This window comes from Pelophylax lessonae (assembly GCF_965119305.1).
Source record: "Pelophylax lessonae genome assembly, chromosome: 2".
NCBI lineage: Eukaryota > Metazoa > Chordata > Amphibia > Anura > Ranidae > Pelophylax > Pelophylax lessonae.
Window position 1 is genome coordinate 697,862,565 of NC_138769.1, and position 1,153,433 is coordinate 699,015,997.

Here is a 1,153,433-nt window from a genome sequence, read left to right on the forward strand (position 1 = left end):
CGAGAGGGGAAAACACTGGAGACCCTGGGACCACAGTATCATGAGTACAGGGACTTGTGTCAAGGGGCCTCACATGAGGGAGGCCACCCCTAAGTGTAGAATAGTCAGTGAACAGGTGTCAGCAGTGGAGAAGAAAGAGGATGCTGGTGAGAGTGTCCTGAAGAGAATTGTCAGTTTACCAAATCATCTTAAGGAAAGAGACTTAATCCAAGTTCACCCATAGTGGCAGGGTGAATCAACAGCCAGGCTGTATCGAAAGATAGGAGTCCTCAAACATTGTCTATAGTTCAAATTGGAGTATCCCACTAATCCCTTCTCCTATCCCCCCATTTAAAATAAAACAAAAACAACCAAATACCCAATGGACTGATTATTGGAGCGAGCTAATGAGGGAGAAAGCAAGAACCTGAAACGGTCGTATGCTGGTAACTCAGGGGGACCCGTGGAGTGAAATCTGGCAGTCCTTACGGGGGCAGTGCTACATAAGAAACCAATTGCAGAGGTGTTTCTGGTTGCCTGAAAATCTCTACGAGAGAGGACATATCCCAGTTATAGCTCACAAGCAGGGACCTGCAAGAGTCCAATTTAAAAAAGAACCAGTTTATCCCTAAAATGAATATACCAATACTGCTAAAGTTTCTTCACCAAAGTGGAGAAGCGTCTCCAAGCCAGGAGTGAGGATTGGAGGGGCATGTGTTTGAGGGTTAGGGGTTTCCATTTATCAGCTAAAAGGAGCATGGGTAGGTCCCCTCCTGGGGCTAGTGAAGCTTCAAGGGCAACCCAGCCAGGAGTGTCATTTGCAGAAAACCAGTGTCAAGTCTGTTCCATCAGGGCTGCCCAGTAGTAGTTAGTAAGGTCTGGCAATCCGGCACCCCCTACGGAACTATCTTGCAATAGGGTGTAGTGGGTGCATCTGGCTCTCTTCCTTTTCCAAACAAGATTTTATGGTTCAAGATGGAGCCGAAATACAGGTGGTGGGGATGGGGATTGTGAACATTTGAATGGCTGCAATTCTACCAAAATCACAATATTTCACAGCATGCCAGGTGAGCCAGGCGGTAATGGGGATCTCCGCGGAGGAGCCAGACAACGCACCCTCCTATGCTGGAGAGGTTGCGAGCAGGAGGGGAACTTATACCACTCGCTCTGGTCATGTCCCAATCTGGTTAGCCTATGGAACAAATTATTCAAACTTATCTCCTCATGTACAGATATCATAACGGACGTTGAAAGTAAATAGCCAAGGCCGACACCTGGCCCTTGAGAGTGCCCAACGCCAAGTACTGCTCAACCCTTTTTTGTGAAAAGGCCAAAACCCTAGCTATAGAGAACAAGCGAGGGTGCAGCTGCAGCGATACACACCATGCAATGTACGACTTGTCCGCTTCCTGGCCCTCAAAAAGGGTACAAAAATCACCAAATCAGAGAGACCTCTATCCCTCAACACCTTGCTTTCAAACAGCCAAGCTGTTAAAGCCAGTGACCGTAAAGCAGGATGGAAGACCATTTTTACCAGTTCTGTGTACCAGGACCATCGAGGCCAGTCTGGTGCCACCGGAATGCCTTCCATCCCCACCCGGCGAAGAAACTTCAGCAGGAGAACGAGCGGAGGGAATGCATAGATCAGGCAATACTGACTCAAAGGAGCCACCAGAGTGTCTGTGGCGTCAGCTAGAGTATCCCCAGACCTGGGCACAAACCTCTAAACTTTCCTGTTGAGGAGAGACACAAACAGATCCACTTCCGGAGTCCCCCACCAGGCACACAGGAGATGAAATACCTCCGGATGAAGGGACCATTCCCCTTGATCCAACATGACTCAGGTAATCCGCCTGCCAATTCTCCACACCCAGGATGTGGACTGCGGAGAGAGCCGAACCGGAGAGCTGTGTAGCCGACTCATCCAGTAAAGCAGGCAGAGCTTTATCGCTCTCAGTTCCAGAATATTGATCGGAAATGAAGGCTCTTCCATCGTCTAAGTTCCCTTGGCACAGAGCTTCCCCAGCACTCCACCCCAGCCTGACAGGCTTGCATCTGTGGTGACTACCATCTAAAACCCCAGTAGGAAGGACTTGCCTTGGCAACTGTTAAGTGTGAGAGTGAGCAAACGGGACCGTTTCGAAGGTCGAGACCATCAGACCCAGGGCCCTCATGCAAGCCCACAATGAGGACTGATCGGTCTCCAGCAGCAATCGGGCAGCCCTTTGCAACTTCTGAAGCTTGCCCAAGGGAAGGAAGACCCTCGCCAGAGCAGAGTCGAGGATCAGCCCCAGAGAATTGACCCGCACGGACGGTGTCAGGGCAGAGTTGGGGAAATTGATCGTCCACCTGAATGCCTGAAGGGTCTGAATTGTGATGGAAATGCTATCCAGCAGATCCGAATGGGAGACTGCTCGCAACAGGAGATAGTCAAGATATCGTACAATGAAGAATACCCCGTCGCGTAACAAGGCCAGCACAGGGGTAAGACTTTGGTAAAAACTCTGGGAGCCGAGGAGAGACCAAAGGGTAAAGCCAAAAACGGTAAGTTCTCCTCTGCCACCGCAAAGCGGAGGAATCGCTGGTGTCCCTCGAATATGGGGACGTGGAAACACGCACCTTTGGAGATCGATGGACGCCATAAAAAAAAAAAAAAAAAAAAAAAAATCACCCTGATTCAAAGATGTTACCACCGACCGAATGGACTCCAGTCGAAACCTCTGCATCCGCACAAAGCGGTTCAGAGCTTCGAGGTCCAGCATTGTATGCACTTTGCCCTCCTTTCTGACCACCCTGAACAGGTTTGGATAGAATCCTTGAGAGCGTTGCTGCGGAGGAGCCAGAAAGGGGAGATCGGTCAGGGCTTTCTTAGAAGCTTGGTCAGCCGACTAGCTCTTCAACCAAACCATGCATCTAAAAACAATGCCCACAGCCGAAACCCTGGCCACCAGGGGAGCCACATTCATAGACGCATCACACAGAAACAACAGACCCTGGATCACATGGTCCAACAGTTCCAGCTGTTCCAGGGGAACAGTCTCGGGGCCAAAGACTTTCGCAAACCCCAAATCCATTCCGTCACCGTCTGCGAGACTAACACAGACACAAAAACCGGTTTCAAAATGGAACCCGCCACACATGAAGATGGCAGGAAAGGGATTCCACCCGCCTGTCCACTGGATCCGTAAAAAACGGGGAATCCTCCACAGGCACAAGGGTAGATTTATTTAATCTGGAAAAAGGATTGGTTACCTTAGGCGGCACCGTCCAATGGTTGGAGACCTTTTCAGCAAAAGGATACCGGCGTTTAAAGCATTTTGGCACCACTAACACATGCTTAACAATGACATGCAGTGGTCATTCCCAATATCGTGAAAAGTGTCGGGACAAGTGAAAACCCTGTCAGCTTTTGGAGATTTCTGAGAGCCAAAAGCCACCCGCGTCCGTGCCGGTGTGGGCTCAGCCAATTTTAAAGTATCCCGTACTGAAATAATCAGGGCTTTCACTAATGCGCGTTCCCGCGCTGTAGCTGAAGACGGCCATTTTCACCATCTGACTGCGAGGACGGTGACCCCTCAGGTGGGGGGGCGTCCCCATCAGCCTCTGAATCAAGGTCACCTCCACAGACGGAGAAGGCAGCGGCCGTTTTCGACTATCAACCTTTTTCATGACTAAATCAACTTTAGTCGCCAGGCTTTCCAGGGCTGCCAAAGTCCCCTCAGTCAATACCCTCCTGCTTCCTGTATCCATACCGCAGTTTCAGTAGAATAGCAGTAGAGTACATAAACAAACCCCAAAAGAGGGGAGGGGGCAGCGACTGTCGGAGGACTCAGAGAAAGGAATTTTACAGGTAAGATTTTACAAAAAACGGAATTTTTGTAAAATCTTACCTGTAAAATTCCTTTCTCTTCTCTGAGTCCTCCGACAGTCGCCGCCTCTTCATATTCGTCAGATATGGGGTATTAGACTTTGCTCCGAAGGAGTAGCTAGGCAACAGAATATGTTAATAAAGCTTTTAACATATCCAACATATCCCACCCTCAAGGGGTGGTCCCCTCAGTCAATACCCTCCTACTTCCTGCAACCATATCAGTTTTAGTGGAATAGCAGTAGAGTATACAACCAAACCCCAAAAGAGGGGCGGGGGCGGCGACTGTCGGAGGACTCAGAGAAAGGAATTTTACAGGTAAGATTTTACAAAAATTCCGTTTTCTCTTACGTCCTCCGACAGTCGCCGCCTCTTCATATTCGTCACATATGGGGACGTCCCAAAGCAGTGCAAACATGAGGGGTGGGAAACACATCCGCGCCGAAAGGCAACGCAGTTTCCACATCAAGAAAGGAACCTTACCAAAGGAAGGAAACCAGCTGGGCAACAGCAAAAAAACAAGTGCTCAACAGGAGCAACAACCCAGGAAAAGGCAAAAACCAGGGAATACAAAAAACTATCCCAACAGCCAGGAGTCCCCAACAAGGGACCCTAGGGAACAGCCGCACTAAGAACCTTGCGGCCAAAGGAAGCATCCGCCGATGCCCGAACATCTACTTTGTAGAATTTTGTGAAAGTGTGCACGGTCGACCAAGTCGCCGCCTTACACGCCTGGGCTACGGAAGCCCCATGACGACAGGCCCAAGACGTACTCAGAGATCTAGTAGAGTGCGCCTTCACAGGCACAGGGGGAACCTTCCCCTGCAAGGCATAGGCCTGTTCAATGGTCTGTCTGATCCATTTTGCGATGGTAGAGGCCGAAGCCGCCATGCCCTTCCGAGGACCCTCTGGAAGAACAAACAAGGAGTCCGTCTTACGAAAAGACTCAGTCGATCGAAGGTAAACCCTGATCGCCCGAACAACATCCAAAGAGTGCAATCTCACCTCCTGTGGATGTTTAGGCTTCGTGCACAACGAAGGCAAGACAATGTCCTCATTAAGATGGAATTCCGAAACACGTTTCGGAAGAAAGGAAGGATTAGGTCGCAAGACCACCTTATCCAAATGAATAACCAAGTACGGAGACTTGCAGGACAAAGCCGCCAGTTCCGACACTCTGCGAGCCGAAGTGATCGCCACCAAAAAGGCGACCTTTTTGGATAACATAGACAACGAGATCTCCCTGATCTGTTCAAAAGGAGCACGTTGTAACACAGATAGCACGAGATTCAAATCCCAAGGGGGCAGAGGATCCCTCCTAGGAGGAACCAGATGCCGCACACCCTGAATAAAGGTGCCAACCAAAAGGTTGGATGCCACGGGACGTTGAAACAGAACGGCCAGAGCAGACACCTGACCCTTTATCGTAGCCAGCGCCAAGCGCTGATCAACACCCGCTTGAAGGAAAGACAGCACACGGGACACCGAGTACGTGCGGGGTGAAAACCCCCTGGACTCACACCAGGCAAAATAGGCCTTCCAAGTACGGTAGTAAACCTTCCCAGAGGAAGACTTCCTCGCGTTGATTAAAGTATGAACGACCTCCGGAGAGAGACCCCTCTCCTTCAGGACCTAGGTTTCAACAGCCAGGCCGTCAAAGCCAGCGACTGTAAAGCAGGATGGTATATCGGTCCTTGAGACAGTAGATCGTCTCGAAGAGGCAGACGCCACGGGGCGTCGACCGCCAGATTCACGAGGTCTGCGTACCAGGACCGGCGAGGCGAGTCCGGTGCCACAAGAATCACCGTGTTGCGTTCCGAGTGTAACCTGCGAAGGAACCTGGACAGCAACTGAATCGGTGGAAACGCGTACATCAGCCTGTACTGATGCCACGGGGCCACTAACGCGTCCGACGCGTCTGCCCGAGGGTCGCGCGTCCTTGCCACGAACCTTCTCACCTTGTTGTTGAGACGAGACGCGAACAGGTCCACATCTGGAAGACCCCACTTCGCGCACAACATCTGGAAGACAGCCGGGTGGAGAGACCATTCCCCCTGATCCAGGGTCTGGCGACTCAGATAGTCCGCCTGCCAGTTCTCCACCCCCGGAATGTGAACCGCCGTTATCGCCGGGACATGAGTCTCGGCCCAAGATAGAATGTCGGCCACTTCCCGAGCCGCTCGGGCACTCCTGGTGCCCCCTTGGTGGTTGATGTAGGCCACCGCCGTGGCATTGTCCGTCTGCACCCGAACCGGGCAGCCCTGCAGCCGGTCCGTCCAGCGACGAAGACAGAGACTTATCGCACGCAATTCCAGAATGTTGATCGGAAGGGAGGACTCCCCCTCTGACCAAGTTCCCTGGGCGGACAGAACGCCCAGAACACCACCCCAGCCCGACAGGCTGGCATCCGTGGTGATTACCGTCCACGAGATCGGACGAAACGACTTGCCCCCGGACACCATCGGGGACTGGAGCCACCACAGAAGGTCTTTTCTGGTGCGATGACTCAACGAGATCTGAAGATCCAGAGATTGAGGTCGCCCGTCCCACTTGGACAGGATCTCCGCTTGGAGACCCCGCGTGTGAAACTGGGCGAAGGGAATCGCCTCGAAGGCCGAGACCATCAATCCCAGACATCTCATGCACGTCCGTAGAGACGACTGCGGAACATCCCGGAGGGACCTGACTTCCTCCTGAAGAGTTCTGAGTTTGTCTTCCGGCAGGAAGACCTTCGCCTGCACCGAGTTCAAAATCATTCCCAGGTAGGGGAGACGAACAGACGGACTCAGTGCCGACTTTGGAAAATTTATCGTCCAACCAAACTCCTGCAGAGTTTGCATCGTGACAGACAGGTCCTGCTCCAGACCCTGGCTGGTCGCAGACCGAACCAGAATGTCATCCAGATACCCCAGGACAGAAATGCCCTGGGCCCTCAATAATGCCAGAACCGGTGCAAGCACCTTGGTGAAGACCCGCGGAGCCGAGGCAAGGCCAAAAGGCAACGCCACGAACTGGTAGTGATCCTCCGCAATGGCAAATCGAAGGTACCTCTGGTGACCCTCGAAGATGGGGATGTGAAGATACGCATCCTTCAAATCGATGGAGGCCATGAATTCCCCCGGAACCAGGGCAGCCACCACCGACCGCAGGGATTCCATGCGGAACTTGCGAACCCGCACAGAGCAGTTCAGAGCCTTCAAGTCCAGAATCGGACGAACCTTGCCCTCCTTCCTGGGCACGGTGAACAGGTTTGAATAAAACCCCCCAAATCTGTCCCGATGAGGCACCGGAACCACCACTCCCTGAGCCCTCAGGTCCTGCACCGCCAGGTGTAGGTCCCGCAGGCGCTCCGGAGACAGTTGAAGATTTGAAGGAAAAAATCTGCTCTCCGGCCGAGAGAGAAACTCGATCTTGTAACCAGACCGAACGATTTCCTGAACCCATCTGTCCCGCACACGGGCCAACCAGGGCTGAAGAAAACCGAGCAAGCGTCCCCCCACCCCAAAACTGGGTGAGGGCGCCCCTTCAGGCCGAACTGTTATGGGCTGCAGGTCCGGATTGGCCGGACTTCTGCTTACCAGACCAGGGCTTCTTCTGAGAGCCTTGACCCTTGAACGGCTTGCCCTTGTAGTGCGGCCGAAAGGCACGAAAGGACCCCTGAGGGGGCCGAAAATTAGCATGCTTCTTCCCAGAAGCCCCCTTAGCCTTGGGAAAATGGGGCAAGAGAGTGCTCTTACCCCCGGTGATTCCCTTAATCAACACATCCAGGGACTCCCCAAAAAGGCGAGACCCATCATAAGGCAGATTGGCTAAGGTCTTACGCGAAGATTGGTCCACCGACCAACATTTTAACCAAACCAGGCGGCGATACAACACCGCCACACTGTGCACCCGTGCAGCCAACGGAATCAGGTCCAGGTCCGCATCACACAGATACATGACACCCTGGTGGATCTGATCCACCATATCCAGGGTCGCCGGCGAGGCCGAGTCGGCCACCAAGACGCGCCTAAGCATCTGCGTCCAACTTGCGATCGCCTGTGCCGCCATGAGAGAAGCAAACAGAGCTTTAAGCATAGAACCCGTAACAGAATACGTATGACGGGCCAGGGACTCCAGTCTCCTATCTGTGGCATCACGGAAAATGGGTGAACCCTCTGCAGGAATCGCAGTGGCCTTGTTCAAAATCGCAATCGCATGATCCACTGGTGGAGGCACGCACCACCTTTCATCAGTGGCAGGTGAAAAAGGATAACGCAGCTTGAATCTACTTGGTACCGCAAAAGGTTTGCGCAGATCGCGCCATTGATCCTTAACAGCGCGCTGAAAATCAGCATTGCAGGGGAAAACCTGTGGCGTCCTGCGTTTCCTCTGCGTCCCATAAGCCGCCAAGGCAGCGGGGGGACACACTTCATCCTGCAAACGCAGCGTTTGCTTAATAGAAGCAATCAACTCATCCATGATTGCAAGCTCTTCAGGGGAGCCAGGGGGAGAATTATCAACCCCCTCAACTTCAGCCTCCACCTCAGACCCCACTAGATCAAGAGAGGAGCGGGACCCCGATAGGGAAGCCCCTGCTAGAACAGCCCCATCACCTTCACCCTCAGAATCAGAGGAGAGCACAACTCTGGGCCTTTTGGTAGATTGAGCAGCCACCAGCATTTGCACCTGAGCAGCAAGGCCAGCCACAATAGTGGCTAAATCCCCCCCTGGGGGGGAAGCAGCGGTCCCCTGGCTTTCCACCAATACTGTAGGAAATTTGCCCTCCTGAGAATCCATTGCCCCTGTAATGCCAGACAACCAAGGGTTAACTGCACCTTTCAGCAAGCGCGGCAAGCGCAGCCCACCGCGTCACACTAAGCACAATGAGACCCCCACAGGGATATGTAAACTGAACACAGGCAATGGATAGCAAGAAACAGAAGGATAAAACCTGAGGAGACCCTCGCCGCTGCCTCGATCGGTGTTCCTGGGAAGAGGAAATGATGCTGCTAGGGCGCTCTATGTAAACCTATGGAGGCTACAAGAAAATGGCCGCCATGCATGTAAAACATGCGGCCGGAGCGAGGGCAGGCAAAATGGCGTCTTGGCGCCGAAACCGTCGCTCCACAGTGCAGTAATGCACACATGTCTGTATGTAAAAAAAAAAAACAGAACTTGCAGCCCACAGCATGCAGCCGAGAGATAGGGAGACAAACAGTGTGAATAGAGGCAGGTTACACAGTCCCAGACTGACACCCCTCCAGACAGACAGGTCCCCACATAAATACACTTACCTCACCACGGTGTGGGGGACCCGCACAGGCGAACAACCCGCTACACATGAGGCAGGGAGAGTCGCATACAAGACGCTCCGAACGTGGGTTAAGAAACCGCACAGCGTCCAGTGAGGTAGCCACCTCACCAAGCATCCCTGCACCGAACAGGGATGGGTCGTTCACTATGCCAGGAGCGTTACCTGGCTGAACGCTCGATGGCAGACTGGGAAGCCACTGACCCACGACCTGCGACCAGGGGGATCAGCCCGAGACCCAGTCCGCATGATCCTCTTCGTCCGAAGAACTAACTAACGCTGATAAAACAACAGCTAAGTAAAGGTAGAGAGAAAAACTCAAACAAAATATTAAAAAGAAGAAAGAGTCTGGGACATAAAGTCCCAGCACAGAGAGAGCCAGCCACTCCTGACAAGCTAGACATTAAAACTGAGATATGGTTGCAGGAAGTAGGAGGGTATTGACTGAGGGGACCACCCCTTGAGGGTGGGATATGTTAAAAGCTTTATTAACATATTCTGTTGCCTAGCTACTCCTTCGGAGCAAAGTCTAATACCCCATATGTGACGAATATGAAGAGGCGGCGACTGTCGGAGGACGTAAGAGAAATTCTGTTTTCTCTTACGTCCTCCGACAGTCGCCGCCTCTCCATATTCGTCACTATGGGGACGTCCCAAAGCAGTGTATACATGAGGGGTGGGAAACACAGCCGCGCCTAAGGCAACGCAGGACCCACAGTAGAGAAAGGAACCTTACCAAAGGAAGGAAACCAGCTGGGCAGCATGAAAAAAACTGCTCAACAGGAGCAACAACCCAGGAAGAACAAATAACCTAGGGATAAAAACATCCCAAACAGCCAAGGGCCCAAAAAAACAAGGGACCCCAAGGTACTGCCGCACTAAGAACCTTGCGGCCAAAGGAAGCATCTGCCGATGCCTGAACATCCACTTTGTAGAACTTTGAGAAGGTGTGAACGGACGACCAAGTCGCCGCCTTACACACCTGGGCCACAGAAGCCCGATGATGACAGGCCCAAGACGTACTCAGAGATCTGGTAGAGTGCGCCTTCACAGGCATAGGGGGAACCTTTCCCTTCAAAGCATATGCCTGCTCAATAGTCTGTCTGATCCATTTGGCGATGGTAGAAGCCGACGCCGCCAAGCCCTTCCGAGGTCCCTCAGGAAGGACAAAGAGAGAATCTGTCTTGCGAAAAGATTTAGTCGCTGACAGGTAAACCCTGATCGCCCCGAACAACATCCAAGTTTAAGGCCACCTCCTTTGGATGCTTAGGCTTCGCGCAAAGTGAAGGCAAGACAATATCCTCATTGAGGTGAAATTCCGAGATCCTTTTCGGAAGAAAAAATGGATTTTTGTAAAATCTTACCGTAAAATCCTTTTCTCTTCGCTCATTGACAGACGTAGTCCTCGGTGATACAGCACCTTCGGGTTATGTTGCCTCCACAGGAGTAGGACTAGACAGGAAATAAAATGCTCTGGCCACACCCTAGGGGCAGTCCCAGAGGGTATATCCTCTCTCTCTCTGCCTCAGCAAATCAGTTATGTCATAAAAGCAGTCTTTAGAGAATTTAACCCAACCCAACTCAAAAAAACAGAGGGGCGGGTACTACGTCTGTCAATGAGCTAAGAGAAAAGGATTTTACGGTAAGATTTTACAAAAATCCATTTTTCTCTATCGCTCATTGACAGACGTAGTCCTCGGTGATACAGCACCTTCGGGAAGTCCCAGAGCAGTATCACAAATGAGGGGTGGGAAAATGGAAATCAAATCCAAATCTAGAAGGCCCAACCGGTGCCAACTAGAAGTTTACAATGCTCATCCTTAATGATGAGACTCAACAAAAAAAATTTCAAACAGAAAAAAACCCTCGAGGTAGACCACCGGTCTCCTCAAATTGCGGCCTGCAAAACCTTGCGGCCAAATGAGGCATCCGCCGATGCCATCACATCAATTTTATAAAATTTTGTAAAAGGTATGTACCGACGACCAGGTGGCCGCTTTACATACCTGGACCACTGACGCCTGATGGCAAAAGGCCCAGGAAGTACTGAGCGCTCGAGTGAAGTGCGCCCTAACAGGGAACGGAGGATTCCGACCCTTAATAGAATAAGCCTGTACCACCGTCTGACTGATCCATGTAGATATGGTCGCGGCAGACACAGGCAACCCCCTTCAAGGGCTATCCGTGATCACAAAAAGTGAGTCCGTCTTACGAAAACCACTTTAGGAAGGAAGGATGGATTCGGAAGAAGAACCACCTTATCCCTATGAACCACCAGATCTGGGGAACGACAGGATAATGCGGCCAGTTCTGACACCCTGCGTAGAGAAGTAATGGCCACCAAGAAGGCCACCTTCTGGGAATGTAAGCAAGGGAATCTCCCTAATATCTTCAAAGAGAAGTTTCTGAAGAACCGACCACACTAAATTAAGATCCCAGGCGGTAAGGGTGCGCGCACTGGCGGAGCCAGATGTCGCACCCCCTGGATGAAATTCCGCACCAAGGAATGATTAGCCAAAGGTTTCTTGAAAGAAGATTGCTAACGCCGAAAACCTGACCCTTGATCGTGCTCAAGGATAGTTTCTGCTCAACCACTTGTTGCAGACAGACCAAAATTCGGGTCACCGAATAGGTCTGTGGGGGAAATCCAATAGATTCACACCATGCAATATAAGACATCCATGTGCTGGAAGTCGCTTTCCTTGCTTTAACTGGAGGTAGGAATAACTGAAGCTGACACTCCCTTGTCCTTCAGTACCTGGGTCTCAATGGCCAGGCCATTAAGCCAGCGACTGTAAAGCAAGATGGAAGATCGGTCCCTGAGACCGCAAATCCTCCCTGAGAGGAAGTCTCCAAGGAGCGTCCACGACTAGCCTCGCCAAGTCGCCGTACCAGGCTTGACGAGGTCAATCCAGAATTTCCAGAATAACTGGAATTCCCTCCACCTCTATCCTGCGAAGAAGTTCCCGCAGCAACTTGAGAGGATGGAAGGCATGCCGTAGCGGATACTGCCCCCACGGGGCGATCAGCGTTTCTGCTGCGTCCGCTAGAGGATCGTGGCGCGAGCTACAAACCTCCGCACCTTTCTGTTAGGCCAAGGTGCCAACAGATCCACATCCAGGATGTCCCAATGAAGGGACAGCTAGGGAAAAAACCTCTGGATGAAGAGGCCATATGCGATTGGATCCGAATCGGGCTGCTCTAGAGCTGCTCGATCCAGTAAATCAGACAAAATCTGATCGCTCTCCGATACCCTTATTGGTAATCTGGATACTATCGGAAGAAATGACTTCCCCTGGTTGAGCATCGGAGACTTCCTGGTCCGCTCACTCAACCGGATCCGATTGTCCAGGGAATCGGAAATTCTGATTCCATTAAAAAAGAATCTCCTTCAGGAGAATTCGGGTATGAGACTGGGTATACGGTACTGCCTCTAAGAAGGCCACCATCAGTCCCAGCCAATTGATGGACAGCAACATCCGAATCGTTGGCTGAACCTTCTGGAGTTTCCCAGCAAGGAGAAACTCTCTTGCCCAGGATGTATCCAACCTTAGGCCCAGATAGTTCAGTCTCCTGGTGGGAACCAGGGATGATCTTTGGGAAAGCGAAAAAACGCTGATGTCCTGCGATGATGGGGATATAAAGATAGGCATCCTATATGTCTATGGACGCCAGGAAATCTTTTATGCAGGGAGGCCACCACTGTACGGATGGACTCTATTTCTTCCCAAGTCCAGATTTGGACGCACCTTGCCCTCTTTCCTGGGCATTGTGAATAGGTTCGAATAGAACCCCTGAAACCGTTCAATGTTAGAAGGGCAGAATCGCACCGGTGGAAGTGATCGAAACTCGATCCTGTGTCCTCCAGAAACCGGTGAAGACATCCCCCCCCCCCACCCCAGAGATGGGTAGGGGCGCATCAGGCTATATTCTTCAGGCTTGGCTGAGCCGGACTCTTTGTTTACCCGACCAGCGCCCTTTGAAACCCCTCTAAAGGGGCTTTGGAGGGTTTCGCCTTATCGCCCGCCCTCGCGGAACGAACAACTCTATATGAGCAGAAAAGGAAGGTCCTCGTTAGTTACGAGGTCCTTTTATCCTAACAGTCTGTGGCAAGACAGCAGGTGGTACCGTCTATCCTATAAAGAGGAATTCCTCAAACGGATAGCACCTAGCCATGCGTTTGGAAATAACAGGGGTTCGTTTCAAAACGACCCCATTTGGGTAAAGGAAAATCCTTCGCCCTTTTGGTAGGCTAACAAGTACCAAAAAGGAATCTCAGTCTCAGCTACCTCTGCCGGTGTAACCTCAAGACTAAAGGTTTCCCGGATGGACACAACTAGTGCATCCACCACTCTTGTGCTATGGCGGAGGCAGAAACTGCTGAAGAGATATTACCTGAGACAACAGCCCCCTAAGAGGGACCTGCAACTGCATTGACCAGTTCCGAATCCGTATCTGAAGTATCTGATAAACAATAGGGGTAGGCGGGGGTCGCTACTTGACCCCCGTCCCTGACAGGCCACCTCCACCCGGGATACCAAAGACTCCAAAATTGCCGATAATGCATTAAAAACAAGTGGGGTACTGGAGGGTCCTGCGGCCACCTTGAGGGGATCAGGTAGGGATACCTATGCGGCAGGGTCAATGATTATACAAGACACTTGCCAGCGACAAAAAATGACAAAGTAAAAAAAAAAAAAAACTTTTTTTTTTTTGTGTCCCCCAGTCGCAACAGCGCCCCTCAGTGTTACCTGCCTTTTTGGACCCCACAGAGAGAGAGACAGACCCCAAGGCTCATCCCTGATGCACAGAAGTTTTCATCAGCTTGCTCAGTGCTTGTCTTGTTACAGACAGGAAGTCTTTGGCCCTATTTCCTGGGTAAAAGAGGCGGCTCCGCCCCTTAACACGCCTGCCGGCTCCTCCCCCTGGCTCCATGAGGTGTTTGAGTCACCTCAAACATGGCCGCCCCCATGCTGGAGACACGAGGCTACACCAAAATGGCGGCCTCGTGCGATCTACCAGACAATGGCGGCGGCCTGCACAGAATAGCGGCATGTCTGCAGAAGGATCTCGGCCTCACAACCCTTCACCCTCATGGTGGTCAGCGTGGTCGGAGGTACCGGACCCTAGCGGGCCGTATGCGGTCCGCTGCTTAGCTGGAGGACTGATCTGGAATGCAGTATACATGTATAGACATCGCCCTGTGGCTACTGACAGGTAGGATACCTTATACTATCACAGTAAAGTTCTAGTACTGCCACTGACTACAATCATTTACACATCTTTACAATTAGATTGTCAGCTCCCAAACCAAGCCTCCTGGCTTCTTGTACACAAAAATCACACTCAATTAGGGGGATCTGTGACATGTTGTAGGATAGAGGGGAACCCATCCTTACCATTACAGAGAGGGGCCCGCGTTCACCACAAGACCCGTCAGGGGGAAAGGGGGAACATACTACTCACCATACCGGAACCAGGCGGGCGCCAACTCCTGACAGTACCCCTCTCCACCGAGGTAGGAGGGCTGTCGACCAATACGGGCGCCGTGACTCTTGGTCTTTGGCGTTTCAGCGAGACGTTTAACTCGCAGGGTCAGTCCCCGTCCAGTGGGACTATGTCGCGGCCGACCCAGCGCGGGGCTATGGCCTGCACGCGCTCGCAGGCTGAACTGGGGTGACCACTGGATCTCAACATCCAGCCCGTCGCCCAGTTCAGCTTTCTTGCTTGAAGATCTCACAGGAACACTGGAGAAAAAAAGCTGTCTTAAAAAATTATTTTCTAAGAAAAAAATCCTGCCAGGACCGAAGATCCCAGCAAGGTATCTAGGTCCTTACTCCTGACTAGACAGAAAAAAACTGATTTGCTGAGGCAGAGAGAGAGAGGATATACCCTCTGGGACTGCCCCTAGGGTGTGGCCAGAGCATTTTATTTCCTGTCTAGTCCTACTCCTGTGGAGGCAACATAACCCGAAGGTGCTGCATCACCGAGGACTACGTCTGTCAATGAGCGATAGAGAAAGAAGGATTAGGTCGCAAGACCACCTTATCCAAGTGAAGAACCAGATACGGAGACCTGCAGGACAAGGCTGCCAGCTCCGACACTCTGCGAGCTGAAGTGATCGCCACCAAAAAAGCAACCTTCTTAGACAACAGAAGCAATGAGATCTCCCTGATCTTTTCAAAGGGAGCATGTTGTAACACGGACAGAACAAGGTTCAAGTCCCACGGAGGCAAAGGCTCCCTCCGAGGAGGGACCAGGTGTCGCAACCCTTGAACAAAGGTGCTGACCAAAGAATTAGACGCCACAGGGAGTTGAAAAAGAATGGCCAGCGCAGAAATCTGACCCTTAATCGTGGCCAACGTCAAACGCTGGTCCACACCCGTTTGAAGGAAAGACAACACCCTAGACACCGAGTATGAGAGGGGGGAATACCCCCTGGACTCACAGCAGGCGAAATAGGCCTTCCAAGTACGGTAGTAAATCTTCCCCGAAGAGGCCTTTCTAGCGTTGATGAAAGTATGAATGACCTCCGGGCAGAGACCCCTATCCTTCAGGACCTCGGTTTCAACAGCCAGGCCGTCAAAGCCAGCGACTGTAAAGCAGGATGGAATATCGGTCCTTGAGACAGAATATCTTCTCGAAGAGGCAGACGCCATGGAGCGTCGACCGCCAGATTCTAGAGGTCTGCGTACCAAGACCGGCGAGGCCAGTCCGGCGCCACCAGAATCACCGTGAGCGGTTCCGAGGACAGCCTGCGAAGGACCCGGGATAGCAACTGAATTGGTGGGAATGCATACATCAGTCGATACTGATGCCACGGAGCCACTAACGCGTCTGACGCGTCCGCCCGAGGATCGCGCGTCCTTGCCACGAACCTTCCCACCTTGTTGTTCAGACGAGACGCGAACAGGTCCACATCTGGGAGACCCCACTTCGCGCACAACATCTGGAAGACATCCGGGTGGAGCGACCATTCCCCCTGGTCCAGAGTCTGGCGACTCTGGATGTGATGTGAACTGCCGTTATCGCCGTGACGTGCGTCTCGGCCCAAGACAGAATGTCGGCTACTTCCCGAGCCGCTCGGGCACTCCTGGTGCCCCCTTGGTGGTTGATGTAGGCCACCGCTGTGGCATTGTCCGTCTGCACCCGAACCGGACGGCCCTGAAGCTTGTCCGTCCAACGTCGAAGGCAGAGATTTATCACCCGCAATTCCAGAATGTTGATCGGAAGGGAGGACTCCCCCTCCGACCAAGTACCCTGGGCGGACAGAACGCCCAGAACACCACCCCAGCCCGACAGGCTGGCATCCGTGGTGATCACCGTCCACGAAAGCGGACGAAAAGACTTGCCCCCCGACACCGCCGGGGACTGCAGCCACCACAGAAGATTCCTTCTGGTGCGAGGACTCAACGAGATCTGAAGATCCAGAGATTGTGGTCGCCCGTCCCAACTGGACAGGATCTCCGCCTGGAGACCCCTCGTGTGAAACTGGGCAAAGGGAATCGCCTCGAAGGCCAAGACCATCAAACCTAAACACCTCATGCCCGTCCGGAGGGATGAGCACGGAACGTCCCGAAGGGACCTGACTTCGTCCTGAAGTGTCCTGAGCTTGTCTTCTGGTAGGAAGACATTCGCCTGAACAGAGTCCAGGATCATTCCCAGGTAGGGAAGACGAACCGATGGGCACAGCGTCGATTTTGGGACGTTTATCCTCCAACCAACCTCCTGCAGAGTCTGCATCGTGACGGACAGGTCCCTCACCAGACCCTGACTGGTTGCAGACCGAACCAGAATGTCGTCCAGATACCCCAGGATTGAGATACCCTGGGCTCTCAATAAGGCCAGAACCGGTGCAAGCACCTTGGTGAACACCCGCGGAGCCGAAGCGAGACCGAAGGGTAACGCCACGAATTGGTAATGATCCTCCGCAATGGCGAATCGAAGGTACCTCTGGTGACCCTCGAAAATGGGGATGTGAAGGTACGCATCCTTCAAGTCGATGGATGCCATGAATTCTCCCGGAACTAGAGCAGCCACCACCGAGCGCAGGGATTCCATGCGGAACTTGCGAACCCGCACAAAGCGGTTTAGAGCTTTTAAGTCCAGAATTGGACGTACCTTGCCCTCCCTCCTGGGCACAGTGAACAGATTTGAATAAAACCCCCAAAATCTGTCCCGATGAGGTACCGGAACCACCACTCCCTGAGCCCGCAGGTCTCGCACCGCCAGGTGCAGATCCCGCAAACGCTCCGGAGACAGTTGAAGATTTGAGGGAAAAAAACCCGTTCGCCGGCCGAGATAGGAACTCGATCTTGTACCCGGACCGAACGATCTCCTGAACCCACCTGTCCCGAATGCGGGCCAGCCAGGGTTGAGAAAAACCGAGCAAACGTCCCCCCACCCCAGAACTGGGTGAGGGCGCCCCTTCAGGCCGCATTGTTATGGGCAGCGGACCCGGACTGGCCGGACTTCTGCTTACCTGTCCACGGCTTCTTTTGGATCCCTGACCTTTGAAGGGCTTGCCCTTATAGTGCGACCGAAAGCCACGAAAAGACCCCCGAGAGGGCCTAAACAAAGCATGCTTCTTACCTTGAGCACCCTTAGCCTTGTGAGACTGGGGCAAGAGTGTGCTCTTACCCCCAGAGATCCCCTTAATCAGCGTATCCAGGGAGTCGCCAAAAAGGCGAGATCCCGTATAAGGCAGATTAGATAAAGTTTTGCGAGAAGATTGGTCCACAGACCAACATTTCAGCCAAATCAAGCGGCGTGTCAACACCGCCACGCTGTGCACACGTGCAGCCAAAGGAATTACATCTAATTCCGCATCACACAAATACATGACACCCTAATGAATTTGATCCACCATAGCCAACGTTGTCGGCGGGGCAGAATCAGCCACCAGGACGCACCTGAGCACCTGCGTCCAATCCGCGACAGCCTGGGCTGCCATAAGGGAAGCAAAAATAGCTTTTAGCATGGAACCGGTAACCAAGTATGGCGGGCAAGAGACTCCAGTCTCCTGTCCGTGGGGTTCCGGAACACCGGGGTATCCTCTGCCGGAATCGCAGTGGATTTATTCAAAACCGCCACCGCGTGATCCACCGGAGGTGGCACACACCAGCGTTCATCAGTGGCGGGCGTGAAAGGATAACGCAGCTTGAACCTACTTGGCACAGCAAAAGGCTTTTTTAGATTGCGCCATTGTTCACTAACGGCGCTCTGAAAATCCTCAGTGCAAGGGAAAACCTGCGATGTTTTGCGTCTCCGCTGCGTCCCATAAGAAGCCAGGACGGCAGGAGGACACGGTTCATCCTGCAAATGCAGCGTTTGTGTGATAGAAGCAACCAATTCATCCATGATTGCAAGCTCTTCAGACGAGCCAGGGGGGGGGGGGGGAATCATCAACCCCTTCAACCTCTGCCTCCCCTTCCGACCCTGCAAAGTCCAGGGACGAACGGGACCCCGATAAGGGGACCCCAGCCATAGCAGCCCCATCACCATCGCCCTCTGAATCAGAGGAGATTGAAACTCTGGGCCGTTTTGTGGATTGAGCAGCCACAAGCATCTGTACCTGAGCAGCCAGGTTAGCCACAATGGTAGCCAAATCGCCCCCCTCAGGGGGAACAGCAGCAGCCCCTTGGCCTCCCATTAAAGTGGGAGGAAATTTGCTTTCCTGAGAATCCATGCCCCCAAAAGTTTGCAGGAGAAAAAAGGGTAACTGCCCCTTTAAAAGCGCGGTGAGCGCAGCCCACCGCACACACACACACCAGCACAAGCCGACCCCCACAGGGAAAAGCACAAACTTCAGGCAATGAATACAGGAATAAGAGAAGGTAAAACCTGGAGAGATCACTGCTGCATCGATCGGTGTGCCCAGGGAAAAGGAAGTGATGCAATAACAGCCGCTCCTATAAAGCCTATGGAAGGCTACAAAAAAATGGCCGCCGGGGGAAAGGCAGAGATCCTGCAGTGCTAACATGAGGCAGGAGCGATCGCCGCCAAAATGGCGGCGCTTGGCGCCAAAAACGCCGCTCCCCGCATACAGTAAACACCATCACACGCCTGCAGTATAATAAAATAATGGCGGACCGCAGCAGCGGCCGCCGCATGTATGCACAAACATGGTCACAACATGCCCCGCAGCATACAGCCTGTCACACAGCAAAAAAAAGGCACAGTCTGAAACACAGAAACAGTGCAGGATGGCCCCCCTCCTTGCAGCCCACAGAAGTAGCAAAAACAGACAGGGAGTCCAATAGTGTGTACAGAAGCAGGGTTACACAGTCCCAGACTGACACCCACTAAACAGACAGGCCCCTACACAGAATACACTTACCTTCTGAATGGCGTGGGGAGCCCGCCCAAGCGATCAAGCCGCTGCACAGAGGACAGGGAGAGTCGCAGCCAGGACGCAGCAGAACTGCGGTGCGAAACCGCATGGCGTCCAGTGAGGTAGCCACCTCACCGCAGCATCCCTGCAGCGAACAGGGATGGGTCGTTGACACATGCCAGGAAAAAAACCTGACGCTCGATGGCAGGCTGGGAAGCCACTGACCCACAACCTGCGACCAGCCCGAGACCCAGCCCGCACGATCCTCTTCATCAGAAGAACTAACTAAAGCTGAAGAAACAAACAGCTAAGTAAAGATAGATAGAGATAAAAACACTCAAATAAAATCAAAAAGAAGATAAAGGCTGAGACAAAAAGCCCCAGCACAGAAACAGCCTGCTAACTCCTGAAAGCTAGACAATGAAACTGAGGTATGGATACAGGAAGCAGGAGGGTATTGACTGAGGGGACCACCCCCTGGGGGTGGGATATGTTAAAAGCTTTAATATTGACATATTCTGTTGCCTAGCTACTCCTACAGAGAAAAGGTCAATTACCCCATAGTGACGAATATGGAGAGGCGGCGACTGTCGGAGGACGTAAGAGAAAATTCACATTGCGAACCATGCGGCTAGGGACAGACACAGAGGCCTCAGGAACCACAACAGGAACCAGCAAACCCAAGGTGCCATGTCAACCCCCCCAGGGCGCCAGGCACTCCAGACACACAGCCACTGTAGGGACAGGGAAGGGGGGAGGGTAGGACACAGACCAGGCAGGCCAGGGGGATCTTTTGGGAGACAATTTATTATCCCCAGGAGAGGGCCCACATCCGCCCCCCCCCCCCCCCCCCCAAGGCCAGCGGGGGCACATTTACTCACCATACCATGGACCGGGTGGGCTCTGCTCCCGGCAGAATGCCTCCCACCCGAAGTGGGGGTGCTGCCAGCTGATGGGTACGCTGTGACTCAGGGCGTTCCAGGTCATCGCGTCCCGGTAAGGCATCCGCTCGCAGGCTCGTCCCCATCCGGAGAAGGGGGCACCGTCGTGGCTAAGCCTATGTCAGAACTATAACCTGCTCACGCTCATAGGCCAGAAGACTGGGGGGACCATAAGGATATAGATTAGCCTGTGCGAAGCCCCAGCCGGCATCGTTGCTTGTAGATCACCAGGAAAATTCTTCCCTGAACACTAGCTAGCGAGTAAAAAAAGAAATAAAAAAGATAATATTCTAAAAAGATTTAAAAAAAAAAAAAAAGTCCCAGCAGGAAACCTAGGTCCTATTCCTTCTCTAGGCAGAAACAAACTATGTGCTGGGCTGTGGTAGTGGGGGTGATGCCTGGAGGGACAGCCCCGTGGGCGTGTAGGATGTTTAAAGTTTTATATTAATGTACTGCTTAGACTACTCCGGCAGGTGGCAGCATAACCCACTCAGCTCATGGAGATGAGACTGCGTCTGTCGATGGAAGCTAGAGAAAATACACTTCAATGAATTAAAAAAACAACAGTAAAGTTAGCCCAATTTTTTTGTAGAATGTAAAAACATGTTATGCAAAGAATCGTGATCTTTATTTTAAGCAAAAAAAAAATAAAAAAATTGTGATTCTCATTTTATCCAGAATCGTGCAGCTCTAATATGTATCTATGTATGAATGGGAGTTGGGAATCTTAGATTGTAAGCTCCTTCAGGGCAGGGGCTAATGTGAATGTACAATAAATATGTAAAGCACTGCATAAATTGTGGGTGCCATACAAGTACCTGTAATAAGAGTATTTGAGACTGCAAAAAAAATAAAATAAATGCATTCTCCATGTAGTAAATCAAATGAACGAACTCATAAGCTGTGGCAGTGTACTGCCTCCTAGTGGACAGAACAGAGAGATAAGTAAATCTTACTAACGCTGCTGCACATGGATATACAAAGCTGAAGGGTCATTTTTTACCAACTCCACCTCACACAAAACTGATTTACACAGACTAAAGGCCCGTACACACATACCGATCGTCGGCCGAAAAGCTTCGGCCGACGACCGATCTGCCGATTGTAGGCTTGTTAGTATGATGCCTCCGACAGCCGTCAGCGCACATTCTGCCGACAAGAATCTGTCATGCAAGCATTAAAATTTTTATATGCCGACACCAGAGCGGCCGATTGTTCGCCAGTCAGTACAGAATTCGGCCGACAGACCGCAGATTTGCAAGACTGGGCATGCTCAGAAAAGAAAAAACACAGGGAAAGTTAACCATTACATGACATCACTTCTGCAGTCGGCTGTAGTCAGCGGACAAAATTCTTGTGCTGTCTTTGCACTTTTCAACAGACACCGACAGCCCGGGGACAAAAGACGGCCGATCGTTCGCCGACGATCGGTACGTGTGTACGGGGCTTTAGCCAAAGCACATTCTATGAAAAAGACGTAAAAACATACAAACCTGTCCAGGTTGAAGCTGCTCTGTAACGCGAGCTCTCCCCCGCGCTCTGGCTCTCGCTCTACCAGTCATCTTTCACCCCTGAGGGGGAAAAAAAAAAAAGACACACAATGAAGGAAGAGGTGGGTGGGGGAAGTGAGGCATATAATTTAACCACTTTAATACAGGGCACTTCCCTCCCTTCCCGCCCAGGCCAATTTTCCCCTTTTAGCGCTGTTGCATTTTGAATGACATTTGCGCGGTCATGCAACACTGTACTTACACCAAATTTATATCATTTTCCCCCCACAAATAGAGCTTTCTTTTGGTGGTATTTGATCACCTGTGCGATTTTTACTTTTTGCTAAACAAATAAAAAAAAAGACAGAAAAGTTTGAAAAAAAAAAAAGTTTTGTTTATGTTATACAATTTTGTAAATAAATAAGTTTTTTCCTGCACTGATGAGCACTGATGAGACTGCACTGACAGGCACTGATGAGGAGGCAATGATGGGGTGGCACTGATAGGCGGCACTGATAGGCACTGATAGGTAGCACTGATATGCAGCATTGGTGGGCACTGATAGGCGGCATTGATGGGCACTGATAGGCGGAACTGACGGGCACTAATGGGCACTGATAGGCAGCACTGGTGGGCACTGATCGGCACTAATGGGCACTGATGGGCAATAATGGGCACTGGTGGGCGACACTAAAGGATGGCAATGATGGGCACTTGTGGGCAGCACTGATAGAGAGGACACTAGTGGGCATCACTGATGGGGAGGGCAATGGGGGGCTCCCTGAGCCCTGATCGCCATCCCTGGTGGCCATAGTGGGCATCCCTGGGGTCATAGTGGGCATCCCTGGTGGATCTAGTGGCATCCCCCCCCCCCCCCCCGAGGGTCTGCACTGGTAATCAATGATCTGATTACCAGTGCCGACCCCCCCCCCCCCCTGTCAGGGGAGCCGCCGATCGGCGCTCCTTTACTCGTGCCTGTCAGGCACGAACTAAGGAAAGCCGATCAACGGCTGTTCCTGTTTTACTATGTGACCAGCCGTGATTGGACACGGCTGATCACATGGTAAAGAGCCTCCGTCAGAGGCTCTTTACCGAGATCGGAGATGCAGGGTGTCAGACTGACACCTTGCATCACCGATCGCCGCTCTGCGCGCCCCCGGGGGGCGCCCAGAGCGGTGTTATCCTGCCGCCGTCATAGGACGTCCGGTCAGGATAACACAACCACATTCCCGCCGTCTTTTTGTAATAGGGCGGGCGGGAAGTGGTTAATATGTAAAGTTTACCCGCTTGCCGATCATACAATAGATATACGGCAGCAAGTAAGGTTGGCTGCACTAGATCACATACCCAGGCATTTTTTAATTAACACAGCAGATGTCGATCACCAGATGCTGGTTAAGGCCTCATGCACACTGGACGTTTTTGGAGCTGCTGTTAGCAGCGTCAGACGTTTTCTTTTGCAGCTGCAGAACGCCCATCCATGTTATTCTATGGCCTCATGCACACAGAGCTTTTAGGAGCTCCAAGTGGCATAGGCGTTTTACAGCTCAAAAAATAACCCAGGAACTGTGCGTTCTGGAGCTGCAGCGACAAGCTGTAAAAACGTCTGACGCTGCTAAAGGCTGCATAACGTTGCTTAACGTGCGTTAAGCCCCGTTATACGTTTTTTTTATTCAATTCAAAATCAATGGTTCCCTATGGGAGCCTATTGATTTGAAAGTCGCACCGCAAGTCGGATCAGGATGAGAATCTTGAGGGGGAACTCCACGCCAAAATGGGGGAAAAAACGGCGTGGGGTTCCCCCGCAGGTTCCAAACCAGGAACAAGGGCGGCCCCCCAGATTCCGGACCCCCTCCCTATGTGAATGGGTATAGGATACACTGTACCCCTACCCATTCACCCCATAAAAGGCAGTGTGTGTAAATGACAGGAGACGTTTTGGAAAGTTTATTAAAAATCTTCATCAGGTCTTCTCCCTCTCCGGTTCCCCCCCCCCCTTTCCTGGCCTGCCGGGCTGCATGCTCGGATAAGGGTCTGGTATGGATTTTGGGGGGGGACCCCACGCCGCTTTATCGGCGTGGGGCTACCCTCAAATTCCATACCAGACCCGAAGGGCCTGGTTTGGAACCTGGGGGGGGGGGGGACCCCACGTCATTTTTTTTTTCCCCCCATTTTGGCGTGGAGTTCCCCCTCAAGATTCTCACAGCGCAAGTCGCGCCACAAGTCGGATCATCCTGATCAGACTTGTGGTGCGACTTCCATTCAAATCAATAGGCTCCCATAGGGAACCATTGATTTTGAATGGAGGCAGAAAAAACGCTGCTAAAAGCTACGTGGCCAAACATGCAATAACGCTAATGGAAAAAGCTACTGAAAGCACGTTTTTACAGCTGCTTTTTCCCGGCGTAAAGAAACAGCTTTGGAGCTCGTTTTTATGTCGCCCTGTGTGCATGGAGCCTAATAGATTACCGCCAGCACCTCGGGATCGTCATGAATTTACACAGTACAGAGCCCTGCCTATGTAAACAAGGTACAGCCCTGTCCTGTAAGCAGGGAAGTAATATATTATTTTTTTCCCGCAATGCAGGGAATAAAATCCATCTCTTCCCCTAGTGAAAGCACCTCAAAACACTGGCTAGGCACACATTTAACCCTTTGATTGCCCCTGAGGTTTACTCCTTCCCAGCCATTGTCATTAGCACAGTGACCTTGCATATTTATAGTACTGATCACTGCATTAGGGTAACTGGTTCCTAAAAAAAAGTGTTAGTGTCCGCCGCAAAATTGCAGACCCTGATCACCGCCATTACTAGCAAAAAATAAATAAAAATTCTAGTATATATATATATATATATATATATATATATATATATATATATATATATATATATATATATATATATATATATATATATATATATATATATATATATATATATATATATATATATACACACACACATACACACACACACATACACACACACACATACACACACATACACACATATATATATATATATATATATACACATACACACACATATATACATACACATACACACATACACACTTTAATGTTTCACATGCGTTTACATGTTCTATGTATTCTCCTGCCCCTGGTTCCTCCCCTTAGCTCAGTTTATCCTGTATAGATAAGCTCCATCCCTTCGTTCATTTTTCTCAGTAACGCTTCCCAGCCTCATGGTCTCATGGAGTGGATCACATTATGATCTTTTGATCTATCCGATGTTTATTGTTGCAAGATCCTCACAGTTTTATGGATTAAACGTCACAAGATCTTTAAGGTGTCATCTGGATTTGAGTTACAGTCTGTGCCCGTTAACCGCTTTCCGACTGCCCGCCGCACATATACTGCAGCAGGCTGGCTCAGCTGCGTGAAGTACATCGGTTCGCAGGAGCAGTGCTGGGGGCGCCCACCAACACGCCCCCCCCCCCCCCACTAGAGCGTGGGAATGCTGATCCACTGGACCAGCAGCCGCGATTGCCACAGGGCACCTGCGATCGCTCCCCGCTCCTCCACCCCGAGGAGGGTCAGCTGTTGTAAACAAAGCAGACCGTTGTTCTCTCTAAAATGTTCATAGAGCACCTGTGATCCTTCCTTCTATATAGGATCACAGGTCTCTGTGGTCATTTCACAAGCCACGCCCCCCCGGTTAGAAAACACTTCCTAGGCTCACAATTAACCCTTTGATCACCACTAGGTTAATCCCTTCCCTGCCAGTGTCATTATTACAGTAACAGTGCATATTTTTAGCACCGATTACTAGTCCCCCTCCCCCCCCAAAAGTGTAAAAAGAAAAATGTCAGTAAGGGGTCTGATTTGTGCGCCACAATGTTGCAAACCCGCTAAAAATCGCAGATCGCCGCCGTCAGGTACAGCGTCGCACGACCGCGCAATTGTCCTATAATCGCAAAATATGGCCTGGTCATTAACCACTTAAGCCCCGGAAGATTTTGCCCCCTTCCTGACCAGGGCCTATTTTGCGATTCGGCACTGCGTGACTTTAACGGACAATTGCGCAGTCGTGCGACGCTGTACCCAAACGAATTTGACGTCCTTTTTTTCCCCAAAAACAGAGCTTTCTTTTGGTGGTATTTGATCACCCGCGCAATTTTTTGATCATGCGCTATAAACAAAAAAAAAAAAAGAGCGTCAATTTTGCAAAAAACGGAATTTTTGTAAAATCTTACCTGTAAAATTCCTTTCTCTGAGTCCTCCGACAGTCGCCGCCTCTTCATATTCGTCACATATGGGGTATTAGACTTTGCTCCGAAGGAGTAGCTAGGCAACAGAATATGTTAACAATAAAGCTTTAACATATCCCACCCTCAAGGGGTGGTCCCCTCAGTCAATACCCTCCTACTTCCTGCAACCATATCTCAGTTTTAGTGGAATAGCAGTAGAGTATACATTCAAACCCCAAAAGAGGGGCGGGGGCGGCGACTGTCGGAGGACTCAGAGAAAGGAATTTTACAGGTAAGATTTTACAAAAATTCCGTTTTCTCTTACGTCCTCCGACAGTCGCCGCCTCTTCATATTCGTCACATATGGGGACGTCCCAAAGCAGTGCAAACATGAGGGGTGGGAAACGCATCCGCGCCGAAAGGCAACGCAGTCTCCACATCAAAGAAAGGAACCTTACCAAAGGAAGGAAACCAGCTGGGCAACAGCAAAAAAAGTGCTCAACAGGAGCAACAACCCAGGAAAAGACAAAAAACCCAGGGAATACAAAAAACTATCCCAACAGCCAGGAGTCCCCAACAAGGGACCCTAGGGAACAGCCGCACTAAGAACCTTGCGGCCAAAGGAAGCATCCGCCGATGCCTGAACATCTACTTTGTAGAATTTTGTGAAAGTGTGCACGGTCGACCAAGTCGCCGCCTTACACACCTGGGCTACAGAAGCCCCATGACGGCAGGCCCAAGACGTACTCAGAGATCTAGTAGAGTGCGCCTTCACAGGCACAGGGGGAACCTTCCCCTGCAAGGCATAGGCCTGTTCAATGGTCTGCCTGATCCATTTGGCGATGGTAGAGGCCGAAGCCGCCATGCCCTTCCGAGGACCCTCTGGAAGAACAAACAAGGAGTCCGTCTTACGAAAAGACTCAGTCGATTTAAGGTAAACCCTTATCGCCCGAACAACATCCAGAGAGTGCAATCTCATCTCCTTTGGATGTTTAGGCTTCGTGCACAACGAAGGCAAAACAATATCCTCGTTAAGATGGAATTCCGAAACTCGTTTCGGCAGAAAAGAAGGATTAGGTCGCAAGACCACCTTATCCAAATGAACAACCAGGTACGGAGACTTGCAGGGCAAAGCCGCCAGTTCCGACACTCTGCGAGCCGAAAGTGATCGCCACCAAAAAGGCGATCTTTTTGGACAACATAGACAACGAGATCTCCCTGATCTGTTCAAAAGGAGCACGTTGTAACACAGATAGAACGAGATTCAAGTCCCAAGGGGGCAAAGGATCCCTCCTAGGAGGAACCAGATGCCGCACACCCTGAATAAAGGTGCCAACCAAGGAGTTGGAAGCCACGGGACGTTGAAACAGAACGGCCAGCGCAGACACCTGACCCTTTATCGTAGCCAGCGCCAAACGCTGATCGACACCCGTCTGAAGGAAAGACAGCACACGGGAAACCGAGTACGTGCGGGGTGAAAACCCCCTGGACTCACACCAGGCAAAATAGGCCTTCCAAGTACGGTAATAAACCTTCCCCGAGGAAGACTTCCTCGCGTTGATCAAAGTATGAACGACCTCTGGAGAGAGACCCTTCTCCTTCAGGACCTCGGTCTCAACAGCCAGGCCGTCAAAGCCAGCGACTGTAAAGCAGGATGGTAAATCGGTCCTTGAGACAGTAGATCGTCTCGAAGAGGCAGACGCCAAGGGGCGTCGACCGCCAGATTCACGAGGTCTGCGTACCAGGACCGGCGAGGCCAGTCCGGTGCCACAAGAATCACCGTGCTGCGTTCCGAGTGTAACCTGCGAAGGAACCTGGACAGCAACTGAATCGGTGGAAACGCGTACATCAGCCTGTACTGATGCCACGGGGCCACTAACGCGTCCGACGCGTCTGCCCGAGGGTCGCGCGTCCTTGCCACGAACCTCTTCACCTTGTAGTTGAGGCGAGACGCGAACAGGTCCACATCTGGAAGACCCCACTTCGCGCACAACATCTGGAAGACAGCCGGGTGGAGAGACCATTCCCCCTGATCCAGGGTCTGGCGACTCAGATAGTCCGCCTGCCAGTTCTCCACCCCCGGAATGTGAACCGCCGTTATCGCCGGGACATGAGTCTCGGCCCAAGATAGAATGTCGGCCACTTCTCGAGCCGCTCGGGCACTCCTGGTGCCCCCTTGGTGGTTGATGTAGGCCACCGCCGTGGCATTGTCCGTCTGCACCCGAACCGGGCAGCCCTGCAGTCGGTCCGTCCAGCGATGAAGACAGAGCCTTATCGCACGCAATTCCAGAATGTTGATCGGGAGGGAAGACTCCCCCTCCGACCAGGTCCCCTGGGCGGACAGAACGCCCAGAACACCACCCCAGCCCGACAGGCTGGCATCCGTGGTGATTACCGTCCACGAGATCGGACGAAACGACTTGCCCCCGGACACCAACGGGGACTGGAGCCACCACAGAAGGTTTTCCCTGGTGCGATGACTCAACGAAATCTGAAGATCCAGAGATTGAGGTCGCCCGTCCCACCTGGACAGGATCTCCGCTTGGAGACCCCGCGTGTGAAACTGCGCGAAAGGAATCGCCTCGAAGGCCGAGACCATCAATCCCAGACATCTCATACACGTCCGCAGAGACGAGTGCGGAACGTCCCTGAGGGACCTGACTTCCTCCTGAAGAGTCCTGAGTTTGTCTTCCGGCAGGAAGACCTTCGCCTGCACCGAGTCCAGTATCATTCCCAGATAGGGGAGACGAACCGACGGACTCAGTGCCGACTTTGGAAAATTTATCGTCCAACCAAACTCCTGTAGAGTTTGCATTGTGACAGACAGGTCCTCCTCCAGACCCTGTCTGGTCGCAGACCGAACCAGAATGTCGTCCAGATACCCCAGGACAGAAATGCCCTGGGCCCTCAATAATGCCAGAACCAGTGCAAGCACCTTGGTGAAGACCCGCGGAGCCGAGGCGAGGCCAAAGGGCAACGCCACGAACTGGTAGTGATCCTCCGCAATGGCAAATCGAAGGTATCTCTGATGACCCTCGAATATGGGGATGTGAAGGTACGCATCCTTCAAATCGATGGAGGCCATGAATTCCCCCGGAACGAGGGCAGCCACCACCGAGCGCAGGGATTCCATGCGGAACTTGCGAACCCGCACAGAGCGGTTCAGAGCCTTCAAGTCCAGAATCGGACGAACCTTGCCCTCCTTCCTGGGCACGGTGAACAGATTGGAATAAAACCCCCGAAATCTGTCCCGATGAGGCACCGGAACCACCACTCCCTGAGCCCTTAGGTCCCGCACCGCCAGGTGCAGATCCCGCAGGCGCTCTGGAGACAGTTGAAGATTTGAGGGAAAAAATCTGCTCTCCGGCCGAGAGAGAAACTCGATCTTGTAACCAGATCGAACGATTTCCAGAACCCATCTGTCCCGCACACGGGCCAACCAGGGCTGAAGAAAACCGAGCAAGCGTCCCCCCACCCCAAAACTGGGTGAGGGCGCCCCTTCAGGCTGAACTGTTATGGGCTGCCGGTCCGGATTGGCTTCCCCAGACCAGGGCTTCTTCTGAGAGCCTTGGCCTTTGAACGGTTTGCCCTTGTAGTGCGGCCGAAAGGCACGAAAGGACCCCTGAGGGGGCCGAAAATTAGCATGCTTCTTCCCAGAAGCCCCCTTAGCCTTGGGGAAATGGGGCAAGAGAGTGCTCTTACCCCCGGTGATCCCCTTAATCAACACATCCAGGGACTCCCCAAAAAGGCGAGACCCATCATAAGGCAGATTGGCTAAGGTCTTACGGGAAGATTGGTCTACCGACCAACATTTCAACCAAACCAGGCGGCGAGACAACACCGCCACGCTGTGCACACGTGCAGCCAACGGAATCAGGTCCAGGTCCGCATCACACAGATACACGACACCCTGGTGGATCTGATCCACCATATCCAGGGTCGCCGCCGAGGCCGAATCGGCCACTAGGACGCGCCTAAGCATCTGCGTCCAATTTGCGATCGCCTGGGCCGCCATGAGAGAAGCAAACAGAGCTTTAAGCATAGAACCCGTAACAGAATAAGTATGACGGGCAAGAGACTCCAGTCTCCTATCCGTGGCATCACGGAAAACAGGGGAACCCTCTGCAGGAATCGCAGTGGCTTTGTTCAAAACCGCAATTGCATGATCCACTGGCGGAGGCACACACCACCGTTCATCAGTGGCAGGCGAGAAAGGATAACGCAGCTTGAATTTACTTGGTACCGCAAAAGGCTTGCGCAGATCGCGCCATTGATCCTTAACAGCGCGCTGAAAATCAGCATTGCAGGGAAAAACCTGCGGCGTCCTGCGTTTCCTCTGCGTCCCATAAGCCGCCAAGGCAGTGGGGGGGACACACTTCGTCTTGCAAACGTAGCGTCTGCTTAATCAACTCATCCATGATTGCAAGCTCTTCAGGCGAGCCAGGGGGAGAATTATCAACCCCTTCAACTTCAGCCTCTACCTCAGACCCCACTAGATCAAGAGAGGAGCGGGACCCCGATAAGGAGGTCCCTGCCAGAACAGCCCCATCACCTTCACCCTCAGAATCAGAGGACAGAGCAACTCTGGGCCGTTTAGTAGATTGAGCAGCCACCAGCATTTGCACCTGGGCAGCAAGGCCAGCCACAATAGTGGCAAAATCCCCCCCTGGGGGTGAAACAGCGGTCCCCTGGCTTTCCACCAATACTGTAGGAAACTTGCCCTCCTGAGAATCCATTGCCCCTGTAATGCCAGACAACCAAGGGTTAACTGCCCCCTTTTAGCAAGCGCGGCAAGCGCAGCCCACCGCACCACACTCAGGCACAATGAGACCCCCACAGGGAATATACAAACTGAATACAGGCAATGGATAGCAAGAACAGAAGGATAAAACCTGAGGAGACCCCGCTGCTGCTGCTGCCTCGATCGGTGTTCCTGGAAAGAGGAAGTGATGCTGCCAGGGCGCTCTATGTAAGCCTATGGAGGCTACAAGAAAATGGCCGCCGTGCATGTAAACCATGCGGCCGGAGCGGGCGCCGGTAAAATGGCGTCGTTTCGCGCCGAAAGCGCCGCTCCACAGTGCATAAAAACACACACATTACATCCCAATATAAGGATATATGTTAGATCGCCGCAGCGATCGCTGTATATGCCCAAACATGCCAAGAAAAAACATGCCCCACAGCACACAGCTTCTCACACTGCCCAGCCTGACACACACAGTGTCATACAGCTCCCCCCCCCCCCCTTGCAGCCCACAGCATGCAGCCGAGAGATAGGGAGACAAGCAGTGTGATTAAAGGCAGGTTACACAGTCCCAGACTGAGACCCCCCCCAGACAGACAGGTCCCCACATAAATACACTTACCTCACATGGCGTGGGGAACCCGCACAGGCGAACAAGCCGCTGCACATGAGGCAGGGAGAGTCGCAATTCAAGACGCACACAATGGAGGTTAAGAAACCGCACAGCGTCCGGTGAGGTAGCCACCTCACCAATCATCCCTGCACCGAACAGGGATGGGTCGTTCACTGTGCCAGGAGCGTTACCTGGCTGAACGCTCGATGGCAGACTGGGAAGCCACTGACCCACGACCTGCGACCAGGGGGGATCAGCCCGAGACCCAGTCCGCATGATCCTCTTCGTCCGAAGAACTAACTAATGCTGACAAAAATAACAGCTAAGTAAAGATAGAGAGAAAACTCAAACAAAATATTAAAAAGAAGAAAGAGTCTGGGACAGAAAGTCCCAGCACAGAGAGAGCCAGCCACTCCTGACAAGCTAGACATTAAAACTGAGATATGGTTGCAGGAAGTAGGAGGGTATTGACTGAGGGGACCACCCCTTGAGGGTGGGATATGTTAAAGCTTTATTGTTAACATATTCTGTTGCCTAGCTACTCCTTCGGAGCAAAGTCTAATACCCCATATGTGACGAATATGAAGAGGCGGCGACTGTCGGAGGACGTAAGAGAAATATATATATATATATATATATATATATATATATATATATATATATATATATATATATATATATACACACACACACATGCACAGGTGATCAAATACCACCAAAAGAAAGCTTTGTCTGTGGGGAAAAAAGGACGTCAAATTTGTTTAGGTACAGCGTCGCACGACTGCGCAATTGTCTGTTAAAGTCACGCAGTGCCCAATCGCAAAATACCTTCTGGTCAGGAAGGGGGTAAAATCTTCCGGAGCTTTAAGTGGAGTTCCACCCATTTTCGTAACTTTAGATGTATGTAATCCCCTTTAAAACGACTAACCCCCTGACATGCCACATTTGTCTTTTTTGGGGGGGGGGTACCTAGTTTTGACAGGTACCCGCTCCCACCGCTAGGAGCGCCGCCCTGAGCGGAAGTTTTCGTCTCTCCCTCCCTCCCTGCAATCTTCTGGGACATGTCAGAGGTCCCAGAAGATTGCCGGCCAATCACGACGCATAGCGTAACTCGCGCATGCGCAGTGCGTACCCAGCTGTGAAGCCGCAAACTGTCACAGCCGGGTGCCCACATCAGTGATGCCGGTGCCGCGGAGCAGAGAGGGAGAAGACGGTGCATCGCTGGACCGTGGGACAGGCGAGTGTGCGGTTAGGCTGGAACTCCGCTTTAAGGTATTTACTAGCAAAAAAAAGTTTCCATTGGTAAAAGTCGTTTTAAAGGGGATTACATACATCTATATAATCCAACCTATTAAAAAATGAACTCCACTTTAAGTGGTTAACAGAGGCTGATGCTGTATTGGAGACATGGCTGCGCTGGGAAGAGCTCAGGGGAAGGAAGGCAGAGTGAGGAGCTAGCAGAGGAGAGGAGCCCTCAGCGCCAGAGGGGGCCCTGTGTCTGGCTGTATTAGTAGTGACCCTGGAGGGGCCGGATGGAGGGAAATTTCATTGAATAAAAAGAAGAGGGGTTAATTAACCCCTTTTATTTATGGGGTAGTGACAGTTACAGATAACTTAGCATAGGGATATTTAGGACCATAGCTGTTACTAGGGAAGTTAGTGATCTCGGCTGTGAGGTGATTGGCTCTTATTTCCTGTTGCTAGATTAGGGATCTTTCCTGTTCTATCCCGCTTTTCCCGCCTAACTTGCCTTTATCCAGGATTGGTCCAGAGCTCCCCTGTGAAATCTGGTAGTGATGGGCCTGTGAACAGAGGAGGGATACTCACCTAACAATCTCCTCAGAGCAGTTGGAGGTGCCCCAGCGTAGCTCCACCCACTCACCTCAGGTCTTTGTAGCCAATCCCAAGGGAGCTACTTAACTTCTCCCCCCCGACCTTCAGAGCGCATGCGCCGCACGCGTCAGCGGCTGCATGCAGTGCAAATATCTCCTAAACCATGCAGGTTTAGGAGATATTTTACCTACAGGTAAGCCTTATTATATATAGGCTTATCTGTAGGTAAAAGTCACAAAGCGGTATACTACCGCTTTAAGCCCAGGAGCCTGTCAAATAGTAAATGTAAAATGTTTTAGGTTTCTAGTTCAGCCTAGAGGAGGGATATTGCCCAAAACCAAGTACAGAAAGTCCTAAAACACAGCCGACCCCCACTAGGCTGTCACCTCCCCTTGCTGCAAAAAAAAGGAGAGTGCAATTAATGGAAAACATGGAGTAAGACAGGGCTTGACAAATTTGCCTGAAATCTAGGAGCCAGCTAAAAAAATGTAAGGAGCCAGTTTTTTTTTTTTTTTTTTTAAACTAACAACCAAGCTTTATTTAATAAAACGGATACTAAATTTACACATAAATACGACCAGAACCCCACTCTCCTCTGTAGCGCAATTGGATGGAAACAGACTGTCTGTCTCTTTCCATCCGATGCCATCTGATCCGATCCACGGGATGGATAGAAAATATAACCACCATCCGTCTGTTTTTGGCGGACAGGATCAGATGGCGGCAGATTACCGCTCCATAGAGGAGAATGAAGGGTCCGATCAGGTCTGCCTGAAAAACTGACAGGCGGACCTGATCAGGCAGCCCGTGTGAAAGGGGCCTTCGGCTATGGCATGGCGATGAGGGGGGGAAAAAAAAAAAAAAAAAAAGAGATTATATATATATATATATATATATATATATATATATATATATATATATATATATATATATATATATATATATATATATATATATATATATATATATATATATATATATATATATATATATATTTTTTTTTTTTTTTTTTTTTTTTTATAAGAATTGAAAAAAAAATAAAAAAAAAATATTTTTTTTTAAATTTAAAAAATAAAATAACCACACTCCCTGTCCACTTACCTTTAAGCAAAGGTAAGAGGAGAGGGAGATGAAGCCTGCAAAAACTTCCCCTCTCATCTCCTCTTGGGAAGGAGATGGGAATGCATTGAGAACAGGCAGTGGAAAGCGGAATTTTTGTAAAATCTTACCTGTAAAATTCCTTTCTCTGAGTCCTCCGACAGTCGCCGCCTCTTCATATTCTTCACTAATGGGGGGTTATTGACATTTGCTCCGTAGGAGTGCTAGGCAACAGAATATATTAATATCAAAGCTTTTAGCTGATCCCACCCCCAGGGGGTGGTCCCCTCAGTCAATACCTCCTTGCTTCCTGCATACCAACTCAGTTTCAGTAGAATAGCAGTAGAGTATACAAACAAACCCCAAAAGATGGGCGGGGGCGGCGACTGTCGGAGGACTCAGAGAAAGGAATTTTACAGGTAAGATTTTAAAAAATTCCATTTTCTCTTGCGTCCTCCGACAGTCGCAGTCTCTTCATATTCGTCACTAATGGGGACGTCCCAAGGCAGTGTAGACATGAGGGGTGGGAAAAAAAGCAGCCGCGCCTAAAGCAACGCAGTACCCACATCAGAGAAAGGAACCTTACCAAAGTAAGAGAACCAACTGGGCAACAGGAAAAACGTGCTCAACAGGAGCAACAACCCAGGAAAAAACAAGTAACCTAGGGGTAAAAACACCACAACAGCCAAGGACCCAAACAAGGGACCCTAAAGCACTGCCGCACTAAGAACTTTGCGGCCAAAAGAAGCATCTGCCGATGCCTGAAAATCCACTTTGTAAAATTTGAAGAAGGTGTGAACGGACGACCAAGTCGCCGCCTTACACACCTGGGCCACAGAAGCCCGATGAGGACAGGCCCAAGACGTACTCAGAGAGTGCGCCTTCACAGGCACGGGAGGAACCTTCCCCCTCAAAGCATAGGCCTGTTCAATGGTCTGTCTGATCCATTTGGCGATGGTAGAAGCCGACGCCGCCATGCCCTTCCGAGGTCCAAGAGACAATCCGACTTGCGAAAGGATTTAGTCGATGACAGGTAAACCCTGAGCGCCCTAACAACATCCAGGGAATGTAAAGCCACCTCCTTCGGATGCTTAGGCTTCGCGCAAAGCGAAGGCAAGACAATGTCCTCATTGAGGTGAAATTCAGAAATTCTCTTCGGAAGAAAAGATGGGTTAGGTCGCAAGACCACCTTATCCAAGTGAATCACCAAATACGGAGACTTGCAGGACAGGGCCGCCAGCTCCCTGCGAGCCGAAGTAATCGCCACTAAGAAGGCAACCTTCTTGGACAACTGAGACGAGATCTCCCCGATATTTTCAAAAGGAGCATGTTGCAACACGGACAGAACAAGGTTCTAATCCTATGGAGGCAAAGGCTCCCTCCTAGGAGGGACCAAATGTCGCACCCCTTGAACAAAGGTGCTAACCAAAGAGTTAGACGCCACAGGACGTTGAAAAAGAACGGCCAGCGCAGAAATCTGACCCTTAATCGTGGCCAAAACGCTGGTCACGCCCGTTTGAAGACAAGCCAACACTCTCGACACCGAGTATGAGCGAGGGGAATACCCCCTGGACTCACACCAGGCAAAATACGCCTTCCAAGTACGGCAGTAAATCTTCCCCAAAGAGGCCTTCCTGGCCTTGATCAAAGTGGGAATGACCTCAGGGGAGAGACCCCCATCCTTCAGGCCAACCTGCGAAGGAACCTGGACAGCAGCTGAATCGGTGGAAAGGCATACATCAGGCGATACTGATGCCAGGGCGTCACTAACGCGTCCGAGGCGTCTGCCCGAGGATCGCGCGTCCTTGCCACGAACCTTTCCACCTTGTGATTTAGACGAGACGCGAACAGGTCCACATCTGGGGACCCCCACTTCGCGCACAACATCTGGAAGACATCCGGGTGAAGGGACCATTCCCCTTGGTCCAGGGTCTGGCGGCTCATAATGCGCCCGCCAGTTTTCCACCCCCAGGATGTGAACTGCAGAGATCGCCGGGATGTGCGTCTCGGCCCAAGACAGAATGTCGGCTACTTCCCGAGCCGCCCGGGCACTCCTGGTGCCCCCTTGGTGGTTGATGTAGGCCACCGCTGTGGCATTGTCCGTCTGCACCCGAACTGGACGGCCCTAAAGCCTGTCCGTCCAACGCAGAAGACAGAGATTTATCGCTCGCAATTCCAGAATGTTGATCGGAAGGGAGGATTCCTCCTCCGACCAAGTTCCCTGGGCGGACAAAACGCCCAGAACACCACCCCAGCCCGACAGGCTGGCATCCGTGGTGATCACCGTCCATGACAAGGGACGAAAGGACTTGCCCCCCGACACCGCTGGGGACTGGAGCCACCACAAAAGACCCCTTCGGGTGTGGCAGCTCAACGAAATCCGCAGATCCAGAGATTGCGGACGTCCATCCCACACGGCCAGAACCTCCGCCTGAAGCTCCCGTGTGTGAAACTGGGCGAAGGGAATCGCCTCGAAGGCCGAAACCATCAATCCCAGACACCTCATACACGTCCGGAGGGACGAGCACTGATTGTCCCTGAGGGACCTGACTTCGCACTGAAGTGTCCGAAGCTTGTCTTCCGGCAGGAAGACCTTCGCCTGAACAGAGTCCAGAATCATCCCCAGGTAGGGAAGACGAACCGACGGACATAACGTCGATTTTGGAAAATTTATCGTCCAGCCGAATTCCTGCAGAGTCTGCATCGTGATGGACAGGTCGTTCACCAGACCCTGATTGGTCGCGGACCGAATCAGGATATCGTCCAGATACCCCAAGACAGAGATGCCCTGGGCTCTCAGTAAAGCCAGAACCGGCGCGAGCACCTTGGTGAAAACCCACGGAGCCGAAGGGTAACGCCACGAATTGATAATGATCCTCCGCAATGGCAAATCGAAGGTACCTCTGGTGACCCTCGAAAATGGGGATGTGTAGGTACGCATCCTGCAAGTCGATGGAGGCCATGAATTCCCCCGGAACCAGGGCAGCCACCACCGAGCGCAGGGATTCCATGCGAAACTTGCGAACCCGCAAAAAGCGGTTCAGAGATTTCAAGTCCAGAATCGGACGTACTTTGCCCTCCTTTCTGGGCACAGTGAACAGATTGGAATAGAACCCCCGAAATCTGTCCCGATGAGGCACCGGAACCACCACTCCCTGGGCCCGCAGGTCCCGCACCGCCAGGTGCAGATCCTGCAAGCACTCCAGAGTCAGCTGAAGGTTTGAGGGGAAAAATCTGCCCACCGGCCGAGAGAGAAACTCGATCTTGTATCCAGATCGAACAATTTCCTGAACCCACCTGTCCCGAATGCAGTCCAGCCAGGGTTGAAGAAAACCGAGCAAACGTCCCCCCACCCCAGAAACGGGTGAGGGCGCCCCTTCAGGCCGCATTCTTATGGGCAGCGGATCCGGACTGACCGGACTTCTGCTTACCCGCCCACGGCTTCTTCTGGGAGCCTTGGCCTTTGAAGGGCTTGCCCTTATAGTGGGACCGAAAGGCACGAAAGGACCCCTGAGAGGGCCTAAACGAAGCATTCTTCTTACCACGAACAAACTTATTCTTGTGAGATTGGGGCAAGAGAGTGCTCTTACCCCCAGAAATACCCTTTATCAGAGTATCCAAAGATTCGCCAAAAAGGCGGGATCCCACGTAGGGCAAATTTGCCAGAATCTTGCGAGAAGATTGGTCAACCGACCAACATTTCAACCATATCAGGCGACGGTTCAAGACCGCCACACTAGAAAGGCGCGCCGCCAAAGGGACTAAATCCAAGTCCGCATCACACAAATACATGACACCCTGATGAATCTGATCCACCATAGCCAAGGTTGTCGGGGGGCAGAGTCAGCCACCAGAGTGCGCTTGAGCACCTGCGTCCAATCCGCAATAGCCTGGGCTGCCATAATGGAAGCAAAAATAGGCTTCAGCATAGAGCCAGCAACTGTATAAGCATGACGGGCCAGAGATTCCAATCTCCTGTCCGTCGGGTCCCGGAACACCGGGGTATCCTCAGCAGGGATCGCAGTTGATTTATTCAAAATCGCCACCGCGTGATCCACCTGAGGCGGTACACACCAACGCTCATCAGTAGCTGGTGTAAAGGGATAACGCAGTTTGAACCTACTCGGCACAGCAAAAGGCTTCTTTAAATTGCGCCATTGCTCATCAACCGCGCACTGAAATTCCGTAGAGCAAGGAAAAACCTGCGATGTTTTGCGTTTCCTTTGCGTCCCATAAGAGGACATCAAAGCAGGAGGACATGGTTCATCCTGCAAATGCAGCGTTTGCTTGATAGAAGCAACCAACTCATCCATGAGTGCAAACTCTTCAGACGAGCCAGGGGGAGAATTAGCAACCCCTTCCACCTCAGCCTTCCCGTCAGACCCCACAAGGTCTAGGGATGAGTGAGACCCTGAAAAGGGCACTCCAGCCATAGCAGCCCCATCGCCCCCTGAATCAGAGGAAATAGACACCCTGGGCCGTTTAGTGGATCGCTCAGCCACCAGCATCTGCACCTATGCAGCTAAGTTTGCCACAATAGTGGCCAGATCAGCCCCCTCGGGGAAGCAGCAGCCCCTTGGCCCCCACACCAGGGTGGGAGGAAACTTGCAGTCCTGAGAATCCATGCCCCAGCAAAATAATTAATAAAGGGTACTACCCCTTTAAGATCGCGGCGAGCGCTGCCCACCGCACCCACTGAACACACTAACCCCCACAGGGATAAGAAACTGGGCAAGGAATACAGGAAAAAAGGAGATATAAAACCTGGAGAGCTCACACAGGCTGCTTCGCCGATCGCTGTCCCAGAGGAAAAGGAAGTGATGCAAGACTGACCGCCCCTATGAAGCCTATGCAAGACTACACAAACATGGCCGCTCGGCTGAGGACAAAACCCTGGGCAAAGAGATGGTGCTGACATGTGGGATCGATCGCCGCTCAAAATGGCGGCGTTTGGCGCCAAAAACGTGTGCAGTACCTCACAGGACCTGCCACCATAATTTTTGCCCCAGAAAAATGGCGGATCGCCGCAGCGATCGCCGCACAGCATGTCTTAAATCTTACTGCTTCATATGACACCCCGCAGAGCCCCCCTCTCACAGCCCACACACAGGCAGCAAGTGCACACAGGAGCAGACAGGGAGAACAGCAGCCACACAGACATGCAGGGTCACACAGTCCCAGACTGACAACCAAAAAAGACAGGTCCCCACATAGAGATACACTTACCAGTCCGGATGGCGTGGGGAGCCTGCTCCAGCGACCAAACCGCAGTACTGAGGACAGGGAGTGTCGCAAGCATGACGCAGTGGAGTTGCGGTGCGAAACCGCAATGGCGTCCAGTGAGGTAGCCACCTCACCGATAGCATCCCTGCAGCGAACAGGGATGGGTCGTTCAATGTGCCAGGGCAAAACCTAAGCTGAACGCTCGATGGCAGGCTGGGAAGCCCCTGGCCCTGAGCCCTGGGATCCAGGGTGGCCAGACCGAGACCCAGCTCCGCACGATCATCTTCATCAGAAGAACTAACTAACGCTGGATATAAACAGCTAAGTAAAAGAAAGAGAAAAAAAAAAAACTTCAAATAAAATCAAAAAAGAGAAAAGTGGCTGAGACTAAGAGCCCCAGCACAGGAACAGCCTGCATACTCCTGAGCTAGGCATATGAAACTGAGTTGGTATGCAGGAAGCAAGGAGGTATTGACTGAGGGGACCACCCCCTGGGGGTGGGATATGCTAAAAGCTTTGATATTAATGTATTCTGTTGCCTAGCACTCCCAGCGCCAGTTCCCCATTGGAAGCATCTCTCATCTCACAGAAGAAGGCCGAAAAGCTGGGGCCTCAATTTTCAGACGGCATGGAAGTCCGTGCACTCGGGGAGGAGGTGGGGGCGCAAAAGGGACAGGACACCTCCTGCAGGGCACCCCAGGCGCCAGGTCGCTAATTCTAGTCGCAAATGCGACCTGGCGCCCGGGGTTTGTTGAGCCCTGGAGTAAGCAGACCCCAGTAGCCCTGCACATGCAATAGTGGGGCCTTAGGCTCCCTTCAAACCTGAGCGTATTGTTTTCAGGCTTTTTTTCGGGCGTTTTTTGGAGGCAGGCATTGATATCCAACAAAAATGCTGGTAACCTGCCAAAAAAGCTCATGTACTTTTTTGAGCTTCAGGCTCTGTTCACACCTGAGCGTTTTTCAGCTCATAAAACACTCATCTGTGAAAATCCAAAACGCCCAACAATCAAAATCCCATTCATTTCAATGGCCCCTGTTCACATCTGAACGTTTTGTCCCCTGAAGCAAAACTCCTGAATCTGAAAAAAGTACAGGAGCTTCTTTTGGGCTGATTACCAGCGTTTTTGTTAGATGTCAATGCTTGCCTCCAAAAACGCCTGAAAAACGCTGTAAAAATTGCGGGGGAAAAAAAATATTGCTGTAAAAAAATGCGCAAAAACGCTGCGCTCAAGTGTGAATGCAGCCTCAGGCATTTTGCTTCAGGTGACATAATGCACAGGTGTGAACAGGGGCCATTGAAATGAATGGGGTTTTGCTTGTTGGGGTGTTTTGAGACTTCAGAGAAGAGCGTTTTACGAGCTGAAAAATGCTCAGGTGTGAACAGGGCCTAAGTCCCGGTTCACACTATTGCGATGCGGGAACACTGCAAACCTACTGCGTGTTCCCGCATCACATTCGTAGCACACGCAGTTCACACTGCCATATGCGAATCGCTGGGGGTTGTCAATTCAGAGTTAACGACACCCCCAGATCAGATCGCATATCGCAGTGCGATCTGACAATTCGCACATGAATTGGATCGCACTAGTGTGAACCACCATGCAATCCGATTCTGCTGCGGACCAAAAAAAAAAAAGTCTTATGCGAGTTCACTGCGATTGCAATGCGAATTCAGCCATACAAACTGTATGGCTAAATTCGCACCGCACAGACATCGCATGTGATTTTAGGAGCAGTGCGCTGCGAATCACATGCGATGTCTGTCATCGCAATATTGTGAACCGGCACTAAATGTAGGAAAGAGTTAACAGGTGGCAGCTTCCACTGAAATTATCACTGACTGTGGAAAATTTTACATTTCATTTAGAAATCAAGTTCCCAGAGTCTGGAGGAGGAAGAGTGGAGAGGCTCAGAATCCAAGTGTCATGAGGTCCAGTGTGAAGGTTCTACAATCAGTGATGATTTGTGGAGCCATGTCATCTGCTGGTGTTGGTCCACTGTGTTTTATCAAGTCCAAAGTCCACCCAGCCCCCTACCAGGAAATTCTAGAACACTTCATGCTTCCCTCTGCTGACCAGCTTTCTAGAGATGCGGATTTCATTTTCCAACAGGACTTGGCACCGTCCACACTGCCTACAGCAGGGCTCGACAAACCCCGGGCGCCAGGTCGCATTTGCGACTAGAATTAGCGACCTGGCGCCTGGGGTGCCCTGCAGGTGTACTGTCCCTTTTGCGCCCCCACCTGCTCCCTGAGTGCACGGACTTCCGCGCCGTCCAAAAAATTGAGGCCCCGGCTTTTCGGCCTTCTTCTGTGAGTGAGAGGGGCTTCCAATGGGGAACTGGCGCCCTCTTGTGGTGGCCGGGAGTAATGACTTTCCACTGCCTGTTCTCAATGCAATGAGAGGGAAGTTTTTGCAGGCTTCATCTCCCTATCTAGTTACCTTTGCTTAAAAGGTAAGTGGACAAAAAAAAAATGTATTTTTCTTTTTTTTTTTTTTTCAATTACTGTTAAAAAAAAAAGAGATTCTTTTTTTTTTTCCCCTCATCGCCATGCCACAGCCGAAGGCCCCTTTCACACGGGCTGTCTGATCAGGTCCGCCTGTCAGTTTTTCAGGCAGACCTGATCGGACCCTTCATTCTCCTCGATGGAGCGGTAATCTGCCGCCATCTGATCCTGTCCGCCAAAAACAGATGGATGGTGGTTCTATTTTCTATCCATCCCGTGGATCGGATCAGATGGCATCTGATGGAAAGAGACAGTCTGTTTCCATCCAATTGTGCTATAAGAGTGGGGTTTTGGTCGTATTTATGTGTAAATTTAGTATCCGTTTTATTAACTAAAGCTTGGTTGTTTTAAAAAAAAAAAAAAAAAAAAAAAAAAAAAAAAAAAAAAAAAAAAATGGCGCCTAACTTTTTTAGCTGGCTCCTAGATTTCAGGAAAATTTGTCAAGCCCTGGCCTACAGTAAACCCCCGCTATATCGCGTTTCAGTTTTCCCAGTATATTGCGTTTTTTTCTGTAATATTATTTTACTAATTAAATCATTGAAAATTAAATATTTTTGTGTTTTCCATAGCTCTTGCTCTGTCTCTCAGTATCTTTTACTTTTTTAAATGCGTTTCCATTGTTTTAAAAGTGCGTTTAAGGCCTCTTTCCCACGGGCGTTCCGTGTGTCCGTATATCACCCCATTCGTTTGCGGGTGATATACGGACATAATGCATGTCAATGGGATTGCAGTTGTCAGCGGATGACCATCCGCTGACATCCGATTTTCGTCCTTTCAGTTCTGTTCTGTTTTTTTGGAACGGAACAGAACCCTATTTTTCTTCCGTTTAACCACTTCCATACCGAGTCATGTAAAATTACGTCGGCAAAGTGGTTGTCTAGATCCGGGCCGCCGTCATATGACGTCGGCCCGTTCTAGCTGCTACTGCGCGCCCCTGGCGGCGCGCAGCGGCGCGATCAGGGATGAGGCTCGTCCCTCGGACATAGCCCATCACTGATCAAGGTAAACAGCCAATAGAAATTGGCTGTTTACCACGTGATCGGCTGTGTCAATCACAGCCGATCACATGAGCGGCTCCAGCACGAGCCGCTCGTTCTCTCTGCAATGCGCGCCCCCGGGGGCGCGCAGAGCAGCGATCAGGGACGAGGCTCGTCCCTCGGACAGAGTCGATCCCCGATCTAGGTAAAGAGCCAATGAAATTGGCTCTTTACCACGTGACCGGCTGTGTCCAATCACAGCCGGTCACAAATGTCAACAGAGAACACAGTAACTAGCTGTCACCGTGTTCTCCTCCTCACACACTGATCCTGTGTGAGGAGGAGATTGTGGTAACAGCTAGTTACCAACTACAGTGCACCCCAAACACACTGATTTCCCCCCCCCCCCCCAATAAAGAGCACCTGTCACTAGCCCATCAAAGTACCCGAGTACCTGTCACCAGCCCATCAGGTACTCAGATGACAGGTACTCGGTTACTCTGATGGGCTGGTGACAGGTATTCGGGTATTCTGATGACAGGTACTCAGGTACTCTGATGACGGATACTCTGATGACAGGTACTCGGGTACTTTGAGTACCTGTCAACGGAGTACCCGTAATCAGAGTACCTGAGTACCTCCCACCTACCAATCAGAGTACCCGAGTACCTTCCACCTGCTCATCAGAGTACCTGACGCCTGAAGTACCCAAGTACTTGCCGCCTGCTCATCAGTACCCATCACTACTCATCAGTACTCATCAGTACCTATCACGTATCAGTACTGATCATCAGTACCCATCAGTACAGTATCACCTATCACCTATCAGTCAGTGAGTACTACTCATCAGTACCTATCACCTGCCTGTCACCTGCCCATCAGAGTACCCGAGTACCTGTCACCTGCCTATCGGAGTACCCGAGTACCTGCCACCTGCTCATCAGTACCAGAGTACCTGTCACCTGCCCAACAAAGTACCCGAGTACCTGTCACCCTTCATACAGCCACCATGTCCAAGTCCAAAAAGGTTTATATACGTCGTCCGTTTAAACCTAAATACCGGTGTTATGGCAGCAGATAGCTGCCATAACCCTGGTATTTTTTTAAACGGTGGACGGTTGGCTTTCCGATAAGGGTGGTCCCAGCGGCGGATTCGCCGTGGGATCACCCTTCCGGGATGGCGGAAGAGGCGCCCCCCCCCCCCCTCCCGACGCGTTCCGGTCCTTTTCCCCGCTTACCGGACCCGCCGGCAGCGGGGAAAACGATCCGGTCCCGAATCCTCACAGACAGGATGTCGAGTGAGGGCAAGCTTGCCCTCACTTGACTCTATGGTCTTGGAGGACCGGAGCTACGGAAAATGTTGTTGCCTAGCAACCGGTTTAAAGGTCCTTTTTTTTTTTTTTTTTTTCATTTTATATTATAATTATTTTTTTTTTTTTTTCTATCTTTTAGTGTACTTGTGAGATCTGAGGACTTTTTGACCCCAGATCTCACAAAAAAAGAGGTCCTGTCGTGCCTATTTCTATTACGAGGAATATTTACATTTCTTTTAATAGAAATAAAAATGATCAATTTTTTTTTTTTTTTTAAACGGTGTAAAAATAAAAAAAAATAAATAAAATAAATAGTAAAAAAAAAAAAAAAAAAAATTAAAGCGCCCTGTCCCCGTTAGCTCGCGCGCAGAAGCGAATGCATACAGAAACCCCGCCCACATATGTAAACGGTGTTCAAACCACACATGTGAGGTATCGCCGCGATCGTTAGAGCAAGGGGAATAATTTGAGCCCTAGACCTCCTCTGTAACTCAAAGATGGCAACCTGTAGAAATTTGTAAATTGTCGCCTATGGGGATTTTTAAGTACCAAAGTTTGTCACCATTTCGTGAGCGTGCGCAATTTTGAAACATGACATGTTGGGTATCTATTTACTCGGCGTAACATTATCTTTCACATTATGGAAAAAAATTGGGCTAACTTTACTGGTTTCTTATTTTTTAATTAAAAAAAGTGAATTTTTTCCCAAAAAAATTGCGTTTGGAAGACCGCTACGCAAATACGGTGTGATAAAAAATATTGCAATAATCTCCATTTTATTCTCTAGGGTCTCTGCTAAAAAAAAAATATATAATGTTTGGGGGTTCTAAGCAGTTTTCTAGCAAAACAACTGATTTTAGCTTGTAAACACCAAATGTCAAAAATAGGCCTAGGCAAGTGGCTAGGATGCATGATGATGCTCCTTGGATGTTAGGCCCCTCTATATGGCTAGGCTGTGAAAAAGTCTCACACATGCGGTATTGCCATACTCAGGAGGAGTGGCAGAATGTATTTTGGGGTGTCATTTTTGTGTGTACATGCTATGTGTTAGGAATATCCTATAAATTGACAACTTTGTGTAAAAAAAAAAAAGTTTTCATTTTTTTCCCACATTTTCCAAAAACCTGTGGAAAAAAATGATATGTTCAAACGACCCATAATGCCTCATAGAATATACGTTGGAGTGTTTGCTTTCCAAAATGGGGTCATTTTGTGGACTTTTCCATTGTATTGGTGCTCTAGGGCCTTGAAAAGTGTGATAGGTAGTAAGAAAGTTTTATGTGTATTTATGCTCCTAGAACGCCTGAATGTGCTTCTTGGACGTGGAGTCTCTTTTTGTGGCCAGGCTGTGTAAAAGTCTCACACATGTGGTATCGCCATACTCGGAAGGAGTAGCAGAATGTATTTTTGGGTGTAATTTTTGCTGTGTACATGCTATGTGTTAGAAATAGCTTATAAATTGACAACTTTGTGGGAAAAAAAAAAAAGAAAAAAAAATTCTCTCTTCATTTTCCCAAGAATTGTGGGAAAAAATTACAACTTCAAAAAACTCACCATGCCTCTTACTAAATACCTTGGACTGTCTACTTTACAAAAAGGGGTCATTTGGTCGGTATTTGTACTGTCCTGACATTTCAGGGCCTCAAGAAAGGAGATAGGCAGTCAGTACATCTGGTGTGATCAATTTTCAGTAATTGGTACCATAGCTTCTAGACTCAATAACTTTCACACAGACTAAATAATATACACTAATTTGGGTTAATTTTACCAGAGACATGTAGCAGTATACATTTTGGCCCAAATGTATGAAGAAAAATTAATTTTTTGCAAAATTTCATAATTGAAACTAAAAAAAAAGTGTTTTTTTTTCAAAATTTTTGCTCTTTTTTTGCATATATCACGAAAAAAAAAACCCCCAGTTGTGATCAAATACCACCAAAAGAAAGCTCTATTTGTGTGAAAAAAATGATAAAAATTTTGTTTGGTTACAGTGTAGCATGACTGAGCAATTGTCATTCAAAGTGTGAGAGTGCTGAAAGCTGAAAATTGGTCTGGGCAGGAAGGGTGTCTAACTGCTCTGTATGGAAGCGGTTAAGAAACGGAACGGATGCAAAAATCGGATGTCAGCGTTGTCATCCGCTGACATCCGCAATCCCAATAGACATACATTATGTCCGTATATCATCCGCAAACGGATGGGATGATATGCGGACATACGAAGCGGATGACACAAATGTCATCCGTGTCCGTGAAAAAAAAAAAAAAGTGCCGGAGCAGAGAAAAAAACAAAAAAAAAAAAAAACACGGAGCGGCCGTGTGAAAGAGGCCAGAAGACCTTAAAAAAAAAAAAACAAAAAAAAACAAAAAAAACATGCCTACACTGTATTTTAATAGGGTTTTTCTATTTCGCGGATTTTCACTTTCCGCAGGTGGGTCCAGAACGTAACCCCTGCGATGGAGGGGGGGGGGGGGTTTACTGTATAGTACCAATCACCTGGTCACATGATCATGGTAGAACTGCTTTATTGGCCAGCAAACTTGCCTGACCTAAACCAATCTGTGGGGTATTGTCAAGATGAGAGACACCAGACACCGCAATGCAGAGGAGCTGAAGGCCGCTATCAAAGTAACCTGGGCTTCCATAACACCTCAGCAGTGCCACAGGCTGATCACCTTCATGCTACGCCGCATTGATGCAGTAATTCATGCAAAAGGAGCCCTGACCAAGTATTGAGTGCATATTATACTGCACATGGACACACTTTTCAGTAAGTCAACATTTCCGTATTAAAAATCCTTTTTTTTTTTTTTATTGGTCTTATGTAATATTCTAATTTTCTGACATACTGCATTTTGGGTTTTCACTGGCTGTAAGCCAAATTCATCAAAATTAAAAGAAAAATGCTTGAAATATATCCCTGTGTGTAACGCATCTATATAAAATGTATAGGAGGAGTTTCACTTTTGGAATTTAATTACTGAAATTAAAAATTAACCTTTTGATGAGATTTTAGTAGATGCACGTGTGTGTATAATATATATATATATATATATATATATATATATATACATATATATATATATATATATACATACACACATATACACGCGACAGGGACTGATGTGAATGTACAATGTATATGTAAAGCGCTGCGTAAATTGACAACGCTATACAAGTACCTGGAAAAAAAAAATTTATATATATATATATATATATATATATATATATATATATATATATATATATATATATATATATATATATATATATATATATATATATATATACACACATATATACACACACACACACACGTGCATCTACTAAAATCTCATCACAAGGTTAATTTTTAATTTCAGTAATTCAATTCCAAAAGTGAAACTCCTCATATATTTTATATAGATGCGTTACACACAGGGATATATTTCAAGCATTTTTCTTTTAATTTTGATGAATTTGGCTTACAGCTAGTGAAAACCCAAAATGCACACACACACACACATATATATATATATATATATATATATATATATATATATATATATATATATACATACATACATACATACATACATACACACATATATATATATATATATATATATATATATATATATATATATATATATACATACACATACACATACACACACACACACACACACACATCTTAGATTGAGCCCTCTGATTCCTACTGTATTAAAATGCATTGTATTTTGTACTGCCCACCCTCAAGTTATAAAGAGCTGGGTAAACTATCGGCGCTATACAAATCCTATATAATAATAATATACATATACACTTTTTTAAGAATAATGGTATTTATAATAGTTGCACTTTTTTTTTTTTTGGCAAAAAAAAAAAAAAAAAATGCATGCTCTTTTTTTTTTTTTTTTTTTTTTTCTTTTTTAAAAGTGAACTGATTCTTTAAAATGCAAAAAGCATTTGGATGGGAAGTGTACCCCAGATGCAGGCACAGCAAAAAAAGACCCCCCCTGTCATGTTCGGACATGATCCATGCAATGCACACAGTAGGATGGATGGCAGCTACAGGGTTAGAACACCCAATGAGGCGGCTTCTACTTTTCATGCTGCGCAGTTTCAATGGCATTTACTGTCCCCATAATACTTCTCCCCCCAGCATGTGAAGAGCGACAAAATAAAGCATCATTCTTCTGCAGTCATCTATATTACAGTCTCCTGCACTGGGGGAGAACGATTGTCATGTAAACGCTCAGGCCTTGTTCACATGTGCTTCAGCCTATAGAAGGGTGGAATGTGCAACAAACTTTTGCAAAGCATTTCTTTGGACATTCCTTTGTTAATGGACTATAAAATGATTACTTCCCCACATCAAACAATTCTATGCAGTACTTACTAGAATTCTTTAGGGTGGAGCCGACTGATGGTGAAGCCTTCTTTCTCCAGCAGGTGTCTTCTTCTAATTTCTGACTGCGCACAGCAACTCCCTCTCTGCTCTCCGCACCTTCTACTGTGCAGGAAGCACGTGGGCGGGGTATAAATACTGCTGGCATAGGCGGGAAATCATTGCTCCTGGAATGGGCGGGGAATACCTGCAGCTATAGGAGTCTTTTTTATTCTTTTTTTTATGCTCCTAAAGCAGCTCTACTGTATGTTATGGAATGTGCACCATGTGTTATTTATATTATAGAGAAGCGTTCAGGGGGCATATAAGAAAATAGAAAAAATTCCCCAAACCTGCATTCAGAAGTAATCCAACCCCCCCCCCCCAAAACCTGCATCCAGGAGTTATCCAGACACCCCCCCCCAAACCTGCATTCAGAAGCTATCCAACCCCCCCCCCCCAAACCTGCATTCAGAAGTTATCCAGACCCCCCCCCCCCAAACCTGCATTCAGAAATTATCCAGACCCCCTCCCCCCCAAACCTGCATTCAGGAATTATCCAGCCCCCCAAACCTGCATTCAGGAGTTATCCAGACCCCCCCCCCCCAAACCTGCATTCAGAAGTTATCCAGACCCCCCCAAACCTGCATTCAGAAGCTATCCAACCCCCCCCCCCCCAAACCTGCATTCAGGAGTTATCCAGACCCCCCCCCCAAACCTGCATTCAGGAATTATCCAGCCCCCCAAACCTGCATTCAGGAGTTATCCAGACACCCCCCCCCCCCCAAACCTGCATTCAGGAGTTATCCAGACCCCCCCAAACCTGCATTCAGAAGCTATCCAACCCCCCCCCCCCCAAACCTGCATTCAGAAGTTATCCAGACCCCCCCCCCCCCCCAAACCTGCATTCAGGAGTTATCCAGACACCCCCCCCCCCAAACCTGCATTCAGAAGTTATCCAGACCCCCCCCAAACCTGCATTCAGAAGCTATCCAACCCCCCCCCCCCCAAACCTGCATTCAGAAGTTATCCAGACCCCCCCCCCCCAAACCTGCATTCAGGAGTTATCCAGACCCCCCCAAACCTGCATTCAGAAGCTATCCAACCCCCCCCCCCCCAAACCTGCATTCAGAAATTATCCAGACCCCCTCCCCCCCAAACCTGCATTCAGGAGTTATCCAGACACCCCCCCCAAACCTGCATTCAGAAGTTATCCAGACCCCCCCAAACCTGCATTCAGAAGCTATCCAACCCCCCCCCCCCCCCAAACCTGCATTCAGAAGTTATCCAGACCCCCTCCCCCCCAAACCTGCATTCAGGAATTATCCAGCCCTCCAAACCTGCATTCAGGAGTTATCCAGACCCCCCCAAACCTGCATTCAGAAGCTATCCAACCCCCCCCCCCAAACCTGCATTCAGAAGTTATCCAGACCCCCCCCCCCCAAACCTGCATTCAGAAATTATCCAGACCCCCTCCCCCCCAAACCTGCATTCAGGAATTATCCAGCCCCCCAAACCTGCATTCAGGAGTTATCCAGACACCCCCCCCCCCAAACCTGCATTCAGAAGTTATCCAGACCCCCCCCAAACCTGCATTCAGAAGCTATCCAACCCCCCCCCCCCCAAACCTGCATTCAGAAGTTATCCAGACCCCCTCCCCCCCAAACCTGCATTCAGGAGTTATCCAGACACCCCCCCCCCAAACCTGCATTCAGGAGTTATCCAGACCCCCCCAAACCTGCATTCAGAAGCTATCCAACCCCCCCCCCCCAAACCTGCATTCAGAAGTTATCCAGACCCCCCCCCCCAAACCTGCATTCAGAAATTATCCAGACCCCCTCCCCCCCAAACCTGCATTCAGGAATTATCCAGCCCCCCAAACCTGCATTCAGGAGTTATCCAGACACCCCCCCCCCCCCAAACCTGCATTCAGGAGTTATCCAGACCCCCCCAAACCTGCATTCAGAAGCTATCCAACCCCCCCCCCCCCCCAAACCTGCATTCAGAAGTTATCCAGACCCCCCCCCCAAACCTGCATTCAGAAATTATCCAGACCCCCTCCCCCCCAAACCTGCATTCAGGAATTATCCAGCCCCCCAAACCTGCATTCAGGAGTTATCCAGACACCCCCCCCCCCAAACCTGCATTCAGAAGTTATCCAGACCCCCCCAAACCTGCATTCAGAAGCTATCCAACCCCCCCCCCCCAAACCTGCATTCAGAAGCTATCCAACCCCCCCCCCCCAAACCTGCATTCAGAAGTTATCCAGACCCCCCCCCCCCAAACCTGCATTCAGAAATTATCCAGACCCCCTCCCCCCCAAACCTGCATTCAGGAATTATCCAGCCCCCCAAACCTGCATTCAGGAGTTATCCAGACCCCCCCCCCCAAACCTGCATTCAGGAATTATCCAGCCCCCCAAACCTGCATTCAGGAGTTATCCAGACCCCCCCCCCCCCCCAAACCTGCATTCAGGAATTATCCAGCCCCCCCCCCCCCCAAACCTGCATTCAGGAGTTATCCCGCGCAATTCACGCCTGTATGTGCACAAACATGGTCATATGCACATTAAATTTACTCTAATGGCTAGAATAAATTTGAAATAAATAGAATACATTTTGAAATTTAGCATTTGCATGGGAGCTGCTTAACCACTTACCGACCGGTCACGTTGACTGTACTGCGGCAAAGTGGTTCGTTATCGTCCAGCGCCGTAGTACTATGTCGCTGGACTCCTCCCCCTGTAGGCGGTGCGCTCCCGCTGTTTTCAGTCACCGCGGGAGTCGGGCCAGGGGAGGAGCGGCGGCGATCATAGCTGCTCTTCCCCGATCGTCGGGGAATCTAGTTTGGAGATCCACCCGCCTGTGTAAACAGAGCGGGCGGATCTCCTCAGTGACAGGGAGTGACAGATCGCAGTGTTCGGATCCGATCTGTCCCTGTGTCACTCAGTCACCTCCCCCCACACACGTCAGTAAGCACCAGGCATACATTTACCCCTCCCTCTCCAATAAAATTAACCCCTTCCCTGCCAGTGTCATTTTTACAGTAACAGTGCATTTATATAGCACTGATTACTGCAGTAATGTCACTGGTAACCCCAAAAGTGTCAAAAATGTCAGTCAAGGGTCCGATCTGTCTGCCGCAGTCCCGCAAAAAAAAAAAAAAAAATTTGCACAGGTGATCAAATACCACCAAAAGAAAGCTCTGTTTGTGGGGAAAAAAAAAAGGTCAAATTAGTTTAGGTACAGCGTCGCACGACCGCGCAATTGTCCGTTAAAGTCACGCAGTGCCGAATCGCAAAATAGGCCCTGGTCGGAATGGGGGTAAAATCTTCCGGGGCTTAAGTGGTTAACTGTTCCTGCAGTGCCATTACTCCAGTCAATTTCCGGATATTTAAAACCAATGCAGCACAGAGCTATGCGGTTTTGTAAAAGGGTCCTATACTACTTTGGTTTGATTCAAACGAGATTTTGGCCCCATAGAACATGCAGACCAAATCCAAAACACAACCAAGTTGCACTAAGGCCCCTTTTACACTTATGCGACTTCAAAGTCGCGCAATTTTGCCGCGACTTTGTTGCCGTGATTTTGACTGGGCTTGAATGTCTTTGGCCTTAAAACGCTTCAAAATCGTGCAGGGACTACTTTGAAGTGGGTGCGACTTCAAGTCGCACAGATATGAACGGTACTCATTGTAAATAATGGAGAACACCTAGTCATGCGATTTTGCAGTCCCAAATCACATGACATGTCGCACAAGTGTGAAAGGGGCCTTAATTGCACTGAAAATTGGATCAAATTGCAGCCGCAGGAAGGTGAACCTAGCCTAATCATGCGGAACATTATGAGCAGACATTTATACAATGAAGTTTATTCACACGACCAAAAATAACAAGTTCAGCTACACAAAATTTTGGAAAGTTTACAACTTTGAGTTCCAAATAACTGACTCTTCAGAAACACACATATGCCTTCTGGTCAAAACAACACGCAGGCATTGCACAGGTTTTCATTTAAATTGTATTTTTTTTATTGCACAATTTGGCCACCAGGTGGAAGCGTTCTCCTTACTATGACTATCCACGGTTAAAGGGCCTCTATCAGCCACTATTGCTGGAAAAAGTGTGTGATTTTGAATAAAGCAAAAATCATTTTTATTGTGCATCAGGTTTTCCAGACATTGGGCCTGATGTGGGTCGGCCATTGTTACCGGTTACCTCTCCAGCACATGTGAGCTTTGACCCTAGGTGTGAGAACTGAGACAATGACAATTCCAGCATCTATTGTATTTAGGGGATGGGAGAAGGGAATGAGTGGGATACTCCTCTATCTCAACTAGGTACAGTTTTGGGACTCTTTTGGCAAAAATGCCCGTTAACACTGTCTTGACGCTAGCCAACGCTTCCTGATGCTTGAATACACTAATGCCCCGTACACACGTACCGATTGTCGGCCGTAAATATTCGGCCGACGACCGATCGGCCAATTGTAGGCTTGTTAGTATGATGCTTCCGACAGCGCATTTTCGGCCAAACAGAATCTGTCGTGCAGGCATTAAAATTTTTGTTGGCCAACACCAGAACGGCCGATTGTTCGCCAGTCAGTACAGATTTCGGCCGACAGACAGCAGATTTGCAAGACTGGGCATGCTCAGAAAAGAAAAAAAGACAAGGAAAGTGAACCATCACATGACATCACTTCTGCAGTCGGCTGTTGTTGGCCGACAAAATTTGTGTGCAGTCTTTTGCAGTTTTCAACAGACACGACAGCCCTGGACAAAAGACGGCCGATCGTTCAGCCGACGATCGGTACGTGTGTACGGGGCTTTACACTGCAAGCTGTGCTGGAACCTCAACTTTAATTCAGAAGATCCAGGACTGTATAACACTGGACTCCTGAAACTGCTTTACTCCAAAAGTCACTGAACAGGCCCTGCGCTGGCTTGAGGTAGCGCTCTTTGAGAATTCCTGTGATACTGCAACTCTATACTGTACACTGAGTCTTCAGGGCCCAAAACTGCTGGCGCCCCCTTTACACTTAGGGTCCTCAACCTAGGTACCCCCTCTAATACTTCAAGGTCCTCCGACTTTACAGCTAACTGGCACTGGATCCCAGAACCTTCTCCGGAGTGGTCCCCTCTAACACTAGGTAGACCCCCAGGGGCAATCCTCAGTACTCGCGACCTGTGTAGGCTTTCCTGGGACTGGACCTCTCTCTCTCTGCTGGTTCTCAGCACACCGGATCCCCTTAGCTCAACTCAGCACCCTCTGGATTCTCAGGCAGCACCCAGAGACATCCACCTTCCTCTGACAGGAGGAGAGACAGCCACACTCTCCTTCCTGGGACTCTGCGCCCACCAAAGACGATGAGTTATGCACCCCTCTCAAACCTATACCGACTCTCAGAATCCTCTGCGGCAGAATCTGCCTTCTGGGGTAGTTACAAGCCCAAATGTTTCTCTGATTGGGTTTCCTCCACTGCCCAATAAAAAGCCTCTCACAGGGCCAGTGGGGAGACTCCCCTCTCAGCAGACACAAGTGGGAGCCATGACAACCTACCTGGAAATCATGGCTCTGCTTTTAGGCAGACAAAGCACATTATATTTTACCTAGCACCTACCTGTAGGGTGCTACAATTGCAGTAAAATTGAATGCATCACAAGACACGCTCTACATGCATCTTTCATCCTTAATTATTTTAAAATTTCCTCCCTGCAAATGTGAGATCATGATTGATAACACACTTCTTAAAGTTAATTTTACATTTTCAGTGCGTTATCCATTTACATTGCTTTTTAAAAGTCGTTTGAAAGATGCAGCAAGCAGGATTTTTTCACTTCATTGTGAAAACACAAATTCTTCATAAACTGTAATGAAAAAAACAGTTTTTCCCTTGAATTTCAGGGCACCACAAATGGTTGTTTAGCCCCCATTTACAATAATTGCGGCTGTGAAATTGGGTGACTTCATCTAAAAAAAAAATAAATAAATAAATCGCACTTTCAAAGCCACATGTCAGTGCGACTTGGAAGACGTCTCTGTGGCTTAATGCACAGATGTCTATGCAAGTCACACCCAAAATCACCAAAAGGAGTGCAGGAACTACTTTTTCAAATCGGTGCAAAGTCAGCATGGCACAGATTTGAACAGTGCGATTGCCAGCAATAGGGTGCGACTTGACCTGTCAAGTCGCTTCAATGTGAACAAGGCTTTAATTACAGTTATAATATGGTGGTGTGAACAAGCCCAACAAAAGCACCCCATAAGAGGAGTACTGCTACTTACCTCTTCCACAGCTTCATAAAATACTGGCATGGATACTCATCTAAACTCGCCTGATCAAGCCCACCAGGAAACTGTCAGCTTGACTGGGCCAATCATCTGACACCAGGGGATTTTTAACCCCCCACCACGTGTATACAATGGGTGTGTATTCATGCAGCTGTGGGGCAGGAAGGCCTGGGCTGCATATAATTGGCCCTGTAAAGGTGGTGGCTTTCTGGGGGGGGGGGCTTGCCCAGGTGAGTTTAGATGAGGATCCGAACACACCTGAACTAATCACTAACAGCTATCAGTCTCAGAGGATTGCTCCAAATGTGTTCACTGCTCAATTGATCACTACAAAAAGTTGAGCCCCGTACACACGCACAGATTGTTGGCTGTAAATTGTCGGCCAACGTCCGATCGGCCGATTGTAGGCTTGTTAGTATGATGCTTCCGACAACCAACTGCGAATTTTCGGCCGAAAAAAATCTGGTGTGCAGGCTATAAAATTTTTGTTGGCCGTCAACACAACGGTCGATTTTCCGTCAGTCAGTACAGATTTCGGGCAGACAAAAATCAGATGAGCAAGACTGGGCATGCTCAGAGAAGAAAAAACACACGGCAAGTCAACCAGCACATGACATCACTTCTGAAGTTGGTTGTTGTTGGCCGACAAAATTCGTGTGCAGTCTAGAGCACATTTCAACCAACACAACAACACTGGACAAAAGACGGCCGATCGGTCGGCCAACAATCGGTGCGTGTGTACGAGGCTTTACTACATACTTTGCAGGTTAGCGACCCATTTACTGCAATACATGAACTGCGGTGCCATTCATATTGAATGAATGGCACACAATGCACTATTGGGCCTCATTCATATAAACAGGTTACTGATGTTATTACAAATGAGTTTTCTAGGAGAAAAGCTCCTGTACAACCATCAGTAAAATACTTGCGCCTAACCACTTGCCCTCCGGAAGGTTTACCACCGTCATGACCAGGCCATTTTTTTACAATACTGTACCTAATAATTGCGCGGTTGTGCGACACTGTAGACAAATAAAATGTATGTCTTTTTTTTTACCAAACAAATAGAGCTTTCTTTTGATGGTATTTGGTCGCCTCTGTGGTTTCTTTTTTTTTTTCATCTATAAACAAAAAAAAAATAATAATAATTTAAAAAACTATCAGCGCAGTATGAAACCTAAAAAAATGTGATCAGCTGCAAACACTAAGGGCTCTTTCACACGGAGCAGACCGCATTGCGATCCGCTCCGGGACTTTTTTTTTTTTTTCACGGAGCGGATGACACTTGTGTCATCCGCTCCGTATGTCCGCATATCATCCCATGCGTTTGCGGATGATATGCGGACATAATGTATGTCTATGGGCATTGCGGATGTCAGCGGATGACACCGCTGACATCCGATTTTCCTTCCTTTCCGTTTTTTGAACGGAAGAAAAATAGGTTTCTGTTCCGTTCCAAAAAACGGAACAGAACTGAAAGGAAGAAAATCGGATGTCAGCGGATGGTATTCCGCTGACATCCGCAATGCCATTGACTTACATTATGTCCGTATATCATCCGCAAAAAATAGGATGATTTGCGGACAAAGGTCCCTTTCACCCATGCTGTCCGTTTGCCCGTTTTTCATCCATCCGTTGACGGATGAAAAACGGACATCAATGCATCTCTATGTAAAAACGGATAACAACGGATGATCATCCGTTAACATCCGTTTTCATCCGCTTCCGTCAATGTCCGTTTTTTTGAACGGATGAATGCCCTATTTTTCATCCCTCAAAAAAACGGATCGGACGAAAAACGGATGAAAACGGATGACAACGGATGAAAAACGGACAACAACGGATGAAAAACGGATAACAACGGATGAAAAACAGATGAAAAACAGATGAAAAACTGATACATTTGACGTGACTGAACTGATGTGAAAGGGGCCTAAAATGTGATCCCACTACACAAATAAATGATTCAGTAAATAATATGTGTTGCGCTAACACATATTATTTACTGAATTATAAACAAAAAAAGGCCGACAATTTTGAACAAAAAAAAAACAATATTTTTTACTTTCTGCTATAAAACATATCCAATAAAAAAAAAAATTTTAGGCCAATATGTATTCGGCTACTAGGGTCGCCACCTCATCCCTTTAATCCAGGACACATTAATTACACAGTTCTGAGGCTGATATAATGCAAACAATGCCTCACACACACGATCAGATAATTGTACGGAAAAAAAATCGCTTTCGAATTGATCGCACCATAATCTGATCGTTAGTACACAGCTTTGGACAGCCGATCACGACATTTTTTCCAACAAAATCCAAAGGGACAAACACGAAAACTTATGTCGTACGATAGCTTAGCGAACGACAATCGTTTAACTACTTGCCGACCGCCCCACGCAGATTTACTGCAGCAGGGCGGCTTGGCTGCGCATAATCAGGTAGATCTAAGTGATTATGTGCATGTGGTCTCGCGCCGCCAGAGCCACGCTCCCGCTGTGATTTGACACAGTGGGAGCCAGACCGTGGGAGGAGCGGGCGCGATCGCCGTCCGCCTCCCGCGATCTTCAGGGAAACTGACAGGAGACCCGCCTGTCTATGTAAACAAAGCAGGCGGCTCTCGTGTCAAATAGGCACAGTGAGATTGTGTGTACCAGCTAAGCTGAAACACCAATCTCTGTGTGCCTGTCACAGAGCCCTCCCCCGCACAGTTAGTAAGTACAATTTAGGAACACACTTAACCCCTTGATCACCCCCAGTATTAACCCCTTCCCTGCCAGTGTCATTTATACTGTAACAGTGCATATTATTTAGCACTGATCACTGTATTGGTGTCACTGGTCCCCAAAAAGTGTCACTTAAGCCCCGTACACACGTTCCGAATGTCGGCCGAACAATCGGCCGTCTTTTGTCCGGTGCTGTCCTGTCGGCTGAAAACTGCAAAAGACTGCACACGAATTTTGTCGGCCAACAACAGCCGACTGCAGAACTGATGTCTTGTGATGGTTAACTTTCCTTGTCTTTTTTCTTCTCTGAGCATGCCCAGTCTTGCTAATCTGCTGTCTGTCGGTCGAAATCTGTACTGACTGTCGAACAATCGGCCGTTCTGGTGACGGCCAACAAAAATTTTATAGCATGCACACCCGATTCTGTTCGGCCGAAAAGTCGCTGTCGGTTGTCGGAAGCATCATACTAACAAGCCGACAATCGGCCGATCGTTCGGCGGCTGAATATTTACGGCCGACAATCGGCCAATCGTTCGGCGGCCGAATATTTACGGCCGACAATCGGCCGATCGTTCGGCGGCCGAATATTTACGGTTGACAATTGGTACGTGTGTACGGGGCTTAGCTGTCAGATTTGTCTGCCGCAATGTCGCAGTCCCGCTAAAAATCGCTGATCGCCGATCGCCAATAAAAACAACAAAAAAAAATAAAAAGTCCAAAAATCTATCCCATAGTTTGCAAAGCCTATACCTTTTTGCGCAAACCAATTAATATACGCTTTTTGGGGGTTTTTTTAACCATAAATATGTAGCAGAAGACAAATTGGCCTAAACTGATAAAAAAAACTTTGATTTTTAATTTTTTTTTATTGGGAATGTTTTATATCAGTTAGTAAACAGTTAGTAAAAAATATATAAAAAATTTTTTTCAAAATTGTCGCTTTTTTTGTTTATAGCGCAAAATTAAAAAAATCGCACAGGTGATTAAATACCATCAAAAGAAAGCTCTATTTGTGGGGAAAAAAAGGACATCAATTGTATTTGGGTACAGCGCTGCATGACCGCGCAGTTGTTAAAGCAACGCAGTGCTGAATCGCAAAAAATGGCCTGGTCATTAAGGGGGTAAAACCTTCCAGGGCTGAAGTGGTTAATCAGTACAGTATGTATTCGCTAAAAATCGATAGACAAGGACCACGCATGATCAGAAACACGAAAATACCCTGGAAAAAGCCTGGCTGCCATTGTTTTTGTTTTGCACCATCTGATACGTAGCTACGCAACCAGGAAGCTTTTCCAGAATCGTATAAAAAAAATCATGCGTTTAGTACATATTGTTGAATTCAAATCTAGTATCATGCAACAAAATGCGAACGATAAGTCGTCTGATTATCTGATCGTGTGTACGAGGCATTAGGCACCAAGTGAGTTTAACCACTAGCCAACCGCCGCCGGACCATATACGGCGGCGGTCAGCCCCTCCCAGGCAAAGTGACGTACCGGTACGTCACTAGCCTGGGAGCGAATAGGGGGCGAGGGCGCGCCGCCGGAGGCACGCTCCCGCCCCCGTTCGTACCCGAAGAAACTGGCGGGTGTGAACAGCGGACCCGATGTCCGCCGGTCACTCTCGATCATCGGGTGGAGAGGGAGAAAGGCAGGCGGCTAATGTAAACAAAGCCTCCTGTCATTCTCCCCTGTGTAAAAGCACAGATCACTCGGTCCTACATATAGGACAGTTGATCTGTGCTGTTACACACAAAGCCACATCCAATCACAGTAAGAAACCCGCCCCTAGGGACACACTTAACCCCTCCCTCTCCAATAAAGTTAACCCCTTCCCTCCCAGTGTCATTTTTACAGTAACAGTGCATATGTATAGCACTGATTACTGTAGTAATGTCACTGGTACCCCCAAAAGTGTCAAAAATGTCAGTCAAGGGTCCGATCTGTCCGCCGCAATGTCGCAGTCCCGCAAAAAAAATTGCAGATCGCCGCCATTACTCGTTAAAAAAAAACCAACAAAAATGACAAAAATCTTTCCCTTAGTTAGTAAACGCAATAACTTTTGCGCAAACCAATCAAAACACGCTTATTGTGATTTTTTTTACCAAACATAGATAGCAGAAAACAAATTGGCCAAAAATTTAAAAAAAATTTGATTTTTACTTTTTTTGGGGGGGAATTTCATGTAAAAAAAATGTGAAATATATTGTTATTTTTGCAAAATTGTCGATCTTTTTTTGATTATAGCGCATGATCAAAAAATCACACAGGTGATCAAATACCACCAAAAGAAAGCTCTATTTGTAGGAAAAAAAGGACATCAAATTAGTTTAGGTACAGCGTCGCACGACCGCGAAATTGTCCGTTAAAGTCACGCAGTGCCGAATCGCAAAATACCCCCTGGTCAGGAAGGGGGTAAAATCTTCCGGGGCTTAAGTGGTTAATTACCACCTTAATCAGCCACAGAACTAGTGTAATTAATGTGTGTCCTGGTTTAAAAGGATGAGGTGGCGACCCTATCTGCTACATATTTTTTGGTAAAAAAAAATCCCAATAAGCGTATATTGATTGGTTTGCGCAAAAGTTATAGCGTTTACAAACAATAGAATATTTTTATTTATTTTGTTTTTTGTGTTTTTTTTTACTAGTAATGGCGGGCGATCAGCGACTTATAGCGGGACTTCGATATTGCGGCGGACAGTCAGAAAATGACTGACACTTTTGACACTTTTTTTGGGAGTTCCTAGCCCAGTGATGGCGTACCTTGGCATCCCAGATGTTTTGGAACTATATTTCCCATGATGCTCATGCACTCTGCAGTGTAGTTGAGCATTATGGAAAATGTAGTTCCAAAACTTCTGGGGTGCCAAGGATCGTCATCACTGTCCTAGCCTATGCTTGTGTACTGTGGGGGAGGGGCTTTTACTAAGGGAAGGCATAGATCCGTGCCCCTGCTATGCAGAAACACATTATCAATGCCGTGTTTACAAAGGCAGATCGCCGTTCTGTCTGTGTACTGAACAATCGGTGGGTGACGGTGGACATCGAGGCTGCAGAACTCGCCGCTGGGCTCCCGCTGTGTGTGATTACAGAGGAAGCGAGCTGCAGGTGGGGCGCATGCGTGCCCCTGACCCAGTAGTGTCAGATCACGTATTAGGTACGTGATCCAGCGCAGCTGTGCCACTTTGCCTCCATATATGTGTAGCAGGATTCCCAGCCGTTGTGCTAGATATGGATCCCCCTGGGCTACTGGGTGCAACAAAAGTACCCTTGTGCATATTTCTCCAAGTGTGAGCGTTGAGACAATGATCAGTCCAGTATTTTTGGGGTTTTTTTAGGTTTATTTGAGAACTTGGATGGGAGAAGGGAATGAGTGGGACACTCCTTTGGCTCAACTATGCACAATTTGCTAGGGACAACTGAAAATGCTTCTTGGCGCTGACTTGACGCTGGCTAAATGCCGGTCAACGCCGGTTGACACTGGTTAACGCTGACTTGATGCCTATTAAAGCGGAGTTCCGGCCCCAAAATCGACTATGCCATCCGCTTGCTATAGGTCACTTGAAACAGAAATGGATAATTACGATTTTTTTACTTACCTTGAAATTGCAGAAAAATATACTCACCTTTCTTCAACTTCCTCCCTCGGCGGCCGCGGCCCGCACCGTCACTTCCGGTTTGCAACGATTCCTGGGAGCTGAACGTCATCTCTCCCAGGAATCAATGCGCCTGCACCAGCCCCGATGTCAGTTCCGGTTCAGGCGCGTCATACCCTGCTAAACAGCTTCTGGGCATGCCCAGAAGCTGTGCAGGGATGCCGCTGCAGCCCCGGAAGTGAAAGCGGGGCCGGCGCAGTGCATCGGGGGACTGAAGAGGACGGAAGAGGACGCAGAAGAGGATCGCGCTGGCTTCAAGCTGCCCACACCTGAGATGGCAGCGCTGGAGAAGAAATTTTAAAAGTGAGTATTTTTTCTTGCAGGTAAGTGCGAACCGGGACAGATCAGAGGCTATCCATTGTGGAATGTACTAGCCCTGACTGTCCTGGGGGTATTTTCATTGAAATTTTTTTTTTGGTGCTCCGCTTTAACTTCAAACTGACCTTGGACTGCTTTCTCACTTAACCACTTGCCTACAGTGCACTTTCACCCCCTTCCTGCCCAGACCGATTTTCAGCTTTCAGCGCTCTCACACTTTGACTGAGAATTACTCAGTCATGCAACACTGTACCCATACAAAAATTGTGTCCTTTTTTTCACACAAATAGAGCTTTCTTTTGATGGTATTTGATCAATACTGGGTTTTTTATTTTTTGTGCTATAAATAAAAAAAGACTGAAAATATCGTGAAAAAACGCATTTTTCTTTGTTTCTGTCATAAAATTTTGCAAATTAGTCATTTTTCTTCACAAATTTTGGCCAAAATTTATACTGCTACTTATCTTTGGTAAAAAAAAACCCAAATAAGTGTATATTATTTGGTCTTTGTGAAAGTTATAGAGTCCACAAGTTATGGTGCTATTCATTGAAAATTGATCACACTTGATCACACCTGATGTACTGAAGGCCTATCTCATTTCTTGAGACACTAAAAGGTCAGGAAAGTACAAATACCCCCCAAATGACCCCTTTTTGGAAAGTAGACATTCCAAGGTATTTAATAAGGGGCATGATGAGTTTTTTGAAGTTGTAATTTTTTCCCACAATGCTTTGCAAAATGAAGATTTATTTTTTTTTATTTATTTTTTTTTACAAATTGCCGTATTAACAGGTTATTTCTCTCACACAGCACATGTATACTTTCAACTCCACCCCAAAACACATTCTACTACTCCTCCTGAGTATGGCGATACCACATGTGTGAGACTTTTTCACAGCCTGGCCACATACAGAGGCCTAACATCCGAGTAGCAGCGTCCGGCATTCTAGGAGCACAAATTACACATATCATTTCCTGACAACCTATCGCACTTTTGAAGGCCCTGGAGCACCAGGACAATGGAAACCCCCATAAAATGACCCCATTTTGGAAAGCAAACAGCCCAACGTATAATTTTTGAGGCATAATGAGTGTTTTGAATATGTCATTTTTTTCCACAAGTGTTTGGAAAATGTGGAAAGAAAATGAAAACACATTTTTTTTACACAAAGCTGTCCATTTATGCAATATTTCTAACACATCGCATGTACATAGCAAAACTTGCACCCCAAAATACATTCTGCTACTCCTCCTGAGTATGGCGATACCACATGTGTAACACTTTTTCACAGCCTGGCCACATACATAGGCCTCACATCCAAGTAGCGCTTTACACAAAGTTGTCCATTTATCCACTTTAAGACTGGGCCTATTTTTTGACACTTGGTGTTTACAAGCTAAAATCATTTTTTTTGCTAGAAAACTACTTTGAACCCCCAAACATTATATATTTTTTTTTAGCAGAGACCCTAGAGAATAAAATGGAGATCGTTGCAATATTTTTTATCACACCATATTTGCGCAGCAGTCTTCCAAATGCGATTTTTTTGAAAAAAATTCACTTTTTTGAACTAAAAAATAAGAAAACAGTAAATTTAGCCCAATTTTTTTCCATAATGTGAAAGATAATGTTACGCCGAGTAATTAGATACCCAACATGTCATGCTTCAAAATTGCGCATGCTCACAGAATGGCGCCAAACATTGGTACTTAAAAATCCCCATAGGCAACATTTTAAAAATTTCTGCAGGTTACTAGCTTAGAGTTACAGAGGAGGTCTAGGGCTCAAATTATTGCACTCACTCTAACGATCGCGGCGATACCTCACATGTATGGTTTGAACACCGTTTACATATGTGGGCGGGACTTGCGTATGCGTTTGCTTCTGCGCGTGAGCTAACGGGGACAGGGCGCTTTAATTTTTTTTTTTTTTTTTTTTCCTATTTATTTTATTTATTATTTTTTTATTTTTACACAGTTAAAAAAAAAAAAAATGTTTTGATCATTTTTATTCCTATTACAAGGAATGTAAACATCCCTTGTAATAGAAATAGGCATGACAGGTCCTCTTTATTGTGAGATCTGGGGTCAAAAAGACCTCACACCTCACAACTACACTAAAAAAGCAAAAAAAAAAAAAAAATTGTTGAAAGAGGAAAAAAAAAAAGCAAAAAAAAAAAAGCGGCCCTTTAAACCGGTTGCTAGGCAACGTCTTTTGACGTAGCTCCGGTCCTCCAAGACCATAGAGTTGAGTGAGGGCCATCTTGCCCTCACTCGACTTCCTGTCTCTGAGGATCCGGGACCGGATAGTTTTCCCCGCTGCCGGCGGGTCCGGTAAGCAGGGAAAACGTCTGGGACGCGGCAGGAGGGGGGGGGCACCTCTTCCCCTGCACCGTAAGGGTAATTCCGCGGCGAATCCGCCACTGGGACCACCCTTATCTGAAAGCCGACCGCCCGCCGTTTCAAAAAATACCGGGGTTATGGGGGCTATCTGCTGCCATAACCCCAGTATTTAGCTTTTAATGGCCGACGCATATAGTCGTTAGGCGGTCAGTAAGTGATTGCATGTATATGGCAAACCGGTGACGATGACTGACGGGGTGACAGGTGACGATGACTGATGGGGTGACAGGTGACGATGACTGATGGGGTGACAGGTGACGATGATTGATGAGGTGACAGGTGATGATGATTGATGAGGTGACAGGTGACGATGATTGATGGGGTGACAGGTGACGATGATTGATGAGGTGACAGGTGATGATGATTGATGGGGTGACAGATGACGATGACTGATGGGGTGACAGGTGACAATGACTGATGGGGTGACAGGTGACGATGATTGATGAGGTGACAGGTGACGATGGTTGATGAGGTGACAAGTGACGATGATTGATGGGGTGACAGATGACAGTCACTGACGGGGTGACATGTGACGATGATTGATGGGGTGACAAGTGACGATCACTGATGGGGTGTCAAGTGACGATGACTGATGGGGTGACAGGTGACGATGACTGATGGGGTGACAGGTGACGGTGATTGATGGGGTGACAGGTGACGGTGATTGATGGGGTGACAGGTGACGGGCGATGGTCACTGATGGGTGACAGGTGACGGGCGATGGTGCACGGCGGTACTGATGGCAGTCTCTGGTGACCGGTGAATTTTAGGCTACATTCACATGTGAGCGTAGCGATCACGGGCAGAATCACTGCGATTCTGCCCGTGATCCAGAAATCATTGCAAATTGCGGGACGCCTGTGCGTTGCCCGTGATTTGCAATAGCACCCCAAACGCTGTGCGATGTTGCTGCGATTTCCGCCTGCCGAATCGCGGTAACATCACGCAAACAACGCATGACGCTCCAAAGAAACTCTTGTACCTTTTTTGGGCGTCATGCGATGTTTGCGCGATGTTACCGCGATTCGGCAGGCGGAAATGGCGGCAACATCGCACAGCGTTTGGGGTGCTATTGCAAATCACGGGCAACGCACAGGCGTCCCGCGATTTGCAATGATTTCCGGATCGCGGGCAGAATCGCAGTGATTCTGCCTGCGATCGCTGTGCTCAAATGTGAACGTTATGGGTGTCAATTTCTGGGCACTGATGAGGTGACTGTTGGGTGACAGGTGACATTGGGGGGGGCTGAGGACAGTGTGGGGACCTTTATTAGTGTGATTTTTACTTTTTACATGTGTACAGAGCAGTAACTCACTGTTTCTAGCTCTGCTCCCCTCATACTGGAAACTGTATGAGGGGAGAAGAGCTAGTAACAGTCAGTTACTGCTCTTTGTTTACATTTTGTGATCGGCTGTGAATGGATTCACAGCCGATCACATAGTAAACAGTCACTGTCAGTGACTGTTTACTACCGCCGGTGACAGCTGTGTTCCTACGGAACACAGTGCCACCGACACGACCGCGCTGCGCGCTCCCGATCGCGCATGCGCGGTCATCTGGTGGGCGCCTTCATTGTGATCGGCTGTGTCATTGGAACACAGCCGATCACGTGGGAAACAGCCACGCCCATTGGCTGTTTCCTCCCTGCCGGTGACGGGGGGTGTCCCGGGGACACCCCGACACCGACAGTGCAGGGCGGCGTGCACGCGATCGCGCGCCTGCCCTGCTTAAAGTGCCGCCGTCATATGACGGCGGCCCAGGATAATGGTCGCTCCGCTCCGCCGTCATATGACGGCGGGCGGGCGGCAAGCGGTTAAAGAAGCCCTTTCTTTAGCTCCCTAAGCACTCCTTGCTGAGGTAGCTATGTATGCTGCTGTTGCTCTGCTAAACACTTCAGGGCCCACACCGGCGCCCTATTTCGCTCACTTATCTTCAGGGATTTGATACTGGCACCCCCCCTTCTCTTAACCTTCTCCTCAGGTTAGCTGGTTCCTGGAGCCCCTTGACCTTCTGGAGTGGTCCCCTTTCCTAGGCAGACCCCTTGACAGTCCCAAGTACTCAGGATACTGTTTTCCCCGAAACTTCTGCCCAGCAGCTCTACTCGGTCCACAGCACTCTGGATCCCTCTCTCTGCAGCCCAGCTCAACCTTCATCCTCTAGGGCGACCGCCCAGGACACCTTCACTATCGCTGACAGGAGGAGAGACAGCCGTCACCCTCCTCCTGGGACTCTGTCTCGTGCTCCCCTCAGACTTAAAGCTCATCCCAGGGTGCATTGTAGCAAATTCCGCCCAGTGAGATAGCCATAAGCCCTGGTGGGCTATTGGCTAGGTTTCCTCCACTGTCCAATAAGAGCCCTCATTGGAAAAAGTGGGGAGACTCCCCAGGCAAAACAGGTCACACCTGAAAACATGATCAGGCCCTCCTGATATGCAGACATGGCCACCCATATGCTTCTTCCTAGCACCTACCTAGGAGGGTGCTACATATGTAAGTTATACAATCGGCAAGTGGTTAAAGAGTAACTCCACTTTTGTTAAGAAAAAAAACATTCCCCTCTGGGTGATCTCTGTACATTGCAAGGATTTTAACAAACATTTTTGTAGAGTCCTACCGTTTGTTATTGTGAAACAATAGCTGTTTGTTTGTATGTGTCCATAAATCAGTATGGGAGTGATTTTATAATTAGCAATCAGCCGCTGCACCTGCAATGAGGAAAGTGGGAAGGTCTGCATCTCTTTAGACGTGATTTCCTTTTGGGGGTATCTCACCAAAAATGACATTTTGTTGCAGGGGATGCTCAAAATTTAATTTGTATCCTAGTGCAGACTTCTTGGAAAATCAGTCAGCCAATCACACAAGCGGAAAATTACATTTTCAGGAGGCGTTCTGTACACCATCTGTGTACAGAACGGCTCCAGGTCGCCATATCGCATTTTATGGAAAATTACAGCGGCTGCACATTGAAGTAGAAAAGATAATTTGTATTACCTTCAATCACAATATGACTTGTGTCCCAATTGGATATGATATATATTTTTTTTTTGTTTGCTAATTTTTTTTCCCACGAAACTGAAATTACCCTTTAACCACTTTACCACCGGAGAATTTTGCTGTCTTACGTCTTGGCCACTTTTTGCGATTCGGCGCTGTGCGACTTTAACTGACAATTGCGCGGTCATGCAACGCCGTATCCAAACGAAATACGTCCTATTTTCCCCACAAATAGAGCTTTCTTTTGGTGGTATTTGATCACCTGTGCGATTTTTACTTTTTGCGCTATAAACAAAAAAAGAGCGACAATTTTGAAAAAAATAACAACATTTTTCACATTTTTTTATGTGAAACCCCCCCCCCCCCCCCCCAAAAAATGTAAAAATTTAAATTTTTTATCATTTTAGGCTAATTTGTTTTCTGCTACATATTTTTGGTAAAAAAAAATCGCAATAAGCGTATTTTGATTGGTTTGCGCAAAAGTTATTGCGTTTACTAACTAAGGGAAAGATTTCTGTCGTTTTTGGTGTTTTTTCCTTTAACGAGTAATGGCGGCGATCTGCGATTTTTTTGCGGGACTGTGACATTGCGGTGGACAGATCGGACCCTTGACTGACATTTTTGACACTTTTGGGGTTACCAGTGACATTACTGCAGTAATCAGTGCTATACATATGCACTGTTACTGTAATAATGACACTGGCAGGGAAGGGGTTAATTTTATTGGAGAGGGAGGGGTTAATGTATGCCTGGTGCTTACTAACGTGTGTGGGGGGAGGTGACTGTGTGACACAGGGACAGATCGCATGTTCAGCTATGCTGAACCCTGCAATCTGTCACTTAGTAGATCCGCCCGCTTTGTTTACACAAGCGGGCGGATCTCCACACTCGATCCCCCGACGATCCCCTGGCCCGACTCTCGCTGTGACTGAATACAGTGGGAGCGAGCCTGAGAGAGAGGAATGTCTGGCGAAGTAGGTCTACGTCGCCAGACGTTGACCACTTTGCCGCAGTAGAGCTCTAGTGAGCAGTGCGGAAGTGGTTAAACAGGTAAAGACGTGCAGGTACAGTACATGTGTTTATACGGATAAATAGATAAAGTGCATGCACGTGTTACAGGTCTGAATGCAGCGCATACCACTGCAAATTGTAGCCTCAGTTTCCTGTTCTTAGCTAACATGAGTGTCACCCGGTGTGATCTTCTGTTGCATCTAGACATGGTGAAGACGATTTGCTGAAGTTCAAACCGAGCATATGAATGGGGAAGAAAGGGGATTTAGGTGACTTTGAATGTGACATGGTTGTTGGTGCCAGACAAGCTGGTCTGAGTATTTCAAAAACTGCTGATCTACTGGCATTTTCACAATCATAGAAACATAGAAACATAGAATGTGTCGGCAGATAAGAACCATTTGGCCCATCTAGTCTGCCCAATATATCTGAATCCTATGAATAGTCCCTGGCCCTATCTTATATGAAGGATAGCCTTATGCCTATCCCATGCATGCTTAAACTCCTTCACTGTATTTGCAGCTACCACTTCTGCAGGAAGGTTATTCCATGCATCCACTACTCTCTCAGTAAAGTAATACTTCCTCATATTACTTTTAAAACTTTGCCTCTCTAATTTAAAACTGTGTCCTCTTGTGGTAGTTTTTCTTCTTTTAAATATGCTCTCCTCCTTTACCGAGTTGATTCCCTTTATGCATTTAAAAGTTTCTATCATATCCCCTCTGTCTCTTCTTTCTTCCAAGCTATACATGTTAAGGTCCTTTAACCTTTCCTGGTAAGTTTTTTCCTGCAATCCATGTACTAGTTTAGTAGCTCTTCTCTGAACTCTCTCTAGAGTATCTATATCCTTCTGGAGATATGGCCTCCAGTACTGCGCACAATACTCCAAGTGAGGTCTCACCAGTGTTCTGTACAGCGGCATAAGCACTTCTCTCTTTCTACTGCTTATACCTCTCCCTATACATCCAAGCATTCTGCTGGCATTTCGTGCTGCTCTATTACATTGTCCTCCCACCTTTAAGTGCCGGTTCACACTGATGCGATGCGGGAAGGCTGCGAATTCGCAGCCTGTTCCCGCATCGCACACGCACCCCCGGCAGTTCACACTGCCATATGCGATCCGCTGGGGGTGTCAATGTAATCTTAACGACACCCCCAGTTTGATCGCATATCGCAGTGCGATCGTGCAGTTCGCACAGGATGGGATCACACAAGTGTGAACCGCTGTGCGATCCGATCCTGATGCGGCAGCAAAAATGCCTCCTGTGCGTGTTTGCTGCGGGTGCGATGCGAATTTAGCCATACAAACTGTATGGCTAAACTCGCACCGCACAGCTGATCGCATGTCATGTCGGAGCAGTGCGCTCCGACATGACATGCGAACCCCGCACATGCAGTAGTGTGAACCGGGGCTAAGTCTTCTGAAATAATTACTCCTAAATCCCTTTCCTCAGATACTGAGGTCAGGACTGTGTCAAATATTCTATATTCTGCCCTTGGGTTTTTACGCCCCAGGTGCATTATCTTGCACTTATCCACATTAAATTTCAGTTCTCTCGGGTTTACAGAGAATGGCCTGGAAAAGGAGAAAATATCCAGTGAGCGGCAGTTGTGTGGGGGGGGGATGCCTTATTGATGTCAGAGGTCAGAAGAGAATGGGCAGACTGGTTCAAGATGATAGAAAGGCAACAGTAACTCAAATAACCACTCGTTACAACCAAGGTATGCAGAATACCATCTCTGTACACAGAACACATTGAACCTTGAAGTAGATGGGCTACAGCAGCAGAAGAACACACTGGGTGCCACTCCTGTCAGCTAAGGAAACTGAGGCTACAATCCACACAGGCTCACCAAAATTGGACAATAGAAGACTGTAAAAACTTTGCCTGGTCTGAAGAGTCTAGATTTCAGCTGCGACATTCAGATGGTAGGGTCAGATTTTGGCGTAAACAACATGAAAGCGTGAATTAATCCCACCATGTATTAACAGTTCAGCCTACTAGTGGTGGTATAATGGTGTGGGGCACACTTTGGGCCCCTTAGCACCAATTGAGCATCATATAGACGCCACGCCACGTATTGTTGCTGACCAAGTCCATCCCTTTATGACTACAGTGTACCCATCTTCTGGTGGCTCCTTCCAGCAGGATAATGCACCATGTCACAAAGCTCCAATCATCTCCCCACTGGTTTCTTCAACATGACAATGAGGTCACTGTACTCCAATGGCCTCCACAGTCACCAGATCTCAATCCAATACAGCACCTTTGGGATGTGGTGGAGCAGGAGATCATGGATCATAATGGATGTTCAGCTGACAAATCTGCAGCAACTGCGTGATGCCATGAGGTGAATATGTCAAAATATTTGAGGAATGTTTCCAACACCTTGTTAAATCTGTCTTAAAGAATTAAAGCGGTAGTATCCCGCTTTTTGACACTTTTACCTACAGGTAAGCCTATAATAAGGCTTACCTGTAGGTATAATTAATATCTCCTAAACCGGCACGGTTTAGGAGATATTTGCAGTGCATGCAGCCGCTCACGTGAGCGGCGCATGTGCTCTGAAGGTCCGGGGGGACCTTCAGTTTTCCTAGCCGGCAGCTTGCTGGAAAATCACTCCCGCGCGCATGCGCGGGAGTGAGGTCATCGCGGCTCCGGCCAATCACAGAGCCGGAGCCGCCGAACCCGGAAGAGATGCTTCCGGATCATGGCGGCGCCCGCACCGATGTCCGGGGGTCCGCGTCGGGGCTTCGTTCTAAGGTAAGTAATGCATAATGAGCTAGTATGCGATGCATACTAGCTCATTATGGCTTTGTCTTGCAGATTTTTTTTTTTTTTTTTTCATTTTCGGGTTTACAACCGCTTTAAGGTAGTTCATCACTGACTGTGGAAACTTCACACTGGACCTCATACAACCTTTGATTCTGCACCTCTCCATTCTTCCTCCATACTCTGGGCAGAGGCGTACTTAGGGTATCCAGCGCCTTTGGCGAGGAGCTGTATCGGCAGAATTTTTCTGGTTCAGATCAATTTTAATAATTTTCTACATGTTTAAAAGGTGATGTTTAAAAGGTGATGTTTCTATATTAGTTCTCCACCAAGGGAAACTAAAGAAACATATGTAGCATTATATTTTGTTTCCTAATCCTCCCTGTCGCAGAAAAAAAAATGTATACAAGGGAATTGAAAGTTTCTCAGATGTCCCTTGTTGGCCCAGTATAGATCTCTCTAATGGGCAAACATTGTGCCAGGTGTGAACAGCAGGAGAGGGAGGGTTGACAGAGAGAAATAAAGGGGGGGGGGGGGTTTGACAGAGTGAGAGAGAGAGGGAGGGGGTTTGACAGAGGGGTTGATAGAGAGAGGGGGGGTTGACAGAGAGGGAGTGAGGGGGGTTTGAGAGAGAGGGGGGTTGACAGAGAGAGAGAGAGGGGCGGGTTGGCAGAGAGAGAGGGGGGGGTTTGAGAGAGAGAGAGGGGAGTTTGAGAGAGATGGGTGACAGAGCGACAGGGGGTGACAGAGAGAGAGGGGGTGGCAGAGAGAGAGGGGTGACAGAGAGAGAGAGGGGGGTCCTTTGACATAGAGAGGAGGGGTTGAGAGAGAGAGAGAGTGAGGAGTTTTACAGAGCGAGAGAGGGGTGGTTTGACAGAGAGGGAGGGGGTTTGACAGAGGGGGTGACAGAGAGAGAGGGGGGGTTTGACAGAAAGAAAGGGGGGGGGTTGACAGAGAGGGAGAGGGGGGTTTGACAGAGAGGGAGAGAGAGGGGTTTGACAGAGAGAGAGAGAGAGAGGGTGTTGGCAGAGAGAGAGGGGGGGTTGACAGAGAGAGAGAAAGAGGGGGGTTGAGAGAGGGGGGTTGAGAGAGGGGGGTGACAGAGAGAGAGAGGGGGTGACAGAGAGAGAGGTGACAGAGAGAGAGAGAGAGAAGGGGGGGTTTGATAGAGAGAGAGAGGAGGGTTTAATAGAAAGAGAGGGGGGGTGACAGAGAGAGGGAGAGAGAGAGAGAGTGGTGACAGAGAGAGAGGGGTGACAGAGAGAGAGATGAGAGGGGGGTTTGACAGAGAGAGAGAGAGAGATGAGAGGGGGGTGACAGAGAGAGGGGGTTTGACAGAGAGAGAGAGGGGGGCCTTTGACATAGAGAGGGGGGTTGACAGAGAGAGAGAGGAGTTTGACAGAGAGAGAGAGAGGGGGGGGTTTGACAGAGAGGGAGGGGGTGACAGAGAGGGAGAGAGGGGGGTTTGACAGAGAGGGAGAGAGGGGGGTTCGACAGAGGGAGAGAGAGAGGGGTTTGACAGAGAGAGAGAGGGGGTTGAGAGAGAGAGAGAGTGAGGAGTTTTACAGAGAGAGAGAGGGGTGGTTTGACAGAGAGGGAGGGGGTTTGACAGAGGGGGTGACAGAGAGAGAGGGGGGGTTTGACAGAAAGAAAGGGGGGGGGGTTGACAGAGAGGGAGAGGGGGGTTTGACAGAGAGGGAGAGAGAGGGGTTTGACAGAGAGAGAGAGAGGGTGTTGGCAGAGAGAGAGAGGGGGGGGGTTGACAGAGAGAGAGAGAGGGGGGTTGAGAGAGGGGGGTGACAGAGAGAGAGAGAGGGGGTGACAGAGAGAGAGGTGACAGAGAGAGAGAGAGAGAAGGGGGGGTTTGATAGAGAGAGAGAGAGGAGGGTTTAATAGAAAGAGAGGGGGGGTGACAGAGAGAGGGAGAGAGAGAGAGAGAGAGAGTGGTGACAGAGAGAGAGGGGTGACAGAGAGAGAGATGAGAGGGGGGTTTGACAGAGAGAGAGAGAGATGAGAGGGGGGTGACAGAGAGAGGGGGTTTGACAGAGAGAGAGAGGGGGGCCTTTGACATAGAGAGGGGGGTTGACAGAGAGAGAGAGGAGTTTGACAGAGAGAGAGAGAGAGAGAGGGGGGGGGGTTGACAGAGAGGGAGGGGGTGACAGAGAGGGAGAGAGGGGGGTTTGACAGAGAGGGAGAGAGGGGGGTTCGACAGAGGGAGAGAGAGAGGGGTTTGACAGAGAGAGAGAGGGGGTTGAGAGAGGGGGTGACAGAGAGAGAGAGAGGGATGACAGAGAGAGAGAGGGGGGTTTGATAGAGAGAGGGGGGGTTGACAGAGAGAGGGAGAGAGAGTGGTGACAGAGAGAGAAGGGTGACAGAGAGAGATGAGAGGGGGGTTTGACAGAGAGAGAGATGAGAGGGGGGTGACAGAGAGAGAGAGGGGGTTTGACAGAGAGAGAGAGGGGGTTTGAGAGAGAGGGGGGGTGACAGGGAGAGGGGGTTTGACACCTAGAGAGAGAGGGGGTGACAGGGAGAGAAGGGGAGTTTGAGAGAGAGGGGGTGACAGAGAGAGGGGGGTGACAGAGAGAGAGAGGGTGACAGAGAGAGAGGGGGGTGACAGAGAGAGAGAGAGGGGGGTTTGAGAGAGAAAGGGGGTTTGAGAGAGAGAGGGAGGCGACAGAGAGAGAGAGAGAGAGAGAGAAAGGGGGGTAACAGAGAGTGAGAAGGGGGTGACAAAGAGAGAGAGGGGGTGACAAAGAGAGAGAGGGGGTGACAGACAGAGAGAGAGAGAGAGAGAGAGGGGGGTGAGAGAGAGAGAGAGAGAGGGGGGTGAGAGAGAGAGAGGGGGGTTTGACAGAGAAAGAGAAAGGGTGTTTGACAGAGAGAGAGAGAGAGGGGGGGTTGACAGAGAGAGAGAGGGGGGTTGAAAGAGAGAGAGAGAGGAGAGGGGGTGACAGAGAGGGTGAGAGGGGGGTTTGATATAGAGGGAGAGGGGGGGTTTGACAGAGAGAGGGGTTGACAGAGAGAGAGGGGAGGGTTGACAGGGAGAGGGGATTTGACAGAGAGAGAGCGAGCGAGAGGGGGGGGGGGTTGAGAGAGATAGAGGGGGTGACAGGGAGAGGGGGTTTGACAGAGAGAGAGATAGAGAGAGGGGGGGTTTGACAGAGAGAGAGATAGAGAGAGGGGGGTTTGAGAGAGGGCGGGGTGACAGAGAGAGAGAGGGGGTGACAGAGAGAGAGGGGGGTAACAGAGAGAGAGGGGGGTGACAGAGAGAGAAAGGGGGTGACAGAGAGGGGGGGTAACAGAGTGAGAAAGGGGGTGACAGGGAGAGAAAGGGGGATGACAGAGAGAGAGGGTGACAGAGAGAGAGTGGGGTGACAGAGAGAGGGTGGGGTGACAGAGAGAGGGGGTGACAGAGAAAGAGAAGGGGGGGTGACAGAAAGAGGGTGGGGTGATGGAGGTGACAGAGAGAGAGGGGGTCCCCAGGTCAGCCTGTCCTTTGGGCCTGGGAGTGGAGAGGAGACTACTAAAATTAGACAGTTAATTCAAGAGCAATGGAGTGACAAATAGTGTTAAGCTGTTAATGATAATCATGCTGAAAAAAAAAATAACAGTCGTGCTGAGAGGGGGAACAGGCTCCTCTGACAGCCCCAGTGCACTCACCATCCCCATTAAGCCAGCCGCCGATTGATGATGTCATGGTCATGTGACCGCTGACTGGCCGCATCTGTGGGCGGAGACGAAGCTCCGGAGAGCCCAGCACTGCCGCTGCCTAGAGGGAACACAGAGCTCTGGGATTGGAGCCGCATGCTGCCTGGGGGCGCCGGGGGAGCAGGCTGACCCGAGGGTGCAAAAATCACTAACAGTGCCAACATTTTTGCGCCCCCCCCCCCTGGCCTGCACCCTTGGCGGGCGCCAGTCTCGCCAACCCCTTGGTATGCCCCTGACTCTGGGACCTTGATTTCCTAATGAAATGCAAAATTTTCCACTGTCCGTGATGATTTGGGGAGCCATGTCATCTGCTGGTGTTGGTCCACTGTGTTTTATCAAGTCCAAAGTCAGCTCAGCCCTCTATCAAGAAATTCTAGAGCACTTCATGCTTCCCTCTGCTGACCAGCTTTATAGAGATGCTGATTTCATTTTCCAGCTGGACTTGGCACCGCCCACACTGCCTATAGTACCAATACCTGGTTTAATGATCATGGTATCACTGTGTTTGAGTGGTCAGCAAACTCACCTGACCTAAACCCCATAGAGAATCTGTAGGGTAGACCCAACAATGCAGAGGAGCTGAAGGCCCCTATCAAAGCAACCTGGGCTTCCATAACACCTCAGCAGTGCCACAGGCTGATCGCCTCCATGCCACGCTGCATTGATGCAGTAATTCATGCAAAAGAAGCCCCAACCAAGTATTGGGTGCATACTTTACTGTACATGGACAGACTTTTCAGTAAGCCAACATTTCTGTATTAAAAAATCTTTTTTTTTTTTATTGGTCTTATGTAATATTCTATTTTTCTGAGATACTGAATTTTGGGTATTCACTAGCTGTAAGCCATAATTCTCATAATTAAAAGAAAGAAATGCTTGAAATATATCCCTCTGTGTGTAATGCATATATATAAAATATACGAGTTTCACTTTTTGAATTGAATTACTAAAATAAATTTACTTTTTGATGATATTCTAATTTTATGAGATGCACCCAATCAAGCTCTTTGGTGTCTGGCAGTGAGCACAGGGCACACTAGAGGACATCGGGCCTTCAGGCCACCATCATGTTTCTGATTGTTTGGTCAGAGACATTCACACCAGTGACCTGCTGGAGGTCATTTTGTAGGGCTCTGGCAGTGCTCATCCTGTTTCTTCTTGCATGAAAGAGCAGATGCCGGTCCCACTGATGGGTTAAGGACCTTCTATGGCCCTGTCCAGCTCTCCTAAAGTAACTGCCTGTGTCCTGGAATCTCCTCCATGCTCTTGAGACTGTGCTGGGAGATGCAGCAAACCTTCTGGAAATGGCACGTATTGATGTGCCATCCTGGAGGAGTTGGACTGTCTGTGCAACCTCTATAGGGTCCAGGTATCGCCTCATGCTACCAGTAGTGACACTGACCCTAGCCAAATGCAAAACTAGTGAAACAGTCAGAAGAGATGAGTAGGGAAAAAAATGTCAGTGGCCTCCACCTGTAAAACCATTCCTGTTTTGGAGGTTGTCTCATTGTTGCCCATCTAGTGCACCTGTTAATTGAATTAACACCAAAGCAGCGGAAACAGCTTAACAACCCCCTCTGCTACTTAACTGACCAGATCAATATCCCAGGAGTTTAATTGACTTGATGTTATACTCTGATTAAAAAGTGTTCCTTTCATTTTTTTGAGCAGTATATATTTATATATATATAAATAAGTAGCAGTGCTACAATTACTCAGACAACGCTAAACTTATATCATCCTTCTGTACATCAATTTACAAAAAATCATGTGTTTAAATGTCCGTCCACCTCAACAATCTTTTTCTCATACCAAAAATTTGAAAAAAAATAAAAAGCCAAACAAGTGCCACATTGGATATACATGGGATAATTATTCTATCAACTGCAATCTACCATTCAGGGCCAGTTCACACCATAGAAATGCGTTCCGGATGCTTTTCTGCATGAACATTTTTCATGCGTTGCAGTGTGTTTTTGACGCAGTCCAGTACATTTTTTTCCCCTCCTTTTTCTTAACCTTAAGGGCCAGTTCACACCACATACAGTCCAGTGAGTTTTTTTTGGGCATAAAAAACGCATGGATAGTAGGTCATATAGTTTTTAACCACTTAAAGAGGAAGTAAACCCTCCTCTACAACTTGTACCTATAGGCAAGCCTATGATAAGGCTTACCTATAGGTACTGTAAATATCTCCTAAACATGTACCGTTTAGGAGATATTTACCTTACATGTTGCCAGTGACGTCACTGGCGCATGCGCTCTGAAGGAACGGCCGATCGTGCCGTTCCTTCAGAGCCCCGTGCCGTGACTGTCGGCTCCCGCGCGCGTGCGCGGGAGTGACGTCACCGCAGCTCCGGCCAATCAGATGGCCGGATGCCGCGATCCCGGAAGACGGGCGACTAGACATGTCGCCCGTCATAGAGGTGAGTGAGCGGCACGGCGGGGGCTCGTTCTGAGGTAAGTATTGCATAATGAGCTAATATGCGATGCATACTAGCTCATTATGTCTTTCTTTTGCAGGGTGTAAGAAAAAAAAAAAAAATTTATACGAGTTTACAACCTCTTTAAGCCCCAAAAGATTTTACCCCCTTCCTGACCAGGGGGTATTTTGCGATTCAGCACTGCGTGATTTTAACGGACAATTGCGCGGTCGTGCGACACTGTACCTAAACGAATTTGACGTCCTTTTTTTCCCACAAACAGAGCTTTCTTTTGGGGGTATTTGATCACCTGTGCGATTTTTTGATCATGCGCTATAAACAAAAAAAGAGCGTCAATTTTGCAAAAATAACAATATTTTTCACATTTTTTTTATATGAAATTCCCCCCCAAAAAAAAGTAAAAATCAAAATTTTTTAACATTTTCAGCCAATTTGTTTTATGCTACATATGTTTGGTAAAAAAAAAAAAAATCGCAAAAAGCGTATTTTGATTGGTTTGCGCAAAAGTTATCGCGTTTACTAACAAAGGGAAAGATTTTTGTTGTTTTTTTTTAACGCGTAATGGCGGCGATCTGCGATTTTTTTTTTGCGGTACTGCGACATTGTGGCGGACAGATCGGACCCTTGACTGACATTTTTGACACTTTTGGGGTTACCAGTGACATTACTGCAGTAATCAGTGCTATATATATGCACTGTTACTGTAAAATTACACTGGTAGTGAAGGGGTTAACTTTATTTGAGAGGGAGGGGCTGTGTGTGTCCCTAGGGGCGTGATTCTAACTGTGATTGGCTGTCTGTTGAGCTGTAGAAACAGTGATCAACGGTTCTACATAGTAGAACTGTGTGATCACAGTTTCTACACAGGGGAGAATGACAGGCGGCTTGTTTACACAAGCTCCCGCGTGGTACGTGACCACGCAGGAGCGGGAGCACGCCGCCGGCGGCGCGCGCACGCTCCCTAGACCCTCACAGGCTAGCGACGTAGACCTACGTCACTTTGCCTGTGAGAGGCTGACTGCCGACGTAGATAGGCGTGCGGCAGTCGGCAAGTGGTTAATGACATTGTTCACACCAGTGCAGTCAGTTCCAGTGCATTCCCGTTCCAGAAAAAAAAGTAGAACATGCTGCATTTTTCTGCACTGGACTGTACTGGAAAGCGATAAAACACATCAAAGACGCACCTAAATACACTAAAAATGCATTGGAACACACATGTCCTTATTTAACCATTTCAGCTCCGGAAGGATTACCCACTTCCTGACCAGGCCGTTTCTTTTGCGATACAGCACTGCGTTGCTTTAACTGACAATTGCGCGGTCGTGTAAAGCTGTACCCAAATAAAATGTATCGCCTTTTTTTCCCCACAAATAGAGCTTTCTTTTGGTGGTATTTGATCACCTCTGCAGGGTTTTTTTTTGCGCTAGAAACAAAGAACGACAGACATTTTTGATAAAAAAAAAAAAAATGTTTTTTACTTTCTGCTCTAAAACACATCCAATAAAAAAAATGTAAAAAAATCGGATTTCTTCATCAATTTAGACCAGTGTTTCTCAACTCCGGTCTTCAGGACCCACTAACAGGCCAGGTTTGCAAAAAAAATTAAATACATCCCAGGTGATATAATTTGCTGCTCAGTGATTGCAGTACTCTAGTCTGCATCTCCGCAAGGTAATACTTAAAATCTGGCCTGTTAGTGTGCTCTGAGGACCGGAGTTAAGAAACACTGATTTAGACCAATATCCAGCTACAAATTTTTGGTAAAAAAAAATCCCAGTAAGCATATATTGATTGGTTTGGATTGACAAAAGTTATAGCGTCTACTACAAACTATGGGATATTTTTATTTATTTATTTTTTAAGTTATTTATTTTTTCACTTGTAATGGCGGCAGTCAACAACCTATAGCGGGCCTGCGATATTGCGGGAGACAAATTGGACACTATCTGACACTGTTGACACTTTTTTTGGGACCAGTGACACTAATCCATTGATCAGTGCTAAAAATATGCACTGTCACTGTACTAATGACACTGGCTGGGAAGGGGTTTACATCAGAGGCAATCAAAGGGTTAAATGTGTTCCCTGGGAGTGCTTACTAACTGTGGGGGAGGGGCTTTTATTACTTGAAGACATGGATCAGTGTTTCTGCTTCACAAGAACACAGGATCCATGCCTTTTGTACTCACAGAATAATAGCTTGCCTTGTTCACATCGGTACTCTGACAGAATGACAGTCTGCCTAACGATTGGCGGGTCCCGGTGAACATCAGGTCTGCAGAACCCGCTGATCAGCTCCCGCTATGTAATACCAGTCATCACTAAATGGCAGCCCGCGTCTGGCCTGAGTCACTGTTCTATTTGGACCGGCTGCGGTCCTGCCATTTAGGAGCCCGCTCAGACATCCTCACTGCCGTCATCTTTATTAAAGCGGAGTTCCGGGCTCAAAAACAAGTTTGGGCCATCCGCTTGCTGTGACTGCCCTAAAAAACAAATGGATGCTCCCGATTTTTTTTTTTCTTTACTTACCTTGTTATTGAAGAAAAATATACTTACCTTCCTTCTACTTCCTCCCTCTGCGCCCGCGGCCCGCGCCGTCTCTTCCTGCTTGCATTGATTCCTGGAAGCCGAACGTCATCGCTCCCAGGAATCACTGCGCCTGCACCAGCCCCGCTCGTCACTTCGGGTGCAGGCCCAGAAGCTGTGCAGGGATGACGCATCTGCACCGGAAGTGACGGCGGGGCCGGTGCCGGGCATTCTGGGTGAAGAGGACACGGAAGAGGATGCAGAAGAGGACGCGCTGCCTTCAGGTGCCCACATCCGAGATGGCAGCGCTGGAGAAGAAATTTTCAAAGTAAGTATTTCTTCTAAAAGGTAAGTGCAACCCGGGGCAGATCCGAGGCTATCCATTGTGGAATGTATTAGCCCTGACTGTCCCGGGAGTATTTTTATCAAAATTTCACCCCCGAGGCCGGAACTCCGCTTTAAGCTCCACATGGACGGCGGGAGGCATGAGGCTGATATCGGAGGAGTACAGCTTCGGATGGAGGGGGGGACTTCAAGTTAACTGGCAGGTGATTGGTTGCTAGCAACCAATCACAAGCTTTTACCAGGAAAAGTTGTGCAAATCCCACTCTCCTTCTAGAGCTGTCCTGTTTCTGATGTCAGCCTCATGCCTCCCGCCCTCCATGCGGAACTGTTCCGCTGCCAATGTCCGCTCTAGATTAATGTGCCTCCCGCCTTGTGTAGGTAGGAGATTAAAGAGAACTGTTACTGATGTGGAGGAAGCCGAGGGTGCTGTGAAGGGGGGAAGAGGACAGGAATCTGAAGATAGGGGGGGACCTGAGGACAGGAATGTAAAGGGGTAGGGGGACCTGAGGACAGGAATGTAAAGGGGTAGTGGGGGCTGAGGACAAGAATGTAAAGGGGTAGTGGGGGCTGGGGACAGTAATGTAAAGGGGTACTGGGGGCTGGGGACAGGAATGTAAAGGGGTAGTGGGGGCTGGGGACAGGAATGTAAAGGGGTAGTGGGGGCTGAGGACAAGAATGTAAAGGGGTGGTGGGGGCTGGGGACAGGAATGTAAAGGGGTAGTGGGGATGAGGACAGGAATGTAAAAGGGTAGTAGGGGCTGAGGACAAGAATGTAAAGGGGTAGTGGGGCTGGGGACAGGAGTGTATAGGGGTAGTGGAGGACAGGAATGTAAAGGGGTAGTGGGAGCCGGCGATTGAAATAGCCGCTCATAGCGGCGCTCAGCAATGATGTCATCCGGTCTTAAAGGTGTATGCGTCTCTTGGATAACAAGATGGGACGCAATTTAGTAAGAGAGAAATATGGAACAAGGGTACCAGAGGTACCAGACCATTACAGTACCCCCCCCTTAAGGCTGGCTCCGGAAGGCCTCTAGAACTGGTTTTTCTGGATATTTCGAGTGGAAATTGCGAATCAGTCTAGGGGCATGTATATCGGAGGTATCCAGCCAGGTGTCATCTTGGGGCCCATAGTTCTTCCATCGTACAAGATACTGGAGTCTTCTTCTATGGAAACGGGAATCCAAAATCTCTTTTATCTCAAATTCTTCTCCACCTTCCACTTGTACAGGAGGTGGAGGTGAGATAGTAGGCCTTATTCCTTGGTTAGGAACATGGGGCTTCAGTAGCGACACATGGAAGATGGGATGTATCTTGAGGTCCGTTGGTAATGTGAGTTGTACTGCAGCTTTTCCAATAAGCTTCTCTATTGGGAAAGGTCCCAGAAATAGAGGTCCAAGTTTTTTACTAGGGATTTTTAATCTCAGATTTTTTTGTAGAAAGCCAAACAAGATCCCCAATGGCATATTGGGGAGAGGGTTTCTTACGAAGGTCGTAGTACTTCTTTTGTTGGCTATGAGCATGGGATATGGTATTGTTGAGTAATCCCAGAGAATCCTTTATCTGGGCAAGATAATCAGATGCCACTGGATTACTTAATGGCAAGATACGTGGAGGAAGGAGTGTGGGATGAAACCCATAATTTAGGTAAAATGGACTTTGTTTAGTAGTGCTATGAGTCGCGTTGTTATAGGCGAATTCCGCTAGCGGGAGGAGATCTGCCCAATCGTCCTGTAGATACGAAGTATAGCAACGCAGATACTGTTCAATGCACTGGTTAACTCTCTCTGTCTGTCCATTGGTCTGAGGGTGGTAGGGAGAAGTAAGTTTACGCTCTATTCGTAGTATCTGACATAGAGCTAGCCAAAACTTTGAGATGAATTGTGAACCACGGTCAGACAGCAGTGTTTTTGGAATACCATGTAACTTAAAGACATGTTTCACAAGCAATTCCGCTGTTTGTTTGGATGATAGGAGTGAAATGTGCCATCTTGGTCAGATGGTCCACTGACACCAAGATGGTGTTGAATCCTTTGGAAGGTGGTAGTTCAACTATGAAGTCTAAGGATACCACTTCCCACGGAACCTGGGGTATCGGTAAACTACAAAGTAACCCCGATGGTTTCGTGTTGTCAATTTTAGACCTTGCACAGATATCGCAAGATGAAACAAACTTTTTTACGGTTGTCTTCATGTCTGGCCACCAAAACTGCCTAGTAATTAGATTAAAAGTTTTAGTCATACCCATATGTCCTGCCATAGGTACATCATGCGACAATTCCAAGATCTTGGTTCGCATAGTAGGGGGTATGTATAATTTATCGTTGTAGTAAAGGAAGCCTTCTGCGTCAGTAGTTAGTTGTGGTGGAGGTGAGTCCAGTCCTATGCTGTGCAAAATCTCTTCCTTCAGGGAGCGAACGACACCGATAATCCGTTCAAGTGGTATTATAGGAACTGAGGGAACCTCGGTACAATCTTTCTCGGCTAGTCGTGAAAGTGCATCCGCTTTTTTATTTTTGTCTGCAGGCGTGTAAGTCACTAAAAAATTAAATCTCAGAAAGAATAACGACCACCGTACCTGCCGGTGGGAAAGAGTTCTATTAGTCTGAAGGTATTGAAGGTTTTTGTGATCAGTATATATCAGGATTGGCAATTGAGTGCCCTCAAGTAGATGTCGCCAATTCTCTAACGCCAGTTTTATGGCTAGTAACTCCTTCTCACCTACTGGGTAGTTCACCTCTGGGGTGCTTAATGACTTTGAGAAGAAAGCAACTGGGTGAAGAGGTGAGGTGTTTGTTGGTCGTTGTGAGAGAACTGCTCCTACTGCCATATTTGACGCATCTACCTCCAAGATGTATTGAAGGGATGGGTCTGGATGGCATAGTATGGGGGCAGTAGTAAAGCTTGATTTCAGCAGACAGAATGCTCCATTTGCTTCTGTTGACCAATTAAATGGTTTCTTCGTGCTTGTGAGTTGTGTGAGAGGTTTCACAATCGCAGAGAAGTTCTTAATGAATTTCCTATAGTAGTTAGAGAATCCTAGGAACCTTTGTAATGCTTTGCGAGTGATTGGCACAGGCCAATCCAGAATGCAGGATATTTTGCTCATGTCCATTTTGATTCCATTTTTAGATATAATATATCCTAGGAATAGTACTTCCTCTTTATGAAACAAACATTTTTTTGATTTAACATATAAGTTATGTGCAAGTAGCCTTGACAACACAAGTCTCACATGTTTTATGTGCTCAGGTAAGGAATGAGAATAGATAAGTATATCGTCCAAATATACTACAACACAAACATCAAGCAAGTCTCTGAATATCTCATTTATAAACTGTTGGAAGGCTGCGGGAGCATTACATAGCCCAAATGGCATTACAAGGTACTCAAACAGTCCGTATCTGGTTCTGAATGCCGTCTTCCATTCATCCCCTTTATGGATTCGAATTAAATTGTATGCCCCTTTTAGGTCCAATTTTGAAAAGAAAGAAGCTCCACGCACCTGTTCGATAAGTTTAGGAATAAGAGGTAAAGGATAACGATCCTTTATTGTAATGGCATTTAATTGTCTGAAATCAATGATAGGCCTAAGGCTAGAATCCTTATTGCGGACAAAGAAGAGTCCAGCAGCAGTACCAGTAAGGGTACCAGAGGTACCAGAACATTACAGAGGACAGTCATCATCAAATGGAGAAAATATGGCACAACAGTGAGATTACCAAGAACTGGAGGTCTCTCCAAAACTGATGAAAAGACGAGAAGAAAACTGGTCAGGGAGGAGGCCAAGAGGCCTACAGCAAAATTTAAGGAGCTGCAGGAATATCTAGCAAGTCCTGGCTGTGTGGTACATGTGAAAACAATCTCCGTATTCTTCATATGTCTGGGTTATGGGGTAGAGTGGCAAGATGGAAGCCTATTCTTATGAAGAAAAACATCCAAGCCCGGCTAAATTTTGCAAAAAACACATCTGAAGTCTGCCAAAAGCATGTGGGAAAATGTGTTATGGTCTGATGAAACCAAGGTTGAACTTTTTGGCCATAATTCCAAAAGCTATGTTTGGCGCAAAAACATCACCAAAAGAACACCATACCCACAGTGAAGCATGGTGGTGGCAGAATCATGCTATGGGGCGGTTTTACTTCAGCTGGAACAGGGGCCTTAGTCAAGGTAGAGGGAATTATGAACCGTTCCGAATATCAGTCAATATTGGCACAAAACCTTCAGGCTTCTGCTAGAAAGCTGAATATGAAGAGGAATTGAATTTTTCAGCATGGCAACGACCAAAAGCATACAACCCATGGGCGTAACTACAGGGGTTGCAATTGCAACCGGGCCCCATGCTCCAGGGGGCCTGTGCGGCTCCCCTGTACACCTGGATTGGAGGGGCGGCGGGGGCAGCATGTAGAGAAATCACCGTCCTCCTTTTTCCTCCTGTAGTTGCAGGAGGAATATGGAGGCGATTGGTTCCTCTATATGCTGCCCCCCGCCACTCCTCCTATCCAGTTCACTTGTGTTCTGCTTTCTCTGGGCCCCTGTGGGCTCCCCTGGTTCCCCCCCTACTGTGCTGCCCCCCCCCCCCCCTCCACTCTGCTCCCTCCCCTCTCCTGCCAGCTGCTGCAGGGGATGTGTCACAATAGAGAACCAGAAAGGGGTCGGTAAATCTGTAATTTACCAGCTCCTTCCTTTTCTGAATGGACAGAGTCATAGTCAGTGACATTGTAAAGAAATAAAATAAAATGATAAAAAATAATACAATAAAAATACCAAAAAATAAAAACTACTGACATCAGTGGGTGAACTTCCAGGATCGCAAAGGTCACATTTTCAACAGGGCCCTGGCATTCCACCACCATGGGGTGGCCCCAAGATGGCAGGAAGGGGGCCCAATGCAGAACTTATGAAAGGGTCCATGATCGTAACAAAGGGCCCCCTCAATGAGAGTAAAGGGCCCCAGGATCAGTGAGAAGAGCCCCAGGCTTGAAGGGAAGGGCCTCGACCACGGGTCCGGGGGGCCCTTCATGGTTTCTTGCACTGGGGCCCTGAAGGTTCTAGTTATGCCTCTGATACATCAAAATCAGCAAAGTAATGGCTTCACCAGAAGAAGATTAACATTTTGAAATGGCCCAGCCAGAGCCCAGACCTGAATCTGATTGAAAGTCTGTGGGGTGATGTGAAGACGGCTGTGCACAGGAAACGCCCTCGCAATCTGACAGATTTGGAGTTTTTTTGTAAAGAAGAGCGGGCAAATATTGCCAAGTCAAGATGTGCCATGCTGATAGACTCATACCCAAAAAGACTGATTGCGGTAATAAAATCAAAAGGTGCTTCAACAAAGTATTAGTTAAGGGTGTGCACACTTATGCAACCATATTATTTTCGTTTTTTTATTTTTACTTCCCTCCAGCTAAAAGATTTCAGTCTGTTGTTCAACTGAGTTGTACAGTTTATAGTTCACATTAACCACTTGCTGACCAGCCACCGCACTTTTAACAAGGCAGACCACCATTCTGTCAGTAATGAACACAGGGATCCTGTGTTCCTGTCTCTATGTTCATCTACTGAGTCCATCCCCCACACAGTTGGTAAGCACTGCCTAGGGACACAACCCTTCGATCGCCCCTGATGTTAACCCCTTCTTCGCCAGTGTCATTAGTACGGTAACAGTGCATATTTTTAGCACCGATTATTGTGGTAAGGTCACTGGTCCCCCCCAAAAGTGTCAAATGTCAGTTAGGTGTCCGATCTGTCCGCCTCAATGTCACAGTCCCGCTAGGAAAAAAAAAAAAAAAAACCGCTGATCGCCACCATTACTAGTAAAAAAAAAAAAATAATATGTCATACATCTATCCCCTTGTTTGTAGACGCGATAACTTTTGCACAAACCAATCAATATACACTTATTGGGATTTTGCCAAAAATATGTGGCAGAATACAAGTTGGCCTTAAATGATGAAAACATTTGATTTTTTAATATATTTTTTTTTTATTGGCTGTGTTTTATAGCATGCCATAAAGTAAAAGATATATTTTTTTTTTCTCAGAATTGTTGGTCTTTTTTTTTGCTACAGTAAGAAAAATGTAAAGCAAATGGGTACGTGCACATGGGTCCTACAGTAAGGTGACCAGATTTTTAAAATGAAATCCGGGGGGACATTTTTTTTTTTAAATTGGCAAATGGCACAGGGCTGCATAATACACAGAGTGCTGGGCACAGGACTGCATAATACAAAATACACTGGTCACAAAACTGCATAATACACAGAGCGCTGGGCACAGGACTGCATAATACACAGAGCGCTGGGCACAGGACTGCATAATACACAGAGCGCTGGGCACAGGACTGCATAATACACAGAGCGCTGGGCACAGGACTGCATAATACACAGAGCGCTGGGCACAGGACTACATAATACACAGAGCGCTGGGCACAAGACTACATAATACACAGAGCGCTGGGCACAGGACTACATAATACACAGAGCACTGGGCACAGGACTGCATAATACACAGAGCGCTGGGCACAGGACTGCATAATATACAGGAAGGTGATATCGTCCAGCAGGGGGCGTCGGCATCTGAGCCACCAGGCTGTTTCTCAGCAAGCATGGGATGCCTTGTCTACATTAATCCAGTCCTGAATCCGGGGACAAAACCGGGGACAGACTTGGTCCGGGGACAGTGTCCTCAATCCGGGGACTGTCCCCAGAAACCGGGGACGTCTGGTCACCCTATCCTACAGGCATATGTAAACTGTGATCACAACACACATGTAAGGTATTGCCATGAACGTCTGAAGGAGAGCAATCATTCGGGCAGCTGACCTCTTGTGTAACTCTAAACTGGTACCTGTTAAGGATTTTAAAGTGTCCCTATAGATCAGGGGTGGCGAACCTACGGCCCGCGGGCCGCATAGCCATCTAATCTGTCCCTGCCATTGGGCTGCCTCCGGAGGGGAAGGGGGAGCGCCTCCTGATTACACACAGAGCGGGTTCCTCTGCTTACCTGGTGTTCTATCAGATCTCCATACCTCTGTAATTTCCGGTTGCGGATCAGCTGTGGCTTCAGCTGTAGCCACATCACAAGTCCTACTGCGCATGCATGGAATAGTTAGGGAATTTTGACAACATCGCAACGGTGTCGGGCACACGTTATAGTGCGCATGCGCAGCAACGGGTCGGGCAGTGGGCAGGGAGATCTCGTAGAACAAACAGCCATCTGATCTCCATGCCCCACACTGCACCGACCCGACAATGGGACACAGCCATAAATGGACTGTGGGAGTGCGTGTGGGGTTAGGAAATTTATATATAAATATAACAGTGGGTGTGCACGTGGGGGAAGGGAATGTGTGTGTGTGTGTATATATATATACACACACACACACTTGTACGGCCCCCGAATGATTTTATAAATACCCAAATGGCCCTCGACAGAAAAAAGGTTCCCCACCCCTGCTATAGATAATTTAATGTACCGCAGTTTGTCGCCGTTCCAGGGGCGGACAGAATTTTAAAGTGTGACGGGTTAGATATATATTTATTTGGTGTAACACCATCTTTTATATTTTACCACAAAATTGGGTATTCTAATGTGTGTGTGCTCACATTTAAACACAATATTGCCAACACACACGTTCCTGAAAAATGGCTGTGAGCCTGGGTTCATACTTGTGCGATGCAGACACCGCATGTGATCGCACAGGAATTGCATCGCATTCCTTTGCACATCACATGTGAGGTCTGTGAGGTGCGATTTCAGCCATACATTTTTTTTTTATGGCTGAATTTGCATCGCATCCGCACCATAATGGCGCAGGATCTTTTTTCCCCCCCGCACCTGAAACACATCGCATGGATGCGCACTCATTTTGCAATCTGTCGTTAAGATAACATTGAATCGCAGATCGTATGGACGATACGATGGGAGCTGAGGACATGACGTCACATGCCTGATGAAGGGGTCCTGCGAGCCTCCGAAGCATTGATTCGGTAATTACGATGTGATTGCCAAATAAAGCTTTGGACCCGTTCTGGAGATCCTTGGTGTGCTGGTGACATATTTTCTACTTTCAATGTGTTCACATTTATACATATATGCCCTAGTTACTTAGGAGAACTGCCTCTGCTCAATTAAAAGGTAATAAAGAATTGCCTGCAATAAGTTAAAGCCTTTTCCAGGTATAGGGAAAGTTGCCAATAAGCAAAATGGCTGCCGAGGAAAATAAACACATGCTATGAGGACCTCCTGATGTCAGATTTGTCATTTTTTAGCAGCCGTTTTGAAGCTCTCCTTTATTTATTGATTTGAGGGTGTAACTTATTTACATCGAGTGATTGAGGGCCTGTGTGGACACGAGAGTCCAATATAAATGTATGCTTGTTAATTCGCCCAAAAGTAAAATGGCCGCTAAGGCTCAAATGAGAACAGGGAGTCCGTGACTTACATATTTTTTTTTTTAAAAGCAAAAATATCAGTTCTCCAGTTTCAAAGAAATGCTTTTTTGACCTGTGTGTGCAGTGAGCTGAGATACCTTAGTTTTGTTCATTTATCTTATCCGTTGCCCTGAAGCAAAATGGCAGAAATGGAAAAGTGAACCAGGAAGTGAAGGGTTTACACTCGATTTCAGGCTGCAGCATGGAGAACGAGGAGTGTGAAGAGTGGATGGTGGAGTCTCTCAGGCTGTGAGTCTGTGTGGAGGGAACAATAATATGCCATTATCAGATTTCACTTACTATCAGGGGTGAGCAGCTCTGGGACTACAGTTCCCAGCATGCCTTGCTGAGCAGAAAGAGTGCTCTGGAATCTGGATATTATCTTACAGGCTTGAGGGTCACAGATAAAGACTAAATCAGATAATGGTTCCAGCAGCTCAAACTATTTCCCAGTATAGAATACTAGTGGTGGACAAATCTGCCCAGGTTCAGGTCTGTTAATCTTGTTCAAATTTTGGAGAACCTGAACTAAGGATGTCAGACTGCAATTCTGACCATCTATTATTGTATTATGTCTGCAGTCTCTGCCCATCTCTTGTATCGTGTCTGCAGTCTCTGCCCATCTCTTGTATCGTGTCTGCAGTCTCTGCCCATCTCTTGTATCATGTCTGCAGTCTCTGCCCATCTCTTGTATCATGTCTGCAGTCTCTGCCCATCTCTTGTATCATGTCTGCAGTCTCTGCCCATCTCTTGTATCATGTCTGCAGTCTCTGCCCATCTCTTGTATCATGTCTGCAGTCTCTGCCCATCTCTTGTATCATGTCTGCAGTCTCTGCCCATCTCTTGTATCATGTCTGCAGTCTCTGCCCATCTCTTGTATCATGTCCTCAGTCTCTGACCATCACTTGTATCATGTCCTCAGTCTCTGACCATCACTTGTATCATGTCTGCAGTCTCTGCCCATCTCTTGTATCATGTCTGCAGTCTCTGCCCATCTCTTGTATCATGTCTGCAGTCTCTGCCCATCTCTTGTATCATGTCTGCAGTCTCTGCCCATCTCTTGTATCATGTCTGCAGTCTCTGCCCATCTCTTGTATCACGTCCACAGTCTCTGATCATCTCTTGTATCATGTCTGCAGTCTCTGCCCATCTCTTGTATCACGTCCACAGTCTCTGATCATCTCTTGTATCATGTCTGCAGTCTCTGCCCATCTCTTGTATCATGTCCGGCGTCTCTGATCATCTCTTGTATCATGTCTGCAGTCTCTGCCCATCTCTTGTATCACGTCCACAGTCTCTGATCATCTCTTGTATCATGTCCGGCGTCTCTGATCATCTCTTGTATCATGTCCGGCGTCTCTGATCATCTCTTGTATCATGTCCCCGGTTTCTGGCCATCTCTTGTGCCATGTCCGCAGTCTATGACTATCTCTTGTTCCATGTCAGCAGTCTCTGACCATCTCTTGTGCCATGTCCGCAGTCTCTGGCCATCTCTTGTGCAATGTCCGCAGTCTCTGGCCATCTCTTGTGCCATGTCCGCAGTCTCTGGCCATCTCTTGTGCCATGTCCGCAGTCTCTGACCATCTCTTGTGCCATGTCCGCAGTCTCTGACCATCTCTTGTGCCATGTCCGCAGTCTCTGACCATCTCTTGTGCCATGTCCGCAGTCTCTGACCATCTCTTGTGCCATGTCCCCAATCTCTGACCATCTCTTGTGCCATGTCCGCAGTCTCTGACCATCTCTTGCGCCATGTCCATTGGAGACAAGTCCCCATCGGCAGGATTGCTAAAAAGGTTTTTATGCATTTTTCGTGAGTTTTTTGATGCGTTTTGCATTTTTCTTATGCTTTTTTTTTTTTTTGGCCAATTTTTTGTTGGATGGATTAAAAACGAAAATCACGGCAAAAACGCACTCTATGCTCTTCTGCAGATTTTCCATTGAAGTCTATTGAACCATAAACGCACTATTTTGCTTTTAAAAAAAATCCCTGACCCTTTCCAAAAACGCATCATCTATAAAAGGCATAGATGTGAACGTTTTCTATAGAAAACCATGTTAAATGGACTGTAGTGCGCTTCTGTAAAAAGCATTAAAAAAAAAAAACACATAGATGTGAACCGAGCCTTGAGGTAAAAATCCTTCACCTAGTAGTTCCCCCCCCCCCCCATACTTACTTGAGCCCTGTATTGATCCAGCACTGTGCCTGTCTGCAGCAGTGCTGGCTCTCGCTCTCTCCCATCTCACATGCTCAGAGATGGCAGCAATAGCTATTGGCTCCTGCTGTTTTCAATTAAATACAGTGAGGAGGGGGCAGGGTTGAGCCAAGCTGTGTGGGACGCACACAGCCCAGCCCGAGAAGAAGCTTGCAGGTGTGCCCACATAGGAAGCGGTTTCCTATGGGGGCGCACAGAGAAGAGGAGCCCAGAGTGCCAGTGGGGAACCCACAAAGAGGAGGTTCAGAGGCTGCTCTGTGCAATACCAGTATAGCATGTTTGTTATTTTAAAAAATGTAGCCTGACGATCTACACACATCCATATATGCGCAGTTCACACTGTCGCGACTTGTCATGCGACGTGAGAGTTCAAAGTTGCATGACAAGTCGCACCCCAGTGGAACCCTTCTAATCGGTGCGACTCAAGTCGACTTAGAAAAAGGTGTCTGCACTACTTTGGGGCGACTTCATCACGACTTGCATTGACTTGCAATAAAGTTGCAAGCAAGCCGCGTGACTTTCCGGTCACAGCAGTGTGAACCCAGCCTAAAGGGAGCATCTTCAAATCTGTGCATGCGTGGCTTATTGGAAATATGACACAACAAGCTTGTAAAAAGAAAACTAAATCACATCATTGGTTACTTTCATAAAAACTTTACAAGGATTCAGCATGAGTAATACCTAGAAATGAAAATAACTTCCCTGTCATCCACTTTCTGTCTTTGCTGCTTTGTTTAAGGTACAAAGATTTACATGATTTTGAACTTCAAGATCCGACCAGAGTCATCGAATGGATTGGTGAGAAAAGTAGGTGAATGTTGTGTTATTTAATGCAGAATTATACTTTAAGGCTTTATTTAGACTTTGGGGGGTTGGGTGAAGTTGAGCCATATTTTTGCTGCCCACCTACTGCCCCCCTTTAAGCTGCAATAGGCAGCGGACAGGATTGATACCCCCTTTAAGCCGCAGTAGGCAGCGGACAAGGTTTCTACATGCCGCAATGATTTGCACCCGTGGCAAAGTTCACCAGACATGTAGCTATCATCAGGCTGCAACCCTTCCGTATGCTACACATTCAAGTAAATGGGGAAGCACCACAAACTCCCCACAACTGAGTGCAATGCATGCATTTGCGCACGTTTGTTAACAAATATGGAGTTAACAGGCAGTGAGGAGGTGTCGCCTCCTGTCAGTAGCCTCTGGAACACAATCTGAACAGGAAATTGTATGCTCTTGCGCTTGAGAAGTGCTGTGCGACTTGATTTTTTAGTGACTTCTGACGGTGTAGTCGCCTAAAAGAATGTGCTGCCACTCTCAATAAGTCGAGGAAACTCAGGTGAAACTCTAAAAAAGAAAAATAGAGGGTGCGCCAGCCTAGTGCATTTATCCTTTGCAAGAATATTTTATTCAACAAGTATATGCATTATACTCACAAACCAAGAAGAAATACAAGCAAGGTAAAAAGTCCAAGTCCACCAAGTTCTCCATTCAGCATGGTAAAGACAGTCCTGGAATGAAGACCTCTAAAAATAACTGACGCATTTCGACGGTGCTCTGAAGAAGAGGGACACCCTCGAAAGGCGTCAGATATTTTTGGAGGTCTTCATTCCAGGACTCTTTTTACCATTAAGAGCATGCTGAATGGAGAACTTGGTGGACTTGGACTTTTTACCGTGCTTGTTTTTCTTCTTGGTTTGTGAGTACGATGCACATACTTGTTGAATAAAATATCGCAAAGGATAATGCGCTAGGCTGGTGCGCCCTCTATTTTGCTTTCTTTTTAGAGCACAATCTGAACACGGATTAGGTTTCAGAGGCAAGGAAGAATTATACTCCTATCTAACCTGACCCAACTTTTTGCATTCCAGTTTAGGCTCTGTTCACATCTAGGCATTCTGCATCGCGGGTGGAATTGCTGCGATTCTGCCCGCAGACCCGAATCACTGCAAATCGTGGGACGCGTTTGCGATTCCCCCTAATTTCCAATGGCACCCCAATCGCGGCGTGATTTTGCGAATTTCCCGAACTTCTTTTGAGCGACCGGCGATCCACAATTCTGTTTACGCATTTTTTCCGCAATTTGTCAGACGACAACAGCGATTGGGGTGCCATTGGAAATGACGAGGATCGCAAGCTCGTCCTGTAATTTGCACGGATTCGGGTTTGTGGGCAGAATCATGACGATTCTGTCCATGATCCAGAACTCCTAGATGTGAACGGTGCCTTAAAGTAAGAGCTATAACCCTGTCAGATTTTTTTTTTTTTTTTATTGCTATCTGTGTCTCCAATGTGATAGCAATGTGCAGCGACAGATTGTCTTTAAGGAGACATCAGCGGTCTTAAACCCCTGATGTTTCTCCTGCACTGTACTGAAGCACATCAGGGACAAACTGTCCTCAATCTGCTTTTCTTCTGGGCTACACGTGATAATAGGCATCTGACAGCAGTGAACCTAGAAGTGCTCAGTGCTGAGCACTTCAGGTTCACTGAAGACAAGGCTTTCTTTCTCTATCGCTCATTGACAGACGTAGTCCTCGGTGATACACCACCTTCGGGTTATGTTGCCTCCACAGGAGCAGGACTAGACAGGAAATTAAAAAGCTCTGGCCACACCCTAGGGGCAGTCCCAGAGGGTATATCCTCTCTCTCTCTGCCTCAGCAAATCAGTTATTTTCTGTCTAGTTAGGAGCAATCTAATTGTATACATGTTAAAAAGATTGTAATCTGTGGCATTCTGGGAATCTTACGGTGATAAGAATAAGCTACCTACCAGTCAGAAGCCACGGACATGTAGACTGCCTTCCTAAATCAGATCTCCAGCTATAAGCAGGCCTCCCGAATGGCCATGCGGTCCGCCAGGGCCGGTACCGCCAACCACGCCAAATCCCCATGCAGAGAGAGTGTTGTGTGCCCTGCAGCACACCGCTATTCAGTACAGGCCGCCGCCATTTTTTTTTGCTGGATCGCACAAGCCGCCATTTTGGCGTAGCCTCGTGTCTCCAGCATGGGGGCGGCCATGTTTGAGGTGATCCAAACACCTCGTGGAGCTAGGGGAGGCGCCGGAAGGCGTGCAGAGGGGCGGAGCCGCCTCCTTTCTTCCTGGGCAGCCAGCCAAAAGACTTCCTGTTTGTCAAGACAGCGCTGTAACCTGTTGCAGTTAAACTCTGAGCATCAAGTGGTGAGCCTGGGGGTCTATCTCTCTCTCTCTCTCGATCGATAGGGATCCCTAGCAGGTAACACTAAGGGGCTTTTTGTGGCGCTGGGGGTCTGGAGAAAAAAAAAAAAAAAAAAGTTTTTTATTTTTAAATTATATTATCCAGGAAGTGACTGGAATTATCATGGACCCTGCCACACATATTCCCCCACCTGTTTCCCTCGAGGGGGCCACGGGACCCGCCGGTGCACAGAGTGTAGAGTCATTTACAGCAATTTTGGAGTCTATGGTGGCTCGGGTGGAGGCGGCCTGTCAGGGACGGGGGTCAAGGAAGCGACCCCCGCCTACCCCTATACTATCGGACACCTCTGACTCAGATTCAGAGATGGTCACTGCAGTTGCAGGTTCCTCTGCAAGGGCTGTTATCCCAGGTAAAGCCCCCTCAGACAGTGAGGAGGACGCTTCTTCTCCTGCTATAATTCAGGAAGAAGCATTGGTGGACGCACTAGTTGTGGCAGTGCAGGAAACCTTAAAACTTGAGGCTTTACCGGCAGAGGCAACTGAAACAGAGATTCCTTTTGGTACTAATAAGCCCATCAAAACGGTGAAGGTTTTTCCTGTACCCAAATGTTTCGGTAATCAGATTAAAGGAGAATGGGAGCATTCTAAACGTACCTTTACTATTTCCAAGCGTATTGCTAGACGCTATCCGTTTGAGGAATCCATCATTAAGAAATGGACGGTACCACCAGTGGTGGATCCACCTATTTCCAGGCTGAATAAAGCCACGGTTATCCCAGTGGAGGACACTTCGTCCTTTAAGGATCCGGTGGATCGAAAGATGGAAGCAGAGTCCCGCACCATCTTCTCTCTGATAGGGTCAGTATTTAGACCAGTAATTGTTATTGGTCTAGTTTCCCAGACACTTACGGAATGGGCGAAAATGGTACGCCAAGACCTTAGGGGAAAAGATATTCCCCAGGAGACATCTGATTTGATGGAACAGATTATACAAGGGCTACAGTTTATCTGTGACGCAGCCTTGGACACTACTCCCTTATTAGGGCATGCATCTATGTCAGCGGTGATCCTCAGACGTGTGCTGAGGTTAAAATGCTGGTCAGCTGACCTAGGTTCCAAAAAGACCTTGACAAATCTCCCTTTTCAGGGGAATCGTCTATTTGGGGCCAACCTAGATGAAATCATTAAGGATGCCACTGGGGGCAAGAGCACTTTTTTGCCACAGGCTGCTAAAGCTAAGGGACCTCGCAACAAGCGAGGACCTTTCTTTACCGCCCATAAAGGGCGCCCGGCTGGTACTAGCGGGAAAGGCAAGACTCCTCCAGGAGGGTTCAAGAAGGGCTGGTCGGACAAGCAGAGGACCAACCCAGCCAAACCCGAAGCAAAGGAGTACACAGCCTGAAGGTGCGCCCCCACCCGGTTTCAGGGTGGGGGGACGTTTTCACTGGTATTCAGGACATTAGATCGAGCTTCAACCACTACTACCGGTGCGATTCTTCCCTTCCAACATTTAAGTACTACAGGAAGCGGTAGTTACCGTTCCCTGAATAGATCTTTTCCTTTACCTTTTCCTAAGATTAGTCCCTATACCTCACAGGAATCGGATCTGGTTGACCAGATAGGCCAAGTAGCCTCTAGTCGGGTGACTTCGGTCCCTGAGGTTCAACCAGAAAAGATCACCTTTCCTGATAACAATCAGGTATCTGATAAATGTGTGGGAACAGAAAACGACCAGACTTTCTCGGATGGTCGGGGCCAGATACCTCTAGGGACGCCTGGTTCAGATTCTATCAGCGTCAGTGGTCCTAGAAATTCTAGGCTGGCCTCCTCAAGCCGGCCTGGCCGACTTGGACATGCTAGTCGCAGACGTTCCGTGGGAACTTCGTCTCAGGGAGTGTCTGTGGTCTCAAGGACCAATTTACCATCATGCTTTACAGTCACTGGGTTTAATGGCCTGGCCATTGAGACCCAAGTACTGAAGGACAGAGGTTTGTCTACTTCAGTCATTCCTACCCTTATTAAAGCAAGGAAAGCGACTTCCAGCAAGGTCTATTATCACACATGGAAGACTTATATTGCGTGGTGCGAATCTTTAGGATTTCCTCCACGTACCTATTCGGTGTCTCGAATATTGGCCTTTTTGCAACAAGGGGTTGAGCAGAAGCTAGCCTTGAGCACCATCAAGGGTCAAGTTTCAGCATTAGCAATCTTCTTTCAGAAACCTTTAGCTACCAAGTCCTTGGTGCGGAATTTCATCCAGGGGGTGCGGCACCTGGCTCCTCCAGTCCGCGCGCCCTTACCGCCCTGGGATCTTAATTTGGTTTTGTCGGTTCTACAGAAACCTCCCTTTGAAAACATCAGGGAGATTCCCTTGCTTACTTTATCCCAGAAGGTGGCCTTCTTGGTGGCTATTACTTCTGCTCGCAGGGTGTCAGAACTGGCTGCATTATCATGCCAGTCCCCATACCTAGTGATTCATAGGGATAAGGTAGTACTTCATCCTAAGCCATCTTTTCTTCCTAAGGTGGTTTCAGATTTTCATCTGAATGAAGATATTGTACTACCTTCCTTGTGTCCTCAGCCCAAGCATCATCGGGAACATGCGTTGCATTCCTTAGATGTGGTTCGGGCAATCAGGGTATACCTGAAAGCTACGGAATCATTCCGTAAGACGGATTCACTTTTTGTGATCACGGATGGCCCCAGAAAGGGTTTGCCTGCATCTGCCGCGACCATTGCCAAATGGATTAGACAGACGGTGGTACAGGCTTATTCTATTAAGGGTCAGAGTCCTCCGTTCCCTGTTAGGGCGCACTCCACTCGGGCGCTCAGTACTTCCTGGGCCTTTCGCCATCAGGCGTCAGTGGTCCAGGTATGTAAGGCGGCCACCTGGTCGTCGGTACATACCTTTACAAAATTCTATAAAATTGATGTGACGGCATCGGCGGATGCCTCATTTGGCCGCAAGGTTTTGCAGGCCGCAATTTGAGGAGACCGGTGGTCTACCTCGAGGGTTTTTTTCTGTTTGAAAAAAAAAAAATTTTTCTCTTTTTTGTTGAGTCTCATCATTAAGGATGAGCATTGTAAACTTCTAGTTGGCACCGGTTGGGCCTTCTAGATTGGGATTTGATTTCATTTTCCCACCCCTCATTTGTGATACTGCTCTGGGACGTCCCGAACAGGGCCGGACTGGCCATAGGGCAGACCGGGCATATGCCCGGTGGGCCGACCTCTGGGCGCATGTCATTTTGTGTGCCAGTCCCAGACAGTGTCCCTCCCTCTGAGTCCCGTCCCAAGCTGGCCCTCCGCGGCCGGCCGGCCGCGTATTCTTCTGGCCGGCCGGCCGCCGGCCGGGTATGTCACTGCACTCACTGTAGTGTCCCCCACTCCCCCTAGTCTTAGGCATAGTGGCAGCAGGCTGGCAGCCGCCGGGCTGTGCTCACTGCGGCCGGCTCTGTGAAGGGGGAGGAGCTAGCCGGGACTCCTTCCTGCTTGATCCGGGCCTGGCGGGAACAGTGTGCAGCCACACCGAAGACACCGGCACCCAGGGCCTGCAGCTCTGCAAGGTAAGGAAGAAAGGGTACTCTACTCTTCACAAGACACTCTGTCTGCTGCCTGTGCCTCATCTCATCATCCATCCCACCTCCATCCCCTCTGCTGTGCCTCATCCCACCATCCATCCCCTCTGCTGTGCCTCATCCCACCATCCATCCCCTCTGCTGCTGTGCCTCATCCCACCATCCATCCCCTCTGCTGTGCCTCATCCCATCATCCATCCCACCTCCATCCCCTCTGCTGTGCCTCATCCCACCATCCATCCCCTCTGCTGTGCCTCATCCCATCATCCATCCCCTCTGCTGTGCCTCATCCCATCATCCATCCCCTCTGCTGTGCCTCATCCCATCATCCATCCCACCTCCATCCCCTCTGCTGTGCCTCATTCCACCATCCATCCCCTCTGCTGTGCCTCATCCCACCATCCATCCCTTCTGCTGTGCCTCATCCCATCATCCATCCCCTCTGCTGTGCCTCATCCCACCATCCACCCCCTCTGCTGTGCCTCATCCCATCATCCATCCCACCTCCATCCCCTCTGCTGTGCCTCATCCCATCATCCATCCCCTCTGCTGTGCCTCATCCCATCATCCATCCCCTCTGCTGTGCCTCATCCCATCATCCATCCCACCTCCATCCCATCTGCTTTGCCTCATCCCATTATCTATCCCACCTCCATCCCCTCTGCTGTGCCTCATCCCACCATCCATCCCCTCTGCTGTGCCTCATCCCATCATCCATCCCCTCTGCTGTGCCTCATCCCATCATCCATCCCCTCTGCTGTGCCTCATCCCATCATCCATCCCCTCTGCTGTGCCTCATCCCATCATCCATCCCACCTCCATCCCCTCTGCTGTGCCTCATCCCACCATCCATCCCCTCTGCTGTGCCTCATCCCACCATCCATCCCTTCTGCTGTGCCTCATCCCATCATCCATCCCCTCTGCTGTGCCTCATCCCATCATCCATCCCACCTCCATCCCCTCTGCTGTGCCTCATCCCATCATCCATCCCCTCTGCTGTGCCTCATCCCATCATCCATCCCACCTCCATCCCATCTGCTGTGTCTCATCCCATCATCCATCCCCTCTGCTGTGCCTCATCCCATCATCCATCCCCTCTGCTGTGCCTCATCCCATCATCCATCCCCTCTGCTGTGCCTCATCCCATCATCCATCCCCTCTGCTGTGCCTCATCCCATCATCCATCCCACCTCCATCCCCTCTGCTGTGCCTCATCCCACCATCCATCCCCTCTGCTGTGCCTCATCCCACCATCCATCCCTTCTGCTGTGCCTCATCCCATCATCCATCCCCTCTGCTGTGCCTCATCCCATCATCCATCCCCTCTGCTTTGCCTCATCCCATTATCTATCCCACCTCCATCCCCTCTGCTGTGCCTCATCCCATCATCCATCCCCTCTGCTGTGCCTCATCCCATCATCCATCCCCTCTGCTGTGCCTCATCCCATCATCCATCCCCTCTGCTGTGCCTCATCCCATCATCCATCCCCTCTGCTGTGCCTCATCCCATCATCCATCCCACCTCCATCCCCTCTGCTGTGCCTCATCCCACCATCCATCCCCTCTGCTGTGCCTCATCCCATCATCCATCCCCTCTGCTGTGCCTCATCCCATCATCCATCCCTTCTGCTGTGCCTCATCCCATCATCCATCCCCTCTGCTGTGCCTCATCCCATCATCCATCCCCTCTGCTGTGCCTCATCCCATCATCCATCCCATCTGCTTTGCCTCATCCCATTATCTATCCCACCTCCATCCCCTCTGCTGTGCCTCATCCCATCATCCATCCCCACTGCTGTGCCTCATCCCATCATCCATCCCCTCTGCTGTGCCTCATCCCATCATCCATCCCCTCTGCTGTGCCTCATCCCATCATCCATCCCCTCTGCTGTGCCTCATCCCATCATCCATCCCACCTCCATCCCCTCTGCTGTGCCTCATCCCATCATCCATCCCCTCTGCTGTGCCTCATCCCATCATCCACCCCACCTCCATCCCATCTGCTTTGCCTCATCCCATTATCCATCCCACCTCCACCCCCTCTGCTGTGCCTCATCCCACCATCCATCCCCTCTGCTGTGCCTCATCCCATCATCCATCCCCTCTGCTGTGCCTCATCCCATCATCCATCCCCTCTGCTGTGCCTCATCCCACCATCCATCCCCTCTGCTGTGCCTCATCCCATCATCCATCCCCTCTGCTTTGCCTCATCCCATCATCCATCCCACCTCCATCCCATCTGCTGTGCCTCATCCCATCATCCATCCCACCTCCATCCCCTCTGCTGTGCCTCATCCCACCATCCATCCCCTCTGCTGTGCCTCATCCCACCATCCATCCCCTCTGCTGTGCCTCATCCCACCATCCATCCCCTCTGCTGTGCCTCATCCCATCATCCATCCCCTCTGCTGTGCCTCATCCCATCATCCATCCCTCTGCTGTGCCTCATCTCATCATCCATCCCACCTCCATCCCTCTGCTCTGCCTCATCCCATCCCTCCCACCTCAATCCCTCTGCTCTGCCTCATCCCATCCATCCCACCGCCATCCCTCTGCTCTGCCTCATCCCATCTCTCCCACGGCCATCCCTCTGTCTGATCTCCACCCCTCCCATGAGGAAGTGGTGATGGGGGGGATAAGGATGACATCAGTGGCAATGGTGATGAGGATAGGGATGACATCAGTGGCAGTGAACATTGTCATTCCTATCCCCACCACCACTGCCACTGATGTTATCCCTATCCTTACCACCACTCCCACTGATGTCAAACCTATCCTCAACACCGATGTTATCTCTATCCCAACCACCACTGATGTCACCCCTATCCCCACCACCACTGCCACTGATGTCACCCCTATCCCCACCACCACTGCCACTGATGTCACCCCTATCCCCACCACCACTGCCACTGATGTCACCCCTATCCCCACCACCACTGCCACTGATGTCACCCCTATCCCCACCACCACTGATGTCACCCCTATCCCCACCACCACTGCCACTGATGTCACCCCTATCCCCACTGCCACTGATGTCACCCCTATCCCCACCACCACTGCCACTGATGTCACCCCTATCCCCACCACCACTGCCACTGATGTCACCCCTATCCCCACTGCCACTGATGTCACCCCTATCCCCACCACCACTGCTACTGATGTCACCCCTATCCCCACTGCCACTGATGTCACCCCTATCCCCACCACCACTGCCACTGATGTCACCCCTATCCCCACTGCCACTGATGTCATCCCTATCCCCACCACCACCATACGAAACTACATACCAATTTTGGGGGCGCCTGTGAACAAAAACCCTGATTTTACTACACGTGTAATATATGACCCTGCACACTGGAATGAGAGCAATAATTATAGGATCATTGTTCATGGTAACTCTGAACTGATGACCTCTATGATCTTTAATAGCTTTGCCTATGGAAAATATAGGGTACTGAAATGTGTTGCCATTTTCGGGCATGCATAGTCTTAAGGTTTGACATGTTGGGTATTTATTTACTTGACACAAACTCATCTTTTATATTTTACCCAAAAATTGGGTAATATATTTTTAATGTACCCTAAAATTACCTGTTATCTCTTAGCCTGGGTTCACACTAAATGCAGACTTCATCTAAATAGCAACCCATCCATGCAAACAGATTGCGGAGTGTATGTAAGGTTAACGACACTCCGCAATCAGTTTCCAAAACGCGGCACGATTTGCAGAATCGGATCGCATGGGTGTGCAGGCTAAATATAACTAAAAAACATAGAGAAACCGGTAGTTGTTCATCATTGGTCATTTTGTTAAAAAAAAAAATGGGCTGCTCAGCCTAAATTGCCCGGGCCTATTTTTTGTCCCAGTCCGGGCCTGGTCCCGAAGGTGGTGTATCACCGAGGACTACGTCTGTCAATGAGCGATAGAGAAAAATGGATTTTTGTAAAATCTTACCGTAAAATCCTTTTCTCTTAGCTCATTGACAGACGTAGTCCCCGCCCCTCTGTTTTTTGAGTTGGGTTGGGTTAAAATCTCTAAAGACTGCTTTTTCACATAACTGATTTGCTGAGGCAGAGAGAGAGAGGATATGCCCTCTGGGACTGCCCCTAGGGTGTGGCCAGAGCTTTTTAATTTCCTGTCTAGTCCTGCTCCTGTGGAGGCAACATAACCCGAAGGTGGTGTATCACCGAGGACTACGTCTGTCAATGAGCTAAGAGAAAAGGATTTTACGGTAAGATTTTACAAAAATCCATTTTTTCCTTGTTCCCAGGTATTCAGGAGGAAGCCTGGGGAGGTGGTGGAGCCCATCTTCTGGGGTCTGTAGAAGTGAGTGGGCAGCTCTACAGCCACTTGGATGCCTTCCATATTATATAGCACAGCCTGCAGAATAATTTTAAACCAAGTTTACAGCCGCAGCGTTTGTTTTAATCTATAGACTTCCATGACTGGCCCTGGCAGTAAAAGATTGAGGGCCCATTGACGCTGTTGCGGCAATGCATCCTAATTTGTAAACCAGCACTGCCACAGCAGAGGGTAATACCATACCTCCCAACTTTTTGAGATGGGAACGAGAGACACCTAGTAGCAAAAGTATATAAGCGTAGGCGACGCCCCCTTAGAGGGGAATTCTAAAAAACAAAAATTAGGTAAACCCACAAGTGCTTTTTTTTTTTCCCCACTACTATTCCTTTTATATTGTCTTTTCAAATTTACAAATGCAGCAATTGAAATAGGATGAAAGGTTTAGCACTGGGAAACACTTTTTGACAGATATATAGTGCATTTTATATACAGCTATATAGATCAGACCAAAATGAGGAGGAAGAAGTACAGAGGGACTTTAGAAAAGATGGGGCTTTCAAGGCCAATGGGAGGAGGAGGATTATATATAATACAAAATGTATCTAAAATGTAACTTTATTATAAAACTAGTACATAATACGGGAATAATTCCCATTTATGACATATATAAAAACACAGCAGACAAAACAAAAACACATATGTAGAAATATATTCCCATATGGGAACGCCGATACTTGGTATCAGGAGATGATGTTAGGGTCTCTGATGGAGCACGGTCTAAGGGTCCTCAGCAAGTCAACGTGTTTCGCACAAGGCTTCCTCAGGACCAGAGAGACCAAAGACAGACCGATATTTCCCAATGCTTTAAAAGTGTCTTTTGCACAGAGCTGCCTGGTTCCTCCTCTTCTTGGGTCCCTCTTCGGTCCTCCTGGCTCCTCCCTCCTGTTGAGTGACCCCACAGCAAGCAGCTTCCTATGGGGGCACCCAACCCAAGTCACAGTTCCCTGTGTCCATTCACACACAAAGCCGTGACCCGCCCCTGCCCCCTCTGTCTCCTCATTGGCTAACTGACTTTGACAGCAGCAAGAGCCAGTGGTGCTGCTGCTGTATCTTAGCCAATGAGGAGAGCAGTCCTGGACATCGCTGGATCGAGTGTGGGCTCAGGTAAGTATTAGGGGGGCTGCTGCACACAGGTTTTTTTTTAACTTCTTGCATAGAATGCATTAAGCTAAAGAAAAATATCTTCAACCCCTTTAACCTTTGCTATAACACATGTTATCTCCTGAAACTGATAACTTTAGTGTGCATGGGCCTCTAAAGTGTATATAAAGGCATACATTTTTTTTTTTAATAATTTTTATTTTGGATAGAGTGGGAAAGGATTAGACCCTCTGTCAAGTTTTAAATTGTATGTGTCCCTTCTGGGAAGATTCACCACTATATTTGTGCTGGAGATCATTGTCCCGGGAGAGAAAGCCCATGAAAATCAGATATTTTAGAGTTCCTATGTGTGCATGAGGTGCACCTCCAAGGCAGGTTGGGCAGGGAAATCTTCCCAGCAGGATGCAGGCCAGGGTTTTATATATTTTTCTACTCTATCCAAAGCAGAACATTTTTTGGGGCTATACTGTACATACCCTTTAACCTCCTTTTGCCGTTTTTGAGCATTTTCTCATGCCGCTCCACATATCGCCAAAAACAATTTGGGTACATCGTAGTACTTTTCTATTATAGCTAAATGTTTATTATGTTCTCACACATTTGCAGGTATTTGTGTAGCCGGCTACGATGGCACTAAAACAAATGAAATCCTACAGCTGCTTGTTCCACAAAAATTGCTAGTAAAAGAAAACCAGGTAAGTTGCACATTTTCATTTTTAACAGCACCATGGCCTTGTAGAGTCCCTTCTTCAGGTCCCAGCAGGGACATTTGTTCATTCTCTCTGTGTTTGTATGCATTTGCTGCCTCCTCCTACACCAACCAGTAAAATTCTAATTCTGCATTAAACATTTATAGTTGCCCTCCTCCAACCTTTACTTGGTTTTGATGATGAGGAAGCTTGAAGCTAGAAGGTTAGAAGTGAGCGATCCGCTGGGCCCTGGCAGTTGCTGGCCTTTCAGCTGCCTGGACCCAAACCAATAACGTGTTGTCTATCAGCCACTAAGTAACTTTTTGCAATGGTATTTAATCCTAAAGTGTAGGCAAAAATTTTATTGGCACATTCAATTGGTACCTCTAATGATGTTTGCCCCATGGATATTCAATTGGTACCTCTAATGATGTTTGCCCCATGGATATTCAATTGGTACCTCTAATGATGTTTGCCCCATGTACATTCAATTGGTACCTCTAATGATGTTTGCCCCATGGATATTTAATTGGTACCTCTAATGATGTTTGCCCCATGGATATTCAATTGGTACCTCTAATGATGTTTGCCCCATGGACATTCAATTGGTACCTCTAATGATGTTTGCCCCATGGACATTCAATTGGTACCTCTAATGATGTTTGCCCCATGGACATTCAATTGGTACCTCTAATGATGTTTGCCCCATGGACATTCAATTGGTACCTCTAATGATGTTTGCCCCATGGACATTCAATTGGTACCTCTAATGATGTTTGCCCCATGGACATTCAATTGGTACCTCTAATGATGTTTGCCCCATGGACATTCAATTGGTACCTCTAATGATGTTTGCCCCATGGACATTCAATTGGTACCTCTAATAATGTTTGCCCCATGTACATTCAATTGGTACCTCTAATGATGTTTGCCCCATGGATATTTAATTGGTACCTCTAATGATGTTTGCCCCATGGATATTCAATTGGTACCTCTAATGATGCTTGCTCCATGGATATTCAATTGGTACCTCTAATGATGTTTGCCCCATGGACATTCAATTGGTGTCTCTAATGATGTTTGCCCCATGGATATTCAATTGGTACCTCTAATGATGTTTGCCCCATGGATATTCAATTGGTACCTCTAATGATGTTTGCTCCAAGGACATTCAATTGGTACCTCTAATGATGTTTGCTCCAAGGACATTCAATTGGTACCTCTAATGATATTTGCCCCATGGACATTCAATTGGTACCTCTAATGATGTTTGCCCCATGGATATTCAATTGGTACCTCTAATGATGTTTGCCCCATGGACATTCAATTGGTACCTCTAATGATGTTTGCCACATGGATATTCAATTGGTACCTCTAATGATGTTTGCCCCATGGATATTCAATTGGTACCTCTAATGATGTTTGCTCCAAGGACATTCAATTGGTACCTCTAATGATATTTGCCCCATGGACATTCAATTGGTACCTCTAATGATGTTTGCCCCATGGACATTCAATTGGTACCTCTAATGATGTTTGCCCCATGGATATTCAATTGGTACCTCTAATGATGTTTGCCCCATGGATATTCAATTGGTACCTCTAATGATGTTTGCCCCATGGACATTCAATTGGTACCTCCTAATGATGTTTGCCTCATGGATATTCAATTGGTACCTCTAATGATGTTTGCCCCATGGACATTCATTTGGTACCTCTAATGATGTTTGCCCCACTGGTGGCTGCTGCTTCATTCTTGAAAAAAGCTGTTTACATGCAGCCTCTGATGGTCAATGATCGGGACTGGAGCTCTGCAATCCCAGCGGGTCAGAAAACCTCTTTTATTGTATACAAGGTGTTCAATGATTGAACAGGGGGAGATTGTGTCATTTATAAGCCCCTTGTCTGATCAGGAATTTTCAAGGAGGCGACAGGATCTCTTTAAAGCAGTTGTATCCCCTGTGTAAAGAAAAAAAAATAAATAAAAAAGAATCACATACTAGCACATTATGAAATACTTACCTTAGAACAAAGCCCCACATGGTCGCCCAGACACAGCTGAGGGAGCTGACATGTTCCATCGGTATTTCTTCCGGGTTCGGCGGCTCTGCCGCTGTGAGTGGTCGGAACCGCAATTACGCATGCGTGGGAGTTCACTTTCTGGCAAGGTGCCAACAAGGAGCTCTGAAGGTCCAGCAAGATACACCGGTGTTCCGTGAGAATTACCTACCCGTGAGAAAAACCTACCCTCGTCACTTCCGGTTGCACGGCACTGTATGTAATGCAGCGGTTACATTAAAACAGCTGTGCTGCAATACAAGTCATCTCCGCTCCTGTCCCTGTCACTTCCCTGATCTGGGCTAGTAAATATAAAAGCGGCGGCGGGTGTATGAAAACATAAATCACGGAGCCGAGATCCGCTTTTATATTTACTAGCCAAGATCAGGGAAGTGATAGGGACAGGAGCGGAGATTACTCGTATCGCAGCACAGCTGTTTTATGTAACCGCCGCGTGGGTAGGTTTTTTTTCACGGTACACCGTGATCTCTGCATACTAGTGCGCATGCGCACTACTCAGCTCCTCAGCTATTCCATTCGGTATCCGGGGCTGTGAGCATGCGCACTGCTGCGCTGCTCAGCTGTTCCTGGCCGGAAGTGACGAGGGTAGGTAATTCTCACGTTACACCGGACCTTCAGAGTGCATGCGCCGCTGGTGTCAGCGGCTGCATGCAGGGTGAATATCTCCTAAACCGTGCAAGTTTAGGAGGTTTAATTTCACCTACAGATAAGTCTTATTATAGAGATCCACGTCACGTTGGGGCGCCGGCAGGTCTGGCGTTGGCTCCCGTCTGCTCATGGTTCCCTAGGCAACATCCACCTTTCAGCGTCCTTGTTCCTTGATCGCTGAACAGTCCCAGCAGCCTTTCACTGGTTTTCACCGCACTGGAACTACCTGGTATGGTATTTTTACTCTGGTCAGATTTCCTCCATTGTCCAATATGCCTCCCTATTGGACAAGTGTGAAACACTCCCTAGACCAGATGAATCACACACTGAGCACCATGAGCAGACCTAACTCACAGATCCTGCGTTCTGATAAGCAGAATGCAATATAGATTTACCTGCTGCTCCTCTGATAGGCAGACAGAGCCAAAACTATACTCTCTCACTAGCACCTACCTAGGAGGGTGCTACAAAGGTTAAAGCATTATGGGGTGGAAAAATGTGTATTGTTTGCTTTAGCATTTAGGGCTTCTAGCTACTTTAAGACTGAGGTTAGATATTTTTTTGCATGGTTAAATTGGTACAGCTTGGTAAGTGCCATGCCTGTAGGATCCCCATGGAAGCTGGAAATCACTGTAGTAAGCACCGCTAGTACGGTACTTCTTACTATGCAGATGCTATCCTGGTCATCTGCATAGTAAAATCAGGAGGTCACTCGCTCAGCACAGGTGCCATTCAGGAATATAGTTTGTATTTTGTCAATGAATGCAAAGCTTTCTCTGTTTGGACGATGTGGAAAGGCACCTTGTCCAATCAATGGACTCTTTGTAATACCTAAAGAGTGTTCTCCGAATGGTGACAGGTGACCTACTATTTTTACTGAAGCAGCCACTCAGCATGGGACCTGAAAGCTACTGGAGACTGTTGTAATACCAGCGGGATCCCAGAGGTATGGCAAATACTTATTTATATTGGTCCAAGCTGTATCAATGTAACTGTGTTTAAAAAAAAAAAATTGCCATACTTAAACTTCATTTTTAAATAACTCCGGCTATAACTTCCTGTTCATTCCAGAGTACGCTTGAACCCATTTAGTTATTCTTGTGTGAATGATGGAGCAACACTTAGTACATGGGCCACAGACCATATTGGTTTGTTTATATCGCTGTCAATTCAGGTCTGTCCTGCTCACCATGTGACCTTCCTGTCTATTGTTCTCTCCTGCTCGCTGGCTATTTTCCAGCCTGTTAATTTCCACGTAGATCCCATCCAGGAATTCACTTTCACTCTTGCTCCCCCCTCATCTTGCTTTCCAGGGTTTGTGTCCAGAGAGAGATCTGAAGGTGGAACATGGCGGATTCTCACAGCATCCTGTTTACAGCTTGAAACATGTCCCTGAGCACAGGTATTATTGCTTAACCCCTTCATGACCAGAGGTCATTGACACCTAGATGTCCACAACAAATTTAGTGGCATCAATTAACTTGACAATAACACTGACCACCTAATCTGCCTATCTAAAGCTGGCAATAGACGGTTCAAATCATGTATTGGCAGGCTTAATGTACCCAAGTTGATTAATCAACTTGGGTACAACCAGCCTGCTGGATTTTACATGTGATTATTGCTAGCGGTTATAATCACTGTTCATCTGGCAGGGATGGCTACCCCCCTGGAGAAAACAAAGGCTCCGCGGGAGGGATTCCCAAATCAACACTGCAGGAAATAAAATTGCTCTGTCTATGACCGGCATAAGTGTTTATATTATAAAAACTAAAAAGTGCAGCGCTGAAATCAGTATACAATTATATAGCTGAAAAGCTCATATAAAGAAAACAAAAAAGGAGAGGGGATAATGTCCAAATGAATAGTCCCAATATTAAGTGCAGAGATGTGAATCCACGTGCAAAATAACTTTCTCCCAGTGACACCAGGGAAAAGTGTAGGAAGGGGACACCCTTGTGCTCAGGTATAACAAGCAGCTTACCGAAATTCCGTGGCTGCTCAATTTAATGAGACAGCCTCTCCCAGCTAGTAGTAAACCAGTAGGTCAACCGATATCAAGCTCAGGTGCTTCGAAAGACTCCAAAAGCCGAAAGCCGTTTCCGGTGTGTTGTTAAACCGATCACATTAAAGCCATATGTAGAAAGAAACAGAGGCCCATAGCGTAATCCCGTAAACCAATAGGTAAATTTATTAAAAAAACTACTTACAATTTAAAAGACAAAAACAGGCATGTAGTATGTGCCGGTCATGGATCTAACCGCGGCGTCTCGCAAGTCTCCAGATCAGCATATGGATAAACAGCCGGCTTCGTTGGGGGGTGTGTGGACGTTTATGTCTGGGATCGCCAACGTTTCGTCATAAGAAAGACTTCTTCTGGACTTCTTCTCCTTTTTTGTTTTCTTTATATGAGCTTTTCAGCTATATAATTGTATACTGATTGCATATGCTGATCTGGAGACTTGCGAGACGCCGCGGTTAGATCCATGACCGGCACATACTACATGCCTGTTTTTGTCTTTTAAATTGTAAGTAGTTTTTTTAATAAATTTACCTATTGGTTTACGGGATTACTCTATGGGCCTCTGTTTCTTTCTACATATGGCTTTACGTTCAATGGAGTATATGAGAAGTTCCAAGTGTGCCACATATTAATGTGATCGGTTTAACAACACACCGGAAACGGCTTTCGGCTTTTGGAGTCTTTCGAAGCACCTGAGCTTGATATCGGTTGACCTACTGGTTTACTACTAGCTGGGAGAGGCTGTCTCATTAAATTGAGCAGCCACGGAATTTCGGTAAGCTGCTTGTTATACCTGAGCACAAGGGTGTCCCCTTCCTACACTTTTCCCTGGTGTCACTGGAAGAAAGTTATTTTGCACGTGGATTCACATCTCTGCACTTAATATTGGGACTATTCATTTGGACATTATCCCCTCTCCTTTTTTGTTTTCTTTATATGAGCTTTTCAGCTATATAATTGTATACTGATTTCAGCGCTGCACTTTTTAGTTTTTATTGTATTTTTTGAATCACTGTTAGTTGATTTTGTGCCAGCTGCTCACTATTGTTCTTAATCATTTGGTTTTCTGTCACATCTAGCGCGGAAATTTCTCTTCGATTTATATTATATAAGTGTTTATATTGTTGTGTGTTGTGCTTTTTTTTTTTTTTTTTTTTATGTCCATGGCTTTATTTGGTACAAGGTGTGTAAAATAACTATAAAAAATGTTTTAATACGGTTTTAATCATTTTTTTTAATCCCTTAAGGTCCGCCCTATAGCGGTTTTACTGCTACAGGGCGTCACCTCTGCGCCGAAACACGTGTGTTTCTGTATGTGTGTGTATATGTGTGTGTGTGTGTGTATATATATATATATATATATATATATATATATATATACATACAGTGAAACCTTGGTTTGCGAGTATAATTGGTTCCAGCAGCTTGCTTGTAATCCAAAACACTCGTACACTCAGGTCCATAAATATTGGGACATCGACACAATTCTAATCCTTTTGGCTCTATACACCGCCACAATGGATTTGAAATGAAACAAACAAGATGTGCTTTAACTGAAGACTTTCAGCTTTAATTTGAGGGTATTTACATCCAAATCAGGTGAAAGGTGTAGGAATTACAACAGTTTGTATATGTGCCTTCCACTTTTTAAGGGACCAAAAGTAATGGGACAATTGGCTGCTCAGCTGTTCAATGGCCATGTGTGTTTTATTCCCTCATTATCCCATTTACAAGGAGCAGATAAAAGGTCCAGAGTTCATTTAAAGTGTGCTATTTGCATTTGGAATCTGTTGCTGTCAACTCTCAATATGAGATCCAAAGAGCTGTCACTATCAGTGAAGCAAGCCATCATTAGGTTAAAAAAAAAAAACAAACAAACCAATCAGGGAGAAAGCAAAAACATTAGGTGTGGCCAAATCAACTGTTTGGAACATCCTTAAAAAGAAAGAACGCACCGGTGAGCTCAGCAACACCAAAAGACCCGGAAGAATACGGAAAACAACTGTGGTGGATGACCGAAGAATCTTTCCCTGGTGAAGAAAACACCCTTCACAACAGTTGGCCAGATCAAGAACACTCTCCAGGAGGTAGGTGTATGTGTGTCAAAGTCAACAATCAAGAGAAGACTTCACCAGAGTGAATACAGAGGGTTCACCACAAGATGTAAACCATTGGTGAGCCTCAAAAACAGGAAGGCCAGATTAGAGTTTGCCAAACAACATATAAAAAAGACTTCACAGTTCTGGAACAACATCCTATGGACAGATGAGACCAAGATCAACTTGTACCAGAGTGATGGGAAGAGAAGAGTATGGAGAAGGAAAGGAACTGCTCATGATCCAAAGCATACCACCTCATCAGTGAAGCATGGTGGTGGTAGTGTCATGGTGTGGGCATGTATGGCTGCCAATGGAACTGGTTCTCTTGTATTTATTGATTATGTGACTGCTGACAAAAGCAGCAGGATGAATTCTGAAGTGTTTCGGGCAATATTATCTGCTCATATTCAGCCAAATGCTTCAGAACTCATTGGACGGTGCTTCACAGTGCAGATGGACAATGACCCAAAACATACTGAGAAAGCAACCAAATCGTTTTTTAAGGCAAAGAAGTGGAATGTTATGCAATGGCCAAGTCAATCACCTGAATCCGATTGAGCATGCATTTCACTTGCTGAAGACAAAACTGAAGGGAAAATGCCCCAAGAACAAGCAGGAACTGAAGACAGTTGCAGTAGAGGCCTGGCAGAGCATCACCAGGGATGAAACCCAGCGTCTGGTGATGTCTATGTGTTCCAGACTTCAGGCAGTATTTGACTGCAAAGGATTTGCAACCAAGTACTAAAAAGTGAAAGTTTGATTTATGATTGTTAATCTGTCCCATTACTTTTGGTCCCTTTAAAAAGTGGGAGGCACATATACAAACTGCTGTAATTCCTACACCGTTCAACTGATTTGGATGTAAATACCCTCAAATTAAAGCTGAAAGTCTGCAGTTAAAGAACATCTTGTTTCATTTCAAATCCATTGTGGTGGCGTATAGAGCCAAAAAGATTAGAATTGCGTCGATGTCCCAATATTTATGGACCTGACTGTATATCAAAGCAAGTTTTCCCATAAGAAAGCATTGAAACTCAGATGATTCGTTTCACAAGTATTTGACCCTCCTCTTATGTTAGAATTCCGTTACTATCCATGATGTTTAGGGTCGGTTTTGACCCGTGTTTTAAATCAGCCATAAAATACCCTCTGAATAATTATTTATTATCAAATTTGTTTCTTACCTCTTGGTTACCTTGTTAGGCTTCTTTATCCTTGAAAAGATTGGTTTTAATATTTTTGGTGTGACCCCTTAGACCTTTCTTTTGATAGCATACCTCTCATTTTCAAATTTAAAAATGGTAAAATAAACCAGCAACTCTGAAATGTATTGGTCCTATGTTTCTTTACTTTATTTAGAGAAGCAGACAAGCAGGAAAAGAGATAGGCCCCTCCCTAACTACAGCTCACAGGGTTGAGAGGGGATTGGCTGTCACTGTTACTAAGCAGAGAGAGTGTTTATGATTTCAGTTTTGGCACTTATTAGTGTCCTATAATCCTATATTATAACTGGGTCAGAATTGACCCTAACACCATGAACGTCTTAATTTTCACCACAGTATTTTATAATTTAGTGAAAAGGATTATTTTTCTATTACATTGTTTAAATAGAGGTTCCTGACAAAGTAAAAAAATCTTGATGCAATAAACAAATTTATGTGATACTTATAGACATTCAAAACCTGAAAACGGGTCGGTTCTGACCCTAACATAAGAGGAGGGTTAATGGTATAAATAAAGATATGCTGTATTATATATAAAGTACATTACTGTACAGTATAAGTATGCCATCTCCTCTGTTAAATAACATTGTGTCCCTGTGTCTGTATTGTATATAACAGATGCCGATTTATACTGTATTAGAGCGTGACTGGCTGCTGTGTGACTCCTCTCAGCCCTCTGCTTCTCTCCTCCCCAGATGACGTCAGCAGGAGTGATCGGCCCCTCCCGCCGGGTAGAGCAGAGAGACGAACAGTCAAGTAAATGTAGGGAGACACTCTGAAACAGTAGAAATCAGCATCTTTATATACAGTACAAGCACTGGGACACATAATAGTATGTAACAGAGTGCACTAACAGAGGGGATGGCATGCTTTTAGTGTATAAAACTGCTCGTATATCAAGACAGATTTTAAAAAAAATTGTTGCTCGTCTTTCAAAATGCTCGTAAACAAAGGTACTCGTAAACCAAGGTTTCACTGTATGTATGTGTATGTGTGTGTGTGTGTATATATATATATATGTGTGTGTGTGTGTGTGTGTGTGTGTGTGTATCTCTAGCATTATCTCTATCATCATCTCTATCTCTTTCTCTATCATCATCTCTATCTCTTTCTCTATCATCATCTCTATCTCTTTCTCTATCATCATCTCTATCTCTATCATTGATCCTGTGTCTCTGCAAAGCAGGGACTAGGATCTATGTCTTTCCCTAGTAAAGGCATCTTACGCAGTGCATATAAGCAGTGGTTAGGCACACAGTTAACCCTTTGATCGCCCCTGATGTTAACCTCTTCCCAGCCAGTGTCATTAGTACAGTACCAGTGCATATTTTTAGCACTGATCACTGTATTAGTGTCACTGGTCCCCAAAAAGTGTCAAGTGTCAGAATGTCCGCCGCAATATCACAGTCCTGCTATAAGATGCTAGTTTGTAGACGCTATAACTTTTGCGCAAACCAATCAATATACGCTTTTTGGGATTTGTTTTAACAAAAAATATGTAGCAGAAGGCCCCTTTCAGACCTTTCCGTTCCGCTGATGGACTCCCGTCTTTCTTAGCGGGTATCGATCTGCTGATCCCTGCTGAGCAGGCAGATGACATCTCTGTCTCCGCTGTGTGTGCAACTATAGCCTGCCTAGGAACTCCTAATCTTACCAACTGATATCCATCAAGGTATATTGATATTTGCAGAACTCCTTTCAAGAGCCAGCCCACTGCATGCATCATGGCTGAGGGTTCTGCCAGTCCCTCCCAGCCAAGCCATGATCTTCCTGATTTGCATAGCTAGGCATTGAAGCCCAGTAATGACTTCAAGTGAGTAAATGAACAGGAGAGAAATCAAATAAATATTTGGTGTGACCGCCCTTTGCTTTCAAAACGGCATCAATTCTTCTAGGTAGACTTGCACACAGTTTTTGAAGGAACTCGGCAGGTAGGTTGTTCCAAACATCTTGGAGAAGTAACCACAGATCTTCTGTGGATGTAGACTGCCTCATATCCTTCTGTCTCTTCATGGATATAATCCCAGACAGACTCCATGATGGTAAGATCAGGGCTCTGTGTGCCCATCCAGTCACTTCCAGGACTCCTTGTCCTTCTTTACGCTGAAAATATTTCTTAAAGCGGTTGTATACCCCACTCTATTTTTATCTACAGGTAAGCCTATAATAAGGCCTATAATAAGGCTTACCTGTAGGTAAAATTAATATCTTCTAAACGTGTACAGTTTAGGAGATATTCACCCTGCATGCAGCTACTGATGTCGGTGGCGCATGCGCTCTGAAGGTCTGACCTATCGTTTCAGAGCTTCTTGCTGGATCCGAGGGCTCCCGTGCGCATGCCCGGGAGTGAAGTCACCGCGGCTCTGGCCACTCACAGCGCCAGAGCTGGTGAACCCGGAAGAAACTGTGGGGGAATATGTCAGCCCTCTCAGCGGTGAAGGGCGCCGCTGCGGGGGCTTCGTTCTAGGGTAAGTATGCAATGCATACTAGCACATTATGCCATTGTGTTGCATGTTTGTTTTTTGTTTTTTTCGGTTATCCAACCGCTTTAATGACATTAGCTGCATGTTTGGGGTCGTTGTCCTGCTGCAGATTAAATTTGGGGCCAATCACATGCCTCCCTGATGATATGGCTTGATGGATAAGTATCTGCCTGTTTTTCTCAGCAATGAGGACACCGTTCATCCTGACCAAATCTCCAACTCTATTTGCACAGCCACAAACTTGCAAGGAACCTCCACCATGGATCACTGTTGCCTGCAGACTCTGAGGCTGCATTCACACTTGAGCGTAGCGTTTTTTACCGCGATTTTTACCGCGATTTTACCGCGATTTTTCAGGTGTTTTTCATTGACATCTATCAAAAACGCTGGTAATCAGCCCAAAAAGAAGCTCATGTACTTTTTTCAGCTACAGGCGTTTTGCAAAACGCTCAGATGTGAACAGGGGCCATTTAAATTAATGGGGTTTTACTTGTTGGGCGTTTTGGAAGCGTTTCTTTTGAGCGTTTTTGGAGCTGAAAACGCCCAGGTGTGAATGGAGCCTTAGTGTACTGCTCTCCAGACCTCCAACAAACTGCCTCCTGCTACAGCCAAATATTTCACATTTTGACTCATCAGTCTAGAGCACCTGCTGACATTTTTCGGAACCCCAGTTCCTGTGTTTTCATGCATAGTTCAGTCGCTTAGCCTTGTTTCCACATTGGAGGCATGGCATTTTGGTTGCAATTCTTCCATGAAGACCCCTACTGGCCAGAATTCTCTGGAAAGTAGATGGGTGTACCTGGGTCCCACTGGTTTCCAGTTCTATGCTGATGGCACTGGTGGACATTTTCAGGTGCCAAAGGGAAGTAAGCATGATGTCTCTTTCATCTGCTGCATTGATTCCATGGTCAACCACAATGCCTACGGTCCTCAACGTTGCCTGATCAATGGTGTCCTCAATGCTGAAAAATACAGACAGATACTTATCCATCGGGCCATACCATCAGGAAGGCATGTGAATGGCCCCAAAAGTGTTCTGTAGGAGAATGACCCCAAACATACAGCTAATGTCAAAAAGAATTATATTCCGTACATCCCAGACGGGACGCCGGGTCGCTCCCATATATGTATTGCATTTGCTAAATGTTGTTTGTATGTTATATACAGCAGTCTTGTATCTCAATGTACCTTGTTTTATCTAGGCATGCACCTAATACTTTCACTGCATATTGCTGTACCATGTTTATTTTGCCTTCAATAAAAAAACGTTTAAAAAGAAAAAGAAGAATTATATTCCGTGTAAAAAGTCCTAGAAGTGGTGGTTTGGCCCTTACGGAGCCCAGATCTTAACATCATGGAGTCTACCTGGGATTACTTGCAGAGACAGAAGGAATGAGGCAGACTACATCCACAGAGGAGGTGTTTAGTTCTACAAGATGTTTGGAACAACCCACCCGCCGAGTTCCTTCAAAAACTGTGTGGAAGTCTACCTAGAAGTAGTGATGGTGTTTTGAAAGAAAAGGGCGGTCACGCCAAATATTGAATAGTTTTGGATTTCTTTTCTGTTTATTTACTTTCCATTTTGTTAATTAATAAAAAATAAACTATTAACACTTCTATGCCTGGACGCATAGGTGTGCGCAGGGGGTGTGCCAGGTGTGCCTGGGCACACCCTAATCACCAGGGTTGCCAACCATGCAGTGTTTGTAAAAATATTAAGGCTATAGTTGCTTCACATGTCTGCTGCCTTCTTAGCCAATGGGATTTACAACAGGAGGTGCCAGCAGCTGGAGCGGGCAGGAGAGGGAGTAAACACAGCCTGCAGTGTAGGATGGATTTCTGCTTACCAGGGGAAGGTAAGCTAGGCTGAGCAGAAAGTAGTCAGTACATATACATACACACGCATGCATGTATGTTTGAGCTTTGGGGTGCGCACCCTAATGCAATAGGCTGCGCACACCTATGCCTGGACGTATTCTCAATTTACAGCATTTTTCCACACCTGCCTAAAACTTTTGCACAGTACTGTACATCTAATAAGCTTTCACAGAGCTTCTAGAGGTGTCTTTGGGTTGAGTGGTGCATCATCTCCTGTGCCTAAATGGGGATACATTGTAGTATTAGTTTGTATAATAGTCAGTGGAAGATTTTGTATGATGCCATTAGTCAGTCTTCTATCTAAGGCCCATGTGGAACCATAGAAGTAGAGGAAGAATAATACAGAGAGGGTACACCCAGAGTTGTATAAAGTACTCAAAACCCATACTTGAGTAAAAGTACAAGTGCTTGATCAAAAAGTGACTTGAGTAGAAGTGGAAGTGCTCAATCAAAAAGTGACTTGAGTAGAAGTACTAAAGTATTTAAAAACATTTTTTGTACTTAAGTATTGCAAGTAGTTTTTTTAAAAAATTTTGCTACTCAAGTACTGAAAGTAAAAGTACCAGTAGTTTTGAAAAAAAAATTGTTACTCAAGTACTGAAAGTAAAAGTACAAGTACTGTGTTATGTAGTTATTAAAGAAAGAAGTCAAAAGTTTGAACATCATATTGCTTTTTATTATTTAAAATGCAGCTTTTATTTATACATACAGTAGTAGTTATTTTCGTATGCGCTGATAATACACATGTTTTGAGCTTCATGAAACCTGCCATCTACTGTTCTGAATTTTTATAATAGTAACGAGTAACTATGAAGCACAAAAAAAAAATTATAGAAGTATTGAAATCCTCAAAAAAATGTAGTGAAGTAAAAGTGGAAGTAGGAGAAAAAAATTCTACTCTAGGAAAGTACAGATACCGCCTTTCGGTACTTAAGTACAGTAGTGAAGTAGTTCTACTTAGTTACTATACATCTCTGGGCACACCATATATCACAGTTCAGAGAAAGCAGTCATCAATTAAGCTGTGCTCTGATAAATGCAATGCTATTCCTGTTAAAAGCGACTTGCCTCTGACTCTTTGAGGCTGATTTACTAACTGCATTAAGAATCCTTAGGCATTGTTCACATGGGCGTACTACAGCATACGCCTGTACAAGAGACGTGTTTGCCTACATGGGGATGCATAGATGTTCCATGCATCCCTTTGCAGGCAATCCCATTAATGTTAATTGGGGCGCAGCTGCACGTACACAGACCCTGTTTGATAGCTGTGCAAGTGCATGTACATGGCACCAAACGCACATTGTCTACCTTGGATTGTTAAATATAACTATTGTTTGTATTGCTATTGCAATGCTGCTGTTATATAATAAAAGTGTATGCTGTGACCATAGATCTTATAAATATGGAACACCTTTTTTAAAGAGTTGTAAAGTCAGATAGTTTTTTTTATCTTCATGCATTCTTTGTATTAAAGCGGAGTTCCAGCCACAAAATTTTTTTTTCAATAAAAATACCCCCGGGACGGTCAGAGCTAGTACATTCCACAATGGATAGCCTCTGTACTGTCCTGGGTCGCACTTACCTGCAAGAAGAAATACTTACTTTGAAATTTTTTTCTCCAGCGCTGCCATCTCGGATGTGGGCAGCTGAAGCCAGCGCGTCCTTCTGTGTCTTCTTCCGCGTCTTCTTGTCCCAGAATGCGCCTGCACCGGCCCCGCTCGTCACTTCCGGTGCGGGCGCAGCATCCCTCTACAGCTTCTGGGCATGCCCAGAAGCTGTTTAGCAGGGAATGACGCGCCCACACCGTAAGTGACGAGCGGGGCCAGTGCAGGCGCATTGATTCCTGGGAGCGATGACGCTCAGCTCCCAGGAATCAATGCAAAGAGGAAGTGACGGCGCGGGCCGCGGCCGCAGAGGGAGGGAGTGGAAGAAAGGTGAGTATATTTTTCTTTAATAACAAGGTTAGTAAACAAAAAAAAAATCGTAACTATCCATTTCTTTTGAAGGTGACCAAAAGCAAGCGGATGGCCCAAAATCGATTATGTCGATTTTGTTGCCGGAACTCCGCTTTAAGATAAAAACCTTCTGGGTGTAGGACCCTCCCCAGCACACCCCCTAATACTTACCTGAGGTCCTTCTCTGTCCAGCAACGTCCATGAGTCCCTTGGCCATCCGGGACTCTCCCTCCTGACTGGCTGGGACACAGCAGTGGCGCTATTGACTCCCGTGGCTGTCAATTAGTCAGTTAGCCTATCAGGAGAGGGAAGGGGCGGGGCTGAATAGACACACAGAGCTGCAGTTCGGCTCGGGTGCCCCCATAGCAAGCTGCTTGCTGTGGGGGCACTCAATTGGAGGGAGGGGCCAGTAGCAGAGGTGAGGTACCCGAGAAGAAGAGGATCCAGGTTGCCCTGTGCAAAACCAACTGCACGGAGGAGGGAAGTACAACATGTTTGTTTTTTTTTTAAAAAAGAGTTTACAGTCACTTGAGGGGACAAATACAGTATATATTAAACCACCACATCTCTTTAGATCCATAAAATGAATTATGACTCCTGTCTTATAAAATCAAATAAACATAAAACATTTTATCTTGATGGCTGTACAGGATTGTTTGCTCAGGAATCTGGAATGGTTCCTGATCTCAGCCCTTCCTGTTATTAAGCTCCATTTCCCTTCTTTTTATATTTTCACATTCAGGGGTAGTCGGTGGTTTTCTACTACTGCATGTGCATAGGAGGGAATGGTCAGCCCAAGCAGACATTTTAGCCTTTTGTGGGGTCATTCTACATACTTAGAATTTGATATTAATAACCTGTTAAAGGATAATGCCAGCCAAAACTTAAAGAAAAAAAGTTTTGGATTGAGAATGGAATTGGGACTTGGAATACGGTACACTACTACATAGGCTTGGAATTTCTATTGGATTTTTACTGCTGCCTGTGTCACCACTGAGTCAATTTGTGTGTAAGGCCCCTTTCACACACGGTAGTCCGTCGGCGGACTCCGTTTTTCTCAGCGGGGGATCGATCCGCCGATCCCCCGCTGAGCAGGCGGATGGCAGCTCTGTCTCCATGCTGTGTGCGGAGACAGAGCTGTCAGGTCCTCATTCTTCTCTATGGGGGAATCTGATGAGAATGGACCATCTGTCCGTTCTCATCCGATCCGATCCTCCAGACAGATGGAAAATAGGGTTTCCATCCGTCCGGATTTGACAGATCGGATGTCGGCGGTCATGTCTCCGCTGACATCCGATGCCCCATAAGGATGCATGGGGCATCCGTTCAGAAATAAATAAATAAAATTGATGTCCTTTTTCCCACAAACAGAGCTTTCTTTTGGCGGTATTTGATCACCTGTGCAATTTTTATTTTTTGCGCTATAAACAAAAAGAGCCACAATTTTGGAAAAAAAAAAACAATATTTTTCACATTCTGCTATATGACATTAAAAAAAAAAAAAATTTAAAAATCAACATTTTTTAACATTTTAGGCCAATTTGTTTTCTGCTACATTTTTTTTTTTGTTAAAAAAAATCACAATAAGCGTATTTTGATTGGTTTGCGCAAAAGTTATCGCGTGTACGAACTACGGGAAAGATTTGTCATTTTTATTGTTTTTGTTTTTTTTATTTTTTACTAGTCTGCGATTTTTTTGCGGGACTGCGACATTGCGGCGGACAGATCAGAACTGACATTTTTGACACTTTTGGGGGGACCAGTGACATTACTACAGTAATCAGTGCTAAAAATATGCACTGTTACTGTAATAATGACACTGGCAGGGAAGGGGGTAACCCTGTGGGTGATCAAGGGGTTAAATGTGAGCCTAGGGGATTTATTTTAACAGTGGGGGGCTTGGCTTGTGAAATGACCATAGAGACATGTGATCCTGTATAGAAGGATCACATGGGCTGTATGGTCATTGCAGGGAGAAGGTTGGTCGGCTGTGTTTACAACAGCCGACAGTCCTTCTCTCTCAGCGGGGAGCGATCGCGGGTGTCAGGCGGCAATCAGAGCTGCCTCACCCGTGCATCGGCTTCCCCGCTGCCGAGTGGGGGCGGGAGCGCGCCGCCGGTGGTGCGCGCTCGCCCCCTAGCCTCCCGCGCGTGACCGACATAGACCTACATTGGTTCGTGCAGGAGAGCCACCCTGCCGCAGTAAATCTGTGGCGGGTGGTCGGGAAGTGGTTAAAAGTGCATTTTTTAAAAATTGTTTTCAAACTCTATGGGTTGCAACGTGTTATAATGCAGTGCAATTCATTATGGGAAAATGTAACAGGTCATATCTTTTTCTATAAGCACACACCAATGCAGTGCATTGATGTGAACTGAACTATTAGGACATAAGGCAATGCACGCAAATGCTGCTATTAAGAATAAGCCCTTTTACTCGCTGCTCTCACCTTCTGTCTCCCCTCCATTCCAGCCCTGCTTCCTATATCAGACTCTTTTACATTAAAATGGTTGTAAACCCAATTCATGAAATCTGACCTAAGCAGATATTTCTGTAGTGTTTACTCATCTCTCACAAAAGCTCTAAGTGCCAGCTCTTTCTGCTGCTCTGTTCCTCTGTTGTCTGCATGATAACTTCTGACAAGTTTACCAACACATGAGATTATAGCAGCTGGGTATTTGTCGGAGAGAGAACTTCGAGGTAGATCATCGGAGAGCTTGTCTATTTAGACTGCATGTCTCTGCATGTTTCTTCCTTCCTCTGCCTATGTTGAGGGGGGGGGGGGGGGGGGGAGGGGTGTGCCTTTCCTCCATTTAGCTCACACACAGTGTAAGACCAGACTCCACACCTACTGCTGAATGAGGAAACAAGAACACAATCTGCACTTTCTAAAGAGTGTAGACAATTGAAGACCACAGGTGTACAAGTAAATCTTATGTAGGAGGGTTTGTTTCATCTCTGTGTATCATCTGAGGCTGTTCACTTCACTGAGTATATGTGAGGATTTACATCCACTTTAACCACTTGCCGTCTGCTCACGTTGAGCCTACTGCGGCAAAGTGGTTCGTTATCATCTGACGACGTAGACCTATGTCGTCAGACACTCCCCTTTCTCGGCGGCGCGCGCGCGCCGCCGGAGGCTCGCTCCCGCTGCATTCAGTCACAGCGGGAGTCGGGCCAGGGGAGGAGCAGCGGCGATCGCCGCTGCTCTTCCCCGATCATCGGGGAATCGAGTGTGGAGATCTGCCCGCCTGTGTAAACACAAGCGGGCGGATCTCTGAAGTGACAGGCAGGGTCAGATTGCAGGGTGCAGCATAGTTGAACCCTCGATCTGTCCTTGTATCACACAGTCACCTCCCCCCACACACGTCAGTAAGCACCAGGCATACATTAACCCCTCCCTCTCCAATAAAATTAACCCCTTCCCTGCCAGTGTCATTTTTACAGTAACAGTGCATATTTATAGCACTGATTACTGTAGTAATGTCACTGGTACCCCCAAAAGTGTCAAAAATGTCAGTCAAGGGTCCGATCTGTCCGCCGCAATGTCGCAGTCCCGCAAAAAAAAAAAAAAAACGCAGATCGCCGCCATTACGCGTTAAAAAAAAAAACACCAAAAATGACAGAAATCTTTCCCTTAGTTAGTAAACGCAATAACTTTTGCGCAAACCAATCAAAATACGCTTATTGTGATTTTTTTTTTTTACCAAACATAGGTAGCAGAAAACAAATTGGGCAAAAATTTTTAAAAAATTTGATTTTTACATTTTTTTTGGGGGGGAATTTCATATAAAAAAATGTGAAAAATATTGTTATTTTTTCAAAATAAACGCTCTTTTTTTTGTTTATAGCGCAAAAAGTAAAAATCGCACAGGTGATCAAATACCACCAAAAGAAAGCTCTATTTATGGGAAAAAAAGGACGTAAATTTCGTTTGGGTACAGCGTCGCACGACCGCGCAATTGTCCGTTAAAAAAAGTGGCCGAGACGTAAGACAGCAAAATCCTCTAGTGGTAAAGTGGTTAAAGTCCCTTTCACATTTGCGAAAGGGACTATTAGTAATAACACGTGAGCTTTCAGCAGGGATTCCTGTTGATTAGCTGCTGAAGGCAGCTGCATTAATGCAATAGGAGGCTGTCACCTTTCACAGTTAATCGGGGCCATTTGCAGGTGATCGTCAACCTCCCATTGCTTTCAGTGGGGCTGCCTCCCACACTTAATTGCCAGAAACCCTTGCTGGGTCTCCCACATGTAAAGGCCCACACACATGATAAGAAATTCGGAAGGGAAAATTCGTCCGACGACCGATCTGCCGATTTTCGGATTGTTGGTATGGTGCTTTCGACAGCCGACTCCGACTTTTCGGCTGACGAAATCCTGATGTGCAGGCTATAAAATTTTTGTCCTCTGTCAAAACACATCCGATTTTCGTCTCATTAGTACAGATTTCGATGGGGAAAAATCTTATGAGCAAGACTAGGCATGCTCAGAGACGAAAGAACACATACAAAGCAATCCAACACATGACATCACTTCTGAAGTAGAATTCTGTCGTACGGGAAAATTCGTATGAAAATAACCTCTTCACTTTCCACAGCAGACTAGCATGCCACAAAAAACGGACGACAGATCGTTCGATGATCTGATCATGTGTACGGGACTTAAATACTAAAGACCCAATTCACAAAGTTCACAGCCATAACCGCTTTCGCAGCCTTTTTCCTTTTAAAACAAAGTTTATTGAGAACAATTGCAACGGTGCATTACACAAAGAAACAACAAAAAGGGCAATGGTATACTCGGCACAGAGCAAAAAGCAATCAAAGATAAAAGAGTGCGTACAGGCAATACGATAGTACAAAAGTTTACCCAGCATCCTAACAGGAGCAGTAAATGTTTGGTAGGCCTAACTCATAGGAGAAAATGAAAAAACCACAATTAAAATCAACAACAAAAGGAAGTGTATATATAGAAACTCAATGAAGGAAGGATCTAATCGGAGCAGGTAACAGCACTCTCCAACCATCTACTCTACACCTTCTCGTATTTGGTCGGACAGACCCTGTGGCGATAGATCAGTTTTTTATATAACAGAGTGGAATTCACGTCTACTCTCCAAGCCTGAATAGAGGGAGGTTGGGGTCGCATTTACATCCTAGCTATCAGTTTACGGGCACTGAAGATAGTTTCATGCAGGAATGTAGTAAGAAATGTATCCATGGCAGAGTCGGGGAAAAAACCCAGGAGACATATCTTGCATATCTTTGGGTCCAGCTGAAGTGGGGAGCCCATATGACCAGATCAGGTGAAAGAAGGTGGCTGTGTGTGCATGGCATCTGGGACGGTATCGTGCGATGCGTGCCGGTGTTAAGTAGGCTCTATGAATTATGTAGAGTTGGGCAGTCAAGGATAGAGTCCCAGTCCGTCTCGTCCAGCGGGCCAAGATCCCCTTCCCAGCGAGTCCTAGCCCTGTCTGTCACAGCATTGGTGGCTTTAAGGCATAGTTCCAGATAGAGAGCAGATATCAACTTGGTTGGGTTATCCCCAAGGATAATATCAAACTTTTGCAGCCTCTAATGCCAGGTCTGTCTAGGACAATAAAATATGAACTGTGCAGTTGAATGCTGATTGGTGCATATCGCTTTTCAATTCCCATTAGGTGACTTGCCTTTTTTTTTTTTTTTTTTTTTTTATCTTTCTTCCAGTCTGCTTCTTACGAGCAGCCCAGCTTCAGGACTGGTGCAGGTCTGGCAGATAGGAGCAGAAGACAAAGGTAAATAATAGACATAAGTTGGATTCATACCACTAGTTTGTGACTTTTTCTCTGTTGAAAGGGACCTCTAACAAAAGTGTATTCATTATGAACTGGCCAAAATTTGCTCAGTGTATGGCCAGCTTTGTTATTGGTGGTAGGTGTGGGGGTTGCATAGTCTCAGAACCTGTTGACCTTCTGGAATTTTTATATGCGGCAGTCTATAGAGTTTTAACCGCTTGCCGACCGCCGCACGACTATTTACGGCGGCAGTCAGCCCCGCACAGGCAAAACGACTCCCGCTCGTTCCCTGCCTTCCCCGCGGGAGTGACCGGCGGCTCTGATGTCCGCCGGTCACCCGCTGGAGAGGGAGAAAGGCTAATGTAAACAAAGCCGCCTGTCATTCTCCCTGGTGTAACAGCAGAGATCATACGATCCTGCTATGTAGGATCGTATGTCTCTGTGGTTACATAAAAAGCCACGCCCATTTACAGTTAGAAGCACGCCCCTAGAGACACACTTAACCCCTTGATCTCTAATAAAGTTAACCCCTTCCCTGCCAGTGTCATTTTTACAGTAACAGTGCATATTTATAGCACTGATTACTGTAGTAATGTCACTGGTACCCCCAAAAGTGTCAAAAATGTCAGTTAGGTTGTACATTGGTAGTTCATGTGGAGTGATCCCATGAGTGCCACATCCCGAATATAGAATCAAAAAATCGGTTGGTTCCCCTGTGGGTGGGACTTTTTAGGCACTTATAATTCAGAAATTGCACATAGGTATGAATAAAAAAATATATCACTTTATTGAAATTGTTTATACAAAAAGATAAAAACAAGGGCAAGCAAATTCATACGTCACATTACAAGATTGAACATCCACCATAGAACCCCCGGGTATACACCCGACGAGTTTTGGAGATACACTCCTTCTTCAGGGGTGCCCTGGGAGGGTGGTATAGTTCACTGTAATGGTTGAAGGAAGAATGCCTGCCTATGCTCCTTTGCCGAACATGGAGTAACACCTACTCTGCCACTGGAACTATCTATTGCTGAGTTTGGACTCTGAAGGATTGCCACTTCTGGGATTTCAGCCATTCCCACCCAGACTCATGCAAGTGTCTGGTAGCAAGCAATCTCGACTAAATTTAAGCTCTACAAATCAAAATCTTATGTTGCATGAAGCAAAATCTATTACTTCCAAACGGCACACCATAGACCTATATCGGCACCGTTGATGTCCTGTTTTTAGCCTCGCAGGCAGGCATTCTTCCTTCAACCATTACAGTGAACTATACCACCCTCCCAGGGCACCCCTGAAGAAGGAGTGTATCTCCGAAACGCGTCGGGTGTATACCCGGGGGTTCTATGGTGGATGTTCAATCTTGTAATGTGACGTATGAATTTGCTTGCCCTTGTTTTTATCTTTTTGTATAAACAATTTCAATAAAGTGATATATTTTTTTATTCATACCTATGTGCAATTTCTGAATTATAGATGCCTAAAAAGTCCCACCCACAGGGGAACCAACCGATTTTTTGAAAATGTCAGGCGTCCCATCTGTCCGCCACAGTCCCGCACTAGTAAAAAAAAAAAAAACAAAAAAAACACAATAAAAATGACCTAAATCTTTCCCGTAGTTAGTAGACGCAATAACTTTTGCGCAAACCAATCAAAATACGCTTATTTTTTTTTTTTTGCCAAACATATGTAGCATTAAACAAATTGGCCTAAAATGTTAAATTTAGATTTTTACATTTTTTGGGGGGGAATTTCATATAAAAAATTGTGAAAAATATTGTTATTTTTTCAAAATTGTCGCCCTTTTTTGTTTATAGCGCAAAAAGTAAAAATCGCACAGGTGATCAAATACCACCAAAAGAAAGCTCCGTTTGTGGGAAAAAAAGGACGTCAATTTAATATGGGTACATCATCGCACGACTGCGCAATTGTCCGTTAAATTGGCGCAGTGCCGAATCGCAAAATAGGCCCTGGTCTTTGAGCAGCCAAATTCTCTGGGGCTTAAGTGGTTAAAAATGGCGTAAAAACAAAAAAAAAAAATCTAGTTTATGGACATTTTGTGGGTTAAAAAAACAAAAACATGGCCAGGCTCACTCACTGGGAGTTTGGGAGAAGCACTACAGAGGGGAACTCAGTGAAGAGAAGGAAGTCAGAAAGGAAAAAGCACATCTTTGGGTTCATATGCTGCAACATAACATTATAATACCTATGTTGTGCCAAAGGGAAGCATTAATATTTTATTGAGGGCCTAACTTTACTTACAACTGGCTTTAGCTCTAGTAAAAATTAGAAAAATGGGTCGTGACTGGCGAGCCTTAACTTTCCAGCTTACCATGCCTAGAAACTTTGCTCCATTTTTGTAAAATCATCTTCTGAAGTCTGCTGCAGGAGTGCCCATCTCTTGGGTCACCTGCTACACTTACTGGTTAATTCCTCTACCTCTGCTCACTACAGAAGAAAGGAGGGTCAGCAGGAGGAACTAGTGAGGACTAGGAGACTCAGGAGATTGATACTTGGCTTCCCAGGAGACTTTGGGGAGACCATCGTACAGCATTAGAGCAGGGTTCAGCAACGCAGGCAAATTTGTTTTTTTACAGGTATTTCTTTGCTGGGTATGGTGTTTTTTTTTTTTTTTTTGGAAACAGGGTTGCTTTAAACTAACACAGTACTAGGTTTATCCGTGATTTTCTTCATTGAGCTCTTTTGCAAAGTGGTGAAAAGAACATGTACAGTACAGAACACTTCCTCTTAGAGCTCGTAGTTTCAAGGCCTAATGTTCCCCCTTTTGGTAAATCCAGCCTGGGAATGGCATCTGAGTTTTATGTTTCCTGAAGGAAAAGCCGTTTTTTTTTGGACTCCGTCACAGTCCTTCAGCATCTTTGATCACGAACAACAGAAAATTGCACCCTGTGGCTTTGCCTCTTCCCTTCAGGCTCTGAACTGCAAGGTCAATCCAAAGTGCTTTACTGCTTTAGTGCAAAATGTTACTGAAGGAGACCTTTACAGAAAATATACCAAAGACATAAAATTCCATATTTAGAAATACTGTATTAGTTCAAAGGAACCTGTTGTATAGGAAAATAGACTTCTTTTAATGCCCTCTCCTACCAAAACTGCTAGTTACTTGGCTGCTATTCTGACCATCTTGTTTCAGTATTTGGAATCAATGACCTGGAGTTAAAGTTGTTCTAAACCATGGGTGTCCAACCTTTTGGCTTCTCTGGGCCACATTGAGTGTAGAGAAATTTTCTCAGGCCGCATATAAAATTATACTATAGTTAAGGTATATAAGTAATAAAACGGCGCTACGCCCTTCCTGAGCTGCTGCGCCCCCCCGTACTAATTTAACACAACTAGTGGATGATCCCCTCCGAGGCAGCCTCTGCCTACACTTAGTTGGAAGCCGCCTTGGCCGTGCCCCTGACTAAACCTCCTTCCTCCCCAGCAAAAAAATAAATAAAGAATTGTCTGGGGGCAGTGGGCCGCATTGCCTGCAGTTCCGGGCCGCACGTTGGACATGCCTGTTCTAAACCGTGAGAGTACTCCTGCATCTAAATGATATGGCATACTACCAGCCATTAATTTACTTTGGAAATGCTTGAGGAATAAAATAACTGAATAACTTTTTTAGCTTGCTCATATTTGGGTCATGTGATCTTTCTTTTTTTTTTTCACTGCAGCATGTCCTGGGCTGGAGGCTGGTCTAGGCCGGAGTGGATCACATGTCTTATGACATGGCATCAACTTTTTCAGGCCCAACCCCAGGCCGTGCAAAGCAGAATGAAGCTGTTGGTCAAGCATATATCCGCCGCCTGCCAGTGCCTTCTGAGAGGATCAGATCCTTTACTGCACTTTGTCCGGCCTGGTGGGAGGGCCTAAAAAAGCTAAGGCGACATCACAGGACGTGTGACCCGCTGTGGCTTAGCCCCACTCCCAGCCTGGGCCATAGTGACCTAGTCAGTAAGGGGATATCCTCCACAGTAAGCTGTATGCAGCCATGGCTTACTTATATAGATGAAGGGGAGCATGCACAGTTTGGTGGCAACAGTGCAGAGACTCTGAGCCCACAGAATATTGCCACCACCAATAAGAAACTGTTGCTGACTGGCAGGTTGCACTAGTAGCTTATTTATAAAAAATAGTAGCTGCTGATTTTTTTTAATAAACACTTACAAGTCCAGGGATCCAGCACTGTCCTCACCCATGCTGGTACTTCATCGGTCTTCAGGTCCCTGGTGCCACCATCTTGGATGTGGGAAGCCGGCTGTGACTTAATGCGGCTTCATAGCCAGTCCCCCATTGTGCAGGCGTGAGTTGCACTGAGCTTTATGAAAGGACCCACAGCCACCTGGGCCTGTGACGTATCTCAGGAGGTTGCAGGCAGGGGAGACTGAAGTTCTCCTTGGATCACCTAGGCCAGTGATGGCAAACCTTGGCACCCCAGATGTTTTGAAACTACATTTCCCATGATGCTCAACTACACTTCAGAGTGCATGCGCATCATGGAAAATGTGGTTCCAAAACACCTGGGGTGCAAAGGGTCGCCATCACTGGCCTAGGCTATCCGAGTGGAAGTGGGAGAAGGTACCTGCCAGAAATAAGTACCCACTACTCCCTACCTCCAGAAAAAAATGAGAGAAGAAGAAAAAGCAGGACTTCCTGTTTTGCCCCTTTTCAGGCACAGAAACATTTTATAGAAATTTTTGGCAATGATTGATTTATTTATTTATTTATTTTTTAGTGCACTTTAACATGTGGATAAGGATCACTTTTCTTGTGCTAAAGGTGCTGATAATGGCTGACTATAAATTCATATTCACTTAAATTCATGATATTACCGTATATATCGGCATATAACACGCACCTCAATTTTAGGAGGGAAATTTTAAGGAAAAAAGTTTAAATTTGAAATAAACAGCTTTCAACTCAGAACTATTTTCTTTTTAATCAAATGCAGCCTCACCAGTGCCCATGAATGCAGTATCATCAATTGCAGCCTCGCCAGCGCAGTGTCATCAATTGCAACCTCGCCAGCGCAGAGTCATCAATTGCAACCTCGCCAGCGCCATTACACAAAGAGGGGCCGGGCCAAAGAGTGGGAAGACGAGCGGCCGCTGTCATCTGAAGTCCCGGCGCTTATGATAGACATCACACGTCCTGGCCACTGTGCTGTCTATCATAGGAGGCGGAACTTCCTTTGACAGCGACCACTCATCCTTCCTTCTCCTCGGCCCGGCCAGCCCCCCTCTGCCTGGGGTTTTTTTTTTCCATATATCGGCGTATAACACACACTGCAGCTTTGTCCTCCATTTTTAGGAGGAAAAAGTGCGTGTTATACGCCGACAAATACGGTAATTAAAAAGTTGAATATAATACAATTTAAAAAAAAAAAAAAAAATATATATATTCTTTTTAAACTGTCATTTTCGGCCAAGTACATCCTGCATTTTTGGTTTCAGTTTTGGCACCAAAATGTCCATTTGTTGCACCTCTAATAACTTTTTTTTTTTTTTAACAATCTTTATTTTCAATTTATCGCAAAAACACACAGTACAAGAAGAAAACGCATAGCAAAAACAGCGAATTAACCAACAGGCAAAGTGACAAGTGTTGCATGTGGGGAACAACAATCCCAAGCATCCAAAGGTGTAATGGCTTTGTAAACTTGAGGAAATAACAAGGGTTGGTGAACCATAGCCCAGGGGCGAGAGGCATGCCACCAGGCGTCAGCGGTGAACTCAAAAAAAAAAAAAAAAAAAAAAAAAATTTAAATAAATAAAAAAAAAAAGGGGGGGAACACTCAGTCTGCCTGGCGTGCGAGAAAGAAAAAGAAAAAAAAAAGAAAAATCAGGAACAGGAACGGCACCCCATTGGGGGCCTCCGGCGGGGCTCGCCCAGGGAGAGGGGGGCCAAATAGGGCCTCCAACATACCGCTCCCTGGGGAGTCGCCCCAGCAGAGGACATTCCCACTGCTCGACCCACCACCCAAGCCGGGCGGCGGGGAGGGGGGGGCGGCCAGGTTTACGGCACACCATAGTAGCCAGTACTGATATCAGACAGAGCGTCCGCAACCCACCGGGTCAACGAACCCGACGCCGGTAGCATACCTATCGCAGGGCGTATACAACATAAGCTGTCAGCAGCACACAGTCAGTGAGAGGAACAGAACGAGAGGGGAAGAATAACAGAAATAGGAAAGAACAAAAAGGGGGGGGACAGTGGGAAAAAAAAAAAGAAAAAAAGGGGGGAAGAGAGTAACGTACCTGTTGCCATCCGGGGCCCACCCATCTCCGCCACACGTCCCATTTAGCGCTCTCCAGCTGCCGGCGGCGAGCAGCGCCCAATTGCAACCTAAGGGGAGGAGGAAGCTGGGTCTAGGGGCCGGGCCGTGGGCGAGAAGCTAGCCAAGTCCGCTAAGGACGGGTCGGGGAGCACTAATAGGGCTCTATCCAGGCTGGAGGGTACAAGGGCAGGGTCACCAACATGATCCAGCCAGGGTCTCCACTTCTCTGCATCGCGGTCACTGGTCCCCCTGCATTTAGCAAGCCATTCTTCCGCATCTCTGATGCCGTCTACCACCCGCCTCCACTCCGAGCCGCCCGGCACCTGTGGCCTTTTCCAGTATATAGGGATCAATCTTCTGGCCGCATTAAGAAGATGGGGCAGTATACTGCGCCGGTATCGGCTAAGCGGTTGGCATGGAACGTGCAGCAAGAAGTGGAGGGGGTCGAAGGGAACCTCAACATCCAAGACTGCTTTAATCTGATCTCGTACTTCCCGCCAGAAGGGGGCAATGACCGGGCACCCCCACCAAATATGGAGGAGAGTACCGCGGCCACCGCATCCCCTCCAGCAAGTAGCAGGAACGGAGGGAAAAATGCGATGAAGGTCGGCAGGGACCCTGTACCAACGAGTCAGTATTTTGTAATTCGTCTCTTGCATTTTGGAATCCACAGAGCTCGAGTGTGTAAGCTGGTAGAGATGAGTCGACTGCTCCTCAGAGAGCTCCTGGCCCAAGTCCCGCTCCCATGCCCGGAGAAATCCGGGCCTGGAAGCAGGAGCCGCCTCCCCCAGAAGTTGGTACATCTCTGATACAAGACGTGGCGGAGCCTCGTCTTGAACGAACAAACGCTCAAAGGGCTTGAGAGAGGCAGGGGGGCGAATCGAGGGGCCGTGAACCCGGAAGAAATGATGCAGTTGGCGGTACTTCCAGAAATTTAGTGGGGAACCACCCCGGCGGCCCCCCAGCCTTTCGTAGGGCAATAGCTTGCCATCCTCCAGCAGCTTACCACAACTGGCGTTCCCATCGTCCACCCAGGGGTCGAAGAATGACATCTGCTCACCCGGAGGAAACCAGAGGAAACCTCCCAAGGGCGCCAGCGGGGAAACAGGGGGCGCCAGGTCAAACAGCTTATTGATGCGATCCCAAGCGTCTAGGACTTGGGTCGTCAGAGGAGACGTGTAAGCCGACAGCCCCCTGTACTCCCGGGACAGCCAGGGAGCATAGGACAGGTTCCTACCCGCCATACACTTTTCTAAGGAAACCCAAAGCTTGGAGTGGGTATGGAAGCGCCAGTTCAGGATACGCTGAAGAAAAATTGCCCTATAATAGCGACGCACATCTGGCAGGCCTAGGCCACCCAGATTTTTCGAGCGTTTCAGGGTAGTCAGTGCCAGGCGGGGACGCTTTGCGTTCCAAACAAAATCAATGAGCATGCCGTCTAGGTGGGTGAAGAAACTGCGGGGCAGGGGGATAGGCAGCATTTGCAAGTAAAACAGCACCCGAGGGAGGACAGTCATTTTCACAATATTAACCCTCCCCAGCCAAGTAAAAGCCGTCTTAGTCCAATGAAGGAAGTCCTGTTTAATGTTAGATAGCAGTCGGGGGTAGTTCTGGGCGTAGAGCGTGTCGAAACTGTTAGTGAGTTGGATGCCAAGGTACCTCAGAGACGCGGTAGTCCACGTAAAGGGAAAGGCAGCCCTAAGGGACTCGGAGAGGGACGAGGGAATGGATACCGGTAGGATCTCCGACTTGGTGAGATTCATTTTAAAGTTGGAAACAGCGCCGAAGCGTTCCAGTTCCCGCATCAGGACCGGCAGTGAGAGCAAGGGGTCAGTGAGGTGGAACAACACATCGTCAGCGTAGGCCGAGAGCTTGTGTTCCATGTTGCCTACTGTCACACCCCTAATATCGCCATTCGCCCGAACCTTGCTCAGGAAAGGTTCCAGAACAAGGGCAAAAAGAAGGGGCGAAAGGGGGCACCCCTGCCTGGTACCGTTCCTGATCGGGAAGTCCGCCGATAAGCAGCCATCGACACGAACCCTAGCCCTGGGGTCCGCGTAGAGCGCCAGAATCCAAGCCATCATATGGGAACCGAGGCCTAGGGACTCCAACACCGCTCGCATATAATGCCAGTCCACTCGATCGAACGCCTTTTCGGCGTCGGTCGAGAGGATCAGGTAGGGCGGGGATTCAGGGTGTGAATTGGCCCAGTGGATCAAATGCACAGCCCGGATGGCATTATCTCTGGCCTCCCTACCAGCGATGAATCCCGTCTGGTCTAGATGAACGAGGTGGGGCATTAAAAATTTCATGCGGTTGGCCAGGATTTTAGCAAGTATCTTCACATCGGTATTTAGTAGCGAAATAGGGCGGTAGCTCTGCGGGGAGGTGGGGTCCTTGCCCTCCTTAGGGAGCACCGTGATATGCGCCAGCAACGCCTCAGAGGGGATCGATCCACCCGTGGCCAGGGAATTAAAATACTTGCACATCGGCCCCTGCAGTAACGGGAGAAATGTCTTGTAGTAAGGTTTCGTGTAGCCATCGGGGCCTGGGCTCTTGCCATTGGGCAGGGAGAGAATAGTACTTTCCAGCTCGATCGCGGTGATCGGAGCCTCCAGAGCGGAGCGCTGTTCTGCAGTCAAGGAGGGGAAGGCATGATCTGAAAGGTAGTTCTGGATCGCACCAGTCTTAGCGCGGCGAGCGGCAGAGGAGTCCCGGCCGGACAGGTTATAGAGGTCAGCATAGTAAGTCCGGAAACAGTCCGCTATGTCAGAGGGTTTGTGTACTAGGCCACCCGAGGGGGTCCGCATTTTAGGCACGCAGAGTTTGGCCTGTTGTCTACGCAGCGCCCGGGCCAGCATCCGCCCACATTTGTTGCCATGTTCGTAGAACTTATGGGAGACGTGGCGAAGACGAGCCCGGACGCCACGGTCCAAGAGGCGGGAAAAGAGCACCCGAAGCTCCGTCAGGCGGGTCAAGGCATCAGGGTCACCAGTTTGTTTATGAGTGAGTTCGGCCTGCTGAAGGGAGGCCAGGACTCTTGCAAAGTCTACCTGCCGTTACTTCTTAAGTTTGGCGCCCAAGGAAATCAGTTCCCCCCGGACAACCGCTTTATGGCCCTCCCACACCACCCCCTCAGGCAGACCATCCGACCCATTCTCATCAAAATAGCACCGCAAGACCTCTGAAACTTTAGAGACAACCTGGGTGTCATCCAACAGATTTTCATTCAACCGCCACGTCCAGGACCTATGGGTGCTAGCAGGCAGGGCAAGTTCCATCAGGACCGGTGCGTGATCGGAGATCGTGATGTTGCTGATCGACGATCTACGCAGGCACTCCAAGGAAAGCTGATCAACATAAATTACATCTATACGTGTATAGACGTCGTGCAAGGAGGAATAGTAACTAAAGTCCTTGTCCTGGGGGTGGAGAATCCGCCAGGAATCCACCAAGCGAAGAGATAAGAGGGTCTTTCGGTAATGTTTGAGGAAAGCGAAGGAGTGGGAGGATCTGCCATGGGAAGTGTCCAGGAGGGGATCAAAGCAAACGTTAAAATCGCCCCCTACTACCAGGGACCCCTCCCTAAAGTCCGCTAAACGTGCAAGGGTGGCATCTAAGAAGGAGAGTTGCCCCGTATTGGGAGCGTAGAGTGAGGCCAACGTAATCATTTTGCCCTGGAGCGTTCCCTTGAGGAATACGTAGCGTCCCTGGGGGTCAACCACGTGGTCTACATGTTGAAAAGGACAGGCCCGGTGAATGGCAATAGCCGTACCTCGGGATTTGCTAACAGGGGAAAGGCTATGATACCACTGACTATAGAGGTGCGTGGGGAGCTTCGGGAGGGAGCGGGGGGTGAAGTGGGTCTCCTGTAGGAGAACCACCTGTGCCCCGAGCTTCTTCAGTTCCCACCACAATCTGTTGCGTTTGTGCGGGGAACACAGGCCCCGCACATTGTACAACATTACCTTAAATGATGACATCTCGAAACCAGGGTCGCGATGAGCCAGCAGGGAGGCAGCGGGGACGACATGGCAAGATGAGGAGGACCGGCTTCCGGATGTGCAGGCACAGAGGAGTAAAAGAACAAAGAAGAAAGGGTGAGAAAAAAAAATACAACATGCATGACAATAATACCACAGTCAATAAAATAAAAAATAAAAAAAACCACAAAAGGAAAACCCGAAAATGGAGGTTAACCGAGAGATCGAGCAACCACCTTGACCCCAACAGGGGAGGGAACTAAAGGCCGGGCCGAGCGTTGCACCCCAGATGGAGAGGCACACTGGGCAGCGGCTTCGGTCCACAATAGGGGACTAAGCCCACAGAGGGAAACCTACTGGGGGAACTTAGGCCGACCACCAAGGGGAAGACGCTCTCAGGATTAGGGTAGGGACCAACAGGAAGTAGGGGACCCAACCCGCACCCGCCCAACAAGTCCCCGGTGGGAGAAAGGGGCTAAGGGGAGAAAAGAAACCCCCCCCCCCTCCCACCTCCCTCCCGCGGAAGGAGCCAGCAGACAGCCGGGCAAAGGCAGAAACATTGGGAGGCCATAAGGCACAGTTCAGAGCCCCAAGCAGGAGCCCCTCTACTCATTCAACAGGGCATAAGCAAAACCAGAGTCATGGGCGACTAGGATCCAGGAGGAGAGGAGGCCACACTGGGTCCCTCCGCATGGCGGGTGCGGTTACGTCTGCGTTGCTGGCGGGAAGCCGGTTGCCAGGGCTGAGGTAGCCGGATGGACGACACTTCGGGCAGCGCCCTCCAGTCCGGGAAGTCCACTGGGCCCAGGCCCAAAGCTGAAAGGAACTCCGGGAGATCATCCTTGGTGCGCAGGGTAGCCGAGGTATCGCCTTTAGTAGCTTGTAGGTAATAGGGGAAGCCCCAGCGGTAGGTGAGGCCTGCAGCTTGAAGTGACTCGAGCAAAGGACTAAGAGCCCTGCGTTGCATAAGAGTGCGGCGTGACAAATCTTGATAAAAGTAAAGGCGTGCGCCATCAAAGTCAAAAAAAGGCTTATTCCTCATCTTGCGCATAATGCTGTCCTTGATGGTGTATTTGTGGAGCTTACAGATGATGTCACGTGGGTTGTCAGCATCCTGCAAAGGGGGCCGCAGGGCCCTGTGTGCCCTGTCTATTTCGATAGGGGCAGTGGCAGGGAGGCCCAGAATCTCTCTGAATATGTCTGTCAGTGTGGGGACAATATCCCTAGGGGCCGTGGCTTCAGGGAGGCCCCGAATCCTAATATTCCCCCGGCGACTGCGGTTTTCAAAGTCGTCAAGTTGGGAGAGCAGGGCCTCAATTTTCTGATCTTGTCCCACACAGCGTGCCTGCAGCTGGGAAATAACAGGGAGAGCTTCATCCAGGCGCTGCTCTACAGACTCCACCCGGGCCCCCAAGTGGGAAGTGTCCGCCTTTAGTTGAGCGATGTCCTCTTTAAAGGCAGTCTCGACCCTGGAGACAAATCTGTCCAGGTCTGCCTTGGTGGGTAGGGCCCAAATGTGTCTCCTCAGGTCGCCATCTCCCAGGGTATCTGCAAGATCGGGGCCCCCCTCCTGGGACTCCGAGAGGCAGGGGGTGGCAGGGGGGATCGGGGTATGTACCGACCTTTGCGGGGAGAGCCCGGTGTCTGCACTCCAGGAAGGGCTGGCCGCTAGATGTGGTGAGGCCGGCGCCGCCGCTGCCGCCGCCATCTTGGACGGCTGTGGATCTCGGCCGCGGACCTCCGGGAAGAAGGCCGGTATGCGGCCCGGCTTGGAACGATCCGGCCTCGGTGGCTGGGAAGCAGTCCGGCGTCTGGTGGACATCGTAGGAGCCGGTAAGGAGGCGGAAGGCTGGCGGAAGCTGATGAAAAGGCAGCGGCGGGTGCGGAGCTGAGACAGCGTGCGTCTTCACTCCTCCATGGTCAGGACACGCCCCCCCTCTAATAACTTTTAAGTGTCACATTAAAAAATAATGTGCACGATTTGGGGGGGGGGGGGGGGAGCCAGTATTTAATTTGTAAAAACCTAGGCAATGCCTTGTAGGGTCTTCATAATGGGAGGAAATAATAGTACCTGATTTTATACTCTTAATCCATCATAACGCTAATATTTTTTAGAACGATCACTGCTCGAAATAGAAAAAGTGTCTTTATTATTATTTTTTTTGCTATCTACAGACATATTGGCATTTCTATTTTATAGAAAATAAAATTATTTTTGCAAGACAATATCATTTTAAAAGAGAGCCTTGTTAATGTAAAAAACAAAACAAAAAAACAAGCAATATTATTACAGGTACTTTAGGCCTCTTTCACACGAATGATCCGATCAGATCCGCCTGTCAGTTTTTTTTAGGCGGATCTGATCGGATCCTCCATGCATCTCTATGAGCCAGCGGAAGTCAGTGGTGACATGTCCACTGACACCCGCTTGCCATCCGCATCCGATCCTGTCCATGAAATCTGGACAGATGGAAACCCTATTTTCCATCCGTCCAGGGAATTGGATCGGATGAGAGCGGACAGGCGGTCAGCTCTCATCAGATTCCCACATAGAGAGCAGCGGGGCTCTGACACCACACTCTCCGCACACAGAGCAGAGAGGAAAATGTCACCTGCCTGCTCAGCGGGGATCAGTGTATCGATCCCCCGCTGAGCAGCACGGAGTCCGCCGACGGAGGCGGACCGTGTGAAAGGAGCTTAGTGTTGTTAAACTCAAGGAGCTTACAATCTAAGGTCCCTAACTCCAATTCATACGTAGACATGTATCTAATCTAAACAGGAGCTAATTTTTATGGATATAAAAAAAAGACAGGAGCCAATTAACCTACCAGCATGTCTTGGGAGTGTGAGAAGAAACTGGAGTACCCAGAGGAAACCCACGCAGGCACAGGGAGAACATGCAAACTCCAGGCAGCTAGTGTCGTGTTTGGGATATATCAATTCCTTTATAATTGTAAGTAATGACAGTTATTGTCAAATAAGCAGGCTTATATCACACATGTAAAAATGGTCATTAAGGGGTATAAATGTGTGAGAGCTAAGCTGGTTCAAATAAAATTGAATATTTAGAATCCATTAAATAAATTTATTGTGACCCAAAACAAAAGGCTTTACTTTTTTTTCCAACTGTAAAGCAGCCACAGACAAAATAAATGAGCCTTTTGTCCCCTTTCACACTTGTATGACTCCAAAGTTGCACGGACTTTGGAGTGCAACTTTGATTCAACTTTGGATGGGTGCAACTAGGATATGACTTTAACTTTGACCAGTTTTAATGGACAACTGTTGCACACAAGTAGAAAATTCAGGTACGACTTTCATGCAGCTTCTGAGGGTTAACATTGAAGTCCCTGGCCCTCAAGTTGCATGAAAGTCAGACCAAAGTAGTGCATGAACTACTTTGAGGTTGCTGCAACTTTAAGTTGCGCATATATGAATGGTTATCATTGGAAAACATGGGGAACGACATATCTTGCAACTCTGATGTCCAAAATTGCATGACAAGTTGCTCAAGTGTGAAAGGGGCCTTACTCTGCCAGCATACTATAGAGAAGACTGCTTCTATCCATGTGTAAGCAGCAGCCTCTCTGCTGCAGTCTGACATGCCCTTGGCTGAGTCAAAGCCAGAGATTTTTAAGAAGCGGAAACGGCAAATACTGATTTACTTTCACAAGTGCATCCACAAAAAATTAATGAAGGGTCTATAAAGAAAAACCTTTTGAAGTTAAACAGTATATTTGTGTCATTGTAGATGTCATTAAACCCACAAGTACCATTCAGTCGGATGTCGGTAAGGACACGTGGACAAAAATCGCCATAACCGCCACAGCATCTCCTCGGGTTCTTCATGGATCTCGCATCAACAACGTCCAGATCACAGAGATTGAGTCCAATAAGCAAATCTATACACTTGGTAGGTACCACCACAGGTTCAGGATTCTTCAGAAGAGTTAACTTCTGAGTTAACTCTTCTGATCCATGGTGACCAATCAGCAGCCATCTTTCATCGATTTGACTGTAGTGAAATCCAGTTTCTGTAGGTTGCTTTGCACAGGATCTTTGCTTACTGCTTCCTTATTTAGTTTGTAGTTGCATTGAGCACCGACAATAGGTCTGGGGGTTTTGTAAATGGCATTGGTGGGTGCGTTCTGACTGTATTTTTATTATTATTAATAATAATAATATTATTAATATGTAATAATTATAATTAAAAAAATAAAATTATTATATATATATATATATATATATATATATATATATACACACACACGCATATATTTATTATTATTATTTTTTTTTTTCCTTTGTAGTTTTTCAATTGCAAAAAGGGGTGTAGGAAATCTGTATACAGTGAGACCTACTGAATTGCTGTTTTGCATCATCTCACTGTACAGTTTTGATAACTGTTTTTTTGTAAAGCTTTTTTTTTATCCTGCCAGAACCAGCACTTCCTTTTGCAAGTTGACAACACAGCCCACAGTTAGCAGTACGAGTTCCAGCAATTTTTGTGTTTATTAAAAGTCAACAGCTACAAGAAGTAAAGCTGCTGACTTTTAATAAACAACCACTCACCTGTCTGAAGATCCAGCAATGCACTCTCCCCTGCTGTTTCCTCCCAGTGTCCTCCCTCGATGGTGTCGGCATCTTCACTATGGCCACCCGGTTGTGATAGGTTGCAGCTACACAGCTGGGTGCCCATTGCGCATGCGCAAGCGGCGCTGAGCTCTGTGACTGGTCCTGAAGTCTTCTGGGACCTGTCATTTTTCCCAGAGGACTTTGGGAAGGAGAACATCTGCTTCCAATCGCCTAAGGCGACCAAAACGAAAGTGGGAGCAGGTACCTGTCAAAATCAGGTACCCACTCCTCCCTCTCTAAAAGCTCAGTTTCACAATCAGGAGGCGCTGGAGGAGGCCTTCAAGCGGAACTTCCCCCCTTTGGGTGGAGCTGCGCTTTAAGTTCTTAAAGCGCAGTTCCACCCAAAAATGGAACTTCTGCTCATTTGCTTCCTCCCCCCCACCCCCCCTCTTGCCACATTTGTCACCTTTCAGGGGCAAGGGGGGAACGGGTACCTGTTTTTGACAGGTACCCTTACCCACTTCCGGGAGATGGCCCCGCGGCACTGTCCCTCTGAAGTTTTCCTATAAGCTTATAAGTGCATTTAATGTGTTTTATTTACCTGTAAAAGCCTCCCTTGTGTAAACATCCCAAAGCCATGTGACTTCCACTAGGTGCCGCCATCTTGGATGTGATGTCAGCAGAATCAGAACTGTCACTCAAGTGACACATTATAGTATTTCCCTGCACTCTTCCCCCAGAAGCTGCCTAAAAGGTTTTGTAAGAAGGTGAAGGGGAGCAAAGGCAGGTCCTCTTTGGAGTACTTCATGTGCTGATACCTAAGCCAATGTTTGTAATAAAGATGTTTGTCTCTGTTGTCCTAGAAGCTACATCTGGCAGTGGCGTGCTTGGCTCTCTCTCCTTTCTGGATGAGAACACTTTCTTGCTGTGTGGTCTGAGCGGGACACTGATACTTGTTGATGTCCGACAAATCGGGATTGCCAGCGAGGGGAGTTTGGCCCTCTCTGCCCCCTGTAACAGCCATTGGATTGCAGCAGTAAAACCAGGACATCAGGGCATTGCCAGCCTTTCCTCTGGGGGCCACATCACCATCACAGACTCCCGGGACCTCAGGGTGCCCCTGAAATGTGCAAGAGGAAGAATTCCTGAGCTGTCTATGCCGGAGTCCATTATGTGCATCAACTGGGCACCTAGGCTGGATAACTGCGTCTCCATATCAGGTATGAGAGAGCTTGGTGTGTGAACAGGACTTGTGTCTTTTTTTTCTCTGTGAGGCCTCCATGTAAAGAGGACATTTTGTCCACTTTATTGTGGGCCATATTGATTTAGGTGGTTTAAAAAAGCTACCCTAGGTTTGCCATAGTGCCAAAGCTTGCCCATCCCTTCTTCCTGCCTTCTGCAAATTCCTATTTGCCAGTGAGGCTGATCATCATAGTGATGAGCCAATAACAATCTTTGGGGGGTGAGACCTAGTTTTTTGGGAGGCTGCTGATTTTTTTCACCTCCTAGGTTTCTGCAGTTTAGACCTACAGCTGTTGACCCCCCTCTTCCTCTCAGTAGATATTCAAGATTGTTCAGTGATATTAAACCCTCAGTTTTTAAAGCACTTTTAACAGCTGATTTAGTCTCGGTTCACATATATGCGAACCAGACCGGCTTTCAATGGAGCAAGTTCACATATATGCGGGCTGGTTGCAGTGCAAATTAAAAAGAGTCCTGTGTGTGTTTCAGTATGGTTCAGGTGGGATATTGGTGTCAAATTCACACCTGATCCGCTGAATAGAAACTGCACTGGACTCTGCACCAAAACCAGACTCTTATTCTTGTATCCAGCCTAAAATGACTATGCAGCTTCTTAAAAGAGAAGTGCGGAATCATGAAAAAAAAAAAAAAAAAAACATACATAGGGGGCTGCAGCATCGATGCCAGCTCTACACTGAGAACTGAGCGATCAAAGAATGCTGATTGCTCAGTTCTTGGGTCTACTCTGAGCTAAGAGTGGTGACTGCTAGTGCTCTGCCCTGAGCTCTGGACTGTTAAGGGGACAGAAGCAGCTGGCTCAGGTTCAGTGGTGCCCTGAGAATCTGAACCAGCTGCCAGTTAGGCATCTGGGTGGATCCTGACATTATTGTCAGGATCCCTGCAGAGTCTGGGTCATTTCTGGGACATAAACTGACCAGCGGGCCTTAGCCCGCTATCTGCTGAATCTGGATTAAAGGAGAAATATGGCCAAAGGTCTTTTGGCCATACTTCTGTGAGGCACAGGAGTGCACCTAGTTCTGCACTCCTGTGACCCACAGGAGAAGTATGGCCAAAAGAGCTTTGGCTATTCTTCTTTAATCTCTGCCTATGTTCCAATTGAATCAGGTGCCATAATTGCTGGATGGTACAACATTTAGCATTTAACATCGAAGTATGCAGGCATCCGGGGTAAAGTAGTCAACATAGACCATCCTCTGCACCGCCATCGACGTCATCCCTTCCACACTGCGCTCCACAAGTGCTTTAAGCCTCACTTTCAGATCGTTCTACTGCAGGGTAGTCTTCCCGGTCACCAATGCAGACTGACAGCAGTGAGAGCTGGTGGTGTGGAGGACGGTCTATGTGGACAGCTTTACCCCGGGTGCCTGCATACCTCTTTTAACCATCAACCGTGTGAGTTGCTAAATGTAACCATATTGCTACACTTAGAGGCGCCCCTCTTCTCTTTTATACTCTGTAGCTCCTGCTGGATTTTGCCTCTAATCCCCTTGTGGAGGCGCTATTTGTGGATGGACATTTTATGGTTACACAACTTATCACATTGCTATAATCTTTTTTATATGGACTATAAACTGAAGGATTTATGCATAAATAGTTGTGGAACAAATCATTTAGGTTTTCTTCATTTCTTATGGGGAAATTCAGTTTGATATACGAGTGCTTGGATTACAAGCATGTTTCTGGAAAGAACTATGCTCGCAATCCTAGGTTTTACTGTACTTTAAAAGAAACACACATCCTCATAGCCTAGGATAGCAATGCACTCCCCTCCTCCTCCCTTCTGCAAGCTGGCAGACTGATTCCAGACTGCACTGTCCACTGTTAACTCTTCCCTGAGAAGACTGCAAATTTGGGGAAGCAGCAGTGAAAGAAAAGGAGCCAGTAGCATAGAAATCTGTAAACTGCAAATGATGGGGTAAGAATTTAAACAAGAGTACACTGGGAAATGTATACTTTATTTTGCTCAATGTGTTACATTGAAAACGCAGAAGGATTAATACTACTTGATAGTGCAGCAGATAATGAGCAGTTTTTTCAGTTTGGGTGTTATTTATTCTCATGCAATTGTTGAATCATTATTGAACATCTTTCATAATGTGTACACCGGTCTCTCTTCCTTCTGCTGCAGGCTGTGATGGAACTGTACAGATCTATGACACAAAATCCTGGGATGGGGATGTCAAAGAGAGAGACGCTCTATTCACTCACAGAGGCCACTCTGTCATGGGGGTTTGTGAGGATGGCTGCGTCCCCCGGGTCACCTGTCACACTTGGCACCCCTGGAAAGAAAGAACTCTCATATCAGCAGCAAATGATGGTTCCTTACATATGTGGGACTGGCTGGACAGCTGTACTGGGCTCTGATAATAAAATCGCTTTAAGACTGGTTTGCCATCTTATAGGGAACGTCTAGAAATGTTAATTTGTACCTTTATGTAGTAAAAAGAAAATGTACCTTTTTTGTCTGGAATTACTGAAAAGAAAAAGCTGTGTGAGATCTAAGGCACTGCTGCCTCTGACTGATGTGTCTCAGGAGATTAGTTGATGTCACTACTATGCTGATCACTGTTCTCCTTGCTGGAGGCTCTGACGTGAGGAAGAAAAGCCCTGCCTTTACCAAGATGGCTGCCTCCACATATTAAAACCATGCCGAACAAGACACTGTAATATGGAAAGGATCATCTGCAGGGAGACCTCAGAATGGACAGGAAAGTGAACACTTTTGCGTGACTTGACGTGGATCCCGCTGAGGCAGTGTAACATTTTTGTACAGGCGCCTCCCTGAGAGGCTTCCAGAACATGGTTAAAGGAAAAATTTGTCTGGCCTGGAAAACCTTGTAATCCTCCTAAGAAAGCCACCAATCCATGACTGCGCAGTGGGATGCCAGCCATTTGTTATAAGATCGCATGTGTTAGCTATTTCTAATCATTGCGGTATTTTCTTAGGGATGTCGTTTGTGCCGAGTCTGCAGATTGTGCTCAGCGATGTGTGACCTTTCTATGACACATTATCATTTCTGAGTGTCACGTCCTCACAAGACTGTCAGGCACAAAAGAAAATGAAGCAATCCTTTCCCTTATATATACATGGTGGGTTTATTCTGTTCTGTATTGCTGTTTCCTTCCTGTACCAAAGATCCTTGAAATGCTTCTGTATCTATTTATACTGGTTCTCAGCAATGCAGGTGGCTTTCACACACGATGATGTGCCAAATGCTGAAAGTAATAAAATGCTGATTTATAGAATAATTAAAAGATACCCAAAGCAAAGACTATTTTTGATGGAGGGGTGAGTAATAAGAACCCTGTGGTTCTTTTTTTCCTTGTCATAGTGATCATTGTCATTTAGACAGGCTTTAGAATTATTTGATTTTCTTTCCTTCCACCACGAGTGAAAAGGGAAAAAATTTGCTCAAATTCCTCCATCAACACAGTCAATGTTGATGGGGGAATTCCTCCCACAGTACTATTGTATTCTGCTGCCAGGGAGCCTCCCTGGCTGGCAAAACACAATGATTACTGCTAGTGGCTATAGCTGCTGGCAGTAATTGCATGGAAAAAAAAAATCTGATAGGCTTGTGTACCCAAGTTGATCGATGTATCGACTTTGGTACAACCAGCCTGCCCATAGATGGATCAAATCTCGGGTGATCCCTGCTCAACCAGCTGAGATTTGATCCATCTATGGCTGGCTTTAGAAAGGTTAGGGTAGGACCAATTATTTGAGCTGTCAACAGAGGAGAAAGATTCCAATCAGGACGCTTGGTCTGATTATAGCTGCCTAAAGCTGGTCATACACTGAGCAAATTTTAGCCGGTTCCTGAAGCACCAGCTGAAATCGATGAGTGGATGACCTTGTCTGCACCACTCCACCCGACATCCTTCAGTTGAAAAATCAAAGGATGCAAGTGGGACATTTTTACAGGGTACAGTAAAAGCCATGCATAGAACAGCTTACAAGAAAACAATAATTTTAAGGCAAACCGGTGTAGACAAACAATAGGCAGCAAAGACAACCATAATCATATTCCTCATAGGGTATTAGATCTTCGTGAACAGGTCCAAAGCAGGCCAGCGAGGTATAAAACCATAACTCAGGGATCAGGAAGGATCAATGATTTCCAGTGCAAGGGGTCACCTTGTCTCGATAATAGTCACCCCCTGGAATGGACCATCTTGAACATGTAAGTCAGGCCATTGCAGAAAAATAAAAAGAATCATGTTGCATGGGTGTTTAGGAAGAGGAAGATGCATGCCACGGGAAGGCAGTCCCGTAGTAAGAGATACATGATGGCACTGCAGGAAGAGGGTTTGTGAATTCAGTGGTTATATGTGGTATAATGAGAGCGTCAACTATACAGAGAATGAGGGTGGGATATAATGGAAATGGGAACAGATAAAAAGGGAAGACAAGAAAAGAAAGGAAGGTAGATGACTAGAGGAGAAGGAATCCGTGCCCATAGGCGCTCACACAGAAACGTCATGCCGTGTAGATATGCTTCCGTACTAACAAAGTACAGCCAAGGTCCCCAGGTGTCACAAAAGGACCCCTCCCTACTGTGAGAGTAGCTATAAGGTCTTCCATGTCCCAAGTGGGAAACTTGACTGCATAGTGCTTGCCTCCAAACAGATAGTGGCTGTCAGAGATTCATCCAACCACACTGTTTAACCGGGAATCTCTTAGATTTATTTGTGTATTTCTGACTTTAAGGGGAGGATTTCTCTCATTTACTGCCCTGTTTACAAGGTATCCTCAAATTAGAGTTAGTGGTTGTAAATCTCAGCCTTGAAATATATACAAAGCAAATCTTGCAGAGTCCTACCTTTTGTTATTCTGAAGAAATCCCACTGTGTCTGTATCCATGTACAGAAGTGAGCCTAATGGGAGTTGTTTCCTAATTATTAACCAGCTGCTGCACCTGCAAAGCTCTAAGTAAAGCTGCAGGGTCTGCATCCCTTTAGCCGTCATTTCCTATTGGGTGTATCTCATCAAAAATTACATTTTTGTTGCAGGGGAGGCCTGAAATGTGACTTGTATCTTAGGCAGACTTCTGGGAAAATCCGTGAGCCAATCACACAAGCAGGAAATGTTTCTGGGGTGTGGTCAGTATACATTCTGTGTACAGAACATCTACAGGTGGCCATATTGCATTGCATTTCTCAGAAAATTACAGAGCTTCAGATTGAAAAGAAAAGCTATTTTTAATAACATTCAATTACAATATGACTTGTGTTACAATAGTATACTCTATATTTGTTTTTTATTTGCTATTTTTTATTCCTATGAAAGTGGAGTTACCCTTTAACCATGTTTTTTTTTTTATTGAAGACACTGGTGGTTACGTTTTCTATTAAAGGTATTTATATGATGCTGACAATTTTATGCAGCACATTCACATCAGTCCCTGTCCTCAAAGAGCTTACAATCTAAGGTCCCTATCGTGCATACTAGGGTCAAGTTATACAGGGGCCAATTAACCTACCATCAGGATTGGGGAGTACCTATGCAAGCGGTGAAGAACATTGTGCTGCATGAGAGAAATTGTTACCACTAAGCCGCTGCTCAAAGTGGGCCTTGGAGGCTTCACTCCGGCTATTTCTGAACAAGGGTTTAGTAGCAGAGGCATGACATTGCTCTGGAGTGAGACAAGCACATACTACAGAGGGATATGTTTTGTTCATATTTAACGTCTGAGGTTTACAACCACTTTAACCATTTGCTGACCATGCTATAGCCAAATGACAGCTACAGCGTGGACGGGTATTTCTGGGAGGCTGTTGTGTCCAGAGGACTTTGTTGATCAACGATTGCGGTAAAGGCCAATCATCAGCGGCTCTTAAGTGGGGTATACACTAGCAGTAAATCTCATGAAAATTCCTGTCCGAGGTAAAATCGTCCAATTTTCGCCTAGTGTGTACACCACTTTCAGCAGCCGATGCCGACATTTTCAACGAAAAAAAACGGAGGAACAAACACCAAAATTTTTTTTGTCCGTCCCCAGACGACCAATTTTCGTTTAATGTGTATGCAGTACGTCCGTGAAAAATCGGATACGAAAGACCGCGCATGATATGAAGTTGCTGACAACCCGGAAGTCTAGGAACAAATGTGCCAAAAAAAAGAAAAATCGGACGAGAAATTTCGTGAACATTTATGCACTGTCAACAAAAAACGGTAATGAACACAGAAAAAATCGGAGGCTATTTCGTCCGATTTCCCTCAAGTGTGTATGGCCCTTTAACCATGTGATCAGCTGTGTCCAATCACTGCTAATCACAGATGTAAATAGAAGCCGGTTATCGGCACTCCTCTCCTCATGCTGAGAGCATGAGGAGAGGAGAAGAGAGCTGTAAGGGCTCTTTCACATGGGCGGTCCGATCAGATCCGCCTGTCAGTTTTTTAGGCGGATCTGATCGGATCCTCCATGCAGCTCTATGGGGCAGCGGGTGTCAGCAGAGACACCTCCACTGACACCCGCTGCCATCCGCATCCGATCCTGTGCTGAAATCTGGACGGATGGAAACCCTATTTTTCCATCCGTTCAGTAGTCGGAGCGGAGCGGATCTGATGAGAGCGGACAAGCGGTCCGCTCTCATCCGATCCCCCATAGAGGGCAGCGGGGGCTGAGGCACCTCCCTCTCCGCTCTGCAAGCGGAGACGGAGCTGTCATCCGCCGGCTCAGCGAGGATCGCGGATCGATCCCCGCTGAGCAACACGGATCCGCCTACGGAGGCGGACCGTGTGAAAGAGCCCTTAACCAACTTTTCCAAAAGGGACATCTACACTGAAAATCGGGGCACTTATTATCAGTGTCCTGATTGTTAGTGCAGTCCAAACAGCGCCCATCAGTATCACCTATCAGTGCCTTCAACACAGAAGAAATCAGGCGCATCAGGAATAGTTCATGAATTGGAAACCATATCCATCCACAATTGTCATTAACCAAGGTGCTTGTGACTAGGCTGCCACAATTCATGCCCAAGAGAGAGAAATTCAACACAGAAGAATGACCTCATATTTTCACCTACATATTACTGTGGAATAATACTTTGTGTTAGACTGTAATCCATCCTTATCAAGCCAACCTCGTAGTTCCCTTCTGATGATACATCACCTACCAGTGCCCAGCAGTTCCGCCTATCAGTGCTCATCAGTGAAACCTATCAGTGCCCATCAAAGCCACTCTGTGCCCATCAGTGCAGCCTTATAAGCGCACATCAGTGAAGGAAAAAAATCACCTGTTTCCAAAATTTTATAACAAACTATAAAAAAAGTTTGTTTTTTTTTCAAACTTTTCTGTCTTTATTCGTTTATTTAGCAAAAAATAAAAAACCCTATGGTGAATAAATACCACCAAAAGAAAGCTCTATTTGTGTGAAAAAAATGATAAACATTTCCTTTGGGTACAGTGTTGCATAACCGCATTCAAACTGTGACAGTGCTGAAAGCTGGAAATTGGCCTGGGCAGGAAGAGGGGGTAAAAGTGCCCAGTAGGTAAGTGGTTAAGAAGTAATGATTCCTGCGGCAGATACAGAGGGAAGACAATAAAAGGAATGTTGATTGCCCGGCTATCATACTGATGCTTTGGCTTTAATACTTTTTGAATCAATGACTTGGAACATGATTTGCTGCATATTTGTTCCATGTCTGGGACACAGCAAGACCATTGGCATTATCAGAAGAATGCCAGCAATGGCATTTCTCATGATTATCTAATGACGGCAACCACCAAACATCAAAATATTTGCTGGACTGACTGTGCTGAACCAAAGTTCACATCTCATACTGTACTTCAGTTGAATGCGTCTCAGCTAGTTTGTTCTATAGGTTACTGTACTTGGCCTTCATCATTGACCTTGTGTTACCTTATTAATTATAAGAAGGAAATCACCCAGACTCACCCCATGGGTCACCCTGGGTTTCCGCAGATTATGTGTTGGAAGTAAACACGGGTGGTTGGAAATATATCTCCCTCATATCCACGCTGATGTTGACTCATTAAAAAGGAAGTATCTGTGATTTCTAAATATATAACTATAGGATTTATTTATTTAATTTTCCATGGAAACAAAAGCAGGAATGATCCAGAAGTCACACGTCTATATTTTTACACTTTAGGGTTCACGGGGTTTAAAATTCTTTGTTTTTTGTCTAGCCTGTCTCTCCCACCCTCTCCAAAAAAAAAAATGGTTACAATTGGAAGCAGCTATAATTGACTTTTTTCTATCTTTAGCAGTGGTGGTCAACATACTTGATACAAGGGAGATTGCAAGCATGCTACTAGAGAGATTTAGAAACTGCAACAATGCTACCAGAGAAAGTCAGAGTTTGGAGACAATCAGAGACTGCAGTCTGCAGACGAGAGGAGGTCAGACCCTGCAGACACACCACGAGAGGAGGCCAGAGCCTGCAGACACACCACGAGAGGAGGCCAGAGCCTGCAGACACACCACGAGAGGAGGCCAGAGCCTGCAGACACACTACGAGAGGAGGCCAGAGCCTGCAGACACACCACGAGAGGAGGCCAGAGCCTGCAGACACACCACGAGAGGAGGCCAGAGCCTGCAGACACACTACGAGAGGAGGCCAGAGCCTGCAGACACACCACGGGAGGAGGCCAGAGCCTGCAGACACACCACGAGAGGAGGCCAGAGCCTGCAGACACACCACGAGAGGAGGCCAGAGCCTGCAGACACACCACAAGAGGAGATGAGAGCCTGCAGACACACTACGAGAGGAGGCCAGAGCCTGCAGACACACTACGAGAGGAGGCCAGAGCCTGCAGACACACTACGAGAGGAGGCCAGAGCCTGCAGACACACTACGAGAGGAGGCCAGAGCCTGCAGACACACCACAAGAGGAGATGAGAGCCTGCAGACACACTATGAGAGGAGGCCAGAGCCTGCAGACACACCACGAGAGGAGGCCAGAGCCTGCAGACACACTACGAGAGGAGGCCAGAGCCTGCAGACACACCACGAGAGGAGGCCAGAGCCTGCAGACACACCACAAGAGGAGATGAGAGCCTGCAGACACACTACGAGAGGAGGCCAGAGCCTGCAGACACACTACGAGAGGAGGCCAGAGCCTGCAGACACACCACAAGAGGAGATGAGAGCCTGCAGACACACTACGAGAGGAGGCCAGAGCCTGCAGACACCACGAGAGGAGATGAGAGCCTGCAGACACACTACGAGAGGAGGCTAGAGCCTGCAGACACAATACGAGAGGAGGCCAGAGCCTTCAGACACACTACGAGAGGAGGCCAGAGCCTGCAGACACACCACGAGAGGAGGCCAGAGCCTGCAGACACACTACGAGAGGAGGCCAGAGCCTGCAGACACACCACAAGAGGAGATGAGAGCCTGCAGACACACTACGAGAGGAGGCCAGAGCCTGCAGACACACTACGAGAGGAGGCCAGAGCCTGCAGACACACTACGAGAGGAGGCCAGAGCCTGCAGACACACTACGAGAGGAGGCCAGAGCCTGCAGACACACCACGAGAGGAGGCCAGAGCCTGCAGACACACTACGAGAGGAGGCCAGAGCCTGCAGACACACCACAAGAGGAGATGAGAGCCTGCCGACACACCACAAGAGGAGGCCAGAGCCTGCCAACACACCATGAGAGGAGGCCAGAGCCTGCAGACACACCATTAAAGGAGGCCAGAGCCTGCAGACACACCACGAGAGGAGGCCAGAGCCTGCAGACACACCATGAGAGGAGGCCAGAGCCTGCAGACACACCATGAGAGGAGGCCAGAGCCTGCAGACACACCACGAGAGGAGGCCCAGAGCCTGAAGACACACCATGAGAGGAGGCCCAGAGCCTGAAGACACACCACGAGAGGAGGCCAGAGCCTGCAAACACACCACAAGAGGAGTTTAGAGCCTGCAGATGCACCACAGGAGATGGATAGAGACTCCATATTTGCCATGGGAAGTGGTCATAGACTGCAAGCATATTAATGGGAATGGTCAGAGAATAAAGTTATGCCACATGAGATGGTCAGAGGCTGCAGCCATGGTACAGGAGATGGTCAGAGAGAATGGGACATAATAAAAAGTGCTCAGAGATTGCAGACATGATTTAAGACATGGAGACCCCTGCGATGCTACATGAAAGGCTGGAGACTAGGAGCATGCTGCAGGACACAGTCAGGGACGGAGGGCAGGACATGATTTTTTTACTGACAAAGCAAAGAAAAATTAATGATGGAGCCCCCCCCCCTTATGTCAGGGTTCACAGCGTTCCCCCTTGTACCGTAAGGGGGAACTCTGGGAGCACTAATTTAAGGGAGAATGCTGGAAACTCTGATATAAAGGGGGGGAGGGCAGATCTCTAGTGACCAGAGACCCCCTTACATCAGAGTTCCCCTTTACACCAGAGTGGAAAGCCTTTCCCTTTACATCATAGTCCTTACTCCCCCTTACATCATTGCCCCCTCTTAAATCAGTCACGCCCACAAAGTGACCGACTGTCTGCCTCTCTCTGCCGACTCTGTGGCTTGGAGCTGTCATATGCTGACCTCCTGTAGCAGTAAATTGTGCAAATCTGTGCATGCCACGACGGGCAGGCTCAGGCTGTTGTGAAAAAGGCAACCAAGCGCCATGATGTTACTGTGCATCCAGGCGCCTTCCCCCCAAGCCAAGTCCGAGCCAAGACCAAGCTCAGCTGATTTATAATTATCCAGCTCTTGAATTGCGCATGTGCAGTTCGAAGACAGCAATTTAACAGGCACTTTTCCCCATCCATGGATAATTATCGGCAGGAGAAACGTTGCGCTTTTTTTACAAACTGTCCATAATTTTACAGACGTTTGGCAACCCTAACTGGCAGACATGTTCCATGAGAGTGCTAGAGTTGACATCTCTTACAGCCCCTTTACATATTGATGTTCCCATTCTTGTACTCTCTACAGCCCCCTTAAAAATGACCAGGGCCATACTTGATATTCTTCTCAGCAGTAAGGCTTCTTTCGCACACTCCGTCCGTCGGACGGATGCCGTTTTTCTCAGCGGGGGATCGATCCGCCGATCCCCCGCTGAGCAGGAGGATGACAGCTGTGTCTCCGCGCTGTGTGCGGAGACACAGCTGTCAGTTCCCATGCATCTCTATGGGGGAAATCGGATGGGAACGGACCGTCTGTCCGTTCTCATCCGATCCGCTGGACGGATGGAAAATAGGGTTTCCATCCATCCAGATTTGACGGATCGGATCGGGTCAGATGTCAGCGGACATGTCTCCGCTGACATCCGATGCCCCATAGGAATGCATGGGGGGACCGTTCAGATCCACCAAAAAAACGAACAGGGGGATCTGAACGGTCCGCCTGTGTGAAAGGGGCCTTAGAGCAGAGGATAAAAAGAATGAGCAGCAAATAGAGAGTGTGAAAAAAAATAGACCAAACCATTTACCTAGCAGAAGCCAGGTTAGAGCCAATGAGTGCCAAAGGGTTGCAGGTCAGGCATCAGGGATCTGTAGATATAGCAGATCTTTTGGTCCTCAGTAGTATCTATCTTCCTTATGCTTCAACACTCCTGTCTGCATCACAACTCTTACATTTTCCTGACATTTGTGTGTGGTCTAAGCATCCCTCTTGCAATCTCCTCCGACAATCAAAATAAATGTTGATGGGATTTCCATGTTTCTAAAGCCCCATTCACACTTGATCAGCTACAGGCAGCAGTCCCATTGAAAGCAATGGGAGGCCGACAGCTCTTGCAGTTAATCACGGCCGCTTGCATATAATCGCTCATAGAGCAATTGACTGCAAATGATTGGCCCTTAATGCAGACTTAATTGGGTTTCTGGCGTGTAATCACACTTGCAAATGGGGTCTTAAGGCACATGCATCTTAAACTTTGCAATGGAGTTCAGCATGTTTTAAATACCTTCTACTAAAAACCACACTAGAGATTTGGCAAATACTTATTTTTAATTACAATTGTTTTCACCTCATCCTTTGTTGCATCTCAGTGCTGATATATTGCAGCCACTTACTGACATGCACTTAATGATGGCTGCATGGCATTTCTCAGGCAGGTTTCCTGATGGTGACAAGAGTGGACCATAACTATGTAAAGCCCCGTACACACGTACCGATCGTCGGCATACAAACGTTCGTCTTTTCTCCCCGGGATGTCGGTGTCTGTTGAAAAGTGCAAAGACTGCCCAAGAATTTTGTCCACCGACTACAGCCGACTGCAGAAGTAATGTCATGTAATGGTTAACTTTCCCTGTGTTTTTTCTTTTCTGAGCATGCCCAGTCTTGCAAATCTGCGGTCTGTCGGCAGAATTCTGTACTGACTGGCGAACAATCGTCCGTTCTGGTGTCGGCATACAAAAATTTTAATGTTTGCAAGAAAGACTCTTGTCCGCAGAATGTGCGCAGACAGCTGTCGGAGGCACCATACTAACAAGCGTACAATCGGCAGATCTTTCGTCCGCCGACGTTTGTATGCCGACGATCGGTACGTGTGTACGGGCCTTTATGCATGTTGAAGCAGCTACTTGTAGTCTCCATCAGAAGCTTGTGCGAAAGAGTAACGACACAGGTCAACTGGGAAACAGGGACAGAAAGAACTGGGAGTATTGTCATAGGAAATACCTGCACAAGGACTTTCATGACAGGATCACCAGGTATTATTTAAATGCAAGCTACAGATTTAAAATTACTTTTGAAATTACATTAAGATAATAAATGTTATATGAGATTTTAGCCATTAACTTTACATCCACTGCAAAGAAAGGGAAAAAAAGATGATAGTGTTAATTGGTTGTCTTTAATTATTCCAAGAGTTAATTTTTTAACAACAAGAAGATGCTTTTTATTAGTATTGGATCCTTCTCCAGGATTATACTGCCAGCACTTGCTCTGGAAATAATTAGTATGAAGCCATATAAAATTGATTTACAAATCAGAAATCACTGTAATATAAATCACATTATGTAAAAATATTGTCCAGTTCATAATTCGAAAACAGCTCTTGTTCATTACAGAGGATAACAATGGAGCTTACGCCACAGAGGTACCCGAATGTCTGATTGAGCTTCATACTCTAAATGTTTAATCAATGGCTCCATTGTAATAGGAGTTTAGCATAGCAGTTGGCAGGTAGTTGGCAAGCGTTCACTAAGGGCTATGTCACACTAGCAATTCATTTGCCGTTGACAATCGCTAAGACTTGGATCACCTCCTGTGGCACCAATGAGAAATTGCTCCATTATGGCTCCATCACCAGTAATTAAAACAATCAAATCTTCATGATCTTGGACAGCATCATCCATAAAGAAGGTGGCAGTTGGTGGCAGTCATCACACCACAGCTGGAAGACCTGTCACAATGAAAAGGTCACCACCAAACAATTTATATAGGGATGTTCAGTACATAAAATAGTCTGTGCCATTTCTCAGGTCGTCAGACATGAAATACCAGTACATGTACATTTTGATGCATCCCGATGATTCTTTCTTGTATGAAAAGCTACTAAATGCCCTTCAACTGCTAGTAAAAATGCTGCTGGATTGGGACAATTGGCAATGTTGACTTTTATTGGGTTAACTTCTATTGTGTCTTGACAGCCCAGTTTTTACTATTAGCCCAGTGCTCTGCTACTCAAATGCTCTGCTCTAATCTATTGAGTTGGTGAATTTGATTACTCTGGCACAGCTGCACTTGGTGCTTGCAAAGAGTTCAGACCATCTAATTTTAGTGCCCCTATGAATCCACCTTTTCAGCCAACTGAAGCCATAGGTACAGTCTTCAATCTAGCCACAAGGCAGAGCCAAGTCATACACATGAACCTAGAACAATCAGTAAAGCCCTGTACACACGATAAGATTATCGAACGATCTGTCGTCCGTTTTTTGTGGCATGTTAGTCTGATGTGGAAAGTGAAGAGGTTATTTTCATACGAATTTTCCCGTACGACAGAATTCTACTTCAGAAGTGATGTCATGTGTTGGATTGTTTTGTATGTATTCTTTCGTCTCTGAGCATTCCTAGTCTTGCTCTTAAGATTTTTTTCCGTCTAAATCTGTACTAATGAGACGAAAATCGGACGGTGTATTACGGACGACAAAAATTTTATAGCCTGCACATCAGGATTTTGTCAGCCGAAAAGTCAGATTTGGCTGTCGAAAGCACCATACTAACAATCCGAAAATCGGCAGATCGGTTGTCGGACGAATTTTCCCTTCAGGTTTTCTTATCGTGTGTACGGGCCTTTAGCATGGCAGCCCTCACTTCTGTGATTGCATGTAGACACCTACTGACTTGAACACTGGCAAGCTAGATAAACTAGATTATTATTTTAAGGATGTAACCTGCACAAGCGTAATCTTAGACATTTTGAATCTACTATGGTACAAACACCCTCTCTTACCAATCTTCATCCCATTACCCATATTAAAGCACAACTTCAGCAGCTTGATTTGGCAGCCGTGGAAAAATCAATGCTTGACCTTCACCAGAAATTCTATGAGAAGGGCAATAAAGCTCATACCATGTTAGCTTGCATGTTACGATTGAACCGTGCTTCCATGGCTAGTCGCACTAATAACGCTGGGCAGGGTGTTGTTCATTCTGACCCTGCCAAGATAGCTACTATTTTTTCAAGATTATTATATCCTCCTGTACAATTTAAGGGAACCACCTTATGATAACACGGACCCTAATCTCATACCCCGCATTTGGGACTATCTATAACAATGTGCACTAAATTATCACGTTCTGATTTAATGTCTCTAAACGCACCTATCTCCATAGGGGAAATGGACCATATGATAATACAACTCCATTCGGGGAGAGCCCTGTGTCCTGATGGTCTTACCTATCTTTATTTTAAAACGTTCAAATATATTTTGTTGTCCCACCTACACACCTTGTTTGATGTTTCCTTACGTCACATGTACAATGTATCACATTTTTTAGGTTTCCATTTACGTTCCTCTCACATCTGTTTGACATTTGATAGTATTATCAGCCCATTTCTGATTCGAATGAGACTCCTTACTAAATCAAGTTGATGGGAGATCACATGACCCATTATAAGTGAATTGTAAGGGGCTATTTCATGATATCTTCCATTATTTGTATGTGTGCATTTTGCAACCGCTGTAGATCAGGAGCTGGTAGTCAGATAATAGCTGAACGATAGCAGTAGTATTCATTTCAGTGAAACATTCAAAAAAAAAAAAAAATCACAAGTTCCACTTAATGATGGGTTTATGTAGTCATCCAGCTGACCTCGTTGGTAATTTTAACATCTACTCTGCTTTGAATCAGTATATGAGTGGAGGACACAAAAGTACATTTTGGGGTGTCTAGCAGCATTCAGTTTATTCATCAAATATGCCAGTTTATTAGGAAAGTTGGGTTTTTCCTTACGTGGATATTTTGCATCATGTTTTAAAAAAGGTTGACCAACCACTATAATACATGAAGTCCAATGAAAAGGAATACTAAAGCCCCGTACACACGTACCGATTGTTGGCCAAACGATCGGCCGTCTTTTGTCCAGGGCTGTCGTGTCTGTTGAAAACTGCAAAAGACTGCACACAAATTTTGTCGGCCAACAACAGCCGACTGCAGAAGTGATGTCATGTGATGGTTAACTTTCCTTGTCTTTTTTCTTTTCTGAGCATGCCAAGTCTTGCAAATCTGCTGTCTGTCGGCCGAAATCTGTACTGACTGGCGAACAATTGGCCGTTCTGGTGTTGGCCAACAAACATTTTAATGCCTGCACGACAGATTCTGTTCGGCCCAAAATGCGCTGTCGGAAGCATCATACTAACAAGCCTACAATCGGCCGATCGGTCGTCGGCCGAATATTTACGGCCGACAATCAGTACGTGTGTACGGGGCTTTAAGGAAACCTTTGATAAGACATCGGTCCAAAACATATTGGTTCTAAAATTTACAAGACCAGTGTGGGCAAAAAAATATGGTTTTATATCATTCCAGTTATTTCTTAAACCTGGAGAAGAAGCTTTTCTTCTTACTGATGTTCTCCAAAACATCCTCCACAGTGAAAAGACAAAAATTTATCTCCTCGTAAGCATTCTCAGTCCCACTCTCAAACAAGATGGCGAAAGTGTTGGCCTCATGGCACTTGGCAAGATCAGAATAAGCTGCTGGACCATCGTGAATCACCCACGGCTTGGACCAAGCTTCTGATGTCAAAGGAGATTTATTTAAGAAAATTCCAAGCTCTCTGCGGTCTTTCTTGGCAGGGTGAGAATATAGAAGCCAGTAACTTTCTTCCTCATCTGGTTGGCCAATCCCTGGGAAGCCTACAATGCTCCCAGAGCATCCTCCGTCCCCGGTGTCTTTCAGCTTCCGACTTTTGTCAGCCATTTTGAATTCACCACCAGCATTCAGTGTCAATGCCTCCACCCTGTACTTGGATGGGGTTTGTGCATTGCAGTAGAGCATCTTCTGATTACCTTCGCAGACTATTTCTGCCATCTGACATTCGGCACACTGGAACTTATCGATTATTTCTGATACATTCCACCTGTTGCCCCCATCCTTGCTGTAGAGATAAAACGAGTGGGGTTTTGTGCAACAGTATTGAATACACCAGCATTTTGCAACGTAGACGTAAGCAGGGACTACCATTATTCCAGAATCTGTCTGGATGCCGTGGCCAGGAGACAAGAAGAAGGTGGCCATGTTGTCAATGCCATTCACCACCTCTGTTATATTGATCACTGAGCTCCACGTCTTCCCACAGTCCTTGCTGGTGGCATAGCAGAGTTTGCAGGAGTTTCCCCACTTCCTCATGCGTTTCTCTGTCACCCCACTGGGTATAGAGTTGAAGAATAAGAACAGAACTTGGTTTGTTTTATCGTAGACAGGACAAGGGTTCATCATACGGTGATTCTTCAGGCAGAGATCATGCAGAGATTGGGTACCTTCCCACTAGAAGGAAGAAAAATAAGACAATGTAATGATACTTCCCAAATAAGCCCCATAGTGATTGAGACAGTAGCTTCAAACAGTACTTTCTGTATATACAAGAGTTCATCAACACTGCTTCAAGCCCTTACTTAGTTATGTTCACAGCTGCAGGTGCTGAATCTGGCTGCTAACCCTATCTCTGCTACTCAATAATCCAACCATGATCAATGTTCCCACACATGGATATTAATAAATCCACTTTATTAACTTCATTAAAAGATGATCCAGTGGCACTCCCCTCCAGGTTCCTTAACCGATGCGTTTCATCACCAATTAAAGAGGCTCAATTGTAGGAATACCTGGATGCAGGAAGTGGCTGGGATTTAAACACCAGTCATTAATGTGTGCAACTATGATTTGGATTGATTGGTTTAGATACCAGATCCCTCTTCCATTCAGGTATCTCTGTGATTAACTCCTCTATTTTGAGGGTTGAAATGCATTGGATTATGAACCCAGGCAGGAAGTGCTACTCAATCATCTCTTCTAAGTTTCATATATTTATGTTGCTGCACAGTCACTTCGATCATGAATCGCGGTAGTTTCTATGTGTTTGTTCTCTGGTTCCACAAGGGCTAATGCAGAGCAAAACATCAGGGTCGATTTAATGTCAGCCCCAGCACAAAACACATACTCACATCATCTCGCGCCTCGACTACTGCAATTCCCTTCTCATTGGCTTACCTCTACACAGGCTATCCCCCCTTCAATCCATCATGAATGCTGCCGCCAGACTCATCCACCTCACCAATCGCTCAGTGTCCGCCGCTCCTCTCTGTCAAGCCCTCCACTGGCTTCCGCTCACCCAACAAATTAAATTCAAAATACTTACAACATCTTACAAAGCAATCCACAGCCTAGCCCCCAGCTACATCACCAGCCTCATCTCAAAATACCAACCTAATCGCTCTCTTCGTTCTTCTCAAAACCTCCTGCTCTCTAGCTCACTCATCACCTCCTCCCATGCTCGCCTCCAGGACTTTTCCAGAGCCTCTCCAATCCTATGGAACTCCTTACCCTTATCTGTCCGATTATCCCCCACTCTATTAGCTTTTAGGCGATCTCTGAAAACCCTCCTCTTCAGAGAAGCCTATCCTACCAACCCCTAACAAATGTACCTCCTTTTCTCCATCAACCCATCCCCCACAGTTATTGCCTTTTGTTTCACTTGACCCTCCCTTCTAGATTGTAAGCTCTAATGAGCAGGGCCCTCTAGTTCCTCCTGTTTTGAACTGTATTGTAACTGTATTGTCTTCCTTCGCATTGTAAAGCGCTGCGCAAACTGTTGGCGCTATATAAATCCTGTATAATAATAATAATAATGCCCTCCACCACTCTGTTCAGCCACTAGGAGCAAGGAAATTAAGTACTATATGCATTCTGATGTACTTTAGTAGGAGCTTGCACAAGCTCAGGAGTACTAAGTCTCTGCTTTTAAGGAGGTAAAGGGGAGCCGAGCTGCTCAGGCACTGCTGGAAGACTGGAGTGGGGGAGATCAGTCACTGCTGGTAGGTGGAGTAGAGTGGGCTAACCTACTGATTCACTGATGGGAGGGGGAGCAGCATGAGGTAAGTCAATGTTGGGAGGGGGAGCAGGGAAAGCCAAGTTACTGCTGGGAAAAGTAGCAGGATAAAGTGAGGAAAAAATTCCAAGCAAGTTTCCATATAAAATGACATATCGGATCATGCTACCTACTATGTATAATATATAAACTATATTGTCAAAAGTATTGGGACGCCTGCCTTTACACACATGAACCTTAATGGCAACCCACTCTTAGTCTGTAGGGTTCAATACTGAGTTGGCCCACCCTTTGCAGCTATAACAGCTTCAACTCTTCTGGGAAGGCTGTCCACAGGGTTTAGGAGTGTGTCTATGGGAATGTTTGACCATTCTTCCAGAAGCTCATTTGTGATATCAGGCACTGATGTTGGACAAGCTTGCAGTCCCCACTCTAATCTTTCCCAAAGGTGTTCTACCGGGTTGCGGTCAGACTCAGGACTATGTGCAGGCCAGTCAGGTTCCTCCGCCCCAAACTCGCTCATTCATGTTTTTATGGACCTTGCTTTGTGCATTGGTCCAAATCATTTGGTGGAGGGGGGATTATGGTATGGGGTTGCTTTTCAGGGGTTGGGCTTGGCCCCTTCGTTCCAGTGAAGGGAACTTTTAAGGTGTCAGCATACCAAGACATTTTGGACAATTTCATGCTCCCAACTTTGTGGGAACAGTTTGAAGATGGCCCCTTCCTGTTCCAACATGACTGCGCACCAGTGAAAAAAAGCAAGGTTCATAAAGACATGGATGAGCGAGTTTGGGGTGGAGGAACTTGACTGGCTTGCACAGGGTTCTTACCTTAACCCGATAGAACACCTTTGGGATGAATTAGAGTGGAAACTGCAAGCCAGGCCTTCTAATCCAACATCAGTGCCTGACCTCACAAATGCACTTCTGGAGGAATGGTCAAACATTCCCATAGACACACTCCGAAACCTTGTGGACAGCCTTCCCAGAAGAGTTGAAGCTGATATAGCTGCAAAGGGTGGGCCAACTCAATATTAAACCCTACGGACTAAGACTGGGATGCCATTAAAGTTAATGTGCATGTAAAGACAGGTGTCCCAATACTTTTGACAATATAGTGTATAATATAGGTGTGTTTGAAGATGAACAATGGGAAGAGGCCTTATTGGCTGTACAACAGTGCTCCTTAAATGTGACTCGACACCTCTCACAACTGTATCTGCTTCTAAGGGTACACTACACCCAGCAAGACGTGGGGATCAGAGATAACCCCACCTGCACTAGATGCTGTAGGAATCACGGAGATCTAATTCACTTGATGTGGAGGTATCCAAAACTTCATAAATACGGAAAGAGAGTCATAGATATCATCAATAAAGTTTTTCAGGCCTCCCTATGTGAGGACCGTAAACAGTGCGTGCTAGGAATTTTATGTGACCTCCCGTAGATGATATCCCTAGACAGGCAATCGCCAGATCTCTTTTTCATGCCCGCAGATTGATTCTAGGATACTGGACTTCCACTAATCCCCCTACAGTGAAAGAGAGGATATCTCACATGGGTGACACCTTACGACTAGAAAGGTATATTTGGCAACACAGAGGCTGCTTTAGAAAATTTGAGAAATGATGGGCCCCATGGCTTGATACTCTGGGTTTATCCCTGGTTTACCTTGTCCTGAACCGTTTACTGATAGGATAAAATGCATACTGATATCTCTCCAACTTTGGCCTCTGGGGATTGGCGAGCGATAGTCCTTGTCTTAATGAGTTTTTTGTTTTATGCTATTCTGTGGAAATGGCGCTTGCTGCATTGCATGTAAGCCTTTTTGTTCTATGTTTTGATGAATTGGCAACTTGTGCTTTATTTTTATGGTGTATATGCTCTGGAACTTGTATTGGTATTTACTTTTGTCCAAAGAAGTTCTTTGAGGCAAAAAAAAAATATACACAGTATCTCACAAAAGTGAGTACGCCCCTCACAGTTTTGTAAATATTTAATTATATCTTTTCATGTGACAACACTGAAGAAATTACACTTTGCTACAATGTGAAGTAGTGAGTGTACAGCTTGTATAACAGTGTAAATTTGCTGTCCCCTCATAACTCAACACACAGCCATTATTGTCTAAACCGCTGGCAACAAAAGTGAGTAAACCCCTATGTGAAAATGTCCAAATAGGGCCCAATTAGCCATTTTCCCTCCCAGTGTCATGTGACTGTTATGGCGCTTTTCCACTGCATGGAAACGAACGGTTCGGCTCGCTTTTGTGCTTTGCCACTGCTGGTACCTCATGGTACGGTGTAGGAACGGTTCAGGACGGTTCGGTGCGGTATGGTATGGCGGTGCTTTTCCACTACATGGAACCGAACGGTACGGCTCGCTTAAACAGTACCACCTCAGTTGTGGTTCCAACAGGGCCGTACCGGTACCATATCCCACAATCCTTTGCATGCAGCCTTGACTGTTTGTCACTACTAGCCACTGATTGGTCAGAGAATCGTTGTTATCCCACCCACTTACTTTAGTACTACTTTAGTGGAAAACCAAACCATACCAAACCGTACCGAACCGTTCCAACACCGTACCATGCGGTACCATGCAGTGGAAAACCAAACCGGGCCAAGCAGAGCCAAGCAGGCCTGAGTAGAGCCGAGCCGGTACTTGCAGTGGAAAAGTGCCATTATTGTTACAAGGTCTCAGGTGTGAATGAGGGGCAGGTGTGTTAAATTTGGTGTTATCGCTCTCACTCTCTCATACTGCTCACTGGAAGTTCAACATGGCACCTCATGGAAAAGAACTCTCTGAGGAAATAAAAAAAAAAAAGAATTGTTGCTCTACATAAAGATGGCCTAGGCTATAAGAACATTGCCAAGACCCTGAAACTGAGTTGCAGCATGGTGGCCAAGACCATACAGTGTCCTGGGTAACTGGGGGTGCGTCCTTTAATTACATAAATTGTGCTTAAAGGTGCAAAACTTTCCCATCTCAGGAAGTTGAGATTTATGGTCACAGGCTGTGTAAATAAGCGGAGAGGCTGCTGCATGGAGCTACTGTACATTGTATGTAATTGCTAGTTTACCACCAGAAGTTGAAACCAGAGCGTTTGGAAATTGATGCCTGCATACTCTCTCTAAATCTTAAAGTAACAGTAAAGTCTCAATGTTGTTTACCTTAATGCATTCTATGCATTAAGGTGAAAAACCTTCTTTGGTGCAGCTGTCCCCAGACCCCCCCCCCCCCTCCTTTTCTTACCTGTGCCTGATCCGATCCAGCGATGAGCACGAGCCCAGCAGCTCCAGCCGCTGTCTCTCTCTTCATTGGACAGATTGATAGCAGCGAAAGACAATGGCTATCAAATCCAGGGCCAGAGTCCCGCTGTCTGTGTCAATGGATGCAGCTGCGGGACTTAGGAGCGCGCGCGCATGGGTGCCCCCAGGGAAAGTGGCTTTCAGTGCGGGCACCTGATGAAGGGGAGGGGCCAGGCAGGGGACCCCAAAAGAGGATGATTGGGGATGCTCTGTGCAAAACCTATTTTTATTTTTTTTAAAAATGAACCTTTACAACTCCTTTTACATCTGTGGACCTACCGTGACATATCCAGTCTTGTAGATTCCTCTTCTCATCACCAGGAAATCGGCCATGGCTTCATCCTCACCCCTCCGTTTCTCTGCAAAGGCCAAAAATGTGTTCTCTTCTTTGATGTAGAGGAGAGAGGGAATCCGAAAGATAGAGCCGTTGGACTCCTTCTTGAATAGGATCGTTCTTTCTGGCTGTGTGGCCTTCATGATGCCGTCTGCCCTTTAAAATCAAAGGTAAAAAGGTAAGAAGTCCATCAGACAAATCATTTTATATGTTCTAAAGTGCACATTACAGTCATTTTCTCTACTTGAGGAAAAAAAAACAAAAACAAAAGAATACTCTTTAAGTCACCTACATACAGTGCTATTGTTTTAGCAAATTTTTTTAGATTCAGATAGCTCCCAACTGTCCCTAATTTTGAGGGACTGTCCCTGATTTGGAACAAAGTCCCTCTGTCCTTCTTTCCTCCTCATTTGTCCCACATTTTGGTCTGATCTATAGTGTTGTATATAAAATGCACTATTTACCTATCCAAAATTATTTACAGGGCTAAACCTTTCGACCAGTTTCTATTCTGCTGCATTTGTAAATATCAAAAAACAAAATAAAGGAATAATAATGCTAAAAAAAAAAAAAAAAAAAAAAAAAAAAAGCACTTGTGGGTTTAAACCAATCTTTTTTTTTTTTTTTTTATATAATTCTCCTTTAAGGGGGCATGGCAGTGGGTGTGTCCTATGCCTTCATCTTTTTGCTAATTTTGCTTTTGTTCCCGTTCTACAAATTTGGGAGGTATGGATTTATACTTGCTTTTAATAAGTAGATATCGGAACAGGTCATTGCCAAAACATCTTTCAACTGTATATAAACGCTAACTAAGACTTTCTCCTATGTGCTCCCTTTGCATTTTTTAAAATTTTCACACAAATGGTAAAATCAGCATTTGTACTGGAAAATTACTTGGAACCCCCAAACAATATATATATTTTCTGATGGCAGAGGCCTTAAAGAATAAAACGGTGGTGGTTTCAATGTTTATGTCATACAATGTTTGCACAGCTGTTTCTGAAATGCACATTTCCAGGGAAAAACCCTAAAAAGTAATTTTAATGCACTCAAAAACAATCTAATACCCTATTTTTTGGTACAATATAAAATATGAGGTTGCTTCAAGTAGATACCAAACATCCATTGAAAGGTGACAAACTACAGCGGAGGCATAACTAGAACCTTCAGGCCCCCAGTGCAAGAAACCATGGAGGGCCCCCTGACCCCCAGCCAGAACCCTTCCCCCCCAAGCCTGGGGTCCTCTATTAGTCTAGCAGCAGAACCCTTTTACATGTTCTGTAGTGGGCCCCCTTTCTGCCGTCTTGGGGCCCTACCACAGTTGCGGAACACCAGAGCCTGGTCATATGTGCGACCATTGTGACCCTGGTAGTTCTGCCACTGGTGTTAGTAGTTTTTTTCTTTTTTATAATTTTTTTACTTTTTTTTCTGTACAATTTTATTTTTTATTATTTGATACAATTTGTTTGGAGCCCCGTTGGGGGGCTTTGGTGAAATATCAGAGGTTTAAACAGACCTCTGATGTTTTACCTTTGAGACAGAGAAAGGCGATTGAGGACACAGCCCTCAATCTCCATCTTTGCGGCCTCAGCTGCACACTATGCATGGGCAGGAATACCTCTGTATGAAGCATCTTATTCATTCACAAATGAAATTATTAATAACACAGTTTACTGTGCTTTAGTTATGAATGGTCACAGGAGTGATCAGTATCAATCACTGTCTGTGTCCATGCAGAAAAAGAGGGGCTGGTAAATGACATATTTACCGGCCTATTCCCTGCTCTTTATCCTGACACATCCCCCACAGCAGCCAGCGGGAGAGGGTGGGGAGCAGGCAGCTTTGTGGGGAGATGGGGGATAAGGGGAGCACACAGGGGCCACCAGGGACAAGTAACCTGGATAGGAGGGGCAGCATATAGAGGAACCAATCCCCTCCATTTTCCTCCTGCAGCTACTAAATGCCTGCGGAAGGAGAGGAGGAGAAGCAGGTTTTCCGCAGCTACAGGAGGAAAATGGAGGGGATTGGTACCTCTATATGCCCCCCCCCCACTGCCCCTCCTATCTAGATGTACAGTGGAGCCCCCTGGAGCATGGGGCCAGGTCGCAATTGTGACCCCTATAGTTACACCCCTGAGCAACAGTACCTAAAATTGTCCTTAGGTGACACCTTAACCACTTGACCCCCGCCCACCGTACATATACTGCGGCACTCTGCCACTGCTGGGCAAAACGTAGTATCCCTACCTCGCTTGCTCAGGCGCCTGTGGGGAGTTCCCTGGGGTGCTAGCGCATGTGACCAGCGGCTCAGATGGCCGCTGGTCACTCATGATCTTCTGCAGCAGAGGGAGAAAGATGTAAACACAGCCGTCTGTCATTCTCCCTTAGATCATCACAGAGGCTATGCGATCCTGCTATAAAGGATCGCATGTCTCTGTGATGATCTAACAAGGCACGCCCCCTGACAGTTACAATCACACCCCTAGGGTCACACTTAACCCCTTGATCACCAATAAAGTTAACCCCTTCCCTGCCAGTGTCATTTTGACAGTAACAGTGCATATTTATAGCACTGATTACTGTAGTAATATCACTGGTCCCCCCCAAAAGTGTCAAGAATGTCAGTTAGGGGTCCAATCTGTCCGCCGCAATGTCGCAGTCCCACAAAAAAAAAATTACATAAATCTTTCCCGTAGTTAGTAAACACAATAACTTTTGCGCAAACCAATCAAAATACGCTTATTACGATTTTTTTTTACTAAAATTTTACTAAAAATATGTAGCAGAAAACAAATTGACCTAAAATGTTAAAAGAATTTCGATTTTTACATTTTTTTTGGGGAAATGTGAAAAATATTGTTATTTTTCCAAAACTGTCGCTCTTTTTTTGTTTATAGCGCAAAAAAATAAAAATCGCACAGGTGATCAAATACCACCAAAAGTAAGCTCTGTTTGTGGGAAAAAAAGGACGTCAAATTCGTTTAGGTACAGCGTCGCACGACTTTTGTCCGTTAAATTCATGCAGTGCCTAATCGCAAAATAGGGCCTGGTCATTGAGCAGCCAAATCCTCCGGGGCTAAAGTGGATAATAGTCTTTACAGATTATCAATGCTGAGTTAATCATGCATTATGGCTTTAGAATATCAGGGCCACAAAAGAATAAAATAGAGAAGTGGCCCCATGGGATTGTCACCCCTAACACCCATTTGTTTTATATATAAATTTTACTTTTAATAGAGGACTATGGTGATTGTTAAGCACATGTCTCTCTATAGCTGCTTTGCTGGTTCTTTCTGTTTTGTGTTTCAGGTAACAAGCTGCCTTGCTGTTGCTAGGAAGATTTACCTCAGCTGCTGAGCACTGGATTGGTGACAAATCTTTTGGCGGGAAACATCTAGCCAATGAGTGTAGCCTTTTCCTTATATCCTCTCCTGTCCCTGGGCGGAGTCAGCATTTACCTCAGGTCTGTCAGCTGGACTCACCGCTGGGATTCTCCTCAGACTTCCTTCTGGATCTTCTGACCTGCTGTCAGCCCAGAATAGATATTCTACTTCATGACCTAATTCCCCTGGAGAAAGGTTTGCCTTTGTCTTTTATTTCATTTTTTTTTTTTTTACTTTTTCCCCCGTCAGTATTAACCACTTGCCGACTCAGGCTTCATGAGGTATGTAAATAGATAACTATAACCTTTAGCAAGAGCATTATTTAACCGCTTGCCGACTGCGCACAGTATATTTACTGCGGCAGTCAGCCCCGGCCAGACAGAGTGACGTAGATCTACGTCGCTAGCCTGTGACCGGCTTTTGAGCCAATAGCGGGCGAGCACGCGCCCGCTGAGGCGCGCGCCCGCTGAGGCGCGCGCCCGCCCCGGCTCGTTCACAGGGGAGTCCGCGCGTGTGACCGGCGGACCCGATGTCCGCCGGTCACACTACGATCGTCGGTAGAGCGGGAGAAAGGCGGGCGGCTTATGTAAACAAGCCGCCTGTCATTCTCCCCTGTGTAAAAATGGAGATCAGACGGTTCTACTATGTAGAACCGTTGATCTCTGTTTTTACAATAGTAGCCATGTCCAATCACAGTTAGAAACACACCCCTAGGACATACTTAACCCCTCCCTCTCCAATACAGTTAACCCCTTCACTGCCAGTGTCATTTTTACAGTAACAGTGCATATGTATAGCACTGATTACTGCAGTAATGTCACTGGTAATCCCAAAAGTGTCAAAAATGTCAGTCAAGGGTCCGACCTGTCCACCGCAATGTCGCAGTCCCGCAAAAAAAAAAAATCGCAGATCGCCGCCATTACTCGTTAAAAAAAAAAAAACACCAAAAAATCTTTCCCTTTGTTAGTAAACGCGATAACTTTTGCGCAAACCAATCAAAATACGCTTTTTGCGATTTTTTTTACCAAACATATGTAGCAGAAAACAAATTTGCCGAAAATGTTAAAAAATTTTGATTTTTACATTTTTTTGGGGGGGAATTTAATATAAAAAAGTGAAAAATATTGTTATTTTTGCAAAATTTACGCTCTTTTTGTTTATAGCGCATGATCAAAAAATCGCACAGGTGATCAAATACCACCAAAAGAAAGCTCTGTTTGTGGGAAAAAAAGGACGTGAAATTCGTTTAGGTACAGCGTCGCACGACCGCGCAATTGTCCGCAGTAAATAATCGCAAAAAAAAACCCTGATCAGGAAGGGGGTAAAGTCTTCCGGGGCTTAAGTGGTTACCTTTGGTCAAACTGAGCAGTTTGTTTTTATCTACAGATGTCCCTTTTCTGCATAGGCAGTTTTTGGTAAAGGTGAAACAATGGATTTAACCACTTGCGGGTGGTACATATACAGCGGCGGGGCGGCTCCTACAGGGACCCCGTAACCTGGAACACACCCGGAAATCTGAACTGTTATTCGCTGCAACAAAAGCCGGTCCCACCCAATGATTTTTGGCCTAGACCTGCTGATCAGCTGAGCGAATGACAGACGAGAGCCCTCTGTTGGTTCTATACAGACAGCAACCACGTTTCAGCTTTTTTCTCCCTGCAAAGCAGGGAGTAAAAACAGGCACATCGCTCGGTAAAAACAGCACATATAAACGCACAGTAAACATTGCTAGGCACACATTAACCCATTGATTGTCCCTAAATGTTAACCCCTTCCCAGCCAGTGTCGTTAGTACAGTGACAGTGTATATTATTAACACTGTAATAATATCACTCTGTCAGAGAATGACTACCAGATGTTTTACTAAAAGAAATGCACACATGCACAGAATGGCTAATAGAAATACGCATGCATGAATAATTGTCGGCAGAATGGTGTTTAGACATGCGCATGCAGACAGGAATGCGCACGGGCAGACGAGCACGGGCGAGCAACTCAATGCATGTTGGCGCCAGACAGACTATTCAAAGGGGCTCCTGCTCATGCTCCAGGGTTGACTGGACTGGGCTTTTAGCTGTTCCCTGTGTCCTGCTATTACCCTGCTTGCTCACTTGATGCTGACCCGGCTTGCCTCTAACCTGAGCTTGGATCCTGCCTCTGCTCTGTCACCTTTTCCTGACCCCGGCTCTGTTTTTGACCACGTGTCTGTTTTATGTCTCGGTACCTCGCTGCCTGCCTGCCGCTGACCTCAGCTATCCCTGTGACCAAGCTGCTGTTCCCAGCTCTGCTCTTACATTTGATTCAAGTGCCTCTCCAGCTGTCATCTGTATCAGCTCTGCTCAGCACGGCAGTTACTGTCTCAAGCCTGCTGGGAGCTCTGACAAGCCTCGCTTCTGGAACCCGCAGCCTGTGTGGAGTGCTCCTTTAAACTTCGGCTGGATCTCATGCACAGCTACTGTTCCTGGCCTCATGTTCTGCTGGTCTGCATCTCCTGCTACAAGCACTCCTATCAACACCTTCTGGCACTCGTGTTCCTTCTATTCCTCGGTACCTGGGCTGGAGATACTAGAGAGGCCAACCTCGTCATTTCAATCTCCGATCAGGTACGTGACACACTGGTGATGTCAATTTCGGGTAGTCAGTTCCTCCCCAGCATCAGTTAGTGTCAGATTGTCCACAGTTCTATCACAGTCTCTGATCACAACCATTATCAGTATACGAAAGAAAAAATTCCAGTATATATACCATAGTTTATAGATGCTATAACTTTCACGCAAACCAATTATTATTCACTTAGTGTTTTTTGTTTTTTTAAACAAAGGCGTGTGCCAGAATACATTTTGGCCTAAATTTATGAAGAAAAAACATTTTTTTAATTTGTTATTGGTTATGTTTTAAAGCAGAAAGTAAAAAATATTATTTTATTTTTTTCAAAATTTTTGGTCTTTTTCCATTTTCATATAAAAAAAATAAAAAACCCAGCTGTGATCCAATACCACCAAAAGAAAGCTCTATTTGTGTGGAAATAAAAGATATACATTTAATTTGGGTGCAGCGTTGAATGACCACGCAATTACCAGTTAAAGTAGCGCAGTGCTAAAATAGCAAAAAATGGCCTGGTGATGAAGGGGGTAAAACCAGCTTAAGTGGTTAAGCTAGCCATACACCAGTATAATTTTGTTTGAAAATGGACATTTTCAAAACATTTGTTCAATTTTCTAATGGTTGCTGTGGTCAAATAAACAATTGTTTTTGACCGCAGTGAGAAGGAAAGTCAAAATAACTGTGCATGCGATTGCAATCTATAGATACATTCCCTTACATTCATCCCAAAACAAAATTTTTAAGGACTTTCATAAGAAATTTGCATTGTCATCAAATGATCTGGCGAATGATCTTAACTCAAATATTAACATGAAAATATACTGCTCAAAAAAATTAAAGAAACACTTTGAAAACACGTCAGATCTCAATAGGGAAAAATATCATGCTTGATATCTATACTGATATGGACTGGGTAATGTGTTAGTAATAAAAGGATGCTACATTGTTTAATGGAAATGAAAATGATCAACCTACAGAGGGCTGAATTCAAAGACACCCCAAAAATTAAAGTGAAAAAATGATGCAGCAGGCTAGACCATTTTGCTGAAATTTCATTGCAGCAACTCAAAATGGAACTCGGTTTTTATGCCCCCTTTGTATGCATGTCTGACAACGTCGGGGCATGCTCCTTTTGAGACAACAGATGGTGTCCTGAGGTATTTCCTCCCAGATCTGGACCAGGGCATCACTGAGCTCCTGAACAGACTGAGGTGCAACCTGGTAGCGTCAGATGAACCAAAAAATAATGTCCCAGAAGTATTCTATTGGATTTAGGTCAAGGAAGCGTGGGGGCCATTCAATGGTATCAATTCCTTCATTCTCTAGGACCTGGCTGCATACTCTCGCCACATGAGGCCGGGCATTGTCATGCATCAGGGAGAATCCAGGACCCACTGGACAAACGTTGCGTCTGACAATGGGTCCAAAGATTTAATCATTGTCTAGCCTGTAGAGGTCTGTGCGTCCCTCCATGGATATGCCTCCCCAGACCATCACTACTCCATCACCAAACCAGTCATGCTGAATGATGTTACAGACAGCATAATGTTCTCCATGGCTTCTCCAGACCCTTTCACGTCTGTCACATGTGCTCAGGGTGAACCTGCACTCATCTGTGAAAAGCACAGGGTGCCAGTGGTGGACCTGCCAATTCTGGTGTTTAATGGCAAATGCCAATAGAGCTCCACGGTGCCCAGCAGTGAGCACAGAGCCCACTAGAGGATGATGGGCCCTCAGCCCAACCTCATGAAGTCTGTTTCTGATTGTTTGGTCAGAGACATTCACACCAGTGGCCCGCTGGAGGTAATTTTGTTGGGCTCTGACAGTGCTCATCCTGTTCCTCCTTGCACATAGGAGCAGATACCGGTCCTGCTGATGGGTTAAGGACCTTCTATGGCCCTGTCCAGCTCTCCTAGGGTAACTGCCTGTCTCCTGGAATCTCCTCCATGCTCTTGAGACTGTGGTGGGAGACACAGCAAACCTTCTGGCAATGGCACGTAATGATGTGCCATCCTGTGGAGGAGTTAGACTGCCTGTGCAACCTCTATAGGGTCCAGGTATCGCTTCATGCTACCAGTAGTGACAATGACCCTAGCCAAATGCAAAACTATTGAAAAACGGTCAGAAAAGATGAGTAGGGGAAAAAGTCAGTGGCCTCCACCTGTAAAACCATTCCTGTTTTGGAGGTTGTCTTATTGTTGCCCATCTAGTGCACCTGTGGGTTAATTTCATTAACACCAAAAGCAGCTGAAACTGATTAACAACCCCCTCTGCTACTCAACTGACCAGATAAATATCCCAGGAGTTTAATTGACTTAATGCTATACTCTGATTAAAAAGTGGTCCTTCAATTTTTTTGAGCAGTGTATAATAGTGATGGTCAGCTTCAATCTATGTGCAGCCAGTTGTAATAAGTGTCGGCAGTAAAGTGCGCCATGCAGCGTTCTGTTAAGGGGTCTACTATTTATATTGAAGGCGCGGATCTTCCTCTGTTGTCTACTTGAATGAATGTAAAAAGGAAAAGTGATTTTTACGTTGTTTCAGAATGTTCTCCAACAATGTTATGAATCATCACATTTTTGTGCTGGTGATTTGTCCAAAACAATATTTTATTTTAGGTGGAGTGAGATTTCAAAGGTTACTGGTGGAGGCAGGATGCCAAGCAGACGAGAAAGGGAAGAGATGGAATTGTTTATAGGATGTGGCGGATAGATTAAGCTGCTTCCTTCTCTCCGTGCATTCCCTGGCAGAGTTATGCTCTATGACTTCACATTTCTACTATTATAAACCAAACAAGCGTCAGGGCACGGGAATGGAACCTTCATTGCCTCTGTTACCATTTATGGAGTCCCGATTACCCTCCCTACAGCAAGCCTGTAACGGATCTTAGTACCCCAGGTGGGCACATCCGCCGAACCTGTGTCTCCTGTCCTCCAAACGCACCCACAGACTGCGTAGAAGCCATACCCAGCCCTTAACCCCTCAATCACGAGACAATCCACACAGGTGTTGAGGGTTAACCATGCAGAGCTTAAACTGTTTATTACATTCCAAGACATACAGTTTTACACACAGTTAGGCCCCTTTCACACAGGCGGACCGTTCAGATCCGCCTGTTCGTTTTTTTGGCGGATCTGAATGGTCCCCCCATGCATTCCTATGGGGCATCGGATGGCAGCGGAGACATGTCCGCTGACATCCGACCCGATCCGTCAAATCTGGACGGATGGAAACCCTATTTTCCATCTGTCCAGCGGATCGGATGAGAACGGACCGATGGTCCGTTCCCATCCGATTTCCCCCATAGAGATGCATGGGGAACTGACAGCTGTGTCTCCGCACACAGCGCGGAGACACAGCTGTCATTCTTCTGCTCAGCGGGGGATCGGCGGCTCGATCACCCGCTGAGAAAAGCGGAGTCCGTTTGACGGACATAGTGTGTGAAAGGAGCCTTAGGGAAACTCCCCTTAGACTTACAGAGGGGGGGGGAGGGAACAAGGACCAACCAATGAGAACTGAACATTTGTACATTGAAACAGGCAGGACAATGAAGGACAATATACAGGGGCTGTGTTTGCCACAATGCTCCCCCAGAACCAAGCCGGCATACACAGTCTGATCCTAACGGATCGGCTTGGGGATGTCCGGGGAGTACTCACGGATCATTTGTCAATGTCTGTTTGCCTGGATAATTCGTCGGCGTTGCCGTTTTGCTTCCCAGGCAGTAGTGGATGGTAAAGTCAAAAGGCCGCAGCGCCAAACTCCAGTATCTTCTGGCCCATAGTCTGTCGGTAGGAGGCTTGCGCACAGTCCCCTCCAAAACACACAGTGACAGTGGGTTCTGTCACAAAGCCGATAACAGAGATCCAGGCAAACAACTACCTGTACAGTATATACACCTACAGTATGTGAACTGTCTTATCTGTCAAAGCATTTGTAATTCTGCCCAGCCATGTTTGTGATTCATTCATGTCGTCCAGACAGCACAGCCAGGAGGGCACTCTGTTAAAAAATACATTAGTGTCACCTCCCCACTTGCAGCCTGATGATTGGACAATAAAGAGGCAGCAATAAATTCAGTCATCAACTCTGCTCACTGTCCCCTATTGCATGTGTGCATGCAACAGAACCTGATTGGCTCCTATTTCTGCCCCTCTCTTGGCGGGAAGAGGTAAAAGTACACCTGTTATGAGAGAATTAGGTTGGTTGCCATTGTTAATTTCTCATTTGGGATTGCTATTTGCCTGGCTTTTATGCTCATGACTTGGCTTCAGTCACCGGCATGGTAAATCACGAATGTGGTGAATGAGAATTCTGACATTCAATTACAACATGCTTGTTCCTGGTCCATAATGCAAAAGCATGGAACCCAGATGCAGCCGGACAACAGGGAAGAATTACCCCCCCCCCCCCCGTACTTCACGCATGTTAAAAGTGTTTTACACACACACTTAACCACTTAAGCCCCGGAAGATTTTACCCCCTTTCTGACCAGGGTTTTTTTTGCGATTTTTTACTGCGTGACTTTAACGGACACTTGCGCGGTTGTGCGACGCTGTACCTAAACGAATTTCACGTCCTTTTTTTCCCACAAACAGAGCTTTCTTTTGGTGGTATTTGATCACCTGTGCGATTTTTTGATCATGCGCTATAAACAAAAAAAAGAGCATAAATTTTGCAAAAATAACAATATTTTTCACTTTTTTTTTATATGAAATTTCCCCCCAAAAAATGTAAAAATCAAAATTTTTTAACATTTTCAGCCAATTTGTTTTATGCTACATATGTTTGGTAAAAAAAAAATCGCTAAAAGCGTATTTTGATTGGTTTGCGCAAAAGTTATTGCGTTTACTAACAAAGGGAAAGATTTTTGTCATTTTTGGTGTTTTTTTTTTTTTTAACAAGTAATGTCGGCGATCTGCGATTTTTTTTTGCGGTACTGCAACATTGCGGCGGACAGATCGGACCCTTGACTGACATTTTTGACACTTTTGGGGGTACCAGTGACAATACTGCAGTAATCAGTGCTATATATATGCACTGTTACTGCAAAAATGACACTGGTAGGGAAGGGGTTAACTGTATTGGAGAGGGAGGGGTTAAGTGTGTCCTAGGGGCGTGATTCTAACTGTAGTGGGACATGGCTATTGGTGTAAAAACAGAGATCAACGGTTCTACATAGTAGAACCGTCTGATCTGCATTTTTACACAGGGGAGAATGACAGGCGGCTTGTTTACATAAGCCGCCCGCCTTTCTCCCGCTCTACTGACGATCGTAGTGTGACCGGCGGACATCGGGTCCGCCGGTCACACGCCCGCACTCCTCTGTGAACGAGCCGAGGCGGGCGCGCGCCTCAGCGGGCGCGCGCTCGCCTGCTATTGGCTCAAAACCCGGTGACAGGCTAGCGACGTAGATCTACATCACTCTGCCTGGCCGGGGCTGACTGCCGCAGTAAATATACTGTACGCAGTCGGCAAGTGGTTAAATGCAGATTTTTTTTTTACACCTACAGTGCCTTAAAAAAGTATTCATACCCCTTGAAATTCTTCACATTTTGTCATGTTACTTACAACCAAAAATGCAAATGTATTTTATTGTGATGTGATAGACCAACACACAGTGGCACACAATTGTGAAGTGGAAGGAAAATAATAAATGTTTTTCAAATTTTTTTTTTTTACAAATAAATATGTGAAAAGTGAGGCGTGCATTTTTATTCAGCCCTCTTCCCTCTGATACCCCTAACTAAAATCTAGTGGAACTAATTCCCTTCAGAAGTCACCTAATTAGTAAATAGAGTCCACCTGTGTGTAATTTATTCTCAGTATTAATAAGGGTGTTCTGTGAAGCCCTCAGAGGTTTGTTGGAGAAGTTTACTGAACAAACCGCATCATGAAGGCCAAGGAACACACCAGACAGGTCAGAGATAATGTTGTGGAGAAATTTAGAGCAGGGTTAAGTTATAAAAAAATATCCCAAGCTTTGAACATCTCACAGAGCACTGTTCAATCCATCATCCAAAAATAGAAAGAGTATAGCATAACTGCAAACCTACCAAGACATGGCCGTCCACCTAAACTGACAGGCTGAGCAAGGAGGGCATTAATCAGAGAAGCAGTCAAGAGGCCCATGGTAACTCTGGAGGATCTGCCGATATCCACACAGCTCAGGTGGGAGAATCTGTCCACAGGGCAACTATTAGTCGTGCGCTCCACAAATCTGCCCTTTATGGAAGAGTGGCAAGAAGAAAGCAATTGTTGAAAGAAAGCCATAAGAAGTGGAGTTTGCATTTTGCAGGAAGACAGCAAACATGCAGAAGAAGGTGCTTTGGTCAGATGAGACTGAAGTTGAACTTTTGGCCAAAAAGGAAAACGCTATGTGTGGTGGAAAATGAACACTGCACATCACCCTGTACACACCACCCCTACCGTGAAACATGGTGGTGGCAGCATCATGTTGTGGGGATGCTTTTCTTCAGCATGGACAGGGAAGCTGGTCAGAGTTGATGGGAAGATGGATGGAGCCAAATACAGGGCAATCTTAGAAGAAAACCTGTTAGAGTCTGCAAAAGACTTGAGACTGAGGCGGAGGTTCAACTTCCAGCAGGACAACGACCCTAAACATACAGCCAGGGCTACAATGGAATAATTTAGATCAAAGCATATTCATGTGTTAAAATTGCCCAGTCAAAGTCCAGACCTAAATACAATTCAGAATCTGTGGCAAGACTTGAAAATTGCTGTTCACAGACACTCTCCATCCCATCTGACAGAGCTTGAGCTATTTTACAAAGAAGAATGGACAAAATGTCACTCTCTAGATGTGTAAAGCTGGTAGAGACGTCCCCAAAAAGACTTGAAGCTGTAATTGCAGGGAAAGGAGGTTCTACAAAGTTATGACTCCGGGGGCTGAATACAAATGCACACCACACTTTTCACATATTTATTTGAAAAAAAAATGTGAAAACCATTTATCATTTTCCTTCCACTTCAGAAATCTGTGCCACTTTGTATTGGTCTGTAACAGCCGTCATTAAATGGTGGCCCGCGGACCAAGAACGGACCGCACAGTGCTTCCGCCCGGACCGTCAGGCATTGGTTTACTGGGATCGCGGGTGTCCCAGCAACCAGTGACATCCACGCCCCTCCGCTTCTGACTGCGGCTCGCGTTGTACGGCTCTCACTCCCAGCCGAGCCGCGAGTTAGGGGCGTGATGTCTCATGCATGCCCCACCTCCCTGCTCCTCACTACAGCTCCTGGGTCTTTCACTCCCCGCTGGGCCGCGAGTTAGGGCGTGACGTCTCGTGCACGCACCGCCCCGCCCCCTGCTCCTCACTGCAGCTCCCGGGTCTCTCACTCCCAGCCGTGCCGCAAATTGGGGCGTGACATGTGCACCCCGCCCCCTGCTGTTCGCGGCTCCTGTCTCACACATTGCAGTATGTCTCGTATTTTCTGCCCCCCACAGCCTCCTGACTCCTGCCTCAAAGGTATGTGGGGCACATTTCAAAAGGGATTGCTGATCAGAATATTTTTTAAATTGCACACTGTTGGGCATATTTTGTTAAGGGGCACACTGATGGGCACATTTTGTTGTGCCCATCAGAGTGCCCTATAAAATTAAATGTGCCCATCACTGTTTCCCTTAACATAAAAAGTGCTCATTAGCATGCTACACTATTTATTTTACGTTAAGGGTCACGCTGATGGGCACATTTTATGTTAAGAGCAACGCTGATGGGCACGTTTTGTTGTGCCCATCAGAGTGCTCCTTAACATAAAATATGTCCATCTAAGTGCCCCCTAACATAAAATGCTCCCATCAGCGTGCCCCTTATTTTACGTTAAGGGTCACTCTAATGGGCGAATTTTATGCTAAGGGTCACGCTGATGGGCATATTTTGTTCTGTCCATCAGAGTGCCCCTAACATTAAATATGCCCATCAGCGTGCCCCTTAGCATAAAATAAGGGTCATGCTGATGGACAAATTTTATGCTAAGGGTCACGCTGATGGGCAAATTTTATGCTAAGGGGTACGCTGATGGGCACATATTACGTTAAGGGGCACGCCGATGGACATATTTATGATGTGGGACACACTGATGGGCATATTTTAGGTTAAGGGGGCACACTGATGGGTACAATTAATGTTAAGGGGGCACACTGATGGGGACAACTGACGAAAGGGGGCACTGTGATGTGGACAACTGATGTAAAGGAGCACTGTGATGGGGACACATGATGTAAGGGGGGCACTCTGACGGGAATGCCTGAAGTAAAGGTGTGCTGTGATGGGCACAGACTTGAGATTCAGACCTCGGCCTCCTTGAATTTTAATTCATTACCCCTGGTCTATAACATAAAATCTCAATAAAATACATTTAAGTTTTTGGTTGTAACATGAGTGTAAACGCATGCGTTGGGGGAGCCTATGCACAAACACAACAATTGCGATATACGTTACGGCCACGCACGCTGAAGTGAGAGCAATAATTTTAGCACCAGAGCTCCTGCGTAGCGCTAAACTGATGGCCTGTAGGCGCTTTTAAAGCATCACCTATTGAAAATGTAGGGTACTGAAGAATGTCGCCATTTCATGGACAGATGCAATTTTAAAGTTTGACATGTTGTGTATCCACTGTATTTACTCAGTGCAGCCTCATCTTTTTATATTTTACCAAAAATGTGGGTATTATAAATGTATTGTGTTTGTGTGCTGTAAAATTATCTTGAGTGTATTTTTTACTGAAATTTTAGGTTTCCTAGACATTTGCGCTAATATGCAACATAGAAAATTAAAACTACAACCATTTTATTCTCTAGTTGTCTACTTTCAGAAACTATATGATATTTTGGGGGTTTTATGTAACGTTCAGTGCTAAAACATTTTTTAACCACTTCTGGACTGTAAGATTTTCCCCCTTAATGACCAGGCTATTTTTTGCGATTCGGCACTGCTTTACTGTAACAGACAATTGTGCGGTCGTGCGATGCTGTACCCAAATAAATTTGATGTCATTTTTTTCCCACAAATAGAGCTTTTTTTTGGTGGTATTTGATCACCTGTGAGATTTTTATTTTTTGCGGTATAATCAAAAAGAAAAGAGCAACAATTCTGAAAAAAAAAAAAAAAAAAATATATATATATATATATATATATTTTTTTTTTTCACTTTCTCCTATATAAAATTCCCAATAAAAAAAAAAAATGTAAAAATCAAATTTTTTCATCATTTTAGGCCAATTTGTATTCTGCCACATATTTTTGGTTAAAAAAAATCCCAAAAAGCTTATTTTGATTGGTTTGCGCAAAAGTTATCATGTCTACAAAGTAGGGGAAAGATTTATGTAATTTTTATTTATTTATTTTTACTAGTAATGGCGGCGATCAGGGAATTTTAGCAGGACTGGGACATTGCGGCGGACAGATCGGACCCCTAACTGACATTTTTGACACTTTTGGGGGGATCAGTGACATTACTACCTATAATCAGTGCTAAAAATATGCACGGTTACTGTAATAATGACACTGGCAGGGAAGAGGTTAACCCATTGGCGATCAAAGGGTTAAATGTGAGCCTGTGGGGTGTCTTCTAACTGTGTGGGGGGGGGGGCTTGTGAAATCAATACAGAGACCTGTGTTCCTAAATAGGAGGAACACAGGAGCTCTGCATTGAGTCCAGAGAGAACAGCGGTCTGCTGTGTTTACAACAGCAGACCGCCGTCCTCTCTTCATGGGGAGCGATCGCGCGGGTGCCCGGCGGCACTCTCGGCTGCAGGCCCCATAGATCGGCTTCCCTGCTGGGGAGTGGGTGCGTGCCCCCAGGATCGCTCCCGTGAACTGCCGTACAGGTACGGCGATTCATGGGACTCTGCCGCCGTATAACGGCCACGGCCGGTCAGCAAGTGGTTTTAAACGTGTGCAAAAAACACAAAAATGGCTCTGGCAGCACTTATCACCACTAAAAATGGCTGTAAAAGATGCAGTCTTTATCAGGTGAGAAGAAGCTGTGCGTCAATTCTCTAGGAGGAGAGGGAATTTACGATATACTTTAGCTGCTTGGTGATACTTCATCAAAACCTGAGCCTGAAAAATCCATGGAGAACAGAAGGATGGGAAGTCTGATAGGCGGAGATAAACTCAAATTGTAAAATTGCGATATAAATATTTGAGTAAGAATTTAAAAGATCTACAACCATTCTGCGTCATATACTCTTGTCCCCTTCCTTGACATTCCTGCGCTGGCTACAACTCCTCCATACTTTTCCCTTACACTGTGTATAAACTACAACATTCTTCACTGATAAAATACTTGGAATATGTATACAATCATATCTTCATGTTACACCCAGGACTACCTTCCTATTAGGCAACTGTAGGCATTGAGCCAGTCATGTAGTAAAAGGGGTTACGGGCAATGCTGGTACAATGGGGCCCTGCTGGTGGGGTGGGGGGGGGGGGGGCACATGATGGTGCCCGATCCCTTTTACTGCATTTGCATCTGTGTCAATGGGCTTTGTGCTTGTGTTGATGACATCTGAGATCATTCAGAATCCATTGACCTGCAGTTCAGCTCCTTCTGACTTACATTGGACCTGCTGCAAGTGGGCATTGCACACTTGTATAGGAATGCAAAATCTGTGTGAAGCAAACATGAGCCTGTTGATACCGGCCCATATAGTGGTAGTAAAGCCTTTTTTTTTTTTTGTGCAGAAGGGCATGTTTGCAATAACACAGCCGTCCGGCCTTCTTCCTTGAATGATCACAGAGGCTATGTGATCCTGCTATAATAGGATCGCATGTCTCTATGGTCATCTCACAAGCCACGCCCCCCCACAGTTAGAATCACTCCCCTAGGCTTACATTTAACCCCTTGATCACTAACAGTGTTAACCCGTTCCCTGCCAGTGTCATTATTACAGTAACAGTGCATATGTTTAGCACTGATTACTGTTGTAATGTCACTGGTACCCCCAAAAGGGTAAAAAATGTCAGTTAGGGGTCCGATCTGTCCGCCGCAATGTCACAGTCCTGCAAAAAAATCCCAGATCGCCGCCATTACTAGTAAAAAGAGAAAAAACAACAATAAAAAAATGACATAAATCTTTCCCGTAGTTAGTAGATGCAATGACTTTTGGCAAACCAATCAAGATACGCTTATTGCGATTTTTTTTTTTTACCAAAAATATGTAGCAGAAAACAAATTGGCCTAAAATGTTAAAAATTTAGATTTTTAATTTTTTTTTGGGGGGGGGGAAGGTTATATAGCAGAATGTGAAAAATATTGTTTATAACGCAAAAATCTAAAAACCACACAAGTGATCAAATACTACCAATAAAAAGCTCTATTTGTGGGAAAAAAAGGATGTCAATTTTATTTAGGTACAGCGTCGCACGACCGCGCAATTGTCCGTTAAAATAACGCAGTGCCAAATCGCAAAATAGGGTCTGGTCATTAAGGGGGGGAAAATCCTCCGATCTGAAAGTCGTTAAGCACTGATTTCCAAGTTTGGCTTCATCTGAAGTGTTAAGCTGCGTTGTCCTGGCTGTATATTAGACAAACTCATTGCTTTTTCTCTTTGTTTCTGTGATGGGTCAGACGGATGATGTCATTGGGTTTGTCGCCGGCTACTGCCAACTATTCAGCAGATCATTTGTTTTGGTGTGCAAACCCACACAGGGGCCAACATCCACTAAACTGTGCTCCATGGGATTGTTCACGGGAAGTTATAAAAGGCTTTGAGTTTCAATCTATTTTTGAAGTGTAAGTTTACTATTTTCTATATTTATGTGTGTATTAGTGCCGGTTCACACTTCCGCGTGTGCGGAAGCGCACTGCTCCTTCATTACATGCGATCGGCTGTGCGGTGCGAGTTTAGCCATACACTTTGTATGGCTAAATTCGCACTGCACCCGCACAAAAGTCGCACATGAGGCATTTTTTCAGCCGCATCAGGATCGGATCGCACAGTGGTTCACACTTGTGCGATCCGATCCTGTGTGAACTGTCAGATCGCACTGCGATATGCGATCAAACTGGGGGTGTCGTTAACATTTCATTGACACATATCGCATATGGCAGTGTGAACTGCCAGATGTGCGTTTGCGATGCGGGAACAGGCTGCGAATTCGCAGCCTTCCCGCATTGCACAAGTGTGACCCGGCACTTATAGATTTTACAATCAATTTGAAAGGTGTATGGCCAGCTATAAAGCTGAAATCTATGTAAAAAAAAAATTAGCACTGTTGTTTTGGATAAGTGCATTTATTTTCTATACATCAAAGAATTTTTGTTAGTTGGACTCTGCGTATGCCACATGTATGTAAATTCAAACAAATATGAGGACAGCAGCACTTAAATATATTGCACAGAACAATAGAAAATACCATGTATAGATAATAAATAACAAATTCCCCTAAATGGTTGGAACTTTATAGGCACTATGTATTTGAAGAAGTAAGAAGAATATATATGTATTAACCACTTAAGCCCCGGAGGATTTGGCTGCTAAACGACCAGGGGGGATTTTGCGATTCGGCACTGCGTGACTTTAACGGACAATTGCACAGTCGTGCGACGCTGTACCTAAACAATTTTGACGTCCTTTTTTTTCCCACAAACAGAGCTTTCTTTTGGTGGTATTTGATCACCTGTGCGCTTTTTACTTTTTGCGCTATAAACAAAAAAAGAGCGTAAATTTTGCATAAATAATATTTTTCACATTTTTTTTATATGAAATTCCCCAAAAAAAAATGTAAAAATCAAAATTTTTTAACATTTTCGGCCAATTTGTTTTATGCTACATATGTTTGGTAAAAAAAAATCACAAAAAGCGTATTTTTATTGGTTTGCGCAAAAGTTATCGCGTTTACTAACAAAGGGAAAGATTTTTGTCATTTTTGGTGTTTTTTTTAACGCGTAATGACGGCGATCTGCGATTTTTTTTGCGGTACTGTGACATTGGGGCGGACAGATCGGACCCTTGACTGACATTTTTGACACTTTTGGGGTTACCGGTGACATTTCGACAGTAATCAGTGCTATAAATATGCACTGTTACTGTAAAAATACACTGGTAGCGAAGGGGTTAACTTTATTTGAGAGGGAGGGGCTGTGTGTGTCCCTAGGGGCGTGATTCTTACTGTGATTGGCTGTGACTTGAGGTGTAAGGAACCGTGTGATCAGTGTTTTTACAGCGAGGAGAATGACAGGTGGCTTGTTTACACAAGCTGCCTGACTTTCTCCCTCTCCCTCGACCATCGCCGAGTGACCGGCAGACATCGGGTCCGCCGGTCACACGCGCGGGGGGGTCCGTGACCGCGCGGGAGCGCGCCTCCGGCGGTGCGCGCTCGCTCCCCAGACCCTCCCAGGCTAGTGACGTTAATTAACGTCACTTTGCCTGTGAGGGGCTGACTGCCGCAGTAAATATACTGTGAGCAGTCGGCAAGCGGTTAAAAACGATACGTTTTTTTTCCTTTTAAATTTTTTGGGGATTTTAATTTAACAATTTCAACAATAACATTTACAATTGTTTGTTACTTACTGACACTTGCGATGGCACTATTGAGAATAGACCTAGATTTAGAGCTGGTTCACACTGGGGCGACTTGTCAGGCGACTTGGTCGCCTGACAAGTCGCCGTGGGTCGCCTGCCATAGATTAGCACAGCACCCCTTCTTATAGGAGCGACACAAGTCGCTCCGACTTAGAAAAAGGGTCCTGTACTACTTTGGGGCGACCTGGAGCGACCTGCATTGACTTCAATGATATGACCACCGCGACTTCACAGGTCGCCCGGCAAGTCGGATCGCCTCAGTGTGAACCGGCTGTAATACCCAATATGTTATAGAACTATAGTAGCACACATTCTAATAGCTGCAAGACTTACTATTGCTAATATGTGGAAATCTACCGAATCTCCCAACCAGTCCAACGTAATTACCAGACTGAATATAAAAACAATATGTTTTATTAGACATATTTGGTAAAAAATTAGCAAAAAATATTTGCTGAAATCAACACAGAATTCATGAAATGTATGACAAATGTGCAATATGCAATAAACTAGCGATGCGCCAACTGTAAAATGGATGATAAAACAGAAACTTCCTCCATCCGACGCGTTTCGGAAACCGTCAGCGGATAACATTTTACTATACAACATTCGGACATCCATTACCCACAGGCAACCATTGAATTCTATACTAGCGCATTCACTCCGGTCTTCAACTTTCACGGACGGAGTCTCTTTTCCCGGGTCTCGGGGGTTACCTGTATTCCATAAGTGTGACCCATGACCACGTAGAATTCAGAATTCTTCAGAAATCCTTCAGACATCTAAACAAATTAATTCACTACAACTTTTACATTGCCATTTTTATGTGTCATTGATTGGGGGAACAGACAGAAGCACTTGATCTTGTTTAATGACGATACGTGTAACGTTCATATGCAATTCCATGTGATTAACCTGAAGCGACGCCTCCCACATCCCTGATGAAGGAGCGCGCTACTCTCTGAAACGCGTAGTGTGGAGGAAGTTTCTGTTTCATCATCCATTTTACAGTTGGTGCATCACTAGTTTATTGCATATTGCACATTTTTATGGTGTAAACATTTTCATGTATTCTGTGTTGATTTTGTATATGCAAATATTATTTGCTAATTTTTAACTAAATATGTCCAATAAAACATATCATTTTTAATACATATATATTCTTCTTGCTTGTTCAAATACATAGGGCCTATAAAGTACCAACCATTTAGGGAAATTTTTTCTTTATTTTCTATACATTGTATTTTCTATTGTTATGTGCAATATATTTAGGTGCTGCTGTCCTCATATTTGTTTGAATTCACATACAGTGCCTTGCGAAAGTATTCGGCCCCCTTGAACTTTGTGACCTTTTGCCACATTTCAGGCTTCAAACATAAAGATATAAAACTGTAATTTTTTTGTGAAGAATCAACAACAAGTGGGACACAATCATGAAGTGGAACGAAATTTATTGGATATTTCCAAACTTTGCTAACAAATATAAAACTGAAAAATTGGGCGTGCAAAATTATTCAGCCCCTTTACTTTCAGTGCAGCAAACTCTCTCCAGAAGTTCAGTGAGGATCTCTGAACGATCCAATGTTGACCTAAAATGACTAATGATGATAAATAGAATCCACCTGTGTGTAATCAAGTCTCCGTATAAATGCACCTGCACTGTGATAGTCTCAGAGGTCCGTTTAAAGAGAGAGCATCATGAAGAACAAGTAACACACCAGGCAGGTCCGAGATAGTGTTGTGGAAAAGTTTAAAGCCGGATTTGGATACAAAAAGATTTCGCAAGCTTTAAACATCCCAAGGAGCACTGTGCAAGCGATAATATTGAAATGGAAGGAGTATCAGACCACTGCAAATCTACGAAGACCTGGCCGTCCCTCTAAACTTTCAGCTCATACAAGGAGAAGACTGATCAGAGATGCAGCCAAGAGGCCCATGATCACTCTGGATGAACTGCAGAGATCTACAGCTGAGTTGGGAGACTCTGTCCATAGGACAACAATCAGTCGAATACTGCACAAATCTGGCCTTTATGGAAGAGTGGCAAGAAGAAAGCCATTTCTTAAAGATATCCATAAAAAGTGTTGTTTAAAGTTTGCCACAAGCCACCTGGGAGACACACCAAACATGTGGAAGAAGGTGCTCTGGTCAGATGAAACCAAAATCAAACTTTTTGGCAACAATGCAAAACGTTATGTTTGGTGTAAAAGCAACACAGCTCATCACCCTGAACACACCATCCCCACTGTCAAACATGGTGGTGGCAGCATCATGGTTTGGGCCTGCTTTTCTTCAGCAGGGACAGGGAAGATGGTTAAAATTGATGGGAAGATGGATGGAGCCAAATACAGGACCATTCTGGAAGAAAACCTGATGGAGCCTGCAAAAGACCTGAGACTGGGACGGAGATTTGTCTTCCAACAAGACAATGATCCAAAACATAAAGCAAAATCTACAATGGAATGGTTCACAAATAAACATATTTAGGTGTTAGAATGGCCAAGTCAAAGTCCAGACCTGAATCCAATCGAGAATCTGTGGAAAGAACTGAAAACTGCTGTTCACAAACGCTCTCCATCCAACCTCACTGAGCTTGAGCTGTTTTGCAAGGAGGAATGGGCAAAAATTTCAGTCTCTCAATGTGCAAAACGGATAGAAACATACCCCAAGCGACTTACAGCTGTAATCGCAGCAAAAGGCTATTAACTTAAGGGGACTGAATAATTTTGCACGCCCAATTTTTCAGTTTTTTATTTGTTAAAAAAGTTTGAAATATCCAATAAATTTCGTTCCACTTCATGATTGTGTCCCACTTGTTGATTCTTCACAAAAAATTACAGTTTTATATCTTTATGTTTGAAGCCTGAAATGTGGCAAAAGGTCGCAAAGTTCAAGGGGGCCGAATACTTTTGCAATGCACTGTAGTTTTTTAATACATATATATTCTTCTTGTTTGTTCAAATACATAGTGCCTATAAAGTACCAACCATTTAGGGAAATTTTTTCTTTATTTTCTATACATTGTATTTTCTATTGTTATGTGCAATATATTTAGGTGCTGCTGTCCTCATATTTGTTTGAATTCACATATATGTACATATTTGTTTTGATTATTGTCACCTTGATATTTCACATATTATTTAACCAGTTCTGGAAGGATTTGCCCCTTAATGACCAGGCCATTTTTTGAGATTCGGCACTGCGATAATTTAATGGAAAATTGCGCGGTCGTGCGACGCTGTACCAAAATAAAATTGATATCTCTTTTTTCCTTACAAATAGAGCTTTCTTTTGGTGGTATTTGATCACCTCTGCGGTTTTTATTTTAAATAAACAAAAAAGAGCGACACTTCTGGAAAAAAAAAATATATATTTTTCACTTTCAGCTATATAAACATTCCCAAAAAAATAAACATTTTTGAATCAAATTTTTTAATCATTTTAGACCAATTTGTATTCTGCTACATATTTTTGGTAAAAAAATAAAATAAAAAAAATAAAAAATCGCAATAAGCGTATTTTGATTGGTTTTCACAAAAGTTATCGCGTCTACAAACTAGGGGAAAGATTTATGTCATTTTTATTTTTAATTTTTTTTTACTAGTAATGGTGGCTATCTGCGATTGTTAGCTGGACTGCGTCATTGCGGCGGACAGGTCGGACCCCTAACTGACATTTTTGACACTTTTGGAGGGACCAGTGACATTACTACAGTAATCAGTGCTAAAAATATGCACTGTTACTGTACTAATGACACTGGCAGGGAAGGGGTTAACCTAGTGGGTGATCAAGGGGTTAAATGTAAGGCTAGGGGAGTGTTTACTTACTGTGGGGGGATGGGCTTTTGAAATGACCATAGAGACCTGTTATCCTAAATAGAAGGATCACAGGTGCTCTGTGATAATTTCAGAGAGAAGAACGTTCTGCTGTGTTTACAACAGCTGCCCATCCTTCTCTCTCAGTGAGGAGTGATTGCATGGTGGCCGGCGGCAGTCGCGGCCGCCGTTCCCATGCATCGGCATCACCGATGCCTAGTGGGGGTGGGAGCGCGACGCCGGTGGTGTGCCCCCTAGAACCACACGAGTGACAGACGTAGTATTACGTCTGTTCGCGCACCCGAGCCAGCCTGCCGCAGTAAAACTGCAGCGGGCGGTCGGCAAGTGGTTAAATACTAGCGCAAATATTACACTTTTTTCTTAAATTTTACCCAATGCCTCATTGCCCTGAGCCCCCACTGCACTATAAAAAAAATAAAAAATTAAAAATACATACAAACCTTTTTACTCCTGACCAATGACATCAGTGGTCTTTCCTCTTCTACTCCAATGGTGGGTGGTCCTTACTGCTGCACTGGTAATCCTCACATTCTGCTCAGTGCTACACTGAGTGCAGGCTGCATGATGACTCCGCTCCAAGGAGCAGGTCCGTGACAACCTGGGCTGCATGCCACTGGCCACCATGAGGACATCTAGTGGCAAAAAGGAATTATTGACAGGGAAAGCTCTGGATTGACAGTGAATATTGCAGTAAAAACTGCTTCTTTCATTTTTATTTATACTGGGCTAATCATTTAGATAAAATTCCTGAAAAGTAAGCTGACTTTTTTAAATGTGAAAAATATGAAAAGGCAAATTAGAGAAATTTTGAAAAAGCATAAAAATTTAATCTGAGAGGTTTTTGAAAGTCTCTGATAATTAAAAGCGTAACTAAGGGCAAACTTTTTTTTTTTTTTCTAAACTTGGACAGAGCGGAGAAGGATTAGAACCTTGTCAGGTTTTTATTGCTGTTTGTGTCCCTGTTAGGATCTCTATTGATCCTTTGTACTATTATCAACCATGAAAGTAAAACAAAATCCAAAATTCAGGGTTGACATCAGAACAGGAATAGAATGGAAATCTTCCAATGGGGGCACTAGTTCTGGTGATGCCCTCGGATTCCCTCACTTCCTGTTTTGGCTATGGGACAGGAAGTTAAAGAAATTCTCCCCAATGGGACACAGATGGCAAAAAAAAACTAACAGGGTTTATAATCCTCTCAAAACAAGGTTTTGCCTTTAGTTCTATTTTAATGATTTGGCTGCTCCAGTCCCAATACAGCGATGCTTCCTTTATGGTTATGGATTTCTTCACAGACAGTAGTAGATAAAAACCTGTTTCCTGGCTCTTCTATTGGAGTACATAATGTTATTGTATTGTGTAACCACAGCTATCTTCTAGACACACCCGGAGAGGCCCAGATACAGAGATCACAGTGCTTTGGCCAGAGAGAGAATTCTGTTATGTTAAGCCAAATGTTTTTCTTCTTTTTTTTTTTTTTTTTCTTGAATACTTTTATGTTTTTAAAGATTTGTAGAGCTGCAAAGTGGAAGTAAAATTCCAGCAAGAAGTTTTTTTTTTTAGTTTTCGAAGGAGCAGAGGCGTACCTAGGGTCTCCAGCGCCCTTGGCGAGAAGCCGTATCGGCGCCCCCCCCCCTCCCTATTTTTTCCAGAATTATCGCTCTTTTTTGGTTTTTAGTGCAAAAAAAATAAAAGAAGTGATCAAATACCACCAAAAGCTCTATTTGTAGGGAAAAGGACATTCATTTATTTGGGTACAACGTCGCATGACCACGCAATTGTCAGCTAAAGCAACTTCAATTTATTTGGGTACAGCGCTCCATGTCCATGCAATTGTCAGTTAAAGTAACGCAGTGCTGTATCACAAAAAATGGCCTGGTCATTAAGGGGGTAAAACCTTCCAGTCCTCAGACTACTTTTATATCGGAGTTCCCCCTTACATTAGTCCCCTCTCACATCAGAGCCCCTCCCCCCTTAGTTTAGAGGTCCCCCTCTTTAATTAGAATCCCCTTTATATCAGGAGTCCCCCCCTGTTTTCAGAATCCCCTTGTAGATCATAGTCTTCCTTTAGTTGAGAGTCCCCCTTTTAAAGCAGAAATCTTCCCTAGATCAGATTCCTTCTTTAGATCAGTATCTTTCTTTAGACCAGAGTCCCTCCTAGATCAAGAATCCCCCTTTTGATCACCTTTTACTTAAATGAAAGTCCCCTTTAAATCTGGAGTTTTCTTTTAGATCAGAATCTTCCATCAGATCAGGATCCGCCCTTAGATCAGCAGTCCACCTGTAGATCAGAATCTTTCTTTACATAAGAATCTCCCTTTAGATCAGTGCACCCCCATTAGATGAGAGCCCCCCCTTAGATCAGACTCCCCTTACCTTACGAGGAGGGAACCCTGGAAGCCATGATGCAAGAGTGAGAGGGTGAAGCTGGGAGGTGGAGCAGCTCTGAACAGATGGTGAGTGACCGCTCTGCCTGAATGGAGAAGATGATCATGGAGGGAGGAGGAGCCAGGTGGGTGGAGCCAATCCACTAGGCACGGAGGAGGAAGAAGGTAAATCCTCCTCCGCTTGCTTGCTGGATCCTCGGCCGGAAAGCGAGGCTGAGGCTCCAGCATTCAGAGCGGAGGAAGATTTACCTTCTCCCCCTCCGTGATCCTAGCAACCACAGTGTGTGCTGCGGGCGGGGGGCACTGTAGAGGCAGCAGCAGGCAGACAGCAGTGCAGGATAATCAATAGGTCATGTGGGGGGAGCCCTGTGACGAGGGGAGCTGCCCATCGCACCGAGCTTCCGCCCCCCCCCCCCCCCCGGCCGTTCTGGCCAACCCCACGGTATGCCCCTGCGAAGGAGTGTCGAACTTCGGTCAGACTTTTAATATTCAGTATACAGTAAAACCCTGGATTGCAAGCATAATTCATTCCGGAAACATGCTTGTAATCCAAAGCACTTGTATATCAAAGAAAAAAATTATTTCCCCATAAGAAATAATTGAAACTCAGATAATTCGTTCCACAACCATTTATTCATAAATCCTTCAGTTTATAGTCCATATAAAATTATTATAGCAATGTGATAGGTTGTGTAACCATAAAATGTCCATCCACAAATGGCGCCTCCTCAAGGGGATTAGAGGCAAAATCCAGCAGTAGCTACAGAGTATAAAAGAGGAGAGAGGCGCCTCTAAGTGTAGCAATATGGGTACATTTAATGAAGGTTCAACATTTAGCAACTCACATGGTTGATGATTAAAAGAGGCACATCTAAGTATGGAGGCATTCGGGGTAAAGCTGTCCACATAGACCAGGGGTAGGGAACCTATGGCTCGTGAGCCAGACGTGGCTCTTTTGATGGCTGCATCTGGATCGCAGACAAATCTTTAATAAAGGGGGGCGTGTCCGGACGTGAGCCGCACTGGACTTGTAGTCCCAGAGCTCCGCAACATCTACCACTCAATCCAGTGCCATCCGTGTAGCTGTGCCCAATGCCAAGGAGATTTCTGCACCCATCAACGGTACACTTTGTGGGCTACCCATTGCTACCCTCAGTTCGTCTCTGGGTGACCGGATTGCCGCGCTACGGACCCCGCGGCCTACTCGCGGTACCACTGCCAGCTTGTGTGCTGTGCATCTGAGGGCCTTGGCAATCACTGCCCGGTAAGAAGACCTGCCATCAGCTCCCTGTGCCCCGACAGACACGATCTCCTTCCCCTCTGACACCCGGGAGCTGCCTCTGCCTTCTGAGGCCTTCAGCGGCTGGCCGCCATTTTCTCAGGGCCTATACTCACCTCCATCACTCACAGGCCTGCAGGCGCTTCACCACTCCGGCCTCATTGCATACCTGCCTGCTCTGCTCTCTTCCTGACCGGACTCCAGGCGCTTTCACACGGCTCCATCTACTCACTGTATAGCTACGGCCCATGAATATGAATATTAAATAAAGGTTCCCAACCCCTGAAATATAGTGTATGGCTCTCACGGAATTACATTTGAAAATATGTGGTGTTCATGGATCTCTCAGCCTAAAAGGTTCCCGAACCCTGACATAGACTGTCCTTCTCACCGCCGGCTCTCACCGCTGTCGTGACCGGGAAGTCTACCCTGCAGTAGAGCGATCTGAAAGTGAGGCTTGAAGCACTCATGGAGCGCAGTGTGGAAGGGATGACATCGATGACGGGGCGGAGGATGGTCTATGTGGACAGCTTTACCCCGGATACCAGCATACTTAGATGTGCCTGTTTTATTCATCAAGCATGTGAGTTGCTAAATGTTGTACCTTGATGTAGCACCTTCCTAGGTAGGAGCTAGTGAGAGAGTATAGTTTTTGGCTCTGTTTGCCTATCAGAGGAGCAGCAGGCAAATCTATATTGCTCTCTGTTTATTAGAGAGCAGGATCTGTTAGTGAGGTCTGCTCATAGTGCTCAGTATGCAATTCATTATGCCTAGAGAGTGTTACACATTGGTCCAATAGGGAGGCATGTTGGGCAGTGGGAGGAAACCTGACAAATGGATGCATAGGCTTTGGTACAGTCCTGGTGATTGGCAGGGGCAAGTTGCCTCGGTGCATTCTGGGATACTGTATAAAAGCCAGGAGCACATATGCCGTGGGGTCTTTGGCTGGAAAGCAGAGTCCAGGAGGGAGGGTGGCGGCTGCCTCCTCCTCTGTAGCAGTGACACATGGCCTCAGGAGGTCATCCTGAGGGCCAGAGGAATGGAGCTGAACCCAGAGGTCCAGGAGAGCTGACTGAGAGGGAGACACTGGAGACCCTGGAAAAACAGTATCGTGAGTACAGGGGATCATGTCAAGGGGCCTGACCTGAGGGGGGTCACCCCAGGAGTAGAATAGTCAGTGAATGGGTGTCAGCAGCCAAGAAAGAGGATACTATGGAGAGGGTCCTGAAGATACATTTAGTTCATCAAGTCATCTGGGAAAGAGACTTAAAGCTAAATTCACCTCAGTGGCAAGGTGGATCAACAGCCTGGCTGTACGAAGAGATAGAAGTCCTCAAATCTTGTGCATAGTTAATTCGGAGTATCCCACTATTACCTTCTCCCATCCCTAATTTATCAATAAAACACAAAAACAACTACATACCCCTGGACTATTTATTGAACGAGCCAAGAAGGAAAGAGAGAGAGACTATTAATGTCAAGGTTGCTAATGGTAACCCAGGGGGACCCGTAAGTGTGAAATCCAGCAGTCCTCAAGGGGGCAGTGCTACATTCATTAAATGTAACCATATTGCTACACTTAGAGGCGCCTCTCTTCTCTTTTATACACAGTTGTGACATTATGCCACTTGTATATCAAGACATCGCTTGTTTATCAAGTCATAATTTAGTCAAAAAATTGCTTGTCTTATAAAACACTCTCAAACCAAGTTACTCTCAATCCATGGTTTAAGGCTGGATTCACACTAATGCATTTTTTCATGCTTTTTGCAGGAATGCATTTCCAGTGTTCTGTGTCATATCGTTTGGTCTTCTGGGACTGACAGATATATTTTATAACTGTTCAAGCGCTGCAATACTCATATTATTATTCCTATGGAACATGTTCACATCAATGCATTTTTATGCCTCTGCATTTTTGGAAAGGGTTGGTGACTTTTTTCCTGCAAAATGCAGCTTTTTGCATGTAATAGTCTTCAATGGACCCACATCCACATTCCAAGTACAGTATTGTGTTTTTACCACAATTTTGCCGGGATTTGCGATTCTAAATCTGCCCAACAACTAATTTTAAAAAAACGATAAAAAATGCAAATCGCGATTAAATCACAGTAAAATCGTTGTAAAAAAACGTGGAAAGCACAGCAAAAAGCACTACAGAAATGCTCAAAAGCAACATTCATAGGTGTGAATCGAGGCTTAGGCTCCATTCACATATAGGCGTCTCGGATCATGGGCAGAATTGCCCCGATTCTGCCCGCAATTCTGAATCATTGCAACCCCGGGACGCCCGGACTTACATATACAGTTAGGCTCCATTCACATATAGGCGTCTCGGATCATGGGCAGAACAGAATCACGGGACGCCTGTCGCCCAAAAGAAGTTCTTGTACTTTTTTTGGGGACAGGTGTCCTGCGATTTGGTTTGTGCGATTTAACAGCGATTCGTTGGGCGACAATCGCAGCAAAATCTCACTGCGTTTGGGGTGCTAGTGCAAGTCACGGGAATCGCACGGGCGTCCTGTGATTTGCAATAATTTGGGATCGCGGGCAGAATTGTGTCAATTCCGCCCATGATCCGAGATGCCTATATGTGAATGGAGCCTTACTGTATATGTTAGTCCATATTTTCAACCTTTGTCAGTGCCACCCGTATCCTAATTTGAGGGAAATCCCTTTACTTCCTGTTCAGGTGATCGAAACAGGAAATAAAGACAAATCTCCGAATGCAAAGACAGCCATTAAAAAAATGAAGAGATCCTAACTGTTCCCAATTATTGAAAGCTAAAGCAAAGAAAGCAAGTTTCAGTATAACTAGTTTGAAAACTACAGACATACACTATATTGTCAAAAGTATTGGGACGCCTGCCTTTACACACACATAAACTTTAATGACATCCCAGTCTTAGTCCGTAGGTTCAATATTGAGTTGGCCCAACCTTTGTAGCTATAACAGCTTCAACTTTTATTGGGAAGGCTGTCAACAAGGTTTAGGAGTGTGTCTATGGGAATATTTGACCTTTCTTCCAGAAGCGCATTTGTGAGGTCAGGCACTGATGTCAGACGAGAAGGTCTGTCTCGCAGTCTCCGCTCTTATTCATCCGAAACATGTTCTGTCGAGTTGAGATCAGGACCTTGTACAGACCAGTCAAGTTCTTCCACCCCAAACTTGCTCATCCATTCCTTTATGGACCTTGCTTTGTGCACTGGTCCAAATCATTTGGTGGAGGTGGGATTATGGTGTGGGGTTGTTTTTCAGGGGTTGGGCCCTTAGTTCCAGTGAAGGGACCTCTTAAGACGTCAGCATGCCAAGACATTTTGGACAATTTCATACTCCCCACCCTGTGGGAACAGTTTGGGGGTGACCCCGTCCTGTTCCAACATGTCTGAGCACCAATGCACAAAGCAAGGTCCATAAACACATGGATGAGCAAATTTGGGGTGGAGGAACTTGACTGGCCTGCACAGAGTCCTGACCTCAACCCGACAGAACACCTTTGGAATGATTTAGAGCGCAGACTGGTGGAAGAGAGAATCATTATTAAAATTTCGACTATAAAACACATTTCTGGGCTTCCCCCTTCAGCCATATCTTTTCCACTTATCTTCAAGCCAATTACATGACATGCTGGGTCCTGTTTCGATTTTTTTTTTGCAGTTAAGCAGAAAGTGGTGCTGACTCTGCATCATTACACTGTGAATGCAGGGTGACGTAGTGAGGCCCTGCACTCTCAGTATGTCCTCAGTCTTCCAGGTTGAGTAACTTTGGGTGTCTTTCAATATGGAAGACTGAGGACACTATGTGGCTGAGAAGAGGTACTGCAGCAGAGAGTACCCGATAAGAGGTGAGTAATGCAATAATATTTTTCAAAAACATAATTAACCACTTCAGCTCCAGAAGGTTTTACCCCCTTGATGACCAGGCCATTATTTGTGACTCGGCACTGCGTTATTTTAACGAAAAATTGCGCGGTCGTGTGACGCTGTACCCAAATGCAATTAATGTCCTTTTTTTCTCACAAATAGAGCTTTCTTTTGGTGGTATTTGATTACCTCTGCGTTTGCGCTATAAACAAAAAAAGAGCGACAATTTTGAAAAAAACGCCATATTTTTTCACTTTCTGCTATAAAACATTCCCAATAAAAATGTTTTAAAAATAACATTTTTTTATCAGTTTAGGCCAATTTGTATTCTGCTACATATTTTTGGTAAAAATCCCAAAAAGCGTATTTTACTTGGTTTACTTAAAAGTTATAGCTTTTACAAACTACGGGATAGATTTTTGGCATTTTTATTTATTTTTTTGTTTTTATTAGTTATGGTGGTAATCAGCATTTTTTAGCGGGACTGCGACATTGCGGCGGACAGATCGGGCCCCTAACTGACATTTTTGACACTTTTTGGGGACCAGTGACATTACTACAGTAATCAGTGCTAAATATTATGCACTGTTACTGTATAAATGACACTGGCAGGGAAGGGGTTAACACTGGGGGTGATAAAAGGGGTTAATATATGCCTAAATATGCTAACTGACTGTGTGTGTGTTTGGGGAGGGCTCTGTGACAGGCACAGAGAGATCGGGGTTTCTCCTGATCTCTCTCTGCCTGTGTGACAGAAGACTCACCTGCTTTGTTGACATAAGCAGGCGGGTCTTCTGTCAGTTCCTCTGACGATCAAGGGATTCCAGCGGCAATCGCTGCCGCTCCTCCTGCGGCCCGCCTCCCATTGTGTTTGAGCCCGGCTTTGCGCGCCGCCGAGACCTCGTTCACGAAATCACGTAGTGCTACGTGATTTTGCGCAGCCGAGCCACCCTGCCGCAGTAATACTACGGTGGGCGGTCGGCAAGAGGTTAATAATAATTATTAATATTAATCTTTTTTTCCTTAATATTCATGTTTTATACAATCAGTCAGTAAATATTATAAACAATAATCTATTATAATTTCTAACAATAATTATTGCCCACCCCCATGCTGCATTATTGGGAGGTTGGAAAAGTGTTCCTTTTTTGCTTTCATTCTTCACAGCTGCTCTGATGAAGCATAGCCATTCACTTTTATGGACCAGAGCGTGATACTTGCAGAACAATTATATACTCAGACAATGACAAGTTCTGCACCACAATTGTTCCATTCATGGAGTTAGTCACAGACAATTGTAGCTACTTTAGATGACCGAAAATGTTTGTTGTCTAAATCTGAATCTGATCTGTATAGAAGTGCGCATGTTTAAAGTGGAAGTCTAAGCAAATAATTTTTATAGACAGTCAATAGAGTGGAGGCGGGTTAGCGCTCCCAAAAGTGAGGGGATTCCTCTTCTACTTGTTACCAGAACAGGTGTCCCTCACAGATTGTAAGCTCTAAGGAGCAGGGCCCTCTGATTCCTACTGTATTACATTGTATTGTGACCGTACTGTCTGCCCTCGTGTTGTAAAGCACTGCGCAAACTGTTGGCATCTGGATTAGGACGGAAGTACAGCTATGTACACTAGAAAAGGTACATAACAAATAGAAAAAAAATATCTATCCAAAAACGAGGGGGGTGGGGGTGGTCTTTTGTTTAAGACCTAGTTGTGTTTTTGGGTGGAACTCTGCTTTATTAACCACTTTACCACCGGAGGATTTTGCTGTCTTCCGTCCAGGCCACTTTTTGCGATTCGGCGCTGTGCAAATTCAACTGACAATTGCGCGGTCGTGCGACGCCGTACCCAAACTAAATTTACGTCCTTTTTTTCCCACAAACAGAGCTTTCTTTTGGTGGTATTTGATCACCTGTGCGATTTTTACTTTTTGCGCTATAAACAAAAAAGAGCGTTTATTTTGAAAAAATAACAATATTTTTAACATTATTTTATATGAAATTCCCCCCAAAAAAGATGTAAAAACCAATTTTTTAAAAAATTTTTGGCCAATTTGTTTTCTGCTACCTATGTTTGGTAAAAAAAATCACAATAAGCGTATTTTGATTGGTTTGCGCAAAAGTTATTGCGTTTACTAACAAAGGGAAAGATTTCTGTCATTTTTGGTGTTTTTTTTTTTAACGCGTAATGGCGGCGATCTGCGATTTTTTTTTTGTGGGACTGCGACATTGCGGCGGACAGATCGGACCCTTGACTGACATTTTTTTCACTTTTGGGGGTACCAGTGACATTACTGCAGTAATCAGTGCTATAAATATGCACTGTTACTGTAAAAATGACACTGGCAGGGAAGGGGTTAATTTTATTGGAGAGGGAGGGGTTAATGTATGCCTGGTGCTTACTGACGTGTGGGGGGGGGAGGTGACTGAGTGAGTCAGGGACAGATCGGATGTCCAGCTATGCTGAACAGTCCGATCTGTCACTCCCTGTCACTATGGAGATCCGTCCGCTTGTGTTCACACAGGCGGGCGGATCTCCACACTAGATCCCCGGCGATCGGGGCAGAGCAGCGGCGATCGCCGCTGCTCCTCCCCTGGCCCGACTTCCGCTGTGAATGAAAACAGCGGGAGCGAGCCTCCGGCGGCGCGCAAGCGCCGCCCAGAAGGGGGAGTGTCTGACGACGTTAATACTACGTCGTCAGACGATAACGAGCCACTCTGCCGCAGTAGTATTACTGTGAGCGGACGTAAAGTGGTTAAAAACCTGGCGGAGGGTCTAACCTTACCACACTATATCCAAAACTAGGAAAAAAATAAGTTGCCTGGCATTTTACGTTGTAAGTTTCAGGAATGAGATACAATCTGCCCCCACTCCCATGCTGCAAGGGTTAAATGCCTTTTTAGTCTACGGGTGCAGGGATGTATTGCTTGCCCTATCTGTTGGAACCAGAATGCTCCAACGCCGGTCTCTTCTCGCTGCAGCTCTGGGCGATTCCTTTGGCATCATCACCTGGAGTGCAGAGCTATTAACCCTGCATTGTACGTAGAGGAGGCAAGCATGCAACCACATCTGAGAGCATCTTAGAGGAACTCCATATCCCTGCACTCCCTGGACTAAACCATTGCGGGGAGGGGGGTCTATGCAGGGGTAGATTTTGTCTAATTCCTGGGGTTCAGCTTTAAATTGAAAATAATTTTATCAAACTTTTACTTGGCAGGTTTCTGTAGCAAAAAAAAAAAAACACAGATCACAGGAGGAGCCAATTATCTGATCTTCATACAACTTCACATCATGATCATTAAAAGGCAAGGTTGAACCAACTGTGAGTTCTGGTGAAATTACGCATGGCAGAAGGGATGAGGGTGATTGCAGAATGTGCCCTTTACATACTTGGCATACAACTGCTTTAAAAACACCTTTTCGAACCGTTCTATTCTCAATTAATAAATATATTTTAAAAACTGCTAGTACAATGCAGTGGTGGCCGGTCCATAAGGGGCGCAGCCCCCCTAGTTTGTATGCGGGGCGCCAGACTAATGCCTTTCTATGAGGTCTGTCTTTTTTTTTTTAAGCACATGATTAGAGCCTGAGACTCTAATTGGCTTAAAAAAGGTTGTGCCCGGGGCGCAGTGCCACTTGTGATACTAGATAATCAAGATTCGCTATCGGTTTCTGGATTCTCCTCCTGGCCAATCAGGACAGGAGGCGGATCTAAAGAAGACTGGGTTAGCTGGGAGGAGAAGCCGCGGCACCATGGACCTGGGGGGGCAGGGGGGTTGTTTTCCGCTCCCCAAAAATGTTTAATACCAGCCACCACTGGTACAATGTTATTTACTTGCATCCCCTGGAAAGCAGAAACCAAACTGCAATATGCTCGGTTGCATAACGCAATTCTGTCATCTAACATGTTTCAGGCACTGGGAGCTGGAAGAGAGTACGGGGGGGGGGGGGGGAACCTCAGCTACCATATGCAATGAAACTCTTCTGCTCTATAATAAACATGTGGGTGATATGGGAAGAGCTGCAGTAAGGGAAGTATGAAGGGGGCTGAACAGAACTACAAAAGTTTCCCACACTCCAGGTGTCTCCTCCCCCACCCTTATATCTCAATCTACTTGCTTCATTCTCCATAATGCACAATTCCTAGATTGTAAGCTCTAACGAGCCGAATCCTACTGTATCAAGGTGTATTTTATTTGTACTGTCTACCCTCAAGTTGTATAGCGCTGTGTAAACTGTCAGTGCTATATAAATCCTATATAATAATAATAATAATGAGCTGAAAAATGCAGAAACACAAGTGAGACTCCTTGGAAATAGCTGCAACATGTGATCGAAGCTGCGAAGTCAGGAGCTGAGACCTTCCAATAATAATATAATAATCTGATATCTCCTGGATATAGACACTTACCAGTGGCAGTGTATGGAGTCTTGTTGGTGATCCTGGTCCTCAGCTGCTGGGGCTCTCTGTTATGAGCTCCCTGTAGATGTGGATGGGGTCCTGTGTGGCTGTCACACAGCTCTGTTGATCTGGACACTCAGCTGGTGTCTGAACTGTGATGGGAGACTGCTAGATTTTCCTCTCTTCTGTTCTGTGTATGGGAACCTCCCAAAACTTTGCTGACTTCCTACTGGCTGCAGCATCCTAACAGTCACAGCGCCTAGCACAGCTATACACAGGAAGCCCTCCTTGTGTCCTGCCAGTGCATGGCCGCCCTGCGGTGCTGGCTCTTTCTCTCCATTGTCAGCGTCGATTAGATCTGTGCTGCCTCTGTTCTCACCAGCCGGGACGGACATAGTCTCCGCAACAAAGGAACGTCTCCCTTACTTATGTGTAATTTATACCTCAAAAGCGAAGCCATTTATGATTTTTGATTTCATTTGGATTTTATTTATGTATTTTACCCCACAATAATATGTTTTTTCAGGCCCCGTTCACATAGGGGCGACGCTACTTCGCACCGCGACCTCCGAGGTCGTGGTGCGAGCAGCGCGCCGCGACCTCGGAGCGGCCGCCACGGACTTCATAACATTGAAGTCTATGACGGTCACCTCCTGGTCGCCCCAAAGAAGCTCCGGACCCTTTTTCTAAGTCGGAGCGACCAGGTCGCCTCAGTGTGAACCGGGACTCATACCACATTATTTGATTTTTTTTAAATCTTTTTTCTATCCACAACCAAAACGTAATTCATGTACTCTAACCATTACTATCATGAATATCTTGTGCTTATATATGCAGTTATTGTTTGCGTTTGTATATAAGTTATATGTAGCATCCTCCTAGGTAGGTGCTAGGAAAAAGCATCTATTTGCTCCCTCTGCTTATCAGGGGAGCCTGATCTGTTAGTTAGCCTGTCACATGTTTCCAGGTGTGATTCACTGGGTCTGAGGGAGTACCCCCAATGTATCCAATAAGGGAGCTTGTTGGACAGTGGAGGAAACCTAGCCAGTGACACATCATGTTTTATGGCAGTCCCAGAGGGAGGGCATTCCTGCAAAGCATCCTGCGATTGACCATAAATACAGACGGGACATGTGACAGGGCATCTTTTGGCGGGAGCAAAGTCCTAGGAGGAGGTGGACACTGTCTCTCCTCCTGCAGGTGTGCGGAAGGTGGTTTAGGCAGTCGGCCTATGGCTCGTTTCCACTGAGCGGTACGGTTTGGTTCGGTACGGTACGCTATTTTTGCTGTTTCCATTGTGAATGGTACCCTAATTCCGAACCGTACCGTACCACTTTTTTGGGACCCTTTCGTTGGGGTACCAAGCACATTAGTACCGTACCAACAGGGTGGAGCTACACTCTGCAGAACTTTGATTGACAGAGAATCGTCTATCACAGCTTTCCTGATACACCACGCCTATCAGGAAAGGGTACTATTGGCAGTGGAAACGCAAGGTGTTCCGAACCGTACCGTAATGAACCGAACCGTACCACTCGGTGGAAACGAGGCACTAGTGAACCAGGTGTGGAGCTGAGCTGCAGAGGGTCCAGAGTGCTGACAGAGTCTCTTGGGAAAAACAGTGTCTGTGAGTACCAGGAGGTTTGCCTAAGGGTCAGCCCAGGAAGGGAGACTACTCCAGAGAAGTCAGGGGGATCAAGTAGCTAGCTCACACAGGAAGTGTATCAGTAAAGGGGGTGCCGTGTAGTCGACCCTGAAGAATAGGAACAAAGGGGGTGCCAGGAAGGGCCCTGAAGATTGTTCTGCAGTACAGTACAGATTACCTCAGACAGTTAATTTCTTACTACTTCACTGCAACTGACAAGGTAAGGCAGCGGCCTAGCCGCACTTAGCATTATTCAGTCGTCCCAGCTAATTGTGCATAGTTATACAAGTTGGAGTATCCCACTCATTCCCTTCTCCCATCCAAATTCTCAATAAAGACACAAAAACCAAAGCTCCTAGACTGTTTCCTGACTGAGCCAAAATCACTTGGAAAATGTTGAACTGTCGTGCTGTTGCTAATGGTAACCCAGGGGAACCCGTAACCAGCAGCTCCCAAGGGAGTAGTGCTACTTATATATTACCATATACACTGCCTGGCCAAAAAAAGTCACCACCAAAAAAGGTCACACACTCTAATATTTTGTTGGCTTTGATTACGGCACGCATTCGCTGTGGCATGGTTTCGATAAGCTCATGCAATGTCACAAGATTTATTTTCGTCCAGTGTTGCATTCATTTTTAACCAAGATCTTGTATTGATGATGGGAGAGTCGGACCACTACACAAAGCCTTCTCCAGCACATCCCAAAGATTCTCAATGGGGTTAGGTTCTGGACTCTGTGGTGGCCAATCCATGTGTGAAAATGATGTCTCATGCTCCATGAACCACTCTTTCACAATTTGAGCCCAATGAATCCTGGCATTACCATCTTGGAATATGCCCGTGCCAGACAGGGAAAAAAAAAATCCATTGATGGAATAACCTGGTCATTCAGTATATTCAGGTAGTTAGCTTTGCATTGTGAATGTGGAAATGCTCTTACTTTTACTATTAAAGTGGAGTTCCGGCCTCGGGGGAGAAATTTAGATTAAAATACCCCCGGGACAGTCAGGGCTAGTACATTCCACAATGGATAGCCTCTGAACTGTCCCAGGTCGCACTTACCTTTTAGAAGAAATACTTACCTTGAAAATGTCTTCTCCAGCGCTGCCATCTCAGGTGTGGGCAGCTGAAGCCAGCGCGTCCTCTTCTGTATACTCTTCGGTGACGTCAGATTCCCAGAATGCACTGCACCGGCCCGCTCGTCACTTCCGGATCAGGCGTGGCTTCCCTGCACAGCTTCCGCAAGCCGGAAGAGACGGCGCGGGCCGCGGCCACAGAGGGAGGAAGTGGAAGGAAGGTGAGTATATTTTCTTCAATTACAAGGTAAGTGACCAAAAAAAAAAAATCGGGAGCATCCATTTCTTTTTAAGGTTGCCCTCAGCAAGCGGATGGCCCAAAATCTATTTTTTCAATTTTGAGGCCGGAACTCCGCTTTAACCACTTAAGCCCCGGAAGATTTTACCCCCTTCCTGACCAGGGGGTTTTTTTCCGATTTTTTACTGTGTGATTTTAATGGACAATTGCGCGGTCGTGCGACGCTGTACCTAAACGAATTTGTCGTCCTTTTTTTCCCACAAACAAAGCTTTCTGTTGGTGGTATTTGATCACCTGTGCGATTTTTTGATCACGCGCTATAAACAAAAAAAGAGCGTCAATTTTGCAAAAATAAAAATATTTTTCACATTTTTTTATATGAAATTCCCCCCCAAAAAAATGTAAAAATCAAAATTTTTTAACATTTTCGGCCAATTTGTTTTATGCTACATATGTTTTGTAAAAAAAAAAAATCTCAAAAAGCGTATTTTGATTGGTTTGCGCAAAAGTTATCGCGTTTACTAACAAAGGGAAAGATTTTTGTCATTTTTGGTGGGTTTTTTTTAACGAGTAATGGCGGCGATCTGCGATTTTTTTTTTTGCGGTACTGCGACATTTCAGCGGACAGATCGGACCCTTGACTGACATTTTTGACACTTTTGGGGTTACCAGTGACGTAATGTAATATACGTCACTGCACACATGCAGTAATTAGTGCTATACATATGCACTGTTACTGCAAAAATGACACTGGCAGGGAAGGGGTTAACTGTATTGGAGAGGGAGGGGTTAAGTGTGTCCTAGGGGCGTGCTTCTAACTGTAAAGGGACATGGCTACTAGTGTAAAAACAGAGATCAATGGTTCTACATAGTAGAACCGTCTGATCTCCATTTTTACACAGGGGAGAATGACAGGCGGCTTGTTTACATTAGCCGCCTGTCTTTCTCCCTTCACCGGAGCGATCGTGAGTGACCGGCGGACGATCGGTGAACGAGCCGGGGCGGGCGCGCGCCTCGGCGGGCGCGCGCTCGCCCGCTATTGGCTCACAAGTCAGTGACAGGCAAGTGACGTACCCCTACATCACTTTGCCTGGCCGGGGCTGACCGCCGCAGTAAATGTACTTGCGGCGGTCGGCAACCGGTTAAACATAGCCCTGAGTTCTACTGTTGTTTTTCTACGATTTGATTTCACCAAATGTTTAAGTGATCGCCGATCTCGATCAATCAAGATTTTTTTCCGACCACATTTCTTCCTCGAAGACGGTGGTTCCCCACTATCCTTCTAGTTTTTAACCACTTGCCGACCGTCCCATGCAGATTTACTGCGGCAGGGCGGCTCGGCTGCGCATAATTACGTACATGTACGTAATTATGTGCACACGGTCTCCCGCTGTGATTAGACACAGCGGGAGCCAGACCGCGGCAGGAGCAGGCTCAATCACTGCCGGCCTCCCGGGATCTTTGGGGGAAACTGACAGAAAACCTGCCTATGTAAACAAAGCAGGCGGTTCTCCTGTCACACAGGCACAGAGGGATCGTGTGTTTCAGCTAGGCTGAAACACCGATCTCTCCGTGCCTGTCACAGAGCCCTTCCCCCCAGTTAGCAAGCACATTTAGGAGCACACTTAACAATCATTTATATAGTAACAGCGCATATTATTTAGCACTGATTACTGTAATAATGTCACTGGTCCCCAAAAAGTGTCAAAAATGTCAGTTAGGGATCCGATGTGTCCACCGCAATGTCGCAGTCCCGCTAAAAATCGCTGATCACTGCCATTACTAGGGATTTTTGGGATTTGTTTTTTTACCAAAAATATGTAGCAGAATACAAATTGGCCTAAACTGATAAAAAAATTAGATTTTTTAAATTGTTTTATTGGGAATGTTTTAAAGGAAAAAATATTGTGTTTTTTTTTTTCAAAATTGTCGCTCTTTTTTTGTGTAGCAAGGTTTCCAGGCCTATGGCCTGATGTGGGTCTGCCATTAGTACCGGTACTTTCCCCAGCCCATGTGAGCTGTGACCCTGGGTGTGACAACTGAAGCAGCGACAACTCCGGCATCTTTGTTTGTGGTTATTATTGATGTAGTAGGGGATGGGAGAAGGGAATGAGTAGGATACTCCTTGAGGCTTAACTATACACAATTGGGACTTTATCCTTGAAAAGTGCCCGTTGGCGCTTTCTTGACGCCAGCCGACGCCTGCCAACGCTCACTAACGCAGAGAATAACTTGATGAACACAGAAGTGCTGAATCCTCGACTGTTAGTCCAGAAGATCCAGTGCTGAATACTCTAGAACTGTTTAGCTGTGTAAGTCACTGAATACTGTCCTCCTCTTTGGCTAGCTTGAGGTAGTATGAAGTAGAACTCTGTAGAACTGTGTTAGCAACTGACACACTCTGTACTATTCGGGGCCCAAATGTAGGTACCCCCTTGGACTTGAACTCTTCAGGGTCCACTGACTATGTACCCTCTCTGTAACTTCAGGGTCCTCAACCTAGGTACCCCCTTTATAGCTAGCTGACACTGGATCCCAGAACCTTCTTCGGAGTGGTCCCCTCTGACACTAGGCAGACCCCCAGGGGCAATACTCAGTACTCACAACCTGTGTAGGCTTTCCTGGGACTGGACCCCTCTCTCTCTTCGCAGATTCTCGGCACACCAGATCCCCTCAGCTCACTCTGGAAATTCAGGCGACTCCCCGAACTATCCGCTTCCTCAGACAGGAGGAGAGAGACAGCTGCACTCTCCCTACTGGGACTCTGCTCCCGCCAAAGACACCCTGTCATGCACTTCCCCCAAACTTATACCCACTCCCAGAATCCTTTGCAGCATGATCTGCCTTTTGGGGTAGTTATAAGCTGGGATGTGTCCCCTGATTGGGTTTCCCACACTGCCCTATGAGAAGCCTCTCACAGGAGCCAGTGGGGATACTTCTCCCCTCAGCAGGCACATCTGGAAGCCCTGACACCCTACCTAACAAATCACAGCCCTGCTGTTAGGCAGACAAGGCCCACTATATCTTTACCTAGCACCTACCTGTAGGGTGATACATTTGTTTATAGCGCAAAATCTAAATGAGTCAGGTCCCTCTGACTCTGAGGCAGCCGCCTCCTATCAAAAACTCTGCCAAAAATCAGGAGTATCCCACAAACCTGGAAAAGGGGAAAAAGGAAAAACTAATGTACAAATAAGTTAGCATGAAAAAATATATATTTACAATCTGCTGTACATGTATATACACAGTTTAAAGTGCATGGTAACTGATGCACCCCCCCCCCCCCCCCCCCCCCCACCACCAAAAAAACTCATTTGGTGGGGAACAACAAGAAAAATACAGTGCAAACATCCTGACTGTCTATCTCTAAGGTGGTCCCACCTGTATAGAGAAAAAGGAAGCAAAGGTTAGTCAATCTCATCACATAGAAATCACATCACACTTCTAATTTACTGAACAGTTGAGTGGAAAGACCCTCCTCCAAACTTCAAGGGTGACCTTTCCACTCCCTCCCTGACTACCTCTGTCATCCAGTGTCTTGACACGCCGGGGTCCTCTCTTAAAGAGGAAGTAAACCCTCCTCAGGAAGTTGTACCTATAGGTAAGCCTATGATAAGGCTTACCTATAGGTACTGTAAATATCTCCTAAACTTACACCGTTTAGGAGATATTTACCTTTAATGCAGCCAGTGACGTCACTGGCGCATGCGCTCTGAAGGAACGGCTGATCGTGCCGTTCCTTCAGAGCCCCGTGCCGTGACCGTCGGCTCCTGTGCGCGTGCGCAGGAGTGACGTCACCGCGGCTCCGGCCAATCAGATGACCGGATGCCGCGATCCCGGAAGACGGGCGACATGTCATGTCGCCCGTCATACAGGTAAGAGAGCGGCACGGCGGGGGCTCGTTCTAAGGTAAGTATTTCATAATGAGCTAGTATGCGAAGCATACTAGCTCATTATGTCTTTCTCTTGCAGCTTCTAAAAAAAAAAAAATTTTTTTAAAAGAGTGTACAACCTCTTTAACTTGAAAAGCTTGTCCCCTAACACTGACTGTCTAGACAGAGTCCTTTTGTATGAAGTGAAACAGCGCCCTCTGCTGTCTCTTTGAGCACTTCAGTAAGGAAACAGGGCAGGTCACAATCTATCATGACCCGCAGTCCTGCTGAGTCAGGCAAATTTCACGGGGGTCCAGCAAGGCACCCCACACCAAAGTTCTTGACCATTCACAAACTTTGTAGCAGTTTCTTCGGTAAAGTCTGTGGATGAAGTCCCACACAGCCATTTGTAATCCACAACAGATCCCGGCCCGATGGCCTAAGAAGGTCTAACAATGCAACACTTGACTTTCTTTCCCAAAGACTCTGGCCCGATGGCCCAAGGGGAATATATCCTTTTAACAGATGCAATTCAAAATCAGCATTATATTTTAAACAAAAGATTTCCTTGGTCAGTTGTGATAGCCAGCCGGCCACACACATTTTCATTGCTTTAGTTGCCCCTGAACTCCTCCCACTTTTTGGTAAAGTACTGAAGAGTCTTACTTTAGATGCAGTACTCTGGATGAGGCACTTGGATATATTTTCCCTTCTCATTCTTGACCCGGATGGACCAAGCATGTCTATCAATATAGATGGAGCGCCCGTACAACCACCAGTGGCGGCTGGTGCTCAAAATTTTTGGGGGGGCGCAAACAGAAAAATGTAATAGGCTTTGCTTTGCGGCAAAAAACGCTGTAAAAAAATTGCGTGACTTTGAGGTCGCAAAAGTGTCTTCAGTAATTAAGGTATAGTGTGCCCCCTTTCAATGCAATGACCAGCGTACATGCTCCTTTCAATGCAGTGACCAGCGTACATACCCCCTTTCAATGCAGTGACCAGCGTACATGCCCCCTTTCAATGCAGTGACCAGCGTACATGCCCCCTTTCAATGCAGTGACCAGCGCACATGCCCCCTTCAATGCAGTGACCAGCATACATGCCCCTTTCAATGCAGTGACCAGCATACATTCCCCCTTTCAATGTAGTGACCAGCGCACATGCCCCCTTCAATGCAGTGACCAGCATACATGCCCCCTTTCAATGTAGTGACCAGTGTACATGCCCCCTTTCAATGCAGTGACCAGCGTACATGCCCCTTTCAATGCAGTGACCAGCATAAATTCCCCCTTTCAATGCAGTGACCAGCGTACATGCCCCTTTCAATGTAGTGACCAGCTTACATGCCCTCTTAGAATGCAGTGACCAGCATACATGCTCCCTTTCAATGTAGTGACCATCGTACATGCCCCCTTAGAATGTAGTGACCAGCTTACATGCCCCCTTAGAATGCAGTGACCAGCGTACATGCCCTCTTGGAATGCAGTGGCCAGCATACATGCCCCCTTAGAATGTAGTGATAAGCGTACATATTCACCCTTAAAATGCAGTGACCAGCATACATGCCCCCTTAGAATGCAGTGACCAGCATACATGCCCCCTTAGAATGCAGTGACCAGCGTACATGCCCCCTTAGAATGCAGTGACCAGCGTACACGCCCCCTTAGAATGCAGTGACCAGCATACACGCCCCCTTAGAATGCAGTGACCAGCATACATGCCCCCTTAGAATGCAGTGACCAGCGTACATGCCCCCTTAGAATGTAGTGACCAGCGTACATGCCCCCTTAGAATGTAGTGACCAGCATACATGCCCCCTTAGAATACAGTGACCAGCATACATGCCCCCTTCAATGCAGTAACCAGCATACATGCCCCTTTCAATGCAGTGACCAGCATACATTCCCCCTTTCAATGTAGTGACCAGCGTACATGCCCCCTTTCAATGCAGTGACCAGCGTACATACCCCTTCAATGCATTGACCAGCGTACATGCCCCCTTTCAATGCAGTGACCAGCGTACATGCCCCTTTCAATGCAGTGACCAGCATACATTCCCCCTTTCAACGCAGTGACCAGCATACATGCCCCTTTTAATGTAGTGACCAGCATACATGTCCTCTTAGAATGCAGTGACCAGCATACATGCCCCCTATCAATGTAGTGACCAGCGTACATGCCCCCTTAGAATATAGTGACCAGCATACATGCCCCCTTAGAATGCAGTGACCAGCGTACATGCCCTCTTAGAATGCAGTGACCAGCGTACATGCCCTCTTAGAATGCAGTGACCAGCGTACATGCCCCCTTAGAATGCAGTGACCAGCATACATATGCCCCCTTAGAATGCAGTGACCAGCATACATATGCCCCCTTAGAATGCAGTGACCAGCATACATGCCCCCTTAGAATGCAGTGACCAGCATACATGCCCCCTTAGAATGCAGTGACCAGCATACATGCCCCCTTAGAATGCAGTGACCAGCGTGCATGCCCCCCTTAGAATGTAGTGACCAGCGCACATGCCCTCTTAGAATCTTGTGACCAGCGTACATGCCACCTTAGAATGCAGTGACCAGCGTACATTCCCCCTTCAATGCAGTGTGCCCCCCCCCGAGGCCAGTGCACTTACCTGGAGCCCTGGAGCAGCTGCAGCGGCACCTTCTCTTCAGTGTCCCGGCGGCGGCTTCAATCCCCCGGCGTCTCCATGAGTCCTCCCGCCTCCTCCTCAGCCAATGGCATGGGGTTTGCCTTGTGGCCAATCAGGAAGCGCGTATCGGACGCGCTCCCTGTTTGGCTAGGAGGAGGATCCGTGTGACAATAGCGAATTTTAATTCGCTATTGTCACACAACGGGTGGGCTCGGGACGCACTGCTCTGCGCCCCGGGTCCACCCTTTGCATCGCCCTATTAAAGCCTCTGGCTCTAATCAGATGATGGCAAAAAAAAAAAAAAAACCCATTGAGCTCCATGCGTCCGGCGCCCCTGCATGCAGATTAGGGGGCCGGATGCATGGATAGGGGGGGCAGCGCCCCTGCGCCCCCAACGCACCGGCCGCCACTGACAACAACTGAGCTTTCACTTTACTGAACTTTTCTTTTAACCCCTCCGCTGGGGAGTCCCGATATGGCTTGGGAACAAAAAGATAGTCCCAGATAAGCTCATCGCACCACCAGTCCCTGAATTTCTACACTAGCAGCATGACCTCCCTTGGAGCATATGGGTAGTCATTTGACCCTTGAAAAAGTAACTTGATTGGTTACGCAACGCGTCGGGACGCCGTGGTGACGTCACTTCCTGGTCTACGGCCTAGACCGGAAGTTGCTGAGAGAACACTGGAACCGCATCGGCGGCTGTGATTTACTTATACGCTTTTACTTATCTACTGAAATGTGAGTTTAAATTTTACTTTATACCTGGAAATAAATATCGTTAAACTTACTACGCTATGAGACCCTCTCTCCATCTTTTCCCCTAAACCACCGAGTGTCTGAGCAACAACTTTAAAGTGATATCTTAGACCAGCTTATGGGACCAGGACCTTGAATCCCATATCACCTGTGGAGATTTCGTCTCTTCCTGGGAAAGTGTTTTTTTCCCCCTAAGGTCTGCAGGTTGACACGAGACACCTGATACGCCTATATGAAAGATAAGTGAGGTGAGCGGCCATTACACCTATTTTGAGGATTATTTGCTCACTCACATTGTCACTGGGATCACTAGATATCGCCTGCTGTATTTGTACCTATTATGAACTTTCCTTTTTAACATTTGGAGATCCATATTGGACTTATCCACCTAGTAATATGGACCACGTTTTTTGAATATCATTTATTCCACTTTATACCACGTTTGAGTATTGTTATCTTTCCTCATAATTTCGGAATTTTTCACAGTGGTTCGCCTATCATAGGGCATTGTGTACTTTTCATTTTAAGAATATTTTTTCATTTCACTTTTGGATTGAATCACTGTTATTTACATCACTGTGATTTTTAAATCATTTTTCTCACTACACTTGGAAGAACTTCTTTGGTTCACTCTTTATAGGGCACATTCCCTTGATCCCCTTCTAATTTATTTTTGGAGCTTGTGACCAGTTCTTCTACTCATAGAACCTGCGCAACTCGCTCCTTTGATACAGGGCTGTTTTGCCTTTGCACACTCTTTAAAGCTGTTAGCAGCTCACTCTTCATAGGGCACTTTATAAGTTTGTTTTATATTAATTGTTTCAGTCCGAGCTTTTGACCAGTTCTGGGTCTATAGAACCTGTACAATCGCTCATTATCTGCACATAACAAATTTTGCATTTTATTAAATATTTCTCCCAGAGCACGGATCATTTTGTTATTTAGTTCTCCGATCACCGTTCACATCAATTCAGCACCTTGGCACATTTTGTTTGCACCTGGCACTTTATGTCTTCCACTTATATTTATTACGTATTTATTGCTTTATTGAGCTTTTGAAGAAATATCCTCCATATTGTATCTCTGCATTTTTTATAATACTGTTTACAGTGATGTATGGTTCCCCGTTTTAAAGAGGTTTCAGCGCTGGTTGTTCTTTTATAACCATACTCCAAGGCAACCTTTTTTTGCATGCAACGCTGAATTCTAGATAACCTAGGAAGGGTTCTTCAGTTACCTCTCCCTGGTGGAGAAAACGGGGTGTTCACCCTCTGGATCATATCCTCATATGCAATGTTCTGATCCCGGCCCTGGCAATATTCCCTGGAGGGGTGAGAAATCCGTAACTCTGGAAACATAGGCCTCGCAAAATCCTAGTTTCTTGGCCAACTCCCCTCTCTCGATGGCCTCCTTAGCTTCCTGATCAAAGGGTACCCCAATGTCGGGACCTGGGGAGCTGCGGTCAGTCTCACCCCATTCCCACTCAGTTTCTTCCATGGATCCCCAATCTTCCATATCTTCCTCCAAGGCCCCATACTTGGCATAAAAAGATAGGGAAGTCACTCTGACAGGGCACCTCTCACCCTCACTACTGGCTGCTAGGGTAATTTCTGTCTGCACAGGCTGGGGTATATTTATAGGGATGGATTCCGTTATGGCCCTGACCTGCGGCATTTCTGACCAGGTCCCCACTGTTTGAGTGGACACGGATCCCCTCCCTAAGGAGCTCTGCGACCAAACTCCCTCCCCGCAGAATGTGAGCCCACCGACTGCTGGCAAGGTCTCCATCTGCATCATCAGCCTGAATACCACTCTTTCTGCACCACGGAGGAACTTGGACTCATTCCCCGTCACCTCCTGAGTGAGGCCTGTATCCCACATCACTGTAAGTTTCTTGGGACGGCCCTTGCTGAGCAGCAAATCACCACATTGCCCACATTGAACCCACGCCTGCACCCTCAGAGTAACAGTGGCACATTGAGGACATACCACTCCCAGGAACTCCCGGCCTCCTCCGGTGCACAGCGTGAGCCGCCGTCCGGTACCATCCGGATTCCGGTATCCCAAACTAGCAGGGGATCGGGCTGGCAGATCTGCTCTCGGCTCTGCTCCGCAGGGTTTTCGCCCATGGTCGCAGCAATAGCGGGAACACTTTCCGCTCCTCTGGTGAACGACATGTCTACTTCCTCTCCACGTGTCTCCCGCACGGTCACGCCCAAAGAAAGGGGTATTAATAGGGTCCCCTGGGCCTCTCTGGATTGGGCAGTAAGTCCCGCTGCCTCCTCCCATTCACCATGTTGGGCGATCACTCCTCCCCTGGGGCAGTCCTGCTCTTGGCACGCTTTCCCGCGCGGTACTGTAACTCTTCCCCCGCCATGCTGCTGCGCTGTAAACACTTGGGAAGTAGCTGCAAAGCGGAGTATGTCACTTGCCAGACATACACCTGCCCACCTTAATTGCACTAGGGCCTCTGCTGCACTTTTCTTGCCTAAAGCCAGCCGCCCTCTCTTGCCCGGCAAGAGCAGCATCCCGTCACTGATTGCACAGTCGATACTCCTCTTTCCGGCCACACACGTGCAATTAACATCTTCCATACTGGCTCTAGGACTAGCTCCATGGCCCTCCTTTGTGTGGCCAACTACAATCCTCACAGTATGAATGCACCAGCCATAAAGAATAAATGCCCCGCTATCAGATGCACGGTCAACATTCTTCCACATAGCTTGCACCACCACCCGGCACCTCTCTTCCCGTGCCCCGGGCCTCCATTCTCACTGTCCACACTAGGACTCCTTGCTATCAGGCAGTTGCTGCATTCATGCATCCTGTCATACTTGTCTCCTGCTTTCCATTTCTTGACAGCAGAATACATCTCACGATCCATGTGAAAAGTCTTAATCACTGTACAGTCCCTCCTGGAACTTTGGCATTGCCACAAGCATCCTTCTCTGTGGGCCTCCAGCCTCAATCCACTCTCCCTGCCTCCCGCAGTTGCAGTGCCACACCCGGTCTGATGCTGATGTAGCAGTTCCAGACACAAAAATAGATTTTTTGGACTTTGTCTTGTGCCGTTGCTAATGGCAACTGGCCCAGTAGCGAATGGCAAAATCCCGGATGAGCCCCCAAATGTAGCAAGGTTTCCAGGCCCATGGCCTGATGTGGGTCTGCCTTTAGTACCGGTACTTTCCCCAGCCCATGGGAGCTGTGACCCTGGGTGTGACAACTGAAGCAACAACAACTCCGGCATCTTTGTTTGTGGTTTTTATTGTTGCAGTAGGGGATGGGAGAAGGGAATGAGTAGGATACTCCTTGAGGCTTAACTATACACAATTGGGACTTTATCCTTGAAAAGTGCCCGTTGGCGCTTCCTTGACGCCAGCCGGCGCCTGCCAACGCTCACTAACGCTGAGAATAACTTGATGAACACAGAAGTGCTTAATCCTCGACTGCTAGTCCAGAAGATCCAGGGCTGAATACTCTAGAACTGTTTAGCTAATTAGCTGTGTAAGTCACTGAATACTGTCCTCCGCTTTGGCTAGCTTGAGGTAGTATGAAGTAGAACTCTGTAGAACTGTGTTAGCAACTGACACACACTCTGTACTATTCAGGGCCCAAATGTAGGTACCCCCTTGGACTTGAACTCTTCAGGGTTCACTGACTATGTACCCCCTCTGTAACTTCAGGGTCCTCTACCTAGGCACCCCTTTACAGCTAGCTGATGACTGGATCCCAGAATCTCTTCCGAAGTGGTCCCCTCTGACACTAGGCAGACCCCCAGGGGCAATCCTCAGTACTCACGACCTGTGTAGGCTTTCCTGGGACTGGACCCCTCTCGCTCTTCGCAGATTCTCGGCACACCGGATCCCCTCAGCTCACTCTGCTCACTCTGGATATTCAGGCGACTCCCCGAACTATCCGCTTCCTCAGACATTAGAAGAGAGACAGCCGCACTCTCCCTCCTGGGACTCTGCTCCCGCCAAAGACACCCTGTCACACACTCCCAGAATCCTTTGCAGCCTGGGCTTCCCATACTGCCCTATGAGAAGCCTCTCACAGGAGCCAGTGGGGATACTTCTCCCCTCAGCAGGCACATCTGGAAGCCCTGACACCCTAGCTAAATAAATCACAGCCCTGCTGTTAGGCAGACAAGGCCTACTATATATTTACCTAGCACCTACCTGTAGGGTGATACATTTGTTTATAGAGCAAAATCTAAAAACCACAGAGGTGATCAAATACCACCAAAAGAAAGCTCTATTTGTGGGGAAAAAAGAACATTGATTGTATTTGAGTACAGCATTGCACAACCGCACAATTGTTAGTTAAAGTAACGCAGTGCAGAGTAAAAAAAAAATGGCCTGGTCATTAAGGGGGTAAAACCTTCCTGAGCTGATGTGGTGAATAATGTGTAGGCCAGTTCTTAACCCAATTTTAGTAGTTTCTGCCATCTCCTTAGATGTTTTCTTTGCTTGATGCATGCCAATGATTTGACTCTTCTCAAACAGACTATCATCTTTTCCACAACCACGGGATGTGTCTTTCGACATGGTTGTTTAAGAAATGAGAAGCTACTCATTGCATCAGTTGGGGTTAAATAACTTATTGCCAGCTGAAAGATAATCACCCATGCAGTACCTATCCAATAGGAGGCTTACCTATTTGCTTAGTTAATTCCAGGTGGCGACATTTTTTTTTGGCCAGGCAGTGTATAATATATTACTTTTACTTAGGCCTCTTTCACGTGGGCTTTCTGATCAGGTCCGCCTGTCAAACCTGATCAGATGCTCCATGCATTATTATGGAGTGGCGGATATCAGCGGTGACATGTCCGCTGACACCCGCTGCCATCCAATCCGATCCTGTCCGTGAAATCCAGATGGATGGTAACCCTTTTTTCAATCCATTTCGAGGATCAGATCGGATGGGATCAGATGAAAACTGACACGCATCTCCCATAGAGGAGAGCAGGGATATGACAGCTCCGTCTCTGCAAAGGAACCGGAGGCAGAGCTGTCATCCGCCTGCCCAGCGGGGATCGGCGGATCGATCCCCGCTGAGCAAAACAGAGTCCTCCGGGCAGAAAGCCTGTGTGACAGGAGAAGGACCCTTACATATAATAAAGATCTATTGTGAAAAAAAAAAAGGAGCGCAGACCTCTATGAATAATTATTCATCTGTCCCTCCTGCGTGTCCTGAGTGGATGGGCAATCTTCTGGGACCCGAGACGTGTCCCAGAAGATTACAGGGAGGGAGAAGGGGGGGGGGGGGAATTTCCACTTGAGTTGCCTAGGCGGCCTGAGCTGAAGTGGGAGCGGGTACCTGTCAAATCTAGGTACCCGCTCCCCCCCCCCAAAATAAATGACATGCCAAATGTGGCATGTCAGGGGGTCAGGAGGCCTTAAAGTGGAAGTTCCCATTTTTGGGTGGAACACCGCTTTAAGCTCTTTCAGCAGCTGGTTTGATCACTTACTGAGTATGCAGCTTCCTTATCTTTTAATCCTTGCCTATGTGTCCAGTTTATGCTGGTGCCATTATCTCTGCCCCAGGTTTCCTTTCCAGGGTGACTCCATCCTAAAAAAAAAAAAAAATTCACAGTGTACAATGGTACAAGGCAAGGCATATAGCATACCTCCCAACATTTGAACTTCGGAATGAGGGACACTGAAATAGGAACAAAACCTACCTGGCGCAGAGCACGCCACGGCAAACTGTGGGTGTGGCCAATCGCTTAGCAGTGGGAGGGGCTTAAGGGATAGGGTAAACAAAACCCAGACTTCCTAGTACTCATAAAATATGCTTTGATTGCTCAGCCTACCTTAAAGAAGAACTTCATTAAAATAGTCAGAGACTGTGTAGCAACCAGCAACTGTTGAGACAATGAAGACTTTGGTGAGAAGTATATAATGTACAGTATTGTGTATATAGTTCAGGAGAGTGTAATGTACAAAATGCAGGAGACAGGAGTATGTAATTTACAGAGTCATGGGACAGGAGTGTGTAATGTACAGAATGCAGGGGTCGGACTCTGCACCATCCACCCCCCAGCTCTATCCACCACAAATGCTCATCCAAGCTCCATCCACCCCCCCCCCAGCTCTATACACCTCAAATGCCCACCTCAGCCCTATCCAGCCCCCCCAGCTCTATACAGCCCAAATGCCCATCCCAGCTCCATCCACACCCCCCCAGCTCTATATACCCCAAATTCCCACCCCAGCTCCATCCACCCCCCAGCTCTATACACCCCAAATGCCCATCCCAGCTCCATCCACCCCCCCAGCTCTATACACCCCAAATGCCCACCCCAGCTCCATTCACCCCCCCACCAGCTCTATCCACCCCAAATGCCCACCCCAGCTCCATCCACCCCCCCAGCTCTATACAACCCAAAATGCCCACCACAGCTCCATCCACACCCCCCCCAGCTCTATATACCCCAAATTCCCACCCCAGCTCCATCCACCCCCAGCTCTATACACCCCAAATGCCCATCCCAGCTCCATCCACCCCCCCAGCTCTATACACCCCAAATGCCCACCCCAGCTCCATTCACCCCCCCCCCACCAGCTCTATCCACCCCAAATGCCCACCCCAGCTCCATCCACCCCCCCAGCTCTATACAACCCAAAATGCCCACCACAGCTCCATCCACCCCCTCACCAGCTCTATACACCCCAAATGCCCACCCTAGCTCCATACACCCCCTAGCTCCATCCCTCCCCCAGCTCCATCCACCCCCCCAGCTACATCCCCCCCCCCCCTCAGCTACATTCACCCCCTTCCCAGCCTCCCATCCCAGCTCTATCCATCCCAAACACCCACCCTAGCTCCATATACCCCAAATGCCCAACAAAGCTCCATGTACCCCCCAGTTCCATACACACCAAATGCCCACCCCAGCTCCCTACACCCCCCCAGCTCTACCCCCCCAGCTCCATCCACCCCAATTGCCCACCCCAGCTCCATACATCCCTCCCCAAGCTCCATCCACCCCCCCTCAGCTACATTCACCCCCTTACCAGCCTCCTGTCCCAGCTCTATCCATCCCAAACACCCTGCCCAGCTCCATATACCCCAAATGCCCAACAAAGATCCAGCTACCCCCCAGTTCCATACACCACAAATGCCCACCCCAGCTCCATCCACCCCCCCTAGCTACATCCCTCCCCTAGCTCCATCCATCCCCCCAGCTTCATACACCCCAAATGCCCACCCCAGCTCCATACACCCCTCCCCTAGCTACATCCCTCCCTTAGCTCCATTCACCCCCTTCCCAACCTCCCATCCCAGCTCTATCCATCCCAAACACCCACCCCATCTCCATATACCCAACAAAGCTCCATCTACCCCCAGCTCCATACACCCCCCCCCCAAGCTCCATCCACCCCAAATGCCCACCCCAGCTCCATACACCCCCCCCCCCCGGCTAAATCCCTCCCCCAGGTCCATCCATCCCCCCAGTTACATCCACCCCAGCTCCATACAACCCCCCCGGCTAAATCCCTCCCCCAGGTCCATCCATCCCCCACGTCCATCCATCCCCCCCAGCTACATCCATCCCAGCTCCATACAACCCCCCCCCCCTCGGCTAAATCCCTCCCCAGGTCCATCCATCCCCCCAGGTCCATCCATCCCCCGCAGCTACATTCACCCCAGCTCCATACAAGTCCGCCCCGGCTAAATCCCTCCCCCAGGTCCATCCATCCCCCAGGTCCATCCATCCCCCCCAGGTCCATACAACCCCCCTGGCTAAATCCCTCCCCCAGGTCCATCCATCCCCCCAGGTCCATCCCCCAGGTCCATCCATCCCCCCAGGTCCATCCATCCCTCCAGCTCCATACAACCCCCCCCACTAAATCCCTCCCCCTGGTCCATCCATCCCCCCAGGTCCAGCCACCCTAGCTCCATACAACCCCCCCCCTGGCTAAATCCCTCCCCCAGGTCCATCCATCCCCCCCAGCTACATCCACCACAGCTCCATACAACCCCCCCGGCTAAATCCCTCCCCCAGGTCCATCCATCCTCCCCTAGCTACATTCACCCTCTTCCCATGCTTGAAATGTCAGACCTCAGATAAGAGGACCGTTGTGGCAGCTCGCTTCCCGGCTCCTCCTCTGTGTACAGGAAAACACAGGAAGGAGGAGGGGTGAGCTCAGTGCATTCCGCTCTCTCTCTCTCTCTCTGCATGTTACAGGCAGCTGAGAAGAGAGAGCGGCTGCTATATTGCTCATGGCGGTGCGGGAACCAAGCCGCACCGCCATTCCGGGACTCAGCCCTGATTCCCCGGGACACGGACCATTTTCCGGGACAATCTCGGCGAATCAGGGACGGTTGGGGGGTATGATAGTGGTATAAGTTGCTTTAGAGGGAGTAACCGGTCATAATTGAGCACAAGAAAGTACCAGTTTATAAGAGATATTTTTTTTGTTTTACCCTGACAGATTGGATAATTTTTCTGGCTATAAAATGTATGACAAGTACATGCAGATAACATGATGGCACATACCCTGTGAAGCGTTTGCAAAGTCACATCATGCACAGCTATTTAATTATCTCCTCCTGTCTGGATTTGAACTCATTGTTGCACTGCGCAGAGCACGCAATTCTAGCCACTACACCACAGAGCTCAGATATATATATATATATATATATATATATATATACACACACACACGCGAGCCAATTAGTGCAGCCTGAGCCAGCTATAAATAGAGCACATGGCCAAGATGGCTGCTGTGTGCTATATGGCAGAGGGAGAGAAAGAGGAAGTTGTCGGCTCATTATTTTCAGGTAAGGCAAGCTATCTATATCGGTGTTCTGGTCTACCCTTATTGCTTACATAAGTCTGCCCTTTGGCACTTTAAAATGCTCTTGGTGTGCTTCAACTGTCTCTGGGAAATCCACTCCCACCCCCACCTCAGAAACACCACTTGTGTAGTTTAATCCATGTGGCTATCTGATGCGATTTCTCATGTTTGGTCTTTCTTTGCGGCTGCTATTTGGCCTAGGTCGGCTGCCCCACCTCCCCACCAGCAAGAATCCCCCCTAGTCTGCTTTGGTCATTGTCATTTGTCCCCATGTGCATGTGGCTATCTGATGCAATTTCTCATTGGTCTTTCTTTGCAGCTGCTATTTGGCCTAGGTCAGCCGCCCCACCTCCCCACCACCAAGAATCCCACTAGTCTGCTTTGGTAAGTGTAATTTCTCCCCATGTGCATGTGGCTATCTGATGTGATTTCTCATGTATGTTTTTCCTTTTCAGCCTTCCTTTGGCCCACCACCACCACCACAAACACTACTTTGAGTCTGCTTTGGTAAGTGTTGGTTGTCCTCATGTGCATGGTGCATGTTTTTATCTGATGCGATTTCTCATGTATGTTTTTCCTTTTCAGCCCTCCTTTGGCCCACCACAAACCCTACTTTGAGTCTGCTTTGGTAAGTGTTGGTTGTCCCCACGTGCATGTGGTTATCTGATGCGATTTCTCATGTATGTTTTTCCTTTTCAGCCTTCCTTTGGCCAACCACCACCACAAACACTACTTTGAGTCTGCTTTGGTAAGTGTTGGTTGTCCCCATGTGCATGGTGCATGTTTTTATCTGATGCGATTTCTCATGTATGTTTTTCCTTTTCAGCCTTCCTTTGGCCCACCACAAACCCTACTTTGAGTCTGCTTTGGTAAGTGTTGGTTATCCCCATGTGCATGTGGTTATCTGATGCGATTTCTCATGTATGTTTTTCCTTTTCAGCCTTCCTTTGGCCCACCACCACCACCACAAACACTACTTTGTGTCTGCTTTGGTAAGTGTTGGTTGTCCCTATGTGCATGTTTTTATCTGATGCGATTTCTCATGTATGTTTTTCCTTTTCAGCCCTCCTTTGGCCCACCACAAACCCTACTTTGAGTCTGCTTTGGTAAGTGTTGGTTGTCCCCATGTGCATGGTGCATGTGGTTATCTGATGCGATTTCTCATGTATGTTTTTCCTTTTCAGCCTTCCTTTGGCCCACCACAAACCCTACTTTGAGTCTGCTTTGGTAAGTGTTGGTTATCCCCATGTGCATGTGGTTATCTGATGCGATTTCTCATGTATGTTTTTTCCTTTTCAGCCTTTCTTTGGCCCACCACCACCACAGCGGCTTGAAGCTTAATTAGTGGCTAGTTTGGGTAAGTGTCTCTTCTATAATTGTTCTCGACTTGCACTGTAGCCTTTAGAATTCATCAACTTATTGTGTTTTCTCTTTCCTTTGCAGATTGCTGCCTTGGGGAACTTTGCTGCTGCTAGACAGCCAGACTACCTGCCTACCTGGTTCTCCCATGGCCCCACCCCGAGGTAGGAGAAGGGGAGCAGCTAGGACGGCCCAGGTGGGCACGTTGTCTGGCTCGGGTGTGAGGGAGGCTCCAGCTGTTCCCAGAAGGGAGTCCACTCCCTCCAGCCCGGGGGTGGAAGCCGGGGGGGATGTTCCCACACCAAGTGGGCATGCTGCTTCTCCTTCCAACCCTGAAGAGGGCACTTCAAGGAGAAGCAGTGTGTCCACTGTCTCCCGGCTTCCCCATTTCACCCCCAGGCAGAACCGGGTCCTGGTCCAGGCTTACGTGGCACGCTATACGAAGATAGCCGGGACCAGGACCTCCGTCACTAAGAGGAAAAGCCTGTGGGGTGAAATCCGGGATGCCGTAAATGCAGTGGATGGTAGTGTACGCTGCTCCCAGACAAGTATTAACAAGAGGCTCAACCATATCCGTGGGGCCGTCCGGAAAAGGCTGCATTCATGGGCTGCGGAGGGGCTTTATACCCGGGAACACGGTCTTGATCCCGAGCAAGTGCGGTTACTGCCTGAATACCAGCGCATGTTTTTATCGATCATCAGCCCCGATACCATCCTTGGATTGCCTGGAGTTGATACCGATGATTGGCATAGAGGTAAGTAACTAACTTGGATGTTACTTGTGTGTTGTTTTGAAAGTATTAACTAGTACCCTATATGTGACATGAATATACTTTTTGACTTTGTCTGCAACTTTGATTTGCCTCTTTCCCCCCACCCACTATTTGGTCCTCTACAGCAGTAGATTCAGCCCCTCCGCACCCCATGGATTTCGCCGACACGGACAGCCTCACGGCTGGTGACATTGTGTTTGAGCCTCCTCCTGGTAAGTCCAAATTCTTCCTGTGCTAAACAATGTCGAAGACTAGTCTTTTCTTGACAAATGCAAACTCACATTGCTATGTCCTCTTTACAGAAGAACATCATCAGGAGCAGCGAACACCCCCACTGCAGCAAGGCCTGGAGAAAGGTGTTGGTATGTATTGCTAATGTGTATATTGGAATCTTATTGTAAAATGTCATTTTTTGGGAAGTAGTGTTGGCCTTAATATGTATAACCCCCCCCCCAAAAAAAAAAAACAGGAGACCTCCTTGCTGGGTGCCCTATTTTGGATTCAGACCATGTCGCCTTAGCCTTTGCAAGGGTGCCAGCAAGTGTCCTATGAGCCCAGGGAAACAGTTGGGAATGTTTGGCCTCACTGCTTAATTCACAAAGCTAGGATTGAAACTGGCCCCAAATACTTACAGCATAAGGTTACTTCCTAAGCTTTTTAATATTATTTTTTTAAAGAACATCTGGCCCCTTGTGACGGAGCAGCTGGAGCTGGATCAGGAGCTGGCGAGGATTCTGCATCCGATGCTGGGGTATGTGATATAAGTTAAGTTAATAAGCTAAGTTAAGGAAGTGCTTCTTATAAGGACATCCAGCTGTTCTTATGTCTGCTTGGGGTGTTTATGCTGTCTAACTAATCTTTCTTTGTGAATGAAGCTTTGTAAAGATGTTCGTTTTTTTGTTTCTTTTAGGAAGCACAAGGTGCAGCTGAATTGTCACCTCTCCCACCTTGTCCATCTCTGCATGATGTGGCAGACAGGCTGGTTACCCAGCTTGAGATCCGAAATGAGACAAGGAGGCCTGCTGAATCAAGTGAGTTGGCACGGTTGCTGGGGCTCATACAGGAATCTGTAGCAACGTTGGCAAATAATCAGACCCTTCTGATTAATAGCCTGAACGCATTGCAACAGGTTCAACAGGATGTGCGTGACAGCCTGATCATCTTGGCAGATCAGCAGCAACGGGATCGGCAACATGTCGACACTCAGCTGCTGGCCATCCGCCGCCGCCTGTTTGGAGCTCAAGATGCAACATTGTCACAGCCCTCCCAACCAGCACAATTGCCTGCCCCAGCAGGTAGTGTTAGTGGGAGGGCCACGGCAGTGTTGCTCACTGGGCAGCCAGCTGGGGAGGTGACTATTTCTCCTATAGCCACTCCCAGCACTTCACAGTCCCTTCCCAATCTTCCACCCCTCAACCAGCAAGACTCCTTCCCCACCACTTACTCACAACCCACAATCCCATATGTGTATTCATCTGGTTCCACACTCCCCCCTTCAAAACAGCCCCATTCCCTTCACACCTTCCTCTCACCACTCCTCCCCAAACCCTTTCCATTTTTACCCAACGCAGCCCCTCCTAGGTCATCCCTCCCCCATGCCCCACACCTCCAAACAACACCTCGCCTCATCTTCACTTGCCTTGCACCACCACCAGCAGCCCCAGCAGCAGCAGCACCACCAGCCGCCACAGCAGCATGACATGAGAGTGGTACTGCAGACGCTACTCGATAATCCTGAAATGTGGAATGATTTCATGGCGCGTCATCAGCAGGGTTCCTCTGCACCTGCTGAGCCACCACCTTAAGTTTAATTTGATGTGATTTTGTTTTGTTGTTGTTTTTTTTTTTTTTTCTGGAAATGGCCAAAAAACGTCGGGCCCTGTGTTTTTTGTTTGTTTTTTGGGGGGAGGGGGGGGGGTGCTGTATATTTCCCATTTCTGTTTATCATTTGGACCTTAATATTTAATAAATGTAGTTTCCAATTGATTTATTTGAGTTTGATCTCTTGTATTTTGTGAGTGATGTTGGACAAGTAATGGCCCTAGTTAATGTAGGCCTTTCTACAAAGGGGCTTCTCTATTTCCAAACATATGGTTACATTTCTAATTGCTAAACTCAATCTTCACATAATGAAATACTAAAAGGTGTCTTTTTTTTTTTTTTTTCTTCTTTTAATTGAAACAGAATTTAGTTGTTATGGAGAACAGAAACCAAAGCCAACATGCAAATTACAGACCACACCACTCTGAATCTGTTGTGTGTTGTATTTGTTTACTTTTATTCTATGTTGAAAAACACAAAAACTCAGTTTTAAAGAAAATATAAATCTTTTATTATTTATAATGTCTTGAGTTAGAAAATGTAAAAAAATTTTTAGAAAAATTCCACAAAATGTCATTGTAACAAGACACTTTAGAATAAAAAATGTAAAACTGTAAAAAACGTAAAACAAAAAAATTTCAAAAACGGGCAGGATACCGAATAAAGGGGTCCTCGGGGTCGGGATCAACCCCAGCCCTCCGCTCCAAGAGGGCTAGCCTAGTTCCGCACCATCTGAGGTAGCGCATGGCCACCTCAATGGTCATGTGTGTGTGCCCTGGGTAGAAAAAGACAGGTTAATTACCTTGAGGTAAAATTATGAAAACAAGGATTGTAATAAATGTGCATCAATAGAAATGCATTGGAGTAGATTGGCAGGCTTTTCTTGACATTCTGGAGCAAATATGATAGATTGCTGGTCTACATAGTTACACTCAAAAGCTAATCCACAAACATGTTTTGGGCAGCTGTAAGGTGAATTGCATGGTCAACCAGCAACCAACCAGCCAAAAGATATTTCTCTATCGCTCATTGACAGACGTAGTCCTCGGTGATACAGCACCTTCGGGTTATGTTGCCTCCACAGGAGTAGGACTAGACAGGAAATAAAATGCTCTGGCCACACCCTAGGGGCAGTCCCTGAGGGTATATCCTCTCTCTCTGCCACAGCAAATCAGTTTTTTTCTGTCTAGTCAGGAGTAAGGACCTAGATACCTTGCTGGGATCTTCGGTCCTGGCAGGATTTTTTTTTCTTAAAAAGATTTTTTAGACCGCTTTTTTTTCTCCAGTGTTCCTGTGAGATCTTCAAGCAAGAAAGCTGAACTGGGTGAAGGGCTGGATGTTGAGATCCGGTGGTCACCCCAGTTCAGCCTACGAGCGCGTGCAGGCCATAGCTCCGCGCTGGGTCGGCCGCAACATAGTCCCACTGGAGGGACTGACCCTGCGAGTTAAACGTCTCGCTGAAACGCCAAGGACCATGAGTCACGGCATCCGTATTGGTCGACAGCCCTCCCGCCCCGGTGGAGAGGGGTACTGTCAGGAGTTGGTGCCCGCCTGGTTCCGGTATGGTGAGTAGTATGTTCCCCCTTTCCCCTGACGGGTCTTGTGGTGAACGCGGGCCCCTCTCTGTATGGTAAGGATGAGTTCCCCTCTATCCTATAACATGGCACAGATCCCCCTACTTTGAGTGTGATTTTTATGTGCAAAAAGCCAGGAGGCTTGGTTTGGGAGCTGACAATCTAATTGTAAATATGTTAAAAGATTGTAATCAGTGGCAGTATGGGAATCTTACTGTGATAATATAAGTATCCTACCAGTCAGAAGCCACGGACATGTAGACTGCTTTCCAAGTCAAGTCTCCAGCAATAGCAGGCCTTCCGACGGTGTTGTGATGCTCTGCAGTCACGCTGCTATTCGGTACAACCGCCGCCATTGTTTGCTAGATCGCACGAGGCCGCCATTTTGGCGTAGCCTCGTGTCTCCAGCATGGGGGCGGCCATGTTTGAGGTGATCCAAACACCTCGTGGAGCTAGGGGAGGCGCCGGAAGGCGTGCAGAGGGGCGGAGCCGCCTCCTTTCTTCCTGGGCAGCCAGCCAAAAGACTTCCTGTTTGTGAAGACAGCGCTGTAACCTGTTGCAGTGAACTGTGAGCATCAAGTGGTGAGCCTGGGGGTCTATCTCTCTCTCTCTCGATCGATGGGGATCCCTAGCAGGTAACACTGAGGGGCTTTTGTGGCGCTGGGGGTTTGGAAAAAAAAAAAAAAAAAAGTTTTTTATTTAAGTTTGGATTGTATTTTCCGGGTAGTTACTGGAATAATCATGGACCCTGCCACACAAGTACCCCCACCTGTTTCCCTCGAGGGGGCCACGGGACCCGCCGGTGCACAGAGTATGGATGCATTTACAGCAGTTTTGGAGTCTATGGTGGCTCGGGTGGAGGCGGCCTGTCAGGGACGGGGGTCAAGAAAGCGACCCCCGCCTACCCCTATATTATCTGACACCTCTGACTCCGATTCAGTCACTGCAGCTGCAGGTCCCTCTGCAAGGGCTGTTATCTCAGGTAAAGCTCCCTCAGACAGTGAGGAGGACGTTCATTCTTCCGCCATAATTCAGGAAGAAGCATTGGTGGACGCACTAGTTGTGGCGGTGCGGGAAACCTTAAGACTTGAGGTTTTACCGGCAGAGGCAACTGAAACAGATTCCCTTTGGTACTAACAAGCCCATCAAAACGGTGAAGGTTTTTCCTGTACCCAAGTGTTTTGGTAATAAAATTAAAGGAGAATGGGAACATTCTAAGCGTACCTTTACTATTTCCAAGCGTATTGCTAGACGCTATCCGTTTGAGGAATCCCTCATTAAGAAATGGACGGTACCACCAGTGGTGGATCCACCTATTTCCAGGCTGAATAAAGCCACGGTTATCCCAGTGGAGGACACTTCGTCCTTTAAGGATCCGGTGGATCGAAAGATGGAAGCAGAGTCCCGCACTATCTTCTCCCTGATAGGGTCAGCATTTAGACCAGTGATATTGGTCTAGTTTCCCAGACACTAACGGAATGGGCGAGATTGGTACGCCAAGACCTAAGGGGAAAAGATATCCCCCAGGGAACATCTGATTTGATGGAACAGATTATACAAGGGCTACAGTTTGTCTGTGACGCAGCCTTGGATGCTACCCCCCCTATTAGGGCATGCATCTATGTCAGCGGTAATCCTCAGACGTGTGCTGTGGTTAAAATGCTGGTCAGCTGACCTAGGTTCCAAAAAGACCTTGACGAATCTCCCCTTTCAGGGGAATTGCCTATTTGGGGCCACCCTAGATGAAATTATTAAGGATGCCACTGGGGGCAAGAGCACTTTCTTGCCACAGGCTGCTAAAGCTAAGGGACCTCGCAACAAGCGAGGACCTTTCTTTACCGCCCATAAAGGGTTCGCACCCCCGGCTGGAACAAGCGGGAAAGGCAAGACTCCTCCAGGAGGGTTCAAGAAAGGCTGGTCGGACAAACAGAGGACCGACTCAGCCAAACCCGAAGCAAAGGATTACACAGCCTGAAGGTGCGCCCCCACCCGGGTTGAGGGTGGGGGGACGTTTTCACCGGTATTCAGGACATTAGATCGAGCATCGACTACTACTACCGGTGCGATTCTTCCCTTCCAACATTTAAGTACTACAGGGAGCGGTAGTCACCGTTCCCTGAATAGATCTTTTCCTTTACCTTTTCCTAAGATTAGTCTCAATTCCCCACAGGAATCGGATCTGGTTGACCAGACAGACCAAGAAGCCTCTAGCCGGGTGACTTCGGTCCTGAGATTCAACCAGGAGAGATCACCGTTCCTGATAGGAATCAGGTGTCGGATAAATGTGTGGGAACAGAAAACGACCAGACTTTGTCGGATGGTCGGGGCCAGATAGCTCTAGGGACGCCTGGTTCAAATCCCGTCAGTGCCAGTGGTCCTAGGAATTCTAGGCTGGCCTCGTCAAGCCGGCCTGGCCGACTTGGACTTGCTAGTCGCGGACGTTCCGTGGGAACTGCGTCTCAGGGAGTATCTGCGGTCTCGAGGACCAATCTACCATTGTGCTTTACAGTCGCTGGTTTTAATGGCCTGGCCATTGAGACCCAAGTACTGAAGGACAGAGGGTTGTCAGCTTCAGTCATTCCTACCCTTATTAAAGCAAGGAAAGCGACTTCCAGCAAGGTCTATTATCACACATGGAAGACTTATATCGCGTGGTGCGAATCTTTAGGATTTCCTCCATGTACCTATTCGGTGACTCGAATATTGGCCTTTTTGCAAAAAGGGGTTGAGCAGAAGCTAGCCTTGAGCACCATCAAGGGTCAAGTTTCAGCATTAGCAATCTTCTTTCAGAAACCTTTAGCTACCAAGTCCTTGGTGTGGAATTTCATCCAGGGGGTGCGGCACCTGGCTCCACCAGTCCGCGCGCCCTTACCGCCCTGGGATCTTAATTTGGTTTTGTCGGTTCTACAGAAACCTCCTTTTGAAAACATCAGGGAGATTCCCTTGCTTACTTTATCCCAGAAGGTGGCCTTCTTGGTGGCTATCACTTCTGCATGCAGGGTGTCAGAACTGGCTGCATTATCATGCCAGTCCCCATATTTAGTGGTTCATAGGGATAAGGTAGTACTCCATCCTAAGCCATCCTTTCTTCCTAAGGTGGTTTCAGATTTTCATCTGAATGAAGATATTGTACTACCTTCCTTGTGTCCTCAGCCCAATCATCATCGGGAACATGCGTTGCATTCCTTGGATGTGGTTCGGGCAATCAGGGTATACCTGAAGGCTATGGAATCGTTCCGTAAGACGGATTCACTTTTTGTGATCACGGATGGCCCCAGAAAGGGGTTGCCTGCATCTGCCGCGACTATTGCCAAATGGATTAGACAGACGGTGGTACAGGCTTATTCTATTAAGGGTCAGAGTCCTCCGTTCCCTGTTAGGGCGCACTCCACTCGAGCGCTCAGTACTTCCTGGGCCTTCCGCCATCAGGCGTCAGTGGTCCAGGTATGTAAGGCGGCCACCTGGTCGTCGGTACATACCTTTACAAAATTTTATAAAATTGATGTCATGGCATCGGCGGATGCCTCATTTGGCCGCAAGGTTTTGCAGGCCGCAATTTGAGGAGACCGGTGGTCTACCTCGAGGGTTTTTTTCTGTTTGAAAATTTTTTTGTTGAGTCTCATCATTAAGGATGAGCATTGTAAACTTCTAGTTGGCACCGGTTGGGCCTTCTAGATTTGGATTTGATTTCCATTTTCCCACCCCTCATTTGTGATACTGCTCTGGGACGTCCCGAAGGTGCTGTATCACCGAGGACTACGTCTGTCAATGAGCGATAGAGAAAAATGGATTTTTGTAAAATCTTACCGTAAAATCCTTTTCTCTTAGCTCATTGACAGACGTAGTACCTGCCCCTCTGTTTTTAAGTTGGGTTGGGTTAAATTCTCTAAACACTGCTTTTGTGACATAACTGATTTGCTGTGGCAGAGAGACAGAGGATATACCCTCAGGGACTGCCCCTAGGGTGTGGCCAGAGCATTTTATTTCCTGTCTAGTCCTACTCCTGTGCAGGCAACATAACCCGAAGGTGCTGTATCACCGAGGACTACGTCTGTCAATGAGCTAAGAGAAAAGGATTTTACAGTAAGATTTTACAAAAATCCATTTTTTTCACTTCAACCTCTTTGGATATACTGTAGCTTGTTTGGGACTGCTATTCAATTGCGTACACACAGGAACAGAGCTTCCCTATTGTGCTGATGGTTTGAGTAATCACACCTTTGGGAAGGGAGGAGACCTAGCTCCTAGCAAGCATGGGTGTGCTCTTTCATCTCTTAGCATTGAAGCCAGAAGATGGTAGAGATTACAGTGGAGGAAGCACTTTGTTGGTGTAACAGATACATCCTAGGTGATACAGCTTTAAGAGGACCTAAACCTTGAACTAAAACTTCCATGGCAAAGTGTTTGAAAGGTTACTCAAGATGGCTTGGAATGTTAGTAGCAGTTCCACCAAAGCAATGTAAAAGGCTTTCCATGTCAACCAAACCAAACATTTGGAACGATGTAAGGTGTTGTGTTCAATTGCTTCCCAGGATACCTGTGCACACATCTCTTTATCACCATCAGAATTTTGGATTGAGTTCTCGTTCTCTCTCCCTCTTACTGTCTATAGATCGAAACAGACACATTGTAGAGACTCACCCCTTGGAAGACAAATGGTGCCAGGGGTTGAGCCCTCTCCTCCCCAGACACGCTTTGGTCCAGCACAACTGTGTTAAGAGAGAGTAAAAAGGAATTTACTCACACAAAATGTGGGTTAGGCAGTCAGGAAAAAGCTCTAAAACCCACTCCTTCCCTCCTCCACACTCCCCTGAAAGGGTGCTTTTTGAACATTTTCAGTGGTGAGGCTGATTTCTACACTGCAAGCTTCATGCTTCTGGGTGAAGCTTATAGCCTTAAAGATAAGTACTCCATGCTTTTGTGCTGAATGTGTTTCTCAGATGTTGTTTCTGCCTCAGCCCTGCCTGTTCAAAGTGTTGGGATTATCTCCTTTTTTTTTTTTTTTGATGCCTGGGGAAAAAAGATTCAGGTTATTCTTACCCACTGTTGCCTATTTAGTGGTTTGGACCAGAGCAGTTCTGATCCTCCTCTTAACATGGTCCCTCTAGGCACCTCCCTTCTGTTGATTGTCCCCTCACAGCAGGCAGCTTGCTATGGAGGCGCCTGAGATGAAGCCAAGTGCCCTGTGTCTGTTCAGGCACTAGGCTGTGAGCCAGCCTGGCCCCCCTCTCTTCCGGTAGTCTCAATGATTTGAACTGACAGCAGCAGGAGGCAATATTGGCATGCTGCCTTCTCAGCTAAGGAGGAAGGGGAGTTAGGACCAGACAAGTGTCTCATGCTAAATTTGTGGAATAAGAAAGGGCCCTGGTAAGTATAAGGGGGCAGATGCACACCAAAGACTTGGAATCCTAATGCCTAGAATGCATTCACATAAAGAACCTCCTGCCTTTACAACTACTTTAAGCCTGATCTGGACCATACACATTTTGCATTTCTACACTAACAAAGTAGACATTACAGCAAAAGCACACATTACTTACCCTCAACAATTTGGCTTTGGGCCTCCGACCCGGATGGCCTTTGGTCAGCAGAAGCTGCCCAAAAAACATACCAAAATGTGAACTCCAATTTGTGACTTTCCAGAGGGTTGAGCATTTTTTTACTTTTTGGAAAACACACACAATGTTCAAGCCAGCCACATTTTTAATGTTCAAAATATCAGGACAAGATTAAATTAACATGGCCCCACAGAAAATAGAATTATAAACCACGCCATGTCCTTTTGTAGGGAAAATAACACAAAATTAGAGGGTGGCCTCAGAAAGCAACAAAAAACTAAAATGTCCAGTAATGCTCCCCAATACCACCTTCCAAACATGAAAGTTAAGCACTAGTCTTTCCACGCTGACAGTGTTGTGCAAAATTAGCTTTCAAATATTGGTCAGTCCTAGAAGATCTGCCAAAAAAAAAGATGGTAAGTCTTACATTGACGCTCATGGTATATTCTCCATCTTCGACCTTCCCAATCCTCCATGTCAAAATCCAAATCAACCTTCCTGTCACAGGTAGCTAAACTGCACTTGATTTGCCTACAACTTAGATTAGCACATATACACATCACCCTAGCACACACAATACATGTGAGAATCCTATTCAATGCACTTACAGTGTGGTTCAGGGGAGGCGGCTGACAGTGCCAGAGGATGATACTCCTCCCCCCTGCACGGGGTGACGACGTGGCAGATCCTAGAAACACAAAGACAAGAATACAATCATTTAACAGCTATTTTCAAAAGGGATGCAGAAAGTAGTATCTAAACATTGAAGATAGTAGTTACAGTGGACTGGGTAAACAGCGGCCCCTCTTCCCCTGTCCTCCACAACAAACATCATCAATGTCTGCTGCTACATAACCCCAAACAAAGAAAAATATATACATTCCATCCCTTACAATTACAAGGACCCATTGAATACACAAACACATGTAGAGAACTTACCTTCCATTTGAGGGCAGCTGTCCTCCTCCTCTTCAATCTTCTCTGCTGCTGCATCATGACCTCCACCCTCCTCCTCATGGGCCACATGGCCCTTGCCCTGGGCCGCATTGCTGGTGCCCACCTCCTGCTCCTCACCTCTCGCTGAAGCTACATCAACCACAAAAGAGGAAAAAAAGAGACCCAAAAATGCATTCCTCAAAGTTCCACAAAACACCAGCACAGCCACATTACTTACAGTGGGTCTGAGAAGGCTGAGCCTCCAGCTCCTCGTCGCATGTTTCTAAAAAGAAAAACATCACAAGTTACACACTATTTGAGGACACAAATAGGCACCAACCTCTCAACATGCTAGTACAATACTCAATGCCCCATACAATTCTGTACATACAAGAGCAAGGACATCAATGAGCTGCATTGACCATGTTTAGAAACAGGAGGTCACCAACCATTCCCAATGGGTCACACCCCCCCCCCCCCCAATAATCATGTGTTCACTATGCAGTCACATTAGTCAGACCAAGCGGATCAGAAAGCTTGTTAATATTTAATTGATTTTCCACATTGCCCAGGGAAAGTTATTTTTTTTTTTTTAAATAGCAAATGCTACCTGGCAAAATCTCAACACTTTTACAGTACCATACAAATCAGAGAAATTCAAAACATTGCTGATACACCTCCACTCCTGAGTAGTTGGCTGTTACCATCTTGATCCAAAACAGTTCAGACTGAAGTGTTAGGTAACTAAAGCCCCGTACACACGTACTGATCGTCGGTCGAACGATCGGCTGTCTTTTGTCCAGGGCTGTCGTGTCTGTTGAAAACTGCAAAAGACTGCACACGAATTTTGTCGGCCAACAACAGCCGACTGCAGAAGTGATGTCATGTGATGGGTAACTTTCCTTGTCTTTTTTTCTTTTCTGAGTGTAGCGGTGTTTAATATGCCTGAAAGATGATTGTTTGACATTTGAGAGGAACTCGGCTCCATCTAGTGGCCAAAACGACACACTGCAGCTACTATGGAATTTCTTGTGATGTGATTTTCCTTTCAGGAAGTTGAGAGACTTCATCATCCATAGTGCTCTTGGACTACCAGGATGCACTGCTTCACCGCACAGCCTTCTGGGGGAAGCTTTATAAAGGAAGGGAGGAGCCAGGCTCAGTCTCTTGGGAAAGACACAGTGAGACAAGCAGGATGCCAGTGCTGTGGGCTGATGCTGTATGCTAGGCCGAAACTCCTGGGCCTTAAGTGACTAAGTTGCAGTGTTTCATCTCCAGTAGAGGATCCCTCCTGGAGGTCCCATCGATGTTCTACAGAGACCAGACTCATCCACCCCAAATACCTAGCGCGGCTGGTGACAGAGGCCGGAGACTGAGACAGCAGCGGAGGCTTCCTGGGAGACAGTCCTGTTGGTGAGAGGGCACCTGCCCAAAAACTGACTCTATCTATCAAAGAAGTAACTTTAGTCAGGATTAGCCTTAGAGTAGTAGAAGGCAATATACCAGGTGGCCCAGTACATCTCTCACAGAAGTTTTACCGGCAATCCTGCACAGACAACCCGCGGTGATTACTAACTGTTTGCTGCCATTCTCTCTATTGATCACCCATCCTCAATGTGGATTACAAATTGCGAGTGCACCAACGTTGCTAGCGAAGATATAGAGAAGAAACAGCGGACTCAGATAGGTCTGACATTCTGATACTGTGTCTAACTGAATGCTGAGCCTTATCTCCAAAAGTATAATAGTGATTAAGATGGTGGTCCTATAGGCTCTGAGACACTTCCTGAAACAATTAATGTGCCCTTGAGGAGTGATATCACAGTATTTATCTTATCTTTGATTAATTAATTAGTATATCCTTTTACAAAGTCATATTTTACTGTATCGAAACTGTTTATTTGATTTACAGTAAATAACTTTCCTGTTTAAAAGCAAGCTTGTGTGTGGTCACCTTGTATTACCCAGAAGGACTGCAGCTGGAAAGAGGTAACAGGTCATTATTATTTATTGAAGTGTTATATTCCAATCTGTGTAGCCATTTGGTATTCCAGTCCTATTCTGGGTCAGTTGTGCCTAGGGAGGGTTCGAGCCAATTCTGTGGGTTGTTAGGCAGGACGTAGACCCAATAATCTAATCAGCAGCTCCTGCGGGGGTGGTGCTACACGTGGGGGCTCGTCCGGGATCATCTACAGTCCTGCAACACAACCCTCTCAGCCACAGAATCCCCCTCAACGCAGAAATGGATCCTACCGCTGCAGCCGAGTGGTGCAGGGAAGAGAATGTCGTAGTGGAAAATGGCCTGGTGGTTGAAATCAAGGGAGAGGTCTGGACTGAGGAAAAACTCCTCCCAGTTTTAAGGGCACTGTCCACAGACAGGAAATTCTGGGTGACTGACATAAAGACAGACACCACCGTTCCACACACGTATGCATTGTGTGAGTGGAGGAAGGGGGTCCCTGATTACTTTAAGGGAACCAGTGTAAAGACTACTGACCAAACAGAACTTTTCTTAATACATCCAGAAGTCCTTACTGAAGGTCCCTCATCCACCACTCCTGGGGTCTCCAGCAAAGAAAAAGGTGTCCAAGAAGGGAGTCCAGAGTCACCACCTTTGTCTACCTTTAGCTCAGAATTGTGTGCTGTTCTCGGGGAAATCGTAGCAAAATGTAGTAAGGACTCCCCAAACTATCTGATGACTGAATATAGGAAGCTCAGGACATTCTCTGGGAAACAGCCTGTGCCTTCGACAGAAGATGGGTTTGAAGAGTGGTTAGATACCGCCACTCAGGCTTTGGAAGAGTGGGAGGTACCAGAACAGCACAAGAAACAGAGAATCACAGAAAGTTTAAAGGGACCTGCACTAGAGGCCGTACGTAATCTCAAGCTAAGCAAAAAGAACTGTACTGCACAAGATTATCTAGACATTCTACAAGATGTATTTGGTCGGACGGAGAACGTGGCTGAACTTCTTTACCAGTTAGACCACTGTTACCAAGAAGAGGAAGAGAAGTTGTCCGAATTTATTAGACGCCTAGATAAGATCATCCACCAGATCTTGTTAAAGAAAGGGATAGACCCCCGGAAGGTAGATGAGACTCGTGCACGGCAGGTGCTGAGAGGGGCTCAACCCTTAGATCCCATTGCCATACTGTTGCGAACTCGCCAAGATGGTGGCTTTCTGGAATACCCTGACCTGATCCGAATGGTCAGAGAAGAAGAGGTCATGTTGGACAAGAAAAGGAAGAGTCGGCAGTTTGACTCAACTGCTCGTGTCAGAGTGATAAGTGCAAAAGAAAGTGACTCGCAAGTTGAACTCCTAAAGACCCAGGTGTCCCAGTTGATAGAAATGGTGTCCATCCTGACTAGTCAGGCATCTACTCTACCTGATGGGAACGTGTCAGAGAAGCCGGATAAACCTTCTAACCTTAGAGTAGACCCGGAACCGAGACCTAGGAGATCGCTAACTTGTTTCAACTGTGGGGGAGTAGGACATGTTAGAGGAGTATGTCCCAGCCCAGGAAATGTCGCCTCAGAACCTCGCAAGCCAGCGGAAAAACTTCAGAGGGCACCCGTGAAGGAGTCGACCGGGTGCCCGCCAGTTTCAAGGGAATCCAAGAGACTCAATGATTCAGGGAATCTGAGTCAGGGAGTCAGATCCAGGTACAACGCCCCTAGTTCTATACTCCAGGCTACTGAGAGAAGGAAAATCAATGCACACTGGGCCCAGAGGGGACTGAAGTCCAGAAGAAAAAAAAAGAAAAGAGCCTGGGTGCAGAGAACTGAATCAGACAACAAGGCCACTTCAAGAGAATTCCCAACTAACTTGGTCGGGCCTTCCCCTGTAGTCTCTGTCCAGGTAGAAGGAATTTACACAAGAGCCCTCCTTGACACTGGGGCCCAAGTGACTCTTCTGTATAGAGACTTCTATGATAAACACCTTACCCATCTACCTCTGCAGAAGTTGGAAGATCTGGAGATATGGGGTATCGGGACTCAAAGTTTTCCCTATGACGGGTATCTGCCAATCAAGTTGACCTTTGACCCATCAGTGGCTGGTGAAGCTGAAACCTTCGACACCCTAGCGGTGGTCTGTCCTCGTCCGCCAGGGGCCAACAAAAGCTCTCTCATCGTAGGGACCAACACTGACCTAGTAAGGCGCCTCCTGACACAACTGGTCCAGGGACAGGATGCTCCAGCGCCAAGGATTCACCCCATGCTACGGCAGGCCTATCAACGATTAGTATTGGAGCAAGAGACTCCTGCAGAAGGAGTTGGAAGACTCTGGAAGTTGGACAGAACGGAAAAGGTCTTGCAGCCAGGAGAGGTGGCTTGTCTGAAAGCTTCCGTTAAACTCACATGGAAACAGCCGGGCCCTTTTATCATCTTTGAATCAGGTCCACAGGAAGAGGAGAGAGGGATAGAAGTAATCCCTGAAGTGATCCCTTTGAAGGTGTTACAGAAAAACCATGGAAGGGTTTTAGTGAGTGTCAGAAACACCTCTACTACACCGGTGAAGGTACCGGCCAGAGTGCTGTTGGGCCAAGTTAACCCGGCTACCCCAGTTGTCCCATCTGATCTTAAAGAGGAGGAAAGGGGTGAAGATGTTATAGAAGAGCTCTGCTCTGGAAACGCTGCCCTCCCACCAGAATGGGTGAAGAGGGCCAAGGCACAACTTGCTCGATGGCGAGGAATATTTTCTAGGGATGAGTTCGACGTGGGATGCGCCAGGAGTGCCACTCATAAGATCCGCCTGAGTGAGGACAAACCTTTCCGAGAAAGAGTCCGGCGAGTTCCCTTAGGTGACTTAGAAGATCTACGTCAGCAGCTGGCGGAACTCAAGAAGACTGGGGTTATTCGAGAATCCAGGAGCCCATATGCTTCTCCGATAGTGGTAGTCCGGAAGAAAAACGGATCTCTGAGGCTTTGTATCGACTACCGAACCCTGAACAGAAGAACCATCCCAGACCAGTATACCACTCCTCGAATCGAAGACGCCCTACAGAGCCTGTCAGGGGCGAAGTGGTTCAGTGTGATGGACTTAAAGAGTGGGTATTATCAGATCCCCATGCACCCTGAAGATCGGGAGAAGACAGCCTTCATCACCCCTGTGGGGTTCTTTGAGTTCAATCGCATGCCTCAGGGGTTGTCAGGGGCCCCTGCTACCTTCCAAAGGCTGATGGAAAGGACCGTTGGAGATATGAATTTGATAGAGGTACTGGTATACTTGGATGATGTTATCGTGTTTGGCAGAACTTTGGAAGAACACGAGGAGAGGTTGGAAAAGGTCCTGAAGAGGCTACATGAAGAAGGCCTGAAACTTTCTCCTGAGAAGTGCCAATTCTATCAGTCCTCGGTCCATTACCTGGGCCACATCGTGTCTGAAGAAGGGGTGGCCACCGACCCGGACAAGCTGGATGCTGTCGCCTCCTGGCCGAGACCTACAAATGTGACCGAACTTCGGTCGTTCCTGGGTTTTTGCTCCTATTACAGGAGGTTTGTAGAGGGGTTCGCCAAGATTGCCCGACCCCTCAATGAGTTACTAAAGAACGAAGAAGATGACGTTCCTGAACTGGTCAAGCCAATGAAGTCCACCATGGGACCCCGGAAGGCCAAGGAGTCCATCCAGGATCAGTGGACCCCAGAATGTGAAGGGGCTTTCATTCAGTTGAAAAAGAATCTAACCACTGCCCCTGTGTTGGCCTACGCAGACCCCACGAAACCATATGAACTACATGTCGATGCCAGCCGAGATGGGCTGGGTGGGGTACTCTACCAGGAACATGAGGGCCACCTGCGACCCGTAGCCTACGTGAGCAGGAGTCTACTACCTGCTGAAAGGAATTATCCTACCCACAAACTTGAATTCTTGGCCTTGAAGTGGGCAGTGGTTGACAAATTGAAAGATTACCTGTACGGAGCTGAATTCATTGTCAAGACGGATAATAATCCCCTTACCTATCTGTTGACTACAGCCAAGCTGGATGCCACAGGACACAGATGGTTGGCTGCCCTCTCTACCTTCAACTTCAGCCTGAAGTATCGGCCAGGAATCGGGAACAGGGATGCAGATGCCCTATCCAGAAGGTTGCATGCACCACACGAACCTGATGAAGAATGGACCCATTTGGCTCCAGAAGGGGTGCGTGCCCTATATCAGGGAACTGAACTTCGATCCAGAGGAGGATCAAGAGCCGAAGAGATTGGGGTTTCGGCTGTCGGAGTACCCAAATACTATTGCAGGGTGACCCAGGTTGAAGGGGAAGATTTACCCCGGCTGTCCAAAAGGGACTTGAGGAAGGAGCAGCTGGAAGACCCTCTGGGAAAACTTCTTTTGGAAGCCTTGGAGATCCAGCGCCCTGAGTTGCTTCTCACCGACTCTCCTCAGGGGGCCCGTCTGTTGCATAGAGAGTGGACCCGGTTACAGATCCGAGAAGGGGTGGCCTACCGAAGAGGCCCATCTGAAGATCTGGAGGAGAAGTGGCAACTGTTCTTACCAGCTAAATACAGGGAGAGAGTTCTGGCTGCTCTTCATGATAATCATGGCCATCTGGGACCTGAAAGAACTTTTCAGCTTGTCAGAGACAGGTTCTACTGGCCCTGTATGAGGGCCGAAGTTGAAGGATACTGTCATTCTTGTGTCCGATGTATACAAAGGAAGACTCTGCCACGTCAAGCAGCCCCAATGGGCCATCTGCAAAGCCAGGGACCCATGGAACTGGTGTGCATTGATTTCCTTTGCCTAGAGCCTGATCTGAGTGGCCAAGGGAATGTCCTTGTGGTAACAGACCATTTTACCAGATACGCCCAAGCATTCCCAACAAGGGATCAGAAGGCCTCTACAGTAGCCAAAGTTCTTGTAGAAAAGTTCTTTGTACACTATGGGTTACCACAACGCCTCCATTCAGATCAGGGAAGAGACTTTGAAAGCAGACTGATCAAGAGACTGTTAGATCTGTTAGGCATCCAAAAGACTAGAACTACTCCCTACCATCCACAAGGGGATCCCCAGCCAGAAAGATTTAACAGGACTCTTTTGGACATGTTGGGGACTTTGAGCTCAGAGAAAAAACAGCATTGGGGCAAACATGTAGCTGCCATTGTGCATGCCTACAACAGTACTGTCAGTGATGCTACTGGATATTCCCCTTATCGTCTAATGTTTGGACGAGAGGCTCGATTGCCAGTGGATTTGGCCTTTGGCATCTCGCCCGATCACACCTCTTCAGCATCGCACAAGGGATATGTGGACCGACTGCGGAAGAGTCTGAAATCGGCCTATGATAAAGCTCAGGCCACATCTGATCAACGTGGACTGAGGAATAAAAGGAATTTCGACTTAAAAGTTCGGATCCAAGACTTGCAACCAGGGGACAGGGTATTGTTGAGGAACTTGGGTGTCCCGGGAAAACACAAGTTGGCAGACCGCTGGAAGTCCCAGCCTTATGTTATCTGCAAGCAACTACCAAACCTCCCTGTGTATCAAATTCGGCCTGAAGGAAGTGTGGGTCCATTGAAGACTTGGCATAGGAACCATTTACTGCCTCTCTCTGAAGCAGTTCGCATGCCTCCTGTCGTAGATTCGCCAGAGACCCCTTCGACCTCTCGCCTGTCCAGACCAGTCACCAGATCTCAGTCGACACTCCCAGATGTGAGGGGAGGAAATTCTCCATCTGAAGATCTGGAAGATGAAGAGGAGGTACCTGACTGGATGTGGTCGTCTCAGTTACCAGAACCCACACCTGCCTCCCTGTCTTCATCCGAATTGGCTGACAGAGGAACCCTTCGGGCGGAAGCCCCCGAATTCATACCTTTCCACATGCTTCCAGAAGAAGTAGTTGATGATGAAGATCCTGAGGAGGAGGTTGCACCTTTCTCTGAAGAAGAACTGACCGCTCTTGAAGCATCAGATTCCTGTGTGTTGGAACATGAGGAGGAGGACATTGAAGAATCCCCAGAAGTGGCTGGTCCTAGTACCTCTGAGATCGTGCATCCCAAAGAACAGAGGGAAAGAAGAGTCATTCACCCACCCAAAAGACTGACCTATGACCAATTGGGTGAATGCTCGGAAGAGGCTATCTTTACTTCCAAACGAACTCTTGATCAGCCTAGTTCTTCCACCGCAGATTTGGTGGAGGACAACCCTAGCTCACCCCCAGGCACATCTGTACAAGCCACTCAAGTGTCAGGGGTCTGTGAACAGAATTACCTTCCCTCCCCTGACAATTGGTGGGAGGTTCCTATGTCGAACCTGTGTTGTAATATGCAGTTGTTGAGTTTGAATTCTGCTTATGAAAAGGAAGATAATTCCCTGTTATGCATATGTTAATGTTTTTGTTGTGTACTGCCAACATATGCACTGGAGTACATGCTGTTGTCCTCTTTGGGGACCAAAGTTTCTTAAGTGGGGGGAGTGTGTAGCGGTGTTTAATATGCCTGAAAGATGATTGTTTGACATTTGAGAGGAACTCGGCTCCATCTAGTGGCCAAAACGACACACTGCAGCTACTATGGAATTTCTTGTGATGTGATTTTCCTTTCAGGAAGTTGAGAGACTTCATCATCCATAGTGCTCTTGGACTACCAGGATGCACTGCTTCACCGCACAGCCTTCTGGGGGAAGCTTTATAAAGGAAGGGAGGAGCCAGGCTCAGTCTCTTGGGAAAGACACAGTGAGACAAGCAGGATGCCAGTGCTGTGGGCTGATGCTGTATGCTAGGCCGAAACTCCTGGGCCTTAAGTGACTAAGTTGCAGTGTTTCATCTCCAGTAGAGGATCCCTCCTGGAGGTCCCATCGATGTTCTACAGAGACCAGACTCATCCACCCCAAATACCTAGCGCGGCTGGTGACAGAGGCCGGAGACTGAGACAGCAGCGGAGGCTTCCTGGGAGACAGTCCTGTTGGTGAGAGGGCACCTGCCCAAAAACTGACTCTATCTATCAAAGAAGTAACTTTAGTCAGGATTAGCCTTAGAGTAGTAGAAGGCAATATACCAGGTGGCCCAGTACATCTCTCACAGAAGTTTTACCGGCAATCCTGCACAGACAACCCGCGGTGATTACTAACTGTTTGCTGCCATTCTCTCTATTGATCACCCATCCTCAATGTGGATTACAAATTGCGAGTGCACCAACGTTGCTAGCGAAGATATAGAGAAGAAACAGCGGACTCAGATAGGTCTGACATTCTGATACTGTGTCTAACTGAATGCTGAGCCTTATCTCCAAAAGTATAATAGTGATTAAGATGGTGGTCCTATAGGCTCTGAGACACTTCCTGAAACAATTAATGTGCCCTTGAGGAGTGATATCACAGTATTTATCTTATCTTTGATTAATTAATTAGTATATCCTTTTACAAAGTCATATTTTACTGTATCGAAACTGTTTATTTGATTTACAGTAAATAACTTTCCTGTTTAAAAGCAAGCTTGTGTGTGGTCACCTTGTATTACCCAGAAGGACTGCAGCTGGAAAGAGGTAACAGGTCATTATTATTTATTGAAGTGTTATATTCCAATCTGTGTAGCCATTTGGTATTCCAGTCCTATTCTGGGTCAGTTGTGCCTAGGGAGGGTTCGAGCCAATTCTGTGGGTTGTTAGGCAGGACGTAGACCCAATAATCTAATCAGCAGCTCCTGCGGGGGTGGTGCTACACGAGCATGCCCAGTCTTGCTAATCTGCTGTCTGTCGGCTGAAATCTGACTGGCGAACAATCGGCCGTTCTGGTGACGGCCAACAAAAATTTTAATGCCTGCATGACAGATTCTGTTCGGCCGAAAATGCGCTGTCGGAAGCATCATACTAACAAGCCTACAATCGGCCGACAATCGGTACGTGTGTATGGGGCTTAAGCCTAAACATTTTTTTTAAACATTATTTGGCCTGATCAATAACCCCAAAGTAATTTCTAATTAACATCTCGAGATTTAAAATGCTTCTGCTTACGGTCAACAATTCGGAGTCGCTCCAAAGGCTCGCTCCCAGGCCTCACCTACTGAAGGGCGGCAGTCCTCCTCCTCCCCTTCTTCACCAAGCACACCACTGCTTGGCGTCTGTCTGCTGTGGCTAGAACCAGAAGATAAAGAGGAGAAAATTTAAGGACAAATTGTAAAGGTAGTTCAAAAGGCTGTGAAGAGACACACACGGGGGGGTTATTCTGGGCAGTTGATGGAGGGGGTGGGGGATATTGTGTCACACCTAAACACAGGCCCGCCCACAACAAAACACATATCTGTACAAATGTAATCCACATCTTGACTTACCGGAAATTTGCTCCACCGCCGCCTTCTTTTTTTTTTTTTTTATTCTTTATTTAACCACATCCCGCCCGCCCTATAACAGATTGACGGCGGGAATGTGGTTGTATTATCCTGACTGGACTTCATATGACCCCCCGGGGGCGCGCAGAGCGGCGATCGGTGATGCGAGGTGTCAGCCTGACACCCTGCATCTCCGATCTCGGTAAAGAGCCTCTGACGTAGGCTCTTTACCATGTGATCAGCCGTGTCCAATCACGGCTGGTCACATAGTAAACAGGAACAGCCGTTGATCGGCTTTCCTTAGTTCGTGCCTGACAGGCACGAGTAAAGGAGCGCCGATCGGCGGCTCCCTTGATAGGGGGGGGGGGGGGTCGGCACTGGTAATCAGATCATTGATTACCAGTGCAGACCCTCGGGGGGGGGGGGATGCCACTAGAACCACCAGGAATGCCCACCCATGACCCCAGAGATGCCCACTATGGCCACCAGGGATAGCAATCAGGGCTCAGGGAGCCCCCCATTGCCCACCCCATCAGTGCTGCCTGCCAGTGCCCTCCCTATCAGTGCTGCCCACAAGTGCCCATCATTGCCATCTTTCAGTGTCGCCCACCAGTGCCCATTATTGCCCACCAGTGCCGCCTATCAGTGCCCATTAGTGCCCATCAGTGCCGCCCGTCAGTGCGGATCAGTGCCGACCATCAGTGCCCACCAGTGCCGCCTATCAGTGTCCATTAGTGCCACCTATCAGTGCCCGTCAGTGCCACCTATCAGTGCCCATCAATGCCGCCTATCAGTGCCTAGCAGTGCCGCCTATCAGTGCCCACCAATGCTGCATATCTGTGCTACCTATCCCTAACCTTTGCGGAACATTTGCGGAAGTTTGCGTTCGCCGTTCGCGAACATTAAATTTTATGTTCGCAACATCTCTATCCTGCATATGGGAGGAAGAAATCCTTTGTTCTCAAAGAATGCCAAAGCCATCTCATATTGCCACCCAGTATGGATATAAACACTACCCATACTGGGCAGAAAGCCACATGGATCCCTCTCAGCACAAGGCCCCAGATCCTAGCAAACTTCCTGAATGAGGAAAAAAAACCCATAGAAACCACTAAGGCCTCATGTACACTGCTGCTGATAAACAGAAGTTTAGAAGCAGTTGGGCGTTTTTTTCAGCAGCCCCTGAACTCTCAGTTACAATCATTCCTTACTCTATCCAATGTTCAAAAAGTTTTACTTTCATCACCTCTGTTGTTGCAAGTAAAAATGTGACATCCTTTCAGATAATAACTTATGTTTAAAATCACCCCGTTTTTACCATTCATTCTCTATTCCTTAAAACTAAACTCCAGACCAGGGGTCTCCAAAATTTCTAAACTAAGGGCTGGTTTACTGTCCATTAGACTTTAGGAGGGGCCGGGACTGTGGCCAGTTGGCGTAGAAAATGCCCCAGTGTCAGTAGATGTGCACAAAGTCTCAGGCTTGGTGGTCAGGGGGAGTAAAAAAAAATGATATAGTGCCTGGACTGTAGGAGGAGGAATAGTGCCCCTTCATTGGTGTAAATGGGAGGAATGGTGCCCCATCGTTGGTGTCACTGGGGAGGGGGGGGGGGGGAAGTAATGACCCATCATTGTGGCAGTGGAAGGAATAGTGCCCCATCATTGGTGTCAGTGGAAGGAATAGTGCCCCATCATTGGTGTCACTGGTAGTAAAAATGCCCCATTGTTGGAGTCAGTGGAAGGAATAGTGCCCCATCATTGGTGTCAGTGGTAGTAAAAATGCCCCATCATTGGAGTCAGTGGAAGGAATAGTGCCCCATCATTGGTGTCACTGGTAGTAAAAATGCCCCATTGTTGGAGTCAGTGGAAGGAATAGTGCCCCATCATTGGTGTCAGTGGTAGTAAAAATGCCCCATCATTGGAGTCAGTGGAAGGAATAGTGCCCCATCATTGGTGTCACTGGTAGTAAAAATGCCCCATTGTTGGAGTCAGTGGAAGCAATAGTGCCTCATATCACTGTGGGTAACTGTGCTCCAAGGGCCGCATAAAGGTAATCAAAGGGCCGCATTCAGCCACAGTTTGGAGACCACTGTTCCAGAACATTTATTAGACCCCGATGTCTCCACTCTGCACTCCCCAGCAGCAGGGGTAAGTGACAGCTGAAACCGTAAAGGCCCGTACACACGTACCGATCGTCAGCGAACGATCGGCCGTCTTTTGTCCCTGGGCTGTCGGTGTCTGTTGAAAAGTGCAAAGACAGCACAAGAATTTTGTCCGCCGACTACAGCCGACTGCAGAAGTGATGTCATGTGATGGTTAACTTTCCCTGTGTTTTTTCTTTTCTGAGCATGCCCAGTCTTGCAAATCTGCGGTCTGTCGTCCGAATTCTGTACTGACTGGCGAACAATCGGCCGCTCTGGTGTCGGCATACAAAAATTTTAATGCTTGCAAGACAGACTCTTGTCGGCAGAATGTGCGCTGACGGCTGTCGGAGGCACCATACTAACAAGCGTACAATCGGCAGATCTTGCGTCCGCCGACGTTTGTATGCCGACGATTGGTACGTGTGTACGGGCCTTAAGTGACTAAATCTTCCCTGCTTCTGGGTTCTGTCTAGCTAGAAGAGATCAGCGAATGGACATTCCCTGGTCTTCCTGCCTTTTATCCAGCAACAATCGCCATGGGGGTCTCAGGCCCACAGGTGGGATAATGAAGCCTAGAGAACACGGTCAAACAGACAGGGCCAGGGTCATGCAGGCCAACAGCCAGTTTGTCAGATTTGTGTAGGCCCCAGTTCACATGTCAAATCGCATGCCAAATCAGACCCTATTACTGGAAACGGCGCTGTCGGAATAGGTGTGACGCAGAGTTTGTGGCACCGCACCGATTCCCAAAAGTAGTTCCTGCACTACTTTTGGCGATTTCAATAGACAGCTGTGCATGAACCAGCACAGATGTCTTTCAAATCGCCCCCGAAGTCGGACTACAATGCCGGTTTAAAATAATATGAGTTCAGCTGATCTCGCATGATTTTAACCACTTCCTGCCCGCCCTATTACAAATTTACGGCGGGAATGTGGTTGTGTTATCCTGACCGGACGTCATATGACGGCGGCAGGATAACACAGCTCTGGGCGCCCCCCGGGGGCGCGCAGAGCGGCGATCGGTGATGCGAGGTGTCAGTCTGACTCCCTGCATCTCCGATCTCGGTAAAGAGCCTCTGACGGAGGCTCTTTACCATGTGATCAGCCGTGTCCAATCACGGCTGGTCACATAGTAAATAGGAACAGCCGTTGATCGCCTTTCCTTAGTTCGTGCCTGACAGGCACGAGCAAAGGAGCGCCGATCGGCGGCTCCCCTGACAGGAGGGGGGTCAGCACTGGTAATCAGATCATTGATTACCAGTGCAGACCCTCGGGGGGGGGGGGGGGGGAATGCCACTAGATCCACCAGGGATGCCCACTATGACCCCAGGGATGCCCACTATGACCCCAGGGATGCCCACTATGGCCACCAGGGATGGCAATCAGGGCTCAGGGAGCCCCCCATTGCCCTCCCCATCAGTGATGCCCACCAGTGTCCTCCCTATCAGTGCTGCCCACAAGTGCCCATCATTGCTATCCTTTAGTGTCGCCCACCAGTGCCCATTATTGCCCACCAGTGCCGCCCGTCAGTGCCACCCATCAGTGCCCACCAGTGCCGCCTATCAGTGCCCATTAGTGCCCGTCAGTGCCACCTATCAGTGCCACCTATCAGTGTCCATCAATGCCGCCTATCAGTGCCCAGCAGTGCCGCCTATCAGTGCCCACCAATGCTGCATATCTGTGCTACCTATCAGTGCCGCCTATCAGTGCCACCCCATCAGTGCCTCCTCATCAGTGCCTGTCAGTGCAGTCTCATCAGTGCTCATCAGTGCAGGAAAAAACTTATTTATTTACAAAGTTGTATAACATAAACAAAAAAACTTTTTTTTTTTTTCAAACTTTTCGGTCTTTTTTTATTTGTTTAGCAAAAAGTAAAAATCGCACAGGTGATCAAATACCACCAAAAGAAAGCTCTATTTGTGGGGGGAAAATGACATAAATTTGGTGTAGGTGCAGTGTTGCATGACCGCGCAATTGTCATTCAAATTGCAACAGCGCTAAAAGGGGAAAATTGGCCTGGGCAGGAAGGGAGGGAAGTGCCCTGTATTAAAAGGGTTAAACCCACATTCAGCGTGGACCTAGGTTCCTAGGCTAAACCCCCCCACTGCTGCTGATATACACCATATATCAGTGGCAGCTAAAGGGTTAATAGCAAACAGTACCTGAATTTGACCTTTCTTTTTTACATTCTAGTTATACAATCAACACATTGTTGACAGCTGGTGCATGCAACCAATAAGCTGCAAGCTAAGCATTACTTTATTAACACATTGTTGCATTCTGCAACATTTTCCAGGCAGCAGATTTGTTTCTATCTCAGGACAATTGTGACACCTACAGCTTCCCCAGAGTTCCTGCAGTGGGAAGCTATCTATTTATGATATACTTTGGCTGTATATCTGCACTTTGTATTTAGGGCTAATTCCCACATATTGCGGTGACAGACTGCCTTGTAAAATGTCTGTCACCGCAAGAACCCACAGAAAACAACTGTTTCCTATGTGTCTCATTCACACTGCAACGCAGCCCATACTGCGATCAAATGCAGACGTGCTACATTTTATTGCAGCGCACACGGCCGAATCACATGAGGTAAGGCAGTGCATTCCGCTGCCGTACATTGTCATGCATGAAGTGTACATTTTGTACACTTCAAATAATGTTTGTAAAAAAAAAAGGTATGTTATGTGGATCTGCAGTGCAAGGATCTCCCTGCTTCTACTTCATTTATTTTATTGATCTGTGTTTTTTTTTTTTTGTTTATTTCTGCTGCTAGATCACTGCCTGCAACCAGTCTTTAGATCACCAGCCTTTAGATCCCATTCAGACTGGGGCGACACGACTTGGTGGGGCGACCTCGGCGCGACTTGCACGGACTTCATATAATGGAAGTCTATGCAAGTCGCCTCCAGGTCGCCCCAAAGTAGTACAGGACCCTTTTTCTAAGTCGGAGCGACTATTCAATGGCGAGCGACCAACGTCGCGCTAGTGTGAATGGACCCGGGGCCAGTCCTGACTAAAGTAGCAAAATTTCAATCATCCCTAGTGAGCTTCGACAGCCATTTTGCCTGGTCCGCAGACAATAGGTGTTTGCAATTACATGCTCCAGCACTTGCTTTGTGGTAGCTTGCCTTGCCGTCATTTGCAGACTAATATAAATTTAACCACTTGCCGACTAGTCACTGGTACTGTACTGCAGCCAGTGACTGACCGCAGTACAGTCACTGGGACTGTACTGCGGCAAAGCACCAGGCATACATTAACCCCTCCCTCTCCAATAAAATTAACCCCTTCCCTGCGTGTCATTTTTACAGTAACAGTGCATATTTATAGCACTGATTACTGTAGTAATGTCACTGGTACCACCAAAAGTGTAGAAAATGTCAGTCAAGGGTCCGATCTGTCTGCCGCAATGTCGCAGTCCCGCAAAAAAAAAAAAACTCAAATCGCCGCCATTACTCGTTAAAAAAAAACACCAAAAATGACAGAAATCTTTCCCTCAAGGCCCGTACACACGTACCGATCGTCGGCATACAAACGTCGGTGGACGAAGGATCTGCCGATTGTACGCGTGTTAGTATGGTGCCTCCGACAGATGTCTGCGCACAATCCGCGGACAAAAGTCTTTCGTGCAAACATGAAAATATTTGTATGCCGACACCAGAACGGACGATTGTTCGCCTGTCAGTACACAATTCGGCCGACAGACCGCAGATTTGCAAGACTGGGCATGCTCAGAAAATAGAAAACACAGGGAAAGTTAACCATTACATGACATCACTTCTGCAGTCGGCGGACAAAATTCTTGTGCTGTCCTTGTGCTGTCTTTGCACTTTTCAGCAGACACCGACATCCCGGGGAGAAAAGAGGAACATTTGTAAGCCGACGATCGGTACGTGTGTACGGGCCTTTAGTTAGTAAACGCAATAACTTTTGCGCAAACCAATCAAATTACGCTTATTGTGATTTTTTTTTTTTACCAAACATAGGTAGCAGAAAACAAATTGGCCAAAAATTTTAAAAAATTTTGATTTTTACATTTTTTTGGGGGGGAATTTCATATAAAAAAATGTGAAAAATATTGTTATTTTTTCAAAATTTACGCTCTTTTTTTTTGTTTATAGCGCAAAAAGTAAAAATCGCACAGGTGATCAAATACCACCAAAAGAAAGCTCTGTTTGTGGGAAAAAAAGGACGTAAATTTAGTTTGGGTACAGCGTTGCATGACCGCACAATTGTCAATTAAAGTTGCACAGTGCCGAATCGCAAAAAGTGGCCCAGACGTAAGACAGCAAAATCCTCCGGTGGTAAAGTGGATAATGATGTAGTTGACTCCTGAAAAAGTGATGCCTGACTAATGTGAGAAGGACAAAGAAGGAAAGACCTAAAATTGCCATTATAAAGAGTTGTCACTGAATATTTAGCTGTATGATACGTATGCATAGTTTAAATTCACAAAGTTTAGGCTCGGTGCACGCTTATGCGTTTTTATGGTGCTTTTTGCAGAAATGCCACACAGTTCATTTGACATATTTTTCAGCTCCTGTGTTTTTGGAGAGGGTCAGGAGCTTTTATTAAACACAAAACAGTGCTTTCTTTTTTCTTTTTTTTTTTCAAAAGACTTCAATGAAGAAGCTGCAGAAAAGAATGTAGTGCATTTTTGCCGTGACTTACCACGATGTTGCTGCGATCTTGCAGCGATTTGCATTTTTTAATCGGCCCAACAACAAATTGGTAAAAAAAAAAGAAAGCATAAAAAATGCAAAACGCAAATTGCAGTAAAATTGCGGTAAAATAGCGTGCAAAAAACACAAAACCCACAGCAAAAAGAAGCAGGATGCATTTTTCCCTGAGCTAAAGGTGTAGATAATGGCTGACAAAAAAAATAAGATTAATTTAAATTAATGATAATAATTAAAAAGTCAAATACAATACAATTATACAGTGCCTTTTAAAAGTTTTCATACCCCTTGAAATTTTCCACATTTTGTCATGCTATAACCAAAAATGTAAATGTATTTTATTGGGATTTTATGTGATACACCAACACAAAGTGGAACATAATTGTGAAGTGGAAAGAAAATGATAAATGGTCTTCAAAATGTTTTTACAAATAAATAAGTGAAAAGTGTGGCGTGCATTTGTATTCAGTTGTCCTGTGGACAGATTCTCCCACCTGAGCTATGGATCTCTGCAGCTCCTCCAGAGTTTCCATGGGCCTCTTGGCTGCTTCTCTGATTAATGCTCTCCTTACCCGGCCTGTCAGTTTAGGTGGGCGGCCATGTCTACCAGCTGTACTCAGATGTATTGCATTGAGTCCGTGCTCCGCCCCACCTCCTCTCAGTGAGCTCTAGGGGATGTATTGCTTTGAGTCCGTGCCCCGCCTCTGCCCTGCCTCCTCTCAGTGAGCGTGGACTGAAAGCATTACATCCCCTAGAGCTCACTGAGAGGAGGCAGGGCAGAGGCGGGGTGCGGACTCAAAGCAATACATCCCCTAGAGCTCACTGAGAGGAGGTGGGGTGGAGCACGCACTCAATCAAATAAATCCGAGTACAGCTGGTGTCGGTGTAATAATGCGAGATTTTGTCACTAGGCGATTCGCAAGGGCTGCTGGGATACATCCCAGCAGCCCTTGCGAATCGCCAAATGACGTAATCGCCTATAGGCGGCCGGACCCGGAAGTGAGGATCAATAAAAAAGAGAAAAAGGTATTTCCTTGCAGGAAAAAAAAAAAGTTTCCATTGATAAAAGCATTTTTTAAGGGGATTACATACATCTAAACTTATTAAAATGGGTGGAACTCCACTTTAACCCTGCTTTATACTTCTCCACAACTTTATCCCTGCCCTGTCTGGTGTGTTCCTTGGCCTTTATGATGCTGTTTGTTCACTAATGCCCGAACACACGTGCAGATTGTAGGCCGAAAAGATTCGGCCGATTTTCGGCTTGTTAGTATGATGCTTCCGACAGCCGACAGCGCACTTTCGGCCGAACAGAATCTGTCGTGCAAGCATTAAAATTTTTGTATGCCGACACCAGAATGGCCGATTGTTCGCCAGTCAGTACAGAATTCAGCCGACAGACAGCAGATTTGCAAGACTGGGCATGCTCAGAAAAGAAAAAACACAGGGAAAGTTAACCATCACATGACATCACTTCTGCAGTCGGCGGACAAAATTCGTGTGCAGTCTTTTGCACTTTTCAGCGGACACGACAGCCCGGGGACAAAAGACGGCCGATCGGTCGGCCGACGATCGGTACGTGTGTAGGAGGCATGAGGTTCGACTTCTCTAATGCCCCGTACACACGTGCAGATTGTCGGCCGAAAAGATTCGGCCGACGACCGATCGCCTGATTGTAGGCTTGTTAGTATGATGCTTCCGACAGCCGACAGCACACTTTCGGCCGAAAAGAATCTGTCATGCAGGCATTAAAATTTTTGTTGGCCAACACCAGAACGGCCGATTGTTCGCCAGTCAGTACAGAATTCGGCCGACAATCAGCAGATTTGCAAGACTGGGCATGCTCAGAGAAGACAAAAGACAAGGAAAGTTAACCATCACATGACATCACTCCTGCAGTCGGCTGTTGTTGGCCGACAAAATTCGTGTGCAGTCTTTCGCACTTTTCAGCGGACAGGACAGCCCTGGACAAAAGACGGCCGATCGGTCGGCCGACGATCGGTACGTGTGTACGAGGCATTAGGTTCGACGTCTCTAACAAACCTTCCTCACAGAACAGCTGTATTTATACTGAGATAAATTACACACAGGTGGACTCTATTTACTAATCAGGTGACTTCTAAAGGCAATTGTTTTCACTAGATTTTAGTTAGGGGTATCAGAGAAAAGGGGACTGAATACAAATGCACGACACACTTTTCACATTTTTATTTGCAAAAAAATTTGGAAAACCATTTATCATTTTCCTTCCACTTCACAATTCTGTGCCACTTTGTGTTGGTCTATCACATAAAATCCCAATAAAATAGATTTACGTCTTTGGTTGTAACATGACAAAATGTGGAAAATTTCAAGGAGTATGAATACTTTTTTCAAGGAACTGTAAATAAAAAAAAATATTTTTGGTTTCGGTTTTGGCCACGTGCATCCTTAATTTCTGGTTTGAGCACCAACATTTTCATTTCGGTGCACCTCTAGTTTAGAGTCCTCCAAAGGAAATGACTCTCAATGCTAACAGCAGAGTACAACAGACATGATCATCCAGCAAGTGTCCACTTCTATGTTTAGGAAGTTTCCATTCCACAGATACAATTGAGACAACATCAATGTGATTTACAAGGCTTCCCCGCTGATATACTCTGCTGTTAGCATTGAGAGTCATCTCCTAGATCTGATTTCTTCCTCCTGCGGCCAGCATCAGAGTCTTAAGCCCTGTACACACGCAACAATTATCGGCCGACCGATCGTCCCGACTTTTGTCCAAGTTGTGTTTTGTTGGTTGGAATGTGCTGTAGACTGCACACAAATTTTCTCGGCCAACAAAATTCTACTTCAGAAGTGATGTCATGTGTTGGTTTGTTTTCTTTGTGTTTTTTCTTCACTGAGCATGCCCAGACTTGCTCATCAGATTTTTCCCTGTTGAAATCTGTACTGACTGCACGAAAATCGGCCGTTGTGTTGACGGCCAACAAAAATTTTTTAGCCTGTACACCAGATTTTTTTTTCGGCCGAAAAGTCGGAGTTGTTTGTCGGAAGCATCATACTAACAAGCCGAAAATCGGCAGATCGGACGTTGGCCGAAAATTCCCTGCCAATTTTCGACGCGTGTGTACGGGGCATTACTCTGCAATCTATTGTCGGATCTCTGCTTAAATCAATGTGATTGGTTCCCAATCGATTTTTCTTTACAAACAGTGGAAATCTGGATGATTATCTTGTGCTCCAATGTACACTGGTGTGATATTACATTATCCCCTGAAGAAGCTAAATTAATCGGCGAAACATGTTGGGATTATCACCCCTGAAGTGTCATTAACCACTTAACGACCAGCCACGTAGACCTACGTCGGCTGACTTTAAGTGGTTGTATCGGGGTGATGCCTCTAGCTAGAGGCATCATCCCGGTACCATTTTTTAGAGACGGCGGTCGGCTTTCTGGTGGTAACAACCGATGCGACTCGGGAGCCGCTTGATCGTTACCCCAGCGAGCAAGAGGGGACGCCCCTCCCGCCGCCTTCCGCGGCTGGATGGAGTCCCGATCAAAGCCGGATGCGGGATGTGGCTTCGATCGGGTCTCCGATGACGTAACCCGAAGGCCGCGTACATGACGTCACATTCGGGTTACGCGGCTGCTAAAGGCGCCGGATTTAAAAAGAGAATGTATTCAAAAATGACGTTTTCGGCGCTTTGTATACAGGGAAGTGTAGTGGAGGGGTCTAGGGTCTTTTAGACCCCCAATCCCTCTATAAAGAGTACCTGTCACTGCATATTGCTGTCACAAGGGATGTTTACATTGCTTGTGACAGCAAAAAAAGTGATCAGATTTTTTTTTTTTTTTTAAAAACCTGTGCTAAAATGTAAAAATAAAATAAATAGGGAAAAAAAAATTTTTTAGCCGCCCCCGTCGCCGTGAGCTCGCGCACAAAAGAAAACGTATATGGAAGTCGCGCCGCAAATGAAATCGCTGTTCACACCACACGTGAGGTATCGCCGCAATCGCCAGAGCATGAGCAATAATTAAAAAAAAGAGCTACACTCTAAACTGGTAACCGTTAAAATTTTTGAAAGCGTCGCCTATGGAGATTTTTATTGACATCATCTTTCACAATATACAAAAAAATGGGCTAACTTTACTGTTTCATTTTTTTTTTAAAATGCAGTGAAATTGAATTTTTTTGTAATTAAAAAAAAAAAAAAATGGCGTTCGAAAGATCGCTGCTCAAATACAGCGTGACAAAAAATATTGCAATGACCGCCATTTTATTCTCCAGAGTCTTTGCTAAAAAAAATATATATAATGTTTGGGGGTTCTAAGCGGTTTTCTAGCAAAAAATACTGATTTTAACTTGTGAACAAAATGTGTCAAAAATGGGCTTGGGGCTAAAGTGGTTAATCTTGGACTATGTTAATCAGTCTCCAGACTACCATGTTTGAATAGTTTTAACATTTTTGTATGTTTTATCTTTACATTTTAAATGAACTAAAATAAAATATGTAATTTTACCTTTTCTCTTATAACTTTATTTGCACCTAAAAAATCCCAGCTTCCACGGGAGCATCTCTTCCTGTGTCCTATATTTTCATACCGGGATGTAGTGCAGGTGAATAATCCTCTAGATATATCCTTTTCTTGTCTATTTCTTAAATTCAACCCCCCCCCCCCCCCCCCTCACCATATCCATGTGAAACTGGTCATTGCCACCCTCCCGGGGAAATGGAGAAGTGCTTCCCACTGCTGAACTCCACCCCACCAAATTATCCACAAAAGGGTTTACTAGATAGTAGTCTGTGCCACAGACTCGGGCTACAACCCCTTTTCTGCCTAACCTGTATAAAAAAAGATATGTTCGTTTACCTATTTTCAATCCATTCTGATCCGGCCATGTGATCCTGTAGCTTTGTGAATTCTGGGAGCAGTGACATCACCCATAGACTCCCATGACCTGGCTGTTGTCAGCGCTCCCTCCTTTCCCCTGCAGCAGCCGCTCGCTGACACAGGGGAACCGGAGCTGCAGGATCACGTGACTGGACCGAGACAGAATAAAAATAGGTAAGTACACTATACAAGTAGGGAACATTTTTAAGAATAGTTATAGTTAGGCTTTTCTTCCACTTTAAGCTGAATCTTTGAATGCTATTGTTTGCAATTGTTTTCTATGTTGCCTTGCATTGAGCCTCCTTTAATCTCAGATCAGATTCAGATCAATGCAGCTCAACTGATGTGGTGTAAACGAGCTCCTAAAGTAATTTTTTAATTCTTTAAAAAAAAAGACAAATGATACTTACTACTATGCCTCCCGAATTTGCTGTCTTGCAGAGTTAAACCAGCCAAAGAACCATCAGCATTGGACATTTATAGGTGCGTCACCGCACTCTGTGGTTCCTCCCCATCACTGCTGTATGCCAGGGAATGGGAAAATACACTATATTACCAAAAATATTGGGACGCCTGCCTTTACACACACATGAACTTTAATGCCATCCCAGTCTTAGTCCGTAGGATTCAATATTGAGTTGGCCCACCCTTTGCAGCTATAACAGCTTCAACTCTTCTGAGAAGGCTGTCCACAAGGTTTAGAAGGGTCTATGGGAATGTTTGACCATTCTTCCAGAAGCGCATTTGTGAGGTCAGGCACTGATATGGATGAGAAGTAGTAAAGCAAATCTCCTGCGCTCAAGTAGGATATGACGGAGGGAAGGGAGGTGCACTTCAGACTTAAGTGGAAAAAAGCCAATGGTCTTGCTGCCCCCTCAGAATCAAGGGTATCCAGAACCAACTGAGAGAAAAGACAAAAGAAAAAGGGGCGCACCGACCTAGTGCCTCCATTTATTAAAATATTAAAAAGTATACAATATACTCACAAAGCAGGTGTGATATTACACACATCAACATTGCATATACAATCTCCAAGGTAGCCAAGGTCCCATATGTGGCAAATTGGCATGCAGAGTGCCGCATGGGGCTGCTGTGGCTGGGCTGACGCGTTTCAGGGGCGAACCCCCTTCCTCAGAGCCAAAAAAGTTGCTGCTCGGATGAGAAGGCCTGGCTTGCAGTCTCCACTCTAATTCATCCCAAAATTGTTCTATGGGTTTGAGGTCAGGCCAGCCAAGTTCCTCCACCCCAAACTCGCTCATCCATGTCTTTATGGATCTTCTTTGTGCACTGGGGTGCAGTCATGTTGGAACATGAAGGGGTCATCCCCAAACTGTTCCCACAAAGTTGGGAACATGAAATTGTCCAAAATGTCTTGGTATGCTGACACCTTAAGAGTTCCCTTCACTGGAACTAAGGGACCAAGCCCAACCCCTGAAAAACAACCCCACACCATAACCCCCCCCCCCCCTCCACTAAATGATTTGTACCAGTGAACAAAGCAAGGTCCAAGAAAACATGGATGAGCAAGTTTGGGGTGGAGGAACTTGACTGACCTCAACCTCTGGGATGAATTTGAGAAGAGACTGTGAGCCAGGCCTTCTCATCCAACATCAGTGCCTGAATTCGCAAATGCACTTTTGGAAGAATGGTCAAACATTCCCATAGACACACTCCTAAATCTTGTGGACAGCCTTCCCAGAAGAGTTGAAGCTGTTATAGCTGCATAGGGTGGGCCAACTCAATATTGAACCCTACGGACTAAGACTGGGATGCCATTAATCTCCCTGGCGGTCTGATTGTGTCAGGATTTCTGTGCTAAAAGCGGTACATTCTTTTGCATGGAAATCTGTTGTTTTACATTTTAAAACTTACCTTCCCCTGCGATCCCCCCCATCCGCCCCCGCTGTCCTCCCGCTGTGTGCTCGGCCTATGCCGACACCTGCCTTCCGGTTCCCTTCACCTGCGAGCGTTGCGGCGCAGGGGGGTGGAACTGGCAGCAATTTAAAAAATGTAAAATACACTAAATGAAATCATACAAAGCTGTGATCCTAACGGATTACACTGTATCAGGCCATTTCACCACAGGATTTCACCTGGTGACTTTTCCAGTGCCCTGCCTGTGCTTTTCCAGTGCTTTGTGCCTGGAAAATTGAGAATGATTATGGCGTCCAAAAAGCGATTCTTTCTGGCACATCGCTCCGTTGGAAATTCTGAAGAATCATTTGATATACTTCCCAAATTCCACAAGCCATGTGCCAGAAAGAGACATCAGAATCGTCGCTGTCGTCACTTTCCGTACCTGATGAAGAATTTTCCCACGAATCGCTATCGCTCAGTTCTTCACTGATCGTTTCAGTTCTTTCGCTGTTGCGGTTTTTCCAGTTCATCTAAAACGCTTTTGCGCAAAAAGAACGCTTTTTGGACGCCATGGTCGTTCAAAATTTTCCAGGCACAAAGCACTGGAAAAGCACAGGCAGGGCACTGGAAAAGTCACCAGGTGTAATCCTGTGGTGAAATGGGATGATACAGTGTAATTCGTTAGGATCACAGCTTTGTATCATGTCATTTGGTGTATTTACACTTTTAAATTTGCCGCCGGTTCCACCCCCCTGAGTCGTAACGCTCGCAGGGAAGGGAACCGGAAGGCAAGTGCCAGCAATCGGGCGTGCACAGAACAGGGAGAGAGTGTGGGGAGGACGGCAGGGGATCGTAGGAAAGGTGAGTTACATTCTGGGGTAATCCCAAGTGTGGCTTGGGGTTACCGCTTTTGGCACTGAAAGTTAACCCCGTGCCACACTCAGGAACACCGCCAGGAAGGTTAAAGTTCATGTGCTTGTAAAGGCAGGCGTCCCAGTACTTTTGGTAATACAGTGTACCTTTTTTAGGCTGATCCTAGCCATCAATGCAGTGATTATGTAATACATCTAAATTGACAGTAGGTGGCGATGTGTCCTAACATTTGCTGACCTTTCAAAGCAGTAGAGCAAAGTCAGTCCTAAATATTTCCATTTTACATCACTATTTTCACTTGCTTCATAATGCTAATATTAACTTGTCCTCCCATTACTTTTTTACAAATCCAAAACAACAAGGGGTTCATGCACTTCACCTTAAAAGGAAGTTTTACTGATCCTCCTCCCCACTCCTTTTCCACTTTTGGCACTTTTTTTTGGGAGGGAAGGGGGCAGGTACCTATTTGGTACCCACTTCTGAAGGAGCTGCCTAGGTGATCCCAGCAGAAGTTCTTCCTCCGACCCCGCCTGCAACCTCCTAGAATGCATCACAGGTCACAGGAGGCTGCGGGATTATTTACAAAGCGTAGCACAGCTCCTGCATGCGCAGCGGGGGCTGGCTGTGAACCCACAAGGAGTCACAGCTGACTTCCCACAGTCAACATGGCAATGCCAAGGACCCAAAAATCATCGAAGAACTGGTCCGGGTGAGAACATTGCTGAATCCCTGGACAGGTAAGTGGCTCTTTATTAAAAGTCAGCAGCTACACTATTTGTAGTTGCTGACTTTTATTTATTTTTTTATTTGACTGGAGATCCTCTAGCTTTTTTTGGGGGGGGGGGATGGGGGGATATAGTAGAGAGTGATTGAAACCCCTTGTTAGTTTTTGTTTTTGTGTTCCATTGGGGAGAATCACTTGTTCCAGATAAGTGTCAAGAAGACAGCTCTCATCGGAAATGGGAGATTTCCCCTTGGTCTAGGAGCAACTCTACAGATTGGGATTTTCCATCATACTGGATTAGTGCACAGATCTGGAAGAAAATACAAAAAGCAGAGATTCAAGAATACACATGCATGATTTACTTATCACAGTTCAAATTTAAAGTGGTTGTAAAGGCACAAGGCTTTTTATCTTCATGCATTCTATGCATAACGGTAAAAAACCTTCTGTTTGCAGAATCTCCCCCCCCCCCATACTTACCTGAGCCCGATCTTGATCCAGTGAGGTCCTTGGCTCTCCGGGGCTCATACTCCTGATTGGCTTTTGGCAGCAGCAGGAGCCATTGGTTCACACTGCTGTCAAAACACAGCCAGTGAGCCAATTGGGAGATGGAGGAAGCGGGGCCGAGCCTGTTGCTCATTGTGTGAATGGACACACAGAGCCGTGGCTCAGAAGTGTGCCTGCTTGGGTGCCCCCAGAGCAAGCTACGTGCTGTCGGAGCACCCAGCAGGAAGGAGGAGGCAGGAACGCCAGCTTAGGACCAGAGAAGGGGAAGATCTGTGCAAAATAATCACACAGAGCAGGTAAGTATAACATGTTTGTTATAAAAATAAAATCTGTAACATCTTTTGGACCGCCCCATGCATATATATTGCGGCAGGGTGGCCCTCCTGCATGAAATCACATACCTGTACGTGATTTTGTGCAATGGGTCTGGGGCGCACGTGCGCGCCGCTGGCAACCCGCTCCCGCTGTAATTGGACATGTTTGCCGATACCTTGTGATAGTTTGGGAGAGAGGCAGAACGGCGGTCTGCCTATGAAAAAAAGGCAGACCGCCGTTCTGTGAGGGGAAGATGGAGTTCTTGTGTTTCTGTTAAGCATGAACACGGATCTCTGTCTTCTCCCAGTCAAAGCACCTCCACAGTTAGCAAGCACTCCCAGGGAACACATTTAACACTTTGTTACCCCTTCACTGCCAGTGTCATTAGTATAGTGACCGTGCAAAATTTTTAGCACTGATCACTGTATTAGTGTCACTGCTCCCCAAAAAATCGTCAAAAGTGAAAGTTAGTGTCCGATTTGTCTGCCATTCCATTTCAGTTTTGTTTGACATGGACTCTGGTTCCTGATGGAGTAACACCTGTGAGGATACCTCTCAGACCTTCCTAAGAACAGTGAATCTGTGTCCATATATACAAACTTCTACGTCTATCAGTTTATGTAAATATTCTTGAATCCATAAGTTTCCAACATTTTCTGTCTACCTCACACTTGGATGTGGTGGGCTTCTCCCATTGGCTGGTAGGCGTTACCCTCACCTGGAGATCGATGTTATCTTTATTTTTTACCCAATGATGCCTACATGAGCTACATAACATTCATTGAAGTTAAAAGTTATACTGTATATCATACATGCTTGTGCAGTCCTGAGGAAGCGGAAAACCCGTGAAACGCGTAAACCAGACCAAACAGAAATTGAATTTATACTCTGATATCTTCATAAGATGTACTCTATATTGTATGATACAAACCGTATGTTTTTATGCCGTTAGGCATTTCTTTTATCATGTGTTTAATTTTCAATAAACCCCTTCTTACTGTTGTAGCACCCTTCTAGGTAGGTGCTGGGAAGAAGCATATGGGTGGCCCTGTCTGCATATCAGGAGGGCCTGATCATTTGTTTAGGCTGTCATGTGCTTCTAAGGGTGTCTGTTGAGTCTGGGGAGTCACCCCACTGTGTCCAATGGGGGCTCTTGTTGGACAGTGGAGGAAACCTGACCAATAGCACACCAGGGCTTGTATCCATCTCAGAGGGCGTAATCTGCTGCATAGCATCCTGGGATGGGGTATAACTCTGGGCGGAGCACATGTCGCAGTGTCTTTGGCAGGAAGTAGAGTCCCAGGAGGAGGGTGACGGCTGTCTCTCCTCCTGTCAGCGCAAGTAAGAGTGTCCTGGGCGGTCGGCCTAGAGGAAAGAGGTTGAGCTGAGCTGCACAGGAGGGATCCAGAGTGCTGTGGACCGAGTGGAGTTGCTGGGCAGAAGTTTCGGGGAAAAACAGTATTGTGAGTACTTGAGACTGCCCAGGGGTCTGCCTAGGAGAGGGGACCACTCCAGAAGGTCAAGGAGATCCAGGAGCCAGCTAACCTGTGGAGAAGGTTTAGAGAAAGGGGGTGCCAATGTTTAAGCCCTGAAGATAAATGAGAGGAAGTGGGTGCCAGTGTGGGCCCTGAAGTGTTTAGCAGTGCAGCAGCAGCACAAGTAGCTACCTCAGCAAGGAGTGCTTAAGGGAGCTATAAAAGGACTTATTTATGTAAGAAAGCAGTCCAAGGTCAGTTTGGACTTAACAGGCAGCAAGCCAGCGTTAACCAGCGTCAACCGGCGTTGACCGGCATCTAGCCAGCGTCAAGTCAGCGCCAAGAATCGTTTTTAGTTGTCCCTAGCAAACTGTGCATGGTTGAGCCAAAGGAGTATCCCACTCATTCCCTTCTCCCATCCAAGTTCTCAATAAATACAAAAAACCCTAAGATACTGGACTGGTCATTGTCTCAGCGCCCATACTTGGAGGAACATGCACAAGGGTACTTTTGTTGCACCCAGTGGCCCAGGGGGACCCATATCCAGCAAAATGGCCGGGAATGCTGCTACACTATTTATACATATATATGTATACATATATATGTATATATGTGTGTATATATGTATATATATATATATATATATATACATATATATATTGTGTTTTTTTTCTCAGATGCATATGCAAAGTCCCGCCCCTTTATGCTACTTTCTTTTACTCACATATATTAGGATGATGCCAATGAGAACATGATATGATGTGGCATCTCACTTTCAACTCATATTTATTCTTTCCATTACAAATAACTACTCCTCCCACTGACACCAGTGATGGCACACTATTACTGACACCAATGATGGGATACTATTCCTCCCACTAACACCAATGATGGGGCACTATATCTCACACTGATACCAAAAATGGGGCATGATTACTCCCCCTAATAACAATGATGGGTCATTGTTAAATCCCACTGACGCCAGGACATTTTCTTTCCCCACTGGCCACATTCCACACCCCCTAAATTTTGAAGGACAGTAAACTGACCCTCTTTTGCACACAAGCCAAAATTGAAACTGAAGCTTCAGTAAATGTGTTAGCTGGCTGTTAAAATAAAACTTCAGCCCAAACCTATTTTCTAGTTTTGCATGGGGAAAGGTTAGAGCCCCTATAAGATTTTTGTTGCTGTCTGGTTTCACTCTGGGAGCGTCCCCTTGCTTCCTGTCCCGGAAACATAACAGGAAGTAAGAGAAAATCTTTCCAAAGTGATGGAACACCAAAACAGATGTCCCCAGTGAAAGTTTTCACCCCACATTCTGTGGTCTTGACAGTTGTCACCAGGATAGAAAGCAGGTCCAAACTTTACTCAAACTACAGTTTTTGGCTGGAGTATTGCTTTAACCACTTAAGCCCCGGAAGATTTTACCCCCTTCCTGACCAGGCCCTATTTTGCGATTCGGCACTGCGTTATTTTAACGGACAATTGCGCGGTCGTGCGACGCTGTACCTAAACTAATTTGACGTCCTTTTTTTCCCACAAACAGAGCTTTTTTTTTGGTGGTATTTGATCACCTGTGCGATTTTTTTTTTTTTTTGATCATGCGCTGCAAAAACAAAAAAAGAGCGTCAATTTTGCAGAAATAACAATATTTTTCACATTTTTTTATATGAAATTCCCCAGAAAAAATGTAAAAATCAAAATTTTTTAACATTTTAGGCCAATTTGTTTTATGCTACATATGTCTGGTTAAAAAAAATCGCAAAAAGCGTATTTTGATTAGTTTGCGCAAAAGTTATTGTGTTTACTAACTAAGGGAAAGATTTTTGTCATTTTTTTTTTTTTAACGAGTAATGGCGGCGATCTGCGTTTTTTTTTTTTTTTTTGCGGGACTGCGACATTGCGGCAGACAGATCGGACCCTTGACTGACATTTTTGACACTTTTGGGGTTACCAGTGACATTACTACAGTAATCAGTGCTATACATATGCACTGTTACTGTAATAATGACACTGGCAGGGAAGGAGTTAACTTTATTTGAGAGGAAGGGGTTAAGTGTGTCCCTAGGGATGTGCTTCTAACTGTGATTGGATGTGGCTACTGGTGTAAGAACAGAGACATAGCAGAACCATATGATCTCCATTGTTACACAGGGGAGAATGACAGGCGGCTGTGTTTACATTAGCCGCCTGCCTTTCTCCCGCTGTAACGGACAATCGCGAGTGCCCGGCGGACATCGGGTCCGCCGGGCACACGCACGAGGTGGTCCGTGAGCGAGCGGGAGCGCGCCTTCGGCGGCGCGCGCTCGCTCCCTAGAGCCTCACAGGCTAGCGACATAGACCTACGTCGCTTTGCCTGTGAGGGGCTGACTGCTGACGTAAATATACCCAATATACCCATAACATTTTCAAGTACTTATAAACCTTTCCCCAGATCTTTATGACTATAGCAGTCATGGAGGAGAAACCTTTGGTTTACCTCAATGTTCCTCAAGCTATGGCTTGCTGCTTGCTGTGACTTGGCTGTATGCAGATGAGTAGAAGGTTTGAAGTGCTGGAACACAGCTTTTTAGGCCCAATTGGGCACTGTGTATTCCGTAACAAAGGTATCTGCATAATTGCTGCTGAGACATGTATTTAAAAGTAACCAAGCCCTGAACACCAGTGCTAGTGGAGAGGTCATTCCCAGGGACACCTATGATGAGAAACTCTCCCTCCACTGAAACCAACACTGGAGCATTATTCCTCCCACTGAAACAGTGAGGCATTACTCCTTCTATTGACACAAAGATGGGCCACCATTTATTCCACGTACACCAACAATGGTGCACAATTCCTTTCACTGATACCTGCAATGGGACATTATTTCTTCAACTGAAACCAATAATAGGGTACTATTTCCCAGAATGGGGCATTATTCCTCCTATTGGTACCAACGATGGGGCACTATTCTTCACATTAATAATCAACAACTGTGCACTATTCTTCCCACTGACACAAATGATCAGGGACTATTCCTTCCACTGATGCCAACAACGGAGCTACTGCATTCTTTCCACTGACACCAACAATGGGGCACTATTCCTCCCACTGATACAAATGATGGGGCTCCATTCTTCACATTGACATCAACAATGGGCGATATTATTTTCCCTGACACCAATGCTGGGACAATACTCCTCCCACTAACACCAACGATGGAGCACTATTCTTCCCAATGACAACAACGATAAAGCAAAATTCCTCCCACCGACACCAGTTAAGGGGCACTATTCCTCCAACTGACACCAATGTTGGGGCTCCATTCTTCATACTGACATCAGCAATGGGGCAAGATTATTTACACTGACACCAATAATAGGTCACTATTCCTCCCGCTGACACCAATGATGGAGCAATATTCTTCTCATAGACACTAATGATGGGACACTATTCCTCCCTCTATCAATGATAGTTTACTATTCCTCCTACTGACACGGATGATGGGGTTCCATTCCTCCTACTGACCATCAGGGGTTTTTTTTTTATCCCCACTGACCACCAATGCAGTGGCATTTTTACCCCTAATTGCCACAATCTAGTCCCCCAAAATCTGACAGACCGTGAACTGGCTCTTTGTTTTAAAAGGCTAAAGGCCACTGAATAATTTGTGGTCTTAACATGGGTCAGCAAAGCATCCCGAGTATTAAAAAAGTGATAAATGACTGATTCATTTAACACCGATTTTCAGCAACTGTTCACCTGTTGGACCATTGGCAGCATTTACAAAACCCATTGGATGACCAACTTTTTATTTGCAGTCACCAGATTGACTCTTTTTGGCACCTTGCACAGAGACCTAGGTTTCCCTTTCTTCAATTAGAAATCCAGTTATTGTGAAAACCAACTGTGGGACTGTGCGGCGGCCGCGCACAGTGTCCCCCTCTGAGTCTGGCAACAGCGCTCAAGCGCCACCCGAGGTACCTGATTCCCCATCAATTATTTATCAAGAGGGACGCCAGTATATTGGAAAAGGGGGGGCAGTAAGCACCCACTTTCATGGGATTGTGGCCACCATAGGTTTAAAATATGGATTTTGCAGCACTTAGTCCCAGGGGAGTTAGGCATTTATCTGGTTAAAATTGCCCCCTAGTAATGCAGCAAAGATTAGCCAATGGGAAAGCAGGGATTTGCTGGTCCTCAGGGATAAGTCTATATAAGCCTGTGTTGGTCTGGAGTACTTCCTTTTGCAGCTGAAGAGCAGAAGAAGAAGTTCAGAGCAGAGAGGAATTTCAGAAATCCTGGGAAAGAAGCAGTCGGCTGTGACAGGATTTCCTAAGTGACCTTTCCTGTGTCCCTCTACTACTGACCTGATGGAAGCGCTGTTGAGGCCGCTTATCGAAAAGGCTGAAGGAGAAGGAGGTGAAGCATGGCTGAGGCGCTGCCTTGAAGGGGAGGAGACTGTACGGGACTCAACTCCAGTGAATGGCGGCGGGGCGGTCCCGGCTTGCGAGGCATCTCTGGCCAGTGTGAATGCCGAAGGACAGCGTTCCCGGTCCCTCACAAGCCATGCGCCCGAGAGAAGAGCGCAGCAAGGCGGCGAGCCTCAGAGCGGCCCGGCGGGCGGAGCTGAAGACAGCGGGAGGCAGGGGGTGCGAACACGCCGCCCTAGCAAGAAGAGGAGGACTGCATCTCATTCTCCAGGAGGGAGAAGAGGACGGAACGGTGCACAGCGGGCGGGTCCTAGAGTGGAGAGAGGGCGCCCCCCTTCTCCTCTCCTCACAAGCCCAGCACAGGTCTGCCCCCTACAGGATACAAGTGCTAATGAAGAAAACAGGATCCCTCAGTCCAGAGCTAGGCACAGCTCTGTGTCTTCCAATGTGCTGCTGGAGGTGGAGGCAGGGAGAGAAGCTGTTATCCCTCCAGCAGCTGGTGAGTTGTCTCAGTTATCAGGCTTGGTTAACTCCTTGTCTGCCTTTTTAAAGTCATTTTCTCCTGCTATTAATCCACCTGATAATGTCAATGTGTTAAATATGCAGTCACCTTATAATACTGTTTTTTGTCCTGCTGTGTCTTCTACCTCTGTCCCTCCTTGTGCTCCCCTTACTCCTGAATGCAATGATGTGCATAATGATTTTTCTTTGAACATGATACCACAGGTGAGATGTAGAGTTCCGGAGGCATGCATGAAGGATGTCATGCCATGTGAGGTTTCGCCTCTGGGTTACCACCTGAGCCTGTCGGTCAAAGAAAAAATCTGGAAGGGTGAATTCGTTGACATTTTGTCCCTTTTACCTGCGCACAGGGAATTGTCAGGGAAGATGGATAGGAAGGATGATAAGCAGGAGGAGGAAAGGCGTAGGAGTGTATCTAGGTCCTTCCACAACTGGTTGCAGGCATTCTGCATATTTGCGGGGGTTATGGCGGAAAAGCATCCTGACAGATGCGGGGGTTTATTCCAACATGTGGATCATGTATTAGAAGCGTACAAGAGTTTTGGGGGGCTGGGCTGGTATTTCTATGACGAGTCCTTCAGACAAAAATTGTCGGTTCATCCTTCACTAAGGTGGGGTATGAAGGACGTCGGCCTGTGGTTAAATTTAATTGCCCCCCAAAGGCAGTTAGCACCCAAACAGCCTGTTGCTAGCGCTGCGAATGCAGCCTACCGCAGAGGTTTTTGTTTTGCCTTTAATGAGAGCCAGTGTCGGTGGAATGCCTCATGCCGTTACAAGCATGAATGCTCTTTTTGCGCCGGCCAGCACCCGGCGGTAAAGTGCTTTAAGAAGAATGCAGTTACTGGTTTAGGTCAACAGCAGAAGGATATTTTTCCGAAAAGCCTGCACGCCGGTGAGGCTGCGAAAAATGCGTCCATGGTTGGACAGGTACCCAGACAGGGAGAAAGCGCCTTTTCTCACTGAGGGTTTTAAAATAGGCTTTCCTCTGCCTTCCTTTGCGGGGTCAGGATGTACGGATGTGGGAAATCTGAAATCGGTGGCTAATTTTCCGCAGGTGGCTCGGGAAAATTTTTTTAAGGAGATTGAGCTAGGTAGGATTGCGGGTCCGTTTGTAGACCCACCTTTTGTTAACTTTCGTTTATCTCCTCTGGAAGTGGTACCCAAAAAAGAGCCCAATGAATTTCGGGTCATTCACCATTTGTCCTACCCTAAGGGTGAATCGTTGAATGACGATATTGCAGAAGAGTTGTGCTCAGTCTCTTATGCAACTTTTGAAGAGGCGATTGCTAAAATTAGAGCTTTTGGGCCTGGGGCTTTGCTTGCCAAGGCTGATATAAAAGCTGCATTTCGTTTGTTACCCATAGCGCCTTTGGCTTTTAATTCCTTAGGTTTTCAGTTGGATGGGTTTTATTTTTTTGACAAATGCCTCCCTATGGGGTGTGCTTTATCTTGCTCGTATTTTGAATCATTTGCGACTTTTTTGCATTGGGTCGTAAGTTGTAGGTCAGGCAGTGATGCTATAGTTCACTACCTGGACGACTTTTTGTTTGTAGGCCCTCCATCTTCTGACGGATGCTTGTGCTTGTTGCAGGTCTTTAGGGAAATTTCTGATGAATTTGGTGTCCCTCTGGCGGAGGAAAAGACTTGTATGCCATCCACGAGCCTCGTTTTTTTGGGTATCTGTATAGATACGTTGCGTTTGGAATTCAGTTTGCCAGCAGACAAGCTGTTGAAGTTGAAGATTTCAGTGCGGACGGTATTAGCTAAGCGTAAAGTGACGCTGAAGGACATGCAGTCTTTGTTGGGCCTGTTGGCATTTGCGTGCAGAATTATGCCCATGGGGCGTGTCTTTTCACGGCGGCTCTATCTGTCGACCTCGGGATTGAAGTCTCCTTTTGCTCACATTAGGGTCACTAGCTCCTTGAGGGAGGACTTGTTGGTATGGGCGAACTTCTTGGAGAAATATAATGGGCAGTCATTTTTTCAATCGGAATTTGTTTTTGCTCCGGATTTCCATCTTTTTACGGATGCCGCTGGCTCCAAAGGCTTTGGAGCTATTTGGCAGTCCCATTGGTGCTGTGCAGAATGGCCGGAGGCGTGGAGGTCTGAAGGTTTGACCAGGAACGTGGTCCTGCTAGAACTTTTCCCGATTTTGGTGGCATTAGAGTTGTGGGGAAGATTTTTTGCAAACAAACGGATCTTGGTTGAAACAGATAATAAGGGTGTATTGTTTGCAGTGAACTGCCTGTCATCCAAGTCTTTATTTGTCATCAGAGTGCTCAGGAGGATAGTTTTGTTGAGCTTGCAATGTAACATTTGGCTAAAGGCAAAACACACGCCAGGAATTATGAACAATATAGCCGATGCATTGTCTCGGTTTCAGATGGACCGTTTTCGCCAGCTGTTGCCAGAAGCAGATGAGGAAGGTGTCGAGTGCCCGCAGCATTTGTAGGGGATAGTCGGGATATAGTGGCTAAAGCCATTCGAGATTCGGTGGCCCCAAGGACTTGGGCGAGCTACTCTGCTGCCTGGAGAGATTGGCTGTCTTTTGCGGAAGCAAAGGGTTTGGTGGAGGGTCATCCACCTGAAGAGGTGGTACTGGAATTTTTGGCAGCATTGATGCAACGACAAGTGTCGCATAGCCATTTGCGGAAGACTTTAGCGGGCATTTCCTTTTTTTTGCCGCTTGAGGGGTTTCCAGCCGTGTACGAACTACTTCACCTTTAAGCAAGTATTGAAGGGCTATAAGAGGGCTGTTTTTATAGCTGATGGTAGGAGGCCCATTTCTTTAGAATTGCTTGGGGACATTTGTGGGATGACAGGTGCGGTGTGTCATTCAAGTTATGAAGCAGTGCTTTTTAAGACGGCATTTGTGCTGGCTTTTTCCGTATTTCGGAACTTTTGCCGGTCTCCAAACGAGCCAGTGGCGGTGTCTTGTTTGAGCATGTAGTTTTGGGCCGAGATAGAGTTCACATCTGGCTTAAAAGTTCAAAAACAGACGTTCTGGGCAGGGGCGTTGAAATTACTTTGCAAGCCCAATCTAGTTGGTTGGTGTGTCCTTGGGTTATGGTTTCTCAATTTTTGAGCTTGCGTCCCGTCGGGGGCAAGCAATTTTTAGTTCACCTGGATCTTACCCCCCTTACCAAGTATCAATTTGATGTTGTATTACGCAGATGCTTAGAAAGGTTGGGTTTACAGAGATTTAAATTTTCTTCCCACTCCTTCAGGATAGGCGCGGCTTCGGAAGCTGCCAGGAGGGGAATTTCGGAAGGGGCTATAAAAAATATGGGGCGGTGGAAATCCGACTGTTTTAAGCTATATGTAAGACCTAATCTTTTTGTTTAAACCCTTCAGGTGTCCAGCGAACGGTTTGGATGGGACATTCGTATATTTTTTTGGCAAGGAAAAGAGCAGCTCAGCGTGTTTACACAACAAACTTGTCCTTACGTCTGGAATCCTTTCGTCTATTTTGGAAAGGGATTAGAGGCCTTCAGTGGCACCAGCTTTATTTTCATTTATCCAGGTTATTTCAGATTTGGCCCCCGCCATCCATACTGGTGGTTCATGCTGGTGGTAATGATTTAGGCAATGTAAGAACATTAGATTTATTGTTCATGATTAAAAGGGATCTACATTTTTTTACGCTTACTTCTCCAGAAACAGTGATTATTTTTTCTGAAATTGTTCCTCGCCTCCCATGGCTGTCCTCATCAAACAGGAGAGTCATGGAGAAGATGAGGAAAATAATAAATAGGGTGATGGAGAAGTATATGCCGACGATTGGCGGCATATCCTATCGCCATGTGGATTTGGAAGGGGAAATCCAAGGTTTATATAGACAGGATGGGATTCACCTATCGGACGTTGGCATCGACATTTTTAATTTAGGTTTGCAGTATGCTATTGAGCAGGCCGCGGTGGTGGGGCTGGGCCGTTCTTGATTCTCAAGCCCAGCTGGTGGGGCATTGTATTTTTATTTGTTATATTCAAATTGCTGTTGCTCGAGTTCTAACAACTGAGCAATTACATTTTCATGTGGTTATTTACTATGAGATTATTTTGAGTCATTTCAAATGTTTGTTTGAGTTTCAAATATGGATAAAACCAATAAAGTGTGCCGCGGCCTTTTTTTGCCAAAATACTGCATACCTTCTTTTTATTTATATTAATTATGGTTTCTAGACTATCTAGGGTGGGAAAGTGTGGCCTACAATCCCATGGAAAAGGGGGGGCAGTAAGCACCCACTTTCATGGGATTGTGGCCACCATAGGTTTAAAATATGGATTTTGCAGCACTTAGTCCCAGGGGAGTTAGGCATTTATCTGGTTAAAATTGCCCCCTAGTAATGCAGCAAAGATTAGCCAATGGGAAAGCAGGGATTTGCTGGTCCTCAGGGATAAGTCTATATAAGCCTGTGTTGGTCTGGAGTACTTCCTTTTGCAGCTGAAGAGCAGAAGAAGAAGTTCCCCGCCCCCCCCTCCCCTTTTAGTCGCGAGCACCTTTGTGTGGTAGGGTCACCCTAGCATGCTAGGGGGGACATTGTATTTTTATTTGTTATATTCAAATTGCTGTTGCTCGAGTTCTAACAACTGAGCAATTACATTTTCATGTGGTTATTTACTATGAGATTATTTTGAGTCATTTCAAATGTTTGTTTGAGTTTCGAATATGGATAAAACCAATAAAGTGTGCCGCGGCCTTTTTTTGCCAAAATACTGCATACCTTGTTTTTATTTATATTAATTATGGTTTCTAGACTATCTAGGGTGGGAAAGTGTGGCCTACAATCCCATCCCAGGTCACACCGAGCATTATCTGCTGATTCATATTCTCCTTGATATCTCACAGCAACCCAAGCAGGTTCAGGATTGTTGGGACTGTTGTAGTAACATTTTAACTGCTTATTCACTTATGTTTTCAATAAATGGTAATTCTATTTAAAGAGACATTCTACAGTCTTCCATCCATAGAGTCCAGTTACTTATAGACACCAGTGAGCGCCACCCTCTTTTTCTAGTACTGCCAATACTACATTTGCCAATAGCCTATAATAAATAAATAAATTGCCAATACTACATTAGCCAGCAGCTATCCCTTTACACCACATGTGTCAAACACAAGGCCCGCGGGCTGAATTCGGCCCTCCAGACCATTTTATGTGGCCCCACACCTTTTCTAGAGCTCCAGCCCTCATTTGGGCTCATTCCCAGTAGCAACACAAGGTAAAGGGGTGCACTTTGAGGTAAGGGAGAGTGGTGGAGGGACTCTTGACATCTGATGTAAGGAGTTGGGATTCTCTGGACTTCTAGTATTACAGATACAACCGGCCCCTTGAGGGCAATCATAATGCTGATGCGGCCCTCAATGAAGTTGAGTTTGACACCCCTGCTTTACACATTCCCATGAATCTTAGATGCTCTGGAAACAATGATTTTAACCTAAATTCCTTATTAAGATATGCAAGTTCCTGCACCCACCGCTGGCAAGGTTTACAACTATGGTGGAAAATGAGATTGAACGCCAGTCAATAGGATGATGCCTAGGCATAGGTTTGTACCCGAATTCAACCTTAGTTTTATAAATACTCCTTTAGCACCACAGGACATTATCATTAAAAATCTCTTTAACTTCTACTTTTGAAATGACCCCCATGGAATTTTTATCTTGCTTAGTCATCCCTGGAAGCTGTAATTATTTTACAGGAATGGGGCGGGGATCTTTACAGATTAACGAAAAAGACAACAGCTCAGGAATCCAGCAAGGAAGGCTCGGTCGGTGCCATGACATCACCCGGAGCTGTGAATGAATTAGATTCCAGACATACAAATCCCATGAAGTAATTTATCAAATAACGTCTGTATGGAATTTTCTTAATTGTTAAATCTGATAAAATAGTATCCATTCCGGTAAAGTCAACCTGTGGCTAAAGTTGGCAAAGTTAAACTATGTGATAAGTTTCCTTGCCAGCATATTGTCACCAATGCCCCATAAAATACCAAATGTGTCCAGATATGGAAGAAGAGGTAGCATTTCCGTTAACTTCCACAACAATCTGCGATTGATGCCTGAGCAGTTGATCACCAGGACCAAGACCTATTACATGGGTTAGTCCCGTGGACTCCGGCAGCGGATCAGAATGGCAGGGGAGAGCAGGGAACACAAGTAATGCATGTTACTGGCCCTGCTATAACATGAACCCTAGACTTTACCTACTATTGGCAAAGCACCACTGCACGTCAAAGTAAACCATTCCAAATCGAAATAGGGGGGCTACCATTGCTGGCCTCCCAAAAATGCTAGTTGCCTAGCTGTTCCTCTGACTTCAGTACTTTCAGAGTCAGCAACCCAAAAGAAATGTGCATATAGGGCAAATGAGGGCAGTCATAACTACTTACCTGCCATCTTGGTCTAAGTTAAAGTGACCCTGTGGTTGGGGTGCAGTGTGGTGCGGTGGCAATAACACACACACAGTACAGATGTAATTAGCATAACTTATAGTAAAGGCAAAACAGTTCACAACAAACCCGGTTGGAGAAGGCCCATCGTGGAACACTCACAGATGCCAAGCACACTCACAGATGCTGAGCAGGTATCAGCTGAACTGACAGCATCTCTCTAGAAGGGCAGAATGCGGCCTGGCCATCACATTACCAAAGTAGAAGATGTCCAGGGAGATTGTGAGCCCTAAGCTTTCCCTTCTCACCAGGAACCTTTCCCTGTCTCAAATACTGTCCTTGACAGACTGGTGACCTGTCCCTACACTACCCACACTACCCAAACCCAGGGGCCAGGGACTTCAATAGACTCTGCCACACACAAGATGGCTAGCAGAATCACAAAAGCGGCCAGCATCCAATTGGATCACTGCCCCAGTGACTCAGGAAACCATAGAGAACCATGTCCCCTATGACTTCCTCTCCTTCTGTGGAGACAGCAGACTGCACCTGCCTACAACCCTATAAGGCAAAAAAAAACAACAAAATCTACCTGTATTAAAACAGCTCTTATACTCACCTCTTTGGTGGCCTCAGGTCTCCTACCTTCACTTTGTTTCAGTGTTGGTGTCTCTGCAGGACTCTTTAGCATTTGACACTTTGAGAAAGTCGGATTCTGGTGGCCCTCACTATGCACTGTGGTGCCTTCTTCTGATCCTTATGTCACTGTTGTTTCCTGTAGAAATGTAGAGGTCAGAGAAAGAAATCACATAATGGCAGAAGTCACACACATCCAACACAGCTGAAAGTGTCAAATGAGCATCTGACACTCTTGGAAGTGTCAAATGCCAAAGAGTCTTATAGAGGATGCAGCGTTATGATGAAAAAAAGGTAGGAGAGACATGGTAGGAGATGTAAGTATATTACCTCTTCTGATGCAAGAATCTTGAATATGTTTTGTGTTTCAAGCTGACAGCATAATTTTACTGACTCAAAGTACTAGGGCAATAAAAATTACCATTAACGTTTTCAATATGAGATTTCAACACATTTCCTTTAACCGCTTCCCCCAAATGGACGTACCTATATGTCCTTGGGGTTCAGTGCTAATACCAGGATGATGCCTGCACCTACAGGTATCATCCCGATATCATTTTGTTCAGCTGGCGATTTTCTTTTTGGCAGATGTGATCTGAGTGGCTAATTAGCCACTCAATCACTTCTGTGGGTGGTGGAAGGGGATCCCAATCCCCTCCTGCTGCCTGGTACAGAAAGAGAGGAACTCACAATGTTCCCCTCACTCTGTAACCTTGAAAACCGATAGCGACGCATATTCTCCTTTGTTTACATGGCCACCAGCAGCCATAGAAGCAACCGATTGGACCGATCTCAGGACCTGTCATGGTCCATGCTGTCACAAGGGCTATTGTTCATCCCTTGAGATAGCAATAAAGTTGTTACAAAAAAAGTTTAAAATATTATTATTTTTTTTTATAAAACAAATAATAAAAACAATTTAGTGCCCGTTCACATACGAGCGACGCTACTTCGCACCGCGACCTCGGAGCGGCCGCCACGGACTTCATAACATTGAAGTCTATGGCGGTCGCCTCCTGGTCGCCCCAAAGAAGCTCCGAACCCTTTTTCTAAGTCGGAGCGACTTGTGTCGCTCCTATTAGAACGGGTCCACAGCTTCCCTATGGGAGGCGACCTACGGCGACCTGTGAGGCGACCAGGTTGCCTCACAGGTCGCCTCAGTGTGAACCGGGACTAAAAGTGCCCCTGTCCCACCGTGCTTACACGCAAATGCAAACTCATACGTTACTCCCGCATGCATATATAAACGGTGATCGCACCACACATGAGGTATTGTCGCAAAAGTCAGGGCGAGAGCAATAATTCTAGCACCAGGCCTCCTGTGCCACTCTAAGCTGGTAACCTGAGCACCGCAGTTTCCCACCATTCCACGGACAGATGCAGTTTTAAAGCATGGCATGTTAGTGTAAAATTATCTTTCACAAAAATTGAGCTAACTTTACTGTTTTTTTTTTTTATTTATTTATTTGAAAGTGTTATTTTTCTAAAAAAATATGTTTAAAAAAAAAATGCTGCGGAAATACCTTGTCACATAAAAAATGCAACACACACCATTTTATTCTATAGGGTCTCTGCTAATATATATATATATATATATATATATATATATATATATATATATACTGTATATATATATATATATATGTAGCACCCTCCTAGATAGGTGCTAGGCAGGGAGAATAGTTTGCTCTCTCTCTGCTTATCAGGGGATCAATAGTTAGGCCTGCTCATTGTGCTCAGTGTGTATTCATCTGGTCTGAGGGAGTGTCCCCACTGTATCCAATAGGGAGGCCTGTTGGACAGTGGAGCAAACCTGGCCACTGATACACAGGCTTTTGTAACTGTCCCAGTGGGTTAGCACACAGAGAGGGGCATCATGGAATAGGTTATAAAAGCTGAGAGCACATGAGGCAGGGGGGTCTTTGGGCGGAAAGCCAAGTCCCAGAAGGAGAGTACGACTGTTTCTCCTTCTGCAGTTGGGAAAGGTGGTCACAGGCAGCCGGCCTGGTGACCCTGAAGGTGTTGCTGAACGCAGAGGTCCAGTGGATGCTGACAAGTGGAGTTTGGAGGCAATGGTGACTCTGGAAAAACAGTGTCCGTGAGTACAGAGGAATTTGCCCAGGGGTCTGCCAGGAAGGGGACCTCTCCAGAAGCTAGGGCCAGCGAACAGGCGTTAGCACACCGGTGTTGAGAGGAAAGGGGGTGCCAGTTACAGAACCCTGAAGAGAATAAATAAAACAGGAACCTTTAAAACTATTTTCACTTCAGTGGCAAGGTGAAGCAGCGGCCTTGCCGCACACTACAGCTAGTTGTTCTCAAGATTGTGCGTAGTTCATAGTTGGAGTATCCCACTCATCCCTTCTCCCATCCCAGTTCTCAATAAAAACAAAAAAACCAACATCCCCTGGACTGATTATTGACTGAGCCAAGGACTTTCAATGCTGTTTGTCTGCTATCCATTGCTAAGGGTAACCCAGGGGAATCTAGAAACCGTAATTCTCAGCAGTCCTCTGGGGGGCAGTGCTACATATATAATGTTTGGGGGTTTGAAGTAAATTTCTAGCAAAAAAAGTAGATTTTTACTTGTAGGAGTGAGGTGTAAGATTGGGAAGGAGGTAGTTAAAGACCTATAGGTACAGTGCCTTGCGAAAGTATTCGGCCCCCTTGAACTTTGCGACCTTTTGCCACATTTCAGGCTTCAAACATAAAGATATAAAACTGTAATTTTTTGTGAAGAATCAACAACAAGTGGGACACAATCATGAAGTGGAACGAAATTTATTGGATATTTCAAACTTTGTTAACAAATAAAAGACTGAAAAATTGGGCGTGCAAAATTATTCAGCCCCTTTACTTTCAGTGCAGCAAACTCTCTCCCGAAGTTCAGTGAGGATCTCCGAATGATCCAATGTTGACCTAAATGACTAATGATGATAAATAGAATCCACCTGTGTGTAATCTAGTCTCCGTATAAATGCACCTGCACTGTGATAGTCTCAGAGGTCCGTTTAAAGAGCATCATGAAGAACAAGGAACACACCAGGCAGGTCCGAGATACTGTTTTGGAGAAGTTTAAAGCCGGATTTGGATACAAAAAGATTTCCCAATCTTTAAACATCCCAAGGAGCACTGTGCAAGCGATAGTATTGAAATGGAAGGAGTATCAGACCACTGCAAATCTACGAAGACCTGGCCGTCCCTCTAAACTTTCAGCTCATACAAGGAGAAGACTGATCAGAGATGCAGCCAAGAGGCCCATGGTCACTCTGGATGAACTTCAGAGATCTACAGCTGAGGTGGGAGACTCTGTCCCTAGGACAACAATCAGTTGTATACTGCACAAATCTGGCCTTTATGGAAGAGTGGCAAGAAGAAACTGTTGTTTAAAGTTTGCCACAAGCCACCTGGGAGACACACCAAACATGTGGAAGAAGGTGCTCTGGTCAGATGAAACCAAAATCGAACTTTTTGGCAACAATGCAAAACTTTATGTTTGGCGTAAAAGCAACACAGCTCATCACCCTGAACAAACCATCTCCACTGTCAAACATGGTGGTGGCAGCATCATGGTTTGGGCCTGCTTTTCTTCAGCAGGGACAGGGAAGATGGTTAAAATTGATGAAAAGATGGATGGAGCCAAATACAGGACCATTCTGGAAGAAAACCTGATGGAGTCTGCAAAAGACCTGAGACTGGGACGGAGATTTATCTTCCAACAAGACAATGATCCAAAACATAAAGCAAAATCTACAATGGTGGATGACAGCTCTGTCTCCACACTGTGTGCAGAGAGGGAGGTGTCATAAACCCGCTGCTCTCTATGGTGAATCGGATGAGAGCGGACCGCCTGTCCACTCTCATCCGATCCCATCCCTTGGACGGATGAAAAATAGGGTTTCCATCCATCCAGATTTCACGGACAGGATCGGATAGCAGCGGGTGTCAGCGGACATGTCCCCACTGACATCCGCTGCCCCATAGGGATGCATGGAGGATCCGATCAGATCCGCCTAAAAAACTGACAGGCAGATCTGATCGGATAGTTTGTGTGAAAGGAGCCTTAGGGTATCAGTTTAGTTTTTAACAAAATTACAACTTTGCTTTAAAGTGCATGTCGGCACAAAATGTTAAAAAAAACAAATAAACAAAAAAAAAAAAATAAACCAACATTAGGCCCCTTTCACACGGGCGATCCGATCCGATCCGCCTGTCAGTTTTTCAGGCGGACCTGATCGGATGCTCCATGCATCCCTATGGGGCAGCTGGTGTCAGCAGAGACATCTTCGCTGACACCCGCTGCTATCCGATCCGATCCTGTCCGTGAAATCCGGACGGATGGAAACCCTATTTTCCATCTGTCTGGAGGATTGGATGGGATCTGATGAGAACGGACAGGCGGTCCATTCTCATTGGATCTCCCCATAGAGGACAGAAGGGATCTGACAGCTTCATCTCTGCACACAGAGCGGAGACGGAGCTGTCATCCGCCTGCTCAGCGGAGATCGGCGGATCGATCCCCGCTGAGCAGAACTGACTCCATCGGGCTGTGCACCCGTGTGAAAGGGGCCTTAAAGTACACATGTCCTATGTTTTATCCCTTTATTTCTAAAAATACTTCAATACAGATAAATACCTGATGATTTACCAGAAACCCAGTGAGCTTCTAACTTTCTGTTGGGGCTGACAACACAGTGCATCTGCTGCATTGAAATCCCAACCAGTGTTGTCAGCTTTGCCTGCTGGACTACACTGTAGAACTCTAGTTACAGGGATGCTGAATTTGGGCAGGAAGAGGTTAATCTCTTACATCTCCTGCAATTTTGGTTCAACAAAAGTGTCAACTGTACATCAGAAAGCAAGCTGAGAAAGCTCCCACCAGGACAACCGATAAGTCTATATTACACTGTGAAATCCAGTAGGTGAAAGAGAAAGCCACTCTCCCAGCAAGCCAATGTGACATGAAAGTAAAGAATGGCTTCAGCCTACATGTCTCTGCCGAAAGAACATGATGCTGACGCATTTTGCCTTGCCCATCAGGGCAAAATGCACCAGTAAGGTGGTCTCTTGGCGGAGACACATAGGCTGAAGTCGTTCTTTACTTTCAAGTCATGTTTGTTGGTCAGGAGAGTGTTGCACTTTTTTACCTACTGCACATACTACTTTGGATGAGCGCATCAGCATCAGTGTTGCCAACCATCAGTATTTTTACTGGCAGCCAGTAAAAAACAGGCACTTTTCTACTGCCAGTAAATGCCAGTGACAGGAAAAGGTTGGCAGTAAAAAATATGGCTGTGAAGCTCGGCATGCACAGCTCCAGTCCCGAGCTGGAGGAGACCATCCGAGTGCCTGCTAGAGTGTGTTCGGGCAGCACCAGTAGGGGGCGGGCCTGACGTAGGGGGTGCCTGAGCATGTTGTGTGATGTCATGGTGCAAGGAAGCCAAGCAGAGCGGCAGGAGCCTCGTGTGGGGATCTGTGGGATGAGAGCAAGGCAAGCCAGGAGCGTGACTGTCAGTACTCTTTGGACTGGAGTGGACTGAGGGACCACCTGGCATGGAGACTGTCACTGTGCCTCAGGAGGGAACATGTCGTGTCGGTGACGTGTAATCATCATCTATGCTGCTGCACACTGCCATCAGTTTCACTGTGAGAGTCAGTTTTATGTGTGTGTGCAGGGCCAGCGCTCCCGCTAGGCGAACATGGCAGCCGCCTAGGGCGCACTACCGCCTAGGGCGCAGCCATACTTCCCGCTCCCAAGCGTCCCTGATTCGCCGGGATCGTCCCCGGCAAATCAGGGCTGAGTTCCGGAATTCTCACGGCGGTGCGGGCGGCTTGGTTCTGCACGCCGCAAGCGACACACATGGCAGCCGGTCTCTCTCCCCAGCTGCCTTTTTCAGTGCATAGAGCGGAGAGCACTGAACCCGCCCCTCCCCCTTCCTGTGTGTTTCCTGTACACAGAGGAGAGGAGTAGGGGAACAGCTCACCACTCTCTGCAACAGCGCCACTCTGATCTGAGGTCTGTGATGTTTATAACTAATACTAACTTGCAGGGGGGGCTGTATGAAGCTGGGGGGTGTATGGAGATGGGGGGTGGAGATGGGGGGGGGTTGTATGAAGCTGGGGAGGGGGGGTTTATGGAGAAGGGGGGGTGTATGGAGATGGGGGGTGCATGGAGATCGGGGGGTGTATGGTGCTAGGGGGGTGGAGTTGGGGGCTGTTTTGAGATGGGGAGCTGTATGGAGATGGGGGGTGTATGGTGCTAGGGGGGTAGAGATGGGGGGCTGTATGGAGAGGGGGGTGTATGAAGCTGGGGGGTGTATGGACATGGGGGGGTTGTATAAAGCTGGGGAGGGGGGATAGAGATGGGGGGTTTATGGAGATGGAGGGGGGGGTGTATAAAGCTGGGGGGTGTATGGAGATGGGGGGGCGCCTGGTGCTAGGGGCGTGGAGATGGGGGGGTGTATGAAGCTGGGGGGTGTATGGAGATGGGGGGTGTATGGTGCTAGGGGGGTGGAGATTAGGGGGGTTGTATGAAGCTGGGGAGGGGGAGATGGAGGGGGGTGTATAAAGCTGGGGGGGGTGTATGGAGATTGGGGCATGGTGCTAGGGGGGTGGAGATAGGGGTGTATGAAGCTGGGGGGTATGGTGCTAGGGGGTGGAGTGTATAGAGATAGAGGGGTGTATGAAGCTGGGGGGTGTATGGAGATGAGGGGTGTATGGAGATCGGGGGTGTATGGTGCTAGGGGGTGGAGATGGGGGGGGTATATGGAGATGGAGGGGTGTATTAAGCTGGGGGGGATGTATGGTGCTAGGGGGGTGGAGACTGGGGGGTGTATGGAGATGGAGGGGTGTATGAAGCTGGGAGGTGTGTGGTGCTAGGGGGGTGGAGATGGGGGGTGTATGGAGATGGAGGGGTGTATGAAGCTGGGGGGGGGTGTATGGAGATGGGGGAATGTATGTCATCTTCCTACCATCACACCGCACTCCCTGACATCTTCATCCCCCCTTTACCCCCCTGTCATCTTCTTACCATCCCACCCCCTGACATCTTCACCCCCCCTGTACCCCACTGTCAGCTCCCTACCATCCCACCCCCTGTCATCTTCATCCCCCTGTCAGCAACCTACAATCCCACCCCCTGTCATCTTCATCCCCCCGTCAGCTTCCTACCATCCCAAGGGTTAAGGGTGTTGTCGGTGGACTATACAACTTATTACGCCAGCTTGAAGTGGACTTTTATTCATTTACACCATATGTCCTTTTATGAGCGCTGCATTTTTTGTCTATAGTTCCTTATCACATTGTGGTTAATGCTGGCTGCTAATTTCTGGATATTCAACAATTTTATCCTACCACCCCACCCCCTGTCATCTTCATCCCCTCTGTCATCTTTATCCCCCCTGTCATCTTCATCCCCCTATCAGCTTCCTACCATCCAACCCCCTGTCATCTTCATCTTCCCTGTCAGCATCCTACCACCCCACCTCCTGTCATCTTCATCCCCCCCCTGTAATCAACCTACAATCCCACCCCCTGTCATTTTAATCCCCCCTGTCCTCTTCACCCCCCCTTTCATCTTCATCCCCCTGTCAGCAACCTACAATCCCACCCCCTGTCATCTTCATCCTCCCTGTCAGCTTCCTACCATCCCACCCCCTGTCATCTTCATCCCCCCTGTCAGCTTCCTACCATCCCACCCCCTGTCATCTTCATCCCCCTGTCAGCAACCTACAATCCCACCCCCTGTCATCTTCATCCCCCCTGAACCCCACTGTCAGCTTCCTGCAAACCCACCCCCTGTCATCTTCATCCCCCTGTCAGCAACCTACAATCCCACCCCCTGTCATCTTCATCCCTCGTGTTAGCTTCCTACCATCCCACCCCCTTTCATCTTTACCCCCCCGTCAGCTTCCTACCACCCCACCCCCTGTTATCTTCATCCCCCCTGTCAACTTCCTACCATTCCACCCCCTGTCATCTTCATCCCCCATCACACCCCCTGTCATATTCATCCCCCCCTGTCATCTTCCTACCATCCCACCCCCTGTCATCTTCCTCCTCCTCATCTTCATCCTCCCTGTACCCCACTGCCATAGTTGCCAACATTTGAAAAAAATTTCCAGGGACACTTTGCAGCACAGCTATCATATACCACACCCACTTCCCTGAAGCTAAGCCCACTCTGCATAATTACTCTCCGCCTACTTATCATCAGATTATAGGGTCTACTCAATAAAGAGAGAATTACAGGAAATTGAAAAGGGAATTTCAAACCTAAGGCCAAAGTAGCAGAGTTGGAATAGATCTCCCATTCAGCTGCACTACTTTTGTCTAAAGTTTTAAATTCTCATCACAATTCCCTGTGTCAAATGTGCTCAGGTGTGACCATACAAAAAATGGAATATGGAAATATAGTGCAAGGTGTAAATAAGTATGATAAAACCTAATTATACCATCTGGTATGATTAGGTTTTAATGGCGCCAGGCAGCGCCATTACGTAACTGCACATGCGCTCGCCCAGCCGAGCTTTTACGAGCTTTCCCGAGCCCGGCAGGCGTCGGAACGGCACATGCACAGCTGCCTGTAACGGGCATTTACGGGCAGCCCAATTGAGGGGCGCTTGCTGGGAAATGTAAATTACCCGGGACAGGCTCCTATTTGCCGGGACTGTCCCTGCAAAAATTGGACAGTTGGCAAGTATGCACTGCCAGCTTCCTACCACCCAAGCCCCTTAAATTTACTGGTGCACATCATATATGATGGACGCAGGGCACATTTTTTTCTTCCAGTGAGAACACGGACACAAGGACATTTGTCCTTCCAGTGAAACTACCAATGCAGGGAATTTTTTTTATTTCAGTGACACCAAACATGCAGGGACAATCTTTTTTCCTGTGACACAACAGATGCAGGTGCATTTCTACCCAAAATCCTACTCACCCATAATGCAGTAACCGTGTTTTAAAAATGTTTTAAAGTTTTTTTTTTTTTTTTGGGGGGCGCAAGTAGCTGGTCTTGCCTGCGGCGCAAAATAGTCTAGCACCGGCCCTGTGTGTGTGCCTGACCATTCTAATAAAGGGAGTCCTATCCATGAGCTACTTACTTACTATATCGAAAATAAAATATGAAATTATTTTTGCCTTAATATCTACCTTAAATCACATTACTAGTTGCATGTTCTATGTGTGTGTAGCCTAAATACTGAAATTTGCACTTTAAACTGTAACTTTTGGAAATGCCAGTAAAAATTGGCTGTACCAGTAAATTTTGGGTATTGTACCAGTAATTTTCAATCTCATCGGTTGGCAACACTGATCAGCATGTCTGCACCTCTTCATTCCTGTGGTTCACGGGAGTGGGTCTCCTGGCTTCGAGCCTTTCTGTAAGCTTATTTTTGAGGACACTGTAGAATCTAGTTGTCCTAAAATTCTTCAGGCACTAGACAAAGGAGAGGGAGGCATTTAGGTAGTTTATGGCCAAATGGGAGAATAGAGAGAAGGTAAGTATTGGGGTTTGTCCATCCACAGTCCAACAAGCAGTTTGGAGTCAGGAAAGTGGACCCGGAATCCACAAATATGCAGGTTCTGAACAGTGGTGTCACCCTCTATCTCAGGGGTCTCAATCTGGTGGCCCTCCAGCTGTTGCAGAACTACAATTCCCATGAGGCATTGCAAGGCTGACAGTTACAGCATGACTCCCATAGGCAGAGGCACGATGGACCTTGTAGTTCCGCAACAGCTGGAGGGCCACCAGTTTAAGACCCTTGCTCTATCTGCACAGCATATTTGGTTGAATCACAATAAATCCTGAATAGCAATGCGCAATTTTGGCTAGCAGGGACAGTTCACAAATATGTATTTTAATGGCGCAATCAGCTATTTGGCTTGACCTCCACTTCACATGTGCCATAAAAAAAAAACTGTAAACTAAAAATTAACTTTACCCCTCAATTCCCAGAGCAGAGAGCTCAGCGCAAAACTCCTTGTGGTAACCATACGTTTGCTTCGATTTGTTTACGCCAATGGACGATGTTCACGGTCAGCGGCTTCAGCAAACCATCAAAAATCTCAACTTTCTTCCATGGTGGATTACCCTTGTTGGCGGATAATGACCCTCTTAGGAATAGAATGATACAGACATATCTTCAGCCATTTGGCCCGTGTAATGATGCTGCGTGTAGTTCACCATCTGTTTCGTAGTATTTGTACTTTACATTATATACAAGGTGACTACAATTCTTTGGAAAGTTTATCAGCCAATCGTAAAGTCCCAGAGCCGCAGAAAGCCACGAGCGGGTAACCCTAGATGCCTGGAACAAAATATGTGAACGGCGTCGGGACCACATATGACCTCGATTAAAGCAAGGATATTAATTACATCTTCATCATAAAACTGGAACTGAACGCTGTAATTGGGCTGAAAAGGAAAATAAACAAATTAGACATTTAAATATCTAGGATCCTACATCAAAGTCACAGTGTAAAAGAGAGAGCTGGGGCCTCCTGTCAATTAAAGTGACACTAAATTCTGGCTTTAAACACAAAATAAAAAATAAATTCCAGTATGTGTTTTTAAAGCAGAGCTTCGGGCAAAAAGACAACTCGGTCTTAAACAATTGATCACCCCCCCCCCCCCCCTTCTTGTCTTTGAATTCTTTCTTTCTTTTTGGTACCCTCCCCGCATTGCCTTCTGGAACCTGTGTGTGTACCAGAAGATGACGGGACCATTCAGAAAGTGCCCTGCGACTCGCACATGCGCAGTAGGAAACCAGTTGTGAAGCCTGAAGGCTTCACTGCCGGTTTCCCTTACTTGCAATGCCTGTGCCTGCACCCGAAGATGATGAACGGATCTGCTTGGGGTGCCAACATCGCGGGCTCCCTGGACAGGTAAGTGTCCTTATATTAAAAGTCAGCAGCTACAGTATTAGTAGCTGATGACTTTTAATTTTTTTTTCCCCAGGCTGGAACTCTGCCTTAACTCAGAAAAGTCTCTTCTTTTGCTCTCAGCCTCCTCCAAGTCTCAGAATTGTCCTTTTTTTTATCTGATGTGATTGGACTATAGGGTGGCTATGTTTATTCTCCATGGTCCCAGTTTAGCCATCCTCACTTGCTCGCTCCAGAGATGGACTATGAAATTTGTAGTGTGCATAGAGCAATACACTAATTTGCACTGCTCATTCCAAAGAAACAGAATTGAGGGGGAAAAAGGCAAAGTCTGGGAGCACACAAGGAGGCAGAAGAACACAGCAAGAAATGAATTAAGAATAGATTACATGACCATTTGTAAACCCTTGGTTTTTTAAAAAATAAAAATAACAAACATGTTAAACTTACCTACTCTGTGGAATGGTTTTGCACAGAGCAGCCTCGATCCTCTTCTTCTGGGGTGCCCTGATGGTGCTCTTGGCTCTTCCTCTTCATCGGGTGCCCCCACAGAAAGCCGCTTTCCCCGGGGGGGCACCCATGTGGGTTTGCTACCGAGTCCCGCTGCTGCGTCCATTGACACAGACAGCGGAACTCAGCCCTGCCCCCCACTCCTGTGTCACTGGATTTGATTGCCAATGCCTCCCGCTGCTATCAATGTGTCCAATAAGGAGAGAGACAGCGGCTAGGGCTGCTGCACTTGTGCACATCGCTGGATCGGATGGGCTCAGGTAAGGAAAAGGGGGTGGAGCTGCAGCACAGATCCATCGTTGGTGAAAAGAATAGTCTACCATCATTTGTATCACTGGTAGTAATAGTGCCCCATCATTAGTATTAGTGGGAGGAATGGAGCTTTATCATTGGTGTCAGTGCCCCATCATTGGTGTCAGTGAAAGGAATAGTGCTTCATTTGTGGGGAGCTAAAGGAAGTAATAGTGCCCCATCATTGGCATCAGTGGGAGGAATAATGTCCCATCATTGGCATCAGTGGGAGGAATAGTGCCCCATCATTGGTATCAGTGGGAGGAATGGTGCCCCATCATTGGTATCAGTGGGAGGAATAGTGCCCCATCATTGGCATCAGTGGGAGGAATAGTGCCCCATCATTGGAATCAGTGGGAGGAATAGTGCCTCATCATTGGTATCAATGGGAGGAATAGTACCCCATTATTGGCATCAGTGGGAGCAATAGTGCCACATCATTGGTATCAGTGAGAGGAACAGTGCCCCATCGTTGGTATCAGTGGGAGGAATAGTGTCCCATCATTGGTATCAGTGAAAAGAATAGTGCCCCAATATTGGTTTCAGGGGAAGGAATAGTGCTTATTGTTGGTGAGGTCTCCAGAACTGGACACAGTATTCTAGAATATTAATGAGATAAGATAACAAGACCAGAGACGTGCCAGTGGAAAGAACAGTGCACCATCATTGGTATCAGTGGGAGCAATAGTGCCCCATCGTTGGTGTTAAAGGAAGGAATTGTGCCCCATTGTTGTTGTCAGTGGAAAGAATAGTGCACCATCACTGATATGAGTTGGAGCAATAGTGCTTCGTTGTTGGTGTCAGTGGGAGGAATAATGCCCCATTGTTGGTATTGGTGGGAGGAATAACGCCCAATCATTGGTGGCAGTGGAAAAAATAGTGGATCATTGTTGGCATCAATGGAAAGAATAAAATCATGGCCAATGTAATGATGAAAAAAGCATTTGTATAAAATGGAAAGATGACCTATCACCACTCTGTTGTTCACACATTATGGCCATTATTGGAGTCAAAGAAGACCATATATATTTCTTAGGCATTCACATACTATGCAGCAGGGTGTTTGAGATTCATAATTTCTGGTCAGCTGGAACGCAAACCGGCAATTCCTGTACAATACATGCGGATCCCTGTCTGTTTTGATGAAAGTGCAACACAACCTTCTTTTTTAACCACTTTGGGACCGGAAAGGTTTTCCCCCCCTAATGACCAGGCCATTTTTTGCGATTTGGGACTGCGTTGTTTTAACTGACATTTGCGCGGTTGTTCGACGCTGTACCCAAATAAAATTGATGTCCTTTTTTTCCTACAAATAGAGCTTTCTTTTGGTGGTTCTGTATTTGATCACCTCTGTGGTTTTTACTTTTTGCGCTATAGAAAAAAAAGAAACAATTCTGAAAAAAAACAATATTTTTCACTTTCTGCTATATAACATAAAAAAAAAATGTAAAAATCGAATTTTTAAATAATTTTAGGCCAATATGTATTTTGCTACATAATTTTGGTAAAAAAAATCCCAATAAGTGTATATTGATTGGTTTGCACAAAGGTTATCGCGTCTACAAACTAGGGGAAAGATTTGTCATTTTTATTTATTTATTTATTTTTTAAGTAGTAATCAGCAAATTTTTAGCGAATCTGCGACATTGCGGTGGACAGATCGGACCCCTGACTGACATTTTTGACACTTTTGGGGGGACCAGTGACATTACTACAGTAATCAGTGCTAAAAATATGCACTGTTACGGTACTAATGACACTGGCAAGGTAAGGTTAATACCAGGGGCGATCAAAGTGTTAAATGTGTCCCTAGGGGGTGCTTTCTAACTGTGTGGGGATGGACTTATGGAATGAACACAGAGACCTGTGTTTGTTCCTAAATAAGAGGAACACAGGATCCCTGTGTTCATTGCTGACAGAACAACAGTCTGCCGTGTTTACAACGACAGACCACCGTTCTGTCTCCACAGGGAGTGATCGCGGGTGACCGGTGGCAATTGCGGCCGCCGGACTCGCAGATCAGCTTTCCCTGTGGCGAATGGGCGCGCGTGTGCCCCCCCTCGCAGTCCCGCGAAGCGACGTACAGTTATGTCATTTCACAGGACAGAGCCGACCTGCCGCGGGATATGTACTGCTGGCAGTCGGTAAGTGGCTAATTAAATGATTTGATATACTGCACCATGAGAGTGTTTCTTCCTTTCCCTCTCTATATGGCAACACTGGAGCTATTTATATACATATTGAATGGATGACAGCAGCGGTTTGAATTCCTTATGTATGACATTTTGGATTTTCCCATATGCACAATTTGACTCCAAGTAATAGAGGTCAATTAAGTCTGGAGAGTGTATAGTGAGTCTGCATGCTGGTGGAGAGGAACCTTTCCTATATTCACTGGAGGACATTATTCATGTGTGGGATTATCAATGGACTTCACTATTTATATATATATATATATATATATATATATATATATATATATATATATATATATATATACACATATACTGTTTATTCACTATGGTGATATTATTTTGTAGGAGCGTGATTTCTTTTTTTCTTTCCACCATGCACATATTTTGCGTATAGAGGGCATGCAGGTCTGAAGGACTCTAAGCCACTGCTGATGAAAATTCTCAACAGGAGCAACTAATAAAGCCACCAGCCGCTGGCTCAAGCTGTAAATCTAGCAGTCATTATATACAGAAAATGATTTTCCTGTAGCACCATATCAAAATAATCCCACTGGTCATGAGTGTATGGCAACCTTAGCCAGGGCTCCAGCCAGGCCACGTCACCAATGCGTTTCGCTCCGCCTCTCGGAGCTTAATCATGAAGAGCACGAGGGGGAGGGGTTTGCATCATCGGCTGTCACACAAAAATCAAAATGAGAGTGTCAGGTGTGTTCAAATCTGATTAGAAGACCTGTGGGGCTCTATGGTTAAACAAAACAGATGAGCAACCATTTAAGATCAGACTGCAGAAACCATCAAATAAACACATCAAGAACAAATCTGAAAAACAGACATTGGTACATTATGTAGCCTAAATGCAAAAAACAACCCTATCAAACGACTCATTTTTATTATGTAGCTGGATAAAAACAATTAAATTAAAAATATAAAAAACTAAAATAAGAAAAAAAGCTTATTGTATCTGATACTAAGACTATTTATAGAGAATCCCCAAAGCAGCACACATGTATAAATCTGAATAGAGCAGATCTGATGGATGGTAATAAAATGCATTTAACACTACGTTTTAGCTTAGAGCAGGGATAAATAGATAAATGGTGATAAAGAAAGGGAGTGGGGAAGATGGGGAAAGGAAGGACAGGGAAAGGACGAGGTGAAAAAATGGAGAGGAAGGAAAGGGGGAGGGAAGAAAAGGCGAGGGGGGGGGGGAGGGTGGTGAAAGGGAAGAAAAAGGAGGGATTGGTGAGCGGTTCATAATAGTGAGTGATGTCCCACTCTAACTTTAGGCCCATGGGGGTATGGGTTTCCAGTTTAAAGTTCCAATACATCTCCCAGCCTCACAAGAGGGCCTAGGCGGCCCGAGCGGAAGTAGGGTCGGGTACCTGTCAAAACTAGGTGCCCGCTTCCCCGCAAAAAAAAATGACATGCCAAATGTGGCATGTAAGGGGGTGAGGAGTGCTTAAAGCGGAAGTTCTACTTTTCGGTCAAACTTCCCTTTAAAGAGAGATCATTGGAACATGAGATTATAGTGTGGGGTGACCCAAATGACTCATCTGTACAGCCCTGTGGGGCTAAGCCACGTGAATGTGGACAGATGAGAGGTATACATACTAGGGGAATGTTTCTGATGCATGCCCTCCTTGCAACATATCTTACTCCTTATCCCAGCACTGCCCTATAACTGTCATCACTGTATAAAACAGGGAGGTGTCTGGATATGATACGCCTAATGTCATGAAATTGTGAACTGTAATGTGTGGAGAACACTGGTAGATCCAGTGATCTGTTCTGTTTAGAAGATTGATGCATTAATAAGTCAGTCCTATTCATGTTCCTGGCATAAGGGTGAACAGGTTTAACTTGTGATTTCCTATAAACCCATTCACAAAACCTTTGCTCAAGTGAGAGGGCCTCTTCATCGAAATCTGGAACAGTTCCATGTGAATCGGATAAACTACCCCTGTGGAATTGCTCTGGGTGGGGGGTGGCAACTAGATGCGTGTAAGAGTGCGTTTTTTGAAGTAGGTTTTCTATATGCAGGCACATGACAATTTTGTCCTGAATAGAGACAGAAATAGTGAGGTCAAGATAATTAATCTCAACATGGTGCTCCTCTGATGTAAAACTTAAGTTTAAAAGGTTACTGTTTAGATTGAAAACTCAGTGGCAGACAGGCTATGATCGACAAGAAGAATCAAATCATCAATATAGCTAAAATATGTGACGATAGAATCCCTTTATGGGTTGTATGCATTGTAGATGTATTGTTCCTATGTAGGAAAAAATCTTGGAAGCCTCTCGTTTCTGTATGTACCATTTTTCATTAAAAAGAAAGTAATTATGATGTAAAAGATATGATTTTCCTTCCAAAATGAACCATTTGAGTTTAAGAGAATATTTTGTATAGAGGTCCATGTGGTGTTTGAGGGACTGTAATCCTAAATCATGGGGTATACAGGAGTAAAGAGATCTAACATCACATGCAATTCATTTGTTGTTCTTGCTCCACGCGAGCCCCTCAAAAGCTTGTATGGTATGTTTTATATCTCGCAAGTTGGAGAAAATTCTGGAGCCCACCCATTGTGTGACAGTAGCGAATGAAAATTCGCTATTGTTACACGCATCCTCCTCCTTGCCAATCAGAAAGCGGGTCCGAGACCCGCTTCCTGATTGGCTGAAAGGCAAACCCCATGCCTTGGTCGAGGAGGAGGCGGGAGGACTGAGGACTCGAGGAGATGCGGGGACTGAAGAGAAGCCGCCGCCGCTACAGGTAAGTGCACTGGTCTCGGGGGGGGGGGGGGGGGGGGGCATGGCACGCTGATCTCTGCATTGAAATGGTGCACGCTGGTCTCTGCATTGAAAGGGGGCACGCTGGTCTCTGCTTTGAAAGGGGGCACACTGATCTCTGCATTGAAGGGGGCACGCTGGTCTCTGCATTGAAAGGGGGCACGCTGGTCTCTGCATTGAAAGGGGGCACGATGATCTCTGAATTGAAGGGGGAACGATGATCTCTGCATTGAAGGGGGCATGCTGATCTCTGCATTGAAATGGGGCACACCGTTTACTCTGCATTGAAAGGGGGCACGCTGGTCACTGCATTGAAAGGGGGCACGGCACGCTGGTCTCTGCATTGAAAGGGGGCATGCTGGTCACTGCATTGAAAGGGGGCATGCTGGTCTCTGCATTCAAAGGGGGCACGCTGGTCTCTGCTTTGAAAGGGGGCACGCTGGTCACTGCATTGAAAGGGGGCATGCTGATCTCTGCATTGAAGGGGACACGCTGGTCTCTGCATTAAAAGGGGGCACACTGATCTCTGCATTGAAGGGGGCACGCTGGTCTCTGCATTGAAAGTGGGCACGCTGGTCTCTGCATTGAAAGGGGGCACGCTGGTCTCTGCATTGAAAGGGGGAACGCTGATCTCTGCATTGAAAGGGGGCACGCTGGTCTCTGCATTGAAAGGGGGCACGATGATCTGATCTCTGCATTGAAAGGGGGCACACCGTTTACTCTGCATTGAAAGGGGGCACGCTGGTCACTGCATTAAAAGGGGGCATGCTGGTCTCTGCATTAAAAGGGGGCATGCTGGTCACTGCATTGAAAGGGGGCATGCTGGTCTCTGCATTCAAAGGGGGCACGCTGGTCACTGCATTGAAAGGGGGCACGCTGGTGACTGCATTGAAGGGAACACGCTGGTTTCTGCATTGAAAGGGGGCACGATGATCTCTGCATTGAAGGGGGCACGCTGGTCTCTGCATTGAAAGGGGGCACACTGATCTCTGCATTGAAGGGGACACGCTGGTCTCTGCATTGAAAGGGGGCATGCTGGTCTCTGCATTGAAAGGGGGCACGATGATCTCTGCATTGAAGGGGGCATGCTGGTCTCTGCATTGAAAGGGGGCACACTGATCTCTGCATTGAAGGGGGCATGCTGGTCTCTGCATTGAAAGGTGGCACACTGATCTCTGCATTTAAGGGGGCACGCTGGTCTCTGCATTGAAAGGGGGCACTCTGGTCTCTGCATTGAAGGAGGCACAATGATCTCTGCATTGAAGGAGGCACAATGATCTCTGCATTGAAAGGGGGCACGCTGGTCTCTGCATTGAAAGGGGGCACACTGTTCACTCTGCATTGAAAGGGGGCACGCTAGTCACTGCATTGAAAGTGGGCACGCTGGTCTCTGCATTGAAGGAGGCACAATGATCTCTGCATTGAAGGGGGCACGCTGGTCTCTGCATTGAAAGGGGGCACACTGTTCACTCTGCATTGAAAGGGGGCACGCTGGTCACTGTGCATTGAAAGGGGGCACGCTGGTCACTGTGCATTGAAAGGGGGCACGCTGGTCATTCTGCATTAAAAGGGGGGCACGCTGGTCACTGTGCATTGAAAGGGGGACACACTGGTCACTGTGCATTGAAAGGGGGCACGCTGTGGTCACTGTGCATTGAAGGGGGCACACTATACCTTGATTACTGAAGGCCCCTTTCACACTTTTGTGACCTCAAAGTCACGCAATTTTTTACAGCGTTTTTTTGCCGCAAAGCAATGCCTATTACATTTTTCTGTTTGCGCCCCCCCCCCACCAGCCGCCACTGCCTTACACTTCTTTAAACGGTTTACCTTCACCTACTGATTAAAATTTTCAGGATTTCTGTGTAATCCATGACATGAGCACACTGGACAATTTTGGATAGTCAGGCATCTGTATTGGTCATAAAGTTAAACAACCAGACAATCTTGTTGTCCCTTCACATTCTAAATCCAATTCGTACCCTATACAATCTAGGGGTAAACTACTTGACATCTTCCAAAAAATCTGTGGAACGTGACATTGTGGCCCTGGCCAAATCCATTAACGCCTCTTTTAAACATCATCAGAATCTCACTAGAAAGGAGAGAGCGATTCTAAAATCTTTACATGATGATCCAAACATTGTGATCAAAAACTCACATAAGGGAGGAGCTGTGGCCATACCCAACTCCTCATTGAGACTATCTCAATGAGGCATTAAGACAACTTTCTGACACCTACACATGCATATCCTCCGATCCCACCAAGGGCTTTAAGCAACGCTTAGAATTTTATTGTGGGTGAAGCTATGTCCATCGGGTTTTTGAACAACTCTGAGGCCAAAAATTTTGATACCTCAGGGCAGACCCATCGCAGCGAGCATTGGTTCCTTAGGTGAACCATTGGATATTCTGATGGATACCCTACTACAACCCCTATTCTCCAGAATACCCTCCCACTTGAGAGATAAAAAACATACCATACAAACTTTTGAGGGCTTCCCTGGAGCAAGAACAACAAGTGGATTGCATGTGATGTTAGATCTCTTTACTCCTGTATACCCCATGATTTAGGATTACAGTCACTCAAACACCACATGGACCTCTATACAGAATAATCTCTTGAACTCAAATGGTTCATTTTGGTTCAGGAGTATCTTATCTTTTACATCATAATTACTTTCATTTTAATGAATAATGGTACATACAGAAACATCTGGCATCCATAGGCACAAGATTTTCTCCTACCTATGCCAATCTGTATATGGGATGGTGGGAGGAACAGTACATCTACCATGCACGCAATCCACATAGGCATTCTATTGTCACATATTTTCACTATATTGATGATTTTATCTTTATTGTTGATCACAGCCTGTCTGCCACTGAGTTTTCAAACTATCTAAACAGTAACCTTTTAAATATGAGGTTTACATCAGAAGATTGAGATTAATTATCTCGACCTCACTATTTCTGGAAAATCTATTCATGATAGATTTTTTCACCGTGCGTGCGTATTTGTCTAGTTGCCACCCCCCCATACCATCAGAAGATGTTCCACAGGGGCGGTTTATCCGAATCAGACAGGAACTGTTACAGTTTGGCAGATTTTGCTAAAGGAGGCTCTCTCACTTAAGCAAAGGTTTTGTGAACGTGGTTATAGGAAATAAGTTTAAACATAATAGGCTAGGTGGGACTTTAAGTGAGACCCCAGCAGGTAGTGCCCGGCGTCTCCATCCCTATAACAAGAAAAAAATGAGGTTGAAGGATTAAGAGGTGCATGAAAGTCAGCCAGCCCCCAGTCTGATGTACTCACCCTCCAGTCTGTCACCAACCAAGTAGACCTGTCTCTTGATTCAAAGAACAGGGGTTTAGTTGACACACATTTGCAAACCCATGTGAAAGCTGCAGAGCCACTTCACGGCACCCTGTTAAATCTGCAGTCCTAACACTCCTAATTTAGTGTCTCCACACTGGAAGCACATGGCTGCTAATGGATGGATGGGGGAACAGGTGAGAGGGAGACAGCCCAACCTCCCCCAACCCACCCTCATCCATGACTGGTCTGTTGTCTCAAAACTCAAATAACTAAGTTGTAACGATGGTACAAACTGGAAAGGACCAGCTGAGAAGCATTACACCTCCATCCCCTTGGTGGATGTAGTATAAAGACAGACAGGGATTTTATATATGGGGCATGGCCTGTAAAGCACAATGCCTTTCAATCCCTAATTTCCTATTTGGGACTTTGTGTGAGACAAGCAGGTCATGCTATTGGTCTCCATCCCTGTATACGGAAAAATAAGGTCAAATCAAACTGCATCCACCAAAAACGCACAAAAATCGCACGGTGGGACTTTATATGAGGCACCAAGCTGTAGGCAAGGCGTCTCCATCCATGGAAATAAGTTAAACAAGCCCTCCCTTATGCCAGGAACCTGAATAGGACTGACTTATTAATGCATAAATCCTCTAAACAGAACAGATCACTTGATCTATGTCAGGGTCCGGACTGGCGGCAGATGACTGCACTAGAGGTGGATCCTCTGTGTCAGTGAGGGATTGTCGTGGACCGTACTAGAGGACCGGTTCTAAGTTACTACCGGTTTTCACCAGAGCCCGCCGCAAGGCGGGATGGACTTGCTGCGGCGGTAGCAACCAGGTCGTGTCCCCCGGTAACGGCTCAACCTCACTGGCAGCTGATACAGGTGTGGTACAATAGGACAAGGCAAAGGCAAGGTCAGACGTAGCAGAAGGTCAGGGCAGGTGGCAAAGGTTCGAAGTCAGAGGTCAACGGCAGAAGGTCAGATACACAGGCAAGGCAAACACAAATCGCTTTCTCAAGGCACTAAGGCAACAAGATCCGGCAAGGACAGGAACGGGGAGTGGTTTTATATAAGAAACAGGAAACAGGTCACAGGAAACAGGTCACAGGAAACAGGAAACAGGAAACAGGAAGGGAGGTTTGGACCAGGCACCAATTACTGGTGCACAGGCCCCTTAAATTTCAAACAACCGGCGCGCGCGCCCTATGGTGCAGGGGCGCACGCGCTGGGAACCACGTGAGCGGGGAGCGGCGGAGGGAGCCAGAGCGGGCACAGGTGAGTGGATCTGGAACGAACGCCGCGAGCGCTCCGGTCCAGAAGCAGGGACCGGAGCGCTCAGCGTTACAGTACCCCCCCCTTTGGTCTCCCCCTCTTTTTGGTACCCAGAAACCTGTGGATGAGCTCCTTGTCGAGGATATTGGACTCGGGCTCCCATGACCTCTCCTCAGGACCACAATTCTCCCAGTCAACCAGAAATTTTTTTTTACCTCTGACGACCTCGGAGGCGAGGATCTCTTTCACTGAGAAGACATCAGAGGACCCAGAGACAGGAGCAGGAACGGTGACCTTGGGGGAAAATCGGTTAAGAATGAGGGGTTTGAGAAGGGATACATGAAAGGAGTTAGGAATACGGAGAGAGGGAGGAAGATGAAGTTTGTAAGAGACAGCATTAATTTGGTTTTTGATTTTAAAAGGCCCGAGATAACGCTGACCCAGTTTGTAGCTGGGGACCCGAAACCGGATGTATTTGGCAGACAGCCACACTCTGTCTCCAGGGGCAAAGACAGGAGGAGTTCTTCTTTTTTTATCTGCATGTCTCTTCATACGAGAAGCGGCCAGGGTGAGCGACTTTTGAGTTTCTTTCCAAATGGAGGAGAAGTCCAGGGTCAAGTCATCAACGGCAGGAACTCCAGAAGAGGTGGGAATGGGGAGGGGGGGCAGCGGGGGACGGCCGTACACCACAAAAAACTGAGATTTGGTGGATGACTCAGAGTCTCTAAAGTTATATGAGAATTCGGCCCAGGGCAACAGGTCGACCTAATCATCCTGACGGGAGGAGACGAAGTGTCGTAGATAGTCACCAAGGATCTGGTTAACCCTCTCCACTTGTCCATTGGACTGAGGGTGGTAGGCGGAAGAAAAGTTCAATTTGATTTTTAATTGGGTGCAGAGTGCTCTCCAAAATTTTGAGATAAATTGAACACCTCTATCAGAGACGATATGTGTTGGGAGACCATGGAGACAAAATATGTGTAAAAAGAATTGCTTCGCCAGCTTTGGCGCAGAAGGGAGACCGGAAGCGGGACAAAATGTGCCATTTTGGAAAATCTGTCAACAACCACCCATATGACTGTGTTGCCATGGGATACGGGAAGGTCAGTGACGAAGTCCATCGCTATGTGGGACCAAGGCTGTTCGGGCACTGGCAGAGGGAGGAGAAGACCTGCAGGCCTCTGGCGGGGAGTTTTGTCACGTGCGCAGACAGTACAGGCCCGAACGAACTCCTTTACATCTTTCTCAAAGGAAGGCCACCAATAGTGTCTGGCAATTAGCTGAGTCGTCTTTTTAATTCCAGCGTGACCCGCCAGGTGAGAGGTGACCCCCATTTGAGAGTCCGGAGGCGAAGACGTGGAGGAACATACGTTTTCCCTGGAGGAACTGGTACCAGTGAAGCAGGGGCAGTTGAAATCAGACACTCAGGAGGAATGATGTGTTGAGGGATGGTTTCGTCTTCGGAGGCATCGGTGGAGCGTGATAGGGCATCCGCCCTAATGTTCTTATCAGCAGGACGAAAATGGATCTGGAAAGTGAATCAGGCAAAGAACAATGACCACCTGGCCTGGCGCGGATTAAGGCGCTGGGCAGACTGAAGGTACGAGAGATTTTTGTGGTCAGTGTAGATGGTGATAGGATGAAGGGATCCTTCCAGGAGATGTCTCCATTCCTCTAGTGCCAACTTAATGGCTAGTAGTTCACGGTCTCCAATGGCATAGTTCTTTTCTGGAGGGGGAAAAGTTTTAGAGAAGAAGCCGCAGGTGACATTTCTTCCTTTAGCGGACTTTTGAAGAAGAACCGCTCCGGCTCCCACAGAGGAGGCATCTACTTCCAGGAAGAATGGTTTCAGCGGATCGGGCCTAGACAAGACTGGAGCGGAGGCGAAGGCGGTCTTAAGGCAAGTAAAGGCTTCTTCCGCTTGGGGAGGCCAGGATCTCGGATTCGCTCCCTTCTTGGTTAGTGCCACAATAGGCGCCACCATAGTGGAGAAGTGGGGGATGAACTGGCGGTAGTAATTGGCGAATCCGAGGAAGTGCTGGATAGAGCGAAGTCCCGAGGGGCGTGGCCAATTCAAGACTGCGGAGAGCTTGTCGGGGTCCATTTGAAGACCTTGTCCAGAAACTAGGTATTCCAGAAACGGAAGGCAGCTACGTTCAAAGAGGCATTTTTCAATTTTGGCGTAAAGATGGTTAACACGGAGACGCTGGAGCACTTGACAAACATGGAGACGGTGTTCTTCCAGAGTGGAGGAGAAGATTAGTATGTCGTCAAGATAGACCACTACGCAGGTATACAACAAGTCCCGGAAGATCTCATTGACAAAGTCTTGGAAGACTGCAGGAGCATTGCACAGGCCAAAGAGCATGACAAGATACTCAAAGTGGCCATCTCTGGTATTGAAAGCGGTTTTCCACTCATCTCCTTCACGGATTCTGATGAGGTTGTAAGCGCCCCTGAGGTCAAGCTTAGTGAAGACCTTTGCTCCGCGCAAACGGTCAAAGAGCTCGGAGATGAGAGGCAGCGGGTAGCGATTCTTTACCGTGATTTTGTTGAGACCGCGATAATCAATACAAGGGCGCAGTGACCCATCTTTTTCGGCAACAAAAAAGAATCCTGCTCTGGCAGGAGAGGAAGACTTCCTGATGAAACCTTTCTCGAGATTCTCCTGAACGTACTCCGACATGGCCTTGGTTTCAGGAGCGGAGAGAGGGTAAATCCTGCCACGAGGTGGTGTGGTACCAGGAAGAAAGTCAATGGGGCAGTGGAAGGGTCTATGTGGTGGTAAGACCTCTGCCTGTTTCTTGCAAAAGACGTCAGCAAAGTCTTGATAGGCTTTAGGAAGGCCGAGCAAAGGAGAGGAGATTTGTCTGGTGGGTACCGACTTGAGGCAATGAGTGTGGCAGGTAGGGCCCCATGATTTAATGTCCCCAGAAGTCCAGTCGAGGGTAGGAGCGTGGCGCTGGAGCCAAGGCAAGCCAAGAAGGATGTCAGAAGTGCAGTTAGGCAGAACAAAAAATTCAATCATCTCTTGGTGAAGAACCCCTATGGTCATGAGCACGGGTTCTGTGCGGTAACGCACGGTGCAGTTCAGATTCTCTCCGTTAACTGTGGAAATAAAGAAGGGCTTGACGAGACGGATAACAGGGATGTTAAATCGGTTGATGAAAGAGGCTTTAATGAAGTTTCCTGCAGAACCAGAGTCCAAGAAGGCCTCCGCAGAGAAGAAGACTTTAGTGGCTGGAGAAATTCGTACTGGAACGATCAGGCGTGGAGAGGAAGAATTTACACCCAGTGACGCCTCTCCCACGTTCACTAGGTGCGAGCGTTTCCCGGATGCTGAGGACGAAGAGGACAGTCCTTTAAGAAGTGTTCAGAGCTCGCACAATATAAACATAAGTTCTCGTTCCTCCGGCGAGACCTCTCTTGTTGGGTCAGGCGAGACCGATCCACTTGCATGGCCTCCTCGGTGGAAGGCACGGTAGCAGACTGCAAAGGGTGCTGGAAGAGAGGAGCCAGGCGTGGGTATCGCCTGACGCGACCAAGATCTTTTTTCTGGCGGAGCTCTTGACGCCTTTCAATGTAGCGCATATCTATGCGAGTAGCCAAGTGGATAAGTTCAGTCAGGGAGGCAGGTATTTCTCGTGCGGCCAGACAATCCTTGATATGGCTGGATAAACCCTTTTTAAAGGTCGCGCAGAGAGCCTCGTTGTTCCAGGCCAATTCGGAGGCCAGAGTGCGAAATTGTATAGCATATTCGCCCACTGTAGAGTCTCCTTGGACGAGGTTCAGCAAGGCTGTTTCCGCGGACGAGGCACGGGCAGGTTCCTCGAAGACACTGCGGATTTCGGAAACAAAGGACTGGACAGAGTTAGTGGCAGGATCGTTGCGGTCCCAAAGCGGTGTGGCCCAGGCCAAGGCCTTCCCGGATAATAAACTGACCATGAACGCCACCTTAGACCGTTCTGTGGGAAACTGGTCTGACAACATCTCTAGGTGCAGGGAACATTGGGACAAGAATCCCCGGCACATCTTAGAGTCCCCATCAAACTTGTCCGGGAGAGATAAGCGGACTCTAGCGGTAGCAGCGGCAGCTCGGGGAGGAGGAGATGCAGAAGCTGGCTGTGACGGCAGAAGCTGTTGAATCATGGCGGTCAACTGTGTCAGTTGTTGTCCTTGTTGGGCAATCTGCTGGGACTGCTGGGCAACCACGGTAGTGAGGTCAGCGAGACTAGGCAGCGGCACATCAGCGGGATCCATGGCTGGATCTACTGTCAGGGTCCGGACTGGCGGCAGATGACTGCACTAGAGGTGGATCCTCTGTGTCAGTGAGGGATTGGCGTGGGCCGTACTAGAGGACCGGTTCTAAGTTACTACCGGTTTTCACCAGAGCCCGCCGCAAGGCGGGATGGACTTGCTGCGGCGGTAGCAACCAGGTCGTGTCCCCCGGTAACGGCTCAACCTCACTGGCAGCTGATACAGGCGTGGTACAATAAGACAAGGCAAAGGCAAGGTCAGACGTAGCAGAAAGTCAGGGCAGGTGGCAAAGGTTCGAAGTCAGAGGTCAACGGCAGAAGGTCAGATACACAGGCAAGGCAAACACAAATCGCTTTCTCAAGGCACTAAGGCAACAAGATCCGGCAAGGACAGGAAGGGGGAGTGGGTTTATATAAGAAACAGGAAACAGGAAACAGGTCACAGGAAACAGGTCACAGGAAACAGGAAACAGGTCACAGGAAACAGGAAACAGGAAGGGAGGTTTGGACAAGGCACCAATTACTGGTGCACAGGCCCCTTAAATTTCAAACAACCGGCGCGCGCCCTATGGTGCAGGGGCGCACGCGCCGGGAACCGCGTGAGCGGGGAGCGGAGGAGGGAGCCGGAGCGGGCACAGGTGAGTGGATCTGGAACGAACCCTGCGAGCGCTCCGGTCCGGAAGCAGGGACCGGAGCGCTCAGCGTTACAATCTACCAGTGTTCTCCACGCATTACAGTTCACAGTTTCATTGCATTAAGCATATCATATCCAGACACCTACCTGTTTTATACAGTGATGACAGTTATTGAGGAGTGCTGGGACAAGGAGTCAGATACAGTTCATACGGAAAGTATTCACAGCGCTTTACTTTTTCCACATTTTATGTTACAGCCTTATTCTAAAATGGAATGTACGTTGCAAGGAGGGCAACATGGTTTCCCCTAGCACAGGGGTCTTCAAACTATGGCCCTCCAGTTGTTCAGAAACTACAATTCCCATCATGCCTAGTCATGGCTGTGAATGTCAGAGTTTTACAATGCCTCATGGGATGTGTAGTTCCGCAACAGCTGGAGGGTCCCAGCATATACACCTTGAATCTGTCCACACACCTGCGGCTAAGCACCACAGGGCTGTACAGATATAGTGCCACAAGATGTTTGACCTGTGGTCATCACCCCCACACTATAATCTCACGTTCCAGTGGCCTCTGGTTAACTATTGCCCAGCTAGTCAATTGTCACACCAAGTTCGGCATTTATGTGTTTACCTGTACCACATGCAACATTCAGTATGTGGGCAGAAAGACCAGACGGCTTAGCGATTGAATAAGAGACCATTTTTCTGACATCAGAACAAATAAAAATACCAATCTAGCTAGGCATTGCATCCAATTTCATCACCAAGATGTACAATTCTTTAAAAGTTCAAATTGTTGACAGGGTTGATTGGGTGGGGGATCGTTTCTCCCTCCTGTGCAGGTGGGAGATATATTGGATCTTTAAATCCCCCCTCTCTTTCCTTATCACCATTTATCTATCCATCCCTGCCCTAAGCCAAAACGTATTGTTAAATGTATTTTTATTACCATCCATCAGATCTGCTCTTTTGAGTTTTATACATGTCTGAGTGTGCTGCCTTGGGGATTCTCTATAAATAGTCTTTTAGATACAATAAGCTTTTTTTTTTTTTTTTCTTTTTCATATTTTTACTTCAGTTGTTTTCATCCAGCTACATAATAAAGTCTTTTAATGGGGTTGTTTTTGCATTTAGGCTACATAATGTACCAATGCCTGTTGTTTTTCAGATTCTTTCTTGATATGTTGATTTGATGGTTTCTGCAGTCTGATCTTAAGTGGTTGCTCATCTGTTTTGTTTAACCATAGAGCCCCACAGGTCTTATAATCAGATTCGCACACACCTGACACTCTTTTCAAATTTCGTGTGACAGCTGATGATGCATGAACACCCCCCCCCCCCCCTGTGCTCGTGATCTCTATCCTCATGAATAAGCTCTGAGGAATGGAGCAAAATGCGTTAGAACGCGTAGCCTGGTTGGGAGATCAGGCTGAAGTTGCCATACACTCACGACCAATGGGATTGTTTTCGATGTGCAGCTATAGGGAGATCCTTTTCTATATACAGTGACATTTGGAGGTGGGACAAGCTCCCTCCTAAGCCGGCACTCCTAGCAGTGGACTTGAACCCCTTCCAAAAACCTAAGCGGCTACAAGTTTCATTTGGGTCTAGTAGTTATTAGTCACATTTAATTGGACTTGTGTACAAATATTCAAGATTTGTCACCTCCTGACCAGTTAGCTTGTCTTAGTTCAGTTACTCCATTCTTAGACTTGCCTAAGGTCCAAACAGGTTCACTTCAAGATTATACAGATGTAGCCCCCTGTTCTGAAACTGGGGCTACAATGCGCATTTCGTTTTTGGCTGGGCTGTAGACAGCTCAGACTGATTGGACATTTTATATCTGGCCTTTCCCTAAGCTCAGTCGGGTTGTGCATTTCTCACTGTCGGCAGTAGGTGTCACCTGTAGGAGGTTCATGGCCACGTTTGCAATTTGGGAGAGGATATATATATATATATTTATATATATATATATATATATATATATATATATATATATATATATACATACACAGTTGGGTTCAGTCATGTGCTCGCTCTCCTGCCTCAGACTGAGGCCTGAGGAAGTGCTGCTGAAATTAGCTCTGTGCTTAGGCCCAGAAGCCTGTCTGCAGCCTATTAGCGCTGAGGGGGTCTTAGGGTTGCCGGCAAGTCTCATTACTTTAAAACCAAACACATATTAATTACACAGGTTATGAAGCTAATATAATGCACAAAAGGCACTAAGTGAGTTTAATTACCACCCTAATCATTTACAAAACCTGTGTAATTGATATGTGTTCGGTTTTAAAGGGATGAGGTGGAAATCCTAGGTGGTCCTAAGGCTGTTTTGCCCAGTGTGGAAGAAGCCAAGCCAAGGTGAAAAGACCCATGGGAGGACCCTTGCTGGTCTCTCAGAAGGGATGGTGACTGGTTTGGAGGATGCACCAGAATCTTACAATGTGCTTGTAGTGTTGCTGGGTCGGTTTAAAGGTTCTAACACTGTGAAGTTGGATCTTGTTCTACATCTAAAAATGTGTTTGCAGTGTTGCCGGGTTGGATTAAAGGTCCTGACACTATGAAGCTGTACTTTTTCTGGATCTGAGGAGTCTGCAAGTGATCCGCTGTGGTATCTGAGACCCCTAACCCTCTCTCCTACCTCTTTTCCAAGTTCAACATTAAAGCTTTGAAAAGACCAAAAGCGACGGTCGCCCAATTGTTATTCAAAACTCCCCATTATAGCTCTGGACTCCGAGGTAAATGCTAGTTCAGTCCCTGCCTCTGGAGGCGTTGTCCTACCTCTAGAAGACTCAGGGGGGCGCTACACAGAGATTTCTGTCTTGGGACCAGTGGAGCAGCAGGGGAGTGCAAAGAATAGTAAAATTAGGTAGGGGAACTATTTAAGCCCAGGTTTGGATACAGCCCTCATTGTGTATGTCTGTATTTGGTTTTTATACTTACTTTTCTAAATGTTTTCAGGAAGGTCACATGGTGTGCAGGGTCTTCTTTCTCTTAGCTTCCATTTTATGGATGATATACAGTACATTGTGACATATAGTATGGATGAAGGTGTCATACTGATGCCACCTTAGGGGGCAGGGCCATGACACATTGCATTTAAAGTATGTCCTCATTCTTGTGAGAAATAGAATTACTGCGAAGAAAAGCTCAAGACTGAAAGTGAATACTGCAACCCGAGCTGTTTTTTTTTTTTAATTTCGTGTTTTGCCTGCAGACCATTTTTAATTGAAAAAAATGTCTAGAGATAAACTTAGGAGAACCTGTTATTTTGCCCTGAATGAACACAAACTCATTTTACCTGCACTGGAGATCTCTATGGCTCATTAATACCAGCAGTGTTGGGCTGCATTGGGTTCCACTGATCAACGCAGTCCACCACAAGAACAAGGAAACTTTCCTTTGCTCCTATGGCTTCAGTTCACAACAATAAGCTGCCTGGTGTGTGCTGAAAAAAAAAAAAAAATAGGACATGTGTCATTTATCGCAATATACTGCCATGAATTTAATTACATACTGTGTAAGGCCGGCCATAGATAGAAAGACCACTGGTTGCAGGAAAGAAATTTGCTTGATTCCCTCATTAACACAGACAGTGTTGACAGGGAAATCCCTCCCGCCGAGCTATTGTGTTCTCCTGGTGTGGGGGAGCAATCCTAGACAGGAGAACACAGTGATTATTACTAGCGGCTATTGCTAGCGATAATCGCATGTAAAATGTAGCATGCTGGTTGTACTCAAGTTGATCGATCAATCAACTTGGATAGATTAATCCTGCCCATACATGGTTTGAATCTTGGCCAGTTCCTGCTGGACTGGCTGAGATTGGAACTGTCTATTGCCATCCTAAAGGGCCATACACACTATAAGATTTTCTGAAGACTTGTTCCTTTAGATTTACCAAAACCATATAATATGAGGTCAAATCTAAACACTTTCAATTTGTATGCAATCTGGCAGGCCCTTGCACTACATAGAAAAGGTAAATCTGAGACCCCGTTCACACTGGGGCGACCTGTCAGGTGACCTGGTCGCCTGACAGGTCGCCGTAGGTCGCCTGGCATAGAGAAGCTGTGGACCCGTTCTAATAGGAGCGACACAAGTCGCTCCGACTTAGAAAAAGGGTCCGGAGCTTCTTTGGGGCGACCTGGAGCGACCTGCATTGACTTCAATGTTATGAAGTCCGTGCCGGCCGCTACGAGGTCGCGGTGCGAGCTGCGTGCCGCGACCTGTGAGGTCGCCCCGGGAAGTCGGATTGCCCCAGTGTGAACGGGGCCTGAAGGAAATCTAACCACAAAAGTTGGATAGTGTGTATCCAGCTTAAGTGTAGTACAAACTAGAGATTGACTGATTATCGGCAACATCGATATATCGAGGGCCAATATGCACTTTCCCCGATATATCGGAATTGGCCCCTGAGGTTACCGATATTGCCGATATTTAGAGAAAGTGCATGTACCGGAGTGATGCCTGCAGCTAGACGCATCTCCCTGGTACCGGCGTCCGGGTACCGGAGAAGCCGCTCGGCTGTCATTACAAGTAGCGGGAGGGGACGTCCCCCCCCCTCCTTCCACGGCTCGCCACGGTCTCCCGTCCCACCAGAAGATCCGGGTATCCTACCTCCACCGCCACCGAAGAGAAGACCCGATCAAAGCCACATTCTGCTCTGATCGGGTCTCCATGTAAAAAACCCGAAAGTGATGTCATGACATCACTTCCGAGTACTCGGCGCCAAATTAAAAAAACTGACAGTATTCAAAACAGCCAAACTTCGCGTTTTGAATGCTTTTCAATGCTGAGGAGGGGTTTGGGGACTTTTAGACCCCCAGATCCCTCCACAAGGAGTACCTTTTTAAAAAAAAAAATAAAAAAAAATAATTTTTTGCATGTCCGAAAATACCTGATGACCAAAATATCGGCATCGGCATTAAAAAAAATGATATCGGTCGATCACTAGTACAAACCCCATGAAGGAGTTACTGGATTTAACCCTGGTGATTTGCTATATAGCTTCACCCAAACACCCACCAATGTCAACCAAGAGACAGGCATCCACTCCATCGTTCTTTTTGAAGATTTTACTGGCTCTGTGTCTTGGGAAGAGAGGGTTGGGGGTTACAAGATACCCAAAAGCAGCAATGAATATTCCCTCTGCTCAGTTGTACTTTCTAGCAAACCTATCTCCAGCCTTTTCACAAGCTAATAATGGACCCATAAGCCGAGATTGGAAATGGAATGAGCAGAAGTCTTCTGAAGGTGTCCCTCTTGGTTGCCACCTTTCTGTATTCCCAGGGCCAGGCCCCAGCATCTTCCAGATTCAAATCTAGGGCCTTGGCAAAGCCTGAGAGGGAAAACCTCTTTTGAAGGTCTCAATAAATAATTTATCATTTTCCCCAGCTCACATTATGTTATAAGCCTCCTATTGCTTGGCCAGGAATAAATATTCATAATCTACAAAGACTTTTTCAACCAGGGTGCCCAGGCACCCTGGGGTGCATTCAGGTTTCTTCTGGGGTGACTTGGCAAAATGTCTAAAAATAGCCCTAAACTTGTATACAAGCCAGCAGGTGGATGAAGCCTGTCTTTTAGTTACACAAAGCCACAGGTTGTTGTGCACCTTTTACAACATTATAGCCGCTGGTGTCCTAACAAACAATGATGTCATCAGTTGATAAGGAGGACATCCAGGGGGAGGACTGGGCCAGGAGGCAGGGGGGAAATTGCCCCCTGGGCCACTCTAAATGCCCCTTAAAAAGGCTGCACTGCTTCTGCCATAGGAATGCCTAAAGGATTCCTGGTGAAGAGAAGTAAAAAGTCCCTCTCACTGACCTAGTTAGTGCAGGCTGAAGACAAGGACAGAGCGCAGGCCTGCCCCCCGGCATTCATCGTGTAAACTGCGTCTGAGCAGAGGCCAGTTCCATACCCCACTGGAGACTCTTCTCCCCCGGCCAGCCCCAACCGAGCTGTGCCAGCAACCACCTGCTGGCCAGGTCGGGAACCCAGATTCAGCCGGTAAGTAGAGAGTATCTGGAACAGGGCTTCAGCCTGGAATGGGGGTCAGGAGGAGGACGGGAAAAGGGAGAGTCGGAGGGGGGGCCGAGTCGCTGCATCATGGGCCTCTGGTTTGTACTTGCCCCCTGGGCTGAAAATTGACAGTCTGCCCCTGAGGACATCGGACGTCTGCAGAGCCTCCATGTTTGCCCCATCTCTGCACCTCTCCATCAGCACTGAGGTCACATTAGCTGAGCGAGGAAGAGAAACGGAAAGAGAAGAGAAACCTTGGAATACTAGTCAGTACCAGTGTGCAAAGGTGTATTTAGAAAAAAAAAAATCACCTCTGACATTGGGTGGCCTACGTGTGTAGATGTTGCAGCATTATGTATAACATTTTAGAATTGGGTGCCGCAAGATTGTGCAGGATCTTAACCACTTTACGACCGCCCACCGCAGATATACTGCGGCAGGCAACCGCTCCTGGGCAAAGTGACGTAGGTATACGTCACTCGCTCTCAGGAGGCTAGGGGGCAAGCGTGTGCCACCGTTGGCGCGCTCCCGCCCCGCTCGTCAGCGGGGAAGCCGATGCGTGTGTCAGGCGGCTCCGATTGACACCCGCGATCGCTCCCCGCTGAGAGAGAAGAACGGTCAGCTATTGTAAACACAGCTGACCGTTCTTCTCCCTGCAATGATCATAGAGCCCATGTGATCCTTCTATATAGGATCACATGTCTCTATGGTAATTTAAGAAGCCCCGCCCCCCCACAGTCAGAATCACTCCCCTAGGCTCACATTTAACCCCTTAATCACCCATAATGTTAACCCCTTCCCTGTCAGTGTCATTATTACAGTAACAGTGCATATTTTTAGCACTGATTACTGTAGTAATGTCCCTGGTTCCCCAAAAGTGTCAAAAATATCAGTCAGGGGTCTGATCTGTCTGCTGCAATGTCACAGTCCTGCAAAAAATTGCAGATTGCCGCCATTACTAGTAAAAAAAATAAAATAAAAAAAAATAAAAATGACAAATCTTTCCCGTAGTTAGTAGACGCGATAATGTTTGCGCAAACCAAACAAAACACACTTATTGCGATTTTTTTTTTTTTTTTTTTTTACCAAAAATATGTAGCAGAAAACAAATTGGTCTAAAATGTTAAAAAATTTTGATTTTAAAATTTTTTTTTTTTGAGAATGTCATATAGCAGAATGTGAAAAATATTGTTTTTTTTTTTTTTTTTTTCAAAATTGTCGCTCTTTTTTTGTTCATAGCGTAAAAAATAAAAATCGCAGAGGTGATCAAATACCACCAAAAGAAATCTATAATTATGGGAAAAAAGGACAACAATTTAATCTGGGTACAGCGTCGCACGACCGTGCAATTGTCCGATAAAGTAACACAGTGCCGAATTGCAAAATAGTCGGTCATTAAGGGGGCAAATACTTCCGGTCTTAAAGTGGTTAAAGGGTGCCTTGAGAAACGTTGATCTACAACACTATCTTCTGACTCCACAGTAGCAGGCAGAAGTAAGCAATGTATTGGGCTTAGGCTCCATTCACACCTAAGCGTACTGCAGCAACACTTGCTGCACTGCGTTTTTGTTTTTACTTTTTTGTGTGTTTTTGTGGAGTGTTTTTGAAACTACACCATTCATTTGAGTGGGCCTCCCTCCGCTCCATAAAACGCACCAAAGAAGCTCATGTACCAAATTTTGGCACAGAGCCAGGCATGTTTGGTGGTGCGATTTTTGCCGCTATTTTAGCAAGCTTTTTTGGCAAAAAAAAAAATCGCTGCAAAAATGGCATCACATTTGGGATGCCAGCTAGAAAACAATTCTGGAATTGCGGACAGAATTGCGAGATTCCGCCAGCGATTTCAGTGCGCTCAGGTGTGAATGGAGCCTTAGGGAATACTCAAACCCAAATAACAATAAGAGCTCAGGCTGGTTACAGCCAAGCTACACGCACTAGCTTTGGACTAGGGACATTACAGCATATGGCAGAGTCCGCTACTAGTGATGGGCTCGGGCATGTTCAGGTCAAGCCGGCACTGCACACTGCCAATCAAAGGCAGTAGGGCATTTCCCTACCGGCAGCTGCACATACACGCGCTGCCTATGATTGGTAGTGTGCAGTGCTGGCTTCCTGGTGGGCTTGATCCAAACACGCCCGAGCCTATCGCTATCCCCTACAGAAGCTTAAAAATAAAAAATAAAAAAAATATAAACATGAACCCAGATAGCAGGGATAACTTGCCACAGTGTTGAGTTGTAAGTCTATTAACTTGCTGCACATTTTCACTGGCAAGTTGTAAACTTGCAGAGCACTTAAAGAGGAATTGCAGTCTGCTCACATTATTTGAAATAAAAACATATTTGCCATTCTGAAGCTTCCCTCCAACCACTATGCATAATAGTTTATATGTAATGGGATTCTGTACTTGCCAAATATGCTGCAGAAATCTCCCTCCACTAAGTCTGGCTGCAGCCATTTTAACTGTGGGCAGCTGAATCTGCTGCCTGTTCACTTCCTGGATTTACACAGACATATACACATGTATACAGACACACACACATATATACAGAAAGACACACTCACATCACTGCTTGCCTGCAGATTTCTCTTCTCTTGATGAACACTCATGGATCTCTGCAGTCTCCTGTTATCTCCGCCCTCATCCAGCCCCCTCCAGCTCTGGAGCTTTTCTTGGTTCTCCTATGGCTCATCTCTCCTTGCTGACAAACTCTCACAAGAGTGAGAGAGCTGTGCATGATGTGGGGAGTGGGCTGTATAAGATATTTACTGGCAGAAAAAAAATATTTTACAATCCATAGTTAAAACAACAAGGGCAGAAGATTTAATAAATGGAAAGATGAAAAAATGACTAAAGGTCCGCATTAAAACACAAGTTCTAGTTGGCACTTTTCCAATTTGTAGCAAATGTGGGTGGCAAGTCTCTAGCAAGAGCAACGTTTCAGTGATGAGTCTACAGCAAAAGCTCTGCAAGTCTACAGTATGGATATTCAGACACAGTGACCCCTGTGGTGGGATTACTATTGCAAAGATAACTGAACCAGAACTTGCAGCAGACTTGCGTAATGTTTGCAAAGAAAGTTAATCTGGAGTCATGCAATGCGGACTTTCTGCAATTGTGCAACAAACTTGTGAAGCCTGGCATGACTAAGGCACCCCAGATGTAATCCTCAACCTCATGATAACCTCTAACCAACCCAACTCCTTTTACCCCAACTACCTGCAGAAAACATACCAAAACACAATTGTTGAGTAAAATTGGCCGTAACGGCCCCTTGATAAACCATTAACAAAATATAACAAACATTCCTTAAAACAGGAACCAAAATAATAATACAATAACAAGAAACATGAGGTTGCCGATCTTTGGAGGCACCAAGTATCAATTATACACTTTCTTTCTGCGTAACTACTTACACGGTCCCCAGCCGCACCACACCGGGTCGGGGACGACCTCAACATTCTGCAGATACCTCACAAACCCACCATTAACTGGCATTCCACAAGTGACTCCATACCTTAGATGGGTCCCTAAACTGATAAGCACAGCAGTTTTTCTAAACGCCTCCAAATACTCCAACCGCCAAATCAAGAAGACCACTTACAAATGAATAAATCCAATGTAGGGGCGGACGGGAACTATCTTCCCCCACGTGTTATACCGGACGCTGGGAAGATGTGAAAACCTCTTGAAGACCCCTTTGCAGCCCCTCCTCCCTGCTAAAAACCACCAATTGTGTGAGAAACCAAAATCTCTCCCTGATTACCCTGTCTACCCAATCATGCTAGCCCTACGCTGTATTTATTTATTTTTTGCTTCGGGCTATGCTAGTCTTGCAATAACTTAGCAAGTCATATTCAAATTTGCAGCTCAATTGCTTGCTATCTGGGAATGGTCTAGAACAGGGTTTCTCAAGGCACCCTTAAAAATTTGAGGCACCCCATTTTAAAATTTAAAAGAATGAAACTAATAGTTTTTTGTATTGCAACAGCATCCATACACATGTAGCACCCTCCTAGACAGGTGCTAGGTAAAAGCATTTGTTGCTTCATCTGCTTATCAGGGGAGCCTGATATTTAGTTAGGCCTGCTGTCTGTGCTCAGTGTGTATTCATCTGGTCTGAGGGAGTGTCCCCACTGCATTGAATAGGGAGGCCTCTTGGACAGTGGAGGAAACCTGGCCAATGATGCACAAGCTTTTGTAACCATCCCAGTGGGTTGGCACCTGGAGAGGTGTATGATGGGATTGGAAATAAAAGCAGAGAGCACATGAGGCAGGGCATCTTTGGGCGGGAAGCCAGGTCCCAGGAGGAGGGTGACGGCTGTCTCTCCTCCTGTCAGGTTGGAAAGTGGTCACAGGCAGTCGGCCTAGTGGACCAGAGTGCGGAGCGGAGCTGTTAGGTCCAGGAGAAACTGACAGTGGAGTAGTGGCAGAGGTCCCTGTGAAAAACGGTGTCCGTGAGTACCAGGGAGCTTGCCAGGGGTCTGCCCAGGAAGGGGACCACTCCAAGGAAAGTCAGTGGACAAGAATCAGCACACACAGTGGGTCAGAAAGGGGGTGCCAAGTTAGACCCTGAAGAGATGTTAAAGTACAGTTCATCAGTTAAATCTTCACCTCAGTGGCAAAGTGAAGCAGCGGCCTTGCCGCATTCTCTGCAGTTAGATGTCCTCAATCTGTGCATAGTTGCTAGTTGGAGTATCCCACTCATCCCTTCTCCCATCCCATTATAAAGTAAAAACACAAAAAAACAAATCCCCTGGACTGTTCATTGACTGAGCCAAGTGTAAAGTGAGGAATATTTTACAGACTGTTGTTATGGGAAACCCAGGGGAATCCACTTTAAGCAGCTCCTACAGGGGCAGTGCTACACACACCCGACATTTACTTTTGCACACTGGTACTGACTAGTATTTCAGCTCTTTTTTAAGATTTTCTCTGCCCCACACAGCTAACATGACCCCAGATCTGACATAGAGGGGCATGGAGGTGTGGGCAAGAATGGTTTGCCGGTGCTCAATGTACTCCTTTTTAACCAATAATGTCAGTGAAGTACCCAAGGTTGTAGTGCTGCACAATAAAAATCTGTGGCTTTGTGTATCAAGAAAGGCAGGGCGATCCACTTGCTGGCTTGTACAGAATTTTGGGGACATTTTTAGGCATTTTACAAAGCCACCCCTGAAGAACCCAGAAGTCACCCTGGTTGAAATGGTTGGTCTAGATTCAGTGATGGCGAACCTTGGCCCCCCAGATGTTTTGGAACTACATTTTCCATGATACTAAACTGCAGAGTCATGAGCATCATGGGAAATGTAGTTCCAAAACATCTGGGGTGCCAAGGTTCGCCATCACTGGTCTAGAACTTATACATTATATTTCCAAAAGTATTGGGACACTTGCCTTTACACGCACATGAACTTTAATGTCATCCCAGTCTTAGCCCGTAGGGTTCAATATTGAGTTGGCCCACCCTTTGCAGCTATAACAGCTTCAACTCTTCTGAGAAGGTTTTGGTGTGGGTCTATTGGAATGTTTGACCATTCTTCCAGAAGCGCATTTGTGCGGTCAGGCATTGATGTGGACAAGAAGGCCTGGCTCGCAGTCTCTGCTCTAATTCATCCCAAAGGTGCTCTATCGGGTTGAGATCAAGACTGTGCAGGCCAGTCAAGTTCCTCCACCCCAAACTTGCTCATCCATGTCTTTATGGACCTTGTTTTGTGCACTGGTGTGCAATCGTGTTGGAACAGGAAGGGGCCATCCCCAAACTGTTCCCACAAAGTTGGAAGCATGAAATTGTCCAAAATGTCTTGGTATGCTGACGCCTTAAGAGTTCCCTTCACTGGAACTAAGGGGCCAAGCCCAACCCCTGAAAAACACCCCACCACCAAATGATTTGGACCAGTGCACAAAGCAAGGTCCATAAAGACATGGATGAGAGAGTTTGGGGTGGAGGAACTTGACTGGCCTGCATAGAGTACTAACCTCAACCTGATAGAACACCTTTGGGATGAATAAGAGAGGAGAGCCAGGCCTTCTCCTTCAATATCAGTGCCTGACCTCACAAATGTGCTTCTGGAAGAATGGTCAAACATTCCCATAGACACACTCCTAAACCTTGTGGACAGCCTTCCCAGAAGAGTTGAAGCTGTTATAGCTGCAAAGGGTGGGCCAACTCAATTTGAACCCTACGGACTAATGCTGGCCATACACTATACGAAAAATCGTTCAAACTCATTTTAAAAAAACAAACACTCGGCTGTGAGAGCAGACGATCGTGCCATCATGTAATGACTGAATTTTGAAAGATAAATCGTTCAATGGACATAAATTAATCAGTTTTTCCTTCATTTTGTCACATATGCCTAGTGCAAACAGTTCAGGCGAGAAACACATTAACCTTTCAATTTATGGTTTGTTCTGCAGAATTTTCCAAACTGTTCCTTCGATTTTTCAGCTCTGAAAAGTTAAAACCGATTTTCTATTTGTGCCCATTAACTATTTGTGCCCCGAACGAACTGACCAAATGACAGATTTTCGAACGATTTTTTGGACAGCATAAGACTGGGTTACCATTGAAAGTTCATGTGCGTGTAAAGGCAGGCGTCCCAATACTTTTGGTAATATAGTGTAGCTAGTAGTCCACATAGCACTGTTATAGTTAATGGGATTCTGACTTCAGGTGTGGAATTAGCTTTGGCATGGTTCCTAGTCTGCATTTATCCAGGCACTCCAGGTATGCATAAATTATCCTTATTAACCGCAGAGCTCTGTAATCACCAGCTTGTTTGGCTGATCAGTGTGAAACTTTACACTGCGGGCGGATTAGGAAGGTGTATTCTTGCAGGGTTGCACAATCCCTGTACAGGTGACATGCTGAATGTTATCCTAAGCTCCAGCCAGAAGTATGACTCTGCATAATTTATAATTACTGTGCCATCGTACAACTAGGACAAGGTGTTACTGAGAGAGGGTAGTGTGACCCAGCTGCATCCTGGACGCGGCTCGGAAGTTCTCAACTGCTTCACAGGAAAATACAAAGTTTGCAGATGATAACAAACATAAACAAAAGTGCACACTAACCATTTGAGCTCCGGAATATTTTACCGCCTTCATGACCACGCCATTTTTTTTTTGCTATTTAGCACTGCACTACTTTTTTTTTTTTAACAGAGAACAAGCACTGCACTATTTTAACTAGTAATTGCGTGGTTATGCAACACTGTACCCAAACAAAATTTATATCTTTTTCTTTTTTTTTTCACACAAATAGAACTTTCTTTTGGTGGTATTTTATTACTAGTGGGATTTTTTAGCGATATAAATTAAAAAAGACTGATAATTTTTAAAACAATCATTTTTAACTTTCTGCTATAAGGCTGCATTCACATGTCAGCGTGTTGATCTCGGGCAGAATCGCCGCGATTCCGCCCGCGATCCGGAAATCATTGCAAATCGCGGGACGCCTGTGCGTTGCCTGTGATTTGCAATAGAACCCCAAACGCTATGCGATGTTGCCACGATTTCCGCCTGCCGAATCGCGGTAACATCGTGCAAAATAAATTGCGGGATGCATTACGCTCCAAAGAAGCTCTTGTACTTTTTTGGGCGTAATGCATCCCGCGATTTTTTTTTGCGTGATGTTACCGCGATTCGGCAGGCAGAAATCGCTGCAACATCGCACAGCGTTTGGGGTGCTATTGCAAATCACGGGCAATGCACAGGCGTCCCGCGATTTGCAATGATTTCCGGATCACGGGCGGAATCGCGGCGATTCTGCCTGCGATCAATACGCTGACATGTGAATGCAGCCTTAAACATATCCAATAAAAAAATGAATAAAAAAAAAAAACAAATTTCTTCATAAATGTTGGTCAAAATTTATTCTGCTACATGTCTTTGATAAAAAAATCCCAATAAGTGTATATTAATTTGTTTGCGTGAAAGTTATAGTGCCTACAAACTATGGTATAGATACTGTAATTTTTTTTTTTTTATACTAGTAATGGCAGTGATCAGCGACTTCTGATGCAATAGTGCGGTGGGCAATCTAAAACTAACTGGCGCTGGGGTGAACTAACTATTTGCCGCTGACATCACGAGTGACATTAATACAGCGATCAGTGATAATACTATACACTTTCACTGTACTATTTACACTGGGTGGGAAGGGGTTAACATCTAGGGGTTAAATGTGTGCCTAACAATGTGTAATATGTGCTACTTATTACTAAAGATCTCTTTGTTTCTTATCTCTGTGTCGCTTTGACTGTGCGGGCCGCCTGTCTGCAGTCTTAAATAGTATATCAGCGCTGCTCCTATCAGTGACTGTTGAACAAATATGTGTTTCCTATTCTAGGCTGCTGCTGGTATGAGGCGGAGGGGCGAAACGCGTCGAGCCGGAATCTAGCGTCATACGTCACATCTACTTTTTTGGAAGGCACTGGATGTCATATTCGGTTGTGATTGGAATGCACGCCGCTACAGTGCTCTGCATTACAAGCATTCACCATTTTATCCTTGTAAGTGCAATATTTCTTTTTTTCAATAAAACCAATACAATTTTACACTTTTTTCTGATCCTTTACCTGCACTGGGAAAATCGCTGCGGGGATTACCTACAATCTGAAGGCACTGCAGCAAAGAATTCCATTCCATGCACTATTTCCCCGTTGTCTGGTGAGTGGGGAAACAGGAGGGGAGCACAGAGTGATCTGCACATCAATTGATTTGTAGCACGGGCACTTTATTAAGGACTTGTTTGTTGATTAATAGCACTTTATATAAGGAGTATTTATTGATGAGGATTTGAGGTTGTTTATTTATTGGCACTATTTATTATATTCCTTTGTTATTAACCTGCACTGTTAATTGCTAATTTTGCACGTGTTTGCACTCGGCTCCTTTTGATACCTAGAGCAGCGCTGTTACTCACATTGTTTACGTCTGTCTGCAGTACATTGCAGGCAGGCGGTCCGCAAGTGGTTAAAGTGTTACCAAACCCACAATACTCACTGTGGAACTTAAGGGGTTAATCCTCTGCATTGTGTATCAAGGCTGTTTCATCCTGTCTTCTCTGATCTTTCTCTTCTATCGCTGTCTCCAAAAATTAACCTGATATTTACAGAGCCAAGGGATGGGTTGCACATGCTCAGTTTGGTGTGTATTGCTAGAGAGTTGTTTTTTTTTTTTCTTGGGAGAGTGCATGTGATCAGCACAGGGCCAATCAGCACTGTCCAGACAGAGAGTCAGGAGGGGAATGCAAACTCCTCCTACAAGCTTTACTAGGAACTGATAGAAGTCACAAGACTGCTATATACTGCTAATGATAAAAGGTATTTAGCAGTTTATATTTACTAAAACTATTGCATTTTCATGTTCTGTGTACTGTAGGAGACGAGATATAGTGAATGCAGGCTCCTTGGTTTAGTAACACTTTAATTATATCTAATGCTCATAGCAAATCCAAATCTTAAAAGGCCCATTTAGATCCATGAGTGTGCACTGAAGTGCATTTTTTTGTAACATTAGCATACCCTCCAACCGTCCCGGATTTGCTGGGACTGTCCAGGGATTGCAAGTAAATCCCGGCATCCCGCGGAGCCCGGCTGGAGTCCCAGAGACCAATGCCGGCTCCATTATTACATGCATCTCACAGATGTGCACTGGGATTAGGGAACCTCCCCTGCACCTCCCTCACACTAACCGCCTGTAGGGAGCCCGGGTATGCCACAGCCCGCCCCTAGAGAAGATGTCACGAATGCGGGCTGGAAAACATCACAGGAGATGGACAAACTTCAAGACACACTCACCTGTTGCTGATTGGAGGCAAGGACTGGAGGTGGAGGCTGGCCTATAATTTAACTCAAGGAAGCAAAACATAACTCCACCCCCGCCCACCTGCTGCTAATCTGAGAGCAGGGAACTGAGTTTCAGCAACTTTCCACTATAGTACTGCAAATGATTTGTCTTTCATCATCTACAAATTTTCATGAACTTCTTCAATCACCTATTTATTGATTTAATTTATATTTTATGAACTTATATCACTTATGTATGAGACAGGGGGGGATTTTTTGTATAGTCTATGGCCAGCTAATCACACGCCTCATTCAAAGTCCCACCAAAAATCCCCCCCTGTCTCATACTATATTAGGGATGGAGATACAAAAGTTTTTGTAACCTCAATTAAAGTCCCGACTCCCCTTGCTTTCCTTCTAATTATCAGGGATGGAGGCGTGCGGTTCTCTGGACCACCCCTTGTACAAGTGCAAACGTTTGTTACACTCAGGGGGCTGACCCTGTGGACCATTGGGGTCGGCTTATTACTAACCCTGTATCAGTACAAACGTGCTTGTTACTTTCAGGGGGCATGGCCCTATGTATTTGGGATCGGCTACTATAATTACTAATTTTTTTATTACTATTGCAACATATACAATTTGTTACTATCATTATACTGATAGAGGTCTCGTTCAGGGCATATTGTTGCTTTTTCCCTTGGGACTTGCCAATTGAGGTTTCTCCTTTTCCTGTCTGTCCCGGGACCTGCTATGCGCTCCTGCCTCCCTCCCCTTCCTCCTTCATCCTTGTGATGTGGGGGTGGGGGCGGGTTTGGCAGGGCAGCTCCCGGGCCATTGCCCGGGGGCTGCATAGTGCTCCTGCCTCCCTCCCCTTCCTCCTTGTGATGCGGGGGGTGTGGGCGGGTTTGGCCGCGGCGCATCGGCGCCACGCCCCTTCCGTGTTGGTTTTAGACGCCACTGGTTTGGCCGTCAGACCGGCACGCTGATATACCATCTACCTTCCTCCACGAGGCGCCGACTTCCGCTCAGCTACCTACTGGCGGTCGCCGATGTCTCCACTTTGGAATGGTTGCGTGACGCTGGGAGCCCTCCCGGCGGGTTTTTGGGTGCAACAACTCTTGATTTCTTCAATTGACTTTCATTCAAGGCACCTAGCTACAATCGGTAATACTCTGGATCCTTTTTTCTTTACTTCATCCTATTAACTTTCACATGTCTCCGTATTCTTTGGCAACAGGGATCTGTTTCCTCACGCTGTTTTCACTATCACCACAATTTACTCTATTTCATTTTTTTCTATTACTTCGGTTCACACCTTTCACCTTGGGTCATTTGTCATGCTCTTCACTCATCCTCACTATCATTTCACCTTATTTAATGCTTTATTTGCACATCTCTCTGATGTTTTCAGCATGTGCACACTATGGGGATACTCCATGTTGGGTCTGTCACTTGGGTTTCTTTTTCTATCTTGGTACTCCTCTATCTGGTATACTCAATATTTGATTACTATACAACTATTACAACTTAATATACAAACGATTGCTATTATTACTCTTATCATATATATATATATATATATATATATATATATATATATATATATATATATATATATATATTTAATCCAATCCTAGATACTATATCGGATGATTATTGAGACAATTACCATTCTTTCTACTATCAATATTCGGTCACTGTACTTCTTTGTTTGCCCCCTATGCTAGCCTGGTATGTCTCCCTCAGCTCCCGGGTCAGATGGTACACAGGGGTCCTTCCTTGGCGAGTCCCTCAAGGCAACAGCTTCAACTCATTGTAAGCAACCCTATATAATTAATACCCTTTTCAATGGGCATGTATACCACTATATGCATTACTTCATGATATTTTCTTTTTTATAGTTGATCACTTTGCACCAGCTCCTGAGGAAGTGTTGTTTAACACGAAACGCGTAGAGCAATTATGATGCAAATTTTGTGGACTATGTACTATCTTGTTACCAATTATTTCATGTTGTTTTTATACTCCATTTGAACATGTATTCATATATTTTTTATATGCTCTGGTCATTGGGACTATTGTATGTCATCTATTGTCTCTATGATGCTACTACCTGTGCATTCACAATAAATCAAGTTACATGTGTACTTACTCATGTTTTTGTTTGGATGGTATGCACATATATATACCTCATAACATATTTTTGTATAGTCTATGGCCAGCTAATCACACGCCTCATTCAAAGTCCCAACAAAAATCCCCCCCTGTCTCTGTAATGTTCCGGTACCTTTGGTACCCTAAATTACACTTTTCACAAGTGTATGCGCCCTACCATTTACTTTTGGAAAGGTGCGCATACACCTTTAAGACTGGAGCTGTCATCACTCAGCGCCGGACTAGATGGCTATTTAAGGCGTCGGTTCTCACTCACATGTGTTCGTTCAAACACCCTTATCTGGATGCTAACCTTGCTTGAAGCTTCCATGCTTGCAAGCTTACTTCGCTGACGGAACCTCGCTGCGCTGATCTCTGTATCCCGCTACTGGATCATCCGCCTCTCCTGAACCACCCTTCGGCTGTATCGCTAATAGTGCTAAGTACCCCGCAGGGGAATTCTCTATAAACTTATACTAAGCTTACACTATCTAGCTCTGCATAGTAGAGACTGTTTATCACATCTGCATAAACTAGATTGCTAGCTCTTGAGACTACTGCTACTTTTCTGCACTGGGTTGATCTCTTTTGTATGTCCACCTGCTATTCTATCATCTGCTATCATACAACATTGCTAAACCTTCCTGCATCCATCTGCTACTGTCTCACCTTCAAGTGTCTATCACCTACCACCTCCACTCAACCTATCCCTCAACCTTCATCATTGTGTTACCACATGCATAAAGTCACTCTAAGAACCAGCTTGCTAATTGTATGTATTTACTGGCTGAAATAAGACCTTCCACACATGATGAGTCATTGAGGTTGGGAATGGTATCTCAGCATATCTCTTACATGACTACTGACGTGGAACTATTTCTGCAGCTGAAAATCCACACCATATAAAAACGCAGGAGCGTTACAGTCTCATACTATATTAGGCATGGAGATACAAAAGTTTTTGTAACCTCAATTAAAGTCCCGACTCCCCTTGCTTTCCTATATCACTTATGTATGGATGTATTTATTACACTTCACTTTATATGAATTTTGTACTTTATATTTATTTGTTGTTTTTGGTTGTAGTTATATTATGTATTTTATTGAATTTATGGTGGGTTCACATTATTTATTTTTTGGCAGCGCAACACATTTGTTTTAGTGGTCTTCTTTGTATTATTGTGTGTAGATACAGTGAGTGCTGCTGTCATTTTTTGATATTTTTGTGATTTCTGTTATTGACACTTTAGCACAGGATATTTTCCTCTTTTTTGTTATATGTACACTTGGAGAAGTGATTTGGCAGGGCCAATGATAAGAGGAAATGTGCTGGAGGGAGCTTTTGGAGGGGAGAGGATTTGTGCTAGAAGGTGTGTGTTTGTGGGGTGGGGGGGTTGGATTAAAAACCCCGCCCACCCCCACCTTCTAGCACAAATCCTTTCCCCTCCTAAAGAGCCCCCCTTCACATATCTGCCCCCCCACACCTTCTAGCACAAGTCCACTCCCCTCCCAAAACACCCCCAGCATATATCTGACCCCCCAAATTCCACCTTCTAGCATAAGTCCTCTCCCCTAACAGATCACTCCCAGCACATTTCTAACCCCCCCTCCACCCCACCTTCTAGCACAAGTCCTCTCTCTTCCCAAAGCGCCCCCCCCCCCCCAGCATTTATCCAAAGCCTGGGTTTTATTTAACCATTCCTTTTAAGCCCCTCCCACTGTGAAATTCGACCACACCCACTTTTTGCCACAGGGCGCATTGTGCGCCGCAGTTCTATGCCTCCCTCAAGTGTCCCTCATTCTCAAGTTTGAAAGATGGGAGGTATGGTATTAGGCAGGTGCATTGTCACGTGTATATGTTTGTTTCCTTTGCGCATTCACATGTGCTAATGACATGCCTTGACAAGCATTTTTATTGCACTTTTCTCTTTTTGCAGTGGGTAGTGCTAACAGCCTTTTACCAAGCCTTGTTAAAGTGGTTGTAAACCCCCCTTGTGTGTTTATACCTAAATTTAAGCCTATAAGACGGCTTACCTAAAGGTACAGTGGCACTGCCCCCTTGAGGACTGCTGGAATATTCACATCGGGATCCCCCTGGGTTACTGTTAGCAACTGCAGCATGCATATTTAACTCTTTACTCCTTGGCTTAGTCAATTAACAGTCTAGGGGTTGTAGTTGTTTTGTGGTTTTTCTTTGATTTAGGGATTGGAGAAGGGAAGAGTGGGATACTCCAAATTAAACTATTCAAAATTGATGAGGACTACTGTCTGAAGATGCAGCCAGGCTGCAGATCCCCCTTGCCACTAGATTAATCACGATTAAGCTTCTGTAAGCTCACTTGTAAGAAAAACTATCTTCGGGATACCCGCCTAGTATTCCCTTTCACTCCACCGATTGACACCCATCTTCTGACTATCCTACACTGGGGTGGCCCCCTCTCAGGTCAGGACCCTGGACACGATCCCCTTTACTCACGATACTGTTTTTCGAGGGTCTCCAGTCTCTCAACCTCTTCCAGTCAGCTCTTCTGGACCTTTGGGTTCAGCTCCTTTCCTACTGGTCCCCAGGCCGACCGCCTGTGACCATGTGCCACTAATGCAGAGGAGGACACAGCCGTCACCCTCCCTCCGGGACTCTGCGCACCAGCCAAAGACCCCACAGCACACGTGCCCCTGGCTTTTATACCACACCCCAGAATGCACCAAGACTACTAGTCTGTGCCAATCACTGAAGCTGTATCAAAGCCTGTGTATCCTTTGGTCAAGTTTCCTCCACTGTTCAATGTTCCTCCCCAATGGATCAGCACTGAACACTCCCCAGACCAGATGAATCACACACTGAGCACCATGAGCAGATCTAACCCACAGATCCTGCTCTCTGTTAAGAAGAAAGCAATATAGAATTTGCCTGCTGCTCCTCTGCTAGGCAGATAGAGCCAAAACTAAACTTGCTCTCTAGCACCTACCTAGGAGGGTGCTACAGTACTGTAAATACAGTGCCTTGCGAAAGTATTCGGCCCCCCTTGAACTTTGCGACCTTTTGCCACATTTCAGGCTTCAAACATAAAGATATAAAACTGTAATTTTTTGTGAAGAATCAACAAGTGGGACACAATCATGAAGTGGAACGAAATTTATAGGATATTTAAAACTTTGTTAACAAATAAAAAACTGAAAAATTGGGCGTGCAAAATTATTCAGCCCCTTTACTTTCAGTGCAGCAAACTCTCTTCAGAAGTTCAGTGAGGAGCTCTGAATGATCCAATGTTGACCTAAATGACTAATGATGATAAATAGAATCCACCTGTGTGTAATCAAGTCTCTGTATAAATGCACCTGCACTGTGATAGTCTCAGAGGTCTGTTTAAAGCGCAGAGAGCATCATGAAGAACAAGGAACACACCAGTCAGGTCCAAGATACTGTTGTGGAGAAGTTTAAAGCCGGATTTGGATACAAAAAGATTTCCCAAGCTTTAAACCTCCCAAGGAGCACTATAATATTGAAATGGAAGGAGTATCAGACCACTGCAACTACGAAGACCTGCCCGTCCCTCTAAACTTTCAGCTCATACAAGGAGAAGACTGATCAGAGATGCAGCCAAGAGGCCCATGATCACTCTGGATGAACTGCAGAGATCTACAGCTGAGGTGGGAGACTCTGTCCATAGGACAACAATCAGTCGTATACTGCACAAATCTGGCCTTTATGGAAGAGTGGCAAGAAGAAAGCCATTTCTTAAAGATATCCATAAAAAGTGTCATTTAAAGTTTGCCACAAGCCACCTGGGAGACACACAAAACATGTGGAAGAAGGTGCTCTGGTCAGATGAAACCAAAATCGAACTTTTTGGCAACAATGCAAAACGTTATGTTTGGCGTAAAAGCAACACATCACCCTGAACACACCATCCCCACTGTCAAACATGGTGGTGGCAGCATCATGGTTTGGGCCTGCTTTTCTTCAGCAGGGACAGGGAAGATGGTTAAAATTGATGAGAAGATGGATGGAGCCAAATACAGGACTATTTTGGAAGAAAACCTGATGGAGTCTGCAAAAGACCTGAGACTGGGACAGAGATTTGCCTTCCAACAAGACAATGATCCAAAACATAAAGCAAAATCTACAATGGAATGGTTCACAAGTAAACATATCCAGGTGTTAGAATGGCCAAGTCAAAGTCCAGACCTGAATCCAATCGATAATCTGTGTGGAAAGAACTGAAAACTGCTGTTCACAAACGCTCTCCATCCAACCTCACTGAGCTCGAGCTGTTTTGCAAGGAGGAATGGTCAAAAATGTTTCAGTCTCTCGATGTGCAAAACTGATAGAGACATACCCCAAGTGACTTACAGCTGTAATCGCAGCAAAAGGTGGCGCTACAAAGTATTGACTTAAGGGGGCTGAATAATTTTGCACGCCCAATTTTTCAGTTTTTTATTTGTTAAAAACGTTTGAAATATCCAATAAATTTCGTTCCACTTTATGATTGTGTCCCACTTGTTGATTCTTCACAAAAAATTACAGTTTTATATTTTTATGTTTGAAGCCTGAAATGTGGCAAAAGGTCGCAAAGATCAAGGGGGCCGAATACTTTCGCAAGGCACTGTATCTCCTAGACTTGCACCGTTTAGGAGATATTTACTGTATACTGCGCCGATGATGTCATCAGTGCATGCGCTCTGAAGGAACAGTTGCCTGTGCCGTTTCTTCAGAGCCCTGTGCAGTGAGCGGCGCGGGAGTGATGTCACCCGGCTCCAGCCTGTAGCACAGCCAGATACTGCGGATCCGGAAGGAAGACGAGTGCGGCCTCCAGCAGTGGCAAGGAGGGCTTCGTTTAGGGGTAAGCAACACATATTATACATTATGCCTTTACTTTTCAGGTAACAAAAAAGAAAAGAAAAAAAAAAAAAGACTTTACTTCCTCTTTAATACTCATTGCCAATGTATTAAAATGCATGTTACCTGCACATTGCCTTTTGTTGGCCTCCCAATGCACAAAGGTTTTTTTTCAGATAGGCTGTTGAAGGGCAGTAAAAATAGGCGATTTTACAGACCTCTGGTCACTCACCTGAACTGGCACAATACAGCCAGATGGGGCTGCACATATGCCATCATGGCCACGATGCTTTGAATTTGTAACACGAAGTACAGAGTTTGACCGGCAGTACTGCTGGTCAAACTCGTGCACTGAGTTCAATGGGGACGGGCCACAACCGTTAGCAATGGATGCGATTGTGGTGCTGTAGTGAGGCATTACAGGGTTAATTAAGGAGGGGAGGAAGTGTTATATGTCAAATGTTCTTTGAAAAGCAATCAGAGTGTAGATTACTCTTCAAAGGGTACCACAGTCCACCGCAAGTGTGAAAGAGACCTAAACGCACCAAAAACCGGCCGGAGATGGGAACAGTTTTAACAAGTTGCAACTTTGCAATGCTTGTTTTAAAACACAACAGTGCAAATGGGCTCAAAGCGTACCTCCAACCAAATATTTTTTGTTTCACCGGGGGATGATGGAAAAAAAAAAAAGATAGAGGAAATGCTTTCTCCTGCCTGCAGCAGACTGATGACATCAACTCAAGCAAAGGTCTAAGCAACGTCACAAGATTGGAGATCATGGATGTCTTTTTTAGTGAAAAAAAAAAAAAAAAAAAAAGGATTTGCTGTATATTGTGCCAGAAATTTAAGTTGCACATTTAGATACTGAGGCTCCATTCACACCTGTGCAACTTGTCATGCAACTTTGGACATAAAGTCACATGTCAAGTCGCAGCCCATTGTATTCAATGGCACCCGTTCAGATCAGGGCGACTTAAAGTCGCAGCAACTTTGATAAGGTGCCTGCACTACTTTGATGCGACTTAGTGTCAAAGAGTGTAAAATCAGATCAAAGTCGCGCAAGTGTGAATAAAGCCTTACTGGAATATTCACTGTAATGAATCAGGGCTGGCCATCAGAGGCACTGGAGCCCACCTGCTTACCATACAATGCCTGACCTGACCAGCTCTGGGGGAGAGGTGTTTCCACTTAATAGCTGTTCAACCCACATGTAGCCCTTAGGCCTGGTTTACACTGGCGTGATATATGCTCTGACTTTGGGAGCACATGTCGCATTAAGTGTAAAAAAAAAATGGCGTGCGGTCCCCCTACCAATTTTATACCAGGCCCTTTGAGAGTCTGGTATGGATCTTGAGGGGGAATGTCACGCAAATAAAAAAAAGCAGCGTGGGGTTCCCCCCAAAACTCATACTAGACCAGTCTGGTATGGTCCTGGGGGGACCCCACTCCTTTTTCTTTTTTTAATTTTGGAGTGTGGTTCTCCCCTCAAGATTCATACAGACTGAAAGGGCCTGGTATGGTCGGATCAAAGTCGGATCCCGTTCATTGAAGTTGCAGGAAAGTCGGACATAAAGTCGTAGGGCAAAGTCAGATTGGAGCAGTGTGAACCCAGCCTTATAGGGTATATTAAATAAATCAATGCCTGATCACACTGCCTCAATACTAAGGTAAGGTGATAACCAAAAAGTGACAATAAATGACTATAAATGTAAACATGTCATAAGATACAGTGTCGCTAAATCTCTATTTCATAAAGTGCTTTACAGAGAGAACACCACAGTGTTTCAACAATTTCCAACTTGTGCTCCTTTCACCAGTGCAGTGAAGTGCAAGCTCACCTTCATTATAGACCCCCAAAGGGGTCAATAAAGCATAAAGGCAGATCAATCTGTTGGACCAAACTCTGGATGTTCAGGTTTCTTTAAGACCGATGGGGTACCGTCTCCAAAATGGCTCCACACAACTCACAAGTTGTGATGTCAATTATCATTGTAATACTCTTTGGAATCAGCCCTGTTGATCATTATGCAATTGTATTTGGTGATTACTTACGGTATATACTTTTTTACCATCTTGATGAATATTACCATTTTTATCTGTCATGTGTCTACATCTGTATGTATAAATAAATGCTGTTTTAAAATGCCCTGCCAGCCTTTCATGTCCTTCCTTCAAAGTCCCAACCTCTCTTCTTTTAATTTATTGAACAGGAAATGGAGATGCACGGAAAGTCCCACCATGCACTTCATTTAAATTCCCAAATTCCCCCTCTTTTCCACAGCTCACAAGTAGGTCATAGGCAATACAGGCGGTTCCCGGGGTTACAAACATCCGACTTACAAACCACTCCTACTTACAAATGGAGGGAGACAACAGGAAGTGAGAGGAAATCTATCCCTAGGAAGGGAAATTCACTCCTGTAAAGCCTCGTACACACGCATCGAAAATCGGCAGGGAATTTTTGTCCAACGACCGATCTGCCGATTTTCGGCTTGTTAGTATGATGCTTCCGACAACCAACTCCAACTTTTCGGCCGAAAAAAATCTGGTGTGCAGGCTATAAAATTTTTGTCCACCGTCAAAACACGTCCGATTTTCGTACAGTCAGTATAGATTTTGACAGGGAAAAATCTTATGAGCAAGTCTGGGCATGCTCAGTGAAGAAAGAACACAAAGAAAGCAAACCAACACATGACATCACTTCTGAAGTATCACATCACTTTTGTCGGGTGAGAAAATTTGTGTGCAGTCTAGAACACATTCCAACCAACAAAACACCACTCTGGACAAAAGACGGACGATTGGTTGGCCGATAATCGTTGCGTGTGTACTAGGCTTAAGAGTTCTCATGGGAATAAGGTGTCTCCACTGAAGCTATATCACCAATCCTTGTTTCCACAACAACCCAAATTTTCAAAATCCAACTGTCATAGGGACAGAAAGTGAGGTGAAATCTTCTGAACAGACAGTAAAACAAATGTTACAAAGGTGTTAACCCTTCCCTATGGTATCCAAAAACGTAAAAAAAATGATTCTTTTGGCTGGAGCTACACTTAAAAATGTACCTGTTCCGACTTACAAACAAATTTGAAGTAACAAACCTACAGACCCTATCTTGTTTGTAACCCGGGGACCGCCTGTAAACAGAAAAGACAGCCTCCAACAGTGCAGTACCTGGGTTATTAAGCTCAACAAACCGCAAGGAACCAACTTCATAAAATTCACTCACATTTATTTGATAAAAAAACATGCATATAATAAATTCCAGCATCTCACGTTATCCGGAGTATAGTCCCGCTGCCAGGCTCAACCTCTACGCGTTACGCCACCATCACTCGACCCATCCTCCGAAGACGACTTGTTAATGAAAAAATGCATCAGGGAGTGGCCTACCAGTGACGACATCATGCACGCCCGATCGCTTACCAGCGGCAGTGTTTGAAGCCGACAGCCTGCTTCTCTTCTGTTATACAAAACAAATGCCAGAATGTTTTGTATGAGGGTAACTTTAGCCATATTTTAAAATAAATCCTTTTATATCATGATGGGCTTCACTATGAGAGTTTTCCTTTTTTTTATCATTGTGAGTCTCCCCTGTATGATCTGTTATCCATAAGACGGTTACTCTCCTGGATGGACTTGCCGCTGCCTGTTTGACCATTATAATTTATGGTCCTTGACATGCTTGCACAATGTGTATCAGTACAGCTGCTTGTAGGCTTCACCTTGATTACATGTTAAAGGGTGACAAAGCAGGATCACAACTGGGAGATAGTTTGTCACCCCATAACAGGAATTGCCTAAAGTCCCGGTGTTCCGTGAAAAATACATACCCGTGAGAAAACCATACCCTCGTCACTTCCGGTTCAGCTACGGAGGGTATGGATTTCTCACGGTAGTTAAACTTGCGGCGCTTACATTAAAACAGCTTATCTGCAACATAAATCATCTCCGCTCTTCGCCCTGTCACTGCCCTCATCTCCGGTAATAAATATAAAAGCGGATAACGGAGCCGCGATCGCCGTCACATTTACATCTCATACTCCCGCCGCCGCTTTTATATTTATTACCGGAGATGAGGGAAGTTACAGCGATAGCAGAGGAGATGATTTATGTTGCAGCCGAAATGTTTTAATGTACCCGCCGCAAGTATTACATAAGACACAGTGCCGTGAGAATTTCATGCCCACCGAGCATGCGCACTTGTCAAATTCTTTCATGTTCATTTACGTATCCGTGGCTCTGAGCATGCGCACTGCTGCGCTGCTCAGCTGTTTCAGACCGGAAGTGACGACGGTATGGTTTCTCCACGGGGTATGGTTTTTTAACGTTACACCGGTTCACAAATGTGTGATGACAGACATTGCATGTGATTCGGAGCGCACTGCTCTGCAAATCACATGCAAAGTCTGTGCTATGCGAATTCAGCCATACAGATTGTGTGGCTGAATTTGCATCGCATTTGGACACAACTCGCACAGGACCTTTTTTGGGTCCGCAACAGAATCGGATCGCATGGGTATTATGCAATCCGATTCATGTCCAAACTGCCAGTTCGCACTGCGATATGCAAACTGATCTGGGGGCTGTCGTTAACCTTGTATTGACACCCCCAGCGATTCGCATATTGAAGTGTGAACTGCCTGAATGCGATGCGGGAACCCTGCGAATCCACTACGGGTTCCCGCATCGCATTCAACTCACAGGCAGTTCACACTTCAATATGCGAATCGCTGGGGGTGCGCATGGCATATATGTGAACCGGCATGAACAAGGACCCTTATGGCTGGATCACAACATATTGTTTTAATGAAAGCTGCGAATTTAAAAAGATTGGAAACAACTTTTAAAGTTAAATGAAAATGGTAAAACTCATGTGGGTTTTTAGCTATAGAGTCAGTGGCGGCCCGTCCATTGGGGGTGCTGGGGGGCACCCCCCCATCCATGCGTCTGGCCCCCTAATCTACATGCAGGGCACCGGACGCATGGATTCCAGTTTTTTTCTTAATTTTTTTATAAAGGCTTCAAAAAAGGGTGGTCTCGAAACCCGTTTTCTGAGAAAGGAGAAGCCTTGCCATTGGCCAAGGAGGAGGAGGAGGAGGAGAAAGGACGAGACACAGGAGACTGAGCAGAAGCCACCACTGCTGCTGCCTGCCTTCCACATGTTCACGGCGAGTGAGTCGGCGACGGGGGGTCCGGGGGGGTGTTCCGTCTGCCGCCCCCCCCCTGGCCAATGAAGCACCAGCCGCCACTGGATTGGGTATAGATCTACATTAACCTGGTGGTAATCCCAAGTGTGGCTCAGGGGTTAATTTTCAGTACCAAAAGCAGTAACCCCGGTCCCCGAGCCACGCTTCGGGTTATCCTGTAGTGAAACTTACCTTGTCCCTATGATCCCCTGATGTCCTCCCGCTGTGTCCCCTGGCCGATGCTGGCATCCGTCTTCTGTATTCCCTTCCCTGTGAGCGCCGAGACGCAGGGGGGCAGAACCAGGTGGGAAATTCAAAAAATAAACAAAACATGACATGATACATTGCAATCTGTTAGGATTACATTACTTTTTTTAACCATTTCATCTCAGTTTTGTCCCTAGTGCTTTGTCCAGTGCCCTGCCTGAACTTTTACTGTTTTATTCCTTTTATTTTTATTAATAATTTTTTATTAATAATTTATTAATGTATTCAATTTATTAATAATTTTTATTCACTTTTACTGTTTTATTCCTAAGAATTACAGTTCTACAATATAAAACAACAGATTTCCATGCAAAACAATGTACCGCTTGGACATTCAAAAATAATGACATAATCAGATCGCCAGAGAGGTTAAACCAAACCTGTTGCTTGGGCCAGCATGGTTGAAGCACCTGTCTCAGAAGTCTCACATTAAAGCAGCCATGCCCTGTCCTCTTCCAAGTGAAGCTGACCCTATCTCATCAGCTTCCCTGTGATTGCAGTCACTGCCCCGGACCTAGTATGTGGTATAACATGCAATCACCTGTCTTTAAGTTGCCAGGCTGGGATCTCTTCATAGGCCATGTGTAAACAATTCCCAGGAACACATTAGCCTGGCAGCGCTGCTATTTACTTATGGAAATGATTGCTCAAGTTCTTTTATAAGGCGCCAGGGACCTCTGCCAGCACACGTTTGTGTTTATACAGTATAACGGAGTAAGTGGAACATTAAATGTCATGCATAAAAGGATAAGATAAAAAGCTGGTGTAGGTTCCCAGACTCATTTCCAAGGTCAGTGTGTAGTCTGCGCCTCCCCAGTGACCACGAATGCCAACGTTATCCAATTATTTCCAGGGACACCTTGCCACATAGAACATGTAAGTAAAGCAAGTCATCCACAACACAAACATGTCCAGTTGAAATATATATAAAGTCAACCACTAAAATGTTATATACGCTCTAACTTGTTTTTGTGGAGCTTCAGGCAAACATCTACACAGATGAAATATATAGGAGAGTTGTTTTACCTGCCAATGGATTCGTATTTCTGTCCACCCAGTTCTGAGATTTCCCAAGTTCTGCCACACAGCGCAGTCTGGACTGGCAAGGGAGGGGACTTGACCTTAAAGCCCCGTACACACGCGTCGAAAATTGGCAGGGAATTTTCGTCCGACGACTGATCTGCCGATTTTCGGCTTGTTAGTATGATGCTTCCGACAACCAACTCCGACTTTTCGGCCGAAAAAAATCTGGTGTGCAGACTATAAAATTTTTGTTGGCCGTCAAAACACGGCCAATTTTCGTGCAGTCAGTACAGATTTCGTCAGGGAAAAATCTAATGAGCAAGTCTGGGCATGCTCAGTGAAGAAAGAACACAAAGAAAGCAACCCAACACATGACATCACTTCTGAAGTAGAATTTTGTTGGGCGAGAAAATTTGTGTGCAGTCTAGGCACATTCCAACCAACAAAACACCACTCTGGACAAAAGACGGACGATCGGTCGGCCGATAATCGTTGCGTGTGTACGGGGCTTAAGGCCCCTTTCACACGGACTTTCCGATTAGGTCCATCTGTCAGTTTTTCAGGCAGACCTGATCGGATGCTCAATTCACCCCTATGAGGCGGCGGATGTCAGCGGTGATAAGTCCGCTGACACCCACTGCTACCCGATCTGATCCTGTCCGTGATCCTATTTTCCATTACTCTAGCGCAGTGATGGAGAACTTTGGCAACCCAGATGTTTTAGAACTATATTTCCCATGATGCTCAGGCACTCTGCAGTGTAGGTGAGCATTATGGGAAATGTAGTTACAAAACATCTGGGGTGCCAAGGTTCACCATCACTGCTCTAGCGGAACGGATCGGATGAATGGACAGGCAGTCCGTTTGCATCCAATCTCCCCATAAAGAGCGGGGCTCTGACAGGTCCGTCTCTACACAGTGAGTGGAGACAGACCTGCCATCCTCCTGCTCAGGGATTAATCCACCGCTGAGCAAAGCGGAGTCCGCCGGGCAGAACGCCCACGTGAGAAGGACCCTTAGGGGCAGCAGCAGACCAGTGAGCTTATCTCTGTCACTCTGCTCTCTGCTCTTATCTACATGCACCTTGTAATGCAGCAAACCTTATTGACTTCTTCTGCTGCCTCTCCTACCTTTCCCCCAGCTCTGCTGTACAGGGATTGCAATATGATGATACTAAGTCAATTCAGGTGCTTACACTACTTGCAGTAAGTAAAAAAAAAAAAAAAAAAAATACATGTAAAGTGCATAGAAAACAACTGTCTTAGATTTGCTGAGGCAGTTCCACATCTTGGCCCTCTGTCCTGCCGATGCTTTTTCAAAGACCATGTTCCAGGATCGCAACATTAACATTATTTGAGTAAGGGTCCTTTTACACGGAGCGGACCGTTTTTTGATCCGCTTCGGCACTTTTTTTTTTACGGACACGGATGACACTTGTGTCATCTGGTCCTTATGTCCGTTTATCATCCCATCCGTTTGCGGATGATAAACGGAGATAATGTATGTCAATGGGATTGCGGATGTCAGCGGATGACACCGCTGACATCCGTTTTCGCGTCCGCTCCATTTTTTTAAACGGAAGAAAAATAGGGCTCTCTTCCGTTCCAAAAAACAGAACTGATCGGAAAGGACGCAAATCGGATGTCAGCGGATGGTCATCCGCTGAAATCTGCAATCCCATTGACATGCATTATGTCCGTTTTTCATCCGCAAAAAAATTGGATGAAAAACGGACATACGGACCGCCCGTGTGAAAGGACCCTTACTGCACATACACAATAACTCAAAAAGGCGTTAAGTGCAGGGATCAGGGCCGGGAGTCTGTGTCCCCGCATAATAAGAGGCCAGGCCTAGTTGGAAACAACTCATAAAGCTGGCATGATGGGCATTTTCTGCATATTTAGAGGCAGGGATTGAGTAAGACCAACCTGTAAAGTGGCTGTAATTTGGGGGGTGAACCCAGGCCGCTGATAGGGGGGACCACGAGTCCTCCTGTAGGGGGCCCGGGCACACAAGGGGGGCCCCAACAGCACAGGGAATGAGTGCGGTCAGGCGGAGGGGCAATTGCAGAAGGAAGTGAAAAAATGAAATACTGCTCTTGCAATACTTATATAGCATGAAGTCTATATAAACAAATCAATGATACCATATATAGACCAAATAGTGATGATAAACCACACAACAGTGATTATAAACAACAGAAAGTGCAACAAAAGTCCACATAAGAAAGTAATCCCCCAAAGAAATGCGTAAACGTGATAAAACACAAAAAAGTCTTTGTAAGGAAGAAGTGAAGTGTCTTCCAATCTTGCCGGTGTGAAATGACAAATCTGTGACACACAAATGAGTGAAATGGCCCCTTACCAAATGGTAATAGGAGCCAAGTGTAACACAATACAACCTCCACTCGTGCACAAAGCTTGTCTAGAGTCACCCAAGTGGCATTCGTGGCTTCTTACCAGAAATATAAAGAGGGTAGGGCTGGAACCTCTGTAGGTATATGGATAATATGGACAATATCCAGGGTCAGCTCCCGATCGTAAGGAATAGGTGTCGTTCCCTTCTCAGGGGCGTATTAGTTTCCCCATATAAGACTGAGGCTGGATTGGGCTGTCTCTATTAAAGCTCCACCAAGGAGGAAAAGAAAATGGCCAATAGTGCATTACCCTTGATAAAACACTTTATTATACACGATAACACACTTACATGGCATCAGATGGATACAGACAATAGGTTCCTGTAGGAAAATGTGGCCGCCTGCAGCGCAGCCCACGTGTCCTGATGGCATGGCAGCTCCCCCCAGACGCGTTTCTCCTTATTAGGCGTCAGCTGGGACTGGTTTATCATCACTATATGGTCTGTATATGGTATCATTGATCTGTTTATATACACTTCATGCTATATAAGTATTGCAAGTGCACTATTTCATTTTTTCACTGTTACCTTTATTTCTCTAGTGCCGCTGCATATTATTTAGGTTAGCGCACCCTCATTCATTCTTTCAATTACAGAAGAAAGCCCTGTGCTGCTCTTTGTGAATGGTCCGCATTTTTCTGGGACCTGAGACATGTCTCAGAAAGTTGCGGGCCTGGGGGTCAACTTCCACTCAGATCTCCTAGATGAACCTGTGTGGGAGCGGGTATTTGTCAAAACCAGGTGCCTGTTCTCCCCCCCAAAAAAATAGTGTTCAAAAGTATTGGGGGGGGGGGGGGGAGCAGGTTTAAAAGTAGACCTTCCCCTTTTTGGTCAAGTTCCGCTTTATGGGACTTCCCCTTTGATGTGTGCCGAGATGACTGAGACTCCTGAGCATGTGCAAGAGTGATGCCATCCCACAACGGCCAATGAAGACGGTCAAAGACCGGCATCCAGGAGAAAATGCCGGCGAGGGATGGGGACCATTGAAAGTGTGGTAAGTTTAACTCCACTTTACCAGAGCAAAAGGAGGAAAAAGTGGTGTACTTTGTTAAACTGATGGCAAAAGTCATACTGGCTTATCAGCCACTGTCAATCATTGCTGTGGAGGAGAGACCATTTAACCACTTGCCGACCGCCGCAAGTACATATACTGCGGCGGTCAGCCTCCCCTGAGCATAGTGACGTACCGGGGTACCTCTAGGGCAGGGCTCGACAAATTTGCTATGAATCTAGGAGCCAGCTAAAAAAGTTAGGAGCCAGTTTTTTTTTTGGTAGCGTGGGTTGTCAGGGCAAGTAATTTGCGCCCCCTAACTCACTTACAGCAGAGTGGTCAGTCAATAACTCCAATGTAACGCATTACGTCAAGGTTATGGGCTGGCCAGAAAGAATGACATTAAAAACCTGTTATAGGGGAAACTCCTTTTTATGCTAATGCATCATGACTGCGGCATGTAAAATACCCTCATCTGCTGCCTATTGTAGCTTAAAGTGGAGTTCCACCCTATTTTTATACTTACCTCCATCTTCTCGCTCCGGGTCACCTGAAAAAGAAATGGATAATCGCATATTTTTTTTTTTTTTTTACTTACCTCGTAGCGAAGAAAAAATACTTACCTTACTTCCTTCTTCCTCGGCTGCGGCCCGTCGTCACTTCCTGGCTCTGCAATGATTCCTGGGAGCTGGACGTCATAGCTCCCAGGAATCATTGCGCCTGCACCGGCCCCGACGTCAGTTCCGGGTCGCGCGCGTCATCCCCTTCTAAACAGCTTCTGGGCATGCCCAGAAGCTGTAGAGGGATGACGCGCGCGACCCGGAAGTGACGTCGGGGCCGGCGCAGAGCATCGTGGGACCAAAGAAGGCGGAAGAGGACGCAGAAGAGGATCTCGCTGGCTTCAAGCTGCCCACATCTGAGATGGCAGCGCTGGACAAGACGTTTGCAAGGTAAGTATTTGTCCTAACAGGTAAGTGCAACCCGGGACAGATCAGAGGCTAGCCATTGTGGAATGCACTAGCCCTGACTGTCCCGGGGGTATTAAAAAAAAAAAAAAAAAAAACCAGGGTGGAACTCCGCTTTAAGGGTGGCTGTTGGTGGGTGGCAAAAACATGTCTTTACAGCACCCAACTGCACATCTAAATAAAGCCTTTGTGACATTTTAAATAAAACAAACACAGAAAAGGATGAAAGAAGTATTCCAGCGCTGCTGATCTTCTGTTGCCTCTTTGCAGCTACTTCCTGCCTGTGTGTCCCCCTGTGGTGATTGTTGATAATACACAGGGCTTTATCAGAGGACATAAAAAGATCATTTTAAAGCATGCCAGCCTCATCTCCCCTCCTCCACCTCACAGCCCACCTTAAACAACTTTGCACTATTAGAACAGCGGCTCAGTGTGTCACAGCATGGAAACATGAACACACACACAGGCAGCCCCCGTGCTCTATCCTCCACCAGAACTCTCCCCCCCTCCCTCATAGTAGTTACTGTGACAGTCTGCCTGCTAGGTCAGGTAAAGGGCACACAGGCTGCCGGGTCCCCCTCCTCCTCACTCTTCTCCAAGGTCTGAACTCCCGCTGTGGTCCCTGGGGGGAGGAAGACCAGCCTGATAAGGACGCTACGGGCAGCAGAAGAGAGCTCAGAGAGCAGCCATTCCGGACTGTGCTCTGGCAGAGGAGAGGAGGCCAGCCCCCTCCCCTCTCATGTTACTCACAGCCGGACTTCAGATTACTGCACGGCTCCAGGGAAAACACGGAGACCAGGGAGGGGGGAGAGCGAAGCATCGGCTGCCTGACACTCTGAGCTGCGTGTCCGGGCAGTCAGTCAGGAGTTGCAGAGAGTGGGCTGGCTGCAAATCAGGAGCCAGGACGCGGTTTCTGGTCGCCATGGCGACCTGGCGACCGGGGTTTGTCGAACCCTGCTCTAGGGGGTGAGCGTGCGCCGCCGGAGGCACGCTCCCGCTCCGCTCGTTCCCTGATATCGCCGCGCGAGTGACCGGCGGCTCCGATGTCCGCCGGTCACTTGCGATCTCCCGCTGGAGAGGGAGAAAGGCAGGCGGCTAATGTAAACAAAGCCGCCTGTCATTCTCCCTGGTGTAACTGCAGAGACTATACGATCCTGCTATGTAGGATCGTATATCTCTGTGGTTACATCACAAGCCATGCCCCTTGACAGTTAGAATCACACCCTTAGGGACACACTTAACCCCTTGATCACTAATAAAGTTAACCCCTTCCCTGCCAGTGTCATTTTTACAGTAACAGTGCATATTTATAGCACTGATTACTGTAGTAATGTCACTGGTATTCCCAAAAGTGTCAAAAATCTGTCCACCGCAATATCGCAGTCCGTATGTCCGCTTATCATCCAGTCCGTTTGCGGAAAAAAAAAAAAAAAAAAATCGCAGATCGCCGCCATTACTAGTTAAAAAAAAACCAAACAATAAAAATGACAGAAATCTTTCCCGTAGTTAGTAAACGCAATAACTTTTGCACAAACCAATCAAATTCCGCTTATTGCAATTTTTTTTTACCAAAAATATGTAGCAGAAAACAAATTGGCCTAAAATGTTAACAAATTTTGATTTTTACATTTTCTTTTTGAGAATTTCATATAAAAAAATGTGAAAAATATTGTTATTTTTTCAAAACTGTCACTCTTTTTTTGTTTATAGCGAAAAAAGTAAAAATTGCACAGGTGATCAAATACCACCAAAAGAAACTCTGTGGGGAAAAAAAGGCCATCAATTTCGTTTGGGTACAGCGTCGCACGACCGCGCAATTGTCCGTTAAAGTCACGCAGTGCCGAATCGCAAAATAGGCCCTGGTCTTTGAGCAGCTAAATCCTCCGGGGCTTAAGTGGTTAACATACAATTAGTCAGGCTTGGCCTACTGTTGTCACCGTCAGCAAATCAGACCTGAGAAATGCCATGCAGCCTTCGCTGGAGTGCAGGTAGACAGGCAATATCAGCAAACAGGTAGCAGAAGATTTGCAGCACTATGATAAAGCATGGAAAATAAAAAAACGGTACTTTAGCAAATGAAATGCCATTCAGTTAGGCTTTACAACTACTTTACCCGCTTGCCATCCACCCTATAGAAGTTTTACTGCTGCAGGGCAGCAGCTGTGTGCAGGATCACATATATATATGTCACCCTTCACTTCCGGTTAGTGGGCACTAATGCCAGTCACTGGCGGCTCATTCCCGTTGTGAATACACACAGTGGGAACTGATTAGCAGGTACTGCGGACCCGAGGTCCGGGGGCCCCCACCGATCATCCTGCAGAGACACAGAATGACGGTCTGCCTATGTAAACAAGGCAGATTGCTGTTCTAACAGGAGGGAAGGCATGGATCCTGTGTCTCTGCAAAGCAGGAACATGAATCCATGTCTTCCCTTAGTAAAAGCATCTCCCACACTGTAGTAAAACACTGGCTAGGTACACAGTTACCCTTTGATCACGCCTGATATCTACCCCTTCCCAGCCAGTGTTATTAGTACAGTGACAGTGCATATTTTTAGCACTGATTACTGTATTAGTGTCACTGGTCCCCAAAAAGTGTCAGTTAGTGTCAGAATGTCCACCGCAATATCGCAATCCCGCTATAAGTCGCTTATCGCCGCCATTACTAGTAAAATAAATAAAAATATCCTATAGTTTGTAGACAAGATAACTTTTGCGCAAACCAATCAATATACGCTTTTTTACCAAAAATATGTAGCGGAATACATATTGGCCTAAATTGATGAAGAAATTTGATTTTTTTAAATTTTTTATAGGATATGTTTTATAGCAGAAATTAAAAAATGTTTTTTTTTTTTTTAATTTTCGCTCTTTTTTTGTTTATAGAGCAAAAAATAAAAACCACAGAGGTGATCAAATACCACCAAAAGAAAGCTCTATTTGTGGGAAAAAAAGGACGTACTTTTTTGGGGTACAGCGTGGCACGACCGTGAAATTGTCTGCTAAAATAACACAGTGTGTATCGCAAAAAAATGGCCTGGTCAGGAAGGGGGTTAAATATTTTGGAGCTCAAGTGGTTAAACAAATCTAAAACACAAAGGACACTATATAGAATTTATGTTATTTTTTATTTTTAACTACAGTTGCAGTAAAAATTTCTGTGACTGAATTTCTTTGTTTCTTTTTTTTTTTTTTGGAAAGGGGTGTCATGTATTGTTACTTTGTTGCATAAAATGTGCACATAGGTCTTATAGACACTAGGTGGCAGTGTTTGCCAGTAGCTGGGCTGTCAGTATTCTGGTCATAGTTTGCCACTGGTGTACCTTACTGGCTCACGACTCTCATCCAGTTCCAAAGATTTGTTGATTCTTTCCTGAAGATTACCCGAAAAATACTTAGCTACTATAGAACACGCCTGTGTGAGGTCCGTGTTTGCCCACACAGGCAGTGCCGGGACAAGGTCATCTAGAGCCCAGGGCAAATATGCCAAACTGCCCCCCCCAAGATATAATATGAGTGTTATATGTCAGCAAATATCCCCTCCTCCCAAAAAAATTGAGTGCTAATCTGCATGCTTATCTCAAATTCTCTCATTCCCATTCCACGTATGCTCCCAGCACAATTCCCCCACGAAAAATAAAAATAAAATTCCCCCTTCCTAGCGCAAATCCTCTACTCCTCAAATTTCTCTCAACCCCACTCCAAATCCCCTCTCCCAGCACAAATCCCCCTCCCCCTCCATCCTAGCACAAATTCCCCCCTCTGCCAAATTTTCCCACCTAGCACAAATACCCTTTGCTACCCCCACCATATTTTTTCTAGCACAAACCCACAAATCTTCCATCCTAGCACAAATCGTCTTCCCCCATCTCAATACAAATCCCCCCCCCCCCCCCCCCAAATCACCACTCCTAGCACACCTCCCCAAATTTCCCTTCTTAGAACAATTCCTAGAACCTCCTGTCAACCCCTAAATTACCCCTCCCAACACAAATCCCCTCCCAATTTGGTTGTTTTGCAGGCTGGTTGGTAAGTGTGCTGGGAATTTTTTTGTCTGTGAGCAGCCTAAGACACAACTTGGAGCACGGACAAAAAAAGAAAAAGTGACATGGCTTCAATAATTGCTTACATTTACATTACCTTTATGTTTAAATGTTTTTATTAGTTTCAGAAAAAGGGTATACAAAAAGGTATAAACAATCCATGACTGTAAAGAAATTCAAAATCCTTTTAAAACATGTATCATGGTACATACATTCATAAAACTTCAACATTAACATCTGCAAATGGCAGGGCTCCTCCGTTTGACTGTATCTGGGCTGGCTGGTCTGGGCCGCGTCACCCTCCCCTTCGACGCTCCAATAGGAGCCAACTGTGTCACAAAGAAGAAAGCAACCCACCCGACCCCCAGTCTTTATTTCCCTGGCAATCTGTGGAGGTGCCCACCTTCTCCATTCTAAGTAGGAATACTGCTAGGTTGTAAGCTATAAGCGATATCAAAATTTAGCAGCTGAGGACCAGTATTGGTCCATTATCATGAAATTCCATAGTAAAAGGTGCGAGATAAACAAAGAAGAGATAGAAAAGAAGTATAGAAAAAGAAAAAGGTAAGAAAAAAGTAGAAAGGTGTTGGTGTCTAGATCGATGAAACCAAGGTTTCCGTGTAGGAGTCAAACAAATCAACCCCTAGAAGACAGAAGTTCTCCCTCAGATCAAGGAGGTCCATACAGGTACCTCATCCAGAGGTCCCATACTGTCTTGAAAAGGATAATTTTATCTTGAAGTATGGCCATCATCAGAGATGTATAGTAACTAAGTAGAACTACTTCACTACTGTACTTAAGTACGGAAAGGCGGTATCTGTACTTTCCTGGAGTAGAATTTTGTTCTCCTACTTCCACTTTTACTTCACTACATTTTTTCGATGATTTCAATACTTCTACTCCAATATTTTTTTTTTTGTGCTGCATAGTTACTCGTTACTATTATAAAAATTACCACTGCCAGAACAGTAGATGGCAGGTTTCATGAAGCTCAAAACATGTGTATTATCAGCGCATACGAAAATAAATGCTACTGTATGTATAAATAAAAGCTGCATTTGAAATAATAAAAAACAATATGATGTTCAAACTTTTGACTTCTTTCTTTAATAACTACATAACACAGTACTTGTACTTTTACTTTTAGTACTTGAGTAGCAATTTTTTTTTCAAAACTACTGGTACTTTTACTTTCAGTACTTGAGTAGCAAAATTTAAAAAAAAAAACTACTTGCAATACTTAAGTACAAAAAATGTTGAATACTTTAGTACTTCTACTCAAGTCACATTTTGATCGAGCACTTCCACTTCTACTCAAGTCACTTTTTGATCGAGCACTTGTACTTTTACTCAAGTATGGGTTTCGAGTACTTTATACAACTCTGGCCACCATCCTCTCAATAATCATGATCCAGGTAAGCTTAGCCTTCAACAACTCAACCTTCAACAACTCATTTATATTTTAGTAATTTATTGCATATCATATAGATTTGATTAAATCCAAGAGTGGCAATAGTAGTTGAATATTGGTTCTTCCTATTATTTACAGCCGCAATACTTTCATAAATATCTATCCAATGGCTGCTCCTAGCATGATTGCATCGGTAAAGTTCTAGATGGCTAAGTAAACCTTTCGTATTGGTCTAGCTGTTGGAACTATACCTCACGTGGTATCGCCACCATTGAGAAAGCGTTGCCCATGCCCATCATTATTATTATTATAGTTGTTCGGGAATAACTAGGTAAGCTCCTGAAGAAGTGAAGTATTGCGAAACATGTCAAGCTCTAATTATTTATGTTGACCAATTCCAATTTTGCTAGGGATCGCTATAGGGTTCTGGCTTACCAGCTGGCCTGGTCCAGCGACAAGATCTGGTTTGGTCAGACATTTAAAGGAGTTGTAATGTCTCAGGGTTTTCCACCTTAATGTATTCTAGGCATTAAGGTGAAAAACCTTTGGTTCTGCAGCTGCCCCCCAGCCCCCCCCCCTTTTCCTTACCTGATCCTTCCAGCGACGGCCACGAGCCAAGCGGCTCCAGCCGCTGTCTTGGGTCCTCATTGGATAGATTGATAGCAGCAGAAGCATTGGCTCAGGCTGCTGTCAATCAAATCCAGTGACGCAGGAGCCAGGGGCCGAGTGCTGCTGTCTGTGTCAATAGATGCAACAGCGGGACTCGTGAGCACGCCCGCACAGGTGCCCCAAAGGAAACTGGCTCTCCGTGAGGGCACCCGATGAAGAGGAGGAGCCAGGAGTGACACCGGGGCATCCCAGAAGAGGAGAATAGGGGCTGCTATGCGCAAATCCCTTGCACAGAGCATATAAGTATAACATGTTTGTTATTTTGCACAAAAAAAAAAAAAACCTTTACAATCACTTTAATCACAGTAATCAGATTTTTATGTGTTTTTATGCCATACTGTATAAGTAAATTTTATTATAAATAAATGAATATGAATAAACTCTGTTGATCTAACAATTGGTGCCTAAAAAGTCCATGTTTTTTCTGATATGTGCAGGGGAAGAGGCGGTGTCGGAGCGTCGGTGGAGCTCCTTGTAACACAGTGCGCTGCCGATGCTTGGGCAGCCCTGACCGCTCTCAGTAAAATCCGCCGGCGACCCACTCAAACTTAGCTCGTGACCCACAGTTTGGGAACTCCTGTTCTAGACTAGTCAATAGGGTGTGACATCCTTTACTATCTACCATGCACCCACAGTACCACCCTATGATGGTGTAATACTACGTAATCACTGACATCAGTGGGGGAATCTCGGCCCCGCCCACTGCAGCTGTCATACGGGGAGAGGAGAGGAGGTGGCCGGTCACGGGAGCGGTGCTCTTTAGGGCAGGGGATGACATGTCCGGGGCGGGCATGCAGAAGAAGAGGCGGCTCCCGTGCAGCTCTGAGGCCAGGAGTTGAAGTGCGGTGGGAAAGAGCTGCCTGAGCGGCTGGAAGACACACGTGGACACTGGTGCCAGGTGAGTTTTTGTGAACATAATGCGTAAGTGTAACTGTGTTATGTGTAATGTGTCCCTGGTCCCTCTAGAAGGTTAAAGCTGATTGATGGGAATGTGGAGGTAAATGGCGCTGCCCATAAAATGTATAATAAATGACTAGATGTGTAAGGTGTAGGGTATCGGATCCAATGTTCTTTCTATCACTTAAAATGCACAATAAAAAAGTGAATGCAAAATAATTAATAGCACGATGAAAAAGATAAAGTAAACGGGAGGAATCGGACCCGACACATCTATCAAAGGTAATCACAATATAATAAGTGGAAGGTACAATATTCTCCAAACAATGAAAAATATATGTATATATATATATATATATATATATATATATACAGTGCTTAGTGACTCAAAATAAATTTAAATAATTCCAGTGGTATGGTGAAACATATATCAAAGTGCTGCAGTGATAAATCTACTAAGGTGCGAATCCTCAAAGGGATTAATAAGGAAAAAGTAAAGTGATGAGGTGCTAAAGAATCAAGTGGTTGGTGTATCTACCAACATAAATATGTGAAATATGTAATTGATATTTATGCGAATCGCACTATAAAGTGAATTTTCTAACTAAAAACCTTGATATTCAGGTTTAATTGCAGTTTTGGCACTTTGAAATAAAAAAGTTGGTTTTCCGTTGCAGTTTGGGCACTCGGGCTCAAAAAGCTTCGCCATCACTGCCTCAGAACGATCGGCGAGTCCAGGCGGCCATCGCGGCCACTGGACCCACTGATTGGCTCCTGCTGTGTCCAAACGCAATGGGAGTGGGGCGCCGGCGGCGCACGCGCACCCCAGATTGCGCGCACAAAATGACATACCTGTACGTGATTTTGCGCAGCTGGGCTGCCCTGCCGCAGTTTATATGCAGCAGGCGATCCGGAAGTGGGCAAACATTATTAGAATTTGTAAATTCATCCGAATATGTTCAGAACATTCAAATGTTGTTTGAAAGATTTTGTTCCTTTTATACAAATTTATATATTCGGACAGAGCATGCTACTGTGAAACATCCACATTGTGGCACCATCCCAAAAATGTATAGAAAAGCAGGGGAAGGTTGGTAAAGGGAGGGGAGGAGGAGGAGGATGTAACCCCAACACAACAAGGGGACGAGAAAACGGTAGCTCCCCTCTCTCCTGCCTGAAAAATTAAGGGACTGTAAATGTGCCAAAACAATGGGGAAACAAAACAGCAAGTAAAACAAACATAAAAAAAAATTAATTTTTTTATTAACCACTTGCCTACTGGGCACTTTCACCCCTTTCCTGTCCAGGCCAATTATCAGCTTACAGCGCTGTCGCGTTTTGAATGACAATTGCACAGTCATGCTACACTGTACCCAAAATAAATTTTTTAGCATTTTATTTTCACACAAATAGAGCTTTCTTTGGGTGGTTTTTAATCACCACTGGGGTTTTTATCATTTGCCAAACAAACAACATTTTCAAAAAATTTAAACCTTTTTCATAGTTTGTTAAAAAATGCAAACAGTTTATTTTTCTTATTCACTGATATGCACCGATGAGGCTGCACTGATGGGCACTAATAGGCTGCACTGATGGGCACTGATAGGTGGCACTAATGGGCACTGATATGGCGGCACTGATGGGCACAGATGATGAGGCTGCACTGATAAGTGGCACTGATAGTCACTGGTAGTGGCACTGATAGGCAGCACTGAAGGGCACTAATAGGCAGCACTGATAGGTGGTGCTGATGGGCACTGATAGGCAGCACTGATAGGCATTGTTAGGCAGCACTGATTGGTGACACTGATTGGCAGCACTGATTGGCAGCACTGATGGGCACCACTGATGGGCACTGCTTGGCAGCGCTGGTGATTACCAGTGCGGATGTCCGTTTAACACAAGTCGGTTATCGGCTCTATTCTCTCCTCACGCTATCAGTATGAGTAAACAAAAGCCGATAACCGACTTGTGTTTACATCTGTTATCAGCTGTTATTGGACACAGCAGATCACGTGATAAAGGGCCACTGTGATTGGTCAATAGATGCCCTCCCAGCAAAGTAAGCCTGTACTGTAGCTGTCACTCGGCTATAGCGTGGGCGGGAAGGGGTTCAATTCCTTAAAATCATAGTATCATCATTAAAAACAAATCTGCAGGATAAACTGGTAACATCAAACAGGTAGCAGTAGTAAAACACTAAGCACTGTATAAATAAGCACATCAAACCGACGCGTTTCGGAAACAAATTGCTTCCACAGGGTTCACGCTTGATGATGGCCAGCTAAAATATATGAGAGACACTTAACACCAAAATACCATATTAAATACCTACATCACACAACATACACCATATTACTAAAAGTATCGGGGTGCCTGCCTTTATGCACACATGCACTTTAATAGGGTTGTTTTTCAGGGGTTGGGCTTGGCCCCTTAGTTTCAGTGAAGAGAACTCTTAAGGTCTCAGCATACCAAGACATTTTGGACAATTTCATGCTCCCAACTTTTTAGGAACAGTTTGAGAATGGCCCCTTCCTGTTCCAACATGACTGCGCACCAGTGCACAAAGCAAGGTCCAGAAAGACATGGATGAGCGAGTCTGGGGTGGAGGAACTCCTGACCTCAACTCGATAGAACTCTTTTGGGATGAATTAGAGCAGAGACTGCGAGCCAGGCCTTCTCATCCACATCAGTGCCTGATCTCACAAATCTGCTTCTAGAAGAATGGTCAAACATTCCCATAGAAACACTCCTAAACCTCGTGGACAGCCTTCCCAGAAGAGTTGAAGCTGTTATAGCTGCAAAGGGTGGGCCAACTCAATATTAAACCCTACGGACTAAGACTGGGATGCCATTAAAGTTCATGTGTCCCAATACTTTTGCTAATATAATGTATAAGTTCTAGACCAGTGATGGCGAACCTTGGCACCCCAGATGTTTTGGAACTACATTTCCCATGATGCTCATGCAGTGTAGTTGAGTATCATGGCAAATGTAGTTCCAAAACATCTGGGGTGCCAAGGTTCGCCATCACTGAATCTAGACCAAACTTTTTCAACCAGGGGGACTTCTGGGTACAGGGAGGCGTCCCAATACTTTTGGTAATATAGTTTAGCTTGCACAGGTCCTGGTGCTTCAGAAGTGTAACTATTCCTTGGTAATTGTTAAGTTACCATAGATGGGTAGAAAATCGCTTGAAAATGTGTTAGTATTTGACCATCTGAAGCTTTACCCCCCCCCCACCTTCATGACCAGGCCATTTTTTGCGATACGGCACTGCATTACTTTTACTGCACAATTGCGTGGTCATGCAACGCTGTACATAAATAAAAGTTATGTCCTTTTTTTCCCACAACTAGAGCTTTCTTTTAGTGGTATTTGATTACCACTGCAGTTTTTTTTTTTTTTTTTTTGCACTATGAACAAAAAAAAGACCAACAATTCTTAAAAGAAAAAAAAAAAAGAAAAATTTACTTTCTGCTATAAAACAATAAAAAATATGCAATAATATTAATAACAAATTGAAAAAGTCAAATTTCTTCATTAACCTGCTCCCATCCGCGCTACAGCCTATATACGGCTGCAGCGCGGACTTGAATTTTCGGGAGACCATTTTTAAACGGCCTCCCAGTGACACGCTCCCGCGAGCGCGCATCGGGGAGAATCTGTGTCGGCCGTGTCCCTTGGACACGGCCGATCACAGATCGTGGTGAATGGCCAATCACAGCGGCCATTCACCACGTGATCAAGCCGTCCAATGAGAGATGATCTCATATGTAAACATATGAGATCATCTCTCATCGCCGGCGCTCCTTCCTCACACAGAGCCTGCAGTGTGAGGAAGGAGGGGGAGCCGTCAGCCGCCGGGGACACACAGCGATGTAATCAGGGCACTGATCACCAGTGCCCTGATTACTAAAGGTAAAAAAAACACACACAATGCCCGCCATCAGTGCCCACAGTGCCCGCCATCAGTGCCCCCCATCAATGCCCACAATCAGTGCCCATAGTGCTGCTAGTCAGTGCCCATCAGTGCCTGCTCATCTAGGCACTGATGAGCACTGACTGGCAGCACTATGGGCACTGAGTGTGGGCACTGATGGCGCTGCCCATCAGTGCTCATCAGTGCCGCCCATCAGTGCTCATCAGTGCCACCCATCAGTGTCCATCAGTGCCATCCGCCAGTGCCCATCAGTGCCACCCATCAGTGCCGCCTCTCAGTGCCCAGCAGTGCCACCTCTCAGTGCCCAGCAGTGCCGCCTATCAGTGCTCATCAGTGCCGCCTATCAGTGCCGCCTATCAGTGCTCATCAGTGCGGCATATTAGTACCTCCTCATCAGTGCCCATAAGTGCCACCTCATCAGTGCCCATAAGTGCCACCTCATCAGTGCCCATCAGTGCAGCCTATCAGTGTCCATCAGTGCAGCCTATCAGTGTCCATCAGTGCCGCCTCATCAGCGCACATCAGTGAAGGAGAAAAATTTATTTTCAAAATTTACTCGCAGAAAATAAGAAAAACTTTTTTTTTTTTTTTTGCCAAATTTTCTGTCTTTATTCTTTTTTTTTGTAAAAAATAAAAAACCCAGAGATGATTAAATACCACCAAAAGAAAGCTCTATTTGTGTGAAAAAAAATGATAAAAATTTCATATGGGTACAGTGTAGCATGACCGCGCAATTGTCAGTCAAAGTGTGACAGCGCTGAAAGCTGAAAATTGGCCTGATTGGGAAGGGTGTTTAAGTGCACAGTAGGCAAGTGGTTAAATTAGGTCAATATGTATTCTGCTACATGTATTTTGGTAAGAAAAAATCCCAATAAGCGTATATTGATTGGTTTGCGCAAAAGTTATAACTTCTTTGAACTATGGAATATATACTGGGATTTTTATTGATTTTATATTTTTTTCTTACTAGTAATGGTGGCAACTTAAAGCAGACGGACATCCTGACACATACTGACACTGTGGGAGCCAGTGACACTAATAGAGTGATCAGTGCTAAAAATATGCACTGTCACTGTACTAATGACACTGGCTGAGAAGGAGTTAAACATCTAGGATGACCAAAGGGTTAAATGTGTGCCTAGCCACTGTTTTTGTGCTTTTACTAAGGGAAGTAATGGATGTCATTCCCTGCTTTGTGGAAAAAAAGAAATCCAGCACTTCCCCGCTGACCGGATAGGGCTCTGCCTGGTTTGCATAGGCAGAGCCCTGTTCTGTTTGTTTTCCGGACGATTAGCGTGTGCCAGCGATGATCTATTGGCTGGCACCCACTGATCGACATATGCTGTGTTTAATCACAGCACGGCCGGGTCGCCAGCGGCACGCATGCCCCCTACATGGAAGTCCTGGATCATGTACTAGGTACGTGATCTGGTGCAGCAGTTCTGCCTTGCCATCATATGCCTAGGTTATACGGTCGGCAAGTGGATAAAGATCTGTCGAATGAGCATGAGATTACGCCATCAGTAATAAACATCCCCCCCCCACTTGACTTGATGAGATATTGTCGTTTGTTTAAAACAGGGGTGGGGAACCTACGGTCCGCGGCCCATATGCGGCCCGCGAAGTCATCTGGTCCGGCCCCCGTGCAGCTGAGTCTGTCTCTCAGTTGATCTATCAGAACGTAGCCGATGCTTCTTGTATAGTTCCAGCTCCGTTCTGACAGTCTGAATGAGTCACTCCGCCTGTGACCAATACAGAAAACATCACCTCTTCCTCCAGCGCGGCGCCGCTACATTTCTCCTAGCTAGCATTTCCTGCCAGCAGCACACACAGCAGTACCAGTCAGAGCCAGCAGTACCAGCCAGAACCAGCAGTACCAGTCAGAGCCGACAGTACCCACAACAGTACCAGCCAGAACCAGCAGTACCCACAGCGGTACCAGCCAGAGCCAGCAGTACCAGCCAGAGTCAGCAGTACTCACAACAGTACCAGCTAGCTGTACCCACAGATTGTAAAAATAATAATAATAATAATAATAAAAATAATAATAATAATAATAATAATAATAATTAAAGATTGTAATAAATAATTTAAAAAAATTGTAAAATAAAATTGTAAATTTTTTTTACCTTTAAAAAAAAAATTATATATATAATTTTTCTTTTTAAAATGTAAAAAACAAATAAAATGGATAATTCACACAGGTTCTCTTATGTTTGTGTCCACTAATTATGATTTTAGTGTATTTTTAGTGAAAATATTGTCTTGATATATCCGGGGGGGGGGGGGAGCAGTAGGCTGTGAGGAGCCCCGTGATTTCTAACAGCAGCCCTGGTTGGCACTACAGACTTCCAACATGCCGGTTAGTTTTTTTGCCATAAATCTTTATATATTCTAGAAAAGAAAAAGAGCCGACTACCCTTTAGAAAGTCAAACGTTTCAGTGTTTCGAATGAGCTTCTACCCCCTCTATGGCAAGCTGTAGGGTATATAGTGGCTCGGTGCACAGAACGGCTGCTTCCTGGCTACCAAATGTTCGGGACATACTCTATGAACATTTCATAAAGGTCATCATTTCTTAACAGCAGTGTCTGTCATATCAGATGGGTTTCTTCAGCGAGAACATTATTCAGGGTATATCGTCTGTTTTCCTGGAATGTGGCCATCGTGGAAACAGGAAATCTGAAATTCCCACACAGCTCTATGATGGAACCAAAAAACTCTTGCCATCAGCATCACACTTTTATAACCTATTACAGCCCTGACTGAGACCACTGGAGGACTTGAAAGGCTTGCTGAATATTTGTTCATAAAGAGTTCTGCACAAAAGGTCAGTATAAACCCTAACTGTATGACATTTAGTGTACAGTATATAAATGATAAAGGAAGGTGCAGCGCTAATCAAATGACAGAAAGTCCACATCCAAAGAGATAGCATAAAGCAAATCTTCATTCCATATTGTGAGGACCACCACCTACACCCAATCACAGAGCCTCTTACTATATGCCACAGACCATCACTACAAAGGTCTATGGAAGCGGTGCATTCTACAATAGTCACAGGTGATAGTGGAATCCTTCAATACTCCTCCTCAATGATCCTCCCTGCAATCATAGCATCTCATGTGGAAATAAATGAGACACTTCTCATGGTGTAGATGTCATAAACTGATTAAGAATAAAAGATTCACTTGCATAAAAGTTTTAAACCTCCAGCGTGTCCAAATATGTCAGTTCAGCGTTTCAAGCCAACAAGATGGCCACCATAACCCAGGATGTATTAACATCATAGACTCCTCCCTACGCATTTTATCATCATATGATGTTGCCGAGGGCGTGGCCTAATAGACGCTAACGGCAAATATATATATACCTGTCAGGGTGCCAGGAAACCAGACCACACAAAATGCAAGTAAAATAAAGCAGTTTATTAATGCAACAATAAGAAATGCACAGCAAAAGAGAGGAGCGAAATCAGGAACAGCCGGGATCGAGTCCAGGAGCAGGTAGTCATCCGAGCCGGGATCGAGTCCAGGAGTGGGTAGTCATCCGAGCAGGGATCGAGTCCAGGAGCGGGTAGTCATCCGAGCAGGGATCGAGTCCAGGAGCGGGTAGTCATCCGAGCAGGGATCGAGCCCAGGAGCGGGTAGTCATCCGAGCAGGGATCGAGCCCAGGAGCGGGTAGTCATCCGAGCCGGGATCGAGCCCAGGAGCGGGTAGTCATCCGAGCCGGGATCGAGCCCAGGAGCGGGTAGTCATCCGAGCCGGGATCGAGTCCAGGAGCGGGTAGTCATCCGAGCAGGGATCGAGTCCAGGAGCGGGTAGTCATCCGAGCAGGGATCGAGCCCAGGAGCGGGTAGTCATCCGAGCAGGGATCGAGCCCAGGAGCGGGTAGTCATCCGAGCAGGGATCGAGCCCAGGAGCGGGTAGTCATCCGAGCCGGGATCGAGCCCAGGAGCGGGTAGTCATCCGAGCCGGGATCGAGCCCAGGAGCGGGTAGTCATCCGAGCCGGGATCGAGCCCAGGAGCGGGTAGTCATCCGAGCCGGGATCGAGCCCAGGAGCGGGTAGTCATCCGAGCCGGGATCGAGCCCAGGAGCGGGTAGTCATCCGAGCCGGGATCGAGCCCAGGAGCGGGTAGTCATCCGAGCCGGGATCGAGCCCGGGAGCGGGTAGTCATCCGAGCCGGGATCGAGCCCAGGAGCGGGTAGTCATCCGAGCCGGGATCGAGCCCAGGAGCGGGTAGTCATCCGAGCCGGGATCGAGCCCAGGAGCGGGTAGTCATCCGAGCCAGGATCGAGCCCAGGAGCGGGTAGTCATCCGAGCCGGGATCGAGCCCAGGAGCGGGTAGTCATGCGAGCCGGGATCGAGCCCAGGAGCGGGTAGTCATCCAAGCCGGGATCGAGTCCAAGAGCGCGTAGTCATCCGAGCCGGGATCAAGTCCAGAAGCGGGTAGTCATCCGAGCCGGGATCGAGTCCAGAAGCGGGTAGTCATCCGAGCCGGGATCGAGTCCAGAAGCGGGTAGTCATCCGAGCCGGGATCGAGTCCAGAAGCGGGTAGTCATCCGAGCCGGGATCGAGTCTAGGAGCGGGTAGTCATCCGAGCTGGGATCGAGTCCAGGAGCGGGTAGTCATCCTAGCCGGGATCGAGTCCAGGAATGGACAGTGTGCCAAAGCCAGGTCATCTGCTGATGCGGGGGTCTTCTGCCGATGCGGAATCCAGAGCCAGGAAGGTTGTCAGCCAAGCCAGGCCAGGCCAGGCCAGGCCAGGCCAGGCCCGGCCCGGCTGACCAGAGGATTGCTAGCAGTGATGCACCTTGGAGCACACACGCAAGAGCAAGGTCTGAAAGCCATCAGGTGATATATATATATATATTCAGGTGTGCAACATCATCACTGAGCGACGCCCAGGGGCAGCAGACTAGTGATGATGCAAACAGAGTTTATAAGAGACAGCAGTCTGCACATGTCCAAGATGGCTGCCAGCAGGAAAGCAAGGTAAGACCTTGACAATACCTAAAACTACTGGGAGTGGGCGGGAGTTAAAATTGCGTTCCAACATCCGGAACTAGCGACAAAACACTATACATCTGAGATAACGATGTGCACGGCATCTGCTTCATCAGCCGGAACTGGTGGCAAGACACTATACCTCTAGGAAAACAATGTGTATTCCATCACATCAGAGGCAAACATTGCTATAACCAATGAGGCAAAAATGTCACATATTTTACCAATCAGCGTTATCCATATATGTTACAATGGTAAGAAGCTGGAATTATTATACCGGGCAATGGCGCCATCTTGTTGTCTCCAAACAAACTACATCAGAAAAATATTATTGGGTCGAATAAAATTACACAAAAATGGTAGATTGAAACTCATAAATTACACACACACACAAAAAAAACATTATCTACAGTGTATAAATATCAATAAAAGAATTGCTTCTTACTGTTTTTTCATCCTTTGTTACATCTTAGGCCTCATTCAGATATTGCGTTGCAGGAACGAGTGTTCCTTCTTGCGGTTCTGAAAGCACATTTTAAACCTGTTTCCGCTCATTCATTTTAATGGGCTGCCCTATTCGCGTTCGTTAACCAAAAGAAGCTTCTGCTCTTTTTGGGGTGACAAGCTTAGGGAGATTTTTAAACGCACATTTTGCCGCAATTGCCTATGCGATTCTGCCACATGACAGTTGCACAAGAAGCGCACCACATTTGGAGAGCCATTAAGAATAATGGAACCCAGACACACCGTGCATTTTGCCACATTTCTGCTTGCAATTACAAATCGTGTAATATGAATGGGGTCTTAATGCTACTGATCTGCACCCTTTTTGCAGAAACTTCGTGATTTACTAAAGTGGAAGAGTGCAAAATCAGGCTCACTTCTGCATAGAAACCAATCAGCCTCCAGGTTTTATTGCCACATCTTAATTGAACAAGCTGGGGTTAGAAGCGAGTCTGATTTTGCACACTCCAGCTTTAGTAAATAAACCCTTTCCTGTCTACATGCACCCCAGCAATGGCTGCATGACATGTCCGAGGATGGGTTTCTTGATGGCGACACCAGTGGAGGGAGGTAATGATACCTGCCCAGTACGTGTTGAAATGGTCACTTGTCTACATCTGATGCCTGTGACAGAGTGAATGTGCAAGGAGCAGCACTGGGAGACCGGGACAGGAAGTGCCTCAACAAGAGACTTAATGGCAGGATCACCAGGTCATTTTTTTTCAACTCCTTCAATACAGGGCACTTTCACCCAGGGGTCAAGTCCTGGGGAAAAAAAGTGTGGGAACTCACCCAAGTTTCAAGTGTGTGCAGAGATGTATAGTAAATAAGTAGAACTACTTCACTACTGTATTTAAGTACCGAAAGGCGGTATCTGTACTTTCCTAGAGTAGAATTTTTTTCTCCTACTTCCATTTTTACTTCACTACATTTTTTCGATGATTTCAATACTTCTACTCCGATATTTTTTTTTTGTGCTGCATAGTTACTCGTTACTATTATAAAAATTACCACTGCCAGAACAGTAGATGGCAGGTTTCATGAAGCTCAAAACATGTGTATTATCAGCACATACGAAAAGAAATGCTACTGTATGTATAAATAAAAGCTGCATTTGAAATAATAATATGATGCTCAAACTTTTGACTTCTTTAATAACTACATAACACAGTACTTGTACTTTTACTTTCAGTACTTGAGTAGCAAAATTTTTTAAAAAACTACTTGCAATACTTAAGTACAAAAAATGTTGAATACTTTAGTACTTCTACTCAAGTCACTTTTTGATTAAGCACTTCCACTTCTACTCAAGTCACTTTTTGATCGAGCACTTGTACTTTTACTCAAGTATGGGTTTCGAGTATTTTATACAACTCTGTGTGTGTATATACATACTCCTTTTTTAACAAGCAAAGTGCAACATTTATTGTAAAGTGCCACTTTACGAGGACAACTCCAAATTTCACATGCATTAAACAAATAAATATAGCACAGATGTAAAAACAAAATAATTTAACCTGTATGCTATACAAAAAAAAAAAAACACCACAATGTGTGATAATGGTTCCCTCACAGGGAATTTCTAAAACAAGTTGCAATAACTAGGGGCCCATCAAATGCAGCCTCACCAGTGCCCATCAAATGCAGCCTCACCAGTGCCCATCAAATGCAGCCTCACCAGTGCCCATCAAATGCAGCCTCACCAGTGACCATCAAATGCAGCCTCACCAGTGACCATCAAATGCAGCATCACCAGTGCCCATCAAATGCAGCATCACCAGTGCCCATCAAATGCAGCCTCACCAGTGCCCATCAAATGCAGCCTCACCAGTGCCCATCAAATGCAGCCTCACCAGTGCTCATCAAATGCAGCCTCACCAGTGCTCATCAAATGCAGCCTCACCAGTGCCCATCAAATGCAGCCTCACCAGTGCCCATCAAATGCAGCCTCACCAGTGCCCATACTGTAAATTCCCAGCAATGCAGCCTCATTAGTGTCTGGATAGATTACACACAGCGGCGATCTCCCTCTGTGTCGTGGATCTTGGATTTGAATATCCCGGCATGCCTGTCCTCCCCTCCCTTGGCCCTCCTCCTCCAGCAGCCGCTGTTACAAGGTCCCCCCTCCTAGACCGGCTCCTATAATACATGTCGCACTGATTCAATTTGCCTGCATTCGACCAGTGTTCTACCTATCACTGGAGCCTGTCTAGGAGGCAGGACTTTGTTACAGTGGCCCCTGGAGGAGAGACAGAGGGAGGGGAGGACGGGCATGCGGGGATGACACATAAATCCAATAGAACACCTCTGGGACATTATGTTTTGGTCCATCCAACGCTTGGCAAGTGGGGCCCCTGGGCAACTGCCCTGCGTGCCCATTCGATATCAAACTATGTGGCATCCTTTAATTCCTAACACATTACCCAGTTAATATCAGTATAGATATCCAGCATGAGATTTTTATCCATGTGTTTTCAAAGTGTTCCTTTAATCTTTTTGAGCAGTGTATATACAGTATATATATATATATATATATATATATATACTGTATCTCACAATAGTATACAGTAACAGTATACAGTGTTGTCACATGAAAAGATATAATAAAATATTTACAAAAATGTGAGCGGTGTACTCACTTTTGCGAGATACTGTATGTGTGTGTAAATATATATGTAGCACCCTCCTAGGTAGGTGCTAGGTAAAACCTATATGTGACCTTGTTCTGCTTAGCAGGAGGGTCTGAACTGTCAGCCTGTCACATGTTTCCAGGTGTGTTCTGTTGAGTCTGGGGAGTCTCCCCACTGTATCTAATGAGGGACCTTGTTGGACAGTGTAGGAAACCTAGCCAATAGCACATTGCTGCAATGCTCCCTCGGACTGGAAATAAATCCGGAGGGAGCATGTGACAGGGTGTCTTTGGGCGGGAAGCCAGGTCCCAGGAGGAGGGTGACGGCTGTCTCTGCTCCTGTTACTGAGAAGGTGGTCCAGGCAGTCGGCCTAGGGACCAGGGGATAAGCTGTGCTGTAGAGGATCCAGTGTGTGCTGACCAAGTGGAGCTGTGGGGCAGGATTCTTCTGGAAAACAGTATCGTGAGTACCTAAGCATCTGCCCAGGGGTCTGCCTAAGAGAGGACACCACTCCAGAGGGATCAAGAGGATCCAAGAGCCAGCTAACCCGGAGTGTTACTGTAAAAGGGGGTGCCAAGTTGTAAAGCCCTGAAGGGGCTAAAGGGGGTAAAGGGGGCGCCAGGAAGGGCCCTGAAGTTGCTCAGCAGTGCATTTAACTTTTAAGGACAGTTACCTCAGGAAAGGAGTGCCTTAGGAAGGAAGCTAAAGGACTCTTTCACAGTCAAAGGCAAAGTAAATGAAGCGGCCTAGCTGTGACTAGCTCAACAAGTGTTACTCAGCATTTAACCACCTCAATACTGGGCACTTAAACCCCCTTCCTTCCCAGACCAATTTTCAGCTTTTAGCACTGTTGCATTTTGACTGACAATTGCGCGGTCATGCAACATGGTACCTAAACCAAATTTATGTCATTTTTTTCCCCACAAATAGAGCTTTCTTTTGGTGGTATTTGATCACCGCAAGGTTTTTTCTTTTTTGGTGCACAAATAAAAAAAGACCCAAAAGTTTGAAAAAATAAAAAAGTTTTTTTTTTGTTTTTGTTATAAAATTTTGTAAATAGATATGTTTTTTCCTGCACTGATGAGCACTGATGAGGCCGCACTGACAGGCACTGATATGCAGCACTGATATGCGGCACTGATATGTGGCACTGATATGCAGCATTGGTGGGCACTGATGGGCGGCACTGATGGGCGGCACTGATGGGCGGCACTGATGGGCGGCACTGATGGGCACCGATAGGCAGCACTGGTGGGCAATAATGGGCACTGGTGGGCGGCACTGATAGATGGAAATGGCGGGCAGCACTGATAGGGAGGGCCCCACTGGCAGGCTCTCTGAGCCCTGATTGCCATCCCTGATGGCCATGGTGGTCATCCCTGGTGGTTATGGGTGGGCATCCCTGGTGGCTCTAGTGGCACCCCCCCCCCCCCCAGGGCTGTACTGGTAATCAATGTTCTGATTACCAGCACAGACCCCCCCCCCCCCCTGTGATGAGTGAGTAATTAGAAAAACTCACTGATGCCCTGGCTGCAGCACAGATCGTCTTCTTCCCCTCACTGACAGGATCTGTGTGAGTAGAAGAAGAGATCAAAGCCGTTACAACGGCTGTATTTACATTACATGACGGCTGTGATTGGACACAGCCGTCATGTGATCAGAAGGGGGCCAATCACAGGGCCCTCCTGCCAAAACTTGTTGCTATGTGTCCGAGGGACACAGACACATCGAGATCGCGCGGCGGCGCGATCTCGCTCCTTCTGCAGGACGTTCGGGAACGTCCGATCAGAAGGACGAGACTCCCACCTGGCCGTATATGTACAGTGGCCGGGTGGGAGGTGGTTAACCAGCGTTACTCAGCATTTATCAGATCGTCCCTGCCTATTGTGCATAGTTCTGTTCAGTTGGAGTATCCCACTCATCCCTTCTCCTATCCTAATAAAACATAAAAACCAAAGAAACTGGACTGGTTCTTTATTGAGCCGTAATTGCAATGGTAACTTTCTCAGAGGGAGATGTTGGGGATACGTCCAATGCTAATTCTAATAATCCAGCCCCCTCTGCCCATTTCTGGCTCTACTCTTTTAATACTCTCTTGTGGTCCATCCCGTCACATGACTTGAGAAGGCGCAGGCACCCAAAACATGTTGTCATAGTGACGGGACCACGTTCACAGGCTTGCACTCCAAGAGTCCTTCTCCCCAGTGGCTTCTGCTTTGTTTTTTAGGCACAGTGAGTGACGTCCTTACCAGCCGTCCCAACACAGATGCAGCATCTTCTTGCATGATCAGCTGTAGTCTTTATGGGTCGCTGTCTTATCTAATGCCGAGGACAACGCTACACATCCCCAGTCCCCAATCCCTTTATCAGCCCTCCAGTATTGCCCAGCTACATAACATTGCTGGTGCCTGCCAAAGCTGAGGATTTATCCCGGACATCAACATCTGTCGGCAAGTAGGCCGGTTCAGCCACTGGTTGTAAATACATCTGTTTGGAACATCTGGTTTGCACAGCCTTTTAGTTTCATTTTTTAGATTGTTTTATGGTTATCCTATGAATCCATAGGTTCAATAACTTTGTTGTCATCAATTTTGTGGAACTCTGTCAATCACAAGACTGTGGCTCAGATCTAATGACTATACATACTCAGGACATTCCAGCCTGGTTCAAAGCGCTTTAGGAAACCATTGTTGCTATCCCCATTCACATGGCTGTTTAGCTGGGACCACCAGTGCAGAGTGTAATGTGTGTAGCCAGCAGGCCCATTCACACAATGCATTGTGTTAATGCACCTGTGTTGACGCAACATATTACTGTGTACTAGGGTGTGCTGCATTATGGAAACCCATTAATTATAATACATGCAGTTAAAAACTGACATCATTTTTTTTTTCTCTTTTTTAAAGCAGAGTTCCAGTAATTTTTTGTTTATTAAAAGTCAGCAACTACAAAAAGTGTAGCTGCTGCCTTTTAATAAACAGCCACTCACCTGTCCCATGATCCAGCGATGTACTCACTGCAGCCTTCACAGCTGGGTGCCCACCGCGCATGCGTGAGGGCACATGCGCATGCGTGAGGGCACTGCGCATGCGTGAGGGCGCTGCGCTCTCTGACTGCTCTCGAAGTCTTCTAGGACCTGTTATGTGTCCCAGAAGACTTTGGGAAGGAGAACCTAAGCGACCAAAACTGAAGTGGGAGATACCCCCTGTCAAAATTGGGTACCTGTAATAGAGTTGTCATTGAAAATAAATAGCAGCACATAGTTACAGTATCTCACAAAAGTATGTACACCCCTCTGAAATATCTTTTCATGTGACAACACTGAAGAAATGACACTTTGCTACAATGTGAGTGTACAGCTTGTATAACAGTGTAAATTTGCTGTCCCCTCAAAATAACTCAACACACAGCCATTAATGTCTAAACCACTGGCAACAAAAGTGAGTACACCCCTAAGTAAAAATGTCCAAATTGGGCCCAAAGTGTCAATATTTTGTGTGGCCACCATTATTTTCCAGCACTGCCTTAACCCTCTTGGGCATGGAGTTCACCAGAGCTTCACAGGTTGCCACTGGAGTCCTCTTCCACTCCTCCATGATGACATCACAGAGTTGGTGGATGTTAGAGACCTTGCGCTCCTCCACCTTCCGTTTGTGGATACCCTACAGATGCTCAATAGGGTTTAGGTCTGGAGACATGCTTGGCCAGTTTATCACCTTTCCCTCCAGCTTCTTTAGCAAGGCAGTGGTTGTCTTGGAGGTGTGTTTGGGGTCATTATCATGTTCGAATACGGCCCTGCGGCCCAGTCTCTGAAGGGAGGGGATCATGTTCTGCTTCAGTATGTCACAGTACATGTTGGCATTCATGGTTCCCTGGAGTGAGAGTGATAACACCAAGTTTAACACACCTGCTCCCCATTTACACCTGAGACCTTGTAACACTAACGAGTCACATGACACCGGGGAGGGAAAATGGCTAATTGGACCCAATTTGGACATTTTCACTTAGGGGTGTACTCACTTTTGTTGCCAGTGGTTTAGACAATAATGGCTGTGTGTTGAGTTATTTTGAGGGGACAGCAAATTTACACTGTTAGTGCCGGTTCACACTGTTCCGACTTGTCAGGCGACTTGGTCGCCTGACAAGTCGTGCTCCGTTCTGTGCAATTGGAACCGTTCTAATAGGAGCAACTCAAGTCGCTCCGACTTAGAAAAAGGTTCCTGCACTACTTTTGGGCGAAGTCAGAGCGACTTGCATTGACTTCCATTATGTGAAGTCGTTGCAAGGCGCGCCGAAGTCGCGGTGCACGGCGACTTCATTAAGTTGCCCCGAAGTCATGTCGCCATAGTGTGAACCGACACTTATACAAGCTGTACACTCACTACTTTACTTTGTAGCAAAGTGTCATTTCTTCAGTGTTGTCTCATAAAAAGATATAATAAAATATTTACGAAAAATGTGAGGGGTGTACTCACTTTTGTGAGATACTGTACATAGTTAGTCTGCTTGAAAAAAGACACAAGTCCATCTAGTTTAACCAACACAACAAACTGCAGTTGACGTGTCACCATGCTTTGGGATAACGTGCAGTAACACATGCGATTTTACTTTAGTCATCCCCGGGCCAGTTGTCCTTTAAAGGGGCAGGCACACTCTGAACACTTCCAGTGAAAAGTCCCTGAATTTACTGTCCTTTGTGTCTGGTTGATCTCAGCTGACCCCTCAGACAATAGCAGCTGTAGGACACGGGAGTGTCAGCAATGCGTCTCTTGTATGCTGGGACAACACAGATGGGACAACACAGCGCACATAAAAAGACGCATTGAAAAGCATTGAGCCCAGAGCGCGGTAACACTCATAAAACAGACAATTCGCTGTAAAGTGCGTGTTTTCTTCTCCAGCAACCCCCCCAACCCTACTAGTCCACCGCGGAATTACTGTCTGATGTTCCATGTCTCTTATTTTTAATGTGTGGATTTATTCACTCGACTCCCTGACCTTTCCTGTTCAGCTTTTTATGGCATTAAGTTTTGTATTTGCTCATAAATGTGCCGGGTACAAGCTATATAATCCGACACCCATTCTTCCTTCATTTATGGTCCCTGCTTCTTTTCAATGGCCCCGGGGGAACAAACGAGACTTTTATTTAAATTAAACAAACTGGCTAATGGGCCATTTCTCTTCAATGAGCACTTCTACTTAGTTTAATGTATATTAACTTTTGTTTATTTATTTTTTTAAAAGCAGAACTCCAGCCAAAATAACAAAATAATAGTTGATTTAACCACTTTCTGACTTCTTACTTTATATTTACTGCGGCAGGCAAAACAACGTAGATCTACGTCGCTCCGCTAGGAGGAGCTAGGGGGCGAGCGCGTACCGCCGGCAGCACGCTTTTGCCCCCGATCATCAGCGGGGAAGCCGATTGCCGCCTGACACCTGCGATGGCTCCCCGCTGAGAGAGAAGAACAGGCAGCTGTTGTAATCACAGCCGACCGTTTTTCTCCCTGAAATTATCATAGAGCCCATGTGATCCTTCTATATAGGATCACATGTCTCTGTGGTCATCTCACAATCCACGCCCCCCTCCCACAGTTAGAATAGCGCCTGTGATCCTTCTATATAGGATCACATGTCTCTGTGGTCATCTCAGAATCTACGCCCCCCCACAGTTAGAATAGCGCCTGTGATCCTTCTATATAGGATCACATGTCTCTGTGGTCCTCTCAGAAGCCACACCCACCCACAGTTAGAATAGCGCCTGTGATCCTTCTATATAGGATCACATGTCTCTGTGGTCATCTCAGAATCCACGCCCCCCTCCCACAGTTAGAATAGCGCCTGTGATCCTTCTATATAGGATCACATGTCTCTGTGGTCCTCTCAGAAGCCACACCCACCCACAGTTAGAATAGCGCCTGTGATCCTTCTATATAGGATCACATGTCTCTGTGGTCATCTCAGAATCCACGCCCCCTTCCCACAGTTAGAATAGCGCCTGTGATCCTTCTATATAGGATCACATGTCTCTGTGGTCATCTCAGAAGCCACGCCCCCCCACAGTTAGAATAGCGCCTGTGATCCTTCTATATAGAAACACGTCTCTATGGTCATCTGAGAAGCCACACCCACCCACAGCTAGAATCACTCCCCTAAGGTCACATTTAACTCCTTGATCACCTATACTCCTATACTGTTAAGCCCTTCCCTGCCAGTGTCATTATTACAGTAACAGTGCATATTTTTAGCACTGATTACTGTATTAATGTCACTGGTCCCCTCAAAAGTGTAAAAAATGTCAGTTTTGGGTCCGATCTGTCCGCCACAATGTCGCAGTCCCACTAAAAATCGCAGATCGCGTCATTACTAGTAAAAAAAAAAAAAAACATTAAAAATTACATCTTTTTGCATAAATATGTAGCAAAAAATAAATTGGCCTAAAATGTTAAAAAATTTAAATTTTTTTTTTTTTTTGGGAATGTTATATAGCATAAAGTGAAAAATATAGTTTTTTTTATAATACAAAAAAAATCGCACAGGTGATCAAATACCACCAAACGAAAGCTCTATTTGTGGGGAAAAAAAAGGCCGTAAATTTTGTTTGGGTACAGCGTCGCACGTCCGTGCAATTGTCCGTTAAAATAACGCAGTGCCGAATTGCAAAATAGGGCCTGGTCATTAAGGGGGAAAATCCTTCTAGTCTTAAAGTGGTTAAACTTAAAATAAAATCAGCCCTTGCTGCAATATTTAACTTCAATTCAGAGATTTCCCTTGCAGTACTATTTTTCTGCCACCAGATGTCCTCTGTTTGATAGTTTAAAATAAGTGGACAAGTAACTGGACAGCACAGTGATGAGCTCATCCCCCTGTCACTCTGCTCTCTCCTCCTATCAGGATGCTTTAAGTCAGCGCATGAACTGATTTCCTCCTTGTACTGCCTCTTCCTTTCACACTCTGGCTCTGCTGTACTAAGGATTGGATGGGACTGACACCGGGTCAAATTCAGGTACTTACATTGCTTACATGTTCTAAATACATTTAATGATATATTAATGATTACAGAGCTTGCATTTGTCCGTGCTTTTTATTTCTGCTTGGAGTTTAGTTTTCATCTAGGCTGCCATTGCTGACCTCCAGAAGATTAAACTCCCTTCTTGACCAGGCCAATGTTTGCATTTTCGGCACTGCGCTTCTTAAGCTGACAATTGAGCGGTCATGCAATGTGGTATCCAAACGAAATGTATATCTTTTTTTTTTAATTTTTCGTTGTGATTTGATCACCACTGGGTTTTTTATTTTCTGTGATATAAACAAAAAACAACAAAACTTTTAAATTAAAAAAAAAATAAAAAAAATTATTATTTTACTTCCTTCTATAAAACCTATCCAATTTAAAAAATGTAAAAAAATCAAATTTTTTCATGCATTTTGGCCAAAATGTATTCTGCTACAGTGTAACCATACAAAAATACATAGAGGATGCACCGACCTAGTACATTACCGAAGACAAATAATTTATTGTATTAAAAACATGGTAAGTATTAGGCCCCTTTCACACTTAGAGCCGGTTCACACTGAGGAGATCCGACTTCGAGGGGCGACCTGTGAAGTCAAGGTGCACAGCGTGCACCGCGACTTCAGCGCGACTTGCAGGGACTTCACATAATGGAAGTCTATGCAAGTCGCTCCGAGGTCGCCCCGAAGTGTAGTACAGGACCCTTTTTCTAAGTTGGAGCGACTTGTGTCGCTCCTATTAGAACGGGTCCTGTGCTATCAATGGCGAGCGACCGACCGCGACTTGTCAGGCTGACAAGTCGCCTGACAAGTCGCACTAGTGTGAATGGAGTCTTACAGTCCGTTCAGTCACGTCAAAATGTATCCGTTTTTTCATCCTTTTTTTTACATTCACTACCAATGCAAAAACCGTTTGTCCGTTTTTCGTCCGATCCGTTTTTTTGATGGATGAAAAATAGGGCATTCATCCGTTCCAAAAAACGGACATTGACAGAAACGGATGAAAACGGATGTCATCCGTTTTTACATAGAGATGCATTGATGTCCGTTTTTCATCCGTTAACGGATGGATGAAAAACTGACAGACGGACAGCATGTGTGAAAGGGGCCTTATACTCACAAAAATTGCAATTGTAAAAAGCGCATCAAAAATCCCAGCTTTCAAATCCCAGCATCTAAATAGCATCAGTGTATACAACAGAAACTGAAGACCCCGTGGGCTGACGCATTTCGAGGATTTCCTCTTCCTCAGAGCACACTGATGCTATTTGGATGCTGGGATTTGTGATGCGCTTTTTACGATTGCAATTTTTGTGAGTATAATGCTTACCATGTTTTTAATACAATAAATGATTTGTCTCAGGATAATGCACTAGGTCTGTGCATCCTCTGTGTGTTTTTGTATGGTTACAGTGTTGTAGACTTCCCCAAGTCTTTGAGGGCAGCAAGACCGTGGCTGTCCGCTTTCAACATGGAGCGTACTGCGGCAAAGTGGTTCGTTATCGTCCAGCGACGTTCGTTATCGTCCAGCGACGTTCGTTATCGTCCAGGTCTACGTCCAGACTTGTATAAAGTACTCGAAATTTCTACTTGAGTAAAAGTACAAGTGCTCGATCAAAAAGTTACTTAAGTAGAAGTGTAAGTGCTCGCAGAAAAAGTTACTTAAGTAGAAGTACTAAAGTATTCAACATTTTTTTTACTTAAGTATTGCAAGTAGTTTTTTCAAAAAATTTGCTACTTAAGTACTAAAAGTAAAAAGTACCAGTAGTTTTGAAAAAAAATTTCTACTCAAGTACTGAAAGTAGAAGTACAAGTACTGTGTTATGTAGTTATTAAAGAAAGAAGTCAAAAGTTTGAACATCATATTGTTTTTTATTATTTCAAATGATTTATTCAAATGATTAACCTGTGTTTGTTAGTAGTTTCTTGATGCACTTTAAGCGCTGTAGCACCATTTATTTGTTTGTTTCATATTTTCTTTTTATTGGAAAGATTTGGTATAGCAGCTTTTATTATACACAGCCTTTATTTTCGTATGCGCTGATTTACAAATGACATTATACACATTTTTTTGAGCTTTATGCAACCTGCCATCTACTGTTCTGGCAGTGGTAATTTTTTTAAAAGTAACGAGTAACTATGCAGCACAAAAAAAAAATACTTGAGTAGAAGTATCGAAATCATCGAAAAAATGTAGTGAAGTAAAAGTAGAAGTAGGAGAAAAAAATTATACTCTAGGAAAGTACAGATACCGCATTTCGGTACTTAAGTACAGTACTTAAGTAGTTCTACTTCGTTACTATACATCTCTGTCTACGTCACTGGACACTTCCCCTTGTGGGCGGCGCGCGCGCGCCGCCGGAGGCTCGCTCCCGCTGTATTCAGTCACAGCGGGAGTCGGGCCGGGGAGGAGCGGCGGTGATCACCGCCGCTCTTCCCCGATAGTCAGGGAATCGAGTGTGGAGATCCGCCCGCTTGTGTAAACAAAACGGGCGGATCTCCTAAGTGACAGGCAGGGTCAGATTGCAGGGTTCAGCATAGCTGAACCTGTGATCTGTCCCTGTGTCACACAGTCCCCTCCCCCCACACATGTCAGTAAGCACCAGGCATACATTAACCCCTTGATCACCAATAAAAGTTAACCCCTTCCCTGCCAGTGGAGTTTTTACAGTAACAGTGCATATTTATAGCACAGATTACTGTATTAGTGTCACTGGTACCCCCAAAAGTGTCAAAAATGTCAGTTAGGGGTCCAATCTGTCTGTCGCAGTCCCGCAAAAAAAAATCACAGATCGCTGCCAAATCGCCGCTATTACTAGTTAAAAAAAAATAAACAATAAAAATGACATAAATTTCCCGTAGTTAGTAGCTGCGATAACGTTTGCGATTTTTTTTTTTTTTTTTACCAAAAATATGTAGCAGAAAACAAATTAGCCTAAAATGTTAAAAAAATTTGATTTTTACATTTTTTTTGGGGGAATTTCATATAAAAAAATGTGAAAAATATTGTTATTTTTTCAAAAATGTCGCTTTTTTTTTGTTTATAGCGCAAGAAGTAAAAATCGCACAGGTGATCAAATACCACCAAAAGAAAGCTCTGTTTGTGGGGAAAAAAAGACATAAATTAAATTTGGGTACAGCATCGCACGACCGCGCAATTGTCCGTTAAAGTAACGCAGTGCCGAATCGCAAAATATGGCCTGGTCAGGAATGGGGTAAAATCTTCCGGTCTTAAAGCGGTTAAAAATACGCTCATTGAGAATTTGTTTGTCAAAGACATGTAGCTAAATACATTTTGGCCTAAATATGACAAAAATTGAATATATTGGATATTTTTTTAACTGTCAAAATAGAAAAATATTGTTATTTTTTCAGAATTGTCGCTTTTTTTTTTATTAATATCGCAAAAAATGAAAAGCGCAGAGGTGATCAAATACCACCAAAAGAAAGCTCTGTTTGCTGGAAAAAAAGGACATAAATTTTGTTTGGGCTCGGCGTTGCATGACCGCGCAATTGTCAGTTAAAATCACACAGTGCCGAATCGTAAAAAGTGGCCTGGACGTAAAGCAGGAAAATCCTCCGGTCCTAAAGTGGTTAATATACCCATCTGGAAGAGGCCATTTTCCTGGGCGCAGGAGGCGTTGTGTTTGTGACTGTATTCTGCTACAGGCCTTTCATTAAAAAAACAAATCTTAATAAGTGTATATTGGTTGGTTTGCATGAAAGTTATAGCGCCTACAAACTTTGGTATATGTCACCCATGTTGTGATATGTGAGCATGAGTCTTTGAAGCTTTCCAATGTAAGCCCAAGCTGCATAGTGACACACCCCAAGGGGGCGTGTCAATGACAACCTGGGCTTGCAGGAAGTAGGCTAAGTGAGGCTGGGTGTCATTCAGCCTGAGGGAGGCAGACATTGGATGATGGAGGAGGACCCAGAGGGGTATGGAGAGTAAATATGACAGTGTGGAGAGCCCCTATTTTTTTGCCTAAAAGAATTAGTGGCCTAGGGCCCAGTTCAAACCTATGTGAGCGTTGCATTTAGGCAGCTCATTCACTTAAAATAGACACTTATAGCAGTATTAAACCCCCCCACAGCAGCAGTTTACCATTTGTTAAAGAGGAACTTCACCTAAAAGGAAAGTTCAATTCTTACACCTCCTGCCCCCCCCCTACTTTTGGAAACTTTTTTATTTCTTTTTTAGGTAATGGATACCTAGTTTTGACAGGCAATCAGAGTGGAGGTTTGTTCCCTCCCTTCCTGCCCGTAAGCCCGTAAGCTGCTTGTCCATTCACACAACCCAACGCGACTTGCGCATGTGCAGCGTGAAGCCGCAGCAAGTCACAGCTGACTTCCCAAAAGCAGGCGATGCCAGAGACCTAAAGACCAGTGAAGAACCAGCCTGGGTGAGGATGGTGCTGGATCCCTTTTTGCTAAATAAAGACCGAATTTTGAAAAAAAAAATCAAAAACTTTTTCATAGTTTTTTATAAATTTTTGCAAACATGTGATTTTTCTCCTTCACTGATGTGGCACTGATGGGCACTAATGGGCTGCACTGATGGGAACGGATGAGCTGGCACTGATGGGCATAGTGTATCTTTACACTTTTCTAAGTGTCATAAGAGAAACCCAAAAAAATCTGCAAATCGTGGTCATCGAGAAATATGTGCCCCACTGGAGGGGTAGCAATCTTAAGAGGTCGATTTCCAGAAGGGAAACCTTCTGGATATACAAGCTGAGATGTTCCCGGCCCCTTGGGCATAATGTTGAATGGGATATCAACGCCCATATATATATATATATATATATATATATATATATATATATATAATAGTTGATAGTCTCCATTTCCTTACTTTCTAATAACTATTTTAACATAATTTTTAATAAAATATTACATGTTTTACATTTTTTTATATATCCTATATATTTTTACCATCCAATTTATAGGGTATATTTTATGGTATCTATTTTAGTTACATATATGTTTTATTATATAGATAATTGTATTATAATATATGTGAATTGATATAGCAGCGGATGTAATGTACACCCACCCATGTTCATCCATTAAGGTGTCAGTATGGGGAGAATTGAAGAATGATACTTCCGGTTTCCTGAATTCTTAAAACATCTTGTTCCACATAATTTTCACATTTTCTATATATACAAGTTTTTTTTATCCAGTAAAGATTCAGACTATTTAATACATAAGCATTTTAAATATACCCCAACCGACTTATAATTTGGGGCGGCAGTTTCCTGTTTTTCCTTGCGGACACCGGAAATGTCAAATCTTTCAAGAGATATTTAAGGACGGATGTGACGGCACGCACGTCACTTCTATCTCAGTGGAAGTCTTTTCAGAGGAAACGCGTCAGGGAGGAGGCGTGTCGTGCCCTCACTCGCGTTACCCATCGTCCGGACTGCAGCCGGACAAGGTGTCTCTGCAGGCTTTCCTGTTACTGTCTCCTATCCGGCACATTGATGTAAGTGTTTTACCTTTTTTTGAAATAAACTATCGGGGGTAATGCACCATTGTCTGCCAATTTTTATTCCTCATATGGTACGCTGTGGAGTGAATAAGAATAAGACATATATGTATGGAGTTGGTCACCTGTATCCAGCCAGCTGATTGAGTTTAGATCTTAAAGCAGAGTTCCGGGCACAAAAACAACCTTTTTTTTTTTGTGCCCGTCCGCTTGGTCTTCTTAACCTGAAAAGGAATTGGATAGTTAGGTTTTTTTTTTTTTTACACTCACCTTGTAATTTTAGATAGAATATACTCACCTATTCTTCACTTCCTCCCTCAGCGCCGCGGCTCCGCCGTCACTTCCTGTCTTGCGATGATTCCTGGGAGCTGAACGTCATCGCTCCCAGGAATCAATGCGACGGCACCGGCCCCGCTCGTCACTTCCGGGAGTGACGAGAGGGGCCGGTGCAGGCGCATTCTGGGAGAAGAAGACGCGGAAGACAATCGCGCCGGCTTCAGCTGCCCACAAGAGAGATGGAAACGCTGTGGAAGAAATTTTATAAGTGAGTATTTCTTCTTGCAGGTAAGTGCAAACCGGGACAGATCAGAGGCTAGCCATTGTGGAATGTACTAGCCCTCACTGCCCCGGGGGTATGTTTATTAAAAAAATGTTTCTGTGCCCAGAATTCCACTTTGAGGAGTTTTTCGAGTGCCTTTCTTACACCATCTGGTAAGAGGCCCTTAGGTGTATTTGACACAGGGTGTTATTGCAGTGGGAGATTTCTTCCTTACAGCCGGCTTCAATTGGATATTATTTGCACCTTACTATACATCTGTCCGGTAAGGAGGAAAGCCTGGTGGTGGTGGGAGTCACTCTGCTCACAACGTTTGAACAGCACTAGATTTGATTTCCAGCACTCAACCATTCACTGTTTTGAAGTCACACGGTGGAGACAACCCATTTTGTTGGATTTTGTGGACATTCGCTGGTCATTGGACCACTTATATGTTAATTGATTTTTACATCCATAACACTTTGGACTTTTTGTTTTCACTATTTGGCGATTATTTATTTGTGTTTATTTATAACACTCCCACTCAACTGTTTTGTTACACAGTAGTAGGGTCAATTTCATTTTATTCTGTTTAGCGCACCTATCTTTTTTTCACATTTTTAATCACTATCAGGTATAGTTTTTGGTAGCGGCTTTACCCATATCAGCGCACCCTTTATTTTCACAATTCACACTAATAGGCTGCACTGATGGGCACTGATGAGCTAGCACTGATGGGCACTAATAGGCTGCACTGATGGGCACTAATAGGCTGCACTGATGGGCACTGATGAGCTGGCACTGATGGGCACTAATAGGCTGCACTGATGGGCACTAATGAGCTGGCACTGATGGGCACGAATAGGCTGCACTGATGGGCACTGATGAGCTGGCACTGATGGGCACTAATAGGCTGCCCTAATGGGCACTGATGAGGTGGCACTGATGGGCACTAATAGGCTGGACTGATAGGCAGCACAGATGGGCACTGATGAGGTGGCACTGATGAGGCGGCACTAGTGGGCACTGATAAGGCTGCACTGATAGGCAGCACAGATGGGCACTGATGAGGTGGCACAGATGGGCACTGAGGTGGCACAGATGGGCACTGATGAGGTGGCACTGATGAGGTGGCACTGATGGGCACTGATGAGGTGGCACTGATGAGGTGGCACTGGTGGGCACTGATAAGGCTGCACTGATAAGGCTGCACTGATAGGCAGCACAGATGGGCACTGATAGGCGGCACTGATAGGCGGCACTGATAGGCGGCACTGATAGGCGGCACTGATAGGCGGCACTGATAGGCGGCACTGATAGGCGGCACTGATAGGCGGCACTGATGGGGGACACCAATGGGCACTGGTAGGGGACACTGATGAGGCCCCAGTTGCACAATATTATATTTTTCTTTAAATGCAGCTAAATGAACCACACCTAAGCACAGGTAAACACAATATGAATGGCACCATTTGAAAATCATTACACGCATTTATATGCATTTAGAAAATGCCCTCTAAACACAGTTTGTTAATGCCGGTGTGAATGAAGCCTTAGATGGAAATTTTTATGTGTACAGTTCCATCTGTAAATGAGGCCTACTCTAAGTGCCAATTCACACCATAGAAATGCAGTCCAGATGCGTTCCGGATGCTTTTCTGCATGTGAGTTTTTGATGCGTTACAGTGCATTTTTGATGCATTTTTGGTGTTTTTTTTTTTGATGCAGTCCAGTGCATTCCCCCCCCCCCCCTTTTTTTTTTATTAACCTTAAATAAGGACATGTGTGTTCCAGTGCGTTTTTGATGCGTTTAGGTGAGTTCCAGTGTGTTTTTGATGTGTTTTACAGCGTTCCAGTGCAGGAAAAATGCAGCATGTTCTACTTTTTTTTTTTTTCCGGAACTGGAATTCACTGGAAATGCAAGCACTGTTGTGAACTATATCATTGAAACCCATATAACCTACTTTCCTTGTGTTTTTAAAGCAGGAAAAAAAAAACACACTGGACTGCGTGTGGTGAGAACTGGCCCCTTAGTGTCACAAAATGACGTCATTCATCGCTATGCACTGCGTTGTGCTGTGGCGCAGTGACACCCGGAGAGCTGCGTTGTACTTCGTAAAAATTCAGACATGTATGATGTGAAAAGGACACACAGAACACAATTGTGTGTGCAGCGGAGTGCGATTCGGAATGTATAACAAAGCCCCGCAATGCACAGATACGGCGTGGGAATATCAGCGCACAATCTGTCCAGAATGTTTTCCCATCTTTTTTTGTTTTTCTGTCTCAGAAAACTGTGAGGTAAAAATGAAGCCATGTGCATCCATCTGCTCACGCTGAGTGAAAACAGCAGATTGTCTCTGTGATCCATGCTGGAACAAGCGTTTCTCGTTGCCCCTAGCAACCTGCCAGCTTCCGAGTGTACAGTTGGCAGGACATGTATGAAAATGAAACAAGAACTTTGATTGGCTGCTGTGGGCAGCACTACATTTCCCTTATGAGCCCACATTTCATACATAACACCCCTGGAGGCTAACTGATCTTATCTGGTCGGATTGTATTCCTCCATTTACATTCACACACAAGAAAGAGTCTACAGATCAGAATATGAAAAACAACCATCAAAACATGTAACAGCAAGCATGGGAAACCAGGTAAAAATCACACTGAAGGTGACTTTCGGCTTTGCATACCTGTATTGTGAGTAGTATGGAGGTGGCCATTGCAGGTGTCTCCTTCAGGAAAATGCTAGCTTTCCTGGCTGCCACACATATCGAATTCTAAGGCCTTGTTTAGACACATGGCATCCCTTGCTGGCACTCTGAAAAGCAATCCGCGCTGCATCGCATTTCAAAGGTTACTTGACAAACGGAGATGTGTCATATTCTCACTGACCACCACACTGCACCCGCAAGCATTGCATGCATTTGCAGGGCGGGTGGGGCGTGACCCTATTCATTTGATCACGTTTAGCCGCGGTACCGCTCCCGGAATGCGACTGGGGGATTTGTTTTTGCTTTGTTTTGCAGCCGCTGCATGTGTACAGCCCCTGAGTGGCTGCGTATACTTCTTTAGGTGGGCGGTAAAACTGCGACTCTGTGCTTTCATGTTGTTTATGCCAAATTCTGACCTTACCATCTGAATAGCGCAGCTGAAATCGACACTCATCAGACCAGACAATGTTTTTCCAATCTTTTATTGTCCAATTTTGTTGAGCCTAGGCAAATTGTAGCCTCAGTTTCCTGTTCTTAGATGACAGGAGTGGCACCCGGTGTGGTCTTCTGCTACTGTAGCCTATCTACTTCAAGGTTCGATGCGTTGTGTGTTCAGGGAGGGTATTCTGCATACCTTGGTGTGGTTATTTGGGTTACTGTTGCCTTTCTATCATCTCGAACCAGTCTGCCCATTCTCCTCTGACATCAACAAGGCATTTTCTGCCGCTCACAGGATATTTTCTCTTTTCAGGCCATTCTCTGTAAACCTGAGAGATGGTTGTGTGTGAAAATCCCAGTAGATCGGCAGTTTTTGAAATACTCAGACTAGAGATCGACCGATTATCTGCAAAAGCCGATATATCGAGGGCCGACATGCACTTTCCCTGACATTTCGGAATCGGCCCCTGAGGTTACCGATATTACCGATATTTCGGGAAAGTGCTTGTACTGGAGTGTTTCCTGCAGCTAGAGGCATCACCCCGGTGCCGGCATCCATAGCCGACAGTCGGCTGTCTTGTAATGACAACCAGTGCGGCTGAGAAGCCGCTCAGCTGCCATTACAAGGAGCGAGAGGGGACGTCTTCCCCCTCCCGCCGCCTTCCGTGGCTCGCCCGGGTCTCCCGTGCCACCGAGAGACTCGGGCATCCTACCTTCATGGCCGCCGAAGACCCGATCATAGCCGCATTTGGCTCTGATCGGGTCTCCATGCAAAAACCCGGATGTGATGTCATGAGTGACATCACTTCCGGGTACTTTCTGGCGCCAGATTAAAAAAAAGATGGCATTCAAAACAGCCACCCTTGGCGTTTTGAATGCTTTTAAGTGCAGAGGAGGGGTTTGGGGTCTTTTAGACACCCAGATCCCTCCACAAGAGTACCTGTCAAGTAAAAAAAAATGTACAAAAATATCGGCCAATATTGGCCGATACCGATATGCATTGACCAAAATATCGGTATCGGCAACGAAAAAAACGTATCGGTTGATCACTAACTCAGACCAGCCTGTCTGGCACCAAGAGCCATGTCACGTTCAAAGTCACTTAAATCCCCTTTTTTCCCTATTCTGATGCTCATTTTGAACTTCAACAAGTCGTCTTCACCACGTCTAAATGCCTATATGCAGTGAGTTGCTGCCATGTGATTGGCTGATAAGCAATTTGTGTTACCAAGCAATTGAAAAGGTGTATGTAATATAGTGGCCGGTGAGTGTATATTCTCCCCCCCAAAAAATACCTTCACAGGAACAGATTAGATACCCACCTATAACACTTCCCACGCCACTGAACGCCAAGCCGCAGCTGCGAAATAGCCCTCTAAAGTCTGTTAGGAAAATTCATACTTCTGGGAATGTCAGTCTTTTGTGTCCCCCACAGATCTCATTGGTTCCTGCTGCTGACCTCCAAATCCCTACAGGACACAGTAATGATGTGGAGGTCAGCTGGAAGAACCAGTAAGCATCGCGGGGGAGACAGAAGATCGACACTCCTGGAAGTGTCGGTTTTCCAGCAGACTTCCGGTGACAATTTCACAGCATGGGGCAGCAGGATAGGTTGGTATATACTCTGTTCTCTGGCAGGTATACCTTTTTGGAGGAATTTATTTTTTTTATACAGTTGTTTTATGCTCCATTCTCATATAGGCGTTTCGGATCGCGAGCAGAATTGCCGCGATTCTGCCGGCGATCCCGAACCATTGCAAGTCACGGGATGCCCGTGCAATTCCCGTGACTTGCAAACCCCAAACATGGCGCGAATTTGCCCGACAAATTGCGGTAAAATCACGCAAACAGAATCGTGGGAAGCCTGTCGCCAAAAGAAGTTCTTGTACTCGCGATTCAGTTTGCGTGATTTTACCGCGATTCATCCGGCGACAATTGCGGCAAAATTGCGCCGCGTTTGGGGTGCAATTGCAAGTCACGGGAATCGCACTGGCGCCCCGCGACTTGCAATTGTTCAGGATCGCGGGCAGAATCGCGGCAATTTTGCCCACGATCCGAAACGCCTATATGTAAATGGAGCTGTTTTTTGCTATTCAGCACTGCCCTAATTTAACTGGTAATTGCACGGTCATGCAACGCTGTACCTAAACAAAATGTATATAATTTTTTTACACAAATAGAGCTTTCTTCTAGTGGTATTTGATCACCCACCACTAGGTTTTTAAATTTTTTGCGATAGAAATTATAAAAAAGTGTGCGCGCCATAAACCTGAAAGTAGGCAGCAACATACGGATACGCCACTATGCCTACAGCGGGCACTCACCCGCAATGTACTGGTGGTCGCCAAATGGTTAGAAAAAAATAAAAAACAACCTTTTCTATGTTTTTGTAATTATTCATGTACATGGCAGCCATATTTACTTATATACACTCAGGCTCAGCTTCCTGCTTTGCAGCACTACAAAGCGCCTCCTCCCTATACAAGTCTATGAGTGGGTCGACTAAGCGAAAACAATGCATTGCCTGTGTGGCTGATGCTAATTGAGGTGTTGGAGTCAAATGCAAAGCTTTCTATAGCAGCTAATCTACACATTTCTAAAATAATAAGAAAAGTCCGGGCCCCTTCACACCACTGCGCTACAATACCGGATCACAATGCATTAGAAGCGCATGAAAACTACCAACCATTAGGTCCAGCTCACACTAGAGCGATTCCCCTAAAGCGCCTTAACACTTAGCCCCCGTTCACATTGCAACGACTTGTCATATGATTTGACAGGTCAAATCACATGACAAGTCACACCCTATTGCCGGCAACCGCACCGATTTGAAAAAATAGTTTCTGCACTACTTTTGGCGATTTTGGGTGCGACTTGCATAGACATCTGTGCATGAACTTGTACAGATGCCTTCAAAGTCGCACCCGAAGTTGCACTGACATGCCGCTTTGAAATCATGCAATTTCAGGTGAAGTCGCACGATTTCAAAGCTGCAGTCAATGTGTGCGAGGGATTAACATTAAGATTCCTATTATATTCAGTAGTGCCCATTCGCATCTGAGTGTTGTGTCACTTAAAGCTTGAGTCCCGGCTCACACTATAGCGATGACAGACGTCGCATGTGATTCGCAGCGCACTGCTCTGAAAATCTCATGCGATGTCTGTGTGATGCGAATTCCGCCATACAGATTGTATGGCTGAATTCGCATCAGATTCGAACACAACACACACAGGATCCTTTTTTGGGTCCGCAGCAGAATCGGATCGCATGGTGGATCACACATATGCGATCTGATTCATGTCCGATCTGACAGCTCGCACTGCGATATGCGAACTGATCTGAGGGTGTCGTTAACTTTGTATTGACACCCCCAGCGATTCGCATATGGCAGTGTGAACTGCCTGCGATTTTGAATGCGATGTGGGAACCCGCAGTGCATTCGCAGGGTTCCCGCATCCCATATATGTGAACCGACACTTAAAAAGTATATATAATTCTTTGGGGGTAGAGGCATTTAGGTCCCTTTAGACTTCAATAGGAGCACCTGAAAAACACCAGAAAAAGGACATTTTCTTGCCTCTTCTTCTCCAAGTAACTAGCTTTTATCGTCCATTCCAAAAACCCTGTAAACCCAAAAAAGCTCGGAAAATGCATGTACAAACGCATGTTAGAAAAAATAAAGCGTCAAAAACACTTGAAAAAGTTTAAAGTGGTTGTAAAGTAAAGACATTTTTTTTCCTTTATTTTTTTCCCTTCATTAAAGCGATAATAAACTGCAGGTGGCTGGGGGAAAAAAAAAATTCCCTGCAAGGAAATGTCATAATGTGCTAGTATGGATCACATACTAGCACATTATGAGAAACTGACCCAAGACATAGTCCTCCAACGCCACGCTGTCCCTGCTGAGAGGGCTGACCTCTTCCCCCGGGATTTCTTCTGGGTTCGCGGCCTCCAGCTACATGAGTGACCCAGGAGGGGGGATGATGTCACTGTAAGCCGGACCTTCAGAGCGCATTCACCCGTGATGTCACTGGCTGCATGCACTCCAAATATCGCCTAAACTGTGCAGGTTTAGGAGATATTCACATTACCTTCCCTGTAGGTACAAGTGGTGTAACAGAGTTTACTACCACTTTAACCACTTCTGGACTGGAAGGTTTTACCCCCTTCATGACCAGGTCAGTTTTTGTGTTTCGGCACTGCGTTACTTTCACTAGGAATTGCGCGGTTGTGCGACGCTGTACTCAAATAAAATTGATGTCTTCCTTTCCCCACAAACAGAGCTTTCTTTTGGTGGTATTTGAGCACCTCTGCAATTTTTTTTTTTTTTTTTTTGCACTACAATAATAAAAGACAATTTTTAAAAAATAACAATATTTGTTGCTTTCTGCTATAAAACATATCCAGAAAAAAAAAAAAAGGGGGGGGGGGGAATCGAATTTCTTCATAAATTTAGGCCAATACCTATTCTGCTACATATTTTTGGTAAAAAAAAAATAAAAAATACCAACAAGCGAATATTGATTGGTTTGCACAAAATTATTGCGTCTACAAGCAATGGGATATTTTTTTATGGCATTTTATTTACTAGTAATGGTGGCGATTAGCGATTATTTATTTATTTATTTATTTTAGCAGGACTGCAAATAAATTGGACATCTGACACCTTTTTGGGTTTACAACAGCTGACCGTCTTTCTCTTAGCAGGGAGCGATTGCGGCCGCCCGTGGATCGGCATCTCTGCTGGCTAGTTGGGGCAAGAGCCGCCGGCGCTCGCTTCCCCAGCACCACACGTGCGACCGACATAGGGCTACGTCGTTTTGCCCAGCCAAGCCAGCCTGCCGCAGTAAATCTGCAGCGGGCGCTCGGCAAGTGGATAAATTGATACTAAAGTCTAATTTTTTCTTAGATAAAAAGAACAAATATGTTATACTTACATGCTCTGTAATGGTTTTGCACAAAGCAATCCGGATCCTCCTCTTCTTGGGTCCCTCTTCGGCACTCCTGGCTCCTCCCTCCTGCTGAGTGCCCCAAAAGCACGGAGCTTGCTATAGGGGCACCCGAGCCAAGCCGCATCTCTGTGTGCCCATTCACGCACGGGGCTGAGTCATGGCTCTCTCCTCCTCATTGGTTCACTGACTTTGATTGACAGCAGCGGGAGCCAATTGCATCCATCCGATTAGGAGAGAGAGTCCTGGACAGCCAAATCTCAACATTGCTGGATAGAGAGGGACTCAGGTAGGTATTAGGGGGGCTGCTATACACAGAAGGTTTTTTTTATCTTAAAGCATAGAATACATTAGGATAAAAAAAACCTTCTGACTTTACAACCCCTTTAAAAGCCATCATTTATAAGGACCTGGGTTGCCTGAAGCAGATGGAAGCAACACTGCCAATGTTAGGAGATGCACAAGCTCAAAACCAGAGGACACATCAGCTCAGGAGTCAGCCTGACAGCATGGGAACCTGGTTGATGACATCAGATGCCGGAGGGCGTGGAGGGGGCATGACTACGCGTTTCGAGGCTGCAACACCTCTTTCTCAAGCCACTATTCAGCTAGGACTTCTCCACTCTAGAATCTACTGGCTTGTTTCTTTGTGCCATAATGGATTTTTATTTAAAGTAGGGTGAGCGGCTGTGTCCTCATAGAGTTACATGAGCCACCTGCGAGCAGCTGCATAAACAAATGGACAATTCACGGTGTAAGGGCCTCCGTGCCCATGTGAGTGAGGCATAAAGCTCTTCAAATCCGTCCAGTGAGTTCACAAAGTGTGTCATAGACGCTCGTTAGAAATCTGACAAATTGTGCAGCTTGCAACAGATTCATGTATGGTCTATGGTTTGATGATGCCGGAGCCTGGACTGACTCTGTGACTTCAGCAGACAGTGGACTTCCCCAGAATGGTGAAGAAAGGGCATTTAAATGACTCTGAACATGGCATAGTTGTTGGTGCCGTACGGGTTGGTTTGAGTATTTAATAAACTGCTGATCTACTGGGATTTTCACACACAACCATCTCTCGGGTTTACAGAGAATGGTCCGAAAAAGAGAAAATATCCAGTGAGCGGCAGTTGTGTGGAGGAAAATGCCTTGTTGATGTCAAAGTCAGAGGAGAATGGGCAGACTGGTTTGAGATGATGTAAAGGCAACAGAAACTCAACCGCTCCTTACAACCAAGGTATGCAGAATACCATCTCTGAATGCACAACACAACGAACCTTGAAGGAGAAGACCACACCGGATGCCAATCCTGTGAGCTAATATCAGGAAACCGAGGCTACAATTCGCACCAAAATGAGACAAAACTGAAAAACGTTGCCTGGTCTGATGAGCCTCGATTTCAGCTGTGCCATTCAGATGGTAGGGTCAGAATTTGGTGTAAACAACATGAAAGCATGGATCCATCCTACCTTGTATTAACAGTTCAGGCTGGTGGTGGTGTAATGGTGAGGGGGATATTTTCTTGGCACACTTTGGGCCCCTTATTACCAATTGATCATCATTTATACGCTGCGGCCTACCTGAGTATTGTTGCTGACCATGTCCATCCCTTTATGACTACAGTGTACCCATCTTCTGATGGCGCCTTCCAGCAGGATAATGCACCATGTCACAAAGCTCAAATCATCTCACCACTGGTTTCTTCACCATGACAATGAGGTCACTGCACTCCAATGGCCTCCACACTCACCACATCTCATCCAATAGAGCACCTTTGGGATGTGATGGAACTGGAGATTCGCATCATGGATGTACAGCCGACTAATCTGCAGCAACTGTGTGATATCATGTCACTATGGACCAAAATCTCTGAGGAATGTTTCCAACTCCTTGTTGAATCTATGCCATGAAGAATTAAGGTCTGAAGGCAAAAAGGGGTTTCAACCAGGCACTAGCAAGGTGTACCTAATAAAGTGGCCGGTGTATATTGTACATTCATATCAGTTCCTGCCGTCAAGGAGCTTAAATTTTAAGGTCCCTACCTCACATACTAGGGCCAATTTAGACAGGATTGAAGCGTTTGTTACCCCAACACTTCATATTCCTGATATGTGGCTGCTGTACCATGTACTTGTATGAGAACGTATCCTGTTCTCTTTGTATTACTTCCTTTATGTGAAATCCCTGGTGTTCCTGCTAGCCCCTTGCTTTCCTATTATAAACTGACCACACTAAGAAGGCGAGCACCCCGTGGTCAGTTCTCTAGTTGTCCTGGGAACTCAGTGTGCTCTCCTCCAGTGATCAGACATATATATATATATATATGTGTGTGTGTGTGTGTAATATAAATATAATATATATATATATATATATATATATATATATATATATATATATATATATATATATATATATATGTTTTGCCTTTCATCTATTTTAAATTGAATGGGTTGTTTTACAAGATGATTATTTACAATCACTTTAAATGAATCTACCAGCATATCTGTAGAGTGTGGGAGGAAAGCAAAGTAAACCCACGCAGGCACAAGTAGAAGATGCAAACTCCAGGCGGGTAGTGCCGTGGTTGGGATTCAAACCAACAACCCTAGTGCTGCAAGGTGGAAGTGCTAACCACTTAGCCACTGTGGACTTGTGTCTTTTTTTCCATTATGTTACCCCCACACATCTGCAAACGCACTGCGTTTTCGCAACCGCTGAACTGCATAATACTGAAGCACCATGCAATTCGGCACAGAAGTCCCAGACTCTTTTCCAGTTTTGGAAAAGAGTCTGGGACTTCTGTTATGCGTCTCTCCTTCACAGGGGGCAGTCCATTGAAATAAATGGGGCTGTCCTACATGTGATGCGCGGGAACGCGTGAAAAATTCATGGAAGTGTGCCTGCACTTGGTCGCACCTGTAGGTGTGAACCCAGCCTAAGTGCTCATGTACATGGACATATCAGGACTATAATGTAAAATAAGGCCTCTTTCACACAGGCGCACCGCCCTACGGAATCCGTTCTGCTCAGCGGGGGATCGATCCACGATCCCCGCTGAGCAGGCGGATGACAGCTCCGTCTCCGTTCTGTATGCAGAGACAGAGCTGTCAGATCCCCGCTGTCCTCTATGGGGAGATCGGATGAAAATGGACCGCCTGTCCGTTCTTATCCGATCCTCCAGACGGATGGAAAATGGGGTTTCCCTCAGTCCGGATTTCACGGACAGGATCGGATAGCAGCGGGCAGGGGCAGACTGGCAACTTTCAGCCCAGGGGGCAGGTACAAACTAGAAGCCCATGGTGCAGAGACTCGGCCCCCCTCCCACTCTCCCAATCCTCCTCCTGAACCCCATTCCAAGCAGAAGCCCTGCTCCAGATATTCTCTACTTACCGGCTGATCCGGGTTCCCGACCTGGCCACCAGGGGGAGGTGGGACATCTTGTTTGGGGCTGGCTGGGGCAGAAGAGTCTCCAGTGGGACATGGAACTGGACTCTGCTCAGACACAGTTTACACCATCCATGCTGGGGGGGGGCTGTTCTTTGTCCTTGTCTTCAACTCGCACTCAGTAAGTCAGCAGCAGGGACTTTTTACTTCTCTTCACCAGGAATCCTTTAGGCATGTCTGTGTGCAGCCTTTTTACAGTACATCAGAGCGGCCCAGGGGGCAATTACCCCCCTGCCCCCTGGCCCAGTCCTCCCCTGGCAGCGGGTGTCAGCGGAGATGTCTCCGCTGACACCCGCTGCCCCATAGGGATGCATGGAGCATCCTATCAGGTCCGCCTAAAAAACTGACAGGCGGATCGGATCGGTCGTGTGAAAGGGGCCATAGGCTGCATTTCAGCACTTGGAAGCCACAATTGTTGTGTAGAGCGTCCTGTACAAATGAATTATAAGATACAATTTTATGCGGGTATACACAGCTCTGAGCGTAAACATGCATGCGCATACAGAGAGTCAGCATCCAGAGGAGTACGTCCTTACGTGCACGCATGATTGTGCTCTGCTCAGAGTTGCGTATACCCATGTACAGACATATCCTGTAATTCATTTATACAAGCAGCTGTATGCCCCAGACGACGTCAACCTATGACGAAATGCATTGGGGCGGTACCAGACGTGACGTCAACACGCCCCTTCCGTGCCGGCTCCAGATTATACATGTGAATGCGGGACGCCGCGGTACTTCTTAAAGCCTTCACATTAATGTTATGCGCCTGTGCTTTTGGATTTTATGCAAGTGTAATTTTAAATAAAGCCGTTTTAGCCTGAAGCAGGGTTACGCTATGTGCCTCTTTCCCCCATCTCTTATATATGCCATCCACGGGTCTCCCTCCTCTGTCTTGCCTTGAGATCATTTGATGAGTGACCGGACTGGGATGTGCACATCGGCTCAGTGAATTGCGTTTATGGCCAGTTCATTAGTTTGAATGGCCATGGGCTTCTGGTAAGCAGCTAGATATATGCCATTTTGACCACGGGTGTTGTCCTTTTCCTACCTCACACTGGGAAGACCCCTCCGGGACTATTCACATCTGTTGGGACTTATGGTGCATCTTTTGGGTGTTTAGCCTTCACTATTTCTGGACTTTTATTTTTTATTTTGTGGACTTTATTGGTTTTATGGTTACAGGATTGTCACATTATCACTTTCATATGATCTTGATGAAGTAATATAGTATTTTTTTGTCACATTGCTTACATCACTTTTTCGATAGCGCTGCACATTTTACTATGCATATTGTTCGATCGTTTCTATAGATCAACGCAAGCCGCTTTCCTGTATTAATAATTTATTTGTATCACTTGATTTTTACACTTAGCGCAGAATATCCGTTTTGTTTTTTTAGCTGTATGCAACACCTTCGGCTCCCGGGCACAAAATACGACCTGATGCCCCAATGCACCCGTCGGCGTGAGCTATAGCAAAAGGCATGACTATTATTATAAACACTGCAATTGCAACCCAAGAACTTTGCTTGCTCAATATATACTTTGCTTTCCTTTCAAGTATTCTGCGCTCACTCTGCTTTGTGCAAACTGTGCAAGCTCCACAGGGGCAGGCAAAGGGTTAAACCTATTCAACTGTGCAATGTAGGAGCTGGGACTGGCGCATTCCATCCGAGTGCACAAATAGGGGAGGAGGGGGGACTTCCTGTATCCCATCCAGGAGAGTAGACTTTACAGCATGCCCACATTGCAGCAATCAGGGGCTGCTTTGTGTGAACTGAGCACCGGGGGACTGAGACTCCCATCACCACCAACTTTTCTCCAGGGGAGAGCAAAGTTTTGGGAGATCTGTGCCCCCCCCCCCCCCTCTGCAATGACAATGGTGCGCACACATTCCTGGGCTCTATAGAGCTCTGAAACCCAGACTGCAGGAGAGATTTGAAGGGTAAGGAGTTGTGTTCACTGTCCTTTGTATTTGTTAATAGGAAACAATGCAAACTTTGTACCTGGGCTATGGGACCTCTTCTCTTCTCCATTCTTGCAGGGCTTCGCTTCTATCTCTCCGGCTTCTCCTACTTCGAAAACTTGGAGGAAATTGAGCAACTTGACATTTGGGAATGCTTTAAAAAAATTTCCATTTTTATTGTGTTATGCATTTGTTGTTTCTGGAGCGGTTCTGGGGTTGGTAGTCATCTGTTCAAATGTTTTGCTTTTCATTTGAATTTTTTCTTTTTTCCAGATTTGTACGTATTTCTAGGAATTCAACGGGGATTGCGTTTTTTGAAAACGTTCAGCCTGGAAGTGATCAGATTTAATTTTTCTAATGAGAGAAAGAATTGAACTCGCTGTACTTGTACTTTTAATTTTAATTGGTCCTCTTTTCATGTGGGTACCGGGAATACGCTCATAAAGAACAATATGGAAGTCTTTTTAATTCATTCCTTTATGACCCCTCATGTCAGACATCGGGGGCTGCTTTGGGGTTGCAAAATATTTTGCAATCTGTGGTTCACCCGCTGTGATACAGGTCCCCTTGTAAGGGGGAGGCATGACATCATAACTCTTAGGGAGGAAAAAAAAAAGTTTGCATGAGAAAGTTTTTGAAACTTTGGAAAGTTGACATCTGTTAAAATCTTTCCCGCAGTTAATGGATCACTGGATTGACAGTACTGCTGCGTAATGATGTCTTTTTCTGAGCTGCAGTGTTTTCCATTTGTTTTTCTTTTATTTTATTTTTTTTCCATGTTTGTTCATTGCAAACTAGAAGGCTCTGATTGTGTCCTTCCCTTCCGGTATTTATTTTTCCTTGATAATCTTTGTATTAGATCTGTGGGATAACATAGGTGGATGGAATTTAGGAATAGGAGAGCCAGCTTGCGAAAGGCAAAAGTAATACAATTCAGTGATAAGTCTGTTCTGACAGTTTATGATCCCAGATGTCACTATTCGTAGCATGGACATAGAAACATGCTACTATGTGGTTAGGGTTGGTATGAGTGGAATATCCGATGCTTGTACTTGAGATGTGGGCAAAACACTGAATGCTTGGTTTTAGATAAGAGCAGAGTATCCAATACATCCAATGCTTGTTCTTTAGGAATGGGTAGAGTATCCAATGGCTGTTCTTTAGGAATGGGTAGAACATCCAATGGTTGTTCTTTAGGAATGGGTAGAACATCCAATGGTTGTTCTTTAGGAATGGGTAGAGTATCCAATGGCTGTTCTTTAGGAATGGGTAGAACATCCAATGGTTGTTCTTTAGGAATGGGTAGAACATCCAATGGTTGTTCTTTAGGAATGGGTAGAGTATCCAATGGCTGTTCTTTAGGAATGGGTAGAACATCCAATGGTTGTTCTTTAGGAATGGGTAGAACATCCAATGGTTGTTCTTTAGGAATGGGTAGAACATCCAATGGTTGTTCTTTAGGAATGGGTAGAGTATCCAATGGCTGTTCTTTAGGAATGGGTAGAACATCCAATGGTTGTTCTTTAGGAATGGGTAGAACATCCAATGGTTGTTCTTTAGGAATGGGTAGAACATCCAATGGTTTTTCTTTAGGAATGGGCAGAGTATCAAATGCTTGTTCTTTAGGAATGGGTAGAGTATCCAATGCTTGTTCTTTAGGAATGGGTAGAGTATCCAATGCTTGTTCTTTAGGAATGGGTAGAACATCCAATGCTTGTTCTTTAGGAATGAGTAGAGTATCCAATGCTTGTTCTTTAGGAATGGGTAGAGTATCCAATGCTTGTTCTTTAGGAATGGGTAGAACATCCAATGCTTGTTCTTTAGGAATGGGTAGAACATCCAATGCTTGTTCTTTAGGAATGGGCAGAGGATCCAATACTTGTTTTTTAGGTATGAGCAGAGCATTCAATGCTTCTTCTTTGGGTATGAGCAAAGCATTCTTTATTTGTTCTTTAGGTATGGGCAAAGAGTCCAATGCTTGTTCTTTAGGTATGGGCAGAGCCTCCAATATTTTTATATAGGTATAGGCAGAGGATCCAGTACTTGTTCTTTAGTTATGGACAGAACATCCAATGCTTGCTCTTGTCTTGAGGTATGGACAGAGCATCCAATGCTTGTTCTTTAGCTATGCAGAGCATTGATAATTTTTCTATAGGTATGGGCAGAGTGTCCAGTATTTGTTCTTTAGGTATGTATAGAGCATCCAACGCTTGTTCTTTAGCCATACAGAGATTCCAACCCCCTTTAGAACTGGGCTCAGATATACCACTTAAAGTTTACTACATGGATTTAACTGCAATCTGCAACCTACTAGACCCCGTTCACACTGGGGCGACCTGTCAGGCGACCTGGTCGCCTGCCAGGTCGCCGTAGGTCGCCTGCCATACAGAAGCTGTGGACCCGTTCTAATGGGAGCGACACAAGTCGCTCCGACTTAGAAAAAGGGTCCGGAGCTTCTTTGGGGCGACCTGGAGCGACCTGCATTGACTTCAATGTTATGAAGTCCGTGCCGGCCGCTCCGAGGTCGCGGTGCGACCTGTGAGGTCGCCCCGGCAAGTCGGATCGCCCCAGTGTGAACCGGGCCTAGAGACCTAACTATTTGCATTGCAGAAGATTCACAGTTTGTATTTGACTCTTTGGTACGTTGTTACTAGATTTTACATTTTTGTTATTGAAGGTTAATGTTCATGTGTGTTTTTTTTTTTTTTTTGCTGCTGTGAGATATTTCAGCAGCTTTTCGATCCTATTCTTGTGGAACACAAGTTCCACCATATCCCTAGAGTTATGGTTTTTCCATACTATCATCTCCTATCAGCTACAAGTTCTTAATTTTGTCTGCAACTACTGCAGGTATCACCTATTATAGATTCTCCAGTTGGTAAAGTGACAAGATCTGGACAATCCTAACCATGCCCACCACTGCTTCTTTAAGTAGAACTAAAGGCAAAAACTTTTTTTTTTTCCTTTTTGGATAGAGTAAGGGAGTGTTCTAACCCTTGTCAGATTTTTTTTCTCCATCTGTGTCCCATTGCGGAGATTCACATCCTGTCGCAGAGCCAAACAGAAAATCCCTGCAAATTAGGGGAATCTCTTTGGTACCCCCAGGTCACCAGAACTAGTGTCCCCATTGTAAGTTTTCCCAACTAGTACTTTTCTGGAGAAACCCCAAAATTTGGTATTTTCTGTTACTTTCAATGATAAACGGACAAATAGAGAGGGCGAATCTCCCTAATGGTGGGCACAGGCATAAAAACTGACAGGTGTTCTAATCCCTCTACTCTAATCGCTATGCCCCCATCCAAAAGTTAAGAAAAAGTTTTGCCTTTAGTTATACTTTAACCATGTTCACTAAAACTTCATGTTCAAGCATGGTGACAGCCAGAAGTTTATTGTTCTCCTGTGGCAGCTAAGTCATTGATTTTTAAGCTGAGATTGGACATTAAGTTTAACATAAAATAATAATCTTGCCATACAATGACAACAGGGAATGTGCTTTAAACGTCTTTATTATAGAATTGTACAGTATCTCCCCTCACATTTTGTAAATATTTTATTCTATCTTTTCATGTGACAACACTGAGGAAATGACACTTTGCTACAATGTAAAGTAGTGAGTGTACAGCTTGTATAACAGTGTAAATTTGCTGTCCTCTCAAAATAACTCAACACACAGCCATTAATGTCTAAACCACAGGCAACAAAAGTGAGTACACCCCAAAGTAAAATTGTCCAAATTGGGCCCAAAGTGTCAATATTTTGTGTGGCCACCATTATTTTCCAGCACTGCCTTAACCCTCTTGAGTGGAGTTCACCAGAGCTTCACAGGTTACCACTGGAGTCCTCTTCCACTCCTCAATGATGACATCACGGAGCTGGTGGATGTTAAAGACCTTGCGCTCCTCCACCTTCCATTTGAGGATGCCCCACAGTTGCTCAATAGGGTTTAGGTCTGGAGACATGCTTGGCAAGTCCATCACCTTTACTCTCAACTTCTTTAGCAAAAGGCAGTGGTCGTCTCGGAGGTGTGTTTGGGGTCGTTATCATGTTGGAATACTGCCCTGCGGCCCAGTCTCAAAAGGGAGGGGATCATGCTCTGCTTCAGTATGTCACAGTACATGTTGGCATTCATGGTTCCCTCAATGAACTGTAGCTCCCCAGTGCCAGCAGCACTCATGCAGCCCCAGACCATGACACTCCCACCACCGTGCTTGAGTGTAGGCAAGACACACTTGTCTTCGTACTCCTCACCTGGTTGCCACCATACACACTTGACACCATCTGAACCTAATAAGTTTACCTTGGTCTCATCAGGCCACAAGACATGGTTCCAGTAATCCATGTCCTTAGTCTGCTTGTCTTCAGCAAACTGTTTGCGGGCTTTCTTGTGCATCATCTTTAGAAGAGGCTTCCTTCTGGGATGACAGCCATGCAGACCAATTTGATGCAGTGTGCGGCGTATTGTCTGAGCACTGACAGGCTGACCCCCACCCCTTCAACCTCTGCAGCAATGCTGGCAGCACTCATACGTCTATTTCCCAAAGACAACCTCTGGATATGACGCTGAGCAACTGCACTTAACCTCTTTGGTTGACAATGGCAAGGCCTGTTCTGAGTGGAACCTGTCCTGTTAAACCTCTGTATGGTCTTGGCTGCTGTACTGCAGCTCAGTTTCAGGGTCTTGGCAATCTTCCTATAGTCTAGGGCCATCTTTATGTAGACCAACAGTTCTTTTTTTCAGATCCTCAGAGTGTTATTTGCCATGAGGTGCCATGTTGAACTTACAGTGACCAGTATCAGAGAGTGAGAGCGATAACACCAAATTTAACACAACTGCTCCCCATTCACACCTGAGACCTTGTAACACTAAGGAGTCACATGACACCGGGGAGGGGAAATGGCTAATTGGGCCCAATTTGGACATTTTCACTTAGGGGTGTACTCACTTTTGTTGCCAGTGGTTTAGACATTAATGGCTGTGTTGAGTTATTTTGAGGGGACAGCAAATTTACACTGTTATACAAGCTGTACACTCACTACTTTACATTGTAGCAAAGTGTAATTTCTTCAGTGTTGTCACATAAAAAGATATAATAAAATATTTACAAAAATGTGAGGGATGTACTCACTTTTGTAAGATACTGTATATGCCTGGACTACAGTGCTTTTCTTTATGATTGTAATATTACCTGACAAATGTTGTGATTTTAGGAAACTAGTTAGTCTTCAACATCATCAGCAGAGGGAGACAAAGGGAAAGCTATTGTGGACAGGCAAAAAAATATTCCAACTGTTTATGTGCCCCTTCACCGTTAAAGTGTAAAGTTTATTTCTTATGTAGATTAAATTTAACTCTTACTTAAATATATTGGAAAAAATAGAGAAAATTGCTAAGTTAAGTTTAGTGTAAATAGGTATGTCCCGCAATGTCTCAATAATTTTAATAACAGTAATTGTATTTTTCTTTTCTGCTTTCTTTTAGGAATACACAATTGGCAAGTATGTTCCCATACTCTCCTTCTAAATCTTGTCTCTCTTAAGTATAGCTTGGCAATTTTCTCCCACGTGAAATCAACACTCAAGAGACTGAAGAAAAAAAAATACACCAAAGGATTATTCTACAAGCCTGTGTTTTAGAGATGTGCAGAAAACAACACAGGCATGTGACTGGAGAATATTGCAACAAGGAAATGGTTTTTCCATGCTGATTGGTAGGGGATGGCTTCTTCTGAGCGTTGGGGCTGAGTTGGGTCTTCCCAGGGTTAAACTGTTGTCAAGGAAACTTTAGATAAACTTTTTTTTTTTTTCCTCTTGCTTGTGATTTTTATCTCACCGATGGAAAACCCAACAGGAACTAAATAGGATTTAATTTCTCTGATCGAGATGAAGATTGACTTGGATTTTCATCGGTAGACCAAGTCTTCAAACTTTACGGAATAAAGGATGCTTGTGTGGATCCCTTTGTTTTGTTGCCTATGGATGGATTTAAACTTTGAATGCGTTTTAATTTATTCTTAGAAGACTCTCACGACGTATTCGAACGTCGTTCTTTGTGGATATCAAGCAGAAACGGGCCGCTGTGGTGTGGGATTGTTTTAAACCATGGCTGAAAAGGAGGCAGAGAGGAGAGTGCGGATTTACAGGAGTGTGTCCTTTAAAAAACTAGGGAACTGGAATGCAAAGGCTTTTAGTGAAGAGGGAGGCACGGATCTGCCCGGGAAAGGAGATGTCACCCAGCCCACATGTCAAAAAACACATCGTCCTCCTGCCAGATCGCTGAGCTTAACTAGGAAGGTGTCCAAAATCTCTGCAGCCAGTAAAGACCAGAATATCTCATCGGTCCGTCAGATTTCTCAGCGTTTCTCGTCCCACATCAGGGACGATGGAGCTCAGAGTGACGACGAAAACTTGAGGAGAACGGATCTTTGGAGGAAGGCTTGCCAACCTGGGTCCGGTGAGACTGACATGCCTGTTGAGACTTCGCAGACAGAACAGCTTAAACAGGGCACGACTGGCTACGATGGCATTTCCCTGGCACTGCCAGGTAAGTCCCATGATTATCCTGACCCGAGGGAAAGTCAGAGCTCAGGGATCTCTGTAGATGAAGTAAACTCTTTCTGTAGTTTTCTGCAACAGCCGGATAACAGAGAATTACTAGTTGCAGAGGGAGCAAACTGGCCAAGAGTTACTGAAATGAGAAAACTATTTGGGGAGGGTGCAAGAAAACTGCCATCTAGGGCTTCTTCCCTGCCAGAATCTGAGGAGCCCAGGCCCCCAGGCCAGTCGGGACCACTCGTAAAAGAGACGGCAGTAGCAGAGCCCCAAAGACACTGTTCCTTGGAAGCTACAAGCAGCAAAAGCTTTAATCACTATACCAAAGACAGTCCGTCCGGCACATTGCACTGGTCCACAAACCCGTCTGCAAGCACAGAAAGTAGTTATTGTCGAGCACTAACGGAAAGCAGGACAGAACAACAAACTGTATGTATGGATAAAAAAGATCACCGGGTAATTAACACTGGTCCCAAACCCCAGCCTCCTCCCCCTCCTCCCAGAACTTGTATCCCGTTTGGTCTGAGAGTGAACACACTTTCATCTGGTCTACCTAAACAAGAGGCAAGACAGCAATCAGATAGTTTACATTCCTATCATAGTTTAGGAAAACCACAGTTGGCCCCCTCTAATGTCAGACTCAAAGACAGCTCCAGTGAAGATGAGCTGCACAAAAATACTTTGCCGCAGCATATCCTAGGTGATAGTAGTGATGCTAGGGACAGGCTCCAAGAAGTGTCCTCGGGAAGTGAACAGGACAGTGATATAGACGTCCTCAGGGATTGTTTCAGAAAACGGTCTATAAGAAAGAAAAAGAGAGACGTTGCAGCATATGTTACACTTAATAAAGAATCTGAATGTAGCAGAGGGCACTTAGTGAATAATGCCAAGGGTGACCTAGGCCATGGTGCTGGTTTGCTGGCCTTTTCACAGCAGAGACATGATTCCCTGTCCATGTCCTCTAAAAGTAGTTCTAATACTGTTGTCAAATCAGATGTTTGTCCTACAGATCAAAATGTTTTGGGTGTCTCAAGCAGTGCTTCCCATGAAACTCCCACACAGCGCATCAGAAGTTTATCTGAAAGTATAACGCCAGCAAATCCAAGTCAATTGACTACCGTGTCACCAATCCCTGTTGTGTCTCGGGTTGCAAAAGTTAACATTCCACCTTTTTTGCCCAGCCCCTGTGGCTCAAGAAGCAGCAGTAGATATTCAAGCACTGAAACCCTAAAAGATGATGACCATTTTGGCTCTTTTTTTTCTGGTCAAGGCCGTAGCTTCCAAGGAGGTTCTGGTATTTACCGATCCCCAAGTTATGGGCAACATGAAAGTATGTCAAGGCAGCTGGTGCGCCCAAGGTCAAAAGCGCCCTGTAGCATTTCAAAAATAAAAAATGAAAATGTTAGTGATAGTCCATATTGTGACCCTGAGAACAACAGCTCCAATAAAAAGTCCATGTCCAACCCAGATATAGCATCAGATACTCTTTGCCTGCTAAACTTCTTAAAATCTGATATTTCAGACTTGAAACTGAAAAATAGAGGGCGTGGGACCAGTGACGACAAGGAGGGATTATATACCAAGCATGAGTCCTACCAGGGTACTGTTGGGCTTCAAAACACACTAGCCAGAGGTAGATCAATAGAACAAGGAAGTCGTCCAACATTAAAAGACTTGACCGCTACTTTACGCCGCACTAAATCTTTTACGTATTCTGACAAGTTAGGATCCAGAAGGCTTAATGCCAACAGTTCCATGAAGCAAAGTTCATCTGAACTTATGTTAGCTTGCCCATCCAATAATGAGGCCATACATTCACAGAGGGATGTTGAAAGTGAATTGGAAAGCAATAACGAAGGTGGATCAGATGCAGCACATGACAAATACATTCAGGAAGCAAGGCAAGTATTTGAGAAAATAAAACAAATTGGTTCCCAGGACGACTATAGTTTTGATCAGGAAGTTGAAGAACATCTCAAAAGTGCTAAAAAAGAAGAGTTAGAGACAGCAATTGGTGAAAACCGTAATAGTCCATTTTTGAATAATTCTGCAGTTGAAGAAATTGTGTCATATGGGAAATCTTTAGACTTGGACTTATCTGGACACGAATCTAGCATGACTGATGAAGGAATTGTAACGGAAGTTGAACCTGCACCTTGTACTTATCGAGATATTGGTCAGACGCTCACTGTTTGGAAGTCAACAGGAAATTCTCAAGAACAAGGTGAATACTTGCATACACGAAATGGAGACTTCCAGGTACTTTCACCCAATGCTAACTTAGAAAGTGATCAATGTTCTGAAGTTGCAGCCAACAAACCATACACTCAAGGACCTCTAGATGCCCCACCAACACCTGGAACGATTAGACGGAGAAGGAAATTTCCTTCTCTTGGTAATGGTGGGACTGATTCTAGCAGCGGGAGCAATGGTGAGTCTGGAAGTGAATCTTACAGATCTCTGAGTGATCCAATGCCCCATCGGCGGTATTCGATCACCGAAGATCCAGCACAGTTCTCTATGGACAGTAACCTGCTTGGATCGTTAAACGCAAAGTCCATGATTTCAGATTCCTCAGCCTCTGCTCTTTCTGAATGTACAGGTAGTGCTGCTAGTGTGTTGTCTTTCAGCAGTGATGGGATTAAAGATTACAACACGGTCATCCAAAATATTGTCAGCCAACCGGGAGCTCTTGATAAAGTCATTGATGAAAAGGGAAATGGCAAAACCATCAAGAAAAAGTCATTTAGTGACCCAAGTCGACGAGGAGATTTGGCTACCCCTGGCCTTGAAGACTCTAGTGAGCCTTCAAAAGAACTAGAGCAGTCCATCCTAGCTTCCAGTAGCGAGCCAATTTTATCTGAACAAAGAGATGAACTGGAAGAACTTGAAGAGGTTGAAGAGGAGGCTGGAAAGTTGCCTATCGAGGCAGACGAAAATGGGTTGGAGGGAAACCAAAACTTGAACTTCGACCCTAACCTTGTAAATGTTTTATCCCCAAGAATGGTCCGACGCAGTTTTAAAAAGCGCTCCAATAGACATGGTAGTAAAGATGTCAACAAAGAAGGTGAGGAACCAACAGATGCTTCTGGTAAATCTAGACTACCCAGCAAACATGTTCGCCACACAAGCGAACCAGCTGCCTTTATACCAATCTCCCCTCCTGAATGTAAAGTGTTAAGTGGTCCCTTTTCAAATGCCAACTCTTCAAAACACCCCATTAAACAATATCCAGTTTTGATAAGCCCCCTACTGGAGGATGCATCAAAACCAGCGCCAACTGGCACAGGTGACTCTACTAACTTTAGCACTGTGGATTTGCCTAGAACAGCACCAAGTACTCCAACTACCGTGGAACCAAAACTACTGAAGCTTCCCAGGCCACAAGAGGATACATGCAACAGAAGCAAACCCTATGTGGTGAGTTCCATCTTTCATTTGCTTTTTATAATTTTAGCTATTTCTCCAGTAATGTTGTCCTTCTTTGTGGCTGTTTATTGGCTGGTTTTGAAGGTATGTTTCTGTTTTTTGAAAAATAGTTTTAATCATTTGTGACACATTGGAACATAGCTCCATTTCTTCTCCTGAGATGAGGTTTATTTATGGTTGTTTCTGGAGTCATTGTGGTTGTTAATGTTCATTATTTTTGTGTGAATTTGCTTTGCATTTTTTGTTGCTGTTAAGAACTACAGGGAGAAACTGATGTTCTTCACCTGTTGGCTGTCATCATTTCAGCTGATGTTAACAACGGCTAATGCTGTGTACACACAGGCTGAAAACGGCTGGTTCGACAGGAACCGGATGACTTTCAGCCCATGTGTACAGCTTCATGTCCAACCATTCTGGAGGCCACTACTTCTGGACTACAGAAAGAGGTTCTATTTTTCTAAGCAGCCCACACCTGTGCAGCATCCTATGCAGGAACGTATCTGTAACCCAGGAGCAGCGCTATAGGAGCCTCCAGGTTGCTTGGTACATTTGAACCTTGGCAGTAAAAAATAACGGTTTTACAATGTCCTTTTAATATCTGGAATAGTGTGCTTCCTAAAGCCACCATCATTTGCCAGAAAAACCCAAAAATGAATTTATAGTAGTGGTATTATACTCCACTTTCTGACAACCTGTGTATCCTAAACAGTAACTCACCCTAGCTCCACCACACTGTGGGAAGATAAAGAGCTAAGCGTCGGTGCTCAGGCTGAACGTCCAAACCAAATGTTATATGAATGAAGCCGGCACACGAAAAGACTTCTTCCAAGTAAAATACTTTATTCCAACATGGATAGCGGTGACAACATGACAAATGCTGACGCGTTTCGGCTTTACGCCTTCCTCATAGCATAGATGCTATGAGGAAGGCGTAAAGCCGAAACGCGTCAGAATTTGTCATGTTGTCACCGATATCCATGTTGGAATAAAGTATTTTACTTGGAAGAGGACTTTTCGTGTGTCGGCTTCATTCATATAAAACCTGTGTATCCTACCTTCCCTCCATTTCAGTGCTGCAGCCTCAGTCAGACCTCCGGGACTGTCGGAAGCCAGTGTCTCCTGTTGTGTGCTGTGGTTCCTTTCTCCATCCCCTTTGTCACTACAGGAGACAGAAGTGACATGGGGGGGGGGGCAGAGGATGGGGCCATAGTGCATGGCAGGGGGCACAGGCATCTGACACTCCTGGATGTGTTCAATGCTGAAGAGTTTTGAAGGTAGGATTTAGACTACTGGAGAGGTGAGTAAAAGAACTCTCATTTTTGAGTATATGCGCTATTGAATAGGAGCCATGATGTGAATCCTACTACTTGCCATTAGCATGGTATATAGGAAATGCTAATGTGGTTGAAAGCTGCCAAATTTATTTTTAGCAAGTGGCATATCCTGTTGTGTCTGGTGCATTTTCAATGTATCTCTAAAAGAGTTCCACAGTTTTTTTTAAATTACATGATCTGTCCGTGGTTGAGCATATATGCCACCTCACACGTATTAGTGCGCCAATTCTTACAGTAAATATTTCTGTTTAATATAATGTTTCTTTTTATACTTTGTATATCATTCTTGAATTGCAAATTTCCTTAAATAGCAAAATGCAGGGGCATAGAAAAGGGGGTGGGCGATGAGGTCAAACTACCAATCCCCCCCCCCCAGAATATCTGGGGCACAGCAACTAGCGCTGACATTCTCCATGCAGAGGGATTAAGGAAGGATCTCCTTATTTCGTTCTCGGCTCCAGTCACATGACGCAGTTGAGGGAGGTCTTCACCTCCTGAAATGTGTGGTTTGACTAGTGAGTGTGTTTTTATGGAGGGAGGAGAACTGTAATGGGGGTCCGGGGGATAGGAGATCTGCACTAGAGGGGAAGGGAGCTTTATTAGTGTGGGGGGGGGGGAGGGACAAATCTCGACTGGTGGGGATTTTGGCTTAGCAAGGGTAATTTGTGTTGTACTCTCTGACTACTCATCTGTGCGTTACACACTTCTGATTTAGACAATCTATGGTACTTTAAACAAAGAGCAGCGCTAATAAAGATTTAATTAACATTAAATAGTAAATACTTGACACCAATTGCATGAACATGCATTAGATATAAAAATAATGAATATGAAAACTATGTTCAATAAAAAATGTCCAAAAAAAGTGTACCCACAAATTACAACAAACTGTTTTCCTTAGAAGACTTTCCTCCTAGAAAAAAGTCTGATCCATAAAGTGTACACAAAGATCTCTCTTTATCTATTGTGCAATAAAATCCACCAGTAAAGCAGGAGAATCCGCCAACTTGTCATATGATTAGGGGTGCCAGATTTGATGGACTATCGCATTATAAATGGTCATAATGATGGACCATCACATTATAAATGGTCATAATGGGCTCGTTCTATCAAGGTCAGAAGGGACTCCACCGTGGCAAACAAGCAACTCCCAGCATTAAGGTCACCAAAAAATAAGAAAACTCCAATTGTGCAGTATATTAAAACTTGTCCATTTTTTATTAAATCCACATCAACAAAATTCCAGTGTAAAAACCAAAAAGGATAATAGTCACGTAGCAGGCAGATAACTCGGGCTCAACAAGATGTTAAGTTGTACCGGCAAACAGCACAGCCAGGCACCAGTAATCCCAAGCCCTTGTAGTTTGTGTTACATGCCCCTGATACTGAATTTTGCGCATTACACACTCTTCACCCCAGCTCGCTGTGCTTTATGCAACTCTTGACCCCTGCATTACTCAATTATGACTCCTATATTCTCTGCACAACACACTCCTAACTACTGTGCTCAGTGTGTTCTACATTCCTGAGCCTTGCACTATATTCATTATGCCGTGTATTTCATACTCCTGACCACTGCACTCTTTATGCTGTATTGTTACTGGTTGCTCAGTAGTCAGTGACCGTTAATAAATGGTAGGCTGTGTGCAGAAAAGCATACATAAAGGAAGAGTTTCATTATTTACAAATTATTGTGCTGAATTCATATGTATCTTTAGCCCCAGTTCACGCCGATGCAGTGCGGGAAGTGTTTGGTTTGCAGCGCCATATAGCATTTGCAATCTGCTATGGGTGTCAATGGAAAGTTAACAACACCCCAAAAGCAGGTCGCAAACACGGTGTGTTTGCCTGAACTGGACTGCATTTGTATAAACACCAATGCAATCCAGTTCCAGTGTGAATTGAAAAGCTAACTGCACCTTTTTGATGCAGATGTGGTGCGATTCCTATGCGATTAACAAGTGGTTTGAAGTGTGAACCTAGGCTGTGACCCCCTGCTTGTTGCACAGTAACCAAAGTTCCGTACACATGGGCCGAATGCTGGCCAAAATCGGTGTTCTGCCAAAAACTCCAACTCGCCAAAATCTCCAACCACGTCACTTCTGGTAACTCCACAGCAGGAATAATTGGAGATTTCGTCGAGTTGCTGTTTTCACAGACCACCGGCAGCCTGTACACTACGGTACACGCTATAATGACTGGACATTGTTAGTAACCCTCGCTACTAACCAACAACATGGCGGCTTTCAAGGAGGAGACAACTTTGTTTCTCCTTACCTGGTGTTCTGTGAAAAGAGGCAACTGGTCGTGTACCATAGTGTACAGGCTGCCGGTAGCCTGTGAAAACAGTAACTCGTCGAAATCTCCAATTATTCCTGCTGTAGAGTAAGGCCCCTTTCACACAGGCGGACCGTTCAGATCCGCCTGTCCGTTTTTTTGGCGGATCTGAACGGTCCCCCCATGCATTCATATGGGGCATCGGATGTGTGCGGAGACATGTCCGCTGACATCCGACCCTATCCGATCCGTCAAATCTGGACGGATGGAAACCCTATTTTCCATCCGTCCAGCGGATCGGATGGGATCGGGTGAGAACGGACTGACGGTCCGTTGACATCCGATTTCCCCCATAGAGATGCATGGGGAACTGTCAGCTGTGTCTCCGCACACAGCGCGGAGACACAGCTGTCCTCCTGCTGCTCAGCGGGGGATCGGCAGCTCGATCCCCCGCTGAGAAAAACGGACTCCGTCCAACGGACGGAGTGTGTGAAAGGAGCCTTACCGTAAATTACGTGGTTGGAGATTTTCGGCAGAACACAGGGGACATTCGGTCTGTGTGTGAGGCACTCAGTCCGTCAGAAGCCAGTCGTTTGGCCGGCTTCTTTTGGACAAGCATGCTGGAAAACCAGCAGCCTGCTGGCTTCCGATCAGCGCTCTCAGCCAATGGCTTGGATCTTGAAGAAGGGGACATACCCCGAAAGCTTGTCCTGAAAAATTGGATGTTAGTGCAAATAAAAAAAGTATCACGGACAGTTCTCAATTGTCTTGGAGTACATCAAAGAGTCTTCAAAAGACTCTTGGACGGACATCTCAAGGATCAGAACATTCGGGGCTATGTGAGATGATTACGGCCACACACACCTACACAGGTTGAACTGGGTGGACTATTGTCTTTGTTCAACCTCAACTACTATGTAACTATGTAATCACGGGACACAGAGGTCCCTCCCCTCCTTTATGGGGCCTTTATTGCTTGCTGCAAAACTGAGGTACGTCCTGTGTGGGAGGGGTTTTATAGGGGGACATCCTTTCTGATTGGTTGCCAGTGTCCTTCACCTGTAGATGGCTATATAACCCATATGTTATGATTTATGGCTCTGTGTCCAATGATGTACTTCAAGAAATAGATTTTACAGGTAAGTATGTATTAAAAATCTATTTTTTAAACTTGTAAACGAAAAGGTTCCATAAAAAAGCCTGGTCAGCAAGTGGGTGAGCATGACAGCATTTTGCAATTTTTTTTTTTTAATTTTCCAAACTGCACAGCAGGCATGGCATGTAGGTCATGGTGCGCTGCAGGAAGGGCCCATTGCTCCCTACTGTAGTTGTGCCTTGGGTTACCATTGTAAATGAATGCCACTGCAACCCATCATATAAAAGTAAGCACGTATTACCGGAACTCACAGCTGCAAAACCAGCCTAACAGGTAGACTGTGGCTATTGGAACTGCTTAAGAAATGATTTCTGTTTGGCCGGAGTTGGGAGAGAATAGGATTTGACATATTTGCCTACGTAACCTCCTTGTTTGGGGAAGGAAGTTTTTGACTGCTCTTGATAACAGCTTGTTTCCTGCTCTGAGGAGGTGACAGATTAATAAGTTTGCTCTTTGCGGGAGACGTTTCTGAGCTTGTAGTGAAACACAATTAGGTGTAATTTATTGACAGTTGTCTGAAATGTCAGTTGAAATTGAAGCTCCATGTTTTCCCTCTGGGGGAAAAAAAAAATAGAACTTTCCTGTCTGCAGCCATATTTTATTGCCCATACCTTGTCTAGTTTCTAGTTTGTGCTCTCAGTTCAATCCAATTTTTTGATGAAAGTTGATACAGTTAAGAATTCTTATCAGATGATCGTTGGGCTGCATTTCATTTGAGGTGAATGAAAGGAATGATAAAAAAATGATTTCATTCTTCTTGTGATGCTTGAGCATATTTTATTACTATTTATATTTTATTAATGTTGGGCATTTTTAGCCTCCAATGACCTCTGACACCAGGGTATTTTTTACTCCCGCTGTCAATGGCAGGGCATTTTTTTCTTTACTCTTATTGGCTACAATCCTGCCCCCCTGATGCCTTCCTGATGGACGGTAAATTGGCTTTTTGTTTAAAAAAGTTGAATACTCCTGGCCTAAACCTTCGGTACCACGATGGAGCAGTTTTTTACTTATGGAAAGAAAGAAGTCAATTTTGTTTTTTTTTCTAACAATTTTTTTTTAGACGGAGAAGTTTCCTATATGACCTTAAAGTAATAAATATAAAATAACAAACATGTTATACTTACCTGCTCTGTAATGGTTTTGCAAAGAGCAGCCTGGATCCTCCTCTTCTCAGGTTCCTCTTCTGTGATCCTGGCCCCTCCCTCCTGTTCAGTGCCCCCACAGCAAGTAGCTTGCTATGGGGGCATCGGAGCCGAGTTACAGCTCCCCGTATCCATTCAGACAGGGAGCTGCTGTTCGGACCTGCCCCCCCCTCTCTCTCGCTCTCTCCTGATTGGCTGGCTGACTGTCTTTGACAGCCATGGGAGCCAATGGCGCCACTGATGTGTCTCAGTCAATCAGGAGGGAGAGTTTCGAATGGCCGAGGGACTCATGGGTATTGCTGGACAGAGATGGGATTCAGGTAAGTATTAGGGGGTGCTGGAGAAGCTGCTACACAAAGAAGACTTTTTATCTTTATGCATAAAATGCATTAAGATTAAAAAAAAAAAACCTTCTGCCTTTACAACTCCTTTGTAGTGGTAGTAAACCTCTGTTTTTTGTTTTTTTTGTTAGGTTCGTGGACTCCGGCTGTGTGAGTGGCCAGAGCCGCGATAATGTCACTCCTGCACATGCTTGCAGGACCTGCCATCCACGTCACAGGACTCTGAAGGAATAGCACGTCATGCCGTTCCTTCAGAGCGCATGCCCTGGTGACATCACCGGCTGCATCAAAAGTAAATATTTCCTAAACCGATAACCTTCTTATAGGCTTACCTATAGGTAAAAGTCATGCATGGAAGTTCACTCCCACTTTAATCAGTTATTTCCATTTGTATGTAGGTGCAGAGTGGTGCTGCGGAAGTAAACAGTCTGGTTGCAGAAACTAGAACTGTATTGAAATAGAAGGTTGGTAAGGCACAGCAAGCCTGGGGGGGAAGACAACCTGACCGGGCGCACTCACAGGATGTACAACGATGACTAGTAGCAGTAGGTCTCAGGTGTGCTGACAGGGTCTGTCTCAAGGAATGGAATGTGGCCTGGCTGGTCCGAACCCAATTGGGGAGGCTTCCAGGAAGGATGGCCTTCTTCTGCCTCTAATTGCTGTCCCTGGCAGAGAGGTGACCTGTCCCTACTCTGTCCACGCGCGAAATGCATGCCAAAACTGGGAGCCAGGGTCTTAAATAGACTCTACCGGATTCAAGATGGCTACCAAAGTCATGTGGGACGTCAGCATCCAATCAGATTCTGCCTCTCTGTGACTGAGTGGATCCCCCAGGAACGAGGCTACTCTTGACTTCCTCCTCCACCTGCATTGCCACTACGTATGAGCGCCACCTGCAGTGGAGAAAATAGACTGCACCTGCCTACACAGTTCTTTTCCTTTTCTGCTCTCATACATCCTTTGAATGTCAGGCTAAAAGAGTAAGAGGCATTTTTGCTGCTGAAATATTTAAATTTTATTTGTTTAAATTTAAATCTAAAGCCCACATTTTAAAGCAGACCTTTCATGACTAATGGTCTGCTTTCCAGCCCCCCACCCCCCAAATGCCGATGGCTTTAAACCCCCATTTGTAAACAAAAAAGCTCAGCCCTGGCCTCTGACACTACTGGAAGGTATGGAAGACATCACTGTGCCTACCAGCAGAACTAGGAGCTAAAAATCTTATGAAAATGCACACATGTAAGGGGCTGGAGTGCATTCTCTCAGGATTTCGAGCAGCCAGCTCTCCCAGAAGCACAGGGGCGAAGATGAGTATTTTTGGGTGAACTGTTTTTTTTTTTAATTTTTGAAACCATTTGTGTTGGGGGTGGCAGGCAAATAAGCGAACCCCCTGCTTGCCATGTAGAGAAGAGTTAAAGCGGTTGTATCCTCACATTAAAAAGGAGAATCCTCGCATTAAGCAGGAGAAAGGCATAATGAGCTAGTATGCATCGCATACTAGCTCATTATGAAATACTTGCCTTAAAACGAAGCCCCGACACGGTCGCCTGGACACCGCTGAGGGAGCGGTCATGTTCCCTCAGCGCCTCTTCTGGGTTCGGTGGCTCCTGGGCTCTGAGTGGCTGGAGCCGCGATGACGTCATGCGCAGGAGTTTACTTTCTGGCAAGGTATTATATCATTATAAGCTTACCTGTAGGTAAAAGTTTACTGGCGGAGTATACTACCTCTTTAAAACCCCTGTCAGTTTTGTGTGTCAGTTCCCCATTTGGAGAGATTTCTCGATATTTCCTGTTTTGAGACAAAAATTAAGAAGAAATCTCTCCAAATGAAGAGAAATCCTTAGACAGTTGTCACTGGAACAAGTTTTCTCACTGGAAGATTTCCCGTCTAATTCTGTTTTGTGATTTTTTTTTTTTCCCCTCACTTTCAGTCTGGGTGATCATACTCACCAAGACAATTAGAGAGTGCAAATCTAGCCAGCGGGGACACAGACAACAATAAAAACATGAGAGGATTTACTTTGCAAAGTGAGTGTTAGTACTTTCAATACCCATGAGTGAGGGAAATAAAAAATTGAAAATTGTGTCAGCTACTTACTGTAATTTTTCTTTCCTGACGCCAATCCATGGCAGCATACACCCCTATATCCACCCACAGGACCTGTCTAAATCTAGAAAAGAAAAGCTAGCGCTCCTCCATTCTCCATTAAAATAACAAGAAAAAAAAGAGGGTTCTTATGCTGCCACCGGTTGGCGTCAAGAAAGGAAAGTTATAGTAAGTATTTGATACAATTTTCTGTTTTCCTAATGCCAACATGGCAGCAATACATGTGATAAATAACGAGCTAAACAGGGAGGGGTAAAATGTATAATCAAACTGTATTACAATGGACGTTAAAGCTGGGACCGCCATTCCGTCGAAGTACATTGATGTACAAGCCCCTGGATCTTCCCTGTTGCCCTGCTACAACCAGCCTGCTACTTTGCAGATGTCTCCATAGACATTTTGCATGCGCTGCCCCAACGTAAAGATGTAAAAATGGGGGAGGTTGCTCTAGCTTTCCTTTTATGTATTTAAACAGGTGGCTATAGAGGTGGAGCTATATCGCATGTATGCTGCCATGTTGGCATCAGAAAAATTGGATTTTTGCTAGCACATAATTGATTTATTGCAGTGAACACGGCTTATGCCCCATACACACGTGCAGATTATCTGCAGACTTTTGTCTGCAGATTTACCTTTTCTATGTAGTGCAAGGGCCTCCCGGATTGCATACAAATTGAAAGTGTTTAGGTTTGACCTCATATTATATGGTTTTGGTAAGTCTGCAGACAAAAGTCTGCAGATAATCTGCATGTGTGTATGGGGCATTACTCTGCCCAGGCCTGTCCTACCAGTCATTTCAGGAGCCTAAAAGGCTTAATGTGCTTCTACATTTAAATTTGCAAGGCCTAACCTTCGGTGTAGACATCAGAAAACAGAGGGTTATGCATCCATATTTATGCTATGAAGCAGGCAGACACATGCATACAGCATTGGCACTGGCCTGTTTTAACCGCTTGCCGACCGCCGCACCACGATTTACGTCGGCAGTCAGCCCCTCACAGGCAAAGCGACATAGTACTACGTCGCTAGCCTGTGAGGGTCTAGGGAGCGAGCGCGCGCCACCGGAGGCGCGCTCCCGTGCGGTCACGGACCCCCCCGCGCGTGTGACCGGCGGACCCGATGTTTACTGGTCACTCGCGATCGTCCGTTAGAGCAGGAGAAAGGCAGGCGGCTAATGTAAACAAGCCGCCTGTCATTCTCCCCTGTGTAGGAATAGTGATCATACGGTTCTACTATGTAGGACCGTTGATCACTGTTCATACACCTCAAGCCACAGCCAATCGCAGTTAGAATCACACCCCTAGGGACACACATAACCCCTCCCTCTCAAAAAAAGTTAACCCCTTCACTGCCAGTGTCATTTTACAGTAACAGTGCATATGTATAGCACTGATAACTGTAGTAATGTCACTGATAACCCCAAAAGTGTCAAAAATGTCAGTCAAGGGTCCGATCTGTCCGCCGCAATGTCGCAGTACCGCAAAAAAATCGCAGATCGCCGCCATTACGCGTTAAAAAAAAAAAAACAACAAAAATGACAAAAATCTTTCCCTTAGTAAACGCAATAACTTTTGCGCAAACCAATCAAACGCTTTTTGCGGTTTTTTTTTTAACCAAACATATGTAGCATTAAACAAATTGGCCTAAAATGTTAAAAAATTTAGATTTTTACAATTTTTTGGGGGGGGGATTTCATATAAAAAAATTGGAAAAATATTGTTATTTTTGCAAAATTTACGCTCTTTTTTTTGTTTATAGCGCAAAAAGTAAAAATGGCACAGGTGATCAAATACCACCAAAAGAAAGCTCTGTTTGTGGGGAAAAAAAGGATATCAAATTTGTTTAGGTACAGCGTCGCACGACCGCGCAGTTGTCCGTTAAAGTCACACAGTGCCGAATCGCAAAATAGGCCCTGGTCAGGAAGGGGGTAAAATCTTCCGGGGCTTAAGTGGTTAACGAAAACCGTGGCTTTGGCAACAAGCTTTCTAACGTACCATTTCATTGTGTCCCCTGAGATTTCTTGGCTTGTTGTGGGTGCAATCCTAGGTTGCTGCAGATAAATCTACGTGATTGGACTATGATCATTTTCTGTCATTGATCCTCTTAATCCTGATCGCTATAAACGTCTTTCATGCCGATAAAACTAGGCCTCGTCTGCTTAGATTTTTATTTTCTTGTTTTAATTTCCTCACTAAATGAGCACAAAAAATGCTGCTTCTGCCAACTTTTCTTCCTGTTCTTCCCTAAGAATTTCCACTCTGGTTCTCCTCAGTTTTAGGGAAGAATCCAGCTGGCAGCCATAGCAGAACTGCCAAGAGTCTCCAATTATTACGAAGTGCAGGTTTCTAACGGGGTGCAATCGAGCTCAAGGAAATTACTGTGAACACCACACAGTGGTACCTCCTTCTCATGTCCTTCCAATCCATAACACTTATATAAGATGGATTCTCTCAAGGGCCTACAGCTGTTCCAAAAAATTATATCTGTAAAAGTGGGATCAGTGAAGCTAAATGGCAATCAAATTGGGTTTGAATCTACAGTTTAGCAAATGGGCAATGCTTTTGCGTGTGTGGGCAATACCTGTGCCTGAGATCCTAGATGGCAGACTGTGTTGGTTTTGCAAACCTCTGCAAAAGATTTTTCATTGTGCTTAGGACAGATGTCCACAACCACTAATACAGGGCACTTTCACCCACTTCCTGCCCAGTTTTCAGTGCTGTCGCACTTTGAATTGCGCGGTCATATATAATAATAATCTGTACCCAAATTAATTGGAATTTTTTTCACACAAATAGAGCTTTCTTTTAGTGGTAGGTAATCACTGGTGGGGTTTTTATTTTTTGCTAAAAAAAACAACAAAAACAGACCACAAATTTTGGAAAAAAAAAGCTTTTCTTAGTTTCTGTCAGAAAATTTTGTAAATAAGTAATTTTTCTCCTTCACTAACGTGCGCTCATGAGGCTACACTGATGGGTACTGATAGGCTGCACTGATGAGGCGGCACTGATGAGGCGGCACTGATGAGGCGGCACTGAAGGGCACTGATGGAGTGGCACTAATGAGGAGGCACTAATATGAAGCACTGATGGGTGGCATTGATATGCAGCACTGATGAACAATTTAATCTAAAGATTGGTATGCATAGTGGGGTAGGCTTTTGGTGCATGCAGCACATTTATTAATAGCTATGAGTCTCTTCCTGTTTCCGGTCGCTGAAGTGCATCTGCATATGGAATATCTGGTGCTTTGGCCTTAAATAATTTGGTGACGAGTACTATTCATGCCCCTAATGATGTCAGTTGCTGACGAAACGCGTAGGGTGAGACCAGTGATGTGTGGCGTCCTCACGCTGTACGCCACGGTCATTTTATGAAACTTTCAATGCGCTTTTCTCTGTACACATTTGAGTTTATTAGCTTTTTACTAAATAATATTTTAAAGTTACTGCACTATGGAAGCTGTTATATGTTCTTTTGAGGGTTGATCCCACTGCTACTGAGGCGAGTGATCTGAGTGTGGTATTGTGGACATCTTTGTGGATCCCCTCAAGAGAACAGCCAGTTATATTAGGACCTGAGTGTCTTCATCTGTGGAAATCTGGAGGACCTGAATGGCCCAGGATATTTATATCTTTAAATCACAATTGACTGCTCTATTAAGTGAGTCATTAAGTGGGTAATTTCTGAGCATGGATGTTATAATACAGTTTTTGTTATTTATAAAAGCGCTAGGAGTAGAAGGAAAGGTGTTATTTAGTCAGAAGAGTCCTTCATGCAAAGACCCTTCCAAGTTCAAGATTCAAGAAGTTTCTAGAAGTGCACCATCTCCTGTTGACCTCTCTACCTCTTTGATGGCTCATCATGCCACCTGCGCCAATCATAGCTCTCTCTAATGTGTAGCTCTCTCTAATGTGTAGCTCTCTCTAATGTGTAGCTCTCTCTAATGTGTAGCTCTCTCTAATGTGTAGCTCTCTCTAATGTGTAGCTCTCTCTAATGTGTAGCTCTCTCTAATGTGTAGCTCTCTCTAATGTGTAGCTCTCTCTAATCTGTAGCTCTCCCTAATCTGTAGCTCTCCCTAATCTGTAGCTCCTTAGCTAATTCCCATGCTAGGGGGCCATGGTGAAGAATTTCGGCAAGGTAGGTTGGAACCCTACTTTGTATGTTTAGGCTCACACTCTGCAGATTAAAGAAAAGTCTAAAGCAAAGTTGGAGGTGTCATGTTTGTGCGGTGGTGGCGGGGTACAATGTCCTGGTAGGTTAGCATGGTGCAAACTTATACTTGGTAGGGACCCGTCTGAGGTACGGCTCCCAGATGGTGCAAACTTATACTTGGTAGGGACCCGTCTGAGGTACGGCTCCCAGATGGTGCAAACTTATACTTGGTAGGAACCCGTCTGAGGTACGGCTCCCAGATGGTGCAAACTTATACTTGGTAGGGACCCGTCTGAGGTACGGCTCCCAGATAGTGCAAACTTATACTTGGTAGGGACCCGTCTGAGGTACGGCTCCCAGATGGTGCAAACTTATACTTGGTAGGGACCCGTCTGAGGTACGGCTCCCAGATAGTGCAAACTTATACTTGGTAGGAACCCGTCTGAGGTACGGCTCCCAGATAGTGCAAACTTATACTTGGTAGGGACCCGTCTGAGGTACGGCTCCCAGATGGTGCAAACTTATACTTGGTAGGGACCCGTCTGAGGTACGGCTCCCTGATGGTGCAAACTTATACTTGGTAGGGACCCGTCTGAGGTACGGCTCCCAGATGGTGCAAACTTATACTTGGTAGGAACCCGCCCTGAGGTATGGCTCCCAGATGGTGCAAACTTATACTTGGTAGGGACCCGCCCTGAGGTATGGCTCCCAGATGGTGCAAACTTATACTTGGTAGGGACCCGTCTGAGGTACGGCTCCCAGATGGTGCAAACTTATACTTGGTAGGAACCCGTCTGAGGTACGGCTCCCAGATGGTGCAAACTTATACTTGGTAAGGACCCGTCTGAGGTACGGCTCCCAGATGGTGCAAACTTATACTTGGTAGGAACCTGTCTGAGGTACGGCTCCCAGATAGTGCAAACTTATACTTGGTAGGGACCCGTCTGAGGTACGGCTCCCAGATGGTGCAAACTTATACTTGGTAGGGACCCGTCTGAGGTACGGCTCCCTGATGGTGCAAACTTATACTTGGTAGGGACCCGTCTGAGGTACGGCTCCCAGATGGTGCAAACTTATACTTGGTAGGGACCCGCCCTGAGGTATGGCTCCCTGATGGTGCACACTTATACTTGGTAGGGACCCGTCCTGAGGTATGGCTCCCTGATGGTGAAAACTTATACTTGGTAGGGACCCGTCTGAGGTACGGCTCCCAGATGGTGCAAACTTATACTTGGTAGGGACCCGTCTGAGGTACGGCTCCCAGATGGTGCAAACTTTATACTTGGTAGGAACCCGTCTGAGGTACGGCTCCCAGATGGTGCAAACTTATACTTGGTAGGGACCCGCCCTGAGGTATGGCTCCCTGATGGTGCAAACTTATACTTGGTAGGGACCCGTCTGAGGTACGACTCCCAAATGGTGCAAACTTATACTTGGTAGGGACTAGGGATGATCGAACTTTTGAAAAGTTCGGTTCGACCAGAACACCCGAACTTCACGAAAGTTCGGTTCGGATTTCAGAACCCCATTGAAATCAATGGGACCCGAACTTCTGTAATCAAAAAACACCATTTTTAAGCCCTAAAACCCAATAAATGCCCCTAAAAAGTGCCTAGGGTTCTGGGTCATGCCCCAGGGACTATTAATCACACAAAAAAAAGTTCTTAAAAATTGTAATTTTTGATAAAAAAGCCAATTATTGAAAAATTAAAAAAAAAAAAAAAAAAGAGATTTTTTTGATTTTTACTTTGGATTTAGTATCTGGGGGGTCTAAAAGGTGTGCATGTGAAGTTTCAGCTCTGTAGCATGTCCAGAACCATGAAAAAAAAAAAGATAATTTTTCAGTAGAACAGGGATGTGGTTCGGGAGCCTCCTTTAACTTTAACACCTATATGATCTTTTTTTCTGGTTCTGGACATGCTACAGAGCTGAAACTTCACAGGTACACCTTTTAGACCCCCCAGACACAAAATCACACAAAAAAAGTTCTTAAAAATTGTCATTTTTGATAAAAAAGCCAATTATTGAAAAATTAAAAAAAAAAAAAAAAAAAGAGATTTTTTGATTTTTACTTTGGATTTAGTATCTGGGGGGTCTAAAAGGTGTGCATGTGAAGTTTCAGCTCTGTAGCATGTCCAGAACCAGAAAAAAAAGATCGTTTGTATTAGAAAACTTTAAGCACAGGAATATGGCTTCTCTGCTGTAACACCTTGCCGGTTTAATAGCAGGCATTTTTTTGGGTTCTTTGCAGTCAGGAAAAACATCTGAACTTGTGTATAGTGGTACTGTGCACAAGTTCTGATGTTTTGCCTGCCTCCAAAACCCCCCAAAAAATGCCAGCAAAAACACACCTGGGCATTTTTTTTTTTAACGCTAGCGTTTTTTTTGGCATTTTTTGGGGTTCTTTTGAGGCAGGCAAAACATCTGAACTTGTGTATAGTGGTACTGTGCACAAGTTCTGATGTTTTGCCTGCCTCCAAAACCCCCCAAAAAATGCCAGCAAAAACACACCTGGGCATTTTTTTTTTTTGACACTAGCGTTTTTTTGGCATTTTTTGGGGTTCTTTTGAGGCAGGCAAAACATCTGAACATGTGTATAGGGGGTATATATAGGCATATATGTCTGAATATATACCCCTAGACATATATAGGTGTGATAGTAGCAGAAATATATTACTGTAAATGATTTCATTAGCGCAAGCATTTATTTCTGCTACTATCACACCTATATATGTCTAGGGGTATATATTCAGACATATATGTCTATATATACCCCCTATACACATATTCAGATGTCATGTCTGACATCAAACATGTCCTCAAAAAAGCACTGGCAGTGGCAGCCCCTGCAGCATTAAAAAATGCTTGCTGGTGAGAAGCCACATTCCTGTCCCGAAGCAGAGAAATGATCATTTCTCTATAGCGGTCACCCTGCTATGGAAGGGTTTTGTCACCCTGCCATAGCAGTCACTGCCAGTTAACCCTACACTACACTACGGTCCCCTGACACTTAACACTTTCCCTACAGAAACTAAATTTTTGAAGCTAACTTAAGTGTAAAGGAGCACTCTAACTACACTAGATATCCCTTTCCTCACACTAAAAATAGCTAAATGACACTTTTAAAGTAAAATTAACAGAACTGCTTCCACTCTCTTCCATGTCCATTATAACAATGCTGGGAATATGGCGGGGGCGATCTTATATACTGGGGGGCGTATTCACTAATGATTGGTCTAGGGACCCCCTAGTCACTCCAATCACATTCCTAGCATTCTTCTGCCCCCTCAATTGGCTTTTGCTAATGGTTCTGGTCCAATCACGGGCTTTTAAAGCCCATTTCCTGAAGCATTGCATTTTGGGCGGTTCTGGTTGCCGAATTCCGAACTTTTTGGGCAAAAAGTTCTAAATTCGGCCGAACCTCGAACACCCAATGTTCGGGCCGAACCGATGGTGGACCCGAACCGTTCGATCATCCCTAGTAGGGACCCGCCCTGAGGTATGGCTCCCTGATGGTGCAAACTTATACTTGGTAGGGACCCGTCTGAGGTACGACTCCCAAATGGTGCAAACTTATACTTGGTAGGGACCCGCCCTGAGGTATGGCTCCCTGATGGTGCAAACTTATACTTGGTAGGGACCCGTCCTGAGGTATGGCTCCCTGATGGTGAAAAGTTATACTTGGTAGGAACCCGTCTGAGGTACGGCTCCCAGTAGTTGGTATGTTGGTACCTGCGACTGGTTGTCTCTGAACCGGTGCTGTGGCAGCTGGAGGCCTAATTAAGTCAGACGCAGGTACCTCCTTCTTTGATGCCTACCGGAACCTTGAGGCTCCAGTAAAAAACTGGGTTTAATGTGTTATTTATCTGTTATGTATACAGTGCCTTAATAAAAGGCTGCTATGGCCATTTAACTCCAACCTGTGGTCATGTGGTTATTTATAATGGAGGAGGCGAGTGATGGTCAGAGCAGAATCGAGACCAATCATCTTTAATCCCCTAGTCATGTGACTTGCCAGGACCTTTTGAGGTCACTGGAAGGTCTACTTTATTGCTCAGTGGCCATCCATTTATGGGAACTGATGGAACTTGTATCCCCTCCAGCCAAAGTACCTCCACCATCGGTGTTTGCTCTCCTTCAAGGCTGTCAGCCCAGTGAATTTCAGTTTGTAAACTGCGGTTTATGTTGTTGCATGTTCCTTTTTTTGCTGCTGTTCCCATGGAAACCCCTTCCAAGGCTACATCACAGCATTAATTCATCCAGCTGCCATGGGAAATCTATAATTAAATGCTGCGTGTGTAAACAGGAAGGCGATGAGGAGATCAGTGCTTATTACAGGCCCACTGGGGCACCGTCTGTGAGAATCGCCCGCAAGGCTGTCCGTTCAGCTTCAAATGAGGAACCATTAAAGGGTCAGTCCAACCAAAACCGATATTTAAGATTTCAACAGATTGCAGCTATACAGGCCACCCGATGGTTTCTTATGTCTCTCTGGGACGTTTGTTGGTGAGATCTTTGTGATGGAGTCACTGGATCTTATCGCCCTTTGCAGCTGTTTTGAGGAGATCACAGTCTTCCTATTGACTTAAAAAATACTTACGACTGTCAAAGTAATGGGAACACAGAGAACTCCAAGTTGAGTTGTGACTGAGCTGGTTACTGTGGTGGGACATTTTCTCCTTCTAAAGTCCTCAAGAGATATTAAAAACCAGCATTTGATCAACAGCCTTCACCTATGACTAAGAAAAAATGACTTTTACGTTTTCAGTAAAAAATGCAGCAAAAATGTGCCACACTTTTTTTTTTTTTTTTAGCACGGACCTTAAAATGATAATTTTCTTATTTTTTTTAATAGCCCCCTCAATGTCAAAAGACTTTAGTGAAATATAAAAAGTCTATTGAAGAAAAAATTAAAATACTTACCTTACTTTGATTTCTGGTTGTGGCAACTAGTCAAGGATGATGTCACGCTTTTTATGGCAAGATTCCAGAGAATGCGGAATACCTGAAATCTTGGGAAAAACACGCTCCTGCACTGTCCTCCTTGTGTGATTAGAGGTTTTCGGCATTCCCTGCAATATCACTGTATTTAGTGACCTTTTGTCACACACAGGGTGTTTTTTAAAAAAGAAAAAAAAAAAAAGTTGAATGTTCCTTTTATAGCACAAAGTCTGCTTTAATATGTCGTCCACATTTTTTCCCTATTCCTAAGGTTTTCCCATGTGTTTCTTTGCCTGCAAAAATCCTATTTTTTACAACTTGCAATTAACTCACCTGTAGGTCTCCACCAAGGTGACTTTACTGGTATGTTGTGAATAGCCTTCATAATTTCATAATAATAATCAGATCTAATCATACCGCAAACGGGTGCATGAGTTAAAGGAGTTGTGCTTAAAACATTCTACCTACCCTATTGAAAGGCAGCCACCTACCAAAAAACTTATCTTCAGCCCCACTTCTGAATTCTTCACTATGTTCCTCTTCCTGAGCATGCACGCCACTTAGCTTATTTATTCCTATGTGGTGAAAATATATACTCCAATTGGTGTATATCCCTCGCGCCTATGGATGTCCTATTTGGGGGAGAGTGGGGTTAATAAAGTCAGGACAAGAAGCCTCCATCTTCCATCGAGGACACGGAGGAGAGACAGAGAAGATCCTCACACAGGTCAGAGCAGAAACAGCTTCATGTCTACAGTCTGCACATAGCAGGCCTGGGACCCCCCACAAGGTGGAATGACACTTTAAGGGGAACTTTCCCCTGATTGTGGACACTTGTGAGCACAGGAGGAAGAGAAGCCGAGAGTTGGGAGAGATTTCCCCCTTCATGTCCAGTCACCGTGCTGGGAAGAGTCAGAAGTTCTTCAACCATAGAAGAATCATCAGAGGAGCTCCACATCAACCTCCAGAACAGGACACCATCAGCCAGGACCCTGAGGATCGAGATTATCCAGGAGAGGGACCCCGGACCGCAGGGGACTACAAGGCCCAGCAGTTACCTTCCCGTAAGGCTCTAAAGATCTTTCTACTGTATTACGGTACTGTATTTAAGACCCACTACTTCTGGTGAGTGCATACCGCCCATTATTCTACAAGGCCAATACCCTAAGTACCAGCAGTCGGACTACTGGAGGACCCAGCACAAAGCACCTGCACTTTCCCTAACTTGGCACTGAAGTTTTTTATTCATGCACCAAAGTCACTTATGAACTGTTTATTTGGACGTTTTTTTGGCACTTTTTTTTTTTTTTTTTTGGCACTATTCTTGCACTTTATGGCACACAAGTGTTTTTTACTGTGAATTTTATTGTGACCTATTTATTAATTTTCACATTGCGATTTTTATATTGTGATTATTACTGTGGTACCATTATCCAGTCATGTGCTACACACATATATATTTTGTATTTATTATTAATTTATTATTCTACCACTTTAATTGCCCAATATTACTACCCAGGTTATTGACAAGCAATTGCCCATCCCTGGCTAGCACTAGCAAGCGCTATAACAAATCCCAATACCTTGGGGTTTTCCTTTCTCATCTATTTATTCCTTTAATTGATCTGTGCTCTAAACCTCCAGCCAGCCATAGCTGGAGTACTAACTTGACATAGGATTCAAAGTATACATACTGTTTTTCCTGCAGTCTTCTGGCTTGTCACATCCTCTTCCTTCTGTCATGGCAGTAGACTTTCCTTTTTGGTGAGCTAAAGAAAGAGCCAGACATTAGGGGGGCCGGAGTGTGCTGCTCAGTGGGGGTAAACAATGCCCACTCTTTGATTTTAGAGGGAGAAATGGTTGGTGTCAGTGGGGGGAATAGTGTCCCATTTATGTTGTCAGCGGAAGTAATTATGGCCCATTGTTGTCAGTTGAAGGAATAGTGCCCCATTGTTGGTGTCAGTGGAAGGTATAGTGCCCCATTGTTGGTGTCAGTGGAAGGTATAGTGCCCCATTGTTGGTGTCAGTGGAAGGTATAGTGCCCCATTCTTGGTGTCAGTGGAAGGTATAGTGCCCCATTCTTGGTGTCAGTGGAAGGTATAGTGCCCCATTCTTGGTGTCAGTGGAAGGTATAATGCCCCATTCTTGGTGTCAGTGGAAGGTATAATGCCCTATTCTTGGTGTCAGTGGAAGGAATTATGCCCCATTGTTGGTGTCAGTGGAAGGAATTATGCCCCCATGGTTGGTATCCATGGCAGGAATAATGCCTCAGGGGCCAGAAAAAGGCAAGCAAAGGGCAGCATCCAGCCCCAGGGCCGCAGTTTGGAGATCACTGCTTTAAGTCAGTGGTCTCCAAACTGCGGCATGGGGGCCAGAAGTGCCCCTTTGCTTGCTTCTATCCAGCTCCTGGAACATTATTCCTCCAACTAACCCCAATGATAAGGCACCATTCCTCCCACTGACACCATTATTGGGGCACTCTTTCTTCCACTGACACCATCAATGGGGCACTATTCTTCTTTCTAAGACCAATGATGGAGCACTATTTCTCCCACTGGCACTGTTGATGGGGCATTATTCCTCCAGGTAATACCAACAATGGGGCACTATTCCTCCTGCTAAAACCAACAATGGAGCACTATTATTCCTGTTAAGACCAATGATGGGGCAATGTTTATTCCCACCAATGCCAGGGCATTTTCTACTCATGCTGCCCACAGTCAGGCCTCCCTGAAGCCTGCAGGACAGTAAACTGGCCCTTTGTTTAAAAAGTTTTGAGACCTCTGCTCTAAGCCAAAGCTGACATGATGATGCTAGACCCCGTCGTAGGGGCACAGGTCATAACAGCCTGGACTTAGAGGTAGTGGGTTGAATGCCGATGGCTGGAAGAGGAACGCCATCTCCTGAAATGGACTTTTTGTGGGGTCAGTGCTAGACTGAAGGAGAGTATTGGAGCAAAAACATTTCTATACATGCTAGGCTGTATATTGTTAATATAAACTGAAGTTCCGCTCTAATTTACCCACCCATTTTACAATCCAAACCCATAATTTTTTTTTATTTTTTAAATCAGCCAGTTTTTCTTTAAATCCGATCAGTCACTCCTTGTAAAGTATCGCTGTGTTTTTAATCCAAAGTCTTTGCAAGCAGATGAAGAGGAAAAATGCCTTATTTTTTACAACAGATTGTATATGTGTGATGCACTGGTGCAATCGTGTTCGATTTGCAGTCATAAAGGGTATGCATGGGCAAAGCAAACTTTCACCCAACCATACACGCACCACGCGTGTTGCAAGGAATGAATAAAAAATGTTCTTAACCACTTGCCGACCGCCGCACGACTATCTACGTCGGCGGTCAGCCCCTCACAGGCAAACTAACGTAGGGCTACGTTGCTTGCTTGTGAGGGTCTAGGGAGCGAGCGCGCGCCCGGAGGCACGCTCCCGCGTGGTCACGGACCCCCCCCCCGCGTGTGACCAGCGGACCCGATGTCCGCCGGTCACTCGGCGAGGGAGAGGGAGAATGTCAGGCAGCTTGTGTAAACAAGCTGCCTGTCATTCTCCTCGCTGCAAAGACACAGATCACATGGATCTACTATGTAGATCCGTTGATCAGTGTCCTTACAGCTGAAGCCACAGCCAATCACAGTAGAAAGCACGCCCCTAGGGACACACACAGCCCCTCCCTCCCAAATAAAGTTAACCCCTTCACTACCAGTGTATTTTTACAGTAACAGTGCATATATATAGCACTGATTACTGCAGTAATGTCACTGGTAACCCCAAAAGTGTCAAAAATGTCAGTCAAGGGTCCGATCTGTCCGCTGCAATGTCGCAGTACCGCAAAAAAAATCGCAGATCGCCGCCATTACGCGTTAAAAAAAAAAAAAACAACAAAAATGACAAAAATCTTTCCCTTTGTTAGTAAACGCGATAACTTTTGCGCAAACCAATCAAAATACGCTTTTTGCGATTTTTTTTTTTTACCAAACATAGGTAGCATAAAACAAATTGGCCGAAAATGTTAAAAAATTTTGATTTTTACATTTTTTTTGGGGGGAATTTCATATAAAAAAATGTGAAAAATATTGTTATTTTTGCAAAATTGACGCTCTTTTTTTGTTTATAGCGCGTGATCAAAAAATCGCACAGGTGATCAAATACCACCAAAAGAAAGCTCTGTTTGTGGGAAAAAAAGGACGCCAAATTCGTTTAGGTACAGCGTCGCACGACCGCGCAATTGTCCGTTAAAGTCACGCAGTGCCGAATCGCAAAATACCCCCTGGTCGGAATGGGGGTAAAATCTTCCGGGGCTTAAGTGGTTAATAATGAGTCTAAGTCTAAATGAATAACTACTTTCCCAATGTGTGTGACCGGCATTAATATGACCTTCTGTCCAGGTAGCACAGGCATCTGTTTCTAGCTTTGCACCTGGCTAGTTGTGCACATTCCTGGGAGTCAGTGCATAGTTTTCCAGAAAGAGGTTTTGTGACTCCTGAAAGAGATGTTTTCCTGGGCACGCACGTGCAGGTTCCCCCGACAGCTTAGTGGGTGAAGAATCTGCATTACTTGGCATTGTGCCATGGGCCCTGGAGCCCAGAGATCTGAGGTGCAGGAAATAATGGAGCAAAACTGTGCGTCATGGCAAGAAGAGCTGTAGGGGGTTCCTTTAAAGTCCACTCAGTACAGAGTTATATCCAAAACTTTTTAAAGTTTTGGATAGATTAGGGTAAGGTTAAAGTGGAACTATAGGCAAAACTTTTTTTTTTTTTTTTCATTTTGGATAGAGTAAGGGAGGGCTATAATAACCCTTTTCTGTTTTTTTTTTTTTTTTTTTTTTTTTTGCCATCTATGTCCTATTGGGGAGATTTTTCTTCACTTCCTGTCCCAAAGCCAAAACAGGAAGTGAGAAGAAATCTCAGGAAATTAATCACTTGCTGACCTCCCAAAGTGTATATATATATATATATATATATATATATATATATATATATATATGTCATGCCTGACGTTAAATACCATTGTTATGGCAGCAGCTAGCTGCCATAACCCTAGTATCTTTTTCTGTGGGCGATTCGGCGTCTGATAAAAGTGATCCGAGCAGCGGTAAACACAGAAGCGATCCGAAGCGGCCGATGGCTAGACAGGAAGTGGAGTGAGGGCAGGATGGCCCCCACTCAGCTCTATGCCCTTGAGGGATCGGAGCGACCTCTAATGTCCCTTCAGGTTCTCGGGCATAAATCCATTTTTTTCTTTTCTTCTTTTTTTTTTTTTTTAATTAAAATTTTTTTTTTAAGCCAAAGCGAAACCAAGAATGACAGTAAAAAAAAAAAAAAAAATATATATAGATATATATATATATAGATATATATAAATATATATTTTTTTTTTGAATATACAATTGTATGATATTCGACTTTGAATTAATATGAATTTGTCGCCCGTTGGCGTCACCTTTACGCAAGAAAAGCTCAAGAAAAGCGCATCCCTTTAAATTCTATGTATGTCAAATTCTATGTGTGTTTAAAAAAAAAATGCATCTCCCTGTTGAAATGCATTAAAAAATGCATTGAGAACGCATCAATAATGCACCCGTGTTACGTTTTTGATGCGGTTTTTGAATCACATGACCTATGAACACACCAATAAGCTCAGTTAAATAATGTTAAAATCCTGGCAAAATCGCATGTATTTTCGAGCGCCATTGTTGCCAAAATGCCAATAAACCTATCTTTGGCCAATAATTTCTGGAGCCCGATATTTCGGTGCATCTTTACCAGTGAGGACTGGGAGGTGGGGAGGGTGTAGGATGTTAAATCACTCTTTTCATTTTTTCTGAGAAGGTGAACTAACCCTTTAGGCCCCCTACACACGGGCTTTCCGATCAGGTCCACCTGATTGGACGCTCCATTCACCCCTATGGTGCAGCGGATGTCAGCGGTGACATGTCCGCTGACACCCGCTGCTATCTGATCCGATCCTGTCTGTGAAATCCAGATGGACAGTAACCCTATTTTCCATCTATCTGGCGGATCGGATGGGGTCAGATAAAAACGGACAGGGGGTCCATTTTCATCCGATCTCCCCATACAGGGCCGTCTTTAATATTGATTGGACCCTGGGCAAATATTTTCTTGGGCCCTCCAAAATCCACTTATTACCTATTTTCAGGCAGTGGGGGCTCAAGGGGCAGCTGCTTTGGGTCCCACAACAACGACTGGGCCCTGGGCAGTTGCCCCTTTTGCCCTGTATTAAAGACGGCTCTGTCCCCATAGAGGAGAGAGGGACTCTGACAGGTCTGTCTCTGCACAGAGAGCGGAGATGGACCTGTCTCCAGCTGAGCAAAGCGGAGTCCTCCGGGTGGACCGCCCATGTGAAAGGACCCTTAAGCCCAGGTTCACGTTGAGGCCGTTTTGAAATCGTACGAGTTCAACTGAGCTTGCACGATTTCAAGCCGGCATTTCAGTCCGACTTCGGGGGCGATTTCACAGACATCTGTGCGGGTTCCTGCACAGATGTCTATGGAAATCGCCCCCTGAAGTCGCCAAAAGTAGTACAGAAACTACTTTTGGGAATCGGTGCAGCGCTGCAAAGTTGGCGTCACACTGATTCGAACGGTGCAATTGGCTCCGATTTTACATGTCAAATCGCACCAATCTGAACGTTTGCTAAAGTTGGGAGTGGGTGGGCTGCTGGGACTAGGCTGTCTCTCAGTTTGGCTAAACTGAATTTTCAGAATGGAGTAACCATAGCTTGCAGCATTTAAGCGGAGTTTCGGCCTCAAATACCTTTTTTAACTAAAAATCCCCCTATAATACGAATCCATTGCCCTTTTACAGAACCGCTATTCTCATACTTACAAGGTGTACAGTATTGGATTTTAGTCAAAATCGTACTTTTAAAAACACTGTCTGGGCACGGCCATCTTGGATGTGGGCATCTGAAGCTGCAGTGTAATCTGCTGTGTCCTTCTTCCTGATTCCAGGGAGTGTTCTGGGAGTTCTTCCTGATTCCAGCCTCCTGGGAGTGATGACAAACAGCTCCCAGGATGCAATGCAAAGGAGGAAGTGATGTCGGTGGCCGCGGCCACGGCCACAGAGGGGGGAGGAGGAAGTACAATCAAAAATGCCATGAAAATAAGGTAAGGGACCCCCGAAAAAAATGCCCAATTGTTGATCAGCACAGCGAGCACTCCAGGAATCACTAAAGTTGCAAAATAGGCCGGAACTAAACTTTAAATGTATCCATTGGAGTAATCTTTTCATATCTGGTGCTTTTTTACAATTTCTTTATGAACACCATGCTGTTCATACTCTGCAGGCACACATCTAAATGTAACATGACAATACCAGAAAATAGATAGGAATTTGCAGATGTTACATCAACTTTGGTTTTCTAGCTCCACTTCAGTTGCATTCTTCAAATATGAAATTGTAGTTTACATATTTTCTACACCTTTGTTTACCGTTCTCTTATTAAATCATCCTTGTTTTGCCGAGAAACGGCTTGGGTGAAAAAAAAAAAAAAAAAATGAAGAGTTTTGAAGATTACACTTTGTTTATTGTGAAATTCTGTCAAAATGTGGAATTGGGGAAATAAACATGATGTTCGAGGGCGGAAAATGACTATTATATCAGGTTTGTGAGTAAAATAAATGACATCCAAGTGTTCTGGATCATACAAGTGTTAAAGGACTGTGTTGTTGATGAAATATAATTGTGCAAGAAGGAAAAAATGAAGGTTTTTAGCGGCCAAGGGTTTTATTTCTGTCCACAATATCCTGAGATACAGATTCTGTGAAGGTTCACAGTGATGTTACCGTTAGTGGTGGGGTCTGGTGTGTTGAGTTGGCAAGATGGTGGGAGTTTGTGGACACCCCTATGAGCTTGTTAAACATCCCAGTCCAAAACCATAGGCAATAATATGGATTCCCCCCTTCAGTTTTACCAGCCTCTACCCTTCTTGAAAAGGGTCACTGATGCCTTGAGATTTTAAACGACCACAGTAGGAATGTGGAGCTGGAAACTCCAGTGCAGTGATCTGTCTCCAGGAGTCCCCAAGAGGTATGCCAAAATCCATTTCAAGTTCCCAGACTTTAGTGGTGCAATTTCAGAATTTCTGAGGGCTCCCATTGGCCATTTCACCACTTCTGGACCGGAAGGTTTTCCCAGGCGTTTTTTTGCGATTCGGCACTGCGTTACTTTACCTGACAGTTGCACGGTCACGCGATGCTGTACCCAAATAAAATTGATGTCCTTTTTTTTCTGACAATTCTGAAAAAAAACAATATTTATTTTTCACTTTCTGCTCTATAACATTCCCATAAAAAAAAAATTAAAAATCAATTTTTTTTTATAATTTTAGGCCAATTTGTATTCTGCCTCATATTTTTGGTAAAAAAAAATATTGATTGGTTTGCGCAAAAGTTATCGCGTCTACAAACGGGGGGGAAAGATTTATTTAATTTTTTTTTACTAGTAATGGCGGCTATCAGTGAATTTTAGCGGGACTGCGACATTGCGGCGGAGGGATCGGACACCTAACTGACATTTTTTGGGGGTACCAGTGACATTACTACAGGAATCCCTGCTAAAAATATGCACCGTTACTGTACTAATGACACTGGCAGGGAAGGGGTTAACACCAGGGGCGATCAAAGGGTTAAATGTGTCCCTAGGGGGTGTTTTCTAACTGTGTGGGGGATGGACTTATGGAATGAACACAGAGACCTGTGTTCCTAAATAGAAGGAACACAGGAGCCTTGTGTTCACTGCTGACAGAACAGCAGTCTGCTGTGTTTGAGGGCAGACTGCCATTCTGTCTCCACGGGGAGGGATCATGGATGCCAGACCGCGCGGGTGCAACCGCTGTACCCAGAGATCAGCTTCCTCTGCGGTGAATGGGCGTACACCCCCACTCGCAGTCCCGCGAAGCGACATACAGTTACGTTGTTTCGCGGGACAAAGCCGACCTGCCGCAGTAAGGCACCTTACACACGATACTCCTGTTAGAGCATCTACGTTTTCTGGCGTAATTGTAATGCGCGCATTTTCGCGCTCGCGTGAATTTGCGTAAATTCGCGCAATTGCGCATAAATTTTATTCTAGCGTTCTGGATATTCAATTGACATTTTAGGGTCATTTGCGCGCATTCGCGCGTTTTTGCGCGCATCAGCCGTAAATTACTGACCAAAAATGCAGATTTTTCTATTTTGTTCTTACTGAAGAATAAGCGGCGCTCAATTACGCGGCTGTGTGCATAGGCACATAAGAATGAATGGGCTCTATTTTAGCACAGAAAAAAAAAATGCTGTACTGAGCATTTTTAAGCTGTAGTGTGCAAGAGGCCTTAACCACTTAAGCCCCGGAGGATTTGGCTGCTAAACGACCAGGGGGTATTTTGCGATTCGGCACTGCGTGACTTTAATGGACAATTGCGCGGTCGTGCGACGCTGTACCTAAACGAATTTGGCGTCCTTTTTTTCCCACAAACAGAGCTTTCTTTTGGTGGTATTTGATCACCTGTGCGATTTTTTTGATCACGCGCTATAAACAAAAAGAGCGTCAATTTTGCAAAAATAGCAATATTTTTCCCTTTTTTTTTATATGAAATTCCCCCCCAAAAAATTTAAAAATCAAAATTTTTTAACATTTTCGACCAATTTGTTTTATGCTACCTATGTTTGGTAAAAAAAATCGCAAAAAGCGTATTTTGATTGGTTTGCGCAAAAGTTATTGCGTTTACTGACTAAGGGAAAGATTTTTGTCATTTTTGTTGTTTTTTTTTTTTAACGCGTAATGGCGGCGATCTGCGATTTTTTTTTTGCGGTACTGCGACATTGCGGCGGACAGATCGGACCCTTGACAGACATTTTTGACACTCTTGGGGTTACCAGTGACATTTCTACAGTAATCAGTGCTATATATATGCACTGTTACTGTAAAAATACACTGGTAGTGAAGGGCTGTGTGTGTCCCTAGGGGCGTGATTCTTACTGTGATTGGCTGTGGCTTCAGCTGTATGCAGAGTGATCAACGGATCTACATAGTAGATCCATATGATCAGCTCTCATACAGAGGGGAGAATGACAGGCAGCTTGTTTACACAAGCTGCCTGACTTTCTCCCTCTCCCCCGCCGATCGCAGAGTGGCCGGCGGACATCGGGTCCGCCGGTCACACGCGCGGGGGGGTCCGTGACCACGCGGGAGCGGGAGCGCGCCTCCGGCGGCGCGCGCTCTCTCCCTAGACCCTCACAAGCTAGTGACGTAGCCCTACGTCACTTTGCCTGTGAGGGGCTGACCGCCGACGTAGATCGGCGGTCGGCAAGTGGTTAATAAGGGCCATTCAAGTAGCCAAATCCAGAAGGAATACTGATTGAAGATAGAAGCCGTGTCAGCAGTGACAGCGCACCGCTTGAGGGCTTCGTTCTAAGGCAAGTCTTTCATAATATGCTAGTAAGCATCGCTATGCAGCGCTTATGCTATTATCCTGCAGGGGGACCATTTTTTGGGAGTTTTTTTGAGGTTTGCTACTGCTTTAAGTTGGACTCTGACAGAAATGCTAATGGGGTGGTGTTCAAAGTTTCTCAGCAAAATAAAGCATAGAGACGTGAATAGACGGCTGAGTTTGCTTTGAATTAAATAACATTTTTAATAAAGCGTATGAGACATAGGGGTTGATTTACTAAATTCAAATACTCAAATACAAACTAAGCAAATGAGGTAAAGCTTCACTATGCAAAGAATACCCAATCATGTGTAAGGGAAAAAAAATAAAAATATATATATATATATATATATATATATAATTTTTTTTTTTTATATTGTATTATATATATATATATATATATATATATATATATATATATATATATATATGATGGAAGTCAGCATCATCCATGTCTGCTCATTTGCGAAGCTTTGGAGCAACTGCAAAGTGCTCAGTCGATTTGCCTTTAGTAAACCAACCCTAAAGGTTTACCTATGGGTACAAGTAAACAAGGTGGGATTTACTACCACTTTAAATAAGGGCAGATGATTTATGTAGTATTTACTTCCTGGAATCCATCTGTCCTTGGCTTAGGCATGCACTCAGGGTGGTGTGCTTAGCTAAGAAACTGTGCTGCAGCTCAGTTTCAAGGTCTTGGCAATCTTATAGCCTAGGCTATACGGGACCCGTTGGTGGATCGCGAGCTGCGTTTGAATGGGTCGCGCTGAGCCGGAAATCACGGAGAGCGGCCCGCTTAAATTGTGCTGTGTCAGCCCGCGCAAATTACAGAGAGCCAGAGCAGTCAAATCGCCATGGATTCAGGACACCGCCCACGCAGTTTACAGAGGCTGGTCTGCATTTCCCGCAAGGAGTATACTTGTATCAGTGAGTACGTATGTGGGCTGTTATGTAGGATATGTTCATGGGGTGCAGGGCCAGCTCCTCGGTTCTGCTGGCGGCAGCGGTGGTGGCTAGACTGGCGGCAGGATTCTCTCAGCTATAGCGGGCAGAGACTGCAGCCTCGGTGTCAAGGGAGGACCAGGTGGCCCGGCGGTGTCAGGAGTTCATGGCAGCTTCTGTGACCCCAGTAGAGGATCTGAAGGAGAAAAGCCAGGACACCAAGACCAGCATAGAGCTCCTCATCATGGAGACTCTGGGTGAGGTGTGCTGGGCAAACAGGGGCTTCATCTTCACTGTGGACTTCTGGGAGAGGAAGGAGGGTGAGTGCCATATAGCCTGCTGATCACTGTCCTGGGGTGGTTGATTTCTGTCCTCTGCCTGCTTTATACTGTCTATGAGGGTGCTGATTACTTACAACTCCGCTTATATGCCACACATGCCACAGGTTTCTGACCCCTCACTTAGAACATGGTGGCCACACATAAGTAAATACTTTATGTATGGCACACTTATGAATTATTATTATTTGCATTTATAAAGTGCCAACAAATTCTGTAGCGCTTTACAATATTCAATTACATGCAAGTGGATCCTGAAAAATAACTGTATTCAGAAGTGGGTCTCGGCCCCAAAAAGTTTGGGAAGCCCTGGCCTAGGCCATCTTTATGTAGAGCAACAATTCTTTTTTTCAGATCCTCAGAGTTCTTTGCCATGAGGTGCCATGCTGAACTTCCAGTGACCAGTATGAGAGAGTGAGAGCGATAACACCAAATTTAACACACCTGCTCCCCATTCACACCTGAGACCTTGTAACACTAAGGAGTCACATGACACCGGGGAGGGAAAGTGGCTAATTGGACCCAATTTGGACATTTTCACTTAGGGGTGTACTCACTTTTGTTGCCAGCAGTTTAGACATTAATGGCTGTGTGTTGAGTTATTTTGAGGGGGCAGCAAATTTACACTGTGAGGCCCCGTTCACACTGGGGCAATCCGACTTGGGGGGGGGGGGCGACCTCTGAGGTCGCGGTGCGAGCAGCGCGCCGCAACCTCGGAGCGGCCGGCACGGACTTCATAACATTGAAGTCTATGACGGTCGCTCCAGGTCGCCCCCAAAGAAGCTCCGGACCCTTTTTCTAAGTCGGAGCGACTTGTGTCGCTCCTATTAGAATGGGTCCGCAGCTTTCCTATGGAAGTAGTGTAGTAGTGTGAACGGGGACTTATACAAGCTGTACACTCACTACTTTACATTGTAGCAAAGTGTCATTTCTTCAGTGTTGTCACATGAAAAGATATAATATATTTACACAAATGTGAGGGGTGTACTCACTTTTGTGAGATACTGTGTGTACCACTGTGCCACAAAATAAATAATGAATATTATGTGTAAAAAGCTGCCACTTTGAAAAAAAAAAACCAAATGACAACACATCTACCAAAGTGTACAGGGTGGAGAAAATACCTGCACCTATTAAAAAGTAAAATAATAAAAAGCCTGCAAATAGTCAATGTTGACTGAGAGAGCAAAGTGGAGCAAAGTGGAACTTCCGCTTTAGGGAGTCCTGACCCCCCGACATGCCACATTTGGCATGTCATTTTTTGGGGGGTGGAGCGGGTACCTAGTTTTGACAGGTACCCGCTCCCACTTCCGCTCGGAGCGCCGCGGCGCCCTGAGCGGAAGTTCTCCTCTCCCCCTCCCTCCCTGCAATCTTCTGGGACACGTCAGAGGTCCCAGAAGATTGCCGGCCAATCACGGCGCGCAGCGCGACTCGCGCATGCGCAGTGGGTACCCGGCTGTGAAGCCGCAAACTGTAACAGCCGGGTGCCCACAGCAGTGATGCCGGCTCCGAGGGAGAGGATCGAGGCTTCCGGCGGCCGCATCGCTGGACCGTTGGACAGGTGAGTAAATGGCTGGAACTCCGCTTTAAGTTGTTTATGAAGATGGCTATTATTTTGCATGTAATGGGTTTTTCTTGTAAGAAGAAAAAAAAACTAAAAAAAATTAAGAAAATGTATTAGGAGTTAGAGTTGGTATTAATCCTTACATCTTATATTTCAACTCTTCCTAGCACAAAGCAGCTGGGGGAAGCTATTTCAAGCCCTTAGGCCTTCACCTCCTCCAAATGTAACATTACTCCAAGGGAGCAAGATGGGAAAATCTGAATATTTTCTTTATTGTGGGAGGTGACGGGCCAGTTATGTAATCGGTTCTGAAGATAGATGTCGGTTTCTGTAAGTTCAAAGTAATCGATCACTCAGCAGGCACATTGCTCTCCAGAAGCCAACCCCTCCCTTCTACAAGGCTCATGTGCAACTGTTTTAAAGGATCTCTGTATATACCAGGGATATTTCCATTAATGTGGAACCAGAGTGACTCGCTGGCTTTTTATATGTCTTGGCCACATCAGCCTGGAAATCTGCTTGTCCCGGTACCTGACTTTACTTGTGTCTACATTTTATGTGTTTGAGATGTTCCCACTTCATTATCCAAATTGTAAAGGTAGAGTCTTCCAGGTATGGAGAAGCATGCAACCTTCTCCCCTATGACAATGCTTGGGTAAAGAATAAAAATGTAATAGCCAATCCTTAAACCCAAGCACTGTCACATGACTTGGGGTGCGACATTTAGAGCTGGGTCGCCAAAACAAATCATTTTAGTGCCAGCAGTGGTGGAGCGGTGTAGGGTGGTGAGCAGCTAAGGTGAGTATGGCGGGCCCTTTTCCTGAGTCATTGGGGTCAATTCACTAAGAGTTAAATAACGCTGAATAAAAAAATGCGGCAAAATATCGCATGCAGAAACAATTGTGCAAATGTTCAATTCACTAAGAGCCCATTCACACAGGGGCGACACGACTTGCTGGGGCGACCTGTGAAGTCGCTGTGCACAGCGTGCACCGCGACCTCGGCGCGACATGCACGGACTTCATATAATTTAAGTCAATGCAGGTCGCCTCCAGGTCGCCCCAAAGTTGTACAGGACCCTTTTTCTAAGTCGGAGCGACTTGTGTCGCTCCTATTAGAAAGGGTCCTGTGCTAATCAATGGCAGGCGACCCACCGAGACTTGTCAGGCCACCAAGTCACCTGACAAGTCGCGCTAGTGTGAATGGGATCTTAGAATTGTGAGGTAAAGTTTCGATAATGCTGTAATTACCGCATATTATCATGCGGTAATTTATCGCATTGAGTTGGTTGCTAAGGAGCGGGCTGGCAAGCTGGCCGTCGTGTCCTTAACACAAGGTAGTCATTCCCACGGCTTCCCCGCTGACAGCTGAATGTAAAGAAAACATGCCGGCAATTAAACATTATTATAAAAAATTGGTATGCCCCCCCCCAAAAAAAAATCCGTACTAGACCCTTATCCAAGCTTGCAGCCCGGCAGGACAGGAAAGGGAGGGGACGAGTGAGCGCCCTCCTCCTTCTGAACCATACCAGAACCACATGCACTCAATGTAGGGGGGGGGATTTTGGGCACCTTGCCCCCCATGTTGATGGGGACAGGGGCCTTTTCCCCACAACCCGGGGTAGTGGTTGTGGGGGTCTGTGGGCGGGAGGGGCTAAACATTAAGGTAAAAAATATCCCACTAGCTGTCCCACCCCCAACCCTAAACACACTTACCTGACATCTTTCACCTGGCTGCAGGACTGCTTTGCTTTCCATAGGCTTCTGCTGCTGTCAGTCAAACATCTGAGGGGGGAGTCGGGGCATGCCCCCCCTTTCTTTTCTCAATGGCTGTGATTGACCGCAACAGGAGGCAATGGCTTTGGATCGGAATCAGGCTTTGGTGAGTATTGGGGGGGCTGTGGGGAGAACAGCACACTGAAGGTTTTTTACCTTCATGCATAGACTGCATGGAGGTAAACAAAACCTTCAGCCTCTACAACCACTTTAACTTCAGCAGAAAACAAATCCGTTCTCCTACCCTACCAGAACGGGCTGTGCAGTGTGGCAGAGCTATGTATATCTTGGTACTAGATGGACAGATCTAAGAGTCCTTTGGTTGCGTCTGTATTTCAGCTTGATGGTCAGGGGGTCACTCAAGGTCTGAAGGTCAATGCCTCGTCAAATACATGACCTTGCACACCGTCTCATGGCTCTGAGTGGCAGTGTCCCGTAACCGAACCCTGTCCAGGCTTCTCTAGGAGTGATGTTGCTGGGCCTGAGACTAACGGAGTTGGAGAATGACAACTTCCACAGCTAAAGAATGTTTCTTCACGCACCATGCCATAAAAAGCCACAGGGTTGCCATAGAGAGCCAGCGCTGACAAAACTTCAGAGAGCAGCTAAATTAAGGCACATCTTAAAAATAGGAGACATTCTTCTGCAAAGAAAATGTTCCTTCTTGGCCAAAACCGGATGCTATTAAAATGTTTTATGCTGTGCAAAACAAAATCCGTGTCCTAGAGACTTGGGAGAAATCGCTCAACAGAATGGGCTCCAGTCATGTGAAATGTGGTTGCTACAGGTTACAGCACGGTACATGGCCTCTCGGCCCTTTGCACTGCTATATTGAAACCTGGATTTCTCTTGCTTAGGCAGGCAATACATGGTTCGAATCTCAGCCAGTTCAGCAGGAACCGGCCAAGATTCGAAACGTGTATGGGCAGGGTGAATGTACCAAGTTGATTGATCAATCAACTTGGGTACAACCAGCATTCCGGGTTTTACCTTTGATTACTGCTAGCCCCCCTTTTGCTGGGAGCGGACAATGGCTCGGCAGGAGGGATTCCTGCATCAACAGTGTCTAGGTTGATGGGGGAATCGAGCAAAATTCTTTCCTGCAATCCGTAGTTGCAGGAAAGAAATTTGCACCATGTATTGCCAGCTTTAGAAGCAACAGTTGTATCTTCAAATACTTGAAAGTAGGTGCTAATACCTCCCAGTGTTATAATGCAGCTTTGTCACCGGTGCTCTGGCAGAGGCAGCTGACTACTTATCCACACGATCCATATAAGCAAAGAAAAGCCAGCACTCTGGTGTATACTCTTGTAATCTTGTGTTTATTGGCGGGTAACAAATGACTGTCACAAATGTCAACGCATTTCAGCCAAACTGGCCTTATTAATGAGTCGTGAAAAAGACCAGTTTGACTGAAATACGTTGACATTTGTGCCTGTCATTTGTTACCCACCAATAAACACAAGATAGCAGAGTATACACCGAACAGTTGTATGTTACCTGTTCTACCTGTGCACATACCATGCGTGTATATAGCTACCAAGCTCCCTCAAGCAGTCAGGCCCTTTGGCTTCTCATTAACAGCTTGAAGCTGCCATGGTCCTAGGGTTCAATAGGAGAATTGTTGCATTGGCACACTAGATGTAGATAAAATGGGGTTTCTACTGTTGTGATGGCCCATGGATGTTTTTTCCCTTAACCTGGCTGATCTACTTACATCTGTACCACTCATGTCCATCATGAGAATCGCATTAGAATCATAACGTTCCATCATTCCTGGGGAGACATCAATCCAACTATTGTCAAAAGGGAGGGAAAGATGTCAGCACAGGATGACGCTGTGGACACTTAAAATAGCATGTGCCACGTCCTAATCAAAATATGTATGGGAAGAATAAAGGCAAATGGACTTTATTGGCACTAACAGTCGGACACTAGTGTCGTAAAATGACAGTTACATGTTTTTTAATAATTTCAAAATAAAATATTTCATTTTACGACACTAGTGTCCGACTGTTAGTGCCAATGAAGTCCATTTGCCTTTATTCTTCCCATCAATCCAACTATGGCTACACTTATAGAGAGAGAGACCATAGACTGGTGATAATTACAAGTGATGCTCCAGATTTGAACCATATTAGCACCTTCAGAAATTGGTGTCAACAAGGACATTTTCCAATTTATTGTATAATCTCCCTGTGAACCAGTACCATCCTTTCTTATTCTGTGGTGCAGTGGAAAGGGTCAAAATGCATGCGTCATTCACTGCTGTTGCATGTTGGGAATGCCACTATTTGCACCCAATGCCAACAATCAGAGATAGAGCTGGTATCAAGTGGAGGCAAAAGATGCAATGCTTTCCCAATGTTAACTACGTGCTCATGCTGAATATCCTTTATGTGCCCACCCGCTGAGGATACACTGCCGCACCCTAGGGTCTCTGCCTTTCTTATGTAGATATCTTTGTTTCTATGGCCATTGTTAGAAACAGCTCCTGCCCCGTGGTTACTGTATTCTATACCTGTCCTTAATCCCAGGAATAAGAGACAGATTTAAGAGAACATCTGATTTTCATGATCAAAGGCAGAAGTCTGTGCGCTGATGCCTGCTTTTATGTTGCTATCCATCGGCTGGTACGCTTGAACTGACAAGGACAGTTTCAGGGCCAGTTCAGGATTTTGAACAGGTGTATGCCACATCTGCCTTTAAAAGTGGAAGAAAAGGGCATTATCTGACTTTAGTTGAAACTGCAGCTTACCTGCATAGGCAGTTTTTTTTTTTTTTTTTTTATAAAGGTGAACTAACCCTTTAAATAGTTTGCACAGCATGCCAGAATGTGAGATCAATTTAATTTGTTCATAAGAACACCATTGCTTATTGTATTTCGTTTTTTTTCCTTCCGGTGCCATAGAATATACCATTATGTATATTAAATCAGAGGTGTGAAACTTAATTTCATGGGGGGCCTCCCTTCCCCGGTAGCCAGCCATGAGATGGATGCCGGTGGGGTGGGGGAGTCTACCTGAAGGTGTCCTGAGAATTTATCTGTTCACTATTCGGCTCTAGAAGATTAGGCCGTGGGCCTCACGGAGGGTTTACAGTTTGTTTCTGATGTGCTCTATAGACGACTTAGTGCTACGTTAGTACATTTTGAAATGCTGTCTGTATTGTTTATAATTTATTATGTGCTCGCTATACCTGAAATTTGATTGTACCTGTTGTTGGTATGTGGTATGCTTCTATGTTTTCTTTCTAATAAAGAATTAAAAAAAAAAGAAAAATTAATTTCATTGAGGGCTGAATCAGCACTATAGTTGCCCTCAAAGGGCCAGTTTATCTAGGGTGCGCAAGGAACAGAGTGCAGGGTTTAGGAGTAGGCTATGTACACAGTGTAGGCTTCAGCGGTGCGCTATGTACAGAGTGCAGTTCCAGGGGTGCATGTACAGAGTAGTTTTAAGGGTGCGATATATGCAGGGTTTAGGGGTGCTGTCAGATTACATTACCCCAGTAGGGAGTGAAGGGGGGTTCTTAGTCCACCTTGTTTGTGGGAATGTAGGAATCTGCTTTTCTCTTTCGTTTATTGACAGACACAGCTCCATATTCTGTACTATAAGGTTATGCTGCCCTCTGCAGGAGTAGAACTGGGCAAACAGCATAAAAGCTTGGCTATGCCCCGTGGGCCATCCTCAGCTGGCATAATCCCCCTCTTTGCTCAGAAATACTCAGTTTTTGTTTGCTTAGTTCAGGAGTAGGACCTAGTTTTCCTGTCGGGCCCTAGGTCCTGGCATTTTTGTCTGTTTTTTGCTGTTTGTTTTTGGATTTTTTTCCTGGCTTCTTCCTGTAGAGAACTTCTAGCAACTTCAGGGCTGAGCGTTTGGCTGGACAATTGAAGTTCCAGGGGTCCCCTCAGCTCAGCCAGCGGTCGGCCGCAACGTGGTCCCACTGGACAGGGGCTGGCCGCGAGTTAAACGTGTCTCAAGGTTTCATAAGACCAGATCTCGGCCTGAGTCCCAGCACTCTTTCTGACCGACCGCTCCCCCACTTTGGTGGCGAGGAGGTTTCTGTCTTCATGATGTTACCTACACGCTTCGCTGGATCGGTAAGTAAGGGCCCCTCCTCTCCTTCCCTGGATGCAGTGTGTGGCGCTGGTACTCCCTGGGGTGGTAAGTCCCTCCGGGTTTTCCCGCATTAGGGGGGTCTGTTTGCGGGCTCCTTGGAAGGTTGCCCACGGGGGACCCCCCTCAGTCAGCTCGGTTTGGTCGCTGTGGACTCAGACTACCCTACGGGGTCTGAGTCCACGTTTCCCTGACCCGTCCGACAGTGAGGATGATTCCTCCGTGGCTGCTGCGCTGCACAAAAAGGTGCTGATAGATACACTGATTGCGTTAGTGCAGGAGCCATTTATGTTGGAGGATGCAGCTGAGGCTGTTGCAGACATATCTGTTCCGTTTGTCACCCTTGTTCTCTTATCCAGCTTATTTTGACAATTGTGTCTATAAATGCTGGGTGCATCCAATACGACCCTTGATGGTCCCAAGACGCTTTGCTGTTCGGTATCCCTATGAGGAGTCGCTTCCGAGGATGTGGACAGTCCCACTGGTGGTGGGCTCCCCTATTTCCAGGTTGACTAAGGCAACCATGTTTCCGGTGGTAGAATCACTGGCTTTTAAGAATCAGGCTGACAGGTGGGCAGAATCTCTAAGGCCCGTTGCATGTTTACTATGGCTGGTGTCTTATTGCGGCCTGTTTTGGCCTCTGCTCCGGTGTCTCAGACACGAACGGTGTGGGCGACGCTTTTGCGTCCGGCAATGGAGGGCGGCCAGTTTCCCCCCGCTTATGGCGAACAGGTGGATCGGTTAGTCCAGGGTCTGCAGGTTGTCTGCGATGCATCTTTGGATGCAGTTCCCGTGAGTCTCTAAGCTGTCTTGGGAGTGGTGCTTAGGCATATTTAGTGACTGAAGTGTTGGTCTGCGGCTCAAAATTTTCAAGAAGATCCTGACTGAATTGCCTTTTCAGGGTGAGCGCCTGTTCGGGGCTACCCTGGATGACATCATTAGAAGTCTGACAGGGGGAAAAGTACCTACCTTCCACAGTCTGGGAAGGGGAAGGTGCCTCGCCAGCGGTGTGTGACTTCCTTTTCACCCCACAAGATGTTTTTTTTGTCCCTTGTGGACTTCAGAAAAAGGTTCCAAGCCCCTCAAAGCCTCTTAGGGAGGTTTCTAGCAGCCTTGGCCTGGCAATCAGAGAGCAGGCTTCTCCAGACCTGCTGACAAGGCCCCTTCCCCATGAAGGTTTGTCCCCATCTATGTCTGGGGTAGGGGAACATCTTCGCTGATTCCAGGGCCGTGGACCTCCATGGTCAGCCAACAGTGGGTCCATGAGGTGATTGTATCCGGTTCCAAGATGGAAATCCGTTCTTGTCCTCCGTAAAGGTTCCTTTTGTGGGCAGGACTTGTTGTCCCAAGGCGTGATCGTCCCGGGTTCCAGTGTCTGAATGTTTTCGGGGATTTTATTCCTACCCTTTCATGGTTCCCAGGAAGAAGAGCAAGTTTGTCCGATTCTGGACCTTTAAGGCCCTGAACCGTTTTATGCGGGTGCAATAATTCACGATGGAGTCCTTTCGGATGGTGGTGGTGTCCCTGCATCAAGGGGATTTTCTGGCTTCTTTAGACGTCAAAGATGCCTAACTGCACTTTCCAATTTGCACCCGTATCTGCGTTTCCTCCACTTCGCTGCGAGAATGGAGCAATATCAGTTTGTGGTGTTACTCTTTGGTCTAACCTCTGCTCCTCGGTTCCTTACGAATGTGTTGGCCCTGATCTTAGCGTTGCTGCGTCAGCGGAGGATTGCTGTGCTGGGGTACCTGGACGACCTCCTCTTGCGAGCAGAGTCTCCATCGGCTCTGACGGCCGATGTGGAAATTACTTTCCAGACAGGAGATCCCTTTACTTACACTGTCACAAAAGGTGGCTTTTTTGGTGCCTATCACTTCTACTCATGGGGTTTGTCATGTCGTTCTTCCCATCTGTTGGTTCACAGGGATAATGGCCCCTGTCCCTCCCGAAGGTTGTCTCTGATTTCCATTTTAATGAGGACATTGTGCTGCCATTCTTGTGTCCCAGGCCGGCTCATACCAGGGAATTTGCCTTGCATACTCCTGGATGTTGTTCGAGCTATGCGGGCCGATTTGGCAGCCACTGAGTCCTTTTGGAGGTCAGACTCGCCCTTTGTGATTACGGATTGGCCGCGGAAGGGGCTTCCTGCTTCCTCGGCTACCATTTCCAGATGGATTAGACAGACAGTGACCCAGGCTTATTCGCTTAAGGGTTGGGTTCCCCCTTCCCTATGACGGCACGTTGTACTCGGGCACTTAGTGCTTCTTGGGCCGTCATCAGGCATCAGTGGTGCAGGTGTGCACGGCGGCAACTTGATCGTTTGTGTGTACTTTTTCAAAGTTTTACAAAGTGAATGTTTTGCCATCTGCGGATGCCTCCTTTGGCTGCAACGTTTTGCAGGCTGCGATTTAGGGGGGGTCTGTTTTTCCCTCTTGAGGGTGTATTTCACCCTCGAGTTGTTCTAGTTGAGCTACTTTTACTTAGATTGGCTTGTATTTAAAAAGCCTTGGGTTTGTTATTCCCACCCCTTATGTTTGGCATTTCCCTATGGTACAGAATATGGAGCTGTGTCTGTCAATGAGTTCCGTGACAGACAACAGCACCTATCCCTCTAAGGAGTTTTTTTCCTTCTGTTATTGCTTGTTACAAAACTGAGTTTCTCTAAGCAAAGACCGTTATTATGCCAGCTGAGGATGGTCCACGGGGCGTAGAAAGCTTTTGTGTTGTCTGCCTAGTCCTACTCTTGCAGAGGGCAGCATAACCCTATGGTACGGAATACGGAGCCCTTTGTGTCAATGAACTCAGAGAAAAGGATTTTACGGTGAGTACAAAAATCCTATTTTTATTTTTTTGTTGATCTCAAAAAACGAACCATCTATGCCTAGCTTAAGCTTCTCGATTTTTCCCAAGGATCACACCTTTAATGCCCCATTTGTCTTGGTGTTGCACCCTCCTAAACTATGTAGTACTCCCTATGTATTAGGAGACGATAAGCCACCACTGCAGAATAAGCAGCTCATACATTACATTTTATGAAAGCAGCTCCACGTTTTATGAACTGTCAGAGAAGGGTCTATACCAAATTGAGGCAAGAATGCGGCCGAACAAAATTAGAGCGCAGATAAGTTAGGAAAGCTGTTTTTAGAAAGAACACCGTAATGGACATTTTTATCCTCAACTGAAAAAAAAAAAATGTAATTTGTTTAAAGAAGATAATCAGCTGTAATATTACCATAGACTAAAAAAGGAAGTGAATCTGGAATGATGCATGGCTTCTGCTGCACTCTAGTAATAGCTATCCAATGTGTGCTCCCTTATGTAACTGTAACATGCTGGTATGAGAAAAGCCCAGAAATAGGCCATTGAAGTGAACCAGTCATTTTATGTGCATGGAACCAGTTGCAAATGTAACAAACTGGCTTTGACTGCATGATAGACAGTAAAACCGTGTGCAGTCACTATACATACCACCTATTTACACTATATGGTCAAAATTTTAGGGGCACCTAATGATCGCACCTATATGGCCGAAATGATTGGTTACAAGTGTTTCCAGTGAAGGATACCAATAATGCTTCAGCATATGAAGACATGTTCAGTATTTCTCAACCTTTTCCACACAGAAGAACCCTTGAAATAACATTCAGGTCTCAGAAAACCCTTGCTAAAAATGACTATATCTATAACTCATGATTAGGGTTCAGCGAACCCGGACTGTATTGTTCGGGATTGTACCGGACTTTTGGGTGTTCGGGATACAGACCGTTGTTCGGTAATTTATTTCATGTTTTGGCGTGGTTTTAATGGCGCGGTTTCAACAGCTACAAGGCAGCCAATCAGCAAGCGTTTAACTAGTGGGCCCTTAGAAGCCATCACAGCCATGCTTACTAATGGCATGGCTGTGATTGGCCAGTGCAGCATGTGACCCAACCCCGATATAAGCTGGAGTTGCGTATCGCCGCACGTCACTCTGCTCTAACTACTGTAGGGACAGATTCCTGCTGCTGCTGCTGATATGAGGGAGAGATAGGAGATTATTGTAGGGGCAGGCTGGAGATTGCTTTCAGGGAAAGAATAGGAAGAATCTTCTTTAATCAGACAGCAATCTACATTGATTTTATTGTGTGGGGGCTGACCTGAGCCCAGTAAGGAGGAGGGAGAAAAAAAAAACTTTTATCAGTCTGTTAGGTGGGCGGCGTGTAGCGGCCATTTAATGCAAGCTCAGTGCATATGTGTCTGCTTAATCTGGATTTAAAAAAAAAAAATGTTTTTTCCTTGATATTTTACTGTGATTTACAGCATTTAGACACTGCAGTTCTAATCTGCTATTCAACAAGCACCAGTTTAAGGGGACGATTATTTTTCAGTTTTTCATTCATACTTTACTGTGACACTGTCATACAGCGTTTAGACACTGCAGTTCTAATCTGCTATTCAAAAAGCACAGATTTAAGGAGACCATTATTTTTTCAGTTTTTAATTCATACTTTACTGTGACACTGACATACAGCGTTTAGACACTGTTGTTCTAATCTGCTATTCAAAAATCACAAATTTAAGGGAAAAATAATTATTTTTCAGTTTTTTATGTTATGTTAAGTTATTTCCCTATCCACATTTGTTTGCAGAGCACTTACCATGCTCTTAAGAAGATTTTGCTGCCATTTGCAGCCCTCTAGCCCTTTCCATGTTTTTTTTAGATCCATTTTAGTGTTTAAAAGTTCGGGTCACCATTGACTTCAATGGGGTTCGGGATCGGGGGAAAAGTTCAGGTTAAGTTCGGGTCATGAACCCGGACTTTTTCAAGTTCGGCCGAACCCGGACATCCAGGTGTTCGCTCAACTCTACTCATGATACATTAATGTGATGGTCAATGGGAAAATAAGGTCCTTACACTTGTGGTCATTGGGAAGCAATACCCCCTTACAGATAGCTAAAACAATCCATGGTGTCAGTGGGAACTTATCTAAGAGGTAGAAATTGCTAGATGCTCAAGGATACCCTAGCAAGCTCTGCAGGAACCCTGTCTCAGACCATTGTGACAAAAGTTTTGTCAAGGTCCCTTTCTATTCCATGACATGTGACCCTGTACAAAAAGCTAACTCTATAAAGACAAGGTTTGGTGAGTTTGGTATGAAGGAACTTTAGTAGCCTGCACATAGCCCTGACCTCCACTCTGCTAAACATCTTTGGGGTGAACTGGAACATTGATTGTGAGTCAGGTCTTTTTCTCCAACATCAGTAATTTGCAGGGGAGTCCACTTTTTTGTGGAAATACAGTAAAGTAGGGGTGATGGCCAGGCGTCCACAAACTTTTGGCCATATAGTGTATGTGTGGTTGTATACATATCAGAACTGCTTGCAACGTTATTATTTTTTGTTCAGAGCGCTGAAATTTGGATTCTCTTCAAGTTGGAATCTCACACTTCCTCGAGTGGAATTTTTTGTTTCTGAAAATAGACTGAAAAACAGATTACGAGTTCCCGTTTCCAAGAATCATTTCAGAAAAGGACAATGTCATCCCATAATGAGAATTGGCGGTCGTCACCTGCTTGTTAATTTTCTCAGTCCGCTGTTGCTAAGTGAGCGAAGCTTGTGAGCCTCAGAGAACGGGTCCTCTGTAGCAGAGGGTGACACTGACGCCTGATCTTCTTCTTGTGCTGAGCGATATCTGCACAGTGACTGTCTGTGGGGAGGAGCAGCATGGGGCAGTGGCAGTAAACCCCCAGAGTCCTGTTGCAAGAACAGAACTTGTAATAAAGTTCTGCAATACACAACAAGCCTGGTGGGAAGGCACCCGACTGGGAATACTCACCGAATGCAACAGTGATGTATAGCAGAGCAGGTCTCGGGGGTGCTGACATTGTCTTGAGGGGTGGAATGTGGCCTGTCCTTGCCCACATGGGGAGATCTCCATAAAGGATGGCATGTCCCTATCCTTTCCCTACTTGTCTGGAACTTCTCCCTGACACTAATCACTGTCCCTACACTACCCACATGTGAAATGCGCACCATGATTGGGAGCCAGGGCCTTAAATAGGTTCTGCCTGACCCAAGATGGCTGCCAGAGTTAAATAGGGCGGCAGCATCCAATCGGATAGTGTAACAAATGTGGGAACAACAAAATTTATAATGAAGGTATACTGGACAGCCACTGAAATATCTAGTGAATATTTAAAATGAACAGACACACTAAGAGCAATTTTGATAAAAAGCATAAAACAAAACTTTACTGGACATCAAATTACATAAAGCTACTTACACATAAAAGTTACCATAAACATAAACCTGACTCAAACATACACTCCTATTCCCAATATCCCAAGGAAAGGTCAAATAATACTTAACTTCAGCAACAGCTTGCACTCGATATCTGAAACAGGACAGTGAGGAGGTTTTTTGCTGCATGCTTTCCTTCCACAGCTCCAAAAAACGAACCTTTCTCCCCCATCCTAGTGACTTTTTTTTATAGTCCTGTACACCAGAGACCACCCACAGAATGTGGTCATTCCTTTTGACCAGTCACAGGTTGTTTAATGAGTGATGTCAGCAAGACATGGTTGCACTTCCCCCAAAACCACATGGTCAATTGGATATGCGGCAGCCATCTTTACACACGACCTCAAAGCTTACTAAACCACCTGTGGGACAGAGATATTATTACTCATGTATGGGAACATGAAATTGGTTAAAAACAATCCACCCGTTGATCCCATACATAGGCAATAATTACAATTCATACATTTCTACTTCTCGTAGGGGCCTAGCTTTCCTCAATGCTTTTTTCCCTATACACATCACGCACATCACACAATTCATAGTTCCAAAAATATGCCTACAACATGCACAAGCTAATTATCTTAAGCATGTACAATGTGTATGTAATAAATATCCTAAACAGTCACTCAACTTCTTATTATGGAGATGGACTGCTTTCTCCAAAATCCTCAGATCAAGTCTAAAGCAGACATGTTGTCATGTTCCTTTTGTGTTCCAAAAAACAACTCTCCTTTGTCTGAACACATGCTTGTTTCAAAAGTCCTAAACACCACCTCCCCATACTTCTTGTTCCTCTGTATAGCCCCTAAACCAATCGGATTGGTTTATTTGCATGGCAGTGGCGGGGGAACTTAGCTTCTTAACACAGAATCTAACTGACAAATACATTTGCTATAAAATCATCAAATATCCATAGCAACAGATAGCTTCTTCAGTGACCCAGGAAACCATAGATGAACCATCTTCCCCTGGACTTGCCCTCCAACTGTAATGCCGCCGCAGTCGAGCGCCACTTACCGTGGAGAAAATAGACTGCACCTGCCTACATGTCCCTAAAGCTGATGGCATATTATACAAGCTGATTGTACAATCCATATTTGCCACTTCCCCTCTGCCCTATAGCAGTTTTGCTGCTACAGGGTGACGCCTGTGCACCAGATCATAATGAATTATGAGGTTTTCTTTTCTTGGGAGGGTGCATGTGATTGGCACAGGACCAATCAGCACTGACCAGACAGATGGTCAGGGGCCTTGCAGCCTCCACGGACAGTCAGGAGAATGGAAACTCCTACAAGCTTTAACCAGGCACTGATAGAAGTCACACAACTGCTACACACTGCTGAGAAAAGGTATTTAGCAGTCTATAGTTACTAAAATAATTGCATTTCCATGTTCTGTGAACTGTAGGAGACCAGATATAGTAAATGCAGGCTCCTGAGTTTAATAACACTTTATCTTGAAAAATTTTAAGCGGAAGTCCACCCAAAAGGGGAAGTTCTGCTTTAAGGACTTGTCCCCAGCTCCTCTTGCACAATTGGCACTTTTGAGGAGCGGGGGAGCAGGTACCTGCTTCCACTTCCTTTAGGAGTGCCGCGGCGCTTGGGAACAGAAGTTCTCCTCCCTCCCTCCCCCCTGCAGTCTTCTGGGACACTGACAGGTCCTAGAAGACTGCATGCACCAATCCAGGATGCGCCGCGCGACTCGCGCATACACAGTGGGCACCCGGCCGCAAGCTGTCACAGCTGGGTGCCCATAGTGAAGATGCCAGGGCCGCCGAGGGAGGATTGAGGATAAAGACGGCTGGGGTTTTGAAGAAAAACCCGCTTCTTGAGGTGGGACTTTATGGGTAACAATAGATTACATATAGAAAGGTTATTTTCTAAAAATAGTTTATTTGAGGTCAATTCTCTTTCTTATAATTTCATTGTTCAAGATTCAATATAGTAGTGCAACATTTGACCAAACATAAATTGGTCCATCAGATACATAAAATACAACAAGCATGGTGCTACTTATGGAGTGGTACATAGTCTATAGGACATGTATCCCCCTGAGGAAGAAACGTGATCCCTGTGTCGTCACGCGTAGGGGAGGGGAAAGGACGGATGGAGCGATAAACTATTGTCTAGGTGAGGCTGTCAGCTATCGGCGCATGCTGTGGAGACCGGCGGCGCTGTGCAGTCTCTCCCACTATACCACCACGATTTCCACCATTTACTTGATGCTATTGTCCAAGTGCATGTGTTGCACCTACAAATGTGAGTGAGATTTATCCACCCTTATTTAATAAAAGCTGATTGTTTAAGGATTTCATACACTATTGCAAGTCTCTTTGTTTGCATATATACTGCATTGATTGACGCTGCAACCAGTGCTGTATTTTGGCCTAGGCCAACAAGGCCCAGGCCTAGGGCGGCACTGTGCAGGGGGGGCAGCAAAAAAGCCACCCCCCCCACCTGAGACTCTATTGGCCACTGGTTGCTAGAGCCACCTTTCTCACCCCCTCTCTCTTTCTCACTCACCCCCTCTCACCCACCCTCCTCTCTCTCTCTCTCTCTCCTTCCCTCTCTTACCCCCCTCTCTCTCCCTCACCTCTCTCTCTCTCATCCCCCCTCTATCTCTCTCATTCCTCTCTCTCTCTCATCCCCCCTCTTTCTCTCGCTCTCTCATCCCCCCCACTCGCTCTCACATCCCCCCTCTCTGTCTCACACCTCCCCCTCTCTCTCTCCTTGATCCCCCCCCTCCCTCACCCCCTCTCTCTTTCACCCCCCCTCCCACACCCCCTCTCTCTCTCTCCCTCCCTCCCTCACCCCCTCTCTCTCTCCCCCACACCCCCCCCTCTCTCTCTCCCCCACCCCCTGTCACCCCCCTCTTGTGAGATCTCAGGGGTTCATGCTGGGACTTGTAGTCCTTCAATTATGGAGGGAGTCACATCTATTAAAAAAGGAGTGGGGTAAATTTACATAGGAGGGGTGCGCAATTTTAGTCTTGCCTAGGGCAGCACAAAACCAAAATACACCCCTGGCTGCAACTCCTGTGAATGAGAGGAGCCCTGAAGGATATGGATGGATGATCTTTTTGGGATAACAATCTATGCTCTCTTTTTAAGGATTTGAGGTGAGCACCCATTCACAAGGGGATGCACGGCTGGCTGTCCACTGTGACACTCTGGTCACTCCTCTCTGGGAGCACAGATCACTTTAGGATTACATTTTGAACTTTGTTTATTGGCTTTTTGCACTTTGCACACTGGACTTTTATATCTATATATTTTCTCTTTTCTATGAGTATTATATTATATTTACCACTTTATTAGCACTAATGGCACTTTAATATTATGTCACATATAAATATTTGGGGTTTTTAATAATTTAAGCACAAATTAATTAATTTAATAATTTTTTATTTGCGCAACACTATATATTTATTTCAATTAAGCACACTATTTTGAGAAGTGGAATGTCTGCGGCAAATAACTGATCGATTTAGAACCTCAGGGTCGCTCGCAGGACTTATTCCTTATAATGAGCTTTAGTATGGGCATTAGACTGGCATTTTACAAGTGTTAATGACAAGTTAAAAATGCTCCCCAAATGCCCTATGGGCAGATTTGAAGCGTTTGATGAGCGTTCGGGTGCGTTAAAACCACTCCACAAATTCCTATTCCATTACAGTAAATGAACCAATCTTAAAAATAAAGCAAATACACTTACAGACATCCCATGAATAACAAGTCAAGAATACATGGATAGGCTGTCTGTGGGGTGGCCACGCCACGGACAGCCTATCCATGTACTCTTAAATTGTTATTCATGGGATGTCCGTAAGTGTATTTGCTTTATTTTTTTTTTTAAAGAGGTTGTAAACCCTCTTGTATAACTTTTACCTATAGGTAAGCCTATATTAAGGCTTACCTATAGGTGCTATAAATATCTCCCAAACTTGCACCGTTTAGGAGATATTTACAGCGCAAACTGCCGATGACGTCATCGGCGCAGGCGCTCTGAGGGAACGGCCACCCGTGCCGTTCCTTCAGAGCTCAGTGCCGTGAACGGCGGCTCCCGCGCGCATGCGCGGGAGTGATGTAATCGCGCCTCCGGCCAATCAGATGGCCGGAGGACGCGAACCCGGAAGCGGGACGGCAGGACATGTCGCCGTCCTGTCGCTGAGGTGGCGGCACGGCGGGGGCTTCGTTTTAAGGTAAGTACTACATAATGAGCTAGTATGCGATGCATACTAGCTCATTATGCCTTTCTCTTTACAGGGCTTTTATTTTCTCGGTTTTTTTTTTTTTTACTTTACTTCCTCTTTAAGAACATTTTATTGAAGTTCAACTCTGTACAACAAAATCAACAAATTAACCAGAACCATGAGACCATATACATAGTTACAACTGTCAAAGAAGATCGGTCACAATTCAATCCGATCGATTAGTGAGGAACTCCTTGTGAAACAACAATGGTTGTAAAAGGATAGAAACGTGCTAGTATACGTGATACCTATTTGCTTTATTTTTAATCAATAGATTTTAGCGGTATTACACTATGTTCTGCTCCTTTTTGGTTTACTTTCAACATCCATCTCTGAATTGGAGCCATCCTTGTGTACATACCGGCCATAAAGCTACACTGGAAGACCCGATGACATCACACCAGTCTGGATAACCATCATACACCATCCAAGCTGTTTTGACCCAAGTACCATATGGTATTTTGGGTCCTGTATTTCTGGTGAGCGCATATATTACTCCCTGTGGGTGTTGGGATTCCACGTGCACTGTAATCACTTAACTGCATTTTGGACACTTCCTGTTTCACCATCGACACTTCGGACTGAATATTTATGCTGAATTTATGTTCATATCATTTGGGACTTTTCATGTTTGTTTTTCACTTCATTATATATGTTTATTTATATATAATGATTTATTAGTGCTGCACTTTATATTGTTTTTTTCCATTGGTCAACTATTTTGTCAATTGTTTTGTGCAAGCAGCTTACGTCACGGTTAGCGCAAATGATTTGTTTTTTCAATGAACCAATCTTCACACTCCGCAACCGCACAGCAACTGCCTGCCAGAGCATTTGCAAAGCGTCGCCATAGACTTGAATGGGAGGCGTTGAAAGGCTTCAAACGCCTCCTGATTCAACATTAGGCTTCAGTTTTGAAGGAACGCGACGCTAACGCTTCATGTTTTGATAGTGTGAACAGCACTGTGTGCTGTGTATTGTATCTTGTGCATTGGCGTTTAAGGGGCGTTTTTAACACTTCTCAAATGCCTGCTTTTAATGCAAGTGTAGTCTTAACCACTTAAGACCCGGAGGATTTGGCTGCTAAACGACCAGGGGGTATTTTGCGATTCGGCACTGCGTGATTTTAATGGACAATTGCGCGGTCGTGCGACGCTGTACCTAAACGAAGTTGGCGTCCTTTTTTTCCCACAAACAGAGCTTTCTTTTGGCGGTATTTGATCACCTGTGCAATTTTTTGATCACGTGCTATAAACAAAAAAAGAGCGTCAATTTTGCAAAAATAGCAATATTTTTCCCTTTTTTTTATATGAAATTCCCCCCAAAAAAAATGTAAAAATCAAAATGTTTTAACATTTTCGGCCAATTTGTTTTATGCTACATATGTTTGGTAAAAAAAATTGCAAAAAGCGTATTTTGATTGGTTTGCGCAAAGGTTATTGCGTTTACTGACTAAGGGAAAGATTTTTGTCATTTTTGTTGTTTTATTTTTTAACGCGTAATGGCGGCGATCTGCGATTTTTTTTTTTTGCGGTACTGCGACATTGGGGCTGACAGATCGGACCCTTGACTGACATTTTTGACACTTTTGGGGTTACCAGTGACATTTCTACAGTAATCAGTGCTATATATATGCACTGTTACTGTAAAAATACACTGGTAGTGAAGGGGTTAACTTTATTTGAGAGGGAGGGGCTGTGTGTCCCTAGGGGCGTGATTCTTACTGTGATTGGCTGTGGCTTCAGCTGTATGCAGAGTGATCAACGGATCTACATAGTAGATCCATATGATCATCTCTCATACAGAGGGCAGAATGACAGGCAGCTTGTTTACACAAGCTGCCTGACTTTCTCCCTCTCCCCCGCCGATCGCAGAGTGGCCGGCGGACATCGGGTCCGCCGGTCACACGCGCGGGGGGGTCCGTGACCACGCGGGAGCGCGCCTCCGGCGGCGCGCGCTCGCTCCCTAGACCCTCACAAGCTAGTGACGTAGCCCTACGTCACTTTGCCTGTGAGGGGCTGACCGCCGACGTAGATCGGCGTGCGGCGGTCGGCAAGTGGTTAAAGTGCTTGTAAACCTCATACATGAAATATGAACAAAGCATATCCCTCTATAGTGTTCAGTTCAGAGCACTAATTGTAATTTCTGTCTGCTGCTTCCTTCCTCTATGAGCATGAATTACGTTCTGACAAGTTTTCTGGAGACCAAGAGAAAAATGGTGATGGGGAGGGACCTCCAGCTGATTGACAGCCTCAGCTCTGTTTCTGTGTGCAGAAGGGTGTGTCCCTTCCCTCCAATCAGCTGTCAGAGCTCTTCTCACTGATGTAACTTTAGCTCCTGATTTTCGGGGCTGAGAGATCCTGTGTGAATTCTGCATTTTGAATGGATGTAGGAGAAAGGTGGCTGTAGATAAACAGATACAACTCATGTAGGAAGATTTGTATCACCTGAGGCCATTCACTTCACTGGGTATATGTGAGGGTTTACACCCATTTACTCAGAACACTGTGGGTGTCAATGCACATGAAACCCTATGCAGCTTTCTTACCAACAGGGTGTAAATGGAGTTGCAGGCAGTAATAGCTAAATTTCATGGAAAAAAAAAAAAAGTGCATCCAACAGTGAGAGTTCCCAGTGCTACCTTCCTCTGTGCTAGGACAGTGTGGAGTACTTTCTGATTATTTGTCCTGTGCCTCTTTCCCAGCACAAGTCAGAACAGAAGAGAGCAAACGGCCTCACCACCCCCCCCCCCCCCCCATCCTCGTCATTCTAATTATAATTTGCTTGGCGGCAGAGTTAGCGTGTGTGAGATGTACGGTGATACATGCTATCTAATCACTTACTTCCGCTTCAGCTGGACCAGAACAGAGACACCAGGACTGTAATCCGCCTCTGGTATAGATCACAGACTGTGTCTGTATGCTAAAGTGTTGGACAGTCCCCGATTTCTCGGGTTTTCACAATTTCTTTTTGAAAATGTCTGTCTTGTTTTTCAATAGGGTATCAAATAATTCCCCCCGTTCTGCAAAGTAAAGGATTCCTCTCACTATTAGTCTTTTTGGGGCCTGACTTTGTCAGAAATATGTTCTGTTGCAGGGGTCTTGAATTAAAATTTACAAAGGTCCGGTCAGCAAAATTCGTCCAGAATCTCATTAGCACTAGAAACATTCGGGTCGTTCGTTAGGCACCCACCCCCCGTAGATAATCGTCCTCAGCCTACCTTTCACATCGTAGTCCCCTATACATCACAGTCCCCTCTTTAACCACTTTAGCACCGGAGGATTTGGCTGCTCAAAGACCAGGCCCTATTTTGCGATTCGGCACTGCGTGACTTTAACTGACAATTGCGCGGTCGTGCGACGCTGTACCCAAATGAAATTTACGTCCTTTTTTTCCCACAAACAGAGCTTTCTTTTGATGGTATTTGATCACCTGTGCGATTTTTTTATTTTTTGCGCTATAAATAAAAAAAAAAGAGCGACAAAAAAAAATAACTATTTTTCAAATTTTTTTTTTTTATATGAAATTGTCAAAAAGAAAGTAAAAATCTAAATTTTTTTAACATTTTAGGCAAATTTGTTTTCTGCTACATATTTTTGGTAAAAAAAAAATCGCAATAAGCGTGTTTTGATTGGTTTGCGCAAAAGTTATTGCGCTTACTAACTACGGGAACGTTTTATTGTTGTTTTTTTTTTTTAACTAGTAATGGCAGCGATCTGCGATTTTTTATTTTTTTTTTTTTGTGGGACTGCGACATTTAGGCTGACAGATCGGACCCCTGACTGACATTTTTGACACTTTTGGGGGTACCGGTGACATTACTACAGTAATCAGTGCTAAACTGTAAAAATGACACTGGCAGGGAAGGGGTTAACTTTATTGGTGATCAAGGGGTTAAGTGTGTCCCTATAGGGGCATGATTCTAACTGTTAGGGGGTTTGGCCAGTGAAGTAATCACAGAGACATACGATCCTATATAGCAGGATCGCATAGCCTCTGTCATTACTTCAGGGAGAATGACAGATGGCTGTGTTTACATCAGCCGTCTGTCCTTCTCCCTCTCCTGCGGGAGATCGCGAGTGGCCGGCGGACATCGGAGCCGCCAGTCACTCGCGCTAGGTCCCCAGGGAACGAGCGGCGCCGGGTGCGCGCTCGCCCCCTATAGGCTCGTGGGCGAGCGGCGTAGGTCTACGTCGCTTTGCCCAGCAGCGGCAGACTGCCGCAGTAAATCCTCGTTAAGCGGTCGGCAAGTGGTTAACCGCTTGCTGACTGCCCGCTGCAGATGTACTGCGGCAGGCTGGCTTGGCTGCACGAATCGCCGTAGCTGTACTGCGATCTGTGGGAGCTATCCCGGGGGCGCGCGTGCCCCCATTCGCCATGGGGCCGGCGGTCACGATTGCCACTGGGCATCCTCAATCGCTCCCCATGGAGAAAGAACAGCAGTCTAATGTTGTAAACACAGCAGACTGTTGTTCTCTCTTGTATCAATATTGAGCGCCGGTGTTCCTCCTATTTAGGATCACAGGTCTCTGTGTTAAATCCACAAGCCCATCCCCCCCACAGTTATAAAACACCCCCTAGGCATACATGGCCCCTGGCTTAACCCCTTCCCTGCCAGTGTCATTATTACAGTAACAGTGCATATTTTTAGCACTGATTACTGTAGTAATGTCACTGGTCCCCCCCCCCCAAAAGTGTCAAAACTGTCAGGGGTCCGATCTGTCAGCCGTAATGTCGCAGTCCCGCTAAAAATCGCTGATCGCCGCCATTACTAGTAAAAAAAAATTGAAAAATAAAAATGCCATAAATCTTTCCCCTAGTTGTAGACATGATAACTTTTGCGCAAACCAATCAGAATACGTTTATTTGGATTTTTTTTACCAAAATATGTAGCAGAATACAAATTGGCCTGAAATGATGAAGAAATTCGATTTTTACTTTTTTTTTTTTTTTTTTGGGGGGGGGGGAATGTTGTATAAATGAAAGTGAAATATATATATATATATATATATATATATATATATATATATATATATAATATATATTTTTTTTTTTTCCAGAATTGTTGCTCTTTTTTTGTTTATAGCGCAAAAAAAAAAAATCGCACAGGTGTTCAAATACTCCCCCCCCCCCCCAAAAAAAAGATTCTATTTGTGGGAAAACAAAGGTCATCAATTTTATTTGGGTGCAGCGTCGCACGGCCGCGCAATTGTCCATTAAAGTAACGCTGTGCCGAATTGCAAAAAATGGCCTGGTCATTAAGGGGGAAAATCTTCCAGTCCAGAAGTGGTTAAAGCAGTCCCACAGTGTCCTCCGTTACCCTTTACAACACTGCCCCCCTTAACTTTGCAGTGCCCCTTTACACCACGCAGTGCCCCTTTACATAACACAGCACCCCTTAAAGCGCCCCTTACATAACATAGAGCCCCTTTTAATGCAATCCTCCCCTGCACAGTTCTATGATACATTTGGCAGGGCAGAGGCACTAAATATCCTGGGGGATCCTCTTCTGGGCCTCCAGCCCAGCCACCGCTGTCTTTCTCACAGTGGGTGGGGGCGGGAGGAGCTGCAGATCGGGACAGAGAGCGGGAGTCTTTTCATATTAAAAAGCTAGGTAATCAGCTGCTTGTTGACATAATGATTTGGGCAGCTCCCGCCCCTCAGTCCCGATCTACACCTCCTGCTGTCAGGATGAGTTCCGTAGGGGACACCCAGTTGTGGTAGTGGCACAGCCGCGGTCCAGACAGGACTGTCACTTGGTCCGGTTCCAGACCGCGGTTCGCCATTTAGTGACCGCTGTTTTATAGAAACATAGAAGAGTGACAGCAGAAAAAAGACCAATTGGTTCATCAAGCGGGTACAATATGACACAGAGGTTGTACAGAAGTTGATTGGTAGATCGACTTCTGTGCAACCACAGTGCCCATATATGGATCGAAATTCGGCCAGTCTCTGCTGAACCAGACCAAATTAGATCCATGTAGGGGCAGCTTAAAGTAAAACTATAAGAAACTTTTTTATTTTAAATAGAGTAAGGGAGGGTTATAACTTATAACCCCTGTCAGATATTGTTTCACCATCTGTGTCCCATTGCAGAGATTCCCCTTCCATTCCCATAGCCAAAGGAAGTGAGAGGAAATCCCTGCAAAATAAGGGAGTTCCTTGGGTTACCCCCATGTCACCAGAACTAGTGTCCCCATTGGAAGATTCCCCTCTATTGGTTTTCTGGGGACAACCCAAAATTTGGCATTTTCTTTCACTTTCAGTTTCAAGAAAAATGGTAAACAGGAGCGTGAATCTCCTTAAAGGGGCACAGACAGCAAAAGAACCGACAGGTGTTCTAATCCCTGTGCACTAAAAAAAAAAAAGTTATACCTTTATTTGTACTTTAAAGTGATATTAAAGTCTGACTTTTTTATCTTAATGCATTCTATGCATTAAGATAAAAAAGCCTTCTGTGTGCAGCAGCTTCCCCAGCACCCCCTAATACTTAGCTGAGCCCCAACTCTGTCCAGCGACGTCCACCAGTCCCTCGTCCTCTCAGGAGGAACTCTCCTTCTTGATTGGCTGAGAAACAGCCGTGGCACCATTGGCTCCCGCGGCCGTCAATCAAAGTCAGTTAGCCAATCGGGAGAGAGAAGGGACTGGACCGAAACAAAAGGGAAACATGGAGCTGCAGCTCAGCTCAGGTGCCCCCATACCAAGCTGCTTGCTGTGGGGTCCCGCGCCGATGCTCCTCCCTCCTACCTGATGCTGCTCACGGCGCCACGGCACGGCCCCGTCCCCTCATGATTGGCTCACTGGCTGTGATTGACCTTGCCATCGGCTCCTGCTGTTGCCAAAAGCCAATCAGAAGTGCGAGTCCCCGAAGAGGCAGGGCTCTTATGGACATGACTGGATCGAGAGGGGACTCAGGTATTAGGGGGGGCTGCTGCACACAGAAAGTTTTCTATGCATGAAAGTAAAAAATCTTGTGCCTTTACAACCACTTTAGGTTCAAATGTAGGGTCAAGGAGCGGTAAAAACAGGCAGTTTATCCGTGTTTTACCACTCTTCAATCACCCACTGACAGGTTAGTACTGCAGCTGGACAGTGCTGTACGCTGTTTGCTTTGCATAACAGCAAAGGTTACATGGCATGTTGTGTTTGGCAGGTCAAACGTGACCATTGAGGTGACTGGGACCTTGCATTTGGAACCACCATAGATGTGGTTGCAGTGCAGTAATTCCATAAAAAGTCTCACTTGAAAAAAGAAAAAAAAAAAAAAAAACAGGCATTCAAGACGCAGTAGTATTTCCCCCTGAAGGCCTGAAACCACTGCTGCACCTCCCTCTAAAAAGCAATCCACCCTGAATTGCTTTTGGGAGGGGCGGTGAAGTCTGCTGCTGGTGTGAATGAGCCCTAAGGGTACGTTCACACTGCACATGGGTTTGAAATCTCACACCATTTCAAACCCTCATTTCAGTGCGAGTTTGGGGGCGATTTGAATGACATCTGTGCGGGTCCATGCACAGATATCTATTGAAATCATCCCGAAGTCACCAAAAGTAGTGCAGAAACTACTTTTGGAGATCGGTGCAGCGCCACAAAGTCGGGGTTGCACCGATTGGGACTAGGGATTGACCGATTATTGGCAACACCGATATATCGGGGGCCGATATGCACTTTCCCCGAAATATCGGAATCAGCCCCTGAGGTTACCGATATTTCGGGAAAGTGCTTGTACCGGAGTGATGCCTGCAGCTAGAGGCATCATCCCGGTACCGGTGTCCATAGCCGACGGTTAGCTGAGAAGCCGCTCGGCTGTCATTACAAGGAGCGGGAGGGGACATTCCCCCTCCCGCCGCCTTCCGCGGCTCGCCTGGGTCTCCCGTTTTGCCGGGAGACCCAGGCAACCAGTCTGCACGGCCGCCGAAGAGAAGACCCGAACAAAGCCGCATTCGGCTCTGATCGGGTCTCCATGTAAAAAACCCGGAAGTGATGTCATGACCTCACTTCCGGGTACTCGGCGCCGAATTGAAAAAACTGACAGCATTCAAAACAGCCAAACTTGGTGTTTTGAATGCTTTTCAGTGCCGAGGAGGGGTTTGGGGTCTTTTAGACCCCCAGATCCTTCCACAAGGAGCACCTTTGGAAAAAAATAAAAAATAATTTATTTTTTTTACATGTCCGAAAATATCGCGCGATACCGATATCCGATGGCCAAAATATCGGTAGCGGCATTAAAAAAATTATCAATAAAAAGAAAAGAGAAGGCGCCTGGCCCTTTAAATAAAAGATTGTTGAACCTGCTGCCCTTTTAATTGTAATAAAACAATAAATAGGTATATATCATAGGTAAAAAGGCGCTGGTAATCTTAATATATCACGTGTTATAAAAATTAATAGGTGATTTAAAGTGTAATATATGTGATTAAAAATTGCTACAAATATATATATGATCTACTATTGGTGCAATTAGCAAAGAAAAGTGCATACCAGTGCAATTTCAATTCAGAAGTGTTTGTGCTTCTCAAAGTAAATTAATCCACAAAGGTGTGGATCAGTGAACCAATAAATAGATATATAAAGAATTCCATACAAAAATCACATAAGAATATATAAAAATATAAATATATAAATGTGCTCCAAGTAGTGTTTAAAAATCCAGGCAATAGCATGCAATCAAAATTGTGCTTGGTGGATTCTTATTAATCCCTTCACAGTGCTCCAGGTGCTGGGATGTGACAACCGTGGCCTCTTACCAGCTAGCAGCAGGTCACAAGGACCCCCAACGCCTGTGATCCCTTTATTGGGTGGATCAGACCTCTCCTCGATTGCTTGGATCTCTGGCTCCTATATTACTCGAGTTGGACCATGTAGTCCCCCCATACACATAAAGATATAGAAGAACAAATAGCCTCCAATAGTGAAATACTGTTTTATTCTCCAAAAAACATACACTATAAGGTGACAATTAGCCTCTTACTATTTGTTGTGCCCTCCTGGCACTGGGCAATTCGGCAGTACAAAATCGTTTTTTTGGGTCTTAGGAAGATATTCTCCGGGGATCTGCAGCACCCTGTATCTCCTTTCCCCCTTTCTTTGTATTGCAGCGGTGGATGTGTATCCCAGCCTCTGTTCCGAATGCCTCTGTGTGTTACTTCCGGGTTAGCATTGACCACAATGCATTTCGCTTAACGAGCGTCCTCAGGCAGTCTCTGGACTGCCTGAGGACGCTCGTTAAGCGAAATGCATTGTGGTCAATGCTAACCCGGAAGTAACACACAGAGGCATTCGGAACAGAGGCTGGGATACACATCCACCGCTGCAATACAAAGAAAGGGGGAAAGGAGATACAGGGTGCTGCAGATCCCCGGAGAATATCTTCCTAAGACCCAAAAAAACGATTTTGTACTGCCGAATTGCCCAGTGCCAGGAGGGCACAACAAATAGTAAGAGGCTAATTGTCACCTTATAGTGTATGTTTTTTGGAGAATAAAACAGTATTTCACTATTGGAGGCTATTTGTTCTTCTATATCTTTATGTGTATGGGGGGACTACATGGTCCAACTCGAGTAATATAGGAGCCAGAGATCCAAGCAATCGAGGAGAGGTCTGATCCACCCAATAAAGGGATCACAGGCGTTGGGGGTCCTTGTGACCTGCTGCTAGCTGGTAAGAGGCCACGGTTGTCACATCCCAGCACCTGGAGCACTGTGAATGGATTAATAAGAATTCACCAAGCACAATTTTGATTGCATGCTATTGCTTGGACTTTTAAACACTACTTGGAGCACATTTATATATTTATACTTTTTTATATATTCTTATGTGATTTTTTTATATATCCTTATGTGATTTTTGTATGGAATTCTTTATATATTTATTTATTGGTTCACTGATCCACACCTTTGTGGATTAATTTACTTTGAGAAGCACAAGCACTTCTTAATTGACGGTTGTCACATCCCAGCACCTGGAGCACTGTGAAGGGATTAATAAGAATCCACCAAGCACAATTTTGATTGCATGCTATTGCCTGGATTTTTAAACACTACTTGGAGCACATTTATATATTTATATTTTTATATATTCTTATGTGATTTTTGTATGGAATTCTTTATATATCTATTTATTGGTTCACTGATCCACACCTTTGTGGATTAATTTACTTTGAGAAGCACAAACACTTCTGAATTGAAATTGCACTGGTATGCACTTTTCTTTGCTAATTGCACCAATAGTAGATCATATATATATTTGTAGCAATTTTTAATCACATATATTACACTTTAAATCACCTATTAATTTTTATAACACGTGATATATTAAGATTACCAGCGCCTTTTTACCTATGATATATACCTATTAAAAAAATTATATCGGTCAATCCCTAATTGTGACAGGGCTGTTGTTAGCAATAGGCTGCGATTTGACATGTCAACGCGGGTCGAAGGGAACGGGGGCGAAGTGTCAGTTTGTCACAGACACAGAAAGCACAAAGGGGCAGAACCCCTCAATAAGTTTTCCCTATTCTGCTGGATGCCTGGCTGGGAAATACCTTGTACTTCTGGACATGGAGGGGGGGATAGTGGTGAGGGCGGGCCTGCCTTTTACAATGCACCGCTCTGCATCTGACCGATCAGTTGCCTAACCTGATCACGATCAATAGGCCACTAGCCCTGTAGACTAGCCTCTGAAATAACCAACACAGAGCTTCCATAAGGGGCTTTTCATTGAGTCGCCAAACAAGCCAATGGGTAGGCAGAAGTCAAAAGGACCGGCCACTTCACCTTGAATGAACATAATAACCGGGTCACTTTAAGGTTGGCAACGAAGGATGATTGGGTGTTTCAGCATTCGTACCAGAGCTGCATGGCCTTCAGCTACAGTACTGGGAAATGATCAAAAAACGTGCTAAATCGAATAATTTTGGCTTCTATAACTAGGCGCCTATGCCTCTTCTGTAAAAGGTTGTGTACACAGGCCCCGAGGTAACGAAACTCCGGTGAAAGTTGAAGGGGGCAGGCAGAGAGTTTACTTGAAGCGTTGTCTCCTGGATCCAGCAAACTATAGACTGGGGAAAGGAGGCCATTTACTACTGCCTAGAAGGAGGGAGGGAGAGTTTGGTGGTGGGGGGGGGGGGGGGGGGAGGAGAAGACACAGAGTTTGTTACTCTTGTGACCTAACCATCTGGAAAACAGAAAGTGTTGGGCTGAATCCTGCATGAATAAAACTCAGGCGAAAAGCATCCATATTTGGTGAAAGCGCTCGGGGTCGGCTCCCTGCTCCCAGCCCAGTATTCGCTTGCCGCTGTCGTGCTGTTAACCTCCACGGCGCTGCAGGGCTCTTCTCTCTGGCAGCAGACCGGTTAAAGGAAAAGTCTGGGAAAATGGAGGGGAAAAAAAATCCCTTTGGTCTTTGTACATGTTAATTGGACAGCTGGGGAACTTCTAGTTTTTTAAGGGCGCTGTACAGAATTGCCTGTAATCTTTCCCTATGTTAAAGTTGTTGTAAACCTCAGACATTAAATATATGAGCAAAGCATATCCCTCTACAGCACATGCGTCAAACACAAGGCCTGCGGGCCGAATCTGGCCCTCCAGGCCATTTCATGTGGCCCTCGCACCCAGAAGGAGGGGTGGAAGTGCGACGTGAACAGCCTGTGAAAGAGCTCATTTGTGCACACTGTGCAAAGCAAACCTCTAAACCCTGCACTTTGTATGTAGTGCACTCCTCAACACTGCACTCTCTATACAACCCCCCTGAACTCTGTGTGTAGTGCACCCCTGAACTCTGTATGTAGCGCACCCCTGAACTCTGTATGTAGCACACCCCTGAACTCTGTATGTAACGCACCCCTGAACTCTGTACGTAGCGCACTCCTCAACACTGCACTCTGTACACAGCACATCCCTGAACTCTGTACGTAGCACACTCCTCACTACTGCACTCTTAGGGCTCTTTCACACGGGCTTTCCGTGTGAAAGGTCCGCGCTGCGGTCCTTTTTTTTTTTCACGGAGCGGATGACATTTCTGTCATCCGCTCCGTAGGTCCGCATATCATCCCATCCGTTTGTGGATGATATGCGGACCTAATGTAAGTCTATGGGGATTGCGGATGTCAGCGGATGACACCGCTGACATCCGATTTTCCTTCCTTTCCGTTTTTTGAACGGAACAAAAATAGGGTTCTGTTCCGTTCGAAAAAACGGAACAGAACTGAAAGGAAGGAAATCGGATGTCAGCGGATGGTATTCCGCTGACATCCGCAATGCCATAGACTTACATTATGTCCACAAATCATCCGCAAAAAAATAGGATGATTTGCGGACATACGGAGCGCCCGTGTGAAAGAGCCCTTAAGCCCCGTACACACGTAGCGATTGTCGGCCGTAAATATTCGGCCGCCGAATGATCGGCCGATTGTTGGCTTGTTAGTATGATGCTTCCGAAAACCGACTGCGACTTTTCGGCCGAACAGAATCTGTTGTGCAGGCATTAAAATTTTTGTTGGTCAACACCAGAACGGCCGATTGTTCGCCAGTCAGTACAGATTTCGGCCGACAGACAGCAGATTTGCAAGACTGGGCATGCTCAGAAAATAAAAAAGACAAGGAAAGTTAACCATCACATGACATCACTTCTGCAGTCGGCTGTTGTTGGCCAACAAAATTCATGTGCAGTCTTTTGCAGTTTTCAGCCGACAGGACAGCACTGGACAAAAGACGGCCGATCGTTCGGCCGACATTCGGGACGTGTGTACAGGGCTTTACACAACACACCCCTGAACTCTGTATGTAGCGCACTCCTGAACACTGCACTCTGTACACAGCACACGCCTAAACTCTGTACGTAGTGCACCCCTGAACGCTGTATGTAGCACACTCCCCAACACTGCACTCTGTACACAGCTCACCCCTGAACTCTGTAGGTAGGGCACTCCTCAACACTGCACTCTGTAGACAGCGCACCCCTAAACTCTGTACGTAGCACACCCCTGAACTCTGTATGTAGCGCACTCCTGAACACTGCACTCTGTAGACAGCGCACCCCTAAACTCTGTACGTAGCACACCCCTGAACTCTGTATGTAGCACACTCTTTAGCAATGCACTCTGTACACAGCCCACCCCTGAACTCTGTATGTAGCGCACCCCTGAACTCTGTATGTAGCACACTCCTCAGCACTGCACTCTGTGCACAGTGCACCCCTGAACTCTGTACCTAGCTCACCCCTGAACTCTGTACATAACGCACTCCTAAACACTGCACACAGCACACCCCTGAACTCTGTACGTAGCGCACCCGTGGACTCTGCACTCTGTAAGTAAGTAGTGTATCCCTAAACTCTACACATACTGCAGTCCTGGTATTTTTTGCCCCTTTAAGATCCTCCCACTGTTAGTGCAATTTGGCCACACCCATAGTTCGATGTGGTGTGGTGGGGGGCGTGGTTGAGTTACTGCGCCTATTCCCTGAGAAAGAAGCCCTGCATAAGTTTTTATTATAGATCCTATGGCCCTCCAGCTGTTGCAGGACTACACATCCCATGAGGCACTGCAAAACTCTGACATTCACAGACATGACTAGGCATGATGGGAATTGTAGTTCCTGAACCACTAGAGGGCCATAGTTTGAAGACCCTTGGATATAGTCTTACAGATACAACCGCCCTTTGAGTACAACCAGATTGCTTTTATGCCCTAAGGAACCACGTCCCGCCAAAACTCTAGGCATGTCCTGGGTCAACGCTTAGTCAGTTTTTTACATGCAGGGCCACTGAGTAGGCCATGCTACAGAAAATTCTGCATCTTACATTTTTACAAGAAGGTAAAGGGATAAGTAAAAATTTCAGTGAGATGTCACTTAAAAACAGGAGATTTCGGTGAAATTCCACCATGTTAGAAATATGCATTGGAGAAGAAGGGAAAGGCAAACCTAAAGCAGAACTCTAGCCAAAAGTATCACGTTAAAAATGAGTAGCACAATCAAAGAAAAAAAATAAAATAAATAATAATAATGCATGTTGCTATATATGCCTTCAATCCAGAGATTTCCCCCAAAGTATTTTTTTTCTGCCAATAGATTTCCTCATTTAACCGCCTTCCTCTGAGCCCAGGATTCCCTGCGCTTGCCCCCACCTTTGACTGGACAGTGAACAGAGAAACAGCACAGTATTGAGCTTCTCTCCGTAACTCTGCTTTCTCCTTCTAGGAGCATAATTCTTAAAAACACATGAACTGATTGGCTCCTTGTGCTGTTTCTTCCTCTCACAATCTAGCCCTGCTATACAGAGACTGCAAGAGGCTGCTACTGGGTCAAACTCAGGTACTCACTGTGCTTGCATTTAAAAAATACAGTTAAAGTGGTTGTAAACCTCAGACATGAAATATGAACAAAGCATATCCCTCTATATTGTGTACCTGTCTCAATTAAGAGCATTAAGTGTAATTTCTGTCTGCTGCATCGTTCCTTTGCTATCAGCATGAGTCACTTCTGACAAGTTTTCCTGACACCAAGACAAAAAGAGGTGACAGGGGATAGTGCTTCAGCACACAACCTGTGATTGACGTTGTCAGGTCTGCTCCTGTGTGCTGTGTCTAGGATGGGGGGGGGGGGGGGTAATCACTAAGCTCTGCAGAGTGTAACTTTAGCCCCCTGTTCCCTGCTTTCTGGAAGTTGAGACAAGCTGTATAAATTCTACACTTTGAACAGATTTAGAGAAGGGATTACTGCAGAATAAACAGGTACAATGTATTTAGGAGATTTTGGGGTTAATTTACTAAAACTGGAGTGTGCAAAATCTGCTGCAGCTCTGCATAGAAACCAATCGGCTTCCAGGTTTTATTGTCAAACAGTGGCGGCCCGTGCATAGGGGGCGCCAGGGCGCCGCCCCCCTAAAAAAAAAGGAGAAAAAAAAAAGACAAAAAGAACAATAAAGTTACAAAAAAAAAAAAATCGGTTCGTAGGACTCGCCGACCTATGTGGTGGCTAAAGGGGGGGTGGGGTTTACGACCCAGAAAAGGCGCCGATTGGCTGCCTTCTGGGGGCGTAAGGGGGCGTAACCTGGGCGCCGGAAGGAACGCCTGACCACCCCCACCTTCGTGATATCCTGGCTGTGATTGGTCCAGTCTCCAGCCTGGACCAATCACAGTGGGACATCAGCCGGCGTCAAGATCACCGCTTCCGGAATCCGCCTTCAGACTGACTTCCTTGCCACCCGACCGCCCGAATGTGTCGCGCAGCCAGCCCAGCAGCAGCGGAGAAGACTTCGGTGGACGGTGGTCGGTCCCATCCGCAGCTCCGCACTCACCACCAGTCACCACTCACCGTGACAGGAAGGAGCCTGGAGCAGGAGGACTCACTGAAGAGGAAACGGAGTCGGAGACCAGTCCAGGACTCGGCGAGTCGGATCGGGTGGCGGCGGGCCGGGCCTTCTTCTTCGTGGACGTGGACGGACGGGACGGCGTCGGCGGCAGTGGTACTGCAGAGACGAGACCGTGCATCCATCCGGAATCCGAATCCAGACCTGTGTGCAGCAGCGCGGCGGTAACGGTAAGTAAGTCCTCAGGCCTCAGCCAGCCAGCCATTGCCATGCCATCCAGCCAGCAGCCCATGCCAGCCAGCCAACCAGCAGCCAATGCCATGCCAGCCAGCAGCCCATGCCAGCCAGCCATTGCCATGCCAGCAGCTGTTGCCATGCCAGCCAGCCAGCAGCCCATGCCAGCCAGCCAGCAGCCCATGCCAGCCAGCCAGCAGCCATTGCCATGCCAGCCAGCCAGCAGCTGTTGCCATGCCAGCCAGCAGCCGTTGCCATGCCAGCCAGCAGCCGTTGCCATGCCAGCCAGCCAGCCAGCAGCCGTTGCCATGCCAGCCAGCCAGCAGCCGTTGCCATGCCAGCCAGCCAGCAGCCATTGCCATGCCAGCCAGCCAGCAGCCATTGCCATGCCAGCCAGCCAGCAAGCAGCCATTGCCAATGCCATTGCCGCCATCCATGATGAAGCACAGCACTAGTCTGGTCTGGGCCCGGCCTGGGTAACTTGATAAATCTTGCACCGTGACCTGCCTGTACCTACCTGTTCTGGCCTGGCCTGGGTCCATCCATCCATGATGGATGGATGGACCCAGGCCAGAACAGGTAGGTACAGGCAGGTCACGGTGCAAGATTTATCAAGTTACCCAGGCCGGGCCCAGACCAGAGTGTGCAGATATCATTATATATATCATCATGGATGGATGAAAGGGGGCATGTACCCTTGTCACTGCACTGAAAGAGGGCATGTACGCTGGTCACTACATTGAAAGGGGGCATGTACGCTGGTCACTACATTGTAAGGGGGCATGTACGCTGGTCACTGCACTGAAAGAGGGCATGTACACTGGTCACTACATTGAAAGGGGGCATGTACGCTGGTCACTACATTGTAAGGGGGCATGTACGCTGGTCACTGCATTGAAAGGGGGCATGTACGCTAGTCACTACATTGTAAGGGGGCATGTACGCTGGTCACTGCATTGAAAGGGGGCATGTACGCTGGTCACTACATTGTAAGGGGGCATGTACGCTGGTCACTGCATTGAAAGGGGGCATGTACGCTGGTCACTACATTGTAAGGGGGCATGTACGCTGGTCACTACATTGAAAGGGGGCATGTACGCTGGTCACTACATTGAAAGGGGGCATGTACGCTGGTCACTACATTGAAAGGGGACATGTACGCTGGTCACTACATTGAAAGGGGACATGTACGCTGGTCACTACATTGAAAGGGGACATGTACGCTGGTCACTACATTGTAAGGGGGCATGTACGCTGGTCACTACATTGAAAGGGGTCATGTACGCTGGTCACTACATTGAAAGGGGGCATGTACGCTGGTCACTACATTGAAAGGGGTCATGTACGCTGGTCACTGCATTGAAAGGGGACATGTACGCTGGTCACTGCATTGAAAGGGGCACGCTGGTCACTGCATTGAAAGGGGACATGTACGCTGGTCACTGCATTGAAAGGGGCACGCTGGTCACTACATTGAAAGGGGGCATGTACGCTGGTCACTACATTGTAAGGGGGCATGTACGCTGGTCACTGCATTGAAAGGGGGCATGTACGCTGGTCACTACATTGTAAGGGGGCATGTACGCTGGTCACTACATTGAAAGGGGGCATGTACGCTGGTCACTACATTGAAAGGGGGCATGTACGCTGGTCACTACATTGAAAGGGGACATGTACGCTGGTCACTACATTGAAAGGGGGCATGTACGCTGGTCACTGCATTGAAAGGGGTCATGTAAGCTGGTCACTGCATTGAAAGGGGACATGTATGCTGGTCACTGCATTGAAAGGGGCACGCTGGTCACTGCATTGAAAGGGGGCATGTACGCTGGTCACTGCATTGAAAGGGGCACGCTGGTCACTACATTGAAAGGGGGCATGTACGCTGGTCACTACATTGAAAGGGGGCCTGTACTGTGGGATTAGTGCTAGGGGGCCTGTACTGTGGGATTAGTGCCAGGGGGCCTGTACTGTGGGGTTTGTGCTAGGGGGTCTGTACTGTGGGGTTTGTGCTAGGGGGTCTGTACTGTGGGGTTTGTTATAGGGGGCCTGTACTGTGGGGTTTGTGCTAGGGGGCCTGTACTGTGGGATTATTGCTAGGGGGCCTGTACTGTGGGATTATTGCTAGGGGGCCTGTACTGTGGGGTTTGTGCTAGGGGGCCTGTACTGTGGGGTTTGTGCTAGGGGGCCTGTACTGTGGGGTTTGTGCTAGGGGGTCTTTACTGTGGGGTTTGTGCTAGGGGGTCTGTACTGTGGGGTTTGTGCTAGGGGGTCTGTACTGTGGGGTTTGTGCTAGGGGGCCTGTACTGTGGGGTTTGTGCTAGGGGGTCTTTACTGTGGGGTTTGTGCTAGGGGGTCTCTACTGTGGGGTTTGTGCTAGGGGGTCTGTACTGTGGGATTAGTGCTAGGGGGTCTGTACTGTGGGGTTTGTGCTAGGGGGTCTGTACTGTGGGGTTTGTGCTAGGGGGTCTGTACTGTGGGGTTTGTGCCACTCTCAGTCAGTGTATCCCATAATAGGGTGTCTCTCACAGTATATCCCATAATAGGGCCCCTGCTCCCTATTGGATATACTAGTACTGAGAGACCCCTTAATATGTGATACATTGTGAGAATTTGTTCACGCAAGCAAAATACAGGGGACAAAATGGGTGGAGTCGATAAGGGGTGGGGCTTCTGAGAAATGGGAGGGGTAAAATAGAAGGGCGGGGTCTTGCGCCCCCCCATCTTAAAACTTCACCAGCCGCCACTGTTGTCAAAGCTTAATTGAACAGATGACATTACAAGTTCATTGACTACCATGCACAGCTGCACCCGATTTTGCACTCTCCAGTTTTAGTAAATCAACCCCTTGTCACCTGAGGCCAGTCACATCACTGGGTATATGAACGGGTTAAGGAATGAAAAGTTATATAGAGCTGGATAAATTCGTTTTTTTTTTTATATCTGCCTAGACCAGTGTTTCTCAACTCCGGTCCTCAAGGCACACTAACAGGCCAGATTTTAATTATTACCTTGGGGAGATGCAGACTAGAATACTGCAATCACTGAGCAGCAAATGATATCACCTGTGATGTATTTCAGTTTTCTTGCAAACCTGGCCTGTTAGTGTGCCCTGAGGACTGGAGTTGAGAAACACTGGCCTAGACCTAGAGTCAAGTTTTAGGGCCGGTTCACATTGATCCGACACGTGCTCCGACTTCCAGAGCACAAGTCACATGACATGTCAAAATCAATGGTTCCCTATGGGAGAGCCGTCTTAACTGGTCTGACTTGTGTTGGTCCGACTTTGAAAATGCTTCCTGCACTATTATAGTCCGACTTGGCCATTGATTTGAATAGAAGTCGAGATGATCATCTTAACTGATCTGACTTGTGGCATGTGACTTGTGCTCTTAAAGATCTCGAGGGGGAACCCCACGCCAAACTTGTGGGGTCCCCCTCGAAATCCATACCAGACCCTTATCCGAGCATGAAGCCTGGCAGGTCAAGAAAGGGTGGGGAGGAACGAGTTTTGGTAAAGGAACTGTTTTGGTAAAGTCCTTTATTAAAATGAAGAATGTCCCCCGTCGTAGCTCCCTCTGCTTCTTCGTCCGCATCTTCTCCCTCCTCTGATGACTTTTTCCTCCGCCGTCCTGGTTTTCCTCTGACGCAGGCCCACTGTTATGTCAGGTCCAGTGTCTGACTTTTCTAATGTAGCAATGGGGCGTAGCTATCCGAGGGACGTCACACGGAGACCCCATCCCTCGTGCCAGATTCCGATAAGCCCCCTGCCCACAGACCCCCACAACCACTTGCCAGGGTTGTTGAGAAGAGGCTCTTGTCCCCATCAACATGGGGACAAGGTGCTTTGGGGTGGTGGTTCAGAAAAGGGTCTGATATGGATTTTTTTGGGGGGGGGGGGGGGCCCTGTTTCTTTTTTTTCTTTGACGTGGTACTCCAAGGGCCTGGTATGGTCGATCCAAAGTCTGATCAGGTTCATGTAAGTTGGTAAAAAGTCTCAGGGCAAAGTCGGATCAGAAGTTGTACGACTTTCGTGTTGGATTAGTGTGAACATAGCCTTGAGGTGTTTTTTAAAGGGTACAGTGAGCTTTAAATGGCTCCTTATGGGTACAGAAGCTCCTAACAAAAATCCTGTACCTTTTCCTGGCCTGGAAAAAGTTCCATCATTGAGAAATGCAGCCGCATCCGCTGACACCAGTGATGCATGCGTTCTGAAGGTCCGGCGGACCTTCAGAGCTGCTTGCTGGAAAGTGAACTCCCGCAGGAGTGATGTCATTGCGGCTCCGGCCACCCTGAGTGCCGGAGCCGCCGAACCCGGAAGAGACGCAGAGGGAAGATGTCAGCTGCCTCAGCGGTGTCCGGGCGACCGTGTGTATGCGATGCATACTAGCTCATTATGCCTTTTTCCTGCAGGGTTTGTTTTTTTTTGTTTTTTTTTTAATGAGGATGCAACCGCTTTAGTTTATGCATAGCCCACACTGTTTTTTTTCACAACTCCTGCTTTGCAATTTGACATCCATGTGGGTGTAGATGCATGCAGCCAGTGTGCCCCAATTGACATGAATGGGACTGCCTGCGTTGGGATGCACATGTCAATATGTTGGAGATTTACTAAAACTGGAACACTCAAATCTGGTGCAGCTGTGTATGGTAGCCAATCACCTTCTAACCTCAGCTTTAATAAACCTGTAAACTCATTGGTTTCTCTGCAGAGCTGCACCACATTTTGTACTCTCCAGTTTTATATATTTGTTTTCAGTTTTACAAAGTGTTATTCTTTAGAAATATGATAGAAAATATGACAGCAGCAAAGTGTCGACATCAGCAGAGGTAACCATTGTATACAGCATGTTCCCTCGGTTAGAGATGATCATGTTGCATAGAATGAAGGTCAATGTCAGCCATGAAACAAAGTAGCAACAAACCCCAATGCCATCTATTTAAAGCGGTAGTAAAGTCCACTTTGTGATTTAGGTAAGCCTATCATAAGGCTTATCTGTAGGTGAAATTAATATCCCCTAAGCAGGCACAGTTTAGGAGATAATCGCACTGGGTGAGGTCACCGGCGCATGCGCTCTGAAGGTCTGGCATACCGCGCCAATCCTTCAGAGCACCGTGTCGGAACCAAGGGCTCCCGTGCGTGAGTGATGTCATCATGGTTCCGGCCACTCATACAGCCGGAGCCCGCGAACCCAGAAGAAAGACCGGGTGAAGATGGAAGGCCTGTCATCGGTGACAGCTGCCTCTGGAGGGCTTTGTTCTAAGGTAACTATTTCATCATGTGCTAGTATGCAATGCATACTAGCACTTAATGCAATTGTCTTACAGCGAGTCAGCGAGTTTTAAAAATCTTTACTTTACAACCACTTTAATCTACAAGTTCTCTGCTTCATAAAATAAAATATATAATGTCCTGGGGTTTTAAAGTAAAACTAAGGACAAAACTTTTTTTTTATTTTGGATAGAGTAAGGGAGGGTTATAACCCCTGTCGGTTTTTTTTTTTTTTTGCCATCTGAGTCCCGTTGGGGAGATATTCCATCACTTCCTGTCCCATAGACAAACAGAAAGTGAGAGGAGATCAAAAGGAATCACTTGGGGACGCCCAGGTCACCAGAATTAGTGTCCCCATTGGAAGATTTCCCCTCTATTACGTTTCTGGAGGCAACACCAAATGTGGGATTTCTTTTTTTTTTTTAAAACACTTTATTGAAAGTTTTATAAGCATACAAGTAAGGTCACAAAAAGTGTACAAAAATCCAAGACCAAGTGATAACAAACAACCTTAGTTAGGACAATAACAGGTACCGAATGACATGTAATATATGGCTAGTAAACAGGTGAAGGTCTGTCGGGGAAAACACAAAAGCGAACAGCGAGAAGAGACCCAGGAATAGGGCAAGTTGTGCATGGAAAGCAACGCTCGAGTACCAGTAAGTGTCTGAACTGAATGCTATAGTTCTCCCATTAGAAAAGTGAACCCCCTCGGCCGTGTCACGGTCAAGAAGCGGATCCTGCAAATGAAACCAGGGGGGCCCCCCGGGCACATGATCGGGGGGTCGGGCACCCCCAAGGGGAGCACACTGTGCCCAAGACCCCCGAGCATGCACCAGAGGGGGTTGGATGAGGACCAGATTAGGGGCACTATGAGCGGGGAGGGGGGGTTATGCCGATAATTAAGCCGGGGAGAGCGTGGGATTTCTTTTATTGTCCCTATCAATGATAATGATAAACAGGACAAATGGAGGAGAGGACATCTCATAGTTTTTACATATTTTCGGTGCAGAAGGGGGGGGGGGGGGTTATGGCCATAGTTTAGAAATTGAATATGCAGCAAGCTCATGGTCAGGTAGTAAGTTGACTTTAAAGCCGAACTCCAGGTTAGGTAAAAATATGACCCTTGCAGTTACCCCAACCCCCCCCCCCCCCCACACTCACACTGCAAGGGGTCAACTGCTCATTTTGTTTAGGAGGATTGGAATAAGGTAAAACCCTTTACTTTATTTCTACCATACTTACTGCTGATCCATGGAGTCCATCATTATCCTCTTTCCAGTTCAATGTTCTTCTTTGTGGCTGTGCTCCTGTACCCCCATCTTGGCTGCCATCTTGCACATGAGCGACTTACAATGGGTCTCTGCCAGGTCTGCTCATGCGTGGAGTTGATGGAAACCTCCCAGTGCATGCACAGAAACACTGCACTGCTCTGAAAGGTCCCATAGACCATTGAATGACACAAAATAGAGGTGCTGGACATAAATTTTGACTTTCTTCAAATACAGGTTAGTAGTTGTTGGCAAATAGATGTTGGAAAGCAAGAAGCAGGGGGATAGTCCCACAAGAATGGGACATGCTCTACTTGAGAAGTACAGTATATATGAACAAAAGAAACCAAGTTGTCGGTCTGTTTAAGACCCCGTTCACACTGGGGCGACCTGTCAGGCGACCTGGTTGCCTGACAGGTCGCCGTAGGTCGCCTGCCATAGAGAAGCTGTGGACCCGTTCTAATAGGAGCGACACAAGTCGCTCCGACTTAGAAAAAGGGTCCAGAAGCTTCTTTGGGGCGACCTGGAGCGACCTGCATTGACTTCAATGTTATGAAGTCCGTGCCGGCCTCTCTGAGGTCGAGGTGCGAGCTACTCGCCGCGACCTGTGAGGTCGCCCCGGCAAGTCGGATTGCCCCAGTGTGAACGGGGTCTAAACGTTCAAATATCCTTTTATTCTTTATAATGAAATCACCAGTGGGGAAAAAAAGTATCCAACACGTTTCGGGAGCCAAAGTATCCCCCTTCATCAAGGCTCGGGTTTTGTTGTTCGAGTTCCAATATAGACAGTTATAAAACCTTTTGGATGGATGTAAAGTTAGACACGAATGCAGGGCTCAATGGCTGTGTAAGAGCATTGCTGGCAATAGTTTTTCCACTTCACTGTCAAATGTAGCGCACCCCACGAAGGGAGCCGCATGTGAATTGGGATCCCCCACCCTGCACAGCCAGGCACACTGAATTTTCTCCCAGAGTTATAAAACAGTCTAGCACTTTGTTTTTTTTTGTATTTTATTGATAAAACTTGGATGGGCAGTAGCAGAGGCGTAACTAGAACCTTCAGGGCCCTGATGCAAGAAACCATGAAGGGCCCCCCAGACCCCTGGCCGGGGCCCTTCCCTTCAAGCCCAGGGCTCTTCCCACTGATCCTGGGGCTCTTTACACGCGTTGCATGGCCTTTTATTACGGTCCCGCAGCAGGATCCTTTCACAAGTTCTGCAGTGGGCCCCCTTCCTGCAATCTTGGGGCCTCCCCACAATGGTGCAATGCCAGGGTCCGGTCGCAAGTGTGACCTTTGCGATCCTGGAAGTTCACCCACTGGTTTGCTACCGGGCCCCCTGGAGCATGGGGCCCGGTAGCGATTGCAACCCCTGCAACCCCTGTAGTTACGCCCCTGGGCAGTAGGGGTATTATGGGATGCCCACTTGACTTCAAACAACTTCAGGGACAACTTTCCTATATACAGTCTATATACACTCCCTGCTTCCTCCAGCACACTTGCTTAAAAAATGATTCTGACACATCACTCAGTCAGATATTTGAGCAACAGCCTGTTCGAAGCAGGGGTCCCTTTAAATGTGTAGCAAATGTCAGTGTGCAGTTTACATCCCTGTGGCTACTGATCCCAGCACCACCATTTTCAGGCACTGCAAGCCCACCTGGCTGCAGCTGCCCTTTTCACTAGCCCTCCTAGCTGCTTTTCCTCAGTCCTCCTAGACTGCTCAATGACCAGCCCACCTGGCTGACTCCTCTGGAGACCTCCTGGCCATGCTGACCTGCTCCCACTGTCCTTTCCTTGCTCCCGTGCCTATGTGTGTTGAAGAACCCCCCTCCAGCTCCCGAGCCTCAGGCTCAAGGTCACCCCCCCAGACTAGGGTGCACCCTCAAGGACCACCTACAGCCTCCTTCAGCACTTCTTCTCTATCTTCCACCTGAGTGCCTCCTGCTAAGAAGACCCCATGGCCTGCCCCTTGCCAGCCCATTTTCATGGGGTTCGCCTGGGGCCCACTTCTATACCCCAAGCAGCTCCTCCTAAACCTCACCCTCTACTTCTGGAAGCTTCTCCAAGGTTCCAGAGAACAGGGGGAAATACTAGAGGTTCTGCTTGCTGAGTCATCCAGCCTCCCTGAGTCATTTAGACCTGACCCAGATTCACCCTGGCCTGGCCAATTTTCCTTTAATAAAACTATGTGCAGCTAGCTAGGGGGTGCTACATAAGAATAAAGGGCTGTTTGACACTGATATTCTGCGGATTTGGCTCCAATGTGGGTATACCTGCCTGTTTCGTGCAGCTAGCCAAAGGTTTCCCATATATTGCCTATCAGATCACACATTTTAGTGCATTTTATGAAAGTGCACCAAAGCTGCAACATGCAGGAATTTTGTTGCGCTTTCACGAAATGCACCATAAATGCACAGTGTAAAAGAAAGTCTATGGGAAACAGTGGGTTAACTGTATGAAAACTGTGGGTACACTGTGCTGCGGCCAAACCACAGCGCAGCAGTGTGCAACGGCTACAAAAAATATGTGGGCTTTCAAACTGATTGTTTGGTGCTTGGTTTATACTGTTTAGGTCCTATACACTGGCAGAGACCTGCTGCATTCTGCACGTGCATGAGGATTTCACGGAATTCCACTCATGCCTGGACCAGGGTGGATTCGATTTAATTTATGATTTAAATCACTAGTAAAAAGGCTTGATTTAAATTATCTTGATTTATATCATAATTTTTAAAGAGCAACTGTCATCTCTGTCCCGCATTGGCTCCTCCTCTGACCCGCTGTTGACTCACTGACAGCCCTATTCACTTTAATGGGACGCCTGGTGATGCGGCAGTGACACAAGTTGAGGGACGTGGCGGCAGCAGGTGAGTGGATGCCTGCTAACAGGCGCTGCCATGATGGATCTGAAATGAAAGGTGCTCTTTAAATGTAAGTACTCAATTCTTGCTGGTAGTTGGCTCCGGTTCACACTAAAGCGATGACAGACATTGCATGTGATTCGGAGCGCACTGCTCTGAAAATCACATGCGATGTCTGTGCGATGCGAATTCAGCCATATGTATTGTATGGCTGAATTTGCATCAGATTCAAACAGAATACACACAGGACCCTTTTTTTTTTTTTTTGTGTCCGCAGCAGAATTGGATCGCATGGTGGTTCACACCAATGCAATCTGATTCATATCCTTACTGTCATTTCGCACTATGATATGTGAACTGATCTGGGGGTGTCGTTAACTTTGTATTGACACCCCTAGCAATTTGCATATGCAGCCTGCGATTTGAATGCGCTGCGGGAACCCGCAGTGGATTGGCAGGGTTCCTGCATCACATATATGTGAGCCGAGCCTAAGGGTCCATTCACACTAGCGCGACTTGTCAGGCGACTTGGTCGCCTGACAAGTCGCAGTCGGTCACTCGCCATTGAATAGTACAGGACCCGTTCTAATAGGAGCGACACAAGTCGCTCCGACTTACAAAAAGGGTCCTGTACTACTTTGGGGCGACCTGGAGGCGACTTTCATTGACTTCAATTATATGAAGTCCGTGCAAGTCGCGCCGACTTCACAGGTCGCCCCACAAAATCCTGTCGCGCCAGTCTGAATGGGCTGTTAGTCTGAAATTGTGTGACTACATCAATGCAGTCCATGTTATCTCCGCTTGCTGAGCTTGGATTCATTGAATGAGTTCACCAAAAATGTAAATCTTGCAGAATATACAGCCTCATGTTACATAACTAAGCTCCATTTCATGCTGAATAAACTAAATTATGAATGTATCTTAAATAGAAAACTATCTGTAGATAGATATATTTTTACTCCAAAAGCATTTTATTAAAATTAATTTTATAAAAAAAAAAGAAATCATATTTAAATAAAAAAAAAATTTTTTTTTATTTTAATTTTTTAAAAAAATCGATTTTTATCCACCCTGCCTGGCACTATAGGGTTAATGTGACACGGCGTGTCTGCACATGCATGAGATCGCTAAGCACAGATCACCCTCGCCTAGGTGAGGATGCAGGAAATTAAACATGTAAGGCCCCTTTCACACTTGTGTGACTTGTCATGCGATTTTGCAGTCCCAAATCACAGGACAAGTCGTTCTCCATCATTTCCAATGAGTACCATTCATATCTGTGCAATTTGCAGTCGCACCAACTTCAAAATAGTCCCTGCACTACTTTGGCCCCATTTTAATGCGTTTTGAGGTCCAAAGACATAGGCATCGCTTCAAGCCCAGTCAAAATCGCATCAAAATTGCAGCAACATCGCGGTAAAATCACGGCAGTAAAATCGTGCGACAAGTGTGAAAGGGGCCCAAAAATAAAAAATGAATATTGTTTTGAAAAAAATGTTTCCCAATTGGGAGGGTGGAGCAGTCAGATGAGAGAAAGTGATATTTATTTGTGAAAATCCCCTTCAACCTGGAGATCAGCCTTAAAATATAGGGGGAAAAAAAAACAGTTTTTCTTGTATTGACAATTGTCTTTCCTGGCCCTTTGGCCATTGTGATATGTAGGGGGTTAAGAGATGGAGAGATGAGTGAGGAGGGGTACCAGGGGGTGGGGGATCACTGTGCAGCCTGGAGAGCATGGGAAAGAATTAGGGAGGGACTCCGGACAACTGGAAAACAAACACACAGCCCCAGGACTCTGCATAAACAACATGCTATTTTTAGCAACTTAAACAGATTCAGAGATTTGGATTTTTTTTTTCTTCTTGGAAAAAAAAAAAAAAAGAGTCTGCAGAAATGCGCTGCTGCCCGGGCCCTTTTACCCGTGGGAGAAAAGCTTTATCGGGGAATATCTACAGATTTCCGGAAGAGGAGAGGGACGTGTGCTAATGGGAATGAGAATGGAATACACTGGAAAATCAAATGTTTTTATGGAGGTTTTTTTTTTTTTTTTTTTTACATATTAGTCATGAATGCAAAAAAAATGGAGAAAAGACGATTGACACCGCATTACATAAGTATTGTTTTGACTTAAAGTCCTATTCAAATAAAAATTATTTCAGCAACGCACGTTAATGCCTGAGTGCCACGGTGCCAATCAGACTGCCCCATCAGAATTAGAGTGATTGTAAACCATCACCTTGTAAAACAACCCATTCAGCTTAAAATAGAAATTAAAGGCAAAACATCGGTGTATGGAAATGAAAAAAACATTATAAATACCTTTTTTCTCCTTTCTTATAAGTGATGACGTTCCCTCTGTTCTCAGCTGCATAAGAGCTTGGGGAGGAGAAACAGCAGTACACTGAGCTTCCCAGTGAATGGCTGTGCAGTGGGGGCATGTCAGGACAAGTCTGATTATTAGAGGAGAGTACACTGAGATCCCAGCATAGCTAGAGAACTGACCATACTGTACTTTCCTGCTTAGTGTGGTCATTTTTTATTAGGAAAGCAGAGGGACTGACCAGGTAGACTGACCAGGTAGAGTACACTGAGATCCCAACATAGCTGGAGAACTTACCATACTGTGCTCTTCTGCTTAGTGCGGTCAGTTTTTATTAGGAAAGCAGAGGGACCGACTAGGTAGAGTACACTGAGATCCCAACATAGCTAGAGAACTGACCATACTGTGCTCTCCTGCTTAATGTGGTCAATTTTTATTAAGAAAGCAGAGGGGCTGACTAGGTACACAGAGTTCTCAGCATAGTTAGAGAACTGACCATACTGTGCTCTCCTGCTTAGTGCAGTCAGTTTTTGTTAGGAACACAGAGGGACTGACTAGGTAGAGTACACTGAGATCCCAGCATAGCTAGAGAACTGACCATACTGTGCTCTCCTGCTTAGTGCAGTCAGTTTTTATTAGGAAAGCAGAGGGACCAACTAGGTAGAGTAAAAAGAGATCCCAACATAGCTAGAGAACTGACCATACTGTGCTTTACTGCTTAGTGTGGTCAGTTTTTATTAGGAAAGCAGAGGGACTGACTAGGTAGAGTAAACTGAGTTTCCAGCATAGCTTGAGAACTTACCATACTGTGCTCTCCTGCTTAGTGTGGTCAGTTTTTATTAGGAAAGCAGAGGGACCAACTAGGTAGAGTAAACTGAGATCCCAACATAGCTAGAGAACTGACCATACTGTGCTTTTACTGCTTAGTGTTCTCAGCTGCATAAGAGCGTGGGGAGGAGAAACAGCATCACACTGAGCTTCCCAGTGAATGGCTGTGCAGAGGGGGAGTGTCAGGACAAGTCTGATCACTAGAGGAGAGTACACTGAGATCCCAGCATAGCTAGAGAACTGACCATACTGTGCCCTCCTGCTTAGTGTGGTCAGTTTTTTTTGGAAAGCAGAGGGACTGACTAGGTAGAGTACATTGAGATCCCAGCATAGCTAGAGAACTGACCATACCGTGCTCTCCTGTTAGTGTGGTCAGTTTTTTAATTAGGAACACAGAGGGACTGACTAGGTAGAGTACACGGGGAGCAGGGGTCAGAGCTGATGCAGCTGCATGGAGAGATGGAGAATTTAGCTGAGGGGAAGGGCTAAGTGGTGGCTGCAGAGATAATCTGTGAGAGAATGGTGCAGAGGTGAGCTATGGATGTGGGGGCAGAAGTGTCCTCTGTGCATAGCAAACCTCTGAACCCTGCGCTCTATGCCTAACAACCTCCTGTATATTATGTAGTCCTGTGCCCAGCGCTCTGTGTATTATGTAGCCCTGGTCCCAGCGCTCTGTGTATTATGTAGTCCTGTGCCCAGCGCTCTGTGTATTATGCAGTCCTGTGCCCAGTGCTCTGTGTATTATGTAGCCCTGGTCCCAGCGCTCTGTGTATTATGTAGTCCTGTGCCCAGCGCTCTGTGTGTTATGTAGTCCTGTGCCCAGCGCTCTGTGTATTATACAGTCCTGTGCCCAGCGCTCTGTGTATTATGTAGCCCTGGTCCCAGCGCTCTGTGTATTATGTAGTCCTGTGCCCAGCGCTCTGTGTGTTATGTAGTCCTGTGCCCAGTGCTCTGTGTATTATGCAGTCCTGTGCCCAGCGCTCTGTGTATTATGTAGCCCTGGTCCCAGCGCTCTGTGTATTATGTAGTCCTGTGCCCAGCGCTCTGTGTATTATGCAGTCCTGTGCCCAGCGCTCTGTGTATTATGTAGCCCTGGTCCCAGCGCTCTGTGTATTATGTAGTCCTGTGCCCAGCGCTCTGTGTATTATGTAGCCCTGGTCCCAGCGCTCTGTGTATTATGTAGTCCTGTGCCCAGCGCTCTGTGTATTATGCAGTCCTGTGCCCAGCGCTCTGTGTATTATGTAGCCCTGGTCCTAGCGCTCTGTGTATTATGTAGTCCTGTGCCCAGCGCTCTGTGTGTTATGTAGTCCTGTGCCCAGCGCTCTGTGTATTATGCAGTCCTGTGCCCAGCGCTCTGTGTATTATGTAGCCCTGGTCCCAGCGCTCTGTGTATTATGTAGTCCTGTGCCCAGCGCTCTGTGTGTTATGTAGTCCTGTGCCCAGTGCTCTGTGTATTATGCAGTCCTGTGCCCAGCGCTCTGTGTATTATGTAGCCCTGGTCCCAGCGCTCTGTGTATTATGTAGTCCTGTGCCCAGCGCTCTGTGTGTTATGTAGTCCTGTGCCCAGCGCTCTGTGTATTATGCAGTCCTGTGCCCAGCGCTCTGTGTATTATGCAGTCCTGTGCCCAGCGCTCTGTGTATTATGTAGCCCTGGTCCCAGCGCTCTGTGTGTTATGTAGTCCTGTGCCCAGCGCTCTGTGTGTTATGTAGTCCTGTGCCCAGTGCTCTGTGTATTATGCAGTCCTGTGCCCAGCGCTCTGTGTATTATGTAGCCCTGGTCCCAGTGCTCTGTGTATTATGCAGTCCTGTGCCCAGCGCTCTGTGTATTATGTAGTCCTCTGACCAGCGCTCTGTGTATTATGCAGTCCTGTGCCCAGCGCTCTGTGTATTATGTAGCCCTGGTCCCAGTGCTCTGTGTATTATGCAGTCCTGTGCCCAGTGCTCTGTGTATTATGTAGTCCTGTGCCCAGCCCTCTGTGTATTATGCAGTCCTGTGCCCAGTGCTCTGTGTATTATGTAGTCCTGTGCCCAGCGCTCTGTGTATTATGCAGTCCTGTGCCCAGCGCTCTGTGTATTATGCAGTCCTATGCCATTTGCCAATAAAAAAAATAAATGTCCCTGAATTTAATTTAAATATCTGGTCCCCTTGTAGATGATTATCTGAACAGGTGTCCCCATTGGAAGATTTCCTATCACATTGTGGGATTTATTTACTAGAGGCAAGTAGACTGTGAACTTTGTAAGTGCAGTTGCACTCTGAAAGTGCGTTTGCTTTAATGATTAGTAAATGAGGTAAAGCTTCACTTTGCAAAGAAAACCCAATCACATGCTATAGCTACAGTAAATAACTCCTGGACATGCACCGTTTAGGAGATACTTACTTTAGATGCAGCCAGTGATGTCATTGGTGCATGCGCTCTGAAGGGATGGGATACACATGCCGTGCCGTAAACAGTGACTACCGCATGCATGCACGGGAGTGATGTCATTGCCGGCTCGGTCATTCATATCGCTAAAGCCCCCAAACCCGGAAAGGAAAGAAGACCGGTTGACAACGTGCTGCTGAAGGGCTTTGTTTTCAGGTAAGTCTGTCATCATGTGCCAGTATACGATGCATACTAGCGCATTATGACTTAAGCTGCCCGGTGCCTAGTTTTTTGGGGGTTTTTTTATGTGGTTTACTACCCCTTTAAAAGAAGGAACTACCCGAAGGCCCCATTCCCATTCACACTTTGTGTTTTCTAGACAAGCAACAAAATGCACAGGAATCGTGTGTTTTGCCGCACATTTCAGAAATGCATTGAAAACGTGCGCCATGCATGCGGTGCCATTAATTGTTAATAGGATCCCAAACGCAAAGCTGCAGGAGCTTCCTTGGAACGTTTGCTGTGTGTATGGCAAACCATTGAAGTGAAAGGGCTGCCCCATGTGTGCAAAATATGTGGGAACGCATGTTCCCGCTACACCAATTGTGAATGTGGCCTAACACAAGGCGCAACATGGCGCTGACTGCAAGCGTCCCGTGCACCACAATAGTGTCACCCCATGTGGTGCTGAACACTGCCCTCTGTCCTATCCTAGGGCGGTGGAAGATATTCGTCTTTAAATCGTCGTTTTGTGTTTGTTTTAAAACCTGCGACTTTAGAGCTAAGGCGTAAAATTCCAGCGAGTATTGCCACTACGTGTCCTATTCAGCGGCGTTACTGAACCCCATCCGGCCAGGTAAAATATACAGCAGATAACATCACAGAGCTGCTTGTAAAAATGAGCGCTCGGGAGGCGTTGCTTTGGCAACAATTTCCAGCAGGCTGCGGGCCCTCTCTACTGAAAGTAAAATAATCTCTCCCAGCGATAGGACAGGCTCTCTTTTTAGATTCCTATCTACACTGGGTGTGTTTTTTTTTTTTTTTTTGTGCTTTGTAGGTCATATATCTTTTGTGTGCGATTTTGTAAAGGAAAACAAACTGCAAGTGCCTGTTCACATTTGTGCGATGCGGGAACGCTGCGAATATCACACTGCCATATGCGTTACGCTGGGGGTGTCAATTCAAAGTTAACGACACCCCCTGTTCAGATCGCATATCGCAGTGCGATCTGCAAGTTCGCACAGAATCGGATCGCACTAGTGTGAACCACCATGCAATCCTATTCTGCTGCAGACCAAAAAAAGGGTCGTGTGCGTGTTAGGTGCGATTGCGGTGTGAATTCAGCCATACAAACTGTATGGCTGAGTTTGCACCGCACAGAGATTGCATGTGATTTTAGGAGCAGTGCGCTCTGAATTACATGCGATCTCTGTGATCGCACAAATGTGAACCGGCACTAAGGCCTCATGCACATGGATGGAGAGAGGCAGAAAAATTACTGAGTGTAAAAATCTAGGCGTTTTCCAGCGCCCGGCGACGCGTACAGCCTACCATACAAGTGAGATGTACAAAGTGGGGATCTGGCGCTCCAAATTGTATTGGTCTCTATAATAAGCCAAAAACGACTAAAAATGGAGGTAATAAGAATCTGCTAATCCAAGCAGATGAGTAAAAGAGAACTAAAAGGAGGCCGCCATCCTCAGAGTGTGTTCAGAAACTCTGTAAAACATGTGTAAAGCAGAGTGGGGGGGGGGGGGGGCGCCAACTAAGTGTAGTACTAAAGTCATCATTTACTGCACAGGATTAACCACTTCTGGACCGGGAGGTGTTACCCCCCTTAAAGCGGTTTTAAACCTAAAAACAATTAAAAAAACCTGCAAGACAAAGGCATAATGAGCTAGTTATGCATCACATACTAGCTCATTATGAATTACTTACCTTAGAACAAAGCCCCGACACGGACCCCCGGACACCGCTGTGGGAGCTGACATGATCCCTCAGCGTCTCTTCCGGGTTCGGCGGCTCCAGGGCTGTGATTGGCCGGAGCCGCGATGACGTGACTCCCGCGCATGCTCGCAGGAGTCATTTTCCGGCAAGCTCCCTGCAAGGAAGGCTGAAGGTCCGCCGGACCTTCAGAGCGCATGCGCCTCTGGCGTGAGCGGCTGCATGCACTGCAAATATCTCCTTAACTGTGCCGGTTTAGGAGATATTAATTGTACCTACAGGTAAGCCTTATTATAGGCTTACCTGTAGTTAAAAGTGGAAAAAAGCGTCCCCCAGCGCCTGACATTTGTTAGGTTTTTTGTGGAGTCTCCTGACCAGGAATTGCTTTGAGCTTCCTATGCCTACCCGGCTGCCGGTGTTTTGCCGAAAACTCCCAACTCGTCAAAATCTCCAACCACGCCACTTCTGGTGACTCTACAGCAGGAATAATTGGAGATCTTCACAAGTTGCTGTTTTCACGGACCACCGGCAGCATATACACCCTATAATGACTGGACATTGTTGGTAACACCCGCTACTAACCAACAACATGGCTGCCTCCAAGACGGTGACAACTTTGTTCCTCCGTACCCGGATTTCTTTGAAAAGAGGCAGCTGGTCGTGTTCCGTAGTGTACAGGCTGCCGGTGGTCTGTGAAAACAGCAACTCCTCAAAATCTCCAATTATTCCTGCTGTAGAGTCACCAGATATGACGTGGTTGGAAATTTTGGCAGGTTGGAGTTTTCGGCAGGACACCGGCAGTGCTGCGCAATCCCTGGACTGGATGGCTCTGCTGCAGGCTTCCATGGATTTCCTGATTTCTTATGCTCTATATGCCTTCACAAACTTACTTCATGTGAGTTGTCAATTTGTTTTTCATCATACAAGAAACGTTTTAATGGCGCACTTAGATGGTGCCCCCCGCTGTGTGTGTTGTTTTCTTCTCACCGTCTGAGTGCCGGAGTCCTTAGTCATAAGAAAAGCTGACAATGTATACTTTTGGAATACAGACATATGCAGATTTACCTTTTCTTGTCATAGGTTTCCTTCGGGGCCCGTTCACACTGTTGTGCTGCATTGAAAAGCGTGTTATAATGTACCCGAACACATAAACCAAAAAGGTGTATGTGCCAGCAGTGCCGGGACAAGGTCATCCAGCGCCCAGGGAAAGGATGCCAAACTGTGCCCCCCCCCCCTTCACTTAGGGTTAGGGTCAAGGTGCCCCATCCATCCCTGCAATAAACCATTGCGCCCAGGGCAACCATTTCCTCCTGCCCACCCCTTGTGTGTTGGGGCACAATTCCGAATGTGTTACCTTCAGAGTAATAGTGTGAACTCCAGAGAAACTAGAAAACTACCCCCCCCTGTACTTGTTTTTGTTTGGGGAATTAAAAACAGATTCACTTACCTCATCCCTCACTCGCCTTGCAATAGGTCTCTCTTCTCTTCACTCCAACACTACGGGTTGTGGGCGGGCCCTAAGTGTAATCAAGTACAATGCAGAACTGCTGGTCCTGCTTGTACAAGATGATGTCCGAGTGCCACATATGGACAGAGCACAGAAGAGAGGCAGCATTGGTGGATTGGTCACATTATGTAGACAGAGAAGTCATAACTCTTGATTTTCTATTTGTGTCAGGTCAGTGACCCAGAAAATTTTGAAGCTGTTGGATTAATCCTGACAGCAACAAAATGTTGAGAAACAGACCAGCAGTAGTAAGCTTTACATATGTCTCAGGACAGGTTTCCTTTCGGGGTTGAGTAATGCCATCATAGTCAACTCATCATGGTCCACCCAGTCCACTCAACTAATCTGGTTGCCGTGTAGTCACACGCCGATGCGTTTTGTCACTTCAGACTTCGTCGTGACGAAGTTGGAAGTGACGAAACGCGTCGGGACATGACTACACAGCAACCCGATTAGTTGAGTGGAAGGCAAGCGATGGTTCCTGAATGATCTGCAGCCAGTGTGGAGGTGGTGAGATCTTTGGGGATCAGTTCGCACATCCATTATTGATGTTTAATGCTTGTCATTTATTGTAACATGGGAGTGGATTGCAGTTGTTTTTAATAAATATTCGAGTGTATGACGTTATTACATTAGTGGATCCTTTCTTTTTCTATGTACCCTGCGGAGAGATTTTCACTATAGAAGGGGTGAGTGAGAGATTAAGCCCACTAAAAGATCCTGCATTATCCCATGAGGTTTAATAAATTAGGCTGCATTCACACTTGAGCGTAGCGTTTTACCGCGATCTTTGCCGCGATTTTTACAGCGATTTTTACCGCGATTTTCAGGGGTTTTTTTCAGGCATTTTTGGAGGCAGGCATTGACATCTATCAAAAACGCTGGTAATCAGGCCAAAAAGAAGCTCATGTACTTTTCTCAGCTACAGGCATTTTGCAAAACGCTCAGATGTGAACAGGGGCCATTTAAATGAATGGAGTTTTACTTGTTGGGCGTTTTGGAACGTTTTTTTTTTTTAGCGTTTTTGGAGCTGAAAAACACTCAAAAACGCCCAGGTGTGAATGGAGCCTTATGCCCCTTACACACGAGCAGATTATCTGAAGACTTTTGTCTGCAGACTTACCAAAACCATATAATATGAGGTCAAACCTAAACACTTTCAATTTGTATGCAATCTGGCAGGCCCTTGCACTACATAGAAAAGGTAAGTCTGCAGACAAAAGTCTTCAGATAATCTGCACGTGTGTATGGGGCATTAGTGTTTGCCCAACCATGAGAATGATGGGCAACATCTCTGATGGGAGGGGGGTGTGATAACACAAAACGGTGGTGGAATTTAGCGCTGACCCAATTGTTCTGACCTTCACTGGACTCACTATTTTTACTTTTTATTTTATCAGGAGGATATTTATGTAATTGGACAATTTATTATTGATTTGATTCTTTTCAAAAATAATTTTACACATAATTATGATATGTGGGAGTCACTGGAATCACTATTTTATGTATATTTAGTTTTTTTTTTTGCGCTACTGGTATCGCACATATGATTAGGAGGTTTTACGTATTTTCACTTGTTTTCTTTGGATTTTGATTATTTTAAGTAGCAGCATTGATTTTGTTACGGTTTCTCAATTACAATTATTTAGCGCGGGGGGGATCACTATTTTTCTTTTTTCATATTGTATTCAATACAACATTTTACAAGCATGTGGCAACTTCTTTTGCTCTATGATTGTTTTGTGTTGTTATTATTTTCTTTTTGCCCCCAAGCTGGATTTGGGTTTTATGTCTGAGCTGCATACTTGTCTTGGATCTAACTCCGATAATACTGAAGGCATTAGATCAATGTGACAGCCGAAAAACTGGCATTTTCAGAGGAGGCTTAACAGTCAGTAATTCTCTGATGATAGATTTCCTTTAATAGTTCAGGACCTGGGTCAGACGTTTTGGCGTAGATTTCTTGGCACGTTTGTACGCCGGCGCTAACATTTTTTAGTTGTTGCTGTATTACTGCATAGGTTTGTTTTGGCAGAAGAAGAAGTCGGCATTGTAGGTGCTCAGTCATACACCAGGGGCAAGTCACAATGAGCCTGTGATGGGTAAAAACACATAAGGAGAGGTTCGTTACCTGAATACTGCATGTCCTAATAAACAGACATAGTAGATGTTATGTGCAAGTTTGAAAGCGGTATTAAACCCAAACGCAAAGATTTATTATATTGCAGCTTATCAATTCTTCAATGTGATGGCTGCATTTGTTTTCTTTTCTTTTCTTTCATATTCAGCTGGTGATCTAGCCAGTAAGTCTGTTGTTATTCAAAAGAAAAGCTCTCTTGCAGTTACAGGGATGAGACAAAACCATTCAACAGTGATGGCTGCTTAAAACGATCTGCTTTGTTTTTGTTTTTTTGTGTAAAACCTTTATCTCATAAAGCAAAAAGAAATGTTTGCTGTAACCGATTATAAAACGTGAGCTGGAGTTTTGCTTCAATCTGTTAGTGTATCCAAATCAGGTAACACATTTAACACTCCCCTCCCCCCCAGATTGACAATAGTGCTGTCCAAATCTGTCCCTTGTGCTCCTTCATCCAGAGTGGTGTGTTACTGGCCTGATCACCAGGGAAAGGTACGAGGGGGGTGGGAAGACTGAATAAAGAAAATGAATACAGCCACCACATCTGATTGGCAAGCCACAATATGACATTTTTGGTTTTGGCCTCCTAAATCCTGGAATACCCAGTAGAGCCCGCCTTACAGCCAAGAGTACCCAGTAGAGACCCCCTACATCCCGCACAGACCCACCTTATAACTAAGAGTACCCATCAGAACCCCCCCCCCTTACTTCCCTGTGTGCCCAACAGAGCTCCCCCCCCCCCCCCCCCCTTTAAATCCAGGAGTGCCACCAGAGTCTTCTTACATCCAAGAGTACACCGCAGAGCTCCCCTTACATCGATGCATGCCCAACAAAACCCCCTTCCCCCCCTTACATCTAAGAGTGCCAATCAGAGCTCCCCCCTTACTACCTTCTGTGCCAAACAGAGCCCCCCCCCTTACATCCAGGAGTGCCCATCAGAGCCCCCCCTTCCAGGATTGCCCATCAGAGCCCCGCTTACATCCAGGAGTGCCCATCAGAGCCCCCCCTTCCAGGATTGCCCATCAGAGCCCCGCTTACATCCAGGAGTGCCCATCAAAGTCCCTTCTTACATTCAGGAGTGCCCATTGGAGTCCCCCTACATCCAGGAGTGCCCATCAGAGACCCCTTTTACATCTAGGAGTGCCCAATAGAGTCCCTTTTTACATTCATCTAGGAGTGCCCAGCAGATACCCCCCCTTACCTTACAAAACCAGCATTTACCCTAATGGTTCTTGCAGTCTACTGTACAGCAGAGTTTAGATAGGGAGAGAGAGAAGCAGCACAATGAGCCAGTGAAATGTGCTGCAGTGCAAGGAACATGCTGATAGGAGGAAGGCCAAGGAATGCTTATGCATTTGTGAAATGACCCTAAACAGTATATTGAGCAATTTATTGTTCTTTAAAGAGGGAAAAGAATAGAGCCCTGGTTCCGATCATTCTCATTGCACCGGTGCTGCAGGATAAGGGTCCTTTCACACCCAGTGGACTCAGTGCCTTGCTCATCGGGGATCGATCCGCTGATGCCCGCTGAGCAGGAGGATGACAGCTCCGTCTTTGCTTACTTTGCAGAGACGGAGCTGTCAGAGCCCCGCTCTTCTCTATCAGAGATTGCAGGGGTTGCAATTGCAATCGGGCCCCATGCTCCTGGGGGCTGTGTGGCTCCCCTGTACACCTGGATAGGAGGGGCGGTGGGGGGCAGCATGTAGAGAAATCACTGTCCTCCTTTTTCCTCCTGTAGCTGCAGAAGGATAATGGAGAATGGAGGAGATTGGTTCCTCTGTATGCTTCCCCCGCCACTCCTCCTATCCAGTTCACTTGTGTTCTGCTGTCTCTGGGCCCCTGTGTGCTCCCCTGCCCCCCACCCTACTGTGTTGCCCCCCCTCACCCACTGTGCTCCCTTCCCTCTCCTGCTGCAGGGGATGTGTCACAATAGAGAACCAGGAAGGGGTCAGTAAATATGTAATTTACCAGCTCCTTCCTTTTCTGAATGGACAGAGTCATAGTCAGTGACACTGTAAATGTAATAAAATGATAAAAAAGAATACAATTATAAATACCAAAAAATAAAAACTACTGACGCCAGTGGGTGAACTTACAGTATTGCAAAGGTCACACTTGCGACTGGGCCCTGGCATTCCACCACCATGGGGAGGCCCCAAGATGGCAGGAAGGGTCCCGCTGCAGAACTTGTGAAAGGGTCCCGCTGTGGGACTGTAATAAAGGGTCCCGCAATGAGAGTAAAGGGCCCCAGGATCAGTGGGAAGAGCCCCAGTCTTAAAGGGAAGGGCCCCGGCCAGGGGTCCGGAGGGCCCTTCATGGTTTCTTGCAACGGGGCCCTGAAGGTTGTAGTTACACCTGTGGGAGATTGGATTAAAACAGACCGCCTGTCCGTTTTCATCCGATCTGATCCTCCAGACGGATGGAAAATAGGGTTTCCATCCGTCTGGATTTCATGGACAGGATCGGATCGGAGAGCAGTGGGTGTCAGCGGACATGTCACCACTGACATCCGCCGCTCCATGGGGCTGCATGGAGTATCCGATCAGGTCCGCCTGAAAAACTGACAGGCCCCTTTCACATGGGCTTTCTGATCAGGTCACCTAACAGTCCTAAATCCTTGACAGCAGTGCAGAATAACTGCAATTAAGGCCTCTTGCTCAGTACAGCTTTTTTTTTTTTTTTTTTTTACTGAGATAAAATACAGCCCATTAATTGGCATAAAAAAGCGGCGTGCATTCTCTAGTTAAAAAAAAATAAAAATAGAAAAATCTGCATTTTTGGTCAGTTTTTAAGTTTTTATGTGTGCAAATGCGCGCAAATATGCACAGTTGCGCACAAATATGTCTATTTACATATTGTGCAGAACAAGAACGCAAGAAGACGTTTTTTCGCACATTTACGCAAAAAGCGTGCGTAGAAATGTGCGCACGCATATGCGCAAAAATACGCGCAAATACATACTAAGAAAGATCTAAAAAAGTCGATGCTGAAACAGGAGTATCGTGTGCAAAAGGCCTAATAGTGAATGTTTTTGGTCAGTGTTGGAGGATTATTAGCCTGGAATAACCCTCTTTCCTCTGCTGACGTGAATCCAGAACTTTTAATGAGAAGTGGAAGCAGGAAATACCAAAGGTCCAAACACCCAGAAAAAGTCCTGCTCCTTCTATCTGCTCTGCTCCTTTTCTCGCGCCCCCGGGCAAAGAATTACACTCATTACATGTACAGATTGTATCATTTGTTGGTGCCTGCAGAATCCGACACTGAAAAATTCATTCCACAAAAGATGTCTGCTGTACAGAAATGACGGGGATTCATTATTAAAGAAGGACTCTAATCTCAGGATATGGTCTTAAAATTGAGTGCGGCTGAAAGCAATGAATTCAACCAAATAGGAAAACTTCTTTTTTTTTGGGATAGAACAGGGTAATAAAGTTTCAGTTTCCAAAACTAAAAAATAAGCAATTTTTCCTACTTTGATCAGCATTCGTTTAAAGAAATATACTGTAACATTAAAGCGGTAGTAAACCGCAGTTGGTGGAAAAAAAAAAAAAAATTCCCTGCAAGGCAATGTCATAATGAGTTAGTAAGCATCACATACTAGCACATTATGAGGGACTTACCTTGGAGTGAAGCCCTCCAGTGCCACACTGACCACGCTGAGAGGGCTGACACTTCCCTCGGTCTTCCTTCCGGGTTTTGGCCTCCGGTGACCTGAGTGGCCGGGGCGCGATGACGTCACATCCCGTTTCTGACACAGGCTCTGAAAGTCCGGTGTTCCGTGAGAAAAACCTACCCGTGAGAAATGCCTACCCTCGTCACTTCCGGTGCACGGCACTGTGTGTAACGCGGCGGTTACATTAAAACAGCTGTGCTGCAATATGAGTCATCTCCGCTCCTATCCCTGTCACTTCCCTGATCTGGGCTAGTAAATATAAAAGCGGCGGCGGCGGGTGTATGTAATGTAAATCATGGAGCCGAGAGCCACTTTTATATTCACTAGCCAAGATCAGGGTAGTGACAGGGACAGGAGCGGAGATGACTCATATTGCAGCACAGCTGTTTTAATGTAACCGCCGCGTTACACACACTGCCGTGATCATTTCGTACCCTCCGTGCATGCGCACTAGTCAGCTCCTCAGCTGTTCAATTACGTATCCGGGGCTGTGAGCATGCGCACTGCTACGCTGCTCAGCTGACGAGTGACGAGGGTAGGCATTTCTCATGGGGTAGGTTATTCTCACGGAACACCATCACTGTATGCCCGACCTTCAGAGTGCATGTGCCGATGATGTCACTGGCTGCATGCACTCAGAATATCTCCTAAAGAGTGCAGGTTTAGAAGACTTTCACAGTACCTAATCCTTATTATAGGCTTACCTGTAGGTAGAAGTGCTGTAACCGAGTTTACTACCAGTTTAATGTAGATATAAAGTATTACTTTTATTCTTTCATTTGTCCCATTTAAAACCACACTAAGGGCTCTTTCCCACGGGCGGTCCTGTCAGTTTTTTAGGCGGATCTGATCGGATCCTCCATGCAGCTCTATGGGGCAGCGGGTGTCAGCGGAGACACCTTCGCTGACACCTGCTGCCATCTGTATCCGATCCTGTCCGTGAAATCCGGACGGATGGAAACCCTATTTTTCCATCCGTTCAGGGTCCGCTCTCATCTGATCCCCCATAGAGGGCAGCGGGGGCTGAGACACCTCCCTCTCCGCACTGCAAGCGGAGACGGAGCTGTCATCCGCCGGCTCAGCGGGGATCGGCGGATCGATCCTCGCTGAGCAGCGCGGATCCGCCTATGGAGGCGGACCGTGTGAAAGAGCCCAAAAATCTGGATTCTGGTGCAAAACATTGCAAAGGTATTTACAAAGGAAATAAAGCCTGATTTTTTTATTTTTTTTTTGTTTTTTGTTTCAATTTTGCTTGAAAAAAAAAAAACAGAAAATTATCAAAAAAAAAAAAAAAATACAACAATATTAATGTGGTTAAAAAGTATACATTTTATTCTGTCATTTGTCCCATACGGCGCTGCGCTATTTTAACTTTAACGGACAATTGCGCGGTCGTGCGACTCTGTACCCAAATAAAATGAATGTCCTTTGTACCCACAAATAGAGATTTCTTTTGGTGGTATTTGATCACCTCTGCAGTTTATTTTTTGCGCTTGCAACTAAAAAAGGCCAACAATTGTGACCGACGTAGCTCTACAGCTCTGCAGTTAGGGGGCGAGTGTGCACGCTCCCGCCCCCACTCGGCAGCCGGGACTCTGATGTACGGGGCAGGCGGCTCTGATTGCCGTCTGACACCCGCAATCATTCCCCGCTGAGAGAGACGAACGGTCAGCTGTTGTAAACACAGCCGACCGTTCTTCTCCCTGGAATGATCATAGAACCCCTGTGATCCCTCTATATAGGATCACATGTCTCTGTGATCATTTCACAAGCCCTGCCCACATACAGTTAGAAACACTCCCCTAGGTACACATTTAACCCCTTGATCACTCAGTGTTAACCCCTTCCCTGCCAGTGTCATTATTACAGTAACAGTGCATATTTTTAGCACTGATTACTTTAGTAATGTCACTGGTACCCCCAAACATGTCAAAAATGTCAGTCAAGGGTCCGATCTGTCCACTGCAATGTCGCAGCCCTGCTAAAAATTGAAGATCGCCACCATTACTAGTAAAAAAAAACAATAAAAATGACATAAATCTTTCCCTTAGTAGACACGATAACTTTTGCGCAAACCAATCAAAATACGCTTATTGCGATTTTTTTTTTTTACCAGAAATATGTAGCAGAAAACAAATTGGCCTAAAATGTTAAATTTTGATTTTTAAAGGTTTTATTTATTTTTTTTTTTGGTAATGTTATATAGCAGAATGTGAAAAATATTGTTTTTTTAAGAATTGTCGCTCTTTTTTTTTTTGTTTATAGCGCAAAAAAATAAAAATCGCAGAGGTGATCAAATACCACCAAAAGAAAGCTCTGTTTGTGGGAAAAAAAAGGACATACATTTTATTTGGGTACAGCGTCCCACGACCGCACAATTGTCCATTAGTAACGCAGTGCCGAATCGCAAAATATGGCCTGGTCATTAAGGGGGGAAAATCTTCCGGTCCAGAAGTGGTTAAAAAAATTAAGTTTTGCCTTTATACTTTACATTTTTGTTGTTGTACCCAGAACTGGTTAATAATTTACCGGCTGCGTCTCCTCACTATTGTAAAGCACGTTGAGTATTTGGTTGTCTTGTTTGCTCATGTGTCCTGTGGGAAGTGTCTGTGCTATATATTACTGTCAGCACTTTTGCTGTATTTCCCGGTGAAGGTTGGCTGTCAGCTGGCTGCTGCAGGTTAGGAGGCCCTCGGGCTGGAGCAATGTAATACACCTGGATGGCTCTATTCATCAGGTCACTGTCAGCACTCAAAACTAAAGTTATTGGCTTCTGTTTACTTAACGCTTACTGTAAATTGTCATCTACAATCGGATTTATAGTTTCTGCATTCTGCAGGCCTCTCTGTGTTCATTATGTAGGGTAGAGTACAGCTAAAACAAATTGGTCTTAGTTTTGGAATGAATAGAGAGGGATTAGAACAACTGTCAGGTTTTAATTGCTATCTTTTTCACTGCCGGGGAGATTCACCTTCTGTATTTGTCTTAAAGATAAAAAGTTACAGTGGTCACCAGAAATCCACTTTTATGTACTTTTTCTGTGTTGTATTGATTTGCATGAGGTTACTATTGTTCTGTACTATGCAAACATCTAGTGACACTTATGTCCACTGCAACTTGTTTATGTAGCACCCTCCTAGATGGGTGCTAGGAAAAAGCATTGTTTCCTCCATCTGCTTATCAGGGGAGCCTGATCTATTAGTTATGCCTGTTACACGTGTCCAGGTGTGAGTCACTTAGTCTGAGGGAGTGTCCCCTCTGTATCCAATAGGGGAGCCTGTTGGACAGTGGAGGAAACCCAGCCAGTGACACACAGGCTTTTGTGGCAGCGGAAGGGCACCACCGCAGTGCATCCTTGGATTGACCATAAAAACTGTGGGCACATGTGACAGGGTGTCTTTTGCGGGAAGCAGAGTCCTAGGAGGAGGGTGACAGCAGTCTCTCCTTCTGCAGGTTGAGGAAAGTGGTCACAGGCAGTCGGCCTGGTGTGCCAGGTGTGGAGCTGAGCCTTGGAGGTCCTGGAGAAGCTGACGGTGGAGCTGCAGGCAGAGCTACCTGGGAAAAACAGTGTCCGTGAGTACCAGGGGGCTTGCCAAGGGGTCTGCCCAGGAAGGGGGACCACTCCAGTGAGGTCAGTGGACAGAAGGTCAGGTCACACAGACAGAGGGTAAAGGGGGTGCCAGATAGAACCCTGAAGAGTAATCTAATGTATAAAGAAATAACCGCGCAAAGTGCAATGCAAGCTGCAGCTTCTAGTGTGACAGCACCCAAATCAAAATAAAATAAACAAGCTGCGCTATAAAGTGAAGTGACAATAAGATGTCACCAAAACAGTGAAATATATTATATGTATACAATATGTAGTGTCCAAAATAAATAGTACAAGTGAAAAATTCAAAAAAATGTCTCCTTAATTGATCCGGAAAATTTCCAAGAAACTGTGAATAAAATATTCAGTATTCACCAAAGTGTGCAGTAGCCGCCACCAGTGGTATATACTGCTTACCAGAAATAGGTATATTCAAGCCAAAGGGTATCACTCAGGAAACACTAAGGATAATCCAGTGGTAGCTCTCCGCTATACCTCCAGGGCTTAGACAATATGCCAGCATAAATGGTTGGGGGCATCCACCATCAGACCGTATTAGCATGTGAAAAAAATATAAATGGCCCCATAGCGTAAAACCGTAACATTTATTTAAAAGAGAAAATGGTAATGCACTTACAAGAAGAGGTTAGGTATGAGCATGTACAATATTGCACACAAGCCGCCGGCCGGTCGGCTCTTCCGCCCGCCCTTCGTCCCGCTCCATGGACGTCAGCACGCCGCGACCGACGCACGTTTCGTCAAATGTGACGTTATCAAGGTACGCGTACTGAGTGATACCCTTTGGCTTGAATATACCTATTTCTGGTAAGCAGTATATACCACTAGTGGCAGCTACTGCACATTTTGGTGAATGCTGAATATTTCATTCACGGTTCCTTGGGAATTTTATAAAGAGTAATCTACCAAGTAGTTTGTCTGTTAAATACTTCACTTCAGTGGCAAGGTGAAGCAGCGGCCTTGCTGCATTCAACGTAGTTAGAAGTCCTCAAGTTTGTGCATAGTTGACCAAGTTGGAATATCCTCATCCCTTCTCTTAGCCCAATAAAATAAAAACAACAAAAACCAAATCCCCTGGACTGTTTACTCACTGAGCCAAGAATCTAAAGTCTTAAGAATTCACAAGTTGTTGCTATGGGTAACTCGGGGGAACCCGCTTTAAGCAGCTTCCAAGGGAGTAGTGCTACATTTAGTTGTGTGATTTGTTTTTCCCTCTGTCCTTCCCTCTTGATTAGTGTTAGTTAACCACTTCTGGACCAGAAGATTTTGCTGCTTAATGACCAGGCCCTATTTTGCGATTCGGCACTGCGTTACTTTAACAGACAATTGCGCAGTCGCGCAGCGCTGTACCCAAAAAAAATTGACATCCTTTTTTTTTCCCCACAAATAGCTTTCTTTTGGTGGTATTTGATCACCTGTGCGATTTTTAATATTTGCGCATAAACGAAAAAAGAGAGGCAATTCTAAAAAAAAGAAAAAAACAATATTTTTCACATTCTGCTATATAACATTCCCAAAAAAAAAAAAAAACTTAAAAATCAAAAATTTTTAACATTTTAGGCCAATTTGTTTTCTGCTACATATTTTTGGTAAAACAAAATCACAATAAGCGTATTTTGATTGATTTGCGCAAAAGTTATTGCATCTACTATCTACGGGAAAAATTTGTCATTTTTATATATTTTATTTTTTTTACTAGTAATGGAGGCGATCTGCAATTTATTTTTTTTTTCTTTTTTGCGGGACTGCAACATTGCGGCGGACAGATCGGACCCCTAACTGACGTTTTTGACACTTTTGGGGAACCAGTGACATTACTACAGTCAAAGATAATAATACACAGCGCAAAATGGGTATAAAATAACAATTAAGTGTGAAAATGATAAGACTATTGCCTCTTCACCCTACACAGGGATTTTTCAGAATACCAAAAGGTTGACAATATTAGAATTTTTGACATACGTCGCTGGACTCCTCCCCCTGTGGGCGGCACGCGCGCGCCGCCGGAGGCTCGCTCCCGCTGTATTCAGTTACAGCGGGAGTCGGGCCAGGGGAGGAGCGGCGGTGATCACCGCTGCTCTTCCCCGATCGTCGGGGATCAAGTGTGGAGATCCGCCCGCTTGTGTAAACAAAGCGGGTGGATCTCCTAAGTGACAGGCAGGGTCAGATTGCAGGATTCAGCATAGCTGAACCTGCGATCTGTCCCTGTGTCACATAGTCCCCTCCCCCCACACACGTCAATAAGCACCAGGCATACACCAATAAAAGTTAACCCCTTCCCTGCCAGTGTAATTTTTACAGTAACAGTGCATATTTATACCACTGATTACTGCAGTAATGTCACTGGTACCCCCAAAAGTGTCAAAAATGTCAGTCAAGGGTCCGATCTGTCCGCCGCAATGTCGCAGTCCCGCAAACAAAATCGCAGATCGCCGCCATTACTAGTTTAAAAAAAAACAATAAAAATGACATAAATTTCCCGTAGTTAGTAGCTGCGATAACTTTTGCGCAAACCAATCAAAATACGCTTATTGCGATTTTTTTATTTTTTTTTTTACCAAAAATATGGAACAGAAAACAAATTGGCAAAAAAAGTTAAAAAATGTTGATTTTTACATTTTTTTGGGGGGGGGGGAATTTTCAAAATTGTCGCTCTTTTTTTGAATATAGCGCAAAAATTAAAAATCGCACAGGTGATCAAATACCACCAAAAGAAAGCTCTATTTGTGGGGAACAAAAGGACTAATTTGGGTACAGCATTGCACGACCGCGCAATTGTCCGTTAAAGTAATGCAGTGCCGAATCGCAAAATATGGCCTGGTCAGGAATGGGGTAAAATCTTCCGGTCTTAAAGCGGTTAAAAATACACTCATTGAGAATTTTTTTGTCAAAGACATGTAGCTAAATACATTTTGGCCTAAATATATGACAAAAATTGAATATATTGGATATTTTTTAACTGTCAAAGTAGAAAAATATTGTTATTTTTTCAAAATTGTCGCATTTTTTTATTAATATCGTAAAAAATGAAAAGCGCAGTGGTGATCAAATACCACCAAAATAAAGCTCTGTCTGTGGGAAAAAAAGGACGTAAATTACGTTTGGGTCCGGCATTGCATGACCGCGCAATTGTCAGTTAAAGTCGCACAGTGCTGAATCGCAAAAAGTGGCCTGGACGTAAGACAGCAAAATCTTCCGGTGGTAAAGTGGTTAATATTCATTGCAAGATTTTTTTTTTGTTTTTGTTTTTTGTAGCAGCAGAGCTACACACTTCCCATCCCCTGTGCATGAAATAAAGTAATGCTTCTGGTCCCTGGGTCCATTCCTCTTCCACTTTCAGGGGCATTATTGAATGTACTATGTGTCTATAGGAACGTGTCCCCTTGTGACCACACAGCACCTGATGCGGAGTGCTGTAAGCAGTCACTGCATGACCTGCGGCTGATCACCACCACACATCACGGTAATTATGAAATATTATACCTCCAATGAGGTGTAGGGCATTTGGGTGGCAATTAGAGGCCCCAAGGAGCAGAGGACCGGGTACAGTTGTAATCTCTGCGACCTCTGTCACCGTACCACCGCTTTATTAGTCAAGTAATAAGAAGATCCGGTGACATGATTTGCTGACATGTGCTTCATGTGAAGTATGAGCGATGGATCCAATTGTCCGGCTTGGCGTGCTTGGGTGGGAGGCTCTGGAATGAATCTGTTCGCCAGAAAGACATGCTTTTTCGTTGTGGTTTTTCTCACATTAACAAAAGCTGACCACACTTGAAGATTACATCTGCTGCTTCAGAGAAAGCCATAGCGGGGTTTCAGCCAGTAGATGTCTTCATTTTTTTTTGTATTGTTGACCCGATTGTGATGTTTGATGCAATTTTTGCTTATCTGCTGCTTTTGTTTTAATTGGCTCTTTACATTTCATCATACTGATTATAAAGCTTTCTATAGTCCTTATGTTTTCATTTCTTTGGGCTACCTGTGTGTTGGGCAGTGTGGTCAGCCTCCCACCTTAATAACTGCTGAAGTAGAAAACAATTGCAGGATAAGCCACCTACAATAAGGAGAGCCATAGGCAGATATCTTCCCAAGATATGAAATGATGGGGGATAAGCAAAAAGAGTTTCTCAAAAGTTGAAAGTTTTTTTTTATTAATTATCAGCGGTTTGGGAAAAAAATTTAAAGTAATGCTGGCCATTCATGGATTGAAATTCGGCCCCCTCAGCAGGGGCTGGCCGAATTTCGATCCATGTATGGGCAGGCTGATTGTATCAAATGTGATTCATCAATCCACTTGGGTAAAACCAGCTTTTCCGAATTTTCTACATACTGTTATGCCAGCAGCTATAGTCGCTAGCAGTAATCATTGTATTCTGCCAGCCAGGAATGCTCCCTGCACCCCCTCGCTGGAAGAATACAATACGGGAGGCATAGCCCCATCAACACTGACTGATGAGCGAAATTGTATCAATAATGGCCTGCATTAAAAAGGCAAAAAATGTGTCAGTTGGCTGCACATCGCAAAGCAGACCCATGTGAAAGGATGAGTGGCAGCCTCAGCCTGGCATCTGGCCAGGCCATGCCCCCAACATGTTTTGTTCCTCCCCCCAAAGTCCCATGATCACGCTTTGGGGCAGAACGAAACATGTTGGAGGCATGGCCTGGCCAGAGCCCAGGCTGAGGCTGCCACTCATTGTTTCACATTGGCTCTTCTTTGTGATGTGTGGCTCACGGACAGGGACTCGGGACAGGCTCCTATCCTGACCAGCACTCGCAGCAGTTGGCTTTGGACTGCACCTCTAACCTATTGGGCAACTATACCTTTTATATTTGGGTCTGCTTTAAAAAGGCTTAAAGCGGAGTTCCACCCATCTGCTTCCCCCCCCTCCCCCCTTGAAAGATGCCAAATGGGGCACCGGCATCCGACCTACGTTTCGTCAAAAGTGACGTTATCAAGGTACCTACGTCACTTTTGACGAAACGTTCGTCGGTCGCGGCGTGCTGACATCACCAGAGGGGGACGAAGGGCGGGTGGAAGAGCCGACCGGCCGGCGGCTTGTGTGCACCTAATTGCTCATACCTACCCTGCATTTTGTAAGTGCAATACTTTATTTTTACCAATAAAGGTTATGGTTTTATGCTATGGATTTCCATATATTTCTTTCACATGCTATTATGGTCTGATGGTGGATGTCCCTGTCCATACTGTCTAAAACCCTGGATGAACAGTGGAGAGCTGCCCCTGAATATCCATATTAGTCTATGATTGATATCTTTGGCTTTTTTACACCTAGATCTGGTAAGCAGTATATACTACTGGTGGAGATCAATACACATACTGGTGGATACTGTTTTTCTTCACATTCTTCATTCACGGTTCTTCGGAACTTTCTGGAATATTGAGAGACTCAATATCTTTAAGATTTATTGGACATTTATCTATTTTATTTATATATATTTTGGACACTTGCATTTATGTTCATATTTTCATTATCTAAGTGAGTCACTTTTTTCTACACAGCGCAGCTTATTTTATTTGTTTTGCGTGCTGTCACACTTGAAGCTGCTGCTTGCATTGCACTTTGCGCGGTTACATTTATATTTATCGTTTATACTTTCATATAATAACCTCAATATGTACAATAGTTATTATTGCCCTCATGTTGTTAATCGCTGCGCAAACTGTTGGTGTCATATAAATCCTGTATAACCGCTTGACAGCCGTCCCACATACTTTTACTAAGGCCGGTTGGCCACTTTGCTCTGGATCACGTATTTAGTACATAATCCACCATGTCCGGGTAGGGACATGCGCCTGCGGCTGTGATTAGACACAGTGCAAGCCAATCAACGGGTGCCAGACAAAGGATGTCCGCCGGCACCCGCTGATTGTAAACAAGGCGGAGCTCTGTTCTGTAAGCAGGGATGTGATAGGTTTTCTTTCCCTGCAATGCAAGGAATAAAATCCATCAGATCCCTTAGTAAAAACAGCACATCATGTGATGTGTGGTCGCAAGGGGACAACGTTCCTACAGACACACATAGCCAGGGCCATCTTACCGAATGGGCACGCTGGGAAGTTGCCCGGGGGCCCCACTTGCAAAGGGGGCCCCACCTGCCCAGCAACCCAGCCAAGCATTAGTCCAGATTCCCCTGTGCATCCTGCCACCAAACTTAGCAGGTGGCAAGCGCCTGTTGGCCCTGTGCTGCTGTCAGGCCACTTGAGCAGGCACACACAGTACAGTCAAGTCTGACTCCCGTCCCTGTATGTGTTCACCGGACCCAGCCGCCGAACTTGGAAGCTGCCATTAGCCTGGCACTGCTGTACCAACAAATATCGCCTTATCGATAATTTGCAATTTTATTCTCGTGGGCGATTGTGTAGGCAGGGCCCCAGTGCACTGCATTGCCCGGGGGCCTTTAATACTCTTAAGATGGCACTGCACATAGCACATTTATTAATGCCTTGAAAAAACGGCACACACAGTACACAAAATCACTGAGTAGGCACACATTTAACCATTAAAATGCCCTAGATGTATAAACCCCTATTAGTACAGTGACCGTGCATATGTTCACTACATCACTATCACTGATCACTACATTAGTGTCACTGGTTCCTACAAAGTGTCAGACTATCCGCTGCAGTATTGCATCCGCTGCAGTATTGCAGTCCTGCTAGAAGTCGGTGATCACTGCCATTACTAGTAAAAAAAAATGTCTGCAGCAATATCGCAGTCCTGCTATAAGTTGCTGATAGGGAAAAAAAGAAAAAAAAAACAAGAGGTGATCAAATACTAACAAAAGAAAGCTCTATTTGTGAGAAAAAAATACATATTGTATATTTTGTTTGGGTATGACCACACCATTGTCAGTTAAAGTAGCGCAGTGCCATATCGCAAAAAATAGCCTGGTCATGAAGAGGGGTACATCTTTGGGAGGTCAAGTGGATATGGATAATATAAATAATAAAAACAAAAATACTTGACAATCCGGTATAAGGTTACTTGAAAAATATCCTTTCATGTTGTGAGTTCTATTGGTCTCTTTTCACAACTTCTTAGATACCCTGCATGCCTTGCAGCTTCTCCTCTGCTGATTACTTTCAATTTCTAAGGACTACATATCCCATGGTACCTTGCTTTATGCATGCATTGATTCCTGCACTGCCTCCTAAAACGCCTCCTCTCAGCACCTCTGTAGTTCAGAAGGCAGGCTCTGCAAAATGTGTGACACAGCAGTGCCTACTCACAGGACCTAGTGACCACTAGTGATGGGCTCAGGCGTGTTCAGATCAAGCCCACCAGGAAGCTGGCACTGCACATCGCCAATTTTGGGCAGTGAGGCATTTCCAGGCCGGAAGTAAATCTGCTGGGCTCTTTACAAAGTAAGTTTACAAACTTAGACTGTTCAGATTACTAGGAGTAGGCTAAAAATAATTGAAATACAAAGGAAAAATGAATATATGATTATAAATTTTGACTGTAGATATGCTTTAAATCAGGGGTCTCAAACTGGTGGCCCCCCAGCTGTTGCCAAACTACAATTCCCATAATGCCTCTGCCTGTGGGAGTCATGCTTGTAACTGTCAGCCTTGCAATGCCTCATGGGAATTTGTAGTTCGGCAATAACTGGAGAGCCACCAGTTTGAGACCCGTGATTTAAACGGAGGTTTTGACAACTGCCTTCTTTTACAAGAAAAGATGTCAGCCCACAAGCGTGATCATATTTTGGGACCAGTTGGGTCTTATAGTGGCCATATTCCCACGTCTCGCTAATTTGCTGTTAGGATTATATTATTATATTGTCCTCTATGTATTAAACAGTGCCGTAGATTTTCTGACAGAACAAGGTTTGACTCTTGGCCAGTAACGAAGGGTCTCAGTGCCAATGTTTTGAATAATAACAAACCTCAACAAAGATAGGAAAGCAATTATTACTTCCTGGAGAAGGTGATGATCTTTCTCATGGCTAGTAACAATGGTTAGAAGAGAAATTGCAGTTATTTATTAAGATGTAAAATACTGTACTTATGGGTTTTGGTGGAGGATCAAAAGGCTATGAGCGTTTCCCACCAATATCACCAAAAGAAAGCTCTATTTATGTGAAAAAATATTATAAAAATGTAATTTGGGTACAGCATTGCATGACCGCGCAATTGTAATTTAAAGTGTGACAGCTCTTGAAAGCTGAAAATTGGCCTGGACAGGAAGGGGGTGAAAGTGCCCTGTATTGAAGTGGCTAAGGCCGTTGGGCGGAAGCGTTTTCCCCACTACTGACGGCTCCGGTAAGCAGGGAAAACGACCGGGAACCAGCGGGAGGGGGGGTGGGTACCACCCCTGTTGCCCATAAAAGGGATCCTGTGGCAAATCCGCTACTGGGACTGCTTTTATGTTAGAGGACTGCCGGCCGTGTAGAGAAATACCGGGGTTATGGCAGCTATCTGCTGCCATAATTCCGGTATTTAACATCAAAATTTATTTAACATTAATGTGAATCTATATAGTGGGTGGTCCAGAAGTGGTTAAGGTAAATCCTTTCACTAGCTGTCCCCCCCCCCCCTTAAATAAGGGCCGTACACATAGGCCGAATATCGGGCAGCATCAGCCGATTCATTTGAAACCGGCCTATATTTGGCCCATGTGTACAGCAGCCAATCCGACAGAAGCCGACCATTTGCATGGCCTTTCTTCACCCTTCATTGTTCACCCCGTACAGCCCTTTTCCTCTCTGCCCACTGCTCTCTGTACTGTCCTTTTCATCTGCCCAGTGCTCTCTGTACTGTCCTTTTCATCTGCCCAGTGCTCTCTGTACTGTCCTTCTTATCTGCCCAGTGCTCTCCGTACTGCCCTTCTCCTCCCTGTCCATTGCCCTCTGTACTGCCCTTCTCCTCCCTGTCCATTGCCCTCTGTACTGCCCTTCTCCTCTTTGTCCAGTACCCTCTGTACTGTCCTTCTCATCTGTCCAGTGCCCTCCGTACTGTCCTCATCTGCCAAGTGCCCTACGTGCTGCCTTCTCCTCCCTGTCCAATGCCCTCTGTACTGTCCTTCTCCTCTCTGTCTGGTGTTCATCCTGTACTGCCCTCTCCTCTCTGTCTGGTGTCCATCCTGTACTGCCTTCTCTCCTCTGTCTGGTGTCCATCCTGTACTGCCCTTCTCTTCTCTGTCTGGTGTCCATCCTGTACTGCCCTTCTCTTCTCTGTCTGGTGTCCATCCTGTACTGCCCTTCTCTTCTCTGTCTGGTGTCCATCCTGTACTGCCCTCTCCTCTCTGTCTGGTGTCCATCCTGTACTCCCATTCTCCCTTCTGTCTGGTGTCCATCCTGTACTCCCATTCTCCCTTCTGTCTGGTGTCCATCCTATACTCCCATTCTCCTCTGTCTGGTGTCCATCCTGTACTCCCCTTCTACCTTCTGTCTGGTGTCCATCCTGTACTGCTCTTCCCCTTTCTGTCTGGTGTCCATCCTGTACTCCCCTTCTCCCTTCTTTCTGGTGTTCATCCTGTATTGCTCTTCCCCTTTCTGTCTGGTGTCCATCCTGTACTGCTCTTCCCCTTTCTGTCTGGTGTCCATCCTGTACTCCCATTCTCCTCTGTCTGGTGTCCATCCTGTACTGCTCTTCCCCTTTCTGTCTGGTGTCCATCCTGTACTCCCCTTCTCCCTTCTGTCTGGTGTCCATCCTGTACTGCTCTTCCCCTTTCTGTCTGGTGTCCATCCTGTACTCCCCTTCTACCTTCTGTCTGGTGTCCATCCTGTACTGCTCTTCCCCTTTCTGTCTGGTGTCCATCCTGTACTGCTCTTCTCCAGTCTGTCTGGTGTCCATCCTGTACTGCCCTTCTCCAGTCTGTCTGGTGCCCATCCTGTACTGCCCTTCTATTTGAAATCCATTCTGTACTGCCCTTCTCCCCTTCCCTGTCATCCCCGCACCTTGCACTGCCCCACTCTCTCTCTCCAATGTCCCCTCTTATACTGCCTTTTTAATTTCTCTGTCCAGTGCCCCTCTGTACTGCCCTTCTCTACCCCCTCCAGTGTTCCCTCCTGTGCTGCTCTTTTCTGCTCTGTCCATTGCCCTTTTGTCTCCCCAGAACCCTTCCTGTACTGCCCTCCCCCCACTGTTATCACCCCCGCCTCCCCTATAACTAAAATAACTCTTTGGGTAGACTGACCCTATAAGTATCACTGTCAACTTGATTCCTGAAAACACAAAACCAAAGTAAGCTTAGTAGAAAACAATGTATTCCCTTTTATTATACTACTGTAGCAAACCTTTTTCATATACTTCAACTTTTTCCCTTTATTATTGCATCATCAAGCACTTTATTTGTGTACTTTTGAGTCATGCTGGCGCCTGCAAGACCAATTTGTTACTCTTTTCTCATATACGTTACTTTTCAGTAAAAGCTTTTTATTCTATGTCTCCCCAGTATATACAGTCTCGTTCAGTAACTCCTTGATACATCCCTAAACGTTCCTCCAGCTTTTATTTTTACTGCTGTTAAGTACCTCGATGAGCCAATGTCAGCCTGGGGGCAGAATGTTTTCAAACTAACTTTGAGAGCTAATAAAATGAAAAATGGCAAAGTTGTGCTCTAAACTGTCTGTGTTTCATGAGTAAACACAACCATTGTCAGAGGATTTCAGGACTGTTTGCTGGCCGTCGCTTGTGTTAGTTCAGCAATGATTCTCTGTTTACAGAGTGATTAAGGTGCTGTCTTTTCATAAATTGCGTTTTGGTTGGAGTTATCTCTCTTTAAGTTGGTGTGTTTCCTTTTTTGTCTTCAGAGTGCCAAAAATGTTGGTAGACACTGGTACAATTAGGTGATATATGGATAGGTACAGACGAGTTATATGCTTATCACATGCATACTAACCCTTAACCTCAACGTAAACCATCTAATCCTAAACCCATCGCTTGAATAAAGTTGTTGGAATTTTTTAGGCTTTCCATCTACTGTCAACCACAGCAGTATGGTTATAATTTTTTTTCCCCCTTGTTTAGAAATGATGTAAATTGCCATGGGTATTAACCCGTTTCAGCTGGCACTGCATTGCATTTTGATCAGCTCCAACTGCTGTTTTGATTGTTGGGGTGCTTGAAACTGGGAAACGTATGCCTCGTTTCCACTGAGTGGTACGGTTCGATTCAGTACGGTACGGTTCAGAACGGTACACATTGCGTTTCCACTGCCAATAGTACCCTTTCATGATAGGCGTGGTGTAGCAGGAAAGCTGTGATAGAGGATTCTCTGTCAACCAATCAAAGTTCTGCAGAGTGTAGCTCCACCCTGTTGGTACGGTACTAATGTGCTTGGTACCCCAACGAAAGGGTACCAAAAAAGTGGTACGGTACGGTTCGGAATTAGGGTACCATTCATAATGGAAACGGCATAAATAGCGTACCGAACCGTACCAGAAAGCTCAGTGGAAACCAGCCAAAAGTAAGCCATGTGCGGTATATCACTCAGGTTGAAGGCTAATGGAAATTTCCAAAATTGGCAAGTGAGTAGCCAACTTTAGGGTTAGGTTAAAGGGTTAAATTGAGGTTAAGGCCAATAATTGACTGTGTATGACTAAAATGAACCTGAACAGAACCTTCTTAACCTTTATTCTCATGTAACCCATAAGCCTAACCCAGAACGTGAACCTTAACCCTAAATTTAAGGAACTGAACCTTTTATGTTTTACACCCCCCTCTACCCTTAAAGTTTACCTACATTTTACATGTGGGGGACAGGTGGTATTGAAGGCACACAGCCGTGTTTAGGAATGGTCGTTCCAGTTTGACATAGATGGCATCTTTTACCAGTTGTTCTTTGCCTACATGGATGAGTGGTGAAGTGTCATCAACATTTTGGAACAATTTCAGTTAAGTGTGATTAACCACGAACTATGCTATGACAAGGGTTAATGAAAACCTTTACAGATGTATCGGGGCAGAGGTTGACATTTTTAAGGGGTTAAGTTTCCAGTATATGAGCACCAGTATGGAATCTAGTGCAATCATTATCATTGTTCAGCTTGAAGTTTCCCACTTGTGAAATTCTTCCCGCCTTGCTGGAGTGGTTCTGCTGGACTTGTGGTTCTACTCACATGTTCTGCTGGCTTCTGTGCTAACCTATGGGCATTGCCTGCTTTACTGTGTATTTATATTCCTTTCCCTTCTATCACGTCCTGGTGTGCCCCCCAGTCTGCTTCCTTCTCTGTATATAGACATGCTCAGTGCAGCTCGCGTTGCCTGAGATACTACCTAGTTTCTCCCTGCTTCTGCTTTCCTACATATTACTTGTATTCTGTGTCTTACTTCCTGTGTGCTGACCTAGCTACTTATACCATGTTTGCCTGCCTGGATCATGCAGGGACTTTTGCTTCCTTTCAGGATCCTCTTCTGTCTCCTGCCACCTGTACTGTGCCCAGACCTCGGCTTGTTTCCCAGATCCTCTTCTGTCTCCTGCCAACTGTACTGTGCCCTGACCTCGGCTTGTTTCCTGAATCCTCTTCAGTCTCCTGCCGTCTGTACTGTGCTCTGACCTCGACTCGTTTCCCAGATCCTCTTCTGTCTACCATCTCTACTCCGCAAACATGAATGGTACTTAGGGGCCGTGATCTGGTTCCAGTCTGCTGCAAATCCATCCCCACCATCAGGGGCCCTGCTCAAGAAGCAGGCTGAGGTTTAGACTCCGCACTCTAGGTAACTCCGAGTTGGCTCACTACCATAGGAACCTGGAAATCAATATGCCATAAATGATAGCTTTTCTTGGGGTGTTGGGTTCCAAGTTTACTATTCCTACCCAGGACACTTGAATGTTCTCCTTTTTTGTGTAGGTTCCCTCCAGGTGCCTCAGTTTCTACTCAAAATGTAGAAATGTTCTAGTAGGTTTATTATCTTCTAGCCCAGCATTTCTCAACCTTTTTAACACACATGAAACCTTGAAATGACTTTCCATTCTCAGGGAACCCTTGCTAAAAATGACTATATGTATAACTCATGATACATTAGTGTAATGGTCAGAGGGAGGAATGTTCCTTACACGTGTGGTCATTATGGAAGTCCCCCTTACAGATAGCTAAAGAGATCAGTGATATCAGTGGGAACTTATCTGAGAGGCAGACATTTCTCATTGCTTAAGAAACCCCTTGCAATTTTTGGAGAACCTTAGGATTCCACCGAACCCTGGTTGAGAACACCTGTTCTAACCCAATAAAGGAAAAGGAATTGGCAGCACTCCAGGTTGAGTCAAAATCCAGATTTATTGACTGGACATCCAAATATGACAATCGTGACAAGGTAGACGCGTTTCACAGTCAGTGGAGTGTTGCCAATTCCTTTTCCTTTATCAAGTTTTCACGGAGGCGAGCCTTGGGCATGCATCAGTGTGAGTCATCAGGCAATTACACCACCTTGAGCAGTGAGTTCTTGTCTCTTCACCTGTTCTAACCCAACTGGCCACACTGAAGGGAGATACAAGTCTGCAAAATCCTTTTGGAGCAAGGGCCCTTTGTGAATGGTTTACTTGGGTTTGTATTGCTGAATAGGTATTCCCGGGTTCTTAGAACCATCACCAATGGTTCTGAGAAAGGGAAATAATTCGTTATTGGACAGGATCATGACCAGAAGCTGAGTAGTACGGTACTATGAAAAATCACCTAAATTTTGCTGAGAGTTATTTTGCTGGAGAGTATAAGCAGTCCTCTAACTGATTTTATTTGTTGCCTAAAATGGTTCTTTCTGAAGTGATCACGGGTTTTTAAAAAATAATGCACTTTATAATTTTTATGCTATAAGCCAGAGGTAGATGGCTAATCATATTTTAAAGATGAAGTAAACTCCCCTTGTGTGTTTGTACTTATAAGTACTTTAAACACCTGTTCTACCTTTGGTATAGTTTTCGCGGTCCCGGTTTATCGTGCAGCAGATAACATTTTATTCACACACAATAAGCAGACTTACACTGAAGAGGACATGTGTCCTCAAGACTCGGGGCTCTCTTCCTGGTCCCACGGCTCCCTCTTCCGACTGTCCAGCAGCAGAGAGATGACGCCAATGGGAGGAGCCCAATCAGGAGCGGTGAATCAGTGCGGGCATGCGGTGGAACGCATGCCTCTAAGGGGGGTGGTAACACGATTCGGAGCATGCGCAGATGCGCTCCTTCATCAGACCAATGGGCGGAAGAAAGGACACGGGGATTTAAGACCATCAGAAGTCCATCTACTGTACAGTACCTGTCCGTTTTTAAACAGGGTATTTCTATTTCGTGGATTTTCATTTATCGCGGGTGGGTCTGGAACGTAACCCCTGCGATGGAGGGGAGTTTACTGTAAGCTTATATAATAAGGCTTACCTATAGTAGGTACTGCTAATATCTCCTAAACTTGCACTGTTTAAAATATATTTACTGTATACTGCGGCGATTACGTCATTGGCGCAAGCGCTCTGAAAGATCGGCCGTCCGTACTGTTTCTTCAGAGCCTGTGCCGTGACCGGTGGCTCCTGCGCGCATGTGCGGGAGTGACATCATCGCGGCTCCAGCCAATCATAGCGCCGGAGCTTGCAAATCCGGAAGAAATACCGGGGAAGATGTCAACCGTGTCATCCGTGTGCGGGCGCCACTGTGGGGGCTTCATTCTAAGGTAAGTATTTCATAATGCACTAGTATGCATACTAGATCATTATGCCGTTGTCTTAGAGTCGGTTCACACTGGGGCGACACGACTCCTTACTAGTTCGGGAGGCGACTTGTGCATTCCCATGCACCACGACTTCGGAGCGACTTGCAGGGACTTCACATAATGGAAGTCTATGCAAGTCGCTCCAAGGTCGCCCCGAAGTAGTACAGGACCCTTTTTCTAAGTCGGAGCGACTTGTGTCGCTCCTATTAGAACGGATCCTGTAGCGGTCAATGGGCCGCGAGGGAGCGCGACTTGTCAGGCTGACCAAGTCGCCTGACAAGTCGCGCTAATGTGAACCGAGTCATAGGGCTTTTATTTTTTTGTTTTTTTAACTGGGTTTACAACCTTTTTAAATACTGAGGTTTGGAGAATCTGTTTTGTTTTCCTCTTAAAAATAAAGATGTTGCTAGGAAATGTGCAGCATGTAATACATCAAATGCTTGAAGTGGAGATGACACCTCCATCTTGGCAAAGGGGAAGTTGCAAAGGGGGGGGGGGGGCGCCTCGTTAAGCAGAATTTTCATTGATACCAATGTCAGGACTGAAATATCTTGGACGTCTCTGAACAGCCTCTTTATTTTGGCCTCCATTTTATTCAATATATTTTATTTTTAAACCTGCCTCTCGATTAGAGTGCTGTTTATAGAGCTACAACGTGAGAGGACAAACATTAACCTTGCTTTGTGTGTTGCAAGAGGTTGCTAGGAGATTAATAATAGCTGTAAATAGCTGCAAAGAAAGAAGAGGAGCACTGTGCGAATCTGTGTAGACTCTGAGCAAAAAGGGTTCTTTATTAGGGGTCATGAAGGACTTGTGTCCTCAGATGAGTTTAGTCTCTTGAGTCTTTCTTAAATTGTGATGAATGGAATTAGGATAGTTCTGCTCATAGGGTCTGTTGGGCCTATGGATATTACACCTATCTTTTTCGGTATGATGAATGGAATAAAGATGGTTCCGCTTATAGAGTCTGTTGAGCCAATGGCTATTACACCTACCTTTTGGCATTATGATAAATGGAATAAAGATGGGTCTGTTGAGCCAATGGCTATTACACCTACCTTTTGGCATTATGATGAATGGAATAAAGATGGGTCTGTTGAGCCTATGGATATTACACCTACCTTTGGAACTAGGATGGTTCTGCTTATGGGGTCTTTTGAGCCTATGGATATTATACCTACCTTTGACATTATGATGAATAGAATTAAGATGGTTCTGTTCATAGGGTCTGTTAAACCTATGAACATTACACCTACATTTTGGCATTATGATGAATGGAATAAAGATGGTTCTGCTTATAGAGTCTGTTTAGCCAATGGATATTACACCTACCTTTGGCATTTTGATGAATGGAAAAAAGATGGTTTTGCTTATAGGGTCTGTTGAGCCTATGTATATTACACCTACCTTTGGAACTAGGATGGTTCTGCTTATAGTGTCTGTTGAGCCTATGGATATTACACCAACTTTTGGCATTATGATGAATGGAATTAAAATGTTTCTATTCATAGGGTCTGTTAAAACTATGAATATTACACCTACCTTTGGCATTATGATGAATGGAAAAAAGATGGTTCTGCTTACAGGTTCTGTTGAGCCCTTGGATATTACAGCTACCTTTTGGAACTAGGATGGTTTTCCTTATAGGATCTATTGAGCCTATGAATATTATTTACAGCTACCTTTGGCATTTTGAAGATTAGAATTAGAATGGTTCTGCTTATAGGGTCTGTTGAGCCAACATATATTACACCTACTTTTGCCATTCTAATGAATGGAATTAAGAAGGTTATGCTCAGTATATGTTGAGCCTATGGATGATATACCGCCTTTTGTCATTATGAAGAATGGAATTAAGATAACTCTGCTTATAGGGTCTGTTGAGCCTGTGAATATCAATCCTACTTTTGGATCCTTTAGGTTGTTTTCAAATTTAAAGTCCTTATTGGGGCTAGACCCTTGAGCTGTGTTTGGTGGCCAGTTGTCTGTTGCCATGCCTTCTTATTGAGTCCTGTGGGATGCTCAGATAACTTTCTGAGCCCATTGTAGTGCCCAGCCCGTATGGCAGGATTTTTCAATAATAAACATGTCGCGCTCTATGCGCTGCCCAGGTTTTTTTTTTTTTTCAAACTGTTTTTATTGAAATTTCAAAGAACATACAAATAAAGAACAAGAAGTGACAATCAAAAATATATACTGTCAATCGTAAGAAAACATCAATAACATATAGACAGGGTATCATTTCGGTAATATATAACTGAAAGGAGGCCTCAAGTGCGGAATGCATAGTGGCGGAGGAGCTGCACAACCTCCCCCAGCACCCCACTGGGAACAACCTGTGCCTGGGGAGGCGACAGCCCCACATGGCCCCCCTACAGTGTGCAAGAGGATGTGGTGGGCCAACAAAGATTAAAGCTAAAGCAGAACATATGAGTAAACAAAAACACAAAAGTAGTGTATATAGCAGAGTAGACCTGGGCAACAGTAAAAAAAAGCACCTACATAGTGTACCAGAATTACCAATAAAGTGAAAGGGTTTACAGTAACTTTTTTGTCAAATTGAAAATATAGGCTCCAGGGTGACCAGTCTTGGGAGAACTGGGAAATATGGCCGTCCTTGACTGCCAACAAATTTTCAAAGGCATGTATCTCGTGTACAAGTCTGATGACGCCTCTAACCTCGAGGGGTTCAGTGGATTTCCAATTCCTCATCATGGTAAGTCTGAAGGCATGTAAGATATACATACAAGTCGGCCTAAGGGAGGAGTGTATGGTTGTTGCTCCTATGCTTAAAATGGCTAACGCTGGATCAGGTTTCAAAAGATGACCAGTGACATTGGAGATCAGGCGGAAGACTGCCGCCCAGAAGCTACGAAGGTGGAGGCAAGACCAGACCATGTGGAGAAGGGTGCCAACATGGCTACAGCCTCTCCAACATTGGTCCGATGTCGTTCCATTCGGGTTTGGGAATTTCACCAGCAAGTAAGGAGTATAGTACCACCTCTGGTGGAGTTTTAGGGCAATTTCCCCATGGGTAACGCATTTAGTGTATTTGAAGTTACAATAAATAGCTTTGGTCCATTGCTCATCTGTGAAGGATGTGCCCAAGTCTCTTTCCTATTTTACCATGTAGGGAACTTTGGTGAAAGTCGACTTGGAGTGTAGCAAGTCATAAATCAAGGAGATACCCTTACGTCTAGGCTTGTCAGCGGTCAGAAAGGTCCAGATTCGGGAAGGAATAACCAAAGTGGTAGGATGATAATGTTGGACTAGATATCGAAGTCTAAGATATGTAAACTTCTCATTATGCAATTGTGGGTAGGATAGGGACACTTCTTCAAATGAAAGGAGCTTGCTCCTGTGGTATAGGTCATTAACATGGAGGATCCCGGACCGGACCGTTGGGTGTCCTACTTGGACTTGTGGATGTTGCTGCCTTATGTAAAACTATTAGAATAGATTTTACATTTTAGAATGGGGTACCTTGAAACTGTCCATAATTTTTTAGGGGTGCCCCAAGACAGCCTATAATAAGGGGTGCCTTGAGAGTGTCCATAGATTTTAAAGGGTGCCTTGACTGAAAAAAGGTTGGGAAACACTGCACTAGACAATATTTTGAGGTCTAAATATCTCCATCTTTAAGAGCACTGTAAAAGTTTTCGCTTAGGATGGAGTTCTTTCTTGGAAGTTGTGATGGCTTTTTAGTCCTCTAGGCCATAGTCTCTGGTTACATCCTCTTTACGCGATATGACACTGCTAATGGGATCCATGCCTCTCCACCCCAGAACACCGCCTGCCTGCCTGTGAGATATGCTTGTCTGTTTAATGCAGTTCACAAGCTGATGTTTCCGCTCCCAGTGTACAGTGACATCTTGAGTTACGAGAAACATTATAGTACAGTACATCTGGCAGACAGGCCATCCCAGCCATTTGTATTGCACCAGAGGAGAATCCTTTACCAGAAATAATTTTACTGTTTTTTTTATGTCATTCAAGCTTTAAAAACATTTTTACAAACAAAAGTAATATACATATACGCAGCACATATTACTATATTGTTTTCTTGTTGCTTTTCTTTTCTGAAATATGCACTTTGTCCGTTAGGGGTCTGTCTTTTTTTTCTTTTTAACCACTTGCCGACCAGTCATGTTGACTGTACTGCGGCAAAGTGGCTCGTTATCGTCTGGCGACGTAGACCTACGTCACCAGACATTCCCCTCTCTCGCTCCCGCTGTATTCAGTCACAGCGGGAGTCGGGCCAGGGGAGGAGCGGCGGTGATCACCGCTGCTCTTCCCCGATCGTCGGGGATCTTGTATGGAAATCCGCCCGCTTGTGTAAACAAAGCGGGCGGATCTCCTAAGTGACAGGCAGGGTCAGATTGCAGGGTTCAGCATAGCTGAACCTGCGATCTGTGCCTGTGTCACATAGTCCCCTCCCCCCACACACATCAGTAAGCACCAGGCATACATTAACCCCTCCCTCTCCAATAAAAATGAACCCCTTCCCTGCCAGTGTCATTTTTACAGTAGCAGTGCATATTTATAGCACTGATTACTGTAGTAATGTCACTGGTACCCCCAAAAGTGTCAAAAATGTCAGTCAAGGGTCCGATCTGTCCGCCGCAATGTCGCAGTCCCGCAAAAAAAAACGCAGATCGCCGCCATTACTCGTTAAAAAAAAAAAACCCACCAAAAATGACAGAAATCTTTCCCTTATTTAGTAAACGCAATAACTTTTGCGCAAACCAATCAAAATACGCTTATTGCATTTTTTTTTTTTTTTACCAAAAATATGTAGCAGAAAACAAATTGGCCAAAAATGATAAAAAATTTTGGGGGGGGAATTTCATATAAAAAAAATGTGAAAAATATTATTTTTTCAAAATTGTCGCTCTTTTTTTAATTAATATCGCAAAAAATGAAAATTGCACAGGTGATCAAATACCACCGAAAGAAAAATACCACTTTTGAAGCAATCCTATGATAATCTGATAGTTAGTACACCGCTTTCGAGAGCTGATCACGACAGTTTGTCCAAAATTATCCAAAGGGACAAACACGAAAATACAATACCCGATTTTTCCTTTACTCAGTACAGGTCTCGTCCGAAAAAAGAAGACAACTACGTATGCTTCAAAATTAAAGAATACATTCCTGTACAATATAATACATTACATCACTTCCAAAGTTGTATTCTGTCGTAGGGGAATTTTCGTAAGTTGAATAACCTAATTTTCGATATGAGGCAATTCTAAAAAAACAGTCAGTTATTCTTCTGATATTCTCATCGTGTGTACGAGACTAAGGCTTCTTTCACACGGCCGCTCCGGGTGTGGATGACACCGCTGACATCCGATTTTCCTTCCTTTCCGTTTTTTGAACGGAGGAAAAATAGGGTTCTGTTCCGTTCCAAAAAACGGAACAGAACTGAAAGGAAGAAAATCGGATGTCAGCGGATGGTTTTCCACTGACATCCGCAATCCCATTGACTTACATTATGTCCGTAAATCATCCGCAAAAAAATAGGATGATTTGCGGACATACGGAGCGCCCGTGTGAAAGAGCCCTAACACTTGGTGGCTCTGCCAGCTCGGCATAAGTCAGTTATTCACTCACGGAATTGGGCGGAAGATTGTTGGTTGAACAGTGCCTGCAGGCATTGTTCGGGTATTCTGAGAGCCGAAGAGCCGTTTTTGTCCTCTAGGTGATAGGGTACCACATTTTACAGTCCAGGTTCTCCTGTCTGACCAGGAGGAAACAAACATTACATAGAAGCCCCCAGCAGCACATGCCTATTGAATGATTCTGCTCACACCTCTTCTTCCTGCCTCTGTTCCCCGAGTTGACAGTGATTTATGGGGCTCAGCCCCCAGTCTGACAGCTGCTGAGATATATGGCGCTGGAAGTAAACAACTGTATGAATGTGTATATGGAAGGCTCGTCACAACAAACGTCTGTCCCCATAGAGATCTCACACTATTGCTTTGTTTTTTGGTGACCATAAAGGTAGAGGGTAGGGAGTCGAGGAACCAGTCTGAGGCTGGAAGAAGTCAAAGAAGACTGTAATGTAAATCATTTAATCCATATAATCACATGCTTAAATATCCATGTGTGCGTATATGTGTATCTATATATTCAGAATACTTTATTAATCCCAAAAGGATATGGATATATATATATATATATAATTACTGCTCAAAAAAAAAAAAAAAACTCCTGGGATATTGATCCAATCAGTTAAGTAGCAGAGGGGGTTGGTAATCAGTTTCAGCTGCTTTGGTGTTAAATAAACAGGTGCACTAGATGGGCAACAATGAGACAACCTGCAAAACTGGAATGGTTTTACAGGGAAAGCCCCCTGCCCTTTTTTTACCTACTCATCTTTTCTGACTGTTTTTCATTGGTTTTGCATTTGACTAGGGCCCTTGTCACTACTGGTAGCATGAGGCCATACCTGGACCCTATAGAGGTTGCACAGGCAGTCCAACTCCTCCAGAATGGCACATCCATACGTGCCATTTCCAGAAGGTCAAGAGCATGGAGGAGATTCCAGGAGACAGGCAGTTACTCTAGGAGAGCTGGACAGGGCGGTAGAAGGTCCCTAACCCTGGACCAATTTGTATGCTGGCTGTTCTGAATAACTTAAACCCAGGATTGGAGATTTCATCCCACCTGGATCACTTAGAAATCTTCAGGCTCCATGTCCCAAAATGGACTTTGGAAAACTATGAGGAAAGGAAACTGAAAAGCCAGTTTCCTCTTCATGTCACAATATATGAGCCCCTCAACCTGTCTGGTTGAGAATTCTGGGTCAAAATCGCTTTCTAGACCCTGGCAGGGCAACGCGCTGCCACAATAAATAAATAAATAAATACATATATATATATATATATATATATATATATATATACTGTGTATATATATATATATATATATATATATATATACACTCACACACAGATCAGCCATAATATTATAACCACCCATCCAATAGTGATGCCCTGACCGTTTTTCTCTCCTATTACCCCCTTTTTTCTCCCTCCCCCCCTCTCCTCCCTCATTTTCTCTTTCCCTCTCTTTTCTTCTCTTTCCATCCCTCTCCTTCTATCTCCCTCCTTCTCCTTTTCTCCCCCTCTCCTCTTTCCCGCTCCTTTTATTTTCCTCTTATTCTCCCTCCCTCCCTCCCTCTTCTTTTCTCCCCCTCTCCTCTCTCATTCCTTTACATATTCTGCCCCCCCCCCCTTCTCATTTCCCTCTCCTTTTATTTTCATCTCTTCTTCTTCTCTCTCCCTCCCTCTCCTTCTTTCTCCCTAATTCTTCTCTCTCCCTCTCCTCTTTCACTCTCCCTTTTTTCCCCACTCTCTTCTGTCCCTTTTTCTCCTTCCTTCTCTCTCTCTCCCTCCTTCTTTTGCCTCTCTCTCCACACTCTCTCTTTCTCTCTCTCTCTCTCTCTCTCTCTCTCAGATCCTCCCTTTCCTATCCTGTCTCTCCCTTGCTCCCTCTACCTCCCCCCTACCTCTCTCTCATACCCTTCTTTTTCTCTCTCTCTCGCTCTTTTTTCCCCCTCTCTGCGTTGATTGAGCTGGCCATACACTGTTAGGATGAATGAAAGAAATCTTGATTCCTCCATCCATGCTATACAGCCCAGCTGGATGAATCTTCCACCAATGCCTATTGTTTCTCATTGGATCCAGCCAGTGCAGTCTGTCTTGCTCTCCCCCTCTCCCTCTACTTCAGTCTTTTTTTTTTCTCTCTCTCTCTGTTGTTCCAGTGCAGTGACTCGAAGTCTAACAAAAGGGTCACAATGACAGCCAGGCAACTAGTATTCTCTGAAGTGGTAGCAACTATGTTTCCCCCATAACAGGTTTCGTTTAACTGATAGAAGATTCAATTTTGGTTGTTTGCTGTGGGTTATGGTGCTCCATATTAATGTATTTGCTGCATTGTGATAGTTAAAATCAAGATGGAGAGTAATGGCCGGAATACACGATAAGAATATCGGACGAAAATTTCCGTTCAGCGAGCGATCGGCCGATATTCTACTCGTTAATGTCCAGCCATCAATGAGCGATATCGATATTGTGAACGAAAAATACCGTTTGAAAAACCCGAAAAATTCTGTCGTCTCATTTGCGAATGAACGATATTCTATATACGTTGGTGTTGAGGTCGTTCAGTTTAACCTCATCACGCATGTTGGCAACGTTTTCGACCGACGAACACTGTTTTGATATTCGGGCCGTGTATGTTGGCAACGTTTTCGACCGACAAATACTTTTTCAAAAGTCGGTGGTCGAATGATCGGGCGATATTCTAATCGTGTATTCACACCATAAGAGTACATGGATTTAGGAAAGCCAGGCCCACCCATGAAGGAATCGGTCTTCAGAACTGAAATTCTTGCTCAATATTTGGCCCTAATATTTTTACAGTTCTCTACAGCATTCCCAGGATTTGTCTTTATGGCTCTCTTGCCTTAGAGCTCCATACAGTAAAGTACGTTTCAAAGCAATTTGTAGAGGGATTTCCTAGCACCGGCAGTCTCTTGGCGCTCCTATTGCCGTAAAATTAGAGTGTCCCTCAGGCATTTGCCATGACAGGTTTATGGCGATCCTTCACACATCTGTTTCCCCGCTGTCCCAAACATCAATAGGCCTGCTTCAAGGTTCCTGATTATAATCAGGGCAATAATTGAATGATTTAAATTAAACAATAAACACTGTTCTGTTAATATTAGAGGCTGGGAACTGTGTACAGTATTTGTAGCCAAACATTTTTTCTTCTTGTAGTTGTGGTTGGAGTGTTGACTCTCTATCAGATTTATATTGTTGTCTGTGTCCTTGCTATTTGTCTTGACTGCTGAGAAGAATAGGCTCACTTATGACCAACCAATATGCCAATACCTTGCCCCCCAAAAACACACGGAAGCTGATTAAGTTGGAAATAGGGCAAGGCCACAGCTTTATTAAACTTTGCAAAAGTAACAACTTTTCTCTTACGTCCTCTGGCAGTCGCTGCCCCTCATATAGTCTTCACCAATGGGTATTGACCTCTTATCCACAGGAGTAAGCTAGGCAGAAGATTTTGTTAAAAACATAAAACTTTGCATAGACACACCTACAGGGGGCTGTCCCTCTGGTCCAATACCCCCGGCTAGCCTCATTCCCAATTCAGTTTGTCTTTTGCCTAGATAGGAGTAGGCAGGCTTCTTTTTCCAAATGTACCAACCAACAATGCCAGTCATGGTTATACCGTGAGCACTCATAAACATAAACTCACATAATCCAGGACAGCATTTCTCAACCTTTTCAACACAGAGGAACTCTTAAAATAAATTTCTGGTCTCGGGGAACCCCTACTAAAAATTAAAAATCTACAACTCATGACACATTAGTGTGACAGTCAGTGGGAAGAATGCTACTTACTCATCATCATTGGGAAGAATTACCCCCTTACAGATAGCTAAAAGGAACAATGATGTCATTGGAAACTTATCTGAGAGGCAGAAATTGCCCATTGCTCAAGGAACCCCTAGCAACCTCAGGAGGAATCCTAGGTTTCCACGGAACCCTGGTTGAGAAACCCTGGTCTAGGAGGCCCTTCCTTACCATCAGTGTCAGACAGGCAGACTGACCCAAGAATTTACCAAACAATGCAAGTCACAGTTCTACCGTGAGCACCCATAAAACATAAACTCACATACTCCTAAGAGGCCTGTCCTTACCATCAGTGCCAGACAGACATTAGACTGACCCAAGAATTTACCTTGAGGGCATAGCGCATAAAGCAACATCAGCTGGTGGCAAGGTCAAAACCCCCAATAAAGCTGCTACAAAACATCACAAAGGGCGGTGGGGTGGGGGGGGGTCAACTCTTGTGGCAGCTGAATCTCCTAAGAGCAGTTGGATGAGTCCCAGCGTAGCCTTTTCCTAGAGTCCAGGCTCCACCCAGTCACCTCAGGTCTTTGTAGTCAATACTAAGGGAGCTACTTAAAGTGGAGTTCCGGCCTATTTTGCAACTTTAGTGATTCCTGGAGTGCTCGATATGCTGATCAACAATTGGGCATTTTCAATTTTTTTCGGGGGTCCCTTACCTTATTTTCAGGGCATTTTTGATTGTACTTCCTCCTTCTCCCTCCTCTGTGGCCGCGGCCACCGACATCACTTCCGCCTTTGCATTGCATCCTGGGAGCTGTTTGTCATCACTCCCAGAAGGCTGGAATCAGGAAGAACTCCTAGAACACTCCCTGGAATCAGGAAGAAGGACACAGCAGATTACACTGCGGCTTCAGATGCCCACATCCAAGATGGCCACGCCCAGAGAGCATTTTTAAAAGTAAGATTTTGACTAAAATATACTGTACACCTTGTAAGTATGAGAATAGCGGTTCTGTAAAGGGCGATGGATTAGTATTATAGGGGTAATTTTAGTTAAAAAAGGTATTTAAGGCCGGAACTCCTCTTTAACTTCTCTTTTAGGTGTACACCCACAGTGATGCCATGCTTTCAGCAGTCAAGGCTCCCTTTCCCTAAAGGAGGTTCAAGGGGCCTTCAGTAAGACTGGTATCATCGAAAGGGAAACCAAAAGAACATTTAGAGTGGTCACCAAATCAAGAATAAAACAAACTGCAAAAAAAGTGTTTGACTGCTACAGGGTGGCAGCTGTGTACCGGATCTGGTATATATACGTGATTTGGCATATCCGACTAAAGGGAGCACGCACTTTTGCTGTGAATATTCACAGCAGAAGCCGATCTGCACGTGCCGGGTACTCAATGTCCTCTGGCACCCACCGATCATCGGTAAAGAACACAACAGCGTCTGCCTATGTTAACAAGGCAGATCGCCATTCTGATGGGGGAAGGGATGGATTCTGTATTCCTACAAAGCAGGCACTAGAATCCATTTCTTCTCCTAGAGAAAACAGCACAGTGTACACCAAAACACTGGTTAGGCACACATTTAACCCTTTGATCGTCCTAGATGTTAAACCCCTTCCCAGTCAGTGTCTTTACTACAGTAACGGTATATATTTATAGCATCGATCACTATATTAGTGTCACTGGTCCCTAAAAAGTGTCAAAAGTTAGTGTCCAATTGTCTGCCACAATATTGCAGTCCCGCTATATGTCGCTGATCGCCGCCAGTACTAGTAAAAAAATAAATCAATAATCCTGTATGTATATCCCATAGTTTGTAGACACTATCACGTTTGTGTAAACCAATCAATATACGCCTAATGGGATTTTTTTCTACCAAAAATATGTTGCAGAATACATGTTGGCCTAAATTGATGACGAAATTAGATTTTTATTTAATTTTTATTGGATATGTTTTATAGCAGAAAGTAAAAAATATTGTATTTTTTTTTTCAAAAGTATGTAGCGCAAAAAAAAAAAATGCAGTGGTGATCAAATGCCACCAAAAGAAAGCTCTATTTGTGAAAAAAAAATGACATACGTTTTATTTGGGTACAGCTTTGCATGACCGCGCAATTGTCAGTTAAAGTAACGCAGTGCCGTATCACATAAAATGGCCTGGTCATGAAGAGGGATTAAATCTTCTGGAAGTCCAAAGGTTAATAAGAAATTATGAAGGTTGCCATTGTTTTTTTTATTTTGCTTATGCTAGTTTGCTGTCATGCTCATCCCAGCTTCAGTTTTGTGAGTCACTAAATCACAACAGATACTGAGATAAGGACTTCTTTCCTCATCTGTATATTTGTTCCCGGTCAGTGACTAAAAAGAGAAATATGGCTAAAGATTTTTTTGGCCATACTTGTCTTGTGGGTCACAGGAGGACAAATATTTTTGCATCCTGACAATATTGCTGGGATCCACCCCGCTGCCTGATTGACTGCTGGCTTCACCTTTGACCTAGCGCATGAAAGCCGCAGCCAGCTGCCCTTGCAGAGCTAGAACTAATTTGGCGGTCATGTGATCGCTCAGTTCTTGGTTTTAGAGCCAACATGGGACAGCTGCAGCATCACACGAATGCTGCAATATGGGAGTGAGTATGTATGTTTGTTTTTGTTTAAACTTTGTACCGCTCTTTGAACAGGTGTGAAGCCAAATTGTGCTTAGAAAGTGCAAGTTCCGAGTTCATAGAGCGGTAAAAAAAAAAAAAAAAAAATCCAAGTTCCGGTGGGCCTTAAAATTTCCCCTTCATGCAAGTTCAGAGTCCATTAAGTGGTCATTCCAAAGAAGACTGGGGTTGACAGATGGTTTACAGACTTTCAGAAGTCGATATTGCCTCCCCCTGTATTCCTGTTTTTCATTCTCTTGGGGGGAGAATGTTGTTTCTATCATGATTGGGATTTTACATTGAATTACGGCACCACAACCATCATATCCAGTGGCGGCTGGTGCATGATATTTTGGGGGGGTGGCAGATCCACCAACCCCCCCCCCCCCCCCAAGCAGGATGGCCAGCGAATACACCACCCCCAGTGGAACAGATGGACAGCCAGCCGGCAAATACACCACCCCCCCCAAAACCCCACCAGCGGGACAGACGGCCGGCCGGACAGCCGGCCAGACAGCCAGCATTCCTACCTCCTCTGGCCATGCGTCTCCTCCCACTTCCTGGCCAATGGCCAGTAAAATCACTTCTCTTTTCAGCCAATCAGGAAAGGGATCTCACGACCTGCTTCCTGATTGGCTGGGAGGAGAATCAGTGTGATAATAGCGATTATTCATTCGCTATTGTCATACATTTGGGTGGGCTCAGGGCGCAGTGCCAGCGCCAGTAGTTTAGACATTAATGGCTGTGTGTTGCGTTATTTTGAGGGAACAGCAAATTTACACTGTGAGACCGCATTCACATTGATCCGACTTGGACCGCGACTTGTCAGCATGACAAGTCGCGGTCCGTCACGCTCCCATTGTGTAGTACAGGAGCCGTTCTAATAAGAGCGACACAAGTCGCTCCGACTTAGAAAAAGGGTCCTGTACTACTTCGGGGCGACCTGGAGGCGACTTGCATAGACATTCATTTTATGAAGTCCGTGCAAGTCACGCCGAAGTCGCGCTGCACGCGACTTCACAGGTCGCCCCCTAAGTCGGAGCGACCTAGTAGTGTGAACCGGCACTTATACAAGCTGTACACTCACTAATTTACATTGTAGCAAAGTGTAATTTCTTCAGTGTTCTCACATGAAAAGATAGAATAAAATATTTACAAAAATGTGAGGGGTGTACCCACTTTTGTGAGATACTGTAACACTAAATGCTCCTGTGCCTGCCTTATAGAAAAAATATGCAGATCTGTACCTATATCAGAGCCGTCTCCTGGCGATCAGTTGATCCCTCGGCTCTCTTCTCTGCCCGACTGACAGCTCCAGTGGGCGAGACCGAGCACTGCCCCTGACGTCAGCCTGGAAGGAGGGGAAGAGAGGAGAGAGAGCCAAGCCGCTCCGATATAGGTACATATCTGCATATTTTTTCTATAAGACAGGCACAGGAGCACTTAGTGTTATATTACAGAGGGGATAGGATTATTTAATAATAAATATGAGAGCAGCAGGAGTGGTGGGGCAGGCTCTGACACAGCAGACAGGCAGGGAGGGGAGGGGGGGAGGAGGACAAAGGAGAGCAGAGAGCAGGGCTGTGGAAGATGGAGGCATGTATTGTACACTGACCACGGTGTCAGGGCTCAGCAGCCATGATACACCGTGGTCAGTTTGCAGGGGAAAGGGCCGAACCAGGCAGGATCAGCCAGGTTTAATATACCATGTTTAAGTAAACAGTTAGAGTTTTTTTTTTTTTTTTAGGGTAACAAACGCTTTAATGTAAAAACGCTTTTTGACTTTAGAACCATTTTCATTTTTTGCACACTTGTTATAATCGCATTTTTTGATAGAAATTATTGTAGTTGCAATGTTTTATGTTGCACGACATTTGTGAAGCTATTTATCAAACGAGTATATTCAGAAAAGAATACACCAAAATGACAACAAAAAGCTAGTAAAGATCACTGCTATAATCGCTTTACAAATCCATGCTCCCATTCTCACTATAGATTGCTGGGGTCTGAGGGCAGTGCCAAAGGGCTCCATGTGGCCCATGGACTGCAAGTTGGGCACCGGGACCTTATGTAGGCATTTTCTCTTGTGTATGTTTCAGCACTGGATTTTCAGCTTTCAGTACACCTTTAAACATTAGTAGATCCATATATAGAAAAGCCTACCAGCGTGCCGTTAATTCCAGCTGATCAATGTTTTTACTTAACCAGCAGCAACAGACAGAATGTGTAAGTTGACAAAAATTTGAAAGATGAGCTCATGAACATTAGGACACATTGAAACATTTACTGCGTACATTCCGTACAGACAGGTTGCAGCATTCATGGAGATGTGTTTAACATTTCCTAGTTGTGATACATATTGCTCATAGCTGTGACCCAGCTGATCCCCCCTCCCCTGCAGGAATGCCAGTAAACTCTCTGCTGTGACCGTATAACGAAGCCCAAAAATGACTTAAAAGGCACACAAACAATCATTTAAATATATACAGGGTGCACCTCCGCTCCCCGTACTTAGTGTAGTGATGCAGAGGTTGGCGCTGGCATGGTGATTCCCTGCATTGAGGATCCCACATTTCATGTAACTGGGCTGATGACATCTGGAAATGGCAAATTTAATAAACAGTAATGAGTCAGGGGTGTACCATCTTGGATGCACCAGTCCTCTCATTGCAAACACCTCTCACTTGTAGCTATACCAATCAAAATGTCTTCAGTGGCCTTCTCCTGGAGACCAAAATTCAAGGATGCTCTTCTATGCAATTATCAATACCCACCTGCCATGCATGTGCCCCCGCTCACCTTCTGAAACTTGCTATTGGCCAGTAAGGCCTCCAGTCGTAATAGTGGTTCCTGCATTTCTGTTTCAGATATTTTTTGATTAAAATATTACAAAAGTGGTTACAGTTTCAAAAGTGCATCTCAAAAAAGCCTTCTATGGGTCCCTAGGCCATCGTTCATCCACAGAGAGGTCTTATGTAAAAAGCTTTAACCTTATAATACATGGTTGCCTTTCTCAACCAGGGTTTAATGGGACTCTAGGGTTCCTCCTGAGGTTGCTAGGGGGTCCTTGAGCAGTGATCATTAGTTAATTGATCTCCCACTTGCATGAGCTACCAGTCCAAGAAGGTACTTCTACAACTAATGGAGGAAGACACCACAATTTCATTTCAAGATTATTGCTGAAAATGATTTTGTTTTATAGAGCATGGTGGCGGTAAAAAAATTATTTCTCTGTGTGTCAAATATGCTTCGTATGTAACTTACTAATTCTAATGTTTGGTGGACCGTAGGTTTAAAAAATTTTGGCTTGGGGTTTCTTGAGGCCTGAAAATAATTTCAAGGGTACCTCTATGGCAGGGGTCTCCAAACATTCTAAAGAAAGGGCCAGTTTTCTGTCTTTCAGACGTTATGGGGGGTTGGATTGTGCCCAGTAGGAGTAAACAATGCCCGATATTTGGTATTATGGGGAGAAATAGTTAAGTGTCAGTGGAAGGAATAGTGCCCCATTTTTGTTAGTGGAAAGAATAATGTTCCATCGTTGTTGGTGGAAGAAATAGCGCCCCTTTGTTGGTTTCAGTGGCAGGAATAATGCCTCAAGGGCTGGACAAAGGAAATCAAAGGGCCACCCTTTGGAGACCACTGCTCTATGGTAAAAAGTTTGGGAAAGGCCGTGATAATATCAGGTATAGGGGAGGAACATTCATAGTGTTCCCGACAGCTAAGATAATGGATTCTAGGGACACTGATGTGCTCGAGTGGAGGGAATTAGTGCCTCTTAGCTCCAACGAGTGCTCTTCAAAGTGAGGGGTTTGGGTGTGTATAGAGGGGGTCCATAGGTGGATAGCCTACCCTTGGATTTGTGTTCTTAAACAGGAACTTAAAAGTTAGCTGCTACAAATTGTGTTGCCCACTTACCAGTCCCAGAGCTCAGCAATGTCTTCATCTGGGTTTGTTCTTCACCGGGCTTCTGATCCCCACCACTGCCATCTTGGATGTGGGACCCGATGATGACTTCGGCTTTTTCACAGATAGCTCCCCAAAGAGCATGTGCGAGATTGCACTGTGCTTTCACACTGGTCCCGCAGCCTCCTGGGATGTGACATAATTCAGGCGGTTGAGGGCCAGCGGAAGGTTAACTAAGGTTCCATATATCTTGCCTAGAACCAAGCTTCCATATATCTTGCCTATGCAAGAATTGCAGAAGTGTGTGACGGTACCTGTCAGAACGGTACCCGCGCCGTTATCTTTGCTCCTGTATTATTGTCTCCAACTTAACCACATGTGCCTGTTGGTTCTGAAGACTATCTTACATAGAATGCCACCACTACATTTCACACCTATGTAATATTTGTTGTATGGCTGATGTGTACATCTTGAAGCATTTGTACCAATGGTCATTTTGGATTTCTACCTATATCTGGTTTATGTCTTCTGTTGTAATCACTGGTAAAAAAAAAAAAAAATGATTATACAAAAAGGAAAAAAAACGATACAAGAAAATAATGAAATCCCATCAGTAATGTTACAGTAGAGGAGGACAGGGAGGATGAGTGGAACTCTCATTTTTATGTAAAGTTCTGCTTACGTAAAAAATAGGAGTAGAAATCAGAAAGAAAATAAGAGGATAAGAGGAGGGCAGCTAGGGAAAGTTGTGAAAAGGAAAGACCGGGTCAGTGGTCAGGTAACTGGAGGTGGATCCACATCAAATCTTTCCCTAGTAGTTGCCAAGCTTTGGGGGCAATCCTTTGTATCAGAAGGCCTTTAGTGAATGATTGAAGTTGTTGGGGAGGTAGCAAAGATGTATAGTAACTAAGTAGAACTACTTCACTACTGTACTTAAGTACCGAAAGGCGGTATCTGTACTTTCCTGGAGTAGAATTTTTTTCTCCTACTTTCACTTTTACTTCACTACATTTTTTCAATGATTTCAATACTTCTACTCCGATATTTTTTTTTTGTGCTGCATAGTTACTCGTTACAATTATAAAAATTAGCACTGCCAGAACAGTAGATGGCAGGTTTCATAAAGCTCAAAACATGTGTATTATCAGCGCATACGAAAATAAATGCTACTGTATGTATAAATAAAAGCGGCATTTGAAATAATAAAAAACAATATGATGTTCAAACTTTTGACTTCTTTATTTAATAAATACATAACGCAGTACTTGTACTTTTACTTTCAGTACTTGAGTAGCAATTTTTTTTTCAAAACTACTGGTACTTTTACTTTCAGTACTTGAGTAGCAAAATAAAAAACTACTTGCAATACTTAAGTACAAAAAATGTTGAATACTTTAGTACTTCTACTCAAGTCACTTTTTGATCGAGCACTTGTACTTTTACTCAAGTATGGGTTTCGAGTACTTTATACAACTCTGGGAGGTTGTGTTCGATCAATGGAGTTCAAACGTGTTTACATTTCTGCAAATTCTTAAATGTTGAGTACTTAAGAATTGCAGCCATTGTCTCAGCCACTAATTTTTTGTGCGGTTTTGGAGTACCTGCATTTCATTGCTATAGCCATTTTACAACGTTTAAAGAAGTAACAGAAATAACTTTTACAAATTAATATTATAATAGGCAGACCTGTCCCAGTAGCCACAGTAGGAGTGCCAAACTGGGAATTCAAATAACCCTTCAGTTAAAGAGACCTTACTACCACAATCTTGGATAAAAACATATTCAATGTACCTATTACTAGCTGAAATATCTCTTTTGGGTAGAGTGACCCTTTCCAATTCCACATTGAATGAGTTGCAGGACGAGGCCTCTGAGTACAATACATCTGGGTTCATGTACCGTGTCTGCCAGTTGGATAAAATTGTGCATCTTGATTTGATGATGATAATATTATACAAATATCTGTCAAGCCCTCTGGCAATGGCAGCGGTTTCAGCCAAAATTGTGTGACCAGATTTTGGCAAAGGCTCTGATTCCAAACAGATTAGAGCTAGAAACAAAAACTGAGTCTGAAATCTGTCGTAGGTTTGCAGAAGAGGACCTTCAACAATCACCATTGCATTGTAATATGTCTATATAACATGCTTTTCATTTAATTTCTGGAAAAATTGAAGCTCTTCAGGCCCAAACACATAACATATTAATTGGGTTTTATTCGTGTAACAATGATCCTCCCCTCAGTATGTCATTGTTGAAGAAAGAACTCTGCTTCCATAACGTAGAACATTAGCAGTTGCAAAACTTTAGCTGCTGATTGCATCACTGGAGACTACAGTCAGCCAATGTGCCATGGTGACTAGTCCTGCAGTCTGCAGATTATTGTTTCTCAGCACGATATCCCATGCTAAGAGAACATTAATCTGTTATCCATTTCACAACTACTAGTGTGCACCTGTGTGCGCTCCAATCTTTGAGACTGTGCTGTCACTGAGCTTTCTCAGTCTCTACCAATGATTGGGAACCAGTCAACATGGTTCTCAGTAGGGATGCACCGAAATGAAATGCTTGGCCGAAGGCCGAATACCGAACGCAGTGTTTCGCATTTTTTCCATTTATTTTGCCAATTTTTAGGGGGCACGCTGATGGGCACATTTTATGTTAGGGGGCACGCTGATGGGCAAAACAAAACATTTAAATCAGCGTTGCGTTGCTCTTAACATAAAATATGCCCATTAGCGTGCCCCTTAAAATAAAATATGCCCATCAGAGTGCCCCTTAACATAAAATATGCTCATCAGAGTGCCCCTTAACATAAAATATGCTCATCAGAGTGCCCCTTAACATAAAATATGCTCATCAGCATGTCCCTTAGCATAAAATAAGGGGCACGCTGATGGCCACATTTTATGTCAAGGGAGCACTCTGTTGGGCACATTTTTTTTTCTTTCTTTTTTTTTAAGGGGCACTTTATAGGGCACTCTAATGTAATGAGCATGGCAAGTGGCAACAACATATGGCAGTCTGCACACTAATGCTTGTGCAGCTGCCAGCTACCGTATTCTCCCCCAAATGTGCTCAGCTCCGCATCACATATCTGAACTGCAGCCAGAGCCAAAAGCCGCGAACAGGGGGGCGGGGCGTGGACCTAGTGTGAAGGAGCCGCAGTCAGGAGCAGGGGGCGGGACACGCACGTGACGTCACACCCCCTACTCGCGGCCGGACAGGACACCGGCGGCGTGTGAGAAGGGAGCCGCGAGCCGCAATGAGGAAGGTGAGCGGTCAGGGCGGAAGCTGACATTGTTCGGCTCAAAATTTTTCGGCCTTTTGACTTATTCGGCCGAACACCGAAAGTGCTATTTCCTCTATTTTCGGCCGAATAATGTTCGGCCGCCGAATATTCGGTGCATCCCTAGTTCTCAGTCATATGAAGTATATTAGTGAACAAACCTTACGGGCTGCAGTTGTCAGTGGTAAAGAAAAATCTAAATTAAATCTAGGCTAGGTTCACAGATGTGCGGTGCAAATTTCAGGTCTTTTTTTAACTGAAAATTTCCAAAGTGGCCATTCAGCTGTGATTTTAGATGGGAACATGGGTGCAGGAATGAAAACATGGGTGCAGATATCTGGGAATGTGGGTGCAAGGATGGGAACGTGGGTACAGAGATTGGAATGTAGGTACAGACATCTGGGAACATGGATGCAGAGATGGGAACGTGGGTGCAGAGATCTGGGAACATAGGTAAGAAGATGAGAATGTTGGTGCCAAGATTTAGGGTCATAAGTGCAGAGATCTGGGAACATGGGTGAAGAAATGAGAATGTTGGTGCCGAGATCTAGAGTCATGGGTGCAGAGATGGGAATGTAGGTACAGACATCTTGGAACATGGATGCAGAGATGGGAACGTGGGTGCAGAGATCTGGGAACATGGATGAAGAGAAGAGATGAGAATGTTGGTGCCGAGATGATTTAGGGTCATAAGTGCAGAGATCTGGGAACATGGGTGAAGAAATGAGAATGTTGGTGCCGAGATCTAGGGACATGGGTGCAGAGATGGGAATGTGGGTGCAGAGATGGGAATATAGGTACAGACATCTGGGAACATGGATGCAGAGATGGGAACGTGGGTGCAGAGATCTGGGAACATGGGTGAGACGATGAGAATAATGGTGCAGAGATGGGAATGTGGTTGCAGAGATCTGGGAACATGGATGAAGAGATGAGAATGTTGGTGCCGAGATGATTTAGGGTCATAAGTGCAGAGATCTGGGAACATGGGTGCAGAGATCTGGGAACATGGGTGAAGAAATGAGAATGTTGGTGCCGAGATCTAGGGTCATGGGTGCAGAGATGGGAATGTGGGTGCAGAGATGGGAATATAGGTACAGACATCTGGGAACATGGATGCAGAGATGGGAACGTGGGTGCAGAGATCTGGGAACATGGGTGAGAAGATGACAATACAGTGCCAAATACCAGCGCAAAGAGGTATACAATAATAAATAGTATATATTAAATAAATAATAAATACCACTCATAAATGAATAATATTAAAGTGCAACATGCAATTCATGTGCAAATAATATCCTGTGATATCCCCACTCCGGGGTTATAAATATTATCAAATACTATCAATAAAAAAATATAGTGCCAGTCCAATATGAGGTGAGAAGATGAGAATATTGGTGCAGAGATGGGAATGTGGTTGCAGAGATCTGGGAATATGGGTGAGAAGATGAGAATATTGGTGCAGAGATGGGAATGTGGTTGCAGAGATCTGGGAACATGGGTGAGAAGATGAGAATATTGGTGCAGAGATGGGAATGTGGTTGCAGAGATCTGAGAACGTGGGTGTGAAGATGAGAATATTGGTGCAGAGATGTGAATGTGGTTGCAGAGATCTGAGAACGTGGGTGAGAAGATGAGAATATTGGTGCAGAGATGGGAATGTGGTTGCAGAGATCTGGGAACATGGGTGAGAAGAGGAGAATATTGGTGCAGAGATGGGAATGTGGTTGCAGAGATCTGAGAACGTGGGTGAGAAGATGAGAATATTGGTGCAGAGATGGGAATGTGGTTGCAGAGATCTGGGAACATGGGTGAGAAGAGGAGAATATTGGTGCAGAGATGGGAATGTGGTTGCAGAGATCTGAGAACGTGGGTGAGAAGATGAGAATATTGGTGCAGAGATGGGAATGTGGTTGCAGAGATCTGGGAATCTGGATGAAGATGAAATGAGAATCTTGGTGCCGAGATTTAGGCTCATAAGTGCAGAGATGGGAATGTGGGTGCAAAGATCTGGAAACATTTGAGATGGGAATGTAGGTGCAGAGATCTTGGAACATGGGTGCAGGGTTTGAAACATGGGTGCATAGATAGGAATGTGAGTGCCAAGATGGGAACGTGGGTGCAGAGAGAAGAATGTGGCTACAAAGATCTGAGAACATGGGTGCAAATATTTGGGAACATGGGTGCAGAGATGCACAGATCTGGGAAGATGAGTGGAGGGATCTAACCACCAAAATCCCAGATAAATAAGCTGTAGGCAATGCAGCATGTTGTCCTTCTGGGCGAACCTTTTTGACTGTGCAATAAGTCACGTTCTGCTCCACTAGGGTGTGAAAATACTAATCTGGTTGTGGTAGCGGAATGCTTCACCATTTAAGGATTCCATATGATTTTAGGTGCTTTATATAACTTAACACCGCCTTTCCCTTTTGAAAAGACTGTACTCTGCCTTGGGGCAGAAGGAAAACGCGTGTTTATAGAGGATGGAATTCTTGTTAAATTTTCATTCCTTCAATATTACATAATTGGAGTGTAATCTGTGCTATGTATGATCTTATCTCAGGAGGTCACTGTCTTTCCAGGGAAAATATACTCATGTAGCAGCTGCCTTCCTTCCGTCTTCTCAGGGTTCTGATGTATGGTGACATCACCTCTGTATTCTGTATTGGTTTGTATGTACTGTAATAAGGATAGCCGGTGAGTGGTGCTGTAAGACGTCCAGGGACACAATTTATTTCTTCCATACATTTAATGTATCCACCACGCAACCCAAAATTAGTAAATTGTACAGTGGGGTTGTAGGGTCTCCCTGTTCGTCCCTTAACATTCTCCAACCTATAGCAATGGCAAAACTAGAAGTCCAGACATACCTGGGCATTTAAAGTGATTTTAACTATTTGACTTTTTTATGGGGTGATTGTTTATAGTTTTAAAGAGGGAAAATTTGAATTTTCTGGCAGCTTTAGTAAATCTTGATCTACTTGAGGATAAAATAATAGGTTACTTTAAATACTGTATGATAAAGCCTTTTTTTTTTAAACTTCATATAAAGAAAAACAAAACTCTGGCTGCAATACTCGCCTCCTCCCCATAGCTGTCCCTGCAGCACATTTTCTCTGCCGCAAGCTGTCCTCAGCCTTTCAGATAGGAAACTCTGCAAATTACAGTGTCATGGACCCATCCCCTAAAGGGGCATCACCATGGCACACCAAGTATTATTACAGAGAGTGGTGCTGACATCATCATGCCAGCAGTGTTTCGTATCATCGAAGACTGCGAACTGCTGGAAGAAGATGAGGTGAAACCTAATCACAGAGGGGCACAACCAGGGCTGCCATCAGGGGGGGACAGCCCATACACATGTAGTGGCCCGGGCATCCTGAGGGGCCCAGCTATCCGGCAGGGTCATGAGATGGCAGGGGTGGGAGGAGCACCTGCTCTTGGTGCATTATTTTCCTGTGGGTGCAGAGGCGCTGCAAGGCCCTGGGGGAATGTTAGGGGTAAAGCCTGGGGGGCCCAGGCCTAAAGCTTTGTAAATTTTCTGATGGCTGCCCTTGGCACAACCAAAGAGGTTTTGTGGCTAATAAGGCATTTTGTGATCATAGGCAGGAATTTTTAATTTTTAAAAGTTAAACATTTTGGGGAATTAATATAACTGGATATGGCAACCAATCAGCTTTCAGTTTTCCTTTTCAAAATTTAACTGAGCAAGCTGAAGCTAAAAGCTGGTTACATACACAGTTGCTCCAGATTCTGTCTGCTCCAGTCTTAGTAAATTCCCTCCTTGGCGCCTAGAATCGCTTAAAGAGCAAGTAAAGCTTCCTCTGTAACTTGTACCTATAGGTAGGCCTATGATAAGGCTTACTGTTAGGTAGTGTAAATACCTCCTAAACATGCACCGATTAGGAGATATTTACCTTACATGCAGCCAGCGAGGTCACTGGAGCCTGCCCTCTGAAGGAACTACCGTTCCTTCAGAGCCCTATGCTGTAAACGGTGGCTCCCTCGTCATTGCTGCATAGTATCCAGGGGGGGGGGGTGTCGCCTGCTCGGCACAGGCACCATTCTGAGAACACCTTGAATTTTTCTCAATGAATTCAGGGTGTCCTCTGATTGTAGAAAAAGTGAAGATTGGGACTTCACTATCCCTCCCCTCCACTTAGTCCAATCAGAGAACACTTTGCATTAATTTAGAAAAATGAAAAGCTTTCTGTGAATGGCGCTGTGCCAAGCGAGTGCCCCCTTGGGTTCACTATGCAGCAGGGCTAACTCTCGGAACAGGACCTGGAGAACAGCAAGGATCACTGTAGTAGTTGCGACTAGTAGGGCTGAACGATAGTCGATGTGATATCGACTATCGTGCTGCGGGCGTGGGCGATAGTCACATCGCCGAAGATACGATAGTAAGGCATAGGCATTAGGCAGGGAGAAGTCGGGACTCGGGAGGACTCACAGTGGTTGTAGCAGAACACAGCCTGACCTCCATCCCACACGTTCAAGCCTGCCTGCAGCTAGCCTAGTTCTCCTGACTGAGCGGTGAGCAGCGCGCCGTGAGCAGCTGCACAGCTAACCAATCACGCGTGCCTACACACCTGATTGGTTCGCTGTGCCGCTACTCACGATGTGATTGGTTCGCTGTGCCGCGCTCACCGCTCGGTCAAGAGAACTAGCTGCGGGGCAGACTGAACATGTGGGATGGATGTCAGGCTGTGTTCTTCTACCTTAGGTAAGTCTCTCTGCATTGAAGGGGACACGGCATGCTGGTCACTACATTGATGGGGGGGCACGCTGGTCACTACATTGATGGGGGGGCACGCTGGTCACTACATTGATGGGGGGGCACTCTGGTCACTACATTGATGGGGGTATGCTGGTCACTGCATTGATGGGGGGCATACTGGTCACTGCATTGATGGGGGGCATACTGGTCACTGCATTGATGGGGGGCACGGCACGCTGGTCACTGCATTGAAGGGGACACGGCACGCTGGTCACTGCATTGATGGGGGGCACGCTGGTCACTGCATTGATGGGGGGCACGCTGGTCACTGCACTGAATGGGGGCATGCTGTAATAACTCTGCATCAAATGGGGGCACACTGTAGTAACTCTGCACTACTAAAAATGCACGACGAAGAGGATCCGCCGCAAAAAATATTGCAATATATATCGTTGGAAAAAAAATATCGCAATGTGATTTTTTTTTTCAATATCGTGCAGCCCTAGTGACTAGTATAGGGACTCTCCACTTCCACAAGGTTTAGCCAGATATGGAATATATATACTATTACATTAGTATAAGCTGGACCAGTCATGTAACTATGTTCATAGTTGCATAGTATATAAATATAAAAATAAAAACATATGGGGATTTCTGCCTTAGACATTAATCGGCCACATTTTGTATACCGAATATAATGTCAGGAAACTTCATAAAGCAAAACACTAAGGCCTGGTTCACACTATTGCGACTTCTGATGCGACGTGGGTTGCACAGAAACGCATGACAAGGTAAATCTCACTGATTTCAATAGTGCCTATTCTAATCAATATGATACGATACGATTTTGGAAAAGGTCCTTGTACTACTTTGGTGCATTTACTGTGTGACTTGGTCCCATAGAATATGCAAAGTCACATCAAAGTCGCACCTCATTATCGCAATGTAAACTGCATTAAAGTTGCACCGCAGTAGTGTTAAAAAAAATAAATAAAAATCTACTGAAGGTCTTACTGTTTTCCATGCTATCTACAATGGAAAAAAAAAGTTCTGGTCTGTACATACACTTTAGTTTTGTCAATAACACATAGACATAATACAGTCCTTAGGCCCTATTGTAGTAGCTTATTGTACAAGAAGTAATTTTCTCATTAGGGATCATTGTATTATATGACAGCCCATTGCAGGGCCTGTGACTATCATTTCATTATGAAATACAACATTCCCACTAACACAATGAAAGGATTCTGCTTCCTCTCTTGCCGGGAGGTTATTTTTACCTTGTCTTGTGAGCTATTAATAAAGGAAAATTAATTTGTCAGTGTTACCATTACTGGATCTCAAAGCTGAACTCCAGGCAAATTTAAAAGACAGCTCTTTATTGATGTATACATCATTTAATTTATACATAAAAGCAGTGTGAGTTTTTAAATGTGACCCTATTTTAGCCTCTTGCAATCTCCTGTACAGTAGAGCTCAGGTTGAGAGCGAGAGAAGCAGTGCTTGGAGCCAATCAAATGTGATGCAGTGCTCATGTTCTAACAGGAAGCAGACCGATAAGAAGAGGCTGTTCTGTTTCCTGCTTTAGTTCAGTGCCCATAACAGACCAGCATAAAACCGTTCTATAACAAAAGTCATTTCTGTGAAAGAAAGCCAAAGGCCCCTTTCACACAAGGGAGTCCATCGGTGGACTCCGTTTATCTCAGCGGGGGATCGTTCCGCCGATCCCCCGCTGAGCAGGCGGATGGCAGCTCTGTCTCTGCACTGTGTGCGGAGATGGAGCTGTCAGGTCCCCGCTGTTTTCTATGGGGGAATCGGATGAGAATAGACCGCTTGTCCATTCTCATCCGTTCCCATCCGATCCACTGGACAGATGGAAAATAGGGTTTCCATCTATCCACATTTGACGGATTGGATCGGATGTCAGCGGACATGTCTCCGCTAACATCTGATGCCCCATAGAGATGCATGGGGCATCCGTTCAGATCCGCCAAAAAAACGGACAGGTGGATCTGAACGGGTCCGCCTGTGTGAAAGGGGTCAAAGGCTTTGTTAATTGACAGTTTTGCCATTGTCCAGTAGTCTTAACAGGAAGAGAATACAAGTGAATAACAGGACACACACTTATCACTAGGAGGTAAGACTGCCCTATTGTAAGTGGTCGCTAAATGAAGATAGCAGACTACCCCGAAAATAAGACCCAATGTTATTTTTGGTAATGGCTGCAATATAAGCCCTACCCTGAAACCTGAAAATAAGCCCTAGTTAAAGTCGTTGTAAAAACATGTAATTATTATTATTATTATTATTATTATTATACAGGATTTATATAGCGCCAACAGACATTACAGTTACACTACAATTTGGAACAAAAGGAATCAGAGGGCCCTGCTCGTTAGAGCTTACAATCTAAAAGGGAGGGTCAATTGATACAAAAGGCAATAGCCGTGGGGGATGGGCTGATGGAGCAAGTGAAACGGTGTTATTAGTTAGTAGCCAGGTAGGCTTCTTTAAAGAGAAGGGTTTTCAGGGATCATCTAAAAATGTAATTATTATTATATAGTATTTATATAGCGCCAACAGTTTACGCAGCGCTTTACAACTTGAGGGTAGACAGTGCAAATACAATACACTTCAATACAGAAGGAATCAGAGGATCCTGCTCGTTAGAGCTTACAATCTAAGATCCGTTTTGTAAAAAGATTATATAATATTCAGTGTGTCACCTTTTTGTAAATTTATAGTGGAAAATCCCTTACTTACAGCGCCTCTGGGCGCTCACGTGACCCGCTGGGATTTGGCTTGTTGAGCATTTTTAGAACTATAAGCCTCAAGCTAAAAATCACTCAGGTTTGAACGGGGCATAAGAGGTAAGGCTGCCCTACTGTAAGTGGTCGCTTCAGCCTTTCAAGAAGGGTCCCCTAGACCAGTGGTCCTCAACTCCGGTCCTCAGGGCCCACTAACAGGCCAGATTTTAAGTATTACCCTTGGGGAGATGCAGACTAGAGTACTGCAATCACTGAGCACCAAATTATATCACCTGTGATGTATTTCAGTTATCTTGCAAACCTGGCCTGTTAGTGGGCCCTGAGGACCGGGGTTGAGGACCACTGCCCTAGACCAGACTTTATCAACCAGGGTGCCTTCAGGTTTCTTCAGGGGTGCCTTGGAAAAAATGCCTAAAAATTACCCACAAATTGTATACAAGTTGGAAGGTTGTAATGGTGCACAATGAAAACTATCCACCCACCTACAACCAATCGCATCATTGGTTAAAAAGGAAAACATCAGGCGCCTGCACAGCATCCTTGTTTGCCCCTCTCCATCAGCACTGGGGTCACATTAGCTGAGTGAGGGGAAGGAACTGGAGGGTAAAGAGAAACATTGGAATACTAGTCAGTACCAGTGTGCAAATGTGTATTTGGTTTGGAAGAATAAATCACCTCCGACGGTGGGTGAACTACATTTGTGGAGGTTGCTGTGTGATGTTAAACCAGCCTTTCCCAACTTCTTCAACACAGAGGAACCCTTGAATTGACTTTCTCAGGGAACCCGTGCTAAAAATGACTATATCTACACTTCATATTATGTTAGCGTTATGGTCAGTGGGATGAATGACCCCCTTACAGATAGCTAAAAAGATCAATGGTGTCAGTGGGAACTTATCTGAGAGGCAGGAATTACTCATTGCTCAAGGAACCTCAAGCAACTTTTGGAGGAACCCTAGATTCCACGGAAACCTGGTTGAGAAACCATGTTTTAAACTATTAGTTTGTTTTTTTACATTTTAAAATGGTGTGCCTCAACCATTTCCCCGAAAATAAGCCCTACCCCAAAAATAAGACCCAAGGTTATTTTTGGTATTGGGTGCAATATAAGCCCTTCCCCGAAAATAAGTCCTAGTTAAAGTCGTTGTAAAAACATGTAATCAGTTTTGTAAAAAGATTATATAATATTCACTGTGTCACCTTTTGTAAATTTATAGTGGAAAATACTTTACTTACAGCACCGCTGGGCGCTCACGTGACCCGCCTGCGATCTTCTCCTCCCCGACTGGCGTCAGCAGCCCCTCCCTCGGCAGTGCTTGGAGTGAGGAAGAAGAGCTCCGGCGGGTCACGTGAGCGCTGTATATAAGGTATTTTCCACTATAAAGTTACCAAAGGAGACACACTGCACATTATATAATCTTTTTACCAAACAGATTACATCATTATGCGTTAACCACTTCTGGATTAGAAGAATTTTCCCCCTTAATGACCAGGCCATTTCTTTGCAATTCTGCACTGCATTCTTTTAATAGACAATTGCGCGGTCATGCGACGCTGTACCCAAATAAAATTGATATCCTTTTTTTCCCACAAATCGAGCTTTCTTTTGGTGATATTTGATCACCTCTGCGATTTTTATTTGTTGCGCTCTAAACAAAAAAAATGACAATTCTGGAAAAAAAAAAATATATTTTTCACTTTTTTTTAATATAACATTCCAAAAAAAAAAACCACAGTGCCGAATCGCAAACAATGGCCTGGTCATTAAGGGGGAAATTCTTCCGGTCCAGAAGTGGTTAAGGAGCTGTTTTCTGTCCCGCTCCCGGGAATGAATTGCAGAGCATATTATGGGCCCGGCACATTTATTATCCTTCGCTATGAGCTCATCTGTCCTCCCTGTCTTCTGTTTATAGAAGACAAAGCCTTGCACAATGAGCTGACACTGAGCTGCAGTGAGGTGGATAAAAGCCCAGGCCTTATCTCCCACCCTAATCTAGGGATTTGTGGAGTAAATACCTGGATTAACGAGAGGTGCTTCTAGGAATGGCGCCTGTAGGAGCAGAGGACTATGGGAATTGTCCGGGAAGCGGGCAGGGTTTGCTGGCCTGGTGCTGCACATATATGGAAATGCCAGGCTTCTCATGCCAGGCTCAGACGTCTCTACTTTAAGAGCTGGGATTACAGTAAAGAGCGCAGCATTGTATATTAAAGTGCTTTCCCTGTTAATGGTCTGAGAGATAACATAACTGCCTTCCAAATCTTCTCGCTCATTCCAAAGCACGCGTCATCGACCGGCACACAACAGCCTACTCACCCACCCCCCTCCAAATGGCTAAATATACTGCTGTGATGGATAGGTGAACTGTGCTGTGAATGGATTCTGTTCAGCTAGTCTATTGATTTACCCATCTCCACCGCTGGGCGACACAGTTGGTGAATTAGTTCTGTTTTTCCAGCTTGCTTATTGGACTATAAATGACATTACACTGGTGAAGTCCTCCCTGTGCGCTTTTCCTAACTCCAGGTGCCTATACATGACCTGTTCCTTCCCCTAGTGCCTGAAACATGTAAGAATGACAACATTAAACTAACAGTGCATCCGTAAAGTATTTACAGTGCTTCACTTTTTCCACATTTTGTTATGTTACAGCCTTATTCCAAAATGAATTAAATTCATTATTTTCCTCCAAATTCTACAAACAGTACCCCATAATGACAACGTGCAAGACAATTGTTTGAAATCTTTTCAAATTTATTAAAAATAAAAATCGAAAAAAAAATCCCATGTACATAAGTGTTCACAGCCTTTGCTCAATACTTTGTTGAAGCTCCTTTGGCACCAATTACAGCCTCAAGTCTTTTTGAGTATGATGCTACAAAACTTGGCACACCTATTTTTGGGCATTTTCTCCCATTCTGCTTTGCAGGACCTCTCAAGCTTCATCAGGTTGGATGGGGAGCGTCGGTGCACAGCCATTTTCAGATCTCTCCAGAGATGTTCAATCTGGTTCAAGTCTGGGCTCTGGCTTGGCCACTCAAGGACATTCACAGAGCTGTCCCATAGCCACTCCTTTGTTATCTTGGCTTTGTGCTTAGGGTTCTTGTCCTGTTGGAAGATGAGCCTTTGCCCCAGTCTGAGGTCCAAAGCGCTCTGCAGCAGGATTTCATCAAGGATGTCTGTACGTTGCTACATTCATTTTTCCTTTGATCCGGACTAGTCTCCCAGTTCCTGCTGCTGAAAAACATCTCAATAGCATGATGCTGTCACCACCATGCTTCACTGTAGGGATGATATTGGCCAGGTCATGAGCAGTGCCTGGTTTCCTCCAGACATGACGCTTGCCATTTAGGCCAAAGAGTTAATTATTTGTTTTATCAGACCAGAGAATTTTTGTTTCTCATGGTCTGAGAGTCCTTCAGGTTGAACTGGATGGACTATGGTCTTTATTCAACCTCACCTACTATGTACTATGTAAGGTGACTTTTGGCAAAATCCAGGCGGGCTGTCATGTGCCTTTACTGAGGAGTGACTTCCATCTGACCACTCTACCATACAGGCCTGATTGGTGGAGTGCTGCAGAGATGGTTCTTCTTCTGGAAGGTTCTCCTCTCTCCACAGAGAAACGCTGGAGCTCTGTCAGAGTGTCCATCAGATTCTTAGTCACTTCCCTGACTAAGGCCCTTCTTCCCCGATCATTCAGTTTTGAGGGGAGACCCACTCTAGGAAGAGTCCTGGTGGTTCCAAACTTCTTTCATTTATAGATGATGGAGGCCACTGTGCTTATTGGGACCTTCAATGCTGCAGACATTTTTTTGTACCCTTCTCCAGATCTGTGCCTCCATACAATTCTGTCTCCAAGATCTACCAACAATTTCTTGGACTTCATGGCTTGGTCTGTGCTCTGACATGCACTGTTAGCTGTGGGACCTTATATAGACAAGTGTGTGCCTTTCCAAATCATGTCCAATCAAATTAATTTACCACAGGTGGACTCCAATAAAGTTGTAAAAACATCTCAAGGATGATCAGTGGAAATAGGATGCACCTGAGCTCAATTTTGAGTCATTTTGGAATAAGGCTGTTACATAAAATGTGGAAAAAGTGAAGCGCTGTCAATACTTTCCGGATTCACTGTATGACCTGTAGTGTTGCCATTGCCACTTTAAAACCTAACCTGACCTTTGCTTTCTTCCCATACCCTACAACCATAATCTTCGGGTACTGCGGGGGTTATTAGACCTGATTGACCTGTCATGGGCACTCATCAAAAGTGACGACTATGCCGGACCCTTTCTGCCCTCTCCAATACCAACACAGCAGTATTCTTCCAGTGCTGTAGGGGTTAATAGAGCCATGGTACCTGTAAGAGACTCGCATCAAGAATGCCATCTATGCCCGACCCTTCTAGCCCTCTCCATTCATAAAAGATTTGCTATAGCATCTATCAATGAAAATCTTGCAGGAGGTGACCTCCATTCATAGATAGCGTTTCATTTCTGGACCCTATAGTTAGGAGTCGAACGATATAATTTTTTCATGGCCGATACCGATTTTTCGGCCGCCTTTCAGGCCGATAGCTGACATCAGGTGCCAATATTCTCTACATCAACATCACCTGCCACCAGATGCAGCATGTCACTTGCCACTGTCTCCTGCCACCCATATGCACCTTATCACTACTTACACTACTTCTGGCAGCCTCTCCCCAGCAGCGTACTAGTGGGTAAACTTCCACATGCGGGCGGCAGTGAGAGATGATGCAACTATCTCTCTGCTCACCCGCTGCTGCAGCTCTATCAAGAGCAGCCTTCATGGCACTGATATAGGGGTGGAACGAGGTGGGCAGTGAGAGAAGTCATCTCTCTGCTGCAGGCCACACCGCTGACGGAGATTGGCAGGGACTGCAGCAAGTGCTGTACAGGGACAGGGGGAGGAGGTCTGACCAATATCGGTAATATCGGTAAGTTTCTGACAGATACCGATTTTTTTGAAAAATGTGAATATCGGCCGCTCCAATAATCGGTCGACTCCTACCTATAGTACAGCTTTTATGAATGAAAGACGGGGGCTGGCATAGGCAGCACTCTTGATGAGTGCCTGTGTCAGGTCCCTTGGCAATATTAACTATGGATTGACCGATCTAGTCTTTTCGGGGCCGATACTGATACCGATTTTCCAGCCACCCTTCAGGCCGTTAGCCGATATTAGGTGCCGGTATTCTGCACCATTAAAGTTCTTATCTTTATACTCTCCTTTTAAAAAAAAAAATCTTTGATTACTTTTTTTGCTGTGACAAGAAATGTAAACATCGCTTGTGACAGTAATAGGCCGTAACAGGTACTCTTTATGGAGGGTTATGGGGTCTATAGGACCCCAAACCTCTCCTCTGCACCTAAAAGCATTCAAAACGCCAAGTTTGGCTGTTTTAAATACTTTAATTTTTTTTAAACTCTGGCGCCTTTAAGGCTTTAGTAACCGGAAGAGATGCTTCCGGGTTACTACATCGGAGACGCAATCAGAGCCAATTCCGGCTTTGTTCGGGTCTTCAGCCAGCCGGCGTACGTGCCGGCTGGTCGCTCAGGCCTCCCGGTGGGACGGGAGACCCGGGCGGAGCGACGAAGTGAAGGGGAGGGGGGGGGGGTACGTTCCTTCCCACTGCTTGTAATAAGAGCCGAGCGGCTGCTTAGCCGCATCGGTTGTTATTACAAGAAAGCCCACAGTCTGCTCTAAAAAACAGTACTGGGATGATGCTTGTAGCTGCAGACATAACCCTGATACAACCACTTGAAGCAATATCGGTCATATCGGCAAGTTTGTGGCCAATATAGATTAGTGATCGGCCGATATCGGTTTTTCGTTGCCGATACCGATATTTTGGCCATTGCATATCGGTATTGGCTGATATTTTCGTACATTTAACATTTTTTTATTTTTTTATTTTTTTTATCACTTGACAGGTACTCTTGTGGAGGGATCTGGGGGTCTAAAAGACCCCAAACCCCTCCTCTGCACTTAAAAGCATTCAAAACGCCAAGTTTGGCTGTTGTGGATGTCAATTTTTTTTAATCTGGCGCCAAGTACCCGGAAGTGATGTCTTGACATCACTTCTGGGTTTTTACATGGAGACCCAATCAGAGACGAATGCGGCTTTGATTGGGTCTTCGGCGGCCGTGCAGGAGGGGCGAGCCGCGTAAGGCGGCCGGAGGGGGGGGGGGGGGCGTCCCCTCCCGCTCCTTGTAATGACAGCTGAGTGGCTTCTCGGCCGCATCGGTTGCCATTACAAGACAGCCGAACGTCGGCCATGGACGCCGGTACCGGAGTGCTGCCTCTAGCTGCAGGCATCACTCCGGTGCAGCACTTTTCCCAAAATATCGGCAATATCGGTGACCTCAGGGGCTGATTCCGATATATCGGGGAAAGTGCGAATCAGCCCTCGATATCTCGGCTTTGCCGATAATCGGTCGATCACTAATACCGATACTTAAAAAAAAAAGTAAATATCGACTTCCGATAATCAGCCCCACCGATAATCGGTCGATCCCTAATATTACCCCAGCTGAACTGGAAGATTATTGCTGCGGGGGTATGGGAGGGGAGCAGAGGACAGAGGATTTCAAAAGGTTTTCCTGTGCAGAGTTTCAGACCATACCTGAAATCTGTAAGGTAAATTGCTGGACCCAGCCAGGCCCAGGAAAGCGTTGCAGGACTAAGGCCTCATGTACACTACAGTTTCTAAAGTTGAGTTTCGGTAGGAGCTATTGGCGTTTTTTTGCCAAAGCTCCTAAACTCAACTCCATAAAAGCCTATATGTCCATGTAAACATAGGCTTTCAGGGTTGTTTAGGAGCTGCCGTGGTTAGGGAAGATTCAACTTTCCTCTCCGGAACACGGAAGAATGGCGTTCAGCATAGGAACGTTTTGACCGCCGGCTGCAAAACGCGGCAACATTACAGCAAAATCGCAGCACAGTTTTGCCGTGTTTTGCATTTTTCCATGGCTGGCAGTCAACATGGTCTATGTGTAAATGAGGCCTAAGGTGTTCTTAGTTCTCCTTTGCAATCTGGTGTAGATGACGGGAGACAGCAAACCAGTATCAGTAAGGCTCTGTGCGACTTGTGATGCGACCTGCAACACAAAGTCTCATAACAAGTCAAAACCGATTTATTTTAATGCCACCCGTTCCAATCTATGCAAATAAAAAGGTGATCAAATACCACTAAAAGAAAGCTCTATTTGTCGGGAAAAAAAGACATACATTTTTATTTATTTTTTTTGGAGTACAGCGTCACACGACCGCGCAATTGTTAGTGCTGTATTGCAAAAAATATACTGGTCAGGAAGGGGGTAAAACCTTCCGGAGCTGAAGTGATTAATAAGGTCACGTGTTTGGGATGACATGCTCTGTCAGAATGTCTCTTTATCTTTTCTAGAGATGGAGGGGTTAACACGATGTAAATATTAGGAGCGACGCTGGAGCCCGTTACATGTGCTGTTTACACGTGGTGGGGCCCATTTTGGCACTGAGCGGGTATTAAAAATATAACATATGACCATTTAAAGTCATACACCGGCCCCTTCTGAAGGCTTTTCTGTGTGCAGGAAGTCAGCTCTGTGGCTGTCCCTGAGGGGATATCATCCTGCACCATTCCTAAGCAGCGGGAGGCCCGCAGACCCGGGCCTTTACATATGTTTTACCTCAGATTAGCCGCTGCTGCAGGCCGTGCTGACTTGTGAATTATCTAATCAAAGCGTTTCTGTGAAAAGTCTGACTCCAGGGAAGAGGGGACAGCGGGACACTAGACTGCCAACGTTGCTTTGGAAACCTTGCAACTGTGCAGTGTCAGAACGTCTGTCTGCTGCACTTTGCAGCCTGACTGGGAAAAGTAAAAAATGCACTGTAGTGTTGTATACATGCTCTGTATTCACAGGAGGATTACCTACTCAACTTCAGTTTGATGCTAATGCTGTACTGTTCCCTAGTGTGACCATTCATTCATCAGTTCCAGGTACCACCATCAACCCAGTCAACCCAGTTTTTCAAGCACTTTTGCGTTCAAAAAAGCGACTGAAAAGCTCAAGAAAAATAAGTCTCTTTAAAATCAATGAATGTGCTCACACGGGTGGTGTGCTTCTGTTGCGGTGAAAAAAATCATGTTTGCAGCATCATTGGAGCATGTTTGGGGAGCTAAAATAAAACACACCAAATACGCACCTTTTCATTAAAAGCAATGAAAACGTGGTAAAAACATGGCAAAAAAGCACCCGCGATGCATTTTTGGTGCAGTGTTTGAGAAACATGTCCTTTAAAGGAGAAGCACAGTCGAAGCTCATTTGGCTGTACTTCTCCTATGTATCACAGGAGTGCAGTTTGTTTTGCATTACTGTGACCACTTTTCAGCAGACAGCGGGCTGAAGTCCGCTGTCTGCTGACATCACAGAGCCAGTCAAGATCGCAACAATTAAGTCAGGATCCACCCACATGCCTGGACTGGCACCCAGCTCAGCCTCTCAGTGACTCAGTGAGCTGCTGAGAGCCTGAGCCAGCCTCTGTGCCCCTCCACAGCCCAGCTCTCCAGTGAGCTCGGGGGGGGGGGGGGGGGCAAGGCAGAGAGCTGCGACAGGCGGTCAGCAGCTCTCTACTCAGAAAGCTGTGAGAACCGCGCAATCAACGGAGTTAGATCGCTCGGTTCTCAGTGTTGCAGCATCTGTCCCCTGCCGGCTCTATCAGGCCTAGGTAAGTATGATTTAAAAAAAAAAAAAAAATAGGTTTCCATAGGTTTTAAAAACCGCACCGCAAACTTAAGCAATATATGACAAACTTATAACTAAACCAAACATAATATAAATAATACTGTGTTGTGTTTTAAAACCATATACAGCAAGTGATAAGTAAATAAGTATAATCTTTCAATTTTTAAACAAAGACAGTCCCATTCATCAAAAAAACAATCCTTCAAAGCAAACAAAGTCCAATTTTTTTTTATATAGAAGAAATGTTTCTTTAAGAGTCAGGCTCGGTTCACATATATGCGATGCGGGAAGGCTGCGAATTCGCAGCCTTTTCCCTCATCGCACACGCACCCCCGGCAGTTCACACTGCCATATGCGATACGCTGGGGGTGTCAATGTAATCTTAACGACACCCCCAGTTTGATCGCATATCGCAGTGCGATCGTGCAGTTCGCACAGGATCGGATCGCACAAGTGTGAACCGCTGTGCGATCCGATCCTGATGCGGCAGCAAAAATGCCTCCTGTGCGTGTTTGCTGCGGGTGCGATGCGAATTTAGCCATACAAACTGTATGGCTAAACTCGCACCGCACAGCTGATCGCATGTAATGTCGGAGCAGTGGGCTCCGACATTACATGCGAACCCCGCACACGCAGAAGTGTGAACCGGGGCTTATCCATCGTGGCTTCCATAATCTCCATATATTTGTGAACTACCAACACCAAGGCACATTAAATGTACTCTCGCCTGTTAAGATGGACCCCACTACTCATATAGATAGGAGGTCAAACAGCGCTCTTTGATACGGGTCATTTACCCTTTTGACAGTCTGCAGACTCTTCATCAATTCATCAAACAAGAATTACAATGGCTCCCACCTCTTTCTATACATGACTCCAATGCAGGCCATTCCATAGGTAAAGGGAAAACTCCATAGTGTAATACCATAAACATTTTATTCAACAAGTTAAAAATGCACTCACAATGTGATAGGAGATCAAATGCACAAACAAGATGGCGCTCCAGGTACTTCCGGTATGATAACGTTAAAGTCACATAAGCTCCTCCCATCTGATGCGTTGCAACCCTCTGAACTTCCTCAAAGATCCCTGTACCTCTGCTGTAAGCAGTACTATCCTTTTGAATACCAGGATATCTGGCTTGTAAGTGACCAGATGGGCAACTGCTGTCAATGGTCAAGGTGCCTCAGCAATTTGCCTTTAGTTTAGGACATGGGCCTGTAAAGCCAGCATTGGGGCCAACTTTTAACGTAGAGCAACAGTTACCTGGAAAAAGTGCTTGTATGCTGCAAAACACACTTTTGAGGGGTCTGGAATTAGTCTTTACAGCTCAGCTCCTGGAATTACAAAAACAATACGCTTGAAGTACACAAGGGTTACAAGCTTGTAATACCTACCTTACCCCTCGCTCTGGTAGGCTCTGTTGCTCTCCTTCCCCAACATATGAACAGTCCCTCGCTGTCCTCATGTACGATGCAGGCCTGTTGGCCCTGCATTATTCTTGATTACATCATCATGCAACTGTGTCCCGGAGTGCCTTGGAGTAGAGGCTTCAGGAGACCAGTCACATTGGTGAAGGGAGCCTGCCGCATAGACGAATAAATATTCTAGCTTATTCCTCATCACCTAAAGTTAACAAGTATTTAACCCTTGTGGGGAACCACTCCAAGGTAGTTTTTTTTTTTTTTGCAGTTCCTGGATTTGTGTTTTAAAATGATTGTAAAGGTAATTATTTTTTTTTTTTTTTTAAATAACAAGCATATCTATACTTACCTGCTCTGTGCAATATTGCACAGAGCAGTCGCAAACCCACCAGTGCTCCAGACCCCTCCCCTCTGTCCAGTGCCCCCATGGGAAGCCGCTTCCACTCATGCGTCCTCGCACCTGAGCCCCGCTGCGGTGTGCATTGAGACAGACAGCGGGACTCAGCCCGGCCCCTCACTCATACCTCCACCAAATGATTTGGACCAGTGCACAAAGCAAGGTCCATAAAGACCTGGATGAGCGAATTTGTGGTGGGGGAACTTGACTGACCTGCACAGAGTCCTGACCTCAATCCAATAGAACAGGTTTGAAATGAATTAGAGCGGAGACTGCAAGCCAGGCTTTCTCAGTGCCTGACCTCAGAAATGCGCTTCTGGAAGAATGGTCAGTTGAGTTGTTATAGCTGCAAATGGTGGGCCAACTCAATATTGAACCCTACGGACTAAGACTGGGATGCCATTAACCACTTACCGACCAGTCACATTGACTGTACTGCGGCAAAGTGGTTCGTTATCGTTATCCTCCCCCTGTAGGCGGCGCTCGCGCGCCGCCGGAGGCGCGCTCCCGCTGTTTTCAGTCACAGCGGGAGTCGGGCCAAGGGAGGAGCTGCGGCGATTGTCGCTGCTCTTCCCCGATCGTCGGGGAATCTAGTTTGGAGATCCGCCCGCTTGTGTAAATAGAGCGGGCAGATCTCCTTAGTGACAAGGAGTGACAGATTGCAGTGTTCAGCATAGCTGAACATATGCGATCTGTCCCTGTGTCACTCAGTCACCTCCCCCCCACACGTCAGTAAGCACCAGGCATACATTAACCCCTCCCTCTCCAATAAAATTAACCCCTTCCCTGCCAGTGTCATTTTTACAGTAACAGTGCATATTTATAGCACTGATTACTGTAGTAATGTCACTGGTACCCCCAAAAGTGTCAAAAATGTCAGTAAGGGTCCGATCTGTCCGCCGCAATGTCGCAGTCTCGCAAAAAAAATCGCAGATCGCAGCCATTACGCGTTAAAATTAAAAACACCAAAAATGAGAAAAATCTTTCCCTTAGTAAACGCAATAACTTTTGCGCAAACCAATCAAAATACGCTTATTGTGATTTTTTTTTTACCAAACATAGGTAGCAAAAAAACAAATTGGCCAAAAATTTTAAAAAATTTTGATTTTTACATTTTTTTGGGGGGGAATTTCATATAAAAAAATTTTAAAAATATTATTTTTTCAAAATAAACGCTCTTTTTTTGTTTATAGCGCAAAAAGTAAAAATCACACAGGTGTTCAAATACCACCAAAAGAAAGCTCTGTTTGTGGTAAAAAAAGGACGTAAATTTCGTTTGGGTATGGCGTTGCACGACCGCGCAATTGTCAGTTAAATTCGCACAGCGCCGAAACGCAAAAAGTGGCCTGGACGTAAGACAGCAAAATCCTCCGATGGTAAAGTGGTTAAAGTTCATGTGCGTGTAAAGGCAGGCGTTCCAATACTTTTGGTAATATAGTGTATGTATGGCTGGTGGGACCAGCATAGGGCTTCATGCACACTGGCCTACACCCAAAACCTGGCAACAATTTAGCACGTGTTTGCAGCGGTTTTACCGGACATCACCCATTACTCTGCTCTGAAGCCCATGTCTATAAGGCCTTTAGAGATGACCAATGTGCTTACTGGTGAACCCAACGAGCTTCAGCAACGAAGACAAATTTCTAGATTGCATTTAGAAAACTGAACAGCTCTGCCAAGTATTTTCTTAAACTGGAGTTTATCATTGAGGAGAGCCACAGTGCCGGGGATTCTGTGTGCTAAACCTTGCATTGCCGCCAGCTGCAGTAACACAATCTGGCGGTGAACAAGGCAGTATGTTGAAAGAGAAAGTGGCCTGTGGAATCTGTTGGTTGTTGGGAGAAGTGTTTATTTCCTGTAATAAATGTAGATGGAATACAGAGAAATGTGAGAGAAACCTGGACACAAAAGTCTTTCTATAGAACTGCTACAATCCTTGCGTGTAGCTATTAAAAGAAAGGAACTTTTTTTTTTTTTTTTTTTAAGGGTTAGTTCACTTTTACTAAAAAAACTGCCTATGCAGGTAAGGGGTGTTAGTAGATATAAACCAAACTGTGCAGCTCTGACTAAAGTTAAATAATGACCCTTCTATAAGTGTAGGCTATTTCCATATCTCCCAAAGCATGACTGGAATAGTACTAGGATGTTGCTAAGTGAGGCCCAAACATTACTGCTTACTTTTTTTGCTTTTTTTTTACTAATAATGGTGGCAATCAGCGAGTTATAGGGGGGTTGCAATATTGCGGCGGACAAATTGGATAACTAATGCCTCGTTTCCACTGAGCGGAACGGTTCGAGTCGGTACAGTTTGGAAGGGTTAGAATGGTCCGGTCTATTCAGGTGAGCGTTTCCACTGCAAGTCGGGCCACCAGGGGCCATGCGGGGTTTACACCAAATGCTCTTTCATTTGATGTGAGCATTGAAGTCTTCCTGTCCGCCAATCAGTGGAATCTATCGTGTGACGCCAGTAGCTCCGCCCTAACCGTACCGTACCATTTCCTATGGCCCTACATCTGAAGCAGGACCAGGAATGGTGCGGTTTGGTTCGGTTGTATGGGCCACTTTCATAATGGAAACACTCAAATTAGCGTACCGTACCGAACCGAGCCAAACCGATCCACTCAGTGGAAACGAGGCATAAGTGACACTTTGTTGGAGCCAGTGACACTAATACAGTAATCGGTGCTAAAAATATGCACTGTCACTGTACTAATGACACTAGCTGGGAAGGGGTCTAACCAGTATTTTCTCATTGTGGGGGATGTGATTTTCCTAAGGAAAGGCGTAGATCCCTGTCCCTGCTTTGCAGGAACACAGGATCAATGTCTTCCATACTGACAGAACGGCGTTCTGCCTTGCTTACATAGGCAGACCGTCGTTCTGCTTGTACTCAGAATGATCGCTGGGTATCGGCGGACATCAAGTCCGCCCGACCTGCCGATCTGCTCTGATACCCAGAAATGCAGAAACACACACACACACACACACACACACACACACACACACACACACACACACATACATATATATATATATATATATATATATACACATTATCTCAGAAAAAAGAGTACACCCCTCACAATTTTTATAAATATTTTATTATATCTTTCCATGTGGCAACACTGAATAAATTACACTGTGCTACAAAGTAGTGAGTGTACAGCAGGGGTCTCCAATCTGCGGCCCAGGGGCCAGATGCGGCCCCTTGCTTGCCTTTATCTGGCCCTTGGGGCACTATTTATCCCACTGATATGGGGCACTATTCTGCCCGCTGACACTAAAAATGGGGCAGAATTCCTGCCACTGGCACCAACAATGGGGCACTATTCCTCCCCCTTATATCAAAGATGGGGCACTGTTTACTCCCACTGATGCCTAGAAAATTTTCTATTCCCGCTGGCCACAGTCCAGCCCCCCTAAAGTCTGAGAGCCCATTCACACTAGGGCGACTTATGAGGCGACTTGTGTCGCCCCAGGTCGCTTGACATGACAAAAGCAATGTTAATCAATCAGTGCCGTCTTAATTGGCACTACCGAAGTCGCTCCGACTTCAGAAAAGGGTGCTGTACTACTTTGAGGCGACCTGTGATCCGACTTGTCCCATATACTTCAATGGGAGTCGCCTCCTTATCTTAATTGACACGACTTGTGATCCGACTTGTGATCCGACTTTCCATAAAAATGGTATTGAACAAGAAAAAAAAAGAGCATTTTTCTTATAATTTTTATTAAAACATTAATATCTCTTCTCTCCACCTTGCCGTTTTTCTTGCAGGCATTTATCGGGCATTTTTTGAGGCAGGCATGACTTTTTTTGGATTTAGTGTCTGGGGGGTCTAAAAAGTGTACCTGTGAAGTTTCAGCTCTGTAGCATGTCCAGAACCCCAAAAAAATTATAATTTTTCTTATCATTTTTATTAGAACATTAATACGGCCTCTCTCCACCTGGCTTTTTTTCTTGCAGGCATTTATCGGGCATTTTTTGAGGCAGGCATGACTTTTTTAGATTTAGCGTCTGGGGGTCTAAAAAGTGTACCTGTGAAGTTTCAGCTCTGTAGCATGTCCAGAACCCCAAAAAATTATCATTTTTCTTATAATTTTTATTAGAACATTAATGCGGCTTCTCTACACCTTGCATTTTTCCTTGCAGGCATTTATCGGGCATTTTTGGAGGCAGGCATGACTTTTTTTTTGATTTAGTGTCTGGGGGGTCTAAAAAGTGTACCTGTGAAGTTTCAGCTCTGTAGCATGTCCGGAACCAGAAAAAAATTAGCATTTTTCTTAAAATTTTTATTAGAACATAAATACGGCTTCTCTCCACCTGGCTTTTTTTCTTGCAGGCATTTATCGGGCATTTTTTGGGCGTCTTTTGAGGCATGTGCTACTAAAAATTATAAGATAAATGCTCTGTTTCTTTTTCAGTTTCTGGACAAACAGACAAAAGATGGTTTGTCTTTAATGGGAGTGACCTCAATTAGCATCCTTATCTATTTTCTAGTGTGGAGCTAGACATTCCACAGTTCAGCCACTCCTACACCTCCCCCATACACGTTATCTAAGCATTGCTCTTCCATGCTTGTTTTCTCTTTGTTCACTTGAATTGCGAGCTCTGAAGAAATATGTCCTCCAGAAGACAGCGTGATGTCATTGGTAGCAAGATGGTGGACAATGAAGTTCTGATCCGGCAGGTCAAGCAGCGGCCAGTTCTATATGCCACCAATCATCCAAACTATAAAGATCATATGAAAAGGGATAAAGCGTGGCTGGAGATAGCCCAGATTGTTGTGGAGGACTGGGAGATGCTGTCCCCTGAAGAGCGTCTGGAAAAATGTAAGTTGAACTTCTTTTTTCATTTCTTCTTTAATATGAACTTAATATGCACTTAATTGTCGGCACTGTTGGACAGATAGGTTGCACTGGAAGTCACTGGAACTGATGGACACTTATAGTTGGCACTGGTAGTCACTGGCACTAATATACACTGATTTGTGGCACAGGAAGTCACTGGAACTGATGGACACTGACACTTATTGTTGGCACTGGTAGTCACTGGCACTAATATACACTGATTGGTGGCACAGGAAGTCACTGGAACTGATGGACACTTATTGGTGGTACTGGTAGTCACTGTCACTGATGAAGACTGATAGGTGGCACTGGCACTAGTGGACACTGCTACGTGGCACTGGCACTGGCGGACACTGATACGTGGCACTTGCACTGGTGGACACTGCTACGTGGCACTGGACTATGTGGCACTGCCACTAGTGGACACTGCTATGTGGCACTAGTGGACACTGCTACGTGGCACTAGTGGACACTGCTACATGGCACTGGACAGCTACGTGGCACTGGCACTAGTGGACACTGCTATGTGGCACTGGTGGACACTGCTACGTGGCACTGGCACTGGTGGACACTGCTACGTGGCACTGGCACTAGTGGACACTGCTACGTGGTGCTGGCACTAGTGGACACTGCTACGTGGCACTAGTGGACACTGCTACGTGGCACTTGCACTGGTGGACACTGCTATGTGGCACTGGCACTAGTGGACACTGCTACGTGGCACTGGCACTAGTGGACACTGCTACGTGGCACTGGCACTAGTGGACACTGCTACGTGGCACTGGCACTAGTGGACACTGCTACGTGGCACTGGACTGCTACGTGGCACTGCCACTAGTGGGCACTGCTACGTGGCACTAGTGGACACTGCTACGTGGCACTGACACTAGTGGACACTGCTACGTGGCACTTGCACTGGTGGACACTGCTACGTGGCACTGGCACTAGTGGACACTGCTACGTGGCACTGGCACTAGTGGACACTGCTACGTGGCACTGGCACTAGTGGACACTGCTACATGGCACTAGTGGACACTGCTATGTGGCACTGGCACTAGTGGACACTGCTACGTGGCACTAGTGGACACTGCTATGTGGCACTTGCACTGGTGGACACTGCTACGTGGCACTGGCACTAGTGGACACTGCTACGTGGCACTGGCACTAGTGGACACTGCTACGTGGCACTGGCACTAGTGGACACTGCTACATGGCACTAGTGGACACTGCTATGTGGCACTGGCACTAGTGGACACTGCTACGTGGCACTAGTGGACACTGCTATGTGGCACTTGCACTGGTGGACACTGCTACGTGGCACTGGCACTAGTGGACACTGCTACGTGGTACTGGTGGACACTGCTACGTGGCACTTGCACTAGTGGACACTGCTACGTGGCACTGGCACTAGTGGAAACTGCTACGTGGCACTGGACTGCTACATGGCACTAGTGGACACTGCTACGTGGCACTAGTGGACACTGCTACGTGGCACTAGTGGACACTGCTACGTGGCACTGGCACTGGTGGACACTGATACCTGACACTTGCACTGGTGGACACTGCTACGTGGCACTGGCACTAGTGGACACTGCTACGTGGCACTGGACTGCTACGTGGCACTGGTACTAGTGGACACTGCTACGTGGCACTTGCAGTGGTGGACACTACTACGTGGCCGTGGCACTAGTGGCCACTGTTATGTGGCACAGGATGACACTGTTACGTGGCCGTTTCACTGGTGGACACTGATACGTACCACTGGTGGACACTGCTACGTGGCACTGGCACTGGTGGACAATGATAGGATATATATATGGAGACAATGATTTTATCAATCAGAATGGAATTTTTATTAAACAAAGAGAATAGCATAACATATACAGTTATACACATGCAGTACAGGCCATATAACCTAAATCTATACACCCCAGCATCCAAAAATATATTTCCTTTAGGATCCAACAACCTCCATTTGCCATTCTACTGCACCAGCCGGTGACATGAAGAAAGAGGTAAATGTATTTCTAATTGTGGCACCATCAATGGATCCACGAACAGGAGCCGATTGCGCTGTTTCCATATCATCTTGATGAGAATCCTCAAAATTGTACCCATCTTGTTGTCTTACAAAATTGTGGAGCACTCAAGCTGCTTTCACTGCAGTTATTGCGTTCTCTAAGTTCAAAGCAATAGGGGTGTGCAGTACGCGCCATTTATTGGCCAGAATGCCAAAAGTGCACTCCACCACCCTTCTTGCCCTGGTTAGCCTATAATTGAAAATGTTTTTGGGTGTACTCAGATTACGGTTGGAGTAAGGCCTCATTAGGTGTTCTCCCAAAGCAAACGCCTCATCTCCAACAAAGACATAAGGTAGCGGGGGTTCATCAGTCCCAGGTAAGGGACAGTTATGAGGAATAAGTAGCTGATTGTCTTGTAGCATTTTGCCAAAAGTAGAATTGGCAAAAATACGGGAATCAGAGCTGCTTCCATAGGATCCAATGTCTATGTAGACGAAGCAATAGTTTGCGTCAGCCACTGCTAGCAAAACAAAGGAGAAAAACTTTTTGTAATTAAAGAAACGACTTCCACTACCAATTGGCTTAACAACACGGATGTGCTTCCCGTGTATAGCTCCAAGGCAATTTGGGAAATTGCACCGTTCCCAGAAACATTGGGCTATTGTCTTCCAGTCATCTTTTTCATTACAATTCCATTCAGCACATCCCATAATCTCACAGGTTTCAGTGATAATGTAGCTGAGTGTCGACTTGCACACCATGAATTGATAATGTAAACTCACAAGGGAATGTCCTGTTGCAAGGTACCTGAAAGACAAAATACATTATATGTTTCTTGTTTTGTTTTTCAGTGCAAGTTATACAAACACGGTGGAAGGGGTTAAGTGACCAGAGAAGTGGATCTGCAGCTAAGAAGGTGGCCCCCAATGTCCACGTGGAGGAGTTGGAATTTTTGATACCCTTCCTGGCATTGAGAGAGTGAGCTAACATCTGTAATGTTTGTAAGGTGTTGATTAGAATTATTGAATGGTGTGCCTAAAAGTATTCCATTTTTATTCAAGGACACAAGCCAGTTGGGAGGGTCCAAGTGAGGCACAGGGACAGAGAGAAGAACCAGATAATGCGGCCAATGCACCTCTTGGCGAAGTAGAGGGCAGCCAAGAGGTTGATGAAGAAGTGCCGCCCCCGCCCGAGGAGTCAGAGCCAACGGAGGAGCAAGCTGGGCCCAGCCAAATACCAACCACTGCGAGGAGGCGTGAACCTAGAAGAAGACCAGCAGGACCAAGTGGGGAGGAGTGCCTGGAAAGCTTCACTGAGGTAGTGGCTGGGCTGACGGAGACTCTGAAGAATCTAAAGACAGAGAATCATGGATTCGGCATCATGGTCGGGGGCATGATTACCCGTGTCCCACCGGAAAAACAATATCAGGTCAAAAAAGAAATCATGGATGTTCTTGAATACCATGCCGCACAGCAACCCACCACACCACCACCATCTGAGCAATATTATCAACAACCTACCCCTCCACCAGAGATGTATAGTAACTAAGTAGAACTACTTCACTACTGTATTTAAGTACTGAAAGGCGGTATCTGTACTTTCCTAGAGTACAATTTTTTTCTCCTACTTCCACTTTTTTACTTCACTACATTTTTTCAATGATTTCAATACTTCTACTCCGATATTTTTTTTTTGTGCTGCATAGTTACTAGTTACAATTATAAAAATTACCACTGCCAGAACAGTAGATGGCAGGTTTCATGAAGCTCAAAACATGTGTATTATCAGCGCATACGAAAATAAATGCTACTGTATGTATAAATAAAAGCTGCATTTGAAATAATAAAAAACAATATGATGTTCAAACTTTTGACTTCTTTCTTTAATAACTACATAACACAGTACTTGTACATTTACTTTCAGTACTTGAGTTGCAATTTTTTTTTCAAAACTACTGGTACTTTTACTTTCAGTACTTGAGTAGCAAAATTTTTTAAAAAACTACTTGCAATACTTAAGTACAAAAAATGTTGAATACTTTAGTACTTCTACTCAAGTCCCTTTTTGATCGAGCACTTCCACTTCTACTCAAGTCACTTTTTGATCGAGCACTTGTACTTTTACTCAAGTATGGGTTTGAGTACTTTATTCAACTCTGCCCTCCACCACCTAGAACCTACTATCCCCCAAGATACCACCCCTACCGCGACGAATATGGAAATGTCCCTCAATCGTCGAGCACATTGCCATATCCGCGCGCACCCCCCGATTAGTTCCAATATTGGAACACCAGTACCGGCCAGGCCATATTTAACGCCATTCTTGTCGACAATGCCACAAAATGAGGGCCAGACGGCAAGCATAACAGCCAGCAGTGGGTCAGGCAGTGAGCCCAGCTATGCGTACCAACAATTATAAAGTTCTTTTTTTTTATTATTTTTTCAAATTACCTTGTTGTTATAAAGTTATTTTAAGTTAAGTTTGTTGTTCTTGTTATAAGTTATTTTATGTTATATTTCTTATGTTATTTAATAAATATTAAAAGAAATATGCCACTTGCTAAAATAAAAATTGCAAATGTTAGACAATGTTAGCTGTACGCACATATCTCTATATTCTTTTACACATTCGACAATTAATTTTACAAAGTTTAATTACCTTTCCATGGACATACGAGTAAAATTGAAAAACTTGTCCTCATGAGCATGCAAATTTGCATACATGGCCCAGAACTGCCCTCTGGTTTCCCGATTACGAATGATAGGATGGATCCAGTATCGCCTTCTTCTTCTTCTCATCCTCATCCTGCGTTTCCTCTCTGCGACTTGAAGTAATACTGCCATACCGGCTGTTGTAAAAGCTGAAATCTGATATGCCAAGGCAAACATGGCTATCAAATAGTTGAGCTATGAGACACACACAGAGACAACACTGCACACATGGGAAACAGGAAAGAAGTAAAAAAAAAAAAAAACAGGAAAAGGAAATTAGGTCACAACACATCATATTCTGATTGGCCAAATACAAAGTTGTACAAAGTCGTCTATCTAATAAGTCGTGCCAAAAGTTGCGCTAGAAGTCGCCCCTTCTGAGGCGACTTTAGTGGTCGCGGCAGTGTGAACCGGCACTGAAGGAGAGTAAACTGGTCCTTTGTTTATAAAGTTTGGAGACCCCTGGTGTACAGCTTGTATAAGTGTCAATTTGCTGTTCCCTCAAGATAACTCAACAGACAGCCATTAATGTCTAAACCGCTGGCAACAAAAGTGAGTACACCCCTAAGTTAAAATGTCAAAATTGAGCCCAATTTGCCATTTTCCCTAATTTGCAGTTGAGTGCACATGCTCAGCGTCATATCCAGAGGTTGTCTTTGGTAAAGAGAAGCATGAGTGCTGCCAGCATTGCTGCAGAGGTTGAAGGGGTGGGGTCATCCTGTCAGTGTTCAGACCATACGCCGCACACTGCATCAAATTGGTCTGCATTACTATTATCCCAGAAGGAAGCCTCTTCTAAAGATGATGCACAAGAAAGCCCGCAAACAGTTTGCTGAAGACAAGCAGACTAAGGACATGGATATACTGGAACCATGTCCTGTGGTCTGATAAAACCAAGATAAACATATTTGGTTCAGATGGTGTCAAGCGTGTGTGGTGGCAACCAGGTGAGGAGTACAAAGACAAGTGTGTCTTGCCTTCAGTCAAGCTTGGTGGTGGGAGTGTCATGGTCTGGGGCTGCATGAGTGCTGCCGGCACTGGGGAGCTACAGTTCATTGAGGAAACCATGAATGCCAACATGCACTGTGACATACTGAAGCAGATCATGATCCTCTTCCTTCGGAGACTGGGCCGCAGGGCAGTTTTCCAATATAACGACCCCAAACACACCTCCAAGACGACGGCCACTGCCTTGCTAAAGAAGCTGAAGGTAAAGGTGATGGACTGGCCAAGCATGTCTCCAGACCTAAACCCTATTGAGCATTCTCAAACGGAAGGTGGAGGAGCTCAAGGTCTCTGACATCCACCAGCTCCGTGATGTCATCATAGAGGAGTGGAAGAGGACTCCAGTGGCAACCAGTGAAGCTCTGTTGAACTCCATGCCCAAGAGGATTAGGGCAGTGCTGGAAAATAATGGTGGCCACACAAAATATTGACACTTTGGGCCCAATTTGTACATTTTAACTTAGGGGTGTACTCACTTTTGTTGCCAGTGGTTTAGACATTAATGGCTGTGTGTTGAGTTATTTTGAGGGGAGAGCAAATTTACACTGTTATGTAAGCTGTAAGTAAGTGTCATTTCTTCAGTGTTGTCACATGAAAAGATATAATAAAATATTTACAAAACAGTGAGGGGTGTACTCACTTTTGTGAGATACTGTATACATAATCCTGCTCAGCGCGACTGCCCTGTAGAAGTAAATCTGCTATGGTGTGGTTGGGAACTGGTTAAGATCATCAGCATTCTGATAACTCGCAGGCACTCTATCATGTCTCTGGCTGACTCTGTCAGTCTCTCACATGACATGGCTGCTGGGTGCTGATTTTGTTAACTTATGACCAGCCAGAGCCATGATAGAGTGGCTGCTGCCTGTGAGTTATACCATCCATGATGCCAGAGAGACAAAGACCCCCAAAGCACACCTGTGTTGAAGCCTTGAAGGCACTGGCAGCCCCATGATCAGATCCGCTTCCCCTCTGTTCCTGCTGCTGGACACTGTCAGCTGAGTTCAGCTGCCTCTCCTCCTGTCGCCGCCGCCCGCCTCACAGCCTATCAAGTCTCACTCTCCGGGCCCTGGCTACTGCTGGGTGGGAAGCGGAGGAAAATCACTCTGCCGGGGAAGGCAAGGAGATAGGCAGGCGGCTGGCCGGGACTTGAGCAAGGCAGAAGGTCATGCGAGCAGGAGCTAAATGGGCATGCGCCCAAAACTGAAGAAACAGTCTCTCCGCTTCGACCAGCACATGATCATCAGAGAAGGGCACAGATAATGGAAAAAATACACCCCCCTCCTAAGCTAGTAGGAGCGGTGGAGCAGGGGTGCGTAATTCTGAATTTTTTTTTTTTTTCTAATCCTGCACTGACTGTCTTTGAACTTGCCCAGGCCCCTGTTCAAATCCAATCTGGGGACAAAACTGGGGATAGACTTGGTCTGGGGACGTCTGGTCACCCTATGCTTGCCTCCACCATCATCAGAACTAGATTTTTTTCTGATTCAATCCCCCTCATATGCTCTCTCTTCCCCCTGATGCAGTAGCTCTGTGCTCAGCATTTGAGAGCTCACTCCAGTAATGGAGGAGGTGAACAGTAATAGCTGGGCCTTATTTAGAAACGTCCTGGAATTATTCCGGTCAGGTTTCAAGAGGTACGTAGCTTTCCTATACCTATAGCAAGGACATTATTCAACTTTAGTCAGAGCTGCACAGTTAGTTTTTATTTATAGACGTCCCTTATCTGTATAGGCAGATAAATGTGAACTAGCTTAAAGTGGTTGTTCCTGTTTGCCCCTGTGTCTTTGTGTTGTTATAAAAAAAAAGGCTGACTATGCCTGATTTCAGAGCGCCCCTTGGTGCTCACGTGACTGGCCCGCTCTCCCCTCTCCCGATCTGACAGCTAGTGCGGGAGGGGCCGAAAAATCCCCCGTTGACGTCATGAGAGAGGAGAAAGCCGCCCGGTCACGTGAGCGCCGAGCGCCGCTCTGAAATCAGGATTAGTCGCATTCTGTTTTATCAAACACAGAGACAGGAGCGTACAGGATTATATAAAGCATTAACCACTTAAGCCCCGGAGGATTTGGCTGCTAAACGACCAGGGGGTATTTTGCGATTCGGCACTGCGTGACTTTAATGGACAATTGCGCGGTCGTGCGACGCTGTACCTAAACGAATTTGGCGTCCTTTTTTTCCCACAAACACAGCTTTCTTTTGGTGGTATTTGATCACCTGTGCGATTTTTTGATCACGCGCTATAAACAAAAAAAGAGCGTAAATTTTGCAAAAATAGCAATATTTTTCACATTTTTTTTATATGAAATTCCCCCCCCAAAAAATGTAAAAATCAAAATTTTTTAACATTTTCGGCCAATTTGTTTTATGCTACATATGTTTGGTAAAAAAAATCGCAAAAAGCCTATTTTGATTGGTTTGCGCAAAAGTTATCGCGTTTACTAACAAAGGGAAAGATTTTTGTCATTTTTGTTGTTTTTTTTTTAATGCGTAATGGCGGCGATCTGCGTTTTTTTTTTTTGCGGTACTGCGACATTGCGGCGGACAGATCGGACCCTTGACTGACATTTTTGACACTTTTGGGGTTACCAGTGACATTTCTACAGTAATCAGTGCTATACATATGCACTGTTACTGTAAAAATTACACTGGCAGTGAAGGGGTTAACTTTTTTGAAAGGGAGGGGCTATGTGTGTCCCTAGGGGCGTGCTTTCTACTGTGATTGGCTGTGGCTTCAGCTGTATGAACGGTGATCAACGGTTCTACATAGTAGAACCGTATGATCATCAATCATACACAGGGGAGAATGACAGGCAGCTTGTTTACACAAGCCGCCTGACTTTCTCCCTCTCCCCCGCCGATCGCAGAGTGACCGGCGGACATCGGGTCCGCCGGTCACACGCGCGGGGGGGTCCGTGACCACGCGGGAGTGGGAGCGCGCCTCCGGGGGGCGCGTGCTCGCTCCCTAGACCCTCACAGGCAAGCGACGTAGACCTACGTCAGTTTGCCTGTGAGGGGCTGACCGCCGACGTAGATAGTCGTGCGGCGGTCAGCAAGTGGTTAACAGTAATTTCAGCACCAAGAGGGGGACACGGAGCTGACAGGCAGGGAGGGGGCGGGGGAGGAGGACACAGGAGAGCAGAGAGCAGGGCTGCGGATGACGAAGACAGGGAAACTGACTACGGTGTCAGGGTTTAGCAGCCGTAAAATACCGTGGTCAGTTTACAGGGGGGAGGGCAGAGTCAGGCAGGCTCATCCAGGTATTGCAGGTGATAGAAGAGGCCAAATTACACAGCACAAGCATTGTGATATAATACATTCTTTAAAGGAGCAGGATCTATTTTTTTTATTTTTTTTTAAGGTTACAAACGCTTTAAGATGGAACCTCTGACAGCTTTCGGTGTTGATCTGCACACCTGGCTGTGCTGTGAAAGGGGGGAATTGTAGCTGACCCTGAGCTAAAAGGCAGCCACAACGGGTTTTCTAAAGCTTCTGGAAGATGGGTTTGACCCTTATTCTTTGGGTCTGGCATAAAATTCCAGTGCTTGTACTGGGCCTTTCCTTCTGGGGTCTAGCGCTGTTGACGTTTGCCGATTTTATACATTGGGATGTATAACGCTGCTGGTGGCTGCTTGGTCTTCAAAGCGTCTTCTTTTAGGACGGACTGCTTTCCCCTCTGATTCGATCGCCGATGTACTGCCTTCAAAGAGCTCAAATTTTGAACGGGATTTGGAACTGGAATGGGACAGCGAGAGCTACCTGCTCATCTGTCAGACTTAGAAATTGATATGCCTCTTTTGTAGTAAAAACTTTTTGACACGGTGGCTGTATGACAGGGGACACTGATGGGCTGCACGACAGGTAGTGATGGGCTGCAAGTTAGGTACTAATAGGATGCACGTCAGGTACTGCTATGCTGCACGACAGGTACTCGAGTACTCTGATAGGCTGGTGACAGGTACTTGGGTACTCTGACAAGCCGCTGAAATAAGAAAAATGAAAACACCAAAATATGTTAAAAAGGTAAATAAGGCGCAAGGACTGACAAAATGACTGAAGGTATATACTGAATGTAGGCAGGTAACTCCAAATGGGAGAACTGGGGACGCCATGTAGTCAAGGAAAGCAGAGTAGCGATGATCCAGTGAAAAAGCAAAAGAAACAACCCTCAGATGTGAACCGGGCAGGCTCCCAGCGCCACGCAGCTGTTCTTTCCCATACCTTTTTTCTTATTTTCATTCACTTTCTTGGGTCCTCTTTCTACTATTTGGTGTTCATATCTAGTCTTTATTCATCACCTACTCTCTCCTCCTTCATTCGCTACTTCACGCATGCACTCACTTTGCAGCACTTGCTAACTCTTTTTCATTGTTGGCTTTGGGACTTGGTTCCAGTCTCTCTAATACCCGTCGCTTACTTATTACTACCTTCCATATATTATTTTTTAATATATTCTATTTTCATACTATTATACCCATTTATTTTACGATTTGTAGAAACTATTTTGGACGGGCATTTTTGAGGGGACTGTGGTCCCGCAAGTGACAATGGATTTCATACTGTACTTTTTTCCATCAACCCCACGTGCGCCTGTCATAGCTCCCTGAGCTCCCGGGCTAGACAGTTCTAGAGGCCCCTCCACCACAGGTTCCATGAGGAAACAGGTCGGACTGATCTGTAAGAATTAATTATGACATACATTGCCCCATTAGGCTTCGTTACCTGATATCTTCAATATTATTTTTACATTTACTCTTTTTGTAGATTGTCGACTGTGCCAACTCCTGAGGAAGTGTATCAAACACAAAACGCGTAGAGCACATGTGCATATATGGATACAATCTCTATCTATTATGTATATTATTTATTTTTGGTCCTTGTATTGTCATGTATTTCTGCACATTTTTCAACATGCGTTGGTCAATTCTGACCACATTTTATGCATTCACTGTCTGCATTTTATTATATATATTTCTTTACTATCCTTGCCATACAATTAAACTGGTCCACATTCTTGATTTTATCGTATGTGTTTTGATTTATTTTGTATGTATTTTTACTCCTATGTCATATGGTCATGTCTGACACATACACCTCACTCAAACCTTCCTTTATTTCTTTGATTTAGGGATGGAGATACAATATTTTTTGTAAGCTCATACAAAGTCCCATTCCCCCCCCCCTCCTATGAGGGGGTCATAGGTACTCGGGTACTCCTGATGAGCTGATGATAGGTACTCGGATGAGCTAGTGACAGGTACTCGGATACTCTGATGGGCTGGTTACAGGTACTCGGGTACTCTGATGAGCTGGTGACAGGTACTCTTTATTTAGTGGGACAATCAGGGCACAGCAGTACACACAGTAAATGGTAACTCACTGTTCTGCGATCTCCTCCTCACACTGGATCGATGTGTAAGGAGGAGAACCTGGTAACAGGCAGTCATGACCGGCTGTGATTGGACACAGCCAGTCACTTGATAAAGAGCCAATTTCATTGGCTGTTTACCCTGATCGGGGTGGGCTGTGTCTGAGCAACATGCCTCACCCCCGGGCTTCCATCCTCATGTGGTCTTCTTTCTGGGTTCACAGGCTTCGGCGATATGAATGGCCGAACTGGCGATGACATCGCTGTTTACGGCACGGCTCAGAAGGAGCGGCACGGGTATGTCCTTCTGCAGAGAGCATGCGCGGGCTGCATCTAAAGTAAATATCTACTAAACGGTGCATGTTTAGTGTATCTATCGGTAAGCCTATAGGTAAGGTAAACATTATACATGGAAGTTTAAACCCGCTTTAATGTTTGCAGAACTTCTCCTAAGAGCCAACTCACTGCTTGTGTTAATGCTGAGGAGTACTGAGGCAGGGTGCTGTGATATTTTCAGGAACCTCTGTACAGCACCTTACCGGCCACCAGCCATGATCTGCAGAGCTTTAAAATATTTCTTGATTAATTTTTCTTGATTAATTTTTCTTATTTTAATAGACTTAGGCCTAGAGATTACATGGAAATTCAGCTGGTTTAGCAGATTCCACCCATGTATGGGCAGGCTGATTGTACCCAAGTTGATCTATCTATTTGGGTACAATAAGCCTGTCAGATTTTATACACGCAATTACCGGCAGAACACAGTAGTGCTGCAGGAGGCACCCCCCATCAACACTGGGACTGACTTTGAACTGAGCAATTGTTTTTCTTTGCACACATGGTGGAAGGAAAGAAAATCAGGTTCTCTTTGGGTTGCTTTACACTTCAACACTTTTGTTATTGGAATAAAATGGAGATTTCTAGGTCAGACTCCTAGGGGAGCCATCGGTATCTCTCTTCAACAGCAGTTAAGTTATCAGCCACAGGGGAGTGCATTACAGAAAGTAAGGGGAAATCTTACCGATGGGGACCCAGACAGCAGTACAAGCTAGACTTTAAAGAAGCCCATAGAGGACTTGATTTGCTTTCCTTTCCCCCCATCAACACCATAAGTGCTGATTAAGTTCTGCCGGCGGGGCATGGGGGGGGGGGGTGGGTGTCATGGGGAGCCTTCCCAGCCAGCAAAACGCAATGATTACTACTGGCAGCTATTGCCCCTGGCAGTAATCAAATGTAAGAAAATCAGACAGGCTGGTTGTACCGAAGTTGATTCATGGATCAACTTGGGTACAATCAGCCTTACCCGCACATGGATTGAATCTCGGCCTGCCGAACCGGCTGAATTTAAATCCAAGTATGCCCAGCTTTAGGTTTGCAATACAAGCTAGACTTGGGGTCAGGCTAGTGGGGAACACATTTTTAACATTTGCATTTGGTGCCAAAAGCCCTGAGCCTGATCGGTCAGGTGACCAGAAACCAATGTACTAATATTTGAGTTCTGAAACTGGCTACTCGTATAGAAAATGTCATCAACACTGTTGATATTGCCATCAGAATTTTGACAAATGTGGTTCAAAAGTACTTCAAAATGTCATATGTTTTTTTTTTTGGAATTAATACAATTTCCCAAATGAGAGCCATGTTCACTGTTAGAACTTTGCTCTTTCGTCACTATGGTGGAAAATGATCATTGATTTGACCCCATTACCTACTTGAACAGTGGTGTCAAACTCCATTTCATTGTGGTCCACATTAGCAGTATGGTTGCCCTAAAAGGTCAGGTTGTATTTGGGGTGCAATACGTAAAAATTGCTGGGTTTAAGAGTGTTACGTTACAGAATTTAGGATTATGCTATGTACAGAATGCAGAGCTCAGGAGTACACTGTGAACAAAGTGCAGGGTTCAGGAGTGCGCTATGCATAGAGTAAAACAAACCCCCCCCCCCACAAAGATGGGGGGAATAAATCAACCTCATAAATCGTGTCACCAATATGGTAATCGTTTAGTAACTGAAAAAAATGCATACAAAAAAGGGGTTTGCATTCTCCTGCAGGGTAAAGCCACCCCCCCGGTGATACAAAAAAAGTGGTTAGTATAAGACAAGTTAGGTAGTGATGGCTAAAATGCATGAATTTATTGAAATGTAATAGTTAAAAAAGAGCCAGTACGAATATAAATCTAGATCTGATGAAAACCACAGTATTACAAAATTACAGTGTCCCAAACTACCAATGGTTATATGAACCACACACAACTGAAAACGGTGAACATAAAACAAAAAGTCATTCTATAGCGTCCAGACGCAGTGAAGTATGTGGAATACGTAAGTCAGCGCAGCATAATGCATATGTGTAACAAAGATATCACTATTCTATGCTTACTGCATATTGCACTTAGTCCTTGGATGGCCTAATACTGATGGCAATAGGGAAATGCCGTTCCCATTGCATAATGAGATCACTCAATGTGTATAGCATACAAGGTCATCTGATTGAATCAGTTCCTCATGATCAGTGATCGTATGTAAATCGTAAATGTACGTCTCACTCAAATAATTACAGATGACCGGTGCATCACAAGTATGAGATGTGCACTAAGTATGAAGAGCGAAGGGAGAGTAAAATGAAGCACTGGAAAGGCGGCATTACCTAAATTGTGCTGGTGTATGGCCTGCTTTACAGGTACTTTTCCTAAACAGGTAAAATTGTAAAGATTCATATCTTCCATATAATAAGAAAGGCAAGCTATCAATCAACTCCTTTGGCTTACGAGACCGACAATGATCAGGTCTTTCAAACGAGCCAGCACTTCTGAATGCCAAAGCACCAGGAGGAAATTTACATAATTACCGCCCAGATTGACTTATTCACTTGTTATCCTCCTGATCTCAGCAGCCTCTGTGCAATGTCATCTAATCCCATGATTGAATATTATAAATCTCTTAATTATCATTTTCCTGGAAAGAGAGAGATTAACGGTTAGCGGCAATGATGGTCTGGACCATTCGCAATGTCTGCCAAGGCTTCTAATTAATGAGTCGGGGGGGGGGGGAAGGAGGGGTGTGCGGACGAAACACGTCTGTTGCGGCATTTTGTAGCATGTTAACATGACACGACCGATGTCCACTTAGACGTGAAAGCCACTTTCAAGGATAAAAGGAGACACAAGTGTCAGCAGTGTTTTACTGTGAGGGAATGCAAGTGCTGGCAACAGACACGCTTTTTAAATACATTTTTATTATTTTCTGAAGAATTTAAATAATGGATAATATTTGTGGTGTTACGTTCAGTTTAGCAAATGTGTGCTTGTTTCTTGATAGTTGAGAATGGTGTGGTGTATTTAAAGTGTATCCGGTCCTGCAGGTCCGTACTTGCCTTCTCCGATGGCTGCGGTCTGCAGCCCAGCCAGTAAATATTTAGCATGGGGCTGCCTATGTACCGGCATCCTATGGATGGGACGCTGCTCCTGCTATACCGGGGCAAAACATTCAAGTCTATGGAACTTTCTAGTGTGGCCAACCTGGCACCATTTTTTTGCTGGCTGCAAACTGCAGCCACTGAAGAAAGTAAGTATGGGCCTGTGGGAGAAGGGACACAGCTAGTGTTACTGGGGGGCATAGGGTGGGGGCTGGGAGGATTTTTTTTTTGAAAAATTGAAAATCCTGTATACTTTGTGGGGTCTGTATATACAAAATTAGCTTTTTGAATGTCTCAGCCTTTAGGCAAAAGACACAATTAATGCCCATAATGTTTGAAATATGTGTGTGTTGCCAGTTTCTGTTTGTTACCTTTCACCGCGCAAATGTGTCCATCACTAAAGTTCAATCTCAAGAGAAAATAGCCATCGTAATATTGGACCAGAACAGTCTGGGTGTGTCAGATGCCTGGTCTCCCGCTGCACTCCCTGTCTACCTGTCCTATAGTGACGCATGGAACAAATGGATGAAACCACAGAGCTCAGCAGGGGACACAGAAATCTGACACAACCAGAAGTGTCATGTAGATCCTGTTGTAGCTCTGCAAGAGAGAGAAATTAGAACACATTGCTCACCTGAGAAAAGCATTGGGGCCAGTTCACACCATTGAAACTCAGTCCAGATGAATTCCAAATGCTTTTCTGCATGCACGTTTTTGATGCGTTCCAGTGAAATTTTGATGTGTTTTTGGTTCATTTTTGATGCAGTTCAGTGCATTTCTTCCCTCCCCTTCATTTTTCTTAACCTTAAATAAGGACATGTGTGTTCCAGTGCATTTTTGGTGCGTTTTTGATGTGTTTTACAGCGTTCCAGTGCAGGAAAAATGCAGCATGTTCTACTTTTTTTTTTCTTTAGAACTGGAATGGACTGGAACTGCAAGCTCTGGTGTGGACTATACGATTAGAAACCATATAACCTACTTTCCATGCATTCTTGATGCAGAAGAAAAATGCACTGGACTGCATGTGGTGTGAACTGGCCCTTTGTATATCCACTTTTGCAGTGAAATTTAGGTAACACTTACAGGTAATTTAGGTAACACTTACTTTATAATTGTTACATAGCCCCATTCACATAGAATAACTTAAAAAATATTTAAAAGTTGCAGCTTACTATTTTAGATGCTCTATACTGGACCTCCCAGCAAGGAAAGATCCTACTTAGTTCTCTTTGGTGATGAGGAGGCTGGGCAGTTGTGTTTGCCATTAACTTACTCTGTACTGGGCAGGCAGATCTTCATTTTCAACTGTAACTAGAATCTGAATACTGTCTGTCCTAACAAAGTATTAAAGGGATTGTAAACCTTCATTTCTCTATCGTTCATCAACAGACGCAGCTCCATCTCTTCAGAGACCATTGGGTTATGCTCCTCCAATCAGGAATAGGCACTAGGCACGGAAAAAGTTTAACCACGCCTATGGGGCTGTCCCTGCAGGCATAACCCCACACACTGTGCTATCAGCAAGCAATTTGATTCTGCTTAGTTTTAGGAATAGGACCTAGCTCCCTGCCGGGACTTCAGTCTTGGCTTTTAACAGGGAAACTTGTGTTACCTGGTTGGCTGAGTTTAGCCTTTTGGAAATCATAGTTTCTTTGCGTTCTCTTCCCACCCCTCATGAATATACTGCTTTGGGACATCCCAATGGTCCCTGAAGAGATGTTGCTGCGTCTGTCAATGAACGATAGAGAAAACTGGATTTTTGAAAGAACTTGCCATAAAATTATTTTCTCTGAAGTTCATTGACAGACGCAGCACATGCCCATCTACATCTGAGTGAATGGGGTTTTTTTGTATTCTAAACACTGCTTGCAACTAAACTGATTGCTGATAGCAGAGTGTGTGGGGTTATGCCTGCAGGGACAGCCCAATGGGCGTGGTTTAACTTTTTTCCTGCCTATTGCCTATTCCTGATTGGAGGAGCATAACCCAATGGTCTCTGAAAAGATGGAGCTGCGTCTGTCGATGAACTTCAGAGAAAGGGATTTTACAGTAAGTTCTTACAAAAATCTATTTTTAAAAAAAAATAAAAATTACAAACATGCCCATACTACCTATTCTGTGGAATTGTTTTTCACAGCAGTGTTAATTTTGTCGACTAAAACCGACTAAAACGTTTTCGTCGACTAACACAATTCAGATGACTAAAATACGACTAAAACTAAAATGGCATTTTAGTCTTAAGACTAAAATACGACTAAAACTAAAATGCCATTTTAGTCAAAAGACTATAACTAAAACTAAATCGAAATTTGCTGCCAAAAATTAACATTGGTGCATGCTCAAAGCATAAATAATAACATATTAGATTTTTCACTCCAGGACCAGCAGTAGTATATAATGAGTTTGGAAATTGTAGAGAAATGCTTAAATAATGCATTACAAATTACAATTGAACTACACCCATTTGATTATAGACGACTAAAATGAGTTTTAGTCGACTAAAATGAGTTTTAGTCGACTAAAATGTAGGGCGTTTTAGTCGACTAAAATATACTGGAGTTTTAGTCGACTAAATACGACTAAAACTAAAACACTTGCAGAAGACTAAAATAGGACTAAAACTGAAATGCCATTTTAGTCCTAAGACTAAGACTAAAACTAAATTGAAATTTGCTGCCAAAATTAACACTGTTTCACAGAGCAGCCCGATCCTCTTTTTCTGGGGTCCCCCGATGACACTCCAGACCCCCCCCTCCTCATTGGGTGTCCCCACAGAAAGCTGCTTTCCATGGAGGCACCCGTGCGTGCTCACTCCCCAGTCCCCCTGCTGCGTCCATTGACACATTGGCTCTGCCCCCCACTGCGTGTCACTTGATTTGATTGACAGCAGCCGTGGCCAATGGCTCCCTCTGCTATCAATTTGTCTAATAAGGAGAGACACAGTGGCTGCGCTCGTGCACATCGCTGGATCGGATCGGGCTCGGGTAAGAATAAGGGGGGGGGGGGTCTGGGGGGAGCTGCAGCACAAAAGTTTTTTCACCCTAATGCATTCTATGCATTAAGGTGAAAAACCTTGAGGCTTTACAACCACTTTAAAGGTGTAGACGACTTGGCTTCTTCCATTGTATGTTAATGAGGACAGACTTGGGACAGGCTCACTCTAACATTGTTCAAAAAACGATGCGGTCAGCCATGACAGTGCCATCTGAGAAACATCTAAAAGGTAAGAAATATATATTAAAAAAAAAAAAAAAAGAAAAAAAAAACAGAGCTTGCTGTGTGATTTTCTCAAATTTGACTGCAAAAGTGGAAATACGTTTTAAGTCTTGTCGTTATTGTCTTGTCACAAGCTTTTATGTTCAAACTAATCACAGACAGCAATCAAAACCTAACAGAGTTTAAAACCTTTACAGCACGTTATTTAGGGAACGCGAACGCCTGCTAAGGACCGATTCACATCTGTGCAATGTGTTTTAGGTGCCTTTTCATGCATTTTAGGTACCATTGCACTTTTTATTACATGTTTTCCTAAAGCGCATCAAAGCAGAATTTTTTTAATGCACGGCACCAGAAACACACAGAGGTGATGGGGCCTAAGGGCCCCTGAGAGTGGGGAAAGCGCGGAGCGTGAGAACTCCCCCCCATGACTATTTCACAGGTCTTAAGGGGGTAATTCTTCCCAATGATGACAAGAGTAAGGAGCATTCTTCCCACTGACTGTCACACCAATGTTTAATGAGTTTTAGATTTTTAATTTTTAGCATGGGTTTCCCGAGACCAGTATCTTATTTCAAGGGTTCCTCTGTGTTGGAAAGGTTGAAAAAGGCTGGCCTAGTGGCTGAAACGCGCTGGCCTTTTGTGTGGATTATATTTATTGTTCCTCGGGAATAAAGGATATTTATTTGTGGAGTCTATCGAGGTGCTGTCTTTTCATCTCGATTCAGTCCTAATAATGTCAATTGGGAATCAGCAACTGCAGAGAGTGACACAGGCGCTGCTCCCAACCCAACATCCGTGCGGGCGCGTTCAGGCGTACGGTTTAGGCTTTAGTACATGGCCTTAGCAGTAGATGGGTCAAGTTATCTAGCTAACCCTTTGCCTTTCAGCCAAAAAGGATTAGGCTCGGTGTGAAGTACGTCAAGGCATCCCAGAACTGCTGTTGACGTGTATCTCACTTTTTAAGTGCTGCGTCACCCCATTTCTTTCTTCTGTGAACTTTGCCTTTGCCTGAAATTACAGGTTTGCTTTAACCACTTTGCCACTGCTCACTAGAGCTCTACTGCGGCAAAGCGGTTCGTTATCGTCTGGCGACGTAGACCTACGTCGCCAGACACTCCCCTTTCGCACGCGCCGCCGGAGGCTCGCTCCCGCTGTATTCAGTCACAGCGGGAGTTGGGCCAGGGGAGGAGCAGCGGCAATCGCCGCTGCTCTTCCCCGATCATCGGGGAATCGAGTCTGGAGATCCACCCGCTTGTATAAACAAAGCGGGCGGATCTCCTAAGTGACAGGCAGGGTCAGATTGCAGGATTCAGCATAGCTGAACCTGCGATCTGTCCCTGTGTCACTCAGTCACCTCCCCCCACACATGTTAGTAAGCACCAGGCATACATTAACCCCTCCCTCTCCAATAAAATTAACCCCTTCCCTGCCAGTGTCATTTTTACAGTAACAGTGCATATGTATAGCACTGATTACTGTAGTAATGTCACTGGTACCCTCAAAAGTGTCAAAAAATGTCAGTCAAAGGTCCGATCTGTCCGCCACAATGTCGCAGTCCCGCAAAAAAAAAATGCAGATCGCCGCCATTACTCGTTAAAAAAAAAACAACGCCAAAAATTACAGAAATCTTTCCCTTAGTTAGGAAACGCAATAACTTTTTCGCAAACCAATCAAAATATGCTTATTGTGATTTTTTTTTTTACCAAACATATGTAGCATAAAACAAATTGGCCAAAAATTTAAAAACATTTTGATTTTTACATTTTTTTGGGGGGGAATTTCATATAAAAAAAATGTGAAAAATATTGTTATTTTTTCAAAATTTATGCTCTATTTTTTTGTTTATAGCGCAAAAAGTAAAAATCGCACAGGTGATCAAATACCACCAAAAGAAAGCTCTGTTTGTGGGAAAAAAAGGATGTAAATTTTGTTTGGGTGCATGACCGCGCAATTGTCAGTTAAATTCGCACAGTGCCGAATCGCAAAAAGTGGCCCAGACGTAAGACAGCAAAATCCTCCGGTGGTAAAGTGGTTAACCAAAAGTGAATAACGGAATGTTTTTTCTATCTTTACCACCTGAATTCCAATGAAAAGCAAAGGCACTTAATTTACATTATTTTAATCGAAATTTTTTTTTTTTTTTTAAAAAGTTGATTAGGAATCAGTGCTTGTGTCCGGTTCTGTCGGGGGAGGTATACGTGCGCACGGGCTGCTATATCTGACAGGCCTGCATCTCGCACTCTGCTCTGGAATGCATGAAAGGAATTACATGCAGCGTGGTAGGCCAGAGGTCTCTTGGGTACAGACCCCCAGCAAACTTAAATATGCTGTTCCCTTCATGAAATCGCCTCATCTCTCGTTCCAGGCCAAGAATGCAAGACAGCTTGACATGGAATTTAATAGCGAAGCAAAAAAAAAAAACAGCTCTGCCATTCCCCCCCCCCCCCCCCCCCTTTTAATTAAAGCAGGAGTAGAAGCCATTAAAATACCAACAGTGCGCAGGGGGTACAAGTCAGGAGGGACATGAGGTAATGTTTGTGCACTCGTATGTACAGTGTCACCGGGCTAGGTCAAGGCCCTTAGAGTCTGTTCTTTCACCCCCCTTTCTCCTAATTCTACGCTAGTAGGCCCAGACAGGCCCTAGAGTAGTTGATGTGGGACACTGGTTGTCATGGCAACTCCTAGAACGGAATTCAATCCTACTGGGCCTCATTTTTCTGTGGAGAACGTTTATGAACATTGTGCAGGCCGAAAATTAAGAAACTTATGAGCTTTACTTCTTGCATATTATTTTTAATGCACAATTGCCAACCATCAGGTATTTTTTTATTGTTCTATACCTAAAACTGCCTACAATACTCCCATTTTCAGTTGAATAGGTTTAACCACTTCTGGACTGAAAGGTTTTACCCCTTAAAGCGGAGTTCCACCCTGGGAATGTTTTTTTTTTATAAAAATAGTGCATTCCACAATGGTAGCCTCTGATCTGTCCCGGGTTGCACTTACCTTTTAGAAGAAATACTTACCTTGAAAATGTATTGTCCAGCGCTGCCATCTCAGGTGTGGGCAGCTTGAAGCCAGCGCGACCCTCTTCTGTGTCCTCTTCCGTCTTCTTCGGTCCCACGATGCACTGCACCGGCCCCGATGTCACTTCCGGTGCCGCAGAGTCATCCCTGCACAGCTTCTGGGCATGCCCAGAAGCTGTTTAGCAAGGTATGACGGCGCCTGCACCGGAACTGACGTCGGGGCCGGTGCAGGCGCATTGATTCCTGGGAGCGATGACGTTCATCTCCCAGGAATCATTGCAAGCCAGGAAGTGACGAATCGCCGTGGCCGCCGAGGGGAGGAAGAGAAAGTAAGGTGAGTATATTTTCTTCTAAACCAGGTAAGTAAAAAAAAAAAAATTGTCATTATCCATTAGTTTTTCATATGACCCTGGGCATAAAGATGGAGGTAAGTATAATTTTAGGGTGGAACTCCGCTTTAATGACCAGGCCATTTTTTGCGATACAGCACTGCATTACTTTAAATGACATATGCGCTGTTGTGCGACGCTGTACCCAAAGGGTGGGCCAACTCAATATTGAACCCTACGGACTAAGACTGGGATGCCATTAAAGTTCATGTGCGTGTAAAGGCAGGCGTCCCAATATGTTTGACAATATAGTGTATATTGAACATTATATGCGGCTCTTTGGTGATGTCAGGGGCTGCATTTGACATAAATGCATGCATGTTTACACAGGTACCAACACAAACCCAAGTACAGCTGTATTCTGTAACTGATTTCTAAGTGAGACTGTACGCAGCAGCTGTGGCAAGCACCTGTATGCGGAAATATGCCTGCATTTTACATCATGAGGCCTTAATGTTTTCACTCAAGATGCACACAACTTTAACCCCAGATTCCCACATTTCTAATTGAATCCAATGAGATGCATGTATGAATCTTGTGTTTGTTAAAAAAAAAAAAATGAATAAATGGAATGCAAAATGTATGTATAGCAAAATCTTTTTTTGTTTTGCCCACTGGCGTGATCCTGTTGCTTGCTTACTTCTGTCTATTTCCTCATTTATCTTTCCTGAAGAGGTCAGCCGAGGGCACAGGTAGGCAGCTGTATTGTTTTTTCTCTTGGATGGGGTAGTATATTGACCGCCGGACCTTCAGAGCGCATGCGCCGCTGGTTTCAGCGGCTGCATGCAGGACGATTATCTCCTAAACCTTGCAGTTTTAGGAGATATTAATTATACCTACAGGTAAGCCTTATTATAGGCTTACCTGTAGATAAAAGGTAAAAAGTGGAGTATACTACCGCTTTAAGGTGACCAGCGCAGGATGAACGTAAGGACACAGCAAATACAGTTGCTGTCTACGTGACCAGTTCACACCCATTGGTAGACATGTTGAATTTTTTTGCAGCGCAGCACACTAAGGGCTCTTTAACACGGGCATTCCGTTTTTTTTGCCCGATCAGGTCCTTTTTTTTTTTGTGTCATCCGGTCCGTCTGTCCGTTTTTCATCCCGTCCATTTGCGGGTGAAAAACGGACATAATGTATCTCTATGTAAATACGGATGTCAGCGGATGACACCACTGACATCCGTTTTTGCGTCCGTTCCGTTTTTTCAACGGAAGAAAAAATAGGTTTCTCTTCCGTTCCAAAAAACTGAACTGAACTGAAAGGACGAAAAACGGATGTCAGCGGATGATCATCCGCTGACATCCGTATTTACATAGAGATACATTATGTCCGTTTTTCATCCGCAAACGGATGGGATGAAAAACTGACATACGGAACGACCGTGTGAAAGAGCCCATAAACACATTACAATGCCTGTCAACGCATTTGGACATGATTTAAGAGAAAATAGTGAAAAAACTTACAAAAACGTACTATAAATATTAGAAAAATTTGGTTTAACGCACAGTTAGGCTCCATTTACATGGGATGCTGGAAATGGCCGTTTAGGAGCAGTTGGGCATTTTTTTCAGAAGCCCCTGAACCCGTCTACATTTTATCTTATCTGTCCATGTACAGCAGGTTGTTTACAGTCATTTGCAGGCAGTTGCGTTCAGGGACTGTTTTTAGAACGCAATTATTTGCGTTCGAACGTGTGTTTCCCAGCGTTTCAAACGCACAAACGCGTCCGAACGCGTCCGAACGCGATGACCTGCGTTTAGCGTTCGCGTTTTTCCATTTTAAAGGGGAATAATTTTTTTGACCTCTAGGAACGCTTCTAAACGCAAACGCCCGCAAACGCCCGCTAAACGCGGGTACAAACGCGACCGAACGGACGTTTCAAACGTCCTAAAAATTACAGCATTCAAAGGGACTTTTAACAACGTCCCGTGTACATGGAGCCTTAAACTCAGCTCTGAGATGTGGAAAAAGCTTGTCAGCGAGCATTTGTTTTCTAAGTGTTTTTTTATGCGGTGTGGTATGAACAAGCTCTAAAATGGTTCTTATCCTTTAAAGCCCCTTGCACATAGGACAGTCTAGCTGTGATTTAGTACAGGTAGAGGGACAGGTGTAGCTTTCAGTCCCACTTCCTGTAGCCTGTCAGAGTCTATGGCAGGCTGCGGCTTGACAGGGCTGAACTTTGTACCAAACGGTATCCATGTTTAGGGCCATATGCATCCAGGGACAAATGCACTACTTATTACTTCTCTTATAATAAATGTAGCACCCTGCCCTAGTCAGGCTACATTTTGTTTTTGGCTCTGTTGTACTCGGTGGAGCAGCAATCTATCGTCTAGGTCTGGCCAGGTTTCCCTATGCTTATGGTTAATTTCTCCTGTCTGCCTCTGGAAGAAGATTGCAGAAATAGCTGTGAGGATCAGCCACTGATGTTCTGAGCATTTATCTGACCTCAGCCAATCCCTGGGAGGAGGCACCCAGAAGGTGGCTAGGGAGAAGATAAATGATTGGGAAGCCTTTTCAGTGTTGTTGCGCTGGTCCTGCAGCCCCTAGGATGCAGCCCATGTACTGGAGTTGCTGATTGGGCCTCAGCATGTGCGTGGCTGAGGGCCTGAAGGAGATCTAATTGGGAGATATTTGCTGGAGACTGGTCTGGAGAAGGATGCTTTTTACCTCACTGGAGAGTGTCGCATGGAGGCCAGCTGTCCTTGGAATTTTTGAGTAAGACTTTGATTATGGATCCCAGATGTGCATGTCTTTAGGGGTGTAAGTGCCAGAGGTTGTTTTAAGGACAGAAACTGCTCCAGATCAGCTGGCCATTCCCTTCTACCCCCCTTCAAAGGCTGTTACTAGAGGATTTGGGCTTAAGGTTGTCCTCTTGACATTTTGGTGTATGCTGCACCCACACCTCTTACCTGTTTAAGTTTTCTGCAATAATTCAATACCAAGACACCGGCTAGACTGAGCCTGTATTGTCTGTGTGCTTGGAACTGTGTCTGAGGCTGGCAGTCTCTGTACTAGCAAGGGAGATCTGGATCAATTCACAGCTGCCTTTTCGGGGGAGAGAGCTACATATACATATTACAAGGGTCTTCTGTCCCAGCTGGTGACATCATTGGTCTTTCCTTTTCACTTGAACCTCAGCTTCTACACTGAATAGTGCTTAATTATTGATGTGTGAGCTCCCTTCAATACTGTAGCATTCTGAGCCTAGACTGGCCTGATAATGCTTCCCAAAAGGGAGTGTCTATGACAACTTGAGCTTGGATGGTACCGGGTTAAACGACTCTTATTGTCATTTAACCTGGAAGACTGGCAACTTCTCATGGATTGAAGGTGAGTATTGCAGCAAAAGCTGCGTTGTTTAGTTTTGCAGGTGCTGGAGTCTGTATTTTTCTTAGCTTTTTCATTAATCAGAACTTCTGCTTTATTTTTTTTTATTTTTGGCTATCCTTGAGCCATTAGCGATAATTTCATTTTCTTTCTGTCCCAAATACCCAACAGGTTGGGGAAATATAACTGGAACGGTTGTCACTGTTGGAAGATTTCCCCTCTCTTCCTGCTAGTGACAGCTGTAATATCCATTTCAGCTCTGGAAGATTTTACCCCCTTCATGACCAGGCCATTTTTTGCTATTCGGCACTGCGCTACTTTAACTGGCAATTGCACAGCCATGCAACGCTGTACACAAATGATATTTTTTTAAACACAAATAGAGCTTTCTTTTGGTGGTATTTGATCACTATTGGGTTTTTAATTTTTTGCACTTTAAATGAAAAAAGGGCATACATTTAAAAAGAAAAAAACAATTTTTTACTTCCTGTTATAAAATATATCCACTACATTTTTTTTTTTTATAAATGCCTTTGGAAAAAAAAAAATCCCAATAAGTGTATATTGATTGGTTTGCATGAAAGTTATAGCATCTACAAACTATGAGATATATACTGGAATCTTTATTTTTTTCCATACTAGTAATGGCGGTGATCAGTGACTTTTAGTGGGACGGAAGACAATCTGACACTAACTGACACTTTCTGGGAACTGGCTAACTGCCACTGACATTTCCAAGGATATTAATACAGTGAACAGTGCTAATAATATACACTGTCACTGTACTAATGATACTGGCTGGGAATAGTTTAACATCTGGGGCAATCAAAGGGCTAAATATGTGCCTAACTATGATTACTTTGTGTACTGTGTGGTGCTTTTACTAAGCCTCCGTTCACATTAGGTCGCTCCGACTTAGGGGGCGACCTGTGAAGTCGCGTGCAGCGCGACTTCGGCGCGACTTGCACGGACTTCACATAATGGAAGTCAATGCAAGTCGCCTCCAGGTCGCCCTGAAGTAGTACAGGACCCTTTTTCTAAGTCGAAGTGACTTGTGTCGCTCCTATTAGAACGGCTCCTGTACTACACAATGGGAGCATGAGGACCGCGACTTGTCAGGCTGACAAGTCGCGGTCCAAGTCGTACCAGTGTGAATGCGGTCTAAGGAATGTGCCAGTTTTTATTCTGCAAGGAAAACAAAAACAGGCACATCATCGCTGTCAGCAGAGAGCTTTGTGTTGTTTGCATACACAAAGCTCTCTCCTGTCGCTCGTTCAGGCGATTGGTGGGTCCAGGCCATAAATGATTGGCATGTGCTGGAGCCAGTGACAGCACAGCAGTGTGGGCAGGCGGGCGCACGAGCTTTGTGTATGTTGTTTGCATACACAAAGCTCTCTCCTGTCGCTCGTTCAGGCGATTGGTGGGTCCAGGCCATAAATGATTGGCATGTGCTGGAGCCAGTGACAGCACAGCAGTGTGGGCAGGCGGGCGCACGCGCCCCCTACCAGGCAATGTAGTGCCCGTGCCCCCTACCCAGAAATATATATACATGATTCTCCGCAGCCGGCACGCACTTTAGCAGTAAAATACAGTGCAAGGTCGGCAAGTGGATATTTTGAATTTTGTGTCACTTACTGTCCTGGTAGAAGTGGTCCTGGTAGAAGTGGTTCACACAGGGGCGACGCTACTTGCTGTGGCGACCTGTGAAGTCGCGGTGCACGACATGCACGGACTTCATATCATTGAAGTCAATGCAGGTCGTCTCCAGGTCGCCCCAAAGTAGTACAGGACCCTTTTTCTAAGTCGGAGCGACTTGTGTCGCTCCTATTAGATTTGGGTCCTGTGCTAATCTATGGCAGGCGACCCACGGCGACTTGTCAGGCGACCAAGTCGCCTGACAAGTCACGCTAGTGTGAACCGGGTCTTAAGCCTCGTATACACGATCAGATTATCGAACGATCTGTCGTCCGTTTTTTGTTGCATGTCTCATGTTGCTAGTCTCATGTCGAAAGTGAAGTGGTTACTTTCATACGAAAATTCCCGTACGACAGAATTCTACTTCAGAAGTGATGTCATGTGTTGGATTGCTTTGTATGTGTTCTTTCCTTTCTGTGCATGCCTAGTCTTGCTCTTATGATTTTTTTCAGATGAAAACTGTACTAAGTAAATAAAAATCGGACGTTGTGTTGACGTACGATAAAAATTTTATAGCCTGCACATCCAGTTTTTGTCGTTCGAAAATTCGTAATCGGCTGTCGAAAGCACCATACTAACAATCTGAAAATCGGCAGATCGTTCTTCGGACGAAATTTACCTTCCGATTTTCGTACCGTGTGTACGAGCCTTTACCTACATAACACAGACAACAAAATGAGTATACTGGTCTATCTAGATCTAAAACAAAAAACATTGGATTGAGATGCACTTTTTAAAAGTACCACTCATCTTCTCCGATCCTCCCCTACCTGACGGAGAAGAAAATTCATTTCTATTATAAATGTCCTACAGTGGACACTATAGAGGAGGACACCATAAGAAGAGGACTGGGAAATTTTTGGCCTGGGGGACAAACGCAACCAACTAGCCCTTTCATGGTAGGGCCTGAAGAAAGTTTACGCCCAAAAAGTTGTGCCATGGCGCTGCAATGGTTGGTGACCAAGGTTAAAGGTCGGTGTTTCTAAAACTTATGGTTTCTTGTGGTACAACTTTCAGCATTGGCTTCCCTTGTGGTTACCTCACATATTCCATCACATTACTTCACAGATCCACAAAGAAAGTCATGTACGAAGACTTTCTCCAGCCAGGTGATGTGATTGCAGGCCTGAACAGGGAATAGATAGCTAATGCCCAGCATATGCCACTGACTGCATGGTGAAGGATCTTCACTCAGGACTACCAGCCCAACACATCTTTTTAGTACCGGCCCCTTCTCTCCCCTGCCAACTATCACTATGAGAAGAAGACATCCCAATAAACCCTTTTGGCAGACAAAGTATAAGCATTTCGTAACTTTCCTCAAACTACTTGATGAATAGGATGCTTCAAAACTCGTAGATCTTATTTAAGCCTTGACTTCATCGAAAATGATATGTGTAAATACAGACAACATCTGCGAGGAGCACACTTTTTTTTTCTTCTCTACCATCATTTTCCCATTTTGGTTTGTATGGCTGCCAGGCCTGACCACAGCTTCGTCGCATTTGAACTCCTGTTTACAAAGCTGGAGAGGTGATCCAGTATGGGCTGTGACGGACCTAAACCTGGCATAACGTGAATCACTTACAGATAATAAATCAAAGTTTTCCTTTCTTGCGTCCAAGCCACATCTTAGTGCACACAGCCATTACCAATTTACCCTTTTTCAATTTTGGTTGGAAGCCGTGAGCACTAGAACTTATGAGCTTTGCCCGTTATTGCTGCCTGCCAAGTTGTAAATATAAAATGGATTCAGCATTACTAAAAATGGGCATTAGGAATCAAATGGCACATACATAGCAATCTCACCTACACTCCACTATAGAATTATGTTGTCATTTTAAGGGATGAGTCTAGACAACAAGCAAGATGAATCAAAATGTGTGTTGACCATGCACAGACACAACTTATGCCAACTTTTGGAAGCTTCCCATTGGCTTTTACTTGATAATATGAGTGGTTGTAAACTTCAGACATGAAATATGAACAAAGCTTATCCTTCTATAGTGTGTACTTGTCCCAATTAAAGAAGAAGTAAACTCTTCCTTTTTTATTTTCTTTCTTCCCTGCAAAGTAAATGCATAATGTGCTAGTATGCATCGCATACTAGCACATTATGTGACACTTACCTCCAAACAAAGCCCTTGCCATCCCTGCTGGCAGCCTCATCCATCTTCTTTTCTGGTCTGCGGACTCCGGCTGTGCTACTGGCCTAGAGCCAAGTGACGTCACTCCCACATATGCACACAGGAGCCACCGGTCACAGCACAGGGCTCTGAAGAAACGGCACGGGTGGACGTTTCATCAGAGCGCATGCGCCGATGACGTCATCAGCTGCATGAAATGTAAATATCTCCTAATCTGTGCAAGTTGAGGAGATATTTACAGGACCTACAGTATAGGCAAGCCTTATTAAAGGCTTACCTATAGGTAAAAGTTATCAGAGTGGGTTTACAGCCACTTTGAGAGCACTAAGTGTCACTTTTGTCTGCTGGTCCATTCCTCTGCTTTCTGCATGAATCACTTCTGACAAGTTTTCCTGACATCAAGAGAAAAAAGGTGACTGTGGAGAGATCTCCAGCTGATTGACAGCCTCAGCTCTGTTCCTGTGTGCTGTGTGAAGGGGGTGTGTCCCTTTTCTCCAATCAGCTCTCGGAGCTCTCCTCACTGTGCTCTGAAGAGTGTAACTTCAGCTCTCCGCCCCCTTTTTTCTGACAGCTCAGACAAGCTTTATACATTCAGCACTTTGAATGGCTGTAGAAGGGAGAATACTACAGATAAACAGGTACAGCCAACATAGGAGGATTTGTTACATCTCTGTGTATCACCGGAGGCCAGTCACTTCACTGAGTATATGTGAGACTTTACAACAACTTTAAATGATCCGCATCGACTTTATTGATAGTACCAGTGAAGAGGCACTTTCAATCCGTTTCCACCCAGGTTTGATTGTTTGGATGCTCAGAAAAGGGAAATGGTTGAAAGCTTGGTTGGCAATTTGCTCTGGATCAAGTGGCAGAAAAAGTCTTCCAGCATAACCAGCAAAATGCTATCCCATGCACAGATGCTAAAGGTAGCCAGTCTACCAAATGTGTAGACTATGTGAAACATGTTCGAAAAAATATATAGAGGCTCTCATGGTTGACCAGCTTCTGAATATTCTAGGCCAGGGATTCCCAAACTATGGCCCTCCAGTTGTTCAGGAACTACAATTCCCATCATGCCTAGTCATGTCTGTGAATGGCAGAGTTTTACAATGCCTCATGGGATGTGTAGTTTTGCAACAGCTAGAGGGCCGTAGTTTGGGAATCCCTGTTCTAGGCACACCTGGCTTTAGGGTAAATTCACACCACATACAATCCAGTGTCTTTTTTTTTTTTTTTTTTTTTTGTCTGCATCAAGAAAATAGGTCATATGGTTTCCAATGGCATAGTTCACACCAGTGCGGTCAGTTGCAGGGCTTCCCAGCTCCAGGAAAAAAAGGTAGAACATGCTACATTTCTCTTGCACTGGACTGTACTGGAATGCGGTAAAATGCATCGAAAGTGCACTGGAACGTATCAAAACTGCGCCGGATCCTAGTACAGTAGAGGAAAAAAAAAAAAAAAAAGCACCTGCAATGCGTACGGAAGCACATCAAAAATGCAGAAAAAAAAAAACTGCAACAAAAAATTACTGAAACGTATCTGGAGTGTGTTTTTGTTATGGGAACCGGCCTTAAATGCTGACCCAATGGATCTGGTACCTGTTCAGTCATTGGGCTAGCCTTATTAACCTACTGCTGATAGACCATTAAAGAGGTTGTACACTCGTTTAAAATTTTTTATTTTTTTTTTTACAACCTGCAAGAGAAACGCATAATGAGCTAGTATGCATCGCATACTAGCTCGTTATGAAATACTTACCTTAGAACGAGCCCCCGCCGTGCCGCTCACTCACCTGTATGACGAGCGACATGTTCAGTCGCCCGTCTTCCGGGATCGCGGCATCCGGCCATCTGATTGGCCGGAGCCGCGGTGACGTCACTCCCGCGCACGCGCGCGGGAGCCGACGGTCACGGCACGGGGCTCTGAAGGAACGGCGCGATCAGCCGTTCCTTCAGAGCGCATGCGCCAGTGACGTCACTGGCTGCATTAAAGGTAAATATCTCCTAAACGGTACATGTTTAGGAGATATTTACAGTACCTATAGGTAAGCCTTATCATAGGCTTACCTATAGGTACAACTTCCCGAGGAGGGTTTACTTCCTCTTTAAGGACCGACAGTAATTAGGCAGAACTACCCAGGGGGTCACCGGAAAAGGAAGTGAGGGGAAATCTCCCCAGAGGGATACAGAAGTAAATACCGGACAGTGGTTCTAACCATTTCCCACTCTATTCAAAACGTAAAGTGGATGTACACTTCAGACACAAAATATGAACAAAGCATATCCTTCTATAGTGTGTACTTGTCTCTAGTAAGAGCATGAAGTGTCACTTTTGTCTGCTGTTTCATTCCTCTGCCATCAGCATGAATCAATTCTGATAAGTTTTCCTGACACCAAGAAAACAGGGGAGGGACCTCCAGCTGACCACGTAACACCAGCTCTGTTCCTGTGTGCTGTGGGGAAGGGGATGTGTCCCTTCCCTCCAGTCAGCTCTTAGAGCTCCCCTCACTGAGCTCAGCAGAGTGTAACTTCAGCTCTCTGCCCCCTTCTTTCTGAGCTCTCACACAAGCTTTATAATTCAGCGCTTTGAACGCATGTAGAGAAGAGAGAGCTGCATATAAACGGGTACAACTTACCTAGGATATGTTTCATCTCTGTGTATCCCCTGAGGCCAGTCACTTCACTGGGTATATTTAAGGGTTTGCAATCGCTTTTAAAAATGTCTTTAGACACACTTTGAAGCAGAAATCCAGGGGAAAGAAAACGAACAAACCATTACAAGTCAAAATAAAAAAGAATGGTGAAATACCTTCATTTTGAAGCAGTTCCAGCACTAAATGCCTCGCGTCTTTCAGATTGAATGGCAGCCAGCTTAATTTAACCCACGTCCCTTGAGCCCAGGGTTTCATGGACCTACCCCCTAGGTTTGTGTCACCATGGCAACCTGGGCTTAGAGTACTTACAGCACTCACATATAAGCAGACGAGGAATGCCTCGTGATGCCACTGGATTGTCCTGTAGACCCAATGTCCTCATACTGATTCTTTGCCAACTATACCCCTGCTGATTTTGGATGTTCGAATCTGACAGACCGCCTGGCCTCCTGCCTGGGTTCCTCTGTCAAGATACAGCTTCCTCCACTCCGGTATTATAGCTAAATATTGCACCTAGAACTAGACGACACCAGCTTAGGTGCAAACTGGAACTAACTTTACTGTAAATTTACACAGAATGTATACCACACAAGATCAGGTAAGAGATTGATCACATTATTCTAAACAATGCAAACTGTAAACAGTAATATCATTAACACATCTAAGAAACAGCCAACGTAAACGTAAATAATAATCTGATTAAACAGTAAGCTAATTAACAGCTAGTCATCTAGACAAGCCTAGGTGACTCGGGTCAGTGCCCACCCAGACAGTTCGGCACAAGTATTCAAGAAGACCCACGGCTGCCCAAATCTCATTAAATTGCTTTCTTTTCACATACATATTCTCACTGAGTTTCAAGTTGGCAGGGACCATCATGGCTTCCTTGACTGTTTAAATGTGGTAATGTCATCTTGCGTTATATAACAGGACATCTTCCTGAATGTGTGTGGCTCCTTCAAATGCCAAGACTCATAGTCACTAGGAAAGAGGCTACCCTGCAGTCCACTCCAAAAGTCTCTGTCCCGGTTGGGTTTGTCACATTGCAAACTGGAACTGCTCCATAGGGAGGAAGCTGTATCTTGTCGGAGGCACCCAGGTGGGGTGCAAGGCAGTCCGTCACAAGAGCCATCTTGTTTTCTGCCATCATGCCTCGATACGGTCATGGAAGTCTTCATGTTTCTCATATCCGCATAATTTACACTTATATGTCCCAGGATTATGAGGGAACACTTCACCTCCCTCTCTCTAATGGAAGGAGATGTTCCAGAGATGCTCATTTGGAGCCAGTGAAAATATAGTCTAAAAATAAGAACGCCTAAACATTTTCTTCTCCTCGCTTCTCCTAAAAATAGGCCAGAGCGGTGAAACTCGCCAGGAATTTCCTCTAAGTCTGAAGTTGGGGAGTGAAAGTGAAGAAATAGTTCTAGCTCTTCCTCACAACATGGTGATTAATGGGCTCTCTTCTCGGATCTCATCATCTCCCTAAACTTTTCTTCTCAGGAGCCAGATGTGGAGTACTGGATATAACACTTCCTACTATGCGGTGATCTGGTCTATGAACAATGTATGCACCGCCTGCCCCTTCTCTGTGTTTACAGTAAGAGGTCAAAACCTCATTGAAGAATGTTTATGTGTAGCTGCTTACTGTCCTTATATTGGGAGGCCGATCCTTCTTTCCTGCTATTCTTGACCGTATAAAGATTATGGAGCCGTATAAAACAGTTTAAGCCAAACTCCAGGCAACCAACAAAATAAAAGTCGAAATACACATGTGTTATTTTGTTCAGTTTGGTGGGCAACCACTTCCATGTTGCATAGCCAGGTCCCTGACCTAATTTTTCCCTAATACAGTTAAAGGAGAAGTACAGCCAAAGATCGTTCTTTACTCCCATGACCCGTTTTTCAGCAGACAGCGGGCTGAAGCCTGCTGTCTGCTGATGTCACAAAGCTGGCCCAGGCTGGTGCAAGATCACGACAATATGGTCAGGATCTACCTACAAGCCTGGACCGGTGTTCTATCCGATTTCCATACCCCATCAATTTTCCCTACCTACGTCATTTCCGGTTGAGATCAGCTGTGAATTCGTCATGCAGCAGCTTGTAGCTGCGTCACACGTCCTATTGGGCATGCACAGAATAGGTAGGGAATTTTGATAACATTGTAAGAGGTCAGGCAAAAGTCCTAGTGTGCATGCGCACCAACGGGTCGGGCAGCGGGATCTCTTATCATAAACATCCATCCAATCGCCATGGCCCACACTGCGCTGACCCGACAATCCGATCTCCATGCCCCACACTGCGCCGACCCGACAATGAGACAGTGGGCGTGCACGTGTGGGTAGGGAATAGGATTGTCCCATTGTCGGCTCGCGCAGGGTGTGCCATGGAGATCGGATGTATGTTTGTTATAAGAGATGCCGCTGCCCGATCCGTTGGTGCGCATTCGCAGTAGGACTTTTGCCTGACCCATACAATGTTATCAAAATTCCCTACCCATTCCGCGCATGTGCAGTAGAACGTGTGACGTGGCTACAGCTGGTGCATGACGAACCCGCACCGGAAATGACGTAGGTAGGGAAATCTCATGGGGTATGGTTTTCTGACAGAACACTGGCACCTGGCTCAGCCTCTCAGCAAGTCGCTGAGAGTCTAAGCAGGCCACTCCCATCCCCTCCACAGCCCAGCGCTCCAATGAGCAGAGCAGAGAGTCGGTTACTGACCGTCTCCAGCTCTCTGTTCACGGAGCTATGAGAACCGAGCGATCAGCGTGTTTGATTGCTCGGTTCTCAGTCTTAGAGCTGGCGGGGGTGACAGGTGCAGCATCAGACCGATGCTGCATCCACCTTGGTAAGTATGATTCAAAAATAAAAAAAATATTTCCATACTTCTCTTTTTAAGTAAAATTACTTGGTCAAGGACCCGCCCCAATCAGTCTATTAATTGGATAATGAAGGTGCAACAACATACTGATCACTTCACTCTGCACTCTCCTTCTGTAAACATGTGTACAGTGTGCAAAGCACAATAGCCCTGAATGGCTAACAAAACTGGGCCTCCCAATCTTACCCTAAATACTCGTGTTCAGCAAATTGCAGAAAGCACAGACTCGGGTATTTATATAAGGAAGTACTGCTTGGATCCTGAAGAAGGGGGTACACCTTAAAAACGTCCTGAAAATTTGAATGTTAGCGCAAATAAAAAAGTATCATGGACAGCACTCAACTGGACTAATATTCGTTTGGAGTCCAGCTCTAAATTCAGCTGTCGACTGTGAATAAATTACTCTGAACTTTATGTAAGATCCCAACCTATAAAATAAACAGCCTGCTTTTCTTGGTGATGTCGCTGGTCTATATTAAATGAATGGGGTGCATTCTTCATGATATCCTAGTCCTTTAGGAAATAGACTGCCTTCATTCTGAGCGATGTCACTGGTGTATTCTCCGTTATGTCATCTGCTTATGGTGGCAATAAAGGTGGGGTTCTCAATGATGTCACCTATCTATAATGAATGGATAGATGGCATATTCAGTGATGTCACCAATCTTTAGGGGGTGGATGACTTACATTCCAAGGATGGCAGTGGGCTCTAGTTAGGTTATAAGCTGCATCCTCAATAATGTCACTGGTGATTGTATGGGCTGCATTCTTAATGATGTCACCAATCTCGAACAATTGCATAGATTACTTTCTCAGTGATGTCATTGGTGGTTAATGATTGTATAGATTGTATTCTTAATGATGTCACCGGTCTTTAAATAAATAGCCACTGCGGCCAATTTTTCTCCATAATTGGTGTCATTCTCATTATTGGGTAAATGATGTAAGGCGATGGGTAATTAAGGAGTAGTTATAAGAAGCGGTGAACATCTGGATTACCTTAGTCATGATTGTATAGATTGCATTCTCAATTATGTCACTGGTGTTTAATGATTGTATAGATTGTATTCTCAATGGTGTCACTGGTCTCTAGTGTATGTATAGGATGCATTCTCAATGATATCACTGGTCTCTAGTGTATGCATAGGCTGCATTCTCAATGATATCACTGGTCTCTAGTGTATGCATAGGCTGCATTCTCAATGGCGCCACTGGTCTCTAGTGTATGCAAAGGCTGCATTCTCAATGGTGTCACCAGTGTCGGAGAATGCTATCAATGCAATCAGACACTGGTGACATCATTGAGAATGCAGCCTATCTATTCACTAGAGACCAGTGACATCAGCGAGAATGCAGCCTATCTATTCACTAGAGACCAGTGACATCATTGAGAATGCAGCATATCCATTCACTAGAGACCAGTGACATCAGTGAGAATGCAGCCTATCTATTCACTAGAGACCAGTGACATCAGTGAGAATGCAGCCTATCCATTCACTAGAGTCCAGTTACATCATTGAGAATTCAGGACACTAAATTCACTGGAGACCAGTGACATCATTGAGAATGTAGCCTATTCATTCACTAGAGACCAGTGACATCATTGAGAATGCAGCCTATTCATTCACTAGAGACTTGTGATGTCATTGAAGATGCAATTTATACAATCATTAAATACCGGACACGTATTGGAGAATGCTATCAATGCAATCAAATACGTGTCCGGTATTTAATGATTGTATAAATTGCATCTTCAACGACATCACAAGTCTCTAGTGAATGAATAGGCTACATTCTCAATGATGTCACTGGTCTCCAGTGAATTTAGTGTCCTGAATTCTCAATGATGTAACTGGACTCTAGTGAATGGATAGGCTGCATTCTCACTGATGTCACTGGTCTCTAGTGAATGGATAGGCTGCATTCTCACTGATGTCACTGGTCTCTAGTGAATGGATAGGCTGCATTCTCACTGATGTCACTGGTCTCTAGTGAATGGATAGGCTGCATTCTCAATGATGTCACTGGTCTCTAGTGAATGGATAGGCTGCATTCTCACTGATGTCACTGGTCTCTAGTGAATAGATAGGCTGCATTCTCAATGATGTCACTGGTCTCTAGTGAATAGATAGGCTGCATTCTCAGTGATGTCACTGGCCTCTAGTGAATTTACTGTCTTGAATTTTCAGTGATGTCACTGGTCTCTAGTGAATGGATAGGCTGCATTCTCAATGATGTCACTGGACTCTAGTGAATTTACTGTCCTGAATTCTCAATGATGTCACCGGTCTCTAGTGAATGAATAGGCTGCATTCTCAATGATGTCACCGGTCTCTAGTGAATGAATAGGCTGCATTCTCAATGATGTCGCTGGTCTCTAGTGAATGAATAGGCTGCATTCTCACTGATGTCACTGGTCTCTAGTGAATGGATAGGCTGCATTCTCAATGATGTCACTGGTCTCTAGTGAATGGATAGGCTGCATTCTCACTGATGTCACTGGTCTCTAGTGAATGGATAGGCTGCATTCTCAATGATGTCACTGGTCTCTAGTGAATGAATAGGCTGCATTCTCACTGATGTCACTGGTCTCTAGTGAATGAATAGGCTGCATTCTCAATGATGTCACCGGTCTCTAGTGAATGAATAGGCTGCATTCTCACTAATGTCACTGGTCTCTAGTGAATGAATAGGCTGCATTCTCAATGATGTCACCGGTCTCTAGTGAATGAATAGGCTGCATTCTCAATGATGTCACCGGTCTCTAGTGAATGAATAGGCTGCATTCTCACTGATGTCACCGGTCTCTAGTGAATGAATAGGCTGCATTCTCAATGATGTCACCGGTCTCTAGTGAATGAATAGGCTGCATTCTCAATGATGTCACTGGTCTCTAGTGAATTTACTGTCCTGAATTCTCAATCTTGTCACTGGTCTCTAGTGAATGGACGGACTTCTTTCACAGTGAAATCATCCCTCTCCAGCGAATTGTTCGGCTTTTCTTTTCGGCCGTGCTCTCTTCATGGGTTTTAACATAAATTATTTGATCAGTACAGCCAATGGTGGGAAAAAAAAAATAACTATACAAATATTTTCCCTCTCTCCCCATGTTAAACTTGGCTGAATGAGAATGTTTTCTTTTTCCTTTTCCTTAGAGAAATGGAGAGAGAATCCTTGGAAAACAGTCCATAGGTCTGTGTAATATTATGTGAGACTATTATTTTCTTCAAATATGCGTTTATAAAGTGTAACAAAAAGTATTAATGGAAACATAGGCGCCTTGGTGCACAGCGGCTGCTTAAATTGCCCGGTTGGCACAAATGGGATTGGCCTCAAAGTTAAAGAAGAAAATAGAGTTAGGCTCTATTTCTAAAAAGAAAGCAACAATTTCTAAGTCCGTTATGGTCACACGACTAAAGAAATCATAGATGGGGGGTAACTTGTTGGCACCAGACCTCAGCATTGGTCACATCATCTCTGCCTAAAAGGCTTTTGGGGAAATTAAAGTACAACTAAAAGCAAAACTTTAATTTTAGTTTTGGATAGAGTGGAGTCAGTTTTTATTGCTGTCTGTGCCCCCATTAGGGAGATTCATCCTCTCTATTTGTCCCATTCACCATTATTATAAATTAAGATGGAAAAAAAAAAAAAAAAAATTTGGGTTGTCTCCAGAAAAAGTAACAGAGGGGAAATCTTCCAATGGGGACACTAGTTCTGGTGGCCTGGGGAGTCCCCCAAGGGATTCCCTTCGTTTGCAGGGATTTCATAGTTGGCTATGGGACAGGAAGTGAAGGGAAATCTCCGCAATGGGACATAGATGGCAAACAATAAACTGACAAGGGTTATGGCCCTCCCATACTCTATCCATATCCATAATGAGAAAACAAGTTTTGCCTATACGTGACGAATGCCATTTGACTTTTGACGTGACGAATGCCATTGTGGTATCAGTCATGTTAATGGAGCCGAAAGAGTGAAAAATTGCAAGCGAACTAAAGGAAAGTATTTCACATTCGCTTTTTGCATTTTGCTAAAATCTGATTTTGGTCCAATCCTCATGGCTCCAATCAATTTCCCCGGCAACCTCCTAACCCACCTGTCTAAAGTATAGTCTTTTTTTATACTTGCCTTTTCCAAAAGGCTTTTGGCTGGTCTTATGACACCCTGGGCCCACGTTCTCTTTGAATTTTCCCCCAGCAGTGGGTTGTCCTTTAAGATGCAGAGAGCGGCACTGACATGATGGCATCAGAGATGCTCTTTGCAGCATTGTATGTAAATACAAGGTGCTGTGGCGACACACGCAGGTCCATGACACCCTACACCCAAAGATGTCCTCAGTCTTACCCCGCATCATTTAACCTGGAACAAGACATCTAGTGGCAGGAAACTACTACGAGGGAGCATTACAGCCCAAGCTTTTTTTTAAATGCCTTTAAGGGGACATTTTTGAAAATTTAGGCCCAAAGATGGACTTTAAATCTGTGTTCTAGACCAGAATTTCTCAACCAATGTGCCTTTAGGTTTCACTTGGGTGCTGTGAGCACAGAAACCAGTTTTCACTGGATCAGCCTCATGAGTTTCCATAGTGTGGGCAGGCACCTTATCATCCAACGATGCTTTAGGGCAGGATGCACATGGTCATTCTTTCCTAAGGTGTTAGTGACTGGCCCTCCCAAACTATGGCAAAGCATGACACTGATCCAGGGCAGGCGGCATATAGGGCCACCCCCAGCATTCAGGAGAGGAGGGAAGCCTGCCTCCTACAAACCTGCTCCACCTCTGGTTTTCTGCTGTTGAGCCAAAAGGTAGGACTCTGATGTGAATAGATGGCTGTGTAATGGGGGGGATTATGTTATTGGGGGTTGCTCTGTGATGGGGACCGTGTGATTTTGGGGGGGGGGGGGGGCTTTGTGATTGGGGCTGTATGATGAGGACTGTGTGATTAGGGGGCTGTATGATGAGGACTGTGTGATTGGGAGGCTCTGTAATGGGGGGGGGGGGCTGTGTCATTGGGGAGTACTGGATGGGGACTGTGTGATTGGGGGCTCTGTTTTAGGGGTGCTCTGTGATGGGGGAACTCTGTACATAGGAGACTCGGATGTGATGGAAGGACTTTGTCATGGGGATACTCAGAAGTGATGGGAGACCCGCATGTATAGGGAGCCTCTAATGTTAATGGGGGACTCTGTTGTAATAGGGGGGTTCTGACATAAAGGGGGACATGAAGAGGGAACTTTGATGTGAAGAAGAGCTTCTTAGATGATGGGAGACTCTAATGTGAACGGGGGCTCTGATTTAAAGGGGGCCTTCTGATGTAAAAATTATTTCATCAAGGCAGTTTTGTGCATCGTCCCAGGCTCTGGTTTCCCATCGATAAGTAACATTAATTTTTTTTAAATTTTAGATTGGGGTGACTGAAGATTTTGCATACTTTTAAAGGGTGCCATCACAGTTGTAGCACCCTCTAGTGTGTGCTACATGTAAGATAGTTTTTTTGTACTATAGGAAAATTTTGTTCAGCTCAGGACTAAGCCTGAGCTGTGAATCTGGGTCAGGGTTCAGTGAGTCAGGGTGACTCATCTTGACAGCTCCCCCTGGTATAGAAGGTTGTAGAAACTTCTAGAGCTGGTGGGTGGAGGTGAGGAGGGGCTGTTTGAAATATTTGAGGGCCTCAGCCAATCCCCAGTAAAGGGCTGGCATTGGGCAAGGCTTACTTCATAAATAGGAACGAGCCATGGCAGAAGGGGCAGTCGGGTGGAAGATGGAGATATAGTGCTGTGGAGACTGTTGGTGGCCCTCTGGGGTCCCCCTAGTCTGAGGGGGTGCTGGAAAGATCCTGCCATAACACATGGAGGAAGCCATTCCTGGAGGCACGGGAGCAAGTGTGAGGTGAGGAGAATGTGAGTACAGCAGCACTACTGGGACTTACAAGGGGGGGGGGGGGAGACTGCTACATGTAGCCAGTTCTCCCTGAAGACTGTTTTCTGCCGAGTCTTCATCCCTTTCCTGGGAGATCTCCTGAAAGTTACCTGGGTGATCTGGTGAAGTCAGCCGGGTGGGCAGTTGAAGAGTCAGCCGGGTGGGCTTGTGTGAGACAGTCTGGATTACTTTAGCTTGTGCCACGATTTTCATGTTTGTCTTTGTGGATGAAAGTTAGCCTGGAGGGTTAGTGAAAGGGTCAGCTGCAGCCAGGTGGGTTAGCAGTGCTTGAAGAGGTGGTGCTGGGATCAGTAGACACAGGAGAAGTAATGCAAGCTGATCACTGTAAACTGCTACACAACAAGGGGCTTTGAGTTCCTGCCTGCAAGGGGCCATTGCTAAAATATGACTGTACCTGTCAGATCCACAGGAGGAGGAGGAGTGTTGAGGGGCTGTATATAGACTGTGTATAGATTGTATATAGACTGTATATAGACTGTGTATAGGAAAGATGTTACTGAAGTTGCTGCCAAGTTTGCTGCTGAAGTCAAGTGTGCATCCCATAACTTCCCATCCCCATCCAAGTTATTAACCCTCAAACCACAAAAACAAAGCTGCGGATTGTTCTCTGTCTCTGGTGTGCCTTTGAAAATTTGGTGTGCCTGGCTGTGCAGGGTGGGGGATCCCAGTTTACTTGCCACTCCTTAGGGGGTGTGCTCAACTGTATACTTTAAATTCAAGGTGTATGGACCTCAGCGCCTATGTAAATAGAGATTTCAGTAGTGAATGTGTACAAATTATTTTGGGGGAAAAAGGATATTATTTAGTATCACTTTAAAGTGGAGTTCTGGCCTCGGGGGTGAAATCTAGATAAAAATACCCCCGGGACAGTCAGGGCTATTACATTCCACAATGGATAGCCTCTGAACTGTCCGGGGTCGCACTTACCTTTTTAGAAGAAATACTTACCTTGAAAATTTCTTCTCCAGCGCTGCCATCTCAGGTGTGGGCAGCTGAAGCCAGCGCGTCCTCTTCTGCCTCCTCTTCGGTGAAGTCGGAGTCCCAGAATGCCCTGCACCGGCCCCGCTCATCACTTCCGGTGCGGGCGCGTCATCCCTACACAGCTTCTGGGAATGCCCAGAAGCTGTGTAGCAGGGAATGCCGCGCCTGCATCGGAAATGACGAGCGGGGCCGGTGCAGGCGCATTGACTCCTGGGAGCGATGACGTTCAGCTCCCAGGAGTCATCGCAAGCCGGAAGAGACGGCACGGGCCGCGGCCGCAGAGCGAGGAAGTGGAAAGAAGATGAGTATATTTTCTTCAATATCAAGGTAAGTGAACGAAAAAAAAAAAAATCAGGAGCATCCATTTGTTTTTCAGGTGACCTTCAGCAAGCGGATGGCCCAAAATCGATTTTTTTCGATTTTGAGGTCGGAACTCCGCTTTAAGTTAGCCCAACGGTGAGAACTATAATAAAGTAATTTTTTCCCCCCTTTATCTCTGCTAGTATCTAGAGCTGTGATGTGACCGTATTTTGTGCGTCATATTACTCGTTACAGAATAAACTTAGAAATACGATGTCATTCTTTTTTTTACTATCCTCCTCCTGCAGTTAAAGGAAAAACAAACACGGTTTTTATGCGCTTGACACTAAAGCATCCTATTTTTAGTGATTCCTTTGTAGCGACTTCAGGAAATCTTGTTCTCTGCAGCCGGTTTTAAATCTCCCCAAAGGCTTCTAGATTGCTGGGGGATCTCTGAAACGTAAGGGAAGCCTCTGTTATGTTCAGCTTCTTGGGATTAACTCTTAAACTCCCACCGCTACGCCAACCGAAACCTTTCTTCGTGAGTTTGTTTCCTGGTGCCATCTTGGTAAAATGTGAATGTTGTGCGATTTAGGATTAGCCAATAGGGAGCTGTCATTGGGTGGCACTGCAATTATTTTCATAAAAAAAAAAAACCTCTAAGCACCCTTTTTCCTAATCAATATACAGCTGTCACATGACCCAGCTCTTTCCAAGTCTGTCTGAAGGGAAACAGTGGTAGGAGGAGCTTCTAGTCCTCTGCTGCTGGTCACATGTTCAAAAAAAAAATACAAAAAAAGCCTTTGGAATAAAGAGTAAAAATAAATAAATATCAATAAACTGTTTTAAATTGTCATACATATATTTAGGGTCCATTCACACTAGCACGACTTGTCAGGCGACTTGGTCGCCTGACAAGTTGAGGTCGGTCTCTCGCCATTGAATAGTACAGGACCCGTTCTAATAGGAGTGACACAAGTCGCTCCGACTTAGAAAAAGGGTCCTGTACTACTTTGGGGTGACCTGGAGGCGACTTGCATTGACTTCAATTATATGAAGTCCGTGCAAGTCGCGCCGAGGTCGCGGTGCACGCTGTGTCTCCTGTCGCGCCAGTCTGAATGGGCTCTTAGAATAAAATGTTTATTATTTTTTTTAGCAGTAACATGGTGTGGTTGGAATTCTGCCAGTCACAGGCTATGTCACTCCCCTCCAGCTTGTGTCTTCAAATAAGAGGGAGGTGAAGCCTCCAACAATTAAGATGTAATATCCAGCCCATATTGTGTTTAGCTAGTTAGTGGACATTAAGCGATGCGCAAACTGCTGGCGCTATATAAATCCTGTATAATAATAATGGAGGAGGGAGGGAGTGGGCTGTCATTTAGCACTGTGTATGTGCCCACATGTGTCACTCTATAGTCACATGGGCTGCTCAGATGTGATGGGGAGGAAATACTCAGCATAGAAACTCATTCAAAACTGAGAATGTGCAGAGCTGCCAACACTACCCAACGCTGACAGCTGCAGTAGGGACATCACCAGAAGGTGGAGAAAGAGAGCAGCAGGATCAACCAGGTTTTTTTTTTTTTTGCAGAATACAGAAAACGAATCCCAAAGTGACTTAGTATGAACAGCATGTACAGTAATACAGCATACATTGATATTTTTATGATGTGGGTTTAGTGACACTTTAGTTCCTGTAAGGCCCCATGCACACAGGGCGTTTTTGCAACTGCTGTTAGGAGCGTCAGACGTTTTTTTTTTTTTTTGCAGCTTAAAAACACCCCTCCATGTTAGTCTATGGCCTCATGCACACACAGGCTTTTAGGAGCTCCAAGTGGCATAGGCGTTTCTAAGCTTCATAAAAAACCCAGGGCCAGTGCGTTCAGGAGCAGCAGCGTTAAGCTGTAAAAACGCCCGACGCTGCGAAACGCGGCTTAACGCTGTATATCGGCTTTTAGCAGCGTAAGGCGTTTTTTAAAATATGAAAAATGTGATTGGTCACAAATAGAAGAGGGTTGTGTTTATTTAAAAATGCTGCTAAGCGCCTAAACGCGCATTGAGGCCAATGCGAAATGCTGCTAAAGGCGTGTTTTTTATGCTGCTTTTTCCTGGTGTCAGAAATAGCTTTGCAGCTCATTTTTTCTGACGCCCTGTGTGCATGGGACCTTAGTTGTGAGGTGGGGCCTTAGTTGTGAGGTGGGGCCTTAGTTGTGAGGTGGGACCTTAGTTGTGAGGTGGGACCTTAGTTGTGAGGTGGGGACCTTAGTTGTGAGGTGGGACTTTAGTTGTGAGGTGGGACCTTAGTTGTGAGGTGGGGGCCTTAGTTGTGAGGTGGGTACCTTAGTTGTGAGGTGGGGCCTTAGTTGTGAGGTGGGACCTTAGTTGTGAGGTGGGGACCTTAGTTGTGAGGTGGGACCTTAGTTGTGAGGTGGGGCCTTAGTTGTGAGGTGGGGCCTTAGTTGTGAGGTCGGGTCTTAGTTGTGAGGTCGGGTCTTAGTTGTGAGGTCGGGTCTTAGTTGTGAGGTGGGGCCTTAGTTGTGAGGTGGGACCTTAGTTGTGAGGTGGGGACCTTAGTTGTGAGGTGGGGACCTTAGTTGTGAGGTGGGGACCTTAGTTGTGAGGTGGGGACCTTAGTTGTGAGGTGGGGGCCTTAGTTGTGAGGTGGGGGCCTTAGTTGTGAGGTGGGGCCTTAGTTGTGAGGTGGGGGCCTTAGTTGTGAGGTGGGGTCTTAGTTGTGAGGTGGGGGTCTTAGTTGTGAGGTGGGGGCCTTAGTTGTGAGGTGGGGGCCTTAGTTGTGAGGTGGGGGCCTTAGTTGTGAGGTGGGGTCTTAGTTGTGAGGTGGGGTCTTAGTTGTGAGGTGGAGCCTTAGTTGTGAGGTGGGGCCTTAGTTGTGAGGTGGGGCCTCCAGGGATCAGGCTTGTTTTTCCAGAACTTGCCACAGATGCTCGATTTGGATTGAGATCTGGAGAACTTGGAGGTCAAGTCAACACCTCAAATGTGTTGTTGTGTTCCTCAAACCATCCTTGAACTATTTTTGCAGTGTAGAAGGGCGCATTATCCTGCTGAAAGAGGCCACTGCCATCCGGGAATACCGTTTCAATGAAGAGGTGTACCTGGTCACCAACAATGTTTAGGTAGGTGGTACGTGTCCAAATAACATCGGCATGAATGGCAGGACCAAAGGCTTCCCAGCAAAACATTACCCAAAGCATCACACTGCCTCTGCCAACTTGCTTTCATCCCACAATGCATCCCGGTGCCATCTCCACCCCCTGGTAATCGATGCCAACGCACCCGGCCATTCACATGATATAAAAGAAAACGTTTGTCGGACCAGGCCACTTTCTTCTATTTCTCCATGGTCTAGTTATGATGTTCACATACCCTTTGTAGGTGCTTTTGGCTGTGGACACGGGGCAGCATGGGTACCCTTAGTGGTCTTTGATTAATTAGCCCCATACACAACAAACTGCAATGCCCATTTTTCTGCGCTCAACACATCAACTTCAGGGACAACATGTTTACTTGCTGCCTGATACTGTATATCCCACTGACTTTCAGATGCCATTGTGACAATATAATCAATTTTAGTCACTTAACCTGTCAGTGGTCATAAAGTTATGGCTGATCGATGTGTGTATATGTGTATACAGTATACTATACAGTATATATATATATATATTGAGCTAAGGATGGAAGAATTTTCTTGTTGTCCTCGTGCTACTTGACAGATGTCTGAGCCCATCACTTCATTATATTGTAATCTGTTTAGATTCAGCCAGGACCCCCCAACAAGCAGCGATAACCAGCGCGGCCTCCTGTTATGAATGGGCCACGTTCCCTATGGTTTGCGGCTGGACTTGGCACTGTTACAGCAAACACAGCTCACAATGACTTTTCCAGACTCAGTTGGTAAAATATACAAATGATAGCATGTTGGTATTCTTGGGGCTGGACCACTGACATATGGAATTGAGGGGGGGGGGGGGGGGGGGCGCTTTCTTGCATAATTCAGTTTAAAGTAAAAACTTTCTTCTAGCCTTAGTCATTTTAGATAAGCTATATATGTGTATTTAAAGAACAATTCTAGCCAAAAATAACAAGATTATAAATAAATAGTCCATTAAAAGAGCCCCCTAGCTTTTAAAAGAAAAAAATGGCTAAACCAGGTTACAACATTAGATTTCAGTCCAGAAATTTCCCCCGCAGTACCTTTTTCTGCCACTAGCTGTCCGCTGACATCTGATGGCCAGCATCATTCAATCCACTTTCTCTGAGCCCAGGTGGTCCTGGATCCGCTCAGTGTCTGACTGGATAGTTAACCAGTTCTTGCCCCCTTAATGACCAGGCCATTTTTTGTGATTCAGCACTGTTACTTTAACGGACAATTGCGCAGTCGTGCGACGCTGTACCCAAATAAAATTGACGTCCTTTTTTTACCACAAACAGAGCTTTCTTTTGGTGGTATTGGATCACCTGTGCGATTTTTTTTATTTTTTGCGCTATAAACAAAAAAATAGCTACAATTCTGAAAAAAAGAAAAAAAAACAATATTTTTCACTTTCTGCTATATAACATCCCCCAAAAAAATGTAAAAATCAAATTTTTTCATCATTTTAGGCCAATTTGTATTCTGCTACATATTTGATTGGTTTGCACAGAAGTAGTTATCACGTCTACAAAGTAGGGGAAAGATTTGTCATTTTTATTTATTTATTTTTTTTACTTGTAATGGCGGCGATCTGCGATTTTTGCGGCGGACAGATCGGACCCCTAACTGACATTTTTAAAACTTTGTGGGGGGGGGGGGACCAGTGACATTACTACAGTAATCAGTGCTAAAAATATGCACTGTTACTGTAACAGAGACATTGGCAGGGAAAGGGTTACCCAGGGGCGATTAAAGGGTTAAATGTGCGCTTAGGGGGTGTTTTCTAACTGTGGGGGGGTGGGCTTGTAAAATCAACACAGAGACCTGTATTCCTAAGTAGGAGGAACACAGCAGCTCTGTGTTGATAGAGAGAACAACGGTCTGCTGTGTTTACAACAGCAGACCGCCGTTCTCTCTTCACAGAAGCGATCGCGGGTGCCAGTGGCAATTACGGCCGCCAGCCCCGTGCCTCGGTTTCCCCGCTGGCGAATGGGCGCGCCCCCAGGTAAGGCGATTCGTGGGAACCTGCTGACCTGCCTCCGTATAACTGCGGCGGCTAGTTGGCAAGTGGTTTAAAGGAGAAGCATCGCAGTGATGAGCTCATCTCTCGGTCACTCTGCTTCCTCCTCCTATCAGCATGCTTCTTGCCAGCACATGAATTGGGGTCTTTTTATCCCCCAGTTGTAGCTTCTTTAACCTTTTTACTGTCATTGATGTGTTCCACACATCTTGGCATTTGAAGGTTTAAAACAACACGTTTGTCTTAAAGTGGAAGTAAGGTTCCACACATTACTTTTTCCCATAGGTAAGTCTATAATTAGGCTTACCTATGGGTAGTGTAAATGTCTCCAAAACTTGCACCGTTTAGGAGATAGTTACATGACATACAGCCAGTGACGTCACTGGCGCATGCGCTCTGAAGGAACGGCCAGCTGTGGTTAGGTAACCACTCTGAGATCCCACAAGAACAACTGGATTTAGGCCACCCCACAGCTCCCTACAAGACCGGTGTGCAGCCAGAAGTATTCTCCACAAGTGGATACCTCGGTTTGTGCACACCACCTACGTGGTCACCCGCAAGCTCACCAGACGTGCGTTATTGCTCTGTTTCTTTTGCACAGATTTACGGATTATCTTGTAATATAATACTATACAGCAGTGGTCTCCAAACTGTGGCTCAGAGGCCTTTTGCTTACTTTTACCCGGCCCTTCCACCTAGATCAATGATGGGGGACAATTCCTTTCTACATCAATGATGGGGGACAATTCCTTTCTACATCAATGATGGGGGACAATTGCTTTCTACATCAATGATGGGGGACAATTCCTTTCTACATCAATGATGGGGGACAATTCCTTTCTACATCAATGATGGGGGACAATTCCTCTCTACATCAATGATGGGGCGCAATTTTTACCAATGACCCAAATGATGGGGCGCAATTTCTACCAATGACACCTATGATGGAGCACAGTTCCTACAAATGTCACTAACAATGGGGCCCAATGACACCAATAATGGAGCACAGTTCCTACCAATGTCACTAACAATGGGGCCCAATGACACCAATAATGGGGCACAGTTCCTACCAATGTCACTAACAATGGGGCCCAATGACACCAATAATGGGGCACAGTTCCTACCAATGTCACTAACAATGGAGCTCGATGACACTATTGATAGGGCACAGTTTCTTCCAATGTCACCAACAATGGGGCCCAATGACACCATTGATGGGGCACAAATACTCCCAATGACATCAACGATGGGGCACAATTCCTTCTAATTACCTCAACGATGGGGCATAATTCCTCTCACTGACACCAAAGATGGGGCATTGTTTACTTCCACCGATGCCGAGACATTTTCTACTTCTGATGGTTCTAGTCCAGTCCCCACAAAGTCTGAAGGACAGTAATCTGGCTCTTTGTCTAGAACTTTTAGAGACCCCTGCTATATAGGAAGAGCTTGCCTGCATTCTTCTTTTTTTCTTCTTCTGTATTCTGTCATCTTTGTGTACTTTGCGAGTGATCCAGATCCAAAATGACCACATTGGGCACTTGTAAGCCCCTTAGTGATAGCAAGAAAGGTAAGTGAAAAAACAAAATAAAAAAAAATTAAGAAAAATAAAGCCCCCCCCCCCCAACACACACACACACACACACACACACACACAAATATGATCCAAGGGTTTATGTTTCTTAGTAGGGATAAGATATTGGGTATCACTGAGCATACCACAATGAGAGGAAATATTCTCTAGGGCCTAGGCCATCATTTACCACCCCCCCCCCCCCAAAAAAAAAAATAAAAGGGGATTTTATTGTTTGTGTGCATTAAAATAAATGTTACTGTAATTGTTACGAAGAAATATAGATTTGAAAAACACTTGTGCAAATATCATGCAACGTTAAAATGAATAAAAATTACAGGTATTGTCTTTTTATTCTCCAGGTTCCCTACTTTCGGAAATTCTGTATTGTGATGTTGCTTTTAAGTAATGTGTGTTTTAAAATGTCTGCAAAAAATTAAAAAAAAAAACTGCTCCAACAGCAAAAGTAGTGTAGAGAACGTGAAGGGTGTCCTATGTAGGGCGTATAATACTGAATTATTGGCCGACAAAATTCATGTGCAGTCTTTTGCAGTTTTCAGCCGACAGGACAGCACCGGACAAAAGACGGCCGATCGTTCGGCCGACATTCGGGACGTGTGTACGGGGCTTTAGTGAGAACACGTTCCAACCCTGTCCCTGGCCATATGGGATCCTTGGCGAGATAATCAGTGCTTTCTGAGATAAGCATTCCTCTGACCCCATCCAGACCTTTCTCATATCAGTCGCTGTCCCTTCTGACTGCCTGCTGGCCAATGTCGGCTCCACAACGAGATTCGATAACATTTGAGGCTTAACTGAGACCTGATTTTATATAAAATGCCAGCATTATATAATGCAATAGTCGTTTTACAGATACAACAACCCTTTCTATTAAAGCAGTGGTCTCCAAACTGCGTCCCAAAGGCCAGATGCGGCCTTTTGCTTGCTTTTATGTGGTCCTTGGGGCACTATTTCATTCACTGATACCAATGAAAGACCAATGAAAGACACAATTCATCCCAATGACACCAACAATGGGGCACAATTCCTACCAATTACAGTAACGATGGGGCACAGTTCCTCCTTATGATACCAACAATGGGGCCCAATGACACAAATGATGGGGCACAATTCCTCCCATTGATACCAGTGATGGGGCAAAATTCCTCCCCATGACACCAGTGATGAGGGATTGTTTACTCCCACTGATGCTGGGACATTTTGTACTACTGATGGCCACAGTTCGGCCCCCCTAAAGTCTGAAGGACAGTAAACTGGCCCTTTGTATAGAAAGTTTGGAGACCCCTGTATTAAAGAATCGGTCCACACAAAAGTAATATTTTAGACATGGGTGGAACCTGGTGGGTTGTCAGCCCTTGGCTTCTTATGTCTTGGATACCCCCAAATGCAAGATCTCCTTTGCTATGTTAGCCAACTCTATTTCTGTCCATCTGGTAGTTTTGAGTTTCCCTGTCAACCCTTGGGGGTTCCCCTGTCACCTCCTCTTACAGGCTTTATAATATAAAATACCTGTCTTGTCAGGTAGGTTGGGAGGGTTAAAGAAGTGGTCTAATGGCTCTTTTCCACTGCAAGTACCGGCTCGGCTCCATTTGGCCCTGCTTGGGTCGGTTTGGTTTTCCACTGCATGGTACCGCATGGTACGGTGTTGGAACGGTTCGTTACGGTTTGCGTTTCCACTAAAGTAGTAAGTGGGTGGGATAACGATTCTCTGACCAATCAGTGGCTAGTAGTGACAAACAGTCAAGGCTGCATGCAAAGGATTGTGGGATATGGTTACAGTACGGCCCTTTTGGAACCACAACTGAGGTGGTACTGTTTAAGCGAGCCGTACTGTTCGGTTCCATGTAGAGGAAAAGCGCCGTCGTACCGTACCGTAACGAACCGTTCCAACACCGTACCATGCAGTACCATGCAGTGGAAAAGCGCAAAAGTGAGCCGAACCGTTCGGTTCCATGCAGTGGAAAAGCGCCATAAATAGGAATAAAACCTTACCTCCTGGTCTATGGATTCTGCTTAAATGAAATTAATTCTGAAGGACTCCTTGTAAAATGACATGTCTGATGTCTCCTCCCCTACCTGAAGCCCGATTTGCGTGTGTTCCTTTTGTGTAGCTCAAGCAAAGCTCAGCTGTCCTTTTCCCCACTGTTGCTAGTTTGCAATGGGTGTGCTGATGTCATTGTTACTCGCCGGAGCAGATAATTCCCAGAAGCTGCCCACAGTGCCCCAAACACTCCACTGTAAAAGGGATCTGGTTTTCACAAAAAGCATCTGTCTTGAATGCACATACTGTATGCCTCCGCCCCCTTAACTGTGAGTCTGCCTGTCCTTCAATAAGTGATGGTGCATGCAATGTGACAATGCTTGTTTTGGGCAAGCCTCTTGTGCCAGAGACCAGCACTGGCAATCTGTGGTTGAACAGTGGTGAGGAGTGGTGGGGAGGCACACCCCAAGCTAGCTCAGTATTCACAGCACCTTGCGAAATGAGACAAAGTGCTAAATGCACACTGTGCTCTGAGATACAGGATAAAGAGAAGTTGTGTATGGTGAGACTTTTTCTTTAAATCTCCAGCTTCCAACAAAAAAAGTATCGGTTGTGGATGCTCAGCTACTGCTGCAAACTTTTTCTCTGCATCTCATTCCTATAGAGAGGCTCCTATACTCTTTAACCACTTAAAGACCAGCCGCCGTGTACATACTGCGGCAAAGTGGCGCTATTGCACGAAACAACATAATTGTACGTTGTTTCGTTCAATAGCCACTAGATGGTGCCATCGTGCAGCCGGAGGCGCGATCACGCCATCATTGGCTAGCAGAGATGGCAATCAACGAGCCTGGTGGACCCGATGTCTGCAGACCACGCGGGATCATCCCCGGGAGAGGCAGAATGCCGATCTGCCTATTTAAACAAGGCAGATCGCTGTTCTGACAGGGAGGAAGATGGAGATCTTGAGTTCCTGCTAAGCAGGAACACTGATTTCGGTCTTCCCGCAGTCAGAGCAACCCCCACACAGTTGGCAAGCATCCCCTAGGGCAGTGATGGCAAACCTTGCACCCCCGATCTTTTGGAACTACATTTCCCATGATGCCCAACTACACTGCAGAGTGCATGAGCATCATGGGAAATGTAGTTCCGAAACATCTGGGGTGCCAAGTTTTGCCATCACTGCCCTAGGGATACACTTTTATTCGCCCCTGATGTTAACCCCTTCCCTGCCAGTGTCAGTACAGTGACAGTGCATTTTTTTTTTAGCACTGATCACTGTATTAGTGTCACTGGTCCCCAAAAAGTGTTAAAAGTGTCAAATAGATGTCTGATTTGTCCACCGCAATGTCACAGTCCTGCTAAAAATCGCAGATTTCCGCCATTACTAGTAAAAAAAAAGAAAATTACATAAATCTTCCCGTAGTTAGTAGACGCGATAACTTTTGCGCAAACCAATCAAAATACGCTTATTGGGATTTTTTTTTACCAAAAATATGTAGCAGAATACAAATTGACCTAAAAGGATGAAAAAAAATTTTGATTTTTACATTTTTTTTGGGAATGTTATATAGCAGAATGGGAAATATATATATATATATATATATATATTTTTTTTTTCAGAATTGTCGCTCTTTTTTTGTGTTTAGAACGCAAAAAATAAAAATCGCACAGGTGATGAAATACCACCAAAAAAAAGCTCTATTTGTGAGAAAAAGGACATAAATTTTATTTAGGTACAGCGTCACACGTAAGCGCAATTGTCCGTTAAAGTAACGCAATGCCGAATTCGCAAAAAAATGGCCTGGTCATTAAGGGGGGTAAATCCTTCCTGTCCAGAAGTGGTTAATAAAAAAGTATATAGTCTGTGTCCCAGGTGATGCAGTACAGAAAGTGTCCACTAGGGGTCTCTGCTGCTGCATTTAAGCCAGGCTTGTTAGGAATTGTCCATGAAATGTCATTGATCTTTTCTGTTCAGCTAGGAGGTGGAAGTCATTGTTAAATAGAATAAAGGGCAGGCTGGGCAGCCGGATCACCATTTATATAACACAGAATGTCTTGAAGCTAGAATAATCAGCATGGGCCCCTGGTCATGCCTGGCAATAGGCGATTGCCGAATAACACTGAGCTTAAAAGGACCAAGACCATACTGTCCTATCATTCTGAGTTAGCCCCCTGAGATGCATTTATAGGCAAAGCAAATGAAATGCACATCCCCAGTGCACATTGCAGCCCCAGAGATCCTTGCTCAGTGGCACACATACCCTTCTCTCTGATCTCCCATAATGCAGTGCTCTGTACCTGAGTAGCCAACCACCTGTCATGCAAAGTTGCAGGAGGTGGTGGTGGTGGGGTAGGTTTTGGACTGGGGTGATAGACAGGAATGGAAGTTATTTTAAACCCTGGGTTTTTAAGCACATTCAGCAGCTGATTTAATCGCATACTGAGTATGCAGCGTCTGCCTTATAATCATCGCCTATGTTCGAGTTTAAGCTGGTGCCATGGCCGCTTCCCCAGGTTTCCTGGTTCTCAGGGTGGCTCCTTTCTCTACAGCATCCTATGGAGTCACCCTTGCATGCAGGGACTAGAGTTGTGTCTCCCTACACTATTGTGCAGCAATAGAAACGCACAGCCCTGTAGCCTGCTCCTTCCTCTTATTCCCCAAGCCAGCAGACTGCACTATCGACTGTTAACTCTGTCCTGTGAAGACCCAATATTCAGGAGAGCAGCACTGAGAGAGCAGGAGCCAACGGCATTTTTAACCACATCCAATTCGCATGATGCGAACGTGACCGGCTTTCAATGGAGCCGATTCACACGTGCGGGGCGGCCGCGGTGCAGATTTGAAAAGGGTCCTCTGCGTTTTTGGGTCTGGTTCAGATGCGATTTCAGGGGAAAATTTGCACCTGAACCGGTGGACAGAAACGCACAGGACACTGGACTGCAAACCACAGCTGCATATACAGTATATAGCTGCTGACTTTTAATAAAAAGTACACTTACCTATGCAGGGTTCTAACGCTATCCTCACCCGGGCCGATTCTTTAACGGTCTTTGGGGTCCCTGGTGCCGGCATTTATACTTAGGAAAGCTGGTTGTGACTACTTGCGGCTTCACAGCTGGCTTCCCAGTGCACATGTGCCAGTCGTGCTGCACTTTGTGAGTGGTCTCGTAGCCTTCTAGTAACTGTAATGTGTCCTTGAAGACTGCCGGCAAAGGTGGGGGGGGGGGGAGTTGGAGCGGTGACCTGCCAAAAACCAGGTATCCACCCCCCCCCCCCCAAAAAAAAAAAATGTAGCCAAGAATGATAGAGGCAGGGGAGGAGGCAGAAAAGTGGAACTTCCCCTTTTAGGTGAAGTTCCGCTTAATGTGTTAAAGTGGTTGTTAAGCCATGCAGCAACCTTTCACCAATCCCCTCTGCTATGTTAAATAATGTCCCCAGTGCATTTTTTTTTTTAATGCCGCTGTGTACCGGATTTCGGAGCGCCTATTGGCGCTCACGTGACCGGCCGCCTCTCTCCTCTGGAGCTGACAGCAAAGCGGGCGGGGCTGAGAAACCCCCGCTGACGTCAGCCAGGAGGAGGAAAGAGGCAGCCGGTCACATGAGCGCCAATCAGCGCTCTGAAATCTGTTACACAGCGGCATTTGTTTTTAAAAACAAATGCACTGGGGACATTATTTAATATAGCGGAGGGGATTGATGCAAGGTTGTTGTATTATGAAAGGAGTAGGAGAGGAAGATCGTGGAGTGGACACAGCTGACAGGCCGGGAGGGGAGGGGGGAGAAGGACAGAGGAAGACAGAGCTGCAGATAGCAGCGGCTGACAGTGGCACGTAAACTGACCACAGTGTCAGGGCTCAGCAACCATGATACACCGTGGTCAGTTTACAGGGGGGAGGGCATAGCCAGGTGCAGGAAATGTCACAGAAGTGTGAAAGGGGCCTTAAGCTGAAAAATTCTGTGTATACTACTTTAACCACTTGCTGACCCTAGGACGACCATGGACTTCCTCAGTTGGCAGTGGTTATACTGGGATAATGCCTGCACAGCACAGAGGGAGAAGAACTGACGTTGTTCCTCTCTCTCTCTCTGTGACCCCAGAAACAGGAAGTTCCGCCTCTTTGTTTACAAGGCTGTTAGCGGCCAATAAAGCAGCCGATCAGACTGATTGGTGTCTGATCTACTGTATTGGAGGACAGAGGAGAAATTCGGGGTCTAATAGACCCCAGATCTCTCCATAAAGAGGACCTGTCACGCCCCATGCTGTCACAAGGGATGTTGTTCATCCCTTGTGATAGCAATAAAGTTGATGAAAAAAAAATTTAAGAAAGTGTAAAAAAAAAAAAGTTTTGGCTAAATAATAACAACAAAAAATGTAAGTGCGCCCGTGCTTACGCACAAATGCGAATGCATACTTTGCATATGTAAACGTAGATCGCACCACACATGTGAGGTATTGTCGCGAACGCCAGAGTGAGAGCAATAATTCTAGCGCCAGACCTCCTGTGTAACCCTAAACTGGTAACCTGTAAAGGTGTTTAAAGCATCGCCTATGGAGAATCGTAAGTACCGTAGTTTGCTGCCATTCCACGGGCGGATGCAATTTTTAAGCATGGCATGTTGGGTATCTATTTACTCGATGTAGCGTCATCTGTTATATTTTACAAAAAAATATGTATTATATTGTGTTTGTATGCAATAAAATTCATTAAAGTGTATTTTTTCTGAAAAAAATTGCATTTGAAAAACCCCTGTGCGAATACCCCGTGACATAAAAAATTGCAATACCCATCATTCTTTTCTTTAGTGCCCTTGCTAAAAAAAAATAATATATATATATATATATATATATATATATATATATATATATATATATATATATATAAAATGTTTGGGGGTTCTAAGTACATTTCTAGCAAAAAAAGTAGATTTTTACAAGTAGGAGAGAAGTGTCAGAATTGGCTCGGTTGGAGAGTACTGGTTAAGGGTAGAATATTTCTGCAGAGGGTGGTTGTTGTTGTTTGGGGGGTCTGGGGGACTAAAATTTTATTTTATTTCAGATTTGATTTGTTGACCACAGATGTGCTTTAAAAAGTATAATATATTTTCCATGACCACATATTGTGGTGTCAAACCGTAACAAATATATATAATATATATATATATATATATATATATATATATATATAACGGAAAATTTATATCAAATACTTACCGTAATTTTCCTTTCCTGATGGACTCCATGGCAGCATACGTTTGGGTAGCCCCGCCTCCACTCCTACCCTATAGGACCCCACTCCCATAAATCCTTGCTCCCTTTCAGCATCCGTGTTCTGTAACTAGCCTACTCAGGAACTGGGAGGGGACTCCTGCTGCCATGGAGTCCATCAGGAAAGGAAAATTACGGTAAGTATTTGATATAAATTTTCCGTTTTCCTGACAGACTCCATGGCAGCATACGTTTGGGAAATAACTCGCCAAAACACAATTGGGTGGGCAGATGCTGATAAATTTTAATTAACACCTGCAACAGATAACACTTGAGTACCAAAACCAACAGAAGAAAGAGCCGCCGGCTCAACACAATAATGTGACATAAATGTATGAATGGACGACCAAGACGCTGCTCTGCAGACCACATCCGGAGCGACATGTCTTGAAGCTGCCCATGAAGTAGCGACACCACGCGTAGAATGTGCAGTCACCGCTTTAGGAGGAACCAGGCCCTTCTCTCTATAAGCCCACTGAATCGCCTCTACTATCCAGGAGGCAACTGATCTTGAAGAAGCACGCATACCTTTGTTCTTCCCAGACAATAGGACAAAGAGATAATCTGTCTTCCGGAAAGAGGCTGTAGCTTCCAAGTACTGTCTGAGCGTGTTGCCCACATCCAGAGGATGGACTTCCGGAGGTTCGGCCGATGAATTGAAAGTAGGGAGAACAATTTCTTGGTTCTCATGAAAGACCGACGTGACTTTAGGCCTTGCTCCTAGCATTGGAATAAGTACAACTCTATCCGGGAAGAAAGTCAGAAAGGGTTCCTTACTTCCCAGACTTTGAATCTCTGACACCCTTTTTGCAGATGTGATAGCCACCAGAAAGACTGTCTTGAGGGTGAGATGCTTCACAGACATAGGATCTTCAAGACTTGAGCCAACTGAGGATAAGAAATCAAGGACCAAAGGCATGTCCCACTTGGGGAATCTCAGCTTCTTTTGTGGCCATAGCCTTACTGCCCCTTTGAAGAATTGCCTGATCAAAGGATGTGCAGCCCAGGAAATGCCTGTGAAAGCGGAGATGGCTGAAACCTGCACTCGCAGGGCGCTCACTGAAAGAGGCAACTCCAATCCCGATTGAAGAAAAGACAGAATATCTTGCACGGAAGGAGATGACCAGGACTTTCCCATAGATTCCAGAAAGGAAGTAAACCTAGCCCAAATTCTTTCATAGGTTTTATTTGTGCTTTGTCTTCTAGCACTCAAAAGAGTCGGTATGGCTACTTCAGGACATCCTAACGCTTCCAGCCTTCCCCTCTCAAAAACCAGACCCGAAGGTGCAGGCGGGCTGGGCATGGGTGAAGGATGGAGCCCTGGGACAGCAGATCTGCCCTGAGAGGAAGAGGGACTGGATCGCGGTAGCTCAGCTGGAATAATAGGGGAAACCACGGTCTGTTGGGCCAGAACGGGATTACTGCAACCACTTTTACTGACTCCATCTGGACTCTCCGCAGAAATTGAAAGATGACTGGTACTGGGGGAAAGGCATAAGCCTTGTGAAACTTCCAACACTCTGTCAGGGCATCCACCCCGAATGCTCTGGGATCTCTGTTCCTCGAGTAAAACTTCTGCAACTTCCTGTTGTTGAAGGAGGCAAATAGATCTACTTCTGGGATGAACCCCAAGGACAGGATCCAGTTGAACACATCCTCGTGGAGAGACCACTCGTTGTTGTTGAGTTGTGTTCTCGAGAGGAAATCCGCCTGTGTGTTCTGAGCCCCTGGTATGTAAACTGCCGACAGATTGACCAGGTTTTCCTGAGCCCAGGTCATTATTGGCTCTACTTCCCGAAGCAGGGATGCACTGCGAGTTCCGCCTTGTCTCCTCACATAGGCTACTGCAGTCGTGTTGTCTAACCTCAGCATGACTGAGGTGCCCTGAATGAGGTGGCCGAAGGCTAGTAACACTTGAAAGGCTGCTCGTAGTTCTAAGATGTTGGACACAGTCTGGCGAGACCAAAAGTCCCATTTCCCTTGGGCCATCTCTGTTCCGCAATGACCGCCCCAGCCGGTGCTGCTGGCGTCTGATGTCACTATCACCCAAGATATGGGGGCTATGGAGTGACAATTGTGCAAATTCTTCAGCTGTAGCCACCAAGGAAGCCAGCTCTTCATGGTTGCGGTTATTACTATTCGCTGAGAATTGCTGACTCCATTCCACTGCTGAAGAAAACCCCTCTGAAAAGGCCTCATCTTCCAGAGAGCCCACTTCACCATAGGGGCTGTTGACACCATGGTGCCAATTACTCTTAGGCATTGTTTGGCTGTGAGACGGGATGCCGACAAAGCCAGAGACACTCTGTCCCTGATTACCGGAATCTTTTCTTCTGGCAGCGAGATGGTACTGTTCTTGGTGTTGAACAGAGCGCCCAAAAAGACCAGAGACTGGGTAGGAATCAGATGACTTTTTTCCCTGTTCAGGATCCAACCGAACCTCTCTAGAGACGAGATGACCAGAGCTAGATGCTCCAGGATGACAGACTTGTCTTGAGCCAGAAGAAGGAGGTCGTCCAGGTAGTGATAAAGACGGACTTCTTTCAGTCTCACCAACGCTACCACCGCTAACAAGACCTTCGAAAAGGTACGAGGCGACGTGGAAAGCCCGAAGGGGAGACATACAAATTGCAGATGACGCTGGCCGACCGAGAATCTTAGAAATTGCTGAAACTCTCTTGCCACTGGTACGTGGAAATATGCATCCTTCAGGTCTACTGAGACCATCCAATCTCCCGGTTGAACAGCTTGCTGAATGGAGAACAAGGTTTCCATCTTGAATTTCTCTCCTTTGATGAAGCGATTCAAGTGAGTCAGATCTATCACTGGCCTCCAGGCGCCGCTCTTCTTGCGCACCATGAACAGAGGGGAGTACACTCCGAGTCTTCTTTCTGATTCTGGCACTGGAACCACTGCTCCTTGAGTGACTAGCGAGTCTACGTAGGATAAGAGAATCTCTCTCTTGTCTCCTGACCGCGGAAGGGAGGTAGGAACAAATCTGTCTCCGGGAATACTGGTGAAGGTCCAAGAATGACCTGCAGAGACCGTGTTGACGACCCAAGCATCCCGGATTGAGGCCGCCCAGACCTGCCGAAAGTGAAAGAGACGACCTCCCACCTGACTGGCCTGAGCGGGCCCAATCTCAAAAGGACTTTGTGGTGTCTCTATCCCCAGACGGATTGCTCTTGGGGCCTTTCCGAAAGGAAGACTGCCTGGACTTCCAATTTCTTCCAAACTCCCTTCCTGGCCTATAACTACGTGCCTCCCTGGCACGGTCAGTACTTTGTTTTCTAGGGAATACAGCATACACTAACAAATGTCCTGCTCCCCCCCATTCCAGCCCTGTGCTTACCTAAGAGAGGGCTGGTCGCAGGGGAGCGGTGCAGTGTCCATTGACAAACAGCAGAAACACTGGAAGAGAGCGAGCAAAGACATGCTAATAGCCAGCACAATACACTGTATACGTATAAGGCAAGACCCCCTATTGTGCAGACTCACATACCTGTGTAAACAGTCAGTCAGACGTGGGAACGCCGATTCTACAGTCAGTCCCACCGATTGTGGGACTGACAGCTCTTTAAATTTGGCGCCGGCCGTGACGTCACGGCCGCGTCAACTGCGCATGCGCGAATCGCGGCAATTGCCGCTACTGCGCATGCGCGAACCAAGCCTCGTTCCCGTCCGGTCGGCGCGCATGCGCAGAGCGGCCGAGAATCACCGAGGATGGAACGCATAGCGTTCCACAGCGACCAGTGAGCCTCCCGGACCACCAGGAAGCCCGTGGAAAGAGCAGCCGCACACTAGACCACTAGGGAGACTTCCCCACTAAGAGGTAAGACACAGGGGAATAATAACAATAAGGCACTTACCCCTCCAGGCGCTTACCACTAGACACCAGGGAAGATATCAGTCAGCCACCAGGACACAGAATCCATCGTTGGGGCAACACAAACGGCCACCCGCAGCAGCAGGGCTAATCGGCCATGCCATATGGCCTGCTTAGTCAGGCATCTAAGGCTCCTCTTCAGTCTGCCCACCCCATACCCCGCAGCAGCAAGGGCTTATCGGGGACTCAAGATATTGCTGACTTCATTGTCCCTGCGTCTCTGTCTTCTTAGAAAAACGATTGAAAAAATGTAGGAATTCAGCACCAAACAGGTGCAGGAGGAGGACAAAAAAAGAACACGGATGCTGAAAGGGAGCAAGGATTTATGGGAGTGGGGTCCTATAGGGTAGGAGTGGAGGCGGGGCTACCCAAACGTATGCTGCCATGGAGTCTGTCAGGAAATATATATATATATACCTAATTCAAATATTTTAACAGCTTACCCTTTCCTTTTTTCTTTTTTTAATTTATTAACTATAGAAATGTGTAGGTTAGCCACTAGGGGGAGCGCTAGGTTCAATAAGTCTATCTAACTGCCTAACCGATATCTGCCTGTCATATACATGATGTCCAATGTGGTGAGGTGAACCTTTCTTGCTTCTTCAACCCAAGTGATACCTTATAGTGGTGACCGGTGCCACAGTGGAGCAATAGAGAGGCACAGGAGCTGACAGCTGCATTAGAAACATGCAGGATTCTCTTCTGACCCCATCAGGAGGTCTCCAGCAGATGTTCAGGAGCCAGCAGACAGATGCAACTGGGACCATCAGCAGCAGCAAAGTGCAGGTGCGGCGAGGTCCAGTGCAGCGGTCTCCAAACTGCGGCCCTTTGCTTGCCTTTATCTGGCCCTTGGAGCAGTTTTCCTCCCACTGACACCAACAGTGAGCCATAATTGCGGTCAATGGCAGCCACAATGGGGCACCATTCCTCCCACTGACACCAATGATGGGGCACCATTCCTCCCACTGACCCCAATGATGGAGCACCATTCCTTCCAATGACCCCAATGATGGAGCACCATTCCTTCCAATGACCCCAATGATGAGGCACCATTCCTCCCACTGACCCCAATGATGGGATACTATTCCTCCCACTGACCCCAATGATGGGACACTATTCCTCCCACTGACCCCAATGATGGGGCACCATTCCTCCCACTGACCCCAATGATGGGACACTATTCCTCCCACTGACCCCAATGATGGGGCACTATTACTCCCACTGACACCAATGATGGGGCACTATTACTCCCACTGACACCAATGATGGAGCACTATTCCTCCCACTGACCCCAATGATGGGGCACTATTCCTTCCACTGACCCCAATGATGGGACACTATTCCTCCCACTGACCCCAATGATGGGGCACTATTCCTCCCACTGACCCCAATGATGGGACACTATTCCTCCCACTGACCCCAATGATGGGGCACTATTACTCCCACTGACACCAATGATGGAGCACTATTCCTCCCACTGACCCCAATGATGGGATACTATTCCTCCCACTGACCCCAATGATGGGACACTATTCCTCCCACTGACCCCAATGATGGGATACTATTCCTCCCACTGACCCCAATGATGGATCACTATTCCTCCCACTGACCCCAATGATGGGGCACTATTACTCCCACTGACACCAATGATGGGGCACTATTACTCCCAATGACACCAATGATGGGGAACTATTCCTCCCACTAATGCCAAAGATGCACAGGTTAATTCCCACTGATGTCAGGACTATTTCTACTCACAATGGCCACAGTAAACTGGCCCTTTGGTTAGAAAGTTTGGAGACCCCTGATCTAGTGGACAGCCAAGGTTGGTAAATTGAATGCAGTACGGTGCAATACAGCAAACAGCAGCTCCTCCCACCAGCCATGATCTGACTGCATTGCATAGAGAAGCACAGAGTCCCAGTAATGACATCCCTGGATCCAGAATAAGATTGGCAATGAAAACAGGTTTTGTTTAAAAATGGAAACAAGATGATAAGGACAAGGCAGGGCTGTGAATCTATGCGGGGATGAAGGTAACGGGGTTCCCATTGGATAAGTGGTAGGGCAGAGCACAGTTGTGCAGTCTCAGACAATGGCCTTCATTGGATGGCAGGAAACAGCCGCTCTGACGGTTCCCCTTTAAGGCACGGCTCTCTTGACATTTTCATTCTCTCTGATCGCTGTTCAGGTTTCTTCTCTCTGTAGAGAAGGTGGGCGGTAATTGCTCCTGTGTTATTTTTAATCCCTGGTACCCCCCCCCCCCCCCCCTGTATGATTGCTGATCTACTTCTCCACTCCGCTCTGTATGGCGGCAGCTGGGTGGCTCAGCCTTCCCTTCCTCCTCCAAGAGATGGGGCACCGGGCCTACTGGGGTTACTGGGGACCTTCCTTCTGGTAATCTGCAGTATTTACAATGCAGCCTTGTAATATACAATGTATCACCCACCACTCCTCTATTTCTAGGACTCACTGAGGACCTGACATGTAACAAAAAGATTCTGGACTTAAATCATTGCGTAACAGCCGGCTGCCCAATGTGTGGCATCTCCAGCCCATCCTCATACTGGCTCCACTCATCTCCTTTATCTCCCCTACCATCCCACTGTCCAATCAGGAGTCCTCACCAGCCAACAGACAGCCACTCATTGGATACAGGTGTGGAGGGAGGTGGAAGTAAAGCACACACTGTTACTCTATATCACAGGTGTCAAACACAAGGCCCGCAGGCCGAATGCGGCCCCCCCTAGGCCATTTTATGTGGCCCTCGCACCTCTCCTGCAGCTGCGGCACCCCCCTTGTCTCTGCCCACACCTTGTCTCAGTAGATGGCAGCAGAGAGAACAGAACTCCTTTGCCAGATCCTGTGCTTCTCTGTGCTGCTGCAGAAAGGCTTGTCTTTGCCCACCCCCCCCCCCCTTCTCAGCAGTTTGCAGCAGAGAGGAGGACAGAACTCCTCATACAGATCCTGCACCTCTCTGTGCAGCCACAACACCACCTTGTCTCTGCCTCCCCTGGTCTCAGCATTCAGCAGACTCTGTAAGCTGATTCCAGCCCTCCTCTGGTCCTCCTCCAGACCTTGCACTTTCTTCTTCCCAGATCCACCCGCATCTTCCTGGCAGTAGCACCAGGTAGGGGTGTGCATTGTGATGTAAGGAAGGGTGGGTGACTCTTGACTTATGATGGTGGGGAGGGGGGCTCTTGACATCTCATGTAAAGGGGCGTGGGGGACTCTGGACATCTAATCTTACAGATATAACCGGCCCTTTGGGGGTAACCATATTGCTGATGCGACCCGCAATGAAATTGAGTTTGACCCAGCACTGCTTCCTCCTCCATTCACCATCTACACACTGCCACCTTGTATACAGATTATTGATCCAGCACTGCTTCCTCCTCCATTCACCATCTACACACTGTCACCTTGTACACAGATTACTGATCCATCACTGCTTCCTCCTCCATTCACCATCTACACACTGTCACCTTGTACACAGATTACTGATCCATTGCTGCTTCCTCCTCCATTCACCATCTACACACTGTCACCTTGTACACAGATTACTGATCCATCACTGCTTCCTCCTCCATTCACCATCTACACACTGTCACCTTGTACACAGATTACTGATCCATTGCTGCTTCCTCCTCCATTCACCATCTACACACTGTCACCTTGTACACAGATTACTGATCCATTGCTGCTTCCTCCTCCATTCACCATCTACACACTGTCACCTTGTACACAGATTACTGATCCATCACTGCTTCCTCCTCCATTCACCATCTACACACTGTCACCTTGTACACAGATTACTGATCCATCACTGCTTCCTCCTCCATTCACCATCTACACACTGTCACCTTGTACACAGATTACTGATCCATCACTGCTTCCTCCTCCATTCACCATCTACACACTGTCACCTTGTACACAGATTACTGATCCATCACTGCTTCCTCCTCCATTCACCATCTACACACTGTCACCTTGTACACAGATTACTGATCCATCACTGCTTCCTCCTCCATTCACCATCTACACACTGTCACCTTGTACACAGATTACTGATCCATCGCTGCTTCCTCCTCCATTCACCATCTACACACTGTCACCTTGTACACAGATTACTGATCCATCGCTGCTTCCTCCTCCATTGGCATTGTACACACTGTCACCTTGTACACAGATTACTGATCCATCACTGCTTCCTCCTCCATTCACCATCTACACACTGTCACCTTGTACACAGATTACTGATCCATCGCTGCTTCCTCCTCCATTCACCATCTACACACTGTCACCTTGTACACAGATTACTGATCCATCACTGCTTCCTCCTCCATTCACCATCTACACACTGTCACCTTGTACACAGATTACTGATCCATCACTGCTTCCTCCTCCATTCACCATCTACACACTGTCACCTTGTACACAGATTACTGATCCAGCACTTCTTCCTCCTCCATTCACCATCTACACACTGTCACCTTGTACACAGATTACTGATCCATCACTGCTTCCTCCTCCATTCACCATCTACACACTGTCACCTTGTACACAGATTACTGATCCATCACTGCTTCCTCCTCCATTCACCATCTACACACTGTCACCTTGTACACAGATTACTGATCCATCACTGCTTCCTCCTCCATTCACCATCTACACACTGTCACCTTGTACACAGATTACTGATCCATCACTGCTTCCTCCTCCATTCACCATCTACACACTGTCACCTTGTACACAGATTACTGATCCATCGCTGCTTCCTCCTCCATTCACCATCTACACACTGTCACCTTGTACACAGATTACTGATCCATCGCTGCTTCCTCCTCCATTCACCATCTACACACTGTCACCTTGTACACAGATTACTGATCCATCGCTGCTTCCTCCTCCATTCACCATCTACACACTGTCACCTTGTACACAGATTACTGATCCATCACTGCTTCCTCCTCCATTCACCATCTACACACTGTCACCTTGTACACAGATTACTGATCCAGCACTTCTTCCTCCTCCATTCACCATCTACACACTGTCACCTTGTACACAGATTACTGATCCATCACTGCTTCCTCCTCCATTCACCATCTACACACTGTCACCTTGTACACAGATTACTGATCCATCGCTGCTTCCTCCTCCATTCACCATCTACACACTGTCACCTTGTACACAGATTACTGATCCATCGCTGCTTCCTCCTCCATTCACCATCTACACACTGTCACCTTGTACACAGATTACTGATCCATCACTGCTTCCTCCTCCATTCACCATCTACACACTGTCACCTTGTACACAGATTACTGATCCATCGCTGCTTCCTCCTCCATTGGCATTGTACACACTCACACCTTGGTTACAGCTTACTTCTCACCACTGCTTCCTCCTCCATGATCTGACAAGGCTCCTAATGCCATCGTATACTCATCTTACTGATCCACATTACAGTTTACTAATCCATTAATGTTTACTCCTCCGCTATCTGACAAAGCACAGAATCTCAGTTTATAAACCGTTTACTGATCAGTCACTGCTTCCTCCTCCGTGAGGCTTGAAGCGTTCGTGGAGCGCAGTGTAGAAGGGATGATGAAGATGGCGGTGCGGAGGACGGTCTGTGTGGACAGCTTTACCCCGGATGCCTGCATGCTTAGATGTGCCTGTTTTAATCATCAACCATGTGAGTTGCTAAATGTTGAACCTTCATTAAATGTAACCATATTGCTACACTTAGAGGCGCCCCTCTTCTCTTTTATGCTCAGTTGTGATGTGACGCTACTTGTATATCAGGACATCGCTTGTTTATCAGGTCATAATTTATAAAAAATGTTTTGCTTGTCTTGCAAAACACTCTCAAACCAAGTTACTCTCAATGCAAGGTTTTACTGTACTTAGAAAGCACACATTGCGTAGAGGCTTGTCTGCCTTATGCAGCCCTAATTTAATTAGTGAGATCACTAACATACCGTATTTTCGCGACTATAAGGCGCACCAGATTATAAGGCGCAGTATCAGTTAACGGTAAATTTTCAAACTATTTTTATATATAAGGCGCACTTTTTTTTTTGGAACGTTGATCCGAGTGAGGTTTAATGGCAGGTGCTCATCGCGAACCCTCGGATGACAGTTCTGGCGGATACTTTATGCCAGGCATCCACTATCCACTGGCACACAGTGGCATAACTGGCCCGGCGTTGCCTCCTGCTCTTCGTGAAGGAGTGCTCTCCTTCCATCATCCAGTTTTCCCACGTGATTTGCAGTTTCGCCTTGAAGGAACGATTGACACTTTATGTCCGGTGGTTGCACCCCTTTGGTCAAACCATCCAGTTAACGGTAAATTTTCAAACTATTTTCATATATAAGGCGCACCGGATTATATGGCGCACTGCCGGTTTTTGATCAAATTTTAGGATTTTCAGTGCGCCTTATAGTCTGAAAAATACGGTACTGAAAACTTCCATAGACCGAGTACATGCTTACCTAAGGGTATCCCAGCTCGGCTGCCCCTCCCAGTAATGGATAAACATGAAAATCCTAAGTAGGCAAAATGCGGCTGAAGGCACCTCATGTGCATGCACAGGTTACACAGAGGTAGGAAGCCTCAGCACTCCAGCTTTGGTAAAGCTGCAAATGTCATGAGGCATTGCAAACCGCTGACAGCCACAGGCATGACTCCCAGAGGGAGAGCCATGATGGGATTTGTAGTTTCACAACAGCAGGAGTGCTGAGCGTGCTTTCCCCTCAATTAGCAGCGAGAAAATAATGACACTCCTTGACCATTTTAAAATGTACTGAAAGGGACAACCCCAACTAGCAGGATAGGTCCCCTGATCTCTCTCTGCTGTGGTTTCCCTTTTCACTTTAATGTCTGTCCCTCAGCCTCGCCCTGTGATTGGACAGTGAAAGGAGAAGCAGCACACTACCTCAGCTTCCTTTCACACTGCGCTCTCCTCCTATCAGCATGCTCATGCAAGCCAACTGATTGGTTCCTCTTGCTGCTTGTTCCTCTTCTCCATGAGATTCTACAGCAGGGGTGTCAAACTCAATTTCATTGCGGGCCACATCAGCATTGTCACGTATCAAAAATGTGCATTTACACATATCAAAAACAATGCACATTCACACGTATCAAAAAGGTTGTGCATTTGCATCTATCAAAAAATGTTGCACGCGCACACGTATCACAAATATGCATTTGCATATATCAAAAATGTTGCACATTCACACATATCAAAAATGTTGCATGTGCACACGTATCACAAATATGCATTTGCATATATCAAAAATGTTGCACATTCAGACATCAAAAATGTTGCATGTGCACACGTATAAAAAATGTGCATTTGCACATATCAAAAATGTTGCACATTAAGACGTATCAATAATATGCATTTGCACATATCAAAAAAGTTGCACAGTCACACGTATCAAAAATGTTACTCATTCACACTTTTTAAAAATGTTGCATGTGAACAAGTATCAAAAATGTTGCGCGTTCGCATGTATCAAAAATGTTGCGCATTTGCGTATCAAAAAAAATGAAACAAATGCATAAGTTAATTTTTCCTTTCTGGTAAAGTAGTGTTTTCTTGTTTTTGTTTTATTGTAAATTTTTTTTTTTTAACTAATAACCAAAATATAAACCAACCCCCCCCCCCCCATGAATCATCACGCGGCAGGCACTTGCTGCCCATGTGCAGGTTTGCGCCTCGCATGTATCAAAAATATTGCGCTTTGCATGTGTCAAAAATGTTGTGCTTCACATGTATTTGAAATGTTGCGCATTCGCACATGTCAAAAATGTTGCGCTTTGCAAGTGTCAAAAATGTGCATTTTCACATGTCAAAAATGTTGCGGCTTCGCACGTATCAAAAATGTGCATTTGCACATATCAAAAATGATGCACATTCACATGTATCAAAAATGTTGCGCATTTGCACCCATCATAAATGTTGCATGTGCAGACGTATCAAAAATCTGCATTTGCTTATATCAAAAATGTTGCGCATTCGCATGTATCAAAAATGTTGCGCATTCGCACGTATCAAAAATGTTGCGCATTCGCATGTTTCAAAAATGGTGCGCCATGTATCAAAAATGTTGCGCATTTGTTCATATCAAAAATGTTGCATGTGCACACGTATCAAAAATCTGCATTTGCACAAATGAAAAATGTTGCGCATTTGCACGTATCAAAAATGTTGCGCATTCGCACGTTTCAAAAATGTTGCGCCGCGTTTCAAAAATGTTGCGCATTTGCGCGTATCAAAAATGTTGCATGTGCACACGTATCAAAAATCTGCATTTGCACAAATGAAAAATGTTGCACATTCACACGTATCCCAAATGTGCATTCGCATGTATCAAAAATCTTGCGCCTTTGCACAAGTTGCGCGTTCGCAAGTATCAAAAAAAAATAACAAATGTAGAAGTACATTTTATTTTTCCTTTCTGGTAAAGTAGTGTTTTTTATTTTTGTTTATTGTAATTTTTATTTTATTTTTTTATTAATAACCAAAATGTAAACCCCCCCCCTCCCATGAATCATCACGCGGCAGGCGCTTGCTTCCCATGTGCAGGTAACGATCTGTGCAGCAGCCGAGCCCTCCAGCCAAAGCGTTAACGTTGCTTCTCCAGGCTCCAGCCCTGCTAATCCTGAACGGCTCTGCCAGCGACTGCTGCTGTCTGCTCAGTGTCTCCTCTGTGTTGCTAATCGCCAGAAGGCACACACAAGGCTGCAGACAGCCGCACACCTGCTGGAGAGCGAGCGAGCGAGCAAGTGAGCGAGCGAGGGAGGAAAACATCCACCATGCAAAGAAGGAGGAGGCAAGCTGCATCATCCGGGCTGTGATCTCCCAAGACGCTGCCAGCTCCCGTCACCCCAGCCTCATCCCCATCATCTCTTCTGCTTCTAGATTTCTTTTACATCTTGGGGAGGGGGAGTGTTTTTTTTATTTTGTTTTTAAGCGTGCGGTCAATCCCCCCTCCCAATTCATCAGCGACGACTGTCCATTCATTAAGGAGCCCCGCATGCTGCAGATGGTGAGGACGCTCGCCCAGTTCACCATTGCGCTGGAGGACATGCGAGAGATGGGAGACAGCGTGGAAGTGGTGTCGCCAGGGGACAGCCTGGAAGAGGTGCAGGACAAGGACGCTGGGGGCGACGGGCCCGCTCAGAGCAACGTAGAGGTGATGAAGCGATGGAGGGAGGTGTTTTTGTGGGTGGGGGGGAAGGATCGGGAGGGGGGGATGCTGATCGATAAAAGTGGGGATGATGTTTGGTGCAACAGGTTCTATGGCTTCCCTTCATCTCCCCCACCGCAGCTTGATCATGTGGTGTTTATACCGATTCTCGGGGCAAATGTTCATTCAATGTTCATGCAATTTATCTGAGCTGTGAAATTTGGATTTAGAGGAGCCCTATGGCAAAATCTTGATGGTTTTCTCTCCATATCCAGTGCTACCGGTCTGCTATAGACCAACATCTGAGAACTGAGTCCCGTATGCGTACTAAGAGCGTGGCATGGATGGTACGGCTGCTCAGGTGCTGGGGGGACTAAAGTGGACTTTCCATAGCAAACGGAAGGTCCACTTTTTTTTACCCTCTTCCTAAAACCATTTGTGTTAGGGGAGTAGAGGGCTGGCAAAAAAAAAAAAAGTGGATCTTCCCTTTGCCATGAAAGATTGGCTTTACCCAATCACTATAGCTGGTGATCCTGCCAAAAAAAGGTCTTTGCTAAGGCGCTTCCTGTCATAGGGTGACAACACTCTGTCCATATTTTCCCACTTGTGCTCCTGTGTTGTCAAACGCAAGGTCATCCAGTGCCCAGGGCAACGATGCCACACTGCGCCCTCCACCCCCCTTCCCTTAGGTTTAGGGTCAGGGGGCAGTTTCTCTCCATATCCAGTTCTGCCAGTCTGCTGTAGATCAACATCTGAGAACTGAGTCCTGTATGCGTACTAAGAGCTTGGCATGGATGGAACGGCTGCTCAGGGGCTGCGAGGACTAAAGTGGACGTTCCATAGCAAAGAGGAGGTCCACTTTTTTTTTTTACCAAGATTGGCTTTACCCAATCACTATAGCTGGTGATCCTGCCATAAATAAAGGTCTTTGCTAAGGCGCTTCCTGTCATAGGGTGACAACACTCTGTCCATATTTTCCCACTTGTGCTCCTGTGTTGTCAAACGCAAGGTCACCCAGTGCCCAGGGAGAAGATGCCACACTGCGCCCTCCACCCCCCTTCCCTTAGGGTTAGGGTCAGGGGGCAGTTTATCTCCATATCCAGTTCTGCCAGTGCTATAGATCAACATCTGAGAACCGAGTTCTGCATGCGTACTAAGAGCGTGGCATGGATGGTACGGCTGTTTAGGTGCTGCGAGGACTAAAGTGGACTTTCCATAGCAAACAGAAGGTCCACTTTTTTTTTTTTTTTACCAGCCATAATGGTCTTTGCTAAGGTGCTTCCTGTCATAGGGTGACAGCGCTCTGTCCCTATTTTCCCACTTGTGCTCCTGTGTTGTCACACGCAATGTCATCCAACATCCAGGGCAAAGATGCCAAACTGCACCCCTACCCTTCCCTTAGGGTTAGGGTCAGGGGGCCCCCATCCCTTCAACAAACCATTGTACCCAGGGCAGCTTACCCTCCTGCCCACCCTTTGTCCCAGCCCTGGTCACACGGGCTTCTGATGGAGACTACTAGAGATGGGCTCAGGCGTGTTCGGGATCCTAGACCCAACCCACCTGCTCGATCCCGCCAGGAAGCCGACTACTAATCCCAGGCATTGAGACCTTTCCCGGTCTGTGCAGCATTAGGGTTGCCACCGCATACCTTTAATCCAGGACATATATTAATTACACGGGTTCTGAGGCTGATATAAGGCACCAAGTGAGTTTAATTACCACCTTAATCAGCCACAGAACCTGTGTAATGTGTGTCCTGGTTTAAAGGGATGAAGTGGCAACCCTAGTGCAGCTGCGGACAGTGACTGGCGGTGTGCAGTGTCAGCTTCCTGGTGGATTCGGGGAGGTGGGTTGGGATTAGGATCCCAAAACATTCCTGAGCCCATCTCTAGAGACTACAAGTGGCCGTGCACATGCACATTTCACAGGTATGGTCCAATGTTGTTACCATGAGAAAACCCACCCTGGGAAATGCCATTCAGCCGTTGTTGAGATTGGGTTTACATCTAGGAAGACGTTCACAAAAAATTAAAGGCCACCACTGGTGACTTTCTGCTGTTCGTTAGTTTTAATCCTTTGATTCAGTGACCAAGAACCTGCATGTCTCTAAAGAACCCTGACCACCTCGCCAACTTCCTCCTGACCACCTCACCAACTTCCTCCTGATCACTTCGCCAACTTCCTCCTGATCACCTCGCCACCTTCCTCCTGATCACTTCACCAACTTCCTCCTGATCACCTCGCCAACTTCCTCCTGATCACCTCGCCAACTTCCTCCTGACCACCTCGCCAACCTCCTCCTGACCACCTCGCCATCTTCCTCCTGACCACCTCGCCAACTTCCTCCTGATCACCTCGCCAACTTCCTCCTGATCACCTCACCAACTTCCTCCTGATCACCTCGCCAACTTCCTCCTGATCACCTCGCCAACTTCCTCCTGATCACCTCGCCAACTTCCTCCTGACCACCTCGCCAACTTCCTCCTGACCTCCTCGCCAACTTCCTCCTGACCTCCTCGCCAACATCCTCCTGACCTCCTCGCCAACTTTCTCCTGACCACCTCGCCAACTTCCTCCTGACCTCCTCGCCACCTTCCTCCTTACCACCTCGCCACCTTCCTCCTGACCTCCTCGCCAACTTCCTCCTGACCACCTCGCCACCTTCCTCCTTACCACCTCGCCACCTTCCTCCTTACCACCTCGCCACCTTCCTCCTGATCACCTCGCCACCTTCCTCCTGACCACCTTGCCACCTTCCTCCTGATCACCTCACCAACTTCCTCCTGACCACCTCGCCACCTTCCTCCTGACCACCTCGCCACCTTCCTCCTGACCCCCTCGCCAACTTCCTCCTGACCACCTCGCCACCTTCCTCCTGATCACCTCGCCACCTTCCTCCTGACCACCTTGCCACCTTCCTCCTGACCACCTTGCCACCTTCCTCCTGACCACCTTGCCACCTTCCTCCTGACCACCTTGCCACCTTCCTCCTGACCACCTTGCCACCTTCCTCCTGATCACCTCGCCAACTTCCTCCTGACCACCTCGCCAACTTCCTCCAGACCTCCTCACCACCTTCCTCCTGACCACCTCGCCAACTTCTTCCTGACCACCTCGCCAACTTCCTCCTGACCACCTCGCCACCACCTTCCTCCTGACCACCTCACCACCTTCCTCCTGACCACCTCGCCAACTTCCTCCTGACCACCTCGCCACCTTCCTCCTGATCACCTCGCCAACTTCTTCCTGACCACCTCGCCAACTTCCTCCTGACCACCTCGCCACCACCTTCCTCCTGACCACCTCACCACCTTCCTCCTGACCACCTCGCCAACTTCCTCCTGACCACCTCGCCACCTTCCTCCTGATCACCTCGCCAACTTCCTCCTGACCGCCTCGCCAACTTCCTCGATTTGTATACAGTAAAACCTTGGATTGCGAGCATAATTCGTTCCGGAAACATGCTTGTAATCCAAAGCACTCTTATATCAAAGCAAATTTTCCCATCAGAAATTATGGAAACTCAGATGATCCGTTCCACAACCATTTATTCATAAGTCTTTCAGTTTATAGTCCATATAAAAAGATTATAGCAATGTGATAGGTTGTGTCATCATAAAATGTCCATCCAAAAATGGCGCCTCCACAAGGGGATTAGAAGCAAAATCCAGCAGGAGCTACAGAGTATAAAAGAGAAGAGAGGTGCCTCTAAGTGTAGCAGTATGGGGACATTTAATGAAGGTACAACATTTAGCAACTCACATGGTTGATGATTAAGAGGCATATCTAAGTATGCAGGTATCCGGGGTACAGCTGTCCACATAGACCATCTTCTGAACCACTGGCTCTCACCGATGTCAGTCTGCAATTGTGATTGGGAAGACTACCCTGCAGTAGAGTGATCTGAAAGCGAGACTTTGAATCGCTCGTGGAGCGCAGCGTGGAAGAGTGTGATGAAGATGGCAGTGCGGAGGATGGTCTATGTGGACAGCTTTACCCCGGATACCTGCATACTTAGATGTGCCTGTTTTAATCATCAAACCATGTGAGCTGCTAAATATTGAACCTTCATTAAATGTAACAATATTGCTACACTTAGAGGCGCCTCTCTTCTCTTTTATACCCAGTTGTGGCATGATGCTACTTGTATATCAAGACATCGCTTGTATATCAAGTCAAAATTTATTTTAAAAATTTGCTTGTCTTGCAAAGCGCTCTCAAACCAAGTTACTCTCAAACCAAGGTTTTACTGTACTTGTTGCAGGTCAGTGACTCAGAAAATGCGGAAAAATCAACAGAACAGCCTGGCAGATAGCATTTTTCGGAGGTCAGCCTTCGTATATCTAGCAATGTTGTGAGGATAGAGTTGCGTTGTCATTTCCGGCTTGTTTTAAATGTAGACTCTGGGACTGCCATGCTTATCCTTCCTACACTACACAGTAACCAAAGATATCGAATAGTTTAGGAGATCATGATGTCTTCACTGGCTACATGATTATTCCAAGTCCATGGCTCAGGATGGAAATGAGAGCCCTGGAGGACAGACATGTGAGAGTGGCTGCTAATGACTACTTATAAGGCTCTGTTCACACTTGTGCGAATTGTCATGCGACTTTAGACACAACGCCGCATGGCAAGTCGCAGCCCATTGTTTTTAATGGCACCCAGTTGGATCTATACTACTTTTATGCAATGTAAGTGACAAAGTGTAAAGTCGCATCAAAGTCACACTCGGTACAAGTGTAAATGGAGCCTTAAAGGCCCCTTTCACATGGGATGGAATCCATCCAAGCGGATCCACCTGCTCAGAGGGGGATCTCTCTGCTGACTCTCACTGAACAGGCGGATGACAGGTCCGTGTCCGCTCCACTATGCAGAGCAGACACGGACACAGCCTGCTGCTCTCTATGGGGCGGTTGGATGGAAACGCACTGCATGTCCATTTCCATCTGATTGTCATCTGATCCGCTGGATGGATGGCGAATGTATCCCCATCTGCCTGTTTTTAACAGACTGGATCAGATGCAGTCGGGTGACAGCAGGCACATGTCTGCTGACATCTGCTGCCCCATAGAGAACAATGGGTGGTCCGATTGGTTCCGCTTGAAAAACGAACAGGAGGACCCGATGTGTCCTTTGGAGTGAAAAAGGCAAAAGGGTGCGTCCACCTAAAAGGCAATTCATAATTATAGGAGATTCCTGGATGCTACATGGGAATTTTGGGTGTCCTGTTATAATCTCCATAATATAACCAATGTAAATCCAGCAGAGATGGTGGGAGCCCCTCATACTGGTCACAGCAGGTGTACAGACCCAGGAACTCAGCACAGGGATGGTGGGAGCCCCTCATACTGGTTACAGCAGATGTGCAGACCCAGGAACTCAGCACTGGGATGGTGGGAGCCCCTCATACTGGTCACAGCAGGTGTACAGACCCAGGAACTCAGCACAGGGATGGTGGGAGCCCCTCATACTGGTTACAGCAGATGTGCAGACCCAGGAACTCAGCACTGGGATGGTGGGAGCCCCTCATACTGGTCACAGCAGGTGTACAGACCCAGGAACTCAGCACAGGGATGGTGGGAGCCCCTCATACTGGTTACAGCAGATGTGCAGACCCAGGAACTCAGCACAGGGATGGTGGGAGCCCCTCATACTGGTCACAGCAGGTGTACAGACCCAGGAACTCAGCACAGGGATGGTGGGAGCCCCTCATACTGGTTACAGCAGATGTGCAGACCCAGGAACTCAGCACTGGGATGGTGGGAGCCCCTCATACTGGTCACAGCAGGTGTACAGACCCAGGAACTCAGCACAGGGATGGTGGGAGCCCCTCATACTGGTTACAGCAGATGTGCAGACCCAGGAACTCAGCACTGGGATGGTGGGAGCCCCTCATACTGGTCACAGCAGGTGTACAGACCCAGGAACTCAGCACAGGGATGGTGGGAGCCCCTCATACTGGTTACAGCAGATGTGCAGACCCAGGAACTCAGCACTGGGATGGTGGGAGCCCCTCATACTGGTCACAGCAGGTGTACAGACCCAGGAACTCAGCACAGGGATGGTGGGAGCCCCTCATACTGGTTACAGCAGATGTGCAGACCCAGGAACTCAGCACTGGGATGGTGGGAGCCCCTCATACTGGTCACAGCAGGTGTACAGACCCAGGAACTCAGCACAGGGATGGTGGGAGCCCCTCATACTGGTCACAGCAGGTGTACAGACCCAGGAACTCAGCACTGGGATGGTGGGAGTCCCTCATACTGGTTACAGCAGATGTGCAGACCCAGGAACTCAGCACTGGGATGGTGGGAGCCCCTCATACTGGTCACAGCAGGTGTACAGACCCAGGAACTCAGCACAGGGATGGTGGGAGCCCCTCATACTGGTTACAGCAGATGTGCAGACCCAGGAACTCAGCACTGGGATGGTGGGAGCCCCTCATACTGGTCACAGCAGGTGTACAGACCCAGGAACTCAGCACAGGGATGGTGGGAGCCCCTCATACTGGTCACAGCAGGTGTACAGACCCAGGAACTCAGCACTGGGATGGTGGGAGTCCCTCATACTGGTTACAGCAGATGTGCAGACCCAGGAACTCAGCACTGGGATGGTGGGAGCCCCTCATACTGGTCACAGCAGGTGTACAGACCCAGGAACTCAGCACAGGGATGGTGGGAGCCCCTCATACTGGTCACAGCAGGTGTACAGACCCAGGAACTCAGCACTGGGGTGGTGGGAGCCCCTCATACTGGTTACAGCAGGTGTACAGACCCAGGAACTCAGCACAGGGATGGTGGGAGTCCCTCATATTGGTTACAGCAGATATACAGACCCAAGAACTCAGCACTGGGATGGTGGGAGTCCCTCATACTGGTTACAGCAGGTGTACAGACCCAGGAACTCAGCACAGGGATGGTGGGAGTCCCTCATACTGGTTACAGCAGATATACAGACCCAAGAACTCAGCACTGGGATGGTGGGAGTCCCTCATACTGGTTACAGCAGGTGTGCAGACGAGGGGCTCCCACCATCCCAGTGCTGAGTTCCTAGGTCTGTACACCTGCTGTGACCAGTATGAAGGGCTTCCACCATCCCTGTGCTGAGTTCCTAGGTCTGTACACCTGCTGTGACCAGTAAGAGGGGCTCCCACCATCCCAGTGCTGAGTTCCTGGGTCTGTACACCTGCTGTGACCAGTATGAGTACTGTGCTCCCTTCCCTCTCCTAATTTACCAGCTTCCTCCTTTTCTGAATGGACAGAGTCATAGTCAGTGACATTGTAAAAAAAAAAAAAATAAAATGATAAAAAATAATACAACTAAAATACCAAAAAATAAAAACTACTGACACCACTGGGTGAACTTCCAGGATCGCAAAGGTCACACTTGCGACCGGGCCCTGGCATTCCACCACTGTGGGGAGGCTCCAAGATGGCAGGAAGGGGGCCCACTGCAGAACATGTGAAAGGGTCCCGCTGGAGGACCGTAATAAAGGGCCCCGCAACGAGAATAAAGGGCCCCAGGATCAGTGGGAAGAGCCCCAGGATAAGTGGGAAGAGCCCCAGGCTTGAAGGGAAGGGCCCGGCCAGGGGTCCGGGGGGGGGCCCTTCATGGTTCCTTGCATCGGGGCCCTGAAGGTTCTAGTTACACCTCTGCGTTTAACCACTTGCTGACCGCTCTATAGCAGTTTTACTGCTACAGGGCGGCAGCTGTGTGCGGGATCACGTATATATGTGATCCCGACAGATGTAAGGAAAGAGGATTCTGCTACAGGTGAAAGCAATCCAAATGGATAGGATTAGATGGGTTGGGTGCTAGCCTCAGCTTGCCACCGTGGTATGAGGGAAAAGAAAGGAAGTTACGGCTGCACACCACCATGGATCCAACATGAATTTATTGTGTCTTCTTGGAAGGAACACGAGTTAAGTGTAAAACGTGTCCCATGTCCTGGTGGCAGTCTATGATGACCCAATAAATTCACGTTGGATCAATGGTGGTGTGCAGCTGTATCTTCCTTTCTTTCCCCTATATGTGATGCCACACGTCTGCCTGCAGGGGGGGCAGGTCGCTTATGTTGTGATTATTCACAGCAGAAGCCGGTCTGTGGGTGCCGGGCACTGAATGTCCGCTGGCACCCGCTGATCGTCGGGCAGAGACTCAGAACGGAGCTCTGCCTGTGTAAACAGGGCAGACTTCCGCTCTGATGGGGTAAGGGATGGATTCTGTGTTCCTGCAAAGCAGGGAATAAAAGCCTTTTACCCTAGTAACAGCAGCACACATTGACCTCACAAATGCGCTTCTGGAAGTATGGTCATACATTCCCATAGACACACTCCTAAACCTTGTGGACAGCCTTCCTAGAAGAGTTGAAGCTGTTATAGCTGCAAAGGGTGGGCCGACTCAATATTGAACCCTACAGACTAAGACTGGGATGCCACTACAGTTCACGTGCGTGTAAAGGCAGGCGTCCCAAAACTTTTGGAAATATAGTGTATGTACAATCGGAGAGAGCAATGTAGTTAGGGGAAGCTGGGATACTGGTTGTGGTTTGGTGCAGAGTGGAGAATGTTGTGGTTCCCCCCTCCCATCACAGAGCTGCCTTTAATAGAGGTAATACATTATTATGGAGACTCCCAGGCGTCTCTTCTGTCCACAAACGTATTATTTCGACACACCCGCTGCACAATACAGAAACGTCACTTTGGAGCTTTGCCGCTGTTCCTCATTCTAGTGCCAAAGTATGGCCAGTTGGTGAAGAACTCCGGGTAGCAAAATTCATACCTGAAGTGCCTGCAACACTAAGCCTAGCTTCACATACATCTGTACATGTGTGTGGTTGATGCGTTTTCATGCTTCTGTGTTTTTTGTTTTTTTGGGCTTTGTTTTTTTTTTTTGTAGGAGGAGACTAGTTGTTAACCACTTGAAGACCAGGCTTTTTCTGACACTTTTTGTTTACAAGTTTAAATCAGTATTTTTGCTAAAAAGAAATACTTAGAACCCCCAAACATTATACATATTTTTTTTTTTAGCAGAGACCCTAGGGAATAAAATGGCGATTGTTGCAATTTTTTATGTCACATGATGTTTGCACAGCGTTTTTTTTCAAACGCAGTTTTTTGGGAAAAAATACACTCTAATGAATTAAAAAAACCCCACAATATATACCCCAATTTTTTTTATAAAATGCGAAAGATGATGTTATGCCGAACATGTCACGCTTCTAAATAGCGTGCTCGTGAAATGGCGAAAAACAACAGTACTTAAAAATCTCAGTAGGCAATGTTTTAAAGGCCTTTACAGGTTACCTGTTTAGAGTTACAGAGGAGGTCTAGTGCTAGAATTCTTGCTCTCACTCTAACATTCGTGGTGATACCTCACATGTGTGGTGCGAACACCGTTTACATATGCGAGCACAACTTACATATGCAATCGCTTCTGTGCGCGAGCACGCAGGGATGGGGCGCTTTCAATTTTTTTTCTTTATTTACTTTCCTTTTTACACTGTCCCTTTTTTAATATTTTTTTTTTTTCGCTTTTATTTCTATTACAAGGAATGTAAGCATCTCTTGTAATATAAATAAGGATGGCAGGTCCTCTTTATGGAGAGATCTGGGGTCAAAAAGACCCCAAATCTCTTCTTTACTTTTTAAAAGCAAAAGATAAAAAAAAAATGTGTATGTGTGGGGGGGGGGGGGGGGGGAACAACCCCCCTACCTCTACCCCCCTACCTCTACCCCCCTACCTCTACCCCCCTACCTCTACCTCTACCTCTACCCCTACCTCTACCTCCTCTTTGGAAAGCGTTCCAGTGGCTCATGAGCCTCGGACCACTTTCATGAGAAAGCCAGTCACCAACTGCAAAAAAACTATACCAGGTTATGGCTGATATCTTAAGCCATAATCCCGGTAAACCACCTGCAAACCACAATGTGTGTGTATATATGTATATATATATATATATATATATATATATATATATACATATGTATTGCGGTCGGTTAAACACAAATCTCCACCAAAATTGCATATAAATGCATTTTTGATGAGGACCGATTAACCACTTGCTGACCGCCAGCAGCACATATACTGTAGCAGGCTGGCTCTGTCCTGCGAAACAACTTAACTGTATGTCCCGAGTGGGGGCACGCATGCGCCCATTCGCCACAGGGGAGCCAATCAGCGGGTGCATCAATCCCTGTGGAGTCAGAATGGCGGCCTGCCATTGTAAACATGGCAGACCGCTGTTCTGTCAGTAATGAACATAGGGATTCTGTGTTTCCCTTTTTAAGGAACACAGGTCTCTGTGTTTTTTCAGTAAATACATCCCCCACACAGTTAGAAAACACCCCATATGGACACATTTAACCCTTTGCCAGTGTCATTAGTACAGTAACAGAGCATATTATTTTGCACTGATTACTGTAGTAATGTCACTGGTTCCCCCAAAAGTGTCAAAAATGTCAGTTAGGTGTCCGATCTGTCCGCTGCAATGTTGCAGTCCCGCTAAAAATCGCAGATCGCCGCCATTACTAGTAAAAAAATAAAATAAAAATTACATAAATCTTTCCCATAGTTTTTAGACTCAATAACTTTTGTGCAAACCAATCAATGTACACTTATTTGGATTTTTTTTACCAAAAATATGTAGCAGAATACAAAAAAATCATCTACCAAGAGCATGCCATAATCCAAAAAAACAGACAAAGGGGGAAAGAAGCCAGGTTGTAGGAACCAACTAGGCACAATGGTGGACTTTAAAGGCACATAATAGGATAGACTTGGACACCAAAAGTTGTATAAAAGAAACATTTATTAAATTAAATTAAAAAAATTCATACATAAAAGGGATGAGCCTGACCAAGCAAAGGTTCTGAATCATCCCACATAGAGGTACATGTCTGTGACCAAAAAGTTGGTCATACATGAACTTTGAATTACATAGCAAACATCGTGTGACTATGAGACCATACGTCTGCCCAAAAGTCAACATGTTTCGCAGTATGCTTCATCAGGACCAGATGCAGACAACAGTATTTATTCTTCTCGATACAACGCAAGTCAAGGAATTGGCTTTGGGCGGACACAGGGAGTGAGTAAGGCCAAAAACTCTGTAGGAAATTTTTACTTGGGAAAATCAGAGATAAATATATCCCATTATAGGCTATTACACCAAGGAAAAATGTACAGGGTCTAGATCTTATTGTTTGTGAATATGCTACTTTGGGTAGTATGGTAAGTTCGGAGTAAAAAATCCCAGTGGAAGATGTAGAGCATGGGTGTCCAACCTTTTGGCTTCTCTGGGCCACATTGAGTGTAGAGAAATTTTTTCGGGCCGCATACAAAATATATACTATAGTTAAGGTATATAAGTAATAAAATGCCGTTGCGCCCATCCCGTGCCGCCACACCCCCAGCACTAATTTAGCACAACTAGAGGATGATTAAATGAAATGGAATCAGTATACAGAGGTTTACTTCTTCTGAGAGATAATAAAGGATCACTCTAACACCAGTGATTTGAAGTGGTCATGGTGGTAGGAGCCAGAAACACTGCACATGCTCGCCTCCCCCCCCCCTCCGAGGCAGCCTCTGCCTACCGTTAGTTGGAAGCTGCTGTGGCCGTGCCCCCGACCCGACTTTCTTCCTCCCCAGCAACAAAATATATTGTCAGGGGGCAGTGGGCCGCATTGCCTGCGGTTCCGGGCCGCAGGTTGGACATGCCTGATGTAGAGTATATCATGAGGTAGCTTGGTTGAAAAAATCAAGTAGGAGGTATAAATACCACTTAACGTAAGGGAAGCCCAGAAAACGGGCTCTACCATAAATGATAACCCCCAAATAGCCAGGAGAAGGCAAAACCCTTAGACCAGGCCAGTAAATGCTCCCCAGATATGTAGCAGAATACAAAATGGCCTAAAATGATGAAAAAATTAGATTTTTTTTTTATTGGGAATGTTATATAGCTGAAAGTAAAAAATATTGCTTTTTTTTCCCTCAGAATTGTCGCTATTTTTATGTTTATAGCGCAAAAATTAAAACCCGCAGAGGTGATCAAATACCACCAAAAGAAAGTTCTATTTGTGGGGAAAAAAAGGACATCAGTTTTATTAGGGTACAGCGTCGCACGACCGCACGATTGTCCGTTAAATAACATAGTGCTGTATTCGCAAAAAATAGCCTGGTCATTAAGGGGGGGAACCTTCCAGTCCAGAAGTGGTTAAAGTCTGCAGGAGTCAAAAAATCACCTTTTCCCAATAACATACTGCAGGAAACTGCATAGACGTAAACAGAACCCAGAAGAAATAATTGTTAAATGATGTCCGGGGCGTTTCTGCAAATTCACTAAAAACCACACATAGGGCCAAGTCACACCTAGGTGGTCTGTTCTGGTGCCTTCCTGCACCATAAAGGACTCTATTTATTTGAATGGGCTGCCAATGCACCAAGCATCAATTTTTCAGATAGGGGGGTTACCATGCATTGTGGTGCTCTACAACACATCCATTGGGGGGGTGCCTTTGCCAATGAAATTTAATGTCACTGCTAACGCGTGTATGGTGCGTTGATGCTGCTCAATTTTGCAGATGATGGGTGTGAATATACCCCTACTGTGTGGAGACCATGTGGTTCCTGAGATGCAAAAAAGATGCAAACCAACAACAATTGTGTTTGTGCCTTCACCACCTCCTCTGCACATCACTGCAGTCACATCTAAGGTCCATGGTTCCTACAGACTTTCATTTTCCTATCAGCCACTAGATGGCGTTGTGCAGATGGCAAATCTATTTCCTGCAGTACCAATAGGAAAGCAAACCACATTCTAGTGATGCTGGGGGTCCCTTTCTTTTTATTTTGGATAGAATGGGAAAAAGTTCAAATTTTTGTCCTTTTTTTTTGTATTTTTCCCTCACTTCTTCTCCCTGTGAAATCCATGCAAGAAATAGGGGGGAGTGGTCGTCACAGGGACAAGAAGGCACAAACAAATTCTGACCCTTCCCCCACAGTACAACAGCTGCCCATAGATGGATCAAATCTTGGCTGGTTCAGCAGGGACTGGCCAAGATTTCATCCATCAATGGGCAGGCTGGTTGCACCCAAGTCAATCCATCCATGGACTTGGGTACAACCAGCCGGTCTGATCTTTTACATGTCATCATTGCCGACTGGGAAGGCTCCCCACCAGCAGAGCACAATAGTGCCGGGGGGAAACAAACTATTTTCTTTCTTTCCACCTGTGGTGGAAGGAAAGAAAATCGCATAATCTATGGGATGCTGAAGACTCGCCACCACCAAAAAGGTTGGTGGCATTTTTAAGAGACACTTGGTGCCCAAAATAACCGGATTGACCTGCTCGTTTTTTTTTTCTTGAGTGTGAAATCTGACACTCTCTATCATTTGGAATTCTATTGATAGTCCGTGTTCTATCCGCCGCCTTCGATCGTTCTACACATTCACTGAGGTTTTTATTTCAATGATTCAGTATTTAAAGCGGAACTACTGAGCAACACAAACCAAAGACGCTGTTTAACCACTTGACCTCTGGAAGATTTACCCCCCTTCATGACCATGGCATTTTTGGGAAAAGGTGCAGGGATTTTTGACTCCTGTAGACTTTAACCAGTTCTGGACCAGAAGATTTCCCCCTTAATGACCAGACTGTTTTTTGCAATACTGCACTGTTATTTTAACTGACAGATGCGCGGTCGTGCGACACTGTACCCAAATTAAATGTATTTTTTTCCCCCCCATAAATAGAGTTCTCTTTCGGTGGTATTTGATCACCTGTACGGTTTTTATTTTTTGCGCTATTAATATAAAAAAGCCGACCATTTTGAAAAAAAAAAAAATATTTTTTTACTTTCTGCTATAAAACACATCAAATAAAAAAGTAGAAACAAATCTAATTTCTTCATCAATTTAAGCCAATTTGTATTCTGCAACATACTTTTGGTAAAAAAAAAAAAAAAAAAATTCCAATAAGCGTGTATTGATTGGTTTTGCAAACGTTATATATTTTTATTTAATTATTTTTACTAGTAATGGCAGTGATCAGAGACTTCAAGCGGCACTGCGATATTGCGGAGGACAGTCAGACTTTAACTGAAACTTTTTGGGGACCACTAATACAGTAATCAGTGCTAAAAAAATATGCACAGTCACTGTACTAATGACACTGGCTGGGAAGGGGTTAACATCAGGGGCGATCAAAGGGTTAACGGTGTGCCTAGCCAGTGTAGGAGGTGCTTTTACTATGGGAAGTCATGGATTTGTTTCTCTGCTTTGCAGGAACACAGGATCCATGCCTTCCCTACTGACCGCAGGGCAGCCATCAGAAAATTTGGGGCCCCTTACACAGCTTTGGGTCTGAGCCCCCCCCCTGAGCCTGACCACCTGGTCACTGAATGCCTACAGGAGGCAGAGGAGAAGCAAGCATTTAGCGGCTGCCAGAGGTAAATGGAGTGACCAGTTCCTCCTATATGCTGCCCCCACCCCCCCCCTCCAGGTGTACAGGGGGCCGCACCGACACCTGGTGCATGGGGCCAGGTTGGACATGTGTCCTCTGTAGTTATGCCCCTGGATGGGATCAGTGGCAGCGGTGGTTGATGGGATCGGTGGTGGTGGGGATGATTTCGGCCAGTGACGGCACCAGGCCCCCGCTCTCAACTGTGCATGCAAGGAGAATTCCCGCACACACGCATCGCAAAAACAAGAGGCTGCCATTGAGATATATGCAGAAATCCCAAACGGGGCATCCAGACATCAAAACTAGAAGAAGCAGCGGGGGCGCGCCCCCCCTCCACAGTGGTGGAACACAAGTGCCCTGCACCCGGGCCCCTCAGGACACCTGGGCCCCTTACATGGCGATCTGACCTGTTTACATAGGCAGACCACCATTCCGCCTCTGTGCTGGATGATCGGTGGGCCCATACGGACATTAAATCTGCGGTACCCACAGATCATTACCCGTTGTGTATAATCACAGTGGGAGCAGGCCACCGGTGGCGTGTATGCACGTCCCCAACCTGGAAGTGTTTGATCACGTACATGACCCAGCGCAGCAGTGCCACCTTGCCGCCATATATTTAAGTTATACAACCGGCAAGTGATTCATTTTTAATATTCAAAGCACCATGTTTTTTTTTTTTAACTTTGAAAAATGAACCCCCCCCTCCAGCATTTCCTCCAATGACCATCTTGAGTAAGGGCAGATGATTCATATAGCATTTACTTCCTGGAATCCATTTACCCTTAGTCCAGGCAGGAGGGTGTGCTCGGCGGAGAAAACCCCTCCCTTTCTGAACACTTCTGGGATGTATGACCTAATTTTGTGTAGGCCAGGAAGTAACTGAAGAAATGGTAAAAAAAAAAAAAAAAAAGAAAAGTTAAAATGTGTAAATATAATAAATCTTTCTATTTATTTACTAATGCTAGCAGCGTAAGGATTAAAAATAGTCCATGAGTTATAAGAGTGAAGTTCCCCTTTACCATGACGTGGCTCACTGGTTGCTGCACATTTCATCACACTGCTTTTAAGGATTTCCACTTCTTCATACGCTGGCATGTGACCCCTGCACCTGGCGCTGCAAATTTTTTAGCTCTCACAAACCGCAAAGGAGGATTTGACGGACTTTTTTATTTTTCCTTGAATAAACTGATCTCTAGGAGTTCTTGGGGAACGCAGCAGCTTTGGATGTGTGATGGGAGTTGTCAGTGCCTGGCTTCTTTCATGGCTTGTTCCCATCGTTGCCTCCATTGTCCTTCTGTCACGACTCGCAGTCTGTGTGCTATGCTGATAACTCGGCACTGGAGTCTTTGTTACTTGAATTGGGAAATCTAGGCTATGCCGCTTAGAACCACCATTTCTCCACGCTCCTTGCTGGAATCTTCCGATATTTTAACCATTATTTTAGAGTTAATTAAAGTAAACCTGTGCTGGAGGAATATTAAAGAACATTTTGTTACACAGTTACACTGGTCCAATGTATCTATGAATATGCCATATCTGTGGGATCCCTCTAGAAGTTGGAAATCTCTGTAGTAGATACCACTACTCCAGTGATCTCTACTTGCTTCTGGGTCCTGTAGTGAGCGGGTGCCCAGTTGCATTCTGAACACAGAATGTTGGCCAGAAATGCAAAGCATTTGTCAACTATAGTGATCTCCAGCTTCCAGAGCAGTGGTCTCCAAACAGTGGCCAGAGGCGGTATGTGGCCCTTTGCTGGTCTTTATTAGGCCTTTGGGTCACTATTCCATCCTCGAACACCAACAATGGGGCACTATTCGTCCCACTGAAACCATCAAAAGGGCACATTTCTTTCATTGACACCAATGATGGGGCACAGTTCCTCCCATTGACACCAATGATGGGGCACAGTTCCTCCCATTGACACCAATGATGGGGCACAGTTCCTCCCATTGAAACCAACGATGGGGCACAGTTCCTCCCATTGAAACCAACGATAGGGCACAGTTCCTCCCATTGAAACCAACGATGGGGCACAGTTCCTCCCATTGACACCAACGATGGGGCACAGTTCCTCCCATTGACACCAACGATGGGGCACAGTTCCTCCCATTGACACCAACGATGGGGCACAGTTCCTCCCATTGTCACCAATGATGGGGCACAGTTCCTCCCATTGTCACCAACGATGGGGCACAGTTCCTCCCATTGTCACCAACGATGGGGCACAGTTCCTCCCATTGTCACCAACGATGGGGCACAGTTCCTCCCATTGTCACCAACGATGGGGCACAGTTCCTCCCATTGTCATTAACGATGGGGCACAGTTCCTCCCATTGACACCAACGATGGGGCACAGTTCCTCCCATTGACACCAACGATGGGGCACAGTTCCTCCCATTGACACCAACGATGGGGCACAGTTCCTCCCATTGTCACCAATGATGGGGCACAGTTCCTCCCATTGTCACCAACGATGGGGCACAGTTCCTCCCATTGTCACCAACGATGGGGCACAGTTCCTCCCATTGTCACCAATGATGGGGCACAGTTTCTCCCATTGTCACCAACGATGGGACACTTTTCCTCCCATTGTCACCAACGATAGGGCACAGTTCCTCCCATGGGGTACAGTTCCTCCCATTGTCACCAACGATGTGGCACAGTTCCTCCCATTGTCACCAACGTTGGGGCACCGTTCCTCCCATTGTCACCAACCATGGGGCACAGTTCCTCCCACTGACACCAACAATGGGGCACCGTTCCTCCCATCGTCACCAACCATGGGGCACAGTTCCTCCCACTGACACCAACGATGGGGCACCGTTCCTCCCATCGTCACCAACCAAGGCGGCACAGTTCCTCCCACTGACACCAACGTGGGGGAACAATTCTGGAGGACAGTAAACTGGCCCTTTGTGTAGTAAGTTTGGAGACAGACCCCTGTTCTAGAGGAATCCCACAGGTATTGTATATACATACTTACGTTGGTCAAGCTAGACCAATGTAACTATGTAACAAATTTAGCTCTTTACCTGTCGAAGGACTTGTATTTCTGTCTATTAATTCCTGCAATTTCCACAGCCATGGCAGAGAAGAGGAGCAGGTAGATCACTTCTCTTTCTCTGCTATAGTGAATCAACGCCACTTTTTTTTTTTATTTTGCCGTGGTGTGTGAAACGCACTTAAGACTAACACCCGGTGCAAAAAAAAGTGTACACACAAAATGTGGGGGCACAAAAAGTGCACAGGGCGTACACATGGACCTCTTCCGAAGAGAGAGGACCCTTACCCTGATCCCCCGGGGCAAAGGCTCCTGACACGCACACTTTAAAACCCTTGTCAAAGTGTTATTGTTTTTAAAAAGAGGCTTTTTTATATTAAAAAGTTAAACCTTTAATACAGGGTACACCCATGATACTGGTTCTGCAAAGCACACTGCGTACTTTTTAAATATAGGGTACAGCAGTAGCCTTTTAGGCAGCTTTTGTCTGATTGAAAATCTGCCTGATTTAAAATAAAAATGCAAAAAGAAAATGCAAAAAAAAAAATATACATATATATATATATTTATTTATATTCTATTCCTGAACCTGATAAATAAAACACTGTTACCTTAATGAAGGCCACAGTGTTCCTGAACATGATGGAAATCCAGTTAAGGAAAATGATCTTTGGTAAAATCGGCTTTAGGGAAAACAATTACACGCGGCTGCAGTGAGAACCGGCAAGTGAAAAGGTTTCCGAGAGGAGCCGTGATTAGGTCGGAGAGAATGCAGCCTGTACGTCTATTGTCATGGGATAATACCGCTCTGATTGAGGTAATGTCACCCGGCGTGATAAGGGAATATTAATTCAGCTCAGGAGATTTTATAATCCTGACATAATCACCTCTAATAATATATCCCCATTATAACGGGGAGGCTCTGGGAACTGCTGGAAGCTTTAGCTGTCGGATCTGTCTTAAAAAAAAATGTGTATATGTGTGTGTATATGTATGTATGTATGTATGTGTGTGTGTGTGTGTGTGTGTATATATATATATATATATATATATACATTTGTGTTCCTTTTCCTGACTTTTATTTTTAGTAATTCTTTAAAAAAAAAAAAAGATACTTTATTGCCACCAGGAGAGCGCTTTGTAAACCATTTTTCCAGGATTCTCATCCCCTTGCTCTTGTAATAGAAGCTGTTTTTTTTTCTTTTGTTTGTTTTTTTGCTTTTTTTTGCAGAAGCTTGAAATGTATGTAAACCCTAACAGTGAATTTCTTTTACTTCCTTTTTTTTCTCCCTTTTTATTCTGTTTAACATTCGATCAAAGGTTTTTATTATATTGGTTTCTGTAAGCACGGAAAAATGCCTGTTGATCTGCCAGAAATCCAGTGTCACCCTGTGCATCTTGCAGTTGTGTTATCTCATACTGCGTTCTCATCCCTGAAATAGGTCACCTCTGTGGACTACAGAACATCTTCCCTCACACACTCCTGTCCTAGGGTGACAACACTGCCTTTTTTAGATACAGTATGGTGGGAGAGCGTTGTCACTCTAGAGAAGGAATTGTTCTACTGGCAGGATCGCCAGGCATCTTTCTTTTTTCTTTTTTTTTTGGTGCATTTTTTTTGTTATGCAACGCTGAAAAAGTAGCAAAACAAATGAGAATGTTATTAGAGCCGGTTCACACTGGGGCGACGACAAGTCGCTGTGGGTCGCCTGACATAGATTAGCACAGGACCCGTTCTAATAGGAGCGACACAAGTCGCTCCGACTTAGAAAAAGGGTCCTGTACTACTTTGGGGCGACCTGGAGTGACTTGCATTGACTTCAATGATAGGAAGTCCATGCATGTCGCTCCGAGGTCGCGATGCGAGCTGCGCACCGCGACTTCACAGGTCGCCCCGGCAAATCAGGTCGCGCCTATGTGAACCGGCTCTAAAAAAACTTACTGGTTACAAATAGAAATACAAGCAGAAAAATAAATGGGGCTAATTAGGGTTAACTAAGGGTTAATAAGGGGTTGAAAAGTAAAAAATTACCATGTATGGTTTCTTTAAATTTATGTCATATGCAGATCTCTTACATTGTATTTACGCAATGACACTTGCACAGGAGCGGCTGCATTTTGATGGCTACTTCTGCTGTGTAATACAAATCAATTTATAGCTGTCATTTTGACAGCTTGTAATTGTTGATAAATAGTGACAGGGCAGAGGATCTGCATGCAAGAGATGCATTCTTAAAGGAGAAGTACAGCCAAAGCTTGTTTGGCTGTACTTCTCCGGTGGATCACAGGAGTGCAGTTCATTCTGCACTCCTGTGACCCATTTTCAGCAGACAGCGGGTGAAGCTTATGTCACAGAGCTGGTCCAGGTTTGGGAGAGATCGCAACTATATGGTCTGGATCCGCCCACATGCCTGGAAAGACACCTGGCTCAGCCTCTCAGCGAGCTGCTAAGAGCCTGATCCAGCTGCTCCCGCCCCCTCCACAGCCCAGCAGTCCAGTGAGTGGGATGGGCAGAGCAGAGAGCTGTTGACCGACAGTGAAGGTGGCTTTTGGGTGGCGGGCTAGTAAAAAGCACCCCCTCCCGCCTCATCTGTCTCCTCAGATCCTGAATCTGATACGGCCGCTGCGGACGGGGCCCACCCTGAGGGGTCTGCGGTCAGGCGCCATGATTTCTCAGATAATGAGGTTCCCCTTCTATTAGACAGATTTATTGCAAAAGAGTGGGAATGTTCAAAACGTTCCTTTGTTGTCCCAAAGCGATTTGCACTGAGGTACCCCTTTGAAGAGTCCCTCCTTAAAAAGTGGACTGTTCCACTGTTGGTGGATCCCCTGGTTTCCAGGTTGAATAAGGCAACCATGATTCTGGTTGAAGAATCAACGGCCTTTAAGGATTCGGCTGATAGAAAAGCGGAAGCTGTGGCCCCGCGATATGTTCACTGTTGCTGGTTCGACACTTAGGCTGGTCTTCACCATTGCCCTGGTGTCACAAACTCTGACCGAGTGGGCTAAGCTTTTACGCCGTGACCTGGAGGGTGAGTAGCTCCCCCCGGCCTTTGCTAAACTGGTAGACCAGTTGATCCAGGGGTTGCAGTTTATCTGTGATGCCTCTTTGGATGTGGCTCCTTTGATTTCTACACTGTCTGTCTCAGCAGTGGTCCTTAGGCCTGTTTTGTGGCTCAAGTGTTGGTCTGCTGACCAGACCTCCAAAAAAAGCATTAACTGATCTTTATTTTGAGGGAGATCGCCTGTTTGGAGTTACCTTTCTTCCGCAGGCTGGTAAGGGTAATGAACCTCGTAGACGTGGCCCGTCCTTCTCGGCTCCGAAAAAGTTTTTTCGTCCCTCAGGGTCAGCTGACAATGGTTCAAAGCCTTTCAAGGCCTCTTCGGGATAATTCAAGTGTCCTTGGTCTGGCAAGCTGAGAGCAGGATTCTCCAGACCCATGGACAAGGCTCCTTCTGCATGAAGGTGGGCCCTCGCCCGTGCCTGGGGTGGGGGGACGTCTTTGCTGGTGGACCTCCTGGGTGCAAGACAAGTGGGTCCACAAAGTGATATGGTCCAGCTTCAAGATCGAGTTCCTTTCTTACCCCCCGGAAAGGTTCTTTCCTTCCAACGTGCCAGACTGATTGCACGCTCTCTTTGGTACGGTGAAAGACCTGTTACTTCAGGGGGTGTTTTATTCATGGTCCCAAAGAAAGAGGGCAAGGTGCATCTAATTCTGGATCTCAAGCCCCTGAACTGCTTTGTGCAGGTGCAGAAGTTCAGAATAGAGTCCATTCGCACGGTGGTGGCATCCCTACATCTGGCGGATTTCCTTGCCTCTATCGACATCAAGGACGCTTACTTACACATTTTAATATGTGTCGGTCACCAGCACTTCCTCCGCTTTGCTGTGTGGTATTAACCTTTGGTCTCACCTCCGCTTCACGGGTCTTTACAAAAGTGTTGGCCCCGGTGCTGGCATTGTTACATCAGTGGGGGGATTGTAGTGCTGGGCTACCTGGATGGCCTTCTCCTGCAAGCGGAGTCCCCTACTGCTCTGGTGGACAATGTGTAAATCACTATACGGACTTTGCAGGAGTTCGGTTGGCTTCTAAACTAAACTATCATTCCGCTCTGGTTCCTTCCACAAAGTTGGACTATCTGGGCCTGACTCTGGACTCGACTCTAGCCAGTGTGTTCCTTACTCTGGAAAAACTCCAGAAATTCCATGCTGCGATTCATCTCCTGCTGTCCAGCAGGTGGTCATCCCTCCGGACTTACATGCAGGTGCTGGGCCTGATGATGTCTACCTTTGAGGCGGTTCCATAGGAGGTCCCTGCAAAGGGAGATTTTGAACAAATGGTCATCCCAGAGAGATGTGAGGCTTTAAATCGGATCCGTCTGATCTAGTGCTCTCTTCCCCAGTCATCCTGGACATATGTGAGGATCTAAATCATATTCCTCTGATCCAGTTCTCTCTTCCCCAAGTCAACTCGAACAGATGGGAGGATCTAAATCAGATCAGTTTGATCCAGTTCCCTCTTCCCCAGTCATCACGGACAGATGTGAAGATTTAAATCAGATCTGTGTGATCCAGTTTGCTCTTCCCCAGTTATCCCAGACAGATGTGAGGATTTAAATCCCATCCGTCTGATCCACTTCTCTCTTCCCCAGTCATCCCAGGCAGATGTGAGGGATGTAAATCAGATCAGTCTGATCTAGTGCTCTCTTCCCCAGTCATCCTGGACAGCGTGAGGGATCTAAAACAGATCTGTCTGATCCAGTTCTCTCTTCCCTAGTCATCCCTCAATCTGATCCATCTGATCCAGTTTTCTCTTACTTGGTCATCCTGGACAGATATGAGGATCTAAATCAGATTAGTCTGATCCAGTTCTCTCGTCCCCAGTCATCCCAGACAGATTTGAAGATTTAAATCAGATCTGTCTGATCCAATTAGCTCTTCCTCAATCATTCCGGACAGATGTGAGGGATGTAAATCAAATCTGCTTGATCCAATTCGTTCTTCCCCAGTCAGATGTGAAGGTTCAAAATCAGATCTTTCTTGTTCAGCTCACAATTCTCTAGTCATCCCGGACAGGGTGAGGGATCTAAATGAGATCCTTCTGATCCAGTTCTCTCTCTTTCCTAGTCATCCAAGACAGATGTGAGGGATCTAAACTAGATCCGTCTGATCCAGTTCTCTCTTCCCTAGTCATCCTGGAGAGATGTGAGGATCTAAATTAGATCCGTCTGATCCAGTTCTTTCTTCCACAGTCATCCAGGACAGATGTGAGAGATCTAAATCCGATTTGTCCAATCTGGCTCAATCTTCCCCAATTATAAGTCATGTTGTGCGGGCTGTATCCGGAGTAAGGGCATTTATCTTCTACAAGTGTCTTCTCCTCCCCTGGTTCCCTCCAGGCTCCTTTCTCATTAGGTGTTCCCAGCTCTGATCTCCTCGCACAAAGCGCCAGCAGTTCCTCAGCTGTTCAGTTGGTGTTGATGCTGGATCTGGCGTAGCTCCCTTGGGGAATGGTCGATTCCAGTGAATTATTCATATGTTTTCTCTGCACATCATCCTCCAGAGACAATCGCTAACATGCCTCTGTATTTCCCATGGCTCCTCTCATTAACATTAGTTTCTGAAACACTGTTTATTAAAGCAATTACCAACCAGGCAGTTTATGTAAATATAAATGTTTAATGTGGAACTAAACTCAAAGAGTGAACATTTAGTTGTATAGTAAATAGGGAACATCTAGAAATATTAATTGTTCCTAAACGGTACCCTGAAAAATCGACTTTATCTGAAATTCCTCCTGAAAAACAGCAGTGCACCTCCTGGTATGTAGGGGTGCCTCGGCTCTCCTGCCCCCACAACCTTCTAGCTGCGTATCTGCAGTGTGAATCTAAGTTGCTGCTGTATCTAACTGCTCACTGTTCTCCTTGCTGGAGGCTCTGGCATGGGGAAGGAAAGCCCTTCCTCTACCAAGATGGCTGCCTCCACATAGAGACACAGTGCAGAACAAGGAATTGTAAGACCGTAACGAAGACCAGCTTCAATGAGACCACAGGCAGTACTGCTGATTAGTCGTTTGTCTTTTGCCTGTTTTTTTTTTTTTGGGGGGGGGGGGACACAGCTTCCAGATTTCAGTTCATCTTTAAAGAGAGTCTTTGTGCAAAATTACAGGTTGTAGTTCCCCATTGAGCCCTCAGGATCCTCTGTTACCTCCAGTGTTCTGCCATTACTGGTTCACAGTTGTAAGAATGTGGCGATGGCAAAGGCAGCATTTGGTTAACCTTGTGGCCAGGGCTATTTTAATGATTGACCTTTTTTTTTTTTTCCACCTTGGGTGCTACAGAATACTCAAATGTTGAATAAGTGTCCATTCACACTAGTACGACTTGTCAGGTGACTTGGTCAGCCTGACAAGTCGTGCACCGTCGCTCCCATTGTGTAGTACAGGACCTGTTCTAATAGGAGCGACACAAGTCGCTCCGACTTAGAAAAAGGGTCCTGTACTACTTCGGGGCAACCTGGAGGCGACTTGCATAGACATTCATGTTATGAAGTCCCTGCAAGTCGCGCCGAAGTCGCGCTGCACGCGACTTCACAGGTCGCCCCCGAAGTCGGAGCGACCTAATGTGAGCGGGGGCTAAAGCTGGCCATACACACGTGATTTTTTTCATATGATCGACTGCTCCTATCTGATCATTTAAATGGATTGGATGCCTGAAACGTTTGATGTAATGCATGGGGTAAATATGCTTACACTGCCCCAGTCACTTTTTGATGTTAGAGATTTCTTGGGAAAAAATATACAAAATCTTAAGGCAATCTTTCAGAATCCATGACATTTTAGGTCTGGGTAAAATAAAAATAAACCTATTCAGTACATTTTTGTAATACATACACAATTACCCATGTTTGACCTCTTCAGCCCCCGGAAGGTTTACTCCCCTTTATGACCAGGCCATTTTTTTTTCCAATATGGCACTGTTATTTTTTACTGACAATTCCGCGGTCGTGCGACCCTGTACACAAATAAAATTGATATACTTTTTTTCCCACAAATAGAGCTTTCGTTTGGTGGTTTTTGATCACCTCTGCAGGTTGTTTTTTCCCCTATAAACAAAAAAAAAATGACAATTTAAAAAAATATATATATTTTTAACTGTATGCTATAAAACATACCCAGGAAAAATCAAATGTATTCATCAACTTAGGTCAATATATATTCTGCTACATATTTTTGGTAAAAAAAATCTTAAAAGGCATGTATTGATTGGTTTGCGCAAAAGCTATAGCGTCTACAAACTATGTGATAAATTTATGGAATTTTTTTTTGTTTGTTTTTACCAGTAATACAGGTGATCAGCGTTTTTTTTTTTTTAAGCGGGACTGTGACATTGCGGTGGACAAATCTGATACTAAGTGACACTTTTTTGGGGACCAGTGACACCAATACAGTGATCTGTGCTTAAAAGAAAGTATTGTCACTGTACTAATGACACTGGCAGGGAAGGGGTTAACAGGGGCGATCAAGGAGTTAAATGTTCCTAGGGAGTGCTTTCTAACTGTGTGGGGGGTGCTTTGACTGGGGGAAGACAGAAATCTGTGTTCCTGCTTGGCACAAGATCTTCCCCTCACACAGAACAGCAGTCTGCCTTGTTTACGTAGGCAGACCACCAGACTGCCTCTCCTGAGAAAGATCGCCGGGTGCCAGTGAACATGGGGTCCGCCAGACCCGCTGATTCAAATCACAGTGGGAGCGGGTCGCCGGCAGCACGCGCTCCAGACCCAGCGCACAAAATCACGTACAGGTACGTGATTTCACGCAGGAGGGCTTCCCTGCCGCAGTTTTACTGAGTGTGGCGGTCCAGAAGGGACTAAAAAATACGTTTTTTCTTTTTTATTAAAATCAGAGACCCCCTCCCCAACAGGCTTTAAGAATGGGAACCGAGTGATCAAAGACCGCTGATCATGCGGTTCTCGGTGCTTTGTGACGGTCAGTCACTGGCTTTTTTCTTTTTTCTCAAATGGGACCCAGATATGAGTGAATCTGCCAAATAAAATATTCGTACATGAATGGCCCAGTTACTGTTCATTTGACTAAAACAGACCACAGCTACCCCCATAAAAAGAATGGATGCCTACCTTCGACCACTACCATCCGGGGGGGGGGGGGGGGGGGGAGTATGTCCCACTTAGTGTGGATAGTCCTTGGTAATAGATACAAGGTGTGGTATAACCAGGGCCGCTGATGGGGGGGGGGGGGGATCAGCAGTCCTCCTGTAGGGGGCCCGGGGCATACAGGGGGGCCCCAACAGGGAATCGGTGCAGTCGGGTGGAGGGGCAATTACAGAAGGAAACCCTGTGCGGCTCTCTGCAGCAGCAAAAAACCTGTTTCTCCCCTCCTTCCAGCTTTCAGCTGCAGGGAGAGAGACCGTCACAGGGCATCATTCCTTCTTGCTTCTTCCTAATTGCTTCTCCGACACCGATCCCCTCCCTGTTCTACCTGCTTCTGGTGCCCTTTTCACTGTGATCATTAAACATTGTAATACATAATTTAAAACAATTGTAAAATTGTTAACATTTAAAAAAAAAAATTATACATTTTTTTTCCTCTTTAAATTCCCTGTTATGTTGCATCCACTAATAATGATTTTAGTGCCGCAGGACCCGCTGATTGGCTCCCCTGTGGCTAATTGGCGCACGTGCAGCCCCGCGAAGCGACGTACAGGTACATTGTTTCGTGGGACAGAGCCGACCTGCCGCCGTAACACTACGGCGGCTGGTCGGCAAGTGGTTAAATAGACTTCAATGTGTAGGGAAATTGCTCTTGGGAGATATAGTTCTGGGGGGGGGGAGTGATTTTCCGGCAAGCTCCCGGCAAACATAATTGAAGGTCCCCCCGGACCTTCAGAGCGCATGTGCCGCTCGCGCGAGCGGCTGCATGCACTGTAAATATCTCCTAAACTGTGCCGGTTTAGGAGATATTATTTGTACCTACAGGTAAGCCTTATTATAGGCTTACCTGTAGGTAAGTGTCAAAAAGCGGGATACTACCGCTTTAAGAATCTCCATAGGCGACGCTTTAAAATTGTTTACAGATTAGTTAGAGGAGGTCTTGGGCTAGAATTGTTGCTCTCACTCTAAGGTTCACGAAGATACCTCACATGTTTGGTTTTAACGCCGTTTACATATGTGGGCGCAACTTATGTATTCGTTCGCTTTTTTTTTTTTTTTTTCCATATTTTTACGCTTTCCTTTTACATTTTATTTTTTATTTTTTGATCATTTTTATTCTTAATACAAGGAATGTAAGCATCCCTTGTAATAAGAATAGGGCATGACAGGTCCTCTTTATGGAGAGATGTGGTGTCTATTAGTGGTGCAACGAAATTTTGGCACCCAAAATTTTCGCCTGAAAATGGGCCTCTCCCATTTCGGTCGAAAACGGGTCACATATATCCCGAAAATGAATGGCCGCCGCAGCAGCAGCTTTCACTTTAAATGATATGGTGCGTGACCGGCCACGGCCGGCTCCCGAGACCTGCCGTTTGTGTGACGTCACGGTCCTGAGAGGAAAGCAAGGCCGAGAAGAGGACCCAGCATGCAGAGCGGAGGAGGATCTTCCTCTTCCTCCTCTGTGCCTATGATATGATAGAAAATGGATAGAAAAAACTATTTTAAATTCATTTAGGGGAAAAAAGTAATTTTCGATTTCGGTTTTCGCCAAGGGCATCATGAAATTTCGGTTTCTGTTTCGGCCCAGAATTTTCATTTCAGTGCATCCCTAGTGTCTATGAATCCCAACATCTCTCCTCTAGGCAGGAAAGACTGAGATAAAAACCGCTGTCTATAAGAATGCTCCAGCGGCTGAACATTTTTGTCCGAGTAAGGATCATACGGTTTTCGTATAGTGTGTACACAACTTTCAACAGCCGATTCTGACCTTCCGAACTAAAATTTCCGAAGGGACAAACTCCAAAATTTTTCTCGTACGGGAACAAAACTAACAATTTTCACTGTAATGTGTACTGTTAATGTTGAAATATCAGATAAAAAAGACTGCGCATGATCAGAAACCACAATTAAAAATAAAAAAGCCTTTGACGTACAAGAATTTTCGTACATTATTTCTATCCTCGGTTCCGACTTGCTGTGAAACATCGAGTAAAAATGACGGATTGTTCACCTGATTTTCTCATAGTGTACATTGGGCTTTAGTTAACGATTTTTGTAAGAAAATTACTTCGGAATTCGACCCATGTACCGGGAAATTTCCTGGTAGGCCGGCAAGTCCCTCTGCACCGCTGCTGCTCGGGAAAGCCCGTATGCCCTCAGGCATTCTCAGGCAGACGGCGCATGCACAATGACGTGTGGCGCCGGGCGGCGCCATTTTTAAATGTAAGTTTTAAATTCAAAGGGGGGGGGGGGGGCTGTATGGGGGCTGCATTCAGAAGGATTGTTTTCCCTCAATGCAGAGAAAAAAAACTTCTGCCTTTAGAACCACTTTAAGATGAATGTTTACATAAATACCTTGGTCCAACTTGGACGAATTTAGGTACGCATGTGCCATACCTGTGGAATCTGAAGATTACTGTAGTAGCCACAGCTGTGCCAGCCCTGGTGCATTGTGAACACAGGAGGTTGCTTACTCCTGCGCCTGTACATGATTTCATGCCCGGGGTCTGGGGCACGTGCGCGCCGCTTCAACCCGCTCCCACTGTGATTGGACACAGCAGAAGCCAGTCAGCGGGTCTGGCAGAAGCGATCCGCCGATCTTTCACAGGAGAGGCAGAATAGCGGTCTGCCTATGTAAACAAGAAAGCACTCCCCAGGAGCACACTTAACCCTTTGATGGCCTCTGATGTTAACCCCTTCACTTCCAGTTTCATTAGTACAGTGACTACATTTTTTTTTAGCACTCCTCACTGTATTCGTGTCACTGGTCTCCAAAAGCGTGTCAAAAGTGTCAGGTGTCCAATTTTCTCGCCCCAATGTCGCAGTCCCACTAAAAATCGCTGATCGCCACCAATACTAGTAAAAATAAATAAAAACTTCATGAAAATATCCTCTAGTTTTTAGACGCTATTACATTTGCACAAAAACAAATCAATATTTTTACCAAAAACATGTAGTAGAAGACATATTGGCCTAAATTGATGAAAATATTCGATTTTTTTACATTTTTTTTAGAATGTTTTATAGCATAAAGTAAAAAACATTTGTTTTTTTTTTTTGTTTTTGTTTATAGCACAAAAAATGTAAACCGCAGAGGTGATCAAATAACACCAAACTGAAGCTCTATTTGTATGGAAAAAAATTGACACAAGTTTTATTTTGGTACAGCGTCGCACGACCACACTATTGTCAATCGCAAAAAATGGCCTGTTCAGGAAGGGGGTCAAACCTTCAGGAGCTGAAGTGGTTAGGAAAATGTAAAGTGCTCTGAATGGCGCCGGTTCTGAGTGGGCGACCTCCCGAGTTCAGAAAGCAGCAGAATAACTGCTCAGCAAGGGACCTGTAAGCCAGCAGCAATAACTGTAGAAGGGGTGCCTACTACAGTAACTTTAGCTTTTACGGGGATCCCACAGGTATGACTCATACATGCATACACACAGTATCTCACAAAAGTAAGTACACCCCTCACATTTTTGTAAATATTTTATTATATCTTTTCATTTGACAACACTGAAGAAATTACACTTTGCTACAATGTAAAGTAGTGAGTGTACAGCTTGTATAACAGTGTAAATTTGCTGTCCCCTCAAAATAACTCAACACACACTCAATATTTTGTGTGGCCACCCTTATTTTCCAGCACTGCCTTAACCCTCTTATGCATGGAGTTCACCAGAGCTTCACAGGTTGCCACTGGAGTCCTCTTCCACTCCTCCATGACGACATCACAGAACTGGTGGATGTTAGAGACCTTGCGCTCCTCCACCTTCTGTTTGAGGATTCCCCACAGATGCTCAATAGGGTTTAGGTCTGGAGACATGCTTGGCCAGTCCATCACCTTTACCCTCAGCTTCTTTAGCAAGGCATTTGTCATCTTGGACAGGGCCAGGCTGGTCTACCGGGAAATTTCCCAGTAGGCCGTCAAGTCCCCCTGCCCTGGGGCTGACCGAACGTCAACCCAACATGTCCCAACATGTACACTGCGCATGAGCCACTGACGTTTGGGAAAGCCCGTATGCCCTTGGCCATTCACGGGCAGACGGCGCATGCGCAATGACCTGTGGCGCCGGGTAGCGCCATTTTTAAATGTAAGGCGCCTCTGGGTTGGGTAAGTAAGACCCCTGCACTACCCCTGCATCTCCTTCACCATGTCCTCAGCCCTGCATCTCCTGCACCATGCCCTCAGCCCTGCATCACCTGCACCATGCCCTCAGCCCTGCATCTCCTGCACCATGCCCTCAGCCCTGCATCTCCTGCACCATGCCCTCAGCCCTGCATCTCCTGCACCATACCCTCAGCCCTGCATCTTCTGCACCATGCCCTCAACCCTGCACCTCCTGTACTATGTCCACAGCCCCTGCATCTCTTGTACCGTGTCCACAGCCCCTGCATCTCCTGTACCATACCTGCAGCCCTGCATCTCCTGCACCATACCCTCAGCCCTGCATCTTCTTCACCATGCCCTCAACCCTGCACCTCCTGTACTATGTCCGCAGCCCCTGCCCCTGCATCTCTTGTACCGTGTCCACAGCCCCTGCATCTCCTGTACCATACCTGCAGCCCTGCATCTCCTGCACCATGTCCTCAGCCCAGCATTTCCTGCACCATGCCCTCAGCCCTGCATATCCTGCACCATGCCCTCAGCCCTGCATCTCCTGCACCATACCCTCAGCCTTGCATCTCCTGCACCATGCCCTCAGCCCTACATCTCCTGCACCATGCCCTCAGCCCTACATCTCCTGCACCATGCCCTCAGCCCTGCATCTCCTGTACCATACCCTCAGCCCTGCATTTTCTGCACCATGCCCTCAACCCTGCACCTCCTGTACAATGTCCGCAGCCCCTGCCCCTGCATCTCTTGTACCGTGTCCACAGCCCCTGCATCTCCTGTACCATACCTGCAGCCCTGCATCTCCTGCACCATGCCCTCAGCCCAGCATTTCCTGCACCATGCCCTCAGCCCTGCATCTCCTGCACCATGCCCTCAGCCCAGCATTTCCTGCACCATGCCCTCAGCCCTGCATCTCCTGCACCATGCCCTCAGCCCTGCAGCACTCATACGTCTATTTCCCAAAGACAACATCTGGATATGATGCTCAGCACGTGCATTCAGCTTGTTTAGTCGACCATGGCGAGGCCTATTCTGAGTGAAAACTGTCCTGTTAAACCACTGTATGGTCTTGGCCACCTTGCTGCAGCTCAGTTTCAGGGTCTTGGCAATCTTCTTATAGCCTAGGCCCTCTTTATGTAGGGCATCAATTCTTTTTCTCAGATCCTCCGAGAGTTCTTTGCCATGAGGTGCCATGGTGAACTTCCAGTGACCAGTATGAGAGAGTGAGAGTGATAACACCAAATTTAACACACCTGCTCTTCATTCACACCTGAGACCTTGTAACACTAACGAGTCACATGACACCGGGGAGGGAAAATGGCTAATTGGGCCCAATTTGGACATTTTCACTTAGGGGTGTACTCACTTTTGTTGCCAGCGGTTTAGACATTAATGTCTTTTGAGTTATTTTGAGAGGACAGCAAATTTACACTGTTATACAAGCTGTACACTCACTACTTTACATTGTAGCAAACTGTAATTTCTTCAGTGTTGTCACATGAAAAGATATAATAAAATACAATACAAAAATGTTAGGGGTGTACTCACTTTTGTGAGATACTGTACATTGGTCCAAGCTAGACCAATATAACTATGTAAAAATTGTCTTACCTTAGCTTGAAGTAGCTTGAAGTGACACTAAACCCTGTTTATTGCTCTCGGCCTCCTCCTAATCTCCAAATTCCTTTTTTTATTTTTAATTTTTTTGCTGCTGTGATCCCATTTCTTGTTAGAGGGGGCTACATTTATTCTCCATGGTCCTACTGTATGTAGGAAGGTAGCCACCCTCTCTTGCTCACTCCAGAGAAGGACTGTGGGATGTGTAATGTGCATAGAGCAAAAAAACACAGTAAGAAACAATTTAATGAAAAACAGATTGCAGGACCATTAAAGTATAACTAAAGGCAAAACTTTTTCTTTAATTTTGGATAGAGTGGAGAAGGATTGGAACACCTGTCAGTTTTTATTGCTCTCTGTGCCCCTGTTTAAGGAGATTTGTCCTCTCTATTTGTCCTGTTTACCATCATCATTAAAGACATGCGTGTCCGCAGAACTTTTTTCGGGGGGGAGGAGGGGGGGCATCATTTTAAGGTCACCCATGCTCTGCCCCTTTTCGCCCCCATAGATCCCCCCCTATAGAGCAGAGCAGCCCAGGCCAGGGTCCCCCATAGATCCCCCTTTAGAGCAGGGTCCCCATAGATCCCCCTTTAGAGCAGGGTCTCCATAGATCCCCCTTTAGAGCAGGGTCCCCATTGATCCCCCTTTAGAGCAGGGTTCCCCATAGTTCCCCCTTTAGAGCAGGCCAAGGTCCCCCATAGATCCCCCTTTAGAGCAGGCCAGGGTCCCCCATAGATCCCCCTTTAGAGCAGGCCACCCATAGATTCCCTTGAGAGCAGGGTCCCCCATAGATCCCCTTTAGAGAAGAATCCCCATAGATCCCCTTTAGAGTATGGTCCCCATAGATCCCCTTTAGAGCAGGCCAGGGTCCCCCATAACTCCCCCTTTAGAGCAGGCCAGGGTCCCCCATAGATCCCTCTTTAGAGCAGGCCTGGGTTCCCATAGATCCCTCTTTAGTCTTACCTTTTCACCTTTATTCCTCGTGCTACCAGGTTTTCCTGCACCACCAGGTACTCCAGGCTCTCCCTGCAAACAATAAATACAGTAAACCCCCGTTATATCACGTTTCAGTTTTTGCAGTCCCAGTATATCGCGTTGTTTTCTGAGTGCAGCAGATAACACTTTATTCACACACTATAAGCAGACTTACACATAGATGAAGTTTCCTCACGGCTCAGGCGCTCTCTTCCTGGTCCCGCGGCTCGTCCCGTCTTCGACTGTCCAGCAGCAGGGAGATGACGCCAATGGGGGGAGCCCATCAGGAGCAGTGAATCAGTTTGAGGCTGCGGTGGACCGTACCGCATTTAAATAGGGTTTATATTTTATATTTTGCGGATTTTCAGTTATCGTGGGTGGGTCTTGAACGTAACTCCCACGATGGAGGGGGGTTTACTGTATATATTTACCCACTTTGACCCCCTTTAGAGCAGGCCAGGGTCCCCATAGATCCCCTTTAGAGCAGGCCAGGGCAGGGTCCCCATAGATCCCCCTTTAGAGCAGGCCAGGCCAGGCCAGGCCAGGGTCCCCCATAGATCCCCTTTAGAGCAGGCCAGGCCAGGGTCCCCATAGATCCCCCCTTTAGAGCAGGCCAGGCCAGGGTCCCCCATAGATCCCCTTTAGAGCAGCCCAGGGTACCCCATAGATCCCCTTTAGAGCAGGATCCCCATAAATCCTCCTATAGAGCAGGCCAGGGTTCCCCATAGATCCCCTTTTAGAGCAGGATCCCCATAGATCCTCCTTTAGAGCAGGCCATGTCCCCCATAGATCCCCTTTAGAGCAGGGTCCCCATAGATCTTCCTTTAGAGCAGACCAGGCCAGAGTCCCCCCATAGATTCCTTTAGAGCAGGGTCCCCATAGATTCCTGTCTTAGAGCAGGCCAGGGTCCCCCATAGATCCCTTTAGAGCAGGCCAGGGTACCCCATAGATCCCCTTTAGAGCAGGATCCCCATAAATCCTCCTATAGAGCAGGTCAGGGTTCCCCATAGATCCCCTTTTAGAGCAGGATCCCCATAGATCCTCCTTTAGAGCAGGCCATGTCCCCCATAGATCCCCTTTAGAGCAGGGTCCCCATAGATCTTCCTTTAGAGCAGACCAGGCCAGAGTCCCCCCATAGATTCCTTTAGAGCAGGGTCCCCATAGATTCCTGTCTTAGAGCAGGCCAGGGTCCCCCATAGATCCCTTTAGAGCAGGGTCCCCATAGATTCCTGTCTTAGAGCAGGCCAGGGTCCCCCATAGATCCCCTGTAGAGCAGGGTCCCCATAGATCCTCCTTTAGAGCAGGCCAGGCCAGAGTCCCCCATAGATCCCTTTAGAGCAGGGTCCCCATAGATTCCTGTCTTAGAGTAGGCCAGAAAATTTCAAGGTGGGGCACATGCCCCCCCCCCTTTGGGCGCCCATATCCCCAGAAAAGTAATGCAGGGGAAATCTTCCAATGGGGACACTAGTTCTGGTGACCTGGGCGTTTGCAAGAATTTCCCTTACTTTGCAGGGATTTCCTCTCACTTCCTGTTTGTCTATGGGGCAGGAAGTGAAGGGAAATCTCCGCAATGGGACACAGATGGCAAAAATAAATCTATAACGCTCCATTGCTCTAAAATTAAAAACAAAAAAAAAAAAAAACTAGTGAATGTGTATAAATTATATTTGGAGAATAAGGATACTGTTGTTTAGGGCCATTTTTCAGCTTTCAGCCCTGATGAAGAGTAGTTCTGGGCCTCGAAATGTGTTGGATCTTTCATGCAGTCTTCTGGTTGATTTTGCATTGGAATAAATATTTATCTGGACTAACAAGCCTTGGTGTGGCGCTTTAATCTCAGATCTATTTAGAAATTGCATGCTGACCTGTGCAGCGCTACTTAATCCAAGAGATTTGTGTGCTAGTTGATGTCCAGGTTACGGCGCGCGCTGCGCAGGTTCACATACTCCTCCAAAATGTGAACTGTGTGAGGCTCACACTAGAGCTGCACGATTCTGGCCAAAATGAGAATCACGATTTTTTAGCTTGGAATAAAGATCACGATTCTCTGTGTAACAAAAAAAAATTGGGATAACTTTACTGTTACGTTTTTTTTTATTATTCATTAAAGTCTATTAATTGCGTTTGAAAGACTGCTGCGCAAATACAGTGTGACATAAAATATTACAACAATCGCCATTTTATTCTGTAGGGTCTCTGCTAAAAAAATATATAAAATGTTTGGGGGTTCTAAGTACTTTTCTAGCAAAAAAAAAAAATGATTTTAACTTGCAAGCAACAAGTGTCAGAGAGAGGTCCAGTCTTTAAGAGGTTAAACTTCCTTTCTCCCTGGCAGAGGGAAGGAAAAGATACAATGTAATCATTTTGTTTATAGTTACTGGGAGACTTAATGCTGATAGGCGTTTGCGGGAGGCCTTTTTTTTTTTTCCACAGCTGTTCTCTCTGCTTCCTCACAGCTATGCAAAGAATCGAGCATATGTCAGGTTTAGATTGTCAGGGGGGGGGTGAATCGAGATCGCGATTTTCATACGATTAATCGTGCAGCTCTAGCTCACACTAAGAAAGATCGACATATTTTATAGGTAAACCTGATCAGTTATCTAAAATGAAATTCCTGTATAAGCTCCATCGTAAACGGTTCCCTTGAGTCGCCTCATTCATGTTGATAGCGGGCGTGCTTATATGCTGATAGCTTGAAGTGCGCTCCACGTGCCGGAGGAGATGAGTCAGGAGGGTTACCATGGAGATCAGTTTATAGTCCCCGTCTTTTTATATTTCCTGTAAACCCAGCAGTTTAATGTTTATGAACGACCTTCTCTGCACCGTGCGCCCCGTATCTGTGAGTGAATGGGTACAGAACTAAATTATTAAACGGCTTTCTGGTAGCTTACAGAGGTTGTGCAGACAATAGCCAAACTAGGGGGCCGCTTCCCTGTGACCTAAAATTTTCCCAGAAACTTCTCATCCCTGTTGCCGCTGTCACATGTTGCAGCAGTTGCCCTATATTGGGCACCCGTGCAGGTGATGATGGTCATGTGACTGTTAGGATTTAAAGTAGGCCAAGCATTCAATGTATTTTTGCATGTTCAGTGCATGCATGCAAATAATGTGTCATTTGTTATCTTCCAAGGTATTTATTTCCTCCCCCTGACAATACCTTTGTCTATTTTTTTTTTCTCCAAGATGGAGCCATATTTGAATGTATGCAAAATTGCGCACTTTCCTGACGTGCACCAAAATGTGCCACCCTTTTGGTGCAATTAATTGTACCTGCATGCATCTGCAAACGTATGCAGCAAACCGCATGGTGCCATGCATTTTTGGAACAGTCAGGGACTTCTTTTCCGTGTTTCTCACACAGGGGCAGCCTATTAAAATGAATAGGCTGCCCTACAGTTGCTGAGCAAGAACGTGCATAAATGCACCTGCGCTTGCCAAACCTAAATGTCTGACACAGATCAGCCCCTGCTGTAGCCTCTCACCATGTGTCTTGTTGCAAAGTTACAACAATGTTACAGTCTAATCACTGGAAAAATGTTTCCTCCTGTCTGCAACAGACTGATGACATTATCTCAGCCTATGGATATTCACTGGGCTGCAGCTCATGATAGTTTTTTAACCACTAGCAGACCGCCCCATGTAGATTTACATGTACTTGCTCTGGCATTCTGGATAGGGGGGCGTGCCGCCCCATCTGTGCTATGATTGGATACAGCACAAGATGGTCAGCAGGTTCCGGCCAATGATTTATGGTCAGGACCTATTGATCGGCTGAGCGAATCACAGTACAGAGCCCTGTGTTTACTAACAACACAGGGCTCTGTACACACAGCAGCAGCAGCAGCAATGCGGCTGTTTTTTTGTTCCTGCAAAGCAGATAGAAAAATTAGCCATATCGATTCGTTAAGTGCCGGTTCACACTACTCCGACTTGTCAGGCGACTTGGTCGTCTGACAAGTCGTGCTCCATTTTGTGCAATTGGAACCGTTCTAATAGGAGCGGCTCAAGTCGCTCCGACTTAGAAAATGGTTCCTGCACTACTTTTGGCCGAAGTCGGAGCGACTTGCATTGACTTCCATTATGTGAAGTCAGTGCAAGCCGCGCCGAAGTCACGGTGCACGGCGACTTGTTCAAGTCGGCCCGAAGTCATGTCGCCATAGTGTGAACCGACACAAAATCGGCACACATTACACATAATTAGACACACAGTTAACCCCTTGATCGCTCCTTGATGTTAACCCCTTCCCAGCCAGTGTCATTAATACAGTCACAGTGTATAGTATTATCATTGATCACTGTATTGATGTCAGTCCGTTCCCACCCAATGCCAGTTAGTGTCAGATTGTCCACCGCACTCTCACAGTCCCACTATAAATCGCTGATTACTGCCATTACTAGTATAAAAAAAAAAAAATTATAATTAGTATACGTCATCATTTGAAGACGCTATAACTTTCACGCAATTAATATACACTTATTGGGATCTTGTTTTACCAAAGACATGTAGCAGAATACATTTTGGCCTAAATGTATTAAAAAAAAACAAAAAAAAAAAAAAAAACTTTCCTCTCTGGGTGATCTATATACAGTGCAGGGATTATAACAACCTTTGTTGCAGGTTCCTACCTTTTATTATTCTGAAGAAATCATTGTTTGTTAGTCTGTGTCCATGTGGGAGTGGATTCATAATTATCAATCAGCTGTGCAGGGCTCTAATGAGGATAACCGCAGGGTCAGCATCGCTTTAGACCCGATGCACACTAGATTAGGTGTGAAATTCGCACCGCATCAAAATCACAACCTGTTCATGCAAACTGATTACGAAGTGTAAGTTAAAAATTGCGAGAAAAGGAACATGGACTTTGCAGGCACTGGGTATCATAAAATCACATACTTTATTTTACAATGCATTTAAAAAGATCAAAAAAGGAAAAAAAAAAAAAAAAAAGGTTAAGTTAACAACACCCTGCAATCAGTTTGTAAAATGCAGCGCAATTTGCATAATAGGATCGCATGGGTGTGAACAGCCATGCAATATGATTTTGGTGCAGAGAAAAAAAGGGTTCGGCACAAGTTTGGTTGGAACGCGATGCAAATTCAGCCATACAGTTTATTTGGCTGAATTCGCATTGCACAGACATCGCATGTGATCTGCACAGCAATGCATTACGAATCACATGCAATGTCTGCCATCACATCAGTGTGAACCGGCCTTTAGAGGTGATTTCCTATTGGGAGTATCGCACCAAAAATTTTATTTTTGTTGCGGGGGATTCCTGAAATCTGACTTGTATCTTAGGCAGACTTTTGGGAAAATCAGTGAGCCAATCACACAAGCAGAAAAATAAATTTCTGGGGGGGGGGGGGGGGGGGGGATTTCAATACACATTCCGTACAGAACTCCTCCAGGTATCCATATTGCATTGCATTTAATTAAAAAGGAAAGGTAATTTTTAATAACATTCAGTTACAATAGAACTTGTGTCGCAATTCTATATGCTATATTGTTATTTATTTAATTATTGTATTTTCTATTTTTTTTTTTTTGTCCCATGAAAGTGGAGTTACCCTTTGACCCCGTTCACACTGGGGCGACCTGAGGTCGCCGTAGGTCGCCTGGCATAGAGAAGCTGCGGACCCGTTCTAATAGGAGCGACACAAGTCGCTCCAACTTAGAAAAAGGGTCCGGAGCTTCTTTGGGGCGACCTGGAGCGACCTGCATTGACTTCAATGTTATGAAGTCCGTGCCGGCCGCTCCGAGGTCGCGGTGCGAGCAGCGCGCCGCGACCTGTGAGGTCTCCCCGGGAAGTCGGATCGCCCCAGTGTGAACGGGGCCTTTAAGTGAAAAATGATGAAAGGTGGAGCTTTGTTTTGAAGAATAAGGGTCCTTTTACACTGATGCGTTTTTACCTTGCTAAAAACGCATTAAAATATTTTCCTCTAAATCGTTTGGGACTCTTCACACCACTGCGCTGTGGGTGCAATGCGTTTTAAAAAGTCTTGCATGCTGCATATTTGGTGCCCTTTTCAAAACTGAGTTGAAACGCACTGCAGTTGTGTTTTTTGGTTCCCTCTTTGAGTCACGTGTCCATGTTTCACAGGTGCATGCCAACCAGAAAACGCACTGAAAATTAATCAAAAACGCATATATATTTTTATCATGTTTTTTTTTTTCAACAGAGCAATGTAAAAGCACCCCAAGAGTCGGTTCACACTACTCCAACTTGGGACGCGACTTGTGTGCCCTCAAGTCGCTGGTCATTACAAATTCAATGTAAATGAATGAGAGCCGTCTTAACCACTTTACGTCTGCTCACAGTAATACTACTGCGGCAGAGTGGTTCGTTATCGTCTGACGACGTAGTATTAACGTCGTCAGACACTCCCCCTTCTGGGCGGCGCTTGCGCGCCACCGGAGGCTCGCTCCCGCTGTTTTCATTCACAGCGGGAGTCGGGCCAGGGGAGGAGCAGCGGCGATCGCCGCTGCTCTTACCCGATCGTCGGGGATCGAGTCTGGAGATCCGCCCGCTGTGTGTAAACACAGCGGGCGGATCTCCATAGTGACAGGGAGTGACAGATCGGACTGTTCAGCATAGCTGGACATCCGATCTGTCCATGAATCACTCAGTCACCTCCCCCCCTACACGTCAGTAAGCACCAGGCATACATTAACCCCTCCCTCTCCAATAAAATTAACCCCTTCCCTGCCAGTGTCATTTTTACAGTAACAGTGCATATATATAGCACTGATTACTGCAGTAATGTCACTGGTACCCCCAAAAGTGTCAAAAATGTCAGTCAAGGGTCCGATCTGTCCGCCGCAATGTCGCAGTCCCGCAAAAAAAATCGCAGATCGCCGCCATTACTCGTTAAAAAAAAAAAAACACCAAAAATGACAGAAATCTTTCCCTTTGTTAGTAAACGCAATAACTTTTGCGCAAACCAATCAAAATACGCTTATTGCGATTTTTTTTTACCAAACATAGGTAGCAGAAAACAAATTGGCCAAAAATTTTTTAAAAAAATTGATTTTTACATCTTTTTTGGGGGGAATTTCATATAAAAAAAATGTTAAAAATATTGTTATTTTTTCAAAATAAACGCTCTTTTTTTGTTTATAGCGCAAAAAGTAAAAATCGCACAGGTGATCAAATACCACCAAAAGAAAGCTCTGTTTGTGGGAAAAAAAGGACGTAAATTTTGTTTGGGTACGGCGTCGCACGACCGCGCAATTGTCAGTTGAAGTCGCACAGCGCCGAATCGCAAAAAGTGGCCTGGACGGAAGACAGCAAAATCCTCCGGTGGTAAAGTGGTTAATATGCACTACTGAAGTCGCCCCGACTTCAGAAAAGGTCCCTGTACTACTTCAAGGCGACCTCTATCCGACTTGTGCACATAGACTTCAATGGGATTCGCTTCTAAGTCGGATCCTTATCTATTTTCAAGCGACTGTGATCAGACTTTCCAGGAAGAAGAAAAGATTAGCCAGGCATTCCCCACAGACAAAGTCGCCTCTCTTACAAGTCGCGCAAAAAAGTCGCTCTTTCATGGGGCGACTTTCTGGTCGCGGTAGTGTGAACCAGCTCTAAGTTCACACCTGAGCATTTTTCAGCTCGTAAAACGCTCTTCTCTGAAGTCTCAAAACGCTTTTGTCTCCTGAAGCAAAACGCCTGAAGCTCAAAAAAGTACACGAGCTTCTTTTTTGGCAGATTACAGGCGTTTTTGTTAGATGTCAATGCCTGCCTCCAAACACCTGCAAAAAACGCTGCAAAAAAACTGAAAAACGCCTGAAAATGATACGCTCAGGTGTGAATGGAGCCTTATAATGATGTTGTTTATTGTGAGAGGTGAAGAATTTCTGGTCACTGAAAGCACCACTGTATTTTGTAGCTTTGATTTGCAACTGTAATGTGCGTGAGCTGAGTGATTCTTCTTTGATAGTATGTGGGATAATCTGTTATTTTAAATAAGGCAATTAAAAGACAAGATGTTATCTCAACCCAATAAAATAACATTTGTAACATTTGTGGCTGGCAGTGGGGTGGAATAATCCTGAGACGGTGCTTTATATATCAATAAACTGTAGTGCTCTTAGTAAAAGCATGTGAGCTGCTTAATTGTCTGAATCCTCTTTCCCATCATGCCTCTCTCTGACCATGGCATTTTTTGTTTCTTGCAGGATATGAGGAAACATGTCTTCCTGACTCTGCATGATACTGAACAGTCGTATGTGGAATCCCTGCGCACACTGATGGAGGTATGTTACCCAAGGGCACAATTTAAGCGTGAAAAATGAGGTCTGGAATGCCTTAAAATATTTATTTATTCTCCTATAAGAAAATGTGGCGTTATTCTGATGGCAGCACCATTTTTTGTGCTGGATACAATGCGAATGTACAGAGACACGCGTGCTAACCACATATTGCAGAGGCTGCTGATTAACTACCAGAATATACTACATGCCTAGCTGTCCCTTCAATACCTTCTGACCTGGAACAAGCAAGCAGCAAGTGAAAGTCAGAATCGCAGCTCTAAATTGGTCAAAGAGTCGCAAAAGTATTGAAGCCATGTGATCAGCATAACAAGTCAGGAATCTAGCATTTTCAAAAGATTGGAAATGTCAGTCTTTCTGTATAAACCAGTGGGGAGAAGAATACATGGCCCTTCTGCCAGGCTGATCCTATGACTTTATTATTTCTACCACAGTATAAGTATATGGATCAGGAAATTCAACCTCGCTTGCCACATGCTTGTTCCACGTCAGTCACAGCGCAGCAGGTAACATTTTCAGAGACTTCCACAAATTTCTATTTGTAAAGGATTACTCCTTTGAGTCCTTTCCTATATTGCTGCGCCAAGCTTTCCCCTATTGCTGGGCATATGACTGTCACATGGCATATATTGATCATGTGATCTCTGCTGAAAGGGGGCATCATCAGGTCTGAATTCTGATCCTTCTGTTCAGTACAGATCAGCTGATCCTGTATCTCAACAGCATGTCATGGAAAAGCACCAGTTATGTCTTTTGTAGCCATCCTAAGAAAGAGCAATTTACGTGACTGAGGATATTTAAGACACACTTGCCTTTTTGGTCTATAGTGGCCCTGTAAAACAGATCCTGCTAATGTAATAATCAAATACCGCTGCACCACGTACACACATTTGTGAACTATACACAAAAGCAGAGGCGTAATAGTAGCCAAAGCAGTGCACACAGTTGCATGGGGCCAGAGTGTGTGGGGGAAATGCATCCCTGTGGGGCATCTACTAAGATGGGGGGCATGGATGCCTCCTAATAAGGTGAGGGGCATGGATGCCTCCTACTAAGATGAGGGGCATGGGTGCCTCCTACTAAGATGAGGGGCATGGGTGCCTCCTACTAAGATGAGGGGCATGGGTGCCTCCTACTAAGATGAGGGGCATGGATGCCTCCTACTAAGATGGGGGGGGGGCATGGATGCCTCCTAATAAGGTGAGGGGCATGGATGCCTCCTAATAAGGTGAGGGGCATGGATGCCTCCTTAGATGAGGGGCATGGGTGCCTCCTACTAAGATGAGGGGCATGGGTGCCTCCTACTAAGATGGGGGGCATGGATGCCTCCTACTAAGATGAGGGGCATGGATGCCTCCTACTAAGATGAGGGGCATGGATGCCTCCTACTAAGATGAGGGGCATGGATGCCTCCTACAAAGGTGAGGGGCATAGGTGCCTCCTACTAAGATGAGGGGCGTGGATGCCTCCTACTAAGGTGAGGGGCGTGGATGCCTCCTACTAAGGTGAGGGGCGTGGATGCCTCCACTAAGGTGAGGGGCGTGGATGCCTCCTACTAAGGTGAGGGGCGTGGATGCCTCCTACTAAGGTAAGGGGGATGGGTGCCTCCTACTAAGATGAGGGCCACGGATGTCTCCTACTAAGGTGAGGGGCACGGATGCCTCCTACTAAGGTGAGGGGCACGGATGCCTCCTACTAAAGTGAGGGGCACGGATGCCTCCCACTAAGGTAAGGGGCATGGGTGCCTCCTACTAAGGTGAGGGGCATGGGTGGCCCCTACTAAGATGAGGGGCAAGGGTGCCTCCTACTAAGGTGAGGGGCATGGGTACCTCCTACTAAGGTGAGGGGCATGGGTGCCTCCTACTAAGGTGAGAGGCATGGGTGCCTCCTACTAAGGTGAGGGGCATGGGTGCCTCCTACTAAGGGGAGGGGAATGGGTGCCTCCTACTAAGGGGAGGGGCATGGGTGGCTCCTACTAAGATGAGGGGCATGGGTGCCTCCTACTAAGATGAGGGGCATGGTTCCCCTTCTACTAAGGTGAGGGGCATGGTTCCCCTTCTACTAAGGTGAGGGGCATGGTTCCCCTTCTACTAAGGTGAGGGGCATGGTTCCCCTTCTACTAAGGTGAGGGGCATGGGTGCCTCCTACTAAGGTGAGGGGCATGGGTGCCTCCTACTAAGGGAAGGGGCATGGGTGCCTCCTACTAAGGGGAGGGGCATGGATGCCTCCTACTAAGGTGAGGGGCATGGATGCCTCCTATTAAGGTGCGGGGCATGGATGCCTCCTACTAAGGTGCGGGGCATGGATGCCTCCTACTAAGGTGCGGGGCATGGATGCCTCCTACTAAGGTTCGGGGCATGGATGCCTCCTACTACGGTGAAGGCCGCGGATGCCTCCTACCGAGACAGAGGGCATAAATGCTTCCTGCTGCAAATCCCCGCTGTCCACCCTATGGGAGGGGAGTTATGGAAGAGGAACATACTGTATACAATGAGTTGGGTAGTAAGGGCATTTTATCTACGTTGTACAGTTAATCTGTGGAAGCGGATGTGGAGGGCATTAAATGATAATTGCCAGTTTTGCCAACTGTTTTTGACTCTGAATAATTTGTGTGTCTGGTTTTCAGGACTGTCCAGTTTCATGTCATTTCTATTTTTCAACACACCATATTTTCCAATTAGTCAGCGCTCTTTTAGCTTTCTATGTTACTATACATGGCAAAGTAAGATTTTTAAAATACCAGGAAAGAAAGATTGTCTGCTACTAAAAAAAGAAATCAAACATCTGTGATCAGAAATGCGGCATTGCTTGGTTGGCGTTGTTCATGAGGATGACTTTATGTAAAAATGTGTGAACTCATGGAGCCACTGGCTGAGCTTAGAGCAAACCCAAACTCTGCAGGGTATAGATCGTCCCAAAAACCATGTGAGATGACCCCTGACTTTCATCAGCCACTGACTTTGATTTCACTTGCTGTGTGGAGTTGCCCTTTATTCACAGACCTCCTTAGTGTGTATTTGTGGTTCGGCAGCTGAAAGTGGAAAATTACCAGTATGTTTCCTGCTGGGAGCTTTACTTACACAAGGGAAAATGGAGGAAGTGGCAGCTACATCTCCAGAGAGATTACCAGGATCCCTGCGTGACTTCCATTCTGTGCTATTCACTGGTAAAACCCTCTCCCAATACTGCCATCCCTGTAGAGTACCAGTCTTGTGTGTGTTTGTGGAAGAATCTGAATATACTGTATAGTCTCCATTTCTCAAGCCTATTTATGCAAGATTTAGGCCCCTTTCACACATACGGTCCATTCAGTTCATCATTTCAGTAATGTCAAAATGTATCAGTTTTTCATCCGTTTTTTCATCCATTTTTTTTTATATCCACTACCAATGCAAAAACGGATGAAAAATGGACCATTTGTCCGTTTTTCATCAGTTTTTCATCTGATCCGTTTTTTTGACGGATGAAAAATAGGGCATTCATCCGTTCCAAAAAACGGACATTGACGGAAGCTGATGAAAACTGATGAAAACTGATGTTAACGGATGATCATCCGTTGTCATCCGTTTTTACATAGAGATGCACTGATGTCCGTTTTTCATCTGTCAACGGATGGATGAAAAGCGGACAAACGGGCCTTATAGTTGCCCTGTTTTAAAGCTTATATAAACTCTAAGTCAAAAATGAAATATCTGCTAGGGATAGGCTGTCGAGCAGACATACGTTTAAGTCCCCCCATGCACCATTAGCGCCCCTAATGGGCAACCCCTCGCTCCCACCTGGCCTTTGTCCCTCGGTATTTGAGTGGTGGACAAACAAGGGGCTTCTCAGGCTGGCTGATTTGAGCGATTACCGGGCATTGCTTACTAGAGCCCAGCTGCGGGAGAAATATTCCCTCCCTGATAGGGAATACTATCACTATGCTCAAATTTCTCATTTTGTAGCCTGACTTAAGCGTAAGAGTGACATCACTACCTCCACACAAATGGAGTATCTATGCCGTACGTTGGATAAGCAAAAAAGCTATATATCCACGATATATAACATACTGCATGACGATGACACTAAACTTCCGTATATGCTATGCTGGGAGGAGGATCTGAATGAGAATTTAGACCACGCTGATTGGAACTCTTTAGCACAGTTTAACTCTAAATCCATACCCAATACTTCCTTAATAGAGGCCAACTACAAGATGTTTCTATGATGGTACATGGTCCCGGTCAGGCTGGCGGCGGCAGTTCGCACTGCATCCCCCGACTGTTTCCAGGGATGCGGACAAGCGGGCACCATCCTCCACATCTGGTGGACTTGCCCAAAAGTTAGACGATTTTGGATCTGTATCTCTAACTTTATCTATTCATTGACACAAGTCAACCTATTCAAAGATCCCCATCAAGCCCTTTTGGGTAAACCGATCGAGGGGGTACCTAAACATACTAAATTCCTCATAGCCTTTATGTTCACGGCCACTAAAATTGCAATCGCTCGCTCATGGTGCACTCCCGTAGTGCCGATTGAGCTACTCAAAGCCAAGCTGACCTGGATCATGATAAATGAACGGATGGTAGCATTACTTAATGATAAGATGCGATTGTTTGACAGGACCTGGGACCCCTGGATCAGGTATTTGGCTGTCCCCCCTTAGGGGAGAACTGCCGTTGTCCCCTCGGATTGTGGGACTTGCAAGCTTGCCCCACTTGGGGGAGATGGACCTGAATGCCGACCCCTCCTTTCCAGCCACTACTGTCCCCTTTTCCCTTCCCCCATTCTTTCCCTGCTACCTTTCCCAATTTTCCATGATACCTGGATTCCTCCTTTCTTTCTTTTCCCTCTTCCTTTTTATTTTTTCTTTCTTTTCAGTGCACTGACAGTTGGATGATGCCTCCCCTAGTCAAGTGTGCTATATTGGGGGTAAGGGGCTGCCTCCCTCCTGGGGCGCAGTGAGTTCCCGAGTTCCCGTAGGGGCGTCGGGGAGGGGGGGGGCCCGGGCCAACCAACCTTTAGTGTGGTAGAGTGGGGGCTCTGTTTATACCTCGATTTTAGTCGATATCTTACCGTTTCTACTGTACTTTTTTTTTGTTTCTATATATATATATATATATATATATATATATATATATATATATATATATATATATTTATATTTCATGTTTCGAACATGCTGTACCACTTTATATTTGTATGGCTGAGCCGTGTTGGCTCATTTTGCACTGTTATGACTTTTATTCTTTTCTACGAAAACTCAATAAAAATATTGAAACTTAAATATATGCTAGGGTCATGTTCTGGTAATGTAATATTGCTTAGTCTTTTTGTGTTGAGGTTTGTATAGCCAAGCATTTATTTAGTTTTAGATAGCGTAAGGAAGAATTAAAATTACTGTCAGTTTTATTTTTTTCCTGTCTGTTTCCCGGCGTAGGAGAAATCTCCTGTGACTTCCTGTCCTGTAGACACAACAGGAAGTGAGGAAATCCCTCCAGAGTCAGACATTTGCTTTGTTACCAGAACAGGGTCCCCACTGTTTTTTTTTTTTTTCTCTCACCCCCAGGGCTGGCCCAAGACATTGTGCTGCCTAGGTCCAATAATAAAATGCTGCCCCCCCCCCCAAAAAAAAATCACGCCCAACAAAAGGCCCCCACATCCATTATTTTATATAAATATAACCCTTAGAAAATATTATGTGTACTGTTATCTTCTTCCATAACTCACCACCGGACTGGTCCACCAAACACCCACTGTCTGTCCTCAGTCCTCCTGTGTCTGCCCCACCCACCGCCCTAGAAGATCCAGCCTGCCCTGTGTGAGATGGAGTGCGCTGATGTCTGACGTCATTGCGCACACCACGATTACCTGAGGGAAGTTCCGAGGAGGAGACACTCTGCCGCCTGATACTCATCAGTTTGCACTACGGGCGGCAGTATGAGATGGGGAAATGTAACACGCCGCAAATTTATGACACACAAAACTGCTGTAAAAAAAAAAAAAAATCTTGGGAGTCAAGTTGCTGCCCCTCTCCATGTGCTGCCTGGGTCCAATGGACCCAGTGGGACCCATGGTAGGGCCGGCCCTGCTCACCCCCCTATTCTGAAGACTGTAAACTTTTGGATTTCCATCACTGTTTGGCTGACGGTTGTCACTGAGACCAGTAAAGAGAGTGAATCTTCCAAAACAGGGACATAGACCCAACAGTGGGTACTTATCCTTCCATATGCTATGCAAGACTTCTACTTTAAAGGGATTTTAAAGGCATTATTGTTTTAAATATAATTTAAAAAAAAAAGTTTATACTTACCTGCTCTGTGCAAATCATGTTGCACAGAGTGGTCTCTTATCTCCTCATTGGAGGTTTGGGGGCACCCGTGCTGGCATGCTCCTGAGCCGGGCTGTGTGCGCCCATAGACACACACAGCGTCGGTAAGCCATGCCCCCATGCGAATCCATGCCCCCCTCGGTAAGCCATGCCCCCCAGGAGAATGGTGCTGCAGGCAGGAGAGCACTGGATCAGTGATGAGTGCCAGGTAAGTGTTTTGGGATTGGGGCGAACAGTTAGTGGGGCATTTTTTAACTTCATGCAGGGAATGCATTAAGGTTTAATACAGTTTGACTTTAGGACTTCATTAGCGTTGACTTACTTTATTCTGAGGATGACTGGAGAGCCACGAGAGTCAGGAGTCAGAAATTACCCAAATGCCAACAAGCTACTCTGTCAGCTGTCTGGCCTCAGACTTTCTGCCACCCTATAAATGTGCATACTGATATCAGATAAGAACCCTCTAATAGTTTCCATTCCTTAAACCAGTGGTCTCCAAACTGCAGCACTTGCTTGCTTTTATCTGGTTTTTGAGGCATAGTTTCCTCCACTGTCAGCAACAGTGGGGCATAGATCCTGCCATCTACACTGGCAGATGGGCACTATTCCCTTTATTGATAACAGTGATGGAGCTCTATTCTTCCCACTGACACCAGTGACGAGATACTATTCCTCCCACTGACACAAAAGATGGGGTTCTATTCCTCCCACTGACCTCAGTGATGGAACGCTATTCCTCCCAATGACACCAGTGATTTTTTCTTTTTAAAGGGACGGCCAGGTCTTCGTAGTTGCAGTGGTCTGATACTCCTTCCATTTCAATATTATAGTGCTCCTTGGGATGTTTACTTTCAGTGCAGCAAACTCTCTCCAGAAGTTCAGTGAAGATCTCTCAATGATCCAATGTTGACCTAAATGACTAATGATGATAAATAGAATCCACCTGTGTGTAATCAAGTCTCTGTATAAATGCACCTGCACTGTGATAGTCTCAGAGGTCCGTTTAAAGCGCAGAGAGCATCATGAAGAACAAGGAACACACCAGGCAGGTCCGAGATACTGTTGTGGAGAAGTTTAAAGCCGGATTTGGATACAAAAAGATTTCCCAAGCTTTAAACATCCCAAGGAGCACTGTGCAAGCGATAATATTGAAATGGAAGGAGTATCAGACCACTGCAAATCTACGAAGACCTGGCCGTCCCTCTAAACTTTCAGCTCATACAAGGAGAAGACTGATCAGAGATGCAGCCAAGAGGCCCATGATCACTCTGGATGAACTGCAGAGATCTACAGCTGAGGTGGGAGACTCTGTCCATAGGACAACAATCAGTTGTATACTGCACAAATCTGGCCTTTATGGAAGAGTGGCAAGAAGAAAGCCATTTCTTAAAGATATCCATAAAAAGTGTCATTTAAAGTTTGCCACAAGCCACCTGGGAGACACACCAAACATGTGGAAGAAGGTGCTCTGGTCAGATGAAACCAAAATCAAACTTTTTGGCAACAATGCAAAACGTTATGTTTGGCGTAAAAGCAACACAGCTCATCACCCTGAACACACCATCCCCACTGTCAAACATGGTGGTGGCAGCATCATGGTTTGGGCCTGCTTTTCTTCAGCAGGGACAGGGAAGATGGTTAAAATTGATGGGAAGATGGATGGAGCCAAATACAGGACCATTCTGGAAGAAAACCTGATGGAGTCTGCAAAAGACCTGAGACTGGGACGGAGATTTGTCTTCCAACAAGACAATGGTCCAAAACATAAAGCAAAATCTACAATGGAATAGTTCACAAATAAACTTATCCAGGTGTTAGAATGGCCAAGTCAAAGTCCAGACCTGAATCCAATCGAGAATCTGTGGAAAGAACTGAAAACTGCTGTTCACAAACGCTCTCCATCCAACCTCACTAAGCTTGAGCTGTTTTGCAAGGAGGAATGGGCAAAAATTTCAGTCTCTCGATGTGCAAAACTGATAGAGACATACCCCAAGCGACTTACAGCTGTAATCGCAGCAAAAGGTGGCGCTACAAAGTATTAACTTAAGGGGGCTGAATAATTTTGCACGTCCAATTTTTCAGTTTTTTATTTGTTAAAAAAGTTTGAAATATCCAATAAATTTTGTTCCACTTCATGATTGTGTCCCACTTGTTGTTGATTCTTCACAAAAAAATTACAGTTTTATATCTTTATGTTTGAAGCCAGAAATGTGGCAAAAGGTCGCAAAGTTCAAGGGGGCCGAATACTTTCGCAAGGCACTGTATTCAGCATGATATTTTCCCCATTGAGATCTGATGTGTTTTCAAAGTGTTCCTTTAATTTTTTTGAGCAGGGTATATATATATATTTTTTTTCAACCTTTTCTTGTGATCGTGATCCTTTAATGTGTAATTGGGAAGACTGATTATTTCATGAGCTATTAGATTACACTACCTCTTCCCTGTTTGGAGGCATACAAGACATTGACCTTTCTGGTGGGTTCCCAAAGTGATGCACTCTCGTGTAATGACACTGTGCGGTTTTTCTGTCTGCCTTGCATTAAAGGACATTTCAAGGCTGCAGGTTTTAGAATGTTCTCTCCATTTGTAAAACATTTGACTCCTCTGCACGTTGTAGCTGAATATCTCGATATCTGCTGCTTATTTTTACCCCTTAACAGACATCTCTAGTATTTCCTCCCGCTGATTGCTGGGAGTACAGATTGATCGCACTGATGTACAGGAACAAGCTGTCCACAGGATATTCTGCTCTTACTGCAACCAGCGTCAGGCCTTGGGAACAGAACACCCCGAAATTGCCGAGGCTCAGAGCCTGCTGTGCAGACCAGCAAGACAAAGTGTTTTATGAATGGGTAAAAAAAGTACACCAAATATATCTAATCTACCATGTTAGTGTAATTTCAAAAAGTAAATTTCAATATTTTTATCTCTGCAGCTTTCATTAAAAACTGGTAATTGTGCAATGAAGGTCCTTGATCAGGCACTTCCTTTTATATGGTGACAACCCCCGGTCCCTGTCTACCAGTTTTGCTCCTGTGTTGTCATCCTGCCACATCCATGGAGGCTAGAAGCAGCAGTTTAGGCACACATTACGCAGGCAGGGCCCACTGTTGTCACGATCAGGAAACTCCTCATGCAGCCATGTACAGTATCTCACAAAAGTGAGTACACCCCTCACATTTTTGTAAATATTATATCTTTTCATGTGACAACACTGAAGAAATGACACTTTGCTACAATGTAAAGTAGTGAGTGTACAGCTTGTATAACAGTGTAAATTTGCTGTCCCCTCAAAATAACTTAACACACAGCCATTAATGTCTAAACTGCTAGCAACAAAAGTTAGTACACCCCTAAGTGAAAATTTCCAAATTGGGCCCAAAGTGTCAATATTTTGTGTGACCACCATTATTTTCCAGCACTGCCTTAACCCTCTTGGGCATGGAGTTCACCAGAGCTTCACAGGTTGCCACTGGAGTCCTCTTCCACTCCTCCATGACGGCACTATTCCCTCCACTGACACCAACGATGGGGCACTATTTCTTTCACTGATATGAGGGATAGGACGCCACTCTTCTTACTGACAAGAATGATGGGGCACTATTCCTCCCACTAATACCAATGATGGGGTACTATCCCTCCCAATGCTACCAATGATGGGGCACTATTCCTCCCACTAATATATATTATATATATAATATATATTCACAGGTGCATCTCATAAAATTATATTATCATAAAAAAGTTAATTTATTTCAGTAATTCCATTCAAAAAGTTAAACTATATTTTATATAGATGCATTACACACACAGAGTGATATATTTCAAACATTTCTTTCTTTTAATTTTGATGATTATGGCTTACAGCTAGTGAAAATCCAAAATTCAATATCTCAGAAAATTAGAATATTACATAAGACCAATAAAGAAAAGGATTTTTAATACAGAAATGTTGGCTTCCTGAAAAGTATGTCCAAGTATGTCCATGTGCAGCATAGTACACACTCAATACTTGGTCGGGGCTCCTTTTGCATGAATTAAAATCGATTTGGAATGACATGAAGGCGATCAGCCTGTGGCACTGCTGAGTTGTTATGAAAGCCCAGTTTGCTTTGATAGTGGCCTTCAGCTTTTCTGCATTGTTGGGTCTGGTGTCTCTCATCTTCCTCTTGACAATACCCCGCAGATTCTCTGTAGGGTTTAGGTCAGGCAAGTTTGCTGGCCAATCGAGCACAGTGATACCACGACCAATAAACCAGGTATTGGTACTTTTGGCAGTGTGGGCGGTGCCAAGTCCTGCTGGAAAATGAAATCAGCATCTCCATAAATCTGGTCAGCAGAGGGAAGCATGAAGTGGTAGAGGGCTGCACTGACTTTAGACTTGAGAAACCACAGTGGACCAACACCAGCAGATGACATGGCTCACCAAATCATTTTCGTTATCAAATCATTAAGTGCTTAGGTGTAACTTTGTTTTTTACTTGTGACATCATCTCTGCCTAGGCAAAGTCTCACCTGATTGGTGCAGGATATTGAGACAGATTAGGATTTATTTTGTTGTAAAATTATTGAAAGTTTCACTTTAACCACTTGCCGACCGCCGCAAGTACATATACTGCGGCGGTCAGCCCCATGCAGGCAAAGTAACGTATGGGTACGTCACTCGCCCGCGAGCCAATAGGGGGCAAGTGCGCGCCGCCAGAGGCGCGCTCCTGCCCCCGCTCGTTCACGGGCGGTGTGACCGGTGGCTCCGATGTCCGCCGGTCACTCACGATCTCCCGCTGGAGAGGGAGAAAGGCAGGTGGCTAATGTAAACAAAGCCGCCTGTCATTCGCCCTGATGTAACAGCAGAGATCATATGATCCTGCTATGTAGGATCGTATGTCTCTGTGATTACATCAAAAGCCACGCCCCTTTACAGTTAGAAGCACGCCCCTAGGGACACACTTAACCCCTTGCTCTCTAATAAAGTTAACCCCTTCCCTGCCAGTGTCATTTTTACAGTAACAGTGCATATGTATAGCACTGATTACTGTAGTAATGTCACTGGTCCCCCCAAAAGTGTCGAAAATGTCAGTCAAGGGTCCGATCTGTCCGCAAAAGAAAACGCATTTCGCCGCCATTACTAGTTTAAAAAAAAAAGCAATAAAAATGACATAAATCTTTCCCGTAGTTAGCAAACGCAATAACTTTTGCGCAAACCAATCAAAATATGCCTTTTGCAATTTTTTTCACCAAAAATATGTAGCGGAAAACAAATTGGCCTAAAATGTTAAAAAATTTAGATTTTTACATTTTGGGGGGGGGGGGGGGATTTCCAATTAAAAAAATGTGAAAAATATTGTTGTTTTTTTCAAAATTGTCGCTATTTTTTTGTTTATAGCTCAAAAAGTAAAAATCGCACAGGTGATCAAATACCACCAAAAGAAAGCTCTGTTTGTGGGAAAAAAAGGACGTCAATTTTGTTTGGGTACAGCGTCACACGACCGCGCAATTGTCCGTTAAAGTCACGCAATGCCGAATCGCAAAATAGGCCCTGGTCTTTGAGCAGCCAAATCCTCCAGGGCTTTAAGTGGTTAAGGAAATTTCGAAAATGGGTTTCTGTTTAGTCTCTTATCTATTCCTATATTTCCTAATAATCTATGGTTTCAGTCGTTGTTCCTTTTAGTGAATAATTGCTTTTTAGAAGGAAAGGTGGTTCTGCCTTTTACTGTGGACTGGAGTGTACCGGTTTGTTACCGCCGGTGAGCTGTCAGTCTTTGATGATTTCTGATGGAGAACATTTGGAAGAGCAGAGTACATGGAGAGCTGTCGGAAAGCAGGGAACATGGAAAGTTGTTGTTGTAAGGAGAATTGAGTGTTGAATGAATTTGCATTCATGTATATTCATTGTGGAATACAATACAAATTCACTTGTTACTTGTGACTACTAAAATAATATTTTTTTTTGTTTTCCCTCCTCTAATCCGTTCTGCTTTGCCGTGATATCATTCATTTTCACACTTACTATTCCTGCAGGCTCAGTGCAGCAGAGAATCTTCTGTTCGGCTCCACTGAAATGGGTAAACAATTCATACACGCATAATGAGAGATGACAGCGAGAAGTTGCTTGTGACCTGTCTGTATGATGAAGGCTTCCCACATCGGGTTTATAGAATAAGTCACACGTTGGGAGAAAAGCTGGCTTCTGTTTTCTTGCTGTTAGTTCTAATCAGATATAGGATAGCAAGTGTAGTTTCCTGTTGACTTAATAATTATTTGTATTTTTTTTTTTTGAATGTGTGAAAATCTTGCAGTCTCTTGTACAATAGCAGAGCTCTCTAGCAGTCTCTTGTAATATAGTAGTAGTCTCTTCTAACTTGGCAGCAGGCCTCTGTAACTTGTAGACTATTTTAAAGGGTAAATTCACCTTTCCCCCGAATCTAACTCCAATACCCTGGCCACCCCTCCGAGTCGAGCCATACGTAGCAGCTATGATTCCCCATGCTGCCGGAGTGTTTTGCTTTGCATTTTTTAAGGTTCTTTGCAGTAAAAGCAAGGAAGGATGAAAACCTCTGTAGTGGATTATTATATGTTTTGGTTTACTTAAAAAATGCTCTACTCCTATTGGGAAATATGCATACAATCTACACATGCACAAGCTATCTATCCTTTCTAGCGAATGACCATGGACAATGCGATTGCACTAAATATCTACTTCATTTGTTTTTTCCTGGTGATGGAGTCTTCTTGCAGACTGCTCCTTTTCGTCTCGGAGTCCTGCAAAACTACTACTGCTTAGTTTCCCATGGCTGTGTCTGTCCATTGTCCCCTCCCCCTACTTTCTGCCAAACCTCATATCCTGTCCTGAGCTTCATGAACCAGTCCAACAAGTTCATTATCATGTAAATAAGGGATTGTGCTATATGCTATAAAAATCACTAAAATAGCCATAGAATCACATGGAGTGTACACTGTAATGCACAGCCCCAGAGGGAGTATCCATGATAATGCTGGCAATAGCAAGCACTCATTGGGCAGCATGACCGTGTGACCGCGCTAACCAATGGGAAACACGTCTTTCTTCTGTGACACTGTACCAGAAGAAGACTCAGATGTGCTTCACATTGGTCGTCATGGTCATTTGACTGCGCTGACCAATGAGCACTTGCTATTGCAGTATTATGATGGATACTCATTCTGCGCTGTGTAATGTGATGTACAGACTGCTTCACCGGAGGCATGGGACATCATGCCTGCTATATGCAGTAGGCAAATTTGTGTTTAGTGCAAAATGTGCATATTTCCAGGAGATTTGAAGTTACTTTATTTTTTCATTTTTCATGAAACTTACCGTTTAAGGTAGATGAAAATGCAAAGCACAAAAAAAAAAAAAACCCATGCCACTTCAGAAGACTGCCTAATATAATTCTTGGCTAAATACTTTAAAAATCGCTTGCTAAATCCCTTTTATTATATACATTTAGAAGCAGTCACTGCACCCCTCTAGGTTCTGAGCTTGCCTCTGCAGGTGGCGTGTCGAAACTGTCACAGAGACCTGGAGGAGGGGAGGAGCTTTAGGTAGGATACAAAGGTAGTGCAGTCGGTGCTTTCTTTGGTATTACAGTTGTAGCACTGTCCTGGGTAGGCTGCTAGACAGGTTGAGTAAATTTAGTTTTGGCTCCTCTGTAATCAGTGGAGCAGCTTGTGATTACTTTAGGCTGTTATGGGTTTCACTGGTTGCATGTTTGACTGCTTCCCCCTGTCTTCTGGAGGATTCAGGAATTTAGTGGGCTGGGAGAGTGAGTTTTGCAATCTGAATATGTATGTGGTCCCAGCCAATCCCTGGGGGATAGTCCCCAGTAGGTGGCTGGGGGAGTGCATAAATAGTCTGGGACCTGGAGCAGTGAGGTTCTTGTCCAGGAGGAGAAGTTCCCAGCCTGAAGAGCTGCTGTTCTTGGCAGTCCAGCTGTGATTATGCATGTGTTTATAGAGGTCCCAGCTATGTTAGAGCTGGGGGGCCTGTTCTGCTGAAACATTCTGCAACTAATTGGGGAATTTCACTGAGGATCTGGTCTAAAGAGTTCAAGTGAGAAATGTATTGCTAATATTGGAAGGAGGCATTCAAATATCTAGGGACATTGTAAATACAGACCTGTGTGTAGCATCCTAGTGATTGTGTGCTTCTATTATCCCTTGTGCTTTAGTGCCAGAGCTTGCTTGAATTCCAATGGTGTCTGTGTTGCTCAGTCCCTTAGTTGCTGCTAGAGGGACCATATAAAGAAACTTTGACAAAGTGACGAGTGTCCTCGTATTACTAAATTGTGCTACTTGAGTACCCCACAGCTTCCCTGCACACTACCCAAGTTAACTTTTCAATAAAGCATCAAAAACATACCCCTAGACGGTTCAAAGAGCCAAAAGAGTAACTGTACTGTGTACCTAGTTGCCCCTGCACTAGTTTGGGAAAAGAACCTGAGGCAAAACAGCGGGCCCTTTTGAGGGTGAACGCTACACAGTGTATCGAAAGAAGCATGAATAATTAAAGGAGAAGTATGGCCAAAGCTTTTTTTTGACCATACTTCTCCTGGGGTTAACAGGGGTGCAGTTCAGTCTGCACTCCTGTAATATGTTTTCCTCCAACAGCGGGCTGAAGTCACAGAGCCAGTCCAGACTTGGGAAAGATCCTGACCATATGGTCAGGATCCACTAAGATGCCTGGACTGGCACCTGGCTCAGCCTCTCAGTAATCAGCGGAGAGCCTGAGCCAGCCCCACAGCCCAGCACAACAGTGAGCTCTGGAGGGGAGAGCAGAGAGCTGCTGACTGACTCACAGCAGAGGGGGAGATCTGAGTGATCAGCAGTGTTTGATCGTTCCGTTCTCAGAGCAAAGTTGGCGGGGGACAGATGCAGCATCGGATCGACGCTGCATCCACCTAGGTGGGTAAAAATGTTTTTTTAAATCCTTCTCTTTTAACTTACAAAGCTTCCTGGTGCCGACAATGCCAAGGCACTATCTGTATGGAACTGATGCAGCGTTGTTGGCCCACATGGGAACTGGCAGAATCAACATGCAATTGCTTTACAATACTGAAGGCTTGACCATTAAAAGACTTATTTAAATTTTTGCCTGAAGATCCACTTTTAATATAGCAGTAGCTTTTTGAAAAATCCTGCAGCTAGCAGCAAGTTTCCATCAGTCTCTTGTAAAAAGCATCTCTTTCTAATGTAATGGCTTTTTGTTGTAATGTGGAAGTGGTAAAAGTTTTGGGAGGGGTTGGGAGTATAGTTTGTTTGGGTTTGTTGCAAAGTGACTGTGGGTAGTCAGTATGGGTCTGAAACAAGTCCACAGAAACAGACCCACGCAGATCTCTACACTGCAGAGAAGCAAATCAGTAGGGTCCAGTCTAGGCTGTATATACAATCAAGTCTCCAAAACCTGTTGTGCAAATAAAATATTGCAGCTACTTTGGAGATTGGAAAAAAAGAGTAAAGCTGGACATGCATGGATCGAAATTTGACCAGTTCATCAGGGTCCAACTGAACTTCAATTCATGTGCGGCCACTGTGGTTGAACAGAACAGAAGTTGATTTACTGATCAACTTCTGTTCAGCTGCCCTGCCGGATATAAGCCGCTGCAGCACTGATCTGTGTAATCTGACAGCGAGGAAATCTCCCCACTGTCAGAATACAAGTGTTGGGGGAATGTGTGGATGGAGGAATTGATGCAGTTTTTTTTTCATTCAGCCTTCATGTATGGGCAGCTTAAGGGTGCTACTGTCAGACTATTGCCACCCTTGTTACATATTTCTAGACCCAGCCATTTCAAACACAGGAAAAAAGGTCAAGCAAATGGGCTATGGAGTGATAGAACAGCAGTTAGTGTGCATATAAGACAAACACAGGCTGTTTGCATGTTAGGAAGAAGGATCCAAGCTGAGTAGGAAGACCGAGGGATCCCAGATGGTACAGCCCGCCACTGTCAGTGAAAGGCACAAAACATAGACATGAAAAAAAGCAATTTCAAGTAAAATATTAGAAATCGTATGCATTGAGATTTTGTTAGTCATTTACTTTGTGTAAAGTGATACAAACCTTTAGTGCCGGTTCACACTTTAGCGATGTCAGACATCGCATGTGATTCGACACCGCACTGCTCTGCAAATCACATGCGATGTCTGTGCCATGTGAAGTCAGCCATACAAATTGTATGGCTGAATTTGCATCACATTCAGACCAAAGTCACGCAGGAGCCTTTTTTTGGTCTGCACCAGAATTGGATCGCAATTCACACCTATGTGATCCGATTCCTGTCCAAATTGACAGTTCGCACTTCGACATGCAAACTAATCTGGGGTTGTCATTAACTTTGTATTGACACTCCCAGCAGTTCGCATATGGTAGTGTGAGCTGCCTACGAGTCTGGTGCGATACAGGAAACCCGCAGTAGATCCGCATCGCACCAATGTGAACATGCACTTAAAGATGCATTCTTGGCACGAAAACTTTATTCCAAATATATTTTTGTTAGTCATTTACTGTGTGTAAAGTGATGCAAACCTTTAAAGTTGAATTCTGGGCACAAAAACTTGAAACCAAATATATTTCTCAATAGCCACAAAGGATATAAATTCACTTTTATGCATCAAATGTCTTTGCAAACCCAGAAATTAACTTGTAAAAGTAGCAGTAACATCATCACTGTGCTATACATGATCTGTACAGGTCAGAGCTGTAGGAGGGGTCCAGCAGGCTCCAACCACTACAGTCTGCCTGCAGAAAACTACAGAAGGAGGCGGAGACAAGACCAGTCACCCTGCACAAGGAGAGAGAGCAGCAGTGACCAGTCTTTTACAGGAAGCTCCTGCACAGAGGAAAGTCTCACACTGGATTACTGCACAGATCTGTATAAAATACACAAAGCACACCAGGATTCAAGGAAGAATACACCTGGATCTTGTATTTCGATATATTTACCTATTCTGGAGTCCAGCTTTAAAGGGACACTGTCACCCGGCCCCTGCAGAGCAAAGTGAAATTGTTCTGTAAAGTTCTCCCAACCCACCTAAACTCACCTGTGCTGGATCGCAGCTCCTTGCTCCTTGGCAGCCAACAAGAATAACTGGCACTTCTGAGATAAGGTGGGACATGTGACCCTCAGTGACAGTGCCAGTTGATAGCAGACGATCACACAAGTGCTGGCTGCTGAGTTCAGCAGTGTAGGTCAGTGACCAAACAGGATTAAAAATGTATGTAGCACAAAATGGAGCTTGCTGATCTAATTGATTCGCTTGGCTGTCATTTCTAGGTCACTTTGATTGATAATATTTAGCCTCACTCAGTAACCTCCATGTCGAGTCTGGCATATCGACTTCCCGAGACTCAGATTTTGGCATCTTGCCTAAAGATCCTCTCTGCTTCAACCGCTCTTCTTCCAGAGACATGCAAATTGATTTTCTGCGCACTCTTAAGCTAATTGGTAAGAATTATGACTGCAAAGCACTTCATTATAAATCACAGCAGGGCTGGGTCTGAAGACCATGAAATGGAAGTTGGCGCTGTACCTGTTCGCTCTAAGGCTCCATTTACATATAGGCGTCTCGGATCACGGGCAGAATCGATGCGATTCTGGCCGCGATCCCGAAGCATTGCAAGACGCTGGACGCTCGTGCGTTTCCTGTGACTTGCAATGGCACTCCAAACGCGAGGTTTTGCCTTGATTGTCGCCCCACGAATCGCTGTAAAATCGCGCAAACAGAATCATGGGACGCCTGTCACCCAAAAACAGTACAAGAACTTCTTTTGGGGCGACAGGCGTCCCGCGATTCTGTCGATTTGCGTGATTTTACTGCGATTCGTGGGGTGACAATCACGGCAAAATCGCACCGCGTTTGGGGTGCCATTGCAAGTCATGGGAATCGCACGAGCATCCTGCGACTTGCAATGGTTCGGGATCGCGGGCAGAATCGCAGCAATTCTGCCCGCGATGTGAGACGCCTATATGTGAATGGAGCCTTACAGGGTAACAGCAGTCATGTCCTAGGTATTACCTGCAAGGCTTGTAGCAGTGTCCTGATATCCTGGGCCTGAATGTGTACAGCCTTCACATACTGTAGGTAAACGGCAGTTTCAATTGAAGCCATCAGATTTTTTTTTTTTTTACTTTTTTTTTTAAGAGGATTTATAGAAAAAAAATCAAAAACGGCCCCATTCACACAAGGGTGTTTTGTAGCTTGAAGCTCCAAAATGCTCAGCATCCAAAACTCTATGTATTTTATTATTATTATTCTACAGGATTTATATATCGCCAACAGTTTGCGCAGTGCTTTACAATATGAGGGAAGACAATACAGTTACAATAAAATTCAATACAGGAGGAATTGGAGGGCCCAGCTCCTTAGAGCTTACAATCTAGAAGAAGTGGTGATTGTTCACAAGTGGTATAGCTTGACGCCTAAAGCTCCAAGGCAGATTTGAGCATTTTTGGCCCTATAGACTTCAGTGGGAATGCCTGAAAATGCTCAATCATTTTTTTTTACGCATTTTTAAGCTTGTAAGGACTGGTTTCCTCGCCATAAGGATTCAGTGCAGTGCGATCCTACTAAGATTAGCGCAGTGATCATGCGCTGAGCCTGGCGGATTGCACTTTTTTTTTTCTAACAAACTTTGTTAGACAGACATCTCATAAATATCAATCGTCGGCTGCGCAGTGCGAGGCAGTAGATTGCATGCAGTACTTTTTTCAGTGGGTCGTGCCCACGTGCAACGCAGCCGTGTGAACCAGGCACAGAGGAGACCGACCAGGCATTTTGCCTTGTCAATGTGGGGGGATTGCATTGGAGTAGCTGCCCAACACCGTCCCACTGCATCTGGTGTGAACTAGCCCTATAAGAACAAAGCCTGAAGTTTGAATACATATGTAAAACGTTTGAAATACACTTCGAAAATGCTTACATATGCACTCAATAAATACTCAGAATTGCTCAAATAAAAACACCTAAAATCATTCTGTGCAGGCACTTCTTTTGAGCTTCAAGCGTTTTGGCCACAATAGACATCAGTGGGAGTGCTTGAAAGATGCGCAAACACATGCCAAAACGCACATATCTTGTTCAATTCTCAGACACAATAAAAATGCCTGCATAAAACTGGGGTGGAGAAGAAACCAGTCACCCTGCACAAGGAGAGAGAGCATCAGTGACCGGTCTTTATTACAGGAAGTTCCTGCAAAGGCAAGAGTTTAAACTGATTAACTGCACAGATATGAAAAAAATACACAAAGCACTTCTGTAACAGATCCCCAATACTTGGACCATGTAGTTCTGTCTTAGGTCTCCAGAATCTCACGTGATGCAGTGACCTGGCCCCTCAATTCCCCCCCAAACATCAGCCTCGGCTCGATGAAGGGTAAAACAAATGACACTTTATTCAACAACTGAGTTCCAATATATACAGTCTCATGAGATTAATTTCATTATCATATGCAAATGTAATTATATACAGAACATAGTTAACATACCTTGGCCTTCTGGAAAGAGACAATAGGTGAATGAGACTGCAACATTATCATAATTAATTCAACAAACAACAAGCCCAAAACATAGCCGAATACACATTCCTAGAAGTGTGAATAAACTTCACCTCTAAACAGATGAAAGCAGAAGACATAGGATCTCAGACTGCCCGTCTCCATTTTCAACACACCTTATTATAACTGTCAATACACATCCCCACAGTAGACGTCATAAGCATCTCTTTAGTGTCTCAATTTGTGGAGAAGTTCTCTGCTGCAACAGGCAGCTTTAGGCCTGTAACATTGATCCCAGTCTGAGTCTGTATCTTGGGGTGACATGGATTTGAGTCCAAAGCAACACTACTTCCATTGTCCCCCAGCATATACCCCCACACAGAGGTCCACTCCCCTACAAGTCAGGGCCCGTGGGCAGGAGGCTGGCCTCCACACTCATCCAGTAGCCCGTGGCGACCGTCCCAGCGAATGGGCGTTCGTCACAACTTCCAAGATACAAGGCTCTTGCATTTAGACTTTAACCATTCCCTACTCTATCCATGAGGCCCCTTTCACACAGGCATAGCCTGGTCCATTCAGCATGGAATTCGTAAACCTATGCCCTGCTAAATCGGAGCAGAATGTGACGGATGTCACGTTTTTACCATCCGTGTCCATTCAGTGGTTTAAAACCTAGAGCTTTCCATTATTGTTCTGTGGTCTACCGGGTGCAAACATACTTGGGTCTGTTTACATCAGACTATCTCTGACTTATCACATTTAAGTATAGCCTATACATCCGCCTGCCGATTATATAGACCTCCTTATCCAACCCTAATCCATCCAATGATTTTAAAGGGGCCTGACCGTGTATGACTAGAGTATAATAAGAATGAAAACAAAAGTTTTTGCTTTAGATACAGTTTACTTTCAAGCACATAAGGTATATTGTCAAAGCACAAACTGAAGGTGTGTCGAAGTGCAGTATTATCAGGAGTTTATTGCCTCAAAGATTAAAAAAACTTACTGGAAGTACAAAATATGTAGGCTCATCAAATCACATATGTATCCAGCGGTCTCTGTCCCAGAAAGGTGTCCCAACATGGGTGGAAATGCTGTGAAAGGAATCCCAGCCAGCAGTGGACAACCCTTTGGTAGTAATCCGGGAAGGACCACGGCATGAAGGAGCTATGACGCATGCTCCGAAACGCGCCCTGTCCACTCTGACGTCACATCCGAGTCCCTGCATTCCACGCTGGACCCGACGGTGCTCCTGCCCTTCCTGGATTACTACCACATGGCTGTCCACTGCTAGCTAACTGGGATCCCTTTCACAGCGCAGCCACCTATGTCGGGACACCTTTCTGGGACAGAGACCGCTGGATACATATGTGATTTGATGATCCTACATATTTTTTACTTCCAGTAAGTGTTTTTAATCCTTGAGGCAATAAACTGATAATACTGCACTTAGAAGCACCTTCTGTTTGTGCTTTGTCTTTGCTAGGGATTTGCTTCCCTCTTTTGGAGTGTTGCTGAGGTGCTTTTTCAGGATATCTGCTTGCCTGCCCTCTCTATGTATTGTGGATCATTTTTTTTTTGGTTAGTCAGAGCGCTCTACATTTTACTTGTCGTGTCCAATGTACTGTATATTGTCAAAATATGGCTTTTGCTCTTAGCTGACCGTGCTGTTCTATATTCATAATTAAAAGAAAAAAAATAACTCCCATGTTGCAGAGGACATTTCTCCAGACTCCCAAGGTGGCCGGTCAGATTGTTATGTGCTGAGGCACTGAAATGTATCAGTACAGTAGTACATGTTTACGGACTATGATTTTTCCCTTACAGGGTTACATGAAGCCTTTGAAGCAGCCGGAAAATTCCTTCATGTGTGATCCATCTCTGGTGGACGAAATCTTCGATCAAATCCCAGAATTGTTGGAACATCACGAACAGTTCCTAGAGCAGGTCAATCACGTGGTGCAGAACTGGCCTGACATCCAAACCGTGGGTGACATCCTGGTACAGTCTGTAAGTAACAGAAGTGAATTGTGATGTAGCTCTCTCCTATAACCATTATGTAACCATTTCTTTCCAGGAGTCTTAAGTACTACAGTATTTATACTATAGATAGTCTGATGGGCAGAATCACCCACTGACCGCGTGTTGTTTCTCATTGCATTCAGTTGACCCACTCTGTCACACAGGGAGGATAGATGCCAAAGAATTGCAAGTCCTTAGACAGGTGGTCAGAGCAGACAGAAATTCCAAGTTCCAGGAAGCTAGACAGAACACTGACTGTCAATAGGGGGTAAGCCAAAGATCGGGATAGGCATAGACAAGTTAAGTATAAGCACAGTCCAGACATTTTGCAGATAAAGTCAGACAGACCTGAATCCAGGGTATGAGTAGACAGACTAACCTATTGATCAGGCAGGGGCTAAATATCCAGCACATTGCTTTAGCACATTCCTGATTAGGGCAGGTGTGCACTGTGGAGACCTGGGCTGCAATGCTGAGTAGTGACCAGCAGATTGCAAATGTTCAAGGCTGATCTTTATACTGGCTTCCACAGTAAGATATTATGACAGTAGTTTTGGACATTGTTCCTGCGCTACCTTTAATCATCTTGCCACCTTTAAAGAAAGGACAATCTAAAACTGTCCATACACTAGCAGATTTTTGAATGTTTCTGCGAACCTTCGTACCACAATTCTCAGTACATCTGGTGATGAATGTAGTTTGAAAGTACATTACTTTTTTTTTTTTTGGGCTTTTAACATTCAATTTTAGAATGATTACAATTTACTGAGCAAAAACCACCTACACTGTTATAAACTCATTTGTTCAAGAAAAAAATTCCATCCTGCTCCTTTTCTTTTTTTCGTCACTGTGGTCTAAAACGAACATTGATTTGACCCCAATACCGCTTTGAGACTTGAACAAATGTTCCTGAAATTAAAAACTTCAAACAAAATTCTTCTAGTGTATTCCCAGCTATGTTTTGGTACAACTCACTCTTTAAAGGGGGTTGAGTTTTTGGATTCATCTCTCTGGGACCATCCCATTGAAGAACATATAGGAGTCCCCTCAGATTCTGGATTTTCATTATAACTAGCTACCGCTTTAGGCAGAAAGGGAGTCTTTTTGAGCTATTTACCCCCTTCAGCTCATTAATGCCCATTGGACAGCTGATGACTACTGTATGTGAAGGGTAAGCTCTTATCCGCAGTCAGCTGTGGTGAGATGGAATAGTTGTTGGGAGAATGGCAGTATTGAGCAATCAGTCCATTTCAGCATAGCTGATTTCAGATAAGGGCTCAGATCTGACTCAGCTCTCGGATATATAATGAAATGAGAGCTGTAGATCTTTAGTAAGAACATCTTCAGCCAAAAGTGTCATTTTATTTTGTTTTGGACAAAGTGAGGAAGCTTTGAAACTGCCAGGTTCTAATGCTTTCTGTTACCTTTGGGGAGATTTTCTCTTAGTTCCTTTGTGGCCACAGAGTTGGGATATGGGAAAAATCTCTCCACTGGCAGCACAAACCTGCCACCTGACTAGTAAAAATGGGACTCGTTGCCAATGTTTGTAGTAAGATGGAGATTAAGAATATTCGGACAGAAAGCGAGATGACGTCTCCCCAAGATTCTCCTCCTTTCTCACCCTCCAAAAATTGTTATTCCTGGATTTTGGCATTCATTCTTTCATGGCAATCCTTGTTAAAGCTGAGCTTTAACCAAGTAAAAATATTTTAGAAGAAATGTCGTCCTGTTCCTGGATGTAGTTCCTGGTTCCTATATTGGATCCTCTTGATTTTGTAAATCAGAATCAGCAGAGTAGCCTAGGGTGGCACCTAGGGTGAGAATTCTGCTCCTCTCTACCGAAATACAATGTAGAGAGTGAGTGTTGTCTCCCTAGAACAGTACGCATGTTACTGGCAGGATTATCAGGTGAACAGAACGGAAAGATATCTGAAAAAACACACAGGTAAGCTGAAATATATTGCATCCAGAAAGTCACAGCGCTTCACTTTTTCCACATTTTGTTATGTTACAGCCTTTTTCCAAAATGGATTAAACTCATTATTTTCCTAAAATTCTACAAACCATACCCCATAATGACAATGTGAAAGAGGTTTGTTTGAAAATGTTGTAAATTTATTAAAAATTAAAAAAAAAAAAAATCCCATGTACATAAGTATTTACAGCCATTACTCAATACTTGGTTGAAGCCGCTTTTGGCACCAATTACAGCCTCAAGTCTTTTTGAGTATGAGGCTACAAGCTTGACACACCTATTTTGGGCAGTATCCGCTATTTTAAAAATAAAAAAACAAAAAAAAAATCACATGTACATAAGCAGCCCTCATAATTTCAACTCGCCTGCTCGCATTTTGCGAGTGGAATTTAATTGAGGGCGAGTGTTCCAGTGTTCCAGCTCGGCTCAGATGGTGGTGAATCCGCTCGGCTCGGCTCGGGCTGGCGGCGGGTCTGCTCGGCTTTAGACAAGTCGCCTCCCCAGTCATCTCTATGGAGGGCTCTGTGAGCTGCGCTGCACACTGGGAAGTGTAGTTTCCAGCACAGCCCCGCAGATTCTCTCCTCACATGCCGGACTTGAGGCGGCAGAGAAGATGAGTGTCCCAGGGCAGCGGGGAGGAGGAAGAAGAGTCGGTAGCGAGAACGCAAACTTCGGGTAACAGCCTACTGGGGAGAAGTGAGAACCGAGACGTTCGGATGACCCATCAGAGAGAGAGAGAGAGACAAGTCCGAGTTTGTAAGTTTGCACAGGCAGGCAATGAACAGGGATGATGGGTGCAGGCTGTTAACTTACTGACTCACACTCCTACCTACCTACCTACCTACCTTATTCAAATAAGAAGTGGAGCACAGTGCATCCACCCATAGCAGCCTATCAGAACTCAGCTCACTGAGACCACACCAATGTAAGGCAGGCTCTGTTTGGTTACTAGGAATAATGCACTGAGTGTTCAGGTTCTTGTCTCTGTAGTGTGAGGATGTACAGACAGTTGGGCCTAGTCACTCAGTGCAGTAGCCATACCAACTGTACTGGCTTCTGAATGGTTGCTATTAGGCCCCTTTTAACACCTAGCGTTTTATGCACAACATGTATAGGACAGCCCATTCATTTAAATGGGGATAACCTACATAAGGCAAAGTAGCTCATTGAGCTTTTTCTGCATTCAGTTTTTTTTTTTTTACACCACTTATTTTACAGTGCTTTCACATTTTTGCACGCAGAAAAACACATGTCAGCTTGTGGTGTTTGGGATGCCATTAACAATGAATGGCACAGCAAACGTGATGGGGTTTTAGCATGTTTTATAAATGCACGCATACGCAATTTTGCATGCATTTACCAAACACATATGTACACAAGTATGAGTGGAGCTTTAAGGATGGGGTCGGTGAGAACCCAGAAAGAAGGTGTCACTCCCGCCCAGTAACTTAGAGTAGCGCACCTCTCACTCTCAACCCTACAGTCTGTACGTAGTGAACCTCTCAATCCTGCACTCTGTATGTAGTGTATATTTACTTAACAAGGCAGTAATGATGTTTACAGTGCCTGTAGTAGCCAATCATATTTTATCCTTATTTTATTTATCACAGTCAGATCAATAAAATATGCTTTATGTTAATACTTTTAGTCCCGGTTCACACTAGGGCGACCTGTGAGGCGACCTGGTCACCTCACAGGTCGCCGCAGGTCGCCTCCCATAGGGAAGCTGCGGACCCGTTCTAATAGGAGCGACACAAGTCGCTCCGACCTAGAAAAAGGGTCCGGAGCTTCTTTGGGGCGACCAGGAGGCGACCGCCATAGACTTCAATGTTATGAAGTCCGTGGCGGCCGCTCCGAGGTCGCGGCGTGCTGCTCGCTGCGAAGTAGCGTCGCCCCTATGTGAACGGGGCCTTAAAGTTGTTGTTGTTAAATATTTTTGTAACTTAGTTCTGCATACAACATTTAACAGTGTCATTTAATGAGATCATTTAGGAGGGCCTGTTTAGGGGGTGGAATTATAGGCGAGACAGGGTAGGGGTTGGGTGGGGCAACTGGTGGCGAATAAATCTTAGGCCCCTTTCACACATACGGTCCGTTCAGTTCATCAGTTCAGTCACGTCAAAATGTGTCCGTTTTTCGTCCATTTTTCATCCGTTTTTGCATTTGTAGTGGATGTAAAAAAAAACGGATGAAAAACAGATATGAAAAACGGATGAAAAATGGATTAAAAAACAGATGGAAAACTGATACATTTTGACGTGACTGAACTGATGAACTGAACGGACCGAATGTGTGAAAGGGGCCTTAAGGCCTGGCTAGTAGCTCAGGACTTTACATTTTGAGCCCTGTACATAAGTATTCACAGACTTTGCCATGTCACTTAGGATGTCAATTTTGTTTCCACTAATCATCCTTGAGATGTTTCTACAACTTGATTGGAGACCACCTGTGGTCAATTCAGTTGACTGGGCATGATTTGGAAAGGCACACATACATATGTCTATATATGGTCCCACAGTTAACAGTGCATGTCAGAGCACAAGCAAGCTATGAAGTCCAATAAATTGTCTGTAGACTTCAGAGACAGAATTGTATAGAGGCACAGATCTGGGGAAGGGTACAGAAACATTTTTTCAGCATTGAAGGTCCCAATGTGCAGGGTTGGCCTCCATCATCTATAAAACCAAACTGGGGCCAAACTGAGCAGTCGGGGGAGAAGGGCCTTAGTCAGGGAGGTGACCAAGAACCTGACGGTCACTCTGCGTTTCTCTGTGGAGAGAGGAGAACCTTCCAGAAAAACAACCATCTCTGCAGCACTCCACCAATCAGGCCTGTATGGTAGAGTGGCCAGATGGAAGCCACTGCTTAGTAAAAGGCACATTACAGTCCACCTGGAGGCACCTGAAGTACTCTGACCATGAGAAACAAAATTCTCTGGTCTGATGAAACAAAGATTGAACTCTTTGGCCTGAATAGCAAGCGTCATGTCTTGAGGAAACCCGGCCGCTCATCACCTGGCCAATACCATCCCTACAGTGAACCATGGTGGTGGCAACATCATGCTGTTGGAATGCTGTTTTTCAGTGGCAGAAACTGGGAGACTAGTCAGGATTAAGGGAAACATAAATGCAGAAATGTACAGAGCGCTCTGGACCTCAGACTGGAGCAAAGGTTCATCTTCCAATGGGACAACGACCCTAAGCACACAGCCAAGATAACAAAGGAGTGGCTATGGGACAACTCTGTGAATGTCCTTGAGTGGCCCAGCCAGAGCCCAGATTTGAACCTGATTGAACATCTCTGGAGAGATCTGAAAATGGCTGTGCACCGACACTCCCCCATTAAACCTGATGGAGCTTGAGAGGTTCTCTAAAAGAAAAATAGGAGAAACAAATAGGTGTGCCAAGCTTGTAGCATCATATTTAAAAGGCCTGAGGCTGTAATTGATGCCAAAGGTGCCAAAGCATTGGGCAAAGGCTATGAATACTTAAGTACATGTCTTTTTTTTTTTTTTTTTTTTTTAATGTTAAATTTGCAAAGATTTCAAACAAGCTTTCACATTGTCATTATGGGGTACTGTTTGTAGAACTGTGAGCAAAATAATGAATCTAATCCATTTTGGAATAAGGCTGTAACATAACAAAATGTGGAAAAAGTAAAGCTCTGTGAATACTTTTTGGATGCCCTGTATAATACATTATTTTTCTTCGGTTTAGATGCCCTTTAAGTTAGCATGCCATATTACCTTGTTAAGGTTTCTTGGATTTCTCCTAGAGGAAAAAAAAACCCCTAGATCCACCAAGCCGCTTTATGAAGAGCATTTACTTCATCTAATTACCGCTTTGATATGGTATTCTGCAAACCATGCTATCAGACTGGATAATGAAACACCTCTGATTTATTTATCACTTTGGTGGGTTAAACATTTATACAGAACTTCTGAAGATCTTCAAAGTGACTATTCTACATTCCATGAACACTCCAATATATTAGATAGCTGGGCTGTAAGCGGGCCCAGGGCACAGATAGCTCTAGTGGGCACCTACCACCATTAATAAAGTGATACTAAACACACACTGTTTATTTTACATTGTCCCTTCTCTTTCTGTATATGGAGAATGGCACTATAATTATTTTAATAAAAAAATCTAAGTACCTTTTTTCCTAATTGATATACAGCTGTCACATGACCCAGATCTCTTCCAGCTTATCTGCAGGGAAACATAAGCAGGAGGAGCTTCTAGTCCTCTGCTGCTGGTCACATGTTCAAAATATCAATAAACTTTTTTAAATGTCATTCAAATATATATTTCAAATTAAGTCTATTATTTTGTGGAGATAATATGATGTGGGTGGATTTCTGTCAGTCACGGGCTGTGTCACGCCCCTCCCCCAGCCTGTATCTTAGAATAGGAGGGAGGTGAAGCCTCCATTGTTCTACATGTAATATCCCACCTCCATTGTGTTTAGCTGGTTAGTGGACATGATGGAGGAGGGAGGGAGTGGGCTGTTAGTTACCACAGTGTATTCTCCCACATGTGTGACTTTATAGACACATGGACTGCTCAGATGCGATAGGAGGAAATGCTCAGCATAGAAACTCACTGAAAACTGAGCATGTGCAGAGTTGCCACCACAACTGCAAAATCCCGATCTGAATCAGGAACATTAACAGAAGCTGAAGATAGAGAACAGCAGGATCAACCAGGTTTTTGTTTTGCAGAATATAATCTTTCCTATAATCCTTCCACTTTATAAAACTCTGGTCCGACCACATCTGGAGTATTCTGTCCAGTTCTGGTCGCCGGTCCTCAGGAGGGATGTGTTGGAGATGGAGAGAGTCCAGAGAAGGGCAACTAAACTAATTAGGGGATTGGAGGACCTTAATTATGAAGAGCGTCTGCAATCGCTTGATTTATTCTCCCTGGAGAAGAGATGCCTGAGAGGGGACATGATAGCAATTTATAAATATCTTTATGGTGATCTCAGCATAGGAAAAAAGCTATTCAGTCGAAAGGATTGCATGAGGACTCGAGGGCATACAATGCGATTAGAGGAGAAGCGTTTTAACCTCAGGTAACGTGGGGGGTTCTTTACTGTTAGGGCTACAAGATTGTGGAATTCTCTACCACAAGAGGTGGTTTCTGCGGGTAGTATGGTGGCTTTCAAAAGACTCTTAGACCTACATCTCAAGGATCAGAACATTCAGGGCTATGTGAGATGATTACAGCCACACACACCTACACAGGTTGAACTGGATGGACTATTGTCTTTATTCAACCTCACCTACTATGTAACTATGTAAGAATACAGAAAGCTAATCTCCCAATGACTGAGTATGAACAGCATGTAATACACCATTTGATAGATTTTTATGATGTGTGTGTAGTGACACCTTAAACCAGATTTAATTTTCTATATTTCAGGGAGAGTCTATCCGAAAGTTTTCAACCTATTTAGCTTTTTTTTTTTTTTATTGAAAATTAACACCGCTCATAATATCGAGGGCCCATTCACACTTATGCTTTTTAGCAAATCATTTGAACTGATAGCAGTGAAACCCCTAGAGGGGGTTCTAATTCTACTCCACTCTATCCAAAACAAAAACAAAGATATTTGGCTTGCCATATACTTTGATTGGACCAAACAACACCTAGGAACAAATGAAAAAAAAGCGAATGTGACTTTCAATAGGCATTGGCTGGTGGTGAATCAATCACTGTCTTTAAAACACTGTACCAGGAGGATTCACCTGCAGTGGATATATAAGTGCCAGATCCAATTCTTTATAAGTATACCTGTTAGTAAATTAATGGCGCCACCAATCAGAAATATTCACAATTATCATAGAAAAACCCCTGCTGAACATAAGAAAAAAAAAAAAAGTTCAGAAAATGGTCAAGTAGGAGAATGGTGTTCTAGGTGGAAAATAGAGCTAACTGGCAATCTATCTGAGATAAGATTATGACAATACACCGCTTGCAAATGAAAACCTATAATCATATAACATAATGTTCTCAAAAAATAAAAAACATATACAAAGTCTTTCAAAAGTTCTCATATAAAGTGCTCAGGTGCTCCAAACTCCATAAAAAAGGTGCTGAAGTGCTTCATGTAAACATGCTGTGAAGTGTGCCACACTCCTCTCTCGTATCCCCATTCACCAGAGAGAATGGACCCTCAGCTTTTCAGTCTGGGGGTCAGCCAAGCTTGTATCTGGTGTTGTGGCTATCCGGCCTCTTGGCACCTAAATTGGGTCTCACCAATATTACTCTTGGGGCGCCTTTAATATCCTCCAGGCTCAATAAAACAAAGTGGTGCTCATAGTGAAGTACTGTAAAATTGTATTTATTTGCACAAATGCAAAGCAACTAACAAAATTGTAGATAAAATGGGCATAAACAACAATGAGGCTTTTCCTGGGTTCGCCACTGCTCGGTGTGCCTTCCATAGAGGGCGGAAGTGACGTCGTTGGTTAACCATTTAAGCCCCGGAAGATTTTACCCCCTTCCTGGGCCTATTTTGCGATTCGGCACTGCGTGACTTTAACGGACAATTGCGCGGTCGCGCGACGCTGTACCCAAAATAAATTGGTGTCCCTTTTCCCCCACAAATAGAGCTTTATTTTGGTGGTATTTGATCACCTGTGCAATTTTTATTTTTTGCGCTATAAACAAAAAAAAGAGCGACAATTTTGAAAAAATAACAATATTTTTCAAATTTTCTTATATAAAATTCTCAAAAAAAAAATGTAAAAATCAAAATTTTTTAACATTATAGGCCAATTAGTTTTTTGCTACATATTTTTGGTAAAAAAAATTGCAATAAGCGTATTTTGACTGGTTTGCGCAAAAGTTATTACGTTTACTAACTACGGGAAAGGTTTATGTAATTTTTTTTAACTAGTAATGGCGGCAATCTGCGATTTTTTTTTTTTTTTTTTTGCAGGACTGCGACATTGCGGCAGACAGATCAGACCCCTGACTGACATTCTTGACACTTTTGGGGGTACCAGTGACTTACTACAGTAATCAGTGCTATAAATATGCACTGTTACTGTAAAAATGACACTGGCAGGGAAGGGGTTAACTTTATTGGTGATCAAGGGGTTAAGTGTTTCCCTAGGGGCGTGATTCTAACTGTCAAGGGGCATGGCTGTACCTAAACGAATTTGACGTCCTTTTTTTCCCACAAACAGAGCTTTCTTTTGGTGGTATTTGATCACCTGTGCAATTTTTTGATCATGCGCTATAAACAAAAAAAAAGCGTAAATTTTGCAAAAATAACAATATTTTTTACATTTTTTATATGAAATTCCCCCAAAAAAAAGTAAAAATCAAAAGTTTTTAACATTTTAGGCCAATTTGTTTTATGCTACCTATGTTTGGTAAAAAAAAATCGCAAAAAGCGTATTTCAATTGGTTTGCGCAAAAGTTATTGCATTTACTAACTAAGGGAAAGATTTTTGTAATTTTTGTTGTTTTTTTTTTAACGAGTAATGGCGGCGATCTGCATTTTTTTTGTGGGACTGCGACATTGCGGCGGACAGATCAGACCCTTGACTGACATTTTTGACACTTTTGGGGTTACCAGTGACATTACTACAGTAATCCGTGCTACATATATGCACTGTTACTGTAAAAATGATACTGGCAGGGAAAGAGTTAACTTTATTTGAAAGGGAGGGGTTAAGTGTGTCCCTAGGGGCATGATTCTTACTGTGATTGGATGTGGCTACTAGTGTAAGAACAGAGATCAACGGTCCAACATAGTAGAACCGTGTGATCTCCATTCTTACACAGGGGAGAATGACAGGCGGCTGTGTTTACATTAGCCGCCTGCCTTTCTCCCGCTCTAACTGACGATTGTGAGTGGCCACTTGCGGGGGGGTCTCTGTGAACGAGCGGGAGCGCGCCTCCAGCGGCACGTGCTCGCTCCCCAGAGCCTCACAGGCTAGCGACGTACACCTACGTCACTTTGCCTGTGAGGGGCTGACTGCCGACGTAAATCGTCGTTAGGCAGTCGGCAAGTGGTTAAGCAGAACCGGAAATATGTCAACGCATTTCGCCTCTCCTCCAAGGCATCATCAAGGATCATCATCATCATTTTTGGTTCACCAATGGACTCATTTATATATACGGGAATAGTACCTCCCTCCCTAGTTGGCCAGTCGGATAACAACACTAAAGCCCCGTACACACGAGTAGAAATTCGGCCGGGAAATTTTGTCCGACGACCGATCTGACGATTTTCGGATTGTTAGCATGGTGCTTTTCGACAACCGACTCCGACTTTTCGGCCGAAAAAATCCTGGTGTGCAGGCTATATAATTTTTGTCGACCGTCAAAACACGTCCGATTTTCATCTCAATAGTACAGATTTCGATGGGGAAAAATCTAATGAGAAAGACTATGCATGCTCAGAGATGAAAGAACACAAAGAAAGCAAACCAACACATGACATCACTTCTGAAGTAGAATTCTGTTGTGCGGGAAAATTCGTGTGCAGTCTAGAGCACATTCCAACCAACAGACACCACTCTGGACAAAAGACGGACGACCGGTCGGCAGAAATTCGTTGCGTGTGTACGAGGCTTTAGAGTGGCTGTATTTGCTCTACTTCCTATACACAAATAACATCACTTCCTGAATACATTCCAATATCGTTTCTCTTATGAATTGTGCTATTTAAAGACATTTAATTATGCAAAAGTATCTATACAACCAATCCACTAATCTCATAGTGGCCAACATTTGAAAAAAATTTCCAGGGACACTTTGCAGCACAGCTATCAATTACTTACCACACCCACTCCGCCCACTCCACATAAGTAATCTCCGCCTACTTATCATCAGATTATAGGGTCTACTCATTAAAGAGAGAATTACAGTAAATTGAAAAGGGAAATTTAAACTTGAGGCCAAAGTAGCAGAGTTGGAATAATTCTCCCATTCAGCTGCACTACTTCTGCCTAAAGTGTAAAATTCTCATCACAATTCCCTGCAATTCTAAAGTGTCAAATGTGCTCAGGTGTGACCATACAAAAAATGTAATATGTAAATCTAAATTAAGTGCAAAGTGTAAAAAGGTACATTGCCAGGACAATGTAAATTACCCGGGACAGGCTCCTATTTGCTGGGACTGTCCCTGAAAAAACGGGACAGTTGGCAAGTATGTAATCTATCAAACAACTATAATTCGTTGAATAATACAAAAATAGTGAAAAAATATATGGTGAAAAAATATATTACAAAATAAAATAAAAAGTAAAAATAATAATTAAAAAAAGTCAACAAAAATAAGAATAAAAATAAAATGGAAATAAAAACAAATAAATAAAAATAAAATAATAAATCAAAAATGAAAATAAAAATATATTTTTTTATTTTAATTTTTTATTTTAATTTCATTTTTATTTTTATTTCTATTTTATGTTTTTTTTTCATTGTTATTGTTATTTTTATTTTTTTTATTATTTTTCATTTTTGTTTTATTTTGTAATATATTTTTTCAATATTTTTTTCACCATATATTTTTTCACTATTTTTGTAGTATTTTATGAATTATAGTTGTTTGATAGATTAGTGGATTGGTTGTATAGATACTTTTGCATAATTGTGTCTTTAAATAGCACAGTTCATAAGAGAAACAATATTGGAATCTATTCAGGGAATTATGTTATTTGTGTATAGGAAGTACAGCCATTCTAAGTGTTGCTATCCGATTGGCCAACTAGGGAGGGAGGTACTATTCCCGTGTATATAAATGAGTCCATCGATGAAACGGAAATGATGTCCTTGATGATGCCCTGGAGGAGGGGCAAAAAGCGTTGACTTATTTCCAGTTCCACTTAACCAACTATGTCACTTCCGTCCTCCGTGGAATGCACACATAGCAGCAGCAAACCCGGACGAGCCTCATGGTGGTTTATCCTTGTTTTATCTACAATTTTGTAGATAGCTTTGCATTTGCGTAAATAAATACAATTTTACAGTACTTCACTATGAGCACCATTTTGTTTTATTGAGCCTTGAGTATAATAAACCCACCCCAAGAGTAATATTGGTGAGACCCGATTTAGATGCCAGGAGGCCGGATATCCACAACACCAGATACAAGCTTGGCTGACCCCCAGTTTGGAATTGTGAATTAATCTCTTTAAAATGAAAGGGAACTCCTAAAGATGCCAATATATGGGATACCATTGCAGATTTGTGTTTTGTATTCTTTAAAGATGCAGAATACATAGATGCTCTAAGACAGCCATTCTGACCCAGAGTTCCACAGATTTCTAGGGCTCCTTCAGATATTGCTGGGAGTTCCCTAAAGCAGGGATCCTCAAACTATGGCCCTCCAGCTGTTGCAGAACTACACATCCCATGAGGCATTGTAAAACTCTGACATTCACAGACATGACTAGACATGATGGGAATTGTAGTTCCTGAACAACTGGAGGGCCATAGTTTGAAGACACCTGCCCTAAAGCAATTGTAAAGGAATTTTCTTTTTTTTAAATAACAAACATCTCTATACTTATCGACTATGTACAATGGAATTACACAGAGCGGACCCCGAACCGCATCTTCTCTGGTTTCCCACCGGTGCTCCTGGCTCCTCCTATCAGTCCAGTGCCCCCACAGGAAGCCACTTTCCTGGGGGGCACTTGTGTTTGCTCACTCCCGAGCTCTGCTGCTACATCTATTAACACAGACAGCGGGACTCATCCCTGCCCCCCGCTCCCTCCTCACTGGAGTTGATTGACAGAAGCGGGAGCCAATCTGCCTAATGAGGACCTGGACAGTGGCAAGAGCCGCTGCTCCTGTGCATGTCGCTGGATCGGATTGGGCTCAAGTAATAAGGGGGTGCTGGGGGGCTCTTGCAGCAGAGAAAGTTTTTTACTTTAATGCATAGACTGCATTAGAGAGAGAAGACGACTGGGGAAGTCCAAACATTTAGAATTGTTCCCAAAACGTGTGGTGAGTGGAAATTTCCTATTGGGGACACCTTTTCCAGGGACAGCTGTCTAAGAGGGGAATCCTCACCTTGGGCGATTTCCTCTAACTTCGTGTTGCATCTCAGGGGCAAAGTGAAGGGAAATGTCGATATTGGTGCACAAAAATAACCCTATAAAAAAAATGGCTTATAAATCGAGGAAACCCCCTAAACACTATTTTAGCCCAAGCCTATTTTAAAATGACAAAAAATACAGCTTTGTCTTGTTGAGTGTTGGAAGAAATGGTGGTGTGCGCCAAAAGAGTCTTCTCAAATATATTCCTGTCCTCCCTATTTCACTTTAGACTCTTAATTTATTTTATTTTTTCCATTATTTTGTCCACCTTCTGCACAGGGGAAGTATGTACAGGGTACAGCGAGTTACATTTGAGTTTAAGCCGCCTTGCGCTTCTTGCATCACCGAGTCTAAAAATAGCACCTCTGAAAATCCAGCATGAAATAATATGCGATAGCAGAGAAAGGTCGGCTTCTGATCTTCCCGTGTTGTAACAACTTAACATTAAAAAGCTGATTAAATGCCGCACGGGGCCAGAGAATTGAGATGCACTTTCTAAATTATCACATTAATTTTTTTCCATGCAAGTTAATAATGCGCTCGGTGGGGTGGGGGCACACTGCGTCCTGTATACAGATTGGCTGGAGCCCGACTTTGGATGTGGAGGTGAAGAACATTTAAAGCTGAACTCTGGGCAGTTATAAAAGATTCAAATTCAATGAGAAGTTTGGGGTACTTGGAAAATAAAAAAACATTAATATCTCAATGCATAAGCGTTGCTGTAGGGCTGAAGCTGTCCCCTGCATGCTCTAAGACCAAGCACTCAGTGATCACATGACCGCTGAGCGCTCGGTTCTCTGTCTTCTCTGAGTAAAGAGCGGTGACTGTCTGTTACCACTCTTCGCTCTACACCTCAAGCACTCACTGGAGCGCCAGGTAGGAGATGGGGAGAAAGCAGCTGGCTTCAGCTTTCAGCCTACATACGGTACTTACATAGTCAGGTTGGAAAAAGACACAAGTCCATCTGGCCCAACCAATAAAAAACAGTAAGGAAAACACAACCATACAATCCCATATACACAATCCTATACCCGCAGTTGATCCAGAGGAAGATGAAAAATCCCAACAAAGCATGATACAATTTGCTACAGCAGGGGAAAAAATTCCTTCCTGATCCCCCTCAAGAGGCAATCAGATATTCCCTGGATCAACTTTACCTATAAATATTAGTACCCAGTTATATTATTTACATCTAGGAAAGAATCCAGGCTTTTTTTTTAAGCAATCTAGTGAGCTAGCCAGAACCACCTCTGGAGGGAGACTATTCCACATTTTCACAGCTCTTACTGTGAAGAAACCTTTCCGTATTTGGAGACAATATCTCTTTTCCTCTAGACCTTAAAGAATGCCCCCTTGTCCTCTGTGATGACCTTAAATTAAATAAACTCAACACCAAGTTCACTATATGGACCCCTTATGTATTTTTACATGTTCATCATATCCCCCCTTAATCTCCTCTTCTCAAGAGAGAATAAATTCAGTTCCTCTAATCTTTCCTCATAGCTGAGCTCCTCCATGCCTCTTATCAGTTTGGTTGTCCTTCTCTACACTTTCTCCAGTTCCCCAATATCCTTTTTGAGAACTTGTGCCCAAAACTGAACTGCATATTCCAGATGAGGTCTTATTAATGATTTTTGTACAGGGGCAAAATTATATCTCTATCTCTAGAGTCCATGCCTCTCTTAATACAATAAAGGACTTTGTTTGCTTTGGAAACCGCCGCTTGGCATTGCATGCTATTTTTAAGCTTATCTACCAGAACACCCAGATCCTTCTCCACTATGGATTCCCCCAGTTGTACTCCCCCCCCAGTATGTATGATTCAGGCATATTCTTACCCCCCAAGTGCATAATTTTACATTTATCAACATTAAACCTCATTTGCCACGCAGTTGCCCAATGAAACTGCAATTGAGGTCGGCTTGTAAATTGGAGGCATCCTGTAAGGAAGTTATTCCACTGCAAAGCTTGGTGTCCTCTACATAGACTGAAATTGTATTTTTAATCTCAGACCCTATATCATTTATAAAGATACAGAAAATGTTTGGGACTTTATATGAGATGTGGCCAGTTTACAAATGATAATGTAAATAATAATTCATATACACATGCTGGTAAGCACAAAACAAGTATAGAATCAATTGACATCACGTATTTATTAATATGTAAAAATGGCAGTTGACATCATTGTGCAAATATAATACAACAGCAGTAAACAGGCATAAAAGGTATGTATATATAAAATCTAATAAAACCATACACAATGTTTAAGGACAATGAGAGAGGTTTTCCAAATAATAATGATTAAGATGAATGAAGAAAAAGTATATGCATGATGGAGCTTGTAAATAAATTGTTTTGCCTCGTAAGCTCGACGCGTTTCGTGAAATAAATTTTCACTTCCTTAGGAGCAGGCATGATCATAATATCTAAAAAACATATACATAGATGATATTACATCCAATGAATGGATATATTTTATAATTATTGCGTAAGAGATATAACTTACACATGAATATTAACTGTCAATGAGGTTGTAAGATCGCCCGGAAACAAGTCCAAGGTGGGAACTGAGAGAGCGTAGTCCCCGCACAGAGTCAAAGCGCAAGGTCCAAATGTGTAATAGAGATATCAGTAGAAGGTCTTAAAGGGCTCAGCTTGGTAGTCGCATAAAGCTGTACAAAAAATATATATATCTCTATCAAGCCGGTAGTATATATATGAGGAGATCATAAATTTATATTAGTAAAGTGAGTGAGCCCAGACCAAGATACCAGAAAAACAGACAAACTGTGTGTGGATGTACATCAGCCAATCCAGATAGAGTAATAAGTGAAACATACATAAGAAAGGTGAAACCAAACAAACAAGTAACTCCCATAAACCACCAGAAAAGGTTGCTGGAAAAACAGGTAACAAAAGTAAGATGACTATCACCAGTTATTTAAAAAAGGAAGAATCAAATAGACAAAGTTGCTGGGACACACCTTTGTGTCACAGATGGCAAAAAAAAAACCTTGCAGGGGTTATAACCCACCCTTACTCTATCCAAAAGGAAAAAAAAGTTTTGCCTATAGTTCTACTTTAAGTACTTTTATATAGCCTTAATAACTTGTATACTCAACGGGATTGCTATAAAAAGGAACCTGTGTGGACAAAAATGTAGGAACTGCTTTTGCCAACTTATTTTGAAGGTCTTAGCTCTGGGTCGTTATCCTGATTATTCCGTTATTACTTGGTATATCACTGTCCCAGAGTTAATCTGGTTCGGTGGACACCCTCTGCATGATCACCGATTTATTAATTAGCGAAGCCAGGGCACCCCTGCGGAGCCTGCATAGCACAGAATGCCATGAGCTGTATGTGCAGCATCTTTACACATCTGGCTCTTGACATTAGATCAGCCTTTCTCAACCTTTTTATCTCAGAGGAACCTTTGAAATAAATTTCAGTTCTTAGGGACTCCTGCTAAAACTAATTAATTGGGTATCAGTGGGAAACTGCCCCTTACGGAAGAATGGCCCCCTCACAGTGGTGGTCCTGATGCTACCCCTACAGACACTTAAATAGTTTCCTAGTGTCATGCAACTGGCTTGGCCAAGTGATGTTGGCCCCAGAAATATGCAGACACCATAAGATAGAAGTTGTCAGCTACAGCTAAGGAATCCCTAGCAACCTCTGGAGGAACCCTGGTCGGTATTGGCAGCATTAGATGTTGGTTGGAAGATAATATACAAATCTTTACATGCATTTACAGACAGTATTGGTGTCTCACATATATCTTATGTGACAGTTGTCTTTCAATGACCAAAAAGTGGTCAAAGACCAGAAGGCTACTGACAGATGACTTTTTTTCTCACACTATTTGAAAGATGACATTGTCTTAGTCTAGTTCAGTGTTTACCCTTTAACAATTATGGACAATATCGAGGCACCCTTTAAAAATTATGGACAGTCTCAACTGGGCACCCAATTCTAAAATGTAAAAACGATTCTAACAGTTTTACACAATGCATCAACATCCACATGTCGAAGTAGGACACCCAACATTAAAAGTGATTTACTCTTCCAATGCAAATATTCTTTTGCATACTGACCAGTATTCCTATTTTTCTCTTCTCCCTCGGTTTTTCTCCATCACTCTAAGAGGGGCAGGGGAGGGTCAAACAAGGATGCTATGAAGGCGACTGACATCCTCCTTATCAACTGACGACACCATTGGTCCTTAGGACACTGGCAGCTAAAAGGATGTAATGGTGCACAATAAAAACCTTTGACTTAGTGTAACTAAAAGGCAGCCTTCATGCACACGTCGGCTTGTATACAATTTTTGTGCATTTTGCCAAGGCACCCCTGAAGAAACCTCAAGGCACCCTGGTTGAAAAAGGCTGGTCTAGACTACATTAAATCACTCCAAAAATGGTGAACTGTAAAAAAATATGGGAAAACCATGAAAAAAAAAAATATTTTTTATTTAAAAACCATGTTGGAACCTGCACAAATTCGCCATTTTCACAAAACTAACAAACTCGCCTTCACGTTATCAGTCCCTGCTACGGCATGGGACTTCCTTAGGGGCCATGCTATATCTGGCACACGGGGCATATCTTTTTTTTTTACAACTTGTATATGAATACCCAAGCACCTTCTTTGGGCCCAAGTGGGACTAAATGGGAACCTGAATTCCAATTGACCTTTACAGATTCACAATGGCATAAGGCCATCACGGTCAACTATATACTGTCTAAATGTATTGATCATTCGGAACAATTTCTGAAAATATACCATGGATGGTACTTAACGCCTCATAGGCTCTCTAAGATCTATACCTCCTCCAGTGCATTGTGTTGGAGACAGTGGGGTAGGAACACTGTATCATATCCTTTGGGATTGCAACTTTATTCAACCCTTTTGGAAAGAAGTAGAGGTTTTGCTTGGAGTTTTTCTGGGCATGACCTTCTCTATCTGTCCGGCTTTGGCACTTTTGAACTTGGAAATAGATCTGATCCCTCCGAAGTACCAGACTATAGTACTCCACATCTTGTTTGCTGCTAGATTGACCATCACTCACCATTGGAAATCACCAGAGTTACCAAAAATTCAGGAACTTACTTCACGGGTAAACACACAATGTCATTTTGAGAAGTTACTAGCTGTTAAAGATCATAGAATGCCTATCTTTAGCAAACGATGGATTCACTGGTTAAAGCATCCTAATGCTGCTCCTGGTCTCAAGCCCAATTAGCCTGCTTTGATTTACCACCAAAGAGTATTCCCTTTACTTTACCTTTCATATATTCTCTGTTAGTGTCACAAATAACATCTTGTAGAACTATGTACGTGGCAGTCTAATATATGGTGGTCCGCAGATGTTTAGCCGTTGGAGGGTCTACCCCCCCCCCAACTGGACACAGTGTGTACCCATTTGGGGTGTTCAGGGGGGTTGGGGGTGGCCCGATTAGGGAACAGCCATCAGCGACCCCATCTTATAAGTATTAATGCTATTCGTATATTTGGATTCCTTAATGCTCTAAAGGCTTATCTTCATGGGCATGACGTTAGATTGCATAACTGCACCTATGTACTACTGGCCATAATGCCAATGTTTTATGAGTTTGCTTTCCTCTGTTATTATTATGATTTCCTTTCCCTGTTTGTTACTATTTGAAATAATCTTAATAAAAACTATTTAAAAAAAAAAAAAAAAAACATGTTGGAACTTTTTATACTAATCAGTCTCTTCTTTGCAGTTTTCCAAGGAAATCCTGGTCAGCATCTACTCTGCTTACATCGATAATTACCTCAACGCCAAGGATGCTGTTAGAGTGGCCAAGGAAGCCCGTCCTGCCTTCATAAAGTTCCTGGAGGTACACCCAACTCATAACCAAATACATCTTTTAATTCAAGGGGGATCTGTTATGATATTATCATAGCCATCACTACTCTTTTATTTGTCAAAAGGAAACCATCTGTGCTTTATCTATTGATCGCTAACTCAGAGCAACAATGCAGTCAGTGAACGTAGGGTTACTGATGTACATATTTGTTCGGGATCACCATGTAAATATTGGAAATGGCTCATGTGCGATTTCTTGCCTGACATCCAAGCTGGAACAGCCTAGCTTGGACCAAGGTAAATATGCATATCCCCTATCACTGTGATCACTGTGGAAGCTGAAAACCGCTGTAGTCGTAGGCACTCCTACAGTGATAGCAGTGATCTCCTGGACCCTGTGCCCAGTGGATTCTCTTTTGCTTCGTAGCCACAGCAACTCTCTGTGGTTACCCTGCAGAAAGGAAGCCACTTGCGGCCAATCACAGAATGGTTTTTATTTTCTGATTGGAGAGAGGGTGCAGTGATGTCGCGATATCTACCCCATCCAATCAGAGAATGCCTTCTATTCCTTAAAAAATACGAAGTGTTCTGTGAATGGTAGCAGTGCCAAGCCAGCAACCCCCTAAGGTTATTATGCAGAAATGAAGCCTCAGAACATGACTCTTAAGATTGCAGCTATCACTGTAGTAACGCCAACTACTATAGTGATTTGTAGCTTCCGCAGCAATTATCAGGTATGAGATATGTGTACTTACATTGGTCCAAGCTAGACCAATTAAACTATGCAATAAAAATCATTTCTAGCGTTCAGCTTAAAACCTGATTGAAGTCACAAAACTAGATATGCAGCCAAATATACATTGGGTTGGTTTACTGAAACTGGAGAGTGCAAATTCTGGTGCAGCTGTGCATAGAAACCAATCAGGTTTCAGTTTTTTGTGAAAGCTTAATTAAACAAGTTGAAGATAGAAGCTGATTGGCTGCCATCAGGGCCTGATTTAGACCTTGGGGGGCCCGGGGTACTTCAGGTTTGGGGGGGCCTAGATACACAGAGTTGGTTTACATTCTCTGTGACAGCAACACATTTTCAAAATTCATGACCCAACGTAATTTTGAGGTCCTATGCACACAGTCATAGTCCACCTTCCGCTTTATGTGAGATTCGCATGAGCTACCAAAATTTTTTTTATAAAAACGACAGGATATATCAGTCCAGAGCAAAACCTTTTACAGAGGATGGTAGGCAAATAGAACTTCCCAAGATACATGTAATAAAAACATGTTTTATTATTATTATCTATTTTTATTATATTTGTTAATTATTATTTTTTATAATGTTTTATTTTTTATTTTTATTCTGTTTTATTCTATTTTTATATACAAGGGGCCAGATTTTGCACTCTCCAGTTGTAGAAAATCAACGCTATGATATTAACAGTCTTCATTTTCATAGTTTTACCTCTACTTTCTTGTTACAGCGGGGTATATAAATTAAGGTGACCAGATTTTTTAAATGAAATCCGGGGACATATTTTTTTTTCTTATTGACAAATGGCACAGGACTGCATAATACACACAGCGCTGGGCACAGGACTACATAATATACAGAGCGTGGGCACAGAACTACATAATACACATAGCGCTGGGCACAGGACTACAAAATACACAGAGCACTGGGCACAGGACTACATAATACACAGAGCACTGGGCACAGGACTACATAATACACAGAACACTAGGCACAGGACTACAAAATACACAGAGCGCTGGGCACAGGACTACAGAATACACAGAGCGCTGGGCACAGGACTACATAATACACAGAGTGCTGGGTTCCAGACTACATAGTACAAAGAGTGCTGGGCACAGGACTGCATAACACACAGATCGCTGGGCACAGGACTGCATAACACACAGATCGCTGGGCACAGGACTAAATAATACACAGAATGCTGGGCACAGGACTGCATAATACACAGAGCGCTGTGTTCAGAACTACATAATACACAGCACTGGGCACAGGACTAAAAAAATACACAGAGTGCTGGGCACAGGACAACATAATACAGAGTGCTGGATACAGGACTGCATAATACATAGAGCACTGGGCACAAGACTACAGAATACACAGAGCGCTGGGTACAGTACTACAAAATGCACAGAGCGCTGGGCACAGGCTTGCATAATGCACAGAGCGCTGGGCACAGGACTGCATAATACACAGAGCACTGGACACAGGACTGCAAAATACACAGTGTGGGGCACAGGACTACATAATACACAGAGCGCTGGGTTCAAGACTACATAATACAAAGCGCGCTGGGCACAGGGCTACACAATACACAGGCACTGGGCACAGGACTACATAATATACAGGAGGGTGTTAGGCATAGAGTGCAGGGTTCAGAGGTTTGCTATGCACAGGCGACACTTCTGCCCCCACATCCACAGCTCACCTCTGCACCCTTCTCTCACAGATTATCTCTGCAGCCACCTCTTAACCCTTCCCCCACAACAGCTAAACTCTCTATCAGCTCTGACCCCTGCTCCCCCACTGCCCTCACCTGTGTACAAACACCCCCCCATCTGCTCACCTCCCGCTCTCAGCCCTCCACACAATCAATTTTTGGCTCTGCCTCTCCTCCACTGAACAGCAGCAGGAGCGGCAGTGAGATCGTCCAGCAGGGGGTGTCGGCATCAGAGCCACTAGGCGTTTTCTCAGCCAGCATGGGATGCCCTGTCTACGTTATTTCTGGGTCTGAATTCGGGGACAAAACTGGGGACAGACTTGGACTGCTCTCTGAAACTGGGGATGTTTGGTCACCCTAATATAAATATGAATGGACAGTTCAATATGCACCAGCATTGGATGCAATGCACTCTAATTATCATGAATTACCAGGCCTGGTGTGACACCCCCTCTCTTTCCCATTCTGTGTGTGGACACTTGATGAAAAGAAAAAGGTATTTTACGGCATTACCAATCAAAAAACAGTTACAGATCACAATATGCATGGTAGAGGTCTCCACAGAAATAAAAAGAATTGAGTCTTCAATCGGCCTGTAAGCTATAAGGATGTTCAACCACTTCTCTACCACCATTTTCAAAATGGCAGAGTGGTGGACATGTATTTTTGGAGTGCTGTTTATAAGAAAACACTGCAGGGGGAGTGCTAATTTACCTATAGATTGTTACTATTTGAGTGTGGGTTCACTTTAAATATTATTTATCGTTAGTATAAAACTCCAATGAATAGACAGTCCCTAAACTAAACCTAGAGCAGTCACTGTTTACATGTCAGAATTAATACTTTAAATGAATTCTCCTTACTGGCTGCAGTACACTAAATTCCCAGAATCCCGTGCTCTGCCAAAGGGCTGTTTATCATGACGCATCTTTGCTCTGGATAGTTTTATTAGGCCCAATTGTATTGTTGGCAATATCATTATTGTAATGTGTCTGGAATACATTCTCCCTGGCCTGACTCAGTCAGTCATTTCAAGGTTGTGCGGCAGTTGAGCAAATTGATTTGGATTATTTGGCACTGCAGGAATGGTCTGGGAATGGAGAGAATTCATTCAAAGAAGGGACAGAAAATTGAAACACGAGTTTACAGGAGGGGGAATTAATCAAGCGATGTGCTTGAAGTGGCAGGTACAAAGAGCAAGTCAATACATTTGGGATGAATTGATCCTGTTAACAAGTATTTGTAGTCCCCAAGTATACCTGATCACCAGGAACACTGCTACATTTTGGATGAATGAATCAATTTGAATAACAGAAAAGAAGATTATGTGCTGCTTGAAGGGGGGGGGAGTATTTAGGCATGGCCCGATACTACTGCCATGGCAAGTCGTACTCCTGCAAAATGCTTATGCAAGGATATAGAAGAAAATATGCAAAGCCTTATAACCACCCAAAATGACTGCAGACCATGGACTGGATCTCCCTTCATTTGTAACAAATTTCAGAATTTTTTGATATCAGCTGAAGCCATTGCCCCCCCTGCCTGATGCCTTTGCCCCCCCCCCGCCTGATGCCTTTGCCCCCTTCGCCTGATGCCTTTGCCCCCTTCTCCTGATGCCTTTGCCCCCCTCACCTGATGCCTTTGCCCTCGCCTAATGCCTTTTCCTCCGCCTGATGCCTTTTCCTCCGCCTGATGCCTTTTCCTCCGCCTGATGCCTTTTCTTCCGCCTGATGCCTTTTCCTCCGCCTGATGCCTTTTCCTCCGCCTGATGCCTTTGCCCCCCTCGCCTGATGCCTTTTCCTCCGCCTGATGCCTTTTCCTCCGCCTGATGCCTGTTCTCCCGCCTGATGCCTGTTCTCCCGCCTGATGCCTGTTCTCCCGCCTGATGCCTGTTCTCCCGCCTGATGCCTTTGCCCCCGCCCGATGCCTTTGCCCCCCGCCTGATGCCTTTTCTCCCGCCTGATGCCTTTGCCCCCACCTGATGCCTTTGCCCCCACCCGACACCTTAATTTGCATCTAACGAACTAAAAGTATAACAAAAAGCAAAACATTTTTTCCAGTTTTGGACAGAGTGTACAGCTTGTATAACAGTGTAAATTTGCTGTCCCCTCAAAATAACTCAACACACAGCCATTAATGTTTAAACTGCTGGCAACAAAAGTGAGTACACCCCTAAGTTAAAATGTCCAAACTGGGCCCAAAGTGTCAATATTTTTTGTGGCCACCATTATTTTCCAGCACTGCCTTAACCCTCTTGGGCATGGAGTTCACCAGAGCTTCACAGGTTGCCACTGGAGTCCTCTTCCACGACGACATCACGGATCTGGTGGCTGTTAGAGACCATGCGCTCCTCCACCTTCTGTTTGAGGATGCCCCACAGATGGTCAATACAGTTTAGGTCTGGAGACATGCTTGGCCGTCAGCACTCATGCAGCCCCAGACCATGACACTTCCACAACCATGCTTGACTGTAAACAGGACACACTTGCCTTTGTACTCCTCACCTGGTTGTCGCCACACACGCTTGACACCATCTGAACCAAATAACTTTATCTTGGTCTCATCAGTCCACAGGACACGGTTCCAGTAATCCATGTCCTTAGTCTGCTTGTCTTCAGCAAACTGTTTGCGGGTTTTCTTGAGCATCATGTTCATAAGAGGCTTCCTTCTGGGAAGACAGCCATGCAGACCAATTTGATGCAGTGTGCGGTGTATGGTCTGATCACTGACAGGCTGACCCCCCACCCCTTCAACCTTTGCAGAATTGATGGCAGCACTCATACGTCTATTTCCCAAAGACAACCTCTGGATATGAGGCTGAGCATGTGCACTCAACTTCTTTGGTCCACCATGGCGAGGCCTGTTCTGTGTGGAACCTGTCCTTTTAAACTGCTGTATGGTCTTGATCACCGTGCTGCAGCTCAGTTTCAGGGTCTTGGCAATCTTCTTATAGCCTAGGCCATCTTTATGTAGAGCAACAATTCTTTTTTTCAGTTCCTCAGAGAGTTCTTTGCCGTGAGGTGCCATGTTGAACTTTCAGTGACCAGTATGAGAGAGTGAGAGTAATCACACCAAATTTAACACACCTGCTCCCCATTCACACCTGTGACCTTGTAACACTAACGGGTCACACAATTTGGACATTTTCACTTAGGGGTGTACTCACTTTTGTTGCCAGCGGTTTAGACATTATTGGTTGTGTGTTGAGTTATTTTGAGGGGACAGCAAATTTACACTAAGCTGTACACTCACTACTTTACATTGTAGCAAAGAGTAATTTCTTCAGTGTTGTCACATGAAAAGATATAATAAAATATTTACAAAAATGTGAGGGGTGTACTCACTTTTGTTAGATACTGTATATATATTTTTTTCACTTTAGCACTTTTTTGGCCTTTATTTCAATGTGCTGTTCATTTATAACACAGTATTCACATTTCATTGCTGTTTATTTACTTCTTGGGCAGTAGCACCACCTTGATTTTGGGCCGGGCTTCTCCCTGGGCGATAGCGACGCCACCTAGCAGCTTGTTTAGTTTCTTGTTGCAGACAGTCTGCTGTAGGGGTTAAGGGATGATGCAGGTTATCTTGTTATCGTGGGCAGCATTGCCCACCAGCTCAAGGATCCCAGCCATCAGATACTCTAGGATGGCGGGCTAATGGACAAGAGCTCCGGCCTCAACTTACTCTGCGTTGTTGCCCTTCCTCAGCAGGTGGTGAACACAACCGGCTGGAAACTGCAGACCAGCCCAGGTCTTGGCTTTAGCCCAAGCCTTGCCTCTTTGTTTACTGCATTCAGACATGATTGGAATACAAAGTAGCCATAAGGCACCATATTCATTAAAGGATCAAAATATAAAAAGGGGTCAGTCCACCCAAAGCTAATATTTGCCTCAGTGTGTACATGTTCCTTTAGGGGGTGCCCGCTCTCCCTGCTAGATTTTGATTTTATCTTATATTATAATGAAAAGCAGTAGTAGAAGCGGTAACACCAAATGTGGATGGGAACACTCCAAGGTGGGCAGGATAAGATTTGGGAACTTAAGCAGGAGGTCTCACCACCGGAGTCCCACAGAAACCAGTGGGTAAAGGTACCTCACAGTAGACCAGTTCTCTAATCCTTAAAGATATAAAACAAAATTATTAATGATTCTATATGCACCTTTAGGTAGTTATTAGGTAGTGTATTTATGCAAATGTTGAATTATATCTTCGATTAGCAAGAATATTTTTACGTTCATAAAATGTATGCAGAATGCACACTCAGGAAAATTCAGCTGAAGTCTTCCTGCTTCCATTTATGATAGTCTCTGTCATAAGTGACTATTCCACCTTTTATGGCATATCCTTAACTTGTGATTTTCTTCTGTTGACAGCAATGCACACGCGAAAACAAGGAAAAACAGGCCCTGTCAGACCTCATGATCAAGCCTGTCCAGAGAATCCCCCGCTATGAGCTGATTGTGAAGGTAGGTGGATGACCACTAATTAGAGTGAAAAGACTGCACTGTAAACAAAATGGCTGCACTGGTGGCAAAAGGTAGCTGCAGCTGGGCTGTTCGAGCCTCACCACGTTAGTATCTGTTAAAAGCAAGTGCTGTGTGGCTACGGCAAAGAAGTACGCTTGTGGCTGTGGAGCAACCTGCAAAGTGACGATGTCAGACATCCTTTTCTATGAATTCAATGAATGCTAACACATGGCACTGCCTGCCTGTACCCAATACATTATATACTACCTTATTTAGGCAGATTTCCTAATACCTGACTAGACAAAACAAACGAACAGTCCAGAATGTGTCTATTGGTATTTAGGCAGCATGTCCCCTGCTGTACATGATTATTATCAGGATAAATAGCAAAGCCACTCAGTAGCCAGACTCTACCAGTTTCTTCGACTAAATTTCAGGATGTTCATGTTTGACTTATGTTGGCCATACACTATACGAAAAATCGGCAGAAATTCGGCCATTTTGACAGTGCTTTCGTTTTTCGGCCAGTTAATGGACACGAATCGGTAATCGGTTGTGAAGTTTTTTTAGCTGAAAAAACAAAGGACAAGTTTGGAAATTATCTGCTCAACGAACGATAAATTGAAAGGTTAATGTTTTTCTCGTCCAAACTGTTTTCACTAGGTATATGTGAAAAAAACGGAACAAAAAACAGATTAATTTATGTCCATTGAACGATTTATCGGTCATTATATGATGGCACAAACACTTGCTCTCATGGCCAAGTGTTCGTTTTTGGAAAATGAGTTTGAACGATTTTCCATGTAATGTATGGCCAGCATAAGATGGGCTTTACAGTATATGCAAAACCAATCACTAAAATTTAGTCTAAGCTTTAACATGCTAATTTTTTTTTTAAATCAATTTCTAATGTTTTGAAATCTACAGCTTTCCTTAAAGTAGTTCCTTGTCATCCTGCCATGAAGGTGCTTGCTCAGGCTCATCCAGTTATGGGGTGACAACTGTCTCCCAGTAATGCTCCTACGTTGTCGCCCCGTTGCAGGCACTCCTTATGGTGATGGTTTCAACAAACATTATGGCCCACTGTTGTCACCATCAGGATAAAATAATTCCTGGTGACTCTGCCATGAAGGTCATTGTTTATGCCCTTCCTGTTTATATTATGATCACGCTTTGTCCCTTTCTAGCAATTGTGCTTTTGCGCTGCCACTAATGCCTCGTTTCCTGGAGCGGATCGGTTTGGGTCAGTTCGGTACGGTACGTGTTAGGGAAAGCATCTTTAGACCACAAGCTGATTACAAGGAAGATTTATTTCTCATATATGAGGAGACAAGTACAGGAGATTTTCAGATATTCACCCACCGGTTCTAGCTGCCTGTGACTCGTGGTATAGGGCACCATGCACAGTAGCTAGCCTAGTTGGCTTCTTATCTGAGACTTGTCTGCCTTCTTAAACTAGCTGGCACATATATATACAGTTAAACGTCCTGACTTCACCCTTCCCCCAGGACAATGAGGAATGTCTGTTTTTATTGCCATTTCCTTAAAGGGGAAGAAGCTTCATCTTACAAACTCTGAGATCTAGCCATTACCATATATATATATAGTATAGGGCATTTAAAACCAGTTAGATTGTATTCAAGCAGAACAAAATGGAGTCACAGTCAGCCTTATACATAAATGATTATAAAGACATTCTTAATTTCTCTAACAGTACACTATTTTGAGTGTTTCCATTATGAAAGTGGCCCATACAGCCGAACCAAACCGCACCATTCCTGGTCCTCCTTCAGATGTAGGACCATAGGAAATGCTACGGTACGGTTAGGGCGGAGCTACTGGCGTAACACGATAAATTCCACTGATTGGTGGACAGGAAAACGTCAATGCTCACATCAAACAAAAGCACAAAACAAACACCACGTTTGGTGTGAACCCTGCATGGCCCCTGGCGGTCCGACTTGCAGTGGAAACGCTCACCTGAATAGGCCGGACCATTCTAACCCTTACAAACTGTACCAACCCGAACCGTTCCGCTCAGTGGAAACGAGGCATTAGAGTACCAATGAAGACAACATGTAGTCAGTCAGTGCTCATTAAACATACATGGTCCGCTATTGTCGCTATCGGGAAACCCACCCTGGGACATGCTAGTAGCCATGGCTGGAGAAGAAGAGGCCGCAGGAGAACAGCAGCACTGACCTGCAACAAAGGATGGAAAAAAAAAAAACATCAACAATGGTATTTTATACCATTTTGGTATGTTTTATGGATAACACTGTATAGAGCAAACTTCAGTTAAGAGTTTACAGCTACTTTAAAGCACACTTGTCTCTTCTTAAAGTGGTTGGATACCTCAGGCAAAAAATATGAACAAAGCCTATCCCTCTGTAGTGTGTACTTGTCTCAGTTAAGAGCAGTGCTGTATTTTGGCCTAGGCCTAGGGGCAGCAAAAAAGCCACCCCCCCCCCCACCTGAGACTCTATTGGCCACTGGTTGCTAGAGCCACCTTTCTCACCCCCTCTCTCTTTCTCACTCACCCCCTCTCACCCACCCCCCCTCTCTCTCTCTCTCTCCTTCCCTCTCTTTCCCCCCTCTCTCTCCCTCACCTCTCTCTCTCATCCCCCCTCTATCTCTCTCATTCCTCTCTCTCTCTCATCCCCCCTCTTTCTCTCGCTCTCTCATCCCCCCCTCTCTCTCTCATCCCCCCACTCTCTCCCCCCTCTCTCTCTCATCCCCCCCACTCGCTCTCACATCCCCCCTCACTCTGTCTCACACCTCCCCCTCTCTCTCTCCTTGATCCCCCCTCTCCCTCACCCCCTCTCTCTTTCACCCCCCCTCCCTCACCCCTGCTCTCTCTCCCTCCCTCACCCCCTCTCTCTCTCCCTCCCTCACCCCCTCTCTCTCTCCCCCACACACCCCCCCCTCTCTCTCTCCCCCACCCCCTGTCACCCCCCTCTTGTGAGATCTCAGGGGTTCATGCTGGGACTTGTAGTCCTTCAATTATGGAGGGAGTCACATCTGTTAAAAAAGGAGTGGGGTAAATTTACATAGGAGGGGTGCGCAATTTTAGTCTTGCCTAGGGCAGCACAAAACCAAAATACACCCCTGGTTAAGAGCACTAAGTGTCATTTCTGTCTGCTGCTTAATTTCTCTGCTATTTAGCATGAGTCACTTCTGACAAGTTTTTCTGACACCGAGAGAAAAATGGTGACAGGGGAGGGAACTCCAGCCTATTGACAGCCTCAGCTTTGTGTGGAGAAGGGGGGGGGGGGGGGTCTCTTCCCTCCAATCAGCTTTCAGCGCTTTCCTCACTGAGCTCTGCAGAGTGTGACTTCAGAACTTTTTTTCTGAACTCTCAGACAAGCTTTATAATTCAGCACGTTCAACACATGTAGAGAAGACATGGCTTCAGATAAACATGTACAACTTATGTAAGAGGATTTGTTACATCTCTGTGTATCACCTGAGGCCAGTCACTTTGCTGGGTATATACAAGGGTTTACGACCACCTTAAGAGCGGATTAACGTTTGTTCTGAAATTCAGATGCCTCCAAATTGTTCCACCCAGCATCCCCTCATTGTGCTACCCACTAACTTTTGTACTTGCCACTAAGGCGTCCCATTTAATAGTGGGAGGAAGGGGGCATGTGACAAAAGCCTCTCTAAGTCAGGGACCTGGTTGCTTGAGCTCTAGAGATGATAGAATTCCAAAAATGTGATTTATGTATTACTAAAAGGCCCCAGAGGGGTAGCGCCAGCTTTTTCAGTTTGTGACTTCTAAAATGTGTGACATGTTCACTTTAAGGTTATCCTGCCCTAGAATTACAGATATTCTTTTAGAATAACGCTTTTGCTTTCTATATCTGATAGGACGTCAGGTTTCCTGTGAGAGAATTTTTTTTCTTTTCATTGGCTGCGGTTAGCAGGTTTCTGGGTTGCCGTGTCAGCCTGGGTATTTCTGCAGTAAGTGCTCTACGTCTACCGCCTCCATCAGGGTCGCAGTGACCCACGATGTGTAATGGAAGTCAGGGGAGGGAGGGAGGCCCGCAAGACAAAGCGCAATCCTGTTAAAATATATAGAACTCTATTCAAGCAGATACAATTGCTGAAAAAGATGTATCCTCAAAGCAGTGTCTTTGCTTTAAGCTGGGCATACACAGCAGCAGGCATACCAGCAGGTTAAAGGAAAAAAATGACAGATTCCCGTATCAACACGAACAATGTCGATGCAGGGATCTCTCCTGCTGTTCTATTGTATTCTGACAGTAGGGGTCCCTCCTGCTTCCCCATCAGAATACCCTGATCAGGGCCTGTTCGACAGAAGCCCGTCATTGGACTTGCTAAACTGGCTGCTTTTCATCCCGTGTATACCCCGCTTTACTGAGAAGAATGAGACCACTTTTTCTTTGCTTGCACTTATTTCTCAAATCTGCATCCTGACATGTGCCCAACCCTTGTGTGCAGCCAGAAGAACTCCAGCAGCAGTGTGTGTATCATGTTGTCCTATCAGAAGATATGAAAGGTTGTAAATATAGCATTTTATAGTGACAGTATATACAGTAGCTAGGTGCATAATTTTATGTGGCTCAGAGCAAAGTTCATACTGGTATATCATATAACTAGTGTATGTGTTTTTGGTTACATGCTACTTCCCTCTCTGTGTCATCATGGAAAATATCTTGGCTATATAGCACTGTAACCCCTTCCTATGGGAACGTGACACATCCCTGTGTAACAATGCAATTGCCCCCTCTATGTAGCAGTGTCGCACTCTGTATTTGTCTGTGGCACTTAACTGTATCATCAGGACACATAAACCCATCAGACATAACATTATGACCACCCACCATAACCTGTCAAGGCATGCTGGGGGCTAGTTGCATCTCTAGCATATGTGACTTAGGCAGCCAGAAAATGTAATGTCCTTATTCATACATGTATGAACAAGGACATGACATATGACAAAACACAACTAGTTATTAAAAAACATATTGCAACAATTTACACATGCTAATGCACATACTTTTTCTACTTATTTTGCAGATTGCTGGCAGTTACTATTAGCGGGTACTGTTGGTGCGGGTCCTGCTGGCAGGTAATGCTGGCAGCTACTACTGGCGGGTAATGCTGGTGGTTACTGCTGTATGGGGCTGGTGGGTACTGCTGGTGGATACTGCTGGCTGGTACTGGTGGGTACTACTGGCGGGTACTGCTGGTGGGTACTGCTGGCTGGTACTGGCGGGCACTGCTGGCTTGTACTGGTGGGTACTGTTGGTGGGTATTGCTTGCTGGTACTGTTGGGTATTGCTGGCGGGTACTGTTGGCGGGTATTTCTGGCTAGTATTGCTGGCTGGTACTGGCGGGTACTGTTGGTGGGTATTGCTGGCTGGTGGTTGCGGGTATTGCTGATGGGTACTAGCGGGTACTGTTGGTGGGTACTGCTGGTACTAGCGGGTACTGCTGGTGGGTACTGCTGGCTGGTACTGGTGGGTACTGCTGGCTGGTACTGGTGGCTACTGCTGGCTGGTACTGTTGGTGGATATTGCTGGTGGGTATTGCTGGCTGGTGCTGGCAGGTACTGTTGGCGGGTATTGCTGGCGGGTACTGTTGGCGGGTATTGATGGCTGGTGCTGGTGGGTACTGTTGGTGGGTATCGCTGGCTGGTGTTGGTGGGTACTGTTTGCGGGTATTGATGGCTAGTGGGTACTGTTGGTGGGTATCGCTGGCTGGTGTTGGTGGGTACTGTTGGCGGCTATTGCTGGCTGGTTCTGGCGAGTACTGTGCTGTAGGAAGCAGAGCCAATGCTTCCTGTAAAGCTTCGGCCGGCTCCTGTCACAGGCGGAGGCAGAGTGCATTTGGTATCACTCCGCCTGTGACAGGAGCTGGCGCAGTTTTTGGGCAATTGCACATAATCTCGAGGCACCCCATTCTAAAATTTAAAAAAACGAAACAAATAGTTTTGCATAATATAGCAAATCCACATGCGTAGGCCACCCAACATTAGAGGTGACTTATTCTTCTAAAGCAAATACACCTTTGCACCTGGTACTGATTATTATTCCAATGTTTCTCTTCTCCCTCAGTTTCTCTCCCTCACTCAGCTAATGTGACCCTGGTGCTGAAGGAGAGGGGAGGATGCCCAATGTCCTCCTTATTAACCAGTGACATAATTGGTTGATCGGACACTGGAGGTTAGAAGGTTGTAAAGGTGCACAATGAAAACCTGTGGCTTTGTATAACTAATAGGCAGGCTTGAGTAACGAATAGGCAGGCTTGAGTAACTAATAGGCAGGCTTGATCCACCCACTGGCTTGTATGCAGTTATTGGGCAAATTCTAGGTATTTTGCCAAGGCACACCTGAAGGCAACCCAAGGTGCCTCTCCACCCTGGTTGAAAAAGGCTGCAGTATTGAGTGTAGGGGAAGAAGGGAGGGGGGGGGGAGGGGGAAGGAATGGGGGGGGGGGGGGTATCTGCCTCATAATCACACAAAGTATAACAGCATGTATGGGAATACCAGCATTGTGACATTACTCAGAGTGGCCCATTATCTCCACATACGCAGAATTCTGAAGGTATTCTGTGGTATCTGGCACCGAACCGTCAGTAGCAGATCCCTTAAAGTGTTACTAAACCCACAACAATAAAATCAGTCTGTATATGCAGTAAAGCATTCTTGTTGTACTCAGGCAGGTTCAATGTTAGCTGCGGGCATATGAAGCCCTCTTCTATTCATTTCCAGGATTTCGGTGAAGATGGTTACCCAGCATGCACCTCCTGATCTCGCACCTGCTCAGTAATGCCACTGCGCGGCTTTCCCTCTTGGCACGTGAGATTTCATCACTAGGTGATTCGCAAGGATGCCTGAGATACAAGACGGCGCTAACCCAGGAGTCCTTGCAAATCGTCTTGTGACGTAATCGCCTAGGCTGCTGCAGCCAGGAGTGCTGATGAAAAAAGAATAAAGGTATTTACTTCCAAAAAAAAAAAATGTATTTGGCACCTTTCAGGGGGGAGGGGGGAACGGGTACCTGTTTTTGACAGGTACCCTTCCCCACTTCCAGGAGACGGCGCTGCGGCGTTGTCCCTCGGAAGTTTGGCCTCCTTCTCCCAACGCCAAGCCAATCCGAATGCGCAGCGCGCTTCGCGCATGCACATTCCCTCACCGGCAATGGCGGCTCCAGTCGCTGGACTCCAGGACAGGTAAGTGTCCTAATATTAAAAGTCAGCAGCTACAATATGTGTAGTTGCTGACTTTTAATTTTTGGAGGGGGAGAAGGGAGGCTGGAACACCGCTTTAAGTCCTATACGTTTTTGGACTTTTTGTTGAAGCTCGTCCCACAGATGCTCGAATTAAGCTGGGTTCACACATACTGCGGCTGCAGCTCACAGCAGAGAGTTGGGTGTGTCCCGATTCAGGTTCAAATCCGGTCCGAATTTCTGCCTGAATCGCATTCTCACCTGTTTCGAAGCTAAAGACGCACAGGACCCTTTTCAAATGCGGACCACTGCCGCCACGGAGATGTGTTAACGGGCGCCATTGAGAGCCGGTCACACTCTCCTGTCATGCAAATTGGATGCAGCGAAACCCAGCCCCAGGTTGAGATCTGGAGAATTTGGAAGCCAAGTCAAAACTTTAAGTTTGTCGTTGCGTTCCTTAAACAATTCTTGAATTTGTCAGACCAGGCCACCCTCTTCCATTGCTTCGTGGTCCAGTTCTGATACTCACTTGCCCATTGTAGGCTCTCTTGGCTGTGGACACCGGTCATCATGGGCACCCTGACTGATTTGCGACTACACAGCCCCATACACAACAAACTGCAATGCACTGTGTATTCTGACACCTTTGCATTGAGACGAGTTTTAACTTTTTCAGCAATTCGAGTTACAATGACTCTTCTATTGTATCGGACTACACATGCCAGCCTTCGATCCCCACATGCATCAATGAGCCTTGGCCGCCCATGACCCTGTCGCCGGTTCACCATTTTTTGTTCCTTGGACCGCTTTTGATAGGTCCTGGCCACTGCAGACCGGGAACATCCCACAAGAGCTGCCATTTTAGAGATGCTCTGACACAGAAGTCTAGCCATTACAATCTGACCCCTGTCAAAGACCCTCAAATCCTAATGCTTGCCCACTTTTTATGCTTTCAACTTCAGGGATTAAATGCTTCTTTGCTGCCTAGGATATCCCACCCACTTACTGATGCCATTGTAACGAGATATTCAATGGTATTCACTCTACCTGTCAGGGGTCATAATGTTATAGCTGATCAGTGTATATAGGCTACTTGACCCTCCAGCTTGGCAATCATGCATTTTAATTGGAAATTTGATGTTCCTCCATATGAACGGGGAACATATCTTGGCCTCTTAGCACTTTTGATTGGCAATATGACGCTTCTCATTGGCACAACACTTCTGATAAGAATTCTTTTAAAAACCCTGGATGGGGGTAAAAGGTGGTGTGAGGGTGTGGAGTGGCAAACTAGGTCCCTCGGAATGTACACAAATCAACCCCTTCTACTACTGCTCGGGAGATCCGGCCATCCGTTCCACCATACATGCACTGGACTGTGCTGGTGCTTTAGATCTTGTCAGGTCTCATTATTATCCAATGCACATAGACATGAGGAGTACTCAGTGTTGTCTGGCAAATCATTGGTTGTTTTATTTCATCAAAGCAGCACAGTATACAGTCATTATAGGACGACCCTGATGAGTTTTGCACCCTAATTCCTACTCATGAGGCCTTACCATATAACTAGTAGGGTGCAAAACATGTCAAGGTATTCGTGTAATGCTGACTGTATTTCTGTACATCGTAAATAAAACCCCAAATAACCTGCAAGACACAGCTGAGAACTCCTCGTGTTTGTACGTAGACATGAGGAGTCCCCTTGATTTGGAACTGTGGAGCAATGATGCACAGCAGATAGGAGCGCAGCAACCAGGATACTGAGCATGCCTCTGTGAGCAGAACTCTAGTCAGGATACAGACCATGGTCAGCACAAATCAGGCAGCAAGGCATGGACACAGCAGGCAGGATCAGGTCGGCAACAGTCAGGCAGTGAGATACTAGAAATTGTCCACAAAATAGGTGCGCACCTCCATTTTGCTTTTTTAATGCAAAGTTAAAATCATCAGAAAATAAACTGCGCATTTTTTGAGCAACATCATTCCTTTGAATGGGTTGCCCTCTGCTCCAAAAATGCACCAAAGTATATCCTGTATCCTTTTTTTTTTATGAGCTGACCATGGCGCATTATTGAGTTGCATGCGACAAAACCCTATTTTCTAAAGTGTGAATAAATGGCACCTAAACGCATGTTGCGCTACGCTAAGTTGTCAACAGGGCCTTCTACTTAAAACCTCAGTGAAAATCACTTGCTGTGGTTTTTTTTTGTTCGAGATACAGCAACGGCAGGCAGATTTGGGGTCAGCAGAACAGGACGAGGTCAGCAACAGTCGGGCAGAAGGATATAGGAATGGCAGGCAGGGTCGCGGTCAGCAAAACAGGACTTGGTTAGCATCAGATGGCGAACTACAGAAACGGCAAGCAGAATCATAATAAGCAGACCATGACTGAGTCTGCAACAGTCAGGCAGAGAGATACGGGAACAGCAGGCAGGATTGTGGTCTTCAAAACAGAATGGGGTCAGCAACAGTCAGGTAAAGTGACACAGGAACAGCAGACAGGATTGTGGTCTACAGAGCAGGATGTGTTCAGCAACAGTCAGGCAGAGAGATACCTGATCAGCAGGCAGGATTGTGGTCTTCAAAACAGAATGTGGTCAGCAACAGTCAGGCAGAGAGACACAGGAACAGCAGACAGGATTGTGGTCTTCAAAACAGGATGTGGTCAGCAACAGTCAGGCAGAGAGATACCTGAACAGCAGGCAGGATTGTGGTCTTCAAAACAGAATGTGGTCAGCAACAGTCAGGCAGAATGACACAAGAACAGCAGACAGGATTGTGGTCTGCAGAGCAGGATGTGTTCAGCAACAGTCGAGCAGAGGAATGTAGGAATGGCAGGGAGAGGATCATGGTCAGCAGAACAGGACTGGATCACCATCAGTCAGATTGCGTACTACAGGAACAGCAAGCTGGATCGTAATAAGCAGACCAGGAAGGGGTCAGCAACAGTCAGGATTGTGGTCTGAAGGACAGGACGGGGTCAGCAACAAGGCAGGCAGAGAGATAGGAGCGGTAGGCCAGATCACGGTTAGCAGAGCAAGGTGGGGTCAGCAACTAACATACAGAGGTTCAAGTAGAGTCCAGAAGCAGATTGCAAAACAAGCAAGATATTGGGAAACAAGATACCAAAAAACAGTTACTGGTCAGGTATGTGCCCAATAGTAAATATATGCACTGTGACACACTGGAACAGACGGATGTAGGCTGGCATGAACTTTAGTGTGGGTTTTGCATCTGTCTGAACCTTGTAAAGCACTGTGCAGTCCCAGGTCAGTTTTACGCTCCATAATACAGCTAGCTCTTAGACACAGATGACCTCCTACAAAATGTATATATAATGCTGTTCAGGTATCCTGGGGATTCCTATCAGTCTGCCCGTTTCTGAAAGATCGTATACACGGACAACACTGACACTGACTAGCTTGCGGTCTTTGACTGGGAAAATCTGGCTGTATGCTTCAGACTAATTTATTGTTCCTCAGAACTTCCTCTTTTAGTCTCGGCTTCCTCTAAGGCCTTTTGAAGAGCAATGGTATTCCTTAAATACTCTGCGGTTTATTTTCCCAAAGGGGCTCTTTATGAGCAATAAACGGATTGAGATAAAAATGGATTGGGAAGTTTTTCTCTGTACGCTGGTGAGGTTTCTCAGATCATTTCCTGTTGTCCTTATATCATTTTTACATTAATGGTTATGTTTCAGTTGTTTCAACCACTGATGGGACTAAACTGTAATGTAAGTTGAGCTTCAATAGCTCAGGTGTTCAAAGTGATCTCCAGGCAGATATAAAAGACACAAACGAATGCAGCTCTGTAGTAATACTAAAGCTGAGTCCCGGCCTTCCCTTCAGTCATGCTCCTCCTCTCCCGTGCTGAAATTCTTTCTCTGATTTTCCTGCACACTTTGAGCTTCTCATTGTGTGCATTAACCACTTAAGCCCCGGAAGATTTTACCCCCTTCCTGACCAGGGTCTATTTTGCGATTCGGCACTGCGTGACTTTAACGGACAATCGCGCGGTCGTGCGACACTGTACCTAAATGAATTTGACGTCCTTTTTTTCCCACAAACAGAGCTTTCTTTTGGTGGTATTTGATCACCTGTGCGATTTTTTTGATCATGCGCTATAAACAAAAAAATAGCGTCAATTTTGCAAAAATAACAATATTTTTCACATTTTTTTATATGAAATTTCCCCCCCCAAAAATGTAAAAATCAAAATGTTTTAACATTTTCGGCCAATTTGTTTTATGCTACATATGTTTGGTAAAAAAAATCGCAAAAAGCGTATTTTGATTGGTTTGCGCAAAAGTTATCGCGTTTACTAACAAAGGGAAAGATTTTTGTCATTTTTGTTGTTTTTTTTTAATGCGTAATGGCGGCGATCTGCGATTTTTTTTGCGGGACTGCGACATTGTGGCGGACAGATCGGACCCTTGACTGACATTTTTGACACTTTTGGGGTTACCAGTGACATTTCTACAGTAATCAGTGCTATACATATGCACTGTTACTGTAAAATTACACTGGCAGTGAAGGGGTTAACTTTTTTTTGAGAGGGAGGGGTTATGTGTGTCCCTAGGGGCGTGATTCTAACTGTGATTGGCTGTGGCTTGAGGTTTAGGAACAGTGATCAACGGTCCTACATAGTAGAACCGTATAATCACTATTCCTACACAGGGGAGAATGACAGGCTGCTTGTTTACATTAGCCGCCTGCCTTTCTCCCTCTGCACCGACGATCGCCGAGTGACCGGCAGACATCGGGTCCGCCAGTCACACGCGCGGGGGGGGGGGGGGGGGGGTCCGTGACCGGACCGTATCTGAGAGGCAGAAATGCCCATTGTTCAAGGAATCCCTAGCAACCTCAGGAGGAACTCTAGGGTTCCACAGAACCCTGGTTGAGAAGCCCTGATCTGGATCCTTCCTCCCCAAGCTTACTGTCCCTGATCCTCACCTTTCATTAGTTGAAGTTAAAGTGACAAGGCTCGGTTCACACTGCCACGACCTATGGTTGCAACTTTACTTCTTGTCGACTTAAGTACTACTTTGATAAAAGTATAGAATAGAAGTCAGGTAGAAGTCACCTTGAAGAAGTACAGGAACCTTTTCTAAAGTCGGAGCAACCTCAGTAGTGCTAATTAAAACAGCTCTTATTGACTAAGATGGGATTTCACATGTCACGGGACTTGGGGTCTCACAAGTCAGATCCAAAGTCGCGGCGGTGTGAACCGAGCCTTGAAGTTCCTTTTTTATTTTTGTTTTTCTTATCCCCTGTGTGTAGTGGTTTTGCACAGAGGAGCCCTAATCCTCCTCTTCTCGGGTCCCCCACTATCGCTCCAGTCCCCTCCCTCCCTAGCGCTCCCATTACAAGCAGCTTGCTATGGGGCAATCAAGCAGGTTCGCTCCTGAGCCACTACTCCGTGTGTCCATTCAAACACCGAGCACGTCTTGGTCCCACCCCCACTCTCTCCTCCATGGCTCACTGGCTGTGATTGACAGTTGTGGGAGCCAATGGCTACCGCTGCTGTCTCACCTAATGAGGAGGGAGAGACCCAGTAGAGCCGAGGCTCTTGTGAACATCGCTGGATCGAGATGGGACTCTGGAAAGTTTTAGGGGGGCTTTGGGGGGCATGCTGCACATAGAAGGTTTTTTATCGTCATGTATCGAATGCATGAAGGTAAAAATTATTCAGCCTTTACAACCACTTTAAGTACTTTCAATCATGGAGGCTCACTATCACACATGGGTGTTACTTAGTGCGATATTCATGCAAATACGGTCTGCCTAGGAATGCCCATACTCCCATGCCCCTCACAAGGCATTTTGATAATTAGGTAAGTCCTCCCTATAGCCAGCCAACTGCATCAGAAGACTACTGAGGCAGAGATGTTTTCAGGAAGCTATTTACAGCACTCTGCTGGCCCCTCCTTCCGGGCATAATCTGTGCGCATTGCATAGAGAAGCACTTAGAGCCAACAATGATATCCCTGGGTCTAAAATAAGATTTGTTATGAAAGTGGAAAGACATTATTAAAAAACAAATTAATTAGCAAGTTCGTGAGGAGCTTAGGAAAGACCAAATAGGGAAAGCTCCGCTTGTTCGCAGCCACCAATCCCAACTGCCACATTCAGCACTTTTTGGGGGGGAATGGGTAACTAGTTTTGACAGGTACCTGCTCCCACTTCTGGCTAAGATCAACGATCGGTGATCTATGACATTTTCAGGCCCCTCCTTCTTTCAACCCCCCGCTGCCTCCTGGGGGACACACAGGTCCCAGAAGATGTCGGGACCATTCCGAAAGTGCAGCAAGACTTTCGCATACGCAGTAGGAAACCGACTGTGAAGCCTGAAGGCTTCACTGCGGGTTTCCCTTAGTTACAATGCCAGTACTTGCATCCGAAGCCGATTGACAAATCGGCTCGGGGGCCGGCGTCACGGGATCCCTGAATAGGTAAGTGTTCTTATATTAAAAGTCAGCAACTACAGTATTTGTAGATACTGACTTTTAATTTTTTTTTTTTCAGACTGGAACTCCTCTTTAACCTCCTTAGCGGTATTCCCGAGTGTGGCTCGGGGTGAAATTTCAGTGCCATTAGTGGTAACCCCGAGCCACACTCGGGGTACCGCCAGGGAGCATCGCTGGATCCTGGTAGAGGGTACTTACCTTGTCCCCGGGATCCCGCCATGTGTCCCTGCAGCATACGGCGGCCGGATCTTCCGTCTGATGCCATGAGCCCCGGCTTCCGTCTCCTGCGACGTGACGCTCGCAGGGGGGTGGAACCGGCGGCAAATTTGAAAAGTAATACTCACAAACACACTGATACATTGTAATCATATTGGATTACATTACAAAATAAAATAAATTGACATTAGTTTGCCCCCCAGTGCCCTTTCCTGCAGTTTTACTGTACTTATATATACATATATATATATATATATATATATATATATATATATATATATACACACTTTAACTTATTTATAGTTATTTATTATATTATAATTTATGATTTCGTGTTTCAAACTTTATCATACCCAAGATGTTATAAAGAAGAACGCACAGTAAAAAAAAATTATACATAAATAGTTGGTTTGGGCTGCTCATCATTAGGAATTATATGCAAAATAATGGTACCGCTTTCAGCACCTAAAATCGGAAACAATCATACCGCCAGGGAGGTTAAACTTCAATCATGAGAGGCGAAAGTTTTGTTGATGTTTGTGCTCTCAGTGGACAGCTTCTGCAGGTTACATAATCTAACTTACTGACTTTTGGACACATGACCTAGATCAGTGGTTGTCAATTTATGAGCTAAAGGGAGCCTTAAATGCGGCCCCTGACCTCACCAAAGGGCGGCACATAATGTTCAATACTGTATATGTAATGCTTGAGAGGACTGTTGAGACTGACGACCTAATAGAGGAAATGAGGGTCAGAGAGTGAAGACAGGAGACATTTTGGCTGAGGATATGCTGCAAAAGACAATAGGAAACTGGAGACATGAACCCTAATCGATGTTCTCACTAAAACCTGCTGAGGTCTGAGGGCCTCACCTCATATACGAAAGGGCAAAAGGTTGAGCACCAGGGACATAGAATCAAAGTGCCATGGATCTCACTGGCTTCTGGTCACATGACGTGGTACTGAAATGCCATGGGACCTACTTTTTACCCAGAAAGTGCCTGTGCATAACTTCCATTCTCAAAAGGCCAAGCTCGGAACATTTGGGAAGCCCCTTTGTGGCATTTCACAATGGGAGTACAGCTATTTCAACAGCCTAATGGAAAGCTGCCAACTTTCCACTGTGGGATGATTAAGGAAGGGTTAGGGACTCTGTTTTTATTGTTTGTGTACTTATTAGGGTGATTTCCCGATAGTAACCGGAAGTAATGAGACCTCCCCAATAGAGACAAAAATAAGAACGCATTTATAGTAGTGTAGCACTGTCCCCATTGGGGTTTTTGTGTGTGTTGACTTCTTAGGCCTCCCTCTGATTACCCACAGACAGTTACATAGTAGGTGAGGTTGAATAAAGACAACAGTCCATCCAGTTCAACCTGTGTAGGTGTGTGTGGCTGTAATCATCTCACATAGCCCTGAATGTTCTGATCCTTGAGATGTACGTCTAAGAGTCTTTTCAAAGCCACCATACTACCCGCAGAAACCACCTCTTGTAGTAGAGAATTCCACAATCTTGTAGCCCTAACAGTAAAGAACCCTCCTCGTTGAGGTTAAAACGCTTCTCCTCTAATCACATTGTATGCCCTCAAGTCCTCATGCAATCCTTTCGACTGAATAGCTTTTTTTCTATGCTGAGATCACCATTGAGGTATTTATAAATTGCTATCATGTCCCCTCTCAGGCGTCTCTTCTCCAGGGTGAATAAATCAAGCAATTGCAGACGCTCTTCATAATTAAGGTCCTCCAATCCCCTAATTAGTTTTGTTGCCCTTCTCTGGACTCTCTCCAGCTCCAACACATCCCTCCTGAGGACTGGTGACCAGAACTGGACAGAATACTCCAGATGAGGTCGGACCAGAGTTTTATAAAGTGGAAGGATTATAGTTTTATCTCTGGAATACCTCCCTTTCTTTATGCATGCTAATATTCTGCCGGCTTTGGCAGCTGCCGCTTGACATTGCATGCTATTGCCTAGTCTATCCTCTACCAAGACTCCCAGATCTTTCTCCTTTTTTGATTCCCCCAAGGGTTCCCCCCTAACATAGGTAAAGAAATCAGGTGCGCTGCCCTAGTGCATATGTGCAACATACAAAATTATGTAAACAAATAAACCAAAAATGCAATAATAATGCAAAAAAATGAAAACGTATGCAAATCGTGTAAAACAAAAAATGTCCAGAAGGTGACTAGTGATACACCAATGTGCAATAAACGTCCATATTATAAGTCCATAAATAAAGTGCAAAAAATGGTGACAAAAACTTCCAGCTTGGGGAAAGGTGAACTGTGATTGGAAGGTGCAAAGTCCCACCACCAGCTTGGCCTCTTACCAGAAGTTAAACGTTAAGGGCATATATGAATATGACCGCCCCAAAGGTCATGCAGCCAGGTAGAAAAGTTCCCAGAAATACAGAAGGCACTCTGACACACTCGTGCTCCCTAGACTCTTACCGGACAAAAGCCAAACAAGAAGCCTGGTTCTATGGTGATGAGTGGTCCTGCCGGGGGTTACTGGAATCTAGGATGGCTGATGTAGTTGCTTGTGTCCAAGAGGAACAGACCCAGTCAGAAAGCCTGACGAAAGAAGATCCTGCCAAAGGTGGCTAGACTCTGATTGGCTGCTGTAACTCCTTAGTCTGGTCGACCTCAATGATAGGGGACACAACAGAGGGGACCGCAATGGTGCATTACCAACAGTAGATTTTTATTAAAACAAATGGTTGCACTTACAGTTGTGAAGACAATAATAGCGAGTTCCCTCACGGAGGAGCTGTATGGCGGGGTCCGCCTGCAGTGCGGACCGCTGCCTGGTCTAGATGTGATGACGCGGCGCCTCCTCTCTGACGCGTTTCTCCCGATAGGGCATCCACTTAGATAGGAGGTAGGTTATTATTGCATTTTTGGTTTATTTGTTTACATAATTTTGTATGTTGCACATATGCACTAGGGCAGCGCACCTGATTTCTTTACCTATTCTACAACATACACTCTAAGGTAGCAGCACACCCTATATTGAATCAGCGCACTTTCCTACCCACCACATTCCCCCCTAACATGTATTGTGCTTTTATGTTTCTAGTCCCCAAGTGCAAAACCTTACACTTCTCCACGTTAAACCTCATTTGCCATGTCGTTGCCCACTCCGTTATTTTGTCCAGGTCATTCTGTAGGATATCTGCTTCATGCTGTGCAGTTATTGCCCTGGCCAATTTTGTGTCATCTGCAAAAACTGATATAGAACTACTGATCCCGTCCTCAATGCTGTTTATGAATAAATTGAACAAGGTTGGTCCCAGGACTGAGCCTTGGGGGACCCCACTTACCACCTCAGTCCTGGGACCAACCTTGTTCAGTTGCTGGGGGTTTTTCATATATCCCTCCTTACTCCCGTTTGCTAGGTACTCAATAAACAGTCCAGGGGTATTTGAATTTTTTTATATTTGTTGTGGAACTTGGATGGGAGAAGGGAATAGTGGGATACTCCAACTGAACTATTCACAGTAGATAAGGACAAATCTCACTTGGCCTCACCAGATTATTTGTGGAAGCAGACACACTGGAAACTTCTAGAGCCACCCCCTCCCTCCAGGACCCCACTCTCTAGCTGAAGACCCAGAGCACATGTGCCCCTGGCATTTATATAGTCACCCAGCATGCATTGAGGCACTTTCCTCTACCAATAGCCAGGACTGGAACAATGCCTGTGCCCTCACTTGTCTGGTTTCCTCCCACTGTCCAATATGCCTCCCTATTGGACCAGTGTGAAACATTCAAACAAGCTGAGCTGCACCATGAGCAGACCCTACCAATAGATCCTGCTCCCTGGTAGGCACAGAGCACTCTAAATTTACCTTGCAATCTTCCTGGTAAGCAGAAAGACCCAAAAACTATACTCTCTTCTAGCACCTACCTAGGAGGGTGCTGCAGTAGAATGACGAAGGACTAGGACAGCCATTCTCAGCCAGGGTTTCTCCAGAGGTTGCTAGGGGCTCCTTGGTTTGTGGCTGATTGGCCTCCCATGTGATAGTGGCTGTATAGTTCTGGGGCCACCACCACCTTGCAAAGTCCGCAGCATGAACCCAATGATCTTTTTAGTGGTCTGTAAGGGTGGCATTCTGATACCTACTGTAAATGGGCATGCCTTCCACTGACCACCAATGTAAGGGGCTTTATTCCCACTAACCCAAGATGAAAAAATTGTAGTAGGGGTTCCCCGAAATCTGAAATTTTTTTAAAGGGTTCCTCTGGGATAAAAAGGTTTGGAGAGGCTCGGTTAGAACAATGTTTTATTGCTGTACTCCCCTTCCTGTCCCAGTGACAATTGCCCCCCCCCCCCCATGTGACATGAACAGAAAGCAAAGCCTCCAGTGGGGTCACAGACAGAAATAAAAACCTGAGCATTTTTGTGATTAATATCTGCTTGAGACTACTGCTGACCTTTTTTTTAAATTATTTTTTATTGACCTTTGATGACCTTTTTTTTTTTTTTGCCAATGCAGAGAGGGAGTGGCGCCACCTACTGGCCATACTTAAAAATGCCGCTTGCATATTTTAATGGCTAAACAGTGTTTGGGTAATGATATGAGCTGCTATTGAAGTTTTGACTTTTGAAGATGCAATTACACACGTATTTATGTGCATTCTTAAAAGGATCTAATTCAACTGACTTGAATGGTAAAATGCATCTTGGAGGACTTGAATGACAATGCATTGCAGAACATTAATGTGAATGAGCCCTGGTAAAAGCAATGTGTTTTTGGTTGTCTGTGAATATATTGAAAATACACAGCGAAATACGTGACATATGCAGGGTGAACATGCCCTAATAATTCCTTTAGAGAATCTATTTGTTTTCCTTAAAGTGATATTAAAGGCAGATTAAAAAAAAATAACAAACATTTCATACTTATCTGCTCTATGCAGTGGTTTTGCAAAGGGCATCCCCAATCCTCCTCTTCTCGGGTCCCCCGCTGGCACTCCTGGCCCTCCCTCCTGTTGAGTGCCCTCATAGTAAGCAGCTTGCTATGTGAGCTCCTGGGCAGGCTCCCTCCTGGGACTGCTACTTTGTGTGTTCATTTACACATGGAGCGTACTCGGCCCCACCCTCTCTCTCTCCTCATTGGCTCACTGGCTGTGATTGACAGTTGTGGGAGCCAATTGCGCCCCCTGCTGTCTCAACCAATGGGGATGAAGAGAACCAGGGAGCCTATGCTCGTGTGCAAATAGCTGGATCAAGATGGGGCTCCGGGGAGGAGGGGGTGCACACAGAAGTTTTTTTAACTTCATGCATAGAACGCATGAAGGTAAAAAAACTTGAGCCTTTACGACCCCTTTAAGAACTTGCAACAATAAAAAGGGGCGGCATTACTATGTAGGAAACAGGCCCTCCATATACTGTATATAATGAGTAAATATTTAGGAAGTGGGGACTGGATAGTTAAAGAGGGAATATGTAGAAAGCAGTGCTTGCACACTGTATGTATTAAGGAAAAATACAGTAAACAAAGCCTGTACATGTAATGAGCAAAAATGTATGAAGCAGTACCTGCCTATGTAATGAGGAAATATGTAGAAAGAGCCTGCATATGGAATCAAGGATACAGTACATGAAAGGAGTAGAGTCTATATAGGTAATGAGGAAATAAGTTGCAAGCAGAGCCTGCATATGTAATGAGCAAATATGCAGAAATCGGAGCTTGCATATGCAGTGACGAAATATGTGGGAAGCAGACCCTGCATATGTAAAAGAGAAAATACATAGGAAGCAGAGCCTTGATATGTAATGCAGAAATATGTAGGACGCGGCTCTGCTATGCAATGCTATACCTGTGCAATGAGAGAGTATGTAGGAAACAGCCTACCTATATAATGAGGTATATGTATTGCCATGCCTCTTACTAAATACCTTGGACTGTCTACTTTCCAAAAAGGGGTAATTCTGGGGGCTATTTGTACTGTCCTGGCATTTTCGGGCCTCAACAAATGAGGTTTTCTGTCAGTACATCAGGACTGATCAATTTTCAGATATATCCCAAAGTTTGTGAACTCTATAACTTTACTACAGTTTAAATAATATACACCAATTTGGGTTATTGTCACTCGAGAAATGTAGCAGAATACACTTTGACCTAAATTTATGAAGAAAGTTTATTTGCAAAATTTATAACAAAAATATGGCGAAAAACGCATTTTGTTTAAAAAACATTTTCTGTTTTTTTTTGTTTTAGCAAAAATTTAAAAACCCAGTGGTTTCTAGTTTCTGAATTTAATAAGTAAAATTTAGAAGGCTATGCTGTATTCATTTCCGGATCCAGGTCCTCTATTCTCAATTGGCTCTGGGTTCCCGGGTCACTGCGTTCTCTGGACGCCGGCCAACAGTTGATGCCGGTGGAGGTTGTGGTCCCGTTGGTGCTATATGAGCAAGCTCTACATCCCTAATATATACCCAGAGATCGTTGGATCCTCTGATCTTGTTGCCTGAGCTATGATCTCTGTTATTCTTGTTTGAATTGATATGGGTATTCCCTAAATCTCCTTGGAGGTCACCTCGGTGGTCTCCTACCTAAGTTAAATGTAGCATTCTATAATGATTGCTCGGTTTTTGTACTATGGCGTATCTGTTCATGTTTCTTGGCATGCCTGTGTGTATATATATATATATATATATATATATATATATATATATATATATATATATATATTTTTTTTTTTTTTTTTAGATCTAATCTAACAGCTTTTTTGGCATTCCCCTTCAGCTGGTTCTGGTTGCTTGTTGTGTATAAGGTACATACTGATGTGTGTGTTGTGCTGACTCTCTTCTATACTCTGCCTTCAGGATCTGCTCAAGCACACCCCCGAGGACCACCCAGACCACCCTTGCCTGCTGGATGCCCAGCGTAACATCAAGAGGCTGGCGGAAAGGATAAACAAGGGGATGAGGAGTGCCGAGGAGGCGGAGAGAGATACCCGAATACTGCAGGAGATTGAGGCCCACATTGAGGGCATGGAGGATGTATGTAGCCTGTAATACTATATACCTCTATACCAGGCGATAGCATGATTTGTGTCTTCTGACTACAAATGTAAACCTCCCTTACATGCCACTAAGCTGGTTTTGGTGGGCTGGCTGTCTGCACTGCACACTGATTGGCTCTGCAGCAGCACATTTTCTGTGTCCATTTTTAAGACGTACTGTATAGGTGCTTGATGCCCCTAAAGCTGGCTATACACTTCGATTTTGTGTGTGGGCTGAATGGAAAAAACAGATTCCTCGATCCTAGCTAAACAGTATGGATGGACAAGTCTCCCGCTGAGGCTATTGTACCAGCGGGGCTGTCTATTAAAATACCCCAACAGTGACTGCATCTGGTTGGATGCAGCTACTGTTTGGCTGAAATATTTCCAGCAGGCGCCTTCAACGAATGTCAATCAAGAAATCAAATTTTGTCAAACTGAGCGAGGCCAGCAGGACCACAGACCTATTTCAAATGGTTACTGAGGAATCAGACAACATTTGCACAGTGTGTGTCCAGCTTAAACGTAAAAAAATGTATTAAATGGAGTTCCTGCTAAATGTTTCCCCCCGTTGTCACTACAAAGAGCCCCTACAGAGATCACTGTAAGTAGTTTTCCCCTCTTGCCACTGTACTACAGGAAACAGGGCTCCCGCTAAGTGACCAATGAAATACAGAAAATGGAGCTCTTAGTAAGTGCTCTGTCCTTGCATCTAGAGAGCCATAGGAAATAGAGGTCTCCAGTAAGTGTTCACCAATGAAATATAGAACATAGAGCTCTTAGTAAGTGCTCTGTACTCATGAAGGATAGAACATAGAGCTCTCAATAACTGCTCTGTACCCATGAAGAATAATATATAGAACTCTTAGTAAGTGCTCTACTTGTGCAGCTACTGCTCTGCTAAAAATCAAGCTCTGAGTAAGTGGTCTGTTCCTTTGGCTGCTGCAATGCAGAACATACAATATATGGTCAAAAGTACTGGGACGCCTGCCTTTACATGCACATGAAATTTAATTGCATCCCAGTCTTAGTCGGTAGGGTTCAATATTGAGTTGGCCCACCCTTTGCAGCTATAACAGCTTCAACTCTTTTGGGAAGGCTTCTTAGTGCCCTGAAGATGTTGTGCTGCAGTCTGTAGAGCTCTCATTTAGAGTCCTGCAGCTGCTGTACTGCAGTCCATAGAGCTCTTAGTAAGTGCATTGTGGATGCAGTCCATAGAGCTCTTATTTAGTGCCTTGTAGATGCTGGACTTCAGTACATAGAGCTCTCTGTAGGTACTGCAGTAGTAAAAGCACTTTACTTACAAATTTGGACTGCATGGGTGGTCTTACACATGGACTCTTGGACTCCAGAGAGAAGACAGTGATGTTACATGCTTGTTCTTTTCTCTACAGCTGCAGGTTCCCTTCCGGAGGTTTGTGAGACAAGAGATGGTGGTGGAAGTGGTAAGTCCCCACGGCTGTCATTGCTCATTGGAATCCTGTCATTGAGTGGGGGAGGGGAAAGTTTTAATAATAAATGGCCGAAATGAAAAATTCAAGAACCAAATGTTCAGTTTAAGGTCAGCGCAGAAAACAAAATACTTTATGTATAGCAGAAAGGGGATTTTGTTCTTTGCCTAAGAACAGAAAGACACAAATTAGTGCAGCTGTGTAGTCACCAATACAATGTTAACCACTTAAGCCCCGGAAGATTTTACCCCCTTCCTGACCAGGGGGTATTCGGCGATTCGGCACTGCGTGACTTTAACGGACAATTGCGCGGTCATGCAACGCTGTATCTAAACGAATTTGGCGTCCTTTTTTTCCCACAAACAGAGCTTTCTTTTGGTGGTATTTGATCACCTGTGCGATTTTTTGATCATGCGCTATAAACAAAAAAAGAGCGTAAATTTTGCAAAAATAGCAATATTTTTCACATTTTTTTATATGAAATTCCCCCCCAAAAAAATGTAAAAATCTAAATTTTTTAACATTTTCGGCCAATTTGTTTTATGCTACCTATGTTTGGTAAAAAAAATTGCAAAAAGCGTATTTTGATTGGTTTGCGCAAAAGTTATCGCGTTTACTAACAAAGGGAAAGATTTTTGTCATTTTTGTTGTTTTTTTTTTTAACGCGTAATGGCGGCGATCTGCGATTTTTTTTGCGGTACTGCGACATTGCGGCGGACAGATCGGGCCCTTGACTGACATTTTTGACACTTTTGGGGTTACCAGTGACATTTCTACAGTAATCAGTGCTATACATATGCACTGTTACTGTAAAAAATACACTGGCAGTGAAGGGGTTAACTTTTTTTGAAAGGGAGGGGCTATGTGTGTCCCTAGGGGCGTGCTTTCTACTGTGATTGGCTGTGGCTTCAGATGTATGAAGAGTGATCAACGGTTCTACATAGTAGAACCGTATGATCATCCTTCATACACAGGGGAGAATGACAGGCAGCTTGTTTACACAAGCCGCCTGACTTTCTCCCTCTCCCCCGCCGATCGCAGAGTGACCGGCGGACATCGGGTCCGCCGGTAACACGCGCGGGGGGGTCCGTGACCACGCGGGAGCGCGCCTCCGGGGGCGCGCGCTCGCTCCCTAGACCCTCACAAGCTAGTGACGTAGCCCTACGTCACTTTGCCTGTGAGGGGCAGACTGCCGACGTAGATCGGCGTTAGGCAGTCGGCAAGTGGTTAAATGTGTTATTTAAAAGCAAGCAGTGTAAGTACCTGGATCTGACCTGGTATCAGCCTCTTGCTGTCCCTGTACTCCGGAACTCAGATGGGGAGAGAGAGAAGCAGCACAAGGAGCCAACCAGTCATGTCTAAGGGGACATGCTGATAGGATAAGAGAGCAGAGTGGTGAGTTCATCGTTTGCTGCTTCTCCATTTACAGTCCAGTCGCAGAATGGGTGAGGGACAAGAAGACCAAGTGTTGCTTAACTACAGCAGAGAGAAATCACGTCTCCCACCCTGCCAGGGCTGTGCTATGTGCCAGAGCTTTGGCAGGTAAAACCACTCCTATATATATATGTGTTTCCATTATATGTATTCCATCTGTGCCCGGATCGTCTTTGGAAATCGAAAATATCTGGAATAGTTGTCTGATCGATATATGAAACAGGAACTGACTGCCGAGGGACTCAAAATTCAAATGTTTGTTTTATTTTGTTTTTTAATGGGCAGTTTATCTGCCTCCCAGCCTCTGAGTGTACATATTATTAAATAAAGGAGTTCAGTAGTTTACATTCCCCCTGACTATGGAGCTTTATTATTTAAAGTGGAGTTCCACCCATTTTAACAAGTTGAGATGTACGTAATCTCCTTTAAATATGCTTTTGCCAATGTAAACTATTTATTTTATTTTTTTGTAAGGAAATACAGTTTTTCTTCTTTATTCATCTGCACTTCCGGGTCCTGCTGCCTCTCGGCGATTACGTCACTCGGCGATTCGCAAGGGCTCTTGGGATAGCGGCGTCATGTATCCCAGCAGCCCTTGCAATTTGCCTAATGACGAAATCTCTTGTTATTTCCAGATCGGCACCAGCTGTTCTCAGGGATGTATTGCATTCAGTCCGCGCTCCGCCCCGCCTCCTCTCAGTGAGCTCTACGAGATGTAATGCTTTCAGTCTACGCTCACTGAGAGGAGGCGGGGCGGAGCGCAGGCTGAATGCAATACATCCGTGAGAACTGGAAATAACACGAGATTTCGTGTTAGGCGATTCGCAAGGGCTGCTGGGATACACAACGCCGCTATCCCAGCAGCCCTTGCGAATCGCCTAATGACGAAATCTCGTGTTATTTCCAGTTCTCAGGAATGTATTGCATTCAGTCTGCGCTCCGCCCCGCCTCCTCTCAGTGAGCTCTATGAGATGTAATGCTTTCAGTCCGCGCTCACTGAGAGGAGGCGGGGCGGAGCGCAGACTGAATGCAATACATTCATGAGAACTGGAAATAACACGAGATTTCCTCATTAGGCGATTCGCAAAGGGCTGCTGGGATACACAACGCCGCTATCCCAGGAGCCCTTGCGAATCGCCGAGTGACGTAATCGCCTATAGGCAGCAGGACCCGGAAGTGCGGATGGATAAAGAAGAAAAACGGTATTTCCTTATAAAAAAAAAAAAATAATAATAGTTTGGATTGGTAAAAGCATATTTAAAGGGGATTACGTACATCTCAACTTGTTAAAATGGGTGGAACTCCACTTTAAAGCTCTTATTCATTCTTTGAAGTCTCTGCAAGATCATTTAGTTGACAAAGCAGTAGTTCAGTAGTTGTCAGACTTAAGCAGCCCAGAGAGGATTTGAATTTTTTTTCCCTTCCACATGGGTGAAAGGAAAGAAAACTGCTTGATTTCCCCATCAACACAGTCAGTTTTGATGGGGGAATCGCAAAAGTGTCCAAACAGAGTTACAGTACATATTCCTTGGCAAATAATAAAGTTTACATCTGAGATTTTTAGAAGTCAGCTATAACCTGATTACTTTCACCCGCCTATTTATAAAAGAAAAAAGACATTTGAAAAGCAATATTTTTTGTAGTTTTCCTGATTTAGTCCAGTCTACTGTGTCTGCCTTCTACATTTAATCCTCCTGTATCCTCCCACTCTGCCTCTAATGTGGGTCTGTCATTTATCTTTGCAGAAAGCGGTCGGTGGCAAGAAAGATCGTTCCCTGTTCCTGTTCACGGACCTGTTGCTTTGCACCACGCTGAAGAGGAAATCCGGTTCGCTACGCCGCAGCTCCATGAATCTGTAGGTTTATCTAATATTAAAGAATAAATTCACCTTTTAGAAAGTTGCATCCATATTCCTCTCCCTTGCAGCCACTCAGCATGGCACAGATTTCTGTGAATGAATAAACTACAAGTCCCATCTTACACTGCAGCAGACGGGTTTGTAGTTCTCAATGAACTACGAGTGTGCTGATCAGCGTACTTGTAGTTCATTGACACTTCCTCCAGCTTTCTAAGGCCCTGTTTACATCTGTGCATTTTACATCGGCTTTAGGTGTGGTGCGTTAAAAAAAAAAAAAAAAAATCCTGCTTGCTTCATCTTTGATCATCTTTCATAAAAACACATGTCATATAGAGTTCAATGGTAATACACCTAAAGTGCATGTTAAACGCACTGCACAGATGTGAACCCCGCCTAACTGAAATCCTGTACAGAGGTATGGACAGAACACTGGAGGACGTCTGCAGGAGCCGGACATTGCACCCACAAACCACTGCTTTACAGATCCCTATGGGAAAATATAATAATTACACATTTTTTCCCTGAAAAAATATGTGCATGTTTTTTCTTAAAAAGTGAACTTTAAACGGTCAAGTACAAATCATTGTTGTGATAAATGGCTACAAAATTCTTGCTTCCATGTCCACAGTTATAAAATGTTAGCAACATTTGGGATATTTTAAATAGGGAAGTCACTACATTAGTCTATTGCAAACCAGGGATTCCAGGTACTGCTGTTGTATTTTAACCGCTTGCCGACAGCCGCAAGTACATATACTGCGGCGGTCAGCCCCTCCTGGGCAAAGTAATGCATCGGTACGTCACTCACTCTCGAGCCAATAGGGGGCGAGTGCGCTCCGCCGGAGGCGCACTCCCGCCCCCGCTCGTTCCCAGACATTCCAGCGCGAGTGACCGGCGGCTCCGATGTCCGCCGATCACTCGCGATCTCCCGCTGGAGAGGGAGAAGGGCAGGCGGCTGATGTAAACAAAGCTGTCTGTCATTCTCCCTGGTGTAACTGCAGAGACTATACGATCCTGCTATGTAGGATCGTATGTCTCTGTGGTTACATCAAAAGCCACGCCCCTAGGTACACACTTAACCCCCTGATCACTAATAAAGTTAACCCCTTCCCTGCCAGTGTCATTTTTACAGTAACAGTGCATATGTATAGCACTGATTACTGTAGTAATGTCACTGGTACCCACGAAAGTGTCAAAAATGTCAGTCAGGGGTCCGATCTGTCCGCCGCAATGTTGCAGTCCCGCAAAACAAATCGCAGATCGCCGCCAATTACTAGTTAAAAAAAAAAAAGCAATAAAAATGACATAAATCTTTCCTGTAGTTAGTAAACGCAATAATTTTTGCGCAAACCAATCAAAGTTTTTGAAAATTTTTGATAATTGTCGCTATTTTTTTGTTTACAGCGCAAAAAGTAAAAATCGCACAGGTGATCAAATACCACCAAAAGAAAGCTCTGTTTGTGGGGAAAAAAAGGACGTCAATTTCAATTGGGTACAGCGTCGCACGACCACGCAATTGTCCATTAAACTCACGCAGTGCCGAATTGCAAAATAGATCCTGGTCTTTGAGCAGCCAAATCCTCCGGTGCTTAAGTGGTTAAAGCTGCTGTAGAGCATGCTGGGAAAGTGCTGATCTACCAACGCCACTCCAGTTTATATAGACCCTGTCAGATTAAAGCCTGCACTCCATTGTAATAGAGGACAGTGTATATTCTCCTCTCTGGCTGCCTGTCTAGCCTAACTCCTTTCTACATCAACTATGCAGCCTTGGAAGGCCCATTAGGCATTCAACACTTCAGAGCATGTTCCTTGCCATGTGTCAGCTAAAGTGATGTAAGGTTTGAAGAGTGGAACAACAAATGACTAGGGCACAGGTATCTCTCTTGTATGAAGAGCTTACCTACTAATACATATTTCTCTAGCGCTCATTGACAGACGTAGTCCTCGGTGATACACCACCTTCGGGTTATGTTGCCTCCACAGGAGCAGGACTAGACAGGAAATTAAAAAGCTCTGGCCACACCCTAGGGGCAGTCCCAGAGGGTATATCCTCTCTCTCTCTGCCTCAGCAAATCAGTTATTTTCTGTCTAGTTAGGAGTAAGGACCTAGATACCTTGCTGGGATCTTAGGTCCTGGCAAGATTTTTTTCTTAAAGGATTTTTTAGACAGCTTTTTTTTTCTCCAGTGTTCCTGTGAGATCTTCAAGCAAGAAAGCTGAACTGGGCGACGGGCTGGATGTTGAGATCCGGTGGTCACCCCAGTTCAGCCTACGAGCGCGTGCAGGCCATAGCTCCGCGCTGGGTCGGCCGCGACAAAGTCCCATTAAAGGACTGACCCCGCGAGTTAAACGTCTCGCTGAAACGCCAAAGACCATGAGTCACGGCGTCCATATCGGTCGACAGCCCTCCCGCCCCGGTGGAGAGGGGTACTGTCAGGAGTTGGTGCCCGCCTGGTTCCGGTATGGTGAGTAGTATGTTCCCCCTTTTCCCCTGACGGGTCTTGTGGTGAACGCGGGCCCCTCTCTGTATGGTAAGATAGAGTCCCCCTCTATCCTATAACATGGCACAGATCCCCCTACTTTGAGTGTGATTTTATGTGCAAAAAGCCAGGAGGCTTGGTTTGGGAGCTAACAATCTAATTGTATACATGTTAAAAAGATTATAATCTGTGGCATTCTGGGAATCTTACGGTGATAAGAATAAGCTACCTACCAGTCAGAAGCCACGGACATGTAGACTGCCTTCCTAATCAGATCTCCAGCTATTAGCAGGCCTCCCGAATGGCCATGCGGTCCGCCAGGGTCGGTACCGCCAACCACGCCAAATCCCCATGCAGAGAGTGTTGTGTGCCCTGCAGCACACCGCTATTCAGTACAGGCCGCCGCCATTTTTTTTGCTGGATCGCACGAGCCGCCATTTTGGCGTAGCCTCGTGTCTCCAGCATGGGGGCGGCCATGTTTGAGGTGATCCAAACACCTCGTGGAGCTAGGGGAGGCGCCGGAAGGCGTGCAGAGGGGCGGAGCCGCCTCCTTTCTTCCTGGGCAGCCAGCCAAAAGACTTCCTGTTTGTCAAGACAGCGCTGTAACCTGTTGCAGTTAAACTCTGAGCATCAAGTGGTGAGCCTGGGGGTCTATCTCTCTCTCTCTCTCGATCGATAGGGATCCCTAGTAGGTAACACTAAGGGGCTTTTTGTGGCGCTGGGGGTCTGAAAAAAAAAAAAAAGTTTTTTATTTTTGAATTATATTATCCAGGAAGTGACTGGAATTATCATGGACCCTGCCACACAAATTCCCCCACCTGTTTCCCTCGAGGGGGCCACGGGACCCGCCGGTGCACAGAGTGTAGAGTCATTTACAGCAATTTTGGAGTCTATGGTGGCTCGGGTGGAGGCGGCCTGTCAGGGACGGGGGTCAAGGAAGCGACCCCCGTCTACCCCTATACTATCTGACACCTCTGACTCTGATTCAGAGATGGTCACTGCAGTTGCAGGTTCCTCTGCAAAGGCTGTTATCCCAGGTAAAGCCCCCTCAGACAGTGAGGAGGACGCTTCTTCTCCTGCTATAATTCAGGAAGAAGCATTGGTGGACGCACTAGTTGTGGCAGTGCAGGAAACCTTAAAACTTGAGGCTTTACCGGCAGAGGCAACTGAAACAGAGATTCCTTTTGGTACTAATAAGCCCATCAAAACGGTGAAGGTTTTTCCTGTACCCAAATGTTTCGGTAATCAGATTAAAGGAGAATGGGAGCATTCTAAACGTACCTTTACTATTTCCAAGCGTATTGCTAGACGCTATCCGTTTGAGGAATCCATCATTAAGAAATGGACGGTACCACCAGTGGTGGATCCACCTATTTCCAGGCTGAATAAAGCCACGGTTATCCCAGTGGAGGACACTTCGTCCTTTAAGGATCCGGTGGATCGAAAGATGGAAGCAGAGTCCCGCACCATCTTCTCTCTGATAGGGTCAGCATTTAGACCAGTAATTGTTATTGGTCTAGTTTCCCAGACACTTACGGAATGGGCGAGATTGGTACGCCAAGACCTTAGGGGAAAAGATATTCCCCAGGAAACATCTGATTTGATGGAACAGATTATACAAGGGCTACAGTTTATCTGTGACGCAGCCTTGGACACTACTCCCTTATTAGGGCATGCATCTATGTCAACGGTGATCCTCAGACGTGTGCTGTGGTTAAAATGCTGGTCAGCTGACCTAGGTTCCAAAAAGACCTTGACAAATCTCCCTTTTCAGGGGAATCGTCTATTTGGGGCCAACCTAGATGAAATCATCAAGGATGCCACTGGGGGCAAGAGCACTTTTTTGCCACAGGCTGCTAAAGCTAAGGGACCTCGCAACAAGCGAGGACCTTTCTTTACCGCCCATAAAGGGCGCCCGGCTGGTACTAGCGGGAAAGGCAAGACTCCTCCAGGAGGGTTCAAGAAGGGCTGGTCGGACAAGCAGAGGACCAACCCAGCCAAACCCGAAGCAAAGGAGTACACAGCCTGAAGGTGCGCCCCCACCCGGTTTCAGGGTGGGGGGACGTTTTCACCGGTATTCAGGACATTAGATCGAGCTTCAACCACTACTACCGGTGCGATTCTTCCCTTCCAACATTTAAGTACTACAGGAAGCGGTAGTTACCGTTCCCTGAATAGATCTTTTCCTTTACCTTTTCCTAAGATTAGTCCCTATACCTCACAGGAATCGGATCTGGTTGACCAGATAGGCCAGGTAGCCTCTAGTCGGGTGACTTCGGTCCCTGAGGTTCAACCAGAAAAGATCACCCTTCCTGATAACAATCAGGTATCTGATAAATGTGTGGGAACAGAAAACGACCAGACTTTCTCGGATGGTCGGGGCCAGATACCTCTAGGGACGCCTGGTTCAGATTCTATCAGCGCCAGTGGTCCTAGAAATTCTAGGCTGGCCTCCTCAAGCCGGCCTGGCCGACTTGGACATGCTAGTCGCAGACGTTCCGTGGGAACTTCGTCTCAGGGAGTGTCTGTGGTCTCAAGGACCAATTTACCATCATGCTTTACAGTCGCTGGGTTTAATGGCCTGGCCATTGAGACCCAAGTACTGAAGGACAGAGGTTTGTCTACTTCAGTCATTCCTACCCTTATTAAAGCAAGGAAAGCGACTTCCAGCAAGGTCTATTATCACACATGGAAGACTTATATTGCGTGGTGCGAATCTTTAGGATTTCCTCCACGTACCTATTCGGTGACTCGAATATTGGCCTTTTTGCAACAAGGGGTTGAGCAGAAGCTAGCCTTGAGCACCATCAAGGGTCAAGTTTCAGCATTAGCAATCTTCTTTCAGAAACCTTTAGCTACCAAGTCCTTGGTGCGGAATTTCATCCAGGGGGTGCGGAACCTGGCTCCTCCAGTCCGCGCGCCCTTTACCGCCCTGGGATCTTAATTTGGTTTTGTCGGTTCTACAGAAACCTCCCTTTGAAAACATCAGGGAGATTCCCTTGCTTACTTTATCCCAGAAGGTGGCCTTCTTGGTGGCTATTACTTCTGCTCGCAGGGTGTCAGAACTGGCTGCATTATCATGCCAGTCCCCATACCTAGTGATTCATAGGGATAAGGTAGTACTTCATCCTAAGCCATCTTTTCTTCCTAAGGTGGTTTCAGATTTTCATCTGAATGAAGATATTGTACTACCTTCCTTGTGTCCTCAGCCCAAGCATCATCGGGAACATGCGTTGCATTCCTTAGATGTGGTTCGGGCAATCAGGGTATACCTGAAAGCTACGGAATCATTCCGTAAGACGGATTCACTTTTTGTGATCACGGATGGCCCCAGAAAGGGTTTGCCTGCATCTGCCGCGACCATTGCCAAATGGATTAGACAAACGGTGGTACAGGCTTATTCTATTAAGGGTCAGAGTCCTCCGTTCCCTGTTAGGGCGCACTCCACTCGAGCGCTCAGTACTTCCTGGGCCTTTCGCCATCAGGCGTCAGTGGTCCAGGTATGTAAGGCGGCCACCTGGTCGTTGATACATACCTTTACAAAATTCTATAAAATTGATGTGACGGCATCGGCGGATGCCTCATTTGGCCGCAAGGTTTTGCAGGCCGCAATTTGAGGAGACCGGTGGTCTACCTCGAGGGTTTTTTTCTGTTTGAAAAAAAAAAAATAAAATTTTTCTCTTTTTTGTTGAGTCTCATCATTAAGGATGAGCATTGTAAACTTCTAGTTGGCACCGGTTGGGCCTTCTAGATTGGGATTTGATTTCCATTTTCCCACCCCTCATTTGTGATACTGCTCTGGGACGTCCCGAAGGTGGTGTATCACCGAGGACTACGTCTGTCAATGAGCGCTAGAGAAAAATGGATTTTTGTAAAATCTTACCGTAAAATCCTTTTCTCTTAGCTCATTGACAGACGTAGTCCCCGCCCCTCTGTTTTTGAGTTGGGTTGGGTTAAAATCTCTAAAGACTGCTTTTTGACATAACTGATTTGCTGAGGCAGAGAGAGAGAGGATATACCCTCTGGGACTGCCCCTAGGGTGTGGCCAGAGCTTTTTAATTTCCTGTCTAGTCCTGCTCCTGTGGAGGCAACATAACCCGAAGGTGGTGTATCACCGAGGACTACGTCTGTCAATGAGCTAAGAGAAAAGGATTTTACGGTAAGATTTTACAAAAATCCATTTATTGAGAGCTCTCTCCTACAACACTTTACTGGAGCTCTTAGCCAGTCCTGAATGTTGTCATATAAAGTTTTGTAGGCTGCTGTTTAAGAGGGGCTGTTCCCTATTAACCACTTTAGCCCCAGAAGATTTGGCTGCTCAATGACCAGGGCCTATTTTGCGATTCGGCACAGCGTGACTTTAACTGACAATTGCGCAGTCGTGCGACACTGTACCCAAAATAAATTGGTGTCCCTTTTCCCCCACAAATAGAGCTTTATTTTGGTGGTATTTGATCACCTGTGCGATTTTTATTTTTTGCGCTATAAACAAAAAAAAGAGCGACAATTTTGAAAAAATAACAATATTTTTCAAATTTTCTTATATAAAATTCTCAAAAAAAAATGTAAAAATCGAAATTTTTTAACATTATAGGCCAATTAGTTTTTTGCTACATATTTTTGGTAAAAAAAATTGCAATAAGCGTATTTTGACTGGTTTGCGCAAAAGTTATTACGTTTACTAACTACGGGAAAGGTTTATGTAATTTTTTTTAACTAGTAATGGCGGCAATCTGCGATTTTTTTTTTTTTGCAGGACTGCGACATTGCGGCAGACAGATCAGACCCCTGACTGACATTCTTGACACTTTTGGGGGTACCAGTGACTTACTACAGTAATCAGTGCTATAAATATGCACTGTTACTGTAAAAATGACACTGGCAGGGAAGGGGTTAACTTTATTGGTGATCAAGGGGTTAAGTGTTTCCCTAGGGGCGTGATTCTAACTGTCAAGGGGCATGGCTAGTGAAGTAACCACAGAGACATGCGATCCTAAAAACAGGATCACATAGCCTCTGTGCTTACTTCAGGGAGAATGACAGACGGCTGTGTTTACATCAGCCGTCTGTCTTTCCCCCTCTCCTGCGGGAGATCGCGAGTGGTCGGCGGCCATCGGAGCCGCCGGTCACACGCGCTGGCTCCCCAGGGAACAAGCAGGGGCGGGAGCGCGCCCCTGGCAGCGCACGCTCGCCCCCTACAGGCTCGTGGGTGAGCGACGTAGGTGTACGTCGCTTTGCCTGTAAGCAGCTGAGTGCCGCAGTAAATAGACGTTAGCCGGTCGGCAAGTGGTTAAAGGTTTTTTTTTTTTTTTTTAACTTTTATTTTTCAGACGGGGCCCCTGTGTCCTTGTTAAGGGCTCTTATGTTTAGCCTTGGGTTATTTTCCCCACCCCTCATTTTTCTTTTGGCACTGCTTTTGGACATCCTACTAGTTAGGATTTATGGAGCGCTGTCTTTGTTGATGAACGAAAGAGAAAATGGGATTTTTGTACTTACCGTAAAATCCCTTTCTCTGAGTTCATCTACGGACACGGCACCCTCCCCTCTATGGAGTTCTGATACTTCTAATATTCTAATATGCTTACTACTAAACTGATTCCCTAGAGCAAAGAGGGGGGTTATATCCCAAGCTGAGGACGGCCAATGGGCGTAGCCAGGTGTTTTTTGTTCTGCCTAGTCTTACTCCTGGAGGAGGCAATATAACCCAGTAGGTATGATTTATGGAGCGCTGTGTCCGTCGATGAACTCAGATAAATGGATTTTAGGGTAAGCACACCCTCCCACACCACTTTGTTGGAGCCTCTTGGCCAGTCCCAAACACTGTTACATGAAGAGGAAGACATTAACCCTGGGTAAGCTCCAACATTGAGCTTACACATTATTTGGAATCCTATAGAAAAACTCAGTTGTGTTGGATTTTAATGGAAGATGAGTATTAACATTATGGCCAAATGTATGTGGACCATTACATCTACACTATGGCCAAAAGTATGAAAAACCCCACCAAATGATTGAGTTCAGGTATTTCCAGCAAAGACTACAGCATACATAACATTTAAAGACAATTTTAAGATTCCAACCTTGTGCTAACCGCTTGGGGAAGGTCCTTTTCTGTTTGATTGTGCCCCCTGTGTACAAGGCCATGGAGCTTAAAGACGTGGTTTGGTGTGGAAGAACTCAACAGAGACCTGACCTCAACCTTACTGAACACCATTGAGATGAATTGTAATGCCTTTTGCCCTTCATGTCCTCTCATCTAACATCAGTACCTGTCCTAACAAACCTTCTTAAACAGCAGCTACTATTATTCATTGTCAGAAGTCAACATTCAAAGGTTCATGAAAAATGGAAAAGGTGAACTAACTATCCTGGACACCTCTCCATCCTGGACACCTCTCCATACCCGATGCAGTGATCATGATGCCAGCATAGCGGTCCATACACCACAATACACATCCCCAGAGCGATTAACCATCATAATGCTCACAATAACAAGCATCCATTGGTTAGTGCAGCCATATGACAGTGCTGACCGATGAGAAGTGCATTTGCGGCGGCTTCCTCCAGTAAGGTGACCCAGAAGAAAGAAGTACTTCTCTTTGGTTTATGCATCACATGGTCCCACTGACCAATGAGCTTTTACCCTTGTGAGCATTATGATTGAAACTTGCTCTGGGGTTGTGTATTGCAGATACACTGGCAGCATGAGGCATTTGCGGTAGGGCCTGGAAGGGTGGCCAGGATATTTTAAAGTTAGTTTACTTTTTCATTTTTTGTGACAAATCAATCCTACTCTTTAAGCCTTTATCTTCAGCCAGTGAACGGACTGCAGTAGACTTTGTGTTCACCTATTCTGCACCGGCGAGTTTACAAGTTGAACAGTTGGCATGTGGCTGGTGTTTCAGTAAACATTGGCAAAGGAAAGAGTTACAATTCGTCCTCCTGCAAACTAATAAAATTGACTGCATGAAAATGCATTCCATGTGGAAAGCCCATGCCTTCCTATGGGGCTGGCTCACATAAGCTGCAGTTTAATGTGTTTTTAAAGGGCAATAAGGGCCAATCCACAGCTATGCATGCGCATTACAACATGTACATAGATATGTAATTGGGCTCCTAAAATATATCTAAAGTCAAAGCTTTTTCTGGCCTCTAATAGGTTCTTATTGCTGCCTGTGTCGTCATTAACAATGATCTCCTTACTTTGTTCATGGACAGAAATTTGTGGGAAATCATACAATTGACAGTTGTCACTATAACTGGAAATAAGGGAAAAACTTCCAGTGGAGACACCTGTTCTGGTGGTTGTCTGAGAAGGGATATCCCCTCACTTCGGGGAAATTTTTCCCCATTTGCTGTGGATTCCCCTTGACAAGAAATAGATACCCCCCCCCCCCCCCCCCCGCATGGTACACAGCACAAAAACAAAATAACAGGCATTTCAACCATTCAGTACTCTATCCAAAAGCCAAACAAAGAATGTTTGGGCTTTAAATAAACTTTAATGGTTTTTCCATGTGCAGTAAATACATTGGATTACGATACTGTGAGTCATTGCGCCCTCTGGTAATCTGTTTTGGTAATGCAGGATTAACATTGTCGTGTGTTTCAGGTACACGGCAGCCAGCGTGATTGACATCTCCAGCAAGTACAAGCTTCTCTGGAAATTGCCCCTGGAAGATGTGGATATTGTCAAAGGTTTGGCGAATGTCTTTGTTATACACTACTCTGCATTTCAGCTAAAAATAACAGATCTGCAAATCTACCCATTTTTAGCATTACCCCCTTCCACTTACTGGGTGGATCTGCTACTGCTGTGCAGCCAGTCCATAAGGAACTGTGACCATGCATGCTGGAACTTATAACTGTATATTGACCATTTAAACAAAACAACACTCTCTGTAAAGGGGACTGCAGTACATTGTGGAAATTTTTTTGCTACACACGCAGGAGAGCAGGGCCAGTGCAAGGATTTTTGCCTACACAGGCGAAGGTGCATTTTGCTGCATTGACCTAGATCAAACCTTGGTCTAGTTATTTTTTTTATTAATGGTGATATAATTAGCGCAAACCATATACAAAAAGTATAATAAAACTTAGTAAATACACACACAAGGCCGCCAACAATCAGTGTTAAACACAAAACACCAGTGAGTAAATAAATAATAAATATTGCTGTGCCAAGTGAATTAATCAAAATGATAAATAAATATGCATATAAAAATCATAATATGAAAGCAAACCAATGCTTATATAAAAAAAAACATTCAGAAATCCGAGTGCTATAAATCAAGTGATAAATAAAGTCCCAATGGTGCAAAACTTATATAATAAGTGGGCAAAAAGATCAAATAAAGAGGTATATCTTCATCTGTGATCTAACAGTGCAAAAAGTGCTCCATGCTTCACTCCCGGTGATTGATGCAGGATTAGCAGCTCACCTTAGGGATAGACTCAAAGGAGTCATACACGCTTAAAGATGTTATGGATACACAGCCTGGTCACCCCTCTCCTTCTGCTCCAGCTGACCCTCCAAGTACGCCAGGAACTCAGCATAAAATAAATAGAAGAAGGTATCTAGTGTTCTCTGTTTCTAATGCTTTACTCAATCCAATGTAAAAAAAATCCACTTACATATTTCAGCACTTAAGCAGTGGGGGCTTCCAGCGTCAGACAGTAAACAATCTCTGAACCTCCGAGGACTGACGTGCTGCGAGTAGGCTCCTCCCCTGTACGCGTTACATCAGATGACTTCGTCAGGAGGAGCCTACTCGCAGCACGTAAAGCTAAGGAACGTTAAGGAACCATTACAGGTCTTGTCCCTCCCCAGTCTGTTACTGGACAGTGAAATGAGAAGCAGAAGATGATGAGCTCATCATTATGTCACTCTGCTGTATCCTATCCTTTCCACTCACACCCACCTCTTCTTCTAATGTCTGTATCCTATCTCTTTCTCTCCGTTTCTACATACCTGACAAAGGCCAGTCACATCCAAAACTGAATTATACTTTTAGTACCATTATATATTCATTATGACTGATTGATGTAGTTCAATGTAAGTTGAATGCTCACCATCCCTGTACAACCTTCAATGTTGGGCCATCTATATATTTTTGTACCCCACTTGGAACATTTCAATAAAGATTATTGAATGGAAATACACACCGCAGTAAAGAAGTAAACAGTTCTTACCGTTCCTCTGTAGTGTCGAAATCCCCCAAAAAGTAAATAAAATGGTTTGGTTGTTGCTGGGATTTAGGTTTCAAGCACCAGTTTGCATTTACTCATCTATCAATAGCCCTGTAACAAAAAGACTTTGAACTGTTTGCCGACTGCATCACTTAGATGTACGGCGGCAAATCGGCTCTCCTGCGCCAAATCACATACCTAGTAAGTGATCCGGCACTACCGGGTGGGGCCTTGTGCCGCTGCTGTGCTGTGATTGGACACGGCACAAGACGATCAGTGGGTGCCTTCCAATGGATGTCCACCGCCACACACTGATCGGCGAGGAGAGACACAGAACAGAGCTTTGCCTATATAAATAAGACAGAGCTCTTTTCTTTCAGGAGGGATCGGATGGATTTTCTTTCCCTGCAATGAAGGGAAAGCAAATCCATCAGATCCCTTAGGAAAAACAACACACACAGTACACAAAAACACTGGCTAGGCATACATTTAACACTTTGATCGCCCTAGATGTTTAACCCCTTCCCAACCAGTGTCATTCGTATTATTATTAGTGACTGCATATTTTTAGCACTGATCACTGTATTGGTGTCACTGGTTCCCGCAAAGTGTCAGTTAGTGTCAGACTCTGCTGCAATATCGCAGTGGCTGATCTCCACCATTACTAGTATAAATAAAGAATTCCAGTATATATTCCATAGTTTTTAGACGCTATAACTTTTCCACAAACCCAATATATATTTGATATACTGTACGCTTTATTGGGATTTTTTTCACCAAAAACATGTAGCAGAATACATATTGGCTTAAATTTATGATGAAATTAGATTTTTTAATTTTTTTTTATTGGATATGTTTTTTTTTTTTCAAAATTGTTTTTTTTTTTTTTTTGTTTGTTTATTTCGCAAAAAATAAAAAACCCAGTGGTGATCAAATAGCACCAAAAAAAGCTCATGTTTGTGGGAAAAAAAGACATACATTTTATTTGGGTATAGCGTTGCATGACCACGCAATTGTCAGTTAAAGTAATGCAGTACCGTATCGCAAAAAAAAGGCCTAGTCATCGGGGGGGGGGGGGGGGGGGGGAGAACTGGTTTTAAGCCATTAATGCTAAAATACAATCTCTTTACTCAGGGACATCCCAAGCCTCGAATCGAGACAGCATTCAGAAAATTATCGGCCGGTTGGATGAAGATCTGAGCACCATGGGGCAAATCAGCAAACTGTCAGAAACCCTCAGCTTTCCTCATCAGGTAAGACTATAATTGACCATTAAATGGGTGCTTCTTCCTTTAATTTCAGGGGAATTTGAGCAACCATGCCCATTAAAAAAAACAGTTTGTCCAACATTTTAAAGAAATCTCTTTGCCACCTTTTGGTGCCTTTTGTGTGAAGATAATGTGGTAATCCAGAGAGAGGAGACACATTGGCCTGTTTTGGCGTTGATTGTTATTGCCCCTTTTTTTCCACTTATCCTTATCCTTGACCTGGCGAAAAGGTTGATGGCATACAGTGCATCCAGAAAGTATTCACAGCGCTGCACTTTTTCTGCATTTTGTTATGTTACAGCCTTATTCCAAAATGGATTAAATTCATTATTTTCCTCAAAAGTCAACAAACAATACCCCAAAATGGCAATGTGAAAGCAGTAAATATAAAAAACTATAAAATCCTATGTACGTGTGTTCACAGCCTTTGCTCAATACTTTGTTGATGCACCTTTGGCACCAATTACAGCCTCGGGTCTTTTTGAGTATGATGCTACAAGCTTGGTGCGCCTATTTTTGGGCAGTTTCTCCTATTCTTTTTTGCAGGACCTCTCAAGCTCCTTCAGGTTGGATGGGGAGCGTCGGTGCACAGCCATTTTCAGATCTCTCCAGAGATGTTCAATCGGGTTCAAGTCTGGGCTCTGGCTGGGCCACTCAAGGACATTCACAGATTTGTCCCATAGCCACTCCTATGTTATCTTGGCTTTATGCTTAGGGTCTTTGCCGTGTTGGAAGATGAACCTTCACCCCCAGTCTGAGGTCCACAGCGCTCTGGAGCAGGATTTAATCAAGGCTGTCTCTGTACATTGCTGCATTCATCTTTCCCTCGATCCTGACTAGTCGCCCAGTTGCTGCCACTAAAACATCCCCTCAGCATGATTCTGCCACCACCATGCTTCACTGTAGAGATGGTATTGGCCAGGTGATGAGTGGTGCCTGATTTGCTCCAGACATGACGCTTGCCATTCAGGCCAAAGAGTTCAATATTTGTTTCGTCAGACCAGAGAATTTTGTTTCTCATGGTCTGAGAGTCCTTCAGGTGCTTTTTGGCAAACACCAGGTGGCCTGTCATGTGCCTTTTACTGAGGAGTGACTTCAGTCTAGCTCATGGGTCTTCAAACTATGGCCCTCCAGTTTTTCAGGAACTACAATTACCATCATGCCTAGTCATGTCTGTGAATGTCAGAGTTTTACAATGCCTCATAGCTACTCTATGTAACGCTCCTGCGTTTTTGTAGTAGGCTGGATTTGCAGCTGCAGAATCTCCACTCAGTAGTCATGTAGAGATGTGTTGAATAACCAGATCCAACTCTCCAGACTCATCACTGTGGGCCTGTCAGCTTCAGCATACAGATATACACACTCAATAAGATGTTCCTGGAGTGATAGGATGTATATGATAGTATGAAGATGATGTGCTGAAGGGACAGGTGTGAACAGTGACAGATATGGCAAGCACTTGATAGAAATGTTCAGGAGAGTATTAGATGGTATTAGGTAGAATGCAGATAGGTTAGTAATCGAGTATGGTAACAGGTGGTAAGGACAGCAGATGACAAATACAGGATAGACTAACCCAGTGCAAGGATAGATGGTAGTAGACTCAAGAGCTAGCAATCTATGTAACAGTGCAGATGATAGAATTAGTATGCATAGATAGTAACAGTCCTTAATGTGCAGAGGTAGATAGTGTAAGTAAGGTTATGGAGGATTCCCCTGTGGGGTACTTATCACTAGTAAGGTTAGTAGTAGAAGGGTCCAGTAGTGAGGGAGTGATCCAGTAGCGAGGTTCCGGTCTGTTCCAAGTAAAAGAGAATAGCTGGAGGTTCCGGCAGCAAGACAAGCTTGTAAGCATGTGGACACACAGGCAGGTTGAACGAACAACGTGAGAGAGAACGCCGGCGGTTGAAATAGCCGCTCTGCGGCGCTCGGCGATGACGTCATCCGTCTTAAAGGTGTATGCGTACCACCTAATTAGAAAGGTGGGACGCATATTGAAAGAAAATGGAAAATAAGGGTACCAGAGGTACCAGAATCTTACACTCTACCATACACACCTGATTGGGGGAGTGCTAGAGAAATGGTTGTTTTTCTGGAAGGCTCTCCTCTCTCCACAGAGAAGCGCTGTAGCTCAGTCAGAGTGACCATCGGGTTCTTGGTCACCTCCCTGACAAAGGTTTTTCTCCCCCCGTTTGGCCAGGCGGCCCACTCTCTCCTGGTGGTTCCAAACGTCTTCCACCTACAGATGATGGAGGCCACTGTGCTCATTGGGAGCTTGAATGCTGCAGAAATTTTTCTGTACCCTTCCACAGATCTGTGCCTCCATACAATCCTGTCTCTGAGGTCTTCAGACTATTCCTTAGACTTCTTGGCTTGGTTTGTGCTCTGACATGCACTGTGGAACTTTATATAGACAAGTGTGTGCCTTTCTAAATCATGTCCAATCAACTGAATTTACCACAGATGGACTCAATCAAGTTGTAGAAACACCTCAAGGAAAATCAGTGCATGCAACTGAGCTCAATTTTGAGTGTCATGGCAAAGACTGTGAATTCTCACGTTGTCATTATGGGGTATTGTTTGTAGAATTTTGAGGAAAATAATTAATTTAATCCATTTTGAAATAAGGCTGTAACATAACAAAATGTGGAAAAATTGAAGCGCTGTGAATGCTTTCCGGATGCACTGTACATACATACAGTGAAATCTTTTTGTTTTTGCTGTTTTTGCTGTTTTTTTTTTCATATGTGCTTACTATTTTCCCTACTACAGGATGTGTAATTCTGTCCAGACAGTGTTGTGACATGCACAGCTTTGCTGCATTCCCACACATCTAAGCAGGTGACACACTTATTTCCTGCTTCAGCAGCCCAGCTTCCCGTGTCACCTCTCATCCTCTGATTCTACAATGAATTAGCATCATGACCTCTGTCCAGTTATCAGAGAGGTGACCCTGGAAGTCCTAAAACTCAGCGTAGCAGAGTGATCCTCCTGCCTGTGCAATGTGGTACAGGTCTGTAAACTGCAAGATTGACTGCACAAAATTACATTTTTTAAATGTTTTTATTTTTTTGGATACAGCACTAAACACGCCAGTTATGTGTATTGGCATGCATTCCATTACCTACAGGTGTCTGATTCTATTAAGAAATCTTCCAATCTGATGTGAACTATGTGTCCTTTTAATGTCTGGTTGTACAAACCTTTACCTGATTAAAAGAAAACAAATTTCCTGCGTTTTCTCCTTCCCAGCTGTCATATACTGGCCTGAGCGTCTGTCTTCCGGTGCTGCAAAGATTAACAAGAAGCCACTGCCCACAAAAGTTGTACTCACTGCCCGCCCCCTCCTGCCCTCTCCTCCACTCATAGAGCTCATTTTATCACAGAATACATAAAGTTCTATGCATGGTTGGAGGAGATGCTGTCAGTAAACTCCTCTTCCATTCACATTTGTTGGTAACCCTGGTATATGCTTTGTGGGGAAGTAGTGGGGAGGTTGTGGGCAGGGGGCTTTGGAGAGTGGGTGGGGCGCAACTAAAATCTGGGAGGGCACAGCCCACATAGCACCCCTCTAGAACACAGCATTTACTTGCCTGCGGCTATCGGAAGTCCCTGCGGTTGCTGCTGCCAGTGCAGCCCCAGCATCCCTTTAGACATGCGTGTGCCTGGATGCTCTTTGGCGACCACCGCAGCTGCTATGCTTGTACAGCATCTCTGGCGTCCCTCCATATGTGCATTTGTCTAGCTTGTATCTGCTGACTATGTTGGCTTCATTGCTTGCACAGCTTCCCCCTAACATGCCCAGGCCGCACGCTGAACTCTTTGACCGCGGGTTGGACACACCCGACTTATAACTTTCTAGGAGTGTGTGTTGCCCTTGATCGCATGCTGAATTCTTTGACCGCGGGTTGGACACACCCGACTTATAACTTCCTAGGAGCGTGTGTGGCCCTTTTTACGAATAAATCCCCTTCTGCTTGGTAAGGATTTACAAAGCTGTTTTTTTTTTGTGTCATGTGAATCGGCCTGTAGTGAGCCAATCGCTGATGGTAACCGGCCCGTCCAGATGATTCCATTTACAAACACGTTAAAGTGCTTTCTCCATTTGTGTAAACACTTTCTTCAATCTGCCAACAGGACAGATAAACAAGTCGTTTGTTTTGCTCACTAACGGTTATAGAACAGCGTAGAGCAACACGGGTCAAAAACATAATTAGGTTTTTGTCTAATTCCAGTGTTCACCACTGCGTCTAGACACAGCCAGCAAAAAGACATAACAAGCATGGTGTTGTCACAGGAGATAAATACAATATAGATTTTTTCTGCATAGGATTTGCTATATTGGAATATGTACTAACACAGTAGGACAAACATAAAGATTATTGCTGGCTATACATGGATTGAGATTCGTCCTGGTCAGCAGGGACTGGTTTCATTTCAATCCATGTATGAGGACTGAAGACCAATCTACTTCTGTACAAACTGCCCTGCTGGTTTTTCCCTGCTAAATCTGTACAGCAGGCTATAGCCGTCAGCAGTGCTCTGTGCATTCTGATGGCAGGGAAGTCTTCATATGGTCAGAATACCATTACTCAGTGGGGAGGTTGAGGAGGATTCCCCCATCAACATCGTGTGTGTGGATGGGGGAATCAAATCTGTATTTGTCGCTCAACCCACTGGTTGATTGAAAACAACTGTGTCATCTTACTTTGTGTCCATTGTAGAAGTACGTATACACAGGTTCTAGTTTTTACACTCCCCAGTAGCTGTCAGTGGGTAAAGTGTCATTCTTCTGAGACCTTTCCCCACAAGAGCATGCATTGCTAGTCCTATTTTAGGAGCCATTTAACTATACTATAATATATACAGTGCTTTGCGACAGTATTCGGCCCCCTTGAACTTTTCGACCTTTTGCCACATTTCAGGCTTCAAACATAAAGATATAAAACTGTAATTTTTTTGTGAAGAATCAACAACAAGTGGGACACAATCATGAAGTGGAACGAAATTTATTGGATATTTCAAACTTTTTTAACAAATAAAAAACTGAAAAATTGGGCATACAAAATTATTCAGCCCCCTTAAGTTAATACTTTGTAGCGCCACCTTTTGCTGCGATTACAGCTGTAAGTCGCTTGGGGTATGTCTCTATCAGTTTTGCACATCGAGAGACTGAAATTTTTGCCCATTCCTCCTTGCAAAACAGCTCGAGCTCAGTGAGGTTGGATGGAGAGCAGTTTTCAGTTCTTTCCACAGATAATCGATTGGATTCGGGTCTGGACTTTGACTTGGCCATTCTAACACCTGGATATGTTTATTTGTGAACCATTCCATTGTAGATTTTGCTTTATGTTTTGGATCATTGTCTTGTTGGAAGACAAATCTCCGTCCCAGTCTCAGGTCTTTTGCAGACTCCATCAGGTTTTCTTCCAGAATGGTCCTGTATTTGGCTCCATCCATCTTCCCATCAATTTTAACCATCTTCCCTGTCCCTGCTGAAGAAAAGCAGGCCCAAACCATGATGCTGCCACCACCATGTTTGACAGTGGGGATGGTGTGTTCAGGGTGATGAACTGTGTTAATTTTACGCCAAACATAATGTTTTGCATTGTTGCCAAAAAGTTTGATTTTGGTTTCAACTGACCAGAGCACCTTCTTCCACATGTTTGGTGACTCCCAGGTGGCTTGTGGCAAACTTTAAACGACACTTTTTATGGATATCTTTAAGAAATGGCTTTCTTCTTGCCACTCTTCCATAAAGGTCAGATTTGTGCAGTATACGACTGATTGTTGTCCTATGGACAGAGTCTCCCACCTCAGCTGTAGATCTCTGCAGTTCATCCAGAGTGATCATGGGCCTCTTGGCTGCATCTCTGATCAGTCTTCTCCTTGTATGAGCTGAAAGATTAGAGGGACGGCCAGGTCTTCGTAGATTTGCAGTGGTCTGATACTCCTTCCATTTCAATATTATCGCTTGCACAGTGCTCCTTGGGATGTTTAAAGTTAAGGAAATCTTTTTGTATCCAAATCCGGCTTTAAACTTCTCCACAACAGTATCTCGGACCTGCCTGGTGTGTTCCTTGTTCTTCATGATGCTCTCTGCGCTTTAAACGGACCTCTGAGACTATCACAGTGCAGGTGCATTTATACGGAGACTTGATTACACACAGGTGGATTCTATTTATCATCATTATTCATTTTGGTCAACATTGGATCATTCAGAGATCCTCACTGAACTTCTGGAGAGAGTTTGCTGCACTGAAAGTACGGTAAAGGGGCTGAATAATTTTGCACGCCCAATTTTTCCGTTTTTTATTTGTTAACATAGTTTGAAATATCCAATAAATTTTGTTCCACTTTATGATTGTGTCCCACTTGTTGATTCTTCACAAAAAATTACAGTTTTAGATCTTTGTTTGAAGCCTGAAATGTGGCAAAAGGTCACAAAGTTCAAGGGGGCTGAATACTTTCACCAGGCACTGTATACAGTAAACCCCCCTCCATTGTGGGGGTTACGTTCCGGACCCAGCCGCGAAAAGTGAAAATCCGCGAAATAGAAAAACCCTATTAAAATGCATTGTAGGCATGTTTTTTTACTGTCACTGTACGTGTAAAAGCATTTTAAGGTCTTTAAACACACTTTTAAAACAATAGAAACTCATTTAAACACATAAAAGATACTGGAAAACACAAAAATATTTAATTCTTAATGATTTCTATAGTAAAATAACATTACAAAAAAAAAACGCAATATACCGGGACCGCAAAAACTGAACCGCGATGGAGCGGGGGTTTACTGTGTGTATGTATATATATATATATATATATATATATATATATATATATATATATATATATATATACACTTTGTCCAGAATTCTTCCTGTAGCCACAACAAAAAGCAGCAGCAAAAAAAATAAATAAATAATATATATATATGTATATATATATTTAAATGTATATATATTTTTTTGCTGCTGCTTTTTTGTTGTGGCTAAAGGAAGAATTCTGGACAAAGTGAAAGCTCACCCCCAAGTCTCTTTAAAGCTCGCCCCCAACTCACTTATACTTACCTCCCTGCATGCCACAGAACACCCATTACCTAGGCATGGTCCACTGTTGTCACCATCAGGAAACCCGCCCTAAGAAATGCCATGCAACTATCGCCAAAGCGCATGCAAACAGGCTGCAGCAGGAAATCCGCAACACTGAGATGCAACAGTGAATGAAATAACATTTAAAAAAAAAAAGAAAACACATCCAGTTAGCATTTACATCTACTTTATTGGTAAACCACTCCTCTGATTAGACAGAATACTGCATAGCTCCCAACTGTCCCTGATTTTGAAAGACGGGCCCTGATTTGGAAAAAAAAGTCCCTCTTTCCTCCTCACTTGTCCCTCATTTGGGTCTGATCTATATAGTTGTAGATAAAATGTACTTTTCATTATTCAAAAGGTGTTTCCCATTACTAAAACTTTCATCATTTCTGAATTGCTGCATTTGTAAATTTCAGAAGACAGCATAAAGAAATAGTAGTGGTAGAAAAAAGCATTTATGGGTTTAATTATTTTTTGTATAATTATCCTTTAAGGGGGCATGGCGGGGGGTGTGTCCTATGCCTACATACGTTTGGTAATAGGTGTGCATCAATCCCATCTCAAAAAGTTGGGAGGTATGTTACTGTATTTCTCTTTTGTGTAATAGATTTTTTTTTTTTGGCAGAGCCTTGATGATGTCATCAAAGACATGATGGCCTCTGTGCATCGTGAGCTGGCGGACAAGCAGTCCCTCTCCTACTCTATGTCATTCCCGCCAAACAAAGTGGAGTTGACCACCACCAAGGCTGACGGCACCGAGTCCTTCATATTCGAATTCAGCAGCCCAGATGCCAGGCTGCACTTCGAGCAAGGCTTCGAGGAGGCCAAGAAGAAGCTGGGTAATTCATAGTACTCTACCCGAACCATGTAGAGGGTGGTAAACATGTTTTCTAATAGGCTCATTCCCTACCATGCTATTGATTCAGTGTTTGGTGGAATCCTGTGTTTTAAATCACACTTAAAAATTATGTGTCACAGGTTGTCTTGCTAGCCAACTCTGCATCCATTTGTGTGCTGGAGCCATCGGAAATGCCTGATACTACTGGTTTGATACTACTGGTTTTGGAGGAGCATGCAAACCCTTCCTCTTAGAACCAGAATGTAGTTCTAAGTCCTGATTTGCCAGTTGCCAGCCCTGAGAAAGTCACTATTCTATGGAAAGTTCCAATATGGAGCTTACACAAGGATTACAATCATGGCTCCAACAGTCTAAATGCTGACGTTTGGCTAGAAACAGGACCAGTTAATATGCCCGGAGCAAAGTCATATACAGTACTCTGTTTAAAGCTCATCTGATTTTTCAATTCCGTTCAGATTTCCTAAATACATTCCAAGCGTATTGACACAAAAAATGTGCAAAATGTTACAGTTCAAAGCCTTAACCCCGTACATACGAGATCCGAAAATCGGACGAAAAAATACCGCTTTCAAAGCGAACGTACGATAATCGGATCGTTAGTACAGAGCTTTCGAGAGCCGATCACTACAGTTCATCGGATATTATCCGATCAGACAAGCACGAAAATTTCTCTTGTACCTCAGCAGATTGTATGATTTTTGTTTAAACGGGACAGTTGTCGTTCAAAAATACAATACAAATACACTGCAATACATTACATTACTTCCAATTTTTTTATTCTGTCGTACAAGAATTTTGGTAACTTTAGTAAACTCTTTGTTTGATATGTGGCTAGCATGCAAAAAAAAAACAAGATGATCTGGCGCTCGATTTTCGGATCAACTTTCTGATGCAGAAAAGGACCGTTGCTCTCTTTGTCGATGCAGCAGTCTTTCTGCAAAGGCCCAAACCATCCCCCTGCTGAGTCCGGCCTAGCTCTGCAATCAGCAGGGAGCACGAACATTGCTAATTGCAGAGCTTTAGGTTTGACTTAGCAGGATGGTGTGTTGGACCTCTTCAGAGGGACCACTGCTTTCACACAGAGAGCAAGGGTTCTGTACTGCAGAGTGCTGGCAGGGAACAGGCTTTTCCTCTTCAGGCTGTGGCTGCTTTGTAAAGAAAATGAACTTTGCATATCTTTTGTTTTAATGCACCTGGAATGTATTTATCTAATTTGAACTCAAAGCTGAATGCGGCTTTAACTACTGATCCTAATGGGCCATACACACTATACAATTGTCTTTAGATTTTTTCCTTTAGATTTACCAAAACTTTATAATATGAGGTCATATCTAAACACTTTCAATTTGTATGCAGTCAGGCAGGCCCTTCCACTACATAGTTGAAGGTAAATCTAAAGGAAATCTAACAACAAAAGTTGTATAGTGTGTACCCAGCTTTATACTGTTTAGAGGGAGAGGAAAGGTAGAAGACACTACGGAAAGCAATGGAGGGCAGGTGGATCAAAGTCCTGCATTACTAATATGCAGTATTACAAATAGATAGATCTCAGTAAAAGTAAAAAGTATCTTTAACCAAAGCATAGTACCCCACCCTCCCCACGGACAGACCTTAGATGCAGACTGGTAACTTTTTATCTGCTGTGACCTGTGCAGCTCTGGCCAGTGATAAGATGTTGTGGTGATCTATAATCCAAATTTAAGTGCATGTACCAGGCCTGGCCATTGAGGGTAAAAGTTGTCCTGTACTTGACACCAACCTCAGATGCCCATTCACCAACCTAAGACGCCCATTATGTCCTAGAGCAGGGGTTTCCAAACTTTCCTAACAGGGGGCTGGTTTACTGTCCTTCAGACTTTAGGGATGCTGGAGTGGCCAGTGGAAGTAGAAAATGCCCGGGGTCAGTGGGAGTAAAAATAATTATTTTAGTGCCTGTAGTCAGTAGAAGAATAGAAGAAGGAATAGTGCCCCATCATTGGTATTAATGGAAGGAATATAGTGCCTAACTATTTATTTCAGTGGGAGGAATTGTGCCCAATTACTGGTGTCAGTGGGAGGAATAGTGTCCCATTATTGGTGTACGTGGAAGGAAAAATGCCCCGTTGTCAGTGAGAAGAATGGTTTGGTCCAGGGGGTGTGGACATGTATGCCAGTCACTGCATTGGAGGCACGCACGCTGATCTCTGCATTGGGGACATGTATACTGGTCACTGCATTGAGGGCATGTATACTGGTCACTGCATTGGGGGCATGTATACTGGTCACCACATTGGGGGCATGTATACTGGTCACCACATTGGGGGCATGTATACTGGTCACCACATTGGGGGCATGTATACTGGTCACCACATTGGGGGCATGTATACTGGTCACCACATTGGGGGCACGCACGCTGGTCACCGCATTGGGGGCATGTATGTTGGTCACTGCATTGGGGGCATGTATGCTGGTCACTACATTGGGGGCATGTATGCTGGTCACTACATTGGAGGCATGTATGCTGGTCACTACATTGGAGGCATGTATGCTGGTCACTACATTGGAGGCATGTATGCTGGTCACTGCATTGAAGGGGGCACGCACGCTGGTCACTGCATTGAAGGGGGCACGCATGCTGGTCACTGCATTGGGGGCATGTACGCTGGTCACTGCATTGGGGGCATGTACGCTGGTCACTGCATTGGGGGCATGTACGCTGATCTCTGCATTGAAGGGGGCATGTATGCAGGTCTCTGCATTGGGGGAATGTACGCTGATCTCTGCATTGAAGGGGGCATGTACGCTGGTCACTGCATTGAAGGGGGCATGAACGCTGGTCATTGCATTGAAGGGGGCATGAACGCTGGTCACTGCATTGAAGGGGGCATGTACACTGGTCACTGCATTGAAAGGGGGCACGCTGGTCACTGTGCATTGAAAGGGGGCACGCTGGTCACTGTGCATTGAAAGGGGGCACGCTGGTCACTGTGCATTGAAAGGGGGCACACTATACCTTAATTACTGAAGGCCCCTTTCACACTTTTGCGACTTCAAAGTCATGCAATTTTTTACAGCGTTTTTTGCCGCAAAGCAATGCCTATTACATTTTTCTGTTTGTGCACCCCCAAAAATTTTGAGCACCAGCCGCCACTGCAAAGGACTGCAGTTTGGAGACCACTGTCCTAGAGCAAGAGCACTTGCCTACAACAAGAGCACAAAAGCTATATTTCTGGATCTGAATTATGTCCGTTTTTTAGGAGGTAGATCTGGAAAGTTGGGGGGGGGGGATGTTTTGGATATAAATACACAGAAAAAAAGAGGTTAGTGGCACCCCAAATTTCTGATTCTTGTCTTCTCTTCACAGCTACCAGCAAGAACCGCCTAGACCCAGAATTCCTGAAGGCCATCCCTATCATGAAGACACGCAGCGGGATGCAGGTGAGGCTAGAGAAAATCAATCTATTTTTTTTTTTTTTTCTTATTTTTCCTTTTCTGCTTATTTTTCTTGAAGTGCAAATATCAGTCCATAAATGGGATCAATTCAGATGCAGATTTTACCCCCTTATCTCTGTCAGATCAAGAGATGAGCAATATAATGGTTTAGATGTATTTAGAATTCAGAGACCAGTTACTGATGATGTCTTTCATACAGACTCCACCTATAGAATCCAAGCCAAATTTTTGCAGTTATTAAATTCAGATTACACCATCAGTGGAAGCTGTCTTTTTGTGCTGTGTTTTTATGTTCAGCAATTTACTGCACTATTCAGACCACTAGGACTTTTTTCTCAGAGAATAGGTGCAGGTACTCCCAACTTCTGAGTCACTCCTTGTCTCCGCCCCCTACCCACCTCTTTGAGCAGTGTCCCTTAGTTCTACTCCCTACCTACCTCTCAGTACCTCCCCTTTTAGAGAATACAGATCCCCCAGCAACAACCGATCCCCCCAGCAATAATCCACCCCAACAACTATAGACCGCCCCTGCATCAACAACAGATCTTACAACAACTAAAATACACTTCCTCAGCAAGAATAGACCCCCCCCCCCCATCAACAATCGGTCCTCTGCAACATCTCCTAGCAGCCAGTGTGAATAAATCCTCAGCAGCGAGCAACAGTAGGCCACCTCCCTCACCTGTAGGGGCTTTTAAACTAGGGAATGGGGGGGAGGGTACAGATGTAGAATTAGCCAGTGGAAAGCAAGATTCAGAGGGCAGAAATGGGGGCATTAGCGGTAGGGTGTACGGAGCTCCTATACCCAGGGTGGGTACAGGGAAAAATCAAGAGAGCAGCCTAAAAACATCCAATGAGGATAAATGTAACCGATCAAAATTACGAGGCTTGTATACCAATGCCAGAAGCCTGGCCAACAAGATGGGAGAGCTGGAGCTGCTGATGTTTGAGGAGGACTTAGATTTTGTGGGGATAACTGAGACTTGGTTCGACAGCTCTCATGATTGGATGGCGACCATTCAGGGGTATTCCCTTTATCGCAGGGATAGAGAGGGTAAAAAAGGGGGAGGGGTATGTCTGTATATTAAGAACAGTATACAGGTAAATATGAGGGATGATATTAATAATGGAGCTATGGACGAGGCAGAATCCCTATGGATAGAGCTTCAAAGGGAAGGCACGGTGGGGAAGGTAATATTGGGCGTATGCTATAGGCCCCCCAACCAGAGTGAGGATGGGGAGGCGGACCTCATGTTACAGATAGGATTGGCAGCAAGGATGGGAAATGTCATTATAATGGGGGACTTTAATTATCCGGATATAGACTGGGCAGAAGGAACCGCGCACTCAGCCAAGGCTAGGCAGTTCCTAAATATTTTGCAGGACAATTTCATGGGTCAGATGGTGAATGCACCGACAAGAAACAATGCGGTACTTGACCTACTGATTACCAACAATACAGACCTGCTCACGGATATAGAAATACGGGAAAACTTAGGGAGCAGTGACCATAGGTCAATTGGTTTCAGTATTAATTACAGTAATAGGAAACACAAGGGTAATATTAAGACGCTGAATTTCAAAAGAGCCAATTTCCCTAAACTGCGCTCACTGCTAGAAAATATAAAATGGGATAGAACCCTGGGAACAAAGAACACGGAGGAAAAATGGGAGTGCTTCAAGAGCATACTTAACAAGGGGGTGGGCCAGTGCATTCCACAGGGAAATAAATTTAAAAGAGCAAAACTAAACCCTGGGTGGCTAAACTCCAACATAAAAATGTATATTAGAGCTAAAGAAAAGGCCTTCAAAAAATACAAGACTGAGGGGTCAGTGGCAGCATTTAAGCATTATAAAGAGTGTAATAAGAAATGTAAAGATGAAATCAGGGCGGCTAAAATAGAACACGAGAGACATATAGCGGAGGAGAGTAAAAAGAACCCCAAGAAGTTCTTTAAGTATATAAACAGTAAGAAAGCGAGGCCAGAACACATTGGCCCCATAAAAGATGATAAAGGAAAAATGGCCACTGAGGACAGAGAAAAGGCGGAAGTGTTAAAAAATTTCTTTTCTTCAGTCTTCACAAAGGAATCGGGGGGCTACACTAACCCAGCTTGTAAGGCCGAACTAAATAATACACCTCAGGAAGTGCCGCCATGGCTAACAGAAGATAGACTTAGAGCTAAACTAGAGAAGCTTAACATAAATAAATCCCCGGGACCGGATGGCTTGCACCCGAGGGTTCTTAAAGAGCTCAGCCAGGTGATTGCCAGACCATTATTCTTGATCTTTAAGGATAGTTTACAGACGGGTATGGTGCCAGCTGATTGGAAAAAAGCCAACGTGGTACCAATATTTAAAAAGGGGCCGAGATATATCCCGGGTAACTATAGGCCGATCAGCCTAACATCTGTTGTCTGCAAAATATTGGAGGGGATGTTAAGGGACCACATACAAGACTTTAGTAATGAAAACGGTATTATAAGTATTAATCAGCACGGATTCATGAAAAATCGTTCGTGCCAAACCAATCTATTAACCTTCTATGATGAAGTGAGCTGCCACCTAGATAAAGGTAAGCCTGTGGATGTGGTGTATCTGGACTTTGCAAAGGCCTTCGACACCGTTCCCCACAAACGCTTACTGTACAAACTAAGGAAGATAGGTATGGATCAGAAGGTGAGTACCTGGATAGAGAACTGGCTCCAGGGGAGAGTACAGAGGGTGGTGATTAATGGGGAGTACTCGGATTGGGCGGGTGTGGAAAGTGGGGTCCCCCAGGGTTCTGTCCTGGGACCAATCCTGTTTAATTTATTCATAAATGATCTGGAGGAGGGGATATCGAGTACAATCTCAGTATTTGCGGATGATACTAAATTAGGCATGCCAATATCTTCTATGCAGGATGTGGAAACCTTGCAAGCGGACCTGAACAAAATAACGGAGTGGGCAACTACATGGCAGATGAGATTTAATGTTGAAAAATGTAAAGTAATGCACTTGGGGGCCAGAAACCAGAAAGCAAGCTACTCACTAGGGGGGGAACCTCTGGGTGAGTCTAGGATGGAAAAGGACTTGGGGGTACTGGTAGACAACAGGCTTGGCAGTGGCATGCAATGCCAGGCCGCCGCAAGCAAAGCCAACAGAATACTGGGATGTATAAAAAAGGGGATTCACTCCAGAAATAAAGAGATTATTCTTCCACTCTACAAGACTCTGGTCCGGCCACATCTGGAGTATGCTGTCCAGTTCTGGGCACCGGTCCTCAGAAAGGATGTGCTGGAACTGGAGAAAGTCCAGAGAAGGGCAACAAAAATAATTAGGGGGATGGAGGACACCAGCTATGAAGAAAGACTACAAGCCCTGAACTTATTCTCTCTGGAGAAGAGACGATTGAGGGGGGATATGATATCAATGTACAAATACTGTACTGGCGACCCGAGCATAAGGAACAAACTATTCAGAGAAAGGAGATACAATAAGACACGTGGCCACTCACTAAAACTAGAGGAAAGGCGGTTTAACCTTAAAGTGCGTAAGGGGTTCTTCACTGTAAGAGCGGTAAGGATGTGGAATTCTCTTCCACAAGCAGTCGTATCAGCAGGGAGCATTGATAGTTTCAAAAAACTGTTAGATGGACACCTTAAAGACCACAACATACAGGGGTATACAATGTACGGCTAAAAGCAAACACACACACACATCATTGGATGGACTGATGTCTTTTTTCAACCTCACTAACTATGTAACTATGTAAGATCTCTCCAAGCAACCATTGATTCCCAAACAACAAAAGAGCCCCCAGAAACCATGGACTTCCCCAGCAACAATAGATACACCCCAACGATTATAGATCCCCCAGCATCAATAGACCCTCCAGCACACCCTAGTACCCCTTGTCATTACATACATTCAGTGCTGGAAGTGCCGGAACCGCATTCCCCCACGTTCCTGCTGAATAAAAGCCCTGAAGACCAACAATCAAGAGCCTGCAGTGGAATCTCATGCTGCAATTGCACTTGCATGTCTTCCCCAGTTACTGTGATGCCCCAGACACAGGCCCAAAAGGGGCGAATAAACAAACTGTTCAGCATTGATAATCAGGTTGAACTGGATGGACTTGTGTGTTTTTTCAACCACATTACTATGTATCTATGATGATAGTCCGCAAATGATTTGTTAGTGTTGGGAATCACCCAATTGTCATCTGTACATGTTGTGAATAGTGTTATAATATCTGTGTGTCAGTATTGTGGGATAACCCCTAGTGACAGTGTGTCATTTATTATTGGACCTTCCTTAGTGTCAGTGTGTCATTATTGTAGGACTTTCCTTAGTGTCAGTGTGTCATTATTGTGGGACCTTCCTTAGTGTCAGTGTGTCAATTGTTGTGGGACCTTCCCTAGTGTCAGTGTGTCATTATTGTAGGACCTTCCTTAGTGTCAGTGTGTCATTATTGTAGGACTTTCCTTAGTGTCAGTGTGTCATTATTGTGGGACCTTCCTTAGTGTCAGTGTGTCAATTGTTGTGGGACCTTCCTTAGTGTCAGTGTGTCATTATTGTAGGACCTTCCTTAGTGTCAGTGTGTCATTATTGTGGGACCTTCCCTAGTGTCAGTGTGTCATTATTGTGGGACCTTCCTTAGTGTCAGTGTGTCAATTGTGGTGGGACCTTCCTTAGTGTCAGTGTGTCATTATTGTACGACCTTTCTTAGTGTCAGTGTGTCAATTGTTGTGGGACCTTCCCTAGTGTCAGTGTGTCATTATTGTAGGACCTTCCTTAGTGTCAGTGTGTCATTATTGTGGGACCTTCCCTAGTGTCAGTGTGTCATTATTGTGGGACCTTCCCTAGTGTCAGTGTGTCATTATTGTGGGACCTTCCTTAGTGTCAGTGTGTCAATTGTGGTGGGACCTTCCTTAGTGTCAGTGTGTCATTATTGTACGACCTTTCTTAGTGTCAGTGTGTCAATTGTTGTGGGACCTTCCCTAGTGTCAGTGTGTCATTATTGTAGGACCTTCCTTAGTGTCAGTGTGTCATTATTGTGGGACCTTCCCTAGTGTCAGTGTGTCATTATTGTGGGACCTTTTTTAGTGTCAGTGTGTCAATTGTGGTGGGACCTTCCTTAGTGTCAGTGTGTCATTATTGTACGACCTTTCTTAGTGTCAGTGTGTCAATTGTTGTGGGACCTTCCCTAGTGTCAGTGTGTCATTATTGTGGGACCTTCCCTAGTGTCAGTGTGTCATTATTGTAGGACCTTCCTTAGTGTCAGTGTGTCATTATTGTGGGACCTTCCCTAGTGTCAGTGTGTCATTATTGTGGGACCTTCCTTAGTGTCAGTGTGTCAATTGTTGTGGGACCTTCCCTAGTGTCAGTGTGTCATTATTGTAGGACGTTCCTTAGTGTCAGTGTGTCATTATTGTAGGACGTTCCTTAGTGTCAGTGTGTCATTATTGTAGGACTTTCCTTAGTGTCAGTGTGTCATTATTGTGGGACCTTCCTTAGTGTCAGTGTGTCAATTGTTGTGGGACCTTCCTTAGTGTCAGTGTGTCATTATTGTAGGACCTTCCTTAGTGTCAGTGTGTCATTATTGTGGGACCTTCCCTAGTGTCAGTGTGTCATTATTGTGGGACCTTCCTTAGTGTCAGTGTGTCAATTGTGGTGGGACCTTCCTTAGTGTCAGTGTGTCATTATTGTACGACCTTTCTTAGTGTCAGTGTGTCAATTGTTGTGGGACCTTCCCTAGTGTCAGTGTGTCATTATTGTAGGACCTTCCTTAGTGTCAGTGTGTCATTATTGTGGGACCTTCCCTAGTGTCAGTGTGTCATTATTGTGGGACCTTCCCTAGTGTCAGTGTGTCATTATTGTGGGACCTTCCTTAGTGTCAGTGTGTCAATTGTGGTGGGACCTTCCTTAGTGTCAGTGTGTCATTATTGTACGACCTTTCTTAGTGTCAGTGTGTCAATTGTTGTGGGACCTTCCCTAGTGTCAGTGTGTCATTATTGTAGGACCTTCCTTAGTGTCAGTGTGTCATTATTGTGGGACCTTCCCTAGTGTCAGTGTGTCATTATTGTGGGACCTTCCTTAGTGTCAGTGTGTCAATTGTGGTGGGACCTTCCTTAGTGTCAGTGTGTCATTATTGTACGACCTTTCTTAGTGTCAGTGTGTCAATTGTTGTGGGACCTTCCCTAGTGTCAGTGTGTCATTATTGTGGGACCTTCCCTAGTGTCAGTGTGTCATTATTGTAGGACCTTCCTTAGTGTCAGTGTGTCATTATTGTGGGACCTTCCCTAGTGTCAGTGTGTCATTATTGTGGGACCTTCCTTAGTGTCAGTGTGTCAATTGTTGTGGGACCTTCCCTAGTGTCAGTGTGTCATTATTGTAGGACGTTCCTTAGTGTCAGTGTGTCATTATTGTAGGACGTTCCTTAGTGTCAGTGTGTCATTATTGTAGGACTTTCCTTAGTGTCAGTGTGTCATTATTGTGGGACCTTCCTTAGTGTCAGTGTGTCAATTGTTGTGGGACCTTCCTTAGTGTCAGTGTGTCATTATTGTAGGACCTTCCTTAGTGTCAGTGTGTCATTATTGTGGGACCTTCCCTAGTGTCAGTGTGTCATTATTGTGGGACCTTCCTTAGTGTCAGTGTGTCAATTGTGGTGGGACCTTCCTTAGTGTCAGTGTGTCATTATTGTACGACCTTTCTTAGTGTCAGTGTGTCAATTGTTGTGGGACCTTCCCTAGTGTCAGTGTGTCATTATTGTAGGACCTTCCTTAGTGTCAGTGTGTCATTATTGTGGGACCTTCCCTAGTGTCAGTGTGTCATTATTGTGGGACCTTCCCTAGTGTCAGTGTGTCATTATTGTGGGACCTTCCTTAGTGTCAGTGTGTCAATTGTGGTGGGACCTTCCTTAGTGTCAGTGTGTCATTATTGTACGACCTTTCTTAGTGTCAGTGTGTCAATTGTTGTGGGACCTTCCCTAGTGTCAGTGTGTCATTATTGTAGGACCTTCCTTAGTGTCAGTGTGTCATTATTGTGGGACCTTCCCTAGTGTCAGTGTGTCATTATTGTGGGACCTTCCTTAGTGTCAGTGTGTCAATTGTGGTGGGACCTTCCTTAGTGTCAGTGTGTCATTATTGTACGACCTTTCTTAGTGTCAGTGTGTCAATTGTTGTGGGACCTTCCCTAGTGTCAGTGTGTCATTATTGTGGGACCTTCCCTAGTGTCAGTGTGTCATTATTGTAGGACCTTCCTTAGTGTCAGTGTGTCATTATTGTGGGACCTTCCCTAGTGTCAGTGTGTCATTATTGTGGGACCTTCCTTAGTGTCAGTGTGTCAATTGTTGTGGGACCTTCCCTAGTGTCAGTGTGTCATTATTGTAGGACGTTCCTTAGTGTCAGTGTGTCATTATTGTAGGACGTTCCTTAGTGTCAGTGTGTCATTATTGTAGGACGTTCCTTAGTGTCAGTGTGTCATTATTGTAGGACCTTCCTTAGTGTCAGTGTGTCATTATTGTAGGACATTCCTTAGTGTCAGTGTGTCATTATTGTAGGACCTTCCTTAGTGTCAGTGTGTCATTATTGTAGGACCTTCCTTAGTGTCAGTGTGTCATTATTGTAGGACTTTCCTTAGTGTCAGTGTGTCATTATTGTGGGACCTTCCTTAGTGTCAGTGTGTCAATTGTTGTGGGACCTTCCTTAGTGTCAGTGTGTCATTATTGTAGGACCTTCCTTAGTGTCAGTGTGTCATTATTGTGGGACCTTCCCTAGTGTCAATGTGTCATTATTGTGGGACCTTCCTTAGTGTCAGTGTGTCAATTGTGGTGGGACCTTCCTTAGTGTCAGTGTGTCATTATTGTACGACCTTTCTTAGTGTCAGTGTGTCATTATTGTAGGACATTCCTTAGTGTCAGTGTGTCATTATTGTAGGACCTTCCTTAGTGTCAGTGTGTCATTATTGTAGGACCTTCCTTAGTGTCAGTGTGTCATTATTGTAGGACTTTCCTTAGTGTCAGTGTGTCATTATTGTGGAACCTTCCTTAGTGTCAGTGTGTCAATTGTGGTGGGACCTTCCTTAGTGTCAGTGTGTCATTATTGTACGACCTTTCTTAGTGTCAGTGTGTCAATTGTTGTGGGACCTTCCCTAGTGTCAGTGTGTCATTATTGTAGGACCTTCCTTAGTGTCAGTGTGTCATTATTGTGGGACCTTCCCTAGTGTCAGTGTGTCATTATTGTGGGACCTTCCCTAGTGTCAGTGTGTCATTATTGTGGGACCTTCCTTAGTGTCAGTGTGTCAATTGTGGTGGGACCTTCCTTAGTGTCAGTGTGTCATTATTGTACGACCTTTCTTAGTGTCAGTGTGTCATTATTGTAGGACCTTCCCTAGTGTCAGTGTGTCATTATTGTAGGACCTTCCTTAGTGTCAGTGTGTCATTATTGTGGGACCTTCCTTAGTGTCAGTGTGTCATTATTGTAGGCCGTTCCTTAGTGTCAGTGTGTCATTATTGTAGGACCTTCCTTAGTGTCAGTGTGTCATTATTGTAGGACCTTCCTTGGTGTCAGTGTGTCATTATTGTAGGACCTTCCTTAGTGTCAGTGTGTCATTATTGTAGGACGTTCCTTAGTGTCAGTGTGTCATTATTGTAGGACCTTCCTTAGTGTCAGTGTGTCATTATTGTAGGACCTTCCTTAGTGTCAGTGTGTCATTATTGTAGGACGTTCCTTAGTGTCAGTGTGTCATTATTGTAGGACGTTCCTTAGTGTCAGTGTGTCATTATTGTAGGACCTTCCTTAGTGTCAGTGTGTCATTATTGTAGGACCTTCCTTAGTGTCAGTGTGTCATTATTGTAGGCCGTTCCTTAGTGTCAGTGTGTCATTATTGTGGGACGTTCCTTAGTGTCAGTGTGTCATTATTGTAGGACGTTCCTTAGTGTCAGTGTGTCATTATTGTAGGACGTTCCTTAGTGTCAGTGTGTCATTATTGTGGGACCTTCCTTAGTGTCAGTGTGTCATTATTGTAGGACGTTCCTTAGTGTCAGTGTGTCATTATTGTGGGACCTTCCTTAGTGTCAGTGTGTCATTATTGTGGGACCTTCCTTAGTGTCAGTGTGTCATTATTGTAGGACCTTCCTTGGTGTCAGTGTGTCATTATTGTAGGACCTTCCCTAGTGTCAGTGTGTCATTATTGTAGGACCTTCCTTAGTGTCAGTGTGTCATTATTGTAGGACCTTCCTTAGTGTCAGTGTGTCATTATTGTGGGACCTTCCTTAGTGTCAGTGTGTCATTATTGTGGGACGTTCCTTAGTGTCAGTGTGTCATTATTGTGGGACCTTCCTTAGTGTCAGTGTGTCATTATTGTGGGACCTTCCTTAGTGTCAGTGTGTCATTATTGTAGGACCTTCCTTGGTGTCAGTGTGTCATTATTGTAGGACGTTCCTTAGTGTCAGTGTGTCATTATTGTGGGACCTTCCTTAGTGTCAGTGTGTCATTATTGTGGGACCTTCTTTAGTGTCAGTGTGTCATTATTGTAGGACCTTTCTTGGTGTCAGTGTGTCATTATTGTAGGACCTTCCCTAGTGTCAGTGTGTCATTATTGTAGGACCTTCCTTAGTGTCAGTGTGTCATTATTGTAGGACCTTCCTTGGTGTCAGTGTGTCATTATTGTGGGACCTTCCCTAGTGTCAGTGTGTCATTATTGTGGGACCTTCCTTGGTGTCAGTGTGTCATTATTGTGGGACCTTCCCTAGTGTCAGTGTGTCATTATTGTGGGACCTTCCTTGGTGTCAGTGTGTCATTATTGTGGGGTATTTTGTTGATATCTTTTAAAACTGTGTAAAGAGCAATGATGATTGTTAATGCAGAACCCATAACAACCAATCAAATGTAATAATTTACTGATCTGTCAGTAGTTAAGTGAAATGTGATTGGTTACCTTTAGTAGATTGACAATCCTTATTTTTTAGGGCTGATGTACTGGATAAGCCTGAATGTCTTTTCATATATCGCCTCACTGACCCTCCTCCTTGTCCCCATAGTTCTCCTGCGCCTCCCCCAGTCACAGCAGTTCAGACAATGTCCACGAGGTCTGGGTGTGTAACAGCGATGGATATGTGGGTCAAGTCTGCCTCCTCAGCATCAGAAATGAGCCAACGGTAGAGGCCTGTATCGCGGTGTGCTCTGCCCGAATCCTGTGCATCGCTTCTGTGCCGGGACTGAAGAGGAACTGCAGGTATGTCAGATCCATTGTTGAAAGGGTAGTAATCATAGTAACAGATAGGGGTTGATTTACTAAAACTGGAGAGTGCAAAATCTGGTGCATCTGTGCATGGTAGCCAATCAGCTTCTAACTTCAGCTTGTTCAGTTAGGCTTTGACATAAAAAAAAAAAAAAAATGGAAGCTGATTGGTTTCTATGCAGAGCTGCACCAGATTTTGCACTCTCTAGTTTTAGTAAATCAACCCCATAGTGTGCTACATTCATCAGGTGTGAATCAAGTCTTCCCATATATTCAACTACAATCAGGTCTTTCTATATATTATACTACATATACTTGAAAATGTACATCTGGAAACAATAAGCAGCTGCTGTTGCTGAGAGCATGAGCTGTCACTCAAACCTCCACCTTAAGAATGTCCCACTCCAGCACTTTCCCAAAGTGGGTTTACAAATACTAATTTATATTTGCATGGATAATGGATCCAGCCTTGTGCCTTCTGTGTGGCAATATCTAGGCCACCTTATAGGTCAGTCAGTAAGAACATGGGCATTGCATTGTTGAATAGGATGGGCCTATTGTACTCTGTAATGACATTACTGAAAGAAATCCAGGCTGCTGTGTGCCCACAAGATCCAACAAAAGAGGTATGTAATGTAGACCATAGCTATTAGTTGTTTTATGTATTTATTCCCACTGGTTTGCTTTAAAGGATTACGGGCAGAAACAATGCTATATGCAAGGAAGGCAACACTCAGTATCCATCTACATATCCTACATACAGTCAGGTCCATAAATATTGGGACATCAACACAATTCTAATCTTTTTGGCTCTATACACCACCACAATGGATTTGAAATGAAACAAACAAGATATCCTTTAACTGCAGACTTTCAGCTTTAATTTGAGGGTATTTACATCCAAATCAGGTGAACGGTGTAGGAATTACAACAGTTTGTATATGTGCCTCCCCCTTTTTAAGGGATCAAAAGTAATGGGACAATTGGCTGCTCAGCTGTTCCATGGCCAGGTGAGTGTTATTCCCTCATTATCCCATTTACAAGGAGCAGATAAAAGGTCCAGAGTTCATTTCAAGTGTGCTATTTGCATTTGGAATCTGTTGCTGTCAACTCTCAATATGAGATCAAAAGAGCTGTCACTATCAGTGAAGCAAGCCATCATTAGGCTGAAAAAACAAAACAAACCCATCAGAGAGATAGCAAAAACATTAGGTGTGGCCAAATCAACTGTTTGGAACATCCTTAAAAAGAGCTCAGCAACACCAAAAGACCCGGAAGACCACAGAAAACAACTGTGGTGGATGACCGAAGAATTCTTTCCCTGGTGAAGAAAACACCCTTCACAACAGTTGGCCAGATCAAGAACACTCTCCTGGAGGTAGGTGTATGTGTGTCAAAGTCAACAATCAAGAGAAGACTTCACCAGAGTGAATACAGAGGGTTCACCACAAGATGTAAACCATTGGTGAGCCTCAAAAACAGGAAGGCCAGATTAGAGTTTGCCAAACAACATCTAAAAAAAGCCTTCACAGTTCTGGAACAACATCCTATGGACAGAGGAGGCCAAGATCAACTTGTACCAGAGTGATGGGAAGAGAAGAGTATGGAGAAGGAAAGGAACTGCTCATGATCCAAAGCATACCACCTCATCAGTGAAGCATGGTGGTGGTAGTGTCATGGCGTGGGCATGTATGGCTGCCAATGGAACTGGTTCTCTTGTATTTATTGATGATGTGACTGCTGACAAAAGCAGCAGGATGAAGTCTGAAGTTTTTTGGGCAATATTATCTGCTCATATTCAGCCAAATGCTTCAGAACTCATTGGACGGCGCTTCACAGTGCAGATGGACAATGACCCGAAGCATACTGCGAAAGCAACCAAAGCGTTTTTAAGGGAAAGAAGTGGAATGTTATGCAATGGCCAACTCAATCACCTAACCTGAATCCGATTGAGCATGCATTTCACTTGCTGAAGACAAAACTGAAGGGAAAATGCCCCAAGAACAAGCAGGAACTGAAGACAGTTGCAGTAGAGGCTTGGCAGAGCATCACCAGGGATGAAACCCAGCGTCTGGTTATGTCTTTGCGTTCCAGACTTCAGGCTGTATTTGACTGCAAAGGATTTGCAACCAAGTATTAAAACGTGAAAGTTTGATTTATGATTGTTAATCTGTCCCATTACTTTTGGTCCCTTAAAAAGTGGAAGGCACATATACAAACTGTTGTAATTCCTACACCGCTCACCTGATTTAGATGTAAATACCCTCAAATTAAAGCTGAAAGTCTGCAGTTAAAGCACATCTTGTTTGTTTCATTTCAAATCTATTGTGATGGTGTATAGAGCTAAAAAGATTAGAATTGTGTCGATGTCCCAATATTTATGGAATTGACTGTATCTATACATCACTACATGCTGCAGTTAGGAGCTCCAAACCCAGGGCGCCCATATTATGTGTTGCCAGTGTTAGGGAATGGTCACAATTATTAGCAGGACTGCAGTCTCTTGCCTCTTTTTTGACATTCAGAACTTGCCAGCTGTGCAGTAACCAGTCAGGAATCGTGGCAGAAAGGTTTTGCTATTGGAGTATCAAATGCGTATAAGAAGCCAGGTACTGACTATCCCCATCTTCCCTTCCCCAGATTCACCCTATAACTAAACTATCACTCAGACAGTCCCTTTTAAAAATGCATATCAAAAATGTTTTTAAGAGTGGACATTGAATGGACCATTATCTTCTGGAGGAAACACTGAGAGATAAACATTCCAAGAAGACTAAAGCGTTCCTTGCATGGTTTGTCAGAGGTATCAAGTTTCTTTCTGTGGTTTGCGGTGTCTGCGTACATGATGGCATGACTCAGCCTGTTATGGTGACAGCGGCACTGAGGTTACCCCAGGAAAAAATATTGTTTACTGGATTTGGGAGGAATCCAGTGTCGAAAGACTTCAAGGACCATCTTTTCACTCTGTGGAAGGATCCTTTCTATATGGGGAGACATGAATCAGAAAGGGATGGATGTTGGGTAAGAGGGGACCTAAACTTTACTTTGATCCAATCTGTTTTACAACACCTCCTGCAGCTGTCTTGTTATTTATGGTGCTCATAAACATTAAATGTCCTGACTAGGTGGTGATCCAATGTCTGGAAGACATTTCGTAGTAGTCCCCAGCAAGCGTTTTTGGGGAATTAAAATGACCGGGCAGGTCTGTCTGCTCACCTCTCCCTTGTGTTGTCCTTTGCCTCTTGGAACTGAAGTGCTCCTGAGGGTGAAAATGCCCAAAAATACATTGTGTGACAGTCAAATCGGGCATGCACATCTGATTGTTCACTAACGTTTAGAGCAAGCTTTAACTAATGGTAAAAAAAGGTGTAATGCTTAAAAGTATGTAAACTCTAAAAGGTAAAAAAAGGTGTAATACTTAAAAGTATGTAAACTGTAAAAAGAACATCGCTTGTTTTCTAGATTTTGGTCTGTTAAATAAACCACTGAAAGTGTTTTTGTTATATTTGTTCGATAATATTTAGTGATCTTGCCTGGAATCCAGTGCTATCCTGTGTTCTGTGCACTCTACAACCTCATCTAAAGTGTTATCAGCCCTACCCAGTTCGCCCCAATGAACAACACAACACCTCTCCACCATGGTATGGAGAGTAGGAGGTGTTTTGTAGACCTAACACACCCCTGTCCCAGGGTGAGAACGCTGCCCCTCTATAGAATGCAGTACAGAGAGTGAGCGTTGTCACCTTAAGGTAGAAAGTGTGTTACAGGCAGGGTTACTAAGGTGAAGATAAAGAAAAAAAAAAGACTAATGCATTAACCAAATCTGAGGACTAGTAAGTTGCTATATATATAATATGTGTATATATATATATATATATATAAAAAAAATATATATATTTTTTTGGTGCGTTTTGATATATTTTACCATTCAGCTGCTTTGGGCTCCCTCCAAAGGCTGGAACCCAAATGATGAGGCTTTCAAGCACAGCCAGCGAATCAGTGGCTCCATCTGAACAAAGATTCTGCCTTACATTGAAAGAAAAAAGTATTTGATCCCCTGTTGATTTTGTACGTTTGTCGAATAACAAAGAAATGATCAGTCTATAGTTTTAATGATAGGTTTATTTGAACAGCAAGAGACAGAATAAGAACAAAAATATCCAGAAAAATGCTTTTTAAAAAAGTTATAAATTGATTTGCATTTTAATGAGTGGAATAAGTATTTGACCCCTTTGCAAAACATGACTTAGTACTTGGTGGCAAAACCTTTGTTGACAATCACAGAGGTCAGACGTTTCTTGTAGTGGGCCACAAAGTTTGCACACATCTCAGGAGGGATTTTGCCCCATTCCTTTTGCAGATCCTCCTCAAGTCATTAAGGTTTCGGGGCTGACGTTTGGAAACTCGAACCTTCAGTTCCCTCCACATATTTTCTATGGGATTAAGGTCTGGGGACTGGCTAGGCCACTCCGGGACCTTAATGTGCTCTTCTTTTTTGCCTTGGCCATTTGTTATGGGTCACTGTCATGTTGGAATACCCATCCAAGACCCATTTTCAATGCCCTGGCTAAGGGAAGGAGATTCTCACCCAAGATTTGACGGTACATGGCCCCGTTCATCATCCCTTTGATGCGGCAAAGTTGTTCTGTCCCCTTAGCAGAAAAATATCCCCAAAGTATAATGTTTCCGCCTCCATGTTTGACTGTGGGGATGGTGTTCTTGGGGTCATAGGCAGCACTCCTCCTCCTCCAAACACGGTGAGTTGAGTTGATGCCAAAGAGCTCAATTTTGGTCTCATCAGACCACAACCCTTTCACCCAGTTCTCCTCTGATTCATTCAGATGTTCATTACCAAACTTTAAATGGGCCTGTACATGTGCTTTCTTGAGCAGTGGACACCCGGCTTAGCCTCACAGCGAGCCGCTGAGAGCCTGAGTCGGAAGCTCCCCGCCCCACCACAGCCCAGCGCTCCAATGAGCGAGGAGGGGGCAGAGCGGAGAGCTGTGAAAACTGACAGTCAGCAGCTCTCTGCTCGGGGAGCTGTCAGAGCCCAGCGATCAGCAGTGTTCGATCGCTCGGTTCTCAGTGTAGAGGCGCCAGGGGACAGATGCAGCATCCACCTAGGTAAGTATAAATAGGGGAAAAAGCCAAACCCTTTTTCCTTTAACCACTTTACCACCGGAGGATTTTGCTGTCTTGCGTCTGGGCCACTTTTTGCGATTCGGCACTGTGCAAATTTAACTGACAATTGCGCGATCATGCAATGCCGTACCCAAACGAAATTTACGTCCTCTTTTTTCCACAAACAGTGCTTTCTTTTGGTGGTATTTGATCACCTGTGCGATTTTTACTTTTTGCGCTATAAACAAAAAAAGAGCGACAATTTTGAAAAAATAACAATATTTTTCAAATTTTTTTATATGAAATCCCCCCCCCAAAAAATGTAAAAATCAAAATTTTTTATCATTTTAGGCCAATTTGTTTTCTGCTACATATTTTTAGTAAAAAAAATCGCAATAAGCGTATTTTGATTGGTTTGCGCAAAAGTTATTGCGTTTACTAACTAAGGGAAAGATTTCTGTCATTTTTGGTGTTTTTTTTTTTTTTAACGCGTAATGGCGCCGATCTGCGATTTTTTTTTTTTTTTTTTTTGTGGGACTGCGACATTGCGGCGGACAGATCGGACCCTTGACTGACATTTTTGATACTTTTGGGGGTACCAGTGACATTACTACAGTAATCAGTGTTATAAATATGCACTGTTACTGTAAAAATGACACTGGCAGGGAAGGGGTTAATTTTTATTGGTGATCAAGGGGTTAATGTATGCCTGGTGCTTACTGACGTGTGTGGGGGGAGGTGAATGAGTGACACAGGGACAGATCGCAGGTTCAGCAATGCGGAACCCTGCAATCTGACCCTGCCTGTCACTTAGGAGATCCGCCTGCTTTGTTTACACAAGCGGGTGGATCTCCACACTCGATTCCCCGACGATCGGGGAAGAGCGGCGGTGATCACTGCCGCTCCTCCCCTGGCCCGACTCCCGCTGTGACTGAATACAGCGGGAGCAAGCCTCCGGCGGGGGAATGTCTGGCGACGTAGGTCTACGTCGTCAGACGTTATCGTGCCGCAGTAGAGGCTCAGTGAGCAGCTGTAAAGTGGTTAAGAGGGTGCTCCTAATTTCAGTTCTTTACCTGTATAGAAGACAAATAAGAGCCAGAAATCTTGCTGATTGATAGGGGATAAAATAATTATTTCACTCATTAAAATGCAAATCAATTTATACATTTTTGGAAAAGCATTTTTCTGGATATTTTTGTTGTTGTTCTGTCTCTCACTGTTAAAGTAAACCTACCATTAAAGTTATAGACGGATCATTTCTTTGTCAGTGGGCAAATGTACAAAATCAGCAGTGAATCAAATACTTTTTTCCCTCACTGTCTGTTGCCCACTCTCTCCACCTCCATACATTTCTGTTGGCTAACATGGTCACCTATTGTACTGTTGAGCCAACACTAATGTTAGGATTGAGGGGGCAGACAAAGTCTGACACTACCTAGAAGAGCTTTGCCTTTTCAAAACACCCGGGCATTTTGCCAAAGACAGGAACAATGAAAATTGCTGCAGATATGTTCTGACATTTCTAGATGCCTGTTCTATATACGTGTTAGCCGTTTTTTTATTTTTTTTACGTTCACTTCGCACAAGAGACGAGTAGGGCTTCAAGAAATGTGGGGCTGTTTGAATCTTACAGGTTAAAAAAACGTGTTGTGGTTACCTTGAATTCCTTGCTGAAAAGATGAAACAAGTTCTTATTAGATGTGGAAAGTATCTCAATAATAATGTCTTCTCTCATGCAGAGACAGGCCGGCAGCTCTGGCCAACCAGAGGTCAGAGCGTCTCCCGCAGAGCTCCCTGGATGAACCGGCGTCCCAGCAGTGCCTCCATATCTCCATCTCCGGCTCCTCACTGGAACTCTCTGAACACACAGACAGTGCCAGCCGGGATTTGGTGCCATTCGATAGCGATGACACGGATGATGAGTCCTCCCCTAGCCCCTCGGGAACCCTCCAGAGTCAGGCCAGCCGCTCTACCATCTCCTCCAGCTTCGGCAGTAAGTTTTACTTCACCTTACTGTATCAAAAATTTTGCATTCCCACTGCTGTTTTCCAGCGTGTATTTAAATCTGGTTGTTGTCATCAGGTAACAATCTGTATATAAATAATTGATTAATTACTATTACATTTGTATGCATTTTTACCCCTATAATAACAACCGAGCCGGATTTTTTTTTACTAAATCAGTGTGCCAGATAAAAACCATATACGTCCTTTCAAATATGCATAAAAATGATTTAGGTATGCAAACTAGTCATAGACTTACCCTTAAAGCCCAACAGAACCTTTTAGTTTGAATCGGCTAAATACATTCTAGGTGCTTCAAAAGAAAAAAATGCGCAAAGTTTGTTTGTTTTTTTTTTTTTTTAAGAAAGCAGCTACAGCTTAAAGCATGGGTGTCAAAACGTTTGGCTTCCCTGGGCCACATTGAGTGTAAAGAAATTTTCTCGGGCCGCATATAAAATATATACTATAGTTAAGGTATATAATAAAACGCTGCTGCGCCCTTCCAGCGCCGCCGCGTTCCCCCCGCACTAATTTAACACAACTAGAGGATGATTAAAGTGGTGATGGTGGTAGGAGTCAGAAACACTGCACATGCTGGGATATTTACAGTTATGTGCTGGGGGATAGTTGCACCCTTAGCACATGTGACTTAGGCAGCCAGAAAATGTCATATTCATATTCATGTATGAACAAGGACATGACATATTATGACAAAACACAACTAGTTATTAAAAAACTCATTGCAACAATTTACACACGCTAATGCACATACCTTTTCTACTTATTTTGTAGACTGCTGGCGGGTAATGCTGGTGGTTACTGCTGGTGGTTACTGCTGGTGGGTAATTCTGGCGATTACTGCTGGCGGGTAATGCTGGCGATTACTGCTGGCGGGTAATGCTGGCACTGCTGGTGGGTAAAACTGGTCATGCGGGTACTGCTGGTCATGATGTCAGGTACTGCTGGAGGAAGCAGCGGCTGCAGTAGAGAGGCGGTGCCCATCAATGCAGCCGCACCGGTGCCCATCAATGCAGCCGCACCGGTGCCCATCAATGCAGCCGCACCGGTGCCCATCAATGCAGCCGCACCAGTGCCCATCAATGCAGCCGCACCCGTGCCCATCAATGCAGCCGCACCCGTGCCCATCACTGTGGGTCCTGCTGGCCGCTGGCCTGTAGGTTCTGCTGGGAGGTGGCCATGGATTGTGGGTCCTGCTAGCCACTGGCCTGTAGGTTCTGCTGGGTGCTGGCCATGGCCTTTGGGTCCTGCTGGCTGCTGGCCTGTAGGTTCTGCTGGGAGATGGCCATAACCTGTGGGCCACAGGCCATGGCCAGCTCCCAGCAGGACCCACAGGCTGTCGCAGCAGGACCCACAGTGTTGAGGGCTATTTTGAGGTTACTAGGTGGGCACTGGAGCAGGATAAACGGGGGTTAGATAGATGGGATGTGGGGTTCATCTGGGGGTGTCAGGGACTCACCTCAGCAATGGCAGCTGCCAGCTCAGCAGGTCCCTGCACGGCCTCCTCCAGTCCTGGGTGGGTTGATGCTCCTGTCCTAGGATCAAGTAAAACTGCCAGTGCTCAGCCCCGCAGCCTCAATCAAGTCACATGTGTCCTGACTCCCTAGCGTGCCCTGCCTCTCCCTGCCTCCAAGATCTGGCAGTTGTAGTCTCCTGGCTGGCTGCGCTGCTCTCAAGTCTCCACCCACCGGGAGATTGAACACGGCCGTGGACTACAACTCCCAGAATGCATCAGCATCGTCAGCTAGTTAGCAGCAGGCCACTACGGCCGTGTCCCTTGCCTGACAGAAGCCACAAAAAGAAAAAAAAAAATTGTGAAGGCGGGAGACTGTGTGGAGCTCCGCGGCTGGTGGGCCGCATTGCCTGCACCTCCGGGCCGCAGGTTGGACATGGCCGGGAAAGCATTTGTTACCCCAACACGTCATATTCCTTATACGTGCCTGCTGTGACATGTACTTGTATGAGAAAGTCTCCTGTTCTCTTTGTATTGTTTCCTTTTTGTGAAATCCCTGGTGTTCCTGCCAGTCCCTCTGCTTTCCTATAAAAAACTGACCACACTAAGCAGGAGAGCACACTGTAGTCAGTTCTCTAGCTATGCTGGGAACTGGGAAAAGTGTGCTCTCCTCCAATAAATACACCTGCTGCACAGCCATTCACTGGGAAGCTCGTGTGCTGCTGCTTCTCCTCCCCCTAGCTCCTATGCAACTGAGAACAGAGGATTTGCGATCACTTATAAAAAAGGGAAAAAAGGTATTTATCATGTTTATTTCTATACAAAAATGTTTTACCTTTCATTTCTATTTTAACCTGAATTTTTTTATTTTACAAGGGGAGGGTTTACAATCACTTTAAGTAGAAAAGCATGTCCCCTGCCAGCATGCTGCAGAGTGGAATTGGGGCCCAACACTCCCCTACAGCGCTTCATCAGCAAAAGCTCTGTCTCCGACTCAGCAGAGGGCATGTCTGACCTCAGCATAGAGACTTTGAATACATTTGTTGTGTATGCATCTAATGAGCTCCTGTTCCCTAGATGAAGAGATGCCGAGTGCCAAGGACACCACAGCCGAGACCACCAGCTCAGAGGAGGAGCAAGAATCCGGGTTCCTTCCAATTCCCACCAACTTCAACCAGAGCCGGGAGAGCGAAAGCCCCACTGAGGGACCAGCAATAAGGAGACCCAGCCGCAGCTCCTTCTCACGGGGCAGCCTTGAGGATCTCATGAGCATCGACCCTGAGGCTTATCAGAGCTCTATGTGGCTAGGCACAGAGGATGGCTGGTGAGAGACACCAATTTATTCACCGTACTTTGTGTATGAAGGGAAATCTATGTTATTGTACAAACCCAGTATGCTTTGAAGGAGGGTAGTTATTGCTCTTTTTTCAGGTATGAAGGGTTCTACCTTATTTATTATACTGTATATGTGTGTTAAAATGCAGAAGAACCCATCTTTGCCATTTTAAGTTTAACAAAGTTTAAAATGAATGACACACAAGGGTCATTAATTTTAAACCTTGTTGACCAATTTGTTATTATCTGCAGCTTTAACACCTACCTAGACAAAATACAGCCTCTTATACATTCCTTCGTAATGGGAAATTGGATGTTCTGAAGCTCAGAACGTAATGTATAGTACATTCACATCAGTCCTTGCCTCAAGGAGCTTACAATCTAAGCTCCTAACTCACATGCATACATACATATACTAGGGCAAGTTTAGACAGGAACCAATTAACCTACCAGCATGTCTTCCGAGGGTGCGAGAAAACCAGAGTACCTGGAGGAAAGTCACACAAGCACAGGCAGGTAGTGCCCTGGTTGGGATTCAAACTGACAACCCTAGTGCTGCCAGAGAGAAGTGCTAACCACTTAGCCACTGTTGCAGTTAAGTGTGTGGCCCAACAGCTTTTTAGGATCAGAGAACACAAGACGGATGGCTCCCAAGGTGCCCTTATTCATGACCTGCATGGTTAAAGTCACTCATCTGCCACCATCAGAGAATATACATAGGATGGAGGGTGGCTACTTATGGAGGGTGATGGCATTTAAACCAGAATGCTGTTAGAATTTTCACTTTTATCTTGCCAAAAACAAAACAGATACATTAACCACTTTCAGGTTCAACATCTGGTTTTTTTTTTCTGTTGTAGGAGGTTAGGTAGCCATTTAGATTTCTCTGGGCACTAGGGTTCTCCTGAGATTTTGCTGTATATAGGATGCTGTAGAGTAGGGGTGGGGAACCTACGGCCCGCGGGCCATATGCGGCACCCAAAATCATTTGGTCCGGCCCCCCGTGCAGCTTGGTCTGTCTGTCTGAGTTGTCAGAACGGAGTCAATGTTTCTTGTATAGTTCTGGCTCCTTTCTGTCTGAGTGAGTCACAGATGGAGTGATATCAAATGCACTTCGCCTATGAGGAGACACAGATACAGAGATACAGGAACCTCTATCTTCCTCCGGCGCGGCGCCGCTCCTCAGTCTTTAGCCAGCATTTCCCACCAGCAGTACCCACAGCAGTACCAGCTTGAGCCAGCAGTACCCACAGCAGTACCAGCTTGAGCCAGCAGTACCCACAGCAGTATCAGCCAGCACTGCCAGCATGAGCCAGCAGTACCCACAGCAGTACCAGCCAGCACTGCCAGCATGAGCCAGCAGTACCCACAGCAGTACCAGCCAGCACTGCCAACATGAGCCAGCAGTACCCACAGCAGTACCAGCCAGCAGCACCCACAGCACAGCAGTTCTTTTCAAAACTTACCACGGCAAAGGGTTGACTGCACTCCAGACTGACCAAAAACCTGGAAAACCAGTAGCAACATCATCAATACCAGCTAACATCACACACCTCAGAGACGCAGTTCCAGCCATCACATTAGGGGTGAGTTATTAAATGTTTGACCAAATATAACAGGCTAATTTTAAGTTTAAAATTATGTACGGCCCCCGAATGATGTTATAATTACCCAAATGGCCCTTGGCAGAAAAAAGGTTCCCCACCCCTGCTGTAGAGGGAGCAGAACCTTGTCAGATTTTTCTCCATCTCACAGTTTTCACTGTTGGGGAAAGGTGGGTATTACTAACCTCTTTTATGGTAAAGCCTTTTATTGGCGTTTTTATGTAGCCACAGAATTGCTTTAAAGATTAACATTGCCCCAATAGGGTTGGCATGTTTTGATTTTAGCAGGCAAGTTTGAGCCCACCACCACTGTGGTCTGATACACCAAGTCCTTCTACCTCGGACTACCTGCAAGACAGGCGGAGTGTTTCTGTTCAGCTGAGATACTGTTGTCGCTGCCCAAAAAATATTTATTATAGGCACATCTATAGCGTTTGTGTCCAGCGCCCTCTAGTGTTCTCTAATTTGAAATGAAAGGAAAATGTAATGTAACGGTGTATTTTGGGAAAATTCTTTTTATTCAAAAAAGATATACAGTGCATCCGGAAAGTATTCAAAGCGCTTCACTTTTTCCACATTTTTGTTATGTTACAGCCTTATTCCAAAATGGATTAAATTCATTATTTTCCTCAAGATTCTATAAACAACACCCCATAATGACAAATGAAAGAAGTTTAAAATCTTTGCAAATGTATTGAATGTAAAAGATGAAAAAAAAAATCACATATTTCTCGATCATTCATTGACAGACGCAGCTCCATATTCTTCTTAACCATTGGGTTATGCTACCCCCTACAGGAGTAGGACACTAGGCAGGAAAAAACTTTACCATGCCTATAGGGCAGTCCCTGGGGGTATACACCCACTCACTCTGCTATAGGGATTCAGTTTTTTCTGCCTAGTCAGGAGTAAGTACCTAGTTCCCTGCAGGGATTTCAGTCCTAGCCTGTTTTTTTATGTAAAAAGGGAACCTTTTGTCTAAATTTTTTTAGCTAGTTATTTTCCTGAGAGAACTACAATCAACAGCCAGACTGGGCGTCGGACTGGATATTCTAGATCCTTATGGTCTTCCAGTCTGGCCAGTGAGCGTGTGCAGGTTGTAGCTCCGTGCTAGGCCTTGCCATGACATAGCCCCACTGGACGGGGGCTGGCCCACGAGTGAAACTCCTCACCGGGACACACACGACCTGGTTTGGCTTGAGTATCCCTTGGCCGTCAGCACCCTCACCCTGGGTGGAGTGGTGGTCTGTCCAGAGTGCTGCCCACCTGAATATTGTTGGTATGGTGAGTAGTGTCCCCCCATATCCCTTGCGGTCTCGGGGTGGACGGAGGCCCCTTCCTGGGACGGTCAGACCCTTGGGTTACCCCCCATCCCCCATGCCCCCTCCTTGTATGTGGGGTCCCTAGGGATCATCCCCCATCGACCTCCCCCTGCAGGCCTTCCTCCCTAAAGGGGTTCCTACTTTAGTGGGGTACGGTGCGGGGGCTGTAGCAGGCGATGGGGGCCCTCGGGGGGGGGGGTTGCTGATGCCGCTGATCGTGCGATCCGCTGTCAGGGCCCCCCTATGCCTGATTGATCAGGGGATCCGGTAGACCGCATGGTGTGCTGAGGACACCGCCATTTTCTTATAGATCAGCTGTACAAGTTGATACAAGTTTGCAAGGCGGCAACTTGGTTGTCTGTGCACACATTCACAAGATTCTACAAAGTGGATATGTGGACATTCTCGGATGCTTCTGTTGGCTGCAAGATTTTGCAGGCTGCTGTTTAAAAGAGAATTTATTCTCTTTAAGGGGGTATGTTGTTTCTAGGAAAGCTCCAGTTGTTCTTGGTTGAGCTCCATGTTACCTGGTTGGCTAAGTTTAGCTTTTGGGAATTACGTTCTTTTCTGCATTGTTTTCCCACCCCTCATGTTAATACTGCTTCGTGATGTCCCAGTGGTTAAGAAGAATATGGAGCTGCGTCTGTCAATGAACAATAGAGAAAACTGGATTTTTGACTTACCGTAAAATCCTTTTCTCTGAAGTTCATTGACAGACGCAGCACCCGCCCCTCTACATAGAAGTTGGGTTGAGGTTATTTTGTTCTGACACTGCTTGCAACAAAACTGAATCCTATAGCAAGGTGAGTGGGTGTATACCCCCAGGGACTGCCCTATAGGCATGGTAAAGATTTTTCCTGCCTAGTGTCCTACTCCTGTAGGGGGCAGCATAACCCAATGGTTAAGAAGAATATGGAGCTGCATCAATGAACTTCAGAGAAAAGGATTTTACGGGAAGTCAAAAATCCAGTTTTTCACAGCCTTTACCATGACACTCAGAATTGAGCTCAGGTGTATCCTGTTTCCACTGATCCTCCTTGAGATGTTTCTACAACTTGATTGGACTCTGTAAGCTATTTAAGAATCAAGGAAATGCTCTTTTAAGATCGTGAATCGAGATTGCGATTTTTTTAAGGATTAATTGTGCAGCTCTAATTTCACTGTATGTATGTACAGTTCACAGTTCTTCAATTTTTCCACATTTTGTTATGTTACAGCCTTATTTCAAAATAGATTTAAATTAATTATTTTCCTCAAAATTCTACAAACAATACCCCATAATGACAATGTGAAAAACATTTGTTTAAAATCTTTTCAAATTTATTAAAAAGAAAAAATAATCACATGTACATAGATATTCAGTCTTTGCCATGACACTCAAAATTGGGTTCAGTTGCATCCTGTATCCACTGATCTTTCTTAAGATGTTTCTAAAACTTCGATTTGAGTCCACCTGTGGTCAATTCAGTTGATTGGACATAATTTGGAAATGCACACACCTGTCTATATAAGGTCCCACAGTTAACAGTGCATGTCAGAGCACAAACCAAGCCATAAAGTCCAAGGAATTGTCTGTAGACCTCTGACAGGATTGTATTGAGGCACAGATCTGGGGAAGGGTACAGAAAAATTTCTGCTGCAATGAAGGTCCCAATGAGCACAGTGGCCTCCATCATCCATAAATGGAAGAAGTTTGGAACCACCCAGACACTTCCTAGAGTGGTTTCCGGCCAAACTGAGTGATCGGGGGAGAAGGGCCTTAGTCAGGGAGATGACCAAGAACCCAATGAGCACTCTTAAAGAGCTCCAGCATTTCTCTGTGGAGAGAGGAGAACCTTCCAGAAGAACAACCATCTCTGCAGCACTCCCCCAGTCAGGCCTGTATGGTAGAGTAGCCAAACGGAAGCCACTCCTCAGATAAAGGCATATGACTGCCCGCCTGGAGTTTGCCAAAAGGGACCTGAAGGATTCTCCGACCATGCAAAACAAAATTCTCTGGTCTGATTAAACAAACATTGAACTATTTGGCCTGAATGTCAAGCGCCATGTCTGGAGGAAACCAGGCACAGCTCGTCACCTTGCCAAATACCATCCCTACAGTGAAGCATGGTGGTGGCAGCATCATGCTGTGGGGATGATTTTCAGAAGCAGGAACTGGAAGACTAGGCAGGATCGAGGGAAAGGTGAATGCAGCAATGTACAGATACATTAATGAAAACCAGCTGCAGTGTGCGTAACCAAAGAGTAGCTAGTGATATCCACTTTCTATTAAAAAAAGAGCCCCTTGAACAGATGAAAGGGTTTTCGGTGGTACTAGAGAACGTGTACACAGTCATAACAAATACAGCTGCCCTTAAAGAGCATATGCATTGCCCTGTGCTGTGTTTGGAAAAAAAATTAGCCATTGAGACACATTAGGCCAAATGAAAATGAATAGTCAACAGTTGCAACTATGTTTGCAACTGTTTGTCCAAAAAAAATTACAATTTCTATCTTTGTGTTGCAGCATTCATGTCTATCAGTCCTCTGACAACATCCGCAACCGCAAGAACAGCATGAAGATGCAGCACACAGCGGCTGTCATGTGTATACTGTGAGTGTCGGGGGTAGCGGGTTATTTCCCAGCCCCGCAACCGCTGAATTTCATATTTATGTAACTCATTGATACTGAGTTGGCCACTCAATTGAATCTGTTTTCTTTGCCCTTACAGGTATCTGGACAACCAAGTGTTTGTGTCACTGGCAAATGGAGATCTGATTGTTTACCAGAGAGAGGCAGGTGAGGGGGAAAGACCTTGCTGGGAAACCACTGGACCTTCTTCATATAACGTATTTGAGTGGAAGTGTTACCCTTGTAGATTCCATCTCGGCATGCTGTGGTTTCCTCTGATGAATGCACATACAATCTACATGTAATCTGCCATTACAAATGGACCCCGGACCATGAAAGGGCCCATCAGGGCGATATTTGGATGGACATAGTGGGGATCTGGGCAGTCAGGGTGGAAATATTTCCTTTCCACAGATGGTCGTTTTTTTTATTCAGTCACTCAGCTTCAGTCACTTAGCATCCCTGATAAGCAGCTCTAGAGAAAAATCCCCAAGCAGGTATAGAGTGCATTGTTTTCAGCAATGGTGTGCGCAGACTATAACATTAGAGTGTGCACCCAAAAGCTCAAACACACATTATATACTATATATATATATCTATACAGTACAGACCAAAAGCTGAGCCTTGAGGGTCCTGGAAAGCTGACGATGGAGCTGCAGGCAGAGTCAACTGGGAAAAACAGTGTCTGTGAGTACCAGGGAGCTTGCCAAGGGGTCTGCCCAGGAAGGGGGACCACTTCAGTAGACCTACCTAGGGTCTCCAGCGCCCTTGGAGAGGAGTTGTATCGGCGCCCCCCCTCCCCCCCCCCCCCCCCCCCATAAAAAAGTAAAAAAATATATTTTTTTTTTTCCTGTTCAGATCAATTTTAATCATTTTCTAAATTTTGAAAAGGTGATGTTCCTATATTAGTTATCTACTATGTAAAGGAAAACTAAAGAAACATATATAGCATTATAGTTTGTTTCCTAATCCTCCCTGTCCCATAAAAAAAAAATGTATAAAAAGGAATTGAAAGGTGTCCCTTGTTGGCCCAGTATAGAGCTCACTAGTGGACAAACATTGTGCCAGGTGTGAACAGCAAGAGAGGGGATTACAGAGAGAGGGGGGGTGACAGAGAGAGGGAGGGAGAGAAGGGGGGTTTGACAGAGAGAGAGGGGGGGGTTTGATAGAGGGGCTGACAGAGAAAGTGAGGGGGGTTTGAAAGAGAGAGAGGAGGTGGGGTTGACAGAGAGAGAGGGGGTGGTTTGACAGAGAGGGGGGGGTTGACAGAGAGAGAGGGGGGGGGTGTTTTCACAGAGAGGGGGGGGAGTTTGAGAGAGAGAAGAGAGATAGGGCGGGTTGAGAGAGAGAGGGTGACACAGAGAGAGAGAGGGGTGACAGAGAGAGAGAGAGAAGGGGGTTTGAAAGAGATATGGGGGTTTGAGAGAGAGGGTGACAGGGAGAGAGAGGGTTGACAGAGGGAGAGGAGAGAGGGGGTTTGACACAGAGAGAAAGAGAGGAGAGAGGGGGTTTACCAGAGAGAGAGAGGGGGGTGACATAGAGAGAGAGAGGGGGTGACAGAGAGAGAGAGAGGGGGGTGACAGAGAGAGAGGGGGGGGGTGACAGAGAGAGGGGGGGTGACAGAGAGAGAGAGAGGGGGGGTGACAGAGAGAGAGAGGGGGTGATAGAGAGAGAGAGGGGGGGTTTGACAGAGAGAAAGGGGGCGACAGGGAGAGAGGGGGGTGACAGAGAGAGGGGCGGTGACAGAGAGGGTGGAGTGAAGTGGTGGGGTGACAGAGGGGGTGAAAGAGAGGGTGAGGGTAACAGTGAGAGGGGGTGCAAGAGGGGGGGGTGACAGAGAGAGGGTGGGGTGACAGAGAGAGTGAGGGTGACAGAGGGTGGGGTGAAAGAAAGGGGGTGACAGAGAGAGGGTGGAGTGACAGAGAGGGGGGGTGACAAGGAGAGAGGGTGGGGTGACAGAGAGAGAGGGATGACAGAGAGAGGGTGGGGTGACAGAGAGGGTGGGGTGATGGGGGGTGACAGAGATGGGGATGACAGCGAGAGGGGAGGGTCCCCATGTCGGCCTGTCCTTTGGGCCTGTGAGTGGAGAGGAGAGTTCATTATAGAGCAATGGAATGACAAAAAATGTTAAGCTTTTAATGATCATGCTAAAAAAAAAAAAAAAAATAACGGTACTGCTCAGCGGCGATACGGGCTCCTCTGACAGCCCCAGTGCACTCGCCACCCCCCTCAGCCTGCCGCCGATTGATGATGTCACAGTCATGTTACCGCTGACTGGCTGCATCTGTGGGCGGAGACGGAGCTCCGGAGAGCCCAGCACTGCCACTGCCTAGAGGGAACACAGAGCTCCGGGATTGGAGCCACATGCTGCCTGGAGGCGCCAGGGGCGCAGGCTGACCCGAGGGTGCAAAAATCACTAATGCTGCCACTGTTTTTGCGCCCCCCTCAGCCTGCACCCCTGGTGGGCGCCGGTCTCGCCAACTCCATGGTACGCCCCTGCACTCCAGTGAGGTCAGAGGTCAGAAAGTCAGTTCACACAGTAAGCAATAGTAAGCAATAGTAAAGGGGGTGCCAAGTAGACCTTGAAAAGAGTAAAGGGGGTGCCAAGTGGGGCCCAGAAGAGTAATTCACTACAGAGTTTGCCTATTAAATACTTCACTTCAGTGGCAAGGTGAAGCAGCAGCCTTGCCGCACTCAATTCAGCTAGTAGTCATCCAGTTGTGCATAGTTCATCAAGTTGGAGTATCCCACTCATCCCTTCTCCCATCCTAAGTTCTAATCAAGTACAAAAAAACAAATCCCCTGGACTGTTTCCTGACTGAGACAAGAACTTAACCACTTTACCACCGGAGGATTTTTCTGTCTTACGTCCAGGCCACTTTTTGCGATTCGGCGATGTGCGACTTTAACTGACAATTGCGCGGTCGTGCGACGCCGTACCCAAACGAAATTTACGTCCTTTTTTTCCCACAAACAGAGCTTTCTTTTGGTGGTGTTTGATCACCTGTGCGATTTTTACTTTTTGCGCTATAAACAAAAAAAGAGCGTTTATTTTGAAAAAATAACAATATTTAAACATTTTTCTATATGAAATTCCCCCCCAAAAAAATGTAAAAATCTAATTTTTTTTTAATTTTTGGCCAATTTGTTTTATGCTACCTATTTTTGGTAAAAAAAATCGCAATAAGCGTATTTTGATTGGTTTGCGCAAAAGTTATTGCGTTTACTAACTAAGGGAAAGATTTCTGTCATTTTTGGTGGGTTTTTTTTTAACGAGTAATGGCGGTTATCTGCAATTTTTTTTTTGCGGGACTGCGACATTGCGGCGGACAGATCGGACCCTTGACTGACATTTTTGACACTTTTGGGGGTACCAGTGACATTACTACAGTAATCAGTGCTATATATATCCACTGTTACTGTAAAAATGACACTGGCAGTGAAGGGGTTAATTGGAGAGGGGGGGGTTAATGTATGCCTGGTGCTTACTGATGTGTGGGGGGGGGGAGGTGACTTTGTGAGACAGGGACAGATCGGATGTCCAGCTATGCTGAACAGTCCGATCTGTCACTCCCTGTCACTATGGAGATCCGCCCGCTCTGTTTACACAGGCGGGCGGATCTCCTCACTCGATTCCCCGACGATCAGGGCAGAGCAGCGGCGATCGCCGCTGCTCCTCCCCTGGCCCGACTCCCGCTGTGAATGAAAACAGCGGGAGCGCTGGACGGGATCGTGCAGCGATCCACTCTCAAGGGAGTAGTGATATATATATATATATATATATATATATATATATATATACATATATATATATATATATATGTGTATGTGTGTATATATATATATGTATGTGTGTATATATATATGTATGTGTGTGTGTGTCTATACGTGTACACACACTTATAAATGTAAAAAAACATTTAAAAATGTATTAAAATGTGGATGGTGTCCGTAGAGCAGAGATTGGTGGCAGGTGGGCAGTATCAGTAGTTTTTTTATTTTGTTCTTTTTTTTTTTTTTTATTTACAGTTCTTTTAGGAGCCCCGCTGGGTGCTTGGTGAACTATTAGGGGTCTAAACAGATTCCCCAGCCCCTTTCTCTGCTGCGTCCGCTGCACCTGACAGTGAATGAATGGCAAATTGCTCTGTACTGGGCAGCTTCCTGTTTATTCACAAACTAAAGCCTCATAAACACAGTTTACAAGGCTTCAGGTTATGAATGAACACAGTGAGTAATCTGTATCAATCACTCACTGTGCTCATTCAGAAAAGGAAGCGGGCAGTAAATGACATGGATAGCAGAGGGAATCTACACTGCATTGGGGTGATCATAGTGTGCCTAGGCACACCCCCTGTGCACGCCTATGGTCATCAGTCAGACATGACTAATAAGCTAGCCAAAGATGCTTCAAATCTCTGCCGGTTAAGTAGGGACCAGCCAAGATGCAATCCCATGTATGGGCAGGCTGATTGTACCCAAGTCGATCCAAAAATTGACTTTGGTACATCCTACATGTCTGATTTGTAGCATGCTATAGCCGCTAGCAAAAATCACTGTGTTCTCCCAGCCTGGGATGACAGCTCAAATAAGTATGTGGTTTAGGTGACCAAAAATGTTTGACCATATAGTGTATGTCTGTAGATATGATGACAGTAGGAAAACATCTTTTTGAAAAAAATAGGTACACATATGTTCAGGTTTTCTCTGACCTCTTGCATCTTCTTTTTTCCCAGGAAGTTTTTGGGACCCTCAGAACTCCAAAACTATTTCTTTGGGTTCTCCTGGAAACCCTGTCACCAAAATGGTGTCCGTCTCTGGAAAGCTCTGGTGTGGATGTCAGAACAGGGTCACCATCTTCAACACAGCATCCCTGCTTCAAGAGGTTCGTCTTATTATAATAAATATAATATAGTCTAATAAACTGAAATTAAATGAATTTCAACAAAAATGTCATAACCAAAAATTCATACGAATGTACATTCGAACTGAAACAAATTGCATGTCTACCCTTTGATACTGGACAGCTTGACTTGTTACAGGAAGTAAAAAAATAATAGATGTACTAGCAGGATCAACAGGTAAAAGAAAAAAGACTAAGGCAGGCGTGGCCGGGATGGAGTCGCCTTCCTTACACCTGGGCTGCTTTTTTTGGCATGCAGTGTTCTTTCTCTTTTTCCCCTATGTGTGTACATTGAGCCGGGACGGGCTCTTCTCATGCCAGTTCCCAAATTCGTGTGAGTTACCGGAGCAATGCAGGATGGGAGGCTTGGAGTGGCTTATGGTCACAGTTAAAAAAAAAAATTGTTATTGGCTGGTGTGTTAAGGCCTATGACCGTCTGCATGTTATATTTCTTTTTTTTTAATAAACTTACCACTTGTATGTCTTAATGCACAGCAGTTTTGATATGCCTTCCTCAACAGAAACTGACTTTTTTTTGCCTTTTCTGTCACAGCACATGTTCCACATTGGACAGGACCAGAACCGCTGTGTGACGTGTATGGTCAGCTCCAACCAGGGGATGTGGATCGCCCTACAGGGCAGTGCCCAGGTCCGGCTATATCATGTTACCACGTTTGAACAATTGGCGGAGGTGGATATTGCACCGCCTGTACACAAGATGTTGGCAGGTAATGTCAGTTAGAAAAAGAGATCCAATAAAACAAGACTACTTGTCAGGGTAGTTGTGGCTTGAAGGTAAAATATAAGTTAATTGGCAGTCTTTGTCTTTGAACCCTAAAATTTAAAAAAATACCACTTGGAATAAACAGGAGGAAAGCGTCAGCTTTCCTTTTGGCTTTAGGGTTATGTCACAGTAGCAGTATTGCTATGCAAATACCAACTTGGTTCAATGTGTCACTCCCTTGTTATCTAGATGAGCGAACCATTGCTGGAGAGTGACATTCTGCATTGTTTCTGTCAGAGACAGAGTGACCAATAGCAGATAGCGAGGGAGCGATGCATGTTTTCTCTGTTCTGCATCGCAATCTTGATAATGGCAGGATTACCAGTGTGACATGGCCCTTAAATTGGAACTAAGCGAGCTCCCCCTTCCATCTATGTCTCCATGCTTTATTTTGTTGAGAATTCACTTTTAAAAACACCTCCTATTCTGACTTTAATTGTTGTAAAAGTGACTTATCCCTTGCTGAAACCTATTTCTGGCCTGTATAAGCAGATGCAATCACAGCGGACAATGGTTATCAGATAACTGAACTAACCAGACACCGTTTCTTTCCATCCACATAGTTTTTATTGCAAGCAGTAGGTATAGCAGACAACAAAATGTGGCAGATGATTGAAAGATGGTATCTGCAGGTCAAAACATGGTAATGTGTTCCCAGATTCGAGCAGATTGTATGAAGGCCTAGACAGATGTGGCCATCTTTTTTCCCACAAGCATAAAGGAACAGGAAATACATAATCAATGGGAGGGGACAGGAGCGCACACAGAAAGACAGAAAGCAAGGGTAAAAACCGAAACAACCACAAGATGGCAGTATAATCAACTATATAGACATTACCACAACTATGCATTCTATTATATCTTACATATTGGTGTAACAGCACACTCCCTGTCTGGTATTGTAAATACCACCATGCTAATCATAATAGTAGTTATTCAAATGTAAATAATGGTACAATTTGCAGTTGTCCTGAAGACAGAAGAAAAACATGCATATATGCAAAACAATAACTAGATAAGGCATGAAGAAGTGTCAATCAAAGTCCAAGGCACATTCTTCTTGTGACAGAAACTGGATTCAACAAACCCAGGAGGGAAGTTCAGTCTCTAAAAGACAAGAGTAGAACAAGTTCTGTAATGGGTCTTTACAGTTCCTTGTCTGGCAATCCTTACCTCTACCTTGCCTACCATACCATCATCACTAGTAATGGTCCTTACAATGAGTCCCATGGGCCATTAAATTCTTTCAGCTTGCTGGTCCTTGGGGATAGAAAGATCTCTAACTTGCTGGTTAGGGTTCAGACGTTGCTATTTTCTGCGTCCTTGCAGAAGAGGAAGATTCTCCATCTTCCAACGATTCCAGAAGCAGTTGGCAAAGTGTTGTACTCTCTTCCGTTGCTGACGGTGAAAGTTCCCCACCTTAAAGTCTCAAGGTGGAACAGATCCAAACTTCTGGGTAAAAAGGGTAGCTGGAGTAAGGATGGTTGCGGACTCTGGATCTTTGTCAGGATCTATAAGACTGAAGACCTCAGGTGAAGTTTCTTCTGTATGATCCAGCAGGAATTCAGGTCCTGTTAACCAAGAAGAATTTGCAAAGACACTTGCTGATATTTGTCTGGTTGCATGATCTGACTGCAGGATTACACTCTGAAGGAACATCATGCCATTATTAAGGCCTTGAGGATTTTCTGATTCTTTCTACACGGTTACTGACATAGAAGTGTTTTGTCTGATTGTATATATAGCCCAAAACAACTTTGCTGTCTGTGTAGAATTTGATGTCATCTATCTGAACATCTAGCTCCTGCAGTATAAAATCTGCAACTTCTACGGCTAGCACAGTCCCTCAAAGTTCAAGCCTGAGAATTGGGTGTTCAGGCTTGGGTGCTAACTTAGCTTTGCCAAACAGAAACCCTACATGGGTTTGATTGTGAGAATCTCTTACCTTGAGGTAGGGTACAGCTGGTATGGCCTCAGTGGATGCATCTCAGGAGATGTGAATGTCTTTTCTCTGACTTGCAGCAAGGGGAGTTGGAAGTGTAGCAGCGTGGTATGTCAATTCCATCTAAGGCATGTAGAGATTGTTTCCAGGACTCCCACTTTGAATATTTGTCTGTTGGTAGTGGAGCATCCCAATCTTGAATAGTCTCTGATAGCTGTCTTAATAGGGATTTACCTTGTATGGTGATGGGAGCCACAAATCCTGGTGGATCGTATAGACTGTTCACTACTGACAGAACACCACATGTGGTGAATGGCTTGTCTGCAGTGCTGACTTGAAAGCCGAAAGTGTCTTTTAATAAGTTCCACCGTAAGCCCAGACTTCTCTGAAGAAGGAGGCATGTCCGTTCCCAGGTTTAAATCCTTAAATCCTGTGGCATGATCACCAGGATGAAAGGCTTTCATCACAGCAGCACTGTTTGAGGCAATCTTATGGAGTCTGAGGTTGGCCTCAGAAAGCATACTTTGAGTCCTTTGGACAGGTCTATGGCTTCTTCATCTGTGGGTAAGGATTTGAGTCCATTGTCCACATAGGAGTCTCTCTCAACAAAGTGTCGAGCATCTGCGCCATACTCCTTTTTGCCATCAATAGCAGTGCTTCTTAGGCCATATGTTGCAACAGCAGGTGAGGGACTGTTTCCACTTTCATGTGGTTATCAATCACTTCATTGTTTGTTGTCATGGTGCCACAGAAACCTTAGGAAGTTCCTATGGTCTTCTCTTACTATGAAGCAATGGAACATTTGTTCAATGTCAGCAGTTATGGCAACCGGCTTTTTTCTGATACTCATAAGTGTTCCTACAAGGTTGTTGGTTAGGTTAGGACCAGTGAGGAGAATATCATTCAGGGATACGCCTTGATGCTTGGCACTGGAGTCAAACACTACCCTGATTTGCTTTGGTTTACATGGATGATGCACTACAAAGAAAGGCAGATACCAGCACTCATCATGTTCTAGAAGAGGTAGAGCTGGCTCAGCGTGATCATTGTCAAAGATCCTTTTGATAAAGGCAATGAAGTGGTCCTTCATTTCAGGCCTGTTCTTTAGTCTTCGCTGAAGTGAGTTGAATCTGGATAAAGCTTCTTCACAATTGTTAGGAAGTCTAACTCTTGCAGCACGAAGAGGTAATGTTGCAACACAGCTGTTAGATTCATCCTTGAAAAATTCACTGTCTATTATTGTGATGAACTATCTTCAATTGACAAGGCTATTCTGTTGTCATCACGTGTAGTACAAAACACTGTACTACCTAAGTTGTCATCACAATGAATGGGAATAACATCAGATACCTGGATGATGTCAAGCGGCTTCTCCTTTACTCCATAATGATGAGGGCATTGTCTGAAGTGAGATGCACGCCCATTTCTCAGCACATGAGTCTTGAGAATCTCAGATGGCATTCGCATTCTGTTCAAGCATACATCGCCCACTATTACCCAGCCTAGATCAAGTCTTTGTGCATATGGGGCGTTGTCAGATCCATTGGACAGCTGGCGTACTTTATGTACTCTGAGAATGTCTCTTCCCAGCAAGACTAAGATTTTGGCATCCATGTCCGTTGAAGGAATCTCGGTTACCACGTGCCTTAAGTGGGGATGGTGATACGCAGCTTCTGGGGTAGGAATCTCTTCCCTGTTGTCTGGTTTTTGGTCAAACTCAACTAATGTTGGTAAGGGTACGCCCTTCTTTGTCTTGGATATGGGAAACCATGAACCCATCGTCTCTTCTGCCAGAGGTTTCTAAACGACCAGAACAAGTGTTGAAAATATATGGTGTTGCATGTCCCTTTATGCCAAAGATCTCAAAGAATTTAGGTTTAACCAAGGATCTGTTGCTCTGCTCATCTTTTATGGCATACAGTTGTGCTCATAAGTTTACTTTAGAATTTGATTTCTTGGCCATTTTTCAAAGATAATGAATAACACAAAAACTTTTCTTTCACTCATGGTTAGTGAAGCCATTTATTATTGTTTACTCTTTTTAAATCATAATGACAACAGAAATTACCCAACTGACCCTGATCAAAAGTTTACATACCCCAGTTCCTAATACAGTGTATTGCCACCTTTAACATCAATAACCGCTTGAAGTCTTTTTTGGTATTTGTGGATGAGGCTCTTTATCTTCTCAGATGGTAAAGCTGCCCATTCTTCCTGGAAAAAAGCCTTCAGTTCTGTAAATTCTTGGGATGTCTTGCATGAACTGCATGTTGCTTGGCGAGCTGCCATCTCTACTTGAAGAATTTTGTTCTGAACTTCTATCTCTGCTTGGCGAGCTTTGTTCTGAGCTTCTATCTCTGCTTGGCGAGCTTTGTTCGTTCTGAGTTTCTATCTCTGCTTGGCAAGCTTTGTTCTGAGCTTCTATCTCTGCTTGGCAAGCTTTGTTCTAAGCTTCTATCTCTGCTTGGCGAGCTTTGTTCTGAGCTTCTATCTCTGCTTGGCAAGCTGTCATCTCTGCTTGGTGAGCTGCTATCTCCGCTTCCTTTCTGGCAAATGAACTTTGCACTTTATTTGCTTCAAGACTTGCACGGGCCTCTATTCACTTATCGCTTAATGTTGAGCTTCTAGAGCGAGAAGATCTAGAAGAACTTGCTGTGAGCTTAGTAGATGTGGTATTTTAGACTTCGAAACGGATCATTTACAAACACTGGGACATCCTTAAGAGAGATCTGATCTTGAGCAGCCATATTACAGATAATCTCGGTTTCATATATAGAAAACCTCGAGACCTAAGAAGTATTCTTGCCCCTAGCAGGGTACAAAAATCTAAAAAACTTCAGAATGGTCCATTAAACCAATGGACTTCTCTATTTGATCAAAAAGACAACTACAAGTGTGGTGTTAGAAACTTTGGCACGTGTGGTTTTATGTGGCATTGAAATCAGGATACTGTAGGATCAGATGGTAAGATACATCGCATTAAACAATTTACTAATTGTGGGACCTCATTTGTTATATATGGGATTTTATGTCCATGTAGCCTATTGTACGTTGGTTGAACATCACGCCCTTTGAGGGTTCGGATCGGGGAACATAAATGTAATATAATTCATGGAAGAGATACTCGGTTCCCTGACACTTTAAGGCAAAACATAATGAGGATCCTACAGGTATGAGAGTTTTCGGTATTGAAGCCATTACTGATGAACTAGATAAGGGTAGAAGATACCAGAGGCTTTGCAAGCGTGAAAGCTTCTGGATCTTCACCCTTGGAAGTCTAGCACCCAAGGGGTTGAATGAGGACATTGAAGTCTATAATCTAGTACATTAGCTTAGGGTTCAGTGTGTTCCATTATTTCCTCCTTTTTGGTCCTTCCTTCTTTCCCCATAATACTTTTTATTTTTATTTTATGTTTATTTTTAATTTGTATTCTTATTTTTATTTTTACTTTATTTTCACTATAATAATAATAATTTTTTTTTTGTACTTCTCTATTCTTTCTCATTTTATTGACTTCAGTGTTAGTCTATAATTGGTTTTAATTCAAATGAAATGTGTGATATCAAAATTGGATTTGTTTAATGTAGATCCTACATGTGTACGTATGTGTATATATATATATATATATATATATATATATATATATGCACCATTCCTGGGATAAATATGATGTGTGTGTACACCATGTTCTATGTAGTCTTTTGCGTTTTTTTGAGAAAAAGAAAAAATATTAATTTTCACATCATTTCCAGCACTCTCTCGTGTTTCCTCTATGGTTTTTTAGAATTTTTTAAAATGTAATATTTTATAGTATTATTAGTATTATTACTACTCCTTGGCATTTTTATTGGTGGCTGGCCAATCCTAGGAAATGAAATCCAGTGGCTTTAATTTAAAGCGGAGTTCCACCCTGGAATTTTTATTTTTTTTTAAAATACCCCTGGGACAGTCAGGGCTAGTGCATTCCACAATGGCTAGCCTCTGATCTGTCCCGGGTTGCACTTACCTGTTAGGACAAATACTTACCCTGAAAACGTCTTGTCCAGCGCTGCCATCTCAGATGTGGGCAGCTTGAAGCCAGCGAGATCCTCTTCGGCGTCCTCTTCCGCCTTCTTCGGTCCCATGATGCCCTGCGCCGGCCCCGCCGTCACTTCCCGGTTGCGCGCGTCATCCCTCCACAGCTTCTGGGCATGCCCAGAAGCTGTTTAGAAGGGGATGACGCGCGCGACCCGGAACTGACGTCGGGGCCGGTGCAGGCGCAATGATTGCTGGGAGCGATGACGTTCAGCTCCCAGGAATCATTGCAAAAGCCAGGAAGTGACGACAGGCCACGGCCGAGGAAGGAGGAAGAAGGAAGTAAGGTAAGTATATTTTCTTCGCTACGAGGTAAGTAAAAAAAAAAAAAAAAATGCGATTATCCATTTCTTTTTCAGGTGACCCGGAGCGAGAAGATGGAGGTAAGTATAAAATTAGGGTGGAACTCCACTTTAATCTAATTATTACCACCTATTAAACATATGGCGTTCCTAATATCCCCTCTATAGCTTCAGTGACAGCTGTCCATATGTGTATCTCTATTCGGAGCCCAGTAGGAGACGCAGAGTGAAGTTTAAAGCCGGTGTTCCGTGAAAAAATCCTACCCGTGAAAATTCCCTACCCTCGTCACTTCCTGTGTACCTACGTCATTGAACAGCTGAGCAGCTTCCCACTGCGCATGCTTACAGCTCCGGAGGGTAGGGAATTTTCACGGTCGGCTCCGTAGTGTTTTTTAACGTTACACCGCATCAGCTGTTGCCGCGGGTACATTAAATCATCTCCGCTCCAACCCCTCTGCCTTCCCTGATCTCGGCTCCAAAATGTAAAAGCGACGGCGGGTCTATGAAAATATAAATCACGGTGCCGAGATCGCCGTGATTTATATTTTCATACACCCGCCGTCGCTTTTACATTTTGGAGCCGAGATCAGGGAAGTCAGAGGGGTGGCAGTAGAGATGATTTAATGTACCCACGGCAACAGCTCATGCGCTGTAACGTTACAAAACACTACCCCGTGAAAATTCCCTACCCTCCGGAGCTGTGAGCATGTGCTGTGTGAAGCTGCTCAGCTGTTCCATGATGTATGTGCACAAGAAGTGACGAGGGTAGGGAATTTTCACGAGGTAGGGTTTTTTAACGTTACACCGGCTGCTTTTGACGACCTCTCCGGTTCTTAGTGTTACTTCTGTCCGGAAGTGACACAATTACCGGAAGTGAGGCTGACATTGGTCACTCTGGAACGCAGGAAGCACGGACTGCTTAGCCAGCGTGCGTTCCAACTGATCTTCACATAAAGCGATCATCTGCTATCTTCCCCCAACTTCCCCCATCACCGTTACCATTTAAGTTATATATACAGCATTACTATTATGTGACTCTGCATGTACCTTTAGCCACCTGATGGTTCACAGGAGAAATACAATGTAAAATGGAAAAAGAACATAACTGTATGCATGATTATTTTCTATCCAACTATATTTAATCAATTTAGATATACGAGTTAATGCCTTGGTATATTCAGCTTTAGGTATACAGACTGGATGAAGTATAGATATATATTTATACACATGTGGTTGTAAACGCTGTGATGGTAGCACTAGGACTGATTCATTTAGATACTGATTTTTATGGGATTATTGTTTATCTAAATCATGTGATTGCAATTTACTGACCCACCCATGAGGGGTGGGACATATGCCAGAAGTCATGTGACTTGTTGATCATTAAAAGCCCAGCCACCTGCACCTCAAATTAGCTCTGAAGAAGGGGGGACACCCCCGAAACGCGTAAGCTGCTTTAGAGGTTTGCATCTAACCACCGACTGCATCAGTGGACTATGCTCAGGGGAGAATTCCGGTGGACTCTTTGTTTTTATCTTTCGTCTGTCTTTTTATCCATTTTGTGAACATGATGTACATACACTTTATCAAAATAAATTGGTACAAAGGTTATACATTTTGAAAAAAAAATGTCTTTGTTTCTGTTATAAACTTTTATAAAATTTTGTAAATAAGTAATTTTTCTCCATCTCTGATGTGCACTGATGAAACTGCACTGATAGGCACTTATGAGGAGGCACTAATATGCAGTACTGATGAGGAGGCACTAATATGCAGCACTGATAGGTGGCATGGATAAACGGCACTGTTTGGCAGCACTGATGAGCAGGCACTGAAAGACAGCACTGACAGGCATCACCTGATTTTCTTGTGAGGAAATGCTGCTGATTGGCTTTCCTCTCCTCACGAGCTGTCAGCGTGGAGAGGAATGCTGATAACCGGCATTTCCTTGTTTACATGTGATCAGCTGTGATTGGACACGACTGATCACATGGGTAAAGAGCCTCGTCACTGTGATGTACCCTGTCCCAGGGACAGAGCGCACAATGTTGGCCTCTTTTTATAGGATGTCCTCCCACAATGATAGTGCTTCCGTCCGCCCATCATTTGACAATACGGTGGGCGGGAATCAGTTAAGATAAGAAACAATAAAGGATGACTAACTTTTAACTATAATAACATAGTTACATAGTTAGTGAGGTTGAAAAAAGACATCAGTCCATCCAGTTCAACCTATGATGTGTGTGTGTTTGCTGTTAACCGTACATTGTATACCCCTGTATGTTGTGGTCTTTAAGGTGCTCATCTAATAGTTTTTTGAAACTATCGATGCTCCCTGCTGATTCGACTGTTTGCGGAAGAGAATTCCACATCCTTACTGCTCTGACAGTGAAGAACCCCCTTCATACTTTAAGGTTAAACCGCCTTTCCTCTAGTTTTAGTGAGTGACCACATGTCTTATTGTATTCCCTTTCTCTGAATAGTTGGTTCCTTATGCTAGGGTCGCCAGTAAAGTATTTGTACATTGATATCATATCCCCCCTCAATAGTCTCTTCTCCAGAGAGAATAAGTTCAGTGCTTGTAGTCTTTCCTCATAGCAGATGTCCTCCATTCCCTTAATTATTTTTGTTGCCCTTCTCTGGACTTTCTCCAGTTCCAGCACATCCTTCCTGAGGACCGGTGCCCAGAACTGGAGAGCATACTCCAGATGTGGCCGGACCAGAGTCTTGTAGAGAGGGAGAATAATCTCTTTTTCTCTTACGTCCTCCGACAGTCGCCGCCTCTCCATATTCGTCACTATGGGGTTATTGACCTTTGCTCCGTAGGAGTAGATAGGCAACAGAATATGTCAATATTAAAGCTTTTAGCATATCCCACCCCCAGGGGGTGGTCCCCTCAGTCAATACCCTCCTGCTTCCTGTATCCATACCTCAGTTTCATTGTCTAGCTATCAGGAGTAGCAGGCTGTTTCTGTGCTGGGGCTTTTTGTCTCAGCCTTTATCTTCTTTTTGATTTTATTTGAGTGTTTTTTTCTCTCTCTTTACTTAGCTGTTAATTTTTTCAGCATTAGTTAGTTCTTCTGATGAAGAGGATCGTGCGGGCTGGGTCTCGGGCTGGCCCCCCTGGTCGCAGGTTGTGGGCCAGTGGCTTCCCAGCCTGCCATCGAGCGTTCAGTCAGGTTTTTTCCTGGCATGTGTGAACGACCCATCCCTGTTCGCTGCAGAGATGCTGCGGTGAGGTGGCTGTCTCACTGGACGCCATGCGGTTTCGCACCGCAGTTCTACTGCGTCCTGGCTGCGACTCTCCCTGTCCTCTGTGCAGCGGCTTGATCGCTTGTGCGGGCTCCCCACGCCATTCAGAAGGTAAGTGTACTCTGTGTGGGGACCTGTCTGTTTAGTGGGTGTCAGTCTGGGACTGTGTAACCCTGCATTTCTGTACACACTATTGGGCTCCCTGTCTGGTTTGCTGCCTTCTGTGGGCTGCAAGGAGGGGGGCTATCCTGCACTGTTCTGTGTTACAGGCTGTGTGTTTTTCTGTGTGACATGCTGTATGCTGTGGGGCATGATGTGAGACATGTTTGTGCATACATGCGGCGGCCGCTGCTGCGGTCCGCCATTTTTTTATTATTACTGCAGGCGTATGATGGAGAGCGGCGTTTTTGGCGCCAAGCGCCGCCATTTTGGCGGCTATCGCTCAGGCCACATGTCAGCGCTGCATGCTCTGCCTTTGCAGTCCCCCACCGGCGGCCATGTTTGTGGAGCCTTCCATAGGCTTTATAGGAGCGGTCTGTATTGCATCATTTCCTTTGCCCTGAGAACAGCGATCGATGCAGCAGCCTGAGTGATCTCTCCAGGTTTACCTTCCTTATTCCTGTATTCCTTGCCTAAGTTTTGTACTTCTCCCTGTGGGGGTCGGTGTGTGCTGTGTGTGTTCGGTGGGCTACGCTCGCCGCGATCTTAAAGGGGCAGTACCCCTTTTTTCCTGCAAAATTTTGGGGCATGGATTCTCAGGAAAGCAAATTTCCTCCCACTTTAGTGGGGGGCCAAGGGTCTGCTGCTTCCCCCGAGGGGGGCGATTTGGCTACCATTGTGGCTAACCTAGCTGCTCAGGTGCAGATGCTTGTGGCTGCTCAATCCACAAAACGGCCCAGAGTTTCAATTTCCTCTGATTCAGAGGGCGATGGGGATGGGGCTGCTATGGCTGGGGTCCCCTTATCGGGGTCCCGTTCGTCCCTGGACCTTGTAGGGTCAGAAGGGGAGGCAGAGGTTGAAGGGGTTGATGATTCCCCCCCTGGCTTGTCTGAAGAGCTTGCAATCATGGATGAATTGGTTGCTTCTATTAAACAAACACTGCATTTGCAGGATGAACCATGTCCTCCTGCTGTCCTGGCCTCTTATGGGACGCAGCGGAGACGCAAATTATCGCAGGTTTTTCCTTGCACTGAGGATTTTCAGCGCGCTGTTAGTGAACAATGGCGCAATATAAAGAAGCCTTTTGCTGTGCTAAGTAGGTTCAAGCTGCGTTATCCCTTCACACCCGCCACTGATGAACGTTGGTGTGTGCCGCCTCCGGTGGATCACGCGGTGGCAGTTTTGAATAAATCTACTGCGATTCCGGCGGAGGATACCCCGGTGTTCCGGGATCCCACGGACAGGAGACTGGAGTCTCTTGCCCGCCATACTTACTCGGTTACCGGTTCCATGCTGAAAGCTATTTTTGCTTCCCTTATGGCAGCTCAGGCTGTCGTGGATTGGACACAGGTGCTCAGGCGCGTCCTGGTGGCTGATTCTGCCCCGCCGACAACGTTGGCTATGGTGGATCAAATTCATCAGGGTGTCATGTATTTGTGTGATGCGGACTTAGATATATCCCTTTGGCTGCACGTGTGCACAGCGTGGCGGTGTTGACACGCCGCTTGATTTGGCTGAAATGTTGGTCTGTGGACCAATCTTCTCGCAAAACTTTAGCTAATCTACCCTATACGGGATCTCGCCTTTTTGGCGACTCCTTGGATATGCTGATAAAGGGGATCACTGGGGGTAAGAGCACGCTCTTGCCCCAGTCTCACAAGGCTAAGGTTGCTCAAGGTAAGAAGCATGCTTCCTTTAGACCCTCTCAGGGGTCCTTTCGTGCCTTTCGGTCGCACTAAAAGGGCAAACCCTTCAAAGGTCAAGGCTCCCAAAAGAAGCCGTGGACAGGTAAGCAGAAGTCCGGCCAGTCCGGGTCCGCTGCCCATAACAATGCGGCCTGAAGGGGCGCCCTCACCCAGTTCTGGGGTGGGGGGACGTTTGCTCGGTTTTCTTCAACCCTGGCTGGCCCGCGTTCGGGACAGGTGGGTTCAGGAGATCGTTCGGTCCGGTTACAAGATCGAGTTTCTCTCTCGGCCGGCGAGCAGATTTTTTCCCTCAAATCTTCAACTGTCTCCGGAGCGTTTGCAAGATCTGCACCTGGCGGTGCGGAACCTGCGGGCTCAGGGAGTGGTGGTTCCGGTGCCTCATCGGGACAGATTTCGGGGGTTTTATTCAAATATGTTCACTGTGCCCAGAAAGGAGGGCAAGGTACGTCCGATTCTGGACTTAAAAGCTCTGAACCGCTTTGTGCGGGTTCGCAAGTTCCGCATGGAATCCCTGCGCTCGTGGTGGCTGCTCTAGTTCCGGGAGAATTCATGGCATCCATCGATTTGAAGGATGCGTACCTTCACATCCCCATTTTCGAGGGTTACCAGAGGTACCTTCGATTCGCCATTGCGGAGGATCATTACCAATTCGTGGTGCTGCCTTTTGGTCTCGCTTCGGCTCCGCGGGTGTTCACCAAGGTGCTTGCACCAGTTCTGGCTTTGAGAGACCAGGGCATCTCGGTCCTGGGGTATCTGGACGACATTCTGGTTCGGTCTGCGACCAGTCAGGGTCTGGTGAAAGACCTGTCCGTCACGATGCAAACTCTACAGGAGTTTGGTTGGACGATAAACTTTCCAAAATCGACGCTGTGCCCGTCTGTTCGTCTTCCCTACCTGGGAATGATCCTGGACTCTGTTCAGGCGAAGGTCTTCCTGCCGGAAGACAAGCTCAGGACACTTCAGGAAGAAGTCAGGTCCCTCCGGGACGTTCCGTGCTCGTCCCTCCGGACGGGCATGAGGTGTCTGGGATTGATGGTCTCGGCTTTGGAGGCGATTCCCTTTGCCCAGTTTCACACGAGGGGTCTCCAAGCGGAGATCCTGTCCAGGTGGGACGGGCAACCACAATCTCTGGATCTTCAGATCTCGTTGAGTCCTCGCACCAGAAGGGATCTTCTGTGGTGGCTACAGTCCCCGGCGGTGTCGGGGGGAAAGTCTTTTCGCCCTCTTTCGTGGACGGTGATCACCACGGATGCCAGCCTGTCGGGCTGGGGTGGTGTTCTGGGCGTTCTGTCCACCCAGGGTACTTGGTCGGAGGGGGAATCCTCCCTTCCGATCAACATTCTGGAATTGCGGGCGATAAATCTCTGCCTTCGACGTTGGACGAACAGGCTTCAGGGCCGTCCGGTTCGGGTGCAGACGGACAATGCCACAGCGGTGGCCTACATCAACCACCAAGGGGGCACCAGGAGTGCCCGAGCAGCTCGGGAGGTGGCCGACATTCTGTCTTGGGCCGAGACGCACGTCCCAGCGATCACGGCAGTTCACATTCCGGGGGTGGAGAACTGGCAGGCGGATTATCTGAGTCGCCAGACCCTGGACCAGGGGGAATGGTCACTCCACCCGGATGTCTTCCAGATGTTGTGCGCGAAGTGGGGTCTTCCAGATGTGGACCTGTTCGCGTCTCGTCTGAACAACAAGGTGGGAAGGTTCGTGGCAAGGACGCGCGATCCTCGGGCAGACGCGTCGGACGCGTTAGTGGCTCCGTGGCATCAGTATCGACTGATGTATGCATTCCCACCGATTCAGCTACTATCCAGGTTCCTTCGCAGGTTGTCCTCGGAACCGCTCACGGTGATTCTGGTGGCGCCAGACTGGCCCCGCCGGTCTTGGTACACAGACCTCGTGAATCTGGCGGTCGACGCTCCATGGCGTCTGCCTCTTCGAGAAGATCTTCTGTCTCAAGGACCGATATTCCATCCTGCTTTACAGTCACTGGCTTTGACGGCCTGGCTGTTGAAACCGAGGTCCTGAGGGATAGGGGTCTCTCCCCGGAGGTCATTCACACTTTGATCAACGCTAGAAAGACTTCTTCGGGGAAGGTTTACTACCGTACTTGGAAGGCCTATTTTGCCTGGTGTGAGTCCAGGGGGTTTTCCCCTCGCTCATACTCGGTGTCTAGGGTGTTGTCTTTCCTTCAAACGGGTGTGGACCAGCGTTTGGCGTTGGCCACGATTAAGGGTCAGATTTCTGCGCTGGCCGTTCTCTTTCAACGCCCTGTGGCGTCTAATTCTTTGGTTAGCACCTTTGTTCAAGGGGTGCGACACCTGGTCCCTCCTAGGAGGGAGCCTTTGCCTCCATGGGACTTGAACCTCGTTCTGTCCGTGTTGCAACATGCTCCCTTTGAAAAGATCAGGGAGATCTCATTGCCTCTGTTGTCCAAGAAGGTCGCTTTTTTGGTGGCGATCACTTCGGCTCGCAGAGTGTCGGAGCTGGCAGCCTTGTCCTGCAGGTCTCCGTATTTGGTGATTCACTTGGATAAGGTGGTCTTGCGACCTAACCCTTCTTTTCTCCCGAAGAGGATCTCGGAATTTCATCTCAATGAGGACATTGTCTTGCCTTCATTTTGCACGAAGCCTAGACATCCGAAGGAGGTGGATTTACACTCCTTGGATGTTGTTCGGGCGATCAGGGTTTACCCGTCATCGACTAAATCCTTTCGCAAGATGGATTCTCTATTTGTCCTTCCAGAGGGACCTCGGAAGGGCTTGGCGGCGTCGGCTTCTACCATCGCCAAATGGATCAGACAGACTATTGAACAGGCATATGTTTTGAAGGGAAAAGTTCCCCCTATGCCTGTGAAGGCGCACTCTACCAGATCTCTGAGTACGTCTTGGGCCTGTCATCATCGGGCTTCTGTGGCCCAGGTGTGTAGGGCGGCGACTTGGTCGTCCGTTCACACCTTCTCAAAGTTCTACAAAGTGGATGTTCAGGCATTGGCAGATGCTTCTTTTGGCCGCAAGGTTCTTAGTGCGGCAGTGCCTTAGGGTCCCTTATTTTTGGGCCCTTGGCTGTTTGGGATGTTTTTATCCCTGGGTTATTTGTTTTTCCTGGGTTATTGCTCCTGTTGAGCAAAGTTTTTTTCATGCTGCCCAGCTGGTTTCCTTCCTTTGGTAAGGTTCCTTTTTTTCTGCTGTGGGTACTGCGTTGCCTTAGGCGCGGCTGCGTTTCCCACCCCTCATGTATGCACTGCTTTGGGACGTCCCCATAGTGACGAATATGGAGAGGCGGCGACTGTTGGAGGACGTAAGAGAAAACGGAAATTTTGCTAAAATCTTACCTGTAAAATTCCTTTCTCTGAGTCCTCCGACAGTCGCTGCCCCGCCCCTCTTTTGGGGTTTGTTTATGTACTCTACTGCTATTCTACTGAAACTGAGGTATGGATACAGGAAGCAGGAGGGTATTGACTGAGGGGACCACCCCCTGGGGGTGGGATATGCTAAAAGCTTTAATATTGACATATTCTGTTGCCTAGCTACTCCTACGGAGCAAAGGTCAATAACCCCATAGTGACGAATATGGAGAGGCGGCGACTGTCGGAGGACTCGGAGAAAGGAATTTTACAGGTAAGATTTTACAAAAATTCCATTATTTCTGGAGTGAATCCCCTTTTTTATACATCCCAGTATTCTGTTGGCTTTGTTTGCAGCAGCTTGGCATTGCATGCCACTGCCAAGCCTGTTGTCTACCAGTACCCCCAGGTCCTTTTCCATCTTAGATTCACCCAGAGGTTCCCCTCCTAGTGAGTAGCTTGCTTTCTGGTTTCTGGCACCCAAGTGCATTACTTTACATTTTTCAACATTAAACCTCATCTGCCATGTAGTTGCCCACCCCATTATTTTGTTCAGGTCCGCTTGTAAGGTTTCCACATCCTGCATAGAAGATATTGGCATGCTTAGTTTAGTATCATCCACAAATACTGTACTGAGATTGTACTAGATATCCCCTTCTCTAGATCATTTATGAATAAATTAAACAGGATTGGCTCCAGGACAGAACTCTGGGGGACGCCACTTTCCACACCCGCCCAATCCAAGTACTCCCCATTAATCACCACCCTTTGCACTCTCCCCTGGAGCCAGTTCTCTATCCAGGTACTCACCTTATGGTCCATACCTACCTTCCTTAGTTTGAACAGTAAGCGTTTGTGGGGAGCGGTGTCAAATGCCTTTGCAAAGTCCAGATACACCACATCCACAGGCTTACCTTTATCTAGGTGGCAGCTCACTTCATCATAGAAGGTTAATAGATTGGTTTGGCAAGAATAATATTACCATTTTCATTACTAAAGTCTTGTATGTGGTCCCTTAACATCCCCTCCAAAATCTTGCAGACTACTGATGTTAGGCTGACTGGCCTATAGTTACCCGGGATATATCTCGTCCCTTTTTTAAATATTGGTACCACGTTGGCTTTTTTCCAATCAGCTGGCCCCATACCCGTCTGTAAACTATCCGTAAAGATCAAGAATAATGGTCTGGAAATCACCTGGCTGAGCTCTTTAAGAACCCTCGGGTGCAAGCCATCCAGTCCCGGTTTATTTATGTTAAGTTTCTCTAGTTTAGTTCTAAGTCTATCTTCTGTTAGCCATGGCGGAACTTCCTGAGGTGTGTTATTTAGTTTGGCCTTACAAGCTGGGTTAGTGTAGCCCCCCAATTCTTTTGTGAAGACTGAAGAGAAGAAATTATTTAACACTACCGCCTTTTCCCTGTCCTCTGTGGCCAAATCTCCCTTGTCGTCTTTTATGGGGCCAATGTGTTCTGGCCTCGCTTTCTTACTATTTATATACTTAAAGAATTTCTTGGGGTTCTTTTTACTCTCTTCCGCTATATGTCTCTCGTGTTCTATTTTAGCCGCCTTGATTTCGTCTTTACATTTCTTATTACACTCTTTGTAATGCTTGAATGCTGCCAATGACCCCTTAGTCTTGTATTTTTTGAAGGCCTTTTCTTTAGCATTAATATGCATTTTTAAGTTGGAGTTTAGCCACCTAGGGTTTAGTTTTGCTCTTTTAAATGTATTTCCCTTTGGAATGCACTGGTCAATCCCTTTGTTTAGTATGCTCTTGAAGCACTCTCAATTGTTCTTTATTCCCAGGGTTCTATCCCATTTGATATTTTCTAGCAGAGAGCGCAGTTTTGGGAAATTGGCTCTTTTGAAATTCAGTGTCCTTATATTACCCTTGCCTTGCGTTTCCTATTACGGTACTATGATTAATACTGAAACTAATTGACCTATGGTCACTGTTTCCTAAGTTGCCCCGTATTTCTATATCCGTGAGCAGGTCTGTATTGTTGGTAATCAGTAGGTCAAGTACCGCATTGTTTCTTGTCGTTGCATTCACCATCTGACCCATGAAATTGTCCTGCAAAACATTTAGGAACTGCCGAGCCTTGGCTGAATGCGTGGTTCCTTCTGCTCAGTCTATATCAGGATAATTAAAGTCCCCCATTATAATGACATTTCCCATCCTTGCTGCCAATCCTATCTGTAAAAGAAGGTCCGCCTTCCCTTCCTCCCTCAGGTTGGGGGGCCTATAGCATATGCCCAATATTACCTTCCCCACAGTGCCTTCCCTTTGAAGTTCTACCCATAGGGATTCTGCCTCGTCCGTAGCTCCATTATTAATATCATCCCTCATATTTACCTGTACACTGTTCTTAATATACAGACATACCACTTCCCTCTTTTTTACCTTCTCTATCTCTGCGATAAAGGAAATACCCCTGAATGGTCGCCATCCAGTCAAACCAAGTCTCAGTTATCCCCACAAAAGCTTTACCATTTTTGCCCTGGGCACCAAATGACCTTATTGTGCCACTGCATGGATATACACGTGTAAAACACTGGTACTTGGGTTTACAGGCACACATGTATTGGTGTATTTTCCCAGATGCAAGATGGAAAAATACACCCATACACGGGCACCTGTAAACGCTTGTGCCGGCATTTACATGCATTCTCACATAGTGACAGTTAATTACTCCCTATGTGCTGCTCCTTTTGTTTATTGCTCACTTGCATCCATGCTCCCTTGGGGTGCCGATGTCTCTCTCTACCTGAATAATGTCACGTCCAAGGCCAGGACTAGAAGTCCTCTGTGGGGCGGCGATCCCTCTGCCTGAAAGGGAATTGTATTTATAACTTGTAAGCTAGTGTCGGGTACAGGAGTGCACTCGGTACAGCACTAAAGATGTGCAAGTGTACTGTGTGTTCAGCAGCAGTGATCTCTGTACCAATTTTGCATCTCTAAAGGCAATGCTAGCAAGCACTGCCTGCACTGTCATAATGGAATCTGCACTTCACCTGCGCCCCCTCCCCAGTAAATTGTTGTGCCTCGGGCTATTGTCTCTTCCGCCCCCCCTTGTCCTGGGCCATGTATCAATGTACAGCATATTTTGTAATCCATTCCTTAATGGCCGAATTACACAGCAGCTAAGGCTCACAGATGCCGCAGATATAAGCATCATTTTTTTATTTTTTATTCCGCAGTGGTGCAAAACCTAGAACGAAAAAACCCGTGAGTGAACAAAAAACGTGCATGTGAAACAGACACAAAAAAGTGCACTTTAGGGTCTGCTTTAAGTCAACCCCCCGAAGGGGTAGGACCTCTACCCTGACCCCCCAGGGCACAAGGCTCCTGAAGGGGACATAGGTTTACATAGTCTGCCTAGCCAGAAAGCCTGGTAGACCCCGTTCTTCAAGGCCAGCCGAAGCTGACAGTTGAATAATAGGTCAGGGAAGCTCTACCAAAGAGAGACCCCCCCTTCCGCAGAGGGAGGGGTAGGAAGGAACGTAAGGACCACACATACTCCCTCTAGACCTCAGAGTAAACCTGAGGACTCATCCAGTGAAAAAACACACACAGAAGTGAAAGGTGACAAGCGTGGGAAGAAAAAAAAAAATAGAAATGATAAAGTGGCTGTGCAATGGTGCATTGGCCGGATCCTGAGGCCTGGTAGACAAAAATTGCCCCAGACTTTAGCTGAAAGGCCCAGCCTATAGAAGGGCAGTGCAGAAAGAAAGCAATTTAATGCTGTGACCATGTGATCTGTTCACACTGTGGTGTCCAACACCCAAGTGTTACTAAGAGCACCCCTAGGTCGACCACTCCCAGGGGGCACTGACACCGTTGACCACACAAGGTAGAACATTCAAACCAGGAGGTAGTGGGCTCTTCCAGCTTTCCTGGAGGAACTACTCCCGTGCCTCAACTGCCTGGGGGACACCCTGGTTTCTGTTCCAGCCGGTGCTAACCTTCCAAGCTCCCACCACTCCAACATGTTTGCATAGCCACCGCCCCAGCCTTGGTCAGGTCAGGATGATAGTGCAAAAAGGTAAATCAGCGCAATTAAATATAAAGTGGTGTAGTGTTAAGACCCAATAATTTGGGCCACATAAAGAAAATACAGCAGCTATATAGAACCTCCTTCACTAACGGGAGAAATGAACTATAGACAAATATGTATACAGCGCTATATAAAATCAAATAAAGTGACAATGTGCATCATATAAATCAATAAACTCGCTTACAGTGCAATATATATTCCTCTTAGGTGCAATATATAATGTCCATAAAGTGCATTCAAGGTAAAGTGCATAAGAGTCCACTAAAATATAAATCTAACCGTGGTTTAAAATTCAATAAAGTGCTTGATAGATGTTTCCATATAAAAGTGCAAGTGACACCACCACTGTTTAGCCACCAGATGGCCTTGCACCTCACTGAAGCATTAAACCAGCATTGAATCCTCAATAAAAAATGCCACTTCCTGGATCGATCTCTCACCATCCCATGGACATGATATGTGAATAAAGATAATGAGGCATCTAAGTGTACACTGCTATTATCCTTTAATTTATTCACATTCAAAGTAGAATTGCACGCCAAAAACAGTAGCTGTCGGGAGCCGTGCTGGTGGGTCGCCGCTCGTCCGTCCAGGTCTCCGTCCCCTATACGCGTGGCGTCTTATGCTTTCGCATCACAACTCGGACGAGCGGCGACCCACCAGCACGGCTCCCGACAGCTACTGTTTTTGGCGTGTACGGTTCGCACAAGCCCATTGTGCCGATTCATGTGAGTGCAATTCTACTTTAAATGTGAATCAATTAAAGGATAATAGCAGTGTACACTTAGATGCCTCATTATCTTTATTCACATATCATGTCCATGGGATGGTGAGAGATCGATCCAGGAAGTGGCATTTTTTATTGAGGATTCAATGCTGGTTTAATGCTTCAGTGAGGTGAGAGGCCATCTGGTGGCTAAACGGTGGTGGTGTCACTTGCACTTTTATATGGAAACATCTATCAAGCACTTTATTGAATTTTAAACCACGGTTATATTTATATTTTAGTGGACTCTTATGCACTTTACTTTGAATGCACTTTATGGACATTATATATTGCACCTAAGAGGAATATATATAGCGAGTTTATTGATTTATAAGATGCACATTGTCACTTTATTTGATTTTATATAGCGCTGTATACATATTTGTCTATAGGTCAGGATGATAGCACAGCTGATGAGAACAGATACTATACTGGATTTTAGCCAAAAGGCGATATAAGCGTATTTTATGCTGTTCGCCCATACGCATGAAAATATGTCCATATGCATGAACTTTAACTTCCCTTTGGACATAGTGTTTCCAGAGATACATTTCAACTCATGGAGCAAGCTGATCACCTTACCCATGATGCCCTCCCAAAATTTCAGGTAAAATGGGAACCATGGATGTGAGACATCCCTTGTAACACTGGCTTCTCTATAACTTTTTGATTACTGCTATGTACACAACTGTATTGCTGACTTTAGGCATATGATTTTCTTACACTTTCTTTTATTTCCTTTTAATTTTGATTGCACTGGAACTTGTTCCCCTAGAATGGTTTTGCCTCATCTGCTGAGTATAGAACATTTTCTCATTGTTATTGGTCTGTAACTTTTTAACTATAATGAAAGTTATTTTGTAAACAAAAATTACAGTGAAATGGGCAAAAATAAAGGTTGTTATTTAGGTGCTAACCTTTTATGAACTAAGCCTGTAATCACTTCAGGTTTTCATGTATTTTTGGTATATGTATCTTCAGGGTCTGACGCCATCATTCGTCAACACAAATCTGCTTGTTTACGCATCACGGCTTTGCTCGCTTGCAAGGAACTTTTGTGGATCGGGACCAGTGCTGGAGTGGTTCTGACCCTGTCCATCTCTTCTGGCTCCACCTCCCTGAAGGTTCCGCTTTGTCCGGTGGGTCTATCGCAGGGTCACACTGGACATGTCCGCTTCCTTACCTCTGTGGAACTGCCCGATGGTTTTGATGTTTACTTCCCCGTACCTGGAGAGCAGGGTGAGTCCCTTCCATTGACTGTTCAGTGCCTTCTGTCAGATTGCTGGGTGCAGAGAGTGACAGTACAGCACAAGTGGAGTGTATCAAAGTATAATTAAAGCCAAAATGCATACATTTTTTTTTCCATTTTAGAGAGTTGTGAAGGGTTAAAACCCCTGACATCTTTTTTTTTTTAATTTCTATTTGTATGTTCAGATTGATTTCATATATTCTTTATTTCAAAATTACTTTGAATTAGAATTTCAGAAGGCGGCTATATTCATACAACTGTATCTCACAAAAGTGAGTACACCCCTCACATTTTTGTAAATATTTTATTCTATCTTTTCATGTGACAACACTGAAAAAATGACACTTTGCTACAATGTAATATAGTGAGTGTACAGCTTGTATAACAGTGTAAATTTGCTGTCCCCTCAAAATAATTCAACACACAGCCATTAATGTCTAAACCGTTGGCAGCAAAAGTGAGTACACCCGTAAGTGAAAATGTCCAAATTGGTTCCAAAGTGTCAATATTTTGTGTGGCCACCACTATTTTCCAGCACTGCCTTAACCCTCTTGGGCATGGAGTTCACCAGAGCTTCACAGGTTGCCACTGGAATCCTCTTCCACTCCTCCATGATGAACATCACAGAGCTGGTGGATGTTAGAGAACTTGCAATTCTCCACCTTCCGTTTGAGAGTGCCCCACAGATGCTCAATAGAGTTTAGGTCTGGAGACATGCTTGGCCAATCCATCACCTTTACCCTCAGCTTCTTTAGCAAGGCAGTGGTCGTCTTGGAGGTGTGTTTGGGGTCGTTATCCTGCTGGAATACTGCCCTGCGGCCCAGTCTCTGAAGGGAGGGGATCATGCTCTGCTTCAGTATGTCACCGTACATGTTGGCATTCATGGTTCCCTCAATGAACCATAGCTCCCCAGTGCTGGCAGCACTCATGCAGCCCCAGACCATGACACTCCCACCACCATGCTTGACTGCAGGCAAGACACACTTGTCTTTGTACTCCTCACCTGGTTTCTGCAACACACACTTAACACCATCTGAACCAAATACGTTTATCTTGGTCTCATCAGACCACAAGACATGGTTCCAGTAATCCATGTCCTTAGTCTGCTTGTCTTCAGCAAACTGTTTGCGGGCTTTCTTGTACATTATCTTTAGAAGAGGCTTCCTTCTGGGACGACAGACATGCAGTCCAATTTGATGGAGCATGCGGCGTATGGTCTGAGCACTGACAGGCTGACCCCCCCACCCCTTCAACCTCTGCCGCAATGCTGGCAGCACTCATACGTCTATTTCCTAAAGACAACCTCTGGATATGACGCTGAGCACGTGTACTCAACTTCTTTGGTTGACCATGGCAAGGCCTGTTCTGAGTGAAATCTGTCCTGTTAAACCTCTGTATGGTCTTGGTCACTGTGCTGCAGCTCAGTTTCAGGGTCTTGGCAATCTTCTTATAGCCTAGGCCATCTTTATGTAGAGCAACAATTCTTTTTTTCAGATCCTCAGAGAGTTCTTTGCCATGAGGTGCCATGTTGAACTTCCAGTGACCAGTATGAGAGTGAGAGCGATAACACCAAATGTAACACACCTGCTCCCCATTCACACCTGAGACCTTGTAACACTAATGAGTTACATGACACCGGGGAGGGAAATGGCTAATTGGGCCCAATTTGGACATTTTCACTTAGGGTGTACTCACTTTTGTTGCCAGCGGTTTAGACATTAATGGCTGTGTGTTGAGTTATTTTGAGGGGACAGCAAATTTACACTGTTATACAAGCTGTACACTCACTACTTTACATTGTTTCAAAGTGTAATTTCTTTAGTGTTGTCACATGAAAAGATATAATTACATGTTTACAAAAATGTGAGGGGTGTACTCACTTTTTGAGATACTGTATTATATTCTATTCTTTTATTTTCTACTTTTTTCTATTTTTTTCTTTTCTATTGTATTCTCTTTTATTCTGTTCCTTTACTTTATTTTTTACTCTATTCGGTTTTATTCTATTCTATTGTTTTCTGTTCTATTCCTTTCTTTTCTTTTCTCTTCTGTTTTATTCTATTATATTCTGTTTTATTCTATTCTGTTCTTTTTTATGCTATTCTTATCTATTATTTTCTATTCCTATATTTTCTAGTTTATTTATTTTTTTGTATTACATTCTGTTTTTTTTTTTTCCACTATGCTGATCTATTTATTTTATTTTCTATTCTATTCTGTTTTATTTTATTAATATCTGTTGTTTTCTGATTTCTTCTATTCAATTCTTTTCTTTTCTATTCTGTTCTAATCTGTTCTTATCTATTCTATTTTATTCCTTTATTTTCTATTCTATTCCATTCGGTTTTTATTCTGTTCCATGCTTTTCTATCCTGTTTATTCTATTCCTTTATTTTCTAGTCTATTATTTTTTTTATTCCATTCTGTTTTTATTCTCTTATTTTCTATTCTGTTTTATTCTGATCTATTTCTTTTATTTATTTAACAAAAATTTTGTCTGAATTTGGATGCATAACGAAACAAATCACACATGTCTACTGTACATAATGGCGTATTGACCTAAGGGCGTGTCCTGGACCAAGCTGTATTGCCTAACTGCTGTGTAGTCTGCAGAGGGGTCCAGGACCTGGCAGGGAGTGCCTGGATTTAAAGACAGTTCATATACATGCATTTCTGTTTTTTAGCAGGTAACGAGCAAGCGTGTGATGCAGAGAAGAGGGACTCCTCCAGACACCGCACTAAATCCAAACTCCTGGTCATCAGTGGTGGTGACGGCTACGAGGACTTCCGACTCACCAACAGCAGTGAGACTGTGGGCAGAGACGACAGCACCAACCACCTGCTACTCTGGAGGGTCTGAAGGTCGCACCAGGCCGTTGTTACGCACCGGACCCTCATCTGTTTTGCTGCTTACCATCACACCTTCAGCTCATCCACCGGCTTGTCCTGAGCATCTGACCTGCACACCTCCATTCACTACCTTCAACGCCACCAGGTTCTGAAATCACCGCCAGGGAAGGTCATACGGAGGAGCTGCTTGTCCAGGAAGAGATGGATGTACTGTATACAGGAGCGGGGTCATTATTACATTGCCAAAGTCCTTAGCAAGATGGCGGTATGGGAATTGCAGTACAATAACGTGCCTCCAACTATGAAAAAAAATAAGGATCTGCCAATCTGCTTCTGCTTCTGCTTCTTCAAAGGTATTAACCACTGGCGAGTGAGCGGTGACTCAGAAGCCCCTTTGACTGCTGTCCGTCACTGCTTTTCCATACGCATTTCATGGGAGCGTCAAAAGCACCGAGACCCTCGGGACTCGATCAGCCAATAAACTCCGTGTTCGCAGGGTCCGGCTGCTCACATCAGTTCTGTGGCTTAAAAAAAAAAAGACAGACTTTTAAGTGTTGCCTGGTCCGCCGGCCATTATTTTTTTAAAGATGTTCTTATTTATTGTCAAGTGAAAACTTGTGTTTTGAAGTTTTAATTTTTTTATTTTTTTTTAGTGTGTGAGTGAGGAAACTGAATCCTGCGGATCCCTGATCTCTATAATGGGGGTGGTAGAGACAAAGTCTATGACCTTTAGTAGTATTTTTTTGATGGAATTCCATTTATGTCCTAATTAAAGCGGTTCCTCACCAATAGAGGCCTTTAAAGAAGCACTCCACTGAAACTCTAAAACCACTTTGTAATGATATGGACACGGCTGTAAGAGCACAGAAGGAAGCCTCTGGTCACTGGGTGCTGAGATGGGTGTTTGCTGTCAGTCCCTCAAGCAGAGTACTGCTATTGAAAGATTAGTCCAGATGCAGGGAAACCTATATTTCAGATTTCTTCCAGATGTGAAGTTCCCCTGGATATCCACAAAGGTGAAGGGCTTCCTGCAGCTAAAGGACGGTGCAGGGGATGTCTGAAATTTTAGCTCCAGCTCTGTGCAGACCTCCAGACACACCAGTAGGAGGCGAGCTGTACAGGCCAATTCTGTGCACGTCACATTCTTACCACTTTTAGGAAATCATATGTGCTGCAAATGGACAGGGTCGTTTTTATTTTCAATTTGTGTATCAGATATTACAATCTTTATGCATTTAAAGAGGACCTCTACCTAAATGGCAACTTAAAGCTATGTGAAGAGTCTTGCTGTGGATAAGCAAAGAGTAATGGAAGCTCTAAAATATTTTCCTTAAAGTGGTTGTAAACTCTTCCATATACTTCCATATAACCTGAGGCAGTGATACACAGAGGTTAAACAAATCATCCTACATGAGTTTGATATTAAGAGAAGCATTCTTCTCTTCTCTACAGTCAATCAAAGTGCTGCATTTTAAAGCTTGTCTGAGCTGTCAGAAAAAAGGGGGTGGAGAGATGAAGTCACACTATGCAGAGCTCAGTGAGAAGAGCTGATTGGAGGGAAGTGACACACCCCCTCCACACAGAAACACAGCTAAAGCTGTCAATCAACTGGAGGTTCCTCCCCTGTCACCATTTTCCTCTTGGTGTCAGGAAAACTTGTCAGAAGTGATTTATGCAGGTAGCAGACGAATGAAGCAGCAGACAGAAATTAAACTTAGTGATCTTAATTAAGACAAGTACACACTATAGAGCAGGGATCCTCAAACTACGGCCCTCCAGTTGTTGTGGAACTACACATCCCATGAGGCATTGTAAAACCCTGACATTCACAGACATGACTAGGCATGATGGGAATTGTAGTTCCTGATCTACTGGAGGGCCAGAGTTTGAAGACCCCTGCTATAGAGGGATATGCTTTGCTCATATTTCATGTCTGAGGTTTACAACCACTTTGAGCCCAAGCATCCCTACAGCGCTCCTAATATAATCCCAAGCAAGTCACATGTCTGCTGAAAGGAAGAATCCTACTTTTCAGCAGGGATCATGTACTTTTGGTCATGTTGTCGGCATTGAGGGGGGGTACCTGGAGCAGTGTTTTTTTCCAGAAAAAGCAAGTATTGTAGCGCTTCTGTTACTCTTTACCTATTCCAGCAGGGCAGTCAACTTACTATACAATATGTTCCCTTCAAAGTGGTGGTAAATTCTTAATAAAAAAAAAATTGCATAATGTGCTAGCATGCACCGCATACTAGCACATTATGAAGGACTTACCTTAAAATGAAGCCCTCCAGAGGCACGCTGTCACCGCTGCTGAGGCTTCAATCTACACCCGGTCTTCCTTCCGAGTTCGCCAGCTGCAGGCCACTTGATTGGCCAAACTGCGATGACGTCACTCCCAGGGCACAGAGCTCTGAAAGATTAGTACCGGTATGCCGTTCCTTCAGAGCACATGTGCCGGTGACATTACTGGCTGCTGCTGGATAGAATATTTCCTAAACGGTGCCCATTTAGGAGATATTAATTTTATCTACAGGTAAGCTTTATTATAAGGATACCTGTAGGTGAATATACAAAGAGTTTACTACCACTTTAATAACACGTTTTCCCTCCAGTACCCAACTGCTGACACAAGGTGGCACTATTGTCCTTTGCCAAGACTTTATAGTTGAGACGAGCTCTTCCGTTTGAAGTAGAACTATAGGAAAAATGTTTTATTTTATTTTGGTTAAAGTAAGGGAGGGTTGGGCCAAAAATAATCTGTATTTTATTGGGAAGAGTTCTCTTCTCTTCCTGTCCCACAGTCAAAACAGGAAGAGAGAAGAAATCCCTGCAGATTAAGGGAATCCCTTGTCTGCACTGCTCTATGGCTGTGACAAATATTACACATTGACTTCTACAGAACAATCTTTCTTCTTCGTCTTTTAGTCTCCAGTCTGCTTCTGTGTTTCTCAGCCAAAAATATTTATTCTACAGCAACAGTGACTTTTTCCATTGCTCCGGAATACAACGTAATCCGTGCTCTCTCAATAAAAAAAGTAGTGATAAGAAAAAAATATGGTAGACATTAACCTAGCTCCAGCCAAAGTTTATCATTTCATATACAGTGGGGCAAGGGTCTGATCTGCCAGCTTTTTATTGCAGTACCCCCGATGGGGAGGTCCCCCCCCCCCAAGACACAGAATCTCACCAGGACAGGAAACCAGGGAAATCCAGAGGACGGAAGACATTAAGGAGGTTGTAAACCGAGAAAAAAATTTTTTCTCTTCTTTACATCCTGAAAGAGAAACCCATAATGAGCTAGTATGCATCGCATAGTAGCTCATTATGAAATACTTACCTTAGAACGAGCCCCCGCCGTGCCGTCCGCTTACCTGTATGACGGGCGACATGTATAGTCGCCCGTCTTCCGGGATCGTGGCATCCGGCCATCTGATTGGCCGGAGCCGCGGTGACGTCACTCCCGCGCACGCGCGCGGGAGCCGACGGTCACGGCACGGGGCTCTGAAGGAACGGCACGATCTGCCGTTCCTTCAGAGCGCATGCGCCAGTGACGTCACTGGCTGCATTAAAGGTAAATATCTCCTAAACGGTGCATGTTTAGGAGATATTTACAGTACCTATAGGTAAGCCTTAATATAGGCTTACCTATAGGTACAACTTCCTGAGGAGGGTTTACTTCCTCTTTAATGTGCGTAATAGGCAGTCACATTGATCCATACCCTTGAAAAGCTGGAATCCTCGTGGTTTCTGTAGGAAGGGCTGGTTAATCCCACGGCCTTAGGCCGGCCATACATGGAGCAAATTTCTTTCCTGTAACCACGGGTTGCAGGAAAGAAATTCACTTGATTCGCCATCAACACAGACAGCGTTGATGCAGGAATCCCTCCTGCCGGATCCTTGTCTTCTCCAGGTGGGGGGCAGGGGAAGCCATCCCCGCTGGGAGAAGACAATGATTAAAGCTAGCGGCTATAGCAGCCACTAGCGATAATCGCAGGTAAAACCCGTCTTGCTGCTTGTACCCAAGTTGATCGATCAATCAACTTGGTACATTCAGCCTACCCATACACGGTTCGAATCTCAGCGGTTCCTGCGTATCATGTATGGCCGCCCATCTTGATTCTGTATAACAATGGCAGTGTATGTTTGTTGTATATGTTGTCGAAGTTATGTATGAGAAAGAATCTGCAAGTGATTTGATATTTGACTGTACTTATAGACACCCTGGGGCTCTATTATATCTTGTCTTTAATCCTTGCCACCTTGGATTCCACTTTGGCGCTCTGTTGCGGTGCGTCAACACATTATGTCGCACATTAATGTGCGTTGTGTTAAAGCAGACCGTTCAATACTAATGAGTTGCCAATGGACAAAAAAAAAACATGGTGGTGGGTTGCGTGTTGGCTACTACTGTGCAGTATGTTGGGGTGCAGTTCCCAATGAATGGCACACAATGCACCACATATAAAACAGTGCATTAGGACCACTGTAATCAGGCCCCAAAAGAAACTTGCATTAGGACCACTGTAATCAGGCCCCAAAAGAAACTTGCATTAGGACCACTGTAATCAGGCCCCAAAAGAAACTTGCATTAGGACCACTGTAATCAGGCCCCAAAAGAAACTTGCATTAGGACCACTGTAATCAGGCCCCAAAAGAAACTTGCATTAGGACCACTGTAATCAGGCCCCAAAAGAAACTTGCATTAGGACCACTGTAATCAGGCCCCAAAAGAAACTTGCATTAGGACCACTGTAATCAGGCCCCAAAAGAAACTTGCATTAGGACCACTGTAATCAGGCCCCAAAAGAAACTTGAACTGGTTGTCATGCTGATCTTTTGCTTTCAGCTCTGTCTAAATCACTGGCCCTGAACAATTTTGCAGATGGAGCGTACTGGATCAGCAAGTAGCATTGTTAGGAGGAGGTCAGTAATGACAGCTTTTCTTTGCAGGTTTATGGCGCGTTCATACCAGCAGTGCGTTGTCGGGGAGTGCAAAGCAATGTTAAGCAGCACACATCACCGCACATATATGGTGTGAACAGGACAAGTAGAGATCAATTGTGAAGAATGCCGATCAATGGACATGGTGTGAATGAGTCCTAAACTAAAACTTCACCATCCATTTCTGTCCAGAAACCAACATCCGCAGTGAAGAATCTTACAATCACTGGGGGAAATGTACTAAAACTGGTACACACAGAATACGGTGCGGCTGTGCATAGTAACCAATCAGCTTCCAGGTTTTAGGCCTCATGCACACTGGATGTTACCAAAACTCCAGTAGAAAGCTGTAGCTGTAGAAGGAGTTTTTACAGTTGCGTTTTTTAGATTTTATCAGCTGTAGCTTTTTTTTAGCAACACTATACTCCCACAAAAGTTTATGGCTCAAAAACGTTGATAAACATCAAATAGCCGCGTTTTTCAGCCGTTTTTTTAGCTTTTATCAGAGTTGGGGTCCTTTCACATGGTCCGCCTCCACCCGCAGACTCCCTGTTGCTCAGCGGGGATCGATCCGCCGATTCCTGCTGAGCAGGCGGATGACAGCTCCGTCTCAGTTCTGTGTGCGGAGAGGGAGCTGTCAGATCCCCACTGTCCTCTATGGGGGAAATAGGGTTTCCATCCATGCGGATTTCACGGACAGGATCAGAATCGGATAGCAGCGGGTGTCAGAGGAGATGTCACCGCTGACATCCGCTGCCCCATAGGGATGCATGGAGCATCCGATCAGGTCCGCCTAAAAAGCTGACATTGCAGATCTGATCGGATCGTTCGTGGGAAAGAACCCTTAGAGCGTTTTTACACCTTATAAACTCTTCTGAAAACACACTAGTTCTGGGGGTTTTTTTCCAGCCAGAAAACGCCCCTGCCAAAAACTGCTGATAACAGTGTGTGTGCATGGAGACATAGGATAACATGCTGGGGAGTTTACCCGCTGCAAAAAGAAAACTGACGCCAAAAACAGCAACTGTAAAAACGTCCAGTGTGCATGAGGCCTTATTGTCAAAGCTTAAAGGATAAGTTCACTTTTTAGCCACTTGAGCGCTGGAAGATTTACCCCCTTCATGACCAGGCCATTTTTTGCGATACGGCACTGCGTTAGTTTAACTGACAATTGCGCGGTCGTGCAACACTGTACCCAAATAAAATTGATGTCCTTTTTTTCCCCAAAAATAGAGCTTTCTTTTTGTGGTATTTGATCATCTCTGCAGTTTTTATTTTTTGTGCTATAAACAAAAAAATCTGACCATTTTGAAAAAAAAAAAAATATATATATATATATATATATATATATATATATATATATATATATATTTTTTTTTTTTACTTTCTACTATAAAACATATCCCAAAAAAAATGTATAAAATCTAATTTCTTCATAAATTTAGGTCAATATGTATTCTGCTTCATACGGTAATTTTGGTATAAAAAAAATCCCAATAAGCGTATATTGATTGGTTTGCGCAAAAGTTTTATAGTGTCTACAAATTATGGGATATTTTTATTTATTTATTTTTACTAGTAATGGCGGTGATCAGCAACTTATAGTGTGAGTGTACAGTATCTGTGTAGCCATACATCCCATACGGACAAGCAGATACACAGACCGGAAGTATCAATGAACTACCACAGCGCTTTGGTCGTTCATTTAGAACTACAAGCCAACAGCCGCTAATGATGTCGGAGCTTGTAGGTCATTCATACACAGAGCTGTGTGAATGAATGATGCGGCCGTGTGGGGCTCCGTACTGGTTTCAAAAAGTGACAGCTACTACAGGGAACTTTTCCCTATACTGCTGTCACGGGGGGGGGGGGGGATCAGGCAGCATTGGGAACATGTTACATGTTTCACCCTAAAAACAGATGGGACATGTTACAGGTTCCCAAAGGTGAACTTGGCCTGGGTTCACACTGCCGCTGACTTCAAAGTTGCGCGACTTTGAAGTCGGACCCCAGCGTGACTTGCATGCGACGAATTTAACAGGAGTCAAGGCAAGTCATACCAAAATCGGACCAAAAAGTAGTGCAGGAACCTTTTTCGACACAAGTCGTACCTATTAGAACGGTTTCATTGCACAGAATGGGGTCCGACTTCTGATGCAACAAGTGCTCCAAAATCAGAGCGATTGTCGCATCAGTGTGAACCGGGCCTTATCCTTTATTCGAACAAGCTGCAGTTAGAAGCTGATTGGCTACCATGCACAGCTGCACCAGATTCTGAGTGCTCCAGTTTTAGTGAATCTCTCCCACTGTGGGGTAGATTTACTAAAACTGGAGCACTGCCCCCTTTCAGAGCCTGTGTGAGTGCAGGCATTAGTAATGTGCGTTCCTTCTACAAAGTGATTAGTATCCACCACAGCAGTTGTAGCCATGTTGGCATACAAGTTTTATATTCCAAGTTTTAGAACAGGATGTCAGAGAATTAAAAGCAAAAGAGAAGAGGGGAGACCTGACTGAGGATATTGACATTGTAGAGAGAAAATGGTCGCAGAAGATAATGACGTAGAGAGAAAATGGCCGCAGAAGATAATGACGTTGTAGAGAGAAAATGGCCGCAGAAGATAGTGACGTTGTAGAGAGAAAATGGCCGCAGAAGATAATGATGTTGTAGAGAGAAAATGGCCGCAGAAGATAGTGACGTTGTAGAGAGAAAATGGCCGCAGAAGATAATGACGTTGTAGAGAGAAAATGGCCGCAGAAGATAATGACATTGTAGAGAGAAAATGGCCGCAGAAGATAATGACGTTGTAGAGAGAAAATGGCCGCAGAGTGAATGGAAAGAACGAATGGTATATGTTATTGTAGATGAGTGACATAACATGGAATTGAGTGCCAAATGCTAAAAAATGGTATTTTTTCTTTAATATTTCTCATCAGAAGTTTGTTTCCTCTGAAACCAAAGTGGGAGCATGGCTGCTGCTGTGGCCTGTGACAAAATGGCTGCCACCCAGTGCCTGAGGTTAATGGGACATAAATCACTATTTTTAGACTGTATAGTACATAAGATCATAGAGTTCTCCTTTAGTACTGCTTGTAAATGTGTGTTAAACCCCAAAACCATATATTATTTTTGCATGGCGGAGTTACTAAAGAGGGATATTTGGGGCTCTGGATGTTACAAGTAAAAAAATAAAAAGAATGTTTTATTTTTTTTTTCCAAGAATATATTTTTGGTATTGTATTGTAAATCCTTTCACCATATAAAACTGTTATTTGGTACTGGAGCTTGGTGTCAGCCGGCCTTTGCTGAGTGGGTGTGCTGGGACTTGTGGTTCCTCTGGTGTGCAAGGTGTATCAATCCTGACTGCGAGAAAGGAGTGGGACCACAATAACCAGCATGCCAAGGACTATGAGGACCGGGAAGTTCTGGTTAGTGAAAAGCTAACCATATTCTGAAAACGAGTTAAAGGGAACCTGTCAAGGTTAGATATAGAAACGCTGCCATTGCTGACTTGTCTTTGACCGTACATGTTCCGGGGCTGTCCCTTTCATCCCAATTCTGTTAACATTCTGAGGCAATGGCAGTTCATCTTCATACTAGTACCAGGTCAGTGATTCTTACAGAACATGCCCTGCCTCACAAAATTGGCCTTCTTTTCTGTTTTGACAGGTTCCTTATGAAAGCTTGTTCATTTTGTTGCACATGAATATTTTTTTTTGCACGTTGTGTGTTGCATGGAGTCCTAAACATGTCCCTAATAAAAACTCCCCTGACTTTTTTTTCTAATGCACTTCAAGGCAGCACAGATATTTCCCATGTTGCAGTGCGCCGAGGAACAGGTCCGGCATTATTTCTTTTAGTTTGTTTTTTTTTTTGCTTTTTTTACGCTTGGGTCCATGTGTCACACATACAATCCGCAATGTTGCAAACGGGGTTCATGCCCCTCAATGCGCAGGGTACAGTGTGAGTGAGACCTAAATGTGATTTATTCATAATAAAGGAAAAGGAATTGGCAGCACTCCAGGTTGAGTCAAAATCCAGATTTATTGACTGGACACCCAAATATGACAATCGTGACAAGGTAGACGCGTTTCACACACTGACTGTGTGCTTAATCATTATTATTATTAAATGTAATGATTAAGCACACAGTCAGTGTGTGAAACGCGTCTACCTTGTCACGATTGTCATATTTAGATGTCCAGTCAATAAATCTGGATTTGGACTCAACCTGGAGTGCTGCCAATTCCTTTTCCTTTATCAAGTTTTCACGGAGGCGAGCCGGGGCATGCACCGGTGTGAGTCATCAGGCAATTACACCACCTTGAGCAGTGAGTTCTTGTCTCTGTGATTTATTCATAGCTATGAGACACCTTAGTTCTTGGACCCATAAAAAGGCCATGTATGGGTATCCACAATGCAGAATGCAGCAAAGTATTCATGAGCATGGGCGTTCCACTCAATAGAGGCAAGCTGCAACGGATAATTTTACACACCTGCGATAGGCAGAAGCACCCACAAGCCCCTCTGCACGCATCACAATTCGTGACCACCCGCCTTCATGCACACTGTACACGTGCCAGTCTTGGAAGCTTTGAAGCAGAAATTTTCTGTACCATCTGCCGCATTCCGCCACCACCTTTTCCTGTCGTTTCCAAACTTCCATGGCCAAATGTCCTGAACTGGGTTGGACAGAAAGTGACATTGAGGAGGTCAATTTCCACCACAATTCTGATTGCTCTTAAATGGAAACCATTGTGGAAGATCGTTGCAGACTTTTGATGTTACTCAGAAAGCTTTTGAAGTTGGCCCGCCATTGGATTCCATGGAAATATTTATTATAGCTAAATGTTAGCAAGCAGGATTGTTCCTGCGGGGTTGCAGTGCTTTCAGGCCTAGTGACTTCTGTTCTGACACATAGCTTGGCCCACTCCTCGCCACTTAGACCACTACTTTTTACAGCCACTACTCGCAGAAATAAAAGGGCATTTTACCACAAAAAAATGCAATCGCATTTCTCCTGGTCCGTCTCCAATGCCTGAACGCGTCAAGGCGGCCCCAAACTGTCCACGAACTCCTTTTAGTGCTGCAGGACAAAAAATGGTCATTTCCCACTGATTCCTGCTAGTGCTGCTACGTATTGCACTGTATCCAGCTCCCTCCAGCACTTAAGGGGTTACAGAAGATATAAAACTATCTTTATTCCTTTTTTTTTTTTTTTTGTGGAAAAGTAAAAAATATGAATTATCCCTAATGTATTGTATATAGGAAACATACAGTATATTGCCTATTTCCTGTAAATAGTGTTCTCAGCGTCTGATTGTCCAAATAATTTTGATGGCATATTTTTATATAACTTGTCTGAAGTCCCTCCCCCCGCCCTCACATGGAAGTTGTAACCACTCGAGCACCTTCGAGGGATGGTTCACGTCCTCTTGGTGTACCGCGTGAGTTGCTATGACTGCCATATTACTCCAGTACTTGTCTTTTTATTTTTGTCACTGTGGATTCTTTGTAAATAAAGTTCACTTGTGTTGAATCGTACAAGTTGTGTTTGAGTTGTGTGTTCCTATATATTACTAGAAGTAAAGAGTTTAAAAATGGAAATAAAGAGCGATACACAGGGGCTGCCTTCGGAGGACAGCTGGCGAGGGATGGGGACCGTTGAAGAAAAGGTAAGTTCAGCTCAGGTTTAACCAGTTGAAGACCGGGCATTTTCTGGTACTTTTTCTTTCCATGTAAAAATATTTTTTTTTTTTTGCTAGAAATTTACTTAGAACCCCCAAGTGTTTTTTTTTTTTTTTTTTTTTTAAAGCAGAGACCCTGGAAAATAATTATGTGGGTTTTGCAATTTTGCATGTCCCAGTATTTGTACAGCGTTTTTTCAAATGAAATTTTTGGCAAAAAGACTTTTTTAAATTTTAATGAAAAAATAAAAAAACCACAATACATAACCCAATTTTTCTTAAAATATAAAAGATGATGTTACGCAGAGTAAATACAGCGAGAAAAAAAAGTATTTGATCCCCTGCTGATTTTGCACGTTTGCCCACTGACAAAGAAATGATCCGTCTAGAATTTAAATGGTAGTTTTATTTATTTATTTATTTTTTTTTTTTAATAATCTTTATTTTAGTAAATAACAAAAGGTGACAGAAAGTAGAAAAACCTGGAATCCAAGCGATACAAATACATAGGCAGAACATGGAGGGTCGGGAGAAAAACCAACCCCTAAGAGCCGGTTCACATTAGCGCGACTTGTCAGGCGACTTGTCAGCCTGACAAGTTGCGCTCCCTCGCGGTCCATTGACCGCTACAGGACCCGTTTTAATAGGAGCGACACAAGTCGCTCCGACTTAGAAAAAGGGTCCTGTACTATTTCGGGGCGACCTCGGAGCGACTTGCATAGACTTCCATTATGTGAAGTCCCTGCAAGTCGCTCCGAAGTCGTGGTGCAATGTAATGCACAAGTCGCCCCCGAAGTAGTAAGGAGTCGTGTCGCCTCAGTGTGAACTGACTCTAAGACTTACACTAGTGCAGTCATTTCTAAAACAAAACAAGTACATAACAGAAGGAGGCCTTTATGTAATAACGAATGTAAACAATGCAGAAGGGGATTGCAGCGGCACCCCAAGGGGAACCGCCAACCCAGGTACATCCCGGCACATCTGTAATGAGTGAACTGCCCATAGAATAGGACACAACAAAAGAACTTAGGAGGATGGGGAGAGGGGAGAAACAAGAGAGGGAGGAGTAGAGAAAGAGGGGGAGAGGAAAAGGGTGAGAAAGAGGGAAAGAGGATAAATAGAAATGAACAACAATTAGACAAAAACCAACAGCATTACGTCCTAGATTAGCGCCACCAGTAGCAGGAAAGCAGAGGACTCCTTCCCATGAGTGTCTGAAACCCAAATCTGCATGTGAAGATAGGTGAGTAGGGTGAAGTAGCAGGTTATTCCTCCATGACTATATGGCACTGCCTGGGTCATGACTAGGGCCTGCAGGAGCCGCAGTAGGCGGTGTGGCAAGGGCACGCCGGGGTGTCGGCACAGTGTTAGAGGTGGATATATAATGAATCCAAGTGGCCCAAGTACTATAGAACTGTCTCTACATTTCGCAACCCACTCCTCTGCCTCCACTATACTATTATTTGGATCCAGTCGGACTTCACAGGGATCGGAGTGGATTTCCAATATACAGGAATCAGACGCCTAGCCGAATTCAGCAGATGAGGCAAGACCGACTTACGATAATGGCGCAGAGGAGTGGGGACGGCACATGAAACAAGAAGCTCAAAGGGGAATCAGCCATCTCAATATCCAAAATAACCTTAATTTGTGCTCGAACATCCTGCCAGAAGGGGCAAATCAGTGGGCATTCCCACCAAATGTGGTGGTAGGAGCCCCGGAGCCCGCACTCCCGCCAGCAAGAATCCGGGAGCGCTGGGAAAATCCTGGCCAGGACAGCACTCTATACCACCTAGTCAACAACTTATAACTGTTTTATTACATTTTAGTATCAACCGAGCTCTTGTGAGTAAGACTATTTAAGTGCTGCAGCTGGGGCTCCATGAACGTATGCTGCAGGTCCCTCTCCCACTCCCGGATGTAGACAGGTTTACCCCCAGAATTGAGAGCCTGCAAGAGCTCATACAAAACCGAGATAGAGTGAGGGATCGGCTCAGCGGATATGCACAGTTTCTCAAACTGAGGCATAGAGGACGGGGGCCTAACCACATGTTATAGGCCAGTGATGAAATGGTGCAGTTGTCTATAACGCCAATCATCCAAGGGGAAGCGACCAAATTGGTCACAAAGCCAGTCCAGGGACACCAGGCCCTGACCTTGCACAAACCTCCCGCAAAGTACCTCGCCATCCCCCATCTACGATCCAAAGTAAGACACCTGTTCCCCAGGGAAAAACCACAGGAAGTCTCCCAGGGGCGCGAGCAGGGACACGGGCGGGGACAACTCCTCACGTGCGTTCAAACTATCCCACAATTTGAGTGCATGAATGGTGGTAGGAGACACCAGGCCCGAGAGGCCCTGAGAATCATGGGGCAACCAGAGAGCATGAGATTCCGGTTCCGGCCCACCAAAAATGTCTTAAGGGAAACCCACGCCTTGGACTTGACATGATGATGCCAATGCAGGATCCATTGTAGAGAGATTGCCTCATAATATCTCCTAAGAGCCGGTCCACACTAGCGCGACTTGTCAGGCGACTTGTCAGCCTGACAAGTCGCGGTCCATTGACCGCTACAGGACCCGTTCTAATAGGAGTGACACACGTCGCTCCGACATGGAAAAAGGGTCCTGTACTACTTCGGTGCGACCTCGGAGAGACTTGCATAGACTTCCATTATGTGAAGTCCCTGCAAGTCGCTCCGAAGTCGCGGTGCATGGTAATGCACAAGTCGCCCCCGAAGTAGTAAGGAGTCGTGTCGCCTTAGTGTGAACCGACTCTAAGGGAAGGAACACCCAGGCCTCCCGTCCCCTTAGAGCGCTTTAGCACTCGTAATGCAATGCCTGGGTGTTTCCCCTGCCAAACAAATTTTAAGAATAAGCTGTTGAAGGCCAAAAAGAAAGATCTGGGAAGAGAGATCGGCACCATTTGCAGACAGAAAAGCACTCTTGGCAACACATTCATCTTTAGTATGCTGACTCATCCAGGAGAATGCGATCCCCCCTCTGTAGATCAGCCCATATCTCGGAGAACAAGGGCTCAAAATTATTAGAGTACAACTGGGAAGTATGGGGGGTCAATTTGATCCCCAGGTATTTCAGGGAGGATGGATACCATTCGAACGGGAAGGATGCCTGCAGCTGAATGCGAAGTTCATCTGAGATATTGAGGGGGAGATTTTCAGACTTACTATAATTTATTTTGAAATTGGACAGGGATTGAAACCCCCTCAACTCAACTAATATTAGGAAGTAAGATCTGTGGATTTGCTACATAAAACAGCACATCGTCTGCATAAGCAGACAGTTTGTGCTCTGTCATGCCAACCCGTATGTCTGGGTTTAAACAAATCCTATTTAGTAGAGGTTTGAGGGTGAGGGCGAAAATGAAAGGAGACAGGGGGCACCCCTGTCGCGTCCCATTTCAAATGTAGAAGGGATCCGAAAGAACGCCATTCACTCTCACTCGGGCAGACGGAGAGCTGTATAGCGACACTCTCCACGTAAGCATAGTTTGACCCAATCCCAATCTGGTCAAAACTGCACGAGGATATTGCCAGTCCACCCTTTCGAACACCTTTTCGGCATCGGTCGACAACAGAAGACAATGGGAGCAGTCGGGTTGGGACCTCACCCAGTGGATCAATTGGATAGCTCAGTTAGAATTGTCTCTAGCTTCCCTCCTGATTAAAAACCTGTTTGGTCAGTATGCATGTATTACATTCCATAGGATGGGCACCAAGCGGTTCACCAGGACCTTCGCCAAGATCTTAATATCAGTATTTAGTAAAGAATTAGGTTTATAACTACTGGGCGCAGCGGTATCCTTTTCCGGCTTCGGGATGACCGTAATGTGAACGGTAAGGGCTTCCGGCGGGATGAGGGTACCCGAGGCCAGAGCATTAAAATACGTGCACATATGGCTAGAGAGGAGGGGCAAGAATTTGCGGTAATAAGCAGTAGTAAAACCATCTGGGCCCGGGCTTATACCGGTCGGGAGATCTTAAATGACCGCCTTTATCTCCAACTGAGAAATGGGCTTGTCTAGTTGTCTGCTAACCTGGGCTGTAAGCTGAGGGGCCTGCGCCTCCTCCAAATAGTTGGAGAGGAGCTCAGCCCTCTGCGCAGCCGAAGAACCAGGAAGTGAAGCGGGGAGTTGATAGAGTCGAGTATAATATTCGCAAAACTCCTCAGCTATTTTAGATGGCAGCACCGTTGAGGGACCCGGGGCATTATGACGTTTATGCACGTAGCCCGACCCCCCTTGTCTGCAGAGGGCCCTAGCCAAGAGTCGCCCGCATTTGTTCCCGAACTCATAAAACTTATGTGATACATACCGTAACCTTGCCCGTATACGCGTTTCCAAAAGAGCAGAAAGTTCCTTCCTGAGGGACCAAAGTTCAGCCGCAAGTGCCGCATCCGTGTTTGAGCTCTGTCGCTCTAAGTTTAGCTAAGAACGACAGCATTTCACCCGTATGTGCTTTCTTTAGTCAGCTTTGTGTCCCTCCCACACTGAGGCCATCCCTGTTTCCCTTGTCAAATTCTCTGCAAAATAATGAGATATAAGGTCAGAGACCTGTTGAAATGCTACTGCGTCGTCCAGCAAGTTTTCATTTAAACACCATGTCCACGGCCGAGCACTTTGGCACAGAGGAGCGAGGGAAACGGTGAAAGGGGCGTGGTCTGATAAGGTGAGCGAACCGATCGACGCACCCGAGAGTGACTCCAGAAGATGATGATCCACCAGCAAGAGATCAATCCGTGTGTGGACATTGTGGGGTGCAGAGTAAAAACTGTAAACTTTTACCGTGGTATGAAGCAATCTCCAGCAGTCAACCAGGTGATGGGACTGTAGGGATCTGAGAAAATGTTTAAGGAACGCAAAGGAGTAGACAGACAGGCCAGACGAGGTATCTAGGAGTGGATCAGGGCAAAGGTTAAAGTCCCCCCCAACCACCAAGCGCCCCTCCCTAAAACCGGACAGGGAGTCCAGAACCCGATCAATAAATGTAAATTGGCGAGTATTGGGGGCATACAATACAACCAAGGTAAGCTTAAGCGTGAATAGCGTCCCTTTTAAGAAAACAAATCTACCCTCCGGATCGGAGTAATGGTCCAGGGGAATAAAGGGGCAATGTTTGTGTATCACAATCGCCACACCCCCGATTTAGGTTTAGGTGAATTACTAAGGAACCACTGATTATAGAGGTGGGTTGGCAAGTGAGGGACAGCACGGAAATTGGTTTCCTGTAAAAAGAGAATGTGCGCCCCCAGCCTCTTAGCTTCAAGCCACAACTTACTGCGTTTAGAAGGGGAGCCCAGGCCACACTATCTTCAGAGAAGCCATGACACGTTACCGATAAAAGGACCCCCAGGGACAGAAGGGAGAAAGGAGAGAGACCTGCAGCAGACCGACCCAGGATGCACAGCGCGCTGAAAAAAGAAAAAACTTAAATAACAAGCACAATAATCACAATAAGACATAGCAAACAAAACAAAGCACCATAAAGACGCCACAAAAGTTACCAAGTAACATATGGTGGCGATGCCGACGCCAGCACCCCCCCCCCCCCCCCCGAAGGAGAGAGGCCAGCAGCCCCCGCATTGCCACCTTCCCAAAACGTGAGACAATACTCTTTAGAGTAGACCTATTGGAGGTAGGTAGCACAGCAGACTACGGGCAGGCATCTCCAGGACCACTCCTGTTATGAGGCAGCTCAAGAAAAAAAAATAGAAGTGCGTGCGGTAAGTCTACAGCAGCAGTCACAGGGTAAAGTGAAAAAACCTCAGCAAAACTGGAACCGTCCCATGAGTGCTTGATCCCCAGGAAGGGGGTAAACAGAGAGGGACAGTTAAAAAAGGGTAGGTAGAGAAAAAACATAGGGCCCACATCGAGCTAACCCTCAGGGATCTTCCCCAGGTGGAGGGAGGGAGGCCTGTTCTGGCCCCTGCGGCGGACCTGCTGCAAGGGTTGTGAACGAGCCAGTGCTGGAATCTCCGGTAGTGAAACGCCAGTCAGGAATGTCTACTGGGGAAAGCTTAAGGCGAGACAGGAACTACGGCAAGTCCAATTTTTTCCATAAGGTGCCATCTTTGGTGACCGATAAGCTGAAAGGGAAGCCCCATCTGTAGATCAGGCGAGTGTTCTGTAGCTTTTCCAGGAGAGGTTTAAGAGAGAGTGTGCGGCGGGAAAGATCCAGGAATAGTGACCGCTTCGCCCCATCAAAGTCCACATGGCGGACCCCCTGTACATGATACATGATGCGTTCCTTCAGCGAATATTTATGCAGCTTGCATATGACATCTCGGGGTTTGTCAGGGTCAGTAAAGGGGGGTCGCAGAGCTCTGTGTGCTCGATCAATCTCAATGTGATGGGGGGCCTCCCTGCCCAGAATTTTTGTAAGTTCGGGAACAGGTCCTATTGTGCTGTGGCCTCAGGCAGCCCCCTGATGCGGATGTTAACCCTCCGACTGCGGTTCTCCATATAATCTAACTGATCCAGCAAAGAGTCAATACGTTGATCCTGAGCCTTACTGTATTGTTTCAGCGCCAGCAGTGTAGCGGTTAAATCTTCCACCGAGGTCTCCAGGGCCTCTATTCTGCCCCCCAAATGCACAGTGTCCGCCTGCAAAGTTTCAATGTCCTGTCTCAATTCCTTCACCACCCTGACAACAACATTTTCCAGGTCAGCTTTAGTGGGGAGGGACCAGATGTGTGAGCGCAGGTCTCTATCCCCCAGGGCATCCCCAATGTCCAGGCCATGGGATGAACTGCCAGGGGAGCTGGGAGAGACATGTGGAGAAGAGGGGGGCAGTTGCGGCGAGAAGATCGGGGAGGCAGCACATAGAGCTGCGGAGCCCTCACCCGGCGCCATCTTGGATCCGGCCTGCGGGTGCCAGCCGTCGCCAGCAAAATACAAGTCCAGGGACCTGGAACGGAGCCGCGGAGTGCGCTGAGACTGCAGGGACGTCTTCTTCTTAAGGGGCATCTGTGCAGACAGATCTCCCCCCTGTGATGCAGCTGCAGGAGCGAGTAGAAGGAGCGGGTTGGAGGGAGCTCAGCTTAAACCCGTCCGCTCGCTGTCATGCCATGGCCACGCCCCCCCGGTAGGTTTGTTTTAACAGTGAGAGACAGAATAACAACAAAAATATCCAGAAAAATGCATTTCAAAAAAGTTATAAAATGATTTGCATTTTAATGAGTGAAATAAGTACACTGAACAAAATTATAAACGCAACACTTTTTTGTTTTTGCCCCCATTTTTAATGAGCTGAACTCAAAGATCTAAGACTTTTTCTATGTACACAAAAGACCTATTTCTCTCAAATATTGTTCACAAATCTGTCTAAATCTGTGTTAGTGAGCACTTCTCCTTTGCCGAGATAATCCATCCACCTCACAGATTTAGACAGATTAGTGAACAATATTTCAAAGAAATAGGCCTTTTGTGTACAAAGAAAAAGTCTTAGATCCTTGAGTTCAGCTCATGAAAAATGGGGGCAAAAACAAAAGTGTTGCGATTATAATTTTGTTCAGTGTATCTGACTCCTTCACCAAACATGACTTCGTACTTGGTGGCAAAACCCTTGCTGGCAATCACAGAGGTCAGACATTTCTTGTATTTGGCCTCCAGGTTTGCACACATCTCAGGAGGGTATTTGTCCCACTCCTCTTTGCAGATCCTCTCCAAGTCATTAAAGTTTCAAGGCTGATCTTTTGTAACTCAGACCTTCAGCCCCCTCCGCATATTTTCTATAGAATTAGAGTGTGGAGACTGGAGGCTAGGCCTCTGATGTTTGCGGGACTGAGGCACGCGTTCACCTTTGAGTACTAGCACGGGGGGTGGGGCAGTTTAAACTTTTTTTTTTTAATTCATAATTTTTTTTTTTTTGATCACTTTCATTGCTACCACAAGGAATGCAAACATCCCTTGTGACAGCAGTAGGCATGTGACAGGTACTAGAAGACCCCAAATCCTTCCTTTGCACTTGAAAACATTCAAAATGCCAAGATCAGCATTTTTTAATACTTTTGATTTTTAAAAAAAAATGGCGCTCTTGACATCAAGGTAAACTGGAAGCGATGTCTATGTTACCACGGTGGAGACTTTGTATGGGTCTCTGACTAGATGGCAGATCTGCCGGCTAGTAGATCGGGCCTTCCGGTGGAACAAGAGAGCCACAGAAGGTGGTGGGAGGGGGGGGGGACATCCTGGTGGGGACACATTCCCCTTCCGCTGCTTGTAATAGGAACCAAGTAGCTAGTTCTGCAGAAGACGTCTGATGATGAAACGCGTACAGCGCCGTCACATCACTTCCGGTTCCGGCTTCTTGGTGGAACGCATTGCATTCCGGGACGCCATTTCCTCGCTCTGAACTATCTTGTACTATGGGAGTACCCATTTTTATGTGTCTATTTGAATAAAATTTAAACGGTAATACACTATCGAGCCTCTTTTTGCCCCATATGACCCTCCCTGCCTATGCACACCATCGAGAGAACGGTATCCATTTGCGGACCCTTGGACACCACACCACCCTATTAGGAGAAGCCATACTGAGCCTACCTTCCCTTTGGGACACTCCGGACCTCCAGGGACCCCCTACAATTCCCCCCACTACAGAAAGGAGCTAGGAGACAGCGGAAGGAGCACCCAACTACATCTATTATACCAGCTCTATACCCCTGTGTGGGGTGGGTATATCTGGTTAGTAGGTCTTTTTACACTAGGGATCACCCTGCACCTCGCAAGTCACCCACCACAGGGTTACCGTAAGGCTGCTTTCACCATTCACCCGTACATCTATCAAATTACGGACTAAATACCTTTTATGTATATTTATTATTAGCCATTTGGACTTTATTCCAGCCAGCTATTTAGCTGTCATTGGCTGTGCACTTTACTGCACTATTTGTTGTGATATTCACTTGGTTATTTGTTTTAATATCATACCTCATCATCACCTTATTTTTAGTTTAACACATTTATTTATTTGTGTCACCAGCACCTAATACTTTTACTATTGTATTCATCTATCTATTTATTTAACTACTTTACCCCCGCTCACATTGCTGCTACTGCAGCAATGTGGCTCGTTCCCGTCCAGCGACGTAGACCTACGTCGCTGGACTCCTCCCCCTGTAGGCGGCGCTCGCGTGCCGCCGGAGTCTCGCTCCCGCTGTTTTCAGTCACAGCGGGAGTCGGGGAATCGAGTGAGGAGATCCGCCCGCTTGTGTAAACACAAGCGGGCGGATCTCTGAAGTGACAGGCAGGGACAGATCGCAGTGTTCAGCATAGCTAAACATCCGATCTGTCCCTGTGTCACTCAGTCACCTCCCCCCACACACGTCAGTAAGCACCAGGCATACATTAACCCCTCCCTCTCCAATAAAATTAACCCCTTCCCTGCCAGTGTAATTTTTACAGTAACAGTGCATATATATAGCACTGATTACTGTAGTAATGTCACTGGTACCCCCAAAAGTGTCAAAAATGTCAGTCAAGGGTCCGATCTGTCCACCGCAATGTCGCAGTACCGCAAAAAAAACGCAGATCGCCGCCATTACGCGTTAAAAAAAAACACCAAAAATGACAGAAATCTTTCCCTTAGTTAGTAAATGCAATAACTTTTGCGCAAACCAATCAAAACACGCTTATCGTGATTTTTTTTTACCAAACATAGGTAGCAGAAAACAAATTGGCCAAAAATTTAAAAAAAATTAGATTTTTACATTTTTTTGGGGGGAAATTTCATATAAAAAAATGTTAACAATATTGTTATTTTTTCAAAATAAACGCTGTTTTTTTGTTTATAGCGCAAAAAGTAAAAATCCCACAGGTGATCAAATACCACCAAAAGAAAGCTCTATTTGTGGGAAAAAAAGGACGTAAATTTCGTTTGGGTATGGTGTCGCACGACCGCGCAATTGTCAGTTAAAGTCGCACAGCGCCGAATCGCAAAAAGTGGCCTGGACGTAAGACAGCAAAATCCTCCGGTGGTAAAGTGGTTAATTTATTCACCTGCATATTTATATCCCACTTTTGATACGCACTTTTTCACATTAACACAGGTCTCCATCACTGCATCTATCTATTCTGTTAAATTATCTATTCACTTGCAGTTTTTGCATCTCACATGCACTTGGCACTTTAATATTGGCTATTTACTTAGAGTGTTTTTATAACATGTGGATTGTGTTTTTTTAGTGTATATTGTATTTATTAATTTATATACACATTTGTAGTGCACATTTTACACCATTCGCATTTTACTTTTTATTGATACCCACCATACAGGCAGCACCAAATACCCATCCCCCACCCAAGTAGCTAGTTCGGTTGCTATATCAAGAGAGCCGACCATCAGCTCTAAAAAAAAACAAAAAAAAAACGGTACCGGGGTGATGCCTGCAGCTGCCAGATACGTGATTTAGCGGGAAGTGGTTAAGATCCATTTTTTAACTACATGACCATCTAAGGATAGCCTGTCTACCAGGGCCGGTGCTAGACTATTTTACGCCCTAGGCAAGACCAGCTACTTGCGCCCCCCCCCCAAAAAAAAGGGAAGGAGTTAAAAACTCCTCTATGTCATACCCAGTGACCCTGATCCGATTGTTCCTCCATGTTATGCTTTCATACCCAGTGACCCCCCCCATATTCCTCCATGTCACACCCGGGGACCCTAATGTCCCTCCGCATCACACCCAGGGACTTTGATGTTTTTCCATGTCACACCCTTGGACCCCAATATTCCTCCATGTCATGCCGTCATACCCACTGACCCTGATGTTCTTCCATGTCACACCCAGGGAGCCACGTGTTCCTCCATGTCATGCTGTCATACTCGGTGACCCCAATGTTCCTCTATGTCAGACCCTGATGTTTTTCCATGTCACAGTTGGGGACTCTGATATTCCTCCATGTCACACCTGGGGACCCTGATGTTCCTCCGTGTCACACTTGGGGACCCCAATCCCCATGGCACACCCAGGGACCCCAATTCCTCATGACCACGAACTCCTGTTACACCCGGTGACCCCTATCCTCCATGTCACACCTGGTGACTCCGATTTCCCCATGGCACACCTGGTAAACCCGATTCCCTTTCATACCAGGGATGCTCCATGTAACACCCAGAGACCCTGATTCCCTGTTCTGGGGACACTAACTGGGTGGTATGAAGAGGGTGGCCCTCACTCTGCCCTCCTTCACAGTGATCCTGCTGATTCCTTCTCCCACTCTTCGCTCCTCTTCTGGACCATAGTGCTCACCACAGCTCCAACCGGCTTCTGGTGGAGGAAAAAGCAGCAGTCAGAGAGCTCCGCATGTCCTTCATCACCAACCTCCTCAGATCATTCCGGTGCCTTGTTGCTTCTGCCTCAGTAAAGGTTCCGCTCTCCAGTGCCGAGCTCTGGCTCAGGTTCAGCTTTCCTCTGCTCCCTGCTTAATACCGACCCAGGGAAATGAACGGCTGCCTACCAGCTCAGTGCAGAGTCACTTCCTGCCTGGGGTTAAGACCGTTCAGCTCCAGCTGAAGACGATCATCATGCAGGCAGCACTCTGGTGGGCTCCATTCCTGCCTCTTGGGGCCCCTCCAACAGTGGTGGAAAGCCAGGGCCTGATAGTTCTGCCACTGCCCAAGACACCTGGCATCTTTCTCTGTCCCTTCTTCCTCCCCTACCGCCACCTCTCCCCTCAGCTCACAATAATCATTCATGATGGAGATAGAGTGCCGACTCCTGGCTGCGCCCCTAGGTGGCAATGCGCCCTAGGCGGCTGCCTAGTTTGCCTAGTGGAAGCACCGGCCCTGCTGTCTACAAGGATTATTGCAGAAAACATGTTCTGCTTCAAATGCCACCTTATGCATTGATGTACCTTCATAGACCCAGTCTGTCTAGACAGTGTGATTGCCTGCTGACTTGGTACCATCAACAGGCAGTTTAACTCTTCAATAAGACAAAGTAGTTGAATCCAATATACTTTCACTTCAGATAAGTGCAATACAGAGGATGTTTTTCCAGTCTTTTTGAAGTGTAAGAAGACCACGACTTTCCTAAAGCCTGTATGTGAAGAACTAACAGCATAGAAGAAACCTGGAAAGTCTAGTTGGGAGTAAAGTTGTAGTGGCCCTAAACCACCACTAGATGTCTGCATACAACATAACAATAGTAACTTAATATAGTTCAATGCAACAACAGAGAAAAATATATACGCTAAATTGTCAAAAGTTTTAGGACACCAGCCTTCACATACATTTGAACTTTGATGGCTGCCCAGTCTAATGGGCCATACACAATATACAATTTTCTAAAAACTTTTTCCTTTAGACTTACCAAAAACTAGGGATGCACCGAATATTCGGCGGCCGAACATTATTCGGCCGAAAATAGAAAAAATAGCACTTTCGGTGTTCGGCCGAATAAGTCAAAAGGCCGAATAATTTTGTGCCGAACAATAGGGCTGAACGATAGTCGATATGATATCGACTATCGTTCTGTGGCCGTAGGCGATATTCATATCGCCGCAGGGGGAAGGGACTCGGAGGAGGACAGGAGGACTCACAGACTTCCGTGAAGCCGGGACACTTCAGCGGTGAGCATAAATACATTACTCACTCGTGCACTGCAGCCCGCCCCACACATTCAGTGAGTCTTACTCTCCTCCCTAGTTTTTTCAATGGCACATTCAGGAAGCCAATCACGCCGTGATTAGCTGCACAGCGAACCAATCACGCGTGCCTGCACACCTGATTGGTTCCGCTGTGCCGCTACTCACGGCGTGATTGGCTCCCTGAATGTGCCATTGAAAAAACTAGGGAGGAGAGTAAGACTCACTGAATGTGTGGGGCGGGCTGCAGTGCACGAGTGAGTAATGTATGTATGCGGCTGTGCTCCTTTCCAGGCTCCTACTAGTCCACCTCCAGCCTCCTACTACCACCACTATGAGAGACTGTCTGTCACTGTATAATCTGATCGAGTCCACACTGACACTGACTGACTGTCACTGAGTAATTGATGTTACCATATTAACCCTGACCTGCCCAGTGCCCTGTATCTGCAATTAAAATTTACAAGGCTGCCTGCATGCTTCCTGATTTCCATTCCCAGCATCCTTCCCAATCCCTACAGTGTCACTAACATTAACCCTATGGTACAAGGCTGCAGTGTGCACTGAATCCCATTCCCTACAGTAACATTTAGGGAGAGAGACATGAGAGGACAAGAGAGAGAGAGACATGAGAGGACAAGAGAGAGAGAGACATGAGAGGACAAGAGAGAGAGAGAGAGACATGAGAGGACAAGAGAGAGGACAAAAAATTGGCAAAATAAATGGAAAAAATGCGAAACACCGCGTTCGGTATTCGGCCTTCGGCCTTCGGCCAAACATTTCATTATTATTCGGCTTCGGCTTCGGCCAAGAATTTCATTTCGGTGCATCCCTACCAAAAACCATATAATATGAGGTCAAACCTAAACACTTTCAATTTGTATGCAATCTGGCAGGCCCTTGCACTACATAGAAAAGGTAAATCTGAAGGAAATCTAACCACAAAAGTTGGGTAGTGTGTATCCAGCTTTAGTCCGTAGGGTTCAATAGTTACATAGTTAGTCAGGTTGAAAAAAGACACAAGTCCATCCGGTGCAACCATAAAAAAAAAAAAAAAAAAAAACAGTATTAAAAACCCAACCATACAATCCATATACACAATCCTATACCCGCTGTTGATCCAGAGGAAGGCGAAAAAAAACCCCAGCAAAGCATGATCCAATTTGCTACAGCAGGGGAAAAAAATTCCTTCCTGATCCCCCCGAGAGGCAATCGGATATTCCCTGGATCAACTTTACCTAAAAAAAAAATATTAGTACCCATTTATATTATGTACACCTAGGAAAGGATCCAGGCCTTTTTTAAAGCAATCTACTGAGCTGGCCAGAACCACCTCTGGAGGGAGTCTATCCCACATTTTCACAGCTCTTATGGTGAAGAAACCTTTCCGTATTTGGAGACAAAATCTGTTTTCCTCTAGACGTAAAGAGTGCCCCTGACCTTAAAGTGAACAATATGGACCCCTTATGTATTTATACATGTTGATCTTATCCCCCCTTAATCTCCTCTTCTCAAGAGAGAATAAATTCAGTTCCTCTAATCTTTTCTGATAGCTGAGCTCCTCCATGCCTCTTATCAGTTTGGTTGCCCTTCTCTGCACTTTCTCCAGTTCCCCGATATCCTTTTTAAGAACTGGTGCCTAAAACTGAACTCCATATTCCAGATGAGGTCTTACTAATGATTTGTACAGGGGCAAAATTACATCTCTCTCTCTGGAGTCCATGCCTCTACTAATATAAGAAAGGACTTTGCTTGCTTTGGAAACCGCAGCTTGGCATTGCATGCTGTTATTAAGCTTAGGATCTACCAGAACACCCAGATCCTTCTCCGCTATGGATTCCCCAGTTCTACTCCCCCTAGTATGTATGATGCATGCATATTCTTAGCCCCCAAGTGCATAACTTTACATTTATCAACATTAAACCTCATTTGCCACATAGTTGCCCAATGAAACAGTGCATTGAGGTCAGATTGTAAGTTGGCCCACCCTTTGCAACTATAACCGTTTCAAATCTTCTTGGAAGGCTGCCCACAAGGTTTAGGAGTGTGTCTATGGGAATGTTTGACAATTCTTCCAGAAGCGTATTTGTGAGGTCAGACACTGATGTTGGACGAGAAGGCATGACAGGCCAGTCAAGTTCCTCCATCCCAAATTTGCTCATCCATGTCTTTATGGACCTTGCTTTATGCACTGGTCCAAATAATTTGGTGGAGGGGGAAGTATGGTGTGGGTTTGTTTTTCAGGAGTTGGACTTGGCCCCTTTGTTCCAGTGAAGGGAACTCTTAAGGTGTCAGCATACCAAGACAATTTCATGCTTCCAACTTTATTTGAACAGTTTGGGGACAGCCCCTTCCTTTTCCAACATGACTGTGCACCAGTGCACAAAGCAAGGTCCATAAAGATGTGGATGAGAACAAGGTTTAGGTGTGTGTCTATGAGAATTTTTCACCATTCTTTCAGAAGCGCATTTGTGAGGTCAGGCACTGATGTGGACGAGAAGGCCTGGCTCACACTCTGTGCACTAAATTATCCCAAATATGTTCTACCGGTTGAGGTCAAGACTCTGTGCAGGCCAGTCAAGTTCCTTCACCCCAAACTCACTCATCCGTGTCTTTATGGACCTTGCTTTGTGCACTGGTAGTCATGTTGGAACAGGAAGGGGTCATCCCCAAACTATTCGCGCAACGTTGGGAGCATGAAATTGTCCAAAATGTCTTGGTATGTTGACACCTCAAGAGTTCCCTTCACTGGAACTAAGGGGCCAAGCTTAAGCCCTAAAAAAAACAACCCCACACCATGGATGAGTGAGTTTGGGGTGGAGGAACTTGACTGGTCTGCACAGAGTCCTGACCTCGACCCAACAGAACATCTTTGGGATGAATTAGAGCCTTGTGGACAGCCTTCCCACAAGATTTGAAGCTGTTATAGCTGCAAAGGGTGGGCCAACACAATATTGAACCCAATGGGCTAAGACTGGGATGCCATTAAAGTTCATGTGCGTGTAAAGGCAGGCGTCCCAATACTTTTGACAATATAGTGTATATCAATGTGAAAAAGTTGTAACATATGGAACATAAATTACAAAAGTGCGCTAAAAAATTAGGAGAACAAAAATGTTCATAAATGGTGTCTGCCGGGCATCCAGCTAACATAAGAGTCTATATATCCAAAAATGTGATGAGGCTGTACACAAGTCTTTGATATCCAAAGAATATAGTGAGGTTGGGGAGTGGTGGGAGGTGGGTGTAGCCTCTTCCCAAACGGTGATCCAAAATATGTGCTCTTAAATACACGTGATACACCCAGTGGTAGGAAGGGACTCTTACCAAAATGTGAAGAGATGCAAATATATACTGTGTTAATCCAGGAATCCAAAATGGTCAGCTTGATGGTATAATTCTCAGGTGGAATGAATCGACCAACCGCTTCCAGATTAGGGGATCTATAGGCTTCCAATCAGGGGGATATCGCCAAAAAGACCATGCCCAAAGAAGAAGAGGGGACTATAGTGCATTACCTCCAGATTTATTGAACCAATAATAGAGAGTAACACTTACAATTTCCAGATGAGTGAACAGCATATGAGGGTAAAGTCAAGGACGTCTGCAGTACAATCCGAGACCGGTAGCAGCACGGCTAGCTCCCCCCGACGCGTTTCCACTGAAGAGTCGGCTTCTGGGACTGGAGCTGTAGCCGTGCTGCTAGCATCTCTCGTAAATAGTGTAGCTGATGGGGACTTCCGGTGCGACCGCGACGGGGACCCGGAAGTGTTGTGACGCACTTCCGGTTCAAATGCCAGCCAATCGCAGTGTATTGGAGAGAAGACCCGGAAGTGGTAAGATGTCCTTCCGGTGGCGTCTTCGGCCAATAGCAGCGGATGTCAACAAACCATGTCATCCATGACACCGGAGTATAGACGAAAAGGTCCTATTTAATTTGCCGGTGCGCATAGGGTCTGGTCATATACGGAGGCAAGCAATGTCACCTAATTATACCGTCCTAAAAAAGGCTCTTTAAAGGGGATTAAAAGGCAAAAAGGATTCCGATTTTATAAGGACGTTACTAAATAAAAGAACTAGTTTTAATATATAACATAAAAATTATCGGTTAAAAAGATTAAAATACCTCTGAGAATACAAAGGATACCAACAAACAAAAATTTGTTTGGTTATAAATAACTTGGGTTTAAAATATTAAAAAAATTTATTTTTTAAAACCTATGGTGCATAAAAAAACATATTTTTGGAATAATAAAAAAACCATAAATATTGTGCAAACAAATTGGATGAGTCACACCGAAAATCTCCATCCACCACTTGCATGTATGTGGCATACACAACACTGGTGATTTTAAAATATGTAAAAACATATATATAGCACATATATTTTAAACATTCAATGAACCTATAAAGGAGAAAAAAGAGAGGGAAGGGAAAGGTTCGCCAAAAGAGGGACAGTAGTTAAAAAAATGTTTTCATCCTATTTGTGTCATGGGACTAATGATTATTAATATGGGCATTAATGTCCCATTCCACATTCACAAAAATAGTTCATTCTTGAACTATTACAATTCGGAATGGAACACAATTACTTTTATTATGGTGGGAATTTCTACTTGCAACAGACTGGTGTGGCAATGGGAGCCAAATTTGCTCCCAGCCTTGCCAATTTGTTCATGGCACTTTGGGAGGACCGTAATATCTATGCCAACAGAGAATCTAATATCTTCCTTTGGAGAAGATATATAGATGATGTCTTACTGCTGTGGAAAGGTGACATCTCTTCCCTCAAATTATTTATGGACCGACTGAACTGTAATGATTGGGGTATTCGCCTCACCTACCAGTTCAGTGAAGTATCCATTAACTTCCTAGATCTTATTATATATAGGATAGGATGTAAATTTGGCACGAAGACATTTTTCAAACCCACGGATAAGAACGGGTTCATCCCCCTTGATAGTTGCCATCATCCCAATTGGCTAACTTCAGTTCCCACTAGCCAATTCAGGAGGATACGTCGTAATTGCACCGACTCCCATGACTTTGAGGTACAAAGTAAAATATTGAAGGATAGATTCTTGGAAAAAGGGTTCAAAAAAGAAACTCTGGAGCAAAATATCCTTCAAGTTAAAGATCTACCACAAAGAGAGTTAGTGGTACCCAAACCTATACAACAAGGTGCTTTCTCTAAATTTGAATACGCCTTTATCACCTCGTTTTCTACTGGATACAGGTGGGTCAATAATACCTTCCGGAAGTATTGGCATATACTCAGAGGAGACAAAATACTAGGACCAACACTTCCCGAAAAGCCCCCTATTATTTTTAGGAGGATCAGGAATTTGAAGGATATTATTGCCCCCACTCCAGTTGAAAAACCTGCTATCCCCAGAATGTTTGCCAACATGAAAGGCTTTTATCCTTGTAGGAAATGCCGCGTATGCAAAGGGTTGAATACACAGAGGACTCAAACCTTCAACTCTACAGTAACCAAGAAAAAATATGACATCCAAAACTTTGTTACCTGCCACAACAAAGGGGCTGTATATCTCCTAACGTGTGGATGTGGTTTACAGTATGTGGGGAGAACGATCAGGACCCCAAGTATCAGAATAGGTGAGCATCTCACCAACATACAAACAGGTTTCCCTGGACACAGCCTCTCAGCCCATCACGACAAGTGCCACCATAGAAGCTATTCAAAATTGAAAGCTGTCGTGATTGAGGGTTACTCCCTCATTGGAGAGGGAGTGACATGAAGAGAACTATCTCCAGGAGAGAAACGTTTTGGATTCATGAATTAAAATGTTATCAGCCCTGGGGTATGAATGTGGAATGGGACATTAATGCCCATATCAATAATCATTAGTCCCATGACACAAATAGGATGAAAACATTTTTTTAACTACTGTCCCTCTTTTGGCGAACCTTTCCCTTCCCTCTCTTTTTTCTCCTTTATAGGTTCATTGAATGTTTAAAATATATGTGCTATATATATGTTTTTACATATTTTAAAATCACCAGTATTGTGTATGCCACATACATGCAAGGTGTTGTGGTTGCAGATTTTTAGTGTGACTCATCCAATTTCTTTGCACAATATTTATGGTTTTTTTATTATTCCAAAAATATGTTTTTTTATGCACCATAGGTTTTAAAAAATAAAATTTTTTAATATTTTAAACCCAAGTTATTTATAACCAAACAAATTTTTGTTTGTTGGTATCCTTTGTATTCTCAGAGGTATTTTAATCTTTTTAACCGATAATTTTTATGTTATATATTAAAACTAGTTCTTTTATTTAGTAACGTCTTTATAAAATCGGAATCCTTTTTGCCTTTTAATCCCCTTTAAAGAGCCTTTTTTAGGACGGTATAATTAGGTGACATTGCTTGCCTCCGTATATGACCAGACCCTATGCGCACCGGCAAATTAAATAGGACCTTTTCGTCTATACTCCGGTGTCATGGATAACATGGTTTGTTGACATCCGCTGCTATTGGCCGAAGACGCCACCGGAAGGACATCTTACCACTTCCGGGTCTTCTCTCCAATACACTGCGATTGGCTGGCATTTGAACCGGAAGTGCGTCACAACACTTCCGGGTCCCCGCCGCGGTCGCACCGGAAGTCCCCATCAGCTACACTATTTACGAGAGATGCTAGCAGCACGGCTACAGCTCCAGTCCCAGAAGCCGACTCTTCAGTGGAAACGCGTCGGGGGGAGCTAGCCGTGCTGCTACCGGTCTCGGATTGTACTGCAGACGTCCTTGACTTTACCCTCATATGCTGTTCACTCATCTGGAAATTGTAAGTGTTACTCTCAATTATTGGTTCAATAAATCTGGAGGTAATGCACTATAGTCCCCTCTTCTTTTTTGGGCATGGTCTTTTTGGCGATATCCCCCTGATTGGAAGCCTATAGATCCCCTAATCTGGAAGCAGTTGGTCGATTCATTCCACCTGAGAATTATACCATCAAGCTGACCATTTTGGATTCCTGGATTAACACAGTATATGTTTGCATCTCTTCACATTTTGGTAAGAGTCCCTTCCTACCACTGGGTGTATCACGTGTATTTAAGAGCACATATTTTGGATCACCGTTTGGGAAGAGGCTACACCCACCTCCCACCACTCCCCAACCTCACTATATTCTTTGGATATCAAAGACTTGTGTACAGTCTCATCACATTTTTGGATATATAGACTCTTATGTTAGCTGGATGCCCAGCAAGACACCATTTATGAACATTTTTGTTCTCCTAATTTTTTAGCGCACTTTTGTAATTTATGTTCCATATGTTACAACTTTTTCACATTTAATTTTATTGCAGTGCTGCTTTCACTACCTACTTCTCAACTAGGTTCGCGCACCTAATTTTCTTCATTTACATAGTGTATATCAATGTGGGACAGAACACTTTCTGCTTGAAATCTTTCTATTTCACTATAGCACAATTTAGATCTATCAATGTGGATGTATTGTCCTCTGGACCTGAATGACACACCAAAAAGAAGAGAATGCAACCATATCCTGTACAGATACTGTAGCTCAGCTGCTCTAACACTGTAATACAATATGACCTGATAGAGTGCACTCTGTCACCTATAGGGGGCCCCCTTTTCTATGAATTATATGAGTCTCCCTCTGGGCAAGGCCTTGCTTATCTTCGCCGGCAGTGAAGCTCTTTAATCATTCCAAGAATGATATTTATAATCCAGTGTAAGAAAGGGAAATATTTGTAATCCAATAAGTAAAAGGAGATTTTGCTATCCAAGCTCTGTCTAGGATGTATTCAGTCTAAAAGCTGGCGTGTGTTTAATTAGGGCCTTCTGGTCTGCCACGCACTATTACAAACTGCAGTGTCCTATGGCAACCGCTATACAGCAGAGAAGTTCCCTCTGTATTTGTACTGCGTCACAGCAGTGTTAATTTAGTCGACTAAAACCGACTAAAACATTTTCGTCGACTAAATTAACACAATTTTAGTCGACTAAAATACGACTAAAACTAAAACAATTCAGATGACTAAAATATGACTAAAACTAAAATGGCATTTTAGTCAAAAGACTATAAGTAAAATGAAATTGAAATTTGCTGCCAAAATTAACACTGGTGCATGCTCAAAGCTTAATACCATAAATAATAACATATTCGATTTTTCACTCCAGGACCAGCAGTAGTATATAATGAGTTTGGAAATTGTAGAGAAATGCTTAAAGGCTCTGCAAGGCACTGTATATATACATATATATTGGATGAAATAGAGAACACTCTACAGGACTCTGCTGGAGCAAATTGGATCATGCTTTCCTTGGTTTTTTGTCTTCCTCTGGATCAACCGTGGGTATAAGATTATGTATATAGGATTGTATAATTTTTTTTCCCTTTCATTGGTTGGACTAGAGGTCTTTTTTCAACCAGACTATGTAACTACGTGACTTGAAAGATGCAAAAATAGAATCAGAGGTTTTTAATAGCATCAATGTTAGTGCTTTTAAAAACCTCTTATGCTATTTGTGGCTATTTCAGGTCCAGTGGAGTATTTACGGTTTGGTTTGCTGGATACAAGTTTACTGTGTAATGCACCCAGGCAATACCTCTGTGGGTACCATTTTCTATTGCTATATACTGTATATACTGTAGGTCAAAAGGTGTAAACAGGATAAGTAATTTTAAAAATCAATAGGGCCATAGCTGTAATGTAAAATGAGTTTGGTCCATAGGAGGTGCTGGAGCTGAAGACAGAAGACAAAACTTTGATGATTTCGTTTTTATAGAGTAGAGAGTGATTAGAGCACCTGTCAGATTTTTAGTGGATTTTAGAGTGGTCACCAAACCAGGAAAAGACTATAAATCTTCCAATGTGGACACAAGAGCCAGTGACCCTGGTGACCACCAAGGATTTTCCTCACTTCCTGTTGCAGCTATGGGACAGGAAGTGAAGGGAAATTTCCTCAATGGAACACAGAGGGCAAAAACCTGACAGGGGTTATAAATCCCTCCCCCTTCTATACTCTATATAATGCGAGAAACTTTTTTTTCCTTCAGTTCTACTTTACTATAATATACAGTACATTAATGCAGTATTAGAACTACCAGGGTCCAAAAGGTCACACTTGTGACCGGGCTCTGGTGTTTCGCTACTGTGGGGGTCCTAAGACCCCAGACCGTATCTCCTCAGCGGCTGCATGGCTCTTAGCTGCAATTGTCTCTCACAGCCCAGAGCCAGCGCTGACAGTTCTTCTCCACCCGCATTCTCCTCCTGTGTTTGCCCCGCCCACACTCCCCGGCAGTGTTGTGCCTCAGAGAAGGGGACGTGTGGGCGGGAAGTTTGAAGCCCAGCAGCCAGAAGAGGAAAGGTGCCGACAGATGCCCACCATCAATCTGTGAGTGAAGTCTCTCTCCCGCCTCTCAGTAGGTACTCATGTAAGAGGGACCCAGATGCAAATGATGCTCTATTGTAAGGGAGGCATTGGTGAGCAGTGACCCGTTACATCAGAGTCCACAGCATTCCCCCTTGCATCAAAGCCCCCCTTAAATCAGGGTTTCCCTTTACATTCAAGAGTCCACAGAGATCCCCCTTACAGAGTAACTGGAAATTCTGCAGACTATGATGTAAGGGGGGCTCTGTGGACTTTGATGTAAGGGAGGCTCTGCAGACTCTGATGTAAGGAAGGGTTTGCAAAGTCTGATGTAAGGGGTACTCTGCGGACTCTGATGTAAGGGGCGCTCTGCGGACTCTGATGTAAGGGAGGATCTGCAAACTCTGATGTAAGGGGTGCTCTGCGGACTGTGATGTAAGGGAGTATCTGCAAACTCTGATGTCAGGGGTGCTCTGCGGACTCTGATGTAAGGGAGTATCTGCAAACTCTGATGTAAGGGGTGCTCTGCGGACACTGATGTAAGGGGCGCTCTGCAGATTCAAATGTAAAGGGGAACTCTCTGGACTTTTAATGTAAGGAGGGACTCTTGTTATTAAATCCATATGATTACAAATGTTATTTAATCACAAAATATATGTATAGTGTATACTACAAAAAGAAAATTGCAGTGCGCCGCTAAAGTGTTTGGCTTGAAGAAAAAGTGGCAACCCTACCCAAGACTGCAGGCAGGTGGCCCACTGCAGGGCTGTTATAAAGGGCCCCGCGATGGGAGTAAGGGGCCTCGGGATCAATGGGGAGGGCCCTATGCTTGGAGGGAAGAGGGGGATTTTGGGGACTTTTTGCACCAGGTCCCTGAAGGTGCTAATTATGCCGCTGCATTAATGTATAATGATAAATAAAATCCTCGGTGGTTGTCTATAGACCCAATCTTACTCAACCACCAGACATCATTGTCATTTTACATAGCAATTACTGAAAACAGCACTTACTACAATGATAAATATATCAGATTGCAATATTTCATGTGCAATAAAATAAAGAAAAAAATCCAGCAGGGATAGAAGGAACCCCTCACAACCTGAATCTCACCAACAGTCACGAGAAATAGACGTTCAGGTGGTTTTCCTCTCCGGCATCCACCACAAACTGGAATCTAGGTTTTGGATGGACGACTCTTTTAATTATCACCGAGTCTCTACCAATCTCCTCCCTGCGTAATAATACATCTGTATACATAACAGTACAGAGATAATGATATGTTTTCTCCCATTCATTCACCACCACCTGTCTGCACAATAGGTATTTCATTTCTTCTTCATATCAACATAACAGAACATAATCCGTGTGCACAATGCAGAAAAACATGCCGCAAACTGGAAGACAAATATTTTTGGGGAGGATTGGAGTGTGGTCAGTGGCTGGAGACTGTTTATCTATATGTTTGTGACCACTGAAGGTGTTATCATCACCTCTGTCTCAGGACGATGACTCACCAAATGTTGGAAAAACATATTTATAACAATAAACCAATTATTAGAGAAATACAAATAAATAGACTTAGAAAAGACCTAAAGTGACCCTGCATTTTGCCCATACAGGTCATGGCAACAAGGAAGGGCCCATTCACAATGCATGGTAACGCACCTGCTCTTTGCAGTACTGTTCATAATGATTGGCACCTCAACACATTGTGCAGTAGGGTCCAAACCACCGCAGAACACAACAATGCACCACAACGCATATATGATGCTCTGCGGTGTTAAAAAGGGTCATGCACTTTTTTTCATCCATTGTGGGGCATTAGCAGCTCATCAATAATAAATAGGTGACATAATGCGCGTTAACGTGTATGCAGTTACGCACTATAATGAAATGCTTAAGTGTGATTGTGCTTGTTACAGCAATCACATAATCCCTGCTGGGTCCTCCAAAATTTTTCACAGGATCCCTGCAGGGTCTTCCAGGATACCTAGGACCTCCCATACCTCCAAGTAACGAAGCTGGGTGTGCCCGGAATGCCCTTTGATCAGAAGGGTATTTAAGCACCAGCCTTTCAAGTGGCTGGTTATGGGACTTATTGCCAGTTACCTGAGAGTTAAAGAGCTATACTACTTACAGTACCTGCTATCTACTCTCTTGTCTGCCTCCTACCTCAATTCCTGTCTCGACTTTACTACTGCCTGTTTTGTGACCTACCATGACCCGTTTGGACTTGACTACTCTGTTCCCTGCCATCTGCATGACGCCTGTCTGGACTCGACAACTTTCCTCCCTGCCACCTGCCATGACTTCTGTCTGGACTCAACTTCTTACTTCCCTGCCATCTTCCATGACTGCTGTCTGGACTTGACTACTCTCTTCCCTGCCACCTGCTATGACTCTTGTCTGGACTCAACTACTCTGTTCCCTGCCACCTGTCATGACTCCTGTCTAGACTCAACTACTCTTCCCTGCCACCTGCCATGACCCCTGTCTAGACTCGACTACTCTTCCCTGCCACCTTCCATAACTCTTTTCTGGACTCAACCACTCCCTTCCCTGCCACCTGCCATGACTCTTGTCTGGACTCGACTACTCTGTTCCCTGCCACCTGCCATGACTCCTGTCTGGACTCGACTTCTCTCTTCCCTGCCACCTGTCATGACTCCTGTCTGGACTCGACTACTCTCTTCCCTGCCACCTGTCATGACTCCTGTCTGGACTCGACTTCTCTCTTCCCTGCCACCTGTCATGACTCCTGTCTGGACTCGACTACTCTCTTCCCTGCCATCTGCTATGACTCCTGTCTGGACACAACTACTCTCTTCCCTGTCACCTGCTATGACTCCTGTCTGGATCCAACTATTGCCTTCCCAGCCACCTGCCATGGTTCCTGTCTTGACTCGACTGCTCTCTTCCCTGCCATCTGCAATAACTATTGTCTGGACTAGACTATTCTTTTCCCTGCCACCTGCCTTGACTCCTGTCTGGACTGGACTACTCTCTTCCCTGCTGCCTTCCATGACTCCTGTCTAGACTCGACTACTCTCTTCCCTGCCATCTGCCATAACTCTTGTCTGGACTAGACTACTCTCTTCCCTGCCACCTGCTGTAACTCTTGTCTGGACTAGACTACTCTCTTCCTTGCCACCTGCCATGACCTCTGTCTGGACCTAACTGCTCTCCTGTATACCATCTGTCACAACCCCTACTTGGACCTGACTACACTCTTGTTTGCTTCCTGCTATGACCTCTACCTGGATCTTACTCCTTCTCTTGTCAATTATATTGTGAACAGTCCTGTTAGAAACGATCCCTGAGCACACTGATTTGCTGTCTGTCATCCAAAGGGTTAACCTAGTGCAGGCTAATTGTAGCAATTGGCAACAGGCTGCCTTATTTAAACACCTCAGCAGCACTGTGCCTTTGCTGTCTTGTCTTCAGCTTCTCCATGTTCCTGAACCTGCGTCCTGTTGATCCCTGCCTGATTCCTGTTGACCTTTGGCTCGTCCCTGACTTCGTTTGCTTGCTGCCTGTCCTGACCCCGGTTTGTTTGACTATTCTCTTGGATCCTCCTTGTCTGCTCATCTGCCTTTGGACCTTGACCAGTCCTCCCCTAGTGAGGCGACCCTGGGGACCGCGACCTGGTATTCACCCGCAGCCAAATCCATCCTCACCATCAGAGGCTCTGGTGAAGACCGGTGGATACTTAGATTCCGCAGCTCAGGTTAGCCTGTGCTACTCACCTCGGGGGTTCCCATCCAAGCTCCGCCCACTTGCAATCGGTAGGCCTTCCTCTACACGACAGACTCCTACTAGTATTATAACAGTACAAGACAGCCATGTCGGAGCCTGCAAGAGAGGCCTCACCGTTGGAGGAGATCTGTCAACATCTAGCAGCTCTGTCGCAAGCCGTAAAGACCCTCCAGGACGGTTACACACAGCTCGAGGGGCGGTTGCATTCTGCAACTCTTCCAGGGAATCCTCCGGTGTTATCTGCTCCTTCCGCTTCTGCAGCCTCCACAGGAGTCACTCCTAGTCCCACCGTAGTGATGCTGCCACCAGAACCACGGGTCCCGAACCCTGAAAAATTCTCCGGAGATTGGTACAAATTTCGAGCCTTTCGCAATGCTTGCCAGCTGTACTTTTCCTTGCAACCCCGGAACTTCTCCCTGGAGGCCACCAAGGTGGGGTTCGTCATCTCGCTGCTCCTAGGCGAACCTCAGTCCTGGGGCCATCGGCTCCTTGAGGAGGCCAGTCCCCACCTGAACTCCTTATTGTCATTTTTTACAGCCATAGCCCAATGACGATCCGCAGCCGTCCATCCACTTCCCCAGCAGGGGTATTTTCTTTGTAGAAAAAAAGGACCACTCCCTCCGGCCCTGCATCGACTACAGGGATCTAACAAGATCACCATTAAGAACCGCTACCCCCTTCCTCTGGTTCCTGAGCTTTTTCAGAGGCTCAGGTCTGCCACCCTGTTTACAAAATTGGATCTTCGCGGGGCCTATAACCTAGTCCGCATCCGAGAGCGGGATGAGTGGAAGACGGCTTTCCGCACCCGATTCGGACATTTCGAATATCTAGTGATGCCGTTCGGCCTCTGTAATGCTCCTGCTACGTTCCAACATTTTCAGGGACTGGCTGGACATTTTTGTCATTGTATACCTGGATGACATCCTGATCTTTTTGGCATCCCTTGAGCAACACCGCGAGCATGTCCAAAATGTTCTCGGCCGTCTCCGCCAGCATGGTCTTTATGTAAAAGCTGAAAAATGTGACTTTGAGCAAAGCAGCATTCCATTTCTGGGGTTGATAATTTCCACAGAGGGAATAAAAATGGACCCCCAGAAAGTCTCCGCTATTCTGGACTGGCCTCTGCCATCTGATAAGAAGGGAGTACAGCGCTTTATAGGCTTTGCAAACTTCTATAGGAGGTTCATAAAGGGATTCTCTAATATCATCGCTCCTATCACTCAGCTCACTAAGAAAAACGCCCGTTTCTCTTGGACTCCTGAGGCCCGATCCGCCTTCACGGTGCTAAAGAATCTTTTTACCTCGGCCCCTATCTTGAGCCATCCAGATCCCACCTTACCCTACCTCCTTGAGGTAGATGCTTCAGAGGTTACCATAGGGGCAGTCATCTCCCAAAGACAGGGGGTCAAGGACCTGATGCACCCAATAGCCTTCTTTTCCCGAAAACTCTCCACGGCGGAGAGGAATTATGACGTGGGAGATCGGGAACTCCTGGCCATTAACATTGGGGGCCAGTGTGATGTCCCCTTTACATTGGTGGTCAGTGTGATGTCCCCTTTACATTGGTGGCCATTGTGATGTCCCCTTTACATTGGTGGCCATTGTGATGTCCCCTTTACATTGGTGGCCATTGTGATGTCCCCTTTACATTGGTGGCCATTGTGATGTCCCCTTGACATTGGTGGTCAGTTTATCACCCCCATTACATTGGTGTTCAGTGTATTGCCCCCTTTACATTGGTAGTCAGTGTATCCCCCCCATTACATTGGTAGTCAGAGTATCGCGCCTTTTACATTGATGGTCAGTGTATTGCCCCCTTTACATTGGTGGTCAGAGTATCGCCCCTTTTACATTGATGGTCAGTGTATCGCCTCCTTTACATTGGTAGTCAGTGTATCGCTTCCTTTACATTGGTGGTCAGTGTATTGCCCCCTTTACATTGGTAGTCAGTGTATCGCCCCCATTACATTGGTAGTCAGTGTTTTGCCCCCATTACATTGGTGGTCAGTGTATCGCCTCCTTTACATTGGTAGTCAGTGTATCACCTCCTTTACATTGGTAGTCAGTGTATCGCCTCCTTTACATTGGTGGTCAGTGTATTGCCTCCTTTGCATTGGTAGACAGTTTATCACCCCCCTTTACATTGGTGTTCAGTGTATTGCCCCCTTTACATTGGTAGACAGTTTATCACCCCCCTTTACAATGGTGGTCAGTGTATCGCCCCCTTTACATTGGTGGTCAGTGTATCGCCCCCTTTACATTGGTAGTCAGTGTATCGCCCCCATTACATTGGTAGTTAGTGTTTTGCCCCCGTTACATTGGTGGTCAGTGTATCGCCTCCTTTACATTGGTGGTCAGTGTATTGCCTCCTTTGCATTGGTAGACAGTTTATCACCCCCTTTACATTGGTGGTCTGTGTATCGCCCCCTTTACATTGGTGGTCAGAGTATCGCCCCCTTTACATTGGTGGTCAGTGTATCGCCCCCTTTACATTGATGGTCAGTGTATCACCTCCTTTACATTAGTAGTCACTTTACCGCCCCCTTTACATTGGTGGTAATAGTATCGCCCCCTTTACATTGGTGGTCAGAGTATCGCCCCCTTTACATTGGTGGTCAGGGTATCGCCCCTTTTACATTGATGGTCAGTGTATCGCCCCCTTTACATTGGTGGTCAGTGTATCGCCACCTTTACATTGGTGGTCAGTGTATCACCCCCTTTACATTGGTGGTCAGTGTATCGCCCCCTTTACCTTGGTGGTCAGTGTATCACCCCCCTTTACATTGGTGGTCAGTGTATCGCCCCTTTTACATTGATGGTCAGTGTATTGCCCCCTTTATATTGGTGGTCAGTGTATCACCCCCTTTACATTGGTGGTCAGTGTATCGCCCCCCTTTACATTGGTGGTCAGTGTATCACCCCCTTTACATTGGTGGTCAGTGTATCGCCCCCTTTACCTTGGTGGTCAGTGTATCGCCCCCTCTACCTTGGTGGTCAGTGTATCGCCCCCTTTACCTTGGTGGTCAGTGTATCGCCCCCTTTACATTGGTGGTCAGTGTATTGCCTCCTTTACATTGGTGGTCAGTGTATCGCCCCCTTTACATTGGTGGTCAGTGTATCGCCCCCTTTACATTGGTGGTCAGTGTATCACCCCCTTTACATTGGTGGTCAGTGTATCGCCCCCTTTACATTGGTGGTCAGTGTATCGCCCCCTTTACATTGGTGGTCAGTGTATCACCCCCTTTACATTGGTAGTCAGTGTATCGCTTCCTTTACATTGGTGGTCAGTGTATTGCCCCCTTTACATTGGTAGTCAGTGTATCGCCCCCATTACATTGGTAGTCAGTGTTTTGCCCCCATTACATTGGTGGTCAGTGTATCGCCTCCTTTACATTGGTAGTCAGTGTATCACCTCCTTTACATTGGTGGTCAGTGTATTGCCCCCTTTACATTGGTGGTCAGTGTATTGCCCCCTTTGCATTGGTAGTTAGTGTATCGCCTCCTTTACATTGGTAGTCAGTGTATCGCCTCCTTTGCATTGGTAGACAGTTTATCACCCCCCTTTACATTGGTGGTCAGTGTATTGCCCCCTTTACATTGGTAGTCAGTGTATCCCCCCCATTACATTGGTAGTCAGAGTATCGCGCCTTTTACATTGATGGTCAGTGTATTGCCCCCTTTACATTGGTGGTCAGAGTATCGCCCCTTTTACATTGATGGTCAGTGTATCGCCTCCTTTACATTGGTAGTCAGTGTATCGCTTCCTTTACATTGGTGGTCAGTGTATTGCCCCCTTTACATTGGTAGTCAGTGTATCGCCCCCATTACATTGGTAGTCAGTGTTTTGCCCCCATTACATTGGTGGTCAGTGTATCGCCTCCTTTACATTGGTAGTCAGTGTATCACCTCCTTTACATTGGTAGTCAGTGTATCGCCTCCTTTACATTGGTGGTCAGTGTATTGCCTCCTTTGCATTGGTAGACAGTTTATCACCCCCCTTTACATTGGTGTTCAGTGTATTGCCCCCTTTACATTGGTAGACAGTTTATCACCCCCCTTTACAATGGTGGTCAGTGTATCGCCCCCTTTACATTGGTGGTCAGTGTATCGCCCCCTTTACATTGGTAGTCAGTGTATCGCCCCCATTACATTGGTAGTTAGTGTTTTGCCCCCGTTACATTGGTGGTCAGTGTATCGCCTCCTTTACATTGGTGGTCAGTGTATTGCCTCCTTTGCATTGGTAGACAGTTTATCACCCCCTTTACATTGGTGGTCTGTGTATCGCCCCCTTTACATTGGTGGTCAGAGTATCGCCCCCTTTACATTGGTGGTCAGTGTATCGCCCCCTTTACATTGATGGTCAGTGTATCACCTCCTTTACATTAGTAGTCACTTTACCGCCCCCTTTACATTGGTGGTAATAGTATCGCCCCCTTTACATTGGTGGTCAGAGTATCGCCCCCTTTACATTGGTGGTCAGGGTATCGCCCCTTTTACATTGATGGTCAGTGTATCGCCCCCTTTACATTGGTGGTCAGTGTATCGCCACCTTTACATTGGTGGTCAGTGTATCACCCCCTTTACATTGGTGGTCAGTGTATCGCCCCCTTTACCTTGGTGGTCAGTGTATCACCCCCCTTTACATTGGTGGTCAGTGTATCGCCCCTTTTACATTGATGGTCAGTGTATTGCCCCCTTTATATTGGTGGTCAGTGTATCACCCCCTTTACATTGGTGGTCAGTGTATCGCCCCCCTTTACATTGGTGGTCAGTGTATCACCCCCTTTACATTGGTGGTCAGTGTATCGCCCCCTTTACCTTGGTGGTCAGTGTATCGCCCCCTCTACCTTGGTGGTCAGTGTATCGCCCCCTTTACCTTGGTGGTCAGTGTATCGCCCCCTTTACATTGGTGGTCAGTGTATTGCCTCCTTTACATTGGTGGTCAGTGTATCGCCCCCTTTACATTGGTGGTCAGTGTATCGCCCCCTTTACATTGGTGGTCAGTGTATCACCCCCTTTACATTGGTGGTCAGTGTATCGCCCCCTTTACATTGGTGGTCAGTGTATCGCCCCCTTTACATTGGTGGTCAGTGTATCACCCCCTTTACATTGGTAGTCAGTGTATCGCTTCCTTTACATTGGTGGTCAGTGTATTGCCCCCTTTACATTGGTAGTCAGTGTATCGCCCCCATTACATTGGTAGTCAGTGTTTTGCCCCCATTACATTGGTGGTCAGTGTATCGCCTCCTTTACATTGGTAGTCAGTGTATCACCTCCTTTACATTGGTGGTCAGTGTATTGCCCCCTTTACATTGGTGGTCAGTGTATTGCCCCCTTTGCATTGGTAGTTAGTGTATCGCCTCCTTTACATTGGTAGTCAGTGTATCGCCTCCTTTGCATTGGTAGACAGTTTATCACCCCCCTTTACATTGGTGGTCAGTGTATTGCCCCCTTTACATTGGTGGTCAGTGTATCGCCCCCTTTACATTGATGGTCAGTGTATCGCCTCCTTTACATTAGTACTCAGTTTATCGCCCCCCCTTTACATTGGTGGTCAGAGTATCGCCCCCTTTACATTGGTGGTCAGTGTATCGCCCCCTTTACATTGGTGGTCAGAGTATCGCCCCTTTTACATTGATGGTCAGTGTATTGCCCCCTTTATATTGGTGGTCAGTGTATCGCCCCCTTTACATTGGTGGTCAGTGTATCGCCCCCTTTACATTGGTAGTCAGTGTATCGCCCCCCATTACATTGGTAGTCAGTGTTTTGCCCCCGTTACATTGGTGGTCAGTGTATCGCCTCCTTTACATTGGTAGTCAGTGTATCGCCTCCTTTACATTGGTGGTCAGTGTATTGCCTCCTTTGCACTGGTAGACAGCTTATCACCCCCTTTACATTGGTGGTCAGTGTATCGCCCCCTTTACATTGATGGTCAGTGTATCGCCCCCTTTACATTGGTGGTCAGTGTATTGCCCCCTTTACATTGGTGGTCAGTGTATCGCCCCCTTTACATTGATGGTCAGTTTATCACCTCCTTTACATTAGTAGTCACTTTACCGCCCCCTTTACATTGGTGGTCAGAGTATCGCCCCCTTTACATTGGTGGTCAGAGTATCGCCCCCTTTACATTGGTGGTCAGGGTATCGCCCCTTTTACATTGATGGTCAGTGTATCGCCCCCTTTACATTGGTGGTCAGTGTATCTCCCCCTTTACATTGGTGGTCAGGGTATCGCCCCTTTTACATTGATGGTCAGTGTATCTCCCCCTTTACATTGATGGTCAGTGTATCTCCTTCTTTACATTGGTGGTCAGTGTATCACCCCCTTTACATTGGTGGTCAGTGTATCGCCCCCTTTACCTTGGTGGTCAGTGTATCACCCCCTTTACATTGGTGGTCAGTGTATCGCCCCCCTTTACATTGGTGGTCAGAGTATCGCCCCTTTTACATTGATGGTCAGTGTATTGCCCCCTTTATATTGGTGGTCAGTGTATCGCCCCCTTTACATTGGTGGTCAGTGTATCGCCCCCTTTACATTGGTGGTCAGTGTATCGCCCCCCTTTACATTGGTGGTCAGTGTATCGCCCCCTTTACATTGGTGGTCAGTGTATCGCCCCCTTTACATTGGTGGTCTGTGTATCGCCCCCTCTACCTTGGTGGTCAGTGTATCGCCCCCTCTACCTTGGTGGTCAGTGTATTGCCCCCTTTACCTTGGTGGTCAGTGTATCGCCCCCTTTACCTTGGTGGTCAGTGTATCGCCCCCTTTACATTGGTGGTCAGTGTATTGCCTCCTTTACATTGGTGGTCAGTGTATCGCCCCCTTTACATTGGTGGTCAGGTTATCGCCCCTTTACATTGGTGGTCAGTGTATCGCCCCCCTTTACATTGGTGGTCAGTGTATCGCCCCACTCTCCAGTGACCACAACTGTAAGGGGACTCTTCTTCTCTGAGCACCAATATAAGGGGTCCATTATACACTGACATCTGAGGTATAGACATACCTCCCAACTTTTTGAGATGGGAATGAGAGGAACCTACTATCAAACGTATGTAGGCAAAGGACACACCCCCGGCCATGCCCCCCTAAAGGAGTATTATACAAAAAAAATAATAAGTTAAATACTTCCTACCCGTGCTATAGTCCAAAGACGGCTACAGCATGGGCTTCCAATGCCGGGAGGGCATCTATGGACGTCCTCCCATGATTGCATTGCCCACGCACCCCCTGCGGAGCACGCGCAGCACACTCTGCGATTGCCGAGTCCTTTGGACTCGGCACATCTCAGATCGGGTTAAAGGGCCAAACACAGCCTCTTTTTACTATGTGATCAGGAGAGAAGAAGAAAACTGATTCTGTTATCGGTCCCAACAGTGCCCACCAGTGCTGCTAATCAGTGCCACCTATCAGTGCCCATCAGTGCTGCCTACCAGTGCACATCAGTGCCAACTATCAGAGCTGCCTATTAGTGTCACCTCTCAGTGCCCTTCAGTGCTACTTATCAGTGCCCATCAGTGCCACCTATTAGAGCAGCCTCATCAGTGCTACCTCATCAGTGCCGCTTCATCAGTTCCCATCAGTGAAGGAGAAAAATTACCCATTGCTAAAAAATTTAAAAAACTTTGAAAAAGTTTGGCTTTTTTTTCAAAATTTTCGGTCTTTTTTTGTTTGTTTAGCAAAAAATTAAAAGCCCAGCAATGATTAAATACCTACAAAAGAAAGCTGTATTTGTGTGAAAAAAATGATAAAAATTTAGTTTGGGAACAATATTGCACAACCGTACAATTGTCATTTAAAGAGTGACAGCGCAGAAAATTGAAAATTGGCCTAGGCAGGAAGGGGGTGAAAAAGCCCAGTAGGCAGTGGTTTTACTTTTACCTCTAATATTCCTTTATATTGGATTTTGAAATTTAAAAATGCAGCAATTTAGAAATTGGATGAAAGGTTTAGCACTGGGAAACATTTTTTGAAAGATAAAAAGTGCATTTTATATACAACTATACAGATCAGACCAAAATGAGGAGGAAAGAGGAACAGAGGGACTTTGTACCAAATCAGGGACAACTGGGAGCTCTATGGTATATATGGTATATGATATGGTATGGTATATATGGGGGCCCCTTCTCCACCAATCACATGCAGTGAGGAGCCTGTTCGTTTGATGTTACAAATAATAACTTGCATGAATTGGACATTTTCATCATAGGACAATTATAATCTCCTATGTAAAATAAGGCATCCCATATGTCCTCCCACCCCATATGTCATCCCATATGTCATCCCATCCCACCCCATATGTCATCCCATATGTCATCCCACCCATATGTCATCCCACCCCATATGTCATCCCATATGTCATCCCATCCCACCCCATATGTCATCCCATCCTATATGTCACCCTATACCATATGTCATCCCATCCCACCCCATATGTCATCCCATCCCATATGTCATCCCATCCCATGTCATTCCATTCGATCCCATATGTCATCCCATCCTATATTTCACCCCATCACATCCCATATGCCACCCTATCCCATTTGTCACCCATCCCATATGTCATCCCATCCCATGTCATCCCATTCCATCCCATATGTCACCCCATCCCATCCCATATGCCACCCCATCCCATTTGTAACCCAACCCATATGTCATTCCATCCCATATGTCACCCATCCCATATGTAATCCCATCCCATCCCATATGTTATCCCATCCCATATGTCACCCATCCCATGTCATTCCATTCCATCCTATATGCCACCCCATCCCATACCATCCTATATGTCATCTCATCCTATATGTCACCCGTCCCAACCCATTCCATGTGTCATCCCATCCCATCCCATATATCATCCCATCCAATCCTATATGTCATCCCATCCCATATGTTATCCTATCCCATATGTTACCCCATCCCATATGTCAACCCATCCTATCCTATATGTCCCATAGAATGATCCCTGGCAGGAGCGTGCTGTACCCATATACGGCCGCTAGATGTCCCCGGCGGGCACTGCGGTGAGGGGGCGGGGCGGAGGTGTGCGGGGATATAGAGCTGAGCGCTGGGCTGAGATCACATTGTACCGGTGGACGGAGCTCGGTGTGATCAGTGCTGTACAGGTGAGAGATAACCGCACACCGATCACTGGATGGAGATCTCCCGGAGCTGCTAGGAGAGGGGGGAGGGGAATGGAGGGATGATATGCAGTGATGTATGGGATGCTCTGCGGGAAAAGTTACTGAGTGCGATGTAAGAGGATGGGTGAGATGCTCTGCAGTGCTGAAAACTCCACCATGCTGTGCGGAAATGACAGAGGTTATGGTGAGGAAGTGATGCTCTGCATGGTGTGAGTATGTGGGGGGGGGGGGGGCAGTATTGGGGTCCAGGGGGGGATGGTCTGCACAGCTGGGGTCATGCTTCAGAGTTCTGCAGCCAGGGGACAGACTTGTGATAGAGAAGATCTGCACTGGTGGGGGGCACATTAATGGGGGAATGATACTCTGCAGAGAATCTCTATAAGTCAGGGGCTCCCATATAGGAACACAGGGGACCCTCACAGAGTGATGGACATAGGGGGTGAGTGTGAATGGGTGATAATCTGCAGAGATGAGGATTGCCCTATGTGTGACATTGATGGCTCTGCAGAGCTTCTTCTGGGTGTCTTCGCTCTGATCTGAATATACAGAACCCCCCCCCCCCCCCATCTCCTCCTATGGGGCTCATTCACAGTCTACAGCAGCTCTACACAATCAGAATGTGCCTGTCATTACACAGGGGTCTGGGTGCTATAAGAATCTGCGCTGAGCCGGTGTCTGGTTGCTATGGGTAGCTGCGCTGAACTGGCATCTGGTTGCTATGGGTAGCTGCGCTGAGCCGGCGTCTGGTTGCTATGGGTAGCTGCGCTGAGCCGGCGTCTGGTTGCTATGGGTAGCTGCGCTGAGCCGGCGTCTGGTTGCTATGGGTAGCTGCGCTGAGCCGGCGTCTGGTTGCTATGGGTAGCTGTGCTGAGCCGGCGTCTGGTTGCTATGGGTAGCTGCGCTAAACTCGGCATCTGGTTGCTATGGGTAGCTGAGCTGGTGTCTGGTTGCTATGGGTAGCTGCACCGAGCCAGTGTCTGGTTGCTATGGGTAGCTGCGCTGAGCCAGCGTCTGGTTGCTATGGGTAGCTGAGCTGGTGTCTGGTTGCTATGGGTAGCTGCACCGAGCCAGTGACTGGTTGCTATGGGTAGCTGCACCGGGCCAGTGTATGGTTGCTATGGGTAGCTGCGCTGAGCTGGTGTCTGGTTGCTATGGGTAGCTGCGCTGAGCTGGTGTCTGGTTGCTATGGGTAGCTGAGCTGGTGTCTGGTTGCTATGGGTAGCTGCGCTGAGCCGGCGTCTGGTTGCTATGGGTAGCTGCGCTGGCGTCTGGTTGCTATGGGTAGCTGCGCTGAGCCGGCGTCTTGTTGCTATGGGTAGCTGTGCTGAACTGGCATCTGGTTGCTATGGGTAGCTGCGCCGAGCCAGTGTCTGGTTGCTATGGGTAGCTGAGCTGGTGTCTGGTTGCTATGGGTAGCTGCGCTGAGCCAGTGTCTGGTTGCTATGGGTAGCTGAGCTGAGCCGGCATCTGGTTGCTATGGGAATTTGCTATTTCTTTGTACACGGGATGTAGAGGGTGTCTGTACGGTGACAGTGAGTTGTATGGGGAGCTCAGTGACTGTACTGCAGTTTCCTGGCAGAGTTTGGGAAATGACGTCACACATAGTACTGGGGATCCTCCTGTGTTAGTCTTGTATACATCTATTGGGACGGATGTTGTATACATTGCTCATTCTGCTAAGTGTATATTATTATACATTGTATGTCCTGTATATATGAGCCCAGCAGTCCCCAATGCCTCCCAAACTCCTTTATAAAAAGGATCCTTTTTTATTTTTTGAAATCACAAACCTGTTCTACTTCCCTCCTCTGTGCAGTTTTTACCTCGAGCAGCCCGGATCCTCCTCTTCTCGCTTCAACAGCTGGCGCTCCGGACTCCAATGCTTCCCGCTGCTGTATATGTGGTGGGGGGCGGGAGGTTGGCTGCAGACAGAAGTGTTTGGGGGTGTATATATTTTTTTTTTTTTTACCTTAAAGTGGAGGCCCCCCCTCCCACATTTGGCACCTTTTCGAGGGGGGAGGGGTACCTGTTTTTGACAGGTAGCCTTCCCCCACTTTCAGGAGACGGCGCCATCACTCGGAAGTTCCATCCTCCTCCTGCTCCTTCCCCTGCCGCTGAGCCAATTCGAATGTGCTGTGCGCTTCGCGCATGCGCAGTAGGGAACTGGCTGTGAAGCCGAAAGGCTTCATTGCCAGTTTCCCATAGAATGAATGGTGGTGGCAACACCTGACAGCCGATCCAAAAATCGGCTGGGGTGCTGACATTGCGGGCTCCCTGGAAAGGTAAGTGTCTAGTTATTAAAAGTCGGCAGCTATAGGATTCGTAGCTGCTGACTTTTATTAATTTTTTTTTTTTTTAACATCGCTTTAATGCAGGGATTAAGATGAGGTAAAAAAAAAAAAAACTTTTAGGCTGGGCTCACACTATTTGCGGAGGGTCTCACAGCGGGGGTCCAGTGCGCTCCTGTTCTCCATTTCAGGGGCAAATCACACCAGAATTTTTGCCGGAATTTGGACCTGTAATGGAGCCAAAGACGCACAGAACCCTTCTGCAGTGCGCTCCGTGGCCGCCCCGTGGATATGTGAACCGGCTCCATTAAAAGCCGGTCACACTCTCCTGTCATGCGAATTGGATGCAGGGAAAACCCACATCCAACTCGCACCGGTGGGATCCCAGCCTAAAGAGGAACTCCACTTTTTTGGAGGAAAAAAAAAAACCTTTTCTCCTCTGGGTGATCTCTGTACATTGCAGGGATTTTGACAAACTTTCTTGCAGATTCCTACCTTTTTATTAGTGTAAAGAATAGCGTGTTTGCGTCCAGTGAATCCATATGGGAGTGACTTTATAATTATCAGCTGCTGCACCTGCAGGGCTCTAATGTAAAATAAGTGGCAGGGTCTGCATCTCTTTAGACGTGATTTCCCTTTTGGGGTTCCTCACCAATTTTGTTAGAGGATGCTCAAAATTTGACTTTTTTTATTAGTGCAGACTTCTGGGAAAATCAGTGAGCCAATCACACAAGCAGGGAATGACCTATCAGGTGGATGTTCTGTACACTATCTGTGTAACCAACCCCTCCAGGCTGCCATATTCCTTTGTAATTTTCTAAAAAAAAAAAAAAAAAAAAATGTTGCAGATTGAAAGGGAAATCCTTTGTTTTACAAACTTTCAATTACAATGACTTGTGTTGCACAAAAAAAAAAGTGTGCGTATATAATTTTTTATATGTTTATTATAAGTTGTTTTTTTTTTTTTTTTTTTTTTTTTTTTAATTTTATTTATCCTTTGCTATTTTTTTTTTAATTTTATTTATCCTTTGCTATTTTTTTTTTTTTTTTAATTTATTTATCCTTTGCTATCTTTTTTTTTTTTTTCCTCATGAAAAGTGGAGTTGCCCTCTAATTCCTTTTCCTGATGTGTAGGTCATTGGTGATGGGGTGTATAGATAGCTGCTGATCTGCTACATAGTCATATGGCCTAGTGCAAAGAAAAAAAGTGCCGTAACCCATAGCAACCAATCAAAATACATTTTACTATTGTCAGACCTGTACAGTACTGTTGCTATGGCTACTCCATCCTTCACGATTTCTCCTTACCGTGTATCTCTGAGCATGTCTATGTTGCTCCTGGATGTATACAGTGACCAGCAGCTGCCTGTCATTCTAGATATGAATGTTTCTAGATCACTCATGTTCTGTTTGGCATATTACAGTACAATAACCATCTTTCCTTTTGTTGATTTGAAGACTTTTATGTTTTTGTATTCCCTTTTTTAAATAAAAAAAAAAAAAAAAAAATGTAGAACTTCTGCATCGTCCATTCTGATCATAAAAACATGATTTTGTTTGTTGGAATGATCTCCCTCCGCCGGCTGGCTCGCCAATTGCTTGCCCTTTCCGAGTCTGTTCTCTTTGTGGGCCGGTTCACACTAGATGGGGTACAAATTTGCACCGCATCAAAATCGCAACCTGTTCATGCGAACTGATTGCAGAGTGATGTTACCGACCCTTCTCGTCAGCTTTTTATTGCTAACTTTGTCCCCATTAGGGAAATGCATTCTCTTGAATTGTCCCGATCACCAGAAATAAAAGTAGGTTAGCCGCTCGGTCGTTACCCCAGCGAGCCGAGGGGGAACCCCCCCACCTCCCGCTGCCTTTCTTGGGTCTCCCCCGTCCCACGGGAGACCTGAGCAAGCAGGCGGCGCCTCCGCCGGCTGGTTGGAGTCCCGAACAAAGCCTGATTCGGCTTTCGATCGGGTCTCCAATGTAGTAACCTAGAAGCAGCGTCCATGACGTCGCGTCTGGGTTACTAGGTGGGTAAAGGCGCCGAATTGAAAAAAAACAATATTCAAAAATGCTGTTTTCGGCTTTTTGAAGCGCAGTGGAGGGGTTTGGGGTCTTTTAGACCCCCGATCCCTCCATAAAGAGCACCTGTCACTGCCTATTGCTGTCACAAGGGATGTTGCATTGCTTGTGATCGCAATAAAAGTGATCAGATTTTTATTTATTTATTTTTTAAACTTGTGCTAAAATTAAATTGGAGGGTAATTATTTTTTGTTTTTGAAAGCGTTGCCGTGAGCTCGCGCACGGTAGAAAACGTGAACGGAAGTCGCACCCCCAAAAATGAAAGCGATAGCAATAATTAAAAAAAAAAAAAAAAAGAGAGAGCTACTCTGTAACTCTAAACTGGATACAGTGAAAAACTTTTAAAGCATCACCTATGGAGATTTTTATTGACCTTAGTTTGTCGCCATTCCACGGGGGGGGGGGGGGGGGGGGAGCCCAATTTTAAACCATAACATGTTGGGTATCTATTTACTTGGCGTGATATCAACTTTCACAATATACAAAAAAAATTGGGTTAATGTTTGTGTTTTTTTTTTTTTTTTTTATGCAGTGAAATGTATCTTTTCCCAAAAAATTGCCTTTTTAAAGACCACTGCGCAAATACCGCATTAAAAAAAATATTGCAACGACCGCCATTTTATTCTCCAGAATCTTTTTGCTAAAAAAAAATACCATGTGTGTGTGTGTGTGTGTGTATGTATGTGTATGTATATATATATATATATGTGTGTATGTATGTATGTATGTATGTATGTATGTAATATATATATTATATTATATTTGGGGGTTCTAAGTAATTTTTCTAGCACAAAAATATGGATTTTTAACTTGTAAATAACATGTGTCAGAAATGGACTCGGTCCTGAAGTGGTTAATGTGATATCTGGGCTCAAAAAGACCACAAATCTCACATCTATAAACTTAAAAGCAAAAAATAAATAAATAGGCCTCTTTTAGCGCCGGTTCACACTACCGCGACGCTACTTTAGGTGGCGACCTCTGAGGTCGCGGTGCGAGCAGCGCGCCGCGACCTCGGAGCGGCCGCCACGGACTTCATAACATTGAAGTCTATGGCGGTCGCCTCCTGGTTGCCCCAAAGAAGCTCCAGACCCTTTTTCTATGTCGGAGCGACTTGTGTCGCTCCTATTAGAATGGGTCTGTAGCTTCCCTATGGGAGGCGACCAGGTCGCCCTAGTGTGAACCGGCACTCAAAGCGGTGTTCCATCTGTGAAAAAGAAAAATAAGTCAGCAGCTACAAATCCTGTAGCTGCTGACTTTTAATATATAGACACTTCAGCTTCGCAGCCAATTCCCTACTGCGCATGCGCGAAGCGCATTCTCATAGGTGCAGTGGGGGGAAGGAGAAAGAGGGGACAGAACTTCCGATGCTGTTTTCCAGCAGTGAGGCAGGGTACCTGTCAACACGGGTACCCCCCCCCCCCCCCCTGTAAGGTGCCAAATGTGGCTCCGGAGGAGGGGTAGGAAGCAGATAAGCGGAAGTTGTACTTTTGGGTGGAACTCCACTTTAAGGCCGTTGGATGGAAGAGATCGCTCTGGTCCTCCAAGGCCATAGAGTTGAGTGGGGGCCATCTTGCTCTCCCTCAACTTCCTGCCCAGGACTGCAACGGACCTGATCGTCTTCCCCGCTACCGTCTGCTCAGGTAAGTGGGGAAAACGACCAGGAATCAGCAGGGTTGGGCACCTCTCCCGCCGCCCATACAAGTGCTCCTGTGCCAAAATCCGCTCGGACCACTTTTATGTGAAAGAGGACCGCCGGCTGTGTAGAGAAATACAGTAAAACCTTGGTTTGAGAGTAACTTGGTTTAAGAGCGCTTTGCAAGACAAGCTAAATTTTCAAATAAATTTTGACTTGGTTTACAAGCGATGTCTTGATATACAAGTAGCCTCAAGGCACAGCTGAGTATAAAAGAGAAGAGAAGCGCCTCTAAGTGTAGCAATATGGTTAAATTTAATGAAGGTTCAACATTTAGCAACTCACATGGTTGATGATTGGAACAGGCACATCTAAGGATGCAGGCATCCAGGCTAAAGCTGTCCACATAGATCATCCTCCTCACTGCCATCTACGTCATCCCTTCCATGCTGCCCCTCGCTTTCAGATCCCTTTACTGCAGGGTGGTCTTCCCAGTCAGGATTACAGACTGGCAGCCGGCGGTGCAGAAGATAGTCCATGTGGACAGCTTTACCCCGGATGCCTGCATACTTAGATGTGCCTGTTTTATTCATCAACCATGTGAGTTGCTAAATGTTGTACCTTCATTAAATGGAACCATATTGCTACACTTAGAGGCGCCTTTCTTCTCTTTGATACTCTGTAGCTCCTACTGGATTTTGCTTCTAATCCCCTTGTGGAAGCGGCTATTTGTGGATGGACATTTTATGGTTATATAACCTATCGCAATGCTATAATCTTTTTATATGGACTATAAACTGAAGGATTTAGGAATAAATGGTTGTGGAACGAATCATCTGAGTTTCCATTATTTCTTATGGGGAAATTCGCTTTGATATAAGAGTGCTTTGGATTACAAGCATGCTTCCGGAACGAATTATGCTCGCAATCCAAGGTTTTACTGTACAGGGGGTAATGACGGCTTTCTGCTGTATTTAACCTCAAGGTAGCAATGTAAATACGTGGCGGTCGGTCCTGAAGTGGACAATTAGAGATGTACCAAAATTTCTGCAGCCGAAAACTGTGTTATCGGCATTTTGCTGATAAGAGAAGAAGGTGGCGATCATTGTGCTGAAAATGCATTTTTTTTTTTTGGTCAGCGATTTTACTGTTCTTATGGTTTTCGATTTTCATAGGTCATGTGACTCAAACGTAACACGGGTGAGTTATTGATGCGTCCTTTCTGTGTTTTCAATGCGTTTTTGGTTGTTTTTTTTTTTTTTTTTTTTGTTTTTTTTTGGCCTGTTTACCATTATCCATGAAAGTGAAAACCTCAAACTTTGGGTTGTCCCCAGAAAAGTAATGGGGAGGGGAAATCTTCCAATAGGGGCACTTATTCTGGGGACCTGGGGGGGCCCCCCAATGAATTCCCTTAATTTGTAGGGATTTCCTCACTTCCTGTTTTTCTATGGGACAGGAAGTGAAGGGAAATCTCCGCAATGGGACACAGATGGTGAGACCAACTCTGACAGGTGGAATAACCCTCAGCCTTGCTCTATCCAAAAATTGAAAGGGGGGGGGGGGGGGGTTTTGGCTGTAGTTCTGTAATGTTTCAGTAACTTTACAAGTATGCATGAATAAATTCCTGACACACAATATCAAATAATGGTTTAATTTTCAGAAAGGTTCCACCTATTTATTAAACATTCATCCATGTTTGCTAATTTTAAAGACTTCTAGAATGAGATGACCAGGCTGGAGGAAACCTTTCTCCTCTTCCTGGTGATCAGGCTTCAACATTGTAATTTTTGTAGTAAGTCACAAGGTGAGGGGGGCTGATCTATGTCAGACATTTGTGAATGCAACCAAAAACTGGCTTTAAAGGCACCCAGATGTATGGGATTGTGTCCTCTCAGAGTGGTGGACATCATTTCAGGAAGTAGACAGTGACCCTGGATGATGCCTGAATAAACATGGCACCGTCTTTCTGTGCGAGGTAGTACCTACCTGGAGGTGTTACGTTGACACATAACTTAGCCACATTACTTGGCAAGCATGCACTTAGTAAATGAGAAAATATCTGATGCAGGGATTACGTTAATGTGCCCTCACCAGCACAGGGTTATGGTATATTCATACAGCAAAACCATTCCAGTGTGAGGGACTTGACTTTCACACAGCGACCAATTTGAGAAGGGGAGGGGGGGGGGAAGCTCTGCTTCGCTGCTGCAACTCTTCACTGTGTGGAATTTCTACTCAAACGCCCTCCCCCCTGCTGCTTGCTATGGTTTTGTCCACCAAACCATACGTTCATGCAGGACATTCGAGCTGGCGGAAGTAACCATAGCCAGTAGTGGTGTTAGCAAGGTATTCGACCAGTCACACCAGATAAATACTTGGACCATCCAGGGAACAGCAAAGTAGTGGAGTTTCAACACAAAGGCCACCAAAAAGCAGGTATGTCATTGTGTTGGGGTGACCCTGGGCTGGCGAGTTCATCTTCACTATATTCTGTTGAAGATCGACTATCTGCAGAGATGGTATTCTATTCTATGCTATGTGTTCAGGCTGGAGGCTGTAACACGGTCTTGTTGATGAATCTGCTCAGACCTCCTGGAAGGTCCTTTTGTGACCAGTATGCGCATTTGTGCACAGCACAGGTGATTGGCCCCAGGTCACTAAAAGTACTTATGTGTTAAAGCAACAAATGGCTTGATGGGGGGGGTTTTAGAAACCTTTACTGAAAGCTTGCCGAAATCAGATTAGATCAGCATTTCTCAACCAGGGTTTCTACTGAGGTTTAGGAGTTCTGTGTCCGGTGGACAATGGCAGACTGATCTCCTACCTACACTGACCATCATTTGAAGAGGGCTTACTCTGACTACCAGTGTAGGGGGGGGGGCCTTCTACACCTACACAGACCACCTATGCAAGGGGGGACTTTCTATGCCTATATATACCACTAATGCAAAGGGGGGACCTTCTACACACCTACACTGATGACCACCAATGCAAAGGGGGACCTTCTACACTGATCACCATTAGCAAGGGGGACCCTCTACAGGCCTACACTGGCCCACTAATCTTGGGGGAACACCATTTTTTACGGTCTTTTCTGTTAATTATTAAATTTTAAGATACTTCCTAAAAATGAGCCATGGAGACAGAAGAGGAGGATAACCATTTTCTGCCCAGGGTGTCAAATATGCTAGATATGCCATATTTATTCTGATATTTTTTAATGTTCAGTTTAGTGATCACCCTTAAGCCCCGTACACACGAGTCGAAATTCGGCCGGGGATTTTCGTCCGACCGATCTGCCGTTTTTCGGCTTGATAGTATGATTCTTCCGACAACCGACTCCGATTTTTTTTTTTTTCGGCTGAAAAAATCCTGGTTTTCAGGCTATAAAATTTTTGTCCTCCATGAAAACACGTCCGATTTTCGTGCAGTCAGTACAGATTTCGACAGGGAAAAATCTTATGAGCAAGACTAGGCATTCTCAGAGATGAAAGAACACAAAGAAAGCAAACCAATACATGACATCACTTCTGAAGTAGAATTTTGTCGGGCAGGAAAATTCGTGTGCAGTCTAGAGCACATTCCAACCAACAAAACACCACTCTGGACAAAAGACGGACAACCGGTCGGCGGAAATTCGTTGCGTGTGTACGAGGCTTTAGGTACAGTGATCTGTAGGTATATTTTTAGCAGGGTTTCTCCTAGACCTGAAAAATGTTTTTAAGGGTTCCCCCCAAGGTTGAGAGGCTGGATTAGGTGAACACCATTTGTATGAGCAGGCATACCACAAACCTGGCTGTGGGGATAGATAGAGATTATATATATATATATATATATATATATATATATATATATATATATATAATAATAATATAATTTTTTTTTTTTTTTTTTTAACTTCCCTTAATGCCTGTGTGTGCATAGACACAACATGCAGGGGATTTTAGAGGCAGGCCAATAAATTAAATTAAACATAGAAATATAGAATGTGTCGGCAGATAAGAACCATTTGGCCCATCTAGTCTGCCCAATATATCTGAATCCTATGAATAGTCCCTGGCCCGATCTTATATGAAGGATAGCCTTAAGAACAGTAAAATTGCTGCCAAAAAAAAAAAAGAAATCACATGCATTTTCAGCACAATGATCGCCACCTTCTTCTCTTATCAGCAAAATGCCAATAACAGTTTTTGGCTGCATAAATTTTGGTGCATCCCTATAAAATTGTCCACTTCCGGACCACCCGCCACGTATTTACATTTAGGCTCCATGTACAGGGGACGCTGGAAATGGCCGTTTAGGAGCAGTTGGGCGTTTTTTTCAGAAGCCCCTGAACCCACCTACATTTTATCTTACCTGTCCATGTACACCAGGTCGTTTACAGTCATTTGCAGGCAGTTGCGTTCAGGGACTGTTTTTAGAACGCAATTATTTGCGTTCGAACGTGTGTTTCCCGGCGTTTCAAATGCACAAACGCGTCTGAACGCGATGACCCGCGTTTAGCGTTCGCGTTTTTCCATTTTAAAGGGGAATAATTTTTTTGACCTCTAGGAACGCTTCTAAACGCAAACGCTGCTAAACGCGGGTACAAACGCGACCGAACGGACGTTTCAAACGTCCTAAAAATTCCAGCATTCAAAGGGACTTTTAACAACGTCCCGTGTACATGGAGCCTAATTCAGGATTCATTTTTTACCCCTTCTCCTTGTGATTTTTTTTTTTTTTCCCCATCTTGCTATGGTCTAATGATTGATTTGATCCTAGAAAATTCAACAAATGTTCTGAAAACTTTATTTATTTTTTTCAAATTGCATTTTACTGGTGGATGGCCAGCTTTAGGAGGCCTGTGTATTTGCTATTGTTTCCTCCAATGGTAAGCAGACAATTGCTGTGACCCAGTTTATGGATAAGGTTGCCAAATGCTCTAGGGAAAGAATGCCATTCATTTAAAAAAAAAAAAAAAAAAAAAAATCTTTGTTCGGTTAGCCCTCATTTACACTTTAGCATGAGCCTGTTGTGTTTTTGGGCGCCATAGACTCTTAAATGGGACTTTGTAAGAACACATTTTTCGAGTTCTCCCTTAAGTCTATGGGGCCAAAAACCATAAGGGTTCTTCCCAAAAGATGGTTAAATTTGCCACAGATTGCAGTTTCAGAGCACTGGCTGTCCCCATTTGCTGTAGTGCACGGTGTTGGATTTCAGGGTTTCTCCTACCCCCATTCAGGTCACATGTAGGTTCCCACTTCTCTATTCAGAACTCCTGTAACCTGAGAAGCTCCAACTCTCTAGAATTCCTGAGTCGGAGATTAGATCTATACTCTTCTTTCAGAATGGGGCCTCACATCAGTAGAATCATGTTTCTGCTGGTGTATGGCCAGCTTTACCGTTCCATCGGCACCTTTTTATCGTTTGCACGTCAGGGAAATCCTCTTATCCATCCATAGAGGCTCCTGCTGAGATGTAATGACTCCTACAGAAGAAATGTGATGAAATGGGGTAAATAGCGGTTAGAGTATTTTGGGGGGGGGGGGGGGGAAATGATGCTTGGCTTTCCTGGAAGATCTGTACAGAATGTTCTAGAGAATTTAGCATTTCCTGTAAAGAATGTTGTGTTGGTGTAAACTCTTGAGAGCTTAACATAAACTTTACTGGAGGCTATGGACTGTCCATTCCCTATAATCCTCTGTGCTCACCCGTCTCCTCCTCCATTTGTCTGTCTTTTTTTGTTTTGTTTCCTGATCGTTCCTTTTTTGTTTGAAGATTGGACAAAGTGTAACAGCCAAAGTATTGTGAACTGTGTGTTTTTGGCTTTTAAGGGGAAAAGACTATTTCTGGTGGGGATAACAATTGATCAGTTTGACTTGGGTTCTTCAAGCTGGCCCTGCACATTACTGGTGGGGATAATAGTTGATCAATTGGGTATGGGTCCATTGAACTGGCTATACCCTATACTGGTGGGGATAATAGTTGATGAATTGGGTATTGGTCCATTGAACTGGCTATACCCTATACTGGTGGGGATAATAGTTGATGAATTGGGTATTGGTCCATTGAACTGGCTATACCCTATACTGGTGGGGATAATAGTTGATGAATTGGTATTGGTCCATTGAACTGGCTATACCCTATACTGGTGGGGATAATAGTTGATGAATTGGGTATGGGTCCATTGAACTGGCTATACCCTATACTGGTGGGGATAATAGTTGATGAATTGGGTATTGGTCCATTGAACTGGCTATACCCTATACTGGTGGGGATAATAGTTGATGAATTGGGTATTGGTCCATTGAACTGGCTATACCCTATATTGGTGGGGATAATAGCTGATCTATTGGGCTTGAGTTCCTCAAGCTGGCTATACAAATGGTGATAACAATTGATCAGTTGGGGAATGGGTTCCAAAAAAAAAACCCAGACCCAAAGGTATTGTGTTGATTGATCAACAGGCAATCGCAGTCCTCTCAAAGTCAGATCAAAATCAAGTCTATTTCAGTAAAGTTGGATCGATTTTGGGACTGAAGTCGCAGGGCAAAGTCAGATTGAGAGCCGTGCGACTTTCGTGTCACACCAGTGTGAACCGGGACTTAAAGTATATCCAAAATGAAGACTTTGTGTTTTTGTTGAATGGAATAGGGAAGGGTTCGAACTAGGGCTGAACGATAGTCGATGTGATATCGACTATCATCGTTCTGCAGGCACGGGCGATATTTATATCGCCGAAGCCACGATATTTCAGGCATTGGGCAGGGCGGGGAGAAGTCTGGACTCGGGGGGGGGGGGGGGGGGGGGGACTCCGGGACTCCCAGTGATTGCATCCGTCCCACACTTCCCTCCCAGCTCTGCCTCTAGTATCCAGCGACCATTACTCCGCCCATTGTCTCTCCTGGCTGCATCGGGGGCGGGATCAGGCTGTAATATTTTTCAATGGGCGGAGCAGGGCGGAGTAATGGTCGGCTGTTGACTAAGAGGGAGAGCTGGGAGGGCTGGAGTACGGGGCGGATTGTATGGCGGCGGAGAGACTACGCGCAGCAGGAGAGGGGGGAGAGACGTCCGGAGCAATGCCGAAGGAGCACCGCGGGACAAAGGCAGGCTGCTACCGACACTCTGGCTCCGACACAAGGCTCGGGCGGGAGAACTACGAGTGTGGTGGATCCCCTGGCAGAAAGCTGAGCTCTGCTAACTGATCCCTCCTCCGGAGACTGTCTGGAGAAATATCGCGATATATAGCGTTAAAAACGAAATATCGCAATATACTTTTTTCCCCAATATCATGCAGCCCTAGTTCGAACCGCTGTCTGGTTCCTACTGTTGCCTGTGTCCCCACTAAGGCTCCATTCACACCTGGGCGTTTTTCAGCTCCAAAAACACTAAAAAAAACGTTCCAAAATGCCCAACAAGTAAAACCCCATTCATTTAAATGGCCCCTGTTCACATCTGAGCGTTTTGCAAAATGCCTGTAGCTGAAAAAAGTACATGAGCTTCTTTTTGGGCTGATTACCAGCGTTTTTGATAGATGTCAATGCCTGCCTCCAAAAAACGCCTGAAAAAACCCCTGAAAATCGTGGTTAAAAAACGCTACGCTCAAGTGTGAATGCAGCCTAAGGGATTTCTTAATTCTTAAGCTGCCATAGATGATGGTGGGTTTTTTTTTTTCCTCTTGGCTTTCTTCATGTCATTAATTCCGAATCCGTTGCAAGGTAAAAATAACTCTTCCCATTAATAACCTCCATGACCCATCCGGGGGTGATCTGCAGGGTATGAATGAGGAAGTCCCAACATCCGTCTATGATGGATTTCTGCTTCTAACAAACCTTTTACTTCCCTCATTGGTCAGTGTTGAGTCATGTTTTGTTCTATGGAGGATTAGAGGCCTGATCTCTCAGTTTTACTCTTGTGTTGTCACTCGGTCACATGCACCCCTGGTAGAGACTACAAGCAATTGTGCCAACATGCATTGTATAGTCCCAGTCCACTCTTGTTTCTATTGGGAAGCCAGCCCAGGGAAATGATATGTGCCTGATGCTGGAGGGCATGTATGCAAAAAGGAACGGGGCTGGAGGGGATCAGAAGCACTGAGATCTAAATATGGTTGAAAATAGAATTTTAAAAAATTGGAGAGAAAAAAATAAAGTATAATTGATACACAGTTCTTTAGCAAACTAAGTTGTTTTAACCAGTTAGGGTTTACTTCTACTTTAAAGTATAACCTAAGGGCAAAATCCTGTGTGTGTGTGTGTGTGTGTGTGTGTGTGTGTGTGTGTGGGGGGGGGGGGGGGGTTGATTGAATGGAGTCCAGAAGGATTGGAAGCCCTATCAAAATTCTGTGTGCCCCCATGAACCCAAATTTTGGGTTGTCCCCAGAAAAGTAATAGAGGGGGGAATCTTCCAATGGGACGCTAGTTTTGCTGACCTGGGGGGCCTAAGGGATTCCCTTTTAATATGCAGGAATTTCTCTGCAATAGGACACAGAGGGCAAGAAAAAAAAAAAATCTGAGAAGGGCTAGAACTCTCCCTTAAGCAATCCCCCCCACCCCAATTTTGGATAGATTATAGTTTTACTTGATATTGAACTAGGTTCTGACTGTATTTGATGAAGTCTACACTTTTGCTGTCCTTGCCCTTAAATGCATAAAACATTTTATATATTTTTCTTTATTTTTATTTTTTTTTTCCCACTTCCAACAGTTGTCTATAATCTATAGAATGTGATGACCGCTCACCTAAATAAGACATTCTGGGTCAGCAGCCTCGGTCTGCTTCCCTGCCACCAGCTGGCTGCCCTGGTGACGCACGGGTCACATTTTATGTAAATGCCATTTTTATGCTCTAGTTACCATTTAAAATAGTTGGCATGGTTTCAATGGTTGTCTTTGCCGTTTAGTGTTGTACTCCCAACAGTTGTATTTGTGTGCAGTCTTATGAATACAATAAACGGTTTTAGCAAGCCCTAATTTATATTGTGCGGTATAGCTGTTAAACTAAAACCACGTACAGAAAAGTAATAAAATGTTTGTCTCTTGGGGAAAATTTAAATCCGATATTTGTATAGAAAGTGGAGGGTATGGCGTAGCTCTTGTTGTACTGAAAATACCAGTTTCTGGTGGTGGCCCGTAACAGGACGCTGTATGAAATGCTTGGATATGTGGATACCATATTGTATGTTGCATAGTCTGGTTAGAAAAAACCCACAAGTCCATCTATTTAAATTCACATAGAGGAGAAGGGGGGGAGAAGAGTTGTCAAGATCTCCTCTGCCTAAGGGCTCTTTCACACGGGCGTTCCGTATGTCCGTTTTTCATCCCATCCGTTTGCGGATGAAAAACGGACATAATGTATCTCTATGTAAATACGGATGTCATCGGATGATCATCCTCTGACATCCGTTTTTTGTCAGTTCAGTTCAGTTTTTTTGAACGGAGGAGAACCCTATTTTTTTCTTCCTTTCAAAAAACGGAACGGAAGCAAAAACGGATGTCAGTGGTGTCATCCGCAGACATCCGTATTTACATAGACATGCATTATGTCAGTTTTTCATCCGCAAACGGATGGGATGAAAAACGGACATACGGACCGGATGACACAAGTGTCATCCATGTCCGTTACAAAAAAAAAAAAGGACCTGATCGGGCAAAAAAAAAAAAAAAAAAGGAACGCCCGTGTGAAAGAGCCCTTAATGACCTTTTGGTGTGGGTGTGCGTGTTTCAGATTAAAAAAAAAAAAAAATTTATTAAACCCCCCCCATAAATTACTGTAAAGCAACAAATAAAATCAGTATCTGAGTGTGATTTTTGTCTTCACATAGCTTGGTGAGGTGCGGGCTCTGTGGGGGTCCTTTACCATCTGTTACATGATTCCCTGTTACTCTTATCACCGCAGATCATGTGTGGGTTTGGGGTCATTGCTGAATAATGAGGTTAGGACTCTCATACACCTCCCTGATTGCATTGCATGATGGATAAGCATCTGCCTGTACTTGTTGGCAGTAAAGGAGGGGGGGGGGGCATTTAGGTTGGACCAGATGTTCCAAACCTGCCTGCAACCTCCCCCTTCCGTCTCAGTAGGGTTATTTTTTGTTCCTGAGGGATCTATCGCTGGGATCCTGTGTTGCTTCATGTCAATCCATAGTCGGATACTGACTTGTGAAAAGTCAAGCCTCAGAATGAGCTCCTTTCTGTATTGCATTGCATGATGGGTAAAGCTGGCCATACTTGTATCTGCTTTTATTAGCCTTATGGAACAAATGGATCCCTCTGTGGGCTGGATCTGGCCCTTTGCTTGCTTTTACCTGGCTCTTGGGTCACTGTATGAGGCATGGTTCGTCCTAATGACCCCAACATTTGACTTGTGCCTCGTACACATGCATCGATAGTTGGCTGTGAATTTTCGGCCAACGTCCGATCGGCCGATTTTCGGCTTGTTAGTATGATGCTTTCGACAACCGACTCCGACTTTTTGGCTGAACAAAATCTGGTCTGCAGGCTATAAATTTTTTGTTGGCCGTCAACACAACGGCCGATTTTCCGTCAGTCAGTACAGATTTCGGCAGACAAATATCTGATGAGCAAGACTGGGCATGCTCAGAGAAGAAAAAACACACGGAAAGTAAACCAGCACATGACATCACTTCTGAAGTTGGTTTTTGTGCGGTCTAGGCACATTCCAACCAACACAACACTGGACAAAAGACGGCCGATCGGTCGGCCGATAATTGTTGCGTGTGTACGAGGCCTAAGATTCCTCCTACTAACCACAAAATTGGGAGGGGGGAGGGGGCGCTTGATTAGTGCAAATGTTAAGAGGGAGTGGATTTAGAAAGGGGGTTTTGGGAGGATAAATGCTAGGAGGGGAGATTTGGCTTGCAAAGGGCATTTTTATGCTTGGGGGGGGTTATTTATCTTTGCCCTGGGCGCTAGTTAACCTTGTCCTGGCACTGGGCATATGTGCATAAATTGTCTTCTGGATGGTGGCAGTGAACTCGGTACTCTCATACTGAAGCCCGGGAGGGAGTTTCAGATTCCTCCTTGTGTAATCCCTGTATTGGGTTGGTAATGAAGCAGCCACACCAATTTGCATTGTTAATGAGATTTGGATGCTGTGACTCGGGAGGGAGGAGTGAGTCATTATACCGATCACCGGGATGTCTTGGGTCTGTGACCCACAGATGAATCATTGCTGCTATTCCAGAAGCCTTGAGTCTTGCTCAGATGAGTGTTATACTTTCTATTGTATTAAAACCCTCTGAAGAAATGGAGCACAAAGACCTTTCAACAAGTCCGGCCATTTTTCCTTCCCTTGACTTGTAAATGACTCCACTGGAATGCTTATCTTCCCCTGAAATTGGTTCTACTTCGGGACCGAGCACAAGCTTACCCAGGGGGTACGGCTCAGTCATTTACAAAGGTGACCGGACTGGAACACCCGCCTTGAAGAAAAGAAGTCATCAATTTCCATTTTCTATCTTGGTGGGTACCTTTTTTTTTTTTTTTTTTTTTTTTCCTCTCTCTGAAGGTGACAATGGTAACTGTGCACCTACAATGTGCGTCAGCACAACTGCTTGTAGCCTCCAATGGGAGGGGGGTTTGACAGTGACCATGCAGGAGAACCATTTAAAAACCAGGACTGAGTGTTGTCTCTTGATAACCAGAAGTGCCTGAACCCGGCCTTTTAATGGCAGGACCACCTGGTATAGAGCAACCAATTGGCATGCTTTGTTCTGAATAATCTAGGGTTACCATTCATCTTACAATCTAACTAAACAATTTTGCACAATCCACTTTCGATTTACCAAAACTATGAAACGGGAGAACCTATCTAATCTATCCAATCAGGCAGGCTTTTGCACCATGTTGTTGCAGGCTTTTGAACCATGTTGTTGCAGATTGTACAATCCATTTTTACTGTGTGATGAGCTTAAAGCTACAATTTCCAATCTGATTGGTTGCTGGAAGTTGATCAGTTCTCATATTGGAGAATCCTGGTCACATCTGTGGCTCATGTATTTGTGTCCTGTCTGTTTTGTGGATTTTAAAAATCGCTGCTGCGGTGACGTTCTACTTCCAGGAAAAGTTGCTGTGTGTTGGGTGTAATCTTCATGCCCAGGCCTGGCCCTCCACCCTGTGTGCACATGTTCTGTCTGTCTGCAGATGCTGCTCGTCTGCCGACAGATAAGACTGTGTGTTTAATCTTCTGCTCCTGGATGGGTACTGGCACAGGATAGCTGGCTCCATGGGTATGGCTTGTATAGCTTTAGCCGGATGTGTATTTTTAGAAAGGGTTACTGTAGTCTGTGGGTTATTGTGTATCTTTTGCAAAAAAAAAACCCCATTTATTTATTTTGGAATGTGCAATTTTATTTATCTTGGATTTATTACAGGTACTCGTATAGTGCCATCAATTTACATATATAAATTGTACATTTCACATCACTCGCCCTCAAGGAGCTTACAATCTAATGCTGGCCATACGCTAACCGAAAAATCGTTCAAACTCCTTTTCGAAAAGCTAAAAATCGGCCGTGAGATTGTGCCATCATGTAATGACCGAATTTCGAACAATAAATCGTTCAATGGACATAAATAAATAAATCAGTTTCTCGTTGTTTGTCACATATGCCTAGTGCAAACAGTTCGGGTGAGAATCACATATGCCTAGTGCAAACAGTTCGGGTGAGAAACACATTAAACACATTAACCTTTCAATTTTTATCACTCGTTCGGCAGAACTTTCCAAACTGTTCCTTCGTGTTTTTTTTTTTTTTTTTTTCCGCTCTAAAAAGTTAAAACCGATTTTTCTATTGGTGCCCATTACCTGGACGAAAAAACGAATGAACGGACCAAATGACAGATTTTCAAATGATTTTTCAGCTAGTGTATGTCCAGCATAAGTTTCCCCCAATGCTGGCCATGCGCAGAGTAAATGTGTTTATTTATTTTTCTGCAACTAAGTGCCGGCTCACACTAGTACGACTTGTCAGGCGACTTGGACAGCCTGACAAGTCGCGGTCCATTGTGTAGTACAGGAACGGTTCTAATAGGAGCGACACAAGTCGCTCCGACTTCGAAAAAGGGTCCTGTACAACTTCAGGGCGACTTGCATAGACATTAATTTTATGAAGTCTGTGCAAGTCGCGGTGCACAGGTCGCCCCCAAAGTTGTGCTGCTTCAGTGTGAACCGGCACCAAGGGTTGCAGGAAATAAATTAGCTTGATTTCCCCATCAAAACAAAGTGTGTTGATGTGGGAGTTCCTCGTGCCGGGCCATTGTCTCCCCCGCCAGGAGAAGGGAGTGATTATTGCTAGCGGCTTTGGCAGCCGCTAGTGATTATTCATGGGTAAAACCTGGCATGCTGGTTGTACCCATCTTGGAACATTCCACCTGCCAATACATGGTTCGAATCTTGGTCGGTTCCTGCTGAACCAGCCAAGATTTGAAAGGTGTATGGCCTGCCTAACTTGAATACATACATACACATACTAGGACCAATTTTAGACTAATTTCTAAGGGCAACTGTCATCTCTGTACCGCAGCGGCTCCTCTGACCCGCTGTTGACTCCCATTCCTTTTAATTGGGTGGCTGGTGATGCGGCAGTAACACAACAAGGTGAGGGACGTGGCGGCAGTAGGTGAGTGGATGTCAGCTAACAGGCGCTGCCATGATGGATCTGAAGATACAGGTGCTCTTTAAATGTAAAGACCTAGAGCCCATTCAGACTGGCGCGATCCGACTTCCAGGGGCGACCTGTGAAGCGTGCACCGCGACTTTGGCGCAACTTGCACGGACTTCATATAATTTAAGTCAATGCAAGTCGCCTCCAGGTCGCCCCAAAGTAGTACAGGACCCTTTTTCTAAGTCGGAGCGACTTGTGTCGCTCCTATTAGAACGGGTCCTGTGCTAATCAGTGGCGAGCGACTGACCGCGACTTGTCAGGCGACTAGTGTGAATGGACCCTTATTCTTGCTGGTAGTTATTGTGAAATTCTGTGAATGCGTCAATGCAGTGCATGTTATCTCAGCTTGGATTCATTGAATGAGTTCACCAAAAATGTAAATCTTACAGAATATACAGCATTATGCTACCTAACTAAGCTCCATTTCATGCTGAATAAACTAAATTATTAATGTATCTTAAATAGAAAACTATCTTTAGATAGGGTTTTTTTTTTTTTTTTTTTTTTATCCACCCTGAGCATGTCTTTGGAGTGGGAGGAAACTGGAGTACACAGAGGAAACCCACACAGGCACAGGAAGAATATGCAAACTCCAGGCAGCTAATGTTTGGTATGTATATAGGTACATACATTATAACCATGAGGCAGGTTTGGCTAAATGCAGTATACAAATGGTCTTGAAGGTTTGGAGGAAAATCAGGGCGCTCTGAGGTGAGCCACCCAGTGCAGCCATTCAGAACCATGGAGTGATGCCAGGACCCATTGCTGCCAGGTGACCGGCTGGCATCTCATTTAATTTGCTGATGCTTTGCAGAATGTAAAGGTCTATCTGAGGTTTCACATTTCGGTTATTGGGTCACCTGATCTGCAGGACCCCCCGGGGCCCTCTGTATTATTCATTTGATTTGCTGCTGTCTTTGTGTAGCACACAATAGAAACTCATTCTGAGAAAGCCAGTACAAGAGGCCCCGTCATAGACCAGCTCCTACATAATGGAACACAATGGCGTGAATGCGATCTCACCCGCTACTCAAAGTAGTTGAGGTACACAGATTAAAATTGTGACCTTTTTTTTTTGCTGGAAGCCTCAATCTCTGCTGTAAAGCTGGCCATACACCAGTAACATTTTTGTTAGAATTTTTTTATTTGAATGCTCATTTAATTTTTATATATATATATATATATATATATATATATATATATATATATATATATATATATATATATATATATATATATATATTTATTTATAATTTTTTTTTTTTTTTTTTATTGAGTTTTTACATTTTATACTAGGTTTAGATGCAACAATAGGAAAATAACATCATAAAGTGCGGGTATAAAGAAAATTACAGATACAATGTAATATAACGAATACGGTGTAGTTCAGAAATTGGGTATAGCAAATAAGAAAATTTGTCCTTGAAAATAATTGTTGACATTGTTGCAGATTTATTAAAAAAGAAAAACTGAAATATCACATGGTCCTAAGTATTCAGACCCTTTGCTCAGTATTTAGTAGAAGCCCCCTTTTGATCTAATACAGCCAGGAGTCTTTTTGGGAAAGATGCAACAAGTCTTTCACACCTGGATTTGGGGATCCTCTGCCATTCCTCCTTGCAGATCCTCTCCAGTTCTGTCAGGTTGGATGGTAAACGTTGGTGGACAGCCATTTTTAGGTCTCTCCAGAGATGCTCAATTGGGTTTAAGTCAGGGCTCTGGCTGGGCCATTCAAGAACAGTCACGGAGTTGTTGTGAACTGCTTAGAATTAAGGCCAAAAAGTTCTATTTTGGTCTCATCAGACCAGAGAATCTTATTTCTCACCATCTTGGAGTCCTTAGGTGTTTTTTAGCAAACTCCATGCGGGCTTTCATGTGTCTTACACTGAGGAGAGGCTTCCGTCGGGCCACTCTGCCATAAAGCCCCGACTGGTGGAGGGCTGCAGTGATGGTTGACTTTCTACAACTTTCTCCCATCTCCTGACTGCATCTCTGGAGCTCAGCCACAGTGATCTTTGGGTTCTTCTTTACCTCTCTCACCAAGGCTCTTCTCCCTCGATAGCTCAGTTTGGCCAGACGGCCAGCTCTAGGAAGGGTTCTGGTCGTCCCAAACGTCTTCCATTTGAGGATTATGGAGGCCACTGTGCTCTTAGGAACCTTAAGTGCAGCAGAAATCTTTTTGTAACCTTGGCCAGATCTGTGCCTTGCCACAATTCTGTCTCTGAGCTCTTCAGGCAGTTCCTTTGACCTCATGATTCTCATTTGCTCTGACATGCATTGTGATCTGGAAGGTCTTGTATAGACAGGTGTGTGGCTTTCCTAATCAAGTCCAATCAGTATAATCAAACACAGCTGGACTCAAATGAAGGTGTAGAACCATCTCAAGGATGATCAGAAGAAATGGAAAGCACCTGAGTTAAATATGAGTGTCACAGCAAAGGGTCTGAATACTTAGGACCATGTGATATTTCAGTTTTTCTTTTTTAATAAATCTGCAACAATGTCAACAATTCGGTGTTTTTCTGTCAGTATGGGGTGCTATGTGTACATTCATGAGGAAGAAGAATGAACCTAAATGATTTTAGCAAATGGCTGCAATATAACAAAGAGTGAAAAATTTAAGGGCGGTCTGAATACTTTCCGTACCCACTGTATATCCTAACCAACGAAGATGCGAAGCTTATTAAAGCACAACAATGTTACAAGTATAGAAAGCATAGGTATGTTTCTACCTGAACCACATGGAAAGAGTAAAAGTAGGGGAAAATAGGAAAATGAAATTGGAATAAGAGCAAAAAGAGGGAGAAAAAAAGTTAGATAATCCTCGGGGTAGGTGCCAGCTGTAGCTGGCTGGCTGTTGTCCTCGTTTCCTTGGACTTGGGACCACTTTTGATGCCCTGTTAAGCTCGTCCTACGGATGTCAATATGGGCTCCTTGGGGCCCTGTAGTCGTGGTCCCTACTTCCTCCCCTTCCCCGTTTGGCCACGTTGGCCTGTTGTTGAAATTACTACGCTGCAATGTCTTATAATACTTCGCTGTACATGACCTGTTTTGCTTTATTGCCATTGTTGTGGTTCTCTGTTTTTTTTGTACTGTTATTGAAAATTTCTAAAAAACCCCTTTTGAAAAGATAATCCTCGGGGTAATGTGCGACCTCAAGCGTTTGATACAAGAAGCTCGAATGTAAAAATATGTCACCAAGGCATCAATAAGGATTCATCTAAGTTGGAGGGTAAATATTGTGTGACCCAAGGGTGCCAAATTTTCTCAAAGTTGCAAATTTTGTCACGAGTGATGGCTTCTATTTTGGCATGGATCATAGCTTGGTTTAGTCTGTTTGGCTTCAGCCATTATCAGCAAGGTTTCCAGGCTTTGGCGATGGTCTGTTACGCAGTTGTAATGACCTGCAGAAGGAGTTTAAAGTGGGGTGAGGGTTAGCCAGTCTTAAATTTTAGAAGTGCTGCGGAGGGATCACGAGGGATGGGCTCTTCAAACAATCTAGAAAGCGCATGGAATCGTTTAATTTTCCGATTAGTCCCGGTTCACATTGGGGCGACTTGTCAGGCGACTTAGTCGCCTGGCAAGTCACGCTCTATTCAGTGCATTGAAACCATTCTAATGGAAGTGACTCATGTCACTCTGACTTAGAAAAAGGTTCCTGCACTACTTAGGGGCGGCTTGCATTGACTTCTATTAGAGAAGTCGTTTGCAAGCCACGCTGAAGTCCCACTGCACAGGGCAGCTTCGGAGTCGGGCGACTTTGAGGCCGCCCCAGTATGAACCGAGCCTTAGTGGAGTCCAATCTATGTTCAATTTTTAACCGCAGTGATAAGAAAATTGGAAGGAGCAACTTTCTTACCGTGAATGTGGCTTTCATTCTGGAAAGTCAATTTGTTACAAAATGTTAGCAGAAAATCTTTTTTGAATGACCTTCTCAAAGTCAGCGAGTGTACTGATAGGATTTCGGTACGAAGGTTGGTTAAAAAGATATCTGCCACTGTACAAACAGCTCTAGTCAATACAGTTTCAGCAGTATTCTTATACAAGCTCTCACTTAGGCTTTGTTCTCGCCTACCGGTACCACCGCGCGAAAATGGTGCCACATATCTTGTGTAGGGCAGCCCATTAATTTCAATAGGCTGCCCTACAGCGCAAGAAACCTGGAAAAGTCAGTCTCTTCCAGAAACACCGAACCATGTGCCAGTAGTTTGGTGTGTGTTGTAGATGCACCAGAGACCATCTGAATGGAGAAAGGTCATCGGCACACCAAGGATCCCTCGGAAGGGTACAAAGCTTTGTTCACATGGTCACACGGTACACATATGACAGCAGTTTGGAGCCACGCAGGGCTCCTTCGTAAGGGAAGTGCTCAGTTGCCTGACTAAGGGGCCCTGTGTGGCTCTGAAACCTTGCCGTATGTGTACTGCGTGACCATGTGAACAAAGCTTTGGACCCTTCCGAGGGACCTTAGTGTGCTGATGACGTTTCTCCATTCAGATTGTCTGTCTGTGGTTTCCAGCCAGTGGTCATTACAGCACTCTGTAGCCATTCCCGTGTGTGTGTAATATTGCGTTCGTAGATGCACCAGGGTGCTACTCACAACTAACTGGTAAAGGGCAACGCATTTTCTGTGTGTTTTGGGAAACATGGAGTGGCAGTTTACTTTTCGAATGGAGTGGCAGTTTACTTTTCGAATGGAGTGGCAGTTTACTTTTCGAATGGAGTGGCAGTTTACTTTTCGAATGGAGTGGCAGTTTACTTTTCGAATGGAGTGGCAGTTTACTTTTCTTGTTCAGTGTGATCATTTTATTTACATTGAATAATCCTATTGATACATGTGTCCACCTTTTTAAAAAGAAACTCCAGGTGCCCCCCCCCCCCCCAAAAAAAAAAAAATTTAAATCCGCAGCTACAAATCCTGTAGCTGCTGACTTTCACTATATGGACACTTGCCTGTCCAGGGATCCAGCACAATCCTCACCCGAGCCAATTCTTTAGTGGGCTTTGGGTCCAGGCACTGGCATCCTAACTAAGGGAGAATGTCTGTGAAGCTTCCCACTGCGCATGTGCGAGCTGCACCTTGCGAATGGTCCCGCAGTCTTCTGGGACCTGTGATACGTCCCAGAAGCCTGCTGAGGAAGAGCGGCATGAACTAGGCAGAACTGGGAGCAGGTACCTGTCAGAACCGGGTTCCTGCTCACCCCCCCCCCCCCCTCCCATAAAAAAGTGCCAATTGTTAAATAGTGGGGGGGGGGGGAGGGGGACAAAGTGGAACTTTCCCTTTTTTGATTGAAGGTCCTCTTCTTTTTAAGTGATGAGTGATACAAACTGCCACCACAGAGAGTGAAGGTGAACTTCCAACGGGGACATTTGCTCCAATAACCGCTAAGTGGGATTTCCCTCATTTTGGAGAGATTTTTCTCTGGTGTATCAAGGACAGGAAATAAAGGGAAGTCTCCCCAATGCAACACAGGCTGAAAAAATGCTGATGGGTTTTATCTTGCGCCTTTAAAACTTTAAACCAATTGCATGCATATCCCCCCCCCCCCTTTTTTTTTTTTTTTTTTGCTGAACACACGCAAACTTTCACTTAAATACATTTCTCAAAAGCTACGGAAGACGCTGTATAAATCTATTTTATGAACCCCCAAATGCCGTTGCAAAGGCAAATATTTCTTTGTATTAGTAGCAGTGACGTCAAAACTCTTCTGTAGATAGCCTGTGCAGAGGGCAGAGCTGTGGGAGGGGCCCTGCAGGCTCCACCCACCACAGACTGCCTGCAGAAAACTACAGGAGGGGGCGGAGATGAGACCAATCACCCTGCACAAGGAGAGAGAGCAAAGTGAGCGGTCTTTATTACAGGAAGTTCCTGCACAGAGGGAGTCTCACACTGGATTACTGCACAGAGGGAAAGTCTTACACTGGATTACTGCACAGATCTGGAAGAAATAGACAAAGTCAAGATTCTAGGAAAAATTCACATGATAAATGGATTTGGACAATATTGTCTCATCTCAGAGTCCAGCATTAACTAGGCCTTGAGGTGAGCGGTTGCTTCCAGCATGGCGGTAGTCCAGGATATTGTAAAGTAGACACATCCTGATTTTTACAAATCCTGTTCTTACTGTTCTCTATAATTAGCCATGGTATGACCTCATCGTATGCCATGGATATGGGAAGTTCACATCCGACCCGGAGCTCTACATCCTCGTACATCACTCCCTGGATGTTGTATTTAAAGGGCCGATTCCTCAGGGTGTCATGGATGGCTCTGTGTACCATTGTTTGATGTTCATGGTCATTAAGTAGATGTTTCCTCCAAGAATTGGCTCAGCTTGTTACACTTGTTTGTGATGGAAACAGATGAATTCTGGGCAAGAACCGCTCAACCTGGTGCATTGTTTCCTTTATTTTGTCTATTCGCTGTATATTAGATCCACTGGACCAGAAAGAGGAGGTTGGTTTGCTGGTAATGAGGTTGTGATGGTAGGTCCAGGATAATCTGACTGTGCCCGGTTTTAAAGTAAACTCCTAAGTTCAGTGTAATACTGTCAGTGTAATACTCGGGTATTTTATTACCTCTGAATTCACCATACTCCCATCTGACCATGACTTCTTATACTTTTCTCCCCCAGAAGGATGAAGGCATCACCTGGGGATCACGGTCTACTTTCAGGCCTGAGATGCCAGCACAGAGATGAAACAATCATGTATACTGGCTTCTATGCAGTTCTTGGCTGTGTTCACAAATGTCTGACACAAATCAGACTCTGCTGCCACCGCTCACTTTGACTTGCTTCAAAGTTGCAGTGTAGAGTCTGAACACTGGGGGGAAATGCTTCCTCCGGTTTTCCAAGGTTGAGGTGATGCCCGTAGTCCACTGCAAAATCACAGGGTGGAGTTCAAGGATGGAATTTTTTTTTTTTTTTTTATGTTTAAAGGTGGAGACATACAGAGGTCTGTCTGCACATACACCCCCCCCCCCCCCCCCCTCAATTTTAAAGCTGAACCCTTGCACTGAAAAGGATAACTGCTTGTTTAGGCCTTTTGGACTAGGAAAAGCCTAAATTCTATTTAACTGATCCTGCATTGGATGCCGAGGGTAGTCCACAGGCAGAGGGTTGGGGGCGCGCTGCTTGCCGAAGGGAGTGGAAGATCCAGTAAGCTAAAAGGCCTTTTCCTAAAACACCCCCCCCCCCCCCAGACAGAAACAAGTGGGTAAACTTTGCTGCTTTTCTTGGGTTTTGGGCTTTTCAGTTGTATCTATCACTGACAACACTGCCCTTGCTGCACTGAAATCTCAAGCAGTGTTGTCAGCCCTGCCTGAGTTCATCTCCTCTGGACTAAGGCTCGGTTTCCACTAGTGCGACTTGCGGTGCGACTTGACACGTCAAAACCCATTGTTTTCAATGGGGCCCGTTTCCACTGCCGCGGCTTCAGTTGCGGCGACTTCAAAAGTAGTTCGTGCACTACTTTTGAGCGCGACTTCCCTCTATATATGAGGGACAAGTCTCACTGAAGCCGCAGTTTACTTTTGCTATGAAGTCGTGCTAGAAGTAGCCGCACTAGTGGAAACCGAGGCTAAAACTCCCCTCCACTTCTCTCCTTGTTTTATGAAAATAAAGAGGTCTTCTACAGTTTAGGTAAGAAGATCTGGGGCAGCATTGTCTGCTTAATGGATTTCTTCCAGATCAACAGACATTTCTGTGCTTGTAGCATCTGTAAAGCCGCAAAACTTTACAAAGATTTACTTAATTTTTACTTTTTTTTTTTCCTAGATGTACACTTTATTAACCTAGGAGGAAGCGCAGGCCTACTTTAAAGCGGAGTTCCAGCCATTTACTCACCTGTCCAACGGTCCAGCGATGCGGCCGCCGAAAGCCTCGATCCTCTCCCTCGACGCCGGCATCACTGCTGTGGGCACCCGGCTGTTACAGTTTGCGGCTTCACAGCCGGGTACCCACTGCGCATGCGCGAGTCGCGCTGCGCGCCGTGATTGGCCGGCAATCTTCTGGGACCTCTGACGTGTCCCAGAAGATTGCAGGGAGGGAGGGGGAGAGGAGAACTTCCGCTCAGGGCGCCGCGGCGCTCCGAGCGGAAGTGGGTACCTGTCAAAACTAGGTACCCGCTCCCCCCCCCCCCCCCAAAAATGACATGCCAAATGTGGCATGTCGGGGGGTCAGGACTCCCTAAAGCGGAAGTTCCACTTTTGGGTGGAACTCCGCTTTAAGTCAGTTCTCGGCAGTGGCTCGTGTTGCATTCCTTGTCTGAAAGGAGGATGTAATATCAACATAACATCCTGTGGATAAACTTCAGGAAAGTTGTGTGCGTTTGTTTCCCCCCCCATCTCCAGTGATGACTATGATGTGGACTATGCTGCCACAAGGCCTTGTAGAGCTGGTTTCCTATCCCTCTCAAAAGTGGAGCATATACCCAAAGGGAGAGGGGCAGGGGAATGGTCAAACAAGAATGCAAGTGACTGACGTCTTTCTTATCAACTGATGATACCATTGGTCATTAGGACAACGGCAACTAGAAGGTTGTAATGGTGCACAATGTAAACTGTGACTTGGCATGGCAGCCTTCATCCACACAGCAGCTTGTATACAATTTTTGGACAATTTTAAGGCATTTTGCCAAGGCACCCCTGAATAAAACCTTAAGGCATCACAGGGTGATTGGGCACCCTGGTTGAAGAAGGCTGATCTAGATCACTTTTAGAGTGGGAGGCAGTAGTCCTCTTGATAATGATACAGGGGTCATGTCCTGTACCTCTGACATTGTATGGTGAAACATGATTACCTAGTCATGGAGTAGATCATATAGGTCCTGCATCATGTGTCTTGTATGTTGGGGGTAGTGGGCCACTTGCTGTATGGATGCGATAAGTGAACCATCCTTTTAATCCTTTGTGCAGAAGGAGGTAGCAAACCCCTTGCTGTGACTGATTTACATGGCCTGACCCTCTCGTCCTTTTATAGTAAAAAGTGATGATCTCTGGTTGAATAGATCATACGGGTCACATTCTATCCCTTTTCCTTAAGAAGTAGTGGTCACCTTAGTTTGTGTGGATGATCAAAGGGACTCATGTTCCTTGTACAGTTGGAGGTGATGGTCTCCTGACTGTATTAATGATTTAGATGACCCATCCTGTCCCTCTTGTCCTTGTATAGTAAATTGATGACGACCTTGTTGAATGGATCATATAGATCACCTATCCTGCCACTCTAGGAAGTGGGAGCGTCCTTGCAGTTTAGATGGCACTTCCTAATCCCCTTGTCCCTATTCAGTAGGAAGTGGCAGTATCCTTGCTGTATGGGTACAATAGATGGCACATCCTGTCCCCCTCATTCAGTAGGAAGTGGCAGTATCCTTGCTGTATGGGTACTATAGATGGCACATCTTGTCCCCCCTCATACAGTAGGGAGTGGCAGTGCCATTGCTGTATGGGTACTATAGATGGCACATCCTGTCCCCCTCATTCAGTAGGAAGTGGCAGTATCCTTGCTGTATGGGTACTATAGATGGCACATCCTGTCCCCCCTCATACAGTAGGGAGTGGCAGTGCCGTTGCTGTATGGGTACTATAGATGGCACATCTTGTCCCCCCTCATACAGTAGGGAGTGGCAGTGCCATTGCTGTATGGGTACTATAGATGGCACATCCTGTCCCCCCTCATACAGTAGGGAGTGGCAGTACTATAGATGGCACATCCTGTCCCCCCTCATACAGTAGGAAGTGGCAGTGCCATTGCTGTATGGGTACTATAGATGGCACATCCTGTCCCCCTTATACAGTTGAAAGGGGCAGTGCCATTGCTGTATGGGTACTATAGATCAGTGGTCCTCAACCCTGGTCCTCAGGGCCCACTAACAGGCCAGGTTTGCAAGATAACTGAAATACATCCCAGGTGATATAATTTGCTGCTCAGTGATTGCAGTACTCTAGTCTGCATCTCCCCAAGGAAATACCTAAAATCTGGCCTGTTAGTGGGCCCTGAGGACCGGAGTTGATGACCACTGCTATAGATGACACATCCTGTCCCTCTCATACAGTAGGAAGTGGCAGTGCCATTGCTGTATGGGTACTATAGATGGCACATCCTGTCCCCCCTCATACAGTAGGGAGTGGCAGTGCCATTGCTGTATGGGTACTATAGATGGCACATCCTGTCCCCCCCTCATACAGTAGGGAGTGGCAGTGCCATTGCTGTATGGGTACTATAGATGGCACATCCTGTCCCCCCTCATACAGTAGGGAGTGGCAGTGCCATTGCTGTATGGGTACTATAGATGGCACATCCTGTCCCCCCTCATACAGTAGGGAGTGGCAGTGCCATTGCTGTATGGGTACTATAGATGGCACATCCTGTCCCCCCTCATACAGTAGGGAGTGGCAGTGCCATTGCTGTATGGGTACTATAGATGGCACATCCTGTCCCCCCACATACAGTAGGGAGTGGCAGTGCCATTGCTGTATGGGTACTATAGATGGCACATCCTGTCCCCCCTCATACAGTAGGGAGTGGCAGTGCCATTGCTGTATGGGTACTATAGATGGCACATCCTGTCCCCCCCTCATACAGTAGGGAGTGGCAGTGCCATTGCTGTATGGGTACTATAGATGGCACATCCTGTCCCCCCTCATACAGTAGGAAGTAACATCCACGATACTGTACAGTCGACTCGATGGCGGCTCTCATTCCTGAGCTCTGTCTTTCAGATGATGACACAGCAGAAATTCCTTGCTGTTTTCTATATTTAGCTCACCGCTGACTGCCTAATTTAGCAGCTGTAGGTCGGGCAGACGTGTGGCTCCCAGCGGACAGTTCGATCTTATGGTGTGCTAGAGAAGACCTCCATTTTCTGCCATTAATAAATAAAAAAAAATACATTTTAGAAAGCTCTGAAAAAATTGCAGTTAAATTCACTTTAAAGTAAACCTGTCTGTTGAATTTGAAAACTCAAGCTAGCCCCCCCCCCCCCCTTTTTTTTTAAATTAGTGAATGTTCCACTTTAATTGGGATGTAGGTGGTGGAAGCAGTTTCTCACATTGGGGTTTGTTTAATAAAGGCACATGTACTGGGCACTGCAAGTGCACTTGCTCCTCCGCTTAAAGTGGTTGTAAACCCACTTTAATGACTTTTACCTATAGGTAAGCCTATAATAAGACTTGCCTATAGGTGCTGTAATCTCTCCTAAACTTGCACCGTTTAGGAGATATTTACATTTCATGCAGCCAATGACGTCATCGGCGCATGCGCTCTAAAGAAACGACCGCCCGTGCCGTTCCTTCAGAGCCCTGTGCCGTGACTGGCGGCCTCGGCCAGTAATACAGCTGGAGTCCGCAGACCGGGAAGAAGACAGGTGAAGATGGATGCGCCCGGCAGTAGGGACAATGCGGGCTTCGTTGCTGGTAAGTGTCACATAATGTGCTAGTATGCGGTGCATACTAGCACATTATGCATTTACTTTGCAGGGGGAAAAAAAAGTTTTTTGCAAGAGTTTAGAAAATGAGGCAAAGCTTCATTTTACAAAGCATACGCAATCGCATGCAAAGGGGGAAAAAAACACTTTTGCTTGCGCATGATTGGATGATAGAACTCCGCAGAACTTCCCCTCAGATCTAGAGAATCTGCACTTGCAGTGTACATTATATTGGTCTTTAATAAATCAACCCCTATGTGAGAGAAACTGCTACACCACCTAGATCCCAATTTCTAATCCCTGTGTTATGCTTTGTGACGCGTTCAGTGTGTACGCTGTATCTTGTAATAGAATTCTAATTATATCACAGAGGAGCCTTTTATATATAGACAGCTGAATGTCAGCGTCGTGAGCCGTCCACATTGTGACCCGAGAGCTGTCATGAATAAAGAGAACCACGAGGCTCTAATGAAACTGCCGACCGCAGTATGAAACCGACAGAGGCCTCCCACTGAGGTTGTCATCACTAGAGCAATATTACTGATATAAATCTGTCACTTCCGTATGATGCTGTAGGGAAAGCATTGTCATTCGATGCCTCTTGACTGAACGTGTCTGACAGGAACCATCTGGCCTTCGTTCAAGAAGAGTGTCGCTGTGCTGCATTGCAGCCTGTTCGATGCTTCATATTAAAGTAAAAGTTTTAGGTTAGAAAATTGTTTTCTGTGTGCAGTTTTTGCGATTTTGGAGCATCCGTACATAACTAGATTTTAAGTAAAAATTCAAAATAAAGATCAGCTCAAGTATATGGTGAATTGCTGCTAGCAATATAAGGAAAAGCCAATAGAAGAGATGCCTGAGGGGGGGCATGATAGCAATTTTTAAATATCTCAATGGGGATCTCAGCTTAGAAAAAAAGCTGTTCAGTCGAAGGGATTGCATGAGGACTCGGGGGCATACAATGCGATTAGAGGAGAAGCGTTTTAACCTCAGGCAACGTGGGGGGTTCTTTACTGTTAGGGCTACAAGATTGTGGAATTCTCTACCACAAGAGGTGGTTTCTGCGGGTAGTATGGTGGCTTTCAAAAGACTATTAGACGTACATCTCAAGGATCAGAACATTCAGGGGTATGAGAGATGATTACAGCCACACACACCTACATAGGTTGAACTGGATGGACTGTTGTCTTTATTCAATCTCCCCTACTATGTAACAATACCTTCAATCCAGCAATACAAAAATAAATTGCAGCGCTTCTAAAAAATAATAAAACTCCTATTGGTGTTACATAGTTACATAGTAGGTGAGGTTGAATAAAGACAATAGTCCATCCAGTTCAACCTGTGTAGGTGTGTGTGACTGTAATCATCTAACATAGCCCTCAATCTCCTGATCCTTGAGATGTAAGTCTAAGAGTCTTTTGAAAGTCACCATACTACCCGCAGAAACCACCTCTTGTGGTAGACAATTCCACAATCTTGTAGCCCTAACAGTAAAGAACCCCCCACGTTGCCTGAGGTTAAAACGCTTCTCCTCTAATCGCATTGTATGTCCTCGAGTCCTCATGCAATTCCTTCGAATGAACAGCTTTTTTTCTAAGCTGAGATCCCCATTAAGATATTTATAAATTGCTATCATGTCCCCTCTCAGACGTCTCTTCTCCAGGGAAAATAAATCGAGCGATTGCAGCCGCTCTTCATAGGTAAGGTCCTCCAATCCCCTAATTAGTTTAGTTGCCCTTCTCTGGACTCTCTCCAGCTCCAACACATCCCTCCTGAGGACTGGCGACCAGAACTGGACAGAATACTCCAGATGCGGTCGGACCAGAGTTTTATAAAGTGGAAGGATTATAGTCTTATCTCTGGAATACATCCCTTTCTTTATGCATGCTAATATTCTGTTGGCTTTGGAAGCTGCCGCTTGGCATTGCATGCTGTTGCCTAATCTATCATCAACCAAGACTCCCAGATCTTTCTCCATTTTTGAGTCCCCCAAGGGTTCCCCTCCTAACATGTATTGTGTTTTTATGTTTTTGGTCCCCAAGTGCAAAACCTTACACTTCTCCACATTAAACCTCATTTGCCATGTCGTTGCCCACTCCGTAATTTTGTCCAGGTCATTCTGTAGGATATCTGCTTCATGCTGTGCAGTTATTGCCCTGGCCAATTTTGTGTCATCTGCAAAAATTGATAACGAACTACTGATCCCGTCCTCAATGCTGTTTATGAATAAATTGAACAAGGTTGGTCCCAGGACTGAGCCCTGGGGCACCCCGCTTACTACCTCAGCCCAGTCTGAGTATGCGCTGTTTATTACCACCCTTTGGACACGGCCTTTTAGCCAGTTCCGTATCCAAGAGCAAACCCTGCTGTCGATACCTGCAGACCTTATTTTATAAATTAAGCGCTTGTGGGAAACTGTATCAAACGCCTTAGCGAAATCCAAGTACACCACATCCACTGGTCTGCCCCTATCTAGCTCACAGCTCACTTCCTCGTAGAATGCTAAGAGATTGGTTTGACAAGAACGCCCATTTGTAAACCCGTGTTGGTTACTACTGATGATGTTGTTGTCTTTAGCATACTCTACGATATAGTCCCTTATCATCCCCTCCAGAAGTTTACATACTATTGATGTCAAACTGACAGGCCTATAATTTCCCGGGATATGTCTCTGGCCCTTTTTGAATATCGGAATCACGTTAGCCTTCCTCCAATCCCCTGGTACATCTCCTGTCCTAATACTGTCAGCAAAGATTAGGAACAGTGGTCTAGCTATAACCATACTGAGTTCCTTGAGCACTCTCGGATGTACGCCATCCGGGCCTGGTGATTTGTTTGTGTTAAGTTTATCCAGTCTTTCCCTGATTTCCCCCTCTGTTAGCCATAGTGGCAAGTCCTGTGTATTACTACTAACCATACAGTCATGGTCAGTGTACCCCTCCTTTTCCTGCGTAAAGACTGACGAGAAAAAAGCATTCAGCACGGTCCACATTGGGGTAATTCTACCCAAAAAAGTCCATACAGATTCCAACATACAAGAAAAAACAAGCGCTCTAAGTATAATCTAGATGAGATGGTAGCTATATGCTAAAGTTGAACCAAAGTACTGCTCTACTATGGGTATGGGGACAAGAACAATTCAATGAACTAAAATACAAGGGATAAAAAGTCCAGAAAATGTCCAACAGGTAGAAATCGATGTAAAACAGGTTGCTGCTGTAAGGGCTGCTCCATAAACACAGTGAAGTCGGTGCTGTGGGAGAATCAAATACATAACTGTAGCAACTCGCATGTTGGCCAGTATAAAAGGCTTGGGAACTCTGGTGGTATGTCCAATAAGTCCTGGAGAGTGGGATACCTAGAGCCGGTCTAAAGGACGGATAGACGCTGTGCAGGGAATCGTCCATCTTCCGGATTCGGCTTCGGCTGGGCGCCAAGGACCAGGCTGGAACGCAGCGTGCACTGCGTGACGTCACCGGAGACTGTTTCAGTAGACTGTCCTGGCCTGCTGCTTTCTTGACGTCCTGTTCCTATGAACATGTCCATAGGAACAGGACATCAAGAAAGCAGCACGCCAGGACAGTCTGCTGTCTACCATTCTCCGGTGACGTCACGCAGCGCATGCTGCGTTCCAGCCTGGTCCTTGGCGCCCAGCCGAAGCCGAATCCGGGAGACAGACAATTCTCTGCACAGCGTCTATCCGTCCTTCAGACCGGCTCTAGGTATCCCACTCTCCAGGACCCCTGGACTTACATCGGACATACCACCGGAGTTCCCAAGCCTTTTATACTGTCTAACATGTGAGTTGCTACAGTTATGGATTTGATGCCTACCAATAAATGCTGCACTTAAAGGCGCACTGTCTGTTTTTTCATACAGATTCCAACGGTGTCCCTTCTTTACTTCAAATTAAACCGACCCCTTTGGAAACCCATACAGGTATCTTCATAGATATACAGAGCCTTTCAACTTCTTGGTGAATGACTTTACTATTTGAAGAGTGCTTGCAACTCTTTCACCATCACACCGAGAAAAAAATATAAATGTTCATAGCGCAGTATGGTAATTTGGATAATAGCAAAGTTGATAGAAATAGAGCACCCGTGATGAAAACTAACATAAAAATCCAGAACTTCACTCCATCATCCCCGCATGCAGTGTAAACTCACCAGATGCTTAACCACAATGAGCCTATCGCCATCATGTAGATGTCACAGGTGGTAGATCGATTTCCACCACAGCGCCTGTAAGGTCTCAGACCGTATGTTGCTGGGAGACCATCAATCACTCTCACCGCATCAAAATGCCCAACAGAATAGACAGGGTATCGTAGCATCTTTTATTAAAATCACCCAGTATATACAAACATGTATAACGCATACAAAGATTTAAAAACGATTACTTGTGAAACGCCGCCACGATTGGTACTCGCGGCAGGATGTCACGTCAGTGATACCACCCAACGCGTTTCCAGCCAATGCTCGTCCTCAGGGGCCTCTCAGGTTTTAAGTGATGATAGTAGTAATAAGGAGCTTGTGTGATCTGCGGAGGTGCTTATTGTCCACATTGATTTTCTTGTATATTAAATAACACTGCAGATTACGGGGATGGATGTCTTTTCTCTATATGTGAACATTCTTTTCCTGTCCCATTGTCCTATTTTTACCAGTCTCTTGTCTTAAAACTCCGGGCAGTCAATGAAATGTCTGGTCGTCTATGGCAGTTGAAAATCCCAACCAGATTTTTTTATTTTCTAGTTTTTGGATAGTCAAGAGGGGTTAGAAACATTGTTGGCTTTTTATTGCGCTCTGTGTTCTCACTTTATTATGCCCCATGTTACAAAAAGAACAGTTCCCGATACCGCATTTTTTATTTATTTTGCATGTTTCCATTGATCCAGTTTGGATCAATGTAACTGTATATACCATACCTTTTCTTGGATCCCTCTAGAAGCTGGAAATTACTGTATTAGTCCCCATTAGTACAATGATCTCCATTGGTTTCCGGGTCCTGGTGTGGAGCGGCTACCCTGCTGTATTGTGAACACCTGGGATCGACCACTGGGTGCCCTTCAAAGCTTGCTTCTGCCTTTTCCTCAATGAATGCAAAGCATTTTATATATATATATATATTAGTATTAAAAAATTTTTTTTTTTTTTTCTCTGGGTTTGGTCGTTCCAGATCAAGGCCTGGCGCTTAAAGGTTCCAAGAGTCTTGGGAGGGACTGTAGCCTGTGTGAGTGCAGAAGTGTGCAGGATCATCATAAGCCAGATCCGGGAGTAGTTCAGGGTAATCCGTTTAAACAGACTTGTCAGGAGATCTGATTGGTCCTTCCTGAAACTGCATCCCTTGTGAGGGACTTCTGGCCCAAAGGACTGGGAAAGTCAGGACAGCTACACTGGCCTGGGAGGCTGAGACAGCTGGGGTGACTTGCGGGTACGGGGGGGCTGGAGGAAGTCTGGAAGTTTTTGAAAGGCCAAGGAAAACCCGGTCAGGAGGGCCAGCAGTAGGCCCATGAGGTGCTGCAACCAAGGAAAATGGAGTTGTGGTCAGGATGACCAATAGTAACAGCAGTAAAGCTGCTGAAATGTAGCCAGGTGAGCTAGCATTTTTTCATTCTGGTTTGTTGGAGACCCCTGCGTGGGAAATCCATGTTTGAACTTTTGCTTCAATTTCATAAAATGGGCCGCTGAGCCATTTACTTTAGTTTCCTTCTAGATGTGGACTCTTTACAAAAGGATATACCACAAGGGCTTAACCCCCCCCCCCCCCCCATACCACACAATACATTTGTTACACTGCAAGCCTTTTGTTTGTTAAACTGTTCCGTTCTTTGTGCTCTCAGCTTCATGTAGCGGTTTAACTGCCGTTGGCATTCATCTAAAGCAGTGGTCCTCAACCCTGGCCCTCAGGGCCCACTAACAGGCCAGGTTTGCAAGATTACTGATATACATCCCCGGTGATATCATTTGCTGCTCATTGATTGCAGTACTCTAGTCTGCATCTCCCCAAGGTAATACTTAAAATCTGGCCTGTTAGTGAGCCCTGAGGACCGGAGTTAAGGACCACTGATCTAAAGCAAAACGGACTAGAACCTCAGTCAGCCTTTTATTGGTGCCTGTGTTCCTGCTGGGGGACATTCTTTGTCCTGGTGACCATTGTTATTGGGAAATGTAAAATGTTATAGTTGGCATCAAAACCATAATTGGGGGGCGGGGGGGGGTTCCTTTTTATTGGGGTCGCCATTGACCATTCCAGGAGATTTCCTTTTGTCTCCCAAAGTGAAGGCAGTCTTCCCAACGTTTCTACTGCATCCAAAACTGAAAATGCAAAAAGGGTAATTGAGACAGAGCAGCCAGAACCTGAAGCAGCTGTCCATGGCATCCAGTTGGCTTCTAGCTTTCATTTTAAAAGCTTACCTCAACAAGCTAGAAGCTGATTGGTTACTTTGCACAGCTGCTCCAGATTCTATCGCTCTGGTTTTATTCGATTCCTCCCAGTATATTTTTGGTTATAAATACATTTTTGAAGTGAAATCTATGTCCCAGTTGAACTTGGAGACCAAAAACCAAGAGGATTTTACCATTCCCCCCCCCCCCCCCCACTAATCTTCCTGTCCTTTTTGATATACTTTAAAATCAGCAGATCTACAACAGATTCTGCATGCAGATGAGGACTAAAGCCTCGTACACACGCACCGATTGTTGGCCAACTGATCGGCTGCCTTTTGTCCAGTGTTGTTGTGTTTGGTTGAAATGTGCTCTAGACTGCACACAAATTTTCTCGTCCAACAACAACCTGCAGAAGTGATGTCATGTGCTGGTTTACTTTCCGTGTGTTTTTTCTTCTCTGAGCATGCCCAGTCTTGCTCATCACATTTTTGTCTGCCAAAATCTGTACTGACTGAGGAACAATCGGCCGTTCTGGTGACGGCCAACAAAAATTTTATAGCCTGCACACCAGGATTTTGTTCGGCCGAAAAGTCGCAGTCGGTTGTCGGAAGCATCATACTAACAAGCTGACAATCGGCCGATCGGACGTTGGCCGAAAATTCACGGCCAACAATCGGTGCGTGTGTACGAGGCTTAATTTTGACTGATCTTGGTGATCGTTACCAAGTACCCCAAATGAGCAGTGCCCATTATAATGGGCCTAATTTTACAGCTACATCTCTCCCATCTCAAGAAGCTATGAGATCTGAAATTGTGTGTGTGTGTGTGTGTGTGTGTGTGTGTGTGTGTGTGTGTTTTTCCCCATGTATACAGTGATGTTGGATTCCATTTGACATTTTGTTTTCTTCCTCTTTTTTTACAGATCGTTTCTGGTAAAAGACTCTCCCCTGCAAGTCACGATGAGGAACACTTGCCAGGCATTGGCCTCTTGTTTGTTACTGGTGAGTAGACTTTAGTGATTTTGCATCTTTCGAATCCGGATAGAACACTTCCACAAATGTTATGGCAAATTTCCCAAGGCTGGAATCCCCCTTGCTTATAAGTAGCTAGTACAATAATGCATTATTGGACACCTCCTAATCATTCTATGTCCAGTTTGGCCTTTAACACTCGTGGTCGAATGGAAGGATCGTTTGCCCCAATCGAATGTCTGGGCAGCTCAGATGATGACTGAGACCAGATTACTACCTACTTAAGTTTGAATGCTGAACCATAAGGCTATTTTGAGGGAATATGACTTGCTATGATTTAGAAGAAGGCAGGGGTGGGCATGCGCTTGTTAAAGGTATACAATGCATTCGCAGGAAGATTAAAACAGTGTGTGTGCAAAACTTTTACACACACACTTGGTGGACATGTCATTGGACAGCTGTTGTCTCTGTGCTGAAAGCATGCTCACTGACTCCTCCCAGCACAGAGACTTACCTGTGAAAGACCGCTCTTGGTCCCCACTAACGAAAGGTAGCTGGTGGGACCGGATCCCAATCATTAGTATAGAAAAAAATTCTGCGCAAAATGGATAAAATTAATTTAAAGCTAGTTGGCTGCAGCCTATCGGAGTGGTCACATGATCGCTGATCCTTCCTGTCCCCCAGGAGTACAGACCCTATTAAAGGAACACTGGGGCTAGGCAGGAAGGGGTTGATTGTTTTCCACTATAAGCAGCTAGAGAAGTTGGGAATGGCCTGGTTTAAAGCTCTTTTTAATGCTTGGTAAGAATATGACAATAGTTTAAAGCGGAGTTCCACCCAAAAGGGGAAGCCCTGCTTATCTTTCTCCTCCCCCTCTCCGGTGCCACATTTGGCACTATTTGGGGGGAGCGGGTACCCGTCCCCGCTTCCGTCGACTCTCGTCGCAGCGAGGTCTGTCAGAAGTTTGGCCCTCCCCCTCTTCCTTTCCCGCCACCAGGCCATTCAGAAAGCGTAGCGGGCTTTGTGCATGCACAGTAGAGAATCGGCTGTGAAGCCGAAAGGCTCCGTTGCCAGTTTCCCTTACAGGCTATGGCGGTGGCAGCAGCACCCAAGAGCTGATGGAAATATCGGCTGGGGTGCCAACATTGCTGGATTCCAGGACCGGAAGTGTCCTAATATTACAGTATGTGTAGCTGCTGACTTTTTAAATGTTTCTGTGGGGGGGCTTGAGCTCCGGTTTAATGCCCATAGTCTGGGCACAGGTGCACTAGAGCTGGCCATAAACCAGTAGAATTTTTGTATAGATATTCTAAAAAATTGTTCCATATTGCTGTCATTGAGTCAACCAATTTTTGTTTTGAAAGCAATCAAAATTTTGCCCAGATCTGCTATTTGATTGGAAGTGAACCGGTATCTTTTGTGCCTAGACTGCGCATTACAATATGTGCCTTATTTTCCTAATCGCCTTGCCACTTTGTTCAAACTATCATCAAAGATTTGACCTCAATGACCATTAGAAATTGGAACAAATGTGTGAAACAAAAATTTTCCTGCCAAATTCTACTGGTGTGTGGCCAACGTTGTATGTATAATTTTTTTTTTTAATATATTTTTATTGAGCATATGAAACATTTACAAGAACTGTATTGCAGCAAAATAGCACATTTCGTAGAACAGCAAGAATTATGTAACCATTCAGAGTGTTCTTAGTTTATAATAACAGTATCACAAATATTATACACAAGGGTATTGTATGTATTTTAAGGAGTCTATCTCTAGGACCGTTGATCTCCTTCAACTATCATTCTCCATGCAGTATTCAAGTCAAGGACTTTGGGAAGGTCCTTTGGACATGTGCCATATGAGTGTTTAGTAAATAGGTAGCTGGGACTTTTGGATAGGGTGTTTTTTTTTTTTTTTTTTTTTTTTTGCTGATTTCCTGCTACGCTGTGATGTGTAAACATGCAGTTTATTGCAAAACTTCACTTACGAGAAAAGGAGTGATGCCTTGTAATCCTCCTGCTGCAAACCCTTTTTATAGCAGAAACTTCAATGGAATTTGATTGTTCTTGTTGCTGGGATAAGAATCTTTATCTGTCAGAAAATTTGTGTAGATGTATGGAGCCTAAAGCAGGCGCCATAGATTCGATTTTCATTCCTGCAGCCACTGGTTGCAGGAAAGAAAATGGCATAATAACAAATTATTATAAATAAAAAAAAAAAAAAAAAAAAAAAAATTATTTATATATATTTTTTTTTTTTTCTGCTATTATGTTCCCCTGGCAGAGGGGCACAAGACTTCCCAGCCAGGAGAACAGTCTTTGTTGCTTGCTGGCAATAATCGCGTGTAAAAATCTGACATGCTGGTGTCAGCCAGCCCATAGATGGGTTTTAATCTCAGCTGGTTCAACCGGTTGAACAGTCTATGGCCGGCTTAACCTAATGGTAACTATCCGTCATGGACAGTGCCGGTTATAGCAATCATTAATGTAGCTAATATGATGATTAGTCTGGGTGTGGGTGTTTTTTTTTTTTTTTTCTTTTTCTTTCTTTGAGCACGCCTATTTAAAACGAGTGCTAAAGTTACAAAAACACGTGTCCTCACTCTCTCTCTTGGCTTAGGTCTTAAACTAAATACATTTTAAAATGGCAAACATTCTTGTGATTGCATATTGAGAAGCATTTTTTTCAGAATGGTCCACTACAGTGCCCGTATACTCTCCACTATACCCAGCATCGCCACTTGTAATTTACAGCCCATTTATAAAATGCAGGCAGTGATGTGGAGCCTGTAATGTGTCATGCATGTGGGCACTGTAGAAAACTCCTTGATTGGAGGAAGTGCTGGTCACATTTTTGATAAGTCAGGCTTCTGTGTGCAAGAGATGGCAAAGATCCTGCAGTGGTTGTCTGCTAATGCCGATCAGGTGACCAGATCACTAGCAAATGGATTTAAATGGACCTGTACAGTACAGCAATGCCTGCAGGAAAAACCTGAGCTCTAAATTAATGTTGCCTTTAAAAATGAAATTCAATTTAGATTGTATTGTTCTTTTTTTAATGCTCTACTAAACTGACATCAGATTGGTTGCTGTGAATTACGGCACAATGCACCATTTTTCCTGTAAGCGTTGTAATCCTCTGTATATCTGTAAGGACTTTGTTGCTTAGACTATAAATGGAAATCAATGAGCTGGTCTAGCTGCAGCAGAGGTGATGCTAATGGATGATGTGCAGGGAATGATGACGTCCCTGCAGCAGCCTCTGACAGACGGATGCACAGCGTGAAAGAGAATTGTGTCCTTGAGTCTGCTCTGCAGTCAGGTACATGTGGCACGCTGTGATAGAGACAATGCGCTCCTCTCCCCTCCAATGTCCTTTTTATATATTTCTGCACAGCACAGAAGAAACGCTGAATCTACAATGTACATTTTCCGCTGAGCTGGGCCACAGTGAGCTAGGACAGGGAGTTCTCTTGTGACACTGCCTCCTGCATGCCGGCAGATCTGTAATACACAGATGGGGATTACATTTGCAGGTTGGTGCCTGTGAAGCTCCTGTTGGCATGTCAACTGCTTTTTTACCTGCTTTTGTTCTGTAAATGTTAAAATCATCTAATATGCTGCCCTATTAAGAATATTAAAAAAAAAAAAGTGAGGTGGGAGGTTGTGCCTTTTTTTTTTTGTATGGGGATGTTGCAGCAGGGAATGCCTACAGTTTGACCTCTGGTGCTGTGCCTACTTTACGGAAGAGAGACATAGGCTATGCTGTCGGTTGCAGATACGAATAGCAACATTTATGCCCTGAAGGGAGAGTCTCTGTTCCCCCGAAACGAGTTGGCTTTAACATTTTCTGCTACCAATAAACAAAGCTCTTTTGATCCAAGTGGGATTCTTATTGCTGATTTTGGGTGCTCCTTTAACCGACTACCACTAGACACTTTGGAAACGACCACTAGGCCGTATCTTAAGGTAGCAGCCCAGACCCCTTGACAAGGGTCCATTGCCTTTTCTCATCCAGTTGGGCCAGATTGATTGGGAGTTAATTTCCCCAACTGGCCCTCTCTCGCCTACCACCCACCCACAGACCCTCTATCGAGCAGGTCAGTCCAGCGCAGCCATTAACTTTTCAAAAACTACTTTACGGAAGGGTCTGCTCAGGTGCAGGTAGTCATTTTTGTAAGCAGTTAGCTGTGTCTGTTGACATTTTTAAAGGGTAACCCCCCATGAATGTGTGGGGGTTTTTTTGCCCCACGTCCCCCCCCCCCTCGCTTAATGATGCCCACGTGTTGCCGAGTGCCATCAGGGGAATGGCTGAAAATACCAGGCAGGATTAGCCAACCAGCCTCGTGACGATTCGGCCCATGCAAATTTGCTATGCATTGCCACAAAGCCTCCTAGGATGCTTGATGTAAGTGTGCAGCAGAAGGAATTTGAGTCTTTGGTGAGAAACCAGAAATGTGGGGCAGTGGGGAAAAGTGTTGGGCTGGATATATGCAAATTGAATGTGGTGAGCGTGACTAACTTTCAATGGAGCCGGTACACACATGTCTGGGTCGGCTTTGAAAAGGGTCCTGTGTGTTGTGTATGTGTGTTGTTGTTTTTTTTTTTTTTTTTTTGGTCCAATTCAGGGAAAAAGTCACACCTGAATTGCACCTGAAGCGGTGAACACAAATGCACAGGACACCGGACTCCAAACCACAGCTGGACCTGTGTGGACCCAGCCTTATACATAAATGTTATGGAAGAGTGGGTTGGGGGATCTTTTAATGGAAAGTGGAGAAGAGTGAAGGTATTATTTTATGGTCTAGCCCAGTAATAGCGAACCTTGGCACCCCTGATGTTTTGGAACTACATTTCCCATGATGCTCAACTACACTGCAGAGTGCACGAGCATCATGGGAATTGTAGATCCAAAACATCTGGGGCGCCAAGGTTAGCCATCACTGGTCTAGCAGCCTAATGGTCAGCATTACTGTAGAAGACCCATTTAGAACTCATGGACATTCAGTAACTAGCTTAGATGCAATACTGAAGCCAGGGGATCATAGCTTGGATGCAATACTGAAGCCAGGGGATCATAGCTTGGATGCAATACTGAAGCCAGGGGATCATAGCTTAGATGCAATACCAAAGCCAGGAGATCAGGATAATGGCCAGGCAGCCAGTCTTATTAGGAAGTCCGCAATTGCGTCCTCATAGCTCCCAGCTGCAGCTTCTTTTGCAATGGAATTGAACAAGCACTGGAGAAGTTATTACAGCAGATATCCACAGATGCAGTTATCAAAGGATAAAATGAAAATATCCTGATCCAGGGAACTGTAATTGGAAAGGACCTCCAGGCTGGGAAAATACTGTCTGTAGGTGCCTTGCGAAACTGATTTTTGATGCGCATACCTTCACAACAGTTGTGGTCAGACTAGTCTCCTACAACCTAACTTTAAAATGTTACCCTGCTAATATAGAAACCTAATGCATTATAGTAGGCCTAAGACCAGACACATCCCCCCCCCCCCCCCCCCCTTCATTTCGTTTGACTTTGGGAAGGATTGGATCACCTTTTCAGACTTTTTTCTGCTATCCAAGGCCTTGTTGGAAAGATTTCCTCTTGCTTCCTGTCCTTGCAAATGTTATCAGACAGGAAATCATGGAAAATCTGCAGCAGAGGCACACGGAGAACAAGAAAAAAAAATCGATTTTGGTCGACCTCTAAAAAAAAAAAAAACCTAGTTATTCATAGATGAGGCGAGAGCAGGAAGTGAGGAGAAATCTCTATTTTGAGCTTCTGATGGCTGTAAAAACTTTAAACAACATACCTTAAAGTGCCTTCAAGTAGGTGCAAGGCCAATTGTGATGCTGTTGAATACAAAAATGGTCAGCACATTGAGCTGAAAAATCCTGACGGGTGTTTTATTCATTCCCTGTTCTATACAAAACTTTATACTCTACAGTCGCCAGTATACAGTCCCAACCTGTCTGGAGTTGAACCGAACTTGCTAAGAACTATAAATAACGTGTGTGACGCTCTCATTTTTTATTTTTTCCATCCACCATCTTCGGAATGAGGACAGGGTCATGTTTGTAATAAGTAAAGCCCACAGATTCTCTTATCCTGCCAGGCTGCCTTACTGAATACAGACCGGCTTATGCCGTGTCCAAGTTGCAGGCCTTGCGCTGTCACTTTGTAACCACAATCTGCTCTGTGATGAATAAATGGATTTCTTGCTGCCTTACTGTGCTATACATGTACCACAAATGTTCTGTGAAAAGCATACAACATCTGTCTAATGTAGTCATTAAAGCAATGCGGTGATATCCATTAGACAAAATGGCCGGCCACCTTTGTGCTATACCTGGCTTTGAGGAGAAAATTGCAGGTTGATTTAAGGTCTCTTCCCTCCATTAAACAAAGTTCTAAACCTCCAATAATTTAGTTGAAATGCCTCAGGGTACACGCCTGGCTGAGGAGGGGGAAGCTGAGGCCCTCAGAGAAATGCCGCCATGTATGCAGTGTCACCAATGGCTTTTTGGTTTATTTTTACCTCATAAACTCCACTGTTCACCCAGATGAAGGACTTCAACGTCATTCACACTATGTGAATAGAGATGAGCATATTTCTAGCATAGGCCTCGCAAGGACACAAAGAAACCAATTGATCTCCATGTGCCCTATTCACCACAACACTGATATCGTGGGGAATTTCTCTGCACATAAATCCTCAACGTGTATGCAGTTTGCTAAAGCCGAAAATAACTTGCATGACAACAATGTGGTTTGAACAGAGCACATAGAGAACAATTGGTTTCTTTGTGTCCTTGAGGAGACCTACATTAGAAATGCGCATGTCTCTGCACATAGTGTGAACAAGCGCTTAGTCAAATCTGCATGTTTATGTGCATATGGTGTGAATGAGGCCTTAGGCTGGCCATACACGTTCAACTTTTGTTGTACAATTTTTTGTTACATTTACCACAAGCCACATAATATGAGGTCAAAGCTAAACACTTTCCCTTGTATCCAATTGGGCAGGCCTTTGTATTACATAGTTGAAGGTATATTTCAAGAAAAGTGTACAGAAAATTCAAGAAAAGTGTACAGAAAATTGTATCCTGTATGGCCAGTCTTACAAATGAGTTCATATAGTAACACGGGTCCAGTTAGAAGATGGGGGAATATGTCAAAGCCATTTCTGTGGTGTTTTTTTTTTTTTGCACTATGATTACACAAGTTGTAAAGCTGAAGTGGTTTCCGGTGATAGGATGTGTGCCTGGAGTCGGTTGGCACCCATCCAGTTTTTATAAACAAACATCGCCAAGTTCTTTAATTAGTATACAGTTTGGAAACTGTGCATAGCAACCCGACCTTCCTTCTCACTACTGAGCTGTGTAGTTCAGAATTGCACCCTTATAACCCTGGGAGCCTCATGTGGCCTTTTGCCACTTTTTTTTCTTTGGGGCCCCTGCAGATGCCAATCTGTGTTTCCCTAGTGCCCTGGTATAGTAGTCCTAGACTGGAAACTAGTGATCGACCAATATCGTTTTTTTACTGATATTTTGGTCATCTCATATCGGTGATCGGTACTCTTGCAGAGGGATCTGGGGGTCTAAAAGACACCAAACCCCTCCTCTGCACTTAAAAGCATTCCAAGCGCCAAGTTTGGCTGTTTTGAATGCTGTAATTTTTTTGAATTTGGCGCAGAGTACCCAGAAGTGATGTCATGACATCACTTGCAGGTTTTTACATGGAGCCCTGATCAGAGCTGAATGCGGCTTTGATCGGGTCTTTTCTCGGCGGCCGTGCAGGCTGGTTGCCCGGGTCTCCCGGTGGGACGGGAGACCTGGTCGAGCCACGGAAGGAGGGGGGGGGGCGTCCCCTCCCACTCCTTGTAATGATAGTTGACTGGCTTCTCAGCCGCATTGGTTGTCATTACAAGACAGCCGACCGCCAGCTATGGACGCTGGTACCGGGGTAATGCCTCTAGCTGCAGACATCACTCCGGTACAAGCACTTTCCCGAAATATCAAATATCTGTAACCTCAGGGGCTGATTCCGATGGATCAGGGAAACTGCATATCGGCCCCCGATATATCGGCTTTGCCAATAATCGGTCGATCCCTACTGGAAACTTGATTACATGTGGGCGATAGAATCACTGTCTGCTACAGTATGTCCCAAATTTCTCCACAACTTCTTTAGCATGCTTGCTCGATCTGTGACCGTCTCCTGCTGCATGTCTGCGGCCTTTGACCATCTTTCATCGTAACTGCAGTCTCTAACCATCTCTTTACCATGCCCAAAGTCTTTGACTATATCCTTGTGTGTCTGCTGTCCCTTACACTGGATTTTATGTGTGACCCTTTGATGTTGGAGGTTTTGCATTTAAAGACCTATAAGTCGACCACCACTGATTTGTACATTCTTACAATGTTGCAGTTGTTGCAATACATTTCCTTTTTAGTGCCTATGACCACGCTAAAAGACATTCCCCAGAGCCTTCAGCATCACCACCATAGCTTAATAATATCATTTTTCTAGTAACCCTATAAAAATAAAAAATAAAAGTGCAAAATTGTGGGCACGGGGCCTGCAACTTTTTTTTTTTTGTTTTTTCTTCTTTCCCATTTTTTAATTTTATTGCAAAGATTATCAGCTAAAATCAAAACCCAGCTTTAGGGACTACTATGGATCAACATACAAATATTTTGTGCAGTGCCTATATGCTTCATAAGGGGAAAAAAATAGAGCTGTATTCCTTTTTAAAAATCAGCTTGTTCATACAAAAATCATAAATCAACATTGCAATTTAAAGAATAATTCCAAGCATCAGCATGTTATACATATAGTTACATGGGTCCAAGGTGGACCCATGTAACTATGTATGTACCATAAGAACAAAAGAAGGGCGCACCGACCTCATGCATTACCACTTAAAAAGGTTTATTGTAATCCAAAGGCCACATACATTATATTCACAAACAAGTGATTATGTAGCACATAAAAGACCCATGGAACTGGTCATCGCCAAGGTAACCAGGAAACCCCTGTACTGGATGACGTGCTGGTGTCAGCAACTATATGGCTGGGCTGATGCGTTTCGAGGGAGGACCCTCTTCCTCAGAGCCAAAAAGTGCTCCATTGTCTTTTATGTGCTATATCATCACTTGTTTGTGAATATAATGTATGTGGCCTTTGGATTACAATAAACCTTTAAGTGGTAATGCACGAGGTCGGTGCGCCCTTCTTTTGTTGTTTTTCAGTACAGTTTGGATACCCTTGGTCTTGAGGGGGCAGCAAAACCTTGATTGGTGCATACCAAAACCATACAAGATCCCTTATCCTTCATTACATACCACCCAAGCGCAGGAGAATTTTTGTTTGGTCCATGTATGTACCATACCTGGCCGTTTCCCCTCAAAGCTGAAAATCGCTGACGTAGACGCCTCTCCTCCAGTGTGTGTAATACTGAGCAGCCAGCCTGATGCCTTGTAAATACAGGTGGTCGGTTGCCATGCCCGGATGCCATTGAGAGAATGTTTGTTTTGCATTTTCTGAATAAATGTAGAATGTTCTCTAATTGGATGAGGCGGAGCGTGATGTCTATCTCCCTGCCTCGCCACCTTATCCAATCAAAGCATTCTCTAAATGGCACCCATGCAGAGTGGCCGACCACCTCATGTGTTCAGAATGCATCGAGTCAGCCACTCAGCACGGAACCCAGAAGCAAGCGGAGATCACTGGAGTAGTGGTGTCTCATACAGTGATTTCCAGGTTCTAGAGGGATTCCACCTGTATATACATAGTTAGGTTGGTCTAAGCTGGACCAATGTAATTATGCCCATGCCTGGAATTATTCTTTAAAATATAGTAGACTGCTAGATGTGTTGATCATAGACCCACATAGAACTCTAATGGCATCCCAGTCTTGGTCCGTAGAGTTTAATCTTTAGTTGGCCCACACTTTGCTGCTAGAACAGCTTCAACTCCTCTGGGTAGGCTGCCCACAAGGTTTAGGAGTGTGTCTATGGGAATGTTTGACCATTCTTCCAGAAGCACATTTGTGAGGTCGGGCATGGCTGTTGGATGAGAAGGCCTGACTCGAAGTCTGCACTCTAATTTATCACAAAAGGTGTTCTATCTGGTTGAGGTCAGGACTGTGTGCAGGGCAGTCAAGCTCCTCCACACCAAACTTGCTTTTCCATGGCCATTAAAGTTCTTGTGTGTAAAGGCAGGGGTCCCAATACTTTTGGTAATATAATATGTATATGGTATGCCAGTAAACTTGGGCAAGTACAAAGCTCTGCACCATGGGAGTAGACCATACTAGTTTGTACCTGGGTAATGGTGTGTACCAAGTGAAATATTTGGGAAAAGGAATGGTGTTTTAATTTTTTATTTCTTCTCTTTTTCAATACACGATTATGCTTTGTAGCAGGGAATATAGGTTTAATATTCTAAAGGAAGACACTCCAAAATTATAATTTTAGAACGAGAGGATGATTTAGTTATAAGCTTTCCAAACTAAGAGAAAATGTTAATGAAAACCACACTCCCAATATAATTGACTAAACAACTCCTTATGAGCCATGCCCGCTTTAGATGAGCTTCCTTACAGTAGAGTGTGCTGACACCTTCCATCCCTTCCCCATGCAACCAAAGTTGGGTGTATCGTGGACCAAAATATGGCAACCTTCCTAGGTGGATATTGTTCTCTTGTCCTCTCTCCCAACCTTATAAGTCCAAGCCTTTAATGGAGAATGGTATAATCTGACCCTGTCCAGGTTGCCTAGGCAAATATTTACCTTGTGTGCTGCTATTGTCCTGTATAGACCCCAATTATTACAATGGCCTAAGCAGCGCTCCTTAAAAACAAAACCTCCGATCGAAATATAATATGTGGTATCTTACCAGTCCTTGGATGTGGTGGTTACAATAACCTCTTACTTTTTTTTAATTTATTTTTTTCACAGGCTAAGAACCTTTTAGCAAGTTAATTAAAATACTTATTGATCTATATGTCCTTGTTACTGAACTGAATGATCTTCTTTTTTTTTTTTTTTTATTCATTTTTTTTTTTTCCCTTCCACCCCCTGTAATGGAGACGAACAAAGGCAGAAAAATTTCTAGTCCAGCCTGGGTGACCACAATGGCTCCCCCCATAGATACAGCGGAAGTATGAGTGTGACCACTCTAGAATAGAATATAACAAAAAAACCCACCAAGCCACTTACTTGATCTTAAGATTGGCAAGCTGCTGCATAGTAAATAGTTTTAGGGTTTAGATACACTTTTTAATTAAGGTTTGTGATAAGCAATCTACAAGTTGTTTTAATAGGGTCGATAATGAAGGTCTTTGTCTTCGCACACTAGTATTTGTAAAGCCCCGTACACACGATAAGAAAATCTGTAGGGAAAATTCGTCCAACAACCGATCTGTTGATTTTCGGATTGTTAGTATGGTGCTTTCGACAGCCGACTCCGACTTTTCGGCCGAAAAAATTATGATGTACAGGCTATAAAATTTTTGTCGTCCTTCAACACAGCGTCCGATTTTCGTCTCATTAGTATAGATTTAGACGGAAAAAAAAATCTTAAAAGCAAGACTAGGCATGCTCAGAGACGAAAGAACACATACAAAGCAATCCAACACATGACATCACTTCTGAAGTAGAATTCTGTCATACGGGAAAATTCGTATGAAAATAACCTCTTCCCTTTCCACATCAGACTAGCATGCCACAAAAAACTGACGACAGATCGTTCGATAATCTGATCGTGTGTACGGGGCTTTGGTCTCTTCCAGATGAGAAGGATCAATACACTGAATTGGCAATGTCCAATGTGATGATGGCAGTTCCCAGCACTTTAGCAATTGGTGACTTATGGTTGGTCGCCAGGCTGTCAGGGTTACCCACAACCACCAATTAAACAGTTTCTAACAGTTGGAAACATAAACATTTTTCAGTCTGCATTGAGCAACTCTTCATATTTCCAAGGTGCTGATATGTGTTTTACTTGGACAAGGTCAAAGTCTGATGGTTTCCCCATTGAGTAATGAAGGCTCGTTGGGCTGTGAGGCAGTTATGTATCTCAGGGCGGGATATTTCACCTCCGCATCACTCTAATGTTCTTTATATAATTAACGGAGTTCACCTTCAGGACCGGAAGATTTATTGCCTCTTCAAGCAGAGTCTAAAATTGGAATAGTGATGGTTAGTAGAAGATTTATAGAATTATTTTTTTTTTTTTTTTTCTATACTTGGTTCTGGAAATGGGTATATATTATCTATGTTGGGCTTTGTAAAATAATAATTTAATTGTGGAAGGTGAGCCACATAAAAATTGTAAAACGTCAGGCATCCTGGGAGAGTCAAGCCTCCTTGACTTAAAGTGTTACTAAACCCACAACCATAAAATCGGTGTGTATGTGCAGTAAAGCATGCTTGTTATCTTCGCTGTAGAGCCTAAAGGGTTAATCCCCCGCATTGTGTAAAAAGGCTGTTTGATTTGGTCTTGTCTGATCTTCCCTTTCTTCTATTATTCCCAATCTATCTCCTGATAAGACAGAGCCTTTGGAGTCACTCTGCACATGCTCAGTTTGTTGTGTATTGCTAGAGTTTCTCGCGTTTTGCGAGAGCTCTCGCATGTAGAAGCAAAGCCCTGCCTCCACCAAGTACCAAGATGGCCGCCTCCATACAGAGATGCAGTTCAGAACAAAGCATGGTAATAATTAGGAAAAGATTGTCTGCCCTTTAGAGTTTGGTTCTCTGTAAACTTCTTCCTTTTTTTTGCTCCCCATGATCCATGATTAAGCTGATGGGTGTGAAGTGAAACGTGTTGGCGGTGTAGCCGAGGCTGAGACTGCCATATACTTCCCTATTAGTAGATTTGCAGCAATGTGCAATCTGAGGGACCTCTCCATCACTACATGCTCTCTGTAAATTTTACCTACAGCCCTAAGAATTATTTTTCTTTCAACAACCCCCCTTCCCTAAGGAGTGGGTAAGGTCTGTGACTCCCCATTGGGTGAGATTTCCCTTCACTTCCTGTCCCTTTAACACCAGGACAAAAATGGGTGTGTGGTTATAGCCAACACAGGCACAGACAGTAGTGAATACATTGTCAGAAGTTCTAACCTTTCCTCACTGTACTAATGATGATGGGATTTTGTCTGTGGGCCTGTTGGAGATATTTCCCATTACTTCCTGTCCTCAGAGGAAGTGGGAGAAACTCTCCATAATGGGGACACAGATGGCAAACACACCGGTTCTAACCATTCCCTTCTCTGTCCATATCAAAATGTGTTTTGGCTGGAGTTGGGCTTTATCATCCCCTTTGTATTAAGGCGGCACGCTAGCAATAAATGTTCTAAGAATAATTTTGTCTTCCACAGGTTCAGGTGTGGGAAGCGCTGTGCCAGGAGGAAGTGTGCGGCAAAATGGAGTACCAGGATGAGAGCGGTCAGTGTATGCCTTGCACAAAGTGTCCACCCGGGAAGGAGCCAGAAGGGGTAAAAACCTTCTTCTTTTTTCTCTGTAGTATGGTGGGTGAGGATTGATCCTAGTATGGTGGGTGAGGATTGATCCTAGTATGGTGGGTGAGGATTGATCCTAGTATGGTGGGTGAGGATTGATCCTAGTATGGTGGGTGAGGATTGATCCTAGTATGGTGGGTGAGGATTGATCCTTGTATGGTGGGTGAGGATTGATCCTAGTATGGTGGGTGAGGATTGATCCTAGTATGGTGGGTGAGGATTGATCCTTGTATGGTGGGTGAGGATTGATCCTTGTATGGTGGGTGAGGATTGATCCTTGTATGGTGGGTGAGGATTGATCCTTGTATGGTGGGTGAGGATTGATCCTTGTATGGTGGGTGAGGATTGATCCTTGTATGGTGGGTGAGGATTGATCCTTGTATGGTGGGTGAGGATTGATCCTTGTATGGTGGGTGAGGATTGATCCTAGTATGGTGGGTGAGGATTGATCCTAGTATGGTGGGTGAGGATTGATCCTAGTATGGTGGGTGAGGATTGATCCTAGTATGGTGGGTGAGGATTGATCCTAGTATGGTGGGTGAGGATTGATCCTTGTATGGTGGGTGAGGATTGATCCTTGTATGGTGGGTGAGGATTGATCCTAGTATGGTGGGTGAGGATTGATCCTAGTATGGTGGGTGAGGATTGATCCTAGTATGGTGGGTGAGGATTGATCCTAGTATGGTGGGTGAGGATTGATCCTTGTATGGTGGGTGAGGATTGATCCTTGTATGGTGGGTGAGGATTGATCCTAGTACGGTGGGTGAGGATCGATCCTAGTATCCTAGTATGGTGGGTGAGGATTGATCCTAGTATGGTGGGTGAGGATTGTCCCACCAGCCTGTTACAGTGAAAGCTTTTCTAGCTTCCTTCAGATTGCATTTATATAAGAGTCATGTTTTATTAAAGGGACACTACAGTCAAACTTAGAGGAACCAAAAAATTGATTTTTAAATGAACCTGTCACACATTGCATAAAAGAATAGGGTACATGTCGTTATTATTAAAATCTTCTTTTTTTTTTCTTAAAATAATTTGAACTTTGTTCTTTTGTTCCAAAACAAGTGATGCACCAAAATATCGGCCAAAAATAGGGTTTTCAGTGTTGTGCCAAAAGCAAAAAAAAAAAGATAATGGCTGCCGAAAACACAATTTTGTGTTTTTTTTTTTTTTTTTTTTTTTTTTTTTTTGTGTATTCTTGCTACGTTTTCAGTGCACTTCAATGGGGAGGTGCTGACCAAGCATGCACCAAAAAATGCAGCAAGCAGGATTTTTAACACCGCTTCAAAAGGGGTGCCGATAATGGCTGACAAATTCATATTAATTTAAATTCATAATTTTAAGTTGAAAAATGTGCATGTGCAGCTCAGTGTATATGCTACAGGGGATTGTGACCAAGCAGGGAGGTGTGTTTTTATTGGAGAAGAGATGTTGCATATCTGTTCTGCAATAAAAAGCCTGCCTATTCCCAATTTTTGCCTTTTTTTAGTACTACTCCAAGCTCGGTCAATACCTTATTTCTGACCTGTATTAATCTTTGCTATTTAAACGTTGCAGGTTTGTGGCTTTGGCATTGGCACTAAGGTTGGATGCAGACCCTGTGCCCCTGGCATGTTCTCCAGCCGTCATGGATTGGCCCCCTGCAGTATGCACACCCAGTGTGACAAGAAAAAGCGGATAGCGCTGAGAGTCGGGACACCAAGTTTAGATGCCGTGTGTGGAGACTGCATACCAAGGTGTGTAAGGAGAACCAATATTGAAAACAGATGGGCCCGTGTGGTTTTGGGATTGTGACATAGGCTAAAAAAAAAGCATTTTTTTTTTTTAAATTGCCATACTGGACCATTACGAATTTCTAATTTTCTGAGATACTGAATTTTGGGTTTTCACTAGCTGTGAGCCAAAATCCTCAAAATCTAAAAAATGCATGAAATGTATCGCTCGGTGTAATGACTCTATATATAATGAGTTTCACATTTTGAATTTAATTATGGAAATATATTAACTGTTTGATATTCTAATTTTTTTTTAAATGCGCCTGTATGTACTTGGTGGCTTTAGATGCTTGCCCAAAGGTAAGCTTTAATCTTATCTTATACCCACAGTTGATCCAGAGAGGCAAGAAAAAAAAAAAAAAAACACCCCAATTAAGCATGATCCAATTTGCTCCAACAGGGTGAAAAATGTCTAATTTCCCTAGGAGGCAGTTGGATATTCCCTGGGTCATCTACCTCTGGTTATTCCCTATAATTGTTAATGTCCAGTTAGGTTTTGTGCATTTAGCTCTTTATTTAAAAGCGAGAAAAATAAAATGTCTGAGTTGGCCAGAAGTAGTTCTTCCTCCTTTTTCCACAGCTCTTACTGTGAAGAAGCCTTTCCATATGTCTAGGTTAAGTCGATTTTTCTCCAGAAGTTGAGTGCCCCCCCCCTGATGCCTGCAATGACCTTAAAGTGAATAACTCTAAACCAAGTTCATTATATAGACTACTTAAGCACTTATACATCGTGATCATATCTGCTTCTTCTAAAGAGAATAAATTCAGTTCCTCTAATCTTTCCTTATAGCTGAGCTCCTCCATGCCTCTTATCAGTTTGATTGCCCTTCTCTGCACTTTCTCCAGTTCCCCGATATCCTGGTTGTGAACTTATACCCAAAACTTTACTGCATATTCCAGATGAGGTCTTAAAATTTTGCCCCTGTACAAATTAGTACCTCTCCATGGAGCCTATGCCTCTTTTAATATGAAGTATTCTGCGCTCTCCAGAAGCTGCAGCTTTCATACTATTAAGCTTATGATCTACCAGAACAACCAGATCCTCCTCCACCAATGATTCCCCCAGCTGTTCTCCTAGTATGTGTATGATTCTCCCATGTTTTTAGCCACCAAGTGCATAACTTTATCAACCTTAAACCTTATTTGCCACAGTCCCCCATTTACACAGTGCATTGAGGCCGGCTTGTGGGTTGGAGACATCCTATAAGGAAGTTTATTTCACTGCATAGCTTGGTGTCATTAGCTTGGTGTCTTCTGCAAAGACTGAAATTGTACTTTTAATCCCAGACCCTAAATCATTTTATAAATCTATTATAAAGGAAGGATTCCAACACTAAACCTTGGGGTATGCCTCTAATATCCTAAGACAAGTGTTTCCCAACCTTTTTCAATCAAGACACCCTTTTACAGTACTGAACAATGTCGAGGCACCGCATTCTAAAGTGTCGTGTGTTTTTTTTTTTTTTTTTTTAACTGTATGTAACGAAGCAACATCCACACACCTAGGACACCCAACATTACAAATGATTTATTCTTCTAAAGCAAATACACCTTTGCACACTGGTATTGACTAGTATTTCAGAGTCTCTCTCCTTCCAATGTAACCCCAGTGCTGGCGGAGAGGGGCAGGGGACTGGCCAATAAGGATGCTGTGGAGATGCCGGATGTCCTCCTTATCTACCCATGACGTCATTGGTTGTTAGGATTCTGGCAATTGAAAGGTTGTAATGGTGCGCAATAAAAACCTGTGGCCTTGTGTAACTAAAAGGCAGGCTTTATCCACCTAACTTTTTTTTCTTTTTTGGCAATTTTTTTGAATATTTGCCAAGGCATCCATGAAGGAACCGGAAGGCACCCCAGAGTGCCTGGCCACCCTGGTTGAAAAGGGCTGCCTTAGACCATACTTTTAATAGGATAGGCTGCTTTAGTATCTAATACAGAGTATCCAGAGGCAATAATGGGGCCTAAGCTTGACTCTGACAAGTCCCAATCTGCCAAAGACTTAAGCGGCCTGTGTCTCTGAATTTGGTGATCAGTGAAGACCATTTGCCATACCAACCCTAAGCTCTGCTGTGCCCCCCCCCCCCCCCCCCCCCCCAGTGCTATCCTCAGACTGGCTGCTCTTCGATGCAGTGATGGTCCTTTCCATGTTGAATGCCACTGTCATTTAACCCACTTCTATGAGTGCAGCGCGTCACAAGCCCACATCCCGGGGAGTGGTCATCACGGCACACTGCACTCATACAATGGAGCAGAGAACTCTCTATCATTTAGCACTGGAGATGAGGCCAAAATGACCTTGTGGGGTAATTTACTAAAACCTGGGGAGTGCAAAATCTGGAGCAGCTGTACATGGTAGCCAATCGGCTTCTAACTTCAGCTTCTTCAGTTAAGTGTTGTCAAAAAAAAAAACCTGGAAGCGCATTGGTTCTATGCACAGCTGCACCAGATTTTGTACACTCTCTAGTTTTAGTAAAGCAACCCCCGTGTGTCATGTGATCAGTCCTGAAGACCTCTAACAAAAGATGTCTGTCCTTCCTTCCAAGTTGCCCTTACTTGTGGCATGTTAATTTTAAAAATGTACACGTGTTAGTGTGCTTTATGCTCTATCCTTTTTTTTTTTTTTTTTTTTCCCCCTGGTGTAATCTTGACACCTGAATCTTCACATCAGGTGTGGCACTTGTCTGTTGTGCATATTGTTGAATTGTGGGAATGCACATTAAATCTTGTCCTTTTTGTTGGTCTCATTTCAGGCATTTCCCTCTAGTGGCCAAAAGTCCCAACGTCTGTGTTGCATGCTGGCTGGCTCCTCCAGACACTGTGGGGTGTGAAGGTGAGCAGTTCCATACCTTTTTAGTGTTCATGTCAGCATAGATATCCACTGTCAATGGAGGCTTCAATCTGTCCTGCTATTGGTAGATTCCTGGAAGCGGTACTAGTGTTTGGGGCAGTATTGTTGCACTGCGTTTTTCTGCACTGGTGCAAGCTGCCCTGAAACTAACATTTCTTCCAGAATGGATTGAAACCTAATGCCATGGTCCTTTTTTTTTTTTTTTTTTTTTTTAAGGGACAGTCCATGCAAACTAGACATTTTTACTTTCTGGTAGATGCTGGTAGAGTTAAACCATCTGATGGGTTCCTTTTTATCTTTCATGGGCTCTGTTGGAGAGATCCCTGCTGTGCCCATTATGCAAGGCTGCCACCATACCTGCTAGATTTATTTATTTTTTTGGTATGAATCTGGTAATGGGGAGGAGTTGGAACACACAAGAGAACACCCACAATTGCCAGGTGAACAGGAAGACTGAGATTTTGGCAGGGAGATTTCACTCTTGGAGTTTATAGGCCTATATAAATCGGGGAGCTGACTGCCTACCAGGCTCCACCTAGAACTAAAATATTACTTTTGGGTACTGATGCTTTTAGAAAAATGAGCAGTTTTATTGGACAATTATCACTTCAGTTTGGCTTGAACTATGGAAAAATGTTGATGATGCCAAATAGCCAGTGCTTCCATATGCATTCTTCAGTCTTACTCAAGCAATGTTATCAGGAAGCATATTGGGACTACAGAATACCTCTCCCTGTGTTCTAGAGATTAGGTGAGGTGTGTGTGTTGTGTGTTTTTTTTTTTTTTTTATGCTAACACAATGTTCCTTCATAGATGCAGTGAGTGAGCTTTGTCGCCCTAGGACAGGAGGTTTTAACCTCCTTCCACACAGGTAGGGCTCCGCTGGAGTCTGCTTGCATAGCAGTGGATCAGTCTGCTGGTGTATCCACACCCAACTGCCATCCAATCCATTCAGCCAGATAGACGGATCCCCATCCATCTGTTTTTAGCAGATGGGGTCATTTCAAAGAGGAGACTGGAAAGTCTGATCAGGTCAGCCTGAAAAAACTGACAGCAAAGCTGATTGGTCTGCTAGTGTGAAAGGGGCCTTACAGGCGGGATTGCCAGATAAAAATAAAGGGAAAAATTGGGTTAAAAGAACAACGAATGCAGCCTTTAGGTACATTTTGCCTATTCTCTATCAGTGCCGGGACAGAAGCTGCTTCTCGCAGCTCTTCAGAGACCAGAAACTGTAGAATGTTTAGCAGTGACTCCTGTTACTGTTTGTATGCTGAAGACCATTTAACACCTAAATTGTTTGTTTTTAAAGGGCTATGGACCCCCCTTATTATTCCTTAGACTCCGTTCACACTATGTCGGATCCGACTTCGGGGCGACCGGTGAAGTCGCGTGCAGCGCGACTTCGGCGCGACTTGCATGGACTTCATAAAAAGAATGTCTATGCAGGTCGCCCCGAAGTAGTACAGGACCCTTTTTCTAAGTCGGAACGACTTGTGTCACTCCTATTAGAACCGTTCCTGTACTACACTATGGGATGCGACGGACCGTGACTTGTCAGGCTGACAAGTCGCGGTCCAAGTCTGATCAGTGTGAATGGGCTGTAATACCCATGGTGACAAATATAAGTTAGTTATTTTTCCTCCTGTTTCTTTTGCTTCGTGCAGGTGAGAGAACGCTGCGGCCTCGAGCTCCTAGGACATTAGAGGCTGCCAGTAAAGCAGATAAGGCCTCTCAAAACAGTACGCATAAAGGTATGCCGGAAGACTCTCGGACTCAGTATGCCGTGTTGGCGATTGTGCCAGTCTTCTGTATGATGGGCCTGACGGGCATTTTCCTGTGTAACCTACTGAAGAAAAAAGGTTATCGCTGCACTTCCCATAAGCCAGACGAGGAGGCCATTCCTGAGAAAGATGGTGAGTTTAACCCATATATGTCCCATTTACTGGCCAAGAGACCTTCCTGGCCACCAGTTCATGTAACTTTCTGATTTTAGCAGGTCTGCTAGATCTTTACATCATTTCCATAAACTGGTGTGTCTTTAACAGGGTTTTATTATCTTCTTGGATAATTCTGAAAGTTTAGGTAGAATTTGGAAAGAGAAGGTAGGACAATTCTGAAAGTTTAGGTAGAATTTGGAAAGAGAAGGTAGGTAAAACTGAAGAAGCCACAGGGGACTTCCATCCAGTGAACCCATAGAGGAAAACTTAATTAGTTGTCTTGTTCCCTCCTTTTAGGCTACCATGGCATTTATCAGTAGTGCATACTGCTTTCTACACTCTTAAAGACACCAATGATGGGGCATTGTTTACCTCACTGACACCAGGACATTTTCTACTCCCCCCCCCCCCCCCCCTGGCCAGTCTGGCCCCCCTAAACTTTGAAAGGCAGTAAATTGGCTCTTTGTTTAAAGTTGAGACCACTGGTTTATATGGTTAGAAGATCCAGAGATAAAGGCATCGGATGTGTGCGAATCTGGACTTGGCCTGTAAAAAATTGTTTTTCTTTTGTTCATTGATTGACACTGCTCCTGATATTCTTGACCATTGGGTTATACTGCCTCCTACAGAAGTAGAGACAGTTCCAGGGGTTGTACTCCCTCCACCTCTGCTATAGGTACTACTTTTTTTTTTTTTTTCCCTAAGTTTAGTTCTGTGCTGGATACTTTGGCCCTGGCATTTTTTTCCTTTTTTTTTAGATACTTTTTTTTTTTTTTCCCTGCGAGATCTACAATCAACTGCCAGACTGAGCGACAGACAGGATAATCTAGATCCAATGGTCTCCCCAGTCTGGCCAGTGAGCGCATGCAGACACCTCAGCTCCACGCTAGGTCGGTCGCGACGGGGGCTGGCCTGCGGGTTAAACGCCTCACGAGGTCGCAAACAACCGGGTTTTGGCCTGCGTCGCTCCGTTCCTCCTGGCAGACAGCCCCCCCCCCCCCCCCATTTCGATGGAGAGGAGGTTCTGTCTGAAACGGTGCCCACCTGGTTCCTGGTATGGTAAGTAGCTGGAGAAATGGATTTTACGGTAAGACAAAAAAAGGGGGGGGATTTTTTTTTTTTCCCTCTTTTTGCTAAGCCCACCACCCATTCATTTTAAAATGATTCAGTTCTTGACTAATGGGGAGCCTTTGGTGGCATGTGGATGTGGGGTACTACCAAAAAAAAAAACAGTCAAGGTTGTTGATGGCTTATATGGTTTATTTTTGTAAACCGGTTTCCCCTTCTCATTTCTTGGAGGATAAAAGTTGAGATCTACATGCCATGAATAGGTTTCAGTTTCTCCCAAGTCCTGCGTAAGACAAAACTGGTATTTACAGACAGAACTGGTATTTACAGGCACTAAGTGGTGCTCTGATACTTTGTACTGCGTCCATTTGTGACAGGTTCACTTTAGTTTCATGCATTGTTTGGGTACATGACTGACGTCAGACTGGGAATACAGTGTGAAACAAGACGTAAACTAATTCCTCCGAGGGTCTCCAGACCTCAGAGGAGCGGAGAACTAAGAGAACCTTCTAATGAATCTTTGTATGCTAATAACTTGCATACTTCCCAGTTCTGTTTAATGTTACCACCTTGTTAAACATATTGCTAAAAGAAATTCATTGTATTGTAAAAAGGATCCATTGTACTGGTCTGTAGGACAAGATTTCTTCTCTGCTCATCTTTATTTCGACAGCTGAGACAATAGGATTGGTCTGCCATAATTTGCCAAAGATTCTGTGTTAAGCCGCAAAGAATTTATTTTATTTTTTTTATTTAAAAATATGCAGCTGCATGAAAGAATGGTAGGCAGATATAAAACTAAAATGGCCCTATGGTTCAGTTATTAAAATGATAAAAGTACATTTCTTTTATAAAAAAAAAAAAAAAAAAATATATATTTTTACCTTCATACAGTTTCCTGCGTGGCAAATATCAAACTGAAAGTGGGTAGTCTTACACTGCAAGCCCATAAGGTTCCACTGAATTGCACATTGATGCCGTATAGATAGATAGAATATAGTCCATCAGTCCCTGCCTTTAGGAAGCTTACAATCGAATGGCTCGTTTCCACTGAGCTTTCTGGTACGGTTCAGTACGGTACGCTATTTATGCCGTTTCCATTGTGAATGGTACCCTAATTCCGGACCATACCGTACCACTTTTTTGGGACCCTTTCGTTGGGGTACCAAGCACATTAGTACCGTACCAACAGGGTGGAGCTACACTCCTCAGAACTTTGATTGGTTGACAGAGAATCGTCTATCACAGCTTTCCTGCTACACCATGCCTATTATGAAAGGGTACTATTGGCAGTGGAAACGCAAGGTGTACTGAACCGAACCATACCGTACCGTACCACTCAGTAGAAACGAGGCATAAGATCCCTCAACTCGCATTCATACATACATACTAGGGCCATTTTGGACATGAGCCAATTCACCTACCAGCATTTCTTTGGATCGTGGGATGAAACTGGAATACCTGGAGGAAACCTTCACGGGGAGAATATGCAAGCTCTAGGCGGGTAGTGCCCTGGTTGGGATTCACAACGATGACCCCAGTGCTGCAAGGCAGAAGTGCTAACCACTTAGCCACTGTGCTGCCCACTAAAATACAAAAATTGATTTTATGGAAAAAGTGGTTTGATACAATCTGTGCTTTAGCAAGCGAAGTGCCATCTAGTTGGGGGTTACATCTACTTGACCTGTGTAGCTATAAATGACACGTTGCAGTGAGCAGTGTTGAGTTGTGACTATATCTCTCCATTGATATGGCACAGTAGGTCACCAGGTTAGCAAATCTATTGTTGCTATAGGAATTGAGTGGTTTCTGTCTCAGACTATACCCACTTGGATTAACCAGTCCCTGTAGACAATTTATGTTCGAGAGCTCCAGACATATGTGACAGATCATAAATTGTCAGCACACAGCCGGCTGTCCCTCCCGGGGAGGGAGATTGTCCCGGCACAGCTGACTTCCTATTTAAAAACCTGAGCGTTGGTGGCTGGGTTTTTTCCGTACATTTTTGTAAGGGTTGTGGATGACTTTTATGTAGTTTTGTGAAGAGCAGGAGGGGCTGAAGCTTTTCACTTATTGATTCTTCATTACAATAGAATGATTGGAGTGTATCTGGGATAATGATATATGCTGTAAATGTTAAGCATGTGAACTTCTCATTTGTTCCCTTTTTTATGTGTTACATTTATTTTAGAAAACATTTTATTACAGGGTGGATTTGATTTTTAATCGCTAGTAAAAACGCTTGATTTAAATCCTACATTTTAAAGAACAACTGTCATCTCTGTCCTGCAGAAGGTCATCCTCTGACCCGCTGTTGACTCACTGACAATCCCATTCGCTTTAATGGGAGGTCTGGTGATGGGGCAGTGGCACAACAAGGTGGGGGGCGTGGCGGCAGCAGGTGAGTAGATGCCCGCTGACACGATGGATCTGAAATGACAGGTGATCTTTAAATGTAAGGACTAAGTGCCGGTTCACACTTGTGCGGCTGCGGAGATCGCATGTAATTCTGAGCACACTGCTCCTTCATTACATGCAATCTCATGTGCGGTGCGAATTTCAGCCATACACTTTGTATGGCTGAATTTGCACTGCATCCGCACCAAAGACGCACAGGAGGCATTTTTTTGAGCCGCATCAAAATCGGATCGCACAGTGGTTCACACTTGTGCGATCCGATTCTGTGCGTACTTGCAGATCGCACTGCGATATGCAATCAAAATGGGGGTGTCAACTTTTAATTGACACCCCCTGTGTATCGCATATGGCAGTGTGAACTGCCAGAGGTGCGGATGCGATGCGGGAACAAGCTGCATATTCGCAGCGTTCCCACATCGCACAAGTGTGAACCGAGCCTTATTCTTGCTGGTAGTTGGAATCTCTTTATTTGCAAACAAAATTAAGGTTTCCTGTTTATTTATAATAAGCTGTTAGGTTAGTAAAACAGCGATGTCAGAACCGATTCAATTATACAGTTTGTAGTGTACATAGATTTGCAAAACAATGGGATAAATGAATATTCCTGAACTGTTTTATCTCATGGTTAGTGGGAAATTGTGTGACTGCATCAATGCAGTGCATGTTCTCCGCTTGCAGAGCTTGAAATCATTGAATGAGTTTACCAAAAATGTTGCAGAATATACAGCCTCATGCTACTTATTAACTAAGCTGCATTTCCTGCTGAATAAACTAAATTGTTAATGTATCTTAAATTGGAAACTATCTTTTAGATAGATTTTTAGTCCCCATTCACACTAGCGCGACTTAGTCGCCTGACAAGTCGCGGTGGGTCGCCTGCCATAGATTAGTACAGGACCCGTTCTAATAGGAGCGAAGTCGCTCCGACTTAGAAAAAGGGTCCTGTACTACTTTGGGGCGACCTGCACCGCGACTTCACATGTCGCCCCAGCAAGTCGGGTCGCCCCTGTGTGAACGGGGTCTTACTCCAAAAAGTGTGTGTGTGTGTGTGCGCGTGTATGTGTGTGTGTGTGTGTGTATGTATATATATGTACTAAAACAGAGAGGTTTATAAAAGTGCTAAAAAAAAAAAAAAAAAAAAGTATGTCTTGTCAGCAATCAAGCAAGCAAACCTCCTTTTACTTGCTGCCTATGCTGAACTCTTCTTAGGCTACAATGTTCCCAGTTATCTCTGGAATACCGAACACCTCCCCCTTTGTTGAAGGCCCTGAGAGGGAGGTGTTCTGTAGTCCTAGTCCAAGGGTGACCACTCAGATTCTCCATAATATACGGTAGCATTGTCACTCTAGGACAGGAAGGGTTACTGGTAGGATCCCTGGATGAGAATAAAGGGAAAATAGGAAACCAAATGCAGCTACCAGATCCAAGGAAAGGGAAGCTCCAATCCATTACATTTGTTATTAAATCTTGATACAGTAAAGTGTTTTTCTGTGTTAAAAAAAAAAAAAGAGTTTAGGGCCTGATCACATGTTATGGTAATATGTGTACCTCAATGCAGCACAGCTGCACACGTCAACCTACAAATAAATTTAATGTGATTGTACAATGGTGTCACCATGACCTATGCAAAATCTTCTACATCACTAGAACATACCATTTGAAATGACCGGTTCTGAAAACTAGTCTGCAGTCGTTTGCATATAAACGTTAATTATTGTTTAGACAAGTGTCTGCTCAGATGAGCATTAATCAGCCTATGGCTGGCGTATGCCTGTGGGTGGCCTGAGTTGCGATGAGCGTCGCACACCATGTGCTGTACTGACACAGATTACAAACCCCAAATAAGATCCTGTTTGGAGAATGTTTGACACAGCAGAAATTTACTTTCCCTGTTTACATCTTGGCAGGTATTATTCACCCCGCCCTATTGGAGGAGAATGGCAATGAGGACACCATTGGGGTTCTGGTGCGTCTTATTACAGAAAAGCAAGGTCAGTGGCATGTCGTCTTTAAATGTGGTTTTAATCTGTGTTCTAATGTAAGGCTAGCCAAGCATCTATTTCTCCCACTTCAGCCTGTAGGGAAAATCAAGATTCCTCCATATACATTGTTGGCATGGATGGAGAAATCTCCACTGCTGGCTTTGAATATCAGCAGCAGCGACCCTTGTGGCTGTCTGAATACCTAAACAGTAACTGCATCTGATAATCTTCCACCCGGCTCAGTTGATTTTTAAAGGTCCCCCTATGGATAGAATGTTAGAAGATCCAGCAGGAAATTGGAGTTGCCACTTGTTGCCCTATATGTAAAGATCAAAGGATTTAGGGAATTTCATTTAGAAATCCTTTCATTGGTGAGTTGAGTAGACTTTAGTGTGTTTGGGCAGTTACACTGTTTTCTGGATAGATGAACAGATGTAGTGCACTAATTGCTGGGGTTTTTTTTTTTTTTTTTTTTTTTTTTTTTTTTGAGACCCAGTTGACAGATCATTCGTTTAAACAACAGTTTCCCCATTGGAATTTATATAAGGGATGCTTTTACAGACAATAACCTTCATAAAATTTGTTAAACATTTTGAAAGCTCTAAATTGCTGCTGTGTGTCTTCTTGGATGGGATGGAAGAAGCTTCAGCAGACTCGCCTGTCACATGCTCCAAGCTCACAGGTTGCGGGGGGGGGGGGGGGGGCACAGGCTGAAAGCTAGTTACAGGTGCAGGCCAGTTACAGGGACAGCCCGGGGGGGGGGGGGGGCACAGGCTGAAAGCTAGTTACAGGTGCAGGCCAGTTACAGGGACAGCCCGGGGGAGGGGGGGGGAAGCACAGGCTGCAGGCTAGTTACAGGTGCAGCCCTGGGGGGGGGCACAGGCTGCAGGCTAGTTACAGGTGCAGCCGTGGGGGGGGGGGGGGTTTACAGGCTGCAGGCTAGTTACAGGTGCAGCCCTGGGGGGGGGGGGTACAGGCTGCAGGCTAGTTACAGGTGCAGCCCTAGGGGGGGGTACAGGCTGCAGGCTAGTTACAGGTGCAGCCCAGGGGGGGGGGGGGGGGGGCACAGGCTAGTTAACTCCATTGTTTTTAGCTGTGTCCAGCATGTGTGGAGTTGTGGGGCTCTGGTGGTTCAAAGAAATGTCTGCTTCTCTAATGGGTTGGCAGGCGGGGGTGTAAAATGCTGTATTTTTAAATAAAAAGCAGTCTTGTATGTTAAATGAGATATGACCTAGGAAAACGCTGTAAACCGCTATCTGTTGATATCAAATTAACCACGCATTGAGCAAAATGGACCGCTTCTAAAATGAGAAATTTCCTCCTTCCCTCAGAAAATGCTGTTGCTTTGGAAGAATTACTGAAGGATTATCAAAGCAAGCAAGTCCCGACCGTAGGAAGCAAGTCCCCTCCAAGGTAGGTCAATGGCCGAAACTGCAGATTTATCTTTCCTTGTAGCTGTGTCTGGTGACCATTAGACACTTGTGGCAGAAGGGTCACGGTGGTTGGACATTCATGGGGGAAGGCTTGGCAGACTGGTTGGTGTTTAGCCTTTTTATTATTCATAAAAATGATACCTGATGTTTTGTGCTTTCTTCATTATCCCTGCCCTTTTGGTCTAATTTGCGCTATTTTGGCTAGCTACAAGGTGGTGCACGGGTCTCCAGACTATAGCCAATGGGCCACATGTGGCCTGCTACAATATTTTCTCTGGTCCATAGCTGATTTGCGCAGTCTCCCCTTACCCCCTCCCTCTCTCAAATGCACAGGCTCCCACCTACATACTAGAAACCAATGTGTCTCCTGTGAATGCTGGGGCAAGCACAACAACTTCTGACGGGGACGTTGATGTGATGGAGGGGGGAACTCCTGATGGGGACGTTGATGTGATGGAAGGGGGAACTGTTGATGGGGACGTTGATGTGATGGAGGGGGGAACTCTTGATGGGGACGTTGATGTGATGGAGGGGGGGGGAACTCCTGATGGGGATGTTGATGTGATGGAGGGGGGGGGAACTCCTGATGGGGATGTTGATGTGATGGAGGGGGGGGGAACTCCTGATGGGGATGTTGATGTGATGGAGGGGGGGGGAACTCCTGATGGGGACGTTGATGTGATGGAGGGGGGGGAACTCTTGATGGGGACGTTGATGTGATGGAAGGGGGAACTCTTGATGGGGACGTTGATGTGATGGAGGGGGGAACTCCTGATGGGGACGTTGATGTGATGGAGGGGGGAACTCCTGATGGGGACGTTGATGTGATGGAGGGGGGAACTCCTGATGGGGACGTTGAGGTGATGGAGGGGGGGGGAACTCCTGATGGGGATGTTGATGTGATGGAGGGGGGGGGAACTCCTGATGGGGATGTTGATGTGATGGAGGGGGGGGGAACTCCTGATGGGGACGTTGATGTGATGGAGGGGGGGGAACTCTTGATGGGGACGTTGATGTGATGGAAGGGGGAACTCTTGATGGGGACGTTGATGTGATGGAGGGGGGAACTCCTGATGGGGACGTTGATGTGATGGAGGGGGGAACTCCTGATGGGGACGTTGATGTGATGGAGGGGGGAACTCCTGATGGGGACGTTGAGGTGATGGAGGGGGGGAACTCCTGATGGGGCCACTGATTTGAGGGAAGAGTGTCCATCTTGTCTAAGGCAGCATGAATATGTAGCCTCACAGTAGGAAATGAGATGTGTTGCTTCAAAGAACTGGCATTTATTATATGGTGTATTTCAGAATATGCACCTTATAAACATGAAAATGGTAAGCACACTTTTAAGAGGAGCTACTGGTTTTTTTCTACGTCCGTCCTCTGCCGTCCATATGCAGTGGGGTGGCTTTATGAAACTTGGTGAAATAAAATGCCACTGTTGCCTGTCCTAACCACACTCCTTTATTTAGAATAGTATTTTATGTCTCCTTGGAATGTGGTGTACAAATGAATGGGTTTCTTCAGTTTCCTTTTTTTCTGTTCAGCAGGATGCACCTCCTCCCTCAGATGCCGAACCTCTGCAAGCACCAGCATCACCTGCACACGGTCCAGGGCCCGGCGTCCCGCTCCGGCATGTGCTGCACTCGCTGCAGCCAAAAGAAATGGCCTAATGTACTTGCATCATCGCAGTCTGCCAACAACATAAAATCCATCAGAAATGGGTTCAAGGCCTCCAGATCTGGGGAAATCACCATCCTGTCTGTGGGCAGGTCAGTGTCTTGTCTTTTTAGGCCCTAAGCTCTACAGGGCAGGGTCATTCTAATCTGTAATCCGCTGGCCTTGATGAGTTATGCCTTAATATTTTATCTCTTGGGGACTCCAGTGCAGAGATCTCCTTGCCATTGACTTTGGTCCGGTTCTTTCCACTTTGGAGTATTGACACTTCTTCTGTCCTCCCAAAGTGTAATAATAATGGGTCAGTACACTAGAAACTGACTATTTCTTATTACAACTGGTGAGATCTTTTGTATGGAGTTGCTGAATCTGCATGCCTGCTATGCCCATTATGAGCAGTTCCTACTATCCCTGCTGGATTTTGTATTAATTTTATATTATGGGGAGTGTAGCTGGATGAGCCGTAACATGCATAGGTGGAGCTCCCAGGAACCTGGTCGGGTATAATAGCAGGGAATATCCAAGACATAAGAAGCTAAGGGCTGACTTTGACCCACCAGCTCCACATATAACTAAAATATGTTTTGGGAGAGAAAAAAAATTCCAACAGGGGGAGCAGGACTTGCAGAAGCAATTTCAACTCCCAGAGAGACCTAAAATTAAAAATGTATGTAAACCCCAACAATGAACTTCTGTTCCTTTTTGGTCTATTCAATATTGGGTGTTGGACTACAGAAACCTTAGTTCCTATGTTGTGTAATGAGAAGTAAGAGATTTGGTAGTTTAGCAAAAAAAAAAAAACACATCAGGGCAGGGCTGATACTGTTCGGTCTCAAATAAAATTGTGTCATCAGCCCACAAAAATAAATTTAGGAGCAGAGTGCAATCATGGCAGATCAGCCAGGAAAATGTGCTTTACTTTTTCCGTATCTATAAAATGTCCGGTAGAGACCTGCCACAGCCATTACTTGGGGTTCTTGTGCATCAACTAAATTAAAAAGATTGTTCTGGGAAAAGTGACAGTTTCTCTATAGAGCCCAGCCCACACCCACTTACATTCTTTCCCCTGGGCTCCCCTGTTGCTGCTTTGAAGCCACCACAAAATACTGACACAGAACTTTCTTGGGTTTGGACTGCAGAGTAAGGCCCCTTTCACACAAGCGGTCCGATCAGATCCGCCTGTCAGTTTTTTTTAGGCGGATCTGATCGGATGCCCCATGCATCCCTATGGGTCAGCGGAGACATGTCCGCATCCGATCCTGTCTGTGAAATCCGGACGGATGGAAACCCTATTTTCCATCCGCCCAGGGGATCGGATGAGAGCGGACAGGCGGTCCGCTCTCATCCGATTCCCCCATAGAGATGCATGGGGCTCTGACATCTCGCTCTCTGCACACACAGCGGAGAGGGAGATGTTACCTTCCTGCTCAGCAGGGATCTGTGTTTACGATCCCCCGCTGAGCAGCACGGAGTCCGTCTATGGAGGCAGACCGTGTGAAAGGAGCCTAATGGAGTTGCAAGGCAGAATAGAAGTAATTTATGGGTAGCTTCAAAGGGACTTTTGAATGGCCAAAATTAGTGTCTCTACCTTATCACTTTTTTTGTTTTATCTGCTCTAGAAAAGTTACAGCAAGAAGTTGTAGTTGATCATGGCAATTGTGCACTTGTCTTTGATGCCTACAGAACTTCATATGATTCCAGACTTTAGATGCCTCCATATGTTTTCCAGGTTCCGTGTGGCTCGTATACCAGAGCAGAAGACAAACCTTCCAGAGGTGAAAGCTATTTCTGAAGTTGGTGGTGGAGACGGCCAAGATGTCCCCAGCAATGAGCCTTCAGAACAAAGAGTGCTGATGTCCGACACCGTTGGGTTCAAAAACCACAGTCTAGAAGGGTCCAAAAACCACAGTCTAGAAGACACCAGCAAGTTGGAGGTAATGGCTGTGCTATTCTCCCAGTTTAAAGCCGTCCATAATTACAATCCATACAGTCTCTCCTTTTTAGGTCTAATTCACACGGGCATACCGATCCATACACCTGTGTGAAGGGCTGCCTTCAGCCTCCAGGGATGCGCAGGTGTTCAGTGCAGGTGGTCACCTGCCTGGACCTGCTCACACGTCCCAGACTGTTAACCACTTGCCTTCTGTGCACTTAAAACCCCCTTCCCATCCAGACCAATTTTTAGCTTTCAGCGCTCTCACACTGAATGACAATTGCGCGGTCATGCAACACTGAACCCATATATGAATTTTTCGTCCTTTTTTTCACACAAATAGAGCTTTCTTTTGGTGGTATTTAATCATCTCTGGGTTTTTTATTTTTTACAAAAGAAAAAAGACAGAAAATTTTGAAGGAAAAAAAAGTTTTTCTTATTTTCTGCGAGTAAATTTTGAAAATAAATACATTTTCCTCCTTCACTGATGTGCGCTGATGAGGCGGCACTGATAGGCTGCACTGATGAGGTGGCACTTATGGGCACTGATGAGGTGGCACTGATGAGGAGGTACTAATATGCCGCACTGAGGTGGCACTGCTGGGCACTGAGAGGTGGCACTGCTGGGCACAGAGGTGGCACTGACGGGTGGCACTGACGGGTGGCACTGATGGGCAGCACCATCAGTGCCCACACTCAGTTCCCATAGTGCTGCCAGTCAGTGCTCATCAGTGCCTAGATGAGCAGGCACTGATGGGCACTGACTGGCAGCACTGGGGGCACTGATGGTGGGCACTTAGTGTGTTTTATTTACCTTGTGTAATCAGGGCACTGGTGATCAGTGCCCTGATTACATTCCTCTGTGTCCCCGACGGCTGATTGGCTCTCCTCTTCCTCACACTGCAGTCTCTGTGTGAGGAAGGCGCGCTGGCGATGAGAGATGATCTCATATGTTTACATATGAGATCATCTCTCATTGCATGGGCCGATCACGTGGTAAATGGCCGCTGTGATTGGCCATTTACCACAATCTGTGATTGGCTGTGTCCAAGTGACACGGCCGACACAGATTTTCCCTGATGCGGGAGCGCGTGGGGAGCCTGTATCTGGGAGGCCGTTTAAAGACGGCCTCCCGGAAATTCGAGTCCGCGCTGTAGCCGTACTTCGGCTATAGCGCGGATGTGAATAAGTTAATCTGTGTGGGTCTTTTGCACAGGTCAGGTCAGGATGCAATCTAGCGTTATCAATGGGATGCCTGCACACCCCTGCATGGAACCTGTGCATCCCAGGTGGCTGAAGAGGGCCCTTTGTTTGGGAATTATTAAGCCCATGTCAGTGTTGCCGCGATTTCCGCCTGCCGAATCGCAGTAACAACGCGCAAACAAAATCGGAGACGCATGATGCCCAAAAAAGGTACAATAGCTTCTATGGGGCGTCATGTGACCCACAATTTTGTTTGCGCAATGTTACCGCGATTCGGCAGGTGGAAATTGTGGCAACATCGCACAACGTTTGGGGTGCCATTGCAAATCAACGGCAACGCACAGGCGTCCAGAATCGCGGTGTTCTGCCCGCGATCCGCTACGCTAACATGTGAACGTAGCCTGAATGTGCTAATTCTAAACGCAGGAACCTAACGCAACCTGTTTACAAATACGAAGTGGCGCTATGATTCAAAAACTAAAAATATTGAATCTATATAAAGAAATGCAAACCGTATTATTGCATGCGTCTGATCTCTCTAGGTAGATATTGAATAATGTATATAATATTTTATCTGCTGAGTGTTTGTACTCAAGTGCCAGTGCTGCAACTAACTGCTCATCAAAATGTGCAAAATAACGCAAATAAAAATATTCTTATGCTCTGAAGTCACGTGGGCTGTGACGCAACTAGTCGGGAAGGAGTTGGGTAAATCACTTCCTGGTTTTTGGCCGATCCTGGAAGTTTATGGTTTCTGATGCGGTTTGTAATCTATTTTTAAATGTGAGTTACTGCGTTTTTTATATAATAAATTTTAATTGGAATACTACACAATGAGGATTTGCTATCTTGTATAATCCTATCACCCACTGGAGGAGAGGATAGTGGGAGAGAGAGTACAGACCCATATACCATCACATTGCTGATTTAGAAAGGATATGACCTAGCCACCCATGCAGAGGAATTGCTTACACCCGAAATGCTTGAAGACCTTCTGGTCTAGGGAATGGGGTGAGCTGCTAGAGTGATCACATCACTGAGGAATTTGATGACATTTGCACAACGGATATCACTGGACACACTGAATTTATCTGTAATGGACACTATTATATGAAAATCTTAATAAAAAGTCACCAAATTGTGTGTGTGTGTGTTTGTTTTTTTTTTTTTTTTTTTTTTTTATCACTGTATTGAATAATGTTTGCTTATTTGCACAATTTTGCATTATTTGCAGCACTGGTGTTTCTGGTAACAATACCCAGTAGGGGTATGATTTTAAAGTAGGATTGTGATAAGACATAAGAGTGTTATTTTTATTTGCATTATTTTGCACATTTTGATGAGAATTTCATTGCAGCACAACTTCATATTTGTAAACAATTGTATTTTAGATGTTGGGACATATAAGAAATAGGAAGCAGCTGCTCACAATTTAATAAGTGATAGAGCGTGGGATTCTACATCTACATATTCTGTAGCAACCTGAATTTATTCCCTGCTTTTATTATTATTATACAGGATTTATATAGCGCCAACAGTTTGCGCAGCGCTTAACAAAATGAGGGCAGACATTACAGTTACACTACAATTTGGAACAAAAGGAATCAGAGGGCCCTGCTCGTTAGAGCTTACAATCTAAAACGGACGTAGTTTTGATTTGGCTGTTAGTAGTTACTTCACTTCCAGCATTGGCTGATACTTTTGGCATTCTTTATAGCTAGGAGCAAAGTTCTAAGTGTTTAAAGAGGAAGTAAACCCAGTGTGGGTCTCCACCCCCCCCCCCCTGAAAAGTAAATGCATAATGTGCTAGTATGCATTGCATACTAGCACATTAGGACACTTGCCTCCAAACGAAGCCCTTGTCGTCCCCGCTGGAGGCCGCATCCATTTTCAGCCGCCTTCCTTCCTGGTCTGCAGACTCCGGCTATGCTACTGGGCAGCAGCCATGTGACTATACTCCCGCAAATGCACGCAGGAGACGTCGGTCACAGCACAGGGCTTGGAAGAAACGGCACGGGCGGAAGTTTCTTCAGAGCGCAAGCGCCAATGACGTCATCGGCTGCATGCAATGTAAATATCTCCCAGACGGTGCAAGTTTTGGAGATATTTAGATAGGTAAGCCTTATTAAAGGCTTACCTATTACTAAAAGTTAAAAACGTGGGTTTACAACCCCTTTAAAATAGATGTAAACCCCAATCGCTACAATCTTATTGAAGCTTTAATGTGCTAATGTAATTCAAAGTCATTCAAGTCCATTATCCATAATCTGCAGCTTTCATTAAAACAATCTATAATACTTCACATGAATCTCCCTGTTCAGGCACTGTTAGAGGATGTCATCGCTCTGTCCCTGTCTCTCCATTGTGCTCCTGAGTTGTTGCGCTGTTATACAGTGGCTGTTTTAACATGCATTTAAGCCTAAGACACGCTACTCCGTTTTTTCTCCTTTTTTTTTTTTTTTTTTTCTGTTCAACCCAGCAGGTTGGGCGGGAAAAAACCCCCCAAAAAAACCTGTCCACTCAGGTTGGAGCCGCTGTACTAACCATCCAATGTTAGTACAGTGATCTTCCCTGCTGACCTGTTGTGCTCTGATAGGGGGGTGCCATTGGCTGAGTGCACTGATCAGGAGCCAGTCGGCTGCTGGTTTTCAAGCATGCTCGTTCGACAGACGCCACTCAAGTGGCCTCTTCTTTCGGACCGGCTGGCATACACACGGGCCGAATGTCGGCTGGTTTTTATTAAACCGGCCGATGTCACTGCAAGTACCGGCTCGGCTCTACTCTGTCCTGCTTGGCCCGGTTTGCTTTTCCACTGCTGGTACCGCATGGTACGGTGTTGGAATGGTTCGGTACGGTTTGGTATGGTTTGCTTTTCCACTGAAGTAGTACTAAAGTTAAGTGGGTAGGATAACGATTCTCTGACCAATCAGTGGCTAGTAGTGACTGCATGCAAAGGATTGTGGGATATGGTACCTCTTGGAACCACAATTGAGGTGGTACTGTTTTATTGAGCCGTACCGTTCGGTTCCATGCAGTGGAAAAGCGCCGCCGTACCGAACCGTTCCTACACCATACCATGCAGTACCAGCAGTGGAAAAGCACAAAAGCGAGCCGAACCGTTCGGTTCCATGCAGTGGAAAAGCGCCATCAGAACGCAGGCATAGTCTACTGGTATCGCCATCAGGAAACCCGTTCTGAGGCAGCCATCACTGGAGTGCATATGATCGTAAAGCCGCACTTAGGTGTAACAAAGAATGAAAAAAGTGAAAAGTATTTATTTAACAAAAAAGCCAGTTTGATGCACATAGTGATAAAATAAATGTCAAATAGGTTAGTGTTTACAACTGCTTTTATCAGTCTTATTCCAGCTCTTAAGTAAGCAGCTCTCAGCTTACAAATACCAATATTTAAAAGGCTTTTCGGCCCTTTCCGTTTACGGCGGTACATTCTGTCCCCTCGGCCCTCACTAATGAGCTCTCCGGGGAATCCTATCTGCAGTCACTTCCCTCTCCGGAGAGTCACTGGAATGGAAGCTAAAGCTTGTAATTGGCAATGCTTTTAGCATTTTTAACGCTTAAGGCGTGAGGCCGTGTGAATGTGGTGTGTTGTGTGTTTGTTTTTTTTCTTTGGACACCCACACCAAATGCGGCATTCAAACACATACACACACACATACACACACACATACATACATACACACACACACACACACACACTTTCAGTAACACTATAGGAAATGGAGTAAGGGAGGTTTAGAAGTTTGCCATCTGTATCCCATAAGATTTACTGTCCCTTCCTGTCCCATGGCCAAAACAGGAAGTGACAGGAAATAGCTGCAGATTAGGATAATGTCTTGGGGGTGTCCCCCCAGGTCACCAGAACTAGTGTTCTCATTGAAAGATTTTCCATCTATTACTTTTCTGGGGACAACCCAGAATTGTTTTTATTTTTTTAAGAATTATACTTGCCTAGGTTGCTGCAGCATTGGTCCCTGTCAGCTCTAAGACAGAGAAGTGAGCGATCAAACACTGCTGATTGCTCAGTTGTCAGAGCTCAGAGAGCTGGTGATAGTCAGTCACAGGCTCTCTGCTTTACCCCCTCTCCTCACACACTGGAGCACTGGGCTGTGGAAGGGGGGGGGGAGCTGCCAGCTCAGACTCTCAGTAGCTCGCTGAGAGGCTGGTCCAGGTATGTGGGCAGATCCCCACCATATTGTTGCGCTCTTGCCCCAGCCTGGACTGGCTCTGTGATGTTAGCCAACAGCAGGCGTCAGCCCGCTGTCTGCTGAAAACGGGTCACAGGAGTGCAGAATGAACTGCACTCCTATGATCTACATGAGAAGTACAGCCAAACCAGCTTTGCCTGTACTTCTGGTTTTAAGCTGGCCATAGATCAGGGGTCTCAAACTGGTGGCCCTCCAGCTGTTGCAGAACTACAATTCCCATGAGGCTTTGCATGGCTGACAGTTACAAGCATGACTCCCATAGGCAGAAGCATGATGGGACTTGTAGTTCTGCAACAGCTGGGGGGCTGCCAGTTTGAAACCCCCGATTATAGATAGAAATTATTTTTTCTTTTTTGCCTGCTTGCTCAATGAAAATAAAAATAACCAAGAGATCATCCACACAAACAAGGTGGATGGAGGATGAAATGGTCTGTCACGCAAGGGCCGGCACACGCTGATTGAAATACAGCCAGTCCCTGCTGAACCGGCTACATTTTGATTGGTGTATAGCCAGCTTTATTTTTTTTAATATAAATTTTACTTGTTTTCAATTTATTGTAAACCGACAAATATAAAAATACTTAGAGTTACATTAAAGACCTTTTCCCCCCTTATATCCCCAAACCTGTGATCCCTCCCTCCCCATTACTTTTACCCCTCTATTCCTTTATTGTGTCACATTTCCATTTACCCAACTTTTCACTCACATCCCTTATCTACCCATACTGCTATATTTTCTGCCTATTCCTCATCCCTACTACCAAGGTACTCCGTGGTATATGTGTGTATGTATGTATGTGTGTGTGTGTGTGTGTGTATATATATATATATATATATATATATATATATATATATATATATATATATATATATATATATATATATATATATATATATATATATATACATATACACACACACGGTTCCTTTGAACCAATCTCTAAGAGTGGGACTTTCTGCTTCTGGCCATGTCTTTGGTATTGCCCCTCGTTCCAGCATTTATCAAGTTTGTGACCTCTTTTTTTTTTTTTTTTTTATTTATTTGAAATGCTTTTGGCTTTTTCTGTTGCATGGACCATTTCTCACCTATTTTTTATTTTTTTTTTTCTATGTAGTTGTTCGACTTTTTGCTCTTTTAGTGTTCTTGGTTTGTTTCCCCCATTTATCTTTCACTGGCAACTCTATTAAAGTTACTTCTAGTCTCTTCCTCCGGTAACTCCCTTAATTTATCTCTTTTCAATACCAGAACTTGTATATCGCCCTCTAGACTAGGTTTCTGTTCTAACTCTTGTATCTATCTATTAGTCTATTTATATCAATAGTTATTTCCTTTTTTCTTTCTAGAGCCTATTGAAATGAGTATTCCTCTAATATACGTTTTATGGGCCTTCCATATCGTATCCCCTGAAATATCTGGGGTATCATTGTCTAAAATATATTGTTCCAGTTCTTTCTCTATCTTTTTCCTTCTCTTGTATCAGATCTTCGTTAGTCCTCCAAAGATTTATCTTTCTCTGAAATCCTGGAGATTTTATTTTCATAGTGACTGGGGTGTGATCAGATATGGTAATTGTCCCTATTGATGTACTAACAACTGCTTCTAACAACCTATGTTCTATCATTATATAGTCTAGTCTTGAGTACATGGAGTACCCCAGAGAATGAAAGGAATAGTCCCTCCCCCCAGGATGTTGGCCTCTCCAGACATCTACAAGTTGACAATGAAATAACTTTTTTCCTTACCCTTCCCTCCTTTGTCCCCCATCTTCCCTCCTTTGTCCCCCCATCTTCCCTCCTTTGTCCCCCCCATCTTCCCTCCTTTTGTCCCCCCATTTTCCCTCGTGACTTCTCCACCCACCGCCTCCCTACCACTACCTTTTGTATAGCCAGCTTTAGACCTTCTCTGCATTGTGTGATATAGGCAGATGGTGCCAGAGACCCAGTTTAGAGCTAAACTTGCTGTTTGCAAATGGATGTTGTGCGTTTGGAATTTGGAGGCTCTGTGTATGTCATGGGAAATCCAGAACCTTTTCCATAAAGCTGAGATGATCTTTCAGCCCTCAGTGAAAGGTTTTTAGTTGGTCAGACTTTTACTAATAAAATGATTTACAATAAGCTGATCCCATGGCTGCCAGCAAAGTGTAATAAGGCCCAAAATCTGCATTGTGCCTGCAGTCCAGAGCTGTGTATCATTGGGTGGGCTGCACGGGCTCCGGCCTTCCATGCTGAAGGCATTTTGTCAATCTGAGCATTTGTAGGAGGCATTGTCACAAGAGACCTCATTGTCCACACAATGTCAGCTGATCGTGGCCCAGCTCAGCGGAAAATGTGCATTGTAGATTCAGCTTTTCCTCTGTGCTCTGCAGAAATCTTTGAAAGGACATCGGTGGGGAGAAGAGACCAGAGTCCCAGTCGCAGTGCTGCACGTGCTTCAGTCTCAAGGGCATCGCGTCCTTCGGCTGTCAGATTCGGCTGCAACAACTTAATGTTTCCCCTGTACATCATCCATCTCCGCTGCAACTAGACCAGCTGATTGATTTTCATTTACACTCTGATGGGAAAAGTCCTTATAGAAGAAATGAAACACAGGCATCTTTAACAAACCAATTGGATTTCAGTGTACTTTAGTTGCATCAGCGGAGATGATTTCCAGTTGGTATTTGAGTTGCAGAACTGCACTAATGCATGATTCTGCATATAAATACCAAATTAATTGAGGCCGTCCCCCAGCACACAGAATGGGGTTTTCAGCTCGCTGCGTTTCGGTCACATGGTTCCTTTTTTTAAGCAAACAGTGGCTGTAGGGGAAGAGGAGAGAGCGTTCAGCAGCTAGTAAAGCTTATGTATAAATCTTTATTTTACAGGTTAGTCTGTATATGTGTTAGGAGGGGATGGTTTTTATTATAATAATAATAATAATAATAATAAGACTAATAAGGTTTAACCTGGACTTTTCCTTTTTTAAACTTGCTAACCGGCCCATAGTAAAATGACGTCTCATTTGTTTGACGTTAAATACCAGGGTTATGGCAGCAGCTGGCAGGCCATAACGCAGGGTTTTTTCTTTTACTATGGCTGATTATCTTTTTAGATAAATGTGGTCCCACAGGCAGATTTGCTGCAGGATCAGTTTTTTTTTTTTTTTTTGAACAATCTTTATTTTCAATTTGCAACAAAATCCCACAATACAAAAAAGAGAAAACGATAAGAGAAGTAGCAAGATAAACATTGTGCAAATAAATGGATAACAAGGGTGAAATCAAACAGCGCCATACACCCAGGAGCATAGCTTCACCTTACAGAAGATATATCGTTGAGCAACAAGGGTGTGGGGCTTGCAGCCCAAGGGCGAGAAGCATGCGTTCGGACACCATTGGCAAACCTAAAAACTTGGGTACCTAGGAGGCCAGGCAAGCAAGGAATAGCACCCCATTGGGGTCCTTGGTCAGGGCACACCCAGAGAGAGGGGGGCCAAAAAAGCCTCCAACAAACCGCTCTCTGCGCGGTCCTCCTGGCCAAGGACGACCCCATAAATCATCCCACCACCCAAGCCGAGCGGCGGGGAGGGGGGGCTAGCTATGTGATGTGTCTCAGCTCGTGAGACAAATAGCAGCCAAGGCATCTAAGACCAGCTGGGTCAACAGTCAGTGCCGGCAGCATGCTTGTCACAGGGTATACATAACTTATTCAGTAGGCATTACTCAATTGGAAAGGGAAAAAAAAGGAAAAGAAAGTGATAGAGGAGGGAGAGCAGAGAGAATAGAAGGAAGAGGAAGTGTCGTACCTGCCAATGTCTGGAGCACACTCATCGCCGCATCGCGTCCTGGTCACCGCACACCAGTTGGGGGTTCTAAGCAGCCCACCTGGCAGCATCGCAAGATGGGGAGGACTCTGACTCAGGGGTTGGACTGGGGACAGGGGCTGCCTATATCGGCTAAAGACGGATCGGCCAAAATCAGCAGAGCTCGATCAAGGCTGGAGGGCAGAAGGGCTGGATCTCCAATGTGATCCAGCCAAGGCCTCCACTTTGCATCATTGCGTTCCCTGGTCCCCCTGCATCTAGCAATCCGCCGAATCAGTTTTTGAAGTGGTGGGAGGGGTGCCTCTCCCTCCACTTCCTGGTCATTCCCAGACCTACCTGACCGATTGGTGAAGCCTGGGAGCAATCCGATGCCGGTGGTAGCTGGGTTTGGAGAAGAGTAAGGCCAAGATGGCTATTACTCGTCTATATCCCGTTGGAGGACCAGAGTGATTTCTGTATAAAAAAAGATAATGATTTTTGTTAAACCAACTTTTCTAAAAATACAAATTACGGTAATATTATTATTATTTTTTTTTTTTATCTTTTGCTTTTAAAGGTAAATTGAAGATTTGGGGTCTTTTTGACCCCAGATCTCCCATTAAAGAGGATTGGTCATCCTTAATATTCAATTACAAGGGATGTTTACCTTCATTGTAATAGGAATAAAAGTGATTTAAAAAAAAAAAAAAAAGAAATAAAATGATATTTCTTTTAAAGCGCCCCATGCCACGTGCAAGCATATATAAACAGTGTTCAAACCACACATGTGGTTTGTTAGAGTGAAGTGTGTGTGTTGGAGGTAGAGCAATAGTTCTAGTGCAAAACTTCCTCTAAAAATGTTTACAGGTTACCTAAATTGAAAAATCTCCATAGGTGACACTTGGTAAGCACCGTAGTTTGTCGCCATTCCACGAGCGTGGGTAATTTTAAGCATGACATGTTTGGTATCTATTTATGCGGCGCAGCATCATCTTTTTCATTATACAAAAAATTTGGGGTACATTTTTGTGGGTTTTTTTTTTTTATTAAAGTGTATTTTTTTCCCATAAAAGGTTTGTTTGAAAGACTGCTGTGCTAATACTGTGTGACCTAAAATATTGCAACAATCGCCATTTTATTCCTTAGGGTCTCTGCTAAAAAATATCAATGTTTTTGGGTTCGAAGTAATTTTCTAGCAAAAAAATATGAATTTAAACTTTCAAACAAAGTTCCAGAAAAGGCCTAGTCAGCAAGTGATTAAAGAACACTTGTATGGAGAGAAACATGGGAGACAATAATTCAGTGGTCCTCAACTCCAGTCCTCAGGGCCCACTAACAGGCCAGATTTTAAGTGCTACCTTGGGGAGATGCAGACTAGAGTACTGCAATCGCTGAGCAGCAAATGATATCACCTGGGATGTATTTCAGTTATCTTGCAAACCTGGCCTGTTAGTGGGTCCTGTAGGCCAGGGTTGAGGACCACTGCAATAATTGTTTCCCGAAAATGCTAACTGCTTGACTGTCATTCTGATACAATAGCTTTACTACTTTCTGAGTGACTCGCCAAAAACATGCCGGTTGGATCAGAATGAAGTCCGAATTCATGATCTGCGTAATTTCTCAGTCATTGCAGAAGTGGGTCCACTGGGGAATCAGGCGGCATCTTAACTTTTCTAGAAGATCCAAAGCATTTACACTTAGTACAGATCTATTTTAAGGCATGGTTGTTAGTTTTTAACACTACTTCCTTTTTTTTTTTTTTTTCTGTTTTTTAGAAAACATGAACCATTCTAGAACCCAATAAAAAACCCTAATAATAAAATGCATAGTGCACTGTGTACGAAACAAAATGAAGAAAAAAAATAAATCCACCAATCAGTTGCGCTGTATATTTAGCCAGTGACTAAGTCCCCTTTCATACTTTTGCGACTTGTCATGCGATTTGGGACTGCATAATCATATGACAAGTCGTTCTTCATTTTTTCCAATGAGCCCCATTCATATCTGTGCGACTTGAAGTCGCACCGACTTCAAAGTAGTCCCTGCACTACTTTTGGCATGATTTTGATGCATTTTGAGTAAAAGACATTATAAGCCTAGTCAAACGCGTATCAAAATCGCGGCAAAAAGTTGCGGTAAAATCGCGCGACTTTGAAGTTACAGAAGTGTGAAAGGGGCCTAAATGTCTGACAGGTCTTTAAAAATTGGGACTGATATAAATAACTGTAAGGTGTTCTTCCAGATAGGCGTCTTCTGCAATGTGAGTGTTTGTTAGAGATGGGATGACAGCAATGTCTCCATTTTATGAATTTGGCTCTGTTATTAAGGGATGGGTTGTATCTGCCGGTGACGTATTTCACTCGTGTGTCTCTAAGTCAAGGCCGGAAATGTTGAGTCACAATTTGGGTAAAAAGGCCTTGGGGGTCAGAAGAATTAGGTATCGCCCAGACCGGTTTCCTTGCTGAGCAGATTATCATACTTGCTAATTAGAAGAGGGATTTTGTTTTGCATGATGCCGTCATATCCGTCATTTTACTTCTACCAGAGTGAACCGTTATTCAAAGCAAAATTGTATATATACAGAATAAACCAGCGCAAAATAGCGGCTATGACTTGGTAATAATAAGTCCTACTTTTTGAGGAAGACTAATGCGAATTTTAACAAAGGGTTTCAGCCTTAATCAAGTTTATTACTGTAGGTTACTCTTGTTGGGAATGAAAGTAAAGTCTTAGCTTGCACTTTGATCCAGTGCCATTATGTGTCCATGAGTGACACACTGAATGGAGTAGTGGGGGAGCAACGGAAAAGTAAAGCCTGGTACACTTTTCATTCAGCCCAGAGGTCTAAACTGGGAAAACTGAGGAGCTTGCTGTACTAACTATGCAATATTAGTACAGCGATCTCCCTACTAAGCTATTGTGTTCTGACGGGGACCACACACAAGCCCCTGCCAGAACACATCTGTCACTGATTGGATGCCAATCAGCTGCTGGTTTTCCCAGCATGCCCGTTTGATAGAAGCCAGATAGGCTGATGTACCCACTGGCCAAGTGTCGGCCCATTTCTGTTTACCCGGCCAATATTCGGCCTGTGTGTACCAGCCTTAAATTGTTACTAAACCCAGGAACCTGCATTAAACCCAGGAGCCTGCAGTCACTATATCTGGTCTCCCACAGTAAACAGAACATGGAAATGCAATTATCTTAGTAACTATAAACCGAAAATTACCTTTTCTCATCAGCAGTATTTAGAAGCCTTGTGACTTGTATTTCTAATAATGCTTGTAGGAGGAGTTTACATTCTCCTCTGACCCTCTGTCTGGATAGTGCATATTGGCCCTGTGCTGATCACATGCACTCTCCCAAGAAAAAAAAAACCTCTAGCACTACACACCAAACTGAGCATGTGCAGCACGTCCCCTGGATCTGTAAATATCCGGTTATTTTTTTGGAGACAGTGAAAGAAGGGGAGGATCAGAAGACCGGATCAAACGCCCTTCATACACAATGCAAAGAATTAACACCTTAGATTCCACAGGGAGTATAACAAGCATGCTTTACTGCATATACAGACTGATTTTTACTGTTGTGGCTTTAGTAACAATTTAAGTTATATGCTTCAGTGGTGGATGAGGTTATAGGGTGTTCACAATGTCTTCCTTATGTGATAATAAAATGTAACCAGAAACAAAAACTTTATTTTTAAAATTTTTGGGTAAAGTGGGAGGGTTATACCCCAGTCAGTGTCCCGATTGGAGAGATTTATCTTCACTTCCTGTCCCATAGCCAAAACAGGAAGTGAGGGAATCCCTGGTTGTCAGCAGAACTAGTGTCCCTATTTCCCCTGCTATTACTCTTCTGGGGACAACCTAAAATGTGGGATTTTCTTTCACTGTCACTCTGTGATAACTGTAAACATGACAAATGGAGGGTGAATCTCTCTAATGGGGACACAGACCGCAATAAAAACCTGACCATTGTTCTCACCACTCTATCCAAAGCTATAAAAATGTTGCATTTACTTTAATGGTTTCTTAATGATGTCAATAGATTGTGTTCGCTAACTTTTTTTTTGCCTACTTCTCTCTAGGATGTCATCTGACTCCGCTCAGCTTGCGTGAACAGTCATTCACCTGCACAGACCCGAATTGCGGTGGGAGGGTCCTCCTGCCGATCCCAGGAGGTCTCACACGGGCGCACATTGTGGAGTATATGGCGCAGATCTGTCTACAGCACCACATTGCACTGCATTTTACATTTATTTTCCTTCAAGGACAATGCCGGAGAAATTTTCACCCAATGCAAATGCAATTCAGGGATTTCTGCGAGTCGAAGGCAGCGGGAAGTGACTTTCTGAGAAGAAGCTGTTTTTTTCATGATCATTGAGGAAATAGTCTATTTTTTACTAATTGCAGGGATGGAGAAATGGACCTTTTTATTGCAGCTAATACGAAGCTCTCAATATGGAGGACAGCATTCTCTAGACCTGGAGGGGACATAAGAGTGATAACTGGGCCTCCATCTTTAAGCTCGGCCTCCATCTTTAAACTCTACAAACATGTGTTGCTGCTGTTCTACTTTTAATTTTATTGCATATGTGGCTAACATAATAGACGCTGGTTACGTCTTTACATAATACCGGGGGGAACGTTGGCGCTAGAATGTGTACTGTACTGAAAAATCTTTGCTGCTCATATTTTCTAGTGTAGCGTAGAGTATGCTGGGGAAGTATACCATTTCAGCAGTGTTGGCCATGCGTCTGAATTTCCAGTAACCTTTGGTGCTGGCATGACTTGCTGCAGGCTGGCAAGGCATGCTAGGAGTTGTAGTGCTTCTTTACTTGGAGAAGTACAAGCTGCGTACAACTTTCTTTTTTAGTGTCTGAACGAGGAACAATTGTATCTACTAATCGTGATTCCTTTCTTTCTCCCATAATGCAGTGGGAACATGAAGGACCCAGGAGCCCCTTTGCAAATTTAAAAGCAGAGTTGCCTTCCCGGAAAGCAGAGTTGCCTTCCCGGAAAGCAGAGTTGCCTTCCAGGAAAGCAGAGTTGCCTTCCCGGAAAGCAGAGTTGCCTTCCCGGAAAGCAGAGTTGCCTTCCCGGAAAGCAGAGTTGCCTTCCCGGAAAGCAGAGTTGCCTTCCCGGAAAGCAGAGTTGCCTTCCCGGAAAGCAGAGTTGCCTTCCCGGAAAGCAGAGTTGCCTTCCCGGAAAGCAGAGTTGCCTTCTGTAGTGGCTTTTTCTGCAGCCAGCAGGTCTTGTTGCTGCCCTTGGCACCATGATGCCAGTGCTGTAAGCACTACAGGACTCCTTGATAAAAGTAGCTTCCCCGTAAATGGCGAGTGGCCACTTTCTGGGGCGTGGGTGGTGGGGGCAAAGTGACCTTGCCTCTGTCAAATTCCACTACCGGTAAGCTCCTCTGTCACAGAGCAGGGATTGAGCAGACACTCTCTAGGCCCAAGCACTGTCACATGACTGGGGGAGTGACATTACCCGTCTCAGGCTCGCCAACACCAATTGTTTCTCTGATGGCTGCAGTGGAGGAAGCGGCAGAGTATGGGGGGGGGGGGCCTATGCAGAGACACTGTGTCCCTTTACCCTGAATGGGCAAAGCGAGAGTGTGTATTTAGGATGGAAAGATGGGCCTATTAGTGTCATTTGTTTTAAATTAAAATGACAGAGGGGTCACTGCAGAAAACGAGAGGTAGGTGTGTGTTTGTTTTTTTTTTTTTGGGGGGGGGGGGGGGGGTTCTAGGTTTACATCTAAACTTTTCTTGGTTTAAAAAAAAATTAAACATGCAAGCATGTGCCAGGGCTTTAAGGCTCGATTCACACTAGTGTGACTTGTCCCATAAACGCTAATGTGAAAGTCGCACTGCAAAGGCATCGCACTAGTGCGAACCGGGCCTCAAATTCACAACCAATTACTCAAATTGGTTCTTCCTTTTAGACCTTTTATTAGGCAAGCCCAAATCTGAGCTGCAAGTTCTTATGCAGGAACAAGTAAACAAATGCACATTTATCACATACCAGCTTAGCAGTACACTAAATGGAAAGGGACGTGGTGAAGGCAAGCTGACCCCCATATGCAGTAGGATTTTTCGTCATACTTTTCAAGTTTTTATGTGAAAGAGGTTTTATTTTCTGATAATGTGGCTATAGAGATGGCTCTAAAAGGTAACAATGTCTTAGTTTTATTATATTTGTTTCGTTTTTTTAACACCCAATGTATTTATAAAATTTATTTAATTGTCCGCATAGTGTTGGGACTCTGGCACCTCCAGTGGGTTTTCTCCTGTTGGCCCACTATGGATGCCACTGCTGCTTGTTTTATTTATTGTCAATAAAATTAAAGCCATTCAAGACATAGGTCCAAGAAGTGAACCAGTTCTCTGAAGACTATCCCAGCAGCTATTTTGTAACTGAAACCGTGTTCATGGGAATGGGGCCCACGTCTGTGTCATAGAACCAGTGATGTCATGGCATGGGCTTTAGTCTCCTGGTCATTGGATAAAGCTAGAATATGGCTGCCTTCTGCATATGAGTGTATGGTACCATTTCAGTGATCTATCGTGTAGCAATAAAATTGTGGATTAAATCTTGTACCACTTTTTTGCTGTTTTTTTTTTTTTTTTTTTTTTTTCCCTGTTTCAATAGTTTTTTATTCAGTTTTCAGAATTACAGTAAAACGTTACAATGTAATATAGAAGAGTGCAAAATGGTTCTGTCAACATAAACCGTAAACAAGAATTTAACAATGATGGCATGTTTTAAGGGTAAGTCATTTAGGACAGAAATCCATAGAAGTCCACCTTTTGGGTATCGGGAACTGCGCCAAAGTGATCGACTATGTTGAAGACTTGTATTATGAAACATGTTCGGTTATAATCCAATAGGAGGCCAAGCAACCAATGGGCCTAACATCCATCTAATATTGTACATGTGGTGGAGGGGTCAAGCAGGTCAACACCTGCCCTACCGCCCACCAATGTAGGCCATAGATGTATTAATGAAATTCTACCAAACGTAGTGACCACTATGTCATCTAATACTAGACCTATTTAACCTACCCTGAAAATGATATATACTTAGAAAAATCAAATGTATCGGCAACATGTCCTTATGAGATCTATTGTCGCATACAAAACCTAGACGAAAAGCCTAAAGTCAAGACAAAGGTGGAAGATGGACTCTCTAGTCGGGCCCTGAGTAAAGAGATAGAAAAGAGCATGTCTGAAAAGGAAAAGAAACAAAAAAGAGAAGAAGCAAGACCAAACCTGTCCAGGAGTCCAACCCTGAACTCATCCAATGTCAATCCTGTAGGTAAGAGAGCCAAGGGGTCCAAACCATTTCAAACAGGGGCAGTTTGTCCCATAGATCGCTGACCAGTTTTTTTTCTGGAACATAATCCAGGTACGTTTTTGCTTTATTGAAGCGAAGTCGATCACTGGACCTTTCCAAGCAGTAGCGATGGTGATTTTTGCTACCAAAAACATATAGTAAATTAGAGCCTGTGTGGACCTTGGGATGTTCTCCACAGGTTTGTTAAGCAAAGCTATACGAAGATCCTTAATTAATTTGGTCACTATGGTTCTCATTACTAAGGAGTGAACTTGCATCCAGAAATGACAGACTTTAGGACAAGTCCTCCATATATGAAGAGTAGAGCCCATCTGATCACAGCCTCTAAAGCAAGAATGGAGGGGGTGAATCTGGATACATTTTAGAGAGGCGTTCTGGCACAAGGTACCATTGGGTGATCACCTTTACACCCTGCTTCAATCAGGGCAACCTTCATTAAGCCCTAATGAATGCGTACAGTCCAGGATTGCCTTCCCTCCACTTCAGGGAGAATGCCCAGATCCCTCTTCCAAGCTATCTGATAAGGACGTTTTGATGAGGGGGAAACAGGATTTGTACAACATGAAGATTCAACACCTCGGAAAAGTCTCCCAGTATGAATTTGTTTTCGAACTGTGTTCGCACTGTGAGATTGGGACTGCTCTGTTGTAAAAAACCTAAGATATGTGGAATTTGTTGTAGATAGAAATTTTCAGAGGGGGGGGGGGGGGGGCATCTGCAAATCCTGCACAAAATACGAAGCGGGCTGTACACCTCTATGGTCAAGATAGTGTCCTATGTGGTAGAGGCCCTTGTTCATCCACCAGCAAAAGGGACCAGGAGTCATACCTGGCAGAAATTGGGTAATGTTAAGAAGGGCTGCCACAGGGGAGTAAGCAGAGCACAGGGTCCATCGTCTGCAAGTCGAGTCCCATAGACTAACCGAATAGGAAAACCTAGGGCAAAAATGACCTTTGTCTTTCATTCATCAACACACAGCGCTCCATAAATCATAACTAGGTAGGACTAGGCAGAACAAAAAACACCTGGCTATGCCCATGGGCCATCCTCGGATTGATATATAACCCCTCGCTCTACTCCTAGCATTTTTTTTTTTTCTCCTTTTTACATCTTTGTTTGTTTTTTTCTTTTTTCTTTTTTTTTTTCTCTCTCTTGGGAGATATACAATCCACTGTTGGGCTGGATAATCTAGATCCAGTGGACCCCCCAGCCCAGCCAGCAAGCACGTGCAGACCACAGCTACATGCTAAGTCTGCCACGACATAGCCTCACGGACCAAGTCTGGCCCGCGAGTTAAACGTCTCGCAGGGTCGCATACGACTGGGCTTGGGTCTGAGTCGCAGAGGTCCCTTGGCCGACAGCTCTCCTACTTCGTTGTCGGATTCCGTCTGGAGCATTACCTGCTCCATGGAAGGGTAAGTACAGTGCCCCCCTCTCTCCCTTTTTGGCGTTTTTTTGGGGTGGATGCAGGTAGATTCCAGGGATGGTCGGACCTGCCTGAAATCCCTCATTGAGCTGGGCTTCCCCCCACCCCCTTCCCCCCCCCCCCCCCCCCTATCTGGACCTGGAGTTTGGTGGGGGTTCCAGGGCAGAGGATGCAGAAGAGACCCCTGGGGGTCTCCGACCCTATCCCCACTCTGTAAGTGTTCTAGGATAGTGTGCGTCCTGCTCTGGTAGTCTGGAGGGATCCCAGCGTAGGAGACCCCTAGGTGCATGCCCTACTGTTTGCAGTGTGGGTATAATGCAGGGAGGTCCCAGTGCTGAGAATGGTGCAGTAGTGCGCAGCGGAGTCTCCCTTAAATGTGTGTCCTACCTTTGGGGGGGGTCTCCATGCAGAGGGCGCAGGGAAGATCCTGGCAGCATGCTTCAGCGTCTGTAGCTGATGGCGGCCATTTTCCCTTAGTCTGGCTGGTCTCCGGTTGGCAGCCATGTTTTGTGTAGCCCAGCGATGTCACGGGGCTATTTTCCCTTACTCTGGGAGATGCTGGAGACGACAGCAGCCTCGTGGGGATGCCGAAGAGCCTCCTCAGTTTCCTCTTCCTGTGCCAGGCAGTGGTGTATTTAGGTTTTGTGCTGCCCTAGGCCGGACTAAACTCGTGCACCCCCTAATTTACCTACGACCCACCCCTTCCTGTCAAGACCACACCCCTTCCTGTTTCAGACCCACCCTATAATCTGTAAACCACACCCCTTTCTCTTTAGGCTCCACCTCGTCCTCTCTGTACATTAAAAGTGGGTACATAGTGCCTACTTGTATATTTCGTTGTTTTGTATGGGTACGTTGGCTCGTGGGAGCACTCCTGGGGGCCCCCACTAGGCAGCAGGGATGCCAATCCATGGGGCCAGTGGCCGTAATTGCCGCCGGGCACCTGCGATCGCTCCCCGCTGAGAGAGAACGACGGCTTGCTGTTGTAAATACAGCTGACCGTTGTTCTCCCTGAAATTATCACAGAGCGCCTGTGATCCTTCTATATAGGAACACAGGTCTCTATGGTAATTTCACAAGCCCCTCCCCCATACAGTTAGAAAACACCACCTAGGCTCACACTTAACCCTTTGATCACCCCCGGGTTAAGCCCCTTCCCTCCCAGTGTCATTATTACAGTAACAGGGCATATTTGTAGCACTGATTACTGTAGTAATGTCACTGGTCCCTTCAAAAGTGTCCAAAAATGTCAGGGGTCCGATCTGTCTGCCACAATGTCGCAGTCCCGCTAAAAATCGCAGATTGACGCTATTACTAGTAATAAAAATAAAAATGACATAAATCTTTCCTCTAGTTTGTAGACACAATAACTTTTGCACAAACCAATCAATATACACTTATTGAGATTTTTTTTACTAAAAATATGTAGCAGAATACAAATTGGCCTAAAAGGATGACAAAATTTGATTTTTAAATTTCTATGGGGGAATGTTGTATAGCAGAATGTGAAAAACAATAGTTTTTTTTCCGAATTGTCACTCTTTTTTTTGTTTATAACGCAATAAATGAAAATCACACAGTTGATCAAATACCACCAAAAGAAACTTCTGTTTGTGGGAAAGAAAGGACATTCATTTTTTTAGGGTACAGTTTTGCACGACCGGGCAATTGTCCTTTAAATAATGCAGTCCTGAATCGCAAAAAATGGCCTGGTCATTAATGGGGAAAATCTTCCAGGGCTGCGGGCATAGTGCAGGGGCTGCGGGCATGGTACAGGAGATGCAGGGTTTGCTGTCATGGTGCAGGGGCTGCGGACATGGTACAGGAGATGCAGGGTTTGCTGGCATGGTGCAGGGGCTGCGGACATGGTACAGGAGAATCTCGCAGGGGTTGCTGGCATGGTGCAGGGGCTGCGGACATGGTACAGGAGATGCAGTAGTTGCGGGCATAGTGCAGGGGCTGCAGACATGGAGATGCGGTGCTGCGGGCATGGTACAGGAGATGCAGGGCTGTGGGCAGCATGGTACAGGAGATGCAGGGCTGTGGGCACTGGCAGCATGGTACATGAGATGCAGGGCTGTGGGCACTGGCAGCATGGTACATGAGATGCAGGGCTGTGGGCACTGGCAGCATGGTACAGGAGATGCAGGGCTGTGGGCATTGGGCACTGGCAGCATGGTACAGGAGATGCAGGGCTGTGGGCACTGGCAGCATGGTACAGGAGACGCAGGGCTGTGGGCACTGGCAGCATGGTACAGGAGATGCAGGGCTGTGGGCACTGGCAGCATGATACATAAGATGTAGGGCTGTGGGCACTGGCAGCATGGTACAGGAGATGCAGGGCTGTGGGCACTGGCAGCATGGTACAGGAGATGCAGCAGGGCTGTGGGCACTGTGACTGAGCAGCATAATACAAAAGATGCAGGGCTGTGGGCAACATAGTAGAGAATCTCCTGTACCATGCCCGCAGCACCGGCATCTGCTGCGGAGGAGTCAGTCTCACTTACCTTGAGGCGCCTTCCATTTGAAAATGGCGCGGCCCGGTGCCATTACTTCACCGCGCATGCGCCGCCTGGCCGGGAATAGCCAAACATGTTCGGGTTTTCCCGAGCGGCGGCGGCATATGCGCAGTGCGCATGTCGTGCCGGCCGTGGACGTTTTTTTTTTTCTTTCAGGTTTCAGCGGTGGAATCGGGGGGGGGGGGGGGGGCTTTTTTGCCAAAGTGCCGCCCTAGGCCTACAGCAGTGGTGCCAGGGACATATGAACAGGGATGAAGTCCATGATGATGTTTGAATTCTCAACGCTCCTCCTGTCGGTAGTTGTTTTTGTACTGCATGGGTCTTCCTTTTCTTATGGAGCCTCAGGATCACATCTCCCCCACTGACCCCTTCATGGAGGTGGCAGGTCCCTCAGAACTCCAGCTTCCCATGGTTGCACTGACCGGTCCTGCAGTCCTTAGTCCCGGGTGGAAGTGGCGTGTGGGCACTTCCATCTGATTCTGAGCCTGATTCCCGCTGTGGACGCGGCCCATCCAGGGGGGATTAACATCCCACCAACAGATCCATCTCCAAATTAATTGGTAGATGCTCTTGTCACTGCAGTGCGTGAGACTTTCAAAATGGAGAATGCAGCTGATGTAGCCACGGACATGGCTGTGTGGTTTGGTACACATAAGTCACCTCGTACTCCAAAGGACTTTCCTTAGGTGCCTTATTTTGACTGGTTTTCCTGTACGGAATGGAAACAACCAAAATTACCCTTTGTGGTTCCCAAAGGTTTTGCTGTACGTTACTCTTTTGAGGAGTCTCTTAAAAAAAAAAAGAAGAAAAAGTGGACTAGTTCACCAGTGGTGGACCCTCCAGTTTTCAGGTTGAATAAAGCAACCATGATCCCAGTAGAGGAAAATCCCTGTCCTTTAAGGACCCAGCTGACAAAGCGGAGGCTGTGGCACGCAGCATGTTTACTATGGCTGGTTCAACATTTTTGCCAGTCTTTGTCTCAGCCCTGGTGTCTCAGACCCTAACTGAATGGGCCAAGCTTTTGCGCCAGTGCCTGGGAGTTAGCAGGTCCCCGCTGCTTATGTTGATTTAGCGGACCATTTAGTCCATGGGCTGCAGTTGTATTTGTGATGCAGCTTTGGATACAGCTCCTGTGCTGTCCAAACTTTGTTTCAGTGGTGGTGATTAGGCGAATGCTGTAGCTTAAGAATTGGTCCGCAGACCAAGCCTCTAAGAAAGCTCTCATTAATCTGCCCTTTCAAGGTGATCACCTGTTTAGGACTATCCTGGATAACCTCTTTAAGGGTATTGCGGGGGAGAGTACCTTCCTGTCACAGTCAAGGGAAGGGAAGGAGCCTCGTCGCAGACGGGAGCCCTCCTCAGCCCATAGAAAATTATTTTGTGCTTCCGGGACAGAGAATAAGAGAAATAGATCTTTTAAATCTTCCCTGGGAGGTTCCAAGCAACCTTGGTCTGGTAAACCTAGAGCTAGCTTCTCCGGACCACCAGACAAGACCCCTTCAGCATGTAGGTCTGCCGTTGCCCATTATTGGGGTGGGGGAGGGACATCTTTTGTGAGCATCATGGAGATCCACAAAATGTTTCTTTTGGGGATACCCAGAAAGGGGGGGGGCAAAATTTTGTTCTTTTTAGGTCCTGACTCTCCTTGTGCGGATTTAATTCCTTCTAAGGTTCAGGTAATGTCCAACTACCTAAGGTTCCCCCCCATCCCTGCCCAGGGAATTGAATTACCTAGGTCTGATTTTTAATTCTGACCAGGGTTGTCCTTCCTCTGGACAAATTTCAGGAACTACAGGCTGTGATTTACCGGCTGATATCACACAGATGGTTCTCTCTCCCAATTCGCACACGTGTTCTGAGGCTGGTGGTATCCACCTTCAAGACAGTTCTGTTTGCACAGTCCTACATGCAGCTCCATTTTAGCAGGTTCAGCTCCACAGTAGGATACCGAAGTTCGTAGCGAGATCACGGGTTCCTCTGGCAGATGCTGCAGGCATCCAAGGGCCACGGTAAGGCCAGTATCATCCTCCGCTCAGAGTTCCTGTGAGGAATCAAGAGTGAGGATCTTGCAATTATTCTGGGGGCCGAAAACATCTCTTGGGGGGCCGGAAACGTCTCTTGGGGGCTTTCTCCCAGAGAAGACTAGTTGTCCCAAAGGCTAATATACCATCCTGCTTTAATCACTGGTTTTAATGGCTTAGCTATTGAAAGCCAGGTACTGAGGGATAGAGTTTTGTCTGGATCAGTAATCCCTACTATGGTGAAGGCGAGAAAGTCTTCTTCCAGCAAGATATACCATCCTACGTGGGCAGCGTACATTTCTTGGAGTGAATCGATTGGTGCTCATCCTTGATCCTTTTCTGCTGCTCGAATTGTAACCTGTCTTCAACGGGGCGTGGATCAGAAGTTGGCCTTGCGTACCATCAAGGGTCAGGTGTCTGCCTTGGCACTCTTCTTTCAGCGACCCACCCCAGCCATGCACTCTTTAGTTCGTACCTTCATTCAGGGGGTACGACATGTGGCTCCACCTGTACGGTCTCCTTTGCCATCATGGAATTTAAATTTAGTGCTTTTGGTTCTCCAGAGACCTCCATTTGAGAATATTTGGGAAATTCCCTTGTCTAAGTTATCCCAGAAGGTGACCTTCTTGGCGGCTATTACCTTGGCCTGCAGGGTATCGGAATTGGCGGCATTATTCTGTTGCAGTCCCTATTTGATGGTTCATAGGGATAAAGTAGTTCTTTGTCCCTGTCCATAATTTCTGCCCAAAGTTGTCTCTGACTTCCATTTGAATGAGAACATTGTGTTGTCTTCCTTGTGTCCCAAGCCAGCTCATCCCAAGGAATTTGCGTTGCATACCTTGGATGTGGTTCGTGCGATTCGAGTGTATCTGGCAGCTTTCGGAGGTCAGACTTGCTTTTTGTTACGCATGGACCAAGAAAAGGGCTGGCCGCTTCTTTGGCTTCCATCTCCAGATGGATCAGATAGACAGTGCCTCAGGCCTATTCCAGGTCAGATTCCGTCTTTCCCTGTTACGGTGCATTGTACTCGGGTGCTGAGTGCTTCTTGGGCCTTCCATCATCAGGCATCAATATCGCAAGTTTGCAAGGCGGCCACTTGATCGTCAGTGCATACCTTCACAAAATTCTATAAGGTAGATACTTTGGCATCTGCGGATGCTTCTTTTGTCCGCAGAGTTTTGCAGGCTACTGTTTTTTTGAGGGGCGTTTTTTTGTTCAACTTTTATTTTTTCAGACGAGGCTCCTGTGAACCCGGTTAAGGCTCCTGTGTCCTGGTTAAGGGCTCTTATGTTTAGCCTTGGGCTATTTTCCCCACCCCTCATTTTTCTTTTTGGACGTCCCAGTAGTTATGATTTATGGAGCGCTGTGTCCGTTGTTGAATGAAAGAGGAAAAATGGGATTTTTGTACTAGCCGTAAAATCCATTTCTGTGAATTTGACGGACACAGCACCCTGTAATGTTCTGGTACCTTTGGGTACCCTAATTACTCTTTCATAAGTGTATGCGCCCCACCATTCTCTTTTGGTAAGGTGCGCATACACCTTTAAGACTGATGCTGTCATCACTGAGCGCCGGACTGGATGGCTATTTAGATCGCCGGCTCTCACTCACATGTGTTCGTTCAAACTGCTTTGTGCCTTGATGCTAACCTGTCTTGAAGCTCTCATGCTTGCAAGCATACCTCGCTGTCGGAACCACGCTGCGCTGATCCCTGTATCCCGCTACCGGATCATCCGCTCTTGCCGAACCTCTCCTCTGCTACATTGCTATTAGTGATAAGTACCCCACAGGGGAAACCTCTATAACCTTTATACTAAAGCTTACACTATCTAGCTCTGCATACTAAGGACTATTACTACATCTGCATTATCTAAGATTGCTAGCTCTTGAGCCTACTACCACCTGTTCTTGCACTGGGTTGATCTCTCTTGTATGTCCACCTGCTACTCTGTCATCTACTACCATACATGATTGCTAAACCTATCTGCATCCCATCTGCTACTATCTTACTTTCAAGAACATTTCCTTTCAAGTGTCTGTCATCTACCATCTCTACCCAACCTGTCTCTTCAGCCTATCATCACTGTGTTACTATATACATAAGTCACTCTAGGAAACATCTTATTGAGTGTGTGTATTTACTTGCTGAATTGAGATCCTCCACACATGATGAGTCATTGGGAGTTGGGATTGGTGTCTCAGCGTTTCTCTACATGACTACTGAAGTGGAATATTTCTGCAGCTGAAAATCCACATCATACGTAAAACGCAGGAGCGTTACACACCCACCCCTCTATGGAATTCTGAGGCTCTGAGGAAGAGGCACGGCCTCGAAACGCGTCAGCCCTCTGCTTCTATGAGATATTGGACTCCTATAATGAGGCGGCTTTATGGAACTGACATGCTTGTTTTCTACGTATGTTTGTGAGTAGCCGATTTTTATCTTGATATTTTAAATAAACTCGCTGAGGATAATGCGCTAGGCTGGTGCGCCCTTTTCTTTGTTTTATATCTACATGGAATTCTGATACTTCTAATACTGCTTGCTACTAAACTGATTGCCTAGAGAAGAGAGGGGGTTATATACTAAGCTGAGGACGGCCCATGGGTGTAGCCAAGTGTTTTTGTTCTGGCTAGTCCTACTCCTGGAGGAGGCAATATAACCCAGTAGTTTTGATTTATGGAGTGCTGTGTCAGTCGAACGAAAGGGAAATGGATTTTACAGTAAGTACAAAAAAATCCCATTGTTCAGCACACCCTCCCTTGCCACTTTGTTGGAGCCCCTTGGCAAGTACCAAACACTGTTGCATGCAGAGGAAGACATTAAGCCTGTGAGAAAGACATTAAGCCTGTGTAAGCTCCAACACCGAGCTTACACATTCTACTCGGGCACTTAATGCTTCCTGGGCTTTTCGCCATCAGGCATCTGTGCTTTGGTTTTGCAAGGCCTGGTCTCTGGTTTTGGAGACCTGGTCGTCTGTTCATATCTTTACAAAATTTTATAAGGTGGATGTGCTGGCATCTGCAGATTCCTCTTTTGGCCGCAAAGTTTTGCAGGCTGCTGTTTAAAGGGGTTCTTAGTCTCCCTTGAGGGTGTATGGTTTTTCGAGTGTTCTATTGAGTCCTATGTTGTCTGGTTGGCTATGGTTTAGCCTTGGAGACTTATTTTTCTGCTGTTCCCACCCCTCATTTTTTGGCACTGCTTTAGGATGTCCCTACTGATATGAAGATCAGAAGACTGCGTCCATCAATGAATGATAGAGAAAATTGTATTTTCTCTAGCGCTCATCGACAGACGTAGTCCTCGGTGATACACCACCTTCGGGTTATGTTACCTCCGCAGGAGCAGGACTAGACAGGAAATTAAAAAGCTCTGGCCACACCCTAGGGGCAGTCCCAGAGGGTATATCCTCTCTCTCTCTGCCTCAGCAAATCAGTTATTTTCTGTCTAGTTAGGAGTAAGGACCTAGATACCTTGCTGGGATCTTAGGTCCTGGCAAGAAATTTTTTTCTAAAAGGATTTTTGGACAGCTTTTTTTCTCCAGTGTTCCTGTGAGATCTTCAAGCAAGAAAGCTGAACTGGGCGACGGGCTGGATGTTGAGATCCGGTGGTCACCCCAGTTCAGCCTACGAGCGCGTGCAGGCCATAGCTCCGCGCTGAGTCGGCCGCGACAAAGTCCCATTAAAGGACTGAACCCGCGAGTTAAACGTCTCGCTGAAACGCCAAAGACCATGAGTCACGGCGTCTGTATCGGTCGACAGCCCTCCCGCCCCGGTGGAGAGGGGTACTGTCAGGAGTTGGTGCCCGCCTGGTTCCGGTATGGTGAGTAGTATGTTCCCCCTGTTTTCCCTGACGGGTTTTGTGGTGAACGCGGGCCCCTCTCTGTATGGTAAGAAAGAGTTTCTTTCTATCCTATAACATGTCACAAATCCTCCTACTTTGAGTGTGATTTTATGTGTGCAAAAGCCAGGAGGCTTGGTTTGGGAGCTAACTATCTATTGTATACATGTTTTAAAGATGTAATCTGTGGCATTCTGGGAATCTTATGGGTTAAGTATAAGCTACCTACCAGTCAGAAGCCATGGACATGTAGACTGCCTTCCAAGTCAGATCTCCAGCTAATAGCAGGCCTCCCGAACGGCCATGCGGTCCGCCAGGGCCGGTACCGCCAAACACGCCATATCCCCATGCAGAGAGAGTGTTGTGTGCCTGTAGCACACCGCTAGTCAGCACAGGCCGCCGCCATTTTTTTTGCTGGATCGCACGAGCCGCCATTTTGGCGTAGCCTCGTGTCTCCAGCATGGGGGCGGCCATGTTGTAGGTGATTCTACACCTCGTGGAGCTTGGGGGAGGCGCCGGAAGGCGTACAGAGGGGCGGAGCCGCCTCCTTTCTTCCTGGGCAGCCAGCCAAAAGACTTCCTGTTTGTCTAAGACAGCGCTGTAAGCTGTTGCAGTTCAACTCTGAACATCAAGTGGTGAGCCTGGGGGTCTATCTCTCTCTCTCTCGATCGATAGGGATCCCTAGCAGGTAACACTAAGGGGTTTTTTGTGGCGCTGAGGGTCAAAAAAAAAAAAAAAAAAAAAAAAAAGTTTTTCTTTACTTTGAATTATATCATCCAGGAAGTAACTGGAGTTATTATGGACCCTGCCACACAGATTCCCCCACCTGTTTCCCTCGAGGGGGCCTCGGGACCCGCCGGTGTACAGAGTATAGAGTCATTTACAGCAATTTTGGAGTCTATGGTGGCTCGGGTGGAGGCGGCCTGTCAGGGACGGGGGTCAAGGAAGCGACCCCCGCCTACCCCTATACTATCTGACACCTCTGACTCTGATTCAGAGATGGTCACTGCAGTTGCAGGTTCCTCTGCAAGGGCTGCTATCCCAGGTAAAGCCCCCTCAGACAGTGAGGAGGACGCTTCTTCTCCTGCTATAATTCAGGAAGAAGCATTGGTGGACGCACTAGTTGTGGCAGTGCAAGAAACCTTAAAACTTGAGGCTTTACCGGCAGAGGCAACTGAAACAGAGAGGCCTTTTGGGACTAATAAGCCCATCAAGACGGCGAAGGCTTTTCCTGTACCTAAATGTTTTGGAAATCAGATTAAAGGAGAATGGGAACATTCTAAACGTACCTTTACTATTTCCAAGCGTATTGCTAGACGCTATCCGTTTGAGGAATCCATCATTAAGAAATGGACGGTACCACCAGTCGTGGATCCGCCTATTTCCAGGCTGAATAAAGCCACGGTTATTCCAGTGGAGGACACTTCGTCCTTTAAGGATCCGGTGGATCGAAAGATAGAAGCGGAGTCCCGCACTATCTTTTCTCTGATAGGGTCAGCATTTAGACCAGTAATTGTTATTGGTCTAGTTTCCCAGACACTTACAGAATGGGCGAAGATGGTACGCCAAGATCTTAGGGGAAAAGATATTCCCCAGGAGACATCTGATTTGATAGAACAGATCATACAAGGGCTACGGTTTATCTGTGACGCAGCCTTGGACACTACTCCCTTGTTAGGGCATGCATCTAAGTTAGCAGTGATCCTCAGACGTGTGCTGTGGTTAAAATGCTGGTCAGCTGACCTAGGTTCCAAAAAGACTTTGACCAATCTCCCTTTCCAGGGGAATCGTCTATTTGGAGCCAACCTAGATGAAATCATTAAGGATGCCACCGGGGGCAAGAGTACTTTTTTGCCACAGGCTGCAAAAGCTAAGGAACCTCGCAACAAGCGAGGACCTTTCTTTACCGCCCATAAAGGACGCCCGGCTGGTACTTCCGGGAAAGGCAAGACTCCTCCAGGAGGGTTCAAGAAGGGCTGGTCGGACAAGCAGAGGACCAACCCAGCCAAACCCGAAGTAAAGGAGTACACAGCCTGAAGGTGCGCCCCCACCCAATTTCAGGGTGGGGGGACGTTTTCACCGGTATTCAGGACATTAGATCGAGCATCAACCACTACTACCGGTGCGATTCTTCCCTTCCAACATTTTAGTACAGGAAGCGGTAGCTACCGTTCCCTGTATAGATCTTTTCCTTTACCTTTTCCTAAGATTAGTCCCGATACCTCACAGGAATCGGATCTGATTGACCAGATAGGCCAAGTAGCCTCTAGTCGGGTGACTTCGGTCCCTGAGGTTCAACCAGAAAAGATCACCTTGCCTGATAACTATCAGGTATCTGATAAATGTGTGGGAACAGAAAACGACCAGACTTTCTTGGATGGTCGGGGCCAGGTACCTCTAGGGACGCCTGGTTCAGATCCAATCAGCGCCAGTGGTCCTAGAAATTCTAGGCTGGCCTCTTCAAGCCGGCCTGGCCGACTTGGACAGGTTAGTCGCAGACGTTCCGTGGGAACTTCGTCTCAGGGAGTGTCTGTAGTCTCAAGGACCTATTTACCTTCGTGCTTTACAGTCGCTGGTTTTAATGGCCTGGCCATTGAGACCCAAGTACTGAAGGACAGAGGTTTGTCTACTTCTGTCATTCCTACCCTTATTAAAGCTAGGAAAGCGACTTCCAGCAAAGTCTATTATCACACATGGAAGACTTATATTGCGTGGTGCGAATCTTTAGGATTTCCTCCACGTACCTATTCGGTGTCTCGAATATTGGCCTTTTTGCAACAAGGGGTTGAGCAGAAGCTAGCCTTGAGCACCATCAAGGGTCAAGTTTCAGCATTAGCAATCTTCTTTCAGAAACCTTTAGCTACCAAATCCTTGGTGCGGAATTTCATCCAGGGGGTGCGGCACCTGGCTCCTCCAGTCCGCGCGCCCTTACCGCCCTGGGATCTTAATTTGGTTTTGTCGGTTCTACAGAAACCTCCCTTTGAAAACATCAGGGAGATTCCCTTGCTTACTTTATCCCAGAAGGTGGTCTTCTTGGTGGCTATTACTTCTGCTCGCAGGGTGTCAGAACTGGCTGCATTATCATGCCAGTCCCCATACCTAGTGATTCATAGGGATAAGGTAGTACTTCATCCTAAGCCATCTTTTCTTCCTAAGGTGGTTTCAGATTTTCATCTGAATGAAGATATTGTACTACCTTCCTTGTGTCCTCAGCCCAAGCATCATCGGGAACATGCGTTGCATTCCTTGGATGTGGTTCGGGCAATCAGGGTATACCTGAAAGCTACGGAATCATTCCGTAAGACGGATTCACTTTTTGTGATCACGGATGGCCCCAGAAAGGGTTTGCCTGCATCTGCCGCGACCATTGCCAAATGGATTAGACAAACGGTGGTACAGGCTTATTCTATTAAGGGTCAGAGTCCTCCGTTCCCTGTTAGGGCGCACTCCACTCGAGCGCTCAGTACTTCCTGGGCCTTTCGCCATCAGGCGTCAGTGGTCCAGGTATGTAAGGCGGCCACTTGGTCGTCGGTACATACCTTTACTAAATTCTATAAAATTGATGTGACGGCATCGGCGGATGCCTCATTTGGCCGCAAAGTTTTGCAGGCCGCAATTTGAGGAGACCGGTGGTCTACCTCGAGGGTTTTTTTCTGTTTGAAAAATTTTTTTGTTGAGTCTCATCATTAAGGATGAGCATTGTAAACTTCTAGTTGGCACCGGCTGGGCCTTCTAGATTGGGATTTGATTTCCATTTTCCCACCCCTCAGTGGTGATACTGCTCTGGGACGTCCCGAAGGTGGTGTATCACCGAGGACTACGTCTGTCGATGAGCGCTAGAGAAAAATGGATTTTTGTAAAATCTTACCGTAAAATCCTTTTCTCTTAGCTCATCGACAGACGTAGTCCCCGCCCCTCTGTTTTGGAGTTGGGTTGGGTTAAATTCTCTAAGCACTGCTTTTTCACATAACTGATTTGCTGAGGCAGAGAGAGAGAGGATATACCCTCTGGGACTGCCCCTAGGGTGTGGCCAGAGCTTTTTAATTTCCTGTCTAGTCCTGCTCCTGCGGAGGTAACATAACCCGAAGGTGGTGTATCACCGAGGACTACGTCTGTCGATGAGCTAAGAGAAAAGGATTTTACGGTAAGATTTTACAAAAATCCATTTTTTGTGTTACCGTAAAATCCTTTTCTCTGAAGTTCATTGACTGACACAGTACCTGCCCCTCTATTTTGAGTTGGGTTGGTATTGTTTTCTCTGACACTGCTTTGATACAAAACTGACATCCTATAGCAGGAAGAGAGAGGGTATAGCCCCTGGGACTGCCCATAGGCATAGCCAGAACTTTTTTATGCCTAGTGTCCTACTCCTGTAGGCGGCAGCATAACCCTACTGATATGAAGACCAGAAGACTCCGTCCGTCAATGAACTTCAGAGAAAAGGATTTTACGGTAAGACAAAAATCCAATTTTTCTGTATTTTGAAGGGATCTAGAGCACAAAGTCTATTGGCAGTGGGGAGCAGGCTTGAGCTTCTATAAACACCCAATCTGGTCTATAATGAGTGTAGTGTAATTTACATAGTTGTGTTAATTGGGCTCCTGCCCTTAGCCCCCCAGATAAAATTTGGAATTTATGTCTGGAACTGTCGTAATGCCTCTAGCGGTACCAAGATAGGTAGGGTCCTGAAGTAATAAAGTATTTTAGGCAATACCATCATCTTCACGGATGCGATTCTGCCCATCCTGGATAGGATAGCATCAGACCAAGTCCACACATCCAACAATTTATGAAACAATGCCGGGTTGTTTGCTTTATAGAGAGATGAGATCTGTGTGCAGTCAATTTAACCCGAGGTAAGAGCTACACGGTTTGCCACTGAAAGGAGTACTGGGTCTGAAGGCTTCTTTGCACTGCATTTGGTAGGTTAAAGCTCATGGCCTCCGACTTAGCGCAGTTGACCAATAGGGCAGAGATCCGGCCGAATCGGTCTAGTAGAGAGAATACATTTGGAGAGATCATAAATAATAACAAATCGTCCACAAAAAGCACACATTTGTGACTGCGGTCTCCACTCATGATCCCCAAGAGTTCTTACGAATTGCTATGGCCAATGTCTCCATGGTTATTATAAATAGTAAGGGGGAGCAGGGGAGGACTCGGCCAGGGGGCAGGGGGAGAATTGCCCCCTGGACTGCTCTTATGCACCGTAAAAAGGCTGCACCGCTTCTGCCACAGACGTGCCTAAAGGATTCCTGGTGAAGAAAAGTCCCTGCTGCTGATCTACTGAGGGCAGGTTGAAGACAATGACACAGCGCAGGCCTCCCTCTCCCAGCATGGATGGTGTAAACTGTGCTTCACTGTGTGCATAAACTGGGGTGATCCCCTTGTTGTTATCTACTTACCACAATGCGTTTGGTATAAGGCATTCAATGAAAATCCTGCAGTGTAGTCACAGCCTCTTCCTGTCAGCCTGGAATCCACAATATTGTAGGAGAGATCCTGAATTGTGGTCCTTTATTACAGGAGTGGCTTGTGGTAATAAAATGATCCTTGGACGCTCAGTACGTCAGCAACGGAAGACGCTGTGATTGGATGGCGAAACGTGTCTAGCGATTGGCTGAGCGGACCTTGACGTCACTTCCGGCCGGGGAAGCGCACGCTGCGGGACCAGCGAACCACTGAGCCGTGATCTATCTGCCTTAGTTTTAATGATGTTTGTAAGTAAGTTTCTTTTTGCAATAAATTTTTAAATGAACGTACTTCACTATGGATGGCCTTTTTTTCCTATGAGGGGACTCGGGATGTAATAAAGGACCACCATTCAGGATCTCTCCTACAACATTGTGGATTCCAGGCTCACAGGAAGAGGCTGTGACTACACTGCAGGATTTTCATTGAATGCCTTATACCAAACGCATTGTGGTAAGTAGATAACCACAAGGGGATCACCCAAGTTTATGCACACAGTGAAGCACAGAAGCACTTTACCTGCACCTGTTGGACACTTGATTGATTTATGGACTTTATGATTTAATATTTATGAATTTTTAGTATATTTATTGCTTTGTCTTGCGAGATTTGCACATTGATATACTTTGCATATTTTTTTGCACATTTGCACAAATTTTCATTTGGTTGAATTTACTACCATCATTAATTTATAACACTTACTAAAAGCAGCGCTGCAACCTTGGGTTTATATCACTTTAAAGGCACTAGCACTTTAATTTGCAGCAAGCAGCTATTGATTGCACAGACACTTTTAAATTTATTTATTTATATTTATACGCACAATACCATAAGCGCGAGGATATACCGCTATACATGGTGTAAACTGTGTCTGAGCAAAGGCCGGTTTCATGCCCCACTGGAGACTCTCCTCCCCCAACAGAGCTGTACCAGCTGCCCCCAACTGCCCTCTGCTGGCCAGATCAGGAACCCGGATTCTGCCAGTGAGTAGAGAGTACCTGGAGCGAAGCTTCAGCCTGGAATGGGGTCAGGAGGAGGCTGGGAGGAGGAAGAGTGGGAGGGGGGGCCAAGTTGCTGCACCATGGGCCTCTGGTTTGCCCTTGCTACCTAGGCCGAAAGTTGCTATTCAGTCACTGAGGGGGATAATGAGCACCGTTGGCGAGGGCCGGAGGTCATAGTAAAAGAGTCCAGTCTATGGCCTGGTAGTGAAATCTGTGCCATAGGATTACTATAAGGGAATTAATTGAGGCGATAAATTTAGGACCAAAATTCCATCTCTCCAACATCCTACAGTATCCTAAAAAAGTGAGTACACCCCTCACATTTTTGTAAATAATTTATTATATCTTTTTATGTGACAACACTGAAGAAATTACACTTTGCTTCAATGTAAAGTAGTGAGTGTACAGCTTGTATAACAGTGTAAATTAGCTGTCCCTTCAAAATAACTCAACACACAGCCATTAATGTCTAAACTGCTGGCAACAAAAGTGAGTACACCGCTAAGTGAAAGTGTCCAAATTGGGCCCAATTAGCCATTTTTCCTCCCTGGTGTCATGTGACTTGTTAGTGTTACAAGGTCTCAGGTGTGAATGGGGAGCAGGTGTGTTAGATTTGGTGTCATCACTCTCACGCTCTCATACTGGTCACTGGAAGTTCAACATGGCACCTCATAGCAAAGAACTCTGAGGATCTGAAAAAAGAATTGTTGCTCTACATAAAGATGGCCTAAGCTATAAGAAGATTGCCAAGACCCTGAAACTGAGCTGTAGCATAGAGGGCAAGACCATACAGTGGTTTAAGAGGATAGGTTCCACTCAGAACAGGCCTTGCCATGGTCCACCAAAGAAGTTGAGTGCACGTGCTCAGCGTCATACCCAGAGGTTGTCTTATGGAAATAGATGTATGAGTGCTGCCAGCATTGCTGCAGAGGTTGAAGGGGTGGGGGGGTCAGCCTGTCAGTGCTCAGACCATACGCCGCACACTGCATAAAATTGGTCTGCATGGCTGTTATCTAGAAGGAAGCCTCTTCTAAAGATGATGCACAAGAAAGCCCGCAAACAGTTTGCTGAAGACAGGCAGACTAAGGACATGGATTACTGGAACCATGTCCTGTGGTCTGATGAGACAAAGATAAACCTATTTGGTTCAGATGGTGTCAAGCGTGTGTGGCGGCAACAAGGTGAGGAGTACAAAGACAAGTGTGTCTTGCTTACACAGTGAAGCACGGTGGTGGGAGTGTCATGGTCTGGGGCTGCATGAATGCTGCCGACACGGGGGAGCTACAGTTCATTCAGGGAACCATGAATGCCAACATGTAATGTGACATACTGAAGCAGAGCATTACCCCCTCCCTTCGGAGACTGGGCCGCAGGGCAGTATTCCAACATAAGGACCCCAAACACACCTCCAAGACGACCACTGCCTTGCTAAAGAAGCTGAGGGTAAAGGTGATGGACCGGCCAAGCATGTCTCCAGACCTAAACCCTATTGAGCATCTGTGGGGCATCCTCAAATGGAAGGTGGAGGAGGGCAAGGTCTCTAACATCCACCAGCTTTGTGATGTCATCATGGAGGAGTGGAAGAGGACTCCAGTGGCAACCTGTGAAGCTCTGCTGAACTCCATTCCCAAGAGGGTTAAGGCAGTGCTGGAAAATAATGGTGGCCACACAAAATATTGACACTTTTGGCCCAATTTTGACAATGTCACTTAGAGGTGTACTCACTTTTGTTGCCAGCGGCTTAGACATTAATGACTGTGTGTTGATAAATGTATAAAGGCCAATGCGCTAACAGTGAAGTAAATGAAAAAAATGGTAAGGTGAACAAAAATAAAGAAAAAAGCTGCCAATTTCTGTAGTGTCACCACTAAAATAAAATTCTGTAAATAAATCGCGCTAATTACAAAGTATATTTAGCTCAATACACTAAATACATGATACTCCAATCAATAAATATAAAATGAATATTCATAAGATCAATAAACTGTGCAAAAATATCAAATAATATAAAGCCTGAAGGCAATCAATATATAAGTTCATAAAAAGTCCATATATAAGTGCAAGTGCAACAAAAAAATATATTGAAATGATATAAAGTTATGAAACAATAAATATATAAATTCATGAAAAGTCCATGTTCAGGTGCAAAGGAAATATAAAGTAATGGTGATCCGAAAGCGTGATAAAAACTCCAATCCAAAAGTGTCACCGATGTGAACAATCCCAAACCAAGGAATCCGACATTGAGTGCAATGGCTGCTCACCTCAAAAATGAATAAATCAAACGTTGTTAATAAATAACAAACTTCTCCGTCAGCCGACCTCTCAGTCACAGGCTCGATATCCCCCTGTTGAAGACGCGAGGTCCCTGTGTCGTCACCAGAGATGTATAAAGTACTAGAGACCCAGACTTGAGTAAAAGTACAAGTGCTCTATCAAAAAAGTGACTTGAGTAGAAGTTGAAGTGCTCTTTAAGCACTGCAGTTAAGTAGAAGTACTAAAGTATTCAACATTTTTTGTACTTAAGTATTGCAAGTAGTTTATTTTAAAATGTACTACTCAAGTACTGAAAGTAAAAGTACAAGTATTATGTTATGTAGTTATTAAAGAAAGTAGTCAAAAGGCCTGGGCCCCCCTCCCATTTTAGATCCCCCTAGAGCAGGCTAGGGTCCCCCTCCCATTATAGATCCCCTTAGAGCAGGCCAAGGTCCCCCTCCCATTACAGATTCCCCTTAGAGTAGGCCAGGGTCCCCCCTCCCATTATAGATCCCCCTTAGAGCAGGCCAGGGTCCCCCTTCCATTATAGATCCTCCTTAGAGCAGGCCAGGGCCCCCCTCCCATTATAGATCCCCCTTAGAGCAGGCCAGGGTCCCCCTCCCATTATAGATCCCCCTTAGAGCAGGCCAGGGTCCCCCTCCCATTATAGATCCCCCTTAGAGCAGGCCAGGGTCCCGCTCCCATTATACAGTGGGTACGGAAAGTATTCAGACCCCCTTACATTTTTCACTCTTTGTTATATTGCAGCCATTTGCTAAAATCATTTAAGTTCATTCTTCTTCCTCATGAATGTACACATAGCACCCCATACTGACAGAAAAACACAGAATTGTTGACATTGTTGCAGATTTATTAAAAAAGAAAAACTGAAATATCACATGGTCCTAAGTATTCAGACCCTTTGCTCAGTATTTAGTAGAAGCCCCCTTTTGATCTAATACAGCCAGGAGTCTTTTTGGGAAAGATGCAACAAGTCTTTCACACCTGGATTTGGGGATCCTCTGCCATTCCTCCTTGCAGATCCTCTCCATTTCTGTCAGGTTGGATGGTAAACGTTGGTGGACAGCCATTTTTAGGTCTCTCCAGAGATGCTCAATTGGGTTTAAGTCAGGGCTCTGGCTGCGCCATTCAAGAACAGTCACGGAGTTGTTGTGAAGCCACTCCTTCGTTATTTTAGCTGTGTGCTTAGGGTCATTGTCTTGTTGGAAGGTAAACCTTCGGCCCAGTCTGAGGTCCAGAGCACTCTGGAGAAGGTTTTTGTCCAGGATATCCCTGTACTTGGCCGCATTCATCTTTCCCTCGATTGCAACCAGCCGTCCTGTCCCTGCAGCTGAAAAACACCCCCACAGCATGATGCTGCCACCACCATGCTTCACTGTTGGGACTGTATTGGACAGGTGATGAGCAGTGCCTGGTTTTCTCCACACATACCGCTTAGAATTAAGGCCAAAAAGTTCTATTTTGGTCTCATCAGACCAGAGAATCTTATTTCTCACCATCTTGGAGTCCTTCAGGTGTTTTTTAGCAAACTCCATGCGGGCTTTCATGTGTCTTACACTGAGGAGAGGCTTCCGTCCATAAAGCCCCGACTGGTGGAGGGCTGCAGTGATGGTTGACTTTCTACAACTTTCTCCCATCTCCTGACTGCATCTCTGGAGCTCAGCCACAGTGATCTTTGGGTTCTTCTTTACCTCTCTCACCAAGGCTCTTCTCCCCCGATAGCTCAGTTTGGCTGGACGGCCAGCTCTAGGAAGGGTTCTGGTCGTCCCAAACGTCTTCCATTTGAGGATTATGGAGGCCACTGTGCTCTTAGGAACCTTAAGTGCAGCAGAAATCTTTTTGTAACCTTGGCCAGATCTGTGCCTTGCCACAATTCTGTCTCTGAGCTCTTCAGGCAGTTCCTTTGACCTCATGATTCTCATTTGCTCTGACATGCATTGTGATCTGGAAGGTCTTATATAGACAGGTGTGTGGCTTTCCTAATCAAGTCCAATCAGTATAATCAAACACAGCTGGACTCAAATGAAGGTGTAGAACCATCTCAAGGATGATCAGAAGAAATGGAAAGCACCTGAGTTAAATATATGAGTGTCACAGCAAAGGGTCTGAATACTTAGGACCATGTGATATTTCAGTTTTTCTTTTTTAATAAATCTGCAACAATGTCAACAATTCTGTGTTTTTCTGTCAGTATGGGGTGCTGTGTGTACATTCATAAGGAAGAAGAATGAACTTAAATGATTTTAGCAAATGGCTGCAATATAACAGAGAGTGAAAAATTTAAGGGGGTCTGAATACTTTCCGTACCCACTGTAGATTCCCCTTAGAGCTGGCCAGGGTCCCCTCCCATTATAGATTCTTCTTAGAGGAGGCTAGGGTCCCCCTCCCATTATAGATTCTTCTTAGAGGAGGCCAGGGCCCCCCTCCCATTATAGAGCCCCATTGAAGCAGACCAGGGTCCCCCTCCCATTATAGATCCCCCTTAGAGCAGGCCAGGGTCCCGCTCCCATTTTAGATTCCCCTTAGAGCAGGCCAGGGTCCCCTCCCATTATAGATTCTTCTTAGAGGAGGCCAGGGTCCCCCTCCCATTATAGGGCCCCATTGAAGCAGGCCAGGGTCCCCTTCCCATTTTAGATTCCCCTTAGAGCAGGCCAGTGCCCCCCTCCCATTATAGATTCCCCTTAGAGCAGGCCAGTGTCCCCCTCCCATTATAGATTCCCCTTAGAGCAGGCCAAGGTCCCCCAAGACAGTTCTTACTTCTCCTACCTTAGGCTGTCTCGAGTCCTCCAGCCTCTCTCTCCACAGTCCCCAGTCCAGTCCCCCCTGCTGAAAGAAGAATTTATTCCTACCTCCATCCAGTTCTCCCACGCTGCACAGTGCCCAGAGACAGTCTAGTAGTCTAGACTCTAGTAACTCACAGTCCCTCCCCCAGCCAGGGCCCAGAGAGATCACTCCCGCAGGCAGGTGTCTCTCCTCTCTCGCCACCACTTCACTTGAGAGCCAAGTGGGAGGCAGGACTTGGGCCGAGCCGAGGGAGGGCAGAGGCAGAGAGGCTCTGCCCCTGAGCCATCGCATCAGGTCGGGGATTGGTCGTGACTTGTGAGTCTCAGAGACAGTGAGACTCAAGTAAAAAAAAGTCAGCGGCGGTGCAGGTTTGGAATGGAATGATTTGTAACATTTTTATAATTGTAACGAGTAACGATGCAGCACATCAAAAAAAAATATCGGAGTAAAAGTAATAAACTCATTGAAAATATGTACTGAAGTAAAAATGGAAGTAGGAGAAAAAAATTATACTCTAGTAAAGTACAGATACCACCTTTTAGTACTTAAGTACAGTAGTGAAGTAGTTCTACTTTGTTACTTTACATCTCTGGTCGTCACGCGTAGGGGAGGGGCAAGGATGGATGGAACGTTGCACTGACCGAGCCTGTGACTGAGTCGGCTGTTGCTGCTTGTGCTAGGCTGTTTGTCTCACCACACTACCACGATACTTACCTGCCTATTGATGCCCATGATAGATTGGTGCACTCTAGTACCTTCTGTTAGTAAGTAGTTTGATACATTTAATTTAATACAATTTTAAAAGGATTTCAGCACTATCTAGCATCTTTTCCTTTATATGATATCAATGCTTTATACCTGAAGGAGTGATACTCTATGAAGGATCCCCACCTGGGGGGATTGAATAGATCCTATTTCAGACCAAGGAGTTTTTGACTGAGCTTAATTGCAAAGTCATACGCATCAAAGTGAGCACCCAATCACAAGGGGGTGCACAGGTTTTTGGGAGAGATCTTCACTGTGGCACCTTTGGAGCACATTGTCACTTTATACCTTTATACCTTTATACCTTTATAGGCTTTATACCTGCATGTTTTCAGCACTATTGGCACTTTTGAAGAATTGATTTTTTAAGTGGCAACACTTCATGCATTGGGATTTATTTGCACAAAACTGATTTTTGTACACGTCAGCTTACACTAACTATTTATTTATTCATTTATTTATTTATGCAATCTTTCACTATTGATGGTATTCTATTTTTATCACTGTTTTTTAATGTCTATGATATTTATTAATTTATTAATTCACTTATATATTTGACCTCTGGTTGGTTCACTATTGATTGTGCAGCAATTTTTAGATATACCAAAAATGTAAATGTATTTTATTGGGATTTTATGTAATGGACCAACACAAAGTGGCACATAATTGTGAAGTGGAAGCAAAATAATAAATGGTTTTCAATTTTTTTTTACAAATAAGTATCTGAAAAGTGTGGTGTGCATTTGTTTTCAGTCCCCCGGGTCAATACTTTGTAGAACCACCCACTACAATTACAGCTGCAAGTCTTTTTGGGGATGTCACTACCCAGGGCCGGCGCTAGTGCTAGGCAAACTAGGCAGCCGCCTAGGGCGCAGCTACGGCCGCTGGCCGACCTACTCTCCACTGGGGGGAGAGGGCGCCTGGAGCTTGTCAGTGCGCCTCGTCCTCTACCCTGCTGTCTAACACCAGCCCTGTCAGTGGCGGCGCAGCAGCAATCAGCAGCACCTTTGGGCCGGCCGTGATCAGCGAGGGGCCGGCCAAGGGCACATTCGAGAGAAGAGCTCCAACTGCAGCACCACCTCCTCCTTGACCTCGCCCCCCTGACCCGCCCCCAAAAAGACAAGAAGCAGCAGGCGCAGTGTACCCCGCGCTTCCAGAGCATGGACTGCTCCAACTTCATCTTCACTCTAACGTGAAGAGACGGAGGACAGGCTAACTGGGGGGACCAAGCTGTGACAGAAGACGAGTGGGAGGCACAGGCTGCTATGAGAGTCGCTGGAACTGGAAAGTTGAAAGCAGATCAAAAAGAGAGACTGGCAGCATGGCATGAAAGGTACCGTTCGTCATCATAGACACGCAGATCTGCAGACAGACAGAGACTGGGATAATGCAGATAAGGACAGGACTAGGGGGTCTCTCTCATCTCCCCCTCACTTCCCTCTCTATCTCAGCCCCCCCACTCTCTCAGCCCTCCCACTCTCTTAGCCCTACCTCTCTCTCAGCCCTCCCACTCTCAGCCCCCCTCTCTCTCAGCCTCCTCCCACTCTCTCAGCCCCCCACCCCTCTCTCAGCCCCCTCTCTCTCAGCCCCCTCCCACTCTCTCAGCCCCCCACCCCTCTCTCAGCCCCCTACCCCTCTCTCAGCCCTCAGTTTCAAATGCTGTCATTTTTTTTAAAACTGGCGCAGAGTACCCGGAAGTGATGTCATTCTGGCACCACTAGAAGCTGAACTGCTGTGTACACAGGAGCCCCCCCCCCCCTCTGTCTCTCCATAGGACTCACCAAGGCGGCAGCATTGAGAGCCCTGGCAGATGCCCCATAGATCTTGGTGGCCTCGTTGATCAGATAGGGCTCTCTCCTGCAGGCAGCTGGACACCCCGACATTAAAGGACCGGACACAGTGACAGCCAAGCCCCGCCCCCTTGCAGCGTTACATCCAGGTAGCAGCAAATCAGGGCTCCGAAAAGTGCCTCCTGCCCTGCGCGTTAGGATCCCCTGAGTGACATCATCCAGTGCTGGTCTGAAAGGAGAGAATTTGTTTTTACATTCAGACCGACCCGATCAGACCTGAATGCGGCTTTGATCGGGTCTTCGGTGGCTGTGCAGGCTGGTTGCCCGGGCCTCCCGGTGGGACAGGAGACACGGGCGAGCCGCGGAAGGCGGCGGGATGGGGGTGACGTTCCCTCTCGCTCCTTGTAATGACAGCCGAGCGGCTTCTCAGCCACATCGGTTGTCATTACAAGACAGCCGATCATTGGCTATGGACACCGGTACCAGGGTGATGCCTCTAGCTGCAGGCATCACTCCGGTACATGCACTTTCCCTAAATATCGGCAATATCAGTAACCGATATATCTGGGAAAGTGCATATCGGCCCTCGATATAACGGCTTTGCCGATAAGCGGTCAATCCCTAGTTTTAATCCCTTTATACATAGCCAGTGAAGTAAGTGGACTCAGGTAAAACACAGAGATGAAACACATCCTCCAAAATCAGTTATACCTCTTTTATATGCAGTCTTCTCTTTATCTGTTCAAAGTGCTGAATTATCAAGCTTGTCTGGGAGTTCAGAAAAAAGGGGCAAAGAGCTGATGTTACACCCTGCAGAGTTCAGTAAGGAGAGCTCTGAGAGACAATTGGAGGTAACAGACACCAACCCCCCCCTTTTCCTCCACTCAGGAACAGAGCTGAGGCTGTCCAGCTGGAGATCCCTCCCCTGTCACCATTTTTCTCCTGGTGTAAGGAAAACTTGTCTCAATTAGGAGCACAAAGTGTAACTTTTTTGTTTGCTGCTTCGTTCCTCTGCTATCAGTCACTTCTGAAAAGTACACCTTATAGAAGGATATTCCTTGTTCATATTTCTTCTCGGAGGTTTACAACCACTTTAAGTGTTATACTGTAACCTTTACCAGCATCCATTACCTCCCATTGGTTTTGTTTGGCAGTGAGAGGCAGCAGATGATTTGGAAACACTTGTAACATTACCATCTCTTGGCCCTTCTCCTGGCTTCTGAATACAGTGATCTCGGCATCTTTGATTCCCCATCCTGGTCTGACCTAGTGTCCCAGGGCCTTGTTTGTCTCCATGTGTGAAGTGAAGGGTATTAGAGTGATTAGAAACTATGCGTACGTGATGTGCGGCATGTGGTCCTAGAAAAACTGGCACATGAATGTCTATTTTATCTTGGAGTGAACGTTTAACTTTCAAAGATGGGTGCCATTGCGACCTTTAGAGTCCTCCAGAGTCCTACAATCTGTTATAGCTCTGTCACTTAAAGGGTCAGTCCACTCAAGGATTTAGAGCATGGGTGTCCAACCTTTTGGCTTCTCTGGGCCACATTGAGTGTAGAGAAATTTTCTCGGGCCGCATATAAAATATAAACTATAGTTAAGGTATATAAGTAATAAAACGCAGCCGTGCCCTTCCCGCGCTGCTGAGCCCCCCCCCCCCAAACACTAATTTAACACAACTAGAGGATGATCCCTTCCGAGGCAGTCTCTGCCTACAGTTAGTTGGAAGCTGCTGTGGCCGTTTACCCGACCCGACTTCCTTCTTCCCCATCAAAAAAAAAATATGTCAGGGGGCAGTGGGCCGCATTGCCTGGGGCTCTGGGCCGCATGCGGCCCCCGGGCCGCATGTTGGACATGCCTGATTTAGAGGGTGAGGACTGAGTTCCCAACTCCACCCATTATTTATTTTATTTTTTTTTTAAACTTGTTTATTGAAACAGGTGTAAGATGCATACCTCATATCATACTTGCCAACTGTCCCGTTTTTGCAGGGACAGTCCTGGCAAATAGGAGCCTGTCTCGGGTAATTTACATTGTCCCGGCAAGCGCCCGTTAATTGGCTGCCCGTAAATGCCCGTTACGGGCGGCTGGTGCCCGTAAAAAAAATGGTTGCGGGCCGACATCGTAACTGCGCATGCGCCGTTCCGACGCCTGCCGGGCTCCGTAGAGCTTGTACAAGCATGGCTGGGTGGGCGCATGCGCAGTTACGTAATGGCGCCGCCTGGCGCTATTAAAACCTAATTATGCCAGATATTATAATTAGGTTTTATCGTACTTATTTACAACTTGCACTTTATTTATATTTACATATTATATTTTTTATATAATCACCTGAGCACATTTGACACTTAAGAATTTCAAGGAATTGTAATGAGAATTTTAAACTTTAGGCAGAAGTAGTGCAGCTGAATGGGAGAATTATTCCAACTCTTCTACTTTGGCCTCAAGTTTGAAATTCCCTTTTCAATTTCCTGTAATTCTCTCTTTATTGAGTAGACCCTATAATCTGATGATAAGTAGGCGGAGATTAATTATGTAGAGTGGGCGGAGCTTCAGGGAAGTGGGTGTGGTAAGTAATTGATAGCTGTGCTGCAAAGTGTCCCTGTAATTTTTTTTTTCAAATGTTGGCAACTATGTCATATACATATAGCATATGTACAGTAAAAGTGGACTTTGGCAATCAGAGCAAATACAACATTATTCGTAGAGAAGGACTGACAAAAAGTACATATCCATGCATCTGGCAATAATGATCCGGTTGGCTATCAAAAGGAACAACAGTAAACAAACCAGAGTAGATCAACACATACAGTGCTTTGCTTTGCTTCCCTACAGGGAAAGCCATAATAGACAACTTTCCAGTAAAATCCCAAATATGCAAAAAAAAACTTCCTGAGTAATGTCATTCATTGTCCACCACTGTAATGAGGTGTTAGCAAATGCAGCAAAGAATCGTTAGTTTCCTGTGAGTCCAACCAGGGACCCCAGACCTTGGTGAACTTCAGTGGACGCCCTCTAGCTTCATACATCAATTTATATAATGGGAGGTTTTGATTAACTAGGCGTTTGTCTAGCAGTTAGGGGGCAGTAAAACCACATGGTTGAGCCACATTTTTAAACTCCACCCCCACCATCCACAGCCATCCCCTCTTCATCTGGAAAGGCAGCGGCCAGGGGTGCACATATGCGCCGATCACAGCAAGAATTATACCTCGTTGCATTCGATGGGAACTATCGCCTTTAAAACGTGCCGCGTTCAAATCAATGGGGCTGCGCTGTAATTGCCTTGCGGTAGTCTGGCGTTTAAGGAATTAAAGCAGGTGGAAAAGGAGGGGATACAACACCTTCTCATCGCCTGTCAAATACTCTCTAAAAGAGTGATTAGAACTATGATCGCTCTTCAGAGAGCAATGCTAGGGTAAGCTGTGTTTTTCTGCCTCATTGTAATGTTCTCCATGAGCTCCTGTGCCTCTCCCCTTACCCCTCACTTCCCTTTGTTTGGAATGAGTAGTTATTTGTGGTCATTTACACTGCTCTATGCACACTCTGAATCCCACAGTGCATCCTGGGAGCAAGCGAGAGAGGGTGGCTACGTTCCTACATACAGTGGGATCATGGAGAGTGAACGTAGCCACCCTCCAGGGCCGGCCCTTCCATGGGTCCTAGTGGATCCATTTTATTGTGGGAGGGAAGGGGGCGCTGCTTATCCCACTGTGAGGGGGCCCGGTGCTGCTGCTGTTAGAGGTAATGACAGGAGTCGGCAGAGCCAGGGCTGCTGTTTGAAATCCATTCCATTTCATTCATTACCTTTACATTCCCTCCCCCCCCTTTCTTTCTCATATTATGTTATAATTCAGATCTGTTATTTTTAGATACCCTATCTACCTTTTAGCTCCTGATGAATGGACGGAGGTCCATGAAACGCGTCGAGCCTACATCTTCTCAGATATTCCATTTAATCGTTCTATATATTTCTAGACTATGTACCTAGAGAGAATTTGGTGTCATATGTAGTCCACTATATTTTTACAGATTTTTATTGGATATGTTACAAGTGTATTTATTCTTATCTATAATAATTGTATATGTGATTTATGAATTGTTAATAAATATGGTATATTATAAATTGTACATCTGATTATATGTCAGCTCTCTATAGGTCCCCTTTGAGGGTTTTTTTATGATTTTTACATTATAAACTTATATGTCTAGCTGCACTCAATTAAAGTCCCATACTCCCTCTCTTTTTGCAATATAGACTCAGGGATGAAGGCAACTAGACATACAGTACATTATGACGATTTATGTGGCAGATCTCTCCCCTATTTTGTGCTGTTAGAAATCCCATACAGCCTAACTGACAGCCCCCCCCCCCCCGCCCCGACTGATAAACTGACATAGATGTATCAGTCCCTTTCTCTGCAGCCTCACCTGCACAGATGAATGAATAGGCTTCCTGCTCATCCACAAACTGAAGCATAGTGAACACAGTTTACTATGCTTCAGTAATATATGGACACAGGAGTGATTGATACTGATCGCTCACTGTGTTCATTCAGGAAAGACATACTTACCAGCCCCTTGCCCTGCTTTCCACCCTGAAACATCCCACTGTGTGCCCACAGCAGTTGCCAGCGGGAGAGAGGGGAAGCCGGCAGCGCTGCGGGGGTAAAGGGGCTTAATGGGGGCCCTGACAGCACATGGAAGGGGCGCATGTGCTAGAACCACTCACCTTGTAGTGCAGCACAGGGGAGAAAGAGGAGGAGAAGCTGGCAGCAGTGCAGAGGGAGGCAGAAGAGGACTGGTGTCTGCAATAAGACAGTACAGCCAGCTCTCCTACTTAGCAGGTGCTTGGGCCCCCCTTTTTACCTGATAGAGCCTGGGGCCCAGTATAGGAGGGCTGGCTGTACTGCCTTATCAGGGGCCCTGGGCAGAGCTTACTGCCATACCCACACAGCGAACCGCCCGTCCATCCTCTCCACAGCTCCCCCCCATTGCTGCAGACAGACAGGGCCGTACAGCCAGGGCTGGTGTTAGAAACCGAGGGGCCCCATACAGACTACCTGGCAGGCCCCCCCCAAGAAAATATTAAAGATATATTTAGCCAAAATTACAACAAAATCACTATTATCAGATACATATATAACATAACTCGCATAATTCCTGCTAAATCTAAAAAAAATATATGTTAAATAAAAAAGAAGATGAGATGAGAAAAATATACAGGCTGGGCAGTTGGAGCTCAGTGATCAGAGAGACAGAGAGAGAGAAACAAAGTTACAATTTACAAATAAACTCCTGAGCAGAGATAACATTAGAGCCAGTGCTGGGAGGGGGGGCCACACAAGGGAGGGGGATTAGTGAGGGACAACTGTCTCTTTCTCAACAGATAAAAGCTGATAGCAGGGAGAGGGACAGATCAGATTCAGGTGCTGGAAAGATTTCTGTATTTGTTGTCCATCACTAATCTCCCTCTCTGTGTGGGCCCCCCTGTGTGCTTGGGCCCCCTACAAGAGGGCTGGAGGTCCCCCCCTATCAGCGGCCCTGCGTACAGCCTACCTTATGCCCCCAAGGGGCCGCCAACATCACCCCGCCCCACCCATGTGAAAACGTCAAAATATTTTCACAAAGTATACAAGCAAATCATTAATAATGGACACAAACATAAATTCTATCTTCAAGCCAACATTCTCTACAAACAATAGCGCACATTTCCCCCAACTCCCAGTTCCAGTCTCCCCTCCCAGCACAAATCTTTGCTCCCACCCCCCCAATCCCACCCCCAGCTCAAATCCAACCTTAATCCCCCCTCCTAGCACACATACCCTTTCTTCTCAAACTTTCTATCCTAGCACAAATCTTCTTCCCAAAATCCCCCCAATCCTATTAGCCCAAATTCCCCCACCCCCTCCTGGTACAAAATCCCCCCATCTCCCCTCCCAGCACAAAGCTTCTTTCTTCAATCCCCCTCGTAGGACAAATTCCCGCAAATCTCTCCTCCATCCCCTCTAAATTACCATTCCTAGCACTAGTTTTTCCTTCCTACCCAGATCCCCCCCAGCACTAATCCTCCACCACCTCCTAGCTCAAACAACCCCCCCCAACCCTCCTCCTAGCACATATCACCCCCCCCATTCTTTCTTCTACCACAAATTCCCCCACCCCCTCCTGGTACAAAATTCCCCATCTCCCCTCCCAGCACAAAGCTTCTTTCTTCAATCCCCCTCCTAGGACAAATTCCCGCAAATCTCTCCTCCATCTCCTCTAAATTACCATTCCTAGCACTAGTTTTTCCTTCCTACCCAGATCCCCTCCAGCACTAATCCTCCACCACCTCCTAGCTCAAACAACCCCCCCCCCCCAACCCTCCTCCTAGCACATATCACCCCCCCCCCCCATTCTTTCTTCTACCACAAATTCCCCCCACCCCCATCTCCCTTTCTAGCACATATTCCCCCCTCCCCAAATCCCCATTACATTTCCAAACACAGATCACCCCTCCCCCAACTTACAGGGGGAAGCCACTAAAAGCCAGGAGGAGGTGCGCTGTGTTGTGCTCCCCCTCCTGTCAGAAGAGCATTCATCTATACAACACATGGGACAGGATCGCTCTTACTGTAAATCGCATTGCACTGCACACACACAGCGCCCCCTATCTCCTCCAAGGGCTGCTCACTTTCCGGCAGCAGGAAATGTGGATAAGGAGCAGCAATCAAACTGTGTGTGTGTGCAGTGCAATGCAACCTAGAGTAAGAGCGAACCTGTCCCATGTGTTTTACAGATGAATGCTCTTCTGAAAGGAGGGAGAGCACAACACAGCGCACCTCCTCCTGGCTCTTTCCTCTCAGCCTTTTCTCTCTGCTCCATCCTCCTGTCTCCTTGTCCCGGCTGTGAGTGTGGGCGGGAGTAGGGGAAGGAGCTCAGCAGTGGCCAACCGGGTGGGGAGGGCAGAACGTAAATCTGGGTAGGCACAACCCACCCCAGCACCCCCTAAATCTGGCCCACTGTGTCTCTCACCCAGCAACTGAAAGCCGGCGGGGGAGAGAGGGGGAGAAACTGACTTTCAGTTGCCGGGTGAGTGACACAGAGGGCGTTGTTCCTTTTCTGCTCCACTGATCCTCCTGCTGTCTGGGCCCCCTGTATGCCCGGGCCCCTTACAGGAGGACCGATGGTCCCCCCCTATTAACGCCTCTGCAAACAGATGCCATGTTGGGACAGGAGGCGGAAACTGCAGAAGAAAGTCAGCTGACATGTTAACAGCCAACAGCGTGGAGGGGGGGGGGGGCTTCCATGTTGGAAGAGGCATTACTGGAGGCAAGAATGAAATTGAGAACAGCAAGTAAGTGCCAGCACCAATGATTCCATCCTCACCACGCTACCTCTGTCTGAACCCCCCACTACCGCTGCCTCTGACTGGACCCCCCAACCACCGCTGCCTCTGCCTGGACCCCCTCATCACCACCACTGCTGCCTCTGTCTGAACCCATCCACCACCACTGCCTCAGTCTGAACCCCTCCACCACTGCTGTCTCTGTCTGAACCCCCCCCACCACTGCTGCCTCTGTCTGAACCCCCCCACCACCGCTGCCTCTGTCTAAACCCCTCCACCACTGCTGTCTCTGTCTGAACCCCTCCACCACCGCTGTCTCTGTCTGAACCCCTCCACCACCGCTATCTCTGTCTGAACCCCTCCACCACTGCTGTCTCTGTCTGAACCCCTCCACCACCGCTGTCTCTGTCTGAACCCCTCCACCACCGCTATCTCTGTCTGAACCCCTCCACCACTGCTGCCTCTGTCGGAACCCCCACCACCACTGCCTCTGTCTGAACCCCCCAAATCCCTACAGCCTCTGTCTGAAACCACCCACCACTGCTGCCTCTGTCTGAACCCACCCACCACTGCTGCCTCTGTCTGAACCCCACCACCACTGCCTCTGTCTGAACCCACCCACCACTGCTGCCTCTGTCTGAACCCGCCCACCACTGCTGCCTCTGTCTGAACCCGACCACCACTGCTGCCTCTGTCTGAACCCGCCCACCACTGCTGCCTCTGTCTGAACCCGCCCACCACTGCTGCCTCTGTCTGAACCCACCCACCACCACTGCCTCTGTCTGAACCCCACCACCACTGCCTCTGTCTGAACCCCCCTCCCCCTCACCGCTGCCTCTTACTGAACCCTCCCACCACCACCACATATGCCTCTGACTGAGCCACCCCCCCACCACCACCACCACCACCACTGCTGCCTCTGACTGAACCACCACTGCGGCCTTTAGCTGAACCTCCCCACCACCACTGCCTCTGACTGACCCCCCCCCACCACCACCACCAAAGCTGCCTTGGAATGAACCCTCCCCCCCACCACCACCACTGATGCATGTAAATCTGACTTCCTGATAAATTAAATTTTAGTTTCAATTGTCATGATATAAAATAATGGATGTGGGGGCTTTTCGGTGGGCGTGATTCTTTTTGGGTGGCTCTGGGGGCAGCATTTTGTTCTTTCAGACCGAGGCAGCGCAATGTCTTGGGCCAGCCCTGCCACCCTCTAACAGGAAATCACATTTCAGCAGAAAAAAAAAGAAGAAATTTAGCGGAAGCTGGAGGAAGTATTTTTTAGAGTTACAAATACATACTGAAATAGATTTTTCTCTTACGTCCTCCGACAGTCGCCGCCGCTTCATATTCATCACTAATGGGGTTATTGACCTTTGCTCCGCAGGAGTAGCTAGGCAACAAAATAGTTAATATCAAAACTTTTAACATATCCCACCCCTAGGGGGTGGTCCCCTCAGTCAATACCTCCCTGCTTCCTGCATTCCCAACCCAGTTTTCTAATGCCTAGCTTAGGAGTAGGCTGGCTGTTCCTGTGCTGGGGCTCTCAGTCTCAGCTTCTTTTCTCTTTTTGATTTTATTTTGAGTTTTTTTCTCTTTCTTTTACTTAGCTGTTGATTTTCAGCATTAGTTAGCTCTTCTGATGAAGATGATCGTGCGGAGCTGGGTCTCGGACTGGCCACCCTGGATCCCAGGGCTCAGGGCCAGGGGCTTCCCAGCCTGCCATCGAGCGTTCAGCCAAGGGTACCCTGGCACATTGAACGACCCTTCCCTGTTCGCTGCAGGGATGCTATCTGTGAGGTGGCTACCTCACTGGACGCCATGCGGTTTCGCACCGCAGTTCCTATGCGTCCTGGCTGCGACACTCCCTGTCATTCAGTGCAGCGGTTTGATCGCTGGAGCAGGCTCCCCAACCATCCGGACTGGTAAGTGTGCATCTATGTGGGGACCTGTCTGTTTGGGTGTCAGTCTGGGACTGTGTGACCCTGCATGTCTGTGTGGCTGCTGAGCTCCCTGTCAGTTCCTGTGTGGAATTGCTGCCTGTGTGTGGGCTGTGAGGGGGGGGGGGGGGGTCTACTGCTCTGTTGGGTGAATACATGATGCAGTCTGAGTTTTGGGCATGCTGTGCGGCAATCGCTGCGGCGCCATTTTGGCGGCTATTGATCGGGCCACATGTCGGCGCCATTTTCTATTTGCCTGTGGAAATCCTCAGCCGAGCGGCCATGTTTGTGTAGCCTCTCATAGGCTTCATAGGGGCGGTCAGTCTTGCATCACTTCCTTTTGCTCTGGGACAGCGATCGGTGGCAGCAGCCTGTGGATCTCTCCAGGTTTTTACTTTCCATTTTCCTGTATTCCTTGCCCAGTGTTCCTCTCCCTGTGGGGGTCAGTGTATTCAGTGGGTGCGGGGGGCTACGCTCGCCGCGATCTTAAAGGGACAGTGCTCCTTTTTTCCTAAATTGCTGGGGCATGGATTCTCAGGATTGCAAGTTTCCTCCCACCTTGGTGGGGGGCCAAGGGGCTGCTGCTTCCCCCGAGGGGGCTGATCTGGCTACTATTGTGGCAAATTTGGCTGCTCAGGTGCAGATGCTGGTGGCTGATCGATCCACAAAACGGCCCAGAGTGTCTATTTCCTCTGATTCAGAGGGCGATGGGGCTGCTATGGCTGGAGTGCCCTTCTCAGGGTCTCACTCATCTCTAGACCTTGTGGGGTCTGAAGGGGAGGCTGAGGTGGAAGGGGTTGATAATTCTCCCCCTGGCTCATCTGAAGAGCTTGCACTCATGGATGAGTTGGTTGTTTCTATCAAGCAAACGCTGCATTTGCAGGATGAACCATGTCCTCCTGTTTTGATGTCCTCTTATGGGACGCAAAGGAAACGCAAAACATCTCAGGTTTTTCCTTGCTCTGAGGAATTTCAGCGCGCGGTTGATGAGCAATGGCGCAATTTAAAGAAGCCTTTTGCTGTTCCGAGTAGGTTCAAACTGCGTTATCCATTTACGCCCTCCACTGATGAGCGTTGGTGTGTGCCGCCTCAGGTGGATCATGCAGTGACGATTTTGAATAAGTCCACTGCGATCCCCGCTGAGAATACCCCGGTGTTCCGGGATCCGACGGACAGGAGATTGGAGTCTCTGGCCCGTCATGCTTATACGGTTGCTGGTTCTATGTTGAAGCCTATTTTTGCTTCAATCATGGCAGCCCAGGCTATTGCGGATTGGACGCAGGTGCTCAGGCGCACCCTGGTGGCTGACTCGGCCCCGCCGACAACTTTGGCTATGGTGGATCAAATTCATTAGGGTGTCATGTATTTGTGTGATGCGGACTTAGATATGGTCCCCTTGGCTGCGCGTCTTTCTAGTGTGGCGGTGTTAAACCGTCGCCTGATATGGCTGAAATGTTGGTCTGTTGACCAATCTTCCCTCAAGACTTTAGCTAACTTGCCCTACGTGGGATCTCGCCTTTTTGGCGAATCTTTGGATACTCTGATAAAGGGTATTTCTGGGGGTAAGGGCACTCTCTTGCCCCAAACTCACAAGAATAAATTTGTTCGTGTAAGAAGAATGCCTCGTTTAGGCCCTCTCAGGGGTCCTTTCGTGCCTTTCGGTCGCACTATAAGGGCAAGCCCTTCAAGGGCCAAGGCTCCCAGAAGAAGCCGTGGGCGGGTAAGCAGAAGTCCGGCCAGTCCGGATCCGCTGCCCATAACACTGCGGCCTGAAGGGACGCCCTCACCCGGTTCTGGGATGGGGGGACGTTTGCTCGGTTTTCTTCAACCCTGGCTGGACCGCATTCGGGACAGATGGGTTCAGGAAATCTTTCGATCTGGGTACAAGATCGAGTTTCTCTCTCGGCCGGCGGGCAGATTTTTCCCCTCAAACCTTCAGCTGACTCCGGAGCGCTTGCAGGATCTGCACCTGGCGGTGCGGGACCTGTGGGCCCAGGGAGTGGTGGTTCCGGTGCCTCATCGGGACAGATTTCGGGGGTTCTATTCCAATCTGTTCACTGTACCCAGAAAGGAGGGCAAGGTACGTCCGATTCTGGACTTGAAAGCTCTGAACCGCTTTGTGCGGGTTCGCAAGTTCCCCATGGAATCACTGCGCTCGGTGGTGGCTGCCCTGGTTCCAGGGGAATTCATGGCCTCCATCGATCTGAAGGATGCGTACCTTCACATCCCCATTTTCGAGGGTCACCAGAGGTACCTTCGATTCGCCATTGCGGAGGATCATTACCAATTTGTGGCGTTACCCTTTGGTCTCACTTCGGCTCCGCGGGTTTTCACCAAGGTGCTTGCGCCGGTTCTGGCTTTGTTGAGAGCCCGAGGCATTTCTGTCCTGGGGTATCTGGACGATATCCTGATTCGGTCTGCGACCAGTCAGGGCCTGGTGAACGACCTGTCCATCACGATGCAGACTCTGCAGGAGTTCGGGTGGACGATAAACTTTCCAAAGTCAACTCTGTGTCCGTCGGTTCGTCTTCCCTACCTGGGAATGATCCTGGACTCTGCTCAAGCGAAGGTCTTCCTGCCGGAAGACAAGCTCCGGACGCTTCAGGACGCAGTCAAGTCCCTCAGGGACAATCAGTACTCGTCCCTCCGGACGTGTATGAGGTGTCTGGGATTGATGGTCTCGGCCTTCGAGGCGATTCCCTTCGCCCAGTTTCACACGCGGGGTCTCCAGGCGGAGATTCTGGCCGTGTGGGACGGGCGACCGCAGTCTCTGGATCTACAGATATCATTGAGTCATCGTGCCAGAAGGGATCTTCTGTGGTGGCTCCGGTCCCCGGTGGTGTCGGGGGGCAAGTCTTTTCGCCCTTTCTCATGGACGGTGATCACCACGGATGCCAGCCTGTCGGGCTGGGGTGGTGTTCTGGGCGTTCTGTCCGCCCAGGGAACTTGGTCGGAGGAGGAATCCTCCCTTCCGATCAACATTCTGGAATTGCGAGCAATATATCTTTGCCTTTTATGTTGGACGGACAGGCTTCTAGGCCGTCCGGTTCGGGTGCAGACGGACAATGCCACGGCGGTGGCCTACATCAACCACCAAGGGGGCACCAGGAGTGCCCGGGCGGCTCGGGAAGTAGCCGACATTCTGTCTTGGGCCGAGACGCACGTCCCGGCGATATCTGCAGTCCACATTCCGGGAGTGGAGAACTGGCAGGCGGATTATCTGAGTCGCCAGACCTTGGACCAGGGAGAATGGTCCCTTCACCCGGATGTCTTTCAGATGCTGTGCGCGAAGTGGGGGTCCCCAGATGTGGACCTGTTCGCGTCTCGTCTAAACAACAAGGTGGAAAGGTTCGTAGCAAGGACGCGCGATCCTCAGGCAGACGCCTCAGACGCGTTAGTGACGCCTTGGCGTCAGTATCGTCTGATGTATGCCTTTCCACCGATTCAGCTGCTGTCCAGGTTCCTTCGCAGGTTGGCCTCGGAACCGCATGCGGTGATTCTGGTGGCACCGGACTGGCCTCGCCGGTCTTGGTACGCAGACCTCGTGAATCTGGCGGTCGACGCTCCGTGGCGTCTACCTCTTCGAGAAGACCTCCTGTCTCAAGGACCGATATTCCGCTGGCCGTTCTTTTTCAGCGCCCTGTGGCGTCTAACTCTTTGGTTAGCACCTTTGTTCAGGGGGTGCGACATCTGGTCCCTCCTAGGAGGGAGCCTTTGCCTCCATGGGACTTGAACCTTGTTCTGTCCGTGTTGCAAAATGCTCCTTTTGAAAAGATCAGGGAGATCTCGTTACCTCTGTTGTCCAAGAAGGTTGCTTTTTTGGTGGCGATCACTTCGGCTCGCAGAGTGTCGGAGCTGGCGGCCTTGTCCTGCAGCTCTCCCTACTTGGTGATTCACTTGGATAAGGTGGTCTTGCGACCTAATCCGTCTTTTCTTCCGAAGAGGATTTCGGAATTTCACCTCAATGAGGACATTGTCTTGCCTTCGCTCTGCGCGAGGCCAAAGCATCCGAAGGAGGTGGCTTTACATTCTTTGGATGTTGTTCGGGCGATCAGGGTTTACCTGTCGGCGACTAAGTCTTTTCACAAGTCGGATTCTCTATTTGTCCTTCCTGAGGGGCCTCGGAGGGGCATGGCGGCGTCGGCTTCTACCATCGCCAAATGGATCAGACAGACCATTGAGCAGGCCTATGCTTTGAGGGGGAAGGTTCCTCCCGTGCCTGTGAAGGCGCACTCTACCAGATCTCTGAGTACGTCTTGGGCCTGTCATCATCGAGCTTCTGTGGCTCAGGTGTGTAAGGCGGCGACTTGGTCGTCAGTTCACACCTTCTCCAAATTCTACAAGGTGGATGTTCAGGCATCGGCGGATGCTTCCTTTGGCCGCAAAGTTCTTAGTGCGGCAGTGCCTTAGGGTCCCTTGCTTTGGGTCCTTGGCTGTTGGGATGTCTTATCCCTGGGTTACTTGTTTTCCTGGGTTGTTGCTCCTGTTGAGCAGGTTTTCATGTTACCCAGTTGGTTCTCTTACTTTGGTAAGGTTCCTTTTTCTCTGTTGTGGGTACTGCGTTGCTTTATGCGCAGCTGCGTTTTTTCCCACCCCTCATGTTTACACTGCTATGGGACGTCCCCATTAGTGATGAATATGAAGCGGCGGCGACTGTCGGAGGACGTAAGAGAAAACTGAATTTTTGTAAAATCTTACCTGTAAAATTCCTTTCTCTTAGTCCTCCGACAGTCGCCGCCCCCGCCCCTCTTTTGGGGTTTGTTTATGTACTCTAATGCTATGCTACTGAAACTGAGTTGGGAATGCAGGAAGCAGGGAGGTATTGACTGAGGGGACCACCCCCTAGGGGTGGGATATGTTAAAAGTTTTGATATTAACTATTTTGTTGCCTAGCTACTCCTGCGGAGCAAAGGTCAATAACCCCATTAGTGATGAATATGAAGCGGCGTCGACTGTCGGAGGACTCAGAGAAAGGAATTTTACAGGTAAGATTTTACAAAAATTCTGTTTTTCTTGTGTCACTTTAATTACTAATCCCCATTGTGTATATATATATATATATATATATATATATATATATATATATAGTTCCTGACCTGGAACACCCAGAGTGACCGGTTCTCACCAGGATGTAAAACAAATAAAAAGAAGTTGGTTATAGTTAATATCTTGTATTATTTTGTGACAAGTTAATTATAGATGTAGAAACATGTAATGACACGTGTACATCTCATTTCATAAAACATAAACTTCCATCATCTCTGAATCACAGATTTGGCTTAGTGTTGGGTTTCTCTCCAGGAGATTCACACCCTCCTCTCCCCTCCCGGCATTTCTCAGCCTCTCATCATTCCAGCAATGTGATTCATATTAGCAGCTCCTTCCACGTCCGCGCGTTGTATGTACACATCTGAATTTCTGCTCTTGCTGAGCCCCGAGGAAATTCCCGCAGACAGGTGCAGAGTATTTGGGGTTCTGGGTAGTGCTGGTCCAGCTGTTCATCTACAAATGGTTGTACATTGGCCTTCCTGCAGAGGAGTCTCTTATTTAACCACTTCTGGACCGGGCCTTTTTCTGACACTTAAAATAATTTTTTTTCCCTAGAAAACTACTTAGAACCCCCAAACATTATACATTGTTTTTTTTTAGCAGAGACCCTAGAGAATAAAATGCAGATCATTGCAATATTTTTATCACATCGTATTTGCGCAGCAGTCTTACAAAAGCAATTTTTTGGAAAAAATACACTTTTTTAAAATAAAAAATAAGAAAACAGTAAAGTTAGCCCAATTATTTTTCTATAAAAAGAAAGATAATGTTACGCCGAGTAAATAGATACCCAACATGTCATGCTTCAAAATTGCGCATGCTCGTGGAATGGCGACAAACATTGGCATTTTAATCATTTCCACAGGTTACCAGTTTAGAGTTACAGTACAGAGGAGTTCTAGGGCTCTAATTATTGCTCTCTCTCTAACGATCGCGGCGATACCTCACATATGTGGTTTGAGCACCGTTTACATATGTGGGAGTGACTTGCACACGCGTTCGCTTCTGCGTGCAAGCTAACGGGGGCAGGGGCACTTTAATTTTTTTTTTCCTATTTATTTTATCTTTTCTTTTTTATTTTTACACAGTTTTAAAAAAAAAATGTTTGGATCACTTTTATTCCTATTACAAGGAATGTAAACATTCCCTGTAATAGGAATAAGCATGACAGGACCTCTTTAGTGCCGGTTCACACTAATGTGATCACAGACATCGCTTATGATTCGGAGCGCCCTGCTCCTAAAATCACATGCGATGTCTGTGCGGTGCAAATTCAGCCATACAGTGTATGGCTGAATTTGCATCGCAATCACAGTGAACTCGCACAGGACCCTTTTTTTGGTCCGCAGCAGAATCGGATCGCATGGTGGTTCACACCATTCATGTGAAAACTGTCAGATCGCACTGCGATAAGCAAACTGATCTGGGGTTGTCATTAACTTTGAATTGAAACCCCCAGCATATCGCAAATGGCAGTGTGAACTGCCTGTTCTGCGGATGCGATGCAGGAACACGCTGTATATTCGCAGTGTTCCCGCATCGCAATAGTGTGAACTGGGACTTAATGTGAGATCTGGGGTCTAAAAGACCTCAGATCTCACATCTTTACTAAAAAAGAAAATAAAAAGTAATTTTTTTTTCATGATGAAAAAAAAATGGTCTCTTTAAATCTGTATGACGTCGCTCCGGTCCTCCAAGGCCATCACTCGACTTCCTGCCTGAGAGGACAGCGGACTGGATGGTTTTCACCACTACCGACGGGACTGGTAAGCGGCTAAAACGACGAGAGAGAAGCGGTGGGGGTGGGGGTGGGGGTCCTATGGCAAAGGGTGATCCCATGGCAAAGGGTGATCCCATGGCAAATCCACTGCTGGGACCACCCTCATGTTAAAGCGGACCACCCGCCGTTTAAAAAATACCGGGGTTATGGCAGCTATCTGCTGCCATAACCTCGATATTTAACGTCAAGCTACCAATGTATAACTGCGGCGGGTGGTCCGTAAGTGGTTAAAAGTGATTGTAAAGTCTCATTTTTTTTTAAAAAAGGTAACTCCACTTTCGTGGGGGAAAAAAAATCAGCGAATAAAGTAAAAACAATATAGTTATACAATTGTGACAAAAGTCATATTGTAATTGAATGTTATTAAAGTGACCTTTCCTTTTTAAAAATTCAATACAATATGGCTACCTGGAGGTGTTCTGTACACAGAATGTATACTGACCACACCCCCAGAAACATCATTTCCTTCTTGTGTGATTGGCTCACCGATTTCACCAGAAGTCTGCCTAAGATACAAGTCAGATTTCTGGCATCCCCTGCAATACAAATGTCATTTTTGGTGAGATACTCCCAATAGGACCACAGCTAAAGGGATGCAGGCCCAGCAGATTTCCTCATTAGTGCTCTGCAGCTGCACAGCTAATTGATAATTATGAAACCACTCCCATTAGACCCACTCGGCACAGAGACACAGAGAAACAAACAGGGATTTCTTTAGAATAACAAAAGGTAGGAATCTGCAACAAAGTTTGTTATAATCCTTGTAATGTAGAGAGATCACCCAGAGGGGGATGCTTTTTTTTCAACAAAAGTGGCTAACCAATAGGAATAAGAATCTGAGAGCCGTATTCCCTCAGAATTAACTGGCTCCACTAGAGATATAGATTCAAAGGAATAGATAGAAAATTGGGATAATAAGAACAACGGGTCATCCAGCACAGTGCTCATAAATATGCCAAGGCTAGCCATTTAATCCCAAACATTAAATTATTTTCAAATATTAAATTGCTTAAAAATGATTATTAACTGAACCGCTAACCATCCAATTATTATAATAAATATAGCCCATATATTAAATAAAATTAAAATGTAATGTACAGGTCAGTAATATTACATATTCCATATTCGATTAAGGCTACCTAATGAAGCCATACACCGAATGCGACTCACACAAGGTTCACAAAATAATTAGAATAAACAAAAATTTAGGAATTGTCAATAAAAGCATTCACATCAGTGTCAACATTTAAGCCAAAGAGAGTAAGAGCCAGTTCACACTGAGGCGATCCGACTTGCCAGGGCGACCTGTGAAGTCGCGGTGCACAGCGCGCACCGCGACCTCGGAGCGACATGCACGGACTTCATACCATTGAAGTCAATGCAGGTCGTTCCAGGTCGCCCCAAAGTAGTACAGGACCCTTTTTCTAAGTCGGATTGACTTGTGTCGCTCCTATTAGAACGGGTCCTGTGCTAATCTATGGCAGGCGACCCATGGCGACTTGTCAGGCGACCAAGTCGCCTGACAAGTCACCCCAGTGTGAACCGGCTCTAAAGGTTTTAGTTTTATAAATCCAGGACATTTCCAATCTGGATAAACCCCTAACAAGGGGTTCAACCCTCCAATGTGGGCTAAATTTATCTATGCCCAGAAAAATTGTATTGAGGGGAACTCTGTTGTGCTTCAAAAGGTAATGCTTGGATACCGAATGATTCCTGAAGCCCATCTTAATGTTCGCTATGTGTTCATTACAGCGAACAAAAAGGGGGCACTTAGTTCTCCCTATATACTGTAGGCCACAAGGGCACTGCAGTAAATAGACTACTCCTGTGCTGGAGCAGGAAACAAAAGGCTTGATGGGAAATGTAAGACCAGTACTTGTGGACATAAAATCCCTGACATTTCTCTGTTTGCATTTATTAACAGAACAAGTTTGGCATCTGTTACATCTATAGTAACCCACCAGATGATTTAAAAAGCTTGGTTTTGGTTCAGGAGGATTTAGAACAGGGGTGGGGAATCTATGGCCGGGGGGCCGTATGTGGCCCTCAAAGTCATTTGGTCCGGTGTAACGTGAGAATTACCTACCCCGTGAGAATTACCTACCCCTCGTCACTTCCGGCCAGGAACAGCTGAGCAGCGCAGCAGTGCGCATGCTCACAGGGCCGGATACCTAAAGGGACAACAGAGGAGCAGAGTAGTGCGCATGCGCACTAGTATGGAAATAGGACGGTGTACCGTGGAAAAAACCTACCCAAGCGGCGGTTAAATAAAACAGCGGGGCTGCAATACGAATCATCTCCGCTCCTGTGCCTGTCACTTCCCTGCTCTCGGCAAGTAAATATAAAAGCGTCTGGCGTCTCCATGATTTATGTTTACATACACCCGCCGCCGCTTTTATATTTACTTGCCGAGAGCAGGGAAGTGACAGGCACAGGAGCGGAGATGATTCGTATTGCAGCCCCGCTGTTTTAATGTAACCGCTGCATTCCATACAGTGCCGTGAACCGGAAGTGACAAGGGGTAGGTTTTTCTCACGGGTAGGTAATTCTCACGGAACACCGGCCCCCGTGCAGCTGAGTCTGTGTCTCTCAGCTGATCTGTCAGAATAAAGCAGATGCTTCCTGTATAGTTTCGGCTCCGTTCTGACAGTCTGAGTGAGTCACAGGCGGAGAGTGATATCTAATGCACTCCACCTGTGACCAATACAGGAAACATCGCCTCTTCCTCCAGTGCAGCGCCGCTGCTAGCCAGCATTTCCCGCCAGCAGCACACACAGCAGTACCAGCCAGAGCCATCAGTACTCACAGCAGTACCAGCCAGAGCCATCAGTACTCACAGCAGTACCAGCCAGCTGTACCCACCAGCAGTACCAGCCAGCTATACCCACCAGCAGTACCCGCCAGCAGTTCTTTTCAAAACTTACCACCACAAAAAGTCGACTGCGCTCCAGACTAACCGACTCAAACCTGGAAAACCAGTTGCAAGTAGCAACACCATCAATACCAGCTAACATCACACACCTCACCAAAGAGAAGCAGTTGCAGCCATCACATTAGTTGATCATTTTGTACGGCCCCTGAATTATTTTATAAATACCCAAATGGCCCTTGGCAGAAAAAAGGTTCCCCACTCCTGATTTAGAACATTAGGGGCAAGTGCATCCCTCAAAGTAGGAGCTCCTCTATAAACAACTTTAGGTTTATCAGGTAAAACCTTATTCAATGTGCGGTCATTTTTTAAGATGTGCCAATGTCTTTCTATTATTTTTTTAATGCTCTTATGTTGAGTGGAAAATGTAGTGACAAAAGGGGAGGTATATGTAGAGTCACAATTATTAGAATATGCCTTAGTCCTTAACAAGGCAGATCTATCCATTGAATCAAAAATGGATAATTATTCTAATCCACCTGAAAAAGTGGTTCACACCATGAAACATGTTGAGGGATATACGCCTGGATCTTTGCATTCCCACTTTAGGGTGGCCAGTTCTGATATGTACTTGCACTGTTTGTATCTTTGTATTTTGTACATTTTTTGTATGTTTTTTTTGTGATTTTATCAAATTTTGAATACATTTTGAAAAGTATTCCTTGATATATTTTATGGCACACGGAAAGTCCCAATTTTTCCTGCATCCCCTTTCCCTCTTCCCCCTTGGACCTTCCTGGGGAGGATTGGTCCTTGGTTTTCCTTCCCACAGCCACAACATAATTTGTGTCACAATTGTATACGCTATATTGTTTTTTCTTTATTTGCTATTTTTTTTCCCCCACAAAAGTCGACTTACCCTTTAAGATAAAAAAAAAAAAAAAAAAAAAACATAATGAAATTAACAATCACGTTAACAAACAGATGCTTGAAATTCATTCATCCCATGTGCAACATTTTCACAAATTCACAACTCACAGGCCTGGACAGAGGTACAATCTTAGGACCCATTCAGACATTGGTGTTCTGGGGCGTAGTAGTAAAATGGTTGTAATCCTCAGACATGAAATATGAACAAAGCAGATATCCCTCTATAGTGTGTACTTGTCTCTATTAAGAGCACTAAGTGTCATTTCTGTCTGATGCTTCCTTCCTCTGCTATTAGCATGACACACTTCTGACAAGTTTTTCTGACACCAAGAAAAAAAAAGGGACAGGGGAGGGACCTCCAGCTGATTGACAGCCTCAGCTCTGTTCCTGTGTGCTGTTTGGAGGGGGGTGTGTCCCTTCCCCCCAATCAGCTCTCAGAGCTTTCCTCACTGAGCTCTGAAGAGTGTGACTTCAGCTCCCGCCCCTATTTTTCTGAACTCCCGGATGAGCTTTAAATATTCAGCACTTTGAATAGATGTAGAGAAGAAAATACAGCAGGTAAATGGCGATCACCGCCTCTCTTCCCCGATCATCAGGGAAAGTGTGAGAAAATCCACCCGCTTGTGTAAACAAAGCAGGCGGATCTTCTCTGTGACAGACAGGGACAGATCTCAGGATTCAGCATAGCTGAACCTGCGATCTCTGTCTCTGTCACAGAACCCTCTCCCCACACACGTCAGTAAGCATGAGGCATACATTTAACCCCTTGATCACCAACAATGTTAACCCCTTCCCTGCCAGTGTCATTATTACCGTAACAGTGCATATTTTCAGCACGGATTACTGTAGTAATGTCACTGGTCCCCCCAAAAATGTCAAAAATGTCAGTTAGGTGTTAGATCTGTCCACCGCAATGTCGCAGTCCCGCAAAAAAATCGCAGATCGCCGCCATTACTAGTAAAAAAAAACAATAAAAATGACAAATCTTTGCCATAGTTAGTAGACGCGATAACGTTTGCGCAAAGCAATCAAAATACGCTTATTGCAATTTTTCTTTACCAAAAATATGTAGCAGAAAACAAATTGGTCTAAAATGTTAAAAAAATTTGATTTTTAATTTTTTTTTTTGGGAATGTTATCAGAATGTAAAAAATATTGTTTTTTTTTTTCAAAATTGTCGCTTTTTTTTTCCAAAAATGTAAAATCGCACAGGTGATCAAATACCACCAAAAGAAAGCTCTATTTGTGGGGGAAAAAAGGACGTAAATTTCATTTGGGTACAGCGTCGCACGACCCCGCAATTGTCCGTTAAAGTAGCGCAGTGCCGAATCGCAAAATATGGCCTGGTCAGGTAGGGGGTAAAATCTTCCGGTCTTAAAGTGGATAAAAATATGCTCATTGAGAATTTTTTTGTCAAAGACATGTAGCTAAATACATTTTGGCCTAAATATATGACAAAAATTGAATATATTGGATATTTTTTAACTGTCAAAGTGGAAAATGTAAATTTTTTGCAAAATTTTCGCTCTTTTTTTAATAATATCGCAAAATAAAAAAAGCACAGAGGTGATCAAATACTACCAAAAGAAAGCTCTGTTTGTCGGAAAAAAAGGACGTAAATTTAGTTTGGGTACAGCATTGTATGACCGCGCAATTTGTCAGTTAAAATCGCGCAGTGCCAAGTTGAAAAAAGTGGCCTGGTCATTGAGCAGCAAAATCTTCTGGGACTAAAGCGGTTAAGGCGCGTTGCATTCAAATAAATAGGCTGGCAATGCACCAAGGCCTCTTTCACACGGATGGTAAAAACAGGAAGTTGCGTCACGGTTTATTGCCCACCTAAGGTCCACAATACATCCAGAGCGGACTTTTCACATGCAGTGGCTGGGATGAGTTGCCTCATGAACATAGCAATTTTAACACAGCATGTCAAAGTCGGGCATTCGAGTCAATAGGGGTGCGTCACAAACCAGGAGCCAAACACTTGGCCCGTGGTTGTGGCACCTACTCCTGCTGTAAATTGACATTCACCAAAAAACAAAATACAGGCATTCACATGCAAGATCGCCTCCTGAATACCTGACAGCAGCTGCTTAACCACATTTTGAAAAGCGATCCACCGTGGATCACTTTTCAGAGAATGTTCTAGAGTGAACCTAACCTGAAACATCCAAAAAAATATTTTTTTTTAAAAGAAGAAGATGTCCTGCTGATGTAGCAGTCAGAGGGTTGAGAAAACCATTTAGCTCTGACAGGGGAGCTTACAATGATCAGCTTTCATTTATTCATGTAAAACCTTTATCACAGCAGGAAATAGACTGTTTGCTGTAACTGCTTATAAAGTGTGACCTGAAGTTTGGACTCAATTTGTTAGCGTAGTTAAATCTGCTAGTGCATCTAACACTCCCCTCCCCCCAGATTAACAATGCTTCTGTCCAAAAGTGCCCTCTGTGCTCCTTCACCCAGAGTGGGGGCTCTCCAATACAGGAGGTGTGTTACCGGCCAGATCACAGGTGAAAACAGAGGGAAGAATGTAGGGATGCACCAATACCATATTTTTTTTTTTAAACTAGTACGAGTACCGATACATTTCTTTTTTTTAATTTAGCTTTTTTCAATGTGAAGCATGTAAATATATGTTAAAAATAATAATAATCAAAGAAAGCATAAAAAAGTTTACTTATTAGTAGTTTATAAAATAAAAAAATAAAAAATAAGCAGGAAAATAATAATTAAATGGAGAAGGAGAATAAGGAGTTAATCAAGGCTGATTAGAGCAGCCTTTTTCAACCAGTGTGCCCAGGCACTCTGGGGTGCTTTGAGGGTCCTTCAGGGGTGCCTTGGCAAAATGCCTAAAAATTGCCTGAAAATTGTATACAAACCAGCAGGTGGATGAAGGCTGCCTTTTATTTACACAAAGCCACAGGTTTTTATTGTGAACCATTACAACTTTCTAGCTGCCAGTGTCCTAAGGACCAATGGCATCATCAGTTAACGGGTAACTCCACTTTCGTGGGGAAAAAAAAATAGCAAATAAAAGAAAAAACAATATAGTGTATACAACTGCGACACAAATCATATTGTAATTGGATGTTATTAAATATCACCTTTCCTTTTCAATCTGCAGCTTTTGTAATTTTCTGAAAATGCAATGCAATATGGCCGCCTGGAGCTGTTCTGTACACAGAATGTATACTGACCTCATCCCCCCAGAAACATAATTTCCTGCTTGTGTGATTGGCTCACCAATTTTCCCAGAAGTCTGCACTAAGATACAAGTCAGATTTCTGGCATCCCCTGCAATACTCCCCAATAGGAACACGTCTAAAGGAATGCAGGCCCAGCAGATTTCCTCATTAGAGCCCTGCAGCTGCCACAGCTGATTGATAATTATGAAACCACTCCCATTAGACCCACTCAGCACAGAGGAACAAACAATTATTTCTTCAGAATAACAAAAGGTAGGAATCTGCAACAAAGGTTGTTATAATCCTTGCAATGTACAGAGATCACCCAGAGGGGAATGTTTTCTTCTCAACAAAAGTGGTGTTACGCTTTATTATGGAGGATGTCAGTTGCCTGCACAACATCCTTGTATCCCCCTCACCTGCCCCTCTCCAACAGTGTTGGGGTCACATTAGCTAAAAGTTGGAGAAAAATGGAGAGAGAAGAGAAAAATTGGAATACTAGTTGGTACCAGTTTGCAAAAGTATATTTGCTTTTGAAGAATAAATCACCTCTCACGTTCGGTGTCCTTCTTGTGGATGTTGCTGCATTGTGTAAAACTATTATAATAGTTTTTTACATTTTAGAATGGGGTGCCTCGAGACTGTCCATAATTTTTAAAGGGTGCCTTGACCTAGTAAAAGTTGAGAAACACTGGTTTAAACAGAGGAACATTTCATAAAAAACAAAAAATATATATATATATATTTTTTTACTTGACAAGTTGCTTTAAACTGATTTCATCTGCAGTTAGAAGTTCATCCCTTTGATCTGTAGATGAAAAAACAGAAAGATGCAAAAAAAAAACAATGTTTCTTTTTATCTTTCTGTTTCAGCGGCTGAACAATATTGTTGGTAAACTTTCCCCAGTTGCTTTTTTTTTTTTTTTGACAACTCCGTTTGCTGGGACTTCATTTCCACTTCAGCTGTCAACAGAGGAATCCCACTCACAGCTGAATGACTCATCGGTTGTTAAGGATGCGGCGGCCCCGCTCCTAAACAACCAAAAATTGCCAGCCTTTTTTTTTTTTTTTTTTTTTTTTTTTTTTTTTTTAGTATTGGTACCAATAACAGTATCGGTGCAACCCTAGAAGAAAGCAAAAAAAAAAAAAACAACAAATGCAGCCACCACATCTAATGTAAGCTGCAACATATGACATTTTTGGTTTTGGGTAGACATGTGCAGAACAAAAAAATGTGTTTCGCTTAGTTTTGTTTCGGTTCGGTTTTTGCATAAATTTGTTTATTTTAAATTTGTTTAATCTGTATATTTCGTTTTCGGAATTTGTTTAGTTTATTTGTATTCTAAGCGATTCAATATTTTCTAGGTAATTTCGAATAGTTTTTGAATTCAAATTGTTTTCAAATTTGAAAAGTTTTCAAATTCCAATTCAAAAAATGTTCTAATTCAAAAAGTTTTCGATTTGTTTTCTAATTTCCAAAGGCAATAAAATAGAAAAGATAAAAGAACAGAATAGAAAAAAATATAATAGAATAGAAAATAATATAACAGAATAGAATAGAATAAAGAAAATAGAATAAAATAAAAAGAATATAACCCTCTTAAACCCTAGAATAGAAAGAATAGAACCATTTCCTAAATAGAATCAATTTGAATTAGAATAGAATGGAAAAGAATAGATTAGAATAGAAAATAACAGAATATTATAGAAAAAACAACAGAATAGAAAAGAATAGAATATAACCATCTTCATAATCTAATCTATTATTTCTATTCTATTCAAATTTTAATTGCTTCTATTTGAATTTTGGAAAATGGTTAAATTCTTTCTATTCTATTCTATTCTTTTCTATTCAATTGTTGTTTGAATTCTATTATTTTTCTATTTGTTTATTTCTATTTCGTTCTATTATTTTTTATTCTATTCTATTATTTTCTATTCAAGTTTGAATTTATTCTATTCAAAATTCGAATTTCGGATGATGGTTATTTTCGTTCTATTCTAGACTATTTTTTTTTCTATACTATTCTGTTATTTTCTAATGTATTCTTTCTATACAAATTTGAATTTATTCTATTTAAATTTTGGGAAATGGTTATATTCTTTCTATTCTTTTCTATTCGCCTTTGAATTCTATTCTTTTCAATCAAGTATAGTCTATTCTATTCTTTTTTTTTATTCTATTCTTTTCTTATGTATTCAAATTCAAATTTATTTTATTTGAAATTTGAATTTCAGAAGATGGTTATATTCTTTCTATTTTTTTTTTTTTTTTATTCTATTCTATTTTATTTTATTTTCTATTCTTGTAATTTATATTCTATTTTATTATTTTTGGAAAATGGAAAACAAATCGAAAATTATTCAAATTTGAAAACCTGTGCAATAATCAAGCTGTCTAATCAGCATCTTGATATGCCACACCTGTGAGGTGGATGGATTATCTCGGCAAAGGAGAAGTGCTCACTAACACATATTTAGACAACAATTTGTGAACAATATTTGAGAGAAATAGGCCTTTTGTGTACATAGATCTTTGTCTTAGATCTTTGAGTTCAGCTCATGAAAAATGGGGGCCAAAACAAAAGTGTTGCATTTTATAATTTTGTTCAGTGTATGTCGCCGGATTTCATTTTAATAATCTGGTCACCTTGTGCCAAGCTTTATGCAGGCCATACATGGGTTGATTTCTGAATGATTTGTCAGAATTTGTTTGCATTTTGTGATGCGGAGGTGCCACCGTTGATTTTAACCACTTTAAGACCGGAGGATTTTCCTGCATAATGACCAGGCCACTTTTTTCAACTTGGCACTGCGTGAATTTAACTGACAATTGCGTGGTCATGCAATGTGGTACCCAAACGAAGTTTACGTCCTTTTTTTCCCCACAAACAGAGCTTTCTTTTGGTGGTATTTGATCATATCTGGGCTTTTTATTTTTTATGGTATTAATAAAAAAATAGCGAAAATTTTGCGGAAAAATTGACATTTTCTACTTTGACAGTTAAAAAATATCTAATATATTAAATTTTTGTCGTATATTTAGGCCAAAATGTATTTAGCTACATGTCTTTGAAAAAAAAAATTCTCAATGAGTGTATTTTTAACCACTTTAAGACCGGAAGATTTTACCCCCTTCCTGACCAGGCCATATTTTGCGATTCGGCACTGCGCTACTTTAACGGACAATTGCGTGGTCGTTCGACGCTATACCCAAATTAAATTTATTAATTTTTTAATTTTTTTTCCCCCACAAATAGAGCTTTCTGGGGGTATTCGATCACCTGTGCGATTTTTACTTTTTGCGCTATAAACCAAAAAAGAGTGACAATTTTGAAAAATTAACAATATTTTTCAAATTTTTTTATATGAAATTCCCCCAAAAAATGTAAAAATCAAAATGTTTTAACATTTTAGGCCAATTTGTTTTCTGCTACATATGTTTGGTAAAAAAAAATCGCAATAAGCGTATTTTGATTGGTTTGCGCAAAAGTTATTGCAGCTACTAACTACGGGAAAGATTTATGTCATTTTTATTGTTTTTTTTTTTTACTAGTAATGGCGGCGATCTGCGATTTTTTTTGCGGGACTGCGACATTGCGGCAGACAGATCGGACCCTTGGTCAGGAATGGGGTAAAATCTTCCGGTCTTAAAGCAGTTAAAAATATGCTCATTCAGAATTTTTTTGTCAAAGACATGTAGCTAAATACATTTTGGCCTAAATATATGACAAAAATTGAATATATTGGATATTTTTTAACTGTCAAAGTATTTTTTAACTGTCCAAGTCGCCTGACAAGTCGCGCTAGTCTGAATGGACTCTTAATGTGAATAACTCAATAATAAAACAAACTTTAGTGCTGCACTAAATAATATCATATAAATCAGTCAAAAATGAATGAATAACAACAACTGCTAAACTGCTACCTCAGTTGTGACAAGTGTGTGCTATACTAAAGATAACGTGAATTATTAATACTTGTGACATAATCAGATACTTCTTTAAAAACATAAAGTCCACAACTATGCAAATTTTATGTAAATATATTGTGATGATCCTTCCTGCCACCGACATCCGTGTTGTACAGAGAGCTTACTCTTCCTTCTCCATTCATTCAGTTAATTGAACACATCCATGTGTCACCACGATGAGTGCCCCACCCTTATAGTTGGGTTCTCACCTCAAGGAATGAGCATCCGGTTAGCCCCAATCTGTACTGCTTGTCTTCTCACTCCACTCCTCCACAGCACTGTTGCAATGTAACATATGAAGAAAGAATTCAATAGTGCTTATACTCTTAAAAGCATTTCTTTAGTAAAAACAATAGTATGGGTACTCACATTTTGCTGGTGGTTCCAGCACACCAGACTAAACATACAAAATATCCTCCAACAGCAGTTTAATTCGTGCCTGCAAGCCGTGAGTCCACACTCCTGGAAGCTGGTTCTGCAAAGCCGCAGGGTGCCGTCACTGTCCTTGCCCCTCCCGTACGCATATTGACACAGGGTCACGTGTCTTCATCAGGGATATATTCTATTGGACGCAAGTACCAAAGATCTGGTGGATGTTAGAGACCTTGCGCTCCTCCACCTTCCGTTTGAGGATGCCCCAAAGATGCTCAATAGGGTTTAGGTCTGGAGACATGCTTGGCCAGTCCATCTCCTTTACCCTCAGCTTCTTTAGTAAGGCAGAGGTCATCTTGGAGGTGTGTTTGAGGTCTTTATCATGTTGGAATACTGCCCTGCGGCCCTTTCTCTGAAGGGAGAGGATCATGCTCTGCTTCAGTATGTCACAGTACATGTTGGCATTCATGGTTCCCTCTGTGAACTGTAGCTCCCCAGTGACGGCAGCACTCATGCAGTCCCAGACCATGACACTCCCACCACCATGCTTGATTTTAGGCAAGACACACTTGTCTTTGTATTTCTCACCTGGTTGCCACCACACCATATGAACCAAATAAGTTTATCTTGGTCTCTTTAGACCACAGGACATTGTTCCAGTAATCCATGTCCTTAGTCTGCTTGTCTTCAGCAAACTGTTTGCGGGCTTTCTTGTACATCATCTTTAAAAGAGGCTTCTTTCTGGGACAACAGCCATGCAGACGAATTTGATGCAGTGTGCGGCGTATGGTCTGAGCACTGACAGGCTGACCCCCCACCCCTTCAACCTTTACATCAATGCTGGTAGCAATCATATGTCTATTTCCCAAAGACAACCTCTGGATATGACGCTGAGAACTTGCACTTAACTCCTTTGGTCGACCATGGCGAGGTCTGTTCTGAGTGGAACCTGTCCTGTTAAACCGCTGTATGGTCTTGGCCACCGTGCTGCAGCTCAGTTTCAGGGTCTTGGTAATCTTCTTATAGCCTAGGCCATCTTTATGTAGAGCAACAATTCTTTTTTTTCAGATCCTCAGAGAGTTCTTTGCCATTAGGTGCCATGTTGAACTTCAAGTGACCAGTATGGGAGAATGAGAATGATAACACCAAATTTAACACATCTGCTCCCTATTCACACCTCAGACCAGCGCTGCGGATAATGTGTAATCTACTAGAAGATACAGAGGTGTAAGCTGCCACCAACTTACCCCTTGAGGACAGGGGTATGTTAGCAAAGTGTTAATATGGGATGTTGGTTTGTGGCGCTACCTTATAAGTGGTGATAAATAAAATTATATAAAAATGATATTAATTTTATAGTGCTGTTTTCATGAAGGTGCTATTGTGCATAAATTAGTACATACCAACCTAAAATTGCAAATATATCCAAATACAAATACAGATACCACTTATAAATTAATTACTGTGTGCTTATTGATACTGCTAGTGCTATACGTGCTAAAGATAGTGCTAATTATATAATTGTAAATAATTCCCAAATTACTTCCGGCAAGCTTCCGGCTACAACCACCAAGTTCCGGACGCCGTGCAAATGGCGGGAAAGGCTCCTCCCGCAGCTGTGAAGAGCTCCCTTTGAAAAAATCCCTTTAAAAGCTGACCGACGATCGCTCTTTGAGGAAACTACTGATGGGGGTAAGGAGTTAATTTTAAAGCCTAAAAGGGCTCTTGCTTAGCTGATGGGACAATCGCTCTTTGGGGAAGCTATTGATGGGTGGAAGGAATTCATTTTAAAGCCTAAAAGGACTCTTGCTTAGCTGATGGGGAAACCCAATAACAATATATAAGGCTGTTTTACACATTGAACCCTACTCCAAAGAGACTGCCTCAACTCTCTGAGCAATCTGCATTTTATGGCTGGATTCTGTGTCAATGGAACTTTTCTGACAGTTAGAGTAGGAGTGCATTGTTATTAACATCCCTAAGTAATCTGCAATTTATGGCTGAATTCTGTCAGTGGAATTCTTCTGACAACTTGAATTAGGAGTGCACTGCTGCTATGTGGAGTCCAAGTAACTGAGTATGGAACCTATATCATGAAAGGCAACCTGTTTAAACCTTTCAGAATTCTTGTGATTTAATTGGGGAAATTTGCAAAGTTTCTACTTGTTACTACATTGGATTGCCTTGCAGCTTTGTTGATTACTTCTGGGGCTACATCCATTACCAAACTAAGTCTATTACTAGTGGAGTACTTTACATAGATGTCTAGAATCAAGGAAAAGTACATTGGATTATGAGCTAGAGACTGCCATGCCTGAGTTGATCTCTTAGGTGTAGGGGATATGTTCTCCAAATTAGCCGGAAAATTAACTACTTGTTTAGAGCTTTGATACTTGCTATCAAGAGCCAAATATTTGCTCTTGATACCATCTCCTGTACCATGTCTGCAGTCTCTAACCGTCTCCGGTATCATGTCTGCAGTCTCTGCCAATCTCCTGTATCATGTCTGCAGTCTCTGACCATCTCCTGTATCATGCCTGCAGTCTCTGCCAATCTCCTGTATCATGTCTGCAGTCTCTAACCTTCTCCTGTATCATGTCTGCGGTCTCTGACATTCTCCTGTATCGTGTTTGCGGTCTCTGACCTTCTCCTTTATCATGTCTGCAGTCTCTGACCTTCTCCTGTATCGTGTCTGCGGTCTCTGACCTTCTCCTGTATCGTGTCTGTGGTCTCTGACCTTCTCCTGTATCGTGTCTGCGGTCTCTGACCTTCTCCTGTATCGTGTCTGCGGTCTCTGACCTTCTCCTGTATCGTGTCTGCGGTCTCTGACCTTCTCCTGTATCGTGTCTGCGGTCTCTGACCATCTCTTGTATCCTGTCTGCGGTCTCTGACCTTCTCCTGTATCGTGTCTACGGTCTCTGACCTTCTCCTGTATCGTGTCTGCGGTCTCTGACCTTCTCCTGTATCGTGTCTGTGGTCTCTGACCCTCTCCTGTAGTGTGTCTGTGGCCTCTGACCCTCTTCTGTAGTGTTTAGGGGGGAGCCTTGAGCTTTTTAAGTTGTCTGCTGTGTTTGGACTTAGTGACATGCAGGGAGTTTTTTTTTTTTTTTTGTTTTAAGAACAGATAAAATAACCATGGGCATTAATCGTGATGCATCGTGATGCATCGCGGAATCCAATCGTATTCGAATCGAATCGTGAGGTAAGTGAAGATGCGCAGCCCTAGTGCAAATAGTGCAGACAATAAAGTGACAGATGCAATCAATTAAAATCCTTATATTGCTTCATTCAGTCCATTTTGGCAGCCACTTGCTGTGATAGTGAATGTCTCAATATATCCACTGTGCCGTGCCAACAATAAATCTTTCTGAATGGTATTGAAATACTACACTATGGGGCATCCTATCCTTTCTCCTTGAGCTTTACCGGACCCTACTAGGAATCAGATACCAAAGAGTGGGGATATCCCGATACGGACAGAACGGTACCCTAAAACGCTTTACCCCTGTTGCAAGGGGTGGGCCGTCTGGTGAGTGCAATACCTAGTGGGAACCACAGGTGAAAAAAACACAGAGGACACTGAATGGTGTAACACCTGCACGGACTATTTGTTGGCACGGCACAGTGGATATATTGGGACATTCACTATCACTGCAAGTGGCTGCCAAAATGGACTGAATGAAGCAATATAAGGATTTAAATTGATTGCATCCATCACTTTATTGTCTGCACTATGTGCACACGCTTGGCTTATGCAGTTCATGTAAGAGTTTGTTCAACCCACCATATGACATTTCCCCTGGTGGACAGTGACTAAATGCACTTTGGGAATTATTTACAATTATTTACAATTATATAATTAGCACTATCTTTAGCATTGTATAGCACTAGCACTTTCAATAAGCACGTTGCACGCAGTAATTAATTTATAAGTGGCATCTGTATTTGTATTTGGATATATTTGCAATTTTAGGTTGGTATGTACTAATTTATGCACCCCAGCACCTTCACTGGAAACATCACTATATAATTAATATCATTTTTATTTTTGTTGTGTTTTGGTGCCTCAAACCAAGATAGTGGGACTTTAAGGGCCAAGTAATTTGATAAATTGTAAAACAATTTGTACATTTATTGAGAATAAATTATAAAATACAAGAATATATCGTGACATTTGATGTTGTGTCTGGGTACATCAAATGTCACGATATATTCTTGTTTTTTATAATTTATTCTCAATAAATGTACAAATTGTTTTACAATTTATCGAATTACTTGGCCCTTAAAGTCCCAATTTCTTGGTTTAAGGGAACCAAAACCCAACAAAAACAATTACTAGGGATGATGGGCAAAACAATACTCTAGGTCTGGGAATCACACTTCTTCTTATAATAGAATTTTTATATCATTTTTATATATCGCCCCTTATAAGGTAGCGCCACAAATCAACATGGCTAATTGGGCCCAATTTGGACATTTTCTCTTAGTGGTGTACTCAGTTTAGTTGCCAGCGGTTTAGACATTAATGGCTGTGTGTTGAGCTATTTTGAGGGGGCAGCAAATTTACACTGTTATACAAGCTGTACACTCACTACTTTACATAGCAAAGTGTCATTTCTTCAGTGTTGTCACATGAAGAGGTATAATAAAATATTTACAAAAATATGAGGGGTGTACTCACTTTTGTGAGATACTGTATGGCGGTACCATTAATGGCAATGCCCCCCCCCCCCCAAACTGCATGGTGTGGCACGTTGTTTGAAAAGTGTCTGGGGGTCTTTTCTGCATTTCTAGAGCGTAGGGCAGCCCTTTGAAATGAATGAGCTGCCCTACACACTACATGCCTGTGCATGGTCGCGCCTGTAGGTGCCTTTCCTTCAACATCCGGCACTGGCATCATCAATCAGGCTTCTTCCAGGTGCCAGGCTGCGACCGTCTTCATTGGCTGGCATGGGATGACATCGCTCCCATGAATGTGCAGGAGTAAAATTATCCCAGCACACAGGGTTTATGCCAGAATGTAAACTGGGCTGCGCATTGCCCAGCTCATTGCACTTTCTATATAGGACTGCGAGCTGTTGACTTTCACAAAGAGCCTGCTTGCTTACCTGTCTAAAAAAGCAGGACTTTAGTTCTGCTTTAACCACTTAAAGACCGCCCCACGTTCATATACTGCTGCAGGGTGGCCATTAAACACAAAATCACGCACCTGTTTGTGATTTTTTTTCTTCGGGGCTGAGACACGCGCACGTGCCACCGGCAACACGCTCCCACTGTAATTGGACACAGCGGGAGCCAATCAGTGGGTTTGGCGGACCCGATGTCAGCCAGCAAATCGCAATTGTTCCAGAGGCTGACAGAACGGCGGTCTGCCTATGTAAACAAGGTAGATCGTTGTTCAGTCAGAGGGGAAGATGAAGATCTTGTATTTCTGCTAAGCAGGAACATGGATCATTGTCTTCCCCCAGTCAAAGCACCTCCCCCACACAGTTAGCAAGCACTCCCAGGAAACAACCATTTGATCGCCCCTGATGTTAATCCCTTCCCTGCCAGTGTTATTAGTACAGTGACAGTGCATTTTTATAGCATTGATCACTGTATTGGTGTCACTGGTCCCCAAAAGTGTCACTTAAGGCCCGTACACACGTAGCGATTGTCGGCCGTAAATATTCGGCCGCCGAACGATCGGCCGATTGTCGGCTTGTTAGTATGATGCTTCCGACAACCGACAGCGAATTTTTGGCCGAACAAAATCTGGCGTGCAGACTTTAAAATTTTTTGTTGGCCGTCACCAGAACGGCCGATTGTTCGCCAGTCAGTACAGAATTCGGCCGACAAACAGCAGATTAGCAAGACTGGGCATGCTCAGAGAAGAAAAAACACACGGAAAGTTAACCATCACATGACATCACTTCTGCAGTCAGCTGTTGTTGGCCGACAAAATTCGTGTGCAGTCTTTAGCACTTTTCAGCCAACAGGACAGCACCGGACAAAAGACGGCCGATCGTTTGGCCGACATTCGGTACGTGTGTACGGGGCTTTAGTGTCAAATTTGTCCGCTGCAATGTCGCAGTCCTGCTAAAAATTGCTGATCGCCTCCATTACTAGTAAAAAAATAAAAAGTCCCTATATCTATCCCATAGTTTGTAGAAGCCATAACTTTTGCGCAAACCAATCAATATTCACTTATTAGGATTTTTTTTTTTACCAAAAACATGTAGCAGAATACATATTGGCCTAAATTGATAAAGAAATTCAATTTTTTTCATATTTTTTTTTTTTTTATCAGATGTGTTTTATAGCAGAAAGTAAAAAATATTGTGTTTTTTTTTTCAAAATGGTCGGCCTTTTTTGTTTATAGCAAAAAAAATAACAACCGCAGAGGTGATCAAATACCACCAAAAGAAAGCTCTATTTGTGGGGAAAATGTTATTTGGGTACTACCGCGCAATTGTCAGTTAAAGCAACGCAGTGCCGCATTGCAAAAAAAGGCCTGGTCAGGTAGGGGGTTGAAACTTCTGGAGCTGAAGTGTTTAACCACTTCTGGACCAGAAGATTTTCCCCCTTAATGACCAGGCCATACTTTGCCATTCGGCATGCGTTACTTTAATGGACAATTGCGCGGTCGTGCGACGCTGTACCCAAATAAAATTGATTTCCTTTTTTCCCCACAAACAGAGCTTTTTTTTGGTGGTATTTGATCACCTGTGTGATTTTTATTTTTTGCGCTATAAACAAAAAAAGAGCGATAATTCTGAAAAAAAAAATATTTTTCGCATTCTGCTATATGACATTCCCAAAAAAAATCTTTTTAAATCAAAATGTTTTAACATTTTAGGTCAATTTGTGTTCTGCTACATATTTTTGGTAAAAAAAAAAATCGCAATAACCATATTTTGATTGGTTTGCTCAAAGGTTATTGTGTCTATTAACTACGGGAAAGATTTACAGTGCCTTGCGAAAGTATTCGGCCCCCTTGAACTTTGCGACCTTTTGCCACATTTCAGGCTTCAAACATAAAGATATAAAACTGTAATTTTTTGTGAAGAATCAACAACAAGTGGGACACAATCATGAAGTGGAACGAAATGTATTGGATATTTCAAACTTTGTTAACAAATAAAAAACTGAAAAATTGGGCGTGCAAAATTATTCAGCCCCTTTACTTTCAGTGCAGCAAACTCTCTCCAGAAGTTCAGTGAGGATCTCTGAAAAATCCAATGTTGACCTAAATGACTAATGATGATAAATAGAATCCACCTGTGTGTAATCAAGTCTCCGTATAAATGCACCTGCACTGTGATAGTCTCAGAGGTCCGTTTAAAGAAGAACAAGGAACACACCAGGCAGGTCCGAGATACTGTTGTGGAGAAGTTTAAAGCCGGATTTGGATACAAAAAGATTTCCCAAGCTTTAAACATCCCAAGGAGCACTGTGCAAGCGATAATATTGAAATGGAAGGAGTATCAGACCACTGCAAATCTACGAAGACCTGGCCGTCCCTCTAAACTTTCAGCTCATACAAGAAGAAGACTGATCAGAGATGCAGCCAAGAGGCCCATGATCACTCTGGATGAACTGCAGAGATCTACAGCAGAGGTGGGAGACTCTGTCCATAGGACAACAATCAGTCGTATACTGCACAAATCTGCCCTTTATGGAAGAGTGGCAAGAAGAAAGCCATTTCTTAAAGATATCCATAAAAAGTGTCGTTTAAAGTTTGCCACAAGCCACCTGGGAGACACACCAAACATGTGGAAGAAGGTGCTCTGGTCAGATGAAACCAAAATCAAACTTTTTGGCAACAATGTAAAACGTTATGTTTGGCGTAAAAGCAACACAGCTCATCACCCTGAACACACCATCCCCACTGTCAAACATGGTGGTGGCAGCATCATGGTTTGGGCCTGCTTTTCTTCAGCAGGGACAGGGAAGATGGTTAAAATTGATGGGAAGATGGATGGAGCCAAATACAGGACCATTCTGGAAGAAAACCTGATGGAGTCTGCAAAAGACCTGAGACTGGGACGGAGATTTGTCTTCCAACAAGACAATGATCCAAAACATAAAGCAAAATCTACAATGGAATGGTTCCCAAATAAACATATCCAGGTGTTAGAATGGCCAAGTCAAAGTCCAGACCTGAATCCAATCGAGAATCTGTGGAAAGAACTGAAAACTGCTGTTCACAAACGCTCTCCATCCAACCTCACTGAGCTCGAGCTGTTTTGCAAGGAGGAATGGGCAAAAATTTCAGTCTCTCGATGTGCAAAACTGATAGAGACATACCCCAAGCGACTTACAGCTGTAATCGCAGCAAAAGGTGGCGCTACAAAGTATTAACTTAAGGGGGCTGAATAATTTTGCACGCCCAATTTTTCAGTTTTTTATTTGTTAAAAAAGTTTGAAATATCCAATAAATTTTGTTCCACTTCATGATTGTGTCCCACTTGTTGATTCTTCACAAAAAATTATAGTTTTATATCTTTATGATGTTTGAAGCCTGAAATGTGGCAAAAGGTCGAAAAGTTCAAGGGGGCCGAATACTTTCGCAAGGCACTTGTATGTCATCTTTATTGTTTTTTCTTTTTTTTACTAGTAATGGCGGCGATCTGCGATTTTTAGCAGTATTGTGACATTGCAGCGGACAGATCGAACCCCTAACTGACATTTTTGACACTTTTGGGGGTACCAGTGACATGACTACAGTAATCAGTACTAAAAATATGCACTCTTACTGTATTAATGACACTGGCAGGGAAGGGGTTAACCCTGTGGGTGATCAAGGGGTTAACTGTGAGCCTAGGGGAGTGACTCTAACAGTGGAGGGGCGTGGCTTCTGAAATGACCATAGAGACATGTGATCCTATATAGAAGGATCACATGGGCTCTATGATCATTCCAGGGAGAAGAACGGTCAGCTGTGTTTACAACAGCCGACTGTTCTCTCTCAGCGGGGAACCATCGAGGGTGTCAGGCGGCAATCAGAGCCGCCTGACCCGTGCAACGGCTTACCCGCTGCCCTCTAGCCTCCCTCATGCGATCGATGTAGGTCTACGTTGGTTTGCGCAGGAGAGCCACCCTGCCGCAGTAAAAAGGCGGCGGGTGGTTGGGAAGCCGTAAATGAAGGTCCTACATAGTTAAACTAGACCTTCGGGGGATTGTGCAATCAGATTGTAAGCTGTATGACCCATGTAAGACTAAACGGTCTTGTCACAGCACAGCTGTGACTGGTTCTCTTTAATCCATCACTTTACTTCTGCAAAGCCAATAAGAAGAGGAAGTCATAGGAACATGCAGGGACACGGAACCTCTATGAAATCCCCGGACTGACTTGATGAAGGAGCTCATTGATGAGGCTCAGGTCTACAGAACAGGTTGGGGAAGTTTGTAGCTTAGCACCTTTGCTGGGAATTGAACTTGAGTTTGTGTGTTCCAAAGAAAATATCCGGGAACTTCTGTAGATACAAAATTACAACACATCACAAGGAAGTAGGAATCAGTGTCCTAGGACTGAGCTGACGTCAGCAGTTTGTACTTTGTATAGTTATAAGTTAAACGAGTTTTAGTTGCATAGTTTATAAGGTTGAAAAAAAGGTCCACCCAACAAAACCTGTATGTGTATGTGTGTGATTTTTATTCTCTAACAATTCCCATAGCCCTGTACAGTATCTCACAAAAGTGAGTACACCCCTCACATTTTTGTAAATATTTTATTATATCTTTTCATGTGACAACACTGAAGAAATGACACTTTGCTACAATGTAAAGTAGTGAGTGTACAGCTTGTATAACAGTGTAAATTTGCTGTCCCCTCAAAATATCTCAACACAGCCATTAATGTCTAAACCGCTGGCAACAAAAGTAAATACACCCCTCCATGCGTCCGGTGCCCCTGCATGCAGAATAGGGGCCGGACGCATGGATAGGGGGGACGGCGCCCCTGCGCCCCCAACGCACCGGCCGCCACTGAGTACACCCCTAAGGTAAAATGTCCAAATTGGGCCCAAAGTGTCAATAGTTTGTGTGGCCACCATTATTTTCCAGCACTGCCTTAACCCTCTTGGGCATGGAGTTCACCGGAGCTTCACAGGTTCCCACTGGAGTCCTCTTCCACTCCTCCGTGACGACATCATAGAGCTGGTGGATGTTAGAGACCTTGTGCTCCTCCACCCAGAGGTGGGGGACTCAAGTCACATGACTTGACTTGAGTCAGGGGAGGACTGGCAAGGGGGGCAAGGTGGAAATTGCCCCCCAGGCCACTCTGAAAAGTGGTAAAAACTGGTAAAAGGCCGCACTCAGGGCTGGATTAATGTAGGGGCCAGACACTGTGTACAGCTGTCAGTCCAAAACCAGGTGGGCATGGATGGTGAGCTGATTCCATGGTTCAATGGGCCACTTGACTGGACTTGACCCCCAGGCCAAAGGCTGCCAGCCCTCCCCTGACTTGAGTCAGACTTAAGTTACCAGTTTGAGGACTTGAGACTTGCTTGACTAAAATTAATAAAAGACTCGACTTGACTTTGACTTGGCATTCATGACTTGAGACTTGACTTTGACTTGAGACATATGACTCGAAATTACTTTACTTTTTTAAGTCATTAAATATTTGCATTTTCTCAAGATGTGTTAAAGCAAAATTAATGTGCCTGTTATGTTTCTGACACCACAGTCACTTATAACACCTCAGTGTGTTCTGATTTTTAGGACACCGGCTGTTTAACAATGGAAATACTTAACATGTTTTTAGTGTCTGTGGTGTTGAAACATGACCGGACGAAGGATTTTGAGCTGTTTGGGCAATCAAAGTGTTTCTTTAATATGCCAAGAAAAATGCACTAAGCAGTTTTGTTAATGTTGAAAATAAAACAAAACCTTTCCTGACCACTGACTTTTAACTGATTTAAAGGTGAAAATTGGGGTAGATCAGTATTTTGACTTGATTTGTGACTTGACCAAAATAAATGACTTGACTTGCTTGACTTCTAGCAGGGACTTGACTTGCTTGCTTTTCGCCACAGTAACTTGGGACTTGCTTGAGACTTGAAGGTTAAGACTTGAGACTTGCTTGTGACTTGCACATGTGTGACTTACTCCCATGTCTGCCTCCACCTTCCATTTGAGGATTCCCCACAGATGCTCAATAGGGTTTAGGTCTGAAGACATGCTTGGCCAGTCCATCACCTTTATCCTAAGCTTCTTTAGCAAGGCAGTGGTCGTCTTGGAGGTGTGTTTGAAGTTGTTATCTTGTTGGAATACTGACCTGCGGTAGTATGAAGAGAGGAGATCTGGCTCTGCTTCATTATGTCACAGTACATGTTGGCATTCATGGTTCCCTCAATGAACTGTAGGTCCTTAGGGCCGGCAGCACTCATGCAGTCCCAGACCATGACACTCCCACCACCATGCTTGATTGTAGGCTGGTTGCCGCCATATATGCTTGACACCATCTGAACCAAATATGTTTATCTGAAGCCCCGTACACACGTACCGATCGTCGGCATACAAATGTTCCTCTTTTCTCCCCGGGATGTCGGTGTCTGTTGAAAAGTGCAAAGACAGCACAAGGACAGCACAAGAATTTTGTCTGCAGACTTCAGCTGACTGCAGAAGTGATGTCATGTAATGGTTAACTTTCCCTGTGTTTTTAATTTTCTGAGCATGCCCAGTCTTGCAAATCTGCGGTCTGTCGGCCGAATTCTGTACTGACAGGCGAACAATCGTCCGTTCTGGTGTCCGCAGACAAAAATTTTCATGTTTGCACGAAAGACTTTTGTCCGCGGATTGTGCGCAGACGTCTGTCGGAGGCACCATACTAACACGCGTACAATCGGCAGATCTTTCGTCCGCCGACGTTTGTATGCCGACGAACGGTACGTGTGTACGGGCCTTCACTCTCATCAGACCACAGGACATGGTTCCAGTAATCCATGTCCTTAGTCTGCCTGTCTTCAGCAAACTGTTTGCGGGCTTTCTTGTGCATTATCTTTAGAAGAGGCTTCCTTCTAGGATGACAGCCATGCAGACCAATTTGAGGCAGTGTGCGGCGTATGATCTGAGCACCAGAGATGTATAGTAACTAAGTAGAACTACTTCACTACTGTACTTAAGTACCGAAAGGCGGTATCTGTACTTTCCTAGAGTAGAATTTTTTTCTCCTACTTCCACTTTTACTTCACTACATTTTTTCGATGATTTCAATACTTCTACTATGTGCTGCATAGTTACTCTTTACTATTATAAAAATTACCACTGCCAGAACAGTAGATAGCAGGTTTCATGAAGCTCAAAACATGTGTATTATCAGCGCATACGAAAATAAATGCTACTGTATGTATAAATAAAAGCTGCATTTGAAATAATAAAAAACAATATGATGTTCAAACTTTTGACTTCTTTCTTTAATAACTACATAACACAGTACTGGTACTTTTACTTTCAGTACTTGAGTAGCAAAATTTTTTAAAAAACTACTTGCAATACTTGTATATTAAAAAAGAATAGCGCAACCATGCAAAAGAAATGACTATCAAATATGGAGACAATCCATAAATAAAAATGGGGATTTAGTTCCACCATATGGCCATATCGTGCTCAAGCCCACCACTGCGTCAAAGTAGATATAGGAGGAGTCCCCTGCAGTGCATTAGCACACCTTCCCAGCAAGGAGTGTTGTCTCCAAGGGTAAGAGAGGCTGGATTCACCCCTTTTTTATAGATAGTGTAGGACCCACTGATAATGGGGTACTTTGACATAGTGGTGGGCTTGAGCACGATATGGCCATATGGTGGGACCAAATCCCCATTTTTATTTATGGATTGTCTCCATATTTGATAGTAATTTCTTTTGCATGGTTGCACTATTCTTTTTTAATATACATGTTGCTTGGTCCATAGCTGCACCGGCTTTAGATATACATGTTCAGGGTTTGCTCCCCCAAATTTTTTTTTTTTTTTGCTTTTTTTTGCTTGTTTACTTGCAATACTTAAAGCGGAGTTCCGGCCACAAAATCGACATAGTCGATTTTGGGCCATCCGCTCGCTTTAGCTCACCTGAAAAAGAAATGGGTAGTTAGGATTTTTTTTTTTCTTACCTTGTAATTGCAAAAAAAAAATACTCACCTTCCTTCCACTTCCTCCCTCGGCCGCACGGCTCGCGCCGTCACTTCCGCTTTGCATTGACTTCTGGGAGCTGAACGTCATCGCTCCCAGGAATCAATGCGCCTGCACCGGCCCCGCTCGTCACTTCCGGTGCAACGCCGCATTCCTTGCTAAACAGCTGCTGGGCATGCCCAGAAGCTGTGGAGGAATGCGGCGACGCACCGGAAGTGACAAGAGGGGCCGGTGCAGGCGCATTCTGGGAGAAGAAGACACAGAAGAGGACACAGAAGAGGATCGCGCTGGCTTCAGCTGCCCACAACAGAGATGGCAGCGCTGGAGAAGAAATTTTAAAAGTGAGTATTTCTTCTTGCAGGTAAGTGCGACCCGGGACAGATCAGAGGCTATCCATTGTGGAATGCACTAGCCCTGACTGTCCCGGGGGTGTGTTTATTGAAAATTTTTTTGTGGCCAGAACTCCGCTTTAAGTACAAAAAATGTTGAATACTTTAGTACTTCTACTCAAGTCACTTTTTGATTGAGCACTTCCACTTCTACTCAAGTCACTTTTTGATCGAGCACTTGTACTTTTACTCAAGTATGGGTTTCGAGTACTTTATACAACTCTGCTGAGCACTGACAGGCTGACCCCCCCACCCCTTCAACCCCTGCAGCAATGCTGACAGCACTCATACGTCTATTTCCCAAAGAGGACCTCTGGATATGACGCTGAGCACGTGCACTCATCCTCTTTGGTCGACCATGACGGGGCCTGTTCTGAGTGGAACCTGTCCTGTTAAATCACTGTATGGTCTTGGCCACCATGTTGCAGCTCGGTTTCAGGGTCTTGGCAATCTTCTTATAGCCTAGTATAGCCTAGTCTTATAGTCATTTTCATGTAGAGCAACATTTTTTTTCCAGATCCTCAGAGAGTTCTTTGCCATGAGCTGTCATGTTGAACTTCCAGTGACCTTTTATTGTTGATCTCATCTGAACCCATCTATGTGATCTATATGTTGATCTCATCTGAACTCATCTATGTGATCTATTGTTGCTGGGGATGTCAGTTGTTGCTGGAAGAGATCTACTGTTAAGAGGGGTATATTGTTGCTGGCTGCTGGGGATCTATTTTTCCATGGCAGCCTATTGTTACTAGGGAAGTCTATTGTTGCTGGTGAGGAATCTATTGATACTGGCTAAGCTTATGTTGCTGGGGGGTCAATTATTGTTGGAGGGGATCTACTCTTGAGGGAGGGGGTCAATTGTTGCTGGCTGTTGGAGAGTATTTAGATGCTGGGCTGGCTGCTGGGAAATCTGTTGTTGCTGCCAGGATCTATTGTTGTTGGGGTCCATTGTTACTGGGGGATCTATTGTTGCTGGGAAGGGTTTATTGCTGCTAGCTGTGGGAGATCTACTTTTTTGCTTTTCTTGTTGTTATTAACATATTCCATAGAAATGACTTATCATTGCCAAATGATACTTGGCTCTGTATTCTCTAAAAGGGGTGATAATGGGAGGTGGGTAGAGGTGGAACCAAGGGACGGTGCTCGGAGGTGGGTAGGGGGCGGAGACAAGAAGTGACTCAGAAGGGAGGAGTTCCTGCACCTATTCTCTGAGAAAATAAAAACCCTGCTTAGAGTAGTTTTTTACAGTAACTGTAATAGTTTATTACAGTTACTAGAGTCACCTTTGAGGTATTCATACATTTTAATCATATCCCTTCTAAAGCACCTCTTCTCCAGAGTGAATAACTGTAATCTTTGTACAGGTCCACCGAGGGGGGTACCACTGGTCCTGCTGTAGGGGAGCCGGGACAGGAGGGGGATCAGTGCAGTGGGGCAATTAAAAAACGATACACTGTGTCTGTGTCTCACCCTAAAGCAGCTGAAAAAAACGTTTTGGAGAGACACACAGAAACAGGGCATCCTTCTGTAATTCATACGATAGGGAACAAAAAATATTATTTCAACACTATTAATAAAACTCCTTGAACATCTCATCGCTGATAAGGGAGTATTTTATTACCATTAAAGTTTTTTTATACTGTTGATGTTAATGATGTGATTGTGTTTTTGTGATCGTATTACTTTGCGAGTTATGTAATCCGTGAGACAGTGGGTGTGCACTTACGGCTCCATTTTTTAAGGAATTTTTATAGAAGGAATTTGATAGAAATTTTTAATTCAAGGAGTTTTACTAATAGTGTTGAAATAATATTTATTGCTCCCTATCGTATTTATTTTCTGGTTTTAAATACATGGGTGTTTAGCACAATAATATTATTGTTTAATTCATTTTTAAAAAATAGTTAATAAGGGTGGGATAGTCATGCGGTTTTTGTCCCCAATTGTGTTTCAAGATAACAGGGATAATATTGCAGCCTATCACTTTTTTAGCCCTTGTTCTATATTTATATTTATTTAACTCCCCATTCTTTATATCTATTAACTATGGTAGTTTGTTTGAGGATGGATATTGTTGTTGCAGTAAGGCTGCTACGTTCTGGCTGTGTTACAGGGGGTTAACAGGGCAGTGCTGGTACGCTCGTTCCTGGCATTGGATTGGTGTGTTAGTGTGACGGTGATGACATACACTGGGGCTGGACGGAAGGAGAGAATGCCTGGCTGCCTTGTAATCTTATGGACGAGTTGCCGCTCATTGGCTCTATATATTGCGGGGATGACAGGCTCCTACACAAGCCGCTGAGGAAGTCCCTCCCCTTATGGGACGTCACGCGTGCGGAAGGGAGGAGCCGTGACGTCACCCGCCGTCTCACGGAGCCGCTCGAGGAAGTGTATGACTGCTGCATTCAGCGAGAGTGGATGTGATGTGCCTTCTGTTTGCTGTTATCATGCTGCTATCAAGAGGCTTTCTTATTATTTTTTAATCAATAAATGTGTTAGACATACTTCACTATATGCGATCCCTTGCCTTTCTTTGAGTCACACCACTAAAACAGCAAGATTTGGATTGTCTGATCGGTATTTCCTGGAGGTATTTGGAGCAGCTGGGATCATCCCATCCATCCATCCATTCTGCCAAAGGTGTTATCATCAGTGTTCAGTTGCAAGTGGAATTTGTCCTGGCGTTTTGACCCTTTGTGGTCAGTGCTTTGAGGTGAGAGGCCATTCTATCTGGTGGTGGATTTGTAGTTTCAAGACCACAGTATCGGCTTTGAGTGCATCTTTATCCACACGGGCCCCTTCCTCCTTTGCATGGACTATGTTTCCTATTCAATTCAATTTATTTTTAGCGCTGCACTAATTCCTATTATTGATTTTCGATTGGTTATATAGATTAACTTTGAGTGTCAGCTGCTTTGGTTTCAGTGGTGGGTGTATGCGCCGATATAATTTTTACCTTAGATCATTCTGTAATTGACCCGCTGCACTGATCCCCCCTCCCTGTTCTACTGACAGTTGATTCCCCCTGTGTGTGTACCCCCCTGGCACACTGCAGCTGCATAAGAAAGGCAATGCTACGAGTGTGCTGCTGTGTCTGTGTGTTTGAAAAAAGAAAACCTACCTTGGTAGCTGCCGAGTTGAGTTATGTCGGTTTCTGTAGGTAGAACAAGCTGGGACCCTGAGAGAGGTTTTGGGGGGGGGGGGGGGTATTTTAGGCCCAGAGGGCTGAGAGCTATGAATGGGATAGTATTTTAGGTACAGGGAGGGTGGGAGCTGTGGATGGGGGGGAAGGGGGGTTATTTTAGGTGCAGGGGGGTGAGAGCTGTGGATGGGGGGGCGGTATTTTATGTGCAAGGGGGGTGAGAGCTGTGGATGGGGGGGGTATTCTAGGCGCAGAGGGGTGAGAGCTGTGAATGGGATAGTATTTTAGGTGCAGGGGGGTGAGAGCTGTGGATGGGGGGGTATTTTAGGTGAAGAGAGGGGGGGGGGAAGCAGTGGATGGCGGGTATTCTAGGCACAGACGGGTGAGAGCTGTGAGTGGGATAATATTTTAGGTGCAGAGGGGTGAGAGCTGTGGATGGGGGGTGTGACGAGACCAATCTCGCCACTGGGCGTTGGAGAAGCCTGGTTGCTCGCCTCCTGCAATGTGACTATGGACCCTCTCATCAGCCCATGCTAAAGGTAAACCCCATGGCAATTTGACTGTGTTAGTGGCATCTGAGCGCTGTTTGGATATGTTGAGCGCTCAGATCCAGGCTATCTGGGGATGGGTTGAATGTGGGGGTTCTGTTCAGTAGACTGGGAGTTATGCATTTTTGTGTCTTTTTGGGTTTCTTTAACCATGTGGATAATGGAGTCTTGCCTCTATCTTGGAAGCTTCTTCCTGTAAATTGTAAGGCACAGGAAGTGCACTCCTAATATGGTCATCCCAGGAAGTTCTGAGGAGACAGACTGTCTAAGGTGGCTCCCCATTCACCTTTTGTCAAGTGTGCTAATGACCTGACCTGTTGTCTGCTAAGGGAGGTATTGACACTCAGAGTAAAGTGTATTGAGGGCTCGTTAGGGAACCATTGTTCTGTGTCTGACTATAGTTTACATTGATTGCCCCCTGGGGCTTCTGTCTCCTTGCATTGGTCAAAGCTATCTGACCAATCACTGTTGACTCATTTTCAAGCCCTCATTTGCATGGGCTGGAGAGGACCTTGTTGGGAACTGCAAGTACTTTACAATTGACCAATGGGAAAGCGGTTGTTGGGGGAAGGATGTTCCAATTTCTGTAGAAAAGTGTGCTGTGTTCTTCCAATAAATGTTGTTCCTGTTTTACCCTCAACTCGGAGCTTTGTCTCGTTATTGGGGGAATCTGCTGCAGGGATTGCTATGGTCTTCCATACTCCCTTAGAGAATCACTAAGCTCTTGTAAGAGCTTGTGTAAGAGCTTGTTCTGCTGCACTCTCTGGGGAAAGAGAGGGAGGAGGGGGAGGTGGACCTCATTTTACAGATAGGATTGGCAGCAAGGATGGGAAATGTCATTATAATGGGGGACTTTAATTATCCTGATATAGACTGGGCAGAAGGAACCGCACACTCAGCCAAGGCTCGGCAGTTCCTAAATGTTCTGCAGGACAATTTCATGGGTCAGATGGTGAATGCACCGACAAGAAACAATGCGGTACTTGACCTACTGATTACTAACAATGCAGACCTGCTCACGGATATAGAAATACAGGAGAACTTAGGAAACAGTGACCATAGGTCAATAAGTTTCAGTATTAATTACAGTAATAGGAAGCACAAGGGTAATATTAAGACGCTGAATTTCAAAAGAGCCAATTTCCCAAAACTGCGCTCACTGCTAGAAAATATCAATTGGGATAGAACCCTGGGAACAAAGAACACGGAGGAAAAATGGGAGTGCTTCAAGAGCATACTTAACAAGGGGATTGGCCAGTGCATTCCAAAGGGAAACAAATTTAAAAGAGCAAAGTTAAACCCTGGGTGGCTAAACTCCAACATAAAAAGGTATATTAGTGCTAAAGAAAAGGCCTTCAAAAAATACAAGACTGAGGGGTCATTGGCAGCATTTAAGCATTACAAAGAGTGTAATAAGAAATGTAAAGACGAAATCAGGGCGGCTAAAATAGAACACTAGAGACATATAGCGGAGGAGAGTAAAAAGAACCCCAAGAAGTTTTTTAAGTATATAAACAGTAAGAAAGCGAGGCCAGAACACATTGGCCCCATAAAAGACGACGAAGGAAATATGGCCACTGAGGACAGAGAAAAGGCGGAAGTGTTAAATAATTTCTTCTCTTCAGTCTTCACAAAAGAATCGGGGGGCTACACAAACCTAGCTTGTAAGGCCGAACTAAACAACACACCTCAGGAAATACCGCCATGGCTAACAGAAGATAGACTTAAAACGAAACTAGAGAAACTTAACATAAATAAATCACCGGGACCGGATGGCTTGCACCCGAGGGTTCTTAAAGAGCTCAGCCAAGTGATTGCCAGACCATTATTCTTGATCTTTAAGGATAGTTTACAGACGGGTATGGTGCCAGCTGATTGGAAAAAAGCCAACATGGTACCAATATTTAAAAGGGGGCCGAGATGTATCCCGGGTAACTATAGGCCGGTCAGCCTAACATCTGTAGTCTGCAAGATTTTGGAGGGGATGTTAAGGGACCACATACAAGACTTTAGTAATGAAAACTGTATTATTAGTAGTAATCAGCATGGATTCATGAAAAATCGTTCTTGCCAAACCAATCTATTAACCTTCTACGATGAAGTGAGCTGACACCTAGATAAAGGTAAGCCGGTGGATGTGGTGTATCTGGACTTTGCAAAGGCCTTTGACACCGTAACCCACAAACGCTTACTGTACAAACTAAGGAAGGTAGGTATGGACCATAGGGTGAGTACCTGGATAGAGAACTGGCTCCAGGGGAGAGTCCAGAGGGTGGTGATTAATGGGGAGTACTCGGATTGGGCGGGTGTGGAAAGTGGGGTCCCCCAGGGTTCTGTCCTGGGACCAATCCTGTTTAATTTATTCATAAATGATCTAGAGGAGGGGATATCTAGTACAATCTCAGTATTTGCGGATGATACTAAACTAAGCATGCCAATATCTTCTATGCAGGATGTGGAAACCTTACAAGCGGACCTGAACAAAATAACGGGGTGGGCAACTGCATGGCAGATGAGGTTTAATGTTGAAAAATGTAAAGTAATGCACTTGGGGGCCAGAAACCAGAAAGCAAGCTACTCACTAGGGGGGGAACCTCTGGGTGAGTCTAGGATGGAAAGGGACCTGGGGGTACTGGTAGACAACAGGCTTGGCAGTGGCATGCAATGCCAAGCCGCTGCAAGCAAAGCCAACAGAATACTGGGATATATAAAAAAGGGGATTCACTCCAGAAATAAAGAGATTATTCTCCCGCTCTACAAGACTCTGGTCAGGCCACATTTGGAGTATGCTGTCCAGTTCTGGGCACCGGTCCTCAGGAAGGATGTGCTGGAATTGGAAAGAGTCCAGAGAAGGGCAACAAAAATAATTAGGGGAATGGAGGACATCAGCTATGAGGAAAGACTACAAGCACTGAACTTATTCTCTCTGGAGAAGAGACGATTGAGGGGGGATATGATATCAATGTACAAATACTGTACTGGCGACCCTAGCATAAGGAACAAACTATTCAGAGAGAGGAGATACAATAAGACACGTGGCCATTCACTAAAACTAGAGGAAAGGCGGTTTAACCTTAAAATGCGTAAGGGGTTCTTCACTGTAAGAGCGGTAAGGATGTGGAATTCTCTTCCACAAGCAGTCGTATCAGCTGGGAGCATTGATAGTTTCAAAAAACTATTGGATGGGCACCTTGGAGACCACAACATACAGGGGTACACAATGTACGGTTAAAAGCAAACACACACACATCATAGGTTGAACTGGATGGACTGATGTCTTTTTTCAACCTCACTAACTATGTAACTATGTAACTAAAAAAAAAGGTGTGTGTTATTCCCTCATTATCCCATTTACAAGGAGCAGATAAAAGGTCCAGAGTTCATTTCAAGAGTGCTATTTGCATTTGGAATCTGTTGCTGTCAACTCTCAATATGAGATCCAAAGAGCTGTCACTATCAGTGAAGCAAGCCATCATTAGGCTGAAAAAAACAAAACAAACCCATCAGAGAGATAGCAAAAACATTAGGTGTGGCCAAATCAACGGTTTGGAACATCCTTAAAAAGAAAGAACGCACCAGTGAGCTCAGCAACACCAAAAGACCCGAAAGACCACGCAAAAAACAACTGTGGTGGATGACGAAGAATTCTTTCCCTGGTGAAGAAAACGCCCGTCACAACAGTTGGCCAGATCAAGAACACTCTCCAGGAGGTAGGTGTATGTGTGTCAAAGTCAACAATCAAGAGAAGACTTCACCAGAGTGAATACAGAAGGTTCACCACAAGATGTAAACCATTGGTGAGCCTCAAAAACAGGAAGGCCAGAATAAAGTTTGCCAAACATCATCTAAAAAAGCATTCACAGTTCTGGAACAACATCCTATTGGCAGATGAGACCAAGATCAACTTGTACCAGAGTGATGGGAAGAGAAGAGTATGGACAAGGAAAGGAACTGCTCATGATCCAAAGCATACCACCTCATCTGTGAAGCATGGTGGTGGTAGTGACATGGCGTTGGCATGTATGGCTGCCAATGGAACTGGCTCTCTTGTATTTATTGATGATGTGACTGCTGACAAAAGCAGCAGGATGAATTCTGAAGTGTTTTCGGGTAATATTATCTGCTCATATTCAGCCAAATGCTTCAGAACTCATTGGACGGCGCTTCACAGTGCAGATGGACAATGACCCGAAGCACACTGCGAAAGCAACCAAAGGGTTTTTTTTAAGGGAAAGAAGTTGAATGTTATGCAATGGCTAAGTCAATCACCTGACCTGAATCCGATTCATCATGCATTTCACTTGCTGAAGACAAAACTGAAGGGAAAATGCCCCAAGAAAAAGCAGGAACTGAAGACAGTTGCAGTAGAGGCCTGGCAGAGCATCACCAGGGATGAAACCTAGCGTCTGGTGATGTCTATGCGTTCCAGACTTCAGGCTGTAATAGACTGCAAAGGATTTGCAACCCAGTATTAAAAAGTGAAAGTTTGATTTATGTATATTAATCTGTTCCATTACGTTTGGTCCCTTAAAAAGTGGGAGGCACATATACAAACTGTTGTAATTCCTACACCGTTCACCTGAATTGGATGTAAATACCCTCAAATTAAAGCTGAAAGTCTGCAGTTAAAGTACATCTTGTTTGTTTCATTTCAAATCCATTGTGGTGGTGTATAGAGCCAAAAAGATTAGAATTGTGTCAATGTGCCAGTATTTATAGACCTGACTGTAGGTGTAGAGGAGTAAGCTGTTTATAGGGGGGAGGGGTGTTCTAGGTGCAGAGGGGTGATGTTTGTGTCTGATAATAATGATCTTAGTATATATTCAGTAAAAATATAATTTTAAAATTGGGGGGGGGGGGGGTCCTCCATCCCCCTACATTCAACATAACTCTTCCATCCTGATATAAATCTGGTATATATAGGCCGGTCCTCTCTCCAGCATCCTTTGACCATCTTCTGCACTTCTTTCCTGCTGTCTTCTCCGCTGAAGTGTATTCTGGGATCGCTTTCCAGCAGTCATCTGCGTCTGACATTTCTACGCCAAGTTAATGGATTCCATTCATCATCCCTACCTCTCCCCTGCATGACAAGGACAATTTTTGAGTATACAGTAGCGCATTCTCTCTCTCATTTAAATATATATATATTTATTTTAGAGAGAGGTGGCATTAGCACTTAATCCCATGCCTTGGTGCTCCACACAAACAAGATACTCAATAAAGTTCATATTGAATAAAGTGCGCAAGGATTTGCCAAAACATCATCGGGGTAATAAAGCAACTACATTGGCAATATCATCCTCCAATGGAAATCATATATTTTAATTGTTTTTTTTTAATGAATTTAAAAAATGCAAAGTGAACGAGCAGAAGAGACATCTAAATCAATGTAACGGAACCTCAGACCCACACTGTACTTGTGGTCTTCCGTCAGTATACGGCTTCCTCGCAGTCATGAGCATAGATATCAAATCCCAGCCGCTGTCATACAAAACTAGCCTGACACTTAGCTTGTATACTGGAAACAACTAACACCTTTATTAAAACAAGCAGCAGACTTTTATACACTTGAGAAGCATGACAGTCACTACATGAACAATGACCTGAATATTTACATAAAACATCACACAATGTTGAGATAACGAGGTACAGCTGACTCATGGCTAATCCCATCTAGACAAGGTTATCATTCACATGCTAATTAGCTCAGCGTACTTAAGTCAGCCTGGAAGCCCAGACTGCCGGCACCAAAGGTAAAACAAGATATAATATACATTATTATAGTGTAAATACTGAGAACCCACCGTAAACAATAGGTGAGCAAATCAGCATGATTTACAATGCGTGGAAGACAGGTGTTTGAGCTGATGGCATGCATCTGTTACAAGTCTGACCAACTGAAGCAGTCCAAACCATCAATTTATCTGTCACATAGTTTTTTCACTGTCAGTGACGGTGCGAACCGTCACAATCAATATTCAATTCATCAAGCTATTTTGAAGAAGCCCAAAAAAAGCGGGCAACATGGAGGGTGTAGACGTTGTGGTCAGCCAAGGATAAGTGCAAAAAAATCAAATCCACAAATATAATTGTCAGATAAGAACAGCAATTTTTATATATGTAGCACCTCTCCCATGGAAGCTGCTGTGTGTGGGTTCCCCTGGGTTACCATTAGCATCAGTAGGACATTCTGACATGTTTCCAAGTGTTTTTACCTCAAACAAGGACCAGTCCAGTTTCTTTGGTTTTTAGGTTTCATTAGGAACTTGGATAGTCCAACGGAGCTAAACTATGCACAATAGGCAGGGACGATCTGATAAATGCTGATTAACGCTGGTTAAATGCTGATTAACGCTGGTTGAGCTAGTCACGGCTAGGCCACTTAATTTACTTTGCCTTTGACTGTGAAAGACTCCTTTAGCTTCCTAAGGCACTCCTTTCCTGAGGTAACTGTCCTTAAAAGTAGACTGCACTGCTGAGCAACTTCAGGGCCCTTCCTGGTGCCCCCTTTACCCCCCTAATCTTCAGGGCTTTACAACTTGGCACCCCCTTTTACAGTAACACTCCGAGTTAGCTGGCTCTTGGATCCCTTTGACCTTCCTGGAGTGGTCCCCTTTCTTAGGCAGACCCCTGGGCAGATGCTTAGGTACTCACGATAGGGTTTTTTCAGAAGAATCCTGCCCCACAGCTCCACTTGGTCAGCACACACTGGATCCTCTACAGCACAGCTCATCCCCTGGTCCCTAGGCCGACTGCCTGGACCACCTTCCTCAGAAACAGGAGGAGAGACAGCTGTCACCCTCCTCCTGGGACCTGGCTTCCCACCCAAAGACACCCTGTCACATGCTCCCTCCGGATTTATTCCCAATCCCAGGAAGCACTGCAGCAATGCCTACCTACTGGGACAGTCATAAACCCTGGTGTGCTATTGGCAAGGTTTCCTCTACTGTCCAACAAGGTCCCTCATTGGATACAGTGGGGAGACTCCCCAGACTCAACAGAACACACCTGGAAACATGTGACAGTCTAACTTACAGATCAGACCCTCCTGATAAGTAGAACAGGGTCACATATATTTTTTACCTAGCACCTACCTAGGAGGGTGCTACATATAAAAATTGTGATCAGTGTCCAAATGCATGTCCACTCATGTAATAAAAAAAAAAAAACTGATGCAGTCTTTAAATCTGAATGTTATGAAAGACACATCATGCTTACTTCAGCACAGAACTGGTGAAAACCAGTGGGACCCAGGTACACCCATCTACTGTCCGGATAAGTCTGGCCAGAAGTGGTCTTGTAGCCATTCCTTTCGACATAGAAACAACGCTAAGCAACTCAACAACGCACAAAAACATAGGAACTAGGGTGTCGAAAATGGCAGCGGGTGCTCTGGACTGAGGAGTAAAATGTGAAATATTTGGTTGTAGCAGGAGGCAGTTTATTGGATGGGTTAGAGAGTGGTACGATAATGAATATCTGCAGGCCACAGTGAAGCATTGTGGAGGTTCCTTGCAAGTTTGGGGCTGCATTTCTGCAAATGGAGTTGAAGATTTGGTCAGGATGAATGCTGAAAAATACAGGCAGATACTTATGCATCATATTACCAGACCATAAATGATTGCCCCCAAATGTATTCTACAGCAGGACAATGACCCCAAACATTCAGCAAATGTCATTAAGAACTATATTCAATTTAAAGTATCCTCATGGAGTGGAGTCTGTCTGGGATTGCTTGAAGAGACAGAAGGATATGAGGCAGTCTACATCCACAGAAGATCTGTGCTTAGTTCTCTCCAAGATGTTTGGAACAACCTACCTGCCGAGTTCCTTCAAAAACTGCAAGTGTACCTAGAAGAATTGATGCCGTTTTGAAGGCAAAGGGTGGTCATGCCAAATATTTATTTGATTTGGATTTCTCTCCTGTTCATTTACTTTCCATTTTGTTAATTGATAAAAATTAACTATTAACACTTCTATGCAGCTAATTCATCCTTTCTCTCTTTCTCACTATTTCTGTTTCCCCATATCTATTTTTTTCTTTTATCTTGGTCTTTTTTTCCTTGTCTCTGCTTTTTTTTGTTGTTTTGTGTGTTGCTCTGTTTTCCCTGGTACATGCCTGGGTGGGGTATCCGAGCCACGCTGCCCGGAACGCCCTGGGTTACCCAGATATAGGGCGAGTGCAGGCGCATGGCGCTGATTTTCTGCACCGGGGACGCTCCCGATGATGTCATCCGGCTGCGCTGGTCGGTGGGATGGCCAGGCACCATTTTGTTTATATTTGTTTTCTTCCCATTTTTTTTTCATTTACAGAAAAAAAAAAAAAAAAGAAACAAAATTTTCTTTTATGTCTAAGACCCTCTCTCTCTGTTGCTATTTTCCTTTCCAGCTATCCTCATTTCAGCTGGCCCTCCTATTTTTCCTCAAACCATGAGTCAGTCACCACTTATAAAAGACCCTCAACTTCCAAGGTAGGGGACCACCATGATGGTACGTTTTCAGGAATTTCAGGAGTGCCTTCTTATGTAGATTTCTTTGATTTTAGCCCCGCATGCTCATGCTCTCAAAGATCAAGAGCTGGGGAGGACAGACGTTCTTCAGAGGAGCATGGTCCTAGATGCCGCTCCCACTCAAGGATAAAATCCAAAGAAGATGCCATACCTCCTCTTCCCCAGAGCTGTGCTGTATATTTCACCACATATTTGTTGACTATTTGCTGTATGGATTGTCATTATATATGGATTAATAAAGCTGAAATTTTTTGGAGTGTAGCCATCTGGACTTTTTTCACTATATGTTTCCTGTTGTATACAGGGCTGGCACCCTTTCTATATGCGGTGACTGTGAAGTAGAAGGGCAGTTACCTTGAGCAGCATACTACTTATGCAGTCTAGCCTATGTGTTTCCCCTAACATCTCTCATGAGGAGATTCCTCTTGAGGCTGTGGAGAGAGAAAATGGAAGTCATAGCCATTCTTCCATATTGGCCATGAAGGCCTTGGTTTCCCTTGGCCATTCACCTCAACATACAGAAGCCGATTCCCCTTCCAGTGTTCCCACGCCTTCTAGTACAGGGCGACTTTGAGCATCTAAAGAAACACAGACTGGAGCTACAAGCATGGCTGTTGAAAAGGGGAGGCTGGAGAACCTAGGCAGCTCCCTCAGAGGGGTCTCTACTTTAGTGTGTGCCAGAAGGCCCCCTACTAACAACATCTATGCCAAAATCTGAGACAAGTTTGAGGTTTTCTCGGCTGGGCCAGACTTTGATCCTGCTGCGCCTCCTGGGACAGCTGTTTGGAACTTCCTCCAGGCCAGATTAGATATGGGCCTTAGTCAAATTGAAGCGGCAAGGTTGGCTATAACAAAGATTGAATGGGCCGAAAATCCTTAGGTCACGCAGTTTCCGAAGGCAGTCATGAGGATTCGACCACAAAGAAGGAGAGTCTTTCCCCAGTGGGATCTATCGATTCAACCGTTTGTTCCAACAGAGCAGTGTTGTTTGGTTTGGGGCATCTACAAGGCAGTATTTCTTATTGCAATAACTTCAGGCAGAAAAGTGTCTGAGATTTAAGCTCTTGAGACTTCAAAAGGACATATTGTTTTATTTCCAGAATGAGTAGAGAAGCGACCCATAGAACATTTTGTTCCAAAGGTAGCGACAGCCTTCCATATAACAGGCATTACATAACTTTCCAGAAGATCACAGGGAAAAGTCACATGAATTGTCCACAACGGCTCCTTTCAGATCATCCTATAAGCCTTTTGTTGTTCCAGCTGGGAAACGTTGAGGGAAAGAAGCTACTGCCAGGACTCTAGCAGGCTGGATTGTGAAATTCTTTCAGAGAGCATTTAGAGCAATGGGTTGTGACCCTCCTTCAGCGGTGACTGCGCACTCTACTGTACCAGAGCGGTTGCAGCCTCATGGGCAGCCCATTCGAGAGTATCTATGGAATCCATCGGTAGAGCGGTGTCATGGTCATCCCAGCATACCTTTTTAAAGTGTTACACAGTAGACCCGGGTTCTTCATCAACAATGGACTTTAAAAGGTCTTCTGTCACATCCTAAATCAAAAGTGATTTGTTGAGCAGTACCCACCATGTCAGCTAGTTACCTAAACACAGGTATGCTGCCATGTTGGCACCAGGAAAATTGTATCATAATTTTCCTTTCCTGACACCAAACCATGGCATCATACATGCCCACCCTGTACGTCTCAGTATGTAGCTCATTACAAAGAATGTGGCAGGCCTAACTACTCCTTTATTTATGATATTCTTTGGTCCTGAGGGAGTGGATGAGTGGTGGAGCTCTATCACAGGTATGCTGCCCTGGTTTGGTGTCAGGAACGGAAAGTTATGGTAAGTATTTGATACAATTATCCGTTTCTTACATTATGAAGCCCATAAAGTTCAGTCTGAACCAGAATACAATCTGAAGGTTTGATTCCTGGCACTGCCAAACAAGCTGGACAAGTAGTCTGTTTCTATAGCAGATCTTCACTGCATCTGAACACCGACAACCAAAAACACTATTGAATTAATTTTTAATATTCAGCGCAAACTCCTCCATCTTCAAATGTCTCCATTCTTTATTTTGTTGAGAAATCAGTTTGAAAAAGACCCTCCCTAGCATTTCTGACTGTGGCCATCTTGAGGAAGAGCAAACGATTCATGTCGCATTTACTTCCTGGAATCCATTTGTTCTTAGCTCAGACATGCATGCAAGAGGGTATGCTTAGCTGAGAAAACTCCTCCTCCTCTCCTTTAAGACTCCTGGGATATATGACATCATTTGCCTAGGCAAGAAACCAGAAAGTAACTGAAGAAATGTAAAAAAAAAAAAACAAGTAAATATGATCTATTTTCCCATCTATTTACTAATGCTAGAAGCGTGAGGATTACAAATAATCAAAGTTGATTGGAAGAGTGAAGTTCCACTTTAAGGGGTCTTCTCTGGCTTTGGTACAGTTCTCTGGCTCCCTCCTGGCAGATTGTTGCTTTCCAGGCATCCCACCAGCATCAGAGGCTCCTGGGGGGTCCATACACACATACCCGTACCTAGAAACATAGAAAAGTGAGGGCAGACAAAGACTGAGTAGTCCATCGTGTCTGCTCAACTCTGTTGTTCCTGTATAGTGTATACCCTGGTATACAGTGGGTACGGAAAGTATTCAGACCCCCTTAAATTTTTCACTCTTTGTTATATTGCAGCCATTTGCTAAAATCATTTAGGTTCATTCTTCTTCCTCATGAATGTACACATAGCACCCCATACTGACAGAAAAACACAGAATTGTTGACATTGTTGCAGATTTATTAAAAAAGAAAAACTGAAATATCACATGGTCCTAAGTATTCAGACCCTTTGCTGTGACACTCATATATTTATTTATTTATTTATTTCCATTTCTTCTGATCATCCTTGAGATGGTTCTACACCTTCATTTGAGTCCAGCTGTGTTTGATTATACTGATTGGACTTGATTAGGAAAGCCACACACCTGTCTATATAAGACCTTCCAGATCACAATGCATGTCAGAGAAAATGAGAATCATGAGGTCAAAAGAACTGCCTGGAGAGCTCAGAGACAGAATTGTGGCAAGGCACAGATCTGGCCAAGGTTACAAAAGGATTTCTGCTGCACTTAAGGTTCCTAAGAGCACAGTGGCCTCCATAATCCTCAAATGGAAGACGTTTGGGATGACCAGAACCCTTCCTAGAGCTGGCCGTCCGGCCAAACTGAGCTATCGGGGGAGAAGAGCCTTGGTGAGAGAGGTAAAGAAGAACCCAAAGATCACTGTGGCTGAGTTCCAGAGATGCAGTCAGGAGATGGGAAAAAGTTGTAGAAAGTCAACCATCACTGCAGCCCTCCACCAGTCGGGGCTTTATGGCAAAGTGGCCCGACGGAAGCCTCCCCTCAGTGTAAGACACATGAAAGCCCGCATGGAGTTTGCTAAAAAAACACCTGAAGGACTCCAAGATGGTGAGAAATAAGATTCTCTGGTCTGATGAGACCAAAATAGAACTTTTTGGCCTTAATTCTAAGCGGTATGTGTGGAGAAAACCAGGCACTGCTCATCACCTGTCCAATACAGTCCCAACAGTGAAGCATGGTGGTGGCAGCATCATGCTGTGGGGGTGTTTTTCAGCTGCAGGGACAGGACGACTGGTTGCAATCGAGGGAAAGATGAATGCGGCCAAGTACAGGGATATCCTGGACAAAAACCTTCTCCAGAGTGCTCTGGACCTCAGACTGAGCTGAAGGTTTACCTTCCAACAAGACAATGACCCTAAGCACACAGCTAAAATAACGAAGGAGTGGCTTAACAACAACTCCATGACTGTTCTTGAATGGCCCAGCCAGAGCCCTGACTTAAACCCAATTGAGCATCTCTGGAGAGACCTAAAAATGGCTGTCCACCAACGTTTACCATCCAACCTGACAGAACTGGAGAGGATCTGCAAGGAGGAATGGCAGAGGATCCCCAAATCCAGGTGTGAAAGACTTGTTGCATCTTTCCCAAAAAGACTCCTGGCTGTATTAGATCAAAAGGGGGCTTCTACTAAATACTGAGCAAAGGGTCTGAATACTTAGGACCATGTGATATTTCAGTTTTTCTTTTTTAATAAATCTGCAACAATGTCAACAATTCTGTGTTTTTCTGTCAGTATGGGGTGCTATGTGTACATTCATGAGGAAGAAGAATGAACCTAAATGATTTTAGCAAATGGCTGCAATATAACAAAGAGTGAAAAATTTAAGGGGGTCTGAATACTTTCCGTACCCACTGTATTTATTTCTCAGTCATTTAGATCCTTGAACCAGGTCTCTGTAATTGCAAGAAGGTCCAAGTTGTCCCTATACACATTACTGCACTACTCATGCGTAGCACTACCCCCTTTAGGGTTGCTGGTAAGTGTATGTTCTTCTGTCCTGTTTTGACCCTGTGAACCTTCCAGCCCTCCTGACACTCTAGGTTCAGACATGTTGCATATACCTCTAAGTAACACACTGACACAATACGAATGAGTTTTAACTTTACTCAAAAGAAGAACTTGCAAAGTAGTATTAGTCAACTAGACCATGGATAAACAGCCAGGGTTTAGTTGAACCATGACCAAAAAAAAGACAGTGAGGAACAGGTTTTAATAACTCAATGACACCAATAAACACAGTCTCTTGGAATATGGATGTGGATCTCTCAGAAAACTATATATTATTACCATAAAGCACTCTGGCTAAAAGGGAACCCCCGAGCCGGCCTATACCAACTGTATCCTGATGAGATATGAGGTAATCTAGATACCAGTAATGTGTCCTCTTTAAAATAAATAATTTGGTAGTGTTCTACTTGCAAGGCCTTGCTAAAATCTTCACCGGCAGTTGGAGCTCATGAAATGAACAGTTCCCAATGTGACTCAGTGTATAGCAAGCAATGCAGAATAGTTGATTATAATCCTAAAAGATCCGGTAACTGATCCAACTGCAAAGTTTCTGTGTTCAGTGTAACAAGAATTGTAATTAATGTGGTTTGAACTCTGATCAGGTGCCCTCTCACCAAATCCTGAAGTCCATCAATAAGGGTCCTGGAAGAACAGGCAATGGCAATCTTGAGATGGCTGTGCCCTGCTGTCTCAGTGTGCCCTGTCGACTCCACTCGATCAGCGATGCTGGAAGGATGTCTGCGATGCAGCGATGAACATCAGTTCCGCCAGGGCTGAATCTGTATGCAGATGGGCGATGTGCAGTAGGCCGCAGTCTGCTATCTCTCTCTCCATACAGCAGACTGATGTGCACAGGATGGATCCAGGGAAGCAAGAGGGCATGGGCCTGTTAGGAAGATCCCATTATAGTCTCTCCCAAGATGCTCTCCTGTAATCCAAAGTTTGCTCAGAAATACAGTTCCTAAACAATCCAGCAATGCTGACTGTTCAATAGCAGTTTTACTGCTGCATTGCAGCCGCACTGCGCAGAATAATATACAGTATCTCACAAAAGTGAGTACACCCCTCACATTTTTGTAAATATTTTATTATATCTTTTCATGTGACAACACTGAAGAAATGACACTTTGCTACAATGTAAAGTAGTGAGTGTACAGCTTGTATAACAGTGTAAATTTGCTGTCCCCTCAAAATAACTAAACACACAGCCATTAATGTCTAAACCGCTGGCAACAAAAGTGAGTACACACCTAAATTAAAATGTCCAAATTGGGTCAAATTAGTAATTTTCCCTCCCCGGTGTCATGTGACTCGTTAGTGTTAATGAGTGTTAAGGCCTCAGGTGTGAATGAGGGGCAGGTGCTCTCACTCTCTCATACTGGTCACTGGAAGTTCAACATGGCACCTCAAAGTACTCTCTGAAAAAGAATTGTTGCTCTACATAAAGATGGCATAGGCTATAAGAAGATTGCCAAGATCCTGAAACTGAGCTGCAGCACGGTGGCCAAGACTATACAGTGGTTTAACAGGATAGGTTCCACTCAGAACATGCCTCGCCATGGTTGACCAAAGAAATTCAATGCACGTGCTCAGCGTCATATCCAGAGGTTGTCTTTTGAAAATAAACGTATAATAAACGAGTGCTGCCAGCATTGCTGCAAAGGTTGAAGGGGTGGGGGGGGTCAGCCTGTTAGTGCTCAGACCATACGCCGCACACTGCATTATATCGGTCTGCATGGCTGTCCCAGAAGGAAGCCTTTTTTAAAGATGATGCAAACATTTTGCGGAAGACAAGCAGACTAAGGACATGGATTACTGGAACCATGTCCTGTGGTCTGACGAGACCAAGATGAACTTATTTGGTTTAGATGGTGTCAAGCGTGTGTGGCGGCAACCAGGTGAGGAGTACAAAGACAAGCGTGTCCTGCCTACAGTTCTGCATGGTGGTGGGAGTGACATGGTCTGGGGCTGCATGAATGCTGCCGACACTGGGGAGCTACAGTTCATTGAGGGAACCATGAATGCCATTTACTGTGACATACTGAAGCAGCGCATGATACCCTCCCTTCTGAGACTGGGCCACAGGGCAGTATTCCAACATGATAACGACCCTAAACACACCTCCAAGACAATCACTGGCTTGCTAAAGAAGCTGAGGGTAAAGGTGATGGACTGGCCAAGCATGTTTCCAGACCTAAACTCTATTGAGCATCTCTGGGGCATCTTCAAACAGAAGGTGGAGGTCTCTAACATCCACCAGCTCCGTGATGTCGTCATGGAGGAGTGGAAGAGGACTCCAGTGGCAACCTGTGAAGCTCTGGTGAACTCCATGCCCAAGAGGGTTAAGGCAGTGCTGGAAAATAATGGTGGCCACACAAAATATTGACACTTTGGGCCCAATTTGGACATTTTACCTTAGGGGTGTACTCACTTTTGTTGCCAGCGGTTTAGACATTAATGGCTGTGTGTTGAGTTATTTTGAGGGGACAGCACATTTACACTGTTATACAAGCTGTACACTCACTACTTTACATTGTAGCAAAGTGTAATTTCTTCAGTGTTGTCACATGAAAAGATATAATAAAAGATTTACAAAAATGTGAGGGGTGTACTCACTTTTGTGAGATACTGTATATATACATGATTCTGCACTTCCGGGTACCGGGCGTGAGTGCGCACCGCCAGCAGTTTGTTCCCGCTGTGATTCTACACAGTGAGTCCCACGGACCCCATGTCTGCCGACACCCGCTGATCATTCAGTACACAGGCAGAATGGCAGTCTGTCTATTTTAATAAGGCAGATCACCATTCTGTCAGGAGGGAAGGTATTGATCCTGTGTTCCTGCAAAGCAAGGACATGGATTAATGCCTTCCCCTAGGAAAAGCGCCTCCACCTCAGTGAGAAAACACAGGCTAGGTCTTTATACTGCGGCAGGCGGCTCTGTCCCTCGAAACAACATACCTGTATGTCGTTTTGAGGGACAGCTAGTGGGGGCGCGCATGCACCGATTGGCCACAGGGGGAGCCAATCAGCGGGTCCGGCAGCAGTGATGTCCGCTGGGCACCCGTGATCAGAATAGTCTGCCGGTGTAAGCACGACAGACCGCTGTTCTGTCTGTAATGAACACAGGGAATCTGTGTTCCTCCTATTTAGGAACACAAGTCTCTGTGTTCATCGAGCAAGCCCATCCCCCACATAGTTAGAAAGCACCCGCTAGGGACACATTTAACCCTTTGATCGCCCCTGATGATAACCCCTTCCCAGCCAGTGTCACTAGTACAGTGACAGTGCATAGTTTTAGCACTGATCACTGTATTAGTGTCACTGGTTCCCAAAAAATGCCAGTTAGTGTCCGACTGTCCACCACAATATTGCAGTCCCGCTATAAGTCGGTGATCCCCGCCATTACTAGGAAAAAAAAGAAATTAAAAAAAAATATATCCCATAATTTGTAGGAACTATAACTTTTGCGCAAACCAATCAATCTATGCTTATTGGGATTTTTTCTTTTACCAAAAACATGTAGCAGAATACATATTGGCCTAAACTGATGAAGAAATTAGATTTTTTTTCATTAGTTGTATTATATAGCAGAAAGTAAAAAAAAATGAAAATTGTATCATACTTACTGTAATTTTCCTTTCTTGGTGCCTATCCATGGTAGCATACCAATGATAGAGCTCCGTCTCGACTCCTCAGGAACAGTGAATAGCTTAAATTAAAGACATAGCCCATCCCCCAACATTCTCCATAACATAGAAATACCGAAGGGTGGGAGCATATGCTGCCATGGATAGGCACCAGGAAAGGAAAATTACAGTAAGTATGATACAATTTTCAGTTTTCCTGATGCCTCCATGGCAGCATACCAATGATAAATAACTAGCTTACACGGATGGGTTTGATGCTAACAGAAATGTTTTTTATTTAGGCAATGCCATGGCTGTACAAACTGTGTTTCTTCCAAACTGTGCAGTCGTAAGAGCCCTTGGGTCTATACGATAATGCTTGAGAAACGTGTGATGAGAGGACCAAGAAGCCGCCCTGCAGACCGTTTCCAAGGAAACGTTTGCCCTTGCTGCCCATGACGCTAAAAGTGCCCTTATTGAGTGTGCGCTCACATGAGATGGAGGGGCCATGCCTCTCAGCTTGTAGGCTTTTTGTATCAGCTTGACCACCCAGGATGCCAAAGTCCTGCTGGATGCTTCTTTTCCTTTGTTTCTGCCCCATGGAATGATGAACAGTCTTTCAGGGGACCTGCACCTCTCGGTCACCTCCAAGTAGATTTTGAGAACCTTGGTCACATCTAGATCATGACAGGCTTCTGATTCTGAAAAGACTGGTAACGCCCATGGTTCCGCTAGAATCTAGCGGCTAGATGATCCGGGGTAGTTACCTTAGGGGTAAACCCTGTGTGGGGGGAGAAGCTCCACTCTATCTGAGAAAAAAGAGATGTGCTCGTCCCCATCCCCAGAGAATGGAGTTCTGAGATTCTTCTTCCGGACATAATGGCCACTAGGAAGGCTGTCTTCAGGGATAGGTCCCAAACTGAGGCTTGTTCTGCAGGTGCAAAGGGGGGCCCGGATAGAACCTCCAGAACCAAAGTGAAATCCCACTTGGGAAAAGAGCGTCTCACAGGAGGACGCAACTTCAACACTCCTTTGAGAAATGTGATGACCAGTGGGTTCTCTGCCCACCTGGTATTAGTTGCTGCCGAAATTGCTGCTACTTGAACCTTAAGGGAGCTTAGGCTAAGACCCAAGTCAAATCCAGACTGCAGAAATCCCAATAAATTGGAAGCAGAGGGGGAGATAGGGTTGAAGCCCCCTTCTGCTGCATGAGTTATGAATTTGTCCCAGATCCTTCCATATATGGAATTTGTTGCCGGTTTTCTTGCATTAAGGAGGGTGGATATGACTCCCTGGGAACAGCCTAGTGATTCGTACAGCCTCTTCTCAACCTCCATACTCGAAGTGCCAGTCTCTGAGGGTCTGGAGGGATTAGATTGCCCTGGGACAGGAGCTGAGGAAATGGAGGAATTCTGACAGGGGAACCCATGCTGAGGTGCAGCACCAGCAGAAACCAGGGTCTTTTTGGCCAGTAAGAAAGTTTGTCCAGCACTTGTACTGGCTCCTTCAGTAGTCTCAGTAGAAATCTCTGGATGAGTGGACGGGGTGGGAAGGCGTATGCCGTCGAGAATCTCCATGGGCAGGATAGAGTATCTATTTCTTCTGCTTGAGGATGAGGAAGGAGAGACAAGAACCTCAGGATTTTGGCATTCTCCAAGGTCGCAAAGAGATCCACCTGTGGCAGGTCCCATAGTTGAAAAATTTGGTGGAATATTTGAGGGTGAAGACTCCACTCGTTGTTGTCCCCAAATTTCCTTGATAAGGAATCCGCTTCCATATTCAGTCTGCCTGGGAGATACATTGCCCTGAGATCCTCCAGGTTTCTCTCTGCCCATATCATTATTGGCTCAACCTCCCTGAGAAGGAGGGTGCCTCCCTGTCTCGGCAGATATGAGACCGCCGCTGGGTTGTCCAGGCGTAATAGCACCCTCCGACCCTCGACTTGAGGGACTAGTAAAGCCTGGAACACGCTCTCATTTCTAGGACGTTGGACACCACATCCTTGGCAGAAAAAGACCATCGGCCCTGAATCCTGAGCCCTTCACAGTGATCCCCCCAACCCTGCCTGCTTGCCTCGGTGGTCCATGAGTGGGGACCTAGATAATGGGGATTGGAAAGATTTTCCGGAACTGTCCACCACCGCAGTCTTCTGCGCATGCGAGCTGTCATCAGAATTGTCTAAGAGAGGCGTTCCACCAGAGACGGTAAAAGGATGTTTCTGTGGAGGATAAGCCGGTGTGGGTCCTCTACCAATAGGGGAGTATCGTCCAGATAATGATAGACTCTCAATACTTTTTCCCTGAGAGGGGCCAGTGATGCCACATACTGGGTTAGGGCTGTTGCTTTCTGTGGGGAGACTGGCAACTCTGTTCTTTTGAACGAAGTCCGAGGAGGTTGCCGGAAAAAAGTCCAGAAAGGTCCGTGCTGAACTGTTTAGAGAACCCATGGGTCCTGACAATTGATGACCCAGATCTGAGAAAAAAACTTTAGCCGATCCCCAACTGGAAGCGACTCGGCCCTCCTGGTGTCAAAAGGATTTTGTCCCTTCTTGGGCAGTGGTGAGGGTCTTGTTTCTCTTGGCTCCCAAGAAGGAGAACTGTGTGCCCTTCTATGGTCTCCTATCTTCCCTAAACTGATGAGACTGCCAAAAGTCTCTGGCATTAGACTGCCTGAACCTTGACAAATAGGCTCTTGACCTCTGAGCTTTCCTATCCTGGGGAAGCAGGCCTGACTTTCCTCTGGTTACTCGAGAAATAGCTTTGTCCAGCCTTTCTCCGAATAAAGACTTGTCATCGAACGGGATCTTGCACCAGCTCTGCTTAGAGGCAAGATCAGCCGTCCAGGGTTTTAACCATAAGGCCCGTTTTGCCATAACCGAGTACAGTATTAAACGAGCTGAAGAGCGTATTGTGTCTATGGCTGCCTCCCCTAGGAAGTCTGCAGCCAGTTTTAGTTCTTCTAGAGCCTTAATTATGTCATCTCGCGAGACATCCTGGCGTAGGGCCATCTCAACATTTTCCGTCCAGGATCTAATAGCAGTAGAATCTGAGGTTAGAGCAATAGCGTGTTTACAGGCCGCTCCTACGGCCAGGTAACTTTTTTTAAGGTCTAGATCAATACCCCTATGTAGGGGGTCCTTAACAGATGTTGATTCCTCCATAGGCAAGGTAATGTTTTTCGCCAATCGAGCCACTGCAGCATCGACCACCGGCATTTAATTCAGGTACTGAGAGTCAGACTCTGATAATATGTACAATTTGTTTAGCCATCCCGGGGACAGCTTTTTGTTCGGCTTGTTCCATACATCCTCAATAATTTCCTTAATTTCACCCATTAGAGGGAAGGTAATTTGCTTCCTCTTTAGAAAAGGAAAGTAGGACTTGGATTTCTGTGGTGCTTCCGCTGATTCCTCCCAGGAAATGGCGCTCTTAACCACCTGAATGAAAGGCTATACCAGGGAAAAACTGAAGCCTGACAGATCCGAATCCCCTGAGGACTCATCTGAAGGGTCTTCCTGAGATGAGCCTCTAGCTACTTGCCCTGATGGAGGCAAAGGGTTACTGACCGCTGATGGACCTGGTATATTGGGTCCTGTATCCTGCAGCCGAGACATTTGTGGAGCAGCTTGAGCAGGAATTGATGCCGCCAACTCTGAAAGCGAATCCTTCATGGTTTGTTTCAGCAAGTCCACCACTTGCCAGCTTTCAAGATCTTGGTTTGCTGCATAGTCCCTGAAGCAGTGCTTGCAGACCAGCTTATCCGAGAGCGGAACTGTGCCGCATGCCCAACATTTCTTTCTCGATGAATGAGTTTGGGGTGAAGGAGAGCGATGGTATCTCTGCAACCTTTTTTTTTTTTTTAGCATCGGTCTTTTTTTGTTTATAGCGCAAAGAGAAATCAAATAAATAAAAATCACACAGGTGATCAAATACCACTAAAAGAAAGCTCTATTTGTGGGAAAAAAGGACATCAATTTTATTTGGGTACAGCGTTGCACGACCGCACAGTTGTCAATTAAAGGAACGCAGTGCTGTATCACAAAAAATGGCCTGGTCATGAAGGGGGGTAAATCTTCCAGAAGGCAAGCAGATAAAATACATTCCTTGTATTACAGGGAAACTTAGACTTTCATCATATCCAATATGAGAAATACTCAGCATGGTTAATATTATAAATTATAAATGAATGAATCATTATTTCTGTGTTTCTTTAAGTGCAAATGTCTTGTCCTAACAAAAGAGGTTTCAGCAGCAGCAGGCCAGAACTGGCGGGGGTTTCTAGGAATCTGCCGCTCTCACTCTCTGACTCATAGGCCAGGCTCTCTATGAGGAAGAATGATTAAAAGGCTTTGGCTAAATTGTGAAAGTTTCCATAAGACAGAACTGTGGCTGGGAAAAATAGTTTGCAGGGATTGGCTGCCCCCTGGTGGATGCAAAGCATAACTCCAAGTTTCAGAAGACATTTATTTCATAAAGCTATGACCTTTGTAACTTTTCTCTTAGTATACACACACAGGATCACAGCAAACTATTAGGCTCAATTCACATCTATGCATGTTGCTTTTGAGTCTTCCTGCAGTGCTTTCCGCATTTTTTAACCGCAATTTTGCCACAATTTACGATTTCTAAGCTTTTTTTTTTTTTTGAGAAATTGAACAACAACAGTTGTACAATGTATATCCAGCTGAATGCTTGATTCACATCTTTGCATGTTGATTTTGAGCATTTCTGCAGTCCTTTTTGCTGTGCTTTCCACGTTCTTTTGCCGCGATTTGCGTTTGTTATGCTTTTTTTTTGGAAAATTTGATGTCGGGCAGATTAAAAAAATTGCAGAAAAAACGCATTACCTGCTTTTCTGCAGCTTATCCATTGAAGTATATTTTTCTTTTTGTTTGGCCAATTTGTTGTTGGGCAGATTAACCACTTCTGGACCGGATGGCCCCCTTAATGACCAGGCCATATTTAGCGATTCGGCACTGCGTTATTTTAACGAACAATTGCGCCTTTCTGTGACGCTGTACCTAAATAAAATTGATGTCCTTTTTTCCCCACAAATAGAGCTTTCTTTTGTTGATATTTGATCACCTCTGTGATTTTTATTTTTTGCGCTATAAACAAAAAAAGAGCGACAATTCTGAAAAAAAAAATATATATTACATAAGACCAATAAAAAAAAGGATTTTTAATACAGAAATGTTGGCTTGGTGAAAATGTCCATGTACAGTATAGTATGCACTTAATACTTGGTTGGGGCTCCTTTTGCAATAATTACTGCATCAGTGCGGCGTGGCATGGAGGCGATCAGCCTGTGGCACTGCTGAGGTGTTATGGAAGCCCAGGTTGTTTTGATAGCAGCCTTCAGCTTGTCTGCATTATTGGGTTTGGTGTCTCTCATCTTCCTTTTGACAACACAGATTCTCTATGGGGTTTAGGTCAGGCGAGTTTTCTAGCCAATCAAGCACAGTGATATCATAACCAATAAACCAGGTATTGATAGTTTTGGCAGTGTGGGCAGGTGCCAAGTCCTACTGGAAAATGAAATCAGCATCTCCATAAAGCCGGTCAAAAGAGGGAAGCATGAAGTGCTCTAGAATTTCCTGCTAGAGGGCTGCGCTGACTTTGGACTTGATAAAACACAGTGGACCAACACCAGCAGATGACATGGCTCCCCAAATCATCACTGACTGAGTTTTGCATTTCATTTGGAAATCAAGGTCCCAGTATATGGAGGAAGAGTGGAGAGGCATAGAATCCAAGTTGCATGAGGTCCAGTGTGAAGGTTCTACAACCAGTGATGATTTGGGGAGCCATGTCATCTGCTGGTGTTGGTCCACTGTGTTTTATCAGGTCCAAAGTCCGCCCAGCCCCCTACCAGGAAATTCTAGAGCACTTCATGCTTCCCTCTGCTGACCAGCTTTATGGCTGACTTCATTTTCGAGCAGGACTTGGCACTGCCCACACTGCCAAAAGTGCCAATACCTGGTTTAATGATCATGGTATAACTGTGCTTGATTGGCCAGCAAACTCGCGTGACCTAAACCAGAATCTGTGGGGTATTGTCAAGAGGAAGATGAGAGACATCAGACCTAACAATGCAGATGAGCTGAAGGCCGCAATGAAAGCAACCTGGACTTCCATAACACCTCAGCAGTGCCACAGGCTGATCACCTCCATGCCACACCGCATCGATGCAGTAATTCATGCAAAAGGAGCCCTGACCAAGTATTGAGTGCATACTATACTGTACATGGATATACTTTTCAGCAAGCCAACATTTCTGTATTAAAAATCTTTTTTTTTAAATTTTATTGGTCTCATGTAATATTCAAATTTTTTGAGATACTGACTTTTGGGTTTTCACTAGCTGTAAGCCATACTCATTAACATTATAAGAAAGAAATACTTGATATACATCACTCTGTGTGTAATAAATCAATATTAATTGTATAATTTTCACTTTTTGAAGTGAATTACTGAAATAAATTAACTTTTTTGATGATATTCAAATTGTTTAAGATGCACCTGTAGATAGGAGCGTTCTTTCCTGCTAAGGATTTGTATTTTTGTCCATCCAGTCCTGAGATTTGCACAAGCTCTGCACACATCTTCATCACTCTGCTCTCTCCTCCTATCACAAGGCTCCTTGCATTGGAGTACAACTGACTGGGGCTTCTTTTACTACTTCTCCTTGTTGTGCAAGGACTACAAGAGGCTGATATCAGGTCAAATTCAGGTACTTACATTACACAGCACTGCTTCCAATTTGACATCATTGCAGGTTTGTGGTTGCACAGCCAGAAATGCAGACAGTGTGCATGGAAGGCTGTTAATTATTAAGTATGGTAAACCCTAGCTTACTAAAATTTAAAATAATAATACTTTACTCAATAGGACCAAATCAGTTGTATTGTCCTCCGTGCACTTTTCAAGTTTATGAAACTGTGAAATTGAATAAATGATTATTAAATTATAAAGTCTCAAAAAATAAAAATAAATGTCATTGTACAAGACAAAATGCTTGTTTTGTGTATAAAAAATAAAATTTGCCTGTAAAAAAATGATCTAAATTGATTAAATTTTAAAATGTTCATAATAGAAGAACGAAGACACAGATTTGAAAGCATTGGGTGCCTCCTAGTGGAAATAAAGAGAACAGACACAATGAAAAGAGATTTTATTCAGAGATTAAAACTAAACCAGTTTTTTGTACTTGTATTGAAGCAGTGCAGCAACAGTTCACAACAATCTTGGTGGGTTGACTACCCCAACCAGGTACACTTAGGGGTTACAGCAACATGAACAGGGCAAGTTCCTACCAGAATGACAGCATCTGTAGAGAGGGGCCTAATGCAGCCTTGGCTGTCTCATGCCCAATCGGGAAGATGTCCAGTAGAGATGCGACCCTATGCTTTCCCTCCTTGTCAGGAACCTTTCCCTACCGCAGTACTGTTCCTCACAGACAGGGTACCTTTCCCTGCACTACCGACTCGCATCACGCATGCAAAACTGGAAGGCAGGGCCTTAAATAGGCTCTGCCTGACCCCAACATGGTCGCCAGATTCACATGGGGTGGCAGCATCCAAACTGATCACTTTCCCAGTGAGCCAGGAAACCATAGAGAACCATGTTCCTCCTGACTTCCTTTCCAACTGCAGTGCCGCTGTGGATAGCGCCACCTGCAGTAGAGAAAGTAGACTGCACCTGCCTTAATGCAGAAAGTGAGTGCTAAGAGGGCAGGTTTGTTGGCTGTGATAACATGTTTAGTACTAGTGTTGTAATAATAGAAAGGGCACTCCTGCACAATCCTTCAATTAATGCAAGACCCATTGCTAGTACATCACAAAACATGAAAGATTCAGGTGCAGCAACACCAGTGCCAATGTTGGGGATACCTTGATTTTAACAATAAGCTCCAGGATAAGGTCTGGGACAGAAGGTGAACATATTACACGAGCAGGGGCTTGAGACATTTGAAAAACCTTGTCCTCAAATTGTTGGCACGGTTGAAAGATAAACAGATTTATATAAATACCCACTTGTGAATACTGAATTGGGGGATGCTTTAAAAAATAATACAATGAATATTTTTTTATTTTTCAAAAACAGGAAAAAAGACAAAATCTTTATATTGTTGGTGTATCTACCCTTTGCGTTTAAAACCGCATCAATTTTCCAAGGTACACTTGCACACAATAAGGAACTCAGCAGGTGGGTTGTTCCAAACATCCGGGAGAAGAACTAACCACTGTAATTCTGTGGATTTAGTCCCTCACAGTGGCTTCTTTCTCTTCATGTAAGCCTAGATGGGCTTCATGATGTTGAGATCAGGACTTTATGGGTCCTGTCATAACTTCCATGACTACTGTACTTCTTATTTGCTATGTAGATAGCTCTATAGCTTTGGCTGTATGTTTGGGGGCCATTATCCTGATGCAAATTGAATTTGGGACAATTTGATGCCTCCCTGATGGTACTGCATGAGGAATATGTGCCTGTGCTTTTTAGCATTGAAGAGACCATTAATTCTGACCAAAGCCCAAATTCATGTGCAGATATAGAGCCCCATACCTGCAAGGAACCTCCACCGCGCTTCACCGCTGCCTGCAGACACTCACCCTTAAACACTTATCTGGCCCTTCGGCCAATAAGCTACCTTCTATTATAGCCAAGTGTTTAAAATTTAGACTCATCAATCCAGACCACAAATTTTCTGCACACCAGTCCTTGTGTGTTTGTGCATGGATGAGCCATTTAGCTATTTCCATGTCAGGCGGTATAGATTTTTAGCACGGATGATATGTATACCTGGATCCCACTAGTTTCTACAAGGTCTAAGCTGTCGGCGCCACTAGACATCTTTTAAATTGCAAGGGGACGTCAGCATTATGTGTCTATCATCTGCTGCACTACGTTTCCTTGGACAACTATTGCTTTTGTGGTCCTCAATGTTGGCCGTTTGCCGTGGTCCTCAATGTTTGCTTTGGCAGACAAGCTTAGACAATATATCTGGAAACGCCTGCCTTACTTGAAATTCTATTAGTCTGAACAATCTTGAAGTTTGTAAACTTACTTTGTGAAGATCCCCAAACATTTACTTCCTTAAATTCTGTGATACCTAATCACTATGCCGTGTCAGTAGGCACTGCTGTGTCACACATTTTACAGAGCCTACCTTCTGATCTACACCGGAGGAGTTTCAGGAGGTAGAGTCAGTACAGGAATCACTGCTTGCAGGTTGAAAAAATACCATGGGGTATGCAGTCCCTAATGGAAAAGCTGCAAAGCAAGAAGGGAATCCAGGAAGTTGTGGAAAGAGATAACCAGCAGATTGGCATACTTACCAACTGTCCTGGATTTTCCGGGACAGTCCCAACTTCCAGTAAGTGGTCAAACGATAGTTGTGTCCCACTTCGTGAAGGACTCTGCTCTTCCACGCAGCTCACTCCACATCTACAGAAGCATCACTGTAGAGGAGTGGAGTAGTGCTGCAGGAGCCCGTTGGATGATTAAAACAAATGGTGGACGGACACCTGGGCTAGTGACTTCCACTTAACTCCTCTCCCACAAGGTGTGTTTGTGAAGATTTGGGGGGGGGGAGGGGCATTACAATGTGCAGGGGGTACATTGATGGAAAAGGTGTGTGATGGGGGTACAGTGGTGAAATATATATGCAAATGTGGAACAGGTGTGTGAGGGCACAGTGTTGATGGAACATGAATTCAGGACTAGAGTGGTGAAACAGGTGAGCATTGTGAGTACAGTGATGAACAGGTGAGTGGTGGCAGTACGGCAGAGGCACAAGTGTGCAGTGAGGGTACAGTGGTGGGACAGATGTGCCATGAGGGTACAATAGTGGAAGAGGTGTGCGGTGGGAGTACAGTGGTGGAACAGGTGAGCAGGGAGGGTACAGTGGTGGAACAGGTGTTCAGGAGGGGGTGCAGTGGTGGAACACACACATGCAGGAAGTGAAGTGGTTAAACACACGTCTGGTCTTGCTAGGTTAAAACAAGAGGGGGGGGGGGGGGGACAGTGGAATGTACCAGGGCACAACAAACAGAAAAGCCCTTTCACACTCGCCATGCAGTCCCATTAGTAAGGGATCCATAAACAGATGCCCTGCTGAATTGGAGCAGAACAGGGCAAATACAGTATCACAAAAGTGTCTATTCATGGTTTGGCTCATTTTAAAAACTTGAGGTTTCCAGGCCCATATGTGTTGACATGGTCTGCCAGATGTAAATGGACTACCTTTGATTGGTCACGTTAAAATTTAGAAAAAATGGAAAAGTGTGGTGGGTGGTGAAGTTTGGTTGCAGTCACTGTGATAGACTCATTGCGTTAAGTTTTGAGGTTCAAAGGGTGCAATAAGGTGGGATGTAGGCGCTGTAGTAGAAGAGTTATATGTATGGAAGGATGCAGGGTTGAGGTGGCAGGCAGGCACTTTGACCAGACAGAAAGTGGGTGGGAGGTGCTGACCAGGCTGGTGATGGGTTCTGTAAGGTAGGTGCTGTGGTGACGCTGGTAAGGTGAGGAGGGTTGGGGGGGCTGTGGCAGAGCAGGAGGTGGGGGGGGGGGGTGAGGTGGGTGACAAGCCCTTTGAGGGGTGAGGATTGAAGTGGATGGGAGGCATTTTGACAGAGATGGGCAATTGCAGGAAATATTTGTGGAATGGAGCAGAGTGTAGTGTGCAGATGATGGGGGGCAGAGGCAACAGAGGGGATACTTGTGGAGCAGAGAAGCGGTTTGCAGTGATGGAGAGGGAGGTTATGACAAAGTTGAGACAGTGAGCTAGAAGGGATATGCTGTGTCTGGGAACAGGTACAGTGAGAGCAAAGGGGTTAAATGAGAAGGAAGCACTATTAAAAGGGGTAAATGAGTTGGGTGGGGGCCCTGTGACCTGAGGAAGGTCATGTGGGTGGTTGAGGTGTACTGTGAAGTGAGTGTAATACATGTGCTGTTTAGCCGTGATGCCGGCGGTGATTTGGGGGTGGAGGGTGAAGTGAGTGTCCGGCATCTTGATCACGAAGGCGGTAGTGAAGTGGGTGGTAGGCACTGTAACTAGGGTGGGAGGTGGGTGTTAGGTGCTGTAAATTGGGAGGGAGGAGGGTGGTAGGTGCTGTGGTGGAGGGGCTGACAAGACCTTTGACTGGGGGTGGGGAATGAAGGGGGGGGGGGGTGGTTCACAGGCACTGTGAGGGGGAATTTGAGATGGCCGGTAGATGCTTTGATCAGGAGGGTGAGGTGGACACTGGACAGGGGGTGAAGTTTTAGTTGCTGTTGCAGAGCTAAAGGGGGAAGGGTATGCTGGGTGGTTGTTGAATGGTGCTGTGAGGTGGGTGATATGTGCTGTGGTGGTGGTGGGGGGGATTGGGGTAAAGTTGGCTATGGCAGGGGTTGAGGTGGGTATTAGGTGCTTTGACCGGGGAGTTGAAGTTGGTGGGAAATGGTATTACCAAGGGTGGTCAGTGACACTCTGAGGTGGGCACTTTGGTGGGGGTGGTGCCCTGTCAGGCCATTTTCAGGAGTGAAGGGACTGGGTATAAGTAGAATATTTATGAACTTTATACATATCTGTACACTTGAGTTTTAGATTAAAGTATATGTAAAGCCAAAACCTATTAGATGAGGGCGTTTTTTTTTGCGGTCTGTGTCCCCATTGGGGAGATTTACCCTCTCTATTTGTCCTGCTGACTACTGTCTCTGTTACAATAAATGATGGGAAATCTAACACTTGATAGTTTTCACAGGAACAGGTGGTGAGGGGAACTTTTCTAATGAGAACACGTGTTCAGTTGACAATTAAAGGAGGGACATTTTCCTGGCTTTGTAGAGATTTTCTCTCACTTCCTATTGCGCTTCCAGGACACTGGAAGTGAAGAGTAATGAAGAGAAACCTCCCAACAGGAAACCAAAGACGAAAAAAATAAATGGATGGGTTTTATTAATTCCCCATTCTATTTAAACCTTGTAAAAAAAGTTGGGGCTATAACTTCCTGGTGACAGGTTTGTTCTTGCAGTCATTACAGTGTTAGGACATGTTAGGACATGTGCTAATTATTGATGGATACACTTGGTCATTTTTGTATTATTTATTTAGGAACATACAATCTACCATAAAAACTCTAATTCACATTTTACAGTTTGCATCACAGAATGTACTTCATTACATTTCAGATCCCAATAGTACACAGCATTATCATTGCTCAGTTAAACATTAGTATAATACATAATCACATTGTAATGACAATAAAGGTTCTTTTATGGTACTGTACATCTAATATCTAATGTAGATGAATCAATTATTACATATGACGTATGATGCCCACTATTGTCAGTGAAAGGAATACACATTATTGGGTGCGCTATGGCTGAAACGTGCTAAAGAAAATGTCAATCCTAATTCTTCCAGTCACCCATGATGCACTGAAAACTAGAAAGTGAAGCTGACTGGCTACTTTGGGCTAAAGAAAGTTTTCAATTTGAATTTTTTTGTGTGATATAAGCGCTTTTGTTTAAATCATGTTTAGTGCAGCCGAGTTGCCCAACCCCAGCTTTTGAGGAACTACAAGATCACACTGGGACTTAACCTCCCTGGCGGTATGATTATGTCTGGAATTACATACCAAAAGCGGTACAATTCTTTTCATGGAAGTTTGGCGTTATGTATTATAGGCCTATAATTCTTAGTAATTACTGACTTAAACCTGACCAAAACAAGAGTCTAGTAGACATCCCAGATGTGATAAATTTGAAACACAAACGCATGAATTATAATCGAATCAATAATATTATTTTATTATTTAATATATAATAAAATTATATTATTGATTAGATTATAATTCATGCATTATATATTATATATAGATATATGTGTGTGTGTGTGTATATATATATATATATATACACACACATATATATATATATATAATATATAACGCATGAATTATAATTGAATCAATAATATAATTTTATATATATATATATGCATATATATATATATATATGCATATATATATATATATATATATATATATATATATATATATATATGCATATATATATATATATATATATATATATATATGCATGCATATATATATATATGCATGCATATATATATATATATATATATATATATATGCATGCATATATATATATATATATGCATGCATGCATATATATATATATATATATATATATATATATATATACACATGCATATATATATATATATATATATATATATATGCATGCATATATATATATATATATGTATATATAATATAATATAAAGTGTGTTTTGTGCAACGTTTTTTTTTTTTTTTTTTTGAATTTCCCTCCCTAGTTCCGCTCCCATGCAGCATTGCTGCTGCAGGGAACGGAACTAGGAAGTGTTCGTACCGACGGAGGGACGGAGGAGCGGCGGGACTCTCGGCTGGCGGTCGCAGCAATGAGAGATCATCGCTGGATCGCCAGGATAAGGTAAGAGAACACCGCTGCGCTCTCTGCAATCCACCCCGAGCGTGACTCGGGGTTACCGATCCTGCAATCAAAAATCAACCCCGAGTCACGCTCGGGATTACCGCCTAGGAGGTTAAGGTTAAGCAACAGCCAGAGGGATGTGCTTACCCTTGCTTACAATATTAGATTCCTTTTTTCCTAATATGTGATGACAATTACAGCAATAACTCAACGGTAATGTTACCTGGGGAGGACTAGACTGAGGAATTGGAGATCATTTTTTTCCCAGGGCCAGTACTAATAAAATATGATGGGTTGGTGGCCCAGTACAGATACTTTATCATTTTGACATAATTTAGAGTGGGATCTTCAGTTAAATTGTAATCACAGTGCCTGGCAGAGGGAAAACTTCCAGCACTAACTTCCTTTGTGGTTCTGAGATGTCTTGTGACAGAATGCAGATACCCAAAATGAAACCCAATGCAGGAAGATGTGCAAAAGTGGGTCCCATGAAACACATCCTTTAGGAGCACCATCTTTTATCATGCCCACCAATCACGATAGCATTGTTGCACACTTTGCAATGTACACTTTCTTCTTCCCTAAAGCCCCGTACACACGAGTAGAAATTCGGCCGGGAAATTTCGTCCGACTAAATTTTTCGGCTTGTTAGTATGGTGCTTCCGACAACTGACTCCGACTTTTCGGCCGAAAAAATCCTGGTGTGCAGGCTATATAATTTTTGTCGACCGTCAAAACACGTCCAACTGAGCACAGGCACCATGTAATTTTATTTTTTGCTACCACTGACCACCAAGCCTGAGGCATTTTTGCTCCCACTGATGTAGGGACATTTTCCACTCTCATTGGCCAGTCTTGCCCCCCCTAAGGTGTGGAGACCCCAGCTAAGATAAAGCTTATTTTGGGCAAATCACTGTTTTGACAGTTACCCGCTCCCGCTTCAGCTCGGGCCGCCTAGGCTGCTCGGGCGGAAGTTCTCCTCTCCCCCTCCCTCCCTGCAATCAAACAGGGCACTATACCTCTCATGGAAACCAACTACAAAGCACTATTCCTCCTACTACCACTAACAATGGGGCACTATTCTTCCCACTGACACCAATAATGGGGCACTATTCCTCCCACTGGTGCCAATGATGGGGCACTATTCTTCCCACTGACACCATTGATGGGGCACTATTCCTTCTCATACTGACCATAGGCGCTATGTAAATGTATTTACTTCAACTGACTACCAGGCCTGAGGCATTTTTTATTCCCACTGAACCCAGGGCAATTTTTACCCCCACTGGCCAAAATCCCCCTCCCCCACCCCAATATCTAAAGGAAAGTTTGAAGAACCAAGGTTTACATGAACATGGCATTATATGGTGTCTACAATTTCCTTCTGGCAACAAGCTAAAAAAAATAAAATAATTTTTTTACATTTTTTGATAGAGTAGGAAAATAAAACCCTTGTCTGTTTTTTTGTAACCCTATTTATTAAAAAATATAAAACTCTTTAGATACACTTCACGTATTCAAACAACATTCCCCTGATCCTTCATCTCATCATACCTTTGTGTTTGGTAATACTTGACGATACATTAAAAAACGTGCAAAATATGTAGCACCCTCCTAGGTAGGTGCTAGTGAGAAAGTATACTTTGGAGCTCTATCTGCTTACCAGAGGGGCTGCAGGTAAATCTATATTTTTCTCTGCCTATCAGAGAGCAGGATCTGTTAGTGAGGTCTGCTCATTGTGCTCAGGATGCAACACATTCTGTCTAGAAAATGTTTCACACTGGTCCAAAAGGGAGGCATGTTGGACAGTGGTAGGAAACTGGATGAATGGGTGCACGGGCTTTTGATACAGTCCTGATGATTGGCAGAGGGAAAGTCGCGTCAGTGCATGTTGGGATACTGTATAAAAGCCAGGAGCACATGTGCTCGGGGTCTTTCGTCTGCATAGCGGAGTGCCTCCTCCTCTGTAGTGGTGCCATGCGGCCTCAGGGGGTCGTCCTGAGGGCCTGGAGAGTAGCGGTGAAGAACTGAACCCGGAGGTCCAGAGGAGCTGACAGAGGAGAGATACTGGAGGATCTGTCTCTGCAGTACAGTGAGCACGGAATCTCGTGTCAAGGGGGCTGACCTGAGGGGGGGTCACCCCTGCTCCTAGGATAGTCAATTGACAGGTGTCGGTTGAAAGGGGATGCTAGTGTGAGTGTCCGGAGGATAAATTATCATCCACTAAGTCGTCTTGCTAGGAAGTAAAGAGCAAGAGACTTAACCCTTTCTACACTTGTGGCAGTGTGGATTAAGCAGCCTAGCTGTTTCAAATCAACCTAGAAGGCTTAAAGATAGAAGTCCTCATAATGTGAATAGTTCAAACTGGAGCATCCCACTATTCCCTTCTCCTATCCCAGTTCCAAATAAACATAAAAAAAAAAAAACACCCCTAGACTGTTTCTTTGTGTGACAAGCCATTAGGAGCAAGGAAGGGATCCACAAACGATACCTCAAGGTAACCGTGTGCTGGTAATCAGGGCATTCCGATGTAGCAGGATTTCCAGCCTTTGTGCTGGATGTGGGTCTGCCAGGGTTACCACTAGTAACAACAGCACATTTAAGCATGTTCTCCAAGTGTGAGCACTGAGACAAGAAACAGTCCAGCATCTTTGGTTTTTGTGTTTATTTTAGGAACTTGGATGGGAGAAGAGAATGAGTGGGATACTCCTCTGGCTCGACTATTCACAATGTAATGGGACAACTGAAATAAATGCCTCTTGACGCTGACTTGACGCTGAATGCCGGTCAACGCCGGTTGGCGCTTGTTACCGCTGACTTGCTGTCTTGTTAACAATGAACTGGCTTTGACACTCCCTGGTGACACAAAGTCCCTTGAACAGCTCCCTTTAGCCCTCCTGGCAGAGGTAGCTACTTGTAACACTGCTGCAACTTTTAACACTTCAGGGCCCGCACCCTCTCTCACTGAGGGCTTAGACTCTGGCACCCCCTTTCTAAGCCTCCTCTACTGGCTAGCTGGCTCCTGGATCCTTCTGACCTCCTGGAGTGCTCTCCTATCCTAGGCAGACCCCGGGGCAGTTCACAGTACTCAAGACTCTGCTTTCCTGGAAACTCCAACCCCAACAGCTCCACACGGTCCTCAGCACACTGGATCCCTCTCTGCAGCTCATCTCAACCTTCCGTCCTCCAGGCCGACCGCCAAGGACACCTTTCCTCACGCTGACAGGAGGAGAGACAGACATCACCCTCCTCCTGGGACTCTGCTTTCCACCAAAGACATCCTGTCATGTGCTCCCCACAGACTTATACCCCCTCATAGGATGCATTGCGGCAGAATCTGCCCCCTGGGATGGATACAAGCCCTGGTGTGCTATTGGTCAGGTTTCCTCCACTGTCCAATGAGAGCTTACGTTTGGACTTAGTTTACTGTCATTGTACTGGAACTGAAATGTTCTTTATAAAAGGACTTCAACCAAGACGCTTGAATTTTGTTAAAAGCAATGCAAAAATCTTCTGTACATACTTCTCTCATACAAGCTAAAGCCGGTGTGAGCAAGGTCTAAAGCAAACCTTTGCTTTGCCCATGCAGGTTATAGCAACAGATTTGCTTAAATACTCCCATCCCCAGCAACACATACAAACATTTCCTTCATTTCCTCACATTTCTGTTCAACTCTATGGGAAAGCACATCTGGCAGGTCTTTTGATTGTCCCACCACTGTCACAATGGGGGTGGGTATGGGTCCTTAACATGATGTTGAGTTTATATGGAGTGACTCAGAGCAAAAGGGGGAACAAACAGGCAGGTAAGTTTGCATCTAGATAGAGTGGCACCTTCTTCTTTGTCCCTTATGAGCAAAGCACAGGTTCACCCTCATATATTAGGACTGCTGTGCCTAGAAAAAGGTGTCTGAGGTCACGATTTAAGGACCTGGAGGAATTAGATCAGCCACGTGCATATTTAACACCTTGAAATAGGAGGACACATCACAAACATAAGTTAATACTTAGCAGATTTGTGGCCAGTTTCTTGGATGAAAGATGGATCTAGTTCTAATTTAGTCTTTCGCAAAAAACAATAATTTAAACAATACATATGTGGTTTTATAATGATGGAAAAAGACCTGTGAGAAGATCATGTTTTTGAAGAAAACCCTAAAAACCTTTCCCGTCCAATGGGTTCGTTTTTTCAGGGGATGACTGTCTAGGAAAAACTGGACCTGAAACTGCCCATTTCTTTACACCACTTTTTTTTTTTTAAATTTTCAGGGTAATTTGAATTTCATAATTAAAGAAAAGTGGAACAATTGACAATAAAATTAGAACAATGATGTGGTTGTGAGCACTTGAACGATCACTAAAAGGATCTCTGAGATCTAGTTGGGTTGTAAAGCACTTTTAGAAGACAGCACAACCTAGATGTTGAGGTAAGACTAGTGTATATGTGTTCGATGTGCTATCTCTACTGTCTGATAATAATGAAAATGTATTATTGAATTAATGGTACATACAGTGAAGTGGAAACCTGTGTACACCCTATGGAAATGATTAACTATTTTACAGAAACATACAGTAGATAAAGGTGATGTACTCTTGAACTAATGACATAGTGCAGGGGTGTCAAACTCAATTTCATCGTGGGCTGCATCAGCATTATGGTTGCCTTCAAATGGCCGTATGTATCTGTATGACTATATAAATGTTCCTACACTTGATCATATTAAAAAATTGCCTCTGCATTTGATTAATACTGGTTTTAGTAACAATTTAAGACTTAAAAGTTGAGTTCCGGCCTATTTTGCAACTTTAGTGATTCCTGCAGTGCCCGCTATGCTGATCAACAATTGGGCATTTTCGAATTTTTTTCGGGGGTCCCTTACCTTATTTTCAGGGTATTTTGTACTGTACATCCTCCTTCTCCCCCCTCTGTGGCTGCAGCCACCGACATCACTTCCGCCTTTGCATTGCATCCTGGGAGCGGTCTGTCATCACTCCCAGGAGGCTGGAATCAGGAAGAACTCCCAGAACACTCCCTGGAATCAGGAAGAAGGACACAGCAGATTACACTGCGGCTTCAGATGCCCACATCCAAGATGGCCACGCCCAGACAGCGTTTTTAAAAGTAAGATTTTGACTAAAATTCAATACTGTACACCTTGTAAGTATGAGAATAGCGGTTCTGTAAAGGGCGATGGATTAGTATTATAGGGGTATTTTTAGGTAAAAAAGGTATTTCAGGCAGGAACTCCGCTTTAAGATGTGAAGGGCAGGTGCACACCAGCACAGAGCCCACTCACACTCCTGTAGCAGATGATGCAAGTCTGAAAAGAAGGGTCGCACACAGCTAGTATCATCCACAAGAAACTTTATTGAAGACTGCTGAGGCAGATTATTCGGCCTTGGTGTTCTGTCTGAGCAGTCTCCAATAAAGTTTCTTGTGGATGATAACTGCAGTGTGAAACCCTTTTTTTCAACTGGCATAGAATTGTATTATTCTCATAATACTTATGTCCAAAGCACCCCACCCCCCTTACATCAGATGTCAAGAACTCCCCCCACCATCAGAAGTGAAGAGTCCCTCACTCTCCCTTACATGGCAAAGCACCCCCTTTACTTTGTGCTGCTGCCAGGAAGAAGCTGGAGGCGGAGCTGCAGGAGCTGTGCGAGGGCCACATGAAATAAGCAGGAGGGCCGGATACGGCCCGTGGGCCTTGTGTTTGACACATGTGACATAGTGTATTAATTATCATATACCAAATAACAAGAATGGAGACTTGAAAATCAAAAATTTGTACCGCGCTATGGACAAAAGAACTAAATAAACCTATACCTGGGTGCAGCTGTTCAAAAAATGGTGATGACCAAATTTACAAAGTGCTAAGCCAAATACCAGCGCAAACAAGTATGGTGTTAAAAACCAAATGAATAATAAATAAGTAAATAGCGAATATATATCGTGGAGGGGGACACGTTCAGAACTATTGTCACGTTCATATAACATTATATGTGATGCATGTTTATTGCACATTGCACTTTAATGTATTTATGAGTGATATTTCATATTTTTATTTGATATATATTCGCTATTTATTTATTTATTATTCATTTGGTTTTTAACACCATACTTGTTTGCGCTGGTATTTGGCTTAGCAAGAATGGAGACTGGTCACATGGAAAAAGTTAGTACGGCCCTACATTTAAAGTTACTCCAAATCCAGGAAATTAAAATCAGGTGGTCTATGTTAGGAGCCAATGATTGACACCTCATTAGGTTGTAGACAGGTGGAACTGGTCTTCTTTAAATTGCAGATATCTGTGTTCTCTATGCTAGTGCTGTGTGGGGTCATCATGTCAAGATCAAAAAAGCTCTTTATGGCTCTCAAAAAGAAAATGCCTAAAGTTTAAAAAGATTGCCAAATTATTTAAGATTTTAAACCAATCATAACTGTCATCAAGTCAACTATAAAATTTGCATCCACTGAAAAAATACATTTTAAATGGCTACTAGTTTTTTCAGGACTGGCTGGCCCAGCAAATTCAGCACAGAGGCTGACAGTTTGATATACAAAAAAAAATTGAATTGTGGGATCTGCCAGTAAGTCTTGCAATAGTTTCAAAGTGCCTTGAATATACCTTTTCTGTCCAAAAACGAAAATTAGAACAAGACTACAGTTTGTCATTTAACCTACAATAAATCACACGGGTTATCTGCTGTTGACTCAATCAATCAAAGGTTTTTGGCTTAAGTGATAGCAGACCTGTTTGGTGCAAACTGAGAACAGCATTTTGGGAAAACACCCTTAGTGCAACTGTAAAACTCAGTGGTGGAAATATTAAGGTCCGCAGCTTCAGAACCTGGAAAGCTTGCAGTAGTTAAGCCAGCTTTGAAATTTGCATCATTTTAAAGTGTCCTTGATAAGAAAGTGAGACCATCTGTCCAAAAGATTAAACTTGAAGTGGAAATTAATCTTTATAACTCTATAATGATCCGAAACACACTAACAAATCCACCCAAGGAATGGCTCAATAAGTAGAAATGAAGGACAATGGACTAGTTAAAAGCAGTTACTAAAATCCCATTAAAATGTTGTGGGGAAATTTAAAACCAGACAGCAATGAAACCCCACAATTATCTTACAACTGAAGAAATTTTCCTTGAAGGCATGGTCAACGGGAGAGAGTGGGTGTAGTTATGCAGAATGCCTTGAAAAAGTAATTTCTGCTAAAAGAGACAATACCAGCTTCTGAGGCCAAGAGAATACTTTACTCTTTCCCTTACATCTGTTTATAGTTTTGTTGAATTTTTGTTTTTGTTCAACTTGATCTGTAGGCACTTTTTAGATGAAGATCTAATGTTTGCCTGTTCAAATATGGCTGAAAATGCAACATTTTCCATAGGGTTCCTTTTTACATGACTGTAGCTTCCCTCCACCCGGCCTGCTCCAAAATAAGCTATCTTCCCAGACAAGGACACTAAAGCCTCGTACACACGCACCGATTGTTGGCTGTGAATTTTCGGCCAACGTCCGATCGGCCGTTTGTCAGCTTGTTAGTATGATGCTTCCGACAACCGACTGCGACTTTTCGGCCGAACAAAATCTGATGTGCATGCTATAAAATTTTTGTTGGCCGTCAACAGAACGGCCGATTGTTCTTCAGTCAGTACAGATTTCGGCAGACAAAAATCTGATGAGCAAGACTGGGCATGCTCAGAGAAGAAAAAACACACGAAAAGTAAACCAGAACATGACATCACTTCTGCAGTTGGTTTTTGTTGGCTGAGAAAATTCGTGTGCAGTCTAGAGCACATTCCAACCAACACAACAACACTGGACAAAAGACGGCCGATCGGTCGGCCAACAATCGGTGCGTGTGTACGAGGCTTAAAGAAGGTAATGGGGTTATCTAGTTCAGAGTGTTTTGAGAACCCACCTTCCTCGGCATCTGGAACAGCTGGCATATTGTAGGGAGTGATGGCAGCTAGTATATATGTCAGGTAGAGACCTGAATGGCTTTTAAAAATAGGGACATGGGAGCTTGGAAAACAAGATGACACTTCAGAAGTGCAGTTTGACCTACACTTGTGGTCATATATGTCTACTAAATGGATGGTTGGCTATGGGATGGATGGGATGGGTGGTTGGCAAAGGACTAAACTATTTATTGGAGAATGGCATGACATGTCAATGCTGTTTTGCCACTGGTCTTTAAGAAAAACTATAGGTAAAAAGGTTTCTTTTTTTTTCTTTTTTTGAGATAGAGTAAGGGAGGGTTGTAACCCCTGCCAGATTTTTTTCACCATCTGTGTCCCATTCTGGAGATTTCCCTTTATTTCCTGTCCCAAAGCTGAACAGGAAGTAAGAGGAAATCCCTGCAAATTAAAGAAATACCTTGGAGACCCCCAGGCCACCAGAACTAGTGTCCCAATTGGAAGATTTCCTCTCTATTACTTTTCTGGGGACAACCCAAAATGTGTTTTTTTTACTTTCAATAGTATTGGTAAACTGGACAAATGGAGAGAGTTAGTCCCCGTTCACACTGAGGCGACCTGTGAGGCGACCTGGTCGCCTCACAGGTCGCCGTAGGTCGCCTTCCATAGGGAAGCTGCGGACCCGTTCTAATAGGAGCGACACAAGTCGGTCCGACTTAGAAAAAGGGTCCGGAGCTTCTTTGGGGCGACCCGGAGCGACCGTCATAGACTTCAATGTTATGAAGTCTGTGCCGGCCGCTCTGAGGTCGCGGCGCGCTGCTCGCACCGCGACCTCGGAGGTCGCCCCTGGAAGTCGGATCGCCCCTATGTGAACGGGGCCTAAATCTCCTTAACGAGGACACAGACTGCAATAAAAACTAGACAAGCGTTCTCATTCCTCTACATTATATCCAATAAAAAAATGGAAGTTTTGCCTTTAGTTATACTTTAAAGTTGCTGCTTGGGGACTTTAATGGTTCAAAGTGATGTCAGGATGTTACAGGGAAACCTCTATTCACCGAGAGATGCAGGGCAGGGCTGGCTGAATGAGGAAAGGGGGGGCAATAGTCATATCAGCAGGTTACCTTAGTTAGCCGGTCGAGTTTCTCACAAGGAAAAGTCATTTTTTAAATTTCCAATTTCATACTAAAAAACCAAAACGTAATTAAATAATTAAAATGCAACAGTTCCGGACTAAAACTGTGTATAAAAATTAAGCATTTTAAAAGACTTCTTCAACTTGCATCTATCAGCTTGTGCAAGCTTTCCCTCAAGTAAACACACCAGTCTTTGCTTGCTTTTTCTACATTTCTTCATAAAAACAGAAGTGTTTTTGTTGCCCTGGTTTACAGTTGGACTCTGAATTGTACTACAAAAGCAGACTTTTGTAATATTGAAGGACAACTGAACACCTCTAACAGAGAACACAAAGGTTAAACGACTAGGCAGTGGAGTCGGTTTTGCAGGAGAACATGTACCTGCCTCATTTGAGATCTTCCAGTTCATCAAAAACTCATCATGTTTGCCTGTCATTTAGAGGTATGTCCCTAATGTGTTCATCAATAACTCATCAGGGTTGCCTGTCATTTAGAGGTATGTCCCTAATGTGTTCATCAATAACTCATCAGGGTTGCCTGTCATTTAGAGGTATGTCCCTAATGTGTTCAGGGTCTCCAGCTGTGATGGTCATTTTGGTGGCTTGGTGCTGGTCTCACTCTTCCACTTGTAAGTGACTCTCTTCATCAATGTCTTAGTGCTCTGTCGAAACCTCTGCTGGGTGAAATAGAACAAGATGGGGTCCAACACGCTGTTCATGCTGGCGAATGGCCTGGTGCACTTATACACAATGGCAAAAGTCTGCAAAACCAGGCAAGGTACACCAGGCCTGGAACGTACTACCAAATATATGGTTTTGGTCAAATGAAATGGGAAGAAGCTTATGGCGAAGACCAGAACCACAATGATAATTGTACGGATGGCTTTGTCTTTCCTCCTTCGAACTGCTAAATCAGCAAGGTCATCCTTCTGGCAGAGGATCTTGGTCATGGCACAATAGCAGGACACAATGGCAATGAAAGGGATTAAAAACCCTGTTATAGTCAAAATTATACCATAAGGAAAATATTTAGAGGAGAGGTCTGGGGGGCTTAAGTCATAACAAACAGTTCTGTTCCTCTGAATTCCGGTGGATGCAAACAAAAAAGTGGGGATACATTGGACAATGACGATGAACCAAACCGCCCCACACACCACCCATGTAAACTTCTTGCCCCTCTTTTTATGCCAGACAGACAAGGGGTGGCATATGCCCATATACCTTTGGAAGCTCATACAGGTGAGGAACATGATGCTCCCATGCAGGTTTGTGTAAAACTGGAATCTGACAAACCGGCATGTGAAGTCCCCAAAGGGCCAGTAGTCATGATGGGTATAGTTATAGATGAGAAGTGGAAGGGAACACACATAGAGCAAATCTGCCATGGCTAAGTTTAGGGTGTAGATGGCTGTGCGAGTCAAGGCCTTTCTTGACAGCCATACTTGAAGAATGACAATAAAGTTGAGTGGAAGACCAAAAACTAATACTACAGAATAGACCACCGGGAGCAGAATTTGCTTGAACTCCTCATGAAAGGTGCAAGAATTCTTCGCAGTGACAACCGATGTGATGTTATCCATGCTTGAAGAAGGCAGAAGAGGTCACATGGTCACACCAGAAATCTGAAAAAAGCAAAACAAAAAGACTGTAATGTTACAAAAGCACCTCAAACATAGATTTTGTTAAAAAAGAAAACCCACATAATAGATAATGAAAAAAAATGAAATAGGTTATTCTAGGCATATCTTTTCTCGTTTTATGTAGTTGACAAAAAAAAAAGGAAACTTTTTAGCCCGTGTATAAAGCTAAAGTTTATGCTTATATTTTGCCTTGCTTGGTCCCTCAACACGGGAATGATATTTAAAAAAAAAATCTTTGCATTTTTAACCACTTGCCCACCGCTCACATTGAGCGTACTGCGGCAAAGTGGCACGATCCCGTCCAGCGACGTAGACCTACATCGCTGCACTCCTCCCCCTGTAGGCGGCACGCTCCCGCTGTTTTCATTCACAGCGGGAGTCGGGCCAGGGGAGGAGCAGCGGCGATCGCCGCTGCTCTGCTCCGATCGTCGGGGAATCGAGTGAGGAGATCCGCCCGCCTGTGTAAACAGAGCGGGCATATCTCCTAAGTGACAGGGAGTGACAGATCGGAGTGTTCAGCATAGCTGGACATCCGATCTGTCCCTGTCTCACAAAGTCACCTCCCCCCACACACGTCAGTAAGCACCAGGCATACATTAACCCCTCCCTCTCCAATAAAATTAACCCCTTCACTGCCAGTGTCATTTTTACAGTAACAGTGCATATATATAGCACTGATTACTGCAGTAATGTCACTGGTACCCCCAAAAGTGTCAAAAATGTCAGTCAAGGGTCCGATCTGTCCGCCGCAATGTCGCAGTCCCGCAAAAAAAATCGCAGATCAACGCCATTACGCGTTAAAAAAAAACACCAAAAAATGACAGAAATCTTTCCCTTAGTTAGTAAACGCAATAACTTTTGCGCAAACCAATCAAAATACGCTTATTGCGATTTTTTTTACCAAACATAGGTAGCAGAAAACAAATTGGCAAAAAATTAAAAAAAAAATCGATTTTTACATTTTTTTGGGGGGGGGGGGGAATTTCATATAAAAAAATGTTAAAAATATTGTTATTTTTTCAAAATAAACGCTGTTTTTTTGTTTATAGCGCAAAAAGTAAAAATCGCACAGGTGATCAAATACCACCAAAAGAAAGCTCTGTTTGTGGGAAAAAAAGGACGTAAATTTCGTTTGGGTACAGCGTCGCACGACCGCGCAATTGTCAGTTAAAGTCGCACAGCGCCGAATTGCAAAAAGTGGCCTGGACGGAAGACAGCAAAATCCTCCGGTGGTAAAGTGGTTAAGGCATACCCTATTTGGACCCAAGAATTTCATCACTGGAGCTTTGTGCTGCTCTATACAATGTGGACAGATTATGGCTGGTGGGAGGGGCCAGAAGGGTTCTGTAGATAGCTGCCTGCCTGAAAGCATCACAGGACCCTGCCTCAGTGCTCCTCTCCAGAATCCTCAGCCCTGATGTAAGTAGTGGGCTGACTCTTTGTAGGAGTCATGCAAATATCAAATTGTCTTGATGGGTGGATGTTATTCTGGAGTACTAGGCAGTCTATTTGCACGCAGATCTCCTTAGATAGCATCCTCATATGATGTTGAGCATTCATGATAAAAAAATCAAGTTCCAATGAATAAAAAGGGGCAGGTGAGCGATGGTCACGCTAGGAAGAAAAGGATTACATGATGCAGGACATCCTCCAGTCAGAAATTCAAACATTCTCAGAATTTGACTTGCCACAGCATCTAAGGCACACTGTAAGTAGCTAACGGGATGCAGTAGCAGTTAGCAGTTTCAGTATAAGAGTACTGTACAAGACTGAAGGAAATGCTGGAGCAGCACCCATCACATACACAGAAGGTAGCCTAGTAATTCTTGGTTGTTTGTTGAATGGGATTGTGGCAACAAATACTTGAACCAGAATTTAGGACCATTTAAGAATACAGAATACATAGAATATCGAGCTGCATAAAGAAATCAGATAACACAAGAATAGGCAGAGGGCTTCACAAATAGGCAGAGGGCTTCACAATGTGGGAAAACAACCTTTTGTTATGATCCTCCTCTCAGGCAGGGGGCTGCCACATCATCGATATACCAAGCCTAGGAGGGACGCTCACCACATGGAGCCACAAGAAATAGTATATCTTGTAGTAAATTATTCAGGAATTGTATATACATCCATCAAAATAAAATAAAGTTCTCCATCACAGCAAGAAAGCAAACAATTTGGGCACAACACTTACTAAAATGGCCGCTGATTCCGGAACCGGCGGGCTAACGTTAGCACGTATAGCTCCGCCTAACGTGTTTTGTGTCAGTGCACGTCCCAGGGGACACTACGTATTACGTATTCACTTTTTCAAGGTTTTGTATGCTGACCCATTTTACAAGCTGCCTGGAGACATCATCTTCTAGCGCTGACTGTTCTTGTGATCAGTGCCGGGACAAGGTCATCTGGTGCCCAGTGCGAAGATGGAAAACTGCGCCCCCCCCCTGCCCCCGGGGTATAAAGAAAAAGTCAGTGTCATTTCAAAACCAATATTTCCCATAGATGCCAATGTTAAAAACAAGGAGCAGTGCCATGTCAAGCTGACCAAGATGTCCTATAGACGCCAATGTTAGACAGGGAGCAGTGCCATGTCAAGCTGACTGAGATTTCCCATAGACGCCAATGTTAAAAACCGGCAGCAGTGCTATGTCAAGTTGACCAAGATTTCCTATAGACGCCAATGTTAAAAACCGGGAGTAGTGTCATTCCAAGCCGACCAAGCTGTGTCCGTACTCGTGAGCAGTGCCGGTCCTAGCAAGCAAGAGGGTCATCGAGGCGGGCGGGGAGAGAGGAGGCGGACAGGGAATTCGGAGAACTGAAGGCAGCCTGACAGGAATCTTCACTGAATGAAGCACAATGCCGGACGTTAATCCGGCACTGACTTCATCCCCAGGAGCCTCTCTTGGGCCCCCCCCCCTGGTCCTGGGCACTCAGTCAGATGGGTCAGTCCACCCCTGGTATGAACTAACACACCAGGCGGGCGGGTGAGCGGCCGCTAATGGCTGCCTGTAACGAAGTGAGCCCTTCACTTCCCTGTTAGTGGAGATACCCGCCTGACAGGGAAGTGAAGGTCTCACTTCGTTACAGCTATTAGCGGCCCCTCGCCAGCCCGCCCGGTGTGTTAGTAGTCACACACACTTCACCTGTGCTGCGCTGCGCCCCCCTTCCTCTACTAAATGGTGCCGCCCAGGGCACCCGCGCCTTCGCCCCCCCCCTGTACCGGCTCTGCTTGTGATTATTATTATTACATTTAGGAATACTGTTGTCCTCAGCTACCCATATGCCATACCAAACGCCTGTGCGACTGAAGCCTTACATTTCTGACTAAGCCCTCTAAAAATGGCTGGATCATTTCTGTAATGACCCAAAGTGGAAGTTCACCCAAAAGATGAAGTCCCCCTGGTTCCCTCCACGCCCCTAGCCTTTAGCGAAGTTACAGTTTATTTTTTGGGAGGGCAGTGAGTATTATTATTATACAGGATTTATATAGCGCCGACAGTTTACGCAGCGATTTACAACTTGAGTGTAGACAGTACAAATACAATACACTTTAATAGAGTAGGAATCAGAGGGCCTTGCTCGTTAGAGCTTACAATCTAAGGAGGGTGGGTCAAGAGGTAATAACTGTGGGGGAATGTGCTGATGGAGAAAATAAATGTACAGTTGTTTGGTAGGGGGCCAGATAGGCTTCTCTGAAGAGATGCGTTTTCAGGAATCGTCTGAAAGTGGACAATGTAGGAGATAGTCGGACAGATCAGGGGAGAGAATTCCAGAGAATGGGAGAGGCTCGAGAGAAGTCCTGGAGGCGAGAATGGGAAGAGGTGACAAGGGAGCAAGAGAGCAGGAGATCCTGGGAGGAAAGAAGAGAACGATTTGGTTGGTATTTTCAGACCAGGTTAGTGATGTACTGTGCTGGGGGCCAAGTTATAGATAGCTTTGTAAGTTATTGTTAGTATCTTGAATTTAATTTGTTGGTTGAGTGGCAGCCAATGGAGGGATTGACAAAGAGGGGTAGCAGATGCTGAGCGGTTTGTAAGGTGGATGAGCCTGGCAACAGAGTTCATGATGGACTGAAAGGGGGATAGCCTATTTAAAAGTAAGCCAATGAGGAGGGAGTTGCACTAATTGAGACGCGAGATGACCAGGGATTGGATTAGAAGTTTTGTGGTGTCCTTGGTTAGAAAGGGGTGTAACTTGGGAGATGTTGCGGAAGTTGAGGTGGCAAGCTTTGGAAAGTGACTGGATGTGGGGCCGAAAGGATAGTTCAGAGTCCAGGATTACACCTAGGAGAGTGACATGGGGGGGTTGATAGTTGAGCCATTGATTTTGACAGAGAAATCAGGGGAGGAGGAACGTGGGGGAGGAAATATCATGAGCTTGGCTTTGGATAGGTTGAGTTTGAGGAAGTGATGCGACATCCAGGCTGATATGTCTGTTAGTAAGTTGGTGATGCGTGAGGAGACTGATGGAGTGAGCTGAGGGGTGGAGAGATAGATTTGGGTTTCGTCAGCATAGAGATGATATTGAAAGCAATGGGAGGCAATCAGCTGACACAGGGAGGAGGTGTAAATTGAGAAAAGAAGGAGGTCCAAGAACAGAACTATGGGGGACCCCAACTGAGAAAGGAAGATGAAAGGAGGTAGCAGATTTGTAAGCGGCACTGAAGGTGCGTTGGGATAGGTAGGCTGAGAACCAGTGAAGAGTACAGTCACAGAGACCAAGGGAGAGGAGTTTTTGAGGGGGAGGGGGTGGTCCACTGTGTCAAAGGCAGCAGAGAGGTCCAAGAGGATTAGTACAGAATAGTGTCCATTGGTATTAGCTTTTTTTTTTTGGGATGTTCACTTTTTGTCCCAATTTCTACTCCACTACTTTTCTTATCGTTGGATTAGGTTTTCCAGATATTTACATTAACATGAAAGCAGCATTATCTTTATACTCGTTACACACTGCTTATTTAATTATTTTTACAGACATACTCTTTTGCTGCTGCATGTACATTTTTCTACCCTTTTTGTTGGGGACCTCCAATCCCTGGAGTGGGCTTTGGTTGTGCTTTGGACTGCCGCTGGTCATGCTCCCTCAGCTCCTGAGTTGGACATTATATTTCTCAGCCATCTGCCACCTTCAATACTATTCCAACTCTGAGCCTATTCGTAAGTCATATTTTTTCCTGTCTTCCCCGAGTTTTGGGACAATTTCCATAGATACTCATGCATACACTTTTTTTGCAGACCTATGTCCTGCATCCACTCCTGAGGAAATGCGTTTAACGCATGAAACGCGTCGAGTGTCCATTGATGCAGCCGTACTACTACTATTACATGATGTACTTTGTTTCTATATATGATATGGTGTAATTTTTGGAATGATGTATTGTATTTACCTGCTGTTCATGTATTTTATATATACTGGCTTATTTTTTCAACATGTATTTTTCTTCTGTAAACGCTATGGTTTTCTTGTCTATCAGATTATTAATTAAATATTATTTTTACACATTTCATCAGCTGCTAACCATTGCCTCATTTAAAGTCCCAACCCCTTTTCTCTTGGTCTGTTGAGTGGTTTGGACACACGATTGACCTGGATTAAAGGGTGAGTGATCCTTTTAAATCACCCACTGCGCTGTTTGACCGTTGTGGGAGCAATAGTCCTCAAATTGTGGTAAGAGTCAGTGTGTTCATTGGTGACGGTGGAGGATCGTGTTCACACTTTCCTATGGATATCACGCCAGGGTGAAAGATTTTGGCTCAATTATTATAGAACTCTTTTAATGTTTATATGGTCATATGATCACTTGCTGTACCCAAACGAAACTGACGTCCTTTTTTTCCCACAAACAGAGCTTTCTTTTGGTGGTATTTGATCACCTGTGCGATTTTTATTTTTTGCGCTATAAACAAAAAAAGAGCGACAATTTTGAAAAAAATAATATTTTTCACATATTTTTTATATGAAATTCTCAAAATAAAATGTAAAAATCAAAATGTAACATTTTAGGCCAATTTGTTTTCTGCTACATGTTTTTGGTAAAAAAAAAAAAAAAAAAAATCGCAATAAGCGTATTTTGATTGGTTTGCGCAAAAGTTATTGCGTTTACTAACTACGGAAAGATTTATGTCATTTTTATTGTTTTTTTTTATTTTTTACTAGTAATGGCGGTGATCTGCAATTTTTTTTGTTCCCCCCTCTTTCTTCCTTCCTTTTCACATACCTACATACCTATCTCTACTCTATTATCATTACTATACACTATCTTTATTATTCTTGTAGCCACAGTGGAGTTGTTCCCTTTTAAAATTGCCTCTATGCCCGCCCGGGAGGCGTTGCCTTGATGCCTTCCTGTTCTGGCCCAGCAAGCTTTGCAGCTTTGCTCCTCTGCAAGGTAACACCGCTCCGTGATGTCATCATGGAGGAGTGGAAGAGGACTCCAGTGGTAACCTGTGAAGCTCTGGTGAACTCCATGCCCAAGAGGGTTAAGGCAGTGCTGGAAAATAATGGTGGCCACACAAAATTTAGACACTTTGGGCCCAATTCGGACATTTTCACTTAGGGGTGTACTCACTTTTGTTGCCAGTGGTTTAGACATTAATGGCTGTGTGTTGAGCTATTTTGAGGGGACAGCAAATTTACACTGTTATACAAGCTGTACACTCACTACTTTACATTGTAGCAAAGTGCCATTTCTTCAGTGTTGTCACATGAAAAGATATAATAGAATATTTACAAAAATGTGAGGGGTGTACTCACTTTTGTGAGATACCGTAACTCCTCTCCATGTTAACCTATATGTCCATACACACTATAGCAGTGGTTCTTAACCTGGGTTCGATCGAACCCCAGGGGTTCGGTGAGTCAGTCTCGCGGGTTCGGCAGAGGTCAAGACACACACCCGACTCATATGATTCGTGATGACATGCCCCGCTCATTGGCTGCAGGTGATCACGTAACATCGCTTGGCCTATCTGTGCTGCAGGGAATTTGGCGCGCCCAGTAGTCGAATTGTAACCGTCGTGATGGTACGTCGTGTGATTTCTTTCTTAATATTAATCCCTTCATACTAATTATGTCGAGAAAAAAAAGAAAGTGGATGCTGGACATAAAAACGAAGAAAAGGAACACACTTTGTTGCGAAAATGACATGAGAGTGGCACTTGCCAAGGTAAAGCCGCACATTTCTGAACTGGTCTCTGAAAGACAACAGCAGAAGTCACACTGATTTGCAGTAAATATTCATTATTATGTTTTTTTTTTTTGTGTGTGAAAATCATGTTTTAATGGTTTTGTTCTTTGTTTCTAATGGTTTTGTTCATTTTGTGCACCTATGTATAAATATATAGCTAAATATATACCTATGTTTTGAATTTGAAAAAATTATATTTTATTTTTCCAATTAAGAAGGGTTCGGTGAATGTGCATATGAAACTGGTGGGGTTCAGTACCTCCAACAAGGTTAAGAACCACTGCACTATAGGCATTTTCAGGAGTTAAGGAGCAGGGAGGTTACAGGCAGAAGAAAAAAAAAAAAAAAAAAGAACCTTTTTTGAAGTACATAAAGTATGTGGGACACTAGATGGCAGCGTTGCCATACTTTTTAATCAGACTATTAATGAGTTTGATTAGGACAGTAGATATCAAAGTGAAATTACAGAAAAACACTTTTTTTTTTCTAGAAACAGTTTGGTGCTGATTAATCAACTCTACTTTGCAGCTGCATATTTTTACATATCATTTACATAATTTGCATAGGTATTACATTCTGCCCTTCCTCGTCTAACTTGACTTTTTGTAGAATACTATCTTCTGTGGGTTTAAGGTTTGCCAGAACCAAATTTTTTTTGGTTGATCTGTCATATTCATTCTGATTAGAGGTATTGGGATATTGGATACAATGTTTACATTACACCCATAAAGCTCTGTTTAGAGCGCATTCAGACTAGCGCGACACAACTCTGCACGACTTGGGGAGGCGACTTGTCAGTCCCGTGCACCACGACTTCGGAGCGACTTGCAGGGACTTCACATAATGGAAGTCTATGCAAGTCGCTCCGAGGTCGCCCCAAAGTAGTACAGGACACTTTTTCTAAGTCGGAGCGTTGTGTGTTGCTCCTATTAGAACGGCTCCTGTACCACTCAATGGACAGCGACCGAGCGCGACTTGTCAGGCTGACAAGTCGCCCTAGTCTGAATGGGCTCTTATACCTTATTATACAGGATTTATATAGCGCCAACAGCTTGCGCAGTGCTTTACAATATGGGGGCAGACAGTACATTTACAATACAATTCAATACAGGAGGAATCAGAGGGCCCTGCTCCTTAGAGCTTACAATCTAGAAGGGAGGGTCGAGTAAAACAAAAGGCAATAACTGTGGGGGAGGGGGGTGAGCTGATGGAGAAAATGGAAGTATAGTTTTTAGGTGTGGGTAGGATAGGCTTCTCGGAAGAGAATTAGGAGATAATTAGACAGATTGGGGTAAGGAGTTCCATAGGATTGGAGAGGCTCTGGAAAGTCCTGGAGGTGAGTATGGGAGGAGATGACGAGGGAGCTAGAGAGCAGGAGGTTTTGAGAAGAACGAAGAGAGCGATTAGGTTGGTATTTTGAGACTAGGGTAGTGATGTAGCTGGGGGCTAATGTAGGTGTACACACATTTTGGGAAGCCCATTCATTTCAATGGGCTGGCCTATGCAGGAAAGAAGTGCAGGCCCTTTTTTAAAAAAAAATTATGCCGCACCAAAAAGCATTGTACATGTCGGGGTCTCATTAAAATTAATGGCCCCACTGTGTGTCTGCAAAAAAAGTGATGTGCTTGTAAGCTGCAGTTACGCATGCAATTTTGTGTGCATTCCCGCATTGCACAAATGTGAACCTAAATGAAGACAGAAATGCATTGTTACAAAAGGCCCTTGTTGATAAGGTAATCGGTTACAAAAAAATTACCCAAGTGAGATACCTCTGATGGAAGCTGCAAGAGAGTTCTGAGGCCAGAGACAATGCTTACGAAAAAGCTTAATAGATTTAGATCCCCTGACCTACAAGTATGTGATTCAGGCATTAGGGAATGGTGGCTTCCAACACAGATCTATTGATTCTCTCCCCAGTGGTCATGTGCCAGACAGTGCAATCAGCACCCTAAGTCCCCTTTCACACGAACGATCTGATCAGATCCACCTGTCAGTTTTTAAAGGCGGATCTGATTGGATCCTCCATGCATCCCTATGGGGCAGCGGATGTCAGAGGAGACATGTCCGCTGACACCCGCTGCCATCTGCATCTGATCCTGTCTGTGAAATCCAGACGGATGGAAACCCTATTTTCCATCCGTCCAGGGGATCGGATCGGATGAGAGCGGACAGGCGGTCCACTCTCATCCGATTCCCTCATAGAGAGCAGCGGGGATCTGACACCTCCCTCTCCGCACACAGTGCGAAGACGGAGCTGTCATCCGCCTGCTCAACGGGGATTGGTGGATCGATCCCCGCTGAGCAGAGAACGTTCTGCTACGGACAGCGGACCATGTGAAAGGGGCCTTACAAAATATCATCATTATTCACAGACTTGTATTAAGATAAGAGGAACATCAAAACATCAAAACTATGTAGCACACAGCTTAGCAGAAAGGTTTTTTATGGTTACAGTTTGGAGCAGAGTTCGCATAAAGTGGCGGGGTGAGTGTAGCCAGAGAGTGGCGGGGTGAGTGTGGTCAGAGAGTGGCGGGGTGAGAGTGGTCAGAGAGTGGCGGGGTGAGAGTGGTCAGAGAGTGGCGGGGTGAGTGTGGTCAGAGAGTGGCGGGGTGAGTGTGGTCAGAGAGTGGCGGGGTGAGTGTGGTCAGAGAGTGGCGGGGTGAGAGTGGTCAGAGAGTGGCGGGGTGAGAGTTGTCAGAGAGTGGCAGGGTGAGAGTGGTCAGAGAGTGGCGGGGTGAGAGTGGTCAGAGAGTGGAGGGGTGAGAGTGGTCAGAGAGTGGCGGTGGCAGGGGGTCAGTGCATAGACAAACAGTACTCCGCACAATGCATTGTAACAACGTATCACACGCCCCTAGGGAGCACACACGTGTTATATGGAGCATATCGTATGAAGGCTGCGGTGTATGAAATCTTAAGTGACAATCCAGATGTGATCATTTGTCCCACTAAAATTGGATTTTTGACTTAGCGTAAAATCCTTTTCTCTTAAGCTCCAGACAGACGCAGTCCTCTTTGATTAATATCAGTAGGGACGTCCCAAAGCAGTGCCACAAATGAGGGGTGGGATAACGTAAATCAAAATCCAATCCAGAAGGCCCAACCGGAGTCAACCAGAAGTCTTAAAGGCTCATCGGACAGAAGGATGAGCTCAACTGAAAACCCAACAGAAAAAAACCCTCGAGGTAGACCAACGGTCCCCTCAAACAGCGGCCTGCAGAACCTTGCGGCCAAAACAGGCATCCGCCGATGCCAGCACATCAACTTTATAAAATTTTGTAAAGGTATGAACCGACGACCAGGTAGCCGCCTTGCAAACCTGAAGCACCGACGCCTGATGGTGGAAGGCCCAGGAAGCACTAAGCGCCCGAGTGGAGTGCGCCTTAACAGGGAACGGAGGAACCCGACCCTTAATAGAATAAGCCTGTCCCACCGTCTGTCTGATCCATCTAGAGATAGTCGCGGCAGACGCAGGCAACCCCTTTCTAGGGCCATCTGTGATCACAAAAAGTGAATCAGTCTTACGACAAGAGTCCGTAGTAGCCAAGTACACCCTGATCGCCCGAACCACATCCAAGGAGTGTAACGCAAACTCCCGAGGATGACTGGGCTTAAGACACAGGGAAGGTAGCACAATATCCTCATTTAGATGAAACTCTGAAACCACCTTAGGAAGGAAGGATGGATTCGGACGAAGAACCACCTTATCCCTATGAACCACCAGATATGGGGAACGACAGGACAATGCGGCCAGTTCTGACACCCTGCGTGCAGAAGTGATAGCCACCAAAAAGGCCACCTTCTGGGAAAAGGTAAGCAAGGGAATCTCCCTAATATTTTCAAAGGGAGGTTTCTGAAGAACCGACAACACTAAATTAAGATCCCAGGGCGGCAAGGGCGCGTGCACCGGCGGAGCCAGGTGCCGCACCCCCTGGATGAAATTACGCACCAAGGACTGAGTAGCCAGAGGCTTCTGAAAGAACATTGCTAACGCTGAAACCTGACCCTTGATAGTGCTCAAGGCCAGTCTCTGCTCAACCCCCTGTTGCAGAAAAGCCAATATCCGGGCCACCGAGTAAGAACGTGGAGGAAACCCAAGGGATTCACACCACGCGATATAAGACTTCCATGTGCGATGATAGACCTTTCTGGAAGTCGCTTTCCTCGCTTTAATTAGAGTAGGAATAACTGAAGCAGACAACCCCTTGTCCTTCAGCACCTGGGTCTCAATAGCCAGGCCGTTAAAGCCAGCGATCGTAAAGCAGGATGGAAGATCGGTCCCTGAGAAAGCAGATCCTCCCTGAGGGGAAGTCGCCAGGGAGCGTCCGCGACCAGCCTGACCAAGTCGGCGCACCAGGCCCGACGAGGCCAGTCCGGAGCCACAAGGATAACTGGAATTCCCTCCACCTCTATCCTGCGAAGAAGTTTCGGCAGCAACTTGAGAGGAGGGAAGGCATACAGTAGCGGATACTGCCCCCACGGGGCGACCAGCGCGTCTGCGGCATCCGCTAGAGGATCGCGGGAGCGGGCTACAAACCTCCGCACCTTCCTATTGAGCCGAGATGCCAACAGATCCACATCCGGGGTGCCCCAACGAAGGCACAATTGGTGAAATACCTCTGGATGAAGAGACCATTCCCCTTGATCCAGAATCTGACGGCTGAGAAAATCTGCCTGCCAGTTTTCCACCCCCGGAATGAATACCGCGGAGAGAGCTGGAACAAACCGTTCCGCCCAACGAAGAATGCCGGCCACTTCTACGGCCGCCAGGACACTCTTGGTGCCCCCCTGGTGATTGACGTAAGCCACGGCCGTGGCATTGTCCAACTGGATCCGCACCGGGCTGCCCCGGAGCTGCTCGGTCCAGTGAATCAGACAGTCTGATCGCTCTCAGTTCCAATACATTTATCGGTAACCTGGATTCTTCCAGGGACCAGAGCCCCTGAGCAGATCGTCTGCCGAGAACCCCCCCCCACCCGGATAGACTGGCATCCGTGGTGACAATCATCCAATAGATTGGAAGAAATGACTTCCCCTGACTGAGCATCGGCGACCAAAGCCACCAAACCAGAGATTCCCTGGTCCGTTCGCTCAGCCGGCTCCGATTGTCCAGGGAATCGGGATTCCGGTTCCATTTGAGAAGAATCTCTTTTTGAAGAATTCTGGTATGAGACTGGGCAAACGGTACTGCCTCGAAGGAGGCCACCATCAGTCCCAGAACCATCATGCAAGTCCGCAGGGAAGGCCAGTTGACGGTCAATAATAACTGAGTCGTCGACTGAATCTTCTGGAGTTTCTCCGCCGGGAGAAACACTTTTGCCAAGGACGTGTCCAAAGTTAGGCCCAGATAGTCCAGTCTCCTGGTGGGGACCAGGGATGATTTCTGCAGGTTCACCAGCCATCTGAACTCTTCCAAAGAGATCATAGTGATCTCCAAGTTTAGCAACAGAGCCTGCAGAGACTCCGCATGGAGAAGAAGGTCGTCTAGGTAGCCTAGAACCGAAATGCCCCGCTGTCGCAACAGCGCCAAAACTGGTGCCAAAACCTTTGTGAAGACCCGGGGGGCAGAGGCGAGACCAAAGGGTAACGCTGCAAACTGATAATGGTTCTCTCCTACGGCAAAGCGAAGGAAACGCTGATGTCCTGCGTAAATGGGAATGTGAAGATAGGCATCCTTGATGTCTATGGACGCCAGAAAATCCCCCTGATGCAGGGAGGCCACCACTGTGCGAATGGACTCCATCTTGAATTTGTGCACCCGGACAAAATGATTGAGCGGTCTCAAGTCCAGAATTGGACGCACCTTGCCCTCTTTTCTGGGTATTGTGAATAGGTTTGAATAGAACCCCTGAAAACGTTCTGTCCAAGGAACGTGGACCACTACTCCTTGTTGCATCAAATCCGTCACTACCCCCCGCAAAGCTTCTAAGCGATCCGGGGATAGTTGGATATTGGAAGGGAAGAACCGCACCGGTGGAAGTGATCGAAACTCGATCTTGTATCCCGACCGTATGACCTCTTGAACCCACTTGTCTGGAATCCTGGATAGCCATGGGTCCGGAAACCGGTGAAGACGTCCCCCCACCCCAGATATGGGTGGGGGCGTACCTTCAGGCTGTAGTGGTCTTATCTTCAGGTCTGGCAGAGCCGGACCTTTGTTTACCCGACCAGCGCCCTTTGAAACCCCCTGGGGGGGCTTTGGAGGACTTCGCCTTATCGACCGCCCCAGAGGAGCGAAAAAACTTTTTATGAGCGGAAAAGGAAGGTCCCCGTCTGCGACGAGGTCCTTTCCCCTTAGTAGCCTGTGGTAAAAAGGTGCTCTTGCCACCAGTGAGCCCCTTGATGATCTCATCCAAGGTGGCACCAAACAGGCGATCCCCTTGAAAGGGAAGATTAGCCAAGGCTTTTTTGGAAGCTTGATCCGCCGACCTGCATTTTAACCACAGCATACGCCTAAGGACCACTGCCGAGATCGATACGCGCCCCATTAACCACTTAACGACCAGCCACGTAGATCTACGTCGGCTGACTTTGAGTGGTTATACCGGGATGATGCCTCTAGCTAGAGGCATCATCCCGGTACCGTTGTTTGAAGCCGACGGTCGGCTTTCCGTCGGTAACGATCGTTGCGGCTCGGGAGCCGCTCGATCGTTACCCGGGGGGGCGGGAGGGGACGTCCCCCCCCTCCCGCCGCCTTCCGCGGCTTTGCTCGGGGCTCCCGTCCCACCGGGAGCCCCGAGCACCCAGCCGGCACGTCCGCCGGCTGGATGGAGTCCCGATGAATGCCAGAAACGGCATCGATCGGGTCTCCGATGACGTAACCCGGAGGCGGCGTCCATGACGTCACATCCGGGTTACTCTGCTGCAAAAGGCGGCAGATTTGAAAAACGGTTGTATTCAAAAATGCAGTTTTCGGCGATTTGCATACAGGGAAGTGTAGTGGAGGGGTCTAGGGTCTTTTAGACCCTCAATCCCTCCATAAAGTGTACCTGTGACTACATATTGGTGTCACAAGGGATGTTTACATTGCTTGTGACAGCAATAAAAGTGATCAGATTTTTTTTTTTTAAAAACCTGTAATAAAGTTAAAAAAAGAAAAAATAAATAGGAAAAAAAAAAAATTTTGCGGCCCCCGTCACCGTTAGCTCGCGCACAAAAAAAAACGTATACGCAAGTCGAGCCGCAAATGAAATCGCTGTTCAAACCACACATGTGAGGTATCGCCGCGATCACCAGAGCGTGGGCAATAATTTAAAAAAAAGAGCTACACTCTAACTCTAAACTGTAACCGTTAAATAAATTTAAAGCGTCGCAGATTGAGATCTCTATTGACCGTAGTTTGTCGCCATCCCACGGGGGGGCGCAATTTTAAACCGTAACATGTTTGGTATCTATTTACTCGGCGTGACATCATCTTTCACAATATACAAAAAAAATGGGCTAACTTTACTGTTTAGTATTTTTTAAATGCAGTGAAATGTGATTTTTCAAATTTTTTCCAAAAAAATGGCGTTTTAAAGACCGCTGCGCAAATACCGCGTGACAAAAAAATTTGCAATGACCGACATTTTATTCTCCAGAGTCTTTGCTAAAAAAATATATATAATGTTTGGGGGTTCTAAGTAGTTTTCTAGGAAAAAATACTGGTTTTAACTTGTGAACAAAAAGTGTCCGAAATAGGGCTGGGGGTAAAGTGGTTAATGGAGCGGCGTCCAGGGCGGCGTCACAGACAAACTGTAGCCCTTGTACCATCTGCTCCAGCAAGTCCGATACTGCCGGGGGGAGACTTCTCCCCTCCAGATCCCGGCGTAACAACTTGGTCCATTCTGTCAATGTTTGTGAAACCAGAGCAATGGTAAACACTGGCCTAAAGGCTGACCCTATCAGGGAAAATATAGAGCGGGATATAGATTCCGCCTTACGGTCCACCGGATCCCGAAAAGACGGAGCGTCCTCCAACGGGATAACAGTAGCTTTATTTAGTCTGGAAATCGGCGAATCCACCGACGGTGTTACCGTCCATTTTTTAAGGAGGGATTCTTCAAACGGATAGCGTCTAGCAATCCGTTTAGAAATACCAGGGGTTCGTTTTGGACGGACCCATTCCTCCTTAATTATATCATCAAAACATTTGGGCAAAGGAAACACCTTCACCATCTTGGTAGGCTTGCGAGTACCAAAAGAAATTTCAGTATCCACTGCCTCCGCCGGTGTAACCTCAAGTCTCAAGGTTTCCCGGACAGACACAATCAGTGCATCTACCAGCGCTTCGTCTTGCGCTATAGCGGAGGCAGAAACGTCTTCCTCGCTATCCGAGTAGACGGGATACGAGACACCAGCCCCAGAAGAGGGACCTGCAGACGCAGCGACAGGCTCAGAATCTGTATCTGAAATGTCAGACAAAAATAGGGGTAGGCGGGGGTCGTTTTTTCGCCCCCCGTCCCTGACAGGCCACCTCCACCCGGGATACAAAAGACTCCAAAACCGCTGACAATGCATCAATAGTGAGTGGAGAATTGGAGGGTCCTGTGACCACCTCGAGGGGATCAGGTGGGGATACATGTGTGGCAGGGTCCATGGCAAAGCCAGGAACACCTGTCAGCAAACAAAGATTGAAAAAGGAAAAAAAAACTTTTTTTTTTTTTTTTATGTAATCCCCCAACGCAACAGCGCCCCTCAGTGCCACATGCTTTGGAACCCCCACAGAGAGAGAGAGAGACACCCCAAGGGCTCACCATCTGATGCACAGAAGCTCCTACCGAACTGCTCTCAGCGCTGTCTTTACAGAACAGGAAGTCTTATGGATCGATTTACCCGGGTAAAGGAAGCGGCTCTGCCCCTTTACACATCTTCCGGCACTCCCACCGCTGCTCTCGAGGCAAGGCTGGGTGTATCAAAGATGGCCGCCGCCATACAGGGGACACTTAGGCTACGCCAAAATGGCGGCCTCGCGTGCCCGCGAAGGGACGGCGCTCCGTGCGGCTGCAGCTGACCGATCCATCGGTAAGTGCTTGTATCCTGCATGATTGCTTGCGGCGCCCTACTCCATCTGCACAGCACTACCACCGCCTTAGTCCTGGATCCTCAATCCCTTCTATAATGCAGCTTGCAGCAATAGATCTTTCAGGATTGTCAGCTCCCAAACCAAGCCTGCTGGAGTGGTATCCTGGAAGGGGCAGCCTGGGTCTGAGTGGTACTCGGCTCGGCCTGCCGGCGGGAGGAGCGTGCAGGGATGGATTGCGCCCACCCCATCTTAGGAGGAGTGTGTTATAGGATAGAAGGCAACCCGTGTCATCAGGGTCCGACCATCCCACGGAGGGGCCCGCGTCCCCCGACAGAGGGAAAGGGGGACATACTACTCACCATACCGGAACAGGCGGGCACCAATTCCTGACAGAACCCCTCTCCACCGAGGTGGGGGGCTGTCGGCCAAACACGGCCGCCGCGACTCCGATTCAGACTGGTCGTGGGCGACCTGGCGAGGCGTTTAACTCGCAGGGCCAGTCCCCGTCCAATGGGACTATGTCGCGGCCGACCCAGCGCGGAGCTAGGGCCTGCACGCGCTCGTAGGCCGGCTGGGGTGACCACTGGATCTCAACATCCAGCCCGTCGCCCAGATCCGGCATAATTGCTTGAAGATCTCACAGGAACAACTGGAGAAAAAAGCTAACTAAAAAAAGATTTATCTAAAAAAGCTTCCCAGGACCAGAGATCCCAGCAAGGAACTTAGGTCCTTACTCCTGACTAGGCAGAAAAAAACTGACATCCTGTAGCAGGGAGAGAGAGGATATACCCTCTGGGACTGCCCCTAAGGTGTGGCCAGAACGTTTTTCCTGCCTAGTGTCCTACTCCTGTAGGGGGCAGTATAACCCTACTGATATTAATCAAAGAGGACTGCGTCTGTCAATGAGCGACAGAGAAAAGTTTTTTACATGCCAACTTAGCCCCGCTGTACGTTATGGTCATATGTACAGGAGAGGCGTTTGTAGGATATGACAGGGGGGAGTATGTGCAGGAGAGGAGTGTGGAGGGTATGACAGGGGGTAGTATGAGGAGGAGAGGAGTGTGGAGGGTATGACACTCAGTGGGCAGTATGTACAGGAGAGGAGTGTGGAGGATATAACAGTTGGCAGTATGTGCAGGAGAGGAGTGCGGAGGGTATGACGGGGGGTAGTATGTACAGGAGAGGAGTGTGGAGGGTATGACAGGGAGTAGTATGGGCAGGAGAGGAGTGTGGAGGGTATGACGGCGGAGTATGTACAGGAGAGGAGTGTGGAGGGTATGACAGGGAGTAGTATGGGCAGGAGAGGAGTGTGGAGGGTATGACAGGGGGTAGTAAGTACAGGAGAGGAGTGTGGAGGGTATGACAGGGGGTAGTATGTACAGGAGAGGAGTGTGGAGGGTATGACAGGGAGTAGTATGTGCAGGAGAGGAGTGTGGAGAGTATGACAGGGGTAGTATGTACAAGAGAGGAGTGTGGAGGGTATGACAGTGGGCAGCATGTGCAGGAGAGGAGTGTGGAGAGTATGCCAGTGGTTAATATATGGAGGAGAGGGGAGCAGAGAATAGGACAGGGGCAATATGTACAGAAGAGAAGTCCGGAGGGTATGACAGGAGGAAGTATGCGCAGGAGAGGAAAGTATCTTAGTGTACACTCTATGTAGGAGAGGAGTGCAGAGGGTATGGCAGTGGAAATATGTGCAGGAGGGGAAAAAGTCAAGAGTATGGCACGGGGTAGTATGTGCAAGAGAGAAGTGCAGAGAGTACAACAATGGTGATGTGTGCAGGAGAGGAGTGTGGAGGGTATGACAGGGGGTAGTATGTGCAGAAGTGGAGTGTGGGGGTAGGACATGGGTAGTATGTGCAGGAGTGGAGTGTGGAGGGTATGATGGGGTAGTATGTGCAGAAGTGGAGTGTGGAGGGTATGACAGGGGGTAGTATGTGCAGGAGAGGAGTGTGGAGGGTATGACAGGGGGTAGTATGTGCAGGAGAGGAGTGTGGAGGGTATGACAGGGGGTAGTATATACAGGAGTGGAGTGTGGAGTGTATGACAGGGGGTAGTATGGGCAGGAGAGGAGAGTGGAGGGTATGACAGGGGGTAGTATGTATAGGATAGGAGTGTGGAGGGTATAACAGGGGGTAGTATGTGCAGAAGTGGAGTGTGGAGTGTGTGACAATGGGTAGTATGGGCAGGAGAGGAGTGTGGAGGGTGTGACAGGGGGTCGTATATGCAGGAGTGGAGAGTATGACAAGGGGTAGTATGTGCAGGAGAGGAGTGTGGAGGGTATGACAGGGAGCAGTATGGGCAGGAGAGGAGTGTGGAGGGTATGATGGGGTAGTATGTGCAGGAGAGGAGTGTGAAGAGAATGACGGGGGTAGTATGTGCAGGAGAGGAGTGTGGAGGGTATGACAGGGAGAAGTATGGGCAGGAGAGGAGTGTGGAGGGTATAACAGGGGGGGAGTATGTACAGGAGAGGAGTGTGGAGGGGATGACATGGAGTAGTATGTGGAGGAGAGGAGTGTGGAGGGTATGACAGGGAGTAGTATGGGCAGGAGAGGAGTGTGGAGGGTATGACAGGGAGTAGTATGGGCAGGAGAGGATTGTGGAGGGTATAACAGGGGGGAGTATGTACAGGAGAGGAGTGTGGAGGGGATGACATGGAGTACTATGTGCAGGAGAGGAGTGTGGAGGGTATGACAGGGAGAAGTATGGGCAGGAGAGCAGTGTGGAGGGTATGACAGGGGGGAGTATGTACAGGAGAGGAGTGTGGAGGGGATGACATGGAGTAGTATGTGGAGGAGAGGAGTGTGGAGGGTATGACAGGGGGTAGTATGTGGAGGAGAGGAGTGTGGAGGGTATGACAGGGGGTAGTATGTACAGGAGAGGAGTGTGGAGGGTATGACGGAGTAGTATGTACAGGAGAGCAGTGTGGAGGGTATGACAGGGGGTAGTATGTACAGGAGAGGAGTGTGGAGGGTATGACAGGGGGTAGTATGGGCAGGAGAGGAGTGTGGAGGGTATGACAGGGAGTAGTATGGGCAGGAGAGGAGTGTGGAGGGTATGACAGGGAGTAGTATGGGCAGGAGAGGAGTGTGGAGGGTATGACAGGGGGTAGTATGTACAGGAGAGGAGTGTGGAGGGTATGACGGAGTAGTATGGGCAGGAGAGCAGTGTGGAGGGTATGACAGGGGGTAGTATGTACAGGAGAGGAGTGTGGAGGGTATGACAGGGGGTAGTATGGGCAGGAGAGGAGTGTGGAGGGTATGACAGGGAGTAGTGTGGGCAGCAGAGGAGTGTGGACGGTATGACGGGGGAGTATATTCAGTAGAGAAGTGTGAAGGGTATTGACAGGTGTTTCAGAGGAGTACAAGGTGCACACAAAATAACACAATAACACAAAAGTTATTCTTTCGTCCCACAAATGGTGGGCTCTGATTTTTCCAGCATTAGCAACAAAATTCAAAAAATGCCATCATAACCATACAAATACTGTAAATGATGAGAGGGGCAGTGCTCCCCATATCGCATTTTAGCAAACCTTCACAAAACAGATGAATTATAAAGTAGCCATTTAGGAGCCATGCTCACATGGGGTATTATTTCCGAGGTGGCAACCTCAACCATAGTCTGTCAAGGTGGTCGGTAGGACAAAAAAGTATAACAGGAGTAATGTGGTAATGGACTTTGGGCAAATAGAGGTTTAAAAGAAAACTACTATGTTCCGGGTTATGGTCAAGTACGGCATCATGGAGTCCAGGAACAGTAGAGGTGTCATTGGGATGTAAAAATGTGAGTCAGGGGATTGTTGCCTGGGGATGTTGAAGCCATAAATGGGACATTGGATCCAAGAATTCCACTGGACCAGGGTCTGTGGAGGATGAGACTACACTCCATGGATACTGCACATAGGCACTCCTACTACAGTTATTTCCAATAGATTCAGTGTCCCGTGCTGAGCAGGGCAGTTGCGGCATGGCCCCATTCACCTGAATGGGTCACATTTGGTGGTCGTACCATTTGCCGACCGTAGCAGGGTGTATCATTTTTGCTGTGGCATGGGTGAACCCGAGTGGCTGCATGTTCTCTTTTAGGTGGACTTTTGGGGAAGGTAAAACTGCAACCCAACAACTTTTTCAAGGGCTAGTTGTGCCTTATTGCTTGACTGCTGGGTCATGTGTTATTAATAATTTATAAAACACATATTAACAATATTAATAGCATTAAACGTTAACATTAAAGTATATATCTAAATGTTTTAACAAGGCTTCAATTTCCCTTGAAAATTAGCAGGTTCATGGCCTTGGAGAGCTGAGTTATGAAACACCGCTCCACAAAACCACACACCGCTCTCATATTCCACCATTATCATTGCTGCTGGCAGTCTGGAATTTAGGCTTCTCCGCCTTAGTGGTCAACACTTTACCTAATCACTGCCACAGTATATCTCTGTAATAAACTTCCACATTTCCTTCATGCAAAATGATTTCACAGATTTTCTATTTTTAAAGGTGGTGCAATAATTCCCAATAGGAAAGGTTATCTGAGTACACGACGGGAAAGGTTATCCAAGTACATTTATAAAACAGATTTTGTAAATTTCTCGCAGCTCAACTCCAGGCCAAGAAAGATTTAAAAGAATGCATCTCTGTAATTATTAATATGCTATGTATTTTATTAAATCAAGCAGTGGGAGTACCTGAATCTGACCAGTAATTCGTCTCCAGTGATCCTCTGTGCAGCGGAGCTAAGACTGGAAGAAGGGGACAATCATTTGTGCTGCAATGACGTTGTGCTAACAATCAATAGGTTTGTAAGAGGAGAGAGTAGAGTGACAGAGAGATGAGCTCATTAGTGGATGAGTACCAGATTCACTGCAACCTTGGTTTCAAGGCACATCCTCTGTGTTCTTGGCCATGAACAAGGGTTGGAATGGTCAGGAAGGGGGGGGCCTTTGGATTACCAATCCCTCACTGCCAAAAAGGTTTACAAGAGCAATATTCTAAATTTAATGAAGCTACTCTAAGGATAGGTAGGAATGAGAGGGAGAGATTAGAGTCAATCTGTGCTATATTTTTGTGAATTGCAGTCTTGTTTGGGGTTCTATTTTCATCCTCTCCCCCCTTCTCATCATGCTCATAGTTCATCACTAAAGCCTAGTACACACGCAACGAATTTCTGCCGACCGATCGTCCGTCTTTTGTCCAGAGTTGTGTTTTGTTGGTTGGAATGTGCCTAGACTGCACACGAATTTTCCCGCACTACAAAATTCTACTTCAGAAGTGATGTCATGTGTTGGTTTGCTTTCTTTGTGTTCTTTCATCTCTGAGCATGCCTAGTCTTGCTCAGAAGATTTTTCCCTGTCGAAATTTGTACTGACTGCACGAAAATCGGACGTGTTTTGACGGCAGACAAAAATTTTATAGCCTGCACACCAGATTTTTTTCGGCCAAAAAGTCGGAGTCGGTTGTCGGAAGCATCATACTAACAAGACGAAAATCGGCAGATCGGTCGTCGGACGAAAATTCCCGGCCGAATTTCGACTCGTGTGTACGGGCCTTTAAACTTAGTAGCCCTTATTACAGGGGTCTCCAAGCTTTCTCAGCATGGGCCAGTTTACTGTCCTTCAGGATTTAGGAGGGCCAGACTGTGGCCAGCGTGAGTAGAAAATGCCCCAACATCAGTGCTCCATCATTGGTTTTAATAGGAGAAATAATGCCTCATTGTTGGTATCAATGGGAAGAATAGTGCTCAGATGGTGTCAGTAGGGGGAATGGTGCCCCATAATTGGTGTCAGTTGGTGGAATAGTGCCCCAAGGGCCAGATAAAAGGCAAGCAAAGGTCCACAGTCTGGAGACCACTGCCTTATCAGGACACCTATCTGTGTTAGAAACCTTTAGGCAATTATCCCCCCTTTCTGCCTGCATTTTCGAGGGGGTCTTTATATTGGGGTATTTTATTACTTTATCTTCAATCTATGGTTGAAGGGAAGACCGTCACTGTGCAAAGCAAACTGCATTTTTTCCCCTGCTGGTGTGGGATCTCAGATCGTTGGAAGGAGTGGTAAATATTGTGGACTTGAGTTTTCATTCTTGGATGAAAACACTTGCCTGACCCTTATGTGCTTTTACATTTTGGACTACTCTCCCTTTTTGAAGATGTCCCGTCACTGGCAAATTATTATACTGCATTGCACGTGTGGACCGTTTGTCCGTTTTTCATCACTCCATTGACAGATGAAAAACAGACATCAATGCATCTCTATGGAAAAACAGATATAAATGGTAATCATCTGTTTACATTCGCTTCCATCAACATCCGTTTTTCGGAACGGATCAAAGCCAGAGGCGTAACTAGAACCTTCAGGGCCCCGGGCAAGAAACCATGAAGGGCCCCTGGACCTCTGGTCGGGGCCCTTCCCTTCAAGATCCTGGGGCCCTTTATTACAGTCCCTCAGCGGGACCCTTTCACAAGTTCAGCAGTGGGCCCCCTTCCTGCCATCTTGGGGCCTCCCCATGGTGGAGGAATGCCAGGGCCCTGTCGCAAGTGTGACCTTTGCGATCCTGGAAGTTCACCCACTGGTGTCAGTAGGTTTTATTTTTTTGGTATTTTGATTGTATTATTTTTTTATCATTTTATTTTATTTTTTTTACATTTTTTTTACAATGTGACAATGTGGGGAGCACACAGGGGCCCCGAGACAGCAGGACACAAGTGAGCTGGATAGGAGGAGTGGCGGGGGCAGCATACAGAGGAACCAATCTCCTCCATTTTCCTCCTCCAGCTACAGGAGGAAAAAGGAGGACAGTGATTTCTCTACATGTTGCCCCCGCCGCCCCTCCTATCCAGGTGTACAGGGGAGCCGCACAGGCCCCCAAGAGCATGGGGCGCGGTTGTAATTGCAACCCCTGCAACCCCTGTCGTTACGCCCCTGATCAAAGCCCTTTTTTCTTCCGTTAAAAAAATAAATAAATAAAAATAAAATGGATTTGACGAAAAACGGATGTAAACTGAAAAACTGACCAATTTCATCTGGAAAAAATGGCTCTGGGACTCAAGTGGTTATGGTGCATGTCAAAAACTGATGTAAAGATGTACCAATGGATGACAAACATCCATTTTTTCTTTGAAAAAACGTGGTTGAACTGATGAAATGAAAGGTCCGCATGTGTGAAAGGGGCCTACATGTTACCTGACTACAACTTAGAAACTAACTGTTCCCGGTTGATCTCCGCTCTCAATCCCATCCACTATGGCTGGGTGCTGGTCTGGTTCGTCCAGCTGGGAAAGACCAGGTTCTCTGTCTTACCAGACAAGGCTTGGCTGTGCAGCAGAGCTGTGTAAAACTCATAACTAAATGGAGTGAAATACAAATCTTTTGGCAGGTAAAATGTTTTTTATCTGTGTATTTAGCAGTTTGCCCCCTTAAAAGAAAAAAAAAAGAAAAATAATGCATGAGAAATCCTTTTGTACCAGGCTTAGCAACTGGTAGACAGCTACATGCTGAAGAGCTTCTGGGTATTGGCAAAAGGCTCAGTAAAGCTTTATGGATACATGATTCAGTGGACATTGTTATACATTTTTTGTATTTAAAATTAGTGCTACTTGCAGTGCATCTGGGAAAGTATTCACAGCGCTTTAATTTTTCAACATTTTTGTTATGTTACAGCCTTATTCCAAAATGGATTAAATTCATTATTTACCTCAAAATTCTACAACCAATACCCCATAATGACGATGTGAAAGAAGTTTGTTTGAAATCTTTGCAAATTTATTAAAAATAAAAAAGGGAAAAAAATCCCATGTATATACGGTAAGTATTCACAGCCTTTGCTCAATACTTTGTTGAAGCACCTTTGGCACCAATTACAGCCCCAGGTATTTTTGAGTATGATGCTACCAGCTTGGCACACCTGTTTGTGGGCAGTTTCTCCCATTCTTCTTTGCAGGACCTCTCAAGCTCCATTGGGTTGGATGGGGAGCGTCAGTGCACAGCCATTTTCAGATCTCTCCAGAGATGTTCAATCTGGTTCAAATCTGGTTTCTCACGGCCACTCAAGGACATTCACCGAGTTGTCCCTGTGTTATCTTGGCTGTGTGCTTAGGGTCGTTATCCTGTTGGAAGATGAGCCTTTGCCCCAGTCTGAGGTCCACAATATGCTGGAGCAGGTTTTCATCAAGGATGTCTCTGTACATTGTTGCATTCATCTTTCCTGTGATCCTGGCTAGTCTCCCAGTTCCTGCCGCTGAAAAAAATCCACACAGCAGAAGGCTACCACCACCATGCTTCACTGTAGGGATGGTACTGGCCAGGTGATGCGCGGTGCCTGGTTTCCTCCAGACAGGACGCTTGCCATTCAGGCCAAAAAGAGTTCCATCTTTGTTTCATTAGACCACAGAATTTTTTTTTTTCATGGTCCTTCAGGTGACTTTCGGCATACTCCAGAAGGGCTATCATGTGCCTGAAAACTCCAGGCAGGTTGCTATGTGCCTTTTACTGAGGAGCGGCTTCTGTCTGGCCATTCTACCATACAGGCCTGAGTGGTGGAGTGCTGCAGAGATTGTTCTTCTACTCTCTGTCTGCTGGAGCTCTGTCAGAGTGACCATTGGGTACTTGGTTACATCCCTGATTAAGGCTCTTCTCCCCTGATTCCTCAGTGTGGCCGAGTGGCCTGCTCTAGGAAGAGTCCTGGTGGCTCCAAACTTCTTCCATTTATGGATGATGGAGGCCACTGTGCTCATTGGGAACTTCAATGCTGCAGACATTTTTCTGTACCCTTCCCCAGATCTGTGCCTCCATACAAGCCTGCCTTGGAGGTCTACAGACAATTCATTAGACTTTATGGCTTGGTTTGTGCTGTGACATGCAGGGTTAACTGTGGGACCCTAAATAGACAGGTGTGTGCCTTTCCAAATCATGTCCAATCAACTGAATTTACCACAGGTGGACTCCAATCGAGTTGTATAAACATCTCAAGGATGATCAGTGGAAACAGGAGGCATCTGAGCTCAGTTTTGTGTGTCATTAAAAAGGCTGTGAATACTTGCGTACATGTGATGTTTTTTTTATTTTTCATAAGTTTTCAAAGATTTCAAACAAACTTCTTTCACATTGTCATTATGGGGTATTGTTTGTAGAATTTAGAAGAACATACTTAACTTAATCCATTTTGGAATAAGGCTTTAACATAAAAAATGTGGAAAATGTGAAGTGCTTTGGATACTTTCCGGATGCACTGTATAAAATGGGTAATAATTGAGGGAGATGAGCACTAAATCCAGCTAGCCATTAAGATACCATGTTCTCTAGCTATAATGCAGATCCAGGTTCAAGAAGCAGATCATCTTTTCTTTTCTGGCACCCTTTTATGAATTGCTTCCAAGATTTGGTCCATGCAGCTCTGTATGTGAGGCATTTCTCTTTTATTACTCTTCTAAAGCTGGACATACACTTTATTTTTTTTTGTTTAGACAGTGGGCTGAATTAAAAACCACCAACAGATTCCCCCATGATCCACACAAACGAGTTCGATAGAGGAAAACCCCCTTTGTCGGGACATGGTATTCTGACAATAGGACTCACCGCTCCGCTGTCATAATACACTGATCTGCAGCTGTAGCTGATTGGCTGCAGACGCTGATTTAGAAAAATGTTCCAACATGTCCCTTCCAAATAAGTCAAGCAGGTATGGCCACACACTGAACGAGCTGGATTTTGATCAGTGTATGCCTAGCTTTCCTCTCATTTTTTAAAGTTTTGGATAGAGAAGATCAGTGTTTCTCAACCTTTTTTTCAGTCAAGGCCCCCCTTTAAACCCACCCAATCACGAGGCACCCCATTCTAAAATGTAACAACATCCACTTGCATAGGACACCCAACATTAGCGGTAATTTATTCTTCCAAAGCAAATACACCTTTGCACACTGGTACCGATTAGTATTCCAATGTTTCTCTTCTGCCTCGGTTTCTCTCCATCACTTCACTAATGTGACCCTAATGCCGAAGGGGAAGGGCAAACAAGGATGATGTGCAGGTGCCCAACATCCTCCTTATCAACTGATGACATCATTGGTTGTTGGGACACTGGTGGCTAGAAGGTTGTAGTGGTCCACAATGAAAACCTGTGGCTTTGTGTAACAAATAGACAGGCTTGATCCACCCGCTGACTTGTATGAAGTTTTTGGGCAATTTCTAGGTATTTTGCCAAGGCACCCCTGAAGACACTTGAAGACACCCCAGGGCACCCTTGTTGAAAAAGGCTGGAGTAGAGAATGGTTAGATACTTGGTCAGTTTTCTTTTATTGCCCTCTGTGTCCCATCAAAGAGATTTTTCTCGATTGCCCTCTCTCTGCCCAAAATGTCAGTTATCAGCTCTGATCTCTAGGACATTTCTGATAAGAAGTGAATACTAGTAAATACCAACACACACGCCTAAAGCCTCGTACACACGCGTTGAAAATCGGCAGGGAATTTTCGTCCGACGACTGATCTGCCGATTATCGGCTTGTTAGTATGATGCTTCCGACAACCGACTCCGACTTTTCGGCCGAAAAAAATCTGGTGTGCAGGTTATAAAATTTTTGTCTGCCGTCAAAACACGTCCGATTTTCGTGCAGTCAGTACAGATTTCGACAGGGAAAATCTAATGAGCAAGTCTGGGCATACTCAGTGAAGAAAGAACACAAAGAAAGCAAACCAACACATGACATCACTTCTAAAGTAGAATTTTGTTGGGCGAGAAAATTTGAGTGCAGTCTAGGCACATTCCAACCAACAAAACACAACTCTGGACAAAAGACGGACGACCGGTCGGCCGATAATCGTTGCGTGTGTACTAGGCTTAACGCTGGTAGATAAGGTTACAGTACTATAACAAGAGTGGTGATTCAGAGTCGTACAAATATAAAAAAGGAACAAGGAGCTTCGACCATAGCAGATGTGCAAACCTGCAATACAAGTGCAGAGATTTTACTACTGGAGTTCCAAAAAGAAACTCTGCAACGCTGTCCAACACTGAAATATTACTTCTGGGTGGACTAAGGATTTAATTTCCCTCTTAAAACCAGTTTATTTTGGATCTTTGAAATTCTGCTCTAATTTCAGCCTCCATCACTCAGAGCAGCTGGAGGTAATATATCCGGACCTCCTGAAGCTGCCAGTCTCTGCCAAGAAAAACAGCACTGCCACTTACCACACACCAGAGCTGCACGATTCTGGATAAAATGAGAATCATGATTTTTTTTGCTTAGAATAAAGATTACGAATAGCGACGTAACATCATCTTTCATATTGTACAAAAAATTGGGCTAACTTTACAGTTACATTTTTTTTCTGTAATTCATTGAAGTGTATTTTTTCCCCCAAAAAGTGCGTTTGAAAGGCTGCTGCGCAAATACAGTGTGACATAAAATATTGCAAGGACCGCCATTTTAATTCTCTAGGGTCTCTGCTAAAAAAAAAATATATTAATTTATTTTATATATATATATATATATTTATTAACTAGAACATATCCGCGCTAACAGTCATGCAGTAAAAAGGGAAAAAGCAGCCAGCAAAAATTCTGTTGATTACAAAATACAAATAACATATACAGTGGGTACGAAAAAAAAAATACCACTTGGAATAAACAGGAGGAAAGCATCAGCTTTTCTTTTGGCTTTAGGGTTAAGTCACAGTAGCAGTACCAACTTGGTTCAATGTGTCACTCCCTTGTTATCTAGATGAGCGAACCATTGCTGGAGAGTGACATTCTGCATTGTTTCTGTCAGAGACAGAGTGACCAATAGCAGATAGCGAGGGAGCGATGCATGTTTTCTTTGTTCTGCATCGCAATCTTGATGCTGGCAGGATTACCAGTGTGACATGGCCCTTAAATTGGAACTAAGCGAGCTCCCCCTTCCATCTATGTCTCCATGCTTTATTTTGTTGAGAATTCACTTTTAAAAACACCCCCTATTCTGACTTGAATTGTTGTAATAGTGACTTATCCCTTGCTGAGAGCTATTTCTGGTATCTGGCAGATGCAATCACCGCGGACAATCGTTATCAGATAACTGAACTCACCAGACACTGTTTCTTTCCATCCACATAGTTTTTATTGCAAGCAGTGGGTATAGCAGTCAACAAACTGTGGCAGATGATTGAAAGATGGTATCTGCCGGTCAAAACATGGTAATGTGCTCCCAGATTCGAGCAGATTGTATGAAGGCCTAGACAGATGTGGCCATCTTTTTTCCCACAAGCATAAAGGAACAGGAAATACTGTAAAGTCCATATGCAGCACTAAAATAGGAAAGGAACCAATAGTGCATATCCAGAGCGGGAGGATGAGATCCCATCACCAGCATCAGTGAAGGTGGACAGCAAACATCACCACAGTGCCCAAAAAAATCAACTTACCAGAGCCCAAAGTTATATGCGCATGTCGATGTGGAAATATGGTCACCAGTGGTGTTCAGATATACAACCTCCTCAACAGACACTTCCACTAGGCAGGAAATAATGAACTCCACACCTCTATCGTATATCCAAGCTGTGCTGCAAGGATGGCCTTTACCTCAAATCGTGAGGATTTCATCACCAGAAAGGGACAACCAGGCAATATATAGTGAAGGCCCGCAAGACCAAGGGAAGTTTATTTGAAAAGGTACTGTAACAGGACGTCAGGAATATGTGACAGGAAGTCAGGTAAATCTGTGGATGTAGTCACAGACAGGAGACCCATTCCCACCTGGTTTGGAAAGTTCACCAATTACTATAGGGTGTCGGCTGAAGAGATAGCCAGCAGGAAGTTGAAAGGCCTTCAGCTGTTCGGAATGAGGAAATGAATGCCTCTATAATTTGTCCAAAGGAAGTCTATGGATTGCTGTCTCCTGTCGCTGTGTGAGCTGGGAAGAGAAGGACAGACGTGTGCCTCCCGACACCGTGTGGGCATGGGAGAAGGACTGCTGCCTCCTGTCGCCGTGTGGGCTGGGAGAGGAGGACAGTCAGATGTGTGCCTCCCGACAAGCTGTGTGAGCATGGGAGAAGACCCCCTGAAGTGATGTGCGCTAAGGAGGGTAACCAGTTGTGAAGACTGCTCAAGGTGAGAAAACTAACTATTTCTATGTGGAAGAAATAAAGGGACATGTTCCATATGAAGAGGAAAAGGGACATTCTCAATGTGAAGAGTAAAGGGACATGTTCAATGGACAATGTTCAATGTGCTGTGAAGAGAAAATAAATGAACTATTGATGGTCTGCTGTAGGATCAGCAAAGTCTGCCCAACAGTAGGTTGGGGACAGACTTCATAAGATAGGTTCCGGTATGTGAGAAGGTAGCCGCCCACCGTGGCAAGGATTTATTTTGTGTTTGATTTTATTTTGGATGTTTTTGCTGCATGCAGTCTGGTGAAGAAAATGGCATGAATAAACCAAACTGTTGTTTGCAACCACTTGTCGGCTATCTTACTGTGTAAACGCACCCCCCCAAGGGGTCACCCACGCCTACCACCGAGCGAGTCCCCACAGTACTTACAAACAAATGCAATAAAGGAGCATCTAAAAAAATCAAGTTTTGCCCACACACGTTTGTAAGCACCTTTTCAAATAAATTTCCCTTGGACTTGTGGACCTTTACTATATATTGTCTGGTTGTCTCTTTCTGGTGATGACATCCCCACGGTTGAGGTAAAGGCCATCCTTGCAGCACAGCTTGGATATACAATAGATTCCCTGCCTAATGGAAGTGTCTGTTGAGGAGGTTGTATATCTGAACACCAATGGTGACCATATTTCTACATCTACATGCGCATTTAACTTTGGGCCCTGGTAAGGAGATTTTTTTGGGCACTGTGGTGATGTGTGCTGTCCACCTTCACTGATGCTGGTGATGGGATCTTAGCCTCCCTCTCTGGATATGGACTATTGATTCCTTTCCTATTTAGTGCTGCATATGGACTATATATATATATATATATATATATATGTGTTTGGGGTTCCAAGTAATTTTCTAGCACAAAATACTGATTTTAACGTGCAAGCAAACAAGTGTCAGAAAAGGGCTTAGTCTTTAAGTGATTAAACTGACCTCCTTTTCAGACTGAAGTTCATCCCTTGTGATCTAAAAGAACCAAATGATACAATGTTTATTTTTATCTCTCAGCACTGAGCAATGTTGATAAACTTTTGCCAGATTTATTTTTATTATTTGACAGCTCTGAGCAGACAACAGCTCTGCACTTAATTGAGGAAATGCTGGATTAAAGTCATTGTAAAGTCTTGTTTTTTTTTTTTTCTAAATAACAAATATGTTATACTTACTTCCTCTGTGCAGTTGGTTTTTCACAGAGTAGCCCAGATCCTCCTCTTCTCGGGTCCCTCTTCAGCTCTCCTGGCTCCTCCCTCCTGTTGAGTGCCCCTACAGCAAGCAGCATGCAATGGGGGCACCGGAGCTGAGTCACAGCTCCCTGTGTCCATTCAGACACGGAGCCGCACCCAGGCCCCACCCCTACTCTCACCTGATTGGCCGATTGATTTTGATTGATAGCCGCGCTGTTATCTCAGCCAATGAGGAGGGGAGTCCCAGGCAGCTTAGACACTCCTGCAACAACGCTGGATAAAGACGGGCTCAGGTAAGTGTTAGGGGGGCTAAAGGGGGGTGCTACACACGCAATGCATTAAGATAAGAAATCCTTCTGCCTTTACAATCCTTTTAAGAGGGGGGTTTGAATCCAGATCACGATTTTTTAATGATTAATCGTGCAGCTCTACAACACACCATGTATGGTTCCTGGTAGAACAGAGAGACCAGTTCAACTGCGCTGCCTCTTATTAAATGTAACCATTTCACATTCCAGATTCCACCATGTTCTAAATGCGCTTTATAAAATGTTGCAACAAAATTTGACGTGTCTTTTTTTTCAGCAGCCATTAATGTAAGCTGGAACCAATGGAAACAATAGTATGTTGCCTGACATTACTTGTGATTACATTGAGCCACACAGCCCAGGGCTGGTGCCATGAATGAGCTCTAAATATCATTAGTTATGCGACTCAGGTAACGTTTCATAGTACTCCACTCTAAACCTTAGAGAAGTGGAGATCTACCTGAGCAACATGGGAGTAGATCAAAGATCATTGGGGTAATGTGCCAATAAAAAGTAAAGATGGCATAAAGGAAAATAAAGGCTTCAGTGAGAAACCTGGCATTTACTGTCATCCACAAAAGAGGTCAACAGTTGGCAGGGCAGAGTACGGGGGCCAGCAGCTGGCAGGAAAAAGTACGGGGGCCAGTAGTTGGCATGGCAGAGTACGGGGGCCAGTAGTTGGCAGGGCAAAGTATGGGGGCTAGTAGTTGGCAGGGCAGAGTACGGGGGCCAGTAATTGGCAGGGCAGAGTATGGGGGCTAGTAGTGGACAGGGCAGAGTACTGGAGTCAACAGTTTGCAGGGCTAAATACGGGGCCAGTAGTTTGCAGAGTGGAGTACAGGGTCCAGTAGTTTGCAGAGCAAACTACTGGCCCCGTATTTAGCCCTGCAAACTGTTGACTCCAGTATTTAGCCCTGCCAACTACTAGCTCCCATACTCTGCCTTGCCAACTACTGGACGCTGTACCCTACCCTGCAGAATACAGGGGTCTGTAGTTGGCAGGGCAAAGTATAGGTGTCAATAGATTGCAGGGCCAGAGAATAGGGGTCAGTAGTTTGCAGTTATTAGCGGGGAACAGTCGCAGCAGCAGACTGATGCTGCAGCCTCATAAGGGAGTATTTTTGTTTTAGGTTTTTTATTTCCCACACTTCTCGTTTAATATCAAGCCGTCTACATTTATATCTATCTTTCTAATTGAAAACCCCATCATTCCTTTAATTATGAACGTGTACAATATACATTTTGCCACCTTTAACCACCTCCCACCCGGGCCATTGTAAATATACGGCCGGGTGGGAGTCTCCTCCTTCTGATCAGACGTTCTGGAACGTCCTTCAGAAGGAGAGAGATCGTGCCGCCGCGGGCACGCGCAGCGGCGCAATCTCGATGTGCCTGTGTCCCTAGGACACAGAGCGACAAGACTCGGCAGGAGGGCCCTGTGATTGGCCCTCCTGATCACATGACGGCTGTGTCCAATCACAGCCATCATGTAATGTCAATACAGCCGTTGTAACGGCTTCGATCTCGTCTCCTCCGGACAGATCCTGTCAGTGAGGAGAAGAGAAGAGGATCGGTGCTGCAGCTGGGGTTATCAGTGAGTATTTCTAATTACTCACTGATCACAGGGGGGGTCTGTGCTGGTAATCAGATGATTGATTACCAGTGCAGCCCTGGGGGGAGGGGGTGCCACTAGAGCCACCAGGGATGCCCACCATGGCCACCAGGGATGGCAAACAGGGCTCAGAGCCTGCCAGTGGTGCCCCCCTATCAGTGCTGCCCCCCAATGCCATCTATCAGTGCTGCCCACTAGTGCCCGTTATTGCCATCTATCAGTGCCGCCCACCAGTGCCTATTATTGCCCACCAGTGCTGCCTATCAGTGCCCATCAGTGCCCCCCATCAGTGCACCTATCAGTGCCCATCAGTGCTGCCTATCAGTGCCCATCAGCGCTGCCTATCAGTGCCCACCATTGCTGCCTATCAGTGCTATCTATCAGTGCCACATATCAGTGCCCATCAGTGCTGCATATCAGTGCTACCTATCAGTGCCCATCAGTGCTGCATATCAGTGCCACCCCATCAGTGCCACCCCATCAGTGTCTCCTCATCAGTGCGGCGTCATCAGTGCAGGAAAAAACGTATCTATTTACAAAATTTTATAACCTAAACAAAAAAACTTTTTTTTTTTCAAAATTTTCGGTCGTTTTTTATTTGTGCACCAAAAAAGAAAAAAACCTGGCGGTGATCAAATACCACCAAAAGAAAGCTCTATTTGTGGGGAAAAAATGACACAAATTTGGTTTAGGTACAGTGTTGCATGACCGCGCAATTGTCATTCAAAATGCAACAGCGCTAAAAGCTGAAAATTGGTCTGGGAAGGAAGGGGGTTTAAGTGCCCAGTATTGAGGTGGTTAATTAGCATCCCTTGAAACCATCTTGTTTTATTTTACCCCTCCACTGTTTGGAAAGTGAGTCCTCTTTCAAGATTGGGCAGCTATCTCCGGTCTCAGAAGTCTGATAATGGTGTACGAATAGTCAGATGTAACAGATGGTAAAAATTTTATTCATTAGCAGCAGCAGAGATCAGGAAGAAACTCCTATCATTAGAGGGCGGCTTTAACAGATCTGCAGATAATAGAATTTGGTTGTCTCCTGGGATTTTTGGAGACGTCTTCTGGATGTAGTATTGTACTCCTGTATTACGCGTCTGTAAAAAAAGTACTTCTACAGCACAAATTTACTGTATTCTCATATATGGATAAGACTTTTATTTTAGTATTTAGTATTACAAATCTTTGATTTGTTTTTACAGTATTTCACATTCTATTTTTTTTTTTTTTTACATGTGTATACACAGTGGAAAAAGTCATGAAAGTCTGGATAGAAATTTCACCAAAAAGTTTTTTTTTAAAAGATTTAAAATCTTAAGTTGACATTGCACTTGTAGAATTTTGTTACAATTTTTTGAACATCCTTTTGACTTTCTAATCGTTAGTGTGGTCAAATCGAAGTTTTTTTTCTGTTTCAATATTTTTATTACGTTTTAAGAGGGTATGACAAGCCATGGTTTGCCCAAGCAGGGGCAATAATTGAACAGGTTTATACAAAAAACAGCGTATGTATGTATGATCATTAACATAACTGTAAACGGTTACCAGGACCAAAGAGGACCAGGGTAGAGGTAAGGTAAGTATCACAAGCTATACTGTACTGCCCCCTAAGGGATATATCAGTCTTCGTCCAATAGCCTTCATATCAGGAATGAAGACGAAAAGAAAGAGACAGAAGAGGGATAAAGAGGAGAAAGAAGAGGCGCTCAAGGGGAGGGCGAGTACTACGAAAGTGGGACCTGCACAAGCTAGGTTTACAGTCAACCATAGCTAGTCGGGGGCAGGGACGGGCAGGAGTAATTTATCCAAGGGTCCCAGACTTTCAATAATTTTGCATGTGAATCCTTCAAAATACTGGACATCTGCTCATCAACCATCAGGGTGGTCATCAGAGGCGTAACTAGAACCTTCAGGCCCCCGGTGCAAGAAACCATGAAGGGCCCCCCGGACCCCTGGCTGGGGACCTTCCCTTCAAGCCTGGGGCTCTTCCCACTCATCCTGGGGTCCTTTACTCTCGTTGCGGGAGTTCTGCAAGTTCTGCAGCGGGCCCCCTTCCTGCCATCTTGGGGCCTCCCCGCGATGGTGGAATGCCAGGGCCCGGTCGCAAGTGTGACCTTTGCGATCCTGGAAATTCACCCACTGGTGTCAGTAGTTTTTATTTTTTGGTATTTTAATTGTATTATTTTTTTTCATTTTATTTTACTTTTTTACAATGTCACTGACTACGACTCTGTCCATTCAGAAAAGGAAGGAGCTGGTAAATTACATATTTACCGACCTCTTCCTGGTTCTCTATTGTGACACATCCCCTTCAGCAACCGGTAGGAGAGGGGAGGGAGCACAGTGGGGGGGTGGGGGGTACAACACAGTGTGGGGGGGGGGACCAGGGGAGCACACAGGGGCCCAGAGACAGCAGAACACAAGTGAACTGGATAGGAGGAGTGGCGGGGGCTGCATACAGAGGAACCAATCTCCTATATTTTCCTCCTGCAGCTGCAGGAGGAAAAAGGAGGACAGTGATTTCTCTATATGCTGCCCCCGCTATCCAGGTGTACAGGGGAGCCGCGCAGGCCCCCTGGGGCATGGGGCCCGGTTGCAATTGCAACCCCTGCAACCCCTGTAGTTACGCCCCTGGTGGTCATCCTGGTTTTCACTCCCTGAAAAAAACAACAGACGGAGACTTCCAGACCTGGGCTATAGTTTGCTTGGCAGATATAAAAAGGCATGAGGCCAATTTCTGCTGGGGTGCGAAAAGACCCGGCATAGGAAAATGTAAAAGAGCCAGTCGGGCATCTTTATGTATGTGTAGCACCCTACAAGGTAGGTGCTAGGTAAAGTGTAGTAGGCCTTGACTGCTTATCAGCAGGGCCATGTTTTTTATCTAGGTTGTCGTGGTTCCCAGGTGGTGCTGTTGAGAATGGGGTGTCTCCCCACTGTACTCAATGAGGGCTCTCATTGGGCAGTGGAGGAAACCCGGCCAATGGCACACCCAGGCTTGTATCTACCCCAGAAAGGCAGATTCTGCTGCACAGCATTCTGGGAGTGGATATAAGTTTGAGGGGAGCACAAGGAGGGAGAGTACGGCTGTCTCTCCTCCCCCCACTGTACTCAACGAGGGCTCTCATTGGGCAGTGGATAAAACCCGGCCAATGGCACACCCAGGCTTGTATCTACCCCAGAAAGGCAGATTCTGCCGCACAGCATTCTAGGAGTGGATATAAGTTTGAGGGGAGTGCATGACGCAGCGTCCCAGGAGGGAGAGTACGGCTGTCTCTCCTTCTGTCAAGAGGAATTGGGTGTCCCAGGCGGCTTACCTGAGGGGACAGAAGGCTGAGCTGAGCTGCAGAGAGGATCTGGTGTGCTGAGGACCAGCGGAGCTTAGAGGGGTCGAGTTTCAGGAAAGCATTCCCAGTCGTGAGTACTACACTGCCCCTGGGGGTCTGCCTAGTGAGAGGGGACCACTACGGACAAGGTCAGAGGGATCCGGGAGCTAGCTAGCCGGTGCAGGAGTAAAATAAAGGGGGTGCCAGTGTTGACCCTGAAGATTAAAGGGGGTGCCAGTGGTTGGGCCCTGAAGTGCAGAGTGTACAGTGCAGAGTGTACAGTGCAGAGTGTACAGTGTTAAGAGTTGCAGCAGCATTACAAGAGGCTACCTCAGTCAGGACTGGAGGGAGCAATGTCAAAGACTTTTGAGCTAACCAGAGTGTCAGAAGTCAGTTTTCAATACAGTACAGCGAGTCAGTGATTTCAAGCGGCAGCAAGCATTGGGTCGGCATCCAGTCGGTGTCAAGTCAGCGCTGAAAGGCATTTTTTCTCAAGTGTCCCAATTTGTACCTAGTTGAGCCAGAGAAGTATCCCACTCATTCCCTTCTCCCATCCCCAATATAAAATTAACAAAACAAACCAAAGATGCCGGACTGGTCTTTGACTCAGATCTCACACTTGGGCAATCAGCTTAAATGTGCTGTTGGTGTTACCGGTGACCATGGCAGAACCACATCAGGCCCAATGCCTGCAAATATTGCTACATATGGTTACATGAAATAAGGCTTGCCGTAGGCCAAAGACCCTGGACCAGAAGCCGATCAGACATGGGCATGACCACCATGTATGCAAGACATCCCCACTTTGTTTGTTTTTGACCATAGTGATGAGAAAATCTGAGAGAACAAGATGGAAATTTTTCTTGACTGAACAAATTTCTAACAGTGTGTGTGGTTTTCATTCAAAAGTCATATTAATTCTAAAATCAGAAGTTAAAAGCAAACTACATTTGGAAGGAAATGGCATTCTTCAAGTCATCAAATATAGTGAGAATTTTCAAAAGAATGTTTGAACTAATTTTTATAGAAACATTTGTTTGAGTGTCCATTCACACTGATCCGACTTGGACCGCGACTTGTCAGCCTGACAAGTTGCGGTCCGTCACGCTCCCATTGTGCGGTACAGGAGCCGTTCTAATAGGAGCGACACAAGTCGTCCGACTTAGAAAAGGGGTCCTGTACTACTTCGGGGCGACCTGGAGCGACTTGCATAAACATTCATTTTATGAAGTCCGTGCAAGTCGTGGTGCACGCGACTTCACAGGTCGCCCCCCTAAGTCGGATCGCCGTAGTGTGAACCGACGCTAAAAGTCTACCAGTGTATGGCCAGCTTAAAGCGACAATAAAGCCTTTTTTTTTTTTTTAAATAACAAACATGTTATACACACCTGCTCTGTGTAAGTGTTTTGCACAGAGATCCTCCCCTTTGGGGTCTCACGCCAGCACTCCTGGCTCCTCCCTCCTACTGAATGCCTCCACAGCAAGCAGCTTGCTCTGGGGGTACCCAAGCAGGCACGCTTCTAACCCGTGGCTCTGTGCGTCCATTCACACACAGAGCCTCTGCTTGACCCCGCCCCCTCCCATCCCCTGATTGGCTTGCTGACTTTGATGAACAGCAGCTGGAGCCAATGGCTCCAACTGCTGCCAAAAGCCAATCAGGAGTGCGAGTCCCCAGAGAGACAGAGCTCTAGTGGACATTTCTTGATCGGGGAGGGGGGGGGGGGGGGGCTCAGGTAAGTCTTAGGGGGGGGGGGGCTGCTACACACAGAAGGTTTTTTTACCTTTATACATAGAATGCATGAAGGTAAAAAAACCTTGTGCCTTTACAGCCACTTTAACTCTGGGCTTAGGGTTTCCCCTACCCTCAGTCTTCAACACCCCCAATCCTTAAAAATAACTCCTGTACATACCCTTTTTCCAGGTGTCTTTGGTGTAGTCCAGTGGTGTTCTTCCTTCAGTGTTGAGTGAATTCTGAATTGCTGTAGAGAGCAGTACCACGGCGCCGCAACCTCCAGGAGTCCAGGGTAGGGGGAGGAGCCATGACACCCTGGACTCACCTGAAGTGGGTTGAATGGCACTGGGCGTCACTCAACATGGAAGAGCTATACCAGGAGGAGGATCTACAGCATTATCAAAATACCTTTGATAATTTTTCTTGCATGAATACATCACTGCAAATTATTTTTAGAAAATTCAGAATGTGTAATCGTGTAAAACGCATGACTTTTTGATATCCATCATGTTAGTGTCACTGGGTCCCAACAGAAAGCCACAAATAGACCAAACGTAAAAATAGGTTCATGCATGAACAATAGAACAATCAAAGTAACAAAAATAACCAGATGCGTCTACTTCTCCAGAAACACGGCAAGATCTTTCACATCTGTTGCTTGGAGTACAGTGAAGGGTGAGAACGCCTTATCAGCAACGTGAAAGATGAGGAAACTCCAAACACAGACGCGATTTAGCTCAAGTACCTGACTGTCAGAGAAGAGGAATGGCTCATTTGTACAACACTTCCTTCCTGATGAAACTTAAGTGAAAAGCCAGAATTACAGGAAGAGAACTTACGATACTGGAATAGGGGGGTGTTACTATAATTAATGGCATCATTTATTAATGGTGACAAATAATTGTATTATTACTGCAGTCATTTTCTTTAATAGGATCTTTACTTGAAATATGGAATTAGATAAATGTTTACAAAGGGTTTTGCACAGCAGTCCATGCCTTGAAGTGTAAATCTACTTGAGGGAAAAAAATATGGTAAATAATAATAAAAAAAAAATAATCTCACATATAAAATGGCCACACAAGCCATATTGTAATTCAATGTTAAAGCAGTAGTAACGTCCACTAATTTTTTTAACCACTTTATGACCGCCTGCCCCAGATGTATGCATGCAGCCGCTCCTGGGCGAATCGGCGTACATGTACGGTGCTCGCTCTAGGGAGTCTACGGGGCGAGCGCGCGCTGGTGCCAGCACGTTCCCTCCCCCTGTGTCAGGCGGCTCCGATTGCCGCATGACACCCGCGATCGTTCCCCGCTGAGAGAAAAGGACGGTCGGCTGTTGTAAACGCAGCCGACCGTTCTTCTCCCTGGGATGATCATACAGATCATGTGATCCTTCTATATAGGATCACATGTCTCTATGGTGATTTCAGAAGCCACGCCCCCCCACAGTTAGAATCGCTCCCCTAGGCTCACATTTAACCCCTTGATCACCCACAGGGTTAACCCCTTCCCTGCCAATGGCATTATTACAGTAACAGTGCATATTTTTTGAACTGATTACTGTAGTAATGTCACTGGTACCCCGAAAAAGTGTCACAAATGTCAGTTAGGGGTCCGATCTGTCCGCCACAATGTCGCAGTCCCGCAAAAAAATCGCAGATCGCCACCATTACTAGTAAAAAAAAAAAAAAAAAACAACAATAAAGATGACATAAGATCTTTTCTGTAGTTAGTAGACGCAATAACTTTTGTGTAAACCAATCAAAATACGCTTATTGCGATTTTTTTTTTACCAAAAATATATAGCAGAAAACAAATTGGCCTAAAATGTTAAAAAATTTTGATTTTTAAATTTTTTTTTGGGGAATGTCATATAGCAGAATGTGAAAAATATTTTATTTTTTCAAAATTGTACCTCTTTTTTGTTTACAGTGTAAAAATTAAAAAAATCGCACAGGTGATCAAATACAACCAAAAAGAGCTCTATTTGTGGGGAAAAAGGGACGTAAGCTTCGTTTGGGTGCAGCGTCGCACGAACGCGCAATTGTCCGTTAAAGTAACGCAGTGCCGAATCGCAAAATAGGGCCTGGTCAGGAAGTGGGCAAATCCTTCCGGCCTTAAAGTGGTTAAGGGGCCCCCAGTTATGGTAGTATGCACTGCATTTTAGCACATTATGGCAGACTTACCCGCCAAAGAAGTCCTGCGGCAAGATTGATCCAGCGGGCGCCGGGCCCTTCCACCTTCACCTGGTCTTCCTTCCAGGTTTCTCATCTTCGGCCGCTTAAAATGCCAGGCAACAATGATATCACTCTCATCTACCACCACGGCACAGATCTGGGGCCAAACATGTATGCTTAGCTGAGCATGCGTAGGTCAGTGTACATGGAGGCTGATAGGCAGGAGGAAGCTCCTCCAATAGAGTCTCTCCTATTTCAGAATTACCCTGCCTGTCAGCAATTATTATTATTATTTTTTTAAGCAAGTTTACTATCACATTAAAGCGGTAGTAAACTCACTCATAGTACAGCAATTAAAAACCTCAGCACCAGTAAAATGTCTTTTTCAATCTAATTTAGGGAAAGCAATCAATTGTAAGTTTTGCTAACCTGTAATATTTTAGATTATAAGTTCGGTTTTCTGAAGAGCACAGCGCCGCCATCCTTGCTGTGGTTTTCTCCTGCCTTTCCGCCCACAGTACGAGTATAATTGCCGAAATCCCGCGCATGCGCAGTAAACGCCGAAAACCAAGCCTCGTTTTGGTTTCATTCACCATTTGGACAGCCAATAGGTCGGAGTCTCGCGGGAGCACGGGGCTGACGTCTAGGAGAGGAAATGACGCAGCCCCGCACTAGACACTGCAATATTCCGGCAAGCTAATTATCTTGCCGAAAAAGAATATCACATTGAGCATGCGCGAATGACGTCGATGACAGCAGCGATCGAAATCAGAGGAGAACGGCTGCAGTGACAGGCATCGGAAAAGGTAGGTAAGATAATGCTGCCACAGATCATTACTATACTGCAATGTCAAAAAATCGATGATACTACCGCTTTAAAAATGTAATACAATAGTGCAGGAAGAAAGAAGGAAAGAAAGTGGAGGTGGTGCCTGAGCGTGTCGTGTGATGTCATAGTGGAAGGGAGCGGAGCAGCCGGAGCCTTGTATGCTGGTCTGTTGGACAGAAGCAAGGCAAGCCAGGAGCGGGACTGTCAGTGCTGTTTGGCCTGGTGTGGACTGAAGGGACCACCTAATGTGGAGAGAGACTGTCATTTCGACTTGGGAGGGGGGGGGGATGTGTCGTTTCGGTGAGGTGTCATCATAATCATCTGTGCTTCTGCACACTGCTGTCAGTGTCACTGTCACTGTGAGAGACAATTTCATGTGCGTGCCACCCATTCTAAATTTCTTGCCCTCCTGAGTCCTGTCCCTGAGCTATATGCTGGCGTATAAGATGACTTTTTAACCTTAAAAACATCCCCAAAAAATGGGGGGGGGGTGGTCTTATACGGCGAGTATAAAATGTGAGGACTACTTTGCATAGTTAGTTTGGGCCAGGCCAGTCCAAAACGAACATCCCTAATCTGTCAGCCCGCTGGATGTGCAGTAATACTGTTTGTACCGTAGCTTTGGCTACATACAGTATACTGCACTGAGCCAATCACGGTGAGTGGTGTATTCTATTAATGAATACAAAGCCTCGGCGGAGTCAGAGAGGCGGGCTGATGATGTTACAACCTCTGACTCAGCCAATCCGAGCTGGCTTTGTATTTATTAATAGAATACATTGCTCGCCGTAATTGGTTCAGCGCGGTATACTGTATGTAGCTGAAGCTACGGTACATACAGTATTACCGCACATCCAGCGGGTTGACAGATTAGTGGGTGTAAACAGCAGAAAGGGGGTTGGCTTATACAGTGAGTATAGCCCAAAAAACGAATTTTAACTGGAAACGTAGGGGATCGTCTAATACGCCGGCATATACGGTACTATTCGAAAATCAAATAATACTTATTTTTGCCAAAGTTTCTACCTTAACCACTTACAGACCACCTGCCGCAGTTTTACGTTGGTACTTTGACGTTAAATACCGCATTATGGCAGGAGACAGCTGCCATAACCCTGGTATTTTTTTAAACTACGGGTGGTCCGGTTTAACATAAGGGTGGTCCCAGCGGTGGATTCCAAACGGGAACACCCTTATGGGCGGCAGGAGAGGTGCCCCTCCTGGTAGCAGGGAAAACTATCCGGTCTGCTGTCCTCTCAGGCAGGAAGTCGAGTGAGGGCAAGATGGCCCCCACTTGACTCCATGGCCTTGGAGGACCATAGCGACGTCATACGTCACTTCCTGGCAATGGATTTAACCACTTGCCGACCGCCGCACGACTATCTACGTCGGCGGTCAGCCCCTCACAGGCAAACTAACGTAGGGCTACGTTGCTTGCTTGTGAGGGTCTAGGGAGCGAGCGCGAGCCGTCTGAGGCGCGCTCCCACTCCCGCGTGGTCACGGACCCCCCCGCGCGTGTGACCAGCGGACCCGATGTCCGCCGGCCACTCGGCGATCGGCGGGGGAGAGGGAGAATGTCAGGCAGCTTGTGTAAACAAGCGACCTGTCATTCTCCTCGCTGTAAAGACACTGATCACATGGATCTACTATGTAGATCCGTTGATCAGTGTCCTTACAGCTCAAGCCACAGCCAATCACAGTAGAAAGCACGCCCCTAGGGACACACACAGCCCCTCCCTCCCAAATAAAGTTAACCCCTTCACTACCAGTGTATTTTTACAGTAACAGTGCATATATATAGCACTGATTACTGTAGAAATGTCACTGGTAACCCCAAAAGTGTCAAAAATGTCAGTCAAGGGTCCGGTCTGTCCGCCGCAATGTCGCAGTACCGCAAAAAAAATCGCAGATCGCCGCCATTACGCGTTAAAAAAAAAAACAACAAAAATAACAAAAATCTTTCCCTTTGTTAGTAAACGCGATAACTTTTGCGCAAACCAATCAAAATACGCTTTTTGCGATTTTTTTTTACCAAACATAGGTAGCATAAAACAAATTGGCCGAAAATGTTAAAAAATTTTGATTTTTACATTTTTTTGGGGGGGAATTTCATATAAAAAAATGTGAAAAATATTGCTATTTTTGCAAAATTGACGCTCTTTTTTTGTTTATAGCGCGTGATCAAAAAATCGCACAGGTGATCAAATACCACCAAAAGAAAGCTCTGTTTGTGGGAAAAAAAGGACGCCAAATTCGTTTAGGTACAGCGTCGCACGACCGCGCAATTGTCCGTTAAAGTCACGCAGTGCCGAATCGCAAAATACCCCCTGGTCGGAATGGGGGTAAAATCTTCCGGGGCTTAAGTGGTTATAGAGCCCATTTTTTTTCTTAAGTGTAGATGTGAGATGTGAGGTCTTTTTGACCCCAGATCTCACATTAAAGAGGTCCTGCCATGCTTATTTCTATTACAAGGGATGTTTACAAAGTGATCATAAAATTTTTCTAAAAAAATGAATAAATAGGAAAAAAAAAAAGAAAAATTAAAGCACCCCGTCCCCTTTAGCTCGCACGCAAAAGCGAACGCATACTCAAGTCGAGCCCACATATGTAAACATTGTTCAAATCACACATATGAGGTATCGCCGCAATCGTTAGAGTGAGAGCAATAATTTAAGCCCTAGAACTGCTTTGTAACTCCAAACTGGTAACCTGTAGACATTTTAAAAATGTCGCCTATGGGGATTTATAAGTACCAATATTGTTGCCATTTCACGAGTGTGCGCAATTTAGAAGTATGACATGTTGGGTATCTATTTACTCATAACATTATCTTTCACATTATAAAAAAAAAAATGAGCTAACTTTACTGTTTTCTTTTTTTTATTCAAAAAATTGAATTTATTCCCAAAAAATTGCATTTGTACAAATACGGTGTCATAAATAAAGGTTGCAACGATCTCCATTTTATTCTGTAGGGTCTCTGCCAAAAAAATAAATAAAAATTATATATATAGAAATTTACTTAGAACCCCCAAACAATATATATATATATATATATATATATATATATATATATAGTTTGGGGGTTCTAAGTAAATTTCTAGCGGAAAAAAAAAACAGGTTTTAACTTGTAAACAAGTGTCAGAAAAAAGCCCGGTCCAGAAGTGGTTAAATCATATTAAATCACATCAAAATATCCACCTTAAATCCCATTGCTAATTACATATCGTACTTGTTTATAGCCTAAATACTTAAATTTGCACTGAAGACTGTCGTTTTGTAACTTTTGGACAGCCAGTAAAAACTAGAGTTTACATACATTTTAATGCTAAAATTGAATACTAAAAACTTACCTCTGGGTCAATGACCGGTAATCAACTGAAGCTTCCATATGCTGTTAAATTTTGGGGTCTCCAAAACAGATGGAAAAAAAAATATCTGAAAAAGAAAAGACAAAAAATTTTAAGTTCTATATTGATCGTATTTTCCTTTTAGAGTTTTCTTTTCCCCACAAGTAAATACAAATAATATAGTTAACCTGAACATCTTTGGTGACCGCACTGGAAGAACACCAGGCACTGCTAGGACACACAGAAAGGGCCCTATTGGCACGGCAATGCAGCCCAGAGGTGCGGTGCAGACCAGTCAGCTGCAATAAAATGCAGACGTGCTTCATTTTATTGCGACAGACAAGTAGACACGGCATGTCACTGCACAGCAGTACAACGCACCTGCTGCTGCGTGGTGACATGAATGAAGTGTCACTTTGGGTACTTCAAATACTGTAAGGCTGACAAAATAAAAAAAAATGGGAAAAAAGGAAACAGTGTGATGTGCTGCAAAAATGCATCACCCTGGACCCTCACTGCAACTGAAACGGACAACTGTCCGCACACGGAACCAGAGATTTTAGAGTGCAGGCAGTGTGTGTGAATGGTCCTATAGGTGCAATATCCTGAGCGGTCATCTTTCCGTTGGCTTCACTGCTCAGTGGGTCAGTGACTCAGAAGAAGCATGTACTGTAGGGATGGGATTTTTTATTTCATTGGTTGCACTTACAGAGTGCAGATGTCTTTGTATGATGTAGAATGAACAAGACCCTTCAATGGAAACACCTGAACTCAGGCATTTGGTTTTAAAATGGAATGTTCAACATCATATACTGTACATACATACATACATACATATACTGTACATACATACATATACTGCACATACATACATGTACTGCACATACATACATGTACTGTAGGTGTGATGACCGGATGTCCAATATTTTTGGGGTATATAGTATACAAGAAAACAGTCCTGTGTGGCTTTGACATTTTTTAACCAGTTTTTTTGCCACTGTACCACCTTTTAATGGCAGACCAACAGCCCTTTATTTACCCACTGCCATTTCTGAATAGGAGATCTGAATTTTCTATGGGGGGGCGATCTACTTGTTAATCACCGTATAACGCATTGGTATGTTCAGCCTATTGTAATAGGGTGTGTACTTCAGAGCACAAACACACACATGTGTATATCAGAGGAGCAGTGGACGGCGTCAGTTTTTATTTCTTTCAATGTTATTTTTTACAATATTTTTTTACGATTGGGGGGGGGGGGGGGGGAGAGGGGCTTTCAGGAAATATTGGGGTTTTAAACAGACCCCCGATGTCTCACTTTTGAGACAGAGAAAGGGATTGAGGACAGAGATTCCCCAGTCCCTTTCTCTGCACTCTCAGCTGCACTGGACAGTGAACTAATGGGAAGTGTTCTGTGCTGAGTGGCTTCCTGTTCATGTACAAATCAAAGCATAGTAAGCATAGTTACTATGCTTCAGTTAATAGGGTTAATTGGTATAGGGTGTGCACCCCAGAGCACAAACACACATGCGTGTATATCAGCAGAGCAGTGGACGGCGTTAGTAGTTTTTATTTTTTTCAATTTTATTTTTTACAATATTTTTTTACGAGCCCCGTTGGGGGGGGGGCTTTCAGGAAATTTTGGGGTTTTAAACAGACTCCTGATGTCTCACTTTGGAGACAGAGAAAGGGATTGAGGACAGAGCTTCTCCAGTCCCTTTCTCTGCACTCTCAGCTGCACTGGACAGTGAACTAATGGCAATTGTTCTGTGCTTCAGTTAAGAATGAACACAGGAGCCACCGGTACACATAACTCACTGTGTTCATTCAGAAAAGGTAGGGGCCGGTAAATTAAATATTTACAGGCCCCTGTCCCTGCTCTCCATCCTGAAACATCCCCCGCAGCAGCTGGTGGGAGAGGAGAGGAGCAACCCCGGGCAACCAGCCTGGACGGCCGCCGAAGTGAAGACCCGATCAAAGCCGCATTCGGCTCTAATCGGGTCTCCATGTAAGAATCCGGAAGTAATGTGATGACATCACTTCCGGGTACTCGGCGCCAAATTCAAAACAATTACAGCATTCAAAACAGCCAAACTTGGCGTTTTGAATGCTTTTAAATGCAGAGGAGGGGTTTTGGGTCTTTTAGACCCCCAGATCCCTCCACAAGAGTACCTGTAAAGTAAAAAAAAAGGAAAAAGATTTACGAAAATATCGGCCGATACCGATATGCGATGATCAAAATATTGGTATCGGTAATATAAAAATGATATCGGTCGATCACTAGTTTTAATGCCATTCTGCCATTTTTATTTTAAACAGAGAGCATGGGAAGCTGGTGTTTTTTTCCTTCCTTTTTTTTTTTACTATAAAAACAGAAGGTATTAAATACTACCAAAAGAAAGCTTTATCAAAAAAAAAAAAAAAACGAATTTGGGTACAGTATTTCAAGACAGAGTAATTGTCAGTAAAACTATCACAGCAATAAAAACTGGAATAAAAAAAATGCCCTGGTTATGAAAAGGTATAACAGGCTGCTACTCAAGTGGGTAATGAAAGAAAGACACAGATAGAAAAATGGACTTATTCTCTCTGGAGAAGAGACAATTGAGGGGGGATATGATATCAATGTACAAATACTGTACTGGTGACCCTAACATAGGGAACAAACTATTCAGAGAAAGGGAATACAATAAGACACGTGGCCACTCACTAAAACTAGAGGAAAGGCGGTTTAACCTTAAAGTACGCAGGGGGTTCTTCACTGTCAGAGCAGTAAGGATGTTGAATTCTCTTCCGCAAACAGTGTCAGCAGGGAGCATCGATAGTTTCAAAAAACTATTAGATGGGCACCTTAACCACTTAAGCTCCAGAGGATTTGGCTGCTAAAAGACCAGGGGGTTTCTTGCGATTTTTTACTGCGTGACTTTAACGGACAATTGCGCGGTCGTGCGACGTTGTACCTAAACGAATTTGACGTCCTTTTTTTCTCACAAACAGAGCTTTCTTTTGGTGGTATTTGATCACCTGTGCGATTTTTTGATAATGCGCTATAAACAAAAAAAGAGCGTCAATTTTGCAAAAATAATAATATTTTTCACATTTTTTTATATGAAATTCCCCCCAAAAAAATGTAAAAATCAAAATTTTTTAACATTTTCAGCCAATTTGTTTTATGCTACATATGTTTGGTAAAAAGAAAATCGCAAAAAGCGTATTTTGATTGGTTTGCGCAAAAGTTATCGCGTTTACTAACAAAGGGAAAGATTTTTGTAATTTTTGGTGTTTTTTTTTTAACGTGTAATGGCGGCGATCAGCGATTTTTTTTTTTGGTACTGCGACATTGCGGCGGACAGATCGGACCCTTGACTGACATTTTTGACACTTTTGGGGTTACCAGTGACATTACTGCAATAATCAGTGCTATACATATGCACTGTTACTGTAAAAATGACACTGGCAGGGAAGGGGTTAACTTTATTGGAGAGGGAGGGGTTAAGTGTGTCCTAGGGGCGTGTTTCTGACTGTATAGGGACATGGCTATTGGTGTAAAAACAAAGATCAACGGTCCTACATAGTAGAACCGTCTGATCTTCATTTTTACACCAGGGAGAATGATTTGTTTACACAAGCCGCTCCGTCTTTCTCCCTTCACCGGAGCGATCGTAGTGTGACCGGCGGACATCAAGTTCGCCGGTCACACGCACTGACTTGTCTGTGAACGAGCCGCAGCGGGCGCGTGCCTCGGCGGGCGCGCGCCCGCCCGCAATTGGCTCTCAAGTCAGTGACAGGCGAGTGACATATCCATACGTCACTCTGCCTGGCCGGGGCTGACCGCCGCAGTATATAGTCGTGCGGCGGTCGGCAACCGGTTAAAGACCACAACATACAGAGGTATACAATGTACGGTTAACAGCAAACACACACACACACCATAGGTTGAACTGGATGGACTGATGTCTTTTTTCAACCTCACCAACTATGTAACCATGTGTCTGCATCTCCTTTCATATTTACATTCGAAAACGACAGTAAAATTAGAAATATTAGGACACATGCCCTTTTAAACCCATTATTGTTAATGTCACAATGAAGAAAAATATCCGTGCCCCCAATGACTTCATGAAACAAAAGGAGAGGGATGATTATTCTTTATCGCATTGTCATTTCCTGTCTGACCAGATCTCATTTCAAATCTGTACATGCAGCCAGCGGTGGTGGATGATCTTTAGATTTTTAGATGAGAATTCCATTTTTTTTTTCATTGGAAAAGGAGCAGCTGGTGTCATTGTGAGACGTGACACGTCGGTCTCAGCTACTTTATTAAAACATTAGAGACCTTTTAGAATGTGAAGGAAGATTCCAGTGCTACAGAGCAGGCCGAGACAATGTGGAAACAACTCATTAGGATTACGTTGCCTTCAGGAACAATTAGCGCTTTTGGTTCTTTCTATTTAAAACAAACCTTCAGCATTTTAGTTTTATTGGACGCATGAGGGTGGCGCAGAACTGGCTCAAGATAGTGACCGGAGGGGACATAATATGTTCAATGGTTGTCACTCTTGCTATAGGACAAATCCTATAGGATGGACATGTAGCAAGGTTTCCAGCTCCAAAAAAAATATGGTGATACCACCCTTCTCCTGCGCTTAGAATCCAAGCTCCCCGACCACACTTCCCACGGGACTCACATATGGCGTCTCGGATGGCTAGAGTCTTGCTGCCTAAAAAAGACTGGGGTAGTCCAACAGTACTATAGGCAAAAAGAAACAAAAAAAGGGTGCACCGACCTAGCACATTATCCTCAATAATAGGCTTTATTAGTACAACATATAAAATGGCTACTCACAAAAAAAGGTAGAAAATAATCATAACAAGCTCAGTCGCTCCAGTGTCAGGAATAGTCCATGTGTTAGTCCATAATCCTGTTAAGATGACGGCTGACGCGTTTCGAGGCTCAGCCTCTTCCTCAGAGCCACTGTGTCATGACCTGTACTCGATCGGATGGTCTCAGTTCCCAACACTAGGCCAAGCAGGTCATATTGGTTGAGTGTTGAGCCATCTGGGGCTACGGCAACTGATTAGTCAGAACCATTCATCGATCGTTAGAGCGAGAGCAATAATTCTACCTTTAGACCTTTGAGAACTCTGTGTAGCTGAAGAAGTGTTGAATCCCCGACCTATAGTCCTGTAGATCCAAGACTGAGCTGTAGAACTCCTGACACTGCTGTGCTGTGGAAGTCACTAAATACTGTCCCCATGCTTGGTACAGCTTGAGGTAGTATCTTGTAGAACTTTGTGCAACTGTCGCTTCACTGACACTCTCTGTACAATTCAGGGCCCAGACTGCCGGTGCCCTCTTTACAACTTCAGGGTTCTCTACCTAGGTACCCCCTTTACAGCTAGCTGGCACTGGATCCCAGAACCTCTTCCGGAGTGGTCCCCTCTAACCTCAGGCAGACCCCCAGGGGCAATCCCCAGTACTCACGACCTGTGTAGGCTTTCCTTGGACTGGACCCCTCTCTCTCTCTCTCCGCAGGCTCTCGGCACACCGGATCCCCCTCAGCCTAACTCAGCACTCTCTGGACACTCGGGCGACACCCCGAGACATCCACCTTCCTCAGACATGAGGAGAGACAGCCGCACTCTCCTTCCTGGGACTCTGCTCCTGACAAAGACACCGTGCCACGCACTTCCCCCCTCCCAAACTTATACCCACTCCCAGAATCCTTTGCAGCATAATCTGCCTTCTGGGGTAGTTACAAGCTGGGATGTGTCCCCTGATTGGGCTTCTCACACTGCCCTATGAGAAGCCTCTCACAGGGACCAGTGGGGATACTTCTCCCCTCAGCAGGCACATCTGGAAGCCCTGACACCCTATCCAACAGATCCCAGCCCTGCTGTTAGGCAGACAAGGCCCACTATACATTTACCTAGCACCTACCTGTAGGGTGCTACAGACATATGAGGGGGAACGTCATTTGTTTTCGTGAGCCATTAGCCTTTATGATGCCAGCTCTTGAATGAAATATTTTTACTTGAAAGAAAACCAGAGGCCCATTCACACCATTGCTGTCCATGGCCGTGCATTTAACAATACACCAAAACGGACAAGGAACCGGACCCGCAGGATTACCACAGTGCAGTAGTGTGACTGGGCCCTGAAAGCTTTGCATTGAAAGAGTTTGAGACATATGCCCTGAGCTCCTACAGGAGACGGATCAGCCCCTGGGAGGGAAGGGGGTCCTACAGCCTGGTAAAGAGAATACAATAGCACGGTGTGCTTCCACAATGTTGGGTTCCAACTCTTTAGGTTCCTTGTAACAGGCAGAGGCTGGCTGTTCCTTTTTTAATTCTGTTCTATCCCTGAGACCTAAGCTTGCACCATTATAACAGCTTAGGAAATATAGGAATCTGAATCCTTACTCTTGTCTAGAGTAGGGCAAACCTGCTCGAATCTGGTTTGAAATTTAGTAAACCCAAATTTAGTCCCGTTGAAGTCTATAGAGGACGGGGGTTCATTTCTGTCAGTAAATTCTCTCCATTTATAAGGCTAAAGGCAAACCATAGTTCAAAAATGGCACTGGAAGCTGGTCACTGCCATGGGGGGCATGTGCCAATTCCAAAAGAAGAAAAAGGGAAAAAAAATATATTGTAAAGCAGGCAGTGGTCCTTTTCGTGCAGCTTTGAAGTTTATCATTAAAAATACGTCTTTTATAGGTTTATTTTATATTTTTTAACGCCTTTAAGATGCCCGCCGCACATTTACTGCGGCAGGCTGGCTCTCCTGCGTGAACCGACGTAGAGCAGTGGGGAAGCTGATCCACGGGGTCGGCGGCCGTGATTGCCACTGGGCACCCACGATCGCTCCCCGCTGAGAGAGAAGGACGGTCAGCTGTTGTAAACACGAAGCAGGAGAAAGCGGCGGCAGCTTAGTGTAGCAATAGATTTAATGAATTAACAAATAACATAGTAACTCACTTCAAGGTAAGGGTAAAACTGTGTGGTACAGGCGATAGTTCATCTGATTCCTCCCTGGTCTGTGCAGCGCGGAGTGGGAGCGGAGTAAGAGCGTTCCTGCGGGGAGGCTGGTTGTGGGCAGCTGTAGCCTGCAGGTCGGCGGTGGTGGAGGGCTTGTGGCCGTGTTCCAACTTCCGGCCTGATGACGTCACATCCGGTTAGAAGAAAGGACAGGAGGGGCGCACGTTCAGAGCATCCATGCTCCTTCGTCAGGCTGTAAACACCGTTCTTCTCTCTGAAATTATCACTGAGCGCCTGTGATCCTTCCATATAGGATCACAGGTCTCTGTGGTCATTTCACAAGCCCATCCACCCACAGTGAGAAAACACTCCCCTAGGCTCACACTTAACTCTTTGGTCACCCCTTAGGTTAACCCCTTCCCTGCTAGTGTCATTATTACAGTAACAGTGCATATTTTTAGCACTGATTACTTTAGTAATGTCACTGGTCCCCCCAAAAGGGTCAAAAATTTCAGTTGGGGTCCGATCTGTCCGCCGCAATGTCGCAGTCCCGCTAAAAATTGCAGATGGCCGCCATTACTAGTAAAAATAAATAAATAAATAAAAATGACATAAATCTTTCCCCTAGTTTGTAGACGCGATAACTTTAGCACAAACCAATCAAAATACGCTTTTTTTTTTTTTTTTACCAAAAATATGTAGCAGAATACAAAAATTGGCCTAAAAGGATGAATAATTTAGATTTTTACATTTTTTTTTTGGGAATGTTATATAGCAGAATGTGAAAAATATATATATCTTTTTTTTTTTGTCAGAAATGTCATTCATTTTTGCTTGTAGCGCAAAAAATAAAAAAATTGCACAGGTGATCAAATACCACGAAAAGAAAGCTCTATTTGTGGGGAAAAAAAGGACATCAAATTTATTTCATTATAGTGTCGCAATTTTCCGTTAAAGTAACGCAGTGCCGAATCGCAAAAAATGGCCTGGTCAATAACGGGGCAAATCCTTCCGGTCCAAAAGTGGTTAATATTTCAAACAACATGCTTGGGAGACGCCTTAGTAATGCACGTATTACATTGATCTTGGCTTACATACAGCAGCAGCACCCTAATCCAATTAATTTCACTTTATGAAGAAAAAAAACAAAAAAAAAAACTTTTTGTTACGCAACTTTGGCAGGTACGCGTTTTTCATCAAAAGATGATGACTGCCAGATAGAAATTGACCAATAGCTTGCTGAAGCTGCTCCTGTTTGTGCTGATGCAAAGCTGTCCTGCCATTGGCCAGTTTCTTTCACATTTTCATGAGGAATTAGGAGACCACAGACAATGCAGTGGTGTAAAAATTGCCAGCAGCAGGTCATTTTTAATGAGGAAAATTGTCCAAATTGTACAAGAGGCAAATCATACGGAAGGTGATGTACTACAAGATTTAACAGAACACAGATAATATGGTAGCCTATAATTGGCCAGCAGCAAGTCAATTTTAACCACTTCCGGACTGCCCCATACATATGCAATGCGGCAGGGGGGCCCTTCAGTGCAAAACCATGTAACCGAACGTCTTTTTATATTTGAGGGGGGGTCAGGGGCGTGCATGAGATCTGCTGGCGACCTGCCTCCATTGTGATTGGAAATAGTGGGAGCCAATCAGTGGGTCGGGTGGACACGATGTTCACAGGCACCCGGCGATCGTTTCTGAGAGAGGCAGAACGGCGATCTGTCAGAGGGGAAGATGGAGATCTTGTGTTTTTTGCAAAGCTGGAACGCAGGTCTTTGTCTTCCCCCAGTCAAAAGCACCTCCCCCACACAGTTGGAAAGCACTCCCAGGGGATACATTTAACCCTTGTGTCGTTCGTACAGTGAATTTGTTTTAGCACTAATCACTGTATTGGTGTCACTGGTCCCCAAAAAGTTTTTGTTTGTCACATGTAAATTACATCTAAATCTACTAAATCATCTGACATTACCCTCTCTGGACAGTGCTGCTGTCCAGGGGTGTCTCTGTTGCCCCTCCATAGATAGAGTGGACACCCTAAGACAGTAAGCGTTATGGTCTTGATAACCAATTGAAAATAAAGGGAAAAAAACCTTAAAGGTCAGTGTACACCATAGAAACGCGGTCCGGGATGCTTTTCTGCATGTGCCTTTTTTATGTGTTTGTGGTGCGGTCCATTGCTTTTTTTTTTTTTTTTTCCCCCTTTTTTTTCTTAACCTTAAATAAGGACATGTGTTTTCCATTGCGTTTTTGGTGTGTTTTTGATGCATTTTACCAAGTTTCAGCACAGTCCAGTCCAGAAAAAATGCCGCATATTCTACTTTTTTTTCTGGAACTGACCGCACTGGTGTGAACTATGCCATTGAAAACCATATAACCTATCCATGCCTTTTTAAAGCAGAAAAAAAAAAATACACTGGACTGCATATGGTGTGAACTGGCCCTAAAAACAGAAAACAAATGCAGCCACCACTGGACTGGTAAACTGCAATATTAACCACTTCAGCCCCGGAAGGATTTGCCCCCTTAATGACCAGGCCATTATTTTGCGATTTGACATTGCGTTATTTTAACGGAAAATTGCGCGGTCGTGCAAAGCTGTACCCAAATAAAATTGATGTCCTTTTTTCCCCACAAATAGAGCTTTCTTTTGGTGGTATTTGATTATTAGATTTTGCGCTATACACAAAAAAGTGCGACAATTTTGAAAAAAACGCCATATTTTCTACTTTCTGCTATAAAACATTCCCAAGAAAATTGTTCTAAATTTTTTATTTTTTTATCAGTTTAGGGCAATTTGTATTCTGCTACATATTTTTGGTAAAAAAAAAATCCCAAAAAATGATTTTTGCTTTTGGGTGTAAATGCACTTTAGGTCTTTAAGAATGAATAACCAGGTCCTATGGAAATCTTCCGGTGATTTTAGTTGTGATGTCAGACTGGCCATGTATGTAATCAGCGTTATAAAAATGAATGTGATCACTGAAAGACTTGGCTGACTGCTGCTTCTTTCTCTAATAAATGAGTTCCTATATGGAGTTTTATTGGTGACCTATAATATTTAAATCTATCCAGGCATCAGCAAGCAGACCCCACCGCTTCACAAACAGACAATAGAGACAATAAAATAAAAGCAGGACAATTCGTGGAAATGCGATTTCTCTAAAAGGTCAGCGATTCTCCCCTTTACCAGGAATGGAGATGGCTGCAAGCAGAATGTGACCTGAACATAAATACCAATAATGGCTACTTGAAATATACTGGGTGACATTTACATTAGGCTGATCACGCTGACATCATGCAGCTAGAAACTGAAAATTTAGCAATTCCCACACTGAACCAGCAACATTTCACAATGTAAAACTAACTAGCGGAACATTAAATGTAACTTTCTTCATATGATAGAAGTATAAATAGCAAAACATGTGGATGTGAAAGTTGCAGGAACAATTTATGTCAATTACAATAACATTCTTTGAAGATTGAGAGTTTTTTGTGTCATGGTGACTGAAGTAGTTCTGATCATAAGACATTTTTTTTTTTTGGTAAATTTTTGGTGGCCTTTAGGTTAACAATGGTGCATGATGGCGGTTCATCTAACTCACCCAGGAGAGCACTACATTGAACGGGCATGTGATAAATATATATAGAGGTGTTCTGTGCAGCGGTCAGAACTAAAAGATGGTTAAATGGTCACAACAAATTCAGGGACACAAGTAATATATATTTTAAATAATAGCAAGTTTATTAATGAAAAATTAATTTATAATCATAACCGTACAGTGTATATTTCTATGTGTACCAGTATATTCATGAGGAACAAGACATACAACATAAAACAATAGACATTTAACATAGTACCGGCCGGCGCATAATAATTCATTCACAGGGCTAATTTTCACTGTTTCTGGCCAAATACCGAAAGTATATCTTCCTGTGATTTGTGTCTATGGACAAACGGGGTACAGATCAAAAAAGGCGTGGGTTTTTTTTTTACCTACTTCTCGGAAAAAACTTAAACCTTTTTTTCGAAAAATAGGAGACATACACAGACAGATCTGTTACAATATCATCTGTGAAATAAAAGTTAAGAATATCCCTCAATAAAAATAGTTACGAGTCAAAGCCGCTGATTGAAGACAGTATATCAAAGGCTGATATGTATACAAGCCCAAGAGAGATATGTATGGAAAAGCACCCAATGTAAAAGGAAATAATCCGGTGTATGACTAAAAAATCACAGAGGAAATCCCGGATCATGTAATTAAGAACTTAAACCCGATCACCTGTGGAGACAAGTACTTATAGGGCACAGGCATCGGGCTTACGTACGTCCAGACGAAGCTACGCCATTTGGAAGCGAAACGCGTTGACGTCATCATCACCGCCGGCACACCCACTATTGTCTTAGACACGGACAACGGAGCAAGCGAACGGAAGCAAGAGGTCGGGGATCGGCGACCGCAACTAGGAAGCAGCGGAAGGTAGTAAATGGAATGAGCGGCTATAGAGTGCAGATCAGGTAAGTGCAAAACTGTACTGGAGCACATTGGAAGAAAGGGGTGAAACATCAGCGACATAGCTGACAGAGTGGGGAGAAAACAATAGGTGTGTACCGAAGGAACCATATTGAAGGAACCAATACCTACCCGCCCTACAAAAAAAGCACACTCTGCATAGTCCCCAAACGCACTGAAACATAACAGTAGAGGGGTGAAATATTAGCCATACGGTTAACAGAGTGGGGAGAAGGGAATAGTGGTACACTCAATAGATGGGTACCGAAGGAATTACACCAAATTAACCATTACCTACCCGCCCTATAAAAGCACACTCTGCATAGTCCCCAAACGCACTGAAAACACATCAGTAGAGGGGTGAAGAATCGGCCAACGGCTGACAGAGTGGGAAGAAGGGAATAACAGCGCACTAAAGAAAGGACACCAAAGGACCCTACACCTACCTGCCCTACAAAACACACTCTGCATAGTCCCCAAAAGACATACTGAATTCTTAAATCATCAACTAACACCCCTGATACCACTCTATACACCCGCAATAAAGGGAACCATACTTGACAATAAATCACAAGAAATCCCCATTTTCCCTACCTACATACCGCTGAGAAATGAACTATCCAACCAGCATTCAGAAAAAGTAAAAAGGAAAAAATAAGAAGGTGTAGCAACGGTAATTACCACTGGAGTTAAAAGTATTTGCACAGACTCCGGACTGCACACCAGCACCCCGGAATTACTTTTCAATGATGCTAACTGGAAAATAGCCATCCCACTAGACCTACCTTCCAGAAAAAACCCCAATTTTTTCAGAACATCTTAGTCCAAAAAAAACCCCCGCCTTTTTTGAACTGTACCCCGTTTGTCAATAGACACAAATCACAGGAAGATATACTTTCGGTATTTGACCAGAAACAGTGAAAATTAGCCCTGTGAATGAATTATTATGCGCCGGCCGGTACTATGTTAAATGTCTATTGTTTTATGTTGTATGTCTTGTTCCTCATGAATATACTGGTACACATAGAAATATACACTGTACGGTTATGATTATAAATTAATTTTTCATTAATAAACTTGCTATTATTTAAAATATATATTACTTGTGTCCCTGAATTTGTTGTGACCATTTAACCATCTTTTAGTTCTGACCGCTGCACAGAACACCTCTTTATATGCATTTTTAGGTTAGGTCCAACACATACTATCAATATACAGGGACCTCTAATAGCAATTGTGAACTCCATGCTCCTTGCAGTAACCTTATGCTATGTGATAAATATACACTGCCTGGCCAAAAAGAAATGTCACCACCTGGAATTAACTAAGCCACTAACTAAACTAAGCATGCAGTAACTCTCCTATTGGATAGTTACTGCATGTGCCCAAATAATGAGGTCAGCTGACTACCTGAATATACTGAATGACAAGGTTATTCCATCAATGGAATTTTTCTTTCCTGATGGCACAAGCATATTCCAAGATGACGATGCCAGGATTCATCGGGCTCAAATTGTGAAAGAGTGGTTCAGGGAACATGAGACATAATTTTCACACATGGATTGGCCACCACAGAGCCCAGAACTTAACCCCATTGAGAATCTTTGGGATGTGCTGGAGAAGGCTTTGCACAGTGGCCCGACTCTCATCATCAATACAAGATCTTGGTGAAAAATGAATGCAACACTGGAGGGAAATAAATCTTGTGACATTGCAGAAGCTTATCGAAACAATGCCACAGCGAACGCGTGCCGTAATCAACTAAATATTAGAGTGTGTGACCTTTTTTTTGGTGGCGACTTTTTTTTTTTTACCAGTTAGTGTATGAGGCAGCGCTAAAAAAATTGAACTAAATATTGTGAAAACACAAAAATAAAATCAATATAAATGACATCAAACTTATTAGGTGAAAAACATGTATAAAGAAATCACACCAAATATATAAATAGTGTCCATAGGAGCCCATACACAAGGGCTAACAAGGAAAAATATTTTGTGAAACAAGAAAGTCTAAAGGAAACAAATCATCCACGATTCACTTGCTTCATCAGTGTCCCCACAATTCCAATTTATAGTGCTTCCACCACCAGGTAACAAAAGCATTAAAGCCTCTTACCAGATCCTGTGGACCATCATATAGCATGGTCAAATGTATGTGTTACATCTCCTTATGAAGGGAGACTCCAAAAGTGCCAAACGTGATCCAGTCAGGGTTGGTTCATCAGCAGGATGAAAAATAAAAAGCATATACCCAAAGTAAATAAATGGTAAACCCTACAGCGCAACACCCAAACCTGACAACAATTAAAAAGTGCTATAATGCAAAAACTGGTGTAAATATATAAATAAATATGTACGACCTAGCAGAAATATCTCTAGTGTGACAACATATAATGTGATGTAATAATACCACACACGTGGCCAGTAGGAGGAGGTCTATTGGCCACTTGTGTGGTATCATTACATCATATTGTATGTTTTAGCACTAGAGATATTTTTGCTAGCTCGTACATAGTTCTTTATATAAAAGGAAGAAAAATAGCCCAGTTAAAAACTAGGCCCAAGGTGGACTTTATGGGCACAATAAGGACAGACTTCAGTATCAAAAAGTTATATAAAATTCACATTTATTGAGTTCCTTTAAAAACATAATAGATAAAAAACATGAGGAAAAAACTCAACCTGAAAAGAGGGTTATAGTTATTCCCACATGTCAAGACATATTAAACATAGTTACACATGAGTCTAGATTACATATAAGACCTAGCTTCAATATAAGAGAATACGTCTGCTCGAAGGTTTTGACCTTGGTAGGATTGTAGGATTTACCATTTTTTTACTTTTTCACATTGTGATGACCAGCAGCATACCCTATATTATCTATAATTTTATATTTTAGATCTATTATTCATATACCCAAAGTGTAACCCATAAAAAACATTTATTCAAAAAATAACAAGTGTAACTTGCATAGGGAATCACACTAAGAAAATCCTTGGGCAATAGGTTTAAAAAAAAAACTTGCATATAGCAATAAAAACAGAAACAAAAACAGAAACAATTAGAGTTGGTTCACACTGAGGCGACACGACTCTGTAGTACTTTGGGGGCGACTTGTGCATTCCCATGCACCACGACTTCGGAGCGACTTGCAGGGACTTCACATAATGGAAGTCTATGCAAGTCGCTCCGAGGTCGCCCCGAAGTAGTACAGGACCCTTTTTCTAAGTCGGAGCGACTTGTCTCGCTCCTATTAGAACGGGTCCTGTAGCGGTCAATGGACCGCGAGGGAGCGCGACTTGTCAGGCTGACAAGTCGCCTGACAAGTCGCGCTAGTGTGGACCGAGTCTTACTCTCCCAAAAAGCAACAGGCTGTGTGGCTGCACCGGACGCTCCCGCTGGTCAGCAAGCGTGTGTAATAACGAAGTGTCGTAGCCTAACTAGTTTTGTCAAAGAGATGACGTTGTCGGAGGACTTCTCATAGTTCATGGATCTAGTGTCACAGATTGCTTAAGCAGCTGCTCATTTGTAATTTATGTGTTTTAGTGCCGATATCCTATATGATTTTTGATATTGAATAGGCAGATGTTTGGGCAGCCATGCTATTCCACAATGCCTCCCAATTGCTTAGGACACCACAATTACAGCACGCTAGAAGTTACTGTAGTAGTACCTGTCCCCCCTTAAAGTCCACTTGTGTGCATTAAATGCCTTTGCAAATCCAGATATTCCCCGGTAGAAGAAGAAGTAATAATACTGTGCAGCACATTGCCTATGCAGAAAGCAGAGCTTTGGGAGGGCTCTAGCAGTTCCACTTACAGTCATGTCCATAAATATTGGGACATCGACAAAACTCTAATCTTTTTGGCTCTATACACCACCACAATGGATTTGAAATGAAACAAACAAGATGTGCTTTAACTGCCGACTTTCAGCTTTAAGTTGAGGGTATTTACATCCAAATCGGGTGAACGGTGTAGGAATTACAACAGTTTGTATATGTGCCTCCCACTTTTTAAGGGACCAAAAGTAATGGGGCAGATATAACAATAAAATTCACTTTTTAATACTTGGTTGCAAATCCTTTGCAGTCAATTACAGCCTGAAGTCGGAAATGCATAGAAACCACCAGACGATGGGTTTCATCCCTGGGGATGCTCTGCCAGGCCTCTACTGCAACCGTCTTCAGTTCCTACATGTTCTTGGGGCATTTTCCCTTCAGTTTTGTCTTCAGCAAGTGAAATGCATGCTCAATCGGATTCAGGTCAGGTGATTGCATTACATTCCACTTCTTTCACTTTGGTTGCTTTCGCATCATGCTTCGGGTCATTGTCCATCTGCACTGTTAAGCACCGTCCAATGAGTTCTGAAGCATTTGGCTGAATATGAGCAGATAATATTGCCCGAAACACTTCAGAATTCATCCTGCTACTTTCGTCAGCAGACACTTCATCAATAAATACAAGAGAACCAGTTCCATTGGCAGCCATACATGCCCACGCCATGACACTACCACCACCATGCTTCACTGATGAGGTGGTATGCTTTGGATCATGAGCAGTTCCTTTCCTTCTCCATACTCTTCTCTTCCCATCACTCTGGTACAAGTTGATCTTGGTCTCATCTGTCCATAGGATGTTGTTCCAGAACTGTGAAGGCTTTTTTAGATGTTGTTTGGCAAACTGTAATCTGGCCTTCCTGTTTTTGAGGCTCACCAATGGTTTACATCTTGTGGTGAACCCTCTGTATTCACTCTGGTGAAGTCTTCTCTTGATTGTTAACTTTGACACACATACACCTACCTCCTGTAGAGTGTTCTTGATCTGGCCAACTGTTGTGAAGGGTGTTTTCTTCACCAGGGAAAGAATTCTTCGGTCATACACCACAGTTGTTTTCCGTGGTCTTCCGGGTCTTTTGGTGTTGCTGAGCTCACCGGTGCGTTCTTCCTTTTTAAGGATGTTACAAACAGTTGATTTGGCCACGCCTAATGTTTTTGCTATCTCTCTGATGGGTTTGTTTTGTTTTTTCAGCCTAATGATGGCTTGCTTCACTGATAGTGACAGCTCTTTGGATCTCATATTGAGAGTTGACAGCAACAGATTCCAAATTCAAATAGCACACTTGAAATTAACTCTGGACCTTTTATCTGCTCCTTGTAAATGGGATAATGAGGGAATAACACACACCTGGCCATGGAACAGCTGAGCAGCCAATTGTCCCATTACTTTTGGTCCCTTAAAAAGTGGGAGGCACATACACAAACTGTTGCAATTCCTACACCTTTCACCTGATTTTGATGTAAATACCCTCAAATTAAAGCTGAAAGTCTGCAGTTAAAGCACATCTTGTTTGTTTAATTTCAAATCCATTGTGGTGGTGTATAAAGCCAAAAATATTAGAATTGTGTCGATGTCCCAATATTTATGGACCTGACTGTACTACAGATTGCCTGCAGAAGACTACAGGAGGAGGCGGGGAGACAAGACCAGTCACCCTGCACAAGGAGAGGGAACAGCAGTGACTGGTCTTTATTAAAGGAAATGCCTACACACAGGAAAAGTACAGGAAACGTTTCATCCTGGATTACTGCACATGTATCTCTTGTATTTAAGTAATCTTTTTATCCCGGAGTTCAGCATTAGCATGGCATTTGTACTTGCTTTTCCACATTTTGATACTTGTATAGATTTCCAAACACTGCCTTTAGTAGTCATCTGAATATTGCTTTGATTATTTTAAAGCGGAAATAAACTCTAATCAACAAACTATTTTCAATCCCTGTGCTGCTAGAATTAGTAAATAAAAATGGTATATTATATTTTCTACCTATTTTAAGATTATTTATTTATTTTTTTTTTTCATCTGCTTAGGCCAAACTTACGTCATACATCCCAGGAGTCTTCAAGGGCAGATGGATTCTAGGAAGTAAATGCTACATGAATCATCTGCCCTTACTAAAGATGGCAATAGCTAGAAATGCTAAGGGGAGGATTTACAAAGGGTTTTCCCAACAAAATAAAATCATGGAGACATGGATGGATGGGTGAGTTTGTTTTGAATATTAAACAAGTAAAATTGTGTTTTCAGTTTGTGGAGCTCAAATACAATTTGATTCTGCTTTAAGATGAAAAATAAAATAAAAAATCACATCTGAAAAGACCACTGTCCAAAGCAAAATATATGAAAAAATCCACATTTACTGTACAGACTAAATTTTCTAGCAACATTCATCTTAAATTGGTCACACGCATTACAATCCGGCCTTACAATCCCCTTTAGATTACCAACTACTAAGTGATGCTAAAGCCTGCTGACTGGGTATTAAACAAACTCCTTTCATTCTCTGATTGGATGAGGTAGAAATCTTGGCGTCACCACCCCACCTCTTCGAATAAAAGAATGTTTTGCGTTAACTGAGAAAATGCAAAGTGGTTCCTGAATGCGGCCTCCTGTGTTCAGAAAGCAGTAGGGTAGCTTCTTCGCACAGGACCCAGAAGCTGGTGGAGATCACTGGCGTAAAGGTTGCTACTACAATAATTTTCAGCTTCCAGGCGGATCCTTGAAGTAGGGCATACACATATTTATATTGGTCCAGCTTGGACCAATGTAACTATGTAAAAATTGCCTGATCTAAAAACTTTAGCTTTGAAGAGTGAGCACAGCAAAAGTTGTTTGCCTCTCTCTAATTGAAAATTTGGATCTAAATTTCCCCTCCAGTAAAGAAGTGGAGTCTCTGCTCCAACTCGTTCACTTGTGGGTATATATCTCAGTTTGTACTATTGAGGTCTGTAAACCATAATGTTTTGCATTGGGGCACGTGTCAATATGGTGGTAGAGGCTTGAAAGTCTTTCACAACTGCCAGAGATATCCAACATTCTGGATAAAGTCTGCTTAGACTGTGTATTAAACCAGACCTCCAGTCAAAAAACAAGATAAAACGGCACAATAAAAGATCAAAATAAACCGGATTTTGCTGCAATGTTCAGCTTCAATGCAGAGATTTCCCTCACAGTACTTGTTCTCCGTTTGATGACCACCATTATTCAACCCACTACTTCACCCTGGACCCACCCCCAGCCTGTGACTTGACAGTGAAAGTGATGAGCTCAAATCTCTGTCACTCTGATCTCTCCTCCTCCTTTTAGCATTCGTCTAGTCATCACATGAACTAAATGACTCCTTGTGCTGCTTCTTCCTCTCAGTCTATAGCCCTGCTGTACAGGGAATGCAAGAGGCTGGTACCAGAGTCAGATGCCGGTACCTACTCAGCGTGTATTTATAAAAGTATTAATATGTACAGAGCTGCATTCATGACTTTCTTTTGTATTTTCCCAGAGTTGAGCCTTAAGCTCCGCACACACGAGAAGAAATTCGGCCAGGAAATTTCGTCCGACGACTATCTGCCGATTTTCAGCTTGTTAGTATGGTGCTTCCGACAACCGACTCCGACTTTTCGGCCGAAAAAATCCTGGTGTGCAGGCTATATAATTTTTGTCGCCCCTCAAAACACGTCTGATTTTCGTCTCATTAGTACAGATTTCGATGGGGAAAAATCTTATGAGCAAGATTAGGCATGCTCAGAGATGAAAGAACACATACAAAGCAATCCAACACATGACATCACTTCTGAAGTAGAATTCTGTTGTGCGGGAAAATTTGTGTGCAGTCTACAGCACATTACAACCAACAGACACCACTCTGGACAAAAGACGGACAACCGGTCGGCGGAAATTCGTTGCGTGTGTACGAGGCTTTAGGCAAATTACCATTTTACGCTGCTCTACCAATATATTGTTTTGTAGATTACTACAATAAAAGCTGAAATATATATTTTTTTTTTATCTCCACTGCTGGCTACCACAATGTTCTAGATCCTTGAAAATTACCACAATTTTACAATAAAGTGATTCTGGAAATTACAGGAGGCAGGTTTCGGAAAAAAGGATTAAAACCTAGATCTTGCTTTAAGGAGGCTTACCACAGGCCCAAAGCTTCGTCCTTCAGTGGGTTTTCTTGGCAAGACATTGGTTGGTTGAAGGCATAGGTCTCTCTGTGGCCAGAGATGATTATCTCAGTTCTTATAATCTGAAGCTTCTACAGGGTTTATTGGTTGAAATATAGTACTTTTTGTATTTCAGTGATGACACAAAATAAAAAAAAAAAGAAAGGACTTGACATCTGGCCCACAGCATTCCATTTGTAGAGGTCTTGGTTATCCACAATGCACATTTGTACTTTATCAGTTCCCTTATTATGGCAATATGTCTTCCCTGTTTCACTCTCATTTAAAAGTTAAAACAAGACAAGACAAGAGCATGGGGAAGTGGAGAACAGTGATCAATAAAGAAACAAACCGTAACAGATTATACTGTGGAATGAGGGTAACAAACTGCTTAACTATTTTTTTTCTTTTTCCAAACATACATAAAACTGTTCTGGGGAGAAAATATCTACAAAAAATGAATAACAAGCTGTTGCATATCCAAAGCATGTTTTATATGAAACGCCAACAGATGACAGAGTCCCCCATGACCCACCAATATTGACCTTGCCGGTGCTCTGCCATCAGCAAAACCTGGTGCTTCCCAGCATGGGGAAATGTGACCTTCTCCCATGACCGAGAGAATGTGGTCACCACTCTTCTAGTGTTCAACAGCAGATGCTAGGGTTGTTAGTACCAACTGCTGATTTTAGTGTCTGGTAGAAGTGGGGGAAGGGGGTGGCAAAATAAAGATCACTGAATTAAAAGGGGGAGGGGTCTATTTAAATAAACTCAAAATTAGGCCCACCCCTGAGTTTCCAGGCCATCAGGAAAGACTAGCCCTGCCTTTGCCAGACCTACGAGGATAAGATTGACTTATCTCACAGCCTCTGCCCTTAAATAAGTAATGCAGAGAGCAGAAACAGGATAAAACAAGGGAAAAGAACATTTAAAGAATACTTTCCATGTACAAAGACTTCTGATGGGGTCGCTGAGCTTCTTTTTGGATGATGAAAAGCTAAGGTTTCCAAATCCTGTAAGGATTTTCCATGATCCTACGTTGAGGTCCAGTGATGTTGGCATCAGATGGAAACTGGGGTTGTGAGCATTTTTTTTACATTTTACTTCTATTGTCTTAATACCTTGTTGCATTTAGTTAACTATTTGTTCAGGGTGAAGTGAAGGGGAGGGGGGGGGGGGGGGGGTTGTGCAAAAAATTGAATCTTGCATTTCTTGGAAGCACAATCTTACCCCTACTCTGTTTGAAGTCAAGAGGACTGCCATTTGCCTGATATGCAGGGCTTTTTTTTCAGCAGGAACGCGGGGGAACACAGTTACCGGCACCTTCAGTACTGAATGGCACTGTATTTATTGGCAAGGGGTGCTTGGGTGTGCTGCAAGGTCTATTGATACTGGCTCTATTGTTGCTGTAGGGGATTTATTTTTGCATGGTTGTTTATTGTTTCTGGGGAGTTTATTTGTTGCTGGTTTGCTGGAGGGAAGCTTATGATGCTGGGGAGTCAATTGTTGCTGGATAGGACTTGCTGTTGAGGAAGGGAGTCTGTTGATGCTGGCTGCTGGGCGATCTGTAGTTGCTGGGGAGGGTCTATTGCTAGTAAATGCGGGGGATCTATTTTACTGCTTTTCTTGCTATCATTTCCAAATTCCATACAAATTACTTAGCACCACAAAATGATACCTGGCTCTGTATTCTGTAAAGGGGTCGGCACTAAGAGGTAGTGGGAGGGGGGGTAATCAATAATCGGTGCTCGGAGGTAGGTAGAGGGCAGAGACAAGAATTTGACCCAGAAATGTGGAGTTCCTGCACCTATTCTCTGAGAAAAAAAAAGCCCTGCTGATATGTATATAAATTTTTTGTTTTTGATAGAGCATGGAATGTGTCCATGACGAGGAGATACATTAGCTTTGTCTGTCCTATTGATCATGGTCACTAGGATAGAAAGTGATAGGAAAACCAAACTTTTCACTTGTCACCAGAACTGGTATAAAGGGAAAATCCAGGTGTGGCGACAACAAAGATTTTATTCTCTTTCTGTGCCACGGAGGCAAAGAAACAAGTTTTCTTTAATGCCATCCTCCACCACGCTCAGCATTGCTTTACTCCCTCAATGCACTGCTCACACACCAGGAGTAAGGAAAGGAAGCCCCGTGTAAGCTCTAGTTAGCGCTCAACATTCACTCCTTTGTGACAGTGCCACGCCAATCACCCAACAAGAGTGTTGTCGTTTGAGAGGCAGGGGAGTAAGTCATGTGCCCCTCTATACAACCAGTATCGCCATTCTCGGGGGCTGAACAGAGCAACGGGGGAGAAAAGGACAGGAGGGTATGGGCTGCTTGGCAGGGGGGCATTATAGTAAAACTGTTGCTTTGTTCAGCATAGAGATTTCACGGGTTTATTTTTAAGTGGTATCAAACAAGTGCTCAAGTGCCAGAGGTCAAGCACAAAACGGGAAAAACTCTTGTCATTCACTAATCCAGTTCCCGTGATGTCATAAAATCGTTTGCAGCCTCGCAACTCCCTTCAGATTGGGGAAATCTTTAAATAGTACTAAATTACCCGAAAGAGAGAGTGCAAAGTCCACCTTCTACACCATTTTTTATTTCCAAAATCTGCTAAAATAAATACTCACAAAAGTGTTAAAAAAAAAAACAGGCACGCAATCATCCACACATCCCATGGACAGGACCTCTTGACATCTCCAACCTCAAATAGATCTATGGAAGTACTCCTTCAGCAAAAAAAAGTAGATATACATAAACTGACGTATTCCAAGGGACACTTTCTTCCTCAGAGCTCCTAAGTGGGACTTAAAGCCCAACTCCGAGCAAAAAAAAAAAAAAACATTCTTCATGCAGTGGGGCTGTGCCCACACTGCACGGGTCAACTTCTCGTGTTTGCATAGGGAATTAGAGAAAGCTTTTTTTCACCCGATCCTATCCTCCATCCCCATGATCCAGTGGTGAACTGTTCCTGATGATCTCACATCCAAAGCAGGTCTATTGGCGTGATGACATCAGGAACAGTCCACGGCTAGACTACAGGGGCGGAACCACAGGGACCGGTCTTGTGCTGGGAGGATCGGAGGATTAGGTGGTAAGTATATCAATTTTCTTAAATCCCCTAGACAAAAACATGCATTTTTAACCCATGCCGGGCGGGCACAGCGCCAACGCATGGGACAATTTTCTTTACCTGGAGTTCAGCTTTAATTTATGTTGAATCTGTTTTTATTAGAACAAACATTTGCACAGAGAAAGGAACATATTGTACAATGCTTACAATATCAACGAATCACACAGTAAACCAATACCAGATAGGTAATGAACAGCTATAGGAACAGCAAGTATAAACGATATAACCGGGATAGTGGCTTAAACAATAAAGTGTATTGCCTGATTCCAAGTTCTCAGTGTGACCGTGTTGGGGAATCAGAAGTGTTAATAAAGACCATATACAGAAATATGCAGATGGAATTTAGTAAGGGAAAGCCGAAAGAGTTAAAGCAAAGAAAGAAAAAGGAGGAAAAAGAGGGGGGGAGCCCATGGGGGATCGCCCGGAGAGTAAGAAACAAAAGTATCAAATTCGCTGGAAAAGCGAAAGTTGAGCCATACTGACCACATGATAGTGTGAGAATCTGATTTACCATTCTCCCAAGACACCAGTCTTTCAATATGTTCAATCCGGTCGACTTCACATGCCCATTGAGCCATAGGGGGCGCCAGTGGTTGACGCCAATGTCTGGCAATCACTGATCGCGCCGCGGTGAGAAAGTGGCAGATGAGGCTTTTTTTAATCTGCTTATAAGATCCTGGCAACATAGACAAGACTGTTATGGGGACTTCATTGGGGAACCTGTCACCAACCAGCTTTTCATAGAGAGCCAATATTTTGTCCCAAAAGGGTAGGATACGGGGACAAGTCCCCCAAATGTGCGCCATGTTGCCAGGTGTATGCGAGCATCTCCAACATTAATTTGGGATATTACAGTCTATCTCATGTAAGATTAAGGGGCATCTATACCATCTGGCTGTAATACGGTAATTGCGTTCTTGGGCGTGGGAGGAAACTGACAAGGTAAATGAGAGGTTGTGCGCCTTGCTCCACTTTAGATCTTCAGGAGAGGCATTTAATTCTCTCTCCCATTTTGCAATATATGAAGGGGGGTCTGGGTGAGAGGCCTGTAAGAGAATTTGGTACAATAGAGATGGGGGATGCTCAGGTCTAGTGTCCTGTGTCAGAAGCAGTTCAAGTGGGGTTTTAGGTCTAGTAAAGGTCAGATATCCTTGGTAACTTATTAAGGAAACATGAGAGCTGCGTATGTTCCAACCACGCACCAGTCGGGTTGTGACAATTGGTAATAGGTGGGGCAATAGTTTTATTTTGCCGTTAGAGATCGAATGGCTCAATACGGGGGAGTTGGTTTTTTGCCAAACCAAAAATTTCTGATTAGTGTATGTGGGTGGAAAAGAAGGAATCCCGAATAAGGGGGCGAGGGGGCTGATTCTAGAGGAAATATCCTCCTTAGCCAAATATCTGTACCATATCCGTAGTGTAGTAACAGTCATAAGAGACAAGAGATCCACAGATGGTCTGAGTTTAGGGTCCGTCCAAAGCAGGGAAGTTAGGTCCGGAGCGACCAAGTCATTCTCCACTATCGTCCATAGGTTGGTCGAATGGCTGTGATACCAGTCAATGATCCTAAGCAACGAGGCTGCATGGAAATAGATGGACAGGTTAGGAAGGGCAACCCCCCCTCTATTCTTAGGGAGTGTCAATGTAGAGAGCTTAATGCGGGGCTTTTTGTGTTGCCAGATATAGGCGCGAATCGCACCCTGGATCAACTGGAAAAAGCCCCTGGGCGGAGGGACAAACCAGGACCAAACCAGGAGATATTCGGTTTGTCATAAGACTTTAGACAATTGTGTACCATCCGAAGTAGAGGGTTATAGTTAGTGTTGGCCAAAGAGGTCAGGTCAGTAGGAATGTGGATACCCAGGTATTTAATGGTCAGGGTCCTCAGGGATTGCCATTTAAATTTAAAGTCGGTTTTTAATCGAGCGATCATATGGCTGGGAAGGGATATATTAAGGGCCTCCGTTTTGTCATAATTAACCTTGAAATTACTGACTGCCCCAAAGTCCGCAAAGGCTTGAATAATGGCAGGGAAGGATGCTAGGGGGTCTGACACGTATAGGAGAAGATCGTCGGCATATAGGGATAACTTAAAGTGATTCTGGCCGATGGATATTCCCTGGATGTCATTATTTTGTCTAATGGCGATGGCCAGATGTTCCATCATGAGGATGTATAGTAATGGGGAGAGGGGACATCCTTGACGAGTGCCGTTACGAATCTGAAATGAGCTAGACAAAATACCATTTGATCGGATCTGGGCACTAGGGCTGCCATATAAAGCAAGGATCTTGCCTAGTATATTAGGCCCAAGGCCAATTTGTTTAAGCGAGCTTTCCATGAAACGCCAATGTACCCGGTCAAAGGCTTTTTCAGCATCGACCGAGACCAAACAAGTTGGGATATGGCACTTCTGGGCATGCTCCATAAGGGTAACTGTTTTTAAGATGTTATCCCTAGCCTCCCTCCCAGGGGTAAAGCCCACCTGGTCGAGGTGAACTAGGTTCGGTATAGAAGGTGAGAGACGATTAGCTATTAATTTAGAATACAAACGGATGTCTATATTAGTCAATGAGATTGGACGGTAGCTATTGCAGAGTGTGGGGTCTTTCCCAGGTTTAGGTAAAACAACAATGTGGGCTGCCAGGGATTGGGTAGGGAATGGATTCTCAGGGGAGATAGCGTTAAAGGACTTAGTGAGAAGTGGGATAAGGGATTCTTGGAAAAATTTGTAAAAACGTGCGGTGTATCCGTCGGGGCCCGGACTTTTATTGTTCTTGAGAGAAGCAATAGTCAAAATTTCCTCCTCTGAAAATGGTTGGTCCAATGCAGTGATAGTCGAGGTAGGAAGAGTTGGAAGGGGCGTGGCCGCAATATAATCATCAATCCTAGTTCGAAAGGCCTGGGGTGAAGTACCGTCAGGGTGTCTGGGTAAGTCATATAAGTCAGTATAGAATGATCGAAATGCGTCATTAATTTCTGTAGGATAGTAAGCAAGCCGGTCGTTTTGGCGTTTGATCTTATGTATAGATGGAATACTATTCCTAGCATGGATAGCTCTCGCCAGAAGTTTCCCCGGTTTATTGGCTTCAGTGTAAAATAATTTGCGGGTTCCATAAATGACGGAAGCCGATTTCTGCTCAAATAATTGCAATAGTTCAAGCCTGGTTTTGGAAAGGGCTGTATGAATGGCTGGAGATTGGACGTTCTTGTGAGAGCGCTCAAGCTCCGTTATGCGGCGCGTTAGATCACGCATTTTAGCCAATCTGATTTGTTTGAGCCTAGACCCGTGGTTAATAAAAATGCCACGTAGGACACATTTCAAGGCTTCCCATTGAGTCGGGGGGGGGGGGGGGGGGCTGGTATCAGATGTGTGATTGGAAATGAAGTCAGAAATGCCAGTGTGTATGTCCAGGGCACAGGCATCATCCTGCATGAGGGATTCATTCAATCTCCATCTCCATTCCCCTTGAGTGGAGTCAGGCAAACATAGAGATAGGTATATTGGCAAGTGATCTGACCATAGTATGTTCCCTATTCTACTCCGAGGTTGGTACATTAAGGCAAAGTGACTGATCAGGAAAAGGTCGATCCGAGAGTATGAGTTATGGGCTGCAGAGTAAAAGGAATAATCCCTGTCTGTGGGGTGAAGTACACGCCATACATCAATTAAGTTGTGTTGTGTCAGGAATCTCTTAAGCCTGTTAATTTGAGTGTAAGAAATAGAGCTCCTACCAGTTGAGGTGTCTATGGAGGGGTTAGGAACGCTATTAAAATCTCCCGCCAGGATAACCACCCCCTCTGCAAAGTCCATCAATTTGTTTAGATATTGAATAGTGTGGGATATTTGGTCCACATTCGGGATATACAGTACATGTTGGCTAAAGTGTATGTCCTACCATTCATAGATATCTTGAGGAACAAAAATCTACCCTCAGGGTCACTACATGAGTCAAGAAGATCAAATAGTAGCGTTTTGTGAAACGCGATTGCCACTCCGCGGGACTTCGATTGGGAATAAGTGCTATGGTACCAGGTGGAGTAATATTTGTTTTTGAGTGTCGGGATGTGGTCCGAGCGGAAGTGTGTTTCCTGAAAAAAGATAATGCCAAGTTTAGCTTTGTGAAAGGTATATAAGATTTGAGATCTCTTAGATGGCTCATTCAAGCCACGGGCGTTGAATGAACACATGTGGGTGGCACAATCTTTCCGGGGATCCCCCATGGCTACAGGAGATCTGTTGGACAATTCGGGAAGGGGGAGTTCAGCTTTAATTTAGAGGTCCATACACAAATACTAAAATACAAAGCCTTCCATAACTCTGTCCTAAGACTCCTAAAGATGTCAGATGCTGCTGACGAAACGTGTCAAGCCTGAGATATGCCATTAGGTCACTTCCGGTATCTGGAAGGCAGGTGGAATGTGGAACGGCGTTCCCGGTCTGTAACTGGCTGATACTCTTATTACTAAACTGTAAGTTACTATTTTATAAATAAATAGATTTATAATTCTACTACACTATAAAGGCTTCCTATTTTCTTCCTCTACACCTGCCTGGAATTCGTTTAATTGCCAAGTGGTCTGTTTTGGGGATCTATATGGGGAAATACATCATTCATGGCTTTAAGCTGTTTTTGACCACCTGTAATAGGGATCATCCGTTAAGTGGGCTGTGCATGAGGTGTCGGCGAAGGAGAGCACTAACCCAGGAACACGAGTGATGAGTGTTTTGGAGAATTAGGATCCCACCATACCCACTTATTGAACTTTGGCACCACTGCTTCTTACCACAGATTTCACTTATTTATGTATATTTAGACTTTTTTTAGCGCAGTCTCTCTCTTTTTTTGACATCATTTAAGCCAGACTGCTTTTGGACGGGTCGCTCAAGACAGTCATTCACATTTTTTGTATAGAGTTTATATCATTGATATATTTATATTTATGTGTGTACATTTATTTATTTAATATAACTTCACCAATTACATATTTATTTAATCACATCATTCAATCCTGTGCGCAATTGCCTTGGTGTTTTTTGCACAACTTATTTATCACAAATTTAGTCTTAAAATGTCTGCTCCTCTCAAGACTGCCTGCTCTCTAGCTCCCTCTTCACCTCAACCCATGCTTGCCTTAAAGACTTCTCCAGAGCCTATCCCATCCTCTGGATCTCCCTACCCCAATCTCTCCAGCTATCTTCTACTTGGTCTACCTTTAGGTGATCCTTGAAAACGCAACTCTTTAGGAAAGCTTATATCACCTCTACCCAACATTTTTTACCTTCTCCGTCAACTTGTCCCTCACAGTTATTACTTTTTTTCCCCCCATCCTCTCCCTTGTAGATTGTAAGCTATAGGGAGCAGGGTCCTCTTAACCCTCGTCTTGATTTGTAACAGTATGGTCTCCCTTTATGTTGTAAACTTATATGAAAACTGTTGGCACTATATAAATCCTGTATTATAATATTAATAAAAATGATAATAAATAAAATCAAGCTAAAGCAGCAAAAGTGGTCTCCAAAATATGGCAACAGATTTTTTTTTCATTTAACTCTTTTATTGAAAAAAAAAAAAAAAACTAGCAATATCTGTTTTGTCTCCATCAGTGTAATCTTTGTAGGCAATAATTCAGTTGTAGAATGTATTATTTAGCTCCAGACAAAGCTGTTTGGCTCAAAGTGCTTGAAAAGTTGTGTTTAGTTCCTGAGCCTTACAAGCTGTTTGGCTAGGAGCCCAAGGAGGGGAAGCTGTCCCGCTGTACACAACTGTACAAAGCATCTTGTAGAAATAAATAGTCAAAACAAACCCTCAATACACAACAGTCTGCTTTTAATGGGAAACTCCCTTTTAAAGGGTCAGTCCACGCAAAAGGGTCCCAAAAATATGTTGCGCTGACATAATCACTGGCTTCTTGTATCTATAAGGAACTCTAAGCAGTAATACACCAAAACCAAAAATGTAATGCAAAAAAAGTATTTATGGACTTTCTTTCTACTTGAAAAGGTGGAATGGGCTGTCTGTTGGCAGGTGCAGTCTATCTTCTCCACTGCACGTGGTGCTTGTCCGCAACGGCGATGCAGGTGGAGGAGGAATTTGAGAGGAACCTCATTCCTCTATGATCTCCTCAGTCTCAGAGTCAAAAACTGATTGGATGCTGGCGTCCCATGTGACTTTGGTGGCCATCTTGGGTCAGGAAGAGCCTATTTAAGACCCTGGCTCCCAGGTTTGGCATGCATTTTCCGCCTCTGGGTAGTGCAGGGACACGAGTAGGGAAAGTGCAGGGACACGCCATCCTTCCTGGAAGCCTCCCCACTTGGGCCAGGCTGCATTTGGCCCCTTAAAACAGACTCTGTCGGCACACCCAAGACCTGCTAAACTCATCGCTGTACATTCTGTGAGTACGCCCAGTCAGGTGGTCTTCTCGCCAGGCTAGTTGAGCTTTGCAGAACTTCAATTCGGTTTCTGCAACTGGACCATGAATGTTTACTGCCGCTGCACCCACCCACAATTCTTTTGTAATTCTATATGTATGTGAAGGCAGACATATTTGCTCATTACTGTAATGTTCTGGTACCTTTGGGTACCCTAATTACGCTTTCATATGTTCCATGTTCCTGACCAAGGAATAAGGCCTACTATCCCACCTCCTCCTCCTGTACAAGTTAAAGGTGGAGAAGAATATGAGATAAAAGAGATTCTGGATTCTCGTATCCACAGAGGAAGACTTCAGTACTTGGTTCGATGGAAGAACTATGGGCCCCAAGACGACACTTGGCTAAACACCTCTGACATACATTCCTCTAGATTAATCCGCAATTTTCATGCGAAGTACCCAGACAAACCAGCTCCAGAGGCCTTCAGGAGCCGGCCTTAAGGGGGGGGTACTGTAATGTTCTGGTACCTTTGGGTACCCTAATTACTCTTTCATAAGTGTATGCGCCCCACCATTCTCTTTTGGTAAGGTGCGCATACACCTTTAAGACTGATGTTGTCATCACTGAGCGCCGGACTGGATGGCTATTTAGATCGCCGGCTCTCACTCACATGTGTTCGTTCAAACTGCTTTGTGCCTTGATGCTAACCTGTCTTGAAGCTCTCATGCTTGCAAGCATACCTCGCTGTCGGAACCACGCTGCGCTGATCCCTGTATCCCGCTACCGGATCATCCGCTCTTGCCGAACCTCTCCTCTGCTACATTGCTATTAGTGATAAGTACCCCACAGGGGAAACCTCTATAACCTTCATACTAAAGCTTACACTATCTAGCTCTGCATACTAAGGACTATTACTACATCTGCATTATCTAAGATTGCTAGCTCTTGAGCCTACTACCACCTGTTCTTGCACTGGGTTGATCTCTCCTGTATGTCCACCTGCTACTCTGTCATCTGCTACCATACATGATTGCTAAACCTATCTGCATCCCATCTGCTACTATCTTACTTTCAAGAACATTTCCTTTCAAGTGTCTGTCATCTACCATCTCTACCCAACCTGTCTCTTCAGCCTATCATCACTGTGTTACTATATACATAAGTCACTCTAGGAAACATCTTATTGAGTGTGTGTATTTACTTGCTGAATTGAGATCATCCACACATGATGAGTCATTAGGAGTTGGGATTGGTGTCTCAGCGTTTCTCTACATGACTACTGAAGTGGAATATTTCTGCAGCTGAAAATCCACATCATACATAAAACGCAGGAGCGTTACAGATTGAACGACCCACAAATGGATTCAGCAGAAATAACCACTCAGATGACACAATTAAAACAGCAAGTAACTGCGTTAATACACGCATTTGCTGAATTAAAAGAAGACAATCAGGCTCTGTCGCAGCAGGTAATTAGACTGACACAACTTACCACTGCTCAGTCCCCTGAACCCAAAATAAATCCTCCTTTGGTATTTACAGGCGATCGCAAAAAAGTTCGCGAATTTAAAAACGCATGTGAGTTACTTTTCTTGCTAAAACCCCGTACCTACCTTACTGATCACATTAAGGTTTGTACTATTATTTCTTACCTAACAGGCGATCCTCGGGCCTGGGCAGACTCTCTTTTTGAGAAAAGCGATCAGCTTCTCAACTCCTATGCCTTGTTCCTAGCAGAACTCACTAGCCTATATGATGATCCCAATAGGCAGAGTACTGCCGATCTTCAATTAAGATCCTTGAAACAAGGTGGGAGACCTGTAGAAGACTTTGTCGCAGAATTCAAGAGATGGACCCTTGATTAAGAATGGAATGATGCATCTCTGAAAACCCAATTTAGGCTTGGCCTATCAGAGGCCGTTAAAGACGAGCTCGCCCGAGCGGATCTGCCAAAAACCCTGGATGCATTGATACAACTCAGTATCACCATAGATAGAAGACTACGAGAAAGAAAGGCTGAGAAAATGGGAATGCCATTATCCAGTTCTTCTCGGATTTCGGCCGTTGACCCCGTTCCTATGGAGGTAGGAACCATACGCCCACCTCTATCAACTATGGAAAGAGCCAGAAGACGATCTGGTAATCTCTGCTTGTACTGTGCATCCCCGGATCACAAGATAAACGTCTGTCCCCTAGTCTACAAAAAGAAGGGTAAGTGTTCACATGTCCTCCTAGGGGGATTGACAACTTCAATCACTAAGCCTTACCTTTCTGTTTGCTTAACATTACAGTGGGACCAGAACAGGATTACTACTAAGGCCATGATTGACACAGGATCTTGTGGAAATTATATTGACATACGTTTTGCTGCTTTAAATAAAGTTCCTATTATTTCTAAACTTAAACCTGTCTCAGTGAGTCTTCTTAACGGTGTTCCTTTATCCTCTGGTTCGATCACTGATCAGACACAGGCACTCCTAGTCACTACTAACGGGTCTCATATGGAGACCACTACCTTCGATCTAATACCTTCACCCCACTTTCCCATTGTTTTGGGACTTCCCTGGTTGCACACACATCAACCAACCATAGATTGGAAGGAACGGACCCTGACCTTCCTCTCTTGCTATTGCGAGGGTACGTGTAACCTCCCGTCTTTCGGGAAGATCCTGTCTGTGGTGACAGATGAGATTGCACCACTATGTTATCAGGATCTCTCTGAGGTTTTTCTTGAGAAAAATGCTCAAGCACTACCTCCCCATCGAGACTATGATTGTAGCATTGATCTACTCCCAAATAGCAAATTGCCGTTCGGTCATGTTTATCCTCTTTCACAGGATGAACTTTCCTATCTCAAAGATTATTTGGATGAGAGTTTGGAAAAAGGTTTTATTAGACCTTCCACTTCTTCCACAGCAGCAGGACTCTTTTTTGTCCGCAATAAGGACTCAAGTCTCAGGCCTATCATCGACTATAGGCAATTGAATGCTATTACAATAAAAGATCGCTATCCTCTACCGCTTATCCCTGAGCTCATTGAGCAGGTGCGTGGAGCTACCTATTTTTCAAAATTGGACCTGAAAGGAGCATACAATCTCATTCGAATCCGTGATGGACACGAGTGGAAGACTGCATTCAGAACCAGATACGGATTGTTCGAATATCTTGTAATGCCATTCGGGCTATGCAACGCCCCTGCAGTTTTTCAACGATTTATAAACGATATTTTCAGAGACTTACTAGATGTCTGTGTTGTGGTATATCTGGACGATATACTTATATATTCACGATCCCTGTCTGAACACGTAAGACATGTAAGACTAGTATTATCGAGATTGCTTGCACACAACCTTTATGTGAAACTGAAAAAATGCTTGTTTCAAAAAGAAGAGGTACTGTTTCTAGGCTACATCATATCCAAAACAGGAATCGAGATGGACATGAGTAAAATATCCTGCATTCAGGATTGGCCTACACCAACCACACGCAAGGCGCTACAGCGATTCCTTGGATTTTCGAATTTCTACAGGAAGTTCATTAGAAACTTCTCTGCCATTGTGAGACCCTTCACACAGCTCACTAGCATTAAAAAACCATTCAAATGGTCAGATGAAGCAAATAAAGCTTTTCACCTGTTAAAGACAAGGTTTACTTCTGCTCCCATACTACGCCATCCAGACCCATCCCTCCAATACATTCTGGAAGTAGATGCGTCAAACATGGCAGTAGGAGCAATACTCTCCCAACGACCAACTCACACTTCACCACTTCATCCAGTCGCCTTTTTTTCTAAATCCCTAAGCAGTCCAGAGATAAATTACCCCGTGGGTGAAAAGGAACTGCTTGCTATAAAATTGGCTCTGGAGAATTGGCGACATCTACTCGAAGGCACCCAATTACCAATACTTATATACACACGGACCATAAAAATCTCCAATATCTTCAGACTAACAAAACTCTCTCTCACCGACAGGTACGATGGTCACTATTCTTTCTAAGGTTTAACTTCCTAGTGACCTACACACCTGCAGATAAGAACAAAAAGGCGGATGCACTATCACGACTAACTGAAGAAAACTACTTTGAAATCCCTTCCGATCCTATAATACCTCACAAACGCATTATTGGAGTTGTCCGTTCCTTGAAGGAAGAGGTTTTGCATGGTATAAGTTTGGATTCACCCCCACTACAACTAAATACTGATGCAGAAGGCTTCCTCTACTACAACGACAAACTTTACATACCACCTACCATATGCACCAAGATCTTGGAATTATCGCATGATGTGCCTATGGCAGGACATATGGGTATGACAAAGACTCTTAATCTGATTACCAGGCAATTCTGGTGGCCTGACATGAAAACATCTATACAAAAATTCATCTCTTCATGCAATGTCTGTGCCAGGTCCAAAATTGACACTACGAGACCATCCGGTCTACTATGCAGTCTACCAATACCCCAAACTCCATGGGAAGTTGTGTCCTTGAACTTTATAGTGGAATTGCCTCCTTCCAAGGGATTTAATACCATCTTAGTGTCAGTGGACCATCTGACAAAAATGGCACATTTCATTGCTATTCGCAGACTACCTTCGTCCAAACAAACGGCAGAACTCCTGATGAAACATGTCTTTAGGTTACATGGTATCCCAAAAACTCTTCTGTCTGACCGTGGATCACAATTTATTTCCAAGTTCTGGCAAGAACTATGTCACATACTACGGATCGAGCGGAAGCTCACTTCTCCTTACCATCCGCAGACCAACGGACAGACTGAAAGAGTCAACCAATGCATCGAGCAATATTTACGTTTACAACAACGCAACCCACAGTACGACCAAGCAGAGTCCGTTCTACTTGAACTATGGGTTTCATCCCTCTATTCTTCCACCACGCATCCTTCCTTCAAATAACCCAGTAGCCTCAGACTATCTTACCCAAATAAAGGACTCTCTGGGTTTGCTTAATACTACCATTGCACACGCTCATAGTCAACAAAAGAAGTACTATGATCTTCGCAGAAGACCTTCTCCTCAGTACGCTATCGGGGACCTCGTTTGGCTCTCAACAAAAAATTTAAGACTGAAAATCCCTAGCAAAAAGCTTGGACCTCTGTTCTTGGGACCTTTCCCAATCAAGAAACTTATTGGAAAAGCTGCAGTACAGCTTACATTGCCAATAGACCTCAAAATACATCCCATTTTCCATGTGTCGCTACTGAAGCCCCATGTTCCTGACCAAGGAATAAGGCCTACTATCCCACCTCCTCCTCCTGTACAAGTTAAAGGTGGAGAAGAATATGAGATAAAAGAGATTCTGGATTCTCGTATCCACAGAGGAAGACTTCAGTACTTGGTTCGATGGAAGAACTATGGGCCCCAAGACGACACTTGGCTAAACACCTCTGACATACATTCCTCTAGATTAATCCGCAATTTTCATGCGAAGTACCCAGACAAACCAGCTCCAGAGGCCTTCAGGAGCCGGCCTTAAGGGGGGGGTACTGTAATGTTCTGGTACCTTTGGGTACCCTAATTACTCTTTCATAAGTGTATGCGCCCCACCATTCTCTTTTGGTAAGGTGCGCATACACCTTGAAGACTGATGTTGTCATCACTGAGCGCCGGACTGGATGGCTATTTAGATCGCCGGCTCTCACTCACATGTGTTCGTTCAAACTGCTTTGTGCCTTGATGCTAACCTGTCTTGAAGCTCTCATGCTTGCAAGCATACCTCGCTGTCGGAACCACGCTGCGCTGATCCCTGTATCCCGCTACCGGATCATCCGCTCTTGCCGAACCTCTCCTCTGCTACATTGCTATTAGTGATAAGTACCCCACAGGGGAAACCTCTATAACCTTCATACTAAAGCTTACACTATCTAGCTCTGCATACTAAGGACTATTACTACATCTGCATTATCTAAGATTGCTAGCTCTTGAGCCTACTACCACCTGTTCTTGCACTGGGTTGATCTCTCCTGTATGTCCACCTGCTACTCTGTCATCTGCTACCATACATGATTGCTAAACCTATCTGCATCCCATCTGCTACTATCTTACTTTCAAGAACATTTCCTTTCAAGTGTCTGTCATCTACCATCTCTACCCAACCTGTCTCTTCAGCCTATCATCACTGTGTTACTATATACATAAGTCACTCTAGGAAACATCTTATTGAGTGTGTGTATTTACTTGCTGAATTGAGATCATCCACACATGATGAGTCATTGGGAGTTGGGATTGGTGTCTCAGCGTTTCTCTACATGACTACTGAAGTGGAATATTTCTGCAGCTGAAAATCCACATCATACATAAAACGCAGGAGCGTTACAATTACATTCTCAGGTTCTGCTAACTGCTTTGCAGTGTTACAGAATCCCCATGCTTTACCGCACTCTCTCGCAAAGCAAATCTTTAGGTCGGCCAAGTCTTGAAAACACCATATTGTGGATATCTCAAAAGTTGGCATGCCTCTAGTTTCCTCTCTGATGGCCAATCTAACAAATCTTTATATTTAAGTGGTTCTAAAAACTCAAGGTCTTTTACTTTAATGCATATTTTTATGCATTCACGCGCTTTTGATGTTTTCTTTCATCCTGTAAACACTTCTCTTCTAATATACCTGTAAGTGTGTGTGCATGGACACATAGGCTAACAGAGGGGCTTTTAAAGGGTGAAAAAAAAGTTAAACGCTGCTGTGTTTTTAGTGTGCATTCAGCCTACGGAGTAAGCGGAGAGATTTTGGTGAGTTGGCTGTCAGTGAATTTTTTTTTTTTTTGGGGGGGGTGGGGGGTTATTTAGGGTACTTTAGTAAAATGTTTACTTTTCCTTTATTTTTCTATGGTCGGTTTCCTAGCTTTATAGGGGCCGTCTTTTGGCAAAAGAACAGGTCCAGGATAATACTGGGGGTTGTGAGGGAGAAGACCAAAGTTGGGTGTTACTACAAAGAGCTTGGAAGGACACGTCAACATAGGAAGATCCAAAATTTCTTAAAGTTAAACATGAATAAATCAAGATATCTGCTTATTAAATACACCCTTCAAAGCGGAGTTCCACAACAAAATGTTTATCTGCTGGCTTTTAATAAACACACACTCACCTACCTGTCCCACGATCCAGCAATTCGGCCATCCAAAGACTCACTCCTTTCCCTCTCCTCTCAGTGGCGCTGGCACCTCTAGTGTGGGACAGCTTGTGGCTTCACAGCCGGGTGCGCACAGTGCATGCGTGAGCCGCGCAATGTCAATGGCCGGGCAATTTCCTGGGACCTCTGACGTGTCCCAGAAGATTGCAGGAAGAGTGGGGGAGAGGTGAACTTCCACTTGAGCCACCTAGGTGGCCCTAGCAGAAGTGGGAGCGGGTACTTGTCAAATCTAGGTACCTGCCCCACCCCCCCAAAAAAATGACATGCCAAATGTGGCATGTTAGGGGGTCAGGAGGAGTATTTAAAGGGGAAGTTCAACTTTTGGGTGGAACTCAGTTTTAATGTCCAAAAACGAAAAAATAAAAGAATCAGCACAATGGACATTTCTTACGATCAGGGAGATGAGTCCCTTGTGCTGCTGTGTACTTCTTTTGCCAAAAATCCTTCTTCTCCAAAGCCCCCCTTCCCCCGCCGCCGTAATCTTTCAGTGCGGCAGACATGTTTAATGTCCGACCTGGGTGACAACAAGTTTTAATGTCCCAAAAACGAAAAAATAAAAAAATCAGTACAATGGACATTTCTTCCATTCAGCGAGATGAGTCCCTTGTGCTGCTGTGTACTTCTTTTGCCAAAATCTTCCTTCACCAATGCCCCCCTAACCCCGCCGCCATAATCTTTCAGTGCGGCAGACATGTTTAATGTCCGACCTGGGTGACAACCATGGCTGCCTCCATATATACAGTGGAGAAGTGAATGTAGATATGAAGGAATAGGGAATGTATTATTGTGCAGGATTACCAGTTGAAAATAAAAGGAAAGAAAGCTTAAAAGAAACCAAACGAATGCAGCTACCACATCTAAGAACCAGTAAACTGCAATATATTAAATTTTTGGTTTGGTAATATGCTTTAACTCTTCGGACCCCATCAAAAACGAAAAATCCTGCCAGGATTTTCCAGAGAATATCTTGTGCAACAAACCGTGAAACTCTCGAATTATTCAGCACCATCATCAACTGGTTTATCTTTTGGCATTGAGAATGGTGGGGTTTTCACAAGTGGGAAAAGACAACAATGAGCAACTTCCGACAAACCATGCAAGAAAGGTCAGGGGATATGATTCACTGGTGTCCATACATTACTGAATAACATTAGTGACCAGATAAAATGTATAAACATTTTAGCTCAATTTAGATAGATACCCAACATGTCAGGCTTGGAAATTGCGCATGCTCATGGAATGGTGACAAACTACAGTACTTAAAAATCTCCACAGGCAACATTTTAAAATGTTTTACAAGTTACCAGTTTACAGTTACAGAGGAGGTCTTGCACTAAAATTTTTGCTCTCGCTGTAACGATTGCGGCAATACCTTGTGTGTGGTGTGAACAACGTTCACATATGCGGGCGCGACTTACATAAGCGTCCGCTTCTGCGTGCAACTACAGAGGGATGGGGAGCTTTACATTTTTTATTTTATTTATTTTACCTTTTATTTTTACACTATCCTTTGTTTTTTTTATATCACTTTTATTCCTATTACAAGGAATGTAAACATCTATGCCTAACACCTTCCTGTATATTATGTAGTCCTGTGCCCAGCGCTCTGTGTATTATGTAGTCCTGTGCCCAGTGCTCTGTGTATTATGTAGTCCTGTGCCCAGCGCTCTGTGTATTATGCAGTCCTGTGACCAGTGCTCTGTGTATTATGTAGTTCTGTGCCCAGCGCTCTGTGTATTATGCAGTCCTGTGACCAGTGCTCTGTGTATTATGTAGTCCTGTGCCCAGCGCTCTGTGTATTATACAGTCTTGTGCCCAGTGCTCTGTGTATTATGTAGTCCTGTACCTAGCGCTCTGTGTATTATGTAGTCCTGTGCCCAGTGCTCTGTATAGGATGTAGTCCTGTACCCAGCGCTCTGTGGTATTATTCAGTCCAGTGCCCAGCACTCTGTGTATTATGCAGTCCTGTGCCATTTGCCAATAAAAAAAAATATGTCCCTGGATTTCATTCTAAAATTTGGTCACTTTATCCTAAGAACTTTTATTCAAGAACATTCAAATCTATGAGGAACATTCCTATGAACATTCAATGTTCCAGAAAGAACATGTGATCAGAAGAGAAAATTACCTTAACAGCTTTATACATTGCGGGAAAATACCCTTAAAATAAATGCAAGAATGCTGGTAATTCACACAGAAATAACGTGCACCCAGTTTTAAGGAACAAATAGCTGTGCAGATTTCATATAAACAGACACCATTGTGTTTACTGCTCATAGTCCTTTCAATTTCTACAAAGCGTTCTCCGGAAGACTTTCATGTTAATTCTAGGTCATTGCCAGGAATAAGGTGCCTTTTGTTATTCTAGCAGCCTTGATGTCCTACAAATATTTTATTTTTAGAGTCTTGTTATAGATGTTCATGGTGGATTTAAAGTGGTTCCATATACCCAGTGAAGTGACTGGCCTCAATCCTCCTACATAAGTTATACCTGTTTATCTGCAGTCTTCTCTTCATCCATTCAAAGTCCAGAGTTTTTAAATCTCATCTGAGAGTTCAGAAAAATGGGTGCTGGGAGCTGAAATCACACTCTGCAGAGCTCAGTGAGGAAAGCTCTGAGTGCTGATTGGAGGGAAGGGACAAACCCCACCTTCACACAGCACACAGGAACAGAGCTGAGGATATCAATCAGATGAAGCTCCCTCCCGTGTCACCTTTTCTTTTTTGGTGTCAGAAAAACTTGTCAGGACTCGGCAATCACAGAACGCGCTGGCCGTGTGCCTCAGGGGGCCACACGATCACGTCAGGACATCCATGAATTCCCTCCTGGCATTGGAAGCCTGCGATGTAGCCGCCTTTCGGCTATAGTGTGAACGGTAAGTAGTTAAAGTCACACCCCCATTTATTACAATGCTTATAGGTGGGGTTGCAGCCTCTACACCTCATGCTTATAGGTGGGGTTGCAGCCTCTACACCTCATGCTTATAGGTGGGGTTGCAGCCTCTACACCTCATGCTTATAGGTGGGGTTGCAGCCTCTAATCCTCATGCTTATAGGTGGGGTTGCAGCCTCTACTCCTCATGCTTATAGGTGGGGTTTCAGCCTCGACACCTCATGCTTATAGATGGGGTTGCAGCCTCTACACCTCATGCTTATAGGTGGGGTTGCAGCCTCTACACCTCATGCTTATAGGTGGGGTTGCAGCCTCTAATCCTCATGCTTATAGGTGGGGTTGCAGCCTCTACTCCTCATGCTTATAGGTGGGGTTTCAGCCTCGACACCTCATGCTTATAGATGGGGTTGCAGCCTCTACACCTCATGCTTATAGGTGGGGTTGCAGCCTCTATTCCTCATGCTTATAGGTGGGGTTTCAGCCTCGACACCTCATGCTTATAGATGGGGTTGCAGCCTCTACTCCTCGTGCTTATAGGTGAGGTTGCAGCCTGTACTCCTCATGCTTATAGGTGGGGTTGCAGCCTCTACACCTCATGCTTATAGGTGGGGTTGCAGCCTCTACTCCTCATGCTTATAGGTGGGGTTGCAGCCTCGACACCTCATGCTTATAGGTGAGGTTGCAGCCTCTACTCCTCATGCTTATAGGTGGGGTTGCAGCCTCTACACCTCATGCTTATAGGTGGGGTTGCAGCCTCTACTCCTCATGCTTATAGGTGGGGTTGCAGCCTCTACTCCTCATGCTTATAGGTGGGGTTGCAGCCTCGACACCTCATGCTTATAGGTGGAGTTGCAGCTTCGACACCTCATGCTTATAGGTGGGGTTGCAGCCTCTACACCTCATGCTTATAGGTGGGGTTGCAGCCTCGACACCTCATGCATATAGGTGAGGTTGCAGCCTCTACTCCTCATGCTTATAGGTGGTGTTGCAGCCTCTACACCTCATGCTTATAGGTGGGGTTGCAGCCTAGACACCTCATGCTTATAGGTGAGGTTGCAGCCTCTACTCCTCATGCTTATAGGTGGTGTTGCAGCCTCTACACCTCATGCTTATAGGTGGGGTTGCAGCCTAGACACCTCATGCTTATAGGTGGGGTTGCAGCCTCTACACCTCATGCTTATAGGTGGGGTTGCAGCCTCTACACCTCATGCATATAAGTGAGGTTGCAGCCTCTACTCCTCATGCTTATTAGGTGGGGTTGCAGCCTCGACACCTCATGCTTATTAGGTAGGGGTTGCAGCCTCTACACCTCATGCTTATTAGGTGGGGTTGCAGCCTCGACACCTCATGCTTATTAGGTAGGGGTTGCAGCCTCTACACCTAATGCTTATTAGGTAGGGGTTGCAGCAGGGTTGCCAACAGTCAGTAAATTTATGGACAAAATCGGTGATTTTTACAACTGTCTGTAAATATCTGGGGCTGATAATTTGTCACGCTGTGTTCATTTTTTAAGTGTACACCAGGAAAATTACTTGCTATTAGGTATTTTCAGTGTTTCCATATTGTTTTTATACTGTTTAACTATCTGTATGTCTTTGTTTTTTATAGGAATTCTGTCATTTTTTTTAGGTTGTCAGTAAAAAATGTGCTTCGTCAGTAAATTGTCCATGTTTTGCCTGTACAAAATGCTGCAGAAGTTGGCAACACTGGCTTACAGCCTCTCTACAAAGTAACATTTTCTCTCTGCCAACTTCCTCTGAACCAGGAAACATACAGATTGTAATTTGTTCGCCTAAGATAATGACAACAGTGAAGATAAGACCCAGTTCACACCTATGCATTTTAAGTGTAAAATAAATTTTGCTTGCTGTATCTTTGATGCTGTTTTATGAAAATGAATGTTATATAGAGTTCAATGGCAACACATCTAAAATACATGTAAAACACTGTGTAGTAAAAAAAAAAACTAAAAACACACAGCACTGGTGAACCGGCCCTAAAGCACAGTCAACTGTCCCAAATTAATGCCAGGAAGTCAGAGCCACTCTTCAGGTTGGCTGACTCCACCGATCTGCTTGAGAATACTACTGACGGTTATGTTATAGCCTCACCACTTCTTGAGAAAACACTATGCGAGGTTCTTAGCGGAGCTTTTTAGTCTTTTTAGTGGCTCCACTGCAGGGGCTGACTGGTAACGTTCAGCCCAGGGGGCAAGTACAAGCCAGAGGCCCATGGTGCAGCAACTCGGCCCCCCTCCCTCTCTCCCTCTTCTGGCCTCCCTCCTGACCTCCATTCCAGGCTGAAGCTCCACTCCAGGTACTCTCAACTCACCGGCCGAATCCGGGTTACCGATCTGGCCAGCAGGGGGCGGTTGGGGGGAGCTGTGACAGCTCGGTTGGGGCTGGCCAGGGGTAGGAGAGTCTCCCATGGTGCATGGAACCGGCCTCTGCTCAGACACAGTTTAACCACTTTACGTCTGCTCGCGGTAATACTACTGCGGCAGAGTGGTTCGTTATCGTCTGACGACGTAGTATTAACGTCGTCAGACACTCCCCCTTCTGGGCGGCACTTGCGCGCCGCCGGAGGCTCGCTCCCGCTGTTTTCATTCACAGCGGGAGTCGGGCCAGGGGAGGAGCAGCGGCGATCGCCTCTGCTCTGCCCCGATCGCCGGGGATCTAGTGTGGAGATCCGCCCGCCTGTGTAAACACAAGCGGACGGATCTCCATAGTGACAGGGAGTGACAGATCAGACTGTTCAGCATAGCTGGACATCCGATCTGTCCATGACTCACACAGTCACCTCCCCCCCTACACGTCAGTAAGCACCAGGCATACATTAACCCCTCCCTCTCCAATAAAATTAACCCCTTCCCTGCCAGTGTCATTTTTACAGTAACAGTGCATATATATAGCACTGATTACTGCAGTAATGTCACTGGTACCCCCAAAAGTGTCAAAAATGTCAGTCAAGGGTCCGATCTGTCCGCCGCAATGTCGCAGTCCCACAAAAAAAAAAATCGCAGATCGCCGCCATTACGCGTTAAAAAAAAACCCACCAAAAATGACAGAAATCTTTCCCTTTGTTAGTAAACGCAATAACTTTTGCGCAAACCAATCAAAATACGCTTATTGCGATTTTTTTTACCAAACATAGGTAGCAGAAAACAAATTGGCCAAAATTTTTTTAAAAAATTGGTTTTTACATCTTTTTTGGGGGGAATTTCATATAAAAAAAATGTTTTTTGTTTATAGCGCAAAAAGTAAAAATCGCACAGGTGATCAAATACCACCAAAAGAAAGCTCTGTTTGTGGGAAAAAAAGGAGGTAAATTTCGTTTGGGTACGGCATCGCACGACCGCGCAATTGTCAGTTGAAGTCGCACAGCGCCGAATCGCAAAAAGTGGCCTGGACGGAAGACAGCAAAATCCTCCGGTGGTAAAGTGGTTAAACCCTCCATGCTGAGGAGGGGGTAGAGGAACGAAGCAGCAGACAGAAATGACACTTTGTGCTCCTAATTGAGACAGGTACACACTATAGATGGATATGCTTTGTTCATATTTCATATATTACAACCTCTAAATGCCAATTGCACCTGCTGCAGTTGGCAGGTTTCTCTATGCACACACATGTTATGATGCAAGGGATGATCAGTTATGTACTATAATGGGAAATTGTAGTCTGCAAAATTACCCTGTCATATATATATTATAAAATATTTTTTTCCCCAGTGTGCTTACATATGTGTATTATATAAATCATAGTTTCTCATTTCCATGTACTTCATCTGTAGTACCTGGTTGGTCCTGCCATTCACCTTTCATCCTTGTTCCAAACTGAGCATAGATGGTGATCTGCGTTTGCGTAGTCAAAGTTTCTCATCCTTTGGCTGGCCATTCAGAGGTAGAGGACACTGTGCAGACACACAGCATGTCTGCATTGGGTAGTTTGTTCAACCGCCACGCCATCCAACCAATCACAACCTGCCTCTGGCATACAGCCTGGTTTTAGAATATATCCTCTGTGTGTCAGGCTGAGCTGAGAATGGAATCCATGCACGCTGTGTGTCTGCACAGTGTCCTCCAACCATGCGACCCCCCCCCCTCCCAACTATCAGGAAGAAGAGATTATTGGTTTAGGACCTTTTAAGAACTTTTGGTCGATTTCCTAACCATTAGTGGGATTTCAACTGCAGTGATAAAAAGAATTTGAAGGAGCAGGATGGGCATTTTTTTCTCTAATAGATACATTTCTAATAGTTACAAATACACAAAAGCCTGCGATATTGATAATACTTAACTGTGGCAAAAAAGGCGCACTTCCCTATGCACCAAAAAGGCCACTTATCTAAAACGTAACCATTATTAACCACTTTAGCCCCTAAAGGATTTTCCTGCTTAACGTCCAGGCCACTTTTTTCAACTTTGCACTGCGTGATTTTAACTGACAATTGCGTAGTCATACAACGCCGTACCCAAACGAAATTTACGTCCTTTTTTTACCACAAACAGAGCTTTCTTTTGGTGGTATTTGATCACCTCTGCGCTTTTCATATTTTGCGATATTAATGAAAAAAGCTAAAATTTTGTGAAAAAATTGACATTTTCTACTTCGACAGTTAAAAAATATCCAATATATTCAATTTTTGTCATATATTTAGGCCAAAATGTATTTAGCTACATGTCTTTGACAAAAAAATTCTCACTGAGTGTATTTTTAAAAATCATAAAATTATGTAAATGATCATAACAGGTATCCCTATAGGGTGAGGTCAATGCCACTATATATGAACCAAATTTCTCTCTCTATGTGGTAATATTTACACCACGGAGACTCACAGAAATTAGAGTTTAGGTCCACAGAAAATGGAGTGCCTTGCTGGGGCTCTGTGGCTTATGCATGTATTTGCAAATGTGGGCAAATAAATCCCTGTTTTTAACGCATACTGTTGGACAGATCAATTTGGTTGGATGCAGGCTGGTCGGTAAGTTGAGGTTGGAAATTTTTATTTTTTTATTTTTTATATGCGTTGCCTTTCCATTGCTCCTTGCTGCAGTGACCAGTTCTAGGTAGGGGCAGTGACCACTACTATTAACCACTCTACAACCGCTCACAGTAATACTACTGCGGCAGAGTGGTTCGTTATCGTCCAGCGACGTAGTATTAACGTCGTAGGACACTCCCCCTTCTGGGCGGTGCTTGCGCGCCGCCGGAGGCTCGCTCCCGCTGTTTTCATTCACAGCGGGAGTCGGGAAAGGGGAGGAGCAGCGGCGATCGCCGCTGCTCTTACCCGATCGTCGGGGATCGAGTCTGGAGATCCGCCCGCTGTGTGTAAACACAGCGGGCGGATCTCCATAGTGACAGGGAGTGACAGATCGGACTGTTCAGCATAGCTGGACATCCGATCTGTCCATGACTCACACAGTCACCTCCCCCCCTACACGTCAGTAAGCACCAGGCATACATTAACCCCTCCCTCTCCAATAAAGTTAACCCCTTCCCTGCCAGTGTCATTTTTACAGTAACAGTGCATATTTATAGCACTGATTACTGCAGTAATGTCACTGGTACCCCCAAAAGTGTCAAAAATGTCAGTCAAGGGTCCGATCTGTCCGCCGCAATGTCGCAGTCCCGCAAAAAAAATCGCAGATCGCCGCCATTACGCGTTAAAAAAAACCACCAAAAATGACAGAAATCTTTCCCTTTGTTAGTAAACGCAATAACTTTTGCGCAAACCAATCAAAATACGCTTATTGCGATTTTTTTTACCAAACATATGTAGCATAAAACAAATTGGCCAAAAATTTTCAAAAAAATTGGTTTTTACATCTTTTTGGGGGGGAATTTCATATAAAAAAATGTTAAAAATATTGTTATTTTTTCAAAATAAACGCTCTTTTTTTGTTTATAGCGCAAAAAGTAAAAATCGCACAGGTGATCAAATACCACCAAAAGAAAGCTCTGTTTGTGGGAAAAAAAAGGACGTAAATTTCGTTTGGGTACGGCGTCGCACGACCACGCAATTGGCAGTTGAAGTCGCACAGCGCCGAATCGCAAAAAGTGGCCTGGACGGAAGACAGCAAAATCCTCCGGTGGTAAAGTGGTTAAAATCTACCAAGCTAATTGGTGAAATTTCTCTAGATATACACATAGACAATATGAGGGTTATTACATCTTCTTAGATTCAATTTAAAGGCTTCAGGCTATTTAGAGGATATGTAAACTCATGGCCTACTCACCAACACCAACCGCCATAAAGAGATCGGGGTACATCTATCTCTCCTCTCATATATTTGCCACATATAAAAATGAGATGAACAAGAAAAAAGTAAAGCATACTAGTAAATACTGTCTTACTGAAGATATGGGCTATGTGTCTTCTGCAAAATGAAGATATATATCTCTCAGATATGTAATACAGGTACACGCATCCATGTTGACACAAACCACCACTAATGGACGAGCCCCATATATCACCATATCCACCAAAAAACGTTTCTAGTAATCAAGACTGCATTGACACAAGACATATCTCATTCCACACCTTGGTGCGTATATCAAGAGAAGTGTCATCAATTAACTTGGCAGATGTACAGTATCTCACAAAAGTGAGTACACCCCTCACATTTTTGTAAATATTTTATTCATGTGACAACAATAAAGAAATTACACTTTGCTACAATGTAAAGTAGTGAGTGTACAGCTTGTATAACAGTGTAAATTTGCTGTCCCCTCAAAATAACTCAACACACAGCCATTAACCACTTTACCACTAGAGCATTTTGCTGTCTTACGTCTGAGCCACTTTTTGCGATTCGGCGCTGTGCGACTTTAACTGACAATTGCGCGGTCGTGCGACACCATACCCAAACTAAATTTACGTCCTTTTTTTCCCACAAAGAGAGATTTCTTTTGGTGGTATTTGATCACCTGTGCGATTTTTACTTTTTGCGCTATAAACAAAAAAAGAGCGTAAATTTTGAAAAAACAACAATATTTTTCACATTTTTTTATATGAAATTCCCCCCCAAAAAATTTAAAAATCAAAATTTTTTTAAATTTTTGGCCAATTTGTTTTCTGCTACATATGTTTGGTAAAAAAAATCACAATAAGCGTATTTTGATTGGTTTGCGCAAAAGTTATTGCGTTTACTAACAAAGGGAAAGATTTCTGTCATTTTTGGTGTTTTTTTTTTAACGCGTAATGGCGGCGATCTGCGATTTTTTTTTTGCGGGACTGCGACATTGCGGCGGACAGATCGGACCCTTGACTGACATTTTTGACACTTTTGGGGGTACCAGTGACATTACTGCAGTAATCAGTGCTATATATATACACTGTTACTGTAAAAATTACACTGGCAGGGAAGGGGTTAATTTTATTGGAGAGGGAGGGGTTAATGTATGCCTGGTGCTTACTGACATGTGGGGGGGGGGAGGTGACTGTGTGAGCCAGGGACAGATCGGAGTGTTCAGCTATGCTGAACACTCCGATCTGTCACTCCCTGTCACTTGGGAGATCCGCCCGCTTGTGTTTACACAGGCGGGCGGATCTCCACACTAGATCCCCTACGATCGGGGCAGAGCAGCGGCAATCGCCGCTGCTCCTCCCCTGGCCCGACTCCCGCTGTGACTGAATACAGCGGGAGCGAGCCTCCGGCGGCGCGCGAGCGCCGCCCACAAGGGGGAGTGTCTGACGACGTAGGTCTACGTCGTCAGACGATAACGAGCCACTTTGCTGCAGTAGTACTACGGTACTCAGTGGCAAAGTGGTTAATGTCTAAACCACTGGCAACAAAATGTTAGTACACCCTTAAGTGAAAATGTTCAAATTGGGCCCAATTAGCCATTTTTCCTCCCCGGTGCCATGTGACTCACTAGTGTTACAAGGTCTCAGGTTTGAATGGGGAGCAGGTGTAGTAAATTTGGTGTTATCGCTCTCACTCTCTCATACTGGTCACTGGAAGTTCAACATGGCACCTCATGGCAAAGAACTCTCTGAAAAAAAGAATTGTTGCTCTACATAAAGATGACCTAGGCTATAAGAAGATTGCCAGGATCCTGAAACTGAGCTGCAGCACGGTGGCCAATAAGTTGGTCGACCAAAGAAGTTGAGTGCACATTCTCAGCGTCATATTCAGAGGTTGTCTTTGAGAAATAGACGTATGAGTGCTGCCAGCATTGCTGCGGAGGTTGAAGGGGTGGGGGGGTCAGCCTGTCAGTGCTCAGACCATACGCCCCACACTGCATCAAATTGGTATGCATGACTGTAATCCCAGAAGGAAGCCTCTTCTAAAGATGATGCACAAAAAAATGCCAGCAAACAGTTTGCTGAAGACAAGCAGGCTAAGGACATGGATTACTCGAACCATTTCCTATGGTCTAATGAGACAAAGATAAACTTATTTGGTTCAGATGGTGTCAATCGTGTGTGGCGGCAACCAGATGAGAAGTACAAAGCCAAGTGTGTCTTGCTTACACAGTCAAGCATGGTGGTGGGAGTGTCATGGTCTAGGGTTGCATGAGTGCTGCCGGCACTGGGGAGCTACAGTTCATTGAGGGAACCATGAATGTCAACATGTACTGTGACATAGTGAAGCAGAGCATAATTCCCTCCCTCCCTGGGCCGCTGGGCAGTATTCCAACATTACGACCCCAAACACACCTCCAAGACGATCACTGCCTTGCTAAAGAAGCTTGGGGTAAAGGTGATGGACTGGCCAAGCATGTCTCCAGACCTAAACCCTATTGAACATCTGTGGGGCATCCTCAAACGTTAGGTGGAGGAGTGCAAGGTCTCTAACACCCACCAGCTCTGGGATGTTGTCATGGAGGAGTAGAATAGGACTCCAGTGGCAACCTGTGAAGCTCTGGTGAACACCATGCCCAAAAGGGTTAAGGCAGTGATGGAAAATAATGGTGGCCACACAAAATATTGACACTTTTGGCCCAATTTAGACATTTTTACTTAGGGGTGTACTCACTTTTGTTGCCAGTGGTTTAGACATTAAAGTGGAGTTCCACCCATTTTAGTGACTTTAGATGTATGTAATCCGCTTTAAAACGACTTTTACCAATGGAAAGTATTTTTTATTTTTTTTGCTAGTAAATACCTTATTTTCTGCTTTATTTATCCTCTTCTCACTTCCGGGTCCGGTCGGCGATTACGTCATTCGGCGATTCGCAGGGTGTGCTGGGATGTATCTCAGGGCATGAAATCTCGCATTATTACACAGGAGATGAGCTGTACTGCGTGCTCTGCCCCGCCTCCTCTCAGTGAGCTGTACTGTATGTATTGTATTGAGGCTGTGCTCCGCCCCGCCTCCGCCCTGCCTGCCCCGCCTCCTCTCAGTGAGCGCGGACTGAAAGCATTATATCCTCACTGAGCTCACTGAGAGGAGGTGGGGCAGAGCATGGCCTCAATACAATACATACAGTACAGCTCACTGAGAGGAGGCGGGGCAGAGCACGCAGTACAGCTCATCTCCTGTGTAATGATGCAAGATTTCATGCCCTGAGATACATCCCAGCACACACTGCGAATCGCACAATGACGTAATCACCGACCGGACCCGGAAGTGAGAAGGGGATAAATAAAGCAGAAAATAAGGTATTTACTAGCAAAAAAAAAAAAAACTTTCTATTGGTAAAAGTCTTTTTAAAGGGGATTACATAAATCTATGTAATCCAATTTATTAAAAATGGGTGGAACTCCACTTTAATGGCTGTGTGTTGAGTTATTTTGAGGGGACAGCCAATTTACACTGTTATACAAGCTGTACACTCACTACTTTACATTGTAGCAAAGTGTCATTTCTTCAGTGTTGTCACATGAAAAGATATAATAAAATATTTACAAAAATGTGAGTTGTACCAGCTTTTGTGAGATACTACATATATTACCACATAGAGATAGAACTTTGGGTCATAACTGACCTTGCTTTAAGGCCCCTTTCACACTTGTGCGACTTATCCTGCGATTTGGGACTACAAAGTCACATGAAAAGTTGTACTTTATGATTTCCAATAAGTACCGTTCATATATGCGCAACTTCAAGTTGCAACAACTTCAAAATAGTCCCTGCACTACTTTGGTCCGACTTTGATGCGTTTTGAGGTCCATAGACATAGGCATAGCTTCAAGTCCAGTAGAAATCGCGGCTAAATCGTGCAACTTTTAGGTCACACAAGTGTTAAAAGGGAATCAGGCATACCCGGTATGGTCATTTACATACCTTTTATGAGATTTACTTCACTTTAGATAGATTTTGTCTCATTTCTTGTTGTGTTTACTGGTCAGGAAGTGAAAGGAAATCTCTTGAATGGGACAAAGAGGCCACATGAAAATAAACGCAACAGGGGTTTTATCAATCCCTACTCTATCCAATGAGCAAAAAGTTTTGGAATTGAGATATACTGGAATAACTTATCTTTCCCAAGAGTCTGACTAATACAATTGTTTCTCTACAGGTGAGCTGAGCTCCTATCATGGTGTGATTGGAATTCCCATGTTATAATGGCTATTACCATTCCCAACACCTGCTGCCATGCGTAATGATGTTATACACTACGGACAATGCTGGAGCACTGGAAGCTATAATAACCAATATTGATTACAGCCCCAGACAAAGGAAATACTGTATTAAACACAAACACAAAATACTTGTGGATTTACACAGCTGAGCAAATTTAATACTGAGCTGAGGTTTACAGTGACATAATCCTTTAAGAGCAACTGTCAATACTGGGATCACATAAAAAAAAAAAAAAAAAAAAAAATGGGCTCTCAATTTTACAGTCAGAACTGATCATTAGGGATAAATGGGCCGATTTAAGCTCAACTGATTTTGCCGTCAGCAAAGCTGATTGGTTTTCAATTGGCAAAATTGAAAATTCTGTATGTTAGGTACTTATGTGAAGAAAAAGAAAAAAACATTTTTTTTTTTTTTTTTTTTTTGTTTTAGGAAATAAATTAACCTTAACCTATTTCTTTATTTTGTTGTTTGTATTTGATCATTTGTGTACGGTCACTTTTTTTTTTTTTTTTTTTACCCCCCCATTGTCTGTTATTTTTTCTTTGAAAACATGTGAAACAACAAGGTTAATGAGAGGCCAATTTTTGGCACACAAACAGGTCAAGGATAGTTAAAAGGAGCTTCTGTCAACTGCGGACTTCCACCACCCAAAGCAATATTGTCCTACTTTGCCTCTCCATTTCATTTGTGCCCCATCCTACTGCTGCTTCTCCTATGAAAGCTATTTTTTACCATCAAGTTAACCCATTAAAAATCAAGCAGCTCCATGTTTCCCTCTATTCTAACAACTGGTCAGTTGTAGGTGGCGCTTACCCCTGGAAATAACCCAGGTCTCCCTTACCTGTTCAGAGGGTGCCAGCCCAGATACCAGTTCCAAAGCATAACAACAAAACTCAAGCTCAGTCTAGGTGGATTTTTGAGGATTTATTGCAGTACTTGAACACAGGTGGCTGTAGAGGGATGAGGGTGCAGGGTCCAAAACACCAGTAGGTAATAGTGGACAGGTTCTCAGGCAATGTCCTTAAGTAGCGGCCTTAAAGTGGTTGTAAACCTTAGATATGAAATTTGATGATAGCATATCCTTCTAGTGTGTACTTGTCTCAATCCAGAGCACTAAGTGCAACGTTCCTCTGCTATAAGCAGGAGTCACTTCTGACGAGATTTTCCTGACACCAGGAGAAAAATGGTGACAGGGGAGGGCACAGTCTGATTGACAGTCTCAGCTGTGTTCCTGTGTGCTGTATAAAGAGGGGTGTGTCCCTTCCATCCAATCAGCTCTCTTCCCTGATGTAACTTCAGCTCTCCGCCCCATGCTTTTCAGAGCTAGAAGATTCTGTGTAAGTTCTGCACTTTGAATAGATGTAGGGGAAATACAGCTGTGGATAGACCGGTACAATTTTTGTAGGAGGATTTGTTTGATCTCTGTGCATCACCTGATGCCAGTCACTTCACTGGGTACATGTACGGGTATACAACCACTTTAACTATTTCTGGAGGGGATAGCCAGCTAGTTTATGACTCTGTTAAAGCAGTCTCAGTGTTTGTAGCAATATCTGGCATATAACTCCCCCCCCCCCCAAAAGCACGAGCACTCAAAGCTCTAGGCAAAAGGTCCTACCCCCAATGTCCAGAGACAGTTCCCGAACCAACTTTCCTGCGACACTCTTCAGTTAAAAGGGGTCCTTCTGCCTCACAGTTTCCTAAGGTAGTTTCCAGCATGAGCTTCCTAAAGTAGTGTTCTTCAGCAGATTTCTTCAGCAGATTTCTTTCAGGCCCTCAGCCAAGCACATGCTGAGGCCTAACCGCTACAGATCTTTAGTAGCACAAGCTGCCTCCAAGCGGCAAAGGTCCCAGGAAAACAGAGCTCCCAACAGACAGTCCCAAACTTTGACCTTCTCCCCAGTCACACCTTCTGGGTGCCCCCTCTAAAGGATCTGCTGAGTTCAAATATTTATTCATAATCCAAAGATTGATCTTTGTATTCCATCTTTGGAAGCTTCTTCCAGAGGCAGACAGGAGCAAAATCAACCACCAGCCTTAAGGATAGACCTTATCAGACCTGAAGAATTAATTGCTGCTCAACTGAGTATTGCAGAACCAAAAATGAAATGTATCCATCCCTGGGGCAGGGCGCTACATGTACAGAAATGCATTGTACAAAACTCCCTTGCCTTGACAATTTTCTGACGAGCACTCAGCATACCCAGTAACAAGCAAACACTCTCCCACATTTTTTAGGCAGCTCCAAGATTTACTGAAGTCCTGAATTACTATAGTTGGCCAGAATAGCTACAGTGAAGATGAAAGCATGGCCTAAATTTCTGTATTATGTGCATCTATAGTCTTTCGCATCTGTTTTCATTAAAGTAATTTACAGAGCTAGATCCACCATGGGTATTCATAAAAGATTACTTCAGCAACCTAGTGACTTTTGATGATCTTTTATGACTACCACTTCTATGGCATTTCCATGCCTCCAAACAAAATCATAGCCAATTTTTGATAATGTGGAACGACATTAAATGCCTTAGCTGCCTTCTCATTCCACTCCACTCCATTGACCACCTTGAAAAAATGTATATTTTCCCTGTCATTTACAGATCCCATCCCACAACATTTCTTAATTTGATCAGATGCCATCTAATCACAATCTTTAAACAACAGGCCCTTTTGGCAATAAACAGTTAGCATCCCTCCAAAAAGTCAACAATCTCCCACCTAGACAGAGCTTACGTTACTTTTAGGAAACATTTTCTGCATTTTCTGAAACATACCATAAATGCTACCAAGAAAACTCAATTCAATCTCCCAATGCCCCTGATCCCCACAGGGAAGAATCTCCTTGTACTGCCAATATTTGCAAATTAGTCATGCTTCCCTACCGCCTTACATTGCCAAATGGTAGACAGACTTGAGGGGTCAAGTGACTGACTGAGACCAAATCTGAGTCTCAACCTCCAAGAGCTCCAGCTCAGTTTCAGACCTAGAAACTAACTTCAAACTACTCGTGAGATGGTATTCAATTCCAACTAGGATCTCTAGATTCCTACGGTCTCATCTTTCTACACATTTCAGGGTTTGTCAAAGTGAGGGCACTTTTGCCCATATTTGGTGGGAGTGTCTAACCGTAAAGCGTTACTTGTCCAAAATATACAGAATTATCCATAGGTCCTGAGTTGCCCCTCTATAAAAGACCCTTTTGAAGTTCTACTGGACAAAAGACTTCCGAGATATGCCCCTCACCAATGTAAAAGCCAAATAGACACTTCCATATTCCATACTATGTCTTTTGAAAAGCTTACTGGACAAAAAGAAAAAAGGATGCTACGAATAAATTTGACATGATTATCTCACCCTTATGGAGAGACCACATTTCTTAGTCAGTCTTCCATGGAGACTTCTTGACACCATAAACTAATTTCTCTCTGGTGACTCACTGTAGAGCTGACTGCAGAGTGGGCACCACAGCATTCTACCCCCCCCCCCCAGCCTTTTACTTCCCTTGCCACTTCCCTCTCCACCTTTAAACCTCCCAATCACTTCAGCAATCAATCCCCATGATTCCTGCCATAGTTTGTATATCATTAGATCCTGGACAGCGTTAGCCCATTTTATCTACTTCCCATTCTGAGCCTATACTCCTAAGCTGTCCTACCATTGAGCGCTTTTAATTACGATTCTCATTGTATCCTTTCTCCCTGCAACCTGAATAAGCAGATTCAATGGAAACCACGTTGAGATGGATCTAAAACATATATTGATTTCGGATTCTATTTGTAACTATGCTCAGGTGTTGAAATTCTAAGATTTTGAATCTAACTCTGTTAAGATCTATACAAATTTATGGGGAGAAAAACCACCCACTGCCACTTTAAATCTGCCTTTCCAAACGACTCCAAAGCATTTCTCTAAAATAATAAAACCTTACTCAAATCTCCCAATTTTTTCTGAAATTTTGGAAAAATAAACTCTCTATTGCGCGCATCCCTTTCCTCAATTAAGTCTATATTAAAAAAAAAAAAAAAAGAAAATCTAACTGCTTAAATTTTTATGTGCAGCATTTGGAAGATTTAGAAATTATGGGATAAAGATAAGAACCAGCATGTGGTGAAACTTGCCAGATAGCACAAAAACACACACAAAAGGTAAAATTTAAAATAATAAAATTGCTCCAAAAGAATTATAATTGTTTGCATTTATAAAAGTTAAACGAATGGTTTATTTTATTAAACTATTTGCAAAAAATTATTTTAAATATGCACAAATCTACACAAGGGGCATTTATGATACAAGTATCAGAGCACTATGGATTTTCTAAACTCAGTGCACAGCAAAAGCTGTCTGTTGCCTGGACTGTCTCCTTGGTCAAATTCCATACTTTCCTATTCTGCAACACTGAGTTTGAGCTATTGAGCTCTGTAAGCAACATGTTTTTTTTTTTAGCAGAGATTCAAACAAACAGTGATTAAAATGGTAAAACTGAGCCTCCTGGTTGGAAAAATAACTATCAAAATAATTCTATGCAAAATTTTATTTTGACCGGACCAAAAAAAATAAAAAATCCTGTTAAAAGTGGAATTACATTAAAAAAAAAACCCTTTCAGGTTTATGTTTATGGCAGCCTCTTCTGTCATAAATGCTTCTCCCTGCCTGTCAGCAGGATTGTACACAGAGCCACGCATATTCAGTTCAGCATATATTTACCGCACCCCTTTTGAGTGTGTGATGCACATGCAAGGGAGTGATATTATTGCAGCCCAGCCATTCAAGTGGGCAAACCAACATCTGGAAGAAAGACTGGTAAAAAACTGATGCGTGTGTGACCAGTGATGGGAACATTGAAGCGTGTCGTTGTTTGACGGGTAAGTTGGGCATAATGTGCTATTATGTGTAAGTTGGGCATAATGTGCTATTATGTGTAAGTTGGGCATAATGTGCTATTATGGGTAAGTTGAGCATAATGTGCTATTATGATAGGGATCAACCGATTATTGAAGGACACATTCACTTTTACCGATATATCGGTATCGGCCCCCGGAACTGGCCGATATTACTGATATTACTGTAGGTAATATTAGTGTATGTAAAATCCTAGCATCCACTATATTAGTGTTTTATATAATGTCCATTGTGTGTTTTTGTAATCTAATAGTGTGAAATACCTTCATTACATTGCTGCTCGGCCCTTCCGTGACCCCCAGCTGTCAGTGGGGGAGGAGAGAAGGACAGCAGAGCGGGAGATTAGCTGAGCCCGGAGCAGCGATGTAACGAAGGTATTTCACACTATTCTAATCTAATACCTGGCGCTTCTGTGTACACTGCAGAGGGGAGGGGCTGAGATCCTCCTCTGACAGCTATGAGAGGAGAAAACAGCAGAGTGGGAGATTAGCGAGGAGAGCCCGGAGCAGCGATGTAATGAAGGTATTTCCCACTATTCTATTAAAAAAAACACACACTGGACATTATATAAAACACTAATAAAGTGGATTCTAGGATTTTAATGACACTAAACTAGGGTCACACAGGATTCCTGGCAGGGAGGGAGGGAAGGGAAGACCGCACATTACAGCTAAAAGACCTACCCCACATGTTCAGTACCAGACTTGTGTCAAAAATGGTCTTTATTTTTCAAAACTTTAAATGTACAAAATATCGGCCAATACCGATACTTAGTGACCAAAATATCGGTATCTGCCCTGAAAAAAACCATATCGGTCTATCCCTATTATGAAGTGTATATTAGCACATTATGGCATTAAGCTCCTGAGAGCCCATTTATTTAATAATCTCATAAACCTTTGCAGCGTTTATTACACTTTAAGTAACTGCAACTTGTTGGTCCTCTTCTCTCAATAGAAGGCTACCATGCAGAATTTAGAGATTGGTAGCCAGAGAATGTGATCTAGGTTGCCTGGGCTGGCATCTGAAGAGTAAACTGGATGACCACACACTGGGGCATTTTGCTTTACTCCAAACAATACTCAGAATTAGTCAGTCATTCGAACACACACACGATTACATGTTGCAGCTTTGAATGATCGGTCCCCTTCAAAAATACAGATTCCAATTTCACATAAGTTGCCACGGTCTACATTTGTTGGTGATCTAGAAATCTAAAAGCTACAAAATTCACCTGCTGCACAGATGTAAAATTGAGGAAATTTAGAATGTTTCTAAAATGACATCATCAGCTAATTAATACAGTGATCCAAAAGACAGTCATTCTAAGGAATTAGTTGTTTATAGTGATATTCCATGCAGCAGTTACACGGAAGAGATAAAACACAACACAGCCTTTGATCTATTTTCTGTCTAAAGAAGTTGTAACCCAGATAAACAGCAGAAAATCCCATAAACAAACAGATTCTTCAGAATAAGTGGTTGACTGGATGCAAATCAAAGTAAAAATTGTGATCAAATGGAAAGTATTGCACAAATTGAATTTTGTGATTTTAATTTTTTTTAGAGAGCTCCCTCAAATCAGAAATATGAGACTAATTTTTATGGTCTTTTTAAAACTAGACAACAAAATTGATTTTCTAAAGTAGTAAAGTGTGTTTACTTTTTAAAGGATGGTTTGTGAATATAGTAAAACTGTGTTCACTTTAAAAATCTAATCATGTGCTGGCATTTATTTATTTTTAAATTTACCTCAATAAGAATCCAATGTGAACACAGTTTCATCCGAATTGCAAATATTTACTTTGCTAGGTTAAATGTCCCTATCTTTTTAGTAAATCAACCTCAATGGCTTTCCACTGAACCCCCCCTTGACTTTTGCATTATGCAGATGTTCCTCCAATAATACAGAAAATTAACCCGCCTCAATAGAGCTTTCCTTGGAAAATGTATGAACATTAAACTCCTAAAGCTATTTCATTTTTGCCCATTGGGTTTAGTGTTCTTTCCTTCTTTAGCTAAAACCAGCCCAAGTATATTACTACTCGTTAGGAAGGTCTTCATGCAAACCAGACAACCTCCCTTTTTTCTTCCACCCCCTGAATCTGAACTGGTTTGGGGTTATATCCTAGAATAGGCTATGCAGTTCTCAAACATAATATCCTCAGGTCCTGCATGTACACTGAAGATGATTAATGATTGGGACCTAATCATGTGACTGGCGCTGGGACCTAATCATGGGACTGGACTAGGTACATAAACAGATAATTCCTTTTACAGGGTAGATAGAATAGGCTTAAAATGAGGGTGGGAGAAGATTTAAGTATAGTTAGTGTATGACTGAACTTCCACTGGCGGTGATTATAATGTAGTATGTCTAAAAATGTATAATTGTGTGTCTCAATACTGGGCACTTTTTATTACATAATATTTAAAATATATAACAAATCAGTTAATAAATATTAAAATATACAATAAAAAAAAAACACACAACCTCATCTGAGATTTGCAGGTGGTAGAAAAACCCCTCAAAAGTGGAAACACACACAGTATATCTATCTATCGTATATATATATATATATATATATATATATATATATATATATATACACACACACACACAGTGTCTTGCGAAAGTATTCGGCCCCTTGAACTTTTTACGACCTTTTGCCACATTTCAGGCTTCAAACATAAAGATATAAAACTGCAATATTTTGTGAAGAATCAAAAACAAGTGGGACACAATCATGAAGTGGAACGAAATTTATTGGATATTTCAAACTTTGTTAACAAATAAAAAACTGAAAAATTGGGCGTGCAAAATTATTCAGCCCCTTTACTTTCAGTGCAGCAAACTCTCTCCAGAAGTTCAGTGAGGATCTCTGAATGATCCAATGTTGACCTAAATGACTAATGATGATAAATAGAATCCACCTGTGTGTAATCAAGTCTCCGTATAAATGAACCTGCACTGTGATAGTCTCAGAGGTCCGTTTAAAGCGCAGAGAGCATCATAAAGAACAAGGAACACACCAGCCAGGTCCGAGATAATGTTGTGGAGAAGTTTAAAGCCGGATTTGGATACAAAAAGATTTCCCAAGCTTTAAACATCCCAAGGAGCACTGTGCAAGCGATAATATTGAAATGGAAGGAGTATCAGACCACTGCAAATCTACGAAGACCTGGCCGTCCCTCTAAACTTTCAGCTCATACAAGGAGAAGACTGATCAGAGATGCAGCCAAGAGGCCCATGATCACTCTGGATGAACTGCAGAGATCTACAGCTGAGGTGGGAGACTCTGTCCATAGGACAACAATCAGTCGTATACTGCACAAATCTGGCCTTTATGGAAGAGTGGCAAGAAGAAAGCCATTTCTTAAAGATATCCATAAAAAGTGTCGTTTAAAGTTTGCCACAAGCCACCTGGGAGACACACCAAACATGTGGAAGAAAGTGCTCTGGTCAGATGAAACCAAAATTGAACTTTTTGGCAACAATGCAAAACGTTATGTTTGGCGTAAAAGCAACACAGCTCATGACCCTGAACACACCATCCCTACTGTCAAACATGGTGGTGGCAGCATCATGGTTTGGGCCTGCTTTTCTTCAGCAGGGACAGGGAAGATGGTTAAAATTGATGGGAAGATGGATGGAGCCAAATACAGGACCATTCTGGAAGAAAACCTGATGGAGTCTGCAAAAGACCTGAGACTGGGACGGAGATTTGTCTTCCGACAAGACAATGATCCAAAACATAAAGCATAAAGGTCGAAAAGTTCAAGGGGGCCGAATACTTTCGCAAGGCACTGTGTGTGTGTATGTATATATATATATATATATATATATATATATATATATATATATATATATATATATATATATATATATATATATATATATATATAGTTTCCCCTTTGAGGGGTTTTTCTACCATCTGCAAACCTCAGATGAGGTTGTGTGGGTTTTTTTATTGTATATTTTAATATTTATTAACTGATTTGTTACACATTTTAAATATTATGTAATAAAAAGTGCCCAGTATTGAGACACACAATTATACATTTTTAGACACATTATAATCACCGCCATTAAACAAATATAGACTTAAAATGTGGTATAATTTTGTATTTTGTTTTTAGTTCTAGAATTACTAAAAATGTTATATGTGATATGTCTCTGATATGTTCAAATGTAATAAAGTTATTTTAAATGCAAACGGCCTAGGCAATAGCACAATAACTTAACAGAGCGGTTTTGAGTGTTCCACTAAAGTGCCAAATTAGACTGACCATAAGAGGTCAAATCTCACGTAATGCAACTTTGTAAATGTCCTTTTAACTTAATTTAGAATCTGAAAACGTTTAACAAGAAAACAAAGGGCTAAAGCAACATTATTTGCTGCAGAAATCCCGCAACACACTACTTTGGTAGTTTTTGGTGTTCTATCAGGTTGAGGTCAGGGCTCTGTGCAGGCCAGTCAAGTTCCTGCACACCAAACTCTGCTTTGTGCACTGGTCCAAATCATTTAGTGAAGGAGGTATTATAGTGTGGGGTTGTTTTCCAGGGGTTGGGCTTGGCCCCTTCGTTCCAGTGAAGGGAACTCTTAAGGCGTCAACATACCAAGACATTTTGGACAATTTCATGCTCCTAACTTTGTGGGAAAAGTTTGGGGATGGCCCCTTCCTGTTCCAACATGACTGCACACCAGTGCACAAAGCAAGGTCCATAAAGACATGGATAAGCGAGTTTGGGGTGGAGGAACTTGACTGGCCTGCATACAGTCCTGACCTCAGACTGATAGAACACCTGTGGGATGAATTAGAGATGGGACTGAGAGCTAGGCCTTCTCGTCCACATCAGTGCCTGACCTCACAAATGCACTTCTGGAAGAATGGTCAAACATTCCCATAGACACTCCTAAACCACATAGACGGCCTTCCCAGAAGGGTTGAAGTTGTTATAGCTGCAAAGGGATGGCCAACTTGATATTGAATCCTATGGACTAAGACTGGGATGCCATTAAAGTGTGGGTGTGTGTAAAGACAGGTGCCCCAATACCAATACTTTCGACACTATAGTGCAGTGTTTCTCAACTCCGGTCCTCAGGGCACACTAACAGGCCAGATTTTAAGTATTACCTTGTGGAGATGCAGACTAGAATACTGCAATCACTGAGCAGCAAATGATATCACCTGTGATGCATTTCAGTTTTCTTGCAAACCTGGCCTGTTAGTGTGCCCTGAGGACCGGAGTTGAGAAACCTTGCTATAGTGTATGTGTGTGTGTGTGTGTGTGTGTGTGTGTATTTTATACACTATATTACCAAAAGTTCATTATTAAAATGCAATAACACCCTTCCAAACCATATGGCTCTAACAATTGGACCTTATATTTTCGGTTAACAAAACAAACATTTTATGATCTTAATATGTCTTCTTACAAGGTCCTGGAACTTGGAGGCATTGAAGTGCTTTGAGTGCAATAAAGCCTTCTTTCCTAGGTCCACCTAGTAGCTAGGGATGACGATTCAGGTCAACCATAGGGTCATAGTTTGGCAAATGAATAAGCAAAATTGCCCATCCACTACCTCCACAAGGATAGCGGACAAATCTTATGTAATGTATCATCGTAGATATCCTTTTTACTTAATTTAAAATCTGATAAAGTTTAAACAAAAAAAACAGATGCCTTTAAAAACATGCTGCAAAAATTTCCCCAAAAAACTACTTCCAAAGAATGTTTTTTTTGTTTTTGTTGAGCCAGATAACTATCCACCAGATTGTCATATTAAAAAAAAGCTACACGTTATTTTAAAAAGGTTCAGAATATACAGGTATAGAAAAAAAATAACACCTTGTCTTGGACAAGGGCCTCATCCCCACAACCCTGGTCGGTGGTTGTGGGGATCTGCGGGCAGGGGCTTATCGGAATCTAGAAGCTCCAATTAACAATGGGGAATGGGGCCCCCAGATTCCCGGCTATGTGGATATTTATGGGGTGCATTTGGCCTAGTATCATTCAGGGGGGGGGGAGCTTGAAAAGCCCCCCTTTCCTGACCTGCTGGGCTGCAGGCTCGGATAAGGGTCTGGTATGGAATGTTTTGGCAGGTTTTGGTGTGGGGCCCACACTGGGTTTTTTTTTTTTACATTTTTCTATCGCCATTAGCATAGGGACAAGGTGCCATGCCTGGTGGAGAGAGGGGGCTGGCTGTTCACCCTCTTCACTATATAAGGGGGGGTGGGGGTCTAAAGGCATGAGCATGTTGCCTCCCATCTACCTGCAAAGACAATTTTTTGTGTAGGGTCCACATTAAAAATCCATCTAGGATAAGGGTCTGGTACGGACCCAAAGCAAAAAAACACAAAACCAAGTATAAGGGCCTCCTCAAACTCTACATCGCACACTTATCTTTGAAAAGGCGGTGGTATAAAAATTTTAAATGGGGATCCCTGACAAAAATAAAAAAAACAGTGTGGGGGTCACCCTAAAGATCTGTACCAGATCCTTACCCAGGCATGCATTTGGTGTGCCCCCAAAATCACATCAGGCCAACATTGGGAGGGTACCTTGCAGGAAGGGGGCATTGACACCATGTTAAGGGGCACCCCATTGGGAGCTGACCCTAGTTTAGTTATTGGCGTGTTTTCTGCTATGTACTTGCCGTACAAAGCCCTTTACTGCTTTACAGAATAGAAGTACAGGACAAATCTGATTGAAGTGCTCCTTGTTGTCCCTGTTTCAAGCGTGGTTTAGCGCTGCCACTATCAACACACACACTATAATATATTATATATACACACACGCACACACTATAATACATATATTATATATATATAATATTTTTTTTTTTTTTTTTTTTTAACATCAATTTGATAGGCAGTGTGTAAAAATGTGAACAGGTAGTTAAAAATTTTCTGTGAAGATAAAATTATAGTAATAGCTCAGAATACTGTAAATTTCCAGGTAAATTACATTAGATTTTAGCAGTATGATCAGATGCCACTGTATAGGAATTATCAGCCTGCTGTACTGAAATTCCTGGATAACTCAAGCTCAATAATTATTTTAGGGAGCCAACCAGAATTTCTATTCTGCCCCACCTGCTATGGAATCTCACTTCTCCGCGCCAGCTGCAGTCATTGTAATAGAAAAATAATAAACAGCAAGAGTACAAACACATAATAAAACCACGTGCAACTGATATGTCATTATTTTGAAACAGATGATATTTGCTTAGAAAACGTTTTAAACACCTAAAGTGGTTGTTGAAATGAAAACAAACACTTAGGCTAAGTTCACATGTAGGCGTTATGGGGCATTTTTGGGGCGTTTTTCTGCTCTAGGATCAGCTCAAAAGACGCCCAACAAGACAAATACTATTTATTTCAATGGCCCCTGTTTCCCATCTGAGCTTTTTGACGTTTTAAGCAAAACGCCCAACGCTCCAAAAGGAGCTTCTTTTTTGGGCATATTACAGGTGTTTTTATTTTTTTTCCGTTGGTCACTTGTCAACCTAAAAACGCCTGCACAAAAACGCCTGTATAAACGCCTGTATAACGGCTGTAAAACGCCTGAAAAAAACACCCATAAAAACGCCTAAAAAAACCGCCTGTAAATAGCAAAGCCGAGATGTAAACGTAGCCTAAAGATCATTCTTGTCAACATAACATTCGGGACATTTTGGGTGTTAAAAAAATAATAAATAAATAAAAATAAATAAAAAAAATAAAAATAAATTAAAAAATAAAAAAAGAAGGAGGAAGAGATGACCACTTTATTAAGGCTTCAAACTTTAAACGATACAAATGATATCTAGAAATTATGCAATTAAGCAACTACTGACAAACACAACAATATGCACACACCAACAGTAATCATAATTAATACATTTATATTAACGTTAAACAAGCTAATAACAAACTTGTAGAATCAACTGGATAACATATTAATAAATAGGCAACTAACCTGGAATACTAATTTACAAATTAACTTAACACAAAAAGATTTAATATCCTTAATTAATATATCCCTCTTAAAATTGTGAAAATAACTACCAAAAATGTTATTTTATATATATATATATATATATATATATATATATTATATAACATTTAAAAAAATAATATATATATATATATATATATATATATATATATATATATATATATATATATATATATATATATATATATAAAAATTATAAAAAAATATATATATGTTATAAGAAATAATATATAAGGGCATTTTCAAGGGGTTAAGTAGCTTTGAGCTAGCCTAGTACCTGTACTGTGATGGGTCTTATGTAGACTCAGACTGCCGTTGTCCTGAGATTTCCAGAGAGCTTCGCTGGACAGCAGCAGCGGCGGCTATGTAGGAAGGAGACCTCAGCTGTGTTATTATTATTACACAATTCTGCTGGCTGTCCTCTGTCTCTGCTTTGATAGGCTGCCAGCACCAGCCAACAAGACTACATTGCACTGCAAATTAACTATTCGTGTATAGAGTTTTATTGTTGCATGCAATAATATTCAATGACCAATTTTTTTTTTAGATTAGTAAACAGGCAAACGAGGAACGCACACATTATAATAGATCTTTATATAGATCTATATCTTTCTTTCTATATATATCTAGATCTATCTATGTCTATATCTATCTATCTATCTATCTATCTATCTATCTATCTATCTATCATGCATTTTATATATATTATACACACACACACAGATACAGTGCTCAGCATAAATGAGTACACCCCTTTTGAAAAGTAAGATTTTATTCAATATCTCAATGAACACAAGACCAATTTCCAAAATGTTGTTAAAACATTTGTTTAACTCATTACATGAAAAGGAAGGTTAATAATATAAACTTAGATGACAAAATCTTCAGTTTTACTCAAATGAGTTGATGCAAAAATGAATACACCCCACAACAAAAACGACTCCATCTAGTATTTTGTAAGATCTTCATGATTTGTAAGGACAGCACCAAGTCTTCTAGGCATGGAATTAACAAGTTGTCTACATATTGCAACATCTATCTTTTTCCATTCTTCAAGAACATCTTTTAGAGCCTGGATGCTGGATGGAGAGCGATGCTCAACTTGTCTCTTCAGAATTCCACATAGGTATTCGATTGGGTTCAGATCAGGAGACGTACTTGGCCATTGAATCACTTTCACCCTTAGAAATGCAACAGTGGCCTTAGATGTGTGTTTTAGATCATTGTCATGCTGGAAAAGTGCACGACTACCAAGGGACAAATTTTTCTTTGTACTCCTCACCTTTGCGACACCATACAGTTTTGAAGCCATCAGTTCCAAAAACATTTATCTTGATCTCCTCACTCCAGAGCACAGAGTCCACCTGATGCTGGCCAGGTGCTTAGATTAACTTTCTTTTCCATGCCCCAGTGCTCCATTATTTTTTTAACTATATGAATAAAAGCTAACCTATGTAAGCACCCCTGTCAGCAGTAAATGGCTTGTTCCAACCCTCTAACTGCTACTTTGTCTGGACAGCTTGGTCTGTTAAAGGAAATGGAAGATAACAGAATTACTGGCCAGATCACCAAAAAAAGAAAACTAAATCATTTGGATTTGGCCTGTTAGGTGTACCAATGAGAGGGTTTTTCCCACAACAGGAAGAAAGAGTAGAGCATATAGCATTCTGTAATTTATTGCTAATCTTAGTACATACCAGCACAAGCAAACAGAGGATGGACACAACCCCCCCCCCATCTTCTAGCTAACACAGAGAGTCAATTTTCAGTCAAGAGTGAGAATGTAAAAAAGGAGGACACCGATATGGAGCTTACTTGTTAGGAAGCCCAGCTTGCGCTGCAAACCTTTAGCATTTCTTAGCAAGGTATAAGTTGCAATCTCAATAAGGGATATAGTCTCAGTAGAATGGATAGGCTGTAATCTCAGTGATGTTGCTGGTCACTAGTGAATGGATAGGTTACTTTCTCAGTGATGTCACTGGTCTCCAATGAGTGGATAGGCTACTTTCTCAGCGATGTCACTGATCTCCAATGAGTGGATAGGCTACTTTCTCAGTGATGTCACTGGTCTGCAGTGAATGGATAGGCTACTTTCTCAGTGATGTCACTGGTCACTACTGAATGGATAGGTTACTTTCTCAGTGATGTCACTGGTCTCCAATGAATGGATAGGCTACTTTCTCAGTGATGTCACTGGTCTGCAGTGAATGGATAGGCTACTTTCTCAGTGATGTCACTGGTCTCCAATGAATGGATAGGCTACTTTCTCAGTGATATCACTGGTTTTCAGTAAATGGATAGGCTGCATTCGCAGCGATGTCACTGGTCTCCAATTAATGGATAGGTTACTTTTTCAGTGATCTCACTGGTCTCCGGTGTATGGATAGGCTGCATTCTCATTGGTTCCAGTGAATGGATATGCGTCATTCTCAGGGATGTTATTGGTCACTTGAAGAGGGCTTTATTCCAGTTTATATACTGTAGCATTCACACTATCAAAACACAGTATTTTCAGAACTCTTGTGTAATCGGAACAATGTCTCAAGTTATAAAACCTGCTGATGCAGAGCCAGTGTTCCTGGAATTGGTTTATAAAAGAGTCAGAGTTATGGCTAAAGTTTTTAGAGGCAACTGAAATCCCTCTGTGCACATCAGCTCTGACTTTATGTTCTGCTGAATAAATGATGCAAATCAATTACTAAGCAAAGTACAAACACAGATATAAAAAAATGCATCGATCTGGGGGAGGTCTGTTGGAGTCATACGCTTTTGGTCTGATGTTCATTTTGGCTAAGTCTTTCACATCCAGATCAATGAAAAAGTGCCTACAGTATATATAGATGTGTATACCAATTGCAACTTTGTGGGAAACTGGAATTTGTACAAAACTCTACTTTGGAAACTCAGTAGATGTTTGCAAAGGGTTACGTGGTCTAAATAGGCTGATAACGCTTAGGCTATGAAGACCTAAATTTATAACACACTGTTCATGCCTTTTGTGGCCAGCAAGTTATACCACTATAGCCCATAGGTCCTACAGTCTAAAACAGCAACTCTCAACCAGGGTTCAGTGGTACCCTAGGGTTCCTCAGGAAGTTTCTAGGGGTTCCTTGAGCAGTGTCTGATTGACCTCCCATTTGATGGTGCCTGAATAGTTCTAGGGCCAAAGACACTTGACAAACTCAGAAATTTCTGTTCAGAAATAGAGCAACACAAAGAAATATTTATGTATATTTTTTTTTTTTGCAAAAACAGAGGTGCTTTGTTTCAGACAAGCAATACAGCATAACAGAACCCAATCCACGGTTTAGTACAGAATTTAACAAGGGGGCATACATACATACATAACAAATTTATAACAGACAATCAATGCCATTAAGGAACCGGTACACAGCAGAAGTTAGATTTGACAAATCATGAGTAAATTACACAGTACCAAAAAAAAGAAGACGACCTCCCACACTGGAGAAAAGGTCATCTTGCACCCAGGATCATAGCAAGATGGAGTTAGAAGGGAGGAGGAAGGGGGAAAAGAAAGAAGGTAAAAAGGGAAAGGGGGGAGCAAATGGAGAGGGTATACCTATCCAGTACCAGGTCATGTGCAAAACTTGGAGATCATAGGGGAACGCCATACCTTGTCAAGCTACCAGGACAATCCCTCTGTTCATATATGGCATTCTATATAGGGGGAAGAGCCGCATACACCATAGCCTCCCAGGACGACACATCAGGTGGGTCAGAGAATGACCATTTTATTATAATTTATTTTTTGCCATAGTAAAGGAGATATGATATGAGCAGTTTAGAATGGTGATAGCATTGCTCATCATCTGGAATTCCACATAAGGCTAAGGATGGAGTGGGCAATAAGGTAAGATGTTACCCAAGATTTATTTCTTCAAAGATAGCATTCCAGTAGGACACAATAGAAGGGCAATCCCAAAACATGTGTAAGTAGGACCCCGGCTGGAGTCTACAAACAGGGACAGAGGGGGTCCTGCTCAGGGAACATTTTGTCAAACCTTGAGAGAGTACTGTATAAATACACCGGATGAAAGAATTTAACTTGAATTAATTTATCTTTGGAGAAAACTACAAGCTTAGGTCCCTGCTCCAGTCTTCCCTGTCCAGAGAGGAAATATCCCCCTTCCAGTACTTCCACAAATTTTCTGTCTTGGGTAAATCAACACAGAGAAGAGCACCATAGAGGGTTGAGAGAGGCTTATCCAAGTCTCCAGGGCTGAATAGTTCCTCAGTTGGATCAGCTTGAAGGGTAGGTAAGTAAGGGAACCTAACAGCATAACGTAGCTGAAAGTACCAAAACAGCATCCAGCCCGGCAAACTAAACCTCTGGAACATTTGAGAATAACTTTAGTGTACCGATAGGCATTTATGTCCCTGAGGGTCTTCACCTCGTAGCGTGCCTATAGTTGAGGGTCCGAAATGCTACGGAGGTGAGAAAGCACAGGGTTAATTCATAGGGGTTGAGCAGGTGACAACTGACCAGGGCTGAGAAATCACTGTGTTGCAACCTTCCAAATTTTCCAGGTAGTTTGTGCTGGGCCCAGGATAAGATAGGCCGGTGGACCCTGGATTTTCAGGTTACGCAGGTCCAAAAGGGACCCCAAAAATGCCACCTCCAAGCAAGTAGCCGCATTAGACCCAGAGCTTTGAAAACACCAATGAACAGATACCAGGACCGCCACCCAAAAATAGACCTGAAAATTAGATCGCTCAAGACCCCCCTAGCCACGGCAGAAGGAATAGTGTGGATTTGACCAAACCGGGGGAAGCTCTATTCCAGATAAAAGAGCCCACACAGCCATCTCTTTGAAAAAGGAATTTAGGAACCCAAACTGGACAGTTTCTAAATATGTAGTTAAAATGCGGAAGCAGCATCATCTTGACCTGATTCATTCGGCCTATCAGGTTCGGCGGGAGCCCACACCATGACAAACATTTAGCTTTAACTGATAATAATAGAGGGAGAAGGTTGCAGTCAAAGAATTCGGACACACGCTTTGTGATCTGAATCCCAGATATCTAAACTCCTCAACCCACTGTAACGGGTAGGGAGAACTCATATTAACTGCCCGATCATCAATAGGGAAGAGGTTGGATTTGGATCAGTTGATCCGAATACCGGAAAACGAGCCAAACATGCCAAGAGATCTGTAAGACTGCCAGGAGTGATGGACCCACATCATTAGGACAGATTAGAGCATCGTCTGCATATAAGAACAAATTCTCTTCCAACTGTCTTACCTGCAAGCCTCTAACCAATTAAGATGGCCAGGTGTTCCAAAGCCAAGGCAAACAGGGAAGAAGACAACCAAGCATTAGTACAGACCTGTGCCCAGGGAGCCCTATAGAGCAGCTGAAGCAAATGAAGATATTTGGGGCCAAATCCATGGACTTCCTATAGAGAGACCCACTCTACTGATTCAAACGTCTTCTCTGAGTCTAGTAAGGAGAGGACTATAGTGCCCAGGTTGTCGTGTGGTAGCAAAAGATTCAGGAAAAGGCATCATATGTTAATATCCTTCCCCTTACCCGGCATGAACCCCGTCTGGACAACATGGATCAAATCTTCAATAATGGTAGGGAGACGGTTAGCCAAGACCTTTGCCAAGATCTTTGCGTCAACGTTTAGAAGAGAGATTGGCCTATAAGTGGCCTATTCCTGAGGGTCCTTGCCGGGTTTGGGAACCAACACAAGGACAGCCTCCTCAAAAGATTCAGGGAGTGTTTAGAGAAAGGACAATTCAGAGAAAAGGGCTGTAAGATTGGGAGCTATTACTTCTACAATATGTAAATAAATCTCAGTAGGGAGACCATGAATTCCAGGAGTTTTTCCCACCTGTAATCGCCCAATAGCTATATCAGCATCTAACTGCTCTCTATCAGCTATAGCCAATGTTGGAAAGTTAACTGAATCCAAGAAGGTAAGTAATTCGCTCTGAGAGTATGCAATTTTAAACAAAAAGATCCCTAAAAAAGTGCAAAAAACGGTTAAAAAGATCCAGAGCTAGAAGTAGATCCCCACTTGCGTCCCTAATACTAGCTATATGGGTAGAAGGATTTGGGGTTTTTGCCAGCCAGGCTAACCAGCGACCATTTTTCATTTTTGTCACCATACTCAAAAAGCTTTTGTTGGGAATACAGCAACGCTTTTTTAGTATGCTCCACACGGAGAAGTGAAAGTGGTCTCAGGGTACGCTGCCAGGCCAGATACCTATTCGATTGGAGACCACTGATCTACAGTAACAATTTTTTTTCTAAACATTGATCAGTTTTTGTCTACAGCCTACGTAAAAGATCAGATAAACGTTTTTGTAAGAAAATATCAACCGAAAAAAGCCCCAAACAAAGTTGATATATTTATTACTTTTATGTTCTTGAATGACAAAGTAATTGGTTTATAACCAGGCCATAGCAGAAATGTAAAAATTGAAAATTGTTCTGGTTCATAGGGGGTGTACAGGTGAACTTGCTAAAGAGACATAACATGGGCAAATGTGCATGTATTGCAGAGATGATGGTTTCTTTTTTTGATCTTGATACATTTGAAAACAACAAAAAGAAGGATAAGCTGGATTTTAGTGGTGCCAAAAATATATATTAAAAAATAATGTGCTTAAAAACAAAGTTTTATTTTATTTAGGTACATCCTAAAATAGTTTGGGGACACAGACCCCTAACAAAGAATACTATAAGCATTTAAAAGGGAGGGTGATATTTACCTAATTTTGTTATACTGTGATGTATATATTTAAAAAGGCAGGATGACATTTTGGGAAGCCTGACCCTGACCTGCTTTTTACCTGGTTTATGTGTTTTAGGGGTCTGTGTCCCCAAACCATTTTAAGAGGCACCTAAAATCCCACTTATCCTTTTTGTTGTTTTCCATTTTCTCTGGATGAGGTGCTGATACCAAACATTACTGATTTACTTGATACGCTTTAAGTTGATCATACACATTGTAACTGGATTTTAAAATCTTAATCCAAGCTGCCTAATATTTAGCAACCATGTTCTATGATGCCGACCCAAACAATCAATTAAATTTCTGCCCTTGTAACACATAATTGTTGGTAGATCTAAATAACATCGTACAATTAGACTAACAGGTTTATTGTTTAAATGAAATGCAGAGCCCAAAGGAAACAAAGGCTTTGGTTTCAACTGTTTTGAGCTAAGTAGCACAGGGCTTGGCAAATTCCTAAAGAAGACATTTACTGTTGCCCATAGCACAAAAAAGAAAAAAAAGGGAAGTTAAGTGGATTGTCTATGCTTAAAAGGGAATGCAATGGAATAAAAAAAAAAAAAAAAAAAATTATATCTCTCTCTCTCTCTCTCTTATATATATATATATATATATATATATATATATACACACACACACATATATATACACACATACACACACACATACATCCAATATACCACATAAATAGTTTAGGTTTCCAGTTTGCAGACATCAGGTGTTGCATTTGAGGCGGTTTGCCTCCACTTACTATTTTGCCATTAATATCCTGTGTAATCTCCGGATATTCAGTTCACAGATGAACTGATATTGCTCGGTTTTTCCCTGTAAATGGCTAATATAGATATTTTATTTCTGTCTTTGTTAAAGTGAACCTTTCAGCATGAATACATTTTTTGACATGTCCAAATATAAAGCAACAATGGTTTTCAGAAAAGCACCACCTTTTATCATTATAAAGCCATTCTCCAACTCCAGTCCACATTTAAAAAATGCTTAAAACAGATCAGGGCCTTCTATGTAGTAAGCCAAAACAATAAATGTTACACAGACCTACAATAGCCAGAACACAAAAAGTGTCCTTCCTATAAATATATTTAGGGGTTAATTTACTAAAAGCAAATAGACTCCCCAAATCCCCAAGCTAACTGGCTGACTTGAGACTGCACTGTCCAAGGTTAACGCCTTCGTGTTAACAGCAGAGGTTCAGGGAATCCACACCGAGAGAGCAGGAGCCAGCAGCATTGAAAGATGCAAACTACTTTGCATATGAAAATTACTTTAAGCCCTGGTTCACATTGACGCTACTTTGAAATCATGCAGCTTCACACTTGAAATTCACTCAAAGTTGCAGGTCAGCACAATTTCAAGTGCTACTTGGCTGACATCTGTGCCACTTCATGCATAGATGTCTATGAAAGTCACACCAGAAATCACAAATAACTACCAACTTTATAAACTACCATCTAAGCCTGTAAGTGGGCCGGTGATAGGTTGTGTCAGAGGCGTAACTAGAACCTTCAGGGCCCTGATGCAAGAAACCATGAAGGGCCCCCCAGACCCTTGGCCGGGGCCCTTACCTTCAAGCCCAGGGCTCTTCCCACTAATCCTGGGGCTCTTTACACTCGTTGCATGGCCTTTTATTACGGTCCCGCAGCAAGATTCTTTCACAAGTTCTGCAGTGGGCCCCCTTCCTGCAATCTTGTGGGCCCACTTCCTGCAATCTTGGGGCCTCCCCACAGTGGTGCAATGCCAGGGTCCGGTCGCAAGTGTGACCTTTGCGATCCTGGAAGTTCACCCACTGGTTTGCTACCGGGCCCCCTGGAGCATGGGGCCCGGTAGCGATTGCAACCCCTGTAGTTACGCCCCTGGGTTGTGTGTTGGCGTCAAGAGATACAAGTCCCCGCCCCACTTGTTCTTGATAGAACAACAACCCACTGGCTTGAAACCTTCTACCTCTGCCATATTTTGCCCAAACTCCATGCCATAGGCTTTTCATGACATATCTGTCCATTAGCCTTTTATATGCAAAGAAAAGAATGTCCACACAAATAGTACAGTTTCCGCACTTTACTGATGTTTCTTCAGAAGATGGCAGTGATCAGTCTCATCACATAGCCATATTATACAGGGTTAGTTTGTCAATCACATATAGTGGACAAACCGCAGCAGTCATAATGTGAAAGCAGCACACAGTACATCACCCTTAATCCATCTTCCCTTTGCCCAGTCTCTCTTCTTCCCAGGGTCATTAGTACTCATGCAGAGGGCTCTGACTGGTCATAGGCTCTGTGCATGCAGCTCACGACTCCCTGCATGTCATTCCAGATACAGGATCACTGCAGTTGCACCTTTAGGATCTGTACACTTCCCCCAGGTCCTCCAGAGGGATAAAACTTGACCTGGCTTGAAAGGCCTTTTGCAACCTACTCTAGCCTCTACCAACCACAAGACACAGGAAGGCTAAAGCACTACCTCACCCTGTCCTCTAGTCCTATTCAGGGCCTCTACACAGCTGGCTACATCTGCCTACTGGTGGGGTATCTGTCTCCCATGCCCGACTGCAACTAGACTCCTCCCAACCTGGCTTTTATGCGGGCACTGACTACTCCTATTACATCAATAAGGAGGGACTTCTCTAAAAAGTGGAGCGATCACCTTTTCCATGCCATAATGAGAACAGAGCCATCTAGTGGCCAGCCAACTAACTGCACCATCTTACAAGCTGATGCTTTTTTTTTAGATAAGGCTATATGCAAGTTAACGTAAAGCCAAATGTTAGGCAGATATAAAAAGACACATATTAATTTATACATCATTAAATATATTCTTTAAAATCTAAGAAGGTAAGTACTAGAGCTGCACAGTTCTGGATAAAAGGAGAATCACGATTTTTTGCTTAAAATAAAGATCACGATTCTTGGGGTAACCTCATCTTTCGCATTATGCAAAAAATTGGACTAACTTTACAGTTTAGTTTTTTTTTTTTTTTTTAATTGAAGTGTATTTTTTCCCAAAAAATCGGGTTTGAAAGACCGTGTCGCAAATACAGTGTGACATATAATATTGCAAGGACCGCCATTTTATTCTCTAGGGTCTCTGCTAAAAAATAAATAAATATATATATTATATATATATATATATATATACATATTTTTTTTAATATATATATATATATATATATATATATATATATATATATATATATATATATACACAAAAATATAATATAATATAATATAATATAATATATATATATATACACACATATATGTATATAGAATGTTGGGGGTTCTAAGTAATTTTCTAGCAAAAAAGGCTTAGTCTTTAAGTGGGTAAACTGACCTTATTTACAGACCGAGGTTCATCCCTTTGATCTAAAAGAACAAAATTATTATGTTGTGATAAGCTTTGCACGCTGTTTTTTTTTTTTTTTTCCATTGACAGCCCTGAGCAGAGAACGGCTCTGCTCAGTTACATGAATCATTGAATTGCTGAATTAAGATCGTGAGGGGGGTTGGATCGAGATCGTGTTTTTTTTTAAATATTAACCAATTAAGGACCGGAAGGTTTTGCCCCTTAATGACCAGGCCATTTTTTGCGGTTCAGCATTGCATTACTTTAACTTACAATTGCATGGACATGCGACACTGTACCCTAATAAAATTGATGTCCTTTTTACCCCACAAACAGAGCTTTCTTTTGGTGGTATTTTATTGCGCTATAAACAAAAAATTGCGACAATTCTAAACAAAAAAAAAAACAATATTTTTCCCTTTCTGCTATGTTACATTTCCCCCCCCCCCCCAAAAAAAAAAGAATTTAAAAAATCTATTTTTTTAATCCTTTTAGGCCACTTTGTATTCTGCTACATATTGTTTGGTAAAAAAAATCCCAATAAGCGGATTTTGATTTGTTTGCGCAAAAGTTATCACAACTACAAACTAGGGGAAAGATTTATATCCTTTTTCATTTTTTTTTTTTACTAATAATGGCAGCGATCTGCGATTTTTAGCGGGACTGTGACATTGTGGCAGGAAGATCGGACCCCCTAACTGACATTTTTGACACATTTGGGGGGACCAGTGACATTACTACAGTAATCAGTGCTAAAAATTATACGTAAACAATAAATAGTGCAGCACTCATATAATAAACACAAATGACTGAAACACTAAATATTAATAATAAAAAGTCCCAGTGTGAAATGGTTGTGATCATGCACGAGACAGGACAAGATGTGCTCCGCTCAGTGAATCCAACACCCGGTCACACTATCTCCTCACCTCAGCTTAAGCCCCTGTGTCACCAGACGGACTAATAAAGCTAGATGCTGTCTCCAAAGTAAGCTAAAAATATGCACGGTTACTGTACTAATGACACCTGCAGGGAAGGGGTTAACCCAGGGGCAATCAAAAGGTTAAGTGTGAGCCTAGGGGGTGCCTTCTAACTGTATGGGGGGAGGGACTTATGGAATAAACACAGAGACATGTGATCCTAAATAGGAAGATCACAGGCGCTCCGTGTTCATTCCAGAGAGAACAACAGTCTGCTGTGTTTACAACAGCAGACTGTCATTCTCTCTTCAAGGGGAGCGAACGTGGGTGCGCAATCACGGCCGCCGACCCCGTGGATCGGCTTTTCCGCTGCCTAATGGGGGCGGGCGCGCGCCTCCAGGAGTGCTCCCGCAAACCGCCATACAGGTATGGCGGTTCGCGCAGCAGAGCCAGCTTGCCACGGTATATTTGCAGCGGGCGGTCGGCAAGTGGGTAATGGTGCATCTTTAGTAAGTACTGAATGTGGCTGGGTATCTGCCTTATGCAGACCTTGTACAGCAGAGTTGGAGTGTGAAAGGATAATGCAGAACAGGTAGCCAATCAGTTTATGTGCTGACAAGAAGCATGCTGATAGGAGGAGACATTAGAGAAAATGAGCAGCTCATCACTGTGCTGCTTCTCCTTTCACTGTCCAGTTACAGGTTGGGGATGGGTGCAGAACAACCTGGGCTCTGAGGAAGAAGGTTGAATAATGCTGGCCATCAGACTGAGGACATCTAGTAGCAGAAAACATTCAGGAAGGGGGAAAAAAAAAAAAAATTTCCATATTGCAATTTTCCATATTGATGAACCTGAGAACAGTATAGTATTGGAATATGTAATAGAAAGCAGTTATTATTCAAATTTATGAACAGGCTTCACTGCAGTTTAATTTATTAATTTATCATGCAAGCCCACCTAACCCTATCAATTCGCCTTCCCTGTATTCGCACATCCACCAGACATGTGCTTTGTATGCAAATTGCGCAGCTGCAGTTTGTGGTTGCAGCTTTTGTTTTGCCGCTGTCCACATAAGAGCTCCGCTTTGCGGTTACGATTTGACTTTTTCACAGTCTCTTCTGGAAAGAATCCAGGACGGCCTGTATGGCTGAGAGACGCTGGCTGGAAGACAGTTTGTGGTTTATTATAAAAACTGCTGAAGACAGCAAGAGAGGGAATATCAACTCTCTACACTTCCTCTGCTCTTCGCGAAAGGACCTGCAAATCTAAAATAATAAATGGTGGATATGGGAGAGCTGTAAGTTACATTTACATCTAAAGTGGATTCCAGGAGTTTATCAGAATTATGGGCACTGGATAGTGGTGTATTTTGGTTTTGTGCTGCCTTAGGCAAGACTAAAATTGGGCGCTCCCCTCTTCCCCTCCTATGTAAATTTGCCTCACCCATTCCTGGTTAACAGATGTGACTCCCTCCAAAACTGAAGGACTACAAGTCCCAGCAAGAACCCTTGAGATCTCACGAGAGAGGGGGGGGGGGGGGTGAGAGAGAGAGAGAGGTGAGAGGTGAGAGAGAGAGGTGAGAGAGAGAGAGGTGAGAGAGAGAGAGAGAGAGAGAGGTGAGAGAGAGAGAGAGAGAGAGAGAGAGAGAGAGAGAGAGAGAGAGAGAGAGGAAGGAGGTGGGAGGCTTTAGCAGTCAGTGGCCAATAGAGTCCCAGGTGGAAGCGGGGGCGGCTATTTTGCCACCCCCTGCAAAGTGCCACCCTAGGCCTAGGCCTTGTTGGCCTAGGCCAAAATACAGCACTGGCACTGGAGAGAAAACACTTAACGGCATTTTAAAACAGATTTCTGGACAATATACCAATTACATTATGTTATAAAATGTAAGGGGCAGCACTAGAGCCTTGTATTTAAGAAGTTTCCTTTATATAAAGATGAATTCCAGGTATGACCATTTTTACATTGTTAGATTGGTCCAGCTTGTACCAATGTCAGAGTAGCGCACCCCCTAAAAAGCTGCTGGTGAATTTTGTCCTATTTCTCCCTTACAGCACACACAACATTTTCCCTCTTTCGTCCACTGACTCTGAAAACAGTCTAGGGGTTCTTTGTAGGGTTTTTATTGGAAATATGAAATTGGATAAGGATAGGGAGCATGGGATACCCCTTAACTGTGGAACTGGATAACTTGAGGGCTCCTCAATTTCTGGCTGCACGCCACAGAACCTCTGGCTGCATTGCCCAAACACCTGAATGTCCCACAGGATCTCTATTGTTGTAGATGGCCTGTACTCCTTTCAGAGTTAAAGAAAGCTACACACAGTCACTTTTTTCCAGCACTGAGGGTCAACTACTCACGTAGCCACAGGATCATCAGTTGCCTCTGGCTGATATCCACCAGGCTCTTACACGTGAGGGACATGTAGACTCACGCCACCATAGGACAGCTGGACTATTCCCCACCAACTTCCTCCTGGCTCTCTCTCGTGGGCTTCTCCAGACCCAACATGATCCCTGGACTTGAACTTGCAAATAGGCCAGCTAAGCCTAGCAGGGACCTCAATGTCATCATGAAGGCTTCTTCAGTACTCATGCCCCAGGGACAGATTCCCTGCACAGGGGTCTGCTCCTGCACGACTGGACCCAAGAACACTGCATCGCTGCCTCGCACCTCAGATTATTTATAGGCTCACACACCACCTACTGGGAACACTTCCCCAGGGATTGGCTAGAGTCCTATAAATATTCAGGCTGCCTACTTTCCTTTCCAACCATGTTTCTAGAATCCTGTAGAAGACAGGGAGAACTAACAGAGCAGCAGCCTATGAAACACTGCCCTAACCAGTAAATCCCCTGCTCCTCTGATTACAGGGGAGCCACCACCAAATTTTCCTTGCAGCCTATTCTATACTAGGAGGTTGCTATATAAGTATGGATGTAACATATTAGTGGGATCCCTGTGGAAGCTGGAAATCACTGTAGAAAGCTCCTCTACTCCAGGGATCTCCATTAGCTTCCAGTGCAGAGTGGCTGTTCTCCATTGTGAAGAAAGGAGGTTGCTCACTCAGTACGAGCACCATTCAGGGATCGCTTTGCATTTTCTTGTTCTCCGATTTGACAAGGTAAAGAGGTGGGTGGTGATTTCAATCTGCTCTTCATCCAATCAGAGAACACTTTACATTAATTGAGAAAATACAAAATGTTCCCTAAGCGGAGTCTATACTGATTGGCCATTCCCCTGTGTTCACAATGCAGCACGGCAGTCCCTCAGCAACGGGGGGCAGTCGGCTTTCAGGTAAGTGGTCCCAGTGGCAGATTCACCGCGGGATCACCCTTACGGTGCGGCGGAAGAGGTGCACCTCCCCCTCCCGCCACGTCCCGGCCCTTTTCCCCGCT

The 1,153,433-nt window shown here is 45.2% G+C and overlaps 5 protein-coding genes and 1 pseudogene across 11 annotated transcripts in view; 2 read left to right on the plus strand and 4 right to left on the minus strand.

The window, feature by feature from the left end:
- LOC309545965 (piwi-like protein 1) overlaps positions 1-21,976 on the minus strand; it is a gene marked incomplete at both ends in the record, with an annotated part of 237,750 nt that extends 215,774 nt beyond the window's left edge. Inside the window, one exon of the mRNA XM_082245422.1 lies at positions 21,908-21,976. Within this exon, the coding sequence (XP_082101548.1) occupies positions 21,908-21,976 (69 nt within the window). The remainder of the gene's footprint in view (positions 1-21,907) is intronic.
- Positions 21,977-88,549: 66,573 nt separating this feature from the next.
- WDR73 (WD repeat domain 73) lies at positions 88,550-142,264 on the plus strand. 2 transcript variants are annotated; one of them, XM_082245427.1, is made up of 8 exons: positions 88,550-88,670; positions 91,374-91,441; positions 103,458-103,546; positions 107,581-107,669; positions 123,634-123,701; positions 137,722-137,883; positions 139,412-139,765; positions 141,937-142,264. In XM_082245427.1, exons 1-8 carry the CDS (start codon positions 88,624-88,626, stop codon positions 142,170-142,172), a joined length of 1,113 nt encoding a protein of 370 aa, XP_082101553.1. In that variant the 5' UTR covers positions 88,550-88,623; the 3' UTR covers positions 142,173-142,264. The 2 variants fall into 2 exon arrangements, with proteins under 2 accessions (XP_082101553.1, XP_082101554.1); XM_082245428.1 differs by having other exon boundaries at positions 88,552-88,670; positions 91,374-91,445.
- A 13,424-nt stretch (positions 142,265-155,688) lies between these two features.
- On the minus strand, positions 155,689-608,271 carry LOC309545966 (sialidase-3-like). Of its 4 annotated transcripts, none has more exons than XM_082245426.1 (3): positions 608,244-608,271; positions 161,891-162,096; positions 155,689-156,740 (listed from the first exon to the last, which is right to left on the minus strand). In XM_082245426.1, exons 2-3 carry the CDS (start codon positions 162,086-162,088, stop codon positions 155,781-155,783), a joined length of 1,158 nt encoding a protein of 385 aa, XP_082101552.1. In that variant the 5' UTR covers positions 162,089-162,096; positions 608,244-608,271; the 3' UTR covers positions 155,689-155,780. The 4 variants fall into 4 exon arrangements, with proteins under 4 accessions (XP_082101552.1, XP_082101551.1, XP_082101550.1 ...); XM_082245425.1 differs by lacking the exon at positions 608,244-608,271 and adding an exon at positions 373,521-373,692 and having other exon boundaries at positions 161,891-162,101; XM_082245424.1 differs by lacking the exon at positions 608,244-608,271 and adding an exon at positions 197,263-197,310.
- Positions 373,303-792,572, plus strand: ARHGEF17 (Rho guanine nucleotide exchange factor 17). Of its 2 annotated transcripts, none has more exons than XM_082245420.1 (22): positions 373,303-373,459; positions 378,960-383,449; positions 639,460-639,537; positions 661,201-661,383; positions 680,189-680,305; positions 687,119-687,211; positions 707,930-708,106; positions 709,503-709,553; positions 712,739-712,848; positions 722,943-723,028; positions 725,654-725,772; positions 733,513-733,726; positions 737,090-737,163; positions 747,206-747,399; positions 754,266-754,519; positions 757,078-757,324; positions 762,768-762,854; positions 762,973-763,040; positions 767,606-767,754; positions 768,326-768,500; positions 789,146-789,403; positions 792,098-792,572. In XM_082245420.1, the coding sequence occupies exons 2-22, from the start codon at positions 379,580-379,582 to the stop codon at positions 792,271-792,273; spliced, it is 6,780 nt and encodes a 2,259-aa protein (XP_082101546.1). In that variant the 5' UTR covers positions 373,303-373,459; positions 378,960-379,579; the 3' UTR covers positions 792,274-792,572. The 2 variants fall into 2 exon arrangements, with proteins under 2 accessions (XP_082101546.1, XP_082101547.1); XM_082245421.1 differs by having other exon boundaries at positions 792,101-792,572.
- Positions 532,696-533,523, minus strand: LOC309546751 (annotated as a pseudogene). Its single transcript has one exon. The product of its transcript is annotated as an uncharacterized misc_RNA (transcript).
- A 239,000-nt stretch (positions 792,573-1,031,572) lies between the features above and the next one.
- On the minus strand, positions 1,031,573-1,076,600 carry P2RY6 (pyrimidinergic receptor P2Y6). The gene is made up of 2 exons (XM_082244323.1): positions 1,076,518-1,076,600; positions 1,031,573-1,032,661 (listed from the first exon to the last, which is right to left on the minus strand). The coding sequence occupies exon 2, from the start codon at positions 1,032,617-1,032,619 to the stop codon at positions 1,031,630-1,031,632; it is 990 nt and encodes a 329-aa protein (XP_082100449.1). The 5' UTR covers positions 1,032,620-1,032,661; positions 1,076,518-1,076,600; the 3' UTR covers positions 1,031,573-1,031,629.
- Positions 1,076,601-1,153,433: the final 76,833 nt, after the last annotated feature.

Excerpts from the sequence above, each read along its gene's own strand:
- WDR73 (XM_082245427.1), top strand. The coding sequence starts at position 88,624 with ATGGAGAACGAGGAGTGTGAAGAGTGGATGGTGGAGTCTCTCAGGCT. Across the intron at positions 91,442-103,457 it reads CGAATGGATTGGTGAGAAAA|GTATTTGTGTAGCCGGCTAC; the intron begins GTAGGTGAATGT and ends ACACATTTGCAG. Across the intron at positions 107,670-123,633 it reads AAACATGTCCCTGAGCACAG|TCTGCTTCTTACGAGCAGCC; the intron begins GTATTATTGCTT and ends TCTTTCTTCCAG.
- P2RY6 (XM_082244323.1), bottom strand. The coding sequence starts at position 1,032,619 with ATGGATAACATCACATCGGTTGTCACTGCGAAGAATTCTTGCACCTTT.
- LOC309545966 (XM_082245426.1), bottom strand. The coding sequence starts at position 162,088 with ATGAAGGCCACACAGCCAGAAAGAACGATCCTATTCAAGAAGGAGTCC. Across the intron at positions 156,741-161,890 it reads ACAAGACTGGATATGTCACG|TGGGAAGGTACCCAATCTCT; the intron begins GTAGGTCCACAG and ends TCTTCCTTCTAG.
- ARHGEF17 (XM_082245420.1), top strand. The coding sequence starts at position 379,580 with ATGGCTGAAAAGGAGGCAGAGAGGAGAGTGCGGATTTACAGGAGTGTG. Across the intron at positions 737,164-747,205 it reads AGACACGCAGCGGGATGCAG|TTCTCCTGCGCCTCCCCCAG; the intron begins GTGAGGCTAGAG and ends TTGTCCCCATAG. Across the intron at positions 789,404-792,097 it reads CCCCGTACCTGGAGAGCAGG|CAGGTAACGAGCAAGCGTGT; the intron begins GTGAGTCCCTTC and ends TCTGTTTTTTAG.